Here is a 1,128,942-nt window from a genome sequence, read left to right on the forward strand (position 1 = left end):
GAAGAGGGCAGACAGAGGGCAGAACATGCAGGCTGACAGGATGTCAGAGAGAGCGAGCGAGCGCGTTGCCATGGCTGCCTTTGAGGCTGCGATACCGAAATGAAAACCAAACAAATGCCACACAATTCCCTCCACCCCCCTTCTCACCCTCTCTACCCTTGTCTATGTTTGCCTCCCTTTACTCTGCCTTGCACCTTTGTCAATTTCCCCCAAACCAGATGGCGCACTGTGTTGATTTAAAGCACAAATTGCGAATTGCAAATTTCGCGTTGCGCTGCAGTTAGAAAAATTGCGTATACGCTCCGTACAACGAACGCTTTTTACGACAATTTACATTTATTGCCAACCCAAAAAGAAGAAAAAAAGAAAAACCTGGCTGGCAGCTTCTATTATATTGTTAAGCTGACATTGGCCTCGCTTGAATGTTTGTGCTGATGCTGTTTGGTTAGTGTTGTTTTTGTTATTGTTCTTTTTGTTGTTGTTATTGTTGTTGTTGTGGCATACACAAACACTTGGCATAAATTATGGATGGGAGCAGAAAGGAAAGCATAGGAAAAAGGGAACACGACGAGAATATGGAGCACAACAATGCCAGATAAGCTGTCAACGGGTTGAGAGTTGCCAATTTGTTGGCTCATTGTTGGTTTGCCACCATTCGAGACATTTTCAGAGCTCAACAACAACAATAACAAACAACAACAACAATAACAACAACAGATGCGCACCCTCATCAAACGAGTCCATTGAATAACAAATTTTATTTGGTGCTGTAATTACAAAGCAGCGTATAAATAATGTAATGAATTTGGATTCTTTAAATTTGCGAGACAATTACATTTGTTATTATTAATGAAGTGGGGGCAATTGATTGATAACGATTAAGAAAATGGACTTCATAGAAGATGATTATAACGAAGTGTTATTACATGAATAACAACATTCTTTAAATATTTATGTAATGTATATATATAAATAAGAAAGAAGTACTACAATCAAGTAAATATTGTGTAATTATTATTATTGTTGTATTTACAACTCTTTCCTTCATAGTCTTTTTCAATGACTGATAACAATTGATTAATGATAACAATTAAGAAACTCGAAGCATATCTAGGGCATGAAGGCAAAGAAATTTAAATAACATCACAATAAATAAATAAATGTGGGTATAACGATAAGGCATCTAACAGCAACAACAATAACACAACTCAAAAAGGATTCCCTCAACGAAGTAATTCAAGCGACATATTATTTCATAAAAATGTTTTTGGTAATCATCTTTACACTACTGCATATATTTATAATGATTAAAATCAAGAATATCATACATGAACAATATTTCCAGACAACAACCGCTTCATCATCTTTAGTTCAGAACGCTGAAACGAATCTTATATAAAGAGTAATAATTTATTTATTACAATTAATAAAGACAACTCAAATTCATGCTTAACATAAAGAACAAAGCTTGATATATAATTTATAATATATAAAATGTGAATTAACTTCCAAACTATTTCAAAGAATAGTGTCAAAACTATAATTTAATGCCAACATCGATGACTATATAATTTCAATAGTAATCATGCCCGACTACAAAAATTTCGCCAACGTCATCAAAAGTTATTAAGCAATCGACAATTAAGAGTATTCGCAAGTCAAGCGGCAACTCGCTTTGTTGTTCTTTGCATATTTTGTGTTTATGTTGTGCATAATTTGTTCGTCCTTCGGCAGCCGTTGGCAACTTAGCAACGCAAGGACATTAACCCAACTCACTTTCGCATAATGAAATTTCAACGAGGCGACGAGACAAAATTTATGAGGTTTACAAATCATTTTCCATGCGAAAACCAAAATTTGTTGCAATGCGCAGAACACACACACACACACACACACATAGAGAGAAAGCTGTTAATTATTTTGTAGCCTATTAACCATGAAAAGCAGCTCAAGGATTCTAAGCCCCTAATGGCTAGCTAAAGTTTTGCGTAGACAACTGCACTCGACACTTGGCGCAACAATTTCTGAATGTTGCAGTTTGCGTCACTTTGTTGTCAGTTTTGGAGGCCATTTCAATTCCCTTTCCACTTCCCAGCTGATGCTTCGCTCACAGCTGGACTGCCTGGCGCCATTTAGAAGGCACATTAATCAATATAGCCGTCAGAAGCAGCAACGGCAGCCAAGCGAAACCGAAACCGAAAGCGAACTCTGGGGCAATTCGTTCATGTAAATTATAACGCTGCCGTGTCGTCTCCGTCCCCAAGCACAAGGATTCATCTCCAGCCAAGTTAGCCAGCTTCTTGGCTACTCTCTCTCTCTCTCTCTCTCTGTGTGTTTTGTGTGTGGTGCAATTTTTGGTCTGGCGCCAGTTAAAAACTTAATTAAAACCATAACAAAGCAAAGCAAAGCCAACAACATTTTGTTGCCAAAACTTGGCGTTGTTCCTATAAAATCTTTTGGCCTCCAAAGTGTTCTCTGCCTCCCCCCTCTGCCGCTGCCCTTTGTCCAGTTTGTGCCACAAATGGCTGGGGATAAATGAAAAACATTTTCATTTACACACATGTTCAGCATTTAGATGCAATTAAAGTGCAAAATGGGCATCAGAATGAATGAATGAAAATGAAAACTGAAAATGAAAAGGACTCATGGATTCTCTATTCTTACACAGCATTATTACTATAACAGGAGCCAGGAGGAGGAGCTGAATGAATTGCTGTGGGTCGAGAGCAACGTGTCGTTGCTTCTTTTGTGCATTTGAAATTTAATTAACACGCACACAACACAAATACACATACACACCCACAAGGACAATAACAACAAGTGACAGAGAGAGACAAAGCAAAAAAACGGTAGCGAAAAAACTAATAAAAACTCATTGCAAAGAGTTTTTGATGAGGCAATCGACAACGACAACAACAGCAACAACAACGACAACGTGAACAACACACCAAGGAGCCAGCCAGGATAAAAACAGAGAGAGAGGATGACAGGACAAGACTACAGGACTACAGAGCTTCCGCTGTGGCGATGGCTGCTAATTCAACGCCTGTTGCTATTGTCAGGGCAAACGAAACGAAACGAACGAGAAACCAAACCAAACAAAACGAAATGTTGCAAAAGGGGATTGCAGCATGGATGCAACAAGGATGCAGCAGGATGCCAGCTGCCAGCTTTTGTCTCAGCTGTTGCCATATTTTTGCTGCTATTGTTGTTGTTCGTCTTCTTACAACATTTATTCTCTAATGAATGTCAACTTTAGAGTGTAATTGTTTTCGAGTGGAACGCGGGAAAGAGATGCGAAAAACTTTTCATTCTTTGCTTCGCTTCAAACTCGAAATTAATCAGGCAAAAAGTTGCTGATCAAGTTTTATGGCCAATTATGATAGAATACTGCATACAATTTATAGTTTTTGGGCATTAATTAAAAGCTATATTCGCCTGTTGGCCAACTTGACAGCCAACAAAACAAAAGCCATAAAAAACAAGCAAAGTCGAGTGTGCTCGACTGTGAGATATCTGTTACATAATAAAACTATGCGACAGCGAAATAAAATAAATAACTATAAAAAATCAATATATCAAAAAAATTCAAAAATAATGATAAGTGTATATTTATTATATCAATATACTACAGATTGAAAAACCATACCGAAAAATACGTAATTATACAAAATTACCAAAAAACCAAAAAAAACTGAAATGTATATTTGATATATCGATTTACCACTTCGAATCGAAATTTACCTTAAAGTACAAAATATTGATTGTCGGTCAAAGCCATAACTTTTAAGATGTTAAAGCTGTTCGCAACTGTATTGTTAAGAACCAAAAAATATAAAAATATGCTGAAATGTATATTTGGTAAATCAATGTACTACTAAAATCAAAATATACCATGAATTGCGAAATATACTAGATTGTAAAACAAATCTATAACTTCAAAGACTTTAAGCTGATCGCAACTGAATTTTGAAGAGCCGAAAAATACAAAAAAAAAAGCTGAAATGCATATTTGGTATATAACTATAATAATAATATCAAAATATACCTTAAAATACAAAATATACCATATTGTTGAGTAAAGGCATAGCTTCTAAGATTTTGATCTAACCCCCACTTCAATTTTAAGAATCATTAAAACTGTAATTATTATTGTGTGTACCTAAAATCGATTCTAGTTTTAAAAATGTATTTGCCATAGATTATGAGATTTGCGGATGAGGAAGAGAACGTGTGAAAAAATCTGAAGGATTAGCTCTATTATCTCAACTGTTTAGTACGAATATACATAAATAGATTTGCCTACTTGTGCCTGTTGACACAACGCTATAATACCCCTCTACGTTACGAAATAGCGGGTATAGAAACCTAGAAACTGTTTGGCCAACACTGAAAAAGAGCTGTAAACATAATGGACACAAACGCATACAGACACAGAGTCAGGCATCTCGACAGGATGAAGGATGAGCAATGATTGTTGAGCAACGAGCAAATTGAGGGAAATTGAAAACAGCGAAAAGCGACGAAAAAGCGAGAAGAAAAATGTACAAAATGAACTTGAATGCCATAGATAGATAAAGTAATATGCTTTGCGAGTATTAAAGTAGTTGCACTGGCAAAAGAAGAAGAAGAAGGACTCGCTGTGGATGTGGCGAAATCAAGCGTTAAATTTGTGAACTTGTTGCCAACATTTTAAACACTTAACGAGCGTCTAACGAGGCGCACAGCCTCCGGGCCACGCCCCCTCCATTTATATTCATAGAGAGAGAGAGAGAGGGAGACAGGGACTGACAGACAAACTGCAGCTGTACGAAATTAAATCGTCTTTCATTATTTATACTCTGTGATTTTCCAGTCAGTCTCTGTCTGCTCTCTCTTCCTCTCTCTCTCACTCACTCACTCACTCTCTCTCCATCTCTGTCTGCTGCACACTTGTTGTAGTCATGTTGTCTGTTAGTTGGTCCAAATATTTGCAGCTCTCAACAGTTTCCCATTGGACTTTTATGAACATTTTGACGATTTCGATTTTACAAAGTCAATATTTACACATTCCCCCATTCAAAAAGTGTTCCTGCCTTTCCTCCCGTTGCCTTTTCGTCCTCGACCATTTGTGCACTTGGTCACAGTTTATTGGATGTGCAGTTAACCAAAAATAAATCGCATATCGGATTCTCCCATTGGCAGCGGCAGCAACAGCAACATAAACCGCTTAGCACAAAATTACTCATACGTCAAGTGGCAGCAATTGAAACGCAGATTTTTTGTTTTCCACTCCCCTTCCTCCCCTTTCGCTGTTTACAGTTGCCAGTTGACCTAGTTCATGGCCATCATCTTCAACCATCATCATAAGCCGCTGCTGTTCTACTTTATGGCTATTTTTGCCCCTGTTTTTCCATTTTTTTTTTATTCCCATATTTTTCTCTCTCTATTTTTCTGTCATTTTCAATTTGGCTAATCGACACACTCCCCGCCTGTGCCTCATTTCGCTTTGTTTACTGCGGGTCCGCGCTGTTGTTGCCCACAATTGTTCTAGATAGCCACGTGGTTTGGCAGCTCCGCTAACTAACCAACGCTATCCCTCGGTCTATGCCACCAACAACTGCAGTGACCCACATTGAAAGCCAAAGCCAAAGCCAAAAACCACACTCAAAAACTAATGGTAAGCCAAAAACAAGTAACAAAGTCGTGTGTGATCGACTGTGAGATACCCTTACACATTTTCAATAAAAAAACCATTTTTAAAAAATACCGAAAATATACCACCAAAATACTAAAAGATACCGAAGTCTATATTTGGAATATTGATCTTGTACTACATTTAAAATACAGCATAGAGTGCAAAATAAAACCATTTTTTAGAATATACCACAAATACTACAAAAATACTAAAAATATACCAAGCATAAGTTTCATATCTTTGAAATATACCGACAATATACAGCAGAAATACTGAAATATACCAAAGCATATATTTGGTATATCGATATTGTACTTCATTTAAAATATACCATGGAGTACAAAATATACCGGATTGCCAGTCGAATCAACTAAGACCCGATTGAAGTTGACGTTTTTCGAGTGTGCTCGACAGTGAATTACAAACTATCCATTTTCAATAGGACCATACTTTTAAAATATACCAAATGCCGTAAAACATACCAAAGCATATACTCAATGAAACCATATTTTTAAAATATTCACAATATACCAAAAAAATACTAAAGTATACATTTGGTTTATCGATATTTTACTACATTCAAATATACCTGATTGCCAGTCAAGTCCCGATTGAAGAAGTCTTTTTCTACCCTATACTCCTATGTAAGTGGAGGGTATAAACAACTCAGGAGCTCAACAAGCCGCCTTCGCAATACTCTAACTCTGTGGCAGACTTAAAGGATTTTGCTCATAGGTTGTTATCAATTCTTAATACCCCATTCGGCATGTTAGTGACTTTTGTGGTTCGCCTGGGATTACATAAGCAAAACCACATAGAAAAGTGAAAGCGCAGAAAAGTATGCTACAGTTTCACTTTCCACCCACTTTAGTTGCTTGCATAATTCAAAAGTCGAGTTAGATAACTGCATCTAATTATATATACGAGCGCTGTCCAATCAACTGCAACTAGCGCAAGGCTGCAGCAAAACATTTCTGACACATTCACCCATTCCTCCCGCTCTCATCACTCTTTCATTCACAACTAATTCGACGAGCAGCCAATTTGAAGCCAATTGCGAATGTGAACAGCGCACAACAGCAGCAACAGCAACAGAAAAAAAAGTTGTTCAACAACTCGACAACTATGTAAGTGAGTGGCAACAACAACAACAACAACAACAACAAGTGAACTGCACTGAGCTGCAGTTGCAACAAGGAAAATTGCTTGTACATTGAAATTGAATTATTTGTTGAGGGGGCGCACAACTGCAATTGCGCTGCGAAATGCGCTTACAAAACTCGCACAAAACTTGCAACTAACGTCACTTCAACAGCTTTTGTTTGCTGCCACACACATGTGAGTGTGTGAGTGTGTGTGTGTGGCATAGCAGAGGTCGCTCTGGGTTGGCGGCATTCACTTCGTGCATATTTCAAAACTAACAATTGCTGTTGTTGCTGTTGCTGTTGCTGCTGTTGTAATTGTTGTCGTTGCTTTTGTGCTGCCGCCTCTGGTCGAAAAGCTGTTAAAAAAGAAGAAGCGACGGAAAAGTTTTGCTCTCTCTCTTTTTTTTTGGGCGTTAAACTCGCCGAGCGGCCACTGAAATTGATTACCGATAACGCCAAAAAGGATAATGGACTTTTGTCCAGCTGCAACTGCTGCTGCAAGACAACAACAACAACAAACACAACTGGGGGACACAAAAAAAAATAGGCGAGATGCGGAAGGGAATATGAGCAGCCCGGCGGCAAACTAACGAAATGTTGAAAAGGAAACAGTCAAAAAAAAACGGGGAAAAAAGAACAGCTGAAAAACGGAAAAAAGTTGAAAATATGGTCCACAGGGCAAGAGATCGGGAATTGGAAAATGCTGAGGCGAAAAATCAAAAGGGAACTGAAAAGGATGCTGCAGCATATTGCAACCCAACAACAACGAGAAACCAACTAGCGAACGGGCAAAAGGCGATTATGGCCAGAGTTTAGGTTTGAGTCTCGGTTCGGTTCGGTTCATGAGAAGCGCAAAGAGAGGCGCTTGACTTGATTCCCGCAACAGCTGACGAGATTCACAGGCTGCTTAGTTTAAATACTTAACTGGCAACTAGTATGCAAAGCATGAAACTTCTCTATCCTTCCTGCTATGAAATTTGTTGACGAAAAAGCGACTGTAAAAACGCAATAAATATTCGCGTAATTATATTATGAATGCAGAGCATCAAGTCGACCATATTCGTTAATTGTACAAGAGTATTTAAACGGGTTTTTAAGATATCCTTGTACTCTAAAAAAAAAATTGAACTTAAAATTATTTAAATGAACTAGCTATTTATAGACAAACATTCCGAAATAAAACTGCATTCAATATTCCAAAGACAAATGTACAAATGTTATAAAATAAAACATAAGATTTTGCTGTATTCGGAATATAAAAATAAATAAATAGATTTATAAATAACATATAAATTTGAATTAATTCTTAGCTACAGACAAGTGTGCTCGACTGTAAGATACCTGCTACCCATTTTTAATAAAAGCTAAACAGTGCGGTATTATTCTTGAAATATACCGAGTTAATATACCGCAAAAATACCAAAATATACCTTGCATTGGTGTATTTGGCATAGTACTACATGCAAAATATACCATAGAGTACAAAATAAACCAACTTGTGAGCCAAACAAACAAAATTTAAGATTTTACTGAAGATACTCTGATCTTAATAAAAAATACTTCAAATTTGTTACCTTAAATTTATTCTATAGTCAAACATTACAAACATAAAGCTGCATTCAATGTCTCCGGAATATAAAAATGTTTATTTAAAATTCTTAATATTTATTACTTTTCTGTTGACAAACAATAGAACTACAACAATTTTAATTTAAAATTCTTTTCTACTACTTGTACTTTATAGAATATTTTAAATTTCTCTTATTATTTTTTTTCTATTATTTATAATAAACATTTACTATATTATACGTATACTTAATCTCAATGTGTCTTCAAAAAATAAAGGCAGTTTCTCAGGTTAATAATAGATATCGAATTTAAGTTAAATTTATAGACAACATTTCTTATTTTATAAAATTTAAACACATTTTATGTATTTTCTACTAATCGCTTTAAAAGTTGTTAAATTCTGTTCAATAATAGGTCAATTATGTGGTCAATTGTTGAAATCTCCATACTTAATTATTAATTAGAGGAATTCTCACATACTCCCTCTTAAAAATATTTTAACACATCACATTGCCAAAGCCTCTTGAAATAATTACGTCATCAGGCATTAAATGTCGAATGTATTTACATAATTAAAGAGTACTCTAAAGTAATAAACCCTTGAATAATTTTGGTCAATAAATTTCAATTCAAATTCATAATTCATATGTATAGCAAATTGTTTTGGTTTCACTAATTTAACATTAGAAAATATTAATCAAGGACATGTTCGCTACTTTTATCACAATATTTACTGCATATTTACGCATTTATAAACAATATTTCATAAGCTGGCAGCAGGATGAAAGGGCGCCAGCTATATTTTATTTATTTGTTGTGGTTTTGTTTGCCATATTTTCGGACACAAAACGCAAAAGTGTTCGTAAAAAGAGTTTTCGCTGTGGTTTTATTGGCTTTACTGAAATGTTGGCCACAACCTCCCTTTATCCTTTACAAGAAGAATAACTGAAATTTACATTTGGTCAGCAAAGTGAACAATTTGCTGGAGTTATTTGCGTAAAAATGAAACGAGTATAAAAAAGAAGAGAGATAGCTACGAGATAGCAGAGCTAAAAGAGAAGAGTTTGGCGATGGCACATTATTTGCATAGCTCATAATTATGCGCTGGACTCACATGTTGAAGCTGGGGCAACATTTGGTCACTGGCCACATCCTGCGCTGTGCTGCGTGCTCAAGTGCAAAAGATTTTTCCTGCATTATCTGAAAAGCAAACAGCAAATGAAGGGAACGACGAACAAAGGAAGCTGAGGAGGACAGAGGATGGAGTAGAGTTTTGGCAATTTGTAACATTTTGCTCATTACACACACAATGGAGAAGAAATTTGTGGATAGAGTGTGGAGTGTGGGGCAACATCCGTTTGCATAAAAATGGCGCCACAGTAAAAAAAAAAGAAACCGAAAATCTAATAAAACATGTTTTAAAAACGAAGTAGAGCAGAGAGAACACACACACACACAACGCAAGTGAAGTGGCATTAAGCGAAGCGAGGAGAGAGTTTCACAGACTACAAAAACACACACACTGCGTGTTTAACGAGCCATTTGCCGCTTTGGCGCTGAACCTGCTAATTGAATTAGAGCCGCTGCAGGATGTTGAATATGAGCAGGAGCAGAAGCAGGAGTAGCAAAAGGAGCAGCACCAGAAGAGAAGTTGCAAGTGAAGCAACAGTAGCAACAACAACAAGAACAAGAAGAACAACAACGATTCTGCGGGTTGCGGGTGCCCTCTAAACGTTTTGGCATGCCTCATGCTTCATGCCTCCGGCTTACTGTTTTGCCCGCAGGATTCAATTAAGTGTAAGTGCGACTCACTCACCCACACACACACACCAACACACACCACAGTCTGGCACTGATAACACAGCGTATGTGCACTGAGCTCAAAGTGTAGTACTATCAAAAGGCACGAAGAGCTTCTCAAAGCGTCGCTGCAACAGTTTCTTCTCATGTCTAATGAGCCAACTTGGCTCATGTAGAGCAAAACTAAACTTGTCGTCTAGAGGGCACTTGCCACAACAGTTTGCCACATCAGTTATGATAAGCGCAACGATTGACGATTGCCCATAAAGATGCGAAGCAAAAGTCTTCAGAGCAATCACCAAGGCAGCGTGACAAGAAAAGCTTACGCAGCCAACGCTTCCATCTCCAACCTTGCCGCAGGCAACTTAGCGTAGGCGTTGCTTTCCAAAAAAAGGAAGCCTCAAAAGATGTCAAATCAATCTGAAGAGCAAAATAAACAAGCTCAAGTCACAAAGTAGTGCTTGAAATACTCTTTTTAAAATAAGCTTTAAGATTAGTTCTATAGTTTGTAAGTAATATTATAAGTAAGCATTCTTATACCAATTTCATGTTAGTAATCGCTTTTATGTGTAACAAACAGGAAAATTACAGCCTAATTTTATTGAAAGCTAATGAGTGCGGTATTATTTCAACATTAATATAATGCAAAAAAACTAAATATATACCAAATGTCATATTTGGTATATTTTACACTACATGGTATATTTTGCATGTAGTACTATAACGTTGAAATATATATAAAGTGTAAAAGATACCGAATATATTCTTTGGTATATATTTAGAATTCTTGTAGTAATTTAATTTTCTATATTGATTGTATTACCGTATATATCATTTGGTATACATTCAGTATTCTTGTGGTATATTAATTTGGTATATTTTTATTGTTGTACTATAACTTTCAAAATATACCATAGAATACAAAATATACCAGATTGTCATACAAAACTATTTCTTAAATAACATCTACAATTTTTATCTGATCGCAACCAAATTTTCAGACATCATATAGATTAATATTATGGGTTCTCCTAAATATCTAAAAGTGTTTTTTTTTTAATATTTATTAAGTGAAGAAGTATACAAACAATTTAAAGAGCTTACTATAGCATTTAAGTTAAAGAAAATTAATCTTAATCCAACCCCATAGGTTCTCTATGAGAAATTAATATGAAAATTAATACAATGAATGCCATCTATAACAGCAAGTTTACAGACTTAAAAAACTAATAATACAAATAAAAAGAGAACTTTATAAAAGACTTACCAATAGTTTTACAATGGCTTCACAATGCTTTCTCTGCCAGTAACTGTGAATTTATTCCGTAAATCTTGAGCATTTGTCTTGCTTATCAGCACTTTAAGCAATTTTCATTGTGAGGCGCTTCTTTGCTGAAAAGCGTTAAAAAATGGCTTCAGTTTGTGATAAAGATTTAAGAAGACTACACTTAAACGTTGACATTTATTACGAGTACAGGGTATGAATAGCTCAAAAACTGCACCAGAAAAAAACATCGTTATTAACTTGACTGCGATGTCATTTATCATTCGCTGTCCATTGATAAAAATCAACGTCAAACGTTGCATGTGTGTGTGTGGGTGTTAAGTGACTAAGCTGTTTACATTATTAACTCCCCCGAAATGTGTCTCGATAGGGTGGATATAAAAGTTTGCAATCGAATTAAATTATCCTCGAATGGGGGAAACTTTTAATTAGTTATTAGGAATGTTTTGCTGGCGAACCGAATGATTTATTTCCACCAACTGCCAATTGACAACTGCAACTTGCAACTTGCAACAGCATTTTCAATTTCAGTGTCAGCAACACTGCTTTTTTCTGCAGCTTTGTTCGACATCTTTTTGGGCTATGGAATTTATCAACTGAAAGTCACAAAATGGAAAATTGGAAATTGTTAGCCGAGAGAATTGGCTGCAGGAGGTTTGAGAGGTGGCGAGTGGAGAGTAAAGGGAAGGAGGCCACTGAAATTGAGGCTATTTCATTATTAAATTCCAAAAGTGCTTCAAGGCGACAAAGTCGAGCGAGAGAGTCGAGCTGAGATGAGCGGGGTAAGTGACATTTGGCTTTGGCTCGTTGAGTTTTGCCAACGAAAGCAACAACAACAACAACAACAATAGCAACGAAAAAATAAAAAGTGAAATGAAAAACTTGGGGGAAAATGACTTGAAACCAATCAGCGTGAAAATTGTTGTCGACTAACAAGGACACACGCAGTTTATGTGCACGTGTCCCGCCCCCCTTCCCTCCGCCCCCTCTCTGTAGTATGTGTGTGTGTTTAGGTTATTCAGTTTCCTGCCTTGTTGGATTTCTGTAAATTGAGTCCGTACTTTCCTAATGCGCTCGGACTCACAAATCATGCCGCAGGCTTTTCGATTTCACAATTGAAATTGGCAAACTGAAACCACTTGATAACTTTTTTGTCAATGTTGCTTCAAATTTAATATAAATTTTGTATTGAAAAGAGTGTGTGTTTAAAAGCTGAGCTGCATTTGTAGCTCACGCAGACCACGTGGCGTATGCGTAATTTTATTTATAGGCGCCAAATACGTTTCACACGTTGACCAGCCCCCCAACAAAAATGCTGCTTTGCTTTGCCCGCTGCCAACCCACGTAAACATACCTAAAAATACACCAAACTCACAGCGCACGCAATGTAAACAAAAAACCCAACAGAGAGTGAAAATGAGAAGCAAACTCAAAGACCGAGAGAGCGAGAAGCTGAGCAGCAACAGTGTGACGTGAACTGTAACCAAAGTTGTAAGCAAAGGCGCCTGCGCCGCCAACGACGCGCAAAACACACAGAAAACTGTAACCAGTATTTATTTTGAACTGCTATTGCTGCTTCTGTTAGCTCTGCTGCTGCTGCTGCTGCTGCGACAGAGCTTTGGTCACATGCGAGTTTCAGTTTCAGTTTAGTTTTGGCAGCGAGAGCAGCACAACGTTTGCTGCCACACACAACACAACAGAGCTTGTGTTCGAAGCGAAGACGAAAGTATTTCATGCGCGCCGCAATCAAAGTGTAAGTGCCAATGAATGTGTCTAAAACGTAACGTAATCAAAGTGCGTTGAAAAGTGTGATAATTGCAAACGCAAACGGGAAACGCAAATGAAAATACGAGAAGTGACAAAAAGTGTTGCATACTTTTGTGAGCTCGCGCGCGCTGCTTAAAAATCAATGAAAAGCGAAAGTGAAAACATACACACACACATACAGTTACAGCATACACACACACACACACAGATACAGATACAGCGCACAGCTGCTCAAACGCACACGCACAAACATAACGAAGCGAGTGAAAGCGACAGAGAGAGAAAGAGAGAAAGCGAGCGAGAAACGAGCTCAACGCTTTTTTTGACGTCATTAATTCGTATACGTATACTGATGTGCTTGAGTGTGTGTGTGAGAGTGTCAAATTTAACAAATTAGCTACACAAATTAGCAGCGACACAATTAGCAACAACAACGATAACAACGAGCACAGAGAATGATGAATAATGCGGTGTGGCGTCCAAATAAAAAAAAAAGTGTTGCATAACCTGCAGGCGCAACGAGACAAAAACTCGTGACTTACATTGCAGGCAGAGGCAGAGACAGAGGCGCTCGCACACACAAAACTCTCGCTTGATGTCCTTGAATGTTGTTATGCATAAAATGTGTGCTAGACAACGTTGACTCTGGCTGTCTGTCAGTCAGTTTAGGCAGTCAGTCAAGAAGAGTTTGTGAGAAATTGCGCTGCTTTTTTTTGCCCCCTTTGGCATTGGCACTTGGCTCTGTTTATCTTTTTGCTTTAGCATAAACAAGAATTTACGGCACGCCAACTTTGAAAACAACTCAACACATATGTCGAGTCGTCGTGTGTTTGTTTGTGTGTGTGTGTGTGTGGTTAACTCGCCTCAGCTCTCAGTTCTCTTCAGTTCAGTTCAGTTCAGTTCAGCTGAGTTCAGTTCAGTTGCCAGTTTTCTAGGTCGGCTTTGGCTTGCTTTGCCTTTACTTTGCAACGGGTTAAAGGTTGCATGTTACGTTGGCTTGGCAGCTTTTTTTGCTTGCAGCACTTGCGGCTTGCGACGCAATCGCCTTCTTCATACTTTTTTTCACTTTTTCGGTTCAGTTCGGTTTCTCTACAGAACATTTTGCGTAATTGGGTTGTGCACAGAGTACAGAGTACAGAGCGCAACGCAGCATTGAGTCCTTGAACTGCTTTACACACACACACACACACACGTGCCTTGGCTCTGCTCTGATGTGCAACGCCCGAGCCGCGTCACATGTGCAAACAGCTTTAAGTTCATTGTGTTGCTCTCTCGCTCGTGTATTTTATCTGGGCGCTGTCTTTAAAACTTTATGCGCGTTATTTATATGACTCTGCGATTCGGTGTTGCTTCCTCTTCCTGTTCTGGTTTCGAGGAAAACCCTTTGGTGGAAAGAGGCACAGACCATTAACCAAATTGCCTCAAATACTCTCAAATGGTCGCAAATACTTTAAATTATTGAAATGTGTAGGCCGCAGACTGTGAAATGCGCACAGTTAAAACAAATAATGGCCGAAAAGGCCTTGCCAAATGCTACAAACCGACCCCCAATGCCAATGCCCAGCCTCTTGCCTCCTGCCTCCCTTGCCTCCCTCTTTTTTGGCTCTTTAGGGGCTCATAAATCTTGCTTAGCGCCTAAAATTTTGAGAAAGCTGCCTTTTTCGTTCGTTCTCCGGTTCTCTGCTTTTGTTTCGCAATATTTGCGGTTGGTCAAAGTTCCGACTGAAGCCTTCTTTCCCTCATTCCCTCTCTGCCCCTCAACTTTTCGTTCTGCTTTTTGCACACCCAAAAAAGAAGAGAGACCCTATCAAAGGGTTGCTTTATTATTTCTTATATGGCATTTTAATTATTTTAAATGTAGCAAATAGTTAACTCATAAATTCCTTGGCCATTTATATAATATCCAGGGGCTCAAACCTTTTGCCAATTTGTTCATTGAAAATAAATAATAAACAATGCAAAATCGAGAGAAAAGAACACAGATACGATTTAATTTATGCGTACATTTATTCATGTATTCATTCAATTGCAAACCATTGAAGCGAACTTACATTTTATTTTGCATGCTTCGCCCATTAAAAATCCATTTTGTGTAAGTTTTTTGTATAGTGCAAAACTTGCGCATAAATTTGAATGTTAATTAATAAATGATGATCATAAAAATTTAATCAACATTCTGGCGAAGCGAAAAGGCCAAAGGAATTAATGAAAACTTTTTCCGAAAAACTGATGAGAGGATAAAATATGTTAATATAAATTGTTTGTTGCATGAATTGCATAAAGAACGTGAAAAGGCAAAGCGGCATCAACTGAATATGAGATAGATAGATAGATAGATAACGACGATGGGATACGGTTTAATCGCATTAAAGTTTCTACACTATTTCGTTTAAATTCCTAAAGTGACCTTTTTGATATCCATTTTCCCCTTCTCTTATTTTTCTAGACTGCTATTTAAATTCCTAGAGAGACCTTTTTTCCATTTTCTTCTTTAGATTGAGGGCTTCGATATCGTTTAATTATTTGAAACATTTATGAGAGCATAAAATATGTTAACATCAATTGTTTGCTGCATGAACTGCATAAAAAGCGTGAAAGATATAGAGATAAATATAGAGGTAGAGATACTGCTTAATCAGTTTAAAGCTTTTTTAATCTTTTATTTCATTTAAAATTCTAAAGTTTTTGGTTCGACCTTTTCATACCCCATAACCATAAGTTAGAAGGGTATTAAAGGCATGTACTGACAATAAATATATATTTTTAATCAACGTTACCAGCAGAGACGATATGGCCATGTCCGTCTGTCTGTCTGTCCGTCTATATGAACACTATGATCTCAAAGACTATAAGAGATAGAAATATAATTTTCGAAAGCACTTATTATGTTTTCAGTCAGATCAATTTAGTCTAAAATGTTTACCACGCCCACTCCTGCCCCTTCAAATCGATAGAAATCGAATAACAAGACTATAAAAACTTGATTGTTATTCTGATAACTTGATTGTAATCGGATACAAATTTTAGAACTTATTTGTGATACACTTTTGTACTGAAAATTACCCCTACTGGCTGAGAATCTGGTATATTTTGACCTCTATGGTATATTGTAAATTTAGTACTTCATCCATATACCAAAAATATTCGTTGGTATTGTTTAGTATTTTGCGGTATTTTATTCAATGAATTTTAAGAATGACATAGTATATTTCGAAGATAGTACTTTATCGATATACCAACCTTTGGTATAGTTCAGTACTTATTCAGTACATTATTAATATATTATATTTTAATAATAATATCGCACCGTTTTGCTTCTATTCTAAACCAGTATCTCACAGTCCATTTATTTCCATTTCCTTCTTAAAGTTAGCAGCTTAGATACCGTTTAATTATTTAAAAATTTACCCAGCCATGACAGTGTGCAAAATAAACTGTTGTATATTGTTTGACCATTAGAATGAATCGGTATAAACAACAAAGTTAATTATGCAAATGCACAAAATATTTTATCCACAATTTTTCAGACTTCCCTCTTCAGTTTTTTTTTTGTATATTGTGAAATTGCCTCATCAAGCACTTCAGTTTGTGCAATTGAAATCCAGCTACGACAGAACACATCTAATTTGCATAATTTGCATTAACAAAACACAGCGCGATATCCCTCCAAAAACACACAGTTTATATAAAACTGCGTAAATTCGCATTTCGCTCAACACAAATTGAATTTTGTGGGCGTTTAATGGTTGTGGGTTATTCATACTTATATAAATTTATACATTTTGTTCGTTGGCAATTTGGTCAAATAAATTAAATGTGCATATTTAAATGGCAATGACAAATTTCGCAGAAATACAAACATAATTGCGGTATCAATGCCAGTTTGCTGTCAGCTGTATCTGTTGATAATGCGTTTTGTGTATCGATAACAACAACAAAAGTGTGTAAAATTCTATTTTCATTGAAGCGAGCCTCGAGATACAATCGCAAGTGTTGGTAATAAAATGTGCTACTAGGCGTATACGTGATAGTTTACACAAGAAGTAAATCGAGTCGACACAAACACCAAGAACAAGCAAACAGCAAACAACAAATTTGAGACGCTTTCTGCATGGCAAAATGAGTAAGTGAATTATTATATATTCGGATATCTTTTTAAGTGCCAGCTCAAGAGTTGCTCAATTAAAAGTTAATGCAATTAAATTAAACACAATATTGCGTATACGCAACGTAGTGAAGAGGCAGCAACTTAATTGGCTGCAAAGCACTTTTTGTGTCTAAAGTTTACCAGAGAAATCATTGTAACTCAATTCTGTTAAATGCCACTGAGCATTTTAGACAGCAGCAACGAATAGCAGCAAAACAATGGAAGCAACAACAATGCAAACTAAGCGCATTAAACTTAAATACTTGACAGGCGAGTAGCAAAAGCTTACCCCACATTTCACAGGCCAAGTCAAGCACAAAACAAAAAGCTGAAATGTTGCAAGTTGAAGGCAAAATGCCTGCTGGCCAGGACTTTGTGTGTGTGTGTTTGTGTGTGTTTGTCTGTCTATAGTGATTGCTCGAGTTGTCAGTTTGGGGCAAGAGCAATATGCAAGCTAGGCTTTTCTCGAGTGATACGCCTGTCTGCCGTTCAATGTTTATTGCATATCAATTAGACAAGTGGTTCGTAGTCCTCAGTAGTAGTCCTAGTTCTTCTCCTGGGCGACGTCTTTAAGTGGCCCCAATTTGTTGTGAGTTGGCAACAGCTGCAGGCATGAAGAAGCCACAAAACGTGCACAAAACTTTCAAAGGATTCAAGGATGTGTGTGTGTGTGTGTGCTATATGAACGAACCTGTCAAAATCCACTTGAGCGTACCATAATTTCCACGCTAAATGAGTTCAAGTAGAGCAGCAGCCGCCAAACTGCCAACTGCCTTGCTTCGCCTTGCCATTCACAGCCTCTGGGCACTGTAGTGTGTGCCACGCCCACTGACGCCTACTCGCACGTGTGCGCAATTAAAAATGCAGCTTGCGGTTGTCGGCCAAAGTTGGCTCTTCTTTTGCCCAACGACTTGACTGTCTCTCTTTTTCTGCTTATACACTGCTCCAGTGACACACAAAGCCAGCTCGCTTTATCTCTCTCTCTCTCTCTCTCTCTCTGTCTCTGATTTTCTCTCCCTCTCTCTCTTCCTCTGATAAAGCCAGCTAAAGCCATGCAGCATTTCATTTGCCATACTAAATTTTGCACAACTGTGTAATTAAATTAATGCTCGACTCGCACAAATTGCATTGAAAGCCACGTGGCGTATACGCAATTTCACTTTCCACCAACAACAACAACAAAGTAGCTAACAAAATGACACAAAGTAGCAGCCACAACAACAACAACAACAGTCGAGTATAATGCAATTCAAAAGTATAGAAACAAGTGAAACTGCTTCCACCAAATCCCTGACCTGATTTAGCAGCTTCTTCAACTGGCAGCAGCTGCTTTTCCTCTTTTGTTGCAGTTGCAACTGCCGCTGCTGCTGATGCTGCTGCATTGGCGTTTGCTTTTGCTTTTGCTTTCCGTTGTGAAGCTACCTTCCTGCTGTTTCGCTTCCTGTTTACTTTTTATGCAAACTTTCCATTTTTATTCTCCCAAAAAATGTCGCCCATCTGTCTGGCCAAGCCAACTAGCTACGTCTCACTTCTCTCTCCCTCAGTTCTCTCACGCTCTGCCACTTGTAAATGGCATTACAGCTCAGCTCAGCTCAGAGCCAACATCCAAGAGGCAGGACGTGCCCAACTGTTTCTGGCCAAGTCGAAATCTATTTTTAAGAATTTCACAACGTGCTGAAAGTCACTGCGACGTCACGACGTCCTCAGGGATTAGGGTCAGCAGCACACCACAGCACCGACTTCATTTTATACACTGCAAAAAAGAAAGTTCTAAAATCAAGAAATTGTTCTTAGTACTAAGTACTTAGATTTCAAGAGCATTTGATGTACGACACGAGTTATTAAAAGAGGAAAAAATTTAATAAGATAAAAAATATTACATAATATTTTTTGATGATTTTTTTTTCTACGAGTAGTTTGTTATTAAGTTTGTGCACTTATGTTAGTTGTATAATGAATGTTAGTCATGAAATATTTACTATTATAATCCATTCGGTTCGACTCTCTTAAACAGCACTGAAGAATGATTCGCGACAGCTCTACTAATTAAGCTATGAACGAAAACTCTCAAGGATAGATAAAAACTTTATAGGAATTTCGATGGATTACAAAATTTTGCAGCCTAAATCTAATATTTTTGGTCTTATTTTGCGAACTCGACATTTTCCAGACTAATGTTCTAATAATTTGTTCTTTAATTGGTTTTATTTTAATAACACAATTTTAAGATGAATGTTCTTGATTTTAGAACTTGATCTTTTTTTTCAGTGTACTCTTTCACTCACATGCATTCCGTGACTTACCTCATAAATTATCGCACTGAAATGTGAGCTTTAAAGCTGCCTTAAAGTCGGCTTATTATTTAACAATTTTCGACAGCTTCCGCGCAGAGTATTAAAATCTCTCATCTCGCGTCATGTTTTCATTTCGCATGTTTTCTGCTTCATCGAGTGCAAGATCAGCCCCAGTTTTTCAGGTCTGAAGCTGCGGCGCGGCCATAAACATAAACTCGCATTATGCTTGGCCAAATAAAACTGCAGCCAAATGACACGTACAACTGCCGTTAGGGAACACCAGAGAGAGACTCGGAGGGGAATAGGGGAATAGAAATTGCGGAGATGTGTGTGTGTGTGTGTGGAATGGAATGGAATGTGTGTGTGCACATTTTGTGCGATTTACTGCGACTTTGCTTTTGCGAATGTTTTGTTTTATTTCGTTGCCTTTTCAGGGCATCGATTTTGTCACTGACATTTTTCGTCTTTGTGTAGTAAAACTACCGAGAGAGAGAGAGAGAGAAAGAAAGAAAGAGCGAGAGCAAAAGCACAGCACAGCGTAGAGGAAATTGTGTCAATGAAATTGTTGTCAACAGTTTTCTCTTGTTTTTCCCTCTCGTTGTTGTGTTTTTAGCTGTTTAAAGCTGGCAATTATTTTTTGTGCAGAGCAATGAAAGTGAAAGAAACAAACAAACTTTAATGCTCTTAACTTGGAAAGGAGACACAAAAAAAACTTCATATTGAAATTCCAATTTTAATTAAAAGCAATTTCGCTTAAAACAAAAACATGACACACTTTTTGTGACATTCTTTTCGAGCATTCAATTAAAATACACAAGTAATGCAAGAAAGTGAAAATAAACGAAATGAAAGAGGATAACTATTTGCTTTGAAGTTGGCTGCTGCTGCTTCTAATCGTCAAGTAATAAAACGTCTTTGCACACCAGGCGTATGAGTAATGTATGTCTGGCATTTAAAGACAGACAGCGAGACTGGAATGCTTATGTAAATTGAATGTTTTGCTGGCTGCTCAATAAAATGCAATTGCAAATTTATACAAATGTCTTGGAATTATTATTGTGCTTAAATCAACGAGTCCTTGGCTGTCAGCCCACGTTCACATCGCACATTCAATTTAATTGTTGTGTTCTGTTTGCGTTGTGTATGAAATATGACAAGCGTAGGCAAATGCGAGTCCTGTGCTCCTCGCTTGTGTCCTTTCTTACGCTCTGTGTGTGTGTTTTGTGTGTGTGTGCTCATTTTTACTTGTACTTGGCAGAACGTGAGGATTTCATTTCGATTGTATTTGCAACAATGGGACGCTCTTAATGGGCAACAACACACATGAATTCTTATCCCTGCCATACACTTTTATGCTTATACTTATAGTATATATCAAGATTGTATATATATATATATGGTATATGTGTATATGATTGCGTTCCCTTTACATTCATTTCTCTTGCTTTTGCTTTGCTTCCCTTTCGCTGGCACGTTTGTAATAAGTTTGTAATAATCAGGCAAGCAGCTGCCTTTGTTCCTTTCGCTTTATTTTCAGCTCGTACAATCGTATTTGCCTTGCGAGTTTCTTTTAGTTACGACTTTATATCCTGTAGTCCTTTGCACAGCTGTGCAACAACAAATAAACAAGTTTTGTTCCGTTCACTGTGCGTTTCATTTATATATTATTTGTGCGCTTCTTTATATTTTTTATACCCGCTATCCATAAGGTAGAAGGATATTCTAACTTTGTGGCATCGCTGAACCTATAAAGTCTACCATTCTTGACCAGAGTGAACAGCCAATACGATATAGCCATGTTCGTCTGTCTGTCTGTCTGTCCGTCCGTCCGTCCGTAACTTTTCTTTAACACCACTTGATATGATTTTACACAGTTCAATTTGATTTTAAATATTTGACCACTTCTGTCCCCACAAATCGACAAAAATCGAATAAGAATATATTTTGAATGTAGTACTATATCATTACACTTGGTATCTTTTAGTATTACTTGGTATTTTATTTATTTTATTTTATGATTACACCGCACTGCTTATTTTATTCAAAATGAATAGCGGGTATCTCATAGTCAATAAATAAAATATAGCTTTTGGCAAATTTTAGTATTTTTGGGGTACATTATTTGGTATATTTTAAGATATTACCGCACTGATTTGCACTCATAAAGAATGATCAGCGATAGACAAAATACATCATTTGGTGTATTGTTAGTATTTTTTGGTATATTAATCTGGTCTATTTTTAGAATGAAACCGCAATTTTTACATTCATTAAGATTGGGCCGTTACTGTGAGATACCAGTAAATATACCAAATATATCCTTTGGTATATATTTAATATTTGTGAGATATTAATTTGGTATATTTAAAAAAATAATACCGCACTGTTGCTTTGATTCAAAATTGGGATTCAGGTATCTCACAGTCGAGCACACTCGACTCTACCTTTCTTACTTGATTTTGTTGCAGTACTTTTTGTTGTTGCTTTTCCATTGGATTTTATAGCCACACGCAATTTACTTTTTATTTATGACTACACTTACAACCGCAACAGCAACAACAACGAAGGAAAAAACTCTATTTTGACTGCAGTAAGTTAAAATCGAATAGCGGAAATTCTATAAATTAAATACAAAAGCGAAAAAAAAGAGAGAAATCTGTAAAAATTACATTTTTAAATCGCTTGCAAAAATGATATAAAAGCATGAGGAGGTGCTTAAGTGCAGAGTGCAGAGTGGAGAGTGCGTTGGAGTTCTCCTCCATCTGGTTGGCTGAACTCATTTCGGAGTCATAAAGTTGGTCACATTCAAATTAAAATTCAACTTTTGCACACGCCTCGAGTGGCAACAGATGCTGCTGCCAGGGCAAAAGTCGCATTTCAGGCTGTGTTTGCTCACGGTTTTTTAATGAGCGAAGCACACACACAGACACATACACACACACACATACACCGGAGTTAAACGGCGGCTGCATTTCGCATATCTGTTAAGCCGGTCCAACTCCAGTTGGAGCAAGCACTCGGCAGTCGCTCTTAGCGATTTGGGTCAGCTGCTTAGCACACAATAGTAGAACAGCCCTCGAAAGTATGCAATGCTTTGCATGTGAGTTGTGTGTGTGTGTGTGCAGCATAATGGCCAATCGAAAATCGATTCAGGCCAAATCGGTTGCACTTTTCCACTACTACTCATATCTAAACAGACTCTTGAAACGCACACAATAACAAACACACACACACACATACACACACACACACCTCTTGCTATTGCTTATTTTCAATGCATGCTCGAAAGTATGCAGCGCTTATTTTATGGCCACAATTTTGCGTGTGTCGCAGCATGCAAAGCGAGTTTCTCTCTCTACGTGTGTGTGTGTTAAATCTGTGTCAACTGCCACACCCATCGTGCAACAACTACCAGCCCCTCTATGGCTTTTGCCTATCTACCAGTTGCATGTTGTTGCGGTGCCTGTTTGTTGCATGTTGCGTTGACATTTTTGCCAAGCTGACATTTTACATTTTACAGTAATTCCTCAACCTTCCCTCTCTTCTCTTCTTTTCTCCTCCTTCTCCCAATTCGATGTTGCGGCATCTGCTGAAACTGTGCCATGATTTAATTTTACACAATTTGTCAGCACTGCGTATACTTCATATACATATACACATATATATATATATGTATGTGTGTATATTTAGTAATCCCTGATATCAGATCTGCATGAAATATGCGTCATAACATTTCCCCAATGCAATTTTGCACGTGCTTCATATGTTTCACCATTTTGTTTGCCTTCGTTTCCAATATGTGTTGGCTCCACAAAATAAAAGGGGATTAATTTCAGCTGCATTTCTTTCTCTCTATTTGTTTTGCAATTTTGCAAGTAATTAAAGGTGAAAAGGTTAGGAGATTTTTGCACATTTTTTACTGCATTGCAATTTAAGCGGATTTCGTATTTTGCAACGTGTTCTTTATACAAAAAATCATAATATGCATTTACCTTTTTTTTCTTAAACAAACTTTATATATCAATAGAACGAGTTCGTTATGAAAACAGATTCATTTTAATAGTTATCTACCTCATCGAATTTCAATCAAACAAGCATTTACATAAATATAAAAAAAACTTTATACGTTATTGAACTTTCGAAAAAACTACCTTATTTAAATTGATATCATGTGGTCTATAAATTAAACTCTTTTATTTATGTAAATCTCTAATAGTAAATCGCTACTCACAGCTCACAGAATTTTAAAGTCGATGTCGAACAGTCTTAATGTATATTAAAATTTATGAATTCAAGTAAAAAAAAAAGTAGAAATCTGTTACAAAACTATATAAGAACAAAATTCTTAGCTCAGCTTGAGTGAGCTTCTCTTAATGGCAACTTTATTTAATATCCATCATTCTTTTAAATTATAATCTTTTGAATTCGAGAATTTGGAAAGTAGAAGAAGCGCTTTCTGAACTCTGATTGTTCTTGTTTTAATGTCAATTATGAAGCACATTTATCGCTATCTGAAACTAAAATCAATTGAATGCGTCTAATGTATTTAGAATGCTGTCGATGCTCAAACGATTTGAACAAAGTCGCTTTAGAGATTCTTAGTTTCAAGAATATTATAGTAAGGACCTTTAATGTCAATTATATTCCACATACATCATTATTTTAAGCTATAATCTTTGGAATTAAAGAATTTAAAACGTAGCAAAAGTTTTCTCCCAAAAATATAATATATAAAAACGAAATTCTCAACTCAGCTTCTTTTAATGACAACTAGGTAGATCATCTATCCCTATCGTATACTACAATTCTTTAAATTATGCAGCACATTTATCACTATCTTAAACTATAATCCTTTGAATTCTTCTGAAACATTTCGAATGCTATCGATAGCTGTCTTTTCCAGCCAAACGACTTAAACAAAATCCTAATGTTCAGTTAGATTTTTGCTTGTTTGAATGCTCTGAGACTTGTGCTTCCGTTTTAGTAGTGGCAAAATATTTGCGAAACCATTATCATTCGTAAGAGTCTCATGAATAGCTTTGAACCACGCGCTATACACACACAAAAAATTGATGTTAAAACATGAGTGCGACGACTACAAAGAAAATGAGAAATGAAAAATGGAAAAAAACGCAATCAGCATATGCAGAACGAACACAAAAAAGCAGAAAAAAGAAAGTGGAGCAGCAAACTGGCGTGCAGTTTTTTTCTTTTGCCAGCTTTAAGGCATGCCTTAGCACCTTGCGAGGGAGATAGAGAAAAGACGGGAAGGGGAAATGGAGCGAAGAAATCTTAGTGAAGTGGCCGCCATATGCAGCGAGTGAGCTGTTAGCGGCATTTGGAAAACAAAAGGCGAAAAGCAGCAGCAGCAGCAGCGGCAGAAAAACAAAAATCCACTCGAAGAGTTGGATAAAAACAGGCGTCAGAACGAAACGAAACGAAATGAAGGCGTGGCAAAGTGCTGTGCGCACAGCACTTGAAATGGCAAAAGCCTTGCGAACGCATCGAATTGCATTGTGGTGCATCACGAGTGTCTGAGTGTGTGTGTCTGTCTGTGTATGTGTATGTGTCTGTGCTTGTGTTTGTGTTTGTGTTTGAAGGATGCAGGACTCAAGTGGCTGCTGCTGATGCTTGCCACAAGGCAAACATATTTTCATTTCAAGCGCCTGCCAACAGGGGAAAACTCATTAGAGACGCTTGCGAAAATAACTCCAAGCAAATTTCTGGTGCCAAGGATACGAAATTGCAAATTTATAATATCCGCTTTGAGAGCGCAAAGGGAAGAGCGAGAGAGAAAGAGAGAGAGAGAGACTGTGAGGAGCACTTAGCACTTGACTTCAATAGCTTGTTGATGTTTTGCAATTTTGCCATGTGGCAACTTATCTACGCATCTTCCAGATGAGCCGCCTCCCCTTTCCTCTTCGTCTTCTTCCCCCTCCTGCTCTGTTGCAGTTTCAAGTTGAACTTCAAGTTGCTGCTTGGTATCAAGGGAAAGGGCAGCGGCGACGCCATTTAAAGATAGGAGCATTTTCATTCTATTAAAAAGTTGCCAAGTGGCAGCAAAAGTGCAATGCCAAGCCCATTAGTATATAGTGTGTATGAGTGGAGTGCATCTCTCTCTCTCTCTCTGTGTGTGTGTGTGTGTTGGTTTGTGTCTCGTAAGCAAGTTCCTGCGCAGCAGCATTAGCAACACTTAAGGACACTTTTGTCGGCTACTGACAGGAAGCAAAGCAAGCACAAACTCTACTTTCCACCTCTCGTCCAAGTATTCAACATTAAGTTAATTTGCAACGTGCACAGCAAGCAAAAACGAGACAAGCAAACGACCATCGAGGAGAGAATGGCAAAGGAGGGAAGGGGAAAGGGGAAGGGGGTACGAAACGAGTCTGGCCAATAGTGAAAAGTGTGCTGCATTCTCTTGTGTCATCGATGAGCTAATTTAACGCTGATTTACGATGATTGGCAATGCAGTCACGCCAACAGAAGCCACCAGCATGCAGGATCATAATCATCACCAAGCCAGCTGCTCGTTTTGATTGAGACATCACAATGAGGAAGAGACAAGAGAGAGAGAGAGAGAAAGGAGGGGAGAACTCGTTCCCTTTTCGTGCACACGCCATGACCTTAAAACTTTCCCAAATTGAATTGACATTTTGGCAGCGTAGAGCAAAGGCAAGTGTCTTCTATCCCAGCACGAACATCAGGATACTCATTAGGACACCGCAAGCGTGTTCAATTTGCGTGCAAGCATGTTAAATGCCCATGAGCATGCCAGCTGCTGGCTTTCTCGATTTTAAACCCAGCAACAGCAAGAGAGGGAATAGCAGACGAAAATCAAATTGGAAATTACAAATTAAGGCACAAAATTGCTCGAAATACTTCACAAGATTGCAGCAGAAGTCTGTATGCTAAATGATAATTAATTTCATTTCATTTTAATGCGTACATTCACTTTCAAAGATACAAATTTCTGCATTTATAAGTCCATATCTTGTCTGAGCAAATTTATAACTAAATAAATTTGCAATCCAAATGTGTGCATCGAGTTATATCTGAATTTATTCGAGCATCTTTGCTAACTGCGTTAAATTTACACCATTGCATATTGACGTATGTATTCCGACTGCATCTATTTCGGTATATTTCCCAAAGTAATTATATCTTTTAAGGCATCATTAGACATTCATGTGCATAACTAGCTTTATCTTTGAAGATTATCACATTTGCTTATTACACTTTTTATTTACTTATAATTAAGTAACACGTCAATGAATATTACTTCCTATCCACCTTTTAGTTTGCATTTAGTATTCATTTAGTATTTATTTAGTATTATTTCAAAGTCATTTAATAGTTATTCGTTTAGTATTCATTCAGTATTCATTTAGTATTTATTAAGTATATATTTAGTTTTTATATAGTTTTCATTTTGTATTTATTTAGTATTACTTCGAAGTGATTTAATAATTATTCAGTATTCGTTTAGTATTCATTTAGTATTTATTTAATATTTATTTAGTTATCGTTTATTTAATTGGTATTCATTTAGTATTCACTTAGTATTTATTAAACAATCATTTAGTATTTATTTGGTATTTATTAGGTATTTAATTGGTATTTATTTGGTATTCTTTTAGTATTTATTTAGCATACATTCAGTATTTATTTAGTATTGTCAATATCTATCTTCATTTATTTTTATGCAAATCACTATTACATTTTTCGTATGTTTGAGTAATTGTTCCTACATTTATTTCTTTATTCCTAGGAACACTTTCTTATTATAATCCAACGCTGTATATTTTTGCCTTTATTTCATTATTCATATAAAACCATAACTCTGCAATGAATTTCCTGTATACAAATTTATGAATTTGAATTTTTTGCAATTGTAACCCAATATAAGCCTTCAGCATTTCTCTCCGAATATCTTTCTTCATTTATTCTTTCATAAATGCAGCTCAATTTCAGATAAAGGATTTAATGCATTTGTTTCTGAATTTCATTTATTTCTCTGTTTATGTCAAAGTATTTACTGCATTTGTTGTTTATCTACCTTAATTTATTCCTTTAAAAGTGCAACTCTACAGACCACAATATCGCCATTTATATACGTCAGTTTATGCATCCGCATCTGGCTTTATTTATCGCTGCTGTCGCTGTTTACCTGTACAAGCCATAACAAGTTTATTATACAGTAATTGCAGTCATCTGCTTCGCATTCGCATTCGCAAACGTATTCGCACAACTATTTGTGGCTTCTTTGTGCTCACAACTCGCAACTCGCAGTTGACGCCACTTTTGTGTAGTATAAACAGAATTGCATTCAACTCCCGTAATGACCGCAATCACCGTTTTTCCTGCTTATTCCCCGCTCCCAACTCCTTCCTCCGTTCGTTGCTGTTGTCACAGCTCGTCTTGTGACAGCTGTTTGTTTGTTTAGCCCGCCGTTGTGCCAATTGGGAGCGAAACGTGGCCAAATTAGGACGCCAGTGGACAAAATGCAGCTGTCTCCATCGCAGCTGGGAACTCGAGGTCCATCCTGATGCGGAAGTGGCAACAGCAACAGCTTTGGGATTGGGGAATGGGAACAGGCAACTTGAGCGCAAACGAACTAACCAAGAGCCACTTACTTACATTCATAAGCCACAGCCAACAGAGAGAGAGAGAGAGAGAGATTCCCGCACAAAGCCCTCGACACGCGCCTTTTACTATTTACTCAGCGGGAAAACGTTGCAGCAATGGGTAAAAACAAGAGGTAGGGAAGCCGGGAGCAGGTTGGAAGGAAAGAGTTGACTCCGTAGACAAATGGCAGGCCGCGGGGTACAAGCCCAAAACTCATCATCACAGTTGCTTATCCAGCGCGCTGCACACGAGACGCGGCTTGCTGCTGCTCCAGCTTCACACTTCCTGCTTGACAGGATGACTCCAGCCAGTTTCCCATTTCCCATTTCTCCGCTGCTGCTGCTGCCTTATCAAGTGCCATTTTTCATGCAACGCCGTCACTTTGGCACACCACAAAGTTATCCCAGGAGCTGCCTGAAGCTGCGAACCGAGCACGCCATTGTCTTGTCCTCAGCTCTGTGTCTGCGTCTCCGTCTCCGACTCCGTCTGCGTCTCTCGCTGTGTGTGTGTGTGCTTGGGCGTGTTGTCGCCCCCTTTTTCACACATGCTGAAGATGCCAAGCAGAGAGACAGACAGACAAAAGGCAGCATCCAGAATCCCTGCTGTTCGCTGCATTAAGTCACATTGTCTTTAAGCCACGCCCCAAACTCCCATCGGCAGTTCAGCTGCCAATTGCAATTGGTTGCATGCTGCATCGATTTGCCTAATCCTCGCGTTTAATTGGCAACGCATTGCCAACACATTTACAGCCTGCTTCCCTCGCTCTCTTCAGACTGTTCATTGTCCGTTGGAGGCATCTCTTTAACCATTGTTAAAACGCAGCCACAAACTGACCTCTTTTGGCTCTTAAAATCCGCCGCCGCCGTCGCCGTCGTCGTCTGTAGCCCACTCGGATGTGCTTCACATGCTCCAGTTGCTGCTGTTTCTCCACTCTCTCTCTCTTACCACTTCAACAACTTTTAGCATTAAATATGTGGCCAGCACTGTGACACGCCCCCTTTGTCTCCTTCTTCTCTCACTCTCGCAGTGAGTTTATGAAAAATATTACACAGAGATTAAAGTTTTCCAGTTTTGTGTTGTTTGCTGTTGGCGTTGGCGTTTTACCTGGCTGCTTGCCCACAAAATGTGGGCGGCCAGTCGAGTAGGCGTGGCAGGCATTGTTGTTGCGGTTATTGTGGTTGTTCCTCTTTCTACTCCTGCTGCTGCTGGCAGCTCTGACATAGATATTATTGTCTTGGCTGCTCTCTGGATCGTGCGCCGCTTTCCTGGACCTTTTGCACTGAAATTTATTTTTCCGCCATTTTTTTTTTTTTTTTTTGCTTTTCGTTGCTTCTAATTTAAGTGCAACGCGTGTGTGTGTGTGTGTGTAGTTTTCATATTTACATATTTGCCATATTGTGGTGTGCTCTTTTTTTTCCGCATTTCTAGTTGTATTTGTGCATTGTAATTATTTAAAGTGTTTTTCTTTTGCCAGAGAGCGGGAGGAGGAGACAACTAACAGTGTTGAAAATCGCTAAAAGGCATTAAAGTTTGCACAATCCCTGACGGATTTAGCTTTTGGCAACAGTTTACAGCTTACAACAGTTATTGTTACAACAAAAAAAGAGGGAAATCCCCCCAGAGATTACTAAAAGATTCATAGGGGATTATTGCATGGAAATGTACGGGAAAGTTTTCAACAGAAGCAGCCAAAGAAGGTCGAGAGTTGAACTGAGATTTACATTTGCCTTTGGATTGCAAGTTTTTGCAACTTGCAACTTACAACTTACAACTTGCGACGGACTGACCAAAAAGAAGAAATGCCACACACACATCTCATGTGTTGACAAAAAGGCTCAGCTTAAGGGATTTGTTTGAAGTCACCATTTGGTTGCCATAATTCAAGCCTCTTCCCTCACCGAATAACTGCAGTTGGCTGCTGCTCTCTCTCTCTCTCTCTTTCTCTTTTTGAAACCGCAGGCGACAAGCTGAGTTATGGCTCGAGTTCTTACCCCAAGGGGCCACACTGAAGTGTGGCAAGTGCGTGAGTTGCGTGCATTTAGGCAGCAACACAGACTCTTTGCTAGATTCCATATCTGAAACATTTCCCTTAGCTGTTGCTGCTGCTACTGATTGATGGCTCCACTTGGACCAACTAAACGGATTCGCATTTGGATTCACACATAACATAGAAGAAGAACACACAAAAAAACGAACACATCAAGTAAGAATTACTTTTGCGCAACTTCTTCTGCTTCGGCTTCTTTTCCGTTTTGGGCATTTTCGTTGAAATTTAATTTCCCTCAGCTGGGAAGCAGCTCGTTCGCTTAATGAGCTGAGTGAGTACTTACACAAAATTAAGTGTTGTCCTACTTCACGAGCGCTTCAGCTGACTCTTGGCAAACATGCGAAAGAGATGGCGAGTCACAAAGGAAATGGGAAAAGCAACGCGCACAGAAAACACAAATACGAGTCACAAGACGAAGACGAAGACAGACGAACAAAAACGTGTGCGACAAGTGAAGAAGGAAAACAAGTAGGAAATGGCTACAGTCGAAAGTGATCGACTGTGAGATACTCGCTACTCGTATTTAAATATAGGAAAACTGTGCGGTATTATTCTTAGAATATACCAAATTAATATACAGAAAAAATATTGAAATATATCAAGTGCTGTATTTGGTTTATCAATATACTACCCATTTCCATTAATAGCAAAACAGTGCAGTATTATTCATAGAATATACCAAATTAATATACCGAACAAATTTAGAAATATACCAGATGACATATTTGGTATATCAATATACTTCCCATTTTCATGAAAAGCAAAACAGTGCGATATTATTCTTAAATTCTATCAGATTAATATACCACATTCTTAGAATATACCAAATTAATATACAAACAATTTTGAAATCTACCAATGGCCGTATTTGGTATATCAATATACTACCCATTCAATATACAAAGTTAATATACCGAAAAAATTGAAAAATATACCAATTGAGACATTTGGTATATCAGTAAGCTGCCCATTTTCACGAAAAGCAAAGCAGTGCGTTATTATTCTTAAATTATAACATATTATTTATCTTCTGGTATATTTTAGTATTTTGTGGTATATTACAAAATACTATCTGGTATATTTTAGTATTTTGTGATATACCACAAAATAATAAAATATACGTGAAGATAAATATGGTATATCAATGTACTATTCATTTCAAATATACCATTGTGTACAGAATATACCATATTGCCAAAGCAGCTAAGACTCGAATGCAGCAGCCATTTTTCTTTTTTTTTGCCTGGCAGACGGACTTGGCTATATCGCCTTTGCTAGAGAGTCGGAGATGATTCCTTTTGCCTTTTACGTACATCTCCTGTAGCCACAAAGTCATAATACCCTTCTATCCTATGGATAGCGGGTATAAAAACAGGCTTTTGCTTGTCTAGAGTTCTCTCTACACTCGCTAGCCAAGTTGTGCTTGTTGTTGCTTTGAAATCATCATAAAGTTGAAGATAAGTTTTCTTTTCATTATACAAAAAAAAAGAAGAAAAAAACGAAAAGAAGAGGGAAATGGGCAGCAGCAGCGGCAGCGACAGCGGTGTGAGAGAACATTCCCAGGAGTCGTAACAGGCAGGCGATGTTGGTTCAGTAACAGGAACGCGACAGGAAACAGGCTCAAGCGACAGCCGACGACAGGACAGTAACAAGCAGGATGCGAAGAGGAGATATGGGAGGAGAAAGGGGAGGGGCACATGTATCCCCCGTTGAGTAGGGCAAAACAAGTTGTTTGGGCTGTGCGTTGATTCGTTTGTTAGTCATGTTGTTTGTGCTGCCTCACAGAATATCTGTCTGTCCCTGCTGCTGCTGTCATGGCAAACTGCTGCCCCGAAAATTTACAACATTTTACAACACTTTACTGGCAGTTTGGCAACACTGGCTCACACACTAATTCAATAAATGCACGTGGACCTCGTTTGCCAGAGCTGTCTATCTGCCAGCCAGCCTGCCTCGAATGTTTGCCTGCCAAGGATGCAGGACACGTAGCAGAAAAGTTGACATAAATCTGCATAAAATATTCGCATATGCAAAACCGTAAAAATGAAGCAAGAAAAGTAAAAAAGTAGTAGAAAAAATGTAGATGAGAAATAGAAGGAAATATGTAAAAAGTGTCGACGCTTAACTGGCATGTTCACTCCCCGACATCATGTGTGCTCAGCTCAGCTCAGGTGAGGCAGCAGCGGGTGGCATAAACTCCAGCTGCCTGTGGTGCGCATTATGCAGCAGCAGCCACAGCCACAGCATCACCAACAGCATCAGGACTCGCAGACAACCATTGAAAAATCTGTAGAAATTATGCAAATAGATTTCAGCAATCACTTAAGTCTGTAACCAGAACTGAATCCAATGGCACGTCGAGTTTAAGCCATGTGAGAGAAGGAGCAGCAGCTCGGTTCAAATGCTATGCAATTCGAGCCAATGATATGCCACCAAATTGATGGATAGTCACACACATACACATAACTATATATCCCTACACATACGTTCACCCTTGCTTGACGCAACCTTTGACCAGCAGCTGCTTTCAATAATTCTGGGGATCTTCGTCTTGTAATCTTTTACCTTCTCCACAACTTGCCCCATAATTAGCCAGAGATAAACAGTTTCTCACAGCGTGTCTCACGCATGTGCCTCAAATTGTTCACTGTACATTAAACAACAACAAAAGACGGCTTCCCCTTTTAAGTCGTGGGGGTTTCTGCTCATCTTACGAGAAATGAAGTCAAAGTCGTCGCATATGACAAGCGACTGAAAGGGTAAACAAATTCAAGGCGAAATTGATGACAGAGCACACACACACATACATTCAAACACACACACACACACGCACACACACATCAGCAGTTGTGACATTGCCGCGCCATCATCGTCGGCGTCATCGTTGGCAAAGGTTGAACTAACACTGAAGCAGACTCGCTCTTCTCCCTTCCCTCTCACATCTGTCGTTTCACAATTTTTACAGTATTTGGATTAAGTGGACTTTGCTGTTGACGTTGGATGTCAAGGAACGGGGTGCGGTTGACGCAGGTCGCAGGTCCCGAGAAAAGTTCTTAAGAGTTTTGCGCGTTCGCTGCTTTGCATGCCACAATATGATAGAGGAAAATGGCAAATAGGGAACTAAGGCAGAGACAGGAGGCAGAAGGTAATGGGGAAGTTAGGGAATACATTTCACAAGCTGCCACTAGTCAACGTGTCCCCCCACTTACCCCCCTCTGCCTGTCTGTGTGTGTGGGCGCAAATATTTGCTCACGTGTCAATAACCCGCCCTGTGATTTATTTCATATTTGGTCTGGCTTATGAGTTTTGCCTCCCACCGCAGGACGTCGCCGTCGACGTTGCCTGGAAAATAGTTTTACGTGGACAGCCGCCTGTCATTGACATTTGATATTCAAAAGGGGCCCACAAGTTTGCCAAGCACATTTCATAGCATACTTATGAGGGCGGCGACAGCAGACGACAATTTACGTTTTTTTCTGCCCATTTTTCCCCCGTGTTGAAGTCGCCAACGAAAAATGCCTTAAAGCAGCCGTTACATCAAATTTTGTGTGCTTCCTTTAACCCAAAAAGATGAGAAATCAGTTTTATTTTTCCCCCAAAAGTGCTCAATGAAGCGTGTGCGATGCTTTATCGCCGTCTAGTCATAACCTGGGACGTCTGTGTTTCCCAATTGCTCAACTGCTCTGCTCTCCCACTCTTCTCTCTCTTTTCTGCCATCATCTCTCAATTCGCTGTCTTTTGCTGATTTGATTTAAACGTTTTCTTAGTGCAACACAAAAGCGTTGTAGAGAGTGGGGAATAGGGGAATGGGGCAGCAGGCAGTTGCCATCGAGACATGGTTTATTCATGCAGCAGCCGCATTATGCAAATAGCTCTTGAGTTGGATGCTGCCGCTGTTCCTGCTGCTAGCTGCCACGCCTGTTTGCAGCGCCTTCGAAGCGCCACTTGAAATTTGATTTTATTTTCTGTGTTTTTTCCTCATTTTTTTTTCAATTTCTATTTCGATTTGTTGCAACATGCCGAGGCAGCCTTGGAGCTAGAGATGCCACTTCGCACCGCTTTTGCTTGTGAGTCGAGTACAAGTTGAGTGCCACTTGATGGCATTGACGATGAGTCGAGAGGGGGAAGCCTGGCAACAAAGTTGAAGCTGTCAAGAGGCAGCAACAAAATGACTAGCTTGGATTTTCGCAGTCTTCACTCTCTGTGTGTGTCTCTCTCTCCTCGGATTCTTTTTTATTGGGCAATCGAACAACAAATTCGACTCATCTATTTGTAATTGCATTATTCAGCTCGCAGATTAAGCTGCTCCAATAACAACAACAACAACGAAGTAAGTAATTTCTTTATTTTTTGCGGAATTTTGTTGAGGAGAAATTTGCATAGGAAACAAATTACTGAAGCAAAAGCAATTTTAGATTTAAATAAAACGAAGTGAAACGATTCACACACACACACACACACATGTAAGGGCTTGTGTGTGTGCGTGTGTGTGTGGAAAGTCTTTTCCTTTCCATTTGCCAGGCAACTGCAGGATGTGACAAATGTTTTGCAAATATGTCGCGTGTTCTTTTCGTTGCCTTCTCTTTTCCCTCCGCCCCTCAAGTCTTACTCGCTGTTTATCTTCTATAAGCAAGGAGTTTTGTTTGTATTTCACACACAGAGACACGCATACGCACATCCTCTACAAAATCCTACTTTCCCCCGCCTGCTTCATGTTTGCTTTTAACAAAAGCAAAAATAATTCAAGCGTTGCGCCTGAAGAATCGCATAATGTTTGTACGTCAACCACGTTTATAAGTCGGAGATGATGTTGACTCTGACGATGATGATAGACAGCAGCAGCAGGAGAAGAGGATAGAGGAGGGGGAGGAGACCGAGTACAAAGTTGACAACATCAGAATATAGCACATACACTCCTCTCCTCGTTTGTGTTGTTGTTTTTTTGCCATCCGATGTTTTAAGACATATTTTTCCATAGCACATTAATATTAATGACTGTATCGGTTTCATGGGTGTGATTTGACAGCATTTTGTCTATCGCAATTTCATTTCCAGCCTCTCTCGCCTCTCTTCGTCAGACAGATTTTCAATGTTGATTTTCGATTTCGATTTCAATTTATTTCCACCCTGACCACTTCAATCGCTTTAATAGCACATCAATCAAATCCAATGTCTGCGCTTTGTGCTGGCAATTTGCCAATTTGCTATGCACAATTTCAATATTTACTCGAGGAATGCATTTCACATGCACATAAATAACTCAAATCACCAAAAAAAAAAAAACCAAAACACGGAAGAAAAAATCCATCATTCAAGCACAGCTAACGTTGCGTATGCGTAATATTTGATATGTGAACAGCACTCAAAGTGAAATGCTTGCACACAGACAGAGAGTAAACGCCGAATTTATTCTTTCTAAAGATACGAATTTAATTTAAATTGTTGCACACAACTCTGGGGTATGCTTGACTAGCAAATACTCTATTTTTACCCACTACCGGGTATTATAACCTTGTGCCTGCAGGAAGTGAGTGTTACAGGCAGAAAGAGACAGCCAAAATGATATAGCAAATTAATAAATCCAAAAAAATACTGAAATATATTAAATTAAAAAAATAATTTAAAATACTAAAATATAAAAATACCAATATAAGAAAATGGTTAGCATAAAACACTTGATATCAGAGACTATACGAAATGGATCAATAATTTATTGTCAGTATATTTGTTAGGTATTTTTTTGAATACACTAGTAAATAGATATATCAAATATAGCATTCGGTATATTTTAGTTTTTCTCTGTTTATTAATTTAGTATATATTAATAACAACAATATTTTTCGGTATATTTTGAATACACTTCTATGCACACATGCATACAAAATATATTCTTTAGTACAATTTGTGTCTTCTCTGTATATTAATTTGGTATATTTTCGTATTATGGTATATTAATTTGGTATATTTTTAAAATATAGTTTTATCGAAAATGCGTCGTTTTCTTATTTGTTTAATTATTTGCGGGCAATTTCGTTATTAAATGTATCTAAAATAGCGCGGCAGCATTTCAATTTTTCAAATAGTTCCATTTTTCACTCATTTCTAATTTGGCTCCCGGTCAAATACTAATTGTTGATTCATTCAGCATAACTTCCATTAGCATTGGTCTCATACACTCACAAACATACACACATACACGCAGAGCATCATATCGGAGCTGAATCAAACGCATTTCGTGATTTTTCTCGAGCTAATTTGACCTCTGCACATTTCGAATGAATTCGAAATTTGCAATTTTCCTCTGCCTGCGTCTGTCATATTAATTAGCCAGTTCACACTTCACCCGCCACCCGTCCGACTGCTGAAAACTAATTAAAATGCCATGTCATCAGACAGACAAATGGACAAGAGACCGATTGACAGACAGACAGAGAGAAAGACAGACAGACAGACAGGCAGAGAGAAAGACATACAGAGTCGCATTACGACACGCCTTCACTGATTTCCCCCATTCCCTTTGCCCCTTTGGCCCATTTCCCACCTAACACTAATCGAATAAATGTCATGAATGAACGCGCCCTCAAAAAGCCCAAATCACCAAAAAGAAGAATGAAAAAAATAAACCTCTTCGCCTCTCAATTGTACCCCGAGCTCAAACCCGAAAACAAGTAGCTTCGTCTCCCACCAACTGCAGCAGTTGGGGAATTCAATTCATATTCATTTGGAACAGAGCGAATGCCATTGAATGACAGCGAACAATGAAATCAAATTAAAATACACTTTAGAGTCCTGTTGACTGAATCAATGAATCAAAGGCTAAACAATGGAATCCCAGCCATCCAGTATCCAGTATTCGACGCTGGACAGCAACAGCAACAACAAAGCACAGCAGCAAAAATATTTTTGTTTGAAAATGGAAACCCGTTGCGACTGACAGGCGATGACAGGCGCTAAAAAATTGTTATAAATTTTACCCAAAATTAAATTAAGTCTGAAGTGTTGCGTGCGCTTTAATTACACAGCCATTAAAATGGCATTTGTAATGCCCATAAAATTAACTTCATTTGCGTGAAGCGACTGTAACTGAGGGCCATTACAGCAGCAGAGAAGAGAAGTGAGAGAGAGAGAGTGAGTACGAGAGAGACGGAGAGAGGGAAAGAGCGTAGGCGATGTGCGAGCGCAACAAAAACATATTAGGTGCAAATTAAAAATAAAAAGGCAAACCCTGGAGGTATTGTCTTAAAAATTCAAGCAAAAGCCAAGCAACAGAATAAGTTTATTGAGCGCAATCCAAAACATACATAAAAATACAAACAGTTTGTCAAATACTCTTTCTATGATGAAAATCTTTTAATTCCACTTACAAATGACTAATTAATTGGTATTCAGGTTAAGTTATTTTCATATTAAAACCAAAAATCAGATAAAAAATATGGATTTATGAAATGAATTAGTCTTCAAGTTATATCCAAGTTAAAAGTAAGTAAGAAAGCTACAGTCCTCTCCTACTATGAGATACCCGCTACACATTTTGAATAAAAGCAAAATAGCAAAGCTTTATTCTTAAAATATTCCAAATTAATAAATCGCAAAATACTAAAAACATGCCAAAGGCTTTATTTGGTATATTTATTTAGTACTACATTCAAAATATACCATAGAGTGCTAAGTATACCAGATTGTCAGCCAAAGTTAACATTTTTCACCATACTAAGAAGTTCCTAAGTAACTTCTATATTTTTCATCTAATCACAACCAAATTTTCGGGAATCACAAACAAAATAGTTATTATTGTATATACTAAAATGTGCTACTCTAGCTTCAATAACTCGATTGTTGTTCGATTTTTGTCGGTAGCGTGGAAAACATTCGTAACAAAGTTTATCTGTGTGCAAACATATCTCTATCTATTATAGTCTCTGAGATCTAGGTGTTCATATGGACAGACGGACAGGCAGACAGACAGACAGACTTGGCTATATTGTCTCGGCTGTTGACGGTGATAAAGATAATATACTTTATAGGGTCAGAGATGCGTCCTTCTGCCTGTTACCATTTCCTGGAGGCACAGAGTAATATCCTTCTATTCATTTATAGGTAGCGGGTATAAAAAGTACAAACAGTTTGATGCAAGCATTTTAAATCCAATCACAACAAATTACCAAATGCATTTGTCTTCAGGTTAAGTTATTTTCAAATTAAAGCCCAAAATCGATACCAGTTATAAATTAAATAATATTAAGATAAATAATATGCATTTACAAAATGAATTAGTCTTCAGGTTATTTAGGTTATTGCAAATCAAAATCAATATCAATTAGAAATCAAATAATATTAAGATAAATAATATGAATTGCGCTTTAAAATGAATATTCGAAATAAGCTTAACAATATGCACTACTCTCGAGGCTATTCAGCTCACTTTGAACTCTCTATCAAAGAGTATTAGCAATTAAATCAATGAATATGCTACGCCATTCAACTGAGAACTAAGCTGAATGCCAACCAAATTGCATAGAGTGTCATCATTCATTTGAGTTGCAATGAAATAAATCACAGCAGCATTAAGCTTATTCTCTGCAGCTTTCAGCATAGTTTCTCAATGTTTCTCACTGCGGCCAGCTCCATTAAGCGATTCTCGTGTGCTATCATAAATAACTTAATTTTCAGTTCAATGGAAAAGTTTTAGCGAGTTTTTGTTCTGAGCAAAGAGCATAACAAAGTTGTTATATACTTTGAAAGCCAAAGTGAATGGCCAAAAAAAATGCTTAAAATGCGAGCAACGCTCAAAATTCATTAACTGCATAAAGTACACACACACACGAGTCACACACACATACACTCTAACACACACAATGAGATACAGAAATCGCGAGGCACACGCCAGTTGCTGGCACGCACTTCGCTGAGCCTGCTTTAAGCGGCTTAGTGAAAGTCCTTGCCAAATGTGCAAAAGCGCCAGCAAAAAAAAGAGTGGAAAGAAAGTAAAGTGAAGGAGCAGCAGAAGCAGCCTCAATTGCGGCTGCTTCCCTTTTTTCTTGCCACTGCTTTTTGCCCTCTTGTCGATGTTGGCGTTTAAATAACTTTGACGCCCTTTTTCCACATGCACATGAGTGCCTACATGTGTATGTGTGTGCGAGTGTATGTGTGTGTGTGGCGTTTCCGCTTCTAATGCCATTTACATTGCACACTGTGAAACAGAAGCGAAAGAAACTTTTGACGACTACCGCTGACAGGGCCAAGGGAAATTTGCCTTTCGTTGCCAACTAGGGAATCTACTTACTTACACATCTCAAACACACACACTCACATATTCACATTCACATTCACTGTTCGAGTACTCATACTGTGTCTGTCTGTTTTGAGTTCGTTACATACATTCGCCTCATTGCCAAAATCTAACAGAATTCGCCTTCGCTCACCTCCTTCCTAATTCCTCATTCGACTTCAAGCATTGACTTCCCTCAAGACACAGCCGGAAAATACATACAGCTAGCAATTGGGGTTGACAACTTTTCGACTGGCGCGATACAAGTAATTTGTCTCGGGTTATATTTGGCAAATTGTCGCAATTATCATTTGCTTTTTGTGTGCATCTTCCTCCCACAACTTCTCCTCTGCCTCCGCTCGGATTTAGTTGCGCTAATGAGGCAAGACATACGACACACGACGATGCCTTCGTATTGAGCCACAGATAAAACGCCTTCGCCTTCAAGTATGTAGTTGAAATTTAAAGTCACATCACACGCTTCGCTGTAGAAGGGGTTACAGGAAGTCGATGGAGGGAAGAAAGAAGTCGAGGTTGGGGGATGGAGAACACAGAGCACAGTGCGATGCTGCACTTCCCTTTCCGCTGCGACGCCTGAGCAAAGTTTGTTAGCTAGCAAATGGTTGAAGGGAAGAGGAGGAGGAGAGCATGGTACACAGTGCATCATGGTATGCTATAAGTCAAGTTCTCTTCCGGTTGCCAGTTGATGATGATGCTCCGGCTGTAACTGCAGCGATGGCGATGATGAAGATGATGGCGATGTGACTTGCTTCAGGAGTTGGGGCAACAACAACAACAACAACAGCAAAAAATAGTAAAACAACTGCCAATGCCGCTGGCTAAAACGTACCACTGCCAACATGTCTTTCAACACTTTTTCTATGCAACTATTTTGCATATGGCAAACATACGCAAGCAAGGAAAAAGCGTCTACTCCTCCTCGTCCTCCTCCTCGCATACGTGAACTGTGGTTGCAATGTGTGCGGTAAAGCTTGTTGGATATTGATGTTTGCTGCTTTAGTTGCGATGACTTGGAGGTATGGAGGTCACACATTTCAACGCAGTAGCAGTAACTGATAGCGCGCTCTCCCTCTCACTCTTCCACTCACTGCCACACGTTGGGCGCCATTAAGGTCGTCCATTTCAGTGCTTGCTTGTCTCTCTGCTTCTCACTTTGCTTCTCACTTCACCATCATCATCATCTACACCACCATCTTTCACGTGCTTGTCGTCGTCGTTTTCTTCATCTTCTTCTTCTTCTTGCGCCATTGTAAACAGATATGAGATTGTATAAATGTGTATGTGTGTGTGTTTATGCTTGGGTGTGAGAGTGTGTGTGTGTGTGTTTTAGTGTTGATAAGCAAGCAAACGCCATGATAAACAAGTTACTGCTCTTGTTCTTGCCCGCTTCCATTCTTCTTATTGTTGTTGTTGTGTTATTGAAACTACCGCAGTAGACGACACTGAGAATAAGAGAGAGAGAGAAAACAAGAAGAAGAAGAAGCAGCACAAGTGCAAATTTGAAAGGTTTTTGACATTGCTCCATCGAACGCTCAGCCTCAGTTTCAGACTTCTTTTGTCTTAGTCTCATTCCATGTTTTGTGCTTTTGTTTTCAACTTTACTTGCTTGTTTACTTTACTGTTTTACTCTCTAGTCAAGAATCTTGGACCGGCCACGACTTTAAGCCACATAGGACCATAACGAAACTGCACTTTGCTCAGATTTTGCAATAAAACCCAAGTGAATAGAGAGAAAGAGAAAGAAGGCAGACGTTATTTTACGTTGTACGAAAACAAAGTTTGCCATATCAAAAATTATTAGCAATTTAATGCACGACTAGTCAGCGACTGCAAGTAGCCTCTCAGTCCCCCGATGTCCTTGCGAATCCTTCGAGTACAGACTGGACTCTAGCTAGCTAGCTTGTGGCTGCTGTCAGCTGCTTGCGTGGCAGGCTTCTTGATTTTGTGTGTGGCAAATTCCACTGACGCCAGACGCTATAACAGTTGCAGCGTAACAGCAGGACACATTGCCAGCGGGACTGCAGAGACTGCTTCTTCTTCGTCGTCGAAGAAGCGTCGAAGAGCGAGCGAGCGAGGAAGAAAGGAAGAAGGGGTAGTAAACAAGGAGCCGCTGGCATGGATATGTTAAAAACAACATGTTTTTACTTGCACACATTGCATACTCTAATCTTAGAGTGAGCATATCAGCTGGCTAATCAATGCGAAATTAAGTATACGTGCGACTTGGTTAAAAAAAAGAGTAGAAGCTTTGAAAAACTTCCAGCAAAGCTAAACCCGAGATAAATGATTTAAATGAATTAAATTTTTTAGGAATACATACAGAAGTTCTTTGTTAACTTCCAATAATTATAATAATAGTACGTATATGCTCAGAAAACTAGCTGATATTTGTATGTTGTCGATTTTCGCTCTTTTATTAGAGAATATTGTAATTTGTGCACATGAAATTACTTCACAAATTCTTTGACAATCAACACAGCAAACCCGAAATTACGTATACGTACAGAAAAAGAGCTGAAACTTTTTTGTAGTGAATTTTCGCTGAATAATTCGGAAATTGTTGAGCATTAAATTACTTTACAAATTGAATGACTTTTAATGTAAACTAGATACCACAAATTACGAAATAACCCGATATTACGTATACGTATAGAGAACTAACCAATCAATACCTTTTTATCTTCTCTTTCGTATCCTTAATTCGATAATGCAATAATTGTTGGACTACTATATATTGTTATATTGAAAGTTGTGCATTAAATTACGTCAAAAATTTAATTACATTCAACCTAAACTAGACAGCTTAAACTAGGGCACATTAACCCGAAATTACGTATACGTATATCGAACTGTCCAAGATATTTTTGTTGCACCTTCTCTGCCTTTAATTTCGATAATATTATAATTCTTAGACTGTATAGAAATTTCGTAATTTCGTGGTCTGCCTTCGATTTCGATAATGTAATAATTGTTGGACAAATTTGTTATATTGACAGTTGTGCATTAAATTACTTCACAAAATTAATAACACTCAACAGAAACTCTGAGCCCCAAACTAGGACACATTAACCCGAAATTACGTATACGTACGTATCATTTCTGCCTTTCATTTTGATAATATAATAATAGTTGGTTTGCAATGTAATTTCGTAATTATTGACTAACATTTAACCTCAACTACACACTTCAATATAGAGCATAGAACATTTGTATTTAGATAATTAGCACCAAATTAAGTATACGTCATGCCCGCCGTCTCTTTATTGGTAATTTAATTTATTTTTGTTATTTTACTTGCCAATTTGTAGAGCATTCGCAGGGCATTTTAATGCGCTCCGCCAGACGCAAAAACATTTTCGTGTTGTCTTGTGCAACAGCCGCCGCCGCAGCAGCAGCAAAAAAAAAAAAAAAAGAGCATCAGCAGCAGTTTCCGTGTGCTGCTGTTGCTGTTGTTGTTGTTGTGTTCGTTGTACTAGCTCGTTGTTCGTTATACGTTGTCGACGTCATCTGCTGTCTGCCGCCATAGTTGTCGTTGTCTGCCCCGTGCTTCCTGTCCCGTCCAGCTGTAGTCGTCGTTGTCTGTTCCATGTCTGTGCGTCTAATTTAAAATTATGCAACTGTTTTTCTGCTCACTTCATTCGTTTTTATTTTTTTCCATCTTTTTTCCCTTTTTCGCCATGCGCTTGCTGCACTCAATTCCCCCCGGCGGCCACCGTAATTTCCCACTAGCCCTCATTGACTTACCGACTTTCGTTGTTGCCGACGTCGTTGTTGTTGTTGTTGTTGTTGTTGTTGTTGTTGTTTTCGCTGTTGTTTTGGGGTCACGCGTTGCAAGCCCCAAACAACGGTAATAAATCATCAGCAAAGAGCAAGAGGCAGCAGCTTCAGCAGCAGCAGCAGCAGCAATAGAAGCCTTCTCTCTCTCTCTCTCTCTATACACTCTATACTCTTTTTTTCTCTCTTGCTATTCTCATCGTTATCACTGACTGCTGCAATCGACAGCAGCACCTTCTATCCTCCTCTACACCTCTACACCGATCTCTACAACGACGAGGCAACCAAAAAAAAAACACATTAATCAATTCCCCTTATAGCGTCTGTTCTGCTCTCGTTTGGGTTTTTGGTCTGGTTTCGGTTTCGTCTCTGGACCAGGCCACACACATATTTCCATTGTGCTACTGAACAAAAACTGAAAAAGTGCCCTTACACGCTTCGTGAACGCAAACAGCAAAAAACAAAAACAACAGCGAATTTCCCACACATTTTTACACATAATGTGCAACGCGCGTGAAAATTCGTCCTTAGCGAATGCGCAAGGATAACGAAAACACAACACAACCAACACACACAAAAAATGTACAAAAATAAAAATTGTTTATGCTGCAAATATTTATGATGCCAACTGCGACAGAGACAGCGACGCAAACTGTTACAGGACACAGGACACAACACACAGAAGAGGAGATAAAAGGGTTGAGACGAAGGAGGGGGGACAGTTTAAAATTTATTTCAATTTATATGCCGAGCGATAAATATTTGGCCATAAATTTGGCGTATAAATCGCCAAGTGAGCCGCACGAGAATCGTTTTGTGCATTTGAATACCAAAATTGATTCGTGAATATTCATTAAATGGTGCGCAAAAAAAAAAAGGAAAAACGAGGCTGTACAGAAAAATACAACTAATTAGCAATGCGATTATGCATACATCAAATTGAACTCAATTTACATTTGTGAAAATTAATTAAAATTGCATAAAAAAAAATGGGGAAAAAATGAAAAATTACGACAATTTAATTAATTTGTTTTCTGTTTTCTGTTTTTTACAGATACCACAACCACCATAATGACATTGAAATGGCGTCAGAAATTCAAAAGCAGAAAAAGGCCAAAGAAACTGAAACAACAACAAGAACAACAACGAATAAATGGAACAAACACTGCCCAAACAACAGCAATTGCAAATGAATCAGCAACAACAACAACAACACCAACAACAACAACAAGAAAAACCAAAACAAAAACAAAATTATTCAGACTGAGGGAGGTCATGGAACATTGGCGGGATCACAGCAAATGGCAGTCAAATGAACGCCACAAAACTGTCACACAAATGTTACAAATGCCAACAACAACAAGGACAACAACAGCAACAACAAGAAGGACAAGGACAGCAACAGCAACACAATGTCATGCAATTAAGGCTTCCAGCTGTAGCAGCGACCATTGTCATTTGCCTCAGCTTCAGCTTCAACGTCAGCTTCAACGTCAACGTCATCCATTTGCGACGCTGACGTCAACGTCGACGCTGACTTTGCTGCTCTCGCTGGCCGCAACAGCAGCCATTGCAGCCGCAACAGCAACAGCAGCAGCAGCGGCAACAGCAGCCGCCTCCACATCGAATGCCATGCCGGTTGCTGCCAGTTTGCTTGGGTCAGGTGGCTCAGGCTCAGGTTCAGGTTGCTCCCTGTCCGAGTTTAATTGCTCCAATGGACGCTGCGTGCCGCTCAGCAAATTCTGCAATAACAACAACGATTGCGGTGATGGCAGCGACGAGCCACGCTTCTGCACACGTAAGTAAAGGGGGAAGGGAAGGGAGAGGAAGGGAAGGGAGAGGAAGGGAAGGAAACATTACGCTACGGGTATGATGAGCAATTATCCAAAGCTGTCATAAGAGATTAGCAACGACAAACGCTGTGGGTGAATAGCAACACATGCTTTTGTTTGCTCAACCCGAGAGAAAGAAAGAGAAAAGCTCGAATAATAAAGGAAGGTGAAATTGCTATTGATGAACTCAACAGTCGTTGAACTTTTTTTGCAACTCTTTGTTTCAGTCAACCTCACGATATTAAGCTTCTTTACACACATTCACGCTCTGTGCTGTCACAATTTCGAAAGCAGTTGTCAGATTTGGGAAAGGAAGTATATTAAAATGTGTGTAAAGAAAACTCTCTCTGCTGGACACACACCGTCAAGCAATTGTTTTTCATTTAAGCAAAATTGCTTTAAAATTATATTAAGAACTAGAGAAAGTTTTCGCGAAAAGTAATTCCAGATAATAGAGGAAATCTTCTCTATACTTCATTTTTTTCATAATTATATGTGCATATAATGCCAATAAATGAAAAGAATAACAAATTTGATAAAAATAATAGTTAAAATAGCTACAAAATCCATACCTATGTATAATATGAATAGTTCAAATATATAGTTCAAATATAATATGTCAAAAATATCTACAAAATCGACAGCTATAAAATGAATAATTCAAATATTTATCACTTCGTTTAAAATTGAAATTTTCGTCATTACGTCCTTGTAGATTCATTGCTTCTTCTATGCCCAGTGAAAATTATGTTTATATGTAAACGATATATTTAATTTAAAACAACATTGGCTTTCATATAAAAACCAAGCACCTAATGTTTTAAGGATGCAAAAATAATCTGAAAACCATTCAAATTTGGGACTAGTAGAATTCATTCAGAAAAATGTAGACAACTTTAAGCATTTTAAAATTTAGCTATAAAACGGCCAACGTGGCAGCACTGTACAAACACAAGCAACAGTGGGCTCTCAATAAGAAACCCAAGAGCCCAACGTTTTGAAGATGCGAAAATAAGCTTAAAACTATTCAAGTTTGGAACTAGTAAAATTTATTTAAAAAAAAAAATTATTCAAATTTAAAAAGTAAAACATCTCGCAATAAAACGGCCATAGTGGCAGCACTGTTCACACTCTTTAAGGCAGTCCGCATTTTTCCCCTCTCACTCCAACACACCTCACTATCGCAAACACACACAAACATACACCCTCACATGCAGAGAGACAAAACTGCATTAAGCTGCGCAAAATCTTCAAGTCAAGTACATAATCTTATTATCTGCATATTTCTTGGCAGGTTTCGAAAGCTCACTTAAGCGCAGCTTACTGGTTACAATTTGACAGTGTCTTTAAGCTGCAATTAGTTGTATATTTCATGAGGCTTTCGGCATGCCGTTTTTGCCTCAGTGTAAGTTCACCTCAGTTCCCCCTCCCACTACGCACACTTTCTGTGTGTGTTTATCGCGTTCTCAACCTGCGCTGCCTCGTTTCAGCCTCCCGCCCCGTCATGTGTAAATGTAATTAAGCCCACTCACACTCATACGCAGACACTCACAACGAAGCGCCCTCATAATGGCGGCAAAGTGAACTTCTCACTTTGCCAATTGGCCGCCCAAAGTGAAGTGAGAGAGAGAGAGAGTGTGAGACAGAGAGTTGCCAGTTCCCTTTTCCAGTGGCATTCGCCTGCCCAGTCATGGGCACGTCATGTCAAGCGTTGATGAATTTAATTAAGTATTTTCAATGACATTCAATGAGCAGCAGGAGCAGCCGAAAGGATCAGAACAGAATGAGAACGTCAACGCATTGGGGTTTTAATTGAAAAACGGGCGCATATGTAAATATTGATGGTTCACTGGGCAATCAAGCACTCAATATAGTATAACAAACATGTGTATGCGAGATAAAACAATTGAAGCAATTACCGCTTAATGTGACGAGCTTTTTTGCTGCCATGTTGTTCCTATTGACAGCTTAAAAGCTTCTAAATTCATGTCGTTCCGTGCACACTAACATAAGCAAAGCCTCCCTCACACATATACACACCAACACATCAGAATATTCGATCTGGATTTGTGTGTGTGTGTGTGTGTGTGCGGACAGGCAACGTGTAGTTGTTAGGCATAATTATCTAATTGAGTATTGATGATTACTCGTCTGCATGTTCAATTTGATTGAATGATGCAGCAACAACAAGAAACAACAATCCAATTTGAAAGGTAAGCTGCTAACGCATTAGTAAGCAAATTGAATGGAAATCGATTGTGTGTCTATTCACCTCTTCTCTTTCGTCTCTACATAATCCCAATGCATTTTTAATAAAACTAATTGATATGTCATTCTGTTGAGCAACAACAGCAAAACTGCAATTCACAATTGTCATGCAAATTGAATTGCTTTTCTGGTTTTCTACAACACATAATTTCATTAGGTTTACCAATTAGAACAAAAGAGACAGAGATATCATTCATGCACAAGCCTTCGCACACAAATACATTTGTATGCATGAGATGAAGTAGCGGTAAATGGCAAAAGTGGCGCTTAAAAGGAGGCGCTTCCAAGACAAAGTGAAAAAAGTTTTAGGCACTTACCATTTTTCGCTTGTTTTTCATTTTGCCCTTCTACATTTGCATTTCATAAATGCTAACACTGAACACACTCACTTAAAAAAAAAGTAAAAAAAAAACACTACAAATTGAATTTGTTTACCGCTCAAATGCATTTTTAATGCAATTTTTTTGAAAGGACGCTCACGAATTTTTCACTGCTAGATCAACTTGAAAATATACTAATTTTTGCCAAAAAGTAACTTCCATTTGTACTTTCGAAAAGTGCATAATACTTGCAGTATTTTAATACCACAAGCTTAAGTCGCGACTCGCAATAATCAGCTGATATCGATAATTGATCGCTTGAGCAACTAAAAATAGCAAATTAATAAAAAAAACAATTGTAGTGACTGTCGTGAAATGCATTGAAATATGTGCTTTGAGCCGATTTATTGGGTTTTTATCAAAAAAATAATTGTTTTTCATTTACAAAAACATCAGTAGCTCTGTCTTCTCATTGTTCTGTAAAGACGCTGTGAAGTTAACAGCTGCTTAACAGTCAGTGTTAATTTATGGCATTCAACAAAATAGCGCGCAAATCGTCATTCTAGTCGACGCTTAATAGCAAAATAGACGTTTAGGCAAGGAGTTTATTTTTTTGTGGTGTAAATTGCGGTTGCCTTGGCAGCTTTGCACACGGAACACATAAAACGGCAGCACATAATTGCCCAACTAACGCTAATTGCGTTAAACATGCTTTGCCGACAAGCAGCAGTAGCGTCAGCAGCTAACAGGATATTTTTGCCACCCCGTTTATGGTTTTTCGCTGTCTCATCGCAGGTTGTAATCGCACCTACTACGGCGATATTGGACAGACGTATGCCCTGGAGCTGCATCGACCCAAGCAGGATCGGGTGCCGTTTGTTTGTGTGCTCACGTTCACAGCGGCGGGCGGCCAACATGGCGACGTAGTGCAGGTGAGTAGTGTAGTGCGTCCTCTCGCCGCCAGGTGGCTGCCTGGCTACCTTTCACAATTCATTTTGCCAAAGTGGGATAAACTTTGCCATTAAAAAGATAAGCAAGCAAGCGAGCACAACGTTGTGAGCAATATTGATTTCAAAGCCACTCACCAGAGCAGCGCAAATCCCTAATCCCCAAAGGCGTGCAACGAACGAAGCGTAACAACAACTGACACTCGGAGTCGGGGTCATCTCAAAGGATGCGCGCCCAAGTCCTTACACAGGATGTGGACGCTAGTTAGTTATTATGCCACTTCACACCTTCGCACATAAGGAGCACACACACAAAGAAGGCAACAGCTTTGGCTTTGGCTTTAGCTTTGCCACGCTCGAGTGCGTCCTGAGAGCATCCTCATCCTCATCCTCATCCTGCATAGCAACTCAACCAACCATTGCACTGATATACTGACCAAAAAGAAGAAAAAAAATATAACATAAAAAACACAGCGCACACTTTATTACCCCAACCTGAGACCGCATCTTTTTAATCTGCCTCCACTCAACACAGGTCACATTGGACAGCTTCACCATCGGACGCTTCACCAGCTACGTGCACGAGGGCTGTCCCGATGGCTTCATGCAGATTGCCGAATCGGCACGCACCCCCATCGGTGGCATGTGGTGCGGCAGCTCGTGGGGACCCGTGCTCTTCTACAGCGAGACCAGGTCCTTGATATTCACCATCAAGCTAAACAGGTAAGCACAAACAGCTCACTGCAGCTCAATCTTCTACCGCATACAGAGGAATTAATCATTTTATTTTAATGTTTACACTTTGCTAAATGTAAACTGAGTTTATTAAGTTTGACCCAAGGTGCTAAAAATACAGTATATTACAAAAAATAACTTACACATAGTGTATCTAACATACTCTACTATGTTTGCAAAGGTTAAAATAAACTCAATCCGTTTGTATATCTGTATGAATCTTTAATAACTTGAAAGAATATATAGTATAATAATTTAATTTAATTACATAGTATAATTTTCAATTAAAATTTCCCACATCTGTTCAGGTTGTTTAAATTTGCACACTGCAGATTAACCCAGTTACATCTTAACAATTTCACATATTGACTAGTAAAACACAACATAATGGGAGATCAGGACTACAGTTTGTAAAATCTAATAAATTTGACAGAATATGCATATATGAAGAATATACCAATATGAAGTATATTTTCAACTTTATAGTATAATTTGAGATATATGGTATATTTTCAAATACATATTTATATGTATTTTTAGTGATTAAAATTTTACATAAAAAGTATAATAATAATACTCGCATTTATACACAACTCGCCTTAAAGTTTATAGTTTTTGACAGAATCTGCATATAAAACATAGACAATTAAATCTTCTATACTATGATATCATGAAGTAAATCAGTCTCAAAAAGATTGAAAGAATATGCTTACAAATATATAGTATATTTTAATTATGTAGTATATTATCAACTATCTTTTTTTTGTAAATGATAAATATTCAATTATTGACTTTCACAAAATGTATACTTAAGCGACATCAGTTTTTTTATTATCTATATTTTTGATAGTTTAAAAAAATAATATCATTTTAAACATTACTTGTATTATTTGTATTCTATCTTCATTTATTTTTTGTGTTAAAATATAATTTTAATAACACGATTCAAAAGAACGAAATAATTTGTATATAATATTTTAGTAAATTCCATGTTTGCTATAAAATCTGAAAATGAGTTATTTTAATTTTTTATTGAATTATTATATTTTTTACTATTTCATTATTGAAAGATTTGTATATTAATTTATATTTATTGCTGAAATTCCCTTAGCAGTACCTCGCAGTCATTCACACCTGACTATAGCTTTGTTTTCTTTTTCTTCCCTGCAGACTGGCAAGGGATCAAAGCGGCTACAACTTTGACTTTCGCATTAGGTACAAGGTGCTGTCCAAGGACAGTTCCGTGACGCGCTACGGCGGCATTAAGCTGGCAGGTAAATCCTTTCTTGCCGCAACAGGATTGCCTTTGACTCCAACTCCTTTGACTTGGACTTTCATTGCTTTCTCTTTTCTTTTGCAGAGCTTAACCAGTGGCACAATCGAAGCAGTCTGCTCAGCCAACAGCAGCAGCAGCAACAACAACAGCAACAGGGAAGTCAGGATGATTTTACCAGCTCGAGCGGCGCTCGTTCGGATCGTTATGGTCAGGACTTTAGTTTGTTCAGCGCATATGCGAATAATAAAACCTTCATGGACTCGCTGGAAAAACCGCTCATCAAGGACGAACACAACTACACGGAACCCAAGTATTATTTGGGTAGGTGAAAGAGTGAATTTATGGCACTTTAAGGATTGTTAATTGTTGTTACATTTTTGTTATAGGCGACCTCATACCCGGCACATATTGTTCACGCATCTTTAGCGACTGTGACAAGAAACCGTGTCGCCTGCAATCGCCAAACTATCCGGGCATCTATCCACGGAATCTCACCTGCTACTATGCTGTTCGACAGGTGCGTTCCACATGGTGTCACTAAGCTAAGGTTGTCCCCTGTCCCCTCCTCTCATCGTTGTCAAAGGTTAGCGCCTCATTATGGCCACCTCACTCAGCTTCTCAACCTCAGCTGCTCATCTGCGCATTAATGCCGCCCACATTATCTTCAGGCTCGTAAAAATGCCACAAGCAAAAGACAAAAACCACAACAACAACAAAAACGAGAGCGAAAAATTATACGCGGAAATTTCTTTTGGATTGACAAAGTTGAAAAGTCGCACAGGCAAAAGAATGCTGAGAGTCGATTTAAAAGCAATTTACATTCCAAAATAGAACGCGCTTTTATTATAATTAACTGCGGCTGCGGCTAAAGTAGATGAGAGTGTGTGTGTGTCTGCAAGGATTCTGCAGTAACTCAAGTCGTAAAAAGCATTCAGAGGGTGCTCGACATGTGCTTAGCATTAATGTCCTGCTGCGTATTACAATAAATGTACATTATTAACCTTTCACATCTGCTAAAGCAAAGCAACAGGGTTTAGCTTTAGGCTGAGGGTTTATTAATGCGTATAATTTAATTATACACTTAAACTTTTTAACCTCGTCAAGTTGTTTTAACACTTTTAGATTTGCAATTTTCGCATTAATAATTTCAAGTTGTTTCTTATAAAGTTGCTTAACAATTTTGTTACGTTATCACAGATAAATCTCTCTTTCTTTTTGCACTTATACTTAACCAAGCACTCACCTTTAAAATCGTTTATATTCGAAGCGAATTCTTTTGATAATTTTCTTAGCTAAAATGTTTATGCTGCTCATTATAGGTTTAAATATTTATTGAATTGAACTCTTGATTCTCATTAGGGCAACAGCATTTAAATAAAACTTTAGCATAAATAAATTAATTCTCAAAATGCAATAAAATACAATCATAAAGGCAGCTATTCAAATCGAACTTTAGCATTAATTAATTATTGTTCAAATTCAACAAAAAAATTGCGTTGGAGATTTATTAAATTGAGCTATCGTTGCTGCTTAATGCAAAGTAATTTAAATTGAACTTTAACATAAATTAATTAATTTGCAAAAAGGGAAATAAATACTGATAAAGCTCGCTAGCAAATCACCCACTCAATTCCTCTTAAAAGTCGTAAACATGCTTTGAAAATTCTCTTGAAAATCTGCAAAAGTAATTTTAAGCCATAGATTTAAATAAATTGAATGACTTAAGAAGCAGTAACTTAAGCTACTCCAAGTCGAAATCGTTGTCGCAGTTGTCGCTGTCATGTTTTCTGTAATGCAACTCTCTGGCCCTATGCTTTGTAGTATTTATGGTGAAAATCAGTTCATTAATTTGCATTTAATTGTGTTCGCAGCACGATGTGCCCCATGGCAAACATGCGCTGATACTGGTCAAACAGCCCAAGGGGAATCTGGTGTGGATCTCGACACAGGAAACGGCGAACAGCAACAAAATGTCCTCGGCAACATCTGGCGGCGACAAGGATAAGAAATTTGAGCCGAGGCTGAAAACATGGAACGACTGCGATTACATTCAGGTAATTAAATCTGCCTTCAAAATGCACTTTACTTTGTTCTCTTCCTTTCCTCTCCTCTCTCGCTCGCTTCTATTGCCTCCGTCCGTCTTCAGTCTTTAGTCCGTTGGAGTCACTAGATGTCCGTTTTGTCTGTCCATTTGTCTGTCTGTTGGTTGGCCCCAAGGCGCGTTGCGTTGGCTTGCAATGCCAACAACTTTAACGAGCGCACCACGGTATAAAAATTACTTCCTCTGTTGGCCAATGGCCGGCAAACAGGACACTGGACACAGGACCAGGAGCCGAAACTGCGCAAAAAACGACAAATTGAAAATGAAAGAAATGAAAGACAAAACTGGGAAAAATCTGTTGTTTGACCAGCTTCCAACCAACGATCCAACTCACACTCAATGTCCCAGTTCTCACTTCCAACTGCAACGTATGTCCTGCGTCCTGTGTCCTTTTCCTCCCAACTCTTAACCCTTCCCATCCATCCATCCGTCTTTCTGTCTGTCTGTCCATTCAACATTGCCTTGAGCTTCGATAGGCTTCAGTGTGAATCTGTGGGAAGTGTTAATTTCGTAGCCTCTTTGTTTGTCATTGTCCACGGGACATGCCGGACACTCCTGGCAGCTCCAGGATCTCTTCAAATTCCTCCTCATATACCAGTATATATAGCGAGTAAACTTTAAGCTGAAACACGTAACTTTTGACTGAGCTCTTAATGAGTGCCCAAGTCAACAGCAACAAGAAAAATACAGCAACAACAACTGCAAAAAAAAATGTAGAACAACAAAGAAAAGCAGAAGCTGAAGCATAGAGAAGAGATAGAAAATTAATGGAATTTTCATTAGTCCCAAGTGCTCTCTGTGTGATGTATGAGGGAAAACAAATAAATCTGAGACATTGAATTGCAAAAAGATTGCTTAAAATTAAAATCCAAGTTGAGCTCTTTTCTCACACAGATGTCGAGTGCAAATGGATTAGAGCTCTGCTTTAATAAAGATAATACAATAATAGCAATTAGTCGAGGAAGAGAAAGCTTTTATAAGAGATACATATTATTTAAAGTGAGAAACGAAAAGAGAATGAAAGAGTTGGATTCAAAATAGTTTTACAGCTTTTCTTTTTACAAAGAACATTTCAAAGAAAAAATTTAATTATTTTGTAATCCGAAAAGAGCTGAAATAAATAAAAGAAAATACCACGATAATATGGTTAAATGTTAATTCAATAATGACAAATAACCAAAGAAGAGCAACTTTTTAAAGGAGATATTCTATAAAGTGAGACACAAAAAGAGAAAAGAAGAGTTGGATTTGTAATAGTTTACAAAAATAGTTTTATTGCTTTAAAGAACTTTTTAATGCAAGCATGTAGATAAAAATTTATTTTATATTCTGTATAGACAGGATCAAAAGGGAAATACCAAGATAATAATGCAAGCGATAAAAAAATAATTATAAGTAGTGAAAAATGAGAAAGCTTATACCTAAGATATTGTATAAAGTAAAAAATGAAAAGAAGAAATTGCAAAACTACTTATAAAGAAAGGAAAGAACATTTTAAAGACATTATGAATATTAAGAATAGTTCTTTTATATCATATATAGATTCTAAAGTAATAAATAAAATACTGAGAGTATATACTAGATTAGTAAAATAACAGAGAGTTTAGAGAAAATATATCTTAAGCATAAAGGTAAAGTTTGATTACGAAAAGTTTACAAGAAATAGTTTCACTGGAAAGTTTTTCTATAATTTAAAATAGATCAAAATTCACTTAAATTGAGAAGGTATTCAATAAAATCACAAAGAAACTAACAAAAACATTTTAGAAAGTAAAGAAAAAATTATATTAAACCATTTCCTAAAGAAAACTTCCAAGGAAGTTGATTTGAGAAAAAGAAGAACAGTTAATTTAGAAACTTTTAAAAACTAAGCGTAAATAAGAAAAAGGTTGTTGTTAAAAATATAAAATAGGATCAATCCCTCTATATTTTCAATCTCTTATATCTCCATATAGACAAGTAATCGACTCGTTTTTGACCCTTTATAAAATTCATTCTTTAGTCGCTGACTTGAACGTCGACACCTCATTTAGCCATTTGATTGCACCCTGAAAATTAACTATTATAAGAAAGTTTGACTATATAGAAAACTATATTGTATATATCGCTATATTCTTTATATATGTATGTGTGTATATTTTCTCTAATAGGAAAATGTAAAACCCAAATGGAAATCAACGGTAAAAACTAAATTCTCGATAAATGCAAACAAAAATTCAGTTCTTCACATAAAAGAAAATCAAAAATTTAGTCGTAGCGTCACAAGCACGTTATCTAAGTATAATATCACCATATTCCACCACCACCTTCACATCCTCATTCCTCACACACCCCGTCCAAAAAAAAAAAAAAAAAAAAACCGAAGAACTCCCGTCCACAGATCTATTAGCAATAATCTTTAGCAACAATTGTTTGTCATCTTTTGCTATTGCAAACAATTAATCAGACACATGCACACTATAAACACACACAATCACACTCACACACACACACATAGACTCGCACACAAAAGAACATTCATTGAATGGCGATAGATGAGAGATAATGTATTCATTATATGGCGGGGATCTCGGGGCAAACTCGTCATTGGATTTATATTAATGAACACTCGACACGCACATCATAAATCGCACAACAAAAGCGCGTCCAGCGGAAGAGGGACGTGGGAGGGGGGATAAATTGGAGCGGATGAGGGGAGGGGAGTGAAAAGTCTCAGTCTCCACTTCAATGCATGGACGTGCTCTAGGCTTATGTAAATTGTGTGTAAATTATTGCCACGAGCACAATTCATCTAATGCACGCCGAGGCACGCCTTCAGCCTCCTCCCTCAATTCTCCTCCGCCCCCTTCAGCCTTCCAGCTCCTACCAGCTGTTCCCTTATTGTGTCCCCTGCTTCGACATTCAATCCAGCTCATGAATAGCAGCTAGCTTTCCCTTCCGGCCAGCAACTTCTTCAAGCCAACGAGGGATGAACGTTTGGCAAGTTCGTTGCAGGACATTTCACTCCACTTTGTAGCATGCCACTTGCCGCCGTGGCGACTCCTCCTTCTCCTCCTCCCTCAGCCCGCTGCTATTTGCCTTGAATTAGCACTAAAATGTTTTGACAACCAGCGAGCCAAGCTGCATCCCGACCATTTGAGGGCCTTTTTCCCATTTTCCTTTTCGCTTTTCCTCGCTTCCTCGCAAAAAGCCACAAAAACTACATGCGAGGGAGGTTCGAGCAGTAGCTTTGTTGACATAAAAAGAGTGTGGCTTGAGTTGTTAGCACTGTAACAGGAAATAGAGAATGTCACTACTAGTTTGTAGTAGCTCGAGGGGCGACTTAGATGTTATTGAGGAAGCTTTCGAACCAATGAATGCAGTGAAAACTCTGTTGACCGCAAGCCGTCGAAGAATATTTGATTGTGTATAGAAAAATGTGGATTTGTAAAATGGTTTTTATGGCCAAAGCAAAGATAAAGTTAATTAAAAAGTATCCACAAGAAGATTCATAGATTGAGGAAGTTCTCACTGTTCTCAAATAGTCTTCAAGAAGCTATTTAATCTTTATATAAGATGATGAATTGTCTGACAGAACTATTAAATCTCAATCACAGCGGTAAATGTAAGGAGGCTGCAATTTTTACGTGCAATTGAAATTCTCATGGCGAACTTTTTATTCTTTATACAAAACGTGGTTTGTTCTTTCGAATTTACTGACAGAACTATTAAAGCTCTTCCGAAATGGTAAAAACTAGAAAACTGTAGTTTTTACACAATGGGCGACATTTCACCATGCAATAAGGCTGGGTTTTTTTTTTTTTTAATTCCAACTTATAGCTCACATAGCGCTATTGCGACATTGAAGAAACTAAATTGTCTTTATAAGCCAGCTTATACAAACAATGAGACTTATAGGGACGTTGAAAAATCGGTTCTAAAACTATCTTCAAGCAATTCTTTAAATTTCTATGAAATTAATTTCTTTTTGGAATGAAATGTTCTCATTATCGGGCATGCTCCGGTTTTCACTTTCGGTTTTCGTTTTCTTCTTTCGAATTGCAAATCGAGAAAATTTGACTTGCCGAAATAAAAAGTACATCCCTTTTTCTATATTAAATCGGATCTTATTTGGAAAAGGAAAAAAAGTAGTTGACTCTTTGGTTTATTGTCGTTCTTTTGAGACCGCTAGAACATCAATTAGGCTTGTACTTATTTCTTTGCAAAAAAAGACAAAAGGCAAATATATTTCAGGGGAAGCATAAATAAACTATGCAGGATAAAAATATCCTTATGTGAGTTCTATCCACGCAGGAAATTGGACATACGAAAGACATTTTTTCGCGTTGTTTACTTTTGACCAAAACACGAAAATCTCGGTTTTGGTTCCAAAACGAAAACCAAAAGTGAAAACCGAAGCATGCCTGTATAAATTACTTTAAACGTTTAATTAAATAAACCATATAAGTTTGGGCATTATTCTTAGGAAGGTCGTTTAATATTTTTCACAAAAGTAGCGAAGAAAAACAACAAATAATTGTTAGTGGCGTTATTGAAACGATAATATATAAAAGTATTGGTGTTAATTTGAATTATATCTGACCTTTTTAAACAAACAAATACATGAAATTAGAAAACAACTTAAATTCAAATATTCATATTAAAGATGCAAGTGAAAAAGCCTTGTCTACCAGCTCTCTTTCTTTTTCAACCAGTCTTAATCAATTTTCTTCTAATTAAAACTAGTGACAGCTGTTCTAAGCGAGGCACGTTTGAGTTAATTGCCGTTGTACTAACAAAGTAACTAAAGTCTAAGGCAAAGTGTTGTGGCAACCCACGCACTCTGCGTTTTGCTACCCAGAACACGAGTGTCGTCGCAACCCTCGCTTGTTAATTCCATGCGACTGTCGCCATTAAATGCTCGTTGTCCTGGGACCAGGATCAGCGCCCCAATCTTAGGCGAATCGTGCTCGCTCTCGTGGCGTCCAGAAAACACTTTTTGGGCATTCAAAAAGTGCTGCAAGGACAGAGAACTGCAGCTAACAAATTGTCCTGAAGGCTGGCGATTTTCACTCTTCTCTTTTTTTTGTTGGTTGCGCTGTAAGCCAAAGCCAAAGTGTTGGGCAGTTTTTGGATGCGGCATGTGTGAATAATCGCCGCAAAGGCAGATGAGAAAAGCGATGAGAACACACATGTGTTGCCTCCACTATTTGTCCCTCTCTCTCTCACTCTCTTTCCCTCTCATTCTCACTCTGCTCTACTCTTCCTTTTTTGTTGCTTTGCCTCTTCAACAATTTATACGTATCGCTGCCACGCTTTCAATAAATTTGCGGTGCTCTATTACCTGATCCTGTTTGCGGTTGTGGCATGCAACATGGCTGTATGCGTGTGTGTGTGTGTGTGTGTGTGTGTGTGTGTGAGGCTGTTGGGCCTTGGGCTGGTTGAAACCTCAGTTAAATTAATGCTAAAGTTGTCAGCCACAAAACTAATTTGTCATGCGTGGCCAAAAGGTTGAACATGGCAACCGAACACAGCCACCTGCGGCACATGTCGCTTTCCGCTTGCCACATGCCACATGCCGCATTCCTCGCAGCCAGTTGCCACTGACCACGCCGCACACTCAACTCCCTCTCTCTCCATCTCTTTCTCTCTCGAGTGTGAAGTGCAAAAAGCGGAGGCTCAACTCAATTAAAATGCATGAAATTATGCAAAAATATCAAAGCAATGCCGAACCACACTCCAAAACACACACAAAAACAATCCCACACACACACACACACACACATAAACACGGACACACTCAAATACACACACAGCAAAGAGACACAGCAATCAGCTAATGCCACGTTTATGCGTCCACCGAATTCATGAATTCAAAATGAGGACTTTATTCTAATTGCATAAATTGTCGGCAGCATTACTTAAAATTGTGTAAAGACAGTTCTTAACTAAGAATGTTAGAAATGACAGGGAAAGCGAAAGCTTAGTTTATACTTTCGTATAATTCCTGAATTTAAATGAATAAATTAGTTAAAGAAAGTTATTAGAAAGAAAATAACAAATAATTAAGCATTGCAAAATCTGAAAACTATTCTATTTATTTTAAATTCTATGATGACTCATAAATATTTTTTAATCTTTTAATATACTAAAAAATACTATCAAGTCTACTCGACTGTGAGATACTCACTTCCCGTTCTCAGTAAAAGCAAAACAATATCTTAGTTAGAGAATATATTCTGAATACTGAATATCTTACTGAAAACGCTAAAAACTATATTATTTATTTGGAAGTCCATTAATTATAAAAAAAAGAGAAAGCCACAGCTGAGTCTGCTCGACTGTGAGACATCGCTACTCGTTCTCAATAAATTGTAAAAAGTTTTCTCTTAGCGTTTGTTGCTAATTCCCTTTACCCTGTACCGTTCTAAAAATATACTCATATAACTGTGTTAGAGAATTTGGTATTCAAAAAGAAAGCGAAGAAAGGAATGTAAACATATTGACTCAAATTTGAAAACTATGCAAAAAACTATATCACAGCAAACACTGTTCCCCAAAAGTATTATCCACCGATGGATGTTTCCAGAATTTGTTTTTTGAGTATTACGAAATCTTTGTCATTTATTTGTTACGCACTTCTCAATACACCTAATAGACTCACGCTCTTTTCAACTACTTGGTCTAAACAATCTTATTTTATTGCAAAACAAACTCTTGTTCATAAATTTTGAATTTGCAACTGTCATTTAAATTCTAGATGTTAATCTATTATTATTCTATGTAGTATATATTCAACTTTGAGCTACGAAAATAGCCGTTAATTAATTAGTTCCATATAAGTTAATTCAACTATTAATTGTGTATTGAATACATTAAATCAAAATGAATAAAACTTTAAATTAAGTGATTAGTAATTAAACAAAAATTCAGATTAGAAAATACTAAAACGCTTTCATTAGCCACTAATGAAATCAAAAATTAAACATTGAGCAAATCGATGTTAAACGAAATTTAGCCGCTTAACACGTCTTTCAACCACAAACTTCTCGAACAGCAGCTGAAACGTCTGTCACAGATTTGGCAACATCTTTTAGATGATATCGAGGCAATCTTGGCCTCCAACGAAACTTTTGATGCGTCCATAAAGAAGGGTCATAAAAGCATTTGCAGCGAGCGAACGAACGAAACTTAAAATCAGCTTTAAATGCCGCAAACGCTTTGACCTTTTAGCAGGGATTAGTTAGCGAGAACATCACGTATACGCCTAATGGGCCCGCAGGGTAGCACACAAACACACACTCACACACAAACCACACACACTACTCTTTGTACACTGAGCACAAGAAGTAAGCACACACTCACACAGAGCGTTTAGAGCAGCTGCACTTAAAGACAATTTCTTTTCGCTAGCCCCGAAAATTTCGCTCTCTCTCTCTCTCGGTCTCTCTCTGACCATCTCTCTGTCTCTCTCTCTCTCACTTAGTTTGTGTAAATGTTTTGCCCGGACTTTAGCTGACCTTTTTTTTAGAGGCACATGGAACAACATTTCCATTTCACATTTGTCGTTCGTTCGTTCTTTTTGTATTTTGGTTTTTCGGTTCGGTTTCTTTTTTGGTCATTCATTTCGTGCTCTCCTCATGCATCTCTCTCTCTCTCTCTCTCTCTCTCTCTCCCACTCTCGCGCTCTCTTTCTCTACTTTGCACACACATTCCTCCCGACTGCCGCAGGACTACGTGACCGTATACGATGGCTACACCACACGTGACCCCATCATTTTGAAGTTCTGCGGCGGCGGTCAGGCTGTGCCCGCGGCTGTCTCCAGTGGCCCCGAGCTGTTGGTCGAGTTCAGCACGTCGCCGTTTGGCACCTTCACCGGCACCTCATCGCAACTGCTGCCGCTCTACGGTTTCCAGCTGGAGGTAAGACTGAAAACACTTGCACCCCACAATTTCCTCCCTCACAACGTTTCACTTTATTTACACTCTCAGGTTGAGGTGCAATTTGTCGACATACAAAGTCCAACGTACTCGAAGAACAAGAAACCCTGCGAGTTCTGGATTCGAGGCGCTGGTCGCGGCATTCTCGAGAATCCCAAGCACTCGCTGGCTCCCAACTCGACGTGTCTCTATCATCTCCAAGGCATGGGCGTCTTCAAGACCTTCGATCATCTGAGTTTGTCGCGTCGCACCAACAGTCCTTCGAGTATGCATCAACCGTTGTCCCGCTTCAAGGTCTGGATCTCGGTGCTCAAGTTCAATTTGGATCCCGAGTTCGGGCAGATCGATGAGACTTCGGTGGGCGCCATTGGTGTGCTGCAGACCCAGGAGGATTGCAGCGGCATGCTCCGCATCTGGGATGGAACGCTCCGCGACGCTCCAGTCTGCAAGGATCTCAACTGGTGAGTAGAAGGATTAGACTTAGATTATTAGAGTTACTATTATGGAATAAGGTAGTTAAAGAAAAAAGAAGGGAATGCCAGCATTATATTTTATTTATTTAACATAAAAAGAGTTGCTAAAAAAAAAACGAGACTGTTTAAAATATATTTTAATTAAAAGAAAGAAAAAAATATATATATACACATATACTCTATATACAAAAAATTATAGAATATAGTAAAGAAAAGGCTTGGAAGTAGTAAGTCGAGGACACAGCAGTGACTGTTAGGTGTGTTTTCGTTACATTTACATTTTTACAACTCCCATCACATTTTGTTCTCAAAATTAATCATTGACCCTTTTTAAAGTTTTTTAAAATGAGGTAATTTTGAAGATATAGTACATACAATAAAAATTACAGTATGTATTTATGATTCCTAAAAGATTGGTTGCAATCAGATAAAAATTATAGAAGTTATTTAAGAAATATTTTTGCCTACTTGCCTACTTCGAGTCTTAGTTGCTTTGGCTGACTGTCTGGTATGTTTTAGTGCTATATGGTATATTTTGAATGTAGTACTATATTGTACTATATACCAAATACAATTTGGTATATTTTAATATTTTTGTTGTATATTAGTTTGGTATATTTTAAGAATAATACCGTACTGTTTTGCCTTTATTCAAAATGAGTAGCAGGTATCTCACAGTCGAGAACACTCGACTTCTTACTTGTTTAAATCAATAATAGCTTATTTAGCCTTCTGGCCATCCGTCTATCCACCTACATAAACGCATATATAATATATATTAGAAACTATTATACATATCTATAGTTACACAAAGATGCAAAGAACTTTAACAATGTATTTTGAAGTTACTCACTTCTTAAATTTGTCAAACCTTTATAAAATGAATAGTAGACATCCCATATTCGATCTTACTCATATATTAATCCTTGTTTCTTCCTGTTTGCAGCATCAGTGAAACAAGCAGCTACTCCGCCTTGGGACACTATTCGCACAACACCACGAATGTCATCGCTCGCTTTTGCCGAGGCACAATTCCACGCACCTGCGACAGATCAAACATCAATGAAACCTACGCGCGTCCCTGCACCATCTCCGAAAGCTATGTGTCCAGTAGCGATGCTATCACGCTCGAGCTACGCAACACCGAGTCCACAGTGCTCAGGTGAGTTGAGTAATTGAAAGGTTAATTTTGAATTGTTGAATTACATCAAAGTCTGCTTTTAGACCGCTGGACTTTAAACTAAAGTACGAGTTCATTGATCTGCATCAGGACGGTTTGCCTCAAGGTGGCGGCGAACTCGACTGCAATCGCAAGTTTGTCAGTAGCCTCATGGATCGCAAGGATCCGGCCATTTTCCGCAGCGTGCGGAACATCTTTCTCTTTGGCCGAGGAGGCACTCGGCATCTTAAGTGCGTCTATCGCTTTGAGGCGTTGCGTGGCGAGCGAGTGAGAATCAAGCTCCGTAAAGTGACCACGTCGAATCGTCCTTGCTACGCACGTCTCGACGAGGACATCAATCGTTCCTTCTGCTACGGCGACACCAATGTGCGAGTGGAGGTAAAGTAGAGATTAGGTTTCATTGATTAAAATTAAAAGGTGTGAGTGGGGTGAATTATAATACTATATTGAAGAACAGCCCATAGATCTTTTCTACTTCACATAATAATTACAGTCGTAAAAGGGAATTTACTTAAGGATAGTGAGTTCTTAATGATAAAGATTCGTTTAGAAGAAGTCAATATAAAATCTGATGATAATACACCTTGAAGAACAGGTCTTCGACATTTTATATTTAATATATAATAATATGAATCGTTGATGACAAGGCTAACTACTCCATTAAAGGAAGGCATGAAAAAAAAACTATTGGAAATAGACCCTGAAATAAAAACACTGTACTTTTTTACTCAAAAGTAGAATTGTAATATTATCAGGAAATTTATTTAAGAAACAAGAAAATATTAGCTTAGATCAGTAGAGATCATTTAAAGAAATCTTGGATATAGAATCCAGAAACAACCTAGAAGTCTTTTTTTGTTTAACTCATTCTTTTATGTTTATATATTTGCTAATTACTTAGCACTTAATTGGTTAAACGTAAATATATTATTATATATAAGAAATGAATTTAAGTATTGCGAGTAACAAAAAAGTTTTCATCAGAGTAAAGCCATAAAAGAACCATTGGAAATAGAGTCAAGGAAGAATTAAGTATTTCAGTAGAAGTAACCTAGATCTATCTTATATATTTACTTATTATTCTATATACCATATAGAAGCCTTAATTAAGAAATCAGGTGAGAATTAAGTATTTTAGTAGAAATAACCTAATCCTATCTCCCTTATAGATTTTTGAATTAAAAAATTAATGTAAATATTGAGAAAAGTTTAGACCATAGCGAAAATGATTTGCTCAGAGCAAAGCGATAACGGAAATAGAGTCAGAAAAGAATTAAATATTTCAGTAGAAGTAGCGTAGAACAACCTTATACATTTAGTTACTATCTTATCATACTAATTTCTTTGCTAATTGTTTCTTCCTTATAGATCTTTGAGCGTCCTTATCCGGATTCCATATTGTTGCATCGCGGTTGCGTTTGCAACTCATCGAATCAGACGCATTTGCCTGTGGAATACACTTCAACAGGACGCGATGTGGAGGTGCACTTCATAGCGCACAACATGACGACGCTGGATGATCCTGATACGGCCAACTTCGAGGGAATGTTTGAGTTCGTGAAGGCGCCAACCAGTTGCAAAGATGGCAGACGCAAGTTCGGACCGAGTGGCACCATTGACATGACTTTTGGAGATGTAAGTGAAGTCTATATGATTTAAATTGCAGCAATTTAAAGTGTTTCTTCCATCCTCCCAACAGATTGAATGTCGCTCTCGACCCTGGTTGATAGAACCTTCCAATGGCAACAAGTTTCTGTATGTGCGCCTCAAGGCCATCTTTCTGAGCAGACACAATCCGAAGAAGACGCTGAATGCGACTTATTTACAGACCAACAGTTGGTTGTGTGAAACAAAGTCACGCGTTGTGCTTACTACATCGGAAGGTAAGTTTTAAAGGAACTACAATTGCATTTTATTTAAACAAAGTCTCCACTTTCAGGTCTCACCATTGTCGCCTGTCCGTTGAGTCCCGATTCGAGTGCGTACGAGTTTGTGGAGATCTTTAGCTCCGGCTGGAATGAACGTCCCAATTTTGCGCTCATTAATCGCTCCAAAGCCATCAGCGTTGAGTTTCTGCGTCCCACGAATGGCGAATTCACCTTCAACTGGATGGAGTTGGTGCCACGACCCACGCTCAGCATAGCTGGTGAGTTTGTCTGGACTGCAACTTGTATTCCTTTTTGTAATCCGGTTTATTGTATTACAGAGGATTGTCAGTTCAAGTGTGCCGAGCTGGGCGCCTGTGTGAATGCGAGCATTTGGTGTGACGGCATCCGGCATTGTCCTTCCGGCGATGATGAGGCCTTCCTGCAGTGCTCCGCTCTGATGAAACTACCCGCCGAAATACTTGCCACACTCTGTCTCATCTTTGTGCTCTCGTGTTGTGCATTCGCCGCCTTTGCTTACAAGTAAGTTCGCTACCAACTGGAGATGGGAGAGAGAGTGCATTCGGATATTCTTAGAAGAACTCAACACATTTCTAAACAGAATAGGAAAATGTTTGTCAAGGAGCTTAGCTCAAAACTTGGCATAAAATAAGATATACATTTAAACCTTCATCAACGCTTTTGCTAATCAACTTTTACTCTACAGGAAAATCAAACGGAAACTTCGCGGTTCTTCGGTGCTGCAGACGCGACTCAAATCGCTCAGTTCCATGGATACGGCGGTGTTGGATGAAAAGGAGGTGATTTGCTGACAAAGCGACAATTCTGTGCGTTATGTTGAGATCGATCGTGTGACCACGGTCTGATGCTCGACGGCCCCTAACGTACAGAATTGTGCCCCGGAACTGAAACTGAAAACAAAAAAAATGATACAGAAACTGAAACAGAAAATCAAACAGATATCGAAGCGAAACGCAACAAGAAAAGGCATCAAAAACCACAACCAAAACCAAAAACAAAACCAAATCCAAATCAAAAACCGAAATCAAACTCGTTCACCTGTTTTTAAAATGCATTTAAGGAAGGAGAAAAAGAACCGCTAACGAAATTGAGGAAAGATTTTCATTTCGTATTTAAAACTCTGGTTTTTTTAACATATACTTATATATAAATCTATATATTATATATACAGATATTTGGTAGATCTTGATGAGGCAAAATCCCCCGCGAGTTGATCGCAATTTTTATAAGCAATTTTTCTAGGCCTGAAAATGATTTTTTCATATAGCATATGATGTATGTGTGTGCGTTTTTTCTATATAATTTCACGTGCTCAGTTGTTATACGGTCGGAATACTTATTCCACACACTGTACATAAGTATACAGACGGATAAATGTGTAATGTGTAGTGTTTAGTTCAAATCAATCAAAAAGAGATGATATTCTAATCATAACTTCCATTAGGTTTTTTTTTATACATAACGGTATAACGTAAACGGATTAAAACAATTACTGATGATGACGCTCATAGACCTATGTAGATACAACTGTTTCCTAATAGCCTCTAAGTGAAGAAAATTAACGTAACTAGCCAATCGAAAGCTGACTAAGGAGAAGAAAACTCTTTCTCTTATCGTAGTCCTCTTTCTACTTTTTTGTTTTTCGTTCTGTTCCAAGTATTTTTGGGGGGGGCGTGAACTCCTCCCCCTACAGCATTTATTATGCGGCGCACAAAATAAAAAGTGAACTAATCTAAATACAAGAACAAAGTAATAAGTAAAACAAAAAAAAGGAAAAACAATTTAATAATATACAGAAATAATCTCCCAACAAAATAAAATGTAGAAAGTAAGTGAAAAAAGAAAAGAATGTTTTACATTTTAAGATTTGATGGATGCATCGTAAACATAATAAATTAGTTGAATCGAATCGAATCAAATCGATCTGCTGGATAGTCGAGAGCATATGTCAATATATACATATATGAAAACAAAAAAAGAAAAAGAAAAAAGCTAGCTGAAATATTCGTTAGTTGTTTCATAGAACGTAGCCGTAATCACAACACGCATTTACTATATATATATATATCAGCATAATTCCAACTCGTAATCTTTTTTTTTAGTATATATTATATAATTCAACTACTGATCGCAGTGCAGTTTCATTGTCTCAAATGTCACGCTCATTTGTTGTACTAAACTTGTTGTTGTTGTCTCCACTATAAATCAATATAATGTGCACAATTCGCCCACATCGGCATCGCTCACTAGTTCATCTAGCTCTCCCCCTCTTCACACCCTACAAAAAAAACAACCAAAATAAAAAAATAAATAAGATTTATTATTGCATGGTAATATGTTGGCTATGTCTGGGCAGATGTGTCAGCTAATTAAAATTGCATAATTTCTCTATTTTGTATTCCACTCAAAAAATATCGAAGAGAGCGCGAAATGTCGTCGTCGTTGAGACCAAGGCTTGAAATGGGGCGCAACAACAAACACAGCACAAAGACAGAGAGAGAGAGAGAGACAACTCAGAGATCAAAGATCAGGGACTCATTCTCCTGAAGAGTGACGAGGCAATGACAACAGTGACAAATTCTCTATCAATATTTTGTTTTTCATTTTCCAAACAATTGTAAATAAACAAATAGAGATTCTTAATTGTATTTCAACAATTTTACACTGAAGACTTTTATTTCAAACATAGCATCATTTTATCTCTAAATATGTACTTGAGAGCGACAAAAATGTTTTGATATTCGAATCAAACGCAGACAATAAAAATTATTGCAAAACAAAAACAAAATGAACAATATATACACATTATTGATTTGGAATGATTAATCGAGTAGTAAAAACACAGCTAAAGTACCACAATACTTAATACATACTTAACTCTTAAGACTCTTCAGATCGGAGTCGCCGAATCAGATCACTTCAAACGATCAACTAAAAATAATTAAATTAATTAATTACCAAAACAAAAAGAAACCAAAAAAAAAAACATATTAAAACTATTTATGTTGAGTTGACATTATAAACAATTAGGCAATTATATATTACGATATACATACATACATACACGCATATATATATATATATATTAATTATATATTGTGTGCGCCGATCTCACAAAAATGGACTGAGGCTAACTGAAATACTGGAAAGCGTACACAGAGAACCTGGAGAAAGAGGCTCAGACCACAAGACGATGAGGTTAGATTTTTAAAATTACAATTACAAAATAAACAAAAGAAAACTAGTTTAAATATAAAAACAATTAATAAACCAAACAAATCCAAAAAAATAAAAACGTAAACCAACATAAGCTAAATTTCAAAATGTTGTAAAAAAGAAAAACAAAAAAAACCAAAACCAAAATCATATCAGATTCTAAAATGATATTAACATTAAATGGTAAACGTAAACTCAATAAATGAACATTTAAAATTCAAACTAGAGTCCTTAACTAAACTTAATCTTAATCCTAACAAGTTGGCGGCACAGTTGTGGCTGTTGCATCCTTTAAATGCCGCTGACGATGCTTGAACAGCGAGCTGGGATCTCGAGTGGCAAATTTGCAGTGCTCACACTTTAGAGGCTTCTCTCCTGTATGCTGTCGCATGTGTATCTGGAATGGAAATCATTTAATGGACAATTCAATCTTCTATATGATGTTGCACTTACGATTAAGCTAGCTTTGCGCGCTGTCTTCTTGCCACACACGTTGCATATGAAGGGTTTGATTTTGTTGTGCACTGTCTTCACATGTTTCGATAGCGTTTTGCCATTGACGAACTTCTGCTGGCAAATCTCACAAGTCTTTTCCGCATAGTATTTGTTCTTCTTCACCTCTGCTGCAGGCTGCAATGGCGCCTGGCTGTTGGTTGCCTCGTCCAGCAGCAGTTGCTGTTGTTGTTGCTGCTGCTTCTGGATGCGACGTCGCCACAATTCGCGTCGCAAAACTCTGGTCCGCCACTTCTTATGTACCCGCATATGCCGCCAGACGAGGGCTGATAGCGGCGACTTGTAGTCGCAACCTGCCACGGGACATTGCAGCAAATCCACATCGATTTGATGCTCCTTCCACAGATGCGCCGAGCAGCGTCGCCAGTTTGCTTGCTCCAGTCCGCACTCGCTGCAGCTATAAGTCTCACCCTTGTGGCACTTGCCATGCAGCGTCTGTTTGTTGGCATCCTCGAATTTGTAAACGCATCCAGTGATCTCAGTGCAGCTAAAATGAGGAACATCAATTACGGTTGACTTTGGACCAAAAGGAAGAAAAATACTTACGGCACTCGCATGTTCACGCGCAGCGCCAAGCGAAAGTCCTTGAAGGGCATTGGTTGTAGCTCCGCAGGTGGCGATGGCGATGGTGGCGGCATTGAGACTCTTTTGGACAGCTGAGTCTCTGTTTGCTTGGCATTTAACTGCTTAACTCCTGATGTGGGCAACGGTTTATAACCATGGAAGAACATCATGTGGCCACGCAGATCCTCCAGCAAATCATATTGTCGTAGACACAGACTGCACACATAAACAATGCGTGCCGGCAATTCCATATTGTAAATAAATTATGAAATTAAGTAAACAAAACACACAGACGCCAATTCCAAATCTTGAGCACTGCCTTTACAGCTGATTTTAACAGCGCCTCTTCAGTTAACCGCCAGCAGTGTGCAGTTTGTTTTAAATTTAACAGCTACTAACGAACACCCTGTTGTTTAGCAGTGTTCAATTTTAACAGTTGCTTGTGACTAACATAACAGAAATCATCTGTAATTTGGTAAACTAACCAAAAACTTAAAAGATAGTAAGTACCAAAGAATTATTTATCAAAATAAGTAATATTTCAATTCAATAATAACGCAATAAAACACAAAAACGAATGCTATTTTAAAGGACACTACATAATCAGCTGTTTATTTACAGCGCCTTGAGGTTAAAATAATGCTTAGTGCACCCCTTAACGAACAGCTGCAATTTGGCAAACTATCACAGCTTTAACAACCAAATACAACCTGTGATATAAATAGTGTACAACTGTAATAATAAATAAAAAAAGAATTTAATTTTAAATAATACATTTTAAAAGAATTTAGCATTGAATTAAAACATTTCAAAAAGTCTCATCGCTAACGTCCAGCGGCACGAATAAGGTTGCCACCTTGTGCAAAACCGCAGTGTGCAAAATATTTCGCTAATAACGTCGAACGGTCACACTGTGAACAGGAAAAACGCAAACGCGTATAAAAGATTTTATATTTTATTTAATTTATTAGTTCTTAGCGATAAAATATTGAATATACCGCTGTAGTCTCGGACTCTTAAACACATTTGCAACAATGGGCAGCGCACTAGAAAACTATGTGAATCAGGTGCGCACACTAAGTGCTGCAGGTAAGCTTTTTGCAACGCCGGGTTCTTTCTCTCCTCCGGTCTCCTCTTGTGTGTGAGTGCGAAAGAGAGAGAGAGAGGAATGGAGTAAATTAATTGGCAATACAAATTCACAATTATTATTCTTGTTGCAGGCAGCTATCGAGAGCTGGCCGATGAGTTGCCCGAATCGCTGTCGCTGCTCGTGCGCAACTGGAGCATATTGGACAATGTGCTCGAAACGCTGGACATGCAACAGCACACACTTGGCGTGCTCTATGTGCTGCTTGGCAAGCTGCATAGTGTCGCCTCCTCGAATCCGGAACCGACGCAAATCATACAACTGATGCGCGACTTTGTGCAACGCAGCAATGCCGAGCAGTTGCGCTTCGCCGTCTGCCCATGTGAGTAGTTAAAATGTATTATTTAGATAGAAATATCTAACGTGCCACATACAAATTTTTAGTTTATGAGACGTGCCATTTGTTTACGGACTTTCTGGTGCAGAAGAATCTAAGCATTTTGGGCATCAAGGTGCTATCGCGTGCCATTGAGCAAATCAGACAATTGGACACACAACTAACGCCCATACACGCCGATCTCTGCCAGCTTAGCCTCAAAGCGAAACACTTTAACGTGGTGCTGCCATTTTTGGATACGGACATCACAGACATCTCCACCGTTGCCGCCGAATGCAAAAATCAACAGCAACAACAGCCACAACATACGCTGGTAACTAGCTAACTAATTCTTTACACAAGCTTATTAGTGGACAAAGGTAGAAGAACATTTAGAGCCAGTATATTTACGTGGTACAATTCTACAAGTCTAAGTCATCGTTTTTAGATGTTAAACTGATTGAGCTTTTTGACGTGTGCCAAAGACTCGCATGATTACCATCTCTCATACCTCTCACACATTGTCATCATTCGATATGATGATTAGCGACGTGGAGAAAGGAAGAGCTTCCATCATTCTCAAAATCCTTAATCGTCAAATCGAATCCTAAATTCAATTGCCTATTCAAATATATTTAAGTTGACCGAAGCTTCCTAAAACTTTTTTCTTCTAATAATGTCCATAATAGCTCATGTTGAAAACTCTCTTAGCCAATTATAATTATCAAAGGCAAAACTTAATGAATATCTTACCCTCAACCCTCACACTAGCCACATTCTTTATTCTTAGAACAATCTTTATTTATTTACCAAAGTGTTGAAGATTTCGTTACTATGATGCTGTGCTTTGTTGTAATATTAAATTAATATTAGACTATCATTAATAACATAATATAGCTTATTTTTCAAAGTACTCAATTATAATGTTTCGACTTTACTTTTTAAGGATGCCAACAATGATGCAAAGTACTTTTTGCTGTATTATTATTATGGCGGCATGATCTATACGGCGGTTAAAAACTACGAGCGTGCTTTGTACTTCTTTGAGGTGTGCATCACCACGCCCGCCATGGCCATGTCTCACATTATGCTGGAGGCATACAAAAAGTTTCTCATGGTTTCACTCATTGTCGAGGGCAAGGTAAGATCTTCCTTCTAAACAACAAATACCTCAAATCAATAACTCAATTATTCTCTAATGTAGATTGCGTATATACCAAAGAACGCACAAGTTATTGGGCGCTTCATGAAGCCGCTGGCAAATCATTATCATGACCTGGTCAATGTGTATGACAATTCGTCCAGCGAGGAGCTGCGCATCCTTATACTCAAATACAGTGAAGCATTTACGCGTGATAATAACATGGGACTGGCCAAACAGGTGGCCACATCGCTCTACAAGCGCAACATACAGCGACTGACGAAAACATTTCTCACGCTCTCGCTCAGCGATGTCGCCAGTCGTGTCCAGCTGCCCAGTGCCGCTGAAGCGGAACGCTACATCCTCAATATGGTAAGAATGAAGCAATTTCTTTTTGATTAACCATATTAAAATTACTTTTGTATTGCAGATCAAATCGGGTGAGATCTTTGCCAGTATCAATCAAAAGGATGGCATGGTGCTGTTCAAGGATGATCCAGAGCAATACAACTTACCGGACATGTTCCTCAATGTGCAAACGAACATAACGCAAGTGCTCGATTTGGTTAAACAGATCAACAAAATGGAGGAGGAGATCATATTGAATCCAATGGTAAACATGTTGTATAATCTGTGAATTATCTGAGTATTCTAAAATGTTTCTTTTATTCTCTCAGTATGTGAAAAAGGCGCTAGGCAGTCAGGATGATGACTTGGCGTCACAGCACCCCAAGACCTATTCAGGGTAAGAAACAAGCAAGCAAGAACATTAAACAAGAAATCGAGAATCATTTCCATTGACAGTGATCCGACGGATTGATGCGCCCACTCCGCACTCATCATGATGCTGCAAGGGCGCCGCAAGCAGGCAACAACAACAGGCAAGAACACCACGAACAACATCAACAGCGGCAGGCAGAAAACGTAACACAACTGAAGAGGAACGGAAAGAACGCGCCTAATTGCAAATTTATAGATGAACATGCTATTTTAAATAAACCTATGTATAAATCAATGAATCATTTTACGACTAAGCTCGTCCGGCTCAACGCATGACGTCCCTCTAATCAATGCGACCAATTATTGATTGCATGCCACATTCCTACCACACACACAGTGTTCTGCGAGTGCGAGTGCGAGTACGAGAGATAACAAGTTCAATTATGATAACAGAGGCATTAACTCGATCAGGCGACTTTTGTGGCCCAACACACTAAACAACTAAATGGCCAACTGCCCGAGTGACTGACTAGTTCAATCGCTTTGTACTTGAAAATGAACGCAGCGCAATAATTAAGGCACTTGTCGTAACTAATTTCCAGTTGTTTCTCCACATATATATATTATTGTTGTGTTTCTTTTTAATATTTGTTGACAATATCAATGTCGAGCGGTCATGACGACGGCAATGTTAATGCTTTTGTTTGTGTGTCTAACCCTAAGTGATATGGCTAATTAAGTTGGACTAGACACCGCAGGCTAAAAAGCCGCCCACCTTAAGTAAGTGACTAACACAGCGTGATGATGCTTCTTTTTAGCATTTATATACATGTAAAATTGTTAATATAGTAATTGATAAGTACTAGGTTTTAAACGTAGTTAAGAGTTAGTCTAATTCTAATTGCTATTGTTGTGTGTGGCTATGTACAATGTTTGTGTTTTGTTCTTGTTAAAACCGGCGCAACGCAATGCGGTCGCCTCTCTCTCTCTGCTCTGCTCTGCGAGATTCCGATTCTCGTTGCGTTGTGTTCGTTAACGAGAAACAGCTGCCGCCGTCGTCGTCTTCTATTCAACTATTCGTTGTTTAACCGGTTTTCAAGGCATCCACTTCCAGCATCGATGGACTGCTGCTGCTGCTCACTGACACGCCCACGCGTGCTCCGATAACAGCGCCATCGTCGGACATGCCCTGATACAGCTTGTGGACGACATTAAAGATGATAAAACAGACAATGAGCACCAACAGCGACATGAAGACATACGCCAGCACCAGCGGTGTATCCGAGATGGGATCCAACATGATTCGAAATTGATTTCAAATTGTTGTCTGTGCGTATATATAACAATTCTCTACACGATTTGTAAGAGAGAGTGACGTTAATGTGAGAGAGAGAAGTGTTTTTTCTTAATTTTGGAGAACTGAGGAAGTTGTTTCGTTCTTCGTTCGAAAGACTAAAGTCAAAGAATAAGTGCGTCGAACTGAAGCGGCGACGCGTATGTTAATTAAAATGTGTCGTTTATATATAAAGTTTACTCGTTGTCGTATATATCCGTTTGTTGTAGTATTAAATGTTTCTCTTGCTCTTGCTGTTGCTTTTGTTGCTGTTGTTGTTGTAGCGAGCGCGCGTCGAGTTGTCGTACCGTATGCATTGACACCTGTGTGTTAACTGAGGCGAGCCAGCTACTAGACAGTCGAAAGCAGCCAAGCAGCCAGCTAGCAGACAGTCAGCCAGCAAGCAAGCGAGCGAGAGCCAGTTAGCATATAGAACTCTGCTGGCTGCCGTTACGTATACGCAATGTTGTGCTACGCTGTTTCTGATAAGCTAGTTGAAAATTCGCTGCGTTTTTGTTTGCACTGCGCTTCAGTCTGGCGCTCGACTGTAGCTCAAAACTATAGCGCTCAAGCTGAAGCATTATTACATTAGCCAGGGTCAGGTCGAAGTTGTTATATATCTGTGTGTAGAAAAAAAAACGAGCATACGTCTAGTATACCCATAACATTCAGGCCTGTCGTGACAGCTTTTCACTCGAAGCAAACAAAATAAAATATAGAATAAATCGAGTGTGAGCAAAGTGTGCAGCGACTAACACACACCCTGCAAAGCATTTAAAGTTCATTAGGTCTATTTAAAGCAAGGCTATTTATAGTCTAAACTTCAGACTCTTTAATTATGCAATGCTGCTCAGTTTTCCAGCTCGGAACTCGTTTTGTATTTCTATTAAGTCTTGATAGGCTATCAGAGACCCTTTAAAGGCGTATTTTTATTTCGATCGTTGATGGAATAATGGATATATAATTTTTATTATTTATAACTCAAATGTTTAATCATATTCATCTTGTTATAGAGCGACTTCTGGCATTGACAGCCACAATATGCTCGCTTTATCTTTACAGCTTTACAGGGTATACATATTAATATCAGATTTTCCGTCTATATTCGGTTATTTATAAATACAGCATTGTCATTGTGGGAGGACTTTGAAAAAAAGCACAGCTGCATGGCAAAAACTTTCCGATATCAGCTTCAGTGCTTTATGTAAGTCCAGCGGAAACGCGGCGCATTATTATTATATGATTGATAATATCCGTTTCTAAAGAAACTACTCTACATCGATTTAGTTTTAAATATATATAATAAACTTTTATTTTGCGTTACGCGCTGCGCATCGATCGAACCACAGACAGATAAAAAGATCAAGTGTGACCACAAAACAAACTGAAGGATATTTTATACTAAATGCGGTCACGTTCGTTATGCTAATTATATCATAAGTGTGACCACACAGCAAAGTGAAGGACACTTAAAACTAAATACGGTCACGTTTGTTATACTAATTATGATATATGTATAAAATATGGGCACATTTACAACAAAAACAAAACCGAATAAAATTTTTTATTGCCATGAAATGAGACAAAGCTGCAAACTTATTTATTAAAATACTTTCTAAAATCTAGTTGACAGCTGACACGACTCGCTTTTTGCTCTGAACTATTTACAGGGTATTAAATATTATGAATGCCAAACACATTTATGAATCCAGCCAATTCATTTAGTTTTTTTTGCTTTATTAATTGAAATGAATAAAATCGAGAGAAACACACGCTGCGCATGGCTGGCAATTAAATTGGAATATCGTCAGGCTATTTGTGACTCGTTATTGTTACGATCTGTCGCGCTCTCAATTGCAAGTTGGGGGGCCCCAAATACCGACCGATTGCCGGCGCTATCGCCTTTTATTATCTCAACTCAACATCATCATCGCCAACGTTGAGATTTGGCAATCGTTAAAGTGCGTCGCTATCTAATGAAACAGCGACTCGACTGATAAAGTTCGCTGCGTTTCGTTTTGTTTTATTTTTATGGGCCCGCCATCGAGATAAGCAAAATAAAGTAAAGAAGCGTAGCTTATATGTGCCTTTATTACAGGTGTGGCGACGCTTCTCTCGTCTCTGATTCTCTGTGGGGAGTGCACAAGTCCCAAGACGACCCAGTGATGAAGTCAAGAGTCGCCCGAGTGGCCTTGTAGCTACCGTTATAATGCATAGTAGAAGCATAGTTTTGCTCATCTGCATAACCTGAATAAAAGCCAATAAAAACAAGTTCTACAAACTACAAAAATTAAATATGTAAGCAACACTCTCTCTCTGTCTCCGCTCTCTTTGTTCTCTCTCTGTCTTGGGTTTACGGTCCACCTCGCTCCATCTCATTCTGTCTGTCTATGTCGTGCCTCTCGCTAGTCTCCGAACTACGCACTTCGGTCAGCCTCGTGCGTCGTGTGGGCGCTCGACACGCCGTCGTATTGTCTATGCCACGATTCTCCATCACATCCTTGATGACATCGTCGAGCACCAGATGCATGTTCTTGCGTTCGCAGCAGCGCAACAACAACTTCAGACGCGGCACCTTCGACAGCTGATCGTAGTAGCGCAATATGCGCAACGAGTCGATGTCACGTTCGGCAGTCGCCGCACATTTGGCCACCTTATCCTGGCAGTTGCACAAGAAGCTGACGGCACGATGCTCCGAGTGCGGCAGAATATCGAGTCCAATGCTGACCAAATAGCACGGCTCCAACGTCAGTGTAACGCGCACTGATCTCAGAATCTCAGAGTTACGATCGCTGCAAAGATCTCTATGCATCTCCCATTACTTACCCACCGTTGATGCTTCGTAGATGGCCGAACGATTCTGTATCCAAATGGAGCGAGAACTGGCGCTGAGACTCATGTGATCGCCACGCGACGTTTCGCGAGCATTGATCGTGGTGCGGGAGCGTAAGGCGATCGTCGAGCGGGAACGACTTGCGATGGAGGAGCGGGAGAGCGGGGCAGCTGGCAGCGGTAGATTGTCATAGATGGAGATGTAGATCTTGTGGCTGACATAGGCAACGATGAAGAACAATATGATGAGGATCAACAGAAACACAATGTACGTGAAAAGTGTGGGTAACCAAATGATGGCGTCCAGCAACATTAGAACAGAAGGCTGCTGGGATTTGTTTTCAGAACGAACGAGTTGTGAAAAATGTTTCAAATGTCACACAAATTTTGTTCTCTTCCATGTTCCATGTTCCATATTCCATTCGATCTTTGTTTTGCAACATCTATGTAAATGTATTTATTACTGGTATTTGTTTTTTTGCTCGTTTTTTGGTTTTTGTTAGCTTTTCATTTTTGTTTTGTTTTATATAGTACATACGATTTTACATTGATAATATTATTTATTTTAAATTGTATTCTCCCTCTTTCTCTAACACTTTCTCTTCTTTGTCTCTCATGCGTCACACACGTGTTTTTCTTTTTTTCGGGGCGAATTTCTCTTGCCTTGGCTTAATGTACACAATTTCATAGCATTTAGCTTTTGTCGCTATGCACGCTCACGCTCACTCGCTCTATTTCTCTCTCGTTCTCTTCTTCTAGTCTAACCCGCCGGCGGGTGCACTCAACGCTCTGTGGCGTGGGGGCGTGGCTAGCACACCTCAAACAGAAAACAAAAACAAAACGAATTCCTAAGCTTGCATGTTTGTGCGTGTCGCAGTATAACACTTTCGCACAAGCGCAATTGTCAAGCATCAAGTTTGCATTCTTTTGTTTTCTTTTCATGTTGTTGTTGTATTATTTTACAATTTATTGTGTGATGTTTGTTTGTGTGTTTTGCTGTTTTAGTTTTTAGTTTTTTTTTTGTTTTTGTGGCAGTTGTTAGAAAAAATGCCAGTTTGGTTATGCGGCGTATATGTATGGTATAACAGAGTATAACAGTTAAATCATTTAGAGGGAGGGCATGTATAACAACACTTGCCAACATAAGCACAAATTCTGTTATTAACAAATGCAAAACTAACGCAAAGAATACAAATAATTATTCAATTACAATTAAACAAATTGCACACATTGTTTTTGTTGTTTTCATTTCCACTCTCAATTTGTTTATATTTCCGTTTTATGTGCGAACTTTGTTGTTTGCTTGTTGGTTTTTAAAAATAATTTAACTAAATATTAAACAATTATTGTTGCAGTTTTTTTTTGCTGTTGTTGCTCACTTTCTATCTCTCTTCTTCGTTCTCTGTCTCTCTCTATTCTTGCTCATCCTTGTATATATAACAGTAAACTCAGCATGCTCGTGTGTGTTTTTGTGTGTGTGTGTGTGTTATAGCTAACTTTACATTCATATGTATTCAATTATATTTAGGTTTTTTGTTTTTTGTAGTTGTTGCTTGAGGTTGTTGTAAAAAACATTCAGATCTCCAATGATTATTTAAATGAAATGTATTAATTAATTGTTATACATAGTACTTGTTTTTTTTTTTGTTTTGTTGTTTTTTTTATGTTTTGTATTTTTTGCTTTTGGCAGCATGTTCCGCTTGGAAAAGAAAGAAAGTATTCAAAAAGTGTTATACAGTTTCGTTTCAAATTGAAAGTGCAACATGTTGCAGGTGCTGTAGCTGCTGCTGCTTGTGGAACATGCCACAACTCGTACACAGAAAGAAACACACACATTACACAAATACATATGTAACTTCAGCACAACATACAGAATTCATATACGTAATTAACATATTGGTATTGGTATTGGTATTGTAAATACGCCCCATTAACTCCCCGTCCCTAAATCCTCCAACAGCCCCCGGCTTCCTCCAGATCATTGAGCTCAACTCAATCTTCCATTGGGGCTTCTTCATCATCATCGATTTCTTCTTTACACATTTAAATGTTTAATGTTTAAGTTTTTTGTTTTTCTTCTGAGCGTTTTGATGTTGTTGTTGTTGTGGTTGGCATGCGAGTTGCGTTGTTGTTGTTGTTGATGTTGCTATTTGATGTGGTGTGCTTGTGGCTGCGGCGGCGGCGTCTTAGACGGACAATGAAACGAAACTGTTATACTGCGTAATGTTGCGCTTCAGAATGTCAGCACAGGGACCCAAAACACGTTCAAATCTGTAAGAGAAATAGGAATCCGAATAAGTAAAGTTGTAGTTAAAGTTTAGAGTGTGTTTCCTTACCTCGCTCTGTCCAGCTTGACGCACTTGAGCGGACCACGAGCGACAACGGTGGCTGCGCGTGGTCGATCCAACAGCAGGGCAATCTCACCAAAGTAATCGCTGGAGCCCAGACGTCCCACCTCAGCGGGTTCTTCACCCTGCTGAATAATAGGAAAATATTAAATCTTCACATTCATTTAAGATTTCTCAAGCCAAAAACTCACCTCGGAGCGCTGCTGGAGCACCACGGCACAGCCTTCGAGTATGATGTAAAAGTCATCGCCAGCGGCGCCCTGCTTCACAATTGTCTCGCCATCTTCGAAGGAGCACGTCTCCAGCGAATCGGCAACGGTGAGGCGTTCCCATTTGTCCAGACTCTCCAGTATGGAGACGCGTGACAGGAACTCCTCGTACATCTTGCGCTTGCGTATGGTCGAACCCATCAGAATGCGTCTATAGGAGTCGCGATCGATGCCCCACAGCTTGACATCGCTCTTGGCGCGCACTGTGGCAGCTCGTGGCGTGCCATAGATGAGAGCCAGCTCACCAAAGCTGCCGCCCTCGCTGATCGTGGTCACCAGCTCAGAGTTGACAAACACCTGAAGGGACGAATATAGATATTTACATATGTATATGTGTGTATAACAGTTATCTGTGTATTGTACTCACGTCCACCTCGCCCACATCGATGACATAGAAGTTGTCGCCTTCGTCGCCCTGCTGTATGATATTCTCGCCAGCGGTGTGATTAACGGGAAACATGGCATCGAATATATCGGAGCGTTCGCTCTCATCCAAGTGAGCAAAGAGCACATTTTTGGCTATGGCCTTGGACAGGGCGTTCATTGTCTTGTAATCCTTGGGTACGACTTTCTTAACATAGTTGGCGGCATCCTCTTCGGTCACCGGTTCGGCGGAGATGCCGCCGCGCCTGCGCACCGGCGGTGCAGCTGTTTGTGGCATTGGACTGAGATCCTCGCAATCGTCTGGGCTGATCACCTGTTTGCTGGCATCCAGTTTCACTTGTTCCTGGTAGGATATGTGGGGAAAATGTTGAGTGAGTAAAACAGTATAACACATTGCGTATAACACTATTGTATAACAGTTTGAATTGCCAACAAATTGCTTTAAGTGAACGCAACAATAAGGGGAACAATTTTTTTTAGTATAACAGTATCACACTTTCGTGTAACGGTATAACACTATTGTATAACAGTTTGAATTTTTAACAAATTGCTTTAAGTGAACGCAACAAAAAGGGGGACAATTTTGATGAGTATAACAGTATCACATTTTCGAGTAACGGTATAACACTGTTTTATAACAGTTTGAATTTTCAACAAATTTTATAAATAAACCGGATTCTGTTAGCAACAAGATTGGGATAAATTTAAATGAGTATAGCAGTATAACACTTGCATGTAGCAGTACTATAACAGTACTAACACTTTTTATAACAGTTTGAACTGTCTACAAATTTTATTAAATAAAACGCATTTTGTGTGTTAGCAAATTTATATGAGTATAGCAGTATAACACCATTGTATAACAGTTTGAATTTTGCAGCAAATTGCTTTAAAATGAATAAAACGTATTTTCTCTTTTAGCACCATAGCCACAACTGCATACGACTGCTCCCTTTCAGCTTTATCAACGAACTGCAACGCAAGCAATCTCCAACATATTTGCACTTTGTATGTACAAGAGCCAACAACACGCCCACAATGCGCATCTTTTGATGCCAAATAGACGTTTAAAACTGTAACAGGAGCTTTTCGCTAACAACCCACGCACTGGAGGCATTCACTTTGCACGCCCACCTGCTGCTGCTGCTGTTTGCTGTTGTTGCCTCTGCTGTTTGCTGCTGGTGTGTTGCTGCAGCAGCCGCAGTTACTCCAGGCAGCCAATGTGCGTCATTCCAGGGATGCCAACTTGCTGTACATATGTCAAAAGTCAACTCCACGCCCACAACAAAAGCCGCCCAACTACAAGCCGCCTCCATTTTAGAGAAAGAGCGGGATAAAAAGCTTCTTCCCATTGTGTCAGTTGCCCGTTTTATCTATTTTTGGGAGCTCAAAGTTTATGGTGGTGGCGACAAATAGAAAACATAAAAACGTTTAAGCTCCGTCCACGCCCTTTTTCTTTTTTTTTCGTTGTCATCCTATTCCTCCTCCTCCTACACAAGAGTTAAAAACAAAGCACTGCACAATGCAAATGCATGATAAAATGTAATGCGCTGCTTTGACTCGACTCGACTCGACTCTGCTCTTAATCACCTCTGACTATTTGCTGTGACGTCAATGTGGTCAGTGTGCCACAAAACTAGACCCACAATTGGATGCCCCCCCACCAGCAGATTAAGTTGCATTTCAATGTCACTCAGAGCAGTGACTGCTGCTGCACTATTTGGGCATCGCATTTGTGCCCTAAGCTGTGTCTGTGGAAGAGCTGTCCGAAAGTGCATTGCTGCTACTTAAACTGGCATCATGCGATTGTGTAACAATCAAAATGTTCAACTGAACGCATTTCAAGGGGGATAAAGTCAAAGTTTAATTGTCGGCCAGACAGCATAATAGCGTATATCAGCTGAAGATTTACGGTTCTTGTGAATTGCAGCTTTAAGCCTTTAATTGCTTACACGCTTTAGTATAACAATTAACTATTTATCAGTTTGATATATTACAACTCTTTTAAACCTATAAGTGGGCTACACACTAGTATAACAGGTCGACTGATAATGTATGGCAGGCTGTTTAATAGTGTATAACAGATAAGATACATAAACTTGGTCTAAAACAGCTCTTTTAAACCCATAACTGGATTACAGAGTTGTATAACAGTTATGATTTTGGTCAATTACAGTTGAGGTCTATAATTGATTACACACATTAGCATAATAGTTTATAACAGCTAAAGATAAAGATTTAACAGTTTCTGACAGCTGTTTTAAACCTCTAAGTGGGCTACACAGTATAACAGTCAGCATAATAGTGTAGAGCAATTAAAGAATTTATGATTTTGATCAAATTTAATTCTCTTATGTCTATAATTCGATACACACATAAGTATAACAGTCTTTATAACAGTGTATAACAGTTAAAGATATATAACTTAGGTGTAATACAGCTCTATTAAGTATATAAATGGTTTATTTAGCAGTATAACAGTCAGTTTAATAGTGTATAACAGTCAATTAATCACAATTTTGATGTACTTGAGCTCTTTTATATACAAGTATACCAGTTGTGAAAAGCGCAATAGAAAATCAACTAAAATATTTTCAATTCTAATTAAAAATACATACAAAAAATATATTTTTTTAATGCTCCAATTCATTTTGGGCTTGATTAAATTAGTGTTCTGCTTCCAACAACAAGGCAAAAAAGTATGTTCAATTTATGCAGATAGTTGGCAAAATTGCACTTGATAAAAACCGAGTTATCACTCGCTAAATTCAGCTGAGTGATTAATATAACAGTTCTAAACAGTTGCGTCAACAAATTCAAGGTCTAATTATAGTCCTCATCACGTTTAAGGCTAGTTAAATAGTGATTACAAATCAAAATATGAGACCCCAGCCAACAATTAGACTTATCAGTGTCGTAAAAAGAGTTTTCTATTCCGCAACCCGCCTCCCCCCCTCCGTCAAAGGCAATAAACACAGTCGCAAGCAGCGCCCCGCAAAAGTCAATAAACAAGCAGCAAAGCGAGCGGCAACAAAAATTGAAAATGGGCAAAAATGCATAAACTTTTATGAGGCAAACAAAAGCGTTTTGTGGAAACGCATAAAATAGACGCAAAAAGCGTACAAATTGCAAAGTGTAAACAAAGCACAAAAAAGCAAGAAAAGCGAAACTCAAAAAAATAGGAAATAACAAAAGAAACAAAAGAAAAGCAATTAACAAATAAATCAAGCAACAAATTGACAGATGATCATGGAAATGGCGCTGATAAGGATTCGAGGATTGAGTCAAGAGTCAAGTTTTGGGCCACTTGCCAGATTGTTCGAGGTGTCGCCGGCCTACGCCCACATAAATCAATCAAAGCAAAGCAAAGTAAAGCGAATCGAAGCGACGCTTGTGATGCGCATACAAAATGCCACAAAGTGTAGCAGCACATTATCAACAACAAGAACAACAACATCAACACAACACAACCGTAAAAAGGCTGCACCCAACGCAAACCGAAGCCAAACCACAAAAGCTGACAAGTCAAACCCGCCTGTTGACTCTCTGCTGCCGCAATTGCAAACTTCGGCGGGAGTGGAAGGGAGGCAAGAGCATTGGGGCGGCAACTTAAGGGAGCCGGCGCCGCGCATGTTGTCGTCCATGCGGCGACGGCATGACCATGACCTTTTTATGCAGAAGCAGCAAAGGCAAAGGCAGAAACAGCAGCAGAAGCGAAGGGAGAAAAGTCAGAAGCAGCAGTAGAAGCGAAGTCAACCGAGGGGAGGCGGAAGAACCGAAGGCAGAAGCGAAGGGAGCAAATGCAAAGGCAGAAGTAACAGTGAAGGCAGCAAAGGCAAAGCAGCAGCAGCAGCGAAGTCAGCAAAGGCAAATGCAAAGCAGCAACAGAAGCGAAGGGATCAAAGTCAAAGGCATAGGCAAGGCAAAGCAGAAGAAGAAGCGAAGGGAGCAAAGGCAGAAGCAGCAGGAGCAGTGAAGGCAGCAAAGTCAAATGCAGAAGCAGCAGAAGAAGCGAAGTCAGTAAAAGCAAAAGCAGAAGCAGCAGCGAAAAAAAGCAAAGGCAAAGGCAGAAAAAGCAGCAGTGAAGGAAGCAGAAGCAGCGGCAGAAACGAAGGGAGCAAAGGCAGAAGCAGCAGCAGCAGCGAAGTCGGCGCCCAGTCAACTAGCCAACAGCAGGCCCATGGTCATGGCCCTGATTCTCCACTCTCCCACTTTCTGCTCTCCACTTGCTCTGTTTGTGTTGCCATCTCTTTCACTGCGAATTTCATTTGCGCGATTTGTTTTTGTTTTTTGCTTTTTTTTCTGTTCAGCATTTGGCGACGTTCCCCTGCGACATATTAAACGGAAATCGATTTCGCATTGTAAATTGAGTTACTGACGTAAACTACATTTGCAACTGTGTGTAGTTGTAGGTGTGTGTGTATGGGTGTGTGGGTATGTGGGTGTGTATGACTCTGACTGACTGGGTGTGTGTGTGTTTGTAATCTTGACAAACGTCTGACACTGAGACGCTTATCAAAAATGTAATGTCATAATGAAAACATAAACGAGCTCAGCTGATTAGATGACGCGGCATGTAGATTGACATCGAAAACGACAACGTGAACGATGACAACGATGAGAACGGCAACGTTCCACATTTTATCGGAACATGCAACGCTAATACACACACACATATATGTATATCGATTGCTGCACTTGCTGCATTCTGCTGCTGATAACAACCAAACAGCAAATAGCAATTAAAAATGACCTCAAAAGTGCCGCCTGTAAGCTCAACTGCAACTTCATTTTAGGTAAATTAAAACTTTCGCTTGTTTACTAAACATCCTAAAGCTTCTTCCCTATTATATTTTATTAGAACAGTTTTTGTCTTAAATATATTATTATCACAAATATAAAAGAAAGCTATAATCGAAGTACTGCGAAATACTCACTACCAATTTTCAACAAAAGCCAATTAAATGAATATACTGAAAAATATACTGAAAACGCTTTAGTGGAGTTTGTTCTACTGTGAGATACACGCTACCCATTTTCAACAAAATATAAACTAATTAATTTACTGAAAAATACAAAAATATACCAAATACTATATTTTGTATATAAATATACTATTACATTCAAAATATGTCATAGCGTATAAAATATACCAGATTGTTAACCAAAGAAAATATAACCCGAAACATTATTTCTTAAAAAATTCTACATTTTTATTGGTTCGTAGTCAAAATTTCAGGAATCAGGAATAAAGTCTATAGATATAATTGTATATACCAAAAACTCTAGCTTCAAAAATTTCAGAAATTGAAGTACATTTATTTTATAAAAAAGAGCGCCGATCAATTCGACTTTTTCCAGTAAACAGATTAATAAAATACAAATTTAGAATACATAATAAAGGGTATTTACAAAATACTTGAATGTTATTACCAGTTGCAAAGTTCTCTTAGTTTGTATACTTTTAAATCGTATTTATGGTCAGCCAGCAAAGCATTATCATTTAGTGCGCTATTTTATTGCCACTCGACTGAACACTAATGGATGAGTTGGGTAATCTAAAAGTGTCACTTGTCTCCTAAGATTGATTATACTTTGCAATATCTAAATAAACTCAAAAAATATATATATTGCCTTTAAGTCTTCTACAATAAGAAGGTGAATATATATGTATTTAACGCAGAATTGTGGAATTAAACGTTAAGATTTTTGGCACCTCAATCATAGCTTTAGTCTTTATGGTAGTGTGGAACATTTGATTGTGATCAGTCAGGTCTTAATTGCTTTGGTAGTTAATCTTGCATATTTTGTTCTCTAAGGTATATTTTGAATGTAATGCAAAGTATTTTGATATACCAAATATGGCAATCAGTATATATTTAGTATTTTTTAATATATACCCACTACCCATTTTCAATAAAATCTAAACAGTGCGATCTTATTCTTAAATTATGCCAAATATTTTATATACCAAATATCACATTCAGTATATATTATTATTTTTGCAGTATATATGCCCTACCCCATTTTCATTAAAACCAAAACAGTATGGTATTATTCTTAAAATACACCAAATATTTTTTATACCACATATTTTAAGAATATCATTAATAAAATATGCCAAATATTTGAAAAAAAAAAATAATACCGAACTGTTTTGGTTTTATTGAACATGAGTAACGAGTATCTTAAAGTCGAGCACACTCGACTCTAGCTCTCTTACATGATTCATATTTTGTTGTATGAACATAATGTAACGCTGATTCGGAAATCTCCATAAATTTTAAATGTTTAATATATAAGAGTAAGGGTATTCGCAACTCTCATAGCTTTAAAATCTATTAAAATAATTGGAATAATAATTATTTACAACTGTATTCTAGACTCTAAAATCTCTGGCTCACATTTTTCTGTATTCTCCACGATCAAAGCAAACAATTATAGCTACAATATTTTGTTGGATTCACACTCTTTTAAAATTTCGAACGAGCGAGAAAAGCAATTAAAATTAAGCACGAAGACAAGACAAATTAAATTTGTAATAAAGAATTTTCCGCATCAATTCACAATGCGAACTTTTAACAGCTATGAGTATTATTATTACGTTGGTGATGTGCATGACTTGAGCACACGTTTATTTCGCACAGTGTAGAGAATAAGTCAATGCCAATGTGCCATAAAAGAGCGCGTTTTATGAGGCGATAACAACAACAAGTGCGTGACTATTCATTTGTATAGAGTGTAAAGCCAAAGAGTTGTCCAGTTCATAAAGCGCTTTGTGTTGTGTAGCATCAAGTAAATTCGCTTCTCTTTAGCTGGCGATAAGACACGCAATGAAAAAAGGTGCAGGAATGCGTGTGAATTGCATGTGGAATGCTTCTTATTCAATAACAATAATAATAATACGAACAAATTACAAACTAAAAAAGCAAAAAAGCAAAACGAAGCAGAACTGAGATTATGCTTATAATAGACGACGAAGCTCATTGCAAACCTTTGACATATTTGCGCTTTTGCTTTCAGCTCTGATGTGTGATGACTTGGTGTGCTCTGTGTGTGTGTGTGTCTCTTTGGTGGTGGTGTGTGTGTGTGTGCCTGTAATTGCAACAAATGCTGTTTATGGACACAACAATAAACAACAAACGCGACACGACGCGACGTGAGAAGCAAAACAACAACAACAAAACGAATGAAACAAATAAATTTCCACTTGTTTTTTTTTTCCACTAATGGATTCTTTTTTCACAGATTTTAAGACGAGAGGCACAACAAACTGCAAAACTACTCGCAGCACAAAAGAAAATGCTCACAAAAAATATTACGTATACGTAACGCACGACAACAACAACAACAACAGAGAGCAATGACAAATCCAATGTCAAAGATTTATAAAAATAAATATTCAAAAACAAGAAAAATTTGAAAAATACATAAGATATTGTCAAAAAAAATGAGAATTAACATATAAATGTGTAAAAGAAATATAAATAAATGAAAAGAAAAGATTTAGAATGTAAAGGACATTGGAATAGAAAAGTTTTCGGAATTTTTCTGATCTTGCAATATCTCATAAAAATATGCAATTGAGTTGCGATGTTGCTTCTATGATGCGGGTGACTTTAGTTGCTATTAAAAGAATTTTAATTGGCGCAAAATGCGAAGGAAATTATATAAAAATATTATATATATGCCACTCTCTCTCTGACTATATAATCATATAGTATATGAATATAGGTATATATAAAGTAGATGTATGCTCATCATAAGTATCGCATATTTATATATATACTCTTTTAATTTTCTATATTTGTTTTACGCGTGCGTCACACACACAATTTTATTATAGTTCATGTTGTTGCTGTGGATTATTAATTAATTTGATTTTTATAAATTTCGTTTCGTTTCGCTTCGTTTTTTTTTTTTTATGGTTTTTTTTGTGCTTTGCTCGAGCATTTTTAATTGTCTAATTAATCCAATTGCAGGAACTTTTCTACACGCTGCATATGAATATCACCAACACACACACACATACATATAGTTATGCATGTGTGTATGTGAGTAGTTGTGTATGAGTGTGTGTGTACCCGCTTTTTAGTGCCGCTTTTCACGTTGCCCTCGTGCAACTTTTTTTTTTGGTTTTGTTGTATTTCGCTTGCGATTTATTCGTGTTATTTACAAAATGGAGGCGCGACACAAACTGAAAACTCAAACGGAAAAAAAAACACACAACTAAAAACTGAATTCGAATTCGCTTTCAGCGTCAACGTCAGCGTCGCTGCCGCTGTCGACGTCGCCGTCAACGGCAACGCAACCGTCAGCGTAGGCTTCATCTTTTGCACGCCTTCCAGTGTCCCTCGCTCTCCCACTCACGCTCTCTCTCTCATCCCTCTCTCTTTGTACGTGTGTGTGTGCACCGTTAAGTACCGTGTGTGTGTGTGTGCTCCTCAGCTCGTGCGGTTTGCCGCTTGAGGTAGCCAACTAAGACCTGGACACGGCGACGACGACGACGTCGTCGACTTAGTGCGGGGGCGCCAACTGTGCCAAGCGAATGCACTGACACAAATGAAGGGGTTGAAAGGAAAATAAGAACTACACACATACAAATACTCATGACAAAACTTAGACGACATCTATTGTAATTTAGTTTTGTTTCGATCCTAGTAGAAGAAAGCGTTAAAGTTTGAAATAATGTGTGAAGAATAATAGAAAAAGAAAAGAAATAAATAGTTTGAAATCAAGTAGCAGAAAAAGGAATAAAAAAAAGGATAAAGAAGAGAGAAAGAGTTTGAAACAAAGAGTGGAAAATAATAGCAAAAAAAAAAAAGAAATAGTTTGAGCTAAAGAGTTTAGTATAATAGAAAAAAAAAGAAAGAAATAGTTGGAAAGTGTGGAGAATAATAGATGAAAAAATAATGAAGATAAAGAATAAAGATAGTAGTTTTAAATAAAGAGTGCAAAATAATAGCAGAAAAAAGAAAGAAATAGTTGGAAATAAAGAGTTTGGTATAATAGAAGAAAAAAGAAAGAAGAATAAAGAAATAGTTGGAAATAAAGTGTGGAGAATAATACATGAAAAAATAATGAAGATAAAGAATAAAGAAGAGATAATAGTTTTAAATAAAGAGTGGAAAATAACAGAAAAAATAAAAAGAATAATGAAGTAGTTTGAAATAAAGTGTGGAAAATAATAGCCGAATGAAGAAACAAAAAAAAATAAAGAAAAATTAAACGCACAAAATGTTATTCATATTATTCATCTCTGTTTACATTTTCCTTTTTCAAGTAAAGGTAAAAAAATCTCATACGCTTTTTTTGAGCTAAGCTTAAAATTTGTACTGATCTCTAATATAAAAAACTAGCAATAAATAGAAACTTAAAACCCGAAAACATATTCCCGTTTCAGTACTTTCTTTAAGAGTGAAATTCAAATATTTTATTTATTAAGTGAAGAAACTGTACAACTTAACAAGGGATAGTGAATGATAATTAAACCAAACGTCAATACAAAGTATGATATATTATATATGTATACATTTAATATTAATATTATATTTGATTTAAAATTAGACTTTTGGGATCCCTAGTTCTAATTGTTAACCATTTAAGATCAACGTACTTAAACAGACGATCAAAGAAGATCGTCAGACTGTCACTAAAAAAGAATTTGCTTATGCACAAGGTCGCAGACGACGTCGTTAATCATTTGCAGTGTATAACAATAATAGGTTGACAACAATTTAAAGCACGAATCAAAGCAATTGAATTAATTGTCATCATTTGCGTAGCGTAGCAACATGAAATTTTCGCACAGTGTAGCCATTGAAAATTGCCCAGCAAAATCTAAAAACAACACAAATACAGAAATACACATGTTCAACAACTAAAATGAGCGAAACATTAATAAAGGCAACACTAACAACGCCACAAAGTGTAGCCAAGAAATTGCTTGCCCCACGGGGGGAAAGAGAGAGGCAGAGAGAGAGAGAGAGAGAGAGCGAATAGTAGGCATAGTTTTGGTTTTGGCTTTGGCCACTTGTCAGTTGGCGATGTTCGCAAATGGCAAAAAGGTAAAACAAATCAATTTTTGAGGTAGAAACCGAGTGTGTTCGTGTAGGGTTAGGCCTAGGGGCAAGGGGCAAGGGACGGGGGGCAAGAATGGTGGGCGATTTATTTGCCTAAGCTCAACCTACACAGCAAGAACAACAAAGCCAGCAATCATAATGTTGCGACTGTGCGGAATTTATAATTTCGTGTGGCCATAAAAAAGTTTTGTTTGCTTAACTTTTACACACACACACACACACACACACACGAAATGTGTCTATAGCTATTATAATAATAATTATGATACCCATTTTGTGATTTCTTCGTGCACCACGTGACGTATGCGCAATGTAAAAATATATTATATAAAAGCAAGAATAAGACTCTAACAACATGCTTTGCTTATGAGTGCCCATAAAAAGAGAAAGACAGCGAGAGACAGAGAGAGAGAGGGAGAGCAAAGACACTAAGAATAAGAGTGGAAAATGAGAATGTGTAACGAGGTGCCTCAGGCGGGACAGAGACAAGGGACAAGAGACAGGGACAAGAGACTAGGGACCCAGTTCGACTTGGAGACCTTGTCCACGTTGAGAGGCAATTGTCAGGTGAGGCTGAAGTGCTTAGACGGGTCATGACTAACAGCGAACAGCGAATTGCACAAATAAAGGGGGGAAATGCAGAATTTAAAGAGTGAGAGGAAAAGAGAAATAGCGAAAGGCATAATAGATATAACGAAATGTAAATAATAGATAATAATAATAGCAAAATAGATATAACGAAATGGAAAATACTATAAATAACAGAAAAGTTTGAATAAAACAAGTAAGAAATCTACAGTCAAGTGTACTCGACTGTGAGATACCCGCTACCCATTTTGAATAAAAGCAATATATTTTGCGGTATTATCTGATCGCAACCAAATTTTCAGGAATCATAACTACTATAGTAATTATTGTATATACGAAAATTCGCATTTCTAGCTTAAAAATTACGCGAGACATAATAACACTTAAAGATTATATATATAACAACAACAAATCAAAAGACTTCTTAACAAAAGAATCTATAATGATACAATAAACATCATCTATGTATATATTCAGCACTCTTAAGGCAATAAGTTAGAAAAGTAAAGTAAACAGAATCTAAATATCAATTAGAAAACTAAATTAAACAAAATCTATTAGTCTGACTAAATAAAATTATTCTTACTATGTAAAAAAGCTACAATAAACTTAAAAACTTCATAACAAAAGAATGTACAACAAATACAATCTCTATATTCAGCTTACGCAAAAAGAAATCAGAAATCGACAAGCACGAATAAATATAATCTATCTATAAATTAAGAAAAATATTATCTATTATTGTAACTTAAGAAAAACAGAAAAATGTAGAAACTAAAAGAAACAGAATCAACGTTTCAGAACAAAATATTTCTGAAGAAAGGAGTCTACTATATAAAACTAGAAACAACGGCTCGAGAAAAAAGAAATATCACCACGAATAAATCTATCTATATATAATCTTCTTATTCCAGAAGAAACCACAAAGTAAGAAAAATGTTATCTATTATTGCAACTTAAGAAAAACAGCAAAATGTAGAAACTAAAAGAAACAGAATCAAAGTTTCAGAACAAAAGAGTCTACTATATAAAACTAGAAACAACGGCTCGAGAAAAAAAGAAATATCACAAGGAATAAATAGAATCTATAAACGACTAATCTTAATCTATATTTTCAGCTTAAGAAAACAGAATAATGTAGACACTTAAAGAAACAGAATCAGCGTTAAAAAACCAAATACTTCATAAACGAATAATCTATAAATCTGGAATAAACAGAATCTAAGAAGAATCTTAAAAGCTAGATTAAATTTAATCTAAACTTTCAATTGAAAAGAAACAGAATAATGTAGAAGCAAAAAAGACAATTTTAAATATTTCTCAATGGCTAGCTAGCAAAAACTGAATCTGTAGATTCAGTTAAAGAGAAAGAGAATTATATAGAACGAAAGAATAAACAGAAACTTTCAGTTTCAGCTTAAGAGAAACATCTAAAAAATACAAATGCAATTATTAGTCTCGACTGCAAGTCATTGCAAATATTTAACATGCCACTCTTTTTAAAGTCCTCTTAAAAGGACTCAATTAAACTGGGTCACAAGCCCCAAAAGTTTTGCAGGGCGTTGAGTTTCAATATTGAGCCACCGAAGCAGTTCGTTGAACGTGGACACAGTGCGAGGTGTGAGGGAATGCGTAGCTTATTGAGGGGGGGAGAGGAAGGAATGGGAGGAAAGGTGAAAGGCAGAAGGTAGCTGGGTTGACCTAACCCAACTTTCTACAAAGTGTGGAAAAGCTTTTGGTCTACCTTTTCCACTACGTGTATGAGTGTGTGTGTACGTGTGTGTGTGTGTGTGAATGCGTTTTATAATCGAATTAATTAAAAATTTTGCACACTGCCAGTGGCAGCAACACTTTGTCGTGCCCCAAACGAAACGTGAGTTCAGCTGTCCCTTTAAAGCCGCTCAATACACGGCAAGAAAACAGGCTAGTCATCAATACTATATAATAATAAACCATATAATATATACATAGTAATAAATAAAGAATATATTTTCCTTACTGACTACACAGATTAAATTTTCGTTGGAGTTTTGAAATGTTTACTAAACTTGTTTATCTCTAGGATTATAAGAGAGCTGTAAAGTTTTATAAGAATATTTCTTTTGGATGTGTAACAAATAAAATTAACTTTGTAGTCCCATAAATCCCAAACCAAAAATAAATATTACCTAATTCTAAAAGTTATTTAGAAACCAAGAATTAAGTTTTCGTATAATGAAAAAGTCCTACAACGTTAATTCAAATTTGCCAAGTCGATACACAAATTGTTTTCACATTTTAATATGTTTAATAAAAATGTATAAGAAAAGAAGAAATAGTTGTAATACTAATTGAAATTTAGGGAAATGTAGAAAACATAGTAACAGCATTATTATTCTTCGTCTCTCTCTAGATAAAAATATGTTTCTTGTGGTAGCATATTCCCAGAAATATGTACATACGAGTATTAAAGAAATACTGTCTATAAATTTAATTATAAAATCTTTCTGCAAGATTTCTGAGAATTTCCTAAGATAAGAAAAATTCTTTGATAGTTTGATAGCTATGTTCAATTTATAATAAAAGTAAAAAATAACTATAACTAATTAAAGACGGTCTTTTACATCTAGGAATTACAACTTTAGTTTGCGTAATTAAAACTTTCTGCAAGATTTCTGAGAATTTCCTAAGTAGAAAAGAAAAATCCTTTGGAATTTTGCTAGTTCCAATATACGATAATGTAGATAATAACTAATTGCAGAGCACAATTTCATTCTAGACATAAAGTTGTATGCAAGGTAGTAAAGAAGTTTCTTCTTCAAATTTTGGTGATAATTAAACTGATTGGGCTGGTCACACTTTTTCTAGGATACTCATTAAATATGCGTAGCTCATTGACAGTGTGATAAATAAATGATCAAGTAAAAAAATAACTAATTGTAATTTAAATCTAGGCACCACAAATACAGTAAGCATAATAATAAAAACTTTCTATGCATTTTGGTCAAATCTAAACTGATTTAAATAATATTGGGCTGGTCACATTTTTTTAGAATACTCCCTAAATATGCATAGCTCTTTGTTTTGTTATCACTGTGATAAATACATGATCAAGTAAAAATTAACAAATTGTTATTTAAATCTAGGTACCACAAATACAGAAATCATAATAATACACTTTTTGCGAATTTCGGTCGAATTTAAACTGATTTAACTGATATTGGGCTGGTCACACTTTTTTTAGGATACTCCCTAAATATGCGTAGCCCTTTTTTTTGTCACTGTGCACCCGCATGCTGCAGTCAGCCACACCTCTGACACTGTTCCCCGCCCCTTTGCTGCTTTGATGGGGCGCTGGCCCATTGCTTTGTTAAGCGAAATTTCCAATTCAGTGAACTTTTTGTTGCCAGCTGCCTGCTGCTCCACTTCGGCCGCTCCCCGTTGCACCCCTCCCTAATTTTTAGTGGGCCATGTGGGCGGTTGACACGCCTACTGCACGCCTCAACCAACCCTTTCCTCACTCACTCTTTCAGTATCTCACAACCTCTGTGTGTGTGTGTGTGGCAGCTAAACAAAAGCTTTTGTTGTTGCTGTTGCTCCTTTTAATGTGGCTGCATGAAAAATTATTCGGGCCAAACGTGCCACAGCAGAAAAAGAAGAAGAGTTGTCGATGCTTGAATTGCGCTGTCAACTGGTCAGTTGATCATCAGTCCTATCAAATCCTTGCAGTTGTCGAAACTGTTTCCTCATTTCTCTCCCCCCTCTCTACGATTTTCCGCTCTTCTTCTTCTTCGCTCCTTTTCTGCTGCGTTGACGTCATGCTTGCCAGTTATTTATATCGCACTAAATGTGCCTGCCAAGTTATTAAGGTATCTCAGTAGTCTATAATTGAATTAGCCGCACGCAGTTTACTTGTCCTCTCGCATATTACGTATACGCCAAGTTGGCCATTGTATCGCAGTTTCAGCTGTTGCGTCTCTCATGGGCCTCAAGACTCTCTCTCTTTCTCTCTTTCGCTCTTTTGCAACCATATTCATTGGCTAAATAATTCATGAACTACAATCCATCCCGGCGTCCACTCATCACCTTTCCCCTCTCCCCGTCTCTCTCTTTTGGTAACTTCCTTTCCATTTCCTTGGCATGTTGTGAACGTCGCTTATAAGCCGCTTAATGGATGGGCAAACAAAAGGTCGCCACATCCGCTCGATATACACGAATATTCCTGCAGATTGCCCCCCAATAACCTTCAGCTTCAACTTTTGTGTGTTATTTACATAAAAGTTTTACATTGATTTTGTTTTTCGATAACAACAACAACAACGACAAAACCTGGCCAACATTTTTGGCAACATTAAATGAAAAACGTTTATTTATGCAGGCGGAAAAAGACAATAGAAGTAAAATGCCAGCGTTATACAGAAGAAGGAAAGCGCTAAAGATAAAATGTGAGAGAGAGAGAGAGAAAGAGACAGACAGAGAGAGAAAGAGAGAGAGAGACACTCACACATAACGCATTTTTAAGCAGGCAGCCTCCGAAATTAGAGAGCAAACTGCGAATCCCAAAGGTACAGTGGAAAGCAGTTGAATAAATTACCCCACCAAATTACAATACACAAGTGGCAGCGACTCAAGCAGCTCAACTTGTGCCACTAAGCCATATCCTTAATATAGAATGATATATGGAAACAGAAAAGAACTGAAATTCGAACTTCCATGAGCTCAAACTCAGCAGAAAGTTGCGAGAAAAACAACTAAAATTTCTAATTTGCGAGATTGCAAGTTAGCTAAATTAATTTCCATTTATATGTATTAATTTTAGACACTCAACTAATATATCATGCACTTAACTTATTTATATATTGCCTATTGAAAGTAGCTAATATCAAAAAATCGTACAATTAAAAGTTACAAAAAAAGAAACGAAAAATGTGTTGGCAAAAATCTAAGTTATATAAAACTAAAATAAAATATGTATAATTCATTTGAAGCATTGTAGCTTAGCGCCTATGCAATATAATATTTGAAACATTTTGTATAACTTATAGGAAGTTCAACAAACTTGTTAAAGTTTGTAAAGGCGGTGTTAACAAAACTACCTAATATCACAGATTTAGAAAAAATAAAACATAGTATTTTTGGAAGCAGTACAAAAAACATTAGAATTATATTAATGTACCCATTTCGACAAAAATTACTTAAGATGAGGCAGGAATTAAAAAAATTTTCATCTGTTGTACTTTCCTGATAACACACATTTAAAAAACTTTGAAACTTATTATTTTAGGAAGATGAAGAAGAAACATTACATAGTAATAATAATGTACCCATATCTGGCTAAGCACTTTCTATGATTAGCAAAATTTGCTTAAGATTAACGATATCAAGAAAAAACAAAACAAATATTATGCTTCACTAAACATTTTTTTTTATCTTGGTAGCTTTTTATCGATCCCATTCTCAGGTTGTTAAGAAATTAATGTAATAATTATTCTTTTGAAATATGCAAAAGTAAATAAAATACATTTACAAATTTGAAATTTACTAACAACATTATTTTTAACGAACTAGTTATCTATTTCTCGGTAGTTATGAAAGATAAGAATTTTCCCCATTTTTAAAAAAAATAAATCTCAAAGGTCATCAAACTACTAAAAAAGAATTTTGTCTTAACGAAACTGTATATTTTGATATATGGATGTACAGAGTAACAATCCTTACAAAATATAAGCCTGTGATTTAAATAAAAATATTTTCATAATAACGAAAATATTCTTATCCATTTGTAGTAGGTAGTATCAAATTCAAGAATTCTGTACTTAATAAATACATACGTTTAAAAACAGGATAAATTAAAGGTTACCAAAATCTTAACAACTCTTTTGGTTTAATGAAACTTTATGATTTCACATATGAATGTGATAATAATCCACACAAAACATTTATAAGTGTTTTAAATAAAAACCTATTCACAATAAGGAAAATATCCTTATCCCTTAACAAGTAATATTAGGTGCAAAAATTTTTCACTTAATAAATACTTTTGAAAAACAGGACAACTTAAAGGTCACCAAACTCGAAACGAAAATGTTTGCAAAAGGAGACCACATAAAATACCGTAAGTAAAGATTCTTTGTGAAACTCTACTGTACTCCAACGTTCCCTATCACTGTTTCTCCCTCTCTCCATTCGCAGTCTCTGTTCCCCATCTCCCCTTCTCGCTCTCACACACATTCACTCAGATAGATTTGCGCTTGTAATACACACCATAATTTCTTTTCTGGGGGGAAGTTCTCAGGCCTTAGGTTCGCAGCAGGTAAATGTGGCGAAAAAAAAGTAAAACCACAACACTCTGATGACAATACGATTTGGCCAACTAGTTATTGACCACACTAATCAGAGGCCGGCGTAAATAAACAAGATGTTGACAGCTGTCGTTGTTCGTGTTTGTGTTGTTGTTGCTTCGTTCACAAGTTTTGCTGCTGCCTTCTCACTCACTCTCACTTTTGCGACACTATTTGTTTACTGTAATTGTAAGCGTAACGGGCACCATCAACAACAACAACAACTACACCAAACTGCGGGCATTAAATGTTCGATTTGACGATGAAGAGAATGATGACAATTGCCAAGCGTGCCATAAACGCAATCAATCAGCAACGTTAAACGAACGAAACGGAACGGAAAGCAAGAAAGGACGGTATCATCAGCACAGCACAGCACGCACAGTGGAACAAACGAATGTGTTTTATTTGCGATTTGTTTTTGGGGAAACGAAGAAAGACAACACACGCAGTTAGCAGCAGCGACGATGGCAAACTGACTAACGGTAAACAGCAGCGACGACAACGACGCCAACGATGGCGACAACAACGACGACGACGACGACATGATGACCTTCACCAACACGCACAGCCCAAGGAAAGTGTCCAAAAAAAGAAAACTTTTCGCACACACACACACACACACACACACACGAGTAAAAACAACAACAATAACAAGCAGCGACTGCGACGCCAACAACAGCAGAAGTAGCAGTAACAGTGGCATTAGCAGCAGAGTAAAGTAGCAGTAGCGACGACGTCGACTGAAGTAGCAAAGCATAGCATCAGGGGGAAGCAACAACAACAACCGGACAACAACAACAAGCAGAAGAAGCAGCGCAAAAGAGCGCCTGGCAAAAAGCTTTGGTCGTGGGTCGTGTGCCATGCAAAAACTCGCGCTTTGATTTCGGTTTTCTGCTACGTTGCGTGCCGAATGCCGAGAGTTGAGTTTTCAAGTGCAAATTTGCCATAAACTTGCAAAAAGCTGCCTTCGCCTGTATGTGTGGATGAGTGTAGTACGAGCTTCATATATGTGTACGTGTGGGCTGTAAACACTCACACACGTACACACTCAAGCAATGGCCGCTTTGCGCTTTTAGCAAGAGAGGGAGAGACAGAGAGAGAGAGAGTTTAAGAACGAGCGCCAAATGTAAACACAAGAAAAGTACGGTCAGTGTGGCCACATTAGCAATGTTGAGATTTATGTTAAGCATTAACATAGCGCCGTTAAGTTGTCATATGCTATCGTAAGTTTACATTATATGTGTGACCCACTAATAGAAATTATCAGTTAACAACAAATTTATTTAATAACTAAAGTTAAGCGCAACGTTTAGTTGATAAGAGCATTCCACTTACGGTTAGAGAGAGTCTAGTTTCAAGTTTTGCTTTACAGTACACAAATCAAAGCTTTCGCTAAAGAGAACATAACAGAGAGGGAGATAGAGAGGGAGAGAGCAAGCGCAAGCTCTGGCATGTAAAAGCTTTTAGGTTGACCATAAATCAGGCCACCTTCGCCTTCAAATATTGTTGTTTGTTGTAATTCGCTGCTGCAGCTGGAATTGTTTGTGGGCGCGCAGCAACACGATCGCAACACAAATACCAATAAGATGACTACTTACAATGTCCTCCTCTGGTATGGTGGTGCATGAGGTGCGCACGTGTCGCACTCGATGCATGGCATCCAAACTGAGCCGATGCTCGTGGTCATCCCGCAGCATGGCATCAAAGACAGCGACGCCGCCATCGATGCTGCTCTCCCGTAATATTCGACCGCCGCGTCCACTGAACGAACCGCTGCCATGATGCTGCTGATGCTGATGATGATGGCTGGAGGTTGTATAGCTGACGCCAACCTCGGAGAACGAACGTATTCGCATCGCGCCATTCTCGTCTGTGGTGAGTGCAACCGATTTGAAGCGATCGATAACAGCATCCTGAATGCTATTCACGCTCAGCTGATTGCCCATGGCGGGCGCACACACACAACTAACCACACGTTAACTAACTAATTGTCCAAGCACAACAACAACAACACTTGACAAACACAAAACAAAAGCGAGTCGAAGAGAGAGAGAGAGACGCAGCAGCTTCGCTTGCGGGAGGAGCCGCTTTGTTGTGACGCTTCTGCACGGCGACAGGATGTTTATCAAACTGAAATCGACTCGGGCATTCAACAGGCAAAGCAGCAACAGCAACAGCAGCAGCAGCCGCAGCAGAAGGCGAAGCCAACGAACGCAGAAGGGGTGAGCAAGAGAGACAACTACACATGGCGGGAAAGGGAGAGCGCAAGTGTCTGTGTCTGTGAGGGGGATGGCGCAAGAGCGAGACAGTCACGGACAGAGAGTCAGAGCGAGAGAGAGTGCGCGTCCACAGGTTGCAAAGTGCAGCACGGGAGAACTTTGCTTGCAGCACCCAGGCAGCCATTTCCAGGAAACATTGCAAGCTTTTCACAAGCTTACAACGGCCCGCAAGCTGCAACACCCAGTTGCAATACCCAACACACACACTCACACACACACAGACACATATAAATACCATTACAAACACATGTAACGCATGTGTCTGCGTTAATATTTTGGAACCATTGAAGCGATTCAGCATCACACGCTCCTCGTGCGACTCGCTTCTAAATCCATCATCCCATCCTCACACATCCTCAGCGTGGTCACTTTTTTGTGTCCCCAAAAATAACCCAATATGGTTTATTGATTTCAACGCAGTCGCGTCGCCTTCACAGGGTTGGACAATGAACCTGTAAAAAATTGCTGAACGGTGGAACATGTTTAGAAAGCGAGAGATGAAAATTCATTACAGCAAATCTATCCGGATTATGAATGAAATATATTATATTGGTATATAAACCATAGAGAAGAAAATCTATTAGAGACAATCTATCCGAATTATGAATGGAATATATTATATTGGTATATAAACAGAAGAAAATCTATTAGAACAAATCTATCTAAATTAAGCATGGAATATTAATATATAATGCTCTTTGCCGTGTGTTATGCAGCTGTTATTTTCATCAGTTTATATCGCGAATGATCAATATAAAATTTTAAAAACAAACTATAGTTAGTATAGTATAGTAACTGTTACAAAAAAGTTTATATATGTACTTCCATAAATATATGTAATCTTCAGTAAAGATATCTTCTACATATTTGAATACAAAATTCAGATTTTAAGGTCCTTCACCCTACGCAGGAAGATATAACAGATAAGTCCTCTAGTTAGTTACTTTCCCAGTTAAGATCCTCAGTCAAGATCTTAATCAGTCAAGATCCTAATCAGTCAAGATCCTAATCATTCAAGATCCTAATCAGTCAAGATCCTAGTCAGTCAATCCCTAATCAATTGATATTGGGAAAATGCTTCGCAACCGTGTTCACAATATATTTTCCGAATACATCTGTGTAAGAAACAAAACATAATTCTATTTTCAGCAGCAGTTACCGACGTTGAGAAGAATTTGAACGATGTCTTCGAGAGGCACGTGATCTAGACCTATCAGGATTTCTTTGTTTTCTTCTCCTAGACCTCGACCTAGCACGCCTCCGTCGACTTCTTGCACTTGCAACTTCTTCTCCCCGCTGATCTTTCTCCATGTCGAAAGCCAAACGAGCACCCAAATATTTCCCCTCACTGAACAAGTCTTTCTCATGGCTCTCAAGTCGCTTCCACATATTGGAAGCCTCCTTTAGCAAATCACTTGGCGACTTGTCGATTCTATTACCCAACCACATTTCACGCAAGAAATTAAAGTGCTTACTCTTGGTTAGCATTACAGGCCAGTGTCCGTCTTCCATGTTTTGTAAAATCGAAAAAAAATAAATCTAGCAAGTAAAGACTCGAAATAAACCCGCAATTTTTCCTGAGAATTATTATTCTTTTCTGTAAAGCTGATATATGTAGAATAAAAATGGGAGGGAGTAACTCAATACTATTTGAATTTTCGATGATTACTAGATATAAGAAAATATTCCTAAAAACCATCGAACAAAAATAATAAACAACGAATGGTAAGTAAGAGAAATTTCGCTGGTCTAAACACTATTAAATTGCTTCAAGAACTTCCTTATTTATTACCCAATCATAACTAAAGCAATTAAATTCAGCAACTACCAATATAAGAGGTAAAGGTGGTGAACTAATACTAATACTTCTAAAATTAAACTAGATCAGTATTGTTAAAATAAATGATAGCTATATTTGTTAAAGTCTCTGATATAAACGCAACAATGGGTAACTATAGCAAGTAAATATATTTAATCTTCGGTAAATCGTTATATTTGAAGAAATCAGATTCTAACGACCATCACCAATGCTCACAGGGAAGAAAGAGATAAGTCCTCTAGTTAGTTACTTTCCCCGTTAAGATCCTCAAGATCCTAATCAATTGATAGTCAGAAAATGCTGCGTAACCGTGTTTATTATAGAGTTTCCGAATATATCAGTGTAAGAAACAAAACATAAATCTATTTATAGGTGCAGTTACCGAGGTTGAGAAGAATTTGGACGATTGACCAATCAGGAATATACAAAAATATATATTCTACGTTCTTTATATGGATCGGAGATATCACCCTCTGCTTATAACATACTACCTCTAGGAATAAGTTATAATTAATAGACCCTTTTCCAGTCTCATTAAAGAGGAGGGTTCAATTTTCCGTTGGCGGTAAGTTATATAGTTATAGAGGAATCAAGGGGATAGTTCTCTAGCCTCTAATGGGTTAATGCTGATCAAGAATATATGAAGGCTCTGATCGACGTCAAATACTGATCCTTTGTGCTGAGCACCGTGAGATTGAGCTACTAAATCGACTAATTCATACCTTCCATCGTTTACATAGATTGGCACGCTTATCAAAATAGGGCAACAATGGGTTAATAACGAGGGATTCACTTACCCTTTCGAGTTTCTGAAAATAGTTGCGCAGGAATTGCACCGGATTCTCGGGGCGACAGACGCACAGCTGGACGATGCAGTCTTTGAGTACTCGCTGGATGCCATGCGTTTGTATGTAGTGTTCGCACTCCCGCAAGCTCTGCTCCTCCAAAGTCTTGGCCATCATGTACGACATGTGTACGACGCGTCTCGGCTACGTATGTATGAGTGAATGTGTGTGCGAGTGTTAATGGGTGTGTGTGCGTGAATGTGGCTGTTTGAGTTGAAGGCTGCGTCGATGTCTCGAAGTCGGAGTCGGCGTTGGAGCAGCAGCAGATTGCGTATGTGAAGAAGACGACGTTGTTGCAGGTTTTTCTTTCTTTACGCTACGCAATAAACACAACGTTATTATTATATACGGAGCGAAGTGTGCGTGAGTTTGTTTATGTGTGTTGACTGTGGTGTGTTGACCGTGGTAAGCTGCGCTGCCCGAATTGCAACAACTCTATACACTACAGGAAAATCAAGTAAAATAACTTATTGAACACAGGGCGTCAAGTGCACCGCGAGCACCACTTGTGTATGTACATATGTATGCATGTATGTATGTATATGGGATGTATAGCTTTTTCTTTGCGTTTGCAGCTGCTTTTTCTTTTGCTTTTGCGTTTTGCTGTTGCTTTTGATTTTTTTACTGTTGGCTTTTTGGCACTGTTTTCACTTTTGCGATCCACTTGCGTTTATCAGTGCTGCGCTCAATGCTGCCGTTTATTATTGATTGCCTGACCGTTTCCTGCAGCATTCAGAACACTTTCAATTACTTTGTATAGTTGCGAAATACTGTTTTTTCATAGAAAACTTAACTAAATTTTTCACGCACGTAAACTTTGCAGTTGTTGTTTTTGTTGTTTTTTGCTTAGTAGTGCCACAGTGTGACCGCATGCCAGTACAACACAAAATATACCAAAGATGAGTGTAAATCTATCGATAAGCGATAACATGCTGATGAGCAACGCTGCGATTGCGATATTATTTTGAAATTAAACTTGGCGTGGGTGCAACGGTGCAAACGTTGGATACTTTTGAAATAAATGTTTACTTAATTTGCAAATTAGCTGAAAACATTGGCGCAATGTGGATGCTGCAAGCAATCAGCAAGTGTTTGGCCCAACAATTACAAGTATGTAGTGAGCGCTGTGCTCAGTAAAGTTGGTTAAGAAATAGGTTTGTGTGTGTGTCCAACACAAATTGGTTTATTGATTTTTCCTCAGCTAAAATGCTGCACACGGAATCATTGCCCACACATCAAGGCATTTATACGCCGCTAAGTCAGGCAATGACCGATTCGGAGTCCGATGAAGAGATTGAGATACACAACGCAACCAAGCATCAGCGACAGCGACAACAGTTACAACAGCAACTTCAACAGCAGCAGCAGCAACATCAACAGCAGTTGCAATCACAGCAGCAACAACAACTGCAACGTAATCGCAGCCGCATACCACCAAGTACGTTGGCATTAAAGTCGCCCCACACACGTACCACAACAGCCACACGTATAGTGGGTGGCGGGTCACAGTTGAAGCCACAGCAGCAACATACACAGCAACAGCAGCAACATTCAAAATTTAAGTCGGACAACAGCAGCAACAATAGCAGCAGCTACACCACCAACATGCAAAACACATTTCGCTCCGTGATGCTCAGCGATCTAGGCAGCTCAGCAGCCGTTGGAGGCGGCAATGTGGGCGTCGAGTTCTCCAATTTCAATGGCGGTGGCGGCGACTACGATGTGAGTGCCGACAATGTGGCCATCTTGGGCAACAGTCAAACCGATGACATACACAAACATCTGCCCATGTCGACGCGACGTCGCTGCTGTTTCATTGCCTCCTTGCTGCTCTGCCTGTTCGCCGTTGTGGGCTTTGTTTGGCTGCTGCCCTGTGGCAATGCCGATGGCACTGGCGCCTGTCCAGCGCCCGTGGATCGCCTGAAGACGCACAACTGGCTGAACAACTACACAAAGATAGAGCTAAGAGGTGGCGTTAATGTTGTGGCCGGTTTGCGTGCCTGGGAGAATAATCTGGTGTTTCTGTATCGTGGCGATGTCTTCTTCCCCGAATTTCGTGCCACAAATCACAAACGCAATGGCATCATCTCATTGCTGGGCAGCTCGGGCGCCGTCGCCTGGTACGATGAGACTGTGGATGAGCCGGTAGCCATTGATTGCACACTGCTCGATGTGGACAGCAATGGCAAGCCGGATTGCCTGGTGATCGATGAGTACGGCGAACTGGGCGTCATCAATTCGGCCAGCGGTCAGTGGCATTGGCGTTTCATGGAGCATTCGGCACGCAAACTTGATGCCTATGATTTTCCACTCATACTGCCCGACATTGATGGCGACGGTGTGCTGGACATACTGCTTATCTCGAGCATATCACTGGAGCAGCGCACTAAAACCTTTGTGCAGCAGCAACACACGCCAGGCTCACCAGCAGCCACCCAACTGGAAGCACGCAATGTGCTGCGTTTGCTGTCCGGTCGACGTGGCGTACCCATTGGCGATGGCTTTCGCGTGCTCGACTGCGCGCAGTTGTCGCGATTGCAGCTATCGAATGCGGCCAATGCGGCTGCCACGCTCAGCGTTAGCTACAGCTGCCAGCGCAGCGACAACCACACGGAGGAACAGCGCTCCAAGTCGCTGGCCGCGCTGTATCAGTTGATCACCAACAAATCGTTGGTGGGACAACGTTTGTTGCCCGCCTCCAAGATTGCGCAGCATCGTCGCCATGGCCAGCGCAAGGATACCGAGGCACAGCGCAATGTTTACTCGCTGAGCGGTCGCGAGTTGACCGTGGAGAATCGCGGCAAGTGCCCCGATTGCAATGTGACGCTGGTGTTGACCGAAAGTCGCAATGGCCAGCGTTTCACACTGAGGAATTTCACCAACAGCGGCATGTATGGCATGGTGCCGGCTCAGTGGCACTTTAAGAACACCAAGATGTCTGGCTTTGTGATGAAGTTCTGGAAGTGGCACAGCAACGCAGTCAGACAGACACAGCCACAGCAGCAACAGTCGCAACAGCAATCACAGGCGACCAATAGCGTGGACAAAACAAGCAACTATACGAACAGCACGAGCAGCGGCTCCGCAAAGCATCTGAATGCCATCAAGGAGAAGGACAAGAGCAAGGACAAGTCATACAACAAGACAGCAGCAACATCACAACAACAGCAGCAGCAGAAGAAGCAGCAACAACAGCAGCAGCAGCAACATCAGCGTCTTAAACGCGATCACGAACAGCAACATGAATTCCCAGCGCAGCATGAGGAATTCGATGACTTTGAGCACTTGCTGCCGATAGAAAAACGAGACACATTCAATGTGCTCGCCACGAAGAATCAACGTAAACTTAATGGCAACAGTCCCGCCGCACAGCTGATGAAAAACTATAAAATGCAAATGACCACAGAGACGGTTATTCTAGTGCTCTTCATTGGCGCCGACACACGGATCGAGAACACATCGCAGAGCAATATTGTGCAGTTCTGTCGCAGCGATCGCAACGAAATGATTTGCCAGCCGGATCTCATTAATCAAGAGAACTCAATGCTGATTGCCGATCTAGATATGGATGGCTCACAGGAGCTGGTGTCGTACATGTCCACGTTTGTGCCCGCCGACGATGATCCCGTGAATAATTGGAAGCTCGTTAGCTATGTGCGTCTCTTGCGTCTTCAGTCCGAGCTGCCTTATTTCTATGAGCAGGAAAAACACAACTAGGCGGGACAGAGAGCGAGAACACCACCTTGGTAACAGGAACGTGCATTTAAACACACATCACACAGACACACTCTGGATTTTGGGGGGAGAGGCCTGCCTGGTGGACAACACCCATCATAACACGTACTTAGTAGTTAAATTGCTAGTTGCATGTATTACAATTACAAAACATTAACAATTACGATTGTATATTATAAATAGAACCCTTTTCTAGTCTCTCCCACAAAATAAACGGTTTAATAACAATTGCAACATTTGTTTTTTTTTTTCTTTTTTTTGTTTGTTGTTTGTATAATCCTAAAAAGTCCGAAATTCAATTATTTTTGCAACGGTTCTAAATAATTAACGAAATGCAAATGCAAAAATAAAGAATTCACATTTCCATATTCTCATTTTTTATTACAATTGATCGTCTACCACTGCGCGTGGTAGACCCGCCTAGATGTTAAGATCGCTCACATAGCGCTTGCAATTGGCCTGAAACTGTGCCGATGCCCATTGCTCTGTCAGGATTTTGAACTCTGCATCAAGCGATGGCAGCAACGCCGCATTCGCCGTCTGATTTAGCTTCTTGAGCCCGCGATAATGCTGTAATTACAATTAAAACAGATTTAGGAACGTCTTAAACAAGTAAGCAAGCTGCAGTCGAGTGTACTTGACTATTAGATAACTATTATTCTTAAAATATACCTAATTATATGGCGCAAAATATACAAAAATGTACTAATGGATATATTTAGTATATTTATATAGCACTAGATATAAAATATACCATATGATATAAAAATACTATAAATTATATAGCACATACATTTACTAAATATAGCCATTAGGTATATTTCAGTATTTTTATACACTATATATTTTAAATGTAGTACTATATAAATATATCATATATAACCAATGGTATAATTTAGTATGGTATATGGTATATTTTAAATGTAGTACTATATAAATATACCATATAGCCATAATGAAAATGAAAAAAAAAACTGAAACAATTTAATAAGAAAATTGACGTTATTTTTATAGCACTAGATTAATACTATATTTAGAGCTAATATTGATTTTACAAACTTATTTTTTTGGTTTGAATACGAATTCATTCATTTTTGCAATTATCTCAAAATCTAAAAAGATTTTCAAAATTATTAATTTTTCTAATTAAAGTGCCAATCCAAAACTATAAGAATCATCATTACAAGCAAGCAAAAAAAATATATCCCTATCTCTTATAGTCTCTGAGACGTAGGTGCCCAAACGGACGGACAGACAGACAGACGGATATTGCATTCTCGTCTTGGCTGTCGACGCTGAACAAGAAGTGCCTCCTTTTGCGACAGGCATATAGTTAAAATAACCTTTTACCCTATGGGTAGCGAGTATAATAAGAATTAGAAATAAAAGTCGTTGGACTCACCTCAGCTGTGCTGTTGGAAATAAGTTTGGCCACTTCGAGCGCCTCGTCGTTGACACTGCGTGCCTTGCAGCACTTGTCAATAAAGCTATTCCCTCCGACTGTTGTCACTAACTCCAATGCCTGCAGCTGTTCGCCCAGCAAAAAGAGACGATTGTGCTGAAATTAAACATAATACATTTAGCAATTGAGAATGTTTTGAAATGCAAGATTTTATTACTTACAACTTGACTGGAGACCTTTGGATGATTGTGCCAGAGCGCATAACCCTCTGGCAGCTGGCCAAGCTTGGCATAGCTTGTCTCAAGGCTGCAGTCATCGGCGGAGACAACATAGTCAAACAGAGGCAATTGCATAACGCCCAGATTCTTGAGGTTTCCCACAACGCCAGCCACCAGAGGCTTGGGGAATGTTAATAAAGTTCGCAGATATGTTCTAAAGCAAACAAAATATAAATTGAAAATGAATAAGTTCAAAGTATTTTCTTATTGGCTTGTATTCTACTCACTTTAAGACCAATCCCAATTGGTTGGCGCCTGATTTGCGTTTATCGAGCGCAGATGCAATCAGTTCCTGGCAGTCGATGCCCTGGCAGAATGTTTGTCCCTGCCCCACGCTCAACAGCACTGTGTTGCAGTCATTGCTCTTGGCCAGTTTATTGAGCATTTCCGTCAGTTTCTGCAGCAACTGCAACTTGTAGGTGTAACCCGTCTTCGATGGCTGCATATTGACGATCAGCTGCGACACTTTCTCCAGCTTATGAAGCGTAATCAGCTCTGTTTTCGCTGACGCTTTCGACTCCTTTGGCAGCTGCTGTTGTTTCAAATCATTTGCCAGCGTTTGCGGTGGACTGCCATCGTTTCTTTGGTTGGTTTTTGTCTCCGGTTTCAAGAACTTGAATGCTGGATCATTGGCAGGCGCATCGGATGCATCGTCCGATAGATTGGCAACGGCAGCTGGTCGATTGTCCAGCGAAAGGCGACTCGCCGAAGCATTGCTCGAATAGGAGCTATTGGAACGTCGTCGCATAATCATCGACTCTTCGCTCGCCCGCTGTTTGTACACATAATCCCAGGAGTCGGAGGGTTGAGGCTTCGGTGTTGCTGCCTTGTTGTTCTTGAACACAGCATCGATGGCAGCCGCCGGTGTCGAGGCACGTTTATAGGCTTTGGGTGGACTCTCCTTTTTCGGTGTTGTAGGTGACATCAACTCGCTGGAATTTGCTTTCTGTGGTTGTTGCTGCTGCTGCTGCTGCAAATGAAATACAAATATGTTGTAAAACAGCTATCGAAATGGAAACTAAATTGCTGTGTAGCTTACGCGTCCAGTGATGGTCAGCGAACGTTTACGCATCAACGGTTTGTTAGGCGACTCGCCGCCGCTAAGTTCGCGCTGCTCTCGCTCCACGGCCTGCATCATATTGGCGGCGCCTTCGTCACCCATCAAACGATCAATTTCGCTAACCTTTTTCTTCTTGACCTGCACCACGATGCCACTTGCAGCGCCATTTGGTGTCTGCGCTCGACGATTTGCCGTTGTTGTTGACGCCACATTTGATTCGTTAAGCTTGGATGGCGTTGCAACACGCTTCGCTGCCACTTTATGCACATCCTTGGGCGTCATTGGACGCGCACGTTTCATACTTTCTTGACCGCTAGCACGCGGTGTTGTAGGTCTCTCACTTGTCACTGTTGCTGTGGCTGTTGGACTGGCGCTGTTTGAACCGCCTGCCTTTGTTGTGGCATATTGCGCCAGCGATTTCTGTGCATCTGGCATATCGGGATCCCAAATGATTTTCCGTTTAATGACCCGAGTGCGTTTATAGCCTGCAAGGACAGGAATATGAATCCAATTCTATTCGTTTATATCATAATTAAAAGGTGCTGAAGCATACCTGTGGCTTCTGGGCTATTGTTGTTATTGGCCGGCTCCACTGTCGTCGCTGCCTTCAGCTTATCCAGTGCGCTCTGCGTGGGTGACTTGGTCAGCGCCTTCGCATTGCCCACAGATTCGCTGCTGGCTTTGCTTGCCTTCTTTGCGATTGGCCTTTTGCTCGCAGCTGTCAAATTGGAATTAGCATTAGAGTGGGAATTGGAGTTGTTGTCGCTGCCGCTGTCATATTCGTTCCAATCGTCATTCAGTGAGCTAACAATATCCATCGGCTGCTGCTGCGGCTGCTGTTGTTGCTGCTGCTGCTGCTGTTGCTTGGCAGCTGCTTCTTTGCGACGCACTGTTTGCGCTTTTAAATCCGCCATTTGCTCGAGGGCCACAGCACGCGCTTGTTCTGGAGATAGCTTCGCCTTACCCTTGGCTGCATTTTTGGGAGCGGCAGCAGCAACTGCTGCATGCAACACAACTGGACTGGCAGCGCTGCCATTGTCACCATCATCAATTTCCATTATCTCGTACTGACCCTCGCCCTCAATGGTCACGCCTACGTTGTCCAACTCGGCCAGCGCCAGTTCAATGGATTTTTGATCGGCTGCCGGTGCCGCTGCAGCTGTTGGTTGCTCCTGCTCCTGATCAGTGCCCTTGAGCAGCGCTATTAGATCCACATCCTTCAGTGTAGCTGCCGATGCCGTCTCGTCTTTATTGTGATTGACTGGTGTGCGACGACGTGACACCAGCTCATCCGTCAGTAGTGCCTCATTGCTGGCGTTGCCATTTTCAGTCGCGGCGCTGTCGCCCGCATCTTTCGCCTGCTCCGCCAGCTCTTTAGCCAATTGATCCGTCTCTGTCTCTGTATCATCGTCGTGCTGTAAATTATGCATTTTGGCTATTTCCTGCTCCAATGAGCTCAACTCATCCAGTTTGTCAATTTTATCATCCTCTGGTATTTTGATATCCTCATGTTTAGATTTCGCTGGGCCCGCTTTTTCTGCTTCTGCTTCTTCTTGTTCGCCTCGTTCTTCTTCTGCCGCAACGCTGTTTGTTTCTTCTGTTTTCGGCTGTGGCAACGGCGGCGTTGCGCTCAGTTTTTCCTTCAATTTATTGTCGTCTGCTGTTTCAGCCATATTTCACTAGCGCACTTGCAATATTTAGCCTACTCTAATTCACATAAAACTTGTAAAATTCCAATGCAGCCAAAATAGTGTTTTCAACGTTTTTTATGCACTTGCTGCAATAGCGGCCATTTTATAGTGATGCGTATTTTACGAAAGAAAAAAAATATTCGATACACACGGCCACACAATTCGAAATGAACTGCTGCGCTCGACTACTATTATTGTATTCGTCAGCTGTCGTGTTCTTATCGATACATAGATGTGCAAATTGCGTGCATATCGATAGTTTGACAGCTCTAATATATCTCAACCCCCCTACCCATACACCACTCCGATGAATACTTCATGGAAAAAAAAGTCTCATCTGCAGCAGCAGCAGCAGCAGGACTAACGCTGATAAGAGGGGAATTTGTTTATTTTATTCAACATAAAAGTTTATGTAAAATTGGCTGGTCGTGAGCGTAAAACAAAATAGTTGTGAAAGCGCGCTGTAAGCAAACAATTTTAGCATTGGTGGCGGTAACGAAAACAACAACAAACAAATAGCAAACAACAAAAATCCAGCAAAATTTTGGCAGCCAAAGTGGTGGCAGCGACTGCGACGACGACTGCGACCGCGACAGCGACAGGATGTGGGACTCGTCAATGTTTCTGAGCACATTGACGCCAAAGTTTTACGTAGCGCTCACAGGCACCTCGAGCTTAATCTCGGGTCTCATCTTGATATTCGAATGGTGGTATTTTCGCAAATATGGCACATCATTTATAGGTGAGTTTTCAATGATGATGATGATGATAATTGCGTTTAAAATTCCACACAATTTGGCAGAACAAGTATCGATCAATCACATTAGTCCCTGGATTAACGGCAACGATGCTCAGTCGGATAATGGCAGCGGCAGTAGCAGCAGCAGCGGCTCCTCCAGCAGCAGCAATGGAGGTGGAGGAGGCGGAGGTGGAGGTGGTGCCAATGGCGGTGGCAACAATGCCAATTCAGGCAACAGCAGCGGCACACCCGAATGCAAAGTGTGGCGCAATCCACTCAACTTATTTCGCGGTGCCGAATATCAACGCTTCTTTTGGGCCACCAGCAAGGAGCCATTGACGTACTACGATATGAATTTGAGTGCCCAGGACCATCAGACGTTCTTCACGTGCGAGGGCGATGCACGCAAGGAGGAGTACGAAATCATGCAGACGGCGTGGCGTGAACGCAATCCAATGCAACGCATCAAATCCGCACATAATGCGCTGGAGATCAATGCGGAATGTGCACCCGCTTACATACTGCTGGCCGAGGAGGAAGCGATGACCATACTAGAGGCGGAGAAGATACTGAAGACGGCCCTCAAGGTGGCCGAGCTCAATTATCGGAAATCGCAGGCGACCCAACATCAAGGCGCCATCGCTGATGGCGTTCACAGGCGCGACACGAACGTGTTGATCTATATCAAGCGACGGTTGGCGATGTGCGCCAGGAAACTGGGCAAATTGAAGGAGGCCGCGAAGATGTTTCGTGATCTGACCAAAGAGATACCGTCGATCATGAGTGTGCTGAACATACACGAGAATCTCATTGAGACACTCCTCGAGATGCAGGCGTATGCCGATTGCCATGCCATACTGGCCAAATACGATGACATCTCGTTGCCCAAATCGGCGACAATTTGCTACACAGCGGCGCTGCTCAAGGCACGGGCTGTGGCCGATAAATTCTCACCAGACATTGCCTCGAAACGTGGTCTAAGTCCGGCCGAAATGAGCGCTGTGGAGGCCATACATCGGGCGGTGGAATTCAATCCGCATGTGCCGAAATATTTGCTAGAAACAAAGCCGCTCATTTTGCCGCCGGAGCATATATTGAAACGCGGCGATTCCGAGGCATTGGCGTATGCGTTCTTCCATCTGAAGCACTGGAAACAGGTGGAGGGCGCATTGAATTTGCTCCACTGCACCTGGGAGGGCACATTTCGTATGCTGCCGTATCCATTGGAGCGCGGACATCTCTTCTATCCATATCCGACGTGCACAGAGTGCGCCGATCGTGAACTGTTGCCGGCCTTCCATGAGGTCTCGGTCTATCCGAAAAAGGAGTTGCCATTCTTTATACTCTTCACGGCGGGCTTGTGCTCGTTTACCGCATTGCTGGCGCTGCTAACGCATCAGTATCCGGAGCCGATGGGTCTGCTGGCACAGACGGTACTTACATGGATCCTCTATCCCATACAGTTGCTCAAGGAGCGCATCGAGGCATTCTGGCCGTGCAATCTGCTCCAGCAATTGTCGCGAGTCTAAAACAACAACAAAAAAAACAAATTACAAATATATATGGAAACAGAATAAACGCAAATGAGGCGCCAACGCACAACACAATACAGCATGCACACCACACACACACACATACACACACACACACATACACACACCCACACCCAGTCACACACAAAGATTTACAGATACAGTTATGGAAGATACACGCATCAAGGCATCAGAAGAAAACGCAACGCATCCAAAAGAGCAAAGTGAAAAAACCCAAGTTACAAAATGAACTCGATATGGAAAACAAAACAGAAAAAAACCTTTACATACTATATATCTAAATACATATATATATATATATCTAAATATATATATATATATATATACATATATTTTGGATCTTTGTCTGTGTTTCGTGAACTAATAAATGAAAAGCAAGTATGAACGAATTGTGATTACCACGCGCACTCATTTCGCTCCAACGTTCCTAACTCTCAACTGTCCGATCGTTTCGAATTTACCTCCCCCCAGTATCGTAAGCCTAAGGATTACAACTACTACACTACTATTATGATTATTATTATTATTATTACTATTAAATTATGCATAATTTTTATTATTACTTGTGTGTGTTTTGCGTGGCGTATTCATGTATCTTTTGTTTTTAAGTTTTACTTTAGATATTCTCACATACAAAAAACGGAAAATACAGAAAAAAAACTATGATTTTTTAATATTTATTTCAAAGTTCATATTGTGTTTAATTCTTTTGTGCGCTCGTTTCCATCGTTTTATCATCGCTTACAAGTCGCAAATGTTATAGAAATGATTGCACACCTTGCACTTGGTTAGCAATCCTGGGAAATTGTTGGGATTTAGTGAAGTGAAATAATCATTAACAGCCTGAATAATTTCTCCAGTATAAAGCCTTAACTGATCTATTGTTAAATAACGATAGTTATCCAATATATGAGTACCAATCCTATATAGCACCGACTCTGCCGATATGTAAAACTTTAGCAAATCGTTGAGTTCATCCCAAAAAATATGCATAAAGGTCTCCGTCAAATTGAGCACAAATCGCATCACATTATCACTCAGATTGTCGGCCAACATTAGCAAAGCGTTCTCAAAACTCTCGGCATTGATGATCCGTGTGAAAATATCATCTCCGAACTGAGAGAGTGCAATTGCAACACCATTAATCACCAGACTGCTGAGTCTCAAAATGCGTACGCCGTCAGCATAATTTCTTGTGTTCTCCGGCGCATCAAATGCGGTTGATTCCGTCATTCCGGCGGATCCAGTGAAAACACGACCAGCGTTATTGCCACGAAGGCCAGCGTTATTGCCTCCGACTGCGGAACCTTGAAATGACTCTGGTAAGGGATTCGTCACCCGGCCAAGGATATCGGGTCCGATATTGTGCTGTACGCTGGCACGCAATTCCGCCGTATTTGTGACCACTTGACCATTCAGCTCAACACCTTGCCCATTTGCTGCGAATGAGGGGCGTATGCCATTGCGATTTAAATCCCTGTTGATCTTGTACAGATCGTTGAACTGCTGTCGCGATGGCATCTCGTTCACATTCCGTATAATGTCCATGTTGGCCCTAGAAACGCCTTTTGTTCGGATCGTCTCCTTGACCACCTTGTCGAACATACGCCTGCAATTGAAGAGACAATTAAGTACGAGGGACGTAAGTATTAGAAAAAATAAAATGGTAATGATCCTTTTTTGATTTTAAACGAAAATGGATGTTTTCCTTATAGCTCTAATAAATCTCTCTTCATAAATAACATTGTATAATCTAATTATGTTCATTTGATTTGTGTTTTGACTGAAATAAATTTATATCTTTCCACAAAAATCATTTATAGTTGATAGCTCAGTTTGGTACACAGAATGAAGCTCGGGGAAGTATCGAAATCAATTCAAGAACATTATATAACTGAGTTGAAGTACCTTATTGGTATGCCTTTCCTTTTTTATCTTTATGCCATACTCAAAATGGGTTCAACCACCAAATGAAAATAAAATTCGGGGAAGAACCAAATATTGCTAAAAAATAAATTATTGTAGGGGAATTACCATTTAAACTGTATTGGGATAAACTGTCAATTGCTTTCCAATTGCGACATAATCGGCTTAACTCACCTCTGTCGATTGCTTAGCGTTTCACGATACGAGCCAATGCGATTGTTGGCCGTATCATTGATGATGGTCGAAGCCAGCTTAAAATTGTAGACGCTGTGCGTGAAGAGGAAGAGCGAGGCTGACAACTGTAGCACATCCATGGTGGATATATCGTCGCCATCCTGATGTTTCTGTTAGCGAATAACGAATATTCTATAATGTATCTAAATAATAATAATACTGATACGCTTACTAGTATTAAATCTATGACGCCACTCGTCAAGCCCGTGGCTGATATCATAATGGATGAGATGTTCATGCTGTTGACCGTCAATTGAGCAATCTGTTGTTGGATAGTTGGATTAGTTAACGCTTCAACTCAAATACATTGCAAGGAAATGGCACTTACGGCGCCCACTTCTCGGCCAGCATTTGTGGCCATTGTCACCGCACTTGTGGCACCTGCAGCCCCAAGACCAACAGCACCTGCCACCACACTCAGCCAATGACCGCGTGCCGTGCGATCTGTCACATTGATTGACTGCTCGTGCTGACTGCGATCCACAAGCTGAGCGCCAGCTCGTGCTGTCGAATAGCCAGCAGCTGCTAGGCCAACAGCGCCAGCTACCAACATAACGGGTGCAGCGACTGTGAACGCTAGTCCAGCTATGGGCACAGCTGCTGCTCCCAAGCCACCTACTGCCGAGGTAATGTCGAGTGCACCAAGCACCTTGCTTCCCGTTGAAGATGCTGGCGTTGGCATGGATTGCAAGATGACTTCGCCTCGCAATGTAAGATTGTAGACGCCTCGAGGAGGTGTCACCATAATGCCTTCGGGCAGCTGATTGCTGGTCACATAGGACTCCCAGTTGTGATACACACGACCATTTTCATCCACATAAATCATGCAGCAATCGTCGCTGTTGTTGCTGCGTCCATTGCTATCGGCTGTAAAGCGTTCGATTTAGTCAATTGTAGATAAGATAATCAGAAAATGCTTACAAAGACAGCGACGGGCACGAAAAACGGGATGGCAAGACCACTTTGTGCAATTCAGAGCATTATTGTGATCCGTCTCATCGGTGGCAACCAGCACATAAAAGATCGACGTTAACGACTGGCGATTTGTGTATTTACCTGTGTATACACGATGCAATAAACTACATCAACTGTTATGGGGAAATCTTTACTTACGTTGTTCCCAAACCGCGTTGAATAAAGTTTGACGTAATCTGGCGAAGACTCCACATTGTTTGGCAACTCTTTCTTCGGCTTTTTCCCTTTCGTCACCTACTAAATTTCTTGGCACTGTTGGATCAGGAATAAGGGTGCGGATTTTGGTTTCCAATATCTGCGATTGTTCATCTGATAAACTATTTACATATGCATGTGCATAGCGTGAGTAATGTGTTAATGTCTCATCGAAACTCAATTGCGCAGTACTCACAGATCCCAAATGATCTCATTACCAAATCCAAGGGATTCGCCAAAGGATTGTTGCACTTCACGAATGCTACGCGCTGCAACGCCATTATTATTTGCTTCAACACGCTCGCCCATTCTGTTTAGATCACGCTACTTTAACTGCTGCTGCTGTAATGTTCCACATTTAAAGGGAAAACACATTTTTATCGTCGGATTGTCAACGATGTGACTCACAAGCGGCCGATATTCGACAATGAATTTGTGTTGATCGATACTGCGCTGTGTTGCAATGTCAATAATAATCGATATCGAAGCTTATTGATAGGTTAAGCTCTTATCGATGAACTCAATACCGTTTCATTCATTTTCGCGCCTTTCGAAAAATTGTTTAGCAGCAATATCGACTTGACGTTTTCTCTTTAAATTTGCGTGTTTTAATGAACTAATAATATACATTTTATGTTGTAATTTATTTTTGTGTTGGCTTTCTTTGAATATGATGAACTTGGCGATCGTTTTCTTTTTTTTTGGCAGCTGCAAATGCTGCCTACGAGGTAAATTTCCCATTAATGACTCAGCGTTTACTTTTTGTACATATGGATTTTTTTTGCACATACATACAATGTACATTCCTGTCTACTTAACTTTTGTTTAGAACATTTTCCAAGAATTGTTTTTTATCAAATTGAATTGCAACACGCCAAGCACAATAATTAGAGACACATTACACACCATCAATTTGCACTCTTTAAATATGTGCATATTTGTATGTAGGTGTGTGTGTGTGCGTTTGTTTATGTGAATAAACTTTCATACTAAGTTTTAGCATTTCTAATTCGACTCACAGTTAGCATGCTAGCAAGCGGCTTTTAGAGAGCAAGAAAGAGCTTTTGGTTAAAGCACAAACATTACGTGAGAGTCGCATCCAACTGGACATTGATGTAAGACCGAGAGAGAGAGAGATGGAGAGCATGCCAAGAGCATTAACGTTAACGGCAACAGCGAATGCTACTTCATCTCGGATGAAGATTTAGGTTTGGGGGTCTGCTCAGTGTCGGTTGTATTTTTAATAGCGTGAGACGCGGTTGCTAAACGCGCATGAGTTTTCGCTTCCCGGTCAAAACGTTGTCAAGTGATATTATCAAGTGTTCATTCACTTTAACTTTTTGTATTTTTCCTCAACTCATTAAAATTTTGTTTACATTGTCGGTTAAAACGTATTTTTAATTGAAAAATGAACAATCTAAAACATATTACACTTCAAATGGATAAGATCGATGCTGATAAATTAAAAAATCAAGTAAGTTAGATTGATCTAAACTGATTTGCATACATTACATTCAGTCGACTTTAAAGCAGAAACCAGAGCAAAAATTAAAACTTACTATAAACTATAAAAATACCTTAAGTACTTTTTATGGGTAACTATGTAAATAAAGAACTTAAATTACAATTAAATATTTCATGAATCACACAAGAACAACTTATCTTTAAAATGCACAGTATCTTCCAGTCGATCATCATTTAGAACATTTAAATATTTTATTATATACAATCTTTCGACTAGTTAGGTTCGCTATAAATATGTTTATGAAGATTTTGCTGATAATTGCCAAAGTAAACAGTGTTGAACTTGATGAAAGTATCTGTCTGTGTACCATAAAAAGAAATACAAAAAATCCCAGGTTAGTCATAGGTAGACTGGACACAATTGTGAGATTTAATTTCACTGCGGCTTTTTTCTAGCTCAAATTTACGCATGCATTTATAGCATACATATAGAAACAAGTATGAATTAGTGAATTAATCAACAAATGTGACGGAAGCTGATACCCGCTACGTTTTTATACCCGCTACTCATAGGGTAGAAGGGTTTTATAACTTTGTGACCTTAGGAAATGTATGTAACAGGTAGAAGGAGGCATCTCCGACCCTGTGAAGTATATATATTCTTGGTCAGCGTCAACAGCCGAGCCGATCTAGCCATGTCTGTCTGTCTGTCTGTCCGTATGAACACCTAGATCTCAGAGACTATAAGCGATAGAGCTATAAAATTTGTTTGTACAGCATTTGTTATGTTTGTATTAGATCAAGTTTGTTTCAAAATCTTTTGAATAAGCAAAAACGCCTACTTAGTAAGGGTCTTAGTTGCTTTGGCCGACAATCTGGTATATTTTGCACTCTGTAATATATATTGAGTGTAGGTCAATACCAATATACCAATATATATATACAATTCTGTATATTTTGGGTATTTTGTGGTATAATATTTTTAGTATTTTTAAAATACCGTAAAATTTTGAATTTATTCAAAATGGGTAGTGGGTATCTCACAGTCGAGCACACTCGACTGTAGCTTTCTTACTTGCTTAGTCTTATTAATGCTCAAGATTTGTGTTTACAAACAAAGGATGCATTTTATGCTAATAATAAAATAAGTGGATTAAAATACTGGATAACTTTATCGCGAAGTTTATTTAGCATTTAATATTACTAAAGCTTTAACAATAAATATTCCAATGCTTTACAGGGTATTCACAACGAGGCTATTGACGACATCGATGGACGTGTGCGTCGTATACCACGAGCAGGTTAGTATTGATTGAACTAAATATGTTACACCTATCTATTCACATATGATTTAAGTATAAATTGCTTAACTAATTGTATTTGATTACCTTTGATTTTCATTTGTAGTTCCTGAAACTGATGACGATGAAAATGACGATCGTCCCTATACAGATGGCAATAATGTTGGTGTTGACGATAGTCTTCTAGCCGATGATGAGAAGCGAGGCGGCAGTCGGGATGGAAGTGTTGTTCCTTTTGCAAAATCTCCCTTGCCGAATGGAGGACCAAGTCGAAGCTTTCCATATCCCGGCTATAATGGTAACGGGTTCGTGAACATCAATGGCGTGCAGACGCCAATACCAGATGTTAATACGTATCAGCATAAGAAGACACTGGCAAAGGGTATGATGGACTTGGCGCTACTCTCGGCGAATGCGAATCAACTGCGTTATGTGCTGGAGACAAAACAACAACATCCATATTTTTATCCCAGTTTATTGTTCATTTCGTTGAGCATCATATTCCAGGTGCGTTACTCACTCGCAGTATTGCCAAATTGGCATTGACTTTTAATATTTTGTATATACATATGTAGATTGCCGTAGGCGTTGGACTTATATGGATTAGCAGATACAATATTAAGAACGAGAAGGAAATCTGTCGTGCGAACCGAATTAATAATTACACAGTCATTGGCATTTTCATTGTAACCGTTGTCAATGTGTTAATCTCGGCGTTTACAACAGCGTGAATTCAATGCGGTCTGCGTCAAGTCAACAGGGCAGAAGACTGACAAACGAAAAATATTTTAACAGACTGGAATTATCAATGGCTTAAACAAATCCGTTGAGAAATTCGAATTCGGTCAGCTCACCAGTTAATGCTGCTAACATAAAAATAAACAGTATTTGGCTGGATCTCAAAATGAATTCAGTGTCTATCGCCATCAACAATTGTTGCAAGACTTATCAAATTTCAAATAAATAAAGCTACAGTGCACTGAAAAAAAAACCAAGTTCTAAAATCAAAAACATTTGTTGTGTTGTTCAAATAAGACCACTTTAAGAACAAATTTTTAAAACTAAGAACTAAGTCTAAAGAAGTCAGAAAGCTCCAGTCGAGTGTGAGATACCCGCTACCCATTTTGAATAAAACAAAAATTAGCGTTATTATTTTTAAAATATATCGAAATACTGCAAAATACTGAAAATATACCAAAATATATATTTGGTATACCGATATAGTACCGCATTCAAAATATACCATAGACGGCACAATATACCAGATTGTTAGCCAAAGCTACAAGACCCCTAGTAAGTAGGCGTTTTCCCGATATAAAAGTATTTCATTAATAACTTCCACAATTTTGGTCTGATCGCAACCAAATTTTCAGGAATCATAACTATTATTGTTAATATTGTATACACCAAAATTCGCGCTAGTTTTAAAATTACGCTTGTTATTTGATTTTTGTTGATTTGCGGGGGCGGTAGAGGACGTGGTAAAAATTTGAAACAAACTTGATCTGCGTGCAAACATAACAAATGATGTCGAAACAAAAATATAGCTCTATCTCGTATATGGCTAGAGCGTCTCGGCTATTGCTGGTGATCAAGAATATGTATATATTTTATAGGGTCGGAGATGTCTCCTTCTACCTGTTACATACATTTCCTGAAGTCACAAAGTTATAATACCCTTTTACTCTATGGGTAGAGGGTATAAAAAGTTCGAAAATTAAGATTTTGATCGTAATACTGAAAAATAACATAATTTATAATTTTTTTTTACTGTTTTAATATTTTATGATTTTTAATAAGCGCATTTAGTTATTCTGTTGGATGTTGGTGACATTATTTATCGTCGACCGACTCATTAGCATTTGAGTCCAAGGATTTGAAATTTCAAATATACATATAGTACATACATACATACATATGTATAAAAAAGAAAACGCGAGTGTTGTAACTTCTTTGTACGGGAAAGGGGAAACTTCGAACTCTGCGCCACCACAGCAGATACAATAATAACTACAGTATTAATGATCCACAAAAAATTGTATTGTTTTATTATTCACACAAATTAAAAGAAAATATTATTAAAATACTCTACACCCAAACGTTAAATTTAACGAAATCGAAACTGAAATTTCACATTTATTATTTTAGATTTTATATTTGTTTTCACAATTCGCAAATTTGATAGAAATATCCGCAGACATCACACCTATTTAATCTACCCTGATAATTGTTGGGATTTAATGATATGAAGTATTCATAGATGGCATCCATTATTTTCTCCTCTTTCCTTTCCAGTTTTTCTACAGTGAACGAGGGATACTTGCGCAGTATATGAGTACCAATCCTATAAAGCACTGACTCTGAAGATATATAAAACTGAAGCTTCTCATGTAGACCATCTCTATATCTCTTAAGGAATGTAGCTGTCAACTGGAGAGCGAACTGCCTTATATCATCGTCGAAATTATCGAACAATAGTAACAGTGTATTGTAGCTTTCCTCACTAATAATACTATCGTCAGACTTTTTGTCAAAGAGTTCGGGTAGAACTTTGCGAGCTTTTTGCACCAATTCAAATATTCGACACAGTCGTTTTCTTCGTTCGTTTTTCGCTATCTCATGCGGATTTAAAAAACGACTGCTTCGAAATGCAGCGTTATTGCCACTTGTCCCAAAGCCTTGAAAAGTGTCCGGTTTGGGATTCGTCACCCGGGCGATGATATCGGGTCCGATATTATGCTGTACGTTGGCACGCAAATCCGCTGCATTTGTGATCACTTGGCCATTGAGTAGAACTCCCTTGCCTTTAGCTGCAAACGATGGAATAATGTCATGTTCTTTCAATTTAGTGTTGATCTTGTACAGATCATTGAACTGCTGACGCGACGGTATATCGTTCACATTGCGTATAATGTCCACGTTGGCTTGACGAACGCCCTTGATGCGAGTCGTCTCCTTGACCATCTTGTCGAACATCCGTCTGCAATTTAGGTTTTGTTTAGATCACAGTTTTAAATTTGTATTGTTGTTAATATTAAAAGTATAATTCGTGTCAACTCACCTCTGTCGATTGCTTAGAGTCTTGCGATACGATCCTATACGTTTGTTGGACGTGTCATCTATGATGCTCGATGCCAGCTGGAAATTGTAGAGACTGTGCGTGAACAGGAAAAGAGAAGCAGACAACTGTAACACATCCAAGGTGGATATGTCGTCACCATCGTCGTGTTTCTATAATGGAATAATTAAAGAGTCAATAATATCCTTGAGGTAAATAGTAGTAGCATAATTACCAGTACTAAATCGATGATACCATTCGTTAAGCCCGTAGCAGACATCGCAATGGATGAAATGTTCATGCCGTTAACAGTCCACTGAGCAACCTATTGTGAAATGATTTAATTAGTGATCGCTTCAACTAAGACAATTTATATGCAACACGTACTGTGCCCACTCGTTTACCGGCATTTGTGACCTTAATCGCATTTGATGTAGCACGTGATGCCCCAAGACCAACAACACCACCCACCACGCCCAACCATTGACCGCGTGCCGTGCGATCTGTCACATTGATCGACTGATCGTGCATACTGCGATCGATAAGCTGAGCACCAGCTCGTAGCGTCGAATAGACAGCACAACCACCACCAACAATGGAAGCTGTCAGCACAATTGGGGCAGCGACTGTGCAGAACATCCCAATGACGGGCACAGCTGTTGCTCCTAAGCCACCCACCGCCGAAGCCGTGTCTAGGACGCCAACTGCTTTGCGAATTGCTCCCGCTGCTGGCGTTTCCCTTGATTGCAATATAACTCTGCCTTTCGATGTGAGTTTGTAGACACCTCGGGGAGGTGCCACCATAATCCCTTCGGGCAACTCGTTGTTATCCAAGTAGGACTTCCAGTTCTGATAGACACGCCCATTTTCGTCCACATAAATCATGCAACAATCGACGCTGTTGTTGCTGCGTCCATTGCGACTGGCTGTAAAGCGATCGATTTAGTCAATTGTAGATAAGATAATAAACCAGAAGGTAAGCGAAAGTCGAGTGTGCTCGACTGTAAGATACCCGCCACCCATTTTCAATGAATATAAAACAGTGCGGTATTATTCTTAAAATATACTAAACCAATATACCGACCAAAATACTAAATTATACCAAAATTTTAAAAATATACAGAGCTATGTATAAAAAATATGCCAAAAGCTGTAATTGGTATATCAATATAGTGTACAGGACTTGCAAAATACTAAAAATATACCAAAAACTGTATTCGATATATCAATGCACTATCAAGACTAGCAAAAATATTAAAGTATACCAAAAGCTATTTTTGGCAAATATATATAAAAAAGGAGTAACAAAATATATTTAAATTTCAATATACTATACAGGATTAACAAAATGCTAAAATATACCAAGACATGTATTTTGCATATCAATGTTCTATACGGGACTAGCGAAATACTAAAATACGCCGAAAACTGTTTTTGGCATATCAATATACTCTTAAGAGCACAGGAATAATGAAGGCTGAACTTGTGATTGCATGTATGTAGTAAAAATCTTGAAATAGTTACGCTTGTTATTCGATTTGCGGGGGCGGAAATGGTCGTGGAGCAAATATTACTATATCTCTTATAGACTCTGAGATCCAGTATTTCATACGAATAGACGAACAGACTGACATGGCTATATTGACTCGACTGTTAGAGCTGATCAAGAATATATATACTTTATGTGGTTCGAGGAGATGACTCCATCTAATACCTTTCAAACCTATGGGTGCGGGTATAATAATCGAACATGCTTACAAACGCAGCGACGTGCACGAAAAACAGGATGACAAGACCATTTTGTGGAATTCCTAGCATCATCTTCATCCGTCTCATCGGTGGCAACCAGCACATAGAAGATCGATGTTAACGACTGGCCATTTGTGTATTTACCTGCGAATTCACGATAAAATAAACCACATGAAGTGGTATAGGGAATTCTTTACTTACGTTGTTCCCAAACTGCATCGAATAAAGTTTGACGTATTCTGTCAAATACTGCACGTTGTTTGTAATTTTCAGGATCAGGAATAAGGGTGCGGATCTTTTTTTCTAATATTTCGGATTGCCTATTTGACAAACTACAAACAGAAATAAAATTAATTTAAATTGTTTTACAATAAAATATTTTTTTATTAACGCAGGAGATTTTTGTTTCTTGAATATCCTCAATATTATCGCAAATGTCGTGTACAATACTCACAGGTCCCAGATGGTCTCCTTACCAAATCCAAGCGATTCGGCAAAGGATTGTTGTACTTCACGAATACTTTTTCCACTCATTATTAATTTGACTTCACTTCACAGCGGCAAGATAGCAACTAAATTATATATCCAGAAGACTTCTTTATATACTGTGAATTATGCCTTATCAGGCAAACTGATTGGCCAAACAAGCAAACAAACCATCTAAAACAAACCAAGTAAGTAAACAAACATCCTTAATCTGGACACGATAATGAAATCCAATTTTAGAGTGTACAAGTTATGATTTTCACTAATAATATTCTATTTTAAGGCATCGTCTCAAGTCTATGTCGGTAATAGTGATAACAAAGACAATAACAACAAAGTGTGCGCCTGCCCAAACGGGCAAGCTGCTGCGCATGTGCCGTTATCTCTGTCAGATATTCTGCTTTGCTGCCACATTTGCTTGAAACAACAGCAAAACTACAAACCAAGTGCAAATTTTGACAATCTAATATTTAAGAAATTAAATATTACAATTGTCTAATGGATCGTAGCACTTCTTCTGACTCCATACTTGGAAACAAGCAGGCTGTTTACGAAAGAATACACCATGTTTCTGGTAATATGCCTTATGCGTTACAACAAGAAACAAAATACAACAGTACAACCACTACCACATTAACATTTACGAGAGCTACCAGCAACACCACGTACTCCATGGCTACTACCACAACTAGCTCCTACAACCTGGCTGCTGCATTAACTAGCAGCAATTGTTCTGGCATAGCCAATGATAGCCGTAGTGGTTATGCCCATCACAGCTCTGCTACCAATTATACTGCTACACCCAGTGCAGCTGCAACTAGACTGGTAAACGGGCAAAAGTGTTTAACCGGCAAAAGAAAAAAGCAACCATTGTCGTCTCCCCTTAAGAATAAGAGGGCGTTCAATGGTCATGAACGCTCACGCTTACCCTCGGCTGAGAGTGATCAGCCAAGCACCAGCAAAAGTGCTGCTCTACTGACACAGAGCAATCGATCTCAGGCAAGCAACATGTTCGCTTAGTTGGACATGGATGAGGAAACAGATGATGCTGATGAAGCAACTGTAGGTGATACTAATGTCACAGTGAAAAACGCAGGAGTTAGCAATAATGATAACGATGAGGCTGCTCCTGGACGTATAGATGAGGTTGCTAATAGAGACAAAGTTATCGTTAAGGTCAATCAAGGCGAAACGATAAGAATATTCCCTAAAGACAGTGATACCTACAGAGCCATTGTGGACCATGAGGATAACGTTGGCTAGGAATTTCACACCTACCAAATGAAAACAGACAAGCCGTATAGAATCGTTGTAAAAGGTCTGCACCATAGCACGTTAAACAAGCGACATTACGGAGAACTTCAAAACTCTTGGCTACGAAGTGCTACAAATCCACAACCCAAAATCAAGAACAAATACTGATGGCAAACTCAATATCTTCTTCATTAATGTTAAGCCTTGTGCTAACAGCTCCAGTTTAACGTTCCAGAATCACAATGAATCCACTAAAGATTCTTATTTGGAATGTCAACGGCATAGCTGGAAAAGCCAAAGAGGTTTGCGCACAGCAATAACGTTGACATTATTCTGTTGTCTGAAATTAGGCTCAACCGAGGACAAACAGTCTAAATCTTTGCATATGCCTTCAATCCCGCCTACAAGCCATCGAACAACAATCACAGTAGAGGCGGCGCAGCTGTTTTAGTAAGAAGTACTCTACGCCACTTTCCTCGAAGAATTATTGAGACACTTACTATCAATCAACAATTAAAGTTGCTACTGAACTAGGAGATGTGGAGGTTAGTGCTTATACTAGCACTCCGAGAAATAGACTTGAAGAAAGAGACTTCATTGACATACTTCGTGCTAGCGGTCAACGATATCTAATTGGCGGAGACTGAATGCTAGACACTGGATGTGGGGTGACACATATGTACAACTCACTCAGAGGACGCAAACTATCAGAAGCCGTCGTTGCTTGCGGAGACAAAGTTCTTGCTACAGGATCGCCCACAAGGTACCCATATGTTCACAACCACACGCCTACCTGCAGTGACTTTGCCTTATATCATGGAATTCCTGATTTGCTGATAAATATAAAACAGAGCTGGTACCTTGATTCAGATCACCTAGCCCTTGTCGTCACCGTTAGCGTCACTACTTCTCCTCAGCTCATTACAAAACACACTAATTTGCCAGCATTTATGTTAGACAGCATCTGGAAGGCTCATGGCAATTAAATCGAGCCCTGGACTCTGGAAATGACATAGAAGGTAAGTTGATATACTGACTGACTCCATACACAGGGCTGCTGCTGCATCCACCTTCCGCTCAACCAGATGCAATCGAATACGGAATTAGCCTCACAAGGGAAGCCAAACAACTTCTTGCAGATAAACGACGTTCTCAAGACCCTTGGGATCGATTAATGTGGTACCGGACTACAAGGCAGTTGAAAACTATATATGTATATGCAGCTAAGGAATGATTTCTTCGAGCAAAAACTGGCATTATTAGACTACACGGTTGACGACAACTACTCGCTTTGGAGATGCACAAAAGCCTTGAAAAGACAACCCTTCAGGCAGGTTCCAGTTCAGTGCCCTAGTGGTGGCCTTGCCAGAAATGAAGAAGAACAAGATAATGCGTTTGCAGTCCACTTAGAAGCTCGATTCACTCCATTCGATTTTACCTCAATGGAACAGGTCAGGATCACGCAACAGCATCTACAGATGGCTCTGCAAATGTCACTTCCCATTAAGCCAGTGAGAACTGAGGAGATATAGTATGTGACGTCATCAAATTGTTAAATACCAAAAAAGGACCTGGCATAGATAGGATATGCAATCGCACGTTGAAGGTTTTGCCAATGAAGGCTATTCCCTCTATTGCAAACATTTTCAATGCCATGCTGAGAATGCAGGTGTTTCCAAAGCATTGGAAGTTGGCTACGATTGTGATGATTCATAAACCAGGCAAACCAGAAGCTTAAACAGAATCCTATCGGCCAATAAGCCTGCTCCCATCGTTATCGAAGGTATTTGAACGACTTATTGCCAATAGACTGCATGATGTCATGAGAGAGCGTCACATCTGGAGCGCCAGTTTGGTTTTCGCGAAGGGCACAGTACAGTGGAACAAATTCACAGGCTGGCAAAACATATCCTGCAAGCGTTTGACGACTTAGAGTACTGCAACGCAGTCTTTATAGACATGCAACAAGCCTTCGACAGAGTCTGGCACGATGGCCTTCTGTGTAAAATAAAAATGGTGCTACCTGCTCCATTCTATGGAATCTTAAAATCATATATGGATAGATGCGAATTCAAGGTCAGAGACTCATTTTCTACATCATGCAACATGAGAGCTGGAGTCCTGCTGGGTAGTGTTCTAGGACCACTGCTGTACTCCTTATACACCTATGACCTACCCATCCCAATGGGGGCATATATGGAAGATCCCTCCAAGGCTCTCATTGCAACTTATGCGGACGAGATTGCTGTCTTATACAACTCTCCAAGCCAAGTAGAAGCTGCAAACGGACTCCAAGGATATCTGGATTACTTGGCAGCTTGGTGCAGCATGTGGAATCTGAAGGTAAATTCCACAAAAACAGTAAACCCGTGTTTTACTCTAAAAAGATTAATCTCCACCACTCCGGCTATTCACTTCGAAGGCGTGACACTGGAACAACCTACTTCTGCGAAATATCTTGGTATCGTTCTAGACAAGAGACTCACTTTTGCGCCACACTTAAACGCTGTCACCAAGAACTGTGGCCAAAGGCTACAGAAATTACGCTGGCTGCTCAACAAAAGAAGCAAAATATCTCTTCGGGCAAAGAGAGCAGTATACGTACATTGCATAGTGCCAATTTGGCTATATGGAATGCAGATTTGGGGGATTGCTGCCAAATCAAACTACAAACGCATCCAAGTACTGCAGAATAGGGTGTTACGACAAATTACAAACTGCCCTTGGTACGTGAGTGGATCCTCCCTACACCGCGATCTAAAAATACATTCTGTAGAGGAGCACATTGGCAGACACACGAGCCGATATAGTGACAGGATGCTAACCCATAGAAGCAGACTCCCTAAGAGACTCCTACCAGCTAGACCGTTGAGGCGTTTGAAGCGTCAAGGGTTCGCCAAAACGTTCACCCAATAGTAAACTTCACATAAACTCCTTAAACTAATATGAGGTTTGGCCCAAATAAATACATTTTTTACCTGTGTTGTTATAATACTATTTTCTTCCTGCTGTACCTAATACTTAATAAAGAAGGTCATTATTTGAAAATTATTATTATATTTACAGTTGATTATTATTATTATTATTATTATTATTATTATTATTATTATTATTATTATTATTATTATTATTATTATTATTATTATTATTATTATTATTATTATTATTATTATTATTATTATTATTATTATTACCATTACCAAAATTATGCGTGGCGTATTTATGTATTTTATAACAAGTAAAAACCCCGCTATCTATTTTGTATAAAATCAAAACTTTGTGGTATTCTTCTCAAAATATACCAAATTAATCTACCACAAAATATCACAAATATACCGAATGGTGTAAAAATATTTGGTATATGTTACATACATATTCTGACGGCACAAAGTTATGATACCCTACTACCCTAGCGGGTATCAAAAGAATAATCGTTTAATATTTATTGAAACTTTACATTGTGTTTAATTAATTCTTGCGCTTGTTTCCATCGTTTTTTTCGCTTACACGTCGCAAATGTTATAGAAATGATTGCACACCTTGCACTTGGTTAGCAATCCTGGGAAATTGTTTGGATTTAGTGAAGTGAAATAATAACTAACGGCCACAAGGATTTCTCTAGTAAAAAGCTGTAAATGGTCTATCGTTAAATAACGATAGTTATCCAATATATGAGTACCAATCCTATATAGCACCGACTCTGCCGGTATGTAAAACTTTAGCAAATCGTTGAGTTCATCCCAAAAAATATGCATAAATGTCTCCGTCAAATTGAGCACAAATTGCATCACATTATCATTCAGATTGTCGGCCAACATTAGCAAAGCGTTCTCAAAACTCTCGGCACTGATAATCCGTGTGAAAATACCATCTCCGAACTGAGAGAGTTCAATTGCAACATTATTAATCACCAGACTGCTGAGTCTCAAAATGCGTACGCCGTCAGCATAATTTCTTGTGTTCTCCGGCGCATAATTTGCGGTTGACTCTGTCATTCCCGAGGATCCAGTGAAAACTCGACCACCGTTATTGCCAACAAGACAGATGTTATTCCCACTGGCTGCGGAGACCTCAAATGACTCGGGCATGGGATTTGTCACTTGACGAAGGATATCGGGTTCAATATTATCCTGTATACACAACTCCGCCATATTTGTGAACACTTGATTATTTAGCTCAACACCTTGGCCATTTGCTGCGAATGAGGGGCGTATGCCATTGCGATTGAAATCTCTGTTGAACTGCTGTCGCGATGGCATCTCGTTCACATTCCGTATAATGTCCATGTTGGCCGTAGAAACGCCTTTTGTTCGGATCGTCTCCTTGACCACCTTGTCAATCGTACGTCTGCAATTGAAAGGACAATTCAGTATGCGGAACGTGAGAATTATAAATATAAAATGATATTTTAATGGACGTTTTTGTTTCAGCTTTCTCTAAATAAAAAAATTGTATAATCAAAATGACTAAAACAAGAGAAATATTCATTCATATCTTTCCACAAAGATCATTTATAGTTGATAGCTCAGCTTGGCACACAGAATAAAGCTTGGGGAAGTATCGAAATCAATTCAAGAACATTATATAACTGAGTTGAAGTACTTTATTTGTATGCCTTTCCATTTTCATCTTTATAGCGTACTCAAAATAGGTTCAGTCACTAAATGAAAATAAAATTCGGTACTTGGGATTACCATTTAATATTTACGCCGACAAAGTTTTAATTGCTTTCCAATTGAGGCTGGCAAAATCCTCTACTGAACTTCCCCGATGGTGTTGGCTGGGTAGGATCTGCAAAGCCTCACTGTCATCGGGTAGCAGATCTCTACTATGCGCCGACGTTTAAGGTACTGCCGATCCTAGCTGAGGAATCTGCTTCTTGTCTATCGGGCACTTGTCTGTCTGAAAACAAGAAGCAGAATGCATGGTACGAGGTGTCTGGCGGTCAGACTGAAAACACTATGGGGGCTCCCAAGAATAAAATTACCCAAAAGTCTACAAATCAGTTGTAACAATTCCTTTACAATCAACAACTCGAGCTTAGCCGTCTCGGACCAAGAGACGACTCGCCAAGGTCACACACTTTGAGGGTCCACCTACACGACTTTGGTCCAGGAACCGTGGATAGCGTCGGGCAACACGGTCTCAGGGCTTACGTCGCCTAATTACAATCTATACGTCCCGACAATGGTAAGCCGCATGGTGTCATATCACCACTCTTTGAAGGACGTCTTACAACATTTTCCTGCCGAATGCGAGCAAATGCAGCCATGAGGACTCAAATGACTTCCGCCTAATCGGCCTAACCTCTTTCCTGCTAAAAACTTTGGAGAAGCTTCGTGATATGCATATTAGAAGCAATTCATTACATCTGTTGGCCCCCAATCACCATGCTCTTGTAGCATCCATTCAAAAGGCAGACCACTTCAAAGAATATGCTTAGGGGGCTTTTCTGGACAATTCAGGCGCCTTTAATAATGTGGGGCGATTCGACTATTACAAAGGATGTGCGAGATAACACTACCCACGGAGGGGTTCTCTCCACTCCTTTGCAATCTGGTTGTGAATAGCCTGCTACAAAAATTTACTAGACGGGCTCCCAAGTTAATTACCTATGCGACATAAGTATAACCACCCTTGCTTCAGTAATGTAACTTACTTTATTAGTAGGGAGACTAGTCTAGACTTGGACTATGCTATCCCCCTCACCTGTACTGACCATATTAACACGGTATATGTGGAACCGGGCTGCTGGCGGGAAGGGGTATGCATTCTCGAAGCCCTAAACCTTTTCACCGACTGGTCGAAGATTGACGAAGGAATCGGTACCAACCCGATTCCAAACATTTCTACAAACTCTCTGACCATTGCAGCATCTTCCAGTCGGAAGGCTTCGCTAGGTAAGGCTAAGTGGCTCGGGGTATACTGCGAAAGTACAACTCGATTAACATCTTTGTTGACAGCTAGGCTCCAATAAGAGCAATGTACTCAGATGTGGTCAAGTCCAAAGTGGTCCTGGAAAGTAGAAGAGCAATAGAGTCGCTGAATGCATCTGCAGTAATGCGCATCTACTGGATCCCAAGCCACGAGGGCATCGATGGCAACAAAATCGAGGACACTCTTGCCAAAGGAGGTTGGGCTTCATGTTGGCAATATGTGCAATGTGCTGATATCCCAGAGATCTATATGCAGGGAAATTGAAGTACGCTCTAGGCGTCAGAGGGACGAGAGCTGGCGCAATACCAACTCGTGCAAAACTGCTAGGCTGATGTGTGCTTCAATAAACACTAACTTAACCAAATACGTCAAGGAAAGACTGAAGGCTAATCCATGCTGTAAAGATGGGTATCATGAACAGCGATCAGTGCAGGCAATGAAACGAGTCCGGAGCTAAGGAAACACTTGAGCATCTTCTCTGTAGATGTCCAGCATCTATGCTGTGCGACTTCTGAGACGAAGATACCCTCCACCGGCATAGCTACAAACCTCAACTAGTCTATGGTTCGCCCCTAATAGGGGCAGCCGGTCCTACCTACCACACCTTTCCAATTGAGATTAATTAGCTCACCTCTGTTGATTGCTTAGCGATTCACGATACGAGCCAATTCGATTGTTGGCCGTATCATTGATGATAGTCGAAGCCAGTTTAAAATTGTAGACGCTGTGCGTGAAGAGGAAGAGCGAGGCAGACAACTGTAGAGCATCCATGGTGGATATATCGTCGCCATCCTGATGTTTCTGCAAATGAATAATGTATTCTATAATGTATCAAAACAATAATAATACTACAGCTTACAAGTATTAAATCTATGACGCCACTCGTCAAGCCCGTGGCTGATATCATAATGGATGAAATGTTCATGCTGTTGACCGTCAATTGAGCAATCTGTAGTTGGATAGTTAGATTAGTTAACGCTTCAACTCAAATACATTGCAAGGAAATGGCACTTACGGCGCCCACTTCTCGGCCAGCATTTGTGGCCACTGTCACCGCACTTGTGGCACCTGCAGCCCCAAGGCCAACAGCACCTGCCACCACACTCAGCCATTGACCACGTGCCGTGCGATCTGTCACATTGATTGACTGCTCGTGCTGACTGCGATCCACAAGCTGAGCGCCAGCTCGTGCTGTCGAATAGCCAGCAGCTGCTAAACCAACAGCGCCAGCTACCAACATAACGGGTGCAGCGACTGTGAGCGCTAGTCCAGCTATGGGCACAGCTGCTGCTCCCAAGCCACCCACTGCCAAGGTAATGTCGAGTGCACCAAGTACCTTGCTTTCCGTTGAAGATGCCGGCGTTGGCATGGATTGCAAGATGACTTCGCCTCGCAATGTAAGATTGTAGACGCCTCGAGGAGGTGTCACCATAATGCCTTCGGGCAGCTGATTGCTGGTCACATAGGACTCCCAATTCTGATAGACACGCCCATTTTCGTCCACATAAATCAGGCAGCAATCGACGCTGCGTCCATTGATATCAGCTATAGGGCGATCGATTTAGTCAATTGCAGATAAGATAATAAACTTGAAGGAAAGCTAAAATGGAGTCTGCTCGGCTGTAAGATGCCAAAAATACTAATAAAAAAAATTATAGCTCTATCTCTTATAGTCTCTGAGATCAAGGTGTTCATACGGACAGACGGACGGACGTCTGTCCGGACATGGCTAGATCGTCTAGGCTGTTAACGCTGATTAAGAATATATATACATATGTACTTTATAAGGTCTGAGATGCCTCCTTCTGTCTGTTACATACATTTCCTGCAGGTACAAAATTATAATATCCTTCTTCCCTATAGGTACCTTCTACCCTAGCGGGTATACATACTAAAATATGACGAGAACTGTATTTAGTATATCAGGGCAAACAAAATACGAAAAATATATCAAAAGCTATATTTGGTATATCAATATACTATGAATGACTATCAAAATACAAAAAATATACTAAAAGCTGTATTTTTTATATTAATTCACTATACAGGACTAACAAAATACTAAAATATACCGAATGCTGTGTATCAATATATTCTACAGGACTAACTAAATATAAAAATATTCATATTTATTTTCTGTTCAAGAATATATCTTCAATACGGGGTTGGAGAAGATGACTGCTTCTTCTTGTAATACCTTTCCATCCTATGGGTGAAGGTATAAAAATCGAACATGCTTACAAACGCAGCGACGTGCACGAAAAACCGGATGACAAGACCATTTTGTGGAATTTATAGCATCATCTTCATCCGTCTCATCGGTGGCAACCAGCACATAAAAGATCGATGTTAACGACTGGCGATTTGTGTATTTCCCTGTGAATTTACGATACAATAAACCACATTAACTGTTGTGGGGAAATCTTTACTTACGTTGTTCCCAAACTGCATCGAATAAAGTTTGTCGTATTCTGGCAAATACTGCACATTGTTTGTCATTTTTTTCAGGATCAGGAATAAGGATGCGGATCTTTTTTTTCAATATTTTGGATTGCTCATTTGACAAACTTTATATTATACATGAATAAAATTATCTTACAATAAAATGTACTTCTATTAATACAGATCATTTCTGTTTCTTCGCAAATTTCGTGCACAATACTCACAGGTCCCAGATGGTCTCATTACCAAATCCAAGAGATTCTGCAAAGGATTGTTGTACTTCACGAATACTTTTTCTACTCATTATCAATTTGACTTCACTTCACAGCGGCAAGAAAGCAACTATTTTTTGCTAAACTATTAAATCTATATCGAATATACATATGTCCAGACGACTTCTTTATATGTCAATTAAGCCTTATCAGGCAAACTGATTGACCAAAAAACAAACAAACCAGCTAAAACAAATTTTTATACCCGCTACCCATAGGGTAGAAGGGTATTAAACCTTTGTGCCGGCAGAACGAGAACGAGGCATCTCCGACCCTATAAAGTATATATATTCTTGATCAGCGTCAACAGCCGAGACGATCTAGCCATGTCCGCCAGATCAAGTTTGTTTAAAATTTTTGCCACGCCCACTTCCGCCCCCGCAAATCAAAAAAATCGAATAACAAGCGTAATTTTGGTATATACAATAATTACTATTCCTAAAAATTTGGTTGCGATCAGATAAAAATTGTCGAAGTTATTAAAGAAATACTTTTGTATTGGCAGAAACGCCCACTTACTAGGGGTCTTAGTTGCTTTGGGTGACAATCTGGTATATTGTGCCGTCTATGGTATATTTTGAATGCGGTACTATATCGATATACGACATATACAATTTGTTACATTTTTAGTATTTTTTAGTATTTTCGGTATATTTTGAAAATAATACCGCAATATTTTGCCTTTATTAAAAATGGGTAGCGGGTATCTCACACTCGACTGTAACTTTCTTACTTGTTTATCTGAACGTAGAGCAATTTCTTAGAATTTTGATGTTATCAAATTAAATTGCAACAAAGCCAAGTGCAGTTAATACAACTCACACACAATCAACCTACATTTAAGTACTTGCGTATGTACTGTGTGTATCATATGTGCGTTTATATGTGTGCTTACAGATAAACTTTCATACTAAGCATTAGCATTTTTAATATGACTCGGCGAAGCATGCTAAGGAACAAAATTTCAATAGAGAGAGAGAGCTTTCGGTCAAAGCACAAACATAGCCAGAGAGTCGCACTCAACTGGACACTGTGATGTAAGAGAGAGAGAGAGAGAGAGAGTGGGAGAAAAGTGCATTAACATTAATGACAACAGCGCAAGATATTTCATCTCGGATGCTGTACGTTGGCATTAGTGATCACTTGGCCATTCAGCAGAGCTCCCTTGCCTTTGCACAGTGGCTGGGCTTGTATGGAGCCGCTGCCATAAATATTTCCCGTTTAGAAAATCTAAAAAAATATTTTGTATAGATAGTAAAAAAAAATGGCTACATCGGAAGACTATATCCTATAGCTCCCATTCAACCTTAGTATGACAAAAAAAAGTCCCGTTTGCCATTAAGGTGCTTGGACATTTTTGAGATAATTTGTTTTCTTTTCGTAATTTTTTGGTAATGACGATTTTTTGAATTTTGGCCTATGGGCGCAACCACTGTGCTTTGGCAGCAATCGAAGGAATAGTGTCATGCTCTTTCAATTTGGTGTTGATCTTGAACAGATCATTTAATTGCCGGCACGACGGTATATCGTTCACATTGCGTATAATGCATATAATCCATAAGTGTTTGTTAATTTTTAAAATTTATATTAAACATTACAAAATGTCATTACAACCGTATCATTCACATAAAGAATTGTTATACCTAACGAAAACTCTTTTACCTCATTATACCCGCTACCCATAGGGTAGAAGGGTATTATAACTTTGTGCCGGCAGGAAATGTATGTAACAGGTAGAAGGAGGCATCTCCGACCCTATAAAGTATATATATTCTTGATCAGCGTCAACAGCCGAGACGATATAGCCATGTCCGTCTGTCCGTCTGTGTGTCTGTCCGTCTGTCCGTATGAAACACTGGATCTCAGAGACTATAAGATATAGAGCTATAATTTTTTTCGACAGCATTTGTTATGTTTGCACGCATATCAAGTTTGTTTCAAAATTTTGCCACGCCCACTTCCGCCCCCGCAAATCAAAAAAATTGAATAACAAGCCTAATTTTAAAGCTAGTTGCGAATTTTGGTATATACAATAATTACTATACTAGTTATGATTCCTGAAAATTTGGTTGCGATCAGATAAAAATTGTGGAAGTTATTAGAGAAATACTTTTGTATGGGCAAAAACGCCTACTTACTAGGGGTCTTAGTTGCTTTGGCCGACAATCTGGTACATTGTGCCGTCTATGGCATATTTTGAATGGTGTACTATATCGATATACTTGCTTTCTTGATTGCCAATTATTCACCGTTATTACATATATATACCTTTATTGCAATATAATGCACCAGTATCAATTAGTATCTATAGGTTTTTATTATTTTTCTTATCTATTCTGAAGATGAATGGGAGTTGTCCCCTGATCTTCTAAAAAATTGTTCTCATCAATGTTATTGATGCGCATTACTTTATTACGCTGTTGTACAGAAACAGAAGCAGGTTCTTGTTTCCTGGGATAAGAATGATTTTGATAATATGGTTTGTTTAAAATTTGAGTGGATGGATCCATTTCCATAGGTTCTTGTACAGTTTGAAGTTGTACAATTCTGGTTTTGGTTATTAACCGTTTGATTAAAACGTAGATTATTATTGTTATTACGGTTTTGATTGTTATATTTATTTTTATTCTGATTTAAAGTTTCAACTTTCTTTTCCTGAACTTTTGGATTTGTGTCATTATTATTTTGCAATATGTTAGCAAAATAATTGTAAGCAAAATTTTCTCTTTGATGATTTGCTTCAAGCTCTTGGGCTTTCGCCAAGGCATTGAGCAAATTTTCTGGTTTGAGAGAAAACAATATTTCCGACAAAGAACCGTTTAATCCAGTAATAAAAATACGCAAGGCGTTATCTCTATTCTTTTTCTTCATTTCAGTTATGACATTGGTCATGATTGTTTTGATCACCAGTAAGGTGAGTTTTTTGTTGACTTAATTGTAGTATTCGAGCACGGTCATTTTACCTTGTCTCAGAACACTCAATTCTTGTTGAATTATATAATATAAATTGGGCGCTTATCTCTGTAAGCGAAATCTAGCTAATATAGCATTACTTTATCCCTTTACTTTGTCCCTTAAAATTGTAAGCGCACCTATATATCTTCTGTTAAGAGTTATCATTCATAACTCTGGTTTTATATTTCCCAACTGTACTTGTGTTAGTTGTGAACTGCAATTTTAACTAAGCAATCTGCTCCTGTAGTGCCCTATTTTGATTAGCAATCAATTGAGTAGCTATATCTTAGTTTATTGATAATTGCTTGTAGACCGATTTTAGTTTGTTGAAACTTTTTATTTTACTTTAAGTTCGAGTAACTTTTCATATCGATTCAATACTTTTGATACCTTGATACCTTGATAAGGGCGAATTGTAACTGCTCAGTGTCAGTTGCATGGTTAATAACGTGAGGCGCGGTTGCTAAACGCGCACGAGTTTTCATTTTCCCCACAAACACGTCAAGTGCTATTATCAAGTGCATTACTCAAAGATATACGACCACAGAGCCCGTAAAGAAACAAAGAAATTCATTTAGACTTTTAGTAATTGTCTTAAATTCATTAAAAAATGAGTAAAATATTTCGTAAAAAGGGTAAAAGAAAGGGCGCTGATAAATCGCAAGCTAATGACAAAACTGCTGATCTTCTGGTCGATAAAGAGGAGCAAGGCATCTTTAAAGGTGGTGCAACATCTCCCGATTTAAATAACAAAACTGCTGATCTTCTGGTCGATAAAGAGAAGCAAGAAAAATATCCCGATTTAAATGTATACCAGAGTAGGAAGACACTGGCACAGGGTATGATGGACTTGGCGCTGCTCTCGGCGAATGCGAATCAACTGCGTCATGTGCTGGAGACCGAAACCAAGTCTGCATATTTTTTTATCAGTTTATCTTTAATTTCGTTGAGCATCATATTCCAGGTGTGTTACTTACTTGCAATATTGTCAAATTGGTAGTCCCATAATTATCTCATCTCACTTAATATTTTGTATATAAGTAGATTGGCGTCGGCGTCGGACTTATATGGAATTACAGATACGATATCAAAAAAGAGGAGGATATCTCTCGTGCGAACAGAATTAATAATTACACAGTCATTGGCATTTTCATTGTAACCGTTGTCAATGTGATAATCCCATCTTTTTTTGTTTCGGATTCCCCAGGACCCCAGAATGGAACAACAACAACGAGACAATAGACCCGACTTTATTCAAAATTCACTTTCATCCTCTTATGTAATAATTCTATTGTGATATTTAAATTAAAGTCCGAATCACTTTGCAGCGAACTTATGACCATGTCCACCAATCTCCGCAGCTCTTCCGGTGGACCGAGTCCGTCGTGGGCCACGTAGCAGGATGCTAGAAGAATACATCCTTCACAGCTCTCCAGCACCACCATGGTTAGATCGTCAGTGCTAAAATTAGGCAGTAGATGAGCTTGTAACCCCTTCCTTACAAGGATGGCAGTTCTCGATCCACTTACCATTGTCGGGACGTATAGATTGCTACCGTGTTACACGACGCTATCCACGGTTAATGAACTAAAGCCGCGTAGGCGGACCCTTCCTCTAGAGCGAGAAGAAGCTTTGCCGAATTCGTTATCGACTTAGAGGGTTGCAAACTCGAGGGGGGCCCGTCTGCATGGACAGTTCCTCCTTCTCGTCCGTCAAGTTGATGTGCAGGGTGGCGTCGGTCATGCTCTCTGAACCTTTATTTTCCAAGACCTCAACGAGTGTGTGTCTATTTTTTCGGATGGCGCTTTTGAGGCGAAGGTACAGCGTGTGCTCCCTAAGCCCTATGTCATCTTTCCGTTGCGCTTGTACAGCAGATCCTTGGCCTCCTTATTGATCTGTATGATCACATGCTACCCATCACTGGGTAAAGGTTCATCAGCCTTCAGCACGGACCCATCACTCGTCGGAATGTCTGGGTTCTGCTTCTTAAGCAGCTGAAGCGCCCGCTCGCCCTGCACAGAGAGCAGGAACTTTGCCTTCGGCATGGACGGAATGTTATTCCTGTCCACCACGTCCAACGTGACCCCCTTCGATAATCAGTCCAGTTTGGTCGTCCTTGAATGTCAGGATCTTTTCTCCATTCATCCAACCCGTGCCTTCCAAGGTAGGCATTGGGCTGTCTGGCATTGGCATTCTCCATTCGCCCCCGCTCTGCAGACATTTTCCCGATAGGTTCCCTCCTATCGATGAGAGCAACGACGAGATGCCGCCTGGCAGTTCCAGCAACCGTTGCTCTCTGTCGATGTCTACTGCTGTTCGTATTGTTGTTGTTGGTAGAGCCAGGTGCTCGCAGCCTCTTACTCACTGCATCAGAGGTGTGACTGCTGGCGAAGGGAATGACAGAATACTTTTATTTTTATTTTATATATAGTGGATATTTACAAGAAAAGTTTACTACCACTCCCTGGGTGGCCTAAAGGGAAGATTAAGTGGGGGTGGTGCCTTTTCTGACGTCGGCGATGTTGGCTATTGTCAAGCAGGTTAACGGCCAGCGGGTTGCAGTGTCGATCAAGTCTCTCCTGGTATTTGAAAGCATGCCTTTAAACCTCTTCGGTTACGCTTGGAATGTCAAGGTCCTAGTGGATCACCTGGTTTCTTACATAGATATGTGCTTTGGCTAGTCTTCGCAGAGTAATGTTTTGGAAGCGTTGCAGTATTTAGATGTTAAAAGTTGAGACTGTGCCCCACATCTGAATCCCGTACGTCCATATGGGCTTGAGTACCACTTTGTACAACAGGACTTTGAGTCTAAGGCTCAGTTGGAATCTGTAGCCCAGCAGCCACCTCATTTGCCGAAGTTTCAGACTCGGCTGTTTTCTTTTTGTTTTAATGTGTTCTGCCCAGGTTAGTCTTCTGTCAAGTGGCAGGCAGTGTAGTTCCCTTGAGTCGGACCTCCGAGCAGCTTTTAGGGCGGGTTGCGAATGTTATGTGCGCTGACTTGCTTTCGTCGTCGACGACATTCCATCTTAGCAACCACGGTTCCAGTTTTGTGAGTTGTAGTTCCAGGATTGCTGATGCTTCTCCATGAAAAAAAATTCTGTGTCGTCTGCGTATGTTGCAATATCGAGATCTTCTCTTTCAAGCACTGGAATGTCTGCAATGAAAAGGGTATACAAGATAGGGCCAAACACGCTTCTCTGGGAGACACCTGCATTTACTTCGAAGATTTCTGACTCGGCCCATTCGCATCTAACATAGAATAGGCGTTTACATAAGTAGGATTTTAACAGCAGGACGATTGGGGCTGGTAGGATGGACTTGAGCTTGTAAAGCAAGCCTAAATGCCAGACACGCTCGAATGCCCGTTTTACATCTAGAAACGTTGCGGAACAGTACTTCGTTTCTTCAAATGAACTCAATATCGTTTGTGAGATTCTGTGGCATTGCTCCGAGATTCCATGTTGACTCCTAAAACCAAATTGGATTAAGTTGCCGTCTTCCAGCACCGGTAATAGGCTGGCCAAAAAATATACGTTCTAATATTTTGGACAGTTTTACCAGTAAGCTGATGGGATGGTAAAACTTAAATTTTACATATATTATTTTAGATTTTATATTTGTTTTCACAATTCGCAAATTTTATAGAAATTTTTGCAGACATCACACCTATTTAATTTACCCCGATAATTGTTGGGATTTAATGATATGAAGTATTCATAGATGGCATCCATTATTTTGTGCTCGATCATTTCCAGTTTTTCTACAGTGAACGAGCGATACTTGTCCAGTATATGAGTACCAATCCTATAAAGCACTGACTCTGAAGATATATAAAACTGAAGCTTCTCATGTAGACCATCTCTATATCTCTTAAGGAATGTAGCTGTCAACTGGAGAACAAAGTGCATTGTATCATCGTCGAATTTATCGGACAATAGCAACAGTGTATTGTAGCTTTCCTCACTAATTATACTCTCGCCAGACTTTTCGTCACAGAGTTCGGGTAAAACTAAGACAGCTTCTGCTGCCAATTCGCATGTTGGATGCAGACCTTCGCAACAATCGTTTTCCCCGTTCGTTTTTCGTTGTCTCATGCGTATGGGTCCATTTAAAAAACGACTGCTTCGAAATGCAGCGTTATTGCCACTTGTCCGAGAACCTTGAAAAGTTTCCGGTTTGGGATTCGTCACCCGGGCGATGATATCGGGTCCGATATTATGCTGTACGTTGGCACGCAAGTCTGCTGCATTTGTGATCACTTGGCCATTGAGTAGAACTCCCTTGCCTTTGGCTGCAAACGATGGAATAATGTCACGTTCTTTCAATTTGGTGTTGATCTTGTACAGATCATTGAACTGCTGACGCGACGGTATATCGTTCACATTGCGTATAATGTCCACGTTGGCCTGACGAACGCCCTTTATGCGAGTCGTCTCCTTCACCATCTTGTCGAACATCCGTCTGCAATTTAGGTTTTGTTTAGATCACAGTTTTAAATTTGTATTGTTGTTAATATTTAAAGTATTGTTCATGTCAGCTCACCTCTGTCGATTGCTTAGAGTCTTGCGATACGATCCTATACGTTCGTTGGACGTGTCATCGATGATGCTCGATGCCAGCTGGAAATTGTAGAGACTGTGCGTGAACAGAAAAAGAGAAGCAGACAACTGTAACACATCCAAGGCGGATATGTCGTCGCCATCGTCGTGTTTCTATAATCGAATACTTAAAGAGTCAATAATATCCTTGAGGTAAATAGTAGAAGCATAATTACCAGTAATAAATCGATGATGCCATTCGATATGCCCGTAGCAGACATCGCAATGGATGAAATGTTCATGCCGTTGACAGTCCACTGAGCAACCTATTGTGGAGTGATTTAATTAGTGATCGCTTTAACTAAGACAATTTATACGCAACACGTACTGTTCCCACTCGTCTACCGGCATTTGTGGCCGCAGTCGCCGCTGTTGTGGCTCCTGATGCCCCAAGACCAACAACACCGCCCACCACGCCCAGCCATTGACCGCGTGCCGTGCGATCTGTCACATTAATCGACTGTTCGTGCTGGCTGCGATCGACAAGCTGAGCACCAGCTCGTATCGTCGAATAGCCAGCACAAGCAAGACCAACAATTGAAGCTGTAAGCACAATTGGGGCAGCGACTGTGCACATCAGACCAATGACGGGCACAGCTGTTGCTCCTAAGCCACCCACTGCCGAAGCCGTGTCTAGGGCGCCAAGTACTTGGCGAGCTGCTCCCGCTGCTGGCGTTTGCCTGGATTGCAATATGACACTGCCATTCGATGTGAGATTGTAGACACCTCGTCGAGGTGCCACCATAATCCCTTCGGGCAACTCATTGTTATCCAAGTAGGACTCCCAATTTTGATAGACGCGACCATTCTCATCCACATAAATCATGCAGCAATCGACGCTGTTGTTGCAGCGTCCATTGATATCGGCTGTAAAGCGTTCGATTTAGTCAATTGTAGATAAGATAATAAACCAGAAGGAAATCGAAAGTCGACTGTGCTCGACTGTAAGATACCCGCCACCCATTTTCAATGAATGTAGAACAGTGCGGTATTATTCTTAAAATATATCAATTAAATATACTGACCAAAATACCAAATATATATTTGGTATTTGAATATACTATACAGGGATAACAAAATACTACAAATTTACGGAGCTATCAATATACTAAAATTATACCAAAAGATGTATTTGGTGTATCAATATACTATACAGGACTAAAAACATTTAAAAATATACCAAAAGCTGTATTTGGTATATCAATATTGTATACATAACTAACAAAATACTAAAAATATACCAACAGCTGTATTTGGTATATCAATACACTATACAGTACTAACAAACTTTTGAAAATATACCAAAAGCTGTACAGTACAAGACTACCAAAAATACTAAAATATACCAAGATGTGTATTTGGTATATCAATATAATATATAGGGGTACCAAAATACTAAAATATAGAAAAATCTGTATTTGGTATATCAATATACAGTACTAACAAAATGCTAAAAAAAAAATATACCAAAAGCTGTATTTGGAATATCAATATACAATAACAAAATGCTAAAAATATACCAAAAGCTGTATTTGGTATATCAATATAATATACAGGAATAACAAAATACAAAAATATACCACAATATGTATTTGTTGTATCAATATACTATGCAGGATTAACAAAATACTAAAATATACCAAGACCTAGATTTTTTATATTAATGTACTATACAGGACTACCAAAATACTGAAATATTCCGAAAACTATTTTTGGTATATCAATATATTCTACAAGACACAAAATCGTGAATTAGTTACCCTTGTTATTCGATTTGCGAGGGCAGAAATGGGCGTGGAGAAAATATTACTCTATCTCTTATAGACTCTGAGATCCAGTATTTCAAACAAATAGACGAACAGATAGACAGACATGGCTATACTGACTCGGCTGTTGGAGCTGATCAAGAATATATATACTTTATGAGGAGATGACTGGGTGCGGGTATAAAAATCGAACATGCTTACAAACGCAGCGACGTGCACGAAAAACAGGATGACAAGACCAATTTGTGGAATTCATAGCTCTATTGTGATTCGTCTCATCGGTGGCAACCAGCACATAAAAGATCGATGTTAACGACTGGCGATTTGTGTATTTTCCTGTGAATTCACGATACAATAAACCACATGAACTGTTATGGGGAAATCTTTACTTACGTTGTTCCCAAACTGCATCGAATAAAGTTTGACGTATTCTGGCAAAAACTGCACATTGTTTGTCTTTTTTTTCAGGATCAGGAATAAGGGTGCGAATCTTTTTTTTCAATATTTCGGATTGTCTATTTGACAAACTACAAACATAAATAAAATTAATTAAAATTGTTTAACAATAAAATATATTTCTATTAATGCAGGTGATTTTTCTTTCTTGAATATCCCCAATATGATCACAAATATCATGTGCACAATACTCACAGATCCCAGATGGTCTCATTACCAAATCCAAGCGATTCGGCAAAGGATTGTTGTACTTCACGGATACTTTTACTACTCATATTAATTGAACTGCACTTCACAGCGTCAAGAAAGAAACTATTTTTTGCTTACTTTTCAATTATTATCAAATATAGTATGTCCAAAGAACCCTATCAGGCAAACTGATTATACAAAAAATAAACAAACCAAGTAAGAAAGCTACAGTAGAGTGTGATCGACTGCGAAATACCCGCTACTCACTTTCAATAAAACCATAACTTTTAAAAATATACCGCAAAAATACTAAAATTTATATATGGTAAATTGATGACGTACTACATTTAAATTATACCATAGAATACAAAATATACCAATACACGATTACAAAGGCATTTATTAAATAACTTATAAATTTTTTATCTCATCGCAACCAAATTTCCAGAAATCATAAATACTCTAGTTGTTATTGTATGTAATTACGCTTGGCACTCGATTTTTTTCGACTTGAAATTTATACTACTTTTCTACCCTATCTAACAGGTATACAAATTTAACAATGAATGAAACGTGTATTGCTATCAATGAGTTGGAACATTATCTTATCCAATCTTTAATATGTGTGCAAAGAAAATTGCAGAAGATTAATACATCAATTTGTGGGGCAAAAATTATATTATGACTATACCGTTGATATTATATTTTTTTTTAACAATTTCCTACAAGCTATATAGAGTATTTCATTGGAAGTATATATGTATGTATGTAAGTATGTATGTTCGGTCCTACATTTTGCAAAAGCTCACATATTAAAAAGCCAGTAATGCGACATCACTTTCTATACAGCGGATTCTGAAATCCAGTTATGATTTACATCTATAAATACATACAGTTGTAAATAATATAAACATACATATGTACATATTTGTTATTTGTTGTGTTGGTTAGAACATACTTCATATTCTGAAATACCAATTTCCAGACCGGTTTTTTCGTATGTATGCTGTTGATTTTATTTTGGTTTTGGCGTTCTTTGATTCTGTGGCATTGAACTTGCCAATCGTTTTGTGCCAGTCACTGCCTCTGCCAATAAGTTAAATTTTCCATTAGTGACTCAGCGTTTACTATTAATTTTTCTGTGACATTTTCCTCTTAATTTTTGCGTAGACCAATTTCTAAGAATTTATGTATTATCAAATTAAATTGCAACACGCCAAGTGCAGTCATTAAAATGCACACACAATCAACCTACATTTTAGTACGTGCATATGTACTGTGTGTATGTGCGTTTATATGTGTGCTAACAGATAAACTTTCATACTAAGCATTAGCATTTCTAATATGTCTAGACGTAAGCATGCTAAGGAGCAGATTTGCAAGAGAGAGCTTTCGGTCGAAGCACAAACATTGCGAGAGAGTCGCAGTCAACTGGACACTCTGATGTAAACAAGATAGAGAGAGTGAGAGAGCGGGAGAACATGAAAAGAGCATTAACGTTAACGCAAGCTATTTCATCTCGGATGGAGATTTAGGTTTGGAGGTCTGGGTCTCTGTAGCTGTTGTGCTCAGTGTCAGTTGCATGGTTAATAGCGTGAGACGCGGTTGCTAAACGCGCACGAGTTTTCATTTTCCCCACAAACACGTCAAGTGATATTATCAAGTGTATTACTCAAAGATATACGAAGGCAGAGGCGCAAAAAGCATAAAAGAAACAAAGAAATTCATTTAGACTTTTGGTTTTTGTCCTCAATTCATTAAAATTCTTGGCATTGTCAATTAAGTACGTTTTTTGTAATTGTAAAATGAACGATCTAAAGCATATTACACTTCAAATGGATAAACTGGACGCTGATAAATCGCTAGCAAAAAGTCAAGTAAGTTACATTTATGCACACAAATGAAATAACATCTATTTATACTCATTTGTGGGTTTACACTCTATACGTTAACTCAGACAACTTCAAAGTTCAAAAGCAAAAACTATAAATCTAAAGACAATATAGTTGTAAATAAAAAACTTATATTACTATGAAATTACTAGTATTATCTGGAGAGCATCTTGCAGTCGATCATACTCTTCCCACCTTATCGCTTAGCTAGTAGAACGTCAATCAAATTTTATTATATACACTCTCGCGCCTAGGTAGTCTAGCAATAAATATGTTTGTGTAGATTTAGCTGATAATTGCCAATGTAAATTTCGGATAGAGTCTGTTTGGGGAAAGATTTTTCTGTGGATCATAAAAAGAAACAAGAAAAAAATCCCATGTTAGTCATCCGTACTCTGGACACAATTATGAAATCCAATTTTACTGGGTATTTTTCTAGTTCGCGTTTACGCATACATTTGTAGCATACATATAGAAACAAGTATGTAAGTGAATTAATCAGCAAACGTGACGGAAGTTGTGGTGCATTTAACATTATTAATGCTCAAGATGTGTGTTTACAAACAAAGGATGCATTTTATGCTAATAATAAAACAAGTGCATTTGAATACTGGCCAGCTTTATCGCCAAGTATTAGTAGTAGTATATACAAATAAATCAAATAAATACTTAAATGCTTTGCAGGGTATTCACAACGAAGCCATTGATGACATCGATGGACGTGGACTTCGTGTACCTCGAGCAGGTTAGTAATGATTAAGTTAAATATTCTACATTCATCTATATGTACTATCAAATTTTTCATTCAATTTATGTGCTTCAATTAAATGTGTTCTAACAAACTGCATCCGCTATAAACAACCTCTCAACTTGTGCCTTCCTAACTTGTGTAAGAAACTGCTAAAAACAAAAAGTGGTATATTTTATTTAATTACCTTTAATTTAATTCATTTGTAGTTCCTGAAACTGATGACGATGAAAATGACGATCGTCCCTATACGAACGGCATTAATGTTGGTGTCGACGATGGTCTTCTAGCCGATGATGAGGAGCGAAGTGGCAGTCGGGGTGGAAGTAATGTTCCTGTTCCTGGAGGTGGTGCAAAATCTCCCGTGCCGAATGGTGGCCGTCGTCCAAGTCTTCCATATCCCGGCTATAGTGGTAACGGGTTCGTAAACATCGATGGCGTAGATACTCCGGTACCGGATTTAAATGCATACCAGCATAAGAAGACACTGGCTCAGGGTATGATGGACTTGGCGCTGCTCTCGGCGAATGCGAATCAATTGCGTTATGTGCTGGAGACCAATTCGCAGCATCCATATTTTTATCCCAGTTTATTGTTCATTTCGGTGAGCATCATATTCCAGGTGCGTTACTCATTCGCAATATTGCCAAATTGGTAGTCCCGTAATTTACGAGGGTGCGTCTCACATTTAATATTTTGTATATAGATTGCCGTCGGCGTCGGACTTATATGGAATGGCAGATACAATATCAAGAAAGAGGAAGATATCTGTCGTGCGAACAGAATTAATAATTACACAGTCATTGGCATTTTCATTGTAACCGTTGTCAATGTGTTAATCTCAGCTTTTGGCGTTGCGGAACGAGCACCCGTTGTTCCTGTACCAACAACTAATTGATTGCATGCCGTAATTTAAATCTCCATAAATCATCGCACTTATTACGTCTGAGAAAATACTCACGACTTTACTCGAAATTCACTTTCATCATCTTATGTAATAATTCTATTGTGATATTTAAATTAAAATCCGAAACACTTTGCACCGAACTTATGTGTGAATATTCAATTGGGCGGAAAAAAAAAACTGTTAGAGCTATTTATCGATAAGAAAAAATTATTCACTACCAGTGTTTAGTGTTGGTGAACACAGCATGTTTGACGACCCTGTCGTGACAATTTAATAAACTCATATGTTCAAACATTTTATTCAAATGCAAATCCGTTAAATTTAAACAGATTTCGTATATTCTTTTCTATTTATAGTTCGATATATACGATATTTAAAGTGCATTTAAAAATATTTGTGTATTTATCGTGCCTTTGGTATATTTACTGGTGTAAATTAGTATATACCGCAATTGCAACTTTCCGTCACGCTGCAGCCCTGGTTGTTATTCTAAAGGCAATAGTTGCCGTTGATTTTTTGCTGTAAAATTATTATTTTATTCTAGCACTATTTCAATAAACAACATGGCTAAGATAATTAAAGCAGTAAGTACTGACCGTATTACAGTAACCGCTGAAACTATGGATATTGCTGTATTTGCGCTGCATGCAGTTTGTTATTGTTATGTCATCGACTACCGTTTGAGGAAAATTTTGTTAACCGCTTCCCTTTACAGTCCACAGGATTAACTGGTCTGGCGGTGGCCACCAATCCACACCACACACTAAGCGCGCTGTATGGCAAGATTCTGCGTGCCGTTGCCAAAATGCCACAAGATGCCAGCTACCGTAAAAACACCGAGCAGCTGGTCAAGCAGCGTGCTGATGCTGTGGCCAAGGTAAAAGCGCTATCAACATTTCAAATTGCATATAGTCTATTAATCCTTATCGATTGCAGAATAAGGACATTGGCGCCTTGGAGAAGGCTGTGGGCTGCGGCCAAGTGGAGGAACTGATTGTCCAGGCTGAGAATGAATTGATACTGGCGCGCAAAATGCTCGGCTGGAAGCCATGGGAGAAACTGGTGCAGCCTGTGCCAGCCAAGCAATGGGATTGGCCACCAGCACAAATCATGGAGCCCCGAGTCTAAGCATGCAATTATAGTTACGTCCCCTTAGAAGATCTTGTCGATAGCAGAATGCAAAAAGTAGCCCGCAATAAAAAGCAAAGGCCGAATTCAACTGGCGATTTATGTTTATACCCGACACACCTTAAGGTGTATTAGGGTACTATAACTTAGTGGCAAGCAAAATGTCGAGGAAGGTTTTTCTAAACTCTATAAACTATGTCAAAATAAGATTGTCTCCGATAAGCACTAGTTTGTGTCCTAACTAAATGAATATTTTAGCAAAAATTTTGTAGAGTATTTCGCATGTCGAGCATGCTCTACAGTTGCTTGTCTACTTGTTTATGTGTGTAGCGGGTTCAAGTCGATTCCTGATAAGCTGCCGTTTTGTGATGATGATCAATGAGCTCTCAGCTATCAGTTGAATCCCACCATGCAAACGCTACACATCTGTTGGCTGCTGCTTGTGCTAATCGTAGGTATTGCTTGCGTTGCAGGCGCTCCTCCAGGCGCTTCTCCAGCAACTGCTCGACAACGACGTCAGATCGACTTGACGCTGTCGGCGGATCACAATGACAAGGATGACGAGACCGAGCTGGCATTGGAGGCGATTGCCGGTCTGTGGAGCAGCGCCGATAGTCGCACCAAAATCGATGGCTCCGCTCGAGTTGTGCATCGGGCCAGTGGCCAATTGGAATCGGGTAACACAAGCTATCAAGCGCGCGTGCATCTGCATCACGAGTATAAAACGAATCCATATCAATCGACCTAAAGGTTCGTCGCAGGACTGGCGGCTGGGCGTGCGTGTTGTCTTTACTTAACAAAGGATCAGAGAAACGAATCATCATCAACGAATTTATTGCGAACGTTTGCGTGACCAGCAATGATAACATTTTGACCTTTAACGCTGTCTTCATTTGAATCAATTGAATCGGGGACACGTAAATATGAAATTTCCGTTAGTTCATTTGTTTGCTTTTAATGTTTACAACAAACTTTAGGCTTAAAATTACCGCACTAAAACAAACAACAAACAACGCGAGACAAATTACAATAAATATTGTTCAATAAGTATAAATGCCATTCATTCATTAGTTTAAGAGGTTTCCGTTCTTCTCTAAGTACATTCGGCAAAATGTACATAAATAATATCATTACATTATTCTCCTCACTCTGCGACACTTTCAATTAAAGTGCACTCCCTGCGCCTCCTGCTCCTTCAGCTCGGCGACAACAAAGTCACGGAACTCCTCGTAGGCCACATCGATGTCCACATTATTGATGATCTTATGGAAATTGCCCGGCTCCAGTCCGTAGGCAATCTCCACTTCGGCGGCATTGAGACGATTGCGCAGCGTCTCCTCCGTTTCGGAACCACGCTGACGCAGACGACGCTCCAGCTCATCGATGCTTGGGGGATTGTTAAAGATGAGTATGGGATTGAGATCGGTGCGCTTGATCTGCTCCACGCCCTTCTGCTCAATGTCCAGTATACAGACGCGTCCCTGCTTCTGTATATCGCGCACGGCCATCTTGCTGGTGCCGTACATGTTACCCGTAAACTCGGCCGTCTCGATGAACTCATCGTTGGCTATCGCCTTCTCCATATCGGAGCGACTCACGAAATAATAGTGCACCGCATCTTGTTCGCCTTCGCGTGGTCGCCGTGTTGTGTGCGACACGCTAAATCCAAATTTATCCGGAAATTCGGCGAATAAACGCTTCAGCAGCGTGCTTTTGCCGGAGCCCGAGGGGCCGCAGAGCACGAGGGGGCGTGGACCGTTGCTGATGATAGCTTGCGACATCGCTGAACTGGTTGCGCTGAGTGCGCGATTGGCAATGAACAGAAAGCTTATCATGTTGAACTGTCGGCTGAAAGCTAGCACTTGTTTTTTGGCTATAAATTAACCCGTCGATGGGAAGCACTAGAAAATGTAACCTAGCGAAATGTCTACTCTAACAACAACAAAAGTAAAACAGTATTAGAGGTGGCACTATCGTTTTTGCTTGGCTTCTTTTTTTAATCGATTTCGTGTATCGATGTTGTGCAGCAAACTCATGAACTGTCATATTAATTATTATTATTTTGTAAAATAAGCCGCTTTACATGAAACATGTGTTAATAAGATTACCAATATACAAAAAACCCAATAAATGTAGAAGGTTTTCATTTAACATTTTGGCATTATTACAAACGCGTGTAAAAAGTCGCGTTTTTTTAAACAGCTTGTTATTTTGAACACAACGTTCACAACACAACGTTGTATAAGGAAATTGTTATAATTTTCTCATCATTTAATCCCAGTAATCATATTTCCTTAATATGTTTTGAAAAATTTGAAATCGCAGAAAAAGCGTTACATAGAAGAATTTCAAACCTCGAAACTCTTCATATAATTGTTAACAGCACCATATGAGCTTAACAGAGCACCTGTTAATGGATTGATTAATCGATTTCTACTCCACTGGTGATATCGATAAGAAGTTCGCTTTGCTTAAAATATTGAAATTCAAATATTGAATGAAAAATGCCAGCATTTATTTTTTTTCGGTTTAAAAACGTTTTTATATGCATATTCATTATACTGTTTTTATATTTAGCATAGAATTTCAAACACATACACACTGAAACGAACGCCATTGTTTGCTGTGAATGCTGCTGTTGTTTGTTTTTTTTTGCTTTTTGTTTTTGTATAATTATCGACTGTTATTATTTTGAATTTGAATTACAATGCATTTTAAACTTAGTTGGCTAAAAATAATTATGGATTTCACTTATTTTTCTTTAGCTTTAAGGTTTTTTCCTTTTTGTTTTGAATTTTGTTTTGTTTTTACGTTTTTATTTTGATCACAATTTGATTTCGCATGCCCAAAATGAATTTGGTTTGTGTTCCGAATGATTCGCCTGAATGTAACCTTCCTTCCTTCCTTTTCTTTCCGTTCCGTTCCGTTCCTACAAATACCTGTTCCTGTTCCCTTTTTGCATATTTTCTCATATATGTTTTGTTTTGTTTTTATTTCTGAATGTGTGCCGAATAAAGTACCACATACATGTCTCAATATCTAATTATAATCATGCAAGCTGTCGCATTTGCTTGAAGTTACTAGTATATAAAATACGCTAATGATCAGTCAAGATTACGCTTTTCAATATATCATCTTCCCCACTCTTTCTAAACTCACATCAAAAGGCAAAAACTGTATGTGTGTGGAATAATTTCGGATAATTATGGATCGTATGTAAATGTTGTGTTATGTTTTTTATGTACAATAATTGAAAAGTTAAGCATAGATGTTCGATGTGCGGTTTCACATTAAATGGGAGCATTAACGAGTCTAATGATCAACTAAATAACAGTTCTATCTTGGGGCTGGGAATTATGGTTAATTGAGTCTAGTAAAAGGTTTTATGTGTGTGTGTGTTTATTATATATGTATGTATGTATAGCCTGATCGAAATAAAAAAAAAAAAGTATTGTGCAATTGTTGCTGCAATTTATTTTATAGCCCTAACAAATTTGTTTACAACTAAAAACTATGCGTAATTTTAAAATTGATTACAAAATATATATTTATATATGTATAGTATTATGTATATGTTTTGTGTATGTGTACGTGTGTGTGTGCTACAAATTAAACTTGTACATCCCCGAATAACTCAGTTGTGTGGGGGCTAGGGGGGCTGGGGACGAGGGGGGACAAATTGGGCCCTAAAAATGGGTCTATCTCTCCTTACAGGCTACAATCGTTAATTGTTATTCGTATCATATATTTCAATTACTATAGGAGCTTAAAAATGTTTTGCATTCGTGAATTGCTATTGTTAATGAATTAATCAATTAATTGTTGCTGTTGTTCTTCTTGTTTTTTGTTGTTGGTAAAATAAGAGAGAGAAACACACGACAAGTATTATTAACAAAAAGAAACTACTAACAATTACGTTGACGATGCTTGCATTTTGTTTTTTCTTGTTTTTTTTTTTTAAGTTTTGTTTTCGTGTATAATTATGTATAATTAATTATGTAATAATTATTGTTTACAAATAGATTAATCTTTTTTTTTTGTTTGCTTTACGTGTACAATTATGTTTTTCGCTTGCGTAAATTATAAAATTACCTAATCAAGAAAATCATAAAGTTAGTTAGTTGTTATTGTTGTTGTTGTGGTTGCTGCTGCTTATTTGTTTGTTTGTTTGTTGTTCCATCCAATCAATCAATGCATATTTCTTTTTTTAGGCCTTCCAGTTGTTCTGGCGACTTCCACTGGGTCCACTTGGCTGCTGCGGCGGAATCATCTCGAGCAGATATTGACGCTGCAATTCGGCGGCCCTTTGAATGTCCGCCAAGCTGGTGGCATTGTTGCTGCTCTTCGACGAACTCGATGCGGAGCTGCTCTTCTTGTTATTGTTGTTGAAAGCTGCCGAAATGGAAATAGAATCGGATTTAGTATTGAAGTTTTTTGCAGTTGCTTAAGGGGATAACACCACTGTGCTTGAAGTAAAGGTGGAGAACAATCGAAGCGACACTATCGATGGCTCAAAATTTACTATCGATAGTTTTGCACCTGTAGTTTGAAGCGCTTCTTTGCGATTTTTTTTAGACCAGAAGGAAAAGGGTAAACAAATTCAATTTCGATGTGTTGTTAAGAGTTCAAAGAAATCCGTTCATAAAAAAACAACTGAGACTGGGCGGTGAAATAAAACCTCCTGATCTAAATGAAAATAAAACCTCTTCATCTAGATCAATGTTCCTAGAGAATGTCGTAGGAATTTTTGAAAATGCCTTTTCTGTCGTCTTAGTGAATGTTTGAACATAGAGGTCAAAATTTCACTAAAAATCGTTCAATTTATAAAAAAGTAAAAGAGCTAGAGTCGAGTGTGCTCGATTGTGAAATACTTGCTACCTATTTTGAATAAAATCTAAATATTACTGTATTTTTCTCAAAATATACCAAAATAACATACATAAAAATGTCAATAAATATACCGAATGGTATATCACAAATACTAGTTATTATTGTATATACCAAAATCCGACTCTAGCTTCAAAATTATGCTTGTTATTCGATTTTTATCTATTTGAAGGGGCCAAAGTGGGCGTGGCAAAAATTTGAAACAAACTTGATCTGCGTGCAAACATAACAAATGCTGTCTGAAAAAATTATAGCTCTATCTCTTATAGTTTTTGAGATCTTGGTGTTCATACGGACAGACGGACGGACGGACAGATGGACATGGCTAGATTGTCTCGGCTGTTGACGCTGATCAAGAATATATATATATATACACTTTATGGGGTCGGAGATGCCTACTTATGCCTCTTACATACATTTCCTGGCGGCACAAAGTTATAATACCCTTCTACCCATGGGTATCGGGCGTAAATCGGATTTTTTGAATGTTCTACAGTGGTGTTTACCCCTTAACTAATGTGCACAAGCTCACCTGCTACTTGGGCCGCCTGCGCCATGGCCATTTGATAGGAGTAAAGCAGCGGCGCAAACTGCATCATGTGCTGCGGATTGCCACCCAAACCCTGGCCAAGTGCTGCAATAAATGAAGACAAATTAAATACAATTCGATTGAAGTTCAGAGATCAAAACTCTTACCTCGGAAGAGCTGCTGCTGGAAGGCTTGCATAGCTGCCGCTGTGGCTGCTGGCGAGGCATTTCCCATGGCCGCTGCAGCGGCTGCGGCCGAGTTGCTGGCTGCCGTCGAGGCGCCTCCAAAGTTGCCGAGACCACCGAGTGCCGCCAGATTGCCCAGCTGACTGAGATTGCCCAAACTGGCCAGATTATTGATATTCAATCCGCCCATGCCGCCCAAAGCGCTCAGATGCGCTGCCGCCGCCAATGTGGCAGCCGAGTACTTGTCATAGCTTTGCGCCTGTTGCTGCTGCTGCTCGCGTTGCTGTTCGCGCTGTTGCTGCTGCTGTTGTTGCTGCTGCTGCTGTTGCTGGTGATGATGATGATCGCGTTCGGCACGCGAAGAACGCGCTGCCGACGATGTGGTTGGCTCGTGATGATGCGCTGCCGTTGGCACCGGCCCGGGACTGAGGATGCCCGCCTGCTGAGCAGCAATGGCTGCCGCTGCAGCTGTGGCCGCTGCTCGCGACGAGCGCTGTGAGTTGGCAACGGCGGCGGCCGCAGCGGCAGCGGATGAGGACGATGACGACGCAGACGATGGCGGCGGTGTGGGTTGACTTTGTGCTGGTGTTTGCGACGGTGGCGGCGGCGTTGGACGCGGTGTTGCTGGCGTTGGTGTCTGGCATTTCGTTGGTATCACCGTCACCGATGGCGGCAAATTAACCAACGCAGCCGCCGCCGATGCATGCGATGCCTGCAACTGTTCGCGTTGCTCACGTTCGCGTTCACGCTGCAACGCCTGCTGATGCTGATGCGATGCAGAGACATTGGAGGCATTCAAAGCAGCCACACTGCTGGCATTGCTGCTGCTGCTGTTGAGAACGGCATGCGCTTCCACGGGCGATGGACTGCTCTGGCTGGCGAGACGTTGTTCGATCTCCTGCTCCTGCTGCAGGGCCTTGACGAACGCCTGCTTCAGTCGATTGGTGTGCTCGGCCTTCAGAGCCTTCTTCACATTCGAGGTGACGCACTGTTCGCAAATAACCTTGGCCTCCTTGTTGGCTGCATTAAGAAAGAGAGTTAAGTATTAAATGTGATCTGCAATTGATTATTTCATACACTTACTTTGCTTCTCCCACTTCCATACGGGCGTAAAGTCAATCTTGCACTGGGCACAACGGAATGGTGCTGCCACAGCATTGGCCTTCTTGTTCACCGTCAGATAGTCGACAACGGTCTCCAGGCCAAGCAGATAGACAAAGTCTGTGTTGCTGGGATTCGGTATAAAGTGCATCTCTGGTGGTGGCGGCTTTGGTGGCGGTATCTACAGAACATACACGATTAGTTGGATCATTGAGAGTGATTAATAGATGCACTGCATCAACCTGTAGCAAAGTCTTTTCCAGCTGCTTGCGCAGAGCCATTTTCGCAGCTGCTTGACGCTGTGCCGGCGTCTGCGCCTCTTCCCGTGGCGTCGAGCGATCATTCTGCAATAGTCACAAAATATTTTATTAAATTTGAAAATGAAAATTCAATTAATGTAACTAACCTTTAGATCGTTGAGTTGATTCTGATGCGATTGCGATAGCGGGGGGGCCGGCGTTATGGAAACAGAATTGCTAATGGTCCCAGGTACCTTCGAATTATCCGAAATATTAGGCTGCATGTTTCACAATATATTTTTCGTATTTTTTCGATTGGATGAACAAATTAGTAAAGCGTTTTTAGGCAAATTCTAACAAAACTCCTTTTCTCACTCTCTCTCTCTTTTTCTTTCTTTATTTGTTTAGCTTGCCAGCGGTTGTCGTTTTGCATTTAATTCAAATAAATTTCTATAATTGTGTTTTGAAGCCTACTCGAAAAAAATTAAATAAAATTGTGATTCAAAAAAAGTTGGCACGACAAAAGCTGAGAGATTTTGACAGTTGTGTTGTGTGTGTTTTTGTGGAGTGTTGCAAAACGCATGTGCTAATTGTTATCGAATTGCAGTATCAAGTGTCTAGTGTTGGTAAGCGTGAGTTTTGTAATAATTTTGTAATCAGCACAAAATGTGTTTTGTCTGTTTATGTTTTGTGTTGTACGTTTTTTGGGATGCAAGTGCTAGGATATCGATTGTTAAATTATTGCTGGCATATACACATATTTATATAGTTATAGTTAAACAAAAGAAGTGGCATAGAAAAACTCGGCGCTTACGGCAACGATGACATTACAATAACTCACATTGCGTGCTTTCAGGCTGCTGGAAGGCGGCGCCGATGTCGGCGTTATGGTCACCGATGGCGTTATCGTGAGATTCGGCAGATTGGTGCGCGGAGGCAGCACGCTCGATCGATGCGAGCTGTTTGTGGCAGGCGTTATTGTGGTGCCGGATGCCAGCGTGGTGCCCGCTGTGAGCGATGATCTAGGTGGCGGGAGTATCGAGTTGCTGTTGTTCATGCTGTGGTTGTGGCTGTTGTTGTTGCCGCCGCCGCTGTTGCGTTGCGATCCAGCGGACAAAGCTGCCGCAGCGGCTGCAACGGCCGCTGAGCTGATGCTGCGACTGTTTGTGGCGCTGAAAAATTGAATCAAAATGTTAATGGTTATCGTTCAAATGTTATCGCTATCGATAGCAGGTCATTTTTTAATTGGATAACAGACAAAAAAATTTTGTATTGAACACAACTTCTATATTTTGTAGTGGTGGTTAATTCTTGATACATTTTAAATTCAGTTTAATAATTATGTGTGGTGAGTTATTTTCTTTTATTAAAAATCACACACTAAGAATAGAACTAGCAAACATCATTATTCATTATGTCTCACAATGAACATGCATTTATGTTTCCGTCTAATTTATTTTAATGATCTCTTGAATTAATATACACAAAGTATATTTTGAGCAAATGAATTTAATTTATGGGCCAACACTTGAATTTTTATATAGGAAGAGCCTCACAATCCCATTTCTTTCAATAATAATTTTACTATATATAAAAAACCACATACATATATGTATGAACTATTCAATTTATATATATCATTTCTTTAATCATTAATCATTTTTATTATCATTTCTGTTTCACTCAAAAAATAAATTTCCAATTGGTATCTTCACATGCAAATTATACTGCACAGTATTTTTTGTAACGGTCACACTTGCTATCGTTCTTTCGCTTTCTCTCGCACTGCTATCGCTATCGTTATCGTTATCGATACTCACCTAATGCTAACGGCTGCTGCGCTGCCACCCAAGCTGCTGCGTCCTTTGCTGTGCGCGGGCAGCGGCATTGCCGACGTCGGCGTCACACTAAGCGACCCCTTGGCAGTGAGTGCGCTGGGTATAGCGGCCAATGGATTATTGGGCGATACGCTGGTGGGCGTGACCACCAGATTCTCTTTCATCACCTGCTGCGATTGCTTCAGTTTCTTCAGCAGCATCAATTTGGTCTCCTCGTTGCGCAAATCTTGTCGCAGTTTACGCAAACTCTTCTCACGCTCCTTGAGCTCGGCATGCGTCAGCTCCTTGATGGGCACGTAGGGCGGCATCTCCTCGTCGTCCGTCTCCGAATCAATGTTGCCATTCTGCTGTCGTCCATTTGTTCGCGCCGGCAGCAGCACAATATCGGGTGCCTCGGCATACGATTTGGGTTCGGTGCGTGGACGCAGCACACGACGTTGTACTTTATTCTCATCCTGGGCGCTGCCGCCGCCGCCGCCGCTGCTGCTGTTGCCGCCGCTGCCGCCGTTGCCTGCTGCCGCAGCGCCCGCTAACGTTCCTTCTGTGTTGCTGTTGTTGCTGCTGCTATTTGTGCTGTTTGTGTTGCTGTTGGCTGTGTTGTTGTTGTTGTTGCTGTTGCTACTACTATTAGTGTTGCTGTTGTTGTTGCTGCTGCCGTTGCCCGCTGTCGTGGTGGAAGCTGTGCTGCTGGCTGCCGTCTGAGAAGGCGAAGAGGAAGAAGGAGGCGGAGCAGGCGTTATGGTCAGACCCGTATTATTTGCAGTGAGCGCACGCAGATCGCGATTGCTGAGCGCCGTCGTTGGCGTTATGGTCAACGCCGGATCTCGCCCAGAACTCAGACTCAAGTCGACCACATCGTCGACCTCCATTTTGGCCATTTTCGCGCGTCGCGTCGTCGTGATTACTTATCTTGATTTAACTGCAAGATAAAGAAAAATATATAGATTATTTCTTTCAGATTTCAATTAAGTATTACAGATATAATATATTATATATGTATATGGGATATGCAAATATATAGATTATCAATTTCAGATTTGAAAAACATATTAGAGATATAATATAAATAGTTTCAGATGAAATAATAAATAATAATATAATAATAATAATATTATAATATTGTTCATAAAAATATATTGTAGATTATCAATTTCAGATTTCATTTAAATATTAGACATATAATATATTATATCATAAATATTGAATGTGAAAATATATAGGTCATCCATTTTAGATTTTAATGGAATATTAGAGATATAAGGGGTGACATACAATCTTTTTTAATCAGATTTCGAAATAATCAGCATGCTATTGTCAGAGGAAAGTGACGATTATTCTGAAGTTTTAAAATTTAAATAATCTAATTATCATTAGAATGTTTATTGTAATTAAAATAACTGACTAGTCCCATGATGAATGATCTTTAACTTATAGCATTAGACTAAAAATAAATCTTGACCAATTGAAACGATTTTTATTATAGTGGAATATACATAAATTACTTGTTCAATAATTTTGTATTTTACTCCAATTGTAACAAACGAAATTTAGCAGAAAAGTAAAAACAAAAATTAAATCTATATGAAATAAAAATGGAGGTACCTAAATCATTTTTTAAAAGTGTTGAGAAGATTCAAATGTAAACTGTTTGCCAACAGATACCCAGCAAATATTTATTTATGTAATTTAAAAATTGTATTGATTAGCACATTTCTAGAAATAACTTTCATACTTTGCCTAAACTTAAGTTGTATTTTTTCCCACTATTAAATCTTGAATTCCTATTCAAAGTTAAAATTCCAAACTGTTTTTTGTTATATTAATAAATGTTATACTTATTGTATTATGATTTGTGAATTCCAAATCTTATTTTATGTATTTTGATTTGTAAGCTTGAAGTTTAACAATCCGAAAAACGTTTGACTTCAATAAACAAGCAAACTAAGCTAATTAGCACTTTCTATACTTTTGGGACAAAGAATGAAATCTAATTTTAGCTCGAAAAGTTTTATACTATCAATTAGACCCTATTAGAGTATTGATTATAATATTATATGCCATAATGAAAAAACTTATTTACGAAACTAACAAAATACAAATATTAAACTTTATCGACACTGGTATTTTTTATGAAGTTTACCTTAGCGAAGGATTACTGTACGGCAATGGACACTTTACCGACGTTTAAGGGTTGCTAAACAACGCAGCGCTCCCGTTTCCGTTTGTTGGTGTTTTTCTTTTTATTTCTCGGTTTTTTTTGTTGTTGTTGTTGCTGTTGTTTTCACTGTGCGTCTAACCCTTAATGATTTAACGATTTGTTTGCTCCCTTTACCAGATATACTATATTTGCTGGGTGTAAGGAAATCATAAAGATATCCTGATTTCAATTCATTTAAACGAGACGACCTTGTTGAGTCAACTGATAGCCTCAAGACGCCGTTGCTTTTTGTGCTCTTGTGTTGTGTGGCGGCAGACAAAAAAAAAAGAAGAAAAAAAAAAAGAGCGAAGCGACAAAAGGAAAGCTGCACTAAATCACAAAGCCAGTCGAGATTTGATCGCAGATACACACACACACACACAGAGACAGCTAGTCAAATATTTGTATGTGTGTGTGTTTGCATGCGCCAAGCGCCACAGCATTAGCATGGAATGGAATGGAACGAAACGAAACTGCTTCCATAAGCAAGTCACGTTTTCGTTTTATCAAATTTTCGCATACAAAAGCGGAGCGGAGCAACGAGAAAATTTACATGAAAACAAAGTGGCCACCGATTGAGCAGGTGGACGTATGAGGGGGGCCTAAGGGAAAAGGAGAAGACATGCAAATCGGTAAATGTTTAGTAGCTGCAGAACTAGCAAAGACTCAAATCACGGCGCTCACACACACACAAGCATGAAACACGTGAGAGCGAGAGGTGAATAAACTTTTCAACAACTGCACTGCACACATACATACATACACATAAATGTGTAGATGTTTGCCTGAATGTGCAATTAAGACAACAACAAGAAGAAGCAGAGTGCACCTGTCTCTTTGTCACACATTGAAAGCAAACCAATAAAAAAAATAAAGCGGTAACAACTCAAACGATAACAGTCCAATTAAAATGAAATAAATGCAGCCACACAAGCACACACACACGTAGAAAAGTTGCCAGCTTTTTGCGACGGGTGGCAACGCTTCAACTCTCAGCTGAGCTGAGCTTACAATAATTATTTGAAGAAAAACAGAGCATAGCAAAGAATAGCATAATTACTCAAACGCGAGCAAAACTATGCTTGCTTTATGCATGTGTATGTAAGTTGTGTATTGTTGTTGCTGTTGTTTGGCTAACAACGACGTCCCCAACGTGCTATAAATTAACTCGCTTTGAAAGTTGGCAACCACACACACATGCACACATACACGTGCATATATAGCGCGCTCACTCGCTCTCGTTCGTTTGGTTCCCCCTTGCAAAGCAGCTGTCGGCAATGTCTCGTTACTTTCCGCACTTGTGTCGTCATCAGATTGCTGGCTGCTTGAGAGCGACGAACACACACACACACACTGTCACACAGCCGTGTGCTTGGTTGCACCGTGGAACGCAGCTGTGCAAAGAATGCAACAGGCATTTCAATTGATTAACAAAATTATGCAACACAAAACCCGCAATTGTGATTCACAACGTAATCAATAAGCCGTAATATGATCTATAATTAGATTAGCTTGCGATTTATTAGATTATATTCGCATGCTTTAGTCCCACTGTGCGGTCGCATTGGGTAAGCGTGAGAATATCTAAGATAATGTCTATGTATGAGGCGACTGCCAGTGTGTCTGTTTTAATGATTATTGTCCGCATTTTGTTTCTCATTTAAAGCAAATCGGACACACACATTTTCAACTTTTTACAGCTGCGTTCATATTAATAATAATAATAATGTTTAAATAAATAAAATGCCGGCTTTGTTTTGTTTTGTATACACTTTCTCTGTTGCTGTTTTGTTTGCCCCTCTGGCAACCCCAGCGCAACAAAAAAAACGACAACTTGTGTATCGATTTTTTACAGATTTGCTTTCTGTTTTTTTTTTTTTTTTTTACCTTACTGACATTCGGATGGCTATAATTGTGTTTAATAGCGCGCTAAATGTGTTTCAATTAGCGCTTAAAGCTTTGTGTGTGTGTGTATGTATGTCAATGGGGGACTGATGTTAATGCAGTACACGCACATACATAAATAGTTAGGCATGTGCATATGTTTTGCATATGTGTGAGTGTGTGTTTAATACATGTTCAACGGCAAGTTCAAGTTTAGGTACAACGGTCGTTGCCACCTGACATCAGGCATCCATTAGAATGAGAGGAAAGGAGTGCTAAGGAGGCGAGCCGATAACTGATAAGCGCTGCCCTGCTGGCGACCTGGAGGTCAGCCGAGGGAGTCGCGACGGACTCGTTAAGTACTATTAGAAGAGTCATCACAAGCGATAACAACACCAACAACTAGCGAGCAAGCAACAACAGCGACACACACACACACATACACAGTCACATAAACAAACGCAAAAAATAAAAGCAAAAGAAATAAGGTTAAATCAAAAGTACAGTTGTGTACATAGCGCAGCGAGCAGCAGCAGCAGCACCAACAACAACAACAACACAAACAAAAGCGAAGAGCAACCAACAAGCAAAATGTGTTTGAGTGCGGCTGCGGTGAGCAGCAAAAGCAACAACAGCAACAACGCCAGCAGCCGATGTCGAGAGAGAGAGCAAGACAGAAGAGAGAGCGCGCTTCGCACACACACGCGAGTCCCAAAGCCAAACAGCAACTAAGAGAGAGAGTGAGTGAGGCGGCGGGTGAGAGACGGCGACCGAGTTGGGCTGCGATGGGAGTCAAGTATGGAAAGGGGGGTGAAGGGAGACATACAGAAAACTGTCTGGCCACCCCAAACTGCCCCCCTACCCCATCCACATTCGCGCCCACAAATCGAAGCGACATCTAGCGAACACCTTGCTTAACTACGCCCAACTCTCGTTAAAAGATTTACCTACAGATTTGCATATTAGTCAAATGAATCCCCCCGCCACCCATCACCACACCACAGCAACTTCACATCTTAATCGAAGAAGGGCAACTGCAATTGCCTTAATTTGCGATATGCGCAAAATAATTCAATTCATTTCAATAAAATGAAAAAATTATCAAAACAAGTCGCAGCTTCGCACACAAAACTGACAAACAAATAAATAAACAAATATGCAATACATACACACGCACATACATAAATAGGCACATACACATGTACATGTACATACGTATACATATGTACTTGTATAAGAAATGCGCATATCTTATGGCCTGCCATTGTATGTACATAAAGCAACACACAGCACAAAACCGAACGGAGCGAAAGAAGAGAGGAGCAAGAGCAGCAGCAAAGCGGTGGGCTGCTGTTGCTGAGAGCGCGTGCGAGAGAGAGAGCGACCGACTTGTACATGGGCCATTTGTACATATGTATTAACTCACCATCACCAACAACAACAACAACAACGTCCCCAATGGTGGGTTGGGGTAGGAGTACGGTCTGGGATGCCAACTTGAGGGGTGGTGGTAGGGGGTGGCGGTTGGTCTGTGGTGGGGTTTGTCAAGTGGGCGGCTGCAAAATGCAGTGGCGCATAAATCTAAGCTGCGCCTTTTCGACTGTTGAAATTTATTAGTGACGTCAGCAGCTGCTAAAACCAAGCAATAACAACGTAAATAGTGAGACCACATTTCAACGTAGTGGCAACTCCTTGACTAATTTACAAAGCGTCATTATTGACTATGTAAGCATTACCTGGTGTTGGTAAGTATGTGTGTTTGTAAATTTGCATTTAATGAGCGTAAAAGTGTTAAGTCATTTTGATCCATTAATACAGTTATTCTTATCTATTATGTACATATATTATACAATATGCATATGTAAGTGAGCTAATACAAATCTCACCACTTACTTGACAACCGTATGTGTGTGTGTGTGTGTGTGTTTGTACATAAGTATGCTTGTTTATTAATAGCACCGATAAGGATAAGCGCTTTGGGGAAATTGCAACACTACAACACATATAACGCAAGTAACAAAATAAATTATTTACGCACACATGTACCACATGTAAGTAGTATATAAATAAATTTCTAGAAAATGGGTTACGTACAACAACAATAACGACGACAACTTAATACAAATTAATTGCGCGCACTACAAACGAAAAAGCGTCGCAGTCGTTGGCCTCTGCCAGCGTCGCAGCTGAAGCAGCGCGCCTGTCGCTGTCTCTCTCCAACCACTAGAAATGTGTGACGTGGTTTTGTTGTTGTGTTTACGGATTTGACGCTGCGCTGCTGCCGCCTGCTTATCGCACTGGACATATTTGCACTGTCTTTTATGGCAGCGCTGAGTAATTGGCAAGTGACTGTGTGTGGGGAAAAGAGCGGAGCAAGGGAAGAGATGTAGTTGGAGGAAGTGGGAGAGGCGGCATATTGGAAAGACGGGAAGCTGAGCCTACAAAATTTACAACTGTTTAGGCAAGGTGCAGCGTGACCAGCCGAACCGCATGTATCTGGTATGTATGTAGAAAACTAAGTATGTATTTATGTACATAACAGCAACAAGAGCAATAACTTTCAAACTGGTTTTAATTGTGTTGCTGATTTTTTTTTCTTAGAATTGAACAAAATTATGACGATGAGATGCCGATGATAATGCATAGTTTAAACTTGAAAGTTAACTTTTAGCATAAAGCTAAAAACTTTTGGGCATAACTATAAATGTATATATATCTACACTATTTGCATTTGTGATGCAATTCATCATCATTCCTATGACGACCAAATTTCACAATTTTGCAATGACAATTTCCATATTTGCTTAATACACCAATACATACACATGCATATGTATGTATGTATGTATGTATGTAGAAAAGCGCAGCTCAGTTGCTTGTAAAGCTCTTGTCGTTGTCTTTTGCCTTTTGCTCTTGTTGTTATTATTGTATACACTCACACACAGAGATAGATATGCATGTATTGCACAAGTATATAAGACAGTGCCCCGCACATATTTCACTCACACTCTCACGCTCTCACTCACACATAGGCAACAGCAGGCAGGCATGGGTTCAACTTTAGTACATAAACTCAGAGTGTTGTGTGTGCTGCGCTCTTCTCGCTGCTTTTGTCTATCCAACCGTGCGTCTTTCTCTGTATGTGTGTATGTCTGTGTTTATGTTTGCATGTATTGCCTGCCTGCTGCCCGTCTTCTCCACTAACAACAACATTCAGCAAAAATGAATAAAAAAAATCACATAAAAACGCAACAACAAAAATAATCGGCAGGCAAGGCGTTAAATCTATTTATTTCGCGTACTAATTGTACACAACTCTGTCTACGAAGTAACTAGTTGATCGACTAGTGCAGTGGAGACAATCATGTCCACTGAAGGGTAACACACACACATTCATATACTTAGCATTTGTATATTTGTGTGTTGGGCATTGCAAACTTTTGTTAATGATTTTTTTCGGTTGCATTTCAGTACATTTTTTTATGCGCGTCCGTTTGTGTGTGTGTATGTGTGTGGAAAAATTCCACTTAATCAAGCAAATTACCAACGCGTCGCTGCCGACGTCGTCGTCGCCGTCATCGATGCTATGCTTTTGGCTATTTTTAGGCTCTCTGCGCTTTACCTTTCATTTCAGCTTTTATTGTTGGCAAAACATCAAAACGAAAAAAAATCAGCAAAAGTAAAAAAAAAACAGCTACAAATTGAATGCTACATGAAAATGAGACGATCTCCGAGCTCTGTTAAGAATAACCCCAAAAAGTAACACGTAAAAGGTAAGCAGCGACGCAGCGCAGCGCAGCCGACGTTGACGTCGACGTCGCTTTGCCCTGACACGGCCGCCCAGCCGAAAAGCAAAGGAATAACAAAACCAGTTAGCCGACACACACACATACACATTGTCAGAGTAACATACACATACATACATACTGAAGCGCACACACGTGAAACGCACACATTTGACATTTATAAATAAAACTGCCGCTCGATAAGTGCCAAAAAGGTAAGAAAATAGAAAACAGAAATTCATTCAATTCTAAGCAAGATTTCAATTTCATTTACAGCTAATAAAACACATACTTATGTACATACATAAACATCGTATGTTTTATGCATAAATTAGAGGCAAAATAGTTTTAGAGTCATTACGCTTAGTTTAGATAGCCTTGAACCAAACTCACGATACACATACACACATACACACACACACACACGTAGTATATAAATGCATACTCTCAACTCAACTATGCAATCATAATATCTTAACATGCGTTTTTTTGCTACTAACTGCATGACCACACACTACATATACATATATACATACCTTATGTACATATGCATACATATATGTACATACATACGTACGTACATTCATGGCGTATAAAAATAAATGACAGCGAAAAGAGAAAACATTTTTTTTCTAGCGCTTCAGCTGATAAGCGGACGACACTTACATAGAAGCACATATAGAGAAATACATACCCATACACATGTATATACATCTACATACACACATATTAATGGTTCACACAGCTTGGCGCTAGTCGCAATATGAATCACTTCACATAGATTTACGACAGTTTATTTATTTGAATTATGCGATTTAAGTGTTGAACAACGCGTCACACAATTTTAATAACTAATGGGTAATTGACTACAGGCAGGCAACGCTTTCTACTGCTGTTCCCAATGTAAGAGCAAGACAACAACAACAATAACGGCAACAACAGCAGACGAAGCAAATGAAGAAGAAGCAGCCACTCACTACTTTATTTTGTACGCTGCGCTGTTCTTATTTTGCACTTAATGACGTGTAACCAGCGCGCGCGTGTTTACAGTTGTGTGCGTTTCTACTAGTATGTGTGTGAGCATACTATATGCATGCTTGTATTCGAGTATATGTGTGTATTTGTGTGTATCTGCTCTATACACAATGGGAAGAGTTTGGCTTCACTGTGTGCGAGAGAGATGCCAAAGTAAACAGGTAACAAAAAAAAGGTAAGCCAAAAAGAAAACAACAACAAAAGTGGCAAAGCTGCTTTGCTGCTGCTGTTGCTTTTGTTTTACGTGAAATTGACAGCAGAAGATGGAAGTTCGCGTATTGAGTAAATTGACATTGCAGTCGTCGTCGATGTTGTTGTCGCTGCTGCTGCTGCTGTATTTGTAGTTGGCCGTTGGCTAAATAATTATAATCATAATTAGCCAACGTCAGCAGCGGGCAGCGACCATGAAAATTTACCAAAAAGAAAAAGCGCAAAGATCAATGCAAACGTTTGCTTGATTTGCAGTTTTCGCTTATGTAAAAGGCCACACACATTACATACACATTCATGTATGTTTTTGTACATACATATGTATGGGTGTTTGGGGTCTGACTTCTTGCGCATTCTTTGCCCTGGCGAACGAACCGCGACGTAGTTACATAAGCAAATACATACATACAACTGTATTTATGTATGTGTGCACATAGACAAACAAGGAAGTAACCAGAGCAGCAGCTGAAAAGAAGAAGATGCACAACTCTGTGAACTGCATTGAAACTTGTCTACGCTTTCGGCGTAAGGTGGCAACTCTGAGGCTATCCGCCGTCAAAAGGTACAAAAAAGGGTTCATCTCTAACGAGATGAACTGTGTAGGCAAAACAAAAAAAGTAAAACCAAATAAGAAAAAAAAAATGTTCAACGTGCCAACAGCAACAGCAACAGCATCTAAAACAGCAACAACAACAACAACAGCGACTCATTTAAACGGTCAATTGCCTCAAGCAAAAAGGCAAACGTATGAATAGAAGAGACAGAGAGACAGCGAGCGAGAGAGAGTAAAAGAGAAAAAACATACCAAGTGAGAAAGCTGCAGTTGCTTGTGCTCGACTTTGAGATACCCAAGAAACAAAGCAAGCAGAGCTATGAATCAATGAAATCGATTTATCAATATTATATTTGATTTGAATGACTTTTTTTTTTATTTATATAGCATATTAAATACATAATGCCGACATAAATATATTATGTTTAATAAAAACGCTTAGCCGGTATTTTTCTATCACTTAATTTTTTTCTATCCACATACATATATTTAAAGAAATACCCAAATAAATAATGATATAAATATATTATTTCATCACAATGTATATTGTTTATTTGTGATAAACACAAAGTCATAATACCCTTTTAGCCTTTAAGAAACGGCATAAAAAATACTAAATGAAATTGAGCAGTAGTGGCTGCTTCTGCTGCTGCTCTGCTCGCTGTTGTCTTTGGCTAGTCGGCTGCAATGCCGAAAAAATGTTGGTGTAAAATTTTAATTTCTCGCTTTAAAATGAGAACAACACAAGCACACGTACACTCGCACTCAAACACACATAAGCAGTCACAAATAAATTATTGAATTGAGTATAAAATGGGCAATCAAAAAAGTTTTTTGCACACACACAACACAAAATCGAGCAACGTGCATAAATTAGCAGACACAGCGGAGCGAAAGAGAGCGCGAGAGAAAAAGAGCGCTACACAAGAATAAGAAGAGTGTGTGTGTGAGTAGCAAAGCCCTATACATAACAGCGACTATGTGTGTGAGTGTTGTGTGTTGATGTGTGGCCATTCAAAGTAATACAAATTTCAACTATATAAACAAATAGAGAAATAAAAGAAAAAAAATGAACAGCTAAATTATAAACATAAGCAAAAGACAGGCAAGCAAAATGCAATGTGAGACAAAGTGGCAACGCTTCAACAACAGCAACAACAACATTGTTGTTGTTTGCTTGTTTGTTACTTTTTGACAGCTGTGTGGGACTTGACGTTGCCCCCACCCCCTCTGCACCATCTAAAAAGTTAAGCAAAAGCTTCGACAAGTTACTCGAAGCGCAGAGAAGAAGAGAACGGAGAACGCAGCCAAAACTTTTATTATAAGTAGCTACATAATACAGTTGTTGTGTGTTTGCATATGTATGAGTGCTCCACTGCTTGCGGTGTATGTGTGTTTGTGTGCTTATATACTTGTGCTTTAGGTGCACTGCGAACATTTTAAAGTTGCCTTTAAAGCAAGCTGCTTTAGCTTTTGGCTGTCGCTGGACGCCTCAGTCGCCCACTCAAGGGCTACACACACACACACACACAAGCCTACAAATGCTGTGCTTATGTTGGGGTAACGGTTTTTTCCTTCATGCTGTTGTTCTTGTGGTTGTTGTTGCTGCCCTAACAAAAATTGTGTATCTAGAAATATATTTTATGCAGGCAAACTCTGCAGCCAGGCGTAGGCAAGGGAGGCGGGGAGCTCTTGTTGTATATATGTGTGAGGGAGGAAGGCGCTATTTCACCTGCCTGCAGTTGTGTGTATATAGAGATGTATACATACACCTACACACACACACACGCATACATCTGCATATGCATATATAATAGGCGGTGTCAAGACACATGTCCACATAATTGGCAAACGCGCAAAATCGAAGCCAAGTTCCAAGCTCACTCACACATAGCTAACCCTACACACACTGACACGCTACCCACCCCCTTCTAACTCCCTCTGCCATGCCCCCGCCCACCCGCATTCAATGCCAAAACATTCAACAGCAGGTACAGTTGCGTTTGCAATTCATAGTTGTCGGAGTAGTTAGTCGAAGCTATTTCATAATTAATACGCAGCTTTTGTCGAATATATGTATGTGTACACACACACACACACACACACACACATACACTCACACTCTATTACGCTCTCTCCCTCCATCTCCCTTTCGTGCATTTAGAATTTGTGTAGAGTTGCCCCCGCTGACCTTTTGAGCCTCTCCCTCGAGCACCGCTAATTGTCCTGGTGTGGCCGTTTCATTAAAATTTCGTAATATTAATGCCCAACCAAGCTGGCAATTCTGAACACGACAACGGTGGCTAAAACTAATTTCCTGCTTTCAGTCTAACCCACCGCAGCAACCAAGTACAGTGAGCAGACACTATAATGGAACCAGTTAACTCACGCTTATTTAACATATTCCATATTGTGCCTTTAAAGTTTAAGGATTAAATACTTTTTTTATGTGATTGCACCTAGTAAAGAAATAATTAAACACAAAAGTTGTTGCACTTGCTTTAATTTTAATGAATGTTTGCTTATAAGGATAACATAATAGAAATTTTTAGAAGCTTATGTACATAGATTATATTCATACACTTTAAAGTACCAACTGTAAACAATAAAAAACAAATATTTATTTCACAGACATAAGTTTTAATCTTGATTTCATTCAATTTTTTTTTTTCAATAATCGAAACTAATAACTTTATCTAAATTCTGTTGTCTATAAATTGTAATGCTTTTTTATATTAAATTTCAAGTAAAAAAAGTTAAAAGATTAAATAGAAATTATATAATTATATCACAATTCATTTTAAATTAAATAAAGAGTTGTGTTTTATATACGGTTAACAAAAAATATATATTTCACAGATAGTTTATATTCCATTAAATAATCGAATAAATCTTTCATATCATGAAATATCATTTTATTGCCCTAATAACTTCATCAAAATTCAGTTGTCTATAAATTGTAATACTTTAAAATTTCATTTTCATATAAAAAAATTAGTTAAAAAACTATAAATTTTATAATTATTTTGCAATTTATTTTAATTTAAATACAAAAATAACGAGTTGTTTTTTTCCATTAAAACAAAACAACCCACAAATATTTTCCTTTTTAAGTTTGTTGATTGAAAATTAGAATTTTTACAGTCCTCATACATTTTCAAAACTAAACTCTACATTGAGAACATGAATTGCTCTTTTATATAGTATATATTGAATTTTGAACATATATTCTCTGAAGTCGATTAAATAAAAGAATAAAGTGAGTTGTTGTTAAACAGCAATATATAGGGCAGCTATTAAACAAATGAGATTTTAACAGGGCTTCCAATTCAGTTAAATTAAGAGGGGCATCGAGGGAGGGAGGTCTTTACATAGCCAGGATAGCTAATACATATGTCGTTAGTTATATCGAAACTGCAACAGCATTGTGAAGAGGGGGATGAACGACAGCGCAGAGGGGAAGTGTTGTGTTCGGGTTCGAATTACAATTCGACATTTGCATTTTGGGCATAGTTGTCATTGTAGTTTTTGTTGTTGTTGCTGCTGGGTTTCTAAGCCAACCATAGAGCAACTATACAAATAAGGCCCAGGGCCCCCGATACGAGGTCTGGCCTGTGTCACGACCCGGGCGACGACGACGACGAGGATGACGATGTGACCCATCCAACCCATCGAACTAACACCGGGCAACCAAGCGTTATGACCATCGCACATACAAATGTACTGCGACTAGCTACAATGGGTAAAATACGTGCAGCAGTGGCATATCATCGCATAGATTACGCAACTATTGCAGTCCTATGACAGTCACTACCCACTCACCACCCACCTAGTACCCACTACACTTGTCTCGACTCGCGACACATTTGTGCCACTCCAAAAAGCAGAAAAGGGACTGGCGACCAAACCAGTTCCACACTCAGCACCCACACAACCCAACAGCATCCACTCAAGCATAGGAGCAGGCATCCAAATAAAACCCACACCCCCTCAAAAACCACCTGCAACCAGCAACAACAACAAGAACAACAACTCGTTTGTTCTCTCTCTCCGCTGTAGGCCTCGGTTCGGGATGCTACTGAATGTTGCTGCTACCACCCGCAAGTGGCGTTTTGGCGCTGCAGCTGCTTCGTTTTCGGGCACCGACGAATCCCGGATATTATATGCATACTTGAACTATGCGACGAGGAAGGAAGCGACCCCGCCCCCCTTCCCCCAACACTTTCATCCCCTTCCACTTGCCATCATGTTGCTGTTTTCTATATGTATACGTATTTATCTGTGTGTGTGTGTGTGTGTCTGTATGTATGTATCTCTATCTGTATCCGCTTTTGCATGCGACTGTATGGCAGTTTTATGTACACATGTACACAGCTGTACCCTGGACAGAAGCTCTCTCTCTCTATCACTCTCACTCTCTCTTACTCGCTTGCTCTCCATCTCGCTTTGGCTGTCGTGTTGTGCGTATGTTTGTAGCCGTGTGTTTCGGGGGCACTTTACAGCCACAGAGCCGAGCCACCCACTACACAACAATGCAAAACGTCTGCATTTCAACAAAACGCCGCAACGCTACCTAATACACAAACAACAGCAACAACACCAACAGCAACAGAAGCTACCCCCGGGACCAACAACCAAACACCCAATACTCCAACCCCCCTTCCACAACCCCATTTTAGTGCCCTTCGCAACTAGTGCAGCAGCCGACTGGGTTTAGTTGGCTTTACTCGTTGTTGTTGCTGTTGTTGCCGAAAAACTTTTGATACATAAGCTGGGCACTCTTGAAAAATGCCCCAGCAATAAAATCAATATTCATTTTCAACACTCGAATTCCTATTTATCATATACCTACATACTATATATGGAAAACAAGAAAATTAAAGTTTATGACAGACTTCTTTGTGCCTGCTGCTGCTGTCGAGTTTCTCATGTCTTTTAATCGATTTTTTCAACCAAGACAGCCAAAACGAGCTATCCACCCACCCACACCCACCACCCCTTGCCCACCCACAGTTAACATGCCGGCTCGCTTGCACACACATAGCAGTTGCGCCTTGCGACCAAGTGAAGCCAAGTAAACAGAAAAGTAAAAAAAAGAGGAAGAAAAAGCAACCAGCAAGCAATGAGATTAATAAAGTCAACCACTTGGCAGCACTGGTCACCGCATCTCGCCATGTAGTTTGCCAACACTGACTCTCTTCTCATGCGATCGCGACAGTCGATAGGGCAGCATCATTAAGATAACAGCGGCGCACTTGACGCATTGTTATCGATAAAGCGTCAAGTCGATACTTTACAAAGCTGTCGAGCTGTGAAGAGAGAGAGGAGCACAAACGGACACACACAAACACTCAACGGAAATGGAAGAGAGCGGTTGCAAAAACTAAATCTTGCTGCTGCTCTCTCTCGCGCTGGCTCGCTCTTGAAATCGAAATCGTTTAATGGATCGCTGTTGGCGCTGTTTTGCGACTGCAATTCGCTTTGGCTTTTGTTTTAGTTGTCAACACACAATGTTTGGTGCAGAGCTTAGGCTTAGGCTAAACACATACACATACAAATGGATATGTGCATAAATATGTATGTATGTATGGATGTGTACATAAGTGCTGCATGCAACTATTGAAGCATGAACATGCAATTTATATGTATGTGTGTTTGTGTGTGTATGCTATACATACATGTGCAACAACTATGAAATACAACAACAAGCACTCAGCGACTGTACTTTTGATATAAAATCCACTTCGCCACACATAGAAATGCCACCACACTCATACATAGGCGCCTATGTACGTGTATGTATGTGTGTGTGTATTCGCCCCCCTCACCCACTTGCCTAACTCTCTGTTTAGTTTTAGTTGCGCTTTAAACTGCATTTGCTGCTTGCTTTTGTTGTAGTTGTAAGTCTCTGATACATAGAGTTCCACTTCGTCTATGTGTGTGTGTGTGTGTGTGTGTGTGTGTTTGTCAGAGTATATAAATAGTTTTCTATGTGTGTCTGTTATTTTAGCAATTCGTTTGCCAACGAAATAGCAAACAATTGCAATATGGCAAAAGTGCATAGTGGAGATTTTTGGACATGATTCGACATTCCAAATTTTCGGCTAAAAATATTATACTACATACATATGTAGTTCTTAACGGCAAACAAAGTAAGAATAATAAGTTTTTATTGGGATTTTGCACAAAACTATTTTTATGTTAGTAACTGCCTTAGTACTATAAATAAATGTAGTGATTAATTATAGCTGTTTTTCCCTGAGTTTATAATATTCTAAGCAATGATAATTTTTATTTGCTTTGTGTTTTTTTTATAATTTGCTCTGGGAAATTGATAAGCTTATCTGGCTTCGCAAGAACCCCTTGCATATAGTTCGTTTGAAAAGGCAATTTAACAAACTGAACTCGTTATATACATATTTGTATAAAAATAGAGAAGGAAAAGCTGAGATTGTCTTACATTCCCTTTATTTATAGGGAATGTCTAGTATAGGAGATACTTTGATTGTATTTTTGCATGTTTTACTGTCATAAAAATGTCCACTCAAGAGAGGTGTCCATTAAGGCAGGCCTTACTGTTTCTATATTTATTTACGCATGTCTAGAAAAGTTGGGTCAAAAGAAATAGTCGTCGACTTGATAAACTTAATAGAAAAATCTTTGCCTGCTGCTCAACTTCAAAAACTGGACAGGTGTGTGCGTGTGTGTGTGAGGTCCCAAAAACAGGTGCGCAGCGGCTGCTGCTTGCTCCACTTGCACAAACAAAACGATGAACAACAACAACAGCAACATCAACACAGTTCGGTTGCCTACCCCCATCGACCACTACCACATCAATATCCAACACTGCACACACACACACAAACTTACGTGCACGCACATGCTGATACAGAGCGTGAGCGATACCGATACACAAACACAGACACACACACACCGCACACACACATAGAAGGCAACGACTAGAAAATGCGGGTCTGGGTCGTCATCGAGACGAGACGAGACGGCGAGCAATGAATGCAAGCACATAAAGAACGCCAAAATAAGTTTAAAACTAACGACAGCCGAGTATGCGTGTGCTAGTGTGTGTATTTGTGTGTGAGAGCAGGCAGCATAACAAGTGCCCAGTAAAGTGTGTGAGAGCGAGCAAGGTGAATTTGCTTGCTATGCATGTATGGGTGAATTTTGTATGCGTGTGTATCAGTGTGTGCGTATTTTGGAGCATGCAACTTTTCGTGCTTTTGGCAAAATGCGTTCGTTGGCTTCCCGGCATGCGAAAGCGAGACAGCGACAGTTAGAATGTGAATGTGGAATGGGAGGAGGGGGAGAAGGTGGGTGAAGGCAACAGACCCGAGAGAGTGAGTGAGTGAGGTAAAGTTGTTGTTGGGACCGAAGCAAGTGCATATGCGTGTAGTTGCATGTGTGTGTGCGAGTGTGTGCCAGTGTGGTAAAAGGCAAACTTATGACATTTGCAAGTGTTAAAAGCAATGCCTACAACTAATTAGCGAAGTATTCAAAAGATTTCTTAAAGTAGTGTGTGTAGGTAAGAAAGTTCATTAACACAATTTAATATGCATCAAGCAGCAGCGGCAAAAGCCACAACGCCGCGCACTTCATTCATAATGACGCCAATACACGCAATAAGCCCCTTCCCCCTCCTTTAATATTACCACAAACTCCTACAAACACGCTTACACATACACGCCCACATCAGCCTGAGATATGGCAACCACAAATGTGTGTATATAGATAACGGCAACCCCGTCGCCCAAAACATAAAAACGTAGCCAAGCGACGACAAACTCAACGAAAACGTACAAAAAGTAGCAGCAGCAGCAGCAGATAATAAAAGCAAGCGCCTAAGCATGGCGTCACTGAGACGACGACGACGGCGTCGACGCTTCTGCTGCCTAACAACAACAATATAAAAAAAATACGCCGCCCCTAACCGGACAATCGAAAAGAAAAAACACGGGTAAAAGCTGTAAAAATTGTCAATATAGAAAAGAAGCACAAAAAAGTCTACGCTAACAACAGCTTGCAAAATAATGTGCGCGAAGAAGCCGCTGACATCGACGTTGGCGTCGACAGCGGCAGAGGCTCTTTTAACGAGCCGAGTGACAAGCGCACACTAGTACGAAAACTCAACATACATTTACACACAAATGCACACGCGCGCGCATACATACACACGCATACATATATATAACGACATGCACACGCGACGCAGACGCCGGCCGCAGCAGCGCAGACCGGTTGAGGTTAAATTGGATAGGGGAAGCAGCAGATGCGATTGGGTAAACGGGATGTGGAGCGGAGGGGAAGGGGGCAACTGGCTGGCTCGCCAAGGCATACATATTGAATTTTTCTTCGACGTAATGAAAATTTCAGCATGCTTGATGATGATGGGAAGTCTATGATACGTTTTTTTTTCTTCTCGTCTTTAACTTACCGCGCCGAAAGCAAAAAGTAGTAGAAAATCCGTTAATCTGCTTGTCGATGTTGTTGTCGTTGTTGTGGCTGCTGCTATGGTGCTGCTGTGTTGGCGTTGGCGTCCAGCCTCTTGGAATTTATGCTAATTTTCCAAAACTCACACTCGCACTAACACAACCACACGTACGCACTCACACACACACATACACTGAGAAGTGCACAAAAATTGTATAAGAAATTTCACTTTTTTCAACTGATTTGTTGTTGTTGTTATATTTTAATTAATTTACTTGCACATCCACTTCTTGTACATGTGTGTGTATGTTGGTGTGTGTGTATATATACAATTGCTTATGTACACGCGTCGTGTGCCTTTTAACACAAATACACTTGCACAGAACGCGCTGCCGCTGCTAGCGTCGCTGACGCTGCTGCTGCGTCGTCGTCGTCGCTGCTTTTTTGCTTCTGCTTCTGGGTTGCCTTCTACGGCTTTCCAAATTACTTTTTTCTCGCTGGTTTTTTTACACGCGCACACTATTCGCGTTTTCTTTTCTTGTTGTTATTTATATTGCACGTTTTGTTTGTTTGATTTTTGTATCAAAATGAATTGCTAGATAATTTGTTTACTATTCCCCGATTATGTTGTTGTGAAGAGAGCCTCGAGACACTCACACATGCATATTTCTTCAAGGCATATACACATACATACACACGGACGTGGAACGGACGACGAAACGTTGTAGCGAAGAAACCGTTGCAATTTATTGCATTACACCTGTAGTTGCACTCGCGTGTAGCATTTTTTATTTTACTTGTTGTATGCTCCGCTTGTTGTTTGTTTGTAAACAAATAATCGTAATTGTAAAATAATTAAACGGTGAAACGGTGATTTTGTCCGCTAACGTTTTTCAGCGCGTCCAACCCGCTCGATGTTGTTTTTGTAAATGTTGCTGATACATTTCAAAAATATCGCTACAGCATGACCGTCGATGACTATGCCAGAAAATAACTAGCGCCAAATAAGACCGCAAAAATATCGATAGATCGCATTTTAACATAAAACACTTCTGTTATGCGGTGTTGTTTTGTATGTTATATATTTGAATGTGGACACACTGGAAAATTAGCATATTTGTATGTTAATTTCAAATTGGTTTAGTATAAGGCTCTAAATTTTAATTTTAATAACTATTTACATACAAAATATATTTTGTTTTGTTTTCAAATTACACAAATACTTTTGCATTTAAGTAATCAATTTAATAACTAACTTTCTATTAGTAAGAGATCGCAAAATGTTATTACCATAAAGAAAATACTTACGGTTTTGGAAAAATAATTCTCATATTTGAATTGTACTTTATAAATGTGAATTATTTGAAGACACAATTTTACCTTATTATTATTGTCAATATAATTGCAATTGGAAATATGAGCACTTTTGGAATATTCAATATTTTACGGTATATTTTTTGGTTAATTTGAAAATAGTGCAAATGGTCACATTGACCACAAACTGATCTTCAATATGTTTGGGAGTGAAAAACAAGCGTTAACAAAAATTAAATGCCGAATCAATATTTAAGCCTTGGTCAGTTGACCCAGATGCTGCAAATAGGCCTTACGACAGTCCATATCATCAGCTGGACGATTGTGAGGAGCCCAAACAGGTTCACCAATAAAATAACGACGGGTTCGGATGAAGTTCTGTGAAATAAAATTAGGTTCCAAAAATTAATACTTAACTATAATTGCAGTATGAATTTACGCACATTGGTGTCCAGTGTGAAACGGTGGTAGATGCCCGAGGGTATAATAATCATGTCACCTTTGACCACCTGAATGCGCAGCCAATTATCGTCGCCACTACCAATAATACTTTCATTAATCAACTTCCATTGATGGATTGGGAACTGGAATACTTACTCGCGCACATCAAAGTAGCCGGAGCCATCGAGTATTAAGCGGATTTCTTCGTCGGTGTGCAAGTGCTCGGTGTAAAAAGCCTTCAGCTTGTTGGCATAATCCGGCAAACATTGCTCCGAGCAAGTGATCTGTAAGCGAAGGCCAATTAGGTAAATATCTCAATGAAAATCCTTTGTCTATACCTCATCTTCATAGGTGTAGCCACGCGTAGCACGCAGCTCGTTCAATTGCTTGTCATTCAGATAGTCATCAGCATTGATCTATGCATGGAAAGGAAAAGTTAGAGATAAGCTCGTCTTTGTCAAGGTCGTTAGCAAGCGGAACAATGAAATGTACCTTGAAGTACTCCACGCCGGTTTTCTTGTACAGATTTTCCAATTCCAAGTACTCAACGGGGCTGCGTTTATGCTCCAGTCGCTGATCACTCGGATCGGTGTCCATAAACCAGATTTGCACCATCTTACTAGCTGAACTCTGTGCCCCAAAACAAGATCAAGACTGTTCTTAACAAAAAGAGCTTTCTTTGCAAAAAGCTGTTTTATTCAACACCTGTTTTTGAGTATGACCACAAGCAAAATGCTTAAAATATACCAAAATACAGTAGCCCCCATAGCTGCTCCTTGGTTACACTTCTTGCGGTATATTTGTATATTTCTCGAATCAAAGGCGCGTCATTTTAAACAACTTGAGTCCCGAGTGTTCTCAAACCATTATTTAGACTTTCGTTACAAATTATAATTTTTTTAAAATATAAAATGCAAAACGAGTAAAATTTCCAGTTTAGCATAAATGAATATTTTTCCACATAAACACCTTTGCTTGGTCGTCTAGTTAGCCATTCGCTTGAGCTCAATATGACAGCGTTGCCAGACTGTCGAAAATAGATTATTAGTTTCGTTTGACCGTTAACATTAAAAATTTAATTTAAGTTTTTCTTCTTTTTTTCGAAATCAAAATTGCAGTTAAATTCAATATGCAGTGCCTGCGTTTGCGTTTTCGTGGCATATTGCCGCGACTTGTGCCCATCCGTTATTATGCCAAAAAGACGGATATACCAGAAGACGTCATGGAGGAAATGGAAGAAGGATTCATAAATTTATGCAATTCCGATTCGCCATCGTTGTTGCGCAAGTACTTAACGCGCGATCTCTTCGATGAGCTGAAGGTGAAGACAACGCCCACCTACAAATCGAATCTATTGGATTGCGTACGCTCTGGCATGTATAATTTCAACTCGAATGTGGGCATATATGCCGCCGATCCGGAGTCCTACAAAACATTTGCGAAACTTTTCGATCCCATTATCGAGGAGTATCATGGCTTTAAACAGGGTGACAAACATCCTGCCTGCTGCTTTGGCTACGGCTCCGATTTTCCCGATCTCGATCCGGAACGTAAATTCATTTTATCGACCCGTATACGTTGCGCCCGAAGCTTGGACGGATTTCCCTTCAATCCGATGCTAACGCACTGCGATTACGCCCAATTGCAGACGACGATCTGTCGGGCCTTCGATCGACTCTGTGGCGAATTCTCGGGCAAATATTTTGCGGTGTGCAACATGAAAGACAAGGTAAAAGAAAAACTGATCGCCGATCATTACATGTTCCGCGAGGACGATCCGTTCCTGGAACAGGGAATGGCCTTCCGCTATTGGCCGCTGGGTCGGGGCATATACATGAATCGTCAGAAGACGTTTATTGTGTGGGTCAACGAAGAGGATCACGTGCGCATCATTTCGATGGAGAAGGGCGGCGATTTGGGTCGCGTATATGAGCGCATGATAATTGGCGTCGAGTCGCTGGCCCATGAAATGAAATTCGCTCACGATCCGCACCTGGGACATCTTAATTTTTGTCCCACGAATTTGGGTACCTCGATTCGCGCCTCGGTGCACATTAAGCTGCCCAGCATTAGCTCCGAGGCGACCGTTGTCGATGTGGCACAAAAATACAATCTCCAGGTGCGTGGGACGCGGGGCGAAAACTCATCACCCGACAATGGCATCTATGACATCTCGAATAAGCGTCGCATGGGCGTCACCGAGTATCAGATCATCACGGAGATGTACAACGGCATCAAGGCGATCATCGAGACCGAGTGTCAGGCGGCAATGGATATGGAGAGGATTATGAAGGCGACGGCCAAGGATAATATGGTGCTGAAGGGCGAGGAAATGCAGAAAATTAAGAGAGTGGATAAATGTTCGCCTAAGAAAAAGCCGGGCGATGAAAAAACAGATGATAAAAAGGGTGCCGCTAAAAAAACAGAAGCTAAGAAAGCTGGCGATAAGAAAACTGTAGCGAAGAAAGCTGCCGCTAAGGCAGCTGCAACTGCAACTGCAGCTAAAAAAGTTGCTGCTAAAAAACCGCAAGCTAAGAAAGGTGGCGATAAAAAGGATAAGAAAGGTGGTGCAGGCAAAAAGAAATAAATCAAGTCAAGTAAAAATAGTGTTAAATGGTCCCTTAACCCATGTGAATTCTTATCATTAATCATTATTGTGATCTCAGAGAACATTTCAATTAGATTTCCCATTTCTTAGCAGCTTTGTTCTGTTAAAATTCGTAAATTTATGGAATTTTGAAATTTGTATTTGGTTTAAACTGAGCTTTCATTCCCATCCTATTTCAGAAATAAACATGATCGGTACACTCTGTGGAGGTTGTTGTTCACCTCGCAATATCCCTGACTTTTAATTATTATTAGTTGAAGGAATTAAAGAAATTCATTTATTTAATGGGACCAAAATAATGTTTATCGTATCCCACTTGTTGGTGCGTAGATATTAAGTATTTTATTATTATTAACAAAAAACCTTCAGTCCTTATCCATTACTAAACATCGACACTGAACTTGGCACTCATAAGAATTGAACTTAATATTCTTTTACATTTTTTTCTTTTAGGGAAATGGGTCTAACAATTCTTTTATAATAAAAGTAAGAAAGCCGCTACCTATTGTAAATAAAACAGCGCAGTATTATTCATAAAATATACCAAAGGCTATAATTGGTATATTGATATGGTACTTCTTATACCAACCAAAGCAATTAAGACAAGTAGTAAGCGGTTTTCCCATACAAAATAATTTCTTAATTTCTAATCGCAACCAAATTTCTGGAATCATAAAAAGTGCTCTCGAAAATTAAAGCTCTATATATTATAGTCTCTGAGATCTATGTTTATACGGACGGACGAACAGACGGAAATGTCTCTGCTGTTGACGCTATATATACTCTATAGGGTCGGAAATGCCTCCTTCTGCCTGTTACATACATTTCCTTCTACCGGGTATAGAGTTTGTAAAATAAATCATAAAAATAAAGTCAATTTATAAATTTCCATCCTTTATATTTCTAGAATTTCATTGATTATAAAAGAATACAACTCTTCATATAGAAGTAAAGTTTTCTTTAAAGTATGTTCTGTAAACATTCTTCCCGCTTAAAGTAACACACAATACAATTTTTTTGTATTTTTTTTTATTTTTTTTTATAATTTTAATTCTTTTATAAACTTAAGACTTAAAATAAAAATATTTAAATTTTTTTTTGTTGGTTGTTTTTTGCTTGACACAAATGCCAAAAATGTTTTACATTGTTTTATGTTTTTTTAAGCAAATATTTTTGTGAAATAGTTTTCAATTGTTGTTGTTTCTGTTGTTGTTGTTGTTCTTGCGGTTGGTAGTGTGCAGTTTGGTGTTGTTGTTGTTGTTGTGGCGGAAGTTCTGTGAGATGGTGTCCTTCCAGCTCGGGTTTAGCCGCGACTCTCAAAAAGTAGACGACAAATGCCGAGTGCCGCCAGCCGAAGATCCGAGAAACTGAGAGAACGAATCCCGGGCAGAACAATCCGCCGAGTTTGCCGCTCCGCAGCGCTACTAATCCTACTACAAACTAAAGCAAACACAGCACGGAACGCCAAAAAGATCTAGACATGACGAGCCGAGCTGAAGATTATCGCCAACTTTCTTTAAAGAGGGGGCAGGAATCAATTGGATGTCGTTGCTGATTCCCGAAAGAAGTTGACTGATGATTGTTTGGTTGGGTTTGGCTGCTGTTGTTGAATTTACAGGCTCTTCTCGAGCTTGATCAGCTCGGTGATGCCATCGTACATCTCCTTGACGGCCTGGTATTCGGTGAGACCCATGCGACGCTTGTTGGAGATGTCATAGACACCGCCCTCGGCTTCGGTGTGCTCGCCGCGAGTGCCGCGCACCTGCAGGTTGTACTTGGCGGCAACCTCCTCGAGCTTGGCCTTGTTCGAAGCCAGCTTGGGGACCTTGATGTGCACGGAGGCACGGATGGTGGTGCCCAAGTTGGTGGGGCAGAAGGTCAAGAAACCAAGACGATCATCGTGGCTGAAGGGCACACGCTTCTCGATCTCATTGACGGCGGTGGTCAGACGACGGTAGATCTCGCCCAAATCGCCACCCTGCTGCATGGAGATGATACGCAAATGATCCTCCTCATTGCACCAGACCAGGAAGGTCTTGTTGTCGTTGTGGTAGATGCCACGTCCCGAGGGCCAGTAGCGGCAAGCGTTGGCGGCCTGCAGGAAACGATCACCCTCCTTGAACAGGAAATGATCATCGATCAGCTGCTGCTGGACGGCCTTCTCCATGCCGGTCAATGGGTAGAATTTGCCCTTGAGCTCGCCCTCGAGGCCAGACAGAGTGCTGCTAACCTTCGATTCCATCTCCTTGTACTGGGCCTCAGTCAAGCAGGGGTTGAAGGGGTAACCCTGCATGGAGCGACCGCAACGGACACGAGTCGAGATCACATACTCGTTGGTGGGATCGACATTGCCGAAGCTGCTCACATCACCGAAATCGGATGCGGGATGCTTGTCGGTCTTCTTGAAGCCACCATGGTAGTCCTCAATGATGGGATCGAACAGATCGGCGAACACTGTGTACGCCTCAGCGTCGGGGGCATAGATGCCGACGCCAGAGTCGTGGTTCTCCAAACCGGACTGGATCACATCCAACAAGGTCGACTTGAAGGTGGGGGTCACCTTGTTCTTCAGGTTGTCGAAGACCTCCTTGGTCAGGTACTTCTTCAACAGCGACTTGGAGTCGGAGGCAGCCAACTTGGCGAAACCCTCCTCCAGTTTAGCGAGAACAGCGGCATCAACCATGGTGTCTTGTTTGCTGTAAATAGTAGTAAAAGAAGAGAGCAAAAGGTTGGGGTTAGTTTGGTAAATCGAATAGGTTTTACATGCAGTAAAGGGTTTAAAGAGTAAAGTAAAGAGTAAACTGTGCAACTAATGTGATAATAATAGTAATAGGGATTTATCTTAATATTCTTCTTTTCTCTTTTTCAATTTATGCTAAATTGTTTCTTAATTTGAAGCGCAATCAAGTATTCTTCTCCTTTCCTAGCCCTTTGTCCCTTATTACTTTGCCATAAGCTCAATCAGTGCATTTTTCAGTTCACATTTCTGCACTTTGAGGTGTGATTTAACAAACATATGCGTAGCATACAATAGATATAAACAAATGCGCAGTAACATGATAATTTTGATGTGTGCAACTGACAACTCCCGGTTCACAATTTAAGGAGCGTGCACTGTAGTTTTTGGGTGAAAAGTGTGTGCGCTCAAAAGTAGGCAATGTTTTATTTCGCGCTCGGATCTCGCACGCAAACCGCCCCATCAAACTTGACGATTGGTGGTGATTCTCTCTCTAGAGCTGACTACTGGACTGTCTGTCTCGGTGTTGTGGTGGTGGCAAAGTTTTGCCGGCTGCCGCTGAATACGCACAGCGAACACACACAGAGCACCGCGCCCCGCCCTTGTCCCGTTGCTGCCTGGCACATGCGCGAAAAAACCCGGCACGGGACGGGGCACAATCAAGTCTTAGTCTCGGTCCCGGACTTGGTCCCGGTCAAAGGACCAGGGCAATAATATTTTTATGGCAACTTTAGTTCGTTTTTCTTTTTTTTGGGGGTCCGTCTGACGTCAGCATTAGGATACACACACTCCACACAATGCTATTTTTTTTGGGTTGTCTAGGACCTATGACAAGCCCCATTTCGTATACACACCCTTGGGCAGCTGCCTCATCGGAGGCGCCTCCCGCTGCTGCTGTCGCACTGCCATTCGGCTCACCGCCAGCGCCGCCATTTGCGGTTGCTGTGGCGCCGCCATCGCCTTCGATCACTTTCTCCTTTTTATCCTTAGACGCACACAAACCCATTGTGTATTTTTTAGTTTTTTTTGTAAGTTTTTTAAGGTGTAAAGTGTATAAAATTTGGCCTTGGCTTGGTCACAAAGTTGTGTATGCGGATGCGGGAGTTTTTTTCGGGTTTAGTTTTGTGCTCCTCGCGTTCACGTTTTTTTTTTTTTGCAGGTAAAAATGAAATCACAATTGCAGCTTTCTACACTCAAGCTTCTCTATATATAGATCACACACACGCACACATCAATACACACACGCAAGCACGCACAAGCGGCGCTTCAAATATATTTATATATATATTGCTTTTAATTCGATTTTGGGATTTGGGTGTGCAAATCCTTTTTTTATTCTCGTTTTTTTGGTGGTCTGTTCGTCGTCTTAAATAAAGTGAAGTGTTAAGCTTGGTTAGAGAGATCAGGATTAGAGCGCGTTATATTGCTTTCGCTTCGTTGTCGCGTTTATCGCTGCTGCTGGCTGCTGCTGCTGATGATGCTTTTACTGCTGCTGCCGCGCCCAAAGGTATACTACAAAAAAGCGACTACTACAAATGTGGCCTAGGCTCTACACACTAAGGAGCAAAAAAACGGGAGCGGAGCGCGCGCTTTGCGTACGAGAACTTTGTTGCTTGCTGATGATTGCTCGACTGGCTGCTGACTACTGACTACAACCGACTATCGACTACCGATTCGACTCGACACTATACAAAGGACTACGCTCTACTCTGGCTGTCTGGCCGGGAAACCGGGACTTAGGGTGCGTCGAGCTACGCTTTACATTACGTTTACGTTTTGGTTTTTTTGGGTGCTGGATGCGCTTCGTGTTTCAAACACGAACTCGCACACAACATTCAGCACAGCAAAAAGAGAGCCCAAGAGAGCGAAAGAGAGAGAGAGAGAGAGCGGCGACTTGTCAGGGTTGCCAGCCAGCTTGGCAGCGGAGGGTTGCACAGTTCAGTACAAAAATCATTGCATAGCCGCAGGCGCCGGCGACGAAGGGCAAAAAACAGAAAGAATGAAAAAAAAGACTGTTGCCGGATGAGAGCGCAACATAATGCGGAAGGATATATTTATTTGATGCGTTCAACCACCAGCACAGAGTAGAGTACAGGGGGCTGAGGGAGGAAGGGAGGGATGCGCGCGAATCGATAAAATTTATGGCACGCGGCAGCTGGAAATTGTTGCGCCTCACCAGCAGAGGAGAGCTCAGGGGCTGGTCAAGTCAACTTCAAGTGACGGCTCGAGTGTGAAATGAGGGCTGCTAATGGCATGACTACTGACTGCCAGCAGCAAGCACATTGCCTACTTGTGCGGCGCCTCAAGTGGCATGTGGCATGCGTCGCGTCGCGGGGGCAATGTGAAATCACGGCCAGCAGCTTGCGGCATTCCCAACCAAACACTCTGCTGTCTCTAAGTACACGTGCACCCGAAAAACGAGCTACGACGACTGCGATGAGATACTTTTCACGCCTGTGCAGTGACGTGTAACCAGGAAAGAAAAGGGGGTGTGAGGTGGGTGTGGGGAGTATTTGGCAGTCTAGTGGCATTGCATGTCTGTGCCACATTATTTGCCGCTGCAATTTCAGACGCTGCTATTGTTTTGTTGTTTGCCTAATTTCATTACTCAGCCTCCCAACTCAGCTCAGCTCTGACTAATTGCCCACTCGGCTCTCCAATGACTAAGCTCCAATTCCCAAACTCAGTCGGGCCTAGCTTCCCTCTCCCTCCCTCCTCTCCTCCCCTTTCTCTCTCTTTCACGACTTGCACTGCAATTAAATTTGCAGTTGCCGCGAAATATTGATTTAAAATTGCAAATAATTTAAAAGCGAATACGAAAAGTTGGCCTCACTTTATGACGCATAAAACGGAATAGATTAACAACTTTTAAAGTCGGAAAGTACTTTATATATAGTCTGTAATATTTATCTGGTTTACTATGATGCAAGATCTTTGCACTAGTCTCATAAATTTATCTAGTTTACAATGCTGAAAGATCTTTCTTCTTTTAAGTGCAATAGATCAAATTAAAAACATGTTGAGTATAAAAAGTTTTTATAAAACCTTCAAAAAATCATTTTTTTTGTACCACTTTAAAGGAAAAGTATAGAGTTTAATAATTAACCTAGCTATTTATTTGTTCCTTACATGGTTTCTCATTAAATTAATCTATTCAAGAAGAAAAGTCAAAATACTAAATATTGTTTGTTCTTTGAAATTTTCTTTTAATTTAAAAATTTTTTTAAACTAAATATTCCTCACATTGGGTTTTCATAAAAATAATCTGTTTAAGTATAAAAGTCCAAATTAGTGGGTTATCTTTTTTTTGTAATAGAAATTGCATTACTTTGAAAAGTTGTTTTAATATTCTTGTAAAGTGTTTTAATCGAAATCTTTGTTATTTTTCCTTACACAGTTTTTCATTAAAATTATTTTGTTATTTATTTATTTATTTTTTAATTTAGAAAATTTTGTTAACATTTTTTTATAGTATTTTTTTAATGTGTTCCAATTATTCTAAAAAGTTATGACATACAATATTTACTCTTCTTTCTGTATATATGGATCTACACTAAAATATACCTAAAATATAAAATCAGTCTGTCATTCTCCTAACTTTCTTTAGAAAAACTCACACCTAAACCGCAACTAATAAATGCGAATGTTGAAATTAAAAAAACAATTAACTAGAGCGTGTATAAAAGCTGTTTCAATTCAAGTCTGCCAGCCAAAACTCACTTTCAAGCTCAAACCGAATTTCACTTTTACTTAAGATCAAAATAAAATAAACAGCATACTTCTGGGATCGCTTAAGAACTCAATGCAAAGCAATTAGAGAGATGTCAGAAATGAAAACTTTGTAATCTAATCTGACCAGATTGCTTGATAGATAGTGAATATTTTTGCAGAATTACGTGTAGTCGGCTAAACTTATCTCCAGATATCTGCAAAAATACTTTGACCAAGTGCCGTTGCACTTATATTATAAATTTTTGTCAATTTTCCCTTCGATTGGGGGAACTTTTTTGTTTGATCAGATTTTGATTTTTTGTGGAAACTTTAAAAGAGTCACGGGTGTTGTGACTGCGCTCATAAAGATAAGCGGGTAGTTATTGTAGTTCTATGACTTGTAGATTGTCAAATAGGTGGAACACATCGACACAGCGACATCTGCAGCGACAACGCCCTGGAGCACTTGAGTGAGTGCACAATAATGGGCTAAAAAGAAGGGGTTTCGACTTATTGCCGGCAAACTAATCAATTAACTCGAGTGTGCACAACATTCATGTCACACACACACACACACACACATGCACACAAACTAAACTTGAGTGTCCTCATCACACGGCGGCACTTGAAAGCGAAGCGAAGCAAATCGCATTAACTTGGCACAATTGAAAAACTGATTTCATTATTGTGTGCGCCTCTTACTCCCATTCTTATTCTCGCTCTCTCTCTCCCACACTCTTCTGCTCTTAAACAACCCTGCTCAAGGGCAGCGATAAACGTGACAAAAGGATATCGATAAATTGATTCGATTTAATTTACAACGCAAGCTTTAGAATCGATTGCAAACGAAACAATATTTTATACACACGCGCAGCACGATTATTTTTTGGTTGAATTTCCTTAATTTGAGCTATGTTAATTTGTAATTTGATATGTGCAACAGTTAATTGGAGTCGGGAATATCGCGACACGAATATTGGCAACCGTTAACGGTTAACTTTGATACGCGAATGGCAAACGGCGAATGGGCTTCAGCGCTAACGCTTTTGTTTTATTCGCAAACTCAGTGCCAGAGTCGCAGTCAAGTGGAGAGATTAAGTCTGAGTAAGAGAGAGGGAGAGATAGAGAGCGTGACGCTGGAGAGTTGGCCTGTAGCAAGTCAGCTGATAACCCAAGCAAGTGAGCGAGAGAGAGAGAGAGTGAGTTGCTGTTTGAAACTTTCAAGTTGCAGTTGCCGGGCGCTGAAAGTTGATCTTGCCAACAGCCAACTCAGCTGGCACAAAACGGATAAGATAATGTCCGCTATAGAGACTATAGACGACATCTACTACTACTATATAGCCATAAAAACTCATTAGATGTGTTTCTGCTTCTAGAGCCACGGCCATAAATTGGCAAACGATGAAAGCGAAAGGCTTTTGCCAAGAATCGCGCAAGCGAATGGAAATCGTTTTCTCATTGCAGTTTTTTTTTCGTTTGTTTTTTTTTTGTGTGTTTTCCGCAAGTCATTGAACCACACACTGAGTCTGAGTCGCCTCGCTTTTCCTCTTCCCCTCCCCCCCTCACTCTCTTACCTCCTGCTGTTGTTGGTCCACTGTTCGCTGTTGTTTTGAGTGCTGCAATAGCTGCGCTTTAATTGCATAGCAAAGTGCTGCGATTTTGGCCTGTAGGCGATTGCACAAAGAAATTGGCAGACGGCAGTTCGGGCCATGGCTAAAATGCGAAATGAGTTAACGACATCAATATGCCGCGAACGTGAGCAAATGCAACACCAGCAACAGCAAAGTGCAATAAAACAACAAAAAGTAATTTTTTTATAAGGAAAACAATACTTTGAAAATAATTTCACTTAATAATGCAATTAACCCTCATGCGGGGCAACTACAATTGAAATATTCAGCATAAGGGTTCAACTGAAAATAGTGTGTGTGAGCGAGAAAGAGAGATATTCTTGGACACCCGCATTTCCCATACTTTCCTTCTCATATATTTTTTCTATATCATTTTTGTTCCGCTAATTTAATTAAAATTCTTTTTGGCAAACGTTCTCTTGCCTCAATTAAACCATAGCGAGATTAAGCTGAATGGGGTGAGACGGCTTTGTGATTAAATATATTTATGAATGTGCTTATGATGGTCTCATCGTCATCATCATCATCGTCATCTTGGCAGCGGCAGCAATTGTTGGCGGTATAAATTTCGCTAGAATATTTGCGCTCATTGCCCGGATGTCGTTGATTTAACTTTGTTTCATTCTTTCTCTTTCATTTTTTTATTTTTATGGCTATTCTTCTGTCTGCAAAGACAATCAACGCGCAAAATGCGACAGTCATTTAGCTACAACAACAAGCAGTCACACACACACATACACAAGCAGACGCTTGCAGTTTGCAGTCATTGCATTTAACAGTTCGCTTGGCTGTTAACTAACAGCGCTGCTGTTAACAGTACTGTTGTCAAACAGTACGCTAGCGATAGCTTTTTCGGCCAGTAAAAGCTCGTCCTGTGCAATTGGCGAAAAGTTTGGTGCGTGCAAAGCTTTCGCCTGCTTGCTCACAGTGGCGGCCAAAATATGATGGCATGTCTGTGTGTCTGTTGTACTCTATTTGATTTGTTTACATCGCATTTGAAATATGCACAATTTGTTTATTTGCTTTGTGGCAGCGCCAAAGCGAATTGTATATCACAAAGCAGACACATCGTTTGCTGAAAATGTATTTTCGACTAGTTGGCAATTTTTGTCAGTTAGGGTTACAAACACACAGAGGCTTTTCTGTGTGCAATTTCATTTCCTGTCTAGCCAAATGATGCGAACTAAAACTCTGCCTTAACCTGGGAACACGCCCACGCCCAACCCAACTCGGGTCGCGATTATGCAACTCTTGACAGCTTGCAACAGACAGACTGACAAAGGCGACACTGGAGAGCGGTCTCCTATTGTTTTCAATCGACCGCACCCCCTTTTTTTGGTTTAATGGGGGCGGCGTTTGTTTTGTATAGGAAAATGGGAAACGCGAATTCAAATTCGTAGTTCAACTGCAGTAGCAGCTTCTTTTTTTTTTGTTGTGCGCTGCTGCTGTTTTTTTTCTAGCTAGTTTTTTTCTCGTTCTTTTCATTCATTTTGCGCTTTAATGGATTTCAATTGAATAATTAACAACAACGTGCCAGAGTCGGAGAAAGAGAGAGAGGGAGAGAGAGGGGAACAACAGCAATTTGTACAACAAATTTGCGCGATTTGCTGTTGAAATAAACAGATAAATAAACTGACAAAACACAATTCTAAAGCATTTCCATTTCCATTTTAAATTCTCTTTTCTTTAGCCCGTTGTGTTTGTGTGTTAACTTGTCAGCTGGTTTTTATTTCGCCAGTTTCACAGCACGGCGCTATAAATATATTATGCTCAGGTATTGATTCTTACCCCCCACCTATGTATGTATATATAGGGTATATCTCCTCATTTATAATAGGTCTAGCTAATGTGTGTGTGTTTTTGTGTGCGGTGCTTTGTTTTGTTTATTTGAACGCTTTTGGTTTTTTGGCTGTATTTTTAGCAGCCGGCATTAAATCAACTCGGTAAGCGAACCCCTACGCGCATCGACCTGCTACTAAAATTAGCCTCAAGAAAAGAAATTCCGAATTCCTATTGGATATGGGGGACTCTCAAACTGTAATTATATAATAGTTTTGATGCAATTGCAAAGAAAGAGAGAGCGCGCTTGCTGGAGGAATGAGTTCATTCAACTGATTGCATATGATTAATGGCCAGACCCAATATCGCTGGGCGTGAGTGTACGATAAGTGATTATGCAATTCACTTGGCAATGACCGCCATTTTTCTAAGTGTATGAGTGTGTGTGTTTGCACTTATAGACAAGTTCAAGGCGAATGTAATTCAAGTAGACAACAGCAGAAAGGAAGCCCGCCAAGTGCTACAATGTTGGCAAAATACTTTTGGCAGCTGCTGTGCTCTTGATTAGTTGGTATTCGCTTATCGTTTTGGCACTGTTAACATTCTGTTTTCGCTTTATCATTATTATTGGCCAAAGCCAATAGATAGTTGGGTTCGGTTAGTTACTTGCTCGTTCGATACATTTGTAAATTGCAGGGAGAGAAACAAGTTTTTGCAGTTGCCAATTGACTGACTAAATATAGGCATCTATATGAAAAGAGAAGCGTTCGGTGATTTCCATTTTTTTGCCGGTAACCGGTTTCGTTGCGGTTTGGCAGTTGCGAAAAGCAAAATGCAAACTGCAAACTGCACCTTCAATGACTCAGAAAGAGAGAGCTTGAAGTTCAAGACTCGATAAATCGAATTAAATTGAGAACTGGGCACACACACACAAACACACTCACATCCTTTTATGCTTCACATTTCAACACTTTAACTTAATAATATATAAATTGGACTATAATTATTATATTATCACAAAAAATATGCACAGTATTTATTTGAATTGTTTTATGGTTTTTTGTCTTGGAGAACGGCTCACCTTTGCAACCGTAGAATTCAACGTCCAACGTTACAATGATCAGAAAATGTTGTTCTTTGGCTCAGCTGCAGTCGACGACGACAGTCAGGCAGCCTGCCAGGCAGCGGCAGAGGCAGCGACGCCAACAGCGGCACCCTTCTTCTTTCACTTTCAAACTACTCAATGCGGCGAGAGAGCGAGAGAGAAACAGAGACGGCTGAAAGCTTTGCTTTCGTATATCGAATGTACTGGCAGCTGTACGCGTGTGTGTGCATGTGTGTGTGTGTGTATGTGAGGCCTGCCTCCTGCTACGTTGCTATAACAGTGCTGCCTGCTGTTCTTTGCTGTTGTCGCTTGGTCGCTTCTTACATGTATTAGTAGTTGGCGGCCAATTGACGTAGGACGGGACGTGACGTATGACTCTAAAAGCTTTACGTTATTCTTTCCTATTCATAAAATGCGAGCGCAAAAGAGCGCGAGCTGTGTGTGCAAAGCTTTCGTCACACTGTGCCGCAGCAGCAGCAGCAGCTGTAGCAGCTGGCAGCAGGTTAAAGCAGTGTGACCAATGCCATGTTAAGCAGTGTCGCTGTGTTGTGTATGTGAAAAGGAAAGTGTTCGAACAAAACATGCACTTGTATGCGTGCACTATACTGGATATGCGGTGTGCAAGAGAGATAGCGAGGCATCTTTCTCTGCCTTGCAACTAATTGCATACATATAAGGTACATATAGGCAAGTTTATGTACAGTTAGCGCTGCTACTGCGACAGTCGTCGCATCGACTGCAGCGGATTACGGCAAGCCTACTACTGTGTGTATGGGGGCGTCGTGTGTGTGCTGGTATTTGTAATCGAGCGGAGCTCACATGACACCAACAAACACACGCAAGCCTTTTTTCCCATACGAGTACGAGAGAGTATACAAACATTGCTTAATTATTGAGGAACCCGTTGTGTATTTAATTTATAACGACACTCCACTCTACACACACACACACACGTGTGTATGAGTGTGAGTTTGTGACGAACCTGACGAACTAATCAAAGTAAATCGAAATTTATTGTTCCCCTGGCGTAACTAGCCCAACAACTATTTATTTGCTTTATTCCTTTTTGTTCATGCTTTCCAGAATTAAGTGTAAATATTTGCAGCATGCAAACAAGCTGACAAAAAAGCTTCGCAAACAATGGGTGAAAAGGAAGGAGAGAAGGGGACAAACCTATAGGGTCTGTCTACAGCTGTAGACTCGATACTGTAGTGGAGAGTCTACAACGTATGCAAACGAATCTGTAGACAGAATTACTATTTGCTCGCTGTACTCTTCTTTTTTCTTTGTGACACGCAATGTGTAAGAATTTTGTATGTATGTATGTATGTATGTACATACATATAGAAGATGTACATACATAGCATTGTATTCCTGTTGAGTCGATATACGACCCCAAAAGCAGTTTTGTTTGTTGCTATGCACACAATTCTCAATAAACAAAATTGACACAGGTGCCTAGCCTATATAACACCATTAAATACAGACAGTCAGCAGACGTTAAGCATTGTCTTACTTTATCATGAAGTTTGCTTTCTTATTATAGAGTATACCGTATTCGATATACCACTAAAATGTAGTTTCTATATTCCACATAAATATGAGTCCCGCAGATCGTATATTTTGGCACTAATACCACACATAAAATTAAGAAATTTTCGAAAAAAAAAACTGAGTTAATTATAAAATAGCAAACGGCAAATAGGAAAACTACAGCTCATATCTTTTATGCATACATATATAGTACATATATATAGAATTTGGGTTTGCTCAATTGGTTAGATCAAGCGACATGACACAATATCAATCTAAAGCACTATAAGAGACATGAAAAATAGAATATAGATATTTCAACAGTCTTTCGCTAAATTCTTGAACTTGATTTTGAATAGCCATTAACATTTGTTTTCACATTGTATATGTATACAAAGAAATAGATGTACCACCAACCTGCTCGCGATCATAAACATACGATACGGACAGTTCTAGATATCGAACCGAACATATTATTTGAGCAAAATGAAAATATCTACATAGATATTTGAACAGTTGCCAACGAATTTTATGCAACAAACAAAGAACGAACCACAGCGCTAAAACAACAACAGCAAAATATATATCTTTTACTACACACATAATAATATATATAATATTATATGTAGTATATTTTGAAGAGAACTTTTGCTTTTCTTTCTTGAAAATTTGAAAAATTCTACAGAAAATTTAATTAATTATATAAAATATTTTTGATTATAATCTGACATTCGCAGTGGTTGCAATGTCAAGAAAACAAAGAAGGAGAAGAAAAGCAGAAAACTTGAATGCTACAGGATGTTGTGGGATGATGAACTTGAAGGTCTCTACTCGACCCGAACCTTACATAATCCCATCCCAGCAGCAGAAGTTTCTTCTCCCGGCATTTGCAGTTTTCAATTTGCGCTTTCGCTTTTCAATTGGTTTTGTTGTCGCTTCTCGTCATCCTCATCATCATCATCATAATCATCATTAGCATGAGTCGACGTCGAGTGGCGCTGAGATTACGTAAATCCCGCTAGCAGCTTTCTGTGCGTAGAGGAGAATCTACGACGCTGTGAGCTACCCGCAAAAGTATCTATTGTTCTATGGCAATATGCAAAATAACAAAATACATATACAACAATATAAATATACTACTACTTCCACTACTACTTATGTACTTTAGTGCCCGCTAAGGGGGTTGACATCGACCTTGAAAAAACCAAAACAACAAAACAAACCAAAAACAAATACAAAACGAAACGCAAAAAAATCTCTGACGATTTTGTGGCCTGGCAATTTTGACGTGTAGTTAAAAAAGCACTTAGCATACACAAATCTAAGGGAAGCACAGTCAAGCTGTAGTAAAACACATTTGATCTTAATCTGAAACTCAAGGAATTGAGAAAACTATTTAAACATTACAGTTTTGTAGTGCTTAGAAAAGTATTTGTTTTAGGTTACGGAATAGAAAAAGTCGTTAAACATTTTACTTTAGTACTGGCTAAATCGTTTTTCTTGTAGTTTAGTCGATCTTTATCTGAAAGGAATATAAATGTCGTTAAACATTATAGAGAATTTATTTTAGTTTAGTTCCTTCTAAACTTAAACTTAAGGAACTTTGAAAAATGTTTCAACTTTTTTCTTCTGCCTTAAAAAAATTATACGTTTTAGTGCCCGAGATTAGCGTTGAATATGACCGTTATATTAGAGCTTTACTGTGCTTTCGAGCTTAAGGGCTCAAGGCACTTGCTTTAGTTTACAAGTATTATGAATATCAAGGAATAGAAAAAGTCGTTAAACATTATATTTTAGTACCGACTTAAAGCGTTTTTCTTTTAGTTTAGACGATTTAATCCGAAGCTCAAGGAACATAAATGTTGTTAAACATTATATAGAATATAAGTTTACTTCTTTTTAATCTGGAACTTATGGAACTTTGAAAAGTTTTTATTCTTTTTTCTTTTGCATGAAAAATTATTTGTTTTAGTTCCCGATTGGCATTAAAAATGATCGTTATATTAGAGCTTTACTGTGCTTTCGAGCCCAAGTGCTCTTCTCTTGGGGGTGAGTCAGAGCATTTAATAGATTCAACTTTTCATAATATTTGCTGGCAGAGGCAAAAGTTTTATAATAGAGGGATACAATTGAAGCAGAAACTCTGAACATAAAGGGATTTACAGTATGGCGAATAATGAAGTCAAGTGACAGAGCTTTAAAAGCGAGAAAATGTATTCGCTAGCAGCTGAGAACTTCGGTTATAAAAGAGTTAGAAAAGGCATTAAAAATATGGTCACAAATAAATAGTGACGATTTGAATAAATTCAAATAAAATCGACAATGATTACTCATAAAACTAATAAATAGTCATATAACCACAAAGTTAAGTTTACTACACACCAAATCTATAGAAATTCACACATTGAAATGGCGTGCGAAAAACTCGATTATTTCCAAAGATAAAAAAGCGAACAATAAGATATACTACATATATACGAATATACTATATATAATACCGGCGAAATGTCTGCTAGAAAACGTTAAGCACACACTCAATGATTAGATTAATTGCTAAATGCGCTCGGTTAAACGATTTCCCTCCACCAAAGTGAATGTAGAAGGCGGAGAAGTCAAAGAGAGGGAATGTTAAGTTCAGTTATCACGCGCAAAAATATCGCCGGCTGATTGAGGGTGTGTCAAACACACACACATACATAGATACATAGATAGAAACACATTGAAACGCTGTTGAACTTGAAATTGGAATTGCATAAGCGAGCGAGCAATTTGAGTGTACTAAAAGTTAGTCATTCGAGTGAATGAAAATGCGGCAAAGGCAACAATTTGGTTGTCTGGTCATATAATTTCAGTTCAGGGAAGTGAATATGCCGAAAAAAAAAACAGCAACTGAAAGAAAATTAGCAAATCATTTGAAATATGTGTTATTAATTAGTTCAATTTGCAGGCACTCAAGCACGAGTTCAATTAACTTTCGCTCTCTTTCTAGCTTTTTAGGAAATCATTGAAGCCTGAATCAGAGCTGAAATTGCCTGCAACAGATACAGATGTAGATTTAGATATAGATAATATATATCTATATATCTACTACCTGCTGCTAAAAGCTCTGCGCGTGTTTTGTCGCTCGCCCGCTCGCTTTTGTTGTTTGTTTGCTAAACAATATTTTGGCATCACTTCAAAAGCGACGCTTGCCAAAAGCAATTTGCATTACGCGTGAGCCAAAATCAACTCACCACACATCTGCACAGATATCTACATATATATTGTGTATATGTACCTGTCTCTATATCTATATAGAAACATCAAATCAGCCATCTTACCAGATATGCGACATCTATAACAAACTAGACTGACTCTATCGACTGAACACATCAAACGAAACTCATTATTCTTCTGAGTGTCTAACGACACTTTTCAATGGCATCAAATAACGTGTAAACACTTATGTTTACAGAGTATCTATAGCCTGTAATTACAGGGTATAAGAGTGTAATTACTTCAGTTGAAACAAACATTAAACAAAGGTGAACTTGATACAAATACAAATCTAAAGAGATAGTATTCATTGTTCATAATCTTTATGAGATCAGTTAATATTTTCATACATTCTTATGTTTACAGAGTATCAATTGTCAGTTCTTACAGGGTATACAAGTGTAATTACTTTGAATAGAAACAAATGCCGAAGAAGGTGTCAAAGTAACAAATACAAATATAAACTTTCATCGAATAAGTATACATTGTTTAATAAAATCCACAATAGATAAATTAATATATTAATATGCATTTGTGTCTTCATAAAAATTCGATTTTCTTGGAAAAACACATACAAGAAGCTTTAAGTTTCTACCAGCTTTAGTTGAAACAAGCATTAAACAAAGGTGACATTGATACAAACACTAATCTACATAGATAGTATTCATTGTTCATAATCTTCAAGAGTTAAGTTAATTTTTTCATACACAATAATGACTTCATAAGAAAATTTCGTTATCATGATAAACACGTATATTAAAGTTACTTTCAATTTCTTCCTAAAACCATATATCAGTCAGAATATTATTTATTTATTAAAAAAGTAAAACAATGCTCGACATCTTTTGAAAATATGTGTTATTAGAGGGGGAGAAAGCTAAATAAAACTAGTCCGTTCTGAAATAGTATTATTTACAGAAAAAAACAAAAATTAGGTATTTTTCGCCTGTTTATCTGAGAGTTTATTTCAGAATTTATAGACCAAATTATATGTAATATGTTTATGAATTCATAAACAAGTTTTTCTGCACATACACCAAATTTATTGGCTTCCCAGTCAAAAGAAAACATATTCCCAATTCACACTATTTAAAATTAGGTTCATTTCTCTTTCTCTTAGACCTGTAGATCACATCCTGTCGTACTTTAAATAAATACAGGGTACAAGTAAAAAGTACATCTGAAAAGTTGACGGACCGCTGTCCATCAGCCCGGGATGTTTTGCATTATAAAAGTGTCGCGATATGCGAACAAAGCCAACTCAAACAATTAGAGATGAGGCGTGACGCCAGCACATCCACTAGATGAATATTAGAATAAACTAATGTATGTATATAGGGAAACACATATGTACACACACATACGTATATATATATTTGAGAAGATCTGGCTAAATTTAAGCCTTAATGGCGCATAGGAGGTTGCTTGCTTGCTGGCGTCGGTGGCTGCAACGTTGCACAGCCAATTTGCCGCATACAACACAGCAACACAACAACAAAACGACAAAAAACAATAAGTAAAAGAAATTAAATAAAATAAATCTAAGTAAATTTTGTGTGTCCCAGCATCGCGAGTCGAGAGTTGGCGGCGTCTGCCATCGATGTTGGCTTCTCATTCTCGTTCACGTTCACGTTGCGTCTCCAAACATGCACGTTTAAATATAAACTTGGCATGGGGGAGATCATGTGACCCGGACAGACAGACAGACGGATGGACGGGCAAGCGACTAAAATCGTATGGGGTGCATTATTCAAGACATTTTTCCACTATATCTATATCTATCTATACAGTGAATATCGTTTATAAGATGCATTCAACACACGAGCCACAAAAAAATAAATGCTACTTTTATGATCGTTTTACTAGCAATATTTTTGGATAGAACGTGATTACAATCTCTTAAGGGGAAACGCCTCGTTAACGCTTTTAAAGCAAATTGAAGAACGTCATTTTAATTGAAAGTGATTAAAAAATGCAACGAATTAGTTTGCAATGACACTATGAACGATAAAAACCAACTCTTAAAGGCAGACAAAAGATATTGGACTGAACTAAAAAAATATAGATGAAAAAAATTAATAGATCAAAAGATAAAGATATAAAATAAATAAATTCTTATAGCAATAATGCATTATTTTCAAATCTTAAAAGGAAACACTTCGTTAACGCTTTTAAAGTAAATTGAAGATAAAAGATAAAGATAGAAAATAAATAAATGCATTTTTTACAATAGTTTTACTACATGACATTATTTGTTTTTTATAGAACTTATAGCTTTCCATGTTTGTAATCTCTTGAAAGGAAACGACTCATTAACACACTTTGATTAAAAATTGTTATAGAATGCATCTAAATAGTTTCCAAGAACGATGCGAAAAACATAATTGAAAAATGTTGGGCTAATCTAGGAAAATATAAGTTGAACAAATCAACTAACATAATAAAAAGATAAATATATAAAATAAAGATATGATGCCTATAAGGTTCGCTGATCGCAAAAGAGTCTACTAAATAGTATTAAAAAATTTGCAAATAATTATTATTTAATAAAATTATTTTGAACAAAGATCGAACATGAATATTTTGTATTTTTTTTATTAAATTTGCAACGAAGTATTATTTAAAGAAACAGGTATCGAAAATTATTATGCTTTTATTAATAGGCATAAAAAGGAACTTCATGGATGATGATTTTCATCCATTAAAGTATTCTATGATTTTCAGAATACTTTAAAGTTTTTTTTTCCTATTAAATTAAAGTCATTTAGTAAACTATCGATAAGACTAAAAGTTGTTTAAAAGTTTTTTATCAAAGAACTAATTCCATTAAAGCCAGCCAAATCAGAAGTTACATGGATGTGATAATAACTTCTAATTTGGCTGTTACATGGATGTGATAACTTCTAATTTGGCTGGCTCAATAAAATTACACAATTTGATGGTATCAGACAAAATAACCCACACTATTCAGTATAGAATATTCAGCTCTGCACTATAGCAGTACTATTTAAGCAATACCCACTGTATCTTTGCGTGGGCGCATTGCCAAAAGGTGTTTGAACGAGCTGCTCGGGTTACATCCTTGGGGGACAACACCTGGCAAGGACAAGGCTTGCGTGCAAGGTTTCCACTATTTGGTGAACATTGAACATTAATATTAATGACAAATCAATTGCACACAATTAAGCTGGCAACTCTTTTCCTACAGCAAACAAAAGGCATTGCAGTGCAGAGTGAGACAGAGACAGAGAGAGAGAGAGTTGTCAGTTGATGCCACATTGGGGCATAAGAGCTGTCCGCCCAAGCACAGAACATGAAACTAAAATAAACAACGTCATCGTCAGCCGCAACATCATCATGCTGATGATGATGATGGTGTTTGTTTTTTTTCGCTGATGATTATTATTGTCACAGGCGCTGCAACAACTCTTGAGACTGACGCCACATGGCAACTATTTTTGCGACAAGAAGAAGTCAGCTGAGTTCGTTGCACCCGCCTGCAGTCAAGAGCTGAAAAAACTGAAAACTGGGAGCTCTTCTGCTGCCATGCGGAAGTTCTGTCGCTTTTCCCCACACACACAGAAACTAATTGAAAAATTTCGTAAAAATAAGGCTACCAAATAATAATACACAACAAAATGAATAACGAAATATAAAATCAAAATGATGTCTTACCGTTCACCCGCTTGCTGCGCCTCTTTGATAGACTGCACAAAGGCTTGAGCCTCGCCTTTGATGAAATCATTGCTGGCATCCTTAAGCTGCTCCTTGTCAATCTTTGCCACTTTGCTCGGTGGCAAAGTGGCGTCGAAAAGCTTCTGATCCAAGGCATCCAACTGATTGCCGTTGCCATTGGTGGCAGTGCCATTGTTTGTGCCATTAGTATTGGACTCGGTTAGAGCTTTGGGCAAGGGAATAGGCATCTTGTCGGCTTGTTTGGGTGCAACAACTGGAGCAGGTGCTGGAGTGGGTGCAACAACAACTGGAGTGGGTGCTGGTGTAGGCTTGGGTGCTACAACGGGAACAGGTGCTGGGGCAGGAGCTGGAGTAGGCACTTGAACTGGAGCTGGAGCAGGAGCTGTCTTGGGTGCTACAACTGGAGTAGGTGCTGGTGCTGGAGCTGCAGGCGCTGGCTTAGTGACCGCAGGCTGCGTTGGGGTCGATGGCTTGGGTGGACTAACAGGCGCTGCGGCTGGTTTCGAAGGTGTTGCTGGTGGTGTGTTTGGCTTGGCAGCAGGTTGTGGTGCTGGCGCAGGAGCTGGCGAGGGGGCAGCAACGGCTGGTTTGTTATCAAGCGCTTGTTGTGCAGGCTTCTTTGGACCAAAAAGCCACGCCAAACGTTTGCTACGAAATTATAAAATGAAAACCAAAAACAAAAGAAAATGATGATAAAATCAAATAAATATTTGAAATAATATTACAATGAAAAAACTAGTAGGAACAAAATTCCATTACAATGAAAAAACTAGTGAGAAAAAATTACAACGAAAAAAAATAGAAGCGTCATTTGCGTCTTCTTCTTCACTGACGAAATTTCGAGAAAAATCACTTTTTTCTTTTCACTGCTTCTTAAATTCCTTACGCAATAAAATACTCACCAAAAAACTAATATTCAATTCACACAATGACCAAAAGAACACGACTTTAATAGCAAACAATTTTTAATTGTTATAATTAAATTATAATTATTTTTTTTAATGTGCAAACTTTATAAAACCGACCGAACTTGTCAAAGCGAGCAAACGAAAAGGAAGGAAGGAGAGCAGATGAAAACAAGTGTGACCCCACTGACATAAAGCACTGTAGCAGGACAAGCAGTGCGACCCCACCCATTAAAATTTATTAGATGCCCAATTAAAACCGATAAATAGTGCTATTTATTTCAATCAACCCAAATACAATAAAAAATGTGAACCAGATACATAAAATCCAGAATTTTTCATCAATTGCATTAAATGGGTATAAGGTTGAATGCATATTTGTGAGCAGCGAGAAGTTATCGATCAAATTATCGATACTTGTCAGAGCTTAGAAATAAGTGTTGCCAAACCCAGTATATTCCATGTAACCGGTATTTTAAAACCAACAAATGTAAACAAATCTGAAGTTTGGTTAAATGGACCACTTTAAACTAGAATTTTTCAATTAAATTGCGGTTAAATTTAATTGCATCAGTTTACGCTCCGATTAGCATGCTGATATGACTGAGCATTAATTGATAATGATAGGAAGTGCTGGACAATTGATATACAATAGTCAGACGACAAAGTTAACTGATAATGAAAAACCTGTATTAGCTGCTATCACAATTTCGCCAATGGACTAGCAAATCTCGTAATTTGGCAACAACTTCCACTTTTACCCCTCTAGCGTAAGCCTTTCTAATGTCACGTACGCCACACGAAACGATATAAAACTCGTGTATACCGCAACAAAAAAAGATAAGCAAACAAATACGAACGTTAAGTACGTACATATGTGTATATATTACGCATACGCCCCCTTGTGCAGCGTCCCAACCGGTAAATGACTCTAACACTAGATGGCGATCGCTTCAAACTTCAATTATCACATTATTTCGCTAATTAAGCAATAGGCGAGAGAGAGCTTAGATAACAGCAAACAAACGAAGACACTCGAAACACTCAAACACACAAATTTGCAAAAAAAAATTTTTTGTGGCCATTTCCATTGAGTTTGTTGCCGTTGCTAATTGCACTTATCATGATTAGAGCCCATAACCGGTGGATTTCTTTTTGGTGTTGCTGTTGAGGAAACCGTGCAAAATTTTATTATTATCATGTGACACTGAAAAGTGCACGAACAATTTCGCTATTTAACACATGGAAGCGACCTATAAATCCGGCAGAGAGTTTGAGTTGTGATTGCGCGTTGTCTACAACAATCGAAGCGATTAGATTAGACATTTGCAGTTTTTGACGTTTGTAATTTATGGCCAAAATAAACGAGAGAAGAAGAATTCCCGTTTACTGAAACGCCAAGAAAGTGTTTACTAAATAAACAAAAAGAGCAATAAAATATACACTCAGTTACACATGTGAGCTGTTTAGCTAAATCATTAAGCTCCTTGAATCAACAGCATTATTATGAGTGTGCTTAAGTAATGTTTTCCCAGCTAGCAGAGCATTGTTTACATTTCCCCCAACTCGCAACAGTTTGTTATTCCCAGAGCTGCCTAAAAGTATGCAACAGTTCGCAACATTCCCACTATTCGCAGCAGTGGCACTCAAACTGTTTTGTATGGACTGCGACTTACCGTATTTCGTCAACGGCGAACGTCAGATACCACAATGCAAACATCTTTTATTGTTGTTGTTGTTGTTGTTGTTGTTGTAGTTGTTGCTGCTGCAATGAGATAAATAAAACGGGTTAATTATAGAATCTACTATGACTAAAGCGATACAATTAGCCAGCAAATGTGTAAATGGGCATGAAAAATGCAGCTTGCTTTAGATTTGGAAACGATGTAGGAAAAATTAAATAACAAAATCGAACTTTAACAATTCGTAGCAGCCGTCAAAGGTAAACATTTGTTTAGCAGTCGCAGAGCGGCGGAATTTTTGCCGGCATATTTATCGTTTGTCGATTGTTGCGCACAATTTATTTATAAACAATTTTGCGATAGGATGTGAGTGTGCGACTTTTGTGAGTGCGATTGGCAATTGGCAATTAAAATGACCAAAACTGCACAAATTCATAGCAGCGCCATGGACACGTGAGTGTCGCGACACTTTGCTGTGGCAAATAGCCAAAGAATCACGAATTGATTTTGCAGCAAAAGCTAAAAGAAATTGTTTCCGAGAGGTAGCAAAGAAATGCTGATCATCGAGATCTGCGGGCTTCATTATTATTGAAAGCGTATGCGAAGGTGCGAAGCGGGGTGGCATAATGCTGTGTTTGTGTTTTTTTTTTTCTTGGCAACGCACACGCGGCGTATGAGCAATGCCAGCAGCAAACACACACACACACACACACACATACACACTCATTCACTCAGTTACGTCACGTTGCTTGATGAGAGAGAGAACGCCACACACATCATAACGTTGACAGACGACGACGACGCTGTGTTGCATGCCACACACACTTTACACACACTTCTTGCCACTTGCCACACTTTTGGGTGCACTCACCTTTTGTGCTAGAAACAAATTCACAGTTTGTCAGTCACAGTTAAGAGCTGAAGCTGCCTTTCGGAGGTTTAGTTCGTTTACAGTTTATCGTTTATCTTTTTATCTTAAGGGATGCTCGTAAATCGTATCAAAATTTGTTTGTGTATGTGTGTGTGGGATTATTAAATGCTGTTCGTAATTGTTTTTTTGGATTTCGCTGGGCACTCTCGAAGAAATTCACAGCTACAAAAGTATAAAACACGCACGGCGAAAAGACTACGAAGAAATTTTAACTAGATTTAATTTTTCTACGTTCGTTTTTCTATTAAGGTTTTTCACTGCGCTTCTTGTGTGTTTCCCAGTTGCTGTTGATTGCTGCTTACAATTTTTCGACTGTGCAAAAATCGACTGCTCAACCGCCAAAAGCGACGTAGAAAGAGAGAGACGGCGAGCGCACGTTCCACCAACTGCCAGAAAGAGAGGGAAGAGAGCGCCTGAGTTTGCCACTCGGCGCCGGCGCTCTCTCTCTCTCTCTTCCTCGCTCTCTCTTTCATTTGGGGTCTCTCAACTATAGTTGCTGCAATTGAGCTTTCCTTCACAGATTTGTCATAGACGGAGGTACTCGATATATAAAAAATACTCTTGCTAATTGGGCATTATTACTCATGCTTCAACTATGGGTGACCAAGAGTATTAGAGTGCGTCTATCAATCATAGCTAAGTTGTTTAAGCACTAACATCAACTAAAATGCGGGTCTCTGCAGTTTGAGCTGCATTGCGTGACTGTCAAACTGGATCAATGCAATACAAACTTTACTGTATATAAAATAAACTCTTGCTAATTGGGTATTATTACTTATGATTCAATTATGGATCACCGAGAGTATTAGAGTACGCCTATCAATTATAGCTAAGCACTAACCAAATCAAAAAACAAATAATATATGCAGGTCTCAGCAGTTTGAGTTGCATTGAGTGACTCCCAAACTGCGTGCGTGCAGTGCATTGCAAAACTAACTGTAGTCTATATAGAAAACACTCTAGCTATTTGGGTATTATTATAAGAATAAGAGTATTAGAGTGTGTCTATCAATCATAGCTAAGTTGCTTAATCACTAACTGAATCAACAACAGCAACTATAATGCTGTTCTCTGCAGTTTCAGCTTCACTGTGTGACCCTCAAACTGTGTGACTCTCAATTGCAATGCCATCTGCACTTTATAAAAAATATTTTCAACAATTGGGCATTATTATAAGAATAAGAGTATTAAAGTGCGTCTATCAATTATAGCTAACGATGAGTAACTAAAATGCTGTTCTCTGCAATTTCAGCTGTACTGTGTGACTCCCAAACTGCTTGCGTCAATGCAATGAAAACTGTACGCTGTTGTAGTTGCATTTGTTGTTGCTCTTACAATTTCTCAGAATTGTATCGCATATCAAATTTCCGTTACGTGACGTGCTGACGTCTAGCCAAACAAACGCTGTACAATTTCTAGATAAGTTTAAATAATTCGCTACGCTATCTGCTTGCTTTAAAGCAAACTTAAAATGCTCCTTATCATTCAGTTTGTTAAGCACCTTCCAGTTTGAGAAGCACTGCAGTAGCAGCTGCAACATTGCAGCACAGCATGTTGCATAACGTCGTTGCTTATATAATAGCGCTAGCAGTCCAGGTTTCAGCTCCAAACAAATAAAACAAGGTCAAAGGTTCAAGGACTTTTTGGCGTAGAGAAAAGCTCGCTTTTCCTGCGATTGCGCACATCAAAACAACAAGCGGAAGTTATTATTTTCTCTCTCTGTGTGTGGGTGTCTTTACTTGTGTGTGTGTGTGTGTGTGTGAGTTTGGATGTGTGTGTGTGTGTGAGTCTGCTTCTTTTGTTGATGTTTTGATTGTGTAACAGCTGCTGCTGGCGCCTCAAAGTATGCAATAATAAAGTATATAAATTGAAATGTCTGTCTCGTGCTTCTCGAGGAAGGAACTCAACCCTTGGGGGGGTGTGTCTCATATTTAATATCCTTGCTTCGGCCATCATTTTGTATACAAACCGTCTTTAGCTCTCTCTCTCTCTCTCTCTCTCTCTCTCTCTCTTTCTCACAGCCTATCTACGTTTATTTATCTGCGTTTACCGCATTTATTTATTATTATTTTGCTGCCGCAGCAATTTTACTCAGCGGGTGTTTTTTCCATTTCTTTTTGAAGCCAAAGTTTCTGATTTCAGATTAAATTTTTTACAGGATGAGCTGAACTGATATCCTTATGGTTTTTGTAACTTTGTTAGTCAGTTTTATGGCAAATAAAACAACAGAAAGAGACGCTTTGAGTTTAGTTGAATGGCTGCATTAAAGTAGATTAGATTATTTAAGTTGCAATTGAAGTTAATCAAAAAACATAGACTAACAAACATTTTGGTTCTACAATATTACTTATATAGAACCGATATAATTTTCAAATTATAATATCTATTTAGAAAGATACATTAAAATATTATAATGATCAATACAAATTAAATCTTAGTTTTCAAATTTAATTTCCATAAAATAAACATTTATCAACCCATTTTTGATTAGACCAAAATAGAGCAGTATTTTTTTTTAAATATGCCAAACTAATATTCCGCAAAAATACCGAAGGCGATTTTTGGTTTATTGATATAGGAGTAAATTCAAAATATATTATAGAGTACTAAACATATCAGATTGTCAGCTAAAGCAGCTAAGACCCGATTGCATAGGGATTTTTTGCCATACAGAAGTATTTTATAAGTAACATCAACAATTTTTATTTTGATCGCTACTCTAGCTTCAAAATTACGCTTTTTAATCCATATTTTTTGATTTGTTGGGGCGGAAGTGGGCGTGTCAAAAACTTGAAGCAACCTTGATCTGCCAGGAAACATAACAAGTGCCGTTTTATAGTCTGAGATCTCAGATTTTGGGTAATAAGTTTTAGTCTTCATGTTTTCTAAAATTTGGTTGCGATCAGATAAACATTGTAGATTTTTTTTAAGAGATACTTTTGTATGGGAAAAATGCATAGTTACTTAAATTTTGAATAGTACTACATTAATGTTCTAAAAACATAGCCTTAAGTATATTTTAGGAATAACACCGTCCTATTTTGCTTTTATTATAAATGGATAGATTTCTGTAACTCATTTACTCGATATTTTTAAATATTGCTCGAAGCCTTTTCAACTTTAAGTAATCCATTTTCAGAAAACTTACTTTTCCCCCTCAATTTGCGACGTGTTCTTTAATCCTACCCATTAATTCGCAATGATTGTTTTTATTAAGTTTGAAACGTGTTTATTGATTTTTATTAGCTTTATTAATTCAATACATTTCAATTGCTACTTTTGAATTTGTTTTCAGTTTTCAGTTTTTTTTTTTTGTTTTCATTTTGAATTATTCTCTTTGCGATATATAATTTTCATTTAACTTGCTTAAATTTATGATATTGCATATGCCACAAAATTGCTGTTGGCTTTTTGCTTTGCTTTGCTTTGTTTTTTTTGTATTTTTATATAGAAGCTTTTAAAATGTTGCACAACACAAAAAGCTAGGCAAATAAAATAGTACATTTATTTAGTTAATATATTTAAATAAAATAAATACGATTTTTCTTTTCATTTTTGAAATGTGCAAATTTCTCATTAATTAATTAATTATTTAGTTGTTGTTGTTGTTGTTGCTTAAACACTTCACTTCTTGTGCTTTTACTTGTTGTGTTTTCTATATTTTGTTTATGTCTGTTGTTGTTGTTGTCTTTCTAAGTTGGTCTGCTAAGCTAACTACTACGCATAATCAATAGAATAATAATTAGAACTCTGGATCTCTTTGTTCTCTCTGCCTTCGATCGATTTTCTCTCTCTCTCCTCGTTCCTTAAATTTTTCATTCAGTTTTCAGTTTCGCTTTTGTTGCAAAAGTTGTTGTTAACCTTTGGTTGGTCGCATATGTTTCGCATTGGCTTTTTTTAAATGTTGTTTTGTTTTTTTGTTTCTTTTTCTACTCCATCTCCTAACTCTTCAAATTTGCTTTGTGTGTTGTTTTGTATTTTGCCTTTTGTTTGTTGTTGTTTCTATCACAGCTTCTTCTTCCATAGACTTTTTGCTCTTATACGATTTTAAGCATAACTTGCATATATATAATAATTCTTGTTCATGTTCTTGTTGTTAATGCACGGCCTGTCTGTCTCTTAGTTTTCTTGTTGTTTCCTTTCTAATCTCATCTTCATTTTCTTCTTCTACTTCTGCTGTTGTTGTTGTTTAATACATACGTTAGCATATTTGTGTGGAATGATTTACAAAAGTTGTGTGTTTTTTGGTTTTGTTTTGAAATACAATAAATGGCATTAAAAAATATAGTATATATGTATATCTTGTTGTTGTTGTTGCTGTTCTGTTTGTAGTATACAAAAAGAGTGTTACTCATACGCAGCGTTGGAAGTGTTTTTTTTTTGTTTGCAGTTAACATTGAATAAATGTGTAATACTTTCGAATGATTGTGTTAAACAATAATTTATATAGTTGTAGTTGACTTTGCCAATTTCATTTTTCATGTGTGTTGTTGGGGACTCTTTGGTGCTCTTCTCTCTTTTGTTGTGGTTGTTGTTGATTGGAAGCAGCATGACACTTTTATCACATTTTGTTGTTGTTGTTCTTGTTGTTGTTGGTATGTACTAGGCTTAACTTAATTACATTTTGTTGGTTGTTATATGTATAAACTATGTACACACACACATACATACGTACACACGTATTTAATAGACACACACATTAAGATTGCTTCTTATTACACATGATTTGCACTCTCAATTGTTGTTTACAAATTAATATTCGCTATTGAAGTTTATAACAAAAATACATGCATAGTTGTTGTTGTTTTCTTCTAGTTTTGGATAGTTGTTTTTAGAGTTTGTCTTTGAGATCGCTGCTTGTTCTTTTTTTGGTTTTTGTTGGATAGTTGGCCCGGCTCCAGCAATGAGCATTGCAACGTTTTTGTTTGTTTGTTGTTGTCAGTCTTTCGTTTTAATAGATTTGTTTGTTTGTTAGATAGCTTAATTTGAGCAATTTCATTCCTCGCTTTGTGAGTTGGTTTTGCTAAATGCTCAAAGTTGATCTTCAGGTACCGTTTTCTTCTTCATGTTGTTGTTGTTGTTAGTCTCGGGCAATCAACTATCCTGACAACAGTTGTATCCTAACTGCATTTTTGTGCAAACATAAGTAAAAATATAGTAGATGATTGTATAAATGAATGCCTGTTTGTTGCTACAAAATACTCAAGTTGATTGATTGATTCGGTTTTGAATCGGTTTTACGAATTGGATTGTTTCGATTCAGGTTTTTTTTTTTTGGCTAACGCATGTCTCGTTTTAGTTTTTTATCAAGCTACACACACACACACACAGCTGTTGTTGTTGTGTGCTGTTTACAATATGCTTTTGTTTGCTTTACATAAAAGCTGCTAATATCACTTTTAAAGACTACACAAATGATGGCGCTTTGCGTACTTTTGTTGTCATGTTCTTGTTACATTTGTTGTTGTTTTTTGTTTATCACAATTTAGCGCCAACTTCGCATTACACATTATTTGTTCTTCTTCTCATATTACAAAAGTTAACAATTTTGTTTGTTTTCATTTTTTTTTTTCAGCCAATTGATTGAGCTAACAATTTGACATTGGTCGTTTTTTTTTTCGCTTTTTTGTTTTTGGTTTACAAACATTTTCAACACATATTTATGTTTATAGTATTCTACTTAGCTAACTAGACAATTTGCTTAACAATTGTTTGTTTGTTGTTCTTGGATGTTTTTTGTTTGTTTGTTTTGTTTTTGTAGCTACTGCGCGCTGCTCTGTAACTGGCTTTGCTTTTGCTGCTTTGCTTGCATTTTGTTTGAATCACAGTTGTTGTTGCTTATAAAATGATGTTTATCTCTCATCTCTCCTACTCCTTCTTTTTTTTTGTCTCTTTTCTATATTCGCTAGTTGTTGTTCTACTTGGTTTATACAACAAATTCTGCTCGTTTTTTGTTTGTTTACAATTCGCATTCTCATTTCTCGAAGTGTTCAAGTCTTGCTTCTTTCTACTTATATTCTGCTTTTGCTATATCTTTTTGTTTTTTGTTTTGCTGTGTGGCCAAAACGTAAAAGTTCAAGTTTTTAGTTTACATAGTTTAAACATAGTCAAGAGTAATCATAATATTGTAAGTTGTATAAAGGCTTGCCAATTATAAGTTCCTCGAATGTCACATTATCAAAAAATTCCTTTTATAACTTAACAAAAAAGGCTACTGATCGCTTTTCTATTTAGTTGCTGTGTGTTTAACTTTTAACTAGTCTACTAAACGCTACAAATTTCTATGCGCTCGATTTGATCACGTGTCATGTTGTTTTTTGTTGTTTGTTGCTGTTGCAGCTTTGCACAATTGTCGAATGTTACTAAATTAATGACATTGCTTATTTCGATTTTTGGTTTGTGCGTGTCCTGTTTTTCCGTTTTTTAATGGATCTGTAGATCCCGACGCAACAACTCGTAGACAAACTCATTGCGTTCATCGTAGTCGACGGGTCCGTAGTCGAGTGCTGCCGGCAGTTGTTCGTATTTGAGCAGTCTCCAACGTTGTCCCAACAGCTTGCACATTTCCTGCAAAGTACAAATTATATACATCATGTAATCTTGATACAAGTAACTCAGCTACTCACATCGTTGAAGGCGTATTGCGGTTCACCGTTGGGCCAATTGATTTGCGATACTTCAACGCGACGCAGCTGACGACTTCGCAGCCTTGCAATGCCCAGCAAATTGTGCGGATCCATTGGATGGCCATGGACAACGATCTCCTCGAGCTGTTTGCAACGCCAGGCCAACATGACGAACGCATCCTGACCGCGTATATTGCTTAAGTAGTTGCTATGGCCGCGATTGTTGCCCGAATCAATGTAGTAGATGCTGCGCAACGTGTCGCTGTTGGCCATCGACAGGCCATCGATGGCATCATGGCTCATATACTCACAGAACAGAATGCGTATGTGTGTTACGGGCATGTGATCGCCCACAATGCGATTGACGAGCAGCTCAACGGCCTCGTAGGCATAGACAAGTGTCAGCACCAGTTCGATTTGTGTGAAATGCATTGAGAAATTCGCCCAGGCAGCATCCGAGACACCAGCATGCTCATCACGATCCAAGCCATGGACAACGATGAGCAACTTGCGCAACGGCAGCACTTGAATCGTGTGCAGCAGCTCATCGCTGAGTGTGTCGTAATCCAGCGAGAGCACTTGAAGTGAGGCGCACTTCTGGAGCAGCGTTGTGTCCAGCTCGAGGATGGGATAATGATTGGGATCGTATTTAATGCTGGCCAGCGTCAACTGCAACAACTCTTGAGGCTTGCCCATGGCCTTCAGCAGATCGTAGCCATAGTAGGTGAGTGCTTCAATGCCACCCAGATCCAATACTTGGCAAGCTTGATTCTTGCGACTGAGAAACATCTTCAAGGGCTCCACAAAGCATCTGTCGAAAGAGTGTAAAGTGAATGTGGAGCATAAGCATTGTTTAAACTGGAAACTTACTGTTCTATGGCCACCAGTTGATCGCTGTGTGCATTTCCCGGAGCTATTAAGCCCACACTGTTGGTTTGGAAACGTAGAGCGCGAATATTATCACAGCGTGCCGCCCTATTAAAAACCATTAAAAGTACAAATTAGTTAAGCATTAATAAGTTTTGATTCGATTGCACTTACTTGTAGAGCAGGCCACGTATCTTTTGGATGTGAAAAGCATTGTCGAAGTTGAAGACAATCACCAGCTCCTTGGCCAGATTGGACATGCAGCGATGGAAGAACGTCAGTTGATCATCCTGGGCCACGTCAATGTGAAAGCGAAAGTTCCTAAAGTAGCTATTTCGTTCGTTGTCGTGGCGAAAGTCAAACAAATGCCATATAGACAGCTATTAACAAAAACTGTTTTTGTTTTCTACGTGACTGATGTACAGTAGGCAGCAAAAGTTAATGCATACTTACTGCACCGCAGTTTCAATTAATTATTGCAATAAAAAAATCCCATTGCTTTATTGTTGGACAGTGAGCAACGCAAATTGTTTTTAAAAATATAATGAAAATATTTGCAATCGTTACATAATTTAAAAATGGTAAATAAAACAAAAATTGTTTTTTAATTTTTTGTAAATACAAAAAATTGTTTTTTAATTTTTTATAAATAAAATATTTATTTTTTATTTTTTTTGTAAGTGAATAATTTGTTTTTTAATTTTATGTAAATAAAAAAATTGTTTTTTAATTTTGTGTAATTAAAAAAATTGTTTTTTGATTTTTTGTAAGCAAAAAAAATTGCTTTTTAATTTTTTGTTTTATATGTTTAAGTACGATTTGTCTGTAATCTTAGTTAATATTAGCTTCCTCACTAGCAAGATTTTCATATATTTTTTCAAATAAAATGGCAATCAAAATAAATAATAATAATAATAAATAACGATATAAATATTTCAAGTTCATTAAAAAACAATTTGCTTAATAAGCAATACATAACATGAAATGTTAAATAACATACACTAAAGCTAACAGCAACATAACATAGAAAGTTTGCTTAGCAGCAGAAAACTTTTTTCCCTCACTGTAGTTGAGACAAGCACACAGCTGATGCTTGGTATGTACATTGTACAAGTGTTTATGTGTGTGTGTAGCAACATTTTCATTGTGCAGCTGTGTGAGTGGCAAAGCGCTTTGATTATTATTTACACGTATTAATAAATGCTTTGTTGTCTTTCAAGGCTTGCCAAAAAAACAGACACACACATATACACTTGCCACCCCCTATTCTTCCCTCTTGAGAGACAGTCAAAGGAACAGCTGTGCGTCACCCACAGCAGCATTTCGTTTTTGTTTGAGACGCAAAAAGCGAAAATCACCATACAAACAAAACATTCATTCGAGTATATGTTTTTTTCCTCTTGCATATAGAGTCAAGCAAGTAGTAAATGGCCCATTTGTTGTGAATTTAGTAAGACGCACTAAAAGAGCATAATCCTTGCTTGACCACCACTTACCGTCTTTGAAAAAAATGTTGTCGCCATGCCCAACAACAATTGGCTGCAGCTCGGCGGTCTCGCGAATCGAGATAATCGAATATTTGCTCCAGTACCAGCGTTGGTATTGTCTGCCATTCGGGTATATTCATAACTATTCACACAACTATTTAATCTCGAAAAAATCCGTTTTGTTTTTTACACTCAACTTGTTAATTTTTTACTTTTTGTGTGTGCGGCGGAACACGACGCAACATCCACCGTCCAATTAAGATTCAGCACTGTGGTGAATGAAGAAGAAGAGGTGAAGACTTTTTTGTTTCTTTAAAAAGCTTTCTTAAAGCTCTTTTATTTGTAGCAGTGTGACCATAAGCGAAATTTTAAACAGCTGCTTAATTTTGTGTTTTCTTAAAATCATATTATCATCTTTTACATTGCTGTCCGTGATGAACCTTTCAACAAATTAGAGGGTTTTTCATAATTATACGAAATCTAATAATAAAGAAAATGAGTTTCTACACACATTTCAGTATAAAAATACCAATAAATATATTTTAAGCCGTTTGCAGCCACACTATGGAACAGTCGTTGAGTCGATGTTTTTATCGATAACGATTTAAATACTGTGAGACCGCAACGGCCTGAAAATCAGCTGTTTGGTGGAATAATGTTGTTACTTCAGGCGGCTTGCCGTCGACCTCAAATACTTGCAGCCTGTAGTAAATATGGAAATTTGCGGGCAAGCACAACAATTGTCAACTGGCAGGAACGTCGTCAGGCGTCGACAGAAGTGGCAGCAGCAACACACTTAACCAATACCGGTGGCCTGATTGGCTATTGGCAAACGCTGTCGAACAGCACACCTGTGGCCTATATGCAGGAGGCGCTGACACAGATCCACGACTATAGCGGCCTGCCATGGTGGGCGTCCATAGTGCTATCAACGTTTTTGTTTCGCAGCGTCGTCACGCTACCCTTGACCATTTATCAACACAAGATAACGGCGCGGATTGAAAAAATCGCACTGGAGATGCCGGCCATAGTGGAGGAGCTGAAACGGGAGGCGGCAAGGGCTAAGCAAAAGTTCAAATGGAGCGACAAGCAAACGGCAGTCGTCTACAGACGTTCGGTTTGTTTCATTGTGGCCATAAACTTTTACATAATTAATACATGTGTTTATTACATTTGTAGATCAAGAAACAGTGGCAGAATCTGATTGTGCGCGACAATTGCCATCCAATGAAAACGGTCATTGTGCTGTGGGGCCAAATTCCCTTGTGGATATTCCAATCCGTTGCGTTGCGCAATCTGGTCTACTTACTGCCGGATCCCACATCGTTGCAGGCACAAATCATTGCCACCGAAATGACTGTTGGCGGCTTTGGATGGATACCAAATCTAACTGTTGTGGACAGCTCTTATATACTGCCGGTGGCAATGGGTCTGATCAATCTGGCCATCGTTGAGGTACAATCCATGACGCGGACACGTCCAGCAACGCGTCTTCAAAATATTGCCAACAATGTGTTCAGAGGACTGAGTGTTCTCATGGTGCCTGTGGCCTGCACGGTGCCATCGGCGTTGGTCGTCTATTGGGTGTCTTCCAGCAGCTTTGGCTTGGCACAGAATCTGCTTTTGCTTTCGCCGGAAGTACGACGTGCGGTGGGAATACCCAAGACAGCGAGCGAACTCGAACAGCCCTACGATCAGCTCTGGCTGAAGATACAGAAGCGTGCGCGTCTTCTGGATGAGGCGCCGGCTGATAAGCCAGCCGCCAAGTGAGCTACTTTTGTGTAGTGTGGTAGTTGTTGTTATTTATAAGTCTAGTCTTAAGTTTGTTATGCCTAAAAGGGGAGACTGTCCCCTTGTAAATTAAATTTGTCAAGACGACGACTCATCGTTCTTGAGAAGTTCCCCCGCATAATTGAGTAAACAAATGGAAGCAAAACAAAACGATAAGCGAGTGGGAGATTGCTACGACCGATAAGCGCAGTATTCAATTGGCGCTTCGTTGCAGCATCCCATTAACAACGATAGAGAAAGAGAGAGACTTTTCTGTCGTCACTGAGTCGTCCACTATCTGTTGCAGCCCAATTCAGATTGAGACTTGAGCATTGAGCATCGACTGGAGGCTGAATCAGTCGAGGACTGAACCTCAACGGTAGCACAACTTAAATCTCCGCGCTTAAACTGTTTTACTTTCGGGCAAACGCTATCAGTTTTTCAAGTGAATCAAATATAATACGTATTGTATATTGACTGTAGCAAATGATCGTTCAATTTAAGTGCCTGGGACTGGCGCTTCTTCTGGTGTCGCTGGTCGTAAGTATTGTTCTTAATTGTTTTTAATTGTCCAGCAGTTTCTGGAATACAGGAAGCTCTTGATCATTCTCATACATTCTATATATTATTTACAAATATTTGATTTCATAATTGCGACTTCGATAGCCAAATGAATCGAGCGCTTATCAACCTGGCAGCGGGTTATCAGCTCATGCGACTTATGCCAGCAATGCGAGAGCTCAAGAGCAGCTGGCGCCCATCTATGATCGTGATGCGCCTTGCCCGGCTCACTATAATGGATTGAAACCATATCCACACGACTGCCATCGCTATATCAATTGCGCCGAGGGTCGTCCGTCGATACAGACATGTGCTTCAGGCACAGCGTTCAATCCCTCGACGCTCGTGTGTGATCAGGCGAGTAAGAGGGCGTGCGAAAGTGCCGCTCAACCGAATCGTTCGGAGCGTCTGCAACAACTGGATGCTGAGCCCAAGTGCGCACCAGGCTTGACTGGATTGCAGCCACATCCTTACGACTGCAGCAAGTTCCTGAACTGCGCCAATGGACAGACTTATGTACAATCTTGTGGACCTGGCACTGCTTTTAGTCCAACCATGTTGGTCTGTGACTTTAGGCACAAAGTGCAATGCGGAGATAATCATAATTTCAATGGCGCTCCAACTGCTGCTGCTAACGGTGCGTATGCTTGATAAACCTATCTTGAACTTGAACTAACACAAAACGCAGGTCAAGCAACTGATTTTGCGGTGGATCTTAGTTGCCCGCCGGGGGTACGAGGTCCGCATCCCCATCCCACTGACCCTCACAAGTATCTCTCCTGTGGAATTGGCATGCAACCCATTGTGCAGGAATGTGAGTTGTCTTGGGTATTCGATAGCAATCTTTTGACGTGTGTTTCTAGCCAGCGCCAAGCTCATTCCTACTGTAAGTTGTGCTCTTTCTACTGATTTCTGCTTTGCTTGGTCCATTTGCTTTTTCACCTGGGTTTTCACTCATCCTTTTTGCCTATTTCATCCGCTTTCAGCTGCGTATTTTGTTTAGTTTGTAATCCTAATGCTCCATCTTAGCTGCCCGGAATGATTTACTCTGTCCCGACGGGGTCGAGGGTTTGTTTGTGCATCCCTTCGATCAGACAAAGTATCTCAGCTGTAAAAATGGCAAGGTAGCTGTGCAAAGCTGTGAGCCCCAGAAAGTGTTTAGCATATCGAGAGGCAACTGTCACCTTAAATCTCAGTTGAGCTATAGCGATTATGTGACTTTTATGGTCTCAGATATCAGCTACGAGTATTGTAAGTGACATGATATCTTTTTCTGTCTTTATGGTAGTGATGATAATCCCTTCACAGCTTTGATACTTACCCATTGTCCTGATGGCACATCTGGTCTTCATCTTTATCCCTACGATGCTGGCAAGTACATACAGTGTGCTGCTGGCGGAGCGTTGACTGTGATCAGCTGTACTCCAAGTATGGGCTACAGTTATACTCGACATAGTTGCCAGCTACTTGAGCACTTGAGTCGCAGCGAACGGGTAAAGTTCTGGTCAGAGTTGGTCATCACCAGCTATGATCAGGTCTCACAATCGGAGCTAAGCTATGGTCAGGCTTCGTACTCCAAGCTGTCGACTTGTCCGCAAAGTCTGCAGGGCAAGTATGCCTATCCATTCAATGCGGCTTACTTTGTGCTCTGCCAGAATGGTCAGCTGCGTGTGGAGTCGTGTCCATGGGGCACTTACTATAGCATCACAAAGCGCAATTGCTTGTCGGCCAATCAGTTGGCATCACATGAATACCTGGATTATTCCTACACCAGCGTGCAATTGTCCAGTAAGCTGATTGACTTTATTATACACAAAAGTTCCTCTTATTGATGATCGCTTTCAACAACAGGCAACTTTAGGCAAGACCTTTCATTTGTTGTTTGTCCTGAGAACGCTGTGGGTTACTTTTTGCATCCTTTTGACTGCAATAAATACTTCAGCTGTCGCGGCCAGCAGACTTTCATCGAGAGCTGTGCAGAGGGCAAGGTATTTAGTATCTCACAACGAATTTGTGTGGATACATCGCGTTTGGCTGCCTACTTTGATCGTGTGGATTATCTGGAAAGAACAACAGATGAGCTTTATCAGCAGAGTCACCAAACAGCAGTCGAAAGTGGAGGCTATGCTCAGTCTGGATCATCACGATTAGTGGAGACGCATTCATCACCTAAGTGCGCACCTGGTGCGTCCGGTTTGCAGCCACATCCTTACGATTGCACCAAGTTCCTGAATTGCGCCAATGGCCAGACTTATATACAAGATTGTGGACCTGGTACTGCATTTAGTCCTTCGCTAAAGGTCTGTGATTTCAAGCATAAAGTGGATTGCGGTGCTAATCATTATGGGGAAAATTCATCGAACGGATATTACCAACAATCAGTAGTTGGAAGTGGAGCATATGACCAGTTTGGCTCAGGTCGTTTGGTAGAAACGCATTCAACACCCAAGTGCGCTCCTGGTGTTCCTGGATTACAGCCACATCCTTACGATTGCACCAAGTTCCTCAACTGCGCTAATGGACAGACTTATATACAAGATTGTGGACCCGGTACTGCTTTCAGTCCCAACCTAAAGATCTGTGATTACAAGCATAAAGTGGATTGCGGTGCAAATCGTTTAAATACATCTGTAAATAACGGTGCGTATGCTTGATATGGGAGTAACTATGTAGTTCCTCAACTAACACAATCTTAGGAGCTTCAAGTGGTGTTGCGGCTGCTTTAAGATGCCAGCCAGGTGCCCATGGTTTGCAACCCCATCCCACTGACCCCCAAAAGTATCTCAGATGTGGAATTGGCACCCAGCCTATTGTGGAGCAATGCCATTTGCCTGAGGTATTCGATAGCAAGAGTTTGTCTTGCATTCCTAGTCGAACCTTAGATCAAAATTCTTGTAAGTTGCGCGTTTTTATTGTTGATATTTTTGCTTGGCTTACCTCATTTGCTTTTTCACCTGGGTTTTCTTTATCCATTTGCTTTGCTTCTCTCATGCGCTTTCAGTTTGCTTGCGTTGCTTGCTTAGTTTGTAATCCTAATGCTCCATCTTAGCTGCCGGAACGAGTTATCTGCTCTGTCCTGATGGTGTCGAAGGATGGTTTGCTCATCCCTTCGATCAGACCAAGTATTTGAGTTGCAAGGGCAAATTGGTGACTGTTCAGAGCTGTAATTCCGGTCAGGTGTTTAGCATATCGCGAGGATACTGCCATCCAAAGTCACAGTTAATCTACAGCGATTATGTGGCCTACATTGTCTCAGAGATCAGTCAAGACTACTGTAAGTGAGACGCTTTACCTCCGCGCTAAGCTCATCACAGTAATTGTGTTTGTGATCCTCTCACAGCTTTGATACTCCACAATTGTCCTGCCGGCACTGAAGGCCTTCATCTTTATCCCTACGATGCTAGCAAGTATTTGCGCTGTTCATCGGGAGGGAAAATGTCACTACACAGCTGCGATCCCAATTTGGCATACAGCTTCAAGCAACGTGCTTGTCGCTCTATTGAACATCTGGATACAGGGGAACGGGTGAAGTTTATCTCAGAGATGATTATTGCCGGTACTTTTGTCTACACGGATACGCAGAGTTCGCTCTTGGCCTGTCCCCGTAGTCTGGAGGGAAAGTTCGCCTATCCCTTCAATGCGGCTTACTTTGTGCACTGTCAGGGAGGTGTGCTGCAATTGAAGTCTTGTCCGCGATACACCTATTACAGTCTGGCCAAGCGTGATTGCTTTGCTGGACAACAGCTGACGCAGCATGAATTCCTGGACTATTCCTACACCAGTGTGCAATTGTCTAGTAAGCTGCTTGGCTTTTTAATACCCAAAAGTTCCTTTTATTGATCCTCACTTTCACAGGCAACTTTATGCAAGACTTTAAGCTTGTAGTGTGTCCCGATAATGCTGATGGCTATTTCTTGCATCCCTTTGACTCCAGCAAGTATTTTAGCTGCCGCAATCGTCAAACCTTCATTGAGCGCTGTGAACTGGGCAAGTTCTTTAGCATCTCGCAGCGTCGTTGTGTGGTTAAAAATCAATTGAGTGCCGCCTACGATCGTGTGGAGTTTGAGTACACTCAAGTGGATCAACACCGACAGGGCAAAGTTGAGAGCTCACACCAGGGGATAAGTTGTCCTTACGGTGTAAGCGGATTGCATCCGCATCCTTATGACTGCGCGCAATTTCTAAACTGCGCTGATGGACACACTTCTGTACAGCATTGTTCACCTGGCACGGCTTTCAATGCAGCCGCTTTGGTCTGTCAATTCATAAATATTGTGGATTGCGGGGACAGAAGCTTAAATGGAGCTGGAAATGTGACTTCCACGCACTTTGGATCAGTTGAAGCAAGTGGCTCAACTGTTGGTCCTTATTGCCCACCAGGATATCGGGGCCTACGTCCACATGCCAGCGATCCGCGTAAATATCAAAAGTGCGGCATTGACGTTCAACCAATTGTGGAGGAATGTGGATTGAATGAGATTTTCGATCCACACACATTGAATTGCTCGCCGGTGGGACTCAATTACGGTCCAATTCAACCTACCCAAAGACCCTGTAAGTCTATCAACATTTTTTATATTTCGCCTGCTTTTTCACTTGGGTTTTTTCATCCTGAACAGATCATTTTAAGGCTACCATAAGCGTAACTACTGGGACTGACACAGTCTCTGAGGACTGCAGTCTTATCGTTTAATTTTTCTCTCTTGCTTGCTTCACCTGCTTTTCACCTGGGTTTCGTTTCACCCTTTGCCATCTAGCATAAGTATAACTTTGGTCTTACCCTTTAATATAAATTTCGTATGCAGTTTTTTGAACTCTGATTTATTTGCTTCACCTGCTTTTTCACTTGGGTTTCGTTTCATCTTTTGCGCCCATCGAATGTATCGACTGTGGTTTTTCCTTCTTGCTAATCCTTATGTTCACTCTTAGCGTTGCCGCGAAACGATCTGCTCTGTCCTGATGGGACTGAAGGTCTTTTTGTGCATCCCTTCGATCAGACCAAGTTCCTTAACTGTAAGGGCAATAGGGTCGCCATACAGAACTGTATTTCCAACCATGTGTTTAGCATATCGAAAAGTCAATGTCGCCCCAAAGCTGAGCTGCAGCCCACTGACTATGTGGGCTACACCGTATCGCAGATTAGTCATGAATATTGTAAGTTCTTCAAATTGTTGCCTTAGCTATCAGTGGCAAATCTGTTTCATTCAACAGCCTTGGAGCTAACTCGTTGTCCGGCTGGCATTGACGGTCTTCATCTCTATCCCTTCGATGCGGGCAAATATGTGCGCTGTAATACCGGAGGAGAGCTTTTCGTGGTCAGCTGTGGAGAGGGCAGGGGCTTTAGTCTTATTGAACGCACTTGTCGTCCATATGCGCTGCTGCAACAAGGGGATTACATCAGACGCTCGTCTGGCTCTGTTTATGTCGAGAATTCAAGTTTTCAATTCACTTTGAAGGCTTGTCCACGCAGCATGGATGGCAAGTATGCCTATCCTTATCACGGTGCTTACTTTGTCTACTGTCAGCATGGTGAAATGCAGGTGGGCCAATGTCCCACTGGCACCTTCTTCAGTCTGACCAAACGTGTCTGCCTGCCGCGTTCTCAGCTGTCGTCGCACGAATTCCTCGATTATTCCTACACAAGTGTGCAGTTGCCCAGTAAGCTCATCTCTTTGGTTCACCTCGTTTAGCATTATTTATTTTTGCCCATATTTTTGTAGCTGTCTATGGCCAAGAAATCACTACGATTAATTGTCCTTTCAACGATCAGGGTTACTTTTTGCATCCCTTCGATTGCACCAAGTATTTGAATTGCCTCAATCACAGGACTACCATTGAGAGCTGTGATCAGGGACAAGTCTTTAGCATCTCGCAGCGACGTTGTGTGCCCGATGCTCATACCTTAAACTCCAACTACGATCGTGTAGAATACATGAAAGCGGAATTGTTCCAAGGATCTCGTCAATATAGCGATGGAAGTGCTTACAATCGCGTGAGCTGTCCTAGTAATGTGTATGGACTTCATGCCCATCCCTTTGATGCCCAAAGCTATCTGTATTGTGTGGAGGGTTTGACGGAGATCTGGAAGTGTCCGGCGAACATGCTGTTTAATGTGGCTAAAAAGGTTTGCCAGGCAACTGATCGACTGTCGGCCAACGAACACGTGACCAGCTTTAGTCAAGGACAGCTGCAGCATTTGGAGAGTGAGTGTGCTGATTGTCCAAACAATTGGAAATTTCTTGAAACCTCAATTTCCATTTATAGCCATCAGTTGTCCCAGAGATGCGGTGGGCAACTTTGTTTATCCCTTCGACTGCACCAAGTACTTGAGATGTGTTGGGGGTGAAACTCATCTGGAGAGTTGTCCGCAGGGCCAACACTTTAGTCTGTCACAACGCAGCTGTCAGTTGCAACAACAAGTGCAACGTTCCAATCGTGTCGACAAGAGCAGTGAACTAAAGATCTTTTACGATTGGTGGCTGCAAATTCGTGCAGCAAATAGCAGCAGAATTTATTGTCCTGCTGGAGTAATCGGGTATTATCCGCATCCCACGCGTTCCGATCGGTACTTGAGCTGTTCTCCCGGTTCCTCTAATTCGCTGGCGTTGATCCTTGAGTGTCCGGCAGGAAAAGTTTTTAGCATTGCCGAAAACAATTGTGCAACACGCGAACAGTTGCTTGGTCCCAACGTAGAATATGCATTGGGCAACTACAATTGGCGAGAAGATCTAAGTCTTGGTTACTAACAACTCAACCCCTCCCCTTTTATGCCTTGCTAATCATGCTTTGTACATTTGCAGAATACCGTGAGCCACGCACACATCAAGGGAGTTACGATCAGTCAGGTAGTGCTTCAGGCATTAAGACGACAACATATCAAGGTGGTGATCGATGGAGTAACATGAACATGCAACGACCCGCTGGCATTGGCTTTGGCTATCCTGGACAGCAGCAGCCTCCACAACCTCACCAGCCGGCTGGTTGGTCGGGCCACGGCAGCTCCTACAGTCAGCAATCGCCCACGCAGAGCGTGCTCTATGTGGAGGGTTCACTGCAGCCAAAGCGTAATTATCCCGAGTCAGCCACAAACACAATCTATAAAGCACCGCTGGCTCCAATGGCGCCAGTGCCAACAACAACGACATCAAGCCAGGAGCATATCTATTATGCGCAGCCCGTGGATGAACCACAAACTTGGTCACGTCAGAACTTTAGTCGCCGAATCGATGTGCATGCGCCGACCAATGAATGGCGACCATTGCCCCAAAATCCCTCCTCCCCGCCTCAATATCCTTCCTACCAACCTCAAAATCCTTCTACACTTCCTCAACACCCATCTACTCTGTCCGGACAGCGACCCCTTGACCTAGATTACGATCCGTCTACTCCCACTAGTCCCAACCCTTATGGTATTGATTACGAACCCTCTCGGGATAGTCCTCGACCTACATACCGGGAGCGACTTCAGCCAGACTTCAATTCGCGGACCACTCCACCTCCTCTACCCGGACAACGACCTCTAGACCTCGACTACAATCCGCACACAAGTGTTGATCAGCTGCCCAGTGCATCAGGGCATCAGCCCAGTTTTAGGCCACCACCTCCAGTTCCTGGCGTGCCCGCTAATCACAGTCCAAGCTATCATGCTCCTTCTCAACCCTCAGACGACTCCAATCTCTATGGTGGCCTGCAGCCACCACCACCTTCTCCTGCAAATACCTTGACTACCACAACCCAGTCGAGTGTGCGCACGTTTCCCATTTATCCGCCATTGAGCAACGCATCGCCTAATCAGCCAGGCAGCTATCCTCATTATAGTCCACCCTATGCAGGTGTTGCGCACTCGCGTAATACTTCTTGGCACAAGGTGCCACCCCCAGCTCCAGCTCCTGATCCGTTCAATGCCCAAGAGGAATACGATGATCAGGACTTGGATGATGCTGAGCTGCTGACCACAACTACTGAAAAAAGTGGTTTGAGGCCACCGCCGTTTAAGCATGACTTTTACAATCCCACACAAGGTGCCCAACCCAATGTGGATCCGAATTCAAAGGCGGCTCTTAACGAGGCATTGCGTCTCATGCTGCGACCCTATTTCAATCATAGCGGAAATGCTGCAGAAGCACTAACATTACGTGCTGAATCCGCAATAGCATCGGCTATTAGTAGACCCCCAACCTCGACTACCCCGCGAACAGTAAGACATCTTAGTGGACAGACGCCCAAAGATGATGTGGAAATGATTGTGGCAGGCGAACAGGCAGGCCTTGACGATTCTGACGATTCTGTTGTTCCAGATGTGAGCGAGACGGCGCGCACTGAGCAGACTCTCAATCCCACAACCTATGCCACCGGCTATGACACAACCGACTTTCAGCGGAGTACCCGCAAGGTGGATGTTGAGGGCAGCACAACACCAAGTAATTGGCACACGCAGGGTCACAGTCGTGAGTTCCACCTGCGTCATCCAAACATGCCCGATCCGTTCGAAAAGCCGCAACACCATCACAGTCCCCATCATCCCCACCATGACCATAACCACCACCAACACCACAATCCTTCCCATTCCGAGCACCAGCACAGTCGTCGCTTCCACAGCCAGCATCCTAATTTGCCTAATCCCTTCGCTGACGAAGAGCAAAAGCCGCAGCAGCAAGATGATGACGAGGAGTTTCTGCCCAATCCAAATGCTGAAGCCACCACACCACAAAGCGTCGAGATTAGCTTTCGCGGCGACTTTGAGGAGTCCTGTGAGTTCGATTGTGGCGGTGGCAAGTGTGTAAAGCAATCGCAGGTCTGCGATGGCGTCAACAACTGTGGCAATCGGAAAGATGAGTCCCGCTGCGATCATCTGGGTTATCAGCTGAGGTTAACCGGAGGCAACAGTCCAAACATGGGACGCGTTGAGGTCAAAAGTGAGTTAATAGTTCGTTTTGAAGCATTAAAACTAATGAATGAATTTCTCCTCTAGTCAATGGTCAATGGGGATATGTTTGCGATGATAATTTCGGACTACGGGATGCGGACGTGGTGTGCCGGGAACTGGGCTTTAAGATGGGTGCCGCCGAGGTTCGCGGTAACTCATTTTATGTGCCGCCCGAGCGCAACTTCAACTATGTTATGGATGCGGTCGATTGCCGCGGCAATGAGACAAAGCTGAAGGACTGCGACTTCAAGGGTTGGGGTGTTCACAACTGTGGTGTCGATGAGGTTGTCGGCGTTGTCTGCAAAGTGCCACTGCTCAAGTGCCCCAACAACTTGTGGCTGTGTCACACGTCAAAGGAGTGCATACCTCCAGCCTTTGTCTGCGATAATACTGCTGATTGTGCCGATAAATCAGACGAAAGTGATGCTGTGTGCAAGGTGAGTAAATAATAGAAGAAATTCTGTTGGAATTAATTCGAATTATAGTCGGTAGTTATGAAGCATCTTTTCAGACTATGGAGTTACATTAGCATCAATGGTAAAGAGGCTATAGACGAGCTTCGCGTGTTTGTCAGCTTATTGAATTTGCTAAAATATTGCATACCCTATGTTTAAGGAACTTATATTTAATTTGCCTTTTTTTTTGCCTTCGTTTGCAGGCGCCCGTAGAGTACCGCTTGGAGGGTGGAAGAAGCCCAAATGAGGGACGTCTTGAAGTCAAGTACCATGGTGTTTGGGGCAGTGTTTGCGATGACGATTTCAATATGAAATCCGCTCAAGTGGCTTGCAACTCGCTCGGTTACTACGGCACACCGGTAAGTTTCGTCATCGTAAAGAAGAACCTTTTACTAATTTACATTGTATGCTCGCAACTTTGCAGAAAATGGAGGCCAACATCTTTGGACCTGGCAACGGACCTATTTGGCTGGATCAAGTGATGTGCCAGGGCAATGAGACGAGCATTGACAAGTGCAGCCACTGGAATTGGGGCGAACACAATTGCAATCACACAGAGGATGTCAGTCTGCGGTGCACTGCAGGACCACGACCACGACAACAGCGACTTTTCACCAAGTTGCAGCCAACGAGCGTAAATAAGACGGCCGGTGATGCAAGTGCAGTTAGTTTCTCCGATATTGGGCTCTGGGAGAGATCGAGCAAGGCGCTGCACACGCCAAGACGCTGTGGCATATTCAAGGATGATTTGTTGGATGAGTTTGCGCATCCCGAAGAGCGTGTTGTCAAGGGCAGCGTGGCACGACGTGGTCGCCATCCCTGGCAGGCAACCATACGCACTCGCGGACGTGGCGGCATCTCCAGTCATTGGTGTGGTGCTGTGGTCATCTCGAAGCGACATCTGCTCACTGCTGCCCATTGTCTCTATGGTCATCCGAAGGGCGCTTACTTTGTGCGCGTAGGCGATCATTATGCCAACATTGCCGAGCACTCCGAGGTGGATTCATTCATTGAGAATTGGTACACACACGAACAGTTCCGTCAGCCCACGCACATGAACAACGATATTGCCGTCGTGGTGTTGAAGACGCCACTCAAGTTCAACGATTACGTACAACCGATTTGCCTGCCGGAACGTGGAGCTCCGCTTACCGAGAACCGCACCTGCACCATCTCCGGCTGGGGCTCCATCAAATCAGGTGTTTCCAGTAAGTGCAGTCATTAATCAACTTTCAGACCCAGTTCATAAATTTAAAAAATATTAAGTACTGAGGCTCTTAAAGCCGAATTTTTGCTAATTCCCTGACCCCTTTTTATCCACAGCTCCCTCGCAGGAGTTGCGTGCTGCGCAGTTGCCCATTTTGCCGGATACCACCTGCAAGCAACTGAATGTCTACGGCGATGCTATGACTGAGGGTAAGTGTGTGACATTTTGGTATGATTGATTGATTGATTGATTGCCGCTTTTTCGCTGCTCGTTGCTTGTTGCTAGGCATGTTCTGCGCCGGCTCCATGGATGAGAGCGTCGATGCCTGCGAGGGCGACTCTGGCGGCCCGCTTGTCTGCTCCGACGAGGGTAAGCTTGACACTGAAGCATAAGTGACTCCCAAAATGTTGCGAGAGCTTATACGTTTGCTACTTCTTTGCAGATGGCGAGACACTGTACGGCATCATATCGTGGGGTCAACACTGCGGCTATCAGAATCGTCCTGGCGTCTATGTGCGTGTCTGTCACTACATCGATTGGATCTACGAGAAGATCAATCAAAGTTTAATGCGCATGTAAAACGACAAGTCGCCTAATATGCTTAACCCATTACTTGCCTTTTAATTTAATTGTTTTTAGCAGTGCTGTGTAATAAATGATGGCACCTAAAAGTATGCAATGCATACCATTTCTTATTTGCTGTTTGTGGATTAAATTTGTCTTTTTTTCAATAGTCTATAATCCTATGAAAAACTCAATCCATGATTGCTGCACTTTTAATTAACCTGTTTCGCATTCCTGCACTTTTATAAATTCTTTGAGCCGTTTTTAATTAAATTAGTTTGAGCTAAGCTGCGCAATAAAAAGCAACACCTAGAAGTATGCAATGAAAATTTTACGCTTGGGTTTGATTTATTGTCCAGTTGAAGGGGTGGAGTGGGGTGCTTCGGTCTGGCGAATGTAGCTTAAGCATAATCAATGCTAATAAAACGCACAGCAGCAGCAGCGACAGCCATAACAACAACAGCAATAATAATAATAATAATGCGATACGAATTTAATTCACAAGTTCCGAGCTGAGTCGTTGACTCATGTGCCGCAGTTACGTCTCTTGCTCTCTTTCACCTTGCAAAAGAATTTAACTCAGTTTTGAGGCTCAACCAATTGATGGTCACTTGAATACAAACACGCCAGCTAAATTGATGTTTTGGGCATTAAAAAAGGAAGGGTGGCGGGTGTGTGTGGATTGAGTTTACGCTCACATTGTGCGGGCGTTGCACGCGCGAGTGGATCTGCAAAAGCATCACAATTAACTTAATTAACTAATGATCGACGCGTCTACGCAGCACACGCATTGTTGTTGTTATTGTTTTCAAAGAGTGCACTTGCAAGATGGCGTACGAGTTACACTCTCTCTCTCTCACACTCTCTCTCGCAATCACTCACACGCTCTCTATGTTCTCTTTGTTAAGTTCGCGCTTCGACTGCCCTGCTGGCTTGGGGTTTATTTTGCATTCGCTTGCGGGATTTCATTAAGCGCGGTTCACTATCAGTCTCGACTTCTGTTTCACTAAGGGGTTAATGAGTAGAAAAAAGCTTTACTATCAGCTGCATTGATAACACATCCTCGCAGTTTGGCGTCATGTTTATTAAATTCGCCACACTCTTTGTGATCTTCAACCTCTGCTCGTCGGCAACAGCTGGCAATCAGGGTGATCTCTATGGCTACGATATTGGCAGCAGCAGCTCAACCGAACGCATTCATGCAGCCACGCGTTGTGTGCATGTGCATCCTCAGCACTCGGTGGATCTTAACCAGGTGAGTAACATAGGGATCTGGAGTAAATACCAATTGTAGAGTCATAAATTAAGGCTCATTTGCTTTAATTAACCCTTTTGGGTGGTTGGGCGAACTCTTGCAACTCTGGGTCAGCTTCCCACACACACACACACACGCACTCGTTCAGCTAGTCAATCATTCAATCAATGAATCAATAATTGAGTTAGTTTACCAGCCAGTAGCGTCTGTCTGTCTGCCTGTCTGCTCGCCTGTTAAACAGACGGCCTTATGCGGGCATCTAATTGAGCCAGTCGGATGCTCGTATGCAAATTCAAATTGCTGAAAATGTAGAGCTATGTATTACATGCATATGATAAACATACATATATAGTATATACCGAAATGGAAGTGGACATCGCATGTTTATGGACTTACACATGTACATACATACATATATATTATATATAGGTGTTAATTAATGGAGATCGCGCACATGGATAAAATTGCATGGGAATGCCTATCGAATCGCATATTTGTCGAATGCAAAGTACTTAGCTGATGAGCAATTAATATTGACATTCCCTTACAAATAGCTACAAAATAGTATAATACTTTTAATACATATATCAGAAAAGCTTTTTAGTAGAGGTAAATTGAATATCAAATAAAAGTTAACCCTGCATGATAATTTAAACATGCTGTATGCCTACTTTATTATCGCTGATCTGATAAATACTTTATACAGTACATTACATTAATGTATTTGTTATTTGCAAATTAATCATAGTTACAATGAATCTGCATGAGCATTGCAATTTATCAGAACAAAGAGATGATTTCATTAAACGATTTGAGTTTAATATTGAAAAGTATATTGAAAAATTGTTAATACTGTAAATAAATGTAGGAAATCAGAAAATAGTTCGAGTATAGCTTAGTCTTAGTCCTAAGCTTGAAGTGAAAATGCCTAAGATAGTTTCATTATGCATTTTTATGATATTTATGTACAATACACACAGGTTAGATGGACATTTAAACTTACTCGTAGTTCTATTGTCACAGGCAGGGTGAGTCATCTGCGACCATATAAAGTATATGTATTCTTGATCGGTGTCAATAACCGAAACGCACCAGGCACACTTACGCCTCGGCAAAAAATCGTGAAGAAAGCGGTATTTAATTGCTATAGTTGGTACTTACAATAATAATTACAGTATTTATGATTTCTGAAAATTTGTTATTCAGAAAAAAGGCAATTTCAATTTTTAATGCAGCAGTATATCGATATACTAAATAGAGCCTTTGGTATATTTGAGTAATTATACCCGTTACCCATAGTGCATTGTGCCTGCAGGAAATGTAACAGGCAGAAGGAGGCCTTTCCGACCCCATAAAGTATATATATTTTTAAACAGCACAAACAGACGAAACGGTATAGGTACATATATCCACCTGTCTCTCTGTGTGTTCGCCCGTCTGTCCGTATTAACACCTATGTAGACCTCAGAAACTACAAAAGATAGAGGCATTATTCATATTTGACAGCACTTGTTATGTTTGCACGCAGATCAAGTTTATTTCAAATTTTTGCCACGCCCCCTTCCACCTCTGCTCATCGACAAAAATCGAAAAACAAGCATAATTTTAAAGATAGAATTTTGGTACAGACAATAATAACTAAAGTACTTATGATTTCTGAGAATTTTACTGGGATCGAATAAAAATTGTAAAAGTTATTAAAGAAAAACTTTTGTATGACAAATTACGTCTACTGAAATGGGATCTTAGCTGGCAGATTTAGACCTCTATGGTAAATTTCGAAAGTAGAACTTCATAAATATACCAAATATGGCATTTGGTACATTTTAGCATATTTGGAGTATATTATTTAGTATATTTTAAGAATAATACCGCACTATTTTGATTTTATTTGACATGGGTAGCGGGTATACCACAGTCGAGCACACTTGACTGTAATTTTCTTACTTATTTTTAATTCATTTGATATACATATTTTTATACTTCGGTTCAATTGAAATTAGGTAGCGGGTATTTCACAAGTAGCTTTTATACTTGTTTACATATTAATTTCAAAATCAACTCTCTATATGTTTTTAATATATTATATAATTTAATCATATTTCTTTGATTGACTTAATACGTAATACATATTATTGCTAGTTTTCAATTTGATTATTTATCTTATGAAATAAATGGATATTTTTACAAAACTGTCTTCGCAAATACTCATTATATGAGCTTGAAGTTCGGGTCCAAATAAGTTCTCTAATAAATCTAAAAAATAAATCTTTAATATCTCTAAACATATTTCCAACTTAGCAACTTATAAATATTGCATTTCGTAGATACTTTTAAGAACAATTCGTTCACACATTTTATACCCACTTACAATAAAAATTTATGTATATTGGAATTTAATACAATATTTGTTATTCACAGATAATGGGTCTCTGGTATGGCAGCGAGATCATCATACACAGCCAAGACACTCCTGGTGAATACGAATACGATTCGTGCGTTATCATTCACCTGACAGATGTTACGCAACAGGTGAGTTAGACACGAATGCCAATAGCAATGCCATTATTCAAATGCAAAACAAAATTTGCGTACTTTAGGTGCTCAATAGCAACCGTAACATCAACAACAACAACCACAACTACAATTACGGCCATAATAATCGCAATAATCAAAACAATTACGGACGCATCTCGACCACACCTCAGTACCTCGAACGTGTTGATTACGAACAGGAGCGTCAACGCCAGCTGCAGCGGACCAAATACTTGCGTTTGGTGTGGAGCGAACGTGACAGCAATCTGGAGTACACATTCAACTATACACTAGACCGTCCCGGGGTTTGGTCAAACATTGGGGATCAGCGGGGATCTTTGGCCACCCTCAACACATACACACAGTTCAGTGGCATGGTGCAGGTTGTGAAGGCGGTGAACGATCATCTGGTGTTGACCTTCTGTGGCAACGATGTCAAGAGCACCATTTATACCGTGGTGTTGACACGCAATCCGCTGGGACTGAGCAATGATGTGAGTAGAGTATCGAAGAGTTAAATTCATGAATTGATAACTTTTTCCTTTACAGGAGTTGCGCAGCATTCGCAGCATGCTCTCGCGTCGCGGTCTCTTTGTGGAGAACATACGCAAGGTCTGCAATGGAGCCGCAAGTCGGGGCGGTGGTCTGTTCACACTCTCGCTACTGTCGCTGGTGTTGCTGCTCTTTGCATCCGGCTGGGGTCGTCGACAGTAATAGGCAAATTAGCCGAGGAAATGCCATATTCCAGCCATATTTCTATGTTAATTTATCAATAATTTACTTACTTAAGCATTTAACTCTCGGTCAATACGACAACAACACAGCTAACCAATCCTCTCGAGTGTCGAGTTTCGGTTGCGGTGCCTTAATTGTTTCGTCTTTCCAATTAAACTCAATTAGTTGTGTAACCCTCCTCGCCCCTTCCTTAAACCTCGAGCCGGTTATGTCTGCCTTTCAACTAGTCTGTTAGTCTAGCTAAGGCTAATGTCTTGTAGGCGTTAAATGCTCTTTTAATTCAATTATCAACTCTAGACACAATCATCTCGTTCGAATAAAGCTTTAATAATGACAATAAACCCCCCACACACATTGAATTTATTTCCCACGCCCGCCCGAAAGTAGGCAACGATTTTTTTCCATTTGCATTTCGTGCTTCACTTATCTCATCATACGCACCGTGGCCCCATTAAAAACAGATCTAAATGGCATGATTGCTGTTATCTAAACAATGCTGTGTTTATCAGTGCTAAGCAACAAATTGAAGCAGCGTCTGGAAATCAAGATTGCAATCTTCAAAACATTTCTTATCGATACGCACACGCGATTTCGAGTGGCGTTCGCCAAAGGTGCAAATATCTGCCGACTGTCGACTGCTGAACTAAATTCGTTCGCTTTCTTTGTGATAACACAAGAGCTGAACACCCTGTAGCTGCTAATATTGTGACAAAGGGTTGCTTATTATATGACTTGTTTATAATTTGGTTTAACCGATTGGCTAAGGTGCAAAAGTCTGACAAGTTCCGCGCTAATTTTTATATTGTTTTTGATAACGAAAAAATACCCTGAAGTTGCGAAAGTTCTAAAGAAGAGTTGTTTAAATATTGCTTTGTAGTTTCTTTGATTAAATATACCCTGCAAAACATTATAGGTAGAGTTGTTTAACACTCTGCTGCAAAGTGTTTGATTTTGATAACTTTTGTTTAATCCGATTGGGCTAGGCCAAGGTGCAAATGTCTTTCGAGTGCAGAAATAATCTCTTTTGCTTGCCTTTGATAATGCGCGTAAATAATACCCTATAGCTGAGGCATAGTAAACTTGGGTATCATATAGATTAGAGGAGTTTTTTCTCTGATTATTAGACTATTAGACTCTGCCGTGTTGACAAACATTTCCCCAAGCATTTGCTTTTGTTTTATCTTTTGTTGTTCATCGTAAAACCGTCTGCAGAGTATCCGCTTGTCAAGCACTCCCCACATTCCCTCCTGCACTTTTTATTTTGGCAATATTTGGCTGGAGAGTTCCCCGACATTAGCAGCCGCTTATCAGGCCATTGATTGTACATTAACGCTATTCACTTTCGACTGCAGATTCGTAAACAGTGAACAGCGAAGCAGAAGAAGCAGCAGCGACAGCTTTCCATGTGGAAAGTTTTGTCCCAAAACATTCCCATCGCATAATCTTCAAGTGATTCCGCTTCGAGCACCTCGAGCACTAGCAGACAACGTGCCGTCGCTTATCAGCGACCCAAGCTGAGCCCAAGCTGTTCCACCCACGCTCCCTTTCCCTTCAACTAGGCATTGGGGGGGGAGACCCTTGAACTTGAAGTGCCGCGTCAATGCAATTGCTTGCTTGTTGCGATTATAACATAATATTTGCCACTTTTTTGTTTTATTTATTTCTAGTTTTTATTGTTATTATTGTTTACTCATTAACGCTTTAGCGCGCACGCTTTTGTAGTTTTTTACAACGCTCCAATTGCGCTTCTTGACGTTTTGTTTTTGTTTTGGAAAATTGACTAAGCGTACCGTTGACTGTGCCGACTCCGTCCATCTATTGCCGCTCGCTGATAAGCGGAAAGGCAAAGAAAAACAAAGCGTCACACGTAGACAGCTCATGAGCAGTTACACAAAAGATATGCCAAGGCAGCCAAGCACGCTATGATCAGCTGCCTTTTGCTGCTTTTCGGGTTCATTGGGTGGGATGTCATCGCTTGATTTGTTTGCTGGGGATTTGTCTTGGGGTTACTCGGTTCGATTAGTCAGCTGAAGTCAAACATATTTGTGAGCTGTTGACAATTGATGTTGCATGCAAGCGATGCAGTGCTTGGCCCAGAGGTTGGCCAAATAAATTGAATACTTTATTGAGTTGTTACGATCTTTATGGAATTCGAAAAGTGATTCATTATTTACCAGCTTAGCATGTATGGAAGTAGTTGAGTAAATGGGATTGAATAGGAATGGAATAGGAATAGGAATAGGAATAGAAAGGAATACAATGTAATAAGAATGAAGAGTTGGGGATTTAGTTGTTTTGTTGAGAGAAGTAAAGTGATTCAAATGCGAATTTTTAAGTTGTCTGTTGAATGATTAGAAAGAGATTGCACTAAGATTGATTGCTTGATAAATGTGTAAGATTTCTATTATGCCTGGTGTATTATTTAAGCTTTCTTAAAATGGTTGATCAAAGTCAGAGATAATAACTGAATCTGTCCTTTACTTTTCCCACTCATCGTTTAAGTTGTGGCGTGGATAGAAATGGGCAGAGCTTTGTTATGTCGGATGCATTATTTTGACTTAATCTAAATGGTTATTCAAACTCAGAGTCTAGTCTAATATTTGAAGCTGTTCTCAACTCCTTCGACTCCTTCTACAGCCTTGCCTGCGACATTCTCTCGGCAAAAGATACGCTTAACAAGCTGTAAATTGAATTACTTGTTGAGTTGCAGTTGGAAAGTGATTCATATACTTAATAATTTTGAATGATGTGGGTTGGATAGGTTAGGAATGGGCTGTCATAAGATTGAAGAAGAGAGCTTTATTACGTCTGATGGATTATTCAAGCTTTATCGCAATGTTAGAATATCTGAATATCTGAAGTTGTCCTTAACTTTTTCCACTCATATTTTAAGTTTTGGGTTGGATAGGGTAGAAATAGATTGTAAAAAGATTGAAAAACTGAGCTTAATTGTGTCTTATACGTTATTCAAGCTTTATGAAAATGTTAGATCCAAGATATAGAATATATTAATATCCGAAACTCTCCTTAACTCCTTCCTGTCATCTACAGCAGCCTTGTCTGTGACATTCTTATGGCAAGTGATCCGCTTAACAAGCTGGCCTTTGACTATCGCGTGAGTTGGCGCTTTGCGTAAAATGTGTCAATTATGCGCGTTTCACTGACGTCAGCTTTAGCCTATATATACACATATATAAATAAATCTCGCTGATTATACATATACAAAAATTATATTCGCATCATTTATGACGACTTTGCACTTTGCACTGCGCACATGGAAGTGCAGCAGACGCTGCTAACTAAATAGATACCCTGCACTTCACCTCACTCTCTGTGGGGTTTGCCAAATGTAAACAAAAAAACTCGCAATCAAGACGCATTTGCACAAGTGTGTGCAAGCATAAACTAATCAATTAATTGCCTACTACAACACAACACAAGAGTCACAACAATAATTTTGAACATGATAAGCCGCTAGACACAAATTTGTGATAAGAAGTTGTGCTATAAAAGCTGGAGGTTGCGAGGCATAGAAACACAGTTACGATCCGCCAAATGTTCTGAACACAACGTGCCACTCAAGCGCTAAACGGGAAATATTCAATAGATCCTGCTCAATACCAAAGCAACCCAACTGTGATAGCTACTACAAGTACTTACTTTCAACATGTCTGCCGCAAACAAAGTTAATCATCTGGTCAGTGCCACGTCGCGCTACATTGCCGGACGCAATGCCGTGCAAACTGTTTACTGGAGGACCTCCGCCGGACCGAATCCCCGCATGCTGAAGACGAACAAGACCTGCGAATTTGATCGCAGCACAGAGGCGCCACGTAGCGTCCGTCTGCAGAACTACAATCGCACTTACATCAGCAAATAAGTTGTCACCTAACATGGGCGACAATTTAAACTAGTTCCTACATTCTATATTTATTGTACCTATCGAAGTGATGGAGTTGCCTTCGTTATTATGTGCCGAGGCCGGACAAATGCAACAAGGCATTGCCTTGAGTTTAAAATAAAATATTAGACTATCTAAGTAGTTAATCACAACACGAGCCGATAATGTGTTTTTGTTGAGGGGGTTAACTTGTATTCGAATAATCTTATGCGTCATCGAATTGAGAGCACAGCGTGGTCAAGTCAAACAAACGTGTACGAAAAAGAGATAGCGCAGGCAAGTGCATTGATTGAAGGACAATGCGGGTGCTAGCTGTAAGCAAGCTAGAGCGAGACAACCAGAGAGATGTGATATCTGCTGCAGCACACACGCTGTGTTTGTCTACGGCTCACGCACTGCTTGCAATGGTGACATTACAAGGCTGACATCTACAAAACTTAAGCAACTGCTTGTGTCTGTCTCTAAGTCTGGCAGCTATAAAACTGTAGCAAGTGCATTTTAAAACTTAGTAGCTCTGATTATAATATGTATTACACTAAAGATTTGAATTCCAAGCTGCATTTAAATTTAAAAAAAATGGAAATTCTTTTTAATTATTTATGTATTTTATTTAGTTTTATATTTATTACATACATTGAGTTCTCCCATATATATTTCATTTATTTATGTTTATGTTTTGTTGTTGTTGTTGGGCTTCATTAATTATGGTTTATTTTTGTCGTGGTTTTTTCTTGTATGTTTAGTGTATGCATGTTTTGATCGGTATGTGTTCATCATCATAGTGTCTTTTGGTTTTGTGTGTTTTGCTCATGTTTTTTTTTGTTTGCCTTTATGTTTAGATTTATAATTTCGCTTTAGATATCGATCGTACTTAATTTGTATAGTATTTAGCATTTAGTTAATATAATTCTTCTCTTCGTGGGTGAAATGTGTTTACGTTGTATTTTTTTTTGTTTTTGTTTTTTATTATTTATTATTAATTATTACTTGTCTTTAAGTATCGTAATTAATTGTTTACTTAAAATTACAGCCTTTATAAATAATTATTTTTTTGCCCTCCTTATAATTTTTCCTTATCTTTTTTTTCTTTTTTCTGTTTTAATTTTAATATGTTTTGTTTTATACTTCATATTTCGCTTGCCATTGTACTACGTATCCGTTTTTTTTGCCTTTCTTTATAATTGTTACTAAATATATATATATAGAGACCTTTTTTATGTATTTGAATAATTTGCACACATGTATATAATATATATATACTTATATGTATATATATATATAATAGTTATCTAAATATATATTCATATAGATTTTTTACTTTTACTTTTATTTTGTTTTTTTATATTTGACAATTTCAGTTGGGCTTAGTGTCTGGCTTTGCTTTTTGTTGTTTTTTGTTGTTGTGTAATGTAGTTTGTTTTTGTTTTTGTGTAGTTTTTTTCTTTAATTTGTATTTGTATTTTTAAATTTATTCTGTATTTTTTGCACACGGAAGTTTTAGAGTTGTACACATAAAGACCGCAAAAAAAGTACACAAAAAGTTTGTGATGTCTTTTCTTCTTTTTCATTTAAGATTTGTTTTTCTTTGGTTTTTTAATGCTTGGAATATGTTTTATGTATCTTTGTTTTTTGTTGTTGTTGTTGTTGTCTTTCTGCCTAACTCAATTCACACATCGAAAACAGTTTGCTTTTCGTTTATCTCAAAAGAGAAAAATATATATTAATTATTATCTTTAATATTTTTTCGTTTACATTTTTTTGTCGTTTTTTTCTTTTTTTGGTTTTTGATTAAAAAATATTGCAGCTCGAAATTGTAATACTTTTTGTTTACTATTATTATTAGTGGTATTAATTATTATTATATACTCCTCTAGTTCGGTATCTTGCCTAGCATAGAACACAGCAGAGATCAGTTGTGATATTTCAAGATCTAGTATATTTTTTGTTTAGTATTTTTTTGGTATTATTTTATTTTTTTGTTGATCCTGTAACTGTAACTGAACCTGAAGTGGCTCCACTATTTTTTTATTTTCCGTTTATTGTTTTTTCAAGTGTTGGGCTGATTTTCTCATATGTTTTACGTATTTCATGTCGCTACTTTTATGCTGCTCGGTATAATTCATATATATATATATATCGTTTAATATATATATATTTATGTATATGTATGTATATCTTATGGTTGTTGTATGTATCTTTTTGTATATATAGACTCTTATCGTGTGGTAAATCATTAGCTAGACCCTTTCTTTTTTTGTTTATAAATTTCTGTCTTTCGTACGGAAGAATTTGGATACATTTCTCGTGTGTTCGGTTCGTTTTTTTTTTTTAGCTAAAAGGTATAATTTATCTAGATGGTATTTTTTTGTATTTCATTTTTGTTTTTCTGCTAATCTTTCTATTTGCTTTTACCGTATATAGCACATTAACTGGGCGCTAGTTGTGACTGAGTGTGTGTGTGTGTGTGTGAGTGATTGGTATGTGCTTGTGTGAGTGTGATATTTTTTTACTTCAGCTGCACAGTGTGCAATTTGGTTAGATTTATAAACAAAATGCGGCATTTTGACTAATGTTCTTTTTATAGATGAGAGAGAGCGAACGAGAAATAAAAAACGAAAATTATTGCTTAAACTATAAAGATAACTATTTCAAACTCTTTCACTATAATTTAAATTAAATGTAGCATAATTTTGGGAGTTGAAAGAGTAAACAAAGTAGAGAACTATCGATAGTAAGCGTAATCGATATTCAACGATAGTACATTTTGAGCCATCGATAGCCTCGATTGTCGCCGATAATATCGATTAACACATAAATTTTGATCTAGTAGCTGTAGTCAAGGATTTCGCAAGTTTTCTGTCGTTTGACATTTTGAAATACTTTCAGACATGTGCAATTTTACTCTTTTTTGTAGTACTTCACCTAAGTGCTACAGAATCCTTTTTAAAGTCTGTGCTGATGCAATCGCAGTCTACTTGTTGCGGACACTCGACGTTTATTTTAAATTCGAGACATTATAGATCAAAATACTATAATACATATCGGTTTTTAAAAGCGATCCATATCAATTTGTTCTTACACAGAATAGTTTTAGTCGCTAACTATCGATGGTTTGGGCTACTATCGAAAGTGTCTGCTGCTATCGATTGCAGCTCGATAGTCTCATCGATTGTTCTCCACCTCTAAAACAAAGTATAGTTTGTTTTTATATGTCAGCGCAGAAGGCAAGAAAGAAATTTGCTGTTTTGAAATATTATTGTACATATTTTCTGCATCGGGCAGCTCAGTTAGTTTTTGTTTTTCTTTTTGGTTTGTCCAGAATGTTAACAAATATACAAAGAGTATAATAATAAATTCATTTCGTGTATTACATTTTTATGTTTGTTTAGTTTTTTTTGTTTTTGTATTTATTTTTCATCATATTTTTTGTTTTTGCATTTGATTTTGTTTGTATATAAGTATGTCTCATCATATGTGTGTCTTGACTAAAAATACTCAACAATTTCGTTTACGTGAAACCATTTTAGCTACAATTTATATGCTTAACGCATTGTGTACTTATTTAAGTATTTTCCACTTTTCCACTTCTTTTTCTATTCCCCACACACAGCTACAACATGAAAGAATAAACCATTTTGCGCAACCTATCAATCATAAATGTTTTTTTAACGTTGTTTTCACCATTTGCCATATGTTTGTTGTAGTTGTTAATAATCATGTTGTTGTTGTTGTTGTTGCCACACCCGAACTGCCTCAAACTAGACCTACATAATATTAGTAGGTGTAGGAAAAACTCCTTTGCTGACATTATAGGATGTATATATATGATCCAAAAAATCTCTCGTCTTGTATAAAAATGAAACGTTTCTTTATTAGTTTTTTTATTCTTTACTTTCGTTTTGTTCAGTGGGGTGTGCGTGGGATTTTGCCTCGTTAAAACTAAAACTAACAACGACTAAATTTGCTAAATATGATAATAGCCTCGCTCTTCTCGAAGAGGGGGGCGTCTAAAATATGCACCACGCCCCCTTCTCTCGTTTGCTATATACTTATGTAATGCACCTGTGAGTATGTGTGTGTGTTTTGTGGTTCTCATCTCTAAATGTTTTTTTTGGTTTTACTTATTGAGTTCGTTGCACATTTCATTATTATTATTGTATTCGGGGATTGAGGAGAGGGGAGAGTGTAGGAGGTGAGAGGAGAGCGCCAGGCAATTTACTCATATGCATATGCGCATATTGAATGAGTCAATTAGTATTCAATTCAATTCATTCATTCATTATTCACTTACGTTCGCCGCGTCTCAAAATTTTACAATATTTTGGTTAGGACAGTGAATGAGTGTGAGTGTGAGTGTGTGTGTGTGTGTGTGTGTGTTAATCACATTCTCTAGTGTATGAGTGTGTGTGTTTTGTCTATCATAATATTGCTCTCTATTATTATATGCATTACTCGACTCGTTTAGTAATCGTTATTGATTTATTTATTTATTATTCTTTATGCTGCTGCCGCGTTTTTCTAATGCCCAGTTTTAACTTTTGCGCTTCGTCGACTAATAAGTACAATATCATAAAAATAACACTGTATATTTTGTTCGTTCTGTAAATATAAATATATATAATATATATCTCAGGTTTTCCATTTATTAAATACAATATAATATAACCATATAAACGCGCCACAATCGCCGACAACTTGCCACACAACTTCTAGCTTCCCCTTTGCAACTTTTTCCCGCTCCTCTTTCAACCTCAAAATCCAAAAACTCTTTAACAAACTCTTTCTGCCTGCCACTTGCAACACAGTTGCTTCAAAACCCTTCCCTTTCCCCTTGCCTTGCCCCCCTTCCTCATTAATCGTAACTTACAACATTCGTGAGCGTCACCTGTGTGTGGCATTTGAAAAATTCGTAAACACTTTTTTTTTTGGTTTTAATTAATATTTTTTTTTAGTTATTCTTTTTTTTTAGCGTCAGTCTTGTGTAAATTAAATTTTACTTCAAAAAACGTTTTAACGCACAACACACAGGCAGAAAGACACTCGACGAGAAGCGTAGAGGAGGGGGTTGGGGGTGGGGTGGAGGAGCAAGGTTCGCTTGCAACGTGTTGCAAGCTCTGTTTTTCTATGTGTGGTATGTGGCAAGTGCGGCACGCGCGCTCGAATTGTTTTGTTATCAAAAAATCTGCTGCTGCTCTTGACTTGTGTATGTATGTATATTTAATAAAATGCATACATATATACACTATATACACTATATATATATATATGTAATATGTATATATATGTATATGTGTATATATATGTATGTAGTATATAAGGTTTATTCAATTCACACGTAGACGTTTTTTTCTTTAAAAAATGCATTTTTTTGTTCTTCTTATGTAAAAACGATTTGACTTTTTTTTTTTTTTTGGTTTTAATTTAATAAATATTTTTTGTTTCGGTTTTACGACGCCATCGAGATATTGTTCTGGTACACTCATAGATATATATATATATTTATTTCGTTTTGTATATTGTTAAGATTATACGATCTATATAGATGTATATATACACACATATATATGTATAGTTATCAATTATATATCCTTTTGTTCGCTTCGGAAGAGTTGTGAGAGAGTTTTTCAAGAGAGTTTTGTTTTGTTGTTTAGCAAATAAATGATAATTACAATTATAATTGAACTACATTCTGATTACATATAGAGGCTTGATTTCTTCGTCTTCTTCTTATATGTACATTTACAGTTATGTCTATATGCATATGTATTTTATTTGTTGATTAGGTGCTAAGTAGGCGCTCGACTGACCAAAAAATATCCATTTTCGCAGGCGAGTCTAAATGGAAAATCGAATGACTAATTCAGCTTGCTATTTTCATTTTATCAACTATATATCATTTATCAACTGAGCTTTGCACATATATATTTTGTTGCTGTTTCTATTTTCGAAGTAATTTAAGTATTTTGTTTAAGAGCTAATTTGACACAACCGTTTATATAATTCAACTCTTCTATTTAAATCGTATAATTCTCATCGAAATTGTTGTTTCGCTATTTTGACTCTTGCTTTTTTGGCTACACAAAAGATTCGTTGCACGTTTCACTTGAATGCGTCCTGAAAGTATGCTACAGTTTTTTCTCTTATTGCCGCCTCGCTGTGTATGCGAATATTACGCATACGCAGCGTGTATTCGTGTTGGTGTTAAATGAAAATTAAATTTAAGTTTAATAAAAGTAAAATCTCTCTCGTTTCGGGCTCTTTTTATTTCAGTTTTACAATTGATGAAATATTTGATGTCAACTTTGAAATTTAGAAAAAACTTTCTATACACACATAATTATTACGCACACACAAATTGGGGGAGAAACGAAATTTTGGGATGAGTGAGAAAGTACAGAGATATATATAATAAGAAACGTTACAAATTTTGGGAAAGTGTAGGCCAATTATACACACATATAATATATATATATACAGATCTGTATAAAAACTACTTTATAATCGGAACGCCAGAAAAACTGAACCCGAAACACATATTTGTTGGCTTGAAAACGTTCTGTTCTGTTTGGGATGTTGCTGTTGTTGTTGTTGGTTCTGTGATCTGTTTTTTAAAATCCTACTCAATGGGGCCACAGCTGAAGCTAAGAGGCAAAGGATAGCAAGTTGTTGTTCTCGATCTGTATGACGATGAGGAGGGGGAGGAGAGATTTATCTTGGCTTGTGTTCTTGCGTAATTTTTGAAGAAGTTTGGATATGCTTTGGTTTAGATTTTTTTCGATTTTTAGTTTTTAGTTTGTTCCCCCCTTTTGTTGAAGATGTTTCTTGCTTGCCTAATCCTGATATCTGATCTGATATTCTGCTTCTTCTTTCTTTGTGATCACGCTTTCGTCTTTGGCTGCAGCCCCGATTGAAATTCTGGTCTTACAAACACAAAATATATCGAAACATTTAGAAACGCTTAACGAAAACAATAGAAACAATTTGAACTCTCGGTAAATCAAAGTAATGAAAAAATATTATGAACGTCGTTTTGTTGTTTGGTTTGGTTTGGTTTGTTTGTTGCGCGCCACTTTTCCTAATGATTGCTGATGTTGTTTGTTTTGCTGTTTAGTTGCTTTGTGGCTTTGCGCTTGTTTTGGTTTTGATATTGCTATGGATTGTGGATGTTTTTAGTGCTCGTTTTTCTCTTCTGTCTTCTTTTGTCTTCTGCCATTTTTTGTTGTTTTTCTTTTCTTTACATGGACATGCGCCAATTGGTCACCGAAATGTTGCTCTTGCTGTTGCCGCGATTGTTGGCATTGCTGCCATCATCGAACTCCCAAGCGGCATGCGGCTGTCCATGATGTTGCATCGGCGGCTGTGCGTCTAGTTGAAACCAACACCAACATAAAAATAAATTGCAAATTAAAAAAATTAAAGAAATCAAAAGAAAAAAGTATTGTTCGATTTTTTTTTTTTTTTGCTGTTCTGTAGTTTTGCATTTTGCTAAAAATTATTAAGTAGCTGTTGCTTTATTGTTGCTGCTATTTTTTTTGTTTAGCTCTTTTTTCTTTTCTCTCGCTTTATAATGTGTGTCTTCTTATATAGTTGTTAAATAATTGTGATGATGTGTGTATGTAGAGCTGATTTTTTTATTTGGTTTTTTTTTTCTTCTTTTATTTTGTAGGTAGGTTTTTTTTACTTAGCACTAAAAACGTGTTGTTTTAATCAGTTGATTTTTAGTTTAAAATATATATAATGTATGTATATATTTGTTTTTTGTTTTTCCATTTCTTATGCTTACAGTTTATGCCTTTTGCTATGATATATATATTTTACTTTTATTTTTTTTTTGTTTATTTTTTTCTTCATTTCTTTTTTGACTAATTTGTGTTGATTTTTCTTTTCGTTATATGTATATATATTGTATTTATGCATGTATATGGTAAGTATACACAATATAAATATTCACTATATATATATATATATATTGTATATATAATATATTTTCATTTATTTTCTTTATATGCATGTATAAACTTAATAGATTTTTTTGACGATGGGACACAATCTGCTTACTGAGCGCAGTGCGCAGTAAAAACTTAAGAACCTTCCCTCGAGTCAGACAATAAATTGAGTTACAAACAGTTTACAAGTTATCTTTAACTTTATCGTTATCGTTATCGTTATCAATTATCAATTATCATTTATCTTATTCATTTTGTATGTATGTCAGCAAAAATGTTCATAATAATTATGCCATTTGTATATAATATGTATATACATATCTTCTTTTTCGTTTTTTTTTTCTCATTTATTGGTTTTAACCTAAACAATTTATTTATGAATTTTTGCTTTTTGTTTTTCAAAATATCACGTATATATCTTAAGTTATGCCTTGGATTTTTTTAGTTGCTATCCTGTACGTGTTTATGTATTTGTGTGTGTTTTTTTTTGGGTTCTACTAACAACTTCTGCTCAAAAACTGTTTTCAATTAAATTTAAACTAAACTGAAAAATCCCTCGACTGGCTTTTAAGTACTTTCCCATGTCTGTGTGTTTGTGTGTGTAGTTTTCAACTAGAGCATATAAATTATTCAATTATTGCTTTTATTTTCATTCGTTTTGGTTTTTGTCTAATTATTGTTACGATTCGATTTAAAAATTTGTTTTTTCCTTCTTTTTTTTAACTATGCAACAATTTAGTTTTTAACGTTACAAATTTGTCAACAAGTTTCTTTTTTCGTTTTTGAAGTAACTGTACCGCGGAGGCGTGGCAGCTGAGCAGGCGGAGGCAAGCGGCAACGATTGCTGTGTGTGTGTGTGTGTGGCAAGTGTGTGTGCGTGTGTGTGTTGGGGCACGGAGCGGAGGCTGCTGCTGTTGCAGGTAAATTTGTGAAACCGCTGGGTTTTTTTTTTTTGATTTGTTAGTGTATCTCGTGTCTCGGTGTGTGACCAAAATAATTGCTGTTAAGGCAAATGCAATTTACAAATATAATTTCTATTTTGCACCAATTTCATTTCGTTTTTCCGCTTTTCGTTGCCGCTGCTTCTTTTCTTCTTTTTCCTCTCCCCACATTCCATCCGCAAATAATTTAATTTGTTTTAGTTTTTGTTTGTATGCCAAGATTTAACAATAGATTCTCGTAACAGAAAAAAGAGTTTTATATCAAAAACAAATCATGAAAAACAAAATGGAGATTTTGTTTGTCTCATTATTCATATTAATTTCGTTCTTCTCACATTTCTTTTTGCTTAGTTTGTAGTATTTTATTTGTAGTATTTTCTTAGTACATTTTGTTAATTGTTTTGTTATTTGTATTTTTTGTTTTTGGTTTTTTTTATATGTAGGTATTTAGCTAAATACTCGTGTAACACACTTTTTATTGAGTGTCTATGTATTGCTTTAGTTATTTGTTTTTACTTTTTACTTTTCCTCCTTTTTCTAGGCGTATATTTAGTATATATATTATATGTATATATATATGTATTTGTATATGTATATGTGTGTGGTTTGCTTTTTTTTTTCTTTCTTTCTTTCATATTTTTTTTGTTGTATATACTTTTATACTTTTTGCTCTTTTAGCTAGCATATATTTTGAATATCTTTATTGTATAGGTTTGCCTTCTTCCTTCTTCCTTTTCTTTCTTTTCGCTATTCGCTTTCTCATTACACTTTGCCGCTTAGTTTGCTAGTTTATCAATTTCGTTATTCCTTCATTTACTTTACTTTTTTTTACTTTATTCCTACAATTTCGTTTCAGTTTTACTTTTTGCTTTGCTTTGCTTTCTTTTTGCTTGGCTTACAGTATGTATATATTTCATTCTATTTAACTTAAATATCTATATATATATATATATTTATTTATATATGTTTTAGTATGTGTGTGTTTGTAGTGTGTGTGTGTGTGCGCATGCTTTGTGCTGCGGTTTATTTGTTTTCCTTTTGCGTTTCTATACGATTTTTGCTTCTTAGTTTGCTTCTTTTTTTTTGCATTTGCTTTTGCTTTTTATATGTTTATCATATATGTATGTATGTGTGTGTTTGTGTTTGCGTGTAATGTAGTTTTATATAAATTAATATTTATGCATAATTTATGTCTTTAATTTTTCGTTTTGCTGCCCGCTTTTTCTGTCCCCCATTTTTTTTTAACCCCACAATACAAAACTCTTTCCGCAGCTTTTTCTCTTCTTCCTCTTCCAGTCTCTCTTTGCTGCTTTAATAAATAATATACTACTATATATATATATATGTATATGTATAGGCTGACTTTCATTATTATTGCTGCTTTAGTCCTCTTTCACAAATATACAAATTGCTGTTCTGTTTTTTCTCTATTTTGTTTTTCTTTTTGCCTGCAACTTTTGCTGCCCTTCCCCCCCCAAAAAACACTTCTACCCCCTTCTTCCCCCTACGCTAATTGCACATTATTAAATCTTTCGACTGAAGCTGTCAGTCTCCAGCCCCCCTTCCCTTTCCCCTTCCCCGAAATACGCTTCACTTGGCCTGTTCTATCAACTGAAAACATAAGCTGCTTATACGCTGTGTGTGTTGGTGTGTCTATCCTTGTCTAGCTTATGTGTGTGTGTGTATTGAGTAGCTCCTCTTCTCTCATTCTCTATGATTTTGTGTTGCTGTCGCTTCTTCTTTTTCTTTTGGGCAGCAGCTGCCGTGTATAAATTCTATTAATGCTTTGTTGTAGTACATGTTTGTGCTTGTTGTTGTTGTGGTTGTTGTAGTTAGTAGCAGCAGTATTTGCTGTTGTTGTTGTCGCTGTTGCGCTTGTTATCGTAGTTGTGGTTGTTGTAGTTGTAGTTGTTGCTGCATCCTCAAAGTTAACAGGGATAAATGCCTACAAGAAACAGTCGAAGAACATGTTCAAACACGATACATCTACAATACTGCCAGTGTGTGTGTACTACATATATGTATGTGTATGTGTGTGCTACATTTACAATCAAGCGCCAAAAATACACAATAATTAATTAAATGGCCACACAAAATCAGTTAAAAATCAAAAAAAAATTTCTCCTAGCGCCTAAAGCGTGCATATGTATGCGTATGTGTGTGTGTTAAATTAAAATAAACTAAAAGTATAAATTAATTATGCAATTAAAATTAAAACTAATTAATTGTTGCTGTTTGCTGTTGTTGTGGTTGTTGTTTCTGTGGAGTGCGAAGGAGGGAGAATCGAAGAGCATCATCGTTGTTGTTGTAGTTGTTGTTGTGGCAGCAGTATTTGTTGTTGTTCTTGTTGTTGCATCAGTTGCTGTTGCTTGTTGTTGTTGTAATTGCTGTGGTATTTTGTTGTTGTTGTTGTTGTTCGGGCAGCTTTTCTCAACGTAAAATTTGGCGACTACGAAAATTTGTTTTTTGTTGTTGTTCTAGTTGTTGTTCTGGTTGTTGTTGTTCTAGTTGTTTTTAAATGGTTGTATTTAACCTTTGGGCGTTCAATGTTGTTGTTGTTGTTGTAGTAGTTGTTGTGCAGCAAAAACCGAACGAAGTAAAGAATGAAAAGAAAAGAAAAACAAAGCGTAAAGAAGAGGTGTGTGGAAAGAAATCTACATCTAAATATAACGACAAACGACAAATTTGTTTTTACAGCGGAGCGAGCGAGCGAGAACAAGCTTCAGGTGGTGACAAAAGAGAGAGAGAGTGAGATGCAAGCGGTGTTCTTGTTCTTGTTGTTGTTGTTCTTGTTCTACACACAGGCAGCAGCTTGTGAGAAACTTGAGTGTAAACTGAGCTAGTAGCTACCGGATTGTGAGAGTGGAGAATGGAGAGTAGTGGAGAGTAGAGTTGAGTGAGTGCTGCACTGCACTTTAATTACCTTGATAATTCGGAGGCCAAATGGTGGGTACATTCTGTGGAAGAAAGCAAAAGAGAGAAGAAAAACGTTTGACGTTTAAAATGCTCGAGCAGAAAACAAAAATCAAAGTATATACAATGCACTGCGCTTCCTGTTGGCGCCATCTATCGGCGGTTGGCCTGTTACCTAGCTATTACGTTGCTCCTATTCGCAATATGCAATTATTTTAGCTATGCTAATGAGCTAGCTCTCTTCTATATTTTGTCACAATACAGCTAGACAAGTAATTTTCAATATTTCTATTTCGATTCGTTTTGCTTGCCTGATTCACAATTATTTTCTTAATTTGCTTTTCAGCACTCGGTTGAAAGCAAATAGATAGTCAAACATTGAAATGAGAGGTACGAAAATAGATTTGCAATTGTTTCGATATAGTAATTATGTGAAGCATATAATTTACATTCAGCTGTCTTTTTCTATATACACATAAATTTATTATTTTTCCTAAATGCTTTATCAAATGAATCATTTTTTTTGTATACCCAAATAAATATTTACAAGCTGTAATTTAAATAATTTCATAGGACTAATCAAGTTTCATACTTTTCAAAAAGTATTTCAGATATCACACTAACTGACTTAATGACATTTTTATGTATTGCATATCAGCTATCAATATAAATATATAAAAATATTACATTACTGTAACCTTAATTATATTTAAATAAATGTAATAAATCTAATTCTAGTCGAATATTTATTTTCAACTCAAATTTAAACTGTAATCCATTTATATGGGAAGTTTTTGCACAGTGGTAGAAACAAGAATACTAAATAATTTTTACTAAAATGTGTTTATATTAATATACCAGATATACATAGTATTTGGTAATATCAATATACCAAATATACATAGTATTTGGTAATATCAATATACCAAATATACATATATATCAATATACCAAATCTACATATTTATATCAATATACCAAATGTACATTTTGGCAATATCAATATACCAAATATACATTTTGGTTAAATCAATATACCAAATATACATTTTGGTAATATCAATATACCAAATAAACATTTGGTAATATCAATATACCAACTAAACATTTGGTAATATCAATATATACCAGATATACATATTTGGTAATATAATTATTCCAAATATACATTTTAGTATAAAAAGTTAGCTCAATTTATTTAACTATCACCTTTCGTAACAATCCTGTATCCTTCATTATATTTAAATCATTTAAATGTACATACATTTATCTAATTCTAGTCATATTACTTATTGTTATCAAATAGTTATTCTCTTGCTTTCTTACTACTACTCTTAATTCTACGTGCTGCACATCACAAATCTGTTAACTAATCTTATATGTATATCCGCATAATATTATATCACTCACCATTGGCACGCTGTAGTACTGATAGAATGGCTGATATTGCATGGCTGAAGGTGGGTAGATGGCTGGCACACCAGCGGCTGTAAAGTCAGTAACTGGTGTTGGATTAGTTAGTCCGGCGAATACAATTTGTTTTATATTGTTGTTGTTGTTGGTGGTGGTTGTTTTTTTTGTGTTAAGAAGAAGAAAGAGAGTAAAAAAATGGAATATAAAAAAGAAAATATTGATTTAAATCGAACTCAAGCCCTAAACGAGAACTCATATAAGATGAACTCAACAAAGACGGAGATGAAATCATCGATAGTCAAATCGATAACGATAACACACTCACCTGGCGGATAGACGGCAGCGGCAAACTGATCCATCGGGATGTTGCTAATCGGTGCCGGCGGTGTGGTTGTATAATAAACGGCTCCATTGGTGGCCACAATCGATTGCAGCGGATTGGGCTAAGATGAAAGAGAGAGAAAGACATTAAAATTCATTTCTCTGATTTCAGATTACACAATCAAAGACTCACCTGCTTCTTGATAGCCGGTGCAATGTTCAGCTTGCGATCACGCAGCACAACGCATTCACCCTGAGAGAGGGAGCGAGAGAGAGCACACACAAGATAGGAAGAGATAGAGAGAGAAAGCAATATGTAGTTATGGCAAAAACGCATTAGAAAATCTTTGGTTAACAACTTTGTCTCACTTGAGTGTGTGTGTTTGTTTATGTGTATTGTGTGTGTGTTTGTGTGTGGCATTATCAACAGACAATGCCAAACGAAATTCAAATTGGAAAAATTCAAATTCAAATCCAAATCGAACGCAGCAGCATCAATAAAATTCTCAAAGAAACCAATGAAAAACCAAAGAAAAAAAAAAAACAAAATAAGGAACAAGAATGGAAAAAGAAAACCAACAAAAATATTTATGTATTAAATAAAAGGCGTCTTTTATTATATCAACTCTGAACTGTTTTGTGTGTTGTGTCTTGTTCTGTTGCTGGCAGAGGCCAAAAAATGTTGGCCAAGAGAGATTGAAGAAAAACACGTGCCAAGCCAAAAAATACCATTACCACAAAAGTACAAATGTGTGTGTGCGTGTGTGTGTGAGTCTATTATCTATAGAGTATGTGTGTGTGTGTAATATCGTATTTGTTTATTACGAAATGTCATGTACTGCAGCTCGAATCGTAACCGAAATGAACAAATGTTTTATTTGCTTTTTGGTTTTTTGTTTTTCATTTTGCTTTTTCCATCTGCGAGGCACACAAATCAACAACAAAAACTCATAAAAATAAAAAAAAGAACACATAAAAAATTGTAAAACTTAAAACTCGAATAATAAATCAACTCAAGAAAAGCGTTTAAAAAACAAGCTTTTGTTTCGTTTCGTTTCGTTGTGTGTTTCACATTTTAATTTCAGTTTTTTGCACTCGCTAAAACACAAACACCCGCAAGAACAACTTCAAAATGGTAATCGTAAAAATATACTTTAATTTTAAGTGTAACAAACGCCAACACCAAATTGCCAAAAATCAACAAAATGTTTAATTTACAATTAATAGAAGTGTTTAGTTTTGATAGAACCAACCTCATATATGTGTATTTAAATGATTTGTGCATTGAAGCTCGAACTTTTGCATATTTTCATAATTGTAAAGAATTAATTAATCATTTAGTATTTTATTTGGCTATCTATTCAATTATTTAGTATTTTATTTTATATCTTGTTTATTATTTTCATATATTTCAAAGATGTATAATGAATTTAATATCGATTATTCTATTTTATTCAAATATTTAGTATTTTATTTTAGTATTTAGTTCAAATTTAAAAATAAATAACGATGAATTATTTAGTATTTATTAAGCAATTTAGTATTTTATGATTTTTTAGTATTTTAATTTAGTATTTAATATTTTAATTTAATACTGTATTTCTTTTTTTTTTTTTTGTTTTTCCAAAAATGTATGATGAAATATTTAGTATTTTATTTAATTATTTAGTATTTTATTTCAGTATTTTCACATAATTTATCATATTTATAATTTATTTTATTTATTTTTATTTTTAGGATTTATAATGAATTATTTAGTATATAGTATTTTATTTCTTATAATATTTAATTATTTAGTATTATTTTATTTTAGTATAATCATTTTTGTTTTTTTTTTTATTTCATTATTTTTAATATTTTATTTTTGTCAAATTGTTTTATATCAAATGGCGTAAAATATTTATGAAAATATGCAAATTCAGAGCTTCATTTAATGACCCTTGTTAGTAGCTTGTTTTAGCTGCTCTTTTAATCACTTCTTTCCTTACTACGCATTTTAATTTATTCAGATTGAGAGTGCTTTACCATATGCTGATGCTACTCCTCTGCTCCTGTTCAATTCACCTGACTCTTGTGGCACAAATATCTAAGCTGCTTTTGACATTTGCCTAAGCTTTGCTAGCTCTTTATAAGCTCACTAATTGCTCCATATGCTGAAGAGCATTTCGAGTCCATTTTAGTAGCATTAGAATACCATTGAAATGGCATTCACTCTGCATCAAATATGCGCAATCGACAACGGCTTGAAAGCGCTTTAAATCAAGTACGAACAGCTGGAACATCAAAAGCTAGCATACTGCAATATAACTGAGGGGTTCGATTAATCGACAATCTCAAAGCGACATTGGCTTTAATCACTAATAAAGCACAAAGTGGAACATCAAAAGCTAGGTATGCCAATATAAAGGTTTAACAAGTGTTTTTATTTGCAATATTCGCTCTATTGACAAATCGACATCGGCCTTAAGCAACAGTACAAACTGGGTTAGAGAAAAATAGTATTTAGGCAGTATTGATTCAGTATTTGAATTCTTAGTCTAACTTTCTATATCAGTTACTAATCCAATTTAATCCGATAAGTACTTGAATATTAAAAAGTTTGCTACAATCTAAAAATCTTGGCAATTATTGATATTAAATCGGGTTCTACTTTCCGCTAATCCACAATTACATTAGCTTCAATCGAATTGAGCGAAGTTCAAATTAGAACATTAAAAAAGTTGGGTTAAAGGGTAAAAGACACATTATATTATTCCAATCTCGAAAATCTTTTCTATTAACATTTAACTAGAATGAATGAATGTTTCGTTTTAAAAGCAGCTTCTACTTTCCCTTTTTTTGTGGATGTACCAATTTGTATTGCATTTAAAGCCAATCTCAACAACCTCTTAATTCTCAATCATGCAGTATCTCAAAAATATTAAACTTTGCAACCAGTATTAGCAATTGTAGAATGTTTCTTTTAAAAGTAATTTCCCATTTCCGATTAAAAGTCACATTAGCTTATTGCTAAGTACAAACTGTAACTACTAAAAATTGTTCAAATACTGTCTTACTGTTGTAAGCTCTACACTACCTCTTAAACCTTTTCTATTAAAAACTCAAAAATATCAAAATAATAATTCAATTTCACAAACATTTGTGAAATATTAATATACTTATTTAGTTTAGTTTGATATTAAATTTTGCTTTTAATTTCTTTTTAAACTATCCCTATAACATAAGCGTCAACCGCTTTAAATGAAGTACAAACTTTACATCCAATGTTTAAATACCGACTTAAATTGCAATCTCTACAATCTAATTTTTCTATTAATATCTCAAAAATATTTAGCTTGGCAACCAATGATACTAAATGAAGAGTGTTGCTTTTAAAAGCAGCTTATATTATATAACATTCTTTTTAAAAATATCTAGCGAAAATACCTTCGAGACCTCAATAAATACTAACGAGCTGAAAGTATCAACTCTTACTGTAAAGCTGCTTATAAGGTTCTAGTCTTCGGCTCATCATAAGCTATTATGACCACAGAGAATGTGCCACAATCCACAAATATCTATAGTAGACTTCACTCTTCTCACTCTCTCGACACAATCGATGGCGAAGTGCCATCGCTATTTGCCGCAAAATTCCGTCGGCCATTTAATGGGCGGCCATCTTGAGTCCGTCTGTCTGTCCGTCCGCCTGTCGTGACTGTCTTGACTGCCTCTGTTATGCTCGTTGTTCGTTGTACATGGGTCAGTTTATCTTTAATTGGCAATTAGTCGCTGATAGCCGCAGCGATTTGCACTTGAAATGCATGAAAAGCCAACACAAAGCACGACCGTCTGTCCGTCCGTTCGCCCACCTCTCGATGATGGGGCGTGGCCGTGTCCTAAGCAAATGTTTGCGGACAACAACAGCTGCTGCTGCCTTAAAGTTCTTAAACGAGCAAGAGAGAAACTCGAGGCCTACTTTTCTTTGCTTTTGATTTTGCCTTTTTTCATTCACTGTTCTTGGTTCTCGGTTCTGTGTTCTTTGCTTTTTCTTTCAGCGTATCCTTTGACCGCCGCAGGGCAAACAGACGCCCCTTAAAAGAATAAAAGACGTCCAAGACACACACACACACATAGGGAGCAAGGATAAGGCGTTGCGCTGAACAAAAGGCCACAGTGTTGAAGCCACTCGTTGGTGGGTAGTGAAGTGGGGGGTGAATGGGGGAGACCCACTTCTGTCTCGCTGTCTTGAGCGAATTTAATTAAGAACCCTTTGAGGGCTGCTCTACGACATCCTGAGCCCTTTGTTTCCTTCATTCACACACACACGGAGAAGCATAAAAAGGACAACAGGCAGCTGCTTGACCACACCCCCTCCGCCCCCATTCCCTAGAGACAGTTGTTGGTCATTGGCAATGCGCATTAATAAACGCATCTTGAGCAACCCAAAAAAAAAGAGGAAAAGTGAGTAAAAGTAACATTTCAATTTTGAATCCTTTGAAGTTTGATTGTGTGAGTGTGTGTGAATAATGAGTGTGAGAGTGCGAGTGTGTGTATTTGTGAGTGTGTATTTTAAGTCTCTAGTTTGTGGCTGGATAATTATGTATGCTAAAGTGTGGATTTAGTGCGCTATCAAAAACATATACACAATTGTTGGTAGATGAAATGAGTTTGTGTAAACCTCGAGTGTGTGTGAGAGAGACAGCATGCTAATTAAGTAGCAGCAGCATGACGACGAACTCGGCCAAAAAGGATACGAGTGAAGAACCTTGGCCGTTTCTCTTCTTCTCTATTTGCCAGTTTGCGGCTTAAAAACTTTTTGGTAACAAATGAAACTTTTTGATAACCGAAATTTAATTAGTGCAAATGTTTAGTCATGTGAATGTGTATGAGTGTGAGTGACACGTGTGTGCGAATGTGTGTGTGTGTGATGTGTATTGTGTATGCACATTAAAATCTCGTTAAACGTTGCCACGGATGGCAGTCAGCAGAGCATTGTGTTGGAGGCTGCTTATTGTTGTTGCTGCTGCTGCTGTCGTTGCTGCTGTTTACTGCCTAGGGGCGTTTGCTAAGGACACAAGAACAATACACACACATACACCTACACGGCGAGAGGGGAAAAGGGAGAGGGGGAAGAAAGGCTGTGTGTGTGTGTGTGCAACACAGAAATGTGCAAAGCGCCAGCAGCGCAATAACAATGCACATTTAATGACAAGTGGAAAACTTTTTCACTTAATGTATGCCACACAAAAGGAGCTGGCCTCCAGCTGAGTGAGAGAGAGAGAGAGAGAGTGGGGAAAAGAGAGAGTGACAGAGAGAGCACAGCAGCTGCTGCTGCTGCTGTGTTATGCAATGCTGCTCAATCAAAAAGGCAGCCAATATATTGTATATGCAATATCTAATAAGGTTGCAAGCAGCGCCCAACCCTAAAGCTTGTGACTTTATTTAGACAAGAAGCGTCGTAACCTGTTTTAGCCAGGTTGCTTTTCTTTTGCCGTGGGAGCAATTCATTATTATTATTCCCTAGGCCGAGGTCGCAGCCGTCCAATGAACTTTTAAGGTAACCCCCGCAAGAATTACTAATAAGAAAGCGCACCACAAAAAAAAAATTAAAACGAATTACAGTGTGCTCGACTGTGAGATACCTGCTGCCCATTTTCAATAATACCATATTCTAAAAATAATATACTGAGAAAATGCTAAAATATACCAAAGTCTAAATTTGGTATATTTTTTTATATATCTACATTTAAAATATTCCCAAGAGTACAATATATACCGGAGTGCTAACCAAAGAAAAAAATTAAAAAATACTAATATACCGAAGGCTATATTTGGTATATCGATTTAGATCTGCATTCCAAATATGCCAAAGAGTTCAAAATATACCTGATTGCTAGATAAAAAAAACTATATATATACCGAAAAAATACTAAAATATTTGGTATATCGACATATTACATTCAAAGTATATGGTATACTCTATGGTAGAATACCAAAATAGTATTCCGAAAAAATGCTAAAATATACCGAAGACTATATTTGGTATATCGATATAGATTTACATTCGAAATATGCCAAAGAATACAATAATATATACTTGATTGCTAGATAAAGAAACTATATATATACCGAAAAAATACTAAAATATTTGGTATACCAAATATTCCACATATTGCATTTAAAGTATATGGTCTACTCTATGGTAGAATACCAACATACAAAATACTGAAATATACCGAATAGAGTACAATATATAGCAGAATGTCAGTCAAAGCATCTAAGATTCTATGACAGTACCTCTAAGATCTGGGGCGGACTATTAAATCTGCTGTATCGTCTCGGCTTAACAAAAATATATGTATGTATACACTAAATAGGGTCAGAGATGCCTTCTCCTGCCTGTTTCATACATTTCCTGCAGTCATTTAAGTTATAATACCCTTCTACTCTATGAGTAGCGGGTATAAGAACCGAGGTAAGAGCTAAACAATAATCGAGAAAATAAATAGTATATATATAAATAATATATAGTTTGTTTTATAAGCAAAGAATTATGCACTAGAGTCTACTACACACGCTATAAAAAGGGACAGACTCAAGACACGTTTTATATAATTAGCTAAAAGAATTTTAGTTTTTAATTTGCAGCAAAAGAAACGAAAATATGGTAAAAAGAAAAGAAACGTATTAAACAAACGGTGCAAGAACGCAACTCAACTTTTTGGTAAAAACAACACACACACATCGTTTGCTGTTTTTTTGTTTTATCGGCAACAAATACGAAATTAATCGGGGCACAGCAGCCGCCATCATCATCATTAAAAAAAAATAACTATATAGTATATATATATGCATTTACAAGGACTTGCAATTGGTATCGTACTAAAAACTATGTTAAGTGAGTGAGTGAGCAATGTGTGTTTGTGTGTGTGTGTGTGTGTGTGTATGATAATGTAACGTAACGTAACGCAACGGAAACGTAACTCGAGAAACGTAACTCAACAAAAACGCAATTAGAAGAAATACAGAAATACATAAGAGAATTACACGAAGAGAGAGTGCCGTCGGGTTTTTTTTTCATCCGTCGTCGATACACATCATCGATAAATAGTTATCGATAACTAATGACACGCTCAATATGAAAGAGAGCAATTGTTCATCGCAGAGCTGCTGCTGGTGATGTTGTTGGGTCAGCTAATGCCCTAAAAGATCGGAGGCACATTATATATAGATATATATATCGTTTCACATACATATACTCTTCCAGTAAGTGTGTGTGTGTGTGTGTGTGGAGTGAAGTGTAGTGTGTGTTTTTGTGTGAGGCGTCGCACACGACAAAAAGCATCGTTAAAAAAAATGAATCGAATAATTCGATAACACAGGCGACATTAGCAACACAGCATAGATTGGAGATGGCTTCTACTTACATCGGCCTGCAGTCTTTGCGCCTCCTGCTCCGTCTCGAATGTGACAAAGCCATAGCCCTTGCTGACGCCAGCGCGATCCACAATGATCTTTGTACTCTTCACAGTTCCATAGGCGCTGAACACGCGCGTCAGATCCGCCTCGGTGGTGTCGCCGCTAAACGTGATAGAAAGAAAAAAAGGTTAGTTAAGAATAAATATGTACGTTTTACTGGATCATTAAAATCAAAAGTGTGTTTTACTGCAAAACATTCGTAAAATTACAGAATTAATATACTGAATACATTAAAATATACCGAAATCTGTATTTGGTATATTAATTTACTATTTCAATAAATACCACACGCATTATTAAATATAAACAAGTTACAGAAAGCTATAGCAAGAGTGCTCGATCTCAAAAATATTTCAGTATTCGTGATATATCTAATAATAATAATATCCTGAAAGCTATATTTAGTATATTCATTTATTATTTCGAAAAAAAAATGGTAAAGTAATAAAATATATACCGAAAGCTATATTTGGTATATTAATTTACTATTTTAATCAAAATATAACGTGTACAATATATACCACACGCATTAATATACTGAATACATTAAAATATAGCGAAAGCTGTATTTGGTATAGTAATTTACTATTTCAATCAAAATATACCATGTACAATCTATACCACACGCATTATTAAATATAAACAAGTTACAGAAAGCTATAGTCAAGAGCGCTCGATCGCAAAAATATTTCAGAATTCGTGATATATCTAATTTATATACTAAATAATACAATATACTGAAAGCTATATTTGGTATATTTAATATTTTATTCAAAAATATGCCATTTACTCGTACAATATACCAAGAAGCTTTTAAAATGTTAAATCGCAATAATGAGACTATTTGTCTATGGAATTCTTTAAAATTGGAACTTACTACGAACCAACTATAATTTGTTTTATAATTCTTAATTTAAAATGAAAGGAATAATTTTAAAGTTTTTTCAGTTGTATAGGGAGTATTTTAAAGTGTTTTTGAATTTTCCATTTAAAAACAATTGAATTGATAATTGTGATTATTAAATTATTATATCGAATACAAGGAATATTTTTAAAGGCAAGAAACATCGAAAAACTAATACAAAATAATAAAATGTATAATTTTATAAATAATATCAATTAAATAAAGAAATATTAATCACTTATTATGAATATTGATCTCATTATGAATGTTATTATATGAAAAACATTTTAAAGCACTAAGTGGTAAGAGTATTATTAACTTGCAGACACATCATCTATTTAATTAACAATAACCAATTGATATTCTTCAAATGAAATCTTTGAATATGTTTGTTTATTCAAAAATTGATGGTGCTTAAAAGTGTAAATGGATTTCAAAGCAATAGAACTCATTTAAAGTACTTTGAGTTTTTCATTGCTCACCTTATGCCGCCCACAAAGATGCGATTGGGTATGAGTGTGCCGTATTTGGGTGCCGCAAGTGGCGCCTCGAGGGCGCCGGCGGGCGCTGTGGCAGCAGCCGGTGCGGCTGTGATCTTGTGCATCTCGGCTGGTGTCGTCTCCAGACGAAAGTTGGCTCCAAAGGGCAGAATCTTGAGGCTGTTCCTCCAATCGCTTGGGCACTAGCAAAACCGAAAAAATATCGTCTCTCGTGTCTAAGAGCAGACTTCTTCTCTCTCTCTCTCTCTATCTATCTCTCTTTTGCTCAGTGGTGTGCGCTGCAGTTGTTGCTATTGCTATTGCTGTTGTTGTGGATGTTGTTTTGTCGCCTTAGTCCGGTCGAACATGCATGTATATAACTATATCTCTGGATCCTCTTTTTAACACAACACGTCTCTCTCTCGTCACGTCACGGCTTCGCTTTTCTTGGCCTTTTCCAGCTTTTTGCTATGAATTTTACTAAATTGTTTCCTTTATGCACAACTGTAAAGAGAGAGAGAGCAAAAGAAAAAAGAGTTAGAATAAAATATACGTAAAGATCTTGTGTTGTGAGTTTTGAAATGTAAAATTGCCCCCTACATAACGAAATGCAGTCTATTTTTGTCCCAGAGGCCAGAGACATATGTCAACCACGCTAGAGGGAAAACTCACAGATACAGAGAGAGCGAGAGAGAAGGAGAGAGAGAGCACAGTCTCTTTTTCTTAGTGCGAGACACATGTGTGCGCCATAAATTCACCTTCAGCTGAGCAGCAACAAAACACAGCAACAGCAACAGCAACAGCGACAACTCTCGACTCTCGACAAGCAAATAGCGCAGCGTGTTTAAATTTAACAACAGCCACAACAGCAAAAGTAGAATCAGAGAAGCAGACACGAACAGCAGACTGTCAACAATGAAATGGCCAAAATAATTGTTTGTATCTCACAATGCGATGCACACACTTTAGATACTTTAGCTAGGCTAGAGATACAGATACAAGATACACACAGCACAAGAGACTTCAATTAGTGAAGGCATTTAACATGTTCGCCCAAGGAATTGGATGTGAGATATATATCTTATATCTATATCCAATGTTGCATTTGCATGTGTGTGTTTGTGTGTGGCATGTGTTCTACTTTTATCTACCCCGCCTCCCTCTTCAATCATGAGGTTGTCACTTATCGCCCAATGTGTGTATGTGTGTTTGTATCATAATTATATTTTCATTAACAATGTATAAGTCCAAATCGATTCCAAATGCCCGAGAAATAAAAGTACATTTATATCGAAATGTCTCGATGGCGTTTGCAGCTATCTAATTTGTGTCTACACGTGATTTTTGTGTGGCTCATTTCGCTGTTTGAGCCAAAAATTTTGCTGTGCTTTCTGCCACACAATGTAGCTCAAAACATAAATTAGAAATTCGCATAAATCAAAACACATAAAACACTAAACTAAATATAAACACACAACAGCAGAGCTAATAAAGCTATACGAGATGTATCTGTTGAATTTCGTTGTTGTATCTGTATCTGTCATAGTTCTATCTTTCTTTCTCTCATTAAATCGCGTCACATTTCCAAAATGTTTTTCACAATTTTTACTTTTATTTTTAGACGTCGGAGAGGAAAACAACTCGAAGTAGCTCAACGCCCACACAGGGAAGAAACACGAAGGAAAGAAGGAAAATAAGAAAAAAAAAAAAAAAGAAAAGTGAAAACTACGCCAAGTAAAAGCTTTTTCCTAAGTGCCCCTGACATAAATCATGGCAATATCCAAAAGAGCTAAAAGGGAAGCATCTTGGCATCCAAAGAAGCATAAAGATTAGTGTGTTGAGTTTTTAATTATTTACATGAATATTATGAAATTTTGGAAGCACTTCATTTGCGCCCTGGCCAAATGATAAAGACAGACACACGCACACACAGACAATCTTCTCGTAGAGCAGTCGTTAAATTGTATGAGCAACTGCATTATTAAAATGCCCATCAAAAGAGGCCCTGAAATTGGCAGCGTCAGCGACAGCAGCAGCAGAGACGTTGGCAGAGGTCAACCGGAAAATCACAGCAACATGACAACACAGCCAATGCTATCAGCGGAATTTAATCAACACACAGCAAACCAAGCAAACTGAGCGCAGCGGCCACTCCACAATAAACCTCCCACAACTCCCTCCTCGCCTCTTGCCCCTTTCTCATGTCTCTCTTCTGCTTGTCATCTCTCAATTGTCTGTTTACCCCAGAGCAGCAAGTAACTCCCACCTCTCCCCCTCCCTCAGTCACTCTGCCACAATCGCCGTGCCAGCACTCGACATTATTGCAAAATTCCACGTGCGAAAATTGCACGCGTAATGCCAATGAAAACGAACCAAAGAATTTAATAATAACATACAAACACTGTCAAAAGTTGCTGAGCAATATACAAGACTGCAAAATACCCTATGAAATACCTAATAGGTACGATAGTAAAAGTAACGATAGTAACACAAATTCATCGATAGTAATACAAATTATTAATGCAGTGTAAGTACGATAGTAAAAGTAACGAAAGCAATGCAAATTAATCGATAGTAATACAAACTATTAATGCAGTGTATATTGTATGTATCAATAAATAAATGATATGCACTTCATTGATGTTCATTGAATATAAATATCCTATTTTTATTTACTATTAGCAAATACTATGGTAATTTAATAATAATAATTTTCAGTAGAATATTCATTATTGATTGAATCGAAATAATAGCTATGCTTTATCAAATACTATCGATAAAATATACATAGACTTTTAGTAGAAAAATATAAATCTCACTAATACTATTTTTAGTATCGAAAACTATTTTCGATTAGTCATTAATCATTAGGAAGAAAATCGGTAAATGTTTTAAACATTTTCTGTTGTAGATGTGTATAAAAAATGTACTATATAGATTGTAATGAATTATTAGCATGCAAATACTATCGATAAAAATCGAAATGAGAAGATTTTAACTAGAATAATATAAATTTACGAAATTATTTTAAATCTGACATACTACCACTATTTTCGAGTTGCGTGTGTTATACGAGTATGTACAAATATATTTGATTAATGTGCTTAAAGAAATGCATTTGCAATGAAGATTGAACTGCGTCTGTGCAAAAAAGCGAATTCATAATCCAATTATGCATTTTCGAAAGACGGATTTATAGAATGAATATGAATTTCTTGGATTCTTGGATTTTTTCTTTTAATTAATACTATTTTATTATCATATCACATTCAAATATGATCGATTTAAAGAAATATATACGGAATACTAGAAAAATATTAGAAACTAGGAATATATTTGAAATTAATTTGTGATCTATAATTAGCAAAGTTTTGGCGTTATCTAAGCGTGTCCTCTTTGTATTTAATAATTTAGTTAAAGCCCAAGGCAGCCAATAATAGTAAATTTACACTAGATTGTAAATCAATTTCTAATCTATAGATACTTTAATTTAATAATTCGTACAAAAATACTATCGATAATTCTTATCGTAAGCCAGAGAACACTAATCACCAATCATTAATACATTACTTTCAATAATACTAAATCACTATACTTTGAGATTTACTAGGATTTTCAGTGATTTTAAGTAGAGTACTTGTCGCTTTTAATCACTATCAAAACGTTTTATCTAAAGTGCACAGAGCAAACAGCAAACAGCAAATACCAAACATACTTTCGTTGATTGTGCAAACCGGCAACGTAACTGGAAACTGGGAACTGGGAAGATATTGATGGCAATGGCTCATCCGAAATTGCACAGTCCTGATGTGCTCATCAAATAAGTATTTGGGAAATGCAATCTAAATGAACTTCACACAGATTCACAGATACACAGATACTTCTGGTATATAGAACAAGCATTTTAGCCTTGATGTACAGCATTTCGATTGGCTGCAGGGCGCAACCGAAATCAGATTCAACCATGCAACAATTCCGGGAGCTGCCCCAAAAACAACATTCAAACATTCCACACTGAGAACTGAGAGATGAGAGAGAGAGAGAAGCGCCAACAACAATTTTGCTGTATTTTTATTATGTTTTTTGGCACAATTCAAGCGCAACTTGGGCAATTAGGGCAATGCAATTAGTAAGCGTCAAACTATTGAATAACCAGACGGTCAAACGAAGAAGTGCGAAAGAAAAAGTGAACCTAAAAAAGTGGAGAAGGAAAAGGGAAGAGGGAGAAGTAGGGGAGACGAAAGCGAGTGCAACATTTGACCTATAAAAATGGCAAAATGTGGGCGCTTGAGTTGGCACAGATAGCAGCAGAAATAACCACGGAAAGGAGCTGCATCCTCTGCCCCACAGGGTAAAAACTAAACTGCCCACACGAGACGAACACACACACACATATAGAGAGACACACAGAGACGCACACACAGAGACGCACACACAGAGACGCACACACAGAGACGCACACACAGAGACGCACACACACAGAGAGACACACACATATAGAGAGACACACACAACACACGCAAAGTTCTAGATAAAAATAGTGAAATGCTTTTCGCTCACCTGCGACGTGTCCTTGCCGAAATAAAACACAAGCCAGAAAGGGGAAAGAGAGAGAGAGGGAGGGAGGGGAAAGCAGAGAGACAGCAACGTGGGACAGGTAAAGCAAAGAGCCAAGGCAAGCGATAGTCAAAGACTGATAAAAGCTTAAATGCTGACACAGAAAAACGTAACGTAACGTTGGGTAAAAAGTAAAGTAAAGGTAAAGGAAAGGAAGCAACGCCTCAACAGGAAGCAGCAGGTAAAAAGGGAGAAAGGCAGAGGAAGGAGAAAGGTAAGGAAGGGAAACCGGGGCATGGCGACAAGCTGATAAGCGTATGTAAGTCACATAAGAACAATTAGCCAAAAGCTCAAGAGTTGAACTCTTTTTCGGCAGCAACAGCACCAGCTAAATCCCAACAGCAAACAAGGCTAAAAGCAAAATCCCAGGCGCGTGCTGCCGCATAACTTGGGCAAAAATGCGGGCCAAACAAGCAGAGGACATCAGCAGGAGGTGGAAAGAAGCACTCAGTCAAAGGTCAATTGAAGTTGCGGCCAAGCAGACAGCAGCGACAGCAGCCAAGTCAAGTGTAATACGAGAAAGCGCAAAAATGGCACAGTGAAAGAACACATACATACACAGGACACACACACATAGGACAACACACACACATACATACGAGGCAGATGCTGACTGACAGCGCGCCGGAAGTGGCTGCCAGTTCACCTAACATCTCCTACCAAAAATAAAAAAAAGGCGAAAATACAAGCAAGCAACAAAAGGGCCAGAAATATGTTACACAATCCTTGAGAGCGAAGCGTGGGGATGTTATACGAATGTGTGTGTGTGAGAGTGTGTGTGTGTGTGTGAGTGTGACGAGGACACAGACGAGGACGAGCACGAGGACGTTTGCTGCCTCTGCTGTTTGCTGCTTGCTGCTGCTTTGGGTGTCAGTCAAGTGAAAGGAAATTGTAGCGAACAGATACGAGAAGCGCAGGCTAGGCACAGAAGGGGGGAACGGGGAGGCGGTGTAACGTGGCTGTGGCAGACATACCAACAGACAAACATCATCATGATGAGGCTTGACGAGCGGCAAAAATCCATAATCCTCGCAAAAGGGAAACGACAAACTACAAAGCCAAAGCAAAAGTTCTCTGTTCATCGTCGTCGTTCGAAACAATGAAACTTTTTCTACAGCAGCAGCGTTAAATTGTTTGATATGTGTGTATGTAACACACTCACACACACACACATACTAACACACTCTTCCGTGTCGTGTGTCCAACTGCGTATTTGTATTGGGTTTTTGGGGGTCCAATATTTGCACAGCATTGCAACTTAAAGAAGACTTTCCTCTGAATCAATATATTCCGCAAAATGTACACAAAAATCTGTCACGCAAGCAGCACCCAAATTTCCTCCCCCCTCATCTCCTCCTCCCCCCTCTTCTTCCACCCCCTTTTGGGCTGTGCGGTTGAAAAGTTAGCCAAGCATTTGGCAGATGATTTATTGCCGCACAGCACAGAGAGACAACGCTGCGTATGAGCGATGGCTAGGCGCATAAGCCACGCCCCCTCTCTCTGTGCGCTTTAAAGGATTTAAGTGGTATTTGATATACCCAGGGACAAGTTGTGGTTACATCTATTAAATGCTGCGCCAAATTAAGTCATTAAAAAACAATTTCAACGAGCGTCGTGTTCTTTTTTCGGGTTGCACACGCTGCGTATGCGTAATGTGCGCACACAAGGTGCTCTCGAAGAAGACGAACGAACGCGGTAGAATATGCAAATTTATTAGCGACTGCGAGGGGAGCTATAAAAAAACCAAAAGCAGCAGCCAGCAAGAAATGCAATCATGAAAAAGCAACGCTGTAAAAGGCAACACACAGAGCAAACGTAAAGCGAAAAGAAATGGCCTAAAAGTGTGACTTGGGCACAGATGAGGCACTAGGGAGGAGGGTAGGGGTAGGGGTAGGGAGTCGTTTGAAGGGAGAGGTGGGGGATGATGTGAATGCAGAAGGGCTGCCAACTATTTTTGTAGACACAGCTGCCTTTGCTTTGTGCTGCTTTCATTTCTTAGGCCAGGCATAAAATTAAAATGCAAAACGAGCCAAAGAGAGAGAAGTTGAGAAAAACAAAGAGAGAGAGGGAGGAAAAGGTTGTGTAGGTGCTATGTGGGTGTGCGTGTGTTAAAGTGAAAAAGCGCAGCTGAGAGCACGTCATCAAAAGCGTCTCTAGCTGCTGCTGTTTTTTTCTTCCTTTTGCATTTTCCGCTTGCACTTCAATCAAGCAACTCGACAAACTGCGCCGCCTTCTACCAACACAGCATTTGCATGCTCTGATGTATAGACACGTCTTGCTTCCCCTTCCCCCACCCTCTCAACACCTCTCTTCACTCTCCTCTCCTTTCTTTGCCACTTGAAATTCACCTGCAGCCAACATTTAGGCAAAAACCCAGCCAACATTTTCGCTTTTGTTTCAGCAGCAGCGTTTGTTTTTCATTCCTTCTTTTTTTTTTGGCTCGTTACAAATTTGCGCCTCAACTATTTAGCAAGTTATTTGTCCGACTGTCCGCCTCAGTCTCTCTCTTTCTCCCTCTCCCTCTCCCTCTCTCATTCTGTCTGTGTCCCAGTTGTTGTGATTTGTGAAAAATCTAATTTCAAAGTGAAACAAGCAAATTTCTTAGTAAAATAATACACATTTCTATTTTGCATTTCTTTTGTGTATTAAGTTCTGCAAGAGTCTCTAAATACAGTTTTAGATAAACTCACTCTCTACTCACTTGCTCAACACACTCTCTCATCTCAACTCGACTCACTTCGCTGTGCACCCACATGCAGCGCAAAGTTGCAAGTCATAAAAAACTAACATAAAAAGTAAAGTTGGCGAAAAATATATATTTAAAATATGCATACGCGACGTCTAGCGTAGCTGCTTTTAAGCGGAAGTTTTGCTCGCGTCTTTCTCAATGCTTAATATACTATATTAAATACTGTTAAACTGCATTAAATACTAAATAAATAATGACAAATAGTGAATTAATTAAATACTGAAATATTAGTTTTCTAAATTCGTTTATTAAATAAAAATAATAATAAATTTTGACAAATGAAATACTGCATTAAGTACTTGCAAATAAATACCGATTTTAATTGAGTACTAAATAAATACTCCATTAGATAAATACTAAAATACGAAATTAATAAACTAAACTAAATTTAATACTAAAATACTAATACTAAATATGTTAGAAAGGACGGTTAACGTTATTACAAATTAAATACATTGATACTAAGAAATAAAAACGAAAATACTAAAAATACTTTTATACTGAAAAATAGTGAACTAAACTAAATACTAAATAAATACGAGATGTTACTGCAACATAATTTCTTTCATTAAAAACGAATACACAAATAAATACCGAGCGGATTAAATCTGACTGAATTTCATACTTCATACTTCACATACTTCAAAAATTCTAGACAGAATATTATAATATACTACTTGCCGTTAGTCTGACCATACCTTCTGCATCGAAAATTAAAAGTAAAATAGTAGCCAGCTGCATAACTATTTGCATACATAATACTAACATCTAAATACTGAATTAATTAAATACTTAAAATTTACATGAATACTAAACGAAATAAATACTAAAATACTACTTGATGTTAGTTTAACCGAATTTCCTTTATTAACAATTAAAAATGAATTTAGTACTGGCTGAATACTAACAAATAAAAACGCAATTAAGGAAATACTAAATATATACTTGTATATGGACAAATACTGTACTAAGTACTAAAATACTGTTACTGAATTTCCTGCATTACTAATTAAAAATAAAATAGAAACCAACTACATAAAAATAAATAAATAATACAAATAAATGCTGAATTGAAAAAATACTAAAAATATACTTGAATACAGACAAATACTGAAATAAATACTAAATTCTAAAATACTGTTTCCTGCATTACAAATTAAAAAACTGCATAAAGACTAATACGAGTAAATACTGAATTGATTAAATACTAAAACAAAACTAAAATACTACAAGCTGTTACTCTAACCGAATTTCCCTCATTAAAAAATTGAAAAAGAAAGAGACCGCATAATTGGAAAATCGCGTAAACACAATGTGAAAATTGAGTTAATTACGCGTCAGCAGTTGGGGGCGATTTCATAATCGAATTGCGAACGTAATTTCACATCGGGGCAGATCAATGGATGTCATTAGCACAGCTGCTTAATATCGTGAATAATGACAGCGAATGAATAACTCAATTATGAATGCCGAATCATCACCGGAAACACAAAAAAGCACAGACAGACAGACAGACACGGCAAAAGCGGAGCGAAACGATTAAAGAGATGCGATCTCAATAGATAATGAATATATATTTTAACACTGAATTTAGAATAAGCAGAGAGCGAGAGAGAGAGAGAAGGAAATTCAAGTGTGTGTGGGAGGAAATATAGCTAAAAGCGAAACGCATGTAAATTCTTATTTTTGCATAGCTGCAAAAAGCATTCATCAATCTTACAAAATGCCAAATTTAATTAACTTTCAATGAAGAATTATGAACATAAAATACCCAAAAAATAAATAAACACAATCAAAATGAGATAAGCAAGTCAATAAATTTGGAAGAAAACGCAAAATACACACAATGAAATTTATAATGCATTTAAATGCAATGTATACACAAAAAGAAGAAGCCACATAAAACAAACATAATTTAATAGAATAACATTTTGAATATGCAATAAATTGTAGTACAAAATAAATTTAAATTTCACTTCAATTCATGAAAATAAATATATGCAAAATGTATTCGATTTGATTTGATTTTCGATTAAAAAGCAATGTGCATAAATAGCTTGAGTTCGATGATATGCATGAGAATATATAACCCAATTTCCATATGTATAATATATAGCTGAAATGCTATTTGTAGTTTTTTCCACTTAGTCTAGTCATCGTATCTGTCGTATTCTATTCTATGTGCTAATCCCAAGCTGACGTTGTTGCCCGCAAAAGCATTGTTGAAAATTTGGTCAGGTGGCTGCCACAGTTCTCAACACACATCAGCGACTATCGAGTGAGTGTGTGAGTGTATGTATTGTGTGAGTGTGTGTGAGAGTCTAGTGTGTGTGAGTGTGTGTATATCCGCTGCTGGTGGGCAGAACGATTTGAAACCGTGAAAATATGCAGATAACTAATATTAACTTTGTGTGTTTGAATGCATGAATGAAGCGGCTGAGAGTTGTAAAAAAGCTGAATGAATTGAATAGAAAGAGACATTTGAGAAGTGTGTGTGAGAGAGAGCGCAACAAAAGTTAAAACAAGCTGTAATTGGGGGCCTTTAACTGCGACGACTGTTGGCCGTAATAATAAAAGACCCGCAGCAGACCCACAAAAAACGGACTGAAAAAACTGAAAACTGAATCTGAAATCTAGCGCAGTGCGTGCAACGGTCCGAGAGCGAGTCTATTTATGGTCGCCAAATGGAGATTAGGTCGCCAGGTGGGTGTATAGCTCTCTCTTTCTATACCTTGGCTATATTATAGGTGCAGGTGTTGCGGTCCAAATGACCAGACTTTTTTTTGGGGCCTGCACGCTACGCTGCAAACAGTTGGGTCACATTTTGCATGTGGGCGCAACCTGAAGTTCATTGGGCACATTACGGAAAAAAAAGGCAGCCAAGAAAGTGAGACAGAGAAGGGGGATAAGAAAGAGAGGGAGCGAGTGGAAGAGGCGACTTTGCCATTTCCTGGATCATTGCCAGCAATTGAAAGTCAAAGTTATGCCCGAAACGAGGGAAAACAAACCGACGAAAACTCATCGCATACATCTCTCTAAGCGCTTTTAGGCATATTCATTTTAATATATTATATTTTGTTTGTGTTTGTTGGTGTTTTTCTTCTCGTTTTTGGCTTTGGGGCGCAGATTTTCCACATTGTATATAAGTTTTATGCCGTTTTGCGTAGCAGTTCAAATATAGCCCCAAAAAGCGTTTCGATAACAGCTCGAAGTCATTTTATTTTTATGACCAACGGCAACAGCAGCAACAACAACAACAGCAGCGACGGCAGCTCCCGGGGCGTGTCAGCTGGCTTCTCCCCTTCGGCATCCCCCACCTCCTCTCTCCACCTCCCTCCTGCCACCCGCCGCAGGCAGTCTCAACAGCTGTCGCCAATGTCGCCGCGACGACAAAACTCTCGAGAGCTAAACACAGCAACGACTTATTTTTTGGCACGAGCGCCAAGACGAAACAAAAAAAAAACACAAATACAAAACGAAAAATAAAACTGAATCTTTTTGGCTCAAAATTAAATGAAAACATATATGCTACACACACACACAACACACACTCACACTCGACAGCAGTCAGGCTAAAGTACTTTAGAAAATCTCTAAAGTAACACAGATTTGGCGTTTGTGGCCTAGCGACAAAATGCAAAAGCAAAGCGAATCGACAACACGTCGGAGACGACGACGACGACAGCGACGAGCAAAGCAATGAAAATTGAAGACGACCGCAGAGCGGCGCATTTAATTTTAGATTTATCTACAGGGTGTCTGTGAATGCTGCTGGCTGCTTTTCTCTTCCCCCTCTCTCACTCTACTCCCAGCAGGTGTGAACATAACGGGTGCTAGGCTAGACATTGAACAACGAGGATAATAAATGATTATTGTTATTACTATCAAAAGGCTTTTAAACCACACAACTTTGAGCAATATTGGAAAAGCAGTTTTCCCGACTGAAACTTGGGTTTTACAGAAATCCCAGTTCCCAGTTTTGGAATGTATGAATTTGTAAGCCTAATGCAAATAATAGTGAATGTTATATTATTTATACATATATAAAAGTAATTTTACCATTCAAATATTGAATGTTCCTAAATCTTCCTGAAAATACCAAATTAACTAATATACATAGTAAATGGTGAGTTTACTTTTTCATAAAAATACTAAATCTAGAATATTATATTCTAATGAAATATTGAATGTTCGCTTTTAGGGTTGACTTCCCTTAAAAATACTAAATACCCAAAATAATAAATCTAGTATATTATGTTTCATTCCGCCATTCCATTCTGATAATTATAATTTATAATTTTATATTTTTTGGGACTTCCTTCCCCTAAAAATACTAAATAAACTAATATGCTGAATCTATATTTTGTTTGCTTATGGGGTTTACTTTCTCGCTAAAAATACTAAACGTAGTATATTACATTCCATTAAAATAATATTGAATGTTCGATAAAAAATACTATATAAATAAAATACCAAATCCAGTATATATTGACTTTCTTTAATTTCATTAAAACGTCCCTTTATAGACCAAAATATCTTCAAATTTAAATATACTAACAAGTAGGTTTGGCATTTCATTATTTTTTTTTAATTTTTAATATAATAAATGTGAATCAATAATGAAAGTTTATAAAAATCGATTTTTTGATATGTTCAAATAAGAAACAAATAGCTTACTGCTTTTATTTAAAATATATTATATAGTTTTATATTGAAATCTGATTTTATTATTAATTTAGTATATTATATATTATTTTTATTTTATTTTGAAAGTATTGATATTTTAAAGTTAAACTAGCTCTAAAATATTTTTTTTCTTCACATTTGTTAGTGCAATTGGCTCACTAGGGATTTCTTTTTTGTAAATTAACTCCTTATAATTTGAAGTCCAATTTCCTTATGCAAATTTTGAGCCCTATTAAAATGCATATTGAGTAATTAACACCCATTTATTAATTTATGTTATCCTGCATATTTCCGACTTATTTATTTAGAAAAAAGAAACCCTACTTTCTAAAAAATGACACTTCTTGTAGATCCAAGCTAATTTTTAGAATATTTATGATATGCTAATTTTATTAACAACTTGAAGCTCGTCATTTAATTCCTTTCGCTGAATAACTTGCAAGTAATTTGTAAGCGGAAAACCTTTTTGGTTAAGTTCTCATCTTTTAATCAAATCTGTTCGCTCGCGTTTCCCCGGCAAGTAATCTATAACAAAAAAAAAAGAAAATCCGAAGCACATTTTGGGAGACTCACAGACTGTCACACCCCTTATTCTTCACTTCGGAAGACGTCGACAGACAGAAAGACGGACAACAATGTTGCCACAGTTGTCATCCCGCCCGGGGTCCCAAAGTCCCTGGCGACACGTTTCCTAGTCAACGCGAGTCGAGTCGAGAGTCAGGGAAATGAGAAGATGATGCTAAATGCTGATGATGATGTCGATGTCGATGAGGAAGAAGAAGAGAGAGAGACCGCGTGGGTTATTTCGAAACTGTTGGCGACTCTTTTTGATTTGATTTTTCAACACGGAATGCAACTAAATAAAATATAAAAAAATATTTTTAGATTGCATTTTTACCTTATTGCTGTGGGGCTTTTCCTTTTCTCGCTTGCTGCAGTTGAAAACTTTCCGCACTTTTAATTTCTATTATTTTTTTTTTACTTTTGAGGGCAAACAAATATTTGTGCCACCTTTGAGCCAAATAATTTTTTATGGCTGTTTAAAAATATATTAGCACCTTTTTTTTAGCTTGTTTATTATAATTATTATAACAATTATTATTATTATTGTGGTTTTGTGGTTGTTGTACCGAAAAACGCGTGCGCTTTAAAGAGAGTTGGAAAATTGAATAAATAATTCTGCTCGTTTCTTCTTTTATCACATATTTGTGGGTCAGCAATGTGCGTGCGTAAGTGTGTGTGTGTGTATGTGTGTGTGTTCAGAGTTGGGTTAGGATTAAGAGAAGGGGAGGAGGACAGGGTTTAATCTCGGGCTCGTTTATCAACTCATCAAAGGGCAGTCAAAATGCCAACGTGAAAATAAACGAAATTTCTATGCGCTCTGCATACGAGAAACTTCAGAGCGCAAGGCGAGAAGGGGAGGGGAAGGACGTAAAAGAGGGAGGCAGCAAAAGAGCGAGAGAGTCTTCTCGGGGTATAACGGATACCGAGTTGCCTTTGTGTATGTGTATGTGTGTGTATAGTTGTTGTTGTTTATGGCCATTACGTTACGTATACGCAACGTGTACGAATGGCAACACACTAGGGACGACGCTGCGAGGACGAGGACGAGGACGACGACGGACGAGGATGAAAGAGAGAGAGTCGTCGATGGCTCTGTGACTATTTGTGTGCTGTGCCGGGGGAATGTGGGCGGCGTTTGGCCAATAGCGGAACTCGGGGGGCGGGGGGAAGGGCAAACTTGTGCTTTGGTATACACAAAAATTGTTTCAATTCAACAACAACAATTTGAAAACAACAAATTTTTTGTGTGTCACGCATAAAATGTGATTCGCTTGTGTGTGTTTCTGAGTTTTCCTTGCCAAGCTTTTCCTACTTCCCGCGTTTGCTTATATTTCATAATTTTTTTGTTTTTCTGGCGAAAAAGCAGCAACAATGACAACTGCAACAACAAGAACAACAACTATCCCAAAATCAAGTACGTTCACACACAATTTTTGATAGAAGCACATATGAGTGTACATGAATACATACATATACATATATATGTATGTTTGTGTGTAGTTGTGCCGCTGCTTTCTGTTTTTGTCGCTCGTCTGGGTTCTGGGCTGGCTTTCTGGCTCTTGACCAGGCCGAAATACTATTTTTTTGTAGTTGTTTTATTATGATTTGTTGTTGTTGTTGCTGTCGTTGACTTTTGTCTGGTTTGCTTGGCCTGGCTTTAAAAAAAACCTTATTTTTTATGGCTTTTTTGGCGAAAAAAACGCAGTTTATATTTTTAAACACGACGTTGCTTGTGTGGTAACTGTTGTTGTTGTTAGTGTTGTTCTCGTTGCTGTGTTGTTGCAGCACAGAACGCACGAAAACTGGCACACACTCACACACATACAGGAAAAACACAAACACACACACACAAACGCACACACGCTGAAATGTCGTCTAACGTACGAGTTGCTGCTGCTGCTACGACGACGACTGCGACGCCAACGTCAACGTTGTAGGAGAATATTATTGTGAACAAAAAACCGACAAAAACGTGAAAAACGTTGCGACTGCGAAAAACTGCGAACTGCGAACCTGCGACGGCTTCTATGACGGCGGCGAGAGTGTGTGTGGCAGAAGCAGAAGTGTTGCAATCACGACGGTAGAACAACGACTCAGCCGACAACAGCTAACGAAACGTCGACCAACTCAACTCAGGCGGCGGCCCCCATACATAGCGGGCAGCGCTGCAGCTGCGCCAGCGACGCCAACGTCGCGCACTTCGTGTTGTCGTCGTCGTCGTGTCTCGTTCGGCATTCCACTGTTCGTACTTCTTTTCGTGTGCTTGCGCTCTCTTCTTTTTTGTTGGTTGGCGCTCTCTCTCTTAACGTTGTGAGTGTTTGCCGACAACGCAACGAGGGATGCAATGCACGTGTGAGAGAGTGCCTATGCATGTGGACGTGAATGTGTGTGTGTGTGAAAAAAGATTACAATAAACACATTTTAGCGATATTACATATTTGGCCTATTTATTAAGCAGCAGCAAATACCAATGACAACAGCAACAACAACAACAACAACAATCGGCAGCAGCAGCAGTAGCCGCTTTAACTCTCGCGCTTTGGACTTCCACTCCCACACCCACCACCAGCAGCACTGCTCCCCTCCCCCACACATACACTAGCGCTCTCGCTCTGGCGTGACGCTGACGTCGACGTTGACGTCTGTGCGCTATGGCTGGCCAAGCAAACACAGTTATGTTTTGCCGCTGCTCTCAGTCGCTGTCGCTGCGTGCGTTTAGTTTTTTGATTCTTTGCTTATTGTGCAATGAGCCATGGCGACTTAATTGCTTTTCGTTTGGGCTTTTGGTTTCTATAAAAACAACAAAAACAACAACGACAATAATAAGAGCAGCAACTGGAAGTTTTATTTTCTCTTTGCGCTACGCTGCACTTCAAATGCTCATTGTTGTAGTTATTGTTGTTGCTGTTGTTGTTGTTGTAGTTGCTGCTGCTGCTGCGGCTGTCGTTCTATCTGTCATGGCGGAGGCGCATAAATAACGTGCTGATAAAAAATGGGCGAAGGGCGTACACACACAGACAAACACGCAGCAGAGAGACAAACGTATTCACGTAATTATGGCCAGCGCTTTTATCAACTTCACGTTTTTTTGTGTTTTTCATTTTTGTGTAAAGCTCTCGATTACATAAGCGCCACGATGGAAATCTCGATAACTGTGGCTGAGAACGACAGCCGGACGTATGCATGCATGTGTGTACGTCTGTTTCTATGTGTGTGAAGTTGGAAAATCTAAATTTGAATTTTTGAGCAGCGAGAAAAACAATCATGATAATTAAATTGAGTTCACTGATGCGTATACTTAACATTAAATTCAAAAGCAAACGCAGCTACAAAAGCTTCCTCAGATCCGACGACGCGACCCGTCGCAGCTGCGTCGGGCACGTCGTCGTCTTAAAAAAAGAAAATACAAAAAAAAAACGAAATAATGTTTTAAATTATAAAAAGAACCTTCAACTGCCAGCAGCCAAAGACGTCGCTGTCGACGTTAACGTCAACGTCAACGTCGTCGTCGTCGTCTCTGTGAGGGTGGCTCTGTTGTTGTACTCGTATTAGCAACAAAAAATTTATATAGGTTAACATTGCGCTCGTATCCCGCATGCTTGCGCCAGAGCAGGAGAGCGCGACATGCAAATGTGTGCCGCATGTCCTCCCATTCCCACTCCCAACACTTCCACTTCCACTCGTCACTCCAAAAACAACAACACGATAATCACAAAAAATCAAAGCCACTTTCTGTGCGCTCTCTTAAGTGCAAAATTCATAGAACAGTGCCTTGCACATCCCCCAAAAAACGTAGCTTTCGCTCACTGCTCTTTCAAAAGAGAGCGTACGCCAAGGTAAAGAGAAGAGAGCGAGAGCTTTGCAATGTGCGTGGGCGATTCAGGAAGCACAGAGTTCCTAGTTGGACTAGTAAACCCGCAACCTTAAATAGAGCAAACTTCTTCGCCTTGCGTGTTGTTTTTACTACTACACTACACCTTTCTCTCTCTCACACACACTTGAAAGCAGAGAGTTTGCTCATTCCTGCTGCTGTTCTGCCTTGTTTATTATGGGCAGCAAAGGGCATAATAAAGTTGTGTGTCAAGGAGTCTATAAATAACGTTTTAAGCTGATCTCAGTTTTAGAGTATGCGCTAGTCGATTAGCTTGTTACTTGAATATTTGCTTGGGTTGTATAATAAATAATTTGAGAATAAATCACGAAGAAATCAACAGTAAACCACACACACCACCTCCCTCTCCCACCCTAGTTAAATGGAGCGCGAAATGTAAGCGGCGCATATCATGTGAAAGACGTTTTAATGGGTCAGCAGAGCGGCGACTAGACGTTGAGTTGAGTTTTCGACCTTAAAACGCATTAGCAGCACTTGGATAAATCGTAATAATTTTATTAGCAAACATGAAAAGCGGACCCGAGAGTCGCTTAACTGGCCAACTTAATAGTGTGTATGTGTGTGTGTTTCAAAAGGTGTGTGAATGTGTGGCTATAATTTCAGAGAAGTTTACCCAAAAAAAAAACAGACTCCAATAAGAAACAAACCTCTAACCCGTAGTGCGACAGAGAACGCACGACGTGACAAGTCGTGACGTGACAAGTGCAGCGCCCAAGGTAAATGCTGCGTTTTAGTTGCGTTGCGTTACGTTGAGTGCAAGATCAACGCAGGCCGAACAAAAGAGCGAGCCAGAGAGCGAGTATAACGAAAGAAAAACCACGCGCGGCGAATGACAATCAGACAAACCGACACACACACACTTATGCAGCGATGTGACTGTTCTCATACACAGCGACACACACACGTGTACATATATTTGGATGCTGTTTGTCTGCTTGTTCTAGCGTCAAGTGTTGACTAAATGAAAAAGAACAAGCAGCTAAAATACAAGTTTTAGAGTTAGAGCTAAAACAGCAGCAGCCACTCTCGAAGAACCTTTCCCCCTTCCTCCCTACTATCCGCTACCTCTGCTTCTTCTTCGGCCAGCGAATGTTGTGCGCGTTTGACACACTGACCCAATTCCCGGTTTCGATTTTCTGGTTTTTCTCACAAATACACGTTTGTCCGCTGCATGCACATGTGTTTACTGTGTGTGTGTGTGTGTGTGTGTGTGATGCGTGTGTTCTTCATCAACTCTGGAAAAACGAGTTGCATGCATAGAATATTCGCCACCATACAAACATTTGCCTTCCCCTCCTCCCGCGAACTAAAGTTCCATTTCCCATAAGCGAGTTTCCAAAAATTAGAGTAGTCGCTATACACACATAAGCAAACAAATAAACTCACTTACCTTTTATCCAAATCGTTGTTGCATTTGTCTTGCTTGCTTTTGTAGCTGCAGTTGCCGTTCTTGTTGTTGTCTCAAACGCACACACATGCAAATCGAGAGGGAGGTACGTAAGGGCTTACGCTATTTGCTTATTACGATAAACGGTTGACAATTGACGTTACGTTACGGTGCGGTTGATTTGCTTGCTGTTATCGTTGTTATTGTTGCTGTTTTCTTATGTTTTTTTTTGTTTCTTTTTTATTGGAATTGGTGGCGGGTTTTTTAGAAGGGTTCCGATTTGAAATTGAATTACACTATTTTATTTTTAGATATATATATTTTACACTACTAGAGATCTTACTTCCTACGAATCACAATTACAAGTGAATATGAAATGCCCCGAAAAAATCAACGACAGTTACAAAATACACACACACATCTGACTATTTACGCACTGACTACTCTAGATATGTCCTTTCTCTTTCACAAAAATTTATGTTCATCTCACTTACAAAACACATATGTAGCATGCGTGTATTTCTTTATTTCCTTTCTGTACGCTTGTTTGTATGTGTGTGTGTGTATGCACATGCAACACGCGTCGTCTTCTATAAAAAGGTAGCGAGCGACTTGACTTCTTATGCTGCACTCTTGCGGTAAATCAACATATCACACACATACACTTTTCTTTAGGGCACCGAAATTTTTCTTATATGACGTAACGAAATTTCGTGTGCTTTTCACAATAAATAGCTCAGCAAACAAACTGACTAATCGGTTCAATAGGCCACTGCATGTATTTTCAAAAAACGTGTAACGGCGATTTGCAATTCAAAAAACGCTGGCAAGAACCGAGAACGTACTCACACGGCAGAGCACGGAATTATTTATAACGTAAATAATGATTGGGTTGCAGTGTTGTACAGGGCAATAACAGTTGGCTAGTGTTGCAAATGCATGTAAAGCGACACCGGTAGCAAGATGTTAACGCATAAATGAGCGCTGTTAAGTAGATTGGGTGCTGCGCGTATTTGCAGCAGCATAAGCTATTTGAATAGATAGGAGAAAATGTATTGATAATTTTAAAAAATTAAATAAAACTGCGAAAGCAGTTTTCTCCAGCTAATCGTTTGAGTAGCTTTTGTTATCACTGTTAAAAAAGTGATGCAGGTGTTAAGTAAACAGCTGATCGGTATATTCTACAATATTGAGCTGCTCTCTATTTTCAGTTTGTGCAGCCCTGCACAATAACAGTTGCTGTTAATCATCAGCTGACTCGCGCATTCAACAATAAGCAAAAAAAAACAACGCAGTTTTTCAGTTGCAATTGATAAAATGTACTAAAAAGGCGCAAAATGTCGCTAGTGGATCATGACTCATGGTAAGCAAATCATCAGCGATTAGAATAGCCAGCATTGTTCAACATTTCATATGCAGGGACATCGAATATGAAGGTTGCGAGCGCTTGAGGCATCAATTGCTCGTGCTGTTGAATCAGCGTCGCCAGCATGAGGCGTCTCCCAACTCCACAGAATACGTGAAACTCACAGGTAGCATACATTCCGGCTTGGAACAGTTGAACAAAGATGTCGCCCACCTCAAGGTGGTGCTGGACAATGCCATCACCTGGGAAACTAGCCCCAAGTCGGAGCTGCAGCAACGTCGCATCGACTGGGATAAATTGACTTCGGAGTTGCGCGTAATTACCACGAAATTCAACACCAGCACACGTGCCGATCAAACGGCGCTTTCCTCCAGCTCGGTGTGGCAAAATGCGGGCCCTTCAAACCCAACTCCAAATCGTAACCTGGATGCCGAGTCCATGAAGCAATTGCACGCGGAGATGCTAGAGAATCAAAATCGCGGCCTGGAGGTGCTGTCGGCGACCATTGGACGGCAACGAGAACTGGCCACCGTACTAGGTAATGAGGTGGAGGATCAGAACAACATTCTGGATAATCTTTCGAATACCATGGATCGTGTGGAGTCTGGAGTCCAGCGAGATACTCGAAGCATTGGCCAAATCAATCGCACCGACAGCACTTGCGGTTACTGGCTGGTGATCATAGCGCTCTTTGTGGCCATTATCATTGTATTGCTGGTCTAGCGTCTCAATTGTTATATATATTATATGTATGTATGTCTATATTCAGTTTTGATTCCAAATAAGAGTCTCGTATTGACTCTGTGTATGTTTAACTTTAATGCTCCTAACACGATTTTAAATAAACTGTAAAGTTCTACCGCAGTTCGTCAATAATTTGAGCAATTTGTAGTTGGGGAACTAAGATATATTTCTGCAAATATCAAGTTGATATTCTATTTCTCGAAAATTTCAGCTTTCTAGCTTTTTATTGATGGGCGTTACGTTCATAGTTTTGTCAGTCAGTAGTTTGTAAAGTCAGTATATTATATAGTCAGTAGATTGTAAGGTAAGTATATTGCAAAGCCAGTATATTGTATATATGATACTATATATTATACCTCTATATGTGTATACATATAATACATATAGTATAATCTTTGATATATAGATATGAATTAAATGTGCGCTATTATCTTCTAATCTAATCTTGGAAATAATTGTAATAAAATAGTAAATATGCCATTATATTTGGAATATTTTATTCCTTTATAGTCCAATCAGTTTAATTGAATGTGCAATGAGTGCAATAGTTAAGAGTTTCTATATAAATTATTATGTAAATTCAATTGAAAGGTGAAAATTCATGTGAAATAATTGTCCAATTAAATTCAGCATATTTCAGGTCTTTGAAATTGTCTTCTTTTAAAAAGTTGTAATATCAATTTAATATAAACTCGCTATGCAATCTGAAATAATTCTGTCAGCAGAAGGGGAATTATTTAAGGATAGTTCTGAGTTTGATGTAAAAATTGTAAATCATGCCTTTTTAAAAAATAGAATTGATTCAATAAATAACTCAACTAATTCACTGCGATGTCGAAGAGTTTATTATAAGGCTTGTAAAGCTATATGTTTCCCTCATCCTGTATTTTTAAAAATAGACTTGATAGCTATAAATAATTCAACTAATTCACTACAATGTCGAAAAGGGATTCTGTAATTACTTTAGAGATATTTGAACTACTTTTCTCGATTTCTGAAATACAGAAATGATTGTCATCAAAAAAGCCTATTAATTCACTATAATATAACAATAATTCTGCAATTATATTCCAACATCTAGTGCAAGTTTTTCCCCAATTTGTTCTTCTCACAAATCGCTTTCGTTAATTCCAACAGGTTTATTTCGTTAGACGGCCTCCATCCACAGCATGGATATTAAATTACATTTACAGCGTATTACAACATTATCTACTTAAGTTCAGAAGCGTAGGGCACATTGGCCAGGTTGCCAATGGCGCCCACAGACAGCTTGGAGCCGGCCACCTTCTTGGCAGCAGCCTGCACCTGTTGCACCGAAATGCCATCGATGGCAGCGACCAAAGCGTCGGCTTCCAGGACAGTGCGATTGAGGGCAGCCTGGCGACCGATCTCCTTGATCAGACCACTGTCCGAGGAGTACTTGGTCACGACGCTGGCCTTGAGCGCCGCCTTGCCGCGCTGCACATCCTTCTCGGAAATCGAACCCGATTTCAGAGCACGCACCAAAAAGTCAACAGCCTTGCCAATGTCCTTGCTATCGGCCGAGGCCACAAAGCCAAAGAGGCCGGCATCCGTGTAGCTGGCATTCAAACCCTTCACAGAGACGGGCGCATCACCAGCACAGTTGGCAGCCTCACCGAACAGACCCGACAGATTGCCACGCTTGGTGGGTTTGCCGGCAACAGCCTGTTTCAGAATGGCAAAGGCCAAAGCTTCCTTCTCGTTGGAGGCAGCGGCACCTTCGCCGGCCACAGCGACCACAGCACGATGTCCGGCGGTGTCCTTGCGTGCATCACCGCCATAGTAGCTGGAGCTGGCGCTCTTGCTGCCCGAAGAGCCACTTGGGAAATTCAAGTTCTGGGCAAAGCCAGACAGAGTGTTGTTATCGATGCCAACGCCCACAACGGCGGCGGAGCCGGGAGCATAGTTGTTGGCCACATAGTGCAGCAGATTCTCGCTGGAGATGTTGGCCAGCTGGAAGCGTGGGATGTAGATGGAGTTGCCCAGACCGCGACGGAAGGCAGCCTTGTGCACCAGCTCAATGGCGCGTTGCTGCAATTAAGCAAAGATAAAGAGATTCATTTAAATAGAGATTGATTGCTGACTTACCTCTGTGGTCACTGCATCCAATTGGTTCTTCAGCGTCTTGGCGTTATCCTTGAGCTCCCAGGGCTTGAAGGCAGGCAGCAGCAGATCCTGCAGATAGCGCAGACCGGTCTCGATATTCTCGGATGTTGTCTCCACAGTGTAGCCAACGAATTCGCGATCTCCCCAAGCGCTCAAGGTGCCGCCAACCTGCTGAATGTGACGAGCAATGGCAAAGGCGCTGGAACGCTGTGTGCTGAGGCTGCCAGCAAGACGCAGCAGATGCGAAGCACCCTGGGTGTCGTAGGCCTCGTTGCGAGAGCCAGCGCTGTCCAAAAGAAATCATCAATAGTTAAATCTTTCATTCAGCTCGAGGAGCAACTGCAACTTACCGCAGCACGATGGAGACACGCGAAACGGGAACTGAGGCTTCAGCTGTGGCCACCACCAGTTTGTTGTCCAGCACATTTACGCTGATGGGGGAGGTATCACCAACCAGACGTGGGCAGACGGCATATCCCCGTTTCTATCAACAAACAGCAATGCATTATTATTACGCTAAATTGCAACTTTACTATTTACGTAACACGACTATCGGAATCATTTTTTTGCCTGTATTTTTGTTGGTTAAGTTAGCAAAACTTACGGAGACAGCGCGCAAGAGAGGTGTCTTGCTTGCATTAAAAGCCATTTGTGTTGATTTTTATGTTCAACTAATTTGCGTTTGCCCCGTCAATTAAATAATATTACGGAATTTCGCGTTGCGTGCGATTTTTTCCACCCGTTTTCGTCGTTGGTGATCAGCGTGACCGCAGTTTAGTACGTTAAATATACCGACAAGGTATAGAGCAAATTTCACGTTTTAAAAGTTTTTATACTAAACTTTACATGAAGTGCAAAGAAATTATTTTTCAACGCATATATGATGTTTTTTATTAATTCATGTATCTTATTTTTAGCTTTTGTGAATTAAATTTTATAATTTTCATCAAACACTTATTTATTTTTTAAGTAGAAATACTTTTTGTAATTTTATTTTATAAGTATTTAATTAAAATAAAAGTTTAATACAGCATAGCAAAAAAAATACCAGTTTAAAAAATTCGTAAATTTTTGTTAAACGGTTAACGTGTGGCCAGACTATAAAAATTAAATATTTTGGTATTCTTTGAAAGTAAATTTTCAGGCAGAGCTTATCGAAATTTGTTGATTTTATTTGATTAATTACATATTAATTACAATGTGCACACCTAAACTATCATTTCTAGATCGCGCGCATAGCTGAGCACCTGCTCGGCCAGCTCCTCTGAAGGCAGTAGTTCCTTCGGCTTTATGCTGCGGTCCGTAAAGCTGTAGTTGCCATTGCCCTCGAGTTTCCATTGTCGCTTCTCGCCGAATGCTTTAATCTCGTCGGGTACTCGCAAATTGAGACGTTTGGCCGCTTCTTTGGCGGAGATCTTTTCGTAGGACATTTCAATGCAGGCACCAATTTCATCACGCACTGTTTCCACCAGCAGATCCATGAAATAGTTGTAAACTTCGGCGGGCATCGAAGATTTCGCTTGGAAGATTTTATTGTAGCGTCCCTCCATGATGTATTGTTCCAGCGCCAGAATGGGTTTAATGTATTGATTGTGCTGAATTATGTCCACAGACAGCAGTTCCAATTCAGTGTGGAAATCCGAGACACGATTGCCAGAAAGAAGATACAATAAATTGAGTCCCAGCAATTTGTATTTGTTGTCCGATTCACCAATGATTTTAGCATAATCATAGTAGTAGCACTTCAGCTGTGACATGTAGCGTTCAAAGGCCAGCAGATCTTTACTGATCACACTGTGCTCCACGGCAATTTCCAGGACGGAACGCGCCAGCAACAATTGCTTCTTGGAGTTCTGGGCATCGGTGCCGTCAGTGGGCAGAAAAGACAACTTGACGAGCGCCACTTTCAGTTGTTCCAGCAGTTGACCGCATTTGGGCGTGTTGGGTGGACGCTTTGTCCACTCGGCAGTAAGCTCCTTGTAGAGTGTTTCCACTGTAGCCATCTTTTATGCACAATATTTAGTTATTTTGAAACAAAAACACAGCAAACTCGGCAGCAAGTTGAGAATGATTTTCGCTTTTGCTCTTCTTCTTCGTGCTATTTGCTACTCACAGGTAATTGTATGCGAATCGGTTGGCAGCTCTTTTTGTCAGAGTGAGACCGTAAAATGCGAAATATATATTCATCATGTATAACATACTAAAAAGTACTCGAAGTTGTATGATTCAAAATGTCGTTACTTATTTATTTATCTTGTAATTATATAAAAAATCATCTTTTAACGGAAATGTTACAGGCGTATACTCGGCTTATATTTGAATATTTTTTAAAACCAGTAATAAGAAATGCTGCGACTGTGTTTTGAAAATTTATTTATATTTCTGTGTTGAGGTATGTATATTCCCTCAAGATTATGGTCTTAATTCAAATAAACGAGTAATTGATTAAATAATTAATTTATATTGTTTTGCTGTTTCAGAAAATAGTATTCCAATTTAGATATTTTACAAATTCTAAAAACGTTGCTGCCATCGTTACTTTCCCACCTCTGTATCGCTGTTATCGATAACAGACGCCAAGGCATATGCATTTTGCCATTTCAAATTGATTTCACTTAACTTTCGACGAGATATACAAAATGTCTGAGGACAAGGACGCCTGGGACGATAGCCTATTGGTCAAGGCCTACGATGATTCCGTGAACTTGGCCCGTGAAACTCTAGCACGCCGCATTGCCGACTCCACCAACAACCGACGCGAGGAAAACGAGGCCGATGACAACGAGAAGCCGGACATGGAACAAGCGGAGAATAAACCGTTTAAAGTAGGCGATTTTGCACGCGCCACATACACTGATGGCCTGGATTACGAAGGCAAAGTGGCTTCTATTGATGAGCAGGCCCAAACATGCATACTACGCTATGTTGGATATGAAAACGAACAGGAAATTCCCCTGGCCGAATTGTTGCCAACATGGGGCGCCGACGCACGTCGCTTGCAGCACGAGGTAGCTAAAGCGGATGCTGAGGATGCTGAAGCTGAGCTAACAGCTCAGCAGCAACGTGTCAAGAACAACAATAAGAAACCAGCTGCCGCCAAAGGAAAGCAGCAGGCAACAAGCTCACGCGCCAGTGGATTGAGTATGCCGCCAATGCCGATGGTGCCACCAATGTTTGCGTCATCCTCCGCTGGGGTGGATGGCGAACCGGATCAGGACTTTGTGGCTATGTTGACAGCTTGGTACATGTCTGGATATTATACCGGACTGTATCAGGGCAGGAAGGAGGGAGGCGCTAAGAAGAAGGCAGCTAAGAAATAATCATACAAAGTATTCCATCTCAAGCAGAGAGCAAGACTCTTTATTTCATATAGACATTAAGAATAAAAAATGTTAAGAATATCGTAATTGCAGTTTATTTATCATAATTAACGGGTTATCAATGGCAGACCAGTGCTGCAACATTGGCTATTTTATGACTAGATAAGTACAAATTTAGCTACTTTAATGTAACCTTTAGGAAGATAGCTATAAATGAGATCTGCTTTAATAGTGCCTATATAAAGATGGACAAGTGATATTAAGCTGATGCTATTAAGCTTCTGAAGCCAATGCACAGCCAATTGAAAATAACTTAATTTTCCTATTATGGCAATTTTTCCTCAAAAATTGCAGCAGCACTGAGAGCCCTCATTAACGATAACAGCACAGATCCGTTGGATATCGATAGGAAGTGCAGGGAAATTGCATACTGAATCAGTCATCGATAATAGAACTTTAAGCTGCAGTGCAAATCGTAGTTATCGATGGGACGCTATTAACAATGCACGGCATCAATATCAACAAACATCGAAGTAAGAGAAATTAAAGTAAAAATGTTGAATTAAACACACAATTAATACGGGTTTATTGCAGCTCAGGCGCGCATTATCGACTTTGGCGATCGAACGCAGCCAATTGTGGTGGACTACCGAAACTCACGCAAGTATTTCAAGACCAAAAACTATGAAGGAACGCCCGGCTTGAATTGGATTGAATTTAATGTGCATCACGAGGGTGCATTGAATTTTAGCACTGATCCCAAGCAATTGATACTCGATGCACTCTTCAAGGCCATCGAAGGCAATGAGCTGTTTCCCGTCAACTATCAGGTAAGTGCACAAAACGATCATTTGCATATTTGTGCTGACTTTGCAACTTTTTGTTGACAGTGCGGACAAAATGTGGACACATTCTTGGCTCGTACCTGCAAACCGGCGCTGGACAAGCTCTTTCAGCGTGGCCTCAGCATACAGACAGTGTCCGGCATTGAGCTGCAATTGTCTGTGTGTCTAAATGCAGCCGCCTACAACAGAAGTCAAATTTCGCCAGCTGTGATCATTAGTCAGGTAAGGATTCCTAATTTTATTGATACAGAAGCGTTCTGCTGATGTGTGTTTTCTTATTACCATAGGTAATATCTCGCCTTATGGACAATTTAGAGACTGTGGAAGGCGTGCCGGGTGTGCTGAATCTATGCAACTTTAAGGCCAATGAATCGTTCAAGAATATTGTGGTGCGTCTCTCGAATTTGGCTACTTTCCAGTTGGTTTGTTCCACCATCTATAACAACGATGACAATCGACGTGCGCTGAAAGGCTTCAGCTTTGCCTGCAATCAAATAAGCGATCTGGGACCACTTAAACTCTTTGGTGATGTCGACTATGATTTGTTGGATTTAACCTATAATCGAGTGAGTTTTATGGAGCACAACTTTAGAATATAAATCTTGAAGACTTACACTCTTTGCAGCTGAGTTCCGCTGTGCGTTTGTGCAGCGATTTGCAGCGTGTGCGTGCCAAGCATCTAAAGCTGCTGGAGAATCCCATCGCCAAGAAGAAACAATATCCCAATTGCCTGGAACCGTTAAAAGCAAACTTTCAAATTATTGTAAGTGTAAGAAAACGTTTAAGTAGCTAAATTTTCTAGAGAATTCTTTGGTCTACAGGATGGCGTACCCTTTGACAAGCTGTACAAAATGTACACACCGTTAAACTATGAGATTGATGTGGAATGCGATGGCACTCGCATTGACTGGAGCAACAAATCGAAACTTAACGAGTTTAAGCACAGCTCCGATTGGCATTCGTTTTTGGTGAGAAAGTTAAGTCATTCTTAAGTAAATATTTATAAGAGTGTTTCAAATACTTTGCAGATACCCGATGCACAGTGTGAGATTACCAAAGAGTTGATATTTGATTACATCTCTATTTCACTGCATCCGCAATTGGGCGAGTTCTATCCCTGCTATTACAAGGTGAGCAAACAAAGCAGCTAACCATTCAAGAAATTTTAACTTTTGTGTATTTTCAGTACGATGGCGGTGAGCATCGTTTTCTGGTTCGCGATTGTTTCGATCAGATCGAGCATTTGGTACAGACGCTTAACTTGGAGCTCAAAATACCTGAGCTAGTGAACACGCTGGACGATGTCCAGGAGCTCAACTATGAGCGCTCCATTGCCTACTATCTGCGCATGAATGTGAGCTCGTTTAAGCAGGGTCACGTGGAGCCCAAACAATGCATCGAACAAGCTGTGCAAAAGCGCTTTAATGCCATCAATCGTACGCTCAACTTGACGCAGTTTCAGCAAACCGAAGGACTGGAGCATGTGATTGTGCTGCTCAGTTCACCGAAGATACTCGGCAGCATTTTGCGCATGGCATCGCGTAAATTCATGGGCAACTGTGTCGACTTGCGGCTGGGCAATAACAAGATCGTGAGCGCCAATAACTTGCGCTCCTTGTCGCTGTTGAGTAGCCTGCAAGCGCTGGATTTGAGTCAAAATTGGATTAATGATTTGTCCGAAATCAGTTGCCTTGGCGATGTGCCTCTGAAATCGTTGCGCTTGCATGGGAATCCCGTCTGTCGCAAATACAGTTTGCCTAGCGAGTATATCGCTGCTGTAACGCAAATATTTTCCACACTGCTCAAGCTGGACGATGTGGAGCTGAGCAGCAAACCGGGATTGACTACGCAGAAGGATTTTCTGTGCAATTTGTCGGCCTACGAGTTGACAAATGAGTTTTTGACAACTTATCTGCGTGAATTCGAGCAGTTGGATCAACGCATCAATATGATAAAGTATTATACGGAAAATTCCATATTTACGATGACCTGCAGCTTCGATATAAATCGCTGTGCTCGACCCTCGAGTGAGCTCTTCAAACGCATCAATAAGTACAACTATCATAGCAGGAATCTCGTCAAGAACTCGCTGGACACTTGTCGCCTAAGTGTGGGCACCAATGATATAATGGCTGTGCTGATGCAGCTCCCGGTTGTCAGGCACGATTACGTCTCACTGCAGACGGATGTGATGCACTACGATGCCAATATGATTGTGATTAATGTGATTGGTTTGCTGCGTGATGAACCCGATTTGCTGCTGGCATTTAGCAGGCAAATTGTGCTGCATGTGGACGCTGTGGGCTTGGTGGGTAGTTGAGTGAAGTACTCCATTAATTTCTCTACTAATATTATATATTTTGGTCCAGGGCATTGGCAAGGGAGCACGCCGTCTGAAGATCATCAACGAGCGCTTCAACATCATGAATCCGACGAGGAAGCAAACTCGCGATGGCTTCAAGTTCTGCGAGTTGCCCAGCCAGGTGATAGTGAAGCAGGAGCTCGAGGAGGATTCCGTGGATGTTAAGGAGCACAAACTGATTATATTCCAGGAGATAACGGGCTTGCGTCCCAGATGGTGCACACGCATCGTGCAGGAGGAAGCCAACTGGAACTTTGAGGCAGCTTTGCAAAAGTTCCTAGAGATGCAGTCGGGTGATGAATTGCCCAATGATGCATTTGCCTGAGCTAAATTATGTAGAATTTTATATATAGTTATAGTGTTAGATAGTAAGTATGACGTAAAACACTCGTTAAAAGCGTCAGAGCCACAAGGAGAGCCATATTGTATTCCGCGATAATGTCAAGTGCTAAAGTATCCCTATCAAAGAATTACGCAGAAATCTATAATGTGATAATTACTGGAGTGCCTTCAAATCTTTGAACTTGTACCATAACAACGATTATATATGGACTACGAGTAGTATCTCTAGACTGATGCCTCTCTCGTCTCTCTTATGATTGGAATCGCAAACACTTATCAGCTGTACAATTATAACTAAATTAATATATAGTTACTAAGATAATCTTTGTCGAACTTTGCTTTTAATACTTAGGATCTATATAGGTAGCGACTACAGCGACTCCTTCACTGAGAGAGCGTTAAACAAACGAGAGAGGGGGAGCAAGAGAGAGAGCCAACGAGAGCGCGCTCGTCGTTTTTGTCAGCGTGTCAGCTATAAACGCTTGCGCTTCTCGTTTCTTGAATCAGTTTCATTGCGAACGCCGTCGCGTGCGGTTGAGTTTCTAGATTGTAACTTGATTTCGTTGAGTTGAGTTGAGCGCGAAACGGTTAAGATAGTTATCCCATCTATACATTTAAACAAATTCACGTTAATCAAGTGCATTTCAATAGGTCTGTTTACCATGTCAATTACTCCCCAACATCAAAAACAATAATAATAATCATATTAATCGTAAATGTGTAAAAACAATTAAGATGCCAGACAAGTGTGTGTCACTGTAGTTAAAGTTTCTATGTCTTCTCCATTTCCATTTGCCGTTAATAATTCGAATCAGCAATCAGCAAGCATTTTATTGAATTAAATATTATTATTTATACATCTATTCGTTGCTGTCTATTGTTTATTGTGCTCGGCTGTAATTGTAATTAATTCACAACGACTACGGCATTTGTTTATAAATAAATTGTTGCTGCCCAAAAGTGTTTTGGCGGGGAAACCTGTTTGGCGTTAATAATCGCTTCAGAAAATAATTATTATTATATAATCAACTTGATACGCCTTAGAATCGGATTTGTGACGAACGAAATTTCATTTGTGATGAGCTCAACAAAAAACAAAGTTGAGAGTTTTCCAAATGTGTTTGCATATGAATGAAAATGAATGAAATTTGATGTTTTGTTGTTGGTCACATAAATCAGTTGAGAACATTTGTTGCTGTTGTTGTTTCTCCTCTTTCTACCTTTTTTTTGTTGTGTTTTAGCCACGCAGCGTGTGAACGGATTCCGTTGGAAAGTTTTGAATTCCCTTCCAAAAAAAAAAACCAAGTCGAGTCTGTTTCGCTGGGTTCAGTGATCTGCGGCACACAAATGGGGCTAAATTGTCAAGCTTAATGTTGACGTAAGATGCCTGAACAATTGCCAACTGACAGCTGGTCTAATATACCCCACCTTTTGGGGATTGCTATCTGGAGTAATCATGCAAATGAATGATTGCGTTTTGCACGCGTTTTACAAAAAGCAAAAAAAAAAAATCGCGAGCACGCTTGGCAATCAAAATAATTAGCTGGGCACTTAAATGAATTAACAAATCCACAAAGCCAAACAAAACGTGTGCAATCTTCAAATCAAAATACTCATATATGTATGTTATAAAGAGTGGCAATTAAATTGCGACTAGATAAGTTAGTAGTTGTTGCCTGGCATTAAGTTGAACAAATCGCATTAACAAGGAGCACAACTCTACAGCTATTCTCAGATTTATGACTCGCCTCTGGCTTTGTGTGGCACGCGACTCGCACCACAAACAAACAGATTCTTCAGATAGCCTAGCTTAACTAATTAAACACGCTCCATTCTGTGGCTCATTAAATAATGCCGCCCTCATGCTAATCTCTCGCAAAGAGTCAACACTAAAAAATGCCTTCAAGAATGTCGCATATATGTTATTCTCTGACTTTTCCTATTGACGCTTCGTTGACTCTGGCTACCTGGTTAACTACCTGATCTCGACTCGCTTTTTGGGCCAACTGCAACTGCAGCTAACACAGCGATGACAATTTGTTCCAAACGAAAAACCAAAACAACTTGTGTAGGCGCTGGAAAAATAAAACCGGTTATCGGTTCGTGCATTGACTTTGTTTTGTTTTTCCTAAGCCGCTCGTCCAAATTTCCACGCTGTTGTTTAGTTATGTATACCCTGTATTTTGTAGAAGAGGGTAGTTCTTTTTAAGTTTCAAATTATTTTTGAAAAGTTTTTATATATACCAAAATAAATTTAAATTTTGTTAAGCAACTGCAACTGTGTTATAAAAGTGTAGGAATTTTTTAAAGTCCGCTTTTATTGAAATTAATTTTACTTAGACCCTGTCTCATATTTTTCATATTTATCAAAATAAATTTAACTTTTGTTAAACAACTGAAATTGTATTTTAAAAGTATAGACATTTTTTAAACTCCGCTTCAGTTCAACATTATTTTTCTTTGCAATTTCTCCAATGATCTCAGCTTTCTGTAATTTGTTAATAATCTTCTTTTTGAAATTTTCTCATATATCCCAAAATAAATGTAACTTTTTTAAACAACTTCCACTGTATTATGTATATGAATATGAATTTTTTCTCTTCCATTCAAAGACATTCCTCTTTAAACTTTTCTCAAATTTTTCATATATATACATATGTATATTATAAATTTTTAATTTTGTTAAACAACTGCTACTGTATTATATAGTAGAATATAGTAATATAATATAGTATTTTATAGTTATTTTTTTAAACTTCGCTTCCATTTAAATGTATTTTTCTTTAAGCTTCTTTCAAATGATCTCAGCTGTCTTCAATTTCTCAATACGCTTCAAAATTTTGAACAAATATTGTGCAACTTGGAGCTTAACAGACAAACACAAGCCAGTTCGCACCTAAGATGCGCATACACAACTCGGTAAACAGCTTCCAACCTCTTTGAACTCAGCTGTTAGCAAAGCTAGAGACCTGAAATTTGTTGTGTAGCATCCAAAACAAGTGAAATAAATTTTAAGATATTTCTGGGTTCATTAATCGGCGCCCCCGCAATAAAAGTGCTTCCTATAGATCTTCCCCTAGTTGACGGAAGATCTCTCGGTGTCCTACATTGAAATATTTGTGGACAGCTTCCATAGTTTTCCTCAAAGTGTCGTCGTCAGCAATCATACTAAATACTAAATATTAAGTATTATTTATTTTTCGTTTAATATTTTCCTCATAGCGCAATAGATGCAAATAAATTTGCAAAAATTTGTCAAAAATACGCCGGATCTTGATGATTTGGTATGAGAATTTTTTTTGGCCACGTTGCCAAGACGATTTTTGGCAATAGCAATCGTTAGCAGTTGCTGCACTTAACCTTAACCAAAAGGTTTCCTCATTTTCCCCTTTCATCGGTCTATATACGATAATAGTTCACTTTCAGATCTCTTTTTTCTTTTTCGTTGAATAATGCCAAAAATAGCGTTTGATGTCAAACAATTCGGCAGCGCTTTCGGTTTTTATAGTGAATTACTTAATATGTTGAACGAAATATTGAAATACAAAAGACCAACCCGAATCTGAAGACTAGTTTTTTTCCTTCATTCAGATTATTTTTAAAGCATTTTTCGTATTTTCCACACGCAGGCGGATTTGTTTGCCAAAAAAGTATTTCAAGTTCTTCGAGTAGTCATAATATCAACACGAATTCCGATGTGTCTGAAAGAACTCTTACAAAATTCCAAAACACCACTCAAATATGTGTTGGGAAATGTTTCTTGCGCTCTCTCTCTCTCTCGGTCTGTCTCTTCCCTTTCATTTCTCAAACACTTTTCAGCTATCTACTATATTCTCTCTATTCCCTTAAGGTCAGCCCTATTCACATAATTTAAAATATAGTGAGCAGCAAGGGGGAAGGTCGACGTCGTCGTCTACTACTTGGGGCCTATCAATATAACGAGAACTACAAGTGATAAATTAAATGTCTTATGCTCAGCCCGAAGATCAAACTGATCATTTGGGAAATGTCTGACGTTGTCTTTAATTTAAAATGCGCGAGGCAAAGTTCTTCATCGATTCCCCCAAAGGGTTGTGACACGTCTCTCTCTCTCTCTCTCCTTCGTGTCTTGCATATTAACTAGTCACACTTTTGAATTCTCAGTCTAGACATCGTCTCCCCCCAATCCGAAAAATATGAACAGTTCCGGACGCAGTCGCTTATCTTTGGAATAGGCGTTATACTCGTCTGATCCGTCGGTAGATTCGTGTGTGTTTCCATGTTTTGTAAATTGTGCTCTTGGCGCATCATTATGTTAATTGACCTGAGGGGTGTTCCCCCTCTCCATAAGGTAGTTAACTCTTTCCGCTAATTAATATGCATTGCAACCGAGTGCAAAGTAATTTTCAATATCACACAACAGCCATAACTAGTTTCTGAAGAATACCTGCGTTTTTTGACAGTAACTCGTAAATTGGGAGTTTAATATTTAACCCGGCTTTTTATTATATATTTGTTTAACTTATATAGTATAGTATTTGTTTATATAGTATATTTTTATACGTATAGTATTTATTTACTATTTACATGATTACTGAAATCAAACTACAAAATTAATCTCTCACCAAATCCGCTTATCCGTAACTTTTCTATATCAGTAACTATTATTACTTTCAGAGCTTTATCTAATATTTTTAATAATTTTGACAGCTCTCAACTCGTAACTCTCAAAATCGCTTAAAATATCTGTTAGTTGTCAGTATGTAGTACATTATTATGATATATAGTACTAAATATAAGTAAATAAATACTATATTTATATACTATTTATATGTTTACTGAACTCAAACTACAGAATTAATCTCTAATCTTCGCTTATCCGTAATTTTTATTTATCAGTTGCCATAATTACTTTCAGAGCTTTATCTAAAATTTTAAATAATTTTGACAGCTCTCAACTCGCAACTCTCAAAAATCGCTTAAAATATCTGTTAGTTGTCAGTAAGTAAGTAAATAAATACTATATTTATATTTAGTATTTATATATTTACTGAAATCAAACTACAAAATTAATCTCTAACCAAATCCGCTTATCCGTAACTTTCCTATATCAGTTGCTATAATTACTCTCAGAGCTTTATCTAATATTTTTAATAATTTTGACAGCTCTCAACTCGCAACTCTCAAAAATCGCTCAAAATATCTGTCAGCTGTCAGTTTGATAATTATCTGACTGAATCGCCCACCTTACCATATTTTGTTTTGACAGCCGTACTATATAGCTGTATATATATGTATTCAAAGTGATATCTGACAACTTGATAATCCCTTGGCAATTCTCGATTGATTTCTTGGCACGTTTTGTCTCGCTAAACGCGTGCCAACCTGTTGCATGTTTTGTCATTCACCTCCTGGCAGCAGCAACAGCAGCAGCCAAAGTGTTTGAAGCACTTGCAACATTACGTAACGCTGCAAAATTTCAGATCTAACACGCAGTTCAACGATCTGCCTAGAACAGTGGCGTTTTTTTCGTTTTTTTTATCTTGGGGGCAATCTGTGCGTATTCAGAACGAATCAATTAAATTATAATTATATATGACTTTGAATACCCAGTGAATGTTGCTTCTATGGGGTATGCAAGACTTGAAAGGAAGTGAAGGGAAATGAGAGCAATAAAAATATTAATATATACATATGTAGGTAAATACTGCATTTTTTTTATTTTATATATTAGATATCATAGATTAAAAAAGTTTGTTTTCAAAACAAATTTTGTAGTTAATAAAAGAATTAAAAATTTAATTCTTTCGAGCTTTTAAAATAAAAAAATAAAATTATTTATCTATCTACATAGATAATGAATGTGCTAGTATCTAAAAAAGTATTATCAGAACGAAAAACTAAATTTCAATTTAGGTAAATATGTGTGCATTTGTTCAACTTATATATAAAAGATAATAGATTAAACATGTTTGTTTAAGAAAAGAAAATATTTCTGTAAACAGCAGAAGAAACATAAATAAAGTTCTTTCGGATTCTTAAAATAAAGAATAATATTATTTAGATGCATAAAACATGTGCTAGAATCTCAATTTGTTCTATCTAAAAACGTATTATCAGAAGAATAAATTCTTTTTGGATCTTAAAATAAAAAAGTATATTCCTTAACTACACAGATAATGTGATAGAATCTATATTTGTTTTCAAATTTGTCCATACATAATATGAATAATCTTTATAATACTTAGTTTATCAAAAATTTGTATGAAGTACATATATTGATTTTTATAATGACTAGATAATCAAAAATTTGTCTTGAAATAATTTTAAGTTATATCTTAATAATAAGTAGTTAATCAAGACTTTACTGTATAGTTACTTTATAATTTTTCTTATAAAGATAATAAATTAATAATAATTGCACTTTACATTAATCTTAAATGTCGTCAATTTAAGTACCAAAAGTTCTCCAGGGTCTCTGCAAGTTGATCAATCTTGGCTTCTTCAATTAGGTTTTGGGCGATTCTGGGCAGTTCAAGTTGTGTGGCAAAGCCCATCATTATGAAGTGCGCGATTTTGGTGTGGCATTTGAAAATCTGTATATGATTTATTTGCCGCTTGAGAAAACACGCGCGAAAAAGCGGCACAAGGGCGCATTTTCACATTACTGAGAAAACACAAACACACACAGCATAGACAAAAAACTCTGCGAAAAATTAGCGAATGTCACGTTCGAGCTGAAAACATAAATAAAACCATAAATCAAGTGAAATAAATACAGTCTAACTAAAAATAAACTATAATATTGTAGATCGAGGGGGAGAGGAAGAAATTATAGAGGTTAGAGGGGGCGGATTGGATAAAGTGAGCTAAGCAAATGTGGCAACTGGCGAACGCGATTCAAATTGGAATTTTAATTTCACATTGAGCAAACAAAGGCGACGCATTCAATTGCACGAATGAACGATTTATGGGGGTATATGTTAGATGTAAGATGGAATAGGGGTTGAGTAGAGAGAGGGGAAGGGTAGGAGGTAGCGTGCGAATTTACATTGCACAATTAGAGCTCCACCCACACTCACACACACTAAATAACTAATGGATGCGACGCTCTTGAAGCTCATTCCCAATCGGGAAGATCGCAAGATCAGCATCTGGCCTTGAAGGGCAACAAAAAAAAAAACTCATATTACTCATTTGAGCGCTGCCTGTTGATTGTTGATTGTCGATTGTTGATCTGTGCGTAATTGAAAATAGAAAATTGCTTAAGCTAATTGTGGCTTTCAGCAGCAGCACTTTAAGCATCTCTGTACATCATCATAGAGGGCGTCTCCCTTTTTAATACACTGCCTGACGTCACTGGCGCAACAAGTTGCACAATTTGCAGCCAAATGATGCAACGTTCTAAGTTGTAAACAATGTGATGACAGGAGATGAGAGGCTGGCCTAGCACACATCTGTTCTGCGGCAGGCACGAACTAATTTTTTACCCTGTAAAGCGAATGTTCATAGAGGGTAGTTCGATTGCAGAGACAGTATGCAACAAGTTTGAGAAATTCAAAATATAAAGCAGAATCTTAAATGTGAACTATATGAACTCAGTTATTTCCATCTTTAAAGTTGGCATGCTTACTGTATATGATCAGAATTAAGATAAAACATAATGATATTTTATATACCAGTCAGCATTCCTAACGAAAGTGAATTTTTTTATAGTCCTTACAAAATTTTTGCTTCAAAGAGTTAAAGAATAACTTTAAATCGTTTATTTATCATAAATATAATTATGGAAATTGTTACTATATTCGACAATTTTCTAAATTTTTTGGTTTAGTAGTTGTTACTTTATTCAAAATTGTCTTCAGAGAATTAAAGAATAATTTGAAATCTGTCATTCCCAAATATATATTGTCTAATTACCAATTAAAAGTCAACCAAATTTGTGAATATTATTGATCTTTTTGTTATATTAGACATTTTTTGTATTTTTTATTTATAATAGCTACTTTCTATATATTTACTATATTCTCTACAGAATGTTGTCTTCGGAGAGTTAAAGAATAACTTGAAATCTGTCAAATGATACAAATATTTTTACAAAATTATAGCATTTTTTTTAACATTATAGATCTTTTTGATATATTACATATTTTTAAAATATTTGCTGTGTTTAATAATTGCTATTTTTAATATTATAAAAATCTTTTCTATATTATAAAGTTTTCTAAATGTATTTTACAGAACTAGCGAAATAATTTAACTATATATTCCAAACTTCAAAATTTGATCATTTTGTTATAGAGTTCATTAAATTGTTACTTAATTTTTATAGGGTATTTACAGTCGTATACATAGGTCCATTTACATTGCATTGCTACTATTTGTGTTAGATCCAACTTTACATGCTTTTAGTTGTGTTTTTATTTGTTGTTCTTTCGATTTGTGTATTTTGACTCGGCATCAATTTATTTACTTTTACTTGGTGGTTCCAAAAATGCATTTTCCTCCCCCCTCAAATAGAAATGCTCGTCAATTGTTGTATGTTTTGATTAAAATTCGACTGTTTATTTGACCAATTGCCAGACCTTCATCACAAGCAGCCAAATGAAACGTTGGTCGAAGCCGATAGTAAAATGTGGCTGCAACAGACGAAAAATTCAATCTATATTCTGTACTTAGTGTGGCTGCCACATGTGGCACTTACTTGGGTCTCATTTGGCGGGCTCCTTCGGGTACTTGGTGTTGTAGAGGGGAATGTAGTTGGTGATGAGACGCCAGTCGGAGAAGTAGACAAGTGTCAGGAGACTTGCCAGTCCGAAGTAGGCAGCTGTTGGCACACTGTGGGCGTGGCATGTTAAATGTGGCACAATGCTAAGGTGTTTTTTTTTTTTGTTCCGTATGTCACTTACAAGGCCATGGCCATTTCCTTTTGTCCCTTGGTCGGGCTAAACGAAGCGAACAATTTCTTGAATTTCATTTTCAACCGAATAATTAAATGTGCGATTATTCAATGTGGCAAGTTGAACAAACTCAAGCGTCGCCTGCTTCACACACACAAACAATTATTTAGTTGTCAATTAAATGAGCATTGTGTCAACATGAACTGGAGCAGGGGCAGAGCAGGGTGTTTGATGTAGGGGAACTGTCTTTGATGATAAATCAATTTTGGATGCGGGCTACAAATTGAACCATTACATGAGTTTTTATGACTAGCCCAACACTCGCTATGCTACATTTGTTTTTGCTTGCTGTTGGTGCTGTTATTGTTGGTGCTGCTATCTTGACCCATTTCAAGGTGGCGTTTATGATGACTAAGGACAGGTGAACGGAGCGCAGAACGGAGCAGCAGCTGCGTCGCAGAGTTAGGTGGTAAAAACTGCAGCCATTTGTCAGTCGCCAAATCATTAGCCTAATTTCACACTGAGCTTGTGTGTGAGTGTGTGTGTGTGTGTGTGTGTGTGTGTGCGTGTGTCTTGCCATTTTGAGCAAAACGGAAATTTCGTTAGTATGCTGACCAGCAGGCAGCGTCAGCCCTTCCTTTATTGTCTTGAGTCAACTCCTTGGCAGACGCCAGCAGAGCAATTTAAATGCCACACCTATGCAACGTTTCCCTCTCTCTGACCCCCCAAAACTTCGCCTTTGCTGCTGTCGCAATTGTGAACACGAGCCACATATGACACTCGGTGCGGACTCTTGGGCCGCTTTGGGGACGACAGTTCAAGGATATCGTCCAAAGGCTGGGCCACTTAAATTTCATGTGCTTACCCTTTGCTCACTCCCCCTCTATTCTCTTGCAGTCATGCGTCTCTTGCTGCTGACGGCGCTGCTGGCGTTCCTGGAATGGGGACAGGTGCGTGGCGAGGATGATTACTGCTTTGGCAAGGACGCCGAACGTCTGCAGACGCGTCAATTCAGCTCGAAGACCGCCTATCAGATCGTCAAGGGCACCAATATCGATAAACAGTACCAGGTGCCCGGCTGTGAGCCCAAGAAAATGTGGATATTCCACAGACACGGCACACGTCTGCCCACACCCTCGACCATCGAAGAAGCTCCACGTCTCGGCGAGGTAAGAACGTTAACTGCCTTTTAAAGATACAATACTAATGTTAATTTTCGCTCTTCTGGGTAGCTGAGGGATTTGATTGTGAAAAACTATCGTGTGTTGCGCACAAAGCCCGACACGGATGCCTTGTGTCTGGACGATCTGTTTGCCATTCAAATGTGGAAGTGGAACACCAGCATCACGGTTGACATCGAGGAGCATTTGACCAGCCAGGGCTATGAGGATCTGCGTGGCACTGCCAAGCTCTATCAACACTACTTCCCCAACGTGTTGCCCAACAAGTACAACAGCACCTACTATCTGGTAAGTAAATGAAAGTAAGCTAATCTATGCCTCTCTCTTATCCCTTTCTTTATTCGGGCAGTTCCGTCATACAAACACGCAACGCACCACGGAGAGCTTTAAGGGTTTTGCTGAGGGTTTGTTTGGTGACAGTCAACTGGCTCTGGCTGCTGAGATACCTGAGCAGGATTTACTATTGCGTCCCTACGATTATTGTCCCGATTTCAAAGGAAAGAACTACAAGGGTGAGGGTTCCGAGTACCAGAAGTTCCGCACAAGCACGCTGTGGAACCAAACCATGGCTGACATTGCCAAGCGATTGGGGTAAGCTAATAAAGAAGTTTAAGCAAGGGGGAAGGATAAGAAAAAAGTCCCTATTTGCAATTTTATGCTCACCGAACTGTCCTTGCTAATTGTACTTTCTTGCAGCTTCACTGTGCTGGCCGAAGACGACATTAAGCTGATGTTCGACATTTGCCGCTATGAGCAGGCCTGGCAGGTGGATCGCACCAGTGTCTGGTGTGCCGCTTTTCTGCCCCAGCAAGTGTCTGTGCTGGAGTACGCCGAGGATCTCAAGTATTACTACGGTTCGGGCTATGGCTTTGAGGAGAACACACGCTTCAATTGCCGGGCCGTGCAGGATATGTTGGCCCGTCTCAGCAGTCCAGTCTCTCCACATGTGGTCGCCTATTTCGCCCATTCGTCGGGTCTGCAGACGCTGCTAACGGCTCTGGGCATTAACAAGGACGATGTGCCATTGCGTGCGGACAACTACGATTCGATGGCAAGCCGTCGCTGGCGCACCAGTCTCTTGGGTCCATTTGCGGGCAATTTCGTGGCTGTCAAGTACGATTGCCCCACCGAGGTGGAGAAGGAGAAGGTGGTGTTCTTCCTCAATCAGAATGGTGTGCAGTTGGACTGGTGCAATGTGGGTCTGTGCAACTGGTCGGATGTCTTGCAACGCTACAAGGCCATTGCGGAGGCCAACTGTGATGAATACTACTGCCGTTCGGGTGCGAATGCTGGACAGACAGTTACCTCGTTGCTGGCCACCACACTGCTAGCTGCCATTGTCTACTTAATGCATTAGATCAAACAGTTGCTTTAGTTTTCTAATTTGTAATGTACAAAGTTCATACCAAATAGAGCAAATGAAATCGATTTGCTTGTGGACGCTTTAGATGCGCAGCGGAAAGATGTAATATGCCGCTTCTTGGAGCATTTAAGTTAAATATACAGCCTGAAAGTATGCACCGAAAAAGTTGTATCTCTGTGGCTTTGGATGCTTTGTAACGCCATCTAGCGTGCTGCGGCGATATTAACACAGCTGTTAAGCGGCTGCGTAAGGTATTTCGAGTCTGCTGGGTGGAATATGCTTATCGATTCTAGACAGTGTTGCCAAAGTTGGTTGAGAAAAAAAGCTGTTTTTGACGGGAAAACCTGAAAAATTAGAAAAAAAAGCTGTAAAAAAGGTGATTTTTCAATACATTGGATTCTCTATATTTTTCTGATAGTCAAAAGGTGAGCGCACGAAATCGGTTATATTGAAACATATGTATAGAATTTGTACAGCAGCTGTACAATATTTGGAGAATTTTATTAAAACTATCCTGATTCTCCTCATTTATATTGTCATATGTTCATCCAGTTCCCATCATTTTTAGGAATTTATTAGGAAAGTTATACTATATCTATAGCAGCATTTCTCAAGTCTGCGCAAACCATAACTGTAATTGCATGATTTAGAATAAAATGTATTTTCATTTTAATTAGAAAACAACGAGTACAAAAACGAATAGCGCTGTCTTCAAAGTATTTAACGACTAGGTTTCCTAAATGATCCAAATGATCCAACAATGTATGCTCGGCCACAAAAAGACATAGCACTGCTTCTTGTTCCATTGTCTTGACCGTCAAAGCTACAAAATTTATTTGGTTTGTTTGCATAAACCCGCTCCTAGCACTTTTATGCTTTTTGGTCAAAGCATGGGCGCGCAAATCAGAGAGTTTTGCGGTGATTGTAGATTTGCAGTAACTGTCACCCGTGTCGTCCCGATATTTTTGTTTAAAGTCTTTTGACATTTTTTTAAAACAATCAAAACACAGTGAACTGAAGATCAATTCACTTTTGTCTTTAGAGACGCTACGACTTATCGCCAATTCTTAAATGGGCGTGTTCTTTGAGATTGCTTTAGAACACTATACAATCGATTTGTCACTAAAAATGTTGGCAAGCATCGACAGAACAGCTATAGTAAATATTGTTCCATAATTTTGGGCAAATAGAAAAAAAATCTAAAAAAAGCTTTTAAATAAAAAAAAGCCAGAATTCCCGCTGCCCGCTGTTTGTAATTTTTTCAAGCAAATGGCATTTGAAAAAAGCCAGTTTTGACGGGATAAAAGCGACTTTGGCAACACTGATTCTAGAGTACAGAGAACTTATTTGCAATATGGGCAACATTCAAAGAGATTAATATAATTGCAACCATGGTTGCCATTCCAAAAAAAATGTTGTGTACCAAAATTTTGAAAAAATGCACCAATTTTAGCAAAAATGTACCACATTTTGTTTTCGGTATTTTTTAATACTATATTTTGTTAACGTTTTTTATCTTAACGTTATTATCTTCTATTATTTTATATTTCATTTTTATACCCGCTACCCATAGGGTAGAAGGGTATTATAACTTTGTGCCGGCAGGAAATGTATGTAACAGGTAGAAGGAGGCATCTCCGACCCTATAAAGTATATATATTCTTGATCAGCGTCAACACCCGAGACGATATAACCATGTCCGTCTGTCCGTCTGTCCGTCTGTGTGTCTGTCCGTCCGTCCGTATGAACACCTAGATCTCAGAGACTATAAGAGATAGAGCTATAATTTTTTTTCGACAGCATTTGTTATGTTTGCACGCAGATCAAGTTTGTTTCAAATTTTGCCACGCCCACTTCCGCCCCGCAAATCAAAAAAATCGAATAACAAGCTTAATTTTAAAGCTAGAGTTGCGAATTTTGGTTTATACAATAATTACTATAGTAGTTATGATTCCTGAAAATTTGGTTGCGATCAGATAAAATTTGTGGAAGTTATTAAAGAAATAGTTTTGTATGGACAAAAACGCCTACTTACTAGGGGTCTGAGTTGCTTTGGCCGACAATCTGGTACATTGTGCCGTCTATGGTATATTTTGAATGGTGAACTATATCGATATACCAAACATATCATTTGGTATATTTTTAGTATTTTTTTAGTATTTTCGGTATATTTTGAAAATGATAGCGCAATATTTTGGCTTTATTAAATTTGGGTAGCGGGTATCTCACAGTCGAGCACACTTGACTGTAACTTTCTTACTTGTTTTAGTATAGTATTTACTATATAAAAGAAAACAAAAACAGAACTTTTATTTAATAAATTATACTTTTCAAACATAAAAAAATAAAAACAGAACTTTCACTTGAATAATAATAAATCAAATTTTAAACTATCTTAGTTAATTTTAAACAAGTAAGAAAGTTACAGTCGAGTGTGCTCGACTGTGAGATACCCGCTACCCATTTTTAGTAAGGGCAAAATATTGCGGTATTATTTTCAAAATATACCAAAAATACTAAAAAATACTAAAAATATACCGAATGGTATGTTTGCTATATCAATATAGTACCGCATTCAAAATATACCATAGACGGCTCAATATACCAGATTGTCAGCCAAAGCAACTCAGACCCCTAGTAAGTAGGCGTTTTTGCCCATACAAAAGTATTTCTTTAATAACTTCCACAATTTTTATCTGATCGCAACCAAATTTTCAGGAATCATAACTACTATAATTATTATTGTATGTACCAAAATTCGTAACTTTAGCTTTTAAATTACGCTTGTTATTCGATTTTTTTGATTTGCGGGGGCGGAAGTAGGCGTGGCAAAAATTTGAAACAAACTTGATCTGCGTGCAAACATAACAAATGCTGTCGAAAAAAAACTATAGCTCTATCTCTTACAGTCTCTGAGATCTAGGTGTTCATACGGACAGACGGACAGACACACAGACGGACAGACACACAGACGGACAGACGGACAGACGGACAGACGGACATGGCTAGATCGTCTCGGCTGTTGACGCTGATCAAGAATATATATACTTTATAGGGTCGGAGATGCCTCCTTCTACCTGTTACATACATTTCCTGTCGGCACAAAGTTATAATACCCTTCTACCCTATGGGTAGCGGGTATAAAAATGAACAGTGAAGTGAAGGTCTTTACAATCAATCAATTCCTTGCAATACATTATGTTATTTAGTGTCTTAACTCTAATTTATTTGGTAATTTAGTTTTCATTAACGAAATTTCAACAAAACTTTCGCTCCAGAGCTGTGAGGCAACGAAATCAAGTTGTTTATGAATTCTATTAAGCTTCTGCTCTGTGTGTCTGTCCGTCTGTCCGTATGAACACCTAGATCTCATAGCCTATGATATATAGAGCTATAATTTTTTTTTTCGACAGCATTTGTTATGTTTGCACGCAAATCAAGTTTATTTCAAATTTTTGCCACGCCCACTTCCGTCCCCGCAAATCAAAAAAATCGAATAACAAGCGTAATTTAAAAGCTAGAGTTGCGAATTTTGGTATATACAATAATAACTATAGTAGTTATGATTCCTGAGAAAAACAATTTTAAATGTGTTTTAGCACAAGATCAAATTGTTCTAGAAGTTTGTTTTACCAGTGCCGAAAGCAACACGTGTACTACACATTTGTCGATTATTTCTCCCTTATCAAAGAATAATCACAAAAACCAAGGACCACACAAATTCCATAAATTTCATGTGCGTTCTAAATGTACGTTGTTGTAAATGTTTTCTACATTCTTTTGAAAAAAAAAAAAATGTTATAAATTTTTATATATTTTATATATATTTATACCCGCTACCCATAGGGTAGAAGGGTATTATAACTTTGCGCCGGCAGGAAATGTATGTAACAGGTAGAACGAGGCATCTCCGACCCTATAAAGTATATATATTCTTGATCAGCGTCAACACCCGAGACGATATAGCCATCTCCGTCTGTCCGTCTGTGTTTCTGTCCGTCTGTGTGTCTGTCCGTCTGTCCGTATGAACACCTAGATCTCAGAGACTATAAGAGATAGAGCTATAATTTTTTTTCGACAGCATTTGTCATGTTTGCACGCAGATCAAGTTTGTTTCAAAATTTTGCCACGCCCACTTCCGCCCCCGCAAATCAAAAAATCGAATGACAAGCGTAGCTTGCTAGAGTTACGAGATTTGGTACATACTGTAATTGCTATAGTAGTTATGATTCCTGAAAATTTGGTTGCGATCAGATAAAAATTGTGGAACTTATCAAAGAAATACTTTTGCATGGGCAAAAACGCCTACTTACTAGGGGTCTGAGTTGCTTTGGCCGACAATCTGGTACATTGTGCCGTCTATGGTATATTTTGAATGGTGTGCTGTATCGATATACCAAACATACCCTTTGGTATATTTTTAGTATTTTCGGTATATTTTGAAAATAATACCGCAATATTTTGCCCTTATTAAAAATGGGTTGCGGGTATCTCACAGTCGAGCACACTCGACTGTAACTTTCTTACTTGTTTTATATTTAAATAGATGAAGAATTCTGTGGGACCCTTCATAAGTTTACCTTATTTTTCAGATCATATATGACTAATTTTTGTCAGATATTTTACTATTCTATTCTGTTGAACCTTTATGCTCTTGATTACAAAAAGCAAAATTATAAGAGAATTTATTTCCCGGTAATTTGAGTGCGTAGAAATTTTTTGGAGTAGCTTTTTGAACATACTCACGAAGGGTTTTTTTTTTTAAGTATATTCGTTGTATTACGCAACAAATACGTACATACATGAACACGACGGAATTCACAATTATAGTTTAACAGGTAAAAACGCTACAGTCGAGTGAGCTCGACAACAACAAACAACAAACTTCTTTGAATTTCAGAAGAATATATATACGTCATATGTTCGGCGATGCCTTCGGGAATAAATAGCCGGATTTTAATTTTTTTGATTATAAAAAATATATATTTTGTGAATTTATATAAGTGTGTTATTTGAAGTGAAGCTCAACTGATTAAACCGATAAAACGGAGCGTACAGCTATAAATGCTTGTGTTTCACATATTTCGAAGCCAGTTTCTTTTCTGACACAATCGGGTGCAGTTAAACTTATTTTTCTTTGGATAAACTCGTGTTTAATAGTGCATTTTAAATAATTAAAAGGTTTGTTCACCAGGACAATTCATCAAGGATACGAATATACAAATTTAATTATGATTACTATGATAGTTTAAATTAAATAATATCATCAGGACCTTCGAGTGTCGTGTATGCTTATGTTCTTAAATTTAAACTGCTCGAATTTAATGGCATTTGAAGTATGTGACTAAATTTTTTTCCACTTGGAAAAACTAATGCAGAAAAGCAATACATTAAAAAATGTCATTCGTGAAGAGAAATAAATAGTCGCACTAGGCTCGACTGTGAGATACCCTAAACTCGTAATAGCAAGTAGAACGAAATTAAAATTGTTCGTTTCTTTCGATAAACGACTACCATATATAGTCTCGAATGTACATATATCCTTAATGAATTGAAGATGCCTCCTTATGATTGTTGAATGCATATCCTGTTTGAAGAAATAGGAAGACAGAAGTTAGCTGAGATTAACTCAAGGAAGTAAAGTTGGGAGTCGATTCGATTGCATTGGAATTTTGGTAAATGTGTTACGTTTACTCAGCTCTTCCAGGAATTTGGGTGTTTCAAGTTAACACCATACACAATATAATAGTATAAACTTACCTATTTCAAATTACAAATGGATAATAACTGTAGTAACTATAATTTAGACAATGTGAGATTATCTCTATAAATTTCGCTTGTGAAATTCGATTAAATTTATAGGAAGACTCAAGCATAATTCTAATCAAACATCATTCCTTTGCTCTTCCCATCTCTGATTATCACAAGTCTTTCTTGCAGTCATGCGTCTTTTGCTGCTGACTTCGCTGCTGGCGTTGCTGGAATGGGGACAGGTACGGGGTGAGGATTACTGCTTTAAAACGGACACCAACCGTTCGCAGACACTCGAATTTAGTTCAAAGAGCGTCTATAATCTTGTCAGGGGCGACGATGCCGAGAAATTCAAAGTACCCGGGTGCAAGGCCACGAAGATGTGGATATACCACAGACATGGCACACGCTTGATGGAAAAAGACGATATCGAGAAGTCCAAACGCCTCGGCGAGGTAAGCGCTAACAGATTTGCAGATTATGTTTAGAACACTTTGATGATTTACGGTATTTGGCAGCTACGCGATTTGATTAAGAGAAACTATGATCAAATGCAAACTAGCCCTGACACGAATACCTTGTGTGATGCAGCTCTTAATGAACTTCAGAAATAGAGATGGAACTCAAGCATTACCGTCGATCTCGATGAGCATCTTACCGAGCAGGGCTACGAAGATTTGCGCAGTTCTGCTAAACGCTATCAGTCCTATTATCCAGAGTTGTTGCCCAGAACATACAACAGTACTTATTATCGGGTGAGGAATCAAAAGCTAATGCTCAATATTGTTCCCTAGCTAATCTTTGACTTTCTAGTTCGGTCATACTGATACTCAGCGCACTCACGAGAGTTTTAAGGCTTTTGCTGATGGTTTATTTGATAATAGCATTGAAGTTTCGTCAAAAATTTCGAACAGACTGCTTCGTGCATACGATAATTGCGAAGACTACTTCGACAAAAACTACATAGGTGATGGTTCCGAGTTCAAGAAGTTTATCACAAAGATATGATTGCAAATATTGCCAAGCGCTTGGGGTTAGTTCTTGTTTTACAACATGCATATGTACATATATACAACTCTAGTCTTTCTTCTTTCAGCTTCTCTAAGCTATCCATACCTGATATTCTTCTTATGTACAAAATGTGCCGATTTGAGCTGGCTTGGAAACCGAAAGAAAACCTTTAAGCCTAAGGACGTGACATTGCTGAATTATGCAGAGGAGCTCAAGAATTACTACGGCTCGGGCTATGGTTTCAATGCGAGTGAAAAATTAAATTGCCTTGTCGTGCAGGACTTGCTGACTGTTCTCAACAGCACTGAATCACCAAATGTGGTCGCTTACTTTGCGCATTCGCCGGGTCTGCAGATGCTTCTTGTGTCGCTGGGCATTGCCAAGGATGATGAGAAACTGGGTGCGGACAACTTCGAAAATATGGCAAATCGTGAATGGAAATTAAGTAAACTCGTTCCATTTGGGGCCAATTTTGTGGCCGTGAAATACAATTGTAGTGAAGCGGCAGATAACGTGACTGAGAAGGCTGTGTTCTTCCTGAATGAGAAACTTGTAGATCTCCAATGGTGCAAAAACGGCTTGTGTAACTGGTCGGATGTTTTGAAACGCTACAAGAGCTATTCGGATGCCAATTGTCAGAAATTCTATTGTAAGAAGGAAAAACCAAAACAGACGAAAGAAGGACCTAATTCGAAAGATAACAAAATTAATGGAGTGGTCCATACTGTTTCTGAAGCGGCAGAGTCTTTTGTTAATGGGTCTGAGAATGCGGCAGAGTCTGTTATTAAAGGGTCAGAGAATGCGTTAGAGACTTTTGTTAAAGAAAGAGAATGCTTTAAATATGACAAAGAATAAGACTAATGCTGGAGAGACTATTGCCCCGTTGTTGGTCACTACCCTGCTGACTGTTATTGTGAGTTGCAAAATTTAAATCCCTTGTATACTTCCCACTTCTGGGACCTTGTCCCGAATTTAGAAAAATAAGATTTTGAAAACATGTAAATGATATATAAAAGAGATACACGGTATTTTTTCACTATATGGTATATTTTGAATGTAGTACTAACTCAATATATATTATCATTATTTTTTTGGTATATTTTAAAATTAATAGCACAATATTCTGCTTGTATTCAAAATGGATAGCGGGTGTATCATAGCCGAGCAAAGTCGACTGTAGCATTTTTATATGTTTTGTTTCATAACATGATATGTAAATGGTTAATTAGACAAATTTTGAATTATGGCTAGATTAGTATCGCATCTTAGTCCTGCCATAATTCGAAATACAACGTTAGAACAATTTCATTTAAAAGCATTGTGTATGTTTATAATTTAAATTTGAATTTCGATTTAATGTGCTACCTGCGTGTTACTTATATCGAATACTTATCGATAAGTTAAGCGCATTGCTGTGAGTGGCAATTTGCCACTGCAAGGCTGTTTTTCGTTGTTTCTGTGGTCTGGCAACGCCGCCAATGATGGGCGCCTTTTTAAAAAATGTTGCTTTGCACACACATATGTATGTAACTAGAATTGTGTTTGTAAATGAACAGATTTAATGAAGAACAAAATACGATTAAGTTTATGAAATAGAATTTTTTACTTTAAGACAAAATTTGGTAATTAACTAACAAGGAATATTAATCTTAATAATCACTTGGCTGGGATCCAACCAACTTTATCCCTTTTCGTACGAGCGTAAAAGGTGTTATTGTCTTAAGTTTCAATAGACCAGCAATACGACTTTAAAATTAACTTGACAAATCCTTTGCGACGACAAAACTGTGACGTAGTTGTTATTGTTGTTTTTGTTGTTGTTGTAGGCATTGTCGCCGTCGCCTTCGTTTTTAGGCGTAGGCGATGCTGATGCTGGCCAACCATTTTGAGTCGTCACGTGCTTCCTGTTAAATGTTCTAATGATGCGTATTAGGGCAGACTAAGTGCCACTCATAAGTGCCGTCCGCACACGCACCTGACTCCAACCACCTTTCACCTTCGACATCGAATTTTACGCAATATGCGTTTTTTTATTTCAGTTCGTTGCTAGTTGCTGCTAGTGCTGCTGTTCGCCTGGGCGCGTTGTCAAGGCAACCTAACTCAACGGACGACAACTTCGTCAGGTTTCCCCCCCCTCTTAAACTGGTCCACGTGAGCGTGTATCCCGAACTTCAGGTCTGCTCGCCTGTCTAAATTTGTCCGTATATACGGCAAAATGAGGGATGGAGGCTGCAACCCAAAGTGCTTTATAGTTACTTAGACGTGAGTTTCCCGCTGTGAACAGGGATAGGGAGAGTTGTGGGTGTGTACGTGTTTATATGCCCAGAGCAAGTTGTTATCTTTGGTCCCATTTTTCGGTCATTCCAGCAGCGTTTTCATTAGGCTAATACACCCGAACCATGAACTCGCGTCGACTTTGAAACAAGCGAATAAATCAGCTCTGCAGTAGGCGTGTCTGGTTGGGTGGCTGGTTGCCTCTATATTGAGATTGTGATTTTCTCTATGTTAGTTAGCGCGAGCGCCACAAAACTTTACAATTCTCAAGTGTAACCCGAACTGTTGAAATGGGGCCAATGCTCCAGAAGCTGTCTGCTGCAGAAGAGAATGCTCCGATTCCAGGGTTCATTTTGGCCATCAGCTTTGGGGAGGCGGGTGCGAATAGTTTTTGTGTGTCGTGGATTAAGTTAATGGGCGCTCATTTGGTCGGCAGTCAGCTATGAATAAGCAATTTTGTGGAGCTGCAAATGAAGGTTCTGCCACATAAAACTCGGGAGCTCATTTTGGTTGCACCTTTCTAAAAAAGGCTTGCACAAGGCAAATGGCAAAAGGCAACACAGAACACAGGTAACAGGTAGCAGATTGCCTGTAAGCTGACCTCGCTTTTTGAAAAGATGGGGGGAAAAGTCTTCTTCTATGAATTGGAGCTGTGCGGCCTTGGCTTTGAAGTTCTGCCACTGGTAATTGGTTAATTATTAGGCTTCCATTGTGGCATCTACGCCTGGCGGCCATCACACAAACAACAACAACAACAGCAAAAAAAAAGAGGCATGTTCACTGAGCAGCTTCGTTTTCGATTACATAATTGGTCAATGCAAGCTTCTTGGATGCTAAATTCCATTTACAGTTCTTGCTAATTGTGGCACCGAAAAATGAAACGAAATATTCGAGAAATGATTTAAGCTGGCAAAAATTGACAAGCAAATTGCAAAAGGGAGATGGACAAGGACACATTTTGGCTTTGCTCACTAGGCTGGCTTCAGCTTTCAGCTTTTCACACAGCACATACACAAAACTAATAACATTTTTCCTGCCCCCACACGCACATGTGTGTGGCATGTGGCATGTGGCATGAGGCATGAGGCATGAGCAAACATACAATTTTTCATTTCGACACATTTTTGGATATCTTCAAAGCTGAAGTTGCGGCCTGTTCGTTATAAAATTAATAGCCTGACCACAATATTGTGTAATTTGAGGTTGGATTTAGGCTATGTGTACTTGTTCAACACGAGGATGCTGCATGCCACATGCCACATGCTGCAGCATGACAACAAAAACCAACAAACACTTTTTTGCTCACATTTTAATTAAGTTAAAATGTTTGTTGATATTTACAATAGCTCAACGCTTGGTTGTTGTTGGTGTTGTTGCAGAGCGTGTTGCAACCTTGCTTATTGCATGTTGCAGTGTGAAAATGCTCTTTAAACTATTACTATTCAAAAGTTTGTAGATCGTGCCACGCGCACCACAAACCGACGCAACTTCAGGCTTAACGCCAACAGTTTGTGGCCTGGCTGCAAATTCAACGTGCATTATAAAAAAAAAATATGCTTGTTAGCTTTTCATCGCCAATTAGCAGACGAGAAATCAAAGCTGCCACGTCGCACCGCATCGCATCGCATCGTGTGGCAGGCGGCAAATAGATCTCTGTGCTTGCCACTGATTAACGCGCGGCCATCAAAAGCGACGCTCAAGTGTCTCATAAACGTATTTTAAAGCACAAAGCTTGTTTAACCTTTAAGTGCGCATATACACACCATATACCATATTTATATGTATGGCTTATAGAGCTCTAAAGCGACCTCAAGTGGTGGAGTGTTAAAGAAAAATGAAGCTATTGACTGGGAGATACGAAAAAGAATACTCTATATATATGTCTATACAAAAATATCTATCATAAATATAGTTACCAAAATTTATGAAGAACTTTAATTTAATTTCATGATATATTATACTTAACTAATTTAACTAGATTAATATAGGATAAATTAACCGCTATTATTAAAGAGGGAGTACTTCTTATAATAAAAATATAATCTGAAAATTAAGATTCAATTTATAGAAATAAATATTTTAGAAAATATTTGTAAAATGCAATGCGAGTTTTATTAATTTAAAGACACATTTTATGCAGTACATTTAATAAAAAAAAGATGTTCTATAAGATTATTATAAAAGCAATATGAATAAGTATTATGAATTAGCTCAAGCTTTAAGAAAGTCTAGTATCAAGATTGTCTCCAACTAAATAGACACGACTCAGGTGACTTTTATTAGAGAACAGATATTGTTTTTTTTTAATCCGAGGTCTTATAAAGCTAACAATTTGTTTTTATCTCTAACTAACACTTTTCTATTTTTAAAGATGCATCTAGTGCGTCAAGTGAATTATATATCAGATAGGTGAAGTACTATAAAAAAGAGTAATATTTCACATGTCTGGAAGTATTTCAAAAGGTCAGACAACAAGTGCGGCGAGGAATACAAGACAAGCGGCAATACGTACAATTTTGTATGTCGGGTGATACTATCGGCTACAATCGATGGCACTATCGATTGCTCAAAATGTACTATCATTGAATATCGATGGCGCTTACTATCGAAACAACTAATACAAATTAGTTTTATTCCGCAATTATACGATTTTATGCAATATATCGTTTACTAAAGTCAGTTGAACACCGAGTTAGTTCCTTAAGTAAACTATAAAGAAATGAAATAAATATTCGAACAATAAAGTCAACTATCTGTATATTAGGTACTATCTTGTATGACTATAAATCAAAACTTAACTGCAACAGCAAAGTTCCCAATAAAGTTTTACTGTGTGCGTTACAAGTTACTTGATATAATGTTGCAACTTCTTATGAGAGCAACAAATGTTGCTTTAAATAAACAGGTGATATTTAACGAACACGCCCACGTCTCACACACTCACACACACACACACACACATAATGCCTACAGTGATTTTTGCTCATTTAAAAGAGCTGCATAAGTATGCGTGACGTGATTGTGATTGGAAGTATGAGTGTGAGTGTCTGTGTGTGTGTGTTGGTGACATGCTGAGGCTGTAATGCACAAATTAAATTCATAAATATGCACAAGTTTAATAACATTTCCGTTGGAGAGCTGTCAGAGAAAGACAAACGCTGGCATTCTGCAAAACGTTTTCACAACGCTTTTCACTTTGAGCCGAGCGCCCTCAAAAGTATGCAATGGAAATTCCACACGAAATCGATCGAGAGAACAAAACGAAAATGCGATGTACAAGCAGACAACAATGTTATTTAACTTGATTTTATTTGGTTTTATTTGTATTAAATTTGTCGTGATTATATTTACTTTAAACTGCACGCATTGTTGACATGCTGCTGAGCATTGTATCCCCACCCCCCCTCCCACCACACCGAAAACCAACCAAGTTGTCACCCAATCGCAATTGTCCTTCCGGCTAGTTCACAGAAATGATTGCTGAACATGCTTGCTGGCCCGCTTGTTGCTTTGATTTTTGTTTTGTTGTTCTGACATTTTTGCGACACACGCAATTTAATATGCAATAAGCGGGCTGTCAGTGACAGTTCTTGCCTCTCACTTTCACCTCCCCCCTCTTTTGTTGTTCTTTTAATACCTGTTACTCATGGGGTAGAAGGGTATTATAATTTAGTGACTGCTGGAAATTTATTGAAGGAAGGCAGAAGAAGTTATCTTCGACCCCATAAAGTAAAGAGGATATAGCCATGCCCGTTTATCTGTAATATTGTGGTTTATGGTATTTTCTGAATATAATAAATAGTATTTTGAGATATTTTGTATTTCTTGGTATATTCTGAATATAATATTATATTGATATACCAGAAAAACTCTTCGCTGTATTATAGTATTTTTTGGTATATTTATTAGGAATATTTTAATAATAATATCGCACTGTACTTTGTGATCTATTGATATGCCGAAGAAGCCTTCGAAATATTTTAGTATTTTTTTTTTCGTATATTAATTTCGTATATTAGGTATTATACCGCATTGATAAATCAAATACAGTCCTATATTTAAGTATTTTTGGTATATTTTTTTTGTATAATTTGAATGCGATAGTTTTTTAATATACCACAAGAAGCTTTCGACATATTTTAAATGTTTTTTTGTTTTATAAATGTGTTGTTTTATAAATGTGTTTAAAACTAATGCCCCATTGTACTTTATGGTATATTCAGAATGTACATATATTAGTATATGTATAAGAAAAAGCCATCGTCACATCTTTGTATTTTTATACCCGCTACCCCTAGGGTAGAAGGGTATTATAACTTTGTGCCGGCAGGAAATGTATGTAACAGGTAGAAGGAGGCATCTCCGACCCTATAAAGTATATATATTTTTGATCAGCGTCAACAGCCGAGACGATATAGCCATGTCCGTCTGTCCGTCCGTCCGTCTGTCCGTCTGTCCGTATGAACACCTAGATCTCAGAGACTATAAGAGATAGAGCTATAATTTTTTTTCGACAGCATTTGTTATGCTTGCACGCAGATCAAGTTTGTTTCAAATTTTTGCCACGCCCCTGCAAATCAAAAAAATCGAATAACAAGCGTAATTTTAAAGCTAGAGATACGAATTTTGGTATATACAGTAATAACTATAGTAGTTATGATCCCTGAAAATTTGGTTGCGATCAAAAAAAAAAAATTGTGGAAGTTATTAAAGAAATACTTTTGTATGGGCAAAAACGCCTACTTACTAGGGGTCTGAGTTGCTTTGGCTGACAATCTGGTATATTGTGCCGTCTATGGCATATTTTGAATGCGGTACTATATCGATATACCACATATACCATTTGCTATATTTTAAGTATTTTTGCAGTATATTTGGTATATTTTGAGAATAATACCGCAAAATATATTGCTTTTATTCAAAATGGGTAGCGGGTATCTCACAGTCGAGTACACTCGACTGTAGCTTTCTTACTTGTTTGTGGTAAATGTGGTTTCGGTATATTTAGGTACTTTTGGTATATTAATTTGAGACATTCTAACAATATTGTGGCACTGTAGTTTATGGTATATTCTGAATTTCGTAGTATACTTGTTATATTTTAGTATTTTGTTAACATTTTAATTTGGAATACTTTAAGAATATTTTAAACAACTTTAAGAACTATTCAGCTTTTTATTAAAAATGAGTAGCGCGTATCTCACAGTCGAGCACACTTAACTGTTGCTTGTTTTGTAATTCTGCTACCAAAATCATATACTCTTTTTCTCTCTGGGAAGCGCTTTTGTTCATTTCGACAGAAATAACGCTTACAAATTGAGTTGTTGGGTTGTGAATTGAAATCTGTACGGCGGCAATTTCAATTGAGTTTTCATTGAATTTGATGCAATTGATTTCATAATTAAAACACGCAGCGTAGCCACAGTGCGGAAAAATGTTAAGCTCTCCATTATCCGTGTTCTCTTTGGGAATCTTTCAGCCAGCTGAGGCGTGCGGCAATAAGCCAAGTAATTTATCTTGAGTGCTCGCTTAATGCTCAGCTCTGCTCTGCTCTGCACTTGTTGCTGTTGCTGTTGCTGTCGAGATGTATTAACGCGCAAGTGCATTAATTAAGCCTTTAAGGCGACCATGGCAACATGTGGCACTCGACTTTCCCCTTCCCCCATGAATATTCCAGCATCTTTTACAAGATTCACGCACAGTTTGAGTTGCAACAGGAAACGCCAGACGATGAGGGAAGAAGACTTGCACTAATTGGAGGCGCCATTTAAAGGCTCTTTTTTTATTGACAATAACTTTGGCCACGGCCAGCCACAGGCCAGCCAGTAACAAGAGCAAACAAGAAGGAAATTGTTGCGTATACGTAACGTGAAACTAACTAGTTGCACATAAAGTGTGCTAAATATAAAAGTTAACTGCTCAGCAAGTTATCAAAATGATTAATAAACTTTGCTCTCTTCTTGTTCTATGTGTGTGTGTGTGCGTGTGTGTAATGACACACTATAAATTCAGATTACTTGGAAATTGGTTTTATGAATACTTCGAACGAGACGATGTCATATTTTATTCATAAAGTTTCATTATTGCATTCCAGTTGGTTTCATTATGCATTTTATTGGAAACCCCTTTTTTACTGTTCAACAGTATTTCGTATCGATTTCGCGCAATTAATTCACCGAAAAAAACTCAGATTTCATTTGAATATGCTATGAAAAGGACGTTCAGCAATTTGTTTTTTGTTCACTTCCTATAAGGGCAAAAGGCGAAACGAAAATTCCACTGATATTTTATACTTTTTTTTTGTTGCTTTTATTAACAACGTGTATAATTTAGTGGAAGTGTAATTTAATAATTTACTGCCCGCCTGTATCTGTTTTTTTGAGGGGACTGTCTATTGAATTACATGAGATACTTTTTTTTGTATCATATTCCATTGGGAGTTCAATGAATGCTATAGCTGCTAAAATAAACCATGCAGAGTTACTTTAATACAAAAAGTATCATTTATTAACTATATATATTTTTAATGCAAGTGAAATTTAATAAACTACTCAGTTTTTTTCAGCTTGGAGTAATTTATTTGTTTTTAGTTGATGTTTGTTTTAAATATATATTTATTGCCCTTTACTTTAAAAGTTTTTTTTAGGAAATTGTATTATAAAAATAATTTTGAAATTGAAGATTAATCTTAAGCAGCTTCGTCTTCAAATAAAATAATTTCACATCGCAATAAAAGCTATGAATAATTTATTTGCTTTAAAATGCTTTAATTTTAATGTCTTGCTGTAATTTAGTGTTTTTATTTTGTCTGTAAAGAAATGTATTTTATTTATAGTAATTTCAAAGGTATAATGAGTAATTGAATTTATATTTATTTATAAGTTATCTTATAATATAATAATAAAATCAATAGTCTGTAAGAACTAAATTAATATTAGCGACTTCTGTATAGTAACTAGGTGCAAGCTAGTTGCTTTAGTAATGTATATATAGTTTATTTATATTTATATTTAACTGCAATTGTTTTTATTTGTTACAAAGATATACATATAAGTCTATACATTCAGTAGATTCATAATAAAAATTAAGAATTGCTAAATACTTCTGTGACAAAGTACAACAAACTCGCAACACCAGCTACTACAAAATGATTCTATAAGTGATTTAATATTTATATTGATTGATATATTTTTTTAATTAACATGAATAGCTATTTTTCTTTTGCCAAACATGAACATTATATTTCATAGGTATTATGAGCAATTGCAGAATTTTTTTCATAATAATTTCATAGGTATTATGAACAATGGCAGAATACTATACGTTTTAGAAGCTGCTGTTGACTCGAAATTAAACAAATTCTCATTGTTATGAAAATGAGAGTCAAATTATTTGTCGACGTATTATATGTTGAAATGTCGTTTATATTTGTATTTAATTTAAGCACTTTTTATTCTATTATATACATTTTTATACTTTAATAAGTAGTATTTACATATACTTTATAAGTATACAAAATTTGCAAAATATGCATTGCACTGAAAGCTCGGTTGAAAATATTTGCTTATAGTCGGTGTATAATTTACTGTATTCTATATTTAATATATAAATTATTGTAATTTTTAATATTTATAATAAAACGAATTCGTCTTGCAATAAAAGATTACAATTTATTCAAGTAAAAAAACATTAACAAGTGAAAAATTCAAACATTCAAAAATCAAATACAAATGCAATCCACTCTAGAATCTGTAACGACGGATGGCGCGATACTGATAACCATCCTTGGTGAGCACAGCACTCTCGCCATCGGCGGGTCCTTCGGCAACGACGTCGTCACCAAGAGGCGGCAAGTACTCCTGGGGAGCAGCCGGAGAGGCTTCCTTCAGCTCGACGGGCATCTCCTCGGGCTGTTTGTAGTGATAGCCATCGTCACGCAGCTCGGCTGTGGGCACATCGACCACACGGACATCAGCCTCAGGCTCAGGCTCGGGTTCGGGTTGCTCCTCGACAGCTGGCGCCTCGGTCTCGGCCACAACTGGTGCTGCCTCGGTGCTGACCTCCTCGGCTGCTGGTGGCAGATACTCACGTGCCACCTTGGGTTCGACGGCAGAGACAACTTCCTCGGTGTCATCGACCACAGGCACAGGTGCAGCTGGGGCAGCTGGAGTTGGCAGCGCAGCAGCAGCTGGGGGCAGATAGTTCTTGCTGGGTGGTGGCAAGTAGCGAGTGGACAGATGCGAGACATCGCGACGATTGCGATGACGCAGCTTGAGGCGACGCACAGTGCGATACTCGTAGCCCTCATCGCCTAAAACAGCGCTCGGCTGCTCGGTGGCATCGACAACATCGGCGGCGGGCAAATACTCCGTAACCGGAGGCACGAAATCCACCGCGGAGGCATCGACTAGCTCGGAGACATCGCGACGCAGCCGAGAGGCATCCTGGGGAGCAGCCAAAGCGGCGCTGGCAACGGCGGACAAAGTGAGCACACTGCTAAGCGAGAAGAATTTCTGTAGAAAAAAGAAGAAGTATTATTTTGTGGTATTCCAACATCCTTGTAGGCAAGTCTCTCTCGCTCTGTTTCTAACCATTTTTGGGCTGGTTTTTTTTTTGGATTTGGGTTAACGGCGTGTGGCAATTAAAAGTTGCTGGGACTGTTTGATGCCTTTGCTCTAGAGCACCGTCGAATTTATAGCTCAAAAACTTTGAGTTCGTCGTCCACTTCAAGCCAGCGCCAGCTCCAGCTCCAGTTTCAGTTTCATCTCCAACTTCAGCTACAGCTTGGGTTCAACTTAATTAAAAATCTTCACAAAACAACAAAAAAAAAGTAACGCACACATTTTGTTGCCTTTTTGGCTTTTCGAGTGCCACTTGAGATTCAGTTGCGTTGTTGCTTGTGAGCCAAGTCTATCCATGTGGCTTTGACTTTGGACGTTGCCTTGCATTAGTTTTTTTTTCTTTTCTGTGTTGTTGTTTTGTTTTCTTTTACAGTGCCTGCAATGTCAAGCCGTACACGCTGGGCTGCTTGACCTTTCCAGCGGCTATTGCTATTTGGCTTTGCCTTCTTTTTTTTTGGTGTACGTATTTTGGCCATCTCTTTTTTGCTGCTCTTTGCTGCCCCATTTCGGTCCAAGTAGTTCAGGTTCGGTTGAGGTGTTAATTTGCTGTCCACTCGAAACTCAAACTCTTAAATTCAAACTCAATCTCAAGTGCGGCTGCGGAAGTGCTACGCTTATTTATAGGCCTCTCTCTTCAGCTGAAACTGAAGTGCGCACTCGCTACGTTCTTGTGCCTTTGCGAACTCGCAACTCGCAAACAAAACTTGGCTTCATTTAAAATTTAAACTAATTATAACATTCTCAAATATGCAATGTAAATCTGTTTTGGCTTCGTGCCCGAGAGGCGGTTAAAGCGGCTATCAAATTGCAATCAGAAAACTTGTTGCGGAAATTAATTATTGATTACAACAATTCTTCCAGGCTGCTCTCTCTGAAAATCTGAATTTAAATACAACACACAGCATTTCTCATTAAATAGTCATAAGCATAATTACACTCACTCTCGTATGTCTGTCCACACCGCATGCCATTTGTAAATTGAATTCGACACTGTGGCAAAAATGGGCGACAACGCGTTATTTGCGGTAGCTTTTTGTTGCATTGTTAATGAACTCTGTCATTTGTTTTGGCCAATATGCCAATTGTGTACTGTGTGCTGTGTGGGCGTGGCCACATGGGCGTTCAAAAGTTGCGGTAAAACTCAAATGAAATGAAAAATCGAAGTTGAAAACGTTTTCGCCTCACATTTTTCACTTACCATTTCCACTTCGTCTATAACTCTCGCGAGTAATCTAATAAACGCGTAAGAGCTGCAAGTAAATCATTCCTTAGCTATCTCACACACACTCTCTGTTTATTGCCTTCTTTTGCTTCTCTTCGCTTGCTGCCTAAAAGGCGGCAACAACTTCCGTTAGCCACGCACATTTGCGCCTGAAAGTATGCTACACATTTTTTTCTGTTGGCTCTGCGACTTGTTGCTGTTGCTTCTGCTGTGAGCATCTCATTTGGCATTGGCCAGAACCCTCCTCTTGGCCTAAGAGCCACTCGTGTGCCATATTTTATGTGTCTAGGCTTGTGGAGCGCGAACATAATTTATAGTACAAGCTACAAGAAAGCAAAAGAGCACAACAAGAATTGAATGAACGACAAGCAAATACTATGTTGAGTAGGCAAAAAATATATAAACAGCATTTATTAAATTCTGTTAAGACTGTTAAGCGTAAGTGTGAAAGCTTAATGATGCTACGGGGTATAATTTTAATATTGGTTATATACACAATAAACTATTAAATTAGAATGAGGAAAAACACGGCTAGCGAATACTCTGTAAACAGCTAAGTTGGAAAACTTAAATTTAAATGGTATTTGTTAAATACTGTTGATATTGTAAAGCTAAGTTTTTAAGTTTTTAAGTTGCTACGGGGTATAAATTTAATATTGTTTATATATAAGGTAATTTCTTAACTAAGAATGTAACATAAAAGGGAACTGCTAGAAGTAAGTGAAAGACTGGCATTTACACTACAAGTATCTGGCATGGCAGAAGAAATTATAAATGGTATGATATAATATATGGCTGTTGAGATTTTAAAAGATTTGTATTATAGCTTTAATTTTCGTACACATATTTTATTAAAGCAAAGATGCTACAGAGTAAGATTTTATTATTTTAATGTTTATATTTTTCATTATACTTAATATTTTGAATTGAAATGTGCTAAAACTGCATTTCCTATAAATAAAGATACTAACTGTTGTATATTTTATAATTTTTATTTAATATATTCATTGGATTCAATATTTTAAAATTTATCTTAAAGAAAAGAAATGTGTAGAGTTTTTGTTATGGAAAGAACAAATCAAATTTGTCTTCAGTAAAATTTTATTACAGTATATAACATTTAATATATAATATAATTTAATATTTTTCATAAGACTTCATATTTCTAAATATTTGGCTTTTAATTTCCTATTTTATATTCCGCCAGACAACCCTTTCATCAACTTTCTCTACAGGGCATTCACACCAGTAACAACAACAGTGAATCTGTTGTGCTATAAATTGTGCGTGCCTCATTGATTTTTGTGCGGCTCTTGACTTGTGATTTTATTTAAAAGCGATTTTTTGTATGTCTATTTTGTTTGGCAATTTCGCTCAACACGAAACTTGTTCGTGTTTTTTTTTTTTGAACTCTGTGTGTGTGTAGGTGTGGTTAAGTGTGTGTGTGTGTGTTTGTTTTGTGTTGTTTGCTCTGTCAGTTTGAGGTTCAATTTACATGTTCCGCACAGTGTGGCATTCAACTGCCTCTCGATAAGATTGCTCTTGCTCTTGATGTTGTTGTTGCTGCTGTTGTTGTTGTTGAAGCTGAAGCGATAAAGGGCAACAGCTTAAAGAAGCTCCCAAAGGCTCATCGACCATTAGCCGCTGTAAAGTTAACCTGAGCTCCTGTTCAATCCTTTCCTCGACTTTTCTCCTTTCTTGTCTTGTCCAGGCGAACTCTTTAACCAGCTGAGGCCCAGCCCGCGGGCGGACAACAAGTTCGAAAATGTTTGCGTGCGCCACACGGCAAAAGGGCAGCGCCCCCGAAAAAAACAAGTAAGAAAGCTATCAGCTAAGTATGCACGACATTGAGATACCCGTATTAATTTTAAAATATATCAAATGAATAAATTTTTTTTTACAAATATACTAACTAGACACATAAAAATATATATACCGAATTATTATACCACAAAAATACAAAAATATACCAACGACTATACTTCAGTGTGTTCGACTGTTAGATACCAGCTATCCATTGGGTATTAAAGCAAAACAATGCGGTATTAATTTTAAAATATATAAATTAATATACCACAAGAATACCAAAATATACCAAAAGCTATATTTGGAATGTTGATATAGTACTAAGTACATGAAAAAATATGTATCAAATTCTTATATATCTATTGAGTATTGAAGCATAACAAGGCGGTATTCATTTTAAAATATACCAAGTTAACATACTACCATTTTGCCAGCCAATGCCATAGTAAGTAGGCGTTTTTACTTATATATCATATAATATTATTTCTACAATTTCTGCAATTATTTTTATCATAGCGAAATTTTCACAAAAAGTGTTGTCGAAGATAATCATATCTCCATCTTTCATAGTCTCTGAGATCTAGGTGTTCATACAGACAGACGGACAGACAGACATATATATATATATAATATATATATATATAATATATATAATAATATATAATATATATATATAACATATACAGTAGAATCCGGGCATAGCGACTTTCAAGGGACCGTTGTTATATTCGGAACACCCACTATCCAAAAGCTAAAAAATAAAATTTTGTTTATTTTATGGTTGCCATGGTTTTCAAAAAAAAAAAAAAATCATTTTTTAATCAATTCAATTTGTATGGGGACCCACCAAGTCATCGAATTTTCGTCTCAAAAACCGGACGGACGCTATAAGCGGCGTCGTTATAACTGGATTCTACTGTATATATATGTACTTTATTGGGTTGGAGATCCTCCTTCTGCCTGTTACATATATTTCATGGAAGCACAAAGTTATAATACCCTTTTACCATTTTTACGGGTAGCGGGTATAAAAAGAAAACAAATCTTGGTAGCAAGAAGAGTAGAGAGAAAAGAGAGAGTCTCTCTCCTTTGGTCCGCCTTAGTTTATGCAAATGTCGTAGCTTTTGTGTGCTCAGCACTTGTCCAAGTTTTTGGCGGCTGCCAGTTTTTGTAAGTTGGCCGTGGGCGCCAACCAGTTTGCTGCCGCATTTATTAAGTTAAAATATTTATATATTTTAAATAGGACAACAGCAGCAGAAGCAGCAGCAGCAGCAGTTGAGAAAAACAACCCGGAAAAAAAGGGTTTCACATTTTGCTTTTCTTCTTGAGATATCGATTGCCCCACAAAATTTATATGCGAAATATTTAAATTGCTTCTTTAGAGGCAGAGCGAGAAAGAGAGTTGCGAAAAACAGCTGGTACACGAGAATCCTTTTTGGGGTTAACAAATTTGTCAACTACCAACTGGCGACATGGACATGCATTTGCCATCATTCAATTTGGCGTCGGCGTTGCGCATACGCAGCGTTGACGCTGCTCTTCTCATTAATTGGGCTATAAATTTACACTAACTCTGTGACAGCTCCATTTAAATTCATTCAGCAGACGTAAGCCAAATGTCACATATGTCACATATGTTACTAAGTCTAAACCCCTAGCCAAGGATTTACCTTTGCCATAATTAAGCCACGGCTTGTTAACACGTCGCAAAATTTGCTGGCTAAGAGCCGACAGACAGACAGACAGCCGGAGAGTGACAGCTAATGTGCCACAAGTCACTTCTGGCTGACAGAGCTATTGAAAAATTGATGAGCTGCGAGTGAGCAAGAGAGAGAGAGAGAGAGAGAGCAATGATAACACATTCTGACATCATAATACATAAATCCATAAGCATTTCCTCGCTCGCCCGTTGAGAAGCTGTCAGTAAAAATAAATAGCAAAAATTGTGATTGAAAATTGTGGCAGCCAAATGCCATCAGACCGTTTCCGTTTCCGGCTATGCCTAGCCAACAAAATCTGATAAATCTAAATACGAAGGTGTTGGAAGCTATGCGAGTGATGGAAGTGATTTACTTGCTTTTAGTCAATAACGTGTCTCTGTCGTTCTCTCTCGCTTGCTGCTTAAAGTCACTTCAAGTCAGCGAAACGGAGCTGAAAAAGCCGTTTATAAATAGATTGCAATTGATTGGCAGCATAGCACAATAATTATCTAGGCAATGGAGCGAGCTGTTACAGATAGAGTCTTTAAGAATAATGTGGAGATGGTTGATTATAAATATAGCAAATGTATTTTGAGTAGGTCGCAGAGAGAATTGAAATGCTTGCTGAGTAGTCAAATAAATGTTATTAAAAGATGCGTCAAATTTTGGTTATAATTGATTGATAGCTTGTAGCATAGAATTGATAATTGATGATGGCTTTTAAAGTTATTTTATGTGTTCTTTAAATTGTCTTCTTTTTAAATTAAAATGACATCTCTAAAATTAAACTGCTTTGGCAGGCAATCTCGTATATTTTATTTGTTTTAAAATTAAAAAAGGGGGAAAAGTGTTGGCATTCCTTAAGCAAGAAAGTATTAAAAAGTATTCCAAAATGCTGTTACCGCTTTGAAAATTAGCTGTGTTCAAATTTGAAAAGTGAAAGGGATTACCTAACTGTATGCCTTATTTAAGGAATCTTTCTTTTTTCGAAAACAAAAATAAGGTAATTAGCATCTTTAAAGCTATGTCGAAATCGGGCAAGTCAAATGGATATCATAATGATGATGGCTTTTAAAGGTATTATAATGAAATGTACCATGCATTTTTAAAATACTCTTCCTTTTTCTAAATTCTCTTCCATTTTTCCAAATTGAAATTGACGAAACATCTCTAGCGTTCTTAAAATTGTGTTGAAATCTCAAAATGTTCTTTTTTTCTAAATTGAAAATGAAAAAGGCATATCAGGAAAGAAAGTATTAGAAGCCAAAAATTATCATTATTTTTCCAAATTAAAAATGAGAGAACATGTTTGCCTTTCTAAAGGCAATGTCGTAATCTCTGAGTCAAAAGGATTCCCGAATCGATGATGGCTTTTAAAAGAATTATATTAAAATGTGTTTTGTATTCTTTGAATCTCTTTATCTTTTGAGAGAAAAAAATATGATATTCTAACATTTGCTTTTTAATTTTCCTACTTCACAATGAGAACATCTTCAGCTCTCTTAAAGCTGTTCCGAAATCAGGCAAGAAAGTATTACAATGCCCAAATTCTCTATCTTTTTTTCCTAATTGAAAATAAGAAAACATCTTCAGCACTCTTAAAGTTGAGTCGAAATCTTGCAAGTTAAAAGGATTTCCTAATCTGCGCCAAACTACTGCACAGATAAAAGTACAGCTAGTCAAAGAACATAGAAAGAAAAAAAGCCATTTATAAAATTAGTATGCTGCTTGCAACACTCGAGCCACATTCATAATGCAAGCTTCGCCCATAGTAAACTTTCATTTAGCTTTGGGCCAAGTAAATGAACATGCTTGTGCTCAAAGTAGGCAAAAGCAAACTCGAGTCGAATACGACATCATAAATATTTATAAACTTTAAAAGCAGAATCAAATCGAATCGAAACGGAATGGCATCGAGCCGAAAATCGATGGCATTGTCAAGGTTGCCATTAGTGCCACGCCCACATGCTTCCACTCCCCCTATTTATATAGGCCGTGCCGGCTCAAGTGTTGTGACTATGCATATTTAAAATTCAATTTAAATTCACGCAGTCGGAAAATGCGTGTTAAATAAAAACAGAAAATCGAAGCTTAGCAATTATGAAAAGCTCTCGCTCTTCTCCCCCGCCATAAAACAAGGACAATGTCCTGCTCCTTGGTTATTATCCTGTCTATTTATGGCACACAGCTCGGAAGTGCCTCGTCGTCGATGAAGATATAAAGATGAAGATAAAAATATGTATGTATATAAAATGTGATGTTAAAAATCATGAAGAGGGCACAAAGGATGTAGCCGAAGGTGGTTTATCCTTATGTTCTAACGTTGCTCCAATTAGCTGCGCAGTCAGCTGTAATAATTAACTCGTTGCTTGTTGTGGAATTTTTCGTAGCTTTTGCTGCTCAACGTTGCGTATGCGCAATATTCTGCTACTGCTACAGGTTGACTTTGATGGTTCACTGTTGCCCTTTCCAAAGTCATATTTCATTAAAAATCGACTCGAGAGTGGGCGTGGCAGGTGGCCGCACCTGAGGCGCTGTTAATTTCCCCAGACACCTTGCAATTGGCGGCGGATGGAAGAACAGAGGGAGAAGCGGGAAAAAAAAGAAACGCTGCAGTTGAAAAGAAGCTGCTGTGGCGGCAACAAATGAGAATGAAAACAAATAAGCATAAAAATGGTTAGGAATGGAACGCACAACTCAAACGAGGGTCAACAACAGTCGCTGCCTCAGTCACAGTCACAGTCAGAGTCGCAGTCACAATAACAATTTGATTTCTGTTTTCTGTTTGCTTGGCCGCTTCGTCAGTTTTGTGTACGTGGTATTTGTCTGTTTATTTGCTTTATTTGCGCTGTTTGTCTTGCCAGGCACAGGAAGGACAGAGCTCGCGACCCACAAAGTGGGTTGGAGAGAGGGGAGTGGGGGAAGCGTAACGAGACCTTTGGCTGAGCTGCTTTGCTGTGGCTATTTAATTTACAATTTACATTCAAATTTACCTTCGACAGCTGCAGCTGCAAGCAAAACTTTTCTTTCTACTTCTTTCCTTTTCTTTTTTATTTTGGCAAAGTTCAATGAACAGAACACAGACAGGATAATGACTCCATTTCAATTAGATGAGCAGCATTACAGAGGGGAGGGAGTAGAGGTTCGGATACCTGCCCCATGGGTATTCAACGATTTATGCTTTTTAATTAGGTTTCCATTTCAAAATCGACGCAGACGTCTCGTATTTCACTTTTATTTCGTCTTCAATTACTTTTAATTATTCGCCATTTGTTTGCGCTTCCTCGATGCCACATTACTCCAATTTTCTCTCTTGTTATACCCGCTACTCATAGGGTTGAAGGGTATTATACATTTGTGCCTCTATGAAACGTAACTCCGACCAACAACCGAGACTGTCTGCTCGTCTGTCTATCCATTCGTTCCTATGAAGATCTCACAAGATTTTTAAGGAATACTTTTGCTTGGGAAAAACGCCAAATATATTGGTAAATTTTAGTATTTGTGCAGTATCATACTCTGAAATAATACCGCACTATTTTGCATTTATTCAAAGTAGGTATCGTGTATCACACAGTCGAGGACACGCGACTGTATCTTTCCTTCTTTTTTTAATAAAAACTAGATGATGAATATACTAAATATAGCTATTAGCTTATTTTAGTATTTTGGTGCTTATTAATATATTAAATAGGTATATGTATTTTGTTTGGAATGTAGTACTATTCAATGTAGCAAGTATAGCCTTCGGTATATTTTTAGTACTTTGCGGTATACTAATTTGGTATATTTTAAAATGCAATATCAGTTTTGTTTGGCAGTCTGGTATATTTTGGACTTTAAGTTATATTTTGAATGTAGCACTATTCAATATACCAAATATAGCCTTTGATATATTAGAGTATTTTTGGAGGTATTAATTTGGTATATTTTAAAAATCTGTAGCGGGTATCTCACAGTCCAGCACACTCAACTGTGCATTTCTTACTTGTTCCCTTTCTTCTCCTCTGTTTTTTATACATAATATGAAATAATTGTGCCACTACAACAATTGACAGCAGCAACAATAACAATTGCCGTGCCGCTTAAATGAGTTTCGTGCGGCGGCGTTGCCTCGAATTCAATTTAAGTGGCAAACAGACACTAAAGGACATTCGCCTCACACACACACACACACACACACAAACACTTTCGCATTTATACTAATATAGAGAGGACAGAACACTTGTCAAGCTCCTTCAGCTTGCTGCTTGCTGCTTGTGGAGTCGTTGGCGTTGTGTTTGTTTGACTGTTTGTCAGTTTGTTTTGTTTGTTGTAGTTGTTAGAAGCCAAATGGCTTTCAATTAAAATTGTAGCCTAGCACCAGTTGTCGATTTAATTAGTTTGCAAAGTGACGTACGCTATGCACAGGGTGCGCACAGGGTGTTCACAGTAAGTGGAATTGCAGTGGGATAATGGAATTTGAATCTGGGCTGTGCATAGCAAAAATTCGGGGTGTATAGAGGATGCGCTTTGGAATATTAAACTATTCTTATTTAAATATGATTTGAAAATTGTTTTATTAAAATTTGAATTTGGAGTTGCATTTAGACGCTTATAATTGTTATTTATAATACATGTATATTTCTATTACTAGTCTTGCTTGTTATTGTTATTTATAATACATGTATTTATCTATTCAAGCAATTCAACTGCTTGTCAAGAGTATTTCAAGGCTTTCAGAAGTAATATCTAATTCTATTTTTAGGGGTCTCTTATTTATAATAAGTTTTTACATATTTTCGTAGAGGGTATATTAGAGTTTTTCTATTGAATTTCTAGTTAATTTTAAGCCGCATGATTTTGTTATTATAATGGTGGCCCTAGAATTAAATACTTTAGTCAGGGTTACTTAAACTCTTAGTATATTTTACTTTGTTCTATTTTCTAATTATGAGTTTAATGGCAGCTGATTTTTATTAAAGTCTTCTTTACAGCTTGTTGTGTTGAAGTTGAAGTTAATGTCAACATTGAATAATTTATTGTTAATGTAGACTGAGAATTAAATTCTTTGCCCAGGGAACCTCAGACATTTTGCAAAATTTACTTTATTACATTTCCTAATTCATAATTTAGTGGGAGCTGATTTATATAGAAGATTTCCTACACTATTTCGTTTTTCCTAATTTCTCATTTTGACATACGATGATTTATAACACAGTTTTAAATATGTTTGCGGTATTTAGAATGAAGCATTCTTTACAGCTTGATTAATGTATTATTAATACATTTTTTTATTATAATTGTGTCGTTATATCTTCAATTTTTTTTTAAAGTTTATGCTCTTTTCTAATTTCTAATTTAAACGTAGGTGATTTGTAATAAACTTTTACATATGTTTGTAGTATTTATAGAAGAGTCTTTTTTACAGTAATGTTGGGGCTTATTTGCCATGACAATTGAGCATCTTTTAGAACTTTGAAGACAAGCTGTTGAGCTGGCAATTAAGTGTGAGCAGAACACAAATTTTGTTGAGTTGCTGGCAATCTATGCTCGCATTTCTTGCAGTGTAATTACCTTTTGTCTTCGAAGGCGAAAAAACAATAAATACTTATATAGTCGTAAATGGCAATGTCTTGGCAATTTCTAGAGCAGCTTGTGCTGTTCCTCGATGCTCTTGTTTTCCGCTTCCAATTATGGCCAGGTTTCCAGGCGCACCCACACGCCATTCCATGAGGTTTACGTCCATGTCTATGTCCATGGACCTCGGTCCAGTTGCGGAGTTTGGCGTCCACTTCTTTGTGTGTCTGTTTGCCTCGCTGCGCATTAAATTGAGCTTAATTGGAAATTACATCCAAGTGCTATTGTTGTTATTATGTAGCAACCAAACACACAGAGCAAGAGAGAGAGAGGAGAGAGACAAGCACTTACATATGCATTACATAAACTGATTCCGTTGAGCGCCGTTGCTCTCAAGTTAATATAATTAGTTTCGGTGTAAAATTATAAACGTCAACCGCCGGCATTAACACACAACAGAACACAGATGCACACATGCTTAAACACACTCACACACATGTACACTCGTACTTACACACACCCTTTGACTCATACACACACTCGACCCTGGCCAAAGCTCTTGTGGCTTAAAGGAGTAAAATGAGCGATTCACTTGTATGGGTCACACACACACAATCAAATTCAAGTAAGAAAGCTACAATCGAGTATGCTCGACTATGAGATACCTGAAATATTTTTAATAAATGCAAAATAGGGCAGTATTCATTTTTAAAATATATTAATTGAATATACCACAAAAATACTAAAAATACACCAAAGGATATTTTAGGTATATTGATACAGCATTACAAGAAAATATACCATAGAGCAAAATATACCAGATTTAAAATATATATATATATATATATATATATATATATATATATATATAATATATATATATTAATATACCGCAAAAATACCAAGAATTTACCAAAGGCTATATTTGGTATTGATATTACAATAAAAATATACTATAGAGTGCAAAATATACCAGATTGCCAGCTTTAATAACTTCTACTAATTTTATCTCAACGCAAATTTTCAGGAAACAAAAAGATCATAGTTATTATTGTATATACCAAAAATTTCGATTCTAGCTTCTAAATTACGCTTAGTATTTTTCTGTTTTATTTGAAAGTGGAAGCAACTTGATATGTGTGCAAATATAACAAGTGCTGTCGAAAAAAATTATATCCTTATCTATTATTGTCTTTGAGATCTAGGTGTTAATAAGGACGGACAGGCAGACAGACGGACAGACAGGCATGACTATATCGTCTCGGTTGTTAACGCTGATCAATAATATAAATACAGTATAGCGTTGAAGATGCCTCCTTCTACCTGCTACATACATTTTCTGAAGTAATAATACCCTTCTACACTAAGTATAGCGGGTATAAGCACTCGTATATACACTCACTCTCACACTCACACGCACTCACATCATGGGGTATTAAAGTTTTGCAGCTGGCAGTTAGTCAGCCCACGCGGTTTTCAATCACGCCCCCTTTTTGGACGGACGACTGTTTTGCTTGCAGCACGTGTCGAATAGGATGCCCCGAAAGCCGCAGGATATTTCCGTTCAATATTTGCACAATTTCCTATATTTGCACACAACACAATTTGCTGTGCGCTCAGCCCTTTCTCCCTGCCCCCTCTTCACGTGATGATTATGAAAAATTTACATGCGTTGCTCACTTTTTCGTAAAGAATTTTAGATTATTTTTTGACGCCGAAAATGATGATGCTGCGCAAATAAGTGTAAAATGATCAAAATGACAGACAAGTTGATGTTGTTGTTGCTCCGGTTTTAATTAAACTGCAAAGCGTATTACGTATACGCAGCATATCACAGCAACTAAGTACAGGGTGCTTTAATTCAGAACCTGAAATGCATTCAACTGTGCGTGAAAATACGCTGACAACCAGCAGCAGCAGCAACAATAATAATAAAGTAAGCTGAGAGAAAGAGTTGAGAGCGCGCGCCAAAAAACTTTTGAAGTTGCCACAAAATTGCGTTAACTTTTCGAGTAAGTCACTTGATTATTTTTCGAGGCGAGGTGGCGCAATGCCTTTTCTTTTCTTTTCTTTTGGTCTTAAATGAAGCGCTTTTCGTCGCCCATTTGTCAGACTAACTGACCTTGGCTTGATTTGGGTTCCGAATTTACGAGTTGGCGACGCTTAGCGCGTAATTGAGACAATTAAATTGACTTTGACAATGGGTTGCTTTCCTTTCCTTCGTCCGTCCTGGCTGGCATAAAAGGAAGCTTGGCAAATCAACAGCAAAGCGAAATATAATAAATAATCTGTGGAAATTTGAGAACCTTTTTTTTGGTACAACAGGGAAAACCTTTAAGTTGTAATTAAATTTTTCGTGCTACAACTTAAGCTGGGTGCAACTCCGCGTGTGGCAGCTGTGGCATAACTGAACAGAGAGACTACAATCAAGAGTCGCAGCCACTGTTTAGTATGCATTGCATTTTGTGACTCCTCCTTGCAGCTTTGTGTTTGTGGCAGCAGGCAGGCAGGCAGCTTAAGTTTGCCGACAAGCTGCGACTGATTTTATTATGCAGAAAGCGATACACACACAGAGAGGCAGAGAACAACTTTGAGCATCCTTGATTCCCTTACCTTTCCTTTCCTTACCTTCATCATCAGCTGAGCAGATGGACGCGTAATTGGAGCGTAATGTGTTAAGGTGACAGTCACGTGAACTGCGTCTAATTTGCTGCCAGTTTTGCTGCCCCCCACAACTGTTGCATATTGCATGAAGTGATTACATTTTGTTTGCCTTCCACCATAGACAACAACCACGAAGACGACGACTAGAGAAATACATGTTTCTCAGTTCCCGCAGCGCATGCAAATGATGTCTGGGACTCAAATCAAAGCTCAGAGCAACAGCAGCAGCAGCTTAACTGAAACCTGGTAAATCACTAGGCCAATTGCACTGATTGGATTTGTAATTATTGTGTTTTACTTACAGCAGATTAATTACTTAGCTCAATTCGCAAGATTTGGTTCGATAATTCGATGTTGTGATTGCTAATGTTGAAACACTTTTGTAAATACAAAACTTGAACCAAATATATGACTTAAATAACATTAAATGAATTTGGTTTTACATTGAAGATATAACATACAACAATTTTATTTAAATAATTTTTATTTTTAGCGTTATGTAGATAAACTTCCTCTACAAATTTTATGTACTATTCGTTTTGTTATCTCTAAATTGGCTTGTACTCTTTTTGTTATTCTCCCTAAACATATACACTATGTATTCTAAATATCTCTTCCCACATTCTAATAAATTGTTCTATATACAGAAAAACAGTCGCTTAGACTCTTGTCATGTTATAGAGAACTCATACATAAATTCTTAAATTAAAGTAAAATTAAATCAGGAAACAAAAAGTTAGGAAAGTTGAAGAATTATTCATGTTGCTTTTTAACAAATTCATGTTGCTTTAAAACACATACATTGATGCAAACAAACATACATACATATATACATAACTTAATTTAAAGTTTAAACAAAAAATAAGTGACTTAGAAAATGAGCACACAATTTCAATCTCGCAATAAATAGAATGTTTTGTTCAGATTGACTAACATAATTTTCTGAGCTATCAAAAGCACAAAAGATTGAAGATTGACTGCTCCAATTTTATTTACAACATATCCAATGCAAAAACTTTATTTTAAATTTCAACTGTAACATTGTTAAATCAAACTAAAATATAAATATAAACAAGTAACACAGCAAAATATGAGTCTGCTTGACTGTGAGATACCCGTACCCTCTCCTAATTAAAGCAAAACAGTGCGGTATTTTTATTTAAAAATATCAAATTACCGAAAGAAAACTGAATATAACATGTAAATATTCCAACAGTGCGGTATTGTCATTTAAGTATAACAAATTAATATACCAAAAAAATACTGAAGAATAACAAGATAAAACAAGACAATGCTGAATATACTGATGCATAAATATTTAAATGAAATTGTCCTGAGCTTTATGGGATTTCTTAACTGACCCAACCTCATGGAAAGGAACAAGCTTAAAACACTTTTTATTTTATTACACTGACTAAAAATAGCAAAATCGTACGAAAATGCAGTTAAAAATGTTGCTCAAAGTTCCTTACATTTGAGTTTGTTTTTTAATTTAGCAAACAAAGAACAAACGAAGCTTAAAATTCTTGAATAAGCTTCAAACTTGGTTTTATTCAAATTACTTGAAATATAGACAAATATTTCCCTCTGAATTGCCTCAATTAGTGAATTTATCTTCATCAAGTAAATTGATTTATTTTTAGTGAATTTATCTTTGCTGTTGCAGGTAAATCTATTGTAAATATAATTCTGATTGAATTTTGGCATTTAAAAGCATTTGGCATAGCTGTATTTTTTTTGTTTACGAACGAGAGTAACTGAAATAATATTTGCATATCTAGGTTTTGAAAATGCAAATTCGCCTTGCAACTTGCAACTTTGCATGTCTCTATTTGATTTTCGGGCCACTCACAATGCCTCCTCCGTATTTGCTGTTCCCATTGATGGGCAGCACAATAAAGCTTCATCTCTACTCAGTTGCATACAATTTCGGGTTTCGTTTGGTTTTGTTGTTTGTTTGTTTGTTTTTTGGGGGATCGAGTTGTTCGGCTGGTCACAGTTGCAATCGGGCAAACATTTTTCCGTTTACCCATCCGCGGATTTTATTGTAAAATTCGTTTCGTTTCGTTTCGATTTCTGGCATCAATGGATGCCTCAGCCTGCTGCTGTTGGTTTGCTGCTGGTTTGCTGCTGGTTGCTGGTTTTCCCTTCCAGCATCCATGTCGATGTCGATGCCAAAGCGGAGCTTATTTAGTTAAAATTCCTAACTAAATATTTTACTTTTCTATTAAGCATAACCAAAAGCGTGGCAAGTACGGGAGAGAGATAGATAGAGAGAGAGAGAGAAGGGAGAATGCGACTCGCGTTTCGGTTTTTGTGCCAGCATTTTCAATTTCTACTAATCCAGTGGGCCAAAAATAAAAAAAAGCAAGAGAGAGAAAAGAAAAAGATATCACATTGAATTTGACTACGTTGTTGGAAATGTGAGAGCGTGAAGTGGAGAGGAAAGACGGGGGAACACAGGGAAGCTGCTGAAGTACTGGAAACAAAAAAAAATGGTATACGCTTTTGCTTTCATTTGGATTTATTTTTTTGCCCGTATTTTTGTTTTTTGTTCTTCTTCTCGCTGTTTGTTTGTTTTGCTCGCCACGCGCTGAAAATAAAGTCGGAAATCATACAAAGATAAGGATATATATGCAATACATACATATTTTATATAAAAGTTTGTATGTTTAAATGAATATAAACTGAGGGAAGCTGTAGGAGGAATGCCATTGATCAATAACTTTTCTGCACTAATATTTTTATTGGCACAAAACGGATTTTGCCAGAGCTTAACTCGCTTTATTGCACTTCGATTGCAAAGGTGTGTGTGTGTGTGTGTGTGTATGTGTGTGCATTGCTTCCTCCTTCTGCTTGGCTCGTTTATCTTGAGCTTTGATTTCGATTTTCATTAGTTCGCCTTAAGCCGCTTAGACCAAGAGAGACAAAGAAGAGCCGGACAATGTGGCGTATGTGTGATAAGTGTGTAATTGCCACGTCATGGTGTGCATTTAGCGTGTTCGTGACTGCTCGTGGACAGTTCTGAGCCGAAGAAGTGCTGCATCATGCATCAAGCAACGAACCAACATGTTGTAATTGTTTGTATCTTAGGGCCTTGCACACGAAAATTACATTTGACATTGAAATTGAATTGAATTTGAATGGTTTGTTTGCTTGTTTGCCGGGGCATTGAAAATGGACTTAAGAGTTCGTTCGTTTGTAGAATGTGGCACGCATTATACGGCAATAACACACAACATTATAATATTGACAGATTTTTAAATTGAGTGCGAAATATTCTTCAGTTAAAACAAACAGACAAACAATAGAGAGACAAACAGGCCAAAGCATAAGCGAACAAAGATAAATAACTAGATAAACACAACTGTTGCCGAGCTTCGGACGATGCCGATGCCAACGATGCCTCAGTCTCAGCTGTTTGGCTGATGACCATGGCATTGAAGTGGCCAAAATGCGATTAGAGGTCGCATGATCAGCAGCAGCAGTGAGCAATCGAGCAATCGAACATCGAACATGACGATCGCTTTAATCTCTCTTCAGCTCAATTGCAACAGGTTTGAAGATGCCGCCGTCGCCGTCGCTGTCTCATTGCGGAAGGTGTCGCTAAGTGTGTTTAATGAACCACAAGCAACAACAACAACAACAAGTTCAAACTGAAACTGAAACTGAATGAAAGATTCCGGTTCGATTGCGTTGATGTTCGATGCTGCTGTTTGAGAGTCTGCTGCGCTCTGCTCTGCAATCTCTTTCGCTAATTTTTCATATAAATAGTTTAGGATATTTCAACAGTATCAGCATAACGCAACGCCCTGCAAGACCATCAACAACTTTATTTTTATAACGCTTTTGTTAACCATGGTAAGTGGTAATTTCTTAACTCTATCTTTTGCTTTAAGTTGTAACTTTGTCTACTCATCAGCAACTACACAACAAAACCCTTGGCCTACTGCTGCTTTTGGTGGCTCTTGTCTCAGTTGATGCTGGCGCATTGCGTCGTCAGCTGCGCGATGTTAGCCATCTGCCGTTGGAGTATTTGCCGCCTGTGGTGTTGCCACCGCTGCCGAGTCGCGAGTACTTGCCACCTGTGGAGCAACATGCGGCCACATTGTCGCATGTGCTCCAACCGCCACGTGATTACTTGCCACCAAGCAACGAGTACTTGCCACCAGTTGAGGAAGTAGAAACAACCACTGAAGAGATCGTTCCCAGCACCACCGCAGAGGCAGTTGAAGCACCTGCCACAACCACCACCACAGAGCAGCCAACGGAGCAACCAACCACAGAAGCAGCTGTTGAAGCTGAGCCTGAAGTGGCAGCCACTGAGGAGCCCGTTGAAGTGAAGACGCATGAGGATATCGAGCAGGGTTCGGGCGTGTTGCAAGCCGATGGCTATCACTACAGTGCACCCGAGGTCATTCCCGATCTTGGCCAGGCTGTGGCTGCTGTTGAAGCTTATCTGCCGCCCCTCGAGGACAATGCTGTTGTGGCTGAAGAGTTGCCAGAGAGCGATGAATCTGCTGCTCTCTTAGATGATGGCTATCATTATCGCTCCATTCGCCGGCTGCGACTCTAATTCCAAAACGAATTTTGTTAACCAACTTTTGTTGTTTATTTTTACACACACAAACATACACACCACATTTACCACACCACAAAACGCGCACCACAAAACCGCACAAAACACAAAGCACAAAACGCACACAGCTGAAGGCTTGCAATAAAATGGAATTCTCTATAAATACGCGCGACACTCTCGCACATTTGCAACATTTTGCTGTGGCAACAACTCAATTAGATGGCGGAGCGCCGAGCGTGGGGAGTGGTATAACATTTCATTTGATATTGATGACAGGAAATTAGAAAAATGTTTTCATTCTGTTTGCCACACACACGACGACGATGACGAAGACAACACACAACACACAACACAACAGCATGTCCCTCATCCACAGCCACAACTACAGCTTCCTCATCATCATCATTATCATCATCAGGCTCATCATCAGGGTTGCCATCATGTCCTTGCGCTGTCGTCCTTCCTCGTGTGTGTGGCTACACAATTGATTTGTCTGTTGTCGCTTACACTTTTCAATCCTTGCGCCTGTCACGACACAAAACGCCAGGCTTCGCTTTTCTCCTTCTCCCTCGACTTCTCCTGCTTCTTGTTGACACAATGTTTCGTCCCTTTTTATTGTTTTCCTTGTTGTTGTTCTTCAGTTCGCATAAAGTACATATACATATATACGTATTTTGATTAGCCAAGTTTGGCATCTTCAGCTAGCCAACGCTTTTCGCTCAATAATTCAGCAATTTTCCGATTGCTCCATTAATTTTTCAGCTCCTTTTTAATGTTGTTTTAAACTCCCTCTATGGCCACATTTTGTCGCCCAGACCGTGACGACTGCGGCAACTTGGCTCCAGCTACAGCTCCAGGTGGTCAACATTCAAATGCTGATTGATTATAATTCGCTGAGGGTGTAACTATTTTCACTGCTTGGCTTGGTTATTGGCATTAAGTGCGATCGTAGTTGATTGATTACTTGAATGGACTTTGATATAACAAATATGTTATTATATTTCAGCTGTTTGACACAAAATTTATTAAGCACTTAATTTGACTACTTTTTTCTGTATTTATATTATAATTTAATTAAATGATAAGTAACATAAATTTGGAATTCAGTTTACTACTTTTTTCTACAAATTTTAAAAGTCTGGTATATTTTGTACTCTATGGTATATTTGGAATGAAGTACTATATCAATATACTATATACAGCCTTAGGTATATTTATTACTTACTTTTACTTACTCACTTCGGGTCTGCTTTTGTTGACATTCTGGTATATTTTCACCTCCTCTGTGGTATATTTGGAGTGTAGCACTTCACCGATCTACAAAATATGGGCTTTGGTATATTTTAGTATTTTTGCGGTATATTTTAAGAAAAATAACGCACTGTTTTGCTTTCATTAAAATTTAGTAGCATGTATTTTACAGCCGAGCACACTTCTATCTTAATATTAGAATTTAATTTCATTTGTTTAAGATTAAACAAAAGTTGCTATTGATATTAATGCTACATTGAGATTAACTCATTTGCTTTACATAAGAAAATGCATTTTTTTTTTCTTTTAGAGTTCATTCATTTAATTTTATATTTAAGCTGAAGGCCCTCGCTGCCATTGCTTTATCATTAGCGTTAGTATTAATTTTAATTATAGCTAACCTTTAAATAAATAAAATTTTATAAAACTTAAATAGCATTTGCAGTTGATATTTATAAGAATGAGAGAAAGAAATAGAGAGATAAATATATAGATAGAGAGAGAAAGATTAAAATTCTTAGCATCATTAATTTAAATACGTTTTGCCATATGAATATCTTAATTTAATTTAATAATAAATAAAATAAATTCGTTACTAATTTAACTCCTTTTTCCTATATCAGAATTTGCTTTTATTTTTAAATATAAAAATAGCAGTTATAATTGGTATTAATAAAATAAAGACGTCTACTTTATGTAAGAATAAATTCATCATTTATTTTATATTTGAATACTGTAATGTAGTAAATAAATCCTCATTTAAACTGTTTTTTTTTCTACATGAATATCAGAGTTAAACTTAATTTTTTCCTACATTTCAAGAGCAGTTACAATTGATATTAATGAGACAGCGACATCAACATAAATTTATCATTAGTTGTTGACTGCTTTTATATCATGATTTTATTTAATATTTTCTCTAATTGATATTAATGAGTGAGCGTCATTCACTCAAAACTTATTTTCATTGACATCCAACTCAATTGCAGAGCATCTCAATTTTCGCTATGCTTCAATCAATGAAGTTTTGCTATTTTTATTGGTGCAACACGAGAATAAATTGCCTTTTGTTGCCATCTCTTGAATTATTTATAATTCTGAAATCAAACTTTAAACTTTAAAATAATGTCGTCTTCAAGAGAGAGAGAGAGAGAGAGAGAGAGAGAGAGAGAGAGAGAGAGAGAGTAAGAAGTTTTTGCCTGTTGCCTACGCAAGTTTTGGCCAAGTTGAAAGCCAGGCAACACGCAACAAGTGGCAACAGTTGCGCCTGCAACAACGCCACCCAAGAAGCAAAGCAAAGTGTTGCGGTTAGCGACCCGTAACCAAAAAAAAAACAAGTAAAAATAAAGCAACAGAACTAAACAAATCGAAAAAAGCAAGAAAAGAAAAAGAGGTGTGGAGAAGGAAATGAGGAAATAAGCTTTTACTGCAGCCAAGAGCAGAGGAACTCGTAACTTGCTGCTCGAAACTCGAAACTGTTTTTCTCTTCTTTTTTTTGTTTTTTTTTTTTTTGTGTGTGGAGGGCAGTGAATTCGGGCCAAAACAAACACCTGTAAACACTGGCAACAGTCGCAACGATTGAACGTTTGGCCGCCATTGAAAGTCGCATTCCACATTGAACGTGGAAAAGCTTTCGTCGTAAGCTTTGCGCTGTGTGTTCGTCGCTGCTTTTCCGTTCAACACTTGACGAAGCGACACAGGAAAAGCGCATAAAAGGCAGTTGCGTCGGAAAATTCAACTCAGTTGCGGTTTCAACGTGGCCAACGGGAAAACATCGAACAGTGAAAGCGTTTAACACGCTTCGTTTTCGCCAAGTGAAAAGCGTTTCGGGGCGCATTCGAACACCAGCAACAAAGTAGCAAAAAAAAAAAAAAAAAAAAGAAAAGGTAGCACCCAAAAACAAATCATTCAAGTGGCAATAGATACAAATGATATTGCCACAAAAAAAAATGTGTGTAACTGACCAAAACTGCCTGCGGAAGGTGAAAGGTTAAAGCAAAAGTGCGCGGCACGAAGTGAACCGAAAAATGACAAATGATCAAGCAAATTGTTTATTAATTGAGTGCAATCAATTAAACAACTTTTTGAAGAGCCAAAGAACAAAGAAAATTGAATTTCGAAAATTGAGAAATATTTCGAGCAAATAAATAAACATGGCAAGTGCAATTGGAAAAGCGAGATATTGAAAATATTTCAGAATAGTAATGGAAACTTTTATCATTCATAAACATAACTTTTGGGTAAAAGATGAAAATTGAAATCTTCGCAAATTGTAATGAAAACTTTTAGCAATAATAAATATAACATTCGGGTAGAAGATGAAAATTAAAATATAAAAAAAATATAATGAAAATGATTGTAAATTTTAACGAAACATTTGAGCAATAAAAAATATGTCATTCGGGAAAAAGATTATAATTAAAAATATTTGAAGTTTTTAATGACAGCAGCTATGAATAATTAATATAATTCGAAATTTTAGAATTGAAAATTATTATAAAAATTTTTATTAATAGTAAATATAACTTTCGGATAAAAAATGAAATCAAATTATTTCAAAATTGTAATGATAACTTTTATAAAACTATAAGATACAACTAAATAAATTTGAAACTAGTAAAAACTATAACAACAAAGACTTTTGAAAGTTTACGAACTTTAGTTAAAAATTTGTAACACAAAATTCCATTTCAAATTCAACAAAAAAGTAATAAATATAACTTATCATATTGAACTGTAAATGATTTAAAGCATTACTTGCCATGAAACAGCAATAAAAGTAAATAAAAATGTTATAATTACATGAAATAAAGCGAAAATGAATAACTTTTAAATAAGAATGCTATAAAAAAGTTTAAAGAATGCATAATTTGCTATTAAACGGCAATAAAACGGAATACGCGAAATACAAAATGTGTATAAACAAAAATGGGAATGAAATGAATTTTTAAATATAATTTGAACAAATAAGCGTTTCCGTTGTTTGTTTATTGCAAGACGTGCAGAAGTAATGAAAAAAAGATTTTACGCTCAATTAAATTGAAACTTGGAGTTCGGATTCCATTTCGGGGACTTTCACAAAAGCAATTAAAATGCAATTAAATTGTGCAAAATGTTGCATACCAAATCGAATTAAATGTTACATGAAATACACAAATCGCCTCAGTAATAACAACAACAGCAACAGCGACAGCAACAACAACAGCGACAGCAACAGCAATAATAATAAATAAAAAGACTGCAACAACAAATGATAACAATAATTTATTTTGTGGCTTGCGAAATTGAATACAAATTTTGTTGTATATTTACATTGGCAATAAACTGCATTTACCTTTTACCAGTTTGTTGTGTTGACGGCCTTACAAATACACTTTCACACACACACACACATATATGCACACACACACATGCTCGCTGAGCAGTTTATTAATAAACGTTTTGAGTACAATGCACAACCACATACATAGAATAGATAATAAAAACGCGTAATCAGACATTGTAATCTCCTCGCAAAGCGTATTACAGCAGTCATAACAATGGCAACGCCAACTCAACCTACTTCCCGTTCTCTCTCTCACTCTCACTCTCACTATCTCTCTCTGGCTTATCTGGTTGTCTTCGGCTGCATCCTCTAAGGCCCTGGCGGCATTGTTGCTATTCGCCGCACTTCCGGCTCAAGTGGCAGCAACAACAATTCCAAACAGCAAATTGTTTCACAATTTTTCCTCGTTTTTTTCTTTTTTCACATTTATTTTTTTGTTTTCTTCTACACACTTTTTTTATGTTTTTCTAATTTTGCGCTTCATTTGGCCAAGCCAGCGAATAAGTCAATTCTCATTTGGGTTCTTGTTATACTTTTTTTTTGCATTTTTAATTTAGCTTCGATTTGCGTTGATTTCGCTTTGAAGCCTGCCGCATTGATTGGCCCCAACAACAGAGAGAGGGAGAGAGACAGAGTGAAAGTGAGAAGCGAGGAGGCTTTTGATGGGTTTATGGCGTGTTTATGACGCCAACTCTAACGAAAACAATCATTTGTCTGTCTGCAATTTTATGTTATTGCAACAAGCATTTCGTATGCAAATTGCAGCAAGGATTGCAATTTGATGTGAGTCGCCTTCCTTTTTGCTATACGTTATACGTCTCTGTTTGCCCTTTTGAGCCGCGTTGATTGGCTGCAATTTGCGTGGCAGCAGCTGACAGTGGGTCAAACTAATAAGCAACTAATTAATTCGATTTGCGTAATTGCTGCGACAATCAGGTTGGGCGAGAGAATCGCCCTCAAACCAGCCACGAACAGAACTTCCGACATGGTGGCAACGTCCAGCGATGCGTATGATTAATATTTATAGGCCAGAGCTTAAATGGTCGTTGAAATGCGTTTGAATAATTTTTGTTGTTTTTTTTTGTTTGACATTTCACACGAAAATGCTGTTAAAATACGCGTTAATTTTCCAGCTGGCATTTACAATTTACATTGCAAAATAACTCGCGGAGCAACAATAATAAAAAGCAAGGACAACAACAAAAACTGCAAAAGCCAAAAAAAAAAGCTGTCAAGCAGAAGAAGCAGCAGCCGCAGCAGCGAAAAACTGAAGCGACAACAGCAACAAATCAGTTTAATTTAAATTTTCCCTTTTCCGTTGTGTTGCGTTGCGTGTGTGTGTGTGTGGAAAAAGGAAAGTCTTTGCCCGGGAAAAAAAAAGAAAACACTTCGCGCGGCGCCAAACGCGTCACACGAAGTGGGAGACGCGTGATGTGAAGTGAAGGGAACGAAGCGGACACCCCAAAAAGTATTTATTATAATTATTTGAGATATTTTTCATTTAAACGCGCATTTCATTTCGTGCAGCAAAGAAAAACAAATGTAGCAAGGCCGCGCTTCAATCTGTATAAACACAATGTACAAATAAATAATCATATCAAAGGCGGACGGACCAAGCGTAAACGAGGATTCACTGTAACAGGTAGGCGCAACAACACATAAATTCTCACTTTACATGCTTCATTTCAGCTGTGTGTGGGTCAGTACACTGAACAAAAAAAAACTTTGATCTTAGTACTAAGAATATTCTTGTGTGTCAAGAACATGAAAATCGTGAAGGTGGACAACACATCTTGATTTTAGGGACACTTCATATATGAAGAAACAGTTCTTATTAATAAGAGAAAAATATATAAATATAGATTCATATACTGATCAAAAAAATGTTCTTAAATCAAAACTATAGTCATAGAGCGTGAAGAACTTCAAGTTTGAAAACATGACTTGATGACAAGTGAAATATGAAAGACAATTTGTTTAAATAAGAGATAAAAGATTTTTGTTTTTGTACTAAAAATTGTTATCTAAAAATGTGCGTAAAGTTTATGAAAATCATAAAGATGGAAAAGCACATCTTAATTTTAAGGGCATTTGATATATTGCAGAAAGAACAAGTTCCTTTTAATAAGAGATAAGAGTCTTTTAATATAAAAAAAATATCACATATTTTGTGGTTTTTCCACTATTTATTATTTTACTATTCTATTTTTTAATCAGCGCTGATTGCAATCTGATAAAAATTCGAAGTTGTTTAAGAAATACTTTCGTATGGCAAAAAACACCTACTGCAATGAGAACTTTGCTGACTTTGATGGTATATTTAGTATATTTTGTTATGTAGTACTATATCAATATACCAAATACAGCTTTCGGTATATTTTAGTATCTTAGCTGCTATGAATGTTATGTTTAGTACTCTATGGTATATTTTATATATACCAAATATATTATTATGTATATTTTAGTATATTTTCGGTATATTTATATAAAAAAAATACAAAATGAGCACACTCGATTGTAGCTTTTTTACTTGTTTAACCTATGTCTAGTATTTTAGATCGTATTTTAAGAATTTGGTGTTTTTTTTTGGTCTTATTTGAAGAACACAATTTTCTAGAACATTCTTGACTTTAGAAACTAGTCATTTTTTTCAGTGTAAGGCAGAGACAGAGGACGAAGTGGTTTCAGTCGCTTTGGCATTTTGTTTATTCATTAGCTGCAGTTGGCGCCACGGACTAAGCACTTAATTATTTAATTTTGTTGCACGACGCGCTACATGTGGCACTTCCCATTCCTCCCACCCCCCTCTCGTTTAGAGATGCTCTCTCTGTGTTGCTGCGGTTTGCTGTCATCCCTGGTAAATGTCAGTTGTGGCATGCAGGAGTGTGTGTGTGTGTGTGTGTGTACGTGTGTGCTTCACTCTTGTGGCCAGCTTTGCGTATGCTTAATATGAATTCTATAAATTATTAAGTATACGTAATGAGCTAGTAAATTAGTTTGTGCGCTGCCAAAAAATGCAACCAAACCAGTTTCACTTTTCGCTCAGCGGTTACACAGCAGCTTAGCGGGAGCGGTGGGGGCGGAGGCGGGGGGCGTGGCGTTGTCTGCGGTCTGTAGCAGCAATTAGTTAAACACAAAGTTTATGTGCTGCGACTGCCATTTTCAGCGCTGGCTTTACATGATTTGTGTCTGTGTTAGGTATTAGGCTACTAAGCCTCACAAAATATAGCTGTAGCATGTAATATTTTCATACACACACACACATGATATATATACTATATGTATGTATATACGAGGCCAGGTGTAGCTAGTCGAGCAAAAAAGTTTCGCCAACTTGCTGTGCATGAATTGGGATAAAAGTTGGCAAAAGGCGTCGGCAATTTCATACTTTTCGGCAAAGCTTAAATCAAGTATTTACCCTTCATAAAATTGCCAACAAAAAAACAGCACACGGGGTAAAGAATTCGTACTTTGGCAAAGTTTTATGCCGATCAAACGTGCGTTCAACTGAGGCTGAAGCAGATATGAAAGCAGCTTTTGTTTTGCCCACAAAAATCTTTATTAAAGCGCTCTAGTTGAAAGTATTTGCCTCTATGCTGACCTACGCTAATTCGATTTTAATCTTTCTTTTTTGTTATATACACTATGCATATAGCTTTGTTATTTACTCGAAAGTGAATGTCAAGATTATAATTAATCGTATAGAATAATACTATTCGTCAGAGTCAAGAGAGGGTCTAAGGTTATGTTTCTGTCGTAAATATGATGATATGATAATAGGTGTGCTTAGATGGTTCATTAAATGCCAATATTTGACGGCTCCACATGTCGGTCAATTAAATAAAATATATATTTACAGCTTTGGACAACTGATTAAAATAATTTGTATACCTGCTGCACAATGGGTAAAATGTTATTATAGCATCTATTTATTATATAAATGTATGTAACAGACACAATGAGCCGTCTCCTATATTCTCTTCTATATACTTCAATCTGTATAATTGAGTATATATTGTTGGTATATTAATTTGGTATATATTTAGAATAATACTGCACTGTTTTTGGGGTTTTGGGTTTAGTATCTCCTATATACTTTCTTCGGAATCATTTAGTATTTTTTTGGCATCTCTTATATTCTCTCTTATATTCTTCCTTCGATATAATTTAATATGTACATATATATTTTTTTTTTATTATAAATTTAGTATAGTTAGTATACTAATTTAGTCTAGAAATCTTTAGCCCTTGAATACTTAAAGTGTGAGAATCTTATAGGCGTGATGTATGCGACAAAGTGTGTAACTTCATTACACTTAGATAAGGGACATAAAAAGACGAATATAGAATTGTAAATAGAGAATTATATATACGTAACACATTCCACATCAAGCGATAATCATTTCATAAGCTGCGACAGAAGTCTTCACACTGCAGTTTGCTTTGAGCAGTTGTCGCAGCATCACCAAATTGTGTACTGATAACAGAGTGTCACATTTGCAACAGAGTGACGCTATCTCAAAATGCAAAAGTCATACGTGATCGTTGCTCTTTTTGTATTGCTGTGGAGCACATCCGAAGCTGTTCAGATTGATCGTTGCGAATTGGTTTTACAGATGCATAAACTTGGTGTCTCCCAACAGGATTGTGCTCGATGGTGAAAGAAGAAAGCGACTTTCAAACTCATGTGATTAGTGAGCCAAACAAATATGGTCTTCGACGTTTTGGTTTATTTCAATTTAGCAATGAATACTGGTGTCAAGATGGAAAAATGTATACGAAAAACCACTGCAAAGTGAGCTGCGAAAAGTTGATCTCGGACAACATAGAATATAGCATTCAATGTGCGTTACGAGTTAAGGAATTATCTGGCTGGGAACCTTGGAAACATCTCGGAGAATTCTGCAATCAAATCAACATTGATGTCTGCTTTGAAGAGATGGATGCAAATGCCACGGAACCTTTGCCGCCAATTCAGCTGCAGATTGGAGTTTTTGGTCAACATAACTATGAAAAAGTCTTTGATTTCGGTGCTAAATAATACAAATTAAAATGATACTGGCTAATCAATTAAATAAGAAAGCCGATGTAAAATATTCTCTGGTATAAATTAACTAATCGAGTGCCTAAAGCATTCGCATTTTTGAATCCCCATTTGAAATTATTGATGATGATGAATAACCCAAATCTCTTAGATATCTTATCAATGAATAAACTAAGTTGGAGAATAGAAATTTAGTGATAGAAATTTAAAAAACAAAAAAATACAAATTTATATGGCATTTCAAATTAAAACTGTTAGATATATAATCAATGAATAAATCAAGCCGATGAGAAATATTCCCAGAAATATTAATATTTAAAACGAATAATTCAAATTCTAATGAAACATTAAATCAAATCGCTTAGCTACCTAGTCAACAAGTAATATTTTTTTATAGAATTTTTATAAACAAATAAAATTAATTCAAATGCGACCTTACATGAAATCTCATAGATAACAAATCAATGAATAGACAAAGCATTATTTAATGGCCATCTCACATTATTTTCGGAGATAAATGATCCAAATTTAAATAAGACATTAAGTCTCTTAATCAATCTCTCTAATCAATGAGTAAAATAAGTCGTTGGCTAAAGTTTTCTGATATAATTTAAATCAATAAATATATATTAATCAAATTAAAACAAGGTTTTTAATAAAATCTCTTAGATCTGATCAATAAATACACAAAGTCATTGGCTAACATTCGCTGCTATAATTTAACAAAATAAATTCCCAAAATACTTGCTTTATTTAATCCCCAATCTCACATTATTTGTTCACCTGCAAACTGTTCACTTTTTCAGGCAAATCAATAAATGTTCTCTATCTAATCTGTGGCTAATTTGGTGGAACATGTCACTAATTACGATTAGCCGCTGTCGTTGCCGTGTGGCATGTCGATTGTTGCAACAGCAACACAGCAATTAGTCAATGATAACAAATTTAATTGAAATACCATATTTGGAAATACTAAAATAAGTAATCGAATATGTGAAGCATGATCAGCTTTAAAAGGCAACCAAATCCAATCAGCTGTTGAGTGCGTTAATTTATTCATGAAATTTAGCCTGACCAGCGGCAACAACAACAACAACAATAGCAACGACAACTTGGCTTTGCCTCATTAGCCATGTTCTGGCTCATTTGGCACACAGAACACGCACAAAATGAACAGTCCTTTTTTTTCCTACGACTTTCACTTTCACTTACACTTACAGTTACACACAATTCCAATCTGTTTCTTTTGCGCTTTTGTCTAATCCCAGACAGCGTCTTAATTCCCGTGGCCTGCCTTTGACATGTGGTTGGTCAGCTGTGTGAGTTTGAAGCAGCCTGTGGCTAAAAACAAAATGTCCTTGAACTTCTGACAAAATGCGCGTGGCGTTGACTGCAGGCCAAAATCTGTGTGGTTGGTTGCAACAGCTGCAACAGCAGCGGCAGACTTCATAAAAATCGTGGCTGAAAATTAAACAAAATCGAGAAATGCGAAAATAAAAATCGTAAAATTCGAAAATGTTGTTTGTTTATTCTGAGGTTTCTCGGCATTAAAACTAGGCAAAACTGTTCCGGGTGTCTAAAGAGTGAGTCAGACACTCGGTCAGTCAGTCAGTTTGGGTTGAAAAGTGCTGAAATTGGCAAAACAAAAATCAATGAAGCGTCTGCTTTGACTGCCTTCAACTTGGACACAGAGATTCGTAGGGGAATCGCTTGTTGAACTGGCTGCATGCCAAATCAGCACTTGACATGGTCATGCCCTCAGTTTTGCAGTTTGCAATTTGCACTTTGCAGTTGCATTTTCAGTGTCCTGTCGAGGACACAATGAGGCACACTCATTGACAGCCGCCGTGTGTGCACTTAAGTGCGGGTACAAGCAAATGAGGTGAGAGACAAGAAAAGAGAGATGAGATGAGAGTTGGGGGAAAAATAACATCTGCAAGAGAGTTGTGCATAATTTTAATTAAATTGCCATTTGCTGGTGTGTGTTTATGTTGCTGCCAGTCGCAGCAAGCTTAACTTTAATATGCAGTTGCAACTGGCAGCCATATGCAGATTGCCACCAAAGCGGTTTGGGTTTTGCTTTGGGTCCTCTAGCTAGTAGTTGTGCATTGTGCTCCGCATATGGAACGCATAAAGGATAATGGACTTAGGGCAAACAAAAGCCAAGGCAATGGCAACCAATGCAACCAACAGGCAAAAACAATGCTAAAAACCTAAACCAGCGTCCAGAGAGACTCAGCGACAGAGACAGAGAGAATGAGAGCGGAGCTCAGACACAGCCACAACAAACAAGCAAACAAACAAACAGGACCAACGAAACAATGGAAAGGCAATGGAGGGGAAAATTAATGATGCACCTGTAGATACCCTGCATAAGAATGCATTTCATTACATGTCAAGTCCTAGCACTCTCAAAAAGAGTTCACTTCTAACAAAGAATAGTAAGAAGAGTTCTTTTGCATATTTCACTAAGACTTTCGCTTAAGAACAGCATATAAAATAAATAAGTATTAACAACACCGCAAAGAATATACAATTTGTTGTTGCTATGTTTTCTTATATTATCAAATGGTTTCAACATTTCAAGAATCATATGTTAGTTAATTAACTTATCAACAAAACAACAAATTAATAATTTATAAAAGTGTAAATTTTATTTAGCAATTATTAATTGTCACCAAGTGTTGAAGAAGTTACGCACTTGGTTAAATATGCTCAACTGCTAGAGCTAATTAAATCTTTTTTTCTTAGATATCGAATCAATGAATAAAATGAACCGTAAAGAAAACGAAGATTTGCAACATGCATAAATTAGAAGAGAAAATTCCGACCTTTGAAATTAGAGTATTGAGCAGTTTTGCCCGTCAGTGTGTATAAAAGAAAATTTTAAAATTTTAAATGCGTTGTATGATTTGTATGTATAAATAACATAAACCGCATTATTTATAATTATGTAGAACCTACAAACAAATTTGTAATAGAAATTAATAATCAACATACTCCATAGAATAATAGAACTTCCATAAATAAAATCCTTAATAACAAAACAAACAAAATAAAGCTAAATTCAAGTCTATTTTTGTTTGACTCTTTATTTATTTGCTGACTTAGTGGAATACTGAAATTATCCTCATATGTCTGTTCAACAGAGCAATAAGACTTATTGAGACATTGAAATATAGGCTCATCGACTTCCGCTCGAGAGCTCATGTTACATAGTAAATAAAGGAATATAAAAGTGGGGCAAAAACAAAAAGACAAATTTCTAGAATGACTTTAATATTAATTTCGGCATTTAACAGCAAGTGAAACTGTATTATCAAATTCCGCATTTAAGAGCAGGAGTAAAAGTGTAAATTCATGTCAGTCTAGAAATCTTGCTTATTTTTTAAAAAGATATTGTATATTTCTATGATGTCAGTCTAGAAATCTTGCTTACTTTTTAAAAAGTTTTTAATGAAAATTGTACTAATATTTTAATATAGTTTCTCTTGTTGTTTAAAATGTAAATTATTGTTTAATTCAGCCTAGTAAGGTTGCTTATAAAGCCAGTCTAGAAATGTTGCTTTTTTAATCATTTTCTATTGCTGTTTATTGTGGAATTGAATATTAAAGTTTTTCTGGAAATTTTACGTATACTTTTTTATAGAGTTTATCTTGCTCATGAATTTGAAAGTTTACACTATTAACGATATGTTGGAATTTGTTCATATACATTAAATTATACTTGAATGCTAAACTGATAAATTGGCAGTACAATTTATGTTATTCTATATATTTCCATTTCATTTCAAGCACTCATCAATAACATAGCGAAAATAGTGAAAATTCAAGACCACCTTTGTTTCTCTTTCCTTTCTCGAGTTTAAAATAGTTGCACTTAAAGCCCTGCTGTGCTTTTTATAATGTCTGCAGGGTACAAGCGGTAAGAAATGCTGCTGGTTTTTTACACAATGCATTCATAAGCACAACAATGCAGCAGCTAGCTGGTAGCTCGTTGCTGGTTGCTGGTTGCTGGCAGTTGGCAGGAGACCAAGTCCGAGTCAGGTGAGGTTAACTTTGCCCCACGGCTCCAAGCTATGAACAACAGCAGCAGCAGAATGCAGAATGCAGCTACTGCGGCTGTTTCTTTTCCTCTCCTCTCTCTGTCTTTGCCCCGATTACTAAGGCTGCAGCTGCAGCTGCAGGTTGGATAAACGTCTGGGGGGCTGTTTGCGCCGCTTGTTTGTCAATGGCTTGGTTAACTTGATCATGTCACAAATTAGTAAGTCATCCTCAGTAGCCTCGGCAACTCTTCATTGCAGTCAGTCTCGCCTTTAAGCTGCTTAAGCTAAACTTCGTATCTGTTAGATTGCCTGCCATTTGCATTTTATAAGTCTCATAAATGACAGCAAGCCTCCTTCTTCTCCACCTCCTTCTCCTCCATAATCGTCTCGTCAGTCTGGGCGATGTGTTTACCTTTTTTATGGCTTGGCATTTTCATTCATATCACACTCGATACACACTCAAATTTAGTCTGGCAAATTTTGTTATCTTTGCTCGCATCTCTTGTCTTGATTTGTTTTAACAAATTTATAAGTTAAACAAAATGTTTCTGCTTCTTCTGTTGCTGCTCGTCTGTTATTCCTATTAATTATGAATGTTGTTGTTATTTTTGCATTGTTTTCTTAGCCAGGTTTTCCCGCTCTCTCTGCTCTTTTCATATTTCATCCCTTTTGTTTCATGCTGTGAATTTAATTTGATAAATCGCTCTGGTATTTCGAATATCCTCAGCTAGCCAAACATCGAAATACTTCTATTTGAATTCGTATATTTGTTGCTGTTGCTTCTGTTGCTGTGGTCGGGGCAAATTGTGGTCAGTAACCTTGATGCTCAACTGAAAAAGAGAAAACAAAGTATACATTTAAATAGCACACAATGTAAACTATTCCCTTTGATTGCAGGCAAAGCATTTTATTTATATGGCTAGCAAGCACATTTTGCTCGATTATGAGCATTGTATCTCAATCACAAAACAAACATAGCGTCGAGAGCTCTGTGTGTCCATATCTGTGCGTTATAATTTAATTACTGTTGATGTTGTAAATCAAAATAAGCCAGAATGTTGTAGCCTCAAGCGATCGACTGAAAAATATACTCTAACTAGAGTTTATGAACCTAAAATAAAATGCAAAATTTCAATTGTTTCGTGGCTTTCATTTAAAAATAATATTTCGATATAATAGTTAACTTTCATTATTAAAATGCAGTACAGAAAAAGTTAAAAATATACTGTATTGAATAGCCTAATATTAAAGTGTCGCCAAATGTCAAAAAGCAGTTGCACTCAACGTGAATTTTGGTATAGAAAATACCAACTGCGGTATTTGTGATTCCTAAGAGTTTGATGGCGATTGGATAAAAAGTTCTTTAACAAATATTTCTGTTAGGCAAATTACGCCTACGATATACCAAATATGGCTCTCGACATATTTCAGTATTTTTTATATTATATTAAAATGGTATATTTTAAGAATGGTATGGTATATTTTGAATGTAGTACCTCAATGATATACCAAATAGTGCCGTAGGTATATTTTAGTATTTAGTATGTCAAATAATACCATATTTTTAATGTGGCAAATTCATAATAGTATATTTTGAATGTAGTATTTCATCTATATACCAAATATGGCTTTTAGTATTTCTGTGGTATATTGTATGGTATTTTTTTTGCTTATAGTCTATTTTTATATTTATAATTTTAAAATAATATTTGTAACTTGATTAGTGTGTTAGTTAGTAATATTTAGGAATTACGTATTTCGACAAAATGTCGAAGGACAGATTCTAACGTTGATTAAAAATACGTATACTTTATCATAAAGATTATGCACAGCTCTACGAGGGAGACTGCAATACGTTATTAGACGAAAGTCTAAGGCACAGCTGGCGTTTTATAGTTCAATAAATTGCATTGCGTTTTGTTATCAGCGCTGTGTTGAAAAGCCTTGAGCTTGAGTAGCTGAAGTTGTAAATAAGTAAAGTTTTGATGCTCGAAATAAGCTTTGGCTTTTATCTAGCTCGAGTAATAAAATGCCAGACTTACGCTGTCAAGCCGAGGCTGTAAAGTTGAGTCTGCACTGCTAATGAGAGAGCTAATAAATGATAATATACAATTTTATTATGAATTGAGTAAATATTTTATAGCAGCAGCCTCAGTACTTCTCTGTGTGTAAGTGGGTGTGTGTGTGTACATAAATGTCAAAACAATACAATTTCTTGCAAACTTTAGACAGACGCACACGCATTCGCACATTCGTAGTAGGAACAATAAAACTCAAATATTTATTTGACTAGATTGCATACATTGGCCCAACCCAACGCTGTAAACATAGAGAGAGAGAGTTCTTCTTTTAAGTGGGCGCACTATGCGTATGAGTAATAAGTTTTGTATTTTCCTGTAAACAGTGTAGCACACAGCTGCTGTAGCGATTTGGCTCGCTGCTCAAAGCTTTTAGCTAGCTCCTTCCACGCACATCGCACAGTGCACATCGCGCATACGTCCCGTGGGACGATATGCATTATAAGCATGTTCGATGATAGATGGCTATGCTGGGAGGTATTCACTGGGTATTCACTGCCAAGGGCGCTTTGCCAAACATATGAATTAATTTCCATTGCAAATTCGCTGTGGCAGCGGCATCAACAGCGGCAACACCTTTGCGTCAATGAAATGCAAACAAATGCTGTAGTAGGAGAAGGGAAAAAGCCAGCCAAATAGCAAATACCAAACCAAACACAAAAATGACGGCGCGTAAACAAGGCCAACACATGGCAGCATAAATATATCGGGCAACAACTGCTAAAAATATATGTTCTCTCGTTTTGTATATATAGAATTTGCGGAAGAGTTGAGTGCGAGTTGAGTTCTTTTCTCGTTGTTGCTGTTGTTGCTAAATGCCAGCAGCTGTTTTAGCCCAGTTAATGAATGAATATGCATGAGCAATGACTGTTGCCTCTTGGCTGTTGGCTGTGTGTGGGAGTGAGTGAGTGTGAACAAGAAGCGCGTTGAAGGGGTGTCTTTTGGCTGCTTACAAATGTCGCTGCTGGTGGTCGATGATGGCTTCGGTTTGCTTGCTTGCCTGATGCCTGATGCCTGATGACTCGTCATCGTTGTCGCTGGCCTCATTAATTTCTGCTGCTGCTGCTGTTTGGCTGTTTGGCTGCTTATCAAATTTGTTTTGTTGTTATTAATTTTTGGCGCGTTCTGTCGAAGCCTGACATCAAGTTGTTTTGCTGCCATTGTTTCGCCGCAATGTTTACCAGCCCATTAGCGCCATTAATCTAATGAATTGCCATCGAACTGTAATGGCTCAAACACTAGCGAAGCCTTGCCTCCTCTTTTTCTCTCTCACTGACATTGATTAACAAGTTGTCTATGCATTCCAACACCTTCAGTTTAAATTCTTGAATCTTAGTCCGCTTTTGCACAGTCGCTTGGTTAATTAAATCAGTTGGCTGATTTCGTGATTGTAGCTGCCTTTTGGGGGCTTACACTGAGATTATGCTAAAAAGCTGACAGCTGATTTTGATGCCGCTCTCTTAATGTTAAAGCAAACATTTCTTTGGCATAAATCAACTAACAAATGGGCAGGCAACAACTATGGACTATGGAATAGGCTAGGCAGCTCTTAACTTGGCTTAAATACAGCCACTTTAAGCTCTCCCAATTTATTTTCAGCTGCTCTCGTGCTCACTTTGAGCCAAGTTTTGTGCGGCAGTCGTGCGTGCATTTTCTTGGCTTTCACCTGCTCCTACTCGTACAAAAAAATACTTGCTGTGGGAGAAGTTCACGTGCAGCAGCAGCAGCAGCAACAGTCAGAAGTTCTTGTGGGGAAAGCAAAAACTCGTTTGCATATTTCATTTGACAAAAATTTAATATTTCCCTCAAGTTGCAGTCGACTCGCAGCACTCAACACTCAACACTCGGTACTCGGTTTAATTTTCATTGACAGCTTTTGCCATTTAAATCAAAAAGCACAAAAATTGTTCTTTTGGGGGAGCGAACCATATAACATACATAGAATTTCCATAAGACCTTGGCCAAGCTCAAGTGCGCTACGTTATATACTTTTTATACCCGCTATCCATAGGGTAGAAGGGTATTATTACTTTGTGCCTCTAAGAAATGTACATAACAGGTAGAAACAGGCATCTCCGACCTTATAAAGAATGTAAGAATATAGCCATGTCTGTCTGTCCGACCGTCCGTATGAACACATAGATCTCAGAAACTATACGTAATAGATCAATAATTTTCTTCGACAACACCCAAATCAAGTTTGTTTCAAATTTTTGCGTCCGCCACAAATCGACAAAAATCTAACAACAATCGTAATTTTAAAGCTAGAGTCTACTAGAAACAAGTAAGAAAGCTACAGTCGAGTATGCTCGACTGTGAGATACCCGCTACCCATTTTGAATAAAAGCAATATATTTTGCGGTATTATTATCAAAATTATTATACTACAAAAATACTAAAAATATATTTTGGGGTATTATTATTAAAATATACCAAATATACTAAAAACACTAAAAATACCAAATGGTATATTAGACCCCTAGTAAGTAAGCGTGTTTGCTCATACAAAAGTATTTCTTTAATAACTTCGACAATTTTTATCTGATCGCAACCAAATTTTCAGGAGTCATAAATACTATACTTATTATTGTATATACCAAAATTCGCAAAATTCTAGTTGTATAATTACGCTTGTTATTCGATTTTTTTGATTTACGGGGGCGGAAGTGGGCGTGGCAAAAATTTGAAACAAACTTGATCTGCGTGCAAACATAACAAATGCTGTCGAAAAAAAATTATAGCTCTATCTCTTATAGTCTCTGAGATCTAGGTGTTCATACGGACGGACGGACAGACGGACAGACACACAGACACACAGACACACAGACACACAGACGGACAGACGGACATGGCCAGATCGTCTCGGCTGTTGACGCTGATCAAGAATATATATACTTTATAGGGTCGGAGATGCCTCCTTCTACCTGTTACATACATTTCCTGCCGGCACAAAGTTATAATACCCTTCTACCCTATGGGTAGCGGGTATAAAAATAATACATATAACATATAGTAGTATTTAAGATTCCTGAAAATTTGGTTGCCATCAGATAAAAATTGTAAAAGCTATTTAAGAAATATTTTTGTGCGGGTCTTAGTTGCTTTGGCCGACAACATGGTATATTTTGCACTCTTTGGTATATTTTCAAAATCAAAATATTAAATAAAGCCCTAGGCATATGATATTAGGGTATTTTTCAAAAATTGTATTTACTCTATATTTATTTTTAATGTAATAGTAAATCAATATATCGAATATGCATTTCATTTGGTATAATTGATATACCAAATAAAACTTTCGGTTAATTTTAGTATTTTGTTGATACATTAATTTGTTAAATTTTGGAAAGTCCTAAAAATGGATGACAGTATATTTGGTATATTTCAAGAGTAATACTGAACCGTTTTTCTTTTATTCAAAATGTGTAGCGGGTATCTCAAAGTCGAGCACACTCGACTGCTGCTTTCTTACTTGTTATTTTTTTCTGAATTTTCATACTCAAATTCCAAATTTTTTTATTCGCAATCGTATTTATTCCTTTTGACGGCTATTAGTTTATATTATAAACTAATATCAGAGACGCAATTCTCGTAGCACTTTCAACTTTTAATTGGATAAATACATCGCGGTTGTGCTTAAATTTTCCACTCAACGAGTGGGCCACACACCACACACACACATACACACACACCGCACACGCACTTTTTGCCTGGCATTCTGTTTTGGGTTTTGCCGCTTGCCATTTTCCCGCGTGACTAATCTTCAATTTCGCATCGCAAGTATTTTCTTAGACAACTCCACTCTCTCTCTCTTTCCTTTCGTCTGTTCCATATACTTCCCCTACTTACTGCTGACAATTGTAATATAATATCACCTGCTCAACATGACGTGCTGCTGCTCTTCTTTGCCACTTTTCGATTTTTCGATTTTCCCATTCAATTTTCACTTGTGTGTTGTTGTTATTTTTTGTTCTTCTGTTTTGTACTGGCAACAAAACAATTTGTTTATAGCGCGATGTTTTTGACATATTTATGCCGGCGGCCGGCACTTGTGCACCGCTCCCCTTCACCCCCCTCGTGTGGCCCACCGTTAAAAAAAAAAAAGAGGAGCAAAAACAAGAGCAAAATGAAAGCAACGCCCTGACCGTGCCACCTTTTGCCGCCCTTATTTTGGCCTCTTCCAACTTGGCCTTAAGACTTAGGAGCCAGCAAAAACCCCAAAAAACTTCTTTTGCCTTTGTTTGCTGCTTGGTGTGCTTAGTGTTAATGTTGCTGTTGTTGTCTGTGGCACAGTTTACTGTTATGCGCTGCACAGAAGTTGAACGTGTTATGCGAAAAGTTCGTAGACTTCTTTTTATACCCGTCTGCACGCTGCTGCAATCGGGTCTTAGTTGTTGGTATATTCTGTGCTCTATTGTATATTTGGTGTGTAATAGTATATGGATATATCAAATATAGCATTTGGTATATTTCAATGTTTTCGGTATATTTATTGTGCATATTTTGAGAATAATACTGCACTGTCTTGCCTTTATGGCAAATAGGTCGCACGGATGCAGTTTGATCTTAGTTTCTTTGGTTAACAATCCGGTATATTGTATACTGTATTGCATATTCTGAATGTAATAGTATATCCATATACCAAATTTACTTTTAATTTGATATAATTGGAATGCAATAGTATAAATATATACCAAATATAACTTTCGCCAAATTTGAGACTAGCCTGTCAGTATATTAAGTCGCTATATTTTAATAATAATGCCGCCATGTACATATTTACATTCACTGAAAATAGGCAGCGGTATAATCTGTATATTAATTTAGTACATTTTAATAATAATAACACATTGTCTTGCTTATATTAAGAACGTTTATCGGATATCTCACAGTCGAACACACTCAACTGTAGTTTTTTTACATGCTTTATTTTTGTAACTCCAGCTTTGCTTAGGCAACAGTTGGCCCTAGTCCGAAGTTCTGGATTAACCAAATGAAATATGCTTACTGAGATGGCATTTGTTTGTTGGCCAGTGTGTACACACCTAAATTCATAGCGTTGGCTAATTAAATGTTATACATCTATCAATTTCGATTTGCGGCAAAAAGTTTAAATTGATTTATTATACGAGCGTATATGGCTATAGATAATGCCTGTTAGGTTATACACAATTTCAGCTGGCTTAGCCTAAAATCTCCCCACACCCATCCACTCTCCCACTCCTGCTCCTTCCCCCCAATCGTTTTTGTGCTATTTGAACTCGCTTGAAAAGCTATTTGCTTTGTTGTTACTTTTAAAGCTGTTGCCAAATCCTTAGTCCGTTACCTGTCGAGTTGCTCTTCAGCACAGCTCTTCACCTCTCACTCTCCTCCTCTCTCTCTCTCTCTCTCTCTCTCTCTCTCTCACTCCTTGCTGTCTCCTGTCGTTGCGACCTCGCGTGTCTGGCGCGCATTTCGTGAGACTTAAGTGGGCCGACCCCAAGCAGCAAACGGCAGCACCAAAACATCAGCAGCAGGCAGATACTCGTACGATGCGATACGTTGCGATACGATGCGATATGCTGCGATACGATATATTTATTGGCAGCGCCAGTTTCGCCAGTGTTCTCGTTACACAGCGTGGGCGTTGTTTGTTGTTCTTGTTCTTGTTATACCCGGCAGCTGTCTAGCCTGGATGGGTGCCATAATAAACCGCTGATAACTGTAAATGTTTGCGCAAATCAGCCAAAAGATAAGCAACAAAAGTTGCGTTGATTATGCTTTTGATAAATAAACAAATGTATTTAATAATCAAATAAATACTATTTTTTTACTGTTGTCGTCATGTCACTAACTCCACATGTGGCCTTAACTCTATCAGTCTGTGTCTCCTAGTTTGTCGGGTTTTTTTATAATTTGAAATATAATTAATGCAATCAATAATTAATCAAATCGCTTTCTAATTTATTTTGTCATTCATTTGTGAATTTATATTGAGTTAAATGAACCATTTTTTCCAATTGTTTAATTCAGTGAATAGAAATGATGATGACAAAACAAACTTTTTGAAGTGAACGTGTATTAAATGAAATAAAAACACAACCTAGCTGCCAAAATTTGAATTAAATTTACTAAGAACAACATCTTATACAAAAATATCGAAAAATTTAACATTTTCTGAAAAATACAATATGTAGATAATGTTGTAAATTTGCGATTACAAATAATGGGTTCATATATAACGTTTGGGTCAAAGCCTAACTATAGGCAAATTAACAATACAATAGGAATATTAAGTCTCATTTATTGTTTTCTATACATTTTTTTTTTTTCGTAGTGTAGACAATCGTTCTTTCCTCTATATTTTTGCACTAAAAAAGTATTGTAGAATATTGGTATTATATTTAATTTCATATTATTTTGATGACCTCATTCTTTATTACGGTACTGAAACGAATATTCTCTAATCTAATAATCGAATCTAATAAAATATACATATCAATTTTTTGATGCTGCCATCAGTCACGAAAAATCAGCTGTAGCCACATTTTCTGTGTTTTTTAACATTCGCAATGAAAAGATTTATAAAGGTTAAGCAACTAAATAATTGTTTATGTCATAATAAAATTGTATTAGAATTTACATTGCAATTTAAATTGTAATCTATATTTACAATTCTTTGACCACGCTACCAGGTATGCAACAGTCGAGTATACTCAGCCAGCAGATGTCTTATTTGTTGCCTCTTCTACTGTTTGTAGAACGTTTTTGGGTAAAATCGAATTTATTGTTTTAATGCCATTTCTGTCGCTGTCGCTGTTGCCGTCGCCAACGAGGCCCAAAAATTGGCAATTTGTTTAGAAATTAGCGCGCTTCTTTAGCATGTAAAATGAAAATCAATTTCACCCCCGGCTCAGTCCGCTCGCCCCTCGCGACAACCCCAATTCCAAGTACTATATAAAAGAATTTGTTGGTCTCTCTCTTTCTTTTTTTTGGTGCCTGCAGCTAAAGTTGTGGCTGCCACACGAAACTGAAGACAATGAGCGCCACGGGCGGCAGCAGCAATGGAGGCGGCACCGGAGGAGCAGGAGCTGGCGGAGGGGTCAACGCAACTGCTGCTGGCGGAGGAGGAAGCAATGCCACGCACATCTTTCGCTCGCTGTCATCGGAAAGCCAAAAGCGCGAATGGTCGAAGCGTCTGTCATTGCGTGGCATGCGACATGGCGGAGGCGGTGGAGGGGGAGGAGGAGGCGCCACAGCTGGATTGGCAACCAGCAAGGAGGTAAGTCTCACACGCAACCAACTAAATAATCGTGAGATTGAGATACAGTTTATCTACTTCTATAGGAGAGTGCGGCAGGTGGCACGGCAAGTGGCACAACGAGTGGGGCAAGCAAGCATCGCAAGTTCTTTAGTCGATCCGCCTCATTGAAGCAAGCGGGCAGCGGCAGCAGCAGGCAAACCTCCATGGAATTGCATGTGCCCGGCCAGCATTCGGCCGGAGGAGCTGGCTCACCAGCCGGGCCGGGACAGCCACAAACACAGCCATCAACGCCAAAGAAATCCAATTGGGAGGTGATCGAACATTTCAATACCAGCGCCAAGGGAGGCAAGGCGATGGTGAGCAGCAGCCTGATTGCGGTAAGCATTCATTAGAGGTTTCGCTCCCTTTTCCCCGCACTCCGCACTCCACACTCCACTCCAACACTTCCCTTTCGGCTGTCTATTGAGTTGGGGATTGGCATCAATTAATTTGCTCACCTAATGGACAGGCAGCAGCTCCGCCAATCGACAGTTGCCCACTCCAGAGTTGAACTCGACTCCGGTTTGCGCCGTTTGCGATTTAAATATTTAATTTGATTTGGCCATAAGCAGCGGGTAGCCAACACACACACACAACAGGGATACTCAAATTAAAACACAATTTGTTAGTAGAAAGTGAAGTGAGAAAGGACACCGGAAGGTAGAAATTTAAAGGTAATAATATATGGCATGGTATGTTGGAGAGAAGAGCCTAAAAGAGAGGAAATTGAGAGGTAAAAAATAGTTGGCAGCAAGAAAAATGACTACAAGAAAGAAAGGAATTTTAAAGGAAAGAAAAGAGTTAAGAAAGAAGCAAGAATTTTGGAGGAAAAAAATAGAAGAGCTGAGAAAAAAGTAAAAATAAACTTAGAGTAGAAAGACGTGAAAAATTTATTGATAAAAAATAAGACACATTAAAGTAAAGGAACTATTTTAAGAAAATTTAATTTTACTTTTTGGAGGAAAGAACATGAAGAGCGGCGGAAGGAAGAAATTTAAAGGTAATAATAGATGGCATCGCATGTTCAGGAGAAGAGCCTAAGAGAAAGGAAATCGAGAGGTAAAAAATAGTTGACAGCAAAAGAAATTAAGGTATGAAAAAATTAAGTTTTGGGAAAAGAAAATAGACGAGCCGAGAGAAAAATAAATGTGAATGAAAGCAAGAAAGAATCAAATTGTGGAGGAAGAAAATAGAAGGTGTTGAGAAAAAACCAAAACAAACTTGAACTGGTAAAAAGAGGGAAACTGGAGCTTGTGATGCAAAAAAAAAAACCGTTGCTATAAAATATATTGATAAAAAGAAGGAACATTAAAGCACAGGAAGAATTGAAGGGAAGGAATAACATTAAAGCAAAAAGAAGAATTGAAAGGAAAGAATAATATTACTTTATGGAAGAGACTGAAAATGTGTGGCAAAGAGAAGGTACTAAAAGCAAAAAGCTGTAGAACAACGTAAAAATAAGTGAAGAAGGTTAACCATAAGAACAACACTAAAATTAAAAAAAAAATCAGAAAAGAAAAACGACGTAATTGAGTAAAAAGTGAAAGCAATTAGGCAATGAAATAAAGAGAAGAGAAGAAGATACAAAAAGGATGTTCAATAGTGTTATCGATGGAAGGAGGAAATGTGCTAATGCGGTACTGAAAGTATTGTAATTTAAGTACGATAATAAAGAAAAGAGAAAAGTGAAGACAATAAGTTATAAGCTACAGCAGAGTTTAGCTCGAAAAAAGGGGAAATTCAATGAATGAGAACGAATGCTTCGCATTTAGTCTAAAAGTTTTGCATTGTTAGTGTAAGTTGTCGCCATTATTATGCACTCTCTATCTCCCCCTCTCACTCACTCATTCGTTCTCCGTCCCCCTCTTAGCCAAGTGCAGTCACTTGACAAAAAGTTAACACCTTTGGCTCAGCTAACAAGCAACGTGCAACACACAAACAGAGTCAGGCATATTGTATTCCAAGCACAAGGGGCCACTTTGCAAGTGTGTGAGAGTGTGTATATGTGTGAGTGTATGTAAGTGTGAGTGTGTGAATGTTTGAGTATATTTGAATTTGCGCTCGTCGCTCGCCAGTTGTCGAGAGTCAATTGAAAAAGTTTATATGGCACAGAACAAAAAAAGCGACGACGCTTCTCGGCCATTTGCGAGGGCGCAAGATGTGGCAAGCTGTGTGGCATACAAATGGGCGGCAATTTGTTTAAAGATGCCACAAGGAATACCCCTACGCTCCTCTTCCCTTCACTTACAGTTTTGAATATTATAGTAAACAAAGTGCAACGCAACGTGGCGTATGCTTAATATGCTTAAGACTCACTCTCATTCTCACTCTCTCTCTCTCTCTCTCTCTGTGTTTTTCAGGCTGGCATCACGCGCTGCAACATCGATGAGTCCATTGATTCAACCAACTCGAGTTCCACCTGCCACAGCCCAATGATCTATCAACGCGACGAGGCGCAATTGCTGCAGCAATGTGAGTAGCATCAACAGCAAAATGAAATGCGATGCGCGTGTCCTCTGCTAATAAAAATGCCAGCACGTGTGTGTATGCGAGTGTGTGTGTGTGTTGTGCAACAAGCATGTGGCAAGGACTGTGCTGCCATCTCAAATGTCACAAGTTGATTGTCATTGTCATATTGAATTTGACGAGGCAACAGCAAAAGCCTCAGCTTCAGCCTCAGCCTCAGCCTCAGCTGTAGCCTTAGAGCTCAGCTTCTCAGCCTTAAACTATGGTCTGGCATTGCCCCACTGCCACTTGGCTACTTGCCCCTTGCCCCTTGCCACCACAATTGCTCGCCCTTTTGTAGCTGCTTAGCATTGTGAGCTGCTTTGTCGGTTGCCTTGGCTGCCAGTCGAAGAAGCGTCTGCCACAATTTACTTATTTTAGTTTATATGCCATACGATATGTTCTATGTGTGGCTGCTGCCTTGCCTCCTTGCCACATTCTGTGGCACATTGTGCGCTCTTGATACACACACAGATTTCTATAGAAATTTACATAATCACGTTTGGCATTTATTTATTGATGCATGTGAGCATAAGAAACACAACAACACACAAGTCGAACGAACGTATGCCAGTGACACGCCTCGTGATTGTTGTTGTTGTTGTTGTTCCTGTTATTGTTGCAGCTTGTTATGTATATGTGTGTGTGCGTGCGGTTTATGGGGGTCAGTTGAACGATTTTACAACATTTTATGGCTTTGTGTGTTGCATTCACAACGAGTTTTTGTGCGACTCCCTCGCAAAGTCGAAGCGACAACAAATCGAAATCTAAAGCTGAATCCAAATCAAAATCGAGAGGGTGAAAGGGCGAGTGTATGTCTGTGTGTGTGCAGAGCATGCAAAATTAGATTTGTGGCAGCCACAAGTTGCAAATATAATTTCCATATATTAAACTAGTCACTATGAGTAGTTATCTCTCCACAAATTGCAATTCGAATAGCTCAAATTTCAATTTCAAAGGTGAAATGTGAAAAGGCAAACCGCATATTAATGTGCATAAAGTGCCAAACAAATTAGCTTAGACAATTTACCAAAATTTCCATTTCCATACTTCTCTCAGCTGATGGCGGCGATGGTCGCAGCAATGTGGAGGCGGCAAACAATCCCAGCACCTCGGGCACTGCGGCAAGTCCGAGCATCTCGTTTTGGTATCGCCTCAACCGCATCATTCTGCGTCTCTGCTCGACGCATCAGTTTAAGAACCTGCAGGTAAGCCTCTTACTATTTTTCTACCCATTACCTGCGTAAGGTAGAAGGGTATTATAACTTTGTGTAAGTAATAGAGATAAAATATATGTGTATGTAGATCCGAAACTTTACATGTCCGCCTATCTGTATAAAACACTGGTTTTTAGAGACTATAAGATATAGTCTAATTCATATTATATACATCTATATATTTTTATAATTTCTTTAGTAAATTAATTTGGTCTATGTTAAAAATAAAAACGAAATTATTTGCTTGTTTATAGATATACAAAATAAAGTCTTCAGTATATCTTAGTATTTGGTCCGTCTGTCAGTATGACACATTGCATCTCAGAGACTATAAGATATTGGGCTAAGTAATAGTATATCAATATACAAAATATAGCAATTGGTATATTTTAATATTTTTTTGGTATTTTAATTCGGTATATTTTATGAATAATGCCGCAATGTGTTGCTTGTTAATCGATATCAGAAATATAGTATTCAGTATATTTTCGGTATATTAAAGAATTAGAAGAATGATGTAAAAAATAGTTTTCGGAATATTTTTGAATATTTTCGGTATATCAATTTGGTATAATTTATAAATAATTCCACAATATTTTGTTTGTTTATCGATATACCAAATATAGCCTTTGGTATATATTAGTAATTTCCGATGTATTATTTTAGTATAATTTTAGAATGATAGAAAAAGGTTTTGGTTTTATTGTACCCAGTATCTAACAGTCATGCACATTCGACTGTAGTCTTCTTACTTCTTTTGACCAAAATTGTGAGCTTAGCATCGTTTCAGTTAACAGTTCACAGCTTCACAGTTTGGTTGCTTCAAAATCCCTTTTGCAAATTTGTTCCTTGCTACTTATGGCAATATTTACGCTTTCCATTACGTTTTACCGTATTTTTTAGATTTATTTTTACATTACTTTTTCTATTTGTATTTCCATTTTCCACTTTCCACTTCCCATTTTATTTGTACAGGTGGAAATGCTCTATCAGCGTTATTTTTTGCGCATGAATCAGAGCAACACAACGCATATACTGGCACTGTTGCTAACACTCATCCTGGCGTTGTCCTGCACGCACATTGTCTTCACCACGCTGCAACTGCGACGCAGCTTTGTGCCAGCCACAACGGCCAACATACGCTTGGAACGTCTAACCATCGAAGGCAGCGTCGAGAATTTGACACACGCCACAACTTCGACGCCAACGCCAACTTCAACTACGATGCCGATGCCAACTTCAACGGCAGCAGCATTGCCACAAATTGCAAATGGCAACGAATTGGGGCAACTTCGCATGATGATGACAAACTATGGCGGAGCATGGGGGCGGGGACAGAAGCGTATACGATATCGACGCCAGCACAAGCATCGTTACAAGCCGCAGCAGCATCGAGTCAGGTGAGTTTTGACAGCTTCGGAGTTGAGTTATGCAAACAACTGAGTGAGCAAGCAAACAAGTTTGCCTGTTTAGGCCACGCATTATGTACTACACAATACACACAGAATATACGCATAACGCATTCGCCCCTTTAGCCACGCGTCAAATTCAATCGACGCTCGCTTGCCCATAAAAGTATGCTACTCTTTTTTTTGCTTTCTTTTCTGTTGTGCTGATGAAATTGTTTTTGAAGTTTAAAATTAGACGGGCGAATGGCGAACAAATTGAAATGCGAGACATGAGAGAGAGAGAGAGAGAACAAAGCAATAAACCAAGGCAGCACCATCAGCAAATACAAATACAAATACATCAAATAAAGCAAAGCAAAGGCGAGTCAGAAAACTTTTGGCTCGTCACGCATTTATTTTGGAATTTGCCATTTACATTTCGATTTGCGGATTTCCATTTCATCGTTGTCGTTGTCGCTGTCGTTGTCGTTTTGCCATTTCGATTTCGATTTATTCTCATATTTATGCAGCCAAGATGGATAGTGTGATGTGTGTTTGCATTGAGTTAGGCTCGGTTAATGCCCAGCTTATTGATATGCGTATGAAATTTGCTTTTCTACTCCACCAACTCTACCCTTTTTTTTTTTTTTTTTTGCTGTTGTTCACTCGCAGATACAAACTGCGTGCCAAGCGTGCCCTGGAGCAGGAGCATCAGCATCATCGTCAACACTCGACTGTTGACATTGCCCAGCTGAATGCGGCCTCATCTCTGGCTCTTGATGATGATGCTGTTGATGTTGCTGATGGCATTAAACGCATTACCAATTCGCGCAACAACAATGAAAGCCAACGGCATCAGGCACGTGATGAAGTGCTCAATCTGACGCCGTTTGATGGATCCAACAGCAACAACAGTAAGGATGAAGGACAGGACGAGGAGCAGCTGACTGGACTATTTGGTTTAGCAGATAATTTCGACACTTCATTGGATTACGCACACATGCTGCTCGCGCTGATTGTGCAAATCGATGAGTCTGTGCTCGTTTTCCTCATTGTCATGCTAATCTGTGCCATTGTCTATGCATGTGAGTAGAGAGCACATAGTGCTTTAGATTTCTCTGTGTATTTTTGCCCCACAAATTGTTGCCAATTCTGGCGACATTCTCTTTTAATTGTTTCACTCTCTATCTCTGTGTTGTGTTTGTCGCCTGCAGTTCTACTCTGCATACTCTCCAAGCCGGCCATGAACGAAATCTTTCTGGTGCTTGTCTCCTATGTCATATTGGGCACGTTTCTGGCCATCGAAATAGCCGTTAGCTATGCCATGCAACCCAGGTTAGTTGTCGAGGAGAAAGCAACAGCTGTTGCCCTGGCAGCAGAAATTAATCATGCCACGCTAATTGCTGGCGGGATTGACAACAATGCCACGCAACGGCTGTCAGTTAAACAATTAGACTCTGGCAAAATTGATTGTCTTGGCTAAATTTAATTCCAACTCCCATTCTGTTCACAGCAAATCATTCAATGGCAGCGCTTGCTGCATTGTGCTCATCTACATGACGTATACGATGTTGCCGCTGCGTTTGCGTGAGTCGCTCATCGGTGGCATGCTGCTTAGTGGCACGCATTTGTACACATCTCTGCACACACAATACGTAAGCGAGGAGCTTCAACTCGAAGGACAACGCGAACAGATGTCACTGCGCTGGCAGGAGGTAAATCATAAGCTGCAGCTTTGCTGCTGCACTTGTTTGTGGTCACAAATCAAGCGGGTGGCCAACATCTATCAACAGGTTTTCCTTTTGTGTATGTGTGCCACAAATTCACTGCCTTTATGGCAGCAGCAGCTTTAAATGGTCACGCCATCGAGGTGGACAATAAATGCGTTTATTCCACTCACGCGGGCAAATAAAGCGAAACATAAATAAATAAATGAAATTAAATTGCCGCTAAATTGAATCAAATCGAGAAAGAGAGGCGAAGCTTTTATTGTGTTATTATCAGCGTTATCGACATGTAATGCCCATTAATGTCCTTTCAGTTGCTGTGCACGTGCATCGCTCTGCTCTTGGCCAACCTTACAGGCGTCTACACACACTGGCCCAAGGAGAAGGCTCAACGCAAGGCATTCATCGAGACGCGACAATGCATCGAGGCGCGTCTGCGGACACAGCGCGAGAATCAGCAGCAGGTGAGTGAAAGTCGGCTCGAAAATGAACACAAAGCAGAAGGAGGAATCTTCAAAGCAAAGCCAAAGCCAAGGCAAATGAATGTGCAAACACGCTCAAAGCGGCGGGGGCAACGAGGCGTGGCTGGTGACTTGTTGCCAGCTGCCAAAGGACAAACAGCAGTCACGCATTTGGCATAGCATAATTTGCCAGCGCCTTTTGGCAGTTCGCTTTGGCTCGCCTTAGACTTATTCCCCCATCGAGTGAAGCTGAGTGCTGAGTGCGTTATCCTTTAACGTTTTGCAGGAGCGACTGCTGCTCTCGGTGCTGCCGCGACATGTTGCCATGGAGATGAAGGACGATATTGCGGGCCAGCCACGTGACACGCAGTTTCATAAGATTTACATACAGCGCCACGAGAATGTGAGGTAAGTGTTTGTCTCCCCTTTCCCTCTCTCTCTCTCTTTCTCTCCCCTTCCTGTCTATCTCTCTTGCTTTCCGTCTTCGTCTGTATAAATTTATTTGCATGTAAAGTCAATAAATTGTCTCTGACGCGTGCTGTGCGTGTGTGCGTAACCCGTCCAATGAATTTTTATATATGTCAAGCCAACAACTGCACATAACCAGCTGTCACACACACAATTACACTCACTCACACACAGTCACTTACACACATGCAGAGACGCAGTTACTCAACGTAAAGCATACTTTGGGGCGCACCTGTTTGACTGCATTAAATTTGGCGCTGAGCCGCTTAACTTGCGTTCGCGACTTTAAGCATTTCAGTTTACATTTAAATGCAGCCAGTCGAATTTACTTTTATTCAAGTATTCGTTTGATTGCGCCAACCACACAACACAACACAACACAACAAGCGAAAACCGTTGTTAACTATGCCAAGAACAATGGCAACCGCAAGCTGTAATATTTGCACTTCATCTCACAACTTCGTTTCGACTTTCACTTTTTCACTCTCTTCTTTGTTTTTCTTTTTTCTGCAGCATTCTCTTTGCGGACATTTGCGGTTTCACGAGCCTCTCGGATCAGTGCACGGCCGAGGAGTTGGTGCGTCTGCTGAACGAACTCTTTGCACGGTGAGTCGTCGAGGCATACTTAATGACATTGCCTCGCTCTCTCTGTCTGGAACATTGTTTGTTTGTCTTTATACCCACTACCCAAAAGTTAGAAAGGTATTATAGTTTTTGGGGTGATATCATATAACTGTTCATGTCCGTCTGTCTGATAGATATATTTAACATTGTTTTGACAACACTTGTTTTTTTTACATACGATCTTTAAAGTTTAGTTGCCTTCGAATAAAAATTGTAGAGTTGTTTAAGAAATCATTTTATTCGTCAAAATATGAGTTGCAGCTATTGGGTTAATAATCTGGTATATTTTATGCAGATTGAATGTTGCAGAACTTCGAACTCGGAGTATTTAAGTATTTTTTCGGAATAATTTTTTAAAATATTTTTACGAAGTTTTGATTTTAACTTTGATTTTATTAGTTAATAAAATACCAAATACCCAATTCGGTATATTTCAGTATATTCGGTATATTTTTACAATAGTATTGCAGACTTTTGCTTTTAGGTATTAGTAAATCGTTATACCAAATATGTCTTTCGGTACATTTCAGTATTTTTCCTGTATATAAATTCGGTATATTTTTAACCATAATACTACTACTACACACTTTTGCTTTTAAGTAATACTTAATCGATATAACAAATATGCGTTTCAGTATATTTTAGTTTTTTGTATATTAGTTCAGAATATTCATATGTTATTTTACAGTTAATATGGGGTACTTCATAGTCGAGCACAATTGACTTTTACTTTCTTACTTGTTTTTTTAAGCTGTTGTTGTTTTGCTGCCCCTTTGGTCATGTCAAAGAGTCGAACAAATGAAGATGCTGACACTGACCAGAGGCGCTGTGACTGTTTCTAGCTCAAATTAATTGCAGTGGCAAGCTGGCACGCTGGCAAGTTGGCAACCTGGCCAACGTTACCTGTGGGCCAAAGGCTAGGTTCAGCTTAGACTTAGATTAGGTGCCAGGAACAGGGCAGTAAACAGTGCAAACATTTAGTATGTACTCCTGCCTCGATGTCCTTTGGCTTGTTTGTCCGGCACTTTATTGGTTCGCATTGAATGAAACTGTTGTGTATACGAAACGGATATATTGACTATTTGCGTGGCTCAGCGTAAATAGTAAACATTCAATTAGAATGCTTTGAATGGCAATCGGTACTTTGAGTTCATGCACTTCTTTTTTAAATTCAAATTTAACAAATTGCCAATTAAATTGAATTTTATTGTTCAACTTTTCTGTTACCCTTTTTTCATGTTGTTCTTGCTTTGCAGCTTTGATCGATTGGCTGCGGAGCATCATTGTTTGCGCATTAAGCTGCTCGGCGATTGTTATTATTGTGTCTCCGGTTTGCCGGAGCCTCGGCCGGATCATGCTCACTGTGCTGTGGAAATGGGACTCGATATGATAGACGCCATAGCGTGAGTACAACACACAGAACACAGCACACAATTGAACAATGCCAGTTGTGGCTTTTGTGTATTGTGTGGCTTTCCCTTTTTACCCTTTTTTGCACTCTCTTCTTTTCTTGGTCTCTTTTGTGCTCTGCAGTTTGGTGCGAGAGGTAATGGCCGTGAATGTGAACATGCGAGTGGGCATCCACACTGGACGAGTGCATTGCGGCGTATTGGGTTTGGTCAAGTGGCAGTTCGATGTCTGGTCCAATGATGTAACGTTGGCTAACCACATGGAGAGCGGCGGCATTCCCGGGTAAGTATTCTCGATGTTATGTGTGCGTGGAGCTAATGGCATTGATTCTACGAAGTCGATGACAGGCGACAAAATCGCACAGTTCACTTACTTTCAGCTATAGCTATTAATTACTTAATGTCTGTCAAAGTTTGACAAGAGCTGCAGTGGCAGCAACCACTTCAAAGCTGAGCCCTTTTTGGGATTTGCGCTTTGTCCCCAATTGAGCCGCCCTAATCCCGGCCCTAAAAACCGACCGACTCACAACATGCAGCATATTGCCTTGTCTTAATGCTTTGTTTTTGCCTCAAAACACATTTCGCTTGATTATTTTGCTTGGCTGACAGTTTGCGCCAGAGACGCCTTACAAGGCCTCAGCTTTAGCTTTCTGCGGTTAGCAGCTATTCGAATGGTGGTCAGTTCTCGGTCTTTCGGTTCTCCGTCTTTCGGTCCTCGAGTTGCCGGTGTGCTACTTTACGACAGCTGAGAATTATGCTTTTGACCCGCTTTGATATGCGCCCCCGACAAGTATGCAATGAAAGGCAGTAAGCAGCAGTAACAGTACATACTCTACTTCTTATCGCCGCGGCGTGCCACGCCCATCACCCATCGTTAGCCCACTATCCACAACCCAAGCCAAAGTTCTTCTACTTCATTCGCCAACCGCAAAAGCCGCTGACAAGTTTGTCTCATTTCCGTTTTGACAGGCCCTTCGTTCAGCAAGTAAGTGAGTGAATGTGTGAGTGTGTGTTTGTGCAAGTGAGTGTTGCTGCAATTAAAGGCAACTTTTGCATTGGGCCACAAAACCACAGTTTTACAGAGTTCTTCAGCTTAAAAATGTCCAGCAGGAGCGAACTTCTTTTTAGCATTTGCTTCAAATACTTTATTCATTTCGCTGGCATTACTTTATGAATAGTGTTAGTATTCATTTTAATTAACTATGCAACATTTTGTTTTGCAAACTGTTTAAATATTTTGTTTGATTTCCTCAATTATTGCTTTTTGTTTTAGCTTCAATGGACTAAAAAAGATTTCAATGCAAATTTTTATAAGTAAACTTATAAATTGAAGTCACTAAATTAAATTGAATATATACGTATACGGATTTTTACTTTGCATACTCAAAATTGCGTATACGTAATTTTAATTTAATATAATTTTTTATACTCACTATAAATTTGATCAGATATGGAAAAGGACACAATTTTAATTTCACATTACTAGCTCGACTTTTCATAATCTCCAACATTGCGTATACGTAATATTATTTTCATATTCCTCAACATTACGTATACGTAATTTTATTTTATAAATTGTTTCCATAATCTGCAACATTGCGTATACGGCATTTTCTTTTAAATTTATTTTTCATTCTCATTTAAAATAATTTTTCATACTCTCGAACATTACGTATACGCAATCTTATTTGAATTGACCGAATTGTTCGTATAATAATTGAAAGCATTTGTAACTCTCAGATGAAATACAACGTCAAGTCATCTCAGCAGGTGTTTGTGAGCTCAGCTGTGAACGCACAGATTCTAGATTTAAATGCTAATGGGTGGAAAAGCATCTCAATTTGAACCCCTGCTCATAGGCATTCACAAAGATTTCGGCATCAACTGTCATCGTATTGATCAATATCAACCTTGTTCACTTTAAGTCAAAAGGGTCTTAGAATGGATAAAACATACTGAATGAAATAGAAAACATTTTGTAGCCTACGTATTTAAAAGATAAAAGAATGGAACTAAACCAACTATATGTAATTTGTATTATGTTTAACTACATTTTAAGCAAAATAACGATTCACTTCAAGAGCTTTGTTCGTCTGTCCGTATTAAACTGGATCTAAGAGAGTATAAGAGATAGGCTATATATGTATTTAGAGCAGTATTTAAGATTCCTAAAATTGTAGAAATTGTAGAAGTCAATTAAGAAATACTTTTGTATGACAAAAAACGAATACTGCAATCGGGCCTGAGTTGCTTTGGCTAACAATATTTAGTACTCTACGGTATATTTTAAATGAAGTACAAGATCGATATACCAAATACAGCATTCGGTATTTTAAAATGGGTAGCGACTCGACTTCTACTTGTTTTAATAGCTAACAAGCTATTCAAAGAAGCTTTCTACACCATCCCAAGAGAATATTACAAATTTCCGCTCTCCGCTCATTACTTTAATTTTTCCCACTCATTATTCTTTTCAACTGCCGCTGCATTAGCAAAACTCCTACATTACAAATTTGTTAATCAAACTAAGCAGCTACCCTATTGTTTTCATTGAACCCCTGGCAATTGTATATTCCGCTCCTGTTTGCCGTCAGCCTGCACTCGAAGGGAACTTTCAACTCTCAACACTTGGGCAAGTGTCGCTACATTGAGGCGTTTTCCAATGGCATACATAATAGCAGCAACAGAAGCAGAAGCAGCCACAGCAGTAATGGCTGTAATTGTTATTGCAGTTGTTGTTGCACAAATTTGCATACTTTAACCACACATACACACACAATGTGTGCTCAGATGTGTGAGGAGCCATTGTGGTTGAGGAGGGTATGCCGAGTTATTGGTAACTGAACTGAGTTTGACTCTGGCCCTTTTGCATTGCCCAATCGCTGAATCGATTATGGAGTTGTTGCCTGCCACGCCCAAACGCCTTCGTGTTAACTGGCTGGCTGGATGGCCAACACTTGAGGCTGCTGTTGATACAGTTGCACGTTTCAGGCAGCAGCACTTTGGCAATTTGTTTCAGCTGCATAAGCTCAGAGTATCGGAGTCGTCGTCGAGTCGTGTCTTGATGTGCCACAACTTAGTCCTGCAGCTTGTTTTATGTGGGTCAGCAAAGCGACAACGACAACGGTAACGGCAACGACAACCAAGCTCGTTTGTTAGCCTGTCTTGAGTGAAATTAAAAGCAAATAGCTGCAGTGGCCCTTGGGCCCAACACACAACGAGTGCAAACTTGCGCCTTGCACTTGCCTGATAAGCAGCAATTTGGCCGCCTCAAGACGAAGGCATGCAAAAACTTCGTTAACTGCGGGATGTGCAATTGGGAGCATCCAGCTAGTGGCAAGTAGCAAGTGCAACAGCCCGGGCAATCCATAATAAAGCGCCACGTAATTATCAATAGAATCAACAACATGGCACACACTTTGTTGCATCTATTGTTGCTTCCCTCCTGCTGTGGCTGCGATAGCAACTGCAGCTGTTGTTGCTACTGCATTTTTTTTGCTGCTGCCCCATGGCAAGTGCCACGTGGCTGCTGCCTGCTGGGATGCCAGGCAAAACGACAATTTAATAAAGCCACTGAACTAAGCTGCCGCAGCCATGAAAAACATTAAAAAGTATTTACCGAGACGCCTCCCCTGCGGAGGCAGCTGCCGCAAGTGGAGCATGTAATGCGACATAATGGCTGGCCACAATAACAGTGCCTGCCACTTCCCCCTTCCACCTTTCATACGCCTGGCATCCACATGTTGCCTTTTGATAGATCCACTTTAAAATACAGCCTTATTGCCCCCCATTCCTTATGGCTCTTCATTTCGTTTATAGACGCGTGCACATCACCAAAGAGACGCTCAAGTGCTTGGATGGCGACTACGAGGTGGAGGAGGGCAAGGGCAACGAACGCAACTCCTATCTCAAGGATCATCAGATCGAAACGTATCTTATAGTACCTGGAGATATCTACAGACCAGTGAGTATAACCTTTAAACATATATATGAGTAATTCCTTGACGAAAAAGTTAAAAAAAAACATACATGACAACATTTTTTTATTTCGAATAAATATGGATCTTACCTTATATCTTGATTAGCACTTCAATTAGAGAATGATTCTAAAATTTGTTTGTGTTCTAAAGTAATTTAAAAAATAAGCGAGTTCGTACGAAAAACAAAAGGTGAAGCAAAGCTCTAAATAAAGTTATAATTCAAAGCTAAAATAATAATCTGTACTTATTTTTAAAATGGTTTCAGTTTACTATATGTTTAATTTCACTACATTTTAATAGATGTAGCACGCGATCAATTCTGCCAGAGAAACTTCTATATCTAACTAACTATTTATCTATTCGCCATGTTTGTATCTGCTTTTACATACATATGTTTATGTGTATCTATGCATCTGTATCTATTATGTACTTATCAGTATTGATATATTCAAGAGAGAGCGAGATAAGGTGTGGTTAAGGACTGATCTTTATTAAAATATGTATAAGTGCTTGAGCTTCACAGAGTTTTCAGTGGTTAGCGATTGTATTACTAAATGTAATGACGGAGTGTTGGTGATAGTGAGGAGAGTTTTATAAGTTTATTTATTTGGGTATTCATAGCAAGTTAACATAGAATCTATTTTTATGTGACTTTCTGTGTCATCTTTCTATATATCTCTATCTATCTTTCTGTCTATCTACATATATCTATCTTCCTATCTATTTGCATCTATAAACTTTCTGTATCTATCTTTATGTATATTTTTAAGCGTACGTATATCTATTTCTTTAATATCTATGCTTTTCTTTTTAGCACAAAAAGTCACGCAATCGCCTCCAAGTCAACGGCAACATCTCAAAGGAGCTGCGCATGATGGGCCATGGCACCGCACAGAAACACACCTCCAAGTAAGTTTCTAAGAAGCACTTACTCTTTCACTCTTCCTCTAATTTATTTATACTCCAATGCCTTGCAGATTTGGTTTCGGAGATAGCGCGGAAAGCACCAAAGATCCCGAGGATGAAGTGAACGAGTATCTGATGCGTGCCATCGATGCACGCAGCATCGATCATCTGCGTGCTGAGCATTGTCAATCGTTGCTGTTGCGCTTTAAGAGTGCAGCGTTAGAGCGTAAGGTAAGAGAATACAATCTTAACTCATCAGTGATAAAACTAATTCTCTACTTCAATCATAAAGTACGCCAGCGAACCGGATCGCATGCTCTGCGTTTACTTCTATTGCAGTCTGCTCGTCTTGTTGGGCACTTCTGTGATGCGTTTTGCGGTCTTTGAGAAGTAAGTTTTCCTTCTCACATTTAATATTATTACTGCTTGTCCTTTGCTGTCTCTGATAACTGGGTTATGGGCACACATTAATGCATTATTTATAAGCTCTGACTTTATGCAGCAGTTAGCTTTAACATTTGTCTTTTCATCTTCATCTTCACATTTAGTTCCACGCTGTGTCTGGTTCTCTCCTTTGGCGCCTTGCTGATTTTGGGCTCGATGGTCTTCTTGGTTGCCTGCCATCAAATTAATGTTCAGGTAAGCAAAGCAATTTGCACACTATACGTATACTTGATATAGCTGATACAATAAGCATGGCAGATAGAGTAAAGCAAATGGGGAAAGTTTAAGCAAATTGAATTGAATTGAGTTTTGAATTGAAGCATTTGAAGAGAAACATTATTTGCTTATAAAATAAGTTAATTAACTAGATAAATAAGAGAATAATAATGAGGAGAAATCAAGTCGTTGATGTTTCTCACATTTCTATGACATTACAAATTGCATGTAGTTTATTAATTTTCCAAATATACGAACAATAAACATCTCGAGTAATTGGATAAAAGCAAAGCTAACAACTTTAGTTACTACTTCGTCTAATCAGACATTTATAACTATTTAAGCAGTATTATTTATCTTTTGATTTCTTTCCTAGAACTTCTATGTTAGCTTTAGCTATAAATTTTGGTGCTAGTCGCTAAAATTAAATTTTAAGAAACTCAAACTTCAACAATTCATAATTTTCAGCGACTAATTTGTAACTATATTTATTAGCCAAAAGCCATAACTAACATATGTTAGCTAAAGCTTATGAATTGTAATTTCTAAAGTTTTGTTTTAAGCAAAGTTCATCCTTAAGAATTCATAAATAAAATTGTTTACTTATTGATCAAATTGAAGTGAGAGATGAAAATAAACTCCTGTTGCATTCATAAATAAAAGCGTTCACCAAATTGAAGTCAGCAATAAATTATGTAACAATGAAGTATTTTGCGAATTCTGGAAACTTTAAAGTTTAGAATACATGCAACAATATTATTTATAAGTTAGTATTTAGTAAGAAAACAAGTTTATATATTGGTTAAATTGAAATCAGCGATAAAGTATCAGTCAATCACGCATTTAGTAAAACAAATGCTTAAAAGCAATCTCAAGGGTCTCTAAAAGTCGCCCACTTAAAAGATCTCCCACTTTATTTATATACATGGCTTGCAAATTAAAATAAACTTGAAACGTTCTTTTTTTGCTTTTGGTTTTAGCTGCCCATCGTGGTGAAGCGCTTCTCACGTCACATTCACAGCAATCGGACGTGGTCGCAGTTCTTTGCCCTGTCGACGGTTGGACTGATTGTTTTGACCACGTTGCTGGCCATGGTAAGTGAAACAAGATGGGGACAAATGTGCGGCAGTTGCTTGTAATGTGGCTCGTAATGTGCGCCTTTTTAGCTGGAATAACATAAACAATGACAAATCCCCTGGAAATGACAACTTCTCTCTCTCTTTCTCTCTCTCTCTCTCTGTCTCTGTGTGTTCATAAGACCATAATTTGTGCCCCTTAACCTTGCCACCTTGCCACACAGCGTATCTGCTGCCATTTTGTTGGCCATCAGTTGAAAGTTTTTGGCATGGCTAAAATGGAACTTAAAAATAATAAAAATGAAATTTACGTTTTACATATTTTTTGCTTTTTGTTGCCATTTTTGTGTAGCTCAAAATACAAATTTGTGCGAGGGTGTTGCATGCCCCGCTCTCTTCTCCCCTCTCTCTCTCTCTCTCACCCTTGTTGAGGGTGTTGTTGTTGCTGTTGTGTTCGGGACGCGACTAAACAAAAGTTTTTCCATTAAAGTTGGCCAGACAACAACAAGGCCAGGCAAAAATGCGAACCACGTTTCATACATGAAGTGTGCACCATTTATGTGCTACTTGTTACCTGCCCCAGCGGCAACAGTCTGCCTGCCTCAATGTCTCTCTATCTCTGTCTCTCTGTCTGTCTCTTTGTCTGTCTCTTTGTCTGCGGGGTTCAAAGCACCGTTGGCGGCTCTTTGACATTACGCTGTCAACTTTTTGGGCCTTGTTTAATGGGCACTTGGGATCGCAATTCGCTATTCATTGAGCCGCAATTTATTTGATGAGTGCTGAGAGTGCCGACTGAGAGTAACGTGTGCTAATTAACAGTCAATTGAAGTTGCAGGAATCGTCACGACAGCTGGAACTGCGGCACGAGGAGTGGCTCCGGTTGCCACTGAATAGCACACAGTTGCAACAGGAGTTGCACGAACTGGTTGCCGACTGTGATTTCTACTTGGCCTACAATGTAAGTTAACCTCTCTCTCTCATCTCTTTTATACCTGCTATCCGTAAAATAGAAGGGTATTATAATTTTGTGCGTACAGAAACAATATTCAACAGACACAGAGAGTCATCACCGACCGCCTATCAACAGCTGAGACAATATAGTTATTTCCGTCTGTCTGTCTGTCCGTCCGTATAAAACCTAGATCTCGAAAAAATCGAATAACAGACGTAATTTTAAGGCTAGAGTCAAGATTTTTGGGACTTGCATTCATAACTAAAGTTGTTATGAATCATGAGATTAGAAAAACTGAAAATTTATTTAAGAAATAATTTTAAATGGCTGAAAATGGCTCCTTCAATCGGAGTTTTGTTGTTTTGGTTGACAGTATATTGTACAAAATATTATTTAATTGTATTTTTTAGTGTTATAGTGTATCGATATACCAAATATAGCTTTCGGATTATTTTAGTATTTGTTGGTATGTTTAATTTGTATTTTAGTATTTTTCGGTACATTAACTTGGTATAATTTAATAATAATTCCACACGGTTTTACTTAAGAAATAATTTTATATGACACTATAGGCTGATGCAGTGGACTCTTAATTGCTTTGATTTATAATCTGGTAAATTTTGTGCTCTTTGGGAAATTATGAACGCAATAGAGTATCGGTATATCAAATATACCAAATATACAGTCTTAATTGCTTTAGTTACAAATCTAGTATTTTTATACTCTTTGGTTTATTGTGAACATATTAGAGTATTGGTATACCTAGTGTTACAGGTATAATTCAGTATTTTTTTTGGTATATTAATTTGGGATATTTTAAGAATAATACCGCAATGCTTTACTTTTATTAAGAATTGTATATTTTGTACTGTGCTGTTTTTTGTCAATCGGTTAACCAAATGCAGCCTTCAGTATAAATCAATATTTCTATATATTGTAAGAATAATACCACAAAATGTTTTACTATTACTAAAAATGGGTAGCGGGTATTTCACGGTCGAGCACACTCGTCTGTAGTTCTCTCGCTGGTTATTGCAAATTTTTGTGGCAACATCTTGTTTCTTGCATATCCGCAGACATTCCTGCTGCTCACGCTGCTCTCGATGATGTGCTGCGCCACGTACCAAGTGCTGCGCATTCTGCTGAAGCTGCTCCTCTTGCTGTTTGCCGCATTCAGTTACATGGCCTGCTCCAGCTATTTGTATGCAAGCAGCAGGGAAATGAGCCTCGACTTGGCGTAAGTACTGAAAAGAACCCAAATGAAACAAACTAAAACGCAAGGCGAAATCGAGTTACGATGTAATGCAATTTGAAGCGTCCTCGATTTCCCCTTTCCCCGAGGTTTGTGCCACGTGCCACGTGCCGCAGCTGCAAATGTAAATGCATTTACAGGCAGCCGCAAACTGCATTAAAATTGTATTTAGCACTTGGCGTTGGCTTCATTTATCTTTACCCCTTCCCCATTTACACACCCCTCCAATTTTGCTCTTCTTTCTTGCCACAATGCCGCATTACACTTTAATGGACTGGAATAACTGGGTCTGACTGCATTTGGGACTTTCGACTGGCGCTGCACATCACAGGAACGAGGAAGCCTTGCTGCGCTACATAATTGATTCAATCTTCCTATTTGCATTTATGCTCGCCCTAATCTTCCACAGCCATCAGACCGAGGCCACATACCGCCTGGACTTCATCTGGAAGCTGCAGGCAACGGGTGAGCTCTCTCTCTCTCTCTCTTTCTGTCTCTCTAATTCACAATTTCCAAATGCCACACACGAAAAACTTTTCTACATTTTCGTTTTCGTTTTAATTTTCATTACTTTTTTTGTTGTATTTATTTTTGGTAGCTAATTAGCTAAAGCGGTGCAAAGTTGTATCGTTAACTGACTGCCTGACTGGCACTCTGACAGTCTGTCTGTCTGTCCGTCTGTCCCACTGTATGTCTGGAATTCACAGCAACAGCAACAACAACAACTCAACAACTTGTGCTGCTTCTCCATTCACTCGTTGGCAACATTCGTTTATCCAACGCAATGCTGCTCATCTCTTGCGTTTCCGTTCACTTTTTCTCCATTCAAAGCCTTTTCATTAGCACACAGACAGATACACCCACACACACACACATACGCACGCAGCTGACACTCGTCCTCATACTCATATTCCATACTCACACTCGCACTCACTAATACACTCAAACAATCGCACTCATGTTTGACTGGAGCCTGAGCTTATGCAGCGCTTTTTCGCATCTTTTTTTGCGCTCTGTTCTTTTGATACTCTCTGGCCTCACAGGAAGTGCTTAAAGTGGGATATGTTAGACTAGTCCAGGCTTATACAACATGTTGTAAGGTTGGCTAAAATCAGTGACAATATGTGCTGAATGTGATAGAATTCAAAGTAGTGCGGAAGTTAAACTAATAACAAAGATTTGTAGTTCTTAAGGCAGATAATCTGATAAAACTTTTCTTTGTCAAACGTTTTTTTTTTAGTTTTCACTTACGTTAGAAAAGAAGAATAAGCCATTAGCTCGATATAAACATTACAAAAATATGTGAAAATTATGTAGGGCAAAAAAAAAAACAAAATGGAAATGAAATTAGAAATAGAAAACCACATATTAAAAAAAAAGATCTAATTATTTGAAACTCTAAGTTAAACTTAAAAAATAAACTATTTTTGTGATGGATATGCAATAAAATGTAGGTGCAATTAGTGATATTTTTTTAATGACAAAAGAAAAGAATCAAAAAAAAAAGAGAGCACTTACTGCAATGTGAACTTAAGTTAAAAATAATTAAACACAATTTTAAAATTGAAATTTATTTTTTTATTAATATATATTAAATACATAATAAGATGAAGATGGAATTATCTTAGCATTTGTAGTACAATTATATTATTATATATTTCTTAAAGTTACCAAAAATGAAAGATAACTTGTTGAATCTAAAGCAATAACATTAAAATAACAGTTTAGAACTGATTTTGATAAACATCTAAAGTTAGTACACAATAAGTTGCATTTACAGAGTAACTGCTAGTCGTACACTCCCTGCTGGAAGTAAACACCTACTTGTTTTTTTGTGTGCCGTACGCTTCTTTGCTGCGCGCTTCACGCTTCGGTAAACTGATAAACTGATATTTCAATTTCACGCTCCTGTTTTTTATTCTCTCTGCGCTTGTTTTGCCTGCGTTTTGTTGTTTTCGTTTTATTTGAACACACCCACACACACACAGATACACTTGATAACTGTATAACGTGATGCTCTTCTTGTATTTTTTCCGTGATGATTTGCAGAGGAGAAAGAGGATATGGAGCATCTACAGGCTTATAATCGTAAACTGCTCGAAAACATTTTGCCAGTGCATGTTGCCGAGCACTTTTTGAGCCGCGAGAAACACCTCGATGTGAGTATAACACACACACAAGTGTATAACAGTGTGTGTGGTGTAGTATAACAGCTTAAGTGCGAGGGCGATTTGCAAACGCATTTTGCATGCTAAAGGCGCTCAAGACGAGGTCGCCGTTGGCGGCTTTAAATGTCCATTGGCCTTTTCGCCTTTGGCCTGCTTTTTTTCATGTGGCCTGCAACGCTTCGCTGCTCAACGGGTTCACACACACACACAGTTAAGAGTTGCCACATTAAGTGTGTGTGCAATCAACAACAACAACTTTTTTAAGCAAATCACATGAGCTGAGAAACGTGCGTCTTTGTATTTAATTGAATTTGACACATTTGACTGCTTTTCTCACAGGATCTGTACCACGAGCAATGCGATTCGGTCTGCATCCTGTTTGCCAGCATACCAAATTTCTCCGAGTTCTATGTGGAACTCGAGGGCAACAACGAGGGCGTCGAGTGTCTGCGTCTGCTCAACGAGATTATCGCCGATTTCGATGAGCTGCTCAGCGAAGAGCGTTTCCGGTAAGGTTGCAAGCACTTTCCATCTGTCTGTTAATGCAATGATTTCTTTCCTCCCCTCTCTATCTCTCTCTCGCAGTTGCATTGAGAAAATCAAGAGCACTGGTGCCACTTACATGGCTGCCTCGGGCCTGACGGTGAACACCTGCGACCAAGTGAACTTCACCCATGTCACCGCGATGGCGGACTATGCGCTGCAGCTCTTCGACAAGATTGAGGAGGTCAACATGCATTCCTTCAACAACTTTCGTATGCGCATAGGTGAGTAACAGGAATATGGGCATGTCTTTGATGTCGAATGCGAGCGACATTCGTAAACATTTCAAAGTGAAACAAATTCTTTGGTAGTGCATTATTTTGCTATGACGAAAGACAAAATCTAATGCAACCTATGATTACTATAAGTGGTGCTAAAGTTGATTTTGTTCAATAGTTGGAGTCACAAACAAGTAAATCAGTGGAGCATACGCGACAATGAGATACCCGCTACCAATTTTAAAGAAAAGCAAAATAATGCGATTCTAACTTTATAATATAAAACATTCATATACTGCAAAAATACAAAAAATATGGCAAGAGGCTATAATTAATGAGGTAATCATTTTAAAATATACCACATTTACATAAAGTATAAATACTACAAATATTTTTGGATCGGTATTAATTTTAAAAATATTAAAATAATATGCCACACAAATACTAAAAGTATATTTACTATATATAGTACAACACTAAAAATATATCAGATTGTCAGCCAAAGCAACTAAGACTATTAATTTTAAAATATACCAAATTGTTATACCACAAAAATACAAAAATATGCCAAATGATACATTCGGTATATTGATATACTACTATTTATAATATACCATAGAGTGCAAAATATACAAAATTGTCAGCCAAAGCAACTAATACCCGTCCTTTATTTTTTTTGTTGATTGCTTCTCGTTTAGCAAATGGTATTTTTTTTTTGTTAAAAAATATTTAAACATTTATTTTTTATTGGATTTCCAACATTAAATTCATATATAATATAATTATAAGAGAATTGACTATTTTTTATTTTGGTGCAAAGAATTTTAAGGAAAGTATTTTATAACAAAAAGAATTTAAAATAATATAGAATACAAATTGAAAACTAAATTGATTAAATTTTATCTTGAACAACATCACTATAAATTTAAATTTAACTAGGAACTTTTTCCTACATTGTGTAAGAACACCAATCTTTTATGTAACATTTTTTAAACTGAGGACTTTACTTAATACACACTAAAAATAAACGTAATTTATTGCTTTGCGCGCTGTTGACATTTTTGGAGACATTTCCGTATTCAAACCCAAGTTAAAAGCAACTCTCTCAACTCTTTACTCTGTCATGCAGGCATCAACATTGGCCCGGTGGTCGCTGGTGTGATTGGCGCTTGCAAGCCGCAGTACGACATCTGGGGCAACGCGGTGAATGTGGCTTCGCGGATGGACTCGACGGGACTCGTGGATCACATACAGGTAAGTCGAAAAACGGATTTGTCAAGTTTTTGCCTTGTTGGCTTTAAATAAATTAAAACGAGAAGTTGTCACAAGCAGCGCCAATCAATTGTTGACCAGCAGCAGCGGCAAGAGCAGCAGGCAACAGATATTGCGTATACGTCGCGTACGCTGCTCATACAATTTTCATGGCATTAAAGCACCCACACTCACACACACGCACACGCACAAAGCGAGAGTCAGACACACACGTATTTGATTTTATTTGCCGATAAAAGCAAAGCGCACGAAATTTGCAAAAAGAAATAAATTATTAAGCGTATGGGACAATCCGACAGGGGACGAGAGTGGGGAATGAGAGGCAAAGGCAGCCGAGTGTTATCATGAAATATTGAGTCAGGTCTTGCCTCAGATTGTCTGAGAATTTCTGTGTGTGTGTGTGGGAGGATTGCTTTGTGTCTGTGCGTATGCCAATGAACTTGTCACTTTGAATTTATGTTATCGCCTTCCTTCCTCACACCCCAAACTTTTGTCCCAAATGAAATCAACACTTTCACTTCATCACACACACAATTCAGGTGACCCAGGAGATGCAGCAGATACTCGAGTGCCGCGGCTTTGAGCTCACCTGTCGTGGCAGCGTCAATGTCAAGGGCAAGGGCTCCATGATAACCTACTTTCTCAAAGGCAAAGCGCCGTTGCCCACCGAAGCCGCAGCTCCCATCGCGGCAGCTGTGGAACAGCAACCACCAAAGAGTCTACCATTGACCACAGCTCCACCAGAGACTAAGGAAATCGAGGCAGTGGCCGCCACGCCTGTGCCAACACCCGATGAAGATGATGACATTGAAGATGACATCGATCTCAATTCGAATATGCAAAACTTGACAGCGCAGCGTCGCAAATCGCTCTGCAGACAGCACAACATCTCATCATCCTTTGGCACCACGGTCAGCAGCTCCACGGGCATCACGCCCAGCATATCGAACAGTTCCAGTGTGGTCACCATTGGCGCATTGCCTGCTTTGCTAAGGAACTCCAATGCAGCGAATGCCGAGAACTGTGTGACGCCCACAGCACCACCCAAAACATTGGTCACAGAGCTCAAAGAGGAAATCACTCAGAGCACGTTGAAGGACTCGATTGAGAATCTCGAGATACTGCTAAAGAACAACATAAGTTTGTCGGATCTGAGCAACAAGCAGCAGCAGAATCTACGTGGCGAACTCGTCTCCACATCCACTTGCAGCTCGGCGACAACAACGTTGCGCAAACGAGACACAATCGTCAGCTTCAATGTGATTGAAACGTTGACGACAACTGCGGCTTATTCGCAGCAACAACGCAAGCGACGCTCAGTGACCACCATGGCAGCGAGTTGCACCACGACAACCACTCGATTGCTGTCCAATGAGAGTCAAAGCTCTACTCAAACGGCGCCTGGCACTTTGGAGAGCAGCGGAGCAGCCGATGGCAGTGCTGTGGTGTTGTTGCCAACTGCAACAAGCGATTGGCAGCCACGCACTACGAGCCTCGAACCGAATCGAAGTCCCATCAAGACGTCGCAATCGATGAGTCCCATTGGGCTGGCCAGCGAGGTGTTTGTGCTCCCCAACAGTCGCAGCATGATCTTGATCAGCAGCAACAGCAGTGGAAGCAACAGCAATGGCACAGCGAATAGTCCTCGCACAGGGTTCCTGCAGGATGTGAGCACGTAAAGCGATAAGAATCTTGTTGTAAATATGTACAGAATGGAGAAACAGAAAGAGAGATAGAGAGAGAGAGAGATAGAGAGAGAGATAGAGAGAGAGAGAGATAGAGAGAAAGAGCGCGCAGCTAGTAATCAGTATTTTTCCCACACTTGAAATGATCTCGCATTTAAGCATCAATATATTGTTGTTCCTTGTTGTTCCTTTAACACTTGTAGCGAGCGAGTACAGGGTAGAATTTAATTTCAACCTCAACATGAACTGCATATCACACGCAAAGTAAGTACGAAAGCAATTTTGCACCACACAATTTTTGGGTACCAAGCAACACAACCACTGAACACACACTAGATACGAAGATAGTTTTGATGTAGCTTGTAAGCGGGAGGGGCACGAGGGAACGGGTCAAAGGTTCCTATGTAGCATTAGAGGCAACACGAGACGAAACTGCAAGAAGAGAAAGCAAACGCAAAGTGTAGCACAGAAACTGAATTTAAAAGCGAAAATTAATCAATTACAGGGTATGCCAAGTCGAACAAGCACACGCAAATATTAATTACAAAGAAACTAAAATAATATAATACAGTTTATCGAAACTAACTGTCAATTCTTAGAGCAAAAGCAGACGAAGGGCTGTTCCGAATTACACTTTCGTTTCAATTGCGAAAATCTACATTTTACCCAAGTTCCCCAAAATAAGTTGATTGTGTAACTCAGAACAACCTATACAAAAAAAAGCTGTTCCGAATTACAATTTCGTTTCAATTGTGCAAATCTACATTTTACCTAAACTTCCATAGGTAGAAGATTGTGTATTTCAGAACAGCCTTGCACAAAAACTAAACAAAAGCGTGTTCTGGTTTACACTTTCGCTTCAATTACGGAAAGTTTGTAATTGAAATAAAGTAATTTCTACATTTTGTAAAAATTCGCTAACTAATTTATTGATTGTGTAACTCTGAACAGCCTAAAAAAGCTGTTCTGAAATACACTTTCGCTTCAATTACGCAAAGTTTGTAAAAGTAGAAAAAAAATTTACTTTTTAAATTTCCTTTGTTGATTGTGTAATTCGGAACCGCTTGCAGAAAAATGAAAATAGATTTATTTAAACAATACATTCAACTGAAAAGCAAAGTTGTTAATTATGCTTTATGTGTATGTTAAAATGATTATCAAATGTAAATGTATGTGTGCGAGTGTGTGAATGAATGCGTCTCAATGTTGCTGAAATCAACACTAAATTTAATGTTTAAACAAAGCGTATTTAACAAATATACATACATATTATATATATATTACGATATAACTTCAACGGAACAAAACCAAAGAAACAAAAACCAACAAAGAAAAAAAACACAAAAAAAATCAATTCTTGCTGTGATTTCTATTGTAAAATTAAAATGTATAGATTATTTTATGGACTTGTGATTTGTGTTAACTTAGTTTTAGTTGGAATAACTCGAAAACTCGACAACTGTTTGCAGGCGTGTTCTGAAAAGCAATTTCGCAAATTTCAGTTTTAGATACGAAAGCGAAATTTAAGTTCAAATAATTTTCTACACTTTATGGCGGTTTCAAACACTTGGCGATTGCTAGGCGAAATTGTTAATGAGAACACGCCTGCAACTTCTATTACGACACCTCTTTGACTAGCGCAGAATTTAACTACTATAATTTAACTAAGTTTTCTACCATTTAGATCGGCTATCGTAGGACTAAATATATAATATATATGAGATATGATATATGTGTAAAATGGTATAATGAAGTACAATTGTGTCAATTTAAGTGAAAGAAACAATGTTAAATGTATTTATTGTATAATGTATTGTACGAGTACTCGTAGTTTGCTGTTTCGGTTAAGGTTAAGGTTGAATTCAATGTTTATTAAATGTGTCGCAAATGTTTGCAAAATGTGTTAATAAAAAATGAACAAAAAATACAAGACTCTGCAAATTTCGTAATCAATTTATTTACAGCTGCTCAAAGCAAACGGAACAGTTGGTTAAACAAGGACTAAACAGGGATAAATACGAGTAATTGTGTGTTGGCTATTGTTTTTGTTTTTTTAGATTTTGCGCGCGCGTCGCCAAAGGAAATAATAGCCCAGCAGGTGGAAGCCAAAGTAGAGGCCAAGTATGGCCAAGAGATTGCGCTGCAGATTCGCCTCATTGAAGCTGTACTTGTCCAACACATCCTGCCCGGTGTGGAAGCAGGGCAAGTCGGCACTTTCCTGGAAGCAAGCTGCAAAACAGTGAAAAGTTTTTTAGAAAAGTGAGAATGGAAAGAGAGAGGGGGAACTGCGTCTACTTACTGATGTTTTGCACGCCGGACCATTGGGCAATTGTCATCGCTTCGTTGGCATAGAGCATCCACGATAGAAATTGCGTCCAATAAAATGCCAATGGCAACGAGCTGAAATCATACGGAAATTGTAGTGAATATTTTGTGTTGTGGGTCAGACCAATGATTGCTCTGCTGTTGTGGCAGCTGCGCCTCACCTAATTTTGATAAAGATGCCAGACGTAATCATGAATATATAATCGAGGGGCACCAAGTAAGCCATGGCCAAGGGCACCGAATTGAAGGCCGTCGAAAAGAAGCAACCACATGCGGTGGCCACGTTCATAACGAGCACTACACAAATCGCAGTTATCCCAAAGGCATAGAACGTGGCCCGCAGTCCCGTGATCCAATAGCAGATGACCACGAACAGCAGCGGCTCCAGAATCATGCCAGGCAACTGAAGAATATAATACAGAGAGAGAGAGAGAGAACAGACATTTAGGTAAACACGTAAAATAAGTAACATTCAAGGATGTACGACCGTCGCATAAGTTATCTTTCATACAAAATATAGACACATTCTTTAATGTTTCTATCGCTATTAATCTTCTTACAGAGGTCGGAGATATGTATTAGTATAAAATTATTAAATTAACTACTAAACTAATAAATAAGAAAGCTATAGACGAGCGAGCTCGTCTGTTAGATAACCGCTATCCATTAATAAAAGCAAAACAATGAGATATTATACTGATGAAATACTATAATATACCGAAGGATATATATGGCTATATAATATTATATTCTAATCGTACCAAAGAGTACAAAATATATCAATTAAAGCTTTCGCCTTTCACATACTTTAACATACATAGTTATTCATATAGTTACCCAAATGGTCTAATAGCTAAAATTTCTATATTCATATGTATGTTTATTACTCTATTATAAAAATATAGAATTGTTATTATTACAGTATAATAATTATAATAAAATAAATAAGATTTACATCAATTTATATATATTTATATACGAAGGTAAGTAACATATAAAGTAAAGAGATCCTAATACATTTTTCCTATGTCCAATCATATTTTTCGTCAACTGACTTGAACTCATGTTTTAATTAAGCGAATCGTTCCTAAGTCATCTAACCTACTCCTGGAAGTATATAACTAATGAAAAATCTGAGAAAGATCCTAATAAGAAGACCTTCAATTGAATTTTTAATCAGTTAACTATGTATTCAAACTATAATTTTTGTAATTCTTTCAACTCATAATTGAATGTTGCGAATATCCATTAACTCATCTAACTTAATCCTTCAAATGGAGTATATGAACATATGCAAAATCCGGAGACTACTCATAAGCAAATCCAGACATTCAAAGCAACAAATCTCGCTACTCACCATTGCCAAAATGTTTGCCACATAGTAATGAGCCGGAGTATATAAGCCAGAGCGCGTCTCACGCATGAACAGTGGAAAGCCCTGAGGAAACACATTGAGCACCGAGTACATGGGATGGTACGTGTTCTCCGATATCATGATGAAGAGCGTGCCCTGCATTGCCAAAATGGTAAATAATTCGAATGGCGAAACTACTTTGAACTAACCTGCACAGCCTGAACACCGAGTTGGGTTAGTTCCGTGGTGCCCGCAAAGCAGGCGCCAATGATGAAAGCCATCGCCATCTTCTGGGCAAAACGCATCCACTGAATGGTGGGATCTCTGAGCAGCGTTAACGTTGCCCTCAGCCAGACCACATGGAAGCGTTTGTACCAGGCAACACCGCGGAAAGCATCGAGTTCGGTGTCAAAGGGAAAGTTGCCCGATTGCGCCATGTGTATCTCGAGGTTAACCAGCATATCGCGCTGCTTGGCCGCCGAACTGACCGCAAATTGATCACACAAATGCTGCGCCGAACGCTGCGAAGCTTGCTCGTAACCGGGATCTGTGGCCAACACGCCAATCAGAAAGTCCGCCGGATTGTAGGCCTCCGGGCAGTAATAGCCATGATCGGCAAAGAAGCTCAACGCGTGCTGTGGGGAGCCTGTGAAGGCCACGCGACCATCGGCCAACAGCATGACATTGTTGAAGTTGTCAAAGAGCTGCGAACTTGGCTAAAAAGATTGAAAGATAGATTAGAATAGTGGCAACTTGTAAGGTGAAGTTCAAGAGATTTAGTAATTATTTTGTTTTATTAATGTTAAAGACATTATTTACACTTTTAGTTACATATATCCTCTACTATATTTTTAAATAAATTATTGCAAAAATTACAGAAGTACAATATCTATACATTGTATCAAACAAAAAATTTTAATTATGTAAATTAACTTTGATATACACATTTCGAAACGATGTAAGAACATTTAAAAAATTGTTAAGACTATTTTAAAACTGTCTTTTGAACTGTAAGAGATCCAACAATTAGATCTAGAGTTATGTGAAAATGTGAAAATGATCTCCTATATTCAAGTAATAACTTATATATGCAAAGATAAAAGCTTCTCATATTTATCAGATTGGTGAAGGAAAGGCACTTATCTTTAACTTTTATTGTGTGTGAGATCAACTCAATAACAGTTAGACATTGATTTTAAGAAATGCGTAGTTCACGAAAGATATTCAGACTAATCGATGCACGCTAGGAATTTGTATTGGATACAGTACATAAACTGTATACGTTCTATTAAGATTGTCAATATATTTTTATAAAGTCAAAGATACTTTACACTTTGGCAGTTATGCTCATTTCGAAGAAACTATTGCAACCTCAACTATAACTTGTAATAGAAAAGTAGTTTTCAACTTACCTGATGAATTGTGCACAATATAGTGGTGCCTTTTTGAGCCAGCTCATGCAGAGTGGCCACCAACTGCTGAGCACTGTAGGAGTCCAGACCCGTGGTGGGCTCATCGCAGAAAAGAATCACCGGATTGTTGAGCAGCTCCACGGCAAAGGCGAGGCGCTTTCGCTCCCCACCCGAGAGCACCTTCTTATCATCGCCGCTGCCAATGCGAGTGGAGGAAGCTGACAGCAATCCAGTGCGCTCCAACAGATCCTTAATGATGAGACGACGCTCCTCGCTGGACACACGACGATCCAGGCGAAGATTGGCCTAAGAGAATAACCGAGTTCTCAATAAAAATCTTTTGTTGCTTTGGCAACTCACCATAAAGTTGAGGTGCTCGAGCACAGTGAGCGCGCCAATGAAGAGATCGTCTTGGTACACATAGCCACTGATGCGATGCATGAAGGGTCCAACGCGACGTCCATTGATCAGTATATCACCTTGAACCACAGTGCCAGCTGAAGAGTGAAGCGTGTTGTGTTATAGTTATCCAAGTAGTAGATGATGATGATGATGAGATAACTTGAATTAGTTTGCTGATAAGATAAGCAACGACAGCATCTCACACTTACCTGGCTGGCGATAGGCGAGCGTTGACATTAGCGTCGTTTTACCGGATCCACTGTGAATAGTACATAAGTTGTTCACAATTAGATAGACTATAAAAGACCTACTTCGTCTTATTTGCACCTTATCTGCATACGTGATAAGAGCATCTCTCAGTGGAGTATGTTATGATACAATGCCAACCCAGATATCACCGGAATTTATGGTTCTAAACTAGCCAGACTTGTTTTTTCTTAGCCAACAACACTTGGTCATATCGATTTCTCGTTATAGTTGACTTAACCCGGCCTTACCTTGCGCCCATTAGAGCCATGAGTGAACCCGGCTGCACAGCTCCCGTTGAATTGTTGATAATCCGCTTCATCTTGCTGCCCGATCCCACATTGGTGTACACGCAAAGATCACGCCAGACCAACGTTGCCCCGTGCTCCGTGGGCGCCCATTTGTTGTAGCTGCGCAGCGGGAGACTGCGCTCCGAGCTGTTGCGCTTCGATAGCTTCGGGGTGCTGTCCACACTGGGCAAATCACTGCCACTGCCACCACCAACCGAGACGAGCTGCAGCTCGTGCTGATCATGCGGCACCACGTCTGCCATATCGCTCAGCAGTTGTCGACTATCTGTATCCGACATTCTAAGTAGTTTTAATCAACACGCAACCGACGCGTTCGGCAGCTCGATGTCAACTGAGGCAACAGCAGTTTGTCTGAGTGACAGTGACAGCGACCTGTAGAGACTTTGTCTGACGCCTCTTTTCGGGTGGCTCTCACACAGAAGTCGCAGTTGAATCTTCAGCTGGTCATACGCTCAACGTTTATGTGTGGAAGTAGTTGGCAACCTAAGCTTCGTTTCAAATTACCTTATGCCGCCGCCGCTGCTGCTGACTCCAGCACAGAGGGAAGCCCTCCAAGCCGCATCCAGTAAAGCAGCCAAGCAGCAAACGGGAATCTACCGCAACGGGAAAGCCAACGTCAATGGCTTTGACTTTTTCTCTTGTGTGTTTTGCTCAACATTTTCGCATTGCGTTTGCTAGTAAAAATAAAACCCTTCAGAATTATGCAAATTTTTGTGCACAACTCAACACATAAAGATGACAAGTAAGGTTTTTAAATGAAACCAAAAATAGAAATGTGTAAAATTCAAAACTGCTTGACAGTCCAAAATAAACCCAAAATGTTATCAGCTGCAGCCAAAAAGTATGCTACACTTTTAAATGTCCAACTCAAATGTTGAAAGTAACCTTAAAATGTGCGTTTTTCTTTTTTCATTGACGCTCATAAAAAATTTAAGTCAATTTCATACACAATTTACTAATAAAATATAGAACGTAATACAATTTTTTAAGTTTATCAATTCAATTGAGCTGTGAACTAATGCATAAATATTTCCATGCTTGCACCCTAAAGTATGCAACATTTTAGTTATTCCCGCACACCCCAAAAGTATGCAATTGATTAAAATACTACTATGCGAACGATGAAATATAATATAAATACTACACTTAAAAGAATGCACTTCTTATTTCTGTTGGTAGAAAAATATTTTATTATTCACTAACATTTTATTACATTTTGTTTCCACAAATAATGTGTAATGCCAGGAATGACAATTGTAAATCATCTCATTCATCATCAAGATTAACAGTCAGTGTCGAGCATCAACAATACAATGTTTCGTATCTTTAGACTCTGAAAATAAAAGAAAATGCAAAATTTGCTAAATAAGAGACAAAGATAAGTTGCAATTTATGATGGGTATCAAGAAAATGAAGTAATCAAATGAGTCCGACTCTATAAGAAGTTCTACAACTTTTGTGTATAAACACCAAAGCGTCTCTGTTGATATCGCACTCAGTTAATAAAGCAGAGTCAATATACCTGATAAGAATGGTATAAGAACAATGAGCTATCACCGGCAGACGCCAGTTGCATGAGCACGATTAAACAGCGCGGTTCGTGGACGGGAGTCGAGTATAAATTCAATACATCCGAGATCGCGCTTTGGGGGGTTGGTAATATCGCGCGAAGTGCTAACGATTCCAACTGGCGTTCATCACGAAAAAGTGCATTTTTTTAATATATATATTTTTTTAAAGGAATTTAAATTAATTTGTGAATCAGTGAGTGTCGCTATTTTCTGAAAAAACACAATAAGGTTTGTTGGTGCAGTCGACGGAAAGTCGTAGAAAATGGAATATTAACAATTATTGCCTTTGATACGTAATTCGAGACAGTCCGATGAGTTAACAGATAGATAGAGTGCCTTTGCTTGCTATCTGAATGTCGATTAATTGATATAATCGTGATAATTGAAGAAGCGTGTAAACAAATCATCACTTGATACCATCTTATATAACTTGGGGAAAACTCGAGTAATAAAGATTGCAAAATGCAAGCAATGCCAAATTATTTATAACCCTTTAACTAACTGCCAAATGATTAGGAGTATAATTGTAGCCGCATTAAAATCACTGTCCGATGCCAAGCAACAGTTATCGTGTCATAAATATACGATTACTATTTTCGTTTACCAAACTTTTAACTTCTTTTGTCTGCCCAATTGGCTGAAGTTCGCTTCTTATCGGCGACGAGACGCTGACTTGACCTAGCGGATAACACTTGGCTAAGCGTTAACGCTAACGCTAAATACCTTAACTCTTGATAAGGAAAATTGGTTATAAAAAACTTAACACGAGCCCCATAAACTCATATTACTGCACAGCAATTAGAGACTCACAAAAAAGTTGACTTGCCTAAACAATAAACCATCCCGACTAAAAAGATAAACCTTCCACACAGCGAAAAAGGGAACTAAAATCTGCAACCACACAAAAAACGAGAGAAATTCAAATTGTAACGTAAAATAAAAGCTTTTAAACTGCTGAGAGCGGCAAAAGCTTCGACGCGTCCAAAAACAACGTGACCCGCTGAACTTCCGCAAAACCCATCTGTCTATTGAATTAGATTACGAGAGAGGGAGAGAGACCGAGAGCACCAAAGCGAGTGCAAACAGAGCGAACGCAGCGACGCCGCAAAGCGCACAAGCGAAATGAGCGTAACCGAGGTGAGTGCTTTTAAGCGGCAGACTTGTTTTTTTTTTCGCTTTTTTTTTTCCTTTTTTCTTTTGTTTGTTATTGTTTGCGTTTGTTATAACTAAAGAAGTGTCACTAAATTGTAGTGAATAGAAAATGTGAATTGTGAGTGTGTGGCTGACCACATGTTTAAAAGTGAATGAGCACGAATCATCGAAATCAACTGAATCTCAAGCGTCATGGAAAAGTGTTCACAGTGTTTGCAGTTATTTTTGTCATCGGTATCGGCTTGCGCGAAAGTACTGCGTATGACTGCGAGTTGAGCAGCAGCTGCAGCAACAACAACAACAACATCATCTACCTCAACATCAACAAGAAACAACAACAAGTACAAGTACAACTATAACCACAACTACAAAACGTAGCACAACATCTGTATAGAGAGGCCGTATGGTATGCAGCATTTGCTATTTTTTATCAATAAATAAATTCATATGTAGATTGGAAATTCGGAATTCAAGCTTGACTTATGCACGAAATAAAGAAATTTAATTCTCATTCATACACACGCGTGCACACACTCACATTCAAAATTTGTTTGTATTTATACAAGCGCCTCGTACTGCTATTGGAAATGCTTATCGCACTAATGTTTTCATAATAACAAAACATACACCATGCTTTAAATATAATCGAATTCTTCATAATAATAATAAAGATGAATGATTAGCATCGAATGACGAAACTGAGAATAGACAACGGCAACAAATGCTGACGGCAAATTGTTCTCGACGGCGCAACGTGCTTGCGAGCTTTGCTTGCTTGCCCTGCTATAAAAGCTTTTACCTTCTGCAAAGCCCTCTCGCGCTTCCTCTCTCTTGTTTGTCACTCTCTCGTTTTGTTTTTAATATCAGGGCGAACAGAACAACAACACTGCGCCTGATTCGCTGGCCTGGTAAGCTGTGCTTTGGTGTCGCTCCCGCTCTCTCTTCGTTTGCATGCCCTACTGCTCTGTCGTCGATTGGGTCGCATGCAGTCTTGCGCTCTCACAACTTCCAAAAACTGACACAAAATCTTTGCATACTTTCAGGAGGGCACGCAAAATGCCCGGCGCGCAAGCATTGGCAGCAGTGCTGCCAGCAGCAATATCATTGCCATTGAAAGGCAACGACGCAGCTTCTGCGAATGGCTGTGGGACGCCGTTACAGCCACCTCAGTGGAGCCCACGATGTTTCTGTACATGTTCGCCTTCATGATCACTTCGGTGGTTGAGCAGAACTTCTTTGTGCAGAAGGCGTGCCTGGTAAACAGAAATTTCTCCGCCGAGATCTGTGACAACATCAATAATGCAGAGAACGAGGAGTACAAGAAGAAGGTGCTGGAGACAACGGCCTGGTTCCACCAGTGGGAGAACATTGCCGCGCACATCTTTCCCATATTCCTAGCTCTCTTTTTGGGCTCCTTTTCGGATAGACGCGGTCGCAAGCTGCCGCTGCTCATGGGGCTGGTGGGTAAGTTCATCTACTCCGCGATGGTAGTAGTGAATGCCAAGATGAAATCATGGCCGGTGGAGAATGTCATCTATACAGCCACGCTGCCATCGGCGTTGACGGGCGCCGATGTGGCCATATTTGCAAGCTGCTTTGCGTACATATCGGACATCACAACGCTGAATAATCGCACAATTAGGGTGACCATATTGGATGTGGTTTATCTGAGTGCCATGCCCACAGGCGTAGCCTTGGGCTCCTATCTGTTCTACAATGTCTTCAATCAGTCCTATGCGGATATGTTTGCGGTCAACGCAACTTTATTGTTCCTGGCGATTGTCTACACGTTGTTTGCCCTGAAGGTGAGGACAACTTTCGCTAGATATGTCACCGGGATTATCTTCAAAACCCTTTTAATCTTTCTATCTAGTGGCAAACGACTCCTAATCAACGCTCGTTGAGGGAGTTGGGTTGCTGTGGCTTCTGGGCAGATTTCTTCGACAAGCAGCACATCAAAGATTCGTTTGGAGTGTTGTTCAAACCACGCATGGGCCACAGACGCAGCTTCTTGTATATCCTGCTCATCAGTATGGCACTCTACACGTTCCAACGCGATGAGGGCAGCTACATGTATCTTTACACGTTCGGTAAGTTCGGCTGGCAGGTCAGTTCCTACAGTACCTTCAAGACGTTTAAGTCAACGGCCTTTGTCGTCATGATGCTGCTGGCTGTGCCCGTGATGAACAAGCTCCTCGGCTGGCGCGACACAGTAAGTACTCCCTATCTAGCATCCCTTGTTTTTCCTAACTCTATTCTACTGCATAGACCATCATCTTTATTGGCACCTGGGCACATGCGCTTGCCCGACTGTTCTACTACTTTGCCATGGGGCCAACGCTGTTCTATGTGGGTGGCGCGGTCTGCAGTTTGGGTCCTATTGTTGGTCCCATGATACGTTCGATGACGTCGAAGATTGTGCCCCAATCAGAGCGTGGCAAGGTCTTTGCCTTGCTCTCGGTCTGTGACAATGCGGTGCCCTTCATCAGCGGCGTTTGCTACTCTCAAATCTATGTCGCCACGCTCGAAACTAGTCACGGCGGTGGCATCTATCTACTGACCATTGGCACCCAAATGGCAGTCTTTTTGTTAGTGCTGTAAGTACTGAGAGTTGGCTTAAACGGCGAAAAGAGACTAACTTAATCCTCACTCGATCCTTCTTTAGTTGCATTCACATTGTGTTGGGCCGAAACTCGTTGGCTGTGCCAAATGTGGAGGAGAACGACAGCGGACTAATAAGCGAAACTGTCTCAACGGACAGACATCGGGATAGTCTATCCAAAAAGACGGAACAGGAGGCCAAATGAAAGGCTTGTTTTTACATCACAACCTAACTACTGCTATTATAAATAAAAGACAGAGATATATTTTATTTTTTAAAACACTCACCAATTGTTCAGTTTACTTGTTCTTGGAGAGCGTGCGCTGCTTCTCGGCATGCTCCACCACCTGTTCGTCCACGAAGAGTCCCTTGCGACGTCGCACACTGTCCATGTAGACCTTGGCCCTGTTTGCGGAGTCGGCCTTCTCGCCGAAATGCATCAGTTCCTCCTCGGTTGTGGGCAGCCAAAAGGGATCAATATCAATCACCTGCAAAAAGGGAGCGAAGAGAAGAGCGAGAGACAGATCAGTGTTAAGGTTTTTGGGCTTTCCAGGAAATCATTTAGACACAACGGGGGCGGGTCGGGCCACTTGAGAAAGGACAATAGCGAATGAATAGAACGGCGTCGTTTGGTCTATGCGCCTGCGCCTGCACCTCAGAGAGACCTCTGTCTCTGTCCCTGCCTCGTCCTGCCAGCGTGATTGGATTTACGTGATGTTTTATGAGTCTGTCTGGGTGTCTCGGTGTCTACGTGCGTAAGCAGGCAATCAGGGAAAGCGTGCATTTTCACATCTTCATCTTCATTGTTAAACTCAAGAGGGTCGTTCCTTTTAGGTTTCGGCTCGACATTCAAATGGCTGCGCGCATCTTTAATGACTTTCATGTATAGTCCAGGACTGACTAGGACTAGGAGGACAGAGCCTCGGCATTCATTGCGTGATAAGGCACGCCAGGATACGCAGAATTTTAGTGAATGGCGTGAAGTTTTTGCTCCTTTCTTCTGTGATTGATGATTGCCAACGTCGCTACTACACGTTGTCTTCATTTTCTCCTCAACACAACAGCAACTCCGACTCCAATTCTAGTGTTCGATTGTTGTGTTTTGTTTGGTTGGAAGGACACGCACTTGAGTCGCACAGCGGGCGGGTGTCAGACGTGCTGTTCAATTCGATGCGGTTCTGTGGAATCCCAGTCCAAAAAAAAAAGAAGAAAAAAAATAACGTCTCCTCAATGCCAAGGAACTTTGCTTTGCTTCAGGATTTTCAGTTTCAGTTCGTGCTGTGGTGAAACTTTATTTATTTCTGTTCTTTTTTTTTCGGTTTTGTGTGTAAGTTGTTGTGCAGTTTTGTTTTTTGCACCATCTGTTCGCACTACGCTAAACTGCGGCTCAGTTCCCCATGTAGATCATTATCGGGCACAACGTTTCGCTTGTTTAACAACCACTAACAACGCCAGCAGAGCAAGGAGTGGACCAGTTGGAGCAAGGAGCGAGCGAGGGAAGGCACAAAAGGGGACGCTGCAGTAGCCAGCATGATCACGACAACGACACGCGGCCAAGAAAGAGCACAGGGCAGAGCAGGGCAGGGCAATCCCGTCCAACAATCCACACACACACACACACACACACACATAGTGAGATCCTTTTGCACATGTCTACAACAAGAGCAGTAAAAGATGCTTGAGCTGATCATCAAGCTGTGGAGGGACGCTGCTTTCCCTACGCACAACGGTTCGTCAACAACAGTGGAACAACAATGCCACAGCAGCAGCAACCGCATCTTCACTCCCTTGGGGACCTTTTGGCAGCTGAAGTGCTCCAGAAGTGCGCAAAGCTTGCGTCTGAGCCGGTCCAGACAAATGAGCAGCAATCGCTGTCGTACACTTGCAGAAAACAGGGGTATACAAATACAAAAAAAAACTTAAATGTTGTTCCCAGACTCAATCTTAACTATACTGATCGAGAGTAGATATTTGCGGAGATTAACAATACTCATTCAAAATATTGAAAATCTGTAAAAATAGGTAAAATATAAATCCAAAATTGTTCACCATTTATGGTGATTATGATTTTGATTTATTCTGACAAATGAAAGGTTATGGTAAGTAAACTTCTTATGATGTACTAAGCTATAAAGTGATTTACGAAGGCTTACTATTCAACTAAAGATATTTGCAGTAAACATCAATCATTTTTTACTACACCATAAATTTGTTCCCATTCCCATTCAAGTTAATGGCTTAAATTGGCATAACTCATTCATTCAAAAGATAGTTTTGTGTTTTAGAATAACTTTTTAGGTTCTGTACAATAATATTAAGAACTGAGTCTTTGCTAAATATCTATTATGATTTATTTACATGTTAATTATTATACAAAATAATATAATAACTAAAAGAAGAGAGTGCTAGCAACTAAGGCCATCGTCTCCCGCTAAATATCTGATATTCACTGATATTGACATACTTTCTACTATAGTTTTTCTCACAGTGTTGTCATTTAAGCCAAAGCTAAAGGTAGCCTATAAAAACACTCGACGGTTGTTATCCACACCAGCACATCAAGCTGCAGCCTAAAAAGAGTTTGAGTTCTGTGTGCCGGCTAAAAGATTTTCAATATATTTAAATAAATATGAAACGAGGAAAAAAGTGAGAATTTGGGAATTTTTTAAAAATAAAATTTCAAGCATAATCCAAGACTATAGTGGCCAAAACTTTCTTCATTATATGTAAAATTATTAAATGCATATATTTTTGGTATATTAAAATACTATCTTAAGTATTTAGTATATACATAATGGGTGAAAATTCTCTACAAATGTTGAAACTGCATACTTTTCCATTCTATTAATGGTATGCAAAATAAATAATTGCATACATTTTTGGTATATTACAAAAATACTATCTATAGTATTTAGTATATTCATAATGGGTGAAAATTCACTAAGAATGTTCAAACGTTGCATACTTTATTAATTGTATGTAAAATAAAGAAATGCATAAATTTTTGGTATACAAAAATACTATCTACAGTATTTAGTATATTCATAATGCATGAAATATGACTTTAAACGTAACGTTGCATACTTTTCTTTTAACTAATACAGATTAATTAGGTCTTTTTAAATTATATGCTATAAAATAGAAAATACCAATAAGAAAAGGTTTTTTATTGAAAGACAACTAGTCAAAAATGCGTTTGTAAACCAATTGAATATATATTGAGCTGCATTATTGTCGTAGATAAGCGGTTACTAGGAGCTAATACTCTCGGTTCAATGCGTGTGCGTAGTAGTAAAAGTAGATCATGCGTATTGTATTGTATTTTATAGTATTTCGAAAAGTGCTCAGGTTGAGTCTCGCGTATTTGTCACGGCCTCTCATGAGGGGCCTCTAATAAACACGCAGACGCGTGAGTCGATTGTCTCTCGAAACGAAGTGTGAGTGTGCATGTGTGTGTGTGTTGTGTTTGTAGTGTGTGGAGAGTAGAGTGTGTGTGGAGTGTGTTTACCTGTCCAGCCGTACGTCCGCATGCAGGTAATTTACGCAGCAGCTACCGAAATACGCCTGACGCGCAGCTGTGGCTGAGACAGCGACCAACAACAACAAAAACAGTGAAGAGTGAAAAAAAAAGCAGAACGCGCGGCCCCGCAGTCGAGATTATTATCGCGCGCCAGAAACAGAGCCACAGCCTGAGGCAGCAGAGACAAGAGGCAGAGGCAGCAGAGACACTGACAGAAGTAGAAGTAGAAGGGGCAGCAACAGAAACAGCAACAGAGCCGCAGTCGATGACGGTGCCACTAGCCAAAGACTACAAGAGTCTGCCATAACCACAACAGCAACACACTCACACACACACAGACACACACACGTTGCGCATGCGCAGTTGTTGTTGCTGCTGCAAAGTCGAGCCTCGAACCTCGACGAGCGTCATTTTGACAGCGCGCACAATGCAAACCACGTTCCACTTAAGCGCAACAGCAACAACAACATCTGCAACTGGCTAAAGGATTGCCACAGCCACTTGGATAAGCACTTGCCAGCCTGTTGCATACACCAACACACACACACATTCACATAGCTGGCTATGCAGCGCAGACTTTAGGGCACTGCCACGGCCTCAACCTCAACCTCAACCTCAGTCGCAGTCTCAGTCCAAGTCTCAAGAATCAGCCTCTGCTTCTGCTTCTTCTTCGTCTTCCATTGGAGACTTTCCCTTTGCTGGTGCTGGGGATCTCTCCCTCTCCCTCTCTTTTTCGCTCTGCTCTGCTCTGTCTTCAGGTACAAAACGAGTTATCAGATTATTTGTTATTTGTCTTCGTCTGCTGTTCTCCCCTCCCCCCTCTCTCTGCCCTCATCAACGCCTTCGCTTGCTCTCTTTCTATCTCCTTCGCTCTTTCTGCTCTGCTCTGCTCTGTTTTATTGTATACGCTGCTCTTCAAGTAGTTTTCGAGTTATGTCCGCATATGCAAAGCACGACACCAACAACAACAACAACAATAATAATAACAATAATATGCGACGCGTTAATGATAAACACTCCAAACAAGTACAACAACAAAAGCAACTACAGCAACAGCAGCAACCACAACAAATGAAAGGCCCTCCTCCCCCACCTCTACCTCCTCCTCCTCCTCCCCTACTCTCTCGCCTTCCCCCACTCCTTTTGAGCACCACGCGCTACAGTTAAGTAGGTAAGACCAGTAGCCAAAGCCGCTGCAGCATTTGGGGCGAGTGAGTCTCAAAATGAGGATTTGGGACTTCGGCCAGCGACTGTCAAGCGACTGAAGTCTGCTACTGCTGCTACAGTGTTACCTCCACCATGAAGGCTGACAACATGTGCGCATGTGACATGTGCAGTTGACACACAGAGCCTGCAAAGGTGCTATCGGTAATTAGATTTCGAGCAAATGTGACGCTATTGTGTGTGCTCGACATTTGAGTACTACTTTTATGAAATTTTATAAACTAAAATTGAACTAAAATAATATTAAGATGACATTAAACATTACGACTTAGAGAACTGAATTTATAAAAATATTACAATAAAATAAACTCAATAAATTTGAACAGACTAATATTAATATTAAGCCTTAATTTTACTTTTGCAAGCTAAAAGTAGAGAATATTATAACCTGCTACTTTTATAAAATTTAATAAAAATGACAACAATAAAGTATTATAAAACTAGATTTAAAAAAAATAGTAAAAATATTAAAATTAGATGGATTTGTTAGAAATATTCGAAGCTTAATGAAACTAAGATTAAAATCTGCTACCTTTATGAGATGGAAGGCTTATATTAAAATGACAAACATAAAGCATTATAAAAGAGAAATAATAAAAATAAACAGAAATAATAAAAATATGAAAATATATTCAAAGCTAAGGGATGTGAATTAAATATAATTTGTATGGGCTAATATTAAAATGAAAAATATTAATCATTATAAAAGTGGATTGAAAAAAATTAATGTTAAAAAACACATATATTATATTTAAGATGGGTTTGGTTGAGGTATTCCAAGTTGTTACTTTTATGATACTTAATGATGATAAATGAATATTGAATAAACTAATATTAAAATGAAAAAAAAATTAGATTACAATTTTAATTTTCAGAACTTTTAAGAATTTTCGGTTGAAAATATGAAGATTTCGATGTCTTAGCAGAATGTTTATCTTGATTCAATTATTTACCTTTATGGTTAAACTTTGACAACATATGTTATAATCATGACTGAAGATTTTATTCTTGATTTTAACATGTGTTATATTTTTTTTGCGTTGATGTCCTTGATTAAGTCGTTTGAAGCTAAGTAAAGTCAAGTTTTCAATCGAAAATATTCTTTACATTTGTGCTTTTATAAATTGAAACTGAATAACTATGTGCATAAGTGAAGTCTGACTCGGGTTTCAGTTCTATTAACTGAGTGCTGATATCTTGTAATTATACATAGAATATTAAAATATATTTAAAATATTTTTAGATGATGTCCCTTAGACGACAACTATTAAGATTCAACAATGTATGTAAGTATTAGGGATAATCAAATGCCAAGCAAAAGAAGTGTAAAGTATGAAATCGAATTGTGTATTAACTCAGCTAAATTTGAATCAAATAGAATGATCTAAGTAAAGAAAATGCTGTAGTTTTGAATTAATAGAATAAAAGAAGCTGTCTTAAAGATTCGATATTCTTCCTTACACTTAATAAAAACTAAAAGTGTAAACGAGCATAAGATTTAGCGATGCCAAAGCTAAAGCTAATAGCGATAACAAGAGTAGGAACAACACTTGTTGGAGTTCTCACGACACCGCAGACAATATACCGCACAGAGCTTATCAATGTGCAGGGTATGCAGCAACACAAATAATAACAAAAGCGCGCAAGACGGTAGCAACAACAACAACGGCAACAGTAGCAATAACAGAAACAACAGCCACAGCAGCAACAACAACAACCAAGTATTTATGCTGGCCATACCACAGAGTGTATGTGTGAGTGTTTGTGTGTGTGTGTGTATGCGACTTTAATGCGTTACGTGAAGTGAAAAATATACAGAGACGAGTATGAAAACTGAAAATTAGTTTCTGCTGCTGCTATTGTTATTGTTGTTGTTGCTGCTGCTGTTGTTGCTGCTGTTGTTGCAGTTGCTGCTGTGCTGTGCTGTTGCTGTTGCGGTTCTGTGGATGCGCGGATGCTCGGGGCGAAAAGGTCACCTCGGTGACTTCGTCGTCGCAAGGAGGCAAGCGGTAGAAACTCCATCAAAAGCTCAGTTGCAGTTGCAGTTGCAACTTAACGAACACATTGTAGGCCATGATGATGCGGCAACAAATTCAAATACCAGTCAAAAGCACGCGCTCTCTCTCTCTCTTTCTTTCTCTATGCTCTCTCACTCTGTCTTGGCACTTGAGGCCATCACATTCGTTGTTATTATGGGCACGTGACAACTGCGCCCACGTCACTGTGGTCAGTGGAAACAGTCGAGCAACACACAGAGAGTGGAAACAATTGTGGAAGCGACAACGCTCACGCATTTGCTGGGGGCTGGTTGAGTGGGCGTGGCAATAGGCGCAGGCGTTGCGCACACAAATAACTGTTTAATTGTTGAATGGCTAACAACAAGAACAACAACAGAACAACAGAAATGTCAGCAGCATTTCATCGCCAGGTGACACACATCACAAAGTCGATGATTGTTGTTGCTGTTGATTGCTGTTGTTATGGTTGTTGTTGTTGTTGCTGTCTTGGCTGTTGTCGAATTCTAATTGCTAAAACGCACGCAGTTGGATTTCATTGGCTCGAATAATGCACTTATTTCAGAGAACCAACCGCTCAACAAAACTAGTTTCCGTTTAGTTTTCTACAGGAAAAACACACACGGAAAGTTACAAACTTCGCCCCTTCCCCTCCCGCTCCCTTCACCTTCTCCTTTGGCTGCTGCTCCCCTTTGAGACGGACGCTGGAAATGCGTATGAAATTATACGAAGCAGCAAAAAGACAACAACAACAACTCTAGACTGCGATGCCGGCAAAACTTCAGCTGAGAAATAGAAAATCACCGGAAGTCATTATACAAAAACTTGTTGTTATCGATTGGTTGGGCGATATACAACATACACACACACATAAACACATGTGAAGATACACACATACATAGCCGTATACTAATACTAGCACACACACTTGACACTCTTCGCTCACCCGACAAGTGAAGCAACATTTCGCTTTCGATCAGCAGCAAATTTAACTGAATGAATTATATCGGACACAAAGAGAGCAAATGTATCGCCATTTTCGAATAGTTAATGATCATTATCATCATAATCATTATCATCATAATGATCATTATCATTTAAAACAAGAGAATTGAGCTTAAAGATTCATTCCTTAGAGCTAGACTATGAAAAATTTATTATCTATAGAACTAAACAAGTAAGAACGGTACAGTCGAGTGTAATCGATATTAAATAGTATATCTATAAAATATATCAAATTAATATAACAAAATAATATATACCGAAGGCTACGTTTGGTATATATATATACCATAATAAATACAAAAAATATACCGAAGGTTCCGTTTGCGAAATAAAATTGAGAAATCAATCTTTAAAGCTTGACTTTTACGTAATTTTCATATTATTCATATTTGATCAAGATCCTATCATAAATTCAGTACTAAAAAAAAAAATATACATATAAAGTATAAAAATTATTCGTGAATGTTAGTTTTTACAAACGGAGAAATTTCTCCCATTTTGAAATGCATTTTTTCTTACACAATATTTAAAAACATTAAAATCAAAAAGTATGATATTAAAAATTCGAAAATATATACTTATGGCTACAATTGGTATATCTATTTACCACAAGTATAGATTGTCAAGCTCCATTGAAATTGAGTAATCAATCTTTAAGGCTAGACTATGAAACCCTTACAATATTATTATAATTTAATGTATTACAACAAAGAAATACTTTAATTTGTATGACATCAAAGTAAAACTTGAAATACTTTTAATAAAATCCTATGCAATCTCTCTTCTTCAACAATAATTCACAATGAAAAGGTAGCACTTAAGGTCATGAATACCTTTTCATACCACGACTCTTCTTTAATTAGCTTACAAATGAAAATGCGTTAGAAAGTTGTCACAAGAATCTAAGCACTTTATGGGGTTTCAGAGATAAAAATAAACATAGCTATATATAGAATAATTAACACAGTTCGTGACATAATTATAATGCCCTCAACTCGAGAGTGTAACGCAAAACATTCTTTGGCTTGCGGTTTTTCTTGGCAACTTTTTCCAAGAAGTGTGTAAACTTGTTCGCACATAATAATAAAAGCGAGATGATATAATATTCAGAACCAGAAACAACTCGATTCGCTTTCAACTAAAGTTAAAAACCTTTTCGCTTGCGACACTTTTGTGTGGTACACCTGAGAGAGCAGCGTCTTTATTAATCATCAGTCTATCCGCTGCTGCTGCTTGGCTCATCCGCTCATACACAGTTGGGGATCGAGATCAACTATTAGCAATGCTACAAATACAAATCGGATTGAAGTGCGACAAGGTCAGGGGAAAGGCCGCCGCCCGCCTTCGATACATACTTGAATTTCAGGCCAGGCCAAGAGAGCTTGCTGCCACAGCTGCAGCCTCAAATGGACCATATAACTTTCAGAGCAACTGTTGTCGCTATCGTTGCTGTTGCTATGGCTCTGGCTGCTGCTGCTGCTGTGGTTTTAGCTTATAAGACTTCAGCAGAAGGTAGCAGCAGTTAACCAAAGGTAAGCTGAGATTTTAGCTGACCAAACACAGACCGCAGATGGAGAAGCAAGCAAAGCACACACATATGGCATATGGCCAACTCTCAAAGAGGGATAAGTTTAACTTTGATTGCGTGGCGCACTTGCGCCAAAATCACCACCAACAACAACAGCAGCAACCAGCAACCAGCAACAACAACATCAACAACAGCTGCGTTGATTGCAGACTTACCTCCCAATGGCTGAACATTAGCTGGGGACAGGCGAGGCCAGATGTCTGTTTGCGCATCTCCTGCGCAAAGTTGAACGATTCAATGACCGGCAGCAGACAGGTCACGGCAAAGTTGCCGCTGCCCTGCGTCAGGTCACCCGATAGAATTTTGCCATGACGTCGTCCAATTACTGCATACATTTTACCTGCAACAAAGAGAAGTAAAAGCGAATGATATTAATATGGCTGGAAATCTGTGCAAAACAGTTTATTGAAATTTTATCAATTGAAAAGGCTTTGCTGTTACTTTTGACCCCTCTGGTCAGGCATTGAATTCCTTAATAAGATACAAAATATAAGATAACAAATAAATTCAAATACAAAATTTTTGGTACTTTGCAAAGTATTCTATTCACAATTCAACAGAGGAATATGATATACGAATGGGATGAATTTCTAGTCAAATTGTTACCCAATTTATACCAAAAGAATTTTGTATACTATTGACGAACAACAACGAATTTGAAGTTTATGCGCAAAATTTGAAAATCACTGAATTTAAAATAAAATCTACAGCGTCAAAACAGAGATTAACAAACAGTTATAAAATATATAAGAAAACAAGTAAGAAAGCTACAGGGTGTACTCGACTATGAGATACCGGATAACCATTTTGAATAAAAGCAAAACATCGCGATATTGTTCATAAAATATACCAAATTTAAGTAAGGAGCGAATTTTCCCATACAAAATATTTCTTCAATAACTCCTACAATTTTTATTTGATAGCAAACCAATTTTTCAGGAATCATTAAAACTATAGTTATTATTGTACATATGTTACAAAATCCACAAGGTTTATATTTACGCTTGTTCTTCGATTTTTGTGAATTTGAATGGGCGGAAGTGGGCGTGGAAAAAATTTGAAACAAACTTGATTTGCATATAAACATAATAATTGCTGCCGAAAACATATTTTCAATCTATCTCTTATAGTATCTGAGATCTAGGTGTTCATACGGGCGGACGGACAGACAGACAGACGGACATGGCAATATACTTTATGGCGTCGGAGATTCCTCCAGCTGTCAGATACATTTAGTGGAGTCACAAAGTTATAATACCTTTACCTTCGCCTTATGGGTTGAAGATTTTTTAAGATCTTCAGTTAATGTCATTTAACTATCCTGAATTATATTCAAATAAAGAATTTTTCTTAGCTTAAACGTTTTTAAATTTGGATAAAAAGATAAAATGGGCAATACAATTGTTAGCAAAGAAATAAAAAAAACTTGATTTAACTAATAGGGTTTGATATATAAATTTCAAAATGGAATGTAGTACAATTTGCTTAAATATTTATATGAAAGGGAAGCATTAGTATGTAAAACAAAAAGATTGTAAATCAGAGCTGTGCTTTAGATGTACAGGAAGTCAAACCACATTCAAAATGTTGGCAACACTTTTGGCCAATCTGATCAATGAAATGAATGAATGAATAGGAAATGAATGAAGTGATGAACTAATAATGCTGTCATCTAAATAACGCTTGTGAATGAGATTTATATTTTATAGCTTACACATACTATACGATATATGTATTCAAATGAGGCAAGTTCTATGAATCCATAAACATAACAGCATTAAAAACGAACAACAAAACAATATGTCAAAATATTGTATGGATTTCGAAAATGTAATTTATGCATAAACAAAAAATTCCAAAAGAACCAACATGAAATGTTGAAAGCTAAACTAAAATGAGAGTCATGTAGGAAATGCAATGCAAATAATACGAATATGTCATCAAAAAATATTCGCAATTCATTTACATGCATTGAGTATTATGAATATTGGTTGCAACATGCAATGACATACGAGTATAATATTTATGTTACGTTATCATTGGAATGCAAAGAATGAAGGGAATTTCTTTCAAGCAATTGGCAATCGGAATTGGAATCGCAAATCGAATTAAGCCAGTTGGCAACTGCACAACGCAGAACTAAGGCTCCAGTTAATGTCTCGCCATGGTCAGTCAGTCGGCAATGAAAATGGAAACCGAATGAAATCTTATCGCTAGGCTTCAAGTCTCCAAGTCCCCATAAAAAAAAAATGAAGAAAAATATATTCGAGTGTGCTCGACTGTGAGATACCCACTACCCATTTTGAATAAAAGCAAAATATTGCGTTATTTTTTCAAAATATACCAAAAATACTAAAAATATACCAAATTGTATATTTATAGTTGTTATTGTATATACCAAAACTCGCAGCTCTAGCTTTAAAGTTACTCATATTTTTTTGATTTACGGGGGCGGAAGTGGGCGTGGCAAAAATTTGAAATAAACTTGATCTGCGTGCAAACATAACAAATGCTGTCGAAAATAAATTAGAACTTTATCTCTTATAGTCTCTGAGATCCAGTATTTCATACGGACAGACGGACAGACAGACAGAGAGACAGACAGACAGACATGGCTAGATCGTCTCGGCTGTTGACGCTGATCAAGAATATATATACTTTAAAGGGTAGGAGATGCCTACATCTACCTGTTACATACATTTCCTTCCAGCACAAAGTAATAATACCCTTCTACCCTATGGGTAGCGGGTATAAAAACAAAAAAAAATTGGCGCGCTTTCTTGAGAACGTCGCGCGCTCTTTTCGCTTGAACTGGCCACTCAAAAGTTGAAGCTCAGCCTCAGAGCGAGAAGACGTGTCTTCCACATATTTGCTGCTGCTGTTTTTCTTGCTTATTTTTTGGCATGCGCGCGAAATTAAACAAGCGACAGCGAAAAGAAACCCACAGCAACAACAGCGACAACAACAACAATGTCGCTGGGCAGGAATTAGTTTCCGGTCGTAGTAAAAATGACACAAAAACAACACGAGCAACAACAACAACAACGAAAAGAGGCAAACATAAACACTGAGCGCAAAAACGGGCTAAAGGATGCGCCTCATGTCCAATGTCCAGCGTGCAGCGTCGCGTCGCGTCGTTTGAGGCCTCAGGCGACGGGCGAGCGCAGCACGCGAGCCGCAGCTACACATAGATAATCACACACACACACACACACATGCATACACACACACTCTCTCATAATGGATGCTGTGCTGCTGCTGCGTCGTCTCACAACATTCATTCATTCATTCAACCAGTCCAAGCAGTTGTTGCTGCTGCCTACGTCACAGTCGCTGCCTCAGTCGCTGCTTCAGTCGCAGTCGCTTGCTATGTGTGTGTGCGTTCATTCAAGACTTCAATACACACACACACAGAAGAGAGCGAGAGACAACAACGTCAACGCAAGCAGCGACGGCGACTGCGACAGCGACGATGACAGCGCTGAGAAGTTGCCGTCGTTCGTTTTTCTGTTTGATCAGTTCGAAAAGTGAGGTTGCCCTGAGCAGACGACGCCGACGACGACGACGAAAAAAGACGAAGAAAGACCGAAACCGAAACCGAGACGCATGCCACACAACTCAAAACTAAACGCATTTTAAGAGTCGCGTGTTTCGAATCAGAAAAAGAAAATCAAATCACCTTTTAATATTTATTATACAACTGCAAGTCAAGTGAAGCGTTGCCCCGTTGAGAGTGCAATCGATAATCAATAATCGCTGCTGCGATCGTTAATCGGTAATCGCGCGATCGTGTGCTTAAACCTGCTTTGCGAGTATATAACGTAATCGTGCAACGCGAGTTTCCAGTTGTTTTCGTTGTTGTTGTTGCCGTTGTATCGTAGCATGTGGGCCAGGGGCCAAAGCTGAAAGCGGGCAATTGCTGCCAGCAGCCAGTCAGCGCTGACCAATGCTAATTTAGCAACCCCTCAGTAAAGAAAAAAAAAAGATAAAAAGAAAAACAATCAACAACGATTTCGATTTGCCAGCAACAACAACAACAACAACTGAGCTTACAAAACCCACAAAAAGTGTCAATTACAACAGCCGCAGCAACACACCCAAAGAACACACACACATATACAAACATGGCCAGCATACGCTTGAGATCGCTGCCGTTGTTGTTGCTGCTGCTATCGAACAGCGTGCAAAGCACGCGTCTGCCGCTTGAAGTCTACGAGCTGACGCCGACGTCCAGCGGCAGCGATGACAGCGCCAAACACAAGACGCTGGAGTACACCATCTACGATGCCAAAGAGACGCTGCCAACAGGTGCGCCACCAACAGCAGCAGCAGCAGTAGCAGTAGCAGCCACAGCTACAACAGCAACCACAACGACGACGACGACGACGAGCAGCGAAAAGCCGCTAACTGTTGCTGTTGTCAGCATCTCCAGCGAGCAGAAGGAGCAACAGGAGTCGGAGCCAGCAAAACGGCGAGCGCGCCAAATGTTGCAGCAGCAACATCGCTTAAGCGGCAGCAGCAACACCAACAACAATAACAACAACAGGCATGCGCATTCAAAGGAGCTGCGCATACTCTATCAAGTGGGGGTAAGTCAAAAGAAAAAAAAGCAAAACAGCTAATAAATAAGTCGCAGCTAATTACAGCGGCAACTGTTGCTGGCAGTCAGAGCAGCCACAGCAGAGGCTGCATTGATCTATGCAAACAACTTGTCGGCAATTGCATAATGCGGCGACACCTGCTCAACAACTTTGCTTGCTTTTACTGTTGTTGTTGCTGTTGTTGTTGCCATATTGTAACTGGCTGCAATGCCCACGCCAACAACATGAAGAAAAGCATCAGGTTTTGCACTCAAGTTTGGGGCTGGGCCCACGATTTTCAACTTAACTTGGATCGACAGAGATCTCGGCGAGTATGAAGTATGGGCATTGTCTATATTTAGCCGCCGCCCTATACAACAAACAGATTGACGTTCTTAACAGCCATTACACTTGACACCCACAAAACGGGGCAGTTGTTTCATTTTTTATGGCACATTTAATTGCAACTGCAGCGCGGCAGCAACCACACAACAACAGCAGCAACAACAACAGCAATCGCTTTATATGAAAAATGAAAGTTGTTTGTTGTCTCGCAGCGTTTTCCATGTCATTTGACAAACATTATTATTGCTGTTGTGGTTGCTGTTGCTGCTTCGTTGTCGTCGCATTTGATCAATTAAAGTCAACGATACCTTATAGACCAATTAGCGCTGCGGGTCGGGAGTTCAATGTTTTTTATATGAGGCACGAACTGTATGTTGATGTTGTATGCCGCATGACTAAGCCAAGTTCCCCACAAACCATGCGAGTTACTAAACGATACGATCTTTCCAGCGAAGCCAACTCAATGAACATTCAATCAAATTTTCCCCTCAGCAATATAGAGTTTTCAGTTAGCGATCTGTTATGTCCAGTGTCCACTGTAGTGAACACTCCCTAGCTGCTGTTGCTATTGATATTGTTTTTGTTGTTAGTTGGCCAAGGCGTGAAATATCAACAACAATCAAAACGAAAATATTGACAATCTAAACAACAACTAAAGGGAAACAATGCTCTAAAGCTGTGCTTAGAGGTTGACTAAGTTTATACCCTGGAAATGTTAATAGAGGAAATAGCTTATGAATTAATCTTAAAGAAAATGCCAAGAATTGAATAAAAATAATAAGGAAAAAAACATAAAAAGAAATGAAAATAAAAGACATGACAAAAATAAGCTAAGAAAATACAAAATAATAAACACTTAATAAAAGTAAAAACTGCATACTAAATACCAACTATTTAATATACAATACTCAAAACTAAATACTTAACACTAAAATACTAAATATTAAATACAAAAATTCTACTTGTTCAATATTAAATACTATACAGTAGATACTTAATACTGAATAATAAATCCTAAAATACTCAATACTAAATACTTAAATGCTAAAATACTAAATACTAAATAGGAAACCATAAATTCAAAAATACCAAATACTTAACATTGAATACTAAAATACACTCAATATAAATACTAAAATACTAAATGTTGAATACCTAATACTCAATACTAAGTAGTTAATACTATAATACTAAATATAAAATACTAAACACTAAACTAATTACTAAAAGACTAAATACAAAAATACCATACACTAAATAACTATTATATTTTTGCTACAACTATTGCTGTCATTATTTCTAACCGTAGAGGATCGCATCTGTTCATCAGCTATACACAAAAAAAACAAATCCATAATCCTTAATGAAACTATTAAATCACAATAGCAATGTTAACTGAGTCATTTCTATATTCATCACGATCAGCCACAACTATATTCAACCCTCTAACAACTTTTTAATATTCACTCCCATTCTCTGTCTATAAAATCAATTCTTAATAGATCGTTTAAGTCCCCATTGAATGTCAACTCCAGCCATCCTTTTTTCCATACTCATTTACACACATTAGACCACACATAATCCCGCTAATATGCCCAGCATTTTGAAATTGTCAGCGGTGAACAGATCGCCGACTCAGTTCGTTTTTGTTTCGTGGTGAGAGGAAGAGTTGAGGGGGGTGGAGCCATCAGTATGGCCCATAAATTTCCAATCCGTATGTCTGCAATAAATTGTGAAGGCATAAAAAACAACAACAAACCGGGCGGCGCATAGAGAACAACACCTAAAATAGACAAAAACAAAGAAAAAGCCAAAAATTCCTTTCGGGGATTTCGGAAGAGCTCGCATAAAATCGCTCAAAAGAAAGAGAGAGAGAGCGAGAGAGAGAGAGGGAGTGTGAGCGAATAGATAAACTTTTTTTCTTTATTTTTCTTGAAGAAGAAAACAAAAAGTTCCCATGCTTAAAAGCGCTAAACATTCAGTTCCGGTATTTAAAAATGTTTTCAACAATAACAACAACAACCGAGCAGAGTGCGAGAGAGAGAGAGAGAGAGGGAGGGAAAGAGATAGGGGGGAGCACAGGCAAAGCTGAATGAAAGAAAATTCATGAATGAAATACGACGATGACGACGAAGCTGGCAGCAAATGGCGTTGCCAGCAAGCACGATGAATGAGCAAGAACTGTGTGAAGAGCAGCAGGAGGAGAGGAGAAAGAGGAGGGCGATGTGATGGGTGGAGAGGAGAGAAGTGGAGAGTGGAAACCGAATGAATGAAAACGTAAACGGCTGATGAGCTGCGACGCCAGCAGCGACAGCAACAGCGACTGCGGCAGCGACGTCAACGTTTCGCTTCGTTGGGCAAGTCAATCTATGAATGAATGGCAAAGCGACAGAGCGTCCAAATGTTGTTTGAATGGGTAACAACAACACGAATAACACATCAACAACTACAACAACAGCACCAACAACTACAACAACGGCAACAACAGTGATTTGTTAGCCATATACAAGCAGATCAGCTACGCATATTTGGCTTAAACAACTCGCGAGACTCGCAACGATGCGCGTGGCATGGCTAAAAGCAGTCACAGTCAAAGCTGATGTTGCTGTTGCTGTGGGCTATGAACGGTTGCTCTTGTGGCATGTGGCAGACATTGAATGACACGAGAGCCCAGGCACCGAAAACCGAAAACCAAAAACCGAAAAACGAGATATCAAAGAGGCTGCTAGAAATTCCAATCGCCTGAGAAATGCATAAACAAATCAAGCATAAACATGTCTCTACAATCTGTCTGTCTGTCCGTCTGTCCACTCGTCGCCGTGTTGTTTGTGCCCCGTTTTGTGGCCTGGCCCCAGACACGTGGGTGCTTTTATTGTTGGCTGGCTGGAACGCAGCCAGGTGTGAAAACGGCATTTTTATTTATTTTTCAGCTAGTTTTTTATTCTTCTTTTCTTGTCTAAGGCGAGCGCCAGTCCAAGTTCCAATTCCGCACAACGTTGCGTATGCGCAATATGAGCGCAGTGTTTGTCTGTAGTAAATATAAAAGTTGTTTATCAATCGCTTTACCACACCCTCCACACACAGCAAAACAATGCACACAATTGTCTAGTAAAGTCAAGTTTTTCGGCACATATTTTTGCCAGCACTCACCCCTCACGTCACTCACCCCTTTATGGCTAGCTGCTTCACTAGTCATCTTTATGCTAATGCCAGCCGCAGGCATTCATCATAAAAGTCGCGTCATAAAATTTACGAGCTTTATCATAACTGCTTTTCAACTGGGTGTGTTTGTGTGAGTATGTGTGTGTGTGTGTGTGTGTGTGTGTGTAGCTGTAACTCAGCAAGGTCATCATCGAGTTCGAGACTTTAGATACTCTCTCTCTCTCTCATCGTGTGCATAGATCTTCCACTATCAGCGATCAGTTGCTGAGCCACTTCAAAAAACTTCTTCGCATTCGCATTCGCATTTTATTCATATTTATTTTTTCTCTTTCTCCCTCTCTCTCTTTCCTTTCACGCCAGAAGAATTTATGATATTTTATGCTAAATTTAGAAATTATTCAATGCGATTCAAAGCGAAAACAAGAAAAACAAATGCCCCGAAGAGAGTAGACAACAACAACAACAACAACAGCAGGAACAGAAGCTTCAGCATACACTGGGAGAAATCGTTAAGGAATATATTTAAGTTGAAATCAATACAAACTTGCTGGGCGTTTCTCTCAGTGTTTTGCGCATGAACAAACAAAACATATTTCTTTTAATAATGTCTAACGCATTAGCATAAAACGAATAACAACAACAACCACAGCAACAGCAACAGCAACAATTATTCACCTAAAAAAAATTCCAGTTCACAATTTCAGAGAGCTTCCATTGAGAAAAAACAAACAGCAACAACTACAACAACAACAACAACAACTGGCTGAAAGCTACAACAACCTGAGCCAACGGATGCTCGATACCAAAAAACTAGTTTGCCCACTTTTTTCTTTGCCGATGTTGCTGTTGTTGCACCTATTGCTGATGCTGATGTTGTTGTTGTTGCTGCTGTTGTTGTCGTGTTTCTCGAGGCAATCGACTCAAGTTTGGAGCTGGCGCGCGCGCCAAGTCAACTTTTTTTTGTGTGTTCGTTCCTCTTTTTTATAGTAGTATTAGACTTGTAACAATTTTGTGTGTGATAAACAACAACAGCAACAATTTTGTCTAGTGTCGTTGTGGTTGCTGCTTTAGCTGCTGTTGTTGCCACTTGCCACAAAACGCAAACGCATTCGGGAAAAATCGAACGGAAATATTTGGCTGGCCGGGCGAGTTTCCGTTTCAGCCAAGACCTTGTTACAGTTATTGACGGACACGCTCCAATTTGGGTTGTTGCTTCTACTATTGCTGCTGTTGTTGCTGTTGTGTAGTTGCTGCTGCTATCTGTAAGTGTGCTAATTACGTGCCAAAGGCGCATTGTTTACAACGCCAGCAAAAATAAATAACTATAAATACGCAGCGTATTGCTGCTGCTGTTGTTGTTGATTCATTCATTCATAAAAACCGCTCAGCAACAACAACAACAACGAGTGCGCATGTGTTCATTAAACTAAACAACAAGCGATCATCGACAAATGGAGCGAACAACAGCAACAACAAGCAACTGCAACTTGAGCATAATTAACAGACAGCCAAAAAAGGCCACAAAACAACAACAAGCTGCTACGCGCAATTGTTTTGCCGTTGTCATTCATTAAAAATTGCGAAAAACAACAGCAGCAACACCCAGCCAACAACAGCAACAACAACGATCGTCGCGTCGCGGCAGCAACTTTTCATTCATAAAAATGCTGAGCAACAACAATAGCAGCAGCAAGATTGATTTATTTAGCTGAGCGTAAAAGGAGGCAGCAGTTGAGAGCAACTGTTGCTGCTGCTGCTGCTGCCAAGCAACATGTTTACAGTGCAGCAGCAGCAGCAACATTTTGCGGTTTGGCCAAAGCAACAATTACACAAGGCAGCAACTATGCCAGCTTATTGTTGTTGTTGCTGTTGTTGTTGTCTCCCCTTTTTGAATGAATGAATGAATTGCTTTTTTCCGTTTTGCGGCCACAGCAACCGAAGCAGCAGCAGCAGCAGCAACATGCTGACTGAGGATGTGGATGTGCAACTAAATGTGAATGTGAATGTGGATGTGGTTAGTGGATGTCCGTGTGCGTAGACGACGTTCATTAATTGTGACGATCAACAAGCTACGCAAAATCCAGTGTTGCTGTTGCTGCTGCTGCTGCCAGGCAACAATGGACAACAACAACATGTTGAAGCTTGTTGCTGGCTTCTTGCCTGTTGCCTGCTGCCTGCAATTGGCTGCAAGACAGGCAAACCAAACCAGTTCCAGCCTAACCAATTCAAATCCCCTCTTCTACTGATCACTCCCCTTCCCTTTGACAACAACAATTGACCGTTTTTTTTTTGTTGTTGTTGTTGTTGCTGTTGCCTGTGGTTTGCTTCCTTTTGGCATTTTTGCACTTTTATGAATGAAATTTTTATGCTGCTGCCGTTGCTGTTGTTGCTTCTTCCTCTGCTGTTGTTGCTGTTGAGGTTGGCATGTTTCCGTTAAGGCGCGCCAAAGTGGCACGGCCAGTTGCCCCACTTCCCGCTCTCCCCCTCTACCATCTACCATCTCTCCTCTCTTCACTCTGCTGCTGCTTCATTTACAGCTTAAGCTACAAAGTCAAAAGTTGGACTATGCAAAATATGTGTGTCTCGGGTGAGAACAAGCACTGAATCAGCTTCTACTTCCGGCACACTCTCTATGGCGTCCCAGTCTTAATGTTTTCATTGGAATTTCTACAAAACAACAAAAAAAATGAGAAAAAGAAGAAAAAACGCTTGCAGAAGAAGAACAATTTGGAGAGCAGCTTGGCTCGAGGCGGATGAAGATTAAGTGGAAGTTGTTGTTGCTGGCGCTGGCCTAAACAACTTCCGTGTGACTTCCGCAGAGAAGCTGCTCTCTATCCCCCTCTCCTCTCACTCTATCTCTCTCTCTCGTTGACTTCCGCTTGAAAAACAATTTTCAATTTTAATTGAATTTTCGTGTAAACAGCGTGAGGTGACCAAAGAGCACTTCCGCCTTCCTAAAACGCTGCCCCAGAGACTCAGTCTCGAAATCTGGCCACATGTTTCCACGACGCCAGATTGCATAATTCTCCGTCATGGGGCAAGAACAACAACAGTTGCTGCAGTTGCAGTTGCAGCAAAAGGAAATGTATAGAAAAATCATTAACGCACAGACAAAAGATAACAGCAGAAGAAGAAGAAGCGGCAGCAGGAAGATTTGTTGCAACTACCTGCTGCTGCTGCTGCTAGACACTTGTGCCAGGCGGCTGCCTAACGGTCCCAGCGGCAACAGCAACATCGGCGGCAGCGGCGCATGTGCAGCATCCTCCCTTTCGGCTGTGTGCAACGTCTGTCGATCGTGTGCGTCTTTGTGCGTCAACGCCCTCATGGGAACCAAACACCAGCGAACCATCGACCCTGGCATTCTTAAGCAAGGCATCTTCCGGCATTCACAAATTTATGTCACTGATTGGCAACACACATACACACACACATATGCATCCATGTGTGTGTGCGTTCTTTTGTGGCGCGTCCTTTTGTTGCCGAGTTTTGCGCACGTCATGTCAAGCGTTTTGGGTTATTGATAGCGGCAGGTGCAGTCAGCCAGTTTTAGTTCGAATCAATCCCTCTTTCACCATTCTCCCCCCCTTCCCTGCTTGGACCTTTTGGCTCGAATTACGTTCGCTTTTGCTGGCGACAATCAAAGGCTTCCCCCATTGGGCTAATGAGTGGACTGAGCCCAACTGTTTGTTGCATTGGCATGCCAGCAATGTGACCGTTCTCCTCTCTCCCCTTTCCCCTTCCCTAATTGTGCGCGTCATTGTCGCATCTTGAGGCAAGACGCTTCCGGTGCTTGCAACATTCCAAGCATGCCCCCAGCCACATGAGGCATGACGAGGCGGTGGCAACTATAGCTACAGCTACAGCTTTTTGTGTTCTGTGTTGTGGGGTTCTTGGGGGTTAATTCGATTCAATTAAATGAGCGTGCGTAAAACCCTTTGACAGCTCTTAAAGTCGCCTCTCTACTTCACTCTTCGCCTCCTCCTCCTCTTCACTCATTGCAATCCAATTCAATCACCCAACGCTGTTTGTAAAGTCTTTCAAAAGTTGCACACTGCTTGCCGCATCACGTTGCAAGCACTACGCGTATTGTCTCAGCTTCCGCTGCTTCCTCATGCTCCACCTCCTGCTCTTCGCTCCCCTTTTGGCACCTCTGCACTTTGACACACGAGGCTAATTGTTGGTGGCGTCGTGACGTGGCGCGCGTGCTGCACAGCAAATTATAAAGTGTCGTCGTGGCAAGCTGGGTTAGAGGGAGCTCCCATCTCTCCCTACTCTCTTGTCCACTGAGAGTTTGACGCGTTAAACCGGAAATCCGGTGTGAGTTTTGTGTCTCTCTCTCTCGGTTGCTATCTCTGTCGCTATTTTGTTTGCTTTCAGCAGCAACTTTTACTGTCTTGGCATAAACTTTCTTGCGGGAACTTCAGCTGACGTAGTAGCTTCCCTTTCCCTCTAATTCTGTTCTGTTATGTGTTGTTTATCTGTGGCAGATTTCGTTGGCAGCCACCTTCCAACACACATTTGCCTATCAATATGTAAAATGCGCTTCCTCCCCACTGCTTCTCTCTCAAGTGGCACAGCATGAGTCCAGTAAAACAAAGCGGATTTTTTGCGGGGAGCTACTCGTATTTCAAAGCATTTCCCACGCTGCTTACAGCAGGAACGAAGGAACGCAGTACTCTGAAGGAGGCAGCTCCTTACATAAGCATATCCTGCCAGCCAGCACGACAAAGGTTTCCCTCACAAGTGCGTCAACGCGCGATCCCCGCACCGAATCCATAGGAATCCTAATAATCTGAGTAGAGTGCGGGGGGGAGGAGCGTAATATGGAAAAATGTTTGAAATCTGTCAACAAAGGGTTAAGGTTCGCAGCGAGAACAACAGGAACTCGCGTAGTTCGTAGTATGCAGCTGGAGCGGGGGCAGGTGCAGCTGCCAAGGGGCCAAAACACACAAAAACAAGGACAAAAAGTAGGTCAAAAACGCGTGGGAATCGCGCGATGCGGAAGTAAAAATGCGGAGCGGAAGTAAATAAAACTAATAAAGAGCGGCAAATGAAGAAGCCTGCTGAAGAACAACAAGGAAGTCGACGGACTGCTTCCGCAACCGAAAGAGAGAGTAGTCAAAAGAGAAAGAGAGAGAGAGAGAGAGAGAGAAGGGAGAGCAGCACTGACAGTTAGTGGCAAAGGTAAAAGGTCAGGCATGCAACCTGTTTGGCTTTGGCTTTGCTTTGCTTTACTTCCTGTTTCAGTGCTAATCCCTTTTGAAGACACACACATGGAGTGTGAGTGTTAATGTGTGCGTGTGTGTGAGAGTGTGTGCTGCACTTATTTATTTACATCCGTCGGCTCGTCTGCACTAAATCACTTCCGGACTTCCGGTTCGACACGGACTCGCTAAGTAGATAGCTGCAAAGCAGAGTTACGAATCGGAGTTCGGGTACGAAGAGCGGCTCAGGGATCACGGAACAAGGGAACCGGGGCTAAAGGACTTTTCGGGTCAGGTAGTGCGGGGTGCGGGGTGCGAGGCAGGTGCAAAGGGAGAAGCTTGGAGTGAATGTCAAAAGGTACGAGTTGAAAACAGTTCCACTTAAAAAATTGATTGCTTTCGATAATTTCATTGGAAACCTGTGGAAGATGTTGCTCATATGCGAGTTGCTGTTGTCGCTGTTGTTGTTGTTGTCGCTGTTGTTGCTGTTGTCACTAGAGTGCCATACAATAAAATCAAATGAGAAAGGACAATGACAAGCGTTGAAGCAGCAGACGACACATAATAAAAACGCAGCAAATCGAATACGAAACGAAACGAAAACAGAACCAAAGTCCGCAGTTGCTAGTTGGATTTTATGTTTATGGCCCCCAACGACAACAACAGACCGAAAGCTACACTACAATATGCTAGACTTTGGTATACCGGGTAGATAAATTTACATAATTTCATATGTATCGATCATTGAAATAAAACAATCAAACTCATCTTTCTTAAAGTTCTGCTCACACAAATACAAATTCAATTTGTAGAATGCATTTTTGAGAAGTTTCAGAATTTGTAATTTAATTTTAAATCATATTGGGTTTGTCTACATTAAGAAAAGAGCATTTGAATTAAATATAATAGCTCTAATTCCAACAGTCACTTAAATCTATTTAGAACATGAAAATAAAATAATTAGTGCAGAGTTTCAGTTTATTAATTATCAATTTTTTATAAGAGACATACATACATATACATATGTTTAAACAAATTTGATAAAACAGAGGAAGCATCAGAGAAAAACTCGAATTCTAAATCATATTTCAAATCTGTACAATAAGATGAAATATAATAAACAAATTTCTTAGCTCCAACTTTAATAGTCACCTATATCGAGAGGTTAATTCAGATGGACAGACAGAAAGACAGATGCAAACATGATGTTAGAAAAGTCTAGATAGACAGATGGAAAGACAGATACAAACACGATGTCAGAAAAGTCTCTTAAGAATTCTTTTACCCTTTTACTCTATCGTTACCGGGTATAACAACAGGGAGAACAACATGAAACAGCCAAACGGACAACAAAGACAGCTAGTAACATAAGCTTTAATGGTGTGGCAGTGTGCAAAAAGGACCGAAGGATTAAGTAAACAAGCTGCGACTCGAATGTGACAACTTTCGAGGCCTTGGGAATTCAATTAATGAAAAGTATCTGTCCGGACCCCAAACAAACACGCTCTAACAAACACTCAAACATCAGCCACATACTCCTATATGGCAGGCAATGTTAATCAAGTTAACGGGAATCCCCTGAATGCTAATGCAGCCGAAATATGTGTATGTGTGTGTGGGTGGGGGGGAAATCGTTTGAATACTATGAATATTGTCGTGAATGGCCACTTGAAAAGTTGGAGCAAATCCAATGAATGAAATTATTTCAATGACTTGTCCACTTGCCTATGCAAATGTCTCCCTCAAAATGCCATTAACACAAACCGGTTTCCTTTCACTTGCTTGCAGGACTCGGAAGAGGATTTGCCGGTGTGTGCACCCAATGCGGTCTGCTCTAAGATCGATCTTTATGAGTCGCCTTGGATTGAGCGACAATGTCGCTGTCCGGAATCGAATCGCATGCCCAACAATGTCATCCTCCATCATCACGAGCATCCACATGCCGGACACGAACAGAAGTATCGCAACTACTACGAGAAGGAGAAAATGTTGCAGCACAAGCGATTGCTACTCGGCGAGTTTCAGGACAAGAAATTCGAGAGTTTACACCTGAAGAAACTGATGCAGAAATTGGGCGCAGTCTACGAAGATGATTTGCAGCTGCAGTCGGGCGATTATCTGGAACGTTCCCCTGACTACAACGAAGCTTTGCCGCAATCCGGCTACGAGGAGTTGACGGACAACGAGTTGCCACACTTGCCACAACCGCGAGGTTCGACGCACATGCGACATTCGGGACATCGTGGCCTCAAGGAGGCGACCAGCTACATTGGCGGCTGTCCGAGCAGTCTGGGCGTGGAGGATGGACACACGATTGCGGACAAGACGCGACACTATAAGCTCTGTCAGCCGGTGCACAAGTTGCCCGTTTGCAAGTGAGTTCGATTGTGAAGCTCGTCAGCAAGTGAATCCTTTACTAATTGCCTGTATTTTTCTGTTCTTTCCTTAGGCACTTTCGTGATTACACCTGGACGTTGACTACGGCAGCGGAATTGAATGTCACCGAGCAGATTGTGCACTGTCGCTGTCCCAAGAACTCGGTCACCTATCTGACGAAACGCGAACCCGTTGCCAACGATAGCACAGTCTATCGCTATCTCTTCGCCTGCTCGCCGTTGACTGTAAGTTTTCCCTACTTTCTCTTCTGTAAACCCCCGAAACTAATCCTTGTGTGTTTCTTCTGTGCTTAGCGTCTACGCTGCCAGCGCAAGCAGCCCTGCAAGCTGTTCACGGTGCGTAAGCGTCAGGAGTTCCTCGACGAGGTCAACATCAACTCGCTGTGCCAATGCCCCAAAGGACATCGTTGTCCCAGCCATCACACGCAGTCGGGCGTCATAACGGGCGAGAGTTTCCTCGAGGACAACATACAGACCTATTCTGGCTATTGCATGGCCAACGATTGAATTGAGTTTGCCGACTACTATCTACTATATACAAAATATATATACACACAACATATATATATATAGATATGGGCTATACATAGGTTTATCTAGGACTATATATGCTTTTATAAGTCGACTGAGCCAATTGAGTCTCGCCAAGTTAACAATTAAACTGAAACTAAAACTACAACTACAACTATAACTGGGATGCGTGTGTGTGTGTGTGAGTGAATGTGTGTGTTGTATACATGTGTGTGTGTGTGCTGTGTGTAAAGTTGAGCAGAAGTTTTTTTGTTTTTAGTTGCTACCAAAATTTGGTCATACATCGTAATAGTATATATATATCGGATATGTAATATGTAATAACAAATAATCGATAATTTAAAATATGCATAAATATAACTATTTAATTAGTTCTAAGGCGCAGTTTGTTATACAAATCATTTGTAATGAATATTTATAAAGAGCGTTCTGAAAATCTGTAACATAGCCCCTCTTCTCCTTCTCCTCCCTTTGTTCACTCACTTATTAATTGTATATATTATACGCAGTTTCTTTGACAGCAATTCCCCGGCTGCAAATCCAACTCCCATGCGTGCCAAATTAATATGCAGCTTCTTTTTATCTTACTCGCCCTCTTTTAGTTTTGATTAATGCATTAATTAAACAGATTTAGCAACAAGTTGTACAGTTAGAAACTGTTTGGCAAGGCAGCAGCAGCATCAGCAATTATTAAGAACGAAGCATAACAAAAATGAGTATATAAATATATAACTTGCTTTAATACTTTTATGAAAATATACACATATGTAAAGTTAATATTAATCATAAACATATTCAACGAACAAATTAAATCGCATATGCAAAAATTTTTAATTTCAATTGTAAAATTCTCTTATTTATCCCCCATAATTTAATCTATTTAAGTATTATTCAAGAAATTTCCAGCAGTGTTTTTTTCTATTATTTTATAAATCGAAAAATCAGTTTTTGTATAAAAGCCTAAACGAGCAAAAATAAATTTTAAACTAAATATGAGATATTAAATGAAATACACTACAGATAAATGCGTTTTTATTTATTCATTGAAATTTTTAAATACATATACTATCATTCTTTGTAGCACTCGTAGCTCACAAAAGTATGCTATATTTTTGTGTGACGTCTTGTGTAATGTGTATTGCACTGCCAAAGTCTTCGAAAATAAATAATTTTATTCTTATAATAAAATTCAAACTCAGATTTTGTATAGATTCTACATTTAATAAATAATAAATAGGAAATAAGCTTTGAAGTATGTGTACATTAAAATACGTATGCATGCATAGAAAAACTTCTGCACAGCAGCTTCACTTAAGCTGACAGCCAAAAAGTATGCAGCAAAAAACTTGCGCCTGAAGTAGCAGCAACATTTGCTGTTAGCAAAAATCGGTTTGAAACTTTGCTAAATGTTCAATTTTAAAGCAACTGCAACTGCAGATTGAATGGAATTAAAGAAACTGACTGCAATTGGCGTTGCTCACAAAATAGAATGAAGAAATTGAAATTGAAATTGAGCAATCAACAAAAAAAAAAAAATGAAAAGAAAAATACGAATGAAAAAGCAAACACACTTCTGAATGCAATTCATGCTTGGGCTTTATTGTCTGTATGCTGGGTATTCAAGCAAAAAGCTCGACTATTTCCTGGCAATTAAAAACTAAAAACCAAATGCAAAGAAAAAAACAACGAGCTGTGGATTAAGCAGCTGAAAAATGCAAATTATTATTGAGTAGCGAACGCAGAGGGGGCCAGGTAAATGGCAAGCAGCCGGCAGGCAGGCAGCAGGTAACAGCAAATAGATGGCTAGAAAGGCAGTCAGCGGCGATATAATTAAATAAATGGCACAGCAAATAGACAATAACTGGAGAGTTGCTCTGGTTTGGAGCATCAGGCGGGGAGGCCGGGTGGGCGTAACCATGCCACAAATTCAATTAACGTGCGTCGACGGGCAAAAAAAAACAATAAAGAAAAAACTGAACTGAAAAAATGAAAACATAAAAAGAGGGACACAAAAAAAATTATCAAGAAACAAGCATATAAAAAAGTTTCAAGTGTAAAAAACGAGGTGTAAAAACACAGCGTGGCGAAAAAAAAAGTAAATCGTAAAAGCCAAACACCAAGCAACAACAACAACAACAACGAGCGCTAACATGGCCCATAGTCGAAAGAGGAGCAGTTTTTGTTTTTACGACTTCAACCGGAAGCTAAACGCGTTAAAAACTCGACTATACCAACAACAACCACAACCACAACAACAATATCAGTAAACAACACCAACAACAAAATTGACAGCGACAACAGCAAACAATCTACACCCAAAAGAACTGTTAACCGAGTCTTTAGAGATTGGTTAGATTGAAAGAGGCTTTGTCCATGCCTTTCGAGTTTGACTCTGCAATTAGATGTTAGTTGGCACTCGCACATAGGATTTTCAAAATGCATAAACTGAAATTATTAATAATAATAAAATCATATACATTTAATGACCCCTTAAAGTGCGTCTAATTGGTGAGAATAAATGCCATAAAAGATTGTCTTTAGCCGAGTCAAAAAATACAGCCAAGTGGCTTCTCCCCTACTTTCCTCTCTCTCTCTCTCTCTCTCTCTATCACAACTCCTCATCTCAACGTTCTCAAGCAGACAGAATGGGCACAAAAGCAACAGCAGCAGCAGCAAGACATAAGACATAAGACATTTATAGCATTACGATGGGCTGAATGTAGGGGGACGTTGATGGCAGCTAAAGAAGAGTGAGAGGGAGAGGGAGAGCGAGACAATCTCTGTCGCTGCTGTGGCACTTGGCTTTGACTTTGGCTTTGGCTTTGGCTCTTCACCTTCTTGCACCGCACATGAGGCGTTAATTAGAGTTTAAGCCGCCGCAACGGGTAACCGTTTTTTATTAGTTGGAAATGAAATTTCGCGCATTCAGAGACCAAATTGCAGCACACTAACAAGGAAAATGCTCGCAACACAAAAATAATTCATTGTTGGCCCACCTAAATTGGGTTAAGTCACAACAACTTCGCTCTGACAATATCTGGCACGAGAAGAAGTCTCAGCACAATTCTAGTCACCTCTCAGCTTTTCGTAAAGGGGTTTTTCAAGTGCTTAATGATACAGATCACTTGTTGTACATATGAATAGTAAAAGTTATATGTAAGAGCAATTTCTAAAAATTTGAGGATTAAACGGAAGAAATAAACTTATTAAGGAGCAGAGAAAAAATGTCAAGAAATCTATTAAACTTATATAAAATATCGTTGTTCATATAGATACTAAAAGTAGTCTTAAAAAACTAAGCATATTAATGTAGAAAGAAGATCTTGAATAATTGCTAGAAACAGGATCAGAATTTAATAAACGTATTTGGAAGTTATGTCATTAAAATGGGTTTATAATGTAAAGGTGAAAATGGAATTTATAAAAAAAATAAACTGCAAAGAATAACAATTTTAAAATTGTGGAAAAGTTTTCAAACTTTTCCAAGTTCCTGTTGTTCATATGAATAGTAAAATAAGTCTATAAAAACAGAATAAGAAAAAATTAATAAATAAGAAAAAATCTGTACAAAAAACTAATGAAACTTTTAAACTGCTTCAAAGCTATCGTAATCATCTTGCAATATTGTAGTATTTTTCTGATAAAATATGATTTATTTATTATATTAAATCTTGTATTTAATACTTCGTTTAATAGCAAAGAGAGTAATGGTTGCTACTGTCTTCGACTCAACTGACAAAATATATAATACTATGATATTAAAATGAACATACAATACATATGTATGCAACTAATAACTAAGAACAAATACATTGTTATTAACATAAGACAAATGTCTTTTGTTATGAACTTTAATTTGAAATGATAATTGTAATATTGTGAAAACTATTAAGTGGCGTTTAGAGGAAACTCAAATTCATTATTAGCGTTTAAAAGTAAATACCAATTTGAGAAAATTAAAAATATTAAACTGAAGAACCAAATATATTAAGAAGCAGAGACAAAATGTTTAAATCTTTATTATACATATATTATTTAATTATATGACATTAAAGTAAACATATGTAGTTAATAACATATTATCCGGTAAAGAGCAAATACATTGTTATTAACATAAAACAAATGGCTTTTGTTATAAGCTATGAATTATATTCTTAACTCTACTAAATGAAGACAATATGATTATTATTATTAGATGTCTAACAAATATCATTAAAAAGCAGTGCAAATTTAATGACCTCATCAAGGGCAATAAGCGAAAGAGCAAAAGGAAGTTAGCACATTGTGATTTCCAATCGAAATCGATACAGTTTGCTTTGATAAATAAATTTCAATCACAGTCTTAAATATATGCAAAGATATTTATTTAGGTAGTCTCGATATCCCTTGGACACCGCTTGACTTCCAGTTCAATTTCTCACCCGCTGTGCGTTAGCCAAGTTAAAGTTTTGCTGGGCAGTGGCCAAAAACTGCCAATAGGTACCATTCATTATGGCTGTGGCGAAAGTTTTGAATTTCAGCTAAATCATTTTTGCCTTAGCAGCTTCTGTTGCACATTTTGTTGGGCAACCAAGATGATGGCTAATTATTTATCTCAGGGATTTGCTAAGCTGCGTTGCTGTTGTTGAAGTGTTGTCTGCGCGTTCACATAGTCGTATATTTATGACTCGACTGCCTGACTCCGTTGACTCTCTTGACTTGACTTGACTTTGGCTCTGACTTCGACTACTGTGCTTCAAAACATATTGATTGATTAGCTGCTCCATGGCCGCTGGCTAAGATTTGCATGCTAGCAAACTCACAGAAGATTACACACATTTTCAGCTGCGTTTTCTATTTGAAATATTTTGATAGAGCGCTGACAATAGATCTAACTCTGGCAGCAGGGCGGCGACGGCAGCAGCAGCAGTAGAGGCAACAGCAGCTGGGTCATTAGAAGCGTACAGCACACCGAAAAGAGAGCTTTCTTTCACATCATTAAAAGTCAACAAAAACACAACACGTTGAAACAACAACAGAAATTAGACAACAACATGACAAAAGGCCAGCTAATAGTATCCGCTGTATAGAATCGGACGACCCCATCATCTTTGGCCATCTTTTTTAGTTGTTTATATATTTTGAATACCCGCTGCCCATAGGGTAGACGGGTATGATAAGTACCTCCAATGTGACTCCAGCACATGTACATATGTAACAAGCTGAATTAAGCTTCGACCTCATGAAGTATGTTTATTCTTGATCAGCGTTTGTCCGTCTGGCAAAAACGGCTTCAGAGGTATCCAGCTTCTATGGTATATTTCGAATGTAATAGTATATAGATATACCAAATAAAGCCCTTTAGTACTTCTTCGGGCTTAAGCTGCTTTTGTTGGCATTCTGGTATATTGGTATATTTTAAAATGTAATAGTATATCGATATACCAAATATAGCCTTCGGTATATTTTAGCTTTTTCTGTGTTAAAGCTGCTTGGCTCGGTAAACTGGTATATTTTGATTGTAATGGTATATCGATATACTAAATATAGCATTCAGTATATTTCAGTATATTAAGTTGGTATATTTTAAAAATAATACCTTACTTAAGAAGTCATTTTTATGGCACAAAAATGGATGCTGCTGACGAGACTTAAATGGTTGGAAGATAATCCGGTATATTCTGTACGCTATGGTATATTTTAAATGTAGTAGATTATCAGTACACTTAAAATAGCCAGAAGCATATATTAATATTTGTTCGGAACAATAATATATTGATTTGCTTTTAATGAAGATGAATAGCGGATATCTCAAAGTCGAGCACACTCGACTTTCTTGCTGGTCTCTTCTTCAGTATTTGGTATTTAGTATGGGTTGCATGTTGTTTGGTTCTATGAAAATTTCTTCATTTCGTTGGCCACTTTTACTACACTAATTAGCCACGATTTGAGCCACTGACATGCAACAGCGACAAATGCTGTGTGTGTGAGTGTGAGTGTGAGTGTGAGAGAGGGGAAACTGCAAAATTAGGGTGCCCCACAGGTTGAGGCGCTTATGAATTTAATTGCTCAACATTATGATGGCAATGGGGCCTTATCAATTTTTTCCGGCTCAACTCAACAATAATTACGCGTATTCTTAATATTGTTTTTTTTTCTTGTCTTCTTCATTTCTTTACTTTGCTGCAAAGTTTTATTTCATCTTTTGGGTGCCGTCTCTTCCACAGGAAGCTGGGAGCGATTTCACCTGTTGATGCCAACTCTTTTTTTGTAACTTTATAACTTGGCGTTTTTGCCTTAGAAAGTGAAATTTTTTAACGGCACTTTGTAATTTGCCTTGCGCCCCCCTTCGGCTGTTTGATGATGAGTTTTGTGCTCTCAGTGCTCAATGCACACAGATGATAAGACATTAATCTGTGCCATTAGAGGGCCGCCTCGATGTTTGTTATTGATTTAAGTTGATAAACAGTTTCGCAAATACTGAATGCCAAAGTAGACGATGATTCGTAATGTGTTTGCTCCAACTGGAGCAAGGGCGAGAGAGTGAAAGTGACGACGAAGATACAAACTTCTGTTTTTCAGAGGCCGGACGTATGTCTGGGAGAGTTTGCTGCGGTGTGAAGTGCTATGATGGTTGTGGAGTATCATATGCGAAAATCGGCATAAAAAGCTTAATGGATTTTCAAGCATGCAATGTGATAACGAATCTCTTGATTGCCCCCCAGCAATAAAATGCATTAATAAAGCAATAATAATAACAACAGCAATAATCATAACAAAAGAATGTGACTTTCTTCACGTTGGACCCTATAATAGTCGCGAGTTATATGGCATGAATTTATGAACTAGTTATTAGGTGAATGGACTGATCTGCGGATAAGACATTAATCTTGTCATGCCAGCGAAATTCGCAGTATATAAATAAACGATAGAACAGAGAATGAATGCTAAGAAGCAACCCATTTTTTGACATGTTATTTATAATGAAATAATTTGATAACTATTTGCATAAATTGTCTCTAATAAATTGAGCTTCAGCCTTAGCATCAATCTTCCTTTTTTGAATAAATTTTCTTCCACAAATTGAGCTTCAACCTTAGCACCAATCCACCCTATTCTTCTTATTTGTACAGCGTATTTTGTGGTAATCGCATAGTGCAATGTAAAGTCATCAGCGATGCGCAAAGAAAGCGATAGACTTACAAATCATGCATAACACGAAATCAACAACAACAAATAATAAGAAAGAAAAAAAGCCATTGAAAAATCCACATACAACTTCATATGTACAAATAATCTCACAACCACATTTGCTGCACATGCAGATGAAATTGAAAGTAAGATCCGAGAGCGCTCGACTCTTCAAAGAGATGCAAGTCGATTATTTTCTAATTACAAAAGCAAAACTCTCCTCATTCAATTCGTCACGGCCTGCACTGAGGCCGCGTCAGCAGCACATTCAATCTGACAGCAGAAAAATTTTCCAATTTCAATTCGAAATGATGATGATGATGAAGTCGGGACGTGCTGAAGAAGGTGTTAAGTATGCAAATGACAGGGCATACAACAAGTTGTACAACATGTACATGAGCACAATAATGAATGGGTGATAACAACAGTTATGTTGTAATATTTACAAGGCATCTATCTAACTCTTCTACACATGTACATATGTATGTAGGCGTGACGAGTCTGAGCTTTGCCGCTAACCAATCCAATCGAATACGTTGCAATACGAAAGCGAGCGGTAAAAGTGCGCGCGCCATGCGATTTGACCCCAAAGAAAACTGAAGTCGTATCCAAAATCCAAATCCAAAAGCCAGCCAAAGGCAAAGGCGAAGATTCGCATCTTTTTTTTGGGTTTTTTATTTTTGTTGTTTTTTTTTTTTTTGTTACTTTTACATGTGCGCCGCTTGTACTTTCTCTACTTAGAGTTTAGCTGGTAAACGCGGTTTTTCATCTTGTCTTCTTTGTTATTTTTTGATACCCTTGAAGAGGGTATTATAATTTCATCAGATGACAAACAGAGCCAAGTGATACGCTGTAAACTGCGTTGACAGCGACAAGTGGAAATTCCTACAAAATATGATTAAAATAATATGAAATAATTTCATCATAGACTAGTAGAAGTTACTATAAAAAGTAGTTTTATCTTAGAATATCTTTAAGTTGTCTATTCTCTCAGTTTCATCAAATGTCAAATAAAGCCAAGTGATGCACTATATACTGACAGAGACAAGTGGAAATTCCTACCAAATATGATTAAATTTATTTCAAATATGTAATTTGAAGTTATGTCAGTACAAACTACTATAAAAAGTAGTTATATCTTAGGGCATCCTTTAGTCGTATATTCCCTCAATTTCATCTTATCAGCTGACAGAGTCAAGTGAAAATTCCTACAAAATATGATTCAAATTATATAAAATAGTTTTAAGATAGACTAGTATAAATTACTATCAAAAGTAGCTATATCTTAGAGTATCTTTGAGTCGTCTACTTCCTCAGCACAATGTTCTCACATTTTGTGTTTGTTTTTTGCAGTTTGTTGCCTTGCCTTTTTGGCCGCGCCTAATCGAAACTTGTGCCCAATCTGGCCCGAGAGGTCCCCGGCCAAAAGAGAGATGATCAGGCACGCTTCCATCGTGATATTAATGAGCTGCTAGGAGGCCGTGTCTTCTAAGTTGCTAAGGAGAAGAACAGCAGCAGCAGCAGCAGCAGGAGGAAAAGTGGAGGGTAGAAAGAGCTTGGCAGGCAACAACTCTTTGATGTTGTAATTAACTCTCATTAGAGGCAGTCGCAATGGCAGTCTTAAGATCTGTGTCTCTCAATCTCAATTGGTGTCTTAGTTGTAGTCTAAAGGTTTTTTTTGGGGGGGTTTCACTTTCGCTATGGCAATATCAACAAAACTGTTTAAGTGTGCTATATTTAAGTATTTACTTGCACAACAGAGAGAAACAGAAAAAAAACGGCAACAAAGAGACAAAGCAAAACTAAAAGCCAAATAGACTTTAAATCTCGCACGAGTTTTTTTTTTCTTTCGGTCATGCGAATTCGTTTCTTCTAAAGGCGCGTTGATTGTTTGTGCTTTGGTTGTTGCTGTTACTTTTTGTTGATTCCCCCTCCCAAATAAAGTGAGGCCAAAATACAAAACTAACTGCCCAGGGTATGGCTAGACAAACGATCATGGGAAAACAAACGAGCAGCAAGAAAGACACTAAGAAAGACGAGAGACAAGAAGGGAAATTGCTGCCAAAATCCATTGCCAATTTCGAGCAGTTGACCAAAGAAAGTAACGCTTATCTGCCACAATCCCGCTGAGCAGCGGCGGCAGCTCCCGCCAGCGAGCCAAAAGTGGGAGACGCGAGTCTCCATTTGGCTCTTCAAATTGAATGCGTGCTCAAGTGACCTGCTGAGTAATTAATGACAAACAACGCTGCAAATTAAAATCCATCCTTTTGACAACTTTTCGCAACCACACAGAGATGTGAGCGTGAGTGGAGAGATGCGATTCAAATCATGAAAATAATACGTGATCAGTTTTTAATGGAATTTTTTGAACGTGAACGGAATAAGATCTTCAAAAAGGCGTGTTTCTTAACTTAAATAAGAAATTGATGGCATAAATGAAACAGAAAATTTGGAGTATTTGAATCTTTTTAAGATGTATTTCAACTTGAATTTAAAGATTGATATCATTTGACTGGCATATACAAGAAAAGTACAGCCGAAGGTGCTCAAATGTGAAATACTCACAATACGTTCTCAATTACGGTATTACGATAGAAATTTACATAATTAATATACCAAGAAATAGAGAAATATACATGTACATATGTAGTACATACCAAATCAATATACCGATAAATATAATGACGTACTATTATACCGAAAAAACACTGACATATGCCCAAAATATTTATATAACGGGTATTCAAATTTAATACCAAATGAATATACTGAAAAAATACTGGCATATACCCACATGTGTTTTCAATATATTTTTATAAGGGCATACAAATTTAAAAATATTTGTGAAGCATGAAATTTATAAATGAAATCCACAATAAGCTTATACAAACTTACGATCTTATGTCTTAAATTTGAAGCAATATTTGTATATTTTGGCATAATCCGAAAGTTCAACAAAAACATCAGAAGTGGGATTATTTTCTATTTATTTCATGAATAATGAATTTGGTGCATGTTAAATACAACTTAATGTAAACATTTGCCATTGTTTTGCCATGCCTTAAAGATATTGTAATTACTTTCTTGTGTCGCATCGTGTCGTGTTGTGTCGTGAGTGTGAGATCATATTATATTTCGAGTAGATGCTCAACTCGAAGCTGAGAGCTATTGAAATTGTTTTTGGGCATTATTTGCTGCGCGGCACTCGACCAAAAAACTTTCGGCGAACTTTCGTTGTTAATTAGCTAAATCAACAGAGTAAACAGAAACCCGCAACAATTTTGTGCGTTAAACTCGCTCATATCCTGTTCATAATAATATAATAATTGCAATTGTTTAGCCAACAAATGATCTCCGCTAGAAGAAACTCGCCAACTTTCCATTTCCCTAAATACAGCTGAAGTCAGCGCGAGTTTATAAGAAGAGAAAGAAGTAAAAAAAGAAGTAGAAAACTAGCAAAGACTTTGGCCAGGCAACCAAAAAAAAAACAAAAAAGGGAAAAATATAATTTAGGTGCAGTGAAAATCAAGCTCATCACACGGCAGCAGCAAACAGTCAGTCAGTCAGTCAGTCCCATCCTCAGAGAGGTACTTTTCTTTAATTTCCCATATTTTCCATAGCCATTTGCTATGACAGAAATGATGATGATGATGCTGATGATGTTGATGCATGCGCCTTGGCAGCCCATCAACTTTTTGGTTGGTGTTGAAGTTGAGTCGGAGTTGCGAGTGTCGGAGTTGAAGTTGAACCTGGACGAATGCCAGTTGCCATGACATTATCAACGTGCCACCAGCAACTCTCGACAACGTGGCAACAGCTACTGCTTGCTGCTTGCAACGTGACATGTGTTGCAGCTGCCTCAGAGAGAGAGTGGGAGAGAGAGGGGGGAGCAGACTTAGGAGTGCGGTTAATGTTGCTGTGCCACGCCATCGCCAAGCTAACAATGCAGTTGCTTCCATCTCTCTCTCCACCGCTGTTTGAATAATTCAATGCATATTCAGAAATGGCAATAACAATTGCTTTAAGCCAACGCGGCTTGCAAATAACAATTTTAAATACATTTTTAATGAACTCGTTAAAATCATTAAAATGAATTGCAACCAGGTGGCAAGTTGACGAAGTTGCATGCCACACTGCGCTATGCTTTGTGTGGTCTCCTCCATCTGACTGACAGTTAACACACTTGCCACATGCCACATTTATTAGCATATTCACACACAGCCTCCTAATCTGATTAGTCAAGTAATTACAGTCAAACTCAAGCAAACGATAATTGCACTTGAAAACTCATACGAAATTCATGTCGCAAAGCTTTAAGGTCCGAGATGAGGTATTTAAACATAAATTGCAGCATTGCTGCCATCCATTTGGATATTAAAATGACAAGCGAAGCGAACAACAAAAACAACACAAAACAACAAAGCAAAGCAAGATGCTAACAAATGTCTGACAAACTTACAGTTTCCCTGGACAGTCCTTCAAAGCTGGTTTGAACTATGCAAATTGGTTGCGAAAAGTGAAAACGCTGAATTTTAAAATTGCAATGAACTTTAATTTACACTCTCTTAATAACCAAAGTTAACAAACATAAAGGAACACACAATAAAATAACAAATATGTAATAAAATATACAATATGATAAATATTTAAATCTGATTTAAAAAAAAACAAAATAATTCAAAGCCGAAATTGAATGTGAGAACAATAATAATATATGTACAATATATGCAAATATATACACTATGGAATTTCATTCTATTTTTGATTTTTATCTGCATTTCAGTATGATCAAACTAGTGTTAGTATAATACTCAAAATATTTTCATATTACTTTTAACACAAAGTAAAAAGTTGCATTAAATCCCGAAATTTATTCGATCCCTAAAGTTTAAAAACAATCAATATATTCAAAACCTTTAGAATTGCAATTTATACTGTAGCATGTGGAATGATTTTTTCTATATCAGATTTGATTAGATCCATTTTTTGTAATAAGAAATTGTCTTTGATATTATAGTAAAATAATTATAATAATAATGGATTCATTTTCATTTATATCCCCAAAAATAGTTTCAGTTTGTATTTTAATTACTATTTTACCGTCTATCGACATATCGTGAAACTTTACGTTTAATAATCTGAAGCATCGTACTTCGGAAGGTTTAAATCGATTTATCGATTCCTGGGTTCCTGGGTTAGACACATCTTATAGTGTGAAGTGCTTGCTTTCGAAAAATGCACAAAACTTAGACTTATGCCTAAAGATGTTTAATACAATTTAAGTTTAAGTTAAATAACTGCGAAGAGTTTTTAATGCTCTTTCTACATTTATTTAATTCGTATTTAATCCTTTAGTTACATTGATTTAATTGTATTAAACATCAACATAGATTTTAAATTTTAGATACTTGTTGTGAAGAGCATAAATTATAAACGAAATAAAGTACAGTTTAAAATTTACGACAGTTGTTGTAATAAAAATAAAGTAGAATATATATTAAATTGTTGTAAACAAAACTTTAACTTCAAGAAAATGGAATTACATGTCAAAAAGAGTAAAATGAAAATAGCGTATTTTTTTTTAAATAAATGCAACAAGCTTCGTCCCTTCTAATCACTGTCGAAATGCATTATTCTCTCAACCTTCTGTTGGGTATAGAGCAGAAGAGTAATCACCACAAAAATGACGAGTCTACAACAACTACAGCAACAAAAACAGCAACAACGATGAGAGCAGAGAAGAGAGCATCCCACACTTTAGTCGAAGTTTCCACTACACAAAGTGGCCACTGAGGATGCTCGAAGGCGTCTGCACTGGGGGTAATTAAGAGCGTGGGATGACGGAAAACCACTGAACAGCTCTTGAAAAATATGCGCAAAAAATGCAAAAATAAAGAGCAAAAAAAAAAAAAAAGTAAAAAGTAAAATCATGAAATATGTGAAACATGCCTCAAGCTGCAAACCAATTTCAATGGAAGACGACACAGTTGCAACCGAAGCCGAAGCTGGAGCCTGAGAATCGGGGTCAGAAAAAACACTTTCATCGTTTTTGAAGCCGAAGAATTTATCAAAGGCAATTTGCGTGTTAGCATAAGAATGCAAGTAGAGGAACTGAAATCGAGCAAGATATGATAAGACAGATTGGAAATTGTATTATTTAATTAGCATATAAACGAGCCTCGTCGACAACAAACCCAAAAAAAAAAGTAAAAAAGTGACTAACACAACAAGCCAATAGCAACAAGTTCTGAGGCACAGTTACAAAAAATGCAAATGCGTGTTGGCGACGACTCGAGTCGAACAACGATGCGAGATTCGAACACAACAAAGATTAGAGACAGAGGACTGAGCGAGAGAGCCGACAAACAAAAGATTCCCATTTGCCAGTTGATGTCTATGGTATGGTTGGTTCTTTGGCCATGATGATTCTTTTCCTGGGTTGTAGGTCATACTTATAGCGTTTGACACCTTTCTTGGCTCTCTGCTCTTAACTCTTGGCATAACTGTGAGGCCACCACTGACCCACAAATGGAGCACAACACACACACACACACACGATTCTATAGAACAGCTCTCCAACAGCAAACAGCAAACTGCATCGACGGGCGTTTTACATAACCAAATATGTAAGTAGAAGTACTCGAGACTCGTAACGACTATTACGGGTACTCATCATCATGCCTGCTAGCCATTCATATTGTAATTTTTCCACAACAGCATGAATATACTTGCTATAAAAAAAAGCTGTCCAGCCAGCCAGCCTGAGCTGCATAACTGCCCAACTGTGGCTAACTGTGCGTATGCGCAATGCTTTAAAACTGGCACAGCAGAACGTCCCACAACAAAAAAGGGAAATGCATTGAGAGAAATGCGAGTGGATAAAGCTATTGTAACTTAATATTGGTCTTTGAAATTTGTGAGATGAAAATAAAGCATACAAATTTTCTGTTATACAAAGTAATTCATATGAAATACTTCTGTGTCTTTATATAAACTTTCAGAATAGATTAAAATAACGAGTGTTTGAAAAAATACCAATAAAATGTAACAAACCATTTTCGCATAAGGAATTCTTTTAAAAAGCTAATAGCTGAAGAATTGAAAACTATAAAAATGTTAATTAAACTATAATAAGTAATAAAGTATGTGAATTATTATAGAAGTAATCTGCTTTGCATATACTAGTATAAAGATAATCTTTGAGTATATCCTAAAATAAAAATTACCAGAACAAATGACACTCACTTAATAAAAAGATAGTAAAGACTATTAATTACTATTAAAGCTAATAAATGGATAATAAGAATGATTAAGAATCAAATGAATACAAAACCTATAAATGTAAATTCTTTTGCTAATGAAGCATTTGAGAAGTGATAAAAAAGCATTAAAATATCAAGAAAAATTATTTCCATATTAAAAACGTTTAACCAATGATTGGATAATATAAATAAGAAGCCATTAAATAAATACAAAAACCTATAAATATTAAAACGTTTTTTAACAGTTATACTCTGTCTAAAGACATTCACCTTAATCATTCCCTTAAATATCAATTTCTAATAAAAATAAGCCTTAAATAAATCAATTATTAGCCTATAACCATATATATTAAAAAATCTTTTCCAATTACTTTCCGTTTAGCCTCAGAATGAAATTGTAATATTAAAATGCCAACAAAAACTTTCAGCACATTAAGTAATTATCTTAATAGGATTAAAAAAATGACATTCAAATATAAAGATGAGTATTCTAAAAGAAGAACAGTGAATAATTAGCTTAATATAAATGTAGTTCCTTTCCAAAACCTCTAAGCACTTCTCGCAAACTTCCCAGCTCTTAAATGTTAATAAGAAGTTCTTAGAAAACACCAAAAAGACCTCTCAATCCAGTAGTGTCATTAGAAATGCTTAAAATGGCAACTTTTCTACTATGCTTGAGCAACCTAATTGAGACTGAAGTAATTCGTTTCGTTAAGTGCATGAGTTGAAAGATAGAATTTGCACTTTGTGGCATGATAACAGCAATTGCAATTGGCATTGCAACACCCGCAAACAAAGGCCAACAACTTTATTCTGTTTGCAGTCACAGCTGAGCAAAGAGAAGGGAATTCGGGGGCGGAGGAACAGAGGGAACAGAGAGATGCGTGTAATCTTCTAGCGGTTGTAGCCCAAAAAAATAACAGAAGAAAGAAAAAATTCAGCTCATTTGCGCTGTCACTTTGCTGGATGCTCGTGGATGGAGGTGATAACTTTCAACGGTTTCACGTTTGAAATTGGCTTGAAGCTGCTGCCGCTGATGTTGCTGCTGCTGCTGCTGATGTTGCTGCCGCTGATGTTGCTGCCACCCGACCCTGCCTGCAGCTGCAGTCTGTGGGAAATTAATGAATTAAGAGACTCGCTGGCGGTAAGAAAAAACAAAAACAAAAAATGGAAATAAGTAATGCTCACATTACATTAGCGGCAGACGCTGATGTTGCTGCTGTTGTTGTTGTTGCTGCTGTTGTTGTTGTGTTTTAATGTTGCTGTTGCTGTGGCAGTTGCTGCCAAGTGGCAGGAGGCGACTTTAACTCATTTCCACGACACTCAAATGAGCAAAATTATTGCGGTTAAGTACGCGAACGTAAAGATTTTTCCGACGCGCAGTTGAAAAATCGGAAAGTAAGCAAAAGAAAAGTCTTGTTAGAAAAAAAAGGCAGAAGAAGTCAAAGTCAAAGTCAGAGACTGAGACTGAGGAAGATTGCAAAGCAAACGTCGTCGAGGGAATTTTTGCGAGCCTTGGCAGTCGAATCGAATCGCGAATCGCGGCAGATCGTGAATTAAATTTAAACTGCACAGAAATACAAAATAAATAAAAATGGGACAAGTGAGCGCGATGTGGTGTGGAAATTATAGGGAAGAGGGCAACGTTGCCGCAGCTCTCTCGTTGTCTCTCGTTTCGCATCTCGTGTTGCAGTGTCATTGATAGGCCGCAAGAAGAAAACGCGAAGCAAACCAAGCCAAAAGCGATGCGATGCGAAGAAAGAAATCAACATGATCAAGCATTGAGCTAACGATACGCCAACACAGCACAGCACACAGCAGGCGGTAGATGCGACCAAATTGGCACATTAGACAAATTGTTGCTGACAGACGAGTGACGAGGGGAAAACATCTCAATAACCCAACTCGATTGAATGCAAAACAAACTGCAACTGAAGATCATAAATTGAATATATTTCCACAAAACCGCAAGAGTCTCGAAAGCAAAGCAAAGCAGCAGTCAATCCATCAATCAGTCAATCCATCAGTCGTCGCGCTCAGTCATTGAGCGAGTCAGAGGTGCGATCAAATGTCAGGGCTTAAGAGACCTCGACAAACCAAAGCGAGAGGAGCAGTCAGCAAAGTCATTTAACAATGCCGCACAATTTAAGCCATCATTGACCCATTTTTTTGCCACTTGGGGAATGCCTCCAAACTCCACTCCAGATGCTGCTGCTGTTCATGTTCGGTTGCTGTTCTTCTCTTGTTGTTTCGTTATGCGATCTGGACTCGACGAGTGTCGCCATTTAATTGGCCTCTCGAAGGAGTCAAGCAGCCAAGCAGAAGCTTGCCAAATATGTCGCAGTGACTTTGACACTTTTTGGCCGTGTCTCTAAAGCTGCGTAACTTTTCTTTTGTCATCTTTGCTCTATTGTGAGAATGTTGTTGTCGTCATGCGCTTTAATTAAATTTTGTTTTGGCTTCAGTTTGTTTTTTCGTCGTATTCTGTAATGTCATCGCCGGCTTGACTTAGACGAAGCTCTATTGTGCGCCAGGTTTGACTTCGCCCGCTTCTTTCACTCACATGTGATGTCACTCACTCGCTCACAAAAAAAGAAGAGAAAAAAACCGGCTAGCTTGGCCATTTGAAGTTCATGGCAACACACACACATACACACACATAATTACAAATTCATTTGGCACAATTATGCGGCACAGTTGCAGCACGCCAACAACATCTCAGGCAACGACACACATTTAATTGCATTTGGCAAACGAGCGCAACAAGTGCCACGAGATTGCCACAAGAGTCGTCTCCAGCTAAAAATATAAAAAGACACACAGAACACGCAACAAGCACAGACGCTGCATCCAAGAATAAGCAAAAGAATCCGCATCTTTCCTCCGAGTTCGAGTTCGAGTCCGAGACAATTCCAACGCATGAAAATTGCTGCCTAGGCACTAAATTAAAAGCTTAATGCGTTCCCCAGCCCCTCATCCCAGTTTGGCCAAGATTCCCAATTCCCCCCCAGCAGCAACCGCCAGCAAACAGCAGGCAGCAACAGTTGCAACTGCAACCGGGAGAGACCATTCATTGGTGTTTTCTGAAATGTTTATTCTGCAACACTTGGCACGATTTTAATTTGCTTTTAGTGCTGTAATTCATTTTGAAGCCAACTGATAAATGGAAATGAGCACAATTAGTCGTGGGGGGTGTTACGCCTTCTTCTTCTTCTTCCTCTTCTTCCCCTTTTCCTTCTCCTTGACTTCGTTTCCCCCTTAATTCTCTGCACAGATTGCATCTGTTTGCCCATTTCAAGCTCACTGACTGCCAACGCTCCAACTGGTTCATTGGATACCAGTTATCTTATGGAAATCTATTAATTTAATCGAGATAAACCGGATAAATACGCAGCGAGTGTGTTAATAAATAAGCAAAGGAACTATGAAAATGAAGAATACTCCGCAGATAACTTTGCCTGCGATATCTGCTGAGAACTGAGAGTTGGGAACTGGGAACTCAGAACTGGGAAGTGGGATAAGCACTTTAAACTAGCGTGCAATTTGTAACTCTAGTCGAGAAACGCATTTTTCATTTCGATTCGAGTTTTACAAATGCTTCGGAGTATACGAAAGTTAACGTATTGGAGGAGAAAATTAGAACTGAAATTAATATGGATTAATATTGCGGCTGATAAAAGTAAAATCATTCAGCAGACATAATAAATATATATATTTTTTTTTGTTATTTTAAAGATAATAAGAAATATGATTGAGAAAAATGAAGAGAAACTTAGGAGCAAAATGAATATGAATTAATAATGCGTCTGAGAAAAGTAAAATATTTCAGCCGACATTATAAAAAAAATATATTTCTTATTTTCACCATAATAAAAAAAATCTTTTGTATTCAAAGTTGATTTCTTATTAATAATAAGTGATAATAAAAGAAGAATTTTTTTTACAAATCGTACCGAATTAACAAAGCAAAAAATACAAAAATATATACCGAAGGTTATACGTATTTGGTATATAGATATACTATTAAAAGCAAACAAACATACCAAAAAAAAAAAAAAGTAAAAATGTACTGAAGGTTGCATTTGTTATAAAAATATATACTAAACCAAAACATTGAGGTATTACATACATACGGAATAAATAGAAATATGCAGAAGGCTACTTTTGAAATCTAAACATTGCGATATTAACATTAAAATATTCCAAGTTAATATACTGAAAAAACATACATATTCACAAAGCTATACAGAAAATTTTCAGGAATTATAAAGACAGTAGTATATCAAAATTTAACTCTTTTAGAAAATATAATAAAGAATATAACTCACACAATAATATGACAGAACTTTTGTGTCTCAGACTAATGAGAGAATATTCCAAAAAAAAGAGAATTACATCATAAACATAAAACTGCTTTATCAATGGACATCAAACTTCGCCTTGTAAATTTCACTCAACTATGCAAAGTTTAATCAAACTGCAGTCAATTTATTTACTACATTGGCTCATTAAAAAGTTTAATGCATGTACATAAAATTGAATTACAACTTTATCCTAGGAAACTAGAAAGCACTACTGTATAATAAAATTACCAAAGCCATAAAGCTATTTGTAAACATTAATCGTTGTAAAAGTAATTAAAACAAAACTAGCTTCGATAAAGCTTAAAAATGTTATATATGAAAAGTTGAAGTTTAAAAAACGAAACGAATTACAAATAATCCTTTAACGATAAAACAATTTCCACGTAAAATAAACTTCTTGCATAAAACAACTTCTTTTCGTTACAACTCGATTAAATAAACTTTTAGCAAAAAACAACTGATATTTTGTTACAACTATATTAAATAGCAAGCTGCTGTCTCTTTAAATTTCAACGTTTACTTTTGCCAAGTTAAAATGGCTTTTAAATGAAATTAAAGAAATGCGCAGTTGGGGAGAGAGATTTAAGAACGTTCTTTAACTAGGCAAACAAAATTGCTAGTTAAATTTGAGAGATTCAATTTGCAAGCTAAGCAATTACTTAGGCTCAGACTGAGTTAAGTTGAGTTGCCAAGTTGAACTGACCAGCCAACCAACCAACCATCCATCTGTCTCTTCGTCTGTCTGAGGCATTATGCAACGAGTTAGACACATCAAATGGCCACTGGTTGGACCTGATTGTTTCAACACCGACTGAGCAAAGTGGACGAGTCAACGAACCTGTGACAGCTGGGCGCAAAAGCTGTCCATCAAAAAAAAAAAAAAAAAATACAAAAAAAGAGGGAAGCAGGCGCACCGCAACCACAATCATGCAACGGTACCAAAGTATAAACCCAAATGGAACATTAAAAGAACAAGTTACGAAAGCGGTCCAAAAACAACCAAAAAAAAAAAAGTAAAACAAAACGACGTAAGAGTTAGTTAACAAATGAAGTTAAAACACCGCCAGGCAGTAGCGGCATTTGCCACGAGAGCATTTAAAAATTTCCCAGGAGCAAAGGCGGAGGGAGGCGGGAGAAGAAGAATAATCTGTTGGGGGCGCCGCTAATGAGCGTCAAGCGGTGCAACGTGCCGCCAAGGGGCATCTGGGCATCGGCATTGCCATCGAAGACATCATAAACAGCTAATAGACGCGTGCAGCGACAACTTGATTAATTGAAACTAAATGGCCCAGCGGCAAACAACAGTCAGTCAGGAGGATGCAAACTACAGCCACAATAGCAAATACATTTGCTGCGTGCCTTGCAACAATTACAAAACGGCAGTTGCAGTTGCAGTTGTTGCAGGAAATGCAAACGCAATGCAACAGGCGCAACTTGGTCACAATTAAGCAAATGACAAATGACATCAAATTGCCATGCAAAATGGCTGAGAACAGGCGCCGGGGCCAGAAGCATGTCCAGACTTAATTGTGCAACCAACAACAGCAACACACAGCAGACAAAGTGTTGCACACGGTCATTGATCGCTAGCAGCAGCAGCAACATTCCAAGCGACTCTCTTCTCCGTTAGAAGTTGCGCAGTTTTAATAAATTTAAATGTGGCCAACAACAATGCAAAGCAATGCAATCATTTAAACGGCAACAACAATTGGTAATTGAAGCAGACGCAAGTTATGCGCAGCAGCAACATCAGCAACAGCAGCAACTGTGTTGCAGATGTTGCTGTACTTAAGCTTATCACTAAATTTGTTGCGCTGCCGCCGCGTGGATAACGTGGCGAGATCTTGCATAATGCACAGCAGCAACAGCAACAACAGCAACCATTGCAGACGCTGTAACTGTACTTGCAACGCGATGCGGCATCAACTTTCGCATTACACAAATAACATCTAATAATAGTAATAATTCAAATTAATTTCGCACCCAGCTACAAAGTGGCAACTATTTGAAATCATTATGTGATAAAGATGGCCAGCAACAGCAGCAACAACAGCAGCGAAGATGCCAGCAACAACAGTTGCTGCTGCGGCTTTATCGCTGGCTAAAAAATCAGCTGCAATTTGCAAAAAAAGAGCGGAATCATTTGCACTATTAAAATAAAAATGAAGACAAAACTTGCAGATAAAGCGAAAATAGAAATAAGAATTTGCAATGCAACAACAACAACAACCAAAGCTGAAAGCCAATAAAGCGTTGCAGCAGCAGCCACAGCAGAAGCAGCAGCAACAATTGCTAGGAAAAAGTGCAGACGCCGCAGCGGCAACAAAAATTACCGCCAAAGACCAAAAGATCAAACTGCAGGGAAATAAACAACAGCAACAGCAACAACAACCACTGCAGCAGCAGCAACATCGGCAGCAGAAGAAAAAGCAGTTCCAGCAACACAGCAGCAACAATGGCAAAAAGCAGATTGCCATTGGCACTTGAGCAGCAGCAACTTCGTGCAGCATCTCTTTCTCTCTCTCTTTCTATAACAAAGTGTCCATCTCTGTCTCTCTCTCGCTGTCTCTGTCTTTTCATCAAGTCTTGAGTCTATGCAAAAGTTGCTCTTGGCAGCAAATGCTAAACAGTCGCTGGCTAAAAGGGCCACTGCCAAGCTTTTCATTGCTGGTAAAGTTCAAGAGTTGCTCTTGCCATAGATGTTGCTGCTGCTGCTGCTGCTGCAGTTGCTGCTGTTGCAACTGGCAACTGGCAGATGATCGCAACGCTCGCATATTTTATGCCACAAAAAGAATGCAGACGCCGCCGCCATTGCGTTGCATATGCATAAAGATAAGACGAAGAAAGTTGCCAGTGAATAGTTGCAGCAGCAACATTTGGCCACGCAGCAGCAGCAACAACAGCAACAGCTGCTGCTGCATCTAGTCACCCACTCACTAAGGAAAACGGCAAACTTCACCCACGATTTGCATGTGTGTCAACTGCGAATAGAACCGCAATTCGAGTTGCTAATGAAGCGCCCAAAGTCATGTCAACAGCAAACGCAGACGGCGAGGCGGCTGCAATTAGGGCCCCTTAAAGAAAGAAAAACCCTGCCACATGCCACAAAATTATAGACAAATTTTTGTGTTGCCGCTGGCAGCAAAACGGAGCATCTATCAGGTGCATTGATCTATGGCCATTTTTTCTATATTTATTTTTAATTAACGCCAAGTTGCTTTTGCCCAGCTCCCAGATCCCAGGTCCAGTTGCAGGGTTGCTGGTTGTTGCCACAGTTGTTGCTGTTACTGTGGCTGCTGCTTTCCCATGGCTGGGTTTCAATGGCAAAAATTCATGTTTGATGAGAAAGGCAGAAAGGCGCAGAAAGCCGCTAGAAATGGAAATCTATAAAGATCATTAGCATCCGGAGCACGTACCGCAGTCGCAGCCAGTTGATTGCAGGGAGCTGACTAATAGATCAGACCAACACAGGGAGAGTGAGTCTCCAAGCAAACAAAATAGAAAGGGGAGAAGAGTGAAGAGCAGAGGGAGAGAGCAAACATTTGCTTCAATTATCTCAGTTTCTGGCTGAGGCAGAATTATGTTAAGCGTTTTGCCATTTAGCTAAATTGAAACTGAGAAGAAGTTATTGAAGTTTGTAAGCTTGTAAGAAGTTCTGTTCCGTCTGGTTTTACCAGTTGCTAACAATTTTTTTATATGGTTCATCATGGATCGATGACAGGCCCCAAATGACATTGAAGCGAAAGCCAACAGAATCAGGCCACAAATGCCGAACAAGATTCTGGCTGCGTTGTGGCATGCGAGGCATGTCTAATCAGAGCTCCCTCCCTCCCTCCCCCTCTTTTGGCAACTCAAACAATTTTACTAACTTCATTATTCAGCATTAAAAACCAATTCAATTACACATTCGAATTGCATTTTGCAGTCTTCGAACATGTTCGATGCAACATGTTTGATGCTTAACAGTGCGCTGTTAACTGTCGCTTAAGCAGCTTTGAATTCAAGCTTCTATTTCGATTTGAATTGAGAGTTTGTTCCACATTTTGCGTATGAAAATCTAAAGATTTATGGTTGTTGTTAATAAATAAAGATTGTTATACGAAATTCTATGGCACTCTTTTCTTCTTCTGGTGTCTGTGTTCAATTGTTCTGCCTTGGATATATGCAACTGTTAAAATGTATCTTTCGCTTTGTGTGAGCTTGTGGCAACAAACTGCAAACCGGTCTCTGCGACGCGCTGGGAGAAAAGTCTGCAAAGGCCGCGTCGACTGCGACGCCAAAGTCAAAGTCAACAGCTACAGCGACGGCGACGTCGAAGTCGACGGTGGCAGCGTTTTCCGGTTGAAAATTTTTAAAAGACGCTGCCGCAACGCGGCTGGAAACATTTGTACCAAGACGTTAGAAGACAACGCAACTGCGATCGGAGCGCGAACAACAAAACTTACAAACTTACAACAAAAAAAGAGACAGCGCAAGAGTGTGAAAAAGATAGAGCGAGTGTGAGAGAGTAAAGCGACAAAACAAAAAAGTAAAAGAAAAAGAAAATACAAGTGCTATTTGAAAAGTGGCCAAAATACAAAAAGAAAAAAAGTCTCAGACTAGTTGCCTGCTCCTTTTGCCAGTTGCAGTTCGACTTGGACTTGGAGTTGGACTTGACTTTGGCAGATCTTTCGTCTGCGATCTAAAGAAGAACTTCGTAGTGGACGTGTGCTTCGGTCGTGCAAAAGCTTGAAGAGGCTTCGAACAAACAGTTACAGTTAGTTGACACTAATACGCGAAATACGACGAATGCGTTGGCCAAAAATATAAAAAACGGAAAAAAGAATAAGAAATAAATTATAATCATAATAGAAACTGGCTAAAGAAACGAGTCGCGAGTGCCACATCCATTTCTAGTTTTTTGCAATTGCAGTTACCAGTTCCCCGGGTTGTTGTTGACCACCCAAGTGTGTGTGTGTGTCTTTCTTCTACTTTTCGGATTCCCGTTCCGCATCCCCAACATGGCGCTAAGTGCTGCCTGCAGCTGCGCCCTGGCGCTTCTATTCGTCGCCACCCTCTGCTCGAGCTTGTGTTCCGCTGAATATCCGGGCGTCATTGAGCTCGTTGGTTACAGCAATCGACGGGCGCGCACTCATTTCATGGAGTCCCCCAGTCCGAATCCCACGCTGACGCCACCTGCGGCCAAGACACGCGCTGACATCGAGACTGTGAAGCGCAACATGAAGAAGTACGATCGTCTGTTGGAGCTGGACACAAAGAACTTGCCGGAGCCACAGAAGGATATGCTGGCGCGCATTGTGGAGCGTGTGGCAAGGTTGAAGGAGACACTCGACATCGAGGAACAGCAGTTGATACAACAGGAGGCAACCTCGGCACGCAGCAGCAGCGGCAGTTCATCCACTCAACAACTGTCCACGGAGGAACTCGAGCAGAGCACGCTGCCAACGACGGGCTACACCGAAACGGAAACCGATCCCACGCTGTTGCTGGATGAGACCACGTTGCTGGAGCTGCAGAACACAATGAACGAACAGGCTGCTCTCCAGGCTGAAGTCACGGCTCAGACAACTTTAATGCGTGAATTCCCTACGACAACAGATGCCATCGATGCTGGGGAAACAACAGTGCCCGCTTTGACCACGCTCGCTGAGAGCAGCCAGGAGACAGCAAGCGATGCCAGCGAAGAAGAGTCGACAACCAGCAACGATTCACTGACCGATGCCACCGATGCCGATGATCAATTTGTGGCCGCACGTTCGAACAACAACATTGCTGCCATCACAGCAGCCGATGCGGATCCCAGCACCAGCACAACACAAAGTGCGGGCAATCAACGCACGCTGACCACCATGGGCAAGCTGAAATTGCGTCCGACGAAGCGTCCTTTCGGTCATAAGGTGACAGCAGCGCTGAAGCGTCAAGGACAACGGCCCAGCAGCGTGAGTGCAGCGGCAGCCAATGCAGCAGCGGCCTCAAAGCCACCTTCTCAAACAGCGACAACCATCAAGCAGAAGCAGGGCACTAACAGCAACAACTATGCGCAGAAGCAGACAACCAAACAGCAGCAACAGCAGCAACAGCAGCAGAAGGTAACAGCCGCTGGCAACACGCAGCAACCAGCAACAATGACAACAGCCAACTCTCAGGCGCCAGCATTGCCGCTGGAACAGCTTTACACACGCACGCCTCAAGCCAACATACCTGCAGCAGCAGCAGCAGCCGCCTCCGTGGCAGCAGCAGCAGCAGCAGCAACACCCGCCGCCAGCAGTTATACGAATAGCAACAGCAACCCATCGGAATCGATAGTCTATGATGGTCATGTGAATGCCTCGGCGCTTATTGACAGCCTCAATACGCATGCGCGCGAGGAGTACTATCAACAAAAGCTTGCCGCCAACGGTGGCAGCAGCAGCAACATCGGCAACGGTAATGGCAACAGCAACAACAAGGATAATAAGGTAAGAGACCAAAGCAATTGCCTTTCTTTCTGCTGACATTTTCCGCTTAATTAGCGATGACTTTAACCAAAAAAAAATAGAGACAATGCCAACAGCGGGTGAAGAAACCGTTTTGAAAGGGGGGGGAGAAGGGGCAACCCAAGTTGAATGTCAAATGCAGAATTATTGGTACAACAAGTTGACTCTTTAAAAGCGGCAACAAGCGGCGACCAAAGCGCAACTGACAGCGACAGCAACAGCAACGACGACGACAACCAATAGCAACAGCAACAATAGTCAACAAAACGGACAACAACAAACAATAAGAAGGCAGACAAAAAGTGCATTCGCGATTCGACTGCAGTATAAAGTTATCCAGCGAAGGGGGACAGCTAGACAGGCAACCAGCAACCAGCAACTAGCAACTAACTTTGTAGCAACTTGCGACTTGCAACATGCTTGTCGTCCAGGTCGACCACTTGTTATAAATGGAGCGCCTCGGGGCTGGCTTTCCATTGCAAATCGATTGTCATAAGTTGGCAACAACAACCACAGCAACAACATCAGCAACAGTTGCTCGTTTTGAGAGAGTGGGTCAATTTTGGCCTAACCGAAAAAAAAAGAAACAAAAGACAAGCCAAAGACATGTCAAGATCCCAGTTGAAGTCGAAGTTGCAGTCGCAGTTGCTGTTGCAGTTGTTGCTGTTGTTGTTGTCTGAGGGCAGCTTCTCACATTCCATCAATAGCTATGCTCCACACACACACAAACACACACAGAAAAATCAAAAAACGAAAGATGAAGAAAAAAAAAAGAAACAATTGCAATTTGTTGCCACTACTGACCTATAAATTTTGATGTGAGCCTTGGTTAACAACATGGACTCGCATGATGAGGATGACGGCGACGGTGGCGACTCCAGCTGAAGCTAAAGCTGAAGTTGTAGCTGTAGCTGAAACCTGGCAACGAGACGACGACATAATTTATGGCTAGGCGATTGCCAATTGCCAATTGGCCATAGCTGGGAACCAAAACGAACGAACGAACGTACGAACATAACATAGCTCTACTCCTCGTTGGCTATATCAGTCAATCGACAGGTTGAGCGAGTTGCACGTCGACTGCGGCAGTTGCACGTCGCTACGTGACACACAAACACATAATCCGCGGCAGCAACAGGTTGACAATCAGCAATGAACTTACCTGCAATGAGAATGAAAAATAACGATAGAAAATGCGTTAGTTAAGGCTACGGATTATTGGACCCTACACACACACACACACATGTACAGCACCCCAAGACACGCCCCCTGCCATGCCTCCGCTCCGTCCAAGCCTAATTGATTTGATAGTCACATACGTTGTGGCATCCACACCTAAATAGGCCAACGGACCAACGGTTGCGTCTCTAATGCAATCGTTAATTGTTTTAACCCAAACCTGGGTAGAATCATTACGACTTGAATGTGGCTCACTTATTTGCTTGATTGATCAATCAAATTGCGGCACAAGCAATTGCAACTCCCGCTAACAGAACTCATCATTCTTTTTAAAATCGCATTAATTTGAATTTGTGTAAGATTATTCTAATAACTAGCAATAACACTGTAATTTACTTGACTGATCAATCAACACGGAACACTGTTACTGATTGAACTTTTTGAAAAATGCATTAACCTTAAAAGATTCAGCTTTGTCTCTAATGCAAACGTTAATTGTTCTCACACAAACCTGTGAAAAATCACAACCAGTTAAGTTACTACTCACTTATTAGAGCTTGATTGACCAATGAAATGTGGCAAATGCAATTGCATCTTCTGCTCACATAACTCAAATCGCATTAATTTCAATTTTTTAGAGATTATTCTAATAACTGACTTGAACAACTTAAGAACTTACTTTCTGTCTAACTGTCTATGTTGCTTGACTTATCAATTAACTTAGAACACTATTTATTGAGTTTTCTTCAGGGATATAGTAATCATAATAGATTCAACGTTAATTATTTTCAAACAAATCTGGATAGAATCAATGCCAGTTGAGCGACTCACTTATTTGATTGATTAATCAATCAAATGCCGTAATGCAAAAGCATCTACTGCTTATATAACTCATCATTCATTTCAAAATCGCATTAATTTGAATTATTTTAGAGATTATACTAATAATAAACTATAACTGTGTAACTTGCTTGACTGATCAATCATAAGAGAACTGATTGAGCCTTTTCCAAACATGCATAAAGCTTAATAGATACAGTTAATCACTACATGTAAATCATGGAATGTACTATTTTTTGCCATACACTTTTAACAACATATTTACTGCAATCAATTCATCAATCATTCGATTGATTGATTGAGCAATAAAACTAATTAAAGGAAGCTTCTCCTCAGCAGTAGTTTTTTAATACTTATTTCATATTCTTATTGATCAATGCATAGCACAATAAAAAGCATAGTAAAATTTGAAGTCATGCGTTTGATTGATCAATCAGTGCCGTTCAACCGTACAATGCTTCAACCACAAGTCTCACTCGCTCACTGAAGGTCGCATTAATTTTAATGTTCTACTCGTAATCAATGATTCTTGTCGACAGCAAAAACACATTAAAGAACTTTATGAGCTACCCGTGAAACATTCTGATTGTTGAATGATCAACCAAGCGGTAACTCAGCTGCCATCTTCCAACTGCCAACTGATTGCTCTCTGTCCATCTGCGGTGTTTACCGCTACAGAAATATCATAAATTAACGATTAAGCACAGATTTGTTGTACAGTTTTTTTGTCTGTGGGCTGACCACGCTGTAATTAACACATTGTTTAAATATTTTTGCCAGGGAACACACACAAAAAACTAAGTTATAATTGTTCCGACATTGCGACACACTAACAAAAAACAAACAAAAAAAAGCGCATTTTGTGAAAGATCTTAATTTGCATAGAAATAATAATATGAAATGAAAGAAAGAAACAACTTTCGCTCGCATTTCATTTATACGCTTTCTAAGCCCCCAAAAAAAGATCAGTTCAGAGTAGACCGAAAACTAAGAACCTCTTTTAGATCAAAAGGCGCTAATGGCACACAAATCAAGACAACTATCATAAATAAACTCGATGCGTCACAATACAACTTTGATCTAGGTACAATAAAGATTCTTCTTAACTCGAACTCGAACTCAAAGTCAAAGCCAATCGGGGGCAGCCTCTTTGATAATATTAATAATGGTCATAATAATGAGCTGAGCTGAGCTGTGTTGAGTTGAGTTGAGGCACCGTTAACTGCATTTACATACCTCATGCCACACAATGGCTAGGTCATGGCGTTGTGGCATGAGTTGCAGTTAGACTGTTGCTGCTGCTGCTTCTCTTTCTCCGAATGATGCAACACAACATGAGCAACATGCGACTTTTTCACGCTCTCAACTCAATTAATTAGTGGGCAGCTTAACAACAACATCAAAAAAACAACACCACTGAAAGATTGAAAAACCGAGCTAAGCGTATGCGACTGACAAAGTGCCCTGTAGTCGAGATTAAAAAGGTTTTCTCAGTTAAACATTAATTTGTATCACATGAATATTAATGAATTCAAAACAGTTTGATAATAATTACTTCACATTGTCTAAAAATAAAACTTATATAAGCAACTAAGAGATTTTTCAAGATAATTTCAGTTTTGTTTTTTACATTATTCAAATAAGAGAAAAGACAAGAAGCTAAATATATTTAAACATCTATAAATCGAAAGCCGTTTATAAGAAATTATTCCACACTGATCAAAATAAATAATAAAAACAAAAATAAAAATTTTATAGCAAGAAATATTTAAATATAATTTTAATTCGATTGTTGAAAAGAAGCAAAAAATACTTCAATAACAATGAAATTAACAGACTTTGAAGATATTTTTAGTTTTGTTGTTAAAAAGCAGCAAAAAAAAAATATTCAAACAACAATGAAAGTAACATATTTTGAAGATATTTTTAGATTTGTTGTTGAAAAGAGGCAAAAGATACTTAAACATCAATGAATCAAAAGCCGTTTATAAGAAATTATTCCACACAGATCTGAATAAAATGTAAACAGCAAATATTTTTAGTTTTACTGTTGAAAAGAAGTAAAAATACTAGTATTGAAAACTTTTCCTTTATAATTCGCATTATACGCTATAAAACCCAAACAAATACCTAGGGAATTATTATAATAAAAGTAAATACACACGTGCCCCATATCAGAAGCACAACTTTAAATAAATTTGTAAAGCAAAAGGTATTAAGAAAACTATAGAAATCGTGTAGCTCTAAAGAATTCAATAGCTTCGCATAATCATGCGACTTTATAGTGAAGTTCCGTCTGTTTATAATACTCTTCTCTTCAACGCTTTTTTTCAATACCCCAGAAGAAGAAAATCTCGCTGTCGCTGGGCATGCGCCAGACCCCAACAACTCAGACCCAAAGCCAGCTCAAAAACTCAAAAAGACCTCTGGATGACCACGCCCCCAAACGGTTTCATGGAGCTGGCAATTAATTATGGCTTTTGCATTTGCATTGCTTTCAGCTCAGAGGCAAAAAACAAAAACAAAAAAAAAATGAAAAACGAAAGACAAAAGAAGTTTCACTGCTTTTTCACTACCTTATTCAATGTCCCAGCCCCCCCAAGCGAACAGTGTGTGGCTTTTGCCGCGTGCCTCATGGTAACAATGACACCAACAATTTTACAAGGCATAGAGCAGATAATAATAGCCTGCAGCAAATGGGTAAAAATAAAAGAAACGAAGAGAAAAACAACAACAACGGCCAACAAAAGTGAATTGCAGTTAATGTAATTTCAACAAATCATAAAAAGAAAAATTGTGCGCACAAGAAGTCGTCGAATTTGTTAAGCTTATGGCTTAAACCAAATTCCCGGAACAAGTGTGAAAACTGTAAACCGATGCAGCTGCCACTGTCGTTTGATTGACAGGCAGCATTTTGTGGCAGGTGGCAAGTTGATAGTTTATAAGCGTGTAAAGAGAAATGACCAAACAAAAATTGGCCATAAATCAACGCTGACCATGAAATGAGTTGAAACATTAGCAGCACTGGGTCAAAGGTGAAGAGCAAAACTGTTATCGGCCTCAAAAATCCAAAATCGAACGATTAATCGAAGCCAAAGCAATTACAATACCAAAGGAAAGAGCTAAGAGGGCAGAGCAGTACTTGAAGTGCTTAGCGGAAGCTGCAAGCGAATGCAAATGAAAGCATTCAAGCAGAAAGCAGCGACAGGGCCAAGAGAAAGACACCGAGACTTAGAGTCGGAGTCGGAGTTGGAGTTGATTTCTAAGCCAGACGTTATTCCATATGATTAGGAAAAATCGAACAATGCATTACTACAGACACACAGACACAGAAGAAGAAAGCTGCACGTTAGACAGTAGACTGTCTTCGTGGTATCTTGATATTTGTGTTGTTGTGTTGTGGGCTTTCTAACATTTTGGGAAAGGGTTTTTTTTTGTCTTTTTTGCATTTCCACATTTCACATTCTGCGTTGATTTATGAAAACAGCAAACAGCAAACAGAAAAAAACCCAAAAAACTTTTACTCGCAATTAAACAAGCAAACTAATCAAGCTCCAAGAACTAACTTTAATCACAGTAATTTATTTGATATAAAACAGAGAGAAGACAGCTCATTAGCGTAAAGGTTGAAATGCTGCGAAAATGAAAAGTGAAACTCGCCGAAGAGCAATTATAGGCCAAAATGCTGCTCAGAGCTCTTAGAGCTTTGATGACTGTTGACTGCTTTGCTCTACACTCAACGATCATCAGATTGTGTATTGTGTATTGTGTATTGCAGTGTGTTACCAATTCATTTGTGGCAATGACTTGGCTACTACTCAAACTCATACTGCGTCGTCCCTTTAATTTGCATTTTGGGCATCGTGCGCCAGAGATCGACTTTGATGCTCTAATGAGAGAGGCCTTTGGGTCGCACTTTCCATTAAATGGTGAGAGTTGCAACTGTGGGGCAAGAAACGTAAGAAACGGAAAAACAAACTACATCAAAACTGACACAACTAGCCACGATCAAGTTCACGACCAAATTAAGATCTCACAGCAACAAACTAATTGTAAATGTCTCAGGCCAAAAGTATTTGCATTTTGTGTTGCTCTCCAAAACTCTCATCCTTTTGTCTTTGTCTTTGTCTTTGACTTTGACTTTGAATTTGATTTTCCGAGTTTAAGTTTTAGTATTAAAGTCTTTGGCTTTCTTCTCGCTTTGTTTTTTCTGCTGCTTTGGGTTTCTAGGTCGTGTAATTGTGCATAGAGCACAAAACTCACACAAACAACTGCAAATAGCTGCAATACATACAAAAAAAACAACAAACCAATTGCATTTAAATCACAATTCGCTTTGTTGTTGCCAATCTCTGTTTGCCATTGTTATTGTTGTAGCTGTTGTTGGCTATGGCTAATTCAATTGCTGCGCTCGGGTAAAAATAAATAAGAATCAAATTGATAAATTATTTATAAAGCTCTCGTCGGAGTGAGCTATGCCGCTATTCCAGAATCGCGTTTATGGTCTATAAATTTATTGTACTTTCTAAACCAAAAATTATGCGATGAGCCACGAAACCACGACGAAGACGACGGAGCATCTCCACAATTTTAGAGTTCAACGGAAAATGTGAAGTTGGCCTTTTTTTGTGTTGTGTTGCGTTTTGACCCATAGATTTGGCCTCGGGGCAATCTTAATACAGCAATTTCTATGCGCCGTCTGCAATTAACGTTGGCCATTGAAAAGATATGCATCTATCAAACTTTCCTCAAATCTCAGACAGATGGGAGAGTGTGTGGCATGCCACATTTAAGACAGTCATCACAATTGCTGTTGCAGCAATCAACGTTGTAAAAATATTGCAACAAATCGCATTTTAAATGGCAAAAATCGGAATCGGAATCGGAATGTTTTCAAATTTCGAGCGGTGGCAACAACTTTTACTCAAGAGCGACTGATAATAAAGGCGTTGTAAATCTCTGAGCATAGAAAGTGCCGTTCCGTGGGCGTGGCACACTTTGACACAATTCTCTTTTGCTACAATGTTGCAAACAACAAAATAACATCTGCTTTGCGGCAAATTGCGGCAGTCTTGTGCCTCTTATTGTTGCATATTTAAATTGCTAATTTGTTATTGTTGCTGCCCGTCCTTTTTTTTTGTGAGTTTTGTGTTTATTTGCTCTTTTATTTGCAACTTATTTATGTTTTGTTTCCTCGCAAAATGCATGGGAAATTGTAATTTCATGTCCTCCACCTGGCCAAGCAGCAACAGCAGAAGCAGAAGCAGAAGCAACAACACAGCGTTGTCGTCCCATTAAAATGCACAAAGTTTTGCTGATGTCAGAGGCGGGGCGCATAATTTTGCTGCATCTACAGATAGAGTCGAAGTCGGACTCAGAGTCGGAGTCGGGAGTCGGGAGTCGTCTACAACGTCGACGTGTTGTACGTGTATCGCAGTCAGTTACAAACGACTCAAAAGCTTACATAAATGCATAGATACTTTTCATTCCTTTGCTTGTTCTTCTGTCTGATTCTCCATCTTTATGACAAGACATTAAAATGGATTAGTTGCTGTGCTGAACTGTGCTGTGCAGCACAGCGCTGGCTAGCTAAAAGGGGCCACTGGGGTTAATTCTTAAAATAATGCTGCTAAATAATCGATAACAGCCACTCATTAATGCGCATTAGCTCAATTATAGATAACAGCAAAATGTTTACTGCTCTCTGAAATATTCTTGATCATTTGCGTAAATACATAATTGTTATCGATACATTTTTGTATATCGATATTTATCGAAAATAAGTGATCAAATTCAACTACATTTCAATACTTGAATATACGCTTTATCGATAACTTATTGAGGATATCGATAATTATCGACAACACAACACTTGTTAACGATATTTTTTTGCACATCAATATTTATCGGAAACAATCTAATTCGACTGCAAATCTATACTTCAATATTGATAACTTGTTATGGGTATCGATAATTATCGCGAAAAGAATTCATGAAACTTAACTGCAAATGAAAGGTTAAATATCTATAAGTTTTTTGGTTTGACAATTGTAATGGAGAACTCTTTTGAGTTACTTGCGATGCAATTAAAACATTACAAGTAATCGGTTTTTGTATATATCGATAATTATCGAGAACATACCAAAACATTTTCAGCTGCAAATGAAAAATGGAATATTCTGTTTATCAAAAGGATCACTTCATCTGGATCATCCTTTTTAAACTCTTCAAGATACATTTTATCGATAACCTTAAAGTATATCGATAACTTTCGATACCCCAAAAATTTCTACATTCTGTTCATCCATCACTTCTTTCATATATCAACAATTATCGTTGATGAGTAAAATTTCAATGTTCTGGTTATCGAAATCATCTGTAGTATCATTAACGATAATTATCGATAACCCATAAAATCAAATTTCGCTTCAAATCAACTGCAATTAGACTACAGCAATTTCTCAAACTCATCATCAGACTTGGCAAACTTCATCACTTTCTTGCCGCACGATAATTATCGATGACTCCTCAAAAAAAAAACTGAATGCTAAATTTCACTCGTTTGTGCCCAATTTCGTTTTCATTTGTGCCAACATATCGAGTGCATTATCGACTTTAGTCGACTTCATCAACTCAGCTTGCAGCAAGTGTGGTCAGTTTTTAGGCCATCCAACTGACACACTGACAGCTGATTGCTGCCGTTGTCAATGTTGCTGCTGCGCCTGTTGCTGTTGCTGACAACTTGACACAATTTTTCACCAAGTGTCGATGGCCAACAACAACGACAAACGAGCAGCAAAAGTGTCAATTTCCATGCAAGAAAATCTGTGAGAGCAGAGAGAATAGAGAATAGAGAGCAGAGAGCAGAGCAGGGCAGACAAAGCGACGGCCCTAAGAGTCCAAACACTTGGCATAAATACAAACAAGTTATGCACTCCAAACTAGACGAGTGTAGGCAGAAGCTTCCCCTTATCCAACACAACACACAACTTTAGCTTTAAACCTTTTGTTATATTCATATTACACGGATATTACAAGCGACTGCGGCATCGGCAGTCAGCCTAATGGCATGGGTAAATATTGATATAGCAATGCAAAAGAGGGGGTTGAGAGGGGAGGATAGGGGTTTGGCAAGTATGCGGCATATCGATGATTACAATGCCAGCCCGAAGACTAGGTCCACTTGAAGAGAGCTTTGAATTGTGGCCAGGCAAACAGACAACAATCTCAACAGCCAAGCTAAGCATTGTTGTTGCTGGTTGCTAGTTGCTGGTTGTTGTTGCTGCTGGTTTGTTGTTGTTAGTTGTTGCTGATGTTGTCAACTACTGTGCAGCACGTCGCCAGCAATTTGTAAGGCATTGCCATGTCTCTACTCCGCTCTACTCTACTCTACTCTGATCTGTTGTTGTTCTCATTGTGCAGTTGTTGTTTGGCCATTTGTCAGATTTGTTTGGTGTTCAAGTCTCTATGTGAGTGTGGGTATTATCAGAGAAGCGTGTAAACACTTTAGCTTTGACTTGGCGTCGCCGTTAAGCTGCATTTGAATGCAACGCCGCAACTTTCTCGCCAAGTCCCCAAAAAAAAATACAGAAGTCAGCAGCAGCAACAGCAGCAGAAGCAACAACAACAACACCCGCGCAATTAAGTGCTAGAGAGGGAAGCAGCACACAGGGCGGGAAGATTCCATCGAAATCATTAAAATAACAAATTGCGCACGAAACGCAGTCCATAACACAAAATGGACAAAAGCCGCAAAACTTGCAACAGTCATTGGGGCAAGAAGCAGGCGCATCGCTTGCTGGTAAGTGGCATGAAACCCACAGCAGCAAATGGTGCAAAAAGGGTACACAGGCAAAGCTGGGCAATTATGGCCAAGACTTGAAGCCAGTCCAGGCAGAAAAATGCGCTTTCTAACCGCATACAATAAAGCAAGCAAGCAAGAAAAATACAAAGCGGAAAGCGGAGTCTAGCTCCTCCCTGGCAACGTAAAACGAGTATCATAAAGTCATCGAAGTTTATCATTCGCCATCATATTTTGGGCAATTGCCTTGCATGGCCATAAAAAGCAAAAGTTTTGTGTGGGCTAAAAGCGTGTGCAGTAGGCGTGGCAGTTGCCAATTGAAATGGAAATCCATTCGATGTGGCCAATATATGTGTCATTTGTGCAACAACCACAACAACAACCACAACAAAAACAATACTAATTGGGTTCACTGGGGTTGCATATGGAAAATGGAAAGCTTGACGCTTGTCCAATTTGCTTTTTGCCGGCGATTTTTATTAATCATCATCCATATGAGAGAGAGACCAAGAGATGCGAGGCTGGCTAGAAGCTGGCACTCGGCAGGACTTTGGATTAGTTATGTGGTTCCCATGGAACCATAACACGACCGCATCTTCAATCAATGTCAGACGCTGCGCTGTGCAGAGCAGACCGCGAAAATTAATGAGCGAATTTTGCACTGGACAGATAGTAGTAGCATCCACATCCACATCCACATCCACATCCACATTGGATATTGTACTCGTATTTTCTGCACCGACAACAACGACGACGACGACTATTTCTATGATGGGCAGGCGCAACAAAATTGCTAAAAAGCAATGCAGGTTCATGCGCACTTTGTTATTGTGATAAAAATAGAGTGAACACATTTAACAAAATGCCAAGGCTGCGCTGCTAATGAGCTTAGACTTAGACAGGAAAGTAATGAGAAGCTTATTTTGGTGTAATTATCAGCATAATTCCATTTCTCAGGATTAAGAAATTTCAAGACTTTAAAATTCACACTTTTTCATTTGGTGTAATATTCAGCACATTTCTTTAGATTAAGAAATTTGAAGTCTTTAAAATGTGCAAAATTCGATTAAATTTTCGTATCCGTTCAGTTTCTCAAGACTAAGAAATTTCGAGACTTGAAAACTTAAATTTTGTATCTTATTTGGTATACCATTCAGTATATTTCTTTAGATTTTTCTAAAGAAATTTAAAGTCTTTAAAATTTGCACTCATTTTTAAAATAAGTCTAAAACTACAATAAAATTCGATTACATTGTTCCTTGAAGAATCCATTTTTTCACGATTAAAAAATTTAAAGACTTAAAAATTAAAATTTTTTGTTTTATGTAGTATATTTCCATAGATCATGATTATGGAAAACAATTTAAAAATAAAATAGATTATATATAAAATTCATATTTGAATATTTTAAAGTTAGCAAACCAATTTTTAAATAACACAACAACTACAAAAAAATTCGATTAAACCTTTTTTGTATAATATAACCCATTTTTCATGATTAAGAAACTTGAAGACTAACACTTAAATTTTGTATCTTATTTGCTATAAAAAACAGAATATTTCTATAGATCATGATTGTGGAATTTAAAGAATGAAAATCCAAAAACAATTGTTAAATAAAATCATTTTTGTTATAATTATCACATTTCTGTATATCATAATTAAAAAAATTTTAAGACTTCAAAAAGCATTTAAAAAGTAAAAAAAATTGCAATAATTTTTTAATTTGCGAACTGATTAAAAAGAAATTGCATTAGTTTTGGCAACTTAAAAGCTTTACACCAAATTGTGGCCTAATTCTCTAGTTTAAAACTTTTCCAACTTTTTCTTCCACCATTTTATATTTATAGATTGCTTTCGACTTGCAACAGCAGTTAAGTTGTAATGTAAACAGGAGATAGTAAAAATACTTTCGGCAGTTAAATTCAGTTAAGCAAACAGCTTCAAGGATAAATAAAAGTTTGGACAGCAATAATGTTAAATGCATATCGTGATGAATTCTTGTTAGCTTAAAAGTTTGACCAAATCATGTCCAAAACTGACAAGCAACCATCATATACAGATTTATTTTTGTTAGTTCTTGCCATTAAACAAAAGAAGTAATAAATAGTAACTGCAATTGCTTTCGCTGAGCTTAAGATCGCATAATTTTTATGATATTTTTGCTTTTAAAATCCCACACAACTTAATGTTAGATCATGAAGTAAAGTTTCTTGCGTTGGCTTTCCCCTTAGTAAAAGTTTCAGCTGCATTAATGTAAAAGTTGATTAATTACGTTCACATGTAAGCTTAATCACGACAGCGCATTCATATTGGCAATGCAAATTCATCATAAGCGAGCAACGAGCCACGCATAAACTGCATTTCAATTTAACAAGGCAATTTCTACGCAACTCTTGCAACAACCAGAATGCCAGAGATTTCAATGACGCTGGGCATGTGGCATGCCCCTGTTGCAATCGTAATTTGATAGGCGACAACAAGTATTTGTGTGTATTTGTGTGTGTGCAGCGAGGAGAAGGCAAAAGTATCGCAATGTTTGCGTATCTTTTACACAGCAACAGCAACAGCAACATGAGAGCAATTGCAAGTGCAACTAATAAATTAATGTGGCAGCGAGTTGTTGTTGTTGTTGTTGTTGCAGAGGCAACAACTACTCATAGCTGGCTGTCACCTGGTCTCAAAATGAAAGCTGCAACAAGCAGCAGCAACAGTGGAGCTGAGCTCGCTGCTTAGCGTGCTAAATTTGCAACAGCAACAGCAACAGTTGGCATACCAATAGATGCAACTGCAACAACAGCAATTCGCATCTGTATTTGTATCTCAAAGTGCGGGAATGCGACTGGCCTGCTGCGTTTGCATACGAGATGAGGTCGACTACAAAGTCTCAGACAATGAGAGACAGAGAGAAGCTGGAGATAGAGTTATGCTAACCTGCATAACGGTGCCAGAGACGCGGCTCTTTATGATTACCTCTAATAATAGACGAAGACGAACAATGACCGAGTCCAACTCCGGGTTCCCTCTCTCTGTCTCTCTCTCTCTCTGTGTTTTTTATCTCCCTGGGATGCAGCTCTATAATGCTGACCATTGTTGATTATCATACACTTAATTATGATTGATAGCTGTAAATGCTGATGTATCTTGGCCATGTCTTTGTATCTTTTAGATACGTTCTGCAGCCAATTGATTTACTGTTAACCCTCAACTCAACTATCCGTTTTCTATCATTTCTACATGCAGCAATCAAAACGGTTGAGCTTCGCCACAATCCCAATGCCAATGCCAATGCCAATGCCAATAGCAATCACAATCTCTAGACAACTGCCTCCGCAATCTCCTTCTTCTCCTCCTCATCATTTTCGCTTGATACCAAGTCGAAAATTGTCTTTGGCCATATTTGTCGAGACTGCAGAAAACAAAACAAAACAAAAACAAAAACCGAAATGCAAATTGAGGTTACAAACCGTACAAAATGCCCACAAATGGCTGCCAGACCAACTTAGTTATTGCCAAGTGAAATTTGTGTACAGAATTTGTCGCAAATTGCAGGTAACTTAACTTCTCACTTCACCATCTCCTCCTCCCCAAATGGATCTGTGAACTGTGAAAATTCGCCACAGTCTGCGGTCACGACTGAGACAAAGGACTGTGACGAATTCGACTACGTCGACTCCAAAGCACCACACAGATTTGATTATTTTGCAGCCCGGGTCGCTCAAATCCATTCCAAGGTGTTGCTACCCAGAGACAACCTCGTGTCCTGCTTCCCACTGCTGCTGCTGCCTGCGTGACACGCCAACCAAATGTGGTTTAGTGAAAGTAATACAAAGAGTGTGAAATGCATCTCAAGTGATCTTGATTTACATATTGATATGCATATCGCTGTTACATTGTGGGTTGGATCAATTGTTGTGCTCATGCTTCATTCATGAAATAATGAAATATAATGAAACTGGGAATTGATTTCAAATAAACCATTGTCAAGTTTATTTAAAGTTTAAGCAATAATAATAATTTAAAAAAAAATTATGCTTATAGCTATATTTCAATAGATCAACACATATAGAAATCTTAACGGAAAAAGTTTTTTTTATTATTATAATTAAAGCATAAAGAAATGAAATAATTGAGAAAGCTACAAAGTGTGTCGGTCTCTGTAATGTTCTCAAAATATACCAAAGGAATATACAGTCGAATGGTCTCTGTAATGTTCTTAAAATATACCAAATAAATATACCGAAAAACACTAAAATATGCAAGAAAACTACTGTCGAGTGTTCTCGGTATTAATTATGGCATATAACAAATTAATGTACCGAAAATAATACAAAAAAAATGCAAGAAAACTACAGTCGAGTGTTCTCGGTATTATTCCTAAATATGCCGCATGCATAAATATACCACAGAGTGCAAAATATACCATATTATCAATTAAAGCAATTAAAAACCAAACAGAATTTTAAAAGTAAAATTTGCGCAAAAGCAATTTGCCATATAAATTAACCCTCAAATAAAATAAAATCAAATTTGATTATTTAATGTTGAATTTATCAATTCTATTAATAGAACACAATGAAGTGTTAAAGCTATGTATGTTAAACGTGCTCATATAATATCTTTCAGTATCTATTCACACTTGTAACGAAATCATTCTCTTTGATAAATTGGCTTTTTCTATATTCAAAACTAATTGTAAACTCATAAAATTATTCTTTCTGCAAATTGCTGGCTACTAAATGCAATAAACGTTTTTAATTTGGTTTATTAAACTTGTTGAAATCGTTATTAAGCTTACAAGTGTCCATCTCTAATGGCAGTAGCCTTTGGGAATACAGCGAGAAAAAGGTCAACTTGTCGACTTTATAATGCCGACAGACACGGTGTTGAGTTGTGTTTTTTTTTATGCGCGGCAACTGTTTAAATAGTTGGAGCAAAACCCAATGATATAGAGACATTAGACCCAAGGCACCGCAGTAGCAGTAGGCACTCCCATAATTAACGCACATTTTTCTTCGACTCTTCATTCGAGTCGTTGGAAAAGCGCTATGCGAAAAACTCGAGAGCGACCCAAGTTGCGGCAAGTTGCAAAACAAAAGCATTGAAAACAAGCATGCCGCGGGTCGCGTCGCTGCAAAAGCTGTATAAAAGAAAAAAAATAGAAAAAATGAAAAAGATAAATCTAAAGAAAGTCCAATGAAGAAAGTGTTGGCCTCAAGGCCTCGCTCCGCTGAAGAACTGCACACAATACAAGTTATAATGCTATGCATAGTTAAGAGATGCCAAAAGAAATTCCAATTCCATGGCCAGAGAGAGACACACACAAAAGACAACGAAAACAAATGCAATAATTAGGCGCAGCAAATTAATGCCAACATTATTTTATCTGAGTGAGGAATGGCAGGGAAATAGGGGAAAAGGCGGGGATTTGACTTTAATTGAAAACTGCGAGCGGCTTCTCTACCAAGATCAAAAGTAATGGACCTGAAATTGCCAGTAATGCTCCTGGTTGCTTGCTGCTTGCTGCTTGCAACTTGTAGAAAGTTGATGGCTTATTTAAATGCGAATTGGCAGACAGAAAACAACATTCATCCATATTACCCATTTGTTGAAAATACATTTTGTTGCGATTATCGTCTCTTAAACTTCTGGCAACTAATTTCGCTTTCTTTCCATTTCTATTTCCATTCGCAGGTAAGACCAGACTTCTATAATAATATGACCACAACTCGGTACGTGAGCTGAAGCTCTAAACTCTTTGAAATCTTTAGAAATATCCAAAAAGCAATAACAACAAAAGACCGAGGAGGTTGAAGAGGAGGAGTGAGTACAATGTTTACGTTAAGTTTCATGTGCGTATTAGCGTTGAAAACAAAATGTAAACATTTTGACCGTTTTGCGGTTTTTTCTAACGTCTCTTTTTTTTTGGGGTCCGCCTTTTGTTCGGGGTAAACGACCAGCTGAGTGGCCTATGTGTGTGTGTGTGTGTGTTTTTCTGTTCATTTTAAGTGAATTTGTCTAACGAGCAAATAACTGTGACGCTCCACTGCAGAATGGGTCTATAGAAAGTGAGTCTGCTAGAGACTCAGAGACGGGCAGACAGTAGCGTTACCTTAAGCATCTATCAATAGCACCATTGTCGGCTGTCCAAACTGAAAGTAGACCACTTGGCAAACAATTGGAGTGAGTAGTTTATTGCGAGTGTGCTCTCTAAACTCTAATCGATAGTTTGTGGTTGCCTTTGAGTGTGCTTCGTGCTTATGGCTGAATGATTGTGAAAGGTTTATCAAGTGATAGTTATTGTCGATAATCAACTAAGCGATAGTTTGAAGTAATTTGAAGAACTTCAATTATTTTGGAATATGCTATAAGATATCACGAATATTGTTTCTCAAATATACTATAAACTAATGATATTCAAGATCAGTAAAAACAATTAAATTTAATCGAAATCAAGAGATCTAAGAGAAGCTTGGAATGTCGCATTTTATCGATAGTTTAGTTACCCGAAAGTCTGGAGTAACTGGAAATACTTCTGATAATAATAATACTTCAGTTTTAATTACTTTAGAGTATGCTGCGATATATCTAAAATAGATTTCTCAGAATAGCTTATCAAAAAACTTTTGATAATAATAATACTTTAGCTTTAATTACTTGAGAGCATGCAACAACATATCTAAAATAGATTGTCTGGAATTTCCATTTCATATTCGAAATTAGCTTTTAATTAATCAATATTTAATTTAAACTGTAACAAATCAAACTAATGGAGATCAAGTGATCATAGAATTTGAACTTTAAGATTTAGTAAACCTGTGTATTTTAATTATATTGTAGCATATTCCAAACATTTTGAGAAACTAATATAAATCTTCAAATAAGCGATAATACCATTTTATCGATAGTATGTGTCGATAGTCGATTAAAATGCAAAACAGTTTCTATGACATAATAACAATAGCATGTTCTCGTTTTAATACTGACTACGTAAACACAAATTAGATATAAACATATAATCTAACTAAGCGATCGCGTTTAGCACATTTAGTGAAGCACTTTTAACCTAAATTCTTGTACAATCAAGATGACAGACATTAGAAGTTCCGCTGAGCATCTAATTTCATTAATTGTAGGCAACAGTTACTCAACATTGCCGATAGAGTAATCACAGATAAAGCTACTTCCGGGTAATGTCCATCATTAAAAACAAGTCCAACTAAAGAATACTTTGAGTTAGATCAAAGTTATGATATCAGAATGAGTTCATAGCTTATAATATCGCCAAATGAAATGTGATGGATATTTAGTAAGAGAACACTTATTATCGATGCTTCTATATTTCTCAATATGGCTTTAAATATAGATTAATAATGAGCATAAATTTAATAAAATATAAAATGAATTTAATGATAATAAGCCCAACAAATTTCCGCATTAAACTAAGCTTCAATAATGCTTGTTGCGTTATAATTCAGTAAGAAATTTCGCTCTTCACAAAAAGTAAATAAATTCTAAGTAAATGTTCATAATTATCGTAAAAAAAAAAACCACAAGCCCTAAAGAGCCCATGATCACGGCTTGTAATACCATTTGGTATATGGGTTGTGCCTCATGGTTAAATCTGATCATTAGGGAGACGCATTCGATGCCGTTGATGTTGTTGTCGTTGCCTTGAGTCGAATGCAAGTCGAAGTAAGCTTGGAGGCTCGTTAAAGATCACATAATACTGACCATATAAACTCATTAAAAGTTCAACAAACCCAAAAACGCAAAGAGTGGGCACCCGAAAGAACTGTTAATAAAGCAAGAGAGAGAGAGGGGGAAAAGACACAACCGAAGGCTAAACTAGAACAATAAACTCGGCCAACAACGGAGCGAGCAACAACAACAACAGCAGCAACAGCAACAATACGTGTAACAACGAGTAATATGTAAGTACTAAGCATAAAGAAAAATATTACGGCACTGCGCATTAAACACGAAACCAAGTTAAAGTCCAAGCTGAAGTCAACACGGCAATAACACGGCAACATTGGTGGCAACAAACGGTGGCAGCAACAACACCGAGACCAACACGAACAGCGGCAACAGCTTATGACAAGTCACAAAAATACCGCAGCAATGACATTCATTGTGGCCGGACATTAGAAACAAATTAGAACAAATTAACGTTGGTCTAGCAACAGTTGCTGCCTGCCTCTGCCTGCTTGCCACATGTTGCACTTGCCACTCGCAGTTGACACATTAAGAGCTGTTGTTGCTGCGGCAAACTTGGCGACAATTATGAACACGAGTCCAGCGTTGGAATGTCGCTAGTTGGGATTATTCAATTTTTGTAGCCGCCTGCAAGTAAAAATAATGTAATTGCTGTGGAGCTGCCTCCTCCTCCTTCTCCTCCTCCTTGAACTTGGTTGATGCAATCTCAGTCTGGGCGAGTTTTTATGAAGCGCGTTACACTTTGTATTACAGCAGCAACTGAAGTCGAGAGATGACCAAAGCTGCAACATGCTGCGTTTGGGTTTGGTCTGGCCCAACTAAACTAGCGAGCTCGCCCATCCGGCTTTGTTTGTTGTTTGACAAGTTATGCGCAGAGTGCAAAAAAAATGAGAAAAAATGGCTATAAGATAAATATGTGTATAGCGAAGGAAAAATGTAACGCCGCTTAAGATGGATATCAGTTACGCAGGCGCAGAGACAGCGACAGCAACAAGAGCAACAAGAGCAACGACAGCAGCAGCAACACCAACGACAGCGACAGCAACAACAACAACAGAAACGACAGCAACTGAAGCAGATCGCATTACTGTTGCTCTCTTCGTGATTGTGTCTAGTTATGGCTGCTGCAGTGTTCCAGGAAATAGTCTTGCCCTTTGAACTCAGCGTGACTTGGCGTTAAGCATCTGAGTATCTAACGGATGCATGAACTGCTTTGCTGCAACCATCAACCTGACGAGCAACCTGGCAGCAAGCAGCATCATCACCTGGCGATTTATTGAACATTTTAATTACGCCCCGCGGTCAGGAGCCATAAAGTGGCCAAAGAGAGAAAAAGAAAGAAGCTGGGCTGTGTTGGCTGGCGATGTCTATCAAACGGGCAACAAACCGGAAAAAGCGTTGAGCAAACAACAAGCAGCAAACAGCAACATTGAAAGCAAACAAACAAATGAATTGCGTGGATTTGCATGAGAAACTACAGTTAACAACATAACAACTTTGGCTCAAGTGAAATGTGTGCAAAACAGCAACAGCAACAACACAACAGCAACAACATCTAAGTACAACAGCGATAACAACTAAGTACAACAGCAGGCCAAAACTTAATGCTAAATGAGATTTTCGGTAGCTTTTAGCTTTAGAGTAGCAGCGGCAACATCGTGAGGCGGCAATCTACTTGAAATTTCACGCTCTTTAAATAGCAACAACAACAACTTGAGCACTGACAAGAACTTGCCCCCCCCAAACAACAATTAAATAAACCATTCACAACACAAACACACACACACACACACACACAGAGACAGAGAGACACTTGAGGCCGCACAACAAAATTTCATTTTCACTTGACGCATCAAATTAAATAACAAATAAAAAGCCCTTCAAAGAAAAATACAAGTGATGTACAACAACTCCAAACATGCAGCATATAATAACAACTAATTTTGTGTTCTGTTTTCTGTTTTCCGTTTTCCGTTTTTTATTTCACTATAAATACATAACCAAAGTGAGTGAGTGGGTCGCTCTACAAGTTGCGACGACTTTCACGTAATTAAATCAAATTTCAAATGAAAATGAAAATGAAAATTATTTATTAATTGCGCCACGAGAGCAAAACACAGAAAGTCACTTCAGCTATCACTCTGTGGCGTCTGTGGGTGGGGGGTGAGACTCTCTCGACTGCGGCATGTGGCATGCCCCCAATCGTGTTTAACTATATATATGTACATATATACAAATTTGCATTGAATCAACAGCTTTTTGGTTTCAGCCGTGCAACATTTACGCCAGGGCCAATTTGAATAACAAGTTGCCTTTGCATCTCTGAGATGCTCACGATATTCCAGATACAGATACAGCTGCAAATACTGATACAGATACAAATACAGAGAGTATCTCATCTCTGACATCGCTGTCAGCTACATGCGATTAACATTAGCAGCCATCGCTTGCTGCTGCTCTCGCTCATTAAAAGTAAATTTCGTGCTGTTGGCATAAATCAAGCGAAGGAAAGTGAGAAATTTACAAGGATAAAATATGCATTTAGAGCAAGCTGCAAGCAGCAAGGGCAAGGGCAAATAGAAACAGATTTAATAATCGATTGCCATAGCTAATCAGCTTATGGTGAATTATACATATTTCCATAAATGCACTTAAATCAGACAGCTTAACATGCAGCTTTGCTTTCCCTATGATCTACCATAAGTTTGCAAAATCCGACGAAGCTGGAGAAGCATAAGAAACATCAATTATGGTCGATAAGAGTAGATTGAAATTATAACAGATGGTATTTCAAGGAACTATCGATAAGATGAAGCTAAAATATGTCAATAGGGAAGTAATAATAAATTGCCAGCTTATAACTTTAAGAAGTATTATTATTATTGTTAACCTTAAGGAAGCATTTAAAAAGGTTATCAAAAGATTAAAATCAAAATATTTATATAGAAACACAAAGATTTTCACATGTGCTCAAAAGTATGAGAGCATTTTGAAATACTATCGATAGTTCTCGATCCTTTGTTGAACCTTACAAACTATTTCAAGGATGTGAAAATTAAAGTAATAATGAAAATAAACCTCCAACTAACAACTTTTAGAAATCTCACACCAGCAACATAAGACTGAATCTTTAAAAGTGTTATTGATAGTCTTGACAACTAGAGCATTTTACTACAAGTAATACAATAAGAATAAGAAGTAGTTAATAATGTATATTCACTTGTATTCTCTTGAAAACCTGCAAGCATTTAGAATTGTTTTCGATAATCTTAATTAGTAGCGAACTCTGCCTAACAGCAACACATAAATATCCTTGAAGGATATTATCGATAGTCTCGATTATTAGAAAACTATGCCAAAAATTATTAAGGAACATGTTTAATCACATAAGTATTTTATCCAGTTGCTATTTATTCAAATAGGAAAAGCTTCAACGCATCAAACATATTTCTGCAATCGATAGTTTCGATAAATTAAAACTTAAGAACTTCGAATAGAACTGCTCATTGTTAGCCACAATTGTTCTGTAGTCTCTCTTTCTTTGCCTTTTGCTTTATTACGCATGTGTTATCCACACAATTGCCGCCACACACACAAACACACTCGACACATGTTGCAAGTTGCCAAGAATTAGCTGTCGAAAGTTGTTTTTTGGCAAACATCAGTATAATTGACACTTCATTTGAAAAGCTGCACGTGTAGCATACAAGAAACCAAGAAGCAGGCAGAACTAAGCAAACATTGAGTCCGAAAACTCTCCGGCAGTATAAAAGCAAAATTTTTTTGCTGCGCCAAATCAAACAACAACGGCAGCAAATGCAAGTGCAACAACTAGAGGCAGAGGCAGCAATAGAACTTGCAACAACGCGGCAAAGAAATCAGCGGAAATGTCACTTTCTTTTCAATCAAAACGCAATTCATGGCACTCGAAAAGCATCAACGGGCAATGCAACATAAGGTCGTGCCACTTCATGAGGCGAGACGCGCTCGACACTCGACTCTGCAACAACAACAACAACAACAACAGCAACAAAATCAACAACAAAACGGAAAGGTAGCCGCTGCTGTTGCTGTTGCTGAGAGAGAAACACGATTTTCGAGTGTGGGCAACTGGGTGGGCCAAGATAGGCCAAGAGCAAGAGTGAAGCGGAAGAAGCGAAGGAGGAAGGGGAGGAAGAGACAGGGAGAGTGGAAGCGGAAGAGAATCGGGGGGGAAGGGAAAGGGCTAACTGCCACTGCCTGAACTTTAACCTGTGCCATGTCGAACGACAAGAAAAGCTACACAAAAAAAAGACGGACGCGACGCTTTAATTTGCAATTCGTGGAAAATTCCTTGAACTAAAGCCTAGTTAAGGCAGCTTCCCCCCACCCCCGCCCTCTGCTCCCATATGGCTGGCTGTATGGCTGCCCAGTTGGCAGTTCGCTTGTCCAACAACATGGTAAATATTTAAAAATGTACTTAGCCAAAGTGAAAGAGACAGGCAGGCAGTCCGACAGACAGACGGACAGACGGACAGACAGTCAAAGAGGGGCAAAGCTAGACAGTTAGCAAAGCGCAACTCTCGGTGGAACAATGCGATGAGGCGACAGTTGCACATTTGAACAGATGCGACAAACAGCTGACTCCAGCCAGCTACAACAACAAAAAAAAAAAAAAGACCCCGACTCAAACTCAATAATAATGCCAGCCAGTGTAAATCACTGGCAACAGCGAACAGACTAAAGGAAGAGCTTGCAACATGGAGATGCAACACAAGACACAAGACACAAAACACAGCCAAACCAAATGCAAATGATTGGCATGGGAAGCGCTCTTTTCTGGGTGAAGAGCTGCACAACAAGAGACTAAACACTCGTCCCTCCGTCCCTCCATCCGTCCGTCGCTCTGAAGAAGTTAACTTCAATTATGTGCTAAGTAGCAAGGAGCTACAACAAGCTGCAACAAGGCTACAATTAGTAAAGAAAATTGGTAACAAACTGAGTGAGAGTTGACTTGACTTCAACTTCACTAAAGTTAAGTTGACTTGACGCGACTGCGACTGCGACTTCGACCAAGAGTTCGCCAACAGCTTGATAATCACAGCTAACATGGCGTATGAGCAATGTTAAACAGTTTCAATTGTGACGCTTTTAGCTAAGCAGTCGACTAAACAATCGATTTGGGGATTAAACTGATGGCAACGAAAGTTTTCATTATAATGAAACTTTTTGCCATTGCACTTTTATTGAATTAAAAGTATCTTCTGCTTTTTGCAGATTTAATTCTTTTATTTTGGCGACAGTTTTAGAAAGTTTCCCCAATCTATGAAAGAAAAAAATTAAGAAAGCCCTTCGGTTAAAAGCCTATAAAAAATATTTATCATATTTGAAAGCTTCACTAAATTTAAAAGTATTAAAGCGCAAACTCAATCTCTTAGATTTGGTCTGTCTGTATAAATAATAATACATTCATTATGACAGCAGACTAAATTTTCTTAAAATAATATATGACAAATAATTTATAAATAATATTTATCGAAAACAACATTTTTCAAAGTAATCAAGAAAAATTTTCAGTTATTTATAGAAATAATATTTTTATTTTGGCGGCAGTTTTGGGAGTTTCCCTCAATACAATAAAATTTATTAGCAATAAAAAAAGAAAAATATTATGAAAAAAGTCTACACAGAAAAAAATTTATTGGAATAATAAGCTTCACTAAAAATCACAGTATTCAAGCCCATACTCTATTTTTATTTTTGGCTACTTAAAGAAATTATATTTTTATTTTGACTGCAGTCTGTATTTTCTTATACTTTCCCTCAATAAAAACAATCTAATTGCCTATTATTCAAGAAAAATAAATTTAAGAAAGCCTATATATATGTATTCAAAAACTTCACTAAATCGCTCAGTATTCAAGCCTCTAATTTGATTGTTTGGCTATTCATAAAAATTCAATTTTTATTTTGACTGCAGTCTGTGTTTTCTTAAGCTTTATTAAGGAAAATAATATAAGAAAATAAACTTTGCAACAATGCATGTAAAAGTGTATGGCAAACTATGTATTTTTGTTCGAATGTGCAACTTTTTAAATGAAGTGTATCCCATTCAACTTATACATCTTTAAAACGAATCTTGATGTTATTTAAATGTAGCAGTCTTTAATCCTTAACAAATATCGTGTCAAAATGTTATTTTGTTTTTCAAAAAGTAATAAAATTTAAAAGCATTCGTCGAATAATATTCACTTAAGACATTTCTAAACCACCTCAACAAAAATCAAAAACATTCGTCGAATAATTCCATCATATTATAATTGAAAAACATTCACTTAATAAATTTTCTCAAGCAACTATCCACATCATTAAAAAGTAACAAGACTTCAATACACAATCCGACAGCAGATGGGGAAGTCTCTTGCTGCTCTTTTGTTTATAATTAAATTGCTCAATTAATTGCAGTTTAACTCTTACCGAGTGCAACTGCAGTTTGTTGAATTCTTTTGCACGCATACACGAACCCAGTGATTATTTATTTAATTTGTTAGTGATAGCTGCTGCCAAGCGTAAAGGGCGCAAAATAAAACTTGCTCATTGCAAATGGAAAAAAAAAGACGGGATGCAAAAGTACTTTTGAAAACATTTAAATAGCTAAACAAAAGTGCGCAAAAGGCCATTGAAATGTTGATGATGACGACAAAAATAGAGAAGAGAAGAAGGAACTATCTATGTATGTATGTGTGTTTGTGTAAATGGGGAATACATTTAGAAAGTTTTGCTGGATGGCAAGGAAAAGTTGGCAATGTCTGGGAAATGGTTGGCATTTATGGAAAGGAAGTGACGGGGCGATGCAATTGGGTTGGGATTGGGATGGGATGGGACTGCAACTGCGATTGTGGTTCGCCTTTCGCACAAATTGCCAAGCAAATAGCAAAGAGTAAGAAGTAAGAAGTAAGCCAAGACTTTAGAGTAAGACTAAGTAAGAGAGTGTGTGTGGAGTGTGTGTGCTACACACACACACACGTGCTGCTGATGCTTCCCCAACTCTATTGCATCAATTTCTTAATAACTTTTCATTTTTGTTGCCCTTGCTTCCGCTGCCAGCAAAGCAAGAGAAGGCAAGAGGCGAGTGCAGTCATGCAATTTGTGGCATTATGTGAGGGTCTCGTTTGCCATTAACCTGCTGCAAGCTTGTGAGCTGAAGTTGAAGTTGCAGCCTCTGACGTTCTGTGCTTTGTGCCTTTATTGCGTTTAACCGTTTTCAATTTGAGCCTGGACCTTGTCCACTATTATTAAAAAAAAGAGATGACTGTTTAGTTACGTCTGCAACTGAGCGTCAATTTCGCACTTGCCAAGAGCAACAAACACAGACACAAACACACATACACAGGCAGGCAAAACAAATATGTGCGTTGGCCACACTTAGACGGCTCATGGAGAGCCAACGAGAGGAGGAGACAAACAAGCTCAAAGCGAGGCAAATATTTGCAACTGACAAGCGCGACCGAATCGCCAGTTGCAACTTGAAGTTTGTGGATGATGATGCCTCAAGCCCACGCAGCAACGGGTGATGCAACTGCAACTGCAACAGCAATAAAAAAAAGAATACTTAGTTTAATTACAAGTTTCCTTGGCCACATCAATCACGACAGCAAACTGATATCTGATTTTCTTCTAACTCTATTTGCAGAAGACGGCGACAGCGAAACCCACCAAATATCATTATTATCCGCACAATCAACACATCTATCTGCTGCCCGAATGCGCCATACAACAGGTCTGCAATGCGGTCTATGTGCGTCTCAACTACACCCAACCACTGTGCGCCTGTCCATCAAGGTGAGCATCCAACTGAGCAGACAGACAGACAGACAGACCTTCAGTTAGATACAGACAAGAGAGAGACAGACAGACAGACATTCAGCAAGACAGCTGCTAAACACTAAACCCAATCTGTCTTTTTCCTGTTTCCTTGGTTTCTCTCGCAGATATCGTGATCCCTGCTCGGCGAGTCTCAACGAGGATGATCAGCACACCACCAAATTGGTCGGTGATAATAAGAAGAAGGTAAGTCAAGATCAGTTCTACAATCTGCCATCTAACAGTAGGGGGCGTGCGATCCAAAGCAAAACTGCCAAAGTACACTTAGCGAAACGAATGAGCGACAACTGCATCTGATTTGTCTGCAATAGGGAATTGAATTAACAAGGCAGCTGAGAGAAGGGAGAATTGAATTGAGAATTACAAAGAGGAAGGATTAAATTGAAGTTGATGGTAGCAAAAACTTTAAGTTTAATTCCTAGGATAAACATTTTTAAATAAGAAATTGCAATTCATTCATTTAATACAACTTAGAAAAGGTTCTACAGAAATTTTCACTTTTTCAGTTATTTATTTTGAAATTTACATATGTAGAATACGTTTGAAAATATTAGACATACAGAATCAATTGTAATTGGGAACAGACTTTTTGTTATAGGGTATACTTTAAAATATACAGAAAAGTCAGACAATTAGTTAGTTTTAGTAGAACAGTATTGTCTTAGTTATGTTTTACATTGAATCCAAATTTATGAGCCTAACGTTTGAATCATTTTTCTCCGCTTTTTAATAAGGTTTGTTTAGGAAGGCTTCAAAGGGTTTAATTAGAAACAAGTGGTTAAATTTACAAACATTTTTAAGTTTTAATTTCAAATGAATACAAATTTATTAAGATCTAGAGAAAATACCTTACTAGATTAGAAAAACGCTCATCCGGTGCAAATTTCATAGCATTAAACTTTGCTTGACTTCGAGATTAGATTGATTTCATTAATAAATCCACTTCCTCACAGAGTGCAATTTGAAATCAATAAAGTTGCAATCAAAATCAGCATGAAAAACTATAAACTATGCAGCAATAAATAGAATAGTAAAAGATAATCAAAAGATAATAAAATTAGATTATTGCATCAATTTCGGAAAATCATCAAACCAAACTTAATAAAAATAAAAAAAGGAAGAACACTGCGCGTTTGGAATTTAATTCGATTTTCCCAGTGCAACGTGTTTTCCCAGTGCATTGCAATTCATATCAAAGTAATTGGTATCCAATGATAGATCTTCTGTCTGAGCACGACCAGCGAGCGATCCCAGCTGGTAACTGTTTAGATTGCCAAACAAGATTTCCTAGAAGGATACTTCCAACAGTGCTGGCACTACTCCATGTGTCTCTACACCTCTTACCACCCACCCTACTACTCCCTGAGAGTGTGTGTGTGGCTAACTCACGTCGTCAATTAGTTGACGGAGCAGTTAATTGAGTTATAAGTGCTGCCTCTAGTAGCTGACTGGCTGGCCAACATCAAAAAGGAAAACCTCATGTGAATTAAATAATAAAGCACAATTTTAATAGTTTAATGGTCGACAGGTGCAACAAGTAGCGTGGGCGAAAGGGGGGGGAAGAGAGTGGTGGGGAGGCTCGTATGTGGTGCATAATTGTACAAGAGAGTACCGTTGAATGCCACACTTGTTGTCTCGATATCTTGCCGGAACTGTACCAGAGAGCAAATTATGAAAATGCGTTTAAACGTTAGAAAAACACTCGACGAGTGGCAAGAGAAAGAGAGCGGGAACGGGAACGGGACTAGGAGAGAGTGAGAAGCTAGAAAAACTGGCACAGCAACTGGGAAAACGAAGCTAACCGACTGGCAACCGGCAACACAGAGAGCTGGCCACATTAACCTGAATGGCAGCCAATTGTGGCAGCAACAACAACAAGAGCAACAACTTGAGCGGGCGAAAGGAAATGCCGGGGCAACATGCAAGAGCGCCGCAAGTCAATCAAATTATTGACAGCGGCAAACACCAGGCAACAACTTGCCACAGCCACTTGCAACAGTTGCTGTTGCTGTTGTTGCTGCTGCTGCTTTTGCTACTGCGGCAAAACACGAAAAATCTGTTAAAGGACAATCATGTCAGAGCAATTGAAAGGCGATCACCGAAAACACGGCAAGCGGGATCATGAGCTTAGCTAATGTGGCACAAACACGCCCCCCTCCCCCGACCAGTTGCAATCCCCCCTCTCGCCGCTAGAGCAGCCATCAACGCCCTAGGCTTTGGTGTAAGTGACAGCTACTTGTCCGAGTCAAGACTGCCGCTCGCCCGTTGCATGTTAACTTTCAATTTGCCCCAACGATCAATGATAGCCAGCTAGACAATAGCGAGAGTTTGGGAGCACGTCAGGGTTAGAGAGGAAAAGCTGGGACTATTGAGAGGTAGTCCCGGGAGTCAGTCATAGAGATAGTATTAGAGAGGAGGCTCGTGTCAGGAAGACAGACGGAACAATAATCAAATGGGCAGTAAGCACTCAGGGATAATGAAAGAGTCAGCCTGGGAGGTATTCAGACAAGAGGCAAAGCATCTAGACGGGGAGTTAGACAGCAGCCTGGGAGGTATTCAGACCATAAGCTAAGGAGTTAGGAATGGATTCTTAGAGAAAATTAGACTAGGAGGCAGCTAGACTAAGTTGGTTCGACGCGCAGTCACTGAGGTAGTCAGACAGTCACTCAGATAGTCAGACAACCGGGGAGGTACTCAGACAAGGAGCCAGAGATCAATACCGAGAGCCAGACAAAGTAGCTAGACTCAGTCAGCCAGTCAGCCTAGAAGCTAGGCAGGCTCTAAGGCAAGGAGAAAGGGAGCAATTCTGTGAGGCAGTAAGTCCCGGAGGCAGCTAAACTAAGGCAGTTCAATGAGGTAGTTAGACAATCAGTCAGTCGGGGAGCTAGCCAGTCATTCAGTTGCTCACACAATATGTGAAGCTAGACTAAGGTCGCGGCGCAACTTTCTTTGATGCCCAGGGGCAATGCCGCCACCATCAAGTGAATGTCTAATTGGCTGCCCAGCGGCATGCAGCACTTAGCTGCACTTCCAACACTAGCTATTAGTGCAGTCTAGACGGCTAGCTACACATATTAAATACTCTGGCTAATCAACAGGCAATTACGCTGGCTAAAACCTGCGAGGCGACCACAGAAATGCGCGAATGCCGCTCCCCCAAGGATTGGTCGCTGTTGGCGCTGCAAAACACACGCACTGGCAAATCGCACTATCTCGTCATCTGTCGCTGTCCCGATCACTTCAAAATGGGTAAGTACGAAAGTTTTCTAATTCTAATTCACCCATTTGCTAATTCCCCGCCTGCATTTCACAGAGGGACCCATGGCCCATGATCAACCCACATATGCCAGCGTTCCCGGAATCCGTGTCTTTGGCATGATGTGCGTCAAACCCGGCTACTCGGTGCGCAAACCTAGCGCTCAGCCTCCCAAACGCTACCAACTGCAAAAGCCCTTCTATCGTCCGAGTGTAAATGGCGGAGGTCTGGGTGCCCAGAAGGACACCTATGTGCGTCCGATCTATGGCGGAGGCTCTAGCGGCAGTCAGGTGGGCAGCTCGGCCATCAGTGCCAACTATCAGCCACAGGATCAATCGTTTGCGAACGGCGGCGGCAGCAGCTCCTATCAGTATTTGAATCGTCCAGAGAGCACACACAACACGCACAGTTCACCCAACTTCCGACCGGATCAATTCACCCTGAGCGGTTTCCCCGGCAGCAACTACGGACGCAACAACGAGCGACGCGGCGAGGCGCCGCCAATTGAAGCCGCAGCCGAGGAGCGTGATGGTCAGACGCCCAGCAGCAGCACACAGGCCAGCGATGAGCTGGAGGCACGTACCACACTCCAAGCGGACTCCAACCTCAACTCGGAGCTGAGCGAATCGCCGGCGGAGCTGACGACGTTGCCCGACTCGAGCCGAGTGAAGCGCGCCTTGGATGCGGCATTGGATGATTTTGAGCCCGAGTTTCCCTGGGATCGTGTGCTGGAGTTCCAACAGACTATTGTCTGGGATTAGGTTCGGAACTAGAGTAGTTAAATTTTTTCTAGCACAAAATTTTGAAAAGCAAAACACGAAAATTTTCGGCAAAAAAAAATGAATAACAAACGCACTGTGACTGAAGCAAAAAAGAAGATCGCATGAAATACGAGTCTCGATTAGCGAGATCAACTACGACTACGTGAGAGGCGGTTTTACGTTACGTAACGTAGCGTCGCATCACGTCGCGTAACGTAACGTACTTACAATTTAGGTATTAAGACACCCTTAAGCATTAAGCATTTGAAATGGCATTTTCCGATCTTCAAGTTGGATCGTCTCTTTTTAATTTAAACATAATACTCGTACGTATTTTCTATTTATTGAAACAATTACGAATTAATTAAACAATTACGCGCCCACGTCCCGCCCACACTAATTGTTTAATTAATTTGTTTTGCATGTAACTCAAGCATGGCCTCAATTTAATAACATATTTATATACATATTGAAACACGACAAAACAACAATATTTAGTTTAGTTCCAAGAAATTCGCAGACAACAATTATTTAAATTATTGAAGAAAACGAAAATATATTTAGTTGCTTATTTATGTTAGACTTAAGCTGCATTTACTAGTAGTTAAATAAATCAAGAAACCAACAATACAAATTATCAATGTGAAATCCCTAATTTGAAATTGAAAAAACAATTCATGAATTTCTTGCTGTTTACGGCGAATTCGAAATGCAAATGTAATAAAAAATTATTTATACATTTTAGTTAAATAAATACTAAATGCAATTGCAATGACGTTTTTTTTGTCTGTGAAGTTTTAGTGAAAATACGGAAACTGCATTTTGGTATATTATTAATTTGAGATATTTTATATATTTTAACATCTTTATTTTGGATGAAGCTTTGATCAACTTAAGAGAGATTTAAATGCTTAAAAATTGTTTTAAAAAAAGATTTTGTGAAAAGAAAGTTTTTCCCAATATCACGCATACGTAAAATTTTTAATTATTTATATCAATAAAACAATAGTTGTCTAGCTCTTACGGTTTGCGCTTCGGTAATTCAGTCAGGAAATTATATTTAACCCAAATTATTGACGTCTTGAACAAATTGATAAGAATATTGAAATGGTACAAAAAGAATTTTTCCTAGCAATGACTATTTCATTTTAAAGAAAAGTTTTACCTAAAAAAATATCGCTTTTTAAAAAAATTATTCTACTTGAGTCCGACAAATAATTCGATTTGAGATAATTGTAGTAGAACATGACCAGATTTTGTAAGTTATCTTTCGGAATAATTACAGCCTCCTAGTTCTTACCGTTTAAGCTGTACACTTATCATTCAGTCAAAAATAAGTTACTAAATCCCAATTGATATTTAAGTTGTAAAAACTTACCCAACATTTCAGCATTAACAACAATGTTACAGCTGTACATGGGCGTCACCAGACGCTGTGCTTGATTCTGAAAAGCCTGGCGACAAACCTCCTTGGCCGCCGTCAAAACTTGTCCTATAAGAAAATACTTTTAAATACTTTTCAACAATTAAAGCTCTTATAGCAATCACACCTGAGAATGGTCCAAAGCCGCGTGCATTGAGATCCTCGCCCTCCGATTGCACTGACCACTCGAGCACCGCAAAGCAGACGCCCTGCATCGGTTCCTCGCAAAGCGGCCCAGCGCCCGTTGTCAGCTGAAAACCATTCACCAGCGAGCTATTGAAATCCCGACGAGCATCGTTCGCATTCCGCACATCTGTGTCTGAACTCTTGGTTTGTGTGGACCAAAAGTCCGGCTGTTCATAGTCGCTAAGATTAAGTAGAATGTTTGTGCCACAATTGCGTGGTCCCAGCGCCCAAATGCGCTGCACAAGCTCAGAGCTCGTAAGGTTGCTCAATCCATGTAGTTGTAGATCTTCAAGTGCAGTAGACAGTTGATTTTTAATTGTTGTCAGCAAGGTGCTAAACTTCTCTGATAATAAAGTATTTCGCGGTGTGGCAGCCAGTTCCTGAAAGTGCAAAAGTATTAATAGGAATCTTTAAAATACTCTTTTTAATGCTCACCTTGAAGACGTTGGCATGCTGCTCAAGCAGCTCCACTGCCGCCTGTGGGAGTGGCACAGCAAGCACTCGCAAAGTGCCCAATTTGTTAAGCGTTTGCTGCACAGCAATCTTCTTAGTAATATCCTTATCGTCAGCTGTCTTCACAATGGCTTCGTTGACCATGTCCACAGTGGCATCGGGCACAATTGTTTCCCTAAACGACACTATTGGCTTGGACACATTCACCTTGATCTTGGCATAGCTCTGCTCCAAATCGTGCACACATTTCTCCACATGCACCTCACCCAATGTGGTGATCACATGTTCTCCTGTTGGTGCCACAGATACCTGCACACATGCATCCGCCTGATTGAGTAGCTTCAGTCCTTTAACTAGCTTGGGCATGTCCTGTGGCTGCACTGGCTCAATAGCCACACGTAAAATGGGCGTGGCCATAATGCTCAGTTCACTGAATGAGGTACAATCCAAGGTGCTGCTCAACGTGGCCGTCTTGACAATGTGCGCCTCCAAGCCACCAATGCCCACAATATTGCCAGCTGGCACTTCATCCAGCAGCTGAAGTTCGCCGCCCATGAACATATAGAGATCGCCCACTGTCACCTGGCTGGCATAGGGCGCAGTCTCGGCCACACGATGCGCAGGCTGGCGCGGATCATGTTTGGGCGTTAGATTATACAGTTGCATGCCACGGCGCAAGGTGCCGCTAAAGACACGTGCAAAGGCAACGAACTCGTACTCCGAAGCCTCGACTGTAGACTCCGCTGGCGTCTCCTCCGGGGTCTCCTCTACTTTGTCCGCTTTTGTGGTTAGCTGCTCCACACCTTCCGTCAGCTTGTCGAGCGTTGTCTGTTCGCTCTGCTGTTTGCGCTCTTCGATGCGACGTCGAACTTCGTCACGTCGCTGCTGCAGCTCCTGATCCGTCAGTCGCTTGGGACGATTCTGTGGCAGCTGCGAGACGTGCACTGGCGTCATCTTGGACACAAAGGCAATCACATTCTCGCTACTCGCATTGCAGCTCTTAAAGCTCTCCTTTAACTCCAGCGTGGCAGCTGGCAGCGTGTTCAATTCCACATTCGCTGGATACAGCAAACGCTGAGCACGCTCTTCGCTGATGAGATGCGGAGGTGGCACATGACGCACCACCATCTCGAGAACGCTGCGATCAATGGGCAACCACTGACCCAGCACTGTTTTAATCTGCAGCTTGGGGTCGGTAACACGCAAATCTCGCGCAGCCAACTTGAGTCCCAGCTTCTCGGCAATCAGCGGTAATTTATCCTTGTCCTTGCGTATGGCAATAATATCATACAAGCTCCAAATGTTCTCCAGCACAAACTGCACAAACATGGGCTTCTTCGCCTTCTCCTGGGCACCTGGCATGGCCGCCTTCTTCTTGCTGTTGTAGTAGTAATCACCCCAGAGCACTTTCTCCAGCTCGTTGCGTTTCATTTCCAGACGCTCAGCGTATGTGGCAGCAAAATCACCCACGGCAAAGGCCCAGCCATCGTAGGCGGAGCAGAAGACCACATTGCCAGCAGCTGGTGAGAAATATAGCTCCGAGTCATCCACTTGCTCCAACGCTGATTCGTAGTTATCCTTGGCATTGATGTCCTCCTTGGCCAGCACATCGGAGGCAAAGATGCTGCCCAGCACTGCATTGACTTGCTCCAGCACTTGAGTCAAATGAAAGTATGCATCCAGTGGTGTCAGTTGTTTCTCCAGTATCAAACGATCCAGTTTATTGAGCAGCAGGACAGGTTTCAGCTGCTCCTCGTAGATTTGCTTTAAACAGGCGCGTGTCTGGGGTCCAACGCCTTCTACGACGTCCACAACGACAATGGCACCATCACAAAGTCGAACTGCTGTGGACACTTCGCTAGAGAAGTCCACATGGCCAGGGGAATCAATCAAATTAATCAAATAATCAGCATTCTTGTTGTCCTGATAATAAAGCGAAATGCTGCTGCTTTTCATTGTGATTCCACGTTCCTGTTCATCCTGCCGACTGTCCATATATCGCAGCTTGCCTAAAATTAAAGTATTTCATATAAACACGAAATGCGTCGCAGCAACAACAACAATAACAAACCAGCCATGCGTTGTGAAATGATGCCATTGCTGGCCACGAGGGAATCCGCCAGCGTTGTCTTCCCATGATCCACGTGCGCCAATATACAGATGTTGCGCACCTGTTGCTGTTTCGCCTGCAGCAGCGCTAGGTCTCCCGCGTCCACAACGGGCATTTTATACGTTTAATTTTAACTTTATTACCTGTTGCCAAAACACTTTTTAAACAACATGCGTGCAATCGACTTGCTGTTATCGATAACTGCAACGAGTAGTTTACAACATCAGCTGCGAAAGCTCAATCAGCTGTGTGCTGCTGCCAACTGGCATCGTTGTGCGCACAAAAAGTACTCGTTGAGGAAATTCAAATTGTACTCGTTTAAGGAAGTCTAATTGTACTCATTCAAATAGCTGCAATATTTCAATACATGAAACAATAAAAATAAATGTGTTAAGCCAACTTGTTTAGCAAATTCAAATTGTACACTTCAATTAAATAGCTTTAATTAACTTTTCATTCATATTTCAAAAATACACAATAAAAAGCAGTATTATATAAAAATGCATTTCGCTGCGTGTGAACTGTCGGCTTAGTTATGTGTGTTTATAAGTATTACAAGGGCTCAGGTGTGGACTGGACATTCTGGTTTATTTAATCGCGCAATTGGCCAATTTGCTGGTTAGCTGCTCTCCATCCGTAGTCAGCAAAAAGTTGTTCTTCCAGACGGCAACACCATCGGCATTAGTTTTCAAATCGACGGACAGTTTCTCCCAGACCTTCTTCTTGGGATTCAGCTGCTCATCGGGTGTGCCGCTGTAGCCCTCAAAGGCCAGACGACTGCCAGCCGCAGCCTTCGATGGCACCACAATGGGCTCCACGACGGTGTGATCAGCACTGCAAAGTAAATTACCAATTAAATAGGTACTTATAACATATACAAAGCGTAACCCACTTGGAGGTGCACAACACCATGCCCTCGGATAGGATGCCACGCATCTTGGAAGGCTTCAGATTGCAGAGCACAGCGACCAGACGCTGATCCAGCTCCTCCACGGTGACAAACTTCACAAGACCGCTGATGATGGTGCGAGGTTGTGCCTCCGCCAAATCAATCTTCAGCACATAGAGAGTATCAGCATCGGGATGACGCGACACTTCAAGCACTTTGCCCACACGTATGTCCAGACGATGTGGCGCATCTTCATCACCAGCAGCAGCAGCAGCAACTGGCGCATTCGCTTTCACCTTGGCAGGTGGTGGATAAGCAGCGGCAGTTAGTTTTCTAGCAAGGCACTCAATTAGTCAATATTTCTATTAATCTTCTTTCAATAACTCACTGCAACTCAGGCGTCTCGAATGCCTTACGGATAGGATCAAGCAAGCGATTGATGTACTTCTCCACAGCTGCCTTCAGATCGCCAGGATGCAGTTTGTTGTCTGCATAGTATTGCTCCAGTTCCTCGTACTTGAGGAATGTGGCATCACCACCGTTGTCAGCTGGACGATTGATCTCAAAGCCTTCGCCCTCTTTGAAGAGCGAGAAGAGCACATGCTTCACAAAAGAGAGCAAACCATTGTCAGCAATGTTTCCGGGTTCACAGAACGCCTTCTTCAGCTTCTTCTTGACATTTGCGGGCGAATCGAGCAGATCGATTTTAGAGTCCTCCTCCGACGAAGACATCTTGCCACCCGCCAAGCCGGGTACTGGAAATGAAAGTTGGTGAGATGCAAAGTTGTGAAATGAATGAGATACAAAGTGGTGAAATGCATTTTGATGACTCACCCATGGGATTCATAAAGTGAATGCGTTTCTCGTAGCCCAGCTGTGGCAAATACTTCTCGGAGAATGTGAAGATCTTGCGCTGATCCACGCCACCGAACTGTGCATCCACCTTCAGGTACTCCTCATCCAAGCCCTGCAATCCTGGGTACAACAAACCCGAGAGCAGCGGATATTCCACCTGCTTAACGACTTCGGCGCCTGCTTTTTTGGCATCGTGAATGGTCACCAGCGAGCTGAGTTTGTAGACATCGAGTGTGTACTCCTTGGACAACTGGTAGTCGCTGCCCTTGACAAACTTCAGCTTGTCCAGCGGCACTCCAATGGAGCTCAACATGGCTTTGATCACCTGCTCGTAATACTGTGTGCGCAACTCCAGCAGCGACCATGGTGCCTTCATGTTATCCAGATAGGCATGCAGATCGGCAAACAGAATAGTCACCTCACAGCCAGCCTTGAGGAAGTCGGCAATCTTGGACATGGGCACAAAGTAGGCGACATGTGGTTTGCCTGTTGTTGCTGTGCCCCAGTAGATTTTCAAATCGCGCTCCTGCAGCACCTTGTTGAGTTTATCCTCGCCCAACGTCTCCTGCAGATTGCGCGTAATGAGCTGTTTCTTTTGCTCAGCGCTTAAAGTGGTTCCAACCATTTTGATGATGATTATTCGAATGCTTCTGTTGCAGGCTATGTGAAATCGTTGGCCGACGAAAGAGGAAGAGAACTGCATGCGTGGTACGCAGTATGCGGTCTGGCAACACCATCAGCTGTTTGCCGGCTGTTCAACAGCGGTTTCGGCGAAATTGCAACTGGACACCTTAAATTTACAAACAATATAGAATAAAGAGTTGTGTTTATAAATAACAAAAGTTTTAAAATCTTATAAAGGATGCTTAATAAACTTATTAATTGCATTTCACAAGAGGAGTATTAGTGCTCGCTCATTAAGTACTCATTTCAGCGTTGCCAGCTGGTCAAATTAAGATAGCATCAACTAACTAAACGTAAACAAACTTTTGGTATTGCACATTTCCGTTGTTTTAACTGAAAATGCTAAATGTGCAACGCACCACATTGTTGAGGCAGTGCCTATGTGCCATCCAACGACGACACCATAGTGAAGTGCGTGTTCGCTTTGCTCCCAGCCCCACTGGGCAGCTACATCTTGGCGGCTTGCGCACAGCGCTCTACAATTATTTATTTGCCAGGCATGCGGGCGGCAAATTCCTGCTGCGCATCGAGGATACGGATCAAACACGCCTGGTGCCCGGTGCCAGCGAAAGACTGATCGAAGACTTGCGCTGGGCAGGCATTGAAATAGATGAGGGACCCGATTGCGGTGGAGAACATGGACCCTACATACAAAGTCAGCGCACGCAGCTTTACAGGTGAGTAAAAGTTTAATTTTAGATAGGGAAGTCCAGTTTGAATATTTCTCCTCTGTTCTAGCGATGCGGTAGCACGCCTGTTGGCCAATGGCACTGCCTATCGCTGTTTCTGCACCGAACGCCGGCTGGAGCTGTTACGCAAGGAGGCTCTGCGCACTCGTCAAGTGCCGCGCTACGACAACAAGTGTCGCCATCTCACAGAGGAGCAACTGCAGCCACTGCTGGCTAAACAGACGCCTCACTGCATACGCTTCAAGTTAACGTCACACGAGACGCCTCTGCAGGATCTCATCTATGGCAGCGTGCAGCACAATGTGAGTGAAACGGAAGGAGATCCGGTGATTATGAAAAGCGATCAGTTTCCCACATATCATTTGGCCAACGTGGTAGACGATCACCACATGGGCATAACGCATGTGCTACGCGGCGTCGAGTGGCAAATCTCCACCACAAAGCATCTGCTGCTCTACAAGTGAGGAAGTGGTTTAATTAATGTGATTCCCTTAACTGATTTTATATCTATTTCTTTAGCGCCTTTGGCTGGCAGCCACCACAGTTTGGTCACCTGCCTTTGCTAGTCAACGCCGATGGCACAAAGTTGAGCAAGCGTCAAGGTGACATTGGCATTGCGCAATTTCGGGAACGCGGTTACTTTCCCACAGCGCTGATGAACTACATCAGCTCTGCTGGCGGCGGCTTTGAGCATCGTGCTCATGCCAAGTTGCAGCTGCTTTCCTTGTCTGAGCTGGCTAAGGAATTTCGCTTGGAGCTCGTGAACTCGCATCCCAGTCGCCTTAATGCACAGCTGCTCAACGATTACAATCAGCTAGAGATCAAGCAACGTTTAACTACACAACAATCGCGTGAGCAGCTGGTTAAGCACGTCCAGCAGCTGGTCAAGCAGACATATTCCACGCAGTAAGTTTATCATCAGATGCAACTGCAGCTTTTACTTATTATTAACTTCTTCCCTCAGCTCCCATTTGGATCTTGCTGAGTCACATATTGTTGATGTGCTCAATTGGGCGGCGCAACGTTTGACTTTGATTCAGGACTTGACCAGCAGCAAGCTGAGCTTCCTCTGGGTCAAACCCAATCAGTTTGAGCTCAAGGATTTAACAGTGGAAAAACTGCAGCAGCTGATGCTGCAATTGCAAAACTTGAAGCAGTTTGAAAAGGATCAACTGAACGACACCTTGAAGAATTTTGCCAAATCCAAAGCTCTCAAATTTCCAGCGCTGATGAAAACGCTGCGTGGCGCTTTGAGTGGCCTGCAAGAAGGTCCTGGCGTGGCTGAAATGATGGAAATCCTGGGCAAAGTTGTGGTACTCGAGCGGCTCGAGGAGTGCATGAAAAAAACGACACAAGTGGAGTCGACACGAGTGCAACAACTCTGACTACGTTTTATTTAATTGGAGGAAAGACATTTGACGACAATTTTTTGATCGTAGTTATTACAATACGTATTGTTAATAAATTTATAATGTATCTTTGTTGAGAATATTTCTTGTTTGTAAACCATGGCAAAATCCAAAGCCTTCGCTTTTAAGCACCGCTCCAATTCATTTTGGCATTCACTGTCCGCATTTTAAACACGCTCCTTCCATCGATTAATTATAAGTATAATATATATATATGTTGATATTTTGGTAAGTTTATAATACGCTCGCTGCTTAACTAAAGTCGCGATTGGAGAGCACAATGGGTGCGACCAAACTCCAACCGTAGATGAAGATGCCCAACCAGCTGGACACGATCTTGACCCACATCGATGCCTCGTTGGTGTTGAACAGCGCAATGTCCGAGTTGGGCTTGTACCAATTGGTCAACGTCATCATTACGTAAAGTGAAGCTGTAGAAAGAGTATTCAATTAGGTTTAGAGGTTAGATTCTAGTTTGTCATTCAACTGAACTGTTAAAATAATGAAAATCTTATTAGTTCTATTCTATAAAATTATTTTCTAAAAGTTAAAATACAGCATCTTCCTTCTATAATAAGTAAGAAAATATTGCAAGTCCAATATCGGATAAATATGCTAGCTAAAAATTATATTTCGAAAATTTTTAACATATATTAAATGATAAATATTAAATGATCATATAACGCCCCAGCAGCCAGTACTCTCTTTTCTATTAAATGTTCTTTTAAATACTAGATTTCATATAATAAATAAACATTATATAAAAGAATAATTCTCTGCAGGAATTTGTGCGTCACTGTGCAAAAACAAAATTAAACCATTTTAAAAATAAGTAAAGGTTATTATTATAGCTCTCAATAAATATAGTATTAAAATTATTAATCAAGAGCTATAAGATTCATTTTTACTTAAAATAAAAAAGTATTTTTGTTAAGGGTTTTTCACTTTAGCTAATGACGCACGCGACATGTGAATCAAAGAATTAATCATACTTAAAAACTTAAAATAGTTTCTCTTTTCATTTTTCAATACCCAACAATAGAAAAAAGAAATCAAAACCAAATCTTTGCTTCACAGGTTTAAGAAATCTTAGCAACAAAACAAAACCTTTTCTTAGCCATGAATCAAACTCATTTAAACTTGAATTAAGAATGAAACTTAACGACTTCAACTCTTGAATTTACTTACCACAAACGAGCACAGTGTGGAATGCAGTCCAGTTGTAGGAGACGCCTTCGGTTTCATTGTCCGTCTCCTTCTTGCCTCCGCCCTCGACGTTGCCCGTCTCTGTGTCTGATAGAGCTTCTGTTAAAACTGGGATTAGTGGCAGGACAGAAGGGCAGATGTTGTCGGGCAAATTGTACACAGTTTCGTTAAAATAACCATAACCAAAAGGTTAAACAGCAATTTAACGTTAGTTTGGTTAGTGGAAAAAAGTGTTAAATAAAAGCAAAAAATATAGCGAGAAAAAAATATAGAGAAATTAAATGGTGTTAGTCATTGTTAGCTCATTGTATTTTGTACAGCGTAAATGAAAAGCTTGGTGTGTGGAATTTGTGAGAATGAAACTGTGGCCAGGTGCATGACAAGTGATGCTGCTGCTGCTCAAGAATTGAATTGGAACCTACCACGTTTCTCGCTGCTGTCATGATTGATCTTTGAGACTTCCACGGCGGAGCTAAAGCAATTGTAGAGTATGCAAAGCAGCCAAACAACGAGGCCAATAATGTTGGTTGTATCAAAAGTAACCTTGGATTTGTGGGTAGGCGGCGCCAAAGTTGTGGTAACATTCTCTATTACGCCAAACATGCCAGGATTGCAAGCCCTCTCTTTAAATACAAAACGAGTTAATAAAGTATTCAATTTAAATATCAAAATTCAATGCGAACCCGGATTGTTGGCCACAGCGGACCAGGTCAAGTAAACAGTGTAAAGAGTAACCAGCGAACTTTGAAGTAATCCCGAGTGGGGAAGACGCTCCTGGACTGCTGGCAGCACCGAGAGCACGCTGATGATCAGGCAGAAGATCAAATTGATGGAGATGAAGAACTTGTTGATGCCACAGCCACTCGACTGCAAAGAGATAAAGCATTAAATCAATTAAAGGAATTAAAGCAATTAGCGAACTCGTTTAATTACTGTGGTAAAGTAGATGTAGAGCAGTGTGATGCCTGTGAGCGAAGCGATGTAACCCAACAAAGTGACGCCAGCCAAGGCATAATAGTAGCCACGATTGTTCTCAGCATTCTCTGCAAGAAAATAAAAATAAAAGATGTACAAATGAATGCCAATAAATGCAAGAATCTCTTATACAACAAATGAAGCAATTATCTGCAACATGCATTTAACATAAAAATAGTTTGGGGACAATTTTAGTTTAAAAAGATTGCAGATTAACATTTAACAGTCACAAAGGTGGTACAAGGTGGTTGCTGAGCTATTAAATGGTTTAACTTAAAGGCTACTATACATTTAACTGCGACTTTTCATCACACTTAATAGCAGTTTTATGTTTAACGGCAAATAGATTTAGTTGCACATATTAAACTCTTACCAATCCAGTTCTCAGCAACGCTGTGCGCAAAGTCCACAATGATGACCAGCTGAACCAAGATGAAGGCCAAACCACCGATGAGACCCACCCACATCATGGCCGGTCCAAAGGAACCATCCGGAATGAAGAACGCAGCAATCGAGGCACCAAAGCAGATCAAGAATTTCAATGGCCAAAACTCGTTTTGTATATGAGATCGAGGATCACGTGAACTCTTCACACCCATCATTATCAAAGCCATCAAAGTGAAGAAGCAAGCGAGACCAAAGCACAAGCGATACACAGCCATGTAACCCAAGGCGTATTCGCAGTCAATTTGGAGTGAGCCTCCCGAGAGTCCGCCAAGTGTTTTCGCCGAAAACGTTGATGTGGAATTTACGCAAAACGGAAGTTTCTTTAAAGTGTCCTGCAGTCCAGGCGACAGAGCTATGGCGCCCAGCACAGTGCCTATCAACAGCATGAAGGCGTACATGAAGCGCGAAGAGGAAGAGTTCTTGCAGGTGGGGCAAGCGGAGCAGCACATGCTTGCCGCCGTTCCCGTGCAGCACAAGGCACACTGCAAAAACAAAAATATTAATTACTAAACATAATAGCAGGGGTCTATTAAATTAGACGAAATCTAAGATTTTAATTAGTATACACAGTACTTTGTTTATATAAAGGTAAAAATTTGATAGCTTTTTAATATGGTATTTTCCTTTAACAGTTCTGTCCTTTGTTGGCTAAATCTAGCCTTTTCTTTAAGTTTAGAACATACTATTAGACAGAAATTTAATAAATTTTTAATTCCTTTAGCTACTCTTAAACGTTTGTGCTATTAGACTCTAATAATTAGAGTAAGGACCACGGAAAAAAAAAATTGTGAAACAAAATTTACAAAAACCACAAACAAAGAATTAAGATCGCCTTAAATACAATACCTATCTATGGATTATAAATATCAAATGATAAGATGTACTTTTTATCTTAAAATTTGCTTAAGATAAAATGTTACTTTTGTCTTTATCATTAAGCTTTAAACAAATGTTAGCCATTTCTAAGCATTTTCAACATATACATTTTTAGCCGTTTCTTCTAAAATTCTGGCAGCACTATTTGGCAAACGAAATTTAACAGGCACTGTGAAAATCGATTCAGATGCTGCTGCAGTTGTTTGCCATATGCGCAATATTTTTTTCACATATCGAATTTGATTGCAATCAACGCACCTGTGCCGCCGAACAAAGGCCCAATGCAGCGCCCATTGTTTGTTGTTCTCCTTATGTAGCGTTAATTGGATATTTATTTAAATTAAACACTCAATATTTTGGTTTGTTATTCTTTTGTTTTTTCTTTCTTCTGAAAGCTGTTTCACTTGTCGTAGTGTGACCAAAAGCAATAATTCCGAAATAGACATTCTGATGTCATGAAATATACCAATGACAGAAACCCGCACAATATTTTTAAACAGGCGCGTTTTTTAATTAGCTCTTGATGGAAATGTTTTGTTAAAAATCTATACAGCACTTTTCTAACATCATTCAAGTATCCTTCTTTATCTACATACATAACCTTTCATCTAGAAATAGAATAATGCAACTTTAAATCGAGGGGGTACACGCATTTTTTTCATACGAATGTAATTGATGCCAAGATCACCTGTTAGTATTTTGATACAAAAAAGCATTCATTACAACGTTAACTGCCACAGAGTGCTTTGTTTATTATGCATTTATGCATTCGGTACTGTTCCAGTGTTGTTGCCTTAGCATTATGTTGGTGTTTTCTAACACTTTGTCGAGGAGTCTGCTTAACAAAGGCGGAGTACTGGCTGTTAGGCTAACAGGCGGCCAAGCCGCTTGCTGACTTAACAGCAACCCTTGCTGTTAATGTTGCCATGGCTGGAAAATAATGAAATGGAAATGTACCGTTCAGTTTTGTTTTGTGAGCGGTTGCGTCTGGTTGTTGTGTGCGGTACCTTTTCCACATTTTGCGCAAAATACAAATTGTTGGGTGCACTTTTTTGAAAACTGTGTTTGTGTGCGTGTGCTTGTAGTGGTGGAGACTCTTGTGACTCTTCTCGTCTCTCGCACTCTCGCCCTCTCTCTGTCTATCATCATCTCACTCTGTGTGGTGTGTGCAACGACGTCTCAGTGTGTGTATGTGTGTGCATTTTGAACAAGGAAAAGTGTTGAAGAAGTAAGAAAGAAAGCGCAACTTTGAAAGAAAAGTGAAAAACGAAGCAAAAAAAAATAAAGAAAAATGGCAACTGAAGTAGCTCAAATACCCGCTGAGGAAACGCCAGCAGTTGCAGCACCAGCAAGCACAGAAAATGCTGCTGCCGCTGCCGCTGAACAGGCGGAAAAACCTGCTGCCGACTCTGTCGCTGTTGCCGCCGTCGCTGGCGAGAACGCTGCTAACGCCCAAGACAACAACAAAGAGGATGCTAAGGCGTCGCCTGCCGCCGCTGCTGCTGAAGATGGAGCAGCCGCTGATGCAAAGAAAGATGGAGATGCCGCCGCTGCAGTTGCAGCTCCCGCTGCGGCTGCTGGAAAATCAGAAGCGCCAGCACAAAAGTTCAATGTGCACAAGACCAATTTTGAAAAGGACATCATCTATCTGTATCAGTTTTCGCGCACCCCCCTGCTGCCCTCGCTTTCACCATATTGCCTCAAAGTGGAGACTTGGCTGCGTCTGGTGGGACTCAAGTATGAGGTACGTTCTCTCCACAAAGCATCTCTCTTCCATACGTTGCTGTAGACTTGTAATATAACTTCTACCTAAAAACATATTTAAATTTTTACATTTCACAATTCATTTTTTTTCCTGTGGCGGGTTTTTCATCACTCTTTTTCTCCACACACAAGCGTATGTATTTTTGCGGTAGAGATTTTTTTCTACACACACACGCGCACACATTAAAACCGCCATGATTGTGTGCTAAGCCTGTGTGTGACCTGCCCGCGCACCGCGCCCTATAGCTCTCGACACATATGCTGAAAAGGGATACATTCAGCAGTTGCCTTTTCTTTCTATCCCGCACACGCACACATTCATGCAAGTATATACAGTCGGCTGGCAGGCAGGCAGCCTTCCAATGCGTGGCTGTGTGTGTGTGTACTCTCGCATTTGAACCTGTAGCGAGCCAGGCGCTTTGTTGTTGCTGTTGCTGTCGCTGCTGCTGCTGGATTTTATTCCTGTCTGCTCATGTGTATGTGTGTACGTGTGTGTGTGTGCGTCTACATAAAACAGCGTATACATAAAATTTGTGTGTGCGCCGACGCCGCTGCGCTGGTCTCTGCTGACTCCGGCTTCTACTTCGGGCTCTGCCTGCCTAGCTGCCGTTTTCGTTGTCATCGTCGTCGCTGCTTGCTCTCTCATAAGTTGTGCTTTATACACAACACACACACACACTAATGTGCTTACTCCCCTCATACTGCCCCTCCCCAATAACAACTCTCTTGAAGTTGTGCTTCAAATTTTGCACTTGGCACTCTCTCGCACTGTTTGTCTCTCGTTCTCACACAGCAGTGTGCTTGGGGCTCCCATTTTAATGCTTTTGCTCTTTGTCTTTGTTGCTGCTGCAGCTGCAGCTCTGCTTCATTTACTTTTTTTGCAGTTTTGCAGTTGTGTCTGCTGCCTTTGCCTTGCACAAATTCCAAGCCGCATTTGTGCCCGTTTTGTAATTGCTTTTAATAAAAATTGTTGCAGTTTTGCGCTTCCCCCTCCCCTCTCACTTTACTCCCACTCTTAATACAGCGAGAATGTTCTGTGCTCTGTCTGGAAGTTCTTCTCGACAGCGCAGTCGACGCCGCGCCTTATCTTTAAGCAGCTCTGCTAGACAAATGACTGTCCACTGTCCACGAACAGTGGTGCAATGACAGCGAAGCGACACTCCAAAAAAAAAAAAGACAGTTGAAAGCGCGCGATGCGCTTTGCATATATTTCATATTTCTTTTTTCATTCATGAACTTACAAACAAAGCAGGGAGTGGAAGGGCATTGGGAAGGGGGAAGCAGAACTGGGTGCGGCCACGACACCCGCACGACGCAATTGGTGTTGTTTAATCTTATTAATTACATTGGTTAATGGAAATGCTGCCACTGTGCAAAGGGAATAAGACATGGAAGCAGCGGGAGCGAGATGGGAATAATGATAGGAATGTTAATTGATGCCGCAAGTAGTTTCAAACACACACAAAGAGTCTCTCTCTTTCTGTCTAATAAATGCGCCAGCAGCTTTTGCCATATGTTGCAGCTGCGCTGCCGCAGCCGTTGCGTCGGCTCATTGAATTGATTTATCGCCGTCGTCGTCGTCGTGGTCGTAGCTGTTGCAATTGCATTTCACTCGACCAATGCAAAGAAAGCCGAAGCTAAAGCCAAAAGCAATTATGATTGACAGTCCATCAAGACGAAACAGACTTGAAGTATTTACGCCCCTCCCTATCCCCCCTTCCAGAGTCATTGCATACTTTCCATTTTGTTCCGTTTTGTGATAACAGCTTAGCTTGTAGAGTGAGTGTAGAGTGTAGAGTTCAACAAACTGACTAAGTAAAGACAACAACAACAACACCAGTAAGTAACGAGAGAATGAAACAGACCTTTGACATTTTCATTAATCACAATGCCAAACGAGGAGGGCGCGTCTCATGTAATCGAGTTGCCCCTGCCCCTATCCCCCCTACGATGACTGGGCCGATGAGTGTTGCTGTTATTGTAAACGCATTGCTGCATTTTGTATACATTATCAAGCAGGCGCTGTTGTTGCCCAAAATAAACAAACGCGCTCCTTTTTCTGTGATAAAGCAAACGCAACGCATATTTTTTTCACACCACAAGCGTAGCGAGCGTGTCGAAACCATTAACAATAAATAGCGCCAGCCACAACAACAGCAACAACTATGGCTAGGCGAGGCTGCCGCCCGCATAGTTGGCATACCAAAGTGACTGCTGCTGTATGATTGTGTGTGCAATTAATTCACTTTTCAATATGCATTACAAATAAAATAAAGCTGTATTGTGGTGTGCATAAATTTCCATTTCAATTGATCTGTGTAAAATGCGGCGCAAAAACAGCAGCACCAGCAGCAGTAAGAACAGAATGAAACAATTCCTGCTTTTCATTATTCAAATTTTCAAATGTTGGCGCGTCATTTTTGTTGCCATATTGCCAGCACAAAGGTTGACAGTGTCGGCACGGTCTGGCAACCCTGTGTGTATGCAACTGTACGTGTGAACACGCTTCAGTTGTATGCGTGTCGCCGTCCATATGCTGCTGCTTGCATGCCGTTTGTGTGTATTTGTAGGGGAAGTGGAGTTTTGCATTTCGCTGTTGTTGTTACTAACAAAACGACAAATGCAGTCAAACGTTGAAAGCGGGTTTGCTTTTGTTTTGAGCGCGCTCTCGCTCTCTGTTCGTTCATATTTTATTGTTGTTGTTTTTACTTTAATTAATAACCGCATATTTGCATTAAAACAAAGGCTGGGCATATGAAATATGCAATGTGCCTTTGTTGTTGCTCACTCGCTCGCTCGCAGTTTGCTGCTGTTAAAGAAACTCCTCTCTTTGCTTTTGGGACAGGGTGTGGATTTCCACTCACACACACAACACACTCACGCAAAACACACACTCTCACTTACACACGCAGACGCTGCATAATTGCATGGCGTGTTGACTGCTGCGCTGCTGCTGCCGGCGTCGTAGTTGTTGTTGCCGTTGCTGTTGCTGCTTGTTCCTGTTCTTGTTCTTGATTGTCGTGTCTTTAAACATGCATTCAATTGTTGTTGGCAATGCAAAAACTCTACACTGCACCAAAATTGAGCTTCGTCGTCGTCGCCGCCGCTTAATTGGCATAATGATTTAATAAAAAATAAACATTTGCATTGTATGGCGACAATGCGTCGCCGGCTTCGTTGGCCCCCTTCCATCTTCATACCCCACTCTCTTTTTCCTTCTCTCGCACTCTCTTGGCGACAGTTATGTGCGTTGGAGTAGCAGCCTTTTTGTGGATCATTGGAATTAAATGTGGCGACGACGACGACGACTCCACCCTTTTTAGCCTGGGCAGCAACGATGCTGCTGCTGCTGGAAAGCATAATCTTTCTCTCTCTCCTGCTGCTCTCACTTTATGCTGTAGCTCTCTTTCGGTGCTTGTGTGTGTGCGTGTGCGTGTTTGCAACCACACCCTTGCCTTGTAGTTTCCCTCCGCGCCAAAGCATAAAATATGCGAAGCCAAGCCAAGCAAAGCATTCATTCGCTTTTTTTTGTTTGTTGTTGTGGACAAAATTTCTAATTAGAAATTATAATATGTATGCATAACGAAGAAAAATAATACCGGACATAACTGTCACTTTATTTGTATGTACAGCACACTGGAAGTGGAAGTGGCTGGAATATGCCAAATTCAAAAAGCGGCAATTGGAACGCGTGTCTGTATGTGTGTTCGTTCGCCTGTGTAATTTTACAGTATGCGTGCGAACACTGTGGGGGGTAGTTGGGTGTTGGTTGCTTTTTCGGTACAGCTTTTTGTATAGTGTAGTGGTTGGTTTTGGCAGCAGCAGCAGCATCTCTGGCATACATACATAAGTAGGTATGTGTGTATGTATATATGTAGGCCTATGTATGTCATGAGCGACATCTAGCGGCCGGAACGTAACGATGCCGATTCGCGTGGGAGCAGATTGAACTACATTACAAGCACATTAGTCATGCATACACACAATTACATCTATATATGCATATATATGTATATATTATCTGCTCTCGCTTAAGGGCCACGATGAGTTGGAATGCCATGATACGGAAGTGTTATTTGTGGGGCGGGGATATCATCAACACAGTCGTTCGCCCAACCAACCCCACCCAAAAAATTACTCATTCATACTTATGAAATACTTACTCATCGCTTGTTTTTCACATTTTAAAATATGTTTTGCATTTCTTTCTTATTACAGAATGTCGATCATAAGATGCGTTTCCGTTCCAAGAAGGGTCAACTGCCTTTCATTGAGCTGAATGGCGAGGAGATTGCCGATTCGGCCATCATCATCAAGGAGCTGTCGGCCAAGTATGATAAGAATCTGGATGCCGGCCTCACAGCCGAGCAGCGCAATGTGTCGTATGCCACAATTGCCATGTTGGAGAACCATTTGATCTGGATCATCTTCTATTGGCGCGCCAAGTATCCCGATAATGTGCTCAAGGGATACAAAGTGAATTTGCAGCATGCGCTCGGCTTGCGTTTGCCCAACTCCATTTTAAATTTCTTCTTTAAAATAACGTTCGGTCGCAAGGTAATTCGCTAATCGATAACTAGGCAATTTCGATAGATGTTTAATCGTTCGCAATGCGATAAAAGTACTTGTAGTTCAAATTGTACTCAAAGTATACATTTTCAAATAGTTTCGTTGAACTGGCATCGGCGGCACTTCTGTTGTCTGTCTCGCTCTCTTTCTCATTCTCTGTGTATTTTGTTTATGGAAATCGGAGTCGACTTTTCCGGCTGTGTTTTCTAATGGTTTATGTTCTTGGCTGGCATTTCTGGCTTAGTGTAAATAAACATGACAATTGGAAACAGCAGCAGCAGAAATATTGGAATCGTTGGCATATTATGTTGCACCTAAACTCCGACTCCTGATTTAGTGAGAAGAACAGAGAACAGACTTCAGAGCGTTGTACCCCCGACACAGTTATATAAACATAGTTGATTCCCGTAATTTAATGTGAGCATAAACAATAAATGCGACGGTGCAAGGTTTGAGTTTTGAGCCTGCATTTATTTATTTATTGTTTATGGTCAGACGTAGAGTTTCTATTTCTCTTTTTCGCTCGCTCTCTCACCCACTCACTCACTCTTGCATATATAATATATAACCCACAATTGAAATAATATACCAAAAATACCCCAATACAATAGAAAAAAAATTACAAATAAGAACGAAAACAACAAGAACAACAACAATCCATCATTATCACTAACTCTGCATGGTGTTTTTTCTCTTTTTTTTCATTTTTATATATTTTTATGTTAATTTCGATGGTTTCTCTCCTCCCCACTACCAACCTAACTGTACGTGTTAATTGTATGTTCCCCTCACCCCCCAACAACTCTAACCAACCAACCAACACAACTTCCTCAACTATTTCCTATCCCACGTTGTGCATCCATTTTGTTGTAACCCCTAACCAAAAAAACCAAAACCAAAAAAAAACTATCAATTGTTGCAACATGCTTTGTGGTACCCAATATATTCAACACAACAAGTGGTTCCAGGGTACGAAAAAGCTCAAGGCGCACGGTATCGGTGTGCATAGCGCCGAGGAGATCGAGGAGTTCGGCAAGAACGATCTGAAGGTGCTCAGCGAGATGTTGGACTGCAAGCCATTCTTCTTTGGCGATGAGCCGACCACCTTGGATGTGGTCGCCTTTGCGGTTCTGTCGCAGCTGCATTATCTGTCCAAGGATATTGCGTATCCATTGCGCGATTATATGACCGAGAAGTGTCCCAACTTGATTGGTCATGTGTCCCGCATGAAGGACAAGTGCTTCCCCGACTGGGATGAGATCTGCACAAAGCTGGATCTGAATGCGCACATTCCCAAGCCAGAGTAAGTCAACCTTACGCTCTACTCAAAGTATAGAACTTGGTATTAATAAATGTATTTTAAACAGGCCTGAGACCAAGGAAGGCAAGGAGGGTGGCGAACAGGAGAAATCAAATGAGCAGGAGGGCACTGAGGGTGACAAGATCGAGAAGGAGTTGGAGAAGGACAAGGTAAAGTATAGATAATATATTTTTCAAATCGTATCTCTTTTAATTTTCTCTTCCTTTACAGTCGAACGAGAAGGAGTCGACCGAAGAGAACAAGGAGAAGGAGGAGACAAAGTAAAGCGCCGTTAGTTATATATGAAATATATATATATATATATCTGAATGAAGGAGAAAGGAGATGAAGCAGAACAACAACACCCCACATATATACATAGTACGATACTAATACTATATCTATAGTATATATATAAACTTATATATATATATATATAGTAAGGCGCTCATATATATTAACATTCGAATGTCAAAAGAATCATTTAAAACATAGGACAACTGTAAAGCAAAACAGGCAGAAAATATTAAGAAAAAAAAAAGAACGATCCACTCAAAAGAAAAAAAAAACAAAAAACGTATATACAATAACGTAACGTAAAAACTTTGGACATCTTTTTTTATATATATACAAAGTAAAAACCAAGAAGACGAGGAAGAGAAAAAAACAAAAGAAAATCTAAAAAAAAAAGAAAACGGTAAAAACATTTAGTATAAAATTATAAAAGTTTATACGTATAAGCGAAAAGGATGAGAAAAAGAAATATAAAAAATTAGTTAAAGAACTCGAATATGAAAAGTAAATCAAAGTGAGAATGAAACCAGAAGATTGTAAGAGGAGCAAAAGGGTGAGAAAAAAGGTGTAGAACAGCATACAATACGCATTAACCATTAGTTTTCATTAAAGCGATCTATATAATACACACACACACACACTCTCACTCACCACTCACTCGACACATACACTCTCACACAGCCATGTAAACTCACATACATACATTCACACACAGTCACTCATACAGACATACTGCATTATGCAGCAACAATTGCAACTCGATGGTATTGTTTACTCTTCCAAAATTTATTAAGCTTAAAGTAAATAAAAAAAAAAAAATTATGGATGTATTTGCGGCGGAGGAATATATAAATATATATATGATATGATATATATAATATATATGATATGTAGGTGATGCTTAGGATGATGTGACCAGTTGAGAACAAGAAAGTAGAGAAGAAGATGAAGGAGAAGGGGCCGCTGCTGATAATTAAGTTTATTTTTTATATATATATGATTGCAAATAGTAATTTTTTATTCATGTGTGCAAATAATTAAATAAAAATATTGAAAATTTATTACTTATAATTATATATACATACATTATATACGCCCCTATCATAAAGATGTGTATAAAACAAACAACAAAACAAACAAACAAAAAAAAAACAACAAAACATGAAATATTGTTTATTATTGTTTTCGTTTTCTTATGATTTCCCATTCTGGGCATATCCATCGGTCTCTTTTGCCGATCCTGTCCAGCATGTTGCTTTATCTGTTTTTTCCAAAACACAAATTCGAACCAAAAAATGAAAATACAAAAAACACAAATACTCGGCAAAACGTAAATTAAATTAAATTGTAACTAAATTTAAAAGAGGCGCATTCGATTTTATGTTTCGTCTTTTCTTCTATGATTTGTATACAAATAAATGTTTAATTTTAATTATGCAAATATGATATAAACAAATAAACATAATTTCTATTGTAATTAAACGCTGCGAACAAAACAAAACAAACATCAAACTTAGTAGACGAATCTGAGAAGAACGTATAGACAAAGAAGATGAAGATGAAAGACGAAGTTGAAGAATCATAAAACAAACTGACACAAATCTCATGCAAATATTTTTGGAGATTTCGAAATCTCTTCGAAAACTCAAACGCCTTCTTTTTCCATGGGTTTTTTTTTTTCAAATCGGTTTTTTCGCTGTCCCATCAACTGCACTTTCAAATTCTAATCCCATTCTACACCCGCCAATGCCGCGAGCAAAGTAAACAAAATCAAAGTCTAACAAAATGTGGCATAAAACAAACAAAATGAAAGAGAGAAGAGAAGAATCGATGAAGAAAAAATAAAAAACAAATTTTTAATAGGGTAAAAAAGAAACACGGAAAACTAAAAGAAACCAACCGAAACAAAGAACAACAAATCGCCAAATACGGCGTGCAATGAGGCGAAGAGAAAGCAAAAAAGAAGAGTAAAGAGAGAGCCGTAGGTAGGAAGAGAAGAGAGGTGAAGAAGAACACAAGCTAAATGCTGAATGAAAGGGAAAACAAAAGTGTAAGAGACGGCCGACCGATAGATGATGAATCTCGGCTAGAAGAATCTCCATAACGATACGATTTGTAGACTATGCAAGTATTTTTATGTATTAAAGGTTATGTTGTAAGTTTTTATCACAATATTTGTATTGTAGCTGCTCAGTGTTTTATATGATTATATAAAATGGATAAAACCGAAAAACAAAAACAAGAAAAAAAAAACCAACCAACCAACCGGACAGACAAAACATTATTGTATTACATACATCTTATATATAATAAATATGCTTCTTAATAAAAAAAAAAAAAAAAAAAAAAGACAAATACAACTTATTTATGACGGAGGATTTACAGAAGACACGATAACCTAAGCTGGGGTGGCTTACACGGAGAGACCCAAACAATATAAAAAAAAGCAGAAAGGAAAAATTAATTATGATACTTGAGTTATCTTTGACGTATAGTTCTGATAACTTGCTCGAGTTGTGCAGGCTTCATAATGCTTAGAATAATTAAATTATCTTTCTGCAAGAGTTTCGATAGCAGCCCCAACAACGACACCAGGAACAGCGACACCAAAACACAGTCGCAGTGACAGCTCAAGTTCAGCACAAGATAGTAAATGTTGAATACCCTGTAAATTGAGCTAATGATGATTACATTCCAAAAGGGTCAATTTGGTATTTGTTAATTTTGATTCTAAATGAACTTAAGAAGAACCAAGGCATTTTACATTTATCTCGCATTAGATCTTTACAATTTCTTTCTTCTAATTATTAAAGTCTAATTATCAAAGTCAAAAAATACGCAACAGAACGAAAATTTCATTGATTATATTTCGAACAATAAATTTCATAAGAATCACTTGAGAATTTCAATACTAATTGAATTCACTTTTTAATATTAGATTGGCATATTCAAATTGTTTTATGTATTCCAAAGACGTCATGTTGAAGAGCATAAGAGGCACTTCTAGACGTCTTAGAAATTTCATGGGAAAAACCAAAACAGAAGTTTTCATTAAACATCTTGAAAATTACATATTTTCCTTATAGGTTATCTTTTAGTCGCGTAAACCTTTTGTAACATTCTTGACCGTCATTGTTTGGCTGGAAGTCCCCCCTGATCGAGCTAGATAAATCGAATCATAAACTGTTTTATCATGATAATAGCCACTGACCATACGAGTTGACGCCAATATGTTTAGATTACTCATATGATTACTCAGAGGAACATGGAACCAATAAATTTAAGCAAATTTATAAAAAAAATATATAGATGGCAACCGAAAGATAAAGATAGACAGCGGACTCGGGGGCAAATACTATATACAGAGAGAGAGAGAGAGCGAAAGAGATAGACTGAGAAGTTGTGCACTTAGAATCCGTTGGATTCCAACCCAGAAATGCCAATCAAATTGACATTCAATTCCAATCCTGACCCCATAGACAACATGCCAGGCGATAATCGATATTTGACCTAGGCCAATATAAAAATGACTATTCAAAGTGTGCTGCACCTCCCCCGAACTTCATCTCCTCCCCCATCCCACGCGACGACTGTCTTAGATAATCGACGACTAATTTGATGTCTGACTAAATGTTTGTGCTCAATTTGAAGCACATTCGCAGTAGCGCACAACGATTCATCAAATGGCGCCTCCCCACGCCCCTCCTCAAAGAGTCATAATCAATGCAGACACGTCAAAGAAATGCCAAGTGGGTTGGTTGTCTTCTAGCTTCTATCTCCCTCCCCTTCAAGCCCCACCAACGCGGTTGTCAACGGGCGTTGGACTGTGACATTTGGCAATTTATTGAAGACGAGTTCCAATCAGAGCAAATCATGCGAAGCTCGTCTAATATGGCAGCGCTGGATTTATGGCCGCGTGCTGAGGCCATCAACAAATAAAAGGTAAGTGTGATATCGGCCAGATTCCAGATTTCCCACTCCCCCTCCGCCTACTTCCCTCCACAGTCGCAACTCATTCGGCAAACGTAACGAGCTTTTGTCCTTTGTGGTGAGCAATGGCGTGCACATTGCATGTGAATGGAGCAGGGAAAAAGGAAGCAGGAAGGGAAGGGAAGGGAAGGGTTCAGGGGTGCATGCGAGATAGATAAGTATTGCATGAAGCGAGAGCTGACTGACTGACTGGCTGGTTGACTAGCTGGCAAAGTCGATGTCGATTCGCTCACAGAAGCATTGAATTGGTGTTAAGCACGAACTGCTCTGCGGAATGGAAATGGAAATCGAAATGGAAATGGAAAATGCAAATGAAAAAATCAGCAAGTTGTCATTCGACACAGACGGCAACTGAAGCTAGCCGAGAGCAGACGACATCACAAGGATCACAGAAGCAAGTCAAAAATGTCCAATCAACTATTTTTCCTCAGTTTGGCCGACATATTCTCCGTGTATCCGGCCATCTTTAAGGATGTGAGTAAACAGCTCAAGAAGACCAAACAAATCTATCTGCCCAGCGATGAAGAGTGGCAGGATAAAATGTACTACATGCTCCTCGAGATTCAGCGTCAGGTCAACGAATCCGCGGATGTCAACATCTCGCTCAAGGACATCGATAAGCGTGACAAACCCGCCTTTGATCCCGATCGCATTACCAAAATCATCTCACCTGGAGTAAGTCCGAATGGTCGCCGAAGTCGTGTGTTGAAGTATTGTCATGATACGACTGTGAGGATTAGGCTTAAGGCAAGTGCTCGCTGGAATCTGCCCACGATTGCCAATGCAGCCAAGTTGCTGAGGAAACCTCCTCTGCCGGTTCATTTCCAGAATGAACACGAGATGCGGTTGGCTTATTCCCTCATCTACGATGTGTTTCGCTGTGGGTAATCCTTAAGGATGCGTCTTGATGTTGAGCTAATCTCGGTTCACTTGCAGATAAAACAGTTTTGTGCAACGCGTTATCGGATGTGAGTTTTTTCGATCGGGAAGAAAATCAGAAGGTAAGTCTAAATTACGAAAAATAATTTTGAAGTTCCGTAAAGAATTCCTAAGAAAATAACGAAAAGCAAGAGAATAATATTCTCTACATAAGACTCGGATCAATATATCTTTTTAGATCCTTCATTTTACGAAAGAAGTGAAAATACCTCTATTAATATGTGACTATTACTTGACTAAATTAAAGTTGGAAACCTCAAACCAAAAATCCTAAGAAAAATTTAAAATTTTTAAAATTTAAATTTCTGTATGGTTTTTCTCGTTTCAACAAAAATTCCCTTTATTAAGGTCTCAAATATCCTCCTTCAAGATAGAAATCTTTTTTTCATGAAAAATCTAAAATTCTAAGAATTTAAGAGAGTAACAATTCCTTTATCTCTTCTCTCCTTTCACGATCTAATCCTGTAGTTCATCAAGGATGAGCAGCGTATTTGGTTAATGCTCTTTGAGCTCTACGATCGTCACTTCCGCAATCGCAACTCGGAGCTACACGAGCTGCAAGCCCAACTCTACAAGGAGTCCGAGGTAACAGGTAAGTAGAACATTCTTCCTTGCTCTACAGGATTTGCTAATCCATTAAAGAACACGCTGCGGTGCTTTGGCGCCATCGCATCAAGTTGGCTGCCTCAATTTCCCGCATGCGCATTGGGGTCGGAGCTCTGCGTCTCTCCCAGCTGCTGCCCATTCACTTGCAAAACGAGAAGGTGGCCATTGCGGCTGCCAATCCAGTGGTGACGGGTTGGATTAATCCCTTTCTGGTGCGGTAAGTGAAGCTAGAGTTGCTTCCTGTTTTCCCAAATTTAATCGGAATCTTTGCTAGCAATAAGATGGAGGCGGATAAGATACTTACGGAGATGGGCTACACTGTGCATGGACCTGATGATGAGCAGCCGCTACTTGAGCAGCACTGCAAGTGGGACAATATTTGTCCATTGGTCATCTCGGTGATACCCAAGGATCGCAGCGAGTTTACAAAGTCTGTGCTGATGACCAAGCACATGTTTATTATGCAGGTTAGTAAGGGAAAACGAGGAGGAGGAAGAATGCACAATAAATGTGAAAGGGAAGTGATAAGGAGTGATAAGATTAGGTTGGAATGAAAAGGAGATATTAGTATGGACAGGAAGAGAGGTTAGAGTAGAAAAGAATGAGGGGGAATACTTCTAAAATAAAAATAAAATTAAGTTATAAATAGAAAGAATTAAAAATAAATCAAATGAATCGAATTGAATGAAATGGAATCGGATACAATGAAAGGGTTGGTATGGATTGGAATGCTATGGAATAGAATGGTATGGAATGGAATGGAATAGAATGGAAAGGAATGGAATGGAATGGAATAGAATAGAATAGAATGGAATATAATGGGATAGAATAGAATAGAATGGTATGGAATATAATAGTATGGAAAGGAATGGAATAGAATGGTATGGAATGAATTGGATAAAATAAAATGGAATAGTATGGATTGGAATGGTATGCCATGGAATGGAATGAAATAGAATGGCATGAAATGAAATGGTATGGAATGGAATGGAATGGAAAAGTGTAGTATCGGATTGATTGAGGATTAGGATGAAATAAAAGGAATATTGAGGAAATATTGCATGAAATGACATATTGAGGAATAGTATGAAAATGAAATTATATGAATTCCGAGATTACAAGAAAATAATTTAAGGATAGATATCAAATGAAAAAGGTTGAAGGAAGGAAAACATTCACTTTATCAATAATACAACAATGCTTACAGGACAAAAACTTTTCCTTTGGTCCCGCCATAATGTCCAAGCTCATGGACTACTTTGAGCTGTACGGTGAGTGCCTCACGTTCTAGTATTCTCACTAGATTAATCCCTATTCTATTCCTAACCAGGTGACATACTGCAAACTCACATTGATTCACCACGCTCCACAGCCTACTTGGCAGCCTTGTTCTACTCCGTAAACCGCGTCAACAATTTCTATGTCTATGGAGCAGGCGCCAATCTCAAGGAGTACCGACGCTACATGGAGTCCATAGGAGTGAGCAGCCAAGTTACAACTATATAAATTCCTGTTAAAGTAAGATCTTCCCTTCAGGTCAACAATATACGTCTCTTCGCGGATGCCTTTACCTCATTTCCCATGGAATCGAATCGTTTTCGCACCGTTGTGGGGGTATTTGCCACGCCCCCGAACTCCTTTAGTGCCATCTCGGATCCCATTGACTTAATCTGTTCACGTGGTGGTGATTTAAGCATGCTTGAGGTGCTCACCGAGTCGGAGGTCAGTGATGAGGGTAAACAGCGTGTGGGATGCATCCTCGAGGAGCAGCTGCTCACACTGACCATGACTATGTCACGACCCCAAGTGCAATTTGTGCTCTATCAAACACACTCGATTGTGACCACCGAGAACGAGGATATGGTTCAACATGTGCTGCAGGTGATCAACAAACTGGCGCTGGAGAAGCATCGTCAGGCGTATCGCGAGGTCAAGCGACTCGAAGCCATTGCCGAGGCGGAGGCAGCGAATATTCCAGCTGCTGCGATGTCAAAGGAGTCGCCACGCAAGAAGGAGAAACTCTCCGCCGAGGACAAGCGGAAATCCCAACCAGAATTACCTGCCAAACCGGGAGAAACGGGTGCTGTTCCTGTGGTACCTTTGCCTCGCGTAGATAGCATTGATTTAATCTGCACGCCGGACATCGATGAGTTTGTGCTCGACATTGTGCCAGACATTTGCATCAATCAGGACAATTGCATTGCCCACCAGTCGACGGGCAGTTTTCTCTCGCTTATCCGTCGTAAATCGCTGACACAGCTCAACGAAAAGTATCTCATTAGCATGGCGGAGCGTCGAGGACTCTTTGGCAAGCCAGCGGATCGTGATAAGTCGCGCAAGGCAGTTAAGATGCAGGAGGTCAACGAACCACCGCTACCTGATGCCACCTACGACAACAGCTCAGCTACGTCGCGTACGGGAGGACAACAATCGGTGAGTTTGCTCGTTGTTAAAGTGGTGATTCGATATGGTGAACGAGCTAAGTTCATGATTTAGTATTGATGAAACGTTGTCTTGAAAATGTGGAAAGAAAATAGTTAGAAGACATTATCAGTGAAATAGCAGTGAGCTTACTTGTTGTTACAGTGCTAATTGACTATGATGAACAAACGTACACCTGATTGCAATGTAGGTTTTTCACGAAAATTTTTTATACCCGCTACCCATAGGGTAGAAGGGTATTATAACTTTGTGCCGGCAGGAAATGTATGTAACAGGTAGAAGGAGGCATCTCCGACCCTATAAAGTATATATATTCTTGATCAGCGTCAACAGCCGAGACGATATAGCCATGTCCGTCTGTCCGTCTGTCCGTCTGTGTGTCTGTCCGTCCGTCCGTATGAACACCTAGATCTCAGAGACTATAAGAGATAGAACTATAATTTTTTTTCGACAGCATTTGTTATGTTTGCACGCAGATCAAGTTTGTTTCAAATTTTTGCCACGCCCACTTCCGCCCCCGCAAATCAAAACAAGTAAGAAAGTTACAGTCGAGTGTGCTCGACTGTGAGATACCCGCTACCCAAATTTAATAAAGCCAAAATATTGCGGTATCATTTTCAAAATATACCGAAAATACTAAAAAATACTAAAAATATACCAAATGATATGTTTGGTATATCGATATAGTACACCATTCAAAATATACCATAGACGGCACAATGTACCAGATTGTCGGCCAAAGCAACTAAGACCCCTAGTAAGTAGGCGTTTTTGTCCATACAAAAGTATTTCTTTAATAACTTCCACAATTTTTATCTGATCGCAACCAAATTTTCAGGAATCATAACTACTACAGTAATTATTGTATAAACCAAAATTCGCAACTCTAGCTTTAAAATTACGCTTGTTATTCGATTTTTTTGATTTGCGGGGGCGGAAGTGGGCGTGGCAAAAATTTGAAACAAACTTGATCTGCGTGCAAACATAACAAATGCTGTCGAAAAAAATTATAGCTCTATCTCTTATAGTCTCTGAGATCTAGGTGTTCATACGGACGGACGGACAGACACACAGACGGACAGACGGACAGACGGACAGACGGACATGGTTATATCGTCTCGGCTGTTGACGCTGATCAAGAATATATATACTTTATTGGGTCGGAGATGCCTCCTTCTACCTGTTACATACATTTCCTGCCGGCACAAAGTTATAATACCCTTCTACCCTATGGGTAGCGGGTATAAAAATCGAATAACAAGTGTAATTTTAAAGCTAGAGCTACGAATTTTGGTATATACAATAATTACTGTAGTAGTTATGATTCCTGAAAATTAAGTTGCGATCAGATAAAAATTGTGGAAGTTATTAAAGAAATACTTTTGTATGGGCAAAAACGCCTACTTACTAGGGGTCTGGGTTGTTTTGGCTGACAATCTGGTATATTGAGCCGTTTATGGTATATTTTGAATGGTGTGCTGTATCGATATACCAAACATACCATTTGGTATATTTTTAGTATTTTTTTAGTATTTTCGGTATATTTTGAAAATGATACCGCAATATTTTGCCTTTATTAAAAATGGGTAGCGGGTATCTCACAGTCGAGCACACTCGACTGTAACTTTCTTACTTGTTTTATAGTGATTTGGTAATGAAACTACTTAAAAGACAATATCAGTGAAATAACAGTGAGCTTACTAGTTGGTACGGTGTCAATTGGCTATATTGAACATACGTACACCTGATTGGAATGAAGGTTCCTCAAGAAAAATCTTTATAATAGTGATTTACTAATGAAAATAGTTAAAAGAGAATATCAGTGAAATAGCAGTGAGTGAACAAACGTAGACCTAATTCCAATGAATGTTTATCAAGACAAATCTATATTATAGTGATACGAAATACGAGTATGCTTAAAAAATGTGAAAGCGTACAGTACTACTTCGATGTTGTGAACTAGCGAGGTTACAAACTCTAATATATTATTATATATTAATTGAATACAACTACGTCAAGAAAAAAATCGTTATGGTGGTGATTAAAATAACGTTAAAAGGCAACTATAAGATTTATTTTATTGAAATCATGAATTATTTTCTAAGCTAAAGAAAAATAAATTAATTAACAGATTTAATAACATTTTTATAACCACAAATAATTTCGGGTATAATAATCATTAAAAAAAGTGGGAAAAAATAAGTTGTTATTGAAATTTAGAGTGAAATTGCGTTGTGGTAAATTCCGAGAACGATCTGTATTTTACACATTTAGAGTAATGGTGTATTAATTATTCTGTATATTACACTTAACGGCCTCAACATGGACTAAATACATAGGTCTCTAAGCGATATGATTTTATATGGAACAATATTATTATTTAATGTGTTCTATGTTTATACTTTTAAAATGATTCTAAGACTTTTCAATATCTGCCGCTAAATGAGCTTTGGTACTTAATACAGAGTTGCCATTAAGTGCAAAATTGCGGAAGGCGCATTATATTAACCATAAACTTACTCAATTTCACTGAACCGGCAAATAAACTAGAATTGCAATGGGAAATAAAGTAGGGAATGAATTACATCCATCTAAATACGATTGGTATTAGTCTAAGACATACTAACTAAGAAATACTAACTCCCACTAGACTTCTAATTGATCTACAGTAAAACTTCACAAGATACTCTGAACCTTTCTTAAGCAGTGTTAATTTGTTAATATTAAAAATAGACATATGAAAATCCCAACTTGATTAGATTTGTTTACACAAATTAAGTCTATATATAGTATCAAAATCAATCTGCAGAGATTTGCTAAACAACACCAATTATCCGAATCAACTACAGTACAGCTTCACTAAATAAAGTCGACTCCCAAAAGATGCGAATTTTAGCAGGCTGCCAAAAGCAGTCCATTCATGACCTAGACTATTTAGACGATTATCAATGGTGTTAGACTTGACACTTTATTTCATAAACAACAACAATATATTTCAGTTAGGGGAATTAGGGCTTACAACGAGAGGGGAGTCTAGGGGAGGGGGGCAATATATATACACTTCGAGTCTTATGATCTAATAATTAACATGCGCCATGGCGGGTTCAGTGTCGGGAGTGCAATCATCATCATCATCATCATCGGTGAATTGCAGCAGCAACAACAGCAGCAACAGCAGCGGAATCATCCGGCTCGGCATCCACCTGTCTATTAGAGAGGGTCAGGGGCAGATGGGAAGGGGAATGAAGGGGGAAGAGCAAAGGTGGGGGGTAATAATTAGCATGAGGCATGCAATGGCAATGGCAAATCGCACTGCGAGCCGATCATTGGCTTAGTCAGAGATTAGGTCATGGAGAGTGAAAATGGGGGAATTAGCTCATGACATAAAACCCGCAACTTTACTTGCGCCAACTGCTGCCTGTGTTGCCCTTGGTCTTGCCCGCATCCTTGGACTTGTTGCTCTTGTCCAGTTTACTACTCGAATAGGAATTATTAAAGCCACCGCTGCTGCTGCTGCCATTGTAGCTAAAGCTAGACTTGAAGGAGGGATTGCCGTTGCTTTTGAACATGGGACTCGTTTTGCCAGCTCCGACAGCTGGAGCAGCCTGATTGTAATAGCTCTTGTTGTTCTGCTGCTGCTGTTGCTGTTGGTACTGATTGTTGAAACCCTTGTCCGACAGCTGGCGATTGTATGAGAGTCCCGTGCTGGCCAAACCCACCGAAGCAATGCCCAATCCCATGCCCACCCCTGAGCCTCCGACGCTGCCAATGCCCACGGTTCCCATGCCCACTCCGCCCATGCCAATGCCAAAGGTTTGCTTGTGGCTGGTGCTAAAGGTGGCGCCATGTTCACCTCCGAGAGGTCCGCTCTGCGTGTAGAACTGTTGTTGCACCTCCACGATGTAGCGATAGGCTTCCTCCATGCTCTTGGGATTGCGCCGCAAGATCATCGAATGCGTGGGTTCGGGCAAATGATCGCGAAAAACTTGAAGCGTGATCCTTTCAATGTCCTCCAGCGCATAGAGTGTGTCGTTGTGGGTGAGTTTGCGATTTAGCAGACGCTGCTTGAGCTTCGCCATCTTCTGATAATACAATTCGATATTCGAGTCGAGCACCGCACTTCGGATCTTGTGTATTAGAGCGTAACTCGATTCTCGTTCCGCGAAATTGTGCAGCAACTGTTCCTTGAGCTTGTGCCAGGACTCGGCTTTGAGCAAAGCGGTCCCATTTCCTGCCACATGTCCGTTGCCTGCCGGCGCACTCAGCTGACGTGTGAAGACCGCCTCGCGGGCTCGATCCGTGCACTTGTTCTTGATGTGACCCACCAGCTGTGCCTTGTAGTAGTCATCGAATGTGTTTATGGCCGGCATTAGAGCTTCGATTTTGTGGAGAAATTGCGGTAGCTTGCCGGGATCACCGTCAAAGTTTTCGACAAGCTTGAGGCGACTCAGCACCTGATTGTATTTGTTGACGAAATCGGGATCCATGTCCGATAGCGTCAATGTATCATAGACGACTGCGTCCCGAATTCACGAAATCACGGCGAAAAATAACTAACTAATCGACTGCGCGTTCTCTCGCCTGTCTGTCAATGATATTTTATTGTTTGTGGCAGAGGTTTTTTTTTTGTTGTTATTGTCGCTTTTGTCGATTCTTACAAAATGTATAAATTAACATTCATTAACATCCAAATTTTATTTGTATGTTGTGTTTTTTTTCTTCTGTACTATGCGATGGAGAACACAACACAAAACTACGGCCCGTTGCGATCCGTAAGCAAATGCGAAATGCGAACACGATACCAAAAACGGAACCGCATTCGACGATTGACGATTCGCTTGGTCGGCTCGGCAATCGGGAAAGCGATCACGATCGCGATCGCAATCGGGGAGATCGTTCGGACTGTCCCCACATTCAGCATTAGAACCGAATAACTGAACACGAAGCGAACTGAACTGTAAAGTCAACCCCGTTTACCTCCTCCTCCTCCCACTCCATTTATTGTGGGAGTAACTTTGCCACACTGTGCTGTGTGTGTTTTTTTTTTTATTGTGTACTCAGTCGCTGAATCACTGACACGACAATCGCAGCGCACTGTTGACAGATAGAGATAGTAACAGCCGAGCAAACACACCTCGACACGCACATAACTCAACACCATAAATCGAAACGCAAATATCGAAAGATTGGACTCCAACAAAGCCCAACTTCCTATCGAAACAGAATAACCACTCGAAAATAACTCTCATCTTATAAATAGAAGTGTGAAAGGCAAATTCTGTACTTTCCATTCAACTATCTAAGCTTTTTGAAGCTATTTACTATATATAAGTATTCCATCTATTCTATTCCTATGTGACACCCTCAAAAATAATTCCTTTCTTTCCGCATTCTATGAATAGAAGTGAGAAAACTTTATTTTTTCGCTACCCTCGATAAAAATAGATAATCTTTCAATTCTTGACTTCTTTTCAAGGCAAAACTTTCACGATCTAAGCTCTATTGGTATTTATAAGTATTTCTATCTATCAGAATATCTCTCATCATTGCTTTCCGCATCCTATAAATAGAAGTGCGAAAACTTTATTTTTCGCTAACCTCAACAAAAATAGATAACCTTACACCTCTTACCTTTCACTTTCAATTCAAATATTTAAGCTTCTTAAGTCTCTATTTTTGTCTCTATTATATTTATTACATTCCCATAGAACAGAACACACTCAAAAATAACTCTCGTCTTTATAAATAGAAATGCGAAAACTTTTTATTTTATCTACCCTCTACCAAAATAGATATTACCTTACACTCCTTGTTCCCTTTCATTTTCAATACATATATCAACAAATGTTTAAAGCTTTATTGCCTATCAATAATTACTCAATGAACGAAAATTACCCGGGGAATTCAATTTCATCATTTTTAGCTATCGACTTTATCCAATCTAATAACTACTTCGAACTTTTAATTACATCTGCTCTTTTCGATAAGGAATTGAAATACCCGTAAAGCTCTATTGCTAATTCAAACAAAAATGCAACAAAGCAAATTGTTCGATAATAATGAAAGCCCTAATTCCAAGAACACTTCAAATCTGATAGTCGAATGATAAACTTTGAAAACCTTATCAATATTGCAATTTAGAAATTGTGAATTGAACGAAAATGCAGCAAAGTAAAATTGATAGATTGTAATAAAAAGAACTCTCTAAGCATTGTAATCTTCATTTTAAAAATCTTTTAATAATGTAATATAGAAATGATTCATTTAAGGATGCTCGTAAGATGATCTCATCGTATTCTTATCGAAGCTATAAATCACATTGAATATGTTGGAATCTCTAGTTCTAATAAATTCAAAGTTCCCATGTAGTAATTTTGATAACAGTCTTTAAACCAACTTTAATATATCAAAATTCTATAACCCTAGCTTGTTAGATTACATTTATGTTTATCTTCATTCCCTTTCCCCTCCTATACTTACCATAATTCGTTAGATTCCACTGCAGTAATCTTTATTTCCGATGTCGAAAAAAAAGTCGAAAAAAATACAAAGTCATCCTCGGTGTTTTTCGACAACTGTTTAGCGCAGGGTTTGGGTCAATTGAAGTCTATCAATCAATTTACTTAAACAATCAAAATCACAAACGCTTCGCACAATCAAATAAATTGTTATTTGATTTGATCGGCAAACGAAAGTTCTGCATGCTAAATATTCTTTTGCTTTGACTCTAAATATGATGACAGCACTCGAATAAACAGTTTTGTTGCCGTGTGTTTTTTTGTTATTGTTGCTTTGTTTTGTTTTTGTTTTTTACATTGATCTATTAACAATATACCATTAACTTTATGGCATAAATAAGCGAAGCCCTGGAATGCCTTCAACGCTCTGGGAAAATTCCAAAGTGTATTTTCTATTCAATTCCGCAAAATGCTAACGAGCTTCTGAAGTGCTTTCTAAAGCAAAAAAACACAAAACTTACTCAACTTTCAATTTCATTAAGATGCAATATTTATTACCCATTTTCTTTGCTCGCTTTGCTGGAAAATTTACTCGGTTTTTTGCTGGAAAAGATTTGTTACTTTAAAGTAGAGTTTGTTGAGTTTAGAAGTTGACATTTTTAAGGAAGTTTTGTTCGATGTTTTTATCTAATGTTGTTAAGCAATTAGTCAGCTAATTGATGAATAAATTTAATAATACATTTTAATTGGGTGCTTGTTCTAAGTAAACCTCATAAAGAATTATTTATTATATTCTTTGTTGAGTCTTCTATTTAAAGCTTATACAAGTATAATAATAACAAATGTTTGATTTTAATGCATAAATAAATCTCACAATAAATTTATGGAAGTATTTATTATATTCTATTTAAAGCTTATAAAATAATAAAAAAATGTTTATTTTTTCACCTATTGTAAATCTATTTATTCGATTATTATAGATTAAGAATTAAATTTGCTTTATGTAGTTTTTTTTTCGAATATTTAAATTTTGTAGTGAAGCTTTTTTTTTATGTTTTATCCTATTATATAACTTCATTAAATAATAAATTTAGTTATAAATTTCCTGTTATTTATAGTTATAGTAATAAATTTTGTGCCCTTCATCTTAAGATCCATATTATTATTAATAGAGTTTAAAGAGCTAATATTGTTGTCGTTGTTGTTTGACTTCATTTATTGTTCAGTCTTTTGCCAATATAAATAAAGTACTTAAATTTGTTATTCAAGCTTTTATTTTCTTTGATACTTTTTATTTAAGTTATACTTGATCTATTTACTGTAATTCTGTTGATAATCTTTATCTGCGTATAAACATTTTTATACTTATTATAAAGTATTCAAATTTGTTATTCAATCTTTTATTTTCTTTCACACTTTTATTTTCTAGTTATTCTTGATCTATTTACTGAAATTCTGAAGAAACTCATCATCTTCTGATAATTATTTTTATCCTAATTCAGCTTTAGCTAATTTAAGTTATTTCCGTTCATTTATTTAGTGATGATCTTCCAAGCTTTAGCTTCTCTTTCAGTGATTCTGTAGCTAAATTAAAGTGATCTCGTAGTCGTACCGTCATCTTGTATGCGAATCATAAATATTATTAGCTGCATTACTGCCACGAGAAGCATTCTCATTAGGTTCTTACAATAAATGGGTGAAATTTGCATTTTGATTTTCAGTTACGGATCGTTTTGAAATTGCTGCGAATTGCGATTCGGCATCATTTGTAGTATTGTCGTCGTGCATGACACACAACGGCAGCTGGAACGATGATGATGTGTATAGCGTTTGTTTTTTTATTGGACCTAGGTGTAGCGCCCATTCTCATTCCCTTTCTCTGCCTCTCATTCTCTCCGTTCTATACTTGACACCTGCGCCTTCCCCTCGTTGCGAACACATTTGCTTATCGCGGGGCGGTTTTTTAAGGTCTGGTGCGCCGGCGTGCGCGGTTCGACTAATTAGCAACAATTTTCGAACGTTAGCGGCTTGTAAAAACTGTTTAATAATACACAAACCCAGAGCGAGACCGAAACCCATACTCTCTGGCCCAAGTCATTGGGTGTCAAGACGTGTCGTCGACGTTGAGGCTGACGCAGCTGTAGCCATCGAGGACGCTGGGCTATATAGTCAGAGGGGGAAGGGAAGGTAGGTGAGTGCTAATTCAAGCTATAGCTCTAAACTGATAAGCGGACTTAATTGCTCTCGAAGCACTCAGCTGTGAGCTGTGAGCAGCGAGAGACTCGAGACTTGTTCGATTGTCGATTCGCATTTGCTTAAACCGCAGTTGCCATTACAAAGTAATTTACAAACTTGCAACTGTAATTTTTACAGTAATTATGTAAACAACAACAAGACTGTTGAACAAAGAATAGTAACTAGCTGTCTGTGTTTGTATGTGTGTACCGCTTTGATAAGCAAGTTCAGGGCCAAGGCCCAAGTCAATCATCGACCGCACCCTCCCACCGCTAAATACTTAGCAAAACTTCATCAGCAACAACAACTTACTTAATCATCGCTGTGCTCATTAGTCCGACTGGAGTTTCACTTATCAACAATTGTTGAGACACAGTTCGCTTTTCGTAATCATTTGCAATCCAAATTTGAAGCGAATTCTTTCTTAACTAGCTACAATTCAGTTTTAGAATAAGAATAGAACGAATTGGAAATACACTTAACAAAATTGCTTGATGTTTAGTGAAAATAAAGGTACATCTTTCTTAGATCTATTCTGAGATAGGAAGTAAAGAGTTCTTTCTTAACTAGCTATAATTCAGTATTAGAATGAGAATTGAACGAAATAGAAAAAAACTCAAAAAAAAATACTTCATGTTTACAAAAATTTATAATACATCTTTCATAATACAATTTTGAGAAGGAAAGTTGAGAATTCTTTCTTAACTAGCTACAATTCAGTATTAGAATGAGGAACAAATTAGAAATACATATTTATAGTGACGTACATATTTCTTAATTATATTCTGTTTAGGGAAGAAATAACATCTTTCTTAATTATATTCTGAGGTAGGAAGTTGGAAGTTTCTAAGCTGTACACTTTACTTGTTAGCTATGCATATAATATATCGCTTTGATCCATAGCATACCGACATATGTTTGTATACTAGCTAACACTAAATGCTAACAATATGGCAAGTTTCGCTGAGATAGCTGCACTGTGGACTGAGTTCACATAGGTCACAAATAGCTTAGGTTAGGCTGCAATTACCCAAAAATAACGCAGCGGGTTTTTAACATAGATTAAGCAACCCTCCACTTAACGTAGTTACACCTGTCATGACTAATTGAATATTTTGAAGGGTATTAAAAGCGACAAGACAAAGTTGTTTTCAGCATACTGAAAATAAAATACACTGTTAGTATTACTTAACTGTTTCTCAATCGAAGGTATCTATAAAATATTTATAATGTATGTATTTTGTTAGAATTTAAATTAAATTGTTTAAAAAAAGACTTTAAAATTTTACTTAAATTCAGAAATATATTTCCCATTTCTTGATGTGTTGATATTTTGAAGCTATGAGGCATTTTCTACTTTATTTTGAGATCAGTTAGGATTATATTAAGTAGTCGCTTAAGACGTAAGCTTTAAATCAAATAGGTTCTAAAGACGAAAATAAATGAAAAGAATCTGTTTAATAATCATAATTTTAAAAAGATTTTGTTGAATAGTTCTTTAGATTTAATATAGAAACCAATTGTCAAAACTAAATTATAGTTATTTTAGATGTTCAATAGCTCTTCAGATTTAATATATGTAGAAACAAAATGTGCTAACTAAGTTATTCTTGATCGAAAATTACGCTTAGTTGTTTTGCTGTTCAATAACTTTTAATATTTTCTCCTAATGTTTTACACATTTACGCACAAAATGAAAAGACCCTTTGCAAGTGTATATTAAAAATGTGTAAACAAAAACAGTGTTCAATTGTTTGAAAAACTTTTAAATAATTACGTGCGCGTGCCCATGCGCGTGCTACGCTTCGTTTCCATTTCCATTCGCATTCGCATTCGGATTCTAAATTCCATTTCCATATGGATTTGGCCAACAACCACCAACACAATGATGACAACAACCACCACCACGACGATGACAACTACAACAATGATTGGCGGCGATGGTGACAACAACAGGCGCGTTTGCAGCACCAGCGACCAACCCAGGCAAGCGCCATACGATCGCACCTGACAAAGGTGTCGGCGACGCAACGGCATCCGATAGCGTTCAACTTTAGGCGGCGGGAGTGCAAGCGTTTTTACGTCTTGCCTGTTTATATGGTGAGTGGCAATTGACGTGATCATAAATGCTTTAGCAGAGTCGAATTATTATGGCTATAACTATATTTCTCGTGTGTGTCGCCCTCAAATCGCAGCACAGCACAAAGCAAAACAGCCGCTTGTGGTGGCAATACGCCTTTAAATGTGTCACGCGCAATGGCAACGATGCCATCTGGAATCCGAATCTTAAATTCAAGCTACACTGCAAACGGCAGCTGCGCATCCGGAAACTGCGACGTGTGATGTGGTCGAATCGGGAGCCGCTGCATTTGCACATCCAAGACATCGAGTTGATCTGCCATCTACGCAGATATAGCAAGTAGGAAGTGAGAAACTTATTTGTTAACTATTCGTAAGAGGGGACCAATAATAAACACTAATTGAAAACTATTTTACGTTCAATTAAAATGTTGATCAATTTTTGTAGCATACTTTTAGGCGCACAATTTACAACTCAAATCTCGGTGCGAATTTTGCATTCACAGAGCGAGAACAGAACAAAGTGTAAAGAATTGCATGACAACAAATATTTAAAATTAATTGCTGGCGATGTCAAGATCAAACATGTACAAACGCCACTCGATTAACGAATTAATCGACATGAACTCGACGAGTCAATCAAGCAGCAGGCAAGCCGGATCAACAGGAAATTACATCTAAGATAGATATAAAGTTGAGTTATTATTAATATTATCATAGTATATTTTATAAAGGTTGTTTTGTTTCGGTTATTGCGTGAGTGGAGCATGTGTTGTGTTTTCTTTTTTGTCCGATTGTGTGTGTTTTGTTATTAATTTAATTTAATGTAATTGCAATTGCAATTAATTTGATGCATTGCAATTGCAGATTTCCTTCCGATAAATATAAAGTCTGATACGTGGAGATGGGGGGTAGGGAGGGTATTCATATAGTGTTTGATTTAATTGTAGTAGTTGTAGTAATGCTGATGCAGCGTGTTGTCTGTTGCCTAATTGTGGCACGACTTCCAGTGTGTATCCCAGCCTTTTGTCTGCCGAGAGATAGAAAGAGAAGCCTCAGTTAGAATCTTGATCATCAGCCATCATTAGCATCTACTGCCAATTCGCAGCTCACCTGACACTCTTGGCTGCAGTACCATTGATTCATGCAACCCTCGCATACGTAGCACGCCTTCGAGCGCTCACAGTGCTGACAACGACGCTCTCCGCCGCCCCGCTGCTGTTGCTGCAGCTCCTGGGGTCCGTTTGTGGACGAGACGATGCTTCTATTGTTATAGTTGCTGTGGTTATTGTTGTTGATGGTGCGATTGGTGTGCGCCTTCTCGATCGTCACCAGTTCCTGCATCTGCTCCGCGTAATGTGTGGAATGTGTAGCTCCATACTGCTTAAACGATTAACTCTTGTTGTATTACAAAATTAAGATTGATTGCTTTCATTGACTAACCTGGACATCATCTACGTTGGACTGATTGCGTGAATTGTTTGGATTGCGTCCCCCGGCACCCAATGGACTGCTGTTGTAAAGTGGCTTCTGTGGCGTCTCACCATCAAAATGATTGTTGGCCTGTTGGGGCGGCTGCGAAAGCTGCGAGCTAGCCGCAGTTAGATTCATCGAAGCATTTGTCAGCTGCCTGGACTCGTTGATCAACTGCTGATAACTGCAAAAAGATTGATGGTTAATATTTGTTTATATTAAAGTATAACTTATTAGCAAGAAACAAATTTAAATGTGATTAAATGGAAAAATTCTACATAATTAAAATATTTGCATGTGTCTTAGACGCTTCAAGGCAAATAAATATTGCCAAGTTTTGAATGTATGATAAGAAAATATAAAAAAAAGGAAATGATTAATAGACAAAAAAAGATAAAATTATGATAAATTACGTATTTTAAAATGAATAGTTATTTGAACATAATTAGTAGGCAAGTTATTTTCATTGTTGTAAGTCAATTATTTATGTTTAACACATTTTCAACATTTTTACCGATTTTCAGAGAATTAAGTTTGAAAGATTGCGATAAAATAGTCGACAATCACCTCATTAAAATGTGGTAAAATATATATTTTTTTTTTTACTTAACTAAGTTTTGCATTTGTAAAGATTTACACTATATAATTTTAAGTTGGTTTGTGACAAAAATCGTTCAATCAATAGCTTAAAATGTGGTATAAATATATATGAATATAATTATTTGAAATTTTTGTATTTTTTAGTAACACACATTTTATGCTCAGTAAAATTTGGATTTCTTTAAGGTTTGTATTGCGATCGTATAAAAATTGTAGAAGTTATTTAAGAAATACTTTTGTATGGCAAATTACGACTACTACAGTCGAGTTTTAATTGCTTTAGCTGACATTCTGGTATATTTTGACTTCTATAATATATATCGAATGTAGTATTTCAACGATATGCCAAATATGGTCCTTGGTATATTTTAGTATTTATGAGGTATATTATTTGGTATATTTTAGCAATATCACACTATTTTCCTCTTGATCAAAATGGGCATTGGGGTTTATAGTTTTTACTTTACTACGTTAAGTGGATTTTTAAAAACATCGAATCAGTTATAAAAAATATAAATGTTTCAGCATATTTTTTGAGCTATATGTTTTTTTGAAGCATATATTTTAAGCTTAAAGGATAATCAGTATTTTTACTATATGTTGGTAAGTATTACCATTTATATAAAACGAATTTTTTACTTACCGCGATGGAGGTGGCTGCACCTTATTGCGTTTGCCCACCAGCGGCACCTGTTCGGGATGCTCGCGACGATAGTCTTCGATGAGGCCGCGCACATCGCGCACCGGCCCTTGGCGTCCGTAATTGGCTGAGCGATCAGTGGAGACCAATGGTGGCAATGTGGGACGCAAAACGGGCACCGAATTGCTGCGATGCAGTGGATGCATATCTTCATAACGTGCCTCGCCTGTGGCTTCGCGTTCTAGCATGCCCAAGGCACTGAAAGACACAAATTCCAAGTTAAAAATGTAAAGTTATTTATTAGTTGAAGCTAAACTCACCTGCGCAACATTTTCACATCATCGATGCCATTCTCCACTCTGTTGATTAGCTGCTCCATGGCCGTGGTAGCCGAACGATTTGGCATGGGCGAATTGTACTCCTGCAACAGCATTGATTGCATACCATAGAGATCGGAAGTGTTGCAGTTCTTGTTGAGTATCGAGGGCAATATCTCGCGCATGATTAGCATGCGTTCCTTCCGCTCGACGCGCGCCCGTAACTCGCCTTTGATGCAACGCAAGTGCAGCAGACGATTGTGCTCCTCCTCCTTTTTGACAATCAAATTGTCCAGCGTGCGAATATCCGAGTCAATGCGTTGCTTCTCCTCGGCGAAGGCTTTCAGCTCTGGCTTCACAGCGCGCACCTTATCAGTCATAATCTCGTCCAGCTCCGTGTAGAGTTCACGCACACGCTCATGGAAGGCTGCATCGCTGTTGTTGGTGCTATTCAAGTCCACACGCGACTTGTTGCTGCGCCCTGCTGGCTGCGATGGCGCCGGCGGTGGCTGTGGCGATGTGGTTTGAGTTTGTGCCGGACGCGACTTAGAACGTGGTGGCGTCTGCGGTTGCTGTGGCGGTGGCAACATTTGCTGTGGTGGTTGCTGTTGAGTTGTTGCCGGTTGCTGTTGCTGCGGCGGATTTACTGCCTGTTGTTGCTGCTGTTGTGCTGCTCGCTGTTGTTGCAGTTGCAGCTCTGCTGCCTGCTGTTGTTCCTGCTGCTGTTGCTGTTGTTGTTGCTGCTGTTGTGCTGCTGCCTGCAGTTGACGTTGCTGCTCGGCTGCCTGCAGCTTTTGTTGATATTGCTGTTCCAGCTGCTGCTGCTGCTGATACAGCTGCTGTGCCGAGTGCAACAATTGCTGCTCAGGAGCGTAGGGAGCAGCAAAAGTGTCTTTAGCCGACTTTTGTATAGCATTTGGCAGAGCCTCAAGCTTCGATTTGGCATAATCAATCTCCATGTGCTCCACACGTGTTGGCGGCAGCTCCAGGCTGTAGGAAATGGGCGAGACGTGCTCTGGTAGCTGCGGCTTCCTCGGCAACTCTTTGCCATAGAACGCTGGCGATGCGTTCAGTGTGTAAGGTGAACCCAATTTGAGCACCGTTGCAGCAGCTGTTGTCTCAGCATTGAGTGAATTGTTCAAATTGGCTGCTTTGGGCAGCGGCGTCGATTGCATTGGCGTTGACGGTTGTTGTGCTGGTGCTGGCGTTGCAGGTGCTGCAGTTTGCTGTGGCTGCTGCTGTTTGGACATATCACTGGGTATGAATTCTACAATATCATCGTCCAATTCTTCAGTTATTGGCAATGGCTTGGCGCGCTTTTCAGCCGTTGGCGGCGGTGTTATCGAACGACGACGCTTCAGATTTGCCTCCTCTAAGGGCAGCTCCAAGTTGGCAGCAACAGCTGGCTCAATGGCTTCCACCACTTTGTAACTAGACAAGACAGTCAGATCCAATTGCTGCTGCTGTGGTTGCTCTTTGATATCATTGCAAACGGCAGCCTCAATGATGGGCTCAGCAGCAACAGCAGGCTTCAGCGTAAGGAACTCATCGAGCACCGAACCATTCTCAGCTGGCGGTGCCTCCACTTGCTCCTCCTCCAATTGCACAGCAAATGCAGCTGTCGGCGGAGGCGTCTTCATCAGCTGGATGAGCGCACGTTGCGAATCATTGCGTGGTGTTGGCGGCGGCACAACTGCCGGCTTCTCAGGCGAATCCTCGTTCTCAGTGTCGTCGAGACAAATCAATTCAGGCGAAGCTGAAGCACTGCGACTGTGTGTGCGACTGCGGCTGGGTGTGCGGTCATAAGGACGCGGTTGGCGGTTGCGCTGAGACATCTCAAACGCGCGTTTCTTGGCCCGATAGGCATTCATTCGTCGTGCGTGGTCCAAATACTTCGGCAACGTTTGCTTCAAGCGCAGCAAATAATCTATTTTATTAGCAGCACGTTGATTGAGCCTGTGTCACAAAGTGAATAAAGTTTTATTGAAATGTCACTAGTTTTCACATCCTTGCAGAGTTGCCAGATCTGGTGAGATTGGGGCTGTCAACTTACCATTTGATGCTGCGACGTTTAAAGTACAAGTTAGCATTGTTGTTGCGCTGCATCTGCTTAATCTGACGTTGTGTATGCTCGGTACTATCTGGCGGCTTCTTGACACTCTCCATCACATCGTTGGAAGAGAGTTTTCTTGGTGTTGTTTCGTTGCTGGTCGATTTCGATGGCGATGTCTCCGTGGATGATGAGTTTGTTGTAGTGTTAGACTTGGACGATTGTTTGGCCGGTGTTTGTTGTTGTTGTTGCTGCTGTTTGCCAATCACAGCCACGTCCATCAGACCATCGTCGTCCTCATCGTGACTGTATTCATCGCTGCTCAATTGCGAATTGGATGAATCGTAAATTTCCACGTTCGCCATACTTGCTGCAGATGCTGGTCATGAATGATTAATTAATTGTTTCCATGCTAAACACCCATTTAATTGCATGCTTATTGTCTTCAATACTTACACGCTGTTCACAATTTTCGTTCTCTTCTTTCTCGCTTTTTGCACACACAAAAAAAAAGAAGAAAAGCGTCTGCGTCTGCCGGCAGTTTTGGCTGCTATTTTTTGTTGGCTCTTTTAGCCACGCTTAACTCGTTTGCTTTGCACACACTACGATGGGTGAACAGCTATTTTTCACTTTAATCACACAAAATCAACATTACGACGAATGAAACAATACTTTTTAATTGTTTTCTAGCATTGCAAAAATATTGAAGATATGCGGCGACGACATCGACGACGTCTTTTCGTCCAAAGTGGGGGGATGGCAAATACGGGCAAAATTAGTATATTCTATGCAAGTGTTTTGCCTGTTAATTGACAGCGGCCATAACATTGCCGTAGTTCTGTTAACGTACGGCTTTGATCTAAAACAGTCGTTGCTGTTTTATTATGATAAAATCACATTTTGCATTGCAGGACGTATGAAAAATAAAACCAACTGCAATGCACGTTGAGAGTTTGCAGTGGTTTGTGTAATAACTATGATGTTTGTTTAAATACCTAACAGTAACGACAATAATGTTAGTGCTTGGGGTAATCGATACTTTTAGGTGCTACGATGTTATCGGTTAGATTCGGAAGCAGATAGAAAGGCAATAATTATATGAACTTAAGCTCTGTTGAATGATTTAACTTGCGGTCATGCAATTTTTAACGAAAATTTAATTAATTAATCGTGAATGCGTTTTATTTAGTTTATTTTATTTAGTTTGCCATAAAAATCGATTCTTATCGATACTTCGATATTGCCTCTAAGATTTATAGCATAATTTGAATTGCCGCCAGTTTGAATGCCATCCTGTCGTTGTTTCGCAATTAAGTTTATCTGCAGTGCTTTAAAAATATATTATTTGAAGAAATATTTTATGTTTTACCCATAAAAAAACCCAGCCACAGACGTGATCATCTCTCAACCCGTAGATCAGTAAATTCTAGATTAAATATTGAAGTGTATGCGCAGATTGTTTATAAACCTCGCCGAAATCTAATTCCTTGACAATATATTAACAATAATGTTTATAATTAGTTGCTTGGTTTTACGCGAAAATATTTACAACAACGTCAAAAAACCTCATAAACATAAAGCATCACAACAAAAAGCAAGTGAGAGCGCTGTAGTTGAGAGTGGCCGACTACAAAATACCCTGTTTCCCGCTGACTACAATTTAAAAATTTTTCTTATTTTTTCCGCAAATAATATTTGTTCTTTTTGTTACTGTCTTCGCTAGCTGCCTACGAATAAAATTTCTAAAATTTATTTTTCGTGTTTTTTACATAGAAAAATATATATTTAAAATGTCTCAAGTTGTTAAAGCCGAGAAAAACTTTAACCTATACAGATTAGAAATATATAAAATTTATTTATTTATTTTATTATATTTATTAAATTCAAAATTATTAAATAAAAACAATGGTCATTAAGTAGAATATTTTATAAAACTTGAAATCGAATTCAATTAAAACTGAAGTCTTGCATTAAAAGTCACCCACTCCATACAAAAACTTATTGGTCAATTATTTGACTATTTTTATTTTACTATTCAATTAAAAAAATGATAACATGTGAGTAAAATGTAAAATAAATTGAATAAATGAGCTTTCATTGCGTATTTAGAATGATTACTCTTAAATGATATCACAAGAATCAATATACCAAGAATTAGAGAACTAGAACTCCTCTTACACTTCAGTATCACACAAAAGAAATATACCCCATTTTCCCCTAGCGGAATGGTAGCAGGGTATAAAAATAGAGAGAGAGCACATTTGAATATGTATAAAAGAGTATTGTCACATATTAAGAGCGTGTAATGATTCGCATTTGGTTCACTTGAACTATAACCACCTCGAAGGGTCATAAAATAAAATAAATATATATAATAACGCACATGTGTGTGTTGGAGTGTGCGTAATATATAAATATGTGAGAAGCGTGCTTTAGTTTGCTCTATCTTGACTGCTCGCGCTCAACGAAGAAGGTTCGTTATTGAATATTGATAAGAAAAGCCGAAAAAAAAGGGTGATTAATTTCGTTAATCAAACAACGCGTCGTCGAATGGGAAGCAACACAAATTGTGCGGTGTTTGTTTTCAGTTGACCACAGCAGCTGCCTGTGAAAGGAATTGCGGCTCGTTTTTTTCAGTTCCCTCTTTTTAGAGCTCGTCAAACAATTCAACAGGTGAGCTACCCGATAATTGGGGGTTAGTAAAATGTACTAGAAGCCGGTACAAAGGTAACTACCATATATCATAGTACCATTGCTATAAGTATAGAAAAATAGCAAAATAATTCATGTTTTATTTCATGTTTTACGTAACTTAAAATACAGGTAATTCTAGGTTATACAATTTGCATTTAATTATCTGCCATACATGTATGAATAATAAATCAGTTAAGTGTTGATTATAGCAAGCAGTTGACTTGCTATAATTATAACATACGTTCGTCTGTCCGTCTGTCTGTCTGTCTGTCTGTCTGTCCGTCTGTTTGGAGGCAAGCTAATCTCTCATTTGGCATGCTTACTTGCTGAAATTTAAGCGCAATCAAATCGCTTAGATCAGCTTACTATATAGCATGGGAATTTTATGATTAGTGTATTGAATGTCATTCTTTCTTTACAGTTTCAACATGGTTGAGCTGCAGAAGATAAAGCAGATGACAATCTGTCATCTGATCATTGCCATCACATTCTTCTCATGCGGTCTGCTCTGCAACATTGCACAATTCCTGCTGCTCATCTTGGTGAAACCCTGGAATCCCATTCTCTTCCGCAAGCTCGCCTTCTATCCCTGCTATGCGTTCTATGCACGTAAGTAAATATCGGACTTTATATAGAGAAATTTTATTTAATTACCCTTACATTCCTAGAGCTCCTTGGCGTCGTGGAATGGTATGGCGGAGGTAGACTGACTGTTGTCATGGATGAGGACACCGCAAAGCATATTGGCAAGGAGCATGGAGTGATGATCATGAATCACACCTATGAGATCGACTGGCTGATGGCCTGGATGGTGCTCGACAAATTCCACATGCTCGGCAGCTCGAAGGCATTCGCCAAGAAGGCTTTGAGCTATGCCCCCCATCTTGGGCTGGGCGTGGAGCATGTCCGAATTTGTGTTCCTCAATCGTGACTTTGACAAGGACAAAGAGATCATTGACAAGCAGCTGAAGATTGTCTTCGCCTATCCAGATCCCATTTGGCTGCTCCTCAATGCCGAAGGAACACGCTTCACTCCCGCCAAGCATGAGGCATCGGTGAAGTTTGCCCAGGAACGTGGCATGACGGTGTTGAAGCATCATTTGATTCCACGCACCAAGGGATTCACCACCAGCTTGCCCACTATGCGTGGCATCTGTCCGGCCATCTATGATGTGAATTTGGTTTTTTAAACGCGATGCCAAGGTGCGTCCAACCATCACAAATGTCCTCAGTGGCGAACACTTGGAGCCGACGATGTTCATCCGACGTTTCCCGCTGGAGCAAGTGCCCAAGGATGAGAAGGCGGCGGCTGATTGGGTGCAGAATTTGTATGTGGAGAAGGATCGTCTGGTGGACAGTTTCCATGAGACGGGCAGTTTCTTCAAGACATCCGGATTCAAGGAGGTGCCTTCGAAAGTGCTTAAACCTCGTCTCAGCACGCTCATCTGCTTTGTCTCGGTTGCTTTGATAGCCAATCTCTGGATTCTTAACTTCTTGTTCTCATCGCTGCTCTCTGCCAATTGGCTTGGCCTCTTGACTGCTCTCTTTGTGCTGGGACTATGTGAGTAAACATACTTTATACCTTATATTAACTTTATTAATTAAATTTCCTTTTACAGTTTACGTGCTGCTGAAGAAGGTTTCCAACATGTCGAAGATCAGCAAGGCCTCCGCTTATGGTGCCGGCCAGGCGAAAGCCAAAACAAATTAGACTTTAACAATTTCACCATGTATTCGAGATACATCGTAAGGAATATGACGTCAATGAGCGAGTTCAGAGACTTACAACAAACTTGTACATATCGTGTGTATATAACATTTATAGTTTTAATGATGGATTGAAAATAAAGTATACGAAATGAAGTAAATTTGCACTTTGCACTAAACACAAAACGTACGACTGAGTGACATTCATACTTACTTACGTACTTAATGTTAACTTCCGTGATAACATAAAATTTATCAATGAGTCAAAGAGATAAGATACACGTAATTATGATTATAAATACATTCATTTTTGGTGGTAGCGTGATATTAGTTCTATCAAAAATCTTATCAATGTGTCTTTCAATAAATGGTTGCCGCCTTGGCTTTTGGCAATCAGCGTCAAATTTCGTAATTGATAACAAACTCAGTCAGATTTTAAAATGTCGCGCCAAGTTATCAAACAGCTGTTGCTGCGAGTTCTTATCAGTCAGGGCTGCGTTAACACATGCTATTCAAATTGGTTAATCGATTAATGCTGTTGTGTTATGCGATAGTTCTTACGTTACATTTCAATATCAACTAGGGATTATTAACATGCTAAATGTAATAATAATAATATTGAAAATATCATGCTAATTTGAATCACTACAAATTCACACTTCGTTTAATTTAATTCATATCACTTTACAAATTCGCGCCTTTCTGCACCAATAGCACCCTTAACGTAAATAGTGTAGCCAAGGTCTTCATGTGGTATATTTCTTATGCGAAGTAGAGCAGTATATTTCGAAAATCAATTTGCGGTCACGCTGTACACGAAAACAACTATAATTAACAAAAACAAAACTTTAATCGCACAAAAAACGCGTTGCCAAAAGGTAATTCGTGTCGCGGAGACATTTAAAGTTTTATTATAGACATTACGCATATATATACATATACACGTGTGCTTACGAATTTGGGGTGGCTGCTATAAATTGGACTATAGCTAAAATTGTATTGTGTCTCTAAATTCGGTTCGTTCTGAGATAAATAAATCTATGACTTCAGATCAATGAACTTGCAATGCAAAGCAGACAGATAATCCAAAGTGTAACTAATAGTAATTGTACCATGAAATGTGACGTTTACAAACAAAAACCTCCTACACACACACACAAGCACACACACAACAACAAAAAAGAAAAACACGCTTGTGAAAAGTATCTTTTATACGTAATATATGTAAATAAGCTGATGTATGTATGTATATGCAGATACACACACACACTCACACACGCAAGCACACATTCATGGCGTGTTCTAAAGTACATATTTCGAGATGACTCGAAGTTATATTGTCGCCGGACTTTGGTCAGTTTGGCATAGCAATATAATAATTATTAATCTTTATGTGTGAATTGCATTCGCTACTCTTAGAAGTAAAGTAACAGTAGCCTTATCTGTTCCCTTCGAGATAAAGTGGCGATAGCATAAATTGTTTATAGTATCTATTCGCTATTGTTGTGGGACAGGTCCGATTTCTTAATGCTTATTACTATCAGTATAAGTTGAGTCCAGTTGCTTTAAACATTCGCTTTTGTTTCAAGTGAAGGTGAACTTAAAAATATTAGTAATCATTATATTTAATAATGTTACTGTTCATGCTCCAAATAATCCGTTTCACTTCGGAATAATAAATATCTTTAGACTCAATTATATCAGCAAACCATAAATCTATTAAAGTTTATTAATGGGAAAATTTTGCTTAAACCCATAAAAAGTTAAGGGTCTATTAAAGTCAACACTTGGCTGTAATTTCCTTGTTATATCTGAATTTCAACGCGCTGTATTTTAAGTTGTTGTTACGTAAAAGTAAAGTGAACTAAAGCATTTGTATTTCCTATAGCACCACCATGATTACGCTCGAGGAGCTGAAGAAACTGAGACTGATCCATCTATGCATTGCCATAACGTTCTTCACGAGCGGCTTGACCGTCAATTTCGCCCAACTACTGCTCCACATCTTCTTGAAGCCATTCAATAAGCAACTGTTTCGCAAATTAATGTACTACTTGTGCTATTCCTTCTACTGCCGTAAGTTCAATCAATTGAAACCAGAGGTCAAACAATGTTTAACCCTTTATCATTTGCATTTTGTAGAGCTTGTTTTTGTGGCCGATTGGTATGCGGGCTGCACGATGCGTGTCTATATGGATGAGGAGGATGAGAAGAAATTCGCGGGCAAAGAGAATGTGCTGCTCATTATGAATCATCAATATGAAATCGATTGGCTTGCCGGCTGGATGATATCCGATAAAATGGGCGTGCTGGGCAACTGCAAAGCATACGCCAAGAAGGCCATCAGATATGTGCCCTGCATGGGTTGGGCCTGGTGGTTGGCCGAGTTCGTCTTCCTCAATCGTGACTATGACAAGGACAAGGAGATCATTGCCAAACAGCTGAAGATTGTATTCTCCTATCCGGATCCCACTTGGCTGCTCCTCAATGCCGAAGGCACACGCTTCACACCCTCAAAGCATGAGGCGTCTGTCAAGTTTGCCCAGGAACGTGGTATGACTGTGTTGAAGCATCATTTGATTCCACGCACCAAGGGATTCACCACCAGCTTGCCCACATTGCGTGGCATTTGCCCTGTGGTCTATGACATTAATATGGTCTTTAAGCGCGAAGACAAGGTTTGCATTAGTTTAACTTCTTTTGTGTGAACTATAAATTGAAATCCGTTCCCTTTTTAGACGCCACCAACGATGCTTTCGTTGCTCAATGGCAAACCTGTGGATCCTTATCTGCTGATGCGTCGCATTCCATTGGAACAGATTCCAGAGGACGAGAAGGAAGCGGCCGCTTGGCTGCAGAAGTTGTTTGTTGAGAAGGATCGCATCATCGACAGCTTCCATGAGACTGGCAGCTTCTTCAAGACATCTGGCATCAAGGAAGTGCCATTTAAGATCTACGATCGCCGTCTCAGCAGTCTGTTGAACTTTGTCGGCTGGTCAACGTATTCATTGTCGTGCATATTTTATTACCTGATCAGCTCATTGCTGGCTGCCAATTGGATTGGCTTGATCACAGCATTGTCTGTGCTTGGAATTTGTACGTTTCCTCCACGACATACAATTAATTTAATTAATTCATGACTTTGCTTTTATTCTAATGTGCTGTTTTCTCTTTTAGTTTACTGGTTGATGGGACTGGCAATTAACAAGACACAGATCAGCAAAGGCTCCAGCTATGGCTCCAATAGCAAAAAAGTGAGCACAAATTAACTTTAACACACACACACACACAAATTATATAATATATGCATTCGTTTTGTTAACGAACGTACAACAAACCAATTAGTCAATGAAGCCAAGCTGATAATCTCACAATTATATACAAATGTACGAGTAAATTTTAATCGTGATTTACGCCTGATCATTTTATCAGCTATCTTTATCTCCAAATTCGTTTGCGCTATCAAAATTATCATTTTTTCATTTTCTTGGCTATATAATAAGAGCGATTGATTATTAATTATGTATGGTGATGTCAGTTTGGAAATACAATTACAACAAAATTCATTAAATGTTTAGGGCTGCACACTAGAAATACAAGTTAAAATGTACAATGATGCAATAATAAAAATTACATGTTTTAAAATGACTACTTGTTTCATTACTTTTAAGATATATTCAAAAAGTTGCGCGCAACTATTAATAACAACTTGAGTAAACAGCTGATAAGCCGATTGTTCGATACTATCGACTATAGCGTCTAGAGTTACCATCAGCACATTGACTTGTGTTCAGGCATTTCGTTTAAAATTATAATTTTGAGGAGCTAAAAGGAAGTTAAACATATAAACTGCTTGATGTAAATACCTATAAGCAAAAAGTAGTTAAAATTATTTTGTTATTCTTAAGTATTTCTTCCTTTTCCAAAATTTTGTAACCAATTTCTCATTTGGTATATTAGGTATATTTCACGACATTAAATGGAATATTTTTAAATCGCAGTTGCGGTCACCCTGATCTACTCCCCATTTTTACAAAAAGCCAAATGAAAATTAAAATAAAAACTTCGTACCTTTAATTTAATGCAATAATATGTGCAATTTGAAGGTGAGTTGACAATAACAAAACAGTGCTTAAGTGAAACAGTGCATAAACAAAAACAAATTGTTGAAAATCGAGTGAAAAGTGAAACGTAACACTGCCTCTCCAGTCTTTTTGTCGTTTGTCTTGTCATTATTTCTCGGAACGGGGGTTCGAGCTCCCCTTCCTCCTCTCTCCTGCTGTGTAGGCTCTCTCAAGGACCGTCTGTTATATATAATAGGCACATACGACATTTTAACGGGATTTCTGAAATATTACTGAGAGGGAGTTAGGGGGGCAAACAACTACAAATAAGTGTCTTTGTTTGGAAGAAAAAGAAAGCAGACGGGAGACGTTGATGACGTTGAAACAATGTTCAAATTTCTCTCTTCATTGTAGCAATTGTCGTTAATATATGGGGGCCATATAATCGCGATATTTCTATAGAGTCATATATGAGTGTGCACATTTTTGTATATAATGAAGGTGCTTCACAAAAAAAAAGAAAAAAATAAAAATAAAGACTTCCAATTGCCCCCCATATGTAGTAATGTATGCGCCGTACATAAGTATGTGGCAAGCACACATACTGTGGCAATATGCTTGTGTATAAATACCAACGAACACAGATGCAACACATGCATATGTATACATCTATTCAACACACACACACACGCAGACTTGTATTTGATGTGTGTGTGAACGACAGCTGACGTTGTTGGGGTATCGGTTAGAGTATCGTTAGTGTTTATCGTTGGGCTATCGTTAATCGTAAAACAAGTTAAAAAGCGCAACGTTCTCTTCCTATATACAAACTGCTGCACACATACGGAAATATCTATGAATATGTGTGTGTATAGGAATTTATATGAATGTGATTGACTTCAATATGTGTTGTGTTGTTGTTCTTGTGTTACAATTATTGCAGCATGCCGATACAGGCGCCCTCATGGACAGACTTTCTGAACTGTCCCATCTGCTGCAATGAGTTTGCAGCCAGTCAGCGTGTACCGATCAGCCTGGGATGTGGTCACACGATATGCAAGCTATGCCTGACCACGCTCTACAATCGCCAATGTCCCTTCGATCAGGTGAGTAACCTTTTTACTATACTTGATGTATGATTATTAATTTGAACTTTAATGCAGACATTGATTGTAACGGAGATCGACAACTTGCCCATTAACTATGCACTGCTGCAGCTGGTGGGAAGTGGAAATGGAGGTGGCAGCGTGGCAGGAGGCAAGGCAGTGGCCAGCAAGGATTCGGAGCTGGCCGATCTGGCACCAAGTGTACAGAAACTGCAGCCCGAACAACTCAAATGCTATAAGCTGGGCAAGAAATGCATCGAAGATCTGGCACTGCACCTCAAATCATTTCTCAATCTAAACAGCAGCAATCTGCTGACAAGACCCATGCAGCGCAAACTCGTCACCCTGGTCAACTGTCAGCTGATGGAGGAAGAGGGTCGTGTGCGTGCTTTACGAGCTGCTCGCTCGCTAGGCGAACGGACGGTGACCGAACTGATACTGCAACATCAGAATCCCCAGCAGCTCAGCTCCAATCTGTGGGCAGCGGTGCGTACACGCGGCTGCCAATTCCTAGGTCCAGCGATGCAGGAGGAGGTGTTGAAGCTGGTCTTGCTGGCACTGGAAGAAGGTTCGGCGTTGTCGCGCAAGGTGCTGGTTATGTTTGTGGTGCAACGCCTGGAGCCACACTTTCCACAGGCTTCGAAGACGAGCATCGGCCATGTGGTGCAGTTGTTGTATCGCGCCAGTTGCTTTAAGGTGTCCAAGCGCGAGGCAGACTCCTCGTTGATGCAGCTGAAGGAAGAGTTTCGCACCTACGATGCGTTGAGACGGGAACATGATGCACAAATTGTGCAAATTGCTACCGAAGCGGGATTACGCATAGCCCCCGAGCAATGGTCATCGCTGTTGTACGGCGACATTGCGCACAAGTCGCACATGCAGAGCATCATCGACAAGTTGCAGACACCGTCATCGTTTGCACAGTCGGTGCAGGAGCTGGTCATAGCTCTGCAACGCACCAGCGATCCGGCCAAATTGTCGCAGCTGCACAATCATCTGCAGTACTTGGCCAGCATTGATCCGTGCGTGGAGACAGCACCCTGGGAGGATGTGTCCAAGGCGCTGGACGCTGTGCGGCATGCGGTCATGGGACTGGTGCACTTCCTGCAGCATCACGGCGTACGCAAGCCGCAGGACAGCAGTTTGGCTGGCGGCTCAACGAACAGCAACAACACCAAGTACAAGATCAGTCTGTGTCGCGATCTCAACGTGCGTCGTGTATGTCCACGAGGCGCCAGCTGCACATTCGCCCACTCGCAGGAGGAAGTCGAACGCTATCGTGCACGCAATCGCGGCAAACACATCAAATCGCCCATGCCGATGGCCATGCCGAATATGCCGGTCAACAACAATGGGAAGAAGTCGTTGCCCATGGGCAACGAAGTGCAGCAGCAGCAGCAACAACAACAGCAACAGCCGCCACCGCCACATGCGGGCCCCATGATGCCCATATCGCCTATACGCTATATGCAAGCATCCGCACCACCGCCACCGCATAGGGGCTACTTGGAGCCCTTGCCACCAGCTGTCGCACACAATCTGTCGCCAAGCGGTGTGCATGCCCAGCTCATGCATCCACATCACAGTCCCATTGCTCGACAACAGCAACAACAACAACAGCAGCAGCAGCACACGGCTTTGAATGGTCTCTTGGTTGCACCACCTGGACGCTATGAGCCACGCTTCAACTTTGGCCCGGCGCCAACGCAGCCACGAAATGCAGCACGCGACTACTCTGGCAATGCGGCAGGTGCTGCTGGCGTGCAACGTAACCCACCGAATTACAACAGCAACAACAACAACAGCAATAGCAGTCAACTACAACACAATCATGCCAAAAGCTTTTGCAGCATGCTTCCAACGGATGTCTATCATTCGTCCTTCTTTGGCAACACCAACACCATCAACAACAACAATAACGATGCGCAAGCGAATAGCAAAGAACAGCCACCCACAAAGCTGGGGCAACATTTAGCCGCTAGCGGTAATCCTGGAAATCCCTGGGAGCATACGTATATGCAACAGCAGCTAGCGACGCTAACGTCGCCGACGTCGTCGTCGTCGTCGTCCAGCAAGAACCCCAATCGACCGGGCATGTCGACCATTTTACCCGCAACAGCTGATACCTCATTTTACGAAAAGAAACCGCCGAGTAATGTTAACATAGACCTGGAGCTGGTGAAGCCCATGGGCGATAGTGGAGCAACCAATCCAGATGCGATGCCGCTGCCGCTGTTCAGGTCCAACCACAACACTAGCAACAACAGTGGCAACAGCAACAACACCAACACCAGCAACAATAGTAGTAACAACAACAACAGCAACAATAATAATAATAGCTCTCTCATATTCTGGAGTGCACACAATAAGGATTCGGCCAACTTTGTGCGCTCCGATTCGATACTGGATGACGATGCGTCACCCTATGAAGTTCCCTCTGGCTCATCGATGCACAGTCGCTACGGTCCCATTTGTCCCAAACGCTCGACGAGCAATTGGAACAATTGGATGATGGAAAACGATATGAAAATCGGCGATAATGCCGTCGCCTTCAATGACAGGCTGAAAACCGAGCACAATGACAATGTCAATCCAAATGCCAATAAGGTAAGTGATTGAGATAGTTTTTAGGTGCAACTTGTTGACACCATTTCAATGTATAATCCACAGAATACAGCTGGCGTGTTCATCTGGAATGATTTGAACGCGAATGCGACGAGTCCATCGAGCAATTACTGGAGCAACAACACAAGTGATGCAGATGCAGCCGGAGTTGCAGCGAGTGCAAGCCAAGGCGAAAGACTGAAACATCACCTGATCCTGGATAGAAAGCCACAGCTGCTGTCCGAGGACAGTTTCGAGGGTGGCATCGATAGCGGCATGATGAGCGAGTTGGAAAAGAATCTGGTTGACATTGTTGAGGTCTGGTCGAATCCAGATGACAGCGGCATTAAGTTGGATTAAATTTGCGACAGCAGAGAACCAGAGCCAGGGAACTAACTCATCGAACTCACAGTTTGAGGAGGAAACATAATGCAATCATTTTACAGTTGTGTCCACAATTTGAAGGACACTTTAGAGGTTTGTACACCGCACAGCTTAAAATTCTAGAATTTCAAGTAACCTACAATTAGTAAAAATATTTAAAGCTTGATCGATATTGGATCGTAAAAAGAACTTAAAAAAAAGAAAAACAACAAAAAAATCGGGTTTGGGAAACTAGAAACTATTATATAATTGTCTATATAAAATGTTGTCATCGATATAACTTATCTTATATGTTAGTTGTTCTATTTAAATTGATGTTCGGGCCGAACCGAACTAGTCCGTGTTATATTTCAATTTTTTGGGGTTTCTTTCTTAGCTTGATCTGTTCCGATTTATAACAGATCCACAACTCGTACATAGTAAATATAGAAATATATATATATATGTAAAATATATATATGAAATGGATGTCTAAACTAGCCACGACCTTTTAGCACAACAAACAATAAAATAAATAGTTGATAGTTATTTCAAATTGATATATATATATATAATATAATTATGTCTATGCATAATTTCAATAGGTGTTGGGCGATCTTCAGGAAAACAAATATTTATGATCACAAACTTTTTCAATTTGCGTCCGTTCAAACAAAAAAAAGAAGAAAAAAAAAGATATGCTAAAAGAGAATTACGTTCAGGGGTCCCTAGCAAGATCAACAGCAAGACTATAGATCTATATAGATCTTTAGATCGATAAGAGATGTATTGAATTGAATGATGATAATGATGGAGCAGTCAATGTCAACCGATTAAAGACAACTCGACTTGATATCTATTAAGGGTAAAGCTATGTCTGAAAATTGTACTAGAATTGAAATGCCAAAATGCTATTACCATCTGTAATTGTAAGACCCCATAAAACTACATAATGCTGATAATGTATGTAGTCTCTCAGTGGGTCGGTTCGTGATTTTTACTTGCAGCAGCAAAATGCTGATCCGATTGAAAGCTTAAAACAATATTTTGTGTGTGTTTAAAAAATATTTATATACATATATATATCTTCTTTTTTTAATTTGTATTTTTTTTTTTAAATTATTAACTTTTTCAAATCAAAACACTATTTTTATATATACACTCAAAAACAAAAACAAGTTGAAAGATGATAAACAAAAAAGCGAAAATATAAGAAAGATAACAAATATGTATGTAATAGGAAGTTTTGGGGTAAAAAGTGTGGCCCGCACCTTGGGGGAAGGGGACCCACATACGTTTGATAATTTATATGTGTATGTGGATGAATGTTTATATTTCTTAAAGAAATTTTAATAACGCTATTGTGCGATGTTGTTAACTATTGTACTATATTATTAAATTTATTGAAAATAAATTAAAATCATGTCCCTTTTCGTTGTACTCGTATTCGTACTCGTACTCGTTTAGTGTAAAGCGATGATGACACGACGACGACGATCCGAAAGGCTTCTAAACATGCATAAAGCCCTACTATATATAGATACTATATGAAAATTAAAAAAAAAAACAAAACAAAAACAACATAACTAAATATGTATATGTAAATGTATGTATGTGCGTATGTAATACATGCGCTATATATTTTAATTGATATATTAATATTATATATTAATGTCAGATGATCCCCCACGTTTGCTTTCGATTCAAATGCAATTTAACAATGGATTTTTTTCGTAATATTTGAGCAAAAGTCAAGTACCTATCATACCTATTATATTCATTATTAGATTCAAGATCGTTTGTTTATAAGTGATTGATCAGTGAATAATGAAAAGAAATTAAATATGTTTTGTTAAACCGATAGATGTAAATTAATTTCTCAGTTGTTAATGGGAAGTCGAAAACGAAGCGAACGAGTTTAGTTAATGAAAAGCAATGCATACATATGTGAAATGTATGTATTTCCTATATATGATGCATTAAATGTATGTAATAACTATGTATACTTAAGCAACAAACAAAAACAACTAACTGATTAACGATAGAGAAATGCGAATGAGATTTGTAAAAATGTGTATTTGTAATCTGATTTTACACTCATTTGCCACGCTCCCCATGCCCACGCATCACCTCAATTCAAATCAAAACCAAATTAGTCAATCAATCAATCAATCAGTCACTCAATCGAGCACCCATCAATCCTTAATCCGCAACGTACCCAGCGTACTTAAAAGACACCACACTCGGTATTCGGGGCATAAACTGGACGTGGTGCAGTTTTAGTCTAAACCCAATGGGTTCATAACTCTCGTTGTTGAGTTGAGTTTTGTAATCTTATAATTATAGAAATTGTAAAAACATACTACATATAATATGCAAACTAGGTATGATAATTGAAAGCAATTTTCAAGCTTCTGAAATCCGTTCGTTTTATTGCCGCGAGCAAAAGCATCTAAACAATTTTTTGATTATATTGTATCTTATCTAAATATACACAAAAAAATATTATCATATTTTATTTATATGTATTACGCGTATTTTTTGTATTATTACTAAAAATGTTAATCTTAAGCAATTTTCGAGTTCTGTTAACCCCAAACAACAAACAATTTAATTTATTTTATTTTTGCCAATAAATTTTTTTCAATTGAATTTATGTTTATATTCTTTTATTTTGTGATTATGATTTTTATTTACTCCCTTCTTCATCCTCATAAATTTCAACGTATATTGTGAACATATCAGAGCCGAAACCTAGATACTTACATGATACCACCACCCAAAATGAAGAAACCACCCGAAAGTTAGCTATGATTAAGAAAACTAAAACAGTAACTAGTTACAGACAATCTTAATAGTATGTATATTAATAATATGTCTCTAAACAATACTTACAGATAAATGTACATACTCGTATATATAGATATGGCCTATGATATTTGATAGTCGCTTCTGTTCCTTGTGACCTAGGGTTAGTGAGAACACGTCATAAAAACACGTTTTTGCGATTAATTCTAGTACAGTAATAAATGTCTGCATCCAAACTTTTTGCAATAGTTACAGTAAACGTAATAAACTTAATAATGATAACAACTATCTAAAGTGCTTCATAAGTAGCTGCAAATCGAGCGCTTCTTTCAATTGGCCAAGTGACTTACAATAGTTTATCTCTCATATGATATCTATATAATTATACAACAAAAATATATCTTCCATCTTAACGCATCAAATGTGTTATGGCGAGGACAATACAAATACAGAAACCAAACAAAAAATAGAACTAAAAATACTCCAAAAAAAAAGATGAACTTTCAATTATTATTTCCATCCTAAATTCAATTTTAATAATGTCTTTGGCACAATCCATTTTGGAATACGCTCAGCTCAGCTCTATCAAAATAAGTCCCTAAAACGATGATGATGATGATGATGGTGTGAAAATGTCCATTCGAATGTATTTGAATATGTACAAAACTAATGAAATATAATTCATTCAGCGTGAAATTTATTGTGTGTTATTAGTTGGAGATTCTTAAATTGTGATGATGTGAAATTTACAGTTAACATATGAGAACTACTCCCAGTTTAATGGGAAAAACAAACAAATGTCTTTATATTTCCATAGATATGTATTATTATGATAATCTTAACTAACAAAACTAATGTATACACACACACACACATACACATAAGACACTCAGACACACTCAGAGCATACATAATAATATTCGAAAAAAAATATTGTTTCTAAAACTAGCCAATAATGTTAATCAAGGAACTTGCTCGCACAGAATCCGGAGTATCTGCATCTATAAGATACTTTGTCTTGTTTGTTACTGTTCGATTGACAAGAGTTACTTGAATTATGTATGTACTACTTTTGTGTGTGCTGAATTTTCTTAAAACTAACAAAACTAAAAAACAAAAAAAGGAAAACAAATTAATTATAAATGTATTAGAAAATTGATAAATCTAATGTGTGTGTGAGAATTCTCAATAAAAGTTATTAAACAGATAAAGGTTTACTTTTATTTGTATTTTTTCTTCTTTTTTGATATAAAGTCATTTAGTTAGTATATATTCTTAAAATTAATTGAATGCTCATTGAAGCTGGAAGTAAGTATATGTATAAAAAATATGTAATGCTATTTTTATAATGTCTAAGCATGGTTGCGGGAAAAGATTATTATAGAATTCTAAGGCAATTCGTATATCTATAATTAGGACTCCATGGGGGGTATCCACATCACAGGAAACTCAATCTCTTTAAGCTCACCCACGTCTAGAAGCCAAGCTGTACCATTTTTAGCCTGCTGAACGACTTTGATAATGTTTTCTGCACAAACTTGGACTGATTGACGCTTCATTTTGTTTGCATCCAGCTCGGCGGGGATGTCAAATTTATGTATAGTCCGATCCTCCATATTATCGATCAAAGTAGTTGCCGTCATGCCTGGGCAAACAGTCACAAAGCTGACGCCAGAGGATGCAAAAAAGGGACCCTTAAATTATAGGAAATAGTAAAGTTAATTATAAAAAATATCAAAGAACTTTAAAGTAGAAAAGTCACCGCAAGACAGCGAGTAAAAGCCGTAACTCCGTGCTTAGATGCCGAATAGACTGACATAATGGGAGTTGGTTCTATTCCAGCCACCGATGAGATGTTCACAATCATGCCACCCCGACCTCCCTTGGACTTGTCCATGTGCTCCAGGGCTATCAGGCAGCTGTTGATAACGCCCAGCTGCAAGTCAAGATCACTTCAAAACGTGTTGAAATCTATTTTTTGATTACTTACCAAATTTATTTGTATAGTCAACACAATTCGTCGATCATCCAAGAATCCCATGCCATTAATAACGAGATCAAAATGCCCCAAACGTTCTTTAGCCACCTTGTAAGCTTCCTCAATCTGAGATTTTTCGGTAATGTCAACTTTTTGATAGAATATTTTAGTATTCGGATATGTCAGCTGCCATTGCGTCAAAATTTGTTCGTTCAACGTCAAGTCGAATACGGCCAACGCCTAAGGTAATCAGAAAGCTGGTTAAATAAACTAATATCTTTTAAATTTATGGTCAAAAACTTACCTGCAATCGACACTCGAGAAGTTCGTTGCATGTTTTTTCGCCTATGCCGCCGAATCCACCAAGGTAAACCACATTTTTTGCCAGCCAAATTCATTTTTTGATTGCCTAACGTTGCACCTTAGAGCATCGACTGATTCCAACTAACTAATGATTGCGACTGCTAAAAACTATTCACATTGTTTGGAGTGTTCGATTTTTAAGCGATAACACGTAAAACTTATAAGTAAACTAAATGCTGTTGGCAAATATTGTCATATAGTCAGTAATAAAAAAGTCAAGCCCCCTCCTATTGTAAGTTTGCATTATTTTATGACACTAAGCGATAAGCATTTTTTCTGAAGTAGGTTTCTTATCATCACTAAACATTTGTTGCTTATCAGCACTTGTAAAATAATTCATTTTCGTTGATATAATCTCATTTATTCTTAAGTAATATAAACTATAAATTTCCTATACATGTGTATTTGTTGAGAGAGTCAAATGAATTTAGGTGAAGAATTGACGTAATTTCTTTCTCAAGAAAGTTATGAAAAGCAGCACTAAAAGAACAAACACAAAAACTGCAACCGATTGTGCTCGACTATAAGATGCCCGATGTCGATTTCTGTACATTGTTAGCGTTTTATTTGCGGTTGCTAAATATGAATTATATTAATATACGAATTGTTTATAATATTTCTAGTTGTAGCGGCCGACGATCACAACGAAATTTTAGTGACTTTGCATTGACATTGAAAATGGATTGCAGCAAAAATGTCACATCGACAGCAAACGAAGAAGAATTCGTAATTATCTTAAAAAGATAATTTAAGAGAGTGATTGCACAGTTAGAGAAAAGCTTGGTTTGTGCTGAGCTAAGTGAGCACAGTGGGTAGCGCTATTAAAATAAGCCATAAAATTCATCCCAAGAATGTGCTTAGAATGTTATATTAATACTATCTTTATTGCAAGTGTTAGTTTATTTTTTAGGTTCGTTATAATTCATCAGTGTTTAATGTTGGTAACTGGGCAAACGCTATAAAGCCGATATCTCAGTTATTATCTTGGCTGGGCCTTTGAAATTTTTATACCCGTTAGCCATAGGACAGAAGGGTATTATAACTTTAAATGGTAATTTTTTATTTGGACGTTGACGTACTAACGGCAGTACCATCAAGTGGCCCAGCGATACCAAGCACGGGCTTGTTGACGCGCGGACAAAACAAAATAAATTTGTGAACAGCATGCATTAAACGAAAACCGCGAATAAATATTAAAAAACGGTGGACAGCTAATTAAATTAGATTAAAAATATGTTAGAATATATGTATAATAAGATAAATAACAATTAAATACTCGATAAATAAGCTAATAATAAGGTTTTAAGCAAAGGAATAGATTTACCAGAGCAAACTACGTTATTGAGATTATTATAGTTCACACACAGAATACGGAAGGGATTATGACAAGCAAAGTTAGTAGATCTACGTGAAATGAGAAGAGGAAGAAAATTCCTAGTGATCCTGACAGGAACTGCAAAACTAATTTGACTTAACAGCTCCAAAGAGTCTATTTCACCATTAATTAGTCTGTATAAAAACAGCACCTTGCATAGTTCTACGGTCAGAAAGAGAAGAAAGGATTAGTAATAAAAGTCTACTGCGATACGGTGGTAATCTAATATTAGGATTCCAATTTAAACTACGAAGTGCAAATAATAAGAATGGTTTCTGCACCGATTCAATCCTATCTTGATAAACCCTATACTGGGGATTCCAGACAAGAGATCCGTACTCAAGGATAGGACGAACCAGTGAGACGTACAAAGTCTTAGTGATGTAGGGATCGTTGAACTCTTTCGACCAGCATACCGCATTGTTTCGCGTTTAATAAGAACGGATAGTGGGTATCTTCCACTACCCTCGTCTGTAGCTAGTGAATACTGAACCTATTTGCATGAAAAAAGTGTCCCTTACCTTAAAGCTAAAGCGCGATAACGCTATTTACCGCAGCTGACAATATAAAAAACTAATAATTTTCTAAATCATATTTGCATTCATAAAAACGTATTTTTTTATAGCGCTCTTAAAAAGCGCTCTTAAAATAGTTAATGTTTAGTTATCATAATGATTTCATTATATTTTTATTGAATACTAATTTAAGTGCCCCCTTCAACTAGTGTCATCTGAGCATAGTTGTGAATATTGTTTATCGTGGTTTCAATGCACGTTACACAATAATTTGTGGTTGATTATAACATACTGCTGAGTTGAGTCACAGTTTAGAATAATTAACAAGTCTAAAATATCGATAAACTTTATTAAAAAACAATAATAACCGATGCTTAATATTAAAACAGATTTGGTTATACTTAGTTATTGTTCAAGCTGGGGTATCCACATCACGGGGAATTCAATCTCTTTGATCTCACCCACGTCCAGCAACCAAGCTGTGCCATTTTGGGCCTTTTCAATGACCTTTACAAAGTTCTCGGCACAAACTTGAGGTGGCTGACGCTTTGCTTTCCTTAAGGCCATTGGCGTCTCGAATTTGAATGTTATCTTATCGGCTAGGTCATTAAGCAAAGGAGTCTCAGTGAAGCCAGGACAGATGGTGACAAAGGCGACACCCATGATGTCAAAATAGGGAGGGTGCTAAAGAGAGAAGAAGCTAATTAGTAAGCCGGATTAGATATATAGAATTAAGACCTACCGCAAGACAGCGAGTAAAAGTTGTCACTCCATGCTTGGCTGCCGAATAGACGGACATGAGTGGAGTTGGTTGGATTCCCGCCACCGAGGAGATGTTCACAATCATGCCTCCCTTGCCGCCCTTTGACTTATCCATGTATTCGAGGGCAATCAGACAACTGTTTATCACTCCCATCTGCAAAGATTCGTTGAATGTCTGAGCTTAAATCACATTGTGTTTACCTACCAAATTGATCTGTATAGTGAGATCAATATGCCGATCATCCATCAGTCCCATGCCATTCACCACCAGATCCAAATGTCCCAAACGCTCAACAGCCTCCTTATAGGCAGCCTCGATGTCTGATCTTTGGGTAATGTCCACTTTTAGATAAAATATCTTGGTGTTGGGAAATTTGGATTGCCATGTAGTCAAGATCTCTTCGTTCAGCGTCAGATCGAATATGGCCAACGCCTAAGTCAACAAACCCAAGAGTTGGTTAAACAAATCGTTTGATTTGGACAAAAAAAACTTACTTGAAGTTGGCGCTCGAGCAGTTCGCTGCATGTTTTTTGGCCTATGCCGCCAAAGCCACCGAGGTAAACCACATTTTTGCCAGCCAAATCCATTGCCAATTAACAATTCTACTCTGTGTGCTTGCTTGCTTAACGTTGCAGCTTAGTTTTTCAACTGATCAGTGTGGTCTCAACGTTAGCTGGCCAACGGCAATGTTTATCAGTTATTCACTCTTTTGAGAATTCATGATTAAAACATAAGAGAGTAATTCTCTGAGTTTTAAGAGCTTGCGCTTTTATTGAGGCTTGACAAACTAACGTTTATCGCCTTGCACTTTGGAGCTAAGTGATTTGAAATCGAGGTTGTTGTCTTCTTTTGGGTTCATCTGCTTTCTGCGAGATCATTTAACATTCAGAGTTAAAAAGAATGGGAAGAGAGACGTGACTGTCTAATTTGTAACACCTGCTAATGCCTCAATCGCTCTTAACTTTCACTTTGTTTTGATTGAAACTGAACATTCAATTATTAGAACATGAGATTAGATGAGACCCCCCTCGATGTTTTATATGGTGTTATTATTATTTTCAGATTAGATTTAGCGCATTGAACCTTGAAGTTCTGGCATAAACATTAGGTTATTAGGCCTAGAGATAAGATTTTATTTATAATACTTTTGCTAATAATATTATTGTTTGTTTATAATAATATAATTAGTGCTTAAGATTATGTTAACTGCATATACTATAAGTTAAACACCTCCCTTAAAATTCACCACTTTTAATTCAGTTCTACAAATTTAGTAACACTATACATAAAATGAAAATATCAAATGGAAATTCTGTGCTATGTTTGGCACTTGCAATATTTTATAATAATGATATTCATATTATTTATTTACCTTTTCATTTTTGTTATGTTTCTTTTTAATATGATGTGATTATTTATTTGTCCTTTTATTTCTTTTCTTTTTCTTTATATGATAATATATAATTTATAATATGATGTTTATTGAAATCATATAAAAAACTAAATTGTACGGATTGTATCCATTCTTTTTCACAGATAAACATGATTTTTTAGTCAGTTTACTGACGTTTATTTGCATCATTTTAATTCACCATAAGCGTTACCTAATTACTTCTGGGATACCGGATATAAAATTACCACAAATGCAACAATTACTTATTTCCACTCCCTTTAGATAGGTGTTAAATGACAGTTAAGTGCTTCCCGTCTTTTTTTGCACGTCTTATCGACAGCATCGGTAATTTCCATTTGAAGTTATTCCAGTTTCGAGTCGCTGCATTTGCCACCGGAACTCGCAAAATGTGAAGCCAACCAAGAGGCTTTGCAACTCGCAAGTGCGTGGGCTAATTGCGTAATGGCTGCGATCGCATCGAATGGGATCGGGTATCGATATCCATGTGCAAAGCAATATCAATATTAAGTTCACACTAGAAGTATTACAACACAGCGTGGTTAGGTTGGGTCTCTATGGCGGTTGTAAAACGATCTGCGATTCCACTGAATTCGATTTTGATTTCGAGGTCATTGCGCAGATTTCTTGGGTTACCAACTGGGTGTTTGATTGGTATAAATAGTCAAAGCTGTGCCAACTGCAGCATCAGTTCAAGCCCATTGTTCACTTAACCCACATAGCAACATCAATTAAGGATGCACTGCCTCATTTTGTACCTCACTACAGCTGCCGCTTTATTGACGGTCACATCCGGTGCAGGGATTCGACCTCTGCTCAGCATTTCCCGCGCCGACAATTTGCGTGATCTGCCGAGGATTACGATTACGCAAACGGAACCATTGAGACGCGGCTACCAAGAGCAGGATACGGCACGTGCCTTCTACTCCTATGGCTACAGCGATGAGAATGCAGCCAGAGCGGAGTACACGACACAGGATGGCTCCTCCCGCGGCTTCTACTCCTATGTAGATGCCAACGGGAAGTTGCAGACGGTCAAATACGAGGCAGGCGGACGTCAGGGCTTCAAGGCCGAAGGCAGCAATCTGCCTCAGGCCCCGGTTGATGACAAGAAGCCGCCACTGCCAGTTACTGATACTCTCGAGGTGCAGCAGGCACGTCAGGCTCATCTGGATGCAGTGCGTGAAGCCGAAGAAGAGGCACGACGTGAAGAGGCGCAACAACTGACGGAACAACAACAACAGCAGCAAAGTGCTGTGAGTGAACGCACGTTGAGTGATGAGGATGCTGACATCTTGGAGCGAGTGCGTGCTGAGCTCACCTCCATGCTGGCAGATCGACAGCGCGAAGAGAGCCGTTTGGGTGAGCAGCAGCAGGCTCGCAAACAAGATTCAGCCACGTCCAATGCTGCTGCTCAGAACGAGGCAAATGACGAGGAACGAGATGCTGATGCTCGTGAGGAGCAACGTGAAGTGCAGCCAAGGCAACAACAGCTCTCCCCACGTGATCAGCGTCGCCAGGAAGGCAACGATGGCAATGATCTGCGTCTGCGAACTGTTTACACTTTGGCTGACATCAGTTCGAGCAGCTATCTAAAGCTGAGTGATCTGGAGGATCGTCTGGACAGGAATAGCCAGGAATTGCGTGTGCCCATTGGCGCCTACTATTCATATTCTTCGCCCAATGCCAAGTACAGCGTGACCACGCCCACTGAGGTGAGAACTCTGCGTCCCATTGCCCTCAGTCGCAGTTTGCTGCTCAGCAAACAGAACTAGACTTGGACTTGGACCTGGGAGTGAAAGAGAAGACGGGAATGGAAACTGAAACTGGAGTTATTTGATTTGGATGATGAGATTGGAACATTGTTGTCGTAGTTTTAAGAATAAATGCAATCTGTGCACTACTGTGCCTAATTCTTTGACTTATTGTGGGAAAATGAATAGAAAAACGGTCATCAATCGGCAATCAATGATTTGTTAAAGCGGGCATAGGGTAGAATTCATCTTTGCAGTCATCATATATCATATATCGTTTATCAGTCATTCAATCAACCAAAAGTCAATCAATTTATTAAATGATTTAGTATTAGCTAAAGAATATAAACAATGGTCCATCAACGAAACAACAGAAGCAAAGAAATCAATCGGGCTATGATTCAATTTATCTGCCAACTGCTTAGCTAAACAAATTAGGAATCAATCAGGCAACGACTTTCTCAAAAGTTCAATGAATATATTATCAATCATTCTACGCATCACTTAATCAAGTAGAGAAAATGTAAATGCATAAAAAAGACATCATGGTTGTGGCCCTACGAATATTCCAGTGGTCAGTCCATCAATCAATCATATTTAAATAACATCATATTAAATTATATTTTGCTTAACTAAAATCAAAACATCACAAAAACGTAGATTTATCAAACAATGATCAATTGATCAGTCAATCACCTAGTCAATCAATGAAAATTGTTATAAACTAATCGCAACTGAGTATGCAGAAACATGCCAGACTGCGAAATACAACAATAAATTACTCAATCAATAAGTTAGTCAATCAATCAATCAACCAATAATTTAATCAACCTATCAATCACCACTGAAAAGAACAGCATTCTTATTCATACGCTCAGCAGGCAGAAAAGGGCACCAATAAATAATTAATTTGATCAATCAATCATCCAGTCAATCAAAGACAAAAATCGCAGAGTAATTGCTCAACAAACAGTAAAACAAATCAATTAATTAGTCAGGTCAATCAATCACTCAACTAATAATTTCATCATTCCGTCAATTATCAATAAAAATAATACTTCAACAAACAGATAAAACCGCAACTTATCATTCAATCTAATCTAATTAATCTCTCAATCACGCAGTCAATCAATGAAAAGAATTGCAGAGTAATCGTTCAAAAACATTCTTATTTATTTGCTCACCAAACACATCAATCAATCAATCAATTATTAAGTTAGTCAAAAAAATAACTCACCCAATAATTTGATCAACTTGTCAATCATTAATAAAAAGAATATTTCAACAGACAGAATACAATCGCAACCAATCAGTCAATCTAATTTAATTAATCTATCAATCACCCAATCAATGAAAGGAACGCGGAATAATCCACAGAAACAATCTTATTTATTTGCTCAACGGATATCGAAACACAACAATCAATCAATTAGTAACCAGGTCAATCAATCAAGCAGTTGGCAAATAGTCTCTGGCGGGTGAACGCAACAGATGATTGTACTTGTAGATGAAGCCATTGGCTGGCTGATAGACGTAGATCGGCTGGGAGAGTATTGTGTTGGTGCTCGGCAGTATTTGTTGGGCTGATTTAGCCAGCTGATTGCGTCGCTTCTCTGCCTCAAAACGCTTGAAGAACGCAACCTTAGCGGCAGCTACTTCGGGAGTATCCTGAACAGAAGGTGACGTTGTTGATTGTCCGCCAGCTAGACGCAGCTTGGCCTCTGCATGGGCAGCCAAGTGCTGAGCACGCAACGCAGCCACCTCGGGTGTCTCCTCATTGGGCCGCTGCTCTAGAGTGCTGGCCGTGACATGGAAGCCAGTTGAATCTGCCTTGTAGTCGACTGTCTGCTGCTTCCCTGTGGCATCCACATAGGAATACGAACCATGTGTGACGCCATCTGCAGTGCGTGTCTCGTGCTTGGAGTAGAGAGGAGCCGTATAGCCATAAGTGTACTGTCCATGCTCATCCTGGGTGTGGTATTGACTAATTGTGCCGGCAGCTGGTGGAGCGCCATATTCCAGCAAAGCGTTGCCATGCACCAAAGGCACAATTAACAGGCAAAGGCAAAGATTGACGTTGAGGAACTGCATCTTGAGTTGGAACGGTTTTTTGTATTGTATTGTGATGATGATGATGATGGGGCTTCCTTTTGTGTGGCGCTGCTAGTGTCGTCGACTCTAGTACTCGCTCTAGAGAACTCTGTGCTTGCCTCTGCTGGCGGTTCTCCCTTTTATAGTAGTAGCACAATTACCACAGCCACCGACTTGACCGAGGCGCCTCCTTGGCTCTGTCGCCAGTTGCAAGTTGCCAAAAAAACAAAATATCGTGCGTTCTCGGGAAGGTCGTCCAGTTTACTTTCATATTCCCTGTTCACTTATTGTTGCAGTTGCAAGCTGCGACTTCAACTGTTGCTTGCCTCTTCCTCTTGCTCTGTTTGTACATAAATATTTTCTCGATTTCAACAAGTTAAGCATAAATTTTTACACAAAAGCCGCAATTTGTTTTCATCTGTCAGTGAATCCCCCCACCACCATCATTCCGCCTTCATCTCTGGCATTCCTCGTCGGCAGCCAAGAACTTAATCAGGCCAGGTTTTGTGGCACATCTTCGTCGTGAGGTCAAGGAACCATTTGGAGCATGCTACCCATGTTACATGCCTCTTACATACTTATCGTTGCTTGCATACACGTTGTTTATGCCGCTATTAAATTTAATTGAAATCAAAACTTCGCAATGCATTTATGAAATTTCGATCAGCTTCCTACAGAAACACAGAGACTTCGAATTACTTATTGGGAACTACTACAGTCAATAGTACAAGTAAAGTTTCATTTGAAATCCTAAAGGCTTACAATAATGGAGATGCCTTTGTTGAGAACTCAATATAATAAAGAAGGCCCAGAATATCTACTGCTATATTTTTAATTTCATATTCTAATCAACGTGTTCAGTTCAAGATTCATGTAATTGAAACAATAACTAAGGGGTAACACTGCAGCCCTTGTTTTTGATGTTTTTTAGAAGAGAAGAATTTGGGGTAAATTAATGAAATTAAGGTACGTTGTAAAACATATATTTAAAAGTAAGGAAAAGTAAAAGTAAGATAGTTAAACTGTCTTTTAATCGCTTAAATTCTTCATTAGCCTTACCCCTTAATAAAAAAGTGGAGTAAAAATTTTTCAAGCAAGGAACTTAGCAATAAATTGTGTCTTAAACCTTCAAAGGATTTAATAAACAAAATCCGAAAATTCGATTTTTCAGTCTTCAAATTGAACACTTCAATTTGTTTTTCTTTCCTCGTTGTTGGTTTTAAGATGCCTTGACTTTAATTAACATTTTTAAATAGTAAAAATTGGTCTTAACGAAGTACTCTCTAGTTCCTCTAGTACAATCTCGTGAACTGTTTCTCTAAATTATTTAAACAGGTTGCATATGATTAAAATTAAAACTAACACTATTTCTAAATCACTGTCTGACAAGGCATTCGACTTGTGTCACATTCTATAGAGAGGAAACCTTCCCTGAGTCGAAAAATAAATATCGAAACGTTGAAAAAATCTCAGTGCCAATCAGTTTTATTTTTGTTCCAAAAAAAATGTTTACAAAAAAGCTTGATTTAATAGTAGAAGCGTGGACTGTAGAAGCGTGGCACGGTGTAGCCATAGACCGAAGGCACCGGCACAATGACATGGGAGCTGCGTGCAACAGGAACAGCATTGCCGCTGAGCAGCTCATTGCGCAGCGTTTCGGATGCAACTCGCTTCAGATGATTGGACTTGGCAGCTGCCACTTCAGCGGTGTCGGCAACGGGACGCGGCAACTCGACTTCAGGCTGGGATGGACTTGTCTGTTGCTGTTGAGCTTGAGCGAGACGCAGACGCGCCTCTTCGTGAGCGGCGAAATGCGATTGACGAGCTGCGGCCACCTCGATGGAATCAGCAGGAACATCGGCAGCCGGAGCTGGAGCCACATCATTGGCACTTCGGCCTTCGCTTGCGATTGGTTGCACGGCACGTGGCAAGTTGGTGGCCGAGACATGGAAACCTTCACCGTCGGCTGTGTACTCCACAGTCTGCAGCTTGCCGGTGGCATCGCGATAGCTGTAGGTGCCACGTGTGGTGCCATCCAGGCCGCGTATCTCCTGCTTGCTGGAGTGAGGCTCGGCATAGCCATAGGCATACTGACCCAATGCATCCTGAGTGAGATACTGCTGCTGTGTGGGCGTAATCAGCGCTGATCCCTGGGCCGTATACAGATACGGATAGTTGGCATACAGCGCCAGGCCATTGGTCAGTGCCAAGCAGGTGGCAAACACTATCAAAAGCTGCATCTTGTTGTTGGTGTTGCAAATGGAAACGCTACGTCTAGAACAGAGTTGTGTGTCTAGGGCACTCGCCTCGTGATTTGATTCTGTCTTTGGCTGGGCAGCAACGCGTCCTTTTATACCCAGCCAAAAGTGGGAGACGCTCAGATGATGCCGTTACAGGTTCTGGGTCTTGTTCTACCCGGTAGGCAATAGAGCAATAAGGTGTAACAAGCTTGTGGGAAAGGTGCGTGTCTTATGGAATATCATACATGAAGTATGTAGAAGGAGTATATTAAAGAGGTAATCTTTATCGTTGTGTAGATCTTATTGACTTTTCGATCTTTCAAATTAGGATGCAATTTTTTTCGCATTTGAAGAAGAAAAATAACAATAAATCTGTTAATAGTAAAACTAAAAATATGAAACTCATATAACTTGATCTGTTAATATAAAAACTTTACATCAATTTTTCAATTCAACGTAATCTTCATAATATAATTTAACTCTTAGAAGTCTTACCATTTCAAGACATTGTAAGACAATAAACCACAAATTTGTTAACAAAGCATGAAATGCTTTAGTTTTTAGTTCTATAGCTACTTATCTTTTATTATATTATAATTCTAATATAATATTTTACTTCAAAAACATATAAACGTTAATATTTGGAGTGTTGGAATATCATAATATGTAATATAGTCGAGTTAACTTTAATTTTAGTATACTATTACTAAAGACATACTGAATAATATTTGAGAATGTTTTCTAAACATTTGGCTCTCCTACAAAGAATTAGGTAACGGGTATTTCACAGTTGAGCAGCCTCATCGGCCGTTTTCCTACTCGTTCTGATTCTGATTCTTTTGGCTGTCGCTGTTGCTGTTACTATTGCAACTTGCCCCACTCCTATGACTATTGAGTTGATTGCTTGTCCACTTGCATCTTGTTGTCATCGTTAACGCGTCAACGTTGCTTAATTGTGGCATGCAGCTTAATGAGTAGTGCCGCCTTGGCATCTGCAACACGGCTCACTTAGGACGTCGCTTGGCCAAACTGTGGCTTATCACGAGAGGTAACTACAGCTACAGCTACAGCTAAAGGCAACGGCAAAGAGGCAGAGATCAAGGCCATGATCACGAACTGGAGGCACGCTCTCTGATTGTTCAATTGTTGTTGTTGTTGTTGCTACTCATTCATGCAACTGCAGTTGCAACCGATTTAAAATGCGGCGCACACACAACTGAGTGTGTGTGTGTATTTGTGCCCCAACGGCATTTCAAGGTGAGTGAAGGCCAAGGGCCACATTTGTCCAGCTTGGCCTGGCCAAGGCCTTGCAACGCATTTGGTTTATTTTTAGTTTATCTCTGGCCACGCATCGTTGCTGCAGCTGCATTGCCTTGTGGCACACACACACACACACACACACGCACACACAATTCAGCGTCTGATTACGATTGATAGCATTGGCCAAATATAGTTATAGTTATGGTTATCGTTATGCCCTTGACTTCGACTTCCATGGCTTCCATGTTGATAAGTGCATTTTAATGTCCCACAAACTCTGATCACATCCCTGTCTTGCCTCGCCTTGCTTTGCTTTGCTCTTAATCAAAGTCCAATTTCGTAGCCTAGTGTTGTGACCGCTTAATGATCTTGTTTGGGCGTGTTTATAGTATCCCAATCCGAATCACTTTAAATTCCTTCGCACCTGGGCACAAAACACATTGTCAGCCCATTTCTCGTTCATTTCTCGGTTCTCTCCGTTGTTGTTGGTTTAGCAAATTCCTATCATCAACTGGGTTGGGACTTCTCGTGGGTTGTCAACTGTTGATTTGTGCATCATTAGTTCGCGGGATGCGAGGGCTAATTATTGTTTCTACTCTGTAATCAACTCGACGCTACTCTCAGCCTTGTTTTGCTATGGTCAACTGTTTCTTTATACCCTACAGTCGAGTTTTTCGAATCACATATGAAGCTTGTTATTAACGACATTAAAATTAGAATTCATTTTTAAAATAATGTAGCTATTTAAAATATTTAAAATGACAACAAGAAAATAATTTGTACTTTTCTGCTTTAAGAGACTAAATTAAGAAAAATCAATATAAGAATCAAAAAATGTAAATCAAAAGATGTTTTAGAGAAATACTCTGAAACGAAGAACTTATGTATAAGAATTTAAAAAATACCATTTATATGCTGAAAATTGAATTAAATACTAAGGTGTGAGTATTGAAATATTACCATACTTATGGTCATTTGTTTCCAAGTAGAATTTATTGCAGATTATTATAAATCAACAGTTATAAAAATATTCGCTATATTTTAAGATTAAATTGTTGGATAATCTATGTGAATCCTTCAGTTCGTACCATCTAGCTTGTATATCAAGCCAACTAGTCTTCAAATTCATTACTCTAACATACTCTTCACTTAACAGGCACAACCAAAAACATTAAAAGTTAAACTACAAAAAGTCAACTATGTATCGACACAATTACGAAATGGATTGTAAATAGTTTAAAGTTTTTAGAAACATAAATGTATTCAACGCATTTATAATTAACTGACTATTATTTATCGATCCAGTGGAGACCATAAATATAGTACATAAATAGATTAATTACTAAATAATAGCGTAAGTTTAAAATTTGTTGTTTTCAAATTATGTTGCTTACAATAAATAATATTGATGAATTACAATATTAGTTTCGAATTTGCCAGCATGCAAAGCAAAGTTATTGCTATTGGACTTTTTCTCGTTTGGATAACTCACAAAATTAGTTATAATGTAAGTTCAACTTAAGCTGGGGGACTGTTATATCTTTTTCTTATTATTTTCATTTTTTCGCAGGATGCCGCCCAAGCTAAATTTACAAATGTAGTTTGCGAATCGTACAACAAATCTTGGGTTGTTGTAAATTATTGTCGATTACGTGCAAAAAGCCGCAACAGGACAGTCTTTAATTTAAATATTACAATAATACATCCGTGTAGCAATATAATCGCTGATGTCCAATTTTTCAAGAGAGCAAATGGCTATAAGCCTTGGCTCCTTAAGATGACAGTGGATGTGTGTCGGTTTTTTAAGAAAACATACAATCCATGGGCTACATTAATTTACAGCCAATTTAAAGAATTTACTAATCTTAATCATACGTGTCCGTATGTGGTAAGCTTAACATCATACTATTCAAGTCTTTCTATATATTCTCAATTTAAATTTCTTAGGATGATACAATATTAGAAGGCTTTTATCTACGACCGGAGCTAATGCGTTTGCCTTTTCCAACTGGTGATTATTTATTGAATATTACTTGGATATTGGATAAAAAAAGAATGTATTTTACAAATGTTTATTTTATGTTTATTGAAGATTTGTAAACTTTATAAATGAATTTAGTTTAGATTAGGCAATTTTCTTAGGCACAATTTCTTGTAAATATCCCCTACATGTAAAATTTTCTGTCATTCTCTTCGTCATAGAACTTACTTATTATCTTTAGATAGAAAGATTGTAAATAAATAAAGAATATAAAAAAAACATTTAACAAACATTTATTATTGTTATTATTATTATTATTTTAAAATTATACCAATCGGACCTATGTATTCGATAAGTTTCATTAGATAATAATTTTGAATAGTTTGAATATTAGCTTCGATGTCACCAATATGCTAAAGAGTCAAATTGCGTTTGTTATGCTTGGCAGTTTATTTCTATTATTTAAATTCCCTGTTCATTTGAGGCCATCAATATACATAGATTAAAAATAAAGATTAAAGCGTTTATAGATTCTCGACAATTAGTTTTGGTTAGTTACAATTTTGTCGTGAAATTGAGCGATAAAATGAATAATATTTGTAGGCTTATATTATTTTGCTTAAAATAAATATTATTCATTGATTTCAATATAAGGTTTCAGTACGCCAACATGCAAATAACGTTTATTTTGTGTGGAATTTTACTCATTTGGATAACTTACAAAATAACTTACAATGTAAGTTTAAATTCCAATAGAAATTTCTATTATTAAAAACAAATCTTCTTGTAGGAATCTGTCGTATTTAAATTTACAAATGCAGTTTGTGAGTCTCGAAATAAATCGTGGATAATTGTAAATAATTGCCGACTGCGTGCAATTAATCGCAATAAAACAGTTCTTAATATAAATATCACAGCTTTACATCCAGTTACAAATATATTTGCTGAATTTCAAGTGTTCAAAAGAGAAAATGGTTACAAACCCTGGCTCGTTAAGACATCTTGGGATCTATGTCGATTTCTCACGAAAGCTTATAATCCATTTGCTATTCTCTTCTACCGCATGTTTAAAGAATTCACAAATATTAATCATACGTGTCCCTATGAGGTAAGCTTTTTATTTTGGTATGCAAATTTATGACCACAGTCGATTTATTTCAGGGCGATCTGGTAGTTGAAGGGTTTCATCTAAGACCTGAGTTATTGGGCGTAGTTTTACCAACTGGAGATTATCTAGTGGCAACGACTTGGTTCGTTGATAACAAAAAACAGTTTATTGTCAACGCCTATGCTGCATTTACAGAAGATTTATTATAACTGTGTGCCAACTAGTTCAGTAAAGTAATCTTAACGTTTATAGAAAATATAGTATTTTTTTTAATTATTACAAGTATAAAATTCAACTCATTAGATTTATGTACGCATTCGATATGATTCAGTAGATATTAATTGAATACCATAAGAAGTTTGACATCAATACATCATGACATCAACTTTAACACTTAACAGATATATATTTTTGATTTAATATAGTAAGACTTGAAAATTAAAAAAAAAAATGTGAATAAAATTTTGTAAACTAGCTAATTGCGTTTGTTATGCTCGAGAGTACATTTTTATTATTTTATTTTCCTGACTATACAGTGATTAAAAATCAATTTAAAAACAGATTTAACAGATTCTTGGGTTAATTTCAATTTTGTAGTGAAATTGCGCGATGAAATTAAAAATAGTTATAGGCTCGTTAAAAAATAGTATAACATAACAAAAAATTATTCATTGCTTTAAGTACGCCAACATGCAAATGAGGTTTATTGTGTGTGGAATTTTACTCATTTGGATAACTCACAAAATAACTCACAATGTAAGTTTAACTGCCAATGCTTTTTTTTAGCGTTTCAATAAATGTTTTTTTCTTGCAGGAATCTGTCGTTTTCAAATTTACAAATGCAGTTTGTGAGTCCCGAAATAAATCGTGGATTATCGTCAATAATTGCCGATTGCGAGCAATCAATCGCAATAGAACGGTTCTAAATTTAAATATCACAGTTTTACATCCAATTTCGAATTCATTTGTTGAATTTCAAGTGTTCAAAAGAGAAAATGGGTACAAACCGTGGCTAATGAAGACATCATGGGATGCATGTCGATTTGCCAAAAAAGCATATAATCCGTTTGCTATTATGTTCTATCGTATGTTCAAGGAATTTACCAATATTAATCATACGTGCCCCTATGTGGTAAGTTGTATTTTTTAGCTTGTACACATTTATTGTTAAACATTTTGTTCCTTTCAGGGTGATTTAATAGTTAAAGGGCTTTATCTGCGGCCTGAGTTATTGGGTCTAGTCTTACCAACTGGGGATTATCTAGTGGCAACGACTTGGTTCGTTGATAACAAAAAACAGTTTATTGTCAACGCCTATGCTGCATTTACAGAAGATTTATTATAACTGAGTGCCAACTAGTTCAGTAAAGTAATCTTAACGTTTATAGAAAATATAGTATTTTTTTTTATTACAATTATAAAATTCAACTCATTTGATTTATGTACGCATTCAATATGATTCAGTAGATATTAATCGAATACCATAAGTAATTTAACATCATTAAATCGTAACGTGAACTTTAACACATAACAGATATATATATTTGATTTAATATAGTAAGACTTGAAAATTAAAAAAAAAATTGTGAATAAAATTTTGTAAACTACGCATGCTCAAAATATTTCTGCATTCGGCATTACAATACGAATGATAGTTTGATTATTAGCTAATTGCGTTTGTTAAGCTCGAGAGTACATTTTTATTATTTTATTTTCCAGTCTATACAGTGATTAAAAATCAATTTAAAAACAGATTTAACAGATTCTTGGGTTAATTTCAATTTTGTAGTGCAATTGAGCGATGAAATAGGCTCGTAAAAAAAATAGTATAACATAACAAAAAATTATTCATTGCTTTAAGTACGCCAACATGCAAATGAGGTTTATTGTGTGTGGAATTTTACTTATTTGGATAACTCACAATGTAAGTTTAGCGTTTTTTTAGTTCACGGTAAGAGTTATCTTAGAATAAATGATCTTAAATTTGATATCAAACCAAGAATTCTCTAATATCTGGTTACCGGGTATCGAACTGTTGAATTCCCTTAATTGTTCTACCATTGAGTATTGAAATAGTTCAAAATATTCAAAGGAATGATAATAAATAATAACTGTTCTGTCAATTCTGTATATAGTATATTTAAAATATGTCATGTTAAAGAATTATTAAATAATTACATATTTGCATTTTAAATCATATAGTGAAATAAAGCGATAACTCGTGGTTTAAATCGGGCACGAAAGTTACCATCAAATGTTGACAGCAATAGACTTTTCACTTTTTCAATATACATACAGTGGCGTGCAAGACTGAGTACATGTTTGCAACTACTGACTTTGGGTTCGCATAAAAAAGTTATTAGTGAAGTAAATGAGCCCAAATTTTTTGTGTTTATTCTTTGAATATTTATTAACAAAATCTTATACAAAATATACCAAAAAATACTAATTGGTTTATTTAAGAAATAAAAAACAAAAAAAACTCGCATGTACTCAGTTATGCTCATTTTGAACACTTTTCAACAAACGTTTTTTTTTTAATACTTGGTCCAAAGACCGAGATTTTTAATTGTGATATTTATTCATTCTGGTATATTTTCTACCAAATTTGGTATTATTTATTTTAGAACAACTCTCCATTCTTGCTGGACTCGGCGCTGCATCTCGCGCTAGCTTTCTGGTACTGATTCGTAGAGTCCCGATCGGTTTTTCATTATCGACCAAAATTTTCGATCGGATTGAGATCAGGACTCTGTGCTGGCCACTCCTTTAACTTAAAATGTTGTTTTGCGATCCATTCCTTGAAGATTTTGACGAGTGTTTTGGATCTCCGTCTTGTTGAAATGTGATATCTCTCACCTTATATGCACATTTGTCAACAAAATCGCAAATATGGGTTTGCAAAATATCTAGAAAGTCTTCCTTTTGCTTAGTATCATATATTTTCATAATTGGTCAACGCTCCACCAAGTGGAACAGCTCCAGGCCATGACATTTCCACCTCAGTGTTTCGCAGTTCCTTGTACGTGGCCTATCTGCAGCGACTCCTCAGGCTTCTTCTGGCTTCTTCCATAAAAATTGGGAATTGGACGACTGGAAAATAGTTATATGGTCTTATGAAACGAAATTCAATCGATTCCAGTCGGATTGTAAACAATATTGCTTGAAGAAGCCAGAAGAGTCGTTGCAGATAGGCCACGTACAAGGAACTGCGAAACACTGAGGTGGAAATGTCATGGCCTGGAGCTGTTCCACTTGGTGGAGCGTTGGACCAATTATGAAAATATATGATACTAAGCAAAAGGAAGACTTTCTAGATATTTTGCAAACCCATATTTGCGATTTTGTTGACAAATGTGCATATAAGGTGAGAGATATCACATTTCAACAAGACGGAGATCCAAAACACTCGTCAAAATCTTCAAGGAATGGATCGCAAAACAACATTTTAAGTTAAAGGAGTGGCCAGCACAGAGTCCTGATCTCAATCCGATCGAAAATTTTTGGTCGATAATGAAAAACCGATCGGGACTCTACGAATCAGTACCAGAAAGCTAGCGCGAGATGCAGCGCCGAGTCCAGCAAGAATGGAGAGTTGTTCTAAAATAAATAATACCAAATTTGGTAGAAAATATACCAGAATGAATAAATATCACAATTAAAAATCTCGGTCTTTGGACCAAGTATTAAAAAAAAAACGTTTGTTGAAAAGTGTTCAAAATGAGCATAACTGAGTACATGCGAGTTTTTTTTTGTTTTTTATTTCTTAAATAAACCAATTAGTATTTTTTGGTATATTTTGTATAAGATTTTGTTAATAAATATTCAAAGAATAAACATAAAAAATTTGGGCTCATTTACTTCACTAATAACTTTTTTATGCGAACCCAAAGTCAGTAGTTGCAAACATGTACTCAGTCTTGCACGCCACTGTATATAAAATCTTGACTTCTAGTGTTTATTTCTGATTAATATTTATTAAAAACAGATTCGATTTTTTCTAAACTAAATCTGGATTTTTATATAAAACTTATACCGAAAATATATTTTATATATAATTTTCTTCAGAGTAGACAAAAAAAAAATTAAAAACAAACTCGAGCTGGATAGCGTCTAATATGAACATGTCTTTTAAAATTTTCGGAATCGGGTGCTCAGACGGACGAATGTTTGCGGAATAACATAAATAAACCAGGTTGCTGATGCTGATAAAGAACTTATGTACTTTATTGAGTCGCACACTTCTTCTTTTGACTTAAAAGGATATTTCGACTTTGACACACATATTAAATCCCTTTTAACTTATTTTTTTTAAGTGTAGGGCTTAAAAAATATTATTCATTTATTTCAATATAAAGTTGAAGTTCAACAACATGCAACGAAGACTTGTTGTGCTGGGAATTATACTTATTTGGATAACCCACAAAATAAGTTATAATGTAAGTTTATTTTACATACTTTCTATATTATAATGAAAGTTTCTACACAATTTTTTCCTTACAGGAATCTGTCGTATTTAAATTCACAAATGCATTTTGTGAGTCTTATAATAAATCGAGGATTATCGTCATTAATTGCCGACTGCGTGCAATCAATCGCAATAGAACGGTTCTTAATTTAAATTTAACAACATTTCATCCAGTTACAAATGCATTTGTTGAATTTCAATTGTTCAAAAAAGAAAATGGTTACAAGCCTTGGCTTGTAAAGACATCATGGGATCCATGCCGATATCACAAGAAAGCATATAATCCGTTTGCTATTATCTTCTATCGGATGTTCAAGGAATTTTCCAATATTAATCATACGTGTCCCTATGTGGTAAGCTTTACTTTTTAGCTTGTACACATTTATTTTAAAACATGTTGTTCCTTTCAGGGTGATATAATAGTTGAAGGGCTTTATCTGCGGCCTGAGTTATTGGGTCTAGTCTTACCAACTGGGGATTATCTAGTGGCAACGACTTGGTTCATTGATCACAAAAAGCATTTAATTGTAAACATCTATGCAACATTCACTGAAGATATATTATAACTTATTGGCAGCCGAAAATGTCTGTAACACTTCTTTAGCTCAATAAAGCATATCTGTATATATTATTGTTCAGTCATATCCATCATTTAGTATATCTGTCCGTAAGAACTTCTGCTGAATATCTTAAATTTGATGTATGTAAATATCCTCACAGTCTGGTCTTTCTCATATTTACTCTCTCAAAAAATATGGAAAAGTCGCAAAGATAGAATACTCATATGTGGTACAAATCAAGCATTTTTTTTTTACTTATTCCCTTTTATGGACTAATTGAGACAAATAGATTAAATGTAAAGATTAAAACGTAGTTGGATTTATTCTATAATAATATCATTAGCTTAGGTATTTACTTTTGTTAAGAGATCAAGTGATAGCTTTGCCATAAAATCAATATTATTCCTGGGCTTAAATACGCCAACATGACAAGAAGATTTATTGTGTGAGGAATTTTACTCATTTTGATGAGTCACAAGATAACTTTTAATGTAAGTTTAATTTAAATAAAAAAACACTTTTATGGATTTTTTTCTACTCTTTACTACTCTACTACTTTTTTCTACTCGTAGTTTGCGAGCACTTTAACAAATCGTGGTTTGTCATAAATAAATGTCGATTCATGCAATTAATCGGAAGACGACGGTCCTTAATATAAATATGTCAGTATTACATCCAGCTACAAATTGTTTAGTTGAATTTCAAGTGTTTAAAGAAAACAAGTAAGAAAGTTACAGTCGAGTGTGCTCGACTGTGAGATACCCACTATCCATTTTTAATAAGGGCAAAATATTGCGGTATTATTTTCAAAATATAGCGAAAATACTAAAAATATACCAAATGGTATGTTTGGTATATCGATATAGCACACCATTCAAAATATACCATAGACGGCACAATATACCAGATTGTTCACCAAAGCAACTAAGGCCCCCAGTAAGGCGTTTTTGCCCATACAAAAGTATTTCTTTAATAACTTCCACAATTTTTATCTGATCGCAACCAAAATCAGGAATCATAACTTCGCAACTCTAGCTTTAAATTTACGCTTGTTATTCGATTTTTTTTTTGATTTGCGGGGGCGGGAGTGGGCGTAGCAAAAATTTGAAACAAACTTGATCTGCGTGCAAACATAACAAATGCTGTCCAAAAATTATAGCTCTATCTCTTATAGTCTCTGAGATCTAGGTGTTCATACGGACAGACGGACAGACACACAGACGGACAGACGGACATGGCTATATCGTCTCGGCTGTTGACGCTGATCAAGAATATATATAGTTTATAGGGTCGGAGATGCCTCGTTCTACCTGTTACACACATTTCCTGCCGGCACAAAGTTATAATACCCTTCTACCCTATGGGTAGCGGGTATAAAAAATGGTTACAAGCCATGGCTAGTGAAGACATCTTGGGATGTATGTCGATTTCTCAAGAAAGCTTATAATCCGTTCGCTTTTATGGTTTACCGTATGATCAAGGACTTCTCAAATTTTAATCATACATGCCCCTATGTGGTGAGTTTTACTATGAACATATATTTCCACAAATGTTCTGTAACAGTCGTTTCTTTTAAGGGCGATCAAATTGTTGAAGGATTTTATTTACGACCTGAATTATTGGGTCTCGTTTTACCAACAGGGGAATATCTAATGACAACATCGTGGATTATTGATAAGAACAAACAGTTCATTGTTAACGTATATGCTGCTTTTACATAAAATTTTGTATAACTTAAATTTAATACAATAATTATAATTTAATACAAGACCAAAAGAATATTTATAACCATGTCAATCCGGCACTGTGTCAGATTTATGTATCTGAAACTTGTTATGACTATTCCTTCGCTTAGCCCTCAGATCAAAAATATTTAAGGATTCTGGAATATAAATGAAAAGGAGATGAACTAAAGTATTTGATGAACTTTAGTATGAACTTAAGTAATAATATTATTGAATATTTCCTGACACTCAACAAACTATTCTACTAAGGTGCATTTGTAATATAATAACTATACTGATTTTACTAGAAGTTTCATTTTATTCTTGCCTGTATTATTGATTTTTCTGATACCACATCAAGAAGAAAGCCCAGAGCTACTAAGCTCAGAGCTCCCAATTGTGAGTAGAAAGAGATGCAAAAAAATAAAACTTAAATTCGTTTAAAATATTTTGAAATATATTTTTTAGGGTGATTAAATTCTAAGTGGGTTTTATCAGCGACCTGAGTTAATGGGCCTTATTTTTCCAAAGGGTAATTACATATTCACATTGGGTTGGATAATATAATAGCTTAAAAAAAAGAGATTTATACAAATATGTATTTTGCATCTGTGGAAGATTTTTAACATTTGGTTTTTTCCCTTAGATTCAACATAAAGTTCAAGTACGTCAACATGCAAAGGTGGTTTATTTTGTGTGGAGTTATACTTATTTGTATAAGTTATAATGTAAGTTTAACTTTCAAAATAAATTTAGTATAATATCACTTTCATGGATTGGATCTTCTAGGAGTCTGTCGTTTTCAAATTTACAAATTTAGAATCCGAGTCCTTAAACAAATCGTTTGTTGTCATAAATCAATGTCGGCTGCGTGCAATTAATCGAAATAAGACGGTACTTAACTTAAAAATGTCAGCATTACATCCAATTGCAAATTGTTTGGTTGAATTTCAAATGTTCAAAAGAGAAAATGGTTACAAACCGTGGCTAGTTAAGACATCTTGGGATGCATGTCAATTTACCAGGAAAGCATATAATCCGTTTGCTATTATCTTCGCTAAGTTGTTCAAGGAATTCTCAAATCTTAATCATACGTGTCCCTATGTGGTAAGTTTTTTACTAAGTAAGCCTTCATTATGAAAAAATGTTTCTTTCAGGGTGATATAATAATTGAAGGCTTTTACCTTCGACCTGAAATATTGGGCCTAGTTTTACCAACTGGGAATTATCTAGCAAAAACATCTTGGATCATTGACCAAAAGAAACTGCTTTTAATTAACGGATATTTCCAATTTACAGAAAATTTGATATAAATAATTTGTAAAAAAAGAGGCATCTTCAACTACATAAAGCATATTTGTGTGTGTTTAACTTTGATAATAAAACATTATATATTTGATTTGAGTATTTGGGCGCGATCAGAAACAAAAAATTTAATATGTCAAAAACCAAGAGGGGCTTAAGTTGACAATCTGGTATGTATTGTTTTCCCTAGTGTATGTCGAGTATACTCTTATGGACCGACTACTCGAAATATTAAAGTTAAACCTATTATTTGTGCATTTAAATATAATATTTTTAGATGTCAAGATGCAAAGGAGTCTTTTTGCGTTTGCAATTTTGTTCATTTGGATAACTCACAAAATGAGTTATAAGGAAAGTTTATTTGTGACTAAGTGAATTTTTACTTTAACCAGTTTCAGAATACTTTGGAATTAAAATTTACAAATCCAGTTTGTGAGTTCTAAATCATGGCTTATTGTAAATGGATGTCGATTACGGGCTATTACCCACAATAACTGTGTATTGAATTTAAATATAACAATGGCTCATTCATGTAATAATATTTGGGTGATGTTCAGCTGTTCAAGAGAGCTAATTGCTATAAGTCCTGGCTACTTAACTGTGGATGTTTATCGATTTAACAAAATGTCATATTAGATAATCCATGGACTATTTTATTCTATAAACAATTCAATATTCTAATGGGATAGATTTTTATAAACGTTGTTTAATTTTATATTTATTGTTTGGGTTGTGCGTTAAAATACCTCTAAATTAGAAGTTGATGTAATTTTACAGTGTTAGACAGTAATGGTTTTTAATTGCAGCAAATATATTTTAAAGTAATTGTTTGAAATGTTGTAAAAGTACCAAACGAAAATGCTTAATATTTCATTCCAAATTATATTGTTTAGTCTACCGAGTATTTGAGCGTTAAAACGAATATTAGCCATTGGTTTGAATAAAAGATTCAAGTACGCCAACATGCAAAGGAGGTTTGCTCTGTGTGGAATTTTACTTATTTGGATGAGTTTCAATGTAAGTTTAACTTCCGAAATAAATTTAGTATAATAACACTTTCATGCATTTTTTTCTTGCAGGAATCTGTCGTTTTCAAATTTACAAATGCAGTTTGTGAGTCCTTAAACAAATCGCATGTTGTCATTAATCAATGTCGACTGCGAGCAATTAATCGGAATAAAACGGTTTTTAACTTAAATATGACAGCATTACAACCAATTACAAATTGTTGGCTTAGATTTCAAGTGTTCAAAAGAGAAAATGGTTACAAGCCATGGCTAATGAAGACATCTTGGGATGCATGTCGATTTATGAAAAAAGCATATAATCCGTTTGCAATTATTATTTATCGCCAGTTCAAGGATTTCTCAAACTTTAATCATTCGTGCCCCTATGTGGTAAGTTTTTATACGCGCTACCCATTGGGTAGAAGGGTGCTATAACTTTATGCCTCCAAGAAATGTGTGTAACAGGCAGAAAGAGTCATCTCCGATTTCATAAAGAATGTATATTCCTGATCAGCGTCAACAGCCGAGACGATATAGCCGTCTGTCCTGTAAGCCTGGATCACAGGGACTATAAGAGATAGAGCTGTAATATTTGAATATTTTTATACCCGCTACCCATAGGGTAGAAGGGTATTATAACTTTGTGCCGGCAGGAAATGTATTTAACAGATAGAAGGAGGCATCTCCGACCCTATAAAGTATATATATTCTTGATCAGCGTCAACAAAGAGACGATCTAGCCATGTCCGTCTGTCCGTCTGTATGTCTGTCCGTCCGTCCGTATGAAACACTGGATTTCAGAGACTATAAGAGATAGAGCTATAGTTTTTTTTCAACAGCATTTGTTATGTTTGCACGCAGATCAAGTTTGTTTCAAATTTTTGCCGCGCCCACTTCCGCCCCCGCAAATCCAAAAAATCGAATAACAAGCGTAATTTTAAAGCTACAGTTAAGAATTTTGGTATATATTGTTATAATTACTATAGTAGTTATGATTCCTGAAAATTTAGTTGCGTTGAGATCAAAATTGTGGAAGTTATTGAAGAAATACTTTTGTATGGGCAAAAACGCCTACTTACTATCTGGTATATTGTGCCGCCTATGGTATATTTTGAATGGTGTACTATATCGATATAACAAACATACCATTTGGTATATTTTTAGTATTTTTAGTATTTTCGGTATATTTTGAAAATAATTCCGTAATATTTTGCCTTTATTAAAAATGGGTAGCGGGTATCTCACAGTCGAGCACACTCGACTGTAACTTTCTTACTTGTTTTTATTTTGCCACTCCTACTTCCATTGCCGTAAATCGACGAAATTGAATTACAATAGTAAATTGAAAGTTTTAGGTGTATTAAATAATAATTACTTTATTTAAGATTCTTAAAAATTTGAAATTTGTAAGAAATAATTTTGTGTGCCAAAAAACACATTAAGCAATCGGGTCTTAGTTGTTTTTGCGGTATAGTTTTGGTATACTATGGTATGTTATGGTAGGATTTATTAAAAATAGGTATTGGATATCTCTCAAACTTATGTTTTTCTTTCCTTTCCAGGGTGATCTAATACTTGAAGGCTTTTACCTTCGGCCTGAATTATTGGGCCTCGTTTTACCAACTGGGGATTATCTAGCTACAATAACTTGGTTTCTTGATAAAAAGAAAATGCTTATGACTAACACATATTTTAAATTTACAGAAGATTTGTTATAACTTATTTGTTACAGAGGAAGTGATCTTCAACTTGATAAAATATATACAAGTATATACATATGTCATCAAAATTTGTGAAATTAACCAATTATGTTTTTTCAGGGTTAGCTATCTTGTCTGCCTTTTCCAAATGGTGATTATTTATTGGAATTGATTTAATAGCCCCTATCGAAAAAAATTGATTAATTGCAATGTCAAAACTGGATAGTACTAGAGTTCTTAAATGTATTATAAATACAGTTTGATTGGTCTCTTTTATGTCAAACAGATAAAAGATTATTATTCAATAATTGTATGAGTTGATGGTCCAAATTATATTGTTTTAAAATAAATATTGGTCATTGATTTAAGTAGAAGGTTCGCCTACGCTAACATGCAAAGCAGTTTTTTCGTGTGTGGAATTTAACGTATTTGTATCAGTTAATGTCAATTTTTTAAGAAAGCGTATAATCCATTCGCTATTATCTTTGAGTTTGTACTCTTTGATTCGGAAGCATTTTCTTCTTTTCAGGGTGATCTAATTGTTACCAACTTTGGATTATCTGTTTCAATAATGGAACAGTTTTTTATAAACGTTGCTTAATTTTATATTTACTATTTGGGTTGTGCGTTAAAAGTTCAGTCAGTCAGAACAAATTTATTAAAATACCTCTAAATTAGAAGTTGATGTAATTTTACAGTGTTAGACAGTAGTTGTTTTTAATTGCAGCAAATATATTTTAAAGTAATTGTTTGAAATAATGTAAAAGTACCAAACGAAAATGCTTTATATTTGATTCCAAATTATATTGTTTAATCGACCGAGTATTTGAACGTTAAAATAAATATCAGCCATTGGTTTCAATAAAAGATTTAAGTTCGCCAACATGCAAAGGAGGTTTATTCTGTGTGGAATTTTACTTATTTGGATGAGTTTCAATGTAAGTTTAACGTGCGAAATAAATTTAGTATAATAACACTTTCATGCATTTTTTTCTTACAGGAATCTGTCGTATTTAAATTTACAAATATTTTTTGTGAGTCCTTAAACAAATCGAGGGTTCTCATTAATCAATGTCGTCTGCGTGCAATTAATCGGAATAAAACGGTCTTCAATTTAAATATGACAGCATTTCAACCAGTTAAAAATTGTTGGCTTGGATTTCAAGTGTTCAAAAGAGAAAATGGTTACAAGCCATGGCTAATGAAGACATCTTGGGATGCATGTCGATTTATGAAGAAAGCATATAATCCGTTTGCAATTATTATTTATCGCCAGTTCAAAGATTTCTCAAACTTTAATCATTCGTGCCCATATGTGGTAAGTTTTTATATAGAAGGGTATTATACCTCCAGAATTTTGTGCAATCTGCAAAAAGGCTCATGTCCTACTTCATAAAGTTTATATATTCATGATCAGCGTCAACATCCTATAGCCGTATATAGCCGTCTGACCGTCCCTCTGTCTGTTCGTATGAAAGACTGTATTTTTGTAATTTTTGAATTTTTTTTTAATATGCCACTCCTACTTCCTCCCTCGTAAATCGACGAAATTAAATAACAATCGTAATTTCGAAGTTTTTGGTACATCAAATTATAATTACAATATTTAAGATTCCTGAAAATTTGAAATTTATCGAAGTTACTTAAGAAATACTTTTGTGTGCCAAAAAACACATACTGCAATCGGGTCTGAGATGTTTTGGCTGACAATCTGATATGTTCTGTAATCTATACATATATAATATTTAAAATGTAAATTGTAGTAGTATACCAAATATAGCCTTTGGTATATTTACATAAGTATTTTTGCTGTATAGTTTTGGTATACTATGGTATGGAATGGTAGACTATGGTTTTATTAAAAATAGGTACCGCATATCTCTCTAACTTATGTTATTTGAATTTATTCTGAAGCATATTCTTCCTTTTAGGGTGATGTAATACTTGAAGGCTTTTACCTTCGGCCTGAATTATTGGGCCTCGTTTTACCAACTGGGGAATATCTAGCTACAACAACTTGGTTTATTGATAAAAAGAAACTGCTTATGATTAACGCATATTTTAAATTTACAGAAGATTTGTTATAACTTATTTGTTACAGAGGAAGTGATCTTCAACTCAATAATATATATACGAGTATAATAATAATGATATCATCAAATTATATTGTAAAATTCACCAATTATGGTTTTTCAGGGTTAGCTATCTCGTCTGCCTTTTCCAAATGGTGATTATACCCGCTACCCATAGGGTAGAAGGGTATTATAACTTTGTGCCGGCAGGAAATGTATGTAACATGTCCATGTCCGTCTGTCCGTCTGTGTGTCTGTCTGTCTGTCAGTCTGTCCGAATGAAACACTGGATCTCAGAGACTATAAGAGATAGAGCTATAATTTTTTTTCGACAGCATTTGTTATGTTTGCATGCAGATCAAGTTTGTTTTTAAATTTTTGCCACGCCCACTTCCGCACCCACAAATCAAAAAAACAGAATAACAAGCGTAATTTTAAAGCTAGAGTTGCGAATTTTAGTATATACAATAACTACTATAGTTATTATGATTCCTGAAAATTTGGTTGCGATCAGATAAAAATTGTGGAAGTTATTAAAGAAATACTTTTGTATGGGCAAAAACGCCTTACTGGGGGTCTTAGTTGCTTTGGCTGACAATCTGGTATATTGTAACGTCTATGGTATATTTTGAATGCGGTACTATATCGATATACCAAATATACCATTTGGCATATTTTTAGCATTTTTGCAGTATATTCGGTATTTTTTGAGAAAAATACCGCAAAATACATTTCTTTTATTCAAAATGGGTAGTGGGTATCTCACAGTCGAGTACACTCGACTGTAGCTTTCTTACTTGTTATTTATTGGAATTGATTTAATAGCCCCGATCGAAAAAATTGATTAATTGCAATGTCAAAACTGGATAGTACTGGAGTTTTTAAATTTATTAGAAATACAGTTGGATTGGTCTCTCTTATGTCAAACAGATTAAAGATTATTGTTCAATAATTGTACGAGTTGATGGTTGCTTGCAAATTATATTGTCAAATGGATCATCTAGGAAAGTTTTAAAATAAATATTGGTCAATGCTTAAATACAATTTTGAGTGATGTTCAGCTTTTCAAGAGAGCTAATGGCTGCAAGCCCTGGCTTTTTAATATGATTGTAGATGATTGTCGATTTCACATAAAGTCATATAATCCATGGGCTATTTTATTTTACAGACAATTTATGAAATTATTCAATCTTAATATTCACATCTTCATATATATTTCGAAGTACAGCTTAACACAAATGTGTATTTTGTATCTGTAGAAGATTTGTAAAATTGGGATATTAAGTTCATTCAAATGTATTCAAAGAATAAGTTCTTCAAGAAGTTGTTCGTTGTTTTGTAAACGTCTTAGCCAATAATATAATGGAACATATTTTTATAAACGTTGTTAAATTTTATATTTATTATTTGGGTTGTGCGTTAAAAATTCAGTCAGTCCGAATACATTTTTTAAAATACCTCTAAATTAGAGGTTCATGTTATTTTACAGTGTTAGACAGTAGTGTTAAGTGATTTTTAATTATAGCAAATATAAATATAGCAAAGTAATTGCTTGAAATAATGTAAAAGTACCAAACGAAAATGCTTTATATTTGATTTCAAATTATATTGTTCAATCGACCGAGTATTTGAGCGTTAAAACAAATATTAGCCATTGGTTTGAATAAAAGATTCAAGTACGCCAATATGCAAAGGAGGTTTATTCTGTGTGGAATTTTACTTATTTGGATAAGTTGCAATGTAAGTTTTCTTCCGAAATAAATTAAGTTTAACAACATTTTCATGGATTTTTTCATGCAGGAGTCTGTCGTTTTTAAATTTACAAATTTAGTTTGCGAGTCCTTGAACAAATCGTTTATTATCATAAATCAATGTCGGCTGCGTGCAATTAATCGAAATAAGACGGTACTTAACTTAAAAATGTCAGCATTACATCCAATTACAAATTGTTTGGTTGAATTTCAAATGTTCAAAAGAGAAAATGGTTACAAACCGTGGCTAGTGAAGACATCTTGGGATGCATGTCAATTTCTCAGGAAAGCGTATAATCCGTTTGCTATTATCTTCTATAGGTTGTTCAAGGAATTCACAAATCTTAATCATACGTGCCCCTACGTGGTAAGTTTTTATTCTAGTAGGACCGCATTCATTCTTAAAAATTGGATTTTTTATAGGGTGATATAATAGTTAAAGGATTTTACCTTCGACCTGAATTATTGGGCCTCGTTCCACCAAGTGGAGACTATCTAATAACAACGTCTTGGTTCATTGATAAAAAGAAACTGCTTATGATTAACGCATATGCTATATTTACAGAGGATTTATTATAAATTATTTGGCGCCATCTTCTACTGTATAAAGCAAATACATATGTATTCTTGCTTAAAATAACTAATATTTGATAATTACAATATTATTTGTGGTTCCAGAATTTGGGTGCGACCAGTCAAAAAAAGTGATCAAAAAATGTAATATGGCAAAAACCAAAAGGTTTAATAACTTTAGACAATCTGGTATATTTTGTTCTCTGCGGGATATTTTAAATGTAATTATATATTGTTGTACCAAATTTGCCTTTCAGTTTTTTTTTTTATTGTTTCATATATTGTTTAGTATATAATATTTATACCCGCTACCCATAGGGTAGAAGGGTATTATAACTTTGTGCCGGCAGGAAATGTATGTAACAGGTAAAAGGAGGCATCTCCGACCCTATAAAGTATATATATTCTTGATCAGCGTCAACAGCCGAGACGATATAGCCATGTCCGTCTGTCCGCCTGTGTGTCTGTCCGTCTGTCCGTTCGTCCGTATGAAACACTGGATCTCAGAGACTATAAGAGATAAAGCTACAATTTTTTTGTTTCAAATTTTTGCCACGCCCACTTCCGCCCCCGCAAATCAAAAAAATCGAATAACAAGCCTAATTTTAAATCTAAAGTTACGAATTTTGGTACATATAATAATTACTATAGTAGTTATGATTCCTGAAAATTTGTTTGCGATCAGATAAAAATTGTGGAAGTTATTAAGGAAAACCCCTACTTACTAGGGGTCTGAGTTGCTTTGGCCGACAATCTGGCACATTGTACCGTTTATGGCATATTTTGAATGGTGTACTATATCGATATACCAAACATACCATTTAGTATTTTTAGTATTTTTTTTTAGTATTTTCGGTATATTTTGAAAATGATACCGCAATATTTTGCCTTTATTAAAAATGGGTAGCGGGTATCTCACAGTCGAGCACACTCGATTGTAACTTTCTTACTTGTTTTATAATTGTGCCGCTTGTGCTTGTGGGTATCTCAAAGCTTTTAACTGTCACATTCTCATTTTTTTTCATCATTTGTTAATGTCATAGATAAAGATTATTTTAGATTTTTGCAATTGATATAAAAAACATATATTGATATAAAAGTTTAGTCAGTCAGAATAAATTTATTAAAATACCGCTAAATTAGAAGTTGATGTAATTTTACAGTGTTAGACAGTAGTTGTTTTTAATTGCAGCAAATATATTTTAAAGTAATTGTTTGAAATAATGTAAAAGTACCAAACGAAAATGCTTTATATTTGATTCCAAATTATATTGTTTAATCGACCGAGTATTTGAGCGTTAAAATAAATATCAGTCATTGGTTTCAATAAAAGATTTAAGTTCGCCAACATGCAAAGGAGGTTTATTCTGTGTGGATTTTTACTCATTTGGATGAGTTTCAATGTAAGTTTAACTTCCGAAATAAATTAACTATAATAACACTTTTTTCTTACAGGAATCTGTAGTATTTAAATTTACAAATTTTTTTTGTGAGTCCTTAAACAAATCACGGATGGTCATTAATCAATGTCGATTGCGAGCAATTAATCGGAATAAAACGGTCTTTAACTTAAATATGACAGCATTTCAACCAGTTACAAATTGTTGGATTGAATTTCAAATGTTCAAAAGAGAAAATGGTTACAAGCCATGGCTAATGAAGTCATCTTGGGATGCATGTCGATTTTTGAAGAAAGCATATAATCCGTTTGCAATTATTATTTATCGCCAGTTCAAGGATTTCTCAAACTTGAATCATTCGTGCCCCTATGTGGTAAGTTTTTATATAGAAGTTTATTATAACTTTGTGCCTCCAGAAATTGTGTGTAACCGGCAAAAAGGGTCATCTCCTACTCCATAAAGTTTATATGATCATGATCAGCGTCAACATCCTATAGCCGTCTGTCCGTCCGTTTGTCTGTTCGTATGAAAGACTGTATTTTTTGTAATTTTTTTAATTTTTCCAGTCCTACCCCCTCCCTCGTAAATCGACGAAATTAAATAACAATCGTAATTTCGAAGTTTTTGGTACATCAAATTATAATTACAATATTTAAGATTCCTGAAAATTTGAAATTTGTCGATATTACAAAAGAAATACTTTTGTGTGCCAAAAAACACATACTGCAATCGGGTCATAGTGGTTTTGGCTGACAATCTGATATGTTCTGTAATCCATATACTTAAAATGTAGTTCTATATCGATATACTAAACATAGCCTTTGGTATATTAACATAAGTATTTTTGCGGTATAGTTTTGGTATACTATGATATGGAATGGTAGACTATGGTTTTATTAAAAATGGGTACCGGATATCTCTCTAACTTATGTTATTTGAATTTATTCTGAAGCATATTCTTCCTTTTAGGGTGATGTAATACTTGAAGGCTTTTACCTTCAGCCTGAATTATTGGGGCTCGTTTTACCAACTGGGGATTATCTAGCTACAACAACTTGGTTTATTGATAAAAAGAAACTGCTTATGATTAACGGATATTTTAAATTTACAGAAGATTTGTTATAACTTATTTGTTACAGCGGAAGTGATATTCAACTCGATAAAGTATATATATATATATATTCTTGTTCAGAAAAGCCTTATCAAATTATATTGTATTATTATATTGCGTCTGCCTCTCTTGATTATTTATTGGAATTGATTTAATAGCCCCGATCGAAAAGAAATGATTAATTGCATTGCTATCTGTCAAAACTGGATAGTACTGGAGTTCTTAAATTGATTATAAATACAGTTTGTTTGGTCTCTCTTATGTCAAACAGATTAAAGAAAATTATTAAATAATTGTATGAGTTGATGGTTGCAAATTATATTGTCAAATGGACCATCCAGCTGAGTTTTAAAATAAATATTGGTCATTGATTTAAATAGAAGGTTCGAGTACGCTAACATGCAAAGGATTTTTTTCGTGTGTGGAATTTTATTTATTTGGATAAGTTACAATATAAGTTTGACTTCTAAAATAAATACAATATAAGGACATTTTCCTGCATTATTTTCTTGTAGGCATTTGTCGTAATTAAATTTACAAATCCAGTTTGTGTGTCATATAACAACTCCTGTATTATCGTAAATCAAAATCGGAATAAGACGGTCTTTAATTTGAAATTGACAGCATTAAATCCAATTGAAAAGGGAATGGTTGAATTTCAAGTGTTTAAAAGATAAAATGGCTAGTTAAGACATCTTGGGATGCGTGTCAATTTTTTAAGAAAGCGTATAATCCATTCGCTTTTATGTTATGCGTACTTATGTCTTTGAGTTTGTATGCTTTGATTTTCAGGGTGATCTAATAGTTACCAACTGGGGATTATTTGTTCCAATAATGCAACAGATTTTTATAAACGTTGCTTAATTTTATATTTTCTATTTGGGTTGTGAGTTAAAAGTTTAGTCAGTCAGAATAAATTTATTAAAATACCTCTAAATTAGAAGTTGATGTAATTTTACAGTGTTAGACAGTAGTTGTTTTTAATTGCAGCAAATATATTTTAAAGTAATTGTTTGAAATAATGTAAAAGTACCAAACGAAAATGCTTTATATTTGATTCCAAATTATATTGTTTAATCGACCGAGTATTTGAACGTTAAAATAAATATCAGCCATTGGTTTCAATAAAAGATTTAAGTTCGCCAACATGCAAAGGAGGTTTATTCTGTGTGGAATTTTACTTATTTGGATGAGTTTCAATGTAAGTTTAACGTGCGAAATAAATTTAGTATAATAACACTTTCATGCATTTTTTTCTTACAGGAATCTGTAGTATTTAAATTTACAAATGCAGTTTGTGAGTCCTTAAACAAATCGCGGGTTGTCATTAATCAATGTCGACTGCGAGCAATTAATCGGAATAAAACGGTCTTTAACTTAAATATGACAACATTACAACCAATTACAAATTGTTGGATTGGATTTCAAGTCTTCAAAAGAGAAAATGGTTACAAGCCATGGCTAGTGAAGACATCTTGGGATGCATGTCTATTCCTCAAGAAAGCACATAATCCCTTTGCAATTATTATTTATCGCCTGTTTAAGGATTTCTCAAACTTTAATCATTCGTGCCCCTATGTGGTAAGTTATAACTTCGTGCCTCCGTATATAGCCGTCTGTCCGTCCCTCTGTCTGTCCGTATAAAAGACTGGATTTCTGTAATTTTTGAATTTTTTTTAATATGGCACTCCTACTTCCTCCCCCGTCAATCGACGAAATTAAATAACAATCGTAATTTCGAAGTTTTTGGTACATCAAATTATAATTACAATATTTAAGATTTCTCAAAATTTGAAATTTATCGAAGTTACTTAAGAAATACTTTTGTGTGCCAAAAAACACATACTGCAATCGGGTCTTAGTTGTTTTAGCTGACAATCTGATATGTTCTGTAATCCATATACTTAAAATGTAGTTCTATATCGATATACTAAACATAGCCATCGGTATATTTAAGTATTTTTGCGGTATAGTTTTGGTATACTATGGTATGGTGTAGTGGGATTTATTAAAAATGGGTACTGGATATCTCTCAAACTTATGTTTTCCTTTCCTTCCCAGGGTGATCTAATACTTGAAGGTTTTTACCTTCGGTCTGAATTATTGGGCCTCGTTTTACCAACTGGGGATTATCTAGCTTATCTAACTTGGTTTATTGATAAAAAGAAATTGATTATGATTAACGCATATTTTAAATTTACAGAAGATTTGTTATAACTTATTTGTTACAGAGGAAGTGATCTTCAACTCGATAAAGTATATGTATATATCTTCTTGTTCAGAAAAAATATGTTGTAAAATTAAATTGCGTCTGCCTCTGTTGTTTATTTATTTAATAACCCCGATCGAAAAGAAATGATTAATTGCATTGCTATCTGTCAAAACTGGATGGTAGAGTTCTTAAATTTATTATAAATACAGTTTGATTGGTCTCTCTTATGTCAAACAGATTAAAGATTATTATTCAATAATTGTATGAGTTGATGGTTGCTTCCAAATTATACTGTCAAATGGACCATCCAGCCGAGTTTTAATATAAATATTGGCCATTGATTTAAGTAGAAGGTTCGCATACGCTAACATGCAAAGGAGTTTTTTCATGTGTGGAATTTTACTTATTTGGATAAGTTACAATGTGAGTTTGAGTTCTAACATAAATTTAGTATAAGGACATTTTCATGGATTATTTTCTTGTAGGAATCTGTCGTTTTCAAATTTACAAATGCAGTTTGTGAGTCCTATAATGAATCCTGTATTATCGTAAATCAATGTCGGCTACGCGCGATTAATCGTAATAAGACGGTCTTTAATTTGAAATTGACAGCAGTACATCCAATTGAAAAAGCAATGGTTGAATTTCAAGTGTTTAAAAGAGAAAATGGTTATAAACCTTGGCTAGTAAAGACATCTTGGGATGCATGTCTATTCCTCAAGAAAGCACATAATCCATTTGCTATTATGTTATATCGCATGTTCAGGGATTTCTCTAATATCAATCATACGTGCCCCTATGTGGTAAGATTTTTCTTTTTCTTTGTACGCATTTGCTACGAAGCATTTTTTTTTTCAGGGTGATATAATTGTTAAAGGATTTTACCTACGACCTGAGTTATTGGGCCTCGTTTTACCAACTGGGGATTATCTAGTAGCAACATCTTGGTATACAGAAAAAAAGAAATTTCTTATAATTAACGGACATTTTAAATTTACAGAAGATTTTTAAAAACATATTTGTACGATAAAGTGACAGGAGATATCTTTTACCAAATAAAACCAATATATATTCTTGTTCAGAGCAAGTATTCGTTAAGAAATATGAGCAAATGTATTTTTCTGATACATTTAAAGTGATTGCATCTGTGCAAAAACATTTTTTATAGTACATGTGTGTTGATGCTAATAAGTACATAACATCTGTATATGTGTTTAGTTCGGTCTTACGTCAGTTAACGATTAAAGAATTATTCAATAATGCAATGAGTTAATGGTCGATTTCTAATTATATATTTGTATGTTAAATGTAAAATGGCCAGACTACTCGAATGAACAAATAAATATTAGTCACAGAATTTATAAAAGTTATACTCTTATTTAATATAATCAAGACTTAAATGTAATATTATTGTTGTTAGAGTTCAACTTATTAAAAGAGCCAATGGTTACAAGCCCTTGTTTTTGAAATTCACGGTGATTTTTTTGTCAAAAAATCATATAATCAATCTTTATCACCCGAGTCCTCTTATGGTTAGCTTTACATATATAATTTATTTCATACATATATGTACGTCTATTGCGACTGCCGACTGGTGATTAGTTATTGAAAATAATTTGATTGTCAGATTATATAAGACAACTAAAAACAAATTTATATTTTTGGATTTACAGAAGATTTATAAATTCCTTATACTATAAAGAGTTCTTATAGATAAATGTGGTTGTCTACTAGTTTCGAAAGTGATTGCTCTAAATGATGTAAAAGCACCGAACAAAAATAATAGATCAACTGCAAAGAGTTATTCAACAATTGTACGATTTAATGGTTGGTTTCAAATTATATTGTCAAATGGACCATCTAGGAAAGTTTTCAACAAATATTGGTCATTGATTTAAGTAGAAGGTTCGAATACGCTAAAATGCAAAGGAAGTTTTTTGTGTGTGGAATTTTACTTATTTGGATAAGTTACAATGTAAGCGTAATTTACGAAAAAAATTTACTATAAGGATATTTTCATGGATCGTTTTCTTGTAGGAATCTGTCGTATTTAAATTTACAAATGCAGTTTGTGAGTCATATAACAAATCGTGGATTATCATAAATCAATGTCGACTACGTGCGATTAATCGGAATAAAACGGTCTTTAATTTGAGAGTGACAGCATTACATCCAATTGAAAAAGCAATGGTTGAATTTCAAGTGTTTAAAAGAGAAAATGGTTATAAACCTTGGCTAGTTAAGACATCTTGGGATGCATGTCTATTCCTCAAGAGAGCATATAATCCGTTTGCTATCATGTTATATCGCATGTTCAGAGATTTCACAAATATTAATCATACATGTCCCTTTGTGGTAAGTGTTTTTTTTTTGAGTGTGAACGCATTTATTCCGAAGCATATTCTTCCTTTCCTTTCCAGGGTGATCTAATAGTTAAAGGATGTTACCTAAGACCAGAGTTATTGGGCCTCGTATTGCCAACTGGGGACTATCTAGTAGCAACATCTTGGTTTACAGAGAATAAGAAATTTCTTATAATTAACGCACATTTTAAATTTACAGAAGATTTGTAAGAATTGAATTGTGTGAGAAAGAATTCTGCATATATATGTTATAATCAAATTCAAAGTAAGAATTTTATGAATTTTCTTTCTACATTCAAAGTATGTTAATTGATATCTTTAAAGTGCATGTGTGTTGATGGTATTATTATATGTACCTATATATATTCAGTTCAGTCTTACGTCAGTTAGATTAATAAATTATTCAATAATGGCATGAGTTAATGGTCGACTTCATATTATATGTTAAATATCAAATGGACCGACTACTCAACTTATGCTAGTCATTGAATTTAAAAAAGTTTTACTGTTATTCTAGTAGATGACGTTCAACTTTTTAACTTTTTGTTGATTTGTTAAAAAATCATACAATGAATCCTTATCACCCGAGTACTCTTATGGTTAGCTTTACAGTTAAGTTTGTATATTTCTACTATATATCATATGTATGTGGTTCAGTCAGTCTCTCTTATGCCAGACAAATGAAAGAATTATTCAATAATTGCACGAGTTGATGGTTGCCTGCAAATTATATTGTCAAATGGACCATCTAGCCGAGTTTTAAAATAAATATTGGACATTGATTTGAATAGAAAGTTCGAATACGCCAACATGCAAAGGAGGCTTTTTGTGTTTGGAATTTTACTCATTTGGATGAGTTACAATGTAAGTTTAACCTATTTGAATTAAATGCTGATATATACATATTTTTATTTTTCGACAGGAAGCTATTATATTCAAATTTACAAATGCAGTTTGCGAGTCTTATAACAAATCGTGGGTTGTCATCAACAATTGTCGACTGCGTGCAATTAACCGAAACAAGACGGTGCTTAACATAAATATAACATTTCTACATCCATGCAATGATATTTTTGTTGCCGTTCAACTTTTTAAGAGAGCAAATGGCTACAAGCCGTGGCTTTTTAAGGCAACCGTTGATGCCTGTCAATTTACCAGAAAATCATATAATCCAACCATTATTCTAATTTATAGCCTTTTTAAGGAATTTTCCAATATTAATCATACTTGTCCCTACATGGTAAGTTTAATATTTTAAATATTAATTTTATTTATATTCTAAAATACTTTTGTTTAGGGTGATCAAATAATACAAGGCTTTTATCTACGACCGGAAATATTGCGCTTGCCTTATCCAACTGGGGAATACTTGCTGGAAATGCATTGGATCTTGGACAATAAAACAACTTTTATTACAAACGAATATTTTCAATTTACAGAAAATTTGTTGTGAAAGCGTTTATAAATCCAAAAATTATTATTAATGTCCACTAAATTCACTTTTAAATCGCAATTAATAAATTGGTTAAAACTAACAAAAAATATTCTTAAAGCGTTTGTACATTTCTAACTATACTCAGCCCATACCATTATCTTCTATCTGTTTCCATATATTCTTTATTTTATTTTTGGCTTTAAATGACGCCATCACACGCACTGTTAGCCAAATATTTAACGCTGTCAGAGAAGCATAAATCATTGCCAGCTTTCGTGTAGTTACAACTAGTAAGCGGAAAGTTGTGGGAAGAGGTTCGAGTTGGGTCTCAAAAGCAGCTCTATAGAGCATGTAGAAACATTAACGTTAACAAATTAGCCGCGACAGTTGTAATCACTCTCAAGGTGTGTGCAGACACTTAATCCATGACTTTTACCTCTTGAAGTGAGTTCTCATTACCATTTACAAATTTCCACTTTCCCATTTCCAAATTTGTTGGGTATTTCAAAGAACCCATTTCGTAAGAAAAGAAATGAATGGGGGATTTCAGGTCTAGTAATCGGCGAGTGAATCTCTCACTATTTAGTCATTTACATATCAAATATATACTATTATTATTAGCTACTCGTAGTTCCACACATCGAGTAGCCTCTCACCATGAGCTCATGGTGTCTCCCTTGCTTCTTCCCTCCCTCTGTCCCTCTATTCTTTTTCCTCTTGCCCAATGGGCGCGCGCCTCACTTGTTGTGTTTTATGTTTTGTTGTCAAAATTTCACGCATCGTTTTGTGGATAGACATCACGATTGTCTGCCTGCCTGTCTCTCATCGTCATCATCATACCCCAAAAAGCTTTGTGCGAGCTTTGAGTGCAAATTTCACACTCAAAACAAACTGAAAAAGCGAGTGAAACTCAGTTGATAAGGCAACTGGCGTCATGTTTGATAAATGATTGTGCCACGACGCTTTTCGAGCGGCTTTTGTTGTTAGTTTCTGGCATTTATACAATTTTTTTCGGTTTTTAGTTAAATGAAGTCATCGCTTCGAAATACACATAATAATATATGTATATTAACATTGTGTATATTCGCAAAGTTCCCTGCGGGCGGTTCGAGATAAAACTTGCTTCATTTTAAGAGAAGAGAGAAAGGAAAAGGGTGTGAATATTATGATTTATGAGGACATATCTCGACCGCACGACTAAAGCACGTAAAACTGTTGAAATGTCAGTTAATTTATTGAAAATACTTTGATTTTTATGAGCTGTAAACTTTTTAACGGGCTTCATAAAAGAGATGACAAAAAAACGATTTCACAACAACAAAATATTTAAGTTTGTTTCATTTTGTTCTTATTGCCTTTAAAGTATTACCAAATTTATTTATTACCTGTTAGATGCAGGGTATTTACAAGTCGTTCGTCATTTCCTTTTTTGTTCTTTTTTGTGCGTGCTCCCTAGAAATGCGCTCAAAACAAAAAAAGCTCAAGCGAACACAAAACATCACACATACGCCGCTTGGGCTTTGGCCCCCTTAGCTATGTGCTGCGCATTTGTCCAAACAGTTGACTCTCGACATCGACAGCAAACGCGCGCAGTACGGCAAAGCAAATTATTGCAACAAATAATTAACAAAAATAAGTTTAAAAATTCTTAAAAAAAAAAAAATTTAATAATTTTTAAAGAAATTCCTTGCAAAAAATGTAAGTTATAAAAGTGATTTGCACACTAAGCTGCCAGCCACAAAGCACAACAAAGTGTTGCACACACACTCAGTTATATACACAGCATCAGCTTGTTTACAATAATGGAGATTCAGGGACAGAAAAAGACAAAGGAACAAATCAAGTGACTAGACGAAGTTTGCATTTCAGGGGAGAGGATTTTTTTTCGCGCTATTTTTGGTATGCTCCATGACCTAATTGTGTGCGCTAGATTAAAGGATTTCGCGCGGAACTTTGCAACTTTCCTGTAGCATCGCAATGCAGTGTCGCAGTTCCCATTTTGATATCCGTTTGTATGTATGCGGCGCTTGCGCGTTCCCCCAGTACCTGTGATGTGTGATGTCATCTAAAACCACAGAGATTGTGTATATATAGTATGCATATATGTGTGTGTGTATGTGTAGCCCTTGAGCGCACTTCTCTGCATCTATGCCTATGCTTCGGCCTATGCTAAAGCGTAACTGACCCCAAGCTCCCCATTGTATTGCGTGAGACATGCCTTCTTCGCCCCCCTCCCTTCCCCACAATTTGAGCCACCCCACTGTGGTGTGTATTTTATTTCCTGTTAAGCATTTAATTTATGCAGTATTTTCATATTTACTCGCATTTCATATTGAGGCAGTCGTGACCCATATTTCGAGGCATGCATTCCAATAATAATACGAAGTTTATTAATCACAATTATACAATTTCTGTGGACGATGACACGCCTTTTAGGCATATCTTTCAAATGCTTATTTGTTGCGACTACAAATTCGGAAAAAACTCATTAATTTGTTTAGTATCCAACTTGGACATGGCTCATTTGGGATGCTCGCCACGCGCATCAGAAATTAACTCGAGATGCGGATGTGGCAGAAAGATGAACAAGACAATTTATAAATACGACGAGTATCGACTGTGTATATATATATACGTATCGTGTATAATGATACATGTTCTGTGCAGTCAAATCGGATTATTTTTGATTCGTGCTAGCCACGTTCACCGCCTGTCTGGAGTTGTATAGTTGTAGCTGTCTTGCGGCTTGTCTTTTGGTCATGTTTTCGAGTTTGTTTTTCAAGTATTTATGGTTTCCAATTACCGGCACAGCCAAAGGGTTACCCTATGTCGCATAGTATTATTAATGAAACTGCTACGCATCAGCAACTCAACTGAACTCAACTAAAACACTCGCGGACACTTTGCTAGAAACACAAACTAGTTTCACTCGACTAGCCTCACCCAAAAGGCGACGTAATCACCGCGCTCTTTTTTGGTTTTTGTGCTGATGTCATTTAAGCTATTCGATTTAACATAGTTGACTTGCTGTTTAGAACGCACATTTGCCACCCTCGTCCCCTCCTCGCACTCCTCACCTTCGTCATTTGCACTTGCAAATGTCGATCCCAAAATCCATTTCTGTTACGCTTCGCGAGTTGAATGCATCGTCGACACTGACACTGACCTTGACCCAGGGGCAATCTTATCGTCAGATCGTCGCATTCAATTACCTTGCGTCATCTTCGGCTTTGGTATAAAACGGTTGTCGATTGTCGGTGCATACGATACTCGGTACTCCCCGATTCCATAACTGGTTGCCTTCCGGGCGACGCGTTTGCTTCGATCGGACCAACCTTTTCCTTATCGCATTTTAAATTATGCGCGGGCAGCTTCCACAGTTGAAGATACACATTCCCCATTCCACAGTCCCATTCCCATTCCCAGACTCATTCCCATTCGCATCTTAACTGCCTCATAATTAATGATCGTAACAACAAAAGCTCGCGTTGTATTTACTGTTTATGTTCGATTTGTGCCCGCACACGTACAAATCTTCTTTCTGTCCACTCTTCTTTTTTTCTGCCTGTAAACATGACGACAATTTATGCTACAAGCAATTTCAAGACTGAAACATCCACGCGATTTATGAAAGTTAACCCTAGAGTGTATATTTTTTTTATTATATGCTTATGGGTAGCCAATAGGTTTGAAGTGTGTTATTTCTTTGTGTCCATAGGCAAAAGGAGGGTTTGAATCAATAATGTATCCATATACCAAATATGACTTTCGGTGTATTTTTTAATTAGCGATATGTCAATATACTAAATATAACATTTTGTATATTTTTTGAATGTGTGACATATTATAGTATATATAACTGTTAGTATATTTTTTGAAGTATATCAAAATATCTAATATAATATTCGGTATATTTTTTGAATGAGTAATATATAAATATACCAAATATAACTTTCGGACTATTTTTTAAATAAGCAATATATCAATATATGAAATATAACTTTCGGTATTTTTTTTAGAATGAGTAATATATCAATATACCAAATATTAACTTCGGAATATTTTAGTATTGTATTTGGAATATTAATTTGATATATTTTACGAATAATACGGCACTCTTTTGTTTGTATTAAAAATGGGTATTTCATAGACCAGCAGACTCGGCTGCAACTTTTTTACTGATCAAGCGATCCAAAAATGATTATAATATTGGCAGAGATTGTTTATGGAAGAGTATAGAAATTTTTAATTATATTTTGAATAGTAGGTTCTTCAGTTTTCTCAGTCTTCAGAACTTAGTTTTAGCATCTCCCTAATTAAAGCCTTTATTTTCTTTTCATCTTCGTGGTTTGTTTACAAACCCCATATCGTATTTCACTGGCGAACTATACAAAAATTCTTGATTAAAATTAACTTCATTAGAAATCTTAGCATATAATCAATCAAGCTGGCTTTATCTATAGAATTTATGATATTTTAACCCTGAGGGCTTTACGAAAATTGCAAAAGAAATCAATCAATCAATGAATAAATAATAAATCAGCAGTTCAGCTAAGCTAACTGTTCTCAGTTTTCTCTCAGTGCTCATAAAATTTTATTTTATGTGTATTTAATACAAAGTTGTTAAAAGTCAAGCTGAGAAAATTGTTCCGACGGCAATACTTAAACCATTTAAAAGATATTAACATTTTTATTAGCTATTTCACTCCAACTACACAAAGCGAAAAACTTCATTAATATGCACAATAAAACTTTAAATTGTTTTGAATGTGAAAATATAATTTGGGAAATGACTATTAAAAAAAGATATGCTTTATAAATGTAAACAACTTGTGTGTTGTTGTCGTTTATTTTTTTGTGAGTGTAGTTAGAGAACTGTTTATTTGATTAGAATACAAATGTTGACGCTAATGAGCAAATGTATTGTCAGTTTGTATCGACATCGCGTGTGAGTTGAGAGAGCAGCTCCCAATGTGAGTACCCATTTATATATGGCGTCAGATCCGAATGAATAGCTGAATAACTGACTATAACCTTCCGCACTTAATTAGCGGCCACAACAGTTGCGAAAGCTTTTTGGTGCTGTGCCATGATATCATCGGCATAAAGAGTTTCTGCTTCGACTAGATAAGCAATATCAATATCAAGTATACGCCTCTTTGGTGGGCATGCCGCAGTCAGAGTTAAGCGATTAAAGTTATAACAATAATCAGATAGCCAAGTTCAAAACAAAACGCAATGTTATTGAGTGTCGTCAGTCACAGGTGAGAGAAACTGCGTAGAAGTGGCAAGAGATGGCGTGGCAGCAACCTTTAATTATAAATAATCAGATTCATGTATTATTAATTGTAACTATAATTACATTCACGTACTACGTATTTCAGAGCCAGCATGTCGGAGGCAGCAGAAAATGGCAGCAGTGCGGCAGCAACTGAGGCACCAGCCGCCGAGCTGGCCGAGTTGGCGCTGGAGGAGACACCAAAGGTGACATTCTCGGATCAGTTCAAGGCCTTCTCGAAATTCGGTGATACCAAGTCCGATGGCAAACTGATAACGCTGTCGCAAAGCGATAAGTGGATGAAGCAGGCGAAAGTGATCGATAAACAGATCACAACCACCGACACTGGCATTCACTTTAAGAAGTTTAAGGCCATGAAAATTTCGCTGCCGGACTACAACAAATTCCTCGACGATTTGGCCAAGACGAAAAAGGTTGAGCTGGCGACGATCAAGTCGAAGATGGCGGGTTGTGGTGCTCCAGGTGTGATTTCCGCTTCGGTAAGTTGTTCTTTTTTTATCGATTGAGATCCATACTAAATTTGATTCCTTGACTTTCTAGGCTGGCAAGGCTGCTGCTACTGTGGATCGTTTGACGGACACCAGCAAGTACACCGGCTCCCATAAGGAGCGCTTTGATGCCACTGGCAAGGGCAAAGGCATCGCTGGGCGTCGCAATCTGGTCGATGATTCGGGCTATGTGAGTGGCTATCAGCACAAGGATACCTACGATGGTGCCCAAAAGTAATTCCTTCAATTATCCTGTCTCACTGCTTCCCAGTGTTTTTCTGTGTGTCTCATCTACTACTTCAGATCTTTTAGCTAATTTATTATGTGTTTTTAATGGTAGCACCAGTTATTTTCCTCTATATTTCATTTCCTTTGCTATCTAATCTAAGTTGTGCTTAAGTGATTTACTTTAAAAATAAATTAATAATATTACAAAATTTCATTTTTGTTTTATTTTGATTTCATTATTTTCATTTTTCGAAATTTGAAATATATGAAATATACGAAATGGCCCAAAAGTTCAAACAAAATGTTTACACATCCAACAATTTATATCTCGAGAAACAAAAGAAATGTTTATATACTATACATATATGATATAAGTATGAATATAATCCATTTGCTAGCATTAGCACAAAACTTTTCATAATACACTTTACAGAGATGATAAACAATTTAGCTTATATACCAAAGAAATACGATTAATAAACGAACATATTTGTGCTCTATGAGATGTATCTTTATCGCAATATATTCGAATAAAGTGAAATACGTAAAATATTAAAATCAAAACTTTATTTTGAGTGTTTTTTAACAAATGGAACAAATGGGAATATGCTGCGCTATTAATACTTAAGAAAGTTTTATCATTGGGATAATTATTATCGGAAAGACTCTAGAAAGGCGTCATAAGTTTTTATAGTTTGTTAGTTCTAGAAGCTAGAAGCTTAGATAAGAAATGCAAAAGAATTTTTACCTTTCCTTGCTTTCGAATACTTTAAAATAAATTTATTTCTTATCAATCTTATTGTATTCACTTCACTAATAAAATAATAAACTGAGTTTAATTTAAATAAAGTACTAGAGTTGTTGAAAACAAAGCCCACCTCAGCTCAATATGACAATAATCCAAGGTTGGCAATGTACTTGGAAGCACATCCGACGGCAGTCTGGCGAGATGAGCCGATTGATCGAGAGCAGCAGAAACCAACCTCGCTAAAACCAGAGCAGTGTGAAGCAGATCAAACGCTAGACTAACCCAATGGCAGCCGCTACTCGACAAATCGAAATTGATAGCTGCCAGGTATTTGCATAATAATCCCCGCTCTGCAGTTTTGCAGTTTGTTGGCCTATCGATTGCATTCGGCAGCCAGTCAATGGATGCTAATCACAGATCAGATTTAAGTCCACATATCGCATAACTACGTATATTTGTGATTATAAAACTATAGTCTGCCGGCTGGGCTATAAAAGAGGCCCGCCAGAGACCTCAAGGTAGCAGTGCAGTGGAGACAATTGTGGAGCTCTATCGTTGCATCCGTCAGATACTCGAGCAACGCACCGAAACAGGCGTCATCTTTGTAGAAGATTCACAAGAAGCAACCAGCAGCAAAACAATGAATTTCCGTGGCAAGAGCGCAGTGGTCACTGGAGGAGCTGGTGGCATTGGTCTCCAGGTGGCCAGGCAGCTATTGGCCGCAGGCATTGGAGTAAGTAGATTGCTATTAAAATCTCCATTTATAATCTAATCTAATCTCCATCATCATTTTAGAAAATTGCCATCATAGATCTGCAGGATAATCTGGAGGAGTTTGTCAAGCTGCGTGGTGCGCATCCCACGCAGAGTGTAATGATCATCAAAATGGATGTGGCTAATAAAAAGGGTGTGGAGGCCACCTACGAGGAGATTAAGAAGACCTTTGGCAACATTGACATTGTGGTGAATGTGGCGGGCATCTTCAACGATCGCGATGTGCAGCGCACTTTGCTTGTGAATTTGGTAAGCAAATTAAATAATACTAAAAGCAACCATAGTTAAATTTACTCCTCTTTTAGGGTGGAATTATCAACTCCAGCTTGAGTGCCTTGCAGTATATGAGCAAGGAGAACGGTGGCAATGGTGGTTTGGTGGTCAACATGAGCTCCGTTGTGGGTTTGGATCCCATGTTCATTATTCCCGTTTATGGCGCCACCAAGGCTGGCATCATCAACTTTACACGTTGTCTGGGCGTAAGTCACATAACAAAACTTTTACTTGAACTCCCCTTAATAAATCTTTTTCTTGACTCAGAATGAAAAGTTCTATCAGCGTTCGGGCATCAAGTTTGCCACTGTTTGTCCCGGCGCCACCATGACGGACATGTTTACCAACTTCACGGAGAAAATCATCTTCCCGGAGACGAGCGACGAGACATACAAGATTCTGGATCGCCTTAACAAACAAAGCGCCACCGATGTTGCCCGTTGCATTATGAATGTGCTGGAGAAGGAGAAGAACGGTGCGGTTTATGTCATCGAGGGAAAACGCATTGTGCCCATCGATATGAAGCCACATTGGACGGGCAAGGAGCCGGCACTCTGAACCAACACTCAACTAACTAACAAAAATTATGGGCAGGATACAAGCAGCGCACACACACACTGTTAACAACTATGTAGCTATCAATCAATTGTCGAGGGTAGATCTTTAATAAAGAAAAAAAAGCAAGCATAATGTAAAGCATACCAAATGGTTTAATCATCTCGCCAATTAACAAGCACTTCATCTGTGCGATATCTTTGTGTCACAAATGCATCTTCGAAAGGCATCTCGGTGCCCGCTTTGAACATCTCCGCCCCAGCATGGGCAATCATCAAGCCATTGTCAATGCAATAGCGTTCGTCAGTGGCGAAGAGTTTGCCATCACGCTCCTCGCACATGATGCGCATCATCTCCTGTAATCGTTCGTTGCAACCAACGCCTCCCACAATGAGCACCTAAGGAAACGAAAATTAGAATTCATTCTTCACATTTGCTGTGATTAAATTCACCTCATTAGATTCACAATGTGCCATGGCACGTTCTGTGATCTCCACCAGCATGGCAAAGATGGTCTCCTGCAGCGAGTAGCAGAGATCCTCCTTGCTGTACTCCGGCTCTTTTTCCGCCTCATCCGTTGGCTTCTTACGTTTATTACGCCTTTTGTTGGGTTCGGCGAGTTCCTCAATGTGTGACAACAGGCCGGAGAAGCTGACATCCATGCCCTTTACCACGTAGGGTAGTTTTATATACTGTTTGCCCTGCTTAGCCAATTGTTCAATGTTATAGCCGGGACTGGGATCATTCGATAACTTAATAATGCGGGCAAATCGATCCAAACAATTTCCCACAGCAATGTCGATTGTTTCGCCAAAGATGCGATAACGTTTATTGGAATAGGCAATCACTTGAGTGTTGCCACCACTCACATACAGCACTATGGGATTCTGGGCACCGGTTATCAAGCGTCCCATTTCAATATGACCAATGCAGTGATTAACACCAAGCAGTGGCTTCTGCCACAGCAGCGACAAAGTGCGTGCAACTATTGCTCCGACGAGCAAAGGAGGCGCCATGCCGGGTCCTTTTGTGTAGCATATGACATCCAAGTCACTGGGCTGCAGTGCGGCCTCTTTGAGACTCGCCTGCACCAGTGCCAAGATTGCTTCGCGATGATGTTTTGCCGTCTCCTTGGGCAGAAAACCTGTTGCACGTTAAACAAAGCTTAATATTGAATTGTACACACTGGCAGTATAAGTATTACCTTCACCCGGCGGCGTTATATAGGTGCGTCGTACATTTGCCAAGACTTTGCCATCATTTATAATGCCAATTCCGATTTTATTTGCACTTCCTTCGATTCCCAACGCGCAAACCATGTTTTAATGCACGAAATTCCAATTAAAACCAATCAGCTGGTCGCCGGCATGTGTTATCGATAAACAAAACATATTAATTTCAGTGTGGCCATCTTGTGTGAATAGCATAAAGTGAGTTTAACGGTTGGAAAGACAAAACATTTATAACAACAAACACAAATATTTATTTTTAAATTCTCACTTCGGTTTTTGCCGTTTATGATTGTTTCTAATTATTTATTTGTTGAAACACACAATAAAAAGGTACAAGGCTGTTGCTACTGGAGTCCTTCAGTTTGGCATTAATGATTGCACTTATTGTGCTAAGACAAATTGTAGATAAACATAAATTTTAATTAATTACTATTATGTTTCTAACTAGTTATATATTTATAGGAAAGTAAATTGCATTCACAAATATAGATTTCTTGCATTTTCCTACTTGCTTACTAAAAACAAAGCTAGATTTGGCGGAATAAAACTAAAACGCCGGCACTATTGAAGCTTCAGTACTGCGAATGGCAGTGGCGCCAGTGTTTGTCAACGCACATATGTGAATGCTGGTTTTTTAATAAGAGAGAAGAATGTAGTGAAATCAAATCAGTTGTTTTATTGCCATATTTATATTCGTTCTAAGAAAAGCAACACTTGAAAACATGGAGTCGGCTACAACGCCGAGTGAAGTCAACAAAGAGGACTCATCCTCTGTCATAAATTCTGAAAAGGTCAGCGAAATAATAGAGCTGGCGGCCAAAATCGAAATAAACAAATGCGACGTGGAGACAGCTTCGATTTCAGTGGAGCAACAGCAGCTGGAATGTGAGAGACAAGCAAAAAACGAAGAACTGACACCAATACCAACAACGAACGACACGGAACTGCAAGATAAACAAGTAGAAAATAAACAAGTTACTAATGAGATTGCTATTGTGGGCGACGTCGAACAAAAGACGAAAGAAATTGGCGACGAAGCTGAGACCATTATGAGTTTCGCTCAATTAAAGGCGCAGGCTGAGGTTGAAGAACACAAGGATACAGTGTTGCCTGCTCCAAATGATATTCTGTCCCATGTGCATTGTTTGGCCCAGCTAGAAGAGCAGCGTCGCAGCTATGAGCGGCAATTGGAACAGCTACGCACAGCAAACGCACAGAAGGATAACATGATGACGCTGCTACAACGCGAGAACGCAATACTGGACAAGGAGAAGCTGGCGTTCCGCCATGAGATGGATGTGGCTAACAAGGAGAAGGAGGCGACAGTGATTAAATTCGCCATGAAGGAGAAGCTGCTCATCGATGCCAAAAAGGAGAAGGAGTTGGTGGAGAAGCAGCTGGCTGATGCCAAGAGAGAGGTTAAAAATGTATCCATACGTTTTCATGCGGTCAACGAAGAGAAGTCACGTATTACCTACATCATAGACGAAAAGGTGGGTAAACGGTTATCTGTTACTAAGACACTTTATAAACTTTAATCATTTTTGCATTGCAGTGCAACGAAGTGCGCAAATATCAGCGGGAATGCGAGAAGCTCAAGACTGAAATGGGTCACTTGGAGTCCAAGCTGAAGTATCACTCGAACAAGCTCAACATTGAAGTAGAAGCAAAGGCGGTCAGTAAACCACGATTAACAAAATTATATTTCAAATAATAATTGTTTCATTATAGTCTCTAGAACGCAAGCTGGAAGAGGAGCGCAATGCGCCTAATAAACTGGAGGAGAAAGCCAATGGTAAGAGTATGGCAATCTATTAAACCAATTATTAACGAATCGATTGCAGAGAAGCTCAAGATGGAATTCGAGGCAAATACAATACTCTTAAAGCACGAGATTATGCGCAAGACTGAAGCCCTCGATAAACTCACCAAAGAGCAGCAAAAGCAAGCTGAGGCTTTCAAGGAGCTGCAGCAACAGCTGCAGGACATTAATGCGTCGGCAAGTGTGATTTATTTCATTATAGTTTCAACTATATTAATTGTACACTTCTTCCTATAGCATGGTCAATTGTCGGACGAGTTTAAGGAGCTGCAAGAGCAGCACAGCTCTGTGGAGGCAGCGTACAGTGATGAGCTACTGAAGACAGCCAAACTGCATGGACAAGTTGCCGAACTACAGCTCTTGCGCACACAAAACACAATGTATGCAGTAATTCCTAATGCAAACAGTCTGATATTCATTTAATCTTTATTTACTCACACAGTAATGAAGAAAAACTCGCCGAGGAGCAAAAACTAAGAGAGAAACTCGAAGCAAATGCACTGGAAACGGAAGCTGACTTAGAGCAGCTGCAGCAGAAGAAACAAGAGCTGCTCAGCATTAACAAAGAGATGAGCGAAGTGATTGTGCAGCTGCAAAACAATATTAGCTTAGCTGAAGCAAAGGTAATTATTAAAAAAAAATTTTAAAAAGTTACATGCCCCGGGTGAGGCTCGAACTCACGACCTTAAGATTATGAGACTTACGCGCTGCCTACTGCGCCACCGAGGCCACGTGAATGTCCCCAGCTCGTTGTGGATAAATTATTCAGGTGATGTTCTGATCTCTATTTCTATTTTAGGCACAAGGCCTCGAGGCTGAAAACAAATTGATGAAACAGGAGAAACACGGCTATGACATCAAGTACGGTGAATTGGAGAATCAACTGAGTGTCGAGTCCGCGGAAAAGAATGAAGAACGTCTATTGCTGGCCAAACATCTGTCGGAGAAGACAAAACTCTACGAACTGACCAAGGCCAAGTTGGACAATGTGCAGGGTGACTTTGAGGCAACACAGCACAAACAGGCGACGTTGGTCAAGGAGCTGCAACGAGAGCTGCAAAAGTACAAAAGAGGCGTGGTGGAAACAAAACCCATTATGCCGTATTGTAGCAATTGCCAACAGGCGCTAAATGGCTACAATCAAGAGACGCCACCACAACAACAACAGCAACCACAACAAGTTCAACGCACGCACAGTCGCACAAGCAGCCATGGCAGCAGTCGACGTGCCAGCGAATCATCCGAATCTGAAACAGTGGCCAGCAGCGTGACCACAACACAACAGCCACAAAATCAAGCGCCTCCCGAGCTGCAAGCAGTGCTCTCAAAGAAAGTATTAGTGGAGCGCATACTCCGCCTGCAGCAGGCGACAGCACGTCAAACGGAACGTATCGAGTTTCTTGAAAATCATACAGCTGCTCTCGTTGCCGAGGTGCAGAAGAAATCGAAGGTGGTGCAACATTATATGCTGCGTGATCAGATGGCAGGCGCTTTGACTACCACGAAGAGTGATCAGAACAAGAGCGAGCTGGTCAAGTATGGCAACGGTGTCATGGCAGCCATCTATGGCGGAGTTAAAGGCGCCGAAAGCAAAGGCGGCATGTCGCTAGATCTTTCGCTGGAGATTAACAAGAAGCTGCAGACGGTGTTGGAGGACACGCTGCTGAAAAACATTACGCTCAAAGAGAACCTGGATGTGTTGGGTTTGGAGGTAGATAATTTGACGCGTAAATTGCGCAACTATGAGCAGAACAAATGACGAGAGAAAGCACCACACACAACAAAGTATTCCATTCCATAAGTCTACCACTGTCTCAACTTGTAAATATAGTTAACTAAAGAAAATTCCATGTACATTACATACAAAATTTAATATTCCAACAATTTGCAAATGCTTTGCTTTCTTATAACACTCCCTCGTACAGCTTGGCGCTCACTGGCTTTGGTTTGCCTAAGTCCATGGACACTTGCAGAGTTGGCTGCTCATTTGGTTGGGCGAGACGTGCCTGCTTGTTGAACGTTTTCTTGAAGTGCACTTTCATTTGAGGATTTGATTCGCCGGTTTCGTCTCTGATGTATTCACGGAGAAGTGGAGGAAACTCAATCTTTGTGGGCAATATTACTTCTGCGACTTGTTTCTTATTGTTCAAGAACTTGTGCTCCTCCTCTTTAGGTACCAGCTCGTAGTCGGCTTTGTAGCTGGTGCTATAGATTTCCACGGGTTTTGGTTGTGTGACGCCGCGCCAAGTTTTCTCTACTGTGACACGCACCTTGCGCTCTTCATTAGGCTAAGGAAACGATATATATGTCTGTTATATATTTTCATTCACATGAATGGTATTAATATCACCTTTTCGTCCACCGCAGACACTTTTAGTATCCGCATGTAGCAGGGCTCCGGGTAGCGCTGAAACATGTTACGTATGAGCATGCGACCGACTCCCCAGTCGGGCAAGTTGCCCACCAGCTCCCACAGTGTGTTGCCGCGGAAGTCTGTGGTGCGGCCAATGTATTTGATGACTTTCTGACTCATTTTTTACTTTCAATTGCACTTGTTTTTATTCATAAACAGATAATTAAACAAAATGTTATGAAGATTTTGCGGCGCACTGCTGCTTCTTTTAAAATGTCATTCACAATGCACTCTAACAGCTGTGTTCGTGTAGAGCTGCCACATCTTGAGTTTGAATGTGGTTGGCAACGCGGCATTACTTTCAATTTTATGTTTGAAAAAGTAGTTATATTATTGACATATGCTTATTTATGTTTTGTTTTTTTTTTTATAATTTATTACAATGAATAGTGTAGTTAATACAAAATAGAAAGTGCTTACGCTATAACGAAAAGAGCCCAGTAAGACAACGCAATTGGTTAATTCGATTGCTTTGATATCGATATACGCGCCAAAATATCCGTTGACAGTCTGTAACTGCGAAAACTAGCTGGCGTTCGTGTTTTTTTTTTTTAATTTTTTGTTTTGTGTTAATCCTGCCTATTATGGCCATTTTAAATAATTGTAATTATGTGAAAAGTAATAGTGAGCACCTAAAACATAATATGTTTAAGGTGGCATGCGTGGGTGATAATATGATTTCCGGAGCGATCCTGTCAGTGCTCCGCTGGACAGTTGCACCTGATGGACCGTGTTATGAAGCACGCCGTTTATCTAAATATGAAATTGTCTAATAGTGAAAGCAAATCGTGGTTCTGCCTGCATTATTTACGCGTTATTATAAGAAATCGTTTAATCTTCATATAAAATCGGAACACAGGTGCAATTGAAAATGTCCATAAAAGCAAAATCCTGTCGATTTCTCTCGTCAAGCTATCGATATCATATCGTCAGAAATTGGCTTTAATAAAGTACAAAAGTGATGTGCGCCATTTTGTATTCTTTTTGTTTTGTGATAATCCTACACAGTGCATAATTTATATAATATTCATATAATAATTATCTAAAGTGCTTCTCATAATATGATTTAATATTTGTGTGTTGCATGTTTTTGAGTTTGCTGAAATCGTAATTGGAATATAACCGTTTTAATTCAGTTTCACCTTTGGAACTTAATGGTAAGTTTAATTTATTTTCGTTACACTTTTTACATTTAAGACTCTCTTATTGTGCATACATAATTTACTTATGCAATAGAGTTGTGTTTTTGGCATTAAAATCCCTAAAATTTACATAAATATTTATGGACTAGCCATTGTGGGGATGCTCCTCGAGGGCATCGTTCTCAGAGTGACCCGAACCACTTGTGTCTATGGGCTCATCGTATGATTCCAGTTCCTCCTCATGATTATGATGATCCTGCTGATTTGCACTCTCATGCAGACCAATTGTAGCATGTGCTGCGGCCTTTGAGGCATTCACTTGAGCAGCAGCTGCAGAGGATGCTGCCTTAATGGCCGACTCCTTGGTCGCCGCAAAGTCAACTCTCGCCTGCTGCAGCTGCTCTTCCACCTGCTCTACGCGATTTTTCGCCTGACCAACCATTGTGGCCTGGGATGCCAGTTGGTTCGACACCTCACTGGAGGTTTGTTCCGCCTGCTCGGCAACAGATTTGGCATTGTTGACAGCTGCAGTTAATACTGAGATATGATGATGTGCTGCCTGGGCGGTTTGCTGTGCAAGCTTCGCAGACAGCTTGGCTGCCTTCAGTTGCTCCAATTCGCGAGAGAGAGCACGTTGTGCTTCGGCTGCCTGTTGCTCCAATTCCTGTAGAATCACTTGCTTGCCAGCCAACGCTGCTTGAGCCGTTGCTGCTGCCTGTGATGCAGCTTGGGCGAGTGTGTTCTTGGCTATGAAGGCAGCCTGCTTGGCAGCAGCATGTTGATTGGCCACTGCGCTGTAAGCCTGATCTGCAGATCCTTGTGCAATGGAACGTAATCCGCTGCCTATGCTATATCCAGTCTTGCCTCCTTCTCCACTGGGGCTGCTGTGTTGATTGTGCTGAGCTTTCGAATTGCTGTTGCGGTCTCCGCTGCTGCTGCTGTGAGATTGATGTTGCTGCTCCGGTTCCTCATAAGCTGGATACGAGGGATCAAAGAAGTTGCCATGTTGATGTAACTGCAGTGGAGGCGCTTGCGTATGCTGTTGTGGATGCTGCTGCTGATGCTGTTGCTGCTGCTGTTGCCTGTAATAAAATCCATTACGCTTGTTCAGCCTTCCCATGGCATCGGCGAAGAGCAGCGCTGTCGATGTCGATGGTATTATATTAATCCTTCTTCCCTTGCTGCTTCATTTCGGTGAACTCACCTAGGAGCAACTGACAGAGCAGGCATCTGAATTCCTTTGTGTACATCTCCCTTGTGCTGCTAAAACTGCATTAAACGTCTTTCTCATTGGCGCCATGTGTTTTATACTTGCCCCCAAAGTGTCGGTGTCCAGATGGATCAACGTCAGCGGTGCATAAATTTTAGTAGTGCGGAAAGTTTTGCTGTGGCTTTTTGAGTTTAACGGGTGTTCAACATGTGATTATAATATTATAATACGTATTTTGGCGATTTTGAATATCATCATACATACATACACACACATGCACTCGATCTCTCGAGGAAGTACTTGATTTCTGGGGGCTCCATTAATGTTTTGTTGGCACGGCCGTTAGCTTTTGTTTTTAGTGGTTATGGGTGGTGCAAAGCTGCCAAGTTGTGGCTTGATGTTTAAAATTTAATTTGCATTTATAGTTTCGGGTAGCGCCCATTCGTAATTGATACTAAAGCGCTTGTAATGGTAATCAACTGGCAATAGGGTTTTTATGTCGACTTTTTAGTGTGAAATCAAATTAATGTATTGAATAACCAAATGCAATCAGAAATGCTTCAATTAAATTATGAGAGCGGAAAGCAGTGGAAGTTATTAGTGAAGTTATAAAAATCATTATTTAAGAGATGAGAAATTCAATTACGTGTTGCTAAGAATAGACATCGTAAGATTTGTCTATAGCATACTTTCAAGAGTAGGATCAATTTATAGAACTATGAAATGCGCTTTAAAAGGTGGAAACTTCATCAAGTCGATGTAGAAATTATATTTTTGTAATTTAAAGTTAATAATAATAATTATAATTACGAACCTCACAATTCAAATTCAATAATTAAACGGGGCAATTGAATTTTAAACCATTGTTGGCATCAATTATTGAAATTTTAAGTCTAAACCATTAATAACTTTGAAATAAAACTGAATATTAAATAAATGGAAAAGTTAAAATGTTTTTTTTTTTTTTTATAAATTAATTTATTTAAATAGTTTTTAATTTATTACAAGTATAAATAATAAATTAATTAATATAAACACAACTATTTTACACATTACGATTCGGTTTCTGTTTTCGGAACATGAATGGACTGCAATACCCAAGTTAGAGAGAGAGTGATTGCCAAGGCACTTTCCGGGCCTTACTCGCTGCTACTCGACTGTCGTGAGTCTCTTATCTAATGAGTGACTTTGTTGAGTTTTGTGACAAAAGAGTCTGCGTGGGTTATAACAATAAACGTAATAACATGGTAACAAGGTAATAAGAAAGAAGGCCTAAAGAGGTAACGAGTACGTGATGGTAACAACAGCGGTGATGGTGTTTCGAGTGGGCTAAACAAACATGATCGAATAAATATACACATAATAAAAAACATTAAAAATAGACATAGTGACGGGACAGTTACATAAGGAAATGGCTGCTCAAAAGTGAAAAACAAATTCATCAGAGGCATCGTCATCGTCATTGGGGTCGATGGCTGCACCCACTGCGTGGTAGGCAGTGACTGTGCTTGCCTCTGTGCTGACTTCGATTAATCATTTGTAGCTCTGAGTGATTTGCTGAATCCAGGGCAAGTAGGCCGAAACCTTGACGTAAACGCCGGGCACATTCACTTGACCACAGCCAATACCCCAGGACACAACACCCACGACGTTCCAGACGCCGTTGCGTTCGCAGACCAGAGGACCACCGCCATCACCCTTGCAGGCATCCTTGCCCTCCTCGCCACCGGCACAGATGAAGCCGGGATTGAGTTTGTAGCTGTAGCCGAGACGAGTGTTGCGCAGCTGGGCTTCGCACTGGTGGTGAGATAGAATTGGCACATCAACCTCCTTCAGGATGTTCTGGTATTTGCCGTGTTCCCCGAAAGCGTCCTTGCCCCAGCCGGTGGTCCAGCAGCGAGCGTTGGTGAAATCAGAGTACTGATCGGGCAGACAGGCGGGGCTGATGTGTGGGTTCTTGGTGAAGTCAACGGGATGGTCCAGCTTCAGGATGGCCAAATCGTTGTCCAGGGTACCGGCATAATACTCGGGATGAATGTGCACGGAGACAACATCGCGTTCAATGTAGGGGAAGAATTCCACATCATGGTTGACATCCCATTCGCCCAAACGCACACGCAGATCGAAGCCATTTTGACTAGAATTGAAATTGATAGATGAGTAACAAAGTTTTCTAGCACTGAACAAGAATTGACTTACGATTTGATGCAATGAGCAGCGGAGATGATGTGCTGGGCATCGATGAGGGTGCCACCGCAGGCATAGATCGATTCCTTGGGATCCTTCTTCAGAATAGCCACGTGCCATGGGTATTCACCGAACTCACTGTCACCATCAACATAGACGGGGTTCTTGATGCGACCAGTAATACCGGCAGCGTTCCTTGTACCGCAACGTCCGAGCTGTTGGGGTGGAGCCTGAGGGCGCAGAGGGCGACGGCAACAAACTTCGTTGATGCGGCAGGTCTTCTCTACAGGACGGTTGCCATAGTAAGCGCGCTGCAAAGACAATCAGGAAAATAACGTAAAATTAGCGTAAGTTTATCTTATACGAGTATGTAAGACTAAGCCCTGTTTGATTTGATTGGTTTCCAAACGATTACCTGCTCCGCTTTCAACTCAAACTCATTCTCATTATCCACGCTGCGACGTCTACGATCATTTGGAAAGCTGACATAATCACTGCCCTCTGCCGCACCGGGAGCCGGTGTAGGAATATTATGCAACTGCCCCAAGCTCAGTTGCTTGCCACGACGACTTGGAGCTGACCAAGCGGGTTCACTGACATTGACACTACGCTCATAATGTTGTGAGTAATCTCCGTAGCTACCAAAGCCACTGGGTGCAATATCACCGGGAGCCGAACCGGGATATATGGAGTTATAAGAGGGATCGAAGCCCTCTGAATGATGCTCAGAGTGGTGCTCAAAGTGATGATGATCAACATGATGATCAGAGTGGTGATAATGTTGTTGAATTGCCGGTTGGAATGAGGGACCACTGTGGTACTCAAAGATGGGTGTACTGTGCACCATTTCCACATCGTAGTGATTAATGGGCTTTGGTCCAAAGCTTTCGTAGACTTGTGGCTCGCTATAATGATGATCGTGATGGTAGTGAGGAGAGTGCTCATGTTCAAAGCCGCTGAAGTGATCGTGATGGTGATAATGCGTGCTGTGCACTTCGGTGGGCTTCTTCTTGAAAAAATCGCCCACTTTCTGGATGATATTCTCATTGGGCGTCACATGAAGATTGACCAGTGGCTTGACCACTTTTTCGCCATAATCCGTTTTGCTCACTTGCAGCGAGACAAGTGGATTGACATTAACCAGGCCAAGATTGAGGCCATTTGGCCCTAAGGAACCAAAGTATGGATTCTGTGCTGGATAATAATCGCCCAGGACATTGGATGGATAGCCGCCAGGACGCCCAGCCGAGGGGTAGGGCAAACCGAAGCTGACGCCATATGTGGGCAGAACCTTGCGCTGTATCAGCTCAATGGCTTGGAGGGCGGGCAGTGCCAACGGGGATTGTCCGAGTGGCGACTGACGCTGCAGATGGAAAGGACACGAAGTTAGCCAGGTGGCTCCAATGAGCTGCTTGAACGTTGGTTTGGACGTGCGACCTTTTGACCCCGTGCGTGGTTAGGTTGGTTTTAGTTGCGGTAGGATTAGTGACGATCTCTATAAATCTCTCTCTCTCTCTCGGTGGCAACCAACCCGCGCACGAAGAGCAGGGGGAAACGGGGCGCAGTTTTTAGTGGACCTTGGCTGAGTTTAAGTTGAGCGTGGAGCGTTGATCAATGTGGTGAGGTATTGAGTTTTGAGTTGGGTTGTGTAGGTGTGTTTTGTATGCGTGTGTTTTTTTGTGGAGTGTGGAACTAGATTAATCATTGAACTAAGGAGCATTTACTATGTGTGAATTGCATTAGTCGAGCATTCGGGTTGTTCTAAGGTTTCTAGTCTTAGCTGCGTTATTAGTCTTAACTTACCCCTTGAGCATCCCAATGAAAGATCACCGGTGTCTTCTTCCTTGTTCTCAGCATCGGCCTGGCGGCGAGTACGCTTCTTGTCATCATCCTTCTTCTCTTCTTCCTTGGTTTCGGTGGCAGCATTGGTGGTGGCATTGGTCTTGGCAGCATCATCACCCAGGGCTTCGATGTCCTTGCCCAGATTTCTGGGGTCGATGGCCAGAATCAGATCCTCTTTGCGTCCAATGCGATCGGCAGCGGGGCACTGTGAGATGGGCACGCACTGGCAGTCGACGATCTGTTGACGGGAAGTGTCATAGCCACCGGCGCCTTGGTAAAGACCACCCTGGGAGCTCTGAGATCCGTAGCCAGTGGAGAGACCATTGTAGCTGCCGCTTGAGCCGCTTTGCAGTTCCTTCTTGTAGTAGTCAGGGTTCTGGCTGTGATAGCTGCCGCTGGGTGATCCGCTGAATCCATTCTGACCGAAACCGTTCGATTGCGAAAAGCTAGAGCTGCCGCCGTAGTTTCCAAGTCCGCCATTTGGCTTGTAAATCTCACTGTTGGGCTTCTGGGAGGGATTGTAACCCTGAGAGAGCAGACCGCCTTGGGAAGCACCGTTGAAACCAGCATTGAATGCATTCGACTGAGTAAAGCTAGAGCCAGAGTTAGATGAGGCTTGAGCCTGTGGTGTATAAGTGGCCGAAGATTGAGCCAAAGCGCTGAAGTCAGTGTTGATGGTTTGACCGCCGCCAATGGGAACGGTTACGCTGGGCACATTGGGAGCATCGCCGCCATCAACATGATGGTAGTGATGATGGACATGCTGCTGCAGACCGGCATCGAGAGGAGCGCCAACAACGACCTTAGTGCTGGAAGCGGTGGAAGCTGATGAGGACGATGAAGATTGCTGGCTGTAGAAACCGTTGAGCGAAGAGCTGGAACCTAGCTTATCGGAATTCTCAAAGTTGTAGGGAGGCACGCCGTTGGGAGGACCGTTGAAGATGGGACCGTTGGAACCGCCAGTGTAAATTGGGCCAGGGGGTTTGCTGTCGTAGATCAGAGCACCGGGTGGAGGCTTGGTATAGGTAATACCGTCGGAACCATCAATGGCCGATGGTGGAGGGTGTTCCATGTAAGCACCGCCAAACTGACCGCCAGGTCTGTACAGACTGTTCATTGGCTTGTAGGAGCCTTCATAGCCAACCTTGCGTGGTGGACCGAAAGAGTTCAGGGAGTTGGGTGGTGGGCTCATGGGTGGACGACCGTTGAAATAGCTTGGGGGTGGCATTGGTTTGGCTGGACCATAGGGGCCACCGCCAAAGGCCGATGGGGGAGGAGGTCCCTGAGCGTAGATGGTCGAGTAGAAGGGGCGTTTCTCCTCCACATCACAGCTCATCAATCCCAGACCACAGAGCTTATCGCGAATCAAGTTGCGTGCCTGCAGATCGTTGCCCTGTTGCAGCGCCTGATCAATGTTACCATCAGCGTAGACGGCATCGTATTCACCCAGATTGCGTCCCTCGCGTCTGGAGTTAATCAGCTGGTCAATGACGGTATCAATCTCAGTGGCATTGCTCTGAGTGCTCTCATGCACGGCATAGTTGCGTCCCTGGACCTCTTCAGCTGGTTTAGTATCTACTGAGCGACGGCTCAGCATCGAATCCGCATCCATGGGCGCCCATTCGTTACCCCAATTGGAGTCGGAATCGGCGGCAGCAACTGCGGCAGTGGCTGCCAAGACTAATAACCAACCAATTCTCAATCTCATTGTGTTGCTTGTTTTGGCTGTGGATAAGAAGATGGCAAGGGAAGATTCGAGAATTACATAATCTGTTTTGACACCATTACCCCAATACGGCTGTGTAAACTGGCTGGTCATTGTGCCAATTTACACATCTCTCCCCTCTCTCTTTCCCCCCGGTGCGAGTCTTTCACGGGCATTCTCTGTGGCAATCGAAACCGGTTCGGGCCAACGTCTTGCAATCTTCACGCTGACTCACAGCTTGGTTGCCTCCATTATCGTCATCTTCGTCCGTGCGTCTTTCAACATGAAAAAGACTTTTACTTTCGTTCGAGGTCGCAGACCGTGATCGTTTTACTACAGCAGCAGCTCCCCCATATGAGGTAATTTTACCTGAGCTCGCTTTGTTGAGATTTTGCAAGCGAACTGATCACTCAACTTGATCTCTCAGACACTGCCGGCTGTCAAGGCAAACTTTACGCTTTAAGTATTTTCGTAACTTTTACTACTTGCTCGATTCCCCCTTTTTCCCAACTCGTTTTATTGCCTTTTGCCTGTGTGTTATGTCATGTACGTTTTGTTTTTTATTGTGCTTTTCTTTCTGGAGCGTGGGTTGAGACTGTTGTCGATCTTTGAAGCGAACGTTTTATTTGAATGTTATATAAAGCGAAATTTGTAGCGCCTTATTGCCTTGTTTTTGGCTGTCAGAGGCTGCGCCCCCAAACGGAAGTCGTGTGCAACGTTGCATTGCAAATCGCTGGAGTTGGAGCTGGGAAAATGTATTGGCAATTTGTGTGTGGGGTTTTTCTCTGGAGTGAAAGTTTTCGGCACAGGGCTTGCTTGGGTCATTGACTCAAATCAAGGGTTAAACGATATCGATTGCAAATCAATCAGCGATGTTTAATTTGATGCACTTTACACTTGAAAATTGTCTGAGATTCGAGTTTAGATTCACTTTGATTCACACACTCGGCACACTATAACTTACCTTTTGTGTTAAATAAAATATTCCACAGTATTGTTGTAATCCTTATGTAAGTGCTTGCTTTATCCTTTCACTGCACCACTGTCACTTTCAGTCTCAATTGAATATGTCTGATTCGTTTGTTGTCGACTCGTTCACTGATTTCGCTTTCAACTGCGCTGCACGTTTTATACGCAAGTTGCGCATGCGCGACGCCAACGCCAAAGCTGCCGCTGCTGTTGCTGCTGCGGTTAGTATTGCTGTTGCTCTTTTGCGAATTGTTAACTCAAAACAAAACAGAGAGCGCAGCCCAACAGCAGTTTGGCAACAAGTTTTCGGTCTCGCCGAAGGGGCCCATTTTCTGGCTATGACGTCAAATAGTTTTTTGGGTATTTCTGGGTTTTTTTCCTTTTCGTTAATTTGAGTTGCATTCTGCGTATACACGAAGGCTAAGATGGGGTCTAAGCGGAAACCTTTTCTTAATGATCAGAGCGATGTTTTTGCAATCTCACCCCATTCCAAAAATAAAAAGAGTGTAAACAAAATATGTCTCATAAAAATGTTGAAAACGCTTACGACCAAATTAGCGTTTGCAGCTTTCATGTGGGTCGAATTAAAATGTCCAAAATAAAAGTTTTTCACATCATCTTCAGTTCCCGCAAAAGGCGTCCAGGGCTTTTGTGTAATGCTCTACTCTCGAACAACAACAGATTATGAAATTTGCAATTATTAATTGGGTCAACACCACTAAAATGACCCAAAGAGGGGCAACTGGGGCGCTGCTGACTAATCGACGGGCCCCACAAATGGCTAATAAAGGGCATCGCCACAAACCGGATCTGGCACACTTTGAAGCCACATTTCGGCGACTCGGTTGCGACTGTTGCTCATGTTTGCCCGTGTTTACCCCAATGTCAGTACAACAAGCCTCAAATCGAGCCTCAGTCGGTCATTCATTTCAGTCAATTACAGTTCATGAGTATTGTGAATCAAAGCTGTATCTTTTGGTTGGAATTACCCGAAGTTCATAAAAATTAGAGACTCTCAAGCTTCCCGGCTTTGTAGACCCAAAAAACATGCTATACGCGTGCCAAAGCCGATGATGATGATGATGATTCGCTTAGTCGTTTATCGTTTATTGTGTGTGGTCAGTGATGTTGGGATTGTTATTCACAAGCTGAGAGTGTGTGACTGACCTTCCAGCTATTGCTAGACGACGACACAATCATTTAAAGTTTATTTAAGTGGTGTTTTATGTTAACCATTCCAAGAAAGCTGATAATATGTGTAAACAGGCCGATCCATGATAATTATGCTAATTCGTCCAATCATTTCTTCGCTCTACTGTTGTTGTAATTGCTCTTGGCTGTGTTTGCCAAACAGTTTGCGCTGAGTTCAGAAGTTCGTGTTGCTTTTATCAATCAATTCATTGACCATCGGGTTTTTTTCTCGTGGCTGACTCAGCGCAAGTTTTCGGGGCTTGTTTGAAGGAGCCACTTCCGATTTAATTTTGGAAATGATTTACTCGTAGTGTGAACTCAGTTTTTTTTTGGGCAAATATTTGAATTCCCCCTGAGCCACTCTTTGAACTTGACCTTAGGTGGCGAACCTTGTTTGGACACAAGTGACAGCTAATCGCAGTGACAGTGTAAGCTCAGGTTCAGGGCTTCAATTGATCTTTTAATTGCAATTATATCGAATTAAGCTTAAGTCGATCTATGCGAAAAAGGTGTTTTTTGAAACCAAGTAATGTTCAATAAAAGGTGTTGCAATTTGCAGCCCAGATTTAAATATATTTAATATAGAAAGTGAAGTGTGTTTGTCATTATTCAGTTAGTATTAAATAAGTCAATATTATTTTTAAATTATATTCTTTTACTGTTACATACATATAATACATATAATTTAAAACTGAAATTGTCACTGTTAAGTTAGTAGTAATTAATTTTGTATTATCTTTAGGTCTGTTGACTTTTGATTATATTACTTTGTTTAATTTTTTTATTTTCAACTCTTCTCCCAATTCAATAATCGTTGACTTTAGACCTGTTTCTCTACAGTCGAAGGCCACGCTTTTGTCTCTCGCGGTCTGTGTGCCAATCGCTTAATAACTTGCGGCGACTCCCACACACCTTTTACGGCTTTTACAGCTTCCCCATTGGCAACATTTGTTAAAAAAATAGGTAGCAATTTGAGTAGATGCATTAGCTGCAACCAAGCATAGTTGCATATTGCAATTGTGCCACGGTTTTGCCCAAAAATCAACATTAAAATCTGTGGAAAAGCCCACTAAAACAATGCAACTACAGACCGAAAATTTACTCGTACTTCAATTGGCCTAGCCAATTCTCAGCTCGAAGCCGGTCGTTAATCGTCGGGCCTTGGGGAAACCCCAGCTAAGCTTTTGTGGCAAGCCACACACAGTTGTTGTTTGTATCTCTCAGTCGCAGTTGAAGTCTCAGTCTCAGTCTCAGTCTCTGTATTTGTTTGTCTCTCTGTTTGCTGGCTTACATAATCCAAACCGAAATGCAGCCGAGTGCGGCACGCGATGCATTCATGTAGAGCGAGTAGTTCGGGTGTGTGATTCATTGAGATTTATTATACCCTAAGCGAGGGTTATGTAGGCTGGAGAAGTCTTTTATAAAGTTGTTATTGTAGTAATAAAGAGATCATAATATTATTGTTTGATAATAGAGGAAACTAAGCTAATAAATCAAGTCTTTGTGCGGAAATTTGGTGTAAAATAAATTTGTATCACTGAAATTAAGCGCACTAATTTTGAGTATATTGTAAATCCACTGTAAAATCAACGTTAGGGTATTTACTTTATGGCACCACAATTTGTTTAGTTTTTAGCTGTTGCGCTTTGTTTTGATTCGCTTTGCTTGCTTTGCTGGTTGCTTTTCTTCTTTCTTTTGATTTTGGGATCGAGCTTTGTGCACGCAGCTGAAATTTAAATACGTTTTTTATTCAACATTTTGTCTTACCTTTGGGTTTTTGCGGCATTTGTTTTGCTTTTGCGAAACTGCATGTAATAATAAATGTTTTATACACGTTTTGTTATTGCTATTCGATTATTGTATTTATTAGTTGGTTAATCGTCAAGGTCATTCACCCACATTATGTGCCCGGCATGATTGAGCAGCTAGTCAACCGAACGTACGCATAAAACCCGGGTTAGGGTCTCCAGCATGGTGAGTCATGCTTCACTCCACGAATCATATCCATTAGATACAGCTTAGCGCTTGTGCAATGATCAATTGTAACTCCCGCATAAGATTAAGTTTATTATTATTGTTGTTGCCCTTTCACTGAGCGCTCTCTGGAGCAGATCTTAAGCTGCAAGCTCAATTAGTGTGGCAGGAAACAAAGCAAAAAGCCCAACGTTAAAGCTGGAGTTGGCAGTATTGCGCCACATGCTGCTTCCGGCGCCATGAGAAATACACCTAAAAAAGGGTGACGGAGCTGTGAATGACAGCGGAGAGCTTGAAGCTTGGGGGAGGTAAATGCTCACAGACAGTGAAAGCCATGCTGCAAGTTCATGGCGTTGTTAATCTTTTGTGGCAGTTGAAATGTTCGTCTTTGTTTGTGTTTTGTTAGTAATTCAGTTTTATACACCCATATACGAGGAGTAGTTCATCGCAGCTCAGATTACATAAATTATTTAATTTGCCCCTTTTTATGCCCTTTTATTTTGCGCGGTGTTTTTCTTTGCACAAATTGCTCAGTTCTGGTTAAACTTTTTTAAAAACTTTTGCAGCACTTTGGCTAAGTGGTTTGACTCTGATTGCCTTTAACAATATTTTGTTTAGACTGTGTCACTCTTTTTGTCTGCTTTTTGCTCAACTTGTTAGTTCGACTTTTGTCTACGCAGTAGGACCGCCCATGGTCAGGGCCATAGCAGCGTCGTAGCATCCTTATACGAGTTGTAATGGTCCGAATAGAGAGAGCGCCCAACAACGCCCAATACCGGGATGACAGTATAACGACGCATTCAATTGGCGGTCCATTGATAAACAAACAAACCGATTACGCAGCGGTGAGCTAACGTTAACCCAAAGCACATTAGAACCACCCAGAACCGCCCAATACACGCCCGCTGTGATAATTGTGCTCAATCAACACAGCAGTCGACAGAGAAGAGAGATACGAGATACAAATGCAATGAACTCTCGTCATGTTTACGGCACTTTTATTTTGTAGCAGCCTTTTAGGCGCTGCTTTAAAATTGAATACTGCACGCCATCTAGCGGCGAGCAGCGCCACCTAACGCTAGTACTCTGGCATACTTTTGTGTGCTCAGCTATTGCATCATTGAGCCTGGGTGCACCTGAAGCTGCAAATGACAGCTAAAAAGCAGTCAAATCGAGGACACCAAGGTCTATGGAGATGGCGACCAAGAGGAAGACAATAGATTCAACTAATCGATAAGCACCAATAATTGTCGTAGACTGAAGCGGTTCGGTTCGTCCTGATGCTGTGACCTTTATGCGCATTGTCTTCTGGGGCGCATGGAATTTACGTAATCCGATTAGAGAAAAACAACAATAACAATGGCAATTGGTTGCACCGAAAAAGAAAACTGCACTTGTCAGCAGTGTGTGGCCTGCCACAAGCACACGAACTGCGTCATTATTAACCAATTTATGTGGCATGAGTTCGGTTGTTGCATAACCCGAATTGACATTCCATACGCTGTGGCTAGCGGTCAGCCAACTGCTCAACTCTTCTCCGAACTGTGTAAAATATTCATTGTGGCTTAACCTTTGCCCCTAGCGGCACATTGACACCGCCATTGAGGCATGTGTGTGAGGAGTTCAAGGTTTTCAATTTCATAAATCTCATTCTTGGTACTCTCACCTTGCATTGTGTCATTTGAAACTTATTTTTTGTTTGGCTGCTCCATTAGCTAGACATCCACATGGCAGGCCCAACTCAGTCCAATGCATCTGGCGGCCAAGCACCTGGCATGCTTGGCTTCTTCGACGAACGACCTGTTGACAATTGAGTCGGCCTAGAAGCTGAAGCTACTTATTGTCAGTCGATTAAAAGAACATATTGGGTTAAGGTACTTCAGGTCGGTGGCAGCGTCCGACAGCGAGACAGTTAGCAACCAGTTCAATTGAGTTGAGTTCAGTTCTTGTTAAGGGTTCATCAGATTGCTGCTCCGATGACGTCAGCGGCGGATAAGAATGTACCCAAATCTCCATCAACTGTGAAACGTAGCGCAAAATTTAATTGGCAGTTCCAATGTTTTTCTTTTTACTGGGAAACAACTAATCCTCCCGCAGGAGCTCCAGCTAGGCAAGCGTGAAATTCCCCTCCCAATACCACTGAACAAAAAAGCAAAAGGCGCAGACAAGGCAAGGATTGTGCTTTTGGCGTGGGCTCTTTTATTGTGTGTTCAAATTCTTTGCTCTGCTTTGTTGTTGTGAATTGCTAAACACAAATCGAAAATTCAATTTCCATAAAACTTGGCGGTGGCGGTGGCAGTGGCGGGGGCAGCGTAGAGGTAACTCCATCCCAAGGGGGCATGACTGTGGACGTAGGCAGTCGGAGCTGGGCGAAGCGAGGAGACTACAAAGCTACGCACTGCGGGTGCCAACAGTGGAGTGCGCTGTGGCACGCTGCTGTGCACCACAGTCGAGCTCTGATGAGAAACTGCTGTGGGTATGTGCTCCACTAGCTCACCCCACTTGATGTACGTCGGCTGGGCATGGCTCAATCCCAGCAGCATCAACAACAACAGCGCAAAAGGGAAATTCTAATGAGGAAAACAGAAATCAGCAGTTGAACATTTTTAGCTTAACTCTTCTGCACTTACCAATTGCAATTGCATCTTCAGGCGTTCGAACTTGGACTGTCTGCCCTTCGAAGAGCAACTGCAGTTTTTATACCAATTGCCAGCCAGACATTGACATTCTAATGGGCAACACCTTGAACATGAGACCAAGCTTTGGGCTTGGTCCAGTCTAATCCTCCTTGGGATCTTGTTCGCTGATTGCGATATTTATTGATATTGTCGTTGTTGGCCAACAATGCACTACTTTAGCACTCAGTGTCTGCATGTCTGTTTACTTTACTGATTTCCTGTGGGCAGTCAAGGCATATGCTCAGCAGATTGCAAATTCGAATTCTTTATTCCAGAAAAAAAAGAACAGTACAGATAAGAAGAGAAGAGAAGCGAACTAGAGAGAGACTAAAGTAGTAGAAAATGGCAGGAACAGCATAAAAGGCAGAAAAGTTAGAATAGAGTAGATCGGTTAGCTAATAGAAATAATTTGGCAATTGTTTTCTCTTTGGTTTCATCTTGTTGTCAACGTTGTTGTCCTCATCTCTGTCTAGTTGCGCAGCAGAACGAGGCGGGGATCAGCGGACACAGTCCAGACCAAGGGCGGCTGCTGGCGAACAAGTTGTGTGGTGCGCACAGCGGGAGCCACAATGGGTGTGACGAGACGTCTATGGTCATGGACAACAGTCTGACTCTGATGCGAGATAGCTGTGGGCACATGCTCCACAATGTTGCCCACATTGGCCAAGGCGGGCTCCCGAATGGTCAGAACGGTGCGAAGTCCTGGGCGAGCGGCAACAATCAGTGGCAAGGGAACGGAGAGTGGCACAGCTGAAACTAGACGACCATCGAGAGCCTCTGCATTGCCACTGGATGCCTCAGAGAGTTCATCTTCATCGGACTCGGCAGCTGCAGCAGCACTATTGGCATTGGCACTGCTCTCAGTTGCAATCTCAGCGGACTCCTCGCTGACGGGCAAAGGCAACACTTGCGAGGACTTCGGCTGGCTGAGAGCCACAAGATTGGCGGGCCATTCCAAGGTGCCAGCATTGGCTGCATCCAGCACAATGAGTGCAATAGCGAAAAGGCTCTGTAAGAGAATGAAAACTATTAAGGGAGAAAAGAGTAGAAATATAAACTCTAACTTACCAGCTTGAACATGATCTCAATCTTTGGTTCTGCTGATGTGGAAACTAGAAGAAAGCTGTTGATTGACTGATGCTTTAACTCAAGTCAAGCTTAGCTTTTATACCCAATCCCATCAGCTGTGCTTCAATGCATCCAGAAATGCATCGTTGATTGCGTCAAACGATAATCAGAAACATTTATTTATCGATGGTTTGAAATTTGAATACAGTAAAGAGCATATTTAATTCTAAAGCAGGTTCTCCGGCAACGATATGTCACACTTGTGCTGCTTCTTAAGCCAGAACTTCTCTAGATAGCTAATCGGATCCTTGGGTTGTTCACGTGCCAACTCCAACATGCCTTGCATAAAAATTGGAACTACTTCCTTCTCCAGATGAGCTCGTTTCTCGGCAGGCGTACGATAATGTTTGGACTGTTCACAGTGAGGTTCCTCCTGTTTCTTAATCGCTTTGGGTAACTTTTCGATGCGTTCACAATTTACTTGCTGAATTGGTGGCAATGGTCTTTCAATTTCTTTTTTCGGAGATTTCTTTAGATCTTTGGGACAGCACATCACCCATTTCTTCTTTGGCTTTTTTTCCACCACGTCTGCCTGTGTGGTTGACATTTTAAAAAGGTTTGAACTCTTCTTATGTAGCTTAAGAAAATATGAAATGATAAGAATACAGAAATCATTTAGAATGAAACGTCTGCTAAGCTAACTAGACTCTCAAAAAGCTTACTATGTTAATGACTTAACAGAAGTTTTGCATTTAATCATGGAATAAGGTTGAGCTTCATAAATTTTACATGCTAACTATCTTTATTAAAGCCGAATACTACTTTTGCCCTTTTATATTTATTCATGGCAAAACGAGTATTACGTTTTTATATATCATACTTAAATAAAACGTAATACTACTTTTGTAATTTTTATATTTCCTAATGCAATAAGGCTGGGAATCTACCTTAAATCTGAAAATACTTCTTTTGCAATCCTTATATTTCTTCATGCACTAACTGTCTTGAATATATTCTATTAAATATATAAAAACGTAATTCTACTTTCGCCATTTTTATATTTCTTCATGCAAGAAGGTTGCTCTCTTAAATCTTGGGATACTTTTAAATATATTAGAACGTAGTTTGCAATTTGTATATTTCTTCATTCAATAAGTCATGGTTATATAATATTTATACATTAACTGCCTTACATCTAAGATCTTAACAATAATTATTATTTAATCTTTTACTTTGAAATATATAAAAACGTTATACTACTTCAGCCATTTTTATATTTCTTCACGCAAAAAGGTAATATTCATACATTAACCTTCCAAAATCTTTTACTATTTGCATTAAATGAAAAGATTGCATAATTATTGTACTGTTTAAAAGGCGCTTATTGGCTTGCTTTATTTGTTGTTTGCGGCATTTTAAAATGCGCAGTTCTTGGCGTAATGACACAACCAATACATGGAGTATTAATTAACATGCGTTACCAATCCGACCACTCCTGCGATACTCCTTTGCTTGGTATTCTCACTCGCATTCGGATTCTCATGTAAGCCTCTTAGCGATTGATTCAGCTCGTGGCTGTGAGTGGCACCTTATGTAATCGGAGCTGCCTCGCGCGCTGGCCAGCCAATTGATGCGAAACATCTGCCAATTGAATGAGCAGCACTTCATGCCACAATCCACTCAGTGTCCGGTGGGAGGGAAACTTAAGCCGCTTAGCAGCTGTTAGGAGAGAATGCCTCTGGCAGCCTCACCTCAACTCAGCTCGACTGTTATCACTGGTTATCACGCTCGATGATTATGTAAGAGATGCTGTAACTTGGCAGTTTTAAACAAGTTTTCGAAATGCGCTGGGCATTTGAAAAACTTGGCTAAATCTGCCGAGAGGCCACCGAAGAAGGCGTAACACAACTGATTTTCCAACATCCAAATCAAATGATCCATGCGACAAGCCATTGACAGATATTTGAATAAAATCAATACGATCAGAACATAGATATGCAGCTGCCGCCGACTGAGACCGAATAGCCATTGACTTTGATTCAGCTGAAGCACAAACACCAAGGCGATGCAGAAAGACACTTTGGAGTTTCTGTAAGTCATCATCAGAGTTGATATCATCATCCACTTTGATAGGTGAGTATTTCGAGACTCACGTGCTCAGCTTCACATAAGCGGCATTGGTCAATTGGCAGCGATTGATGAGCAGGGCGGCAACTGGCTTAAGGAACTCGGCTCCACTTCCGACAATGGTGCCAATTATCAGTATGGGCACCAGGGCATTATTGCCATACATCTTGCCAGCCAACTGAATGCCCCTATCGATGTGCACCACCTGACTGATGGCCGTAACCGGAGTGGCAAGCATTCGAAAGGCCACCGTACGTGCCACAGCATGTGCCCAGTCAAAGGGACTGTAGAAGATGAGATACCACGTCAGCGTACACAAGATGACATCGTGCACATTGCTGAGCGGCTCAAGTGGCAGCGAACCGAGCATCACATTGACCAGAATGTCTCCAGCATAGGTGAGCATCACGTGATTCAGCCAGAGCACAAAAGGTTGCCATTCCAGATAGCTTCGAGGCCGCTGCTTGCTTGGGTTACTTCGCATCAACTCATCGCGGAGCTGGAACGCAATAAATGTGTAGTGCAGGGCTCGAAATATGAAGTGATTGGAGAAGGGCCTGAGGATGTTGGGCGAGTTCATCTCTCTTTATCGCTGATGTCATCCGTTTAGCTTCGTGTCAATTTCGAGCTCACTTGAATTTCGAGACGGTTTTCAAATTGTTTACTTAATTTAAAAAAAAATACATACACGCAGAGAAAAAAATCTTGATTTGAAAACTTTTCCATCTTAAAAGATAAAAATCTTGAAACAAGAATTTTTGGTTGAAAACGTCTTAAAATAAAATTTGGTTAGAAAAATCATCATTTTGAGACTAGTCAATCTTTTTTTTAACATCGAACAAGTAAGAAAGCTACAGTAGAGTGTGCTCGACTGTGAGATACCCGCCATCAATTTTGAATAAAAAAAAAGGGCAGTATTAATTTTAAAATATATATTATTATCATTAATATATTGACAAAATACTCCAAAGGCTATTATAGGTATATTGATATAGTATGTACTACATTTAAAACATACAATATAGTGCAAACTATACCAGATTGTCAGCCAAAGCAACTAACCCCCATAGAAAGTAGGCGTTTCTGCCCATACAAAAGTTTTTTTTTTTTATTTATTTTTTTATTTTTATCTTATCGCAACCACCTAACTTCTGATGTTGTTGATGTTAGCGCAGTAAGTAAAGATGCTGGAAAACATTATGCCATGTAGGTCATTGATCCTGGGTTCAAGCTAAATAGATATATATAAAAAAACAAACTATTTTCTTTTGTTTTATTTTAAATGATCGAAATTCGATATCTCTTGAATTTAATTTAAGATCTACCCTGCTTGATTATATTTTGCCATCAAATAATCATGATTCAAGGTTTTATATTTTATGTTATCACGTTTTTTCCTGTGTACATATAACGAACTTAAACTTAAACTGATTGTGCGAAAGTGTGTGTGCCGCGTCCTTGTCTCGGACCCGGCAACAGCGAGGCGTAGCTTATACTGCGCACCGGCTTAATCCGAGGCAGCATCTGATGCACCACCGGATGTGCCGCATAGGTGAGATGTGCCGGCGTGTGGAGTGGAGTGTTCTCTTCAGACTGTGGACTAAGCTGCAGCTGCAGCTGCGGTTCGGTCTTTGTTTGCCTGGCCACATTAATTATACGCACTGTGGGCGTCGCTAAAGTTGCAGGCAACTGATGGATTACTGCAGCAGCTGGCGGCGATGACAAACGGATAAAGCTCTGATGCGAGATGGCGCTTGCTCCGGCGACATCGTGATGCAATATGGTCGCTGACCAGGTGCTCTCGAGTGCCAGCAAAAGCAGCAGAAGCTGAAGCAGCAAAGGACTCTCTGAGTTGCGCATTATTATTGTTTGGTATGGTTTGAAGCTTATTGAGCGACTAATTAACGCAACTGAGTTGGGCCGCGGGCGCTTTTTATAGCTAATCGGATTGAACGACTCTTGAGAGTCACATGAAGTGCAGCTAAAGGTCGGCCAGCAACAGCTGGAAGATTTATTACCAAGCCCTCTCGTATATGCTTAATTAATTAATCAAGTAGCCAAAAAGTGATTCAATCGAACCACAACGCACTTACAGCTTCAATTACGCGCCTCCGGCTAATTGCTGAACAGTCAGCGAGCTGGCTAGGAAAAGGCGAGGCGACTCGAAGCGAAGCGAAGAGAATCGAATTGTGTCGACTGGGTAGCAATAAAAGAAAAAAGCAACAACGACAAGTGCGACAATACTCGACGGTGGGTTACCTAGTTTTTAGTGTATTATATGTATGTTAAACTACAAACTGTTTTCATTAGCACTTCAAGTTACGTTTTATTTGATTAGCGCAATTTGCTGGCATTCAAAATCGCACTGCCATTAATTTAGATTATTATAACTTACGTTTTTTTGGCTAAAAGGAGGTGATATATTATATTAATAGCAACACATGAATGAAATAAACAATCTTGAAAAGCAAATTGACTTTCTAAAAACTTATTTAAAGCTCTAAAGTTTTGAGAACTTTTCGATTTTAGCAAAAGGCCTTGAAGCAAACTGTAAATCTTCAACAAATTTTAAAATTATGATTGGCGAAATCTAATTTTTAGAATTTTTAATGATTTCCTGTTTGTTTTAAGGACTGTGATGCAAAATCCTATTTTAGATTCAAAAATTTCTCAATATATTGATCGCTTTTTCTAAAAGTGGGTTTTTATAATAAAAATATCTTATATACCAAAGTAAAAATTTTAAAATTAGACTTATCAATCTCGATATTTTCGTTGTCGGTGTGTAAAGAAAATAAAAAATATATAAAATATAATTTATTAAATTTGCCCTCACCAACCTTCATTTAGGAATGTTTGATATTGGCTTTCGATGATTAATTCTGGTTTCAATCTTGACATATGTATTTGAAATATTGATATAAGAATATAGAATATAAGAATCTTAAATTTCAAGAGTTTTCTATTTAGAATTATTGTTGAAATTTAAGTTGAACTTAATTAAAGATTTCTCTCAGCTCCAATTTTTTTTTTTTTTAATTTCAGCATGTTTATTTTCCGTAATCCTGTTATTCAGCTGCATCGCTGAGTTACCCCGTTCTAATGTATGCAAGTTTTCTAGGGTATCAATAAGCTAGAGATTTCAATTTCTGCTGCGTTTAGCTGGGCGACCAACCTTCAGCGTGTTGCGCATGCTCCGCTCCGCTCCGCTTTAACGTTATTTCCACTCGCAGCTCCACAAATTGTGTGTTGTACTCGAAGTAGTTGTAGTTGTTGTTAGTTGTTGTTGGTGTAATTGTTGTTATTGCTATTGTTATTACTACAATATTTGCGGCATTCGCTCGTATTTATTTATACATTTTCGTTTTTATTTCTTTACGTAAAACGGCCAAGTTGAGACACTCCCACAATTGCAAGATAACCAAAAGCCAGAGGCGTCGCTTGTGCGTTTGCTTAACGAACTCCCTTCGCCTCTGTCATTCTGTCTAAGCCACTGGCGATGTTAGCAATCGCTTGGCTGTGATTTCATGGCACAGCAATTCACACTGCCATTCAGTTTGACTTTGCCACTCGCTCCGTTTTGTGCTGAAGCATTTTGAGGCAGGCAGCCGCCCACGTTTAACAGAAACTAAACACAGACTGACAATGCGGCATTTAGTAGTAAGTGCAGTCCAGAGAATTCACATTCACATCTGACACATCTCTCCACTTGCAGTTGCTAATTGGATTGCTTGCTTTCACGCTGACGTTGGCTATGCCGTCTTTGGAGCCCGCCAAGCTGGCCATTGATGCGGCACCTTCGGTGGTCTCCTATCAGGGTTCATCGCAGACACACACACGCTTCGTTATAGCGCCGATGGGACGTGCTCTAGGTTATGTGGAGCCAACAAATTTGAATCGTACGTTTCACACAACGCCAACTGAGATCGATCAACTGCTTCAGGTTCGACCTGTCTATGTGCCCCACTAGCCATATTTATTTTTTCGGTGAATAGTGCTTTGTAAATGTAATTTTACTCTAGTTAGGCTGTGTTCCACAAGCAAGGGAAATTTTTGTACAATTGTCATACGAAATAAACTCTTATCTAAATTACATTTCTATCGCTTATAATATGTTTGCCTCAAACTCTTATAATACGCGTTTGCCCGCTTCTTCCACTATGCTCAAATCTCTGATTATGGCGGAGAATGCAGCTGAGGAATCTGCTTTGGAGTTCTATGAGAATTGCAATCTTTTGTGGCGTGCTGAATTCACAGATCCAACAATCGCCTCTCCCGGTATTGGCACACAATTTCAGCCGCTCAAGAAGAGCAGGAAAGAGAAGTCTTCGGCATATGGCGACACCGACTCGGAGAATAATCAAAATGGTAATGTCAGCATTGGCGGAATTTTGGAATTTCTACCGGAAATCGGTTCAGATTTTGAGAATGTCGTGCCCTTCGTTGTTGAGACGCGTCATTAAAAATTGTCTGTTAGTAAAGAATAACTAGTCTAAAGTCTATCTTTAATCACAGGCTGGACTTGTTTGAACAATCGCTGTCGCCTTTGAATTGGCAACTGAACCGACAGAGGGAAATAACAGAGCTTTTTATATGGCATATAATGACAACTTGTTGCTCTCTCTCTCTTTCTCTTGCTGCTGGCTGCTTCAATTGTTTTTAGCATTTTTAGTTTTGTATGAAATAAATATGCATTTTCATCTTGTTTTCACAACGATCTTTGGCTGCGGCCTTCGCCCTAGAGCTTCAAATCAAACTGAGCCTCATCGAAGGTTGAAGCTTTGTCAGGCCTAAGACAACAACTCTTTACACTTTAGACTCCTCAGCTAGTCATGTCTCTTTTTTCAGTTATTTTTTCGTAGGGTTCAGTTCAAGTTCAATGCTGACTTTGCAAACCCGAAAATTTGCACAAACGAGTTTGGCAATTTGTCTTGTGTTTGACGGGGTTTGTTTGTATTTTTGCTTGAAGGACACTTTGGCCAAACACTACACTTTTTGGCTGTATAAAAGAGCCCACTTTGATATCCAACGGCATCAGTCAGTCGCTTAGCTTCATTTCGAGTAGCCAACCGCAAAATCCAAAACACCCAAACTCAACATGTTCCGTTATGTAAGTAAAAGGATTTTAATGGATACTTTGCTTCGACTCTAATTATTCTCTACTATAGCTTGCCATCTGTGCTTTCGCCACCATTGTTGCTGCTGCTCCTGGTTTGATCGAGCAACATCATGTGGTTGCTGCTGCTCCCGTTGTTGCCAAGGTTGGCGCCGTAGTGCACGCTGCTCCCTTGGCCACTTCCCACCAGAGCTTCACCCAGTTCCACAACCAGGCTGTGATCACACCCGTCGTTAAGACCATCGCTCCCGTTGTGCCCGTTGTGAAGACCGTTGCTCCCGTTGTTCCTGTTGTGCACCATGTTGCTCCCGTTGTCCCAGTGGTGAAGACTGTGGCTCCAGTTGTGCCCGTGGTTCACCAGGTGGCTGCTCCCATTGTGCCCGTTGTCAAGCATGTGGCTCCAGTTGTGCCCGTTGTCAAGACTGTCGTCGCTCCTGCTGTGCACCACCAGACCTATGTGGCTCCCGTTTCGGTTGTGAAGACCGTGCCCCACGCTGTCTCTCACCAGAGCCACACCCCAGATCCACCAGAAGGCCATCTACACCCCGGTTGTGGCTCCCGTTGTCAAGACCATCGCCACCCCCCGTTGTGCCTGTTGTGAAGCATGTTGCTGTTGCTGCTCCCGTTGCTCATGTCTACCACCATTAAGAAACTTATTTATCGATGCAGCGAGTTGTTGACTATTTCAGTAAATAAACGAATGTTGATCTAAGCACTTAGTCTCTTATATTTTGCAAATAGTTTAGCAGACGAAATGTTGTTCATAACTATGAGCGTGTGTCGGTTGGGTACTTTGTATAAACTTCACTCGGTGTGAATTGGGATTACATATTATCAGAAAGTGAAGCTCATATTAATTTATAATCATGAATTGGACTTCAACATGCATGCCAGTAAGGAATATTTCGGAATGTTCCTAATCCGCAAAATGTTTAAAGTTAAATTACTTTTAGAGTAGTACTAACTACACATAACAAGAGGTGCATTGAAATAAATATGTGAATCAATAAGTGCAGCATATATTGAATATTCATAAAATATTAGTGATTAAGTTATATTTTCAGTAGTCTATAACATACATACATAAAAGTATGGTCTTATGTATATCCCCGTTGTATTGCGTATACGATCTGTAGTCCGCTACAGTTTAATTTGACCTTGGTTGAATAACTAATTCTCGCCTTTTCAAATAGTGAAATGTCCTTTATTAAAAAAGTGTCTTTTTTATGGAAGGTTATTAAGGTTATCAAAACAAAATATTATTATTTTCTCCTTCTTAAGAATTTCCATCAATTTTAATACTTATTTTTATTATAAATTTAATAAGTTCTGAGAACACTTCTAATACAATACAATAACTGTTGTTAAGGTTTAAAAACAAGTTCAGGTAGAGTTTTTCTGAATGCGAATTGGAGTTCGTTATGCCAGAAATATATCTTTGCTTTTTATTTCTGATGTGCCTAAGATGAATTCAAATTATTTATAGTATAAATGTAATATTGACTATGTTTATATCACGGTTTGTCTCCTAAATGTAATGTTGGTTATATTAATAATTTAATATGAATATTTGATATTATGTGCAATAGTACAGTTTGATTAAGCGTAAATAAATCTGCTTCCTGCAGACGCTACTTTTTTACTTTTACTGTTGCTCTTCTTACGACTGATGATCTATTAACTACCAACTACTTACGATACCAAAAGCTTAGCACCTATCGACCTGCTAATGCCAACCAATACCGATAGGATATATCGACTAGCCTTTAGTTAAGTTATATAAATTATATTTATAAACATTTTCTTAGTTCATAATTAACATATAATTTAGCATTTTTTCTGTGTATTTATTCTACATAAGTAGATCTGTTATTTTTCTTATTCATTGTGTGGATCTTTCTTTTGTATTTATTATGAACATTTTTCTATTCTCCTTTGCTATTCATTCTAATCATGAATTTCCTGGAATTCTATTTAATTGCAAAGCATTTTGACCTCGTACTTTACTAAATTTCTATGGCCACCTGTTTTGTACATTTTTCTATATTCTCATATTCTTTACAATTTGGCTGAAAGAAAACTAGAAAACAAAGCAAGCAAAAGACAACTGAATGTCAACACAGTCTGTAGTAGAAGGCCTGTCGGATTTGATGGATATGTGATATATGTATTAATTATAGTATTGTCACATAATTGTATACAGGATGTGAAATTGCTATTATTAGTTACAGTTCCTGGAAAAAATCAGCTGCTGCGTAGTTGTTATAAACAAAGATTTTCTTTTTGAAATCGATTTTCTATATACACGTTTATTGACACAGTTTATGGCTCAAGGTTTTCGATTAGTTTTACGCTTTACTTGTGGTAAGCGGTGTAGGCAACTGGGCTGACGACAGTCTTGACCAGAGGAGCAGAGTGCACGACGGGCACAGAGTGGACCAGGGGAGCAGCAGCATAGGTGCTCACAACGGGAGCAGCGTGGACCACAGGAGCAACAACTGGAGCAGCATGGACAACGGGAGTGACGACGGGAGCAGCATGGACAACTGGAGCAGCATAGGTCTGAACCACTGGCACCTTACGCAACAGGTTCACATTGCTCTGGTGGGTGATGGCCGAGGAAGCCGAGGTATCCACGTAGGCAGTTTTGGTGAGCACTGCGGCGGGCTGGACAATGGCGTGAGTCTCGGCAAGAAGACCAGGAGCAGCGGCCGCAACGGCAATGCAGGCGAAGAAAGCAATCTGAAAGGATAAAGGAGCATGTTAAGGATGCGTATAAAATCAACGATTTTTCCAACTGCACTTACGAATTTGAACATGTTTGTGGAGTTGGTTGGTTGGTTGGTTTGTTGGATGTGCGTTGATTGCAACTGTTGATGTTTGGGCCATGGGTTGAGCGCTTTTATACGAACATGGCTCGACACTTTTTTTTATCTTTCGGTAACTTCAAATTCTGGTTTGTTTTGTCGTGAAGTACTCGAGAGCTGAACTTGAGCCGCAAACCGGTTTTTGGTGTGTGACGGCAGCTTCTAATATCCATCAAAGTCCAATGGGAAGTTCATTAACTGACCTAGGTTTGCCATTGTAAGTATCTTTAGAGACACACACACAGTGACTGATAGGAAGCTAAGTACTTACTTATTGTGTATTTGAAGCTCAGCACCCACTAGCAAAGCAATCAGTCAACTCTCTCGACAATGGCACCAGTAATTGGCCTTAGCTGTGTGCATTCGCTTACGCAAATTGTGAGCTTCTATATCTGTGTGTGTTCGTATTTCAATCAGAATGTGTGTAGGAAGTCATTCGGTTATCCTTTCGCAGCTGCATCGATTGATTGTCTGGCATTTGGCTTTTTATCGCTTTGCCCACAAATGCCATCTTCACTGGCATTTCCACAGACGCTTCAACCTAATTGAGTTGCCTTCTTTTCGCATTGACAGTTTCATTATGTGTGTGGTGCAAAGATGCGGCTGTGGCTGCGTCTTTTACTACTTCTTACATCAGCAATTGAATTGAATTATGTGATTCGCCCGATGACGTTGAGGCGCGTAACAAGACATATTGCGTTTCAAGAACTTTTAGCTAATCAATTGCCTGGATCTTCTCGGCATGATATAAGAATTAAATGAGTTCTGTATTACGAAATTTAACACATTAAATGTCAGCAATTTCTAAGCTCATTTAGTACCCAGAATGATTGGCTGAGGGAAACGCAGTGCTTCAGACCAGCTTAGTTTTTACTAGGAACTCAACACAGATGATTTGCTTGATGACAGAATTTCGGCATTGCGCAAAGACATGATTTCATATTTAACTGTAAAGCTGTTAAGTAGTTTAGAGAATGCTTTGCAAAGAGATTTTCTTGAAAGAGCAGCTTACATGAAATAAATGAAGCTAGTAGGACATAATATATTAAATAAATAAATTAAATTCTTTTGAGTTATTAGAAGTTATTCTACTGAATATTGAAATATAGTTAATTAATAATTGAAATTCTTAAGATGTAAAAGAAGTTTATCAGCTAAAGTTGTAAATATAATGTACCACAAAATAAATAATAAAATCAGAATTTTAAGGTGTTAAGTAGCTTAGAATACTTTGCAAAGAACATATTTCATAATATAATATAATAATATAGTAAATATATAGTATAAATGAAATTCTTGTGATGTGAGAGTTACTTTGTTGAAGTTTAGAGTTCAATAAAATGAGAAGCAAATTAAGATTTAAAGCCAAGCTTCTAAAGTAATTTATAATGTTTTGCAAAGAGTATGAAAAATAGAGCAAATAATTTATCTAAAGGCAATTCTCAATTCTGCTAAAAAAAATATATTTATTAAAATAAATATTTCTATTGTATATCAATATACCAACTATAGCATTCGGTATATTTTTAATATTTTCGGTATTTATTATTTTTGGTATATTTTAAGAATTATACTGCACTGTTTTGCTTTTATTCAAAATGGTTAGCGGGTATCACACAATCTGGTATATTTTGAATGTAGTACTATATCAATATACTAGACATTCTAGTATGTAGATTTCTTACTTGCTGAATCTCAAAATGCAAATTTAACTTAAATTCTCTTTTTCAAGATTTTCTTTTAATGATTCTCAGATCAAGATTTGCAATCTACTTTTCAATCTAGATTTACTTGTATTTCCCATTGTGTATAACAAAATGAAGAGCAAATTTATTTTCTGCGCAAATAACCTCATCATAAAATCTACTAATTACCTAAATTACCACAGCAATTGCAATGGTAAAACACTAACTTGGCAGCAGTTAGCAAATATTTTGCTTGCTGCTCGCTTTAAGCAGCTGTTGACCCAATTAACATAATTTCAGAACTCAGCTAAAAAGATGCGCTTGGCTCTGCCTTTGCCCTTCCCTTTATTATGTTGCGTTGCTTTTGCGTTGTGTTGATTCATTCGTTCATCAAGTGGGACAGGCACAAACAATACGAAATAAATTATACATATTGCAATTGTAACTGCAGCATTCAAATTGAGGCAAAATTGCAACATCGACAGTCGACGGTGGACAGCATTAACTTGGTCAGATCCAGTTGATGATTGTTGTAGTGTGTGTGTGTGTGAGTGTGTGATTCATGGCCGAGCAGACAAACAGTCCAGACGTATGTGGATGGAGCCATAAAAACAAAACCCAAAAAGAAAAAAAAATCAGCTACTCGTACCGAGTGCAGCTGCCGTCGCCGTTAAGTGCTCACTTAAGGGGCTCTGAGTCTCAGGCCCTATGTCAAGGTTATACCATGGACATGGACAAGCCCCACGCGTACTTAACCCACAATTTTTTGACAAGATCTTATAATTTTATTTTTCTTTCATTGGATCTAAGGGGGAAGGAGTGAGAAGAGAGCAGTTGAGTCTTAGCGGCGTGACAGTTACACGTACTTAAGATAAACATCATTGAAAATATTTTTCGAAAAATGAAATACGCCGAAGAAACAATGACAACAATACAAAGCGTGGACGTCGTATCATCTGCAGTAGCTGTGGGATGTAAATCCTAAGTTTATGTTGTGCTAACTGCAAGTAAATTTTGCTTGCTGTTTCCAGGTATATTTCTACAATGAAAGTGGAAGTTATTCGATTGTCCAGTCTTTTCTAGAAATTAAACAGAACTCGACAAAACTTTGCGGGTAATTACCCTTTCACCTAGAGACCTAGTTGCCTTGATAGGCCTTCAGTTAATCCACCAAAGCGAATTGCAGTTGTTGTCATTAGTTGTCATTTTGATAATCGATATTTGATATTTTATTGTCAACACAATTGGTGCAAAATTTGGCCATTTGTCAACCATTTTTTCGGTATATAAACGTGCCTAAAGTCTGTATATGTTATGAGTTCTTACTGGAGTTTGGTTGTTGCCAATTCAAACTAAGACTAAATCCAATTCAAGCCAACCGAACAACATGCCACGAGCAGTAAGCAAAGCACTTGCCACTTAGTACTGAGTATTTTTAATATTTTATATATATTGTTCACTCTTTCAACAGCTGCTGTATTCTCTGGCTTTAATCGCATGTCTGCTGGCAATTCTACCAATCGGCGAAAGCTTAGTGCTTTCCAGTGCTAATGCAGTTTTCGTGGCTTGTCCAGCGAATCAGTTTGCATATGAGAGCAATCCGAGTGCAATGCGGACTTTGTTGATGTCTCGGTTAAGTCCCAGTTGCGGCACATGTTGAAAGCATTGTTATCTACGCATTGTTGTTGGTTATGTTTGTTATTGTTTTAATAAAAAAGATTTGTTTTAAATTATTTCAAGAGTTTTATTCGTTGTCAATTATTCTTTAGTAGTAAGAAATGTTTGAAATTATTTCAAGAGTTTTGTTGGATATCAATTATTCTTTAGTAGTAAGAAATATTTTAAATTATTTAAAGTGTTTTATTCAAATTCAATTTTTCTTTAATAGTAAAAGTACTTTAAAATTGACAGAAATAGTACTTCACTAAACCAAAAATATGTGCTTTAGATTGAATATATTTAGTAAAATTTCTCTTTTAACTTTCCCAGACATTATAAAAAATAAGTTCGTCAAGTTTATGTTTCAATAATACTTTTATATTTTTTTTATTTTCGTGTATAACAAAACAAATTCAAATTTGCGCTAATTTAATGATGCAGAGTGTAGGCCAAGGGAGATGTGTGCAGCACAGACTTGACTAGAGGAGCAGAGTGCACCACAGGCAGAACTGGAGCGGCGTGGACAACTGGAGCAGCATGAACCACAGGAGCAGAGTGAACAGCGATGGCAGGAGCAGCGTGAACCACGGGAACAGAGTGAACAGCAATAGCAGGAGCAGCATGAACTGTGGTCTTCAAGACGGGAGCAACAACATGTTGGATGACTGGCTTGCTGTGCACCTGGGTGATGCTCTGGTGAGACACGGCAGAAGGAGCGCTGTGCACCACGGTGCCCACCTTGGCGAGAACGGGCTCATGCACCACATGGTGGGTCTCGATGAGGCCAGCCGAAGCGGAGGCAATCAAGAGAGCGACGATAGCAACCTGCAGTTGAAGAGATAAGAAATGAAATATCCATTCCGTTATTCATAGTTCAAAATTGACTTACGAATTTGAACATGTTGAGTTTGGGGTTTTTTGAGGTTGTTCTGTTGTGCTGCGTAGAGAAGCTGACGATGTGAACTGATGCCTTTGGGTTCTGCGCTAAACGCTTTTATAGGAACTGTTGGCTGCTGGCTGCCTAAGGGCTCAAAAGAGTCGATAACAGCAGCTGGCAGGTCGTCCACCTTGAAGCGCGTTTGATAAGACAGCAGCCGCAGCCGCAGTAGCAAAAGTTGCGCCTTCGTTGCAGCAATCGGCAATAATAACAGACACGATCTCTCATACAAACTTGTTGAATTCGTGTTCGGCTGCGTCTGCGTTTGCGTTTGAGTTGGGTTTGGCTTTGAGTTGCTTTTGATTGGGGGTTATGCTGAGTCGCATTGAAGGTCAGCGTTTTGTGTGTGTTTGGTTTGACTTCAACTTGATAAGTTCCCAAATTATGTCTTTGCCTTTTCAAGTTCTATATAAACTCCGCTGCGTAGCCACAAAATATCATCAGTTTCAATTGAAATCTACTTGCTTCAATATGTTCAAATTCGTAAGTTCACTTTTGGGATTTGTCTTAACAAACTTGAAGTATAACATTTGATTTGAAATACAGGTTGCTATCATCGCTCTGCTGGTTGCCTCCGCCTCTGCTGGCCGCATCGAGACCCACCATGTGGTGCATGAGCCTGTTCTCGCCAAGGTGGGCACCGTGGTGCACAGCGCTCCTTCTGCCGTGTCCCATCAGAGCATCACCCAGGTGCACAGCAAGCCAGTCATCCAACATGTTGTTGCTCCCGTCTTGAAGACCACAGTTCATGCTGCTCCTGCTATTGCTGTTCACTCTGTTCCCGTGGTTCACGCTGCTCCTGCCATCGCTGTTCACTCTGCTCCTGTGGTTCATGCTGCTCCAGTTGTCCACGCCGCTCCAGTTGTGCCTGTGGTGCACTCTGCTCCTCTAGTCAAGTCTGTGCTGCACACATCTCCCTTCGCAGCCTTCTCTGGGCATCATTAGGATAAACAACAGAACCTTTGCCATTCGCTTGTGATAAGAAATTTATGATTTTTGTTGAAATAAATTTTACCATTCCATAAATAAGTTTTCTAATGAGGATATCCAAATTTATACGCAGACTTATAAGCCACTTTTATACTTATATCGAGGATATCAACGCTCTGCAGTCTTATACGCCACTCTTATACTGCTAAAAGACGCTGTATAAAAAGTGTTGCATACTTTTGGGCATAAGCGGTAAATGCAAATAATTGCAGCAAACTGTAGTTGGTAATGAATTCAATTGGCTCGCTTTAGGAATTATTCATTTAGGGTATTTTATTGCATACAAATATTGTAGAATCTAAACATTTTTTTTTGTGGATTTTGTTGGTCTTGTTCCATAAACAGGGCACCCGAAAATTTTAAGCAGAAAAAGGCAAAAGAATATGTGTGTGTGTGTGGACGAGTTTCAGCGTGTGTATGTTGCGTGTGTATGTATGCGTAGGTGAGTCTGTAATCTTCAGATGGCCGCAGTAGATTACCACAGATGCTTCACAACAACTGGAGCTGGATGCACTTGGCTGATGGCAACATGCGAAACGGGGGCAGGCACAACGCTCACAATGCGAGGTCCAGCCAGGATGGGGCCGGCAACGAGGGGAGCTCCCCAGGGGCTGGCGATCACAGCAGGACCAATGATACCGGGTGCTGGGGCAGGCACAGGAGCTGGGGCAGGAGCAGCAGCCACCAGGCTAAGAAGAGCAACGAAGACGCACTGCAAAGTGTGCAATAAAGTTAACCGAAGTCCTTAACTTGTTATTAGGTATAGTATTACTTACCAGCTTGAACATTTTGTTGTTTTTGTGTCGATGGTTTGCAACGATTTGACATAGAATTGCATTGATCACTGGCCTATTTATACGGAAAACAATTGTGCTGGGAATTTGCTCTAAATGGTCAGCTGCAGTGCATCAGTCATGTGTGTTTGTGTGTGTGTGTGTGTCAACCGCCTCTGCACTGGCCGCTGCAATTGGCACGGCAACAAACACAGAAAGCAGTAACAAGCAGCAACACATGCGACACTTGATGCATTCAGTCAGATGGCGTTAAACCCTTCCGGGGGCAGGTTCTCAACTTACGTACAAGTTCTCCAAGCCGCTTGACTTACCTCTGCCGCTATGATTAACTGGTTCTATATGCATCTAACCATATTGTCAGCTATCGATTCGTGCAACGCGGCGTATGCTTGATATTGTTGCATGCGTTCCACACCTTCGCCTTCGCTGTCCAATCGAGCGTTCGACAAAGTTTATTTTTTTTATTATTATTATTATATACATATGTGTATATCTCAATAAATATATGTCTAAAGCTTCGGTGTCTGCTCTTTGCACTTTTGGCGCGCATAAATTAAGCCAAAGCTGTTGCCAACACTTGATTAATGTGGCCGGCTTGTCGACCAATTGTCATAGATTGTCTTGTGCAATACTGCCGCAGTGGCACATCATGCAAAGTGTGTTTATGTCTTTAACACCTAGATACCCTCTACAATAAATTTTGTAATGTCTTTTTGCCACGACCCAAACTTCATAGCTTTATTTATAGTTTATGATGTGCACGCGTCTATTTTGATAGCATAATTAAAACATTTAACGAGCCGCTATAAACATAGCTTACCCATTTCATTAATTAGAAGATTATAGGGTATATTTAACATACATGGCAATACTTAAGATTATTCGTAAAAATGTAGTAATTTGAATAAATAACTTAGAAATTATTTAAGAAATAATTGTATATGGAAAAACGAGACTTTGTTGCTTAGGTTGCGCATTCCGTATATTTTATATTCTATGCTATATTTTGAATGTAGTATTTGGACATAGGAAATATAAATTTTGGTATATTTTTCGGTATATTAATTCGGTATATTTTAATGTATTTAGTACATGAGCATACGAAATATAGAGTTTGGTATATTTCAGTTATTTTTTGTATACTAATTCGGTATATTTCATTACATGTAGTATATTTTGGCATATCAATTCGGCTGATTTTAATGTATGCAGTATATAGACATTCGAAACCTAGACGTTGGTATATTTTAGTTACTTTTCAGTATATTAATTCGGTATATTTTAACAATAATACCATATACCAATTCGGTATATTTCAACAATAATACTATATATTAGTTTGGTATATTTAAACAATATTAACGCATTGATTTGCTTTATTTGAAAATGGGACGTGGGTGTCTCGTAGTCGGACACACTCAACTCTAGCCTTTTTAACTAGTTTAAATCGAACATGCAACCGTTGTTCATTGTTGTTTCTTGATTATCGAGTCAACAGAAGTTCAATACATTGACATCAATATATGATTTAATGCGGAGTATAGCAACTATTGAATAAATTTAATTACCTACAGAGTATGTGAAACTCCATCATCTTTGCTTCTGTGATACCAAAAATCACTGTCAATTATCGGGCCTTTGGCCATTTGCCCTCCGACGCCGCCCCAAAGGCATCACGATAACCGCTCCCTCAATTTGCTGTAGCCAAAAACCAAAAATTAATACAATTCAGGGTTAAGTTCAACGCTTGTTTGATTTTGATTAGCTTTTAATTGGTCAGACTGGGAAGCGATTAAGAGCTGAATCTTTAAAATGCTTGAGCTGCAGCTTTACTTCGAAAAGCTCTAGAAAAGCTTCAAAGCTGTCGGCTTAGAGTCCAACCAACTGTCTAATTAACGCAATTTGACTAAACGGTGTTGATTTGCCTCGACTTATGGGGCGGACAGCAGTCGCAATTGGCAATTGATTCATGACCGGTCTTGGATAATTGTCTAACGATTTAACAACAAAGATTCGCTTATGCAAACGCTTGTATAAATTGCAAGTGATACAAAGAGCTCAAATTCAATTCGAACTTGAATGTGGAAGGACGTGGTTTCATAAGAGCATCCAACCTCTGTCCCTATATGCGGAGCATGTGACCTAAAGCTGAGTTCCTGTTGTCCCTATGTTATGTTTGTCCATTGTGTGTGTGTGTGTGTGAGTGTGTGTAAAGCAGCTATCTTTAGCTACTACATTTGTGGCAGTCATTGTACTCGTTTTGCTAATGCACTCATTTGCATAACACTGAAACTGCATTTGTTGCCACACATTCATTGGCAACAGACACACATACTTAACCTAAACTTACATACGTGCGGACAACGTGTCACCATGGTGGCAGCATCTAGTACGACAATCTCATAAGCTTGCGAAATGTGGCAGACAAGCAAATGTCGTATCATATGATAATTCGACTGATTACCTGCTAATTATGTCACCCAGTCGCCCGCTTGCTTTTTTTTGCTGGCTGCCAAAGCCGCAAGATGAGTTATAGGCCGCCGTCTTTCCGGTTAAAACAATTGCCAAGGTATTGTATAAATACTCAGAGAGGAGGCGTGTGCATGTTGATAGGCTTGTTATGCTGATGTTGGCTTGACGTCATTGTCTTCGTCGTCGTTGTCGTTGTCTACTAAGATATCGATTACGGGGCGTATGCGCAACGAACTGCGACATAGCCACAACTATTTGTATCGAAAAATATTTTGTAGCCATTTTCTGCGACACATTTTCATTAGCAATAACAAAAAATTAATTTTGTGGCAATTTTAATTTACAAAATTGTTGTACCCGCTACCCAAAGGGTAGAAGGGTTTTATAACGTTGTGTCTGTATAAAAAAAAATGGCTACTCACTACGGAACTTACTTGAATTGGCTGACAATCTGGTAAATTTAGACCCTTATGGTATATTTATAGTATTTCACCGATATAGCATTAGGTATATTTTAGTATTTTTGTGGTATATTTTATTAAAAATGGGGAGCGGGTATCTCACTGTGGAGCACACTCGACTGTTTTTTCTTTCTTGTTATAAATAAAATTTCAAAATTTCTACATAAAATATTGAATTTTATAAGAACAAAACTTTAAATTACAAAACCACTTTGAATTAAATTTCTATTACAAATTTTTTATTAAAATTATTTCGATATTTATACAAAATTGTTGCACATATTTCTTGGACACACACATACATACACAGCAAGTCAGCAGGCAATCTTTAGATCGTGTTTTTTTGGGGTTGGTGCACTTGGTTTGGTGGGTGTAATAAATGGAGTAGCGAATGACATATGAACCTTGGCAAACCAATTCGTTTAATGATAATGATGATAGTCATGGAAGTCATGATGATGATGCAAATTATACGGATCGTAGGGATGATAAGCCTTGATAATGGGTGCTGGATGATAGGCCTTAATGATTGGTGGATGCACCACAGTCTTCACCACAGTTGGCAGCACCACGGGCTTGATGATGTGATGTGGCACGCTGTGCACCACCGTTGAACTCTGATGCGACACGGCGGCAGGCAAATGCACAATTTTGGCCACATGCAACGGCTCCACATGGTACTCCGGATAGTGATGATGGTGGCCATGCAGATAACCAGGACGTGCAGCGGCCAAAGTGCACAGCAGCAACAGCGACAGCAACTGGAAAGGATGTGAAGTGATTATCTGGGGTGTCCTTTTTCTGTAGTTATCCTCTTTGCTTACCAATTTCAGCATTTTGATTTGGTGGGTGGTAATCCTTATGTGTTGACTTGCAACTTGCAGCGTGCAACTGATGCCACCATGACACCAAGCTATGGCTTTTATACACTTAACGTCTTGCATCAGTTGCCCCAAGTAGCAGCAACAACAGCAGCTGCCACTCGACAGTGCCAACAGCTGCAGATGCTCTCATTGTTTGTCGCGATTTTCAATGCAATCTTTTGCCATTGCAATCCGCCACCGCCAGCGCCACCATCACCGCCACTGCCAACGCCATTGGCAATCGCAGTAGCTTCAACACCGCCGCCGGTAACAACATATCCGCGCTGCCGGCATTGGGTATTTGATAGTGAGAGAACGAGAGACACAAAGAGAGAGAGAAACACTTCCATCCGCAGTTGGAGTTGCAGTTGCAGCAGACGCTGTAATTGCCCCGCGTTTGATTATTGTTTTAACACTAGCCAACAAGAGCTCAGTTGTATCGAATTACATATTGGTATTTGTTATGAGTGCGTTGAAGTCATTGAAGTCATTGATTTTAAAAGAAAGAGTTTGAAATGTAATATTACATTTTTCAAAGAAAACTTTATACTATAAGATACCCGCTATCCATTGTGAATAAACGCAAAACAGATAAGCATTATTCTTAAAATATACCAAAATAATATACCACTAAAATACTCAAATATACCAAGTACAACCAAAGCAACAATCTGGTATATTTTGCTTTATATGTTTCTTTTTGATTGTAGAACTATCAATTTATCTAAAATATTTTTTGGTATATTTTTAGTATTTTCGTGGTATCTTAATTTGGTATATTTTTAAATTAATACTGCACATTTTGTATTCTATTGAAAGTAGGCAGCGAGTATATATCAGTCGATCACACTCGAATGTGGCTTTCTTACCATTTTTTTGTTAAATTTAATGTACTAATATACTTTTCATGGTATCATATTGTTATACCAATTATAATTTTAGGTATATTTCATAACTTTTGGAATATTTTAGTATATTTATTTGAAACAAGTAAGAAAGCTACAGTCGAGTGTACTCGACTGTGAGATACCCGCTACCCATTTTAAATAAAAACAATATATTTTGCGGTATTTTTCACAAAATATACCAAATATACTACAAAAATACTGAAAATATACCAAATGGTATATTTGGTATATCGACATAGTACCGCATTCAAAATATACCATAAACGGCACAATATTCCAGATTGTCAGCCAAAGCAACTAAGACCTCTAGTTAGTAGGCGTTTTTGCCCATACAAAAGTATTTCTTTAATAACTTCGACAATTTTTATCTGATCGCAACCAAATTTTCAGGATTCATAACTACTATAGTAGTTATTATATATATCAAATTTCGCAACTCTAGCTTTAAAATTACGCTTGTTATTCGTTTTTTTTTTGATTTGCGGGGGCGGAAGTGGGCGTGGCAGAAATTTGAAACAAACTTGATCTGCGTGCAAACATAACAAATGCTGTCGAAAAAAAATTATTGCTCTATCTCTTATAGTTTCTGAGATCTAGGTGTTCATACGGACGGACGGACAGACACACAGACGGACAGACGGACAGACGGACAGACGGACATGGCTATATCGTCTCGGCTGTTGACGCTGATCAAGAATATATATACTTTATAGGGTCGGAGATGCCTCCTTCTACCTGTTACATACATTTCCTGTCGGCACAAAGTTATAATACCCTTCTACCCTATGGGTAGCGGGTATAAAATGTACTAAAAGTTCCGAGTTTGATATATTTTAGTATTTCAATGGTATATAATTTAATAAAATGCTTCTAAAAGTTCGGTTATTTGTATATTTTAGTAATTCAATAGAATACATAATATATATATATACTAAAGATATAAAAAATATTATTATTAAGTTTATCTTTTATTAAAAATTAATAATTTGTATCTTACAATCATATAGATTCGACTGTACATTTCTTGAAATTTCTCTACTTATTTAAATAAATACAATTCTCATTCTCGACAATGCTTTTTCTAGACTTCTTGTTTGTTGCGCAGTGTTTGTTGGTCTTTTGCTTTAGCAATTCTTGTTGAGTTTGATCTATGCACTATTGAACTCAGTTCATAGCAGACTTGAAATGAACTTATCTTAATCCTTAGCTTGACTATTTAATCTCGCAGATAAAGCCTGCCTTGGGGGAATAACACCTCATCAGTGAATCGGGCAATGTGCTCAATGAAGCGTAACGTTAATTTTTGGCAACTTTAAAGCGCGATGTCACAGCGATTGTCTCGCTTGCTGTTGTTTTAGTTGCAATACAACTATTGCCAGAGGTAATTGCCAGTTGGTAGTTGGTAGACAGTAGTTGATAGTTGGTAGATGGTAGTTGCCTCTGCTTTTGCTTCTGTCGCCGCAATTTGTGCCTTTAGTTCATCGTATTCACCGTTACTAATGGCAGCAACTAGTTGCTGTTGCTGTTGTTGCTCTCTTGCAACACTTGACTGCGCTGCTGCTGCTGCTGCTGCATGGCAAGCATAATTTATGCCAGTGTTACATTTGCCTGCAGCGACCTTGACCAGCCAGCCAAATTGTTGTTTTTATTTTTATTGTTGGTTTTACAGCTTTTTTTTCAACTCTTTTTTAGGCAGTTGCAACGGAAATTCACACTCGCCAATTTAATTGTGATTCAGTTTTTCTCCCTCAGTTTTTTTTTCCGATTTTGGCGTGGAAATTAGTTGCAAACTCTTGTTATCTCCACAGACCAATTACAACGAATTTAGGCTGAGAATTCTTGGCAGTAACAAGTGTCACAATCATTAAACAAAAAAAAACTGTGCTACCATTTTGGTATTGATATTTAAAACTTTGAACTGGAGCTACGAAAAGTTCATGAACAGGCAAATGCGACATTCAAGGTGCTTCCACTCAGCAAAGGGGAAACGTTCGAGGGGGTTCATTATAGAATGCTCATTAGAATGTCGTCGCAACTGACAGCAAACTAGAGATATGAGACACAGTCGACATGCGACAAGTGCATTTCGAGTGGAGTCAGAGTCAGAGTCACAGTCTAAGCTGGAGTATCGAACAACGACTTGAAATGTCAGCAGAAACCGTTCGAGTGGCTCAAGCAGTTTATTAATCAGACTTGCAATTGAGTATGAAAATATTTGCACAACAATTCGCAGCGCAGTGCATTGCATTGCAGTCCCTGGTCAATTGACTTGACCCGCAAAACACACCCGTAAAATCATAACAAATGCAGCCCAAAGCTTATCTCGACCAGGAAATGCAGCAAGCACAAAAAAAAAACTGGCTTTGTTGCATGCAACTTGCACTCGAATGTGTGTTGCAAGCCTTTCGAATCACTTTTTTAGTTCACTAGGTTAGTAATAACACATTCGTTGCTGTGGCCATTAATTAACGTATCAACAAAAACATTTTCAATGTTATTTCGATTGAAATGACAATAAACTCGCATCCGCTGGCCAGCTAACAAAATGTCGATGCCACATTTGATGGACACAGCTGACCTTAGCCGCGAGCAAAGAGTAGCAAAGACTGGCCACCTGTTCGCTTCGTTACGTTTCTAGCAAAACTACTCGTACATACGAGTATATTAAGTATACGACGCGTTTGCACGCAGACAAAGCAATTACAATCGAGCTCGGGCAAATGCATTTATTATGCTCATTCGCTCAAACGCTTTTCATATTGTCTCAAACTGACACCCAAAAGCAACAAAATGCACAGCTGCGCAGCACCCGAAAAACAAAAAACCGAAAATAAAAATTCGTAACATTTTTCACTCTGCTTTTGTGTTGTGTGTTGGCTTTGCGCAATCTGCAAACTCTTTGGCCAGACAATTTGTGGCGCCGGCTGACTGAAAGCCCAACTAACAGACTTTTGCTCCCTCTGCCCGAATGACTGACTAACTTACTGACTGAATGGAGGACTGACTTACTGACGGACTGACTGACTGACACCTGCCTGAATTGTGCCAGTCCAGAGCGGGTGGACAGCTTAACTGTGCATTTGTGGGGCGGCTGTTTTTATGTTCGTACAAATAAGTTTGGCAAAAAACATAATCAATGCCCAAATAGTTGCAATTTGCATGAGGTTAAAGCGGGTCAAACATATGTACATACTTATGACAACAAGCTTAATTTAACGATGTCTGTCTGGACATGCAGATAATTAAGTTGGCAGTTATGCGGTTCTCTAATTACATAAATATGTGGTAGATTATTAAGTGAATAAAAAGATAATAGAGTACAGTCATATGCAATTAAAGTGTACAAATATTTAATAACAGAAATTGGTAGACAAATTAATTAAAATATAGATAATAATATATGGTAATACCAAAATAGAAACCAGTGCTAATAGGATTGTAGAAGAATTATTGTTGTGCTTCTGTTTGTGGTGTAGCTATGGAATGATCTTTCTGAAGAAATGAAGAAAAATAAATTAATAATCAACAGAATATTGCAACCAATATGAGATATTATAGCCAAACGCTAATAGAATATGAGTTTCTGTTTCTTTTAATTATTACATTTATTTAATAGGCGAATGTTTCAGTGTTTCCGTGCCAAATTTAAGCATTTAAAGATTGCTCTAATATGGTCACACTTAAATTTATAAAACTTGCGAAATATATAGCTCTCTGGTCATTTTTTCGTTCATCTGGGTACAGTGCTTTAATGAAAAATATACGTTATAAAAAATATATCTAGATTTGAAGAAATTTGCAAAGAATTCAATATTTAGAACTTTAACCAATTATGTAAAAATAATCAATAAGAAAACATTTTGTATGAAGAAACATTCAGCTAAATGGTAAAAATATTTAACTACGGAAATGAGAATTAAAATTAAGATATTAGATAGAGTTTTGAAGTAAACAAAATTAATTAGTTGGAGCTACAATTATAAAGCACTTTAATCGAATATATTCTAAAGACAGAATTAAAGAATTTCGCTAGGCAAAAGCTATTAATATTGCATTAGAATCACTTTGGTTATAAGAAGATCAAACAAAATGGAATAGGATAATACTGCTATATTGTGATATAAACAAATACTTATAGAATAGTTTTATAATTGGAATGTTATTTCATCAACAATATTCTTTAATGTATTGATAAACAGATTAGATAGATTTTGCAGAAACTATCAATATTCCATTAGCATCACTTGTGTTTACAATGAGAACTGCGAATAGCTTCCGTATTTATCAATTGCTATCTCCCGACTCTGCTTCCGTATCAAAGTAATAGCATTGTCTCTCGGTCAGATCAGTTCAAGCCAGTTGCTCACGGCCTTCGGGCCAATTAACTGTAGCACAACTGACAAAGAAGAAAGAATCAGAAGCAAAATTCAAGTTGAGTAAAGTTGAAATTGATTAAAAGTGACGCAGCGAGTGAGTCGCAAGTACTGAGAGTTTAAACTGTGTGTAATTGCTCGACTAATCCCCAAGTAAAATGGCTTTAATTAAAAGCGAAATTAAGTTAAGGCGATAAAGCAATCGTTGGCTACTTGGCAACTGGTTAAACTGATCTATCGATATGGTACAAACATTGTTGTTGTATTGCTGCCTGGTTGGCACATTGTTATGCAAGCCAGGTGAGCGAGTGAACTAACCAGAACTGTCACAAGACTGTCCCGAAGCCAGTTGTTCGATGTGTGTGTTTGTGTGTGGGTTTGGCCATAAGGCGTACATTACCCTCTCAAGCGATCGATGGAGCCCGGATATTGTTAAAGGAATTCAGTTTGAGAGAAAAAAAAAACAAGTAAAAAACAAACAATACGAGATACAATTGTTGTACAATTGACTCAAAAATAGCAATCGACGAAAAAATCTATTAAAAAGCACTTTTCGATAGCCAAAAGAATTTATTTGTAAACAAACACGGGAAGGTTTTTGGCAGAGAAGAAGGTGAAGGGAGTGGACTACCTGAATTATCTGTCGCCGGTTTGCAATATTCATTAATCACGCCACGAAAAAGCGCAAAAAAACAAAATCTGCTGACAAATCGCCATAACGGCGACAGCTTCGAGATCGCTGTGGCAACAGCAACTGTTGCAGCTTATTACAAAAGCGGAACTTATTGAGACAGAGGGAGTGGGAATAACTTGAGTGAGAGAGAGACTGAGAGAGACTGAGAGCGGGTTCTATGTGGGTTGGTGTATTGTATTATTGTCTTGCATAGACAAGATTAGCATAACTGGATATTACAAAAGAAATAAGCTTTTTCTTCTATTTTCGCTGCTACGTGATCGGCAAAGAAAAATGTCAACAAAATCTTTGCGTGTTGCTGCGGGATGAACAAGAGCAAATAATATGGACAACATTTCATGTCTAAGCCAATTTGGCAGTGAGCAAAGCCACGCACTGAACTTGAACCACTTTATGAGGCTGTGGCTCTGTCTGTGTCTGTGGTTGGCAGTGACAATTGCGTAGTGCGTGCGCCGCCAGCAAACATATTTTCACGGTCAACGTTGCCAAGAAAAATGACAGCAAAACAGACAAATTTATGTGTTGTTGTTGTTGTTGCTGGAATGTTGCAAGTGGCAGCAGACAGCAGACGGCAAAAAGTTGGCCAAATGGCCAACTGGCCAAGTGTCCGACTCGCAATCCGACTAACGACGTCATCGTCTTGGTCTTCGTCTAGTCAAGAGTCGGGCCTTTATTTTGACTGGTTTTTTAATGGGCTGGCACTGGCCGACATGGGCGGATAAAACTGTAAACGAAAGCGTTGTTGTTGCTGCCGTTGTTGTTGGTGTTGTTGGCGAATCAGCTGCAACAGCAACAGCAGCTCGACTCGAGCACTTGGGCAGTCGGGTGAGCTTTGCTTTTCTGGCTTTTCTTAACGATGCTGTGCGCAAAAAAATTATTATTATTATTGTATTCTCTGCACTTTTGGCGCAGTTTTACATTTCGAATTTAGATTGTGTGTGTGTTTGTGTTTGTGTGTGTGTGTGCTGTAATGTGTTTTGTGCTCTGTGGTGTGTGTGGTCACTTTTTCGTGTATAAAAGCTGGCGCAGATCTGCAGCTAGCAACAGACAACGGCAACGCGTCAACACAGACCTACTTCATTTCTTCAACCAAGAACCCAGCCAGGATTAGCAAAAATGTACAAGTTGGTAAGTGTAACAACACAATAACTTCAACTGCAACTTCAACTCACACTCCTCCTCTTTTTTAGGTGGTGTTGTCTGCTCTGCTCGCTGTGGCCGCTGCTCGCCCGGGCTATCTGGAGGCAGGTCCTCTGCTGCATAGCTACGCTGCTCCCGCTATCATCCATGAACCGGCTCTCGCCAAGGTGGGACACATTGTGAAGAGCATTCCCACCGCTGTCTCGCATCAGAGCATCAGCCAGGTGCACAGCTCCGCGCACATTGTGCAACCCATTGTGGCACCCGTCATCAAAACCTATGCCGCACCCATCATCAAGACCTACGCTACTCCAGTGCTCCACACTTCGGTGCTGTCGCCTTCGTGGGCTTCTCACGGCTGGGAGTCATCCTGGTAAAGGATATTTACACGATCCGATTCTCTTCGTCCTTTTAAGGCCCTTTCTACTGCCAAATTTTCTATTCCTCTTTTCTGCATTTTGTTTATCTTTAACCCATTTCGACTGATGTAAATAAAAGTCCATGAGATCATTACGAAAATTACCTGTTTTTTTGATACTTTAATCTTACTCTAAAAATTTAAAGTCATTTTTAGTTTCAAATATTCTTGTTTAAACAACATAAACTTGTTCCTCAAATTCAAGAATTCAATTCTTTGTAAACAAAACTTCAAATTTAGTTCTAGCTGAAATAATTTCTGGTATTTTTATGTTTTCGATAGCTAATTGCTGAGCTGATTGGTTGTCTGCTTCTGATTTTATTACCATAGTTTATAAGCTATTTTTATTGAACTTTTAATTGCTCATAAAAAACATGCCAAATCATGTTTGGGTGCGATGCAGTTTATTTCAGCAAGATCCAATTCGCATAAAACGAACAATGCAAAGTAAACTAGAATCTCATGCTTCGAAATATTTTAGAGTGGCAACAGATTATGCAATCACATACGATTCAATCACGCATTGGTAACAAAGCCATGAATTTGCACCTTCCAGTCTATATTTTATCTTTACCTGAGTGCTCCCACATTGTTCCAACTATATTTCAAAATTCCCTAAGTATTCTTATGCTGAGAAATACTGATGTTCCATGAAAATATGTAGCTTATCTATAGCTTCATCAATGTTGTAATAGTCTAATTTTATTTGCGTACATATTTGGTCTTACTTCAATCAGTAAACAAACATTCCAAGAACTAGAGTTCTAACTAAATTTTCAGGAATCTTAAAGAATTTTATTCTTGGTTTTCATTTAAAAATAAGCTTCTCATCTATATAGTTTCAAAGCTTAAACTGTCGGTTAAGTTAGCTAAGCTCAAGCTATCAAATTATTTTATTCTTATTATAAGGATTCAGTTTTGCACAACTATGTAAAAATCTTGTATGTTTTTTTTAGTCATTATATTAAACTTTAGAAATATTAAAAAAAGTGTTCAATGCAGCATTCTCCCTGTTGTTAGCCATACTTTTGAAAATGTATCTTTAAGTTGAGGCATGGCCAAGTTGTAACTTCAAGTATGATACATAGCTGTATTGTAGCAATTTGTTGTAAATTTTTACCTTACAGATTTTCTAACGTTTTCTTAGACACACTAGTAAATTGTGTTAATGTTTCACACATTTGAGAAATCAGTTAACCAACTCTTCTTCACTTGAATGTTTGTAAATTTATCCCTTTCAATTGAATAAAACAATGTACTTTTTCTTTGACAATCACATTTTACTCGCAATTAAACAGATGAAGCAATATATACAGGCGAATTTGGGTTATTTAGGATCAGTAATAGAACAGTCCAGTTACTAGTCCGCTAGTCTAAGTTTTACCAGCCAGCATTGTAGACAACGGGCGTGGCGATGGTCTTCAGGACGGGAGCAGCAGCGGCATAGGTGGCCACAGTCTTGACAATGGGAGCAGGTGCCACATAGCTGGAGATGATTGGCGCTGGAGCAGCCACGTAGCTGGAGACAACTGGGGCAGCATAGGACTTGACGACAGGAGCAACCACATCCTCGACATAGTGAGCAGAGCTATGGACGACCGATTGGCTCTGATGGGAGACCGATGAGGGAATGCTCTTGACCACAGCACCGACCTTGGCCAGCACCGGTTCCTGGACAATTGTGGCAGCTGGGGCCGAATAGACTACGGGGGATTCATAGAGATGACCGGGACGAGCAACAGCTACGGCAAGGAGAGCAGACAACACCACCTGAAGTAGAGGAATAGATGAGTTATTTGTGGGTTATCCATGATGCAGTGCAGCAAACTTACCAATTTGAACATTTTGAGGAGATTTGTTTGTTTGTTGGTCTGTGTTGTTGCTGTTGTTAGCGAACGTGGTTGACTGATAATTGCCAAAAGTGAAGCCTGCGTTTATATACAATTGTTTTGGCCGAAAAGTGCGCTGCTCGCAGCTGCTGCTGCTGTCAGTTTAATGCTTAATTAAAACGGTTAACGCTGCGCTGTGGGGAAACATAAAACTGGGAAATCTGAACACGAAAATGAAATCAAAACTGTAACCGAAAACCTTGCAAGATGATGACGATGACCCTGAATGAAGACAGAAGACAGACGCAGTCAAAGTGCAAGTAATGCAGTTTGGGGGCAGGAACCGACGAATCAAATAATTGAAGGGTCAAGCAATAAGCAATAAGACTCGATTGAAGTGCGTCTAATGGCCAAAAGCACTGCTGAGTCAATAAACGTGTTACTTGTTTGAGGTTTTTTTTGTCAACAGACAATTGTTTGCTTGCTGACTTACTTGTTGCTTGTTGGTTGAGCCGCCCACCGACTCTAATTGCTTATTGATCGCGACGTGTCTATGAGAATCGAATCTGATATGGGTCTCATATATCGCTGTTACCTTTAACTCTCTGTGCGTAGTTGAAGGTCATTCGGCGAGTTGTTGTGTGTGCTATATAAACTCTGACTGCAGCTGCCACACCACAAACAGTTCTCGCTAGAAACTCAAACCCAACACACACTCACAGTCAATACAGACCAATCAATAAACCTTAACAAAATGTTCAAATTGGTGGTATTGTCTGCTCTCCTTGCCGTAGCCGTTGCACGTCCCGGTCATCTCTATGAATCCTCGCCGCTCGTCTATGCCGCTCCAGCTGCCACAATTGTCCAGGAGCCAGTGCTGGCCAAGGTCGGTGCTGTGGTGAAGAGTGTGCCCACCGCCATCTCCCATCAGAGCCAATCGGTGGTCCACAGCTCCGCTCATGTGGTCGAGGATATTGTCGCTCCCGTCGTCAAGTCAACGCCCGTTGTCAGCTACGCTGCTGCCGCTCCAGTTGTGCACAGCACCTACGCCGCTGCCCCGGTGGTGCACAGCACCTATGCCGCAGCTGCCCCAGTGGTGCACAGTGCCTATGTTGCTGCACCAGTTGCTCATGTTGCTGCCTCGTCGCCTCTGACTTACACCGCCACGGGAGTGTGGTAAGAACGCTCCGAAGGGAGTGTGGGACGTGCTTTGTTGGACGGTCTTTGTGATACGAATTTGAATAAATGAATCTTTTTTGCTATTGAATATCGATTGTGTGTTTTTTCATTGCTACTCTGCTTAGCTTAGCCACCTGCAGTTGCTTAGCAGCAAGGGTCGTTGCTCCTGGGTGTGTACTTCCTGCTGGTCGAGTGATAGACAGCTAACGGGTTTGTAAACAATTGCAGGTCATCTGGTGGCATAGACGACTCTAAAATACCCGAAGAAGAACTCTAATAATATTGGGTGTTAAGATAAGCATCTTAGACTTTAAACTGCTTTAAACTCTTAAATCTGAACTTAAGTACATTAGTATAGATTGTTAGAGAGTTGTTTCAAGTATTCTTAAGACTCTTTTCGATCTTTTTAGTTTCGATGTTCGACTCACCTATTTTTTAAAAGCTTAAACTATCTTTATGTTCAATAAAGTGTAATGTCTAACGCTACAAGTAAGGAAATGTAGAATAACTTTACTCCACATTAAATAATATTTTTATGATTATTTTCTCTGTGATGTCTTTGCTGTCGAAACTATCCTTAAACTTTATTCGCATTGCCGTGGAAACTTTCTTGTGTTTACAACATGTAAGGTACGACACTAGCAGAGTAAATCCATTACATATGCTAAAGCTTGCAGTTTGTTGACAGAAAGCAATAGAATGCATTATTTGTTGTGCTTGATGCAGTGCAAATTCAAGGACTTCGATGCACGCGCTGCATTCTGTCGAAGGGTCAGCGAACTTGATGCAGCAAAACAATTGGATCTACTTTTAATTGTAATAGATTTTAATAAACTGCCAACAGTGCAAACAGTTCAAATTTATTTGACATTTTGATGCTATTATTATATTTTGTGCTTTATTTCTTTACTTTACTTTAAAATGCTATTCACTTAAAGCTAATGAAATGAAATTATTTTTTGGACGATTTGCCTATCAATTAATATTTTTATTATTAATGAATTCAGTTGCATATGAATATTACAATATTGTATTTAATCAAAAGTGTTTTAATAAGTAAGTATATATTATTTTTTTTTTTTACTGAAATTTTATATTTAGAGATTTTATATTAATATTTCCTCCTTAAATGTATTACATGTCTTGCTAGAACTTGAGCTGCACCTTTGGAATATTATTTATTTTTTATTGAATTAAGTGTGCTATTAACTCATATTACAATAAATAATTCAATAAAGGTTTCACATTTCCTGCTATATTATAATGTGTGTAATAAATATTAAGTATTTACATTAAGCGGATTAAAAGTTTTACTTTAGGTTGGAGTCGAAGTGTTTTTGCAATTATTTTTTTTATATTATTTTATTACTTTCTATTAAAAAAAATGCATAGACCAATTGAATTCATACATATGATATTTCGAGTTTGAAGCATTACTTCAAATTCTGTATTTTTGTTTACTCAAAAAGTGGTTGAAAGTTGTCTTCATCGATAGAAAAACAAGAGTTACGTTATAATGAACCATTCCTAAAAAGGAATTTCGTTTGACACTCTCAATATAAGTCAAATCATAATTTGTAATGTGTGTATAAAAATTGTACTAGACTCTCTAGGTTAGGTTAGGTTAGGTTAGGTTAGGTTAGGTTAGGTTAGGTTAGGTTAGGTTAGGTTAGGTTAGGTTAGGTTAGGTTAGGTTAGGTTAGGTTAGGTTAGGTTAGGTTAGGTTAGGTTAGGTTAGGTTAGGTTAGGTTAGGTTAGGTTAGGTTAGGTTAGGTTAGATTAGGTTTGGTTCATTAGGTTAAACCGGTTACCCCTAGGAGGAAGATAACACAGACCAATAAAGGTCCAAAGCTATACCGGTGTGCTGTAGCATAACTAATTGCTGTTTTTATATCCGCTAGAGTAAAAAAATATCATATATCATGGGTATATAGATATTACTACCACGTCAATTCACAGAATGTTCTCACAGGTCTTAGTACAAATTGACTTTCCTCGGAAGTTTTACAGATTAAACTGTACTAGGAAGTTGAGCCAAGTTTACAATAAACTAAATGTCAATGGCAAACGTTGTCCCGGGGCCGAGCATTGGACCCGGGTCGGGTTGACGTGCGACTAATGAGCAGCGATTCGAAAATGAAAATAAGAGTGGGTTTGGCTTGTGGTTTTAGAGTCGCGACTCGGGCTTTTCGATCAGCAAGGCGACGAAATAAGTACTTAAGTGGAGCGGTAATGTGGTGCGTAACTAGCTGAAATTGGCCGCGAATAATAATCTGGTTTATTGTCTGCACGAAAATATGTGTGCGAGAGAGAGAATGAGAGACAAGACAAGAATCCGTTCAGGCACGTACGACAACGAGCACTTATTGTTGTTCGATCGTAAGCCTGCGAGTGTGTGCGAGTGTGTGTGCCTCGAAAGTGAAGTTCAAGTATAAAAGCCGGCGACAGTTGAGCAACAGGCAACAGTCTACCCTTCGACACAAGTCAAAGAACCGGCAAACCAAAAACACAGCTCCAACATGTTCAAATTGGTAAGCAGCTCTCAGTTTATGAGTTGATGAGGATGATGTAATTGAAATAATATTGTTTGCAATTTCAGTTCGTTCTCTCCGCTCTGCTCGCCGTTGCCGCTGCTCGTCCAGGACATCTGGCTGCTGCTCCCTTGGTGTACAGCGCCCCAGCCACCGCTATTGTGCAGGAACCCGCTTTGGCCAAGGTCGGTGCTGTGGTCAAGAGCGTGCCCACCGCTGTCAGCCACCAGAGCGTCACCCAGGTGCACAGCACACCCGTCGTTGAGGATGTCGTCGCTCCCGTTGTGAAGACCACTCTGCACGCCGCCGCTCCAGTTGCCACCTACGCTGCCGCTGCTCCCGTCTCCACCTACTCGGCTGTCGCCCCTGTGTCCACTTACTCGGCTGTTGCTCCAGTTGCCACCTATGCTGCTGCTGCTCCTGTGTCCACCTACTCGGCTGTCGCTCCTGTGTCCACCTACTCCGCTGTGCACGCTCCTGTCTCTACCTACTCCGCTGTGGCTCCCGTCTCCACCTACTCCGCAGTGCACGCTCCCGTTGCCTACTCTGCTCCAGTGGTGCACTCCGCTCCCTTGACTTATGCTGCCAGCGCCTGGTAAGAGAACGAGAACGAAAGATTTTGTTGCCCGTTGTTGACTTGTGTCTCCCCTAAAATACAAATAAATAAAGAAAACTTCGAATATTAATGGAATTTAACAAAACTCCTTATCAATTGAAGTAGTCCTAGAATAGCTGAAGTTCTATTTCAGCCAGCTTCGTACCACTTGTTACAGTATATGAGCGATGTAGCTGGTAGCTCGGCTGTAAATCTTCTTGAAAGACGTGGAAAGCCTCTGAATATAAAAGATGAATCCCATCTAATGAGTAGTTTTTAGAGTTCTCTCCCTATACCTTGTGGTAGTGTGATAGTCATGATCGTTAATAGGACGACAACCCTTAACTATTGCTGACAGTGAAAGATTTTGTTGTCCGTTATTGACTTCTGTTCCCCCAAATAAAAATCAAGAAACTTTCCAATATAACCATCCATTAAGGAGTAGTTTATATTTCAGAGAGTTCTCCTTCTCCATTATCTGAGGTAGCCGAGCGCTCCACTCTAACTAAGCTCGTACCATTCACTGCTGTAGCTGAGCGATGTAGCAGAGATATTTAGCTGGATTGTAGGTCTTTAGGAAAGACGTACATATGATTGAAGTGATCGTTGATGGATCAACAGTAATGATGTTGCAAACACCCTTGACGGGTGGTACAAACAAAAAGGTTACATTTTGTTTTCCCCCTCAAGAACATTAAGAAATAAAAAACCTTCGTGTATAATCATTGAATCCATCTAAAGAATAGCATACATTTATTAGAGTTTTTCTCTCTATCACTTGAGGTAGATGCTGGGATAGCTGAGGCCACTGTTCCATCCAGGTTCGTACCACTCGCTGCTGTAGCTGAGTGGAGCAGCAGCATAGGCATAACTAGCTGGGCTGTAGGTCTTCAGAAGAGGCGTGTGATGATCGATGATGGGACGCCAGTAGGGACGCTTCTCGTGCACCACAGTCGAGCTCTGATGGGAGACAGCAGCTGGCAGTGCCACAGTGTCGTAGCCCAGCACAGTGGGCGCATACTCGATGGTCTCGTAGCTGGGCAAATAGCTGGCATGAGGACGTGCCTGACTCAGCGCCACAACAGCAACGCACAACACGAACAGCTGCAAGGGAAAATGTGTTGTTTATCCACAATTGGTTGGTAATCCACAGGTTTAACTCACAGATTTCAGCATATTTCTTGCGGTGGGAGTCGTCTTCGTCTTGTTAGTAACAACTTGGAACTGTGGCTAATGCTGAAGAAGCAACACAATTTTATAGCTCAGAGTGCGGTAGTTTCTTTACGTTAGAATTGGCACAGACAATCGACCCATCAAGAGATCGCCCCTGTGTTTTTTGTTTGTTTTCGAGTTTTTTTCTCAAGCCCCAAAAGACGCCTCATTAGTGACCCATTTGGGCGTAACTGAGCGGCTAAGTGGTTCCAGCCAAGGCGAAACCCAACGAACACACAGTCAAAACTTAGACTCTTTCATATGGCATATATTTACTTAAGTGTGGAGTTTTTGTTTTCTTTAGTTTTAGCTTTAGCTCCTGTCTCCACGCAGTGTGTGTACCGCCTACATTCACACCCACCCAATAGCTGACCCACTTGCAGCCATAAATCAGCTGCATTTTACTTGAGTACAAGCAATGCTAATGGTTTGGGTCTGTACTTGCCACAAACTTCAATGGCCACTGCAACGCTCCAGTTGCCAGTTGCCAGACAATGAAGTCAGCACAATTCGCATTAGCATAAATACCGAGACAGATAGACAGACAGACATTCGCTTGCCGTATTTCCCGCTTCGCATATTCCATGGCACACTGATTTTTCCTCACTCGCACCATCAACGCAAATTGGTCAGCTTTTGTGGATGACCTTTTCTGCCTAATTCAATTAAAGGCACGCAAACAAACGCGCTGACAGCCGTCTCAACATTACAATTAAGAAACGAGTTATGGGTACTATAAACACTTCACCCGAAAAAAAAAGAAAAACATCTGTAATTGCCCTTAGATATGCTCTAGCTATAAGCTCAAAATCTCATTGCACTGAAGCGCCCCATTTAATGAGGTGTTAATTGTGGGTCTTATAAGTTTATAATTGGCCTTGCTTATAGCTGTATGTTTGCCTACTTGACCCACTTGCATTTTTCGGTACGCTCTGCACTAAGGTCATTCATAACTTTTTGCATTACAATTGGTTCACAAATTATATTGCATACTTTTAGGCGGGGTTGAAAGTTTAACTTTTGTTTGAGCTTTTGTAAGCTACGCTTAAGCTTTTCTTTCAGCTTAACCCTATAAAGACGTGGAACTACAGAAAATCGTTGCAGTTTTTTGACTAGAGTTAATTAAATTGTTTTCAAGCAAACCACTTTGTGCAGAACTTTATCTCTTACATGGCCATAAACTGTCTTGGGAATTACTTGCAGTAATATGTTAACAATTTTGTTAAAAGTCTTGAATTTGGAGCGTTGACTTCAGTTGGGTTAATCTCATTTTAGTTGTCGGATATGACTTGCATGGCATTGTAAGTGGTATTTATTGTTTGTTAAGGAAGTACAGTGGAATAAGTTAATATAAATGTACTAACGACTTTTATGAGCAGATTAAGAGATTTGATTTCGTCTTCTATAGACCTAACAAAAATGTTCTAAAATCAAAGTTTTGATCTAACAATTAAAGATTTGCATCTTAGAAAGTGTGCGTAATAAAATCAACATTTTGGTCTAAGAACTAAGAATTTTCGCCTAAATAAATGCGTGGATCCTATATAAATTTGTAATTAGGAAAATGCATATCCACTTGAACATTTGATAATAAGACTAAATTCACATAAATAATGAAAAACAATCATTAACTCTTAAGACTAATAATATTATATTTTACAAAACTAAGCTACTAAATATATTTCTTAGTTAACTATATTCACTACAAATAACAATAATTAACATATTTATGTATTTTTTCAGATCTAAGTAAATCTATAATCTTGTAAGGAAATTTCTCATGTTATCTATCTAAACTATCTGTTCATAACATTTCAAGCAATTTTCAAGCAAAGCATAAATTGAAAAGAAAAATAAAATTAAGCAATATATTTTCTTGTGTATAAAAAAATTGCTGCATACTAAACCCACACTGAAAAGCGCATCACACACTGCACTAATGACTGATAGAGCGATAATTTAACCCACTGCTCATTGCTCATTGCACTCATTCACATATTGAGAATCGCAGTCTTCTCTCTCTCTCTCTCTATCACTCATTCAGCGAATGCATTTTTCGCCACTGCCAAAGGCACAATCAGAATGCATGAATTTCGTTGATTGGCTGCAGCCAACGAGTATTGACGGATCGACAGTTGTATTACGAGTGTGGTTAATAGATTAATTAATAGAAGTTGGCAACAAGTCCGCAACTCCGCTGGGACTCCAGAGGGGGGCTCGACGTTCGTCATTTCCACGCAACATGCGGCTTAATTAGCGTTGGAAATCGCACAGTTTCAGGCCGATTCGAGTGTCGTGCTTAGCTGTTGTCCAAGTCAGATTGGTTCGCATTATGCGATTATATTTAGACGGCGTTGCTCATACGCCGCGTAACCGATACGCGTTTAACGCTCATTCAATAATCACTTGCATTCGTAAATGTAAATGCGACTTTTTCGGACAGTTCTGGAATAGTTTCGAACTGGGCGTTACAACGTTTTCTGGCGCTGATTGTCTTATTAATTTTAATGATCAGCATTACATCGAAAAATACAGTGCAACTTTTTGTCGATATTTATGCTTACCAAACTTTTCTCAACAACAGCAGTTGGCCATGTTTTTGTTTGTCTGCAGTTTTTTAAGCTTAGCAACTTCCTTGATTACAGCAGTTTTGAGTCGTTTTGCCCCCTTAAACCGGATCCGTCTATTTCCATAGCTCAGTTCAATTCGGTTCAATCAACGTACTACATATATTTAATGTGTAGTAGTTTAGCCGAAGCTATCATTAAGTCTAATTGACTTTTTATCGTTACGTTTTTTGTTCTTGTTTCATACGTCTGCTGCGGTGGACGTGACAAAAACTACACTACGAGAAATGACGAAAATTATGAGAATAGTGTAGCAGGTGAGAAAGCTACAGTCGAGTGTGCTCGGCTGTGAGATACTCGCTATTTGTTTTGAATAAAACAAAACAGTGCGGTATTCAATTCAAAATATACCAAATTATCATTTTAAAATATACCACAAAAATAATGAAAATATACCAAACGGTATATTTGGTATATTCATAAGGTACCGCAGAGTCAAAATATACCAGATTATCAAAATGAATCACATTGTGAATAAAATCAAAACAGTATTAATTTGAAAATATACCGAACTAGTATACCGAAAAATACTAAAAATATATATGATATATTTACTATATCGATTCAACATACAGTACGGAATATACCAGATTGTTAGCCAAAGCAACTAAGTGTCGCAGTGAAATTTCCATCTGATCGCAACCTATTTTTCAGGAATTATAAAGAATAAAGATATTATTGTATGTACCAAAAATCTAGCTTGTTATTTTTACATACATTTCCTGGAGGCACAAAGTAACCCTTTTACCCTTAGGGTATCGGGTATAAAAAGTTGCATATTTATGAAGCGTTGATTTCTCGCAGTGTGTCTTGGCAGGTGTTTGCAATATCTTATAATGAGCAAGTCGATCGACCATTAAACAATACACCAAGTTCAGGGTGAGTAATCCCGCAACCAAATCATGGGTATTCGATCTAGCACACACATTGAGCGATATTCACACAAATTCAATCGCAATTAGAACATAACTTCGAACAACAACAAAAAGTGAAAGTCGCCTGCATTTGATGGATTAGAATGAGCAAAGTGCGGAGTGCGGAGTGGGAGGCAATTGCTTGTAGTCAATTAAAAGGCAATAATCGTCAAACTAAAAACTAAAGCAGCAGCAAATCAACAGCTCAACTCAGTTCAGCTCAGGACGTGTGGGACTCGATAGAGCAAATAAATCACATGACGCTGGTGTGTGCATAAAAAATGCGTTCAAACAATTTGCATACAATTTGGTGACAGACAACTACGAAATTAGACAGACAAAAAAAATACGTTTAAATTTTATGGAGCGAATGATTAGATACACTTTATTTGGGAATTTAAGTTAGATGAAAGTTGTTAAATTTGATGAATGTTAAATTAGAGACAATTAACAGTTGACTTAAGTATGGCTATCTAAATATAATAATAATTCACAATTTAAATTATTGCTTTCTTTGATAATTATCTTGAATAGTGAATGTGTTAAACAATGAATAATAAGCAACATAGCTTCATTAAATAAATTGTCTCTAATGTAACATTCACCTAATACATTTTTATAACTTTACCTTGATTATAATTCTTAATTTAAATATTTATTAAATAACTATTTAAGACAGTAAAAGTATTATATTTACCAATAAACAGCAAGCCTCATTAGTGCTTAATTGAAAAAAGTGTATCTAACTTAACATGTTAACACACTTTTCTTAATAACAATTCGAAATTACAATTTCTTACTTCATTCGATGTTAATCTAAAATAGTTAATATTTTTAGTAATAAATAAACGTATAATAAAAGTGAATTGTCTATAATTTAAAATACGGTCAATTTATTTCTTATCTTAATATTAAATCGAAATTTAAGTTTCATTCTTTCTCTGTCTGATCTTAATCTAAAAATGTGAATGCATTTTATTTTTTAGTAAGCAACATTGTTCCTATTTTAATTGGATGCAAATTATTTAAAACACTGTTTGTATTTAGTAATAAATAATCAGTCTAAGCTTAATTTAATAAATTGTCTCTAATTTAAAGTTTGGTTAATAATAATTTAACATTTTAGTTTCTTTATTATAAGTGCAGCTTTAAAAAACAGCAAAAGTTCAATTAAATGTTGTAAGCTCTATAGAGTACATCACAGCAATACAATATTGAAAATTGAATAAATTTGGAATTTATTTACTTTTTTTTTACCCAAAAAACAATTTAAAATTTTAGTTTCTTTCTTTCACCTGAAATAGTAAATGTATTTATTTGTTTATTTTGATTTTTTTGTGTATTTCCTCAGCCATCAAAAGAAACCTGACTTTAATTAAAGTTTGCTCACTCTCTTAAGTACTTCCCAGCTATAAATACAACAATTTTGAACGTTGAGTAAAATTAGAGGCCATTTGCTCAGTGCTTAATGCTTTGGAGTACTTATTACCTTATCTATTTTTGCTTCAATATTTATGCGAAATTTAATTTTCTTATTTCTCTAATATAAATCTTCAATAATATATGTATTTATTTCTTTTTTTTTTTTATAAGTATTTCTTTAACCATAAAAGGCAACCTGACTTCAATTAAAGCTTGGTAGCTCACTTAAGTATTTCACACCATTAAACACAACAATGTTGAACATAAAGATCTTATACTCCACTTCACTATAAAGAGTATGTGAATAAACTACAATCTGCCGTTGGGGTGTTTGCCATTTTTTAATTTACGAGCTTAAGTTAGGGGCGTTGTTATGCTTGTTGCTGCCGATAGGTGTTATTGTTGTTGTTGTTATTGTTGTTGCTGGTGCACAAATTGGTCTGCGGTGCGTGTGTACAGATTTTAGTGGCAGGCGTCTGTTAAACTACTTAATTATGAAGCGAATTCTGCAATTTGCATTGGCAAACGGCAAACTTCGCTCATTGAAGCTGTCAAATAATCTCAGCTTCAAAAGTTAACATGCATGGCCAACAACAACAATTAGAGAGAATACCAAAATTCGGAGCAACAACAATCAGAACAACTATTTATGCTACGTGCTTTTGTTGTCTGCTGGCAAAAGCGTAATTGCGCAATGTCCTCAACGGTCTGATCAAACACAAAAATAAGAATATAAATGGCAAACAGGCGTTGGCCCAGGCAGATTGACTAAAAAAAAAACAGCTTGGGATAAACCTCAAAGACAAATTGCGAACTCGCGGCCAAGTCGAAGGTGAGACTTGCTTGCTTGCTACCTAATTGTCGCTGACAGCTGCAGAGCGCCAGCAGGAGGTCGTTTTAATTTCATTAATGGAACGACAACTACTCCATAGCTATGCCCTTTTTATGGGGAGTGCTTTCGTTTTCTAAGTCAGTCTGTTACTAAGGGAATATAAATAAATATAAATATTGTTTAAACTAAGCGAAGTTTATGAGTTTATAGTTGACGAAAACTTCTATCTAAAGTTCACTTTAATAAATCAGCAAAATGACTTGAACAAAAAGTGGTAAATTCTTTCAGTCAAAGCAAAGAAAAGAGGCTAAAAATAAAAGTTAATGCAAGGCTAAAAAAAAAAGTTAATGCAAATTTATCAAGATGACTCTTACAAATATATATATGCTATAAAACACAAGGAAGAAAAAAAAAGTACTGAAAAATAGGTTCTGGTATGCATTCAGGAATGAATTGTTTAAAATAATTCCTTCGAGAATAAACTATTACATCTTACACTTATATATTAGACTTTAAGACAACATTAAACATGAAAGGCACTAGCCACAGCTTTACTTTAAAACCGAATTCCTATGTTGATAACAAATTGTATACAACCAAAGCAAAAGACATCAAAAGAAATACGAGTAAAGGTTACTGCGAATGTGATAGAAAATTTAAATTTAAAAGTCTTTACATACATACTAGACATATCACTCTTTCACACTTTAATATATGTATATCTAACAAGTTAAAGATGAAACACAAAATGATACTATCAACTGCTTTATATTAAGAACAAAATTTTAAGTTGATAGCAAAATCCAAGCCAATCGAAACAGAATAAGACAAAAGAAATAAAGGTTACATCAAGTGTTTAAGAAAATTATAGAATAAATCTTGAAGTTTTTACTATCTACTAATATACTAAGTGTTTAGCTAGACATTCTTTCATACTTAATTTTACTAACTACTATCACACCTAGACATGTCTCTTTTTTAGTCTTTAAGATATCATCAACAAGTCGTTAGATGAATCATAAAATGAGACCAGCATCAGCTACGTTTTATGCTGAAAGTAAGTTGTATAAATTATTTGCAAATTTTAGAATAGAAAAAGAATGAAACTAAAGTTTAATTTCAGAGTCTAAATGATTGACAAAGTTATGCTATTTACAACTTTGATGATATAGCAATCTAATTCTAAATTATCAATTAAATGAAACTGAACTAAAATTGAAAGCAAACTAAGACATTCTAAGACAACTTTGGACTTTAGCATACAAATGGTTTATACATATTTGTAAGTGCCAAAGCAAAGGGTATTTCGACGTCATTAATTATAAGACAAGTCCATTTATTTCTTACTCTTTGCCATATTACGAGTAAACTCGTGTGTGCTCGTCGCAGTTGCTTGCTTTATTTTGCACTGAATTGAAGGTATTCTAGTAATTTTTTCAATTGTCTTGCCATTGTTACAGTTTTCAGTTGCTATTGCTGTTGCTGTTGGTATTATTATTATTAGTTGTTGTCATCGCTGTTTGTTGTTGTTGTTGTTTACGTTGCCGTTGTCGCTGTAATGTGCACGACATTAAGCGACCTTGACCGCGTCCAACATGTGGTATACTTAATTGGCGCACTCGTTGGCCGCGTCACCGTTGCGCACCATATAATTATGGTATGCAAAGCAACACACACAAATTAAATCTTAATTTAATAACTTGCACATTGTACGCTAATTAGACAAGCGCATTCCCCCACACATTTCTCATTTCATTTCGCCATAAAAGAGTTGTGAAATTTTCTGCAAATATCAAAATCAAATTTTCGCCAAAAATGTATAAATCATACGCCCGAAAATAAATCATACAAAAACAAAACTAAGCTATTAATTTGAAGTTTGAATGATTTGTGTTGCATTTGCGGCCAATTTCCAATTGTGCGGTGCATGCAGCATGCGGCATGCGGCAATGTGGCAAGCTCTGGCTCTGGCTCGCATTGCCCAATTGCACCAGCCACAAAACCATTAAAATGCAATTACAGCCACAATGACTGGCCACAAGAGGTGGAAGTGGTCTCTTTATACCCAGGTAGAAGGGTATTATAAGATTGTGTTGGAAGGAAATGTATGTAATAGTCAGAAGAAAGTATCTCCGACCTCATAAAGAATATGTATTATTGATCAGCGCAACAACCGCGACGATATACAAAAATCCGTCTGTCTGTCTGTCCGTATGTATGAACGCCTAGATCTCAGAGACCATAGAGATATAATCTTTTTCTGATAGCACTATATTTGGCTAACAATTGGTATATTGTTCACTCTATGGTATATTTTGTCATCTATGGTATATTTTGCACTCTATGGCATATTTTGTATGTACTTTATTAATATACTAAATATTAAATTCGGTATATTATTAGTATATTTTGTTATATTTATTTGCGATATTTAAAAAAAAACAGCACTGTTTTGCTTTCATTTACACTCTGGTATATTTTGCACTCTATGGTATATTTTCAATGTACTACTATATCAATATACCAATATACCGTAGGTGTATTTTAGTATTTTTGCGGTATATGAATTCGGTATATTTATACCGCACTGTTTTGCTTTTATTTACAATTTGGTATATCTTGCACGCTGCGGTATATTTTGAATGGAGTACTATATCAACATGTTAAATATAGCCTTCAGTATATTTTTAGTATTTTAGTTTTATATTTATTTGGTATATTTTAAAATGAATACTGCTTGCTTTTATTCACAATGCGTAGCGCGTATTTCACAGTCGAGCACACTCGACTCTACCTTTCTTACTTGTTGTGTGTGTGGAAGTGGTAACTGCAGTGGCGACTGCTGTGGCGATTGCTGTGGTGGGTGGGTCACGCAATTCGTATCCTGTTTTGTGTCAATCAACATCGCTTGATTTCGATGCTATTTTGCATATCGATAAAGCCGCAACACATGCAAATTGCTGTCACACAGAATCGACTCGATTCGAGGTGTCCGGTGAAGGGTTTGACGCGGTTTACTGACGTTGTTAATATGCAGATTTCCGTTGCCGCCAAAAAAGAATTGTCCACCAACTGAATAGTAGTAGCAAAACTTTTTGTTTCTTTTCTCGATTGATTTATGCGCCATAAAGTTTAAGCGCGCTTTGTGTGTGCAGAATCAAAAAAGGAAAAAACTAAATCTAAAACTCTCAAGAGCTCTCCAGCAGCTGCCGTCAGTCAAGGTTCCATGTCAGCATCAGGCCTACGCCCGACCGATTGTATAATCGCCTTTTATCACAACACACAACAAACAACATAACAAGCAAGCTTAACAGCAACAGCAATAACAAAATACGCGTATTTGTTGCTACGATTGTTGCATTGATTATGCTAACAGCGAACAGCTTTTGCCGCTGTTTTCCCAGCTGCTTAAGCAGATTGCCAGTCGATAGTGATAAGGCGTGGTCAGCCCAGAGAGGAAGGAAGGCAACGGGTGTCGCTGGAGCGGGGAAAAGCAAAAAAAATTAAGAATGGCTATTAAGAAATCTGGCAGGCCATTAAAACGAGTGCTCAAATATGAATGCGATACTCAGTAAACATAAATTGCATAAATAGAGCATGCTAAAAATAAGTTATTTTTTAGATAGGTGCTTATACTCTTAACTCTTTATATGTAAAATAAATCAAAGCACAATAAAGTCATTCGTTTGAAATGTTGTTGCTGTACTACTCAAAGAATCTCAATATTTGGATGGAATTATTATAGTAATAACACTTTTAACCTCATCATTTAAGTCCTGAATTAAATACTAAATATTATTTAAAACTCTATTTCACTACTCTAAGAAGTATGAAGTTTTGCTTTAACTTGGACACACTGAATTACATGTTACTCAGAAAGAAATCTTTTAATCTTAATTTGATTTGATAAACATGTGTATACTAAATGCATCATAATTTAATGCGTAAATAAAGTGTACTAGTGTACTGTACTTCTACTACTTTAAAAATTGTCTTTCGATTTGAATAAATGAGTTATCAAGAGATTAACAATTATATAAGCTCATTAATTTTTCAAATACAACACTATTCATTCAGCCAATAATATAAGAAATCTTAATTCAAATATTGTCGTTTATATTATTTTAACTTAAGCTTATTCATCTTATTCAAAGTATATACTATTCAAACGTTACAGAGTACAACTAAAATAATATGTGTTTAACATTTAATTAGTTTTTCTATCACTTCAATTTGAATAGGTGAATTTGAAATAAACTCTGACATAAACTAGACTTTTCTTACAAATTTAATAAATCTTCTGATCCAATTCGTATTCATTAAGCACAATAAATCACTCAAACTAAGTTTCAATCTAAGTATAAGTAGTACTGCAATAATATGCTAATTACACAATGCTCCCACAATTCATAACAAACAAATTGCAATCATAATATGTAATACTATTCTAGTATATACACTTAAAAAAAGTACAGGGTATCAACCCGGCTGCAATGCAGCATCCCTCACAATCGTAGTTGTTTATTTTTGTAATTTATTTGCATTTGCGATGCGAATTGATTTTCCAATGAATTGCAAGTTACGCATACGCCGCGTACGCCGTGCCAACCGATAAGAAATCAGTTAAAGCAAAAATTAATGTGAAAACGTCGAGCAAAGCAGCAACAAAGTGGCAAGCAAATGCTAACTACCAGTGACCACTCCGAACAGCGGCAGCTGGACACTAAACTGGACTCCACACTCTCAATTTGTTGTCAGTTATTAAGCAGCTCGATTTTTCATGTGCGTCGCGATTTGAATGGGATTTGGATTTGGGATTTGCATTTGCTGGCGAAGTGTTGTGCATTTTCTACACCTACAGAGAGATCGTCGAGTGCGCTGTCAATCAGTTCAACTGCTGATTGATAATCACGTGCGTGTATGTTTTTTTTTTGTTTTTTTCTTTTTTAGAAAGGAATCTGTAAATGTGGGAGCTAGAGACTAAACATACATATTTTGTGTTGCTGTTGCCCAATGATATTTAGTCTAATGTGTGTGGCAGGTTGACGCCCCAGAGCTCAGCAAGTTAATTGCGCTTTAAGTAAACCACACAAATTACGCTAAGAAACCAACTACGAATAGAACAGCAAAGTGTAATATGTTGGCTGCATGCAACAATGGAAAAGTCATGCAATGGCTTTAGCCTTTGATTTCCGGCACAGCAACTCGATTTGGCTCCCAGTGGAAGTCGAAGTCGGAGTCGTAGTCGAAGTCTGCTGACAACTCACTTGGGTGCGAACAAGCCAACTAATTGAATTGATCATTGCCAGCGATCGAAGAGTTTTCTCGATTTTCTCGTTTTCTGGGAAAAACTGCAACAACAACCACAACAACAACAACAACAACAAGAAGGCGCGTGACTGATTTCTGTGGCACTGCATCAAGATCGATCGCGATCGCGATCTCCAAAGCTCTGCATGTTCATTCTCACAGCTAGCGAAGTCGACTCCGAGTTCGACTTTTTTGCCGAAGTTTGAGACTGAAGTCGGCCGACGAAGTCGTGGACAGGGCAGGGCGTTCACGCTTTTGATTCGCAGTTCGCTAAGCCGCTCGCACTCGCTGCTCTTGTTGTTGTTGTTGTTGTTGCTGTTGCTCTTGTTCGTTTCGCTTGGCGCATTGTCTGTCAGAATATTTCTCAGCGCTTTTGAGTTTTTGGTATAAATATGCCACGCGCTGCGCTTGTTAAAACATAACACACTCAACTCTTCAAGCAAGAAGTAGCCAAGCAAACCCAAAAAAACCAAAATGTTCAAGCTGGTAAGGATACAAAAGACTTAGGCGACAAACTTGACACCACACTAATCGATTGCTATTCTATCGTCCACTTAGATCGCTGTCCTGTCCGCTCTCTGCGCCGTGGCCAATGCTGGCGTCATCTCTCCCTACAGCCATGGCTATGGCCTGGGCTATGGTGCCGCTCTGGCTCCCGCCTATGCTGCTCCAGCTGTGATCTCGCATGCTCCCATCATCAAGAGCTACGCTGCTCCCATTGTGCACGCTCCCATTGTGAAGACCATTGCTCCATTGGCCACCTCTTATGCCAACACCTACAAGGTTGCCACCAAGGCCTACCCCGTCGTCCATGCTGCTCCCGCTGTCTACCACGCCCCCGCTGTGGTTGCCGCCCCCGCTCTGCACACCACCTCCACCTACCACGGACATGGTGCCTATGGCGGCTATGGCAGCTACGGCAGCTACGGTCTGGGATACGCCGGCTATGGCCATGGTTATCTGCACTAAGCGGAGTATCAACTCTAACGATCAGTTGACGACCATCCAGCAACATCCTTGACACGAACAACACAACAACAACAACAATATCTACATTTTCCCATCGCGGATAGTGTGAGATTTAAAACTCAGTACAACAACATGTTCGACATTTTGCCGCTGTCAAAGTGCAGAACTCGCAGTCGTGTTCAAAATTACAACAGAGACAGAGACACTGGCTGAGAGCGAGAGCGAGAGAGAGATAGAGATAGTGTGAGAGCTATGAACGAATGAGCAAGAGATCAAGTCAATGCTGTTAATTATTACTTTTTGTTATTGTGCAATGCTCGTGGTTTCCACTTAAGTAAATAAACGATTTGAAAAAAATATTAAACTAAAACAATGCAACATTCTTTTCATTTTGTACTCTGGGAGATAAGAATTTAAAGTATTCAAGCATCAAGGTGCAAAAACAATGTGCTTTGATGCATTTTAGGATAAATAAACTCAATTCAAATATTGTAATAAAAAAATAAATAGTAACGACCTAAATTCAACGTAAAGTAGAACCAAAATATAATCTATCCTAGAAATCTAATCTAGAAATGAACTCAAATATTGAGTAATTAAAAATATAAATCAATTTAAAATTCTGCTGTGTTTTAATGCATTTACAGATACTCGTAAGCAAACTAAATTCAAATAAAAATAAAACAAATATTAAGAAACTAAACTAAAAAATGAATCAATTCAAATTTTAAAAATTATTAAGAAACTAAATTCAGAATAAAATATAACTAAAACATAATCGAGATGATATCTAATCTAGAAACTGAATGAAATATTTAGTAATGATTTGGTCTTATTATAAAATGCTATTCATAACAATCGAGTCGAGAACGATCATTAAAAATTTTAGAAAACTAGGTAACATATTCAACATTTTGATTATTATCAATTCAATATCTTAGAATTCTATTCTATTTTTATAAAACTAAAATACCTAAAAGTGAATTTTATGACTATAAGAGTAAATATCTTAGAAATTGATTATATTATTATATTATTTTTTTTTTAATTATTTTCATTATATTATTATTTCGTTTTTACTAAATCACTTTTTGTTTCCTTTTGCAGTTTATAAATAGTACAATGAAAAGTCGTATTTATTATTTCACCTACCTCTTAAAAAGTACACAATTTAAATTTATTTCATATTTTTTTTTTATTTTGTGATAGTGAATGTTGCACACTAGATTTGTATAATATCGACCATAATTGTGCCACACATTTCCCAAGTCACTTTTGATCTTCTTTTATAAAAGTTTATAAAGATGACTAAAAGTCCTTTTATTAATTCACTTATACTTTAACACTTTTGTTAAATTTCCCAGAGGTTAAAATACATATATTTGTATAATCTTTAACATAATTATGTCATAAATTTGCTAAGTCAATTTTTGGTTTCTTTTACAGTTTATAAATATGTCAAAGTCTAATCGTTTTTTCCCTATCTCTTACCTATTTCAAGTTTTAAATTTTTTTCATATTACAACCCTATTTCGTTTATTGTGGCCATCAATTTTGCACAGTGTAAAATAGATTTGTATATTCTCGACCATAAATATGCTAAGTTTCTTTTGGTTTTCTTCTACAGTTTATAAATATATATAAGCTTAATCTTTTTTTCCTTATCGCTTACCTACTTCAAGTTTTACATTTTTATCATATTACAATCACATTTTGTTTATTGTGGCCATCAGTTTTGCACAGTGTAAAATAGATTTGTATAATCTCGACCATAATTATGCCATAAATTTGCGCTGCCCGAATCGCCTGTCATATTTTTGTTTTTGTGCTCAGCTCAGTTCTGTCGAATCGCTAATTCAGTTATGAAATGTTTTTATTATCAGTGCAACATGTAAAAGTGTTGAAATTTTCCTTGAACAAATTCAATTCAAATGCCAGCGCCTGGCAATTATGCCCGTTGACAAATGTTGTCGAAGGGGAAACTTGTCGAGGAGCTGAAGTGAGGTGAGCTGAGATGTAGTGAGTGGCTGACAGGTGGCTGCAGACGAAAGTGCGTCGAGTGGTGCAATTTGAAAATAATTATTTATTAAGCCAAGTCCAGGCCTGAGCGACTGAATGTTTTCTTGATTGAGAAATTGGAGCAGTTTGCTGAAAAAAAAAATGTGTCACTTAATTTGTTTTGCTTTTTTGTGGCTTTGCAAGTTTCGGGTTATTAAAATTTTGATGTTGGCAAACTGAATGCGATTCACTTGAGGATTTTTGTCTATAGCTTAGAATTGGGCATTGTGGTATAAACATGAGCACGAACGAACAAATGAACGACGACCTTAGTCAATGCGAACAAATGTACAACAATTATGGCCAAGAAACCAAATACAAGATACAAAGATACAATGCGCATTATCGGCATAAATTATGCCCCGTCCATCAACGATCATAAAGTCTATTATTATGATTAGTTGAAGTCGCTTTTTAAGGGGTTATTAACAACAACGTTGACACCCGTCGATTGTCCATCCAAACTGTGTATGGATTAGTTAGTCACTGATGCGTCTAACAAAAGGCCGCCGAACCACAATTTGGCAACGACCTTGCAGACGGAATAGGCAAATTATGTGAGAGAGATGGAGAGTATAGACAAAATGTGGGTTGCTTCCTACTTGCTTGCAATTTGTGTTTTACGTTTGCATTGAATATTCATTCAAGCAAATCATTGTCTCTGCCACAATGCACTTAGTACACTACTCCGAAGGGGGGAGTAAGGGGGGAGATTGTTGTGCTCTCATGGCACAGTTACCTCCCGTCGGTTGGCAGCTTGGTTTCCCACACCGTGAGGCCACGAGCTGCAATTGAAACACCTGCTGCCAGTTGCTTGAGTCTCAGTTGGCTGCTGAGTACTTGAGTTTTGAGTGCTTTTTGCTGCAGTTTTGAGTTAAATTTGCAGCTTAAAAGTATGCAATAGTATTTGCATTTAATTATTTATGTTAAGTTTGCTACACATTTGCATTTAGCAGCTGGGACGTGCCCAAGCATTATTAACAAGCCATTGGTCACACAGGGCAAGGACCTCAACGATGTCCAGGACATATTTAAACAACAAACATCACACACACACACACACCCACACAAGGGCTTTTTGCTCTGTTGATTGCACTTTGCAATTAAACGGGCATTGAATTGATTTCGCCAGGCCAACATCACGTTGTCATCGCATGGCATAACAAGTGTGCAGCTTAATTAAAGTTCCCTTTCGGTTAACGAACTCAACTCGGATGCAAGCTGATCCTGGCCGCAGGAAATGCACGTTGCATGTTGCACATTGCACGTAGTTGGGAGTTAGCTTTGACCTTGTGGAGAGCATTGACTTTAGCTGAATATATATCCTGAAGAGTCAGCTCAAATAGGGTAGATGAATTGTAAGCTATTTATTTATAGATTCATTGTTAATATTCTAACAATTTTTCAAAACGAAAAGTATAATGAAAATTGCTGAACTCGCTTTGAAAAGAACCGTTGGCTATACAATACATGTTATGTTTTGAATATTTTTATTATTATTGTTAGCAGCTTTTTGTCGACTTTAAGCCGGGAAAGAAAAGCGTACATGTTTTAATACCCGCTACCAACAGAGTAGAAGGGTATTATAACTTTCTGCCGACATACTTGTACTATGTCCATATAAATACTCCAATCTCAAGATAAAAAATTCAATTAATAAAAAATTGTTTTGTTGCTTCATGCAGATAAAGTTTTGTTTTTAAAAGAAAAGAATAGCAAGCTTAATATTAAATGTTTTGCTATATACAATAGCTAGCCACTTAGCTCTAAAAGTTATTGAAGAAATAACAATCGGGCTTTTTGTGTACCTTATGGTATATTTTAAATATAATAGTATTTCATTAACAGTATATCGATAGACAAAATAAATATTTTGGTATATTTCAGTATTTGAGTAGTAGGGTATCGATATACCAAATATACATTTCGGTATATTTCATTATTTCTTTGGTATATTAATTTTATATATTTTGTTTGTAATAGTATGCTGATATACCAACTATTAATTTCTATACAGTTCAGTATTTTTTCGGTATATTAGCTTAGTAAGTTTTGAGTTTAATAATATGTACAACGATGTGCCAAATATACTTTGCGGTATATTTCAGTATTTTTTGGTATATTAATTTTGTATATTATACCGAAAATAGCGCACTTTTTTGCTTTTATAAAAAAGGCGTAACTGGTATCTTACTGTCGAGCCCACTCGTCTGTAACTTTTTCACTTCTTTTATTTTTGTTGATGTTGAGCTGCAAAATGCGGGTTCAATGACAGGCAACATTGCGTATGAGCAACATTTGCCCTGCAGCATAATAAACTGTCACTGCCACACGCAGCAATGTGAATGTGAATGTGAACGGGGGCAGCAACATCAAACGGCAACAATGCGTGACAGATTTTTCAGCAGCAGTAGAAGCAACAGCAGCGTGTGCGTTGCGCGTGCCTCAAGTGTGTGGGGCATGTGTACGCTCGCATTGTACTCGAAGCCGAAGCAAAAGGTAAGTCACATGAGCAGCAGCAGCAGCAACAGGCGAAGCTTGGAGTAGGAGGTAAGGAGGTAAGCAGGCTGAACTTGCGACGACTTGCGAAACACGTGCGCCAATTTAGAGCGCATTACGCGATGGTGGCATCTTCTGTTGCCAGTGGCACTTCACTTGCTTACAACTTCAAGTGCCGTGGCATGTGCCATACTCAAGCATTCGAACAATACAAATGCCATACATCATATATGAGGTACATTAATATTGATTTCTGATTTTTTTGGGGACCACTTCGTTATGCTAATTTCCCAGCAAAACATCATCTTATCCGTGTTTTTGTTGACATTTTGTGGCACGTGGCGCGTTTTTGTGGCACAATTTAATTGGCTGTATGCTGCGTATGTAAATCAACTAATAACGAGTTTTTCGTTTTTTTTTTCCTTGCATACTTTTGTGTGCTACGTTTTATTACAAAAAATTAAAGCATACTTTGCGGCGTTCGCTTGTAAATGTTTTACGAGTATGTTATGATATTTTGACATTTATTTCGAGTATGGTTAATCAATCAAAGCGCCTTTAGACATAAGGCGTGGAACGTGTTACGTGTTCGCAATGCAATCGCATGTGAGGCAAGTCGAAGTCATGCCGCATATTCTAACCCAATTTCCCAAGACAGTCTTCAGGGACTGCGACTGACTTTGACTGCGATTGCGATTGCGGTGGTGTTGGTATTATATGTTATCGTAGTGGTCGAATAGTAGTGTGTGTTTATTTGCGTCTCTGCAATGAATTGCGAAACGTGTCGCGTGCATTTGCCTCACGATTCGCTTGTAGATTGAACGTGGCTGCGGTGGCCTTAAGCTGCGTGAAATGCTCCCGTAATGGAGTTTGACTTTTTTTTTCGGCAATACGCTATAAATACGGGCATTACTTAACCAAATCAATTCATTCCGCGAGAAAGTCTGACATCATAAATACCTATCACCACAATCCAACACAAAATGTTTAGAGTTGTAAGTAAAAAGTGAAGAGGTGCTGGATTTTTCTGACTGCTTTCATTGATGTTTTCCATATGACTTTTCAGTTACTTTCGCTGCTGCTACTGGGCTTCTGTTCCTGCACTTTCGCTGGCTTCCTGCATGCTCCCCCACCAGCTCCCGTTGCCGTGCAGGCTGTTTATAGTGCACCACCTGCTGTGGCGTATGCAGCACCACCGCCTGCACCACATGCGTATGTGAAGTACGGTGCTCCTGCTCATCATGTCAGCACTTATGCAGCGCCTTCTCCCGTTATCAAGTATACGCTGGGTGCGCCCGTCACCACCACAACTACAACTTATACTGGTTTCGCTGCACCACCACCGCCACCAGCAGCTGTCAGCTATGCTGCACCACCACCACCGGCTGTTCACTACGCTGCACCACCGCCAGCTGTTCATTATGCTGCACCACCTCCAGTTGTACACTACTCAGCTGCCCCGCCAGCTGTTCACTATGCTGCACCACCACCACCAGCTGTTCACTACTCAGCTGCACCACAGCCAGCCACATTTGTCACCAGATTAGCTGCACCACCGCCAGCACCTTATCCGTATCACACCAAATTCGCAGTGCATGCCGCACCTCCAGCTACTGCAATTGCCACTTATGCAGCACCAGTCGCTGCTGTGGAAGCTGAAGTTCCACTGCCATGTGACACCACCTGGTAATCAGCTAGCACCATCAACTCCGTCTTCATCTTCTTCATCAGCATAATCAGTATTGTGTTAATTTTCAATGTTAATCACCGTAGCGTAGCTTGGCGCAAATTAGCAATTAATTAAGAATGAATGATAAGTGCGTGCTTAAAACATTTGCTGATACAATCATCTTCCGCGGCATAATTTATGTTAAAGAATCGACAACGATTTAAATTATACAACACAAAGATAGTCGCCAAGTGTGGGCAACCAAATAACCAAATACAATAAATATTAATCGTACGACAGACGCAATACAAAAATGATGATAAATAATCGAAAAGCTATAGCCAAATGGCAGATCAATCGATCCGATGCGATCCAAAAGCAATCTAATACAAGCCACAATACAAATGACCAACCTCAATGCGAAATCTATTGAAGCTGTCAGTGGTGTGTTAAGCAAATCCATCAAATGGGTCAGCAGTTTCAGTCGGTTTCTGCATTAAGTCGGAGCGCCAAACGACGACTCAATTACCACAAATTATAACTGAATATATACATATTTATTATAGTTGTATCGTCGTCGTTAGGAGGTCATCGCATATCTTTGGGTTTGGTGCTTTCGGGCTACGCTAGCGGCGGCTACGAGCCAGGTAGTCATCTCTATTAAGTTCCTAAACAACATTAATACCCCAACTTATTAGCCAGTCAATGAGCTCTGCTTTCAACTTGCAGTCGCAGTCGCAGTCGTTATCGCTGTTGACGTCGCAGTTGCAGTCGCTGTTGACGTCGCTGCCTGCGTCAATTGGTATTCGTTGCTGGTGTCACATGACAGACGATTTTGTGTTTAATAAGCCCAAATACTCAATACTGCTCAACTGCTCAAATGTTTAAATGTTTAAATGCTTGCAAGGTGTCGACATTGTTGTAGTCGTTGCCAGTTTTTTTACCTCTCTGTGTTGTTTTTTAACACTGGACAGAAGCGTCCCTTTTTAAAGGGGAATCCAATGAAATGTTTCAATACTCAGCAAATATTTGTAGTATGTAAACATTTTGCTTATGGTTCAAGTGAATTAATACGAGTATAGATTAAGTACTTTGACTTTGTTGAAAAGTAAGGAAGCTACAGTTCAGAGTACAAGATTTTAGAACACTATTCATTAAAATATAGTAAAATAATTTACCGACAAAATTCTAAAGTATACCGAAATGTATTTTCGTTAAAATGTAGTAATTCAATAAATGTAGTAATTCAATACACCGAAATGTATTTTCGTTACAATATAGTAAATTAATATACCGACAAAATACTAAATTATACCGAAATGTACCGAAAACATACCGAATGGAATTTTTGTCAAACTATATTAAGTTATTATACCAAAAATATTCTAAAATATATCAAACCGCATTTGTTGGTATTTTGATATACTACTGTATTCAAAATATACCATATGTTGCAAATTCTATTGGCATATTATAGAAACGTAAACCTAACCAATAATAAAATGTTACAAAAAAATTTTAGTTAAAATTAAATTTAGAAATATAAATATTTATTATATTTTATAAAAAAAATAAATAAATTTAAATATGCTAAGTTATATACATATATCTTTAGTGAGGAAGTTATTTAGTATCACTTAAAAAAAGATTTAACCGTTTATAATTATATTTTAAAATTTTGAAAATTAAATACTTAAATATTTAAAAAATATAAGTCCGCAATATACTAAATCCGATTAATATAAATGACAATTGAGTTGACTATTTATTTAAGTTCTTGAAGTCAAATTTGCTATTTTAGGAATTTAGTTATTTATAGCTTGACAGTTCCATTGGGGCGTATAGGGCGATCAATCAGCTTTTGAACCCCCTTGGCGGCGACCCTGACAGACTATTTGACCGCCGCGTTGTGCATAGTTTGGATGCCAATCGAAATGACCAACATTGATTTATATGCAAGGCAAACTAAATATGTATTATCAATAGGCGCTGCTCAACAGCTAAAGCAACAGCGTCAACGTGAGCGTCAACGTCAGAGGCAGCAGCAACAGCAGCAGCAACAACAACAACATCAGTTGCAGAAACAACAGCAGTAAATGGCAAAGCAGCTCATGACAACAAAAAAAGGCAACAACTTAGCACAGATAAATAAACAGAGTCACAAGATAACAACAACAACAACAACAGCAACAATAAAAAAAGCACAGCAATAACAATAACAAATGCCAGAGCTGCAGTCGACGACGGCATCAAATTAAAGCGACATAACAAAACCAAAAGAAATACAAAAACCCAAGAGAGACACAACCGCAACTACAACAGCAACAACAACAACAATATACGGTAAAACAGAAGCAGAATGAATAAGTTAACTTAAGGCTTTTGGCCAACAGCCATGTCGTCAGAGAGTCAACAACAAGCTCAGCTCAGCTGAAAGCCAAAAATTGAATGCCGCCAACAGCAGCAGAAGCAGAAGCAGCAGCAACAGCGGCAACGGCAGCTGAGGCCGCAGCAGAAGCAAAGCAAACATCAACGCATATTTGATATTGTTTTTGATACCCTGTAAAACACAGAGAGCATATGTTTAAGAGGCTACTTAGACTAATTAATTCCTAGATTACTATTATAGTAAATTAAGAATATTTAAGTAGATATATTTTAGTTGCATTATTGAATTCCAAAATTCACTTTTGTTTTCTCATTAAAATGCCAAATAACACTATTCAAAGTTTCACTTCACACCCATTTCCAGGGTATACACTAGTCGCGTTACCGTTGCTTTATAAAGCAGGAAGCAGTTATTAAGATCTGCTAAGCATTTTGGTGTTAATAAGCGCACTTAAAGTCAGGCTTAGCATTGTTGACAGGATAACATTTCGTTGCATTGTTGATATCACAACAAAGAAGCGGAAACAGCTGAAACAGTTGTGTTTCAAAGCAAATTAGTTGTGTATACAAATATATGTATTTGGATTTATTAAGAGATTAAATCAGTGCAAGAAATAAATAGTAAAAACACAACAAAACATTCCAGGATATAGCAAACTAATGTCATAACATAGTTAACATAGTTTATAGGGTAACTATCAAGTAGATTTATAGAGTTAGAATTTCCATAAGTATACAAGGAGGAGGAAAAGGAAGCTAGACATTTAAAAAAAATAGAAAATAAGACACTAAAGAAATTTAAACTCACTGTTTTTTTTTCTTAATTCTGAAATTTTAATTTTTTTATGATTCACAGGTTTTAATTTATGATTTCTAACATAATATTTAAATTGAATCATTAACTGAATTTTGTTCTTTTTTTAAGATTTTCATTTTTTTAATTAACATTTATAATATAAAATTTATATTTGTAATATACTATATTCAAATTTGAAATTTAAAATTTAATAATGAATTGAAAAGTGTACATTTCTTTTCTCTTGTAAAATAATGATTATATTTGTAAAACACTTTAAGATTTTAACTATCTAACTTAAAATAAAATCAAGTATTTTATATCAATATTGATAGATCATAGTCATAATATAATAAAGTACATAATATATATAAAAAATTCATTGCAATTTTAAAAATCACTAAAAATGGAGCAATTTATGCTCTCGTTAATTTCTTCCCTCCTCATAGGGTATTTACCTCGTCGGCCAACCCCTCGCTAAGCACATTCACTTGTGTAGCTTTTGAGCTTAGCTCTCAACTGGTCGAGCCGTCCACTGTTTGACTGGTTGAGTGGTGTCTCACCTGATTGTCTGATTGTCCATCCGTCTCTCGACCGACAGAACCGAACTCTTGCTCAGCTGTGTCGCTGCTGCTGTTGTTGCTGCTGTTGCTTCTTCTTCCTCTACTGTCGTATAAAAAGCATCTTCAGCTGCCGCACAAATTTTAATCAGCTCCAAAAGCTTCGGCCGTCGACAATAAACAACAGCAAACGCAAAACCGAAACGAATCGAATTCAATCGCTGCAAAAAATTGTATGCAAAAGACGTCGCGAGTGCAAAAAAAAGTGACACAAGAAGAATTTCTAATAAACCTAATTCAAAATGATTTCCATTGTGAGTGCAAATTGAGTGAGACAATTGTGAACTACGAACTTTATTTCTAACCGGGTTTCTTTTGCAGAAATCCGAATCTGTGGCTCAACTTTCGTTGCTGCTCCTTGGACTAACATCTTTGGCATTGGGCGATGTTTCGCATCTACCGCCAGCTAATTTGGAATACTCGATAACGCCCAGCTCGCAGGTTGCCTACTATCATTATCCGGTGCCGCGAGGACAACAGCTGCGTCATCAGGTGGCACGTCAATTCGCTGCCCCCGCTCTGGAGCATGCCGCATTCACCCAGGCGCTGACAAGTCGTGGCTATGTCTTTGGGGCTGGCAACACGGCAGCTGCCTCTGCCCCACTCACTGCGGCTGTGGCACCGAGTGCAACGGGTCGTTCGATTGCTGCCCCAGCGTCGCATGCCGATGGCAATTCCTTGAACCTTAAGCTGCCCGTGCCCTTCGGTGTGATGCCACTGAATGTGGCACACTTGCCGCTCCAAGCTGGTGCCCCATATGCCTCGGTGCCACATACCACGGGCTTGACTTCGTATGGCACGGCGCAAGTGCAACGGCGATAGACGAAAGCTTTGCAGCTTGCAAGTCTCTATTTCATAAGCCTGACTGAGAGTGTGTGCGTGTGAGTGTATGTGTATGAGTGTGCGAGTGTGAGACTAGTGAATACTCAAAATATCGATATCTATATGTACGAAATAATACTCGTAAATAAAGTAAAAGCGACGTTGCTATAGAAAAAAAGAGCTTCGATATCTATTTTATGAGCCATCAACAAAGTTGTTGATAATGATCATTATGATGATGATGATGATAGTCTTTGGTTGGCACTGCAAAACGTTTGTCTCTGGGTTGTCTGGTTGCTGCTGCATTTGCATAAAATAAGTCGAAGGTCGAAGGCAGACAGAAGGCAGACAAAAGCAAACTTTGATCGCACCTTTCACCTCAGCGCACTGTTTGTTTATGCGTCAAGGAGACAGTCGATAAAGGGGTCATAAAGGGGGAGCGGAGGGGCACCGCTCGATGGTGGCAATCTTCAAAAATTATGAACATGTATGTATTAATTTGCATATTGTGAAGAGCTCAATTTCGAGCAGTGCTCGAGCAGCTGATCATTTTGGCATGTGATCAATGAATCCAAGACCTTAAACTTGGCATTGATTTAGCTATATAATTTAGTGCCCAACCTATCTCCCCAACCCCCCTTCCTTCCCCGTCTCGATTGATTATCGAAAGCTACTTAAACGGATGTGGATTAATCAGCAAACGGAACACTGCTGATCCAGCTTTAAGTTGCAAACCGCTTTTCGGAACGGGAATAACTGCAATTAAATTTAATCGAAGTATCGAAGCGACAATCAAATTAAAACCAACGGTACTCAGCAAATTAAGGCGCAGTCTGATTTATAATCATGCGTTATAAAGTATATAGAAATATAGTATATAATTGCTGTATATATCGATTGTGCTTATATGTAAATCGAGAGCTTCCAAGAAGGCGTCTAGGAAGTGAGCGGACGGGCAAACATTACAGATTTCCGCATAAAGATCAACCTGCTGGATCAAGCAGATAATGAGATCTTCTTCGGACTTGAGTGAGAGGTCGACCGCCTGTGGTCAACAACATGAACATGAACATGATCATCATCATCGTGGCGTGGAGTGTTTTAAGATGCGGATACAGTTACATGCGTGGGGCAAGACGTCGAGTAGACTCATCGCTTGAGGGAGGCCTTGAGATCAAACTTGAGACAAACTGCGAAAAGAGAGTAAAGCAAAGCGAGAGAGAGAGAGAGGAGGAAGGAGTGCGGCAACGAAGCACATGATGCTGATGACGTTGCCAGCACGTGACCGCAGCCAAGAGCAAAGACGAAGAAGCGAAGTCCAATCATTATTGCTCATTAAATTCCAAGAGCCGGTTTTCGGTTTGCCGTCTTTAAGCGTTCTTCTTAGTCAGAAGCCAAGAGGCAGCATCACTCTCAGAGTGTTCAGGTCAATTAGTGTGCCAAGAAGCCGCAACATAATGACTCAAACAGTTGTTCACTCTTGGCCACATCCTGTTGCCAAGGTCACTCAAGGATCGTGTTCAACCGCGAGGGAAAGGAGGAAGGACAGTTCGGACGGTTTACGATTGAAATTGAAATGTGTTTTTATGGTCGAGCATTAAAAGCGGCACTAATGCGACATTTGAGCCATGCGACACGCATTTTATAGCCAACTTAGCCCGAAAAAAGCCCGAGCCAAAAAAAAAAACCAAAAGACGTTGGCCCAACATTTGGCCCACTCCCATTGCGATTGCTTTTGCTTTGCTGTTGAGGGTTTGTGTCTGCATACAAATTGGCAGCGTTGCTTTGCGAAATCAATTTGGCGACTTCCTACATTCGATCCACTATCAAAGGCTGAACACGTCCCGCTGACGAAGACAACAGAGACAACAAGAAGCGACCAAAATACATTACCCTAAAGTCGAGCAATTGCACTTGGCTATATAAGGCAATGCGCTGGCTGCTAAAACACATTATCAGTTCAGAGTTTAAGACTCCAACTCAAGGCAAACCCAAACCCAACTGCAACATGTTCAAATTCGTAAGTTGAACTTCTAGAGGAGTTTGATGATTCGTGATTTAATCCTTTTCTGTACTTCTTCAGCTCATCATTGCCGCTGTTGTCGCTTGCGCTGCTGCCAAGCCAGGAGTTGTTGCACCACTTGCTGCTGCCCCACTTGCGGCTGCTGCACCACTCGCCTATGCGAATGCACCACTTTATGCCGCTGGAGGCAGCAGCCAGGTGGATGTGCGCAACAACTATGATGGCACTCAATCTTCATACACCACCGCGCCCTTCGAGCTGACTCCACCTTACTCCAGCCGCTACGTCTCTGGCATTCCCGCAGCTGCCTACGCCGCTGCTCCCTATGCCGCTGCTCCCTTGGCTGCTCCAGTTGCTGCTCCCCTGGCTGCTCCTCTGGCTGCTCCAGTTGCTGCTCCCCTGGCTGCTCGTCTGACCGCTCCTCTGGCTGCTTCCTACGCCGCTCCACTGGGTGCTCCTCTGGCCGCTTCCTACGCCGCTCCTCTGGCTGCTCCTTATGCTGCTCCCTACGCCGCTGCTCCCTTCGCCGCTCCCTACAGCTTCGGCGCTCCACTCGCTGCTCCCTACAGCTTTGCTGCCCCCGCGCCCGCAGTTGTTGCCTAAATCCTCGTATAAAACTATTTTCTTAGCGAAATAAAATCATGTTTACAGAATTGTGAAATCTGTAAAGCGTTGATTGTTGATCATAAATCAGTGACTTAATCATTGTTTATGCGCTGTCATAAAGCGTTACCATTTGAAGTGGGCAGGCAGACACAGAAATGTCAAAGGTGCTTATATAATCAGAAGTTATTGAACCGCCTCCCGCCTCGGGCGGCGGTAAACAAATGTAATTTTGTTGCAAAGCGAGTCACGTTTCTTGTGGCTTACCACATAAACCATAAACGGGACACAGACTTTGTTGCAGTCTTGCTGGCTGGCTGGCTTGCAAACGAAAGTGAAGAGCTGCACGTTCCATTTGGCGACGGGCCAAATTAGTTAACAACAAATTTACACTATAAATTCAATTGCATTTGTCCATGGTCAAACATTGACTGACGCGTCTTCAGGCCAAGCAGTAGCAACCACTCTCCACCCACCAAAAATCAAATCAAGCAAGATGTGGCAGCTGAAATTGGTAAGAAAGGAATTCCAAATAACCCAGACTTCATTTAATCCTTTTTCCTTCCTTCCTTCCTTCGTCTAGGCTTTCTTTGTGGCCTTGGCTTTGTGCAACAGCGAAGCGAGACCTTCGCATCACTTTGATCATCACTTCGAGCCTCATTTCAATCACTTGGAGCAACTTCATGGACATGTGGATCACGTGGATTATGCAGCACCGCTACTGGAATCCTTTGCTCCTGTGCCAGCGCCTGCTCCCGTTTGGCCAGCTCCTGCACCTGTAGCTCCAGCACCTGCTCCACTTTGGGCACCTGCTCCTCTCGCACCTGCTCCTTTAGTACCTGCTCCTGCTCCTTTGCTGCCTGCTGCGCTGCCTGCTCCACTGTGGCCAGCTCCAGCTCCCCTGGCACCTGCTCCATTGCCAGCTTTGGTGCCTGCGCCAGCTCCATTACTTCCCGCTGCCGTTCCGTGTCCTCCCGCTGTTCACACACATGTGCTGCCCACCACTGAAGTGCATCTGCCCACAGTGACACAACTTCTGCCACCTGTGCTCGAGTCGGTGCCTTTCGCTTCCAGCTATCGCGCTATTCCCGGACCCAAGACCACCTCACACCGCGTGTCCTTTGGCTATGCTTTCCCCAAGCTAGTGGCAGCTCCACATGCTCATCTGCGTGCTCTGCCTTTGAAGTTGGCTCATCATCATCATCATCATTCGCTTTTCTAGTTTAGAGTTGGATTTGGAGTTTCTAAAGGGAATATTGGAGTCATATTTTAATCATAATACTTTATTGTAGCTGCACTGAACCACACCAAAGACGTTTTGTGTCATGTTTAAACATATACCTTAAATTACGTATTTATATGTAAATATACAAATACTTAAATTACAAAAAACCGAACATTAATTTTAATGTTATTTAATAACTTTTATAACATTTATTTGCTCTGAAAGCTTCTAGATATCCACCATTAGAAGTTGACAGATATAAGAGTAAACGGACAACTTGAAAGCGACTGATAAGGGGGAATTACTTTCAAGATTTATGTTAGCTAATATATTGCATAAATAAGTAATCCGATGAAATCAAAATATTTCCATAATTCGAAGACAAAATACATTTTTATTTTGAAAATATATTTATAACCAAACTGATGGAAAATACTGAGAAATATGTAGATCTAGTGTTTAGTTCAATTCTTGGTATACTTTCCTTTTTTTTTTGTATACATTATTAAAAAAATTAAAAATGGTTTGGGTTTTTTCGGAAGGTAGTACTAAAAATATAATTGTATATATTATTTTATATTTTTTATATTATTTTTCTCTAATCGCCTTAATTAATTTGAGCAAAAAATGTACTGTATCTATGGTTTTTACTTTTATTTATTCACCCATATTTTTACATAAGGTTTCTGATACTATAATATAATAATACTTTATTATTTATTTCTTTATCAATAATTCACTACACTAATTGGGCTACTTTAATTTTTTTTTTCATTTTATTTACACAGCATATTTCCCAAGCTGGCTTTAACTGTATAGCAAGTGTCATAAGATTTCAATGAAATCCCTTTTAGAGGAAAATGATTGCGAAACAAATTACAAATTCCATTTCCATATCGAATAAAAGTCACAGTTTATGCACCCACAATAAAATCCTAAAACTAAATGCGTTCCCTACGTGTAAAATATTTGAGTGTAGACTGTTTAAGTGTGAGAATCGGTGTCGAGGTCAGCTGTGCCAAATTTTATCTATGACTGAGATTGGCTGAGTGAATGCACTTAAATGTCACGGGCAATGCCGGGTTAACCCATCAGCTAACTAACCAACTAAGCAGCTATTGTTTGGAGTAACTAAAAAAACTGGCTAGACAAATGATGTGTGGATAAATTGACAAATTGGTGCAGCGGCACACGACACTAGGCTGGCATAACAAGTAAATTATGAATGCCAAGCACATGACAAAGTCAGTGGGGAAAAGGTAGAGGAAAAAGGCAGCAGCGAGGTAAGTAAGTCAATTGCAATAAAGAAATTAAATGTTATGTGAAGTGAAGTGGACGCCCACGCGAATGAGAAGAAGAAAGAGAGACTAAGAAGAAGGCGAGCAAAAAAGAGAGGGAGAGGTTGGAAGAAAAAGAGGGAATATATTGAGAAAGAAAGAGAGGGAAAGAGAGTAAAAGACAGAGAGAGACAGAGAAGTGCAGCACGCATGTCACGTCTGATAAGTGTGGCTCATTTGTGGCTGATGAATCGTTGCCACTGAAATATTGTAAGCAACAACGAAAACGACAACGAAAACTTGCTCAACTCCTCACCACAACCGCAATTACAACCGCAACCACAACCGCAACAACGACCACGACCAACCGCAAAATATCGGCCAGTGGGCTAAGTTAAGTTTTCGAATTTGGTGTCGAATTTGTTGCGTGCAATTATGAAAGTGGTTGTTGTAGTTGGTTTGCTTGCGAGTTCGATATCAATACGTAAGAGGCGGTCAATTGATTTTTAAACACACGACGCACACGGTTAACGCCCTTCGACAATGGGCCTTTTATAGAAAGTCTTCCAAGGTATTTGCGTATTCGTGTCCACGCCGGCGAGAATTATAAAAACCCTCCGCACTTGACAATTGCACATCAAAGCCGAGTTAGCACTCAAACAAACCACCCACAAAAACCCAAACCAACCCAAAAACTAAATCAAAATGTTTGCCAAGTTGATGGTAAGTTTTGTGTAACCACCGCAAATAAAAAGGATTATTAATTTCGATCTTCACTCTTCTGGATTTCAGCTCGTTGCTCTGTGCGTGGCTGGTGCCCAGGCTGGTCTGCTGCCCTTCGCTGCTCCCGCTCCACTTGCTGCCGCCGGTGTTGTGGCTCCCTATGCCTCCAGCTTCAATGCCCATCGGATTAACCATGCTGTCGCCTTCCCCGTAGCACCTCCAGTTGCTCCTGTTGCCTTGGCTGCTCCAGTCCCAGCGCCTGTGGCCTTTGCTCCACCCAAGGTGGCTTTTGCTGCTCCCGCTTTGGCTCCTGCTCCAGCCTTTGCTCCAGCACCAGCTTTTGCTCCAGTTCCTGCTCCAGTTGCCGCTCCTCTGGCTGCTCCTTTGGGTGCTCCTCTGGCTGCTCCTTTGGCTGCTCCTTTGGGCGCTCCTCTGGCTGCTCCTTTGGCCACTCCCTTCGGATATGCCGCTCCTACGCCTTTGGCTTTCGGTGCGCCCGCCAGATTCGGTCTGCCAGCCGCAGCTCCCTTTGCTGCTCCCCTGCCCGCTCCTCTGGCCGTCGCACCCAAGTTCGCGCCTGCACCTTACTTCTTCTAAACGTAGCTTAGCACATAAAACTTCCTCCGTCCACAAGGAGTCACAGACTTAGCACAAATCTCAACTAGTAGAAAGCAAAAATGCTTGGCAAATAAATTTTAAAATACACTTTTATTCGTCTTCTTAAAAGCTTCCTCTCTACAATCGAATTCCCTTCACATGTCCAATGCGCTGAAAGAGCGGCACATGCTCAAAGGGTGTATGAGAGATTGGCACCGAGTCGTAGGTGACGTGAGCAATCTTCGTAAGCGGAGCCACAATTGTATAACCAGGATGTTGCTGCTCCTCCAGAGTCGCTGGATGATGATAGACAACGGCTGTGGGTTGATGATACACCAAAGTAGCGCTCTCCACTTGCTGGAGGACAAAGCACAGCAGAAGACAAACAAAGAAGAAGCCACGCATTCTGATCCGTTCCATTTCTCGACTGCAGTTCAACTAAGCTGCAGTTGAGGCTCGACCTGAGCTAGCTTGGTGTACAGTTAGAAGCTGGTGGCATCTTTAACCGGTTTTCCGGTGCAACTTGACTGCACTTTTTTTCAATTCCCTGGGAACCTGTTGCAACACTCACACACAATTCCACAGTTAACCATCTTTTACTCCACTTTTGTTGTCGGCATTCCCAAAACTTGTTTTCAAGTTCAAGTTTAACGTTTTTGTAGTTGTGGTTGTCGTTTACTTTGTTGTTGTTGTTGTTGTTACTTTTGTTGCCGTCTCACAGTCTGAAGTTTGTCAAAGTGTCAGTGACTCTTTTGTAGAGCTTATGAATGTGTTTTTATTACTTTGATACCCTGTATGGTTATTGGTGGGAAAAGAGTTATTAGTTTGGGTTACATAGCATGAATTTTGAATAGCGCTAAGAGATTTAAAAATGTTTGCCAGTTGAAGAAGATAAATATGAGAGTTATTTCACTTTTATTTCAATTACGTAGACTGCTTTTTATAAATAAAACTTGTATAATATAAATCAGTGTTTAGTATACTACAATATGCCAAAATACTATACTACAAAAATAATAGGATACTATATACGGAAGTTTATCTTTGGTCTATCGATAATTGTTATATTATATACCATAGAGTACAGATTAGAGTATAGATTAATTCAAAGTTTAATATGCTACAATATATCTATATCTATATACCAAAGTTTATATTTGGCTTATTGATATACCATGCAAAACATACCAGAATGTGAGCCAAATAAACTAATACTAAACTTCTATATTTTTTTTCAGCTTTAACAAATTTTCAGCAATCATAAAAACTGTAATTATGATTGTATGAACTTCTGCTCTATGGGTATCTAAATTTGAATAGCACTAAATCAAAATTATAACTCCGAAAAGTATTTAGGGTATTTCTTAGTTGTAACAATATATTTATAACTATCAAAAAACTATTTTAAGCAGAAAGCATTTAAGGTTTTTCCAAGCTGATAGTCAAGGAAGACCATTTACTTTCAAACTAGTATTTTAAAGTTGCCTCCAGTTTTATTTTTTTATGATCTTCTAATCTCTACGATCAGCCATAAAAGAGATAGTTTTCTATAAGCCAGTAAGTCAGTGGTGAAGTGTGCTGTTTTATTGCCTTATAGGCTACCTTTTACACAAACTATTTTAAATTAAATCAGTCTCTGGATTAACCTTTAAAAATCGAATGTTCATTCAATGAAATTGATTTTATGCCAAGTTAAAAGCATGCAAATGTGTTGACGATCTATTTAACTTGATACAGGGCATCTGTTAGTCAAAAACCTAAAATAAAAACTGCATCATTGTTATAATTTTTCGTTGTGATAAATAATACACGTATTTCTTTCGCATTTGTTTTGATGAGAGTCAGCTGAGCTAGTTGGTCGCGCGGTTCGCTAAGTTGATCCATTGTTTATGAGCTGTTGTCTCAAAGAGTTAATGATTGCCCAATCACTTTATGATCGACACTTTTGGCTGTAGAGAATTGATTACTGTGGCGCTTCTATACGAACAAATGCAAATGCTTTTGTTCAAGCGATACAAGAGGAGGAGACGATGATCTGTTGCTCTTTATACATAAATTATTGCGTCACATGACTTTAAATTGTTGTTGTTGTTTTGGTGATTTGGTTTACTCGCCTCAGGCATAATTTGTGAGCACATTGACCTTATTTTAATCTCAGTTTTAACTGTTTTTTCTCCTTCTCCTACTTTATGCTTAATCGATTCTGGAAAATGCCAAATACACCCACAACAAACAGTTAAAAATACAACTTTGAGGTTGAATTTAGACCATAAAACCCGACTGGCCAACAAGCGGCTGCCAAAAGACCACAAAAAGCAGGCACAGCCCAGCCCAAAACTGGACATTTAATGTGATCCCAGTGTGGAGACAGGTACAACAAAGTTGTAGCAGTGTTTGGTGGCATGTTGTACTGGTAAATTCAACACTTTTGCCAATTAAATGATTTAGTTTGTGTGTGAGTGCGTGCCACATTGCGTATGCGCAATATGAAGCAAAGCGAGTGAAATGTCTTTGCCCAAATACACGTAAAGTAGATTAACTGAAGCAGCCACAAAACCGAATGGCCAAAAGCAGTATCCATTAGATCATCGACAGCCCATTTTGGACGCTGCCACTTTGGTTCCTACTTGCAACTGCAACGGCAAAACCGGGCGTATAAAAGCCATACGCCTCGATCGAATGCAACGGCATAAACGCAACAGAGTTTCGGACGAGAGATTGTTAAAAGACGCCAAGTGAAATGTACAAAGGAGTGAGTAGACAAATATGCTTAGACAAGGATTCATCTACAATTCAATTCTCTATCAGCTTCTATTGTTGGCTACGCTCTGCGTGACGAGCAGCTTCGCAGCTCCTGCTCCAGAGCCAGCTCCAGCTCCGGCTCCAGCGCCAGCTCCTGCGCCCAGCATTGGATTGGGACACGATTATCTGGGCTATGGCGGCCTAGGCTTGGGCTTGGGCCTAGGACTCGGCCATGGACACTACGGTGGCTATGGACTCGGTCTAGGATTGGGTTTGGGCTATCATGCGCCTATTATCAAGTCCATTGGAGCGCCCATCATCTCGAAGACCATCATTGGCAAGAGTTATCTGGGTGGCTATGGACTGGGACACGGCTACCTTGGTGGATATGGACACGGTCTCTATGGCCACGGATTGGGCTTGGGCCTGGGACTGGGCTATGGACATGGCTATGGCTATGGCTGGTAGAGTGCAGCGAATGTGGGGCGCTTTGAGAACGTGTGAGAGTTTTAAACAAGCCATTGCTTAAATGTTTACACATCCAAATATTAACTAGAACTAATCATGCAATCAGTCAGTCAATCAGTTAGAGATTCATGCGATCAATCATCTATCTATATGTACGTAGCTCAATCGAGTAATAAAATAACTTGAAAACTTTGAGAACATTTTTTTATTGATTTGTCACATTTTAATATCAAAGCGAAATCAAACATACGATACAAAGTTCTATATACATTATTTACAATTTTTCAATCATAAAAGATAATCATTTTTCAAAGTATTTTTTAAATTTCCAACATAAACAGAAGCAGTCAATCAATCAGTCAATCATCATATTTTTTCACTGTTCTCACAGCTCAACTGAGTAATAAAATAACTTAACAATTTGAACACATTTTTTCCATGAACTCTTACATTCCAAAATATAAACGAACCAATCAATCAAGCAGTCAATCATCAAAATATTTATCTGTTTCCATTATACGACATAAAGTTCTTGGGCAATACGATTCCGACTGAGTAAGTTAAAGAGTTTTGTAAAGTTTTTACGCCCTGTCGCATTCCAATCTAGGACGCAACCCATCAATCAAGCAGTCAATCAATCACATTATGTTGCCGTATGAATCATACTAAAGGAAATTCTTGCAGATTTAGTAATTTAAAATAATTTGTCAAATGTCACATTCAAGCAGTCTATCTAATTATTAAATATTACATGACAATGTATCAATCATTTCATATGAATTCTTAAAAAATAACTTACAATCGATTGATTAGCTCAATCCGGTTATAAAATTTCTGAACAACTTTGCATTATTCGAATGAATATAAAGTTTTTCAATCTGTCACTTTGTAACATTAATCAAATCCCAAAATTTAAGCAGCCAATTATCAAATTTTTGTCATTTGTATCAATCGTATGATATGAAGTCCGTGAGAAATAATTTGCAGTCGCATAATTAGCTTAATCAAATGATAAAATATTTTGGAAACTTACAAATTGTTCAATATTTTATAAATTTTTATACTTGTCGCATTCCACTAAAAAGCACAGCTTATCAATCAAGTAGTTTATCCACATATTAAAAATTGTCAATCAAATGATGTAATGTTCTTGAGAAATAATTTGCTCAATCAAGTAGGAAAGATATTTCCAAAACTTTGCATTTTGTCAACGATTGTTGAAGTTTTGCGACCTTTAACACTCTAACATAAAACGGAACCAATCAATTAAGCAATTATTCAGTCAATCAACAAATTATCACATCGCTGTATCAATCTCATATTATAAACTAATTTCTAATTAGCTGAATTGGGTAAAAAACATCTTTAAAATTTCGTATTTTTTCAATGATTTTTTAGCATAAAACAGAATCAATTAATCAAGCAGTTATTGATTTAGTTAATCAATCAATTGGCACACTTCACATATCGCAGTATCAATCATAGAATTTACATTTTTTGAATGCACATCTCATCCAGATATTAGGTAGCACTTTAAGTCAATCAAACCATATCCAAATCAATCACACAAAAGTAATAAAACATCACGAGAATTTGCGCATTTTTTTGTTTCAATATTATTCAAAATTCCTCAGGCGACACGAAATGAAATTGAACACCTAAGAAGAAGCTGCACGAACCGACGAACCGAATGCCTCATCTGATCCTTACCAGCCATGTCCCAGGCTGAGAGCTGGAGCAGCGTAAGATCTGTAGCCGAGACCCAGAGGAGCATGAGCGAGGCCAAGTGGGGCAGCATGGGCAATAGCTGGGGCAGCATAGCTAATCCTGGGCGCCAGTCCGTAGCTGGAGTAAGCCGGAGCAGCCAGAGGAGCGTGAGCCAAAGCTGGAGCAGCATAGCTGAGCCTGGGCGCCAGACCGTATGAGGCAATCGATGGTGCTGCCAAGGCGTGGCCATAAGAGATAGCCGGAGCAGCGGCCAGAGGCAAAGCTGGAGCAGCCAAGCCACCCAGGTAGCCAGGAGCGGCAGCAGCGCTCGCCAAGCAGCAGAAGGCCAAAACGAACTGCGAGAAATCGAAGAGATGATTAATTTGTTGCAGTTGCATTCAGTACAAACAACTTACGTATTTGAACATGTTGCAAATATTTATTGTAGCTGATTTACTCGGGTCGAGAACACAACGTCTAATAATGCTAGTTGCATGGGCTCAAACGCTTTTATAGCCAAATCGCCAGAGAGTCAGGCCCAAAATGCATCAAATGCACTTTTACTTTTGTTGCGAGGCTGTGAGACTCGACTTCAACTTCAACTCCAACTGCAACTGCAACTTCGTGTGCATGCAAAGTGCAACAGTTGCCGGCGTTTGCAGCCCGAGTTGGGTAAAGTGCTATGGGGCGGAGGGGCGAAGAGGTTGCGATAAAAGAGACCCGCCCAAACCGCACCACAGCCAACTGCAGCCAATGCGGATGTTTGGCCCGCTGATAAATGGCATCGGTGAGAAAAATTAACAAAAAAAAAAACCGAAATAGCAGAAATTCAAATTGCGATTTTGAACGAGTTTCCGAAAACATTTAAGAACTGGTCAACGAGTTTCTGCAGCCGGCCTGAGTGGTGCGTTATGCGTGGTGCAGAATGGTGTCGGGTGGTGCAGAGTGGTGCGTGGTGTACTGAGCATTGTATGAGGCGCAATTATCTTGCTCAGTGCGTAAATGCTCACTTTAGGATCGCAAGATTAAGATATAATTACAGCACCAGCAAAGATAGAATACTGGGCGTTGACTGCAGAACAGCTTAAGCTACACTGCGAGAAAAATCAGAGTATTTTATATAACTTATTATTCAATATAAACCATATTAAAAACTACAACTTGTAAAGAAACCAATCAAGTTCTCAATATTCCAGTTCTAACAAGAATTAGTGGAACAAATGTGTAAATAGAGCATAAGTAATAGCATTTTAAATTTATATTCAAGGATCTAGAATGTCCTAGTTCAAATCAGAAAGAACTTCTTAAAGATGTTAAGTTTTTCTCTTGTTAAATGTTAATTATTCACACTACATCAACTAAGAAATACAAGAAAATATGTTTATAAAAATATGTAAATAATGTATTTATATTTTTTGCTTGAGCTTGACTCTGTAATAGACGTAATTATTTACAAATTGACTGGGCGTTGACAGCAAAACAGTTTAAGTTACACTGAGAGAATTATGTATGCCAAGTATTGAAAGAACTCATCAATTTTCAAATATGTACTTCAATTCTTAAAAGCCTTACTAAAATTAAAATTTTAACAAAAACAATAAATTTGATCAACTCCAACTTGAGTTCAGTGATGACTCAGTTTAAAATATTTCAGCTTCGCACTTCACACAATCAGCTAAGAAAAATAAAAAACAAAATGTATAAAAATATACAAATAATTTATTCATTTTTTTTTGCTTGAACTTGACTCTTGATATAATTACTCTCAAAAGGAGTCTAAGATTAGAAATTTCTATAATTAGAATATAAGTTTGTGAAGTAATGAATTTGAGATGTTGCTTATGCTCAAGAAACAAGTGAAAACGCTACAGTCGAGTGTGCTCAACTGTGAGATACCCGCTTATCCATTTTTAATATTCTTCAAATATATGTATCAAAAATTTTCAAATTTACCGAAGGCCATATTTGGTATATTGATGTAGCCTATGTAGTATAAATAATTACTATACTTATGTTATAATGATTTCGTATGGAATTCCACGATGGATGTGTAGACAGAATATATAACATAAGCCAAAGAAAATAAGGAATCTGTGAAAGAGCTTCATTTTGTACTAAATAAATAAAATAGGAAAATTTTGCAAATAAAATAAAATAGAATAAAAAAAAATCAATTTTTGTCTCCATTTTCAAAGAATTAAATTAATTTTAAGTTCTTCAAATTGAAGATAAGATATAATTTAAATATAATTTTGAATACTTTAAAGTGAAGATAACATATAATTTGAAATTTAAAGTTTCAATGTTTAAGAAAAAAAAGAAAGATTACTAGCCAATTTGTTTTTTTGTTTTTTTTTTGGTTTAGAAGTTTTACTTGGCAATAAAAATGAATGTAAGTAACATAATATATAAATAATAGGGGAACAATTTAAATATACATTTGCAATTCCAATAATCGTTGATTCTTGCCAATTTTTTTTTGCTCAGTGCAACGATCAAGTTAGACAGTCAGCTTGAGCCGGACTTGCAGTGCCATGTCTAGGCATTATCTAGGGCAGTCAGTTGTCGATAAGCTTAGTTGTTGAGCTGTGTTGTGGTGTGCTGTGCCTAGCTGCGCAGCTGACAGCTTCACGTGGCAGTGGCGTGGCAAGGTCAACGCCAACACGGGGGTTAACAGCCTGCCCCCAGCGAGGCATGCCACTGCATTGTGATTTGTGTTAAAAAGAGAATAGAATAAACAACATAGAGAACTTTTAAATGCAATCATAAATTCAAAAGCTATCAACTGCGTGCCACAACGGGCACAATGCAAATGCTGTTGTCATAATTCTAAGAGTTGTTGTAGCCGCCAGTTTAATTGCCACACCAGACACCAGACCAGGCACTTCACTTCACTCCACTCCACTCCACTCTACGCATAACTCAAAGTCAAACCTTACGTAAGTAAACCCAGCCACCTGATTGCTGCTCTAGTTGAACCGCCCTGCGGAGCAGCAACTGCAACAAACAGCAAATTGACTGCGTAAATCTTGTGGCCAAAAAAAACCGAACCGAACACCTTCCCCTCCTCGGGCCAATTGGAAAGGCGTCCAGGTGACAATGGAGAGGGAGGCTGACTAGTCAAGAGACAGCCAGAGGCAGAGAGTTAGAGCCTTGGCCAGGTTGTGTCTTGGCTAATTGCGAGCAGTGATTATGCGTAACTTACGCCCAGCGCAAATATTTGCATACAAATTCAAATTCGTATTCGTATTCAGATCGAGAGGCAGCGAGTGGGCGATCTACTGGCTACTACTACCTCAATCTATTTGATTTGTTCCATTTTGGGTTCCATGCAACTCCATGTGGTCTAAAGCATAGATCACACGCTTTTTGCCTGCCTCTATGCGGGTTGCCACCAATTTTACGAAGCCGGTTTAGTTTCGAATTACAGTGTAAAAAATTTAACTCAATTAAAGTTTTGTCAGCTCTGCCGGGTGGCGATTAATTCTGTTTGGAATTTATTAGGTCTGCGAGTGACCTTTATGGATGTTTTTGCAAATTGAATTTGCCAGCTTGTTAGCCAACTGCCAAATTGTGGCGCAGTGTAGACGTTAACTGACTGACGGCACTGTACAGATAGTCTTAGGCCTACAACAGCATTTAAATGAATTGCTGATTATAAAAATAAATCAAGGGAATATTAAATGCGCTTCACAAATGTAATATATATGATGGCAATTGAGTAAATTTAGTTATTTTTAAAAATTTAATTTTTTTTAATTTTAAATTATTCCCTGTATTTCATTTTTATAAATTATTAAAATTGAAAATTGTTGAATTAAAATGTGTTTTTTTTATTCATTTTAAGCTTTTTTCTGTATTTTACTGAGGAATATTTCTTTTACAATTTTATTATAATAAAGAATTCAATTTCTATCTTAATAAATATGATATAAAGGCAATTAGAAAAATGTAACATATCATTTAAATTTAGTCTGAAGGCCTTAGTTGCTCTGGCTCATTGCAATTCGTTATTTTAATGAAATATTTATTTTATAATTATTAAACTTCATGTTTTTTCATTTAATTTCTGATACTTTCTTTATTTAATAACATTATTGGAGAATTAAATATATTAAATAGTTGAATTTATATGGTAATAAACATAAGTTAAGTAAATGATATATTTATGAATAGTAAAGTCCGTTGTTCGTAATTTGGTGGAATTTATGTTTTTGTTAAGTATTAATTTAATTAAAAATTAACTAAACATGAAATTTGCTGCATTGCAAGCGTTAAACTCTTGACACTTTCTTTTAATGAATAATATTTTGATTGAAATGGATAAATAGTAAAAAATATATTTTAATAAACATTAATATAATTAACGAAGTTAAATAATTACTAAAATTTCAATCTTTTGAAGTGAAAATTTTTATTTGAATTGAACAGTTTCATTTGTGATTTTGGGGAGTTAAATTACAATAATAGCTTATAGTTTATTGCTTAATTTAATTCTACGGAAATGAATAATAATAATAAATATAAACATTTATATCCTCTTTAAATTGTATTTTAATCAATAAGACAATGAAATAAATGCGAAATTATTTTAAATTTCAGTAGAGATATTAAATAGTCATTGTCATTCTTAATTCTGTAAAACATGCTTAAAAGAAATAATTCCTTTAAGAAACTTATTTAAACTGCGCAAATTCCCCATCCCTTAAATGTGAGCACTTCAAAGTTCTTGGCAAACATTTCATACCCGCCTGACGAGAGTATTGCAATTTAAAGCCACGCGGGAAGCTGATTAAAACGTGCAATCGAATCATAATAAACGAGTTGCCTGGGAAACTTGAATGCAGCATTAAGCTGTAGCAATTATAAAGGCGTTGAATGGGGCGTGGCTGGTACTGAGTAAATTGGCAGGGGCTTCGCACAATGCACAAAGGCGCAGAAAACAAGCGAGTAAATTAGCTGAAGCCGCCTTCAATTGCAGCTGTGGGCGTTCTGACAAAGTGCAAAAAACTACTCGAAAAGTCGCGAAATGCTGCACAGCGCATTTGATTTAATTTTGCAAAATAGACCCGACATTAACATTTAATATAAACCACCATCATCTATTTTTTTTGGACACTCAATTGTTGTTGCTGGTACCACGCGGCGTATGATTAATACACTTGATGCGGCTGCTGCAGAACGAAGAAAAAAAGGGGCTTGCCACCCTGACTGTGTCCGTGCGGCATTCAAATGGAGGGCGTCCAGGTTATTGATGGCTGAGATTAGCAAAAAGTCTGTTTTCGAGTGGCGCCTTTTAATTAAATGCACTCCAACAGCAACAACAGCAAAAACAACAACGACATCGGGAGTAAAGACTGCAATAACAAACGCAAAAATGGCAAACAACAAGCTGCAAGTGGCAAGTGGCAGCCTGTAAGAGGCATGTGGCAAGCTGTGTAAATGCTGGCAGCCAGCTGTGGCAGCCACACGCAACAAATGCGCCACATTTCAATTAAAAATGAAGTCAGTATGCGGGTCGCTGCAAACACATACTCCTTAGTTACAGATCAAGTCGAGTTGATTGATTTTTCTTAAATATCTAAAATTAGTCTTACAATTATGCTAATTCAAAATTGCAATCTTTATTATTACAATAATACATTTAAAAATATCAGATAATAATAATAATAAATCAGATAACAGATAATTAAAGTAGATAAAGCAAAAAATTAATTTGCTAAAACTTCAATTTCAATTTACCTAATAGCTATATTTCAGTAATACTTTTAAGAATTTTTAAAGGCGGTCTAGATTTATCTAAAATATATTTCAGTTAAATATATAGATAGCTTAAGCAAAAAATAAAGTAGTGTATCCAAAAAACAATAAAATATTTGTCCTATATTTTTATTACATTATATTTCTTAATATACAATTTTCAACATGAAATTAAAGTGTTTTAGACTTTCGTTATTGAAAAAATGTGTGAGACTGTGAGATATCCGCTACCTATTTTAAATTAAAGGAAAAAACAGTATGGTATTATTTTTAAAATATACTAAAAAAAAGTACACCGATAAACTTTTAAAATATACCAAAGGATTTGATAATAGTGTATAGTAACCAATATACCAAATATATTCTTTGGTATATTTTCAAAATATACATTCGAAATATACTATATACTAAATTTTCAGCCAAAGTAACTAAGATCCGTTGGAAGTTTGCTAATACATATTTCCTAAATAACTTCTACAATGTTTCTTTACAAATTCCACCAAAGAATTACCCATATATTTTTCCATATTCGAAACAAATTTATCGCAATACAAAATTCGTAAAATCATATTGCGATATCTTTTTAAAGACGTAAAAGTATTTTGTGAATTTTTTCCTCGAATATTAGAAAAGAAATATATGAGTTAAGGCCACCAAACTCTGCTCTTCAATATCTTCAAGTCTCTCTCACCAACCAGTCTAACAAAACGCTTTCATTTCTCAGCCTTCATCGTGAGATACCCTTTCAGGCAAACACTGCTGATGATGAGCATAATTATAAACCCAACCACAAGCACAAGAGTGAAAGAAGGCAAAACAATGGCAGCAGAGGATTATGTGATGCTTCAATGTCATTGGCAAGGCGAATGAACTGGCACACAAAGTCCGAACCGAGGCGAGGCGAGGTCGTCGTGTGTCGTGGTTCTAGAGTTTAGTTTATAGGGTCTAAGGTCGCGTGTAGGATGTTGTTTGTTTGACTTTGTGGGCACGCGTGCACTGCATTTAGTACTAGACTTTCGAGACTTCTTGAGTCTCGACTTGACTTGACTTAATTGTTTTTATTATCAGTTGAAATAGCCTCACCATAAAACGGACAATTCGGCCTACAAATGACCGTCATTTACCCGTAATGAATAATTGAAAGACGCACGCACAACGCATCAGGGTTAACAGCAATTACGTTTCGGCAAGGTTAACAAATCCTCTATCGAAATTCAAATTGCTTGTGATCATAGCAACATTCCAATATCGAAATTCCTTAGTCACTTCCGCCTTTTCAAACTTTGTTGTAGGAGACGTCGTCTGTGGCGTCATCTGCCTTCTGCGAACTTTTTGCGATTAACATAATTCAACAGTTCGCAATCCCTCCCAACTTATGCACTGTTGTGGCTACGTGCTGTCCATTGCAACAACAAGTGATTTCAATACACTTGGCTGTGCATTTTAATTGTGCTGCAGCAAAAACAAATAAAAATAGATACTGATTATCACGATGGGCTGCAAAGCTAGTCAGTCCAAGGTGAAGCCAAAAGGGCAATAACTTGAGTCCTTGAGGGGACTAAAAATAAAGTTGAGCTCAAGTTGTGTACGTTTTACGCAAAGTGCATTTATTCAATTACAAACATTAATTCCTCTCTTCAGCAGAACTTCCCAAACACGCATAATACTAGGAAATCATAAAGTCCCAAATAGAAGTCGAAAAAAAATGAGAAAAAAAAAGCCGAGTTAAGGAGTGAAGAGTTATTCCACTTTATCAGATCCAGATCAGTTTAGTCGATGTCCTTCTTAACGGTAGTAGGCGGCATAGGGGTAAGCGGAGTAGGCAGCAGCATAAGGATAGGCAGAGTAGGGATAGGCAGCAGCTGCGGTGTAGGCGGCGGTGTAGGGCGAGCTGTAGGCCACTGGAGCAGCAGCGGTGTAGGCGCTATAAGCCAGAGGGGAAGCCACAATTGCGGGCTTGGCAGCGACGCAAGCGACGATGGCGAAGAGGCACAGAGCGAACTGAAAGTAGAGATCACAAATTAATAAAGGATTTAAGGAATTCCCTCTTTTTTTGTCAACTTACAAACTTGAACATTTTGTGTAGTTTTGGGGTTGTTGTCTGTTTGTTCTGAAGAACTTGACTGATGTTTACAGCCAGCCAAGCGTCAACTTATATACACAACTAATGGAACCCTAAAAACAACTGGAAGGTAATCCAAAATTATTATGCACCACCAGTTGCCAATTGTCCAGATAGATGCTCTTGCCTGCCAATTGCGATGACGCCTCGTCATATCAATTGACGCCAAGGAGAATCAACACAATATTATTTTTTGTTGTTTGCAGTTTACTTTTAGTTTCGTTCGCTTTGAGTATTTTTAAACGCGTGACGAACCAAACAGAAAACAACAAATCGAACCAATCGAAAGCACGTGCTTAGCATAAATAAATGAAGAATATGTAGTATTAAGTTATGTGCTCAATGCTGTCACCTGGAATTGAGATCTACTGACTTCGAGTTTGCTGACCCACTCAGCAACAACCTCATCTCACCTCCTCTCTCTCTCTCTTACACTCTCTGAATCGGAATTTATAAAGGGAAGCGATTGCCCCATATGTCGATTCATTTGTTAACCGGAAAGCGATTAGAACACAATGTATAAGAAGTTGCTCAGCTTCAAGCGACGAGATTCCGATGAGATCTCCTCGGGCACCTACAAACAACTGCCAGTTGAACAGGAAACGGAAACAGAAACTCAAACGAATTGCAATTGCTGTGCGTTGTGTTGTCCTCAGACACCGTGTCAACTCTGCACAGCTTCGTTCATTCTTCCCAGTTGTGTGGGCGCCATTCGCGCCTTCCAAGCGTTGGCTGAGCGAGACAAGTGTTGCACAAGTGGCAGTGGTCAGTGGTCGATGCCTGCCACTGATTCGATGACAATAAGCAAGTGGCACGTCACTGGCAACTCGCATTGTTGTCCTGGCTGCTGTTGAACATAATTTAAGTGATGTACTCTATAAGTGTTTGCTAAATGTTACCAAATATATTTAATAATAAGACGAAGATATGACGTGGAATTTTATTATGATTATGTTATGTATTAAATAACGTATGTTAGATAAGTGAGGGATTATGAGATAAGTGTTTTTGAATATTAATTTATTATAAGTATACGGAAAGATGAAAAGTGCTAAAATCAAAAATAAAATCTTGAATTAAAAATGTTTTATATCAAAATTAAAACAAGAAGGTTTATCTTAAATCAAGACCAAATATTCTATAATTAAAATATATAAAAAACTAAAATTAAACCTAAAGACCAACGACCATACGGCACTAATCTTCCAATTTTAAAGGAACTACCACACTTTAAGATACAAGAACAAAAATAATTGAACTTTATATCTTTTCGATTTGATAAGAAGATTTTTTAGTCGCAAAACAATAATTAAAAAACAAAATCTTAATTAACATTTTTTTCATCCTAAAACCTCAACTTAAAATGTTGTTTTTTTTAGATTTTCTATTTATTTTTCAATCAAGATTTTTTCTCTCTGTGTAATAACATATTTATGCCTCACTTCAAAATCTTTATTTTTAAGAAATTATACTTAAATTATTATTATTTAATTACAATTATTACCAGCCAGCTTAGGCATATACAACATCTATTTGAATTGCATTGAAATGATGGTCTTAACAAATTTAAAACCCAGAAAATATATAATATTATCTCTATCTTTATCTGTACAAAGAATAAACATTTTATAAATAAATTGTACATATATTAAAATATATATCTTTATCAGTTCTAAGAACAAACATTTGAAAACGAAATATTGTACATTTATTAAATCCGGGTCATAAACATTGCCCACTTGTATTTGATATTTTCAATTGCTTATTATTCACACAAATTTGCATTAAATATGTAAATCGAACACTTGACCAATGAAATACTGTTTATTTACTTTGCGCAACCTTGAACTTATTCTGTTTAGCAGCTGAGAATATTTACATTTAAACAGCCTGTGGAGTTTTCAATTTTAATTTTGGTTTGCAAACCCGGAACCTGTATTAAGCACTTGCCGAAATATTCCAGAGACGCATTTTGAAATACAATGCTGTGCAGTTGACATTATATATAATTTTAATTGATTTATAGGGGAAATATATTTGAGCATTGCCCCAAATGACTATACTTAATAATCTTAATTAATTGTGGATGAAATTTATTAAAAAATTGCATTTAAAGGTGCGAATGAAAAATGGAAAGATAAGTTTATGCAATACAGTTCTAATAAGTAAGAAAGCTACAGTCGAGCGTGCTCAACTATGAGTTACCCGCTGTTCATATTGAATAAAAGCAAAATAGTGCGGCATTATTCTTAAAATATACCAAATTAATTTACCGCAAAATACTAAAAAATATACCAACTGATATTCTTGAATAATGATAAAGTTCCAACTTATTATACCGCAGAATTGCTAAATATATACCAAATATACCAAACAATATATAGTACTACATTCAAAATATACCATAGAGTGCAAAATATACCAGATTGCCAGTCCATCTGTTCTTTCTAATATTTAATTTGTTTTCCTGGAATGCTAACAGGAAATTCTTCAGCTCGTTATTCAATCCCAAAATATTTCTTGGAAGTGTTTATTTGTATAATAACTGAAATGTTGGTATAGAGATGGAACTATTCTTGTCCAACATTTGATGAAATAATAAATTTCTGTAATTTATTGCCTTTGAGCGTGGACTGAAAGTTCATTAATTCGCTGTTTACTTTGAAAACTACGCAAGATAAATAAAAATAAATGAATAGTTTCCGATTTGGTTGAGCAATTGTTTATATTTGAATGATGATCAAGCCGTGTTCAATTTCGAGTGAGTCATTTATAGGTAAGTGGTGTAACCAGCAGTGTAGGGATAAGTGTAGGCAGAGTAAGCGGAAGCAATTGGCGCTGTGTAAGCGGAAGCAATTGGCGCAGTGTAGGCAGCGGTGGCAACTGGAGCAGTGTACGCAGCAGCAACTGGAGCGGTGTAAGCGGCGGCGACAACTGGAGCAGCAGCGATGCCATTGAAGTTGCGTGCCACATATTGAGAGCTTGTTGCGGTGACCACAGCTGGAGCAGCATCCACGAGGACAGCAGGCTTAGCCTCGATGCAGGCGACGACAGCGCACAGGACGAAAAGAGCAGACTGCAAAGTAATGGAAAACAATTGAATTATTTGTCTGTTAATCCTTTCTCGCTGTAGAGACGCACCAGTTTGAACATCTTGAATTGATTGGTTGAAGCTAACTGGGTAGACTATGTGTTTGCAGTGGAGGTGGCTGCAATTTATAGTCGCCCACGAAAATTTTTGGTCAACACTTTTGGTTTCATTGTTCTACAAAGCGCCGCAAATTAGAAGGCGAGTTGGAATGCTCTCTGGCTACGTGCCCAGATGATGACCACCAGCCTCTGTTGCTGTGGCAGACAGAGGTCTCCGCTTGCGTATGTCGAGCACGTTCCAATGTGAGCCCATAAAAATTGTCGCCGTGCTTTTGAAGGTGAGTGAATTCGGTAGCAGTTAAATTTTTTTTGGTCGATTCAAATGATTTGATTCAAAGTTGTGTTGAACTGCGTTGAATTGATTATGCGGTCAGCTTGACTGCTAACTGACCTGCCCTTGCCTCCGCAGGTTGCAATGCGGAATCTGTTGCATGTGGCATGTGGCTTAATCCGATTTTGATGGTGCACAAGGTCATCGTGGCTGGCTCAATTTGTTTATGCAACACGGCTTGCAAACTGTGCCGCAATCGGCAGACAATTTTTAAGTCGATTACGCGGACAGCGATTGCACGGCCATTGGACTGCAGACAGCCGAAAGTTCCATTCCCATTTTCCCATATCAGAGCAGAGAGCGAAAACAAAACAAAACATAACAGAACAGAACCGACATTTCTTATCGGGTTACAACAAAAGCTTAAGTAAAATATCCATATAGTTATATATAACGTAAGTTAGTTATAAAGCTACAGTCGAGTGTGCTCGACTATAAGATACCCGCTACTTTTTTGCATTAAAACCACATTCTGAAAATATACTAAATCAATATACCACAAAAATACTAACATAGATGGTATATAGATATAGTACGCCTCTCAAAATATAGCAAAAATCTTTCAATAATGCCATATTAGGAAAATATACTAAATTAATATACCACAAAAATACTAACATATTTGGTATATCGATGTAGTAACTCCTCTCAAAATATATCATAGCGCTTTTAATAATATTATATTCTGAAAATATACCAAATTAATATACCGCAAAAAAACACCCACATATTAAGTGCATCGAAATACTACTCCATTCAAAATATACTATAAGACTTTAAAGAAAACTATTTTCTGAAAATATTCCAAATTAATATACCGCAAGAATACTATATAGAATTTGGTATATAGATATAGTTCTTCTTTTCAAATTATACCATAAAACTCAAAATATACCATCCTCTTTCGCTCATCAAGAGTATAAGTACTTTATTTTGCTGTAAATGTCTTCTTCTGCCTGTTACAAATTTATAATACCCTACCGATAGCGAGTATACAAATATATATAATTTACAGCATTGATAAAATGCATTTCTGTAAGATCAGGCAATTTATTTGCGGCACATCTCATGGCAGTTTGCGAAAAGCCTTCGCTTCGATCGGTTCACACAATGCGTATACTTAATATTTGGAGTCTGCTGTTGGTCCTGCTGGTGAACAGCAATCGTGTGCTTGCCGGCGATGTGTATTTGAGCTGCGATGAGTTCGAGCAGCACATGTTCATGGATCCCAACGAAGCATTCTGCACAGTCACCGGCTTCATCGTGACACACAGTCAAAATGTGGTGATCAAGAACTTTGTGCCCGGCAACATGGTCAAGTTTATGAAGTTCTACGACTCAACGCTGCTCTATGTGCCCTTCCGTTTGTTTGAGACGTTCACCTACCTCAAAACTTTGGATGTGTCTTACACGAGCATACTGGAACTCACGCGCAACACTTTCAGTGCGGCGGGCAACTTGACGAGTCTCAATCTCAGCTACAACAATATGACTTCGCTGCAGACATCGGTGTTCATTGGAGCCAATGCTTTAATGCGTTTGGATCTGTCGTACAATCGCATAATGGTGCTCAGTGAGAATACGTTTTGTGGTCTGCCCATCTTGAATAAGCTGCAGCTGAATGGCAACCGTTTGACCGAACTGCACAAGGATATCTTCAAGGATAACGAGTACCTCGAATCGATCTCCCTCGAGGGCAATCTGCTCACCTACATCGAACCGGAGGTCTTCAATCGCATGCGTCGCATCAAGGAAGTCAATCTCTCGCACAATAAATTGATACGCGTTCATCCGGACATGTTCTCAGAGGCATCGAATCTGGAGAGTCTCCTATTAGCTGTCAACTCGCTACGGGCTTTCCAGCTGACCGACAAAAGCATTGTACATCAACTGCATCTGGATTACAATCAATTGACCAACCTCACAATTAATGCCACACGCTTTGTTCGCGCCAATTACAATAATATTAGCGAAATCTACATGCATCAAACGTTGCAACTGGAGACGCTTGAGTTGCGCAACAATCGCTTGACAAGCATTGCCAACATCACCAATATGACGGCTTTACTCCATCTGGATGTCTCTTATAATCCCATTGGACCCATCGGCGTTAGCACCTTTGATCAACTGAAGCGTCTGCGAAATCTTTATCTACGCTCAAATGGCATAAGGGAATTGGAATTTGGCATGTTCTCGAAACAGAAATACCTCGAAATACTCGATTTGTCGTTCAACAATCTGAGCAGTCTCAATCTGGATCTCTTTGTGCCCTATCTGACCAACCTGAAGCAGTTTTTTGTGGATGGAAATTCACTGCATGAAATCCAAGGCAATCGCACCTTCTCACAAGCATTTCCATTGCTGCAGAAATTGGGAATTTCACGCAATCGCTTCAACTGTTCGTATCTACATCATCTGCTCATTTCACCGTATTTATCCGACTTGGTCTCGCTGCACATTGAACCCGATGATAGCACCGATGAAACGCCGCATATACGCGATGTTTCCTGCATCAGCATCGCCCAGCAAAAGGATGTGGCTGCCACAACTGCGGCTTCACCTGCTGCTCTCGAAGGTCCCGAAGTGACGCTGCACAAGCAACTGGAGCTGCTGAGGTTGCACGCCGAGAACCTGGAGTTACACTTGACCTTTATGAAGGTTTTTCTCTTTGTCATTGGAGGGATTATACTCGTCTCTCTTGTTTCGATTGTTACGATAAAGTATCTCAAAGTGCGACGCTCTGGGCGCTATGATCGTCGAAGCATTGTCTTTCAATCGAGTGCAACTATGGATGGAAATTTGACTTTAGAGTGAGAAGATGAGTCAGAGAGTGAGATATTATATTACCTAGTGTACGCTTTAGTCTAAGTTATGCCTATTCCAAATAAAAGACTACATTCAAAAAGCAAGCAGGAAAACTTTGAGAAACTACAAAAGGCAAAATAGAGATAATTGAATGTCAATTGAAGTCCAAATCAAGTCGAGTGTTGAGCCATAATTCTAGCCTATAAAACTGCAACCAGGAAATCCGTGAGCTTTTTACGCCGAAAAAATCCGTCACATTAAATCTAAATAACAGATAATTTCTTGTGTAAGCTGAAGTTCAAGATGTCTTAAAGTGAAACATAAAGATTATCTATCGTAAGTCGCTGCGTAAGTTCCGCCTTATGCAAAAAACCCAATTGAATTTGAATTTTGCCACCAGCAAAATCTTTGAGCTTTGTACATCGTTCAGATAGAGCTACGCAAGACGAGACGCTTCCTGTTAGCAGCTGCGATAAGTTGCGCAGGCAAAGACCTTGAACCAAGTCCAGCTGTGGAGATAAAATGTCAACAACAACAACAATAACAACAAAATGCATTTCGAGTATCAGTGTATTCTGTTTATTTATTCATTCATTCAGGGAGTCGTCAATCTTTCCGGGTGGTAGATATCTCTTCTGTTTGTTTATCTACTTCCTCAGCAGCAAGGGAGCAGCGCTGTAGGCGGCGGTGTAGGGCGATGCCACATAGGGGGAAGCCACATAGGGAGATGCCACGTAGGAGGATGCCACATACGGAGATGCCACATAGGGGGATGCCACGTAGGGAGATGCCACGTAGTTGGCGGAGTAAGCCAATGGTGCAACGATTCCTGGCTTGGCAGCGACGCAGGCAACCAGAGCGAGAACAGCGAGAACGATGAACTTGAACATCTTGGATTGGTTTTGGTGGATTTGGTTGTTTGGTTCGTAGAAACTGAACTGAACTGATGATGTTTGGCTTGACGCTTGGCCCTTTTATACAACCCACTGAACGGGAAACTAACATAAGTGGAGCCTTGGCCGGACTTGGCAATCGACAACTTAACTAATTCGGTAAGCCAAGTTAAAGCAATTGCTTTAAGCAAGCGCTAACAACGGCGATTATGTTATGACCAACTTCGCTGTGCGTACGTGAGCTGCGCATCAATTGGCAACAGAATTTAGGCAGGGCAAACACTTGCATTACCTTGCAAGGTTTTACCAAATTGTTTAACTGCTTTTAATTTGTCACTGTGGGGGTATATAAAGCACAGTTTGTCACTTGTTTGAGCATCAGTTTCATTTGTTCCCTCAACAAGTCAAGCAAACCCAACCAACTAAAACAACATGTTCAAGTTCATCGCTCTCGCTTTCCTCGCTCTGGTCGCCTGCGTTGCCGCCAAGCCTGGCATTGTTGCTCCACTGGCCTACTCCGCCAACTATGTGGCTGCTGCCCCAGCTGCCGCTGTCTACAGCACCGAATATCACGGCAACTTCGCATCGCCCTATGTGGCAGCTCCTTACGTGGCTTCCCCATACGTCGCCTCGCCCTACGCTGCTGCCTACACCGCTCCCTACACCGCACCTCTGCTGCTCAGGAAGTAGATGAAGTGACTTCACAACCCAACAATGCTGCTGAAATTTTGAACGTTACAATAAAAAGTTGACAACCCAAAACGGAACATTAATTGCTTTTATTATTTGACTGCCTGAAAGTAGGCAACACTTTTTTCTACAGGTATTGGGTCGAAGAATAACTTGAAAGTGCTGTCAATTAAGTGATAAGCTGGACACACAATAGTTATATTGGAGCCAGCAGAAAATATAATAACTGAAAATTCAACTACAATTCGAATAAGGAATTAAAAATGCACGACAATCCACAAAAACATCACAAAGCATTTATTTTAATCAACAGAAATTCGTTGGAACCTAAAAGTATGCTACACTTATTTATTTACTCATTAACCCTTTGTGCTTCCTCTGGGTTAATCACAAGACGACTCTGCTGTCGATTGTTGCCGAATCCCACGCTGTTGCTCACCTGAAAGTTGAACGAAAATCCAAGTGTAAACGACAGATTGCCAAAGCCCAGACGATTTAGCACCACTTTCGCTGGCGGTGGCTTCTTAGCTGGCGGCTTCTTCTTTTTGGATCTAGCCGGATTCTCACTCTCAATGGGTTGCATTAGCTGATACATGTTTAGCACCAGCTGTAAGATATCCAAAGGAGCGTGTATCTCGTCCAGATCGTCCACATCAGGCAATTCAAGTAACTCCGTCTGCTGAGATGTGGGTGACAGCACATAAACTTGCAACGGCAGCGCAGCCAACAAGTGCAACAGCATCAAACAGAGTAAAAGAATAGAGCAACTGCAAGGCAGCCGCATGTTTGCAGCCAACTGCAGTCGAGTTGGCGCACACAAGGCACTTTTATAGCAGAGCCAAAAAAGAAATAAAACGAATAGAAAAATGCAATGCAAAGATTTCAATCAATTTCAACGCTTAACGCTCTTTATTTCAGGCGATTGAGTGAAGGAGGAGACAGCAGCATCTTGATGTTGCCGCCTCTCTGACAGCGCTGTGACAGCTGTGGGCTGAGTTTTTTTTTTATAGCCAACCATGGCCATAACCGTAGCCATTAAGGCCGAGATTGCCGTGAATGATGGGACGCACAATGGTGTTTGATGGTGTCCAAACGGGACGCACCACATGCACAGCCTGTGGCCAGCCATGATACGACGTCGAGCTGCTCAGGATGGGCACAGTCGACAGGCTCGACAGCGTGGAGAGGCTTGGGGCCGCATAGGCGAAGGCGGCGCACAGAGACAGCAACAGAAACTGGCAGGGGAAAAAAAGAGTAAAGAATTGTAGATGACAGCCAGCAAAAGGCTATTAACCCACCAGTTTGAACATGGTTTGTTGAGGGCGTTGATTTCGACTCGATTGGCTGAGATGGCAAGCGAAGACTCGTTGATTAGCTGCATTGTCTCGCAGCATTTATATAACGAGCAACAAGTTGTTGCAAGTGGCAACCAACCGACCTTGCTGCACTTCTTTTTGAAGTCCAGCTCATGTTTCACATGAGACCGACTCGATTATTTGGCTTGAATTACGCCCCGTAGAGGCCACAAAGATCTATTCTAGTGGGTCGTTTCGCTAGCTAACTAAGCTGTGGTTATTGCACCGCAACCAGCAGCATAAACTTTTTTTGATGATTGTGGTAACCGAAGAAGCTGCGCAATTGGCCACCAAACTGAACTGAAACTGGTCAAAATAATGCGACGCAGATAAATAAATGTTATTGACAATAGACATCCCACAAAAAAAAATATTAATTGCCGTGTGCGTAGGATTTTGTTTACGGACTTCACATCAAATGATACAACACTCTTGTTCTCTTGTGGCAAAAACAAAAACGTTGCGCACTTGGAAAACTTCGCAATTTCAAGGGCAGCTAAGCAAATAAAATGCGCCCACACAGCGGGTTTCGGCACTGACCTTGAAAGGCGAGTGTGAAAGAGAAATACCGGAAGTGCCCAGCATCGGTCGCACTTAATTGTTGATTTCGCCCGAAACGTAACCAAAACAAACGCGCCCAAGAACCAAAGTAAGTAAACATCCCAAGAGAGAATCATCGACGGGGGAGTGGACAAAAGAAGATGAAGTGCTCATTGAAGCACACACAATGTGCCCACAGCTTGCCACAACAATGTGTGGCACGCCACATTGAGAAGTGAGAGAAGAGAAGCGAAGCGAAGCTTATCTTGTCAGCCTGCCACGATCAAATGCAAGCTCTAGACTCTGCAACTGAGTTAAGGACTTCTTTCAATTTGCCGCGGACCAAATGCCTTTGACCCTCGGTCTAGTTGGGCCTATAAAAGCCAAAGTCTCACTGCCAATGGCATTCAGTTTGTGTGCGCTTTTCCTGCAGCTCAAATCGAAACTTGACAATGAAACTGGTAAGGAAGTCCACTAGGAAATTATTCTACAATTTTAACACTTTTTACTTGCAGCTGTGCTTGGTGCTTTTCGTTTCCCTGCTGGGACTTGCTTTCAGCCATGAGTTGGTCTACGGTTATTATGCGGGCCATGGCCTGAGCTATGCTCACACTGTCGTGCCTTTGGCCTATGCTCGTCTTTTGGCACCCGCCACTCAATCGCATCTGTATCACAGCGTTGAAACCCCGAACTCCTTTCAACAGCAATATCGCAGTGACTATCATCAGCCCATGACCTACGAATATGTCTACTGAGTGAAGCAGCTTTTTCCCAATGTAATCTGAATAAAGTTGATCCTTACTAGCATTGTCTTGTTTCCCTAACTCTTTTGTGGTGTTAAAATTGATGCAGCCTGTCATTGTATTGTTTCCTTAACTCTTTTGAACTATTAGTCTCTGACCCCTCAGTTTCTATCACAGTGTTGAAACCTTGAAATTCTTTCAGCAGCAATATCGAATATGTCAAATGAGTAAAGCAGCATCTTCCCGCTTTAATGGAAATCTGAATAAAGTTGTTACATCTTATAATTCTCCTGTTTCCCTAACTCATTTATTAATATTAGTCTTTAATCTCGCCATCTCTGGCACCGCTACTCAATCCCATTTGTATCATAGCGTTGCAGTTCCTCCTCTCATCAATAATATCGCAGTGACTATCATCAGCCCATGACCTACGCAGTTTGTTACCGATTTACGTGTAATGTGAATAAAGTTGATGCAGCCTGTCATTCTTTTGTTTTCCCAACTCTCTTATGTTAGTGCTAGTCTCTGTATTATAGCTTCAGAGTTCCGAATATGACTTTCACGTGGAGCAGTTTTTTTTTTTCACTTTAAGGGCAGTCTGAATAAGGTCGATCCATCTCTTGTGTAGTGTTAAGGTTGATGCTGCCTATCATTGTCTTGTTTCCTTAACTAGTCTCTGACCCGCGTTCTCTGTCACCCGACTCTCAATCGCATCTGTATCATAACGTCGAAACCCCGAACTCTTTACAGCAGCAATATCGGAGTGACTATCATCAACCCCTGACCTACGAATATGTCTACTAAGTGAAACAGCTTCTGAATAAAGTTGATCCATGCTATCATTGTCTTGTTTCCCTAACTCTTTTGTGTAAGTGTTAGTCTCTGACCTCGTGGTCAGTTATTGGCCTCAAGCTGTGCAAATAATGCAAGGCGGATCAGCTGCCAACGGCATATCGAATGTCCTGGCCAGCGGCCGTGCACCTTCAACCTGTTGTGGCCCCAGGACAATGTTTTAAAATAAATCTAGAAGTTGCTTGAGGGGCGTGTTGCACGTCAGCGTCAGCGGCACATGGAAACCAAACAGTTGCGAGTCGAACTCTTGTTGTTGCCGTTGTTGTTGCCACGACAAATCAACAAATCAAATCCAAGCGGCGGGCAAAGCTAAACACGCTGCTGCTGCTGTGAGCTCAATTTTTGCTGCAAACGGAAAAGTTTTCCGCTTCTGGGTTTCCTTTCTCTCGCTCTCACTCAGCACGTCGGAAAACGTGACCCGTCGCTGGTCACATGGATTCGGAAACAGAGACGCATACATTGTGGACTGGGATAGTCGGACATCGCATACGCAAATGCTTCGCGGAAACGTTGCTAATATAATCGCATAAATTAATTAATATTTGATTGCTTTTTCATACCCTGCGGAGTTGGTTGAGCAAGTCCAAGCAAAGAGCATCCAACCACATTGCGCAGTTGCTTGTGGCCAGCAGGTTGAATGCAGTTTGTCGGATTACTTAGTGCTTGGCATTGAATGGGAACATAGAGATAGGATAATCTCTAATTTCTAATGGTATTGCATTTTAAAGAGCAACACTTTGAAAAGAAGGCCACAAAAATTTGTTGTTATTAAATAAAGAACATTATACAATTAAAACAAGATCAAAAATCTTCAAAAAGTTTCTAGCTTGCCCAATCTTGAAATTAAAGATTATAATCTTCGTTCAAGAATGGAAAATTCTTAAAATTGAACCAAGAAAGCAAAATCTTAAATCAAGATCAAACTTTCTAGTTTAATTGTAGATTGGATATACTTGATATAAGATTGATTATAAATCAAAAAGGAAGATGAAACAATTTTACTTTAGCAGTTTACTTTTCAACCTAAAAAAATGTTTAATCAAGATTTGAATCTTAAAATAAGATGTTGTTAATCCTAAAATGCAAATTTAACATAAAAATGCTGAAATCTTATTTCAAGATTGTTTTTTTTATACGTAACCAACTATGTACCTCCATCATATTTATCCCCACTCTAATAATATCAGATTTATGCTTACACTAATAATAATAAAAGAGTATCAGCTATTCACCACATCACCAAACTATGCTTCTTAATGAATCCACAGCATAGTCGTTAAGTCCAACGAAAAGCGATGCGTAGTCATCAGAAATGGTTAATTTGAATTTATACTAGATAGATCATTGCAGATGGTTGGCTAGAAGTAGAAGGTATCAGTTGCACTTGGTTACGAGTATTGCTTAAACAAGTTTACAACTTGCGGTGGGCGTGACGGCAGGAAAACAGAAAACAGAACGAGAACAGAGGCAAAAAAGGGAAACACACACGACAAAGCCAGTTTGAGGAGCAGCAACCACAAACCAGACCAACATCAATGCGAACAAAAGGTATAAAAGGGCCAAAGGAATGCAGAGTTGAGCTCACACCGCAGGAGCAGTCGACGTAAAAAGAAGAAGGAGCCGGAATTAAGTGTATGAGAAAAATGCGCAATTATCTTTGGGTGAGCGACAATCCTAAGCAAATCTTTGCTTAAGCTAGTTCATTTGCTAATATTTTTTGTTAACCACCTGCAGTGGTGGTTGCTTCTAGTTGCCTGCTGTCTTAATCTGGGCAGCATCAAGGCCAAGCCACTTGTTTCCTTTGGTATCGGAGTGCAGACAGCGACGAGACCCTATCCAGAGCCTTACTACAACAATTACTATGGCTACAATGGCTACTATGGCGGTGGCACGTATTCGAACAGATATCAGCCCCCCGGTTACCCCTATTATCCGGCTCCTTATGCTCCTGGCAGTCAGTATGGAGCACTCGACTTTGGCATTGGGGCTTTGTCGTTAACCCCGTTTCTGCTTTGATAGTCACACACAGCGGGACATCAGTAGACTGAATATTTACTAAAGAAAATGTGCGAAATTTGTGGCAATGTGTGAAAAGAAAACAGAGCAAAACTCAGACAACTAATAAACACCACAAACAATTCCTCTCTCTTATGCGTTTTACTTCAATTCAGCAACTGCGACTCAGACTGAGGCAACTTTGTTAAGCTCCACACTGTGTGGCAGAGACCCAAACAACGGTGGTCAACAGGTGTCCAAATCGCTGCTACGTGACATTGTTACACATTTCCCAGTTTCGCATTGACCTTGGCCTCTGCTTCGCTGTTTCGCAATGCTCCACTGAAACACTTTCGTTAAATAGCAGGCACTAAAGACTTTCGGCTCAAGTCGAAGATTCCCCCCATCGTGAAGGTCACGGAAAAGTAAATAAATAATGTTTCAATAAATTGTATATCAATTGAGGAAGGTTGTTGTAAAAAATCATTGAGGGGAACTTTTGCTGCGATGACGCAAATGTTGATGTCTATGACAGAGAAACGTCTTTAGGTTCAGTACACTTGCCAAGAGTAAAGCTAAAAAGTGGAGAGAGTGATGTAAAACATGACAACCATAAATAAGGAATAAATAAGAATAGATTCTAAAAGTAAAAAGCTGCCCCACGATGAAATTCATCTGCAGAAATTAGAAAGTCAATTTTTATTCGCATTGGTTTCTGTAGGAGTTACTTTAAAAATATATTAAAATGGAAAAAAAGAAACTAGAGCCTAAGTTTATTGCATTTGTGAAAATTGCATAATGTTAAGCTTAAGCTCAATAACTATTTTGTTCAAATATATTATTTATAGGAAGATAAATCATAGGTTGTGAATCAAAAATGTTCTCAAATTGTTATACAAAGCTGAAAGCTACTGTCGAGTGTGCTCGACTGCTAGATACCCGCTACCCAATAAAAGCAAAACAGAGCGGTATTAATTTTAGAATATACAAAATTAATATACCGCAAACATATTAATAATATACCAATAGTAATATTACTACATTTAAAATATACCATAGAGTGCAAAATGTACCAGATTTTCAGTTAAAGCAACTAAGATCCGTAGTAAGTAGGCGTTTTTGCTCATACAAAAGTATTTTGAAGGCAATTGCTCATTCAATTATTGTTAATGCTATTCGAGTGTCTCTTTTCAAAATTAGATTTTGAAAGGTAATTACATTATAGTAAATTTAAATAGAGTTTAATGAAAAGAAACTAAAATTTTCTTTTTGTTTATTTATTATAGCTGGTAACCAAGACTTGAGGTGCACTCTAGGATACAAAGTGCAGTCAAAGCAACTGTCGTTTTTAAGATGAGGCTTGAAGTAGCTGGTGTAGAAATAATTGAGAGCAATGATATTTTTCTGTATAAAACAAAATCTCTTAATGTAGCAGAAAGTAATAAATTTTACATCCAATTTATATTTCTATTTGATTGAAAGAATTTGTTAATATGAGCGGAGTCAACTATTCAGATAGCAACTTTAACTTCATCAGTAGTTACTAAATTTAATTGGAAGAAAAGACACTCTATGATTAAACTGATATATTTCTACAATGCGAATATAAAGCTAAATTTGTAAATTACTTAACATCATATATCTTAATTAAATTCAAGTGGTGTGAATTGTCAGAAAAGCAAAGTAGCTGAAGGCGAAGTAGAACAATTTCTAAGATAACCCACTAGAAGCTGTTTTCAGAAGCTCTTAGCTGAACGCTTTGAGGTGGCTTCAAACACTTTTCAGGGTGCCAACTATTTTTAGTAGGTCACGAAAGTAATCCCCTCAAGTATCTGTGGCCATCAGCCGCCAAACAATTGCAGTTAATGAGGGAAACTAGCAATTAATTAGTCAAGGATAAGAACGAAATTGCAGGCGTAGCAAAGTGCGAAGTGCGAACTGTGGCAAGTTGAGATTCTGTGGCGTGGGGCAAGTTCATTTCACGTGAAAAGCAGCCGCGTCAATGCACACAAGTTGGAAGCAAGAGTTTTCCACTGTCAATAGTCAATTTTTTGCTAAACTTAGGTCCGCTGGGAAAGCGCTTTGAGGGAAATCGCTTGTGAAAATGAGTCGCTGGGGTCGCCGCTGGTGGATGACGTGCAAGGGTCACGTTCCCAATCACGCAGCAGTCGGAGCACAAAGTCTAAAAACTAAAAAGTGCAACACCGTCGTTGCCTCTTTTGTGTTATTCGTAGGCGTGTGTGGCAAGTGGCAAGTGTGGCAACAACAGGCAGCAAGAGTCACGTTGACGTTTCGCAAAGGAAAACACTTTCACACTTTCGTACTTTCACACTTAAAAAACGACGAGGCAACAGGTTGTATGTCTGGAAAAAAAACAAAATGTGTGAGAGCTCACGTTGTGTTGTGGTTGCCACGACTGCTGTTGTGGCACTGACGAACGCTTGGAGTTCGTCAGGAGATGAACCGAACTGCTGTGCGTTTTGGCCATCGCACGAAGTGTCCTCGTCGTGGCCAAAGGATGTGGCCAACAGGCGGAGGGAGCAGGCGACAACGAATCGACACGAAGGTTAAACGCGAACGCGCTCGACATTGAGTGCAACTATAAAAGACGCAGCACGGACGCCTGCTCCAGCAGTCAGTGCCAAGACGTCGCGCTAAAAGGCAACTTCAAAGTGCAAAAAACCAAAACCAAAAAGAAATCTAAAAAGCAAAAACAAAGTGAACTAAAAAGAACTTTAACTCTTATCGTGAGATGGATACGCTATCGCCAAACAATTGCTCCAAGTCGAGTTCCAGCGGCAGTTCCGCGACCAGCTCCTCCATGGATCTGGGTGGTGACAAGAACAAGTCAACGAAGCAGCAGCGTCAACGAGCTCAAAAGTTGTCGAGATCGCGGAGTTTGCTGCAGTTGCTGAGCAAACATCTGGGCAGACATTTCCAGCATCATCATCATCAGAATGACACCGTCTACAGCAGCCAGGATGACATACGCAGCTCCTCAACGGATTCCTTCAGTTTGAGTTATGAACGTGGTTCGCGCAACGAGTGCTTGGAGGAGGTGTTACATGGTGGCTCGAGCTTGGACTTGGAGAACACATCGCGCACTTCGTCGGCTTCGTATTCGCCTGGTCTGGAGTTCTATGACAACAACACACACATCTATGTGGAGACTGTTTATCGTCCGGGCAGCGCAATGGAGCAATTGCAGCCTCATCACTATCACGATGACAACAGCAGTGTCGAGGACGTTGAGGATGAGGACGAGGACGATGCTGAGGTGCAGCATGTGGATGAGAATGAGAATCTCAAGTTGAATGCGGAGCCACAGCCACGTTCAGCATCGGCGGCTTCAGCTGGCGCTGCGACAACAGCAACATCAACAGCAACAACAAAAGGTGGACTGCACTTGAGTCGCATTTCGATCTCATCATCAGTCAGTCGCATGTTGCAACATTTCTCCACATCGGCGGCAACAACGGCCACCGCATCGTTGCGTTCGCTGTCCTGCAGCAGCACACCGTTGCGACAGTTGCGTGTGTCGCCGATGAAAAAGTCACCGCACGGCAGCAACAACTGTCACAGCAGCAGCAGCAGCAGCAACAGCAGTTGCAGCAGCAGTCACAGCAACAGTCACAGCAGCAGCAACAGCCACAGCAACAGCAACAGCAACTCATCGAAGTCTGGCAAAAAGGATAAGAAGCAGCAGAGCATATTGCGACCTCCAGTTCAGTATGTTTACATGAAGGGCATGTCCGGATTGTATTCGCGGGTGCCCAGCTACGCGGTCTGCTGTCCCTACACATTGCACCACATGTATTAGAAAGAGAGAGAGAGCGATAGAGCGAGTGCGAAAGAGATGGTCACGAAGAGGCGTCATCGCGGCGAGGACATTGCCCAGCACAACACACAATGCTGAATGTTGAATGCTGAATGCGGGTGAAGGCCAATGCCAATTTTTTCGGGTTGGGGGGCGGGTAGTTTATAGTGAAAAGTGATGTAGTGCCTAAAGAACGAAACACATAAATAAGGGAACGGAACTGTAGAACTAGACTTTAGAGAGAAATAGAGAGACAGAGCTGGAGTTTGGCATACAAAGTTAGCGATCATACAACATACAACATATTTTATAAATGTGTAAATGTTTAGCCAAAAGAAAAACAACAACAAACTAAATACTCTAATCTCTAGTTGTATGGACTTTCAGTTTACAGTAGTTAAATGTTTAGTTTAAAAGAATACACAAACACACAAATACAAAACCCCTTAACTTCCACACATATCTCCCCTAAGAAAAAATGTAGTTCTTAACAATGTTTGTCTCAATTTTTGGAGCTTGGCTCGCTAAAAAAAAGAAAAACATAATATTATTATTAACTAAGTACAATGAAGAAAACCATTTCGAAATGTTTGCCATTTTTCAACTATACTTTGCACTTATTTCAATGGGCACTTGACTTAGACAAAATTACGAATTTACCGAAAGAAAAACAAAACAACAAAAAATAATCAAAATTGTACAAAATACACACCAAAAAAAAAGGACAAAAATATATACAAAAATATTATAATTATTATTATTATATGAAGTAATAATCCAACAAATCTTTAGTCGCCACAAATGTTTGCTTATTTCCATTTAAAAAAAAAGAACAGAAAAAAGAGAACACAACAGCATACGAAAACACTTTTTTATTAACTATTACAAAAAAGATAGCAAAAATATTTAGAGACTAAGTAAATAAATACCCTATATATATATATTTTTAGAGCATATAACCTTAAGCATAAGTTTAGCCGTCAAAACGAATAAAAACAGAAACACAAATCTAAAACAAAATCTCTAAAAAAAATATGAATTTTTATTTCAAAAAATGCATTTAACGGGTTTCAAAGCTTTTGGACAAAGCTTTGGCATCCTTTAAGGACACATTTGAAGGTAAAAGCTTGTTGTGGGGCATGCGCCTGCGCCTTGCCACAAGTTGCACGTGAACTGAACTGTACCCAGGGAACAGTTTTTGTTGCTGCCGCTTCTGCTTCTGCTGCTGCTGCGGCGACTGATGATGTAGGTAAAGTCCTCAATTTCAAGTTGGTGAAGGACTCGACCTTATAGTTTTGACATACGATATCATGTCTGCTGCGACTACTCGTCGTATATATATGGTGCTAAGAACGACGATGACGTTAATCGCCAGATGCCACATGCTACGTGCCCCATGCTGCTTGCAACACACGCCGCATGCAAGTGCTCGCAAAGCCGCTAAATGCAAATGCAACTGATTACAATTTTGATGAGAAGCCTCACATAATCTCAGTCCACATATGTGGCTTGATCCTTGACGGCAGCTTTGGGTCGGCTTTTTGAAGGTTTTTTGACAATTTTGTAAGGAATTGTAAATGTAATCTAATCTATGTTAATTTGGCTTATATCTAATCTGAACTAAATCGTATTGAAAGAAATTCAACGGAAGAAAAAGATTTCCTCTCACTGCGAAGCTCGATTGAAAATTCTGAGAAATTCGTATGGAATTTGTGGATTCTAATAAATTGCAAAACTTTAGAATAAAAATATCCTTTAGCTAAATAAATACGAAATTAAGATGATGATGTAGGTAAAGTCCTCATATGTACATACAGTACATATTTATATGAATATTGCTGAGAATTTGTTGAGTTAATTTGAATTAACACATAAAGAATATTTAGTGTTATATTTATTTATATTGACAATAATTTAGTAATAGAAAGTCCAAAGCTATAGTCGAGTGTAAGATGGCCACTACCCAATTTCACTTCAATCAGGAACATATTAGGGATCAAATTTATTAAAAAATATACAAAAAAAAGATAATTAAGTATACCAAATACCATATTTGTATTTGTATGAATTTTGCTGAGAATTTTTAAAGTTAATTTGAATTAACACATAAAGATAATTTAGTAATAGAAAAAACACAACCAAAACTACAGTCGAGTGTAAGATGTCCGCTACCCAATTACAGGTAAATCAAGAACATATAAGGATTAAAATTTATTAAAAAATATACTAAAAAACAATTAAATATATCAAATACTACATTTAGTAATACTATCTTTGGTATATACCATTAAGAACAAAATATTCTGTACCATACTGGCAGTGCTGGATTCCTAATAGTATAGCAATGCTAGCGATTTTGTAATATTAACATAACTATAACGCAGAATTAAGTACTGTACAGATATAAGTAATACGATGCTAAAAGAAGTATCGAACAGTCTATGTTCGCAAGTTAAATAAAGAGGACTTCCGATCACAGTATTTTGGTTTAAATATACCGAATTTATATACCGAATAAATACTAGCATATGGCGAAGACTTTATTTGGTATATCAATATACTTATGCATACTAAATTCACCATAGAGTACACAATTTACCTAGTTGTCAACCAAAGCAACTACGATCCGTTTGCAGCAGACACTTTTGGCCACGTTCAGTTATTTCTTAAATAATTTTTAAAATTTTTAACAAATCACAATAATATATTTATACATGACTTAATTAGTATTATATGTATAAGCAAACGCGACTTTATCACTTCAACGGTTACATCAAAGATAGCCCAAATAATCATATCGTGCGTATCATATTTAGTAGAAATCAAATTCTATTTATTAACAAACAGTAATTTAAGTCAAAACAAGCAATTAAAAGTGTTCAGCGACTACAACAAAGTTCACACTAAAATAAATCCGCTAAATGACTAACAAATCTATTGAAACAAAATACGCTTTTATAATTTTGACTTCCCATATTAAAAACCAGTAATTTGACACCCAACCCATAAACAATATAAAATTGTCAATCAACAACGCGACGATTTGCGAATAATGTTTAATAAAAAGTTGTGATTAATCCACTAAAAATCATTGTTAATTAAGGTGTGTGTTTGCGCCATTGTTAAAAACTATTTTGCGTTGTTTGTGAGATATTCTGGTTACTTAATTGACATCGCTAAATCTGTTAATGGCCTGACGTCAGGAGTCAACAATTACGCCTTTAATTAGAAGATAAACAACACGACAGAAACAATCATCAGACTCGCACCCTCACACTCACATTAAGACAGACTCATACTCACACTCACACTCACTTTGAAAGCGGCATTAAGAAGACAACAGACTTCATTAAATCGTCCAACATTGGGGCATTAAAAAACCTCCCCCTCAATCTCAACCTCCATCTCCATCTCTTCCTCTGTCTTCAACTACTCTAGGCAGGCCATCAGCGAGGCGTAAAATTGGCAGTCGGTTTTATTTATAGCACATTAAAATCAATTTCGTGCGTAATTAAATAAAAAGACAACAACATGGGCGACAACAATAAAGCGACATCTATTTTTGACAGCCTTAATTGCGGCTTATGAATTTTGCTTCACCAAAAGTGCAAAGTCCGGAGTCTCCGGACTGAAACAGAAACAGAAAATAATAACAACTGCGCAGCAAAAAGTCATTAGAACTTTTTGCAAATAGAAATAAGAAAAAAGGCTTATCAAAAGTTCTATTCTTGGCAGCAGCAGCAGCAGCAAATGTAATAAGGATGTGCTCGAAAGGTTAAATCGAAAGCAAAAGAAATTGGCAAATGGCAAATGGGAAATGGGAAATGGAGACGAATCGAATTGCAATCGATTTGCAATTGCGGTTGATAGCAATTAAACTGCAGTGAGTGCAAATATTGATATTGACCGAAAGGCAGGCTGGCAGGCAGCGTGGCACTCACACACCACCTGGCGGTCAGAAGTGTCAACAGAGAAACAGGTAAACAAATGCCGCAATTTCATATCCTGTTTTGTTATTAGGCAACGCACAAACAGCACCAAAAATTTCAGCAACAAAGAAAAGGATGTGACTGCCTCCCTCTCTCTTACTCCCTCTCTCTCTCTCTCTCTCCATCTCTCTCTCTTTTTAATACTGTTTTGTGCTCTCTCAGAGAGAGCAGCCGCTTTGCAGAAGGCGGCTTCTGCAGCCGGGCGAGTCTATAAAAGGAATCGGCGTGCCATTTTGCCGACTCAAACGCGAAAGGACAACGTCTGTGTACACACACGAAGCGAACAAGCACAAAAAGCCGACAAAACGCTTTACGAGACGGTGTTTCAAGAGTGTGTTAGTGTATTCTGTGTATGTGTAGAAGTGCGTAAGCAACAAAGACCGGTAACAACAAAGACAGGAAGCATCGACAAGGAAGTCAAAGGAAGTGCAACGATGACCACACCTCACGTCTGCTTTGCGGACGAACTGCAGCCGGAGGAGCGCAATGGCAATGCCAATCACAGCAACAACAACAACAACAGCAGCAACTCGACAACAACAACAAAGAAATGGCTGCTCGAATTGGAGCCAAGTTCGAACTCAGGCAGATCAACGCATTCGCCATGCAGCAGCCAGAGCATCTCACCAACGCCACGCTATGAGCGTAACATGGGCTTCTTTCAGCAACTGAGCCGACGCTTTGGCCTCCGGTCAATCGATGACCTAGTTCAGGGCAGCGGCAGTGGCAGCGATGACGCAGCAGCCACCGCCAGCAACGTCAGTTGCAGCGCCGCCCACGAGGAGGATGCAAACAGTTCATCGACCGATTCGTACTCATCGTCGATGGCAGCGGGACGAACGATGGCGCGCATCGATGGTGTGATGTCGTGTGCCTCGAGCGAAACCAGCAGCACCATTGACATCGAGGAGCAGCAGCAGTTGCAACTACAACAACAGCAGCAGCAGCCAGCTAAATCGAAACGCAAATCGATGAGCCGCACGAGCTTCTCACGATTGCATCGCCGGTCGACGTCGTCGTTGCGGCGCGCCTTTGAGAGCCTCTCGCTGACATCACGTTCGCTCTCCTGCAGCGGCCCCTCGCCACCGCCACCGCCACAGCCATCACAGCAGCAGCAGCAGCCATCCTCCACCACGACGGCGTTGCCATTGAAGTCGGCGTTGAAATCGGCATCAACCGTGGAGCTGCATCAACGGCATCAACCGCATCACCATCGATTGGCCTCCAAATCGGTGAGCAGCTCCAGCGCCTGCTCCACAGCCTCATCGACGACCTCCAACACAGCAACAGCAACAGCAACGGCAACTGCAACGAGCACAAAGAGCAAATCGAAGCCGCCGCCACAGCGCATTCTGCGTCAGCCCGTCTCCTACACATATCTAAAGGGCATGTCCGGCCTTCCCACACAGCGAGTGCCTCGCAGTTCGGTTTGTTGCCAGTACGCTCGTCGCTAGATTCGCCTCCCCTTCCCCTTCGATAAGTAGCCGCAGTTTGATATATAGTTCAGCTAGATAATATAGAGATAGCTCTTGCCAAACTCAAAAAAAACCTCCCCATTTACATCACATTATTCATTTCGAAATCTGTGATACAATAATCTTTTTCATATCCACGCAACAAATAGAAAAGAAAATCACAAGAACAAAAACTCATTTTGAAAATGTAGAACAAAATTGTTAAGACTTAAGCACCTAGAGTTAAACCATATAATATTAATAATAATTATAATACTTATATATTCCAATACATCGCTTTTCGGTTCAGCATCCATAAGAAGAAAAAAACCAAAAACAAAGACTGTAAGCAGATCAGAATTTTTGTATTCGAAAACAAAAACACAATTGGAAAGTTTTACAAAATAATAATTCTAATATTGTACATTCGTGCCTTTATCCCATAAACCCAAAATTTTGCATCTAATATTTGTATTCAATTCACTTAGGAACACTCGTTCCAACAACTTAGTAAGTACACTTAATTTGCTGTAATGGGATCAAAAATAAACAATTCGTAAGTTAGTTTAAGTCTTTCAGCTATGTTTTAGTTCATCGCACAGCACTTTAAAGTAAAATTAAAATTCCCCAAGAGAAAACTGATTAGTAAAGTTAAATATATACAGCAAAAACATATACAACAATGCAAACCAATAATTAAATAACAGAATAGTGTCTCAATAATCTATATCGAAAGTGGCAAATAAGCAATACAATTGATGATTATACTCGTATACAGCATATATTAACATACAATATATACATGCATATATAATATACTTATATATTTAATCGTAAGTTAACTATTTACCAATACTCAGATTACGAGGAATTTCTCACAACAACAACAAGAAAAACAACACACAAAAGCCAGTTCAATAAATGAAATAATTTACACCAGAAAATCGTTGTTTTGCTTCTACTTTTTATACCCGGTTCTTATTGGGTAGAAAGGTATTATACCTTCGTGCCTTCTTGATATATACATATGTAACAGAAGAAAGCATCTTCGACCCTATAGAGTATACTACATACATATATTTACATATATAACCATGTCCGTATGAACACCTAGATTTCAGAGACATTTATGTTTGCTTGGAGATCAAGTTGGTATATTTTTCACCCTTTGGTATATTTTGAATGTAGTACTATATCAATATACTAAATATAGCCCTTAGTATATTTTGTACTCTATGGTTTATTTCGAATGTAGCACTTTATTAATATACCAAATAAAGCATTTAGTATATTTTTCACCCTATGGTATATTTTGAATGTAGTACTAAATCAATATACCAAATATAAATGTTGGTATATTTGTAGTCTTTTGCAGTATATTAATTTGGTATATTTTGAAATAAATACCGCACTGGTTTGCCTTTACTCAAAATGGGTAGCAGGTATCTCACAGTCGAACTCACTCGACTGTAGCTTTCTTACTTTTTCCACATAAAATTCTATATTTGTTTGCCAACTTATTACGATCTTAATGATGGCTGACCCACTTGGAAAGAAGTTTTGCCAAAGGCTCCAAAAATAGTCATGGCAATTAGAATGAATCAAGGCTAATTATGGCCATTGAATATCACACTGAATCACACATTACGTATACGCAATGTTCGCTGTTCGCTACAATCTCAATACTCAATCTATGCCTGATTATTTGTTGCTTATTCGAGTGTCAGAAAAATGGGAAAGAGAAAGGCGCACAGGCGTGGCATCAAAAAGTAGGTCAGCGATTGAAAAGCCATTTATTTTGTTGCTTTTCTTTTTTATTCGTTTGCCGATGGATACCAATAGCGATATCGATATGGTTGTGGATGGATGTTGTTGCCAGGCAAACGCCATAAAAATTGTTTATGGAAATTTATGAAATTTGAAATGCAAGCATTGAATTTATAACAACAACAAGTCGAGACAGTCGTCGTCGTTGTCGTCTATCGCTTGATTTGATTAACATTATTCCAACTGAATGCACAGACGAATTGATATGGAAATAATTACCTCATAAAAACCCGTGTGCACACACATTTTATGTACTCACAGCAGCAGAGCAATTAATTCAGTCACAGTCTCAATATTGCGGCAGCTAATGTTTGGGGCGCAAAACATCACAAATTAGCGAGCCAGACAAGCCAATCAAATGTCCTAATAGCCGAAATAGTTTGAAGCCAAATACGTCAGCAGCATACAAAGTGACATACAAAAGTCACATCATCAAAAGTGGCAATTTGTATGGTTATCTTCGGCCCCGGAGGGCGTGTCTGGGGCGTGGCACGCACGGATTTGAGCCTGCCACTAAAAATACTTATCATTGACCCAATTCCCGATGACAGTTTATGAACCCTAACTGACAGACGACAAATGTAGAAAAGTTGTCGAAATGTAGCATAGACATTTGGAAACTGAATGTTGTCCCGGCAACTAGTCGTATGTGTGATTTTTATAGGCTACCGCTGCTGCTATTGCTGCTGCTACTGTTGCGCATACGACCCGTTGGCAAATCACTGAAATGGAAAATAGCAATTGTGTGTATAACGTTACCAGCGGCGACCGCAGTCACGTAGTCTCAGCAGCGTTACTTCAAGGCAGCTGCGGCATCAAGTTGCCTGTCTCCTCCTTCTCCTGTTCCTTCTCTTTCCTTTTCCCTTTCGATTTCAATTTCTGTTTGTTTTGGTTAACGTCGCTCGCTGCTTGTACAACTGCCACAACATTTAATTAAGTTTCAGCTTCTTCTGCTCGGTGTGTGTTTTGTTTTTGCTGCTATTTTTGGCAATTTGTCTATTTATATTTATGCTACAAAAGTTACTTGTCGTTTAGCCGCTTCATATCATTCTCATCATCATCGTTGTTGACGTCGTCGTCGACTTCGTTGTTTCATATGAAACCAAGTGAATCTTTTGGTTATTAATAAATGACTAATTTTCGCCTGTGCACACATTGCAAAACGATACCGAGGGGTCTAATTCGAGGTCTAATGGGCCACCGAAGGCACTGAAAAAACTCAACGCGACTCCGATTCGACACCCGTCGCTACAAAAAAAGGCATTTTTTACGATGCAGGCCACGTTAATTTGTTTCACGCGCCGCGACAATCGAGGAGGCATGTGCAAGAGGAGAGAACTCAAGCACTTCGGGTACAACACAATAATTAATCTTCTTCTGCCCATAACGCAAACAGCCACTAAGAAAAAAATGCACGAAAACAAGTAAGAAAGCTGTAATCGAGTGTGATCGGCTGTGAGATACCCGCCAGCTATTTTTAGTGAAAGCAAAACAGTGTGGTATTATTTTTAAAATATACCGAATTAAAAACTAAAAATACTAAAAATATATCGAGTGTTATATTTGGAATATTTACATAATATTATGTTTAAAATATACCATACAGTAAAAATTATACCAAATATCGAACACTATATTTGGTATATCGAAATACTATACTACATTAAAATATACCCTACTGTACAAATTAAACAAAATTAATATACCAAAAAATTACTAAAACATATCTGAGCCTATATTTGGTATATGAACATACTGTACTTCATTCCAAATATATAGTAGACTACAAAATATACCAGATTGCCATACAAAGCAACTTAAACGAGAATGCAGCATACGTTTTTTTGCCATTTAAAATTTTTCCTCGAATAACTTCTACAACATCTTTTTTTTCTCTGATCACAACTAAGTTTTCATGAATCATAAAAACTGCAGCTACATATGATTGTTTATACCAAAAATTGTGACTCTAGCTTCAAAATTAGATTCGACTTTTTCGATTTGTGGGAGACGGAAGTGGCGACAAAAATTATAGCTCTATGTATCTCTGAGATCTAGGTGTTCATACGGACAGACAGACTGGCAGACTGACGGATAGACTCGCTTGGCTATATTGTCTCTGCTGTTAACGCTGATCATGAATATTTATTTCTCGTATTGGGGTTGGAGCAGCCTCCTTCTGTCACAAAGTTATCATACTCTTTTACCCTATGCATAGCGGGTATAAAAAAAAGGCGCACTCCCTGATGACTTTTGCTTGTACACACAGTTGGAATATTTCCGGTTGCCATCACGAATGAATGATATGTGTTCATGTGTTTATAAGTTTGCCTGATGCTGCTGTTTGTTGTTCTCACGTTGTTCTTTACGAGCATGTCAATATATGTGTGCGAGTGTGTGTCTGTGTGAGTGCGCGTGAATATTGTTTACCTTTATCATGCCGCTTGTTCTTTTTGGTGAGGCATTTTTTTTATTATTGCGTCTTCTCATACTTGTTATCTTTACGACGTTTTCCGTCGCCTTTTTAATGGCACTCGGTTGTAATTTCATTTTAAAAATATTGCTGCATACTTTGCACGAGGACATCGACAGACAATGCGCGGGGGAGGAAAGTAAATGGTGGGAATATTGTGCTCTGAGCTTGTGCTCGAGACAAAGCGTTTAATAAATATTTCGAGTAGCTGCGTTTTGCTATTTTTAGCTGCCACGCGAGCATGAAATCTTCGCTTATTGCCTCCTCTCAAGAAATGTATAGAAAGGCACTTCAAGCCACGCGACCGATGCGATGCTCTGATACAATAGACGTTACGTATACGTCACGTTGAGCGAACCAACTTGCATGCTAATTTGTACTTTGACCCAAATACGAGATGTGTTTGTAACCACACTTGATAAACGTGCTCAAACCGAAAGGACCTGGCCACAAATCCAACTCAAGAGAATGACATGAACTAAGTAAATAATAAATTATGCGATTCTTACACGCTACACACGCCCAATTGGTCTGACTGTCTGTCTGTCTCTGTCTCTCTCTGTCAGCTCATAAAATATGCACAATGTGTCGGTAATTGAAGTCAATACGCAAAACAAAACGTCTTCGTTTAGTCCCAATATTTACACTTACTGTTCACTGGAAAAGAAAACGAGCTGAACAGGCTAAGAAAAGACGCATAAAAATAGTCAATACTCTCTGGAGATTGCCCACAAAAAAAACAGAGAGTTGGCAGCTGAGATGAGAAAGACACATCAATGGGTTTGAGGTGACGAAACAATGCTCAACGGATGGGAGTAAAATGAATGTTTTTTCAAGATGAGTTGATTTGATGTTTATCCTGTTACTAAATTACATTTTTAAATTTACCAGCTAAAAAAAGAGCAAGCACATTCTAATAATAATAACAAAGAAAAATAGTAGTGGGTAAAAATACATGGAAACTAAAATAGATATCTATTAAGAGCCTAATAAGCAGCAAAGGCAATTGATTAGATGTGATGTATAAATATTTGTTTATTATGAAACTAAACACTCACACCTACTTTCTTGTTAACTTATAACTTGCAAACTTGAGCAGCTCATTTAGTTAAGTGATTGAAGGCCTAAGTTGCTTGGGATATACTATTATACTACAGAATTTATTTTGTAGTTTTACAATTTTTATAGGACTTTTATTTTGATTTAGAAATAAAACTTCTTGGTTCAATTGTGGCGTCTTATAATCTTGATTCAAGACTTTATTTTGGATTTAAGCACGTTTTTTCTTCTTTGTTTAATAATAATAAATTAGTAAATGAAAGATTCTTTTTTTAATCGATTATACATTCCATTCATTTCAAATTTATTTAAATTAATCTTTTTAGATTCCGAATAAGAAGCTTTCACTGAATTACATTAAATTCGAAATACGAAGTCAACTGCTTAGTCTGCCGTATTTCCCTATATTTCTACCCTTTCTTTATTTATGTTGTATCTATATTTATGCTGGCTAGTTTGCTCTATTTACTTTGTCAATTGCCTACTGCTCCCTTAACTTCTGTCTATAGCCAAATTGTTGGCTGAGAAAATGGGTATTTGCTATGCAATTAACTGAAATCTATCTGAAGTCAATGATAGCTACTAAATTGCTTAGCTGTCTGACTCAAAGGCACTTATTTAGTTGGTCACTTTATATCTAAAACTGAACATTTGCACAATCTCCTTCAACTTATGAACAAGATTCGTTTCCTATCTATTATTTCCCAAAAAAATACTCAAACTGTCGTTTCATTATAAATATTTATTAAATTAACTATTTGCAATACAGTTTCAACTAAAACATCTTCGATATGATGAAAAATACAGTACCCTAAATCCTTTTGTTGTGTACTGTCTGTTTAAACGAGATCTTTTAGTTTATGATTGATAATTTTGACAAGTCCTTTTCTAAATTGTGAGCTACAAATAAATCTGTGTTAGCCTACCCCCACTTTTTAGGAAATTCTCTTTCTCTTTCTGTTATTTTTACGTAATTTTCTATTAGTATAAAACTAATAGTTCATTTGTGGCTATGGTCGTGGTCGCATACAATTTTGTGAAGGACCAATTTCTGATATTTCTTGGTTACATTTTAAGATTTTCCATTCTAAAAACATCTTGATTTTCATGATTAAATTTTGTTGTAGAATTTTGATCTTGCTTTAAGAAAAAAACCTTCTTGGTTCAATTTCGACATCATATAATCTGGACTCAACATTTCATTCTTTATCTTACCACTTTTTTCATTATGTTTAGCACTCTGATTTTGTATACATTTTTCATGAACTTTATTTCATTTGTTGTTTTATTGAAGGGCATCTGCTGGCCGTTCACCTGCCAGCTGCAGCGTGTACACATGTGTCTTATTTCGAATGCATGACAAGCCATTAAAGAGGGCTACTCGTAGGGTCGAAAATATTATGCGCATTGCGGCCACATTAGCTGGCAATGCTCGAAAGCTGCTGCTCCAATGCTACTTCAATGCTTTGGGCTCGTAATGAGCTGAGTTGGCTACGTGACATGGACAACGCATAAAAGTAGGCAACGAAAACACTAAGTGACAACACTCATTTGCACTCACACAAAGAGGGAGGGAGTGAGAGGAGGGAGACAGAGAGGGGAGAAGAGATGTGGAGTCGCATAAGCAACAATTACACGATTAGGGACAGACCAGGGTCGTCCCTAATTAATTGTATCCCTTTTAGTAGCATTAACTACAATCGAGAGGGAGAGCGAGTAAGTGAGCAATAAAATAGGAGAAATGGGGAAGGAAAAAGGTAGTTGTTCGCCGTGTCAATTAACCCTCAACTCATCCAGGCAACTCGACTGCATTCATTCACAAAATGCAGCCGCAATCGAAGCGGGGCGAAGGTTAACGCTTCCGCTGGAGGACAATGCAGCGTCTCATCGTTGATGACGTAGCCCAGTTTATGCCCAGTCGCATCCTTGATCGGGTCATACGTCAGACAGAGAGCAGCGCGCGCATCCTGTGCGTGTCCTGTGTCTGGCCTTCAGCACCCAGACCGGACAACGCCGGGCCAAGAACTAACGCACTCGCTCGCTCGCTCTCGCTTTCGCTCTTCCCAGTTTGATTCCCTGTTTTGGGGCGTCGTTGTCCTTACAAGGATTTCATTCATAATTGGCCGGAAGCCAGACGCCACAGCGACGTCCTCGACCTCGTTGCCCATTGACGGAACCCACGGGAAACCATAGCAGCCGCAACTCAATTTACGCCAGCTCAAGGCCAAACGCAAACACATATGTTGATGAAAATATGCGTAATTACGAGTCTAATGCACCTGACTTAACTCCCTAAGGCTGCAGCCTGGCAGCCAATGAACTGTGGAGACGTCTGCAATTACTTAAAGTGTCAGGCAAACGAAATTGATTCATCAACTTATTTACAAACTTATTGCGTATACGCAACGTTAAGACATTCGTAGCAGGTGCTGCGCTTTGACCACACGCTGAAGGTTCAATTGTGACGTCGTTATCTGCCTTTAGAATGCAAGTCGTATCTATGTGTCTGTGTGCGTATGTGTGTGTGGCATACGAATTGCACTAACTGGGTCAGGGCAACGCCGCTCGGCAACGTTGACGTTTGTCGGCAGCGGCTTGCATCCTTATGCAATTCATTCTTGAAACTGTTGCAGCGTCACAACTAGAAAGAGTCATAGAGAAAGAGTAGAGGTGAAAGTTACTATATAAATGCAGCAATTGACGAGCGAGTGACGAGTTAACCACAAAGGCAACACAACATTAATTGTCCCACAATGCGTATACGTCATGTGGCCGCGCATAATTGAATAGCTGAATAATATGCATGTGCATAAAGGACATGTGACGCAGTGTTGAACGTGCTGAGCGTGGTTTATATTTATACTGCATCCCTTTGGCGCATCCTTTTCGCACTTCGTTGCACTGCACTATATTTATAGATGTAAGAAAGATACAGTCGAATGTGCTCGACTGCGAGATACCCGCTAGCCATTTTCAATATATAACTATATTCTACAAATATATCAAATAAATACCTCAAAAATACTAAAACATGTACATGTATATATTTATAGATGTAAGTAAGATACAGTCGAATGTGCTCGACTGTGGTATACTCGCTACCCATTATTTATATAACAATATTCAACAGACAAACGGACATAGCTATATTGTGTCGCTGATCAAGAATATATATACTTCCTATTCTGCTTGTCACATACATTTCCTTCCTGCCCAAAGTTATCATACCCTTCTAGGCTATAGGTAGCGGGTATAAAAACAGGCGACACGGCGGCGACTTCGCGGCCATCGCGTGGCTTGCATAATGCATCGCTGCTCCTCCATCTTCTCACTATAAATAGCATAGCGCTTGCAACTAATTTGAATGCGGTGCAGTTTTTGTGAAAAGGAACAGCGACAACCTTGCGTTCTAACAATTGCAACAATTTCGTGAGAGAGAGGAGACAGCAAACAAAGGAAGGCCACAAGGCGCATGGATTGTTTAGGCAAAGAATGCAAAGAAAAAAGGTCGTTCGAGAGGCTGCGCCACTTGACCCAAAACTGAGTTTCACACGCCATGAGACGCCACGCTGATTAATGTGCAGGATATGGCCCATTAAGGACGACACCTAAGCCCAAGCGCCTGAGATGGGCTTAACCTAAATATATGTTTATGCATGTTTTAATGCCTGCCTTTTGTCTCACCGACCTTCGACCGGCATCAAAGCTGATGGTGATGACGTCACGGAGAGACAGACAGACAGAGAGATAGCCGCATGCATGCGCTTCAAAATGTCAGTTTAATTTTAACCCCAGCCCAGACCCCGAATGTCACACAATAATAGACAACAGACGCTCTCGAAAGTAGGCAACGACAACGACAACGGCAAAATACAGCGGAAATTGGGCGAAGGTTCGCGACTGAATGCGTCGTGTCCGCTGCCAATTTACGGTTCGTTGCCTTGAGAGAAAGGTTAGCAACGCATTCGAGTGGCCAGCTACAGCTTCACAGCTTCATAGCTTCAGCTTCACAGCTTGGCGACGCGTTGTGCATCCTTCAACTGTAGTTAAATGCCAAATCGGCGCAAATTGCGCCGTCTGCGAGGGGTCGCTACAACACTTTATTGTTGTTTCATAACCGGGCAAAAGTGTCAAGCCAAGCGAGAGTGTGTATTGGTGTGCTGGTGTGTGTGTGTGTTGGTGTGTGTGTGTGCCGGTGCCTGTGACTGCAATGTCCTTGTTTGCCTGGCAGTTCATTGCCCGTTGCAGCTGCAGCCTGCATGAGAGCCGCAGCTGCGCAGAAAGCGTAGAGTATGAGAGAGAAGAGCAGCGAAAGGGGAAGAGGGAGGAGAGAATGGGGTAAGCAGCTGGTTCAATGCACGCCAACTAGGTTAAGAGCTAAAGGGACGACACACAGACTCAGTTTCAGTTTCAGTTTCGGTTCTCGGATTCGGTTTCGGTTTCGGATTTTAGCACAGAGGCTGTGCTCGATTTTTCTTTCTGCAGCGAGCAGCGCCTATGACGTCATTAAAAAAGAAGGGTGTGCTTAAGTGTGTATAAGTGTGCTCTCTTTATGTGAGTGTGCGTGTGTGTGTGTGTCAATGTGTGTATGTTGTGTATTGTGGCAAGTGTTGCATGCTACACACTGAGGCGACGGCGGTTTACTTTCGAGTGTGTGTTTAAAATATATGCGCATTTACTTTTGAGCTCAGCTCGAGTGTATGCGAGTGTGTGTGAATGTGTGTATGTGTGTGCTCTGTTTGTGTGTGAGAAATGGGCACAAGGGCATTTGAAGCGGCAATTGTGCTGACTAGAAGTAGACGGGTTAAATGAGCAGTGCCTAATACCAAAAACGCTGACCGATGGCAGCAAATGAAGCGTTGCAAATGCCACGTTCCAAATGCCAAATTGCAAAATGCGAACAGCTTTATAATTTAAATGTTTTATTTATGCTCATATAAAATATATTATGAAATGAACCAGCAACTGAAATGTGGAACTTTGCGAGAGTTTATTTATTTATTATTATATTATTCCTTTCACTAAATATAACAGAAAACAAGTAAGAAAACTACAGTCAAGTGTTTTCGACTGTGGAATACCCGCTATCCATTTTGAATAAAGGCAAAACAGCGCGGTGTTATTCTTAGAATATACCAAATTAAAATTTGGTATATCATTGAAGTTATACATTCGAAATATACCATTAAAATATACCAGATTGTCAGCCAAAGCAGCAAAACCGCGTTTGCAGTAGGCATAATTTCCCATACAGAAGTATTCTTTAAATAAATTTTACAATTTGTATCCGATCGCAATCAATTTCTTAGGAATCAAAGTTATTTACCTCTAAATCTAACTCGACTATGCCTTCAAAATATTGCTTGTTATTCGATTTCAAACAAACTTTAGCTACGTGCCAAAATAACAAGTTATGTAAATAAAGTTTTCAATTGCCACATTGCAAAATGTGCATTTATTTATTTTTTAAATAGCTTTCAGTGGTTTCATTCCAAATTAAAAACAGTTATCGAAATTATTATTATAATTTTTTTGATTTATTCAATAAAGCTCTGAATGAAGCTTTTATTTGTGACATTACAAAATTAGATTCTTTATTTATTAACTATAATATTAAAAATATCATTAAACGAAGCCTTCAATAGACCCATTTAAACATGTCTCTAATTTATTTTATTTTTAAAAAGTTTAAACAAAAATTTAAAATCGCGCTTAGCTTAAGGAATAAAGCCATTGCTAGGTTTTAGTATTTCATATTTACATAGTATGTAGAGTAATCATATATAATTCACTTAGTATTTTAACTATGTACATAGTATTTATACATAATTTATTATTTGTAATTGTATAACTCATCACTTATGCAATTTTATTCTATGTAACTTAAATAAGTGAAATGGTAGTGAACAAAGTTCATTAAATTATTCAACGCGTTGCACGCGACGTATGAGTGATAATTAATGATGCAATGCAACCAGAAGCCAGACGACACTATCAGTGGCCAGCCAAAAGTCTTAGTCATTGCTAGTTTAGGGAAATAGAATAAAAGCAAAGGCAAAAGAACGTGTCTAGTTGACGAACAATGCCGTCTCGTCCTGGCCACGAACAATGGCCAAGTCAAAAGACAGCAGCAAAAAAACGAAGAAAAAATAAAAGGAAACAACAACTACAGACGACGACAGACAATTATTTTTATTTTTACGCTACGGTTAGCCAAAACGCAGGTGTGCGACTTTAAGAGTGTGTTGTTCTGAGCACGCGCCAGACAAATGCGCACTAGCAACAAGGGCTAATTACACACACACATTGGCACACACAAACACACACACACTCATACACTTACAGACAAGACAAACACACACCTTCGACAATGACGAGCCTCCACTGCGTATACGAAATATTTGCATGCCCAAAAGGCGACGAGGCGGAAAAGTACCGAGAATGGAAAGTTTTCTGGAATTTACTTTACTTCGATGCCGCAAGGGGTTGTTGCACCTTCTCTTCTACAATTGCCACCTCCTTGGGATAGTCCACGTCCTGTTCGAAGACATAGCATTCCACCCAATGTGAGCTGGCGAATTTGCCACAAAACACCGGCTTCCAATTGCAGATCATGTGACATGCCAGTTGCTCTGGGCTGGCAAATCTATTCGCATTGCGACGACACGCATTCACAAAGAAATCGGCAAAATGTTGAGCCAACTTAATGCAGCTTGAAGTGTGCGATGCCTGGCAAGTATCAGGCTTGGCGAAAAGCAATTCGTGTGCCACTTTCTCGGGATGAAATTGCGCCCCGGCGATCGGATATTTGCGATGCTCGATGAGTGTCACGAATCGCGGCGCATCTTCTTCGTCCTCCCGCGTGGCCAACACATGCCAATCCTCGTGTAGTTTAAAGCGACGCAGCTGGGTTTCAGGTATTCCATATCTATGTTGATGGCAGGCAAATGGCTCTCGAGTCATCTGTTGAGCCAACTCGGCGGGTTTTCCTTTGAACATCTGGGATTCGGCGTAGTCGTGAGTCAGTTGCAGTGGTAACGCTTCGAAGCGCGGCTTGCGGCACATTGTGCGCACTTCTTTGGTTCGTGCTGCATTGATCATCATCAGCTGAAAGCCGAGGCAAGTGCCCCACAGCGGAAAGTGTTCGCCTGCCGCATTCTTGCGCATCGCAATCTCATAGATATGCTGTGCAGCTGCCACACAATCGTTTGTCAAACGCGGCTGCTCCTTTGACTCCTTGAACTCCTTGGACTCCTTAAACTCCTTCGTCTCGTCCTCGTCCAGAAACACAGCGCCGCCAGGCAACAGCACGCCATTCACCAGGTTCATTATCCCCTCATAGTAATCGCGATCGCGGCCAATCCTGCAAAGCAGAAGAGTATAGTATAAAGAACAGTAAAGCAAACTAAGCTAAACCAAGACGAGATAAATGTATTTACGCAAAAATATTATAAAAATGTATGTGCTTTGAATTAATTAAAATATTTCATAAATAAAATTTGATATGATTTAAATATTTTTATTCATAAATATAGTTAAATAAATATTGAATTTCTTTAATTAAAATAAAGAATAAAATATTTCAAAAAATAAGTTGGTCTAATATAATTTCAATTTATACTTCAGGGTACAAATTCATTATTTTAAATTAAGAATACATTAAAATATTAATAATTATTGTTTATAAAGAAAGAGTTCGATTAATATATAAAATGCTTTAATTTCCACACTTTTTTAGATAAATTAAATTTCTTTAGAAATTCGAATTTGTTATTAAGAAGGACTACATAAGCATTGCTCGTTTAATGTAGTTTTCATTTATTACCCTGAAAAATTTACCAAATTTTAAAATCAAGAACATTCTTTTTTAAAATTGTGTTCTTAAATAAGACCACTTTAAAAACAACTAAGAAGATTGGTCTGAAAATGCCAAATTCTCAAATTAACACTAAAAATTCTAAATAACAAAAATCTTTACAAAAATAAAATAATAATCAAATAAAATAAACAGTTTTTGAATATATTATTTTAAGGAAGAGCAACGCAAAATTTATATTCGGTAAGTTGTTAAAAAGGTGTTGGGAAAAATTTTGTATTAAAATAAAATAAAAACTAAAATACTATATACTGTTTTCGAATATATTTTTTTAATTGAAAGCAATGCAAAATGTATGCTTGGCAAGTTATTAATTTTTTTTTTAAAGTTCAATGTCACTTTGGAATTTGTGTAATTATATTAGTACATACTAATTTTACTGGCTAATTATAATCAATAACAAAAATGTAAAACGTAAAAGAACAAAAATATATACAAATTATTACGTCCCTTTCTTTCCGGGAATTTTTATATGGAACTTAGGGAAGACATTTTGATGTTAAAGTAAAAATTTAACTGAAGAAAAAAACAAAGTAACAACATTAAATCCTAATTGAACATTGTCACTCTTGTATAATACCCATTTACCTACTCATAATTTGCAAGTATTTATGTTAAACAATTAAATGAATTGACGACGCGTGAAATTGTGAAACACTTCTACAAATTGTGAATCAAAAAAATCAAAACAGAAAAACAATTAAACAATTTCGCCTAAGACTGGCACTTTGCCAAATTATGCTCTACACTCTTTGACGTTTTCCGTTTTCTATTTTCCGTTCTCTATACTCTTTGCTCTTTGCTCTTTGTTTTCTATTCTCTATTCTCTGTGTTTCTGCCTTGCCGCCCCTCAAGCATTTTCAAGGTAATGTTGCACATTGTTTATGCAGTCGGTCGGTCACTCACCAAATGGGTATGACGACAGCTCCCGCCGATTCCAATTGTTTTACGTATGAGACCGGCAAGTAGCTATGCCACATTCCAGTGCCCAAATGCTTTTCCAAACATTTCGCCATATCCATGCACATGATACCAATGTACCTTCCCCCTCTCCATTGGATTAACCTGCATTGCAAATAATTAGTGCACTTAAACCTGATGCGTTCACTTCAACTCTCGGTGAGCGCCGTTCAAAGAGTACTCAACTCAGTACCTGAATTTTGATTTATATAGTAAATTTTGCAAGCAGACAGAGACAAAGAGAAGGGGGGCGGAAAACAGAGAGAGAAATGTTTTCCTTTGCTTGATTTTGAATTTAGTCACATAACAAACTTATGTGTATACATGACCGCAAAATGTTTAATAATTTTGAAATAATTTACAAATGTTTTTCATTAAATAAAAGTGTTTAACATATTACCATATGCCAAGAAGACATTCGCCTACTTTGACTCATTCTCTTGCTTATCAATTTGCTTTTAATAAGTATTATAATTTTCGCTGTCTGCGGTTTTCGTAAAGAAGTCAATAAACGGTTTTCTCATGATAAGAGCTTTTTTTATCTTAATTCGTACTAAGCGAATTGTGAAACACTCTTTTGTTTTGCATTCTATCGATGCATTACGATAGATGATGAAATTAATATAAAACAAAGAAAAAGTATAAAGAATGATTAAAAAAGGAGTAAGAAAGCTACATTCGAGTGTACTCGACTGTGAAACACCCGTTACCCATTTTCAATAAAACTATAACCTACAAAAATATCAAATCAAAAACATACCGCAAAAATACTAAATCAATAAAGAAAGCTACTTTCGAGCGTGCTCGACTGTAAGATATCCTCTAGCGATTTTTAATCAAAGATATTAATTTTTAAATATGCAAAATTAAGATACAAGAAAAATACTAAAAATATACCAAATGTATTATTTAATTAATATATCAAATAAATACTAAAAATATACCAGATGTTTTATTTGGTAATTGATATACTACATTCAAAATATACCACAGAGTGAAAAATATACCAAATTGTCAGCCGAAATAACTGCAATTTTTGCAATTTTTTTTGTGATCGCAACCAAATTTTCAGAAATCATAAAAACTATTTATTGTATGTGCTAATCCTCGAGACTGGATTCAATATTACTTTCGATATTCAACTTTCATCGATTTTTCAGGGGCGGAAGTTAACTAGGCAAAATATTGTAACAAACTTTATCTGGTGTTCATACAGGCAAACGGACGGACAGACGGACATTGGTTTATCGTTTTGGCTTTTAATGCCACCTATGAGTGGCGGGTATAAACAGCTTAAATAATATTATGCATCAATAATATGGATATGCAAGATTAAAAACCATTTAATTTATATGAATTGTTTATTTTTAAATAGCGAATTAAGCAAACGAGGGCGGCTGAAAACAAATTTACACGTTTTAAAAATAATAATAATTTTATTGAAGCACATTGTGAAATGTGACCACATTATTTTTTTGTTATTTGGAATATAAATAATTGTAATATACAGGTTATTGAAAAATAAATAAATTAAAAGACTCAAAATAAACTTGACAATAATGTAAACTATGCAGTGATAGTTATTTGTTAGGAAAATCTTAAAATTAGTTGACTGATTGTTACAAATCGTCTTATAGAGCAAACATATGTAAATAAGGAACACTCTGTGTTGAAAATTAATGTATTTTTTAAAATTATTTTAACTTTCTTTCTTACAGAAGCCAATTACTTATCATGCCACCCTCGTATGACTAGATATATTCTACTTTACGAGGTCGTTGATGCCGTCTTATGTCTGTTATCAACTTGCAATATCCCCGTCTGTAAACTCATAAGCTCGTAAGTTAATCGTATATCTCTTTACGGTAACGGTTTAATGCAACCATTTAATTATTCAGCTAAGTAAAACGAATGCATTTCATAACTATACTAAATCTACAAGTGAAAAACAAGTGCAAATCATATACTTACCAGATGGGCACAACAAGTGCTCCCGCGGATTGCAGATATTTGACATATGAGGCAGCGATGTAGCTATAACATTGCTGATCTTCGTAAATCTTGCCCAACGGTTGGGCCAAGTCTATGCAAATGATGCCCACAGCGGGAATGCATATCGATTTATCAGATGCCGCGCGTGCTGCCATTTAGACTAGTAGTGCACAACTGACTGAAAAAGAAATTCTCAGAAATGCACAAAATTTCAGAGAGAAGACAGGTCGCATCTTGCACCCTCCCCCACACGGACATATATTCTCACACGCATACACAACTATGTATACCTTTTTTCCGAGAGCGAGAGAAAACTTCCAGAAAGTAGAAAAGGTGCTGCATACTTTCAGGAGTCGATGAAATTTTAAGCTCCTTTGACAGTAGAATAGAAATAATAGATTAGACTTAAAAGTTAAACCAAAAAGTTATATTTAAAATAGTTGGCTTATTTCTTTAAAAGGATATTCTCTAAACTTTTTATCGAAATTAATGTGCAGAAACATTTCATTGAATTCCATCAGATTAAGTCTAGAAATTACCATGATAGCATTGACTCCAAATTTACAGTCGAAACTATTTTAAAGATGTAGAATCCTTACCCAATCCAAATAAACACTAGTGAAATAGTTTTTAAATTATATTTTCTCTTTATAATAAATGTAAAAAGTTTATTATTCTAAATGCAATTTCATTATTTATTTGTATTTGTCTAATATCAAACTTGTCCAACTGACGATATCTCAAATGCTCAGAAAATAAATTTAACAATTTTGTAATAAAAAGGTTAACATTTTGAAATACCCATTTGACAAATGATTCATTGCCGCATTGTGGTTAATCAAAACAGCGAGACATTAACGAAAGATTCAACATTAGATTAGGCTCAAGAACTGAAATCTATACTATACAAATACGTGTATTCGAAATATAAATATAAATATATTTATAAATATTTATAAACGTACACAGAAAAGAAAAACAAAAATGTGTACAAACGAAATAGAAACAAAAAACATTAAAAATTAATATGTCCGAGAGAAATTCGGGGAAGCACCGAATTAAAGGGAATTGTGCGCAAGGCATATCAGCAGAGACAGTGGCTGTTTCTGCTAGTGAGTGAGATTCGTTAACGAACGCAGGCAGAGTGAAAAAAAGAGATTATAGAGACTCAACTTGAGTGATTATGAGAGATCAGCGTTGCATCGATTGAGTTGAGTCAGTCGAAGCTTAACAGCGAACGTGAATGAAACTAACTGTGCTGGCGAGACAGTTGTTAAGACATTAAAAGAATGAATAACGCACACGTTTCTCCAACATATACAAATAAAGGGGAAAATAACAATAAAAAAAAATGTGTATTCGAATAGAAAAAAACGATTGGAATAAAAACAATTTCAACAAGTCTGCGTGACGACAAACATACTGAAAGCAATGGTTATCACAAGTGCAAGTCCAAGGGAATGCCTTTCAGCCCCGCCAACTGCGGGATATGGATAAGGCAAAGGATAAGGACTGTCATCATGACCAAAGTCACTATCTACATCAAAGTTGAACACATATTGCTGAGTATAACTCGACCCGACGAGCGAAGTATACTTTGGATTATAGTTGTAGATCAGTGATCTCTTCTGCTCAGTGGTCTTTGCAAATACATGTGGACACTGACGCGCTTCGTTCACAAAGAAATTTGCAAAATACTGGGAAACGAGGACTGCTGACTTCGTGTGAGGCATTTTAGTGCCAACGAACTCGTAAAGCGGAATCTCCGGATGGAATTGCACGCCATAGAACGGATATTTCAAGTGCTCAATTGTGGACACAAACTCATAGCCCTGTAGATCATGATTTAGGGACATTATACGCCAATTATCCTTCAGAGCAGGCTTATCAAAACTGGCAACCGTGTAGCAAAAACGATGGTAGTTGTAGGTGATATTCTCGTTGGCCAGCGCTGCAATTACCTCATCGCTAGCACCCGCAAAAAGACGACTCGAATTGTAGTCTAAAAGCACAATAAAAGTTAATCCACAATTAGAGCCATAATTAGCAATCAGTAATCTAATCTCTCAGTCATTTACCTGCTTGAAATTCCAGCGGCAGAGCTTGTCCAGCTGAATTGCAATCGCTGCGCGTCTCGCTGCCGTTGGCCACTTTGAGAACCATCAATTCCATGCCCAGACAGGTGCCCCACACTGGGAAATAGGTGCCATTATCGTTGATCTGTTTGGCAATCCTTATCAGATGCTCGCCCGCATCACCATAGCCGAGGGTCTCGTTAAACCAGGTCGCTCCACCAGGCAACAGCACACTAAAACCATAAATCGTTTATTTTTAGTTGATTCTGAATGGTAATGATTAATAGTGATTTATTTATAACGATAATGATTCAATTGAAATAATTTAATTCTTTTTATGACGATTATCAGTATTTTTGAGCAACGAAAAGATAAAAATTGAAATAATTGAATACTTTTTCGACCATTATCAGTTTTTTGGAGTAACGAAAAGATAAACAAATTTTCAAAATAAAACTGATATAGATAAATGAAAAATACAAATAAATGATATATATATATATATAAATTTAAAATAATTTATTTTTAATTATAGATTTTTTTTTGCAACATTTTTACAACAAAATTGATGTCATTTGAAATTACACATTATGGATAGAAAAAGAACAAAATCAAAAAGTATTATTTATTTATTATTCTCTTTTTTTATTCAACTTTTATATTATGGTCTAAAGTTTATTAAATTATTTACTAATTTTTATTTTTGTAAATTTAATTTTTTATATTTATACTTAAAAGAATTGTAAAGAATTATTATCATCGATTTCCTAACTTACCCTTGGAGGTTCAGCAGCAGTTTCTCATAGTAGCTCTGATTGCGCCCGATCCTAAGGAGAGAGAAGGGAAAGACGATAAACACGTGTTGAAAATTACAACCCATACAATTCAAAATTCCCTGTCAAAGTCAAAAAAAAGTTATCGCGATCGCAACGTAAACAAAAGATAATAAATTTAACAACATATTAGCAAAAGTGGCAATGATTTAAAGCCCCGCTATGATAAAGCTGCACGTAACTGATTATCAACTGTCAGCGTCGTCTCTCAATCTCAATTTCAATCTTAATTTCTAAATCGAATTCGCAATCGAAAATCCACTTACCAAATTGGCACCACTCTGCCTCCCGCACCTTCAATGAACTTCACATACGACGCCGCAATATAACTGGTTGCATTATAAGTTGTGGCTGTTAACGAATCCGGGTAAAGTTCTTGTGCCAATACTCCAATGATGGGCGATACACTGCCATTAACATCAGCCTCCACAGTAGTCAATAAACACAGCAGCAGAATTCCCAGGCACAAGGATTGCATTCTCTTGCAACAGCTCGACATTGTTGAATGAGGCATCTGCTGTGTTGTGTGTGCACCTCGAGCAAAGAACTAAATAACACTGGCAGTGTGAAACAAAAAAATTTTCAATTTAAATTCAATTTGCACTAAAAATGTAGCGTTTGGCATTTTCACATTAAAAACAGCAAGTTATTAGAACAATAACAAAGTTGTTTTCACTTATCAGCAGGTGCATTCACCTGTCTTTTTACTGAAGTCTGACTGGAGTCCATCATTGTTGTTGTCAGCTGCCAGCTGTTTCTTTGTTCAGTTGACGTTTGGCGCAACCAACAATTTGCTGTCGAAACTGCTCAAGAGATATGGAATCCTAACCTAACCCAACCCAAATAAATACTAGAGAAATAGTTTTTAAAATTTATTTTCTTTTCATAATATAATTTTGTCGTTATTACTGATGCAAATTTGTTGTTAAGTTTGTATTTGTTTAATATAAAATTTGCCAGTTGACAAAAGCGATTCAAAAGCTCTTCTGGTGGAGTAAGTTCGTCGTGGGCCATATAGCAGGATGCTAGCAGCAAACATCCATCACAGCTCTTCAGCACCACCACGGTTAGATCGTCAGTGCTAAAATTAGATAGTAGATGAGCTTTTAACCCCTTCCTTACTAGGATGGCAGTTCTTGATCTACTTACCAATGTCGGGTCGTATAGATTGTAGTTTGGCGACTTTAGTCCTGCGACCGTGTTTCCCGACGCTATCTACGGTTTCTAAACCAAAGCCGCGTAGGCGGACCCATCCTTTAATGCGAGGAGGAGCTCCGCCGAAGCCGTTTTCAATTTATTGAGGTTGAGCTGCAACACACTCATTAGAGGGTTGCGAACTCGTGGGGGGCCCCGTCGGCATGGACAGTTCCTCCCCCCACCTTCTCCGTCTCGTCCAAGTGCAGGGTGGCGTCGGTCATGCTCTCTAGACCGAGATCTGCCTCTACCTCCCCTGACCTCAACGTGTGTGTGTCCTTGTCAGTCGGATGGCGTTTTTTGAGTCGAAGGTACACGCTCCCTAAGCCCCACGCCATCTTCCCGTTGCGCTTGTATAACAGATCCTCGGCCTCCTTATTGATCTGCATGATCACGTGCTGCTCACCACTGGGTAAAGGTTTATCAACCTTGAGCACGGACCAATCACTCGTTGGAATGGCCGGGTTCTGCTTTTTAAGCAACTGAAGCGCCCGCTCGCCCTGCACGGCTATAGGGAACAGGACCTTTGCCTTCGGCATGGACGGAATATTATTCCTGTCCACCACGTCCAGCTGGGCCCCCTCCCATAGTCCGTCCAGCTTGGGGACGGTCGCTTTCAGCCATAGCAACGTTGCCTCGTCCTTGCATTTCAGGATCTTGACACCATTCATCCAGCCACTGCCTTCAAAAGTAGGCATTGGACTGTCTGGGGCAATCTCCATACTGACAAAGAGTGCCTCGACCAGCTTGCCATGGGTCAACCGCCACCGCTCTGCAGATATTTTCCCGTTCCCTCTGTCAATGAGGGCAACGGTGAGTTGCCGCCCGGCGGTTTCAGCAACCGTTGCTCTCTGTCGCTGTTTGTTGCTGTCCGTTTGGTTAGTGGAGCCAGATGCTCGCAGCCTTTTGCTCACTGGAGCCCCTTGCTTGGAGCTCTCAGCAGACTGTTGGCGCTTGCTTGCCGTGGACTCCACCTTTTTGTTGACAGGGCCGGTAGAACCGTTCTCAACCTTACTGTCATTTGAAAGGAAGCTAAGTTGGTTATCTCGCATCCACGAATTGGCCCAGGCAAGCCTCTCCTTGTCCTGGGCGGACAAGTTTGCTACGCCACTGAGCTTTGCGTGAATGCGGATCGCCGCCTTCTTTTTAGCCTTCTCCTTCAGCGCAGCCTTGGAGCTACTGGTGATAGGCCGCGGCGACTGAAGATGTTCTCCCTCCACCGTAGAGATTGACACTGCGCTCTCTTGGTCCGAGTCGGTTCGGACAACCGAACCCGCGTGAATCAATCTCGAGTTGTTGTTTGCTTGTTGTTTGTTTGTGGCAGTATTATTGCAACTGAATTGGCCTGCACCCACCGCATCAGAGGTGTGACCGCTGGCGACACGCAGAGAGGATCTCTCCCCCCCGTGCCCGCCGATGGTAGCAGTCACGCCTTCCACCGACGTTTGGGCTGACATCCCAGCCCGAGTTGAATGTTTTGATGTGTCCATTCTGCGACAATTTTTTGGCTAATTTTGTTCTTGGGAGCCCCCCATAGCGTTTTCAGTCTGGCCGCCAGACACCTCGTACCATGGATTCTGCTTCTTATCTTCAGACAGACAAGTGCCCGAAATATAAGGAGTAGAGCCCTCAGCTAGGATCGGCAGTACCTGAAACGTCGGCGGATAGTAGAGATCTACCATCCGTTGACAATGAGGTAATGCAGATCCTACCCAGCCAGCACCCTCGGGGAGGGTTCAGTAGAGGATTTTGCTAGCCAACCGAATACTATACTATATACAGACAAGTATTCGAAATATACTGCATATTAAAAGCTATAGCCATATTTATTTATAAACGTACAGAAAAAAAAACCAAAAATGTATAGAAAAAAAGGTAAAAAAACACAAAAACAAAAAAAAATTGTATACAAATAAGGGAAGAAAAAAAAAAAAAAAAAAAAAGGTGTATACAAATAGAAAAAAAAAGATAGGAATAAAAACAATTTCAGCAATGCTGCGTGGCGACAAACATACTGAAAGCAATGGTTATCACAAGTGCAAGTCCAAGGGAATGCCTTTCAGCCCCGTCGCCAGCGGGATAAGGATAAGGCAGAGGATAAGGACTGTCATCATCATCACCATCATTAAAGTCACCATCTACATCAAAGTTGAACACATATTGCTGAGTATAACTCGACCCGGCGAGCGAGGTGTACTTTGGATTATAATTGTAGATCAGTGATCTCTTCTGCTCGGTGGTATTTGCAAATACATGTGGACACTGACGCGCTTCGTTCACAAAGAAATCGGCGAAGTACTGGGAAGCGAGCACCGCTGACTTAGTGTGCGGCACTTTAGTGCTAACGAACTCGTAAAGCGCTTTCTCGGGATGGAATTGCACACCATAGAAGGGATACTTTAAGTGCTCAATGGTGGACACAAACTCATAGCCCTGAAGATCATGATTTAGGGACATTATGCGCCAATTATCCTTCAGAGCGGGTTCATCAAAACTTGCAACCGTGTAGCAAAAACGATGATAGTTGTAGGTGATATTCTCGTTGGACAGCGCTGAAATTACCTCATCGCTTGCGCCCGCAAAAAGACGACTCGAATTGTAGTCTACAAGCGCAATAAAAGTTAATCCATAATTAGTGCCATAATTAGCAATGAGTAATCTAATCTCTCAGTGACTTACCTGCTTGAAATTCCAGCGGCAGAGCTTGTCCAGCTGAATTGCAATCGCTGCGCGTCTCGCTGCCGTTGGCCACTTTGAGAACCATCAATTCCATGCCCAGACAGGTGCCCCACACTGGGAAATAGGTGCCATTATCGTTGATCTGTTTGGCAATCCTTATCAGATGCTCGCCCGCATCACCATAGCCGAGGGTCTCGTTAAACCAGGTCGCTCCACCAGGCAACAGCACACTAAAACCATAAATCGTTTATTTTTAGTTCATTCTGAATGGTAATGATTAATAGTGATTTATTTATAACGATAATGATTCAATTGAAATAATTTAATACTTTTTATGACGATTATCAGTATTTTTGTGCAACGAAAAGATAAAAATTGAAATAATTGAATACTTTTTCCACCATTATCAGTTTTTTGGAGTAACGAAAAGATAAACAAATTTTCAAAATAAAACTGATATAGATAAATGAAAAATACAAATAAATGATATATATATATAAATTTAAAATAATTTATTTTTAATTATAGATTTTTTTTTGCAACATTTTTACAACGAAATTGATGTCATTTGAAATTACACATTATGTATAGAAAAAGTACAAAATCAAAAAGTATTATTTATTTATTATTCTCTTTTTTTATTCAACTTTTATATTATGGTCTAAAGTTTATTAAATTATTTACTTATTTTTATTTTTGTAAATTTAATTTTTTATATTTATACTTAAAAGAATTGTAAAGAATTATTATCATCGATTTCCTAACTTACCCTTGGAGGTTCAGCAGCAGTTTCTCATAGTAGCTCTGATTGCGCCCGATCCTAAGGAGAGAGAAGGGAAAGACGATAAACACGTGTTGAAAATTACGACCCATACAATTCAAAATTCCCTGTCAAAGTCAAAAAACAGTTATCGCGATCGCAAAGTAAACAAAAGATAATAAATTTAATAACATATTAGCAAAAGTGGCAATGATTTAAAGCCCCGCTAAGATAAAGCTGCACGTAACTGATTATCAACTGTCAGCGTCGTCGTCTCTCAATCTTAATTTCAATCTCAATTTCTAAATCGAATTCGCAATCGAAAATCCACTTACCAAATCGGCACCACTCTGCCTCCCGCACCTTCAATGAACTTCACATACGACGCCGCAATATAACTGGTTGCATTATAAGTTGTGGCTGTTAACGAATCCGGGTAAAGTTCTTGTGCCAATACTCCAATGATGGGCGATACACTGCCATTAACATCGGCCTGCACAGTGGTCGTCAAACACAACAGCAGAAATCCCAGACACAAGGATTGCATCCTCTTGCAGCAGCTCGACATTGTTGAATGAGGCATCTGCTGTGTTGTGTGTGCACCTCGAGCAAAGAACTAAATAACACTGGCAGTGTGAAACAAAAAGCGTTTTGAATTTAAATTCAATTTGCACTACAAAAATACTACTACTAAAAATTATCACACGTCACAAGTGTGTGTGAGTACCTGTGTTTGTGTGTGTGTGTTTTTGTGTTTAGGGAATGCGTCACAATTGCCCGCAGACACATACATACCTATGCAACAGTATGTGCGTGTGTTGTGTGTGGACCTTAGAACACTTGCCCGTACATTGATTATAATTTTTATCACTAAGCAGTGATTTGCCATTTTTTTACCATAAGTGCAGTAAACGGGGAACTTTTATCTGGCTTTTTTTTTGGGCTTAGTTGTCTTCTAAGCTGAGAACCCCTTGGTCCGGGATTAGCAGAAAAAACTTGTTTGCTTGATTATTCATAGCGTTTGGCATTTTCACATTAAAAACGGCAAATTATTGTAACAACAACAAAGTTGTATTCACTTATCAGCAGGTGCATTCACCTGTGTTTTTTTTTTAATCACATTCATTAGTATACATAGCAAATCGATCATGACTGGAATCCGACATTGTTGTAGTCAACTGCCAGCTGTTTCTTTGTCCAGTTGACGTTTGGTACAGCCAACTTCGCGTTCTCTGCAACCTATCGATGACCGATGATTAAAACCAATCGATTTCTCTATGCAGACATCAAATGTTGTTGTTTCTTTTTGATACTGCTTTGTATGCTGTGCAAATATTTCATTTCCACAAGCGTTGCCTTCACCGCCGCCAAGTCATTCGCCTCAAATTGTGTTGTTAGCTTCTTGGCAAATGCTTCAAGCTCTTGGGAAATGTTGGCGCTCAACTTTTCCAGTGCAGCGCTGTTATCGGCCTCCTCCACCTCCTCATTCCGCTCCATCATGGCCATTAAAAATGTGGCGTTCAATGCACTATTATCCTGTGGCATCTCTTCGCCGGCCAACTGTAGCATGTATTGACCGCGTTCCACAGGTGCATACAGCGTTTTATAAGCCTTGTTGATTAGCGAACTCCAATCTGCCGAATTTGTTTGCTCCCGTGATGTCCTAGGAAAAATAATAGTCAATTATCGATTAAAAGTGGAATCAAACTCATTAAACTCACTTGTTACTGTATTTATCGGGATGCACTCGCGCCTGCAACTGCCGAAAACGCTGTGTAAGCTGCTGAGACTGCAACGTGAATTGTGTGGGAAAGTCCAGCAGTTTAAAGTAGTTCTGCAATAATATACAATGTATTTCAACAATTTAAAAAGCTTTTGTTTTTGTTTGCACTACTCACAATTGTATTGTCCACATCCTGCAAGCTGCCGCAGTCGGTACAAATCATTTGTTTCGCAGGTTTCTGGCAATTCCAACAAACCGAATTTGACAATGACGCATAATGACGTGTATTTGGCACTATACTATACTTAATCGATGGCCGGCACACTAATTCACTAGAATTAGTTTTTTAAAATACTCACAACACGTCGCATCTTATGACAAAATACTTATAATATAAACAACCGCTCTTATCAATTACACAAGCCAGCAGCCAAGACAAAAAACAGCTGGCCAACTACGTCATTTCAACAGTCTGGCAACGCCGTCAAAATACATCACTACTGTTGCTGAGCATACACTTTTTGTTTTTATTTTTACCAAAAATTGTGCATATTTTTATGCTATTGTATGCATTTGCAGAGAGGGTAAATAAAATAAAAATAAAAAAAAAATTAAAAAAGTAAGCAACTCAACAATAATTCGCTGCTGCTCCAGGTGAGGCTCGAACTCACAACCCCGGCATTGCTCATATACACAGTTACTGATTATAAGTACCGTGCGCTAACCAATTGCGCCACTGGAGCCTTCGGAAAAAAATTTGCCAAATGGACGTTTTGAAATTACGGCAACACAATCCTGAAAACACACCCGGAACCCTCCCTTGTCTAACACCGGCTTACATCCGCAGGACATTTAACCTAGCAAAAAAAAAATAAAGGGTTAATTTGAAGAAAGTACGAGCGTCTATTGCATTATCTAAGTACACAGATGCGTTTATTTTGGCTTACAAAATATATAAATGAGGCTTACAAAACTAGCATTATGCATGATCTCTCATTTACTTAGATCGAATCTTTTCTATAGGCTCTGTAGTTGTTCATTTCAGTGGGAAAAGTCTTGTACAATTCCAGCAGCAAATTGGCCTTGAACTTTTTTAGGCTTTCGATTTTGCCTTTGACTTCTTCATTTTTTGCCAGCGCCTTTTCCACACAATCCTTGGTGTAGAGTTGTGGATTCTTGTCCTGATCGATGTAATCAAAGAACACCTCAAAAGGCACGTACACATCCTGCACCTGTGGTCGTAATTTGTCGATTTCCTGTAGACCAGTCACCAAACTGTTGCTGCATTTGCCCAAAAAAAATAATATTTAGTATACAAAAATTAAAAAGTGCAAAGCTTCTTCTTACATCTTTTGATTGAGTACATTTTGACCCTGGGGCTGGAAGTCGCTAACGATTATACGTATTTGGCGCACGTTCTCGATGAACATCTCCAATTGGGTTTCAAGATTCTCCAAAGGCGAAGTCATTTTCAACAGTTGTTTATTTAAACTGCCGAAAAAACGCAAAATTGTAATACGCTTTTACTTCTTTGCCAACTGCCGGACAGCTGTTGATTGTTTCTGCGGTTCGAAGTATGACCGTACATTGAATTAGGAAAATTACTATCATACGTTGGAAATATACTGCAATATCCATCCCATAGATTCTAGATGGTTTCACTCCGTAAATAATATGTTTTTCAATACGCTCATAAATACGACTGTTGTTACTCCAACTATATTCATTTTATTGTACTACTGGCCAGTTTCTCCTACCGCATAATAATTATAGTTAGTGGCCACGCTGCATGAAACTATGGTATTAAATATACTAAATAGTCGGTAGGCACTCGAAGTTTCTCGATAATCGATAATTCGTCGGCACTATCGATTGTATTTTACACTAACTGCCGGAGAAGTGCATGGTTTTTTATTATTCTTACTTTGATATTTGCTTAAAATAAATAAAAACACAACTCAAACATGTCGGACGGAGATTTAGATGCATTGCGTGCTCAGCGCATGGCCCAGATGCAGTCGCAATTCGTAAGTACCCAGCAAAGTGGACAATGTGATTCAATTCAGAGACTACTGGAACATCAAGTGAATTGCCAAATTCCAAAAATAGACACAAAATGCCAAATGGATATATTTGTATTTGTGGTGCTAGCATTGCATGCTAACCAAGTATATAGTTTGGCTAAATGTCATGCAACTCCCTTGGCTGGCAATCCAATGGGAGCCAATGACCAACGCGTGACTCATCGCCATCGATTCCTTGCCCATCTGTTGGATTAAAGTTGTTTTCCTGACTAACGAAAGCATTTGCCATTTCCATACAGGGCGGCGGCGGTGGCAACGATGCGGAAAAGCAACAAGCTCAGCAGGAACAGATGCGCGCCCAGGAGGAAATGAAACACTCAATCCTCTCGCAAGTGCTCGACCAACAAGCACGCGCCCGCCGTAAGTTTAGTACAAATGCATTAAGTATGGATTCCGATTTAAAATTTCGATTTGCAGTCAATACACTGAAAGTGAGCAAACCCGAAAAGGCACAAATGTTCGAGAGCATGGTCATCCGCATGGCGCAAATGGGACAAGTTCGTGGCAAACTGGACGATGCCCAGTTCGTCAGCATCCTGGAGAGCGTGAACGCCCAAATGCCACAGAGTAAATCCACCGTAAAATACGACAGACGTCGTGCGGCCATTGACAGCGATGATGACGAGGATTATGGTTGCTGATTATCGATTCCCTATGCCCAACTGCCAGACTGGGAGATTGATAAGTTAAATACGCGTACTAAGCTTAAGCTTTCATTTTACACTCAGAAACACAGAAACAGAATGGAAACACGTGCATTAGTTCAGGATAGTTTTAAACAACTATGTTTATTAAATTAAAAACACACACTTCGAGCTGAAAATTTAGACAAATCTTTCTAATAGTTAAGAGAAGGAAATGCTAAATCGAGATCTTTTACAATTACTTCGTTTTTAGAAAAGCAGTTTCATAAAAAGTCTAGATTAGTTAACTCAACAATGAGATTAATTATTTTCCCTTCCCTTAATTTATTGAAATTCGCGCCTCGTGAAACTATGCTCGAATCTACATTTCTTAGTTTAACAATGAGATGAATTGTTTTCTTCAATGGCATCTCGTATTATAATTTCTATTATCGCTTCTCTTGAAGGTTCAAAAATCACTCACAGAATCAAAACACTTGCTTTATTAGATCGAGATAGTTTTAAACAACTATGTTTGTTTATTAAATTAGAAACACGAGCTCTCAAATCTTATACAAATACGATGCTAACAGCCGACAAAAAGGAATCGCGGAATTCAGATCAAAGAGTTGATTAGTTTCTTCTACATAAGCAAAATTGTCGTGGTTAAATTAAGACTAGATTTTTTGGCTTAACACAATGAGATGGAATTGTTTTGCTCCCCGCCACAAAATGCATGCTGTATGACGTCTACTCTCGCTTCTCGTGATCTTCCTCCTGTTCCTCTTCGGTAACCAAACAATCGCCACAGAAGATCGAGTACATGATGAGCGACAGAAAACCAAGCGGCAGTCCAAAGATGACTGTGGTTAACACTGGATTTCCCTTCCACATCTCTCGCAGTGAACGTTTCACCTCAAACAGAGCGCGATTCACACGCATAAAATACGTGTCTCCGCCATAAACTGTGGCGCTCTCATTGCTGATAGACTCGAGGAACAGATGCAGCGCTTGTGGTGTCAGCTGCAGCGGCTCATCGTCGGGTATGTAATGATGCTGTGTGGTTGAGTTGAGTGCAATGAGATGCGGTGTGGGCAATTGGTCCAGTATAATGGAATGTGCTATCGATGGTTCGCCAATCTGCAAGAGAAATGGGAATTAGATAAAGGCTATCAATTGAGAATGCAACGAGACTCACCCAACCAAACTGGAACTGATCGTGATAGCGAGCACGATGCTTGCGTATGACGCCCTCGACCATGTCACGGAACTCCAACTCATGCGTCGCAATCTGGTTAAGTTTGTCCTCCTGCACCACGGCGAGCACCAGATACTTTTGCGTCTTTAGCAGCTGATGGATGTTGAAACGCGTCACCTTGGGGAAGAGCGTAAAACGCTCCACGTTCACCCACTGAAAGATGGTTTCGTTGACATCCTGTGGATCCATTTGATGCGCCACATGACCATGCGGATAAAAGTGGTGCTGCTCCTCCTTGTACACTATCACCGCCGGCAGTTGCTCGAAATCAAAATGTTGCGCTGCAATATCCTCGCTTGTAGCATAGAAGAAACCATGCTCCTGATATCCTTCGGCGGCGGCATAATAGGTGTCCCAGACAACACCCTGTTGTGCGCCCACAAACATGAAGAAGATGGTGTGCGAACCCTTGAGCATATCGACGCTCTCAGTGCGCGTCACCAGCTGCACTGGTGGACCCGACATGCGCAACGCATAATCCACCAGTTCGTCCTTGCTGCGATCCCCGGTGTAGGTGAATTCCATGTTGCCCTTGATGAACATAATGGTGGGATAACCGCGCACCTTAAACTCCCGCGCTGCGGCCGGATATTTCGTGCAATCCAAGCGCCCCACCCTCACGTTTGTGGCATGCAACGCTTGGGCAACGAGTGCGAATATGGGTTCGGTTTTTTTGCAATAGCCACACCATGGAGCATAGAACATGACCAGCCATTGGCCTTCGTGACGCACATCGATAAAGCGATCACTTAGTTCGAGAACACGCGATGATATCGCTGGAGTGCCGAGCACCAGGAGAAACAACAAAAGGACGAAGCTCCAGCTCCACATTGATTTCGGCATTGCAACTGCTGTGTGATGAGTGTATGTGTTTGTGGTTAACGCTGTTATAGCATGCTCTAAGCACTGTTTACACTTATGACACACTCATAAATTATGATTAATTCAATTAGTAATAGATGCTTTTTTCTAAAAACACAAAATCAACCCCATTTCCCGTTGTTTAGCTGACTGGGAGAATAGTGTGACCGCAATTTGTATGTGCTCAAAATGGCATATCGATAACAAGTGTTATCGTGTTTGCGGTACGCTGCGAATGGCATTGTTTACATCGCTGTTTGCGGCAAGGTGGCAACACCAAAGTGACCACAACACGCTCTCGAAACACACGTGCAGATGTGTTTTTATTGAGAATATAATTTAAGCTAGCAAAATGAAGACAAAATCAGGTACTGCGAAAGGCAATTACTATGTGCACAATGTGCGCTTCTACACAATTAAACCGCGCGGGATTATGGCGCTAGCCTACAGCAAAGAGATTAAATGTCTGGCGATCAGCCGGTAAGTCAAAGTTGATTCATGTGCAACAGTTTTTTATAGTATTTGTGAATTCATTGCTAGTGAGGAGGGATCGATTGAGCTGTGGGATATGCGCTTTGCACCCTATTTGGACCGCGTAATAACCTTGACACCTGACTCCGAAGTCGAAGCCTTGGCCTGGGCAGGCGATCGACTCTTCTCCGTGGACTTGGCGGGCAAGCTGATTGAATGGGATTTGAATTCGTTGCAGCCACGCATCGAACAGTCGCCCACTGGGAATGCACTATGGTGCCTGGACGTGAACAGCGAACAAACCGAGCTGGCTGTGGGCTCCGAGGAGGGACACATAAACATTATGAGCATTGAGAATAATGAGATCAACTACAAGCAGTTGTTCAACAAACAGGAAGGACGCGTGCTCTGCTGCAAGTTTGATAAAACGGGCAAGCGACTAGTCACCGGCTCACTGGGTGCCGTGCGAATCTGGAATGTGGCCAAAGGCACCACGTTGCACACAATGACGCTGAACAATAAAACGACTGTGGTGCATTCGCTGCTGGTGCTGAGTAATAATACGATCATTGCTAGTGACTCCGATGGCTATGTGACAGTGTGGAATGGCGCCAATGCAACGCAAGTTGAGAGCAACCAGGTGATGGAGGAGAATGTGTTCACATTGGCCATCAACGAGACTGAGGATCGTTTGGTTTGCAGCGGTCGAAAGCCGCCGAATGTCTTGGTGTTCAGCAAGACGCAGATTAAGCGTGAAGAGTCGGTCAGCGAACGTTGGATCAAGTGCCTGAAGTACGATGTGCATAAACACTATGTCAAGCAGCTGCTCGTTGTGGGCGACAACATTATATCCGGAGGTGAGGATGGCCTGCTCGTCATTGCTTCCATTACCGACAGGAAAATACCCATCGATCAGTATGCACCATTTCTGCCCGGTACCATCGCCAGTGGGTCACCCAGTGCTCATCTGCTGCTGTTGCGCTACCCGCACAGCCTGCACTTGTGGAGTTTGGGCCAATCGCGTTCCAATGCACCCAACCACAAGACGGTGGGCAAAATACAAACGTTGCAGATGTTCGATACTCCGGACAAGCTGCTCGAATTGAATGTGAGCAACAACAAGATGATACAGGCTGCGGCCCTATCTCCAGATGGCCAATGGATTTGCTATTCCACCCAGTATGAATTGCGCCTGAGTCGCGTGCAATTGGAGCCCTTGGCGCTGGAACGTTTTACGGAGGAACTGCCCGCCGAACTTGAGGTGGCCACTCACATTTTCTTCTCGCCATCGTCGAAGGAAATGTTCCTCATACACGCCGAGAGCCGACAGCTGCGTTGCTTTAAGCTGAAGGACAACCAGGTGGATTTCTTGTATAGCGTTAATCTGAGTGCACATGTCAAGTCGCCCATACGTCTGGTGGAGATGTCGCATTGTGGCACATACTTTGTGGTTGCCACCTCGGATCGTTTGGTGGGCGTTTGGAAAATGAACGGCAAGGATTCGAAGCATTTGCTGAACTTACCACGCTACAAAGCGGGCACCTCAGCGTTCGCCCTGCAACAGGATCAACCACGTTTGGTTGTTGCCTACGCCGATGGTCGCATTGTGGACTACGATCTGTCTGCGCGTCGCTTCGTTTGCGAGACAACGAATAGTTTTGTGCAGGATTCGCAGACGCATTGCATCAAGGGCTTGTTGTTGGATCCACAGAAACCCAAGATTGTAATGGCCTACAATGAGAGCAACTTCTTCGTGATCAAGGCGGGGGAAAAGCAGGCGATCAGCCAGCAGGCAAAGCGATCTAACACTTCAGTTGGCACCACAAATCTGCTTGACTACGGATTAGTTTCGATGTTTTCACGCAAGGTTTGTTGAGATGTTTTATTTCCTATTAATTTTGCTAATTAATTTCATTTCTTTCATAGCTGCTGGTCTTTGCATCGCACTTTGGCAACAAGGAGTTGCTCACCGTTAGCATACAACGTAATAATCTGTTGTCATTGCTGCCTCCTCCATATGTGGCCAAGAAATTCGGCAAGGCGTAGATGGATTATTTTCGTAGTAGTTTCCTTTCCTATATTGTAAGCGAATACTTTGTAAATGTAACAACACAGAACTGTTTAAACACAAAACGTGCTGGATTCTTATTTGTCAAAAATTTGTCTCTGTCAGCTGCAAGAGAAGGAGGAAGAGGAGGGGGAGAGGGAGAGGAGAGAACGTATGCAGTGCAGCAAAATTCGTTTCGTTTTGTCGCTGGCATTTTTCGACTCGACTGTAATTGTTGTTGGCTTGTACTATTTCGTTTTCGGCTATTTTTTTTGTTGTTGCTGTTCTCTTCTCTCTCTCTGTCTCTATCTGTTGCTGTTGTTGTTCGGTTTTACACTGTCTAGCCAACGTCTAGACAAGTGCATACCACGCAGACAGTCGAAAACGAACCAACACACATACATTCAGTGGAGTGGCAGAGAAATTGTCGATGCACAATTCAACTTTTAGCTCAAAAACTCATTGCCCAGCTCGACCCGGCCTCTCTCTTCCCCTCTCTCCACCTCTTTCTCTGCTGCGTGGGTGTCTGTGGCATGAAAGTATCCTGCAGCCATATTCCGTTGCAAGCATTCTTGTTGTTTTTGTTTTGATTCTTTTTTTTTTTAGTTGGCTGGTTGGTTGATGTGTTCCTTTCGCTCTATTCGTATTTGCATAAAAATTTTTGGTAGCATAAAATCCGTTTTCCTGCTGCGGTTGTGTGGGCGTGCCTTTGGGGCATTTCGTTGGTCGACAGTCGACGGCCGCTGGATTTGCATAGAAAACTAACAGAGTGCCAAATGGACATAAATAATGAGTGATGGAATTGTTCAGCTTTTAGACTTATTCAACTTTTCAGCAGGTGCACCAATGCACAATCATTCAAAGCATGACCAAAAGCTTTGATTAATTCCCAGAAGCTTTCAATTTAAAACATGAAAGTTTTCAATTTGCAGGTAAAGATTTGAAATTAGTATCCTCTGAAATTAGAATCCTACAGAAATTAGAATAAAATGTATACAAATTTATTGTTCTATGTAGTTCATTAAAATAAAAATAAAGTCCATATTTTTTAAGTACATTTTCTCAATCCTTAGACATTTCACCTATACTAAAAATAACAAGGGTGTATTATTTTTTTAATGTTTATAGTGTATATAAATTTTTTAATTTTCAGAAATTATAGCTGCTTTAATAAAGTTTAAGACTTACACGATATTTTTTGCCTGAATATAATATTATATATACATTTATATAAATTTTGCTACCTTTTATGTGTTTTTCTAATATGTATTTGTTATTCATCATTTAAAATTTAAAGTCTTATAACATAAATTTATAACAATAAGCTATTGCTTTTCATTATCAAACAATAATTTTGTAATTTATGTATTTATTTTTAATGTTGATTAATCATGGGAAACTCGCGTTTGAGTAAAGGCTATTATTTTTCTAATTTATATTGTATGAACTACATTTTAAATGAAAGATCAGCTTCAAATATTCTCTGTGTATTTTGATCTTTCATTTTCTTACTTCCATATTTTCCTTACTTTCATTATTTGCATCCAAAAGTTGATTGGAATGAACTTCACAAAAGGGAAAAATTCAAAATAAAAGTTTAAAAAAGAAACTATTCTAGAAATAAATGAAATATTTCGAAAATAAAGCATTAATAAATGTTAGAAGAACCTTGCTTAGAGCTATCTAAGTACTAAGTACCAAGTTTAACTTTGACAATATCAAAGCTTTTGCTTGTGCTTAAGTGAAATCTCTTGAAAGTTGTAAACTTTCCGTTCTCTAAATGTGGAAAATGTGTAAAAGAAGCAATAAACGTGGCTACTTGGGCTACTGTGGCGAGGTTTCAATATACGAGCTGATTAACAAATATTACGCATACGCCACGTGCGACATATTGGGCACGAACAAAACGAAATGCAGAGCGTGTAGTGAATTCAATCACGCCTTTTGGCCAATGTAAGGGCATTAAAATGCACTTAGCAGTCAGCGGGAGATAGATAGAGAGGGAGAGAGATAGAGAAGGGAAGAAAGAGAGGGAAGATGACAAGCGGCAGCTGAAACTTATGCAAACTACGCGACCAAATACAAAACTGAAGTCGACGAAGTCTACAAAGGAGTCGAGTCGTCGTCGTTGTCGCGTTGAGTTGAGTTGAGTCGCGTCTAGACAGCGAGTGAAAACTTTGGCAGTGGCGAAACTTTGCTGCCAACAACAACAACAATGTTGCTGAGGCGGCGACAACACACTTGCTGCCTTTAGGTTGCACCAATGTCTCGGCGTCTGGGGCAAAGTTTTTACGCGCTGACACGGCAGACATTGTGTCGGCCAACACACACAGAGAAACAGAGAAAGAGAGAGAGAAAGAGAAGTGAACAATGCCTCAAATTGACATTTAATTGGTTTGCAAATTAGCCGACGACGTCGCCAGGAAGTGAACACCGAACATGCCTCCAGCAGACGCATTGGAATGCGCCAGCCAGCCAGCCACAAAAATGATGCACTGCCTGATGCATGCCACAAGCTGTGTGGCTTAAACAGCTAATCAACCCCTAGCTTCAGCTTCAGCCACAGTTTCAGGTTTAGCAACTGCAATTCTCGTCTAATAATAAACAAGGGCGCGCAAATTGGCCGCTAATGAACGAAATGAGATAAAGCTTAATTTGCATTTAATAATATTAACGCGTCGTTTGTGGCACGCAAAGAGAGAGACAGAGAGAGAGAGATGGAGAGATAGAGCGAGGTAGATAGCTCGCTTATCCCAGGAGGCAAGAGCATAAATCGCATGCGGTTGTCATGACACTGCACTCTTTGCAACGACGACGACGACGTCGACCCCTGCAGCGGTCTAGACAGCGATAGCGACAGCGACAGCAACAAGGAATGCTGCACAGAGGACAATGTAAGGACAAACGTGGCTGTCTGGCCACCAATCAGAGAGGCGGCAAAGGGGGGGGGGAAGTATGCGTCGTAACTTTTGAATGCAGCTAAAGCTGATTGAATTTTATGCTCAACAAAAAAAGCAAATCAACTTAAAATGGCAACGTGATAGCTGCCAAAGCTAGAGTTGCTATCTCTTTCGCTCCCTCTTTCGCACCATCTCTTTCTCTCACTCTTGCCCTATCTCTTTCGGCCCCTCTCTGACCGCAAATGAAGCTGCACTTGCTTAAAACGCGACGGGCATTGAAAGGTCACCGGGCGCAATTGACTGCCAAATGGAAATGGAAATAGGAGCGAAGCTTTGAGGGGAGCAGCAAGGGAGTAGCAGAGGGGTTGCTTTGGAATTCCCCATCTCCCCTATTCCCCTTCGCTGTAATTTGAGTTGGCTTTGCAGCTGGGATTCATTGAGAGTTAGACACATTGACAGCGTCAGCATAAAATTTCGCATTGAATTTTGTCCTTCTGTTGCCAAAGGACAAATGCACAATAAACTGCTGTTGCCTCCCCACTTCCCTGCCTCCCTTGTTTAGAGGTGGGGAGGCAGCAAGACAAAGACTTAGTTGCAGCTTCCTGGTTGCACATTCAAGATGCTTGCTGCAACTGCAACTTGCAGTTTTATTACACACTAAAAACTACACTGCGAGATAAAGAAGCGAACGATGAACACAATAAAAGTTGTTTAACAAGAAAGTGCGGAATAGAAATATAAAAAATAATGTAAATAATGTAGCTATAATTAAGGTATATCAATGAAATTAATTAAAAGAAATAATCCATACATAATTATGTATAAAGAAACTTGTTCTGATCGTTTTATTTACTGAACTCTCAAACGTTAGGAGCAAGGAGCAATTCTCAAATTTATATGTATCAAAATTATGAAATAATAAAAATAACTGTTTATTAAGGAGATACTTCATTACTTAATTGTATAAATTCGCAAAGAAGAGATAGCAATTTAATCTTTTAGTTGGTATTTTCCTTGCCAGTAATTTCATTAATATATTTTATGAGTTCTAAGACAACAACTTTTAACATAAATCGAATATCTAGCTACATGATCTCTTTACTTAATCGTACTTTAGCATAAAATTGTGCAAATGAAGTGACACTTATTCTGTGTGTCACCTCAATTATTGACAGCAAATAGAATGGATTATAATTAATGTATTAATTTAATTTAATTAATTATTTTATTTTATTCCAAAGGAAAGCTTACTATTCGATATACCACTTCAGTTATTGGCATAAAATAAGATGAATTCAATGAGTAATTAACTTATTTTTCTTGTCAGTAATAGCATTATTTTATTGTATGAATTATAATAAAAAAAGTTCTTAAATCGATATCTAGCTATATAAACTCTTAAATTTGTCAATTACTTAATTCTACAGCTAAAATGAAGAGACAGCTATTCTGTAGGCCACAGCAAATAAAATGAATTGATTATGTAATTGCCATAAGTTTTTCCAATCGCAATTTAATGAATTATTTATATTATTATTATATTACTCAAAATGAAAGCTTGATTCGGTATTTTCCTTGTTAGTAAGAACATTATTTTATTGTACGAGTTCTAATGCATAAAATATTAAAAGGAGAGTTGCAAAAGAAACCTCTTTACTTTATTAGTTAATAAATTTTAGACCATAAAATTGTGTTAATCAAGAGAAACCCTTTCAGTCTAGCCCTTTAATTATTGACAGCAAATAAAATGCATTAGTGATGTAATTATTGTTATTCATTTATTAGTTATTTAATTACTTAATTATATTCAATCAAATACATAAAATGACTAGAAAAGAGAGCTTGTTATTCTGTGTAAAACTTTAATTATTGTCAGTACATAAAATGAATTGAATAACAGTTCAATAAATTTGTATTTTAATTAAACGTAAAGCTTGCACTAAACAGCAACACTTGAATTTCTGTCAGAACTAAAATTAATAGATTATAAAATATATGAATTGAATTCCTGGCAGTAAATAAAATTAATAGATTATGTAATTAACTGCTCCGTCATATTATTCGCACGGTATCTGCAAATTCGATGCACTTTTCTAAGCAACTAATCAGCCATAAAATGCGCTCGAGTGCATTAAAACATTGAGAGCAACTTGCAACTTAGGGCAGACACAGCAAACAATGTGATGCCAATGGCCATATTCACAGAGCTCGTCCAATAAAAGACATACGATTCATCAAGGGAAGTCAATTTAGATAGGTTTTTGAACAGGTGCGTGCATAATTGTGGTTATCAATGACTTGTTGTTGTAAACCACACAGAGAGCATAACAGAGAGAAAGAGAGAGAGAGAGAGAGAGAGGTATAGAACGTGCAACAATAGGCAACACATTGTTGCATTTGTTGTGTGATTTTGTGTACGCGCTTCGTTTGCAAGTTGCAACCACAATTTAATTAAGCCAACAAAACCGACGATAACGAGAAGCGAGCAGAAGAAGGAGGCGCCACAGGCGGAAGCACTACAAGTCTGCGCATGTGTGTGTGTGTGTGCGTCCAGTCAACATTGGCTGCCACACTATGAGGCAGCAACAACAACAACACAACGTTGATAGACACAACCGAAGGGGGAACGCAGCTGACCGCAAACAGAAATGTGGAAAATGACTTGTTGTCGTCAACGCTAGGCCCCATTGTTGCCTCACATTGTGGCACGACCTGTTGGCCACTTGCAGCCAGTTGCCAGTTGCCAGTTGCCGGTTGCCACTTCCTCCACTCCTTTGCCGACTTGGTCGTTATTGTAATAATTTGATTAAATGGAACGCTTTAAGTGATTTGCATTTTAAATTTCAATCAATATGACGCGCCACAGCAGCGCCAACAGCACCAATCGCCAATCGCCCCACAGCGCCCCAAAAGGAAATTGTCTGGCGCCAGCAGCTAGCTAGTTGTCCAGTTGTCCCCGCTCTTACACTGGAAAAAACATGTTCTACTTGTAAAACCCTAGATTTGGTACTAAGAATTTTGGGCTTAAAAGTCAAGTCAAGAATATGCAAATTTTTATTTTAGAAAACTCATCTTGATTTCAAGAACATTTGATATAAGACCCAAGTTCTTATTTATAAGAGAAGCTTAAATTTAAGACCGAAAATATTATAAGAACAAAAAATATTATAATATATTTTTGTTGTTTCTCTTTACACTATTTTTTTATTTGGTATTTTATTATCTTGATTTCAAGAACATTTGATATAAGACCCAAGTTCTTATGTTATTATGAAGAGAAAAAAAATCGTATAATTTTAAAACCAAAAATCCCATTATAATATCAAACAAGTAAGAAAGCCAGATAACCGTTACCCATTTTGAATAAAAGCAAAATATTACGGTATTATTCTCAAAATATACCAAAATAAAAAAATATATTGATATGGTACTACTTTCAAGATATACCAGATTGTCAGCCAAAGCAACTAAGACCTCTAGTACAAAAGTATTTCTTAAATAGCTTCGACAAGTTTTATCTGATCGCAATAAAATTTTCAGGAATCACAAACACTATATTTATCAAATAACAAGCGTAATTGAAGCTGGAGTCTTGAGTTTTGTTCCACATACATAATAATAACTATATTTTTTATACTTTTTTGCAATCAGATAAAAATTGCAGAAGTTATATAAGACAAATTGTTGTATGGGCAAAAACGCTTACTTACTGAGAACCTGGTATATTTTGAATACAGTACTATAACAATTTTACCATTTGGTATATTTTTAGTATTTTTGCGTTATATTAATTTGGTATATTATAAATTATTACCGCGCTGTTTTGCACTTATTCACACTGGGTAGCGGATATGTCATAGTTGAGCACGCTCGACTCTGGCTTTCTTACTTGTTTAGAATAATGTTCTTAGTTTAAAGAATTTGTTCTTAACGTGGTCTTATTATCAGAAAACTACAACGAATGTTTTTGATTTTAGAAATTTGTCTTTTTTCAGTGTACTTCTCTCTCTCGCTCTTTCTCTTTCTCCTATTGCATCTAATGATGTAGAAACCATCAACGGGTTGTCGTTCTCCTCCTCCTTCTCCTCCTTCTTTCTGCTCCTCCGGCTGCTTCGTCTGGCTGTCAGCTGGCCAACAGCAAATTGCTCACTTTGCTCTGTGGCAGGAAACCATAAACCGTTGCAGCGTCGCTCAGCCAAGCATTCAACCAATGCCACACAGCTCATGCTCCTCGTCGTTCTCCTTTCCTCATTTGTCTGCTCCTCGACGTTTGGCACATCGGAAGGATGTGCTTGGCCGCTTGGTCAACGCCCACTGCAGCAATTGCATTAAGTGCTAAATTATTTTGTCACCTGCATTTTACAGCCGGATTTTGCCATTGACTGCGACAAGGTCCACTTTAATTGGCGCCCATCGTGACCTTTCCCTACCCATTTGGTTGCTTCTGACAACATTCGATGAGCATTTGCAAATATCTCACACTCTCTTCAATTATTTCTGTAATTTTGTCAATTCAGATGGCTTTTATAATCGCTTATTTGTGGCACCTAAATATTGTGGGTTGTTTTCTAAAATTACTTTATTAGAGTTGGGAAGAGTTCCGAATTTTGTAATCTGACAGATGAACAAATCTGTTCTATAAATATTTTCATTTTACATTTAAATTTCATAACTTCTTAATTCATTATTAAATTAGACAATTGATTAATAAATTCACATTATATGTTATTTAGTAAATTAATTGATAAATTAAATAGGTTTTAGGTATTTTGTAATTTTTAACCGCAGTTTCAAGCTGCTGATTATATGATTTGACAAAAATGCAAGTATTTGCTAAAGCTTACAAATTTAATTGTTATAATAATTGTTAAAAAATAACTTATTATCATTTTTAAGTTGACCAAGGAAAAAATACCTTTCATTCATTAAAATTAAATAATAAAATTTTAAAAGTTAGAAAATTATTGTTACAAAAAGATTTGCTTTTTTGTATAAATTATAAATTTCAAAACTTTTAAATTGTAAATTTAGCATAATAAATTAAATTTAGTTCAAGATTATTGCAAATAAAGATTCTAAATTTTTTATTGTCAACTAAAAGAGTCGACTTTATTACTTTTGTTATATGAAGAATAAGAAATGAAATTTTGAAAGTACAAATATTTTTATATTTATAACAAGCAATTTGTATTCCTAAATAAATGAATGTTTTGTTTGAAAGTTTTATAAATACTATCGCAGTAGAAAATCAATTAAATACTAAGTTACACTTTTTTAAGTGCAAAGTAGCGCAAATTCAATTAATTGATTAATTTTATAATTTCTGTAAAACTGAAATTATATTATAGCAAAATACTCTATAGCCTAAAGCAAACATAAACATTTTAAATTTCGGTTTAGAATACCAATAGATTTAAAGTATTATATAGTTGAAGATTAATTCTTAAATTTATTTTATATGAATTATGCATATTAAAAGTAATATAATTGTATGTATATTATATTCTTCAATAAATTAATTACGCTTACTTAAACTAAAAAAACCTTAAATTAAAATAAAGTACATTACTCTCAAGTTTAAAACAAATATTAATATAGTAATGTTAATTTGACTTAAGATTGTTGAGGTGATTTTTATGAGACGATTTCCAAGTGGAGAATTGCTCATTTAATATTATTAGATTTTTACCAAGGGTATCTGGTAGTCGAGCAATCAACTGAATCCTATAACATGGAAAATGAAAACTTGTTTTGTTTTAGTTTACGCTGATTGCAATTTCTCATCGTTGTTGGTGCTGCTGTTGCTGTTACTGCTGCCGTTGCATAAAGTGCAGTCTTGTTATAATTATTGTGCTTCATCATCAACTTGAAGAACAACGTGATTATGATCATCTTCATCATGATTTGCACTCATTCTTTAGGTGAGCATTGTTCTTAGCCAGCCATCGTCGCCATCGCTGCCATCACCGCTGTCGCCTCCGTCTCTGTCTCCGTCGCCGTGTGGCGCGTCTCTGTCTCCTTCCGGCGTCAGTTTTGCAGTGGCAACTTCCGGATTTTGGCTTAGGCAACAACGGCACCGACAACGTCTCCGTCTCCGTCTCCAGCTCAGTCTCATTTCTCTGGCGCCGTCTCCGTCTCCGTGTCCGTGTCCGACTGCAACTGCTTGTTTATGTGTGTTATTTTGCCGAAAAGCAAAGTCTAAGGACTTTCGTCTGAGTGGATTTCGCTCTGCAGTTTTCTCCAGTAATTCATGCAATTTCGCATGCACTTTTCACATGACTTCTTTAAGCACGTTTATAGCTTAGCATTCCAAATTACGTATACGTTTCCACCACAATTCAACTTTCCCTTCAAATTTGAATCTTTGTGATATCTCGATTAGATTTTCGATTTGCAGAAACTAGTTTTGAGCACTTTATTTATGTTATAGGGGAGTTGCTTTACTTTACATTTTAATTTTTTTCGACCTCTGAAATGTACTAGAAAGCTTTCCAATTCAATTGTCGTTTTTAAGTTTTCTGCAAAATATATTTTAGTTACTTAATTTAAGTTATAAGAATGCTACTGCAATTTATCAATCAATGTTTAGATTTTACTTTTACTTCCTTTAGGTTTCTGTTTCGAAAACCTTTTAATTTTAAACTATATCATTTACTTTTTTCGCTTGTTATGCCTACTTACTAGGGGTCTTAGTTGTTTTGGCTGACAATCTGGTATATTGTGCCGTCTATGGTATATTTTGAATGCGGTACTATGTCGATATACCAAATATACCATTTGGTATATTATTAGTATTTTTGCAGTATATTCGGTATATTTTGAGAAAATACCCCAAAATATATTTCTTTTATTCAAAATGAGTAGCGGGTATCTCACAGTCGAGTACACTCGACTGTAGCTTTCTTACTTGTTTTTTTTTACTATCCATAATTGTTTCTCTCCATTCGGGTCTTAGTTGCTTTGGCTGACAATCTGATATATTTTATACTCTATGGTATATTTAAGATGTAGTTCTATATCGATATACCAAATACAGCTTTCGGTATATTTTAGTATTTTTGTTATATTTTTAAAATTTTTTTTTGAAAAATATGGTTTAATTGAAAATGGGTAGTGGGCACACTAGACTATAGTTTTCTTACTTTATGAGGCCTGCTGCACATTTTTCAATACGAAAGCAAAAAATATGTCATATCCAAAGACTAAATAAGGATTTAGTATTTATTTAGTTGCTTGTTTTGTTTTTTTGTTTATCGCATTTTTCAATAACAATTCTTAAATTCAAGTAGTCTGTATAATAGTCTATTTCTAGTACTATTTTCTTTGTATTATTTATTTATCATCATCTCTATCATTCAACTTCGTTTTCTATCCCCTCAGGACTTAATATTTATTTAATAGTTGTATTTAGTATTTATTGCTGATTTTATTTTTTTGCTTAACACAGTTTTAATACATTTTTTATTTTGATTTTTCATTCATTTTTGTAATACAAATTGTTTTTTATGTTATTATATTATTATTATATTTTTATCCTTTAATTTGTTTTCTTTTCTTTTAAATAGTCTAGTATAGAAGTTTATCTACATTTTCTATATTTTTCTCTGTATGATTCATTTCTCATGTTCTCTGCCTTCCAACTTCGTTTTGCACTCTTTCTTCTCTCTCTTAATGTTTACCTCACGCATTCCTGAGCTGCGCAAATCCCTCACAAAAATTATGTTCTGTTGTCTTCTGTTGCTTCCCGCCTCCCTTTGCACCCTTTCGGCCCATTCTCTTTTGTTTTTCGCTAGTATTTTTGGACTGTTCGTAGTGCTGCAACCACCACTAAATATGTCTGCAACGGCGACTGCGAAGACGAAGACGACTCTGATAATGCCATAGGCGCATAATGAGCACTCAGCCAACTCCCAGGAAGAATTGGCCAAGCGGGCCAGAGAGGCAAACAGACGCCGACAGGGCTGTGACTGGGGGCTATAGCTACTATATAGGAAGAGGGAGGCAGTGGGGGGCGTGGCTGGGTGCGTAGCACGCTTCACGCTTGATTTTCATGTGGCTGTTGTTGTTTGGCGAAGACAGAGAAAAACAGAAAACAGATGAAGAAAATGCTTTTCCATTTATTTTTAAGTACGAAAATAATTTTCGTGCACGACAACAACAACAAAAGTGAGCGGTAAAAATAAAAGCACGACACACGCCCGTCGTCGTCGTTGTCTTCGGTTCTATTTCGACGCTCCTCTTCCAATGCTCTGCCTCGCGCCCCTTTTTGAGGCGCGTCGATCGCATGTGTATACACTGAGAGAAAAAACCCACGACTTCTAAATATCAGCTTTAGAAATAAAACGTTTGTTATCTTACTAATAGAGCAGGTATTAAATGACAGTTTAGAAATAACATTCAAAAATGAGTTGTAGCTTGTAATTTATAATTTTGCAATTTATAAAATTGCACAGTTTATAATTTAAACTAGTCTGTTTAATATATGAATTTAACTTTTAATAATATATCAAAAATTTAAAATTTTGTTTTGAGAATAAAGCTTGCTTTAAGATTATAAACTTTCTATCTTTACAACATATTACAAAATCGTTTTAAAACAACTTTTCACTAATCATTTTTATGAGTATGTAGGTTATGTATATATAAATAAAAAAAATAGTATAATTTTATTATATGCCTTATATTTTTAGCATTTTATGAAAAATTTAAAATGACATATTGTTAAGCTTAAAATGTTTTTTTCTTTCTTCTATTTCTCATGTTTCATATAAAAAGTTTCGCATTTAAAAAATTGTCAATATTAATTTACTTAAAAGTTTTTTTAATTTTGTTTATTTTATTGAATTTCTAGATCTTTTATATGCCTTCGATTTTTAGTATTTTTTGTAATAAATTTAAAATGATATTTTGCTTATTAAAAATTTGATTTTGTTGTCGAATTCACTTAATATTTAATACAATTGTATTTCGTATATTAAATTTCTAAATCTTTTATATGTCTCCGATTTTTAGTATTTTATGAGAAATTTAAAATGGCATTTGGTTCTTTGTTTATCTTTTATTTCTTATGTATAATCTGAAAAGCTTCACATTTAAAAAATTGTCAATCTCTTTTAAAATATTAATAGCTATGTTATAGTCCATTTCTAGATCTTTAAAATTTAGGTTTTTCATTTTATTGAATAGTATTTATTTGTTAACTTCTCAACTAATAAAAGTATTGAATTCGAAATATTATCTTTATTCTTTATTCAAATTCTCTTTTCATCTAGAATTTCATGCGAAATATGAACTCGAAATTTGAAGTGCAGCAAAATGGATAAGTAAATTTAATTGCCTGGATATTAGATGTCCGTTTCAGTCTCTCGGTGTATCGTATGCTGTTGTCGTGTGAATTATTGGAGACAAACGGGGGGACGTTTTTATGTTAGCTGCCGGCAAAATCGCAAATCGCGTTCAGTACGGCGCAGGTTAGCGAAAAGATCGCAGCGCATTTTGCAACTGCAGCCCTGCAATTAGGGATATAGTACGGGTATATTATCGGGTATCGGATAAGACGCGCCTACCCCCTAAAGAAAAGATACACACACAAACACGGAAAGAGATGCACAGTTCAGAATCTGTCGAATAATAATAATATTTATTTATTTTTTTTGTGAAAGTCTGTGAAAGAAGCGGAGAAACTGTGCAAAGGTTTTTTTCCCACAACAACTGTTACTGCAAATTTGTGTGTGACAGTGTTCAAGTGTGTGTGTGTGGAGTGTATTTGTAGTAGTGTGTGTGTGTGCGTGTGGCACATTCACAGCTTTAGCTTCAGTTTTGTTGAAGACGCAACCTGCTCTCGCCGCATTCTTCGTTGTCAGGTGTGAAATTCTTCGCCGATCTTCGTCTTCTTCTGCATTTCGGCTACGCTCTCTCTCTCTCTTTCTCTCTCTCTCTTTATAAAGTTTTTACGGTTCGGTTTTTTCGGTTCAATTCGTCGAGTTTCGTTCCGATTTCGATTCGGTTTCGCTTTCGCTTTGGGTTCGCAACCTTTTTTGCCGCCTCTTTTTTTTGTGACTTTGCCTCGTGGTGTTCCATCGATTTACGCAGGAATTTACGTTTGCTCAATGTCAAATTGGCGTTCGACTTTGGTATGTGCACACACTAACAGATACGCAGTTACACATACACACTAACACATACACAAACACACTCCTATATCGACCAAAAACATAAACACATACAAACGCAACAAGTGCAGCGTCGATACAAATGATGAAGCATAAATACTCTTTGAATAAAGTTTAGTTCAGATTTAGATCATTCTTAAATGCTCCAAATGTTTAGAAATCGTTATGTTATGTTTTATGTTATTTAAAATTTATAATTTTTTTTTGAAGATTATGAATATGAGATATTTTTACCAAATTTTGAGTATTATTAAATTAAAGACTTCTGTTTTTTTATGGACTTTGTCAGGAATTTCAAAATGATTTATTTATCTTGTAATTTTAAATTTTGCACATCATTTGCATAAATAAATATTTTTTCTTGGCGTAAAACAAATATTATTATTAAAAAGTATTACTTTATTATTATTATTAGGTGGCACTACAACCCATTTCGGGTTTTGGCCGACCTCAGCGTCTCCCTCCAGGCGCCATTTTTCTTTGTTGTTTCTTTGTTGACAATTTATTAATTAAAAGGTTTAAAGTAACGTTCAAAACATTTGGCTTTCTTGACAACTTGTTTTCCCCCTTTCTTGACAATTTATTAAATAATTTTTATAGCGCCAATAGAAATGTAAATTAAAACAAAGTGTAATTAACTTTTAACTGGTTCTTCTTAAAGTTCCTTAAAGCTCTCAAGTATTAAAAAAAAAAGTTTCCATCAATTTGTTATTCATTATTTTGTCAGGAATTTAAAAAACAAATGTTTGTATTAAGATATTATTTGTTTTGCATATTAAATCTGACATTGTCAAATTAGAAATAATAGATATACTATTAATCTTTAGAAAGTTTCCTTAAAATTAATAAAAATGTCTATGATCGCTTTAGATAATTTCGTCTACATAACCTCAAAAACTACTTTTAAAAACAATTTTTCAAATTGGCCAACAAAATGTGCATGCTCTCTTTACACACTTTGAAATCCATTTTAATCTATTACTCTATTATTTTGTTTATCTATAAAATGCCAACGTGGTCGCTGTGTTATCGATAACTTTTGGTTATCGCTGCAGCACGCGTTGCATATTTGCTTCCCCTCTCTGAGTCCCGCGTCGCCCTTTTATCCTGCAAATTCCTGCTGCTTCATTTTAGTACAAAAATAAATGAAAAGAATTTAGCGACTTGTTTAAAAATAAACTGGAATGTGTTTGAATTAGCTGAAAACGCCTATGGCCAAATGACTTTGTTGTTGCTCTTGTTCTTGTTCTTGTTGTGTTTTTGTTGCTGCTGCTGATATTGTAGTTGTTTATTGTTGTTGTCATTATTAATGGGCTATTTTTTTTGTTGTTGATTTTTCTATTCAAAATTTTCTTTATAATGTTCACGCTAAGAAATATGGTATTTCCGGCCGTTTGGATTAGTTCGAGATCATTAAGAAGGCTTTGTTCTGCCCCAGATTTTAGACTGAATCATTAGACGACCGACAGAGTTGGATTTATTGGATTAGCAAAGTTTATAGCCCTAATCTGAGGAGGATTTTCATTGTAGTCAAAAGGGTTGCAGTGAAAATTGAATAATTGTCTTTGAGATTATAAATTATTAGATTACTTTAAGGCTTTTCTCGCGCATCGTCATAATAGAACACATTTAGTTCTTATCGTTCGCATAAAAGCGTTTTCTTAGAACACTTTTAGTACTGTTTACTTAAGGGGTAACACTACTGTAGAATTTTCAAAAAGTGAATTGTGGAAAGGGTTGTAGTGGAAAGTAAATAACTGTTCTTCTGATGATAAATAATTTTATGGTTTTTTTTCGCACATCAAATTCCTAATGATTCATATCCATGGAACACTTCGGTTTTAGACCGCTCCGTTTTATAGCCCTTAGATTTTAGAACACCCTGTTTTAAACACTTAGTTTTTAGAACACTCTGTTTAAACACTTCGTTTTTTAGAACACTCTGTTTTAAACACTTCGGTTTTAGAACACTCTGCTTTAAACACTTCGGTTTTAGAACACTTCGTCCTTAACATACTTCGTTTTTAGAACACTTCATCTTTAGCGTACTTCGTTTTTAGAACACTTCATCTTTAGCATACTTCGTGTGTAGAACACTTAGTTTTTTCATGTTTCCTTTTTAGAACACTTTCTTTTTATAATACCTCGTTTTTAGAACACTTTAAGTACTTAGCTTTTCCAACACCGTTTTCTTGGATCACTTTTATTACTGTTTTCCTTGACCTTTAGTACTGATTTTTTAAACCACTTTTAGTATTTAGGGAATACAATTAATTTATTTATTACTTATTACAAATTATATAAGTTGTTACCCTACATTATTCAAATAGAAAGAAAAAGAAAACTTATCTGTTAATACACAAGAAAAATAATATAATTTTTTTTAAGGAATGTGCCTTTAGAATTTCTTTCGGAGTAGATAAATGAAGCTTTTGAAGTGGATATTTATGTTAAGCAACTTAAACTTACAAACTCACAAGTCGTTTAATGATTATTTATGATGTATTTTACACTATGTATCCACAAATCCTTTGAAGGAATATTAAAGGGTATTAAAAAATCAATAAACAATCAATCCTACTCCTAAATCTATATTTGATTATTATTGATTATTTGAAAACATCATATTGACTCTCTCTGAGTAAACATAGTCGATTGGTTTTGTTGAAATTAGGCTTCCTATAATAGGAGTATTACCTGTTTTTTATATCTTCTGCTCCTCACAGCACAATCTGAACTGCAAAATGAGTCACAAGGTAGACAGAGTTTTTGGTTTCAAAGCAGTTGTCAGCACTTTATGGCTGTGGTTTATATTGTTCTTGGCTTTTTTGTTTGGTACTTTTATTAATTATGGGTCTGAGTGCGTTTTTATGATCAACATAAATTGCGACTTAACGTTGATCCCCAAGCAGAAGGAGTCCGTGACGTGATAAAAAAAGAAAGAAACCCAAACATAAAGAGCAGACCAGAGTATAAATGAAGAGGCAATCAAATAAATTGCAATAACAACAACAACAACAGCAACGAGGTGGAGAAACCCAAACAACACAAACAGATCAACAATGAAACAGTAGCCGCTGGGCGATGCAAAGATCGCTGTCTGTCTGCAGCATGAAGCATGGGGCATGGTGCATGGGACATGGGGCAGAGGCGTGTGGCAGGGCACAACAGGAGACAATAACATTTGCCAAATGATCATGATGATGATGATGATATGGTTTAGCATGACTGCAGCAGGAATTTCAAAAGGAAAACAAAAACAAACTTAAAAGCTGCAGCACGATGATGTGGCAAGGGGCAACAAAGAGTCTGTCTGGAAGATGATGCACTTTAGTGCCGATCAACGTAACGTTTTATTAAAATTGTCTGTTGCATGTCGCCATCTCTGTCTCTCTCTCGCCCTCTCTTTTGGGGTGCAACATTGTGATTTGGTTTATCATGCCACATATTAAACGAAGCTGTCGATGTGTCGTTTGTGCAGCCTGCTGTCTGTCAACCGTTGGAGTCCAAAACAGACAATTAGTGCACAGAAAACAGCAGAACAGAAAGTTACTCAATGGAGCAACGATTGTCTTTCTCTCTCTCTCTCTCTCTGTTGTTGTCTATATCTTGCAACGTGCATCATAAGCGGAGGCATATATATGCAAAAGTCATTCCACCTTTGTCTGGCAGCGTGAAGAGATGAAGGGAACTTAGGAGGGGGGAGAAGAGGTTGACTGCAACTATGCCATTAATTTAGCTACTTTAATTTTAGCCTATTTTTGCTTCGTCGTCGCTTGTAATCTTTCGTCATATAACAACAACAACAACAACAACAACAACAGAAATTGCAACTGCAACTACAACAAGCCAAAGGGGTGCCTTCTCTGTATGTGTGTGTGCGTGTGTGTGTGTGAGTTGCTGTTGTGCATTATATTTAGAAAATTGGTTTCGTAAGCAGCAGAAACGTCTGCAACGACAAAGAAGACGACGACAACGTTGATGATAATAAAAATGAAGTCCAAAGAAGTGCAACATAAATTTGTGCAACATATTACACATACGCACCGTGTTGTCTTCTGTGCTTTGTCCCCTGCGGTTCATTCCTTTGCTCGCTCGTTCGCTAGTTCATTTAGTTCATTCCGTTTGTTTGTTTTGTCTTTCTGCAATTGGCAAAGAGTGCCGACACACACACAAACACACACACACACACACACACACACTCGCACTCACATGTTTTCGTTATTTATGCCCGCGTCAGCTTCTATCCCTTCCCGACCCCTCCCCACCTGCCCCATTAAGGGGTGGGGTTGGGGTGACTAGAAATTATGTTGCGACTGAAACAGTGTTACATGGACAGACGACAACGACAACGACAACAACACAAAACAAAAGCAGAGGCAGCCGCAAGAAAACAACTCAAAAAGTGGGCGACCACACAGCAAACGCACTGAAAGAAATTGTTGGCAGCTTCTTAATTAATTAATTGAATTAAAAGTAGAAATGGATATCAAGCTTTGACTTATAGCAATTGTGACGTCACAAAACTGAGCTAATAGTATGTTTTTGATATTCAGTCGATCTGGTAACACTGGTAGATCTGGTAACAAGTATTGGACGCTCTATTGGACGTTCTAATAATAAAGACAAAGCGCTCCTAGTATTACCAATTGGAAGTGCAAAAATGAAATCGATCGTGACAAAATATAGTTCAATAATTTCGTCTTAAATATTTAGCATGGTTTATACGGAAAACTCGGTCAGTTCAATTTACTAGCTTTGAATCTAAGGCTGAATTTTAAGACACGGAAAATTTACAAATTGTACTTACTCATATTGTTTTTAAAAATGTATTAGTACATTACTTTTCACATATGTAAATAAACGTCTCAGCTTCTTAAACACAAAATACAATCACAATTTCACTCACAAATGAACATCTCAACTTTTTAACACAAAATATAATCACAATTTACATGCACTCTTACAATTGCCAATTAAATGTGTACACAATAAAAATGGCGTGCCAGCTTTGCTTTCAGTGTGTCCACATGGTTTTATTTATCTAATTAGCATAATCCTTAGCATGCCAAATTGAGTAATTATCGATAATTGCAAGTAGGCCTACTTTAAGAATCGATAGTTTTCACTGCAGTTAGCTAATAAAGATCGCGCGTTGCTTTTCACATTTTGCAAGTATATTAAACATTTATTTCGTTCTCCGTGATTTCAGCCGTCAACGAGGGTAAGCTCAACTTGATAGCCGCCTTAATGCATACGAGGGCTGTTGCTGCCCTGTGGTCGTCAAGTGCAGTGAACTATCCATTCGCATACAGTTGACGCTGTGGCCCCCACGCATACAGCCAAAGGCGCCGCGGGGGCCCGCTGTACAAACACATACACATTGGTCGCGTTCAATCTAACGCTTCTTCTGGCAACACTCAATCTATTGTGGTCGTCGGCACAAGCCCTCGCGGTGCCCATGCACAACAACAACAACAACAACAGCAATAACAATAGCCAGCAACAGAGCATTGCATACTTTTGGGCGCCAACCAAGGATCCACAACAACAACAAGAAAAGCAAGAGAGGAGCAGCGAAAATAATACTGCATACCAAAGCAAATACTGTCGGACATGCAACGGCAGCAATATCGATACATTGCCGATATATCGAAAGTTAACTGGAAACATCGACGGCGTCGATGTCGTGTTTCGTGTAAATAATAATCGTAATAATAGTGATGCGAAGAAAAAGAATTCAGCAAGTGTTTCTCACCGTGTAAATAGTGCAAATAATAAGTTAAATTTAATTATAAATCGCAACAAAGTGTCGTCTAAACATCACTCGCTGCCAGCAGCCACAAATTTGCTTAATAAATTACCAACATCGAGTGCGGATCGCCACTTAAAGCCAACTGCCGTCGCGAGATTCGTGCGTCGCCGTCGCCATCACCGAGTTTCTACTGCGTCGCCATCGTTGCCCCTGTTGCATGGTCGCAGTCGTCGTCGCGCCGCGTCTCACTCGACTGACGTTGCCCCGCCACCGCCACCGTCGCCGTCGCCAACGTTGCCGCCGTCGCAGCCAACGGCATTTGCATCGCCCGCCGCGTCCATGTTTCTGCCATATCAAATTAATCAACGTGCAACATTGTTGCAAGCATCAACAGCAACATCAACATCAACCGCATTGCCTCATGTGCAAGGGGCAACAATAACAACAACTGCAACTACAACTACAACTACACTCAACCACAACACTCAACTGCATGCTGCACATCGAATTTTTAATCGTGATACTGTCCGCACAGCGTCCATCGCCTCACCTTTGACACCGCAGCAACATCAACCACATCAGCAACAGCAACACCAACAACAACAAGCACTACAATCAGCGACATCCGCAAGCACAACACAAACAACAACAGCGCGAATTGAATTCATACTCTATACAGAGATATACGAGGAAAATTCGCAATTCGATAGCAATTTCATATCGGATACAAACTCAGAGAACAAACTTGTTCTGACGCCAAGACGCAGCTTTTGGCAGAAATACGGTGAGTAGGTAATACTTTATATTATACCATCCATATATAAGACTAGCAAGATCTTATAATTATGATTTTCATTAGTCTAAATTATATTAAAGAAATTCTATTGTATTCAATCTTTTAGTGTACCTAAGATTTCTTTCTTCTCAAACGATAAATTCTTTTATCATATGCTGTAGAAAGATTTTGAGACCTGTTTAATATCCAACTTTTCTATGGTCTTATTATGATCTTGGGTTATCTAATTATTAAAGAAATCCAATTCTGTTTTAATTTAACTACGTTTTTTTCAGTTTAAGCTATAAATTCTTCTATCATATGCCGTAAAAAGATCTTAAGACATTCTGATGAAAATCTAACTTTTCTATGGTCTTATTATGACCTTGGTTTATTGAATTATTAAAAAAAAATTCTATTCTATTTTAACTAAGATTTCTTTCAGTTGAAACTATAAATTCTCTTATCATATGCTGTAAAAAGATCTTAAGACATTTTGTTGATAATCCAACTTTTCTATTATTATTCGTTTATCTAATAATTTCTTAGTCAAAACTATAAATATTATTATGCTGTCTAAACAGTGATTGCAAAATTCAGTTGTCATAATGTTCTACGTTCAATTTAAGTTTTGCACTTAACTTGAGTTGTTTAGTCTATGAAGCAAAATTCGCACTAACCGCTTTACGTAACTGGTCAAATATTTGCATAAATATTTATAGAATTCGCAGGGGTCAAAGTACAGAAGCAAACATGTCTTATTGATATTCAAATATGTTCCCGGAATAAAGATTATTATTATTCGCAAATTAGGTGTGATGAAATACCTGTTTGGATTTAACGTCAGCAAATCTTCATAATAATAATCATTGCGAGTGATATCTTTTTAATCACCCATTACTTATTACTTTTTCATACTGATCCAGACAATTTTATTTCGATAAATAAAATGAATTTATAAAGCGTTTTATTCAATTTGAATAGATCGAAAATTATTGAGAAAAGGTGTGATGCAATTTTGTTTATAACATATTTCGATATATTCAAATTAAATAAAAAACTTTATAATTTTAATGGATCTAACTATTAAGAAAAATGTGTGATGCGATCCATTTCTTAAAAATTGAACAAAATACTTTATAATCTCAATTAAAATAAAAGGTGTACAGCTCCTTTTTTTAAATTTATTTCGATGTATTCAAATCGAATATAATACTTTATATTGAAATTGATTGAAATTTGTTTGGATTATTTATTTTTGTATAGCGTCTCTGTAATTCTTTAAGCATCGTTGAAATCTGAAATTATTTCAGCCATTCACAATCCATTTCCTGACAAAACAAACGCATAACAAAACAAACTCATCCAACTTGTTATCATATCAAATCGCTTGGCCAAATATCATTTCGTAGCTTGTGCTCCAACACCTCGTGAAGCAAGAAGGAGGTGAAGGAGACAAGGGAGAAAGGGGGAGAGCACAGCTATGAAGATGTAGAATGTGGGATTTTGAACACAGCTGCCGGCTGGTTAACATAATTTTCGTGGGCATTTTTGCAACTCATTTTTCGACTGCATAAATATACAGCGAAAGAATAACAACAACAATAACAACAACAAGAAAAACGGCGACGGCAACGACAAGAAATTAAAATAAAAACAGAGAAAAAAAACGAAAGACAACAGACGGCCAAAACAAAATAAAAACAAAGCAAAAAAAATGAAATCAACTTTTTCCAACGAATAAATTTCGAGTTTTCGATAGTCTCGGTCTGCCACAGACTGTGTCGTTGTCGTTGTTGTTGTCGACGTCTGCAACGTTGTTGCTCTCGTCCAGACAGACCGAGACCTGGCCAACAACAACAACAACACTGAGAGCAACAACAACTACTACTACAACAACAAGTAGTCTCTGTCTGAGCGACGACTCACTGAGTGGCTGCGCTCTACGTGGGCTCCAACAGCGTCAGACTGTCTGGTATGCCACGCTCTCACTCTGCCACAAAGTGCCACATGTGTGCGTGTGTGTGTGTGTGTAACGGCACTACGTTTCGTGATTGCCACATGTGGCTCCTGCTGACGCTGACGCTGCCGATTTGCCCACTCTTCAGCTCATGTGTGTGTGCAGTTGTAGCTTTTTCAGATATGTCTCTGCAATGTCTGCTCTGTACTCAGTACTCTGTCTCCTCCCTCTCTCCCTCACTCTTTCTGTGTCCCCTCCAAACACGTCTGTCTGCCCAGTCTGTCCCCGTCTGGCTGTGTAGGCGTCGTCATCATCATCGCCATAAACATCATCAGCAACAGCAACAACAACAGCAACAACATCATCATGATTGCCGTCGTCGCTGGCGCTCGCATTGGCCAATGCATAAAATTATACAGAGACATGACATGGTTTTGAATAATTAAGCGGGACGCCAAATGCTTGCCCTGCTCTCCCAACATCTCCTCCTCCCTTCTCTAGTGTGTGAGTGTGTGTGGAGGGAGCTTGGCGACTTTTTAAGACCCTATCATGTGCAATTGGGACATTGCAAGGACGCAAAATCTCTGGCCTCGCAATGGACAACAAAATTGCCATTTGGCAACTCAATTTCCAAAGGATTAGGGAGCTTTAAGAGCTTAACTGGGAGGGAGTTGCTTGCATTCTAGTATTTTTCTAATGAAATTTTGGAAACAGCTTAATGACAGCTGAGCGGAGATGGAAGATGAAAATTGAGTGATAGAAGAAGAGTCTTAAAAAGTTGGGGGAGGACAAAGGAATCAGATTTAAGCGGAAGAGTTAGAAGAGTTGAAGAGAGAATAGAAATGAATAGAATAGAATAGTATAAAGTATAAGTATAAGAAGTAGAAGTAGTAGAAGAAGAAGTTGAAGTAGCAGTAGAAGTAGAAGTAGAAGTAGAAGTAGAAGTAGAAGTAGAAGTAGAAGTAGAAGTAGAAGTAGAAGTAGAAGTAGAAGAACAATTTGTATAAGATATGAGGAAAATCGACAAATAATGAAAAATAATGGAACAATATAAACGGAAATGAAAAATAAAATAATACCGGTTTATTTTAGAGTTGGATACTTATACGTAAAGAATCTTCCTAGAAATAATATGAAGACATACAAAATGATGAAGAAGAATATGAAGACAATAAAAGGTATATTAGGATAGTCCTTAAAATATTTAGGGAATATGCATTTAAAAAAAATAAGAGTATGAAGACATAATACAAGAAATACTAGAATATACCTAAACATATTTATGCAATATTTAAAAACATAAATTTGAATAATATGAAGAGGAGTATTAGGATATATCTGCAAATATGTATGGAAAAAGAAGAAGTATAAGTTGAAGTCATAATACAAAAAGTATTGCGATGTATCTAAAACTGTGTTTGAGATATTTAAAAAGAAGAAGAGTAATATGAAGACATAATCAAAGGAATATTATGAAATACCTACAAATCTTTTTAAGCAAAATTTAAAAAGAAGAAAAAGAATAATATGAAGACATAATAAAATCAATGCTAGAATATATCTAAAAATAGACAAGTTAGAGTATAAATAACAGGAATAATTGAGGACTCGGCGTAGTACCTGGAAAAGTTGTTGATATCTTAAAGCAGCAACCGAAGGTGCAGGCTGCCACTAAGAGCAAGAAGAAGCAGCAGAAGTAGAAGAAGAGGAAGAACAAGAGACAGCCAGACAAGGCAAAGAGTTAAGAAACTTGAAGAAGCTAGCGTAGGAGCTGTAAATTGAAGGCAACACATGGCGGGGAGGAGGGGAGGAGGGGAGCAGGATGAAAAGTCTGAACAACGACAGACATTATTGACAGCTGAGAATTGTTGGCTCATTTGAACACGCTGGACACAGGTAGAAGACATTGTTGTTGTTGTTGTTGCCCCTTGTTGCAGTTGTCTCGCTGTTGCTGCTGCTTTGCAACGAGCTGAGCTGTCACAGTTGTCTGCTTGTCGTGTTGTCGTCGTTGGCTTGTCGTGTTGTTTCCTGTTGCTTTTGGGCTGTTGCGGCGGCTGCCAAGGCAGACAACGTCTGTCGTCTAGACATAAGAGTTAAGACAAGACCCAGGTGAAGGGTGAATCGTTATAGTGGCAAAGAGTGCGCTGTGTTCGTTGCACAAGCTCAGGTGAAACAGCGCACATCGACGTATGTTTTGTCGTCTGTTCAATGACGAGTTCGTTTGCTTCGGTGGTTCAGTGGTTCAGCCGCTTGACAGCCTTAGATCAGACCTCAGACTGCAGTCAGTCCGGCAGTCCGGCAGTCAGCAGTCGGCAGTTGGCAGTTGATTTATGGCGGCGTTGAGTGCCTTTATGCGCACCTCAAATATGACAGAAGGCGGCTCAAATGGGCATATAAAAAAAAACACTAAATAAAAAAGAGCTACAACAAAAAAACAAGTAAGAAAGTTACAGTCGAGTGTGCTCGACTGTGAGATACCCGCTACCCATTTTTAATAAGGGCAAAATATTGTGGTATTATTTTCAAAATATACCGAAAATACTAAAAAATACTAAAAATATACCAAATGGTATGTTTGGTATACCGATACAGCACACCATTCAAAATATACCATAGACGGCACAATGTACCAGATTGTCGGCCAAAGCAACTAAGAGCCCTAGTAAGTGGGCGTTTTTGCCCATACAAAAGTATTTCTTTAATAACTTCCACAATTTTTATCTGATCGCAACCAAATTTTCAGGAATCATAACTACTATAGTAATTATACTATATACCAAAATTCACAGCTCTAGCTTTAAATTTACGCTTGTTTTTCGATTTTTTTGGTTTGCGGGGGCGGAAGTGGGCGTGGCAAAAATTTGAAACAAACTTGATCTGCGTGCAAACATAGCAAATACTGTCGAAAAAAAATTATAGCTCTATCTCTTATAGTCTCTGAGATCTAGGTGTTCATACGGACAGACGGACGGACACACAGACGGACAGACGGACAGACACACAGACGGACAGACGGACATGGCTAGATCGTCTCGGCTGTTGACGCTGATCAAGAATATATATACTTTATAGGGTCGGAGATGCCTCCTTCTACCTGTTACATACATTTCCTGCCGGCACAAAGTTATAATACCCTTCTACCCTATGGGTAGCGGGTATAATGATTCTTGCAACTGCCGCGTTGCAACTGCAACCCTAGTCAACCATTAACGGAAGTCCTTTCGTGTCCTTTACCTCTCTCTCCCTCTCTCTCACTTGCTTTGTCGTTCATTCACGCAACGAGCGAGCAAATTGTGGCAATTACCTTGTGCCTGGTGCCACTCGCTGAGTGTCGCATATTTCCTTGTTGTTCTTGTTGTTGTTGTTGTTGCGACATTGTCGCTGTCAAAGTTGCCCGCTCAACGTTACATGCCCAACGATGCGTGTCGACAGCATATCAAACATATTCATCCGCCTGTCCACTCTCGCTCTTTTTGCGATCGGCCAAGCACCTCACTTCGTCTCCTATTTAGTGCTTTTGTATCGCAATAAATGTAATTACGTTTTCAAATTGTGTTTAAAAATAAAAGCAAGCACTCAAAAATCCCACACTTGCCATTTGTGTGCACAGCTTTAGCTTTGGGTGTTTCCCCGTGGGCTTTTCAGTGGGTTTCCCTAATGAATGCCACTGGCTACAACTGATTGCCACACTCAGCTCAGCCATTAGCTGTGAAGCTCTAGTCTATTGCTATCATAAAAACCTTTGCCCTTTAATTAACTCGCTCGAGACATTTGAAATTTGATATGCATAGGCAAAAGTTTATTCTAAAATAATGTGGGCAAAGCTTGGTTGCCAATTTAATGCATTTTTGATAATTAAACAGCATTACTAATTAATTGGTGAGCCACTATGATAATAATTTTATTTTAAAAAGATTCAAAATGATATCTAATATAAAGAAAAATTCCAAATTGTTAATTTTTACTAAATGTTTATGGTTACTGTTTATTTGTTCTAATTTTTCATTATATTAGACATCACTTTTAATCTCTTTAAAATAAAATTAATGCTAAAATAATAAAGTAAAGAAAATATATTTGCAGAATTACCGGTAATTTAAGTGGTAAAACAAATTGGCATTAATTTGATTCGAAAGCGATTGAAAAACATAGATTTATACAAGATGTGCAACACAATACTTATAAAATCTAAATAGATTAGATTCCAAAATAAAGAAAAAGCTATATTAAAAATTATCTTAGAAATAAGGTTGGAGTCATTCCTAGGAAATCTAAAATATTTTCAATTTACACAGTATTAGCAACTATTAAATTTCAAACCACTTTTGCATTAACTTGCTGGAAAGAGATTTATACCACTATCTAAACTTTAGTTACAGAAATAGAACGATGGAGAGAAAACTAAAAACCTTGAGGGTAAAATTGACTTTAGAAAGAAGAAAGTAAACAAATACGATTATACAAAATAAAATTGTTCACTTGAGGTATACAAAATAGCTAAGTTTCTTCTAAAATAATGTGGGAAAGCGTGTCAGCACTTTTTGAATTGGAAAAATAACTAAGATTTGTGATAAAATTGGTTCGAAAGAAAATATAGACCTGAGATATAGATAATGAATGAATAAAAGTCTTGAAAGCTTCTAAAGACATTTTTGACGAGCAACAAATTGCAGCAAGTATCCAACCAAGGAGCAAAGATTATTTCAAATAATAAAACAAAGCTAGGCCGAAAGCGGATTATATTATTAGAATTTAAACATCAATTAAGTAATAAACTAAGTTTGCATTCATTTATCTTGCCCTTGATAGGGTATTGCAATTAAAGAGAAACAAAAAACGCTTTCTCAGACTGCTTTAAATTCTAGGGCAATAAAATGCTCCAGTCTGCAGACTTGCAATGAGAAACAAAAACAACATTAATTGCTGCTCTGCGACAAAGTGTTTATCGCACTCATCGAGCTAATTGCAGGGTATTTCATGGCTCAGCTACCTCGCTCGTCAAACTCTTTTCTAGGGAGTCAATCAAGCTGTGAAAGAGTAGAGAGTTTAGCGATAAAAAGTGCAATCGTAATGTGAAGCAGATGAAACCAAACGTTGCGATGCGATGCGATGACGTTCAACGATTCCCTCAGTGGGTAAACCCGAAGCGAATCAAACCGAATGCTTGAATCAGAGTATAGAGAGAGAGAGAGGGAACGGGGAGTAGAAGAGGAGACAGCGGTCGAGGCACAGGCACAGAAATTGCAACCGATAATAATTATTTTTATGGAGTCTAGTCTGTGTCTAGACGATTTTTTTTATTGTTGTTGCTGTTGCTGCTGCTGCGCGTGGTTGTTGTTGCTGTTGTTGTTGTTGTTGTTGTTACTTCACTTGCTGTTTGGCAAGCAGGTCGGGTTCAGCTCACGCTCTCCCCACAATGAAGGGGAGGTCTGCTGCCAGTGTGTCATTGTTTTCGCTTTGATTCCGATTTAACTGGTAAACTGGCATTTAACTGTTTCTCTTTGACAAACAAGGCAGACGGGCGAGCGGGACGAGGCAGGGGACGGGAAAGGGGGCGAGGCAACTGGGGCGCAGCTGAACTGAGGTGAGTTGTCTCTCTTTCTCTTTGTGTGTGTGTGCAAAAGGCCAGACAACAACACCAAATAGAGAGCTCTACGACAAGAGATAACTAGTGAACGTGAAGTAAACGCAACAGACTCCAAATGAAATGAAATGAACGAGCAGACGGACAGACAGAGAGACGGACGGACGGACAGACAGACTGACAGTCCGACCGAGTCTCCAGACAGTCCAAACATGCGGAAAAGTCAACCAGCCAAGCAATCCTCTGCTGCGGCTGCTGTCATCGGTTACCAAGCTTGAAGCTAGCCTTTCTCTCCACTTCTCTCCACTCTCCACTCCACACTTCTCTTTCGCTTTGCTGCCAAGTTGCTTCCTTGCTTCGTTGGTCATGAGAAAAATGGCACCTCTTGCTGCCTGAGATGCTGTCGCTGTCGCTGACGCTGACGCATCGCATTTATCTCTCAACGTCGCGTCGCGTTGACCGTATTGGGCAGATACGATGTCAGGGAATAGGAATAGGTCTCGTACACTTGCAGAAATTGCCGACCCAATTAAAATGTAAACAAATTTGTGAAAGTAAGATTCCAAGCAATGAGAGGATTATGAATATGTTATGTAATGTTAATAATATTGTTGGGTTTGTAAACAATTTTATTTACAGCTCGATATGCCAAATAAATTTAAATAAAAGTTTAGGTGTAAAAAAGTTAGCAAACTCGTGAAAATATTATAAAAGCCCTTTAAACCTTTTATACTATTTTCCTTAAATTAGTTTTTCCTAGTATCATTATAAATCTGTTGGATTAAGAAATGCATCCGTACTTTTTATTTTCTATTATAAATCCTAACAAAAAATACACAAAAATATATATATACATATATGCATATAGTATCGAACTATTTGAAAGAATGAAACACATTCCATTATAAATGTATATATATATATGTTATTATATGTAGAATTATCGATTATCGTATTTCAAAATGAGCATAATAAATACATTTTTTCTCAGTACGAAAAAAACAATACAACGAATTCTATGATATCATATGCTCAAATTAATATTAGAATGCTTTAAATTGTTTTAAATGGTGGAGACGGTTTGTTTTTATGGAAAAATGATTGGTCTAATATTCAGAACTCTATTAATTCCCATTAAAACAATATTCATATACATAAATCTTTGATATACAAACCTTTTTATACCCGCTACCCATAGGGTAGAAGGGTATTATAACTTTGTGCCGACAGGAAATGTATGTAACAGGTAGAAGGAGGCATCTCCGACCCTATAAAGTATATATATTCTTGATCAGCGTCAACAGCCGAGACGATATAGCCATGTCCGTCTGTCCGTCTGTCCGTCTGTCCGTCTGTGTGTCTGTCCGTCTGTCCGTATGAACACCTAGATCTCAGAGACTATAAGAGATAGAGCTATATTTTTTTTTCGACTGCATTTGTTATGTTTGCACGCAGATCAAGTTTGTTTCAAATTTTTGCCACGCCCACTTCCGCCCCCGCAAATCAAAAAAATCGAATAAAAAGCGTAATTTTAAAGCTAATGTTGTGAATTTTGATATATATAATAATAACTATAGTAGTTATGATTCCTGAAAATTTGGTTGCGATCAGATAAAAATTGTCGAAGTTATTAAAGAAATACTTTTGTATGGCCAAAAACGCCTTCTTACTAGGGATCTGAGTTGCTTTGCCTCACAATCTGGTATATTGAGCCGTCCATGGTATATTTTGAACGCGGTACTATATCGATATACCACATATACCATTTGGTATATTTTTAGTATATTTGCAGTATATTTGGTATATTTTGAGAATAATACCGCAAAATATATTGGCTTTAATCAAATTGGGTAGCGGGTATCTCACAGTCGAGTACGCTCGACTGTAGCTTTCTTACTTGTTTGGTTCATTACATAATTTAGGGTTATTGTTTAAAAAATGTATACCAAGACAGTAGGAAGTTCCTCTAGGTAAACGCTTTTTCTATGTCTTTTGGTATAATTTTAAGAGCAATTCCGCTGGCACTTTCCTTAGATCGTGAAGACTTATCAAGATAGTTTCGTCTATAATAAAGTTAAATTAAAGTGTACTAGGTATAATATTATTCCTTTGAATTATAAGAACTTTCTGCCTTTTTCCATTCGGCAATTCTTATTAACATGGAAAAGCACTCGTATATAAAATAATTTTCTTAAGCCCTTAATTAAGCAATTAAATAAATGTAATCCATAGTGCATCATTAAAATTATACGTTTAAGTGTAAATTTTATTGAGCTTAATTTCTCAATTTGCTTTAATGCACCCCGTTGTTTATGATAGACTTAAGACATTATTACTTCCGCCACAATTCAAGTAATAGTTGGGGCCATAAAATTTGCCCAAGTGTAACCTCCAGCTCCACTTTCAGCTTGAGCTCATTTATCGGCGTCTGTAGAGCGGCGACAATAAACGACACCTTCGCTTTGTTCTGGCTTGTGGTTTCTTGTGGCAGGAGGAGGAGAAGGTTTGACTATGCAACTGTCCTGTCGACTGCTCTGATATTATGTTATTATGGCAATTATAGTTGCGACACGAATGGCGTCTTTCATTGGGGCAGCCGACGATGGCATCGGCATCTATGGTATTTGTTTGAATGTGCACAGATTTGAACGGGGATGATAAGAGACTGCAGCAGTTTGCAGGTTGCATTGCAATTACAAACATTTTAATGCAATTAACACACACACCACAACAGAAAGGGAAGAGGAAGGGAAGGGGGAAAGGTGCAGCAGAGACAACGCTTCGTTGCTCATTTGCCTCGCTCTCTCTCTATCTCTCTCTGTTGCAATTCGAAACGCGGCGGCACCGAAAAGCGCAGCTCAAACTTCACAAAAAAATAAAAAAACCAAAACAGAAAACGACAACTTCAAAGCGTTGCGACACATCTGTGCGTGTGTCAGTGTCGATTTCAACCCACTATGCAACACACCGCTGCCGCTGCCGCTGCCGCTGACGCTGCCACTGGAGGCAACCTCTGTGAGGTTTGCCGCCCCGAACTGCGCTGCTATCAGTGTACCAGATACGCCGACGTCTTCCTCTCCATCTCCGTCTCTGACTCCGACTCTGACGATGTCGTCGTCTTCTCTCGTTGGCCGTCTTCTTTGTAGTTGCCGCTTGCACTTTTTCGTATTTTTCTGAGCTTGCCATGGCCAAGAGTCTAACGAGCCGCTGGCAGTTGGCAGTTGGTAGTTGGTAGTATGCAGTAAAGGGCTATGCCGCAATATGCTTACAACATGTCAGCTGGAATGTCCTTATGGCCATTGCATTCGCCGCTTGCCGCCTCATTGAATCCACTCACAACTGCAATCGATTGTCTTAATTATCTTAGAGAACGCTTTATCAGTTTATAGCTGGTTTTTAAGCCCTTCAAGTTCTTAAAAATTAGAATTTAAATTATCAAAGCCGAGATTCTATCTAGTGCTTTTTTCTGCGCTTCAATTCTTTGTACTTCAATTATTAAAGGCGAGTTTATCAATTGATGGTCGAATTTTTAATATTGATTTGTGCTCTTCCAATCTGTGCAAATATAAAAGGTAAATTGGTAAATGCAAATTCATCAACAAGCTTTTTTAAAATGCAATTGATTGTCTTAATTATCGAAAGAACTAATGGATATGTGCCCTTTAAGATTTTGAGAATCTGGTCAAAGACAAAGTATTAATGTCAATCCTTGCAACAAGCTGCCATCGATTGTCTTAATTATCAAAAAGCCAGTTTATAGCTTGTATTTTCAATACAGCCCTTAGCCCTTCAAATCTCAGCTAATGATGAAATGAATCCTTGCAAAAAGCATTTCAGAGCTGCAATTTGTTGTCTTAATTTGTTGAATTTCTAATACAGTTTTGAGTCCTTCTAATCCGACTTTATAAAAGGTCAATTAATTACTTATTAGTTGGATTTCCAATATTGGGTTTTTACTTTTAAGTCAGTGTAAATAAAAATAATAAGTATTGGAATGAATCTACATATGTGACCGGCTCCTCAAAACTGCTATTGTTAAACTTAATTATCAAAGGCACATTTTTCAGTTGCTGCAAATCTGATTATATACAAATGGGAAACATTCAAATTAATCTATCTAATAAGCTCTTCCAAACTCTAATTTTCATACTTAATGTTCAAATGCGAGTTCATCAATTGATAGTTGATTTTCAAATACAGTTTTGTGCCCTTTATCTATGTAAAACAAGTATGAGATCTCCAGACGAGTATGCTCGACTATGAGATACCCTCTATTCAGTTTTAATAAAAGCAAAACAATGTGTTATTATTCTTAAAATATACCAAATTAATATGCTGAACAAAAATATCAAAATATACCAAAAGTTATATTTGGTATATCGATATACTATTGCATTCATTCAATTTTATCAATTGATAGATGTATGTCCAATTATTCTTAAAATATACCGAATTATTATACTAAAAAATACCTAATGCTTTATTTGGTATATTGATATACTATTATAATCAATTGGGTTGGTCAATTAATAATTGGATTTTTCAAATATACAAAATTAATATACTGAAAAATACCTAAAAATACCGAAGGTCATATTTGGTATATCGATATACTATTACATTCATTCGAATTTATCAATTGCTAGATGGATTCCCAAATTCAGTTTTATACCCTTGCAAATACAAATAGCAAATGCTGCAATGCTGTTCTCTAGGCTAAAGCTGAACATTTGCCGCAGCACCTGTCATATCATTTATAATCCGACAGGCTAAACGACAAAGCCACAAAGTCCAATTCCTACTGCTAGCATCTCTCTGCTCGTTAAGCAATTCAACAGACAACCGAAGCTTAGGTAGGTAGCTCTGTTGTCCAGGGTAAACTATTTACCCAAACGATTAGCTTCCGTTTCAGTTGCCATTTGACTTGGATGACTTGGCTTTGGCTTTGGCTTTGACTGCTTGGCACGCTCAAGGGATACGCTTAAATGCCTTTGGGTTAGGAGGTAAGACACAATTTCGCATTCTGGGTCATTAGGGAAAAACATCAGACAGAAACGCGAATGAAGCTACACACCAAAAAATAAATATGTATACATATACTTAATTTATAATTAATGAGACAGCATCGGCAAATGTTGAAGCTGTCGTCTTTGAAAGAATGTGGCCAAGCCATGTGCTAAATATTTAATTATGTACACTCAAGTAAAGAACAACTCAATTTTATATTATATAAATTTATTTATATATACGGCATAATGTCCATTAGGCATTGGCAGGTTTTTGGTAATGTCATAATTATGATTTCCAGTCTAAAACTTAATGAGAATAATATCATGCCATGAATCAAAGAGAGCTTATTGTGATTGAAATGAAGTAGAAGCGAAATAACATCACTTACATTATAGAAACAGGTATGTTTTGATTGCTGTAATCATTAAAAGTGTCAAAGATCATGTTGACAATTACCTCGATTCCTTAGGTACTTGCAAAAGTCAAAGGTTGTATCAACAAAATAAGGTTTATGAAATGATCATAACGCATTACCTTAACGTACGTCTGTCGAGAAAGCGCTTTGCATATAGTGCTAATACAATTATACTACTCGTTATTAATATTTTTTGGTTCATAGAATAATATCTACGTTATTTTTGATTACTAAAAATTTCGTTGCGAAGACAATATTAGAAGTTATTTAGGGAAGTATATCGATATATATAAGATAGTCTTTGGTATATTTAGTATTAATAAAGTTAGTATACAATATGGTATATTTTGAACGAAATAGTATATCGATATACAAAACACAGTTTACGGTATATTTTAGTATTAGCAAACGCAACAAATAGCTTAAAATAATGATCTCAAAAGACTTGTATTCAGTTTTACATAAATTAAACCACAGTTTAAAATTTGCATTTTGTGTTCTTTTCTAATCAAAACAAAGCAAGTCACATTTTCCGGTATTTAAATGATTTAAACGAATATTTATTTACTTAAATGCATAAAAACTTGAATTGAGAACAGTTCGTAACTGTGAGTAAATAACGTAAATATTAAATTATATTCGCCAATTGGTATTGGTAGATATTTGAGAAAGTCATCCTCAAGATTTCCAGTCCACAACTTGTCCACGATGATATCATGCTAAAGAAAACCAAAGAACTTAGCGTAAATAAATATAAAATAAGTATATTAAACTCATACATTATAAGGACAACTATGATTCAGATTGGAAGATGTCCTTAATGATTTGAAAAACATATTGACGATGGCATGCTTTGGGTCCTTTAAATACTTGCAGGCATCAAAAGTTACGTCAAAAAAGAATGGTTTATAGCCATTGTCAAATCGCAATGATTTAATATTCAACTGCAAACAAACTTTAGCTGCTTTAAGATTTTAAGGTTTTATAGAGCATACTCACAGTAAAATTATACAGATTTTTCGTATAGTTATTTATGCGAACTGCAATATATTTGTGGGTGCGATTGACGGCTTTGATTTGGCAATACTGAAATTTAGCTATTGTGCTATTCCTAGTGAAACATTTTAAGTTCGTGAACGTCACGTGTCCCATGATGCACTATAATGAATATTTGACAATTTTTAGATTATCAATAACTAGACTTTCAACTTACCACTAGAAAACTCAATGAGGCTAAGAACCTTATTGATTTCAACATCGTATTGTTAAATTTTATTCAAAACTAAATGCTTGAATTTATTTAAAATATAAAACAACGGAAACACACAAATATTTAACTCATTTTACGGTATTTAAACATATTAATATATTTGTAATTGTGATTATTATAGATTGATCTCTCTCCCTCTCTCTCTCTTTCTCTCTCTCTCTTATGAAGTTAACCGTACATAAGTATATGTAGACATCAGTTCAGTATTGTAAATGTAAAGAGTAGAGGCGATAATGTAATCACCATTTGGTATCGGAACATATTTGAGGAACTCAACTTCATGATTTCCCGTCCAGAATTTGTCCATAATGAGATCATCCTATATATTAGAAAGGGAGTGCATTATAAAATAGAATTTTAGTATTATTAAAATATTACTAATTCGTTTTTTCACATACATTATAAGGGCAAGAATGGTTCAAATTGGTATATGATTTCATGGGTATGAAGATTAGATTGACAATGGGATTATTTTGGTTCTTTAAATATTTGCAGGCATCGAAGGTAACGTTAAAAAGGAATGGCTTATATCCATTATTAAATCGCAGCAACTTCATATTGACCTGTTCAAAAAGAAAAGGTTAATTATGCAATGGTTATCCCCTTAACCCTTTACCCAAGAGTGCCGTTGTTTTATCCAAAAAACGAGAGGCTAAGTCACTTGGATTATAGTTGTCAGTTGGTAATAATGAAATACCAAATATCATATGTTCATTTTAGATAATTCAAATTAAATATATGATAAGAGCCTTATGGCACTCTCGGGCATTAGATGTTTAATTTATAATTTTAGTACATTACTTACTATGGCATTCGTTACATTCTTCCCATTTATATTTTTCACATGAATATTCATATACTTGTGGGTTCGATTAAAGGCTTTGATTTCACAGCTCTGAAAGTCAACAATGGTTTTATTATAGCTAACGCACTTTAGATTCGTGAACATGACGTGACCCATGATGCCCTAGAATTAACATTCTATATTTTCTGTAGGATATTCTGATCACTTTTTGCTCACCGCTATAAAACCCGTCGTGCACCAAAACAATTGCGTTCTCAACATGCTAATGTTAAATTTCAGCTAATACTAAATATTCTTTACTTTGCCAAACTATTAATGAGTTCATCAAATTGAAGCTCGAATAACATATTTGGATAATTAACATTCGCGTATTAATATTGCAATTATCTTCATATTGGATTTAAATTAAGAGATAGAATAACTTTTCTCTATCACTTTTACAAAAGTGAGATTTTTACACCCGTTGCCCGTAGGGTAGCTACTTTTGATGACAATCTGGCGTAGTTTGTGCTCTTAATATATTGATATACCAAATATAATATTCGGTATATTTTAGTATTTTTCAGTATATTATTTTGGTATATTTAATAATAATAATACTGTTTTTGGCTTCATTGAAAATGAGTAGCGGGTATCTCATCGTCTGGCACACTCGATTGTAACTTTATAAATTGTTATATCCGGATTTAAGCAGTTACATTTGATAATACCAACATCCTTTGGTATGTTTCGGTATTTTCCCAGTATATTAGTTTAGTATATTTAAAAAACAAGTAAGAAAGCTACAGTCGAGTGTGCTCGACTGTGAGATACCCGCTACCCATTTTGAATAAAAGCAAAATATTGCGGTAATAATCTCAAAATATTAACAAAAAATATATGCATGTATTCTCGATCGGGATTTGAACTCGAGCACCACCGACTCTACCAATAGAGCTATCGCAGTGCCTCTATGCATACAGATCCAAATATAGAGGCGAACATGTATATACTCGTACGTATACGCATACATACAAGGCATTTTCCTCATACAAAACTATTTCTTTAATAACTTAAACAATTGTTATCATATCGTAACTTTGTGCCGACAGGAAATGTATGTAACAGGTAGAAGGTATAGGTATAAAGTATATACACTGGATGAAACACTGGATCTCAGAGACTATAAGGGATAGAGCTATAATTTTTCTTCGACAGCATTTGTTATGCTTGCACGCAGATCAAGTTTGTTTCAAATTTTTGCCACGCCCCCTTCCTCCCCGCAAATCAAAAAATCGAATAACAAGCGTAAATTTAAAGCTAGAGCTGCGATATATACAATAACAACTATAGTAGTTGTGATTCCTGAAAATTTGATTGTGATCAGATAAAAATTGTGAAAGGTATTAAAGAAATACCTTTGTATGGCCAAAAACGCCTTCTTACTGGGGGTCTGAGTTGATTTATTCGACAATGTGGTATATTGTGATGTCAGTGGTATATTTTGAACGTGGTACCATATCGATATATCCAATATACCATTTGGTATATTTGTAGTATTTTCGGTATATTTATTAAAAATGGGTAGCGGGTATCTCCCAGTCGTGGACACTCGACTGTAACTTTCTTACTTGTTAGATTATCAATAACTATACTTTAAACTTACCACTAGAAAACTCAATGAGGCTAAGAACCTTATTGATTTCAACATCGTATTGTTAAATTTTATTCAAAACTAAATGCTTGAATTTATTTAAATTATAAAACAACACAAAACACAAATATCTAACTCATTTTACGGTATTTACACATATATATATATATATTAATATATTTGTAATTATGATAATCCCTCTCTCTCTCTCTCGCTCTTTTATGAAGTTAACCGCACATAAGTATAGGTAGACACCAGTTCAGTATTGGTAATGTAAAGAGTGATGGCGAGAATGTAATCACCATTTGGTATCGGAAGATATTTGAGGAACTCAACTTCATGATTTCCCCGTCCAGAATTTGTCCATAATGATATCATCCTATATATTAGAAAGAAAGTGCATTATTTAATAGAATTTGAGTATTATTAATTCGTTTTTTTCACATACATTATAAGGGCAAGAATGGTTCAAATTGGTGTATGATTTTATGGGTTTGAAGATTAGATTGACAATGGGATGATTTTGGTTCTTTAAAAATTTGCAGACATCGAACGTAACGTTAAAAAGGAATGGCTTATATCCATTATTAAATCGCAGCAACTTCATATTGACCTGTTCCAAAAAAAGGTTAATTATGCAATGGTTATCCCCATAACCCTCTACCCAAGAGTGCCGTTGCTTTATCTAAAAAAACGAGAGGCTAAGTCACTTGAATTATAGTTGTCAGTTGGTAATAATGAAATACCAAATATCATATGTTCATTTTAGATAATTCAAATTAAATATATAATATGATGAGGGCCTTAAAACACTCTCGGGTATTAGATGTTTAATTTATAATTTTAGTACATTACTTACTATGGCATTCGTTACATTCTTCATATTTATATTTTTCACATGAATATTCATATACTTGTGGGTTCGATTGAAGGCTTTGATTTCACAGCTCTGAAAGTCAACAATGGTTTTATTATAGCTAACGCACTTTAGATTCGTGAACATGACGTGACCCATAATGCCCTAGAATTAAACTCTAAACATTCTATATTTTCTGTATGATATTCTGATCACTCTTTGCTCACCGCTATAAAACCCGTTGTACACCAAAACAAATGCGTTCTCAACATGCTAATGTTAAATTTCAGCTAATACTAAATATTCTTTTCTTTGCCAAACTATTAATGAGTTCATCAAATTGAAGCTCGAATAACATATTTGGATAATTAACATTCGCGTATTAATATTGCAATTATCTTCATATTGGATTTAAATTAACAGATAGAATAACTTTTCTCTATCACTTTTACTAAAGAGAGATTTTTATAGCCGCTACTTATGGGGTAGCTGCATTGGAAGACAATCTGACATATTTTGCATATAGACTTTGGTATATTTTGGTATATTAGTACGATATATTTTTTAAATAATTAAAATTATTTAATAATACCAAGTATATCCTTTGTTATATTTTGGTATTTTCCCAGTATAATAGTTTGGTATATTTTTAAAATAAACCAAATTATTTAATAATACCAAGTATATCCTTTGGTATATTTTAGTATTTCCCAGTATAATAGTTGTGTATACTTTTAAAATAAACAAAATTATTTAATAATATCAAGCTTAGCCTTTGGTATACTTTAGTATTTTTTAGTATATTAATTTTGTATACTTGAAGCATTATACCGTACTGTTTTAATGAAAATGGGTAACGGGTGTCTTAAAGTTGAGTCCACTCAACGGTAGTTTTCTTACTTGTTGTATCCAGTTTTAAGCAGTTACTTGCAGAAATGTGTGTACAGATATCAGTTCATAGTTGGAAATAGAAGCGGTAAAGATAAGCACATATTCGCCATTCGGTACCGGAAGATATTTAAGGAAATCTGTCTCGTGATTTCCAGTCCACAATTTGTCTACAATGATATCATGCTAAAGATAGGGAAAGAAAGTAATGTTAGTTATAGAATATCATATAAGAACATAGTGTTTAACATACATCATAAGGACAGCTGTGGTTCAGATTGGAGGATTGTCTTACGGCCTTTAAGAACAGGTGGATAACAGGATTATTTGGGTTCTTCAAATACAGACAGGGATCAAAGTTTAGGTTAAAGAAAAAGGGTTTGTAGCCATGATTAAAGCGCAGCACTTTTATATTCAACTGTAATGTAAGAACAAGTTAGCAAAGAATTATTTTAGAATTTGTCTAAAGAAATAAATAATAATAATAATAAATAATATTATATCTAAACTTACCATGGCAGCATTTATATTTTTCATGTGATTTTGAAGATGAATTGTGATGTATTTGTGGGTGCGATTAACGGCTTTAATACGACAATGCTGAAACTCTACAAGGGAAAGATTGCTGCTGATGCACTTTAGATTCGTGAAGGTCACATGAGCCATGATGCACTAAAGAATCATTTAGAATTTTCGTTTTATTATGCATTATATTTTCAAACTCTACTTACTGCTAGAAAAACTACTGAGCAACAGAATAGTGATGATCTCAACATGCTGGTGTTAAATTGTGTATAATACTAAATGTTCTTCGGCAAAAGTCACAAACAAACCAATTCATTTGAATTCGGTTTTAATTATTACAGCACTGAAGCGTATTAAGATTGAGATCGGCTTAAATTAAATGACAATCGATTTAATCACAATAAAAAGTACTCAATCTGTACCCGGTGTTTATTTAAGTGGTTAAATGCACAAAAACTTGTATCGTAAGCAATTCCAAATTATTGCTATATACGGTGAATGGAAGCATGTAATCGCCATTGGGCACTGGAAGATATTTGAGGAAATCTACTTCATGATTTCCCGTCCACAGTTTGTCCACAATGATATCGTGCTTTGAAGAAAATAAGTTTCATTATGTAAAGCAATAAAAGTGAACTCATTACTTACATTAAATGGACAAGTGTGATTCAAATTGGAAGCATGTTTGAATGAATTAAAGAACAGATTAACAATGGGATCGTTTTGAGTTTTCATATACTTGCAGGCGTCAAAGGTTATGTCAAAAAAGAATGGCTTATAGCCATGGTTAAAACGCAACACCTTGATGTTCATCTGGAACTCAACTATGAAAAACTTCTATCGATTATTATGTGCAGTTATTGAGTTACTTACCGACACATTGAATACATCTCTCGAGTAGTTATTGATGTGTATTGCGATGTATTTGTGTGTGCGATTGACAGCCTTGATGTAACAATTCTGAAAGGCAAGTATAGTCGAATTCCTCAAGATACACTTTAGATTCGTGTACGTCACGTGTCCCATAATGCACTAGAATTAATGTTTGAGAACTTTATAGATTGCATAATAAAGCTTTGCTTACCGCTAGAAAACCAAATGAGCAACAGAACAATACGAATTTCGACATGTTATTGGTAATATCAATATTAAACTACTATATGTTCGACTCAAAATGTTGTAGTTTCATTTCGCAATCACATTTTACGGTGCTCAAACACAGTAATATTATACAGTAATTATACTTATCTTAGTTATATCCAAAATGAGTTTCTGATAGCTACACTGCAAAAAGGGATGGATACACTATTGCTATCTTTATTCATTTAATCCATTAATTGTAAATAAATGTGCACATAAAATAGTTCAACATTGTAAACGTAAATGGTGAAAAATATCGCATAGTTGCCATTTGATATAGGCAAATATTTGAGAAAGTCTACCTCAAGATTTCCAGTCCACAGTTTGTCCACAATGATTTCTTCCTGTGGGGAAATAAATAAAGTATTTACATTATGAATTATGAGGGAAAATGTGTCTTTGTCTTTGAATTTGCAGAGATTATTTTCAAAAGCATATTTTCAAATATTTTTGAATATTCAATAAGATTTACAGATCATATCACAATATCCTTATAATATGTTAAATATCTTCTGCAAGAATATTCAATTCATGTTTATACTCTCTACTCACACCATAGGGACAAGAGTGATTAAAACTCGAAGTCTCCTTCAAAGGTTTGTAGAACAGATTGATAAAAGGATTCTTTTGATTCTTCATATAATTGCAGCCATCAAAAGTCAAGTTAAAGAAGTAGGGCTTATAGCCATGGTTGTCACGCATTAGCTTTATATTTACCTATAATAATATCAGGAATTTAAGGATTAGATACCGTCAAACTTATGTTAACACTCACTGTAGCATTATTAATGTTTCTCATGTTGTGTCTTCCATATACTGAAACATACTTGTGGGTACGATTAACGGCCTTAATATCGCAGTGATGAAATTGTCCTATGGATTTATTCTTATAGCCGCACTTGAGATTTGTGAAAGTCACGTGAGCCGTGGACTATAACAAATAAAGCTTAAGAACACTCCAAATACCAATTCTTACTCACCATTAGAAATCCTATGGCAAAAACTGGCAGAAATATTTTAAACATGCTCTTTCACAACACATAAACCAAATAATGAAAATACAATATTTTAAAACCACATACAAATGATGAATAAAATAGTATAAACAATCAAATTCAAATTTAGATGTTGTTCACGGAAAGTTAACTTGTTAATTGCACAAAAATAAACTTAAAGTTCTTTAATTATAAAATGAATTTAATATATTTTGTCATTAATATAAGATTTGTGAGTTAGTATTGAATTGATAAATGCAACTCAACTTTTTCGTACATAAATAAATATTTTGACGAGTTCAACATTAGAAACATTAAAAGTGCAATAGATTGCATAGTCGCCATTTGGTATGGGTAAATATCTGCTGAAATCATTTTCGAGATTTCCAGTCCACACTTTATCAATAATAACATCATGCTATAGACAAAAAAAGATGAATAAATCGTATATTAGGAATGAATTTTTGAATTTTTTCATTTACCTTATAGGGGCAAGTATGATTTATATTGGACATTTTTTTAAATGTGTTGTAGAATGTCGTGACAATGACATTCTGTGGATTCTTCAGATACTTGCAAACATCAATTGTTATGTCAATGAAGAAAGGCTTATATCCATAATCAAAGCGCATTATTTTCATATTACCCTTCAAAGAAATTCATTATATTGTAGTATGTATGCATTTTTCAGTAATAATACTTACAGTTATATCATCAAGTATGATTTTGGGTTTTGCATACATCGAAATATATTTGTGTGTGCGATTAACAGCTCTGATGCGACAAATTTTGAACTCACCCAAGCTTTCATTCAAAAAGGTGCACTTCAAATTCGTGAAAGTCACATGAGCCGTGCACTAAAAAGGTTCTGAATGTAATTAGCATTAGTCAAAAATAAAATACGAAAATTTACCATAACAAATCCCATGCAACTCCAGAGTAGTTTGTACATCAACATCTCGCAGTTTAATAATGAATTTAAAACTAATCGCTTTTCGCTTAACTGAGAAATATTTGTACATATAATTATGCGTTGGCATTTCATTTTAAATTATCTCAAAACACATTAAGCGCTAATACTATATTTGATAAAAAAAATACCGATTTGAATTGATTGTTGATGGATTTATATTCGCATTTATCTGTTTAAGTAATGCATAAAAATTCGCATTTAATGTTGACGATTCGCTCGAACATATTAATCTCAGTTTGTTGACATCAATTAGGAAATTTTAAGACCACTTTTAAAGTCTGTACAATAATAAATACACTTTAAACAAGCAAACGCTGAAGTTTGTATTTTTGTTGTATATTTATTTGACTCTGAAAGTGTGGCATTAACGTAAAAATATACCACATGATTAAAATATCGTAATATACTGTAAACAATATTTGGTATATCGGTATTTGATCCTGAGAATGTGATTTTATCGGCAAAATACACCAAATTAATATTAAAAAAAAGCCATTATAATATACCAAAATTTATATATGGTATATTGATATACTATTACATTTAAAATATACCAAACTATTATTTTAGAACCTAAAATAAAAATTAAGATTGTTTTTAATTTCAAAATGTTATCAATATAATAACACCAATATTATAATATGCTTTATTTGGAATACCGATATACTATTACTTTCAAAATATACCGAAATATTCTTATATGAATAAATAAACATTTCGTCCTATTGTTATTAATTTTGTTGAGACAATTCTTTTGAAAACTTTATCTTATTGATTTCTTAAAATGCATGAAATTTGTATTCTCTAAGTTTTTCTTAAATAGAGATTAAAATGCGCAAAAGCATTATTATTTGTGTAAAGAGTGAAAAGAAGTGCAAAGTCGCCATTTGGTGTTGGCAGAAATCTGCCAAAACCCTGCTCAAGATTTCCAGTCCACACTTTATCAACAATAACGTCGTGCTATAAACGAATAATCAAAGTAATAAGAAAATAATAATTTCAATATGTGCACTTACTTCATAAGGACATGTATGATTCATATTGGACCGCTCTTTAAACGTATTGTAAAATGCCTTTACGAAGATATTTTGTGGATCCTTCAGGAACTTGCATATATCATAGGTTATATCAATGAAAAATGGCTTATAGCCATTGTCGAAGCGCATTAGCTTCAGATTACCCTACGACAAAATTCGCAATATAGTCCGTTTAAAGTTCTAAGAAATACTTACATTCAAGTTATCAAGAATCGTATTAAGACTTATATGTAAAGAAAGATATTTGTGTGTGCGATTGACGGCTTTGATGCGGCACAGTTTGATTTCGCCATAAGTTTCATTTGCAAAGCTGCACTTCAAATTCGTGAATGTGATATGAGCCACACACTGAGAAATATATATTTATATGATTATCGGTTACATGGAATGTTGATCTATTTAATACCACTAAAAATCCTAAGGAACTCCAGATCAGAAAATACTTTAACATGTTGTAGGCGAATAATGTACTAAAACCTTCTGACTTTTGGCTATTCAATAGATTTTTTCAACCTATACGATCTATTAAGTATTATTATTATTATCAAAATCGATTCACAATTGTGTACAATTTAACATTTAAGAATAGAAGTGAAGCATGCATAAATACACGCTTTAAATTTCAAGAGAAATTCAAATAATTTGAAGCGCAATTAACCAACAGTTTTAAATAAAGTAATAACCATTTGGTTCCACATTGCAAATTTATGTTTAAAAATAAAACATAATTGTATTTTTTCGTTAAAAATATAACAAAATGTGCATAAAAAAGAGCTTAAGATAAATACATTTATATAGACACATAGAAACAAAGGCAAATTTGAAAGAAACCCAACCACAGATGGGAATGACATTAAATGACTTTTGTGAGTGAAATATGTTACGTAAGCTTTCTCAAGGATTTGAGTGCTTCAAAAGCATAACAAGTAAGAAAGGTACAGTCGAGTGTACTCGACTGTGAGATACCCGCTACCCATTTTGAATAAAAGAAATGTAATTTGCGGTATTTTTCTCAAAATATACCGAATATACTGCATAAATACTAAAAATATACCAAATGGTATATTTGTTATATCGATATAGTACCACATTCAAAATATACCATAGACGGCATAATATACCAGATTGTCGGCCAAAGAAACTAAAACCCCTAGTAAGTAAGCGTTTTTGCCCATGAAAAAGTATTTCTTTAATAACTTCCAAAATTTTTGTCTGATCGCAACCAAATTTTCAGGAATCACAACTACCATAGTTATTATTGTACACACAAAATTCGCAAAATTAGGCGTGCCAAAAATTTTAAAAAAATTTGATATGCGTGCAAACATAACAAATGCTGTCGAAAAAAAATAGAGCTCTATCTCTTATAGTCTCTGAGATCCAGTGTTTCATACGGACAGACGGAGATGGCTAGATCGTATTTGGTATATTGATATACTACTACATTTCATATATACAAAAATATTACATATTTTAGAACGTAAAATGAAAAATTAAGATTGTTTTAAATTTCAAAATGTTATTAATATAATATAACCAATATTATAATATGCTTTATTTGGTATACCGATATACTATTACTTTCAAAATATACCAAAATATTACATGAATTAAATAAAATACATTTAATCATATTCGTTTTTTATCTTGTTTGAGAGAACAAAATTGGGTCGACACAATTCTTTTGAGTACCTTTAACTTATTGATTTCTATAAATGTATGAAATCTTTATTCCTTAAGTTTTTTTTAAATAGAGATTGAATTGCGAAAAAACTTTATTATTTTTGTAAAAAGTCAAGAAAATTGCAAAGTCGCCATTTGGTGTTGGTAAAAATCTGGCAAAACCCTGCTCAAGATTTCCAGTCCACACTTTATCGACAATAATGTCGTGCTATAAAGGAATAATCGAAGTAATAATTAAAGAATAATTTAAATATTTGCACTTACATCATAAGGACAGGTATGATTCAAATTGGAGCGCTCTTTAAACGTATTGTAAAACGTCAGTACGATGACATTTTGTGGATCCTTCAGAAACTTGCAGAGATCATAGGTTATATCAATGAAAAATGGCTTATAGCCATTGTCGAAGCGCATTAGCTTCAAGTTTCCCTATGATAAAATACTCGATAAAGTCCATTTGAAGTACTAAGTAATACTTACATTCAAGTTATCAAGAATCGTATTAAGACTTATATGCAAAGAAAGATATTTGTGAGTGCGATTGACGGCTTTGATGCGGCACAATTTGATTTCACCATTAGTTTCATTTGCCAAGCTACACTTAAAATTCGTGAATGTGATATGAGCCTCACACTGAGAAATATATATTTATATGATTATCGGCTACATGGAATGTTGGGATATTTAATACCACTAAAAATCCTAAGGAACTCCATATTAGAAAATACTTTAACATGTTGTAGGCGAATAATGTACTAAAACCTTCTCACTTTTCGCTATTCAATAGATTTTTCCAACCTAAGCGATCTATTAAGTTTAAATACATTATTATCAATATCGATTCTCAATTGTGTACAATTTTTTATTTAAGAGTTGAAGTGAAGCATGCATAAATACACGATTTGAATTCTAAGAGAAAATATTTTTAGATTTTCCAGATTATAAAATATTTTAAATAGATTTCAAATTATGTGAAACGCAATTAACAAACAGTAATAACCATTTGTTTCCACATTGCAAATTTATGTTTAAAAATAAAACATAATTATATGTTTTCGTTAAAAATATAACAAAAGGTTCATAAAAAAGAGCTTAAGATAAATACATTTATATAGACACATAGAAACAAAGGCAAATTTGAAAGAAACCCAACCACAGATGGGAATGACATTAAATGCCTTTTGTGAGTGACATACGTAAGCTTTCTCAAGGATTTGAGTGTTTCAAAAGCATAAAAATAAACTTTGTTTTATGATAAGCGAGAGAAGGTGGAGAGGAGAGTGAAGAGACACCGCATGAAAGTTAATGGGCCTTGTAAAGGCTGAAAATGAGTCAAAAAGGGGAGAATAGGCAGAAGAAGAGTCCCAAAAACGAGTCCAGACAAAAAGAATTTTATTGGCCTTCACTTAGCGCTCATAAATTTGTCTGCGAGACGAACAAAACAGCAACAGAAAGACGACAAAAACAACAAGGCGAACGTAAATGCAGGCACATCAAAGTTGAGTACACTGGACTGCTAAATACCCGGTGTTTATTTTGAGAAAATATATCAAAAATATGAAATAAAGTTTGTCAATGTTAGCATAATACCGTCATAATATGATTGTGATATTTTAAAGTTTAATCTGAGAGAATCAAGGGCACCTAACAATGATCAGAAATACAATAATTACATGACCATTGCATGTGATGCAGTTATCTGCAATGTGCAGTAATAGAATATATTTTGGAATTTATTTTTATTTGAATCTATCTAACAAACTTACCGTTTGAACAACATTTTTGCTCGAACGATAAATAATGACAGTTATTAACTATTGTGCACTTAACTGAAACTTTACATAAAAACAAAACAAACTGCAAATTTGTCATATAACGTAAAACATCTCAGAAACTTGCAATTATGCGCGATGCGTTCAAGTTATAAGAGTTAAAGCAATTTGTATGAAAATTGTAATAATTTAATTGTGTGCAATTATCTTTAATGTGCACATAACTGCAAATTATGTCATACAAATAAAACATCTGTTGCAATTATATGCAACGGTAAAAAAAAGTATAGCCAATAAATTCTACCCAATTGTATGCAATTATCCAAGATGTGCAATTATCGACATGCATATTTGAATATTTTAGGTATCGAATTTGAGCACATTTTGAACTGAGTTACTGATTTGTCATCCTCTCGCTACTTAACAGCTATTGTGCATTTAACTGAATCTCTACACAAAAACAACACAAACTGCAAATTTATTATATAACGCAAAACATTTTAGAGAAGTGCAATTATATGCAATGTGCTCAAGCTAAAAGATTTCGATCCGCTCTACTGAATATTGTGATAATTAACCTGTGTGCAATTGCCTTTAATGTGCACTTAACTGCAAATTTTCATAAAAATGAAACATCTGTTTTCTTAAGAATGTTTCAATATTCCAAAATAAGCAATTATACGCAATGCATTTAAGTCTAAAATAAAGTATAGCAAATTAACTACTTACAATTGTATGCAATTATCTTAAATGTGCAATTAAATGAACTACGTTGCAATTATTGACATGCAATTGAAAATCATTGTATTTTAAGGTATCGAATTGAGCTTCACTTTGAACTTAGACACTTAGTTATCATGCTCTGCCCCCACCTGTCTACCGGGTATCGAGAACAATAATAATAAGCAAGCGATGAAGACAAAATGCTGTGGATTTGCCACGCTTCCGCAGCGGCCGCCAACTGGTTGCAAAAATGTATCTTTCTCAACGAAAAAAAGGTATCCGCGGTCAACAGCAGACGGTGCGTGTGTGTGCGAGTGTGTGAGTGTATGTGGGTGTGTGTAAAAAGTGCTATTAAATTGGCATGTAACATGGATCGCTGAGCCACCTGCACCAATGCAATGCAATGGAGTAATGCTGCCCACCCTTTTCTTGTCTTGTCTTCTGGCTTCGACTTCGGCTTTTGCTTTGCTTGCTGACCTCGGGTTAAACTGGACTCGCTGTGGCGGCCCTCACGCATAAATCTGATCGCAAAAAGCGAAAAAAACTGCGTCGGTTCAGTTAACGAACTTTTGGTTCGTTTCAGTTCAGTTTCGGCGGCCCCGCTGAGCAACTTTGTCTGGGCCGAGGCAATTGAACGTGGTTCGTTGGTTGCTTGGTTACTTGGCTGCTTGGTTAGTGGTTGCAGTGCAGTCAGCGGTTGCAGCTGGTCTAAAAATAGCCATGGCCTCATACGTATATGTGTGTGTGTGTGTGTTGGTCAAGTTTTGTTGGTCGACAAGTCGTTGGGTCCCCCCTTTTTGCCTCGCTCTCAACCTCAACCGGCTCACTCGCACTGCTGATCGCGTTTCGTGCGTCATTGCATGCCCAGACACACAAACACACAAGCAACCACACGGTCACACAACCGCACACACATTCACATACAGACAGACAGACGGACGGACAGACAAACAGACGGACAGACAGACGGACGGACAGACGTACTCTCAACTCGAGTTGAGTCGCGTCTTATACGAGGCGTTGCACCTTTTGGCGAAGGTGCATTGATCGCTGCTGCTGCAGCGCAGCTCGGTCATTGCCTGCTGACTCTGCCTCTGCCTCAGCCTCAGTCTTTACCTCTACCGCAGCCTCTGCTGCTGACTCTCAAAGCTTGCCTGGCTTTCATACACAAATTATTGCTGTATTTAAGCATTTGTGCATATAAGACAGCCACCAAAATGAAAATAACAAAAAGTCACATACATATGACTTAAAACTAATCTATCATAAAATAATTTCTTCAAATCTAATATTATCAAAACGGAAAACAGTCTGTAATAAATATATTAAATATTGTTAGCAAAAAACATTTTTCCACATGACTTAAAACTTAATCTATCTTAAGATCATTTATTCAATTGAAATATTATTAAATAATGTTTTAGTCAAAAGAATAAAAGCAAAACAATGCTGCAAAAATACAAAAATATACCGAATTTCAAGTTTGGTATATCGTTAATATATTTGAAATATACCAAACTTCATTTCAACTTTATAAGAAAGTAGCTCAAATGCAACCAAATGTTGTCTACAATGCAGAATCAATCCAATAAAAATATATAAGTTATCCTTCGCAATTATTAAAGATTTTGATTAAAGTTTGAACCTTCGAATAGTCTTAAATTTGAAACCCATAATTTAAGTGATTCAAACTCTTGCAATTTCAATTGCAAACTCAACTACAATAAGTTCTTAACATTTGCAGAACATTAATGGCTTTTCGAAAAAATCTTGAATACTCAAATTTCAAATAAAAATGCTTTAAAGTTTTCTCGTATTTCGATAAAATGTTCAATACAGTCAGTGTGTGAGATAAATTTCAAAAATGAAGAAACGATCTGTTAAATGAATTTGAAACTCTACAAGATTTTTCAGAAATTTAGCAAAATCATTTAACAACAAAGATCTTTCAATATAAGCTAAATATTACTTTTCGCTGGCATTTGTTTTAGTGTTTAATATACACAAATCTGTCATTAGGTTAGAATGCAAAGGAAGTGTTGAATAATTAGGCGACAATCATTAAATTAATATAATAAAGAAACCATTTTTTTTAAAATGATCCAAAATGATTCAGAATTCAAAGGAAATGTTGAATAGAAAAGCAACAATCATTAAATAAATGCAAAACCTTACTTAATTTTTTAATATAGTTAAGAAACCATTTTTTAAAATAATCCAAACTTCAAAACTTCTTCATTCTTAATCTGAACCTTTGAATTTTCTATTATCCCTTTAGCACCACAAGTTGTGTTAATGTTAAATGCCTTCAACAAACTAGTTTGTTTGACAAAAAAATAAATAAGCAAATCGAAATGACATTCTTGTAAGAGTGATTATTCGAGCATAATCTAAAGCTATAGAATACTGATCAGCTCATTAAGCTTATTAATCACACAAACTCAACTGATCGACTGATCGAGTGTATCAAGTGAGCTCATCGCACTAATCAGTTGTGTATGTGAGTGTTTTTTACGGATTTGCGATTGCCCGCATTAATGCGTTACACATTTCGTGACGAAATTATAATAATATAGTACTATATACTCTCAGCTCGGTTCGCTGAAAAAAGTGCGTTCAATGAACGCCAGTCAGACGCTTGAAGCGCGTGTGTTGTGGGGCAACGATCGATCGATGGCGATGGCGATAAGACAGAGAGAGAAAGAGAGAGAGAGAGAGGGCGACGCCATGTTGTTGCTGGCATTGACTGAGGCATCCATAAAATACAAAAAAAACAAACCCAAACTCGAAACAAATCAAATATAGTATTAAAGTTATGCAAAGTGCAGGGCCAAGTAACTTTGGACTATGCTCCACAAAACTGAGGGGGGGGGTGAAGAGAGTCACACACATTGATGAATGGGACACGTGCGCGCGCTTTGCACAGCAGACTCGACACCAGACAGGCACAAACACGCACAGACACGAACAAACGCGCACACATTTGCAAAAAAGAAAAAGTGCAATCAGAAGCCATTGGGGCCGGCGCAGTTCATCGGCCAGGCAATCGATTGAGTAAGTTACTCAATGACTGCGACTGCATAACTGAGTCGAAGCAGCAGCAGCAGAGGAAGAACAAGTATTACTACACACACACACACACACATACAAACACATATACTATCGCATATTGTTGTTGATTAGCCAGAGCTAATTACAGCGTCGCCATTTGGGGCAGGCGACACTTCGATGTTCGATGTTCGACATTCAACGTTCGATGGTCGATGGCTGATGGCTGATGACTGACGCAGGCAATGAGCCAGCCATTGATTGCCCAGGCTTAAGCATGTCGCGACAGTTGATTTAACTCACTTTCAATAGAGCCCCATTCGCGACGACCCAACTGCCATTGATAATGAATAATAAACCAATAAAATAAAATACAAATTGCAATTGTTCATGACATGCGACGCATTCCGACACTCAGACCAACTGAATGACTGTCTGCCCCTCTCTCTCTCTCCCTCTCTCTTTCTGTCTGGTGTGTGCTTATCCATGTCTGTTTCGTTGTTGTCTTTATTTGCCCAACATTAATACATATTACGTATACGTCGCGCATTTGTCGCACTCAATATAAATTACTTTAAATGGATTTCAGTCGCACGCCTAACTGGTTCAGCAGCGCCATAAGCTGCAAATTGCCATTAAAAAGCATGAATATAAATTACTTACAGGTGTTTACAAGCCATTTGATGTCTCCTCTATAATCGGTAGTCAAACTTTGGAAAAGTAATTGTAAACTTAGGTCAATCGTAAATGAATAATGGTATAATATGTTAGTTATACACTAGAGTTGTAATATTTGTGTTGAAAACAATTCTGAGAATTAACAAACGTTAAGCAACACAATTTGCATGCTAAATATATTATGAAACAGTATTGTAAACATTAGTTAATCAGAAAAAGTCAAGAAAAGTGGTCGACTGTGAAATACCTTCAACACAATGTCAAAACAAAGTGAAAGCGGTATTATAGTTAAATTATACCAATTCAATATACAAAAAAAAAAATACTTGTAAGCGTCCAATTCTTGATTTGGTATATCGATATACTACTACATCAAAAAATATACCATAGAGTACAAATTATACTAGATTATCAACAACATTAGTTATATACGAAATACTATATTTGGTATATAAATATACCACTACGTAAAAAAAAACAAGTAATAAAGCTACAATCGAGTATACTCGATTTTTAAATACCCACTACGCATTTTTAATGAAAGGAAAACAGTGCGGTATTAATTTACAAACATACCACAAAATACTAAAAAAAATATACCAAATATCATACTTGGTATATTGATATAGTATTACTCTATGGTATATTTATAACCACTAAACATAGGGTAGAAGGTACTATATCAATATACCAAATACCATATTTGGTATATAAGTATACTACTACATTAAAAAAAAAACAAGTAAGAAAGCTCGATTTTAATTTTTTTAATGAAAGGAAAAACAGTGCGGTATTAATTTTCAAATATTCCACAAAATACTAAAAAATATACCAAATATCATACTTGGTATATTCATATATTGATAGTACCTTCTACCCGTAGTGGGTATAAATATACCATATAAACATACCAAATTATCAACCAAATCCAATAAGTTTCTACAGCCGTATTCTTTTTTCTAAATAAATTTATTTCTCGAGAATGAGATGCTTTCTTCTGCCAGTTACTTACATTTAAAATATACCTTAGATTAAAAAATATACCAGATTATAAACTCCAGCAATTTAGAACCGGCAGCTACAGTCCTTTTTTACAATTCTTTCTTGATAAAGAGATTCCTTCTTCTGCCTGTTACATACCATTACTGTAGGCAGGAAGTTATAACAGTCTTCTTACGGCTAGGGAGTGTAATAATAAAATAAACAATGTACACTTATTGTGTTATAATTTTGAAAAAGATTTCTCAAAATCAACAAAAGCGATATGCAATTAGCATGCGTAATTTATTATGGAAAAGTATTCTTCTACTTACGTTACGTCTTCTTAAAGACTTTTATTATAATACTTTTCAATGCTATTTCTCAGACTCAACAAACAATATTTAAACTAATAATTGTGTCAATATTTTCATTGTAGCATTTTCCAAAAAGTATTCTCAGGAAAACAACGCACAAAATTAGCCTTGGCGAAATAAATTCAGTATGTTTTAAACAATTCGAAATGCAAATTCCAAAGTGCAAAAACAAACTGAATAAAGTAATCAAAGAGAATGAATGTTGTATAAACAGTAAACGGGAAATGGAAATGGAAATGGAAATGCTTTGGCGAACCCAAACAAAAAAGCTGGGCAGAACATGCAAATTGGTTCAACAAATGACTAATTTAAATATGTACGTCGGCATTATCTAATTGTTTCTCAAGCATTCCAATTTCGAATACGCTTAAGCATTTAATTCAAGGCCAAAAATGGAAAATTCTCGCGCTCTCTCTCGGATCTCACGCTCTCTTCTGCTAATGTCTATATTAGCCAAGGTCTTTCAATGAAATCGCACAATCTTCAATCAGCTTAACTGCGCATAAATGTCTAAGCTGTCGTCGTCACATACATTTACAATCATATTTTGTGGGTGTGTGTGTGTGTGTGTGTGCGTATTAAATAAATAGAAATCCAACACAAACAAACACCCGAACATATTTGCATAGCATAAAACGAGGCGCGCAAAAAATGTTGCTGCCGGTTCCTTTCCGCTGTCTGCTTCCGCCAGCCGCTTACACGGCGTATGCTTTATTTTGCCGGCATTACGTATACGCCGCATAACACCACACACCATATCCATTGCCTATGCCAAAATGAATGCTTATGTATGCGTAAATATGCGTAGGCAGCACCATTTTCATTCTTCTCTCCTTTTTGCATTTTTCTTTCTTTATTTTCCTCTTTTTTTTTCTGTTTTTGTTTAGAGTGTGGCGTGTCCTTGAGCCGGCATTACGTCGCATATTATGTATGCGTGCCTGTGCGCCTCTGTGTGTGTGTGTGTGTGTGTGAGCATGTGATTGTATAAGTGTGCATGCTTTAATGTGCGTACATAACAAAAACTCCTCTCGCTCTCGCCTCCGGAGGGGCTCAACTAAGTTGCCCCAAGAGCCTCTTCCGTTTGGCGTGTGTCTCTGGCAAAACTTTAACGACTCTCTACCCTGTAAATATTCTACAAATATTTAAAGGTTAATTAATAGCCTATGAAGACAAACAGACAGCCTGAAATCGAGTAGTAAATAATATACCTTATACATTTTGTGTCGATAAGTACTATTTTCATTTAGTACTTAAAATATAGAGTAGAATTAAAATAATGTTCTATATTTATGAGGATTCTGCAAATATTTGTTTTCATTGTTTTCTTCAATTTAATCTATTTATATAAAGAAAATGCAAATGAATGGGAATTGTTTCTATAATATTAGTACATGCATATTTTTAAAGCTTTTTTTAACCATCTAATAAAGTATTGATAAAGTACTACATTCAAAATATATGTACCATAGAGTGCAAAATATACAAGATTGCCACCCAAAATTAAATATTTTATCTCTCGGAGATTTAGGTGTTCATTCGGACGGATGGACAGACAGACAGACAGACGGACTGATTGAGAATATATACATAGGGTTTGAGATGCCTCCGCCTTTTGCCTTTTATATCTATTATTATACAATATGCACTTAATGAGGATTTGAAGATGCAAAATTTTAATTAATCTTTATACTACATATTCGTTGTATACAAGTTTTACTTGACTTTAATTCTGTGTACTTAATGGCATTTAAATTTTTATCACATCTTTAACAACTTCACCAAATGTTTTGCTTTTTTTACTTAATAAGTAATACAGCAAAGAAATACTAATAAATGTAAATAATAGCAATAGTGCAATAGCTTTAAAATTCAGTTTAAGTAGAATGTAAACAGTAAAAAGCTTAATAAGAATTTGAATGATTAAGATCGTCTTTAATTTCACTTTTGTAAGTTCCAAACAGTTTGTGTTTATACTCCTTTTATTTGATTTTTCCAAAAACATTGATTATTAATATATATAATGATGTACAAATGTACACACAAGAAGACAGTTAAGATCGAGTGTGACCATACACAAAAGTGAAGGATATTTATGCTAATTGTGCTATACATAATATGGTCACATTTATAACTTCTTCATTATTAATTGATGTTGAAGAGTCTACTTTGCTTTGTCAGCCTTGTCGCCAGCATAACTTGTAGTCCATCAGCTGTGGCTACCTTGGTGTTAACATATTTCTATTACGACATGGCTGGCTTCTAATCCACGCTAGCCACAGACGCAGCCGCTGCCTCTGTCTCTGTTGCTGCCTCTGCTGCTGCTGTGGCTGCAACGCATATCCTGCGTCGTCGTCGCTTGTGCGTAGTTAGTTGTCTGCCTCTGTTTTGTGGCCTAAGCTTTTATTTGATGCCATTATTGTTGTTGCCCCACACACACACACAAACACACACATACAACAGCAAACACTCATCTCTCACACTCGAGTTGTCTGCTGTCTGTGTTGTTGTGCCTAAATGCCACAGACGGGACAGACTTGAAGGTAACGTAATTTTGTGGAAGTTGCAGAAGCAGGGCAAATGAGGCAGACAACAACGTTGCGCTACCTGTTTTGTATCTGCTTAAAGACAAGCGAATAGAGTAGAGTAGAGTATGCGCTGGGCCAATGCGGCGTATACGTATTCATTGGTTTGTTGCCGCTGGCATATTTAGTCTGCGGATCTTGAAGGTTAAATATATGTAAACACACCTTGAATGTGCCAACGAAGCAGCAAAGCAGCCACCCTTTGTCTTTGTCTTTGTCGTCTCTCTGTCTGGCAGTTTTTGACTTGTTTGCCAAATGGCGTACAAGATATTTATGCATATTAAAACAATTTGCTTATTATGCCTGAATAATTGAGTGACAGGAATATTTACCTCCTCTTCGATTCAGTCTCTTTACAGTCTCGAGAATTATCTCTCTCTTTCTCTCTCTTTGCCTCTGTCAGCCAATGCTGCGGCTACGTAATATTTGTGCCGCCGCATGACGTTTGACAATGTCTAGAGCGAAAAGAGAGATATCCAGTCCATGTCGGCCATGTCGGCGACATCGAAGCGCAAACTTCAACAAAGCGTTAATTAATACTCGCAAATGTTTGCGCTCCGTCTGGCAATGAAAAAGTTAAGCGACGTCGACACAACGGGTGAAGCAAACACCGAACCAAACAGCACAAAAAAAAAAAAACCAAACGAACGAACGGAGAGTAAAAAAAAAGTCTCGTCATAAGTCAAATAAAAAGCGCAGTGCGGTGTCGAGCGGCTGAGAACTAGAGAATTCCAGTGAATAGGCTCTCGGTTTTTAGCTACGGCAAATAATTTGTGGGCTAGATAAGCACCTAGGCTAGCCCCCCAGACAGAAAGACAGACAGAGAGACACAACCCAACCTGCCAGACGACAATCAGACAGATTCATAGACACACACAGAGACAATTTTGAACATTACAATTCCAGGTAACAAACAAACACACACACAGACAGACAGACAGTAACTGTTTAACTTTGATAACCTCATGCTTGTGAGTGACGCAGACAGTTTCACAACTCAAAACTTTATTTAGAAATCCAAATCAACAATAGTCATAAACTAAGCTCGTGATGAAAGCCCTGACGTAACATTCAGCTTCTCTCTCTAGTCGAGTGACGAAAGTCAATTACATATTACGTTTGACAGTAAATCTCAACAAAATCTGTAGCTTTTAGTTAGATTACAAAGTATACGTAATGTCTAGTTAGAAATTTATGATAATTGGAAACGAGCTAAGTAAACTATCACGTTTTCACTGGTGACTAACAAAAATTTTCAATAAATATTGTAATCTTAAATCATAAAAATTGAATAGTTGGGGAAAAGACGATCCATGTTTCCTTAATTCAACTAATAAACATATTAAATAAATAATTAAATAATAAAAATATGAATAGTTGGGGAAAAGTTAATCCATGTTTTGTAAATTTGAACTAACTTAACTTATAAGCCTTAAAATTTATCTTTAGGAAGTAAATAGTCTTTGAAACTAGTGATAAAAATTTGTAAAGGGTTTCCAAATAACAATGAAATTTTTTTACGCTATTCAGAATCTCTAACACTAGAATTTTTAAACCATTTAAAGATTTTAAATATCGTAAAATGTTTCATTACTATTTGGGATGAATGAAATGTTTTAAATATCGTATTAGTATTGCTTTTATAGAACATAATAAAGCCAACATTTTAAGAAGATTTTATAATAATATAAACTCAAGCAATGGTAGTCAAAAAAGTTTAGCAATATCTAAGAACTATATCAAATATCTTGAGTATGAAGTTTAGCTTTATCTAAAAAATTATATCAAACATCTAGAGTACAAAGTTTAGCTTAATCTAAAAATTATATAAAATATTTGCAGTATAAATTTTAGCTTTTTTTTTTTTTAAATTATATAAAATATCTTGAGTATAAAGTTTAGCTATATCCAAAAAATATATAAAATATTTTAAGTATAAAGATTCGCTTAAAATTATGTAAAATATCTAAACTTTAGTTTAGTTTTATCCAAGAATTATATCAAATATCTTGAGACACTCAGAAAAAATTTAAGAATAGTTGTTTCTACTGTCAATCAGTCAACTGACTCCAACAAAAAATTACCTACAATATCTAAAGACTGCAATAGAATCCGTTTATGAAGAAGATTGTTAACACAGATAATAAAGTTAATCGAGATAATACGCAAAAATTTCAATTATTTCAACTGTTTCAATATGTATCTAACGCATATTTGAAATATCTTGTGACGTATAAAATTAACCAGGAAATTCAATGATTTGTTGAATGAAGCAGCAACTGACACCACAAAATCCAGATGTTTGTGCTGATCTGTGAAGTCATAAAAAAAAATATGGGCTCAACTACTAGCCAAAGTGAGTGACATGCTTTATGATGAAGGAATTCTTCAAAGTTGCAAGTTGCTTGATTTTGTTTTTGCTTTTGCTTTTTGGCATTCAAATGACGATGAGACGAAATGGCATGGAATGAAATGAAATCGAAGTGAAGCGAAAAGCGAGAAGGAAAGAGAGAGAGAGAGGGCAAAAGAGAAGCAAGCAAGCAACCCCAGCTAATTTTTATTGGCGGCATCAATCAGTCTGGGACGTTGTCGTCATTGTTGTTGTTGTAGTTGTTGTGGATGTTGTTGTTGCTTTTGACTGTTCTTGTTGCTGTTGTTGTTGCTGTTGCTGTAGTTGTCGTTGATTGCAGCCCGAAACGACCCCAAAGTGCATGGCAAGCAGACGCAGTCATTTTTTAATGTCCGTAGCCGCCCATCAGTCGAGTCGTGCAGCGTGAAGAGGATAAAAAGAGAAACAGAGAGGTGGAGAGGGGGGGGGGGTCAGCAGATGCACAGACGACGACGGCGGCGGCGGCAATCATCAATTTCTCAGTGTCGCATTAGTTTTCATTAATTTGAGCGGCGAGAGCCAAATGAAGCGGCACAGATGGACGCAGCCAGACAATTGCAACAACCAGCAAAGAGAAGAAAAAGCATGAACTAAAGAAGAAGAAGAAGAAGAAGAGTCATAAGAAGAACATAAAGAAGAAGCAGAGTGGCGCAGACAGGCAAAAGTTGATGCGCTGCGGAGCATTATTGATGCATTCAGCAAGCGACAGCGACAGCCAGACAACTTTGACTGGACATAGAAGAAGCTGAAAACTGCAAAAGCTCATTGAGAGTTGCTAAATGTGTCGAGTGGGAATGAGTGAGAACGAGAGGGAGAGAGGGGGAGAGCGGTGTCTGCTGCTGCTGGTGTCTTGGGGCAAGCGGCAGCTGTGCTGTCAGTGCCAAGACAAACTCATAAATAAACCGCGTACGCTGTGGGCACCTTTTACAAGTTGTTGCTCTTGTTGTTGTTGCCCCGCCAAGCAAATGGACAGACAGTCAGACAGAGAGACGCTGCTTCAACCTTTCACATTTCCGCACAGCAATTCTCAGTCTACCTCCGCTCTTTGCCCACCGTTATCATCTACCTGTGACATTTGCACAGCATTATGACAGCACACCCAAAAAAGCGTCCCAAGGACAACAAAAAGTGTTTGTAATTCATTTTAAGTCGTGGACTTCTGACAGGACCTTCAGCTTGCGTCTTTGCCGTCATCATAATATTGTGGGCAACCCTTTCTACGTCCGTCTGCCAGACAGCACTCTCGCTCGCCCTCTCTCGCTCCCACTCCATGCTAAAGTCAGACCACTGACAAGTGTTCTTCTTCGCCCGAAAAAGTTATTCAATTCAAGCGCCTTTGCTCTTCATTTGCTGCTGCTTCTTCTTCTACTCTTACCTTTGCTGTTGCTTCTTCTTCTACTATTGCTGTTGCTTCTGCTACTACGGCCTGCTTCATCTTCTACTACTACTGCTGCTCCTTCTTCTACTACCTCCTCCCACTACTTCTGCTTCTTTTTCTACTATTGCCATTTCTACTACACAAATTTTCGGCCTACAACAACTTATACAGCGAATCTAAAAGCTACGGCAACAACAGCAAGCAACAACAACAAAAGGCGGCGAATATTTCGTAAATTTCATTTTACGACGAGGACGAAAATCATTGCCGGCTTCGCTGTCGCCGTCGTCGTCGTCGCTGCCGCCAGTCAACTGTCAGTTGTAGCAGCAGCGCAGCAGCTGCAGCGGGTGGCCGGGCGCAGGCGACTGCGACTGCGGCTGGACTTGTTCGTTTTTCAAGGTTAAGCAGCGCAGCGACGCACACAACCCAACACACACACAGCCATAAAGAGAGAGCGAGAGCGAACGAAACAAATGCCAAGTGCCAGACGATGAGCCAGACGGAGTGCGTCGGGCGCTCGGTGGGCAGACGAAGACATTTAGACGGACCGACCGACCGTTCATAGTGCTCGGATTCCAGAGATTCGCATTCGGGTTTGGTGCGACGAGCGGGGAGCAAAAGGGGAGCTGACGAGTGGGAGTGCATTTCAGCTTACGCTTCACTTAATTTTCGTGCTATAAATGTGCCTTGTGCTCTCACACTCTCTATCGCACTCTCACTCTGTCGCTGTCTCGGTCTGTCCCACTCCCGCTGTCTGTCGAAGTGTGCATTTGCTCGAGGGTGCAATATTTGGACTGGTTGAGGATGAATGACGCGCTAAAGTTTCGCAACGCCTTTTGGCTTTGTTTGTCGTAGTCGTCGCCGTCTACATTGTTGTTGTTGTTGCTGTTCTTGCTGTTGTTGTCGTGTGTATTTCGAGTGCCCTTCGGCCCATTCGAGTTGTTTGCCCATGTTGCCGCTAGAGTGCGCTAGTGTGCGTGTTTGTTAGTTTACTGTTAGTGCAGTAAAAAGACAAGATTAGACTCAAGCACTAGTTAGAAATGATCCAGTAGCGGCTGAAGTTTGCTTTCAAATGCCCAACTCAAGCACGGAACTAGTTCAAATGGACTGCAGTGGTTCTAACAGGAGATTACACAGTGGAACCGTGTTGGTAAACTTTGGTCAGTGCAACAAATTAGAACTAGTTTTATGATCAACATTGCTGGGACTTAAAGAGTTATATTTAAACAATCTTTATCAAAACGTTATATAATTAATTTACATAATATCTGTATAATATCTGTATAGAGTTCCAAACTGATTTAAGAAATAATGCAACAATACTAAATTTACAGGAAGTAAAATACTGTTTGCACTAAAAAGCTTATTTTTTGGCGTGCTTTATCCCAGTGTGCCCAGCCTCAAGTACCAGCAACAATGCAAAATCGACAATAATAGACGCCGCCAACGTCGTCGCCGGTGCAGACATTTGATGGCGGTTGCAGAGAGAGTGAGAAAGATAGAGAGAGGAAGGGAAAGGTGGCGGGGACGACGACGACGCCGTCGGCAGTCAAAGTCATAAACTTTATTTTCTGTTGCCTGCACAAAGGAGCATGCTGAGTGGAGCATAGGGAGCGAGCGAGAGAACGAGAGAGAGATTGAGACTTCTCACACTCTTTTGTCTGATGCACATGCGACTGTCCCCATCCCTTTTCGCCCTTTTCACGTGTCTGCGACCCTCGAGTGGGCGAATGTTTCATGCGTTTTGTCGAGACACAATCACAAACAGTTGCGCCTGCATTTTGAGATGGAGCAGAGGAGGGGGGAAGGCGAGAGTGTGTAGGGTATTTAGGGGTGGGTGGGCAAAGAGTTTTGAAGTTTTGTCTGGCTGTGTGCAGGTTATGTCTGCATTTTGCCTTTGTATTTTTTTCTCTCTCTCATTTCTTTTTTTTTCTGTATTATTGCATAATCAACACGGCATTGATTGTGTGCAAAGGAGACTGTGAATAAGTGAGCGAGTGTCTGTGCCTGAGTGTGTGTTTATGTGTGTGTGCGTGTGTGTGTGAGTCTATGTGCTAACTGGCAACCAATCAGCAGCAGTCGATGCTTTATTGACAACCCTTTAATGAACCACTCTGACTTCAACAGGTTGTGTTGCCTTTAGTGTGCCCTTCCACTTGATGTTCGAAATTCATATTCAAAATTCCACGCGTCAAACTTATTCAATAATTCATAACTCAATTTGCCTGACCTTGGCCAGCAAAACCCTTTTTTTTTTTCACTCAGTTGGCAGTTCGGACAGCTGCCCACTTCATTGGTCACACTGTTTTGCGAGGGTTGTTAATATCTTGATTAATTTGTTGCCGCAGACAGTTTTTGGCTGTGCCAAAAAAAAAAAAAACAAAGTAGAAAATAAAACAGCCAAAGAAGCAAAAGTCCAGACAACTGATATGGACAACCAGACAGTCTGACAGACAGATAGATGGATAGACAGTCACCCACACGCATTTTCCAAATCAAATTTTCAAAGTCAAAATGGTCAAAATGGCTGGCAACAACAACAACGAAGAAAGGAGTGAGGCAGACAGACAACATGGAATGCGTTGTCGAAATTTTACACAATCTCTTTCAGAGCGTAGAGGATCCCTAAAGTGTAGACGGCAGGCGACTTTTTGGGGTTCATAAATCATGCAACTCAGGTTCCACAATTAATCCCTTTATAATCCATATAAATTGAAGAAGCTTTGAACTAGAAAATTATAATTAGTTTAATCTGTCATTTGGTGGTAATATATTAATTGGTAATATTAATTGAAATTTATAACAAATTGAAACAACAAAAATGTATAAAAATTAGAATAAAAGTAGCTTTTAACTAGAAAATTAAAATTAGTTAAAGCCAAGGTTTGGTGATAATATAATATATTAAGTGGTAGTATTAAATAAAAAATAATGACAAATTGAGGAAGCTCCGAACTAGAAAATTATGATTACTCTACAAATGTTTTCAAAATTAAAGAATGTAAAAAAAAAACAAAAAATAACATTTAAATATAAATATTAGAAGAATAGAAGAATTAATTCATAAAGATAAAAAATTAAAATTTTATTGCACACTTAAAAAAAAAATTAAAATGAGAAAACTTTATAAGAATAAAAGATTTTTACTAGTTAAAACGTTTCATTTAAAAAAAAAACACAAATTTTTCTACTTAAACTATTTAGTTTACTGAAAAACAAGTTATGGAACGTAATTTACAAAAGTGTAGAGGGGATTCCTTAGGAACAAACAACTAACAATTGGTAATTTAAAAAATAAATAATTTGCTATGATGATTTATATTAGAATCTTTAATTCTATATACACAAATTTTAATTTTAGTGCAAACCAAAGAAACCAAAAATTAAGAAATAAATAAGAACACTTTATTATAATAACATAAAAATACATTTCAAATCTGAATAAATTTCAAATTACAAATAAAAACTAACTTTTCTACTTAAACTGTTCAGTTTACTCGAAAAAACATTGTAAGGAACATGATATACGAATTTCTAGAGTAAACAAAAAATATTATATAATAAATTGCTATAGTGAAAATATATTTTAGGTATGTGTATTATTAGAATCTTTAATTCTGTTTATGATGATAGTATGAAAAAAAAGTTGAATACCAATAAAATAGACAACTCAACATAAAAGAGAGCGCATCTACAAGTCGTTCATGCTCTTCCCTCACCTTCGCACTTGATGTTGTTGCTGTTGACCAAAAAGTTAGCCAATGAAATTTTGTGTGCCTTTTACGCCGTGAACGTGGCCAGGACGAAGCTTCAAGTCTGGCAAGTGGCAAAGTGCATAAATAAAAGGCATCGCTGAAGTGGCAGCAAACTACGAGTGGGCGGCAGGCAGAGTTAACTTTATGGGGATGAGCAATGGCTAGTTAGCGAGTTAGGTTCTCTTTTTTGCTTCTTTTTTTTTGGTGGCTGTCACATAAAGCTGCCTACTTTTTGGCGCCTCAATGAAACTAACTGAAAGAAAAGAGGAGAAAAAGTGTGTGTCCTAGAACTGTCGCACTCAGCTACTTGTCTGGGAACTTCTGGCCATGAGTTGGCACTAAACTTTGCCTCGCCTTTCCACACGTCAACTTTGGCAGCAACTTTTGGACAGTAGAGGCAGCAAAAACAAAAAAAAAAGTAATGTGCAGGAATTGCTATTGAGCTGCTCTTTAAGCTTGCAAGCAGCAAAGATACTTAATTATGTGCCTAGAGGGAGGCAGAAAGCAGCACATAAATAGAAAGAGACAGAGGGAGATAGGAGAGGGAGTGGGTGGGGGAGGTGTGGGAGAGCTAGGGACGCCACAGGCTGATGCTGCAGTTGGTCAGAGTCAACAACAGGACGAACAGAGGGCAAAAAAAAAAGAAGTGCGCTGGCGTTTTCGCTTTAGCTGTCATTGCAAATGCGAAATGAAAGCAAAAAAAAAAAACATGCTAAAAGTAAAGGCGACTAAGCAATACTCTATGACAAGAAGGTAGAATTGTCTTAACCTATAAAAAAATAAGGAAACTATAAAATTATAGTAAAAATTATAAAAACTACAACAACTAACAAACTATAAAAAAATTATAAAAACTATAACACTTTGATTAAATACTAAAAAAAAAAAAACAAATAAATAAAAATATTTAACAATTTAAAAGTGTTTCATATTTAAAAAAAAACGAATTTTTCTACATAAACTGATTAATTGACTGAAAAACACCATATATGAATTATTAGAAGAAACTCCTTATAAACATAAAACGTAAACTAATGAAAGGATAATTTTTAAATTTCTTTAAAAAGTTAACAAGAAACTATGATATATATAAATAGATAATATACAATCTGAAATAGAAGGGCACACGATATTCTGATAATTTGTTTTAAAATAAATAAATTAAATTGAATTTTAAATTACAGGAATTTCTATGTGCATATTGATTGATTGATTTCATATTGATAATTTACGTTATACTGCTTACTGAATACGTTTTTTTAATCAATTCAATAGTAATGTACCAAGTCCAATTAGTCTAAGCATTCTAAGCTATAATTTATTTAGAAAGCTAAAATGTCTATTCGTTTTAAACGATGTTTGATTATAGCTGAAGAAATTATAGCCCTTAACATTTGTAATTGAAGAATCCTAAACGTAACTAGGTCTTTCTAAGGGCTACATATGTATGTCTTAAGAACTTAACTGTATAGTAAGTATAAGTATAGGTAAGATTTAGTCCATCAAGTTTTAAGTTGTTTATGCTGAATTTATAGTTTCCATGTGTATATGTTGAAATTAAAATTTAAAAATTCACTTTCTTTAGCAAACTTCTATGAATACAAAATGATCTTTTATACGAATTTATACCTCAACTAGAAACTAGTTTGAAAACCCTGCCTTATCAAATGTTGTATCACGATCAAATGTTGTAAACTATACTTTTATAGTTGAGCCAGTAAATGAATCAACCAATTAGTCAGGATTGTCTTATAATAATATACATAGATTATAAAGTTCTAACCTAACCTTTCGACACAAAGTGAGCTAGGAAATCAAAATTCTCTAATAGAAAGTGTATAGCAATCGTTTGGATAAAGAGGCCGAGCCCAGACAGTACAACTGACAGGCCCCAGATCTCTGGCTCTGAATCTGAATCCGCATCTGAATCTGAGACTGCGACTGCGAATGAGGCTGAGTCTGGAGACTTTACCTGCAGCCGGCAGAGTCTGCAGTCTCCCTTCCTCTATCCCCTCTCTCATAGGCTGCCTCGTCAGACGGTGAAACCACGAGACTGCAACATGCAGACCCAGACAGCAGACAAGAGACAACAGCAGAAGGCAGAAGGCAGTCGAAATCAAAACGGCGGCCAACAATCGAACGACGCGACGTCGTCGACGGCATTCAACTCGAATTAAATTGAATGAAATGTTGCAAAATCCCTGAATGCGATGCAGTCACAGTCCGACTCTGAGTTCGAGTTCGAGTTGGAGTCACAGATGCAGACAGAGAAACAGAGAGAAAGAGAGAGAGAGACGCGTTGGTCAAGCTGGGCGATGTCTGCGGACTGTGAATGTGATTACATTAAAATTTATGTGCATTTGTAAACCGGAGTTGCAACAGAGGCGCGGGGCGAGTGGGTGTAACGAAGGTAGACAGGGACGTGCAACATGTGGAGCAACAGACAAGAGAGAGAGAGCGACAGAGAGGGAGAGAGAGAGAGACCCCGCAGACATGTTGCCAATGCCAATGCAATTTCAGCGACAGCCAACTAAAGTTATGGACAGGATGTTGCATCTGTCTCGAGCACCAAAGATGTTTGGCTCAGGACAGGGAGAGAGGATAGAGGAGGCAACGTGGTAGGGAGAGAAAAAACCCCTCAACAGAAGAATCTCTCAATATCCTGTCGCTATAAATCTTGCATTTTGTCTCACACAATGGCTTATCAAGCGACCGGCAATCGCAAAATGCTAATTATAAACAAGCAGCGCAGTAGCCGACGATCGATCGGATCCCAGACTGAATCCCCTTCCCTCCCTTCCCCTCCTTCATTCTCTGGCTACTGGGCATGCGCGACGTCTCTCTCGCCACATCCATATTTAGATGAGAAGTCATTACAAGGACTCCTCTGTGGCAACAACAAAAAAAAGTAAAGGAAAACTGGTTATGTTGTGTGTGTTGCAAGTAGTATTTCATAATTCCCTCCCCAACCTTTTTTCCCCTTCCACGTCTACAACTCTCGTTGCTTCTCGATCCCCTTTGCTGTTTTACTTAATGATCGCCAATTAGAATAAGTGCAGCTCTAGACGTTGTCTGCCTTTCTGCGCTTGGCCATGGCTAATAACTACCTTTTGGCATTTATTAAACATAATGATTGCATATCAGAAATATGATTAAAGAGGCTGCACTATCAATTGCAATTGAATGCAATTACAAGCAAATGCTTTACTGCTGATCGATATGATCAGTTATCGATAACTGCTCAAAAATATCTCAAGACACTAAGTGCCTCTGATTGCAGTTTATGAAATGTGATTACAGAGAATGCTCGTTTAATTATGATTATTTAACTTCATATTTATAATTGAGCACAGCATTTAATAGTACAATAGATGTAGTATGATAAAGCAAAAATATAATAAATAACAACAAAAATTACAGTAAATTTAATTAAAGCCCAGAACCAACCTTTATTTACAATAAATATTTTATATTTTAAGAAATTTAAATAAATTTAACCAGATAAAGAAAATAGCAAAATTACAAAATAACTCTAGTTGTAAAATTTAAGATTTAAATTTCGATAACATTTTTCCATTGAGTATTTATTAGATACGCTAATTGCAACACCATTATTATTATTATACATAATATGTATATAAATAGCCATTGAATTTATGCATACGTCGACCATTTATCGATAACCACTGATCGTGACTTTTTAGTTGCCTATCGAAATTACACTTACACTAATTGCTCACACTATTGCCATTTCACTCTACCTCAGCTGCTTGTCAGCCTCCATCTTGCACAAGCTCTCACTCCCTCTTTTGCCATTCCCTTCCGCTGTCATTTCGTCATTTCAATTTACAATTGGATTTTTAACTAAATACTAAAATACTCTTTAATGCACCTTGAAACGGAGGAACCCACAAAAAAGCAAAAACGCAAAGCAACAAAAACAACAAAAACAGACGACGAAATGAAACGAAACGTTGTGTTTCACATCCCTTTTTCTTCTTCATTTTCATCTGTTTTGTTTTGCATGTCTGGCTATGCTGCCGCCACCGCTGCCTCTGCTGCTGTTCGCTGCCACAGCCATAGGTCCCTAGGCGTCTGACGTCAAAATGCAGCCAACATATAAGCAAGCAAACACACACACACGCACACACACACCGAGTCGAGAGTCGTGAGAGGCGGCGGATGGCGCGCAGTCGACGTCAAAGTCGCATTTGCCTTTACAATTTTTGCGGCGCGTTCAATACAAAAAAAAAAAAAAAAACACGAAAAAAAGCCAACTTCAAACATACGAAAAAAACGTTAAAACACAGCAACAACAACAAGAACTCAAATTGTACGCAGACAACAAGGAAAATGCAGACAGCAACAACAAAATCAACGGCGACGACGCTGACGACGACGACGTCGACAAACACCAGACAGCAGCCACAGACGGGCACAGCGACAGAGGCAGAGTCGCCGCAACAGCTACACAAACAACCACCGACGCAGACCAGCAACAACAACAACAACAACAGCAACCAAGGAATACTTTTCAAGGTCACGCATAGAATTTCGGTATTTTGTTTCATTGCGTCTGCTGCACACACTCACACAGACACACAAGCACACACACATACACTGGCAAACGCAGTCAGTCAGTCTGGCAGCCAGAAGGAGAACGCAACACAACTAACGACTGTGGCTATCCCTTTTTGCGGCAGAGAGCTTTTTTTTTTTGGTTTTTATTTGCCTGCATTTGAGCTGCATCGATAAGAGAGAAAGAGAGTAAGCAAGCGCGGTAGAGAGAACGTGCGTGCCAGTTCGTATGTATTTTGTGTGCTTGTGTGAGTTTAAGCATTTGAATCATTTTGACGCGTCAGTGTCTCTGTTTGCGTACGAGTGTGTGAGTGTGTCTGTGTCTGTGCCTGACATTGAGCCACTTTGCCTGTCGCCTGTCTGAGCCGGAGACGCTGTAATGACGGGGGTTGCGACGGGACGGCAGTATGGGGGAGTCTGGGGATCTCATCAAATTGCCTTAATAGCGCATTTTTGTTGATTTTTTGGCACTCTTTGGCTGCTGCTTTTTGTAGTTGTCCTTGAAGTCGCTCATGTTTCGCTTTCGGCTCTTCGCTCTCCTTCCTTCGTCTCCTCCTCCTATCTTGCATTGTTGCTTGCATTAGGCTGTCGTTGTTATTGTTGTTGTTGTTGTTGGTAGGGACCGACTGACTTTAAGGACTTGTCTTTATTTCTTTTAATGAGACACTTGTGTATCCTTTAGGCCAGGTATAAGAGTCCTTGCCCTAAGCTTCGACTCTGTCGCTTTCCCTTTCTCTTCTCGACTGTCGCCTGTCGCTTGCCATTGTCATTGTCATTGTGTCCTGTCGTCCTTTTTTTCGGCAGCTTATTTAATAGGATAATAAGTAAATAGGCTTATGTGAGGTACCTAGCCGAAAAGCTCAGTCCTAGTCCTTTAGACGTTGACGAGACAACAACAACAGGAGAACCACAGAGAGCTTTTCTCGTCAACTGAGGGCGGCTTTCCCAGAAACTTTTCACTTTCGTTAAGTAGTGTGCTTGCGCATCGATCCTTATGAAATATTCAGGATCTGTAAATGGTACATCAAAGTTACGTGTAGAGCAAACCTCATCTGCTTATGCGTTAACAATCTATTATTTACAGATAATGCAATACGTTATTGATACGTACGATGGGATCCTTAAGAAATACATAAAGAAATTATAAACGATACATTAAGGCATATTGCTTGAATCACTTAAAGCAATAAACAACAAATATATATAAAAATATATTATAGTCCTATTAAAAAAGAAATCAAATCCTTATTTGCATTAGGGTTGCTTTAAATATAATTATTAAATAATTTATAAAGTGAAGAGGTTTGTTTATATGATAATATAAAGATGTTATGATGATAATAGAGAAATCGCAATCAAAATTTTAAGATTTACTGTTTATTATTTATTATAAATTTTCTTTTCATTAAACTTTACAATAGTTGACTATATGAAATTTTAGCAAAACTTTAACAAAGTTTTATAAATTTAAAAACTTAAATTCTTAAAAAAGGGATTTCACTTTAAACACAATGTTTTTACGATTTACGATCGATTCAAAGCTTATCTTGGAAATTTTTTGGAACAGATAAATATGAATTCCTTCCCATCATTTACTTTAAACACATTCTTTTTCAATATAGAATATATTCAAAGCTTATTCTTGAAACACTTTTGGAACAGATAAAAATGTATTCCACTTTGTATGTCTACGACACTTTATCCTCAACATGATTCTCAAAGTGTTTGCTCTGTCCAATTCTAGCCTGGTCACACTGTTTGGTGTTTTGGGCAACCTCTGGCCAATTGTTGAGTGCATTTTTGTTGCTTGTTCTCCCCTTCGCTGAGATTTTCTTGTCAAAAGTTGATAGGCTGTGTGCAGATGTTGAATGTTGAATGTGGCGGGGATCAAGACGCCAAAAAGTGCGCGCAACATGTTGAGGTAAGCTGGCCAGTTGCCAGCTGGCAGCTGCAATTCGAGGCAAGCTTCAGCTCCACAGTCTTGTCACTTGAGTTCTCCACGCTGCAAGTGGCAAGTTTATTGCCGAGGCAAAGGCAAAGGATGCGTCTGAAGAGGCTCGAGTTGATTGATGTGGTCATGGTGCAGCGTCAGACTCCAGTCCGCAGTCCGTAGTCCGTTTGGCCATATGCTCCACATGTTGCAGTTGCAGCAAACAGCAATTGCTTGATTAAATCACTTTTCAGCCACACTGACAGTTAATCAAGGCGCAAAAGGAACGCAGCTTTCAAGGTGCTTCGTTTTTTTCGTATTCTCTGCTTTTTTTTTCGGGGTGTAGACGCAATCGTGACTTGGACTCGAAACTGAGGCTGCAAAAGCATAGAGAGAGGGAGAGGGAGGGAGGTTGCAGTAGTTGCATGCCACTCGTCGGTTGCCCGGGACAACCGACAACCGAAGCGACGCGTCGCAGTCGTTGCAACTTCCGCCTGCTCCAATTGTTTGCACACACAAAGAAGAGTCGCGTCGCGTCGTCGCATCGCATCGCAACGCAACTCGGTGCAGCATTTTGTTGCACGTATGTGTATGTGTGTGTGCGTGTGTGTGCGTGTATGTGCTATAATCCAAACAAACATATTGTTTTGTCTGCCACGGTCTGGCCTCCCGTCTGTTCCCTTGCTCCTGCAGTTGATGCAGTCGATTGCCGCACCCGTTGCACGTTTCTGTCTGTGTGCGTCAATTGTTGGCGTCGCTGTTGCTGCTCTTGGCTGCAACAAAGCAGCGTCTGAAGTGCAGCAGCCACAGCAGCAACAGCAGCAGGGCAAAAACTGGATAGCAGCACAACGAAACAACAGCAGCAGCAGCAGGGGAGGCACGAGACGGGACAACGGCGAGACGAAACGAAACGAGACGAAACTCAGCATGCATTTTTTCCCCCTTCTCCACTCTCCTCTCCTCTTCTCTTGATTTTTATTTTTTTGTAGTCTGCAGTTGCTTGGCTTTGGCATTTTTTCGGGTTACAGACTCTCGGCGTGCCCTGCGGCAGACGAAGCTGATTGGCTGACCGACCTAAAGGATATCGCTTTATTGCATTTGAGTGATATAGCAGTCAGCTTTTAGTTCGCATTTATATCAGTTTTCTGCAAGCTGCACTTGAGTGTCATAGCACTTAGCTTCAGGTTTCCTGAACGTTCATTGAAAATAAATTGTTGTTGAAGTTAGTTATATATTACCTTAGTCTATTAAAATGTGATTTTATGCTTCGGCAATTAGCATTATTTTACTTTAGGCGCCTATTCATTACAAAGGTTTCGGCTATTAGCATTATTTTACTTTAGGTGCCTAATAAAAACATATTCGTTCTCATATTTAACTCAGCTTACAGCCTTTGAGTGTCATAGCACTTAGCTTAAGCTTTCCTTAACTATCTTGCAAAGTCAATTGAATTCTTCAGTGCTGCAGCAGTTAGCTTTATTTTTGCATTATCAGTCTAATACAGTGACTTTTATTTGTAATCCATTTTAGTGACGTATAAGTCTCAATTATGTTATGTTCCGCTTAAAATATCAGCCAGCTTTATGCTGCTTAACTTTTTTGATTCTTATGATTGTATTGAATTGATTGAATAGCACTTCGCTGCCAGTTTTCCTTTTAAGTGTTACAACCCACAGCTCGATGCAGCTTTCGAAACATCCAAACTTATTGAAATAGATCAGCAGTTAGCATTATTTTAATTTAATAGTCCACTATAATCTATTTGATTCTAACATTTATCTCAGTTTATACACTTTGAGTGTCATAACACTTAGCTTCAGCTTACTTTGACGAAATATAAAATTGTAGATGACTTTCAATACATTCACAAAAGCCTCAAAAGGTTGCTTTGTTTTGTCGCGGTCATATAATAAAATGAGTTCGCATGTAGTTCATTAAATAGTGTGAGATAATTTATATTCCATATGTATATCAATTTACAGCCTTTGATTTTGATAGCACTTAGCTTCAACCTAATTTGACTTAATATACAACCTTAGCTGGCTTTCAATACATATACAAAAAGTGCAACAGTTTGCTTTATTTTGCCGTAGTCGCATAATGAAATTAGTCTGTAGTTCATTTAATATTCCGCATTGTTTTACACTTGCAGTATCAGTTGACTCAGTCTCATATCACTGAACTGCATTTGCGTGTCGTAACAGCTAGCTTAATGCGGTCATAGCAGTTAGCTTTATGCTGTCCAGCTAAGCTTTCCCTGGAGTGCATTTAGCAGTCAATCGATAACGTGGCACAGTCTCTACCCTTTCTAACATGCATGCTATCTCTCTCTCTCTCTCGCTCACTCTGTGACTTTCTCTCTCTCTCTCTCTTTCTATTGCAGCCAGTGTGCTGCCCTTATTGTGCCCTGCTCTCGCTCTCCTTGTCGCTTATTGCTCTCCCTTCTTCATTAAACCTTGCAACAAAAGCACTTTTGTGTCAGTCAGCAATTCGTCTACGTCTGCGTTTACCATCCCCCCCTTACCATCCACAGCATTTGCAGCTCCATTTTGAAGTTGTCTGCGTCTCAGACACCAGCAACAACAACAACGACATCGACAACGTTGCCCATGCGGCCTTTTAGTTTAAGTTGTAGTCAACGTCGTCTGTCTGGGCCTCTGCTCTTTGCCTGGTTTGGTTCACTTTGGTTTGAGCCTGATTCTCTGCTGTTAAGTAGGTTGGTTGGCCTGCCTCTGACTGTGGCTCCCTTTGCATCGTTTGGCTGACTGCCTAGTCAGGAAGCCTGGCTCCCTTTTCTCGTCTCCCCTCGCTCTCTCCCCGCTAACCCATTTGCAAGTCGCGTCTATGTCTGCGCCTGCTTTGTTATTCATATTATCCGGCAAATATTTGTCGTTGTCATACGAAAAATGTCTACAGAGAAAAAAAAGGGTTGATTCGTCACCCTTAACCCTCCTCCTCCCCAAGTTGCACACAGCCTCCTCGACTACTAATGGCCGCAATTGTGGCTAGCAACGTCTGCTTTTGCCCCGACCCATATTGCAGGGAATTTCACTGTTCTCTGCACTGATTTTAACTCCCTTTCATAGCTCCCTTCTTTCATTCCCTTCCATCCAAGAGCACACTTGCAGTCGCCGTCTGATAATATCTTAATAGATTCTTTTGCTTCAGCTTCATTTGAATTTGAATTCATAAGGTTTCTGTCCAGCTTGTCAGTCACTCATTCATTCCATCAAGCAGCAAGTCAACACATCAATGCAGACCTTTTGGCCTGCTTGGTTGCTTGCTTGCTGCAGCTTCTCTTCTCAGGGGTTCAACTTCTTATTCTTCTTCGGTTTCTTAGTTGGGTCTCAGTCGCAGTCTCAGTCTGGAACTGGCTCAGTGCAATTTGTATAATGAGCACGCTGTCTATTATGGTTTAGCACAAGTCTTTGACTTTCAGCACCTTATTGTGTGTCCCTCTCTGTCTGTCTTCTCTCTCTCTCTCTCTCTCTCTCTCTCTCTCTCTCACTCTTTGGGTAACCCTTTTGCTGCTGTTGCCTTGACTTCTTATTTCTTTTGCGCTCTCAACTATAATGACATTTGCTTAAAGTGACCTTGCAACTTTCTAATTAAGCTGAGGAAAAACCACCGCAAATATAATTTGCACTTCAAGAAAACCCATTTTAAAGCTCATCTTAGGTTTAATGACTTTTATGCAGTTGTAAAACTCATTAAAACTTGTAGTAAGTAAGTAATCTATATAATACTGTTGAAGAAATTGGAAATGAGTTCTATCGATAGTTTAAGCATTCAATTGCCAATAAGTTCTATCGATAGTATAAGCATTCAATCAATAGTTCAAATGAGTTGGCAGCACTGAGCAAATAAAAAATAATGAATAATAAAGACACATTAAAATTATAGTTTTGATTATGCCCAAATAATTTAAACTAATAAATAACTAGATATTTACTACCATTAAGTTATTTAATGAACATACTCGTATATCGATAGTTTAAGCGTTCAATCGATAGTTCAAAGAAGTTGCCAGCTGAGCTTCGCAGCTCAAAAAATGAATAAAAAAGACTCATTAAAAATTATAGTTTATTATAGGTAGCTTATCAAATTTGTTTCAAAATTTTTCCACGCCCACTACCGCCCCCACAAATCGACCGAATAATAAGCGTAATTTTCAGTATAGAGGTTCGAATTTTATATAAGTTACATATATAGGAAATACTTTTGTATAGACAATAATTCCTACTTACTACGGATCTTAGCTACTTTGGCTCACAATCTCGTATATTTTGAAATATGTAGTATATAGTATATTTTGAATTGAGTACTATATCAATATACCAAATATAGCTTATACTATCGATAGAACTTATTCACAATTGAATGATTAAACTATCGATACAACTCATTTGCAATTCCTTCAACAGTATTATATAGATTACTTACTTACTATAAGTTTTAATGAGTTTTGCACTATATGGTATATTTAAAAAAAAAGTACTATATCAATATACCAAATATAGCCGTTGGTATATTTTCCATCTGTGGTATTTTTTATGTAGTACTATATCAATATACCAAATATAGTCCATAGTATATATTTTAGTATTTATACGGTATATTAGTTTAGTATATTTTAAAGTAAATACCGCACTGTTTTGCTTCTATCACCCAGTATGTAGCTTTCCAACCCGTTTTTTCACATTATTTGCCTAACAACTTGACATTTGCTACCACCAAACTGTTTAATGCACTTTCCAAATTCTTAAACAACAAACAAAATCCTATTAACTAAGTGAACAGGCCATAAAAATGTCACTTCAGCATTCGACTGAAGTGCGCATAAAAAGAAGAAAAAGCGCTTCATTTCCCGCAGTCTTTGAGTCTACAGTCTGCAGTCTGGCATACCCCATGCTGTTGGCAATTGCAATTGCGTTTTCGCCACACTAACGGGAAACGGGAAAACTAACAAATGTCAGCAATTGATTTACAATTTTCAAATAGTAAAATGCAACCACCGACACCACAGTGGACCACACACACAGACACACACATGTAAAGAGTAGCAAGAGTAAGGGAAGTGCTTCAAAAGTAATTGGCGTCTACACTGAGAGAAATAATAAATGGGTTTCTGAGAGAGCTAAACAAAATTAAAAAATAATTTGATATTAAATAAATACTTTAGTGTATAGAATAATTTCAAATTCACTTAAATTGTCCACACTGTTATTTAAAATATTCGCTCATTCATTCGTATATTCATTTATTAATGCTACTATTCATTTATAATAATTTATTATGTTCGTAACTTAGAATTAATTTCTAAAGTGAAGTTTAATTCTAACTTAGAACTTATTCTAGAGTTTAAACTTTAACTAGCCTTCAAGTGCAGGCTTTGAATAACTGATCGAATTAATACATTTTTGTTCATTTAGTTGATCAAATTCAATACTTCTGAATTAGTGCGACAGTCACATTGTTATTATATAAATTGATATTGCAAAAAAATCACTTCACTTCGTTGACAATCTGGTATATTTTGTACTTTATTGTACATATATATTTTGAATGTAGTATAATAATATACCAAATATGGCGTTCGGTATATTTTAGTATTTTTTGGTATATTACTAAATATGGCATTCGGCATATATTAGTATAATATACCAAATATGACGCTCGGTATATTTTTAGTATTTTTTGGTATATTACTAATTATGACCTTCGGCATATATTAGTATTTTTTTGATTTGTTTATTCGGTATATTTTATGAATAATTTTGTACTGTGTTGCTATGATTGGAAATAAGTAATGTGTATTTCAGTTGAGAACACTCGATTGTAGCTTTTTTTACCATATCTAGTAATAATTTTGAATTTTCTGGTATTAAGAATTTAAGAAATTATTTAAATTATATTGAGAGCTATACAAATTTGCGGATTTTTTTTTTAAAATTTATAAACAATATACAAGAAATCTTAAACTAAAACTGATTTGATTGTTCAATTCAAGTAAAAAGATTTTAAATTATACATTTTTGTGCCTAACTTTTATTTATTGAAAATTCAATTGGGACCCTCAAACTTGATTCTTCAATTAAAGATTTCTACACTTTTGTAGTTCATTCTTTATTAGATATACTTATCATAATTAAGTTATTGCCTGAATATCTAGGAGACTCTTGTTTCTCTATGTGCATTGTTTCAAGCATAAGCAGCTATCCATTGGTAATAGACCTGTCTACTGAACTGGACAGAGCAGCCATCTCGCAGTTCGCAGCTCGCAGTTTGCAGCTCGCACATCTCGTGAGCATATGTTTCGACATTTATGTCTTGGCTTTCAACACCCACAGTTGGGTGAATGGGCCCCACAGCGACTATTATTACCACATTTACGACTCTGCCGCTGCCTCTTTTGCTGCTTGCTGCTTGCCTCTTGCCTCTTGCCTCTTTTTGCTGCTGACAGCACTTGGCGTCGCTTCTAATGTGCTTAAGGCGTCATCGCACTTAGCCTCTCACATTGCACATGACCAGACATCATCTCTACACTGGATGTGGGACAGAAGAAGAAGATGAAGATGGGGGAGTGTGTGGAATGGAATCAGTTAGCTGCCGCTGATTGACATTTTTTATGTGTGGTTTTTTTTTTTTTGTGTTGCGGTTTACCCGATTGTTGTTAGCTGCAATTGTTGCCGTCGGCAAAGTTCAATGAGTTATGGTTCAAGCCAGAACTGCAAGCAAGTGACTGGGGTGATCCATTGTTAGAAGCCGTTCTTTTGAACGCTTTAATGAGCTCCATTGAGCTCACATTGGAAATTTATTAGCGAACGCAACGCATTGTTCCTCTATTCACCATTCAACCGATTGCACCATGGTCATAGAATGCACAATTCTCAGCACCCCAACAAATATTTGCATTAAAGATCAAAGTCGAAGACTTTCCCCCAAACTAAGGGTTGACTGAGATAATGAAACTTCGAGTAAGGTAATTAATGCAAAGTATTGCAAGGCAAACAAATCAATAAAAAGACCCCCAAGAAATATGTGCCTAGCGACTTAATTTGAATTAGGGCTTGGGTGATTTTTTTGATTGCAAACTCATTGATCTAATAAAGATGCTCATAAGGGGAATTTAAGAAGCCAATGAATATTAAATGTTTTATGGAATATGAATAAAACATTAAAAGTATCCTCGACGTATACTTGATTTATTAAAGACATCTCTAAACTTGTATCCTATGTTAAAGAATCCTTACATTAGGCAAATCGCAAATTGAAAATAGATATAAAATATAACCAATTAAATAAAAATTGTCATATGTAATAATAGAAAATAGATATAAAATATACAAAATTAAATAAACATTGCAATACGTAGTAATAGAAAATAGATATAAAATATACACAATTAAATAAAAATTGCAATACGTAATATAAGAAAAATTATTTGAAAACCAATAAAAAACAAAGATGCTCATAAGAAAAGGCAATTCAAAAAGCCAATAAGTGTAAGTTTACTCAATAAATTGGAAAAAAAAATGTTTTATGAAATATGGCAAACGAAGAAAAGTATACTTGGCGTATACTTGATTTATTATATATGCAAGAGAAATCTAAACTGATTTCATTCCATGGTAAAGAAGCACATTGAATAGACAAAGTAAATTGCAAAATTGAAAATATATATCAAACAAAAAGAAATAAATCTAAATTGTAACAAATAATAATAGGAAAATTATTAGAAAGTCAATCAAAAACACTAACTTTTAAAAAACTACATTGCAAAAAATTATATATTTAGCCGAAATCACTATTAACTCTATCATCATAACTATCATAACTCTTGAATTATTATATAGTTTAGATAAAAACAAAAAAAAACTAAAAAAGAGTGTGCTCGACTGTAAAATACCCCTACCCATTTATAATGAATGCAAAACAGCTTGGTATTGATTTTAAATTATATACCACAAAAATAGTACTAAAAAATATACGAAAGGTTATAATTGGTATATTGATATAATACTATAAAATATACCATAAAGTAAAAAATATACTAACTATTATATTTGATATATAGATATAGTCGATAGATATTCAAAATATACCATAGAGTACCGAAATATACCAGATGGTCTGCCACAGTAACTAAGACACGTAGTAAATAAGCGTTTTTCCCATACAAGAGTTTTTCTTGAATAACTTATGCAATTTTTATCCGATCGAAGTCGATGGCCTTAGTAGCTAGCACTCCCTTCTTTTAGTTATTTTATTATTTTGTATAATAATTAACATGTAAATAAATAAATTTATCTGATCAAAACCAAATTTATAAATCATATAGACTAAAGCTATATGGACGGACAGACAGACAGACGGATGAACATGGCTATATCATCTAGCTTGTTAACGCTGATCAAGAATAGGGAAAACTTCTTTATAAGGTCGGAGATGCCGCCTTATGAACAAAGTTATAGTACTCTTCCATTCTAAGGGTATTGTAATAATAAAAAGTCATTCTAGTCGAATTCTAGACCAAAACAGAATTAATACATTTTTTAGCTTTTTTTTGAGTGTAATTCTCATTGAAAAACATATCCATATAAAATCTGCAAAAAATTTAACTTACTTACTTAATAAATGAAAAAAAAGTAAAGAAAGCTTGCCAAATACTCCAAAAAGGTTTCGTGTCATTTAATAGCGTGATATTCTAATGTGGCAATAAATTAAATTTTAGTCGAATATTTATGGCAAATTAGCCACAGTAAGCAAAACCTGTTGCAGTTCAGAGTTGGCTGCCACAAAAGGCCGCTCCACGTGCATGATTGATTGCTCAAGTTATGCGAGTTTGTGTCCCCCTCGGTGTGTTCCCCTCTCCTCCGTCCCTCCTCCCCTCTCTCTGCTCTACACTTTTTCCATTTATTGTCTGGCCGAGTGATTTTTGGCTGTGCCTGAAGAGGCCTAATCAATGCATTTCAATGCAGCACAATAAGTCATTCATCATGCGAGTGAAGAAGAGAGAGAGCGAAAGAGAGAGCGAGAGGGGGAAAAACAATTTGAATAAAAGTGAGTGAAGCGATTGACTGACTGACTGACTGAATGACTGACTAGACGCATTGTCTGCAGCAACAACATCCGATTGCGATTGCGATTGCGATGCGATTGTTGTGGCATTTGCCTGCTTTTATTTTGTTATTCTGTGATGTCGGTGCAACGCGCAACGTTGACGATTGCAGCTGCCACAAGTGAAGAAGCTGCGAGGCAGTCTAAAAATATGTAGTATGTAAAATCACAGACACACAATAAGAGAGACCGAGTGGCAATCGTCGTCTGCGTCTTTTGTTGTCTCGACACAGTCTGCTTATCACACACAGCCAACAACAACAACAACCACAAATGACAACAACAATCGACAACAACAATAAATAATGACTAACAACAAAGTGTCAACAAGAACGTTGCGCTGCGGTTTCAACTTTTGTAGGAGGAGTTCTTTGGCCGAAAAAAGAGGCGAGAATGCTCGTCATTACGTATACGACATGCGCGCCTTTAATTGCAACCGATCGCCTCGACAATGTATGCATATCTATTTAATTATTTATTTGCCAGAACACAGTGCAATTATTTATAAAGCAGACACACACACAGCTAGCATCGAAAAGCTAAAGCAACCAAGCAAAGCAACCAAAAACAGCAACAACAACGTCACAATATCATCGACCTTGGCATGTTGTTCTCTATGCGTTCACAAATTAACGTGCACCGCCCATTGGCAATTGCAAGCAGCGTTGCGCATACGTCACGTGTGCCACGCCATCTCACTCTCTCTTCTACGTTCCTCTTCCTATTCGACTGCTGCTGCATTCATCATCACGCCGTATCACACCTGTCCGTGTCCGTGTTTGTGTCTCTCGATTGTGTGCTCCCGATTGCCTCCAGTCCGATTGCTCTTATTAAATTATCAACATAAACAAATGTCTCGCCGCATGTGGCCGCATTTCAAAATAGCAGCTACACTTGAAGAAATTATTCAGGCAGTTAATCAGTAATTACAAAATTCTTTGCACTGCTGAAATAATATAAATAATTTGTGCTATTAAATCAGTTCAAAAGTTAAGCAATTCAAAAGTATTTTGAAAATCGTTTATACTGTCAAATTAAGTAAAAAGTTTTATAAATATTTTTTAAATGATGTGACCTGTTAAATGCGACAAACTCCTTAACGCTTTTTAATCTATTTTGAATCCGTATTAACAAGCAACTTTAGTGTTTATTTAACAATTCAAAATATCAGAAAATCGCAGATAACTTTTAATATAAACTAAAAGATATTAAAAAAGAATTTCTTAAAATTAGAATATTGCAGACTTTAAAGTTAAAGTTTTTCCAAGAATAAATCTTATGAATGAATCTTTTTTTAAATTATTCAACACTCCAATAATCATTAATAAATTTTAATGCGAAAAACAAGATATTAAAAAAGGATTCTACAAAATTAGAATTGAACTTTGAGCGAGAATGAATCTTTTTTTTTGTTAAATATTCAATGAATGAGTTTGAATTTGATTTGCGTTTTTTGTTTAAATATTCAAATAGCCAAAAATCGATAAATAATTTAAATGAAAACAGAATACATTCAACAAAATTTGTATAAAATTTAAATAATTTCCAGCAACTAAAATATATTAAATAAGAATTTAATAAAGTTAGAATATTACAGAATTTAGTAAGGAAGTCCATGCAGGAATGTATTTTACTGAATTTGAATTATTCAAAACGCCAAAAAATGTTGATAAATTTGAATGTAAAAGAGATATTAAAGAATGATTATATAAAATAAGAATATTACAGAATTATAGTTGAAGAATGAATTTTTAAATTATTCAATGAATGAATAAAATTCTACAAATTCAGAATTCAGAGAGCAATCGGGTCTTAATTGCTTTGGCTGTCAATATGGTATATTTTGTACTTCATGGTATATTTAAAATGTATTACAATATCGATATACCAATATAGAATTGGTATATTTTAAATATAGTAATATATCAATATACTATATAGACTTTGGTATATTTTATTATTTTGTGGTATATTTTTGGTATATTTGTATAAAATGAGTTTATTGTACAGTATTTTTCTTATATAATATAATTTTACTTAACTTCTATATTATAGTATTATATAGTTTTATAATACTAAAAATAATACAATCTTTAGTATCTTTCCTTCATTCTTTAATTTATACAGCAGTCGCTTTGAATGAAAAGAATTCCAAGCAATATTCTTTCAATTAGCGACTGTCTGCTGTAATCCAATTTTTAAGTCGGCTGTCTGAATCTTGTCTAGTCCAATAATTTATGACTAAAAAGCTTTGAAAGTTACAAACAAGTTTCATATGTATGTAAATCAAATAAAAAAACCCATTTATGAACAGTCATCATTAATATATAATATAATTTATACAAATATTATTAAAGGTGCTAATTTTACAGTTCCAGGAATTTTGTAAGTTTAATTCACAATCTGGTGAAACTATCTTGTTTTGGTTGTAAACGTATATTCAAATAATAATTAGCATTATTCTAAGAGCAAAGATGACACATCAAAAGAAAATCGAGTTTGTTCTCAACAGGGAAATGTTGAAGACAAAGTTTTATTAAGAAAAGTGTTAATTCTTTCAAATTGATTTGATATTGATTTAACTAGTATTTTTTTGGAATTAATTCAAGAAACTTTGTGACGTCACTGTGGTGTCTAGATATATTAATTCTGAATATAGCTGTGGACACTCAAACTTGTACAGAAAGTTCTCTAAATACACAAAAAAAAAAAAAACAAGTAAGAATGCTACAGTCAATAGAACTGATATATTCTTAAAATATAATAATATAATGTAAATATACCAAAGGTTAAATTTGGTATGTCGATGAAGTTTTGCATTCGAAATATACCATAAAAGTGAAAATATACCAGATTTTCAACCAAAGCAACTAAGACACGATTGCATTCGGCATTATTTGCCGTACAAAAGACTTTCTGAAATAACTTCTACAATTATTATACGATACTAATTCTAATTCTAATTTTCTAATTTATTATTTAATTTATCTTGAATTTCTAAGCACAATAATAAAACAAGTTTTTGAGCACAAACTTTAACCTTGATATAGTTCGAGAAGAAACTCAATACTATTTACGATAATTAGCTAAATATATTCAGACACGACTGCATATTAATTTTATTTTAGCTGCATTACTGTATAAGTGCAATGAATTTTATAGTAATGAATAATTTATATAATTTTTTGTATTTAACCTATCAGTAGACCTTAAAGTTTGCTTATTTTTCATGAAAAGAAGCCTAACTTTGTTTTTAGAAATATGAGTAATTCTCTGGCAAAAAATGTCACGTGCAATATTATCTAAAGTAAAATAAAGAAGATATCTTTATTATAATAAATATAAGAAAGCACACAGCGATTTAACGATCTGTAGTTAAACACAAGTGAGAGAGTAAAATTAATGTTATATTAATTGTAAATAAATATGAAATTCAATGAAAAATCACAAAATTTAAGAGGGAAGGAAAAAAACACATCCGACTGCGACTGCGAGAGCGAGCGAATATCGTAATCAAATTTTATATATGAATACCAAAAAAATTTTTTATATTTGAAGTAAAGATGAATCTTATAACACTGGGTTAGCTCTTTAAATAGAGCTAAGAATGAATGAAGAATGGAATTATTTTTCTGTTTTAAGATAAGTGCAGAAATGGTTAATGAATTTATATAAAATGTTCCTCTGATCATTCTTAACTTTAAATATAGTGCTAAGCCAGAATTTTAAGAATAATCTTTATTTATTTCTTAAATAGTTTATGTTTTTCTTCGGCAGATCATTACCCTTATTTATGTTGTACACAATTTTATTTTTTACAACTTATGATTCAATAAAACACATCAAAGTGTCAATCTGAATTCTTATGAAATATATAAGTTCCCAAAAAAATTTCTTATCAGCAATGACTGCAAAGGCCTTCCGCTGTTTTTAGTTCTACTTAGCAAAGAATTAACATAATATACATATATTAAGTCTGCATCAAAAGAGCAAATGAATCATTCACTCTGCAAATATTAAACATCAGCTGCTAATCTTATCGGGTTTGCACACATTTCGCGCAGTGTATGTACTTGTCGAATGTGTGTGTGTGTTTTTTTTTTTGGCAAATATGTTTTATTTTTTTTTGTTGGCATTTTTTTTGGCTCGCATTGTGCGCCAAAGCAAACACAGACGTCGTCGTCGTCGTCGTTGTCGCTACCAAGTGCCAGTTTTTTGGGTGAGTTGCGGGTTTTTCGACTGTCGACAGCGTCTCGTTTGGCTGTGGTTGTTGCTGTGGTTGGGGGTGGCGATGGCGGTGGCGGTGTCAGCAGACAGGGAAGGAGAGGCAACTACGAGGAGGAGGTTGAGCTTAGTAACCGCAGGTAGGTCGCCAGACAGACAGACAGAGAAAGAGACAGCGACAGACAGAGAGAGAGAGACAGAGACAGCGACAGGTACTCAGTGCATATGGCGAGACCGGGCCAGACAATGTTAATTAGCACTTCATGATAAGTTGTCTCAATTGTCGTTGCTGTTGTCACTACCCAACAACAACAACATCGAATGTTCGACAAAAATTACGAAAACTGTGACAATTTGTGGTCGAAGGGGGCGTGGTGGGGCGGAGGGGTCGAGGGCGTGTTAAGGTTTCTTAGAAATTGGCGATATCACATGAAATTACGATAAAACACAAAGCGAACAACAACTAAGTAGTCCAAAGGTTTACAGCACTTTAAATGATGAGCTAAAAGATACCAATGACTATAGTGGAAAAAGAATAACTATGAACTTAATAAAAATATATGAAGAATTTGTAAAAAAAAAAAACAACAAATATTGAACTAAAAAGTTAAACTTAGTGAATTTTAGAAAGAAAATCGTTCTACTTTAAAAAGTAACAAAAATTAAAAACTTAAAAACGTAGATCCATTCTTAAAGATCAAACCAAATTAAATAGTTTTGTATGCGATAAAATTAATTCGAAAATTGAAATTCAACGCAAAATGAAAACAAAAACCTGGAAAACTAAATTGTTTTATATAAAATTGAATAAAGAATGTAATAGGAACAATTTTAATGGGCAATATAAAAATGAAAGTACATAGATACTTTTAAAGAACCGTAAAAAGGAAAACTTTAGGACTCAAACCTAAAATATTAAATCGAATAACAAAAAAAAAAATGATGTTAGAAATTAGAATTTAAATATGATTTAAACTTAAAACAAAACAAAAACATAAAAATTTACATATAATAAAATTGAATTCAAATTGAAATCTAACACAATGGAAAACAAAACACTGTTCAACTAAATAAATAAATTAAGTAAAGCGTTGATTTTTAAATACATTTTCTGCTTAGAATCTATTATATTGTATTCTTTGTTTGTCTATTTAACTAGAAATGTTCAATTGTCTACGGTTTTTTTTTGTCAATAATGTTATAAAAGGCTATTACAAAGTAAAATAAACTTTCTTTTTCAATGCACAACAATACAATTATACTCAGTACAAAGCACTTATAGGGTATGATGCAATTTATACACTTGCAAACTCTTATTTTATATTATGCATATCAATAGTGTTGTAAAATGTAATTAGAAATGTAATCACACATAATTTATTAATAGCAGGCATGACTAGTCTGGTAAACACTCTCTACAAACACTTTCCAACACTAATCTGTATATTATGCATTCAAATAGTGTTGTAAAATGCAATTATAATTGAAATGAGACCCTCTCTTTTAAAGGGCTAGCACACTTAGCCAACCACGCTCTGTCTATTAACACTATGCAGGGTATGCAGCCATTTTACGGCTTGTCAATACTTTTTTGTATATTAATTACTTTAACAGTGTTGTAAAACGTAATGAGAAATGTAATCAGACATAATTTATCAAGGTGCAGCCATGCCTAGTCTGCCATACACTCTCTACCAAACACTTTCCAACACTAATTTGTATATTGTGCATTCAAATAGTGTTGTAAAATGCACTAAAAAGGAAATGAGACAACTCTCTTTGAAAGTGCAAGCACACTTTGCATGCCATGCTTTGTCTATTAACACTTTACAGGGTATGCAGCCATTTTTAGACTTGCTAATACTTTTTAGTAGCTGTCTGCGGTTATTTATAAATAAAACAAAAAAAAAACAGAACAACGACAGACAGAAAGAGAGACAAAAGGCCCCCCTAACAAACGTCAGACAGTTCGACCCACTGATCGAACAACAAACAACTGGCAAGTTTGCAATAATACTAAAAACCAAAAAAAAGCCAACAAAAAAAAAGAATGTCACATGTGATTCATATCATTAATAGTATAAATAAACCACAAAAAAAAAAGAAAGAGCGGCAGCAGCTAAATAAAACAAAAACAGAGCAGCAACAAAAGCAACAGCAGCAGCAGCAACAATAAAAAAGCTGCATAAATAAACTTAATTAACGTGCGGTTACTTCAACACACACACACACCCCCTTCGTTGAATGCCCTTCATCCGTCTGCTGACTGCGCGCGGCTGTCTGACACTTTAATTTCTTGGACTTTGCACGGCGGCTCAAGACAACAGCTAAGCGGCGTCGACAGCAACAGCGACAGCGACGGCGACGTCAACGGCGAAACCGAGTGACAGTGAAACTCATTTTTGCTTAGCAATAGCAATAGGAACAACAACAACAGCAACATCGACGACACCTGCATGCATTAATTGTATTTAGACAAGCGTCTGGGTGAAAAAAATAATCACACACACACACACACTCACGAACGCAAAACTGTAAGCAGAAGAATTAATAAGTATGCAAATATGAATGCTTGCTTGTTTGTTTGTCTGGCTTGTGCTTCACACACACACACATTCACACACTGTGTGGTGTCCAAGCGTTTTAGAATAAAAGTCACAGTAACGTAGGCGGGCAATTGGAATGGAACGCGCAGCCACTTGCTGCTGTTAAAGCTAACATCGTTGTTAACAGCTTGCTGTTACGTTAACAGCAAACGGCTGTTATGTGAGAGCACACCACTGGAGAAAGAGCGAAACTCAGAGAGAGAGGGAGCGCTTGAGAGAGAGAGCTTAATTTTGACTTTTTGCAAAAACGTTTCGTTTTCCGATGAGACAAGAGGCGCGCTCTGTCTCGCTTTGATTGCGCTCAAAAAGAGAGATCGCAACAAAAAATACAAAATGCTTAGTTAATGCTTAAATTTGGTCGTGAGAGGGTTTGAGAAGCGCTCGGTAGAAAAACAAAAACAATAAAAAACCAACGACAATTCAAGTGTTAGCTAATAATCCAATTGAATGAATGGGTAAAAAGAAGCAACCTAAAGACTGAATTGCGCGAGAATTGACATAAAATATAAAAGTAGTAGTATTGTAAAAAATGTAAGTTGTCGCGTTGCCCTTACAAAAACCACTTTGCATTTGGAAACTACAATCAAAAACCGGCTGCACGTTGTTGTAGTTGTTGTTATTGGCGCTGTAGTTGTTGTTATTGCTGCCGTGGCATGGCGCATACTTGAACTGCTTCATACAGCATGCTGTATCTGCATCTGTATCTGTGTGCATGTGTTAGTGTGTCCTCTACTGGCAGAGAGAGATAGAGAGTATTAGTGCCAGAGAGTGAGAGCGCAAAGGAACGGGTTGGCAATGGAACGGTGACGGCGTATGGCAAAGCTTTCAGTCAGCGACGGCGGCTGCGCTGTTGTTTTGTCTGTCTCTCGTCTAGCACAGCACGACCGACTATTATTTCGTTTTATTTTCATAATTATCGGGGTTGTTGTTGTTGCTGTTGGTGTACTGCTGTTGTCGCCATCGCGTCGAAGTTGTTGTTGTTGTGGCGAAAAGCGCAAAACAATTGTTGTCTGATTTACAGCGCGCGCACAGACAGACAGACGAACCGAGAGAGAGAGAGAGAGAGCGTCGGCGAGAGAACGCGAGCGTAAGTTTTGTGTGCGACAGTCACACAGACACACCACTACCAACGTCAGCGACAGCGTCGAATGTTCAAAGCATTGCCATACCTTTCGAATGAAACGTTCAAGTCGCCGCAGTGTAACTTTGCGTGCGTTTCAGTTCGTTTCGTTGTCGCCGTTGTCCGCGCGCAAATTCGTCGCATTACAATAAAAGTATAAGCAGCCGCCGCAGTAGAAACAACAAAAACACACCACTCATACACACACACACACACGGATGTACGACAACAATCTGTAGTAATAATATTATTATACTCCGTCTAAGTTTCCTATTGTTTAAACTTGAAACAATATTAAGACGCCGCAATAGAAAAAAAGAAAGAAAAACAACAAAAGCAACCGCTACAATAATAAAACATCAAAATCAAAGTAAATAACTTGAAATACACATCACATCAACATAAACTGAATAAACACAAACATAAATACATACATGCATAAATACACAAGTGTATCAATGTGTGTGTGTGTAGCTAGCGTTCCTGTACTCAAATCATTCCTACAATAACAACAAAAACAAAACAACAGCAACATTGCAAGTCAACAACAACAGCAGAAACAGCAGCAAGCAACAACAACATCAGCAATAACAGCACTGTTAATGTACATGCAATAGTAAATAACATATGTATGTTAAAGTGTGTGTGTGCTTAGATAAATTCGCATAATATCAAAAATACAACAACAACAACTACAAAAAAATACCAATTAAATGTAATCAAATTGTTTGAGTGTTGTAAATGTGTCAAAACAAAACAAAATACGTATATTATTCTAGCATCAAATCATAATAATTTAAATCAATAACTAACGCAATTCCTAAACAAATTCTAACTAAATAATATACAACAACAACGACAACAACAAATTGCAAACCAAAACAAAGGAAATCTAAAAGCAACAACAGCAATAATCACAAGAATAATTAACAAACAAACAAACACAAAAAAAGGTGAGCAATCTTTTTTCATGTTTTATGCATTATATCTACTTTTTTTTGTTTTTGTTTCGCTCGTGTGACGCATTTAAAGGCCAGGCACATTATTTTAGCCATCAGTGTAGCAGTACAAAAACAAAAAAACATTGGCATTTAATGGGCAAAAAAAAAGAAGGCAACTACCTAATTATACTACGTATGACAACTGTATATTATACCATTCAAAACGCATTCCGGCGACTTCCTGTCAACACAGACACACACACACACACACACACTAGTACACAGTGAGAAACATCCAGTTTGAAAAAATGAATGTCCACTGGCCACATAAATGCAATAAATTTGAAAATCAACGCCACATTTTCCAAGCAAATCATACATAAATATGTAGGTACTAAAATACAAAATATTTCTATAATATTTCAATGTGCGCCAAAAGAAGAAAAAAAATTAAGAGACGAGTTGCGATAGATTTCTTATAGATATGCAAGTGTATGTGTGTGTGTGTGTGTGTGTGTGTGTTTAATACATTTGTTTTTGGTGGCTCTTAAAACCCTTCAGATATTTTTGTGGCTGTCATAAAAAATGTAGCAATAAATAACCAAAAAACCAAAATATTCAGAATCGAAAATTCAAGCAAAAAATAACAAATGTAGTTTTCGTTGTTGTTGCTATTGTTGTTGTTGTTGTCATTCTTCTACTTAGCTAATTTGGGCGTGCCACGTTTGTGGGGGCGTTTCGTGTTCACACAAATTATGACAACAATGAAATATAGAGAGAAACTTGGCCAACAGCAAAAATACCAGAGCCTATAAATATGCTATGCCCACTTGTTGTTGTTCTACTAGACATTAGCTTTAAACAACAGCTAGACGACAACTCTGTTTCCCCCCTGCGAGTCGGGGCAACCCTAAAAACATAGTTGTCATTGTGTCTGATTTTGAATTTCCGCGAGCATAAATCAAAAGCTATGGGAAAAGGCAGAACGTTAGCTAGAGCGAGAGAGAATGCTAGACCCCGACCTAAGCTCCCACTCTAGGCTGTCACTCACACTCACACACACCACATTCGCGCTCTCTCAAGAAGCAGCAAAAGAAGATGAAGAAGAAGAGGCAGCAGCAGCAGTAGGCAAATCACTTCCGTTCAATGAACCCATGCGTAAGCCAGCTGTGAGCTATGTATGTGTTTGTGTGTGTGTGTGTGTGTTTCTCTTCCTCTTCGTTCCTCTCTGTCACTGACTTCAGCTCTTTTTTTTTCTCCGACTCTGACTCTGACTCTAGCTTTTGCCTATGGCTATGAGCATTTTATGCTACAAACGTCTTGACTGCCTTTCACATGTGCACACCACACACACACACACACACATACAAATATTCGCACTCACACTCTAACGCAACGACTCTTTTTACATACACGTGCAGAGAAAACACAGCATGGCAGACAGCTAAACAGCTCGACAACAACAGCAACGTGGAGAGGAGCCCTCAATGTTGTTTTTGTTGTTGCTGGAGGTGTTTGCCAGGTGTTTGTTGTGCGTGGTGTGTGCTTGGTGTGTGCTGTGAGTAGAACCAGTGAAACCAGCTACCATCTATATACAAAGTTGAGACTCTATATGCCATAGACCATCCATCCAACCATCTACCTGCTGAACTTTAGTTCTATTTTACATACACAATTTATATGCAGTCTAGCATTCAAAATCGTTTTCTGCGAAACTTCTGCTTTCAAATTTCCTGTTTCTGTCATTTTGACGTCATTTAAGTGTTTAAAATAACACTTTAATCACCTTTTTCAATGAAAGTCATCTCAAGCATTCAAAATTATGCAAATTGTATAAAATATTAACGGATGTTTTTAGAATTCAAATAAAAAATATATTCATATCATAAATAATAATAAAAATCACATTACACGAAAGGAAATTTCATAAATTTTGTGGAATTTATAGCAGAAAATAATGGTTTATTGTTATTAACGGAAGTTCTCTGAAGTGTGCATAAATTTAATACTTGAACGAGAAGGATTATCATAAATTACTTTCAGGGAGATTTAATTGTTATTAACAAATTTGAATGCGAAGGATTATTACTGTATTTTTCAGTAAAATTTGATGGTTATTAACAGATATGAATGAAAAAGATAATCATAAATTTCAGTACAATGTTTCAGAGAAATTTAATTGGTATTATCAGATTTTTACGAGAAGGATTATTATATTTAAAAAGAATATTCAATTGTCATGAACAGATTTCAATGAAAAGGATTATCATATATTTTTGTATTTCCTTAAAATAGTTTAATTGTTATTAATGGATTGTAATGAGAGGGATTATTATACTTCTGTTTAATATTTCAGAGAATTTGAGCTAATAACAATGAAAATAATAAGAGTAAAATTTATGGGAATTAAAAATGAATGAGGTAATATTTGTGTCGAAGTATGAAATAAATTGCAAGCTTCAGTGAAGACTTTTCTTAACAATTGTAGTTTCATTTATGCTTAAAGTATTGCACAATATTTATTTTTCCGTTTGAACAATAATAAACCAAGATCTAAAGCCTTTTTATAAACAGAACAAAGCAAAACGAAAAAAAAAACTACTGCCAAGAAGGTAAATAAAATGTTTTCTAGGGCAACATAAAGTTTACAGAACTCTCGTAGGTCAAGTCTGCCGTAGAATTTCCCGATTGTTGTGTAAATAAATGAAAGGTGGTGGCATTTGTGGTATGCCACCGAGTAAACAAATTGCGGCACATACCAGTTTTTTTTTAAATGAATTCGTTGAAAAAGAAAGGAAATGGAAATGCAATGAGAGTTCAGTCGACTGGCAACGGCCGAAAAGTCATAAAACAACAAAAAAAATTAACGAAAAAAAGCAAAAAATGAATAAAACGCAATTGCAATAATAAATTAATCGAAAGCTAATTAAACAGCTGACGCGATATGTTAAAGGAGACAAAAGCAACAACAGCAACAGCAAAAAGCGAATAATAAAAACAAAAACAACAACAAACCAAGGTCCCAATGGTTCGTTCTCTTTTATTTAGTGCTTATCAAGGGTCTGGTCTGCTTCTGGCTGCTTCTGACCGGGCTTATCAATGGAGCGTAATGGAATTGAGTTCAAAACGAGGCGAATACACTTACACAGACACAGACAGACACAAATACAAATACACATCACATGTGCACACACATATATAGAGATACTCTTCTAGAGTAGCAGATATCACACACAAAAACAAAAAATAAAATATATATAACAGCACCTGGAAGAGGCGAGTTGGACGCCCACATGACCAGAGTGAGATTAGAAAACCAGCTGAATACAAATAAAAAACCCATAAAAAACAATGCAAATTATATTTTGGATATGCTGATCAACTCTCTGTGTGTGCTAGGGTTGCCAACATATCGCAACAAAAGTGGTTGCCAAGCGATCGTGCAAATAGAAACGCAAAAGAAATGACAAAGTCACATACTCATTCACACTCCCACACTCTCACTCTCGCTCTCTCTCTCTCTCTTTGGCACGATAATCTCGGCCTGATGTCTGGGTCAAAGTCTAATATAATATATACTTTTTGCGACTTTTTTGTAGCCTTCTTTGTGTTATTTTATTTATGTTTATACCCGCTAGCAATAGGTTAGAAGGGTATTATAACAAAAGGAAGCATCTCTGACTCTATAAAGTATATAGATTCATGATCAGGGTCAACAACCGAGACGTAGGAACCTAGATTTCAGATCTATCTCTATATTTAATAATAATAATTATAGATATAATCAGATCAAGTTTGTTTGAATGTAGTATTGTATCAACATACCAAATATGGCCTTTAGTATATTTTGCACTCTATAGTATATTTTGAATGTATTACAATATAAATACAATAAATATTGCTTTTGGTATATTTTGCACTCTATGGAAAATTTATAATTTAGTTCTTTATCAACATTTGATATGTTGATATAGCCTTTGGTATATGGTATATTTTCAATGTAGTACTATATCAATATACCAAATATAGTCACTGGTATATTTTGCACTCTATAGTATATTTTGAATCTAGTACTATCAATATACCAAATACATCCGATGTGCACTTTATGGTATATTTTCAATGTGGTGCTGTATCAATATACCGAATGTAGCCATTGGTATATTTGGCACTCTGTGGTATTTTTCGAATATGGTATAAATAAATATATCAAATATAGCTGTTGATATATTATGCACTACTTTATCAATATACTAATTATATTATTTGGTATATTTTTAGTATTTTTGCGGTATATTTTAAAATTAATACCGTATTATTTAGCTTTTATTCAACATGGATAGCGGATATCTCACATTCGAACACACTCAACTGTAGTTTAGTTGTTTTATTTTTTTGGGCCAAGCAACTGGCATTGGCCATTGTGCTGCCGATGTTTGTGTTGATCTTGCTGAAAACCAGCTGCTTCTGTGTTTGCAAACATTGCGTATACGCATTATCAAAAAAAATAGAAAAAGAAGAAATAAAAGAAAAAGAAAAAAAGACTTGACAAAATCCTCACTAAATGACGCTAATTTATTGTAATGCCAAAGTTCGAAGTGCCACAGTTGTTGTTGTTGTTGTTCGGATGATAAGATATGGACATACTCCGCAATAGAGTCGCAATTTCGTGATGTCATTGAAGAACAACCAAGCAACCAACCAACATGGGCATGACCAGATATAGTATATAGAATAGACTTTTAGTTGTGATAAAAATCGAACTGTTTGTGGGGACCGAGCGTAATTGCTTTTGCAGTTGTGATATAAATCGAGCGGGCGCCATAATTGTTTTCAAATTGGCTATAATCATAGACGAGACTTTAATTGCCAGCCGATTGAATAACACACCAACTGCCCAACTGACTGACTGACTATTTGATTGATTTGCCTTGGCTTGGCATGCGGTGTTTGTGTGATTTGCTGCTGAGCTGTGACGTTCATAGGCAAAAGATCAGAGTCAGGCATTAGTCAGCCGCATGACCCAAGAGCCAAAGTGAAATGCGATTTAGACAGGCCTAAAGCACATCAAAGCCAGACGGGAATGTTGATGGATGTGTGTGTGTGTGTATGTAGCGGAAGAGTGTGTGAGAGGGAGACACCAAAAGAGAGAGAGCGAGAGAGCCAGCGACTGTTCATTGATAAATAAAATTATAGAAAACTGAATGCTAGACGCCAATAAAAGGCAACAATAAACAACGTCTGCTGCTGTTGATTATGTAATAAAATCAAGTAAGGCCGGTCGGCATATGTATGTAAATCAAAATGCGAGTATATAGTGTATATATTATATGTATATCTCCCTCTCTCTTCCGCTCTCTCTTTCGCTGTGTAGTGGGCGTCACGATGATTAGCAAATCTGCAGCAGACGAAATCGGTTTTTTGTTCGTATTATATTTTGTGACATTTTGTTGTTTGCAGCCCCGCGGCAGACAAGTTGATAAAGACTTTTGCTTATGTATTACAAAACGGTCTACCGTTAAGAACATTATATATATATATCTGCTTTGTTCTCTCGCTCTCTGTCTCGCTCCCACTTTTGTCTCGCTTTTGTTAGTGCTTAGCTTAGCTCAAAGTTTTCAATTTAATGCACAAGCAAAGACATCCGTCTGCAGCAGATCGTTTTGTCTGTCCGCCTGTCTGTCCATCTGTCTGTCCGTCCGTCTGTCTGTCTGTCTGTTCTTCTCTCTCCCTGCTACGTCATTCAGCATTCGTTTGGGGCAGCATCGTGTGTGGCCCCGAAAGCCAGACAGAGCGTGGAGTCTGTAGCACAGCCACAAGCAGCTGTGTGTTGTGTGTTTGTGTTGTTGCTGATAACGCGAATTTGCGAATAGCAAACGGAAACGAGTTATCGCTTGATAATGGACCAGCGAACAGACGACCACAGCACACATCACAGCATTGCGAATGCCATAAAGCAATGCATAAATCACACACTAAAGCCAACGAGACTTGAGTCGCTCAACTGAACAGAAAGGTCGCTGCTTTCCTAGAATTTTATACGTGATGGAGCAAAGTTCTTATGCCTCACTTTTCATAGTTCAAAAGGCTAAAAATGACTTGCAGAATTAACTGTAAAGATGAGGAAAGAGTTATGTCCAAAGACTACATGAAAAATAGTTACATTATATACAGTAAAACCTTCTTTATTAACTAAATATTCCCTTTCTAAGGTCGGAGAAATTTATTCTATTAAGGCGGTCAAGACCCAAAATCCGGCTGTCTGTCTGTCCATCAAATTAAAGGTGCAGATCACACCGCAGATTGCAGTTTAAGCCACAAAAATGATTAAATTACTTTAAAAGTGCTAAACAGTTCAAGTTTTGCATTTATTTCTAAAGGGTTCAGTAGACACTCATCAATTAGAACGAATTTGTTTTAAAGGAAATTCAAATATGTGACCTATTCTAATTCCTAGACAACCTTTCAATACGAAGCGTCTACTGTATAAATTAAAACTTAGTATGTAGATTCTTTTCCACTTTGGACAATTTAGGGCCCAACAAATCGTTAAAACTTACTTAAAAATACACAAAAATTTACTTTTATACTTTAGTAGATCCTTTTTAACCTTTTTTTAAAGAGAAAACTTACTTCAAATGCTTATATTTATACTATTTTGTATTTAATAAAACTATGGAAACGAAACTATACAATCCAGTGAAAAAACTACTTTTTATTTACTTTGTTACTTTATTTCTTCTATCTAACAATTTTAATACAAAATTTCTTCATTTCTTCTTCACTTCAATCCTTATTTCTGGAAGATTCAACTTTCTAAAATTCTTAGCTTCAATAAACTGACTCTTTTAATAACAAATTTCTTAATTTCTTCTTATTTTTAATAACTTTAAAGTTTTCGTTTAATATTTCTGGAAGAATAAACTTTCTGGAATTCTTAGCTTAGAATTTTACCATATTATTAGGTATTGAAAGCAAACAAACTGCGCTGGTCACACTTAATTTTCATGCTCTCTCTTCAAGAGTATTTAAGAGTCGACTAAACTCCTTTGTAGGCTGCTCTCGATCTCTATAAGAGTATTTAAGAGTCGACTAAGCTCCTTTGTAGCTTGCTTGCTGTGATGCAGCGTAGACTGCTCTTTGTGCTCCTTCATTCTTCGTCGTTCTTCTCGGAAATCTGTCTCGTCAGTCAGCAGACTCGAGACTTGAGACTGCGGCTCCTGACAACAGCCAACGCGCCTGTGGCCTACATTTGGCACACAAACACACATAAAGACATACACATACATACACACACATACACACACATATTTAGCAGTAAAGTTGGTCGCTTATTATGGCTGCTTTGCTTTGCTATCTCGTCGGGGGCAGCCCCATCAATGATTTATTCGCATTTCGCGTGTTGCGCACCAAATACACATTCTCTATGCAAGTCTGTGTGTGAGTGAGTGAGTGTGTAATATATGCATACTTGTGGCTGTATATGTGTGTGTGTGTGTTTGCCTGCGTCCTTTTGGCGCTTTGGGCTTGGCACACAAAATGCGCAACTTCCTGCTTTTATGGCTTTGCCGTTGCCTTTGCTTTCGGCTTTGGCTTTTGGCCTTCGTCGTCGTCGTCGTCGTTGTTGTTGTTGTTGTTGTCGTGCCTCATTCTCGCCTGCTTCGTTGCCTCCGCTGCTTCGTGACTGCCTCTATATGTATGTATGTGAGTAAATATGTGTGTGTATATGTGTGTGTGCAGACATCCTTGATTGCCGAAAAACGAAATGTAGGTCAATAGAATTTCTTGATTGCGTAATTCCTTCTTGCGCTTCTCGTATTGTATTTCTTTTTCATTATACGTTTTTCTCTTCTTTTTTTTGTGGCCATTTTTTAGGCGCTTCGAGCTTCGAGTTTGAAAATGTTTTTGTGCGACGCCCAGCAATTTGTTTGATTTGCAGTCAGTTTGCCATCAATCATTTTGGGGTCGCTTTGCCTGTCTACGTCGTCTGTCGTCTGCACCTCACAGAGGCACAGGCACAGACACAGTTTCGATTACATCAGAAAACGCTGAGCCCAGCTAATGACACGAGATATCATTATACGCTCCATATATACTATATGTATATGCCACTATATCTATAGAGCAGACAACATGCTATGGCTATGGAAATTCCACAAACGTGCCGCCCGCCCCAGTCGAGTCAACGCGAATCGAGGCCAAAAGTCGGCAAAACGTCGTCGTCGTCGTCGTCGTTGTCGGCGTAGTCGTAACATTGATATCGGGGAATCGAAAAAAAAAAAATTGTATTCAGTCCCGCAGTCCAGTCCAGTCATGTCGCTCCCACCTACATAACGCGTGTCTGGCTGACTGACTGCGAGGGCGAAGGCGAGCACAAGGGGGGAAAGCTAAAAGGTTCGTCTCGAAATCGCCGTCGATTGTCGTTTGCTGATTAAATGCCGAAGCTTCTTGACAACAGTAACAAAAACAAAAACAACAAAAAAATATCGGAATCGGAATCGAAATCAGCATGAGAATGGCAATGGCATTGGAACTGCGAACGGCGAACTGCGAATTGGGAATAGGAATTGGAATTGAAATTGCGAATGGGAACAAAGCATAGAGTTAGTTCAACCAAAAGGGGTAGCTAAATGAGTTTGCATTAATTTTGTGTGTTTAGTTTTGCTTCTTTTTTTCTTGTTGTTGTTGTTGTTGTTGTTGTTGTTGTTTTTTGACGGTCATTGGCCAAAAAACAGATAGAAAAAATTTAAAATTCAAATTGTCTGCGATTGAAACTAACAAAACACACACAGACAGCTTTCAAAATAAAATTCCTGACCACTGAATATGTCTGCAAAAAACAACAAAAGAGAGCGGGAGAGCGAGCAATAGGTGCGAGAGCGGGAGCAGGAGAAGCAGAGTCACGCATAGGCCTCGAAAATACATTTTTTATGCTTTTACTAGCATGCCTGGCCTCTGGGACGATATGGCATGAGACGGCACGACACAACGCGAGACGGGACGGCACGGAACGAAATGGAATGGGTAATTTTTGTAGTTTTCGCGGGTGAGAGGCTGGCCGGCAGCGTGAGCGGGATAGCGATACTTAAAAATAGATAGACAAATTGTCGCGTCATGCAAAAAGCGGCGCGAGAAACACGCAAAAAAACAATTACTACAAAAATAACAACAAAACAGACAGCTGTTGTTGTAGTTGTTGTTGTTGTGATTTGTGCAGTGTTGCAGCAGCAGCAGCAACACAACAACAAAAACAACTGAGAGAAAAAATTGCATAGTCGGCGTCTGGCTAACGTTTTTTGGCTTTTGTCTTCGTTTACTTTGTCTGCGCTTTATTCGGCATTTATTTTATATTTAACCGTTGCCTGTCACTGCACAGCACAGAGAGCACAACACAGAGAGCAAGAGAGAGAGAGAGCGGGAGAGTGAGCGAGAGCGAACGAAACAACAGTGTTGCAAATTGCAATCAAAATTTATTGTCTTCCCCCGATGAATGTCTGGCAAATCAAATGGAATGTCTAAACTGTCTGCTGTTGTACCTTAGACAGACATCGCAAAAACAACAAAACAATACAATACACGATATACTACTCGTATTTATATGGCACGGTCGTGCACCCTGTCGCTCGGACACATCAATTTCAGTCGATTGACGGACAGACGACAACGATCCTCGACTCTTTTGCACTCGTGCAGCAATTACAGTGTCAACTCCACAAAGTGAACTCAACGAAAGCAAAGTGCATTGCAGAAACCTTGTAAAATCGAACGAAGGTGAATATTTTATGATTCTCGGTTATCGATAACTATCGTAATGTGTAGAAAGTGACGTATTAAGTGATTGGTAAATACAATGAAAACAAGTTACATTATATAAACCAAAGCCAATCAAATAAAGGCGAATATTTTATGAAATTCAGTTGCCGAAAATTATAAAAAAAAACTGTGTAGAAGTTGACAAATCAAGTGCATAAATCTAAACAAATTTAATAAAGGTGAATATTACATTATAGTTGACGATTTTCAATAATCGATAACAATCGAAAAGCTTAAAAAGTTACAAATCATGTGCCTAAAAAGCATAAAATGGCAAAAATAAAAATAGAAATTAAAGCTAGACTCTTAATGCGAGTAAAAATTTGAGAATTATCAATAATTAATGCATTTCAATGTTATCGATATTAATCGAAAGTGTTAAGAAAGCTACAAATAATAAATTGTGCAAGTTTCCATTGCAATGAAATGATTTTTAAGTGTTTTCTAATTGGAGTTTTCACTCTAAACAATGTAAATAGTTGTCGAGCACAATTTATCGATGTATCAAGCGCTTTTTCGATAGCTTTGCGGTGATTTACAATGCAGGTGAAAAGGCGTGGAATTTAAAACCATTTATTTAGGGATTTGATTGAGTTTTAGCCAACCAAAATAATCGTAAATGCAACGGCAACAGCAACAGCAGCAAAAGTGGTCGAGTTCGAGATCGAACATAATCAATTAATATGTATTAATTAAGCCATTAATAGCTTTTCACTAATCATTTTGTTTGGCCCAAAAATGCCAACGTTTTTTCTCGATTTTTTTTATCTGGGGAGAACCGAAACAATCGAGCAGTCGAACAGTCGAACAGCCGAACAAACGGAGCTTGTCCCGGCATTCGCATTCGCATTCACATTCGCTCCATTGGAAACAAATTAGCTACACGCGCTGCGATTGGCACCTACTTCGTCCCCTCGTTCGCTCACTCTCCGTTTAAGCCCCCCCTTGGCGTGGAAAAGATACTCAGATACAGATACACTCTCAGTTAGATAGATAGATAACCGAATCGCAGCCAGATAAAATAAATGCGACGCCAGAAGGTGCAAAGAAAGTGCGAAATCTATATAATATATATCATTTTAGATTAATAATGTATTTCGAGTTTTTTGGACTTTTGTGTGTGTATGTGTGTATGCAATAAATTCATCAGTTTGTTGCCTCAACTCAGACGCTTATCATATTGCCTCTTTTTGTTTGCTATTGTCGACGTCGATGTCGTTGTTGTTGTTGAAGATACAGAAAAACTGCGCGCAAAAATGTTCATTGATAAGTGCAGCTGTGAAGCTTAAGCGTTTGCAATGCAATGTGCAATTGGAAACGAAGCGAAACTAAAACGCAATTCGCGTGTATTGTTTTAAATGGTTACGCGGCGTATGAGTAACACACTACAGAAATGTGTGTTGTACACATATTACGTATACGCAGCAGCGATGACTTGCTGGCAGTCAGGCGGTGAGCACGCGCTTCAAATCAGGCCAACAACCAGCCAGCTGACACGCTTTGCCACAGCCAAAGCTAGAAGCGAAGAAGATGTCGACAAAGGATTCGCGTTTTATGTTTTGCCCGTTGCATTGTTTGGCATCTATGTGTGTGTGTGTGCCATGGATTTGCCATGCTCTGTTAAACTAGTTTAGAGCAGCTTACAAAACCCCCCCTCTCTGACTGACCCACTTACATACCTAGTGTGAAAAGAGGGGGAGGGCGGGGGCAGCAATGAGGTCAATGAGTCATTGGCCGAAGCAGGTTACAAAGCTAGCGCAAAAAAAACCCTTCACGACATTCATAGATACACACACAAACAAACACACACACACACTGGCAGACATTTGCATATAAGTATGAAAATGGCAAATAGCTGAGGCAATTTTTCGTAATATTTCGAAGCCTCTGTCAATATTTGCTTGCCGCTGCGTCGAGCCAAAGCTCGAAACAAACAAAAGTGCCTCCACCCTCTTCATATTTCGTTCCTCCCCCTCCCCGCTTTGTTGGCCAGTCGTCGTCCAGTTGTTCAAGAGTAGAACAGAAGCGCCAAACAAACAGGCAGCGCTAAAATCAACAAAGTATGACACAATGTTGCACAGCAACAACAGCAGAGAGAAGCGAAGAGGAAGGGGAATGGGAAGGGGGAAGCGAAAGAGTCGAGCAGCAAATGCGAATGCGGATGCGAAGCTTTGCCATAGAGCCACGACTTAACGTTGATGGGTTTCCATCATCATCATCATCAGCAGCAGCAAGCAAGCAACATCATCATCGTCGTTGTCGTTGTCCGGGGAGGGAGCGAGTGGAGGAGGGAGTTGGGTTTTAAGCAAATTCGTGTCTAGACGCGCAGACCCTGTGAACTTAATTATGACAACAAAAGCCAGTACTTGTGTTGCCCCCCTCCGTCTCTCTCCACCGCTCGATGCCATGAAAATTATGTAACGCGAGTGCAAAAAGCATGAATACATGGCGTATACGCAATGTCCTCCTCAGAGGCGCGCATTGCGCATACGCCGCGTGCGCCAACTTTGCCGCACAGCAGCATTGCCATTAATCAATTCAGCGTGCTTGATGACGTTGCATGCGATTAGCAAAACGAAAAAAAACTTGTATGTACATATATATATATATATATATATGCATATATAGTAATGTCTATAAAAAATCTCGACGATTTTTTGCAGTTTTGTTGTTGTTGTTGTTATTGCTTGAATGCACACAGTGCACTCGCTAAAGGTCGTAACGGCAGGCGGCAAAAAACACGAGCTCATCATACCAGACACGCTGCCTGAGACTGGGCGAGGTCGCCGCCACTCTACCTCTCTCTCTCTCTCGCACACTCTCTTTCTATCTCTGTCAACGTCGTCGTCGTCTGCGGTTTGGCTTTTGCTTTGCTTTTTACTCGGTTTTTGTTTTGCGCCTTTTGCATTCGCCATTCATTTGCATGTTTGCCAGCGAACGCTTTGCTCTGCTGTCTGCGATTGCATCAAAAGGGTTGACCCTCTGCCCCTCCCACTCTCTCTCGCTCTCTCTCTCTCTATTTCACTCGCTCTCGCTCAGTGACGGAAACGGAAGCGTCTGCCGCAGCAACTTTGTTGCCTACTGCATTTTTATTTCATCTACGTTTTTGCTTTTCGTTTCGCTCTTTTTTTGTTGTGCATGTTGATATTGAAAATTTGCTTGTTTTATAATGTTGAATTGCCAAAATTTATGTCTCGCCTGCAGCGTTTGGCCAAGTGCCGAGACCGAGTACGAGACCGAGCCCGCGGCTAGCTGACCACAGCTGCATAACCATAAGTAATCGCTGCACAGTGTGCATACCTTTTACATACCCTAACAACATTATACTCTGTAGTTTTGTAGTTTGCTGCATTTTTTATGATATGAAAAAGTCACTTGAGATGTCGTTAGGATTATATGCAATTGAAATAGTTATGAAATGAAAACTTCTTCTAACTTACACTTCTGAAATTTCTGTAAACTTCCTTTTCTCAATGAATACTTTTTAAGAGAATTTAAGAGATTGTATTAAATTGAAATTTTCTACTATTTTTTCATAGGTCGATAAAATAGTTGCTGAAAGATCAGCCGACTTTTCAACAGTATTTTAAATTGTCAAATCCTGATTGCTTCGCAAGGTTTCAAGGCTCAAACCTCTTTTCTATAAATTAAAATTACTTTTTACTCTTTTATAAAAATGTACCTTATGAAATCGTCGCTGAATGTTAAACTGCCTTTTCACGCAATCAAATTTAAATTTATTTCGAATTCCTCATTTCTCCGCAATATTTGCTACTTTATAAATAAGCAAAATAGTTTCAGTTTATATTTCTTGTAATAGTTTCGTAAGTTGATAAGTTATGAAAGCCTTGACGAAAGTTCCACCGGCTTTTCACACATACATTTGAATTTATTATGAATTCTCTCAATAGTATTTCCTACTTTGTTTTCAAATCTCTTCATAATAAATTTCAATATTTTGTAATTCTTTCATAAGTTGATAAGGCAACAATTTTACGTTATGAAATCCTTGACGAAAGTTCAACCGACTTTTCACACATGCATTTGAATTTGGTGTAAGAATTCCTAAGCAATATTTTCTACTTTGTAGGTAAAGCAATTAGTTGCAGTCTTCGAAGCTCTTCATAACAAATTCTTGCAATTCTTTCACAACTTTGTCAAGCTAAAAGTCACTTATGAATTCCTAGCTGAACTTTCATAATGGTTTTCACACATTCATTATATTTGGGTTCCTCTAAATTATTACCTACTCTATTTAGCACTATTTGCATAGAAACTATCAGTAAATATTTGCACTTTTCAAACCTCAACCTTATAAATTTGACTTTTTTGTAATGCTTACATAACTGAATAAAGAAAATAGCCACATTATGAATTCCATGCTGAGCGCTCAGCACACTTTTCACACATGCATTGATAGTTAGTTTACGGTTTTGTTCACACCGGAATTATCAGCTGATGTTCGTGGAGCAAGTGAACGAAAAATAGCATGTCATCTTTATTTCACAGCACTCTTTGTTCAGCTGGGTGGTCAAAAACTAACAGACTAAACCACAAGGCGGTGTGCTGTGCGAAATGAAGATCTTTTTCGAATGTTTGCACTGTTTATTCGCATACAAATAGACTGGGTTTGGACGGTTTTTGCATTGCTGCCGTCTACCGTCTGGCACTTGACTGACGTCAGTTGCTGAATCTTGTTGTTGTTGTTCAGCACAGTACATTTAGTGTGTTTGTGTTTTCGTGTTTGTTTATCAGACACCACGTCCCGTGCCAATTGTGTGCCACAGACTACAACTACGTGGTACGTGACGCTCTACAGCTGCTGCTGTTGCTATTGCTACTTGGCCCAGACAACTCAAAGGTGGCCCACGTCTCATTACAGAAATTTACATAAGTCGCTTTACAATGTAAGCGAGCATTGATCACTTCTACGCAGAGCAAAGTTAGCTTAATTTCTGAACATCTTTTCGTACACAATCATCATCATCATGAAATTCTTTCAAGTTCAATGTCAAACGCTTTACAATGTAAGCGAACATCGATCAGTTATATGCATAGCAAGGTTAGCAGAGTTAATTTTCTCAACATATTTTCATAAACGATCGTGAAATTCTTCGAATGTAAGCGAACATCGATCAGTTCTATGCAGAGTAGAGTTAATTTGAATTCTTAAACATCTTTTCGTACACGATCACTATCATGTAATTATTTCAAGTTCAAGGCAAGCGATCATTGATCAGTTCTATGCAGAGCCAAATTCGTTTAATTTTCTCAACATCTTTTCGTACACGATCATCATCATCATGAAAGTCTTTCAAGTTCAATGTAAGCGATCATTGATCAGTTCTATGCAGAGCAAAGTTAACAGAATTAACTTTCTGAACATCTTATTGGTCACGAACATCATCGTCATGAAAATCTTTGAGTGCATCGTATACAAAGCAAAGTTAGTTTAATTTTGTCAACATTTTTTCGCACACGATCATCATCACGAAAGTCTTTCAAGTTCAATGTCAAACGCTTTACGTTGTAAGCGATCATCGATCATTCAAGTTCAAGCTTTAACGCCTTACATTGAAAGTGAACATCGATCAGTTCTGCGCAGATCAGAGTTCGTTTCATTTTCTCAACATCTTTTCGTGCACAATCATCATCATCATGAAATTCTTTCAAGTTCAATTCCAAACGCTTTACAATGTAAGTGAGTGAGTAAGTCTATGCAGAGCAAAGCTACCAGAGGTAACTTTCTTTAACATTGGTCACGATCATCATCGTCATTAAAATCTTTGAATGTGAGTCTTATGCAAAGCAAAGTTAGTTTAATTTTCTCAACATCTTTTCGTACACCATCATCATCATGAAAGTTGTAAGCGATCATCGATCAGTCAAGTTGAATCTTTAACGCCTTACATTGATAGAGAACATCGATCAGTTCTGCGCAGATCAGAGATCGTTTCATTTTCTCAACATCTTTTCGTACACAATCATCATCAACAAATTCTTTCAAGTTCAATGTAAGCGATCATTGATCAGTTTTATGCAGAGCAAAGTTAGGAGAGTTAACTTTCTGAACATCTGATTGGTCACGATCATCATCGTCATGAAATTCTTTTAATGTAAGTTTTATGCAAAGCAAAGTTAGTTTAATTTTCTCAACATCTTTTCGTACACCATCATCATCATGAAAGTTGTAAGCGATCATCGATCAGTCAAGTTGAATCTTTAACGCCTTACATTGAAAGTGAACATCGATCAGTTCTGCGCAGATCAGAGTTCGTTTCATTTTCTCAACATCTTTTCGTGCACAATCATCATCATCAACGAATTCTTTCAAGTTCAATGTCACACAACAATGCGATGATTGTATATTTTTGTATTATTATACTAATGCGTCGGGATTTGTGTGTGTTTCGAGTTGATTTCGCGACATTTGCCTTAGTTATCCGCCCGACGACACTCACTTTTAACCTTGACATCAATTAACGTGTCAATGCTCCGGGGCAACATCGAAACTGACAAAAAATCTCAGTGTGTGTGGGGGCGATAGTGGTGAGAGCGGAGTTGAACAACAAATGCACTTGACTGTCATTAGCGGTGCCATCATAATCATTGAATTAATAACTTGAAGAATTTGTTGTGCGCGAAAAAAATATCATTTCATATCATATCATACTATAAAGTAGAGAGTATATAGCTGAGAGTATACACAGAAAAAAAAAAACACCTCGGGCGCCTCCTTTCACTTGAATTCAATTGAATTGTCAGCCTCCAAATTGACCGATTATCATTGTGTGTGTGTGTTAGTGTGTGTTTTTTTTTTATCTGCTTGACTCGCTTTCGGTCAAGGAACCTACCTGCCTCTCCTTCTGCTCCGATCGGGGCTAAAGATTGTGTGCAAACAAGTTTGCTGCCCACTGTGGCGATTGCCCACTCAGAGATCGCAACACTAAAAATAGCCACAAAAATCCATTTAAGTCGCATAAATCGAAGGCAGACCACAAACTGTCAGACAGACTGTTGTGGCTGTGGCTTCGAAAGCCGTAAAAAAGCAGCTAAAAACTAAACACCTGTCTAGATATTGAATCAATATTAATTCTAATACCATAATGACATTAGCTTAAAGTGTCACTTTAATTCATTATGTGCCAATGTGCAAACAAACCACAAATTTTCGCACCACAAAGTGTTTATACGCTTTTCGCATGATTTTAGACAACACACGTTAAAGTTCAAATTTGATAGACAACATTCGATTTAAGTGCTTATCGGACTGCCAACAAAGTATTCCAAGGCACTGTTAACTATAAAAAGTTTATTAAGAAGATTGAAACTGACTTTTTCAAATGATTGATATAGCTTTTTAACAATATTTAATGATCTTCAATAAAATATTCAAAAAGCTTCGTTTTAAGAATTTAAGCAACTTTTATGAATGATTGAAAGAGTTTCGCTAAAGGATTAAAAGAGCTTCATTAGAGGATTGAAGTAGCGTCTTTAGAAGATTGAAAAAGCTGCATTAAAAGATTCGTTACACGATTGAAAAAGCTCAGTTAGAGAATACAAACTGCTTCGATGAAAGATTGGAAGAGCTTCGTTAGAACATTGAACAAGATTCTCTAGATTTAAAAGCTTTGCTAGAGGATTGAAAGAGCTTTGTTAGAGCTTAGAAAGAACTTATTCAGAAGATTGAAATGGCTTCCTTAGAGGATTGAAAAATCTATTTTTAAAGAACTGAAAGCTTCGTTAGAAGACTTTGGAAGATTGACAAAGCTCAATTTGAGAATGGAAACAGTTTCGACGGAATATTGGAAAATTTCGATAGAAGTTCGAAAGCAGCTTTTTCGCAAGATTGAAAAAGCTTCGTTTAAGGCTTTATGAATTGAAACAGTTGCGATGTATGGTTTTCATATTCGATAGAAGATGAAAACATTTCCGTTGATATGGCAGCGTTAAAAGATTGTAACACCTTCATTAGAATATTAAAAATGCTTTGCAAGATCAGTCTTCTTTAGAAGCTCGAAGCAAGTTCATTAGAAATTTAAATTACTTTCAAAATTTTCTGAATGATCCAACCTCTAATACTTTCTGCTAAGAGTTCCGTTTTCTTAGTCTAAGCTCTATAATATATACAGTTCTTTTTACGACAAAAGTCTGTTCAGACGATACTTTGACAACAATAGAAAAATGTATTTGCATAAATTCGAACCCGAGTTCAACTTTTGCTACTATCAACCACACAAAGACTTGTGCAAAACTAATGTGATCGCTTCGTTGTGTGTAGCGTATCGCTGTGCACGTGTGTCTATAGATATGACTGTGTCGCAGACGCGCTCAATCAGTCACCTGCAATAAAAATTACACCAACAATGGAGGCGCACAATTAAAACCAAAAAAAAAAAAGAGAGAGAGACTAAAAAACAATGAACAAAAACGAAATAAGCACAGCGACCGACAGCAAAAAACAACAACAAAGACGCTCAGCCGGTTGAGTCACCTGTCTGCTGCTGTTTGCGGCTGTTGCTGTTGTTGCTGCTGGGGTTGTTGCCGCTGTGGTTGCTGCTGCTGCTGTTGCTGCTGCGAAGTTGTCAGCGACAGCGGCTGGGAATGCGCAAAAGTCTAAAGTGCCACTTGTTGTTGTCGTTGTTGCCGCCGATGTAAAATTGAAGCCAGACAGAAAGACAAACATCAGACATAACCACATACACACACACACGCACACTCACACACACACACACACACACTTGTACATTGTTGACATATTCGCTGTACATTTTAATTTTAGTTGATTAACTTCATTTCTGTCTTGTTACCATTTATTTTATCTGTATTTTTTCTCCTCTGCAATCTGCAAATCGTAAATTGCTCATTGCGCAAACATTTTCCACTTGGTTTTCCATTGACGTGATCAAGCTAAACCACCTGACTAACTAATTAACTGACTAACTAACTAACTATCCAGCGCATAACTATTAACTATCTGATCCCGTCTAGCAACCTCGTCTCCTCTTCCCCTCTCTCTCTCTCTCTTTTACTGTCTGTCTGGCTTTGCTATTTATCTGGCCAGACAGCGACGTCATTAACTCATTTTGATTTTATTTGACCTCGGTCTCCGCCTGTCATTTCCATTGTAACTGTACATCATCGAGAGAGACCTCAGGCGACAGACCTTATAATGATTTACTATGTCATTAAGGCTAGTATGCTGATCACATTGAACAGCCGATGGCAGCTACAAAATTGGGAGAAATTGCAGAAAGCTGCAAAATGCTGAATCATTTTTATTAATATTTTTAAATACTCAAATTAAACCCCTATATTATTAAATGCTTAAGTTAATCCCTTTTAATTTCTAGTTAACAAAATATTCGTCATTATAACATAACTATATTTATCACTAGTCTCTCTCTTTCTCTCTTTTGAGTCATTTTATGATTATGACGTTGATTGCAAAAAATGTGAAATGAAATTTATATCTAATCAAACGGGACCGTAATTGAAAGTTCTTTTTTATTTATAACTTTGTAAAAACCAATGCAATTTGCGAAAATAAATATAATGACACCGAACTGTGTCAAGTTTATAAAAAGATTTAATCACTGTTTTAAATGTTTCATCATTAAAAATAACTTTAACTTTTTTATATTCTAAAAATAATCTTTAATTTAACTTCATTCTTCAACTCAAATTTTTAAATTGATAAATCACTCATAACATTCTTTGCCTATTGAAATTTCAATTAATTATTTTTTATTTTATAAGTAGGAAACCGTTTAATGATGTTTGCTAGTATTCTGTTCTTTTTCAAACTTCAAAAGATTAAAGGGATTTATCACCTATCAAATTGTATCTTAAGAGAAATGATTTCACACTTTATAGGAAGTGTTCTATTGGAAGAATTTAAATAGATTAATTAATTACTGATCAAATTGTATAGTACGTGGAGGAATTTCTTCTTTTAAAGAACTGTTCAGATATATTATTATTATAAATTGAACACTCATCAAATTGTGTCTTAAATGGAGAAATTAAAGTAAAGTAATCTTTACTCTTTCAGCAGTCTTTTCATCTAACAATTATTTCTCTTTACGGTACTCAAATTTTTTTTTATTTTTCTCACTGATTAAATTTTGTTTCAAATAAAGAAATTTCTAAGTTTAGCATTATTTTAAATAAAGTATTTTCTACTTTTTGGAAAGTCTTCCCTTGAAACGATTATAAGTGAAATTTATATAAATTAATCACTGATCTTGAATGATGAAATAAGTTTAACATTGTTTATCTTTAAAAAAAAGTGTCGTAATTGCATTAATTTCAACATTTTCACTTGCTAGCATTATATATCATTCTAGAACCAAGTCGAACGAGCTGCATACTAGTCTTCAGTTGTAATATCTTGCGAAGCTGGCAATCGCAGCTGCCTCGGCATACATACTATAGTCATAACATGCTATAGTCATAGACGTAGTCGTCGAACTCGTGTCGTACCTATAGATATGGGTACATTGGGGTCTCGCTGTCTCATTCTGATATCAACTCGTGCTAACTTACACGTACAAACAGAGAAGTGTGTGTTTGTGTGTGTGTGTGAGTGCTTTGAAATATACGTTGGCTAAATAGCTTGGCTAGCATAAGTATAACATGTCTGATTGTGGGCCTGTTGGTTTGTTTATCGGCGTTCTCCGCCCATAGTCCGCCCACACACACACACACACACTCGCAATCGCTCACTCATGAATGTGAATGTGAATGTGAATGAGTATTGGGGTATATCGGCGAATGCCAGACGATTGCGCATGTGTGCTTGATATCGCTTAAGTCGTCTGCTATCTAGTCTAGACGCATACGCATTTATATACACATGTGTGTGTGTGCAAATGTGTGAGCAGACAGACGGACAGACAGACAGACGCACGGACAGACAGACGAATAGTCTATAGTTTGATAGAACGGAACTCATTGCGTCTGGTCGTGGATGTTGTTGAGGCTTTGTTTCATTTTTGTGGCACTCTTTTGTTGGCAAATATTTCTCAAAAGCGTATTTTTAGCATTTTTTCGTCGGTGTGTATTTTCAGACCTTTAAGTTTCAAAACATTTCGTAACGGTCTGTTTGTTTATATTTCTCTCTTTCTTTGGCCAGAGGGCAAGTGGGCGTTTTTTTTTTTTTTTGCTTTTGTGCTTTGTGTTTTTGTATTTTTGCCACATTCCTGGCTTGTTAATATTGCGCATAAACCAGAGGTGGACTAGAGATTATTGTTATTACTTTGGTCATTTCAAGAACGAGACAAGATCTCTTGTTTTTCTTATTTTTTTTGCAGTCAAAGTTAATTGCAGCGCTGTATAATTAGCTGCGGATTTGCAATTACAATTTATAACTCATACGCCACGTTGTGCGCAACACTTAATGAGCTTGCAGGCAAAGCCGTGTCTAGACTTTAAAGCTTCGAGCAATTATTAGCTTAAGCATATTGCTGGCAAGTCAATTTTTATAATGTTTTCTTTCCGCCTTGTTTTAGGCCACGTTTTGTTGATCGCCATTGGTGTTGCCGTGTGTCTGGTCTGTGGCAGCGTCCTGGTGACTGTGATAACACTGCGACGCTCCACAGCAACAGCAGCAGCAACAATAGCAACGCGCAGCATACGCCACAAACAGCAGCAACAACAGCAGCAGCAGCGTCAGCAGCAGCAGTCGCAACGACGACGCGGCGGCACAGGAAGCGGGAGCGGGGTGAGCGGTGGTGCAACTGCAACTGGGGCAACTGGAGCTGCAACTGCAACAGCGACTGGAACTGCCTTTGCTCTGGCCCTGCCACTAACACAGACAACGACAGCACAAGCGGCGGATCAGGACGAAGCAGCTGGAGCAGCAGTCGTTGCACCAAGAACAGCGGCAGCAGGAGGAGGAGAAGTAGGAACAGCCACAACCCCAACAGCAACAGCAGCAGCAACAACAACAACAGCACTTTTGTCAACCGAGCCGGAACATTCTGTACCCGTAAGTACACACATACATAGTACAAGTAAAAAAAAATAAGTAAGGAAGCTAAAATCGAGTGTGCTCGACTGTGAAATACCCGCTACCCATTTTTAACAAAAGCAATTATTCTCACAATATACCAAAATAATATATCACAACATACTAAAAACTATACTAAATGGTATATTTGTAATATTGATATGGTACCACATTCCGTTATTGGCCATACAAAAGTATTTATTTAATACCTTCCACAATTTTTATCTGATCGCAATCAAAAGGAATCACAAGAATTATAATTACTATTACATGTACCAAAAATTGAGGCTCTAGCTTTCAAATTAGGTTTGTTTTTCGAGTTTTGGCAATTTGTGGGGGCAGAAGTGGGCGTGGCAAAAATTGGAAGCAAACTTGATTTGCGTGCAAACATAACAAATGCTGTCCTACAACAATTATAGCTCTATGTCTTATAGTCTCTGAGTTCGAGGTGTTTATACGGACAGACAGACAGACAAGGCTAGATCGTCTCGGCTGTTGACGCTGATCAAGAATATATATACTTTATAGGGTCGGAGATGCCTCCTTGTGCCTGTTACATACATTTCCTGGCGTCACAAAGTTATAATACCCTTCTATCCTATGGGAAGCGGGTATACAAAAAGTGGGTGGCATTCTAATCAAGCTGCATGTGTGCGTGTGTGCGCAGAGCAAATGGAAATGGCAAAGCAAAAAGGGAAAAACGAAAGGACAAACAGACCAACGGACAGACAGACAGAAGGAGAGACGCAGGCAGCGGCGACACGTGTCAAAAGTTTTGCTCCAACTTTTTGCTTTCCACTTGCTTTCGCTCTGCATTGCGTTTTGGGCCAAGCCCACAGAAAAGGACAGACAGACAAATGCACAGAGCGAGAGAGGGAGAGGCAGGCAAACCTAAAGACGAGAGAGGAGGAGAGAGAGAGAGACACACAAACAGTCAGCAGCACAGACAGACTGTAAGTCATTGGCGGTTTGTGGGTGACTGTGGTGGCAAAGTCCTTGAAGCAACAGCTCGCGACTAGGAGAGGCACACAAACGCACACACACACACATACACGCAGAGACAGAGACTCCTCGTTATATAACGACGAAACTGTTGGGAATTTATGAACTCTTCCCTTCCCAACTGCAGCTCTCTGGCTCCTTTGGCTGGTGATTTCTTTTTCTTTTTGTCAAGCCTTTTGCTTTTCCACGTTCCTTTTTATCATGTTATGCAATGTCGAGACAACGTGGGACGTGCCACGTCTGCCCCATTGTGCAAAAGTATCTGCCGGATGCACAGCACGTCTTGAATACGTCTCAGTCGCAGTCTCAGTGTTATTGTGTCTGTATTTGCCACTTGCCATTCCAATTTTCGATCGCTTGGCCGAATTCAGCAACAATTTTATGTCTTTATTGTAATGATAGTAAATTGAATTTGTCTTAAATCGTTCGCGTTGTCAGCTGCACCTGTTTCATGCTGCATACCTTGTTTGTCAGCTGTTATTAAATGTTTAACTCTTTACGCAAGGCTGGCAAATTTGTGGTTAAAACCATTAAATGGTGAAACCTTCAAAAAGACTGAGATGACAAAAGACCAGAAAGCAAAGCCGCCAGCTAAAACCAAAGCCAAAGCGACCGCAACGAAGTGAGCTGTGGAGAGTTTTGGTGCTTGGAGACTTTTGACAAATTGTTGCTCGGTGCGCTGACAACTGAAACATTTGCACATTATTCATGACAAACCTACACACAACATGCTTGCCATGCAAAAACCACAACAGTACAGCATACATGGTGAGGAAGTAGTGAAATCACTGGTGCATTTGTCTACAAAAATATAGATAGTTGTAACCACTTACCATCTTCAGTAATCAAGCACCACTAACGGAATAGCAAAGTAGCTAGTTCGTGGAGACAATCGCACTGAAGGAACTTTGCTACACTCACACAATCGCTCACGTGCACATCTACATAGAATATGCTTTAATATGATTTTGTGTTGTTTTTGCCGCGCTCAGCGCCTTCATCCTCTTTGCTCTCTCTCTCTCTTTCGTCTCTTAGCATACGCACACATATGCATGCGTGACTTGGCATTTAGAAGAGAGCGGGAAAGAGCAAGAGGGAAGACGTAAGTGGATGCGTGGGTGTCTCGCAAACACACACACACACATATACACATACAATCGTAACTGGCAGCCAACGCAATAAGAAAACACAATTGCCGCTAATAACCCAAGGCGTTTTTGCCACAGACGACTTTCGTAGACGCCGACGCTGACTGCGGGCTGCGGGCTGCGGGCAGCGGCAGCGACGTCCACACAGTGGCAACGTTGTGTTTTAATCGAATTTTATTTGCCGCCGTTAGCCAATGAATAATTCAATTTGATTATTAAATGTGAGCCTCCGCGTCTCGTAGCCCTCTCTCGCTCTGACACACAGACAGACAGGCAGGAGATTTTATTATTACCGTTATGTGTTGCACGCACAGAGCACAGACGCAGAGGCGAATAAAATAATTAGCTTCAACACACTCGCACGCGCACAGACATAAATACTATTGTTGCTACTACATACATACATACATATTTTTATGTAAAACACAATTTAAGCAGCATTACGAACAAAAAAGAAAATTTTCCATTTACCGTTTGATTTTGAGTGCGTGCAAAATTAACGATGAAGTGGGGGCGCGGCGTGGAAAAGGCGAATGTCAATTATGTAGGCAAAAATCTTAACATAATGTAAGCCTGCTGTTAGCACGTGTGTATGTGTGTGTACACACTGGCACTAACACATGCATACGTGCACAGCATACATTTCATCATATGTATAATTTAAATGGGGGGTGTAAAGAACGAAACAAAGTCTCTGGGAAAAACGAATTATTTGCTAGATTTGTCATTTGTCACGCTCACTTGAACACATCAATCGCCAGGTGTACGCGGGTTGTGGGGCTGCTCACTGCTGCGCTGCGCTGCCGCTGCCGCGAAGAAATAATGTGGGACATGCAGAATCGTGTCATCAACAGCAGCAGCTATGAAACGATACGCGAACACGTTCGACGTGCAGTCTGCGATATTTGTGAAGCTTGCACAAATTTTGCAAATTTATGTGCAGCTCAGCTATACAGTTAATATTTCAACGCAGCTGTTTTTGTTTTGAATAAAAATACACAAAAAAAAAAGTTTTTGGCGGTAACAAACGCGAGCACGATTTCGATTTCAACTGCGCAATTGAAGTTACCAAAACTTTGCCATAAAAATCGATCTTTGTCATAATTAGAGTTTTATCGATGCATCGCTAGTATCGTTTCTCCACCTCTATTATTGCTCTTACGTGACACGGAATGCATGTACTTGCTAGTTGAGACGTGCTTTGCACAAAACATATGCATGTATGTATGTATATCGTAAGCCATCAGTGAAGTGTAACCAAGTGATAATTATCGGTATAAATGGATTTATATTAGAATAACTCTTTCGCGTTAAATGCGTTTCTTACAAATGTTACTTTAAAAGAAAGCTGATATTAAAGAATGAATCTAAAGCAAAAGTTTTTATTTATATTGCTTGGCAGCAAAGTACATCGATATTTCCTATAAAAAGAATCGATGTGCAAAACCATTTCAAAAACCCCCACCTCAATTTGCATGCGTATTTGTTTGTTTATAATATTTTATTTACGGTTACGCAAATATTTTAATAATGCCCGACAATATTAACAAAGCCAAAGCACATGTCGGCAACAAACAACAGCGACGCAAGTCTCAGCAAAAATTCAGTCTCAGCGAATTCCACGCAGAATGTGACAGATTAGTAGCACAAAAACCAACGAAAGTGGATGGAGGCCTGAATCAAGCAGCATGGTCTACAGTTGTTGGCGAGCCAAACAAGGTGAATCTGGCTAAATGCAATGGCTTAAGAGCAGGATCCATGGAGCTAGCTCCAAGTGGCGTAAAGCCAAACATTTTCATTGATCCGATGAGCGCAAAGCAAAAAGTTTGCAATGGCGTGGTGAGTAGCAAGGCAGAGGCTAAAGTCTCCAATGGCCTGGCAAGCACCCAAGAAAAAGTCTCCAATGGTCTTACGAGCAACAAGAAACAAGTCTCCATTGGAATGATGAGCAGCAAGACTAAGGCTAAATTCTCCAGGGACCCAGTGAGCCCGCAGGCTAAACTCAATGGTTTGTTCAACAAGCAAAAAGTCTCCAATGACATGATGAGTAACAAGGCTGAGGTTAAAGTTTTCAATGGCCAGACAAGCACTCAGAAGCAAGATTGCAATGGTCTGACGAGTAACAAGGAACAAGTCTCCAATGACATGATGAGCAACGAGACTGAGATTAAAGTTTCCAATGGCCAGACAAGCACTCAGAAGCAAGATTGCAATGGTCTGACGAGTAACAAGGAACAAGTCTCCAATGGCATGATTAGCAACAAAGCTGAGGTTGAAGTTTCCATGATAAGCAGCAAGACTACGGCTAAAGTCTCCAGTGACCCAGTGAGTCCGCAGGCTAAACTCTTCAATGGTTTGCTCAACAAGCAAAAAGTCTGCAAAAGTTTGATACCAATGGAGTCAGTTCTTCAACCTGTTCAATTAGCAGAGCAACCAACCAACCATGGTGGTCGACGCAGACACGGTCGATCGTGTCCACGTCTACCGACGCCAACGCGTTTTGTGCCGCCCGAGCTGCAGTCAGTGGACAGCATGACGTCTGCCGACTTTCGCCACGATCATGCCGCCCATGTGGAGAACATGCGCACCCGGCAAAAGGATCAGCAGCACATGCACTTCTTCCAGGCGATGATCGAGGACAACAAGCATCTCTTTGTGAGTCGCTGCATACTCGTCGTCAGCTGCGGCTCGGGCACTTTGGCGCTGTTGGCTGCGCAAGCTGGTGCCGCTCAGGTTTATGCCATAGATCGCTCCAATGCCACGGACTATGCCCGACTGGTGGTCAAAGAGAATCACTACGAGCATGTGATCAAGGTGTTGCATGGCAGAGTGGCAGAGATAGACCTAGAGCAACCTGTGGATGGCATCATTTGCAACTGGATGGGACACTGTCTGCTCTTCGAGTCGGAGCTGGTGCAGCTGCTCCAGGCACGCGATCGTTGGCTCAAACCCAACGGATTCATCTTGCCAGATCTGGGCTCGCTGTATTTGCTGGGCGCCGACGAACAGCGGCTGAAGAACGAAACCTGCAACTGGTGGCTCGATGTCTACGGCTTCAACATGAAGGCCCTGCGTCGCTATTCGCTCGCCGAGCCACGTTACGCACGCATTAAAGGCGATCGTCTGCTCACCAAGGCGCACAAAGTGCTGAGCTTGGATTTGAACACTGCCAGCATGGAGCAGCTGAGGATTGAACGCAACATACAGTTGCAAGTGCAGCGCGAGACATATTTGGAATGCTTTGTTCTATACTTTGACGTGGCCTTCAGTCGTTCCCATCAGCCGCTGAAGCTTAGCTGCAACCCTTGGCTAGGCGATCGCCTTAAATCGCTGTGGCTTCAAACTGTGCTCTTCGTGGATCAACCCTTTGTGATGCGTTGCAAGCACGAATATGTGGGGCAGCTGGCATTTAAGCCAGTGCGGCAGGCAGCGCAATTATCTCAGCTGAATCTGCATGAAATGCAGCTGGAGATTGAGTTGTCTGAGATCGTGACGAGAATCTCGAGAATTGTGGAAAGGCGTGTGAAGAAAATGTGGCTGATGATGCCGCGCTTCCAAAGCGTGCATGAGGTGGAAGCTTGCCAGGATCAGCTGCAGTTGTAGGCGGAAGTCGCAACAACATTACCAATATCAGAAAAGTTTTAGGACATAAATGAAATAATTGCTTAGCTTAATTATTGTATACAATTTGAATTTTATTCTAAGAGTTTTGTTATGATTTAATTACTGTAGGTAAATATGTCTAAAATCAAATAATTTATAATTTAAATTAAGTACCAACTTTCGTATTTTATAGTTATTTAGTTTACGCTTTTGTTGAGACTGTTTATTAATGTCAACTTGTCTCTTTCCATTTGCAGATGCTATCGGTACAGACGGCCGGCTGCGCGGGAATGGAGCGGCTTGGCGTTCCGACCCGCACATCATTGAGCACACCACCCGACGACAGGTAAGTTCAGCAGCAGCTGCTGTTCTTCTATGCAACCAACAAGTTCTAATCTTTATTACTCCATTGCAGGGATCAATTTAGATGTAGAATGCGCGTGGATGCAATCCAAGCACGCGAGCTTCTGGCCGTACGTAGCGAGACTGTGATTCGTAGCAACAGCAGCAGCAGTAGCAACAGCAGTAACAATCAGCAACAACAGCAGCAGCAACATCACAACAATAAGCAACAACATTCCCACCATCAGCAACAACAACAACAGCAGCAGCAGCAGCAACATTATCTATACCAACAGCAGCAGCAGCAACAACAACAACGCATGACAACTCCGCCGCCACCGCCTGCGTATCATTCGAGTCTGCCGCTTGGCAGCAATTACAACAACAACATTAACAACACGAACACGCAACATAGTATTAACAACACATACAGCGGCAGCAATGTGTCGGCCCGTGGTGGCATCGAGGCAACAACGTTAAAGTACGGCAACACGGGCAGCGGGAGCTACAACTACAACAGCTACAGCAATAAACCACCGGGCGATCTGAGCAACTCCTCCTGCACATCCACGTCGATGTCGATGTCATCGTGCGGCTCGCTGAGCAGCCACAGCAATGATCACCATCAACATTACCAATATCAGCTGCAGCAACAGCAGACCCCGCGTTGCCCACATCATGTACCACTGCCGGACAGCGAGTACGGACAGGATCGTCATCTGCAAATACGCAGCAGCTATCAGGTAAGTCTTTAACCCTGAATCATTCTCTCTAAACTTAGCTAATGCTTTATATCATCTTCTAGCAATCGGAAATCACACGCTCCTACACGAAGCCGCCGCCCAATAAAACCGTACGCGATGTGCCTGCCGAGCAGCTTTGTGCCGCCAACTCCAATTACCGCCTGAGCACAGCGCCGAATACGTGCGCCACACTCGCCGCTGGTGTTGCCACCTCCTCCACCTATGCGCTGGCCATAACGCACGGACAGGCGGCCACAACAGCAGCTGCAGCGATGGCAGCAGCAGCAGCTGGCTCATCATCGTCAACGAAATCCAAACCGAATGCCATAACCAAGTTCTTCTCACGCATCAGTTCACCCAAATCGCCCACGTCGCTGGCGACAAGCACAGCTGCTGGAGGAGGAGGAACACAGCAAGCAACCGTCACAGGCGGCGGCTCATCACTTGCCTCATCTGCCTCAATGTCGTCGTCGGCCTCATCGTTGGCCTCATCAGCGGGGATGCCCGCTTGTGTCTCGGCCTCGTCATCAGCCTCATCGCTGGCAGCCGCTCCACTGACCGCGCTGCCCATCTCCAATGCAGCCACACTTAAGAGCACAGCCTGCAGCTATGGCAGCACCACATCCGCAACATCAGCAGCAGCAGCAGGAGGAGCAACAGGGACTTCAACATCAGCTGCAGTGTTGCTGGAATCGGAGCAAGATGAGACGCAATAATTCCAACTCTAGCATGATGAATGAGCGTTAGCTAAACTTCGCGCTGGCACGAAAAGACTGTTTATTAGTCAGAATTTAATATGTAAAACGAGGATGAGACCAAGATGATCCAGCATCAGATGTGGGAGGAGACACACACACACACACACATACACACAATTCTGCAGACTGCTGTAAAAAAAGCCGCTACTAAAAACTCACAACATATGGAGGAGAGATCCATTTCCGACACATAGAGAGAATGAGTTTATATATTTTACTCTATTCCCCCCACCAAGCCAATCAATCAATCAGTCAAACAATCAATCAATCAAGCAAAACAAACACACAAAAAAAGAAAAACCTTAAAACGAAACTTGTTTTCATTTAAATGCTGGCTGGAACACAGAAATTTTTTCTTTAGTTCAATTAAATTTAATTATTATATTACTATATTATTATTATTATAAATGAATATACTTGTATTGTACACAACAACAACAACAAAACGAAAATGGAATTATTATCAAATGAAAAGAAAAACTGTAAATATTATTAACAAAACTTGTGAAGAGTTGACAATGAATGTAGCGAAATTTTGAATTAGAATTTGATTTGTAATTGTAATTGTAATTTGAATTTGAATTTGAATTGATTCCCCGCAAAAAATTAGCCGTATTATGTGTTCAAGCATTTTACAAAATACCTCCTCCTTCTCCTCTCCCCCGCACCCCTTCAGATTGTGGACGGGGGAGGCGTGGCATGTGTGGTTGGTCGTGCAGCAAATGTGCAGGTGTAAATTTTATTATTTAGTTTAGCCGAAATAGCGCAAATAAATTGATAATAAAATTAACGCTATGCTATGTATATACACATACATAAGTTAATCATAATGATATATAAATAAATATAATTAATGAAATAATACATATACTATATATGAAGCATATGGATGTATGTATGTATGTACATATATATATTGATATGATTGTACACAGCAATGTAAATTCTAAGCACAAATCTCAAAATTGCAATCGATTGCAGAAATATAAAAGACGTTTGAAAAGCAAAAAAAAACGAACACAAAATAACAATTTTATTTATTTATTATAAAAATTATTATATAGATTTCTAGCTAAAAACAAAAACAAAAGATATTTGGCGTCGTTATAACAAAACTTATATCTCACAAAAACAATATGCATAATGATAATACTTATTGTATTCCAAAAGAAAGAAAAAGGATAGATGACTTCGGCAAGCCGACGTAGAAATACCCTAGCAAAGGAGTAGAGATGGAAGAACATTTTAATTTTAAATAAATCAATCCTATATAAAAAGCATTTGGTCCGAGTTTAAAGTAAAGTTGTATACTTTAGTGAGAAAGTTTTGAGTTATTTCGAATCTATAATGGCTTCAAAGATAGCTAAGGAATGGGATAAGAAGTTGCCTTTAATCTGTATTTTTTCCATTTTTTCCATCCTTCATTCAAAAATATGATATAATATTCCCTGCTAGGGTATTTGTATTATGTACTGAGCGAAATTCCAGATGGAATAATGCCCATAACATACAGATAGAACAGACACATTGTATATAGATATACATTTGTATGTATATTTTTGCCTTTGGTCCTAGACGAACAATACGTGGGTATGTATAGACCTAAACTTAACAATAATCATTATCGGAATCATCCAGAAACAGAAATCAGAATCAGATAAATGTGTGTGTGTATGTATGTATGTAGTCTACATAGGTACAGGAATATGAATAATCATTTAATCGAAGAATCTAGATGCAATACCAAACCAAAACTAATTCCAATCAAAGCACTCGAAAACTAGTGGCATTATCTTTCTATATACAATTTGCAATATATACTTACAGAAAAAAAAACATACATATATACATATAGTATATCTTTATAGAGTATATAGTAAATAGTATAGCTTAGATTTTAATGTCAACTTCCAACGATAAGCAAACGGGAGGGGAAATTCGTACTACATGTCGTATGATTAATTGAATGGTTTCAGTACTTACGATCCATTATGTAGAGCAAGAAAGAGCGAGAGAGAACGCGAGAGAAAGAGAGAGAGTCTAAGCGAGTAATTAACATAAACTAGTTAATTATGATAACGATAATGATGATGATGATAATACTAACTAAGCAAGTCCTACGAGCCATTTTAGTAGCATGTACTCTTGATATTGACTGATATTTATAATGTACATATAACAATTATATATCCGGATAAAAAAAATTAAATGCATAAACACAGACTTGGTTCAGGGCAAATCTATCTATATAAAGTAGATATTAAGCGAATTCAACTCTCTTTAAAACAATAATAATAACAAAGAAACAAAACAAAAAACACACACACACACATACAAATGAACCGGTTCACACAGTTGAGGTTAAACCAGATAACGAAATTGAATCAGTTCAAAATTTGAATCATGTGATCAACCAAATAACGGTTAGCCGCAAATCCGTAAGAGTTGAACTAAATACTAGCGAAATTTTAATAAAAAAAACAAAACAAAAAACAAGGACATAAAGCAAACGAACGAATAAGAGTTGAAGAAGAAGAAGCAGAAGCGATAAACACATACATAGTATATAAAAAGCGAAATACATAAACTATATTAAAATTATTAATCATTATTGTTGTTGTCTCATGAATATAACATTTGAAATCAAACAAATAATCCGTTTTGTTGTCGTTCTCAACTTTGGCTAACACACTTAACAGTGGGGCAAAATGGTTTGTATTTGCTTATTACAGCGCAAGCAGTTGTAGTGGAACAGCTACCATCAAGCAGTCGACGAAGAGCAAAGAGCTCAGGCAAGCAGTGCATGCAAGCAGTTAAAGGCGCATATTTCAAAATTGAGCACTAAACGTTTATTTTGAATGCAGGTTGGTGTAAGAAACACTTTAAATAAAACATTTTTATATCAACTTAATGTTTATAATAGTTTTAATTTATTTTGCCTATTTATTTATAATCAAAAATTAATTTTCACTTTGTTGTCTCTTGAGATAACTCTATCAAACTTACATTTAGTTAACATTCTGATAAGAAATTGACTCATTTTGGCAGAGATAAATATTCTTTGATGTCTATAAATAGTTGATATTCTTGGAGTTCTCAAGCAGTTTAAGCTGAACCGTGATCACTAGTCGAAGCACACAGTTAGTTAGCTTCTTGACTTCTGGCGCGATCGATCAGAATCAGTTAAACGGCGTGTTTAAAACTCATGTAGTATTACGCACGCTGGCAGAATTAGATGGTCGACGATTTCGCGCTCACGTACTTGTTATCAATCCGCCAATGAGCCGGCAGAAATTACTAAAAACCAAACCACACTCAACGTTTGGCCGGAGTTCAATGTTATCGCGATTACTCGCTCGCTGACTGGCGCAAATGTTTCGCATAAACGTTTCTAATCGTAGTGCCTCATTCTTCAACGCAAAGAGTTTCAGTTAAAAGCACTAGACGAAGTAAATTCCCATGACTAGTGCGAATTTGACAACGGTTGAGGGAAGTACATAAAGTAAAACACACAATCGGGCATAGTTTCTGTCACAATTACACATAAAAGCAATTAATTCAATTGAGAAATCAAACATCATAAATGCGAATCTTATCGCGCTCTCCGATAGCCAGCAGCATATAGCCAACCATCCATTCAGCCCCAAGTCTAGTTCGTTTCCGAGTGCCATAATTTGTGTTTAGTATCGTTTGCCATTGCCATGTCGCAGATCTATCAGCTTTCTGAGGTTGCCGAAAATAATGGCAAGGGCGGCAAACCCGTGTGGATCATCTACAAGGGCAACGTCTACGATGTGACAAGCTTTCTGAAGGATCATCCTGGAGGTGCTGAGCTCATACTCGAGGTGGCTGGCAAGGATGCCACCAAAGCGTTCAATGGTGCCGGACACTCTTCGGATGCGGTTAACGATTTGAAAAAGTACAAAATCGGCGAAGTGGCCATCAATTCACAGCCAACAGCAAAGTCAGCGCCACCAGCAGCAGCTAAATCGCCAGCAAATGAAAAATTGCCACCAAAGGAGCCAATGAAGGAGTCTTCTTCATCCGGTTTTCTGTGCTGTTGTTGAGAGAACAAACATCAACTAAGTCAATGAAGGAGTTGTCCTCATCGGAACGGAGAGAACAAGAGCATCATCATTAATTTGACAACTGAAATAATGATTGTGTTTATTAACATAGTTCAGGTCGTTTTAGTAATTAATTAATTATATAGTAGTTAACTAACACACTCATCCATCATAGTCATTTAACTAATACGAATAGAATATAAGATCAACTTTGCGTATCGCAATTGTGTATAAACTTCAGTTAAGCTTTTCCAAAATAAGCTCGCTTTTCATTTATAATTTTTTGTGTGGTTTTTTTTTTGCACTACATATGTGTATATTCGACTAATTAAGCTGTTTTCTGTTCTGCATCGTCAGCTGTTGTTGTTGTGGGTGATGCCTCCTCTAGCAACACCTCGCATGCCGCATCGTAGAGTTCGGTGGCAAAATTGCTCACACTATTCACAGTACAATTGCGTAGATAATGATAGAAACGACTCGAGCGACGTTCGAGTCCCGCACGTTGCTTTTCGCTGCGACAAATGCTTCGCAATGCCGGCTCATAATCCAAAGCGCGCGACGAAGAGCTGCGCATGCAATAGCTGCCCAGTTGATCCGCCAGACAGATGCTGAAAGCAATCAGTTTTGAATGAGTTGCAAGTTCTGTGTGATTAGTCATATCAACTTACCGCTCCTCGGACTTGTCAAACAGATTGTAGGCATAACCTTTGGCAGCCAAACACGACGTCACCGCTCCCTCGACCAGCGTGTGCGCCAACTCTTCGCCCAGATGCGGCTGCAAACCGTCGCCTCCGCCGTGCTCCTGCTCCAGCAACGCTGCCGTTGAGATGTGCTCATAAAAGTTGGCCAACGTCGACAGCGACGTGGTGTTCTTTGTTGTCGCCGTGCTCAGCCACGTCTTCTTTGGTGAACGACTCTTACGTTTGACGCCAGCACGCGATGCGGGTGCATTAACGCTCTCCAGTTCCTGCAGCAGCGTAGAGCTGCGCATCAGTTCGTTTAGATTCAAACGCAACAGGCGAAAATTGACGGGAAATGGTATGTAATGCTGTACGTTCTGTGTGCACGTGTAGAACTCGTAGAGCCTTTGATGAATGTGCACGCCATCGAGCGTGGCGAGGCGTGCGGACTTGCTGGGCGAACGACTCGGCGATTTTCCCGGTTGCTGCAGCTGCTGTTGCACCTTTGTGGTGTGCGTATCGCCGCCGCTTTGGATGAAGAACTGCAGTTCCATGAGAGTTTTGCGTAGATTCTGTTGATTGTACAGATACAGCGATATCAGTTCGTCCAGCTCAATGGGACAGTCTTCCATCAAAGCGAGCACGGCAAGAAAACGTGAGATATTCAACGCATTGGGCGAATGAAATCTGATTGTGTTCTGTTGCATGAGACGCTGCAGATGCGCACAATTCTCATCGGTGGCCACAATGATGACGGGTCGCTTCGAGCTCGCCGCAAGCGTGTAGATCGCATCCGTGAAACCGGCATCGGTGTTCTCGAACAGTATGTCCGCATCCTCGATGAGTATCAACGATTTGCGCACCTCATCCTCGATGCCCTGCTGACGCTTCGCCTTCAGTCCGTTCAACTGCAGCTTCTGGAGCAACTGTTGCGTTGGCGCTGCGCCCGCTTTGGCATCCTTGCGTATCTGATGCGACTGCGTGGCCTCCTGCAGTTCCTGCATCAGTTTCTTGCCAGTGCGTCGCATGCCCGCATTCACCTCGAGCACATTGAAGTTCATGTCGTTGGCCAGCGCAAAGACTGCGTTCGTTTTGCCACTCGAGCATGGACCCAGCAGCACCATCGTATTGCAGTTGACGCCCATCGAATTGGAGTCGTTGCCAAAGTCCAGCGAGTCGTCGGCAGTTTGAGAAGATCGTTGACCACCGCCACCGCCGGCGCCATTCCAATTGGCGAGAAAGTCACGCAACTCTTGGACGGGCGTCAGATTGACGAGCACCTGCTCGAACAGCAACGGTTTGTACTTCTCGGTGAAGAGCAGCTCGCCATTGGGCGCCGTCGCCGGTGGCTTGACGTTCTCCTCGCTCTGCGTCGACGACTGCTGCTCCATGGAACGTCGAGTGCGTCGTGTGACCACAAAGGATTCACCCATTGGTTGCGTGTCTTGGGCCGCATCAAAGGCGCTAAAGTGTTTGTACTTTTCACGCATTTGATTGTAACACTTGAAGGTGGGAAAACGATCAAAGAGGTTCTTCCAGTTCTTCACCATCGCCCGCTTATTGTCCACCACTGGCAAAGGTGTCCAGCTAAGATTGCGTTTCGGCGCCATCGCAAAATCCAAACGACTGCAACTGGTTATGCTACCAACACTTGGTTTCCGAGCTGTCAACTCTTCCACAACTTCAGCTCTCAGTTTGAACTTCGACTTCGCCACTTTTCGCTCCTCGCGCTGTTCGCTGCCAACATGTGCAATGCGTGGAAAGATCTCGTAAGTTTCCTCATAGTACTGTTCGTAGTTGCGTTGACGATTCTGCTCCTGCCGGATCTTGTCGGGTACTCCAGAGTGTAGGAATTCACGTCGTGCACGCAACGCTGTTGGATCTGGACTTGGTTTTGGCAATTGTCGCACAAAAAGCGGCGCCAATTTCTTTGGCGTAATCGCTGGATTACTATTGTCCAAATCGATGATTTCTATGGATTCTTCTTCTGCTGTTGGTGCTTCGATTGTCGTTGTCGTTGACTGTTTCAATTTGGTGGGACTTGGCTCCAAGTCGTAATCGTAGCGCGCCTTTGAGGCACACGAACGTCTGGGACGTCCCGAAGGCGTCGTGCTGAGCTCCTCCTGCTGCACTTGCGGTGTCTCCAGCAAGCTTTTGCTGTTCCGCGGTCTACGCTTTGGCGTCTCGTTCACAATCTGATCGGCAGTGGTATTTTTTGGTGATATCACCTTGGGAAAGTAGCCCAATAAGCTGTCACGCTTCTTGGTGGGTGAGGACAGTTTATTGAGGAACTCCACCGCTTCCACATCAGCAGCTGCGGCAGTCACAATGCTATCCACATCGGCGCTGGGGCGACGCGTGCGTGGACGACCACGACCACGTTTTGTGGGCGCTGAATGAGGCGCAGGATCCGTTGCTTGCTGTTTACTCAGCTCCGGCTGCGTCAACATTTTCTTCAAGCTGCAAGAAGGTTCAGTTAATTGCTGCAATCTGTTTAGTTAACCGCTTGCTTACCGCTTGGCGCGCTGCTCCATCTGCTGCTCAATGTAATCGCCACGTGCCTCGTCCGCCATGCGTCGCTTGGCGCCGCCTTTGCGTTCATTCCATTCCTGCAGCATTTGCTTGCGTTTCGACTGCGGCGTTTCAGCCGCTCCACTTTCGACTGCATCCTCTGTTGGCGACGCCTGCCCGTTGGCATTGGCGCCCAACGAGCGTTGGCGCGCACCCATCATCAGCTCAAACACGTTTGTGGCGGCAGTTTTTGTTGCTTTCTGTTCAGTCTTGGCAAAGTGTTTCATGATGGACGTTTGTTTATCCCCAACCGCGTTAGGTGTGCTGCTCTTGCGTTTGCCATGTGCTGCTCCAGTTCCCATACCCGTTCCACTTCCATTTTCCCGCGCCGTCTTCTCACGCAGCGGTTGCACGTGGCCGCCGTTTACCGTTGTTGTTGCTGTTGCCGCTGCTGCTTCGGCCTCGGCCAACATTGCTGCACGTCGCTTCTCTTCACGCTTTCTTTTGTGCTTCTCACGATGCTTCTGCTTCACCGAGTTAAGCACTTCCTCCATGTTCTGCAATATCAATTTGGATTTGGCGCTGGGCGGAGCTCTCAATACAAAAGGCGATGTTGCTGTTGCTGTTGCAGCTGACACATTTTTTTGTGGGCGTGGTAAATGCTGCAGCTTCTACTGTTGTTTGCTCACTTGTAAGACAATTTACATCAGTCATTTTTCTGGCGCTTCTCGTTCATAGTTTTTTGTTTTTTTTTTTTTTCTTTTTGGATGATGATTCTTGTGTTTGTGTGTGTTGTGTGTGTGTGTAAGTCAGTGTGTTGTGTGTGTTTATGGTTAGCAGTTAAATATACAAAGCGAAGAACTCATAAGATTTGCAGCAAACAAAACTGGGCAAAAGCTAGCTCTAGCTACGCTACAAAATTACAATAAATAAACAATAAATTTCTATTTTGTGTACCTTCTTGAGTAGCGATTTCTTGAGAAACTTGCACACGCACACACATACATACATACGCGGCTCAACACACAACAACAAGCATTGCACACACAATACCAACAATATATGTATGTAATTAGTGATCCTCACTTTTTTTAATGCACAAATTCAACAACATTTTGGCAGCAGCTCGGCGAAATCACAAGAGTTTTTTGTTGTACTCCAAAATGCAATCAATGGGTGAAAATATGTGGAAAAATGGCGCGAAGGTTTTGCAACACTAGCTACAAGTTGAATTTACAAAACGTACAGATTTATGACAGAAAATATACTCAAATATACCACTTGAATTGACGCTCTGTTGTTTGTACTCTCTTTTTTTTCTAGTTAGTTAAGCATGTTGTAAATGTTTTCTAAATATTAAAACAAAATCAAATGAATTATGGAAAATCTGCCCATGTTTTGTGGCAAACATTCGAAACTATCGAAAAGTAACGATAAATTTCACTTCAGTTGAGGGCAATTTTCGATAGCATGATTCAGCGAGTTGAAAGCTTATGAGAGCAGTATGACGTCACAACTTAATAAAAATTATTGTAATTTACAACTAAAAATAATAAAATGAATAAACATTTGCAGCTGTTAGCATATATAAAATTAAAAGTACAATTTCTTTCACATAACTAATAGGTGTAAAACATAGTTGACGTTATGCGCAGTGAAACAGAAAAAATAAGCAAGAGAGAAAAAAATTTTGGTGATATTCGAATTTGCCGCTACCTCGTAATCAATTGAGAGTGTTTGTTGTCACAAGTATGTGAAATACGCTGCGAAGATTAAAACATTTTTTTTGTCATAAAGAACGTTTTGTAAGTAAAGCCAACAAGTAACTGTTTTTGTTCTGTTTTTTTATGAAACATGTCCGAAACATCGAGCATGGGGAGTTTAGAAAGTGCTGCAACAATGCAACATAAACAAGGCAACAATAACAACACTTGCAATAATAGCAATAACAATGCAGGCGATTATCCCGATGCGATAGCGTCCATTGAACTATTGCGCCAGCACACGCAACGTCTGGCGACGCGGTTGCAGCGGACACATCAGGAGATGAGCAGTCAACAACAACAAGCTGTCGACTTTCCGCTGATCGAGCGACAGGCGCAGCAATTTATGCGAACCTTTATCGCTGCCAAGCCACAGGTGGCGCTACAAGCTGCTCCTATACAACAACAACATCAACGGCAGAACAATATTCAAGCTGTTCCAGTGCCGCTGCAAGTGTGCTTGCCTGCAAATCACTTCCAGAACTCCAAATATGTGCCGCCTTCCCATCGCAACGCGAACGCACAGCAGATCCAACAACAGCAGCCACAACAGCAACCACAACATCAGCAGCTACAACAACAACAACAACAGCAGCAAAAGAAAGCCAAGCGTAAACAAAAAACGCGCGAGGAGCTGAGCGAACAGGTGGATACGCTGACACAGCAGGTGTCGTCGCTCAAGGAGCTGGTGCTAGAGCTAAGTAAATGGCATCCGGATGTGGAATATTACGCCGATTTGCTGATCAAGAACAATGTGGTGCTCTCTCTGATGCCATGGCCACACTTGGGAAATCGCCAACAGGGAGGACAGCGTTCGCGTCACGAGTCTGAAGTGTCCAGCACCACGAGCAACAGCAGCGCTTTGTCACAACCACAGCAATCGAGTGGCACTGAAAATGGAGCTGCTCCATCGCCTCGCCAGAAACGGACGCGATATCGCAAGAAGCAGCGCAACGAGAAGCAGCCGCCACGTTCCATGAAAACGGAGCTGGATGCCATGCGTGGCTATATCAATCGCATTGTGCAACAATATGCGGGCAGTGATGCACACCTGCCGCCAGAGCTGATCTTCAAGGGAGACTTTGGTGATCTCGAGGCGCATGCACAACGCTTGGTGACCGCTGGCTATGGCCGGATTGTGGAGGATGAGATACGCGTGAATCGCAAGAACAATCGTCAGGCATTCATCTCGATGTCCACGGATCGCGAGACGCTCGATCGCGATGGCATTGTGTTGTTGCCGGTGGCACGTCGTTATGCCTTCGATGGCGACACGGTGCGTGCCTTTGTCATGAATCCAGGAGCAACGGTGACGCGCCCAAATGATGCAGCACTTGACAACATCACAGGTGGCAAGGCTTCGTTGTCGCTGGGTAAGTTTAAAGAGCACCACTTTCATAGCAGGGAATTCACTTTTAATTTGCGTTGTACTTTGCAGCTGATGATGAGGAGCCGTCGGAGGAGACGGAATCACAGGATACAGATGATGAGAATGTGGTGGTCATCTCATCGGACAATTGTCCCAAGGCCTTTGTTATTGGAATCGTGCGTCAAACGGAACTGCGTCAAATTGTGGGCAACATTTCGTTCACCAATCCCAACAAACTGTGCGAGAATGAGAACACCGAAGAGGAGCCGCAGCTCTTTTACAAGTTTCGTCCCTTTGATCTACGCATGCCTATGCTGTACATCTCCCAAGCTAGTTGCGCCAGTCACATGGCCAACAAGCAACCCGATGAGATTTGTGGCCTGCTTTATGTGGCGCATGTCTTGGAAACCGATTGCAATGGCCATTGCATTGCTGAGCTGGTGCAGCCCGTGGGTCGTGTGGGCAATCTGGATGATGAACTGAAGGCCATACTCTTTCACAACAATCTGCGCGACATTGTGCCCTTTGAGGAGCGCTTCAATGAGATGTATGCCCAGCCAGCGGCTCCTCTTGGCTCGGATGATCTGTTGAATCGCTTGGATATGCGCAAGCGATGCGTGTTTACCATTGATCCGTTGACAGCGCGTGATCTGGACGATGCCATGTCCATCGAACAGCTGGCGGAGAACGAGTTTGAGGTGGGAGTGCACATCTCGGATGTGGCGCATTATCTGCAGGAGAACAGCGAGCTGGACAACATTGTCAAGGAGCGTTCCACATCGATTTATCTGGCCAACGAGGTCATTCACATGCTGCCGAAACCTTTGTGCTTCCGCTGCTCGCTGCTGCCGGGCGAGGACAAATTCTCATTCTCAGTGTTCTGGCGCATGGATGGCAATGGCAAACAGTTGGCGCAGCCACGTTTCACACGCTCTGTGATCAATTCGTGCACGCAATTTGCCTACGAACATGCCCAGAAGATTATCGATAATCCGCAGGAGAATTTCACCGCCGATGACTTTCCCAACATACTTAACGGCTTCAGTGTCAACGATGTGGTGCAGCGTGTGGCCTGGTTGAATGGCATTGCGAGGAATATGCGTTCGCAGCGATTTGAGAACGGAGCACTCACTATCAACAATGCCAAGGTGCGTTTCACACTCGATCCGCAGAGCGGTGAACCGATTGGCTTTGAGGTGGAGAAGCTGCGCGAAGCGAATCACATGATTGAGGAGTACATGCTGTTGGCCAACCAAGCGGTGGCTCGATTCATACACGATGCCTATCCCAACATCTCTGTGCTGCGCAATCATCCGCCTCCATTGACCAAATCGTTGAAGTCGCTGCGCGAAAAACTTCTCGCCCAGGGCTTGGACTTGGATTATGGTTCGTCCAAAGCGCTGCACGAGAGCATGTTGCGTTTGTGCCGCGAGGCAGCCGATCCAGTGGCCATGTCCGCCTGCCTTAGCCAGCTGCTCATGAAGCCCATGGCACGTGCCAAGTAAGCTATCATAAATCTAACACACTTTGAGGTCAGCTTGTAATGAAAGTTTCTCTTTTTTGCATTCTCAGCTACTTTTGCAGCGAGGGCAAAACACTGCCGAGTGATCTGTGGCATTATGCGCTGGCCATTCCCATCTATACGCACTTCACCAGCCCCATTCGACGTTATCCCGATATCTTGGTGCATCGGTAAGGATAAAATAATAACTATGTATATATAAATCAATCATTATTAAAAGTGACTTTTCTTTGCAGTCTTCTGGCCGCTGCTCTCAATTACTGCCCCGCACCTGGACGCTCTTGCGATGAGCTGGCGAAGCTCACGAAAATCGCCAACGAACGCAAATTCAATGCGAAACAAGCTGGCGATGATTCCAGCAATCTGTTCTTTAAGCGCTATGTGAGCAATCGCCAAGCGATCTACATGCGTGCCGTTGTCATTGAGATCTTCCAGCACATGATGAATGTGGTTACCTTGGAGTCGGGACATGTGATTAGTATTAACTATAAGATGCAACGTGTGCTCATCGATATGCACAATGCGCCCAATCACATTCTGGTCGCCGAGCACAACATGAAACAGCCGCCCTACAAGCTCCAATTGCTCTCCGTTGTGCCCATTCGTCTGATCATCTGGGATGGCAAACTGACGGGTTTTCTGCTGACTGCCGATCAGCGTCAGAAGGGACCAAGCATGGAGCATCCAGGTGCTAGTAATAGCAATAATAATAGTAAGCGACAATTGCAGCCGCAACGTAACAATTACAACCATAAAACTGCCAAGAATCAACTTGTGAAGCATGCTCAGCAGCAGCAGCAACAACATAATCAGGAGCAACAGCAGCGTCGCCATCAGCAACAGCAGCAGCAACAACAGCAACGCATCTTTGCTTTGCGCAAGAATAGTTCTTAAACTCCTCTCAAGAAAAACAACAACAACAAATGAACAACAAACCTCTCAATATCGGCAAATAGATCATACACATATATATTCATTTAGTATATATAAATCATTCTATTTTCCCTCGCTGACAAAATGCCGAAGCGGACGTTTCAACCCAAATTTCGTATGTTCTTTTCATTTCTTGCTTTCTTGTCCAAATTATTACTTTTTGATAGCTGATCCGATTTAATGCCATTTTGAATTTTAGGCCCCCATAAATTTTGAATTCTGTGATGCTCCCTAAACTTGCCCCCCAAGCTCGTAAAAAGACAAAATACCTCAAAAAGAAAAAATGCAAACGAAAAAAAATAGTAAACGACAAATTGTAATCGTCAAACGAATAATTCTATGACAATATCTTTGTGCAGTGCAGTTTTAATACAATATCATAAGTATATATATATATTATATATATATCCATTCAATCATAACAATTTTCTGTTCGCATATGCATCGCAGAACAAAAACTTCAATTTCTACCAGTTACGAAGCTCTGTAAATTAGTTTATTGAGATTGCATCCGGGGGTTTATTAACGTATTATCGAAACATCATTTGTACATATGTACTATATCCCTATATATTTATATATATCTATATATAGATTGAATGTTTGCTTTATACTCCTTCAATTCAATTACCGTATTTTATGTTCATTCACCAAATTGTGTAACACACACCTCAAAATTATATATTAAGTTAAATCGAGTACAATATTATTGAAATTGCAACTTATGAAACCAAAAAAACTGAAAATTAATAATAAAAAAAAAGTTTAGTGTTTAAGCTGTAAGGCGAAAGAAAATGTTTTATTTCCAAGGAAAACTCTTGTATCCAAGGTTTTTGTTTCTATTTAAGTAGCATTTATAATTCCTGAGAATTTTATTGCATCTGATAAAAATTTTAGAAGTTGTAAGAAATCCTTCTGCATGCCAATCTGGTATATTTTGATCTACTTCGAATGTAGTATTTCTAAGATATACCAAGTATGACCCTCGGTATATTTTAAAATTTTTGTGGTATATTTGAAGAGTATTGTCACTAACCATACAATACATAGATGCTTCGCCCAGTACAATTTTTTGTATCATCAAAAACAGTATTATTGCAACCCCAGTCAGTGTTGCCAGATTCTCTGGAGTAAAAGTTGCTAGATTTAAGAAAAAAAGTTGCTAAAAATTGCTAAAAATTATAAAAAAATTGCCAACAAAAATTGCTAAATCTTTTAAATGTTCTTTTTCAAATAGTATGTACATTTTTAAATAATTTGAGAATAAAATATTGAAATTAAAAATTAAAAAATTTAAATAAACAGGATTTCATATCTTCTTTTGTTAACATTACAAAATACTTCGAATTTCGTCCAATTCTTCTGCTTCCTTACTATCCGTGTACTACTTTACTAAGTACTCGTAGGGAAGTACATAATTATGGCAACATTTGTTATGCCTATGTAGTCCAATACATATATAAATATTTTTTTTTAATTATTTTTTTTTAATTATTTTTATTTAATTTTTTTTTTTTTCTTATATAATTAGCTTCTTTATTAAGTATCGAACCAGTACAGCAGGAAGAAAATAGTACTATAACAACACAGCTAAAAATGTATTTTTTTGAACCAAACCTCATATTAGTTTAAGGAGATTATGTGAAGTTTACGATTGGGTTATCGATTTGGCGAAACCTTGACGCTTCAATTGCCTCAACGGTTTAGCTGGTATGAGTCTCCTAGCGAGACTAGCAACCTGTCGCTATATCGGCTCGTATTTTCAATTGTTTAAACTCAAACTAACCTTACATGCAATATCGCATTTAATGTTATAATCATTATATATTATAATATAATGTTATATATTATTATAATATAATGCTCATACAGTTACGTAATTTATGTTTTGCTATATTCATTTGTGAGAATATACGCTCAACTTCAGCGTTCGACCAAGGTAGGGAAAAGATTTTGAGCGCAAAATTTGCTAAATCACTAAAAGGCTTTTGGTTCAAGTAGCTCTTATAATCGAACCGTTGAGTTAAATACAAGTTCCGATTTCATTGTGAACTATTAATCGCAATTTTTGCAGTGAATGGCAAAAAGAGAATACAAAATAAAAGGGTTTTAAGTAAAGTATAAATGAAAAATTGCTAAATTGCTAAAATAGCTAACAAAAAATAAAAAGTTGCTAGATTTGTAGCTAATAGCATTTTCAAAAAAAAAGTTGCAAATATTTTGAAAAGTTGCTAGATCTAGCAACTAAATTGCTAAACTGGCAACACTGACCCCAGTCGGGCCGTGCGCTGCGATTCGAACACCGAGCCTCTTCGGCTCATTCGAAAATTCGAAGCTCTAACGCAGCGCGCAGCGTTGAGTTCAGTCGCAGATCAAATGCGGAGCGATGAGCACGGGCGCATTTCGTTGCGCTCTGCTTTCGTTTCTATGTATGCGTGTATGTATCTACATGCTCGCTTATATCAGTATGTGTATGCATGTGAAGTTTTGCAACGTGCAGTTGCCTCGCAAACGAGCAGCTAGCGCACGTCAATTTTGTTTTGCCGCGACGAAAGTCTCGCAGAAGAGAACAACAACAATTGCTTGCGTTCTATATCTTTGCAGTTGAATGGCACTTGCACAAGGACCGCGTTGGCTTTGCTGGTGGTGTGCAAGCTCAACATGTTGTGGGTCAGGGTTCAACTCCCGATCGAGAACATATGCATATTTTTTTTTTTTTTAATGCGATTTTACTTTTTTCATTTCCTTTTAAGTTAGAAGTAAAATTTAATAACGCATTGATTTTTGATGCTTTACAAATTCCTTTTTGCAAACTCTTTTCAAAACTCTATTTAAAAAAGTTTGAACTTTAAAATTTTGTTTTTTACATTTTAAGATAACAATAACATTTCAATAATAATACAATTTATACAACATAATACAATTACAGAAAAATATTAAAAACATAATTACAATAAAATATTAATTATATATGTTTTTAATATATATATTTAAATTTTTTACCAGTTTTAATTTTAATTTATTAGAAAATTTTTTTTAGCGAAAATTAAAATTAAAACTAAATTCCAAAATTGAATTTATCTTTTAAAAAAAAGATTGAACTTTATAATAATAATAATAATTGTATTATTTATATTTTCTCTAATTTTTTGAAATGTTATTGTTATCTTAAAATGTAAAAAACAAAATTTTAAAGTTAAAACTTTTTTAAATAGAGTTTTAAAAAGTGTTTGCAAAAAGGAATTTGTAAATCATCAAAAATCAATGCGCTATTAGATTTTACTTCTGTGAGTAAACTTGAAAGTGAATGAAAAAAGTTAAATCGAATTAAAAAAAAACAAAACATGCATATGTTCTCGATCGGGAGTTGAACCCTGACCCACAACATGTTGAGCTTGCACACCACCAGCAAAGCCAACGCGGTCCTTGTGCAAGTGCCATTCAACTGCAAAGATATAGAACGCAAGCAATTGTTGTTGTTCTCTTCTGCGAGACTTTCGTCGCGGCAAAACAAAATTGACGTGCGCTAGCTGCTCGTTTGCGAGGCAACTGCACGTTGCAAAACTTCACATGCATACACATACTGATATAAGCGAGCATGTAGATACATACACGCATACATAGAAACGAAAGCAGAGCGCAACGAAATGCGCCCGTGCTCATCGCTCCGCATTTGATCTGCGACTGAACTCAACGCTGCGCGCTGCGTTAGAGCTTCGAATTTTCGAATGAGCCGAAGAGGCTCGGTGTTCGAATCGCAGCGCACGGCCCGACTGGGGTTGCAATAATACTGTTTTTGATGATACAAAAAATTGTACTGGGCGAAGCATCTATGTATTGTATGGTTAGTGGTATTGTTTTATTCAAAATGGATAACGGGTATCTCACAGTCAAGCAATCTCAACTGTAGTTTTCTTACATGTTCTTTTTAGGGTTTCATCGAAATTAAAATGCCCTGTGCATACTTTTTACTTATTTTAACCAAATAGTATATATGCTTCGAAGTACATAAATATAATAGCTTTTTATATTTTTTATTTTTAAATTTTACTTGGTTGAAATGCAAGTTGCCTTAAAAGATAACGAAAAGGCTTTTAGTTTTTATGCGCTTATAAAAGTGGAATCGTAACCTGTTTCCCTGTTTAATCTATAGATTATTGTCATTCACAACAGCCTCCTCAGCCTCAGCCTCCTCATCAATTTCCATATCCTTAGTGCTTCTATAAAATGTCAATAATAAAGTTGGTTTGCTCTGAATGCAGCGCAACCGGTTTAAGTGCTACATTTTAGAGTTTAGTCGGATTTGTATAACTCTGAAAAATGGTAGACTACTGCCATTTCTTATAGATATTACGCTCCAAACTAAATAAATGATATGACGAATAAGACAAATAGTAACTAGTTCTCTAAACGTTGGTATGATTCAAATTTTTAGACTAGTAGAATGTCTTAAGCGATCTTGAACACACGCGTTCTGGAAGTTAACTTCCTCTGTAATTATAATTTAGTATCTCAGTTCTCATGATCTGCTGCATTTAGCACATTTCCCACATTAACTCCACACGTGGATGACTCACAATGAACTCCTATATTCATATTTATACTCGTAGTTCTACTTGGCAACTCATTTCTGCCCTCTGGTAAACTTGGGGCATTCCCCGAGAAGTGAGAGAGATACTAGAGAGAGAACTGCGTATGACGCTGTTATATACAACGCAGAATAAAACAAATCAATACCCAAAAGATTTTTGAGCTGACCTTCGTGTTATAAACGCGTGACGGGACGTTTGACGGTCTCAGACGCGTTTCAATCTCAGAGTCGATCGGACAACAAGTTCGTACCGCACACCACAAAAACCAAAAAAAATATAATGAAAAGCTTCAACATGTTTGGTAAGTTATTAAAAGCAAACAAATAGATAACTTATCGAAATTATTCGCTAACTGAAGCTGCTTTTATAGCAATGCTGATCTTGCTGATCGCAGCAGTCGGAGCTGCTCCACAATTCCCCGGTTGGGATCAGAACTTGGCCAGCACTTTTGTCCGAGGTAGACCCATTGAAACGGGATCTACGACAACAACGCCAGCACCGACTGCCTCGCCACAAATCCAGGCCTGCATCCAATCCTGTCCAGCGACCAGCGAATACAATCCCATTTGTGGCAGCGACAATGTCAACTATTACAACGGTGGACGCTTCGATTGTGCTGTACGATGTGGTCTAAGTAAGTTCGATTCATTAAGTAAAGGAAGCAGATTAATGTAACTACTTTGTAATCCTCAGATATTCGTCGTCTACACTTGGGTATCTGCACTCCTCCTCCCACCGGTTAGAGAGGGATTTCTCTCTCATTTCATAGACTACTCTCAAGCTGATTATCAGCTCAATGTTCACCTCACCGCATGACCTCAGCAGTTCTGAATAAACAACTAAGAGAGAGAGAGAGGATTTGCTTGATTCTGGAATCATGCTAACTTGAACTGTATAAATTGATATAGGCATAGTATAAAATAAGCTAATAAAACTGAATTTAAATTTATGAAGTGACTTAAGAACAGTCTGTATTTGACTAAGAAATACGTGGTAACTTTTTACGGCATTTTAAAGCTGAAATTTAGTAACTATATACAACATTTCTAAGCTGAAATTTCAGTTGAGAACTAAAGGTTTTAAACCAAGCCTAATGTTTATAATAGAATCATTTAAACTTAGTTTATTACGTACAAGATTATTAACGCAACATTGTAAAATTTGTAGGAAACTTTCTGTTTGAAATGTACTCAATTAAGCCAATTTGATTGCTTTTCTTTAGAAGCAAAGGTAAAATTCCCAGCTTGGCTTAGTTTATTAACTAATCATAATGAAATTTCCAGGAAACTTTCAGTTTAGAATGTATTTAATGTGAGTTGAAGCTTTAACTCAATTCAGCAAATTTAACTACTTTTCTTTAGAAACAAAGATAAAAATCCCCAACTTGAAATCGAAGTGTTGAGTGTTTAAAGAGACAGATCGACACAGCTGTTGATGAGTCTATAATATAAACAGACAGATCATTAAGAGCTAACTTTTGTCACTTATTACACACTTTTTTACAAACTGATCACACCCTTCTCTTTGCTTTGTCTACCGGGTATGAAAACATACACATTAATTCGCCGAGATTTTCAAGCTTTGTCTTATCTAATGTTGTCGACGCAATTCCAGTCGCAGTTGGCACTTCAAACCGTTTGCCACGCTGTAAGCTGAGCTACACATCGAGAGAGGGACCAAGAGAGATCGAAAGAGATGTTGAAACCGGGATTAGTTCACATATGCGGTAAGCTCTGCGAATTTGCGCATAATGAAATGGCATTGGAAAACTCTAAGCTGTGTATGTTTAGCTGTGCTGCTGCTGCTATCGCTGGCATTGGCACAGCCCGTTGACTACTCCAATCCCAAGTCACAGGTGGAGTACATTAGTGTGCAGCCCGGAGGGAAGCCAAGGATTGTGCCCATCACAAGGCCACCTCTGATTGATTTGACGCCACCGCCGCCGCCAGGGGATACCAAGAGCTTCACCTACAACGCCGAGACGCAGACCTGGACGAAGATCAATCCCCATGAGCCGCCGCCACAAGAGGGCACGCTCATCTGGAATCAGAGCAATGACAAGTGGTTGACCAATGTGCCGTCTTAAAATAAATACAAATATTTTAATCAGTTATACAGAGTATAGTATTTCTTAACGATGATGATGCCGCTGATGATGACGCAGTGTCTCCGCTGTTGACGAGGGCGTTGTCTGCTGTTGTTGCTGCTTCATGCGGCACAATTCGTCGGCGCTGTAGTTGAGCTTGCGCATTGCATTCTCGGCAAATCGATCGAACTTTGTGCTCAACTGTGTCAATTGCTCCTTGAGCGTTTGCACCTCGGCACGCCAATCGTTGGCCTGATTCTTCAGCTTCACAATTGTTTCCTGCTCCTGTCGCAGCTGTTGTGGCACATTCGTAGCCGAGCGTGGACGCAGCAACTCGTTCATTTGAAAGAATTGCGTCTGTGTGGCATACTTGGCATCTTGTGGCGTCTGCTGTCCCAGCAACTGTTGCTGCTGTTGTTGCATCTGCGCGGATTCGGAGTTATCCTTTTGTCGCTGCAAACTGCGACTAAACATGTGATAGTTTGTCTCAAACTGTCGTCGTCGGATGCTCATATTGCGATCTCGTCGCTCGGCCACCAGTTTATATATATTCAGCTTAATGTCCTCGGGCAGCTGAGAACGATCCCGAGGATCATTGGGACGCACCGTGAACTGCAATTTGTCACGCGAAGTGCGCAACAAAGCTTTTCTCTTACAGTAATGCACGAGCGGCGCATTTCGCAGCAACCTCGAGAAGAAGAAACTTTCGAGACGTGACACCAACTCCGCCTGACGCACTAGACGATCCAACGTGGCCGAAACTTGAAGTCCTTGAATGTCGCTGACAGCCAGACCCAACATCAGATTGGTTAAAATCACCGTCACCAACAGCACAAAGGAGAGAAATATGATGTGTGCAGTAACGGGATATTTGACCGCATAGTCGCCATAAAAGATATCCTCAAACTCCAGTTCACCCGACATCATGGTGAAGGACTTGAGGAAACACCACGTAATATTCTCAAAGGCCGGATAATCATTGAACAGCACAGCGAAGCTCAAACCAAAGGCAATCAGCAGACAGATGTAGGCGAGCAGGAATTTGGCAAAGTTGACAGCAACTATTAGGGAGAAGAAATTAAATGAGTTTCTTTATTATCCAGCTATAACTTTGATGACTTACCCTTGGTAAACATTTGCACGTAGACACCAAAGATGGGAAAACGACCCACGAGCATCATCAGCTCCAGCCAGACGAGCAGAATGACAACGGCAGCCACATGATGCTGCCATTTGGGCACTGTCAGCAGATCACCTGTCCACAGTATCTCCGGCGTCTGTAAAGCATTGAAAACTTGTTAGACAATTCTTTTATAAAACGTTAATAAGTAGAAATCTGCAGCTAAAGTGTGTGAGATAGTTGTATAATCATTTTTAGTGAATCCAAAACAAATGTAAATTTTTTATTGCGAACACCTTTAGAACATTATAAATTCTTGTTAACAGAAAAGTCGCAATAACATTACAGTCTTATATTAGGGTTGTTTGCTTAACAGGATCCTAAGAACATGTTAAACTGTTCTTAACAGAACATTAACATTAACGCTTGACAGAAACGTTGAGTGCGTCTTAACAGAGCTGTTAAATTTAGTACTGTTAAAGCAGATCTGTTTCTTTAGCAACAACTATCAAGTTACAAGCCGATCGTGTTTAAACTTTTAGAATTCATAAATAATATTGTTGTAAGTTTGTTATACCAAAATTGTGGTTTTTATCTGGTTTGCTGTTGAATAGGCTAAATCTTAAAACAAACTTGAATTGCTTGCAAAGATAACAGGATTCGTGAAAGCAATCTATAATTTAAGATCTAAGAATTCTTATATATAGCCGACAGACGGATGGATAAACATGGATAAATTGTTTCGTCTGTTGACGGTATTATAGTTTTAAAGGTTGTGTTTTCAGCAGGTTTTGAAAGTAATTTCAATCTTCTAATAAACTTGTTTCGAACTTCTGACGAATACAAAATTTGAATATTCTTTTGAATATTCTAAGCTGTTGCAATCTTCCAACGATGTGATGTCAACGGACCTTCTCTCGAATATTTTCAATTATTTTTTTTGCAGCACTTTCAATTGTTGAATTAAGTCCTTTGTATCTTCTGAACCTCGCTCAATATTTTACCGAAGCTATTTCAATCTTTTAAAGCTCTTTTAATATTCTAATAAAGTTTTTTTAATTCTTTTACGAAGGGTATAAATCCTTCTTCTCCCTGTTACATATGATTCCTCTTAGTACAAGGTTAAAATACTTCTCAACTTTGTTTCTATCATGTCTAATAACTTACCACACACAACATGACCCCAAAGACAATGGTCCACTGCAGCCAGTTCTCCCAGTACTTGGCATAGCCATGCAGTCCGTGCGCCATTTGGAAGACTTCTTTCCCGAGCAGCAGCAGATTGAGCACTATGACAAAGTAGCCCACACTGGAGACGTAGCCAGGTGCTTGACACGATTGTTCGCTCTCCTTGCAACTGCGCGTATAGACACCGATTACATAGAAAGTGAAGAGAAGCACGAAGCAAGTGTGATAGGCCAAACTCAAAAGAAAGAATTTGCGTATGCGTCGCCACTTGAGGAACAGAAATGTCTCGCACAGCGGATGCATCAGAATCCGTTTCTGGCCAACTTCAATGAGTGTCAGCATCAGCTCTGTTTCGCCTTTGTCCATGGACGAGCTGGGCACCAGCAGGCGAAAGTCTAGTTTAATCTGACAATCAACGTCGCCAATTTCATGATCGTTCGCCTTGATTGAGTTGTCCAACTTTTGCATGAGCTTCGGTATAACTTCCGGACAGCGACGCACTATGAACGTTAGAGCTGAAGTGTGTCCGTCTGTGCGAGCCGTGATATCAGCGCCGTGCTCTGGGAAAGGAAGGAGAATAGTATTAGACCAGATTGTCCATAAACATAGATTAGCGTACAAGAGTTTTCCCTAATTTGTGTGTCTCTAACTCGTACAATATCTGACAACAGACATACAGATGACTTATCTCGCTTAACTGCCACGTTTCTTTACATTACTTATAGCTAACAGCCACAGTATGTTTAGCACCTAAATTTGTTGAGTTTTTATGATTATTTACCTCAAATAAGAATCATACTCCATTTATTTCCAAACATTTCTTAGCTCTATAATTATCTCGCTTAAATGCCAGTAGCCTCATTTCATTTAACTGATACTTTTCTTTATGTTACTTATAGATAACAGCTACACAATGTTTAGTACCTAAATTAGTTGGGTTTTTATGAATATTTATCTCGAATAATAAACATACTCCATTTATTTCCAAACATTTCATAGCTCTATAATTATCTCGCTTAAATGACAGTAGCCTCATCTCGTTTAATTGCCTCATTTGTTTACCCTACTCATAAACAACAAACAATACACATTTCTTTTAGGTACTAAATAAAGTTAGTTTTGTTTTATATATTGTATATATTTATCTAAAATAGCAACCGTACTCTATTTAGTACCAAACCTTTCTTAGCTCTATAATTATCTCGCTTAAATGCCACACTTACTACAAAAATTAGCTTAGTGGCCTTTTTATCATAGTCATGCTCAAATAGTTCTCCTTCTACGCTTTAACCAACTCAGTCTTAACGCTGTGTCACTTAGCTGTCAATTTCTCAGTTACAGTTGAGGCCACCAAGCGGGGTATGAATCTTCTTATATAGTCTTTACTTTTCTTGGCTGTCGCATGAGTTTTTAATTGACTCTAAGATATCATGCAAGCAGTCTTCATAAAAGACTCACCTATAAAGGTGTAAACACAGCTGCTGAATTCGTTAAGTGCAGCTATGTGCAGTGGCGTGTATCCGTAATCATCCGCCTTGTTGACATCGGCACCTGCCTTAAGCAGCGCATTGCAGCAGTCGAGACAACGTGATTGCTTCACGATGGCAGCGTGGAGAGCGGTGCGTCCATCACGGTAGACGGCATTCACATTGGCGCCGTATTTCAGCAGAATTTCCACGGTGCCAATCGACTGCGAGAGACAGGCGAGATGCAGTGGCGTCTGTTGGCTCGCATTCCGGCAGTTGACATCCGCACGGTGCTCCAAAAGCAATCTCACACACTCGGCATAATCATTTTCAGCCGCTACAATGAATAAGAAAAAGAAATGAATCAGTGTCAGTTTTAGTCTGGGGCTGTAAATAAGAGTTAATTAAACATGTGACAAAAATTGGACTCTAAAAAATATATAAAGATTACAAACAATTTTCACACTCTCTTCTTTTTTGAGGAATTAATTTATATTTGTTGAATAAAATAATAAAAGCGAAGATCTCTGAATTTACGACTGCATAGATTATATATGGGTAATTCTCTGTCGGAATTTCTTTAAAAAAAAAAGTAAGGGTTATTCTTGTAGCTTTGGATTAACACTATATTTTGAGCTAAGATTGATTTTTAGAAACTTGCTCTATTTTACGACAAAATATATAAATTCGTTGATTTTTAGACTTGCCTGCGAGTTTGTTTATTTTTGCAATTATCTCAAAATATAAAAATAATTCCAAAATCATTCTTAGCTTAAATTAAAGTACTATAATCAGGAGCCTTCTTCATCATCATCAAAATAAAAAATGTTTTTGTATATGTTTTTTTTCATTTATCTTCTGTAGTTCAATTGAATTTAACTTTAACTTTAAATTCTTATAGTACAATATTTAATAATAGGTTTATATTATTAACTTTCCGTTGGATTAAAAAAAAATAAAATAAAAAGGTTAATATTATGAATAATAAATTTAGAAATTTTTAAGAATTCAAAAATTACGATTTACTTTTAATTTTAAAAAAAAAATGTATTGTTTCAAATTTTTTTAGAACTGACATTTTAGAATTATAAAAACATAAACTGTCGCTGATTTTACTTGTGGCAGCCACTTGTTGGACTTACCCAAATGTAGCGCCGTCACTTTGCCTTCCCCGAATTGGGATCGCACATCAGCGTTGTGATTCAGCAGCAGCTCGACGCACTTGGTGAATCCCGATGCAGAGGCGGTGTGCAGTGGCGTCTCCGTGTACACTTGTGGGGTATTCGGATCGGCGCCGTACTTCAAAAGAATTTCCACGCAGTCGACGGCATTGCCATCGATGGCATAATGCAAAGCAGATCGCCGCTCAATGCCAATGTTGATGTTCGCCTTGCGACGCAGCAGCAACAGAATGCATTCCACGCTCTTCGAACTGTGAGAAAGAGAGAAATGAGAAAGCTGCAGACAACGACTCGATTTCGAGATATCCGTTAAAGATTACATCCTACATTGCTCTGTGAGACAGACACATGATTAAGATAACATTTCGATATCTTCATGAATGATAATCCACAAAGAATTTTAAAAATTTCCCATTAAACTACAAATGTTTCTAAAATTTATACCTAGCTGCGGCTAAAAACGCATAAATACCTCACAATACATTAAAATAAGTACCTTAAGTATTTTTACTTCTCAGCGTGAACTACTAATTGATATTAGACACATGATTTCATGATGAAGATTTCCCAGATATCTTCAAAGATGCCACGTTTTTAACACATAGAAACTGACCATTGCCAATGTACATTCTTTCAACGCGTCTTCTATCTCTCTTTGCACTTGTTGTAAATATTATTACTAACATACACTACCCCACTACCGTATGACTACAGGGTATAAAAAGTACTAACTAATTTTCGCACTTTACCTTGCAGCGCAGTGCAGTGGCGTCACTTCCTTCTTGGCATCCCAGCGATTCGGATCGGAGCCACGATCGAGCAGCACCTTGGCAATGGGCGCATTGGCGCGACAGCAGGCAAAGTGCAGCGGAGTGCGTCCTCGATTGTCGGCAGCATTTGGATCCGCATTGTAGTGTGTGAGCAGATATATGACGTTTTCCACCGAACCATAGAGGGCGCTGCAAATTAGCGCCAAGTTGCAATCGCTCGGCTCAATCAGCAATTCTGTGAAGAAGGGAATGAAATGGAAGAGAAAGGAAAAAGTGAAACTGATTTGATGCTAAGGAATGTACATATGTACATACATACATATTTTGATTGACTTACCCATGAAGCAGGCCGATTTAACCATTTCCAGTATGGGGACGCCATTGGGCAGCAGCGAGAGCGACTCGTCAATCTCTTGCGGCTGCCACAGCACCTGGTTTTGTTGTTGCCTGGCGAATATCTCGTGCGCTTCATTGCTAAATACGGCATCGCTGTTGGCCTCGCTGGAGATGCTGCGCTTATCAAACAGCAGGTCCATGTCGGCCGCCCCTTCGCTCTCCGAGTTCCATTTCAAATCGTTTTCCTGCCAAAACAAACAACAAGCACGACGCAGCCCAATTATAATTACCCGCAAAAAAACAAACAAACCAATCGATAATTATCGAAGTGGGGGAAGAGTGGAGATCGACGCATCACTTACGATGATGGAAAAGCGCACATTCTCCATTCTCCACTTGATGTTGTTGTTGTTATTCTTTCGTTTGGTATTGTTGATGTGTTTACAGTTTGTGGCTGGCCTACAAAAACTACAGAATTTGCATGAACGCTTTTCTTTTGCGGCACACTTTCTGATTGTACATATGTATTAATTGGGCCTGCAATCAATCTTTTGATCAGCCTGTCGTCATCGACAGATGTTGATCAGTCGCCGCCTCCCACTCCAATCCTCTCACTCCCTTTTGCCGACCAAATGGTTGCCACAATATTATTCTTTGCGTTTTCGGAAATTGTAGCACTTCTCAATAGCTACTGCCTGTGGCTGCGTTGAGATTTTTGTTTATTTCCAAATCTCCAAAATATTGAATTGTTTTCCAAACCGCCTCTCGCGTGTTGTACGTGCAAATTATTACACCTTCCCCCGTCTGCTGCGTCGCCCACACTTTTTTCGTTTGCTCTTAACCGTTTCTACCGTTAATCGCGTTCCGCACCCGACGAGGTGCTAAAATGTACTGAGTGTTGGCTGGAGGAAGATTTCTTGAGTTCAAGTGTTTGCTCCCGAAATACTCACAATATATATGGTAATGATCATACATATACACATATTTGAGTGCTAGCGATCATTACATTATTATTGAACAATTCTGCAACATTGCAATGATAATTAAATACAATTGCAAATATGTATCAGACAATTCTCACAAATATGCACATAACAAAATATGTAATTGTACCCACATATTACGCCCACTCATTCTAATAATATTAGTTTAACGACTGCTACATAGTAATGCTCTTTTGAAAAGTTGCGGGAAAATAAGTATCGCTTCAGTTATTATCGATAGCACGCTAGCTATTCAAAGAAGGCGACAACACTATTTCGTTATCGCTAGCATTTGTAAAACAAGTTGGTACACTAGCTGGCTGAAGAGTCAAGCAATTGAAATAATTGATAAACTGGTAAGAACGGTCAATATTACACCGTCAAAATTGTGTTTATAAACCATATAAAGTTAATTGTTCGTTTGTTTAGCTACAAACACGTCTTTAGCGTTTAGTTTTGCTTTGTTTTATCGACGCGCCGCCACTCTATTGCGTTTCAATTCCGTTCATTTCTTGCGACAAGTTGGCAGGTACTAACAAATGGCAGCCATTATGCTTCACTAAATTATATTTATGGGGTGAAATTTTCCCATGGTTATACATGTGTGAACAGGTAACAATGGACAAACCCTTGAAAAGGATATATCTTACCTAAAGTCTAGAATGTTCTGAACTGGTTTCTGCAACCCCTAACGGATGCAGCTGTTAAATATCGGGACAAACGTAGGGAGACATTTGCAATCGTTGCTACGCGTTGTTTGGCTGCTGCCTGCGCAGCTATAAATACAGTGCCATTCTCGCTTGTTCCATCATTTCTCATCGGAAATTCGTGCTGTTCGGACGTGTGAATCAAGTCAGAAGTTCTTAGTATTTCTGGAAAGTTACATAACCCAGATAGTGTGAAATAAGAGAAGCAGCACGTTGGTCAACCACTCAAGCAGCAGCAAAGGTGTGTGTGTGTGTTTCTGTGTGTATACCGAAAAGAAAGTTATTTTTACAAAATCAAATACAAAATCATCATGGTGGCCTTTTATGATGATGAGTATGAAGGTATTGAGCAGCCCAAAACTTTAACGTATTGGGTGCGCAATTTTCGCATGAAACGTGTGCAAATGCGTCGCAAAATGCGAGGCTCAGGCAGCCTTCGGGTCAACGCCATATTGTCAACGGCATTATTCAATGCCGAGCATGAACTGCGCAGGAAACAACAGGAACGTTTCAGTCGTTGGCTCGACATTCAAACGAAATTTGTTCCACATGGAAAAACGCATTGTGCCAGCGACGCCAACGAAAAATATGAAACAGCTGCGGCGGAGACTGAAAGAGCTGAATTCGAACGTCGCAATATTGAAAATAACCTATGGAGCAGCGAGCTCAGTGGCCTCGACAGTTTTTTGAGCAGTTTGAGCAGCAGCAACAACAACAACAACGGCAGCAGCAATAACAAAACCAACAACAATGGCAGCAGCAATAATTTCATCACCAACAACAATAACCAACATCACTGCGCCATCGCAGTACATAGTTAGCTAGAGAGAGACAATCATATGTGTGACACATTTGAATATTTGAGAAAAAGCGAGAGGAACATCGTGTGTTCAAGCTTCAACTGTCAAACAAAGCAAAACAGCTATACATGCATATATAATCTGTTTCCTACTTTTTTTTCATATCATTTGTTCATTTTGTTAAATTAGTTTTATTACGAAGAAAAATTTCTCATTTGCAGTCGCAAAACACGTGTGCAAAGCTGTTAAACATAGATTGTAATGAAATGAATATGAAGGCTGTGAGAAGAGTGTGAGATGATGATGATCATGAGGAGGACGTGCAAAAGCAAATGGCCTTCTTGATGTGAACCTGACGAGAGAGCAGTGCGGTGAGTCATTTATGGCTGGCGACTGCTGCTCAATCAACGTCGAATCAATCAATCCAACCGCTCATCAGCATGAAGCCTTTTGGTCCGGGATCACACTCGGTTTGTAATTTTATCTTTATTAATTAGTTTTATAACACAACTAGTTAGTTTCTGTGCTTTTTTTAAGTAGTCAAATTATTTCATACAAAGCGAAGAAAAGAAATCATTTTCACAATCGCATGAATTACAACGACCAGGGTAGTTAGTGCAGTCCAACAACAAAGGCACGTACATCAAAACGACGCCATCTTGTTATGTTTATATGTACATGCGCATGCATGCTCGTGTCTGATAATGTGCGTATGTCTGCTATGTTTTTGTGTATACTCGCAAAAGTTGTTGCTCAGCGCAACAGCCACATGCACACAATCACACGTCTGATTGCAAGTGTGTGTATATATGCATATGTGTACGTGCCTTTGTTTTCTTTTCTCGTTCGTTCGTTCGTATGCATGAGCAAACCTTGGAATGAGCTGGTCCGCTATTTTCTATTTTCGTCGGTGTGAGTGCTGCGTTTGTTGTTTGTATGAGATATTTTAGCTATTGAAGAAGAAGAATAACGGAAAAAACAATTTTTAGATGATTCACATTGAATCCAAATAGACACTCGAGCAGAGCAAGAATAATAACTCTCGTAGCCATAAAGAAAAAGAGAAAATTGTGTAAATATAGAACAAAAACTATAGCAAGCCCCAACGGAACTGATAATTGTAATGTAACATTAAAAATAAAACGTAAATCGTATGTAATTTGGAAATCCAATCACTGTTGACTTTATTTTATTTACTATCTTGTACTCGTATACTTACTCTCTACTACATTTACATTCATATTTCCTTTGCCTCTTTTGTCGTATACATTATTCGTCTATAACTGATTTTGTTTTACAGTTTTCCTGCTCCTCGATACGTTAATGGCAACGATGAGGAGGAACGGAACAACTCTTGACAAACAACAAAAACAACAACCACAGAGCAAGCAACATCTTCATCAACATCGCCTATCGAATTCGAAACATTCGAAATTGCCGATGTGCAATGCAGTGCTATCGATAGCCAAGCGAAATCATCAACAATCTTTTTCAAGATTTTTTGTTTTGTATAACAACAAACAAACACACACTGAGTGAGTCTTCACGTCTGTCCGTCTTCTATCTACATTCGCAACCACAGCCAATCACAGCCGAAACCACCAAAGGCAACGGCAAAGGCAGCGCAAGTTTCCTACACAGTTCGCCGCCGCGCCGAAGCAGCGACGCGCAGCTTAGCAGCGAGCAGAGCGGCAGCAGCAGCAGCAGCGCGCAGCAGCAAAACACCACCGAGTCTCCTTTGCACAAAATCGAAAATGCCAGATGCCAGAGCCTGACACGATACTGAACAATCATAAATGGGGACAAGGCGGGGAATTGCGCGCAGCGGCAGCAGCAGCAGCAGCTTTAGCTCAACAGCAGCAAAAATGTGTGTGTGTGTGTGCGTGCGTGTGAGCTTTATTTGCCTACTACTACTAGCAAGCAACCAACCAATCAACTACCACCACCACCACCACAACTATCACCACCTACTACTCTACATACAGCGCGCTTAGCAGTTGCTCTGACGCCAACCTTCAACCAACCACCCACCATCCACACACGATATTTCTGCATTCAACACACACGGTATTCGTATATCAGCTGCGAACGCAACAACAAATTGCTTTTTCAAATAGATTTACAGCATTCAAAAGGAGGAGACATACAACGAAACAGCAGTAGCAACAACAACGTCACAGTTGAATGTGCCTGTGACGCAACGGAATTTTTCACTCACAACTACGCAGTAGTTTTTCATCATCGTCGTCGTTGTCGTCATCATCAACCTTCGTCTTTGTCATCGTATTGCGGCCCCACTCGCTCTACTTGAATTCGTTTTACTTTACTCTACACTGGTTTTTGGCACGTAAGCCTAATGGGATTTTGCTCGTTAATTAACACTTGAATTGCAGAGACAGTTGCGACCAAGCAGTGCAGCAAGAAGTGCGAATGGACTCTTCACACCTGCTGCTATTCTTTATCTTCTCTATCAAACAAAAACAAAACCTATGTCTTTTAGCGATGCGATTGCAGTTGAGCGGTTCCTGCACGCATATCTTGTGAACTAAGAAATTGACTGACGATCTGACGATCAAAGAGGTCTAGGCAATAACATGGGATCACTGAGAGTACTCAGAGGAAGAAGTTTGAAATATTCTTTATAATCTCATCCCTATCGTTAAGTACAGCCCAAATGTAAGGGCTTCCTCCTCCAATCTTTTTGTAGCGATGTGTCACAGTTGAACAGTGCCTGTGAGCATCATCTTGGAAGGCTAATAATCGGCAATAACATTCGGAAGATGACAGACAGAGAGTGGTTCTACGTTAACCCAGAAATCTGAAACTGAACTGAACTCAATCAGCACGTAAAACCCCTATGTAGTTTAGGACAACGACAATTTTTCGTTTTTAATTTTTTTTAGCGATGCGACGCAGTTGAACGGTGCCTGCGTGCATCCGCAAGCAAATTGTGAGAAAGATGATGAGAGAAGGGGTCTAGAGAAAGAGAACCGATGTCAGCCAGCCAGCCAGTATAAGTCCTTGCAAATATTTGCGCAGTACAAGAGGCAGACCTGACACTTTCAACTACAAACTCTGGCAAAAGCGTAAATCGTTTTCTCATACTCTTAACTCGAACAAAATGCCGCTTTTGTTTCTCATATTCTCTTTTAGCACGTTGCTAGAGCCTTACGAATAATGAATTCCGAAATGGGCTAAATCCATGACAACTACTACCATGAACATGAACTATTCAGATAGCGACAATACAAATACCTGGAGAACGTAAATTTTTACATATTTCTACTCCTCAATTTGGATATTCTATTTTGTTGTAGATAACGAAAACGATACAGATACAAATAACTAAACTAGACATCTATCGATGTGTGAAACCAGCAAGGATATAGATGGGCAATATTTTCTGAAGATGAAATCCTATTCTTATGGAGACAACAATCAGCGTAATTTATTCGCTTTGCCAAAGAACAAAATTGTTTGTTTTTTTTTCTTCGTATTTTTATAGCAATATGACGCAGTTGAACGGTACCTGCGCATATTGGGAAAATGAAATCGAATTGATAAATCCCCGAAAAGAGAAATTAGGCAGCGAGAAAAAGAGAGGAAGCGCCGTCTATCTATGAATGGGCCCCGAAACAATTTCATGTAAATTATTACGCAATTATTCTTTTGAGCCAAAGAATCGTTTTGTGTGTTTTTCTTTCTTCGTATCTTGTAGCGAATATATATGACCGCAGTTGAATGTGCCTGCGCATATCTGCAAGTAGGGCTAAAGAGCTAAAAGCGTCTTCGAAAGACTGAGAAGAGATATCAAGACCCGTCGCAAATGGGAAAAAGAGGAAAACGTTTTCTACTCGCTTCTTATTTCTTTGCTAACCCCTTCCCAGCAGCTTCTTTTCCAAAGGATATTCAATTCTATTGCAGTGCAGGAGATGTTCGCCACACACATAATCAATCAAACAATTGAATCAATCCGCCCCGTGTACATGTAGCAAAATTTCTTGAGGCAATGGGAATCAAATGCCAACTTGAAAGCAATATAAACACCACAACAACACTCGAATCGAATACCGAAACCGAACTTTGTGTCGAAACTTGTTAAGGTCAGGCAATGAATTCCATTTGAATTGCTTAAACCTGTTTTGCAGAGAAAACAAAAAGAGCATGAGACGCTGACCCAATTGATGATTGTCGAGATCGCATCCGGCACACAGCTGTTCAGCTGCTGCTATCTCAGCCTCTGGATTCGCGTGAGACAATTGTTAGCCACATAACTATGCACTTTGCACTTGCGCCTTTTTGCAGCATTATCTCTCGACCGTTTAGCAGCGGAGAAGAAAGTGGAGATGAGGCCTCCACTTAGCTTTCTTTCGCTCTGAGCCACACATAAATCGTTAAAGGGAATCAAGAACGAGACATCAAGTCCATCCACTTTATAGGGGGCGAACACCACTATCACCACAACAACAACAACCATTGCAACTCAACGTTAACAGACTGCGTCAAAGCGTCATACGAATTCCACAGATCCTAAGTAGATCTACTCGTCACAGTGTACAAAAAACACTTAACGTTTTTACATTACAGAGCAAAAACGTTAGCTGCTGCAAGCTGCAAACACTCGTCGACCACAGCTCGATCGACTACAGCGCACTGCTCCAAGTCGCTAATCCTCCAATCCAAGCCAGGCTTAGCGGTCCAGCTCAGCTGCTGCAGGCAAAGCGATACTCCACAAAGAGGGGAGAGACGTTTATATGGCCAGGACCTATCCAGGGGCCAACCAAATGCTGGCAATTCCAGCCAATCAACGCCATACCAGGCGATCCACTACGGCCATACCAGGCCAACTGCTGCCAATTGAAAGCCACGTAATGCATTGCACCGCATATAAAATATATGCGCTCGGTCCGCGCTAAAGGGAAACAAATGCGTTTGGACCGAGACCCGCCACACCACACAATCACCAGCACTCGCTGTCAGAGGCGAGCTGATGTGTTGTCGTTGTTACCGGGCAGCTGCCTGCAAGTACGCTACGGGCATCCAAGCGTCGTCGTCATCATCGTCGTCGTCGTCGTCGTCTTCGACAGTGTGTCTTCAGTCGTCAGTCTACTACTTGCCTAGAGAAGAGATGATGGAGAGGAGAGCGAGCAAGCACACCCTTCCACTGCGTTGTCTGTCTGCTGTGTGTGAGATGCGTGTATGTAATTTGTATGTATGATTTGCCTCGTTTTATGTACCACACACAACATCACACTAGTATCTAGCTTATGTAGCCTATATATCCATGTATATGGCGTTAGCACGCTAGCTAGATCTGTTCCAAGAAAGCTCGTGCCTCCGTCGTTTATCGCAAAAGGGAACCAAATGCGATTAGTGTTCAAGCATCCATTGAAGAAGAAGACTCAGAGACAAGAAGTCAGCCAGAAGCAGCAGAAGACAAGACAAATCCAAACGCAATTCCGAGCAGCAGGCAGAGGCGGCAAAACGGAGCAGCCAGCCACGCAGGCAGAGCAGAAAGACAGAAAGCACAAAGAGGTTAGCGGAGTTCTAATCAGCGCTGGTGGTGTTTTTTTTACAACGGGTTGTAATCTTTTCAATCATTTGTGTAAATTCCTCCTCCTCTCACTTCCATCCTTTATAGCTTAGCAAAAACAATCCGAATCCCCTCTCCTCTCTATAGCGAGCTCGAGACGCGATTAACAGAAATCCATCGCAAAGGGAATCAAATGCGATTAGTGTTCGATGACGATTTAAGAGGCTAGCTAGCTCCTCCCAGCGCCTTCCATTGCTGTGGTGTTTGTATGCTACGCTACGCTTCGCCATTGCCAGTTGAGCGCTTAACTCCTGGTGCAACGTTCAACATACCGCAATAGGGAATCAATTGCGAGGTGGTACTGCAGCAGCGCCAAAACACACACACTACTACCGAGACAGAGAGTAAGAGAGAGTGAGATCGAGAGCGAGCGAGAGAGAGACAGTGGGCCAGTTGAGCGACTTTATGCTCCTGGCAGTGGCATCCCCAGTCCTAAAAGTGTCGTAAATCACATATCAAAAAATCGTAAAGGGAACCCAATACGATATACAGCAGATGCAGCGTCAGCAGCAGGCAGGTGGCAGACAGGGAATCCAAGCCCCAGCAGAGAGCGGAGGCATTTCCGGCCCCGCGACAACAAGTTGCTCTCCAACGTCGTAAATCCACCGTCGTTCTTCCGTGTTGTTGTTGTTGGTGTATGTACGCTTTTCTTCCTCCTCTTCCCCTTGCAGCCTAGATGCAGAGCCAGACAGTAAACGCAATGGTGTGCGTGACAGAGAGACAGTTGTCGATCGATCGATCTAGTTGAGATCATCGTCTGTGCCCCTCATTCAACACGTCGTCGCCCAAGTTGTTCTCAAAGGGAATCCATGAGACACGCGCTACATTCTACATATACTACTCTTCTACTTTCTTTTCTATTTTTTTGTTTTTTTCTTTTTTTTTTAACTATTGTATTTTACAGCAATTTGTATCTATTGTAATCTGGCTCCACAAAATCTAGACTTCTGGCCCATGTGGTGCCACTTATTGTATAATGTCTTTGTGAATGTACGAACAGCACGATGTTGTTCTTCGATTTAACAAATTTTTGTAAATGTGCGAGCCAGTTCATCCCTTACCCCAAAACCATTGTCCTCCCATCTAAGTACTATTGTAAAACATTTGAGATTGTATAATTAGTTATTGTTAAAACTGTGACATGTACATGATTCATATGATGAGATGAAGAACCCCGAAACACAGCTGGCAGAGCAGTCCGACCCCCCCTTTTGGATGATGGTTCATCCCATACAGAAAGAGGCGAGAGGGCGAGCGAAAGCGAGGGAATTGAATGGCACTACTACTCTACTACCAACTCCAGTCCAGTCGAGTGCTTGTGAAAGGCGGGCCATCTCGTATGACATTTTGATGTCGTACTCTCATCTGGGTGTCGTTTTCGACGCTCCTAGCTGGTGATCGATCTACAGGCAGCAGAGGCAAGCAGTGTAAAGGCGGGCATCCGTTCAATGGGGATGGATGCGCCCTGCGCTCCCTTCCACTCTACTACTTCAGATGGAGAATTGCCATCATGAATCATCTCGAGCTCTCTTGGGTGTTCTTCGACTTCGTCTGATGTCGCAGCACTTGAATTCCTCGTTGATATTCAAAATGGTCCATATTCTTCCGAGTATGTGTGTGATGCTGTGGAATCTGCTGAGAGATCATCTTCATCCCTTTCGAAATGGTTTTTCGACGCTTCACTTAACAAAACGAAGCTGTGCCACCAAAACTGCAAATTAAACTGAACTGAGCTGGAAGAAGAGAACACTTCGCTTGCTTTATATAGCATCGTCACATCCTTGTAACGTCTTCATCTACTTCATATGGTTGAGCAGCTTTCTCGAATTCGGATACGGATCAAGCGAGATCCAGGGCGCAACAACTTCCACTACTAACATATTCAAGAGCAACCAACTATGACCAACCATCATTATTCTCATCGACATGCACGCACAATAAGCACTCTTCAACTCTCTCAACCACCACGACTACCACTACTTGTTTCGCTGGGCCTAGGACACACAATATGCAGTGCGTATACGTAATACGCGAAATGCGATTGTTTTTCGTTCTCTATTTTGACATCTGGACTTGAGTGAGGCTGACTCGTGAGGCACGAGCAGAGGACAACTGCAGACCGACCAAACTTCCAAAACTCAAATCATCGCTTGCAACTTCGCATTGACAACACACCACACATACTCTCGTATTCCTCCCCTGCAGTTGGTGGGCAGCTCTTCTTCGATAGGATTTAGGATTTTCGTTGAACGTGTTCATCTTCCGTTTCTGAGTGGCGCTTAGGATTGAATGAATGGGAATTTTCTTGAAGGATCTCGCTTATTGTCGCAAGTTTTGTCGCAACATTTTTCGGTAACGCATTTTCGCTTTGACGGCAGCGTGGGATAACCAAGTATGGACGGCAGCGTGGGATACCTCGAATTGACGGCAGCGTGGGACACCACTAAGAGTGGACGGCGGCGCTGGATGCAATACCATAACCATGGAGATGAGACGGCAGCGAGGGATTCGCATGTTGCGCAACGTGGGATTTGTATTAGGGCTTCGGTTAGGCGAGGGCGCTAGGGACAACGCTTCTACTCTATAGGCATCGGCAACGTGGGATACCGAATCGACTGCGGCGAGGGAAAACCTTAAACCCCTGTGGACTGGAGCGGACCGGACCGGGCTGATGGGACTGACGGCGAGGGAGATCTAGCGGATGGATGACTGCGGCGTGGGAAATACTCTTTTGGGACAGCGGCGAGGGAGCACACTTGACTGCGGCGTGGGAATTCACTTGACGGCTGCGTGGGATATTTCCTGACGGCGGCGCGGGAGCACTCGGACTGCGGCGTGGGAGTTTCTGACGGCGGCGTGGGATTTTACCGGACTGCGGCGCGGGAGCCTCATCGGGTTTTTGTTTGCTTCATTTCTTTGATCATCGTCGGTATTCCTCCTACAAAGCAACAGACGGCAAGAAGCTAATGCTGCAAATGCTATAATAATAATCATACGTTCAAAGCTGATATACCCTGATATACATTCTAAAATACCGTGTATTGCGGACATCTGGCATCTATGTAGATTCAAAATCAGATTTGTTCGTAATCGCCGTCTCCCAGTATATATATATAATTAACATTGACAATTCTCCACCGCACCCTTGACTTAACAACCCCCATAAATGGAGCCAATCATCATTTCTGCATTTACTCTATATATAAAATCTATATACGCTATATATATAATATATATGCGATATGTTCCTGGAATACCGGAAAGCAAGCCATTTAATACGATGATCAAGATAATCCCGTGATCACTTGCGGATTATCTGCTGAATAAATGTTTTTTGAAAAAATGAACTCAACCTTGACTTGTTATTTTCGGCGAATTTTAAGATGATTTTAATTTCAGATTGTAGGATAGTTTAGCTTCTACCAGAGCTTGAAAAGTCTGGCAAAAATGTTGGTGCTGTTGTGGGGAAGCGAATAATTTCCAGTATGATTGCCGTGGATGGGATTCGCTGGATTAGCTGGATAGTATGTTGGGAAGCTAATGTTGTTGTGGGGATGGTCGCCCCCATGAAGCGAATAATTTCCAGTGTGATTGCCGTGGATGGGATTCGGCATGTAATCGTACTTAACTGGATAGAATGTTGGGAAGCTAGTGTTGTTGTGGGGACGATAGCCCCCATGAAGCGAATAATTTCCAGTATTATTGCCGTAGATGAGATTCGGTCCCGAATTGTAAGCGGGCTTAGCTAGATGGTGGTTCTGGTAACTAATGTTGTGGCTGGTATAGTTCCATCCAGCTGCATGAGGGTTGCTATAGTGCGTTGCATTTCGACGATACGAAGGAATGATACGACGGGAACTTACTTCGGGACTGAAGCAGGTCAAGAAAAAAACTGTAAGCGATGCAAATATGTCAGGTGGAAAGCACAGAAAAAATTGATAACGTAAGCTTTAACCTATGGCTATGGCCAGCTGATAAGGTTTCAACAACATAACGGAGGTTGGTATTATTTCCCGTGTGCGGTGCGAACGATGCGAAAGACGAAAAGGAACTGACTAAAATCAAAATAGTGCTTCCGTCTTCCACATCAAATGCTTTGCTTATCGGAAAATGAGACAACAACTGAGTCTTCTAATTCTTTGATGGTTCATCCCACACAGAAAGAGGAGAGAGAGAGAGAGCACTACCAGGAGAGTACTACCAGAAAGAACTACTACCAACTCCAGTCCAGTTGAGTGCTTGTGCAAGGCGGTTCATCTCCTATGACATTTTAATGTACTCTCGTCTGGGTGTCGTTTTCGCTGGTGATCGATCTACAAGAAGCAGAGACAACGACTGTGGCGTTGGAATTCACTTGACGGCTGCGGCGCGGGAGCATCATCGGGTTTTTGTGTTCTTCATTTCTTTGATCATCGTCGGTATTCCTCCTACAAAGCAACAGACGGCTAATGCTGCAAATTCTATATTGTGTATTGCGGACATCGGGCATCTATGTAGATTCAAAATCAGATTTGTTCGAAGTCGCCGTCTTCGCACCCTTGACTTATCAACCCATATAAATGGAGCTTTCTGCATTTACTCTACATATATATCACATCTATATATATGCGCTACGTTCCTGGAAAGCAAGCCATTTAATACTATGATCAAGATAATCTCGTGATCACTTGCGGATTATCTGCTGAATAAATGTTTTTTTTTAAATGAACTCATTCTTCACTTGTTATTTTGGACAAATTTGAAGATGATTTTAATTTCAGATTGTAGGATATTTCAGCTTCTACCAGAATTTAAAAAGTCTTGCGAAAATGTTGGTGTTGTTGCGGGGACGATATCCACCATGAAGCGAATAATTTCCAGGACGATTGCCGTAGATGGGATTCGGTCCCGAATTGTAAGCGGGCTGAGCTGGATAATGCTGCTGGAAGCCAATGTTGGGCCTGGTATAGTTATGTCCCGGATAAGTCTGGGCCGGCGCATAGTACGTTGCATTCGGACGACCAAAGTTCCGAGCAAAGCAACTTATTTCGGGACTGAAGCAGGCCAAGAAAAGAGCTATAAGCGATGCAAATATGTCAGGTGGAAAGCACAGCAAATATTGATAACGTAAGCTTTAACCTATGGCTATGGCCAGCTGATAAGGTTTCAACAACATAACGGAGGTTGGTAATATATTCCGTGTGTGGTGCGAACGATGTGAAAGACGAAAAGGAACTGACTAAAAACGAAATAGTGCTTCTCTGGTCCACGTCAAGTGCGCTGCTTATCAGAACATGAGACAACAACTGAGTCTTCTAATTCTTTATATAGCACAATGTACTGTAGAAAGTTGCCTTATCGGGAACAACATTGTGTCGGGAAACTGTTTGTTTTGACTAAGCTGTTGACAACAATGTGAAGACGCCCGCAAGTCTGCTCGACTATGAAGTACACCGGAGGTAGATGACTTAAAAACTGTAAGTCCTTTAGAGACTAGACTTTTTATTCACCTCAAAAATAGCAAAGTTTTAAAAATGTTTCATGTTTTTCAGTATTAAGATAAGGACCAAGTTTGAATAGTCCCTTAACATTTTGCGATTATATTTCACAGTCAGCTTATTTTTTTTTAGCGAATTTCCGGAAAATTTGGTAGCAATAATATTTATAATATTAGAATGAGCCCACGATGAACTTTAGCCAATTAAACAGTTGATGTGGAATAATAATAATATTTTTATGGAACAACAGTCGCCTACTTCAGTCTGTTACATACCCTACTACGTGAGTATTACGCTCTTGTTCCTTTTACCTACCACGTTCAGAAATAAAACAGTTGTCATACTTGTTTTACAGTTGATATTATTACACCTGATACTAAATATATGTGTTGTCTAAAGATATGTACATGATTCATCTGGCTTCAGCCGCGCTGCATGGGAAACAGACCTTGACAACTGCCCCGTCGCACAATTTGTACATCTGTGAATGTGAAGATTGAGTCATTTTATGGTATATGCAATGCGGATATCAAACTGAAGCTCACCTCGACCACAGAAGCGCGCACAATTGAACTTCTGCTCGTTGAGATACAATTGCCGGTCGCTGCCACAGATGGGATTATATTCGGGCGTTGTCGGACACCGGCCAAAACAGTCCAAGAACTGAGGCGTAGGTGCCGAAGCAGCGGTCACAAAAAGGTGCCATCGTACCCACTACCGGCAAATTGTTAACAAGCACAAAGTCACCGGTGGATCGTGCGGTTGTTGACGGTGCTGTCGGAGGTGCATCTGTGGTGTGTGCAAAGATTAGAAAATCTCGACCGTCTATCTGTGCATTTGTGATAACGACACAGACTGTTAAGAGCAATAATCTTAGAGAGTTATGCATGTTTAGATGCTTGGATGGTTGTGGATCAACTGACTAGCTTGGAGGTTGCGCTCGCACTAAGCCAAGCCCCATGTTGACCATGTTAGTGCATAGTTAATAAGTCTAATACACATATAGACATATATATATCTCATGAGACTGGTTTTTTAGCGATTAATTTCTGGTAAATCCAGTTCCGAGTCAAGTTTGTTTACAATCGAATGCGATAACCCATAACTGGGGACATCCCCAAAAGCCACAACCGTTTTGTTTTCAAGATTCAAATATAATTAGTTCAAGCAAAGTAAAGCAGCCGGGAAAGTCTCCCACGCATAGTTATATAATATTTTAATAAGCAAGTTTCAAGGAAAGTTTTCTGCAGTAAAGTAGAAACAGAATCTTTCCCTAAGTTGTTGCATATATGCATACATATATGTATTATTTTAGTAATTCAATTCAATATCAAAAGACAAATGTAGATTAAGTTTCAAGTAAATGGATTCACAATTAAGAAATAAGATTTGCAATTATATAAATATTTGGTTGACTTTATGTCGACTCAGCTCGATGTGTTACTCATTGCTGTATAAACTTTTACTTCAGTCTGCTGAACTTTAATATTCTTAGCCTATAATTATGACATTATAAGGTGCGGCGGTGACGCGAGGACCCGGCATAGAGTAAGTGGGGGAAACGTACTGCATTGACTGCTCCAACTTCTTGTAGGCAGCGCTGCGCAAACCTATAGTAGCTAACGATGAAAAGATATATGTATAATACTTCCATAATATATCACTGCTCCAACTTACAGTTCGAAGTGCGTGGCACAACAAAAGCTGCCTCGGTTTCTCCGGGTTTCTGTTGCAAGTGTGGATTGATTGCACGTTGCAAACATTTACCCATGTGGATGCCACGTCGTGGTCGACCACAGCGGCAAATCTCCATAAGATTCTTGTGCATTTGTGGTGAAATAAAGTGAGCATCGCCCTTGCCATCATGCTCATAAGGACAGACATCTGAAATCATCAATTAAATTAAATGTTTTACCCATTTACCATACTTTACCTTGAAGAGTTTGTTTCTCCTTCAGCTGTTTGTCAATTTCGTCCTGATGATAAAACTTATTCGTTTCAGCCTCGGCAACTTTTGTCCATACAACAGGATAATTGCTACGGGATTTGTGTTCCATGCGCACCATCTCCTTCCTTTAGATTACAGTATAAAATCATTGTTTACATTTGACAATTAGTTAATTAAATTAATTTATTTACACTTTTCCAATTAGTTTAGCCGGATCCATTTTGAGGCTTCTAATACTTGTTTAAGAATTATATACTGAAACTTATTGAAACGTGTATTTATTATTGGTAATTAATTTTCCATAGCAACCTTTTAGGTTACCCGGGTAGCACATAATCGACAGACAAGAAAGAATAACATATTGAAAAATATATCTCGAGACACAGGACTCGCAATAATCAGACAGGATACGACCTAGAAATACGCTGTTTCGGTTTATAAAAATTACCTTTCAACTGGTCTGTTGGCAGAACATTGTTACTTTTCAGTAAGCCAGTCAGTTTGTATTGAGCAAGCTTAACCTTGTGTCAAACGACTTCACGATCGGCCTTAAAATGACAGAGATAAGGTGAATTTTATTTTTGCTTGCTATAACTAAATGACAAGCGTCCTTTATCGAAAATAAGCTATATCTCGGCCATATTCTTGCGGATTCTCAAAGGACACATATTGCTAGGATCGTAAGGACCAACTCTATCGATTGGCATCAAAAAAATATGGGGTCATCTAGGAATGCAACACTTGTAATTTTTTGGTTCAGGGCCGAAGAAAACAAGCGTGAATCACAAATTCCAGGATAACTCGGGAACCTCAAGGACGATCGGGATCAAATTTGGTAGGATAATAGTCCGTACTAAAACGCTTCGTTTGACACAGGACTTGCAAGGATCCGACAGGATACAGCCGAGATATACGCTATTTTCTTTATACCAAAAAGTCCTTGTAACTTGGCTGTTTGCAGGACATTCGTCCTTTTTATTATGTCAATCAGTATTTGTTGCCAAGAGCTTTCCTTGTGCCAAAGGACATCCCGATCGTCCTTCAAATGGCCGAGATACGGTGAATTTTCTGGCTTTTTGTAATTTTTTCTATGCCTACTATGCCTACCCCTTAAAAAAATTCAGATGTATTTTTTCCAAAAATCCTTGAAATCCATAGATGCCAATCGATAGTATTAGTTGCTGTGATGATAAAAAAGTATGTCCTAGCGATATCCTGCAGGACTTAGCTGAGTTATGGCTAAAAATTGGTTTTTTAAAGAATACAAATTGTATAGTTAAAAAACAAGAACAAATAAATTGTATTGTTGTTGGGTATTTTCTTCTTTATTATTATCATAATGTATGTATGTAATATCGGAATTTCAAATTTGTTGTATTTGCATTAATTGTATTTGTTGTTTGAATCGAGTTTATTAAATAAATTGTAGAAAAATGCAACCTACATTTTTCAAATACTTGTAGCTAAATTTTGCGTGTTTTTTTGTTGTTGTTGTTGTTTGTATTCTGTAATTTATATTTAATGTTTAATGTTTATTACATATGTATGTACGTACATGGGTGTACGTTATTATAATATTGTTTTTCACATGAACAAGCTTGAAATTTACACTTTTAGTGCCTAACTATTAATTTTAGTACATTTGCGTATAATTTGATTTATCCCTTTTTGTTTGTAATGGTAGCTTAGTTAAGACTATATAAAGTTAGAAAAAATGTTCACGTTTTCGATTTAGATTTCGACGTAGATATTTTAGTAGAGATAAAGATATAGATAGGCATAGGGCATAGGATAATATATACATACATATATGCGAAGAATTTAAGGGGCGAATATGCGAGAACTGAATTCTTGAATTTGCGGCACATTTGATGATATCCATAATGATATTGTGATTAAATGTTTATTTATAATTTATGTATAAATAATGCCTATATTGTTTTTTGCATAGTACTCTCGTAAGTTAAGTTCATTTCGTTTTAGTTTCGATAAAACCCGATAAATTGTTGTTTTGGAATTTCATAAATTTGATTTGTATTTACAAATTAGTTGCATGAATCAATTATGAATGGAAAGCTTGGTGCAGTTCGATTTGATTAGAGATTAAAAAGGTGCCAAGATATTGAAATAATTATAATAATTACAAATGTATATATCTATATGTATAACTATGTATAAGGATCGAGGGATCGTTAAATATTCTTGTTTTTTTTTTTGTTTTGTTTTCTTTTGTAGTTAGGCTTCATCTTAAATATATACAAGTCGCTGTCGATTATTGATTATGATTATTGCTAAATGCAATGCAAGGACCGATTACAGGACACGGATGCGGCACAGACTGACGGACAGACGAAAAATACAGTCAAAATTACATTTACAATCTTTTTTGTTTTACTTAAAAGTTAGACAACATACACTTTAGCCTAAATATAATATAATATATATATATATAATAATAACAATGCCAACACGCACAATCAACGATTTTGGCTACAATAACAGTTGTTGTTTGGTACACACACTCTTTCGTTCCACATACTACTTTCTCTTGCATTACTTTCGTTTTGCGATTTCGCTTTTTCTCTGCATTTCTGTTAAAGTACTACATTTCACAATATAGTTCATGTATATATATATATATATAATTGTATATATATATATTGTAGATATATATAGGTATAACTATAGATATCTATCTGTGTATGCATGTATATATAATAAATTTTCTTTTAAACAAAAAGTCAGTCCATAGTTTTGGTTTCTTATCAGATCGGCATTTTGTGTTGCACGCTCGATGATGATGAACATTATTATAATATGCTTATGACGACGACAATGATGAACGATCGATGGTTTCCGATTTAGATTTTCATGAAAAATCGTTCTCACAATATGCCATTCGTATAATATTGATAACCATCGTACAGTTTGGTGGACAGGCTCTTCAGCGAGTCCTGGACAAGCTGCTCAACTTTGCGTTCCATTTCCTGCTCAGTTAAATTCATGTGAAAGCGTTTACGGAGATTCTGTACGGTGCCGGAACAGCCATTCTTAAAGCATGGCAACTGGGCATCTGCAAAGAATTATGATTCATTAATACATATTAATGTGGATAAATATGTGATGTCTTCACTTACTGCTGCGCATGATTTCTACAAAGTTGATAATGCGATCCATATGCTTGCGCGCTGACATCATGCCGACGAGCAGCAGGCGATTGAATTCGCGCCAATGTTCAGAGCTGGTGCCGCCCATAACATCGACAAACTCGTGTGTGAGCTTAAAAGGTGATTGCTCAAAACCTAGAAAAGATTGTAATACAGCATTGATAATGAAACTTTTATTTAGTTCAGCTTTTAATGCTTACCCAAATTCTTTGGAGATATGCTCAGAATGAAGCCAAAGTCTATGTGTATAATGTGGCCATCCGAATGGAAGAGTATATTGCCATTATGCCTGGGAGAAAAAGTAATGAAAAGTTAGCTATTGTAATCGCTCAATAAGTATTGTATGCTTACCTGTCCTTAACCTGCAGCAGATAGGATATCAGGCAATATGCCGCACAGCTCTGCACAAAGTTCTTTTGAGCACGACGAAAACTTTCGCCCGTTGACGTGCCGTATTCATCAATAAAATAATCTCGCAACGATTTGTTCGAGTTCTTTTTGATTTGATGCAGCGAAACGGTGTTCAAAATGGGCTCAATCAAGCCGCTGTCATTCGATAGGCAAATGATTTTATATGGACGCACCCACAGATCCACCTGCTCCTCCAGCCAAATAATCTTGAACATCTGCAGAAGAGAAAACAAAGTATTAACAATAGTCTCTAAAATGTGAAATAGTATTTGAATTACCTGTAGCAGTTGTGTGGCCATCAGTTCCTGACGCAAATCGTCGCCACACTTGACAATGGCTGAGAGCAGTCTCCAGCTGGACAGATGTCCGTATGGCGATGACTCACGTATCAGTTTCTCCTTCTCATCCCAGGGTTCCTAAGTCATAGAAAAGTATTCCCGTATTAGTTGATTGATTCATATTGTTCTTTAATGCTTTCTGCTTACCTTTAGCGCGGCTGCCGAGGGATCCTCGGGATCATTGCTGAACGACTTAGTGTTTTCGCAGTTCAAATTGTTGCAATGCCGCGTACGCACATCGCCAATGTTGAAGACAACTGGTGGACCTGCTAAACAGAATTATTAATTCAATAAGTTATTATTCCAAAAGCGATTTCAACTGCTGCTCACCTTGATCTCTGGAGTCACACGAGTCCAGCGACATTTGGGAAATGGCATCGCGTTCGCTGTTCTTACGCATATGCAAATATTGAGCGGTGATCTCATCATCCTCCTGTGACCACACGTCATCTTCCTGCAGCTGCAATCCTCCCAGCGACAACAGATTTCCGCCACAATTTCCATTGTGGCTTGCCGGCTCTCCACAACCATTTTCGGCCCCATTCTCTGCCGCCTTCTTACGCCTACAGCTGGAGCCATGATGACTGCTGCTGCAGCTGGAGGTGCGACTACAGCTTTGGTGATGCGCCTGCAGACAGCCGCCATCCAAATGCTCCTCACTCTTTGTATGTCGCAGTGTTGGCATCATTTTGGGTATCAGCGGTGAGGTGTAGATATCGGGGACTTCGACGACCTCCACGTAGATGATGTACGGCGTCTTATCCTTGGAGTTGAGCACTGCAGTCTTCTCCTCTGTGATGCGCACCACATGATGCGGAATGTCCGAGTAGAGCGGCAACCAAACACGCGCTGGCAAATTCTTATTGATCAGATTGAGCGACATGCGAAGCGCTGAGGTCTTTTCCGCCTTTGAGGGCAACGCGGTTAGATTCTTGCCCACATTCATCAGCGCCTTCATGAACTCCTTTTGTGGGGCTGTTCGTGGTGCTCCACAACTGCACAAAGTACGTTGTCCGAGCAGTCCATTGACCTGTCCACGCACCGTCTCAAAGCAGGTGCAACCGTTGTCGAAAGCACGCCCCGAATTCAGATCGCCGAGACACAGCTTGGCCGGTGTGCTTGGCAACGTTTGCGTCGTATACGGCGGCTGCTGATACATCCGATGGCTGATGCTCAACGTGTGTGGACTGCGTGAATCCGTTAGCAGCACTGTGGCATCCGATTGCGAGCGATGATGCGTCTTCTTCACCAGGGCCACAGCTGGACCCCGTGCCGACTCCGATTTGGTTTGCTGCTTTTGCTCGCGCTTCGAGAAGATCTCCTTCATCAATGCTAGCTTGGACTTGCGACTGCTCGTGCCGAGCGTGTCCAGTTGATAGTTGTACGCCTCCAACAGCCACAGACACTTGAGCGAAAAGTCCACAGACTTGCGACAACGTATGGTCAAATAGGGATCCAACACTTCCGCTAACTCATCCATCTGTATGTACATCACTATCAACTGGGGAATATACAGATCGACCACATGATCGGGGAAGCTGAAGATCTTGTTGCCAATGAAGCTCAAGACACCCGGTTCCTTGGAGTAGAACAAATAGTGCACGGCGAAGTGTATATTGAAGACGGGTGACTCGAAGAAACGCAACAATCCACTGGGTCCACGTTCCGCACTCTGTTGAGCATTCGCTGTTGGCGCCCTCTCGCTGATGAAGTACTTGACCACGCCGGGCACCGGCTGGAGATGTTTGTGCAGCGAACTGATCGACGAGCTCTTCAGCAGCGTTGCATCCTCGATCTCTGCGCCTGGCAAACGCAGATTCAGCGTGCGTTCCTTGATTTTCACTTCCTCGGCAACGCCTTTGCTTCCCTCTGTTGTTGGCTCTGTGGCAGCTGTGGGCGTGGCTGCTGCTGAAGCAGATGCAGCGGCGGCAGCAGCTGCTGCCTTTTTACTGGAGTTCGAGGTGAGCAGACTGAAGAACTCTTTCTTCTTGGAGATGTCTGTGGGTGACTTGACCTGATCCTGTGGCGTTGTCGCTGTGGGCGTGGCACTCCCCCGTGACTGTCGTTGTAGGCGTATCATCGCCGCCTGTTTTCTGTTTGGCCGCATTCTTTTTCTCGTGGTTCTCGATGATGCTTTGCGCCGTGCGGAAGATCGCATTCTTGGTGGCGCCAAAGAAGTTCTTGAACAGCACCTGATCGTTTTTTGGTGCTCTCTGTGGGCGTTGCAATGGGCGTGGGCGTTGCCACTGGTGTTGTTGTGGGTGTGGTCGTCGTCGTTGTTGTCGTCATCTGTGCTGCAGCGGGCAATGCTTCCTTCTGCTCCTCCTGCTGTTCCTCGTGTTCATCTTCATCCAGCACAGGTTCAATCTCATTTGGCGCGGTGCCGAGCTCTAGGTTAATGGCCGCCTGTGACATGTTCATCACTCGATAACGCATGCGTGCATCCACATCTCGTTGCTCTGCCTCCTGCTGTTCCTGCTGCTGCTGTTCCAGTTGTAGTTTGGCCTGCTCGCGCTTCTGTTGCTTCTGTTTGCGTGATGGACGCAAAGTGCGACAATCGAAATCGTTGGCAGCATGCGGTGGCGGCGGATAGAAACACAAATCGGATTGCATTAGATTGTAGTCTTCATCCATCGATGTGGTGTCCATCATATCAATGCATTCCTCTTCGCCATCGGCGTCCGCATCACCATCGGCATCCATTTCACCCGAATCGAGCGATTCATGTGAGTGGCATATGCGATTCAATGAGATTTGGTCCGATTCCGAGCCACAGATGATGCCTAACCGAAAAAAGTACAAAATTTCGAATTTAGATGTGTTGAACTGGAAAAACCTGGATAACTTAGACCTACCGGAGTCATCGGATCCCAGACTAGTCAAATCCTCGCGTTTCTTGCTGCTTCCCGCACTGCTGCAACTATTGCTGCTGCTGTTGCAGCCTCCTGTGTTGCCACCGATGACGCCCACAATGTCCTGGGAGCGCGAGGACATCGATTCACTGGACTTGGGACGCATACGTAACGTGGGGCAGGCATCAACTGTGGAATGTATATTATAAATGAACTTTACAGTACTAAGTAAGGAATTACTATATAACTTACCTATGGCTGCACTTGCTGTGTGCACTGGAGGCGTCTCAGTTGCAGGTTTGTTGCAGGCAGCGACTGTTGTTGGATTCGTGGTCACAGCTTGACTGCTGATGGCTGGCATTGGCGGGGAGGTGGAGAGAGCAGCGGTTACACTGGCCGCTGTAGTTACAATCTTCGAGCACATATTCGTGCTGAGTATCGATGATGGTGAGCAAAATGTTGGCTCGTTCTCTGCATTGGGCGACGAGATTTCCACCTGCACAATACGCAAAACGAAATACAAATATTATTGTGTATATTCGAGCAATGTCGAAAATAATAAATTCAAGTGCAAAGAAACAAGACAAAAAACAATAAACGCACAAACTGCCCGCTCACCACTTCTCTGTCTCTCTCGATAGTTTGCAATCATGTGTAAAAGCTTTGCTGCAATAACTCAACTGTTATGGCATGCAAAAAAGCTCTCACGCTCGCTCTCACAACACACAACTGTGTGTGGGTGCGAGCGAGATAACTAGTTTGCTGCTTGTCGTGTTTGTGTTGTTGTTATTGTTTATTGTTGTCGCTCTCGATGATAACCAGAAATGTACACAAATAGCAAAAGTGCAAAAATGTGAATAACAATGCGAGCAGCGATAAAAATACAATTAAACAGATTATATTGAGCACACACACACATAGGGCAACCAAAACTTTCCAAGTTCAGGTGTGCCCAACGTAGGGCAAACCATGTGGGAGGAGCGGAAGGGTGTTGCACTAACAAAAATACAAAAAAAAGAAACAAAAACAGGAAAATACTAAAATACCAAAATTACTCACCTCGGGTATGCGTTGCAGGGCGCTGTCGAGACTGCGATTGCGATGATGTTGCGTGTGATTGATGCGTGTGTTTGTCACCTGCGACACTGGCGGCAGCAAAATGCCCATAGATCTGCAAAGAGGCCAAAAAACATAACATTCGTTTCAATAAGTGTAAGGTCAAATAATCAGTTACGAGTGTACAAAAAAATCAATGCTATGTCGTCAGCAATTGTGCAAATACTCAATAGTAATCTTTTGTAGCGCAGCAATTAAACAATAAAGTGCTGTTGTTGGCAAACGAACAACAAATACAAACACACACAAAACAACATCAACTGAAGTGAGCAAACATATTGATCTCGTTCTCACCAACGACAACACAATTGTTGGACATTTTAACTTAATTACTTTTTCACTGCGACGTCAACGTCGTTGTCGTCGATTTATTGCATCCGTTCGATGTGTTGGCAGAGCTCAATGCACACACATTGGCTCTTAAATTAAATTAGCAACATTTAGAAGGTAAACACTAGAAGGAACTATCGCAACAGAAGCACAAAAAAACAATGCCCCAGCGCCGTGTGAAGCAAAAAAGAAGAATCACACACACACTCACACACACGTGTGGGACAAAGCGAGAGAGAGCGCGCGAGCCAGCGAGCAAGTGGCGCTCACTATCTGAGCTGAGACGAAACTGTGTTCAGTTGCCTTATGTTAATCTAACAGACATGTTAACGCTTAATGTTGTTACTCGAAATGGCACTTTAATGCTGGAAAAAAGCTTTTCTCAAAAGCTTTGCCCCAGCGGACATGACGTCGGTAGCTGTTGCTCTCTCCCTCTCGCTTTGTTCCTCTATGGTAATTTGTTTAAAGCAAATAAATATCAATAAAAAACAATTTACAATGTGTCATCGGTGGGCAAAAACAAAAGAAAACCACCAAAGCACAGACTGACTAAACACACACACTCATTCCACGTCCGAATCTATCATGTTATCTGTAGCAATTTATGACAATTTTGCATGATAAGGTGCGGTAATCGATTCACACGAGCAGCCACTTATCGCTATCTACTATATATATAGATAATTTCAGCGGTTACGCCAGTTCAGGCGACCTTCAATCATGTGGATCAAATGCCTTTCACTCCACCAAAAATAAAAATAAAGGGCGCCACAGGTGGTAATGAAACATTGAGTAATTTGTAGGATTTGCATACGGTATTTGCGGTAGCTTTTGAATAGATAATGCAGATAATACAAATAATGCGCATACGCCGCGTTTGCCGCATGAAATGCGCAACCTGCGACCAATTGAGATATTTAATAGATATGGAAAAGCGCGTGTTATCTACTCGAGTGGGGGTTTCCATCGCCATTAAATAGAGTTTAATGCTTCTTTTGTTTTTAGTCATAGGAAATATCGCATGCATCTTCGTCTGGCTGTCTTCCGGTTGAGCTGCATTCGATAAGAAGGCAGCGGATGAGTTTGGAAAGTGTGCACTTAAGAAAGGATAAATTGCATTTGGGGAAACTAACAAAGGACTTAGACTTAGCTCTGGCCAAGATCTCGGCCTTGTTGTCTGCTGGCAATTTGCCAGTCAAGCGTTTAACCAAACACACACGCACACACACATACGTGCATAAAAGTTGTTTGCTTTTGTGTGTGTGTGTGTGTTGCTACTCATTTGCTTTGTTTCCTTCCTGCTGCTTCGGCTTCTCGCTCACTCTTTCTCTCTCTTTCTCTTTCTCTCGCTTTCGTTCTCTTCCTTGTGCAGCCTTAACGTGCTCTTTTGTGCACGAGTTGATTGGCCGTGAACAATGTGGCAACAAAAAACCAACAAAAAAAAAAAGGTAAAGGAAAAAGAAAACAAGGAAAATATTGTGGAAAGTGCAAGTGTAAATGAGACGGGGAGGCAACAACGTTAAGATGAGCCCCCGCCTCCTTCCTTTTAAACACAAAGCCACATCAAAAAGGGCATCAACAGGAGATGGACCCAAAAATTATTTTTGGGAGCATTGTTATCTGAAATACGCCGTCTATTGCTCCAGATACCGAACTCGCTTTGCATGCCAATTATCTTTTATCTATCAAACGCAAAAGGCAAAGTCCCATAATAACATCTAAAGCTCTGCTCCCATTGTAGTGGGTTTTTTTTTTTTATGTATTTCAGAGTCCCAATAGACGAGCGCTATTTTATTATTATTATTAGTAGCTCAACTCGGTATTGAACGACATCTCATTTGGCATGCGGTGCGCATATTGCGACTGCCAATTGCCGGCTAATAATTTGTATCTGTATCTGTATCTGTTGTTGTCCATATACATATTTATTGTATCTCTGTATCTGTATCTGTCGATGTCGTTGTCGATTGAGATTGCCGTGCCAAGTGTGCAACACATTCCAGACATACCAGCAAAGCGACGACTTTAGTTGTTAAATTATTTACACATTTGCATTCATTTGCAACCCGAACTGCACCCGAGCCAACCGGAATACGAGTCACGTCTCACGATTTACGTAATTGCACTCCAAAAAAGCAACAACAACAAGTTGTTAAGTTGGGCAATTTTGGGTGGCCCCAAACACACAGTTGAAGGTCGTTGAGTTCGACACTGCTTTCAAGCTGTTCACATAGCAGGTGATCCAAACTCCCAAAAAGATACTCTCAGGTCTTAGCAGGGGGTTACATGAAGTAGACTTCATTGAATGCCACATTTTGTGCTTCTCATGACAAATAATTACAACAAAATGTGTCTTAATGTTGCACCTGCAACGTTGGGCGCCAAAGCTGCTTATCAGATGACCTCTATTTACACGAATAGCAAAATACAATTAATATTTTGTACTTCTTAAGCTCTTCTTCAGTTTCTTAGATGGAGCTAACAAGTCTAGACATTGGTATCACAATAATTACAATTATACTACGCACGTTGGGCGCCTTAGCTTTTTAAATGAGTTTTTTTCTAGACACAGCGGGCATCCATTTGAGCTTACAAATAGATCTCGTTGTAGAAGATGGTTTCCCTCCATTCACAATAAGTGTTTTCGTCTAGCTTTGCCCCTTCGCTCTTTTTTTGGGCGAATTGCCTCATTAGCCTCAAAAGGCTTTCTTTTATGTGTTGTTGTTTTTTTGTGTCATACTCTGGGGTATAATCAATCACAATTTGTTTGATTGCATTATGCGAGATCTGTTTGATCATGTTATTAGACAACTTTTGTGACCATCTCAAGTTTTGTATCTTTATCTGCTTTACGTATTTATTTATTCGCTTTCACTGGTTATTGCTTGTCTCAGCTCAGCTCAGTTCAGCCCGATCCAACAACTCTTCATAATCATCTCTACTGCTTATTTTCATGTGCAACAAACTACAAATAGATGTGTGGCGAGTTCAGCGACACATGACGCTGCATCTTTCGAGCAGTATTACATGAATATTTCACAAAGTTTGTTGGCCAACTTCCGTGTGCTGTGAATGAACCGAACCAACTGCTAATCTGTCCATTCATCACTCGCGCAATATTGATGTGAATACACTCGAGACCAGAGAAGAGGAAAAACTAATCGCTCCAGGGATGCTGTGGCTTAGTCAGGGTAAATTTTTGGTTTGGAGAAATGGACACAAAACATTGAAAAGCAACTGTAACTGCAACTGAAACTGCAACTGCAACAATGGCAATGACAATGAAAACGCCAAGAGCAAAATTAAATTTCAAGAGTATACTCGTATTCCTCGCTCCTCCTTTCTCTATCTCTCTCTTTGGCTGTCTTTCTCTGAATCTCTCTCTATCTATTTCTCAACCACACATTTGCATTTCCCTGTTGTGTTAAATGCCATTGAACTTTGCGAGCGCGCGGAGACCCGTGAATTGCTGTTGATGTTGCTGTTGCCACTGCTTTGAGTGTGGGTGGGCAAATGAATGAATGAATGATAAAAAAAAATAACACTCAAAGTTGTGAATATTTCAATTCATTTGGGGAAGTTGCTTAAGCTCGGGATTTTGCTCTTCATTTGAGATTGTTTCATTTATTCGTTGTCACATTCATAGCGTGATTTAACCGCAAATTATTTTGTTTGTCGAGGGTAGCGACAGTTTTTTTTTTTTTTTTAATGGCCTAAACCCTGTTGCTGACAAGCGCTGTAACTGCCACTGGTGCTTCTTCTTCTGCTTTGCTTTGTACCTATGTCAAGGTGTGACGACATGCGGCAGCCACAAAAAGCGTCCCACAAAACCTGACCACCTCCCAGGAAGCAGGAGGAGGAGGCACTTTGTTGGCGTGCGCGGCGCACACAAACTAAAGCTGCGCAGGGTGTGGCATGCCACACATACACACACAGAAACAAATACATAGACAGTAAATATACAAGTATATATGTAGTACATACTCATACTTATACACTCAGCGTTTGCGGTGTGACAAAATCTGAAATTCCACTTTAAGGAATTTATAGTTTGCTTTGCTTGATGATAAATCATAAAATTCTCTACTATATTTCAACTATTTAAGTTACTACTTTCCGTGCAATCAACTGTAATGGAACACTTGCGTCCAGTTGTCAGATATTTTCCTGCCAATTCACTCAACCAGCTGCTGCAAGTGCAACTTGCAACTGCCACAGCACAGAGCAGCAACAGCGATTCAGTTTATATGAGTGCATATTTATTTTCAAAAGAATTCGGAAAACATATGTTTGCAATAGTCCATAAAATACCCTGAGATCCGCCTCCCCGTTTTACCCATCTCATTGCATAAATAACTTGGAATCGTTTGCGCATTTCGCTGGCATTCACAATTCGCAATTCGCATTCACATTCACATATGTGCATTTTAACGACTAATGTATCATGAAATACTTGTACTTTAATGCAAATAAACTCACAAGAAATTGCGTCTAATTGTAGAATGCAATTGCAATAGAGCGCAAAAATGATCATTACTTTGCATCAAAATGCAAAATTTGATAGGAAAAACTTGGAAAATTGCATCACAAAATAAAATCGATTGCAGTTGAGGAAACTTAATATGCATTTATAATAATCTTTTAAAGCACTTTGATGGAAAAGTTTCAAAATTGAACTTTAAATGAAACGTTTGCTGTTGAGGATACTTAATACATATCATATTTTATAATTAAGAACTTTGGGAATGCTGATTCAACATTTTAATATAAAATATTCGATTGCTATTGAGGAAATTAAATTATAGTTTCATGTTCTTAAACACTTTGAGCATTATGATTTGATAAAACCGCAAATTTAACTAGAGCAGTTGATTATACTTTATACACATACTTAGGAATGTTGATATGAGAAAAAATGCTTCAAAATTTAATTCATTGCTGACCTAATAGATATAATCTTTAATATTTAAGAACTTTGGGAATGAGGATTTGATGCAAATAGCTTAGAAATAATCTAGTACTTTATATATGGCGGTTTTTTTTTTAGAAAAGATTAGTTTATATACTTTACTTTCACATTCCTTTTTTTAGTTTCGCTATGAATCAGTTTGAAGCTTAATAAACTTGCACTTTATAATTTGTATTATAAATTCACAGCCACTTGTGAAATATAAATATTTTGCGAATAAAGTGCTCTAAGAAATATACATATATATAAGAACTTTCAGAATGAACACATGATAAAAAAGTCTGAATATTGAACTACAAAATAAGTATTTGCTGTTGAGTATTCTTAATAATGTTTTCTATTCGAAATAAAAATTCTTAAGAACTTTGAGATTAAACATATGATGAAAAATGTTTGAAAAGTGAACTACAAAAAAAAATCAATTGCCTACTTACTCAATATAATAATCTTTTCTATTCAAGAAATTAGAGAATGAACAAATGTATGAAGAAGAAAGTTTAAAAATTGAGCCACAAAATAAATAAATTTAGCAATAACAAATATTTTTGTAAATTCATATATGAAAACCTTGAGAATTGAGTGTGATAAGTGCAAATCCCCAATGTAATGTAATATGTAGCACAACAAAGATAAGAAATGCTAAGGGCAACTCACTCGACTGTCGGATACCCTATGTGGAATGCATTCGTTTGGGTAAAACAATTCTACATGGAATGCATTCGTTTGGGTTAAACAATCAATATAGCAATCCCCACTGACACAATCAAGACAGTTTTGTGCAGCACACGAGTGCAAAGACTTTACTTAGCCCAAAGCAAAGGGATGGGCAACTGTAGAACTGAGTGCTTTGAAAACTGAAATGTCTAGTTGAATTCAATGATAGACATGCCATGCTCGGCAGGCAGTCAGTCAGTCAGGCAGGCACATTAATGGCTTACATGTGTAAGCCAAACTGTATGGAATTTGAGGGCCATTGCCACATGGCACTTGGCAGTAGCATAAGAAAATGAAACGACAACGAAACGGGGCGAAATGCAAAAATCGTTTTCAATAAACAATTTTGTTTTTAGCATTTTGCAAAGAGCGTCGTCGTCGAGCCCTGTCGCGCCTGCGTGTCGCATTCAATTGGGTGTTGCAACCAAACAGAAAGAGGGGGGCATAGATGTGGCATATTTTGCATGCAGTCAATGGGGCATGTGGCGTGCCTAGCAAAAATGACGTGACGTGTGGCGCGACAGGCTGAAAGTTTTGACGCCATTGTGGTAATTTCTGCAGGGAAAACGCGACAACAAATTGAAGTGGGGAAAACTTGAATAGGCGCTACACAGACCTCAGCTCAGCGCAACTCTGCTCAGCCTGACGCCAGGCTGCAATTTAGCCAGGGTCGAAACAGGTCGAAGAGCCAGAGAGAGAGAGTAGGCGAATAGGGCGGGATCAGTCAGTCAGTCAGTTAGTCAGTGAGGGGGGAAATCAGGCAGTGAGGTTGCGTGCTTGGCTGAGCGGCGTCAGTTTTCCGGTTTTAGTCGCCAATGAAAATGGTCAACGAAAAGAGATACAACACACACGCTTGTAGATGGCTCTGTGTGGCAAGCAACGTGGCAAGGAGATTAATGAGAGTTGTTGTTTAAGACAGCTAAACAAAAAGTAAAAGGGTATTCAAATGTATGCAGACTGACTGAACTATCAATCTCAAAAAGTAAGAAAGCTACGAACTTTACACAGGATATTTGGATATTCCTTTTTATAAAATAAGGCAGCGAATTAAAATAGTTAAAGAGCACTAAAAGTCGGAGAGTAATTTTATCCATATACACATATATAAGTCTTAGTCCTGATTAATTGACGAAAATATCAATGCACTTCCCTAAAAGGTTATCATTTAATAAGCAGAAACGGGTGTTAGTAAGTCCTAAAGGACGTACTGAACTATTACCGTACAGTTTCAAAAGGTAAGAGCTAGGAGGCTGAGAAATTTATAGAAAATATTTGTATAATTGCATCATTTAATAAGTCAACTAACCAAAGAGTAATAGAATGATCTAATGAATGAAAAAGGAAGAGTAAATCTATCTATATCTGAATAACTGTTTGTCCTAACTAAAAAGTAAGAGCTAGGAGGCTGAAATTTGTAAGCAACAAAAGTGTAAAATTTAATAAACCAGCAAAATCAAGAGCAGATGTGTGTTAAGACGTATTTAAAACGTAGAACATCTTCAAGCCCAAAGTATACATATAAAATGGAGCTAGCAAACACAACTTTAAAAGGTAAAAGTTAGGAGGCTGAAAGTTTTACACACAATCGAAATGACAAATGATAGAAGCTTTTAAAGAAAATTATCATTAAATAATATCATACAAACGTAACTTCATTACCATAATTCAACATGTGCAAAGCAAATCTAGTTGCGATTAGATACTATCTAGAAAAGTATATCATTCTTATAATTTCTAACACTTCGACCTAAGAGATTATATTATGCATATTTATCAATTAAGGGGATTTTTTCAGCGTGTTTAGAATACTTTCCTTAAGTCCGCAAATCGAAACAAAATCGATTTGCATGTCATAATAAAATTCACATTCTAAATAAGTTCTCAGAATTAAAAGAGAAACACATGTTTTCTTTGAGTATTTCCCAGTCGAGCAGCCTCAATTGTAGCCTGTTTCAACGATGTTATTTCAGTTGCTGTGTTGTACATCGCTTTTGTATTTATGATTGCCATTAAGACGCATCGTAATGCCGCACCTACTGCAAAGGCGCAGCAGCGATTGAACGCTCCTATTTATGAGAGGAGTCGAAGTAAGAGAAGAGACAGAGACAGGAGTTGGGGAAGCAGGCCACTGATTGACGCTGTCAATTATTCAATAGCGCTAAAAGCCTCTTTTTAAGGGGAGTTACAACTCCATTGTCTTGCCTCCCCATTGGGCAACGCCTTTTTGATTGCCACACGGCAAGGGGAAAGGGAAAATGACCAGGTGTGAAATGTATGCAAAGCGAATGCCTTTAAAATTACGATAAGCACACAAAAGGTCATTAGCAGTGTTGACCTCGCGCACAGAAAATTCTTTGTCGCATTCAAGTTCGAGGATAAATTATTGGTAGAATTTCCATAGTAAAATGAGGTAACAGCTGTTGGCCAAGTTGCCAAGGCTGGACATTAGCAGTCGACACCTCAACCTTTTCGCCTTGTTATGCCGAACTCTGACAGGTTGCATGTGGTCATGAAATGTTTCCCGGAATGGTCGATAGAGTTAATAACAATAAAAAAGCACTGTAATTGCTAGGCGGTGAGTGGGTTTTTCGCTTTTCTGTCTGTGTGTGTGTGTGAGGTTTCCCACGCTTTCAAGTCGAAAAAATAACAGTAAATGAAACGTTGGTAACCGACTTCATAACATGCGCACGTAATTTTAGTGAGTTAACATGGTAAGCCAGACTGTTATCAACAGCTACTTAAACTGTCAGCAATGGAAGACGGACTGTCTATATTTAGAAATACATTTAACGCTGTCCATCAATAATAGTATTTACTTTTGCCACTAATAAATACATTTCTTTACTTTTTTCAGTTTAAGTAAATGAATACTTAATTACACTTGGTTGTAAGGAATTATATTATAATGTAATATATAATCCAATTAATTGCCAGTTCCGCTTATAGTGTCTGTAATGGCTCTTCCATTATAATCATCTGTTATCAACACTAATTCAAACTGCTAGTTAAAGAGAACTGTAGTTTATTTATAGACATAAATAGCACGCTATTATTTAATAAACTACACTACATTCTATATACTTTGTATAGCTTAATTTGTATTGAATTGTCGCTAAATGATTCCATTTACACGAGCTGTTCAATGGTCATTATTTCATCATACTTTGATTGCTCCAATTTTGTTGTGTTTGTTTGCTATGTAAAGCAATAAACTTTACAGTGATGCTACTAACAGACTATGTTAAGCTGAGCAGATGTTAAATTCATGTTGATTTTAATGTTAAATAAAATTTACAGTGCTGTTAATTTTTACTATGTGAAACTTAGAACTTGTAAAGTTAAGTTTTGCTGCTATGTAAATTCTACAGAACTGTTGCTCTATGTAAAGATAACATTATGTAATCAGCTGATCACTGTTAAAATAATGTTAAATTGCACGTTATGCTTTGCTTCTAATTGAATAAACTTTTCACAGGTGTAAGGTGTTTAAGTTTTGCTGCTATGTAAACTTTTCAGAACTGTTGTTTTATGTAAATATAACATCATGTAATCAGCTGAGCACTGTAAACATAATGTTAAGTTCTATGTGCAGAAACTTTACAGCACTGTTACTTTTTTGTATGTTAAACTTAACAGCAGTTGCTCAACTCTTAAATATTAAAATTCATTTACGTAATTCCTTAGTTCCTCAACTTTTAAATATTGAAATTAACGTAATTTCGACTCACCTGAAATCCAAACTCAAGTTCCTTTGATGCGTGGAGATGCGCTTGGGCGGCTGTCCGTTCGCCTGTCCGTTCGTCTGTGCTGCACCATTTGGTGGCGCCACACTGAGATTGGGACGACCGTGCACCGAGGGCATGGAGTGATTGAAACCACGACTCAGACTTAGGCGGGGCTTGGAGTAACGCGTGTGCTTCGGAGTGCTGGCCGCAGAGCTGATGGCGGGCGTGTTGGAAGTTGTGTTGTTGCTGATGCTGCTACAGCAGCTGCTCAAGCTGCTGCTGTTGTTGCTGCTGCTGCTGAGGGGCAACGTGACGGGCGGCGCTTTGAGAAACGCTGGCACATAATCCTCATGATGTCCTTGGCTCAACACGGGCGAGGCAAGCGGCGTCTGAGCTCCGCCATTCTCCGGGCAAACAACAGTGAGCGGTTGCTCGGCACCAGAACTTGGACTGGGACTGCAACTGGAGCTGGAACTGGGCTGTGCTGTTGTGGCGGGGGCAGCAACCACTGTGGGACTGTGCACCACGGTGCTGTTGCTGTGTTCGCTGGAGCTGCTCGTGCTGTTGCAAGCAGCCGTCGAATGCTCCGAGTTGTCATCATCATCGCAGGTCAAGCCACAACTATCCAAATTTCCATTGCCATTCTCAATCAGTTTGCCATTAATCGAGCTCAAACTGCTGCTGCTGATCGTTTTGCCATTCATGTTGTAATCAGAATGAGCATCTGAGCAGGACAAACGCACCATGGCAGGCGCACAATGATCCACGACATCGGCACCGCCATCGAGAGCATCCACGGCGGCGGGACGGAAGTTGAGAAGTTCACTGCCAGTGTGCAGATCATCGGCGGTCACAGCCAGAGCCACAGGCGAGAGCAGTTTGTTGGCTGTTTCGATTTCACGGATCTGCCGCAGATACTGATAGCCATTGTCCTGGGCAACGGGTTTCTTCCGTGTGACGCCACCAACGCTGGCTATGCTCAGGCCAACGATGCTGCCACCATTCTGCTTCTGCTTCAGCTCCTCGCTGGTGGCAACTGCTGTGGCGGTGGCCGTTGTCATGGCGCCCGTTGAGTTGCTGCTCGAATTGCTCGAGTTCTTTTTGGTTTTGAATGCTGAGATGACGGAGTTCATTTTGATTGCGTTCGAAGATTTCTAGTATAGACTGTAGATTGAGTGCGTGTTGAGTGTGAGTGAGTGAGTGAGATAGAGATAGTCTTCTGGATGGCAAGAGTCTTTTCTTCGTTCTTTCTTTCCTTCTGTTTTTTTGCTTTAGACCTTTGTTACAAGTGCAGTGATTCCTTCCAGCTGCTGCTGTTGTTTTCGCTCTTGCAGTTGACTCATTTTGAATAGTGAATTGAATGCTCTTGCTCTACATTTGAGTCACATTCACTCGACGCTGAATCGTAGTAGACGGAGGCCCATTTCGGCTCAGGTTCACTGTAAGCAAGAGAGAAATTGGTGTCAATTAGTAATTTATAATCAATTGTGGGCACACACACAATATTGAGGTAAAGAAACAACTTGAAATTGAGCTGTTTTCAGCTTGGCTTCGACTTCGGCTTCCCCCTTTCTGTGTTTTTGCTACCCCTGAGTCATGAGTTGTTTGTCTTGAATTTCCATAATGAGAGCAGTTAGGAACCCCTCATTAGAGGGTTGCTTTGCCCTGTGGCGCCTGTGGCCCATAAAAGCTGGCTGACAACTTGCTCGGCCTTGAAAAAAAAAACTGTAGAAACTGCGCACATTGCTTCTCCCCTCGTCCCGATAAAAATTAGGCTCTCTGTGTATGAGAATTGTGCTATTGTCCTCCTCAATCTAGAGGCGACATTAACTGTTAGGAGGCAGCTTTGTTTGGTTTCCCCGGTCTCGCGATTCTCTTATACATTTTTTTTTTCTTGTGCTTTCCTATTTATTTATTTATTTTTATGAGCGCAAAAATCTCTGGCACATGACCAAATGCAAATCAATGACGGCAAATTTATATAAATAAATCTTGTTCGCATGAAATTTAGACGGTCAAGTGGCCCTGAAAAGATATTAAGACATAGTCCAATGTCTGTGTGTTTGTTTGTATGTGAGACATATTAATATGTGTGTATAATACATTGTACATAGTCTCCGCATAAACAAATATGTACAATCTCATATAGATACAGATACAGTGCGCGTGTTTTATGGTGAACTGCTCTACTAGAACAATCTTCGACATTCGTTGTGCACAATTAACGCTGCTAAAAAAAAAACAAACGATTCAAAATTATCACTATAAAATCGCTAGCGAAACCAATACAAGGTCTATGGAGCGATGATATTGATAATAAAACTAGTGCAAAGTCAGACGAAAGTAGTACATTAAACTTTTAACAACTCAAAAATGCCATTAACGCAAATTTAGTCAACAAAATTATTTTGGTATTTTAATATTCACAACTACACGCGATATTAAGTTGCCAAAAATTGGTAACAGCGCAATTGATAAGATAATTTACTTGATCGATAAGTCATTTTCTTTCTCTCTTGCAACAAATCAAAATTGCGACTAAATAAAACTCAGTTAAATGCTTGATTTATTGCAATATGATAAAAATACTTGTATTTATTAGAGCTTTCTTTAACATATTAAAATTGCATTTAAGTTAAGTTAAATCAAATAAGTTTGTTTTAATAATTCGCTATTCATTTAGAGAAAAGATCGTTTAACTACTTTATAGAGAAGTCATTGCTCCTACTTGGATCATATCGAAACTGGAATTTTAATACTCGCAATCGTATTGATAACTTAGCTCTTTATCTTGATTTATTAGTCATTAGATATTGCTGATTCTTACTTTGAATCAAAAGAGAATATTGGGATCAATGGTTTTGGTCTTTCGTTATTTACAATCTATTGATTGATAAGCTGACTACAAATCAAAACTAAAGCTTGGTAAAGCTGTGTTAAATGATTTTGGTATTTTGTATTTTTGGTATCCAATAATTATGGTATTTCAATAATTTGGTATTTTTATATCGAATGATTTTAGTATTCAATTTTTTGGTATCTTATGATTTATTATTTAATAATATTGTATTTAATAATATTGACATTATCATTATTTGGCCTGTAATGGTTTTGGTATTTTTATTACTCGATATATTATATTGATATTGGCATTTTCATTTTGGTGTCTAATGATATCGGTATTTTAATTATTTGGATATCTAATGTTTTTTTGGTATCTAATGATTTTGACAAGATAATAATCTTGCGTCAAATTTATACTCTACATTTGATAGACAAGCTCAAAACTTAACTTTTAAGTAATCCCCTCTAATTCATCACATCGCTTATTCACTGTACCTTAGCCTGCTTATTGACTTGCCTAATGAGCTAACGCAAAACACTCGTGCGAATTCGTCATCGTTTTATGCAGAATTCTCTCGTTTAGCAAATCGAACTGTCAACAAAAACAACTGCTCAATGATCAAACATGTTCAAGGCGCAGCAGGGCCAATGCACTGTTCCATTTTTGTTGGGGGTCTTCGATTTTTGGGGCTTTGGGGTATTCGTGCACCTAGCCATGGCCTTGACCCAATTCTTCTTTATTTGTTTCGTTTCATTTGGTTTGGTCACTGTCCACTTTTAACTATCGATTTGTGTCAACGGAACAACAGCAGCGACTAAAGTGTAAAATAAATAAACAATTTGTATGACAGACGTGAGAAAGTCGACAACTTGCGTTTAGCTGCAGTCGTAAAAATTGTCTATTAAATGCACAAACATTCTCTCAGTTTGGTCCACTCTGACAGCTGGTGAACACACCTCCCCCCTTTCCACTCCTGCTTTGAGTTAACATGAGTTGCACCTTGTGCCCGTTTTTCTCTTGGCGTTTTTTATGAGCTGCTGGGCTGACCCCAATTATGGTCCCCTTCTTCTTCTTCGCGTTTACAACCCCTGACATTCATTCACTTGCAATCGCACAGCCTCAATCTAAGCACAATCTGCATGTGCCAAATAGCTTCCCCCCTCTTTCTCCCCTCCCTCCCTTTCCCTTTCCCAGTCCTCTAAAAAGTGGGCGTATTGTTGTTGTTGAGCCAACAAGTGACATTGTTTACGGCATACTCTATAAAACCCAAAGAGAACTTAATTCGCCATGCTTAAGCAAAGTGCAGCGAGTAATTAAATAAAAATAAAACAAATATGCCAGCTGCAGTTGAGTGTGCTTGACTGTAGGATACCCGGCACACAAATTTAGTTAACTAAGTTGGAGGAAACTGCTTTACTTCTTGCATAACTTGTAAATTGTTTGCTAATTAACAAGTGAGAAAGCTTCAGTCGAGGGTCCTTGAGCAATGCAAATTCCGGAAAAATACTGCAATATACCAATGGCTATTTTTGGTATATCAATATAATGGTACATTCGAATTATCTGTGGTCTCGACTGTTGACTACCTGCTACCCACTTTTAATAAAAGAAAGGCAGTGCGGTATGTTTTTTTTTATTGAAATATACAAATAATATACCAAAAAATACTAAAATCGACCAAATGCAATTTTAAGTCAAGAGTGTGGGATACCCGCAATTCTTTTTAAATTAACTGGACAAAACAGGGCGGTATTATTTTTTGAAAAATACCAAATTAATATACTAAAAGATTGAAAAATATACCAAAGGCTATAATTAGAATTTCAGTATAAAATGCATTCAACATATCTTATCTTTTTATCTCTTTCCACACTCTCTAATCATACCCTTCTATACCTCGAATGCATTTAATTTCTGCACAAATCTGATGATTCACAATTTCTCTTATTAAAGAACAGATACCCACTTACTAAGATGCCGCATTTAACTATGACACATGTGTCTCGCAGAAAGTTTGTTTGCCAAATCAAACGGGCACAAAAAATAGCGCATTTTATCTGCCGCCAAGTCAATCAACTTGGCTTTAATTTCTGAAGGTCAAGAGATACCAAAGTGAAAGGCTGTAAACCGGTTCAAAGTCTGTACAACACTCCAAACGACAAAGTCGATTAAAATATTTCAACTTGTTTTCTGTTTTGATTAGCACCACAAATTTGCCTTTTGTTTTGTGTGTGTCTGTTTGGTTAAAACAAAATGCAAAACAAAAACATTTGCTAGTCATAAAATTCTAGTTCAAGTCTCAATAAAAAACAATTTTGGAATTGAAAAGTTTTGCGCAAATCTTCTTACACTAATGCGATATTAATCGATTGATGAGCAGGAAGAAAGAAAGAAAGAAAGAAGAAAGCAGCGTAAACAGATTAACTTTGGCATAATGATGTCGATGATGTTGATTGGATCAGTCGCACGTCAAGCGCACTTATTAAATGTATAAGCAGATGAGACTACAACAGCAATTGCTGGTGTTGGCACTAATCAGATTAGTAATTAAACGTACGGCACACATGGCATGGCTAATTAAATAATGCGCCGAGTCCAAGTCCAATCCCTCTAACTATATTAGACATATGTATTATACTTTCTGTGTGTGTGTGTTTGCCGCACTCAATGACCTAATCAAAGAAGGCAAAATTGTAGTTGTTGCTTGTTATACCCGGCAGTCAAGAGTGTAAGCGGGTATAATCATTGAATGGGTGAAGAAGGAATTTTTGTTTCTGGTTCTGCAATGTGAGAAACTAAAAACACTTCGCAGTAAAAATGTCTTTACAAAAATATACTATTTTTAACTTGATGAAGTATTCAGTATGAATTGTTAAATGAATACTCTTTGAGGATAAAAGTGTCAAAATACAATACTTGAGTTTGGGTACAAAATTGTCGAGTCTAATCTATGCAGAGCGACATATTCAGTAAAATTGAAAATCAAATATATTTTAGTATCAAAAAATACCAAGTGTTAAATTTGATTACAAACTTTTAGTATTTCGCAATTGACTATTCTTTAGTGTTGATTACTAAGCGACATATTTAGTAAAGTTCACAATAAACATACATTTTCGTATTAAAAGATACCATGTGTTCAATTTTAATACTATTACTATTTCGGAATTGAAAAAGTCACGAACTTATCTCAGATCTTTTTTCGTCTGGTGACTTCAAATGGTATGAATATACTATTAAGCAAAAATTACACAATTGTCTTTCATTCAAATCAATAATCAGTTTGCAACTTTGTTGAGTCAACATAAAGGGATTGTGTTTTTAATTCAAGTCAATAATCAGCATGCGGGTAACCGAAAGTCGAGCACACTCATGCTGCAGCTTTTTGACTTGTTGTTTTTGGTGTTGTTTCGGGTTGCCAACCCATAGATAAACGCAACGACGCTATTATCATAAAAAACAAACACAACACACACACAAAATACAAAAAAAAAGTAAAAGGCTCCTCTCTCGTTAAAAATAGCACATCAAAAACGGAATTAACATCGAGACCCAACTGGGAGGCGGTTTGTTTGTTTGACTCAAACGACAACAACAACAACAAGATGGGTAAGCAGGCAGCATTCCAGCGGGGTCAAAGCAGCTGCCTTCAATTAATTTAAGTGCAAAATTTTTCATTTCCCAAAATAACAAGCACATGGCATGCTTTGCTTGCGGCATTGCGGACGTTGCGGGTGTTCATAGGGCCTTGAAAATAGTTGCAGCAACTATGAAAAACTGTTGACCCCAGGCAAAGCTCATCACCAGACAAGAGTGAGTGAATGAGTGTGTGCGTCAGTCAGTTCGTCAGTCAGTCAAAGAACTGACCATATAAATCGCCACCACGTGCGAAAGTTCGTATTTCTGGTTGCCACTCCTTGACTTTGGCACGCCAACATTCCGCTTGATTTTATTTGTTTTATTTCCATTTCTTTTCTTTTTTTTGGGCCGATGAACGATTACAAACGACAGCAAGTTTCCACTTCTGTGTTTTTGGTTTTTATGCGATCATAATTAAAATTTATGTAAGTTGGCACATTCCATTCTGATTTCCACATCCATAACTCAAGCGCGCAATCGGGAAATTCCTAGACATTATTTAATAGGGCAAACTATTGAGTCACACACACAAGAATTTCCTTTAACCATGTTGTTTACTCTTTAATATTATTATACCATGCACTCGAACCGCTTTGGTGATAACTTCTAATCGAATTTCGGTGGCAAAGCCTTTCTTATCTGCATCTGGTAATGACTTTTCGTTACTTTCTGACTAACAGTGAGTTGGCACTTGAGAGACGCTCTGAAAATGGGCGTGGGAAGGTTGCTGCTGAGTTCAAGTTAAATCAAACTCAACTTATACTTAGCATATGTTTATATATGCGTTTTATGACTCTTCTTCTTCGAGTGTAACACGATCTTGGGGGGCAGAAACACTTATTACTTGTGATATCCGCAGTGTGGCTCTCAGTTCTCAAACCTTTGAGACTCGTCTCTTGTATCTTTCGGCTCGTATTTCGCTGGATAAGCGTGTCCTGTGCAGGGTCAAATTGCTGTTTAGTTGCAGCTCTACAAGTGCCTTTGAGAAATTCAAGTGTTTTTCCACATCTTTCACTTCTTATCAAGTCAACAATTCAGTTGAATTTATACTTGTACTTTTAAATTGTTCTAAACCTCAGTTGATTGTAATTTTGTTTGTTCGGATTTGGCAACACAATCTTTAGCGTTGCGTTGCGTCTCGTCTATTTCCCTGGCATTGTCTAGTAATTACAACATGTTCATTAAGTCGTCTTGGTCGAGCGTGGAGCTGTTGACTAACCTAACCCAAGGCCATTTCAAATTGTCGTCGTCCGACAATTGAGCAACAAGTGCGACGACAACAACAACAACAATAAAAAAAAAAACACATTTCAAGATGTACGCGCCACTAAACAAAAAAATAAACAATTTGAATATATACTGTATACGAAATAGAGATTTCTCTTTCGACTGAATGCCGATGAACTTGAGCCAAATAAAATGTCAAAGCAAAGTTCAATAGCGAAATCAATTAAATTCTAATTAGCTGCTGTTCGGAATCTATCTAGATCTCTCTCAACTTTGTTGCCAAAATTTATGTTAACTTTGAGTTCCGAGAGTCAGCGAACTTTGTCCAAAACATTGACAAAATGTTCGAACGAACAAGGGAGAAAAAAAAGAAAAGTTGACTCACGGCTGAGAGCCTGGGACATTCCTAAATGGAAATCTAAACATGTAGCTTGTCAGGCGTAGCCAGCAATCAATCAAAAGCCAGCCAAAAAGCCGAAAAACAAAAAAACGACTACAACGACAGCGACATCGGCACAAAAAGCAAAAACAAGTTTTTTTCCCTCAACTTGGCTGCCAACAAAAACCAAATTCGTTTGGGCCAGGCCAGCAGCCTGATGGACAGGGCCAACAAAACAGACGGAAAGACACGGACAGACAGAACGACGGCGGCGGCAGCCTGTGAGTTGACCTTACAACACTGTAACTGCAACAACAACAGCAATGGTTGGTTGCATGCATCGCTGCGCGGCACCCCAAAATGTAGTATAAATAAAAATGCCACACGCTGCACATTGACGAAACAAACTTGAAATCTGAAAATCTCGAGCGGAGGAGGAATACAACCGAAGCGTATCCCTATGCGAAAATTGCAAGAATTAATTTGTTCGTTTGCAAACGGAAGTCGTAGCTGAGAATGCTGCCCCCTAAAATGTTGCTCCACTCTACATTAACTCCTTCTAAATACCCAAACTAAGCCGGAGGCAAACCGAGACCGAGACCTAAGACCCAAGACCACGAACTAAAGCAGCCAAGCAAATGAGTATTATTACAACATGATAATGTATGGACTTCCTGTGTGTCAGTCGACTTATTGTAGCCACTGTCTGAGTGTGTAGTCAAGATTCAGCTTGTATTATCTTGTCGCATATGGAAGCTTCCCGTTCTACGTTTTTCAGTTGTCTATCAACTGACAGCAGAGACTCAACTCAACTCGCAACTGTCCAGCGCGTTGCTTCCTTCTGTTTAGTTATTCAAGTCATGTTCGTGTCGCTTTTTGCCCCATTGTTCGGTTTTTATTTATCAAGGCAAGTTTGAGTTTCAGTTTAGTTACCTCAATGATTTGGCAGGTTTCCGAGTTCCTACTGAGACACACACACAACTGTTGATTGGACTTTTAGTTTAGTTCCGAATGGCTAGCGGCAGCATCTTTCTTTCTTTCCCCCTTTTCTTTTCTGTTTTGTAAACTGTATTTCAATTTCCGTTAGATTGTACCAAGTACTGTATATAGTTTATGCTATATTTAACACAATTTGCCGCAGCGTATGAGACTTTGTATGAAACTTTTGTGGTAAAGACAACTTGAAAGTTTTTTGCCGAAAAAAACTTCCTAGAAAAAAGCGCTGTTGGGGGAATTTTAAGTGTGCTCACTTCTAACAAGAACAAAATCAACATTTATTAAATAAATATTTCATCAAAAGTAATTTTTTTTTGTTGTGCTTATGCAAATGAAGCAGCAGCGACCCCAACAACAGTCTAGCTTTTGCGTTCCGACACAGACAAAGATGGGAACTTCCTGTAGCTTTTTCAGCTGAGGAGCTAAGAGAAGGAGGAGGAGGAGGAAGCGTGTAGACACATAACAAAGCTGGGCTGTAAATTGGCGTACAAAGAACGACTAGAAATATATATGAAAATATATAAAATATTTACAAGAGAACAAGAGAGAGAGATAAGTTGCAGGCAGTTCTTGAGGTTTGCATAAAAAGCCAAACAATAACAAGCTTGTCCCTGTCTGGGCGCCCACAGATAAAACCCTTCACTTTTGTATATTCCCTACGTGGATGCCATTATATTATGTTGAGTTCACAGGGCGAGGGGCAGGGGGGAGAGAATGGAATCACCAGAGCGCACCGATGCCTGTAATTTTATGTCTGGACGTGCCACACGGCGGCATTGGGCAGCCTGCCAAAAAAAAAAAGCGAGAAAGGGGAGCTTCATAATAAATGGCCAAACTGTGTGCAGCTGCAACAGGAAGTGGCACCAGGCGAGAAGGCGACACACACTCAAAATGGTAGACAACAATGCCCAAAACTTTACCCAAATCTAATTATAATTTACGAGCATATTGTATCGCATTGATAGGAGAAATAGAGAAAGAGAGTGAGAGAAAGCCCAGTGAAAAATCTATTAATTTTGGAAAGGCGCACAATAAAGTTTTTTTCGGTTTAGAAAATCGCGCACTTCATCATATCTCTCTCTCTCTCTCTCACTCTCTATCAGTTGCTGTCTTATCTTCTGCAGCCTCAATTAAATTATTTGCAGTGTTTCGGTTTTGTTGTCGGTCGCTCGGTTGTTGTTTCGTGCTGCCCAGGTGTGCCACACCTTTATTATCTACTGCAACTGCTGCGGCTTCATACACCAGCTCTTTGTTCCCAGCACTTGGCTACAGCTGCGATTTTGCGCAACTTTCGGTGGCACACAGAGCTCAGCAGCTCACAGCTGTGCAACTGCGAATTGTGTGATATTTTTCTTATTTTTGCTTTTTATTTTTTTGGGGAGTAGAGGTTGAGAAGTGTTCGTTATCTGTGCTGTTTGTCATGCTTAAGCTTTGTGCGGAATCTCTATGAACAGCAAAATGTATAAGAGAGCGTGAGAGCTATTAAACTAAAATAATACCCTGTACTGCAACAATATAAATATATAGTGCACTGGGTTGTGTGAACTTTCTTATGAAAGAATACAAGTTATTGTATATTGACTGAACAAGCTTTACTTATTTAGAATGTTTTAGATTTTATGAATTACTGACTTTAAATACTTTTTCAACTATAAACTCTATGTAAAATTCTCTTATGAGATAATATAAAATTTGTAAATTGAAAACTCAATAGTTGTAAATTGACTAAGTTTCCTTACTTAGAATGCATTATGAATAAAATCATGAATAAAAACAAATCATATCTTCTTTATGAATATGCAGACTCGAAATGTTTTCCCACTATGAACTATATGTAAAACTCTCCTAAGAGATAATAGAAAATATCTTAATTGAAAACTCAATATGCTCAATAGCTTTTTGTTCTGTATGCATTAAGTTAAATGGGAATTCAATTGTTTGTTTTAGCTTTTAATAAATATACACCAAAAATACTAAAACTGTTGGTATGTTTTAGTATTTAATATATTACGTGATATATTGATATACTATTATATTCTGAATATACCATAATGTACAAAATATACCAGATTGCCAACCAAAGGTTGCTTTCTTATGAGAGCGAAGTTATGTAACTCACATAAAAAATTTGTATAGCATAATATATAGTATATTTTATGGTACTTTAATAGCATGACTATAGTATACTTTATAGTATTTCCATAGCTTGAAAATAGTATATTTTATAGTGTAGTATTTTCATAGTGTATTATATTTAAAGAAGTAAGACGGTGTATAAATTACATTTGGAGTATTGCAATTCTTGTACAACGTTATTTTTTTCTCATCACCAACTGCATCCTCAGTTCACTCTATGAACAACTTTAGCAAGTCATACCCCAAGGCCTACTTCACCTGCCCAGAGGGTATTGCATGCTGTCATCTAATGTTCTCGGCTTGCTGTCAAACTACGCAATCAGCAGCACCAACGGCAACCGCACCGGCGGCAACAACGGCAGCAAGTCATGTTATCAGCACACACACACAGTGAGGGCAAACACGAGCACAGTGGCTGACAAAAGCATGCACCCACCAGCTGTTCGCTGTTCTCAGCTTGCCTGAATTTTCTTGCCAAGTGCCAACGAACTCGCTCTCGGCAAAAAGCAAACAGCAAACAGAACGCAAAATGCGAGAAACGTAAAACGTAAAAAGCAAATTGCATTTTGCTTGAGCCGGCAAACTTCGTCTTCGTCTTCGAATGCGAAAATTAATTTGTATGCAACTAATGAACTGTAAATTTGCAATTGCAGCTGCAGCTGCATAATCACTAATCACTGAGCGTTATGAGAGTGCCGAACACAGCAACGAGCGCAGCGAGCACAGCAAACAACGTGAGTGCCAAGACAAGACGTGAGAGACGACGAGATGCAGCCACCAACAACAGCAGCAGCAGCAGCAAGCATTGGGGCAAGGCCAGAACAACGGCCGCATTCTCAGCATAGTTCTTCGAGTGGTTTGCCATACAAATCAAAATTAGATCTATTTTATCTAACGACTTTGAAGTACCCTGTTGAAAATAGTGCAGCTCTAATGAAATTAAAATTGTTCTACAAGCATCTGAATACTTATTTCTGAATATTTGTAAATTAAAAATAAAATACTAAAATATTTTTTTAAATACTGAAGTAATAAAAATACTAAAACGTTTAAAAAATACTAAGGTAATAATACTAAAGTATTAAAATGTTTAAGTGTTAAAAATAAAATACTGAAATATTAAAAAATATTAAAGTATTTAAAATACTAACACATTGAAAAATACAAAGGTATTAAAAAATACCAAAGGATAAACATACTAAAATATTACACAAATGTTAAAGGATTAAAAATACTAAATTATACAAAAAATACTGAAGTATTTAAATATACTAAAAAATTAAAAATATAAAACAAACTAAAGTATTAAAAATTATAAAGTGTTAAAAACACTAAAGTTATAAAAATACTAAAATACCAAAACAAAATACTGAAATACTTTCAACTTCTTTCATGTCTTTAAAAATTCTGCAGGGTGTTCAAAAACATTAGAAACCATTTGAAATCGAGGCGAGGGAGCTCAGCAGCTAAGTTGCAGATGCTGCACTAATTTTCTGAAATTTTCTTTTGCCATGCCAACAACAACAACAACTACAAACGACAACAATAAAAAGTTGATGCAGAACAAAAACTCCACGCTGCAATAAATTAGAAAATTCTTCGAGCCGCTGCTGACGCTGCCGAAAGCTGATGATGACGACGATGATAATACTCAACATTTAATAATAATGATAATGCAACTGATGATAATAATGATGATGATGATGATTAGTAGGCAGTACAATAATTTTATGCTCCGCAGCATTTGCAGATGCCCCACGCTGTTGCAAGAGTCCTCTCCATCACATATGATATTATTATTTCATGTTCTACATAACTTCGAGTTGAAACTTTTGCTGCAGCTGGCGTGGATCTGTCCACGACGATGATGCACTCACTCATAATAAGTTACAAATGCTTCCTCCCGTCTCCCCCCAAACACATCCCACATGCATGCATATGTTGGTGGTGCTCCATCTCCATCGTCTCCATCATCATCATCTTCATCATGGTTATATGCATATGCATGCTCTCATATTTATCTAGCACAAGTTCTTCTAGGGTTTCAGACTTTTCTTCTTCTGCTTATTTCACATTTCCCCCTCACAACAACACCAACAACAAGAGTATGTGCGCCCACTTTATGAAATTTATGCCATTAACTGGGACAAGCTCTAAGTTCTCCACTACTTCTTCTACTTCTACTTCTACTCTACTCCCATCTCATTTCTGATGACTCTAATTGGTCACTCACATCAGCATCATTCACTTACACTCCTCCAGTTTATATATACTCTACAACTCTTGCCATTTCAAATCCCACACAGCGTGGGTTGCACTTTTGGTTTGTCATTATCATCATCAGCTGTAGTTGTAGTTGTAGTTGTTGTAGTCATCGTCATCAGCAGTAGCAACAGCAGTTGCTGTTGCTTCCACTGTTTGCGCCTTTTATGGCCGCAAGTGGCAGAGGCAACAGTTGAATGCTAAATTGCTTTTGATTGTTCTTAAATACTTAACAAATGCCTGCGCCTCCAATGGAATTTGTTTATTTGGCCTTTTCAATGCAAACAACGTCTTCAAAACTTAAACATCGTTGACGTTAACTGAGCACCATTATCAACGCTACTCTTTGTAACTAAACTTAGAAGTTTTATGCTTGCAAACTTAGACCGACTATTAACTACTTTATTATGCATTGCAAAAACATGTTAATGTCGCATAAAAAGGGAACTCTTAACTAGTTAACCAATATAGCTAATGACGACACCCATAATTAACTATTTATTCCATCATTTGACCACAGTAAATGCAACTTAAAGGTCGCCAAAATTAGCAAAGCTGTTAAGGTAAGGTTGTAAAAGTTAATAAGTTATTGAAGTGCAGCAAACTTAATAGAATATTAACTAATAATATTCTCAAGAGTAGCATTTTTTTATTCTTATTATGAACTAAATTCAAAACTGTTTCCAAATTTTCAAAGGTTGTTAAATGTAGCTATGAAAATCAGTAATCCAGCAAAATTAATAAAACTTTAGCTTATAATCTTTTTAACAATTGCATTCTATTGATTCTTTTTAAGAACTGAAAACAATTTGTTATCAAATGAAGTTAAAAGCAAACTTTTTAAATTGATCAATCAACTTATTCTTAACTAAATTCCAAAGTGTCATCAAATTTGCTAAACTGTATCTTTTAACAGCAAAATTCCCAAAGGATACTTAATACAAGAATTAGCTGATAATAGTTTTATGAACTTGATATAGCATTCTATTAAAACTTTTTAAGTACTAAATTCAATTTGTTGCAATAAGTCTTTTTGCGAAATGAAGCTTGAAAGCAACTTGTTAAATTGATAACAAATTACGCTTCTAGCATAAAAGATATCAATTTATTACTAACTAAATTCAGATCTATCAAAATTGCAAAACTTTAATGAAGCTTTTAACAGCAATAATTACCTGATAGTATTTTAAACAAGGTAAAGCATTCTTTTAATCCTTTTCAAGTTATAAATTCAATTCGTTGTCAAATGAATTTAAAAGCAGACTTAAATTAAAATTAAATTGATACCAAATTTAACCCCTAACAAAAACAAAATCAACTTATTAAAAGATTTTGCTTAACATTTGTGCATGTTGCGACATATGAAATTTAAGCCAAGAGCTTTGCATTTTTAAATGCTTCGTTTATGCCCAACGCAGTCAACTGTAATTAAATATTAATTGCACAATTCTAAAGCATGCCAAAGTGACGCTAACAGAACGTTGTTAACAACGTTTTATGGAGTTCTATTTGAGAGAGAGACTCGTTGGCAAAAATCTGACAAAAACGCGCAGTTGGGACTTGGCTGTTAAATATTTAATTTACGTCTACAACAAAACCATAAACGAGTATGTTTAACAATTTACAACTGTCAGTCAGTCAGTGAGTGAGTGAGTGAGGGTAACAAACCACAACAACAACAAAACACTGGAAAAACAGACAGAAAAAAAAATAAAAGATGAAAAGCAAAACAATTGCAGATGGTCGTCATATGCATGCGATTAATTTAAATAATTGAAAGCTACACGCAGCAGCAGCCACACGCCCATGCAGCAGATACATAGATACAGCTATGACTACAGTTGCAGATACAGATACAAATATATCTGCGTGTGTGTGTGTGTGCAACGCACAAATAAACTTCATCTAAATTAATAAATTCGCATTCGTTAAAAGGCGTATCTGGCCAGAGCCACAGCCAGATGGCTGGAGGATGCGATGCGCAGCCCAGTGCGCGCACAACTGGGCGTGGTCGACAAACACACACACACACAAACACACAGTCGCACACACACAGGGAGACAGACAAAAATAAATGGCAGAAAATGTGAAACAATTCTGGAAAGCAGCTTAAATAAATGGGGAGTGTGAAGTTGATGCACAAAGTGTGCCATAAACTGCAAAAATGGAATACAACAAGAAAGCTACAGTCGAGTGTGCTCGACTTTGAGATACCCGCTAGAAAATAAATATACCAAAAAATTCTCAAATATAATAAATGCAATATTTGGTTTAATGATATACTGCTAAATTTAAAATATACCAGAAGAGTAAACAATATTTGGTATAATGACATACTTATATATTAAAAATATACCATAGAAAACAAAATATACCAGATTGTCTGTTAGACTTTCAGATATCCGACACCCATTTTTGAGAAAGGCAAACATACTGAAATATGTATATAAAGGCTATGTTTGGTATATTGGTGTACTCATACATTACATTACTCATAGAGTACAAAATATACCAGATTTTCTGCTAGGTCGCTTCCCATTATCTATAAAATCAAAACATGACGGTCCAATTCATCAAATATAGCGAATTAATATACCAAAAACTATAAATTTATATATTTGGTAAAAAATGAAATATTGTCTATATTAGTAAATTGATATACTAAAAAATACCATATATTACAAAAAATACCAGATTGTTTGCTTCTTAGTCACAATCTTGTAATACCCTTTTACACTAAGAGTTGTGGGTAAAAAAGGGCGTTCAGCTCCAGCGTGACTTTACTGTACAGTAGTCATTGGCTATTAAAAGCTGATGATGTTATGCATTTGGAGTGTGGCAATCGGGGCTAATTAGCATTTGGCTACTGCCAGTCAGTGTTGCAGTATTTTGTTGCCAATGTTGATTTCTGTTTATTATTGAATAACTGTACATCACACAGATACACACAAATACAGAGACATAATAAGCAACATCAACAATGTGAAATATTCGACCCAGCGGCACAAATATTTTTCAACACTTTCACGCTGCGTGTGTTGTGTTAGGTCACACGCAAAGCTGCGAAGCTGATACAGTTTCGAATATGCAAATTCACTGAGCGAGTGAATGACTGAATGAATGAGTGAGTGAGTGAACAAATGAATGGCAAAATACAGCAAAATTTACACAACAATTCCAATCGCAGAGCAACGGATATGAAGTCACCAAGTCGCTTGCAACCTCAGCTCGCAGTTGCCAGTTGCAAGCTTCCAATCAGCTAGAGATAGAGAAAAGAGAGAAATGATATAGACAGAGAGAGAGATAGAGAGAGAGAGGGGAGCAACTGCAGCAGCAGCAGCATCCGCAATTCTCTTTCAATTGGCTTTCGCCACCGACTGAAACGACGACGACGACAACGAAAATGGAAAACTATGTGAATACATTTAACTCGTGGCAAGAAACGTTGCAAGTGGCATGCAACAAATCTGGTTTCGACATTTTCATTGCCAGCATACTACACACGAATACGAATGCAATTTGAAACTTTTATCACCAGGTGAAAATTGCCAGCAAAATTTGCTGGAGAAAAACTTTTTGCAAAATTCTTAAAGTTCCCTGTGTAAAAAAAAGTATCTGTAGCTGCAATTGTTGCAATATCATTTTACACGCTATAAAAGGCAATCTTGAGAGAGAAAGAAAGATTTGATTAAAGTTAAGTTTCGTTGTAACTGTTTTGTATCTTTTTACGAGCGCTGATGTAGCTGTAGTTGTTGCGGTTGATAAACCACAAAAAGTCGAAACTGAAAGATATCGGCGCAAAAGATACATGACGGCGATACGCAGTTAGAGATACAGCGCAAAACTTATTTTTCAGAGAGACGACACGAAATTCTACGTAACAGAGTCTCTAGTTGTATAATATGAAGGTCAACTAGAGACACGAGACAGAGACTAGAGACTGAGACTGGAGAGAACTGGTAGTTGGTTGAAATCAAGTTGAATAACTTTTCAAGGGCCGCGCCGCAAAAATTGTTTTGCGCTTGAATAGCTCGACGATGCACATTGATCGAAGATGCTGCCACGTTGCATTGTGTGCCAATTGCCATGCTTAAAATGAATCTCTGCATTAGCATTACACTTAACGGGACAGCATCTTCGCTTCCTCGAGCATAATTGAGAGCTGGTTAGCTGCGCTTTTTTAATTCTATTCTCTCGCGTATCTAAACGGTGCTTAGCAGCTAACTGATATCGCAATTACGTCAAGTGGCAAGTCATGGATGCACCTGGCAATCTTATCGTTATATTCATAGCATGGCTATCTAGTTAGCATTTAGCTAAAACTGCATTTGCAGCTTCCATCCATTCTGACCAGTTCATAGTTCCAATTGGATGCAAGGTGAGCAACAATTACTTGGAGCACGCGGCGCCGAAATGCGATCACATTTAGTTGGCTCAACATTTCCACTTCACATTCACGTAAAAAAGTCTCGATACAACTCTATATAAGCAATTAAATCACTTTATCCGAGCTTCAGATACATTGCCAAATGTATCTTTGCAAGTTTTTCACGCTCTTGAGGTACGTTTCATTTGCTCGAACACAAAAACCAGCTTTCAATCGAGTCAACTAGTTAGATACATTGCCAAAGCGAATGTTTGCGTTTGTACACAAAGTATCTTTGAATTGTATAAAGTGCTCTTAAGGCTATTTATACTGAAAGCTAGCAAAAAGATACAACATCTTTTAAACCGAACGAAACACATGTCAGTTATCAATTAATTTGATAAAGTGTATTTCATTCTTGAGGCTATATTTAATTACGCTTGAATATCAAACAATACTTTTGAGATAACAATGAGATCCACAACAAAAAAAAATTGTTATTTTTGCAAGGCTACGCATTCAATTATGCAGCTCACTTCAGTTGGAATCTATGGACGACGCTTTGATGCTTAAAGTTTAAGTAGAGCCTCAGACAGCTTCCTTTTGAGATGGATGGATGGCAGAGCTACTTCAGTAGATATCCGAGAGTTGCACTTTGGGCTTGGCTCACTGATTGTATTGTGCATGCATTCTCCTCGACTCTGACAGACAGACAGACACACAATTGAGTGTGTGGGCGAGAGAGAATGCGATGGATGGGAACTGAGCACGATACAATTTAAAAATTTAAACGAGTTGCGAGCGAACGGAGCCCTATAAAAGGTCAATGGCATCTATGTGGGTGGAAATGTGTTGCATAAACAGCAACTGAATTGATACGATTGCTGACCAAAAACAGAGACCCTTCCGAAGCAAACAACCAACTAATGACTGACATAAGCAACTCTATTAGTGTTTTCCCACGCCTTCCTCAAAAGTCCCAGCCCCAAATCCATTATTAACTGCAAAGCCAAACACACAAGAGCAACAACAGCAGCAAAATGCAACTGTTGACAAACAATAACATAAATTGTGAAACCCTCAATTAGTGACAGATGACTGACAAACAGCTACAGATACAGATACAAAAAAATATCAGAGATAGCAGCTGAGATACTTAGTACATAAGCCGAAGCGCTTCTTTCATGTTTTTTTGTCGATGTCTCGTTTCAGCTTTGTTGGTTTTCCTTCACTAAGTTTTCGGGCGAAAGTTAAGCAGAGTTACACAACTGGTGTAAAGCGAAGAGGGGAGAAGTGGAGATGAGTTCAGGGAGTGCCTCGCACAATTTCAATCTCTTGCACAAATATTTATTTTAATTGCGCACATTTTGTGCTCCACGTAATTTTAATTTTAAATGCATTCATTACACACACACTCGTAGGAGTTGACTTTCCAAGGTAAACAGAACTCTGCGCGCTGGCTTTTCATTTATTTCGCTTAACGAAAGTTCAGATAGTTCACCGAATGAAACGACGACGCGCATTGGCGCAGAAATACACAAAACTAAATACATCCAAGTTGAAGAAAAGGAAAACAGAAAAGTGCCGGAGAGGTTAATGAAATGCTCATGTAAAACTGATTGTGGGAAAAGCGTGACTACGCAACAATTAACATTTCCAGGCTTTATTAGCCGTATAAACATAAATGCTCATGCGTAACTGCCGGCTTGTAATCAATGCATTTCAAATGCACTAAAATCTTCAACTATAATTTCGTAATTTATGACCAAATAATCGGCAGGGTTTTATGGCTGAAAAGATACTTCCGAAAACGGAAACTTGGAAATGTATTTCAATGGGAAATTAAGTTAATTAAATGCTTAAAAGTGGCTAACTTTATGTTATTTAACAGAGCTGCACTGTTAACAACTTTAAGCTGTAAAGCATTGCATTGATGTTACTGAGTATAATATGTTATGTTCATTTTGTTAAGAAAGTGAATGTTAATAACTTTAACATGTATAGTCTAACATTTAATATGCTGAACAGATGTTGAGAAAAAAACTAATGATTGCAATGTATAATTTTTACAGATTTGCACTGTAAACAAAGTGTAAAGCATAACATTTATGTTAGTAAGACTGGTATGTTGACTATGTTAAGGAAATTCATGTTAACTTCATGTACTTTTGCCATTAAACTGTCAACTATTTTAACTAACATTGTTTTTGCTAAAAATTGCTAGGGAACCCCTAACATAATGGAAATGAATGTTAAGAAATTTAACATGCAAATCATAACATTGATGTTACTAAGAATGTTATAATCATTATGTAAAGGAAATTAATGTTAAGAACTTTAACATTTAGAGCATAATATTGGTTTTTCTAACATGCTTAACAGATGTTGTGAAGAAAACTAGTGTTTATCATGTTAACATATGTGCCCTGTTGATTATGTTAAGAAATTTAACAAGTAAAGCATAACATTGATGTTACTAAGACTGTTCATTATGTTACAGAAATTAATGTTAACTAAATGAAAACTTAACATAAGTTGAATATATAAAACAACATTGTTGCTTCTAATAGAATTTGAATTCAGAACCCAACTCGAAACCTTTTTAGGTGCTTAAAAATTATGCCATTATTAATGCAACTTTAATTCGTCATCAATTTCCCCTCGAGTTTTCTTTGTATTGCCCGCCGATAAGCACGGATCAAAGTCAACGAAAAATTTCTATTGAGGCGTTATTAATGGCATTTTAATTCAATGAAAAGCCAAGCTTCACGCTAACAAAGGCAAACGCGCAAGCTCTACGTCAGTTCAAAAACTGAAAATGCTAATACAAGACGACCGACAACCGATGACCGACCACAGACGCATTCATGTACATATATGTATATATATATATTTATATATTCAATGAGTGAACACGATGGCGTCACAGTCCCCTAACAACAACAACAACAACAACAATAGCGGCAACAGTAATTTAAGAATAGTAATAATAATAATGAAATAATGTCCATAAAAATATGTGTATATATAAAGATGAGAATTAATGTACGCCCCAACAGCAACAGCAACAGCAAGAGAATGAATGTACATATTACATACTATATGGGGGATATGCTTGAGTATCTGTGTGTATAGCATTTTGTAAGCCGGACGGAAATTGCATTTTCATGGAGCTGTCGCCCATAATGTGGCAGCTGCTGATGCTGCCTCATGCTGCAATGCGGAAGACGAGAGAGCGAGCGGAGACTTGAGAGAATTTATCAACTGTTCTGTACTACATACGAGTACAATATTAAATACAGCTTGGGGATGCACACACGAGAAACTTGTATTTATGAATTAAACAGACTGACAGACAAAGTTGAGCTGAGACGCCAATTTGGATTGTTGTGCGTCGTCTTAAGCTCAAATGGAATGGAATGACAGCGAGCAATGCCTTATCAGTAGCTCAGAGAATAGCAAAACAAATGCGGACACAAACACAGTGACAAATACGAGCCACAGAGAATATGCATAAATAATCGCTTGGCTCGGGTTTTTATATTCATTCGTTCGGTTTATAAATAAGTCAAGATGTGGCGTATCAATTTGTAGGCGTTTTATATATGTACTATATATGTTTGTATATTCACTTGTACAAAAGCAAAGTTCGAAAAAATAATGATGATGCCTCTGTCTACTGCCTTTGTTTGCTCCGTCTATGCAAAAAGAATTTGACGCTGATACGAAAAGGAATTTTGATGACAGAGCCGAGAAATATGTGCACACATATTTAGATGATAGTTTTTATTCTATTTTTTTTGTGCTGCTTCTATTTACATAAATATTTTTGCGACCTTATGTATTTAGGTTGCCGCTGCTGCTGCTGCTTTCATCTAGTATTCAAATTCCGTTGGAATATTTGCTGCTGGGTGCTTCAAAAATGTTGCCAAACCCTCTCTGAAGATGATGCAGAATTCAACCAACTAAAATTGTTTTATAATCGTTGAAAAGGTCACAAATGTGAAGAAGAAGAAGAAGTACTTTAGCTTTTATGTCCTGCATTAATCTTTGAACAATCCCAAACGACGTCGCGCTTTCTCACAAAGGTCAAGTGAAGGAACCAAACGTTCCATCTATAGATCTCAGTTCCCTCCTCGCTTTTAAAACTTGAGTTATGACGACAGTTCTTGACGTCAGTTTATATTCATGTTTATTAGCAACAAGCTTTAGCAACATAACTTTGATAGCAGTGAAATTAGATAGCTCAAAGAAACCTTACGACAGTAGTTGCTTTTTTTGCCCAGTTTTATTCATATTCAAGTTGTGTTGAAGTCCGTTAGTTGGGAAGTTGTGAGTGACCCAGTAACAGGCATTAAAAGTAATTAGCATGCTATAATAGCATGTAATGTGTGACTTGGGGCCACACAACATTCTCCTCTTCGTTTTGTTGTTCTGATCACTTCGTTATTATTATATAAGCGAAGCGTTCGTTCCACCTCACTGACTGACTGGGAGAAGACGCAGCTACAAATATATATATTTAAGTATATATATATGGACAAAATGCGATATGCAAACACCTTGCAAAAGACTTTCACTTTTGCACGCTTTATGCCTCGCTCTCGTTGTGGACCATTTGCTGAGCGGAAGAGCGGGGAGAGAGGAAGAGGAGAGGAAGACGAGCAAAAGAAAAGATGGGAAAGAAAAAGCACTTCCGTTTTGCTGCTGGATGTCAACCGGGTGGGATTGTCAGCTCAGCGACAATTTACGATGCCAAAACTCATTTGTTTTCAAGCTTTACTTTTACACTTTACACACCAAGAGAGAAAAGCAAAATTATCGGAATTTACGTCGATAAAAATTGAATTTATGATAATCGTCGTGGCTTAAGAAATGTAATGAAAATGAAATAGATTTCATTTGTAAATTCACTTTTGGAATTGTTTCTTGGGATTAGCGTTCAATCATTACTGCAACATTATGATAAATACTTGTTAAATTACAAATTTAAATTCTTTGAAATTTAATGAAGTTTTCACAGTAATTGAAATGAATCATATTGTTGTTTGCTTGCATATTGTTAGAAATACCAGTTTTATGCATTGTACTGGACTGTTTAGTTTCGTTTAATTATTTTTAATAAATACAACTTTCAATCTATTGTGTTGCTTATTAAGTTTTCTACTTTCAATGAAAATATTGATGTGAAATTGAAATTTGGCATAGCTTATAAAGAAATACTATATTCACTAATTTGTGAGTATTTACTGTATAAATAAATTATTATATTTTTAAGTTCAAAACGTTTTCGTCTGAAAATAATTTCTAATGCAAATTTGTTTCAGCTGACAAAAGTTTTCATTCATTAAGTCTTTTTTTTTGTGGTTTGTTTTGGGCAACGAATTGTTTTGGTACACAAATGTATCTATAGCTGTGACTGTCGCTGTATCTGCAGCTGAGCATTGATTTGTTCGTTATTCTTGTTGATGCAAGACAATGGCTATCGCTTGTTTTGCGGCTGCGGGTCGAGAGACCAACCAAGAGGTGCGAAGAGCTGCACATGTGCACCAGAAGAGGAGTCGAGTTGAGTTGAGTTCTCGGCATAGGAATTTGAGGCCCCAGCCCCTCGGTTGCACTCTCAGCGCATTTTTATCGCCTCATAAACAATCTTTTTCTCCGCCTGCTTTTGAGCACAATGAGCATCAACAACAACAACAATAATAAATGCAGCGGATGCGTAGTCAAGCAAGAATGCGGGAATGGTCAGAGACCTGAACTGAAGTGGCAACTGAAGGCGCCCAGTAGGTCAGATGGATGGGGCAAAACACACACACAATGCGTGTCATTAGAATAGGTAAAGAGGCTGCACTGAAATGACGATGACTTGCATTAAGCTTGGCTAATTGGCAAAGCTATTAAACGCAAGCTTTTTTTTGAAGAGCTTCAGGCAGCAGCTTTTTCTCTCCTTTGAGCAACTTGTTTGTCAATAAATTGTTTATCAATCTTAATTTCCGCTACATTAAGAAACAATAACTAAAGTGAATGCCAAAATTGGCTGCCAATTAACATTGTTGTTTCTGTTGTTTTTTCTTTTGAAATTGAAGCCAATGAACAAACTCGAAACAAAAACCGGGTGCAAGCCATAGAGAGTGAGAGAGAGACAGAGCAGGAGCGACTGAGACAGGTTACAAACACTCTCGACGTCTCTAATGTCGGAAATGATTAGTTGAAATTCCAAACTGGTTCGCTTTTGTGGCTACTTTTAGACTTCGAGTTGTTTCAAGCTTTGCGCTTTGGGCAACAAGCGAAATTTTCCTACTCTTTTGGATGCGTCGCCACCAGTTGAACAACAATTTGTCCAACAAAGTTTTGCAAGCGTAGCACACATTTTAGTTTTTTTGTGTGTTTCGCCTACAGGTGGATCGAGAGTAGTTCAGCTCTTATGTCACATTCGACATTTTTCAAATCATTCAACATATCGAACGTGCCCTGTTTCTTTGATTTCCCGCTAAAGCCTTCTTTCCAGATACAATGGAATCATAACAAAAACACACACACACACACAAACAGCAACTTGCCATACCTGAGAATTGTAGTGCAAACAAAGCAGCAAAACTTGCTGCGAACTCGAGGCAGAGGCAGAGGAAGCGCGCATGAATACGAAGTGCCAAAATTCCTAAATAACATCATTAGGCAAACTTTTCGAGCACAATAACATAAACGAAAAGAATAAAGCCGAATCGAAATGAAAACGAAATTACTGTTGAAACCAAAAACAACGCTGCGACCGCAAACGAAACAACAAGAACTAAAAAACAACAGCAATAACAGCAGAAGAAACAGAACGCAAAGCCAAAGCAGCGGAACTTTTGCAATAACAACAACGACACAACAACAGAAGTCGAGCTTTTGGTTAATGGCGCAGTCAGAGCTTGAAGCGTAGCTCAATGTGTCGAAAAGAGACAACGCTAACGATTTATGTGTATGTGCTCGTGTATGTGGTTTATGTTATGTGCCCATTGCTGATGTTGTTTTTGTTGCTTTGCGCTCCTCTTCTTGCACCTTGTTAGTTTATTCGCACTCGCGCACTTTGTTATGGTTAATGCTGTTTGTTATTGTTGTGCTTGAAAAAGTTCAACGACATCTTTCGCTCTCTTTTTGGCTGCTTTGACGCAGCACATTCTGCAAATGTTAACGGACTTTGACACAACAAAGATGCACACTAAAAGCAGCAGACAGAGATCAAGTAAAATGCATTAGGATTGAGCAAAGGAAAACACAATTTGAAGTCAATGCACGCTTATCGCATGGCTATAGAGCGGGGGTAAAAGGGTGGTAAATTGCAGCTGCCACACTAGGGCAGGCAGCAGACGGCATTTCGATAAGCGGCCAATGGCCAGCAATTAAACCAGGAAACGTGCAACTCGTTCACGCATTCCACGCGACACAAACAAACAACACTTAAATGTCACATTGTCTATCTCTGTCTTGCTCTTTATTGCGGCACGTGTCGACACACAATGTATGCATGTTTGTCTTGTGTGTTGTCTGACTGTCTGTCCCCCTTCCACATGCATGTTTTGCCTACCTGCCTCCTCTACTTATCTGTCTATCAGCGATTGCAATCAAACAACAAGAAAGCAAGTTGGCAGCTTTCGTTTGGAGCAAATAATTGCCCTTTTTCCTATAGGGAAATTAAGCTTCGAAAAGGGCAATAAATAAACGCAAAATGCAAAAGGTGCTCAAGCTAACTTTCCGCTTCGCGTGGGACGCACAAGTCACAAAGTCTCGCTGGCGTAGTCAAGGTGTCAATTTGGAATGCTAATTAAATTCTTGGCTTATTTCAGGGTAATGTCAATGGACTGAGTTGGGGGTCAATTAAAGGTGTGACTGCGCAACATATTTTGATTTATTTGGTGTCGTGTCGAATATCTTATCGTCTTTTCGGTATCTAAACATAATACAAATAGTGCTACAGTTGAATTTCTTATCTCTTTCTCTATGCATTCCACATAGTTGGGGATCAAAAATGCAGTGTGGCCGCAGCTTACAGCTCAAAAAAGGACATGTACAGCCCCGCACATGAGAACGATCAGCGAGAAGAACAAGAACGAATATCAGAAGCAAAACATAAATAAAAAAAGAGCAACTCGTTTTCCCCTCCCTTGTTGTTTTGTGCCCTTTTTCAGTTGAAATCTAAGTAGCCAGGCAAAAAGAATGGCAGGTGAAAGAGGAACTTAAATACACACATATTCTTATTTATGCATGCTTGCATGTTGTTTTTGTGTTTACCTTTTTTGCTGTTTATGTATTTGCAACAGTTGCAAGATTGAGTATATAACGAGTAGAGTAATTCCTGGTTTAGCGGCGTCGTAATCCACAGTTTGTGCAATGCGTTGCTGATGTTGTTGGTGCTGCTATTAATACAACTATTTATGTTGTTACTTTTACACTTTCACTTGTTGTTGTCGATGACGTTGTTGTTGCTATTAGAAATCACAAACGAGGCGAAAATATTTCAATTATTATGTTTCGCTCTCCTACACACACACACATACACACTCAAACATGCACCCACACACATTCGCATTCACATTTAGCGAAACGATAACAAAACTGCAGGTGAAAATTATGCGGTCACACAGAAAATTTTTGTTTATGAAAAGTGCCAAATGCGTAGTGCAATTTAAGCTTGCTAACAGTTGTTATTGTTGTTGCACAACAAGTACAAACAACACCAACAATAACACAACACAGCAGCAAAGCGTATACAACACAGCGTTACGCACACAACGACACCAATTGCGGCTTTGCAAAAAAATCTCGTTACGGCTTTGGTTGTGTTGTTATTGTTGTTGTGTGTGTAGGTAGGCAGCGCGCTAAAATCTACACAAGCATTCAATCCGTGTGTGAGTGTGCGTGCATGTAAGCGCACGGATGTGTGTGTGTCTTGTTCAGCACGTACTTTTTGCGTGTGTGTACGCCTGTTTCTTGAAAAAAACGGCAAATTTGACGACAGACAGCAGCACACTTGATTCAATATTTGAAATATCTTGCTTATTTATTAATCAATGCTTTTTATTATCATTCGCTTTGCATATTTGTTTAAGTGGACGCGCGCACTTTTTTCTTGCTTTTTGCTAGGCAGACGATAGACGACGGCAAAAGGCACACCTAAATACATGCATATGTATTTATGTATATACACACATACATACTCGCATCAGAAGCAGAATCAGAATTTGAGAGACGCGACGCGCACAAATCGTATTTATAATTTCAACTAATATATTGCGTGAATATCAACAATATGCTATATTTATCATAGCGGATATTATTGTTTAACAGTGTGCGATAAAAAACTTGTATTTTTTCGACGTTGTTTTTGTGTTTTCCACACCACTGTACGAACAAATTATGCGACAAACGAGCGAGCGACCGACGCGACGTCCGACTCGTTCAATTATTGTTTTGCTACTGCTCGATAGACGGCAGCGTGACCGCAAGTCGCAAGGCAAAATGTACTAAATTACGACCAAGAATATACCACATGCATTACTACTATATTGGTTGCATTTTGTTAATAATGCTGCAATTCTGCACAATTGTGTACAAAACTACTTATCGACCCGTCAGTTATTAATTTAATCGCATTTTGAAAAAAATAGACACCAACATAAGAAGCATAAATACCTCTTTGGTATTATTAGTATTTTAATTCCACTTTCGCATTGGGAAGGCGCGGCACGATAGCGCTTGTTATCGATAAGTATGCAAGAGGGCGCGCGGCGTATTCATTTTAATTGGTTTGTATCCTACAGTTTGATGAATATCGCATTTGTTTGAGTTGAACTTTAAATACATTTAAATGAGTAAATAAACGTACAGTTCAGCATAATTGTAAGACCAGTAACGTTAAATTATGAGCACCAGCAGCTAAAATATCAAATTTCGTATTAATGGGGACAGGCCTCGTTAAGTGCGACAAGGATGTCGAAAGTGATTGAATCCTTGGATAAACATTGTGGTCATCAATTCTAAACGCTTCCTCAGCATAGTGTGCAGACAGTAGTAGTAGTAGACGGTTGTAGACTATTAGATTAGGGTGCAAGCAACCCCTGAGTGGCATGCACGTGCTAACCAGTGAGTAAGACGCCGCCGAATGCCTGTTGAACCCTCGCTTTCCCTTCTCTACCGCGCTTTGCGGCACATTTATTTTCGCATGCCATTTCATTGATAAAAATAAGATGCAACTAAGAGACAGTAGTTATATATAGATACTATATGGAATGGGTGAATGACTCATCCAATGTCAACACTGGCAAAAAGGAACCTTTGATTGACTGATTGATTGGCAGGACGAGCGACCTCTTTTCTTGTCCATCACTTTGGGGCGCCGGAAGTTGTAAAATGCCATAAATAGCGAGTTGTGCTATATTAACGAGAATTTCGCATTTGGCAAAGCAGTTTATGATCTATTTCCAGTTAAATAAATATATTATATGTTCAAGACGCTGCATTCGCTCGATTTATCTTTCTTCTTCGTTTGAGTTTGCATCTCGAACAAAATGCCATAAATTGAATAATGCGTTTTTAAGTGACGCTTAGACGCATTCTTCAGTAAATTGTGCAATTGTTAAAGTGCCCGTCAACAATGCGGGATCGACGGACAAGTCAGAGGGACAGAGAGACGGAGTGACGGACTGAGCTGGTAGCCTGCAACGGGCTTCGGGCTGCATTGCTACAAATTAGACATCAACTCCAAGTGTTTCGGAAGCATTACACACGCACACACACGCACATGAACACGCACTTACACTCACGCACCCGCCAGATAAGATCTTGAGGCGCAGATTAGACAGAGCGAGAGAGTGAAAGAGAGAGAGAGAGAGAGCGGGAGAGCTGTGTTCAAGTGGTACAGCTGCCTACGACAGTTCAACAATCTGTAAATAGGGAGAAGAAAGATGCATCCGTTGCCTGGACATTTCTCAGACATTCTTCAACTAGTTTAAGTCGTTGCTGTAGCCCAATTTAAGCGCAAAAAAATATAACATGCAAGTTGCAATATTCTTAGCAAACCGAAGTATAAATACTCTATCCTTACTCTGTCCACAAATTTATAATTTTTAATAAATGTTTTGCAAATTAAATAATTTATTATCGAAACCGACCCATAAATACCTTGATTTTACTCTGCCCACAAATTTATAATTTTTAATAAATGTAACTATTGCAAAATAATGAATTTATTATTGAAACCGACTTATAAATACCGATAATTTACCTTGCCTACAAATTTATTATCAGAATTCATACATTGAATGTCCTGTAACGGAATTTAAAAAACCAAAAAAGAGAGCATCCAAGATGTACTTATAAACAACACACAGACTTAAAGATACCCTGCTGAGTGTTGTCTAAGAAAAAGTACAGCGGAAGAAAAAGTATGAAGGAAGACATAAGTGATAAACAAACTAGAAAAAATAAAATATTTTAAACCAATTTTTAAGTTTATTGAAGTTATAGATTTATATATTTGTATTTTATTATGAATTTTAACGTTTAATTTATTTTCACTAAATAGGAAAGGTTTAAAAGTAATACCATTTTATTATGTCAGGTGACAGATAATGTCTTCAAATTTATAGTTTGTAAAATAATTAATACAGAAAATGTATATAGCAGCTGTATTAAAATAGGTCCGATTTGGCTAATTTTAAGAAAGATACTACTTATAGCAAAAATAAGTAACTCTGCAAAGTTTCAACTTGATAGCTGTCAAACTAAGCGACTAAATCGCATATTACCCCGCGGACGGACGGACGGATGGACAATAACAAATCAAGAGCAAAACTCTCAGTTTGTCGCCCTTATGCACCACATACTTGTGAACACAAATTATCATGCTAACAAGAGTGTATTATAGGCTGCGTTGGCGTTTTTCCCCAAGCTCCAAATCTTCCCCAATTGGGTACACTTTCGTCCCCCAACCAGAAATGCCAAAGTTAAAGCCAAATACATGATTGTTTGGTCACAGCATGGTAAAAAGAAAACAGAGCATGAAATGCTCAAATAAATGGTGGAGTTTTCGTTATGGATTTTCGCTTGTTCAAATAATATTCGCCACAGATTTTGCACATTTAGCATATCGATCCATAAGCATGACAAAATGCCACAGCTGGGAGAGGTTCAAGTGGGATGCCATTTTGAGGAACGTTGTATCACAATTGAATTTCTGTTTCGAGTTCATTAAATTTTGCAGTTCCATAGAAGAATTTGCTCTCTGCCCGCATTCCACAAACTGAAACGAAGCGAGAAACGAAAACAAAAAATCTCTGCCCGAAAATGCCAGAAAAATAAAATGAAATTTAATCAAATCAATTATGAATTGCCTGCAGAAGAATTATCACACAAACAACTCACACACATTGAATGATTGCTGGGAACCGAGACACAAAAAAAAAAAAGCGAAACGCAGTGAGTGTAGCTTGAGGCAGGGGCAGGAATGGGTCTAGTGCAGCTCCAAAATAAAAAAAAAACTGACGAGACAGACAAACATACAAAAGGAAATTAATTTTTTATTGTATTTTTTTATAGCTTTCAATTCGGCCTGCGGGCCTGAAAGTAGGGATGATACCCACAACAAGAAGAAAAAAAAGAAAAACTATTCCATTGCTGAAGGGAAAAAAAAGAAACTATGTTATATGCACGACAGTTAATTCAATTTACTGTCTAATTAGTGGGTATAGATAAAAGAAAAAACAAACAATGTAGCCCTGAAGCCAACAACAATTTACTGCATCAATTAAGATTGCTTTGAATAAATACTTTGGATTGTTTTGATACTTTTACTTTTATAGAAAATTCCCGAAAAATAGCAATAAATAGTGTAATGACTTCAAAAGATATAGAACTGGCTTAAAAGGTAATATTATAGATGAGAATCAATCATTCTTACAATGTATAAAAGGAATAAAGATTTTGGAATAACAGGAATCTAATGAGGGGGAAATTCCTGATAAATTTCAATGATCCATTAGCAATTACTTCATTATAGATTACTTTATGTGAAATGTTTAGAGATAATTGTGCATAATTCTTTTTTAGATTCCAAATCATATTTTATAGAAATTTTACTTTGTTTGAATCCATTCATAAATCTGAAATTAGAAACATCATCTTATTAATACTAAATTTAAATTTTAACAAAGTTTCATAATAAAAGAATATGAATTTCATCAACACTTTGTTGGTTTCTATAGGCTAGATTTCATTACAAAGATCCTGATTTTAATTTTGGAAATTTGAAATATAAATTTTCAATAGTAAAGCCCAGGTCTAGTAAAGTTTCATGAGGATAATATGAATCTCAAAAATTCATTGTGAGTTTCTACATATGCTAAATTTCTTTATATAGATTTTTTTTTTTTTCATTCATTTACCTGAAATTGTAAAGATCAACTGATAAATGCTAAACTCAACACATGGCAAAGTTTCATAAAGAAAAATCTAATTTCTAACAATTCTTTGTTAGTTTGATTACGAAGATTTTACATGATTCTAACTCATTCATAATTTTGAAATTTTGGGATACAAATCAAAAGTTGGAAAATTTGAATTTAGACAATTCGTTGTTTATTGCTTCGTTGTCTATTGCTAGATTTCATTATCAAGATTTTTCCAGTTGTTTTTCCATTCATTAAGCTGAAATTTTTAAGATTAACTGTTTAATGCTGAAGTCAACACTTGGCAAAGTTTCAGAAATAAAACTATAAGTTTCTAACAATTATTTGTTAGTTTTATTACTTGATTTGAACCCATTCATAAATTTGAATTTTGGGATACACATTGTCAATAGTTGTCAATTGTAAATTTCAACAATTCATTGTTAGTTTCTATACATGCTAAATTTCTTTATATAGATTTTATGTTGTTGTTTATTCATTCATTAATCTAAAATTTTAAAGATCAACTGATTAATACTAAAGTCAACTCTTGGCAAAGTTTCATAAGGATTGTTTCTGTCTTCCTTAATTGCACACATTAAATAAAATTTAAAACCAACATGAAGCTGTATATATGAGACAACCACATTGAAAGTTTCATAAAGATTAATTTACTTTACCGATGCTTTTAGAGAAGGGAATGCTAGAATTTCGCAATGGATTGCCAGCAGGTAGGCAAGAATTCCATTAAGAACAATGAAGGAAAGTGGGAATAGTGTGTGTTGCATTGAGTGGCCCATTCGAACGATTAATTCCCCAGCTATTCAAAATATTGCTTCAATAACAAGGCAACAAAGAATATACATATGTGTGTGTGGGGCCTTTAGGGCGCACCCCAGTGGGCTTGATGATGATGATTTCGTAAAGTGTTTTGATATAAATACCTGGCGAAATGTGTGAAATATAAATGTGCCTGGGGAATGTTTACCGAGTCGGGCCTGCAGCAGCAGCAGCGTTGCACATATAAATCGCAGTGCCACAAAATTCCATAAACATATTTTCAGCATTTAAAAGTGGAGCAAACCGACACAAATAAACGAAGAAGTTCAATGCGCGAGACAAAGTGTCGTCCCCACTTCGTGAATATTGATAATAAGTTCAATTCCAAAGCTTCAGAATTTATTGGGGGGAATTTGTGACACGCCTAAAAATACACATTCGACCGAGGGGAGCTTCTCTCCCTTCCCTCCTCCCAATTCATTTTATAGGGCATGAAATGCCTGCTGAGCACAAGTGCAGCTGAAGCACTTTTTCCCTCTTATTTTATGTACATCTTCGATGTTGTACTTACCCCAAATAACGCCTTGATGCTTCATTGGGGTGCTGTGAGTGTGTGAGTGTGTGTTTTGGAGCATTTGTCACTGGTGCCCATTAAATAGGCATCGCGAAACTCCAAAATCATTGTTGGGGTTGCTAAAAATAAAACCCCAAAGCGACAGATACGATCAGACTGTGTTTGCGTTGTCTTTAGTTCTTCCCTATAAATGGGCGACTATTTATACTTAGCGACCCATAAGAATATAATATATTAGGCTGTTCCTGAAAGCAGGAACCGCGCGCTGGCATTTTCAATTAGAAAGAGCTTTGTTATTGTTCGTGACAAGTCCACAATTAATTGGCAGCTGACCTCAGAGAGATTCCTCGAGTGCCCCTCGACATGTCATTGTCAGCTGCACAAGCTCTCTATATATATGTATATACCAGACTATATAAACATTGGAATACTCTGCGGCGAGACTTTCGTAATCTCAACAGCAGCAGCAGCAGCACATTGATTACCATCGAAGTTGGCCAAGTGGCGCCTTGCCACGCCCCCCTTTTGCAGCAGACATTAATTAATTAGGCAAATATTCCAGATTCGAAACCCCTTCTCACCACACAAACAGACAGACAGATCTAAGGCCAATTTAGCCAAAACAATGCAAACGTTTGTATTGAATTTGTTGTTTGCTATTTCATTTCCATATTCTCTACCTCCATCTATAGCTCTATCTCTATCTCACTCACTCTCACACTTCTGCTGTGATATATAGCAGATGTAAATCGCATTTTTCTAGCGAAATTGCAATTATATTTATTTTCAAGGCGCTTCAAGTGGTTGAACTACTTACAAGCTGTCATTCACTGGCTCCTTGACTACAAATGATCATCTTCGTCTGCTCCACATGCTGACGATCAACATAAATCGTTCTATTCTATATGTTCTTAAATGTCTTAATGATTAAAACTGAAAGTATTCCTATTTTGGAGAATTATCTAGAAAAATGTAGAACAAATGAATGAGCAATCGTTTGAGAATTTTCTTGGTTTGTTTTTTCTGATACTACAATTACTTGTACGGACATTATTTATAATGATAATAACCTTCCAGTAATTCTAGTAGTAGTATAAGAAAACTTACGATATGTAGAAGTAGCAGATGAAAGTATTCCAGTAGACAAACAGTAATCTGTACTTACTTCTACTTCTATTTCTAATTCTACTTCTACTTTTACGTTTCTCTTTACTTCTACCTCTACTTTTCTTTTACCTCCTCTTTTATCTCTTTTTTTATTTTTTACTTCTATTTTTACGTCTACTTTTATCTTTACTTCTACTTCTACTTCTACTTCTACTTCTACTTCTACTTCTACTTCTACTTCTACTTCCTCTTCTACTTCTTCTTCTACTTCAACTTCTACTATTTCAAGACTTTCTACTACTATTTCTTACAATATTACTACTCTACTACTACTCTTCTACTGAAATAATTTATTTTTCTACTTCTACATATTGCAACTTCTTTTGTACTACTTCTAGAATTAGTACTTAAACTTGGTACGTTATGTTTTCTGCTGACCTATCTATTCTCTATATGTTTAGATTTGGAAATATAGAGTTTGATTTCGCTATTATCGAAATTAATTCCTATAATTTAAAGTACTTTAGCAACAAAGTTTTATATATCTTTCATTTATGAACAAAATATTATGATGCTATCGAAAGGATTGTAGAATCTGCATTTAAAAACTTGCATATTATAACACTCGTCAAATAATATAAACACTTTCGACTTATTCTTCCTCTTCTTCCACTCCTTTCATTACCACTTTTACCATAACTTCTAATAGAACTTTCCTTCCATTCCCACTTTTACTATAACTTCTAATAGAGTATTATCTGTTTACTATCAGTTACTAATCTATTTATTCACACAAAAGACTTCTCTGTTCTTTAAAATTTGCAATCTTTCATTATCATTGTATAAGTACTTTACTTTTATTACTACGACATCCCCCTTTCCTTTATTCCTGCTACCATTGTTCGTTCAATCTTTAATCTTGCATAACCAATTGTAGCACCCCATCGAATTTAATAAAAACATCTACAAATTTCGTTGGCAGTTATTATAAAATTTCCATTAGGTCCCTGGCTGTAAGCTGTAAACAGCTTGGCAAACAGCGAGTGTCAAAAGAGATCTTGCTGAAGTAACGTACAATATTATGCCTTCTGGTGTATGAGTTGAAAGAGAGTATTGGAGTACTTCATGGCCTGCGGCGAAACAGAAACAGAATCAACAACGAGTGAAATATGAGCATGTTGAAGAGAGTGTCGGACCGGGAGTTGGAGTCGGAGTCGGAACAATCGGAACTGTGCCAGAGGGTTGCTCTTGTTGCTCCGCTGCTGGATGCACACACATATTGTTTATTGTCGGGCCGTTGGCCACGTGACCCTGGCCCAGGCACAGGCCCAAGCCCCGGCGTCTGTCAAATATCTGTCATGACGCTGCAGCCCGAAAAAGGAACGAAAGAAACACCCTTCTAGTCATACTCGTAGGGGGAAACCATTCACATACGGTACAGTCATCACAGCGCAATTGGGGTGGCAAATGCAACAGTGAGTTGATTGATATTTGCTGGATTTTTAAAGTCTAATTATAGGCTTAGGGGCTGCAAACTGACTGCGTGACTTTAACTTTAACTTTAACACCAACGCCTCGCCTCGCCTCTGAACATCTGGCGCTTGTTATGCGGGTTGAATCATCATCAACATCGGACTGATCTGACTTGCTAAGATGAATGATCCACTCGTCTGACTCGACTGACTGCAAGATCTATCTCCGTGACAGCGGTTTACTGCATTTCCCCGCAACAAACCAAAAGTAATTACTAATAAACATTTTTCTGCTTTCTGGGACGCAACGGGGTGCAAAATGTCTGTATTTGTCCTAGTCCACGTACGTTCTCTGTGCGTGTGTGCGTGACAGGAGTTTGAGGCTAGGTGTGGTCGGCCTTTCCTGGAACAGTGTGTGTACTTGATACACACCCCAAAACAAAGAACACCAACAGACAGGCAGTCGAACAGTCAGTCAGCCGAGTCAATCGTGTGGCACTGGCCCATTGTCTGAGTGCTTATTTAGGTCATGTTCCGGGCAGGGAAGAAAGACCGAGAGATGGAGAGACAGACAGACTGGCAGGCGTGTTGTTAGCTCGTATTTAACCTCACCTTACGTTACTGACCAGCCATGGGCATACCTTTGAGCCTGATTCGTGTCAAGCAGATTAGCACCACAAAGACACCACACAGAACGTCCCCAAAAAGCTAGAAACGTGCATAATGAACTTGGTATGGCAAATGGTAATGGGATTTGCACATCACGAAATGTGAAATGGGAATGTGAGCAAGGAATGCTCTCTTTCCACTTTAATCATTCAGTCACATTTCCTGCCAGTTCATAAATTGTTTAACAAGTCTTGCCTCGGCGCACGTGCAACCTCTTGAGTTGCAAACGCATTTGCTTGCAGCTATCAAATGCATATCGAGACGCATCTCCTAAGCTGTTTCACACCACATTCGAGATTCGTCCCGCTAATAGCTTAGGTTGACAGACAAAGGATCAGTGCGTTGCACTTGAAGTTCAACCGCAGCCGGATGTGAAAATCTCTACGATATACACAAAATGCACTTAACTCAACTAGAGGGGAAAAGGTCAAGGAAACAAAATGTGGTTTTCTAATTTACATGTTAGTATACAACTACAGTTTTATTTTAGTTCACACAATCGGTAAGTAAACTATTTTGTAATTCTCTTGCCTATTTGCGTCTCTTTGCTCCACCGCCCGCCGCCTTCTTCTGTGGCGCCGGCTTTGGCCTTTGGTTCTTACGCATGCTACGTTTGCGATTCTCGGCCTTCTTCGTTGTGTTCTCCTCGTTGCGCCGCTTAATGAACTCCAAACGCATGCGAGACTTGACAATTTGTTCCGGCCTACGCATTTCCTTGTCATTGCTGCTGATGCGTTTCTTCAGCTCCATCTTCGCATTGTGACGCGCATGACGACCCACAGGATAGCGTTGAGCATGCGACAACGGCTTGAAGTTGTCGTCGTCGCTGTCGGCATTCTCACGCTGCAGCTGCTCCTCGATCTTGGACTTTTCCTTCCATTCGTTGTAGCGACCCGTCTTGAAGGAGGCGGGAATCCAGGCACCCGACTCTGTGCGTATTTTGTTCGAACGTGGATCCTGCACTGAAACCATTTTCTTCTTGATGCGATCCCACTTCTTCAGACCAGGTTTGTGTTGAGTCTCCTGCGTTCGACTGCGATCCACCACAGTGAACTCTGCATTGCGTGCCTGTCGCTCGAATGAGTTGATGGCGAGACCATCTTCGGTGGCCTTATCCGCCGCCTGATAAGGTATATAGTTCTCCTCATCCTTGACTTGCAACTTGCGTTTCTTTTTCTTCGATTTGTCCGCATACAGCGAGTCCATGTTTTGTCGTCGCTTGGGCGCCACAACTTTCTTAAAGGCATCGTTAATGGTTTCATCATCAACTGTGGAGGTCGTTTGTGGTTTGGCTGCGTCATCCACTCGCTGCGCCTCCTCAACTTCCTCCTTTTCACGCTGCAGTCGAAACTTTTCAATAACTTCTGCGTGCTGTGAGCGCTTCTCCTTCATAACCACAAAAGGCGTGGACTTTTGTGTAGTATTCAGCTCGAATATGGTCTGCAAGTGTAAGAGAAATAGTTGAGATTTTTATGTTTTCAGTTTTTGGTTAAAGTTCTACTTACGCCACCCGGTCGGAAGTTACGCATCTTGACCAAAATGTCATGCTTCTCCTCTTCCAGCTTGCGCTCAGCTTCAGCCACCTTTTGCTTTGACTTGGCATTGAGTTCTTCGCCACTAACTTCAGCCGCTTGCTGCAGGGCAGGGGCAGCATCAAAGAAATCCTCTAGAGACTTGAGAGCAAAGAACTTGATCTTCTTGACACGTGCATTGGCATCCGTGGAAGCTACAGGACGCGAGCTCAAGTACTTTTTGTAGGCATTCTCACTTGTGCGTAAGACACCAGCCTGTAAAATAAAATGAATATTAGAATTTTCTCCTAATCATTGTAAATCGCATTTAAATACTCACAATATGATGACTCTTCTTGATCTCCGTCACACTGAGATGCTCTTCTTCCAGCAAATCCTGTGGTATGGTGCCTATCGCAGCGTTGTCATTGATGTCGAATGGACGATTCAAAAACAGATGCAAATCCAGCAAATGAGCTGTGTCATCTGTAGAGAATATGGAATAGGCTGTTCCTGTGCGTCCAGCACGGGCACAACGACCGACTCTGTGGACAAACAACTTGGGTACGCCCGGAAAGTGCAGATTGACCACATAATCCAAGCTGGGTATGTCAATACCACGCGCAGCTACATCTGTGACAATCAAAACGGAAACCTTTTTGCTGGCAAACTTTGCAGTGTTGATTTTACGTGCCGATGGATCTAAGCTGGAGTACACTGAAGTATTGGAAATACCAGCTTCACCGAGTATCTAGAAAAGTGAAAGGATTAACTAGAAATTCTTTAATCGCATCACATCACTTACGAATGCAATCAGCTCCACGTGATGTTGGGTGCCGGCAAAGACCACAGTTTGTGCTTCCTTGGGTATCACATACTTGAGCAGCACCACCAACGCTGTATAGCGATCATCGGGACGACAGTAGAGAAACTTGAGAGCCAAGGCATCGGGCAGCTTGGACTCGACATCGAGACGTATGAGCACCGGATCACTGAGACCAGCGCGAGCAAATTCCACCAGCTGCTTGGGCAATGTGGCCGAGAACATGACCATTTGCCGTGAGGCAGGCAGACGATGCAGCGTCTCATTTAATTGCTCGCCGAAACCCATTTCAAACAGACGATCCGCCTCATCAAAGACCACATATTCTATAAGAGCAGCGATTAGTAAGATGTAGACTGTGAAAATATGTTAGTCACTCACCAATTGAATTCAGTTTTAAATCCATTTCGACACACAAGTGGAGGAAGCGACCTGGTGTCGCCACAATCACATCCGGGCATGTGTGTATGGCTGAGAATTGTGAATCCATCGAATCACCACCCAGCACCAAAATTGTCTTCAGCTCCATGAAGCGACCCAGCTCCTTGATGAACTTGTATGTCTGCACAGCCAACTCACGAGTGGGCGACAATATCAAAGCACGTGCTCCCTTTGTGGGCTCACGACGCTGCAGCTTCTCGAAGAGAGGAATCAGGAAACAGGCCGTTTTGCCGGAACCTGTTTTGGCCATAGCCACAACATCGCGACCCTCTAGGATCAACGGTATAGTTTTGCGCTGAATGGGTGTGGGCACTTTGTAACCACGTTTTGTGATGCCCTTGATCAGATCAAATCCCAGGCCCATGGACTGAAAGCCGCCGCTTTTCTTCGACTTGGGTTTACTTTTGAGTATGTCATCGTTGCCACGGCTATTGCTGCTCCCACTTTGGTCCAACGATGGGAAGCCGGGAATTTCGTCGCCCTGCTTCTTTCCCTGCAAGTCAGAATGGTTTTATAGTAATTAACCAGTGAAATTGTTTATATTTACAAACCATTTCTGCAATATTTCTAAAAAATCAACTGGTTACAAATTCACACGTGCAGGCGCGGAATCAGTGTGACCGCAACTAGCATTTTAAAAATGCACTCTACAGTATAATTGAAAATACGTTATATCGATAGATATGTTGATTCGATTACTTCTATCGTTGTTTACAGTGCCAAGCAATAATGCGAATTGTGAAGGTTGCACAACAGCGATGCCTATTGTGACGTCACAAATTTTTGGTTGGAGTACACAGGAAACCGGATAATCTGACGTCATGCAATGGAACGACCCTTTTGAGGCTTCCCAATAAGACAAGTCAATATTTTGAAGTTACAAGACTTTATTAAATGTAAAAAATATACATATACAATGTTGTAAAATCGTTCATATTCTAAGCATCTGACAAATGCATGATGGATCTCTCTTACAAAATTTGTTTATATATGTAACATTTAAACTTGAACATTAATCAATGATTTCTTTTTCCTGCTAAACGCTAGTTACTTACATTTAAAGTTAATGTTAATGAATTAATTCATAAATGATGTTGCTATTAGCAAAATGTAGGCCAACACGTGCGGAAGCAGTCAATACAGCAAACTAAAAATGTTCTCTTAAACCGAAAGCTTAGAAATAGAATATCTTATGTTTTATATGCACTATCATAAATGTTATGAATATTTACACGGCGTACGAAATAAACTAAATCCTTCGCTAAATGTCCACATAGTCCATTTCCACATCGGATTCACGCACCAGCAACAACTGCTCCAAGCGCTCCAGCCGCTGATGCATATCCTCCTTTTCCTTCTGCACCAATTCCACGCTTCGACGCAGTTCCTCGTTGTGCCGCCGCAGCTCCTGCAGCTGCCGACACATCTCATAGGAAGTCAGCAGTGGCATCACATTGGGACCCTTTCCAGTCGCATTAACATCATTGGCGCCAGCGCGTAAATTTGGACGCACGCCTGCCGCAGTTTTGTTGGCTGTTCCATTGTTGTTGCTGGCGGCACCAACAGTTGCTGCTGCTCCAGCTCCAGCTGCTGGCGTTGGACGCAGTTGTATCGTCTGCACGGTGCCCATTTGACCACGAAGCGTGCTTGTCGATGCGGGATGCGATGTGTGTGCTGGCGTTGCATTCATGGTTTCGTTTACCAAATGCTGCTGCTCATCCAAGTTTCTGTTATCCAGCGGTCGGGCCACTGTTGGCAGCTTCAACTAGAATGGTTTTCATAATTAATATAATGTTTATGATTGCTATGTTTAAGATCAAACCTGACGCGGCTGCAACTGTCGCATGTTGACCAGCTTGGTGCCATCTGCTAATTGACGCACTACTCCAGAGCTACAGAGATTAAAACCGAATTGAATTAGAGGACTTTTTCTTTTATAACTCATCATTCTCACCTTGCCAGCGTTGCGGGTATTTTCTGCAGAGACTTGGGTTGATCGCACAGCTTCTTAAAGTCCGTCAGCGAGATAATTCTTATATTCTGCAAAAGTAAAGCCACATTTTAGAGATTTTCCCCGTTGAAAGTGTTTATTGCATACCTTGTTTTTAGTTACGCCACCCGCTACCGTTGGTGACGGCGTCTCCTTTTGCTTGATGACATTCATACGTATCTTTTGCGGTGATAAATTGTGGGCAGTTGCATGATTTGTACTGGGATGTAAACCGATAGCGTTCTTTCTTAAATTATTACTGATAGTTGTTCCGTTTGTACTTTGTTTCACATTGGTTCCACGATTCGTTTCATGCAATAGCATACGTCCACCCTCAGAGAGCACAAGTTGTCGGCCATTTCGTAGCGCCGTGTTCAGCATCTTCTTCGATGCTTCATCGTCTGGCAAAGTAAGAATACAATTTACTCAAATTAAAGTGCTTAAATCAATTAAATTTTTACCCAATTGATTGTCTTGCATCATGTCTGCAATTCCATGAGTTTTTAGCATATTTAAAGCTGAATTTCCCAGCATGTTGGTGTCTGGAAGGTAAGCTTGTTTAGTTGGGAAAGTAATAGAAAGTTGCTGCAACTTACGCCCTCGCAAAGTTTCCAGCACATCCATCTTATCCTCCACAGACATGTCTGTATCTTCAACACTTCTCGTTGACTTGGGATCATCCATAATTGAATTAACTGCTTCACTGGTTTCCTTCTACAAAAATCAACAAAATGTTAGTAACTAGTAATTTAATATGTTGACTTAAAGTTTATGCAACTCTTTAGAGCTTTTACATACTTTAATCTTAAACGTTTTTCGCTACGTTTTGCATGTTTAACAAATGGAATAAAATTGTATCAAGCATTTATAAAGACAAATAATTAATGCAATGTTTACCTCCGATTCCTCGTTGAACTTGCGACTAGCCTGCGATTGTCGAGCCGCCTCCAGTTCGGCCAGAATGTCCGCCTGTTCTGTGAGCACGGCAAGAGCAACTGGAGTCTTGCCAAACTTGGATATCAAGGTGACATCCGCATGACTTTTAAGCAGCATGCGTACGATGCTTTTGTGCCGCTTCTCCACAGCCCAGTGCAGCGGTGTCATGCGAAGCTGTGCAAGGAGAATGAATACATATTGCTTAGCCAGCCAAAGTGAAAGTATAGTTGGGAGTTTCCTTACCATATCACGTGCATTCACAGCACACTTGAGTGCGAGCAGCAGGCTGACGATGCGTTCGTGCCCATAGTAGCACGCTAAATGCAAAGGTGTGCGATCCACTTTGGTTTTAGCATCCATATTGATGCCACCTTGTAGCAGAATTTCACAGATTTCCAATTGGTTATTCATGGCAGCAAAATGCAACGCCGACATTCCCAGCTACAAGCAAATTATGGTGTCACTTTTTTTTGTTTGTGTTTTGTGGCATTTGCTAACTCACCCAGTCGGAGGCAAAGGGTGCTCCATGTGCCAGCGCAGCCTTCACGCCGGCCACATCGCTGTCCCGGGCACATTGCAACAGTTGCTTGCCCAAGTCAACGACCGTTGGTGCGGGCGCGTTGCCTTTTTTTTCAGCAGTAGCTCGCTCTCGGTGCGCTGCAAATTGGCAATTTGTTAGTTAGCATGCACTACACAGAATTCTGGTTGAATTTCACTTACAATCTCATAGTTTAACAAATTGGACAGCTGCTGGTTTAGGGATTGGGCCTCCATTGCCACACTGCCATCAGCTCGCAATGTGGCCACAACTTTGCTGTTGCTGTTTGCTGTGGCTCCAGCAACGCTGTGCATTATTACCAGGCAAACTCTTTCAGCTGTTTCACGCGCGTATGCTCAAATAACATAACTGTGTGTTGAGGTAACTGTTTTGCGGTCAAAAATCACAACAAATTTGTAAATTTACAATGATCATCTGTGTGTGTATGCGATCACCCATTTGTTGATACTATAAGTGTGACCAAAATATCAATTTCGAGTTATACCACTCTATTTGGGCGAGAATATACTAAACATACAATTCACTCAAAGCAATCAGCGTTAAGCTTACCATAAATAACAAGGCCGTTATTTCAAATGACTATTTTGGCTTGAGAATTTATTTTCTATTTTATTGTTCAAAATATTATTATACACAAAAATGTTGACGTCTTGCGCTAACAGAGGCGTCCTAGCTACCAGCATGTTAAGCTGCTGTTATAAGAATAGTTATGTTAGCAAACAGCTGATTAGTGTCCCGCGTTATAGCAAGCAGCTTTTGACAAGGTGCGCAAAAAAACGTTTATTCAAATAAGAAAACCTTTGATATTTATTGAATCTTGTTTTCCCATTCCAAAAAGAATAAATATATATAGTTTTGTTCACGTTTTGGATAAATATATATGTATATTTATTTATTTGGCATTAATGGTACACTTATGCTTGTATATATTTATTTACTTGCTTCCGTTCGAAAATGTACATAATATGGATGTGTTTGTGTGTGTTTCATATCATTTTTGGTTGATTTCCAAACATTTCTGGCATTCGTACATCGAATAAATTGCTCACAATCAGTCATAACCAAGTATTAACCACATTTAACGCATTCAATAATATGTATACTATACGTATTTATGTGTGTTGTATGTATAATTATTATGTATGTAACTTTTGCAATTATTTATTATCATATTCTTTCATTTGTGTTTTTTAAAACATTTCGAACATGTCGCCCTCTATTTTATAGTTCCACGTGTGTTCTCAAGTTGTTTATTCCGACAACTTTTTGAATTCTTGTCAATCGAATTCGAAATTGTTGCAGATAAAAATGTGTCGTCTAAATACAAATGATAGAATCGGAACACAAATAACATTTTGCAAAAATCAATAAAATTCTAATCATTTCAAAGGTTTCTTACAAAGTCTATTAAATAGTAAATTGCTTTCAGAATTTGTTTTTGTTCATTTTGTTTTAAATTTCATTTTTAACTTAAGCTGGTCTTACGCATTTTAACTAATTGTTTTTTTTTTTGGCATATACGAGTTTTTTTCTTAAGAAAAATTAAATTCGCTCATTTGTTTTGAAAATTGTTTCTCTGTTTTTTTTTTGTTAACATTAAATGTAATTATTTTTTTTTTAGTTTTTACATTTTTTCTTTTTTATTTTTATTTTGACCAAATTCACAAGGAACAATTTAATTGAATAATGCTCGCTTAATATTTTTCTCTATGTTTTGTAACTCATTGAAACTACATTTTATTTTAAATTATGGCTATATAACGCATATTATTAATGCCTATGAATATGTATGTATGTTCTTTTGTATATGCTATAAAATGTCTAATTTCATTTCATTAATTTCCAGCTAAGTTTTGGACTTCCGCATTTATTCTTTTTATTTTTTCAACAGGTGTTTAATTCCATTGCTTGGAGCTCTGAAGGCGCCAAAAGAATAACAGGTGCAAAAAAAGATATAATGATAAATTATCAGAAAACAGAAAAAAAAAACGAAAAGAAAAACGACTTTATAAACGATTAGAAACAAAACATATTTATTTTAAGCTTATGACAAGAATCAAAATTAATTATATACAGATAACAGACTTGTCGGATTTTGGTTAATGATATCAGAAGAAACAAATAGTTGGAAACACCATAACAAAAATGAATGGAAATAGTAAATATCAGAGTAAAATTAACTTAAATGATACGAATAGTAGTTGCCTTACCTGTATTCGCTCTCTATTAGTAAATGCAGTTTAAATATTATGTAATTGATAATAATAACAAATATCTTTTTATATATACTTATATCGTGCACGTTTTTTTTTTGTTGCAATTCTTGCCGTGCTCTCATGCCCCGCCCCCGCCCCCCACTACGACGACTTTCTACGTATCGTACTCGTATATTGGTTGTATGATTATTGCAATTGCAATTGTGATTGCGATTTCTATTTTTTGCATTTTTCTTGTTGCCTTCAAATTATAATTATGTATAAATAGTATGTGTGTAGTATTTATGTGACTAAGCAAATGATGAGTCCACCTCTTGCTGCTGCTGTTGTTGCTGCTGCTGTGCGGCAGCGGCTTCCACCATTTCGATGGCTGCCACACGTGCTGCCGTCAGCGTGACATCGGCATCGAAGCCCGGCTTGTGCGTGGGCGACTGACTCGGTGTGCAATTGGTGCTCTTTGGCTTGCGGAACCAATTGCCAATGCGACGACGTCCGAGTGAACCGGTCGATGTGGTCGACAGCATTTGGGAGCCATTCGAACTATTCGAATTGGCATTCGCAATGCCATCGCGGGATTGCGATTTCTTTGGCAGCGTATCGCAAGAGCGATACGGCGACTTGGCTGGCGAATCGGGCACTGAACTGTCGCCACTTGCAGACGTGCCTCCGCCATGAGCTTGCTCACAGTCTGGCAGCTCGTAATCGGATTGATCGGAGTAGTCACCCGGTCTCTCATCGTAGTTGTATTCGCAGCCAGCCATCTCCGAGACGTACAACGCCTTGCCGCCAAAGTTACGCTCCAGGGCGAGCGTATTGAGAAAGCGATGCTTGCGATTCGCCGAACGGAAACTGAAGTCATACCACTTGTCTCGAGACTCGCAATAGATGCGCAGCGAATTCTTGATGGTGTGTCCAAACATTTTGCCATCGCGCACATTCACCACACGACAGCGATCGAGGAAGATGCGACCCTTGTAGATGAAATGACTCCTCTTGATGATGTCCCGCTTGCAATAGATCAGTTGGTTGTCGAACAGAAACAGCGTGCAGCTGGTGTTCCACAGATTCTGCTTCTGGCGTGTGGCATCCACTTGCAGAAAGAAGCGTGTGCTATGCAGATGCAATGGCGGCCCCTTGAAGTTCTGAAAACTGGCCTGATGCCGAGCTATTGTCTCGCTGTGGCGTTTGCCTTCGTTGACAGCTTCGGTGATGCCGCGCATCTTCTCGAGCGCACGATTCACCATGTCGTGGGTATCGGGCACATCCAGTTGGAACACATCATGCTGCTCGCAGTCGAGTGTCTCAGTTTGACCATCCACCTCATCGTTGGCGCCGTTGTTGCTTAAAGCAGACTTGATAATCTCGTTGAGGTGCAGCGGATAGCGACAGATGCGCTGCACGGGCGCCAGCAAATGCGCCGAGAGCGGCAGCTCCGCAAGGTTCTGCGACTCACGACAGCTACAAGAGTAGAATAGAAATTAGTATAAGGTTGTTATAAATTCAGAGATTAAACTTACTTCTCTAAGATGGTGCGTGCGTCTTTGATGCGGTCGTAGGATTCGAGTTCGATGAGTGCACGTGGATACGCATTGCAGTACGTGGAGTAGCAAAGGAATCCTTTGTGCTGCAAAGAAATAAACGGGAAAGATTAGTAAGAAATAGGTAAGATACAAGCGAATATACCACAAAACAAATAAGAAAGCTACACAAGATTCACAATATTCACTGAAAAACTACCAAATTAATACACCACAAAAATACTACAAATATACCAAAGGTTATATTTGGTATGAAGATATAGTACCTTATTCAAATTATGCCATAGAGTGCAAAATATACCAGTCAAAGTAACTATGATACCCAGTAAGTAGGGGTTTTTCTCCATACGAAAATATTTCTTAAATAACTTCTTCTATTTTTATCTGATCAAATACTAAATACACACCAATGCCTATACTTGGTATGAAGATATAATACTGCATTCAAAATATACCATATAGAGCAAACTATACCAGCCAAAGTGAATAAAACCCCTAGTAAGTAGAATTTTTGCCCAAATAAAAGTATTTCTTAAACAACTTTTACAATTTGTATTTGATAAAATAATAAAAATATACTAAAGGCTATATTTATATACCATAAAGTGCAAAATGTACCAGCTAAACTAACTAAATGTACCCGCTAACTAACTATTTCCTCATACAAAAGTATTTCTTTAATACCTTCTATAATTTGTATCTAATAAAATTCTAACAATATCCCTAAGCCTATATTTGGTATGTTGATATACTACTACATTCAAAATATACCAGATTGTCAGCCAAAGCAACCCGCTGTTGACGCAAGAATATATATACTTTATATGGTTGGAGATGCTTCCTTCTGCCCAAAGTTATAATACCCTTCTTCCCTAAGGGCAGCGGGTATAAAAAGCAGTTTTAAGGAAAAGTGAACTTACCATCTTGAGAAAGACCTTGGACAGCTGATTCTGTTCGATGCCCTTGCGCAACGCCTCGAGGAATCGACGCTGAAACTTGTAGATGGCTGTGATGTTGGAGAAGATCAGGCGAATGCTGTTCGGTGAGAATATATCGATGCGTTTGCTCATCGCCGGCAAGTATCTGAAAGTAGAGATAACGCGATAAGTTAGTAAATGCATTTCAAACAGTTGATAAAACTGCTCTATATTTAGTGACTTACCCATCGCATATGGCTGCCAATAGCTTGACGTAATTGACCTCAGTTTCGAGCAGCTCCCTCACAGCACTGCGACGCAGAACATCGCAATTGTCGAGCGGGACAGCGATGCGTGCCGAGGGTGTTGTTGCTGTTGATGATGTTGTTGTGAGCATCGCATCGCTGGGCGGTGATTCGATCACAATGGTTGTTATATTGCTCTGATCCATGGTCATGGTGTTGTTGGCCTCATCCTCGTTGCTGCCACTGCTGCTGTTCAAATCCACAACTGGAACTGGCATCTCACTGTCATCCACAACGACATCGCAGCATTCGACGGCTTCAGTTGCTTCCTCCGCCTCGTGACGCGTCGTTGGCTTTTGGAGATTGTAGAACGCATCGGTTTCGGGACTGTGAATGATGCGCACAAAGTCCTTGGGGAACCAGCCCAGTTCCGGATCGAGTATCTCCTCCACTAGGCTGGCATCCTCCTTCTTGATGCGACCAAACCACCAGGGACCGACCTCCTTCCGTAATATCTCGATGAGTGTGCCACGCTCCAGGCCCAACTCTTGCGGTCCAGCCGCCGTGAAGTTGTACAGCACTTCCGCATAAATGGGATAGTAGCTGTTGGCTGTGGGGCAAATGGAGAAACGAAGAGAGAAAAAAACAAAAATGCGAGTTGCAATCCATTAGTAACACTCTCGACGTCTCGACGGCCAATTGAAGTCAATTGAAGCGATTGTGCATGCACTCAAAGAAAATGTTTTCATCTCATTTCTCATTTCTCCAATCTACTTAGCATACACACATTATTTTGCCAGAAAAATGCATATTTTACATATTGACTTAGACATTTATTTTTCGCGTTGAAAATGTGAAATGAAATTGTTAAACGGTTAAATTGAGCTGCACTTGTTCATGATTTATAGGTATTTTAGATTTACAACCTATAATTAATTTGCACATCGAACTCACTAATTTTGAAAATGTTTTTATGACGATGCGAATTACGTATTTCATTTGGTGAAATGTTCAATTTGTAAAAGCGTATTTTATTATAGAGCTGCACTTGTGCATGTTTTATAGTTATTTAAACATTCATTTTCCCAACAGACACAAATTTGTGTAAATAGTTTTATGGCAATCCAAATAACGTATTTTGCATAGTGAAAAGTTCATTTAAATTTTACAATTCTTATTGTTTAAAGCGGAAAAAAAATGTTATTGTAGAGCAGCACTTGTAAATGTTTTATGGTTATTTAAGCATTTATTTTCCTAACAAATACAAGTATTGTAAATAGTTTTATGCCAATACACATTCGAATTTGGCTTATCGAAAAGGTTATTTGAATTTTTGGAATTAAATGAACTAAATTATTGTTATTTACCAACCTGAAAAATGTATTTTATTAGACTGCAACTTGGAATTGCACTTGTTCTTATTTTATGGTTATTGAAATCAGACTTCAGACTAACATTTTTTTTAAATGTTTTTATGCACAAGCAAGTTATGGGCTTGGCTTAGTAAAAAGTTACTCTAAATTATGAATCTTTTATCGTAAAAGTCTTAAGTTAATAACGCTTAAAGAAGGAATAAAGATTCTTTAAATAATATATTGGATTTTTACTTCCAACAAAATTAAAGCAAAGATAAATTTGAGACATATTTGTTTTGCTCTTTCTTATGCACTAAAGTATTAAAGGTAATCGCGAATTGAAATTTGAAATTTCGCTTTAATTTCTCGCAAATTATACTGTTTATGATTAGATTTATAAAATGAAAACAAAGATTTAAAGCACATTTCTTTGGAGCATTCTACTTTTGTATGCACCTAATTGTTTATCCCAAACTTGCAGTTTAATCAGTCAGAAAAGCTAAATGCATTTCTCGCAGTGTGGCAAATAAGTACTCTACGTAATTGTAGCCGTATTACAATAAAATTGTAGCAATTTTTAGGTATTATATTACCCGTAAAGAACCTTGAAAGTAAACCCCCCAAAAAACAATTGTGTGTTGCGCTCAAGTAAACGTTGCAATAAGTGAAACACATTTCTTTAAGTGTAGAGTTGCATCATCTGATTGCAATGGAAGAAGACTCACCTTCATCGTGTGAGGCAACGCTATCGCTGTCACTATCCTCGACATCGGTGCGTCGAATGCCATATGTCTCCAGGCCATTCGGTTGGCTGAGCGATCTCGTTGGCAGCGATTCGGGTGCCTCGCGTTCAATGCTGCAGGCGCTGCCCAAATCGAGTTGCTTGTGCACCGGCGGCTTTCCAGCCACCTGCTCCAGGAGACTGCTTGCCTTCGCGGAGTGAGTGCGTCGAATTGTTCGCGCCTTTGCCTCCGCTGTGTTCGGAGTGCTCGTCCTTGCGTGGACTGCACCTGGTTGTTGGAGGACACGGGCATATTGCTCGTCCTGTTCGAGTTCGATTTGTATGCCCGAATCACCGGAATTGCATTTGTCGCGTCGATTGAATTTGGTCTTGCGACGCTCCTTCGATGAGCGCCAAATGAGCGGCCCAAAGCGATACTTGGCTGAGCTGCTGTCGCCGGCAGAGTTTACATTATTGCTGTTATCCTCAGTTTGCGGTGCAGCTGGTGTGATTGACACCGTTGGCGTTGTGGGCGATGTCTTCACATCGACAGTGGTGACAGCAGCTCCAGCTCCAGCTCCTGGCAGCGGCGTAATCTGCAGCTGATTGCGATTGTTCAGATTGTGCAATGTGCGTTTGAATTTCTGCAAGACGCCCAAGCTGCTGCCTCCATTATGCGTTGCTGAGTTGCTGACCACCTCAACTGGTGTTGCTGCTGTTGTTGGTTTCAACTCATCCTGGGGCTTGGCTGTTGCGGTCAGCGTGGGACTCGAGATGGCGCGCATTTGCTGCGACTGAAAAGAGACAGAAAAGTGCGGCAGGTTAGTTAGACTGGCATTAGATAATTGTTTACGAAGAGAAGAAGATCGCAGTGAACACGCTTACGTAGTGCATCGATTCAAGAGATCTCAGCTGGTTCCTCCGCACGCGAAACCACAAATATCTTATCATTGTCAACTGTGTGATTTATTACACCAACAGTCAGTAGCAACAACAACAACAATGACACCAACAACACCCTGTGTGTATGTGTATGTGTGTGTGTGTGGTAGCTGCGCTTTTATAGCTATTCGATTCACATGAATTTTTAAAGGGCACCCGAAACCGAAAAACAGGAAAAAAGACGTCAACTATTTTATTCTAATTGATTACTATCGAATGTTGTCGTTGATTTCGAAGAGAACTTGGCTTTAAGTCCACACTCAGTTCGAGACTTCTTCTTCTTTACAGTTCGTTAGTTAGTTAGTCTAATTACACTTTCTGTCTATCTATATCCCACACCCCCTTCAACTTTTCTTTTTACTGCTGTTGCTAGCTTCCTTATTTCTGTTCTGTTCTGTTTGTATTTGTATTTTATCGAATTCTTATCGAGTTCGCTTTTTTTTTGTTTTTATTTCGTTTGACAATTAAATTGATTCGAAATAAAACAAAAAACAACAATTTGAAGTGTGCCCAATACCCTGTAAATAAGTGAATCTAAAAGCGAGTATGATAAGTTTTTGGAAACTTGCAATTAGGCAAAAATTTTGTTAGAAGTTGTATCAAAAATTTATGAATTTTAGGTTTTTGAAAGACTTTAAGTAAAACTTTTGGGTAGTTGTATCAAGAAATTTACTTTATGAAGAAATTTATTCTACTTAAGAACTTATTTAGCTCTTTTTTCTTAAGGTGGGACAAAGTTTAAAGTTATAAAAAGTCTTCTTAGATATTACAACTCATAAAAAATAGTTAATATCTTGGTTAATGATTATTACAAATTCCTGTCAAATTCAACATAATATCTTACTTAGTTTTTATTTAAAAGTTCCTATAAATTTCATAATGAGATATATGAAATTTCATTAAAAACTTGATAGAATGATAAATAAGTTTTATTTAAGTAAATTTATAAAATAAATTATAAAATAAGGCTGAACAAATGAAAATTTTGCGCTAAACTATTATTTTAGGACAATTTATGTGAAATAAAAAAAGTTCTAAATTATTCCTTAGAAAAAATGAAATAGAACTAGAGATAAAATAAATTTTGTGTTCAACTATTATTTTACGATAATTTATGTAAAATAAAAAAGGGTCTGAATGCTAAATAATTCCTTAGAAAAAATGAAAAAAGGAAATTAAGCTCCGCTAAAGTCAATTTCGCTCTAAATAATTCTTTCAGCTAATTATATTAGGAATAAAAACATTCAGAATTCTGAATAACATTTAGAATAATAAATAAAAAGAGTAAATAGAGCTATGCTAAAATAAATTTGGTGTTAAATAATTCTTTCAAATTAATTAATGAAAAATAAAATAACATTTGCTCACTTAAATTCCATACATTTACAGGGTATTTGCAGTGCCATCAACACTGCGATTGTTAGCTTAATTTTGTTTTGGGCTATCAGCATATTTTTAGCGGTACGATTGTCCGCATTCGACTGTCACTTATCAGAGTGACTAGAAAAGTGGCCAAAATGCTAGATTTCGACGTAGTTGTAAACGAAATTTCTGACTGATAATACGATTGAGTCACAGTCATAGTTTGTTTAACTAGCCCATGTGAGGTAACTTGTTTAGAAAGAGCGTTTTGCCGCTTTTGTTGTTTTGTTTTGTTTTGTTTACCTGCAACAAGCGAGCGCGCCACTTGTAGCCACGCTCACAGGGCATGGAATCGCTGGGCAGATGATCGAATTCTGGACGCCGCCGTCGACTGCCCGATGCTGATGCTTGCGAGGCATCTGGAACACCGGCATCAAAGTCCCAGAATTTGATCAGACCATAGGTATCCATCAAAGTGGGTATTATCAGTTTCTTCATAGCTATAGCTGATGGACTGACTGCCCAGCGATGGCAGGTGTCAACGGTCGACGCGATAAATAATAACTGAACTGCGGCGAGAATTTGCAAATGCGACGCAACGCGACTCGATGCCAGTCGACTGACGACGATGATGTCGCAATGTCGCCGACGTCGTCGATGTGGATGTCGATGTCGCTGTCGACGTCAAGTGCTTATGCGTGTATTGTTGTGTGTTGCCCTTTTGTGTTGTTGTGTTGTTGTGGGAGGCCAACACTTTTGATAAGCATTCGTTCTAGGGGGGCACAACTCTATTGTGATTGCCATTTACTCTTCTCTATATTGGTTATTGTCTGCGCTAGGTTCGTGTCTACGCTTGAGCTTGAGGCTGTTTAGCTACGATGAGGGAGGGGGAGGAGGGGGGAGTCAAGTGTCTCTTGATTAGATTAGCAGCAGGAATTGCATTGATGCGCACGAGCCGAGGCGTCGACAACGATGACACTCACTCACTTACTCACTGCAAATGCAATCATTGGCAATCGTCGCTCCACAATAGATAGACTCTCAGACTCTCAGTCTCTCAATCTGAATCTCAATCCCTTGCATTGGCATTGGCTCTTGACATTACAATATCATCATCTGACCTCGCTGCTGCCGTTGCATTGTTTTGCTTGATTAGTTTGCACCTCGGCATCAACTTATCGCAGCAACCAAACATCAACAAAGAAAAGTCTATTAATTTAAGTCAATTTCCCCTACCCGCAACAAGCCAGTTTCTATGATTAATGTTTAGAGAGCAGCGCCATAAAATCTATTTCGAAATGCTTTCAAGCTGTAAAAAGTGCCCCAAAAACCATTAATTTTCACGCACAACTTGCATTTTCACCCCAGCCAAGTTCTTATCGACTTGCGGTAACTTCATGTGTATACTATATGTATTACATACGTTTTTTTTTCGAATTGTAAATAACTGTGTAATGTGTGTCGTCTTTTGTGGGCTTTTAATTAGTCGGCTGCTTCTGAAGTGCCACAAAATCTGTAGTTACCTTTTTTTCCAACCTTATCTCCGATTACCTTCTTAAACTTTATCGAACTGGGGCAAACCCAATGCGCCTTGGGCACCTCGTTCCTGTTAATCAGTGTTTAATCACTTTTAATCTAAAAACATGCCTAAACGATTACACACACACACAAACAGCTCCACTTCCTCTGAGTGTTGTAGGTGCAAAGTGACGTTTATGAGCACATTGAACTTGGCTAAGTCACAAAATGTAAACAAAACCATTGAAAATCATCGCTAGAAACAGCCTTGAAATGACAGCTCATGTATCTGTTAGACAGGATCTAAAAAGCACTCGTAGTCAATGTCGATGCTCAAGTGTCTCGGCGCAACCAATTAAATCAGTTTCTATTATAAACATAAAAGCGCAACAACTTTCACGCTGTGCCTAACAGTTGTGCGCTATGTTAACGAGCTGTAAGTGCATCGCATGCTGCGATGAAGATTAGTTTAATATGGAAAACGACAAACAAGAACATTTCAAGCTTTAACATTATGAACCAATGCAATTTCAATAACAGAGCGCAGGTCTGTATAGCGCATATAACAGAGATGCATGCTGTTAACAGCGCGCTGTTAGAAATAGATATACATTGCAATGTCGATACATGCAGAACATTGCAGTTATCGATAACTATTGAAAAAGCAACTGAAACTATTTTTGAGTTTGTTACTATTTTAATGTATGCAATTGCTTTGTATGTGTAATCTACATTAAATTGCAACTCACTAACATGCTATTACGAAGAGCTATCTCAAATGTAAGCAAACTAATGTTGCTCTACAATTCTGCTGACAAAAACTAATAGTGACAAAAACATGCTACTTAAGTGGCCAAGCATCCCCAAAGAATCTTGTTTAAACCACATAACATACACATATGTTATGTAAACCTACTCTAAGGTGTAATGACAGGCTATTACCTGTCAGCGAAAGAAGGCCAGCACTTAGCACTATCAGCATGACAACTGGACATCATTATGCAGAAGCCGCAAATTGCAAAGCAAAAAAACTTGGCGAATCTATTTTGATTGGCAACGGGGCTGAGAGACTTGGAAATGGGATCGCATTTCAGGTTCATTCACTGCATATAACAACGATAGCATAGGGCTTCTTCCTCTGCAGCGAAAATAAAGAAAGAAAAAACAAACACCACATCAGATGCGTGACTCTCAATTGCTGTGGTTGGTTGCTGTTGCCATGGATAATGTCTGAATCGAACTGAAATTCATTCATTACACAAAGGGGGGCAGCAAACAGCAGCAAATCTCAAGAAAGTAAATGACAGACGAAGCTATTTTTGTGGTGACATTGATAATGTGTGTAATAGAATACACATTGCTTACTTCTGCGCATTTTATGTTATACAATATAAATATCAATTCACCGCACGCAGTAAAACATATAATACTACCATAACATTCGGTGTAACGAACTCTGTTAACTAGTCGAGTCTAGTCGAGTTTGTTTGGGGATCAGACACAATCACAATCTATCATGATCAAAAGTGGCTTTAAAGTGTCGTGTCTTTATTTAATGCCCTTGGCCTTAGCACTAAATCTATAATTTCCTTTCTTACGAAAATAGTTCGTGTGACAAAAACAAATCAGTTGCTCGCTTCTTCCCCTTCAACGTCGCGCAGCTGTTGCATTTAGAAAAAGACAAAAAAAAAAAAAGAAGATGGAAATGGCTTCGTTTGTAATGCGATACTAGTCTATAGTATATGAGAAATGCCAGCTGCAATCCCAAAAGAGTTTTGTCCAAGTTTTATTGGAGCCACTTCGACAGCTGTTCAATTACGGCGCATTCCTTATGCCTGAGTAATCGCAGCAACTTTGCTTTAAGTGCCTCACTCTATGAATCTCTTCTTCGACCGAGGTTCGTAAATTCTAAGCCAACATATTATATTATAGACAGACTTACCAGACATTCGCCAAAGCCGTTACACCTGATGCCAATTACGTTGACGTCATCCTTGCCGCTTTTGGGCAAACTGCAATAAAAGAAGAAACAGAGACAGAGAGTGAAAAAAAGGGAAAAATTACACAATGAATGGAAATTTGCAAAGCCTTCTTAATTGAATTGAAAATGTTCTGCGAACAATTAGCAAAAGACGGTAGCCAGGACAGGAGGAGTTGCTGTCAGGTTGTTCCTTTTCTTTTTCGGGCCAATTGGGCAAACTTTTAGCGCCGGCTTAAGCAAGCTCTTGCTCTTGGTATTCCTGGCAGCCTGGCTCGCTGCTGCCTTGGCTGATTACCAGAAATTGCGTGATTTATGGCCGAAGCTGACCCTCCCTGCCCAGCCCCGTAATAAACATTTATGCTCGACCATAAACCTTAACAAAAGGCGACATGAAAATTGCAGGAGTCTACACGTCCGGCCAACAATAATAAAACAAATACAAAATACAGAAGACAGAACACAGAGAACACAGAGAACACTGAATACTGAATACAGCATTACAACATTGTTGTAAAATTGCTAAAGAGTTTTTCCGGCTAGGTTTTTGCGTGGGAAACTGCGGCAAGCAAAAGTGTTGAGAGCGCAAAGGGGAAAAGAGGAAAGGGAAGAGAAACACAGGTAGATGGGAATTTTTGCAGTGTGTTTGATTTTCGCCGGAAATGGAAATGGAAAAGCGCTCAGCTTAGACTAAGACCACACTCACACTCAGACTCAGACATCGAGATACACCTTAAGGAGCTCGATTTCAATCAAAAATGCAGACGAAGTTGGCCAAAAATACCAATGGCAAAAGACACGAATTTCGTATGCGAGTCCTTCGTACAATTTGCTGATGCTTATTGTAAGCAAACACTGCAGATTCCTGGAATTCCTCGTGCAAACAAAACAGGCTCAAGCAAAGGACACACAAACACAGCGTATAGAGGACAAAAGCAAGAGATGGAGATGTTGATGGGAAAGAGAGGAATATTTAGTTTTTCCTTGACCAGGCTTTGGGTTTTCTTTCCTTTCAAGATGTGACCCAGGAGAAGCAACGGCAACAGCCGAAGTTTCAACTTCAGCAAATTGTGTGCTCATAACAAAAAACGGATTAAATCAATGGATGCGTGAAGGAATGCAGTTCCCTGAGTATCTCTTCTTCTCGTCCCGAGCTCTCTCTCTGTCGCTGCAGGATGCAGCATATGGTCCTTGTTGCCGTCTGTTTCTGTAGCTATTGCTGTAGATGTTTTCTCTGGCTGTTTCTGTGTTTCATGTTGCACAGGTACAGGTGATTGATATCTACCGCTGCCATTCAAATGCCACGTAATTACGAAATGCATTCTGTTCTTGACTTGAAATACACAGAGAAACCGAGAGACAGACCCAGAGAGAGAGAGAGGACTACGTCTTGGGGTGGGGTCAGTGAACATCTGCTTGTAAAGGCCAAATGAAGCATAAAATGAAAATGAACATGAAAATGGTAATGGAAATGCACATTGCCAGCTGCCAATTGCTGGATCATTTCCATTGAAAATCATTTCATGAGCATTTCGGGGGTTTCTCTTACCGTTGCCAAGTGCGGGCAGCATTAAAGCGTCGATTTGGCTTGCCAGCTATCAGCAATCGATTGTTGCTCGCAACATTTATCGATTTGCACTTTTCCATTTTAACATCCGTTCTATAAACGTTGCGCTGCTTCTTCATCGTTAATTGATTAACTTCCACTGCACTGACAACACACAACACACAAAAATAATTCTTTTTTTACAATCACTTTACAAACTCGTAAAGCTGAAATGTTTTATAGACGAATTCAGGGTGGGAGAATACCATCATCTATTTTACGATGAAACTCACAAAGATCCGACAGTTACGACGACGCGAAGTGTTCACGATGTTGTACAGCGGCAGACTGATCGACCCGGTTTCCGGAGAGACAAAAGCCGAAAAGCAACCCGCATAGGATTTTCACTTGAGTCGTGCCTGACTTAGACAATAGAGAGAGAGAGAGAGGGAGAGGACAGGATAGTGAGTGAGAGAAAGAGAGAGGGAAGTTTGAGTGCATTGCTGTGAGGTCTTTTTTTTGAGCCAAGATTCTTTTGAGGTTGAGGGTTGAACTCAATTTTAGGGGCGCGATTTTCGAAATTTATATATTTTAGTAGACTGGGGCACACGTGACATCTGCTTTGAGTTCTTGATTTGAATGAAATGTTTTTTGTTCCTTGTTATTTTCTGTTTGTTATTTCGCGACAGCTGGCCTCGTTATGATTGCATGTCCTTGATCATTGGGACTGTCAACCTTTTGGCTATCCACTCTAGTCGACAGCTGTTAAAGAGCGACAGGTTCTGCTGAAGTTGCAGCTGCTTGCACTTTGACTCAACAGCAACATTTTTGGCTCAACTGCAACAATTGCAACTGCAACAGCAACTGCAGTGGCTCAACAAGGATAACGAAGAATTAAAAGAAGCAAAAGGGAAACCGCTGCACACAAATATTGTAAGCGGCAGGAACATCTGCCTTGCTGCTACTTGCTCAGAGTATGCCGCAAAAACCAGTTTAGCTACATGATGGTGGTGCAACAGCACTGAGTTATGTACCTTCTTACTCTTTCACTCTTTTTCCTTCCCTCTCTCTTTGCTCTTTGGAAGGAGGGACAGCGTGTGGCAAGCAATATTCATAAAGCATATCCCAGACTCGTACTACAACTCGTTGTCATACTTTATTCTGTCGTTAAATCAAAACCATTTGCTGCGTAATGCCGTAAAACACGTGTGCTGCTGCTCGAGGAAACGGATACTTTGTCATTGTCCTGTGTGGCACACACAAGAGCGACAACACACAGCAACATTCCCAATTGCGATTCCGTTGATAATATGCAGAGTTATGTCAGCTGGGAGCTCACAAATCAGCTCAATCTCTATACGTTCTCACGACATATATTTATATCTTTTTTATTTCTAATTCAAAAAGTGTGCTCTGATTCCACGCGCTACATTATTTAAGAGTTGCATTTTATTAATGTTCTGGTTTATAACTTAAAGTGTTTGTGATTGTATGAATTTCAAGTGTCAACAATATAAGTGTTTGAAAGGGAAATTTAGTGGCAATCGTTATGAATTCAAATTTTAAATGTGTTTCCGTTCCACCCGTCACATTATTAAAGTGTTAAATATTATCAAAGTTGAGAATTACGACTTGAAGTGTTTGTAATCGTATGAACTTAAATCTTTCTTAATTCTAATTCAATTGTGTTCCGATTTCATGTGTTCCAATATTTAAATTTTTTAATGTTAAATAAAGTTCAGAATGAAACCCTGAACAGTTTGAATTGGTCTAAATATCATGTTTCAAATTTGTTATTCAAATTATTCTTCAATTTCAGGGGTTTCAATTTTGAAGAGGATTTAGAATTCAATCCGAAAAAGTTTGTGTTTGTGTGAATTTCATGCTTCAATACTGGAAGTGATTAAACAGAAAATTCTAAAGGAATTCTTTCAAATTTGTTATTCAAATTCAAATTTCGATTCCAGGCGTTTCATTCTTTAAGAATTTAAGTTTATTAAGAAAACATTTGTATTCATAGAAATTTCATGTGCCAATAATATCACAAATGAAAATAATAATATTAATAATAATAAATATTAATGAAAATCAATAATAACATATAAAAGTAAAAATTCAATGAGTTTGTTACAAATCCATTCCATCTTCCAATCTCATTGAGTTCAACCAAGTCTTTACTTGAAACCCGTGTTCTACTTCCATTGGCTTTATTATTTTGCTCCACTTCCATTTATTTCTATGTCTGATGCCCATCATCATTTGCTAAGCAATATTTCCGTTTATTGGATCATAAATAGATGCACTCTAATGCTCTTAAAGGTGTGCGAAATTCGGAACAGACCTGCTATTGCTTTTACTTGTGTAAATATGACAAAATAAAGATGTTTACATCTACTTCGCAACGTAATACAGCTGGGCTGGATAGGAAATAGCTGCTCACAAGTTTTCCTCTCTGGATTTTGCCGAGAGGAGGAAGTAAGGAAATGCATTTGACGCTGAAATTTGATAAGCACCTGCAAATGGAATAGACGACACTGGGATAGATGCCGCAGACTGACAACAACATCCCCATATAATATATAAACGGAAGTCAGGATGTGCACTTAACCAACACACATACTTCCACAGACACACACACACACACATTCTCATTCTCACACATACGTGGGCAGAGAGTTCATGGTGTATTTGACCCAAGATGTGCTTCTATTTTTGTCGGTCCTTTCGAGCAAAGTAAATAAAAAGACAGCAACAACGACGACGTCGACATCGGCCAGCGACTTAGTCCGTTGAGCAACACTTAAGTCATAGATTTGTTTATGGAAAATACTCTTGGAAATTGCTGGGATTATTTACAGGCGACGACATCTGCATAAATTGAAGCATAAACAATGCCACCACACACACACACACACACAAAAACCGTCTCTCAGGGTCGAGGCGGGGCAATTAGCTCAAGGTTGGGGCCCACACAGCAGCAACAGCAGTAACTTGGCCCAAAAGCTGATAAGCAGCGGGAGCCACGATTGAACCACTGACTGAGAGAGAGAGAGAGTGTGTAAAGGGAGATCGAATCGTTCGTTGTACTTGCTACTTTTTTTAAGGCCCTTGAAATGGCCAAGGTCTGCAGAAAAAAAAATACATTTTTGCAATCTCTGGAATTCCGAACTGGTTTCGCAGTGCGTACACAAATTGTTTAATGCTGCCGACAGGTAGGCCTGTCTTGGTCTTGGCCTTAAAGTAAGACCAGTTACATGCGCCTTCTACTCTACTCTATACCTGTCTCAAAATATGCAACTGCCAAGCGGCAAATCGACAGGCGGTTAAGGTACCGACCGACTTAAGCTTGACCACGGGGTGGACCACTTCCACTTTTTGCCTCTTTTTAAAGATTGCCACATAGAGTGCAGAGCGTGACTAAAGTGGACTAATCCCGAAAAAAATTAGTAAGGAATGCAGGGGAAATCCTTGCACCTCAGTCTACTGATTAGACGAAAGTGTTTGCCGTGTTAAATTGATGTTTAGCAAACTGTAGAAAAAAGGACGCCACATTTGTCTAGATTACAAGTTGAAAGAAATTAATTAGCCAACTCTAATAGAATCATCACTGAGCTGCAACGGCAGAGCATCATCAAAGCATCTCATGCGCTGGACCAAATCGGAATGAGGAATGGCGCTTCACACGCAAATCTGCGCATTGATATGGAATGACCCTGTTATGAGCCAGTGAGCAGATGAGGCTTCAAATATGTATATGCATTTGAGGAGTTGGGATGGGCCTCTGGTCTAGCCAGTTCTTTGAGCCAGACACGACACTAAGTAGTCAAGTTACAAAGCAAAATGCAATGCATTTTACAAATGAGAAGCGTGCAACATCCAACATGCTTATTAGAGGTAAAAGTAGCTGCACTGAAAGATATAATCTCTTTTGAAATAGAGTAACAAAAATCGAGAAGAAGTAGAGAAGTTTTTTCTTTTGTGAAATCACAAGTCTTTCAAATAAACATTCAGCATTTGACGCAGCAGCTTCATAAACTGCAGAATTCATTTGCTTTCAAGAAACTGAATCATCTCTTTATAAACAAGACAGACCTTATCTATTAAAGACGCCAAAATCACCTACTAATAACAAACAACATCTGCAGAGGCAGACACTGGAAACTGAATCATTTGCCTATTAACACACCTCAGCTATTAAAAGATGCATTAACAGACATCATCTGCAGGAATGATCTACAAGAAAAAGAATACAAAAATTAGTGTGTTATGAAAGAGGAATTAACTAACCGACATCAACTATCACAACAGGAAGAATCGTATACAAATGTCAGACGATATGATAAATGAAAAACAGAAATCATTTTGTAGAGCGAATGCAATAATCAATGGGAGTGAATCATCAGAAAGGGGAATTGTATACAAAAGTAAGAAAAGGAAAGTAGAATTCGGTATTATCTGGAGTAAGCTAAATAGTATTCTCAATCAAAGCTAATCTATTCATTAGTATAGAATAGCGTATCACACTAAATTCATTCACAAATCGAAATAATTTATGGTATCATTTATATCAAAACGAAATGTGCTGCTAATAAGCAACAAAAGGTACATACATATATCATAGATTTATTATATTGACATTTAGGGTATAAATAAACAAGTAAGAAAGCCAAAGAGTGAGCTCGACTGCGAGATACTCGCTAATAAACGAAGTGAATATACCGATTGCGAAATTTGATATATCGATATACTAATTGCCATATGGAATATACACATTTCATGTAGTTAAAAATTAGAATATACTGAGTTAATTACTGCAAGTACTAAAATATACCGAAAACTATATACACTAAATGAATAACCGAAAATACTAAAATATACCGAAATCTGAATTTGGTATACCGATATGCTATTAGAGTCATAGTGTATCGTGTAGAATACATACATTTTTTGTAGTTAAGAAGTTAAAATATACTAAATTAATTACCGAAAATGTTAAAATATACCAAAAGAAAAATTTGGTAGATTGCTATACTATTCCAGCCAAAGTTTACTATATAAAATATAAACATTCCCTTTAGTTAAAATATACAAAATGAATGTTCCAGTACCAACTTTAGTATATCAATATACTATTACACCCAAAATATACCGTATAAAATACATACATTTCCTGTAGGTAAAACGTTATATTAACCCTCTGCCCTATGGGTAACGGGTATAAAAATCCACTATTCATTAGTGAGTATCATTGCAGTGACAGAAATATCACTCATTAAATTCATTCTGAATCGACACAATAACAATATGATATCATAGATTCATTCACAAATTGGTGACTTTTATCGTTTCTATGTTATATCACAAAGTGTGCCATATTTACAGTTGCCAGGCATTCAATTTAAACGCACATCCATTGATATTATAGAAAACACAGCTCAATAATCTTTGTGCACAAATAATTCCCAAACTGCACGTATTTAAAATAAGTTGACGTTGTAAATTGGATTATCAGTGCATTGACAGCACGAGCGAAATGCGCAATAGAACTTTGACTTTAACAAATAAATGCTGAACCATATAGGAAGCGCAATACAAAAAATGAGTGAATAAAATAAAATTATAAACAAAAATGTGATAGACTGACTGACTGGGCGATACACTCAACCAAATTGGGATTTACATTTCAACTAAAAAGTGATTGAGAATTTAAACTAAATAAATTGTGTGGCGCATACTCAACATTTCATGTTAAAATCACATAAAATAAAATGTGTGGGCTGCATGCTAATTTCGAGGAGGAAAAGAATTTCTGTTCTTAATTTGTCTGAATTCAACTCAAAAGTGTTGTTTTCCACACACACACAGACACATGTGTTTGTCTGGATGTCTGAATGTCCCAACAATGTGTGGTAGGGGATTTAAAACCATTTAAGCTACGCAAATTGACATTTGACAGACGTTTTCCATTCGTCAGGTCCCCGATGCTGTGCCCAGCCCAGGACAATTTAAAAAGAAGAGAATACTAAAAACAGGAATGAAAGGGAAGACAAGACAGACGGAGGCAAGGCAGAGGAAGCTGAAGCTGAAGGAAACAGCATGAACTCTGAACCATGGCTGAGTACTCGTAGCACATGTAAGCCTAATTGGCATTGATTAATTGAATGTAGGGGGGAGAGCAGAAATGGAGGAAGGAGGTAGGTACTACGAACAAAGAGAAGCCAGAGCCAGAACAACTCTTGACGAGCGAAATTATGCAAAATGGGCAAAAGCCGAGAGCGCACAGTGGGACAAAAGGGGTATTAGGAGGAGTTAGCAGGATGAGAGGGGGAGGCGGCTGCCATTATCAGTAGGAATCATGCTAAATGAGTTATGAATGCGAAATTTATGTATGTATCCATTACGTTCGGTATGGGCAACGCTTTTGAATATGTATGCGGCAACAATATTCATAAGGCTGAAGGACACAGTGTGTAGGAGAGAGAGCGGGGGAGGAAGAGAGGGAGTTGCATACAGAGTTGTGCTGCAACTGCCACATGTTGAAATAAAGCGAATTTAATGAATGAATTGAGCGGGAAATGAATGTGTACTTTGTGGTTGCTTGAATTGGCTTGGCAGTTGCTCATGAGTTTCGGGGGGATTGCTGATGCATCTGCATGTTGCTTGTTGTTGGTTGCTGGTTGTTGATGTTGGTGTTGCACCCACATGTTAGCTGCAGCTGGTGCTGTTGCCACCGCAGTTGCAGCAACGTCAATTGCAGACAAGAATGATGCGATTGCAACTATAAATAACATCAAAGATCCACTGTTGCCCCTGTTGCTTTTGTTGCGAGTTGTTGTTGTTAACTTGTCGCTTGTCGGTAACACCAAAGAGGCCAAGTACGCCCACAGGCGCCATCTCAGACACAGACAGTAGATAGCAAACGAGTATCTGTTGCAAGCTTAGAACATGCCACACAAATGATGACGATGATGAGCAGCAGCAGAGTTTTGGTAACGTATTTTGAATGCATAATCATTCAACTTGTGGGAGAGTTGCGATTCCAGAAGAGAGAAGCACCGAGACAGCGAGACAGAGAGAGAGAGAGAGAGAGAGAGGTAAGAGAGTAAGAAGGAGGAACGCAGGCAGTCAGGCACTTCACGAATTCATAATTAATTGAATGCGAGTGCAGCTCGAGAAAGACATGCAAGACCTGAATAAAAGAAACCCCCCGAAGACGCAAGTAATATGAGTTGAAGGGAGGAGTGGAGCAGAGGGGTGTGGAGGGGGACAATGTCGGGGCACGCACCGCAACAACAGCAACAACAACACATGAAAACAGTGAAAAACTGACAAAAGCCGAAAAGACAAAGAAATTGCTTTGGCCCCGGGGCTATGGCATAGTTTTCTCTCATTTCTTTCCTCTTTTATCTTCCTCCTCAATTTGTAATTAAATGCAACGCTCTGTGTGTTCCGGGAAATCTTAACGAACGAACAAGAAAAATTATGAAAACCTGATGAGTGTGTTGAACCCACAACGCAGCACACACAAACACACAGAGAGAGCGCCACAGGATACTCGTACTCAAATTTCAAATGTACTTAAAAAGGACAATGGGCATCCTGCAAAGGAGCTGCTGACACTAATGGCTGTCACCAATTACCAACACGCTTTACTTTATGACGTAGTTCAAATGCCATTCAAAAATTCCCATTTAATACTCAACTCTCTTGTTGCTTATCTATAAATACAAATTCAACAAAGGAAGTGCGAATTCGTTTTTTTTGATAAGCCCCTAAAAGGGAAACCTATAGCATAACTGACGTCTTCACGGTGGTACCATATTATATTTGAGTGGTTTGAGGTTTCATTATTAATACTTAGTCGTCATATGACTTTTTAGTACTTGGGTCTGGGGTCTAAAGGGCGCTCTCTTCTTCTTCCGGGCATTGCTCTTGTTGTTGTTCTTTACGGCTACGCAGAATTCTATTTGTGGGAATTGTGAAATATTGTCTCCACGCAAATGCGTAAAAACCTAATTCAGTATTTCGTCAGCTGGGCTTTTTTCTGGGCATTTCTTCAATTTCAAATTCTTACTTTGATTTCTTTTTAAATTCATATTTTGATTCATTAGTACTGTAGGTTCTTAATGAAATTATTAGTTTTAAATTTCTCATTGAATTTTTATTTGAATTTGTCACTTTAAAATACCCCAAATTTGTTCTCAATTTATTATAGTATTTAAAGTATTTTAATTGATTGGAATATTGCTATTGTTATTAATTGTATTATTTATCAGTTCCTTACTTATTTATTTATTTTTTGAGAAGTTTTGTATTTATCTAAACTGATAAGGCATTTTTGTCTGGGTATTAAAGGTGCTTTATTGAATTAGTTCTTATTCTACTTTGATAGTAGAATTCCAAATTTCAATGAATGTTGTCTAAAGTCGTTTAGAAGTACAGTGCAAAACTTATAAAAAAATATTTTGATTAAAGGGCAGAATATTATTACTAGTAACATTCAAGATATTATTTATCAGTAAATTGTTCTTTTTGTTTTGGAATTTGCAAAAAGTCGACAATGAATATTTAGCTTTAGCATTCATGATATTATTTATCAGCTTCTTATTTTTTTTTTGGATCTTTGTAGTTTTCTGTACAAGCATTATTTTATTTATCGAAACAAATTGTAAAAACCGAAAGGAATGAAAATGATTATTATTATTTATATTAATGATATTATAATACAATCCATGTAGAAATTTTTATTGTATTCAGTCTTTTTACATCTTTGGCTTCTTTTATGAGTACTGAGTAATAAGAAAGGAAGTAAATAAGGATTGTTTTCCTTTCATTTATATGAAAATCATGAAAGAGATTACATTCTTAGGCAACTGCAGACAACTACAAAAGATTTGTGTGACTGTAAATTAGCATTTTGAATACATTTTGTGGCATTTGCAAACTCGTTGTTCAGCCTCTATCAAGTTGATTATTATGACAAGCTGTTGACACAAATTGCTGTTGCAAATTGCATTTCACTTTAGCCAATTGCATTTTTTTGAGCTTATTAACGCAATTCTCCCGGCCCAACTCTGAGGTCTGGCCTATTAAATAATGATATCTTTGTGTTTTGTTGTGACTAATACGGAAGTGCGAATGCAACTGGGGTGAATGTTGAGAGTGAATAAGTGAGTGAATGAGTGAGTGTTCGTTCTCTCGGCATATGATCAATATTGAATTGCATGCATATTCACATGAGGTAATTCAAGCACACACACATACACATGGAAGCAGCGATTGTGCCTTATGTAATAATTAACACATTTTAATGCGTTGCCTAATCAAAATGAATGGAAATGATGGAATGAATATGGCGTTGGGTTACGAGCCCACAAAAAAAAAAAAAAAACAGTACGAACGAAAGTGCGAATAGAAATTGTCTAATACATTTTTCTTTACACTTTAAATTTTTTGCACTTCATAAATTATGCAATTGTACCGCAAAAGGTAGAGAGACATAAAGTGCAGGCCATGTCCGCATATGAGTGTTTGAGTACCACTAAAAGTTTGACCGACCATTAAATTAATTAAACTTTTAATTAAACCGAAACTAGTTTGAAAAGTAAGCGAGGCAAGAAAAACGAAACAGAATCGAGTTTTTGGGGTCTTTGGTCTCGTCTCGACGCTTGAGGGAACTGGAGCATTTGATTGACATCCACTAAAGAGAGATAAGTAGAGTCCAGGGGCGGCTTTTGAGAGCACACACACACATACAGAGTGGAGGTTACACCGAGCACATGTACTATTTCCATTTAATTACCACAGGGAACAGCAACAACTATCTCTGAGCTAAGCTGATTGCGAATGTTAAGGTCAAGCGCGGCGAGCTGCGGAGCTGGACTGGAGAGTTGAATGTTTATGTAATGGGCGTAAAGCGATAAGGAAACGACCAACTATACTAAATATGTATATATTTCAGTATGAATTGTAGATTTTTGTGTGTGGCATAGTTTATGTGTTGTTGCCACCTCGCAACAGCCGCAAGTGCATTCACCTGCCACAATTTATCTAAACAGAAAAAGGTTTTTCTTTCTTGCTTCTTCTTTTTTTTTTTGGGCCATCAAATTCAAAATAGATGAAGTTGGCTTACGAAATACACACACCGACACACACAAGAGTAATGAACTGTCGAGGCAACAAGTTTTTTTTTTTTGGATAATATATTACGCATGCGTAAGAAGAAACTGTCCGCCTGTATGTGCCTCCTCCTCCTCTTGTTCCTCCTCATCCACCTCCTCTAATTCCCTCCTTACTACTCTCGGTGCATGTCTCAGATACAAATTTGTAGATAACACAAACAGAAAGAAGAATGAGACAAGACAGAGCGCAGTCTAGGCGTGTCTAGTCCATGACTTTGCCTTCCTCTATGATAAATAAACTTATACACACACAGACAGACAGACAGCAGCAACAGTTTCGGAGTTTCGTAGTTTCCATGTTTTCATGTTGAGCAACATGTTTTGGGCTGACTGAAGTCAGCAACAGCAACAGAAAAGAACAGAATCAGAAGTGCAGCCGCATTTGTTTATAGAGTCAGTTCGAGGCAGACATCTCACTCAGGAGAAAGGCAAAGGAAAAGCAAGGCAAGGAAAGACACGCGACATTTACATGACTCACATTTGTTTACCTCACAGATCACAAGATGCCAGCAAGATGTGTGAGATTTCGCTTTGACATTGCCACCGAGAATGATTTATGTTTGTGTTTGAACAGGAATGCAAACCGGTTCCATATCGAAAGCATTTACATGCTGAGATCTCAATTGATTTAAGAATGGAATTTAAAGCGGCAACAAAACAATTAGTTCACAATTTAAATACAAAGAACAAAAGCTGACAATGATTTGGTCTTAAAATGCATAACTTTGCTGGAAAGGAATGCAAAGCGAAAAGAAACAATTAGTTAAGCAATGAAATGTGAAATGCATCAAATGCAGAGCAGTGTGAATTAAAAGTCAACAAAACTACTACGAAATACGTAAAAAAGTTACAGTTGAGTGTGCTCGACTGCGAGATATCCGCTACCTAATTTTAATGAAAGCAGAACAGTAAGAAGGCCGTAAAATATTCTGAAAATATAACAAATTCTACATTGTAACCAAATGTAGCATTTGGTATAGTTGAGTTTATTTTCAAAAAGTTTATACATAAATATTTTAAATGCTATAGTAATACCAAATATAGCATATGGTATATTTAGGTATATTTTGTAGCATATTTATACTTAAATATTATATAATACCAAATATACCACTTCGTATGTTAAGTACATTTTTTAGTATATTTATACTTAAATATATCAAATGATATATTAATACCAAATATAGCATTTGGTAGAGTTTGGTATATTTGCAGTATATTTATACAGTATTTTTTTACTGACTTCCATGCATACTACTGCAGACAAAATATATCAAAATATTCTGAAATATATAAATATACTACTCCATACACAATATACCATAAAGTATATTTTAGATAGAGCATTATACCAAATGCTATATTTGGTATTTCGATATTTTACTATAGTTAAAAAATTAAAAAAAAAATATACCATATGCTATGTTTAGTATATTTGTTTTTATATACTACATACAAAATATACCATAAAGTATATTAAAGGCAGACATAGATGATATATCGTCTCGTTTATACTATGTGGGAGCGGAGATGGCATATGTTGCCTGTTACAGCAGACCCTTCTACTCTATGGTTAACGAGTTTAATCACTTAGCATTTCGATTCGAACTGTTTTAAATGAAAAGGGCAAACAGCCGTTTCACAACGATATGTGAATGTGTCGAAACTTCCTCCCACTCGGAAAGTGCAAGGGGAAGCTTGCTCCAAAGTCTCGAATGAATCACTGAAAATAATGCAGCGACTCAGCGATTTCCCCTTGAGCTGGTCAACGGCATCAGCGTCTTTGGCTCATCAGCAGCTGGCAACGGGGCAGCAAAAACACGGAAATTTTTCAAAAAGAAAAATCAAAATGCAATCGCAGAGTTGCAGTTGCCACTCGCGAGTTGAAGACGGAATCGGAATTGGAATCGCGCGAGTTGAAAGCGAAAGTGCCTGGGGGCATGTTCGTGGCTGTGTTAATTAGCTATAAAAAGCTGATTAGTGTGATTCAAAAAGAAAATGCCGTTTTTACCATAATGTGATGAACATATATAAAAGATCTCTAAATAGTTTGCTTGGCTTTGGGCTTCTGGTTTTTATTATAAAAGAAGAAAAGAGACAAATCGATCATTATTTATGTGGCAAACAGGAATCTGACAAACTCACGTCTCACTTAATTACTTAATAGCTGCAGCATGTCGACGACGACGAGAACAGCTTGTTGTCAGTTTGAAAGGAGAAACAGAACACAAACACAAACAGAAATAGACTTTCAAGATTTCTTGCAAAGAATCTGAAAAGTTGTTAATCATGTCTTAATAGATATTTAAGCAAATTACTTTTAAGTGAATGCAAAATACGGAAAAGAAAGCTCAAGTCAATCAAAAGACTTGTCATGATTATCAGAGATTCGAATTACAGTCAGCAAATCACTCGAGACAAGACGAAGAAGAAGAAGACCGTAGAGAAGTATGCAGAGAAGTGAAGTGAGATAAAGAATAAACAAGAAATGCGACGCTGCCACATACAATAATTGATCTGGAAAACCAGTTGCATGCCGCATTTCCAATGAACAAAAAAAAAAAAAAGAAAAAAAGAAGCGAAAACTTTTGCTGATGAAGCTATTAAAATTGTGTTATTCAGCGTTTTGTGTGAGAATTATTTTCAAGGATTTCCCCCCACCACCACTCGAAATAATTGTATAATTAAATGTTTAGCTACAAACAAAAAAACACAGAAATAAAAGTAAAACAAAAACTAGTTTAAAGCACATTTTGTGTCTTTTGTTTAACTTTCGGTTGCTGTCGACGGTAAATGTCATCATTTTTGTCTATTACGACGACGAGTTTGGGGAAGCTAAAGTTGTTTGTTGAATTTTCATTTCCGTTTAATTTCGCAAACAGCACAAAAACTAATTATGGCCCAAAAAACATCGCAACTTTTGTGAGCCCGGCAGCTGATGCTCGGGTTTTGGCTCGCTGACTGACTGACTGAGTAAAATTGATGGTTTCGTGTGGGTTTCAATGATCAGTTGACATAAAGTTATAATGAGCAAATATTGTCATCATCGCGGCGCGGCGCGAACGCTGAGTTCTGAGTTCTCGAGATTAATGACAGAAAAGCAAGAAAAAGACTTTTGCCGTCAGGTAGCAAGGTAATTAACTACAAACACACACCGTAAATTCTTGAGTGTGTGTGTGTGTGTGTGTTCTATCTCCATTAACCCAAATATTTCGAGTATATCCCGAGCTTCATACCCATTCACACTCATTAGGAATGCATCAAGACGTCAAAAGTAGAACTTTGCTCTGCCAAGCAACATGCAACACACCGCATTCCGCACTCCACTCCACTGACAGCTGTCAGTTTTTTAAAGCCCAGTCCAGAGTTTTAGTCAAAAAATAGAAGCTGAAGTGCACAAAACTTTCCTTTGCATCATCCATAAGAAATGCTCAATTGTGACAAGTTTTTCCAACTGGCAGCCAGCGAAGCGAGCCATAAACTTTTGCTTGAGTTGCTTCCCCCCCAAAATAACAAAATTTCCTCACTCTGTCTGTCTGTCTGTTTGCATTTCTTATTTAGGCGCATTCAGAACTTTTGAACTTTGAACTGAAGATGCTTTTTTTTTTGTTTTTTGTTTGTTTGAAATGCAACTGCAACGGCAACTGCAACTGCACTCTGCTCTCTTTCTCTGCATTTCTGTGTGTGTTTGGAAATGGAAATGAAAACATTTAGCTTGAGCAACGCATGGCCAACAGATGTGGCGATTGCTTTACAACAACTTAACTTTCCCTCTTTCTCCCCGGAAACAATGTTTAATCCAAACTGGTAAAAAAAGTCTTAATAAAAGCACACAACTGTTTAACCTTTCGATATGACACAGATTTACACTTCGATTACAATAAATGCTCGATTTTCACAGCAGCAAAGAAAGCGTCAGTGATGCGAAAAACACATTGGAAAATTGATGAACAAAAAAAAATCGATTTGATGCGATTTGATTGCTTAGCAATCACAAACACATTCTCAATGCAATGAGGCATGCAACATTCGCTTTCGCATACCAAACTAATACTTTAATATACCAAAAATACCGATATGCTAATGTATGAAAAATACACAAATGAATACACAAAAATACTTAAAAATACCATATGATCTATTACATATATAAATGGTATATCTACATACTACTACATACACAAATATACCATCAAGCATATCATCTTAGCTGATCGGTTGAAGTTGATCAAGAATATGTACTTTATGGAAGCGTTGAAATATACAAAAGAAATATTGCTATAGTATACTAAATATACCGATATACTAAAATATGAAATTAAATATTTGGTATCTATATTTGGTATATTGATACAATTTGATTGCTTAGCAATCGCCAACAGATTCTCAATGCAATATTATCGTTATATATACCGATATACTAAAATACCAAATTAAATATTTGGTATATTAATACTATTTGATTGCCTAGCAATCGCTGACACATACTCAATGCAATGAGGTATGCAACATTATCGTCAAAATATACCAAAGAAATACTTTAATACGCCAAATATACAGGTATACTAAAATACCAAATAAAATATTTGGTATATTGATACGATTTGATTGTTTAGCAATCGCAAACACATTTGCAATGAGGCATGCAACATCGCTAAAAGCAGCTATCAAGCTGTCTATTTATAACTTTTATTTGTTAGACAGACATTCTTGCATTTTGGGCCCCCAATTGAATTGCGTTGTTAGCCAAGGAAAGTCAACGCCTCGCACGCAACTGTCTTGGGCCATCAGCTAATTTAGCAATAAACGCAATAACTGCAATTAACGACATAAGCAGAGAGTCGGACTCACAGTCTGCCAACACATAGTTAGACAGGTTTCTCTCGAATCTCTCGATTACATGTGGTAAGAGCACGCCATAATATCATTGGAAGTAACAAGAAAATTACATATGACACACGCATTAAGTATACACAGAGACAGTTGGTGTCTAGGGTAGATACTTTGAATCAGATGCTGCCAAACACAGGAAGCACTGATTAGGGGCCAGAGAAGAAGTGACCAGAGTGAACAGAGCCAGACAATTATTATTTGCTACGTAACCACGGCACAGAGCTCATAGACCTCGACTATGGAAATTATGTAGTTGCCCCTGTTGGAAGTGTGTTTTGCATATTTGCAAAGAAAGTGACAATGCGTGCCACAAACCACATAAGAAGAAAAAAATGAGACTCTCTCGACTGTGAAACCCTTTTTCTGTGGCGTCGCCCTTATCACGCACAAAGCCCAAAGCAATTAGAAATTCTTATGCGTGAGTGTGTGTGTTGATAAGGTTGTGGAATTTCAGTTTCGTAACCAACGCACAATATCATTTCTGTTGTCTGTTTGTTGTCTGTCAGATACACACACAACCGAAACCGAAAAAGTATCTTTCTCGTTGCTCTCTTACCATCGAGTCACGTATAAAATCAAAAAATACTGATAAGTCCAGCTGGGGCAGTCGAAGTTTGCCACTGTCATCGACGCTTCTGTGGAATATGAGTAAAGGGGTCATCGAAAAATCAAATATTCTGTGCGACTCTGATTGAAGAAATACTTCAGCATTGTTGGCCTGATTACGTTTGCAGGTAAGTTTCATATACAAATTAATCAGGTTTAAGTGGAGTGGCAAGTGTAGAATTTAATTTTGTCAGAGTGACAAGGCAACTGCCAACTACCGAACTACTTACTTACTTACTTACTTATGCTACTCTGACTTATGTAATGTTTAGTTTTGAACTATTTATGTATGTAGGAATGTCGTTAAGATTGCCATTTAAGTCCTACGTTATTGCGTAAGTTTTGCGCAGAAAGTAAAAGTTTTGTTAGCGCCTGCAACTAATTACGTGTAACCAACGAGATGGCGAAGAGAGAAAAACGTTGACAAGATGCTGCTGCAGTTAGTCCAACAGGCAACTGATTTGTTGCCGTTGACAGACGTTGGCCATAAATGGCAGTGATGTAGTCTTGTGCTGGTTACCGAAAACAGTTATTACAGCTTACAGCTTTTCTTTGTCTCTAGATACCAAGGTCCCTCCTAACTGTTATTGTGTTTTAACGAGTTACACAATCAGCTGCATTGTTGCATTAATCAAAATCTCAATCTGCAGTTAGATTACAAGATAATCCATACTTAACTAATTTTGAATGTATCGTGTGTGTTTTGATTTCGTTGATTAAAACTCAGATAAATGAACGCAAGATTGTTGGAATTCCGTGCAAGTTATTTTGAAGATTTGCAGCTGGCGCTACACATAAATCTACAACAAAAACACTCATAAGCAGCATTTGAAATGTCGTCGACGTCGTGACGATGTTGCCCCGACCGAAATGACAAAAATAAAACAGGGAGAAAATGTCGCCTGCATATCTAAAAATATAAGTACAATATAGAGTGCGTACAGGGTGCGGATAAGAAAAGTACGCAGCATTCTCAAAGTTAGCACACAACTCTCCGAGCTGAATCTCAGACGAAGGAAATAAAATAAATGAGCGAATTTTAATAAAAACCCACATACGAGTTTTGCTTTTTTTTGGTGCTGATTTACGACATTGCCTGGAACTGACAAGTGGAGAGCATTGGGGTTTGCTTGTTTTTGTTTTGAAGGGCAACAAATCAATGTCTCGTCTAAAATGGCAAACACAAAAATAAAGGAAAAAAACAAATCGACAATAATAAATGAGAAGCACTCTGAAGGACTGAGAGCTGAAAGCAAAGGAGCAGGAGACAAACGTGGGCGCAATATATAAAAGCGCGGTCAAGGCACATTGAACCGCCCATGCGAAGCGAACACACACACAGCGAGGACATCAAATAAAGAACCTGTTGAGGAGGTCACAAAGTCAACGCGTAATTATTCACAGTCGATTAAATCGATAAACAAACAGAGGACAACAGCAGGTTGGACCTAGCAACAAAAGACCAAACATCGAATGCCAAAAAAAAAAAGTTTTGTTGAACTGCCCTCGAACTGAGGAAGATACCAAATATAAGAACAAAGGGAGAATGACAGAAGAAGATCAAACGCAGGGGAGATTATCAATGGTGTGTAAAATTGGTAACATTTGTGGTGAAGTAGACCAAAAACACACAAACGCCAAGAGGGCAAAAACAGTAGGAAATTATTAATGGCTTAACAGGTGCAAGCAAACTTGTTGTAAATATATGCATATGCATATTATATGCATATTTAGTATGTAAAATGTTTAATCAATAACGTTGATTTATTTATAGCCAACTGTTATCTAAGAGCATTTGGAAAGTTTTCTAGCGAGAGCTTTCAAACATTACAACGAATGTTAACTTACATCTGTGCAGATGGCGCTGCAGTTGTCGCTGTTGTTGCTTCAGTTTCGGCTTCGGCTTCTGTTGCTGTTGGGCTTGTTGCTTTTGGGGTTGTTGGTGTTGTTGTTGTTGGCGTTGGTGTTGTTGCTGCTGCTGCAGTCATTGTCAACGTTACATTATCGTCCGGACACAATGTGGTTGTGGTTGTGGTAGTGATTGTTGTTACGTTTTCGTCGCTGGGATTCAAATACCATTTGGTCTGTGAGACAATCTCTTTGGTTCCGTTGTTGTTGCTACTATTTCGAGATGGCGTCGTCGTCGTTGTTGTTGTTGTTTCAGTTCGTCCTTCTGCATTCGTTGGCCTTAATTGCACTGCGCCGCTGGCAGCATTTTCCTTTTCCGCCTCCTCTTCCTCCTCTTCGTTCGTCGTTACGCTATCAAAATCATTTGCCGAAGCACGTCCACTATCCGCACCCCCGCCTCCGCTTCCACCAACGATAGTTAGACCACCCACGATAGTCGCATCGTTGGCATTCGCATTCGTATTCGTGTTATCGTTATCCTTCACGCCCAAAATGCACACGACGTGGAATTCATCGGCTGCTGTCGCCGCTGCTGCTGCTGCTGTTGGTTGGGGCACACTTATTGTTGTTGTAGACATTTTCAGTGCTGTTGCAGCAAACAAAATTAAATGTATTGTTGTTGTTGCTGTTGGATATGTTATTGATTTTGGCTTAATGCCTTGTGAAATTCATTTAATTGCGCTTTTCTCGCTTCTTTGTTTATAACACACATCTGTACATTCTTTTTTGGCAAAATGCCGCGAAGCAAACACAGCGCAACACTCACACTAACACACTTCAATACACTCACACACAGGCAAGCACACACCTTCGCCCACGCACGGGTATTCAAGAGGGAACACCAATTATTTAGTTGTTTTTCTTATTTTTTTGGGCTAACCGGCTAGACTGCACTTGATTTGAATAAGATTAATTGACACCGATTTCGTCTTGCAAATATGTTGCTTTTAAAATATGCTGTACATATGGATATGCAGGTGTGTAAAAGAACTACCAAGTTTTATACAATATGTATTCGTTAAAATTTTCGATATTCACAGAAGTTTTTTTTTTTAACACAGGCACATTAAAAATTTTTAAATTGACTTTTTTTTAATTCACGCGCAAACCGACGCGTCGCTTGTTCTTCGTCGACAAAACAACAACAAATGTTAAGTGTGAGTTATCGGAGAGCGATACTTTTTACTGTCGCAACAATCATACTCAAAATGGCAATGCTAAACTCAAAGTGGTCATGTTAACGCGCTGTTAGCGTAAGCCCAGCGTAATCGGGCATGCAACAGACACATGTTATCGAACCACACAGAAAAACCAGAAGCGACGGTTGCTAATTCAAATCCTATTGGAAGTTTGTTTATTCGGTGGCAATGAAACAAATTGAATATATTTAAAAATTATAAATATGTATGTCGAGAGACTGTTGCTGCTGGTTGGAGGCTGTGTATTGTGCATTGTGGTCATGCGCAGTGTAAATAATGCGCGGCCGGGTGCATTTTGGGCGCAGCATAAAAGTATGCTACCAATTTATGTATGCTTGGGTGAGGGCAGTTCAAAAAACAATGGCAATTTGGTGTGGGACAATGAGGTGGAGTGCGAGACACAGTGGGTGATGAGGGTCAATGGAGCAGCAATTGAGGCCTTACACACAACAAATTGGGGGGGTTTCCATGATAACTGATGATACGTTCGGCAGATTGATATGGCATATTTATTTAGAGATTCGGTGCAAATAAATTCGTTTTTGGGTAATTGTCAATTTGCCATAAAAACCACAAACACGTACAACGCTCAACTCTTGTTTAACTAACCCACTAACTGAGTGTTCCGATAACAAATAAACGAGACGAGAAAAGATGTTGGCTGCATCACAAAAAAGTTTTCCAGTTTCCGCTTTATATGGTCTTTTTTACTACTGACTTAAGAACAAAAGAGGGTCATCATTTATTTATGGCTGTCTCTTGCAGTGTCTCTTTTCAGTCTGTGAGTATGAATGGCAGTAATAAGGAAAAATGCCCGAGGTGTTTTGTGAGCATACCTTTCTTGGAACATGCCCGCTTTTTAAAGTGCAGTTGAGAACCAGAGTGGGTCAGTGAACTTGGCTAAGCCAGCGGAGAGTCGAGACAACTTTTGACCTTTAATTTGAACGTCTTACTCGCTGTAAGCGCTTTGGGCCTACTCAAGTAAGTCGTTTCTCATCACTTATTTTGTATTTTTTTTTCGTAATGACCATGCTGCCTGTTGGGGTCAAGTGCGCTGAGTGTGTTACGACAAATATAATTCAATGGATATTATTGATTAGACGTCAAAGGACGGTGACACTAATGTCGAATGCCAGCAGCTGGGCAACGTCCATTCGACAGGTTGTCCGTAATATTACAATACTCCACGGGCGGCTAACGATTAAGTGACAGTCATTTTAAATGCCTCAATACCTTTTGACAAGGGTGCTGGCATCCGGAGCCACCACAGCTTGGCGCGAGGTCCAATGCTCAGTTGCTCTTCCTACATATTGACGTATAGCCTTTAAGTCCATCAGACAGCTGTGTGCGAGGGCTTCCACTTTCCACTCACACACACAAACAGCTGGCAACTAAAAATGAAATTGCATTGGCCTCGGCTCAAAACAGAGCTGGGACAACCAACAGTCGTCGACAGTCTGTCAAGTGATGGGGAAAAAATTGTTGCCGTCTTTTAGGAGTTCGCTGCGCATTGTTTCATACATTTTTTAATAACACCGCCCGCTGCCCGCGTCGTTGTCTTTGTTGTTGGCATTGCGACACTTTGAGCCAGCCTTGAGCAGCACATTTAACGACTATCTTATAGTCCGCATAAATCTTTTAATGCACTGCATTCCAAAAACACAAAAAAAAAAACTATATAAAGAAAACTTTCTTTTTTCCCCTAAAACTTTTGGGGAGCTTTAAAAGGCAGCTGGCAGCGCACAAAAAAAAAAATGAAAAAAAATGTCGAGCATAAACTGAGCAATTTTTAGGACTCTGCTTAAAGTCAACTTTTGGGCACAATGTTGTATGTATAGTTTGGTTGAAATGCTTTTTTGGGGCTGGGGAATATTACACTTACCCCACAACTGTTTGGGTCGTTAGCAGCTGCTCACTTGCCGTTGTTGCTGCTGCTGCTGTCGGACTTCTTTCGGGCAGTGAATGGCTGCGCTGCCGTTGCTGTTGATGTTGCTGTTGTCGTTGCTGTTGCCGCTTCCGGTTGTCGCCATTGCTGTTTGCCTCTGTCAATATGGCGGCGAGGTCCCGTTTATTGCCACTTGCCGCCGGCTGTTGGCACTGTTGATTTGTTGGCTCGCTTGTCGTCTTGTTTTCCCCGCTATCGCAACGAAATACGTAACAAATTTCACATAAATAAATGGAGTATTTATCGCATATCCTTTTTGCAGCTCCTGATGCTGCTGCTGCTCGGCAGTCAACTTACCTGTTGGAAATTTCCGCCAGATCGCAATCTCCTAAGAGCACCAGCGAACTGGCTGCCAAAGGAATGACACGTGGCCTGATGACGGCCGTTGGCTGACGACGATCCTTGCCAGCTGCTGCCATTGGGGGCACGCTATCACATAATAAAGTCCATTGCGGAGTCGAGCATTTGCTGGCTGTAGTTGTTGTTGTTGTTGGTGTCGTGGCTGCTGCCTCACACATGTCCAATTTAATGACATTCACATTTACGGCCACTGTAGAGACGTGCTGCTGTTGCTGCGCCTGCAAACTTTGTTGCACGGCCGGTGAGGATGCGGAATGTTGCAAGTTGTTGCTGCAAGAGGCGCAGCGTGGCCAATAGTCGCAGGAGTTCAGACTCTCCCGGCATTTCTTTGGACTGCAAAAAGTGGTGGATTGAATAGAGTGTTTTTTGTTGCCTAGTTGCGTGTGGAAGGCGAAGGGGTGAAGCAGGTTGGAGGATTACCCAAGATGCCAGGTGCGTGGTGTGCAGGTGTGTTAGTTGTGTGGAGGATTATCCTTGTGAATTGCACTAGTTGATCCATTTAGTGGTTAGTATTAACAATAATACGAGTAGAGTAATGTTAGTTTAACTTTTTTTTTTTGTTGAAGGTAAGCAGTCTTTTTTACGAAAAACAACACAAGGGAGCTTGCTATTCCTCTCTCTCTCTCTCTCTCTGGTCACAGGTTAGTTTAGTTGCTCGTCTTAGATTAGCATTTAGAATTTACGTTGTGATAGATGCGACCTACAGTCGAGGCCTTGGTGCGTTTCAAATTGTGGTTAACAGAGTTAGAGTTATCGTTATCGTTAGAGTTACAATTACAGCTACAGTTATCGTTATCGTTTCGCCTTGTGTTTAGTACCTGCTGCCGCGAGATGGCGCTGTTTGCCTGTACATGTGCTCCTCACGCGAACTCGAACGCTGCGGCTTCAGCACCGTCGTGGGATGCTCATAGATCCGCGTCTCGTTGCTCATAAAGTTCAGTTCGCTGTTGCCGCCCGAGTTGATCGTCTCACGATTGCGCAGTTGCACTGGCAATTCGTAATCACTGTCCCCACGGCGGAAATTCATGATCGGAGACTTGCGCAACATGTCGTAAGTCAATTCGTGATCACACAATCGGGTGCCATAACTTTGGGGGCTGCTCGTGCGACGCGACGGCAAATGCAGATTGTTCGAAGAGGAGCCCGAGGATTGCGGCGAACGTGTTGTGTTCCGCTCATGGCCACCAACCGGGGAATTCGATTGCCTCAAACGACCCGAAGAAGTGCTTGCCTCGTTGCCAGGCTGCAAGAAGCGTCCTCCACCTCCACCATTATTGTTGAGCAGAGCCTCGCGATAATCCTCGTCAAAGGAGCGACTCTTATCAAAGTCTAGACGCAGATTTTGATTGCTGCCGCTGTCGCCCCCGCTACCGCTCGTGTGTGCCCCTCGAGCTGTTGCTGCACTGCCTCCACCAACTGCATTGCTTCCACCGCCGCCTCCTCGATTGTAGTTGTTGTAGTCAAAGTCAAAGGAGCACGCTTTGTCCACATCGCTTTGCCGCAAGCGTGTCGATTGCCCATTGGAGCTGGGCAGCATTTTGCTGCCGCGTATGGAGCTGCTGAAGTGGCCAGCATTCGACTGTTGATAGTGCACGCCAGACTGTTGTTGTTGCTGCTGCTGCTGCGGGGAGGCACCTCCCACGCATACCACCGATTTGTGGCCGCGATTCGGCGAACGTTCGCTCAGTTGAAGGGATCTGCTATGAGGCACACATTGGCTTATTAAACAAACCAGCGAAGCTTTGCTCCAGCTGCACTTACCTGGACCTTCGTATCAAATGCTCCTGCTCCGCCTGCTGTTGTTGTTGCTGCTGTTGCTGCTTGGATGCACTGCGTCCCACGGCTCGACGATAACTATTTCCTCCAGTTGGAACGGAAGCTGTGACCACCGCTGTGCTGGGACTTCCGTTCAATGGTTCATGGGATTCGCCGCCACTGTAACTGGAACTGGACGAACTCCTCGATATGGTTGGCGGTGTTTTGTCCTCGTGTCGCTGTCTCCGTTCCAGTGTATTGCTCCGCGAACTCGAATTCTGTCGTGAACTCATTAGCGACACCTGCGAACCCTTCTTGCGTCGCTCCTCCGGCGTCAGAGAACGCGATTCGGGAGTCAGCGAACGTTGTTTGCGCAAACTACTCGACGAACTGTGCGAATCGTTGCGGTCGGGTGTGAGGGAACGTTGACGTTGGGTTTTAAACGGTGAGATGCTCACGCTACCTGCGGACACATTTGGGAATTGATAGTTGGTCGCTGAGAGGAACTCCGTGGAGCTGCCGTCCTCGTTGTCCAGTTCGTCGTTGGAGAGATCTGCGCAGGTGAAATTTGGTATTTATTTAGTATGCTAGTATTATGCATTTTTAGTATATTGTGTAGAGCATATACAAATGCTTTTTCTTTCGACCAAATCTTGAATTTACAGGTTAGTTCTTAAATCTTATCAAGATATTCCTAGAAAAATTCTCACATCAAAAGAAAGCTTGTCAGTGGTTATAAACCTCTGGAGGTTCTTTGAGTATTATATTTTAAACTGTGTTCTCTCAGTTTTTCCTGGAAAATTTTCCTGCATTAAAGGTAGTCTTTTGACATTAATCTAATGCTGTTATATGTAAGTGGAAATAAATAAGGAAGTTGTGTCTGGAGCGATATCGTCACGTTTTGGCATCAATTTTGCAGCGGAACTTATGAAATTTCGCCCAAATGTTATCATGGGTTGCGTACACTCACACACACACACACACACACACACTTAAACACACACCAATACGCAGCAAATCGAATCAGTCCGTCGGTCCGTCAGGGTGAATTACAAAATTTCCTTTCATCCACAGTCATTCAACTATGAGAATGACAAGGACGTTGAAACAAACGACAGGATGCCACGGCTGTGGATCAATGACTCTGTCAGAGTATCTCTGTGTTTGTGTGTGTCTGTGTGTGCGTCTCTCTCTATGTGTGTGTGTGTGTGACCCTTGAAAGCTCAACTTCTGTCACTGATTCAATGAATTTTGACATAGCAATTCGTTGTGAAAGTGAAGCGAAGCGATTGAGGCGATTACTTCAAAATATTCCCCGACTATCGACGAGTCTCAACTCGACTTGAGTCTTGGCAAGCGGAAAGATACGACGAGGACAAACAATGTCAGCTGGAGGAGCTTTTTTATGCCCGGTAACCCTTTGGCCAAAAGGGGTATACTAATGCAGTGAAGTGAAAGTTACTCAAAGGAAAGTTACTTACAAATTTTCAGGAATCATAACTACTATAGTAGTTATTGTATATATCAATCGCAACTCTAGCTTTAAAATTAGGCTTGTTATTCGATTTTTTTGATTTGCGGGGGCGGAAGTGGGCGTGGCAAAAATTTGAAACAAACTTGAAAAAAAAATTATACCTCTATCTCTTATACATAGTCTCTGAGATCCAGTGTTTCATACGGACGGACGGACGGACAGACGGACATGGCTATATCGTCTCGGCTGTTGACGCTGATCAAGAATATATATACTTTATAGCGTCGGAGATGCCTCCTTCTACCTGTTACATACATTTCTTGCCGGCACAAAGTTATAATACCCTTCTACCCTATGGGTAGCGGGTATAAAAATAATAGAAATAAGGTATATCAAATTTCAAGACTAGCATTAACCGAAAATACTATAATAATACCAAATTATAATTATTTCATTAAAATTAGATGGTTCAACATGGAATCTATTAAGGAATCTGGTTTTGGAATTGGAATTGAAATATATATTTTGACATTATAAATAAATATTAAGAAATTGAGCATAAAGGTCTAGTTCATGTGATATCGTTGAGAAGTCGAGTGTACTCGATTATGAGATACCTGCGACCCATATATACTATAAATATGCCGCAAAAATAATAAATTATATCAAAGGCTGATATGGTATTATATTCATAGATACTAAAATATACCAGATTGTCAGCCAAAGCAACTAAGACTCCTAGTAAGTATGGGTCAAAAGAATTTCTTAAATAACTTTTACAATTTTTATTTGATCTTTACCAAACTATGCGTTGCGGGTACAAAAATATGCATTGACGTAAAGGATTCCTAATAAATGATACAGTTTCCCTAAAATTTGTTTTAGCAAGTATTTCCTAGTCTCTCTCTTATGAAGCTTTCCCAACCGTATTTATTTGGCTGTCCAAACTCACCTGAACGCGCACCGCTGTCGCACGAGTTGAGCCGGTTGTTGATGGTAGTATCAAGGCTGCGGAAGCGCGACATGCCGAGGGCAACGGGCAGGGGCGCGGCAGCAGCTGTGCCACCGTTGTTGCCCAGACGACTGAATTGCGATTTCCGCGAACGTCCAATTACGTTGTGACTCTTGGAACGCTCAAAGGTGCGATCGTGTCGCGACCGTGGCGAATACTTGGCCAAATTGGCGACACTTGCGACGCTGTAGGCGGGCGGCGCCTCCTTCACCGATGCATTCAGATAGGCTGTGGTCTGTGGCTGCAGATACTTTGGTGAATTGTCGCGACTGCGCAACGAACGATTGCTGCCAGCTGGAGCAGCAATTGATCCGCCTCCTATTCCCCCGCCACCTGCTGGAGGTGCTGTGCCGCTGCCCTCGCGTTTGGTCAAGTAGTTCGGTGAGTTGCCGGTCAGCGTGCTAAAGTTGAGCGAACGTTCGCGTTGCACAGCGAGCGAAGGCATCACCGACGGACGCTCTGAGAGATTGCCATCGAAGCTCCTCGAAAAAGTCTCCACATAGCTGTTGCTGGCCGCCGGACGTCGCGTGTCGTACTCAAAGCTGCGGGAGAAGACCATGCCCTGGGGCTTGTGGGGCAATTGTTGAGGAATCTGTTGCTGCTGCTGATGATGATGCTGTGGCTGTTGCTGTGGCGGTGGTTGCAACACGCGTGGCTGTTGCAGCAGCGTATGCGATTGCCGGGTGACCTTACGTCGCTCAGGATGTCTCGGGGGGTCGACTGCTGTTGCTGCTGTTGTCCTGGAAAGCGGGCGGAGGCGACAGTATGGGCGTAATGGGTGGCGGTGATTCCAGATCGTTGGGACTCTTGACTGGCAAAAAACCCGGGACGCTCATTCAATATGCTCGCCAGCTGCGGATCGAGAATTCGATACCTGGGACGTAGCGCAGGATCACGCGAAGACATGCCACTCAAGCGTGCCTCATTGCGTTGAATGAGCTCTTCCACCTTTGAGCCCACAAACTTGGGTTCACGTTCGCACAAGCTGGCGGGCTGATGGACAAACGCTTGACGTCCGAGCTCCTGGCGACGCAGCTGCTCCATTTGCATGGCTCGAATGGCGCTGCGTGAATCGCCGCCATTCTGATGAGCATAGTTGAGGCGGCGACTCTTGTTCTCATTGTTAAGTTTGGTGCTCACCTGCACCCAGCCGGATTTGTTCAAGAAGATCTCTTCCTTGTTGCCCGCCGGCGAGGTGGCTTTGCGCATTGCCCCCGGCATGCCGTAGAAGTGCTCACCGAACAGATAGGTGGGCACATCGGAGGGCGTTGAGTGCGGTGCCCCAGCTCCGGTTGCATTGCCAGCTCCATTACCACCCATGTGGTAGAGCATTCTGCGTGCCTCCAGCTTCTCGTTGAAGTTGCGCGTCGATGCCTCAAGACTTTCGCGTCGCTTGGCAACGTATTGCTGGAAAGCCGAAAGATGTTGCTGCTGCTGTTGTTGCTGCTGATGCTGTTGTTGTTGTTGCTGCTGCTGTTGATTTATGTGGTTGTCGTTTAATAGCTCTGCTTTGACAGTATCCTGCAACGTATCACGCTGCTGCTGTTGCTGCTGCTGCCTTGACTTGCTGCGATGTGGCTGCGCTTGAGCTGCGCCTGATTTATCCACGCCACCATCGGCAGCATGTTCCCCACTGTTGTTGTTCTCCAAGCGATGCTTCGACGGACTGGCCCGAGATCGAGTGCGACGACGCTTCGGTGGCAACGCTGGCAGCGGCAAAGTGCTCAGATCGAGCTTATCAAGCGTTGAGGAGGAGAGTTCGTCGTTCTGCGATTCTCGAGTCACTGAATCGCGTGTCAGATGACTATCGTCCGATTGTGCCTCACTCGAGTCGAGGCAGGAGTAGTCTGGTCTCACAGTAGTTGTTGTAGTTGTAATCGTAGTCAGTGTAGGCGCCTCACTGCAATAAGAGCACAAAACTTGTCAGTTGTTAATTACCTTTAAATATTTAAACTACAAAATGCAGTTGAACAATTTGTGCGACAGTTCAATGGCCGACAACATAGAACATAGTTCTGCACTTTCTGCCTAGTTGGCAAAGTGTGAAGGCATGTTGCTGTATGTTGCGAGGGAGAGTGCTTGACAGGGAATTGGCTTCAAGTGTGAAAACCCTGCAGGAACTCGCAAAGGGAGCGATGAGGGGGAGGATACATGGAGTGTGCACATGACAGCGCATACAATGTAGCCTAAATGGTTATTCAAAAAGTGCAGCTAATACAGCATAGAGAACTAAAGGGAGACTCGCTGTTTAGTTACTCATTGAATTACAGCAGTGGAAATTACACAATTAGAAAGGGGTTAATCAACCCTACTCATTTACTTTACAGGGTATAACTGCATAGATTGCACATCATGCACAATCTGGCGTATGCGCAATGTGTGTAACTTTTTAAGCCTATTTGTTGAGCATTTAATACCTTTCAGCTGCGGCCAACATTTTTACAATACAGAATGAAATACACACTCCCACACACACACATAAAAGAGAACTCACAATCTGCAACATGACAGTTAAATTCTATGACACAATCGCAACTTAAAGTAGACCAAAAAGAGTCATGACCTCGCGATTGGAAACGCAACCAAAATCAACCAGTTACCGCTTTTCCTGTTACAAGTTAACCATTAACCACTCGAGCACATCTAAAACATCTAAACAGCTAACATCTCAGGCATCGCTGAGGCATTTTGCGCTCTGTCAGGTGCTAAATAATTGAGAGGGATCTCTGTTTTGCTGTGTGGGTGTCCATTAGCTATGCGGGCAATGATGATGTTGCTCATCGTTTACAACATTTTGTCTCTTTTGTGGCTGCTGGCAAATATTATGATGTAAAGAAAACATATTTTGAATATGCAAGCACAGCAACAATAACAACAACAACAGCGACCAAAACAACTGACAATGAGAAAATACTATGATTAATTTCTGTGGAAAAACCAACTTGGCTCTGAAATGTCAATGACATTGTCACAACCCACAATCAGACATACTACACACACATATTTATGTGTGTATATGTGTGTGTGAGTGTATAGACAGCAACTCAACCACTTCAGCACAACGAAATGTTACAGTCACGTGCATAAATATGCATACTCTATATATATATATATATATATATATATATATATATATATAACAAACATATGCGACTCACTGTCTTGTTCACCAAAAGGCAATTCTTGGAAAATTAATTAATTAAAGATGATATCTTTAGCTTTGGCTTTTGTCTGTCTTTGATGAAAATTACGAACGAAAGGTGTTTCCTCTTAATTGGCCATTTGTTACCTTGTTTGCATTAAATAAATTGCAATTTTATTTAAGAATTTACATTTTAAATTTGATATTTGCCTTGACGAGTGAACTTTCAACGCTCAACCCAAACGGTAAGAGCTAGGAGGCTGCAATTTGCAAGTAAGATAGATAGGAATACAGTATGAAATATGTTAAATGTCGTTATTTGTGGTTATATTTTCGGAGAGAAAGTTAAATTAGCATTTAAGAGAATGATGAATGAAAAAGATAACTATCAATGCTCTGCTAAAACAGTAAGAGCTGGGAGGCTGCAAATTTGTTTACCCAAAGTATTTTTTATAACTTTTTGGTGAAATTGATTATATGTTATATTGTTATATCTTTAAGAGCAATAGTTTGAAATTGCACAACCGCATGCTCTGACTGCTTAACTAAACTATCTATAATCTATAGCATAATCCAAATAGTAATAGCTAGGAGGCTGCAACTTTCAAACGAAATAGATGGAAATTCTAAAACTTTATGAATTCATAAAAATATCTCTTTTTTATATATTGGAGAAATTAAATTATCATTTAGAGAATAATGAATGAAAGAGATAACTATCAATGCACTGTTCAAACATTAAGAGCTAGGAGGCTGCCAATTTGTTTGCCCAAAGTATTTTTTGTAATATACCATTTTTATTAGAGCATTTTAAATTGATTATATATTATTATTTCTTTAAAAGAATCAAATTGAAACTGTATGCTTTGACTGCTCAACTGAACTATATACGTTCAAATCAAATAGTAAGAGCTTGGAGGTTGGAATTTCTTTATAAGACAATATATTATACATCTACATCATATTAAACATTTGTTATACTTTTATAATGAGGTTTACTATTTATGGATATTTCTCTAAGAACAACAACAGAAGAATGTATTTAAAATAACTAAATAAAATTTTATGGCATTCAATACTAGTAAGTATTTAAAATATTTGATAGCTTTAAGTTGTCAGCCAATAAATAAAAGTATTTATAAAATATTTAAGAGCTTAAAGTTGTCTGGCAATAAATATAAATAGTGCCACGTGTGCCTAAACTTTCGACACGCACTGTGAGCCGCACGTTTTAGCCTTTTTTAGTTGCGGAAAAAAAAAATGAAAACGCAGAGAAGAGCAGTCAACAAATGCTGAATGAAGAGGCTGCTGTGATAGAGAGGGGGGCGTGGCATGGTGTGCTGAGTTAGGTAACATGGCGCAGACAACATTTTGCCGGCTGGCAGCAGTTATTCCTCAGAAGTAAGAATTGCAGATGTGCCACACCCACCACCCGGCCCGTCACCGCCCCCGCCCCCAAATGCGTGGGCTCTGCAGCGTATGAGCATTCAGCGAAATTCGCTGAAGTGTAAAGCTTGGCTGGCGAAGAGGTAAAACGACCAGACAGAGCAGGGAGGAGGGTAGAGGGAAGAGGGAGGGAAAGAGCGACTAAAGAAGCTGTAACTGAAGTTAGGCTGTTGGCCTGATGCTTCGCATTTTGATTCCTTTTCAACTCGCGAAACGAAAGTTGAATAAAGTTGGAAGGAAGAAATCCAAATGTGAAGCATAGAAATTTTATTGTTCCAGTCGTGCGCTTTTGTGGTTACGAAGAATAAAAACTTTTTTTGATGTCTTGTTAATAAATGTATACAAAAGTAGATGGATCAAGTGGTTTTTATACACTCGCTGAGTGCCAGGCAATCAGCGCAGAGGGCACTTCAAAAGAAGTACGATAAACGAGTCACCAAAAACCAAAAAGCAAGAAAAAAAATAAAACCGCCAACTATGGCTAAAGGAAATCATCATTTTGTGTTAACAGTGAGTGCCAAAAATATCTGAATGAATGAATGTTTGAATGTATGTAGGTGCAACTGGTTTTCTCGATGGTCAGGAGTTGACAATGATAAAAATAATGTAATGCAAAGTGTGCGTGGTACACTTAAACTACATTTGCTTTATACAACTTCATTTGGTATATATAATAGTGCTTAAGATTATTAAGAGTGTGTAGTGTGTTCGTATACATAACACCTACGGCCACTAATTGGATGTTGTTTGATTTCAACTCTCGGTTAGCAGTTGCTCTTGAGTTGACGCACGAGTTATTCGCCTTATTGGGTAGCTTGTTTTGTCAGTAACTGTGGTGAAAATTCTTCAGCGGTGTCTAGTTTCCATTTTTGGACACCGCGACATTTGAACATATCTCTTTTTTTTTTGGCTTTTGGTTCTGTCTACTCATCATAGATGTGGATTTAATGCCTTAAAGGTTTTTTGGCGGGCCAAACGAGTAATTAAGTGAGCTTTAATTATATGCATAATTATGCGCAAAGACTATTAATTAAAATCGCGTTTCGGATTGCACATTGCACCCGTGGTGCATTGGGGGAGTTAATCCGATTATGTTGTCATATTTAATTAGTTATTAATACCCGCTTAAATGCAGCGCAAGTTCAATGTGAAAATATGTAAAGGTGCTGTATAGTGAAAAATGAGGTACAGAAATCTTAGAGCAAGAGCGAAAGTTGAAACTTCTTTCTTCCAAAAATTGAAGGTAAAATTTTGAAGAATTGATATAATTAAAAAAAGTCAGAAAGCTAGTTGACTGGCAGATTATTTTAGTAAAAGTAAAACAGTGCGGTATTATTCATATAATATACCAAAATAATATACCGCAAGAGCACTAAAATATACCGAAGCCCACATCTGGCATATCATTGAGGTAATACTTCTTCTAATATACCAAAAAATATACCACAAAAATACAAAAATATGTCAAAGACCATATTTGGTATATCGTTAAAGTACTACATAATTATAATACCATTCTTCAAATATACCAATAAATATACCACAAAAATAAAAAAATATACCAAAGGTCATATGTAGTATATCGTTGAAGTACTACATAATTATGATACCATTCATCAAATATACTAAATAATATACCACCAAAATACAAAGATATACCTAGGGCCATATTTGGTATATCGTTGAAGTACTACATAATTATAATACCATTCTTCAAATATACCAAAAAATAAAAAAAATATACCAAAGATCATATGTAGTATATCGTTGAAATACTACATAATTATAATATCATTCTTCAAATATACTAAATAATGTACCACAAAAATACAAAGATAGTATGCCTAAGGCCATATTTGGTATATCGTTGAAGTACTACACTCGACCACTGAGGTCAAAATATACCAGATTGTCAGCCAAAACAGCTAAGTCCCTATTGCAGTAGGCGTAATTGCTATACAGAAGTACTTCTTAAATACCTCCTACCCAACGCAAACAATAAACAATATCAATTAATAAACACTCTAAAAATATAAAGGGAAAACAAAATGGTGTTTAGCTTTCCTTTTTAACATTTTTGGTTGCTTGAATAAAGAACATATTCTAAAATTATTGTAAATTTGTTGACTCAAGATTGTTTCTTTATTTCCGTGCTTGAGTGTAGCGTGTACACTCTTGAATGTTATTATATGTTATTAAGTTTGTATTTGTTGCTTTTCCATCACACACATCGTCTTCCCTTCTCTCTTTGCTTATTTGATGTTCTGCAAGAGTGTGCGTGGGTGCTCTTATAATATAAATGTAATTTTGTTTAAGGCAAATAAATGCGCTTGAATGAGCTTTTGTTTTTCATTTTTATTTTGTATTTTGTATTTTGTGCGAGTCAGGACTGATGGTTGTTTCACAAAGTTTCAACATGTGGCACATACTCATACCGTATTGTATCGTATGTGGCATTGTCTTTGCCGGCTCATTTTCTGTTCATGTCTCTCTTGCTGTGATGGTTATGGATGGGCATCACAACAAGCAGGCAGGCAGGCAGGCAGCCAGGCAGGCTAAACAAGAACACACGAGTACACAAATCGATCCATCATTTTGCAGAGGGCAACCAAAAACCAACTCTCATTCTCTGTCTTTTTGTCTATTTGGTTTCTTTAGTTATTTTTGAAAGGGGGGGACGTCGTTGTTAAAATATTGTTTGGTGATTGAAGCATTTTTTCAATTAGACCACACCAAATGTTTACTCGATATGTGTCCACCTACATACGGAATAGAGACAGACATCGACGACGACGACGACAACATCATCCGTCGCCGTCGTCACAATCAACTTTATCAATTCCGACCAACTTTAAAACACTTTTCCACAGTTTCCTCAGTCATCGAAATAGACTTTTCCCGCAACTCTTCAACTCTTGTGTTCTCAGTTGTCGGTTCTGCACATGATTTATGGTTGTCAGAGGCCTATGCGAATAATGCTTGTGCCCAGTATTTTTGTGTCCCACTCTTGTTTCGTTGTTTCGTTGTACACTCACTTGTTGTGCGTGTTAACTGTCACTGTGTGGGTGTAGTAGTTGAGAAATGTTTTAAGGGGACTTCCCCCATTTGTTGCATGCGCTTTACAATTGAGTAGCAACAAACATTAAGCGCTTGCCCGCAGCTTTTTGCAGAGCAATAATATCTTAGAAGCGAACACGAAACTAATGCTAATTTATTAGCATTTAATGTTTGCGTTTTACAACACTTAAAATGCCGCATATGCGATGGATGGGTTGGGTGAAAAATGTTGTAAGGGACTGTTACTTTATAATGATGGTAGTAACTCTTTGAAGATACTGAACTAAACTATATAGAATCTAATGCTAATTTATTAGCATTTAATGTTTGTGTTTTACAACATTTAAAACGAAGAAAATAGGTTGCTTGAGTTGGTGAAACTTCTATTACTTTATAATGCTTGTAGAAAGTAATTGATAATACTAAAATATATTTAAATGTATACTGAAAAGAAGTTAGGAATTTACATGATAATAATGCTATATTATCACCTTATAATTTGTGCATTTTTCAGCACTGAAAAGTACTGTAAGGGACAATTGTTATATTGCAGAAAATGTTTGAAAAGACTATACTTATATATTATAAAGAATTAATCTATGTACATTATAATAAAGCTAAATTAATGACATTTAATTTGTGTGTTTCACAGCACTTGAAACGGAGAATATGAGTTGAATGGACGGCAGAATAATATTATAAAGGACTGTGACTGTATAATGCACGTAGAAAGTCTTTGAGGTCAATTGTTATAATATAAAGAAATTAAGGAATTTGATAATGTTCATTTAGAAGCTGTTAACTTGTGCATATTACAACACTAAAAACTGTGAAAATTAATTCTTGGATGGTATAAATATTTTATTAGAGATTTTAAGTTACATAAAATCTTTAGGAAGAATATAAAGGATCTAGGAATCTAATATAGGAATAGGAAGTAATAAGTATATAATGTTATAAGGAATTTAGTTATAATTGATGTAGAAAATATTGGAGAATTGTTGAGAAAAATATATAAATCTACATGAAAGTAGGGCTAAATTATTAGATTTTCAGTTGCACATTTTACAGCGAGTTTCATGAGTGTCAGAAAAATGCGACATAGGAATTTCACTAAATCGCGCATGTTAAAAGCTTTTGAGGATTACATAGAACTTTAAATTTACATTAGCATAATGCAAATTTATTAGTTATGAATTTGTGTATTCACCGCCATTGGGAATGTTTAAAGAAAGTTCTTCACTTTCAGCAATATTCTCAATAGAACTAACTAAGAAATGAATATCAAAATAATTGGAATTAAATGTCTGCAAATTAGAGCAAATTGACAAAGAAAACATTTAGCTTATAACTCATAAACTCTCAACACTTTAGTGACACTTTATTCACTTGATTGCTGGCCATAACTAAAAGCACGCCAGCTGTTATAGCCTAGAAATTAGCATAGAAATAATAATAATTTAATAGAAATAATGCCAATTTAGCCGAAGTATTATGATCAATTTAATGTCAACAATGATGATGGAGCGATTACCCTGTTTATGCTTGGTCAACGACAGTTGACTTAAGTCAAGTCAATAGCATTTAATAGCGATTCATAATTCCAAGAAAAATGAATGGAAATAATCATTTAGCGAGCATACATGAATGGAGAGGAGCGTTTATCAATTTGCAGATTCACATGTGCCAAAGTAATTATTTCTAAGTGAAAGGATGAAAATTGCGGAAAAACTGTGCGAAAGTGCAGATAGTCTGGTCTTGAGCAGGAAATGCCTGACACTGAATGCAATATGAGTGTAAAGTACACAAACTCAGGCACACACACACACACTCGCACACACTCTCTTTGGTGTGTGTGTGTGTGCAGTGGGATTACGTTGCGAGTGCCATGTGTTAATTATTTGGGCATACAACGCGAACGCGTTTTGAGACAAGTTTCGCTCTCTTTGCCATATACTAAACGCAGCACACAATTTAGTTGTATATCTGCAGATAAAGTATATAAAGTATATTCTGCAATATAAAGTATATACCATATCGTATATTTGCTTCTGAAGTCGTCGTTACGCTGTTTGCCAGTAATGTAATTAATTAGGTAATTAAAAAGTTTATCAACATTTCATGAGCTTGCCAACGCATTAATAATTCAGTCAATCCTCAGGTTATGCCTTATTTGATGATGTATCTTCCACTAAACTTCACTGTCTGTGCAAAATAAATACACAAAAATGTTGGAAAATACTTGAACAGCGTGAGTTGATTACAAATGCATTCCTAATAGTCAGAGGAATGCAACTTGTCAGTCTCTCAATTTTTCTTTCTTTTCATTTTGCTTTGCTGACTTGTTTATCTGTGTCTCGACTGTCCAGTTGCCTGTCTCGACTGTCCATTCGGCTCTCTATATAGGACATAGTTGTACTATCAGCTAAAGAGTTGTTCCCTTTGGCATAATCTTTCTCTCTCCCGTCCTCACGCATTTTGCTTTTAGTGTGATTAAAAGCTATCGTGCCAAGTAATCCCAGATTATGGTATTTAGACTAGACTTTTGTGCATAGGCACTTAACGAATATAGTATAGTATATACTGCTTACTTCATTTAGTATATACTTCATTAGCAAAAAGTAAGTTGAACATTTTCGCGCTTGATAATGACTTTAGTTAAAGTCGTGCGTTTTTTTCTTCTGCTTTTCTTTGCCAATTCCTTGAACAGTTTTCTTTTCGTTTTCGTTTTTGTGTTTATTATGTAATTTGAAACCTTTCGTTAATGAGAGCAAAAAGTCAGATGAAAAGGGCTGTGAAAACTCTTGGCAAAAAAAAAAACGGTCTCAAAGAGCTAAAGATTTTCGTTGAACGAAATTTTGAACAGCCAACAAATTGGAATTTTGTGTATTGCATCTATATTTTTTTATCAAATTGCATTTGCATATACGATTTTCTTCTCTCTCCTCTATCTTTCTCTTTAAGCAGCTTATTGTTGCTGTATAGAAAAGGCATTGAACAGGTGCCCAATCTGCATCAAAATAAAAATTGTATACAAGCCATAAGAAAAGCCTTCGTATGTTTTGTTGGCCCACAGCATTTAACAATGGTATGCAACATGTATTGATGTTGCCTCATGGGCAACATGCTACAGAAAAATGAAAAAAAAAAATGCATTAAACTTTCCATTTAAGAGTGCATTATTCCCACATATCTTCAAATGAAAATCGCTAATATGCCAGCGAGCACACTCACACAGACTCACTTAAATAGAGACTGTATAAGGGGCCGGCCCGCAGATTTGAGAGATGTGGTGGCATCCACACACAATAGTGCAACAGCAGCGGCAGCAGCAGAGTGCATATGAAACTGGTTTTCAATAATATTTTTCTCGTCTTTTTTGCAGCACTTGTCGAGCCACAAAGCGAGTGAGACAGAGAGCGAAGAGGACTTTGGATAAATCGATTGCATTTGCCTGCATATTTCAACTTGCACTTTCGAGTCGCTCTCGACGCGATGTTGCAACAACTGCTGCAACTGCAACTGCAACAGCAACAGCAACATCAGCAACTGGACAAACGGCACTGAACGCAACGCGGCATGCCGCCAGAAAGCCAATGACCAAGACCAAATTAAGTTTGCGACCATAGCACAGCAAACAAGTTTCACCTCTTCAAAATCAAACACATTTCATAGGCAATTGGCCAAAAAAACTACAACTGAAAACTTGGCCAAAAACAAATTTTCCTCAATTGTACGCTTTGAGTATTCAAGGTTGTGTGCAATCTTTTTTGTTTTTTTCTTTTTTTTTGGTTTGGTTTGTAGACTTATTTTCAATTAACTGCTCTCGATTTTACTTATTTATTTTCGTCTCTATTGTTAACTCCACAATTGACGCAACTTACAAAATACGTTTTCGACTTTTGCTGCTTTTGGCCCTGATTTCGTATTACAAACTCAACTGCAATTACGCGTATTTATTATCGCAGCGAAGCACTCGATTTTTATTTTACTATTTTTGCTTTGTTTTTTTTTTTGTTGAACTTGTTTTTCAATTAGTTGCGACTACGAATATTTCCTCAGCATTGTCGTAAGCTTCCAATTTGCTTTGCTTAATGATTTCGTATTATTAATATTGCCTTAAAGTCAACCAACAATTTCATGATGAGCCGCAATAGGCTTTAAATGACGCCCACATTGACAAATATCAAAAGATAGAGAGGAAGAGAGAGAGAGGAAGAGAGAGGAAGCTCTTCTGGTATGCTCTCAGTAATTTTGTATTCCACTTATAAATTCTATTTCATTATGCAAAATTCTATATGGAAAGCAAACTCGTATTTTGTTGTACACAGACACAGCTTGATGATTTCTTTAAGAGGTTTGCAACGCTGTCTTCAAAGATTTTAAATTTTATAAAATTGATTGACTGCGAACAATTATTTTTAATGTCAATTGTAGTTGTCAATTTTTGACAATTTCTTGAAGACGTTTGCAAGATTCTGTTAAATTTATTAACTGCGCAAAATTATTTTTAAAGTTAATTGTAGTTGTTAATTTTTAACGATTTATTAAAGAGGTTTTCGAAATTGTTTTAGGAGAACAGAATCGAAATCTAATTTTGATTGAATGAAGAGAATTTTTTGTAATGATTATTTTTGTTTCTTTGTTTTATGGTTGACTGAACTGAATTATGTTAAATTTAGTTGTTTATTTAAGACTATTTCTTGTTTTATGACATTGCCTTATTTATAAGGTGAAGTCTTTAAGAAATTGATTTTCTTATAGTGTCCAAATTTTTTTAAGAAATTGATTTTCTTATAGTATCAAAATTTTACAAAAATGATTCGATTTGAAAGAATTTTGTTTAATTTGAATTATACTGGTTGTTTTTTTTAATGATTTTTTGAAGGTGTTTGCAACGTTCTCCTAAATGTTTAAAATTCTATAAAATAGTTTAAATGTCAGATTTTATTTTTACAATACTAAAAGGCTTTATAGAACTTGGAACGTTTAATACTAATCAATCTTTTATAGAACGTATACTTAATATTGGATATAGTTAATGAATTCTAATTAGCTATGTACAACGTTTATAAAACAAAAGCATACTCGTAGAGCAACTAATACCAACAACATTTTTTGCACAATCTTCAAGTTTGGCAACTCTCAACTCATTTGAACTCTTGCTTCAAACTTATAAAAAACAATTTGTTGAAATTGAAACCAAATAAAGCACTTTCATTGGCTTCCTTGCAGAAAAACTACTCGCAAGTTAAGTTTTATGTCATCGGCACGTGTGCATTTGCATTGTTGTTGTTGTTGTTGTTGTTTTTATTCTTGTTGAACTTTGTGATAAAGTTTTGGCTTTGGATTGTTGTAGCCAAATTGAAAACTTTGGCATCCGAACATTAAGCTTAGAACAAAACGCTATTTAACAGCGATATGAATAAACTATAGCAAAACATTACTCATACGTACAGTGTTGAAGCTTAGCGAATACGAATACAAATATGAGTATGAATATGAATGTGAGTGTGCGAGTATTTGGAAGGAATTGCAAAGGGGGAATTTATTTAGGATTCTTTTTGCTCCTGCTGCTGCTGTTGCCTTGCTTTGCTGAACATTTAACAATGGCGAAAACCGCAAAATACATAAAAACAATGAAATGCGCGTTCATAGTAACAACAACAAAAACAAGTGAGAGAACTACAATGGAGTGTGCTCAACTGTGAGATATCCGTTAGTGCGGTATTATTCTTAAAATATGGTGAAGAAATTCACTAAAAATACTAAATTTATACCGAATGCTGCATTTGGTATACAGATATACTAATACATTTCAATCGCATACTTAAAATTGTACTTTATTGTAATAAAATATACCAAATGCTGCACTTAGTATAAAGATATACTACACATTTCATTTGAAATTGTATTTTATTATTCATAAAATGTACCAAATACAAACCCTAAAATATACCGAATACTATATTTGGTATAAAAATATACTAATACATTTAAATCGTAAACTTAAAATTGTACTTTACAGTAATAAAATATACTGAAAGATGTATTTGATATGAAATTGTACTTTGTGGTAATAAGTAAAAAAGCATACTGTAGGCCGTTACATACGGATTATATCGTCTCTGAAGAATATACGCACAAATTTATAACACCCTTCTACGTTATGTGTAACGGGTATAGCAACATGAACAATACTAACAACAACAACAAGAGCCACAATAAAACTCGTTACTATTTTGTTTTCACCGATTTTCGAGCTATGAAAGTTCTGGTTAAGTGCTTACACACATACATATGCGTTGCTTTTTGCATGAATGTGAGTGTGTGTGTTGGTGGGTATGAATGTACGTGTGTGTTTGCTTGTTGCGAGTGCTTAAATCGAAATGCAAATAGAATACAACAAATGGCAACAGCAGCAACAACAACAACAGCAACAACAACAACAAGGCAGCAACAGCAAAGGCAACAGAAAGCACAAAAATTGATTTACATTCAGACGCAACTCATACCATTGCATAATTCGCACTCCGTGTGTGTGTGTGAGTTGTGTGTGTGTGAGTTGTGTTTGTGTGAGCCTTTTGAATGCCTTCGCTAGAAGGTTGAAGGGAAGGGAACGAGGCGGAAAAACATTTTCCGCAAATTATTGATTACCAAAATTATATTAAAAACGCAGCCGAACAACAACATTTGCTTCATTTTTCTTCTTATGAAAAATACCTATCGACTCTCCTTCAATCGGAAGGAATTTTGCTGTAACAATAAAATCAAATGAAATGAAATGAAATTAAATGAAATAAAATAAATGTAATGAATGTACGTGAATTGATTTACATATGGATATCTATCATTTGGCACATTGTACTCGATATATTATTCTTCTCTCTCTTTTGTGTCAGTCACAAGCACACAATTCATATCATTTCATCTCTCTGCCCACAAATTAAATGATATCTTATGCATACATTTTGTGTGTTGTTGTTATTGTATTTATGAGAAGGAGAGAATTGTGCTTCAATCGATTACCAGAAATCGCAAACGTGCAATACACTTATGATAATTGATGAAAACGCTTAACAGATTGCTGGGGCCAAAATATTGGTTAAGACCATTTCTGACAATATTGAGGCCATATTTCATATGGCTGCAACGGAATTTTGTGTGCCGATTAAATACATTTTAGATTGCTGTTAAGCAATACACAAGTGCAGCGGGTAATTACAGTTTCTAGTTTGTAGTTCAAATTGAAATATTGCTTGAGTATTATCAGTACTTTCAAATGACAAAAGTTGCTTTTATTTATGAATCTAACAAACAACAAACATGCTGGCACTTTGTATAGCGGTTATATAATTCGATTATGCAATTATAATTTGGTTTTGATAATAGGCTATTCAATTATACTGCTATTTTCTACAACTTGAATTAAATTCGTACAATATATATTTAACACACTTGTTAATAAACTAAACAATTGAAGTTATAAAATGTTGAACAAATTTTGTCACATTGACTTGATTAAGATAATATTACGACTTGAATTCAATTTATTTGATGGATGCATTTTAATCAACTTTAAGAATAGCAGTTTAAAGTAGCCAAGAGATTATTTAGTTATTAAGAAATTATATTCTGAGAAATGGTCATTTAATATGTTCACAAAGAGAACCAAATTTTGATCAACAAATTTATTGAAAATCTTGATTTACTCGTAAGATGAAAAAAACAATCTGAACAAAAAATAAGATTTAAAGTTGAAACAGTCTTAAATCACAAGATTTGAATGCTAAATTTGCATTTAAAGACTAAAAATGTCTTATTTTAAGATTCACATATGCAAGAATGTTTTTTTCTAGATTGAAAAATAGAGCGCAACTTTTGATGATATTTCCAACTTATGTTTGTTGAGCAAACAACTTGTATTTTTTGATATTTAGATAGCATACAAATAAATTTAATTAATTTAAAATTTAAAGTTTTAAAATTTTCAACAAAATTGTATCACTTTGTCTGGCAGCTATTATAACCCATTTTAGTTGAGAGTTTGTTGCTAAATTATGTTATTATTATATACTACTTGAATTAAATTTAAAAGACAGATGCAATAGAAATAAATTTTAATAAACTGAAAAGTTGCAGCTTGAGTTTCTCAACAAAATTTTGCCATTTTGTGTAGCCATTATAATAAACTTTTTTGTTGAGAATTTGTGTTTCAATTACGATTCTTCTTCATACAGCTTGAACACAAATTTATTTGTTAAATGCACTGCAAATAGAAGCTGAAATTTGCCTTTTAAAATTGTCATTTGATTATGCTTTAGAAGATTGTAAGAGATTCACTTTTATGTATGCAGTTATAGTTCTTATTATAATATATTTTTGTTCAAAATTTTTCATTAATAAAATTTATTTATTTTCAAATACAACACAAATTAATTTAATAAACTATGAAGTTACAGTTTAAAATGTGAAACTTTCATATTCAACTATTTTTGCAAAGAATTTGCCATTAAAATTTCAGATTATGTTTTTTATTTTTCATTGCAGCTTACAATTTTCAAGAGATTTTGTCACTATGTGCAAACTTTTTTGTAAAGAGTTTGTCATACAAATTTGGGATGATTATTTAAATTTATTTCATAGACACAATGCTAAATGGTCAAGAGATTTTGTCACTTTGTGCAAACTTTTTTGTAGACAATTTGTCATTTAATTAAGTCATTATTATTTAAATTTAAAATGTTGAACATGTTCAACAGTTTTTATCACTTTGTGCAGCTGTTAAAAATGTAATTGTTATTTAATTATGCTTTTATTATTCACACTTTTGAATCAAATGTGTGTGATAGCAAAATGGAAATAAATTTAATTAACAAATTTTCTTGGAAGTCAACTAGACTTTAAAACACATCTCTGAGGAGTTCACTTTTAATTTGATAAATACACAATTACCTATGATAATTAAATGCAGAATGTTAAAATAAATAAATATTGCAAACATTTCATAAACAAAGTCATAAAGAGCTCACTTGCATCAAGGTTTTAACATACGAATAATTCGACTAGCTATTCAATATGCCGGCAAATTAATTGACAAAACAGCAGCAGCAGCTATCAAATTTCGAGTGGCTAAAAATATGAGAAATCCCTGAGGGGATTGTTTTGCAGGTAAGAACAGCATGAAGCGTCAAGAGCTTGATGTTAACGCCACATTAACATTTCTGATTAACATTGGCAAGCTTAATTTTGGCAGCAACTTTGCAATTGATAGACGAAATCGAATAAGAAGCAGAAGAAGTTGTGCACATGATGTGGTGATGGTTGCTTCCAAAAATTTGATAGGCTGAATAAGAAGTAAAAGCCGAAGAAGAAGAAGGGAATCATAAGGAATCCCCAAGGATTTTGGCTAGTCATTAAAAACGTTTCGTTATTCGTGCCCAACGTTTATAATCCTTAACGCCCCCGAACTTGACTTGGAATTTACCGCAAGTGGCCTTGTGCGTGTTGCACACAGAGATCATTAAGAAAAGCAAGTGGATACATACTTCTACACACACATCGACAACTGGTTGTTATACCTGACACTCATAGGCTAGAAGGTTAATTTAACTTTGTGCGCAATTCGAAAATTTTAGTCTTATGGTAAGTTGTTTTAGTTGACAATCTAAAATATTGTATACTCTATGATATGTTTTGATTGTAGGACTAAATCGATATACTAAATATAGCCTTCGGTATAACTTAGTATTTTTTCGGAATATTTATTTGGTATACCAAATGAATAAGTTTCTTACTTGTTTGTAATCTATATCGATGTACCAATTGTAGTCCTCGGTAAAGCTTAGAATTTTTTCGGTATTTTTCTTAGATAGAATACTACCGCATACTCGACTGTAGCTTTCCTACTTCTTTTGTGGTACTATATCGATATACCAAACATAGCCTTCGCTATGGTTTAGTATTTTTGGTATTTTTTTGGTATATTGGTATTTTTGAATAATACCATATTCTGAAGGTTATTTCTTTTACCAATTTTGAAAGAAGTACTAAATTTTAGTATTTTTTTGGTATACTAAAAGAATAATACAGTATACTCGACTGTAGGTTTCTTATTTGTACTACTATATCGATATACCAAATATGGTATTTATTCGGTATTTTAGTTTTATATAGTGAAATAATAATACCGCATACTCGATTGCAGCTTCGAGTTTGGTTTGAATAATAATACTTTATCGAAAAATGTAGCATTTTTTTCAGTATTTATGCGATATCTGTAAGAAAATGGTTATCGGGTATCTTACAGTCAAGCGCACTCATCTTAGTTGTTTTTGTTGTGTGGATGGGTGGTAGAAGTTTGACCCACCGAAATACGGTTTTGCGACAGCTTATTTAATGTTATTTGCATGCTTTAATTATAATTGCGTGCTCTGCGCGGTGTGTATTTTGTTTTCCATCCCGTTGTCACTCCTCCCCCCCTCTGAGCATCCAGCATCCGCAATCCTAATTTTTATTTTTATTTCCTTTTCTCTCTCTGGCTACCAAACGTGCTTCTCAGCACATTTTTCGCTTATACTCGTATTATAATGCACGTGACAGACGAGTCAGGTACGCAAAGCTGATGATTCTGCTTTATTTTTTTTCTTTCTCGCTCTCATCTTTTCCTGCTTATATATATTATATACTATAGAGATATATATATGTATATACATTAGCCAGGTTTCTCTGCTATCCATTCGTATTTATTTGTATTTAAAGAGTGCGATTAAGCTTGAAGTGTGCAGGCCACAAAATGTTGTCCACTTAAGCTCAGGACTTTTCATTTTGTTCTATTTGCCTTGCACTTGCCATAAGCAGCTTATAAAGTGAGCGGCGACTTGTTCAAAAATTCTTAGCTTGGATTTACGCAGGGTTAACTTTCATGACACACATATGTGCGAAACAAAAATGTGTAGCATACATTTGTGCGCGGGGAAAAGTTTCGTTTCAATTATTGGTAGCGTATAATTATAATGCCTCCTGCGAGGCCATCCATGTATACAGATTGTTCAGAGTGCCAATGACAGGTCACGCTGTTCGACCGATTAATCACTCTGAGCTCAGCCATCAGCAGCAGCAGCAGCAAAAGTGACACCACCACCGCCACCGCCACAGCATGGCATCACAGCATCACCGCATTGCATTAGGCACTTAATGAGCAGCTCGTTGGGGTTGAGATTGAGAGCGCCGCCGTCGGCAATGTGTGTGTGTGTGTGTGCTTGAGTCTGGTTGCCACTTCTCAATCAAATGGGACACTCTCAGCAAGTGTCTTGTTAAAGCTTTTGCACTTTTGCCATCCTTTCCTGTTTAGGCCACACACACACAACCCTCCCTCCATAGGCATATCACCCACCCACCATTATTATTGGCAGCCCAATGATTTTGCGCTTTTCGGGGAGAAGCGGGCTTAGCATGCGATTCAACCACAGATTCAAACTGCCAACATGTCTTGTGCGTGCTTTTATGCGATTTTGTTTTTTTTTTTCGTTTTGGTTTGTCTTCTAGCTTGCTTCTTTTCTTTTTTTTCTTTTTTTTTGCATATGCCTGACGCTAATGGGTATTGAATCGATGACCCATATCTTAGAACGGCGCTGACAAGTTTTTATGCTCTGCGCATATGAAATGTGTTGGAGGACGACACCGAGAGAGAGACTCGAACACGAACATAAATTGTAGCAGTCAGTGGTAGATGCATTATTAATCAGCCTTCCACACAAAAACGCCGCCTGTCCGCACAACTTTGCCGCTTTCATTTGATTTTAGCCTTCGAATCTTTTGGCACATCTTTAATACGTTATGAGTCGCTTTCAGCGAATCTCAGGTTCAGCGAAATTAATTTATTTGAGTAAAGCGGCAGCAGCCAAAAAGTTGCAAAGAAAGAAAAATATGCAAAAATACTTTCGTCGTTAGCGAACTAAGAAATTTCAGCGCAGCACTTCCGGCAACAAATTTCGCTAAACTAACAGCAAAGTGAAGTTGAAAGGATTATTATTTAAGGCATTCATTTCGAGAGAGGGAGCAAAACAAAAGAAATACACTGATTATAAATAGCAGAAAAGCACTTAAATGAAAACATAATAAATAAATTGAAAATAAATAAAAATGACTTGAAAGAATCTAAAGCTGGGTAACTTCTAGTCGAGTTTAGCTGAAGTCTGATCTTTTCATATCTTATCATATCTGGCTTAAATTTTGAATTATGGAAATGTTTTAATCTATCAATTAACTTATAGACAGAAAACAAAAATCAATGTAAGACAGGGTAGCTGCTGGTCAAGCATACTTTCTTTCCACTTCAAATCGTCCCACACTTATCTTCTTCACTTGCCTTGTTTTAAGAAAGGCAAAATTTATGGAAATTTTTATTTATTGACAGCGCAAAACAAACACAAATAAACGGCCTATAAATAAAAGCACACAATATATCATAATATTAAGCAGGGTAACTGCTAGTCGAGCATGCTTTCTTAACACTTCACACTTCATTTCATCTCTCACTTGTCTTGTTAACTTAACTTGTTCTAAAAATGGCAAAATTTATGGAAATTTTCAGTTTACACAAGTAAACAGACTATATATAAAATAAGTCAATATAATAGTAAGCAGGGTAACTGCTAGTCGAGCATGCTTTCTTTACACTTCACATCTTCTCTCACTTGTCTTGTTAACTTAACTTGTTCTAAAAATGGCAAAATTTATGGAAATTTTAAGTTTTTTCTTTATTTATTGAGAGCGCAAAGCAAACACAAATAAACGGCCTATAAATAAAATACTAACTCAATAGAAACCAAGGCAATTTCTAATCGAGGCGACTTTGTCGAAATTGTCTTGTCCAAAAGCTCAAAAACTTACAAAAATTTGATAAATTCTCTTAGTTTATTGAGACAGCAAAGCAAATCTAGTAGAATTAAAGAATTCAAATGAAAATAAGGCTGGGTGACTGATAGTCGAGCATGCTTTTTTATTACTTCAGCGCACTCCTCATACTTTGCCCAAATCATATTTTGCAGTTAAAAAAAAATATATATAGAAATTTTAAACTTTTTCTTTATTTATTGTGAGCGCAAAGAAAAACAAAAAATAAAGGAAATGAACCTTTACTGCAGAGTAATTGCTAGTCGAGCATGCCTTAAGCCCAATCAATTCTCTGGCTTAGCCAAAATTGTCTTCCTTTAAAGCAGTTTAAATTTATTGGAATTTTAAAAATGTTCTGTATTGATCGAAAGAGCAAAGCAAGCTCAAAGAAAACTTATGAATAAACAAAAATAACTCAGCAGCATTTTAAACAGGGTAACTGGTAGTCGAGCAAGCCCAGCAAGAACATTACTCACGCTGGGCTAAAATGGTTCGAAAAATGTCAAAATTTATGGAAATTGTGTAAATTTTCTTTAAGCTGGTCTAATTGGAAAGTTGGCTTTGGTGAAATATGAATTTGATTTAATTTATGGCTGAAAGAATCTCCACTAAATTTACCATAAAAGGCATCTAACAAACAGCTGCCTCTTATATTAATTATGGTTGCGGTTTCGACGCCAAAAGCACACACACAAGCACACTATCACACACACACAAACACACACACACACTACTCTCTACTCTCACTCTTGTGGAAATGCGCAATCTATGCGCTATTAATTTATGTGGAAAAAGGCAATTTGAATGACCGAAAAATAAACATCTGTTATTTGAGCGGCATTTAACGCACTGTTAGAGCTGTTGAACTGCAATTTGCTGCTGCACATTTATTATTATTCATGTGACCACAATTAAACATATATGTATATGAATATAAAATGCTTTTTACACCAGACGCGACCAGGCATGATACGATTCGATTAGGTCGCATCCCTTGCTTTATATGTACTTATATTTAGTTGACCTTTTTGAGCTGAGTTTTGCAAAAGTGTTAATTACGCGTGCCACAAGTTGCATGTGCACAGAGAGAGAGAGAGAGAAAGACAGTTTTGTTTCGGGGTTTTGGGGGCATGGCAATGGGCCAAGAATAGCCAAATCCAAAAGTTTGGGGCTTGCTGCACTTGAACTGACAGCCACAATGGGCCGCATGATTTGGCCAATTCACAAGAGGCGAACAACTTTTAACAATGGGTAAAAATTATGCAAAAAAAAAAATAATAGAAATAAAATGTATAGTAAAACTAAAATTACAGAGAATTGTTTTGCTGGCTTTCTTCTTAGCGAGTTTCAACTCTAAACTGGTTCAACGTAGTTTTATTACGTGGGCTGAACCCAGTTTTGTAATCAAGTGTCTTTGGCATTGCCTGCCAATAGTTGCAGTTGCAGTTTTGAGTTGCATTTGCAGTTGCAGTTTTAGTTTTAGTTTCACTTTCAATTGCCCGTGCATTAATTATTGATTGCTGGCACTTTTGGTATATTTATTTTTAACTACTCTCTTGGATTACACGTTTAATTAATGCGCGAGACACACGCGCTAGTTGGGGTCGCGGTTAACTTTGTTTGCGGTTTTTAGCTCGCGCGTTTAGTATCGCGCGTATCTCACGGATGCAAATTCAATGTATTTACGCGTAACGCGCAAAAATAAACAACAAGTGTTTTGAGTCACAGATTAAGTCAACAGAAAAGCCAAGCCAAGCCAAGCCATTTGACTCGCTTATATACACTACACACACACACACACACAGTTATAATAGATTTGTGGCGGCAGTCCACAAAAAAGTATCTCACGGATACGCGTACCTGTTCGTCAGCGTTGCGCTGTCCGTGTGTTCCGACTTGCAACTGAACTCGAGCTCCAATGTTGCTCCAATGGTTGTTGAGTCTTTGTCGTTGTCGTTGCCAGCGCTCTTGCTGCTGTTGTTGTTGTTGTTGTTGTTGCTACCAGACTGGCTGCTGTTGTTGTCCAACTTGTTGTTGTTGCTGTTGCTAGTAGCGATGTTGGCAACATTTGTTGCTGGCAACAAACTGGTTGATTGCCCCTCCGCACATGTTGCGGCAACATTTGCAGACGCCGCCGCACTGCCAGTCACATTATTGCGTTTTGTTTTGCTCGCTTGTTCGTCGTTTGTTTTGACTGTTGCTTCACATTCGCCCGCCTCGCTGGCGCAACATGTGTCGCCACTTTTCGTGTTGCCAGCAACATCATCAGTTGTTGCTTCACTGCGCTCATCATCATTTGTTGGCTTTTGACTCCCCGTTGCTGTCGCTGTTGCTGCTGCTGCTGCAGCATTTGGCATTGCGCTTTCCACAACGTCCTTGGGCAGCTGCGAATCGCTGTTATCCTTTGTCAGGGTCGTTACTGCCGCTTGTGTCAATTTGCCGGACTGCTCACGCTTCTTCGGCAGCGACTGCGACTGCGACAGAGACTGAGACTGTGGCACATCCTGCAAAAATAATTGATAAAATTAAACTCGTGTTTATCTTCATTTGTCTTCGTATTGTGTGTGTGTGTTAGATGTTGTATCCACTGCTGATGCTCACACGACACACACACGACACACCCGAGACACGAGCCTGATGAATGACCATTTCGGAGTCGGAGTCGAAGTCTGGGGGCATGCAACGGCCAACTGGGTTAGAAAATATTACGGCTGCTTGAGGAAAAATGAGCAGCTAGGATAATGAAATGATTGACGACTGCATACTTAAGCATTTATTTATCTACTGTGTGCTGTTTAGCTCCACAGCTGACCCCTTAAAAAAGGCCAAAAAGACGACGCAAATTGACTTGAAATTCTAGGCATATTTAAACACAGCTGAAGAGTTAGGAACGTCGACGATTAAACACCCTTGCTAAGACAACTTTTTAATAAGATGTTAACAAATTGCCAGCTTAACTAACTCTGTTAAAAGTTTAAGAAAGAGATGTGGGCAAAAGCAACAAAAAAGCTAGTTTTACGAATTAATAAATGATGCTTATTATGTTTCTATTAGAGTGAAATTTGCCAAGCTTTTCCAAAATACTGTCAGATGCATATTCTAAGAGTTTCAGTTGGATAACATATGAGATAAAGTAAAGTAACATCAACATAAACTTTTATTTTTATACCCGCTACCCATAGGGTAGAAGGGTATTATAACTTTGTGCCGACAGGAAATGTATGTAACAGGTAGAAGGAGGCATCTCCGACCCTATAAAGTATATATATTCTTGATCAGCGTCAACAGACGAGACGATATAGCCATGTCCGTCTGTCCGTCCGTCCGTCTGTCCGTCTGTCCGTATGAACACCTAGATCTTAGAGACTATAAGAGATAGAGCTATGATTTTTTTTCGACAGCATTTGTTATGTTTGCACGCAGATCAAGTTTGTTTCAAATTTTTTGCCACGCCCACTTTCGCCCCCGCAAATCAAAAAAATCGAATAACAAGCGTAATTTAAGCTAGAGTTACGAATTTTGGTGTATACAGTAATAACTATAGTAGTTATGATCCCTGAAAATTTGGTTGCGATCAGAAAAAAATTGTGGAAGTTATTAAAGAAATACTTTTGTATGGGCAAAAACGCCTACTTACTATGGGTCTGAGTTGCTTTGGCTGACAATCTGTACTATATCGATATACCAAATATACCGCTCGGTATATTTTTAGTATTTTAGTAGTATTTTCGGTATATTTTGAAAATAATACCGCAATATTTTGCTTTTATTCAAAATGGGTTGCGGGTATCTCACAGTCGAGCACACTCGACTGTAACTTTCTTACTTGTTTACTCCCAACTTTAAGAACTTTTCAATCTTAAAAAATGATTTCAAACTTAAAAATTCTAAAAAAATAAATTTTAGTTAAAAACAATATATTGTGCTGACTTAAATATAATCCCGAATATATACCCTCTGCAAACTTTACGTAGATCAGTTTTGTTTTATATTGTTGATATGACCACTTCCACTACTTGAAAATCGATAAATCGAATAACATGTGTAATTTTAAATCTAAAGTTGGTATATACAATATTGACTATCTCTGAAAATTTGGTTGCGATCAGATACAAAGTGTCGAAGTTACTCGTATTAAACACCTACTTACTAGGGGTCTTAGTTGCTTTGGCTGACAATCTGGTATATTTTAACTCTATAGGATATATTGAGTACCATATAAATATATCAAATATACAATTAAGTATATTTTCGGATTTTTTGTGGTATAGTATTTTAGTATATTTCGAAAAAATACCGCACAATTTAGTTTTTATTTAAAAAGTAGCTTTCGTACTTGTTTAAAGATGATCTACAATAAATACTTTCATGATGATACTGTGTAAAAGGAAAAAATAAATGGACAATCCGACAGACGGATGGCTAAATTTGCTTTATAAATGGATGAAGCTATATTTTATATATAGTAAAGTTTATCAGAAAATATACGAACTGTTGGACTGAGCAACTTGATGGCTAACACAAATACTCTTTGAAGGCTTACCACAGCAGCTGTGGCAACAAACTCGTAATTCCTTTTTTGCGAAGGGTATGTAAAAGCCGCCCAAAGCCGACAGCAAGCTGACAGGCAGCCAAAGCTGCCAGGTTAAGGTCAAAGGTTATCGACGATTAGCTAATTACAGTGTCATGCATACCTTGCTCTGTTGTCTTGGCTGACTAATGGCTTCAGTTGTTACTGTAGCTGTGGCTGTTACTGTTGCTGCTGTAGCTGCTACTGTTGCTGTTGTGGAGACGACACTTTGAGCGCCAGCCGAGTCCTCGCTGCGCGCATCGTAGAACACGTCGTCGTCTTCCGCTTCCGTTGCACTTTTGGGCGCCATTGTTGCACTGCACTTGACTGGCATTTCCGGCGTTGCAGCTAATGCAGTTGCTACTGCTGCTGTTGTTGCTGTTGTTGGTTCTGGCAGCGTTGCAGGAAGTGCAGGCGGCTGCAACTTGGCAGCCAGCGTTGTCGTTGTGGGCGTTTCGCTCGTCTCGCTTTCGAGTGAACGCGACTGCGATTTGGTGTCGTCCTGCAGTCCCTCCATGTTGGCCTTCAGCTCCTGCAGATCCGAGTAGGTGGCCGGCGATGGCGGCGGCGGCGCTGGAATGTCCTTGCGTCGTTGATTTGGCAACGGATTGCTCGAGTTGCCATGCGATTTGCCACTGTTCGAGCGATGATGTCGCTTGCCAGCTGTGCCAGTTGCTGTTGCTGTCTCGTTGGTTGCTGCTGTTGCTGCTCCGGTTGCTGCTGTAGTCGATGCTGCAGCTGTGGCTGGCGCACTGCGTTCGCGACGCTCTTCCTTGTGCTTGGACTTGCTTTTACTGCTGTTGCTCTTGGGCTCATCTTCGGCGCGACTTTGACGCTTGGGTATTGCTCCTGTGGTGGAAGCCACGAGACGATCTAGCGATGGATACTCTCGCCGCTCGGTGGGCTGCGGCTGGCGCTTGCTGGGCGTGGGCGTGGCATCTTCAGCTGCCGTTTGTGGTTGCTGTTGTTGCAGACTTGTGCGTGGCGCTGGCGTTGGCTTTAGGGTTGTTGCTGTTGCAGTTGCCGTCGAGCTACGTCCTTTGCTCAGCGGCAACGTTGTTACCACCAGGGTTGACTCCTGCGGCTGCGATACCGAACGCTTGGGACTTGCCTTGGGATTGTTGCTGTTGGTGTTATAGCTGTTGCTGTTGCCCGTGCGATTGATGCGACGCGTTGATTCCAAGCTGTTGTTGCGCTGCATCTCCGATTGATAAATGCTGCGCTTCACATCGTTCACATGCTTGAAAAAGTCCATCGCATACTTGTTCTGCTTCAGATCCATTTGTGGCGCTGGCTGTGGTAGTAAAGGAGCCGAAGCCTGCTCGTAATCCGCTGGCTCAGCGGGTCCACTCGATGGCAAAGTGCCAGCTGCTGTTTTGCGTGGAATTCCGCTGCTGCCGCCACGTGCCATTGATCCATAGATGTCATCAAAGTCAGAGCTAAAATAGCTCGAAGAGCAATCACAATTGCGACACTCATAGTTGCGACAATTGTCCGAGTAGCTGCACTTCTCCCCAGGCAAACCATTGGCCACGCCCATGCCAGCAGTGGCAGCAGCCATCACTCCGCCATCCAAACTGCAACGACGACAATCATAGCCAATGCGACAGCTCTCAGTGCTGCCAAAGTAGCGTCGCTGATGCGCATTGCCGTGGGTCGAAAACAAACTCGAGCGATGCGGATAGCGATGCGTATAACGCTGCGAATTATCGCTGCTTCTCAGCGAAAATTCACTCAGTATCGAAGCACGTGAATCGCTTTTATACATCTGCGGAGATTCGAATTGATCCACGAGTATCTGAGAGCCACCAATCGGACGACTGGCGGCATACATCAGCGGATGCAACGGCTGAGCACCAATGGCATAGTAAAGATCTCCAGTGCCGGGAGCAGCATAAACATTCGCCTCGAGGCGAGCCATTGTGTTGTATTTGTGATAGGGCAGCGAATCGCTGGACGAGGATGATTTTGTATTCAGGCGATGCACTGAAGCGCTGCCCGAGCCATTCTGATAGCTCACAATGTAACCCGGTTGCTGTTGTTGGCTATGATGTTGCTGCTGTTGCTGCTGTTGTTGTTGTCGTCGTGGTGGCAGCTGCGCTAGCAACAGGCTGCCACCCACCGCATAATGCTGACCATAAGTCTTGTGCGGCGCCTGCTGCTGATAGAAGCTGTTGTAAAGCTGTTGCTGCTGCTGCTGTTGTTGTTGCTGTTGCTGGTGGTGATGTTGCTGTTGTAGTTGGTGGTGCAGCTGCTGCTCGCTGGGCGTGGTCGTGGCCGAGGTGGAAGTTGTCGCCGACGATTGCTGGAATTGCAATATGGGATTGTATTCACCAGTGATGGCCACGGGTGTTGTTTCAATTTTATAGACACCCGGATTGTTGGGATTGTACGATTGAAACTCGAGTATGTGCGCAGCAGGTAAACCACCTGCTGATGCTGCTGCTGCTGCGGCGCTCGTTTGCTCCACGTGCTGCACATTTTCTGTCAGTTGTTGCTGTTGTTGTTGCTGCTGCTGCTGGGCTACGTTTGCGGGCAAACAATACTTGCAATTCTCTTTGCTGCATTGCTGCATGCACAGCTCACAATCCGCATAGACGCCACCAGCAGAGGCATCGCTTAAGCATTGTTGCTGCTGTTGATGTTGTTGTTGTTGTTGGTGGTGATGTTGCTCCTCATCAGATTGCACCGCAGCAACTGCTGCTGTTAGTTGTTGTTGCTCTGACAGACTATTGTTGTCCTGCTTGCTACTGGCTGCTGTCTCCTTAAAGAATATCTCCTCATAAATATTCTCCTCGCTTCGCGTATGCAACTGCTTCACATTGCTGCTGCTGTTGCTGTGGCTGCCGCTGCCTTTGTTGCTCGTTGTCTGCGATGCGTCGCCTGCACTGCGCTGTTTGTCCAGCTTCTTGGAGCTCTTTAAGCCCTCTTTCAACAGATAATAGTTAAAGCTTTTGATACCAATTTCGCCACGCAGAAATCGCCGTCCAATTGGCAGCTTGGCTGCCGTCTCCACGGGCATTGTGGCTGCCGAATTCTGCGCCGAGCTGCGCAACGAATATCTATCATCATCCTGTTCGGTTGCCTCCAGATATTGTTGTTGTTGTTGTTGCTTACTGCTGCGATTGCTGCGCGACAATTCCTTGCGACTGCGAGCAGAAGACTCGGTGGATTGTTGTTGTTGCGATTGTGCAGCCTTGCGGCTGTTGTCCAAACTCAGATTGCGTTTCTGTTTCGAGCTGCGTTTCTGTGCCGACAACGACTTCTTCTCGTTCTTCTCACACGCCGCAGCCAAACTTCGCTCCAGGCTCAGCACGCGACGCGTGATGCTCGCCTCCTTCAACGGCTCCGGCGGCTCATTGTCCGAGCTGCTCGACTCAAAGTCATAGTCCACATTAATTGCAGCTGCATTGCTGCTGCTATTGTTGCTCGTTTTGAGCGGTTTATTGACGGCATATTTAAGAAAGTCTTTGGTCAACTGACTGCGTTTGCCCAGAGAACTGCTGCTGGGCATTGGCTCCGCACCTGTGAGCTGCGACGACGATTTCCCCGAGATGCTGCTGCGTCGCAAGGGGTTGGCCAGGTGACTGATGTCCTCGGTGTAGGCGGGATCATCATAGATGCGGTCACGCACCGTTGTCGAGCGGTCCTTGGACTGTAAAAAGGAGTAAAGTTAACAAATTGTAGAGAGAAATATTTAGTGCTAGACACTTGCCTTCACTTTCGTTTTCTTGCGACTGCGATGCGGGGTGGCAACATCCGTTAGCTTAAGCAGCTTCGGTCTCAGGGGACGTTTCGTCGATTTGGCACGCTCATAAGCCAGATCCAAAAAGGTTTCCGTTGCCATACTCAAGCGTTAGCTAGCTGTAAAGAGAGACAGGAAGAAAATAAATCATAAATTCGGCAAGAGTTTCTAGATTATCGTTTGATGTTAACTTTGCCGCCAACGGCAGCAATACCTTGGAGAAGTCAACAAATTAAGCAGCCAGCAGCCGACAGCCAGCAGCCAACAGCCAACAACCAGCAGCTGGCAGGAAGCGAGTAAACAAGCCAAAGCACGTGCTAGACAACAACAAAGTTCTGGCCCATTAACTGGGCCTTTAACAGCCAGCCAGTCAGCTAGGCTCTGAGCCAAGTGAGTTCAAGTGTTTTTGGCCAGGCGAGTGTGAGAGAGAGAAAATAAAAAGCGTTAGGTCTATATCGCATGTGTGGGGCAAACGAAAGCCCAAGGAAATTAAAAGAAATATACAAAAGTGTCCCAAGGAGACACTTGAAACGACCTTGAAGGCAACACCTACCCCCCAAATAACAAAAAATGTTGGCCAGGTGCTGTTACTGATGTTGATGGTGTTAGGGATGACGTTGGTGTGGATGCCACGTAAGTTAACCATTTGCCATTCATGGCGAGAAAATTAGTATGTGCAGTGTACCGTTGGCACACTTAAACATACATAAGGCAATATGTACGTGAGAGCCTCTTTCTGTTGTTTGCCCTCCCTACCTCCCTCCCTCCCTCACAGCCTCCTCCACTCAGCTCAGCAAACTACTTCTGGCAACTGCAGCACTTCGGGCAGTTCATCATATTTCACACACAACATGAACAAATATGAACACTAAGACATGACTTTAAGAGACCTGGCACAAATATTGTGTGCGTAGGAATTTTAGATAAATATAGTATGTATAGGAATACAAAGCAAAGAAATAGAAAAGCCTGTTCGATAAATAAATGTAGAGGAAAAACAGAGAGATAAATAGTGAAGTGTGCTCGACTTTGGGAGACCTTAAAAGCACTAATATTTTACAAGTTTATTCGTACTACAACATTACTATAAATAAATATATATATATATTTATTATCTATTATCTATTTATTTATGTTTACAAATAATGAACATTGCTTTTAAGATAAATATAAAACTACCAACAAATTCTTAAGGAGCTATCGCTGTTCTTATTCCTGTAGCTTTAGTTTTACGTATAAGTATATAAAATCCCATAAGAAACATTACAAAATAAAAGTTCAGAACAGTTTGAACTCTTCTTCTTAAACAGATTATTAACATTAAATAAAAATATATTAAGAATATACATTCATATTGATATATTATTTATGTCTTTATATAGCAGCCAATCATAAAATCTTACAATTACCATTATTTGAGATGACATAAAGATCAAACAACAAAACATAGAAATAAAGTCAGATTATTGAAATTAAATGAAAGGAACATGTTTACTGAAAATAAGGTATTTAAAGAGTATTTAATTTCACTACACATTTCTCTACAATCTGCTATATGAAATGAAAAATAAATCTTTTTTATTGATGAGGTTTTAGTAAATATTTTTGTCCTCTAATAAAAGTTTGTATTTTATGCTTCTCGCATTGGTATTTCATTAAACCGACTAAATTGGCAAATACTCCTTTTTCTTCTCCCTTTTTTGTAAAATTTCTTTTCATTTATAAAGTAGAAAAGGAAAGTGGAATGTCATAGCGAAATTCTAAAACAAACATAATCTGCGTAGACTAAACTAAAGTGTTGTCAGCAAATTTGATTGGATCAGCTGTTATATTTTCTGAGCTATGGGTGTTAAAGCTCAAGGACAGACAGACAGACAGACGGTCAGCCAAATGTCGCCATAGAATCCCGTTTTTGGTGGATGCCTTCATCTGCATGTTACACAAATTCCCACACACTCCAAAGACTCTTCTTTCGTTAAGTGTTGGGTCGCGCGTAAAAGAAAGAAGAAAAGCAAAACTTGGGCTTAACACAAGATTTGCTCAGCACTTGTATTAGTAGTCCTGTGAGGCTCATCCTCGCTCTCTCTGCAAATTATTTGCCTGTAGTCTCTCGCTGTTGTGTTTACTCATTGTGTTACGCATAATGAAATTGACTTGTGCTCTTCGAATACATAACTAACACACTATACCATATACGAGTGTAGTATATGATAGAAGGAATCACTACTCAACTCCTTTTTTGCTGCGCTGCTCCTTCGGTTTATGTATTCTGCTAAAAACGTCGCATGTCATAATGTAAGTGGCGGTCGATAATGTTTGTGTTCCTTCTTCTACTCGTATCAGATGCTAGCAAACGGACCGAATGCACACCCTTCCCTTCCATATCCTTCACATCCTGTGTGTCTTCACTGTGACAAAAGATTCGCTTTTGTGTGTAGGTTTATCGCATTTCCTTTTCATGCTGTCGCATTTTACGTCCCCAAAATAAAGCATTATTATAATTATTGAATGAAATGTCTGACCTTTTTGGCTTGGACATAATATAAAGTGTATTTAAGTTTCGTTATGATGCGAGCTCTATCAGCATATTTCCCACTCTTGTGATTTATTGTAATCAGCACGTGGAAAACAAAATATTAAGGCCAACCGAAATGATGATGGCGATGGCGACCTTCGCCTTTCATTTTTGGGGCCATTTAGTTAGTCGCTTTTTCGACTTGTTTTTTAATTCACCTTCGCATTTTATGATAAATGTCAACAGAAGAAGAACAGAACAGAGAAGAACCCAAACTTTACACAGGTCTCTGTCTGTCTGTCACCCATCAAAGCCTAGATAATGAGAGTTCATTACAGTTTCTGGGTCTTCACCTTCCTTTCTTTTTGGCTTTCAAAGACTTCGATTGCCACCCCAAAAGAGCACAAACAGTGAGACAGCGAAAGCGACGAGACCTTTCAGCAATGTCAGATTGTCAATTTGCTGTAATTTTATTTATATCGAACTTACTTTTTTTTACAGCTGGAACACACACGAATTGCTTCATCCGAGCCTGTGTTTTTTTATACCCGCTATCCATAAAGTAGAAGGGTATTATAACTGTGTGTGTAACATGCAGAAGGAGGCATCTCCGACCCTATAATAACTATAGTTATTTTTATTCCTGGTTGCAATCAGTTAATAATTTTGGAAGTTTTTTTAAGATATACGTTTGTATCGGCAAAAACGCTTTCTCTGTACGAGTCTTAGTTGATTTGGCTGATAATCTGGTATATTTTCCACTCTATGGTATATTTATAATTTTAAATAAATATACCGAAAAATACTAAAATATACCAAAAGTTTTATATTAATGTACGTATATACCAAAAACATATCAGTTGGTATATTTTAGTATTATTGCGGTATCTATGGCGATGTGTCGATATACGAATATACTAAAAACATAGACTTTGGTATATTTTTAAAGTAATGCGGTATATTAATTTGGTATACTTCAAAATGAATACTGTACTGTTTTGATTTTATTCAAAATGGGTAGAGGGCATCTCACACTCAAGCAGATTCGATTCTTCATTATTATAGTTTTAGTATTTTTATGGTATATTTATTTGGTATACTTTAAAATGAATACCACACTATTTTGCTTTTATTCACAATAGGTAGCGGGTATCTCACAGTCGAGCACACACGACTGTAGCCTTCTAACTTGTTTTTTATTGTATTTTCTTTGCGGTTTTCAATTCCATTGAAGAGATAGAAAAGAGAAATGTTGTGTGTCCACATGCCTAAGTTAAGCTGCTTTTTCGGCACAGAAATAAAAGGTAGCTGCAGACAGAGTGCCGCTGACAGTGAATGACAGTCACAAATGACTGTACCCACCTTGCCACGTTGCCACATTGCCACGTTGCCACCTTGCCACAGCGTCATCATCAGCAGCCAGGGAATGACACGCGAGTGACAGAAATCAATCCCAATTTGCTTGTCTCGAGGGCAGCTCAACACGGCCAAATAATTAAATTAACTTTCAATATGATAAACAGACAAATATTAAAGTAATTCCATGAATACACAAATACGCGCGTAAATTGACCTTGAATACGTGTGCTACAATTCCCCCCTTCCTCCACACTCTCCTCTCTCCACTCTCACTCGCAATTTCCATGAATAAACCTATGTACAAGTTGACGTGTTCTAGGGCAGCGACAACACCAACAACAACAACATCGTCGACAACAACAACAAAAAGTTGACACTCAGCGTGCCAGCAATTTGCATATGCATAATTTTATCTCTTCATTTGCCACATTGTGGCACAGACAAACAACGCTGACAAATGCTTTGATGTTAAGTGCAAACGAACAACAACGAGAACAATCTTAAAGCTCTTCAACCAAATGAGAAATCTATGTTATGCTCAACCGTAAAAGAGGCTTGCTTAAGCAAGAATTGAAAAACACTTTAATATCGATGGGAATTTGTTCTATTGGAAATCAATTTGGTTTACTGGCTATACACTTAAGTTCAGATTGGAAATTCTTATATTGGAATTTAAAATCAGATCTAAATTGGAATGTTTTCTACAAAAGTTAATGTACTAATACCTTCATTGATAAACTGAATCGATAAACTAATTCAAACACATTTTCTATTTGATGATTGTATAAGTAAAATATTATATTAATAATTGCCAAAATGTCATAAGAGCCTAAGGAATCAAAAGATTGGATTGGAAGGAATCAAAAGAAATGGAACTACATATCTTTTTTATGCTGATGCTTTTATAGAATACTATTTAAAAAACTTAAAAAATTGATCAATAAAGTAAATTTAATATTTTATTCATTCATTAAACATTATAAAAATATAATGATTTGATAAAATTGAATCGATATTAGTTTATAGGTAAAAGAAATCCAAAACGAAAATATAATACATTTTCAAAAGCTTAAACAAATTTTATAATATGGAAAATAGCGTGAAAACTCAAAATATGTTAATTTAAAAAAATCTAATAATTTATATATGTCAATGAATAGATTTAATTCTTTGTTAAATATGGTATCGTAATTCCATATTAAAAAAAAAAATTTTAATTTATATCCCAATATTTAATTTATATCCCAAATCAAACAACCTAATGAAATTCATATAAGTTTAAATTTTTGAAAGATGTTGAATGGAAAACAATATTTTATAATGGTGCCTTATAAAATATGTCTATATTTAACAGTATTATTAATATTTATTAAATATTACAATTATTGTAATCAAAAAGGTTTATCCAATTATAAAATATATTAAGTCAAGATAAAAATGCAGTGAGAAATAAAATATTTCATTTCATTCCAAATAAAAAACTTTAATGCGGGAAACATTGATTCTGCATTTGAATCTTTGACTTTTTTAGTAAACAATATTTATAATACTTATATTTATAATAAAAATAAGTAACAATATAATAATAATATGTAATTATCATATAATAATAATCACAATCATATTTCGTTCCAATAAAAACCATAATTAACAATCATAAGCAACATGATATCGTTCCACATTATATCGAATTTTTAATAAAAAGTAAGAAATTGTGAAACAGATTCAAGCAGAATAAAATCGTTTGAAAAATGATTGTGTCGCATTGAAAGGAAATAAGAAAATAAGTAAACAAATCCGTCCCTTTTTGTGCTAGTCGCACATAAGATAGATTAAAGATTGATGGCTCAGTCAGGTATTTCAGCCATTTATGAGCTTTCGAAAAGCAATGCAGATATTATTACCACAGCTTAGATAAGCCGATTATGACCATAAATAATCGTTTATAAGAATAGAGACCATTTGTATTTATGTAGCTATATTTACGCAGCTGCCCCCCCAAAACATTATTTTTGTGCTAATAATTTGCAATGCTGTTTTTCTAACAAATCCATTGGTATTTCACATTCTTTGTTGTTGTTGTTGTTGCACCATGTTTATGCGGCACACTCCGAGTGTGTGTGTATGTGTGTGTGTGTCGTAGTGTGTGTGAGTGCGCGCACATTGGGCCTGGTTGTAGAACGAAACGAATATGTTTAGGGTGTGGCTATGGCGAAGCATGCGAAGCTTATTTGTCAGTCCGTCTGTGTACATTAACTAATATTATGGCATGGCTTCTATATATGCATCTAACGACATCTAACGATTATGATTCGAGTGGCACTTGGCTTTGCACTCACACACACACACACACACACTCACACACACAGACGTAAGCACTGCGCACACTTTTGCAGCTGCTCAAATGTTTGGCTTACGCTTCACACACAAAAATATATATATTTGTTTTATTATATTCCGTTTGCTTGTTTACATTATCTGACGTACACACACACACACACATATATAAACACACACACCTCGGAGTCGAAAGTCAATTTGAAACGCTTCACAATAGCGCGCCACTTTAATATTTAATTGAAATTTAATTCAAGTGCAAAGACGAAATTGCACGCAAAAATTTCATAGCATACTTTTCAGCGCACCCAAAAGCGAGGCGACGTTTGTTTAGGCTTGGCAGCTGGCAGCAAACGCTGCTGATTTAGGGGCGTCTAAGGGCAAATAAATCTGTATTACGAAGCAGCATATTGTGCATAAAAGAAGAACACCAACAAAAAAAAAGCGAAGAAAGTAGCAAAAGTAGCAGCGAAAACAAAGTTGTCAGCATACACAATATTTTGGAGCACGATTGGATTATGTTATTGGGAAATATGTAGAAGGAAGCACTTTAAAACTGTGGCACACACACTAACACACACACACACATACCAAAGCATGTAGCAGCTTTCAATGGGAGCGGCTTTTAATTTTCGCCAATTTGTTTGTTGAATTTTCTTAGCTGATGCTTTATTGTTATGTTGCACAGCGAAGATAAAAGACACGAACACTGTGACAGTTTAGTCCTTTACACGGACAACAACAACGCTCACACTATCAAACACACTAAGCACAAACTTTGTGCTCCACTCCGAGATACGAACAATCTTTCTTCACTTTTTTGTACTTTTCTTTTTGTTGAGGGAGCCCAAAACAACTGCGAACACGACACACAAACGCGACGTCCGTTCCGTCAAAACTGAATAAAATTTGCGTTGCGGCGTTGCCAAAAGCTTTTCGCCATATACTTACTCGTAAATCTCACAACAACACAAGCGTAGTTTTTCTTCTTTTTCTTTCTTTTGCTTTTTTTGTTGTTGGTAGCAGTGCGTGTTGGAGCTTTCGGTTAAAGCAAGGCGCTGTGCCAGTTAGTGGCAAACAACGAGATGCGACTCAAAGCGCGAGACTCAAAATGCTGGCTATCTGCTTTTTTGACGTTTGCCTAGTGAAAGTGAGGCAGCTTCGGCTTGCAGCAGCAGCATCTTCTCTCTATCTCTCTCTCAGAGCATCGACGCATGCGTTGGATTTCACAGCCTGGTTCTGACATTTCCGAGTGCGAGTGGAAACGCAGCGCTGCATATTACACATACGCAACGTTGACAGCGCAGAACTTTAAGCGCGTACTTGTTGAGGCCCAAGCGGAAGTGCGAATGTAACTTAAAGTAATTTACATTTGAATAAAGTTTAAATTAGCAATACTTAAAATAAATTCTTTTAAAATTAAAATTATGTTTTTAAGCTTTCAATTTATTATGCTTTAGTTTGCTTTGAAGTTGACTATTTTAGTAAGCATTTGTTTCACTTTGATAAGGATAAAGGCGGATATCCCTATCATCCTTTTTGGCAACATTTACAACTCGTTGCAGCTTCAATGTTGCCGCAGCAACTTTTCCCCTTAAAGCTGCGCATCGCTTGTTGCTAAACCTTGTTGTTGATTGTTGAGAAAAAGTCGTTTGCCAATTGTTTTGGCACGTGGTCAACTACACACACACACACACACACTCGCACACACACTTACAAGCCGGCAACATGTTGCTGAGTTTGCGTGGGCGACGCTAAATTGGCCACGTGTGAGGCAGCTCTACACACACACACATACACGCAAAGTAAGTATGTAACTTTTGGTGTGCGTGTTTGTGTGCGTAAATTTGCTTTGTTTTGCATATTAGCACCTACAATTGTACATATGTATACACATCTATATATTATATAGAGATGTATGTAACATTACGCTTCATCTGACGCTGATTATGTTTATTATATGCCGCTGACTGTGGTTTGTCCTGCTTCTGTCCTTGGTGGCAATTGTGAGCCTTGCGGCTTTGGTTTCTGCTGCTTGCTGCCTGCTGCCTACTGCTGCTGCTTGCTACATGTTGCATTGTTTTTCATTAAATCAAAATGCCAACTGCCAACTTAAGGAAAAATTCATACGCCTGTCACTTCAAGTTGTACAATTTAATTTGCTAGCACTCGTCAAAAAAGGGCTACACATTGACCTATGACCAATATAAAAATAACTGACACAAACACACACACACAACACTCACACACACTCGCTCATATATGGAACAAACTGTATGGACATTCTGGCAGAGTTTCTATCAAACCAAAAAGCAGCTTAATAACATAATAGAATGAATTTTTGCAGAGAACTTTTGTTCCACTTTTTGTATATATACCCTGTAAGCATATATGTACACTAAAAGGGTGGCAATGACTGAGCAGATTAAGCAAAAACTGAAGGTGTAACTTATATTTCTTTAAATTTTGAAAGTGCATCAAAAAATTGAAATTTTTGAAATTATAAAACACAACTTGATTTCAAGAACATTTGATTGAAATCCAATGTCAATACGAGAAAAACATCTTATACTCTCGAGACCACAATTTAGAAAGATTAAAAATGATTGCTTTATATTTTATTGTTTTTGTTGTTTTTACTGTCTATGCGAATTATGCTAGTGCGGGTCTTAGTTGATTTGCCTGACAATCTAGTACTCTATGGTATATTTTGAATATATTCAATATTAATTTAACAAATATGATATATGGACCTCCGTATATTTCAGTATATAACATTTGGTATAATTGAGTATTTTGCGCTATATAACTTTCGGTATATATAAGTATTTTGCAGTATATGCAAAAGTAAACCGCAAAATTGAATATCTTGCATATATCGCAAAATTCTAAACATACCGAAGGCTATATAACAGAAATAATAAAATATTCCAAAAGATATATTCGGTATATTAATATTGTACCATATTTTGCTATACTTTTGTTTTTTGTAAAATGTATAAAGGGTATCTCAGAGTCGAACACACTCGACTGTAGCTTTCTAACCAGTTGAATATTTATATTTTATTATTTATTCAGCTATTCAACTTGACTTACTGTGCTATAAGCAAAAACAGTTAGATAAAAGCTTGAAGGAAATTTCAATTATGTCGAGAAGTTTACTAAATTCTAAAACTAGTATTTTTTATTAAATTATGAGCATTTTTCAAATTAATGTTCATAGTTTTAATCATTTGATTTTAATGTGGAGTTATTTTAAGAGCACATTTTTTAGAATGAATGTTCATTATTTTAGTAAATGATCTTTGACAGTATAAAAATTAGTTTTTTCCTGAATTTCAGATAAGATAACAACAATGTATTTGTACAGGGTATATTCAGTGTGCAATCCTACCCCAGAATTGCGACGTATTCTTAAACATTGTTGTAGTTTGTTTTGTTCTCGATTTTTTTTTGTGCACACAGAAATCGAACGAAAAACATAAACGGCATGTGAGGTCAGCCCACTGAAGGGATAAATAACGAAATTTATGCCAGGAATCGGGCACGGTTTGAGTTTAATTGAATAGATGGATGGATGGATGGATGACAGGCAAGACTGAATGACTGACTGACTGAGTGTGAGCGAGAGGGAGAGGGAGAGCGGAAGAAGAAGAATGGCGCGCCAGCTTTGCCAGCCCACATAGCCTTTCAGCTGGTAAAAATAATAAATAAGTACTTACACAAAGAGAAAGAGACAAAATGTGTATGTATGTGTGTGTGAGTTTGTTTGTTTGTGTTTGTGGAGCAGCAGCAGCAAGACAATCTAAGTCACTTGCCCCAGGAGCCAATGAAGCTTTACTCTCTCTCTCTCTCTACCCCAGCTCAGCCCCGATCAGGCGACTTATTGTTTTCAAATGGCTTTTGCTAAATGTGAAAAATTCGTGGTGTTCGATGATTGAATTTGTACAAATATTTATCTAGGAGCAGCGCAGAAACAGAAATTTAATACAACTTATTAAGGCAAAAGTGCATGAATGATGCTGCTTTTCTCATCATACATAATTTATTCAACTTTTGGTGAGTGTAAAGTGTGAATATTCATTTATCATTCATTCAATACGTGTATTCAAGCAAGCAACGAAGCGAATGCCATTTGTCATTCTAACATTTGCTTCCGCTCTGGGAGAAATTATTCGTGTCGCGTTGTGTGTGTTTGTGTGTCAGTGTCACTTATATAGATTTCGATTTCAGTTAAAACCACTTTACAATTCAAACATGGATTCGCCGTATCTCTTTGTCCTGTTGCTCATAGCTTGGCTATTCCTGGTGCTCTACACCTGTAAGCGGCAATTGGATTTCCTTGCGCGCTCTCGTAAAATTTGCAATGTGAAGAGATTGCAGTATGAAATACGCAAGAATTTGAAGAGAGAGCAAGCGACTTTTCACACTGTCAGAGATTTGATGCATTCCAGCATGCTAAAGTCGAAGGAAGGTGTAAGTGAACTCATCGCAGAGGATGAGCTGCAGATTCTTCAGTTTCAGATCAATGCACAGCTCAGGAAACTCGAATATGCGCTCGAATTTGATGCCATATGATGACTAAGTGTGTAATTCGGGGCGTATACTTACTACAAATGGATTACATAGATACTCAAAGAAAATTCTGCAACTGGTTTAAGAGAACTTCGAAGTAGCTATAGCTTTGACTTTGTGGTATTGAAAATAAATGAGAGAAATTAAAAGTTACTTGGCTAGCAGATGACATAACATATATAATATAAACAAAGAACTTACTAACAGCTTAAGAGTACTATGAAGTAACTAAGCGAAATTACACGTTCAGCTTTTATCAAAAGAGAAATGTGGAATACGGGGCTTATACTTGCTGTTGAAAATATTGTAGTAAAATTAAAGGTTAATTAACTGACATAAAGAATATTTTAATGATAGACCTACAAGCATGTTAGATACAATTGGTTTTTGAAAATAAATAAGTGGCAATAAAAGGTATTTGAATGATAGATTGCCGTTTCAACCATTTAATCAGATCTGAAAAGTAACTTAGCCACAGATATGATAGTTTTATTGTTGATCATTTAAGAAATATGTATCTAAAAAAAAGTCTCCAACTCATTTGAGAGAACTACGAAGTAATTAAGCAGACTTAACAGTTTTAGCTTAGGTCATAAAAGAAATTTGCCAATAATGGCGTATACTTGATATTGCAAATAAATGAGAAAAATTAACTACGAGCTTTTAAGATAGAATCTGAGTGTTTCAGTTTGCTATTCAGTTTGTATTTGAATACAAGATTACTGTTCCAAAAGAACAGTATGCTCTTAAACCATTTAATCTGATCTACGAAGTTACTAAGCTACAAATTTGACAGTTTTGGTTTTGATTGACAAAGTTTTGATTGTATATATAAAATAAATGAATGCAACTAAGTTTCCGTTTTTGTCATAAAATAAATGTGGCCTACATTGCGTGTACTTGATATTGTAAATAAATGAGAGAATTTACAAGTTCATTTACTTATTAAATATGTAAAGGAAAGGTCTTCTAATAGTTAAGCTAGGAGCTTTCAAAATACAAATTTGAGTGTTTTAGTTTGCTATTGAAAATATATGAGTGAAACAGAGCATTCAGTCGGCTCTTAAACCATTTAATCTGATCTACGAATTAACAAAGCTACAAATTTGTCAGTTTCAGTTTTGATTACCACAGAAATAAGAAATGTGGAACATATATTTGCTTTTGCAAATAAACAAATTAAATTCCAAGTTAAATAACTAACTGTGTAAGGAGAACGTGGAAACGCGGTTAAATTACGCGGTACTAATACTAATACAGAGAGTTTCAGGTTGATATTGAAAATAAGGGAGTGAAATTAACAGGTTTTTGATATGTAAGTTTATCATCTCAAAAGAACAGTCTGTTCTTACCACAAAGTAGCCAAGCTGTAGATTTTCATTTTCAGCTTGGTCATTAAATAAATTAGGAATGGGGGCGTATACTTGATATTGAAATTTTAAAACTAAAATTAAAATCTGACTATATATACATATGTATATAATAAGATAACTATGAATTAACTTAGCTACAGTTCGCAAAGTTTCATTTGTGATCACACGATATATTTGGCGTATACTTGATATTGCGGCTGCTAAAGATTCTGAAGTTAAATCGAAAATGAAGAATTTGATCAAATTCAGCAGAGCTTTTCAAAAATTAAATTAGCAGTAATTTAACTAGCTAATTAAATATAAAAAGTTAGAGACTATTTATGGTTTAATAGACCTATGAAATATACATACACATTTCATGTAGTTGATATTGCAGACCTCTTTGATCAAAAGATAAATACTTTATATTGCAGTTCAGATGAATAAAAGGTTCAAGTTCCGTAATCATGAACAACTTTGAGAAGAATTGTGCAACACAATTCAAAATAAATTAATGACATAAAATGGTAAAAGATAAAATATAAAATAAAATCAGACAGTTTTCACTAATCTACTAATTGAACCGTTTCTGTTTTTATCATACTTAAATATATATATATATCTTTCAGAAATCATTTGTTAAGTCACAACAATGCAACAGGAACGTAAAGTAGAATTCGAAAAGCCCCCACAAAAAAAGAGAGAGAGAGCGAGTGAAAGGCTTTTCCACTTGAGTGAAGTGTTTTTGTTCTCAACGCTTCATAAAACCACGCGACCAGTTCTTAACCATGGGCTTTGGTTTATTCAGTTTCTCGATTTCATCCGCCTGCATTTGCTCCGATAACTTGCGCTGATTCTCACGAAACTGGGCGATTGGCTCCTGGAATTGATTGTAATAATGCAGGACTTCACGCACATCGTCCACATCGCTGCTGCCGAGCACGCTCAGAAATGATATCAGATCGAATAAAGTGGTATCATCATCGTTGCCCGACCAACGGGGAATCGAGAAGGTGTTTCCCGGATGCATTTGCGTCGAGTTCTTGTCCCAATCAACGACGACCACACGCTTGAGATCGCGATTCAAATTATCCAAATTCTTGACGTGATGTCCGCCCACAAAATGCGTGGAATCTCGCACCAGACGATACATGATATAACCATGAGGATCAAGGGCGTCGAGCAGTGGAAACACAGTCATTCCCTGCTCAGCGGTGTACACAACGATTTCGAAATATTTGGAGCACTCGCGTAGAAAGACATCGACGCCGGGACGTTTCTTGAAACGCCAGCCCGTTTGATAGGTCCAATCCGGATGGATTAGCAGATCTTTGACCTCGAGTACCAGCGTGTAGGGTGGCTGTACGTATGGCTCCTGGAGCGGATCAGGCAGTAGCTTTTGGCTCGAAGGCTCCTGGATGAACCGTTGGAAATGATTAAAGGACTTGAACGTGCGTGCCAAATACTGTTGCATCGTTGGCAGTGCGCTAAACTCATCGATCATCTCGTTGCCCTGCTCATCGACGGTTGGCTTACCAAAGAAGTAGATAGCCCAAAATGAAAGGAGTACGCCTCCAATGCCAAAAAAGGCGAATCCAATTTTCATACGCTGCCAGGCGCGCTCCATTTCTTTCAGTTCTTCCTCCTCCTCTCGCTTGCGTCGCGCACGACTCTCCTCGTCATCCAACTCCATCGATGTTTGCGGAAATAGTTTTGACAATATCTGCGTCGATGTTTTCTCGCATGTCGAGTAATAACGATGAACGAAATACATCCGCTCTGGGCGAGCAATGTAACTGCTATAAATACTCGTACTCGTACTCCAATGCGGTATACTACTCGCCCCTCTTCTATCCTCTGTGCATTTGATGCCCGCCTGCGCGTTGAACATGACACTATTGATCATGGTTTGCCATAATCCCGATGTGAGCGTTCGAGATGTGTTTATTAGCTTGCGGCTGAAGCGTGCGCCCCTATATAGCATACGCCCTATTGCGATTGGAGTCATTTGCTAAACTGCAACGTTTGTCTGCCGATTCAAATAAATAAGACTATTTTTCGATATTCAAATTAACGAAATGGCCACTAATAAATTTGACATTTTTGTATAATTCAACCGAGGATAATTTTACACATTTTTTGTGTAGCTTGCCCCAAAAACTAACAGCGGTGACAGGTAAATAACGATTGCTACAAAGTGTCTTCGTTAAGTTGAAGTTACTAGCAGTTTCAAATATTAGCGCGCTTATAAAAAGCTGCCAACTCGGTATTTACATTTTAGCTAAGCTCGCGTTGCCACGCTGTAAAGTGCATGAGTGTTGCCACATCGTTGAAAACAGTTTTATGTGGTTGAATAATTTATGATGGCAAAGAATAAACATGAATAACAAAAAACGATGTACCGAAAGGGGTTTTCAATGGTTTTAAAAACAAACTAAATTTTAAATTGTACAACGCAACACAATGAAAACATAACTGTTGCTATATAATATAAAAAATACCAGAAGTCTTTTTTGGTATATTTAAATCTGCTGCCACTCACCAAATTTTCTTTCATCACAATTAGTATGATAAATGCCGTTACTTATTATTAAATTTCACTTTTTTTTCTCAAATTATTGATTATATTTGACAATTATTTACGCATTACAACGATGACAGTCGAATGCAAATTAAACTGTTTTAAAATCGTATAGATTTCGGTGAAAATTACGCCAAGATGATTACAACTCCGCGCGTTTTTTGCAACCATTGGAAATTTTGTAATATTGCACTAAAACCGTAACTAAATGTTAATTTTTAGATTTTTTTTAAGTTTACTGTTAACACTCATTAAATGGATCACTTTTTGTAAATAAAAATGTCTGCCCTCAGCTAAAATTTAATTTTTGTAATAACGACTACTTTACAATACGCACGCACTAGAAAAAATCGATGTTTGCCATAAGCAATCGATATTTTAACTATTGCAAAAAAAAATATATATCGATAGTGTCAACGATGATTCTCCACCTCTACAAACAACAAAGCACACATAACTGTGCAAATTTTTTTTGAAGCTGTCTTTAAACAATTCATATTAAATCGTATTGTTACGTTGTCAGCTTAACAACTATATAAAATTTATTTTAAACTGCTAAGCATAATTTGTGTTGTATTTAAGTTTAGCAAAAGAAGAAGAGAAAAGCCAAACAAAAGCTGGGGCAGGTTCAAAACAATTATTACGTTTTTTTTGTTTCGTTTGTGCCTCAGCCGCTCTGCTTAGAGAGTAAATTATGTCGCCACCTCGACACGGTGGATTTGGTGGCGGTGGCGGTGGCGGAAGTGGAAGTGGCGGCGGAGGTGGTATGTATTGCTCAAGCTTACAAAAACAATAAATCGACATAATTTTCTTATTGAGCTCATCAATTATTACAGGACGTTCGGGCTTTGGGGGCTTTGGAGGCTTCGGTGGCTTTGGAGGCGGTGGTGGTGGGGGAGGTGGAGGTGAGTGTCATGTTAATCTATAAAGCATATTTAACAAGCTGATAAAATATTTTAGTACGCTCGGGACGCATCGAGAGTCGTCAACGTCGCAGTGGCGGCCTAAATCGTGGAGCTGGTGCAGTGAACGATGACTTTAACAGTGAGTAATCTCATAACTCATTATCTACGGTTATCTAATCCATACTTGACCTTTTTAGGTTTGCACAATGTCAACTGGTCGGACATGCGATTGCAACCGTTTCAGCGCAATTTCTATCAGGAGCACCCGAAAACACGTAATCGACCACCACAGGAGGTGGAACGTTATCGTGGCCAGCATCAGATCACAGTGCGTGGTGCCGCACCCAATCCCATACAGTATTTCGATGAGGCCTGCTTCCCGGACTATTGCATGCATGAGATACAACGTCAACGCTACGCAGAACCGACTCCAATTCAAGCCCAATCCTGGCCAATTGTGATCTCAGGCAACAATCTCGTGGGTATTGCCAAAACCGGTTCGGGCAAGACGCTGGCATTCATCTTGCCCGCCATCGTACACATCAACGGGCAGGAGCCGTTAAAACGTGGCGATGGACCCATTGCTCTGGTGCTGGCGCCCACCCGAGAGCTGGCGCAACAAATCCAATCGGTGGCCAACGATTTCGGTTCCAATGCGTATGTGCGCAACACATGCATCTTTGGCGGTGCACCACGTTCCAAGCAGGCCAACGATTTGGAACGTGGCGTGCAGATTGTGATTGCCACGCCGGGACGTTTGCTGGATTTCTTGCAAGGAGGTACCACAAATCTGCGACGTTGCACTTACCTTGTGCTGGACGAAGCGGATCGTATGTTGGACATGGGCTTCGAGCCACAGATACGCAAAATACTTGGCCAAATACGACCCGATCGACAGATTCTCATGTGGAGCGCCACTTGGCCGAAGGAAGTGCGACAACTGGCTGAAGATTTCCTTGGCAACTATATGCAAGTGAGTGGTGAAGTTTCCCTTTAAATTGTAGAGGTTTTAACTCATAATTCTACTTGTTCAATTAGATTAACATTGGCTCCTTGGAGCTGTCGGCTAATCACAATATACGTCAGTATGTGGAAGTTTGTGCTGAGCACGAGAAAGGAAGCAAATTGAAGGATCTGCTCTCACACATTTACGATCAGGCCAGGGAACCGGGCAAGATCATCATATTCGTTGCCACCAAGAAGAAGGTCGATGAACTGGCGCGATTTATCAATGCTTTTGGCGTTGGCGTCGGCTCCATTCATGGCGACAAATCGCAAATGGATCGCGACAATGTGCTCAACGATTTTCGCAGTGGACGTGCCAACATATTGGTGGCCACAGATGTGGCAGCGCGTGGTCTTGATGTCGACGGGATTAAATATGTTATCAATTTTGATTTTCCCCAATCGTCGGAGGATTACATTCATCGGATTGGACGCACAGGACGCAAGCATACGACTGGCACTTCCTATGCGTTCTTTACGCGAAAAAATGCCAAATGTGCGCGAGCTCTGATTGAGATACTGCGCGAAGCCAATCAGAATGTGAACCCTGAGTTGGAGTACATTGCTCGAGAATCCGGTGGAGGCGGCAGCAATGGACGCAGTCGTGGCGGTCGCGGTTCTGGGCGACATAATGGAGGAGGTGGTGGAGGTGGCGGTTTTAATTCGATGAACGGCAACAGCGGTGGCTCCAGATTTAATGGTTATGGCGGTTACGGCGGCAATCGCGGCAACCAATCATCAAACACAAACATGAATGGCATGCACGATCAGAGGCCAATGATGCGTTATGGTGGAGGCGGTGGCGGTGGCGGAGGCGGCTCCTTTGGTGGCAACAATGGAGGCTACTCCCAACGGCGACAACAGATACTCGAATGCCGCACGCCATTAGAATTAATTAGTTTTCTGTTTGTTTTTTTATTGTAGTGCATTATCAACTTTATAATTTGCATTCAACTTTTTCGTTTTACATGCCCATTTTCTTCGCCCATTTCGTATTTATTGTGACTGCAGTTGAATGCAGTTAAAAACAAAACAAAAAGATTCTCAAGCATTTGTGCAAAATGATATTACAAAGAAATAAAATAAACAATTTTATAAAGGTCCAAATGAAAGACAACTACGAAGGCGTTTTCTTAAAATGTTTATAAAAATAGCAATTTATTTTTATGTGTGTATTATGGATACTTTGTTCGAACTGACCTTGCGGCTAGTCAAAAGTTTTGTGTAAAATTATTGCTACAAAATGTTAATGCGCTGTTACTAAATACTTTGATTTACATCGATTGACGATTTGATGACCGTCTGCTTAAGCCTGAGGCGATGTACGACGAGTGCCTGCAAAATATTTTGAGTTAAATGATTGATTGTGGATACTTTGTATATTGTTTATTACCTTTCTCCTTGTGCTTGCGCTCTTTGGTGGAGCGAACACCTCCAGCTGTCTGCCTCTCTCCACCAGACTTGCATTTCTTATTCATAACGCGCACCGGCTTGCAATTAGGCTGTGGACTGCCGTCTTCGGATGGCTTCAGTTTGTCCTCGCGAGTGAGCTGTCCATCAATGCATTCCGACCAGGGGCTCTTCTCGTAGCGACAAGCTGAAAAAGTAATAGCAAAATAAACGACTTATGTAAAATCAATGTTAACTTTACTGTACAAATTGGTGCTGTTAAAGATATGTTAAGGAATTTTGTTAGTATAAACAAAGATCTGACTAAAGTGATTATTAGCTGAAGTTTATTTAAGTAAGTGATTGATTGGAATTTTGTTACTAAAGCTACTGATATTATTTTATAGATTTATGTTATGTTTATTTCAAAAATTGGAAAATGCTGAACATGAATTTGAAATCAAACTTAATTGTACAGAATTTAGACTGCTTCTATCTCTAGAAAAAGCTGTTGGTAACAGGCTAATCAATGTTTTAACAGTATCTTAAATCACACTTAAATGGAAAATGTTTCCCGATGAAGTGAGTTAACGTTGATGAAGTACAATTAGAAAAGAAATTTATAGCGATTTGAATGTTAAATCAATATTAATTTTCTGTTAACAACCCATCGTAGAGAAAAGCTGGAAAAGTAATAGCAAGCTAATGAACTTATGTTAAAGAAATGTTAGCTTAACTATGTACATACATTGTGGCTGTTAAAAATATGTTAAGGAATCTTTTTAAAAGAAATGAGAGTCTGATTGAATTGATCATTGTTTGATGAAGAAAAGTCTTATTGTTAAAGTAATTGATTGATATAGAATTTATATTACTAAAGCTATTCATATCAACAACACAGTAATCCATTTATTTTATGAAAATCCTAAAATTGAAGAAATGGTTTAAATGAATCCTAAATTAGTCATAATTGAAATGCTCAATAAAGAGCATTTTATCTATGTTACCTATGACAATATACAAATAAAGCTTTCTTTTAAATCACACTTAAATGAAGAATGTTTCCCGAAGAAGTGATTTAACGTCGATGATGTATAATCAGCAAAGATGTTCAATACCGATTTACATGTTAAGTCAATGTTAATTTTCTGAGAGCATCCGTTAACCAAATACAAAAATCAAGGAGGCGCAATTCAATAATGTTATATGGTAAGTTAATGTCTTGAGTATGCAACTTAATCAAGGCAAATGCTAATCCAAAACCGACAGTTTCGTATGCTTAAGTATCTCTTTGACTTACCCTTCTTGCAGGCCTTCTGCATGGTTCGAGTGGGCAGACAGTTGGATTCGCCCTTCTTCAGCGATAGAGTACGCGTGCGCATATTGGTCTTGGCATCACATTCCGTCCATGAGCTCTTCGTATAGCGACAGGTCGGTCCTGCGAATGAGATATATATGCCAAACACATACGAATTGTGTGTGTGCATACGTATGAAGTTATTATTTGTTATTCAAAGTAAATGCGACGGCAAAAGTGAGCATCGAAGCGGGCAAAGATAAAGTAGGTAAAGCTTGAAGGATGTCAGTAAACCTTTTTTAAAATGTAAGAAAATTGTTTTAGCTATTTGTTGTGGATATCGTGCTTGATGTCCTACATCTCATTGTCTGACCATTTCCTTTCGCATAATGCCCAATTTCGCAATATCCACAGTCGACAACAGACTGTGTGTGCTGCCCACAAAGATGCCTAATTTAGTATGCGACCACACAGTGAATGAGTGTGTGTGTGTGCTGGGGTGTGTGTGTGTGTGTGTTAATGTAAAACCTCTGTTAAGTTAGTCGTTTGTATGCGTCACTTGCCTTGGGCGCCAACTACCTTTTGAGGATTTGTAGCCGGAAATAATAAGGACCATTCAACGTATTCAACATACACTAAAAGTATACACACAAACACACACACAAACATGTATGTTGTATCCTTCTGTATCCTGTCTACAGTACATGTGTATTTTATATTAAAAGCATGAATTTAAATGCCAAAGCAGTTTAGATATTTGGGCCAATTTTGAGTAGGGTATTTCGTATGCTTGTCGACTTTGCTCCCTCTCTCTCCCTCTCTCTTGCTCGCTCTTATGCTATTCAGACGCTGTTTTGCCTTAATTATAACTGATAAATCTTCATTCCACAGTTGTTTATTAGCCTATTTTGAGTTATGATTTAGTTACCCATCCTCCAACTTGAGCGTAAATCACATACAAATAGTAGCTCAAATATATTTTCGAAATGCCATTTGCCCCTAAAAGTATGCCACATATTTTTTAGCGCTCACCCTTTTCGGTTGCCTTCTTAGCTCCTGATCTTTTGCCTGTGCGATGCTGATGCTCGCGTTGCGAATGCTGCACGGACAGTTGTCGCTGCTGTTTGCCATTGTTGTGGTGTCCCTGTTGCTGCTGTTGTTGTTGCTGTTGCTGTTGCTGTTGCTGTTCCTCTCCATTGAGCTGGGCGGATTTCTTATAGCCACTGCGACGACCAGAGCCTCCGGCATGCTGCATCTGATGCTGTGCTTTATTTGATTTCTTATTATTGTTCTTCACACGCTTGTTCTGGCCACCACCAACACCACCGCCTACAGTTGACCCACTCACGGGCAGAGCGGATGGTGCAGCTGCTGCTTCCTCGGGCAATGCTTCGCGAGCTGGACGAACATGCACCTCACCCGAATGGGTCTCCATAACCAAGTGGGCACCGTGGGCGAATTCGGTTTGTGCGATGGCATGCTTTTTGCCATTGCCATTGCCGTGATGACCATGGCCATAAATCAACGCTGGCATCAGCGCCAATGTGACCAGCACGAAATGGAGCAACGACGCCCGTGCGGGCGCGGATGTTATTAAGAGATTCATTTCAGCTGGTGCTGCTCTTGCTGCCTGCCTGCTCGCAGAGAATCACAAACGAAAATCTGAAATTAAAATGACAATGCAGATAATGAGTCGACGACCACAAAACGGTAGATAACCTCGTCCGCGAACACTGAGCTCTGCACTTTGTTACCTCAATGTATAAACCAGGCCAACGTGTGCCACTCGTTTTAAAGTGTTCCCTTCCCCAGAAATTGAGTGAACATTTAAAGTGACTCGTTCTACTAAATCACGTTGAGCGTACACAACTTTAAGTGAATCTTAAATCGATGTTTAAACTTACATTAGAGACGCGCTGCGGCCACAGTTTGTCTAGCAAATAATGTTTAAAAGCAACAGTTTTCAGATTCAAGTAAACATTTATTATGCACGCAATAATAACAGCGTGGAAGAGCGTGCTCAAATAACAAATACCTCGCACATTTCATTACGTATATTTTATTCATAAACATGCAAATAAGTATAATGGAATTGAGAGATGTTGTTTTAAGAACCAAGAGGGAATTTAAAGTTTATAATTCTTTTGATATCGTTAGGAAAATTTAAGTGTAGGGGTCGAAAAAAATTCTTAACTAGAATTTCCATTTCAAATCCAATTACTTTGCAAGACAATTGCGTAAGAAGTGTGTAACTTTAAATTTAAGAATTAAATCTAACTTAAGGTTTTATAAAGCATAATCTTCGTATTGTTTACACATAATTTCAAGATATTTGAATTTATATTTGAGTCATTGGTCTTAACTTTTAGCTCTAATTATCTCCTTATTTAAAGTTCTTAATTAATAAGAAATCTTCTGAAACTGAGTTTTAAGAATCTATAGAGTCTATAATCTTGAATTAAGATATTTTCAACATAAATATATTGTTTTAAGATAAAATATTCTTGTGGTAATTTTTTAATCTTAAAAAGCATAAAAATCTTAAAATGATTTAAGATTGTTTGAACCTAAATTCTTTCTTTCTTTGTTCTTTTTAAGATCGAAAAAATCTTGATTTAAGATTTTATCAATATAGATTTTTTCTCTGTCTAGTTCTGAATTTATAATAAAACTTTGACATTTAACAATATTTAACACCGACTGAAATAACTTTTTAATAACTTGTGTATTTATATACGAAGCTCTGTTCTTTACTTAGGCTATTTTAATGTTGTTGTCAAATATTGCTTTATATAGATTTTTTAGTATATTAGAAAACTTTGCTGTATACAGTGTATGTGCTAATTAATGAAATATAAAAATGATTTTAACATTTAACAGCAATCTCATAATTTTGAAATTTCGAAAGCGGAAATTTTATTCATCACATTTTAACAAACTTTTCCCAACTCATAAATCTATCCACTTCCGTCTTTATTAAGTTCCAATTGATTAAAATTAAATTCAAAAATCTTTGGCCATAATTTAATAATTAGGAAATCCATAAATACAGCAAAGTTTTGACTATAAACTTAGGACCTCGTATATATTTTGTGCAAGTTGCCAGAGTCGACATTCAATTTGGACTAATTGCTTTGCTTTATTTGCAACTTTGTGAAATTAAAAGTCAACCGAGCAGCTACTTGAAAAGGCAACAGCGACAGCAACAGCAAACTTTAAGCCTGGCCATTTAGATTGCAAGTTTACTACCGCAACTGCTGTTGCTATTACTTTTGCTGTTGTTGTTACTTTTGCTGTTGTAATTGCTGTGATGCTGTGTTACTGTTCTACTGCTGTTGACCAGTGTTCTTACACTGTGCTACAGAGAACGTGTTGTAATGTCTTTGAAATGAAAATTGTAAAATCTAATTGTATCAAATTGTTTCTGCCTCCGCTCAACTGCATTTTCCACAACTACTTCAAATCATTACTCTTGGTTTCTTCTATTTTTAGCCGTCTCTCTCTCTCTCTCTTTCTTTCTTTCTTTTGCACAATGACAGTGCCTCTCTTTCCAACTGGTTGAGTATTGCAATTTCTTGCATTTAATTGTCATGAGTTGCTTCCGGCTGCGCCTCTCTGCGCCTGGCCGCACTGCAGTTGCCTGAAGGGACACCCTGAAGCTCCTCTTTCTCTCAACTCTTTCTCGCTTCCTTCAGTCATTGCCCATTATACGTTGATACGTGTTGGCAGCTGGCACTTGTGTTAGTTATGCAATTTCGAAGTTGCAGCTAGAAAATTGCTGGATTTGTAAATAGTTTTGATCAAGTCGGCAAATTGGTTTGCTGCAAAAACCCTCACAAAACCTGCGCAGCAAATTTTTTAATTAATCCCTTGGAGTTTTTTACAGTCGTAAATTTAGTTGCGAAGCAAGTGAGAAAGCCACCATCGAATGTGCTCGACTGTGAGATACCCGCTACACATTTTAATTAAAAGCAAAACAGTGTGGTAATAGTTTGAAAAAAATATAGATCAAAATACTAAACATATACCAAAGTCTACTATGAAACACCATCTACCCATAGTGAATAAAAGCAAAGCAGTGAGGTATTTATTTAAAATATACCAAATTCCGCAAAAATACTAAAAATATACCAAATACTATTGTAACTACACATATTAAATTATTATGGGTATAATTTGGTATATTGATATAGTACTTCATTCGAAATGGATTGTCAGATAAATCCCAATTGCAGTAGGCATAATTTGCTATACAGAAGTATTTCTTAAATGTCTTCTATTTTTATCCGATCGCTATCAAATTCTCAGGAATCATAAATACTATAGTTTTTATTGTCTGTACCAAAATTCACTACTCTAGTTTCAAAACAAGTAAGAAAGTTACAGTCGAGTGTGCTCGACTGTGAGATACCCGCTACCCATTTTTAATAGGGGCAAAATATTGCGGTATTATTTCAAAATATACCGAAAATACTAAAAAATACTAAAAATATACCAAATGGTATGTTTGGTATATCGATACAGCACACCATTCAAAATATACCATAGACGGCGCAATGTACCAGATTGTCAGCCAAAGCAACTAAGAGCCCTAGTAAGTGGGCGTTTTTGCCCATACAAAAGTATTTCTTTAACAACTTCCACAATTTTTATCTGATCGCAACCAAATTTTCAGGAATGATAACTACTATAGCAATTATAGTATATACCAAAATTTGCAACTCCAGCTTTAAATTTACGCTTGTTATTCGATTTTTTTGATTTCCGGGGGCGGAAGTGGGCGTGGCAAAAATTTGAAACAAACTTGATCTGCGTGCAAACATAACAAATGCTGTCGAAAAAAAATTATAGCTCTATCTCTTATAGTCTCTGAGATCTAGGTGTTCATACGGACAGCCGGACAGACACACAGACGGACAGACGGACATGGCTATATCGTCTCGGCTGTTGACGCTGATCAAGAATATATATACTTTATAGGGTCGGAGATGCCTCCTTCTACCTGTTACATACATTTCCTGCCGGCACAAAGTTATAATACCCTTCTACCCTATGGGTAGCGGGTGTAATTACGCTTGTTATCCGAATTTTTTTGATTCGCAGGGGCGGGAGTGGGTGTGGCAACAATTTGAAACAAACGTCATCGGCCTTTATACATAACAAATGCTGTCTAAGAAAATTATGGCTCTATCTCTTATAGTCTCTGAGATCTATGTATTCATACGGACTGACAGACAGACAGACAGACGGATATGGCTATATCGTCTCCGGCCTATACTTTTTGGGAACGGAGCTACATTTTCTGCCTGTTACATACATTTCCTGCCAGCACAAACACCCTTCTACCCTGTATGGGTAACGGCAATAAAAAAGTGCGCTGCAATTCGCATGCACTTCATTTTGGGGCAACTGATCTCTAGGCTCAAACATAGACAGGCACTTGCAACAGCGGCGAACCTTTGTCTGCCACACGCTTTAATTGCAATGGGAATGTGTGAGTGTGTGTGTGTGTGTGTGTGAGGCAGGATATGCTGAACAACGTGCGGCGCATAAATTTGTCATTGCCATTGTGTGGCATTTGGCAGGCAGAAAGCCAGACCAGAAGCGGAGCAAACCGAAGCAGAGCAGAGCGGACCAGAGACGACCATAACACTCCTAGTCCTCCTTGTCTGACAGTAGTAAAGGGGGCGTGGCAGGTTGTTGTTTTGGACAGCAACTACTTTTATTGTTTGATTGCTTTTCGTATAGCTTTTGTTTGATGCGGAGCAGATAACTTGGCCCAGCAGCAACAGCAGCAGCCAAGCCCATGAATTCTGTGCCCACATATGCGACACCTTATATAGATTCACTATGCCACTGACTTGTCGGTGTCTGCTGTCTGTATATGTGTGTGTGTCTGTGCTCTGGAACTGGCAGCTACACTCACATTTAATTGGTTTTTGCATTGCTATGGGCTATTGTCTCTGCTAATTCACGTGCAAGTCATCTGCCCCTAACTCTCTCAGTCTCTAACTCTCTTGGTTCCTGTTTGCTGTTTGTGACGTTATCGTTATCTGGGTTACGACAACAACGCCTCGCACAACGTACAACGTACAACGCACAACCATCTCCATCTCCATCCTGCAAGCCACTCAGTGCCACGCAATGAAAAGAGTTCTCAGTATTTGTGTGTGTTTACTCCGTAGTATTCCCTTCAATAAACAAACAAACATGAAGCTGCAACGTCAACGTCAAGTTTGTGCCTTTATGATTTTTTGAATAAAATTTCAGCACACACAAACAAATATGCGTGTATTTGCAAAGAATTTAATTTGCATTTATTATAAATATCTGCGACAACACCAACACAAACACAAACAAGTGTTGAGAATTTCGATCAAATTTGTGTTGGCAAGGATGCTGAAAAACTTTACTTGAAGGATTAGTGAAGCAAACTAATAAACAAAAGCTGCTTGAAAAGCAATTTAGCTATTTATGTTGAAAATTTTTTTAAGGACTACACAAAATGCCGCAACAGCAGCATAAATGAAGTACAATGAGAAGCTGCCCAAAAAAAAAATGAACAGAAAAAAAAACCAAATAAAGGCAAAAACTTACTTACAACAAACTAAGCAACTAACAACAACAAGGCACAAGAGCCACAAAACATTTCAACAATATGTAGTACGAGCAGTACTTGCAACAAGCCAACAACCAGCAGCCAACAACGAACAACCAACAGCAGCAACAGCAACAGCAACAGCGGCAACCGGGAAGCAACTGGCAACTTGAACAAGCCGAAAACTAGTAGCAGCCATTTCACCTTTAAGTGGAAAACTTTTGCTTAGACCCCAAAAAGTAAAACAGCAAACAGAAAATAAGCAAAACAAAACATCAAAAAAGAACCCGAAACCGAAAACAACGCCAAATATAAAGAGGTAAGAGCAAGAAGAAGAGAGAGAGAGAAGCCCCCAAAGCGGCGGCAACTTCCAAACTTCCAACTCCGTCTACCTGAAGATGAGAAGAGTTTTTATTTTTAATAAACAAGCTTAAAGTTCTCAAATATTAAGCATCGCATCTTGTTGATGCAGATGCTGTTTGTTGTTAATGTTCTTGTTGATGTTGTTGCTGATGTTGTTGCTGATGTTGATGTTGACCAGCCGCAAGTAATTCCACACCTTCTGGTCAGCTTCGGGTTGTTTTGACCCGGGAACGTCAAAGAGATTCGCAGTTATCTATTTAGCGATTAACAAGCGCGAATTAACTGCTTTAAATTGTCAATAATTAATTTTTTTTGCAAAAATTATTTCAATAAAAGCATAAACATGTTACGCTTAATTAAGTTTATAAAAATATATGTTTAAATACCCTGCACGAGAGATGGGTGGAAGTGGGAGTAATAACATTGTAAAGGAAGAATGTATATCAAAACTGTTTTCATTCTACATTAGAATTTAAAACAGTTTTTAATTTATCACACTTTGAAATGGTAAATATTATTTTAAAATCGTTTTGGTAATTTCAAAAAAGATTTTCCAATAATATATATTATTATAGCAGAAGGTCAGGTCAAATATCTTATTTCAAGCGCATCTATAAATTTCAGATAATGAGAATAAACTTACACTTTATCTTTTGGTGATAGAAATAACTACAAATTAATAACAATATTAAGTTAAAAAGACTAAAGAGATTCGAAAAAATATTTAACTTGAACTTGTATTAAAATAGTTAACGATATAACATTTTAGAAAATTGTAACATGAACCAACATTTTAAGGCTTTAGCTTTAAGTTAAAATAACTTTAATAACAAATAATTACTTTAGAACCCCAGATAATTATTATTCTTTATTAGAAAATTGTGAATTAAACAACAAATTTCATCTATTTTGCTTTCAGTCTCTCTACTTTTAGTCTTTTTAACTTTACTTGGTTATTTATTTGTTTTCAATCATAGTAAGAAATGTTTAGGCTTATACATTTGGTTATATCTATAACTGTTTTTAATCCTTATGAATTTATTTATTATTATAGCTATTTCTATATTTATTTTTGCCCCATTCTTCAGTATTCCTTAAACTTCACTTATTTATTTATTTTCATTTCGAGCAATAAATGTTAAGGCTTATAGTTTGAGTAATAAATAATTTCTCCACAACCAAAAATGGTTTTAATTACATCATATTAGAAAATTGCTCAGAATGAAAATAAATGAATAACCAAATCAAATTGAAATAGTTAAAGTTCTAAGTACTTTATCTACAACCAAAAATGGTTCTAATTACATCATATTAGAAAATTGCCAAATTTAACAAAACATTTCTAAGCTTTAACTTCTCCAACAATAAAAACTAATAAATAACTATATAAAGTTTTTAAAGGCTCGTTTACCCTTCTCAAAAGCTACTAACGAGCATTCTCATCAACTCACTCGCTCGCTCTCTCATCCAATCGCCACATCTCGTAAAGCACTTGAAGTGAAATGAATTTTATCTAGGCTATCTGGGCAACGAGCAAACTCCATCACTTCTTCGCTCTTCACATTCAACTGTCCAGTTTGTGTTACACACAACAACAGAAACTGAAATAGCAACAGCAGAAAAAAAAACTGTTGCATACTAACAGGCGCCTGTCAGACCCCCTCCCTTGGGCCATGCCATATGTGCAAATACGTTGAACCCAACTTAAATCGTGACGGCTGTCCCATGAAATGTTAAATGAAATTAATGCTTGATACGCAATTTCAATTAAAATGCCCAACACACACACACAAAGACACACACACTCATACGGTGTTACACATGCACAATTCACACCATAAATAAAGTTAGTGAAAGTCTGGGAAAAAAGACACCCAAACACCAACCCGATTAAATCGCCCACAGCCCATTGAAGCATTCACGAAACTGATGTTAATTGTAATTGTAAGTTGGGTTCACAGACGAACAGCTCAGTGATTCGATCCAATTGAATGTTTTGTTCGAGATACTCACAAAAGTCAATTAGCCGCGTGTGTGAAATGCAATGAAAGAGCAAATATTAAATAAATATACAACTAACTTTTTGCGAGCCTTTTAACTTTAAATCATATTACTAATAACATCACGTAGTATTAGGCTAATTGATGTTTGCATACAATGCACACGCAATTGGCTTTATCAGCATGTCTGCGCATCAATAATGCCCCGGCTAATGAATACAATTTCGAAATATATATAAAAATTTCAATTGGATCACATATGAACGCATATTTAAATCAACAAACATTAAACACAATAACAACAACAACAAGAACTACATACAACAAAACAAACACAAATAAAAGCACCGCCATGTGTGCGCATTAATTTGGACAATTCCAAATAAAATTGAGACCGTTCCAAAAACACAAAATCAAATAAAACACGAAAAATTGATTTTAATATGCCGAAGCTGAAATGCTCTAGCGGAAGTTTATGTTAGATTTATGAGCAAGATTGTTGTTGTGGTTTAATTTAACATTTTTTAATTTAATGGCAAGATTTTATACTTTATTATTACTTCTATTAATTCGACATACATTTTCTTTCAAGAGTTCAAAGATTACATAAAGCGACTCTTCTTCATTCATTTAATTTAATATTTATGAATTTTGTTACAATATTGTTTACTTTATTATTATTTCTATTGTTTCGTTATAGATTTTAAACTTTCTTGAATAACAACCTCCCACTAAAGACCGGTTCACATAATCGTCATAAACGACTCTTCTTCATTCATTGGATGATATATGACTTGATTATTGGTGGTGGTAATTTATTAATTCAGAATTTTATGACAATATTCTATACTTCATTATCAACTATATAGTATTATTACATCATAGATCTTAAACTTCCTTCTTTTGAATAACTCATTCAACTACCTTCCAATAAAGACCGCTTCACATAATCTTCACATAATAAAGCGACTCAACTTAATTACTCAATGAAATGTCAGGAAATTAGTTTTGAGGTTTAATTTAAAACTTCAGAATTGAATGCCAAGATTCTATCCTTTATTATTACTTCAATTATTTCTTCAGAGATCTGAAACTTCCTTGCGTTAAAGAACTCATTCAACAACCTTCCACTAAAGATCGCATCACACAATCTCCATAATAATCTTCATTTACTGCATAATATATGACACGATTATTTTTGTAGTTTCATTTAAAATTTTAGAATGTAATGCCAAGTTTTTATACTTTATTATTACTTCAATTATTTCGTCATCGATTTGAAACTAACTTCCTTTGAATAACTTATTTAACAAGCTTTCAACAAAGATTACATTTCATAATCTTCATAAAGCGACTCTTCTTCATTCACTACATGATACACGACACAATAAGTTATAGGATTTAACTTAAAAATTGAGAATTGAATGGAATGAAAATTGAATTGAGTAATTTCGTCATAGATCTGAAAATTACTTCCCTTCCAGAGCTCATTCAACAAGCTTCCCTCGAAGATCGCTTCACATAATCTGCATAAATTTACGCTTCTTCATTCACTGCAGTGCCTGACACAATTAAAATGCCCATCGGCAAGGGTATCAGCCGAGCATTGGGGAAATGTTTTAAATCCGAGAAATCATGCAGTATCTGACATTTTCATGCCGCACGTTGCAGCAACATCTGGCGAGCATGTGAAGCTGCCAGAGCATTTTGCTTTCGTTCGTTTCATTTCAAAGGCAATAATTGAGATAATTTATGGGTAAGTTGACTGCTGTAAAATTGCCCTGGACTGCCTGACTGACTGCATTCAAAATCCAGCATAGTTGTGCTCTATAAGAACTCCCGGCTTTGGCATTCAACAAGAACTGAAGAACTGAAGAAGTGAAGAAGTGTTGGCAGGCGTAACGGCAATTCCACTGAATAAATTATTCAAAAGCATTGCAGCAATGCATTTTGCATCTCTTCTCTTGTATTTTTTTGTCAAGTTTCGAGACATGTGTGAATGCAATTGAGGTCTGGGTCTGGGTCTGGATCTGAGTCTGTTAAAGAACGGATATATCTTTCATTAGTGCCAGCAATTGCAATTGGTTTGCTTCACTTAACTAATTGACGCCTGGACGTGGTTCAAGGCAAACTCGTACGAACAAAGGCAACACAAGTGGAAAGTCAAAGGCAATGGCAAAGAGCACCCAAAACGAATGTATCAAAAACAATAACAACTTATAATGCAATAAATAATTGAGTGAACATGGGAGCAAAGCACAACAACAACAACTGCTGCTGCCCAGTTTTCCAGTTCTCAGTTCTCAATTCTCAATTCGCAGTTCCCAGTTGGAAAACTAATTCTGCCTCTGTTGCTTGTTTCCTTTGGGTTGCACCTGGACAGCGCCGAGCGTCACGTAGCTGCCCCTGGACAGCATCACGTAGACGCTTTGCTTGCACAAATTGTGCAAAAATATTTTGTTTTGATTCCGTAAAAGGAATTCAGCAAGAAAGCAAGTTGCAGAACTCCCAGCATTTGACTATTTGACCTATTCGGTGTGAGATTCAGTTGAATAAGGATGGAAACATGGAAGACAAAATATGAAATACACTCGAGCACCCAAAAAGCAAGTTATTTATGGATTTTATTATTCAAGTATAACACGTCGCAGACGATATGCAATTTAAAACAATTGAAAAGGTGACACACTCGAGCAAAGTGTGCTGGACTAAGAGATATGCTAAGGTGTGACTCAAAGTTTCGAATATATTATTGGCCATCTTCAAGAAATTCTCAGAACTTGTTTAAAATCATATTTAATGATGATATATTTAAAGATATGGTTTGCATTCTTAAAGTTAAAGAATTATTGTTGACTATATTTATGTAGTTTTTAGAATTTATTCAAAATAATATTTAATGATGATATATTAAACATGAACTAAAAAATATGCTTAGGTATGACTTTGGGAATCTTCATGAGAGTTTCAAAAATCGATTAAAATATTATTCAATAATATTATATTGAGAGTTATGATCTTTGTCTGATATTTATAAATTCTGCTGAATTAAAGGATATGCTAAGGTGTGACTTTAACTTTCTCAAAATTTAGTAAATGTTATTGACTATATTATTGATAATTTCAGAACCGACCTAAAATAATATTGAATAATAGTATATTACTACTCTTAGTTTAATCCTTATGAAATTTTCAGAACCTATTAAAAATAATATTAAATATTTATATATTAAATACTAAACGCATTGTGTGTTTAGCATATTTTGTAAATTTTATTTTACTAACTTCAAGAAATTTACAGAATTCGCTTAAAATAATACTTAATATTGATTATGCTCATTCTCAGCTATTTATAAATTCTTTTTGATAATTTCAGTAACGAGATAAACAGACCGGAAGTAATTTATCAAATTTTTATCTTCCTCTGTGCTGTGTCAATACAAAATAAATAAACACTCTTCCTTGTGTTCCATCATGCCCTTTATTTTCCTGTTTGCCACTGATTACAGAGTGTGCAAAGTGACACAAAAATAACTTGCATAGCTGTGCTCGATGAAATAAAATAAGTGAATCTTTTTGCCAAAGATATGACACTTCAAATTGACAATCAGCAGCAAAGAATTTTACGCAATAAAATGAAATTATTCTGCATTTGTATGTTGTGGTTGAGGATGAGGTTGGAAGTGTTTCCTCACTGAGGTTTTCTCCACCCATCGAAGTTCGATAACCTCTGCCGAGTTAATTTTCGAGTTCATTTGATGGAAGATTGAATTACTTTATATAAGTATTTTGTGTGTGACTTATTTTGCTGTCAAGCAAGCAGGCGAGTGAAATTTGTTTTACTTTTGCATTTTAAATATTTGTTTACCTTAGCTAGCTGATTGATTGATTTTTCCGCCTTTCGCAGTATATGTTATATCGTGGTATATCGTACCTGCTCTTATCCGAGTCGCATTCAACCGTGGTTTCATTCCTTTGCTTCTTTTCTTTATATTCTTTATTTATTTATTTTTTTTTTATATATTTTTTTCTCGCGCATATTGAACAACCCCATCAACTTATTTACGCTCTGTGATTTCTGTGTACAGTTGTGTTGGGTTCAGTAAACACGGTTTGGCACAAAGAAAACAATTGTGCGGCAGACCCCCCAAAATAAAAAATAAAGTGTTTTCTTAAATGCCTGAAGTTAGTGCAAATCGAAGACGAGCTTCGAGAATGTTTTCCTATAGGCTTTGCAAATATAAAAACGAAGTCTGTCCATATAACAAAAAATAATGTTAAATTCATTTCAAATAAAAAAACTAGACAGTTGTGTTTAATATTGCTTAAAATTTGGTAATATATAGACGAGCTTAGAAACTCTAATTTCTACAGACTACATAGAAAAAAGATGACAATTTTCTTGAATCATGATGATGATGAGATCAATACAATATTGTTCTTTTAAGAAACAAGCAGTATATTTTTTAATTTGGAAAGCTTTTGATTCTAAACCAAGATTGAAGATGGAAATCTTGTGTGAATTTTAAATTATGATAAAAGATTGAAATCTTGTTGCCAGAATTGCCAATCTGTAATTCCTTTTTCAATACTTAATTTATTATGATTGAGGATTTCTCAAACTCAAGATTTCAATTCTTGTTTTTAGAGCGTCTCTTATTCTATGTATATATAAATGTAGAATGAATGCTAAAATTTAATATTTAAATACCTTTAATTAATATAATATAAAATGAAAATTACTAATATATTTAAATGTGGATTTAGCCTATAAAATAAGATCTTTTAATTCCAGTTTAAATCTCAGTCTGACTTAAGATTTTGTTTCTTGTTTCTAGAAAGTGTTTCCATGCACTCCATGAATTGTCATATTCATTTTTAATGGACTAAGGGTATAGATTTCAACTAAAATATAAATTACCAATTAAAGTAGTTTATGATATAAAAATTGTTGCAAATACAAAGAAATATGAATATGAATATTGAAGAAGGTATGTTTTATACCATTAAGTGAATTAAAATAAAATAGAATTTGTTTATATAAATGTCTCGTTTAAAATTTCTTAAATTGTTGTGATGTCACGACAAGCTAAGCAAGTCTTAGTTCTTCCGCACTATGCAAATATAAATATGGAACCAGCCTATGCATATTATGTTGGCCTAGAATTACACTCACACACACATACACATACACAGACTGAAGGCTGGCTTGAGGGCGTGTCGCCGCCCCGCTTGTATGCAGCTAACCAAGTTGTGTAGTGCCATTGTTTACTCGGTCCAAGCCCGCAGCCCGTCTTTTTTTCGGCGAAACTATTTGTGGTCACAGAACAATTGAAAATTCACAAAGGATAGGCAAAAGAACGCTTGTGTTTTGGCAATATCCTGGCAGAAAAGTCTGGGAGAGAGTGAGTGAGTGAGTGAGTGAGTGAGAGCGAGATGTAGAGAACAAAACCGAGTACTATGTACATTCTTTAGCGACAATACTATACACAACACTATGCACATAAGTATTGTGCCTTTTAGCCAGCAGCTTCAGCAGGTCCTGACCCACTCATATTACCAATTGGCTTAGCTGTTTGTTGTTTGCCCCCCCGCCACACTTTTATTGTACTACCAGCTAAAAGCACAACACACACACACTCAGAGACCACATAATATCCCTTCTCTATCTGCACACACATAAACACATGATATATGTGTATGCTCCCAAAAAAAAAAAAGATGAAAAAAATAAAAGAGAAAAAATCACTTAAGCTCACCCGGATATTAAATTCAGCTAAACGTTTAAAGATTCCGCGTGAATTCACGTTGTATAAAAGTACGCTAAATGGGTAGCTAACTGTGTGCTCTGGGGTTATGGTTTTTGTTATTTATACCCGCTACCCACAAGGTAGAAGGGTATTTTAACTGAATGTAACAAGTAAATAAAATGTCCGTATGAAACCCTGGATCTCAGAGATCCAGCTTATTTTGTACTCTTTGGTATATTTTCAATGTAATAGTATATTATATATACCAAATATAGTGTGTAGTATATTTTAGTATTTATCTTAATTTGGTATATTTTCAGAACAATACATCAAGTATTTTTTGGTATATTCGTATATTTTTGGTATATTTTCAGAATAATACCGCACTGTTTGGCTTTTACTAAAATATACGCTTTATGTATGTATATTCAATATATGTATATTTTATTTTTTTTTATTTTAGTATATTTCATTAAATTTTGAATGTAATAGTACATCGATATACCAAATATAGCCCTTGGTATATAGAACATTAACTTAGTATATTTTCAGAATATTACTACACTGATTTACTTTTATTTAATATGGCTGGTATTTCACAGTCGAGCGTGATCGTTTAAATTCGCTTTGAATACAAAAGTACATCGAAATACCAAATATAGCCTTCGGCATATTTCAGTATATTATTGATATATTAATTTTACATATTTTCACAAGAATACCGACCGCTCTGTTTTGTTATTATTCAATATGGGAACCGGGTGTCTCACAGTCGAGCACACTCGACTTTAGCTTTCTTATTTGTTTTTTTTTTCGGTGGATCTAATGCATTCGAGTGTAAACAACGCATTTACCTGTGTGTATGTGTGTGTAAAATCGCACACACTCTCGCTGTTGGCAACCCCATTAAGAGCAGAGCTTCATAGCGTTGTTGAAACGACACAAATTTTCTTAGTGGCAAAACAGGTAAGCAAAAAAATTGTGGCAAGGTTGTGTGTGCCTAGCTGGCACCCTGTATATATGCGTTTCTTTTGTTTTCGCCACTCATGTTTCGAGGCAGCAGCAGCAGAAATTTGGGAAACCATACAATAGCCTACTTGTCCTTGCTTGACACACAAAGAGCAACTCAGTCTCTCGCTCTCTCTTTATCTTTGGGTCTCTTTCTCACAAAAGACTCGTCGAAAAGTCAAGGGGCATTTAGGCGAAAAGACAAAGCGCCAGTTTCTTTCATTCATTTCACAGTTTCGCTCTTCACCAACTTTATATAACTTTTGAATTATACAAATAATGCGGAATATGAGCTAACGTGATCATATAAACGCATACAATGGCATTGGCTTAAGTTTCAATCGAATGAAAGTGCAGAAAATACAATTTTTTTTTTAGGTTTTGTTTTGGATTCAACACCAAAAACTGCAAACTCACTAGAAAAATAAAAGAAACTACAAAAAAACACACACACAATGCGCGTGATAAAAAGTGTGTTTGAAACTCAAAGCAAAAGTTGAGCGAGAAAGAAAAGAAAATCGAGGCAAAACTTAAGATAAACAAGATTCTATGTGCAGCACAAATGAAACCAGTTACGGAATGGAATTGCGTCTTACACTAGACTATGAGAGTCGATTGCATGGCATTGCAAAAAGGAAAAAGAAACAATTGCAAAGAGATGAAGTTATTTGCGTGCATTGTTGCAACAACATGTTAATTAAGTGGCAGCCAAGTCGATGCGTCGTCGTTGCCTGCATCAGATAAAGACATTATAAGCAAAATCCAAGATGTCGTTGCCGTCTAAGATGCAGTTGCATTTACAGTTGCAGTTGCAGTTGTCTGTCGTCTGTCGTCTGTCGTCTGGTTTGCAACTTTCCCACACATCTGAATATCTGTCGCAATGCACTCGTGCACTTTTTAGCAGAGACTTTCACGTACAACCAAAATCTTGCCGTGACAGCCAAACAACCTGACAATCAAAACAACCCGACAACAAAACAACACACGAACAACAACAACAACAACACCTGAACAACATCACAGCTTCACAGTCTGACAGACAGTTAAAGAGGCGTTGCTATGATTGCCAAACCACTTGGCAAATCTTTTCAACTGCATGTTATATGGATGTAGTTGATGCTATGGTAATTCGATTTGTTGACGTTCAAGTCGCAGTTGCGCGTTAAACAAGTCCACTGACTTATACTATGTTTAACCCTTTCCGCTAAAGATATCAGCCGAAGTGCGCTATTAAGATATTACTTTGCCTGCTCTTATATAGTGTGACGATAAGTTGTATAATAATAATAATATAAATATATTTGGCTTTGGGTTCATTGCAAGTTCATTATTTAAATCTAAATGCGGATAGTAGTTTCTTATAAAGCAAACTGAGGAATTTGAAAGAAAATTGTAGATAAGGAAGTTGTTCTAAGATAATAATATTCACCCGTAAACTATCCTTAATTGGATCAATTAAAAATACATCTATTTTAATTCATAATTTTTTGTATATTCTTTCATTGTGACTTTTGCAATTAAGAACACATTTTCGAAGTATTCTACCTAAAATTTCCAATCTTAAGCAATAAACGATATCAAATTATATTGAAAAAAGTCATTTTTTTAGCAAATATACTTTTGAGTTTAAGGGAACATATTCTTTAAAATCTGAACCCATAAAGAATCTCTAATTATATTAAAAGCGATAATTTTTTTAGTAAATATGTTTTGGTAGATTCTATTTGTGGATCCTATAAAATTTAAGGAAATTTTTTTAGGTAATCTTTCTAAAAATTATGATCTTGACCCAGAAAGAATCTCTAATTAGATTAATAACAAACATTTTCTTTCAGTAAATATGTTGGGACAGATTCTTTTTGTAAGGCTTATGGAATTTAAGAAAATTTATTCAAGTAGATAATAAGCAATAAAGAATCTTAAATTAGATCGATCAAAAATTCTATATAAATTTTATGTTTTTTGTATATTAATATTTTTGAAAGTAATATTTCAAATTTGAAAAGAATTTCTTAGAAGAAATATATTGACAATGTATTGCGATAACGATCACGAGTGGATTTTGATTTCACAAATTTCTTAAGTCTTATAAAAACTCGTATTCCGAGTGCTCTCAGGACCACTTATAAAACGATCTGCAAGTGTATTTCGCTTTCGGCATGCCAAATATTAGTAAATTCATTCTTGTGGTTTGTTTTTTTTTCTGTATTCCTCAAATTCCGTAAAGAAACAGCTCAAATATCTTTGAAAGTTACCTTGTGCTTGTTGTTGGGCTGCAGAACGTGTTGACTGGCTGCAGAGGGTAATCAACTTGATTTCAGTAGATTCGGTATTCGGTATTAGCTGGAATTTGCACTCAATGCCGCACTCGACCACAAAACACTCAGTCAAGGATTTGATTTTATGCTGCGCGCGCACACAATGAAACAACACAGAATAAAGACACAAGCACAAGAAGAAGAGACCTCAAGAAGGTGCTCTAAGATTAATCCCTGAAAATGCGTCGATAATGAAAACTCAATTGCTGATAGAATTGTGAAATGCTTTGCTTTGCGTTTTCTTTTCTTCAATTTTTCTTCTTATTTATTTTTTTTTTTTGCAGTTGAATACACACGCGTTTGCCCGCTGGCGCTGCCGATCGACACTGTCCAGAGCTCTGCGAGAACTGAGCGGTTGTGAGTGTGGTTGCTGGTGGCGCAGCAGCAGCAGCAGACAGCAGCAGACAGAAAGCAAGCAACAAGCAACACTTGAAATACGAGAGGCAAGAAAATAACTCAGCTTGCGGCACACACACACATACACACACACAAACACACTCAATGCGCGCGTACACTGAGCGAAAATGCCAATTGAGTTTGCGTCGAGTTTTGTCGGTCATCGATATCGCGTTGCATCTATCTATATTTGTTTTTGGTTTTGTTTTCTCATTCAAGCTAATATATGACGGTTTGGCTCTTATCAATAACTGACGTACTGACATTTCTCATTTACAGTATTGTGGGGCAACAGTAACAGCAACGACGACAGCGACAACGAAGTTGCGTCTTAACGCGGCAGCTGTCGTGGCAAGCGCCACAAGCGTCAAGCACAAGTGCGTCCCTCCTTTCCCGCCCCGTATGATTGATGACAACTGAATGCATGTCATTTCAGATAAGACGAAAAAGCAATATAAACACCAGTTTATATAAGCATTAAATAGCACTTCTACTCTCTACTCTCGACTATATAAACTCAAACATACTTTACTTTACACATACATATATATCTCGGATGTGTGTACAACATAATCAGCGCAAGCACCGAGAGTTTATTTACAATTCTATAATAAGAACTGAAAACTTGAGATTTTAAGCACGTGATAGGACGGCGAACAAGGAACCAATTTACAAATAAAAGTCTGCTTAATGCAGCAGTCTTAAATACCATTACATTAACAGCGACTTTACGGAATTAAAATGCAAATAAGCAAATCTCAACAGGGATTTTTATAGCTCGTTACAGATTGAATAGGGCTATATATTTTTATTTTATTTGAGAATAACAGCGTTACTCTTTACACGAATAATAACTGAAAATATATATTATTAATTGTAATGAGTCAAAATTACTTTTTATGTAAAGATGTAAAATTATTTATAGTAGATAAAAAAGTAAACGCTTTCGGTACCTAAACGATTTTTTTATATATATTAAAAATAATGTGTAAATAAAAATAATACTAATATACGACAATTTGTTAATAATAAAATGCAGATAAAAGGACAATAGGCTTAACTACAAATAGAAGAGAATCGATAATTAAAAGAGAATATTTTAATATTTTTATTTTAACGAGAATTTTACATTTGAAAGTCTTTTAAAAGACTCTTCCAAATCCTCTGTTAGTTAACACTTTCCGTCGTTACATTTTACTAACATACTGTTAATAACATTAGATGTTATGTATACATATTTATCGTCAAGCATTTTGTAAAGTGTTCTATTATTTTCGTAATAGTGTTAGTCTTATGCTATATTTACATAATTCCTGAACTAAGTAAATCCATTTATGATTAACCAGTTCAATTAGTTAACACGGTATACCATTACAGTTTACTAACAAACTGTTAAAAAGTTTACAAAATTTATTCTCCAAATAAATACATCAATGACCAGGCCATTTGATAGTTGAAGTTTTTTAAGAATTCTCTTAGTTAACAGTTTCTGAATAGTTTTGAACAGTTTACCAACATACTAATAATAACAGTGCATGTTATGTTCCTTGGAATAGTTTACTAAATGAATAAACCAAAAATACATCCGACAAATACAATATGAACAGTTCATCAAATGTTATGCATAAACAAATTATTAAAAACGTTCTGACTGCAGAATTTATAGCATAACAAATCAGAAATTCCTTTTGTAGTAAGTCGCTGACTCGCCAGCTTATACTTAGTCAATTTTTGAGGTCATACACAGCAGCGCAGTCAGCGGTGCAATGTTTATAAAGAAATAAGAAACAGAGCTGAATGAATTTGTCGTGTAGGGCGAGCGAGCGAGTGAGCGATAAGCCGAGTGACTTATGAGCGGTCAAGAAAGTTTCAATGTAAACAAAGAGCACACAAAAATTGTGTAACAGGGCACACAGAGAGGTTCGACAACGACTCAACCAGATCCATACAAGAATTCTTGTGATTGAGAAACGAGTTTTGAGTGAAAATGTTTTTTTTTCTTCATTTTTTGAGTGTGTGTCAGAATCAAGTCAGTTTTGCAGACACAGAGCCAGAGAGCTGGACAATCGAGCTGGACAATGTTTTTCGAGAAAAGCAAAATGAAGAAACAATACGAAAAATTGGATTTGTATGCAGACATGGATGACGAAGACGGAGACGGAGACAGTCTCAAGCAGAAGGCAGACAGTGCAGTCGTTAGGCAGTCGTGTCAGTGGAATGGAAGACAGAAGAAACAGAAAGACAGAAACAGAAAAATATCGTTGCGTTGCGATGCATTGCACATGCTTGCATGCTCTCTCTATAAGGTGGACATAAATACCCTTGCACAGTGGGGTACATGTGCGTAGTTAGAGATTGTGTGACAAACGCTCTTTTATGTAGATGTGTAGATACTATTTGGTACTATATGTAAATAAGTCTGCTGGGTTTTCTTTTTGCTTCTTCTCTGTTTATTTTTCAGTTATTTTTTTTTCATTCGTTCATTATGCGTGTGTGTGTCTGTGCGTGTGCCTGACCAGGCAGTTCTGTTGATAGGGAAGGAAAGAGGAAGAGAGCTGCGCGGTTTTCAGACAACCCGACAAGATTTGTTTGTTTATGTGCAGAGTTCGCGTTGCCTCAGCAAAGACAGTAAACAACTTGGCTCCTCTGGCTTTAAATACAATTCTCATATTCTCATATGCTGTGCTTCAGTTTTTTCATGTTGTTTTTTTTTTCTCAGTTTGTTTTTTATGCTTTGCTTTGCTGCGCATGAGCTGAATTCACATTCATCTTCCACTTTGCTTTGCTTTTTTTTTGCTTTTTGTGTGTTTTATCAGCTAACAGTTCTGGACAGCGCTCTGTCACTCTCTGCGCCGGCGCACTGCTTTCCTCTCTCTCTCTCTCTCTCTCGCTTACGCTCTCCCTCTCTCTCTCTAGGTTTTGCTCTCTGTTTTGCTGGGAAATTGTATCTCAAAATTTCTCAGATTTTCTTCTTTACTTTGTGTTGCTATGCTGCTGGCTGCGTTTTTTTTGCTGTTGTTGTCTTTTCTTTTCGCTGTCTGTTTTTTGCTTTCCCCAAAAAAAAAACCACCCACTTTGATTTTCACGGGGATTTTCTGGCGTTTTGCCGTTATTGATATGTGCTCGTGTCAGGGCTTAAACAGTGCAATGACCACTCTTAACTCTTGGCTAATGCAACTAAACAAAGCCACGTCCAAGGCGCCATCCATCTTCTAGACTTTGTCTACTTCATACCACACTCTTACTATAGTATATACTATATACCATACTAAGTAGTTAGAAGCATGTGTAGCGTCATGCGATTCAATAATAATTTACTTATTTCCGATAATGGCATATGGACAGTGCAATAACTTACGACAGCGACTGCAGCGTCATGTTCGAGATGACGATGCTGATATGCGATACGAAATATCCAATGTATGAATGAATGGTTCGATGGATGCTGGGATAGATGATGCTCTTCTCCACCAGCATGGATGGGCTCATAACGCCAGCCAAGCCAAACCCCAAGCAAATGTCGCACACATGACGGGCGACCAGCGATGCGATGCGGCACATAAATTTTCGCAGACTCACAATCAAATTCAATTGCAACATGATACTGGCGACACGTCGAGTGAAATGATTACACATGCGACACAAGTATACGACTATGTCTCTATATATACATACTACTATATATTTTGTTTTTCCATCTTTTTTTTATTTCTTTCACCATATTTCTATTACATCTGCGTCTTCGATATTAAAAAGTTATACTTACCAAAGACGGACCCAATACCAGTTCCAAAAGTGTCTGTCGTCTGGCTTTTTCAGCTCCATCCTCAGTTCCGGCAGCCGAAGCAGCAGCAACAAATGTCAAGTATCAAATTGCCAGTTCTGCGAATTGCTTTGCATACGTGCTATAACGATACATGCCAGACCAGCCAAGTGTACGCTTCTAATTCCCAAACGGTTTAAGCGTTAACTCCTTTCTATACGCTGCTACTTTTTGCACTCTCTTCGCTGAGGTTTTTCTTTTTTGTGACATCTCAGTCTCGGTTTCGGTTTTGGTGTCGGCTTCTGTCTGCTGGGACTTTGCAAATGAATGTTCGATGACATCTATATCAAATTGTCTCCTGCTTATCACCTGCTTCTACTCCTCTTCACCTGAGTTATGGCATTCTATTATATTCAAATTAGTGCAGACTTTTCCATCCTTCCACACACCCAGTTTTTCGCTCATCGTCGTCAACGTCAGCAGTGTCGTCGGCGTTGGCGTTGGCATTGGCGTCGAGCAACTTTGTAACGTGTTAATTTAATTATGATTAAGTTGAATTTGCTTACGCCCCTCTGTTTTTCAAAAATCCTCCGCGCCGCCGCCACAATTCCCCTCAATCCCATTCACCAATTCCCTTCCCCCAAATTTTTTCGGTGTTGTTTTTTATCCACTCGGAAAGCCGCCGGTTTCGCACATATGGCCCAACAGTTTGTCAAGAAGACCTGTGCAAGGGTTTACGGCGCTTTAATTTGCTGCCATCATGCTTTACCTTTCAACTCGACACACACACACATACACACACACACATTCATACACACTCATATACGCCCACGCACACTCGCACAACCGCACACACTCACTTGAGTTTTCCGGTATGGCATATGCAACCCTTGTCGTTGTGCACGCACCTAAATACACACACTACAAACGCACACACTTAAACACACACACACACACGCTCACACACACTCGCATACTTGCCCGCATATATGAAATTATAAGTAATTGGATTTTTCTGACCAACATATCCTGTTAAGCTTTTTTCCCAACGCTTTCCTTTTGGGGTTTTTCATTTTTGTTTCGTTCTTTCTCTTTTTTTTTTTTTTTTTTTGGCTAGCTAAGTGTTTATCCCAATGGCTTAGCCATGGCCGTGGTCCAGGCTCAGGCTCAGGCTCTGTTTCTTCTTTTGCTGGGCCCTTGTCCTTCATGCGAAGCCTAAACAAAACCTTATGAAATTTAACTTACTTATTTAGCTCGTTATTTGATATGTCCATATGATATATCATGTGAATTACTTTGCTTAATGCTGCCGAGTAGGGTCAACTTCAAATGTGTGCGAGAGAAAGGCGTTGAACCTAAGTGGAAGCTTATAGAGCCAACGACAGAGCCTTATGAAGGTCATGGATTTTGGAGTAAAAATAGACTTTTTAAGAGCTAAATAAATAGCAAAAGTATCAGTATCATTGATATGAATCTATTTTAGGAAATTTGCAAAAGTTTATTTAACTTATTTTTATCCATTTGGTATTTTAAATTCAAGGATTTTTAAATTAAAACTATGGAGAAGACTATTTTCGGAAATTTGTAAAAATATATTGATTTATTTGTTTATCCATTCGATATGTTGGATTCAAGGATTTTAAAATTGTAGTTCCACATTTATATCATTTGAAATTAGGGCTTGAAAGATTATGAAGTTGTATAATATTATGAATGTTTCTTTTCATTTCTTAATAAACCACAAAGTGCAATAATTCAAAATATTGTCAGAATATTTGGCTAGAGAATTATAGTTCTTCTTTTGAAGAATTTTATAATACAAGTTCTACATTTATCTAGATTGAAATCTGTATTTGAAAGATTATAAAGTTTTGAATCCATTCTAAATATGTTAATTCAATTCTAAATAAAATCTTTTAGAATTGTATTTATGAATTGTTCTTGACAAGAATTATACAATAATTTTCATATATATTATATATTTATTGATAACTGAAGAGTTTTTTGATATCATTAGTATTGTCATAATATTGAGTATCTATTTTTATAATGAAGTAATTTATGTGTTCTAAAAATTTCATAACAATCGCATCATAAACACTCGAGTAATCCACAACTTATTTGAGTGCCTGGTGACTAATTGACTGTTATTGAATGAAATTATTGCTTTGAAATTATATATTTGAAATACCTCATTGCAATTCGAAATACAATTCATGTATTTAATGTGCAACCTTCTAATAACATATCTGAGAATTGTTCATTACATATACAAATGTATATTAGAAGATTATTAACAACGTAAGCAATCTTTTGGCATTCATAATTATTATTATAATATTAAGTACCTGCTTTCATCGCGAAGTAATTTATGTGTTTTGAAATACAAATCATGTATCTAGTAACATATCTGAGAATTGTATTGAATTGAATTGAACTTAAGCAATCTTTTGGCATTCATAATTATTATCATAATGTTAAGTACCTGCTTTCATCGCGAAGTAATTTATGTGTTCTGAAAATTTCATAACAATCGCATCATAAACACTCGAGTTATCCACAACAGATGATCTGAATGCCTGGTGACTAATTTAGCCTGGTCTGAAGCACAGGAGCGATGTCCCTGAAAAGAAATTTACCACATTGTTTATGGCCTTTCTGGCATTTTATTGCTTTCGGGGACTGTCAATTGCATGCCCCAAGGACACACCTTTATGATAGCTTAACGAGTTGTAACCGGACCTTGGCTTGCAAGCGAAATGCAGGCAGCAGTCAACCGAATTAGCCATTATGCACTTTAGCTAACGTTTAGAGTGGAAGAGTGGGAGAGTGAGAGAAGGCAGAACATAATTTCGACCACAATAATGACTAGCCAACTAAAGAGGTTTCACTGTACAGAACTACTTCCACTACATACTTCGTAGAGACAACCGCAATCAAGTACACGTGCTCAGTATAAGGTTGGAGCCTCCCTCAACCTCCAACTCCAGCTCCAGCTCGAGTTCCATTTCTATTTTCTCCCTGAGGGTGGAGAAACACAGCAGGACTCCGTCCCGTCTGCTACTTCCGCCAGTTGCTAGATTTTCCGCTTCTATTGCACATTTCCACACACACACACACACACACACACACACATGTGCATTTGTGTGAGTGTGTTTTCTGTTTTTCTTTTTACACAACTCGCAGTCGTAGTCGTGCTTTTGTTGGCTGTGTTATTTTTGTACTCATGCTAGATCCCAGTGTCTGGTGGCGGAATCCTTTGTGATTTATTGCATGAATAATGTTACCAAATGCCACATCCCTTAACTTGCTAAAGCTTTGCGAGTGAGTATAACGAATGCAATTGCCGAAAAAGGTTAATTTAGCTTACAGCAAAATAGCATATCTATTTACAACCAACTGTTCGCTCAACTTCAACTTGTTTACACATCCAAGCAATCGCATCGCATCAAATATCAAACATATCTTTCGCTCTCTATCATAGTGATAATCCAGTGTTTATCCCTCAGCTCAGACTTCACTCCTTCTATATAGTATCAGCATCTGCTTTCAGTTCATTGTCATGCTCAGCACTTTTTCTTCGTTGTTATTTCTGTCTTTTTTTTGGGTTTTTATTCTTCTTTTGCGCACTTACAATTCAATATCCATTGAAGCGAAACTTTATATCCAAGCAATTATTATTATACTCGTTGTCGTACTCACCCGAAAAGTTTACAGTGTCCTGAATAAATGATTGAATGCCCAAGTAAAAATAAACAATTTTTTGATATACATCTTGGGAACACACACACTCACACACACACACACACTGTCAATAATGTTCGCCAATTTTTACGCTTTTCGTCTCTCATTTTCTTTCCATTTCCCCGAGGCAATGCAAATTTTAAGTCAATTTTGAAACAAAGTTAAGAGCAACACACCGAAAAATGAAAGAGGGACTGAAAAAGTGAAATATATAATATATTTTTTATGTAACAGTCTCAGCTAATGAGCTATAATGATGCTGCTATAGGGTTGAGTGTAAAGTAGTTGATTGCGGCTCTTTGTGGCTTGGAATTGCTTTAATATACATATAATAAATTCATTTAAAATTTAATTTCGCAAATAGCTGCATATCTGCATTATTTTTAAATGAATTTTCGCTAGTGTTGCCAAGAATGCGCTGTCGTTAATTTAATATATGCATTCTTTTCTTTTGCTGACTTGGTAAAAATAATGGCGAAAAACTATCACAATATTGTCTGGCACTTAAAGCAAACACTGTTGTTGGCGCTGCTTCCAAACACACACACACTGGCACCCACTTAAACTCACTCACACACACACACACATATATGTATGTATTTGTGTATGTACTTGCTGGGTGTTGAACGTAAACAAACATGGCGGCTTCCGCAGGTTCCAGGCGAAAACTCCATTGTTCAGGCGAGCCTGCCAACAATTTGCATTGAAACTGAAATAGTGTCGCTCTCTATTCAACTATTTTCTGCTTCTTTCTCTCTCGCTTTTTTTTTATACCTGCTACCCATAGGGTAGAAGGGTATCATAATGTTGTGGTTGCTGAATGAGGCATCTCCGACCCTATAAAGTATATATTTATATTCTGAATCAGCGTTAACAGCCGAGACGATATATCATAGCTAACATATGTATGTCCGTTTGTCCGTCCGTCTGTAAATCTTAAATCTCAGAGACTATTAAAAATAGAGATATACTTTGGTATGCTTTAGTATGTATAGTATGTTTTGAATGTAGAACCATATCAATACACCAAATATAGCCCATGATATTTTTTAGTATTATATACTAAAATATATGAATATACAAAATATAGTCGTTGATATATTTTAGAATTTTTACGGTATATTAAGTTAGTATGTTTTGAATGTGGTACTATATACCAAATATAGCCTTTGGAATTTTTTTTTTTTAGTATTTTTGAGGTATATTAATTTAGTATATTTTTAGTATGTATAACCTGTTTTGAACGTAGTACTATATCAATATACCAAATATGCTATATGGTATATTTTTAGTATTTTTGTGGTATATTAATTTAATATATGTTTCACTGTGTATAGTATGTTTTGAATGTAGTACTATTTCAATATACCAAGTATACTATATGGTATATTTTTAGTATTTTTGTGGTATATCCACGGGTAACGGGTATTTCACAGTCGACCACACTCAACTGCAGCATTCTTACTTTTTTTTACGCTTGTTCCTTTAATCGTTGTTGTTGTTGTTGCTCCATTTTATTTTTTCACTTCGCCGTCATCTTTTTTTTTGAGTTTTTTGTAATTGCCTGCTGAAAATTGCAGCAATGCCAGGCCGAGAGAATCCTTACACGGAATTGTTTTCATTGTTGTTCGCTCTGATAACTTGGCAGCGTCTGTGTACATTTCCCCCGCCCGCCCTCTCCCTCTCCCTCTGGCTAGCCCACCAAGCATTTGCCTTGTTTATGCTGCAGGCAAAGTGTGGCCAGACTTTAAGCTAATTTGCATGATGATAAATGACTTTTTTCACGCCATTCTGGCGCACAGCCAATGCGCATCTACTACGAGTATCTCACGGATGTATCTTGTTCTCAACTACACTGGCTTTAGATACACCTCTTCTACCCAAAGTATGTGCTCTATGTTCTAAGTTCGTGTTTAAAACAACAGGTTATGGAAAAAACTCATTTAGCTTTGGTTTTTATTGAAATTTTCATGTCAAGTTTTTATTCATAATATTTTTATGTAAGTTCAGTTACTTTTTTTTGTTATTTTTTCTTTTCGTTTTTCTTTCATTCTTTCATTTTGTTTTTCTTCATTCATCATTTTGTCTTGCTTGTTATTCTTACGTTATGTATGTAAATATGTATTTATGCAAATGACTATTTTGTTGTTGTTCTTGTTCTTGTTCTTGTTGATGTTGTTGTAGGCTTCCTGATAGAATAGAAATAATAATTTTCAGTTAAAGTTATGTACGTTTCGACATGAAATATTTATGTATATACGTGTATATATATATATAGATGTATATATAAGTATGTATGCATGTATTTCTTGTGTATACCCAACACTGTACATACATAAGTCAGTGCATTGAAACTGCACTTGAGTGAGGGCTATATAATAGATCAAACTATTGTTTTTTCCTTTTTTCGGTATAGAATTATGTTTATGTTATAAATCCATTAAGTCATAAACAACGCTCTAAATCTGTCAATTTTTTGAGTTTCTTCTTTATTTATTTTTAAAATGACGAACCATGGTCTTGAAGTTCTATTATTATTTATTATTTGTTTTATAATTGTAATTATAATTATTGCGCTGTTTTTAGCAGCCGCAACAACGGCATAAAAGGTTTGTTGACGTTATGTAAGTTGCATTTCCCGGAAAATGTCATAGTGCACGACATTTCCGCATTTTCTGTTCAGTTCAATAAAACATGAATGTCTGTCTGTGTTTGTGTGTGTGTGTGTGGGAGTGTATATGTGTTTGAGTGTATGTGTGTTTGAGTATTATTACTATTAATCATATGCAAATAAGTTGATGATGGTTGGGGGTATTGTATATGTGTTTTTAAAATGCCAATCGCATTCAGCGTAGTGCCTAGACATGGCCTCATCACTGCTCTTCTTCTTCTCCTCTTTTTACTCCTCTCTTCTCGCCGATCTTGCGTCTCGTTACTACGAATACTTTGCAATACTATTGTATTACTTTTTACAATATTTACACTAAGTGTTTTCTCTTTAAATGTTGCATTTGATGTATGTCTAAAATTGGTTTTTCTTTTTTACGTTTTACTTATATCAATCATTCACTTGGTTTACTTTTTTGTAGTTTTTATTTTCCACTGTTTCTGTTCTCTGGTTTTTATTTGAGATCAAATACAGAAGCTGATATTTTTTTTGTGTTTTTTTTGTCTGACAAACATTTTACATTAATTATGTTGAAATAACTTTTGTTTATTTATGGAAAGGTTTTACGTTACTTTACTTTACTTTTCTTTCGTTTTCTGTCCATTTATATAAAGTTATAATTTAAAGAACAACTCGGCTAATGGATCTATGAGAAAGTATTCCAGTTACAATTGTTTCACAATTACCAGGGTTATCATGTTATCTAACAGTCCAACTGGTTATTATACTTATATGATGAGTCTGTGAAATTTAGATAATCCGAGATGTTCCCAATTCCAATTTCGCACGCAAATTGTGCAAACAGATTTGAGTGCTGTCAGTTTTAACAGTATTCAACTCGGTTTTCTTTAATTTCGCGTGAAATCGTAACTCGGAACACTCCAAATTATCGGGTAGTTAAAGTAAATGTTAGTTCTATGGTTGGTACATTTTAATCTTTTTTAAGGGGGTTTAGCATGCGCCTCGTTTAGATTTCTTTATAGATTGAAATTTACTCTCCTTGTTATTTATATCGATTGTTAAAAAACAAAACTACAATTTTTCTTAATAAATGTATTCAAATAGAATGCTTTACGGTTATACATGGTAATTAATGTCTATATGGGTTTATTTTTTTTACGTTTTTATTTCCATATTCTTGTATTTTTGTTTTGTTTTTGGTTTCTTGTATTATATTTCCATTGTAAAACGAGTATCAGGGATAAAAACTAACGTTTGACACTTAAAAAATCAGTAAGTTTTGCTACCAAAAATATTTAGACACGTCCCTTGCGAGCGGCTGCATTTCAAATGAAAGTAGAAAAACATATTCGTTGTTATACAACTAACCAAGTTAAGCAAAATAATTTTTAAAAATTGTAAAGTGTATTTTTGCGTATTGAAAATATTCATTAGAATAGAAATCTTTGCCTACCTTTGTCCTTGTTCTTGCGCTGCTCCTTGGCGCTCTTGTCCTTGGACTTGCCGGGCTTGCAGTTCTTCTTAATGACGCGTGTTGCTTCGCATGAAGGATCGCTGGTCGCCTTCAATTTATCAGATCGGGTCATTTGTCCTGTGACACACTCGGACCAAGTGCCCTTCTCATATCGGCACGCTGCAAAGAGTTTTCAGAAAGTAATACATAACGTTAAATATAATTTAAGTTATAGAAATCTTATTGAAATTGTTGAAATACAATTTAAAAAAAAAAAATTGTAATATAAAATGGTTAAATCCTTAAATGGTAAATTGTTAAAATTTTTGAAATACTATATAAATAAGATTGCAATTTTTAAAAGCAATTTTAATATAAAATGATAATTAAATAATTTGTCTAAGTACTTTATAAAAATATTTGTAATGTAAATTTTTTGAAATTATGTAATTTTTAGATCCTAATAATGTTGCTTTGGAAAACAATAACGAATATTTAGAATTATTTTGTAAAATTTGAAAATTGAAAAGAACATACTTTAGTATATTGATATATACATATATTTCCATATGTTACTATTAAATATTAAAAAAAAAAATTCGTATATTATTCAAGAATTTTTATTTTTTTTGGTATATTTATTTGGCATAGTCTAAAGACAATACCACATTCGCAATATTATCTTTTTCCCTTGTTTTAAAACTATTTAAATAATAATAAAATTGGTATATTAAAAAAAATGTGGTTTATGTTTAAAATTTAAGTACGAAGGTGGTATATTTTGACAATAATTGTTTTGCATTGTTTTGCTTTAATTGAAATTGGGTAACTTACATGCTTTAATATAAAATTAAAATAGTAAAATAAACAATATGTAAATATTAATAACATCAAATAAATATAATAGAACGAATTTATAAAATCAATTTTAAGGTAAAATCAGCAAATTGTTTTTTAAATAATTCACTCAACTAAATAACTAACATTTTTTAATGAAAAATGTTTGAAATGCCAATTAATATAATTGAATATAAAGAGAGTTTTTATATATTTAAAAACATTATATATACAATGTTAAAAATATAATTGATTTAATTGATTATAAAAATCTATTTTAATTGAAAATTACTCACCCTTTTTGCACTTCTTTTGAATGGTGCGTGTTGGATCGCAGGCAGGATCGCCCTTTTTCAATGTCAAGGTACGTGAACGCGTATTGGTCTTGGTATCACATTCGGTCCATGGATTCTTGCCATAACGACACGAGAGCCCTGTGACAAATGCACACAGCGTTTATATATAGAGTTCACAAAATGTTGCCCAAGTTTTGCTAATGAACTTCATAATTCAATTAGTGTGCGTCAAATAGCGCAAAACTTACCATCGCTCTTTGTGCCGCGCTCATTGCGTATTAAGACCTCGTGATCATCCTCCTCCCAGACCTCGCCCTGGATGGCTGTTGTGGGTTGCGTCAGTTCGGCGACGGGCAGTGCCAATGGCGTTTCCTGGCCCTCTGTGGTGCCACTAACTAAGTTGCATGCCACAAGCGTCCATGTCACAAGCGTGGCGAGCAAAAACCCGTTGCAATTATGTCTCATTCTGTTTTCTGCTCTTCGATTGCCTACAACAAAATAAAGTAAATACGAAGTTGAAGTTGGAGTTGAAACTTTCACCGAAAAGTCACGAAATAAATTGCAGCTGAGATATAATTTAATTAAATATAATTAATGAAATTACTGTTGCGTTTTCATAAAGCTACAAACTGACGCTTTACGGTCTCTAATGAGTTTTAATGTATGATATTACTCATACGCAGCGTGTGACAGACAAGCAGACAGGAAAACCAACAGAAGCAGCAACAGCAGCTCCGCAATTACGACACTCGTGGGGAAAATAAAATAAATTCCAAGTGTATCTGGCATATAAATGAATATACATAAGAATGCTTTAACTGTTGATATATGACACGGCATTTTAAGCCTTGCCCACAGTAAATATTCGTTTTCTTGCGTTGCGTTAAGCAAACAGGAAGTGTAACTCAACTGTAGGGAATTGCATTTTGTAGCGAGTAATTTTCTTTATGGCATTGAAAAGCTTAAATAGCATTTAGTTACATTTGAGGAAACTTTTCGATAGTTCTTTTACACAACTATTAACTATTAAATGCATCATATTTAATTGTTTTTAAACGGTCATGTTATTTTTAAATAAAAACTCTTTAACATTTAAACAATATTTTATAAACGTTTCAATGTATTTTAAATTATGTATATTTTTATTATGTATTCAATATCCGGCAAACTCAAATATAAATTACTTTTAAAAATTGTAAAAAATTAAAAGTCAAAAGTTCGCTTTACAAAAAAATCCTCTTAAGTCTTTGCATCATCAAAGCGTTGCCTTTGAGTTGCTAATGCGCTCTTTATTATTCCAATTAAGTAAACTCCCCATTGAATATCAATAAGACATTTTAATTGATTCTAGTTCTACGCAGGGGGTTGTATCAAGCATAAAAATGAAACATTCTTTTCCTTCATTTTTCTTTTTTTAGGGACCAGAAAAAAGACATAAAATTCAGTGCCAGCTGGTGCTTGGCCCTCGGCGTTTCAGCTGCGAAAGCTGATGCGAAGCTGACCCCAAGGGAAAAATGCAAATTTAATTAAAAATACTGCGTACTTACGCGCTGCTTGGCAAACAAAGTTGGCACAAAGCGTCCTTAGAAGTTGCTCTCAACTAACGTGTACAGTGACGCAATATCCCAGCGATGAGCTGCTGCTGATGTTGACGATGATGATGATGATGATGTTGTTGTTGGTGTGTGAAAGAGACACGAAAACAATATAAATTAAATTTTATTACTCTGCTCTGTTATTTAATATACTTTTATTTTTTTATTAATATTATTTGCAACTGTAATTAATAAGATTTGCTGTGGCTGCTGTAGCAAAATGTCAAACTACGCAGCAGCGAGTCACAAACACAGAGAAACACACAAATACACACATAGGAATATCTTAAACTAACCGTTATACACACACAAAATGCTCAACTGCCACGCACACTAAGAGGAAGTCAATTGGCTGCGACTCTGACTCTGACTCTGACTGCGACTGAAGCTGAGACTGAAACTGAGACTGAGACTGAAGCTGAGCACAGTGCCAGGATATTTCTTAAACGGATTTTTCTGAACTGTTCTCGTTGCGCGTCTCTTTCAAACTGAATGGCCAAATATGCGAAAAGCTGCAAAAAAGGCTGCCAGCCGCATCATACACATATATCCTGAAGGATGTTATGCTCTCCTCTCGCTTCCCATCACTCTCTCACTCTCTCAACACTCACTTGCTCTCACTCTCTTCTCCCTCTCTTTCTGTATGACGTTGTCTATGCTGGGCTCTCTCCACATTTGTATGCTGAGAGAGAGCGCATAAGCGCACCCAGGACTTTTTATCAATGAGCTGCGCATGTTCCAAAAATAAACGCTTTTGATTTTATTTTTATCCTTGCCACCACAAATGTGACTCTTTGCTGCTTCTGCTGCTGCCGTTGTCGTTGTCGCTGCTCCTGTTTGTGCTTCCTGTTTTCGAGATGCACGCATTGTTGCAACTTCGAGCCAAATTTAATGAGTTTTTATTTACCAAAAAACAAACAACAAAGTAAATCAACAATTCTCTTGGCGCATTTTTCTGCAGCAGCTAAACTTATCATATGCAAGACGCTCAAAAATAGATTATACATTTTTAATTTTGTCATGTTAATCGCATTTCATATACCCTGTAGCTAAAGTGGGGTTAGCATAGGGAGTATGCATAAACATTTGACGACTTTTGGCAAGCATAACAAAATATTGCAAATCGAAAATAGAAATGAATATGAATAACTAGTATTTATATATGAACTATGAGAATCGATTAAATACAAACAAATAACTATGATACAATACTTTTTAAAAGAAAGGGTATTACTCTTAAAATATACCACATTAATATACTATAAAAATACTGAAATATACCGAAAGCTATATTTGGTATAACGAAATACTTGCGGTAATAATTTTAAAATATACTACATTGATATACTGGAAGAATACTGAAATATACCAAATGCTATATTTGCTATATCCAAATTCTTTTACATTTAAAATATACCAGAGTACAGAATATACAAATATATATATAATATTTTTCTAGTATATTAATTAAGTATATTTATAAGAATAATATCGCTTTTATTGGAAACAGATAGACACCAGCAATGTGATATTATTCTTAAAATATACCAAATTAGTATACTTAAAAATTGCGAAATTATACCAAAGACCATATTTGGTATATCGAAAAAAACTTACATTTAAAATATACCAGATTACATAATATATAAATGTGTAGGAATATATTGTTCCATAAGTCAAAAGCGTTAACTTTAACATAAAGAATTAAAATAAAACCAAATTGATATCCCATAATTAATCAAGTATATTGAAAAAATTCTAATTTTATGTATATGTTTAAAAGTCCACTACTCATACCCTTTAACTGCAAACACCAACTACCAACCAGGATATTTATTGAGAGGGAAAAACGCAATCAAAGAGATTCTTAATTACAGTATATGGCAATGCTCATATCCTGTGTGCTTTTCACTGAGGTAAGCAGAAATATTAAAAAATGACAGAGGACAGACGGCGTAATATTTAAATGTAGATAACTGCTTGAAAAAAGAATACCCCTTAAAATACAGAGCATTTAACTAGGCATACAACAAATCTAGAAGTTAGGCATTGTCTCAATTTGCTAGCTAGATTTAGTGTGCTCGTAATATAGTTAGTAACGGGTGCATTCCTTGAAAGGAGTCACAAGCGGGGCCCACAAGTTGCAACTGGGGGATATGCAACACTATGAAATGTATAAAATTTAGAATATTCCCCATGCGCATAACCCTAAGCAGTTGCCATTAAATATAGCTCAGAATATACTTGGTATATATTACGTATACGACATAGTGGCTGACTCGCTGACTGGCTTACTGTCTGCTTCGCTGGCTGACTGCCTGACTGGCTGACTGGCATTGCCATTGCCCTTTGGGTCTGCTTTAGCTTAGCCTCGTCGCTCGTTATCCTTTCTTGCTGCTGCTGCTGTTGCTGCTGCTGCTTGTGTGCGGTTGAGTCAACGACAACCACGACGACGGGTTTTTTCTGGTCGCGTTTCGTGTACGTGTATAATCACTCGACGGGCGCAACCTTTAGGCATCGTAATGAACTGAGGACTCAGGTTCTGCACTCTCGCTATGGATATGCCACTGGGTCTCTGTCTCTTTCTCTTTCTCTGCTCAACGTTATCCTTTATCGTCGTGCATGCTTCTTCTGTGGTTATGCTCATAATGCCAGCTCATCAAAAGCAATACCCAAGCCCCGCCTCAGCGCATTTTCTGCTAGTTAATTTTTCGTGTGTGCCAAGTTTAAAATATAGAGGAAAACAAAAAAAAAACACACACACAAAGAAACCCCAATGAACACAGCTAAATGACTGAGATTTACATGTCTACATTCTCATTTGAGCGATTAAATTAAATTTTATGCACTAATTATGTTTCACTGTGCCAAGTCTGAGCGCCGCATATTAAAAATGTAATAGAAACTTTTACCTCAACTACGGTAGCCAAGGATACCTTTTAACGGCAGGCAACATTCTATTTACTTTTGACTCACGAACTCGCAGTTGAATTCGCCCCGTCTCCGTCTCCATCTCCATCTTCGTCCTCACCATTCGTTCTCATCCTCGACAATCCGTATGTAATTCCTTTCTTTATTTTTCCTTTTCCCCTTTTGCTCTTTCTCGCATTTTTTTTCGATGCTCTCTTCTGATTGAATTTTTTCGCCCGAGATGGTTGATGACAGCCTTTTTCGGTTGCGTCATTCCCATTGACAGCCAAATGCTCGGAAAAGAAATTAAAAATCAGATGATAAATCGTTTACAAATATTGTGGCTGGAGGTAATCTGATAGCAACAAGCGATGAGGGTCGGAGTACGACAGTATGACAGCCGAACATACGCTCCTCATACGTAGAATGGAGACCTTGAGAGGAGCAACAGCAGCAGACAGTGGAAGAGTAATGAGTGAGGAGAACGATTGTGGCCATGGTGATATGTGAATGTCACTTGTGAGCGAGTTTCTTTTGCTATACCATTCTCATATATAAATCAAATTAAAACGAATTGTATTCATATTGTACAAATAATACGTGTAATAAATGTAATGTTCTGTGTTACATTCATACAATTAGGAAATGTATGAAAAAATGCCCCAAAAAGTATGCTATACAAATTGTGGACTAGCTTTAAGATAAAATTAATCATACGCAGTATAATACCACGAGCAACATAAGCCTAAGTAACAACCAAAATGTTTCCTAAAAGTAATATTTAATTTAAATATTTTGATAATTAAATATAATTAAATATTTGTAAATATGTAAAATGTTGTTTTGGAATTTGTACAATGCTGTAAGGTATGGGGCTACCGAGTATGTTTGACGATAATTACGAATTAAAATTATCTTTCTGCGAAATTTTATGAATGTTTTATCAACTGGGAAATAAATTACCGGGGCTTGCAGCGGAAAACTTTTATTTCAAATATGAGTATTATTATTATTCAACTTGTTAATCTGTTCAGTATGTCTTAAAATAATTCCAACTAAAACAACCAAAAAAATTTCATATAGCAAGAAAAATTTAAAATTAATTGTACTGCTCCAACTTAAAGACAATATTTTGATTAGTATCTGGTATTTGCTAATCATATTATCAAATCTTTTTTGATGTTCAATATGTTTATATGTCAAAATAAATAGTTATAAGTTGCAAATTGTTAAATGACGCCTAGCGAACCTTTTTAAGTAATACAAAATACACATATTAAAAAATACTCAATACTGAAGCAAACAATTTACAAATATTTTTACTACTCAAAGTGTGATGAACAATATTGAAATTGCTGTTTTAATTAACAAATCTTAAACTATTAGCATTAAATATTTGCTGATTACATAAACACATCGTGATCTTTTATGTTGAAATTAGATAAAGTTTATAAGTTTTTTTCCAGAAATGTTAAGCTTGTATTTTGTAGTTAAATATCCTCGTTTACAATTTTGCCATTACTAGATGAACTTTCAAATTTTGTAAATCGCTAATTGGCAAGTAATGCCAATGATGAATAATTTATTTTAGTAGCACAGTTTCACGCGTTGACTGTTGTTTGGGCAAATACTGTTGAGCATGGCCTTTTGGCTGCTGCATTGTAAAGCTCACACCTCGGGGGGTCTGGGTACCGTTACTCGTTATAATTGCACTGCGGCAGCACACACACACACACACACACATACAGACGCGCACACACACTTTGAACTGAGGGTAGCAGTGTGTGCAGGCGGTGTTATTGAGAACAGCAGCTGTCATAAAATTTAATAATGCAAATGTAATTAAGTCACATGGTCAGTACAAACATAGCTCGCAATTCACACACCGAATCACCGAGTCGGTCAGGCTTTCCGCCCCCCTTTTCATGCGCAACCTAACCTCAAACGAGCAACGGGAAATGTGACGACATGGAACGTAGAACGAGGAACGTGAAACGGGATATAGATACATATGTAAGTATCTATATATATGTATATCGCGTATACTTTCTGTAGGTGCGTCGTCTCACCTTTGATTGCATTACCGTTTGGACTGACGTCGATGCTCATTCCACACGCCATCAGCTCAATCCAATATCCTGTTACAAAAAGCGCCCGCATTTATATTCGCGTTCTCTCTCCCCTCTCTCTCTATCGTTCGTTCGTCCGTGTGTCTATTATTAATTAGGTGCAGCGCACAGCTAAAAAGTATGCAACACATTTGATGTGTAATCTGTCTAAATATGTATGTATATTACATTATTATTATTCACGATGTTGTTACGAGTTTGCGGAATTATTTAAATTTTGATGTTGATGTGCAACATGAATACTTACTAAATGGCCATTGGCTCCGGAATTTGAATTTGATGGTAAACATTTATAATACCCTATAAAAATAGGAGACCAAAACGGGGAAGTGTGAATTTGCAAAACGTTTAGATTATAAGTAATACATACATTCTATAAATTTTCTAAAGATAAGAAGAGTACATTTTTTTAAAATGGAATTTTTATTTATGGAAAGATCTTGTTTATATAATTAAAATTTCTCAATTTGGTTTCCGATTTCCATCACATCTTTTATTTATATTTCTTAATAAATTTAATAACCCCAACATTTTGTATTCTTTACACTACAAAAAGGTTCAATATTTAATACTAGATGTAATACTAGATCAAATGTAAATATGATAAAGACTACATTCTACATTCTACACTGAAAAAAACGTTATAAAATCAAGATTTTGGTCTAAGTACAACAAATTTTGGTCTAAAAAGTGCCTCAAGAAATGTTTATGTTAGAGAACACATCCTGATTTCAAGAACATTTGATATACAACCCAAGTTCTTATAGTTTTGAGACCACAATAACTTTAAGAAAACAATTATTATTCCTGATTTTTGAAATTGATCTATTTTTTTCAATGTTTGTTATAGATTTTTAGTCCTCAAATTCAAAATTTTCAATTATTCTTCAACCTGAATTTGACACTATACTTTATTTCATTTTATTATGTTATATTTTATTTTATATTAAATGCACAAACAAGTATTTAAAATATTTATGTGCCATTTTTATAACAATACATTTTCTAAATTACTTACAAAAAATTTGACTTTAATTCATATTACGAAAGAATCTCCATAAACAATCTAAAAACTGTGTGTTCATATATTCAAGTTTATTATTCAGCAATTTTGAAAGTTTCTCAACGCAAAGTGTACAGGACATAAGTTAGTCGAAGGACTTGCAGCTAGGCAGCTTGGCAGCTCGCAGAGCTTAACTTATTTTTATGACAGTTTTGCTTGGGTTTGATGTCCACTTGACCCATATCCCAAAATGTCAACTGCTTGTCTGGCTCGGGCGAAAAATGTAATGCCATTTGAAGACCTTTTTTGCACTGTGTGTGAAAGGCGTTAGACAAGTATCATTGCAGATGCTTGTTGAAACCTGAAAATACTTTAATATACAAAATGCGAACTGCGAGCTTGAGAGATGCGAGTGCGAGTGCGAGTTGCGAGAAGATGGCCATAAAAACTTGTGACCGTGCCTGGAAAGCTGGAAAAGCAGCCAACGGCGCCGGACTTAACCAAAGTGCAAAAACAACAGACAACGACGAGAAGGAGGAAGAACGAAAGAACGGAAGAAGCGAAAAAGAAGAACTCTTGACGAGACTTGTTGGCCAAGAACTCTTTGGCTTTTCAGTTGGTGCCTTTTGAACAACGTTGCGTGACTGAAATAAGAAGAATTCAATTTTTGCAGTCAGCAATTGAAGTTGCCGCACAAAAAGGGCTCAAAAGGCTAAAATCCAAAAAGCTGGCTAAGGAAGCTAAACTAAAGAAGGCAGCCAGTATCTAAGGCGAATAAGTTTTTGTCGCTTTGGTGGTGCACCGATGCGTATAGTCGAGTGATAATAATAATAATAATAATAACTCGTTGAAGCGGCCATATGCATTGACTTAAATGTTGTACAATCAGGCTAAAACCAAGATAAGTATTCACATATCTTTCGCCTTTTAGCTGGCTCAAAATGTTTTGACCATAAAATGTTGCACCCTCTAACGATTCCGTAATTGAGTTGTACTCCGGCAAAAGATGCTTCAAGGCAAACTCAAACTCTGGCCATTTACTGATGCACTTGCTGCCGTTGCCGTTGCCGTTGCAATGTCTGCTGTCGGTGGTGGTGGTGGCCAAAGATGCAGTCAAGCAGAAGATCACGTGCCTGGAATTCATTTGTAATTTAATGCCTACGAGTCGGAGAACATGTGCGCTGCTTGCTCCTCCTAATTGTATGACTACAACCGAACCATACACACATCGCTGCGCATTTGGGCCAAAAGTCCAAATGGCTCTTCATTCATTTCGCAGCAGACAATTCAAATTTTACAGCTTCTCAAAAGTGTTCTTAACTTTACTCAATTTAACAGCTTTCAATTAAAAACGAAACGAAAAAACCCCCAAACTAGAAAGCATCGATAACTACAAAGTGCTAAAGCACAAAAACTCTATTGCAGAGAGAGATGAAATGCAACTTAATTAGTAGTTTCGCAAATTAGTATTATCTGATGCGTTACATGGTGAAAATTCCCGTTTTAAATGTGAATTTCTTAAGAGTTCAGGAGAGTTCTGAAAATAAAAAACTTCTTGCAAAAGAACTTAAAATTTTGTGTATAATAGTAATTTAAAGAGATCAACATCTTTGGAATTTTTTATATAATAAAGAATAAATAAATCAATTAACATTTCTCTCTTGTTGTTGTTATAGTTATAGTTCCACGTTCTGAATATAATAAGAGGTTAAAATATACCGGATTGCTAGCCAAAGCAATTCTTAACTGTCTTCTTACAAAAGAACTTTAAACAAACTATTTGTGAATTTAAATATTAACAATATTAATTTTAAATAATACAAATTTACGTAAGTTTTTAAATTTTATATATAAAAAAAATATAAATAAATTAATTGAATACATGACTAGATTGGCTTCAAACTAATAATAGGTACTTTAAATTATCTGTAAGCTTATTTAAACATTTAAATCATGAAATAAAAATAATAAAAATACATTAGATACATTTCTTAAAACTAACAATAATCAAACTTTCTAATATCACATAAATTACATATATGGAAAACTTCTATTTTTAAAGATTTCTCAATACATTTGAAATTCTATAAAATTTTATTAAATTGAGCTTAATTTACATATCAAACACTGACCCATTTAATCCATTTGCAGAAATCTTACATTTATCTCACTCATAAAATATTTTACATTAAATATATTTTCTAAAAACTAAAAAAATTAAATTAAAGTTAAACAAAACTTCCTTTAGGAAGAGTATTCTCAATAAATTTAAAATTTACTAAACTTTTGATAAATTTTAAACCGAATTACATTAAATTGCGATACATTTACTTCTCAAACGCCCACCACAAACTAAATCAATAGATATAAAAGCTACTTATGTACAGACCACAAATAATTTTATTTATAGCCATAAGTATCTCAATCAGCTAAGCTTTAAGGCAGATGCTACGCATAACTTAAGCACGTCAATTAGTTTGAGGCTTATCTCAAGTATTACGTAAAAGTATCTTTAAATATTTTGTAGCTTCAATTTGTTCGCATTTTAATGTATGCACATGCATCCTGTCTGTCGTGTGTTATGATGTGCACTATGTATGTGCATATGTTCTATACATATTGTAGTTTATTTTTGGTGTAGTGCCTCGACATGTCTTGTCAAAACTGTCCAAATCTAGTTTACGAACCAGTCACAAAGTTTGTGTTACTCGCTCTCGTCGTAACATATCTCCGGCATCTCTATCGAAAATGGGATTTGAGGGATGCCATCAAAAAACATGACAAGGACAAAAGGGAGTCCAAGCCAAAGGGTTGACATTTATTTTAATCTGCTCGGTAAGTTATGTAACTACAGAACATGCAAAACACAGACCTTCAATTAATACAAATTAATGAATTTGCTTAGATTAATTGAAACTGTAATTAGTTACATGCTGGCTGGCATATTGCATGGCATTAGCATTGCTTGCATGCTACTAAACTACAAAATGCACAAAGTATACAAATATTAATACAAATATAGCAGAGACACAGATACAACAAATATTAATACAGATACAAATTGTAGATATGAGCACTTGGGCTCAATCCTGCGGGTGTAATTTGAAATTTCTGTTTATTGCTCGCTTTGTTGACCTTTTCGCCGGGTTCTGGTTGGCAATATTACACATACGCCACCGTGTACACTTTAAACACCCCTCGCCTCGAACGGAAAAAGAACCCTCCCAATTCATCCAACCAACCATCCAGCCAGCCAGCCAGCCAACTAGCAAAAGAGTCGATATCTGTGCGCGTTTGAGCAATTTTCCAATAATAAAAACCGCTGCCAGTTTTCCATGGGATGCTGCTGCTGCTGATGCCGCTGCTGTGCCATAGGGCAGGAGGTGGATAAAAGGGTGGACTACTCGCGGTTGGGTATGGTAATGGTAATGGCCATGTGAATGGATATGTGTACTCGCATACAACATTGTTCATTCTGTCCGTGTGTTGTGCGTGGCTTTTGTTTTTTGGTGTGTGCCTATTGCGCGTCCTGCTCTTGTTATACCCGCCACCCGTAGGGTAGAAGGATATTATAACTCTGTGCCTACAAGTGTATGTAACTGCCAGAAGGAGTCATCTGTGAGCCAGAAAGCATATATATTTTTGATCAGCGTGTCAGTTCAGTTATATAGGAAATCATTTTGCTCTTGGCTGCTTTGTCTGACACTTTGTAGACTATTGTATATTTTGAATGTATTTCTATTTCGATATACCAAATATAGAATTCGGAATAAATTTGTATTTTACGGTATATTAATTTAGTATATTTTGAATGTAGTACTACGTCGATATACCAACTATATATTTTGGTATATTTGTTCTTTCTTAATTGCTTTGGCTGACAACTTGTACTCTATGATATATTTTTGATGTAGTACTATATCGATATACCAACTAAAGATTTTGGTATATTCTAATACTTCTCGGATCTTAGTTGCTTTGGTAGGCAATTTGTACTCTCTGGTATATTTTGAATGTAGTAAGTACTACATCGATATACTGAAAAAAAAAACTTCGGTATATTTTTGAATTCTATGGTATATTAATTCGGTATATTTTTAATGTAGTATTATCTTGATTATAGTACTATCGCAATTATAGCCTTTGGTATATTTTAATATTTTCCGTTATATGAATTTGGTATATTTTGAAGATAGTACTATATCAACATACCAAACATACCCATCGAAATATTTTAGTATTTTTTCTTACATAAATTTGGTATACTATTATACTATTAATGTAGTATGTACTATATCGAAATACCAACTGAATATTTTGGTATATTTTAGTATTTTTGTTACATAAATTAGGTATTTTATTAGAATATGCTTTAATTTAAAATGTGTAGCGGGTATCTTATAGTCGAGTGCGCTCGCCTCATCTTTCTTACTTGTTTTTTGTTGTATAGTACGTTCGTAGTTGTTGCTGCTACTTGCGCTTGAAGCAATATTTTCATATTGCTGGCTGAATGGTTCAACCACATTGGCAGGTCATGGATAGATCGTTCTCTATTACTTATATCGTATCGTGTAACCAATCGACCGACCCATATACACACACACACACACACGCACACTCTCGCACACACGCACAAAGATATGGCCACGTGGAACCCGTTGTGGATTTGCCAGTTTATTGCTGCTGAGGGCATTTCAATCTAAATGAAAACTCATACAAAATGCGAAACAGCGAATGAGCTCCAGACGATTATCCACTCGATGCTTGCCTTATTCAGCCTCTGCCATTTATGTAGGTCGGCCCCCTTATCACACACACACACACACACATGTACACGTATACACACGCTCATATTTCGTATACGTGTGTATATATTTATATTGGTAGAATTCGCATAACTCGTAGCACTTCTACTCATAGTTTCCATTTTGGATGGCCGTAAAACTTTTTTACGCTCGCATTCCCATAGCCAGAGTCATTAATTGGAAATAATTCACGCAACGTTTCACAACAATAACAACAACAACAACAACAACAAACGAATGCCAACAACAACAATAACAACTCGCTCGCAGAACCTGGAAAACGGCAGCTAATTGTTGACTTTGAGTCCTGCTCAAAGGGATTGGGTTGAAGTGCTCTGGCCTCGGTTAGACAGTTTAGCCCAACAATTACTGCAATTACAGAGAAACCTGGCTAAAAAGCAACTGAGAATATTTTTGTACACGCTACCCATAGGGTAGAAGGGTAATAAAACTTTGTGTCAAAAGGAAATGTATTTAACAGACAGAAAAAGGCAGATCTGGCACCATAAAATATATACATATATCTATGGTATATTTTTAATGTAATTGTATACCAAATATGCATTTTTGTTTTATTTTTTAGTATTTTTAATTTGATTTGTATGATGATATGTTTAACTTTCTCAAAGTTACATATATATAGTTTTATATTAAACCGGGTTCATCTAATTGCTTTTTCCGTACACTTTCCTTCAATGCTATATGAAAATAAATTGCGTTGCTTTGCTGCATAAAATTCAGTTTTGTGTCAACAAACTCAATCTGATATATTTTTCATTTCGTATATTCAGTTTTTTGTCACCAAAATCAATCTGATATATTTTTCATCTGGTATATTTTCAATGTAATGGTTTATCTCTTATACTAATATACGTTTTCGAATGTTTTAGTATTTTAATAATTTTTGACTATATGTATATACATATTGTATAGTATTTTTGGTATATTTGTAGAACAAGATCTTATTAAAAATACTGCCTACTCGAATATAGCTTTCTAACTTATTCATATTAATTTTTAATTCCTTTAACTATGTCACTTGATCTTATTTAAGATAAAAGAAATAAATACCTTATTAATGTTAACCAAATTGTAATAGTTGAATATCCAATAAAAATATGCACAGAATTAAAATACGCAACAGTTTTATTTCGATTGAATAAAGAATAAAGTTATCAACTGATCCATTTCATTCAGTTGCGTTCGATTGTATACTTGAATGCCAAGTATGATTCACAGCTGTATTTTATTGGTATAATTTATTTCTATTTTGGGTAACCTCAAGGCAATTAACACTCCGGGACGATAAATAGTTTCAAAAATATATTCGCTTTAATAGTAAAGTTTAAAAATGTGGTTTTACTTCTGCTTACAGAATTTTATTGAATGTGCTATGACGATATTCGTTAATATATGACTTATGTAAATTGCCCGCACTTTAGTATGTTTTTGGTTTTATGCGGGCAATTGCTAAAACTTTATGATGACACAATGAACTATGATTCATTGAAATTAAAAAGCTATAAAAGCACACGTTCTAATATTTCTGCCATAGCCTTTAGAACGTTTCAATATACATAAAGGTGCTTTATTTATTTCTTTATTTGATTTAGTCCTAACCTACGAAAAAAATCTTAACTTTAGCTTTGTTAAAATCGATTTTTTCGATTTCAGAGGCCAGAAGGAAGCAATGCAAAGCAAGTGCTCTCGAGCTCTGATCAAGAAAATATACTTTATGGGGTCAGAGATGCAGGCACGAGCTGCATTAGTAATAAACATTTTGCAAACTTAAACCAAAAACAAAATAATTTTTGTTAAAGCTTAACGCTGACGCCGGAAGTACTTGAGTTGAATCGAATTCGTTGGTTTGAATTGATTTAATTGCAATTTGGGTATGCGTATTCGCTCATACTTAATCATACTCGTTGCAGTTCTCTGATTTAAATCAATAGATTTTGGTTTCGCATTATGTTAGATCTTGCATAGCTGTGCGCATAAATGACATAAATTTCGTAAGGCTTTGTTGTAGGCTGCATATCATAGCTTCGAAGTTCCTTTTTGGCTGCTCCGGCGTTCTTGGTATGCTGATTGCAGAAATGAAGTTTTTGAGGCAGGGGTTGCCGGTCCTGATTTCTAAGCACTTGCGTATGTCACACTTTTGTCAGAGTTTATGGGTCCTAGTGAGGACCTGGCTGCAGTCGAGAAGAATACTTCAGGGTTTGATCTGGAGACTTTCAACGTTTTATTTTGGGTGCGGGCAGTAATTCCTCTCTGATGGATGCGGCTTTTTAGATCCTTATAAACTGGGCAACATCTATAGTTAGCAGTGTGATTACCACCGCAGTTGCCGCACTTTTTCGAGTTGCAGTCATCTTTGCTCACTGGGCAGTGTGTGGAGTCGTGAAACTCTCCGGGCGCAGTTTACAGTATGACCTTGTATGGCCATATTCTTGGCAGTTCGCACATAGTACCGGACCATTGCGTTTGTGCGGTTCCTCAACTGTAATTCAGCGGTGCAGCAGGAACTGAAGATTGTATATATAGTACGATAGGATGCACTTCGTATTTCTTCAGGGGCTTATTTTCTGGCTCGATCTCAACCTTAAATAGTGGCTGCGGCTTTCTATCCCTGTTAAGGATTTTGAAGTCTGTCTTTGCGCTAAATCCCTTCTCTTGTAGTGCCTTTGTTATCTCTGCAGGCGTTACTTCGGATTCTATTTATTTTAGTTATTTTTATTATCGGTAAGATATTTCGATAATACGCTGTAATTGTCTTCAGACTTCATTTGAACTTTTGTTTCATGAATGTTGCCCTTTACAAGGGGTATTATGTGGAAGTTATCCTTGCCAATTAGCTCGATAATTTTGTTGACGAGAACATTGGAACTTTTTTCTCGTATATAAATAGGTTGAGGCTTTGGCTTCCTTTTCTCGACTTCAGTAGATTCGGCCGCCTCAACCTCATAGGCGTCTGCCAAGATTTTAAACCGGTTTGAGTTCATGTCCGTTTCTATTGCAGCTAGGCTAGCATTGCCACGCGTTATTTTGAGTTGAGAATCTAGGGGGCTCATCTCCAACCGGCTTAACATGTTCATTGTTTTTGTTCTGTTTTTCGGGCAGCGCAGCGGCAGACGGTTGACGTTGTCGGAGCTTGCATTATTTTCGGTTGCTTTAAAAGAGGAGTACGCGTTGTTTCTTTGTTGTGAGAGCCGTCTTTCATCTTGCTCACGGTAACGTTGTGCTCGAATGTCGTTTTGACTCATTATAGTCGAGATTGATTTAGTTAGTTTTAATTGTTATGTTTTATATTCATTAATTAATCAATCAATATAAACATTAGCGATTTCATCGCAAAGAGTTATTGTAGATTTATTAAACCAGTCACTGCACTTTGTGATTTTATTGAATATTTTTTCCCGGAATAATAAAATATAGAACGGTGATTAATCTAAATTAGAAGAAAGGCGAGGAAGATTTCTATAAAAAGCGGTTGTTTAATTATTTATGCTCATAATCTTTTCAGCATTTGAACATGAAAGTGCTCGTTATATTTGCTTTAGCTTTTGCCTTCGTCTCGGCATCGATTCAGAATTATAAACAAGTTGTTGGCATCACTAGAGGACATGACGCATCACTTGGTGAGTTTCCCTACCAAGTCCTACTTATAATGCGCAACAATACAGCAAATATAGAAAATACGTGTGGTGGCTCCTTGATAAGCAACACTTGGGTTCTTACGGCGGCCCATTGTACATTCGGGTAAGTTGAACAATCGTCAAAGATATGACTGCCTACTAATCGCATCGGTTTTATATAGGGCTGAAACTGTCACCGTTGGATTGGGCAGCATTTTGAAATTGTCTCCACTGATACAGCACACCGTGACCAAAAAGAATATTGTTTACCATAAGAACTTCAACAACAAGACTTTGTTCAACGACATCTCACTCATTCGCATTCCACGTGTTAAATTCAACAAATACATTCAACCGGTTAAGCTGCCAAAGCTGAAGTCACATCCCGATACCTACACTGGACATGACTCGATTGCCACCGGCTGGGGACTTACTTTGAACGCTAGTAATATGTACCCCGATGTACTGCAGTATACACACTTTATGATCTTGAGCATGAACATTTGCACAGCATCATGGGGCAAAGAGATCACTAAATCAAACCTTTGCGTTTCTACTAAACTGGGCAACTCCATTTGCATTGGTGACTCTGGTGGCCCATTGGTAGAGTATTACAGCATGGTTCAGATCGGTGTGAGCTCATTCGTTTACAAAGATTGTTCGTCGAGGAAGCCGCCTGTCTTTGTAAGAGTGACTAGTTACCTTGGGTGGATAATGCGAGTCATTAAATCCTAATTAATCTAGCAACTATTGCATCTATTTCTATTGCAACATTTATAAAAAAAAAAATTAATCAATACTACAGTTATAAATGTATGTATAAATGCAAAATGTAGTAAGATCTTCGCTGTAGTATGTACGACCATGAACAGTAAAATTACAAATTAGTAATATGGATGTTTTGAAGTTTTCTTAACTCGCTTAGAAACCAATGCTTATCATTGATTGATTAATAATTATTATATTTGAGTTTTTTCGATTGTGAGATACCGTGTACCATTTTCAATAATACCCAATTCCACAAATAGTGAGGTATAATTCTTAAAATATTCCAACTTATTTTACCGAAAAATGCTAATTTCCTTTCGATATAACAAATGCACCATTTGGTATATTTTTAGTATATTTGTATTATTGGTATATTTTGAAAAAATATCGCAATATTTTGCTTTTATTCAAAATGGGTAGCGGGTATCTCACAGACGAGCACACTCGACTGTAACTTTCTTACTTGTTTTTTAATAACTTCTACTATTTTTATTTAATCGTACAGAAGCTATAAAACTCTTGTTATGATTCTATAAACCAAAATTTCAATTTGCGAAATACAGGCACAACCTGCATTAATAATAAACATTTTGCAAACATAAACCAATAACAAAATAATTGTTGTTAAAGCTTAATGTTGATAAGACGATGTTAATTTGTGCAAATAACGAAAATAAGTATGTTTTTATACGGGCAAAGGTAAAACTTACCATATTAAAAATAAAAAAAGAAAACTAAGATAAGTTAAATTTGGAAGTACAAGAATGGAAGAATTCTATAAAAGGCTTTGGTTGATTTACTTAAACTCCTAGTTAATATTTGCTTTGGCATCGGACTACATTTCCCTATGGGATATTCGTGATTCTGACAGTTCTCAAGGCTTCGCAAAGAGAAAAAAGTATCGGAAGTGCCAAAAATAGATACATTAAACGACTAGACCCCAAAAATTATATTTTAATTTTTGTTCGTGGAAATTCCGTGACGGTGATGTAATGATCTAAGTTAATTTAAACAGTAAATTGCCCGAACATATGCATTTTAATACGGGCGAATCAATTTCTTAAAACTCAATAATAAAATATAGAACTGTGATTAATCTAAATTAGAAGAAGGTAGAGAAAGATTTCTATAAAAAGCGATCGTTGAATTATTTATGTTCATAGTCTTTTCAGCATTTGAATATGAAAGTGCTCATAATATTTGCTTTGGCTTTTGCCTTCGTCTCAGCATCGATTCTAAAGTATGAACAAGATGTTGGCATCACTAGAGGACATGACGCTTCGCCTGGTCAGTTTCCCTACCAAGTCCGACTAATAATGCGGAACAATACAGCAAATATAGAAAATACGTGTGGTGGCTCCTTGATAAGCAACACTTGGGTTCTTACGGCGGCCCATTGTACATTCGGGTAAGTTGAACAATCGTCAAAGAAATGACTGCCTAATAATCGCATCGGTTTTATCTAGGGCTGAAACTGTCACCGTTAAATTGGGCAGCATTTTGAAATTGTCTCCACTGATACAGCACACCGTGACCAAAAAAAATATTTTTTACCATGAGAACTTTTGCAAAAAGACTTTGGTCAACGACATCTCACTCATTCGCATTCCACGTGTTAAATTCAACAAATACATTCAACCGGTTAAGCTGCCAAAGCTGAAGTCACATCCCGATACCTACACTGGACATAACTCGATTGCCACCGGCTGGGGTCTTACTTTGAACGCTAGTAATATGAACCCCAATGTACTGCAGTATACACACTTTATGATCTTGAGCATGAACATTTGCACAGCATCATGGGGCAAAGAGATCACTAAATCAAACCTTTGCGTTTCTACTAAACTGGGCAACTCCATTTGCATTGGTGACTCTGGTGGCCCATTGGTAGATTTTCCCAGCACGGTTCAGATCGGTGTGAGCTCATTCGTTTACAAAGATTGTTCGTCGAAGAAGCCGGCTGTCTTTGTAAGAGTGACTAGTTACCTTGGCTGGATATTGCGAGTCATTAAATCCTAATTAATCTAAAAGCTATTGCATCTATTGCAACATTTATAAGAAAAACAATCAATCAATACTGCAGTTATAAATGCAAGATTTAGTAATCTCTTCACTGTAGTATTGACGACCATGAACAGCAAAATTATAAAATAATAATATGGATGTTTTGAAGTTTTCTTAACTCGCTTAAAAATCAATGCTTATCATTGATTGATTAATAATTATTAGTATACTGTGTCATTTTCAATAATACCCAATTCCACAAATAGTGAGGTATAATTCTTAAAATATTCCAACTTATTTTACCGAAAAATGCTAATTTCCTTTCCAAGTCTGAATAATAATCCGGAGAGGTGAACGCTATTTTTCGTGTGGCGGCTCCTCAAGGATGGGGAAGAACCTCGGATTACAGTACTATTCCTAAATTACTAAGATACACAGAATTGAAGATCATCAGCAGCAAAGATTGCGAAGCAGATTTGCCTTCATCGAAAACCTGTGTTTCTACCACCAATCACGAATCCCCTTGCAATGGAGACTTTTGTGGTCCATTGGTTCAGTCGCCATTCGAGTTCAAGTCGGTTTGTCGTCTTATGGGTTTAAAAGTCGCGAATTTGGCATCATCGATGTCTTCACCCGAGTGATGAGTTTCCTCGACCGAATCGAGCATCATACGGATCTTCCTTTACAACGATTTTGATTAACAGATGTTAGCTTAAGCAATTGACTAATTTGTAAGCGATTGTATATTCTTCGTAACACTTATTGACAGATCAAGCTTGGAAGATCTAAATAAAAAAGTCACTCTAATAATTCATATTAGTTTTAATTTTTATACCCGCTACCCATAGGGTAGAAGGGTATTATAACTTTGTGCCGACAGGAAATGTATGTAACAGGTAGCAGGAGGCATCTCCGACCATATAAAGTATATATTCTTGATCAGCGTCAACAGCCGAGACGATCTTGCCATGTCCGTCTGTCTGTCTGTCCGTATGAACACCTAGATCTCAGAGACTATAAGAGATAGAGCTTTCGACGGCATTTGTTATGTTTACACGCAGATCAAGTTTGTTTCAAATTTTTTACCACGCCCACTGCCGCCCCCGCAAATCAACAAAAATCGAATAACAAGCTTAATTTTAAAGCTAGAATCGAATTTTATATATACAATAATAACTATAGTAATTGTGATTCCTGAAAATTTGGTAGCAATCAAATAAAAATTGTCGAATTTATTAAGGAAATACTTTTGTATGGGCAACAACGCCTACTTACTAGGGTTTTAGTTGGCTTGGATGACAATCTGGTATATCGAGCACACTCGACTGTAGCTTTCTTATTTGTTATCACTGTAAAATGGTCGGGAAATCTGAAATATCTAAAATATAATGATGGTGAGCTGACGTTGTTGATAGTTCTATAAATTGGTTTATAAAATTATGAATGCCCACAGTATGTAACAAATAAGATAGCTACAATCGATTGTATTCCACTGTGAGATACCCAATTTCAATAAAAGCAAAACATTAAGGTATTACTTCTAAAATTTACTAAAACAATATACCAAAAAATAATATAATATACCGAAGGCTAAATTTGATATATCGATATGCTGATTGACTACAAAAGCAATTATTTGCAATAGAAAACTATTTTTTAATAACTTCTACTATTTTTATTTAATCTTAAATTTTTAGAAGCTATAAAACTCTAGTTATAATTGTATGAACCAAAATTTCAATTTGCGAAATGCAGGCACAACCTGCATTAATAATAAATATATTGCAAACATAAACCAATAACAAAGTAATTGTTGTTAAAGCTTAATGTTGATAAGACGAAGTTAATTTGTGCAAATAACGAAAATAAGTATGTTTTTATACGGGCAATGGTAACACTTACTATAAAAGGCGTTGGTTGATTTACTTAAACTCCTAGTTAATATTTGCTTTGGCATCGGACTACATCTCGAGATCGATTCTACTCCCTATGGGATATTCGTGATTCTGACAGTTCTCAAGGCTTCGTGAAGAGAAAAAAGTATCGGAAGTGCCAAAAATAGATACGTTAAAAGACTAAACCGCAAAAATTATTATTTAATTTTTATTCGTGGAAATTCCGTGACGGTGATGTGATGATCTAAGTTAATTTAAACAGTAAATTGCCCAAACATATGCATTTTAATACGGGCGAATAAATTTCTTAAAACTGAATAATAAAATATAGAACTGTGATTAATCTAAATTAGAAGAAGGTAGAGAAAGATTTCTATAAAAAGCGATCGTTGAATTTTTTAAGCTCATAGTCTTTTCAGCATTTGAATATGAAGGTGCTCGTTATATTTGCTTTGGCTCTTGCCTTCGTCTCGGCATCGATTCTAAATGATGAACAAGATGTTGGCATCACTAGAGGACATGACGCTTCGCCTGGTCAGTTTCCCTACCAAGTCGGACTTATACTGCAGAACTATACAGCAAATAATACCTACATGTGGGCGTGTGGTGGCTCCTTGATTAGCAACACTTGGGTTCTTACGGCGGCCCATTGTACATTCGGGTAAGTTGAACAATCGTCAAAGAAATGACTGCCTATTAATAGCATCGGTTTTATGTAGGGCTGAAAAGGTCACCGTTGGATTGGGCAGCATTTTGAATTCCTATCCACTGATACATCACACCGTGACCAAAAAGAATATTGTTTACCATGAGAACTTTAGCAACAAGACCTTGTTCAACGACATCTCACTCATTCGCATTCCACGTGTTCAATTCAACAAATTCATTCAAGCGGTTAAGCTGCCAAAGTTGAAGCCTCATCCTGATACCTATACTGGACATGACTCGATTGCCACCGGATGGGGACTTACTATGAACGCTAGAAATAATTATACGGATGTACTGCAGTATACACAGTTTATGATCATGAGCGTGAAAAATTGCAGTGCATCATGGCACAGTCACATCCCTAAATCAAACCTTTGCGTTTCTACTAAACTGGGCAACTCCATTTGCTATGGTGACTCTGGTGGCCCATTGGTAGATTCTTACAGCAGGGTTCAGATCGGTGTAAGCTCCTATGTTAACAAAGGTTGCCAGACGGGATACCCGGCTGTCTTTATTCGAGTGACTAGTTACCTTGGCTGGATAATGCGAGTCATTAAGTCATAATTCATAAATATGCATATATACTTGTTTTACATAAATTAAATCAACAATAAAGTAAACTTAATCTGAAATCAATTTAAAAGTTTCAAACTCAAATAATAATCATTATTTCATAAGCTTTTGTTTTTTTTTTCAAATCAGTGTTGAAATTTCTACAGTTATAATAATTATTGAAATGAGAGTATTAACCAGGGACTGTAAAATTACACATTAATAACTATTTTTAGATAAAAAATTAGTATTACAATAATATTCTTATTCGGACCGTTGTCTATTCTGGGAACAATAATAATGATTCATATTCATCTAGAAATAGTTTTTAACATATTAAAACAAATTAGTTCTAGGATTAAGGAAAACCCAGTAAAACCTTAATCAAATCATTGGTTAATCAAAAAAATTAAATTTCATTAACATACTATATGTTTTTCAATCAATAATTATCAAACAAAAGTAAGTAAGAAAGCTACAGTCGAGTGTGCTCGACTGTGAGATACCCGCTACCTATTTTGAATAAAAGCAAAATATTACGGTAATAATCTCAAAATATTAAAAATAAATATGCATGTATTCTCGATCGGGATTTGAGCACGAGCACCACCGACCGGGTGGTTAAAAAAAAAGGTTGTACGTTGAGCGGGCTCGAACCCGAGCACCACAACATGCTCTACCACCTGAGCTACCGCATTGCTTATGAACCCCCTATGCATACAGGTACTAATATAGACGAGCATGTATATATGTATACGCATACATATATACGTTTTGCTCTTTGTTTAATAAAATCCACAATTTTTATTTATAATTGTTGTAAATAGGATTAAAATAAAAAAAAAATTTGTGCATCCCGAGCGGGCTCGAACCTGAGTTCCCCGAGTACCACAACACGAATACGCTTGCACTCTACCAATAGAGCTATCGCAGTGCCTCTATGCCTACAGATACAAATATAGAGAACATGCTCGTCTCTATATTTGTATCTGTATGCATAGAGGCACTGCAATACGTATACGCATACATACAACACATACAAAACTATTTATTTAATAACTTAAACAATTTTTATCTGATCGCAACCAAATTTTCAGAATATTGATACCAAAATTCGCTCGTCTAGCTTTATCTTGTTATTATTGATTTGCAGGAGCGGGAGTGGGCGTGGCAAAAATTTGAAACAAACTTGATCTGCGTGCAAACATAACAAATACTATCGACAAACAAATTATAGCTCTATCTCTTTTAATCTCTGAGATCTAGTTGTTCATACGGACAGACGGACAGATAGACAGACGGACATGGCTAGATCGTCTCGGCTGTTGACGCTGATCAAGAATATATTCTTTATAGGGTCGGAGATGCCTCCTTCCACCTGTAACATACATTTCCTGCCGGCACAAAGTTATAATACCCTTCTACCCTATGGGTAGCGGGTATAAAAATTAATTAATACTCTGCAAGTGCCTTCATGTACACACATACACACGTGTAAGTAAAGACCGTATGGTGAAATAAGAAAAACCGGTTTCAAATATTCATACACTCACACTTATATTGTTACATGAAAGCACCTTCGATTATATAAATACATATGTCCATTTTTATATATATACATATATATATATATATACATATATATGTCGGAGAGTGAGTAAAGCAGCATCTCGTCGTGAAATGTTAATGTCAATGCATTAACAGAACATCAAACTAAAAAAAAAACTAAAATGGAAATGTGCTTTCACACACACACACACACACACCCAAACACACACGCGTGTTCGTTAATTTCACAATTCACTGAATTTTCAAATTATTTAATTGTTTGAGTTCTTCGACGACTGGGCTCACAATCTGTTGTAAAAAGGCTTCCCAGATTCAATTCAATTAAATAATAACACGAGTGTTTGTTATATGTTTTATGTTTTGTTATATTTCTTTACTTGGTTCAAGATACAAGTTGTCCGTTTTAAGTCAAAAGTCAAAAGGAAAGAGAACATAAAAAGCAGAGAGCGAAGCACTTCGAAGGCAGAACTACGACGAATGTTTGAACAACGGAAGTGGCAACAAAATGAGCGTTTTGCATTGTACTTCGAGGAGAAGATCGTTTTACCACAATCAATTAAATTAGACAACGATGAGCTTTTGAAACAAATCATCAAAGGTATACCGTCGCTGAACTTATGCAACCAGGCGCACATTCAGAGATTTGAGGATCCACAGCAGATGTTACAAGCCTTTGCACACATATGCCTCCCAAAGTATGATGCGATGGGAGGTACTAAGTCGACGGCGGAGAACAAAAACAAACGATGCCACAACTGCAACTCCAGAGGTCATTTTGCCAAGGAATGCCGCAAGCCAAGGCCAAAGCCAAGAAGAAGAAGAGTGTTGGCGTACTCAGCCAAAGCACCGGGTTCGACAACAGTTATGTAAAGACACTTTCGATATTTGTCCCATTCTATTGTATTTAACATTTAATGTTGAGCTACGCAGTCAGTAACGATCGAAAAGCCGAATAAAACGGACGTTAAGCTGCAATTCGCATTGTTTTATTATTATTAAGTGTGTGTAACTACCAAAGTTTTTCGTTAGTTTCCGCGAAGATAGTTGGATATTTCTTTAAGAGCTGGCTTAGCTGAAGTTTCTGCTGGTAAGTCAAGTGATCTGTTCTAGGAATGTTTGAATGTTTTTTGCTTGATGGAGATGATTGTTCCATTCATTTGTTCCATTCATTTTTTGAGGGTTGGTAACGGATAAAACTTTACTATTGCTTGTGGGTCATTGAAGAGATTTGCCATTTTATGGTGAGTAATTAGTATGTTTCCACCTATAGAGACAGCGTAAAATTTTTCTATTTTTGGTATTGGATTTGGAACAAATTTGGTTTGAATATAATTTTTGTTAGACCCCGTGTCAATTAATATCTTTAGTACCTCTCCGCTCCTCACTTTGTATTCAAAATAGGGTAGTGAGGGTCTGTTATTCTAAGAAACTAAGATGAGTGTAATCATACTGCTCGTGTTCATCGTTGTTAGTTAACTCAACACTTGCAGACTAAGTGTGTCGTCGTAGTTTGCCTGTTCATCGTGTTCGTTTATGATGTGTTCATAATCTAATTTGTTGGTCCGTTTTTTGTCTGAAGATTGAAATTTCGTTGTCGCTTATTTATTTCTGTAAGTGGCATTGGTGGTCTCTTTACTAACTCGAATTGGGGTCTATTCATGTAATTAATTTGTCTGGTCTGAATGCTTTTATCAATGTCCATTGCTTTAGGTTTTGGTTGAGGTTTAATTGCAATCGATCGTGGTGGTTGATATTGTGGGTTGAAAGTCTGTCCGAATGGATTGGTTGGATTAGGAAAGAATGGTCTATTTTGAAACTGTCCAAAATTATTTGTTCTGGGGATCATAGAAGGGATCTGCATATTGTTTCTTGGAGGGTGTTGTGGTCTACGTTGGAAAACTAGATTGCTTGGGATAGGGGTTTGACGCGGTATTTATGCCAACCTCTCAGGTAAATTCCTAAAGACGTTTTGCTGTCTAGTTGCATGATTGGAACGGAATGTTTGATTTTCTAGCTTTAAAAAGCAGAAGGCAAATCGGTTGGTTCTTTTATGCCAAGAAGACGTGATGATCACCACGAAGGCCTCTAACAAAAGTGTCAAGAGCTTTATCTCTGTACATCTTGGTCATGAGCTGTTCTGCTTCTTTGCCTAACTTCATGCAATTTATTTTGTTAAGGATTAGGGACAGATGTTTTTAAACTGCCTGGTGGAATTCTTCCACTGTCTGGTTAGGTGCTTGTATTATTGTAGTCATCTGGTATTCTAAAGTACTAATGTTGCGTTTGTCTGCGTAATGTAATGTGAGACATTTCGAAATGGTTTTCCAATTTAGAGGAACAGTGTACGATTCCAATGCTACGTCTGCGTTGCCTATTGTTTTGTTTCGAAAAGTTTGAAAAATTCCAAAATATTTTGGTGTACTAATTGTATTTGAATACGCCTCTAGTATTCTATCTATGCTTTTCTTCCATGATCCGAATTCAGCTGGATTGCCGGAGAATTCTCGCAAGGTCTTAACAATGTCTGGTACTCTGTCTAATTCTGCTAAATTTGCCTGGTACATATTATGGTTTGATTACATGACGCTCTGCGCTAACAAAGCTTTGTTAATATAAATTTATAAACTTCAACCAGCCCTATTTGAATTGCGCTTTTGCTCCGAAATATTACACCAGAGCTGCGATGCGCTGTTGATGTGAACATGTGTTCAGAAAGTACCGCTAGGCTTTCAGCGAAAACCGGTTTGCAAATTGAAAATGTGGACATTTGAGAGACAAACTGTGTAAATGTGTGTTTCATTTATCTGTCTGATAAGCGTAGTTACTTGATCTATTGTATTTAAAGAAGATTGTTGATTATTTGAAGGCGCAGGTTGTTGTGTGTTAGCGTTGTGTAAGACAAGTACGGGGGTGCAACTAAGTTACGTGGATTCGACATTTTGGCAATAGTTTAATTAAGGTTGAGGGAATTTTAGAACTATTAATTAATTAATGTGTTTATGTACATATAATGTGTAATCTGTTGATGTCTATTGACTTATAACGAATAATTTACTTTAAAAATTGTGAATGATCAATTTTGACTTTTTTATTCTTAAATTTTAAAAGTTGTTTATGATCGATTGTGATTTTTAAATTTAAATTTTATTTGTTTGTTTTTTTTGTGAAAACCAGTAGCCTGTAGGTTTTGCCCTTGTATTCTGGAGGGTCATTGTAGGATTCGCAGAATTGGGTTTTGTTATACTACTTGTTGCGCAAAGAATTTTATTTTATTATTCCCAACAGTCATTTATTTGTTATCGTTTTATGGTTTGTGATAGTTCAGTTGATTTTTGAAATTGTTTTCTTGATTATTTACACTTTCACCAAAACTTAGTTTTAATTCAATTAATTTGTAACTTTAACTCACATGTCTTTAATTTTTTTTTTCACTTAAATTTTAATTTATCTTTGTATTTTCTTTCGTTTCAGGTATGTTTCTTTGTCTTTGTTACCGAAGAAACAAGTTGACACCGAGATTTTCACAACACAAAGTAGATAGAGACAATGGTGTCACCTTGCTAACAACTACAGCAGGAATGCTCAACGCCTATACGCTGAGAGCACTTTTGTTTATGTAGATGCTCTCCCGATTGTGTTTTATTCGTAGACAATATACAAGTTTTCTTCCAGTTTCGTCATGTGTAGACACAAGATGCGAAAAGACTTTATCACTTCGTTTTGCCGTATATGCGGAACTGATTTTATACAAGACCCGTCGAGTATAAATTTTGGCCGAGGGAAATTTAAATTTCCCTCGGCTGCGCTGGCAGAATTTGTACTCGACGTTTCTTGTAGAAAATGTGCGGTCCAGCTCTTGCCGAAAATCTGTGCTTAGATTCTAGTGCGTAGTTCGGAATATGCAAAATAAAAATACGCTCAAAAATATATGCAGTAAATAAAATGTTTATTGTACTTCAAATTAAATTTATTAAAACTAATACAATAAGTACTTAAATTTATATATAATATTATCTAAACAGTTTTACTTATAACTAAATAATCTATGTTAATAGCTAAAAGAAAAAATGAATTTATTTCGCCGCTTTGTTTATTCTTCGCCCTGGACAATGCCTTGTAGTTTCTATTTTTATTATCCAAAATAGCTCTTTCGTGGTCCTCAAAACTGTAAATATAAGTACAAATACAAATATATTTCTTAATTTAAATCAGATTAGAAAAGTAGTTTAAAAATATTAACAACTTACCTTTTATTGTTTTATAAAAGACGCGAAAAAATAAACTTTCTTGTTCAGCACTCACAAAACAAATGACAAATGATACACAAAATTGCACATGTTCGAGAAAAGTAGGCGTTAGGGAAATTACGCGTTGCGCTAAGAGGGCGCGTACACCAGACTCAATGCAAGAAGCATTCTACAAGACGAGTCATCTAACGATCTACAGAAAAGTCTTGCAGTCTCGGTCTTGGCATGACACGAAACACAATTGGGCTGTGCTTATGGGTAGTGCGCCCATAAGCAACGTGCATATGGGCTTCGATTTGCACGCGAAACAAAAACAATTTTGCTTGTTTCTTCATTACATCTCTTTCCGTCGTCACGCTTCGCTGACCGCAATGTATTTTGTTTTTGTTTTTTTCTCGAGCACATGCACTGGAACTTATTCTTCTATCTGGGTTGGGTTTTGGCTGCGCTGGCAGAATTTGTACTCGACGTTTCTTGTAGAAAATGTGCGGTCCAGCTCTTGCCGAAAATCTGTGCTTAGATTCTAGTGCGTAGTTCGGAATATGCAAAATAAAAATACGCTCAAAAATATATGCAGTAAATAAAATGTTTATTGTACTTCAAATTAAATGTATTTAAACTATAACAATGAGTACTTAAAATTATATATTATCTAAACAGTTTTACTTATAACTAAATAATCTAATAGCTAAAAGAAAAAATTAATTTATTTCGCCGCTTTTTATATTCTTCGCCCAGGACAATGCATTGTAGTTTCTATTTTTATCATCCAACATAGCTCTTTCGTGGTCCTCAAAACTGTAAATATAAATACAAATCCAAATATATTTCTTAATTTAAATCAGATTAGAATAGTAGTTAAAAAATATTAACAACTTACCTTTTATTGTTTTATAAAATACGCGTAGGAAAAAATCAACTTTCTTGTAGAACACTCACAAAACAAATGACAAATGATACACAAAATTGCACATGTTCGAGAAATGTAGCCGTTAGGGAAATTACGCGTTGCGCTAAGAGGGCGCGTACACCAGACTCAATGCAAGAAGCATTCTACAAGACGAGTCATCTAACGATCTACAGAAAAGTCTTGCAGTCTCGGTCTTGGCATGACACGAAACACAATTGGGAAGTGTTAACACACAACACAAAAATTGTAAAATTCAAAATATCGTCGGAGTTCGTGGCATACACCAACAACACGTCACCGAGCCATCCTTCTCCGATCCGGCCATTCCCCCCTATGGTTGACTGTATGGCCTTCTCTTCGGACTCAGGGGGGGAGGAGTTAACATGCCCAAGCCTACTCTATGGATCTACATATGACGATAATACTCTCATACATAGATTCTGACATACACTGATACATACATGCCTTTTGTAATAAATTGGCAGCGGCGCTGGTGTACTTGGCGGCCATGTCTGCGTAATAAGAAGCGACGTTGGCGTAGGCGGATGCATTGTTGCTGACGGCGACCATTTTGTGGTTTCAGCAATTAATGTTGTTTTCTTAGGACTGATCGGCGGATGTTTAATTTATTGAACTCGAGTGGTTACAAAGTTGCACAATTGTTGATGTCAGTGAACTGTGACAATGTTGCTGTTAACTTATATGTAAACAATAGATTGAACGAAAATAAGTATGTTTTAGTACGGTCAATTGTAAAACTTATTAAGTCTAAAAAATGTAAACTAATTTCAACAGTAAATTGCCCGAACATATGCATAGGCACGTGCAAATGATTAATTTAAATTAGAAGAATGGAGAGGAGAGATTTTTAAAGCGGTCGTTTAATTATTTATGCTCATAGTCTTTTCAGCATTTGAATATGAAGGTGCTTGTAATATTTGCTTTGGCTTTTGCCTTCGACTCGGCATCGATTCTGAATTACAAACAAGTTGTTGGCATCACTAGAGGACATGACGCTTCGCCTGGTCAGTTTCCCTACCAAGTCCTACTAATAATGCAGAACAATACAGCAAATACAGAAAATACGTGTGGTGGCTCCTTGATTAGCAACACTTGGGTTCTTACGGCGGCCCATTGTACATTCGGGTAAGTTGAATAATCTTCAAAAAAAAATGACTCCCTACTAATCGCATCGGTTTTATATAGGGCTGAAACTGTCACCGTTGGATTGGGCAGCATTTTGAAATCCTCTTCACTGATAGAGCACACCGTGACCAAAAAAAATATTGTTTACCATAAGAACTTCAACAACAAGACTTTGTTCAACGACATCTCACTCATTCGCATTCCACGTGTTAAATTCAACAAATACATTCAACCGGTTAAGCTGCCAAAGCTGAAGTCACATCCCGATACCTACACTGGACATGACTCGATTGCCACCGGCTGGGGACTTACTTTGAACGCTAGTAATATGTACCCCGATGTACTGCAGTATACACACTTTAAGATCATGAGCAGGAAAACATGCGTAGCTTTTTGGGGCAAACAGATCACTAAATCAAACCTTTGCGTTTCTACTAAATGGGGCAACTCCATTTGCAATGGTGACTCTGGTGGCCCATTGGTAGAGTATTACAGCATGGTTCAGATCGGTGTGAGCTTATTCGTTTACCGAGATTGTTCGTCGAGGAAGCCGCCTGTCTTTATTCGAGTGACTAGTTACCTTGGGTGGATAATGCGAGTCATTAAGTCATAATCCATAAATATGTGTATATACTTGTACATAAATTGTTGATTTATAAAGTAAACTTCATCTTAAAGCCATTTAAAAGTTTCAAAGTCAAATAATAATCATAAGCTTTTGTCTTTTAGTGTTGAAATTTCTACAGTTATAATAATTATTGAAATGAGAGTATTAACCAGGGACTGTAAAATTAAAATAACTATTTTTAGATAAAAACAAATGAGTGTGGTATTATTCTTAAAATATATCGAATTAATATACCGAAAAAATACTGAAATTTACCAAATGTTACATTTAAAATATTCTATAGAGTAAAAAATATGCCAAATTGTCAGCCAAAGTAAATATACTAAATAAAGTATTCATATGCTAACTTTCCTTTTCACGTTTTTTATATACTTGAGTAATGCGTTAAAACTCAAATAATAACTATTATTTCATGAGTTTTTGTTTTTTTTATAATAGTTATTTTTGATCTGAATGAAATTACATTATTTTCACCCTAACATATACTATAAGATAATGTTGTTTTTTTTTTGTTCAAATAACATATAATAAACATCATTTATGATGCGAGCTTACAACGACACCTGAAGTGGACAACATAATTTCTTGGCTCTTTAAGCTGGCAAAGCCTTAAGCTACCAGAGAGTGAATGCCAATGAATAGAAAGTGAGTATAGAAGAGCATCCGCTTTGGGAGGGGCTGGAAGGACAAGTGCATAGACCGGTTTCCGGTGCTTTGGATTTGTTGCAAAGCTTATCAGTCGCAATGTGCTCTTCTTTTTCTATTTTTTCTATTTCTTTGTGTGACCCCGCCCTCTTCCTCTAGGTGAATTTGTATTCAGTTTTGTTAGATGCCAAGGCCTCGTTACGGTTATGAGTTTAGCAACCAGTTGCCGATTCGGACTCCAAAATACCACAACTTGCATCCGGTTACCTTTGCCCTTTTCTTTTGTCCGTTAATGTTTATAGTTATGGTAACCTTAGCTTTGCAGTAGAATAACGTCAACCTTTTTACTTTGTTATCTTCTGCAGTCATTTCTTTATATTCCACTTGATGTTGCACAATCCTTGGATTGCTCGAAAAGTATGTCGCTCGTAGACCAAGCAGATAAGTAAGAATCCATTAGCAGATCCAATTAATTATGATAAATTCTACTTTAAACACTTGGCGGGCAATCCTTTTAGCCATGTTTGCTGCCCTGTCTGTCAGGTCGTAACCCCCGCACCCAAATGCCATCAAATCTTATTTGCATATTCAAGTTTGTTTTGAACTCTTCCCCCACTTGCGTATTTTTTATTCCTAGCGCTTCTTTGTTTTTTAATACACGACAAAATAAACAAAAGTTGCGGTGAGCACAAAGCAAAAACGGAAACGAAATAAAACAAGAAAGAAGTGCAAATTGCTAAAGGAAAAAGTTTCAACAATAAAAAAGGAATTCTAGCAAAATAAAAAGACATTTAAATATTTGCAAATAAATTAAATTGAAATGCTAAATCAATCTGGCATCAAGGAATAGAAGAATTGTGTACAAAAAATGTGCTAAAGTAAGCGAATATGCGATGCTCTGTAAACTGAAAATAGATAATAAGAATTCATTTTGCTATATGAAAAAAGCCTATTTCTAATATCAAGAACATTTGCCTTCAAAATTGTGTTCTTAAAATAAGACCACTTTAAGAGCAAATTCTTCAAACTAAAAACAGTCTAAAAAATTACAAATTTTCAAAATAAGATCAAAATTTAGGTTGCAAAATTATGTAGTCCATCGAATCAAAAAAAAATATTTAAACAGTTCAACAACTTTAAAAGTCAGCTTTTATTCTTGGCAATGATTAATTTAATTTTAAATTTAGAACCCAAGTTCGTAAAATTGCGCAAAAATGAGGGTTGCAAACTTGTACTTTAAACTGAATGTATAGAAATATAATTTCCATGGAGGAATGGCATAAGATGTTAAAAAGAAGAATCGAGTTTACTCGCCTAGAAAATACCCTATAGTTATTAGACTCCTTTACTGCCACTGAGCTTGCTCCTACACTTATTTGAAGCCATAATACCCCGAAACTTAAACCCCTTTAATAGTGTTATATAACGGTAAGTATTTTCCATACGCTTAATGCGCTTTCACATCGTATATACTTGTACTTGTATGTATAGGAGAGTGTGCGTGTGTGTGTGTATTCAAATGTGCTTAAGTTTCCTTACTCGCTAAATTATTTGCGCCGATGTCGCCATTGTTTTGCATATGTTCGCTGAACTTACGGAAGTTTCTCCACTATGCGCTATGCGATGCTGAGAGCGAACCCACATAACCGGAAAGCAACAGCATCTACACCAGCAGGAAATGCAGCCATCTTAGCAGATGCGAATGTATGCGTGCGTATGTGTGTGTGTGTGTGTATGTTGATGACTCGGCAAAGTACTGCTACTTGTGGCCCAAGCAACCACATTCGCAGTTAAAGCGCTCTTTAAGCTGACACCCCATTTAACTATCTGCACAAGTGCGTATGTATCTTTTATCTACGTAATATGTATCTTCTAATGGGGTTGACGAAATGTTCTTGTTGCTATTGCTTTAGCTGTTGATTCATCTCACTCTCCCTCTCTCTCTCTCTCTCTCTCTCTGTCTTGCGGGTGCGTTCGAGTATCGTATATCGAGGCGTTTAATTGCTTTGCTTGCCACAAAATTGGGGTAAGTCGTATCCAGTTACCGCATATTAAATATGTTTATGGACTCCACTCAGTGTAAGTAGCTGCAAGTAGTTTATAGGTCAGTATGGTTAAAGGTTAGTCACTAACAATAAACGTAGATTTTAGCACGAAAGTTCATGACTCATTGAGAAAATACCAAACAACAACATCAGCAACAACAACAACAACAATGAACATACTTGACTAGCAGATACCCCAACTGAAGTGTGCTATTTCAGATAGTTGAATAAACTCATTGAGAGAACAAGTTAAACTGGCTTAATGAAGACAGCTCGACTAACAAATGCCCTATAAAAAGTTTAGGCTCTTTATTAAGAGAGTAAACACAATGTGAAATACGGGAAAGATATTAGTAAAAAAGATAAAATCAAAACGGTATTAAGAATCGGCCTATTTTTGCACGGTATAAAAAAAAAGAGTTAAGTACACTAAAAAAAACACCAAGTTCAAAAATCAAGAAAATACTTTAAATGTAGTTTTTGAAAAAAGAACACTTTAAAAACATATTTCTAAAGCTGAGAAAATAGTCTAAAAAATGCCAAATTTTGAAGATAAAACCAAATATTCTAGATTAAGGTTACAAAATTTTGTAATCCATCGAAATTCCAATAGCGATTTTTTCTGAATAACTGAATGCGCTATAATTTAATCATAAAAAAAAACATTTAAATATAATATAATATTTTTTGATTTTATAATAAGATTTCTTAAATTTATAAGATTTTTTCTTCTTATCAGTAAGAACTTGGATCATGTATTAAATGTTCTTGAAATCAAGATGTGTTTTGTAACATTTTCATATTCTTGACGCACTTTTGAGACCCAAAATTCCTACTAAAACCAAAATCTTGATTCAAACATTTTTCTCTGTGTTCAATCAAAACAGTCAAGCAATCAATTATTTCTAAAATTCAAATTTATTGTAGTCGATCACACCTTTCAAATTTCGAGACATTCCGTTATAATCCCAAAAATTGAACCACTTTTGAACATGTCAACACATTTATTATACTATTTTTAGCAACTTACATGCTTGACAAGTTATATCTAAATTAATTTTCGTCAGGTTTCGCTTAAGCAGCACATAACTTGTTGTGCTCGCCACTCGTGAGTCAGCTTCTAACATTTTAAATAAGATTTATAGCACCCTGTATATCACTTGATACTCAACAGCAAACTGCAATGACGCATGAAGATCATTTATTCACGAGAAAAAAAAACCAAACCGAAAAAAAAACCCGCCCGCAAAAGCTGTTTCAACTGTGCTGAAAAGTCTCCCACATGTGGTAGACTCATTTGCAGGCAGTGTATGCGGTGGCAGAAGCAGCAGCAGCAGCAGAGCTTTATGCTCGCGGTGCTCAACACCGCAATGCACCTGCACGCTACGCTTCCGCTGAGCAACGCTTCCGATCCGGCTGTAAATGGTGTTCCAGTTAGATGAGCAACGGCATCGTCATCGGCATCGCCATTCATTGAATATGCCGGCAACAGCGACCGAGGCAGCGACCGAGGCAGCGACTGCGACTGCGACAGCGACAGCATAAACAATAGAGCACCGCGAAAAACGCGAACTACGCGACGTAGAGTCAATGTTTATCATTGTCTCACTGGCCAACAACAGCAACAGCAGCAACATCAGCAGCAGCAGCAGCAGTAACAACAATGCGCCACAATCGACCGTTGTCATGGGAATCATACACCTAACGAAAAATTTTGGATTCAAATGCCAGCATATTCAGTATGCGTGAAATTTTGAATTTCAAAAACAAATTTCCGATTAATTTCTTAAATCACAAACCAGAATAAACTATATACTTGAAATTTGAATACACTTCAAATATTCAATTTAAATTTTGTAGAATTTGAAATTTTTATATTATGCAAAAACTTAACAAAGATCAAGAAGAAAATAAAATAAAAATAAACTTAATTTTTGTAAAATCCAAATATATTTCTAAAAATTCTACCTATATAAACACCCAACAAATAATATTGTAATTATAGACTAAATAGTTTTAGTTTCCTAAGAAATAGATCCAAAAATGTATATATATTTTAAAAAAGATAATTATTAATAATTCATTCGGTGTCATCTTTACGCTTTTCAGAGTAATTAGATATATTTTTCCAAAATTCTATTGAACCAAATTTGTATTTTGTATAAAAAATATATTCAAAACTTTCTTTTCTTTAAATTAGCAAATTAATAATTTGATATGTTATATTTTTCTTCGTTTAATATAGAACCAAAAAAAAACTAAGAGAAATAAATCATTTTTATTCGTTCTGCAGTATACTACAATAATAGTGGAACAACATAATAAAATAAAATTTTGGATTTTGTATTAGTTTACTTAAAAAAAGTATAATTTTAATGAAGTAATAAGAATAAAAACAGTTTTAAGTTGGTACTTCTCTTAAGATCAGAATGAAGGAAAACCTTAAAATTGGTTTCATTCTGCTCTGTTTTATTTTTTTGAGTAAACTAATATTGAATTCACATTTTTTCCTTTTTATTCACATCAGAGTATCTATTTGATCACAGCTTTTGTTAAGCCATCGCATTGACTCAATTCGAAACGCATCGATCGTTTCTCTCGGTGTAGGGGCAAGTCAGCAAAGGGGAAGCTTATAGTGGGGGCACTGACAGGGGGGCAGAGATTGTAAAGCTCATATGGCAACTGCCAGCGAGAGAAAGAGTGAGAGAGAGAGAGAGAGAGCACAGCGAGCAGCAGTGAGTTGGATTTATATTTTTTTGAAGCTGGGCAGTGGTTATCAGTTGTTCGTTCGCTTTTCACGCTTGTCTCTGAACGCAGCCGCATCGTTTTTGCCATATATCTACTATTACTCAGAAGCGTCTACGAAAAAAAAAGAAGAAAAATAGACTGATCTGAACAATAGAGTAAGTCATATGTTTATCACACCTGTGCACACACAACCGCACTCTATATATATGAATACGTTAATTAATAAGCATTTAAATAGAGTTCACTTTCGGCTGGCATTTAATATAATATGCCTTCGCTGGGGATCGCAACAAAGATTTCAATACTATTGCTGCTGATCTGTTTGGCATCCGTGCTCTGTGTATTCGCTTTGCCCATCTTTGAGCCCATCTCCGATGCCTGCAAGGCCATCGATGATTGTGATCCCTTTCTGCCCGTCTGTGCAGCGCACTTCAACGAACATCAGTTCTTCTACAGTCACTGCGATATGCTGCGAGAGATATGTATAACGGGAAAAGGTAAGTCAACAAAATATTATAATGAATAAAAATTGTACATACTTCTTTTTAGATTGGAAACCAGACTATCTAAGCCATTGCAATGTGAGCAAACTCTGATTCAAGCCAAACAAATAGTTCCACATCCATATCAAATTACACAAGACTGATGCTAGTTATTATATAGTAGACTTACTTACCCATAACATATCATAGAGTGTATTTGCTCTTAAGTGTTTTACATTAAATAAAACGAAACGCAGAAAGAAATGTTCAACAAAAATGTGGCACGTTTTTGTGTAAGTAATTAAAGCGCCACTTAATGGACATACGCCGCCCTTTTGAATTTACATACAAATAAGCATTTAAGTACCATCCTTATGTGTGTATGTCTGGGTGCTATTCTATTGGTATTTGTATTAGTGTCTACTCTGCTTTGACGTTTAAACCTTCGTGTACGTGAGCTTAAAGTAACGGAACCACTTAACCGCTGCCGTCGACGTCGACGTCTACGTCACCATATGGCTTCAACATAATTGATTTAAAACAGCCGACAAGATTTTTAATAAGACCCACCTACAACGCAGTGTAGTATATAGAAGTATGTATAGCACTTTGATTAATTGCATATGAACAGGCAAAGATTAAACCGTGGTACACTCATAATTTGTACTCATCGTAATTATAACGGCGAAAAGCCAAAAAAAAAGAAAAACACAGAGAGTATATCATATCATGCTACAGCTCACACACATCCTATATAGTATATTCAACATACATATACAACAACAACCCGCCATTATTTTTGTCGGCCTCATAATGAGCAGCATAAGAAGCCAATTTACAGGCACAAAAGTTCTATTCAAAGAGATGAAAGCCAAGTGTGGATACACATACATAAACACATACATACATATGAATGTTTGTATGTGTGTTTGTATGTGTGGACTTCGAGACAGCATTAAGCGCCTTCCCAATGACATTGCCTCATTAAACGTGATGATTTCATATACATACGTACCCTTATATGTATGTGTATGTGTGTGTTTGTGTGTGTGCGTGTACTTGTAAGTACTTGCACATGTACATAAGTTGAGTTGATGACATTAATTATAAAAATGGAGAAGAAAACAGAAATAAAGCTTGGCTGCTGAGAGCTTATTAAAGGACACTCGATGCGCAGAGCTTAATTAAAGATTGCGACTGGTCAACTGCAATATTTCATTATAACAAGAAGAAGAAAGGAAGTATAAGACATACATACATAAATATGTATGTCAAGCTAGCTTTATTTATTCAAAACACATCTGTTGAATATCCACAGCTAAACATTTATTTAAAATGTTTATGCTTTAAAAGCTGAACGCCTTTGTGAACAGTGCCTTTGAAATACATTAGTATTCATTTTAATGATATCTAACCTTTTTTACATTTTTTATAGAGGAACTAACGCACAACCTAATTAATTAGAATAGAAATGTGTAAAAAGCTACAAAATTAAAAAAGATAATACATTTTATAATATTGTATGTATTTACACCTTCCTAAATATCCCAACAAAAAATAAATTGTCTTTTAAATATTCATTAAATGAAAGCATTGGAAATATTATGAAAAAGTTGAAAAGTAAAGTTAATAAAATAAACAGTAGAAACTTTATAAAACATACAGACCAATTTACAACAAATCTAACCTTAGTGAAAGAATGGGAATTGGCCTTGATATCATTAAACAATTGGTGTAATCTATTGCCAATCGGGAATAGTTATTTATTAAGACAGAGACAATACGAAGTACTAAATACATAGTTTAACATATTTATAATTAGGTTTTTTCAGCTAGTTGAAATAAGCTGTAGTATTTTTTTTTTACTTTTTTGTTTCTCAATTGTTTTATATAGTAAACAAAAAGTGAGAAAATAAGTGAAGTGATATGCTTTATGTTAAAACATTAAACTAATATCCTGCTTTCAAATAAATTTAATACCTTTCTTAGTTTGGTCAGTATAATGATTTAAAGTTTTGGGTTGCTGGTGGTTGAAATATCAAATTTGTAGAAAAAAATGTGTTTTTCCTTCTTAGACCGGGAACTTATTGAGCGGTGTGTTAAGCTGTGAGATGAAAACGAAATAGACTAAAATAATTACTTAATGAGATACTATGAGATGCTTTAAAAAAATCAATTTAATATCCCCACTCCCAAGAAAAGAAATTTAGGAAAATACTAATCACTTACTTCAAAATTAAAAAGGTTTATAAGCTCAAAATCACCTGGAGGCAATTTTCCTCTATCGAAAATTTATTAAATTACTCATAAATTACATTGATAATTACATTTTTCTAATTAATAGTAAATAAATTAAAAAAATGACATTTTAGATAATTGAAAATTAACTAGCGACATTTAAGCTTGTCAGCCTACAAAATTGCTTTGATCTTTTAATATCAGGTTGTTTCACAATATTTGAAATCAATTACTACAACACTAAATTATAAAGTAATATGAAAAATGAATGATATAAAAATAATAATATTTTTAAACAATTAGTATTTTTTTATATTTTTAGTATAATATTATACCACACAAGGACAAAAACTTACAAAAATTTATGCAAAAACACAAATTACATTGTTGATAATTTCTGCTGACTAATTAATACTCAAGATATTTACGGAGTGGCATTTAAAATAATTGTGAAACAGTCCGATATTCGATATTTAAATATAATTATATTTCGGAATATTTGAAACCAATTAATTCAGCACTAAATTATAAAGTATAATGAAAAAAATGATATTTTTATACATTTTTTATTATTGATTAGTATTAGTATAAAATTACACCACAGAAAAAAAAACTATCACAAATGTATACAATTACTAGAAATATTTAAAAGCCACTACTAAATTTATTTACTAAATGACATTTGCGATAATTGTAAAATTTCTAGAGACATTTAAAAATGTGTCAGATAAGTTTCTCAACCCACAAACCTGTTTTAATCTACAAAATATCCACAGCAGCAACATTTTGGAAATAAATTCATTTAGCAGAGATTACAGCAGGAATGAGCCTTAATGAAACGAAATTTAAATACAAATTTAGATTATAAATGCTGCAATCTAAGCGAAACTTATGCTCCCCTTGGAAGCACTTGCGAATACTTAAGCTGAGCTAAGTAAACTCTGCTGTTTACTTGGAACACTTGCTTTAATATCTCGTTTACCAACAAAACCCCCAAAAAAAAATAGAAGTAGAGAAAGAGAAAGAAAAAGGGAGCGCAATGAGAAGTTTTGTGCAAATGATTACAAATTATTTACTCTTGTGCAAAGTGTCTTTAATTTAACAGTTTGCTTGAAGGTTCTAAAAAGTGCTCAGCATTTTAAAAGCATTTCAAGAGCATTTCTCTACTGTTTAATCTGCTGCTGATGATTTTGTTTGATTTGCTTTCCACAGAGCTGGAGTCACAATCAGAATCAGAATCAGAGTCAGAGTCAGAGCAACTGCAGCCGAGGGCTGTTCTGTTGCTTCAAGTACTGGAGATATATAAATGTATATGTCTGTATATATATATATAGTACAAGTATACAATATTTCTTTGAGAGAATTGCTGCTGCACTCGAAGCAGCAGCGGGTGAAAAAAAAACTTGAGCTCAAAGAGCTCATTTCCAGAGCTGTTTTAGAATAATACTTGATGTGCATAAATTGTATGAACACATAAAAAAAATGAACGTAATTTTCAGCAATGAATTCCTTTTCAGCAAATGTACATATTGTGGCTTCATTTAAGCAAACCTAATTAAGTGCTCAGCCTCTCGACAGGGAGTCTGGGTTGCCAACTGGTTAACTTACAACTCGTAACTGGCAAACTGGTAACTGTGGCACATAATTAAATATTGAACTGTTTGTCGCGCAATTGAGCATGCAGAGACGCACAAATAGACCAACTAATGAATTTGGGCCAAACATAATTGAAAAACACAGCCAATTAGCGAAAAATGCAGCACATTCCATGAAAGAAAGCACAAGTTCGCTTTGCCTCGCTTTGCCCGGTTGCGAGCAACCGTAAAAAGTCAATTTTCATTGCCCTTTTTTCTTATACCTGTCAACCGAAGGGTTGAAAGAGTGTTATATCTTGCCGACCATCGGATATGTAAATATTTCCACCTACTCTTAATTGCACATTCAAGATAATTGCTTCTACATTTAATTGCACATCCAAGATAATTGCATACAATTGTCGGTAAATCTCTAAATACAGTTTATATGCTTGAAATCGTTTGACTTGGGTGGATTATATATATATGTATACTTAGCTATTTCGATATATTTCATATTTCTATGTTCTTTTTTACATTTTTTAGATCTAACTTAAGTGCATTGAATATATTTAACTATTTTGCAAGAATTGGTTTAATTTTTAAGCTTTAAAATAAATATAAGTCGGAAAATTGTTTTATTGCCATTGCACATTGTATATATCTGTGCATTGCATATATTTACTTATTTTGATCCATTCCATATTCAATTTTTTATAATCTTATATGTTACATTTAGCATTTATCATGTAATTTAAGTGCCTTGCATTACTTACCTGTGAGGGACTTAAAAATCGATTTTAATATATTGTGTAAGTTATTTCCTACATATTAACTATCTATAAAGCTTCTTTTGATTGCTTCTCTATTTAGTGCAAAAGCTGTAGTAAATTTTGTTGAACTGTTCTTAACTCATTTTATAGAGTTTCACTTAAACTTTAAATTAAATATAAGCCTACAAATAGGTGTATTGAAAATATCTGTAAAAAGATGAAAACAAAATATTGAAGCACCATGAATATCCATAAAAATAGTTCAAATAATCGAAATTACAAAACTTCAACAAATATTTCAAAGCTGAATATTGGGATTGAAGATTTTACTTTTCATATAAACCAAGATTAACCCACAATTACAAATTTTTCATTCTCCTTTAAAAAAGTTTAAGTTAAATAATGAACCGGTATTTCAAAGTCGAGCACACTCGACAGCAGCTTTCAAAGTACTTGTTGTGTACCTGATTTTATTTTTTGGGTGCCTGCAACAGTTGAGATTTCAATTGAATTGTCGTTTACAGGTGTCGCAACCATTTGGCAGCCAATTTCGAGAGCTGACAAAATTAATTAGTTAATTGCAATATCGATTTCAGTTTCAAAGTCGACTTTCCTTTTATTATTTTCGTTTTTTCATTTTCGCTGCTTCTGCTCGATGCTGATTATATATTTATCATGTTGCTTATTGTGATGGTTTGAAACTTTTGTTTTATCTGCTTTTAAGCAGCGTTAATTAACATGTCGCACAAGTCGAGCTTCATTTTAAAAAGCCATCGTAAATTTCTTCTTAGCTGTCTTTTAATTTTGGCCACACACAAAAAGGGATAGAGCGAGAGAGGGAGAGACAGGAAGAAAAAGTGGGAGTGAGAGGACCAGACGCCAGAGGAGTTGACATGAATAATGACGCTCACACAATTCTGACAGGTTTCTCACCAGAGAGCGGTGCTTAGTTGAGGTCGTGATAAATTATAAAAGCTAACAATACGTTTATACGTGTTTTATCAGCGTTGTCGCAGCACACACACACACAAACACACACACGCATACATGCAACGATACAAACACACAAACACACTGGTAACGCCCCTTTTATCATTGATGTACACACACACACAGACACACTTACATACATATTTACATGCATTTCCTGAAATGCTTTCCGCGATATTATTTAAAGAGGGACAAACCCCTATAATAAGTCAACTTAAAGCTTTCTTAAGCTTTTCGCTCTCTTCCCCATTAGATCTCTCTTTGGCTTGCTGCCCGTTACAATAAAATGTCGCTTTTGATATTGAATTAGTTAACTTAGCAAAATGTATTACTTGCAAATTTAATTAACAATTAACAATTACACTTCCGTCGCCTTCTCAACAGTCGGTTGTGGCTTCTCCTCAGTCTCTGCTGCAAGTTTATTGGCCAAACTCGCAAGCTTCTCCCGACGGAATTCCTTACGTGCCTCGTCGAGCAGCACATTGTGCAACAGATTGCGATTCTGGCTGTTATCCTGCGTCAGCACAGGATACGGATTACCGCGTAACTCCAACACCGATTTCCTGTAGTAAATGCCGGGATAGTCGCGTGGCGCTTTGAACATGCGTGTGTAGGAGACATTATAATTCTCATATCGCGGCACCAACACCTTGAAGAGTTTGTGAACGAGCTGCTTTTCTAGTAACCAATAGTCCGCCAACTCCATTGTAGCTTTATGCCTGTCGCCATGACGTATGGCATTTGAAATAAGCTAAAAGCAAACCGTATACATTATTAGTTAAGAGTTACAGAGTTTACTACATCCAAATTGCTTACCAGCTCCGCATAACCACGCGCCTCGTCCGCTCGATTGTAGAACAGCTCAATGCGCTCGTGCTTCACCAGCGCTGTGACCGTTTTGCGCAGCTTGAGTAGACGACCTTCGGGTCCATCTGGATTTTTTAAATTACGTTTATTGGGTCTCACTGCGATACGCAGTTGTGACATTAACTTGCTGACATCAGCTTGATTCATGTTTTCAAAGCAAAACTTATGTTGTTTTCCTAACTAAAATCCAAGTTCACGTAATGACCAGCCGGCCGACCAGCTGTTTAAAGAGTCCGTGTGACCGCAAGCTCATTTTCAAATGATGAAGAAAATATACCAAAATATACCACTACCAAATATGTTTGGTTGCAGTTAAATAGTAGTGCAATATTTTTATATATGTAGGTAAAAAGTCCTATATTATGGTTGTTATTAATCTGTTCAACTTCGTTTTTAAAGCAAACTTTTTATGTTAGATATTTGCTGATTTTCAAATTATGATGAAATTTTACTTTGCAATAATGTTTGTACCAATAATATACCCACATATTAATGCAGCCCTGGCATGCCTTTCCTTTATTGGCGGACGAATCGAATGTCAACAAATGTAAACTTGTGTTATGATTTATTTTAAAAGCTTATAAAATATAATATACAGGTTAAGCAATGTGCTGCAAAATGCCTTGGCGAACAAGAGTTTCCACCTGAGCTCGCGGCAAGTAATGTTGACTATTCTTCTTTAAATGCACCACTTCGCCATCATCCAGTTCAAACTTTCCGTAGTCCTCAACGCAACGTACCTCGATGTAGAGCGATTTCGGAGGTCGTAAGTTCCCGGTCAGATCAATGCCTTGACCATCGCCCACGGAACGCATATATGCTGCTAATGACTTGGAGTAATTGTTGAAGAATTGCACTTCTGGTTCACACAACGCCTGCTTGATGTCCCCTGGTATAATGGGTCCGAATTCCCAACGCAGAGCTTTGATGCGTTGCATGCGCTCGTAGAGGTACGCGAGGAGACATCTTTTGTTTCGTTGCAGAGCTGCATGCCTGTAGTTCAATAATGGCCACAAGCTGCGATCACCAGAGCTGTTGTAGCTTGATGCCTGTGCCACATTTTCCTCGAAAATAGCTTTTATCTCCTCCAGCACCTGACGAACACCGTCATCATCGAAGGCAGGAATTGTTTGAGCCGAACGCTTGAGATCTTTGAGTAAATCGAAGGCTTTATCGCCAAACATTTTGTTTGAACGGCTCATCTTTGTTTTGACACACAATAAACATTCTTTCCCGCGTTAATTGTGTGACAAGATCAGCTGTATCATTAAGTTATCGCTATCGATTGCCGATCAGCCTAAAGTTGATTTTAACGGAATTTCAAGTGATTTAAATATACAGATATTATTAACGAAAATAATTGAACTTAGCAGCAATCTATATATAACTCAAATACAATTCTAACTCTTAAGTTTATTAACTATATGTATATATATGCACACTCATCGTTTATTTTGGAAAATCTAGTATTTTGCGGCTTCTTGTTTTTATCGAATCACGATTCGGTCGTCAAGAGTGGTATTTTATGAACATCAACAAGCTGGGCACACGCGCTTGCAGTGAGCAGTGAAAATTCTGAGGTGATTGTATTGTGTGTGGTGTGTTCATACTCAATTAACTTAATTAAGTTAAACAACAAAAAAAAAGTGTTAGACGCACTTTAAAACCAACGTGAGGATTTCAACCCGCTTACTACAAAAAACGCCACGTATAACGGCCCGCCGGTAAAAACCGCACCCGAAAAAATGGCAACAGCAGCTAACACGACAGCTGGAGCAGCGAAAGACGGCAATGCGCCCGCAGCTGCGGCACCAGCGCCAGCTAAGACTTTATCCGGCATCGTTAAACAAGTAAGTTTACAACTTTTCGCCGTGTAATTATTAAGACAGTGCTTTCATTAAATCCAAGACAATTTAACTAAAAAATTTGAAATATAAAATATCTATGTGAGTGTGTGCGTGATTATCATCAGCGTGGCAAATGCGGCAAGTTCCACTCGAGTGCGAAAGAGACGTGCATATAGGCGAGTTGCGTGAGTGTGACACGTCAAACACGCTGATACACTCAGCCGCAGCAGCAGCGACGGCAGCAGAAGCAGCATTATAGCGTAAAAGAAATGAAAGTTATCGAAGGTGCCAACCTGGCAGATTTTCTTAGTTGAGAGAGGTGCCCCAAAGAAATATGTATGAAGCCCTCGATTCATTTACATAAAATGTATAGATATGTGTGTCGGACGTGCGTTCGGCTTGATTTTATTTCAAAATTCCTGTTGCTCAACGGTTTGTGTCAACGTCATCAGGTCTCTCTGTGGCGCTTGCCGGCGTTTTGAAACATGCGTTTCTATCTGATAAACACGCACACATTTACATGCACATAGATTTGCACACATAGGCACGAGTTCGCTTGCCGTACACTACGTTTAATGCAAAAACTATTCGTTTCTAACCTAGAAAGAGGCATGCACAGGCGCAAAAAATAAAGTACATGAATACGTATTTATGTATGTAGAGCGCATGCAATTTGAATATGCTGAACAAAGTACTTTACTTTCGTTTTTCACATTTCAAAGTATTTTTTGCTAAGGTTGGCAGTCCCCCCACCACCTTAAACGTCGAAGTTTGACCCTACATACACATACAACCGCTGATATGTATGCGTGTATTCATACATTGTACGTGTATCAAATGCACGCCATTGATAACCATTATCAAAAGTTATCAATTGCAATTGAAACGAAACAAAATGACTTCTCACTATGTGATGACGTTGGCACGACGTCTTGGCAACAAACTCACACACAGCTAGAGATTATTTCTTTTTTGGCCCGTCCCAAATGCCGCGTCAGCAGCAGCGAGCAAGCAAGCATTCCATGTTACAGATTTTACGTGGAAAACCTGTTGATTTTGAAAATGCCGCTATGCCGTTGCCATCATCAAGCAACCAACACCTGTTTGTCGCCCCAATCGATGTGTGGAAGCGAGTACGCTATACATATATATAGAATTACCGCCCCCCACAATAAAAGTCTTCCTTTGTAATACTGCTGTGCTGGTGGTCACATTTAAAGATTAATGTTTAATCCACATTTATGACTATTGTGATTCACTCCATTTGTACAGTTTTTATGTTCACTAACAACTTGTTTGTGTCCATTTCAACTTTGTTTACCTTTATAGATAACATATGGATGTGTTAGTAAATACATACTTAAGTAGATAGCACCAAAAAGTCAATGCACTTTATAATAAACATTTTAGTTGATAGTATTTTAAAAATACACACAGCATCCTTTGGCCACGCCCCTGACAGAGCTCGCTAGATATTTTAGATAAATGCACGTTAAATCGATAACAATGAAATTTTGAAAAATACTCAAACTGCGATAATTTTTGGAAAACTATCACACGGTCTCACTTATCTAGAGCAACGCTGTGCAATAGTTTTTAAGTAGCGCCACCTACTGACAATTATTGTCAACAAGAGTGTCAACGGCACGTGGAGTGAACAAAAATTTCTTTTGGCTTTCATTTTAACCTCATTGCTTGCCCGGCGTGGTGCGTGTTTGTGTATTTTGCAGGTTCTCTCCGGCGATACGGTTGTTATACGCGCCACGAAAGGTGCGCCGCCACCGGAGAAACAAATCACCTTCTCGCATGTCCTGGCACCTAAACTCGCCCGCCGTCCTGGCGCCGGCGGTGATGAGACGAAGGATGAACCTTGGGCATGGGAATCGCGTGAATTTCTGCGTAAGAAGTTGATTGGCGCTGAGGTGACATTCACCTTTGACAAACCTGCCAACTCCAATCGTGAATACGGTTTCGTTTGGCTGGGCAAGGACAAGGAATCCGGTGAGAACGTGGTCGAGTCCATTGTACGTGAGGGTCTGGTGACTGTGCGCAGGGAAGGACGCCCAACACCCGAGCAGCAAACGCTCATCGAGCTGGAGGATCAGGCACGTGCTGCTGGTCGTGGCAAGTGGGCGCACAACGCTAATGCTGCCGATAAGGTGCGCAACATTAAATGGTCGCATGAGAATCCCGCCCATATTGTGGATGTCTATGGTGGCAAACCCGTCAAGGCTATTATCGAGCATGTGCGCGATGGCTCCACTGTGCGTGCCTTCCTGCTACCCGACTTCCATTATGTTACGCTGATGATTTCGGGCATTCGCTGTCCCGGCGTCAAGCTCGATGCTGATGGCAAACCCGATCTGACCGTGAAGGTTCCATTTGCTGATGAGGCACGTTACTATGTGGAAACCCGTCTGCTGCAGCGCGATGTTGAGATTCGCTTGGAGTCTGTGAACAATTCCAACTTCATTGGCACCATCCTGTATCCCAAGGGCAACATTGCCGAGTCTCTGCTGCGCGAAGGTTTGGCCAAGTGCGTTGACTGGTCCATGGCGGTCATGAAGACAGGTGAGTTGAGGACTAATTTAGTAAACTAGTAGGGAAATCTCTGTCAGCAATTGGCTTGAACAACGCAGCACCAATTCAGCTCATTGCCTTGTGTTGTGCTACGTTGCTTCAATTGTCGGTTGCCAGATTAAAGAGACGGACTCCAAGAATACAGTGACTCCTTTTTATTGTCATTGCGTTCATTTCACCCCGTCCACATAAACAAAAGTCTTCTGGTTAACATTATTTGAATATAATGGTTTGTGCCCTTTTGAGCACTGGTGGTAAAAAAAAGATTGCTAACGCTTTCTTCTCCTCCATTTTTGCAGGCGCTGATAAGCTGCGTGCAGCTGAACGCATTGCCAAGGAGAAACGTCTGCGCCAATGGCAGGATTACCAGGTGAAGACACCCGCCTTTAACTCCAAGGAGAAGGACTTCGCCGGCACCGTTGTTGAGGTCTTCAACGGCGATGCCATCAACGTGCGTCTGGCCAACGGTCAGGTGAAGAAGGTCTTCTTCTCCTCGATTCGTCCACCACGCGATCAACGCGTTGGCACCGAGGGTGAGGAGATTGTCAAGGCGCCGCCACGTGGCAAGAACTACCGTCCTCTCTATGAGATTCCCCATATGTTTGATGCCCGCGAATTTCTGCGCAAGAAACTGATCAACAAGAAGGTTCAGTGCAACCTCGACTACATCTCGCCCCTGCGTGACAATTTCCCCGAGAAGCACTGCTACACAGTGCTCATCGGTGGCCAGAATGTGGCCGAAGCCATGGTTGCCAAGGGTCTGGCGACATGTGTGCGTTATCGTCAGGATGATGATCAGCGTTCGTCGGCCTACGATCAACTGATTGCCGCCGAGCAGCAGGCGATCAAGGGACTGAAGGGCATGCACGCCAAGAAGGACAATGTGACGTTGCGTGTCAACGATCTCACCGTCGATCATTCCCGCATCAAGGTGCAGTATCTGCCATCGTGGCAACGTGCTCTCCGCACCGAGGCCATCGTTGAGTTCGTTGCCAGCGGCTCTCGTCTGCGTCTGTATGTGCCCAAGGACAGCTGTCTGGTCACCTTCCTGTTGGCCGGCATCTCGTGTCCACGCTCCTCTCGTCCTGCCCTGAACGGTGTGCCCGCCCAGGAGGGTGAACCCTTCGGTGATGAGGCGCTGACATTCACCCGCGAGCGTGTGCTGCAGCGTGATGTGTCCGTGCACATCGATACCACCGATAAGGCTGGCTCCTCTATCATTGGTTGGCTGTGGACCGATCAGAATGTCAATCTGTCTGTCGCCCTTGTCGAGGAGGGTCTCGCTGAAGTGCATTTCAGTGCCGAGAAGTCCGAGTACTATCGCCAGCTGAAGAGCGCCGAGGATCGTGCCAAGGCGGCCAAGAAGAACATCTGGGCCAACTATGTGGAACAAGTGCCTGAGGAGAAGGTCGTCATCGAAGAGGAGAAGGACGAGAAGGTGCCCGCGGAGCGCAAGGTCAACTATGAGAATGTCATTGTGACCGAGATCACCGAAACGCTGACCTTCTTTGCCCAATCCGTTGACAACGGTCCCAAGCTGGACACTTTGATGAGCAAACTGCACGCTGACTTCCAGGCCAATCCTCCAATCGCTGGCTCTTACACGCCCAAGCGTGGTGACTTGGTTGCTGCTCAGTTCACTGCTGACAATCAATGGTATCGCGCCAAGGTGGAGCGTGTCCAGGGTCAGAATGCCAGCGTGCTCTACATTGATTACGGCAACAAGGAGGTGAGTTCCAATCTTAATTGCAAATGCTTTCTTCCAAGCTCAGCAAGCTCCTTAGATCCGTTTCCGTCTCAAAGTGAAACGCATGAGTCATAAGTTTGCCAGATCAACACTGCTCAATTGTTGCCACGCCAGCTGTCGCCTTGATGTGATCGTATTCCAAACTCTACAGCAACACATGTGGGAACTGATTCTCAGGTGACATTGGATTGCGCCCACAACGCCTATATGTTGGCACCATATTCTTTGGTGCCTTCGTTGAGGCACCGTGACAGTGATTCAGTGTCTGCCACACGGGAATCGGAACGCACGTTGTTGGGGGCATCCAAACACAAGGCGCAGCGCTTGTGACACATTGAGCGACACAACCACACAATCCAATTAACACCTTTGGTTGTATGAATTGAATGCTAATTCTCGTCTTGCTTTTACAGACTCTGCCCGTCAGCCGTTTGGCCGCTTTGCCACCTGCATTCAGCAGCGAGAAGCCGCATGCCACCGAGTATGCACTTGCCTTAATCGTGCTGCCCGCTGACAATGAGGACAAGGAGGAGGCACTGCGTGCATTCTCCGACGATGTGCTCAACCATAAGGTGCAGCTCAATGTGGAACTGAAGGTTGCCAGCGGTCCAAATTTGGCCACCCTCCACGATCCCACATCGAAGACGGACTTTGGCAAGCAATTGGTTGCCGATGGTCTCGTCATTGTGGAGAAGAGACGCGAGCGTCGCCTCAAGGAGCTGGTGGAGCAGTATAGGGCTGCACAGGAGGCTGCATTGGCGGCGCATTTGGCCATCTGGAAGTACGGTGACATTACGCAGGACGATGCGCCCGAATTCCGCTAGGAATTCCAGCCAGGAATTCCACAAAGCGTGCAGTAGGCAGGTGGCGTGTGGAGCGCGCGCTGCTGGCTGAAATGTTTGTCTGCCACATACCCGCCCTTTATATACTACAACAACAACAACATCAAGTTTAACAACAACAACAGCAAGATGAATGATGATGAAATAACAGCAAGAGCAACAACTTAAAGAATATGAAATTACTAATTCTATATAGAACAACAAACACAAAACACACACATCTATACATCAATAAAAATATATACAATATATATATATAAATAATATGAAAATATATATATGATGATGCATATAATCATATTGGATACAATTTGAGCTACAGATTAATAATTATACACAAAAAGTTGCATGATGATGATGATGTAAAGCTGGAGCCTGGAACATTTTTGTATGCTTTAAGCAACTGGCCAATCGTCGCAAATTCGATTCAACAGTTTTTTAAAACATTCATTCATAATTCTTTAAACAAATATACAAAACGAAAACAACAAAAAAAAAGAAACTAGCAGCAATTGACCATTTTGTAAACGGTTAACACTTCCAATAAACAAATAGAATCAAAGTAGAGTCAAAGTCGTCGACGTAAAGTTACAATTTTGTTTGCATGCCGAGAGATAATTGCACTATTTCGTAAGCTTAAAAAAACAAACTCAATATTGTATTTTTTTTTCTTTTACAAAAGATTCGCCAACTTTATGTTATGATAAAAAAAGGTTTTTGAATTTACTGATTACCGATTAAATAAAACAAATATATTAAAATCATTTTTTATACAACAAATGCTACTCTTATTTTGTGTCGGCTTTCTTGCGCCGCGACTCCAACAGCCCCACCTTGTCAATCAAGGCATCGATATTGAAGTCCTCCTGAATCACAAAATTCTTTTGCCTGTCCCGCAGAGATTTCGCTTTGCCCTCAATCGTGATAAGATTACGCTGCAATGATGGTTCCGTCATCAGGCGATTGCCCAATTTATCCTTGAATCTATGTGAGGAATATTATTATAGATGGGATCTATAGTTTAGTAGTCTGCATTTACTTACTTCTCCAATACTTTGATGTCCTTGTCGGTTTCTTCAATGGAATCCTTTAGTTTCTTTAACTCTGCCGTCTGTTGTGCTGTGATCTGTTTGTTCTCAATGGTCTCACGCTTTTTTGTATAGTAATATTCGCGTAAATAGTTAATGTTCAACTCGTGCAGATTTGTCTCCATCTGGATATCCACACAATTGTCCAATAATATCGAAACATCATCGGGCAGATCGCAGAGTTCAAATCCAATCATTTTTAGCTGACTTTCCAAGTGCTCGCCTGCAAAACTTATTGTCTTTAATACGTAAATATTTACATATATCTATGCAACCCACTTACCAAGATTCTTCAGTGCATTCACCTCTTCTTGCAGCTTCACGTTGTCTGCAAATAAACAAGAGAAAATATTGTTAATTTTAATTGAAAACAATCAAAATAACTGCAATGCGCACCCATTTTGAAAAAGCAAGATGTCGATTTCAACTAAATTTCGTAGTAGATTTTTATATTAAATTCTTATAAACGAGCAGTACTTGACTACTGTAGAAACTATGCGGTGATTTCGCTTTATGTATTTTTCAATAAATTGTTTTGATGATAATAAAAAAATATTTCAATCAACATCTCTCAATTGAAAACAATGCCGCAAATTTGAGCGGGGCTGACAACTTTTTTAAATGTATCGATATTTACTAGAGATATATTGCCAAGTCATCGGTAAGACCATTTGTGGTATTTATAATATACCAAAGCTTCGTTTCTTCGCCATTTCGCGCAAATAGAAACAAAAGTTTCTGTTTTTCAAAAATTTCTGTTTTCCAATATTTACTATGCATGTAAAAGTGTCAGTGCTAAATATGCTTTGCCTAGATAATATGTAAAATATATATATGATTTTTGTCATAATAGAAAGTGGCCATTAGAAAAGCAGCGAAGCAAAAACCTGTTTACAAATGTTGCGCCACTTTTTCTTTAAATACCAAAATTGATAGCAAAGTGTGAGCATCTGGTATATTTTTCAAAATTATTAGTATATTTAGAAATTTATCTTGTGGTCCTCACTGATCAGGAAATAGAGGTTGCTCATTGCGCAGGTCCGGCCAGCGACGCATGATAGAAAGTATGAGAACGTGACGTCACATACTAAATGTTGCTAATTGCAGAATTAACATAAAAGATGTAACGTTATGCCAGCACGCGATGTGTAACTTCTGCTTTAATATTGAGAGAAAAAAATTGACTTTAAAATAAATTAATGTACAATTGGAATACGGCAAGCACACACACAGCAAGTGTGACGTCATGCGCAGTGAGAACGAAAGTTGCACACTTCTTTGCATACCTGGATTGCTCTCAATAGTTGCTGCTACTTTTTCTTTGTTTACTTATATATACGCGTTTGTCGGTGCGGTTATTGTTGGGGCCCCATTTGGAGCCAGGCGTTTGTGTAAATTTGTGCAAACATAATGCAAAAATTAAAGTTATTAGTGAATAAATAATTGCACTAGTCAGTGCGATAAATAAAGTTGAAGCCACTGGCTCCGTTAAATGTCTTGCATTGAAAATCGATCGATTTTTGTCGACAACGAAGTTGCAAACTAGCGGGCGTGTGTGTGTGTGCGGTGTGAGCTTCTCTGCGCGAGTGTGTGTGCGTGTGTATATGTAGTGTAAAATACATATGTGTATGTACATGCTTATGTACTAATAGAAAACTCCAAGCAAAGAAAAACAACAACAACCACACACAGCAAAAAATGTCTGCGACGACTGCAAATTTTTTGGGGATGGAGCATCTCTCATCGCTGCCCGCTGATATACGTGAAAAACTGGCCGAATTGGATTTGGAGCTATCCGAAGGTACACAGAGAGAATTTTATGCATGAAATGAGATGTGTTTGCTACCCCAAATAGACTTTAATTAATAGACGAGCGAATGCTCGCTCTATATATGCTGCTGCCCCTCCTCCTGCTGTCCGTTCGTCTTCTATGCCATTATTACTATATTGTTGTGCAATTAGAACATGCTGCCAACGCCATAAATACAACGCCAACGCTACTGCTGCTGCCGCCGGCCAACGGGTCACAGCTGCATTCCCACTTCGAACTTCACACACAACAACACACAAAACGAAGAACTGCGAGAGCACAGACAGTCTGTCATGGGGGGAGGGTGGTAGGGGTTCTTTTTTGTCACTGCGCCTACCCCCTACCCCTTTAACTGCTATTGATATGAAGCGTCTGTGTGCGGTTTTGTCGGTTAAACGACATGTGTCTGCCCTGCATGCATACATTCATACTTGTGTATGTACTACACATATATGTATATATGTAAGTTTACATTTATGTATGTTGATTACAGGCTGCACATGGAGAGTTCACCAACACACGCGCATATATGTATGCATATGAGACACAATGTGGCCGACTACTTATAACAAACATTGTTGTATGAAGGGGAGAGCAGCACTCTCCAAATACACTTTATAGTGGCGCAGATTAACCTAATAGTGTGTACACACTTATTTACTTATCAAAATCAATTTATATTTGTCGCAACAAAGAATGACAGAGAAAGAGCGTTCGAGATTACGAATTTGTTTGCTGTTTTTTTTTCTTCTTTTTTTTTACATACCTAAATCACGTAGCAGCAGCAGCATATATTTTAGGCTTGGCCAATGCCTATTTAGGCTATGCGACAGCTCATAGATAACGGGGACCTTATGCATATATAATAGACAACGATTGTGTGCTAGACACTATTTACCTAATAAAAGTAGGAAATATTATGTACTTCGTGCAACATTAATCCAACATTATAACCGGTTCGGTGATTAAATGTTGCGGTTAATGCTTATTGCTTACTTATAAGTAATTTTTGTATATTAAACACTCGTGCATTTCTCACATTACTAATCTAATTGTTTATAAGAGGGAAAAAAGTAGACTCTATTCATAGTTGTAAGTGTAATTCACACTAGGCATTAAATTATAAAATACATATATTAAAACTTACGTGATAATAACGATGTTAATGGATTTAAAGTATATATTTAATATTATAATCACTACGTTTGAGAAACCAATTTAAAAGAAAAAAAGTAAGAATTGAGTTTGTATAGAAAAATAAAAAATAATTTTTAAATGTTTACAAACTAAAAAACGTAGACTTAAGGACTGCTTTATTATTTCTTTATACGAATCTCATAAAGAATATTTACTCAAAGTTATCCATTAAAGAACACCATTAAAAACATTACATTCGAAATCATGGATATTTAGTTTATGTAATTTATGTCGTTTCTTTTTATTAAAAGAAAACAAAAACTATTTTCAGTCCTTGCATCGAATATCTTGAAATGCTTATAAGTCTGAATGTTCTGCGTCTTACTATAATAACCGTTTCCGCACTTGGGCGTTGCGGTTATCGCCAATCGATTAAAACTACTATGCATTAAACTAACAATTGCATAAGTACTATGTGTTTAACTATTAATGTTGCCATGCATTGTGGCACATATAGTATATGTTTATCTATAAGTAGTTGTAAATGATTTTCACACATCTCGAATGCATTGTTTTGTGAGCCAGCATGATCAGCGTTTAATTATAGCAACCGTTTCCGCATTGAACCGTTTCGGCATTTAACCGTTGCGGTCAACGCCTATCGGTTAACGAGATGTTAGCTTCGATTGCGGTTTCATATTTCCAGTTAATCTCAAATAACATGTTTTCTTATGGAACTTTTCAGGCGACATTACACAAAAAGGATACGAAAAGAAACGAGCGAAATTATTGCAACCCTTTTTGAAGAAACACGAATGTAAGTAGCCCAAAAATAAATTGTATTCGTATGGCTTTGATTTTTTTTGGTCAGGTGCAAAAATGTTGACGGAAATAACTTCTCTTACCATTTTTTGTTGTTATTCGTCTTTGCATAGTAAACGATGTGGAGAAGGCAAAGAATTTGCCGCCACCGCCATACTATAATATAAAAGATAGCAACAATAGCAGCAACAACAGCAATGTGAACAACGATGGCGTCATCGTCTCCAGTGAGGGATATAGCTATGTGACCGAAGTACCTTCACTGCCCTCATCCCAGCAAAGGCATTCCAAAAAGTCCGACTTCCAGCAGTCATCCAACTCGTCATCGACACCGCAAGGTGGCGGTGGCGGAGGCGGTGGAGTTGGTGCGCCTGGCTATGAGAATATGCGACCCCAGGGCGGTGCTGTGGGCGATCCAGGGTATCAGAATACACGCGAACCGAGCGCCGCCTTCCAGAACCATGCACCACATCCATCCTCCAACAGCAGTCAACATCGACAACGGCGCACACAACGCAAGGTGACGCACAACGAGAAGCGATATCATTCTGGTAAGCTAGTGACTATTTTAAACACAAATTTATGCAAATCCCAGTAGCACAACAGTTGAGTTGACTCATCTCTTACTCTTGCATATCTTGTTCAATTCACAGAGGTACGCACAGAGGCGGTGCAACAGGCATTGGCGGCATTGAAGAGTCGCCCCAAGCCCAGTTTGCCGATGCCATCGAAACGCAGTTCGGTGCTCAATCGCAGCCCTGGCTGCAACGATGAATTGGACTCATCAACCGATGACGAATCCATACCGGAGGAACTCATTTCACCCGACAAGGAATACAATTATCCGCGCGATCACATAAGCAACAGCATGCTGCCACCCGAACCTATTATTAAGCCACCAATACGTGAATCATCGATGGCACAACAACAACAACACCACCAGCAGCAGCAGTCACATCAACAACAGCACCAGCAACAACATCAACAACAGCAGCAGCAGCAACAACAGCATTTACGGCAACAACACGATGTGAAACAATCTCAAGCACCAATTCAAAAATATCCATCGTCGGGCAGCGCAGCCGAACGACGACCACCACAGAATTTGCCGCCACTGGTGAGTTCAAGACTTCAAGACTGGACAACAAAACAGTATCTAGAAGTATTACGAGCATTATCAACGTCGTCGCTGCTTTTTCCGACTTTATTGTGCTGTGAAGCGACACAAGTATTGACTGCTTAAAAGTTGCTTGTGCAATCAAGTGATTCGTGCATATTCATTAGACTATAATTAAACAAAAACTGTGGCTTCTTATTGTGCCCTAACTGCGGGCTCGTTTGTATGTTATATAGTCTTTAAATTTCCCTCAATTGAATCTGTGACTCAATTTATAAACCACTTTGTCAGCTACTTAGATTACTTGTCGAGCAAAATAAGTTAATCGAAGTCTTCACTTCAAGTGTATTTAACATTCTTTGTTTTCCACTTATTATCCATGATATAGTCTTTAAATTTCCCTCAATTGAATCTGTGACTCAATCTATAAACTATTTTGTCAACTACTTAAAGTACTTCTCATTCATTAGCTATGCCAAATTACTTCATCGAAGTCTTTACTTTAAGTGTATTTAACATTCGTTGTATCGCAGTTTCGTTTTCTTTGTTTTCCACTTATTATCCATGATATCATGCGTTAAATCATCACAGTCAACTGTCAATAGTCGTAACTAATTATAGCCTAAGGGCTTGCCATTCAAATTTGTGTTTTTGTTTTCTTCTATATATATTTATTTGTGTTTTTTTTTTTTTTAGCCCACATCGGATACGTCGAGCACGGAGTCGCCGCCAATTGCATATAAGCGAGATAATGAATTCTCTGATAAGGCCTATAAGCAAAAGCACTGTGAGTAAACATCGAGCGTCGGCTAATTGGTTGACAACTTTTTTGATACTTTCTCAAAAATGATTATTATATTATTAATTGACACCAATTATTCATTATGCGTCACTCTCTCACAATTCTGAACTTGTTGCTCTCTCTCTCTCTCTGTTTTGTAGACAACGCTCCAGACATTACGCAGTTCAACAATGCGCATCGCATTGCAGACCGTGTCACACGTTATGTGAATGTTTCACAAACCGATCTCAATGAGACGGACGCGAATGGCAAGTGGAAAGTCTCGGCTAAAATCCAACAATTGTTGAACACACTCAAACGACCCAAGCGTCGTCCATTGCCCGAATTTTACGAAGATAACGATATTGAGCTGGAGATTGCGGCCAATCCCAAGGATCCGAATGCACCCAAACCGGAAGGCAGCACCATGACACCCGTTCAGGGCGAACAACTCTCGATACCGGCGGGTTTGCCGCGCACCTTGGAATGCGCACTGCAGCGATATGGCACAAATTCATTTAAGAGCTCGATGGCAACGGTATTGGATCCTAATGGTAAAATCACCACAACCTTAACCTATGGCAAGCTGCTGTCGCGCGCACAAAAAATCGCCTACGCACTGTCCACGAAGATCTTTAGCAAGGGACCCGAACAGGTCACCCTCAAGCCCGGTGATCGTGTCGCCTTGGTCTATCCCAACAACGATCCCTTGAGGTAGGTTTTGATTTTGTTCCACTTGAATTTGGTTTAATCGAAGTGTATTTTTTCACAGTTTCATTACTGCTTGGTATGGTTGCATGTTTCGTGGCTTGGTGCCGTTGCCCATTGAATTGCCGCTGTCCAGCTCGGATACACCGCCTCAGCAAGTTGGTTTCCTGCTGAGCTCATGCGGCATCACCGTTGCCCTCACCTCGGAGGCTTGTCTCAAGGGTCTGCCCAAATCGGCCACGGGTGAAATTGCCAAACTGAAGGGCTGGCCGCGTCTCCAGTGGTTCGTCACGGAGCATTTACCGAAGCCACCCAAAGACTTTAATGTGGGCAACTTGCGCATCGAGGAAACAGCTGCAGCGTACATTGAGTATACTACCGATAAGGAGGGTAGTGTAATGGGTGAGTTACACAACTTGAGGAGGAGATAATGTATGGAAAGAGGTGTTTGTCGGACCATATAATCTATTCAATAGATTGATCGAGAGTGTGTATAGAAAGGCCAAGTCAAGAGAGTGAAATGTTGTAAGATAAGCCACAATATAAACAAATGATTGAGTTATTTATTGAAGTGTATGCCAATAAATTGAGTAATGATATTACTGTTATAGAAGTGTCATAAAAAGTACACGCTCACTTAATAAGGAAGGGAACTGCAATAAATTTATAACAAATAAAATGTTTGTGAACTTAGAAAGTAAAATTGAACAGTTGAAAGTAATCAAATATGTTCGAATGTATTCGAAAATAAGATCAATATAAAATATATATTATATATAATATACATAAGAATGAAAAGAATACTATATTATAGATAAACGAAGAAAATACAAGTAAACTTAGAGCTCAATTCGAAGAGTAAAGAATGCAGAAATTTGTTCGAAACCTTAGGAAAATATATAAATTTGAGAGATTGTATAAATACATGACATTGTATAGTTATTTGATAATGAAGGACACAAATTATTAGACACAAAGAACGAAGAAAATGCATGTGAAACTAGAGGCTGAAATTGAACTATTGAGAATGCAGAAATTATAGAAAATGAAATATGACTTATAGGTATAATATAAAAACCGAACCAAAAATGCTAATAAGAAACATATGATCAAATGACGAGGGAATTAAAATGAGATACGAACAAATAAGAAAATAGAATTGATGATATAAAATACAGAAATATAACATACATACCTTAAGTGAAAAGAAAACTTTTGTAAATATTTAATAACTAGAGGAATATGATGAAACATTTACAATTGATGAATATATTTCACTATTACGTTTGCTTAAAGGGTGATATGTTGAAAATAACAATAATATACATATGTATTTTGATGAACGAGATTTAAAGTTCTGTTAAACTAGAAGATAATAGTATTAAAAAAATACTATATTATTATAATAGTTTGTTGCAAAAATTAGTTCCTTCTTCCTTGTCGAACATTTAAAGCTTTCTCCACAATACTTTTCAATCTTTAATCTCCTCAAATATTAATCCTTTTCCTTTCTCCCTTTCAGGCATCACTGTGACTCGTGCTGCCATGATCAATCACTGTCGCGCCCTGACCATGGCCTGTCACTACACGGAGGGCGAGACCATTGTCTGTGTGCTGGACTTTAAGCGGGAGGTGGGACTGTGGCATGCGGTGCTCACATCCATACTGAATGGCATGCACGTTGTTTTCATTCCCTATGCACTGATGAAGCTGCGTCCGTCGTCGTGGATGCAACTCATCACCAAGCATCGCGCCTCGTGTTGTTTGGTGAAGAGTCGCGATTTGCATTGGGGACTGTTGGCCACCAAGGATCACAAGGATATCTCGTTGTCGTCGCTCCGCATGTTGCTCGTTGCGGACGGCGCCAATCCTTGGTCTCTGTCGTCCTGCGATCAATTCTTGAATGTATTCCAAGCCAAGGGATTGCGCTCCGATGCCATTTGTCCCTGTGCCAGCAGCTCCGAGGTGTTCACCGTATCACTGCGTCGACCAGGTCGCTCCTCGTCGACGGGATTCAGTCAATCGGCCACGGGACGAGGCGTGCTCTCCATGGCCGCCTTGTCGCATGGCGTGGTGCGTGTCGATAGCGAAGATTCCTTGACTTCGCTGACGCTGCAGGACTGTGGTCAAGTGATGCCGGCGGCACAAATGGTCGTGGTGCGTTCCGAGGGTGCTCCGGTGCTCTGCAAGACGGATCAGGTGGGCGAGATTTGTGTGACGAGCGGCTCGACGGGTGCCAGCTACTTTGGTCTCGATGGCATGACGAACTCAACATTCAAAGTGCAACCGCTGCTCGAGGATCCCGAGCAGCCCAAAGAGGGTGGCGGCACAATTTCCACGCCACCCAAACCGATTAGCGAAGAGTTCTATGTGCGCTCCGGTCTCTTGGGCTTCCTCGGACCCGGCGGCCTCGTGTTCGTTTGCGGTTCACGCGATGGCCTGATGACGGTGACGGGACGCAAACACAATGCGGATGACATCATTGCCACGGTGCTAGCGGTGGAACCGATGCGTTTCATCTATCGCGGTCGCATTGCGGTGTTCAGCATCAAAGTCCTTCGCGATGAGCGCGTCTGTGTGATTGCCGAACAGCGTCCGGATTGCTCGGAGGAGGAGAGTTTCCAGTGGATGTCGCGTGTGCTGCAAGCTGTGGACTCGATACATCAGGTGGGCATCTATTGTTTGGCCCTGGTGCCGCCCAATCATCTGCCCAAGACGCCGCTGGGTGGCATTCATTTGTGCGAGGCGAGACGTCGCTTCTTGGAGGGTTCATTGCATCCGGCGAATGTTTTAATGTGTCCGCACACTTGTGTCACCAATTTGCCGAAGCCACGCGAGATGCATCAAGGTGAGTGTTGGTGGAGGGGGAAGAGTGGAAGGGGAAGGCGAAGAGGGGTAGGGGTAGTGTAGCACCCACAATTATTGTGATTCGTATTGTTATTAATAATTGGCTTTTGTGTCTCTTGGTGTCTCTCTATGCTTTCTTTATCTGATGACAAATACAAATATTGTTTTCCTTCTTTTTTTAATCACCACCAAAAAAAACAACAAATAACTTCTACTACTACAACAAACTACTACATCAACAAAACAACCAATCAAAAAAAAATATGAACTATAATTAATTAATGAATAATGTTAAATGCTGCGCGTTGCTTTCTCCCCACAACAACAACAACAACAACGCACCAACACTACACATTGAAACAACAACATGAACAACAACAACAACAACTGCAATAACAACACTGTATTATAACAACAAACAAAACCAAAAACAAACTAATAATAATGTCAACAACTCGAACTAATTGCATTGCTTTCAAATATCAAACAACAACAACAACAACAACTACAACAAAACAATCCACATTAAACTTTAACAACCGCAACAAACTTTCTGCTCATAATTGTTTGCAATTAACTGCATATCATCATTGCATTATATCACATCATAATCATATAATCATAATCATCATATAACCATAATCGTAATCAAATCCAATATCAAAATATATCCTTGTACAAAAACAACTAAATACTAACCCACAAAAAAAACAAACCCAACCAAAAAAATATCCAAAAAACCAAAAAATACCATAAAAAAGGTGTGCAAACAACTGCAAAATTAAGCTCATCATCTGGCTGTGGTATTACAGACACGGGTGTGGGCCCCGCCTCCGTCATGGTTGGCAATTTAGTGCAGGGCAACCGCTTGGCTGTTGCACATGGACGCGATGTCGGCATGGCCGAGGATGGCGAGCGAAAGGTAAGACATGAATTTTAATCTTTACTGCATCTGGATTAATCCTAACTCCCTTCTGCAGCCTCAATTGATAACGGGCGTGTTGCGTTGGCGTGCCAATACTTCGCCCGATCACATCATCTTCACGCTGCTCAACTCAAAGGGTAAGTTGATAGCAGGAATTACAGCTGCAAGTTAT

The 1,128,942-nt window shown here is 38.3% G+C and overlaps 144 protein-coding genes, 7 long non-coding RNA genes and 2 other non-coding genes across 228 annotated transcripts in view; 74 read left to right on the forward strand and 79 right to left on the reverse strand.

Moving 5' to 3' along the window:
* The first annotated feature begins 13,138 nt into the window (after positions 1 to 13,138).
* Positions 13,139 to 67,703, forward strand: LOC133841405 (uncharacterized). Of its 4 annotated transcripts, none has more exons than XR_009894301.1 (20): positions 13,139 to 13,229; positions 17,211 to 17,366; positions 44,474 to 45,217; positions 48,635 to 48,771; positions 49,322 to 49,509; positions 50,692 to 50,795; positions 50,882 to 51,118; positions 51,184 to 51,314; positions 52,669 to 52,851; positions 55,049 to 55,078; positions 60,609 to 60,800; positions 60,870 to 61,279; positions 62,238 to 62,453; positions 62,516 to 62,849; positions 63,840 to 64,106; positions 64,171 to 64,354; positions 64,411 to 64,617; positions 64,678 to 64,879; positions 65,064 to 66,206; positions 66,799 to 67,703. XR_009894301.1 is itself a non-coding variant. In XM_062273839.1 (20 exons), exons 2-20 carry the CDS (start codon positions 17,363 to 17,365, stop codon positions 66,835 to 66,837), a joined length of 3,903 nt encoding a protein of 1,300 aa, XP_062129823.1. In that variant the 5' UTR covers positions 13,139 to 13,229; positions 17,211 to 17,362; the 3' UTR covers positions 66,838 to 67,703. The 4 variants fall into 4 exon arrangements, 3 of the variants coding, with proteins under 3 accessions (XP_062129823.1, XP_062129824.1, XP_062129825.1); XM_062273839.1 differs by having other exon boundaries at positions 65,064 to 65,157; XM_062273840.1 differs by lacking the exon at positions 55,049 to 55,078 and having other exon boundaries at positions 65,064 to 65,157.
* Positions 67,704 to 67,841: 138 nt separating this feature from the next.
* On the reverse strand, positions 67,842 to 69,035 carry LOC133841415 (zinc finger protein 449). Its single transcript, XM_062273862.1, has 3 exons — positions 68,654 to 69,035; positions 68,048 to 68,594; positions 67,842 to 67,991 (listed from the first exon to the last, which is right to left on the reverse strand). Exons 1-3 carry the CDS (start codon positions 68,920 to 68,922, stop codon positions 67,848 to 67,850), a joined length of 960 nt encoding a protein of 319 aa, XP_062129846.1. The 5' UTR covers positions 68,923 to 69,035; the 3' UTR covers positions 67,842 to 67,847.
* A 517-nt stretch (positions 69,036 to 69,552) lies between these two features.
* LOC133841413 (COP9 signalosome complex subunit 3) lies at positions 69,553 to 72,294 on the forward strand. The gene is made up of 8 exons (XM_062273855.1): positions 69,553 to 69,760; positions 69,892 to 70,140; positions 70,203 to 70,468; positions 71,081 to 71,275; positions 71,339 to 71,647; positions 71,706 to 71,888; positions 71,953 to 72,020; positions 72,080 to 72,294. Exons 1-8 carry the CDS (start codon positions 69,706 to 69,708, stop codon positions 72,093 to 72,095), a joined length of 1,341 nt encoding a protein of 446 aa, XP_062129839.1. The 5' UTR covers positions 69,553 to 69,705; the 3' UTR covers positions 72,096 to 72,294.
* A 503-nt stretch (positions 72,295 to 72,797) lies between these two features.
* On the reverse strand, positions 72,798 to 73,662 carry LOC133841418 (uncharacterized). The gene has a single exon (XM_062273869.1). The coding sequence runs from the start codon at positions 73,293 to 73,295 to the stop codon at positions 73,080 to 73,082; it is 216 nt and encodes a 71-aa protein (XP_062129853.1). The 5' UTR covers positions 73,296 to 73,662; the 3' UTR covers positions 72,798 to 73,079.
* Positions 73,663 to 75,669: 2,007 nt separating this feature from the next.
* On the reverse strand, positions 75,670 to 76,988 carry LOC133841416 (uncharacterized). Its single transcript, XM_062273863.1, has 2 exons — positions 76,155 to 76,988; positions 75,670 to 76,091 (listed from the first exon to the last, which is right to left on the reverse strand). The coding sequence occupies exons 1-2, from the start codon at positions 76,471 to 76,473 to the stop codon at positions 75,682 to 75,684; spliced, it is 729 nt and encodes a 242-aa protein (XP_062129847.1). The 5' UTR covers positions 76,474 to 76,988; the 3' UTR covers positions 75,670 to 75,681.
* Positions 76,989 to 77,747: 759 nt separating this feature from the next.
* LOC133841414 (cAMP-dependent protein kinase type I regulatory subunit) lies at positions 77,748 to 101,935 on the reverse strand. 5 transcript variants are annotated; one of them, XM_062273860.1, is made up of 5 exons: positions 101,050 to 101,935; positions 79,145 to 79,504; positions 78,700 to 79,074; positions 78,497 to 78,633; positions 77,748 to 78,431 (listed from the first exon to the last, which is right to left on the reverse strand). In XM_062273860.1, exons 1-5 carry the CDS (start codon positions 101,221 to 101,223, stop codon positions 78,347 to 78,349), a joined length of 1,131 nt encoding a protein of 376 aa, XP_062129844.1. In that variant the 5' UTR covers positions 101,224 to 101,935; the 3' UTR covers positions 77,748 to 78,346. The 5 variants fall into 5 exon arrangements, with proteins under 5 accessions (XP_062129844.1, XP_062129843.1, XP_062129841.1 ...); XM_062273859.1 differs by having other exon boundaries at positions 78,497 to 78,636; positions 101,050 to 101,933; XM_062273857.1 differs by lacking the exon at positions 101,050 to 101,935 and adding an exon at positions 97,753 to 98,115.
* Positions 101,936 to 102,057: 122 nt separating this feature from the next.
* On the forward strand, positions 102,058 to 104,814 carry LOC133841407 (uncharacterized). Its single transcript, XM_062273848.1, has 2 exons — positions 102,058 to 102,207; positions 102,299 to 104,814. The coding sequence occupies exon 2, from the start codon at positions 102,304 to 102,306 to the stop codon at positions 104,812 to 104,814; it is 2,511 nt and encodes an 836-aa protein (XP_062129832.1). The 5' UTR covers positions 102,058 to 102,207; positions 102,299 to 102,303.
* A 127-nt stretch (positions 104,815 to 104,941) lies between these two features.
* On the reverse strand, positions 104,942 to 109,423 carry LOC133841406 (nucleolar protein dao-5). 5 transcript variants are annotated; one of them, XM_062273846.1, is made up of 6 exons: positions 108,126 to 109,423; positions 107,552 to 108,057; positions 106,740 to 107,473; positions 106,456 to 106,666; positions 106,235 to 106,390; positions 104,942 to 105,402 (listed from the first exon to the last, which is right to left on the reverse strand). In XM_062273846.1, the coding sequence occupies exons 1-6, from the start codon at positions 109,243 to 109,245 to the stop codon at positions 105,253 to 105,255; spliced, it is 2,877 nt and encodes a 958-aa protein (XP_062129830.1). In that variant the 5' UTR covers positions 109,246 to 109,423; the 3' UTR covers positions 104,942 to 105,252. The 5 variants fall into 5 exon arrangements, with proteins under 5 accessions (XP_062129830.1, XP_062129831.1, XP_062129829.1 ...); XM_062273847.1 differs by having other exon boundaries at positions 106,740 to 107,470; positions 108,126 to 109,422; XM_062273845.1 differs by having other exon boundaries at positions 106,740 to 107,476; positions 108,126 to 109,422.
* A 124-nt stretch (positions 109,424 to 109,547) lies between these two features.
* LOC133841412 (protein ST7 homolog) lies at positions 109,548 to 111,553 on the forward strand. Its single transcript, XM_062273854.1, has 2 exons — positions 109,548 to 110,005; positions 110,066 to 111,553. The coding sequence occupies exons 1-2, from the start codon at positions 109,867 to 109,869 to the stop codon at positions 111,529 to 111,531; spliced, it is 1,605 nt and encodes a 534-aa protein (XP_062129838.1). The 5' UTR covers positions 109,548 to 109,866; the 3' UTR covers positions 111,532 to 111,553.
* Positions 111,554 to 112,216: 663 nt separating this feature from the next.
* On the reverse strand, positions 112,217 to 115,460 carry LOC133841408 (uncharacterized). Its single transcript, XM_062273849.1, has 7 exons — positions 115,082 to 115,460; positions 114,829 to 115,007; positions 114,637 to 114,771; positions 114,044 to 114,582; positions 113,888 to 113,977; positions 113,656 to 113,825; positions 112,217 to 113,164 (listed from the first exon to the last, which is right to left on the reverse strand). The coding sequence occupies exons 1-7, from the start codon at positions 115,192 to 115,194 to the stop codon at positions 112,297 to 112,299; spliced, it is 2,094 nt and encodes a 697-aa protein (XP_062129833.1). The 5' UTR covers positions 115,195 to 115,460; the 3' UTR covers positions 112,217 to 112,296.
* A 455-nt stretch (positions 115,461 to 115,915) lies between these two features.
* On the forward strand, positions 115,916 to 137,134 carry LOC133841417 (ninjurin-A-like). 4 transcript variants are annotated; one of them, XM_062273865.1, is made up of 4 exons: positions 115,916 to 116,359; positions 117,605 to 117,650; positions 117,757 to 118,157; positions 136,848 to 137,134. In XM_062273865.1, exons 1-4 carry the CDS (start codon positions 116,294 to 116,296, stop codon positions 137,043 to 137,045), a joined length of 711 nt encoding a protein of 236 aa, XP_062129849.1. In that variant the 5' UTR covers positions 115,916 to 116,293; the 3' UTR covers positions 137,046 to 137,134. The 4 variants fall into 4 exon arrangements, with proteins under 4 accessions (XP_062129849.1, XP_062129848.1, XP_062129850.1 ...); XM_062273864.1 differs by having other exon boundaries at positions 115,933 to 116,359; positions 117,590 to 117,650; XM_062273866.1 differs by lacking the exon at positions 136,848 to 137,134 and adding an exon at positions 118,226 to 118,583 and having other exon boundaries at positions 116,083 to 116,359; positions 117,590 to 117,650.
* On the reverse strand, positions 119,673 to 123,051 carry LOC133841411 (uncharacterized). Of its 2 annotated transcripts, XM_062273853.1 has the most exons (7): positions 122,912 to 123,051; positions 122,659 to 122,789; positions 122,467 to 122,601; positions 121,096 to 121,634; positions 120,944 to 121,033; positions 120,712 to 120,881; positions 119,673 to 120,630 (listed from the first exon to the last, which is right to left on the reverse strand). In XM_062273853.1, exons 1-7 carry the CDS (start codon positions 122,989 to 122,991, stop codon positions 119,814 to 119,816), a joined length of 1,962 nt encoding a protein of 653 aa, XP_062129837.1. In that variant the 5' UTR covers positions 122,992 to 123,051; the 3' UTR covers positions 119,673 to 119,813. The 2 variants fall into 2 exon arrangements, 1 of the variants encoding a protein (XP_062129837.1); XR_009894303.1 differs by lacking the exon at positions 119,673 to 120,630 and having other exon boundaries at positions 120,740 to 120,881; positions 121,113 to 121,634.
* Positions 127,409 to 132,963, reverse strand: LOC133841410 (uncharacterized). 2 transcript variants are annotated; one of them, XR_009894302.1, is made up of 8 exons: positions 132,801 to 132,961; positions 132,568 to 132,701; positions 132,376 to 132,510; positions 131,150 to 131,679; positions 130,994 to 131,083; positions 130,766 to 130,935; positions 128,892 to 129,099; positions 128,418 to 128,544 (listed from the first exon to the last, which is right to left on the reverse strand). XR_009894302.1 is itself a non-coding variant. In XM_062273852.1 (7 exons), exons 1-7 carry the CDS (start codon positions 132,878 to 132,880, stop codon positions 127,701 to 127,703), a joined length of 1,983 nt encoding a protein of 660 aa, XP_062129836.1. In that variant the 5' UTR covers positions 132,881 to 132,963; the 3' UTR covers positions 127,409 to 127,700. The 2 variants fall into 2 exon arrangements, 1 of the variants encoding a protein (XP_062129836.1); XM_062273852.1 differs by lacking the exon at positions 128,892 to 129,099 and having other exon boundaries at positions 127,409 to 128,544; positions 132,801 to 132,963.
* A 2,223-nt stretch (positions 137,135 to 139,357) lies between the features above and the next one.
* On the reverse strand, positions 139,358 to 142,914 carry LOC133841409 (uncharacterized). The gene is made up of 7 exons (XM_062273850.1): positions 142,819 to 142,914; positions 142,561 to 142,694; positions 142,369 to 142,503; positions 140,730 to 141,268; positions 140,578 to 140,667; positions 140,346 to 140,515; positions 139,358 to 140,264 (listed from the first exon to the last, which is right to left on the reverse strand). Exons 1-7 carry the CDS (start codon positions 142,896 to 142,898, stop codon positions 139,427 to 139,429), a joined length of 1,986 nt encoding a protein of 661 aa, XP_062129834.1. The 5' UTR covers positions 142,899 to 142,914; the 3' UTR covers positions 139,358 to 139,426.
* Positions 142,915 to 144,382: 1,468 nt separating this feature from the next.
* LOC133845308 (ninjurin-A-like) lies at positions 144,383 to 146,499 on the forward strand. 2 transcript variants are annotated; one of them, XM_062279739.1, is made up of 4 exons: positions 144,383 to 144,689; positions 145,389 to 145,449; positions 145,743 to 146,074; positions 146,159 to 146,499. In XM_062279739.1, the coding sequence occupies exons 1-4, from the start codon at positions 144,618 to 144,620 to the stop codon at positions 146,348 to 146,350; spliced, it is 657 nt and encodes a 218-aa protein (XP_062135723.1). In that variant the 5' UTR covers positions 144,383 to 144,617; the 3' UTR covers positions 146,351 to 146,499. The 2 variants fall into 2 exon arrangements, with proteins under 2 accessions (XP_062135723.1, XP_062135722.1); XM_062279738.1 differs by having other exon boundaries at positions 144,384 to 144,689; positions 145,662 to 146,074.
* A 283-nt stretch (positions 146,500 to 146,782) lies between these two features.
* LOC133845312 (NADH dehydrogenase [ubiquinone] 1 alpha subcomplex subunit 5) lies at positions 146,783 to 147,578 on the forward strand. Its single transcript, XM_062279742.1, has 3 exons — positions 146,783 to 146,943; positions 147,075 to 147,236; positions 147,296 to 147,578. Exons 1-3 carry the CDS (start codon positions 146,923 to 146,925, stop codon positions 147,485 to 147,487), a joined length of 375 nt encoding a protein of 124 aa, XP_062135726.1. The 5' UTR covers positions 146,783 to 146,922; the 3' UTR covers positions 147,488 to 147,578.
* Positions 147,579 to 147,866: 288 nt separating this feature from the next.
* LOC133845313 (uncharacterized) lies at positions 147,867 to 148,541 on the forward strand. Its single transcript, XM_062279743.1, has 2 exons — positions 147,867 to 148,164; positions 148,238 to 148,541. The coding sequence occupies exons 1-2, from the start codon at positions 147,897 to 147,899 to the stop codon at positions 148,282 to 148,284; spliced, it is 315 nt and encodes a 104-aa protein (XP_062135727.1). The 5' UTR covers positions 147,867 to 147,896; the 3' UTR covers positions 148,285 to 148,541.
* On the reverse strand, positions 148,371 to 149,442 carry LOC133845309 (guanylate kinase). Its single transcript, XM_062279740.1, has one exon. It carries the CDS (start codon positions 149,320 to 149,322, stop codon positions 148,648 to 148,650), a length of 675 nt encoding a protein of 224 aa, XP_062135724.1. The 5' UTR covers positions 149,323 to 149,442; the 3' UTR covers positions 148,371 to 148,647.
* A 1,979-nt stretch (positions 149,443 to 151,421) lies between these two features.
* Positions 151,422 to 175,306, reverse strand: LOC133845306 (polyglutamine-repeat protein pqn-41). Of its 2 annotated transcripts, none has more exons than XM_062279735.1 (9): positions 174,380 to 175,306; positions 156,249 to 157,185; positions 155,270 to 155,600; positions 154,596 to 154,706; positions 154,432 to 154,533; positions 154,172 to 154,370; positions 153,071 to 154,108; positions 152,907 to 153,008; positions 151,422 to 151,879 (listed from the first exon to the last, which is right to left on the reverse strand). In XM_062279735.1, the coding sequence occupies exons 2-9, from the start codon at positions 157,142 to 157,144 to the stop codon at positions 151,695 to 151,697; spliced, it is 2,964 nt and encodes a 987-aa protein (XP_062135719.1). In that variant the 5' UTR covers positions 157,145 to 157,185; positions 174,380 to 175,306; the 3' UTR covers positions 151,422 to 151,694. The 2 variants fall into 2 exon arrangements, with proteins under 2 accessions (XP_062135719.1, XP_062135720.1); XM_062279736.1 differs by having other exon boundaries at positions 154,596 to 154,682; positions 174,380 to 175,305.
* A 494-nt stretch (positions 175,307 to 175,800) lies between these two features.
* Positions 175,801 to 176,844, reverse strand: LOC133845310 (acireductone dioxygenase). The gene is made up of 5 exons (XM_062279741.1): positions 176,623 to 176,844; positions 176,469 to 176,546; positions 176,287 to 176,414; positions 176,133 to 176,226; positions 175,801 to 176,067 (listed from the first exon to the last, which is right to left on the reverse strand). Exons 1-5 carry the CDS (start codon positions 176,743 to 176,745, stop codon positions 175,942 to 175,944), a joined length of 549 nt encoding a protein of 182 aa, XP_062135725.1. The 5' UTR covers positions 176,746 to 176,844; the 3' UTR covers positions 175,801 to 175,941.
* Positions 176,845 to 177,162: 318 nt separating this feature from the next.
* LOC133845307 (arginine kinase 1-like) lies at positions 177,163 to 178,968 on the forward strand. Its single transcript, XM_062279737.1, has one exon. It carries the CDS (start codon positions 177,260 to 177,262, stop codon positions 178,715 to 178,717), a length of 1,458 nt encoding a protein of 485 aa, XP_062135721.1. The 5' UTR covers positions 177,163 to 177,259; the 3' UTR covers positions 178,718 to 178,968.
* Positions 178,969 to 180,339: 1,371 nt separating this feature from the next.
* LOC133846356 (arginine kinase 1) lies at positions 180,340 to 200,825 on the reverse strand. Of its 2 annotated transcripts, XM_062281296.1 has the most exons (3): positions 200,767 to 200,825; positions 198,165 to 198,833; positions 180,340 to 181,434 (listed from the first exon to the last, which is right to left on the reverse strand). In XM_062281296.1, the coding sequence occupies exons 1-3, from the start codon at positions 200,808 to 200,810 to the stop codon at positions 180,351 to 180,353; spliced, it is 1,797 nt and encodes a 598-aa protein (XP_062137280.1). In that variant the 5' UTR covers positions 200,811 to 200,825; the 3' UTR covers positions 180,340 to 180,350. The 2 variants fall into 2 exon arrangements, with proteins under 2 accessions (XP_062137280.1, XP_062137281.1); XM_062281297.1 differs by lacking the exons at positions 198,165 to 198,833; positions 200,767 to 200,825 and adding an exon at positions 182,330 to 182,496.
* Positions 200,826 to 206,560: 5,735 nt separating this feature from the next.
* Positions 206,561 to 210,958, reverse strand: LOC133845356 (F-box only protein 33). Its single transcript, XM_062279810.1, has 5 exons — positions 210,693 to 210,958; positions 209,371 to 209,526; positions 209,200 to 209,304; positions 208,330 to 209,140; positions 206,561 to 208,270 (listed from the first exon to the last, which is right to left on the reverse strand). The coding sequence occupies exons 1-5, from the start codon at positions 210,821 to 210,823 to the stop codon at positions 208,127 to 208,129; spliced, it is 1,347 nt and encodes a 448-aa protein (XP_062135794.1). The 5' UTR covers positions 210,824 to 210,958; the 3' UTR covers positions 206,561 to 208,126.
* A 333-nt stretch (positions 210,959 to 211,291) lies between these two features.
* LOC133845357 (cytochrome c oxidase assembly protein COX18, mitochondrial) lies at positions 211,292 to 212,600 on the forward strand. The gene is made up of 2 exons (XM_062279811.1): positions 211,292 to 211,800; positions 211,863 to 212,600. Exons 1-2 carry the CDS (start codon positions 211,339 to 211,341, stop codon positions 212,451 to 212,453), a joined length of 1,053 nt encoding a protein of 350 aa, XP_062135795.1. The 5' UTR covers positions 211,292 to 211,338; the 3' UTR covers positions 212,454 to 212,600.
* A 197-nt stretch (positions 212,601 to 212,797) lies between these two features.
* LOC133845355 (uncharacterized) lies at positions 212,798 to 224,317 on the forward strand. Of its 7 annotated transcripts, XM_062279804.1 has the most exons (22): positions 212,810 to 212,993; positions 213,120 to 213,651; positions 213,703 to 213,900; positions 214,044 to 214,265; positions 214,323 to 214,802; positions 214,866 to 215,654; positions 215,711 to 215,908; positions 216,064 to 216,288; positions 216,355 to 216,810; positions 216,870 to 217,568; positions 217,944 to 218,168; positions 218,226 to 218,672; positions 218,735 to 219,217; positions 219,279 to 219,752; positions 219,815 to 220,078; positions 221,312 to 221,929; positions 221,986 to 222,377; positions 222,599 to 222,754; positions 222,820 to 223,603; positions 223,719 to 223,811; positions 223,888 to 223,971; positions 224,045 to 224,317. In XM_062279804.1, the coding sequence occupies exons 1-22, from the start codon at positions 212,940 to 212,942 to the stop codon at positions 224,179 to 224,181; spliced, it is 8,010 nt and encodes a 2,669-aa protein (XP_062135788.1). In that variant the 5' UTR covers positions 212,810 to 212,939; the 3' UTR covers positions 224,182 to 224,317. The 7 variants fall into 7 exon arrangements, with proteins under 7 accessions (XP_062135792.1, XP_062135793.1, XP_062135788.1 ...); XM_062279802.1 differs by having other exon boundaries at positions 212,811 to 212,993; positions 219,815 to 221,929; XM_062279803.1 differs by having other exon boundaries at positions 212,811 to 212,990; positions 219,815 to 221,929.
* A 796-nt stretch (positions 224,318 to 225,113) lies between these two features.
* LOC133845358 (uncharacterized) lies at positions 225,114 to 229,038 on the forward strand. Its single transcript, XM_062279812.1, has 4 exons — positions 225,114 to 225,421; positions 227,843 to 227,953; positions 228,022 to 228,450; positions 228,506 to 229,038. The coding sequence occupies exons 1-4, from the start codon at positions 225,245 to 225,247 to the stop codon at positions 228,668 to 228,670; spliced, it is 882 nt and encodes a 293-aa protein (XP_062135796.1). The 5' UTR covers positions 225,114 to 225,244; the 3' UTR covers positions 228,671 to 229,038.
* A 3,184-nt stretch (positions 229,039 to 232,222) lies between these two features.
* On the forward strand, positions 232,223 to 232,749 carry LOC133845850 (uncharacterized). Its single transcript, XM_062280450.1, has one exon. It carries the CDS (start codon positions 232,359 to 232,361, stop codon positions 232,569 to 232,571), a length of 213 nt encoding a protein of 70 aa, XP_062136434.1. The 5' UTR covers positions 232,223 to 232,358; the 3' UTR covers positions 232,572 to 232,749.
* Positions 232,750 to 238,835: 6,086 nt separating this feature from the next.
* LOC133845847 (protein boule) lies at positions 238,836 to 273,233 on the reverse strand. 11 transcript variants are annotated; one of them, XM_062280436.1, is made up of 8 exons: positions 272,866 to 273,233; positions 254,971 to 255,471; positions 253,533 to 253,686; positions 246,320 to 246,379; positions 246,131 to 246,248; positions 245,803 to 245,894; positions 244,403 to 244,436; positions 238,836 to 239,957 (listed from the first exon to the last, which is right to left on the reverse strand). In XM_062280436.1, the coding sequence occupies exons 2-8, from the start codon at positions 255,090 to 255,092 to the stop codon at positions 239,827 to 239,829; spliced, it is 711 nt and encodes a 236-aa protein (XP_062136420.1). In that variant the 5' UTR covers positions 255,093 to 255,471; positions 272,866 to 273,233; the 3' UTR covers positions 238,836 to 239,826. The 11 variants fall into 11 exon arrangements, with proteins under 11 accessions (XP_062136420.1, XP_062136422.1, XP_062136421.1 ...); XM_062280438.1 differs by having other exon boundaries at positions 245,803 to 245,879; positions 272,866 to 273,231; XM_062280437.1 differs by lacking the exon at positions 272,866 to 273,233 and adding an exon at positions 267,918 to 267,934.
* Positions 273,234 to 274,066: 833 nt separating this feature from the next.
* On the forward strand, positions 274,067 to 275,092 carry LOC133845848 (syntaxin-8). The gene is made up of 2 exons (XM_062280448.1): positions 274,067 to 274,225; positions 274,282 to 275,092. The coding sequence occupies exons 1-2, from the start codon at positions 274,200 to 274,202 to the stop codon at positions 274,949 to 274,951; spliced, it is 696 nt and encodes a 231-aa protein (XP_062136432.1). The 5' UTR covers positions 274,067 to 274,199; the 3' UTR covers positions 274,952 to 275,092.
* Positions 275,093 to 276,091: 999 nt separating this feature from the next.
* On the reverse strand, positions 276,092 to 277,883 carry LOC133846350 (cytochrome b-c1 complex subunit 2, mitochondrial). The gene is made up of 4 exons (XM_062281290.1): positions 277,704 to 277,883; positions 277,450 to 277,583; positions 277,082 to 277,385; positions 276,092 to 277,024 (listed from the first exon to the last, which is right to left on the reverse strand). The coding sequence occupies exons 1-4, from the start codon at positions 277,746 to 277,748 to the stop codon at positions 276,182 to 276,184; spliced, it is 1,326 nt and encodes a 441-aa protein (XP_062137274.1). The 5' UTR covers positions 277,749 to 277,883; the 3' UTR covers positions 276,092 to 276,181.
* Positions 277,884 to 278,250: 367 nt separating this feature from the next.
* Positions 278,251 to 279,210, reverse strand: LOC133846352 (26S proteasome non-ATPase regulatory subunit 8). The gene has a single exon (XM_062281291.1). It carries the CDS (start codon positions 279,100 to 279,102, stop codon positions 278,308 to 278,310), a length of 795 nt encoding a protein of 264 aa, XP_062137275.1. The 5' UTR covers positions 279,103 to 279,210; the 3' UTR covers positions 278,251 to 278,307.
* A 433-nt stretch (positions 279,211 to 279,643) lies between these two features.
* On the forward strand, positions 279,644 to 280,502 carry LOC133846353 (survival motor neuron protein). Its single transcript, XM_062281292.1, has one exon. The coding sequence runs from the start codon at positions 279,739 to 279,741 to the stop codon at positions 280,417 to 280,419; it is 681 nt and encodes a 226-aa protein (XP_062137276.1). The 5' UTR covers positions 279,644 to 279,738; the 3' UTR covers positions 280,420 to 280,502.
* Positions 280,503 to 280,804: 302 nt separating this feature from the next.
* LOC133846348 (nuclear RNA export factor 2) lies at positions 280,805 to 284,284 on the forward strand. Its single transcript, XM_062281288.1, has 9 exons — positions 280,805 to 280,952; positions 281,014 to 281,249; positions 281,310 to 281,486; positions 281,552 to 281,830; positions 281,890 to 282,027; positions 282,086 to 282,232; positions 282,293 to 282,394; positions 282,451 to 283,572; positions 283,634 to 284,284. The coding sequence occupies exons 1-9, from the start codon at positions 280,922 to 280,924 to the stop codon at positions 283,949 to 283,951; spliced, it is 2,550 nt and encodes an 849-aa protein (XP_062137272.1). The 5' UTR covers positions 280,805 to 280,921; the 3' UTR covers positions 283,952 to 284,284.
* A 179-nt stretch (positions 284,285 to 284,463) lies between these two features.
* On the forward strand, positions 284,464 to 295,456 carry LOC133846349 (multiple inositol polyphosphate phosphatase 1). Its single transcript, XM_062281289.1, has 5 exons — positions 284,464 to 284,619; positions 293,745 to 294,016; positions 294,080 to 294,316; positions 294,378 to 294,619; positions 294,725 to 295,456. The coding sequence occupies exons 2-5, from the start codon at positions 293,747 to 293,749 to the stop codon at positions 295,383 to 295,385; spliced, it is 1,410 nt and encodes a 469-aa protein (XP_062137273.1). The 5' UTR covers positions 284,464 to 284,619; positions 293,745 to 293,746; the 3' UTR covers positions 295,386 to 295,456.
* On the reverse strand, positions 292,255 to 293,016 carry LOC133846354 (cytochrome b-c1 complex subunit 10). Its single transcript, XM_062281293.1, has 3 exons — positions 292,857 to 293,016; positions 292,652 to 292,785; positions 292,255 to 292,586 (listed from the first exon to the last, which is right to left on the reverse strand). The coding sequence occupies exons 1-2, from the start codon at positions 292,922 to 292,924 to the stop codon at positions 292,659 to 292,661; spliced, it is 195 nt and encodes a 64-aa protein (XP_062137277.1). The 5' UTR covers positions 292,925 to 293,016; the 3' UTR covers positions 292,255 to 292,586; positions 292,652 to 292,658.
* Positions 295,457 to 301,280: 5,824 nt separating the features above from the next.
* Positions 301,281 to 302,320, forward strand: LOC133842717 (uncharacterized). Its single transcript, XR_009894427.1, has 4 exons — positions 301,281 to 301,597; positions 301,661 to 301,897; positions 301,956 to 302,175; positions 302,239 to 302,320. It is a non-coding gene; the product is annotated as an uncharacterized LOC133842717 (long non-coding RNA).
* A 9,815-nt stretch (positions 302,321 to 312,135) lies between these two features.
* On the reverse strand, positions 312,136 to 313,104 carry LOC133844038 (uncharacterized). The gene is made up of 2 exons (XM_062277854.1): positions 313,019 to 313,104; positions 312,136 to 312,940 (listed from the first exon to the last, which is right to left on the reverse strand). The coding sequence occupies exons 1-2, from the start codon at positions 313,019 to 313,021 to the stop codon at positions 312,170 to 312,172; spliced, it is 774 nt and encodes a 257-aa protein (XP_062133838.1). The 5' UTR covers positions 313,022 to 313,104; the 3' UTR covers positions 312,136 to 312,169.
* A 16,657-nt stretch (positions 313,105 to 329,761) lies between these two features.
* On the forward strand, positions 329,762 to 331,221 carry LOC133845566 (uncharacterized). The gene is made up of 2 exons (XM_062280057.1): positions 329,762 to 329,860; positions 329,922 to 331,221. Exons 1-2 carry the CDS (start codon positions 329,858 to 329,860, stop codon positions 330,573 to 330,575), a joined length of 657 nt encoding a protein of 218 aa, XP_062136041.1. The 5' UTR covers positions 329,762 to 329,857; the 3' UTR covers positions 330,576 to 331,221.
* Positions 331,222 to 336,287: 5,066 nt separating this feature from the next.
* LOC133845184 (adenylate cyclase type 6) lies at positions 336,288 to 378,176 on the forward strand. Of its 2 annotated transcripts, none has more exons than XM_062279561.1 (29): positions 336,288 to 336,622; positions 336,682 to 336,796; positions 353,307 to 353,583; positions 353,649 to 353,942; positions 355,965 to 356,076; positions 357,169 to 357,317; positions 358,302 to 358,726; positions 359,387 to 359,799; positions 359,929 to 360,049; positions 360,228 to 360,429; positions 360,756 to 360,905; positions 361,189 to 361,310; positions 361,884 to 361,976; positions 363,251 to 363,397; positions 363,528 to 363,686; positions 367,223 to 367,367; positions 368,198 to 368,292; positions 368,361 to 368,520; positions 368,582 to 368,679; positions 368,838 to 368,928; positions 369,930 to 370,043; positions 370,855 to 370,983; positions 372,054 to 372,214; positions 372,561 to 372,694; positions 374,279 to 374,388; positions 374,737 to 374,906; positions 374,983 to 375,164; positions 376,288 to 376,412; positions 376,970 to 378,176. In XM_062279561.1, the coding sequence occupies exons 3-29, from the start codon at positions 353,341 to 353,343 to the stop codon at positions 378,107 to 378,109; spliced, it is 5,484 nt and encodes a 1,827-aa protein (XP_062135545.1). In that variant the 5' UTR covers positions 336,288 to 336,622; positions 336,682 to 336,796; positions 353,307 to 353,340; the 3' UTR covers positions 378,110 to 378,176. The 2 variants fall into 2 exon arrangements, with proteins under 2 accessions (XP_062135545.1, XP_062135546.1); XM_062279562.1 differs by having other exon boundaries at positions 370,861 to 370,983.
* A 1,486-nt stretch (positions 378,177 to 379,662) lies between these two features.
* On the reverse strand, positions 379,663 to 384,847 carry LOC133845187 (protein scarlet). 2 transcript variants are annotated; one of them, XM_062279565.1, is made up of 9 exons: positions 384,106 to 384,847; positions 383,818 to 383,867; positions 383,567 to 383,703; positions 383,207 to 383,512; positions 382,004 to 382,510; positions 381,798 to 381,950; positions 380,602 to 380,843; positions 380,411 to 380,515; positions 379,663 to 380,344 (listed from the first exon to the last, which is right to left on the reverse strand). In XM_062279565.1, exons 1-9 carry the CDS (start codon positions 384,441 to 384,443, stop codon positions 380,269 to 380,271), a joined length of 1,914 nt encoding a protein of 637 aa, XP_062135549.1. In that variant the 5' UTR covers positions 384,444 to 384,847; the 3' UTR covers positions 379,663 to 380,268. The 2 variants fall into 2 exon arrangements, with proteins under 2 accessions (XP_062135549.1, XP_062135548.1); XM_062279564.1 differs by having other exon boundaries at positions 380,415 to 380,515; positions 384,106 to 384,844.
* A 484-nt stretch (positions 384,848 to 385,331) lies between these two features.
* Positions 385,332 to 474,129, reverse strand: LOC133845185 (elongation factor-like GTPase 1). Its single transcript, XM_062279563.1, has 7 exons — positions 473,885 to 474,129; positions 471,796 to 473,822; positions 471,302 to 471,740; positions 471,130 to 471,243; positions 398,998 to 399,182; positions 389,778 to 389,978; positions 385,332 to 385,498 (listed from the first exon to the last, which is right to left on the reverse strand). Exons 1-6 carry the CDS (start codon positions 474,036 to 474,038, stop codon positions 389,790 to 389,792), a joined length of 3,108 nt encoding a protein of 1,035 aa, XP_062135547.1. The 5' UTR covers positions 474,039 to 474,129; the 3' UTR covers positions 385,332 to 385,498; positions 389,778 to 389,789.
* On the forward strand, positions 385,732 to 389,772 carry LOC133845189 (probable peptidoglycan muropeptide transporter SLC46). Of its 4 annotated transcripts, none has more exons than XM_062279569.1 (6): positions 385,732 to 385,964; positions 386,592 to 386,873; positions 387,932 to 388,693; positions 388,762 to 389,100; positions 389,157 to 389,485; positions 389,554 to 389,772. In XM_062279569.1, exons 2-6 carry the CDS (start codon positions 386,859 to 386,861, stop codon positions 389,693 to 389,695), a joined length of 1,587 nt encoding a protein of 528 aa, XP_062135553.1. In that variant the 5' UTR covers positions 385,732 to 385,964; positions 386,592 to 386,858; the 3' UTR covers positions 389,696 to 389,772. The 4 variants fall into 4 exon arrangements, with proteins under 4 accessions (XP_062135553.1, XP_062135551.1, XP_062135554.1 ...); XM_062279567.1 differs by having other exon boundaries at positions 386,609 to 386,873; XM_062279571.1 differs by lacking the exon at positions 385,732 to 385,964 and adding an exon at positions 386,988 to 387,294 and having other exon boundaries at positions 386,409 to 386,873.
* LOC133845190 (protein giant-lens) lies at positions 402,353 to 415,931 on the forward strand. Its single transcript, XM_062279572.1, has 4 exons — positions 402,353 to 403,431; positions 413,922 to 414,508; positions 414,583 to 414,754; positions 414,824 to 415,931. Exons 1-4 carry the CDS (start codon positions 402,967 to 402,969, stop codon positions 415,034 to 415,036), a joined length of 1,437 nt encoding a protein of 478 aa, XP_062135556.1. The 5' UTR covers positions 402,353 to 402,966; the 3' UTR covers positions 415,037 to 415,931.
* LOC133843356 (uncharacterized) lies at positions 438,231 to 470,481 on the forward strand. The gene is made up of 5 exons (XM_062276863.1): positions 438,231 to 440,314; positions 465,544 to 465,692; positions 465,842 to 465,920; positions 468,833 to 468,983; positions 469,048 to 470,481. Exons 1-5 carry the CDS (start codon positions 438,857 to 438,859, stop codon positions 469,749 to 469,751), a joined length of 2,541 nt encoding a protein of 846 aa, XP_062132847.1. The 5' UTR covers positions 438,231 to 438,856; the 3' UTR covers positions 469,752 to 470,481.
* Positions 474,130 to 474,341: 212 nt separating the features above from the next.
* Positions 474,342 to 476,371, reverse strand: LOC133845188 (tyrosine--tRNA ligase, cytoplasmic). Its single transcript, XM_062279566.1, has 4 exons — positions 475,647 to 476,371; positions 475,201 to 475,567; positions 474,816 to 475,145; positions 474,342 to 474,757 (listed from the first exon to the last, which is right to left on the reverse strand). Exons 1-4 carry the CDS (start codon positions 476,368 to 476,370, stop codon positions 474,511 to 474,513), a joined length of 1,668 nt encoding a protein of 555 aa, XP_062135550.1. The 5' UTR covers position 476,371; the 3' UTR covers positions 474,342 to 474,510.
* A 228-nt stretch (positions 476,372 to 476,599) lies between these two features.
* On the forward strand, positions 476,600 to 478,546 carry LOC133843605 (probable glutamate--tRNA ligase, mitochondrial). The gene is made up of 4 exons (XM_062277232.1): positions 476,600 to 477,028; positions 477,090 to 477,500; positions 477,560 to 477,946; positions 478,005 to 478,546. The coding sequence occupies exons 1-4, from the start codon at positions 476,691 to 476,693 to the stop codon at positions 478,423 to 478,425; spliced, it is 1,557 nt and encodes a 518-aa protein (XP_062133216.1). The 5' UTR covers positions 476,600 to 476,690; the 3' UTR covers positions 478,426 to 478,546.
* On the reverse strand, positions 478,397 to 482,377 carry LOC133843606 (serine incorporator 1). 3 transcript variants are annotated; one of them, XM_062277235.1, is made up of 7 exons: positions 482,212 to 482,377; positions 481,004 to 481,559; positions 480,589 to 480,698; positions 480,339 to 480,522; positions 480,078 to 480,278; positions 479,638 to 479,742; positions 478,397 to 478,880 (listed from the first exon to the last, which is right to left on the reverse strand). In XM_062277235.1, the coding sequence occupies exons 1-7, from the start codon at positions 482,245 to 482,247 to the stop codon at positions 478,702 to 478,704; spliced, it is 1,371 nt and encodes a 456-aa protein (XP_062133219.1). In that variant the 5' UTR covers positions 482,248 to 482,377; the 3' UTR covers positions 478,397 to 478,701. The 3 variants fall into 3 exon arrangements, with proteins under 3 accessions (XP_062133219.1, XP_062133218.1, XP_062133217.1); XM_062277234.1 differs by having other exon boundaries at positions 479,638 to 479,754; XM_062277233.1 differs by having other exon boundaries at positions 479,638 to 479,763.
* A 528-nt stretch (positions 482,378 to 482,905) lies between these two features.
* On the forward strand, positions 482,906 to 491,733 carry LOC133843608 (failed axon connections). 2 transcript variants are annotated; one of them, XM_062277236.1, is made up of 5 exons: positions 482,906 to 483,697; positions 487,936 to 488,274; positions 489,246 to 489,589; positions 489,654 to 489,756; positions 489,818 to 491,733. In XM_062277236.1, exons 1-5 carry the CDS (start codon positions 483,245 to 483,247, stop codon positions 489,869 to 489,871), a joined length of 1,293 nt encoding a protein of 430 aa, XP_062133220.1. In that variant the 5' UTR covers positions 482,906 to 483,244; the 3' UTR covers positions 489,872 to 491,733. The 2 variants fall into 2 exon arrangements, with proteins under 2 accessions (XP_062133220.1, XP_062133221.1); XM_062277237.1 differs by having other exon boundaries at positions 489,255 to 489,589.
* A 142-nt stretch (positions 491,734 to 491,875) lies between these two features.
* Positions 491,876 to 509,037, forward strand: LOC133843603 (uncharacterized). Of its 3 annotated transcripts, none has more exons than XM_062277229.1 (11): positions 491,876 to 492,529; positions 492,967 to 494,750; positions 494,807 to 494,871; positions 495,278 to 495,401; positions 495,452 to 495,632; positions 495,690 to 495,882; positions 496,623 to 496,686; positions 496,746 to 496,894; positions 496,952 to 497,848; positions 508,507 to 508,650; positions 508,746 to 509,037. In XM_062277229.1, the coding sequence occupies exons 2-11, from the start codon at positions 494,276 to 494,278 to the stop codon at positions 508,971 to 508,973; spliced, it is 2,520 nt and encodes an 839-aa protein (XP_062133213.1). In that variant the 5' UTR covers positions 491,876 to 492,529; positions 492,967 to 494,275; the 3' UTR covers positions 508,974 to 509,037. The 3 variants fall into 3 exon arrangements, with proteins under 3 accessions (XP_062133213.1, XP_062133214.1, XP_062133215.1); XM_062277230.1 differs by lacking the exon at positions 491,876 to 492,529 and having other exon boundaries at positions 492,719 to 493,822; positions 494,302 to 494,750; XM_062277231.1 differs by lacking the exons at positions 491,876 to 492,529; positions 492,967 to 494,750; positions 494,807 to 494,871 and adding an exon at positions 495,063 to 495,157.
* LOC133843069 (uncharacterized) lies at positions 500,793 to 502,641 on the reverse strand. The gene has a single exon (XM_062276436.1). It carries the CDS (start codon positions 502,342 to 502,344, stop codon positions 501,256 to 501,258), a length of 1,089 nt encoding a protein of 362 aa, XP_062132420.1. The 5' UTR covers positions 502,345 to 502,641; the 3' UTR covers positions 500,793 to 501,255.
* Positions 509,038 to 509,406: 369 nt separating the features above from the next.
* On the reverse strand, positions 509,407 to 514,471 carry LOC133843602 (uncharacterized). Of its 3 annotated transcripts, none has more exons than XM_062277228.1 (7): positions 514,166 to 514,471; positions 513,713 to 514,088; positions 511,663 to 513,615; positions 511,346 to 511,600; positions 510,079 to 510,286; positions 509,743 to 510,012; positions 509,407 to 509,659 (listed from the first exon to the last, which is right to left on the reverse strand). In XM_062277228.1, the coding sequence occupies exons 2-7, from the start codon at positions 514,072 to 514,074 to the stop codon at positions 509,618 to 509,620; spliced, it is 3,090 nt and encodes a 1,029-aa protein (XP_062133212.1). In that variant the 5' UTR covers positions 514,075 to 514,088; positions 514,166 to 514,471; the 3' UTR covers positions 509,407 to 509,617. The 3 variants fall into 3 exon arrangements, with proteins under 3 accessions (XP_062133212.1, XP_062133211.1, XP_062133210.1); XM_062277227.1 differs by having other exon boundaries at positions 509,743 to 510,009; positions 510,073 to 510,286; XM_062277226.1 differs by having other exon boundaries at positions 510,073 to 510,286.
* Positions 514,472 to 516,129: 1,658 nt separating this feature from the next.
* LOC133843610 (1-acyl-sn-glycerol-3-phosphate acyltransferase gamma-like) lies at positions 516,130 to 518,271 on the forward strand. Its single transcript, XM_062277241.1, is given in 6 exon segments — positions 516,130 to 516,382; positions 516,825 to 517,012; positions 517,072 to 517,280; positions 517,282 to 517,587; positions 517,589 to 517,964; positions 518,023 to 518,271. Coding segments are annotated over 5 exon segments (1,164 nt in total). The 5' UTR covers positions 516,130 to 516,382; positions 516,825 to 516,831; the 3' UTR covers positions 518,115 to 518,271.
* Positions 518,272 to 518,852: 581 nt separating this feature from the next.
* LOC133843609 (1-acyl-sn-glycerol-3-phosphate acyltransferase gamma-like) lies at positions 518,853 to 521,755 on the forward strand. Of its 2 annotated transcripts, none has more exons than XM_062277238.1 (5): positions 518,853 to 518,988; positions 519,999 to 520,186; positions 520,253 to 520,788; positions 520,849 to 521,206; positions 521,288 to 521,755. In XM_062277238.1, the coding sequence occupies exons 2-5, from the start codon at positions 520,006 to 520,008 to the stop codon at positions 521,377 to 521,379; spliced, it is 1,167 nt and encodes a 388-aa protein (XP_062133222.1). In that variant the 5' UTR covers positions 518,853 to 518,988; positions 519,999 to 520,005; the 3' UTR covers positions 521,380 to 521,755. The 2 variants fall into 2 exon arrangements, with proteins under 2 accessions (XP_062133222.1, XP_062133224.1); XM_062277240.1 differs by lacking the exon at positions 518,853 to 518,988 and adding an exon at positions 519,590 to 519,704.
* Positions 521,756 to 522,083: 328 nt separating this feature from the next.
* On the forward strand, positions 522,084 to 527,825 carry LOC133840515 (roquin-1). Of its 3 annotated transcripts, none has more exons than XR_009894188.1 (5): positions 522,084 to 522,216; positions 523,118 to 523,280; positions 523,338 to 525,887; positions 525,951 to 526,361; positions 526,853 to 527,825. XR_009894188.1 is itself a non-coding variant. In XM_062272382.1 (4 exons), exons 2-4 carry the CDS (start codon positions 523,119 to 523,121, stop codon positions 526,242 to 526,244), a joined length of 3,006 nt encoding a protein of 1,001 aa, XP_062128366.1. In that variant the 5' UTR covers positions 522,084 to 522,216; position 523,118; the 3' UTR covers positions 526,245 to 527,825. The 3 variants fall into 3 exon arrangements, 1 of the variants encoding a protein (XP_062128366.1); XR_009894189.1 differs by having other exon boundaries at positions 527,715 to 527,825; XM_062272382.1 differs by having other exon boundaries at positions 525,951 to 527,825.
* Positions 527,826 to 530,268: 2,443 nt separating this feature from the next.
* LOC133840516 (alcohol dehydrogenase 2-like) lies at positions 530,269 to 532,072 on the reverse strand. Of its 2 annotated transcripts, none has more exons than XM_062272384.1 (4): positions 531,338 to 532,072; positions 531,046 to 531,273; positions 530,818 to 530,974; positions 530,269 to 530,749 (listed from the first exon to the last, which is right to left on the reverse strand). In XM_062272384.1, the coding sequence occupies exons 3-4, from the start codon at positions 530,950 to 530,952 to the stop codon at positions 530,468 to 530,470; spliced, it is 417 nt and encodes a 138-aa protein (XP_062128368.1). In that variant the 5' UTR covers positions 530,953 to 530,974; positions 531,046 to 531,273; positions 531,338 to 532,072; the 3' UTR covers positions 530,269 to 530,467. The 2 variants fall into 2 exon arrangements, with proteins under 2 accessions (XP_062128368.1, XP_062128367.1); XM_062272383.1 differs by having other exon boundaries at positions 530,818 to 530,991; positions 531,338 to 532,070.
* A 1,542-nt stretch (positions 532,073 to 533,614) lies between these two features.
* LOC133844544 (alcohol dehydrogenase-like) lies at positions 533,615 to 534,706 on the reverse strand. Its single transcript, XM_062278600.1, has 4 exons — positions 534,544 to 534,706; positions 534,254 to 534,481; positions 534,029 to 534,202; positions 533,615 to 533,970 (listed from the first exon to the last, which is right to left on the reverse strand). The coding sequence occupies exons 1-4, from the start codon at positions 534,634 to 534,636 to the stop codon at positions 533,692 to 533,694; spliced, it is 774 nt and encodes a 257-aa protein (XP_062134584.1). The 5' UTR covers positions 534,637 to 534,706; the 3' UTR covers positions 533,615 to 533,691.
* A 1,419-nt stretch (positions 534,707 to 536,125) lies between these two features.
* Positions 536,126 to 537,380, forward strand: LOC133845414 (trichohyalin). Its single transcript, XM_062279873.1, has one exon. The coding sequence runs from the start codon at positions 536,198 to 536,200 to the stop codon at positions 537,233 to 537,235; it is 1,038 nt and encodes a 345-aa protein (XP_062135857.1). The 5' UTR covers positions 536,126 to 536,197; the 3' UTR covers positions 537,236 to 537,380.
* Positions 537,381 to 538,587: 1,207 nt separating this feature from the next.
* LOC133840112 (uncharacterized) lies at positions 538,588 to 541,634 on the reverse strand. Its single transcript, XM_062271772.1, has 2 exons — positions 540,835 to 541,634; positions 538,588 to 539,374 (listed from the first exon to the last, which is right to left on the reverse strand). Exons 1-2 carry the CDS (start codon positions 541,543 to 541,545, stop codon positions 538,664 to 538,666), a joined length of 1,422 nt encoding a protein of 473 aa, XP_062127756.1. The 5' UTR covers positions 541,546 to 541,634; the 3' UTR covers positions 538,588 to 538,663.
* A 10,834-nt stretch (positions 541,635 to 552,468) lies between these two features.
* LOC133840425 (tubulin polymerization-promoting protein homolog) lies at positions 552,469 to 575,799 on the forward strand. Of its 3 annotated transcripts, none has more exons than XM_062272239.1 (3): positions 552,469 to 552,473; positions 574,960 to 575,353; positions 575,415 to 575,799. In XM_062272239.1, the coding sequence occupies exons 2-3, from the start codon at positions 574,967 to 574,969 to the stop codon at positions 575,598 to 575,600; spliced, it is 573 nt and encodes a 190-aa protein (XP_062128223.1). In that variant the 5' UTR covers positions 552,469 to 552,473; positions 574,960 to 574,966; the 3' UTR covers positions 575,601 to 575,799. The 3 variants fall into 3 exon arrangements, with proteins under 3 accessions (XP_062128223.1, XP_062128221.1, XP_062128220.1); XM_062272237.1 differs by lacking the exon at positions 552,469 to 552,473 and adding an exon at positions 571,137 to 571,273; XM_062272236.1 differs by lacking the exon at positions 552,469 to 552,473 and adding an exon at positions 574,694 to 574,839.
* Positions 562,579 to 563,582, forward strand: LOC133846318 (uncharacterized). The gene is made up of 2 exons (XM_062281222.1): positions 562,579 to 562,827; positions 563,424 to 563,582. Exons 1-2 carry the CDS (start codon positions 562,630 to 562,632, stop codon positions 563,577 to 563,579), a joined length of 354 nt encoding a protein of 117 aa, XP_062137206.1. The 5' UTR covers positions 562,579 to 562,629; the 3' UTR covers positions 563,580 to 563,582.
* Positions 566,524 to 568,374, forward strand: LOC133840113 (uncharacterized). Its single transcript, XM_062271773.1, has 3 exons — positions 566,524 to 566,580; positions 567,815 to 568,132; positions 568,198 to 568,374. Exons 1-3 carry the CDS (start codon positions 566,524 to 566,526, stop codon positions 568,348 to 568,350), a joined length of 528 nt encoding a protein of 175 aa, XP_062127757.1. The 3' UTR covers positions 568,351 to 568,374.
* LOC133844093 (uncharacterized) lies at positions 568,807 to 569,676 on the forward strand. Its single transcript, XM_062277925.1, has 3 exons — positions 568,807 to 569,004; positions 569,063 to 569,380; positions 569,438 to 569,676. Exons 1-3 carry the CDS (start codon positions 568,951 to 568,953, stop codon positions 569,591 to 569,593), a joined length of 528 nt encoding a protein of 175 aa, XP_062133909.1. The 5' UTR covers positions 568,807 to 568,950; the 3' UTR covers positions 569,594 to 569,676.
* A 1,040-nt stretch (positions 575,800 to 576,839) lies between the features above and the next one.
* Positions 576,840 to 577,979, forward strand: LOC133842919 (fat body protein 2). Its single transcript, XM_062276224.1, has 4 exons — positions 576,840 to 577,071; positions 577,134 to 577,361; positions 577,418 to 577,591; positions 577,653 to 577,979. Exons 1-4 carry the CDS (start codon positions 576,979 to 576,981, stop codon positions 577,941 to 577,943), a joined length of 786 nt encoding a protein of 261 aa, XP_062132208.1. The 5' UTR covers positions 576,840 to 576,978; the 3' UTR covers positions 577,944 to 577,979.
* A 98-nt stretch (positions 577,980 to 578,077) lies between these two features.
* Positions 578,078 to 579,317, reverse strand: LOC133842918 (probable tRNA N6-adenosine threonylcarbamoyltransferase). The gene is made up of 3 exons (XM_062276223.1): positions 579,145 to 579,317; positions 578,393 to 579,084; positions 578,078 to 578,338 (listed from the first exon to the last, which is right to left on the reverse strand). The coding sequence occupies exons 1-3, from the start codon at positions 579,257 to 579,259 to the stop codon at positions 578,096 to 578,098; spliced, it is 1,050 nt and encodes a 349-aa protein (XP_062132207.1). The 5' UTR covers positions 579,260 to 579,317; the 3' UTR covers positions 578,078 to 578,095.
* A 415-nt stretch (positions 579,318 to 579,732) lies between these two features.
* Positions 579,733 to 582,886, forward strand: LOC133841706 (coiled-coil domain-containing protein 186). Its single transcript, XM_062274387.1, has 7 exons — positions 579,733 to 580,665; positions 580,728 to 580,847; positions 580,904 to 580,967; positions 581,017 to 581,171; positions 581,232 to 581,374; positions 581,437 to 581,617; positions 581,794 to 582,886. Exons 1-7 carry the CDS (start codon positions 579,895 to 579,897, stop codon positions 582,751 to 582,753), a joined length of 2,394 nt encoding a protein of 797 aa, XP_062130371.1. The 5' UTR covers positions 579,733 to 579,894; the 3' UTR covers positions 582,754 to 582,886.
* Positions 581,651 to 581,723, reverse strand: Trnam-cau (transfer RNA methionine (anticodon CAU)). The gene has a single exon. It is a non-coding gene; the product is annotated as a tRNA-Met (tRNA).
* On the reverse strand, positions 582,847 to 583,637 carry LOC133841707 (small ribosomal subunit protein mS34). The gene is made up of 2 exons (XM_062274388.1): positions 583,345 to 583,637; positions 582,847 to 583,282 (listed from the first exon to the last, which is right to left on the reverse strand). The coding sequence occupies exons 1-2, from the start codon at positions 583,525 to 583,527 to the stop codon at positions 582,899 to 582,901; spliced, it is 567 nt and encodes a 188-aa protein (XP_062130372.1). The 5' UTR covers positions 583,528 to 583,637; the 3' UTR covers positions 582,847 to 582,898.
* An 836-nt stretch (positions 583,638 to 584,473) lies between these two features.
* On the reverse strand, positions 584,474 to 586,487 carry LOC133843098 (dendritic arbor reduction protein 1). Its single transcript, XM_062276489.1, has 2 exons — positions 585,754 to 586,487; positions 584,474 to 585,689 (listed from the first exon to the last, which is right to left on the reverse strand). Exons 1-2 carry the CDS (start codon positions 585,797 to 585,799, stop codon positions 584,695 to 584,697), a joined length of 1,041 nt encoding a protein of 346 aa, XP_062132473.1. The 5' UTR covers positions 585,800 to 586,487; the 3' UTR covers positions 584,474 to 584,694.
* A 225-nt stretch (positions 586,488 to 586,712) lies between these two features.
* LOC133843099 (uncharacterized) lies at positions 586,713 to 592,601 on the reverse strand. Its single transcript, XM_062276490.1, is given in 6 exon segments — positions 586,713 to 587,896; positions 587,959 to 588,257; positions 588,362 to 589,309; positions 589,750 to 589,761; positions 589,763 to 591,513; positions 592,458 to 592,601. Coding segments are annotated over 5 exon segments (3,597 nt in total). The 5' UTR covers positions 591,497 to 591,513; positions 592,458 to 592,601; the 3' UTR covers positions 586,713 to 587,292.
* A 5,201-nt stretch (positions 592,602 to 597,802) lies between these two features.
* On the reverse strand, positions 597,803 to 598,461 carry LOC133843889 (retinin). Its single transcript, XM_062277648.1, has 2 exons — positions 598,258 to 598,461; positions 597,803 to 598,197 (listed from the first exon to the last, which is right to left on the reverse strand). The coding sequence occupies exons 1-2, from the start codon at positions 598,270 to 598,272 to the stop codon at positions 597,892 to 597,894; spliced, it is 321 nt and encodes a 106-aa protein (XP_062133632.1). The 5' UTR covers positions 598,273 to 598,461; the 3' UTR covers positions 597,803 to 597,891.
* A 93-nt stretch (positions 598,462 to 598,554) lies between these two features.
* Positions 598,555 to 599,522, reverse strand: LOC133843887 (retinin). Its single transcript, XM_062277645.1, has 2 exons — positions 599,374 to 599,522; positions 598,555 to 599,314 (listed from the first exon to the last, which is right to left on the reverse strand). The coding sequence occupies exons 1-2, from the start codon at positions 599,383 to 599,385 to the stop codon at positions 598,775 to 598,777; spliced, it is 552 nt and encodes a 183-aa protein (XP_062133629.1). The 5' UTR covers positions 599,386 to 599,522; the 3' UTR covers positions 598,555 to 598,774.
* On the reverse strand, positions 599,520 to 600,080 carry LOC133843888 (protein dpy-30 homolog). Its single transcript, XM_062277647.1, has one exon. The coding sequence runs from the start codon at positions 599,978 to 599,980 to the stop codon at positions 599,600 to 599,602; it is 381 nt and encodes a 126-aa protein (XP_062133631.1). The 5' UTR covers positions 599,981 to 600,080; the 3' UTR covers positions 599,520 to 599,599.
* A 587-nt stretch (positions 600,081 to 600,667) lies between these two features.
* On the reverse strand, positions 600,668 to 602,227 carry LOC133844061 (trimeric intracellular cation channel type 1B.1). Its single transcript, XM_062277889.1, has 2 exons — positions 601,527 to 602,227; positions 600,668 to 601,462 (listed from the first exon to the last, which is right to left on the reverse strand). The coding sequence occupies exons 1-2, from the start codon at positions 602,078 to 602,080 to the stop codon at positions 601,156 to 601,158; spliced, it is 861 nt and encodes a 286-aa protein (XP_062133873.1). The 5' UTR covers positions 602,081 to 602,227; the 3' UTR covers positions 600,668 to 601,155.
* Positions 602,228 to 602,827: 600 nt separating this feature from the next.
* LOC133843576 (uncharacterized) lies at positions 602,828 to 603,428 on the reverse strand. The gene has a single exon (XM_062277189.1). It carries the CDS (start codon positions 603,358 to 603,360, stop codon positions 602,923 to 602,925), a length of 438 nt encoding a protein of 145 aa, XP_062133173.1. The 5' UTR covers positions 603,361 to 603,428; the 3' UTR covers positions 602,828 to 602,922.
* On the forward strand, positions 603,420 to 606,214 carry LOC133843577 (uncharacterized). Of its 3 annotated transcripts, XR_009894524.1 has the most exons (4): positions 603,420 to 603,700; positions 604,894 to 605,160; positions 605,216 to 605,868; positions 606,016 to 606,214. XR_009894524.1 is itself a non-coding variant. In XM_062277191.1 (3 exons), exons 2-3 carry the CDS (start codon positions 605,613 to 605,615, stop codon positions 606,048 to 606,050), a joined length of 291 nt encoding a protein of 96 aa, XP_062133175.1. In that variant the 5' UTR covers positions 605,004 to 605,160; positions 605,216 to 605,612; the 3' UTR covers positions 606,051 to 606,214. The 3 variants fall into 3 exon arrangements, 2 of the variants coding, with proteins under 2 accessions (XP_062133174.1, XP_062133175.1); XM_062277191.1 differs by lacking the exon at positions 603,420 to 603,700 and having other exon boundaries at positions 605,004 to 605,160; XM_062277190.1 differs by lacking the exons at positions 603,420 to 603,700; positions 606,016 to 606,214 and having other exon boundaries at positions 604,924 to 605,160; positions 605,216 to 605,990.
* Positions 606,215 to 606,349: 135 nt separating this feature from the next.
* LOC133843575 (cuticle protein 16.5) lies at positions 606,350 to 607,323 on the forward strand. The gene is given in 3 exon segments (XM_062277188.1): positions 606,350 to 606,610; positions 606,669 to 607,133; positions 607,135 to 607,323. Coding segments are annotated over 3 exon segments (639 nt in total). The 5' UTR covers positions 606,350 to 606,598; the 3' UTR covers positions 607,297 to 607,323.
* A 1,582-nt stretch (positions 607,324 to 608,905) lies between these two features.
* LOC133843275 (larval/pupal cuticle protein H1C) lies at positions 608,906 to 609,567 on the reverse strand. Its single transcript, XM_062276741.1, has 2 exons — positions 609,424 to 609,567; positions 608,906 to 609,358 (listed from the first exon to the last, which is right to left on the reverse strand). The coding sequence occupies exons 1-2, from the start codon at positions 609,433 to 609,435 to the stop codon at positions 608,972 to 608,974; spliced, it is 399 nt and encodes a 132-aa protein (XP_062132725.1). The 5' UTR covers positions 609,436 to 609,567; the 3' UTR covers positions 608,906 to 608,971.
* Positions 609,568 to 612,323: 2,756 nt separating this feature from the next.
* LOC133843277 (uncharacterized) lies at positions 612,324 to 612,901 on the forward strand. Its single transcript, XR_009894492.1, has 2 exons — positions 612,324 to 612,567; positions 612,640 to 612,901. It is a non-coding gene; the product is annotated as an uncharacterized LOC133843277 (long non-coding RNA).
* Positions 612,902 to 613,193: 292 nt separating this feature from the next.
* Positions 613,194 to 613,974, reverse strand: LOC133843274 (A-kinase anchor protein 14-like). The gene is made up of 2 exons (XM_062276739.1): positions 613,717 to 613,974; positions 613,194 to 613,652 (listed from the first exon to the last, which is right to left on the reverse strand). Exons 1-2 carry the CDS (start codon positions 613,726 to 613,728, stop codon positions 613,257 to 613,259), a joined length of 408 nt encoding a protein of 135 aa, XP_062132723.1. The 5' UTR covers positions 613,729 to 613,974; the 3' UTR covers positions 613,194 to 613,256.
* A 24-nt stretch (positions 613,975 to 613,998) lies between these two features.
* LOC133843273 (larval/pupal cuticle protein H1C-like) lies at positions 613,999 to 614,788 on the forward strand. Its single transcript, XM_062276738.1, has 2 exons — positions 613,999 to 614,247; positions 614,311 to 614,788. Exons 1-2 carry the CDS (start codon positions 614,077 to 614,079, stop codon positions 614,707 to 614,709), a joined length of 570 nt encoding a protein of 189 aa, XP_062132722.1. The 5' UTR covers positions 613,999 to 614,076; the 3' UTR covers positions 614,710 to 614,788.
* A 213-nt stretch (positions 614,789 to 615,001) lies between these two features.
* On the reverse strand, positions 615,002 to 615,656 carry LOC133843276 (neuropeptide-like 3). The gene is made up of 2 exons (XM_062276742.1): positions 615,531 to 615,656; positions 615,002 to 615,466 (listed from the first exon to the last, which is right to left on the reverse strand). The coding sequence occupies exons 1-2, from the start codon at positions 615,540 to 615,542 to the stop codon at positions 615,230 to 615,232; spliced, it is 249 nt and encodes an 82-aa protein (XP_062132726.1). The 5' UTR covers positions 615,543 to 615,656; the 3' UTR covers positions 615,002 to 615,229.
* Positions 615,657 to 618,721: 3,065 nt separating this feature from the next.
* LOC133843957 (histidine-rich glycoprotein) lies at positions 618,722 to 619,413 on the reverse strand. Its single transcript, XM_062277735.1, has 2 exons — positions 619,306 to 619,413; positions 618,722 to 619,242 (listed from the first exon to the last, which is right to left on the reverse strand). The coding sequence occupies exons 1-2, from the start codon at positions 619,315 to 619,317 to the stop codon at positions 618,904 to 618,906; spliced, it is 351 nt and encodes a 116-aa protein (XP_062133719.1). The 5' UTR covers positions 619,318 to 619,413; the 3' UTR covers positions 618,722 to 618,903.
* A 6,841-nt stretch (positions 619,414 to 626,254) lies between these two features.
* On the forward strand, positions 626,255 to 626,988 carry LOC133843367 (neuropeptide-like 3). The gene is made up of 2 exons (XM_062276877.1): positions 626,255 to 626,447; positions 626,510 to 626,988. The coding sequence occupies exons 1-2, from the start codon at positions 626,436 to 626,438 to the stop codon at positions 626,834 to 626,836; spliced, it is 339 nt and encodes a 112-aa protein (XP_062132861.1). The 5' UTR covers positions 626,255 to 626,435; the 3' UTR covers positions 626,837 to 626,988.
* A 1,145-nt stretch (positions 626,989 to 628,133) lies between these two features.
* LOC133843366 (pupal cuticle protein G1A-like) lies at positions 628,134 to 628,810 on the reverse strand. Its single transcript, XM_062276876.1, has 2 exons — positions 628,710 to 628,810; positions 628,134 to 628,647 (listed from the first exon to the last, which is right to left on the reverse strand). The coding sequence occupies exons 1-2, from the start codon at positions 628,719 to 628,721 to the stop codon at positions 628,258 to 628,260; spliced, it is 402 nt and encodes a 133-aa protein (XP_062132860.1). The 5' UTR covers positions 628,722 to 628,810; the 3' UTR covers positions 628,134 to 628,257.
* Positions 628,811 to 629,378: 568 nt separating this feature from the next.
* On the forward strand, positions 629,379 to 633,106 carry LOC133844489 (larval/pupal cuticle protein H1C-like). The gene is made up of 4 exons (XM_062278511.1): positions 629,379 to 629,882; positions 630,355 to 630,374; positions 632,334 to 632,416; positions 632,485 to 633,106. Exons 1-4 carry the CDS (start codon positions 629,461 to 629,463, stop codon positions 633,013 to 633,015), a joined length of 1,056 nt encoding a protein of 351 aa, XP_062134495.1. The 5' UTR covers positions 629,379 to 629,460; the 3' UTR covers positions 633,016 to 633,106.
* Positions 633,107 to 633,754: 648 nt separating this feature from the next.
* Positions 633,755 to 634,256, reverse strand: LOC133846355 (uncharacterized). Its single transcript, XM_062281295.1, has 2 exons — positions 634,176 to 634,256; positions 633,755 to 634,115 (listed from the first exon to the last, which is right to left on the reverse strand). The coding sequence occupies exons 1-2, from the start codon at positions 634,185 to 634,187 to the stop codon at positions 633,786 to 633,788; spliced, it is 342 nt and encodes a 113-aa protein (XP_062137279.1). The 5' UTR covers positions 634,188 to 634,256; the 3' UTR covers positions 633,755 to 633,785.
* A 2,479-nt stretch (positions 634,257 to 636,735) lies between these two features.
* LOC133844359 (uncharacterized) lies at positions 636,736 to 638,375 on the forward strand. Its single transcript, XR_009894602.1, has 3 exons — positions 636,736 to 637,107; positions 637,655 to 637,729; positions 637,813 to 638,375. It is a non-coding gene; the product is annotated as an uncharacterized LOC133844359 (long non-coding RNA).
* A 7,342-nt stretch (positions 638,376 to 645,717) lies between these two features.
* On the forward strand, positions 645,718 to 646,661 carry LOC133841993 (cuticle protein 38). Its single transcript, XM_062274878.1, has 2 exons — positions 645,718 to 645,814; positions 645,887 to 646,661. The coding sequence occupies exons 1-2, from the start codon at positions 645,803 to 645,805 to the stop codon at positions 646,295 to 646,297; spliced, it is 423 nt and encodes a 140-aa protein (XP_062130862.1). The 5' UTR covers positions 645,718 to 645,802; the 3' UTR covers positions 646,298 to 646,661.
* Positions 646,662 to 651,789: 5,128 nt separating this feature from the next.
* LOC133844504 (calphotin-like) lies at positions 651,790 to 661,135 on the forward strand. The gene is made up of 6 exons (XM_062278528.1): positions 651,790 to 651,849; positions 651,921 to 652,541; positions 656,649 to 657,134; positions 659,233 to 659,763; positions 660,182 to 660,289; positions 660,359 to 661,135. The coding sequence occupies exons 1-6, from the start codon at positions 651,838 to 651,840 to the stop codon at positions 660,995 to 660,997; spliced, it is 2,397 nt and encodes a 798-aa protein (XP_062134512.1). The 5' UTR covers positions 651,790 to 651,837; the 3' UTR covers positions 660,998 to 661,135.
* LOC133844254 (uncharacterized) lies at positions 656,405 to 657,342 on the forward strand. The gene is made up of 2 exons (XM_062278167.1): positions 656,405 to 656,581; positions 656,649 to 657,342. Exons 1-2 carry the CDS (start codon positions 656,570 to 656,572, stop codon positions 657,147 to 657,149), a joined length of 513 nt encoding a protein of 170 aa, XP_062134151.1. The 5' UTR covers positions 656,405 to 656,569; the 3' UTR covers positions 657,150 to 657,342.
* On the forward strand, positions 659,064 to 659,833 carry LOC133844253 (nematocyst expressed protein 3-like). The gene is made up of 2 exons (XM_062278166.1): positions 659,064 to 659,169; positions 659,233 to 659,833. Exons 1-2 carry the CDS (start codon positions 659,080 to 659,082, stop codon positions 659,773 to 659,775), a joined length of 633 nt encoding a protein of 210 aa, XP_062134150.1. The 5' UTR covers positions 659,064 to 659,079; the 3' UTR covers positions 659,776 to 659,833.
* A 1,297-nt stretch (positions 661,136 to 662,432) lies between the features above and the next one.
* Positions 662,433 to 663,917, forward strand: LOC133842691 (nematocyst expressed protein 3-like). The gene is made up of 2 exons (XM_062275892.1): positions 662,433 to 663,000; positions 663,070 to 663,917. Exons 1-2 carry the CDS (start codon positions 662,983 to 662,985, stop codon positions 663,595 to 663,597), a joined length of 546 nt encoding a protein of 181 aa, XP_062131876.1. The 5' UTR covers positions 662,433 to 662,982; the 3' UTR covers positions 663,598 to 663,917.
* LOC133842692 (uncharacterized) lies at positions 663,690 to 664,045 on the reverse strand. The gene has a single exon (XM_062275893.1). The coding sequence runs from the start codon at positions 664,015 to 664,017 to the stop codon at positions 663,736 to 663,738; it is 282 nt and encodes a 93-aa protein (XP_062131877.1). The 5' UTR covers positions 664,018 to 664,045; the 3' UTR covers positions 663,690 to 663,735.
* Positions 664,046 to 666,224: 2,179 nt separating this feature from the next.
* Positions 666,225 to 667,000, forward strand: LOC133845448 (glycine-rich protein). The gene is made up of 2 exons (XM_062279910.1): positions 666,225 to 666,349; positions 666,406 to 667,000. Exons 1-2 carry the CDS (start codon positions 666,338 to 666,340, stop codon positions 666,805 to 666,807), a joined length of 414 nt encoding a protein of 137 aa, XP_062135894.1. The 5' UTR covers positions 666,225 to 666,337; the 3' UTR covers positions 666,808 to 667,000.
* Positions 667,001 to 668,383: 1,383 nt separating this feature from the next.
* LOC133843415 (cuticle protein 16.5) lies at positions 668,384 to 668,983 on the reverse strand. The gene is made up of 2 exons (XM_062276941.1): positions 668,931 to 668,983; positions 668,384 to 668,870 (listed from the first exon to the last, which is right to left on the reverse strand). The coding sequence occupies exons 1-2, from the start codon at positions 668,940 to 668,942 to the stop codon at positions 668,514 to 668,516; spliced, it is 369 nt and encodes a 122-aa protein (XP_062132925.1). The 5' UTR covers positions 668,943 to 668,983; the 3' UTR covers positions 668,384 to 668,513.
* A 6,872-nt stretch (positions 668,984 to 675,855) lies between these two features.
* Positions 675,856 to 676,443, reverse strand: LOC133842981 (uncharacterized). The gene is made up of 2 exons (XM_062276312.1): positions 676,340 to 676,443; positions 675,856 to 676,275 (listed from the first exon to the last, which is right to left on the reverse strand). Exons 1-2 carry the CDS (start codon positions 676,349 to 676,351, stop codon positions 676,060 to 676,062), a joined length of 228 nt encoding a protein of 75 aa, XP_062132296.1. The 5' UTR covers positions 676,352 to 676,443; the 3' UTR covers positions 675,856 to 676,059.
* Positions 676,444 to 679,022: 2,579 nt separating this feature from the next.
* On the reverse strand, positions 679,023 to 679,613 carry LOC133842978 (pupal cuticle protein C1B). The gene is made up of 2 exons (XM_062276309.1): positions 679,538 to 679,613; positions 679,023 to 679,472 (listed from the first exon to the last, which is right to left on the reverse strand). Exons 1-2 carry the CDS (start codon positions 679,547 to 679,549, stop codon positions 679,167 to 679,169), a joined length of 318 nt encoding a protein of 105 aa, XP_062132293.1. The 5' UTR covers positions 679,550 to 679,613; the 3' UTR covers positions 679,023 to 679,166.
* Positions 679,614 to 680,934: 1,321 nt separating this feature from the next.
* On the forward strand, positions 680,935 to 682,786 carry LOC133842977 (leucine-rich repeat transmembrane neuronal protein 1). The gene has a single exon (XM_062276308.1). It carries the CDS (start codon positions 680,946 to 680,948, stop codon positions 682,689 to 682,691), a length of 1,746 nt encoding a protein of 581 aa, XP_062132292.1. The 5' UTR covers positions 680,935 to 680,945; the 3' UTR covers positions 682,692 to 682,786.
* A 454-nt stretch (positions 682,787 to 683,240) lies between these two features.
* LOC133842980 (uncharacterized) lies at positions 683,241 to 683,641 on the reverse strand. The gene has a single exon (XM_062276311.1). The coding sequence runs from the start codon at positions 683,570 to 683,572 to the stop codon at positions 683,330 to 683,332; it is 243 nt and encodes an 80-aa protein (XP_062132295.1). The 5' UTR covers positions 683,573 to 683,641; the 3' UTR covers positions 683,241 to 683,329.
* A 299-nt stretch (positions 683,642 to 683,940) lies between these two features.
* Positions 683,941 to 684,359, forward strand: LOC133842979 (uncharacterized). The gene has a single exon (XM_062276310.1). It carries the CDS (start codon positions 684,008 to 684,010, stop codon positions 684,263 to 684,265), a length of 258 nt encoding a protein of 85 aa, XP_062132294.1. The 5' UTR covers positions 683,941 to 684,007; the 3' UTR covers positions 684,266 to 684,359.
* A 799-nt stretch (positions 684,360 to 685,158) lies between these two features.
* LOC133845798 (uncharacterized) lies at positions 685,159 to 685,619 on the reverse strand. The gene is made up of 2 exons (XM_062280371.1): positions 685,564 to 685,619; positions 685,159 to 685,500 (listed from the first exon to the last, which is right to left on the reverse strand). Exons 1-2 carry the CDS (start codon positions 685,573 to 685,575, stop codon positions 685,270 to 685,272), a joined length of 243 nt encoding a protein of 80 aa, XP_062136355.1. The 5' UTR covers positions 685,576 to 685,619; the 3' UTR covers positions 685,159 to 685,269.
* A 914-nt stretch (positions 685,620 to 686,533) lies between these two features.
* Positions 686,534 to 686,976, forward strand: LOC133845826 (uncharacterized). Its single transcript, XM_062280401.1, has 2 exons — positions 686,534 to 686,621; positions 686,676 to 686,976. Exons 1-2 carry the CDS (start codon positions 686,613 to 686,615, stop codon positions 686,913 to 686,915), a joined length of 249 nt encoding a protein of 82 aa, XP_062136385.1. The 5' UTR covers positions 686,534 to 686,612; the 3' UTR covers positions 686,916 to 686,976.
* Positions 686,977 to 689,295: 2,319 nt separating this feature from the next.
* On the forward strand, positions 689,296 to 689,893 carry LOC133843783 (uncharacterized). Its single transcript, XM_062277470.1, has 2 exons — positions 689,296 to 689,416; positions 689,490 to 689,893. Exons 1-2 carry the CDS (start codon positions 689,390 to 689,392, stop codon positions 689,769 to 689,771), a joined length of 309 nt encoding a protein of 102 aa, XP_062133454.1. The 5' UTR covers positions 689,296 to 689,389; the 3' UTR covers positions 689,772 to 689,893.
* Positions 689,894 to 691,495: 1,602 nt separating this feature from the next.
* LOC133845229 (uncharacterized) lies at positions 691,496 to 695,175 on the forward strand. The gene has a single exon (XM_062279626.1). It carries the CDS (start codon positions 692,503 to 692,505, stop codon positions 693,568 to 693,570), a length of 1,068 nt encoding a protein of 355 aa, XP_062135610.1. The 5' UTR covers positions 691,496 to 692,502; the 3' UTR covers positions 693,571 to 695,175.
* Positions 695,176 to 697,808: 2,633 nt separating this feature from the next.
* LOC133842392 (uncharacterized protein DDB_G0280205) lies at positions 697,809 to 699,347 on the forward strand. Its single transcript, XM_062275461.1, has one exon. The coding sequence runs from the start codon at positions 697,991 to 697,993 to the stop codon at positions 699,008 to 699,010; it is 1,020 nt and encodes a 339-aa protein (XP_062131445.1). The 5' UTR covers positions 697,809 to 697,990; the 3' UTR covers positions 699,011 to 699,347.
* An 11,189-nt stretch (positions 699,348 to 710,536) lies between these two features.
* LOC133842515 (gamma-glutamyl hydrolase) lies at positions 710,537 to 715,367 on the reverse strand. 3 transcript variants are annotated; one of them, XM_062275633.1, is made up of 3 exons: positions 713,392 to 713,588; positions 713,152 to 713,310; positions 710,537 to 711,732 (listed from the first exon to the last, which is right to left on the reverse strand). In XM_062275633.1, exons 2-3 carry the CDS (start codon positions 713,271 to 713,273, stop codon positions 710,835 to 710,837), a joined length of 1,020 nt encoding a protein of 339 aa, XP_062131617.1. In that variant the 5' UTR covers positions 713,274 to 713,310; positions 713,392 to 713,588; the 3' UTR covers positions 710,537 to 710,834. The 3 variants fall into 3 exon arrangements, with proteins under 3 accessions (XP_062131617.1, XP_062131616.1, XP_062131615.1); XM_062275632.1 differs by having other exon boundaries at positions 713,399 to 713,587; XM_062275631.1 differs by lacking the exons at positions 713,152 to 713,310; positions 713,392 to 713,588 and adding an exon at positions 715,177 to 715,367.
* A 1,185-nt stretch (positions 715,368 to 716,552) lies between these two features.
* Positions 716,553 to 718,664, reverse strand: LOC133840424 (gamma-glutamyl hydrolase-like). Its single transcript, XM_062272235.1, has 4 exons — positions 718,372 to 718,664; positions 718,049 to 718,099; positions 717,276 to 717,505; positions 716,553 to 717,199 (listed from the first exon to the last, which is right to left on the reverse strand). Exons 1-4 carry the CDS (start codon positions 718,617 to 718,619, stop codon positions 716,592 to 716,594), a joined length of 1,137 nt encoding a protein of 378 aa, XP_062128219.1. The 5' UTR covers positions 718,620 to 718,664; the 3' UTR covers positions 716,553 to 716,591.
* Positions 718,665 to 719,074: 410 nt separating this feature from the next.
* Positions 719,075 to 721,046, reverse strand: LOC133840421 (uncharacterized). The gene is made up of 2 exons (XM_062272232.1): positions 719,255 to 721,046; positions 719,075 to 719,186 (listed from the first exon to the last, which is right to left on the reverse strand). Exon 1 carries the CDS (start codon positions 720,787 to 720,789, stop codon positions 719,428 to 719,430), a length of 1,362 nt encoding a protein of 453 aa, XP_062128216.1. The 5' UTR covers positions 720,790 to 721,046; the 3' UTR covers positions 719,075 to 719,186; positions 719,255 to 719,427.
* Positions 721,047 to 721,204: 158 nt separating this feature from the next.
* Positions 721,205 to 723,398, reverse strand: LOC133840422 (gamma-glutamyl hydrolase-like). The gene is made up of 4 exons (XM_062272234.1): positions 723,074 to 723,398; positions 722,748 to 722,798; positions 721,979 to 722,208; positions 721,205 to 721,902 (listed from the first exon to the last, which is right to left on the reverse strand). Exons 1-4 carry the CDS (start codon positions 723,319 to 723,321, stop codon positions 721,286 to 721,288), a joined length of 1,146 nt encoding a protein of 381 aa, XP_062128218.1. The 5' UTR covers positions 723,322 to 723,398; the 3' UTR covers positions 721,205 to 721,285.
* Positions 723,399 to 723,787: 389 nt separating this feature from the next.
* LOC133840426 (iron-sulfur cluster co-chaperone protein HscB) lies at positions 723,788 to 724,892 on the reverse strand. The gene is made up of 3 exons (XM_062272240.1): positions 724,637 to 724,892; positions 724,460 to 724,572; positions 723,788 to 724,401 (listed from the first exon to the last, which is right to left on the reverse strand). Exons 1-3 carry the CDS (start codon positions 724,682 to 724,684, stop codon positions 724,014 to 724,016), a joined length of 549 nt encoding a protein of 182 aa, XP_062128224.1. The 5' UTR covers positions 724,685 to 724,892; the 3' UTR covers positions 723,788 to 724,013.
* A 215-nt stretch (positions 724,893 to 725,107) lies between these two features.
* Positions 725,108 to 725,204, reverse strand: Trnai-uau (transfer RNA isoleucine (anticodon UAU)). The gene is made up of 2 exons: positions 725,167 to 725,204; positions 725,108 to 725,143 (listed from the first exon to the last, which is right to left on the reverse strand). It is a non-coding gene; the product is annotated as a tRNA-Ile (tRNA).
* Positions 725,205 to 725,367: 163 nt separating this feature from the next.
* Positions 725,368 to 726,036, reverse strand: LOC133840427 (mediator of RNA polymerase II transcription subunit 10). Its single transcript, XM_062272241.1, has 2 exons — positions 725,809 to 726,036; positions 725,368 to 725,742 (listed from the first exon to the last, which is right to left on the reverse strand). The coding sequence occupies exons 1-2, from the start codon at positions 725,928 to 725,930 to the stop codon at positions 725,463 to 725,465; spliced, it is 402 nt and encodes a 133-aa protein (XP_062128225.1). The 5' UTR covers positions 725,931 to 726,036; the 3' UTR covers positions 725,368 to 725,462.
* Positions 726,037 to 726,328: 292 nt separating this feature from the next.
* Positions 726,329 to 727,368, forward strand: LOC133840897 (programmed cell death protein 5). The gene is made up of 3 exons (XM_062273071.1): positions 726,329 to 726,488; positions 726,785 to 726,905; positions 726,963 to 727,368. Exons 1-3 carry the CDS (start codon positions 726,426 to 726,428, stop codon positions 727,184 to 727,186), a joined length of 408 nt encoding a protein of 135 aa, XP_062129055.1. The 5' UTR covers positions 726,329 to 726,425; the 3' UTR covers positions 727,187 to 727,368.
* A 313-nt stretch (positions 727,369 to 727,681) lies between these two features.
* LOC133840899 (protein disulfide-isomerase TMX3) lies at positions 727,682 to 729,434 on the reverse strand. The gene is made up of 2 exons (XM_062273073.1): positions 728,367 to 729,434; positions 727,682 to 728,308 (listed from the first exon to the last, which is right to left on the reverse strand). The coding sequence occupies exons 1-2, from the start codon at positions 729,267 to 729,269 to the stop codon at positions 727,919 to 727,921; spliced, it is 1,293 nt and encodes a 430-aa protein (XP_062129057.1). The 5' UTR covers positions 729,270 to 729,434; the 3' UTR covers positions 727,682 to 727,918.
* A 104-nt stretch (positions 729,435 to 729,538) lies between these two features.
* Positions 729,539 to 731,900, forward strand: LOC133840898 (uncharacterized). Its single transcript, XM_062273072.1, has 3 exons — positions 729,539 to 729,767; positions 729,828 to 731,625; positions 731,685 to 731,900. Exons 1-3 carry the CDS (start codon positions 729,640 to 729,642, stop codon positions 731,802 to 731,804), a joined length of 2,046 nt encoding a protein of 681 aa, XP_062129056.1. The 5' UTR covers positions 729,539 to 729,639; the 3' UTR covers positions 731,805 to 731,900.
* An 18,423-nt stretch (positions 731,901 to 750,323) lies between these two features.
* LOC133843788 (platelet binding protein GspB-like) lies at positions 750,324 to 848,074 on the forward strand. Its single transcript, XM_062277479.1, is given in 7 exon segments — positions 750,324 to 750,868; positions 750,870 to 750,943; positions 750,946 to 751,416; positions 839,707 to 840,185; positions 846,217 to 846,305; positions 846,375 to 847,044; positions 847,107 to 848,074. Coding segments are annotated over 7 exon segments (2,967 nt in total). The 5' UTR covers positions 750,324 to 750,338; the 3' UTR covers positions 847,761 to 848,074.
* Positions 765,899 to 770,649, reverse strand: LOC133845468 (uncharacterized). Its single transcript, XM_062279934.1, has 5 exons — positions 770,560 to 770,649; positions 770,342 to 770,500; positions 770,082 to 770,246; positions 769,841 to 770,014; positions 765,899 to 765,965 (listed from the first exon to the last, which is right to left on the reverse strand). The coding sequence occupies exons 1-4, from the start codon at positions 770,602 to 770,604 to the stop codon at positions 769,856 to 769,858; spliced, it is 528 nt and encodes a 175-aa protein (XP_062135918.1). The 5' UTR covers positions 770,605 to 770,649; the 3' UTR covers positions 765,899 to 765,965; positions 769,841 to 769,855.
* Positions 770,775 to 771,395, reverse strand: LOC133845469 (uncharacterized). The gene is made up of 3 exons (XM_062279936.1): positions 771,227 to 771,395; positions 771,002 to 771,166; positions 770,775 to 770,945 (listed from the first exon to the last, which is right to left on the reverse strand). The coding sequence occupies exons 1-3, from the start codon at positions 771,377 to 771,379 to the stop codon at positions 770,787 to 770,789; spliced, it is 477 nt and encodes a 158-aa protein (XP_062135920.1). The 5' UTR covers positions 771,380 to 771,395; the 3' UTR covers positions 770,775 to 770,786.
* LOC133845467 (uncharacterized) lies at positions 771,671 to 773,646 on the reverse strand. 3 transcript variants are annotated; one of them, XM_062279933.1, is made up of 6 exons: positions 773,402 to 773,646; positions 773,193 to 773,345; positions 772,971 to 773,135; positions 772,269 to 772,906; positions 772,046 to 772,210; positions 771,671 to 771,837 (listed from the first exon to the last, which is right to left on the reverse strand). In XM_062279933.1, exons 4-6 carry the CDS (start codon positions 772,290 to 772,292, stop codon positions 771,679 to 771,681), a joined length of 348 nt encoding a protein of 115 aa, XP_062135917.1. In that variant the 5' UTR covers positions 772,293 to 772,906; positions 772,971 to 773,135; positions 773,193 to 773,345; positions 773,402 to 773,646; the 3' UTR covers positions 771,671 to 771,678. The 3 variants fall into 3 exon arrangements, with proteins under 3 accessions (XP_062135917.1, XP_062135915.1, XP_062135916.1); XM_062279931.1 differs by lacking the exons at positions 771,671 to 771,837; positions 772,046 to 772,210 and having other exon boundaries at positions 772,340 to 772,906; positions 773,402 to 773,617; XM_062279932.1 differs by lacking the exons at positions 771,671 to 771,837; positions 772,046 to 772,210 and having other exon boundaries at positions 772,340 to 772,906; positions 773,193 to 773,615.
* On the reverse strand, positions 774,112 to 775,674 carry LOC133844070 (uncharacterized). Its single transcript, XM_062277898.1, has 4 exons — positions 774,905 to 775,674; positions 774,694 to 774,846; positions 774,478 to 774,642; positions 774,112 to 774,421 (listed from the first exon to the last, which is right to left on the reverse strand). The coding sequence occupies exons 1-4, from the start codon at positions 774,947 to 774,949 to the stop codon at positions 774,266 to 774,268; spliced, it is 519 nt and encodes a 172-aa protein (XP_062133882.1). The 5' UTR covers positions 774,950 to 775,674; the 3' UTR covers positions 774,112 to 774,265.
* Positions 776,088 to 776,832, reverse strand: LOC133845399 (uncharacterized). Its single transcript, XM_062279860.1, has 3 exons — positions 776,662 to 776,832; positions 776,446 to 776,610; positions 776,088 to 776,389 (listed from the first exon to the last, which is right to left on the reverse strand). Exons 2-3 carry the CDS (start codon positions 776,593 to 776,595, stop codon positions 776,234 to 776,236), a joined length of 306 nt encoding a protein of 101 aa, XP_062135844.1. The 5' UTR covers positions 776,596 to 776,610; positions 776,662 to 776,832; the 3' UTR covers positions 776,088 to 776,233.
* On the forward strand, positions 844,082 to 845,959 carry LOC133843789 (protein arginine N-methyltransferase 8). Its single transcript, XM_062277480.1, has one exon. It carries the CDS (start codon positions 844,115 to 844,117, stop codon positions 845,957 to 845,959), a length of 1,845 nt encoding a protein of 614 aa, XP_062133464.1. The 5' UTR covers positions 844,082 to 844,114.
* A 2,806-nt stretch (positions 848,075 to 850,880) lies between the features above and the next one.
* Positions 850,881 to 852,297, forward strand: LOC133843790 (cytochrome b5). Its single transcript, XM_062277482.1, has one exon. It carries the CDS (start codon positions 851,504 to 851,506, stop codon positions 851,867 to 851,869), a length of 366 nt encoding a protein of 121 aa, XP_062133466.1. The 5' UTR covers positions 850,881 to 851,503; the 3' UTR covers positions 851,870 to 852,297.
* LOC133843787 (enhanced level of genomic instability 1) lies at positions 851,940 to 856,279 on the reverse strand. The gene is made up of 4 exons (XM_062277478.1): positions 856,147 to 856,279; positions 855,064 to 855,748; positions 852,538 to 855,009; positions 851,940 to 852,477 (listed from the first exon to the last, which is right to left on the reverse strand). Exons 2-4 carry the CDS (start codon positions 855,612 to 855,614, stop codon positions 852,198 to 852,200), a joined length of 3,303 nt encoding a protein of 1,100 aa, XP_062133462.1. The 5' UTR covers positions 855,615 to 855,748; positions 856,147 to 856,279; the 3' UTR covers positions 851,940 to 852,197.
* A 490-nt stretch (positions 856,280 to 856,769) lies between these two features.
* Positions 856,770 to 860,975, forward strand: LOC133843786 (DIS3-like exonuclease 2). The gene is made up of 4 exons (XM_062277477.1): positions 856,770 to 858,196; positions 858,262 to 859,693; positions 859,765 to 859,884; positions 859,951 to 860,975. Exons 1-4 carry the CDS (start codon positions 856,915 to 856,917, stop codon positions 860,606 to 860,608), a joined length of 3,492 nt encoding a protein of 1,163 aa, XP_062133461.1. The 5' UTR covers positions 856,770 to 856,914; the 3' UTR covers positions 860,609 to 860,975.
* Positions 860,976 to 865,409: 4,434 nt separating this feature from the next.
* On the forward strand, positions 865,410 to 866,188 carry LOC133840935 (uncharacterized). The gene is made up of 3 exons (XM_062273132.1): positions 865,410 to 865,540; positions 865,610 to 865,873; positions 865,933 to 866,188. Exons 1-3 carry the CDS (start codon positions 865,519 to 865,521, stop codon positions 865,980 to 865,982), a joined length of 336 nt encoding a protein of 111 aa, XP_062129116.1. The 5' UTR covers positions 865,410 to 865,518; the 3' UTR covers positions 865,983 to 866,188.
* Positions 866,189 to 866,832: 644 nt separating this feature from the next.
* LOC133840936 (uncharacterized) lies at positions 866,833 to 867,352 on the forward strand. The gene is made up of 2 exons (XM_062273133.1): positions 866,833 to 866,965; positions 867,030 to 867,352. The coding sequence occupies exons 1-2, from the start codon at positions 866,935 to 866,937 to the stop codon at positions 867,323 to 867,325; spliced, it is 327 nt and encodes a 108-aa protein (XP_062129117.1). The 5' UTR covers positions 866,833 to 866,934; the 3' UTR covers positions 867,326 to 867,352.
* Positions 867,322 to 874,255, reverse strand: LOC133840932 (transient receptor potential channel pyrexia). The gene is made up of 8 exons (XM_062273128.1): positions 873,749 to 874,255; positions 873,388 to 873,631; positions 873,030 to 873,285; positions 872,242 to 872,531; positions 871,092 to 871,436; positions 869,613 to 870,193; positions 868,449 to 868,602; positions 867,322 to 868,386 (listed from the first exon to the last, which is right to left on the reverse strand). Exons 1-8 carry the CDS (start codon positions 873,773 to 873,775, stop codon positions 867,371 to 867,373), a joined length of 2,913 nt encoding a protein of 970 aa, XP_062129112.1. The 5' UTR covers positions 873,776 to 874,255; the 3' UTR covers positions 867,322 to 867,370.
* Positions 874,256 to 874,319: 64 nt separating this feature from the next.
* LOC133840937 (uncharacterized) lies at positions 874,320 to 884,816 on the forward strand. 4 transcript variants are annotated; one of them, XR_009894226.1, is made up of 4 exons: positions 875,160 to 875,317; positions 876,098 to 876,346; positions 877,177 to 881,411; positions 881,518 to 884,816. It is a non-coding gene; the product is annotated as an uncharacterized LOC133840937 (long non-coding RNA). The 4 variants fall into 4 exon arrangements; XR_009894227.1 differs by having other exon boundaries at positions 877,177 to 881,084; positions 881,141 to 884,816; XR_009894225.1 differs by having other exon boundaries at positions 877,177 to 884,816.
* Positions 875,324 to 876,091, forward strand: LOC133840933 (putative uncharacterized protein DDB_G0281733). Its single transcript, XM_062273129.1, has one exon. It carries the CDS (start codon positions 875,388 to 875,390, stop codon positions 875,895 to 875,897), a length of 510 nt encoding a protein of 169 aa, XP_062129113.1. The 5' UTR covers positions 875,324 to 875,387; the 3' UTR covers positions 875,898 to 876,091.
* LOC133840934 (uncharacterized) lies at positions 883,724 to 887,926 on the reverse strand. The gene is given in 4 exon segments (XM_062273130.1): positions 883,724 to 885,361; positions 887,262 to 887,427; positions 887,492 to 887,636; positions 887,638 to 887,926. Coding segments are annotated over 3 exon segments (402 nt in total). The 5' UTR covers positions 887,836 to 887,926; the 3' UTR covers positions 883,724 to 885,361; positions 887,262 to 887,368.
* Positions 886,190 to 886,748, reverse strand: LOC133841867 (uncharacterized). The gene is made up of 2 exons (XM_062274649.1): positions 886,588 to 886,748; positions 886,190 to 886,524 (listed from the first exon to the last, which is right to left on the reverse strand). Exons 1-2 carry the CDS (start codon positions 886,622 to 886,624, stop codon positions 886,250 to 886,252), a joined length of 312 nt encoding a protein of 103 aa, XP_062130633.1. The 5' UTR covers positions 886,625 to 886,748; the 3' UTR covers positions 886,190 to 886,249.
* A 422-nt stretch (positions 887,927 to 888,348) lies between the features above and the next one.
* On the reverse strand, positions 888,349 to 889,184 carry LOC133840950 (uncharacterized). The gene is made up of 4 exons (XM_062273178.1): positions 889,086 to 889,184; positions 888,880 to 889,019; positions 888,624 to 888,830; positions 888,349 to 888,565 (listed from the first exon to the last, which is right to left on the reverse strand). Exons 1-4 carry the CDS (start codon positions 889,112 to 889,114, stop codon positions 888,438 to 888,440), a joined length of 504 nt encoding a protein of 167 aa, XP_062129162.1. The 5' UTR covers positions 889,115 to 889,184; the 3' UTR covers positions 888,349 to 888,437.
* LOC133840957 (uncharacterized) lies at positions 888,349 to 891,236 on the forward strand. The gene is made up of 2 exons (XR_009894234.1): positions 888,349 to 888,494; positions 888,626 to 891,236. It is a non-coding gene; the product is annotated as an uncharacterized LOC133840957 (long non-coding RNA).
* Positions 891,237 to 891,311: 75 nt separating this feature from the next.
* On the reverse strand, positions 891,312 to 933,817 carry LOC133840942 (uncharacterized). Its single transcript, XM_062273165.1, is given in 15 exon segments — positions 891,312 to 891,967; positions 892,032 to 892,196; positions 892,262 to 892,350; positions 892,413 to 892,687; positions 892,751 to 892,888; positions 892,958 to 893,076; positions 893,141 to 894,863; positions 894,865 to 895,014; positions 895,016 to 895,593; positions 895,666 to 895,851; positions 895,915 to 896,158; positions 896,722 to 896,833; positions 906,520 to 907,955; positions 932,641 to 932,834; positions 933,314 to 933,817. Coding segments are annotated over 13 exon segments (5,097 nt in total). The 5' UTR covers positions 907,650 to 907,955; positions 932,641 to 932,834; positions 933,314 to 933,817; the 3' UTR covers positions 891,312 to 891,779.
* LOC133840951 (uncharacterized) lies at positions 911,177 to 1,102,761 on the forward strand. Its single transcript, XR_009894229.1, has 3 exons — positions 911,177 to 911,187; positions 1,101,800 to 1,101,955; positions 1,102,022 to 1,102,761. It is a non-coding gene; the product is annotated as an uncharacterized LOC133840951 (long non-coding RNA).
* On the forward strand, positions 917,882 to 918,752 carry LOC133840956 (uncharacterized). Its single transcript, XR_009894233.1, has 2 exons — positions 917,882 to 918,128; positions 918,392 to 918,752. It is a non-coding gene; the product is annotated as an uncharacterized LOC133840956 (long non-coding RNA).
* LOC133844045 (ATP-dependent RNA helicase DDX54) lies at positions 942,842 to 945,825 on the reverse strand. Its single transcript, XM_062277867.1, has 6 exons — positions 945,722 to 945,825; positions 945,111 to 945,663; positions 944,712 to 945,055; positions 944,247 to 944,657; positions 943,901 to 944,182; positions 942,842 to 943,835 (listed from the first exon to the last, which is right to left on the reverse strand). Exons 1-6 carry the CDS (start codon positions 945,722 to 945,724, stop codon positions 942,927 to 942,929), a joined length of 2,502 nt encoding a protein of 833 aa, XP_062133851.1. The 5' UTR covers positions 945,725 to 945,825; the 3' UTR covers positions 942,842 to 942,926.
* On the reverse strand, positions 946,120 to 949,115 carry LOC133844047 (CARD- and ANK-domain containing inflammasome adapter protein). 3 transcript variants are annotated; one of them, XM_062277872.1, is made up of 11 exons: positions 948,817 to 949,114; positions 948,599 to 948,753; positions 948,340 to 948,537; positions 948,058 to 948,270; positions 947,757 to 947,874; positions 947,622 to 947,702; positions 947,269 to 947,561; positions 947,125 to 947,210; positions 946,993 to 947,062; positions 946,403 to 946,935; positions 946,120 to 946,343 (listed from the first exon to the last, which is right to left on the reverse strand). In XM_062277872.1, exons 3-10 carry the CDS (start codon positions 948,529 to 948,531, stop codon positions 946,432 to 946,434), a joined length of 1,557 nt encoding a protein of 518 aa, XP_062133856.1. In that variant the 5' UTR covers positions 948,532 to 948,537; positions 948,599 to 948,753; positions 948,817 to 949,114; the 3' UTR covers positions 946,120 to 946,343; positions 946,403 to 946,431. The 3 variants fall into 3 exon arrangements, with proteins under 3 accessions (XP_062133856.1, XP_062133857.1, XP_062133855.1); XM_062277873.1 differs by having other exon boundaries at positions 946,327 to 946,935; positions 948,599 to 948,742; positions 948,817 to 949,115; XM_062277871.1 differs by having other exon boundaries at positions 946,327 to 946,935; positions 948,817 to 949,113.
* LOC133844042 (uncharacterized) lies at positions 951,050 to 989,024 on the reverse strand. 6 transcript variants are annotated; one of them, XM_062277859.1, is made up of 11 exons: positions 988,267 to 989,024; positions 985,847 to 986,393; positions 984,904 to 985,782; positions 984,023 to 984,418; positions 983,663 to 983,917; positions 961,412 to 961,481; positions 955,652 to 956,441; positions 953,572 to 954,181; positions 953,330 to 953,492; positions 952,389 to 952,495; positions 951,050 to 952,329 (listed from the first exon to the last, which is right to left on the reverse strand). In XM_062277859.1, exons 1-11 carry the CDS (start codon positions 988,883 to 988,885, stop codon positions 951,162 to 951,164), a joined length of 5,604 nt encoding a protein of 1,867 aa, XP_062133843.1. In that variant the 5' UTR covers positions 988,886 to 989,024; the 3' UTR covers positions 951,050 to 951,161. The 6 variants fall into 6 exon arrangements, with proteins under 6 accessions (XP_062133843.1, XP_062133842.1, XP_062133844.1 ...); XM_062277858.1 differs by having other exon boundaries at positions 984,904 to 985,785; XM_062277860.1 differs by lacking the exons at positions 983,663 to 983,917; positions 984,023 to 984,418; positions 984,904 to 985,782; positions 985,847 to 986,393; positions 988,267 to 989,024 and adding an exon at positions 980,522 to 981,634.
* Positions 1,013,318 to 1,024,282, reverse strand: LOC133844044 (formin-J-like). The gene is made up of 3 exons (XM_062277864.1): positions 1,023,986 to 1,024,282; positions 1,017,154 to 1,017,302; positions 1,013,318 to 1,017,093 (listed from the first exon to the last, which is right to left on the reverse strand). Exons 2-3 carry the CDS (start codon positions 1,017,283 to 1,017,285, stop codon positions 1,013,545 to 1,013,547), a joined length of 3,681 nt encoding a protein of 1,226 aa, XP_062133848.1. The 5' UTR covers positions 1,017,286 to 1,017,302; positions 1,023,986 to 1,024,282; the 3' UTR covers positions 1,013,318 to 1,013,544.
* Positions 1,029,913 to 1,031,490, reverse strand: LOC133843340 (mitochondrial import inner membrane translocase subunit TIM50-B). The gene is made up of 2 exons (XM_062276846.1): positions 1,031,165 to 1,031,490; positions 1,029,913 to 1,031,098 (listed from the first exon to the last, which is right to left on the reverse strand). Exons 1-2 carry the CDS (start codon positions 1,031,327 to 1,031,329, stop codon positions 1,030,073 to 1,030,075), a joined length of 1,191 nt encoding a protein of 396 aa, XP_062132830.1. The 5' UTR covers positions 1,031,330 to 1,031,490; the 3' UTR covers positions 1,029,913 to 1,030,072.
* On the forward strand, positions 1,032,330 to 1,034,930 carry LOC133844046 (ATP-dependent RNA helicase p62-like). 3 transcript variants are annotated; one of them, XM_062277868.1, is made up of 5 exons: positions 1,032,330 to 1,032,666; positions 1,032,739 to 1,032,813; positions 1,032,863 to 1,032,946; positions 1,033,005 to 1,033,780; positions 1,033,846 to 1,034,930. In XM_062277868.1, exons 1-5 carry the CDS (start codon positions 1,032,597 to 1,032,599, stop codon positions 1,034,734 to 1,034,736), a joined length of 1,896 nt encoding a protein of 631 aa, XP_062133852.1. In that variant the 5' UTR covers positions 1,032,330 to 1,032,596; the 3' UTR covers positions 1,034,737 to 1,034,930. The 3 variants fall into 3 exon arrangements, with proteins under 3 accessions (XP_062133852.1, XP_062133853.1, XP_062133854.1); XM_062277869.1 differs by having other exon boundaries at positions 1,032,739 to 1,032,807; XM_062277870.1 differs by having other exon boundaries at positions 1,032,739 to 1,032,801.
* LOC133844048 (probable serine/threonine-protein kinase irlF) lies at positions 1,034,941 to 1,054,876 on the reverse strand. Its single transcript, XM_062277874.1, has 5 exons — positions 1,054,473 to 1,054,876; positions 1,037,531 to 1,038,160; positions 1,036,502 to 1,036,639; positions 1,035,206 to 1,035,409; positions 1,034,941 to 1,035,147 (listed from the first exon to the last, which is right to left on the reverse strand). The coding sequence occupies exons 2-5, from the start codon at positions 1,038,102 to 1,038,104 to the stop codon at positions 1,035,119 to 1,035,121; spliced, it is 945 nt and encodes a 314-aa protein (XP_062133858.1). The 5' UTR covers positions 1,038,105 to 1,038,160; positions 1,054,473 to 1,054,876; the 3' UTR covers positions 1,034,941 to 1,035,118.
* Positions 1,064,830 to 1,069,740, reverse strand: LOC133843169 (uncharacterized). 2 transcript variants are annotated; one of them, XM_062276596.1, is made up of 6 exons: positions 1,069,545 to 1,069,740; positions 1,069,201 to 1,069,292; positions 1,067,902 to 1,068,141; positions 1,067,654 to 1,067,791; positions 1,066,521 to 1,066,700; positions 1,064,830 to 1,066,385 (listed from the first exon to the last, which is right to left on the reverse strand). In XM_062276596.1, the coding sequence occupies exons 3-6, from the start codon at positions 1,068,116 to 1,068,118 to the stop codon at positions 1,066,363 to 1,066,365; spliced, it is 558 nt and encodes a 185-aa protein (XP_062132580.1). In that variant the 5' UTR covers positions 1,068,119 to 1,068,141; positions 1,069,201 to 1,069,292; positions 1,069,545 to 1,069,740; the 3' UTR covers positions 1,064,830 to 1,066,362. The 2 variants fall into 2 exon arrangements, with proteins under 2 accessions (XP_062132580.1, XP_062132581.1); XM_062276597.1 differs by having other exon boundaries at positions 1,069,201 to 1,069,295.
* Positions 1,083,628 to 1,089,675, forward strand: LOC133844523 (uncharacterized). Its single transcript, XM_062278554.1, has 6 exons — positions 1,083,628 to 1,083,854; positions 1,083,913 to 1,084,388; positions 1,085,726 to 1,085,906; positions 1,085,965 to 1,086,415; positions 1,088,817 to 1,089,058; positions 1,089,117 to 1,089,675. The coding sequence occupies exons 1-6, from the start codon at positions 1,083,628 to 1,083,630 to the stop codon at positions 1,089,667 to 1,089,669; spliced, it is 2,130 nt and encodes a 709-aa protein (XP_062134538.1). The 3' UTR covers positions 1,089,670 to 1,089,675.
* Positions 1,097,438 to 1,098,264, forward strand: LOC133844545 (serine protease 1-like). Its single transcript, XM_062278601.1, has 3 exons — positions 1,097,438 to 1,097,529; positions 1,097,590 to 1,098,040; positions 1,098,259 to 1,098,264. Exons 1-3 carry the CDS (start codon positions 1,097,438 to 1,097,440, stop codon positions 1,098,262 to 1,098,264), a joined length of 549 nt encoding a protein of 182 aa, XP_062134585.1.
* An 862-nt stretch (positions 1,102,762 to 1,103,623) lies between the features above and the next one.
* LOC133842430 (uncharacterized) lies at positions 1,103,624 to 1,104,354 on the forward strand. Of its 2 annotated transcripts, none has more exons than XM_062275507.1 (3): positions 1,103,624 to 1,103,750; positions 1,103,823 to 1,104,092; positions 1,104,145 to 1,104,354. In XM_062275507.1, the coding sequence occupies exons 2-3, from the start codon at positions 1,103,864 to 1,103,866 to the stop codon at positions 1,104,189 to 1,104,191; spliced, it is 276 nt and encodes a 91-aa protein (XP_062131491.1). In that variant the 5' UTR covers positions 1,103,624 to 1,103,750; positions 1,103,823 to 1,103,863; the 3' UTR covers positions 1,104,192 to 1,104,354. The 2 variants fall into 2 exon arrangements, with proteins under 2 accessions (XP_062131491.1, XP_062131490.1); XM_062275506.1 differs by having other exon boundaries at positions 1,103,834 to 1,104,092.
* A 5,591-nt stretch (positions 1,104,355 to 1,109,945) lies between these two features.
* Positions 1,109,946 to 1,110,775, reverse strand: LOC133840913 (large ribosomal subunit protein bL17m). The gene is made up of 2 exons (XM_062273097.1): positions 1,110,469 to 1,110,775; positions 1,109,946 to 1,110,403 (listed from the first exon to the last, which is right to left on the reverse strand). Exons 1-2 carry the CDS (start codon positions 1,110,664 to 1,110,666, stop codon positions 1,110,011 to 1,110,013), a joined length of 591 nt encoding a protein of 196 aa, XP_062129081.1. The 5' UTR covers positions 1,110,667 to 1,110,775; the 3' UTR covers positions 1,109,946 to 1,110,010.
* Positions 1,110,776 to 1,111,067: 292 nt separating this feature from the next.
* LOC133840912 (DNA replication complex GINS protein PSF1-like) lies at positions 1,111,068 to 1,111,830 on the reverse strand. The gene has a single exon (XM_062273096.1). The coding sequence runs from the start codon at positions 1,111,719 to 1,111,721 to the stop codon at positions 1,111,119 to 1,111,121; it is 603 nt and encodes a 200-aa protein (XP_062129080.1). The 5' UTR covers positions 1,111,722 to 1,111,830; the 3' UTR covers positions 1,111,068 to 1,111,118.
* A 216-nt stretch (positions 1,111,831 to 1,112,046) lies between these two features.
* On the forward strand, positions 1,112,047 to 1,118,037 carry LOC133840907 (staphylococcal nuclease domain-containing protein 1). The gene is made up of 4 exons (XM_062273087.1): positions 1,112,047 to 1,112,369; positions 1,114,097 to 1,114,937; positions 1,115,246 to 1,116,675; positions 1,117,107 to 1,118,037. Exons 1-4 carry the CDS (start codon positions 1,112,265 to 1,112,267, stop codon positions 1,117,515 to 1,117,517), a joined length of 2,787 nt encoding a protein of 928 aa, XP_062129071.1. The 5' UTR covers positions 1,112,047 to 1,112,264; the 3' UTR covers positions 1,117,518 to 1,118,037.
* A 186-nt stretch (positions 1,118,038 to 1,118,223) lies between these two features.
* LOC133840911 (augmin complex subunit wac) lies at positions 1,118,224 to 1,121,239 on the reverse strand. 2 transcript variants are annotated; one of them, XM_062273094.1, is made up of 4 exons: positions 1,121,200 to 1,121,239; positions 1,118,907 to 1,118,951; positions 1,118,579 to 1,118,846; positions 1,118,224 to 1,118,519 (listed from the first exon to the last, which is right to left on the reverse strand). In XM_062273094.1, exons 1-4 carry the CDS (start codon positions 1,121,222 to 1,121,224, stop codon positions 1,118,324 to 1,118,326), a joined length of 534 nt encoding a protein of 177 aa, XP_062129078.1. In that variant the 5' UTR covers positions 1,121,225 to 1,121,239; the 3' UTR covers positions 1,118,224 to 1,118,323. The 2 variants fall into 2 exon arrangements, with proteins under 2 accessions (XP_062129078.1, XP_062129079.1); XM_062273095.1 differs by lacking the exon at positions 1,121,200 to 1,121,239 and adding an exon at positions 1,119,020 to 1,119,204.
* LOC133840906 (disco-interacting protein 2) overlaps positions 1,119,956 to 1,128,942 on the forward strand; it is a 12,359-nt gene continuing 3,372 nt past the window's right edge. The window contains exons 1-10 of one of the 2 annotated variants that reach the window (XM_062273085.1): positions 1,119,956 to 1,120,424; positions 1,122,316 to 1,122,387; positions 1,122,506 to 1,122,943; positions 1,123,046 to 1,123,509; positions 1,124,206 to 1,124,296; positions 1,124,452 to 1,125,004; positions 1,125,063 to 1,125,400; positions 1,126,521 to 1,127,846; positions 1,128,607 to 1,128,767; positions 1,128,826 to 1,128,907. In XM_062273085.1, coding sequence (XP_062129069.1) covers positions 1,120,322 to 1,120,424; positions 1,122,316 to 1,122,387; positions 1,122,506 to 1,122,943; positions 1,123,046 to 1,123,509; positions 1,124,206 to 1,124,296; positions 1,124,452 to 1,125,004; positions 1,125,063 to 1,125,400; positions 1,126,521 to 1,127,846; positions 1,128,607 to 1,128,767; positions 1,128,826 to 1,128,907 — 3,628 coding nt within the window. In that variant the 5' untranslated portion in view covers positions 1,119,956 to 1,120,321. The remainder of the gene's footprint in view (positions 1,120,425 to 1,122,315; positions 1,122,388 to 1,122,505; positions 1,122,944 to 1,123,045; positions 1,123,510 to 1,124,205; positions 1,124,297 to 1,124,451; positions 1,125,005 to 1,125,062; positions 1,125,401 to 1,126,520; positions 1,127,847 to 1,128,606; positions 1,128,768 to 1,128,825; positions 1,128,908 to 1,128,942) is intronic. The other variant, XM_062273086.1, reaches the window with a different exon arrangement.

Source organism: Drosophila sulfurigaster, chromosome 3 (genome assembly GCF_023558435.1).
Source record: "Drosophila sulfurigaster albostrigata strain 15112-1811.04 chromosome 3, ASM2355843v2, whole genome shotgun sequence".
Lineage (NCBI taxonomy): Eukaryota > Metazoa > Arthropoda > Insecta > Diptera > Drosophilidae > Drosophila > Drosophila sulfurigaster.

Bases quoted from the DNA above. Each gene is read 5' to 3' on its own strand.
- LOC133841405 (XM_062273839.1), top strand. The intron at 61,280-62,237 runs GTGAGTAGAAGG...TCCTGTTTGCAG, and splicing joins GTCTGCAAGGATCTCAACTG to CATCAGTGAAACAAGCAGCT. The intron at 62,850-63,839 runs GTAAAGTAGAGA...TCTTCCTTATAG, and splicing joins ACACCAATGTGCGAGTGGAG to ATCTTTGAGCGTCCTTATCC.
- LOC133841415 (XM_062273862.1), bottom strand. From the start codon at position 68,922: ATGGAATTGCCGGCACGCATTGTTTATGTGTGCAGTCTGTGTCTACGA. The intron at 68,595-68,653 runs GTAAGTATTTTT...TCCTCATTTTAG, and splicing joins CGCGTGAACATGCGAGTGCC to CTGCACTGAGATCACTGGAT. The intron at 67,992-68,047 runs GTAAGTGCAACA...TTTCCATTCCAG, and splicing joins CGCGCAAAGCTAGCTTAATC to ATACACATGCGACAGCATAC.
- LOC133841413 (XM_062273855.1), top strand. From the start codon at position 69,706: ATGGGCAGCGCACTAGAAAACTATGTGAATCAGGTGCGCACACTAAGT. The intron at 70,469-71,080 runs GTAACTAGCTAA...TTACTTTTTAAG, and splicing joins AACAGCCACAACATACGCTG to GATGCCAACAATGATGCAAA. The intron at 71,276-71,338 runs GTAAGATCTTCC...TCTCTAATGTAG, and splicing joins CACTCATTGTCGAGGGCAAG to ATTGCGTATATACCAAAGAA.
- LOC133841418 (XM_062273869.1), bottom strand. From the start codon at position 73,295: ATGTTGGATCCCATCTCGGATACACCGCTGGTGCTGGCGTATGTCTTC.
- LOC133841416 (XM_062273863.1), bottom strand. From the start codon at position 76,473: ATGTTGCTGGACGCCATCATTTGGTTACCCACACTTTTCACGTACATT. The intron at 76,092-76,154 runs GTAAGTAATGGG...TTCTGAGATCAG, and splicing joins CTACGAAGCATCAACGGTGG to TGCGCGTTACACTGACGTTG.
- LOC133841414 (XM_062273856.1), bottom strand. From the start codon at position 98,100: ATGGGCAATCAGCTGAGCGTGAATAGCATTCAGGATGCTGTTATCGAT. The intron at 79,505-97,752 runs GTAAGTAGTCAT...ATATCCTACCAG, and splicing joins CCATACCAGAGGAGGACATT to GAACAAGTGAAACTGGATGC. The intron at 79,075-79,144 runs GTGAGTACAATA...TCGTCCCTTCAG, and splicing joins TCGATGTGGGCGAGGTGGAC to GTGTTTGTCAACTCTGAGCT.
- LOC133841407 (XM_062273848.1), top strand. From the start codon at position 102,304: ATGCTGCACACGGAATCATTGCCCACACATCAAGGCATTTATACGCCG.
- LOC133841406 (XM_062273843.1), bottom strand. From the start codon at position 109,245: ATGGCTGAAACAGCAGACGACAATAAATTGAAGGAAAAACTGAGCGCA. The intron at 107,483-107,551 runs GTAAGCTACACA...TTTCATTTGCAG, and splicing joins CGCTGACCATCACTGGACGC to CAGCAGCAGCAGCAACAACC. The intron at 105,403-106,234 runs GTGAGTCCAACG...TTGTAATTACAG, and splicing joins TTTCCAACAGCACAGCTGAG to CATTATCGCGGGCTCAAGAA.
- LOC133841412 (XM_062273854.1), top strand. From the start codon at position 109,867: ATGTGGGACTCGTCAATGTTTCTGAGCACATTGACGCCAAAGTTTTAC. The intron at 110,006-110,065 runs GTGAGTTTTCAA...ACAATTTGGCAG, and splicing joins ATATGGCACATCATTTATAG to AACAAGTATCGATCAATCAC.
- LOC133841408 (XM_062273849.1), bottom strand. From the start codon at position 115,194: ATGGGCGAGCGTGTTGAAGCAAATAATAATGGCGTTGCAGCGCGTAGC. The intron at 113,826-113,887 runs GTAAGCGTATCA...ATTCGCTAACAG, and splicing joins GCGTCATAGATTTAATACTA to AAACATCAGGATGGCGACGA. The intron at 113,165-113,655 runs GTGAGTTAAGCC...CTTCAATTGCAG, and splicing joins ACGCTAAGCAATCGACAGAG to GCGTATGTTCGACAAGGTGG.
- LOC133841417 (XM_062273864.1), top strand. From the start codon at position 116,294: ATGAACAATCTAAAACATATTACACTTCAAATGGATAAGATCGATGCT. The intron at 117,651-117,756 runs GTTAGTATTGAT...TTTCATTTGTAG, and splicing joins GCGTCGTATACCACGAGCAG to TTCCTGAAACTGATGACGAT. The intron at 118,158-136,847 runs GTGCGTTACTCA...GTATATAAGTAG, and splicing joins CGTTGAGCATCATATTCCAG to ATTGGCGTCGGCGTCGGACT.
- LOC133841411 (XM_062273853.1), bottom strand. From the start codon at position 122,991: ATGAGTGGAAAAAGTATTCGTGAAGTACAACAATCCTTTGCCGAATCG. The intron at 122,602-122,658 runs GTAAGTAAAGAA...GTGAATTCGCAG, and splicing joins CGATGCAGTTTGGGAACAAC to GTAAATACACAAATGGCCAG. The intron at 120,882-120,943 runs GTAATTATGCTA...ATTCCATTATAG, and splicing joins GTATCATCGATTTAGTACTG to AAACACGACGATGGTGACGA.
- LOC133841410 (XM_062273852.1), bottom strand. From the start codon at position 132,880: ATGAGTAGAAAAAGTATTCGTGAAGTACAACAATCCTTTGCAGAATCT. The intron at 131,084-131,149 runs GTAAGTGCCATT...ATCCAACTACAG, and splicing joins CTGGCCGAGAAGTGGGCGCC to ATTGCTCAATTGACGGTCAA. The intron at 130,936-130,993 runs GTAAGCTGTAGT...ATTCATTTGCAG, and splicing joins GCGTCATAGATTTAATACTT to AAACATCAGGATGGCGACGA.
- LOC133841409 (XM_062273850.1), bottom strand. From the start codon at position 142,898: ATGAGTAGTAAAAGTATCCGTGAAGTACAACAATCCTTTGCCGAATCG. The intron at 142,504-142,560 runs GTAAGTAAAGAT...GTGAATTCACAG, and splicing joins CGATGCAGTTTGGGAACAAC to GAAAATACACAAATCGCCAG. The intron at 141,269-142,368 runs GTAAGCATGTTC...AACGCTTTACAG, and splicing joins TCGTGCACGTCGCTGCGTTT to CCGATATCAATGGACGCTGC.
- LOC133845308 (XM_062279738.1), top strand. From the start codon at position 144,618: ATGAACGATCTAAAGCATATTACACTTCAAATGGATAAACTGGACGCT. The intron at 144,690-145,388 runs GTAAGTTACATT...AATGCTTTGCAG, and splicing joins AATCGCTAGCAAAAAGTCAA to GGTATTCACAACGAAGCCAT. The intron at 146,075-146,158 runs GTGCGTTACTCA...TTTTGTATATAG, and splicing joins CGGTGAGCATCATATTCCAG to ATTGCCGTCGGCGTCGGACT.
- LOC133845312 (XM_062279742.1), top strand. From the start codon at position 146,923: ATGGCTAAGATAATTAAAGCA. The intron at 146,944-147,074 runs GTAAGTACTGAC...TTCCCTTTACAG, and splicing joins TGGCTAAGATAATTAAAGCA to TCCACAGGATTAACTGGTCT. The intron at 147,237-147,295 runs GTAAAAGCGCTA...TATCGATTGCAG, and splicing joins GTGCTGATGCTGTGGCCAAG to AATAAGGACATTGGCGCCTT.
- LOC133845313 (XM_062279743.1), top strand. From the start codon at position 147,897: ATGCAAACGCTACACATCTGTTGGCTGCTGCTTGTGCTAATCGTAGGT. The intron at 148,165-148,237 runs GTAACACAAGCT...ATCGACCTAAAG, and splicing joins CAGTGGCCAATTGGAATCGG to GTTCGTCGCAGGACTGGCGG.
- LOC133845309 (XM_062279740.1), bottom strand. From the start codon at position 149,322: ATGATAAGCTTTCTGTTCATTGCCAATCGCGCACTCAGCGCAACCAGT.
- LOC133845306 (XM_062279735.1), bottom strand. From the start codon at position 157,144: ATGGCCAAAATGGAGGTCGACGATGTGGTCGACTTGAGTCTGAGTTCT. The intron at 154,534-154,595 runs GTTAGTTACATT...TGACTATTGCAG, and splicing joins ATCAACTCAACGATCTAAAG to AATGATCGCTCGACGCCACG. The intron at 153,009-153,070 runs GTAAGAGTTTTG...CATTTATTGCAG, and splicing joins CCAGCAGCAGCTCTTCCGAG to CACTTGGCCAGGGTTTGGGT.
- LOC133845310 (XM_062279741.1), bottom strand. From the start codon at position 176,745: ATGGTGCAAATCTGGTTTATGGACACCGATCCGAGTGATCAGCGACTG. The intron at 176,227-176,286 runs GTAAGTATTCCA...TATTATTGGTAG, and splicing joins GGCTACTTTGATGTGCGCGA to TGGCGACGATAATTGGCTGC. The intron at 176,068-176,132 runs GTGCGTAAATTC...TTTATTTCACAG, and splicing joins GTTTCACACTGGACACCAAT to AACTTCATCCGAACCCGTCG.
- LOC133845307 (XM_062279737.1), top strand. From the start codon at position 177,260: ATGCAGTGCCTGCGTTTGCGTTTTCGTGGCATATTGCCGCGACTTGTG.
- LOC133846356 (XM_062281296.1), bottom strand. From the start codon at position 200,810: ATGTTTGCATTGTGGTATCTGACGTTCGCCGTTGACGAAATACG. The intron at 198,834-200,766 runs GTAAGTCGCAGT...ATAATTTCGTAG, and splicing joins TTCGCCGTTGACGAAATACG to CAAACGTTTGGCGTGGCTTT. The intron at 181,435-198,164 runs GTAAGACATCAT...TACTATTTACAG, and splicing joins GCGCAGCAAGCGGGTGAACG to CAAACAAGACACCATGGTTG.
- LOC133845356 (XM_062279810.1), bottom strand. From the start codon at position 210,823: ATGAATATACCCGAATGGCAGACAATACCAACGCTGGTACTGGAGCAA. The intron at 209,527-210,692 runs GTAAGTGGTGGT...CGAACGAAATAG, and splicing joins CAACATTTTTTTCAAAGACG to CTACTTTAGGAACTTTCGCT. The intron at 208,271-208,329 runs GTGAGTAGCTGA...TGTACTTTGCAG, and splicing joins CGCAATACGCCTTCAACGAT to GAAATGTGCAAGCTGTTGGG.
- LOC133845357 (XM_062279811.1), top strand. From the start codon at position 211,339: ATGTTGTTACTTCAGGCGGCTTGCCGTCGACCTCAAATACTTGCAGCC. The intron at 211,801-211,862 runs GTTTGTTTCATT...TTACATTTGTAG, and splicing joins CAGTCGTCTACAGACGTTCG to ATCAAGAAACAGTGGCAGAA.
- LOC133845355 (XM_062279802.1), top strand. From the start codon at position 212,940: ATGATCGTTCAATTTAAGTGCCTGGGACTGGCGCTTCTTCTGGTGTCG. The intron at 212,994-213,119 runs GTAAGTATTGTT...CGACTTCGATAG, and splicing joins TTCTTCTGGTGTCGCTGGTC to CCAAATGAATCGAGCGCTTA. The intron at 223,972-224,044 runs GTAAGCTTGACA...ACTTCTTTGCAG, and splicing joins GCTTGTCTGCTCCGACGAGG to ATGGCGAGACACTGTACGGC.
- LOC133845358 (XM_062279812.1), top strand. From the start codon at position 225,245: ATGTTTATTAAATTCGCCACACTCTTTGTGATCTTCAACCTCTGCTCG. The intron at 225,422-227,842 runs GTGAGTAACATA...TGTTATTCACAG, and splicing joins ACTCGGTGGATCTTAACCAG to ATAATGGGTCTCTGGTATGG. The intron at 227,954-228,021 runs GTGAGTTAGACA...TGCGTACTTTAG, and splicing joins TGACAGATGTTACGCAACAG to GTGCTCAATAGCAACCGTAA.
- LOC133845850 (XM_062280450.1), top strand. From the start codon at position 232,359: ATGTCTGCCGCAAACAAAGTTAATCATCTGGTCAGTGCCACGTCGCGC.
- LOC133845847 (XM_062280436.1), bottom strand. From the start codon at position 255,092: ATGCACAAGATCACAGCCGCACCGGCTGCTGCCACAGCGCCCGCCGGC. The intron at 246,249-246,319 runs GTGAGTCTTTGA...CTTTCATCTTAG, and splicing joins CACCGGCTATCAAGAAGCAG to CCCAATCCGCTGCAATCGAT. The intron at 239,958-244,402 runs GTAATTAAAGTG...GGTTTCAACTAG, and splicing joins TTGGCCTCCGAATTATCAAG to ACGCACAGCCGCCGATGCAA.
- LOC133845848 (XM_062280448.1), top strand. From the start codon at position 274,200: ATGTCGCTAGTGGATCATGACTCATG. The intron at 274,226-274,281 runs GTAAGCAAATCA...TTTCATATGCAG, and splicing joins CTAGTGGATCATGACTCATG to GGACATCGAATATGAAGGTT.
- LOC133846350 (XM_062281290.1), bottom strand. From the start codon at position 277,748: ATGGCTTTTAATGCAAGCAAGACACCTCTCTTGCGCGCTGTCTCC. The intron at 277,386-277,449 runs GTAAGTTGCAGT...TCTTTTGGACAG, and splicing joins CGTGTCTCCATCGTGCTGCG to CGCTGGCTCTCGCAACGAGG. The intron at 277,025-277,081 runs GTAAGTCAGCAA...GCTTAATTGCAG, and splicing joins TGGATGCAGTGACCACAGAG to CAACGCGCCATTGAGCTGGT.
- LOC133846352 (XM_062281291.1), bottom strand. From the start codon at position 279,102: ATGGCTACAGTGGAAACACTCTACAAGGAGCTTACTGCCGAGTGGACA.
- LOC133846353 (XM_062281292.1), top strand. From the start codon at position 279,739: ATGTCTGAGGACAAGGACGCCTGGGACGATAGCCTATTGGTCAAGGCC.
- LOC133846348 (XM_062281288.1), top strand. From the start codon at position 280,922: ATGCACGGCATCAATATCAACAAACATCGAA. The intron at 281,487-281,551 runs GTAAGGATTCCT...TTATTACCATAG, and splicing joins CAGCTGTGATCATTAGTCAG to GTAATATCTCGCCTTATGGA. The intron at 283,573-283,633 runs GTGGGTAGTTGA...ATTTTGGTCCAG, and splicing joins ATGTGGACGCTGTGGGCTTG to GGCATTGGCAAGGGAGCACG.
- LOC133846354 (XM_062281293.1), bottom strand. From the start codon at position 292,924: ATGAAATTCAAGAAATTGTTCGCTTCGTTTAGCCCGACCAAGGGACAA. The intron at 292,786-292,856 runs GTAAGTGACATA...CCACGCCCACAG, and splicing joins AAGGAAATGGCCATGGCCTT to TGTGCCAACAGCTGCCTACT.
- LOC133846349 (XM_062281289.1), top strand. From the start codon at position 293,747: ATGCGTCTCTTGCTGCTGACGGCGCTGCTGGCGTTCCTGGAATGGGGA. The intron at 294,017-294,079 runs GTAAGAACGTTA...TCTTCTGGGTAG, and splicing joins AAGCTCCACGTCTCGGCGAG to CTGAGGGATTTGATTGTGAA. The intron at 294,620-294,724 runs GTAAGCTAATAA...ACTTTCTTGCAG, and splicing joins GACATTGCCAAGCGATTGGG to CTTCACTGTGCTGGCCGAAG.
- LOC133845184 (XM_062279561.1), top strand. From the start codon at position 353,341: ATGAGCGCCACGGGCGGCAGCAGCAATGGAGGCGGCACCGGAGGAGCA. The intron at 368,293-368,360 runs GTAAGTTTCTAA...AATGCCTTGCAG, and splicing joins GCACAGAAACACACCTCCAA to ATTTGGTTTCGGAGATAGCG. The intron at 368,929-369,929 runs GTAAGCAAAGCA...TTTTGGTTTTAG, and splicing joins GCCATCAAATTAATGTTCAG to CTGCCCATCGTGGTGAAGCG.
- LOC133845187 (XM_062279564.1), bottom strand. From the start codon at position 384,443: ATGTCGGATACAGATAGTCGACAACTGCTGAGCGATATGGCAGACGTG. The intron at 381,951-382,003 runs GTTAGTTCAAAG...TTGGCAATGCAG, and splicing joins TCGGTGTTCAGGCTGTGCAG to GGCACGCTCTTCATCATGAT. The intron at 380,345-380,414 runs GTAAGTAGACGC...ACTGTTTTGCAG, and splicing joins GTCCGGCGTGCAAAACATCA to CTTGCTTCCAGGAAAGTGCC.
- LOC133845189 (XM_062279569.1), top strand. The intron at 389,101-389,156 runs GTAAGTACTCCC...TCTACTGCATAG, and splicing joins TCCTCGGCTGGCGCGACACA to ACCATCATCTTTATTGGCAC. The intron at 389,486-389,553 runs GTAAGTACTGAG...ATCCTTCTTTAG, and splicing joins GCAGTCTTTTTGTTAGTGCT to TTGCATTCACATTGTGTTGG.
- LOC133845190 (XM_062279572.1), top strand. From the start codon at position 402,967: ATGGCCAGCATACGCTTGAGATCGCTGCCGTTGTTGTTGCTGCTGCTA. The intron at 414,509-414,582 runs GTGAGTTCGATT...TTCTTTCCTTAG, and splicing joins CACAAGTTGCCCGTTTGCAA to GCACTTTCGTGATTACACCT. The intron at 414,755-414,823 runs GTAAGTTTTCCC...TTCTGTGCTTAG, and splicing joins TCGCCTGCTCGCCGTTGACT to CGTCTACGCTGCCAGCGCAA.
- LOC133843356 (XM_062276863.1), top strand. From the start codon at position 438,857: ATGGCGCTAAGTGCTGCCTGCAGCTGCGCCCTGGCGCTTCTATTCGTC. The intron at 465,693-465,841 runs GTGAGCATCCAA...TTTCTCTCGCAG, and splicing joins CTGTGCGCCTGTCCATCAAG to ATATCGTGATCCCTGCTCGG. The intron at 468,984-469,047 runs GTAAGTACGAAA...TGCATTTCACAG, and splicing joins TCCCGATCACTTCAAAATGG to AGGGACCCATGGCCCATGAT.
- LOC133845185 (XM_062279563.1), bottom strand. From the start codon at position 474,038: ATGCCCGTTGTGGACGCGGGAGACCTAGCGCTGCTGCAGGCGAAACAG. The intron at 471,244-471,301 runs GTGTGATTGCTA...ATTTTCTTATAG, and splicing joins CGGCTTTGGACCATTCTCAG to GACAAGTTTTGACGGCGGCC. The intron at 399,183-471,129 runs GTAAGTTTTTAC...TCTTTGTTGCAG, and splicing joins TGTTAATGCTGAAATGTTGG to GTAAAATGTATGCAGTAATT.
- LOC133845188 (XM_062279566.1), bottom strand. From the start codon at position 476,370: ATGCAGTTCTCTTCCTCTTTCGTCGGCCAACGATTTCACATAGCCTGC. The intron at 475,568-475,646 runs GTGAGTCATCAA...TTTCATTTCCAG, and splicing joins TCACTTTATGAATCCCATGG to TACCCGGCTTGGCGGGTGGC. The intron at 474,758-474,815 runs GTGGGTTACGCT...TTTACTTTGCAG, and splicing joins ATGGTGTTGTGCACCTCCAA to TGCTGATCACACCGTCGTGG.
- LOC133843605 (XM_062277232.1), top strand. From the start codon at position 476,691: ATGCTAAATGTGCAACGCACCACATTGTTGAGGCAGTGCCTATGTGCC. The intron at 477,029-477,089 runs GTGAGTAAAAGT...CCTCTGTTCTAG, and splicing joins CAGCGCACGCAGCTTTACAG to CGATGCGGTAGCACGCCTGT. The intron at 477,947-478,004 runs GTAAGTTTATCA...TTCTTCCCTCAG, and splicing joins AAGCAGACATATTCCACGCA to CTCCCATTTGGATCTTGCTG.
- LOC133843606 (XM_062277233.1), bottom strand. From the start codon at position 482,247: ATGGGCGCTGCATTGGGCCTTTGTTCGGCGGCACAG. The intron at 481,560-482,211 runs GTGCGTTGATTG...TTGTTTTTGCAG, and splicing joins GCCTTTGTTCGGCGGCACAG to TGTGCCTTGTGCTGCACGGG. The intron at 479,764-480,077 runs GTAGGTTCCAAT...CACTAATCCCAG, and splicing joins TGACAGCAGCGAGAAACGTG to TTTTAACAGAAGCTCTATCA.
- LOC133843608 (XM_062277236.1), top strand. From the start codon at position 483,245: ATGGCAACTGAAGTAGCTCAAATACCCGCTGAGGAAACGCCAGCAGTT. The intron at 483,698-487,935 runs GTACGTTCTCTC...TTCTTATTACAG, and splicing joins TGGTGGGACTCAAGTATGAG to AATGTCGATCATAAGATGCG. The intron at 489,757-489,817 runs GTAAAGTATAGA...CTTCCTTTACAG, and splicing joins AGGAGTTGGAGAAGGACAAG to TCGAACGAGAAGGAGTCGAC.
- LOC133843603 (XM_062277229.1), top strand. From the start codon at position 494,276: ATGTCCAATCAACTATTTTTCCTCAGTTTGGCCGACATATTCTCCGTG. The intron at 495,402-495,451 runs GTAAGTAGAACA...AATCCATTAAAG, and splicing joins CAAGGAGTCCGAGGTAACAG to AACACGCTGCGGTGCTTTGG. The intron at 495,633-495,689 runs GTAAGTGAAGCT...AATCTTTGCTAG, and splicing joins ATTAATCCCTTTCTGGTGCG to CAATAAGATGGAGGCGGATA.
- LOC133843069 (XM_062276436.1), bottom strand. From the start codon at position 502,344: ATGGATCCCGATTTCGTCAACAAATACAATCAGGTGCTGAGTCGCCTC.
- LOC133843602 (XM_062277226.1), bottom strand. From the start codon at position 514,074: ATGGCGAACGTGGAAATTTACGATTCATCCAATTCGCAATTGAGCAGC. The intron at 510,287-511,345 runs GTAAGTAAAAAA...ATCTTTTTGCAG, and splicing joins GTGCAGCCACCTCCATCGCG to TTATCAGCAGTTGATCAACG. The intron at 509,660-509,742 runs GTGAGCTGCGAA...ATCTCTCGGCAG, and splicing joins ACTGCAGCCAAGAGTGTCAG to ACAAAAGGCTGGGATACACA.
- LOC133843609 (XM_062277238.1), top strand. From the start codon at position 520,006: ATGATTACGCTCGAGGAGCTGAAGAAACTGAGACTGATCCATCTATGC. The intron at 520,789-520,848 runs GTTTGCATTAGT...TTCCCTTTTTAG, and splicing joins TCTTTAAGCGCGAAGACAAG to ACGCCACCAACGATGCTTTC. The intron at 521,207-521,287 runs GTACGTTTCCTC...TTTCTCTTTTAG, and splicing joins ATTGTCTGTGCTTGGAATTT to TTTACTGGTTGATGGGACTG.
- LOC133840515 (XM_062272382.1), top strand. From the start codon at position 523,119: ATGCCGATACAGGCGCCCTCATGGACAGACTTTCTGAACTGTCCCATC. The intron at 523,281-523,337 runs GTGAGTAACCTT...ACTTTAATGCAG, and splicing joins GCCAATGTCCCTTCGATCAG to ACATTGATTGTAACGGAGAT. The intron at 525,888-525,950 runs GTAAGTGATTGA...TATAATCCACAG, and splicing joins TCAATCCAAATGCCAATAAG to AATACAGCTGGCGTGTTCAT.
- LOC133840516 (XM_062272383.1), bottom strand. From the start codon at position 531,096: ATGGGATTCTTGGATGATCGACGAATTGTGTTGACTATACAAATAAAT. The intron at 530,992-531,045 runs GTAAGTAATCAA...CTTGACTTGCAG, and splicing joins TGACTATACAAATAAATTTG to CTGGGCGTTATCAACAGCTG. The intron at 530,750-530,817 runs GTGACTTTTCTA...CTATAATTTAAG, and splicing joins CTTTTACTCGCTGTCTTGCG to GGTCCCTTTTTTGCATCCTC.
- LOC133844544 (XM_062278600.1), bottom strand. From the start codon at position 534,636: ATGGATTTGGCTGGCAAAAATGTGGTTTACCTCGGTGGCTTTGGCGGC. The intron at 534,482-534,543 runs GTAAGTTTTTTT...TTGTTGACTTAG, and splicing joins TGCTCGAGCGCCAACTTCAA to GCGTTGGCCATATTCGATCT. The intron at 533,971-534,028 runs GTAGGTCTTAAT...TTCTCTCTTTAG, and splicing joins CTTTTACTCGCTGTCTTGCG to CACCCTCCCTATTTTGACAT.
- LOC133845414 (XM_062279873.1), top strand. From the start codon at position 536,198: ATGCACTGCCTCATTTTGTACCTCACTACAGCTGCCGCTTTATTGACG.
- LOC133840112 (XM_062271772.1), bottom strand. From the start codon at position 541,545: ATGCAGCTTTTGATAGTGTTTGCCACCTGCTTGGCACTGACCAATGGC. The intron at 539,375-540,834 runs TAAATCAAGCTT...CGACACTAGCAG, and splicing joins ACAGTCCACGCTTCTACTAT to CGCCACACAAAAGGAAGCCC.
- LOC133846318 (XM_062281222.1), top strand. From the start codon at position 562,630: ATGACAGCATTTCAACCAGTTACAAATTGTTGGATTGAATTTCAAATG. The intron at 562,828-563,423 runs GTAAGTTTTTAT...TCTTCCTTTTAG, and splicing joins ATCATTCGTGCCCCTATGTG to GGTGATGTAATACTTGAAGG.
- LOC133840113 (XM_062271773.1), top strand. From the start codon at position 566,524: ATGTTATATCGCATGTTCAGGGATTTCTCTAATATCAATCATACGTGC. The intron at 566,581-567,814 runs GTAAGATTTTTC...GTTTTCTTGTAG, and splicing joins ATCATACGTGCCCCTATGTG to GAATCTGTCGTATTTAAATT. The intron at 568,133-568,197 runs GTAAGTGTTTTT...TTTCCTTTCCAG, and splicing joins ATCATACATGTCCCTTTGTG to GGTGATCTAATAGTTAAAGG.
- LOC133844093 (XM_062277925.1), top strand. From the start codon at position 568,951: ATGCAAAGGAGGCTTTTTGTGTTTGGAATTTTACTCATTTGGATGAGT. The intron at 569,005-569,062 runs GTAAGTTTAACC...ATTTTTCGACAG, and splicing joins TCATTTGGATGAGTTACAAT to GAAGCTATTATATTCAAATT. The intron at 569,381-569,437 runs GTAAGTTTAATA...ACTTTTGTTTAG, and splicing joins ATCATACTTGTCCCTACATG to GGTGATCAAATAATACAAGG.
- LOC133840425 (XM_062272236.1), top strand. From the start codon at position 574,814: ATGTTATTGAGTGTCGTCAGTCACAG. The intron at 574,840-574,959 runs GTGAGAGAAACT...TACGTATTTCAG, and splicing joins TTGAGTGTCGTCAGTCACAG to AGCCAGCATGTCGGAGGCAG. The intron at 575,354-575,414 runs GTAAGTTGTTCT...TTGACTTTCTAG, and splicing joins CAGGTGTGATTTCCGCTTCG to GCTGGCAAGGCTGCTGCTAC.
- LOC133842919 (XM_062276224.1), top strand. From the start codon at position 576,979: ATGAATTTCCGTGGCAAGAGCGCAGTGGTCACTGGAGGAGCTGGTGGC. The intron at 577,072-577,133 runs GTAAGTAGATTG...TCATCATTTTAG, and splicing joins TATTGGCCGCAGGCATTGGA to AAAATTGCCATCATAGATCT. The intron at 577,362-577,417 runs GTAAGCAAATTA...CTCCTCTTTTAG, and splicing joins GCACTTTGCTTGTGAATTTG to GGTGGAATTATCAACTCCAG.
- LOC133842918 (XM_062276223.1), bottom strand. From the start codon at position 579,259: ATGGTTTGCGCGTTGGGAATCGAAGGAAGTGCAAATAAAATCGGAATT. The intron at 579,085-579,144 runs GTAATACTTATA...AACGTGCAACAG, and splicing joins TATAACGCCGCCGGGTGAAG to GTTTTCTGCCCAAGGAGACG. The intron at 578,339-578,392 runs GTGAATTTAATC...TCGTTTCCTTAG, and splicing joins CACATTGTGAATCTAATGAG to GTGCTCATTGTGGGAGGCGT.
- LOC133841706 (XM_062274387.1), top strand. From the start codon at position 579,895: ATGGAGTCGGCTACAACGCCGAGTGAAGTCAACAAAGAGGACTCATCC. The intron at 581,172-581,231 runs GCAAGTGTGATT...TTCTTCCTATAG, and splicing joins TGCAGGACATTAATGCGTCG to CATGGTCAATTGTCGGACGA. The intron at 581,375-581,436 runs GTATGCAGTAAT...TTACTCACACAG, and splicing joins TTGCGCACACAAAACACAAT to TAATGAAGAAAAACTCGCCG.
- LOC133841707 (XM_062274388.1), bottom strand. From the start codon at position 583,527: ATGAGTCAGAAAGTCATCAAATACATTGGCCGCACCACAGACTTCCGC. The intron at 583,283-583,344 runs GTGATATTAATA...TCGTTTCCTTAG, and splicing joins TGTCTGCGGTGGACGAAAAG to CCTAATGAAGAGCGCAAGGT.
- LOC133843098 (XM_062276489.1), bottom strand. From the start codon at position 585,799: ATGTACACAAAGGAATTCAGATGCCTGCTCTGTCAGTTGCTCCTAG. The intron at 585,690-585,753 runs GTGAGTTCACCG...CGACATCGACAG, and splicing joins GCTCTGTCAGTTGCTCCTAG to CGCTGCTCTTCGCCGATGCC.
- LOC133843888 (XM_062277647.1), bottom strand. From the start codon at position 599,980: ATGTCAACCACACAGGCAGACGTGGTGGAAAAAAAGCCAAAGAAGAAA.
- LOC133844061 (XM_062277889.1), bottom strand. From the start codon at position 602,080: ATGAACTCGCCCAACATCCTCAGGCCCTTCTCCAATCACTTCATATTT. The intron at 601,463-601,526 runs GTGAGTCTCGAA...GATGACTTACAG, and splicing joins GCTTATGTGAAGCTGAGCAC to AAACTCCAAAGTGTCTTTCT.
- LOC133843576 (XM_062277189.1), bottom strand. From the start codon at position 603,360: ATGCGCAACTCAGAGAGTCCTTTGCTGCTTCAGCTTCTGCTGCTTTTG.
- LOC133843577 (XM_062277190.1), top strand. From the start codon at position 605,613: ATGTTTGCCTCAAACTCTTATAATACGCGTTTGCCCGCTTCTTCCACT.
- LOC133843273 (XM_062276738.1), top strand. From the start codon at position 614,077: ATGCTGAGTCGCATTGAAGGTCAGCGTTTTGTGTGTGTTTGGTTTGAC. The intron at 614,248-614,310 runs GTAAGTTCACTT...TTTGAAATACAG, and splicing joins GCTTCAATATGTTCAAATTC to GTTGCTATCATCGCTCTGCT.
- LOC133844489 (XM_062278511.1), top strand. From the start codon at position 629,461: ATGTTCAAATTGGTGGTATTGTCTGCTCTCCTTGCCGTAGCCGTTGCA. The intron at 629,883-630,354 runs GTAAGAACGCTC...TGTTCAATAAAG, and splicing joins TACACCGCCACGGGAGTGTG to TGTAATGTCTAACGCTACAA. The intron at 630,375-632,333 runs GTAAGGAAATGT...AGCCGGCGACAG, and splicing joins TGTAATGTCTAACGCTACAA to TTGAGCAACAGGCAACAGTC.
- LOC133844504 (XM_062278528.1), top strand. The intron at 652,542-656,648 runs TAATCAGCTAGC...TTTCTTTTGCAG, and splicing joins TGCCATGTGACACCACCTGG to AAATCCGAATCTGTGGCTCA. The intron at 659,764-660,181 runs GTTGTTGCCTAA...ATAAATTCAATT, and splicing joins TTGCTGCCCCCGCGCCCGCA to GCATTTGTCCATGGTCAAAC.
- LOC133844253 (XM_062278166.1), top strand. From the start codon at position 659,080: ATGCGCTGGCTGCTAAAACACATTATCAGTTCAGAGTTTAAGACTCCA. The intron at 659,170-659,232 runs GTAAGTTGAACT...GTACTTCTTCAG, and splicing joins ACTGCAACATGTTCAAATTC to CTCATCATTGCCGCTGTTGT.
- LOC133842692 (XM_062275893.1), bottom strand. From the start codon at position 664,017: ATGGAACGGATCAGAATGCGTGGCTTCTTCTTTGTTTGTCTTCTGCTG.
- LOC133842977 (XM_062276308.1), top strand. From the start codon at position 680,946: ATGGCAGTTTGCGAAAAGCCTTCGCTTCGATCGGTTCACACAATGCGT.
- LOC133842980 (XM_062276311.1), bottom strand. From the start codon at position 683,572: ATGTTCAAGTTCATCGTTCTCGCTGTTCTCGCTCTGGTTGCCTGCGTC.
- LOC133842979 (XM_062276310.1), top strand. From the start codon at position 684,008: ATGTTCAAGTTCATCGCTCTCGCTTTCCTCGCTCTGGTCGCCTGCGTT.
- LOC133843783 (XM_062277470.1), top strand. From the start codon at position 689,390: ATGAGAAAAATGCGCAATTATCTTTGG. The intron at 689,417-689,489 runs GTGAGCGACAAT...AACCACCTGCAG, and splicing joins AAATGCGCAATTATCTTTGG to TGGTGGTTGCTTCTAGTTGC.
- LOC133845229 (XM_062279626.1), top strand. From the start codon at position 692,503: ATGGATACGCTATCGCCAAACAATTGCTCCAAGTCGAGTTCCAGCGGC.
- LOC133842392 (XM_062275461.1), top strand. From the start codon at position 697,991: ATGACCACACCTCACGTCTGCTTTGCGGACGAACTGCAGCCGGAGGAG.
- LOC133842515 (XM_062275631.1), bottom strand. From the start codon at position 715,352: ATGGCAGCACGCGCGGCATCTGATAAATCGATATGCATTCCCGCTGTG. The intron at 711,733-715,176 runs GTAAGTATATGA...TCTGCTTTGCAG, and splicing joins GCACTTGTTGTGCCCATCTG to GATTGGCCGCGATCGCGATT.
- LOC133840424 (XM_062272235.1), bottom strand. From the start codon at position 718,619: ATGCCTCATTCAACAATGTCGAGCTGTTGCAAGAGAATGCAATCCTTG. The intron at 717,506-718,048 runs GTAAGTTAGGAA...TTATGGTTTTAG, and splicing joins CTGCTGCTGAACCTCCAAGG to TGTGCTGTTGCCTGGTGGAG. The intron at 717,200-717,275 runs GTAAATGACTGA...TTGTGCTTTTAG, and splicing joins GCCGCTGGAATTTCAAGCAG to ACTACAATTCGAGTCGTCTT.
- LOC133840421 (XM_062272232.1), bottom strand. From the start codon at position 720,789: ATGGACACATCAAAACATTCAACTCGGGCTGGGATGTCAGCCCAAACG.
- LOC133840422 (XM_062272234.1), bottom strand. From the start codon at position 723,321: ATGCCTCATTCAACAATGTCGAGCTGCTGCAAGAGGATGCAATCCTTG. The intron at 722,799-723,073 runs GTAAGTGGATTT...CTCTCTCCTTAG, and splicing joins GGCAGAGTGGTGCCGATTTG to GATCGGGCGCAATCAGAGCT. The intron at 721,903-721,978 runs GTAAGTCACTGA...TTGCGCTTGTAG, and splicing joins GCCGCTGGAATTTCAAGCAG to ACTACAATTCGAGTCGTCTT.
- LOC133840426 (XM_062272240.1), bottom strand. From the start codon at position 724,684: ATGATTTGTACCGACTGCGGCAGCTTGCAGGATGTGGACAATACAATT. The intron at 724,573-724,636 runs GTGAGTAGTGCA...ATATTATTGCAG, and splicing joins AGGATGTGGACAATACAATT to AACTACTTTAAACTGCTGGA. The intron at 724,402-724,459 runs GTGAGTTTAATG...TATTTTTCCTAG, and splicing joins CCCGATAAATACAGTAACAA to GACATCACGGGAGCAAACAA.
- LOC133840427 (XM_062272241.1), bottom strand. From the start codon at position 725,930: ATGACTTCGCCTTTGGAGAATCTTGAAACCCAATTGGAGATGTTCATC. The intron at 725,743-725,808 runs GTAAGAAGAAGC...GGGCAAATGCAG, and splicing joins AATGTACTCAATCAAAAGAT to CAACAGTTTGGTGACTGGTC.
- LOC133840897 (XM_062273071.1), top strand. From the start codon at position 726,426: ATGTCGGACGGAGATTTAGATGCATTGCGTGCTCAGCGCATGGCCCAG. The intron at 726,489-726,784 runs GTAAGTACCCAG...ATTTCCATACAG, and splicing joins CCCAGATGCAGTCGCAATTC to GGCGGCGGCGGTGGCAACGA. The intron at 726,906-726,962 runs GTAAGTTTAGTA...TTCGATTTGCAG, and splicing joins CCAACAAGCACGCGCCCGCC to TCAATACACTGAAAGTGAGC.
- LOC133840899 (XM_062273073.1), bottom strand. From the start codon at position 729,269: ATGCCGAAATCAATGTGGAGCTGGAGCTTCGTCCTTTTGTTGTTTCTC. The intron at 728,309-728,366 runs GTGAGTCTCGTT...TTTCTCTTGCAG, and splicing joins ATCAGTTCCAGTTTGGTTGG to ATTGGCGAACCATCGATAGC.
- LOC133840898 (XM_062273072.1), top strand. From the start codon at position 729,640: ATGAAGACAAAATCAGGTACTGCGAAAGGCAATTACTATGTGCACAAT. The intron at 729,768-729,827 runs GTAAGTCAAAGT...ATTCATTGCTAG, and splicing joins AAATGTCTGGCGATCAGCCG to TGAGGAGGGATCGATTGAGC. The intron at 731,626-731,684 runs GTTTGTTGAGAT...TTTCTTTCATAG, and splicing joins TTTCGATGTTTTCACGCAAG to CTGCTGGTCTTTGCATCGCA.
- LOC133845468 (XM_062279934.1), bottom strand. From the start codon at position 770,604: ATGTTGAGATCATCACTATTCTGTTGCTCAGTAGTTTTTCTAGCA. The intron at 770,501-770,559 runs GTAAGTAGAGTT...ATGATTCTTTAG, and splicing joins GCTCAGTAGTTTTTCTAGCA to TGCATCATGGCTCATGTGAC. The intron at 770,247-770,341 runs GTAAGTTTAGAT...CTTACATTACAG, and splicing joins AAAATATAAATGCTGCCATG to TTGAATATAAAAGTGCTGCG.
- LOC133845469 (XM_062279936.1), bottom strand. From the start codon at position 771,379: ATGGGACACGTGACGTACACGAATCTAAAGTGTATCTTGAGGAATTCG. The intron at 771,167-771,226 runs GTAAGTAACTCA...GTTGAGTTCCAG, and splicing joins GAGATGTATTCAATGTGTCG to ATGAACATCAAGGTGTTGCG. The intron at 770,946-771,001 runs GTAAGTAATGAG...TTTTCTTCAAAG, and splicing joins ATCACACTTGTCCATTTAAT to CACGATATCATTGTGGACAA.
- LOC133845467 (XM_062279931.1), bottom strand. From the start codon at position 773,533: ATGAAATGCCAACGCATAATTATATGTACAAATATTTCTCAGTTAAGC. The intron at 773,136-773,192 runs GTAAGTATTATT...ATTTCTTTGAAG, and splicing joins TCATACTTGATGATATAACT to GGTAATATGAAAATAATGCG. The intron at 772,907-772,970 runs GTAAATGAAAAA...TTTTGTCTATAG, and splicing joins ATCATACTTGCCCCTATAAG to CATGATGTTATTATTGATAA.
- LOC133844070 (XM_062277898.1), bottom strand. From the start codon at position 774,949: ATGTTAAAGTATTTTCTGATCTGGAGTTCCTTAGGATTTTTAGTG. The intron at 774,643-774,693 runs GTAAGTATTTCT...ATTTTGTCGTAG, and splicing joins CGATTCTTGATAACTTGAAT to GGTAATCTGAAGCTAATGCG. The intron at 774,422-774,477 runs GTAAGTGCACAT...ATTCGTTTATAG, and splicing joins ATCATACATGTCCTTATGAA to CACGACGTTATTGTTGATAA.
- LOC133845399 (XM_062279860.1), bottom strand. From the start codon at position 776,595: ATGCGCTTCGACAATGGCTATAAGCCATTTTTCATTGATATAACCTAT. The intron at 776,390-776,445 runs GTAAGTGCAAAT...ATTCCTTTATAG, and splicing joins ATCATACCTGTCCTTATGAT to CACGACATTATTGTCGATAA.
- LOC133843789 (XM_062277480.1), top strand. From the start codon at position 844,115: ATGGAGCTAGCTCCAAGTGGCGTAAAGCCAAACATTTTCATTGATCCG.
- LOC133843790 (XM_062277482.1), top strand. From the start codon at position 851,504: ATGTCGCAGATCTATCAGCTTTCTGAGGTTGCCGAAAATAATGGCAAG.
- LOC133843787 (XM_062277478.1), bottom strand. From the start codon at position 855,614: ATGGAGGAAGTGCTTAACTCGGTGAAGCAGAAGCATCGTGAGAAGCAC. The intron at 855,010-855,063 runs GTAAGCAAGCGG...ACCTTCTTGCAG, and splicing joins ATGGAGCAGCGCGCCAAGCG to CTTGAAGAAAATGTTGACGC. The intron at 852,478-852,537 runs GTAAGTTGATAT...GATTGCTTTCAG, and splicing joins TTTGACAAGTCCGAGGAGCG to CATCTGTCTGGCGGATCAAC.
- LOC133843786 (XM_062277477.1), top strand. From the start codon at position 856,915: ATGTCCGAAACATCGAGCATGGGGAGTTTAGAAAGTGCTGCAACAATG. The intron at 858,197-858,261 runs GTAAGTTTAAAG...TGTACTTTGCAG, and splicing joins CAAGGCTTCGTTGTCGCTGG to CTGATGATGAGGAGCCGTCG. The intron at 859,694-859,764 runs GTAAGCTATCAT...TTGCATTCTCAG, and splicing joins AAGCCCATGGCACGTGCCAA to CTACTTTTGCAGCGAGGGCA.
- LOC133840935 (XM_062273132.1), top strand. From the start codon at position 865,519: ATGAAAAGCTTCAACATGTTTG. The intron at 865,541-865,609 runs GTAAGTTATTAA...CTGCTTTTATAG, and splicing joins GAAAAGCTTCAACATGTTTG to CAATGCTGATCTTGCTGATC. The intron at 865,874-865,932 runs GTAAGTTCGATT...TGTAATCCTCAG, and splicing joins TGCTGTACGATGTGGTCTAA to ATATTCGTCGTCTACACTTG.
- LOC133840936 (XM_062273133.1), top strand. From the start codon at position 866,935: ATGTTGAAACCGGGATTAGTTCACATATGCG. The intron at 866,966-867,029 runs GTAAGCTCTGCG...GTGTATGTTTAG, and splicing joins GGGATTAGTTCACATATGCG to CTGTGCTGCTGCTGCTATCG.
- LOC133840932 (XM_062273128.1), bottom strand. From the start codon at position 873,775: ATGGAGAATGTGCGCTTTTCCATCATC. The intron at 873,632-873,748 runs GTAAGTGATGCG...TTGTTTTGGCAG, and splicing joins ATGTGCGCTTTTCCATCATC to GAAAACGATTTGAAATGGAA. The intron at 872,532-873,029 runs GTAAAGTGCGAA...TCTTTCTCACAG, and splicing joins CCACTGCACTGCGCTGCAAG to TTCGAAGAGCGTGGAATGCA.
- LOC133840933 (XM_062273129.1), top strand. From the start codon at position 875,388: ATGGTGGCCTTTTATGATGATGAGTATGAAGGTATTGAGCAGCCCAAA.
- LOC133841867 (XM_062274649.1), bottom strand. From the start codon at position 886,624: ATGTTGTTGAAACCTTATCAGCTGGCCATAGCCATAG. The intron at 886,525-886,587 runs GTTAAAGCTTAC...CATCGCTTATAG, and splicing joins TCAGCTGGCCATAGCCATAG to CTCTTTTCTTGGCCTGCTTC.
- LOC133840950 (XM_062273178.1), bottom strand. From the start codon at position 889,114: ATGGATCCGGCTAAACTAATTGGAAAAGT. The intron at 888,831-888,879 runs GTAAAGTATGGT...TGATGATTTCAG, and splicing joins GGAGAAACAAACTCTTCAAG to ATGTCTGTCCTTATGAGCAT. The intron at 888,566-888,623 runs GTAAGTTGGAGC...TTTCATCGTTAG, and splicing joins TGTGCCACGCACTTCGAACT to CTACTATAGGTTTGCGCAGC.
- LOC133844045 (XM_062277867.1), bottom strand. The intron at 945,056-945,110 runs GTGAGTGACTAA...CTGCTCTTATAG, and splicing joins TTTAAAACTGAATTCAATTG to AATATGTGGTCTTTGATGAG. The intron at 944,183-944,246 runs GTGAGTATTTAA...TTTATTTTACAG, and splicing joins TCAAGAAGAGTCATCATATT to GCTGGTGTCTTACGCACAAG.
- LOC133844047 (XM_062277873.1), bottom strand. From the start codon at position 948,948: ATGCACAGCGTTGCTGGAGCCACAGCAAACAGCAACAGCAAAGTTGTG. The intron at 948,538-948,598 runs GTGAGTTAGCAA...ATTTGCTTGTAG, and splicing joins CACCCTTTGCCTCCGACTGG to CTGGGAATGTCGGCGTTGCA. The intron at 947,211-947,268 runs GTATGCAATAAA...TTACTTTTGCAG, and splicing joins GTGGCGTAACTAAAAACAAG to AATATAAGAATTATCTCGCT.
- LOC133844042 (XM_062277858.1), bottom strand. From the start codon at position 988,885: ATGGTCTTCTCCCGCAGCTTTGAGTACGACACGCGACGTCCGGCGGCC. The intron at 986,394-988,266 runs GTGAGTTTGGAC...TCACCTGCGCAG, and splicing joins CGACAGCGGTGCGCGTTCAG to ATCTCTCCAACGACGAACTG. The intron at 983,918-984,022 runs GTAAGTTGACTG...TCGTTGCGATAG, and splicing joins CTGGCGGAAATTTCCAACAG to CGGGGAAAACAAGACGACAA.
- LOC133844044 (XM_062277864.1), bottom strand. From the start codon at position 1,017,285: ATGGCAACGGAAACCTTTTTGGATCTGGCTTATGAGCGTGCCAAATCG. The intron at 1,017,094-1,017,153 runs GCAAGTGTCTAG...TCCTTTTTACAG, and splicing joins GCAAGAAAACGAAAGTGAAG to TCCAAGGACCGCTCGACAAC.
- LOC133843340 (XM_062276846.1), bottom strand. From the start codon at position 1,031,329: ATGACTCCAATCGCAATAGGGCGTATGCTATATAGGGGCGCACGCTTC. The intron at 1,031,099-1,031,164 runs GCGAGTAGTATA...GCTCGCCCAGAG, and splicing joins GCACAGAGGATAGAAGAGGG to CGGATGTATTTCGTTCATCG.
- LOC133844046 (XM_062277868.1), top strand. From the start codon at position 1,032,597: ATGTCGCCACCTCGACACGGTGGATTTGGTGGCGGTGGCGGTGGCGGA. The intron at 1,032,667-1,032,738 runs GTATGTATTGCT...CAATTATTACAG, and splicing joins TGGAAGTGGCGGCGGAGGTG to GACGTTCGGGCTTTGGGGGC. The intron at 1,032,947-1,033,004 runs GTGAGTAATCTC...TGACCTTTTTAG, and splicing joins AGTGAACGATGACTTTAACA to GTTTGCACAATGTCAACTGG.
- LOC133844048 (XM_062277874.1), bottom strand. From the start codon at position 1,038,104: ATGAATCTCTTAATAACATCCGCGCCCGCACGGGCGTCGTTGCTCCAT. The intron at 1,036,640-1,037,530 runs GTGAGCGCTAAA...TCTCATTCGCAG, and splicing joins TAAGAAGGCAACCGAAAAGG to GACCGACCTGTCGCTATACG. The intron at 1,035,148-1,035,205 runs GTAATAAACAAT...AATATTTTGCAG, and splicing joins GCGCAAGCACAAGGAGAAAG to GCACTCGTCGTACATCGCCT.
- LOC133843169 (XM_062276596.1), bottom strand. From the start codon at position 1,068,118: ATGAGACATAATTGCAACGGGTTTTTGCTCGCCACGCTTGTGACATGG. The intron at 1,067,792-1,067,901 runs GTAAGTTTTGCG...CATTTGTCACAG, and splicing joins GCGCGGCACAAAGAGCGATG to GGCTCTCGTGTCGTTATGGC. The intron at 1,066,701-1,067,653 runs GTGAGTAATTTT...AACTCTTTGCAG, and splicing joins TCAAAAGAAGTGCAAAAAGG to CGTGCCGATATGAGAAGGGC.
- LOC133844523 (XM_062278554.1), top strand. From the start codon at position 1,083,628: ATGAAAGTGCTCGTTATATTTGCTTTAGCTTTTGCCTTCGTCTCGGCA. The intron at 1,085,907-1,085,964 runs GTAAGTTGAACA...GGTTTTATCTAG, and splicing joins GCGGCCCATTGTACATTCGG to GGCTGAAACTGTCACCGTTA. The intron at 1,086,416-1,088,816 runs GTGAGCTCATTC...TAGTCTTTTCAG, and splicing joins CCAGCACGGTTCAGATCGGT to CATTTGAATATGAAGGTGCT.
- LOC133844545 (XM_062278601.1), top strand. From the start codon at position 1,097,438: ATGCAGAACAATACAGCAAATACAGAAAATACGTGTGGTGGCTCCTTG. The intron at 1,097,530-1,097,589 runs GTAAGTTGAATA...GGTTTTATATAG, and splicing joins GCGGCCCATTGTACATTCGG to GGCTGAAACTGTCACCGTTG.
- LOC133842430 (XM_062275507.1), top strand. From the start codon at position 1,103,864: ATGCCTTCGCTGGGGATCGCAACAAAGATTTCAATACTATTGCTGCTG. The intron at 1,104,093-1,104,144 runs GTAAGTCAACAA...ACTTCTTTTTAG, and splicing joins GATATGTATAACGGGAAAAG to ATTGGAAACCAGACTATCTA.
- LOC133840913 (XM_062273097.1), bottom strand. From the start codon at position 1,110,666: ATGAATCAAGCTGATGTCAGCAAGTTAATGTCACAACTGCGTATCGCA. The intron at 1,110,404-1,110,468 runs GTAAGCAATTTG...GTTTGCTTTTAG, and splicing joins CGCGTGGTTATGCGGAGCTG to CTTATTTCAAATGCCATACG.
- LOC133840912 (XM_062273096.1), bottom strand. From the start codon at position 1,111,721: ATGAGCCGTTCAAACAAAATGTTTGGCGATAAAGCCTTCGATTTACTC.
- LOC133840907 (XM_062273087.1), top strand. From the start codon at position 1,112,265: ATGGCAACAGCAGCTAACACGACAGCTGGAGCAGCGAAAGACGGCAAT. The intron at 1,114,938-1,115,245 runs GTGAGTTGAGGA...CCATTTTTGCAG, and splicing joins CATGGCGGTCATGAAGACAG to GCGCTGATAAGCTGCGTGCA. The intron at 1,116,676-1,117,106 runs GTGAGTTCCAAT...TTGCTTTTACAG, and splicing joins TTGATTACGGCAACAAGGAG to ACTCTGCCCGTCAGCCGTTT.
- LOC133840911 (XM_062273094.1), bottom strand. From the start codon at position 1,121,224: ATGCTGCTGCTGCTACGTGATTTAG. The intron at 1,118,952-1,121,199 runs GTATGTAAAAAA...GTTTATTTGCAG, and splicing joins GCTGCTGCTACGTGATTTAG to ACAACGTGAAGCTGCAAGAA. The intron at 1,118,520-1,118,578 runs GTAAGTAAATGC...TTCCTCACATAG, and splicing joins GACATCAAAGTATTGGAGAA to ATTCAAGGATAAATTGGGCA.